Here is a 988,540-nt window from a genome sequence, read left to right as displayed (position 1 = left end):
TTTCTTTCTTCAAATTTTTTGTTTCAGAAAATTTTTGCAATCGTAAATTTCGACTGAATTCGTTATTTATTTTCATTTTCAAGCTGAATTATACTCGAAAAATTAGTTTTTAAACAATTTTAAAAATTTCTGAAAAATAAAAATTGGTCGATTTTTTCGTTTTTTTTTGTACAGAAAATTTAAAAACCTTGATTTTCGACTGAATTCATAAAATTTTCTTATTTTCCATCTAAATTATACACGAAAAAAAAGTTTTTAAAAGAATTTGAAAATTTTTCAAAATTTAAAAATTGTCGTTTTTTTCGTTTTTTTTTCTATAGGAAATTTAAAAATTTTTGTCGATTTCTTCAAATTTTTTGTTTCAGAAAATTTTTGCAATCGTAAATTTCGACTGAATTCGTTATTTATTTTCATTTTCAAGCTGAATTATACTCATAAAATCAGTTTTTAAACGATTTTAAAAATTTCTGAAAAATAAAAATTGGTCGATTTTTTCGTTTTTTTTTGTACAGAAAATTTAAAAATCTTGATTTTCGACTGAATTCATAAAATTTTTTTTTTTACATCTAAATTATACACGAAAAACAAGTTTTTAAAAGAATTTGAAAATTTTTCAAAATTTAAAAATTGTCGTTTTTCTCGTTTTTTTTTTCTATAGGAAATTTAAAAATTTTGATTTTCGTCGATTTCTTCAAATTTTTTGTTTCAGAAAATTTTTGCAATCGTAAATTTCGACTGAATTCGTTATTTATTTTCATTTTCAAGCTGAATTATACTCAAAAAATCAGTTTTTAAACAATTTTAAAAATTTCTGAAAAATAAAAATTGGTCGATTTTTTCGTTTTTTTTTTTGTACAGAAAATTTAAAAATCTTGATTTTCGACTGAATTCATAAAATTTTCTTATTTTCCATTTAAATTATGCACGAAAAACAAGTTTTTAAGAGAATTTGAAAATTTTTCAAAATTTAAAAATTGTCGTTTTTCTCGTTTTTTTTTCTATTGGAAATTTAAAAATTTTGATTTTCGTCGATTTCTTCAAATTTTTTGTTTCAGAAAATTTTTGCAATCGTAAATTTCGACTGAATTCGTTATTTATTTTCATTTTCAAGCTGAATTATACTCGAAAAATCAGTTTTTTAACGATTTTAAAAATTTCTGAAAAATAAAAATTGGTCGATTTTTTCGTTTTTTTTTGTACTGAAAATTTAAAAATCTTGATTTTCGACTGAATCCATAAAATTTTCTTATTTTTCATCTAAATTATACACGAAAAACAAGTTTTTAAAAGAATTTGAAAATATTTCAAAATTTAAAAATTGTCGTTTTTCTCGTTTTTTTTCTATAGGAAATTTAAAAATTTTGATTTTCGTCGATTTCTTCAAATTTTTTGTTTCAGAAAATTTTTGCAATCGTAAATTTCGACTGAATTCGTTATATATTTTCATTTTCAAGTTGAATTATACTCGAAAAATCAGTTTTTAAACAATTTTAAAAATTTCTGAAAAATAAAAATTGGTCGATTTTTTCGTTTTTTTTTTTGTACAGAAAATTTAAAAATCTTGATTTTCGACTGAATTCATAAAATTTTCTTTTTTTCCATCTAAATTATACACGAAAAAAAAGTTTTTTAAAGAATTTGAAAATTTATCAAAATTTAAAAATTGTCGTTTTTCTCGTTTTTTTTTCTATAGGAAATTTAAAAATTTTGATTTTCGTCGATTTCTTCAAATTTTTTGTTTCAGAAAATTTTTGCAATCGTAAATTTCGACTGAATTCGTTATTTATTTTTATTTTCAAGTTGAATTATACTCGAAAAATCAGTTTTTAAACAATTTTAAAAATTTCTGAAAAATAAAAATTAGTCGATTTTTTCGTTTTTTTTTGTTCAGAAAATTTTAAAATCTTGATTTTCGACTGAATTCATAAAATTTTCTTATTTTCCATCTAAATTATACACGAAAAACAAGTTTTTAAAAGAATTTGAAAATTTTTCAAAATTTAAAAATTGTCGTTTTTTTCGTTTTTTTTTCTATAGGAAATTTAAAAATTTTTGTCGATTTCTTCAAATTTTTTGTTTCAGAAAATTTTTGCAATCGTAAATTTCGACTGAATTCGTTATTTATTTTCATTTTCAAGCTGAATTATACTCGTGAAATCAGTTTTTAAACGATTTTAAAAATTTCTGAAAAATAAAAATTGGTCGATTTTTTCGTTTTTTTTTGTACAGAAAATTTAAAAATCTTGATTTTCGACTGAATCCATAAAATTTTTTTTTTTTTCCATCTAAATTATACACGAAAAACAAGTTTTTAAAAGAATTTGAAAATTTTTCAAAATTTAAAAATTGTCGTTTTTCTCGTTTTTTTTTCTATAGGAAATTTAAAAATTTTGATTTTCGTCGATTTCTTCAAATTTTTTGTTTCAGAAAATTTTTGCAATCGTAAATTTCGACTGAATTCGTTATATATTTTCATTTTCAAGTTGAATTATACTCGAAAAATCAGTTTTTAAACAATTTTAAAAATTTCTGAAAAATAAAAATTGGTCGATTTTTTCGTTTTTTTTTTGTACAGAAAATTTAAAAATCTTGATTTTCGACTGAATTCATAAAATTTTCTTTTTTTCCATCTAAATTATACACGAAAAAAAAGTTTTTAAAAGAATTTGAAAATTTATCAAAATTTAAAAATTGTCGTTTTTCTCGTTTTTTTTTCTATAGGAAATTTAAAAATTTTGATTTTCGTCGATTTCTTCAAATTTTTTGTTTCAGAAAATTTTTGCAATCGTAAATTTCGACTGAATTCGTTATTTATTTTTATTTTCAAGTTGAATTATACTCGAAAAATCAGTTTTTAAACAATTTTAAAAATTTCTGAAAAATAAAAATTAGTCGATTTTTTCGTTTTTTTTTGTTCAGAAAATTTTAAAATCTTGATTTTCGACTGAATTCATAAAATTTTCTTATTTTCCATCTAAATTATACACGAAAAACAAGTTTTTAAAAGAATTTGAAAATTTTTCAAAATTTAAAAATTGTCGTTTTTTTCGTTTTTTTTTCTATAGGAAATTTAAAAATTTTTGTCGATTTCTTCAAATTTTTTGTTTCAGAAAATTTTTGCAATCGTAAATTTCGACTGAATTCGTTATTTATTTTCATTTTCAAGCTGAATTATACTCGTGAAATCAGTTTTTAAACGATTTTAAAAATTTCTGAAAAATAAAAATTGGTCGATTTTTTCGTTTTTTTTGTACAGAAAATTTAAAAATCTTGATTTTCGACTGAATCCATAAAATTTTTTTTTTTTCCATCTAAATTATACACGAAAAACAAGTTTTTAAAAGAATTTGAAAATTTTTCAAAATTTAAAAATTGTCGTTTTTCTCGTTTTTTTTTCTATAGGAAATTTAAAAATTTTGATTTTCGTCGATTTCTTCAAATTTTTTGTTTCAGAAAATTTTTGCAATCGTAAATTTCGACTGAATTCGTTATTTATTTTCATTTTCAAGCTGAATTATACTCGAAAAATCAGTTTTTAAACGATTTTAAACATTTCTGAAAAATAAAAATTGGTCGATTTTTTCGTTTTTTTTTTGTACAGAAAATTTAAAAATCTTGATTTTCGACTGAATTCATAAAATTTTCTTATTTTCCATCTAAATTATGCACGAAAAACAAGTTTTTAAGAGAATTTGAAAATTTTTCAAAATTTAAAAATTGTCGTTTTTCTCGTTTTTTTTTCTATAGGAAATTTAAAAATTTTGATTTTCGTCGATTTCTTCAAATTTTTTGTTTCAGAAAATTTTTGCAATCGTAAATTTCGACTGTATTCGTTATTTATTTTCATTTTCAAGCTGAATTATACTCGAAAAATCAGTTTTTAAACGATTTTAAAAATTTCTGAAAAATAAAAATTGGTCGATTTTTTCGTTTTTTTTTGTACAGAAAATTTAAAAATCTTGATTTTTGACTGAATCCATAAAATTTTCTTATTTTCCATCTAAATTATACACGAAAAACAAGTTTTTAAAAGAATTTGAAAATTTTTCAAAATTTAAAAATTGTCGTTTTTCTCGTTTTTTTTTCTATAGGAAATTTAAAAATTTTGATTTTCGTCGATTTCTTCAAATTTTTTGTTTCAGAAAATTTTTGCAATCGTAAATTTCGACTGAATTCGTTATTTATTTTCATTTTCAAGCTGCTTTTCATACTCGAAAAATCAGTTTTTAAACAATTTTAAAAATTTCTGAAAAATAAAAATTGGTCGATTTTTTCGTTTTTTTTTGTACAGAAAATTTAAAAATCTTTATTTTCGACTGAATTCATAAAATTTGCTTATTTTCCATCTAAATTATACACGAAAAACAAGTTTTTAAAAGAATTTGAAAATATTTCAAAATTTAAAAATTGTCGTTTTTCTCGTTTTTTTTTCTATAGGAAATTTAAAAATTTTGATTTTCGTCGATTTCTTCAAATTTTTTGTTTCAGAAAATTTTTGCAATCGTAAATTTCGACTGAATTCGTTATTTATTTTCATTTTCAAGCTGAATTATACTCGAAAAATCAGTTTTTAAACGATTTTAAACATTTCTGAAAAATAAAAATTGGTCGATTTTTTCGTTTTTTTTTGTACAGAAAATTTAAAAATCTTGATTTTCGACTGAATTCATAAAATTTTCTTATTTTCCATCTAAATTATGCACGAAAAACAAGTTTTTAAGAGAATTTGAAAATTTTTCAAAATTTAAAAATTGTCGTTTTTCTCGTTTTTTTTTCTATAGGAAATTTAAAAATTTTGATTTTCGTCGATTTCTTCAAATTTTTTGTTTCAGAAAATTTTTGCAATCGTAAATTTCGACTGAATTCGTTATTTATTTTTATTTTCAAGCTGAATTATACTCGAAAAATCAGTTTTTAAACGATTTTAAAAATTTCTGAAAAATAAAAATTGGTCGATTTTTTCGTTTTTTTTTTGTACAGAAAATTTAAAAATCTTGATTTTCGACTGAATCCATAAAATTTTCTTTTTTTCCATCTAAATTATACACGAAAAACAAGTTTTTAAGAGAATTTGAAAATTTTTCAAAATTTAAAAATTGTCGTTTTTCTCGTTTTTTTTTCTATAGGAAATTTAAAAATTTTGATTTTCGTCGATTTCTTCAAATTTTTTGTTTCAGAAAATTTTTGCAATCGTAAATTTCGACTGAATTCGTTATTTATTTTCATTTTCAAGCTGCTTTTCATACTCGAAAAATCAGTTTTTAAACAATTTTAAAAATTTCTGAAAAATAAAAATTGGTCGATTTTTTCGTTTTTTTTTGTACAGAAAATTTAAAAATCTTTATTTTCGACTGAATTCATAAAATTTGCTTATTTTCCATCTAAATTATACACGAAAAACAAGTTTTTAAAAGAATTTGAAAATATTTCAAAATTTAAAAATTGTCGTTTTTCTCGTTTTTTTTCTATAGGAAATTTAAAAATTTTGATTTTCGTCGATTTCTTCAAATTTTTTGTTTCAGAAAATTTTTGCAATCGTAAATTTCGACTGAATTCGTTATATATTTTCATTTTCAAGTTGAATTATACTCGAAAAATCAGTTTTTAAACAATTTTAAAAATTTCTGAAAAATAAAAATTGGTCGATTTTTTCGTTTTTTTTTGTACAGAAAATTTAAAAATCTTGATTTTCGACTGAATTCATAAAATTTTCTTTTTTTCCATCTAAATTATACACGAAAAAAAAGTTTTTAAAAGAATTTGAAAATTTTTCAAAATTTAAAAATTGTCGTTTTTCTCGTTTTTTTTTCTATAAAAAAAAACATCATCAAAAACATCATCAAAAATATATCATCCTAAACTTGTAACAGGGGATATTATAAGTTAAGGATGACATGGATGGGCGATTATCGGGCACTGACTAGAATGCCTTCTTTTTTTTAGATATGCAAATCTAGCTGGATTTATTTAGTTCCCTATAAAATATTTAAATCAGGCCCTGAGTAGAATGCCCTTTTACTCTAAATAGGGAAATCTGTCTGGTGCTTATCCCCCTATTAGATATTTGAATTAATTTTAATTTCATTGCTAAATTCCAATTTCTAAATAATAAACTATTTAAGCAAAAATATTTGAGATTCTTAAATTTGAAAATATTGTACTTTTTTCACAACGGTAAAGAAATGTTCTGTTTAGTATATGTATAAGGACGATGAGAAAGTAGATTCATAGCGTGCGAGTTAGTGTTAAGATAGTGACAGGTTGATTGGTCGAAACAGTGTTGTTTATGTGTGTTTGTTTAGTGACTTGTTCAGTGTTACTGGCGCAACATTGCGCCGGCTGTAAATTTTTGCCTGGGTATTTAGGAAAACTAATGAGTCGCTAAAGAGGCCCTTTAGTTAAATCCCCACATTCTGATTTTATATTCAGGCAGTGACAGGTCGATCTAGTTAGAACCTCTCTATCTTTCCATATCATCACCTGATATTTCAAGCGTGACGAAATTAGACGGGCCCTGATGAGTTTTTCTTGTTTGCGCCTCACTGGACGAAAGGGCATCTATTCAGGCTCATATTAAATCCTAATTACAATTTCTACACGGGAGTTATGGAACATATTTTGGTGTTCACTAGGTAGGAAATAAAGTTAGAGATTTCTAACTTTATTTTTGTCCAAGATATCCTAATTTTAGTGAAGCTGTAATTCTTATCCACTCTGGTATATTAGACAAACAATTTCTGACAGTATTGTTATATTTGGTTGAGTAGCGGAGACCGGGGCGCTATGGCTAAGGGACGTAATGTATAATTGTAAGTTATTTAAAAATTGTTAATCGAAATAACTTCGCTGGATAAACAAGTTATTATACTTGGAAGGAAGTTTTATTAATATTCATTCACTATTGTAAGAAATATAGTAAAAAAACTATTTTTGACATACGAAAGTAACTTTTTAAAATTTTTATTTTTTCTTTTTAATTTCTTCATAAATAGCTTTAGAAAAAAACTAAAATCACGTTTTGAGCTTGAAACATTTGTTTTAAAGGCCAATTGGAGATTTTTGATTCACACTTACTGTATTGATAAAAATTACTAATTTGTCACTTAGTTTAAGTATGTTTTAGTGTTTTTGTCAACATTTTTAAGTTTTGGTTTAAAATGTACAAATAGTAGATTTTTAATGAGAAATTACAAAAAAATGGAGAGTGACAGTATCATAGATTATTTGAAAAGCGATAGAAGAAGTATTGTTAAATAAAAATAGTATTTACGGAATATCCAGAAACCTTAATTTACAATATACAATAAGATTGGAAACTGTAGATAATAATTAGCAATCATTACTCATAATGCCCCGGGAGATATCCAATACGTAAGACATATCGGGACACTTGTTATGAAGAGCTAAATGCGATACGAGTTTGGAAATATGAACATTTCCTAGTGGGATAGTATCAACACTCAGAAATGTTCACCTTTCCAAACTCGTATCGCAATGTACATAGCTAGTAGCCTTAATGTAGCTAGTAATTAAGACAGAATTACGTGTATAAATTTCAATAAATAAAACAATTAATAATATCTTAAAATATTTTTATATTGAAGATGAAGAGATGCTTCGTCATGAAGAAAACAATTTGAATTCAAGTTCAGATGATGATGATGATGATGATGATATGGAAAATGATGATAATAACATTAATAATGGCGAGAATGAAAATGATGACATTCCGCTTTATGAAGGATCACCACTAACTGTTAGAGAAAGTCTTTTATCCATTCTTGCTGTTGTCTTGCGATTTTCACTCTCAGGAGTTGTAACAGCTGCTATGTTAGAGTTACTGTCGATGCACTGCCCTAATCCAAACAATTGTAAGAAAACGTTATACCAGTTTAAAAAGTACTTTGAAAAATTACAAAGTCCCCTTACTCGACATTTTTACTGTTCATTCTGTTTACAAAATCATGAAACAGAAATGTTGCAATGTCCAAACTGTTTAAAAGAAATTAAAAGCACGTATTTCTTAACTATGTCAGTCATTGATCAACTTAAATCTCTTTACAAGCGACAAGGTTTTCGTCAGAAATTACAACATCGATTTAACAGAGTTAAATTGAACGATGAAAACATTGAAGACATATATGACGCATGTTGTCAGAACCTGGGAAATTTCTATCTAATCCAAATAATATTTCGTTTTCATGGTACACCGATGGGGTTAAAGTTTTCAAGTCTTCAAAATTTTCTTTCTGGCCATTTTATTTAGTTATAAATGAACTTCCTTATGATTTACGTTTTAAGAAAGAAAACATTATTTTGGCAGGAATGTGGTTTGGAGATTCAAAACCTTTACCTAACCAATTTTTGTTGCCTTTGCACCCCGAAATCTCTCAAATTTTGACTGGCATAGAAGTAGATACACCTGGTGATGAGAATGAAACTATTAATGTGAGGGGGATGATTATATCAGGAGTTTGCGATCTTCCTGCAAAAGCATGGTTTCTGAATATGATGCAATACAATTCAAAATATGGTTGTCAGAAATGCAAAATAAAAGCAATAAGAGAAGGGCGCACCCAGGTTTACCCATATCAACCTATTCTTCAACTAAGAACTGAATCAGAGACATTGGAGCATGCTAAAGTAGGTACCCCTAAAAAACCTGAATATGGTGTTAAGGGCCCAACTATTTTGTCATCCTTAGTTTCCCAATGGATTAGAACAACTGCAATTGATCCAATGCATTGCGTATTTATTGGTGTATTCAAAGCTCTTTTAATTCTCTGGTTTGATTCTTCTCACGCAGACAAACGTTTCTCTATTTACGAGAAAGTTGACGATACTGATAAGCTAATAAAAAAAATTAAGCTACCTCAATTTGTTCAAAGACGACTTCGTTCAATAAAAGATCATTTAAGCTACTGGAAAGCTTTGGAGTTTAAAGTATTCTTTTTTTATGTGTCGCTTATAGTTCTAGAAGGAGCTTTAAAACCCGAATATTTTGAACATTTTAAATTATTAGTTGGTGCTATTTATTACCTACGTCAACCAAGTATATCAGAGGACATGTTAAATAATGCGGATCGAATGATACATGAATTCATCTCTCGATTTGCAATTCTCTACGATGTTCGTAACATGACGAATAATTTGCATTCGTTAGTACATTTCGTTCAAGATGTTCGTGAGAATGGTCCTTTATATGTTTATTCGTGCTTTACATATGAGGATATTAATGGAAAATTGAAAAATTTAGTACACGGAAGCAAAGGGGCACAACTGCAAATATATTTTGGTGCATCTTTATATATGAGCACATTTACTTTAAATCAAGACCAACTAATTGAAGGATCTAGAGCGCATACTTTTTGCAAAAAGTATATTTGTTGCACGAAACAATTAAAACTACAACGTATAAAAGATAATTTATACGTTGTTGGCGCTTTTTCAAAAATGCCTATACCGAATGATGTGCATCAATTATTTTTGGATCATGGAGTTCAAGGTGTAAAGTACATAGTTTTCAAAAAATTAATGAAAAACGAAATAATGTATACGTCGGAAATATACACACAAGCAAAAGTTACCAATTCTAAATGTGCACAGTACACTGCAAATAATCAATGTAGATTCGGAATTATTCGACTTTTTTTAAAAGTAGTATATTGTGAATGTAGAGATAATTGTGATTGCCGAGCATCTTATTATGCAGTTATTCGAAGATATAGAAAAGAACTAGCTTTCCCTACAACAGTGCTTCCGCCAATAAAATTAAATTTCATTCATAGAGTTTATGAAATTCCGAATCAAATGGATGTTGTAAATGTAGAAAGTTTACAAAACGTCTGCTTTTTTATAGAAGTCCAAAAAGAAAACACTATATCTACGTTTGTTTCACAGCCTGTAAACGTAATTGAAAATGAATAAAAATAACTCATTTAAAAACGCATAAATGGTATAAATTGCAATTACTTTGATTGATAAAAATAAAATATCATTACTGCTGTGAATCTGCATGATAAAAATTATATATTTGCCACAATTTTGTATGACAATAAGTGGACATTCAAATTGACAGAATTTACTAGTCTGTATGATCAAAAGTATGCGCCACAATTTTTGGCTGACAATAAGTAAACTTTCAAAAGTATACGCCACAATTTTGGCTGACAATAAGTAAACTTTCAAATGTATACGACACAATTTTGGCTGTCAATAAGTTAACTTTCAAAAGTATACGCCACAATTTTGGCTGACAATAAGTAAACTCAGAAATATACGCCACAATTTTGGCTGAAAATAAAAAGACATTTAAATTTATTATTGAATTTACTTATCATTATAGTCAAACCTAATCGCCACTTTTTTGGTTGACAATAAATTGAAACTCATTCATTTTGTCTGAATTTAATGGACATAATAATTATTTAAATATGTTCATCACAACTTTAACTAAGTAAAGTAAAAAATGCTAAATCATTATCATCATCAATAAGGCTAAAATAATTTAGTAACGCTTTGTCTGAATACAAATTAATAAAATATAGATGAAATTACATTCTTCACAAATAATCACAAATTTCGACACTATTTTTATTACATAGAAATACAATGGAAAATCATAGACAGCACATAAGGTGAAGTAAGTATTTATATTATTTTTAAATCAAATAATTATTTATAAAAAGTAAGTTTCTGCAGAGTCTAAAATTTTATGATTTTCATTTATATTTTCAAACAAAGATATAAGTTTTTTTTAATCATATTATACTAACTGAATTTATTCAATTATAGTTACAAAAATGTTTCTATAATTTTAAAAATTGTTTGTGTACATTTTCATGAGAAAGGACCACTTTATTGCTATCGGACTTATCTATATTGTCAATTTCCTTGTTAAATTTGGAAAATTTTGAGGAATCTCAAGTCTATTTTGACGCAAGAAAAGCTGGACTTCAGAATTTCAAAGTTCAAAATGCCAGAAACATTATTTCGAGGAAACGAAATCAAAGACTGTAATACAAATATCTATGGTTCATTCAAGAAGTTATTCAGGTGAGACTTATTTTAAATCAAGTACACTTTCATTTACAGATAAACAAAAATAAAGATTACAAAAAACAGAATTAATATTATAACTTTTACTCTCTCCCCTTTATTTCTTATATAAGAGGGATTCGACAAAATAATTGTTTATTTGCGATTTAAAATCAATTAGAGAATTACAATTAGAGTAGACTGTAGTTAGATAACCATTTAGCTTTTATTTTCTATACTATACATTGATAATGAAAAATATCGATAGTGAAACTTTGGTAGTATAAATGCTTCGAAAACAAAAATATCGAATTTTCTGCGAGAAACTTTTAAATATACTACATAATATAATGTTTTTAAATAGTTGAATGTAACGCCGCTCAGTGGCAAAAAAATGTACTTTTTCGTTTCAAACCACTCTACAGGTCACAATTTTATACCAAAAAGATTTTCCTTTTTTTCTAAATCTTCGTAATTAAATTCTCCATCGATCTCTTGAGTCAGATTTTTGAATTTTTGCTTTCAAATATTTTTTTAATAACAATGTATACTAAAAAACATAAAAACGTAAAAAATATTTTTTATTAGCTTCATTAATTAAGAAAATTAATCAAAAAACCTATTAAAATAATATTTGAGTGTTTCTGATTTATGAAAATAAGTATAACAATTTATTAACTTTTTTAAACAATTAGTTGTTGTTATTTTTTATAAACTATACTTTGGGCTAGAAATTTCTAGTTTTTTCTCCATTTTGTAATTTGTCATGAGTAAAAATTCTACTAATGATAAAAAATAAAAATTATTTGTTTAGAAATTATTTAAACAATTATTTGTTATTGTTTTTGTTATATACTGTACATAAGGCTACAAATTGTGCATTTTCTTTTTTAACTATAACATTCAACTATCAAAGAAAAATTAAAAACTAATTATTTAAACTTTGTTGAAACCATTTATTTTGTTAATTTTCCAATTTACTGCGAACTTAAAACTTTTTTACCTTTAACAAACAAAGAAACAAAATACTTAAAGTAGCAATAAATTTAAGGAAACTGCATAATTCGATATGTGAAACCCTGTAGATAATATAAAAAATTGTTAAAATCGAGATTTTCCTCAAAATTATTAAATAGCGCTTATCTCCAAATCTATAACCGACAAAATGGCCTTTTTTTAAGCGGGACGTACACATTTATTGATTTCAAAGTTAAACTAAAAAACTTGAAAATTTTTTAAATTGTTTTTATAGTACCTAGTTGAATAATTTTGGAACCAAAAGAAGAAATTTTTATACTAAATGTACTTTAACAACTCCTAATATTCACTGCATTGAAAAATAACGTAATATTTTTTAAAAATTTAGTCTTTTTAAATTAAAAAAAATATTGGTTCAGTTCACCAGATCAATATAAATTGATCTGGTGTTTTTTCCTTCGACTTTTAACCTAAGATTGTTTGTTTTCTAATCTAATACTGAATTGTTTTTTAGTTAAAAAAATTTATTTCATATTAAAATAAAATAAATGAATAAATAAATGGTTTCTTCTTAGTAAACTGCTTTAATGAATTTTTGTGATTTAAACGATTAAATTTCAAAAAATCGAGTTGAGCCCTTTTCAAAATTCACGATTCAATTATTGTATGTAAAAAAATAACATATTACAAAACAAATGACAGTTGTTAATTAACCAATTTTAGAAACGTCAAGATGTTCAACGCGAAGCATTCAAAAATAGAAAAATTGGAGGAAACTCTCAAAAATGTTTCAAGAGAGATTGAGGAATTGAAACACTGTAAGTAGAAGTGATACTAAAAGTTTTAAATTCAAAAGTTACTCAAGTACTTTTTTTGTTAAATTAAATATGAACAACTATTTTCGCGTTTTGAAATAATTTTTTTGTAAAGTTTTTCACAATACGAATAATTACAGACATCTATAAAAATATTTTTATTAATTAATAAAAAATTAAATAGAAAAATAAAATTTTTCATTGTAGGTTAAAAATAAAAAATAAATAATATAATAAAAAATATTTCAACTCTTCAATTTAAATAAAATTATTTAGTTAACTTAAATAAATTTAATACGTAAATTAAAAGTCGATAAAAATAAACAATTCTTTAAAATTAAAATGCCTGAAAGTGAATAAAAATAAAATAAAAAATTCTTTTAATTCAAAAAATAAATAAAAATATATTAATTTATGTAAAATAAAATAGTAGAAATAAAAAAATAAAATTTTTCAGTATAGGTTAAAAGTAAAAAATAAATAATATAATAAAAAATATTTCTACTATTTAATTTAAATAAAATTATTTATTAATCTGTAGTAAATTTAATACATTTAAATTAACAGTACATAAACATAAAAAATTCTTAAAATTAAAATTTCTAAAATAAAAATAAAATAAAAAATCCTCTAAATTTACAAAAAAATAAACATATATTAATTAATGTAAAATAAAATAGTAGAAATAAAAAAATAAAATTTTTCAGTATAGGTTAAAAGTAAAAAATAAATTAAATAATAAAAAATATTTCAACTACTTAATTTAAATAAAATTATTTATTAATCTGTAGTAAATTTAATACATTTAAATTAACAGTAAATAAACATAAAAAATTATTAAAATTAAAATTTCTAAAATAAAAATAAAATAAAAAATCCTCTAAATTTACAAAAAAAATAAACATATATTAATTAATGTAAAATCAAATAATATAAATAAAAAACTTTAAATCACAAAAATAATAAATATATATTAATAAAATAATTCAATTTCCATTTTAGTGCAAAATGATACCATGCATACGGATGTTGGAAGAAGTGGAGAACGTGCTAAAGAAAGACGTGATGAAACAGATGGTAAGATTTAAAATACATCATTTCTTTATACACAAAAAAATATTATATTCAAAACATTGTGTTCTATTATGTAATACTTAAACTTAATGTTTTTAGATGGCAGTGAGAAAGCAGATAGAATGAGCCGTAGAGTTTGGAGTGGCGAATGGCGCAATTCAAACTTAAAGCCGCAGTCATCATCTGCAAATCAGATCACAGGTTAATTAAATCACTTAAAAGTTTTTTTGCAATTTTTTTTGTTTTTTTTCTTAGCCATTTATTAATTTTTGAACAGTTTTTAGTTTTTTTCACTTTATCTTTCCATACATTAATTCATAAATTTTTTTCAATTAATTTTAGTTCTCTCTTTATATTTATTCTTGTTTCTGCTTATCCTTATTCTTGTTGCCTAAAATACACATTACTCATATAATAAAATTGTATCTATACTCATTAAATACAGGAAAATTAAGAACAAGAGGAAAATCAAGCGGAAAAAGCAGACGTGAATGGTACCGGAGGAGAAACCAATACCAGTATTTGGATAAAGGAAGAAATGTTGGAAAAGGAGTAAATAAAAATTATTATTGGAACGGAGACAAATATAGAGGATCCGAAAGACAAGTAAGAGCTCCTGGAGGACCACGAGGCGGAAGAAAATGGACAAATGGAAGACAAGAATATAGAACCGGAAAAGCAGCAAGAAATATCCATTTACATTTTCAACTTTAATTGTTATTATTTTATGATTATTATCATTTATTTGATTTACTACTTAAACTTACTATTCAAACGTATGTCTCAGACGAAACAAATTAATCCTAAAGTAAAATAAAATATGTTTAAAATTTATTTACATGTTGCATTATATTAAAGCAATTAAATAATTCAATACACTAATAAATAATTATTATTATAAGTATATAAGTATATTAAATAAGAAGAAAATAGATCAAAACCATATTAGGAACAATTGTACATACCTGTATTATAAGCCATCTAATTATCACTGAAACTGAAAATAACACAGTAATAACCACTAAAAAGCGATGCACTACGTGTCAAATGTAACATCACATCCAAAAACATCCATAAGTAATTTAATATCGATAAATATTCATTCTTTCTACCTAAAAATTTAGTTGCATGAATAAAAGAAAAAATCTGGATTTCATATTCAACGTATTTTGGTAGTAGGATTTTGCTCTGGCTGAGAAATTGAAAGTCCGAAAGCCCCGGTTTCAACTGTAAAAAACCATTCTAATGCTACGCCAGGGTGGTCCCGGGGATGAAAATGCTATTTGCTCTTCTTGAAAAATTCTAAACGTTTTCAACTGTGAAAAAACGATTTTAATTTCACGTCTGGGAGGTACCGGGGTACTAACACTTATTATGATGAAATGAGACATTATATTTATGATAGTCTTAATGAAGGATGTTTAAATGAAGATCAAAGGAAATATTTAAGTAGATTATATCCTTTTAAACCTCCAGTAGTTTTCACAACTGTTGATCAACAACCAAACAATAGTCTTGCTTGTGGAATATATGCAATAGCATTCGCAACATCGATATTTTTTAATATTATGCCCCACTCTGTCAATTACTATTATTATAACATGAGAAATCATTTAATGTTAATGTTCAAAAACAATCGTTTAAGTAAATTTCCGTCAGTAAGGTCGACTAATATTAGACCTATGACTGTTGAATATAATTAGGAGTGTCATATTAGGAATCGAGCTAGAGAAAAAAGTTTCCAAAATGAAGAAAATAAAATTGTTGACAATAATTTATCATCGTTGAATTCAACCAGCAATGTTTGTAAAAAAAATGTTGTTAATAGTTGTTTAGAAAATTTGCCTTTAATTCCAGCAAATGATGTTAATAATAATTCTATTGATTCAAGCAATGGAATGAAAGATACAAGATTAATAATAACTGAGAAGCAACGAAAAAACAGAGCTATGGTTCATTTTTCTGAAGAAGAAGAAAAGTATAAAATCATAAAACGTCAAAAAAAGCTGCTTATCAAAAAAAACCTTGACAAAAAAGCGAGAAAATAATAAAATTGTTCGCTCTGGATCATTGGATTCTAATGAATTCATTAGTGCAGAGCAAACTTTAAATAAGAGGCCCCAAACCACATCCACAGCTTTATCATCAGCAGAAGAAAATATTTCTACTTCTAAAGTTAAAACGTCAATTCGTGACAGAAATGTTGCTTACAAGCGCACTTCTCGACAAAATAAACATACTTCTGTTCAAAAACAAAATCAGTCTGATATTATTTCAAAGTCACATATAGAGACAGGTTATTGTAATGAATTGAACATTACACGTGATCATTCTTATGTAAAACTTTGTGAACATAAAGTTAACAGTGAATTATTTATAAAATCAGAAACTAATAGAAATGAGGGAGAAATTATTATAAACAGAAGTTTGAAAAGTATGCCTTCAACATCAGCGCAGAATAATAATAGTACATCAGGAGAAGTAATACACAAAGGAAATTATAAAGACAAAGATAATGTAATTATTGAAAATGCAACAATTAATTCAAAAATCAACAGTTCAGAGGAAACTTTTAATAATAGACAATTACAATGCATGACTTCGAGATCATTAGATAATTGTATTGATTCAAGAAATGTTACAAAATATACTAATTTAAAAAATGAAAATCAAGTAAAAAAAAGAATAATAATACGTTCTTTAGAGGAAGAAGAACAACATCAAGTCATGAAACGTCAAAAGAAAGCTGCTTTTCAAAGAAAGTTTCGACAAAAAAAACAAGACAATAATAGAATTCTTAATCCTCAATCAATCCAAACAAAGGATAGTATTATTACAGTGGCTAAACCAAATATAAATTCAGCAAAATCCTCTACAACTGTTAATACATCTTTAGCAAAAGATAATGTAACTGTTACAGCAAATTTATCAAATACTAATATTTCTGGTCGTCAAAAAAATGCAGCTTATCAAAGAACTCATAGCCAAAAAAAAAACGGAATTCTGCACAGAATCAAAATTTCTCTGACAGTATTTCAGTCTCGCATATAGAACATTTTGCTGGTGCGATAAACATTTCATGTGAGCATTGTAATGCTAAACATTTCCAAGCAGAAAGAGTATATAATAAAAAAAATTCATTTCATGATTGTTGTAAACATGGCGAAGTCATTCTTGAAGATCTACCTGCTCCTCCACTCATATTACAAAATTTATTTGATGGCACCCAAGAATTATCTGGGCATTTTCTTCATAATATACGACCTTACAATAATTCATTTGGTTTTGCTTCTTTCAACGCTAACTTAGTTAATTTTAACAATAGACGACCAGGACCATATTGTTTCAAAATACATAGTCAGGTTTATTATCAAATAAATACATCTTTGTATGCAGAAAGAAACGAGACGCATGCTTATTCTCGAAATCTTTTTTGACCAAATAGTTATTTGATATAAAACTACTTAACTTAAAATTCACATAATATGCACATTATTTGACATAAATTTCATTGCACACAAAAACCATTTAACATAAATATCATTTGTCATAGAATTCATTAAACAGAAATATTATGTTACATAAAACTCAGATAACTTAATTCCCATTTGACATAAAATTCAGATGTCATAGATTTCATTTTACATAAAGATCATTTGACCTAGAAATATAGGCGCGAATTTCAAAATTGGCGAATCACAATGTTGTTGATAATATCTAATTGGTTACTTTTAAAATTGGCGCCGATATTTTTATGTAAAATGTAATTTGTGTGAAATGATTTTTATGTCAAATGAGAATTTTGTTAAATGACTTTTATGTCAAATGAGAATTGTGTTAAATGTCTTTTATATCAAATGAACTTTATGAAAAAATGAAAATTATGATAAATGGGATTTACACCAAATGAAATTTATGTCAAGTAAATTTTATGTTAAATGAGAATTATGTTAATTGGTATTTATGCCAAATGAAATTGATGTCAAATGAATTTCATAACAAATAAAATTTACGTTAAATGAGTTTTATGTTAAAAGAAATTTATGTTAAATAATTTTTATGTCAATAGAAATTTATGTTACATAATTTTTATGTCAAATGGGAATTAAGTTATCTGAGTTTTATGTAACATAATATTTCTGTTTAATGAATTCTATGACAAATGATATTTATGTTAAATGGTTTTTGTGTGCAATGAAATTTATGTCAAATAATGTGCATATTATGTGAATTTTAAGTTAAGTAGTTTTATATCAAATAACTATTTGGTCAAAAAAGATTTCGAGAATAAGCATGCGTCTCGTTTCTTTCTGCATACAAAGATGTATTTATTTGATAATAAACCTGACTATGTATTTTGAAACAATATGGTCCTGGTCGTCTATTGTTAAAATTAACTAAGTTAGCGTTGAAAGAAGCAAAACCAAATGAATTATTGTAAGGTCGTATATTATGAAGAAAATGCCCAGATAATTCTTGGGTGCCATCAAATAAATTTTGTAATATGAGTGGAGGAGCAGGTAGATCTTCAAGAATGACTTCGCCATGTTTACAACAATCATGAAATGAATTTTTTTTATTATATACTCTTTCTGCTTGGAAATGTTTAGCATTACAATGCTCACATGAAATGTTTATCGCACCAGCAAAATGTTCTATATGCGAGACTGAAATACTGTCAGAGAAATTTTGATTCTGTGCAGAATTCCGTTTTTTTTTTGGCTATGAGTTCTTTGATAAGCTGCATTTTTTTGACGACCAGAAATATTAGTATTTGATAAATTTGCTGTAACAGTTACATTATCTTTTGCTAAAGATGTATTAACAGTTGTAGAGGATTTTGCTGAATTTATATTTGGTTTAGCCACTGTAATAATACTATCCTTTGTTTGGATTGATTGAGGATTAAGAATTCTATTATTGTCTTGTTTTTTTTGTCGAAACTTTCTTTGAAAAGCAGCTTTCTTTTGACGTTTCATGACTTGATGTTGTTCTTCTTCCTCTAAAGAACGTATTATTATTCTTTTTTTTACTTGATTTTCATTTTTTAAATTAGTATATTTTGTAACATTTCTTGAATCAATACAATTATCTAATGATCTCGAAGTCATGCATTGTAATTGTCTATTATTAAAAGTTTCCTCTGAACTGTTGATTTTTGAATTAATTGTTGCATTTTCAATAATTACATTATCTTTGTCTTTATAATTTCCTTTGTGTATTACTTCTCCTGATGTACTATTATTATTCTGCGCTGATGTTGAAGGCATACTTTTCAAACTTCTGTTTATAATAATTTCTCCCTCATTTCTATTAGTTTCTGATTTTATAAATAATTCACTGTTAACTTTATGTTCACAAAGTTTTACATAAGAATGATCACGTGTAATGTTCAATTCATTACAATAACCTGTCTCTATATGTGACTTTGAAATAATATCAGACTGATTTTGTTTTTGAACAGAAGTATGTTTATTTTGTCGAGAAGTGCGCTTGTAAGCAACATTTCTGTCACGAATTGACGTTTTAACTTTAGAAGTAGAAATATTTTCTTCTGCTGATGATAAAGCTGTGGATGTGGTTTGGGGCCTCTTATTTAAAGTTTGCTCTGCACTAATGAATTCATTAGAATCCAATGATCCAGAGCGAACAATTTTATTATTTTCTCGCTTTTTTGTCAAGGTTTTTTTTGATAAGCAGCTTTTTTTGACGTTTTATGATTTTATAGTTTTCTTCTTCTTCAGAAAAATGAACCATAGCTCTGTTTTTTCGTTGCTTCTCAGTTATTATTAATCTTGTATCTTTCATTCCATTGCTTGAATCAATAGAATTATTATTAACATCATTTGCTGGAATTAAAGGCAAATTTTCTAAACAACTATTAACAACATTTTTTTTACAAACATTGCTGGTTGAATTCAACGATGATAAATTATTGTCAACAATTTTATTTTCTTCATTTTGGAAACTTTTTTCTCTAGCTCGATTCCTAATATGACACTCCTAATTATATTCAACAGTCATAGGTCTAATATTAGTCGACCTTACTGACGGAAATTTACTTAAACGATTGTTTTTGAACATTAACATTAAATGATTTCTCATGTTATAATAATAGTAATTGACAGAGTGGGGCATAATATTAAAAAATATCGATGTTGCGAATGCTATTGCATATATTCCACAAGCAAGACTATTGTTTGGTTGTTGATCAACAGTTGTGAAAACTACTGGAGGTTTAAAAGGATATAATCTACTTAAATATTTCCTTTGATCTTCATTTAAACATCCTTCATTAAGACTATCATAAATATAATGTCTCATTCCATCATAATAAGTGCAAATCCAATGACCTTTCTTGATAGGTCCACTAAAAAGTATTTGAATATGCTTTTTACCTTTTTCAATCGGACTAATAAATTCAAGCGTATATAAATACAAAGTGCTTTGCATACTAAAAGCAGAATTTGATTCTCTTCTCAATAATTTTTCGAATTCATCAATATGAGTATCATTTAACGTTCCTTCTTCAGTAAGTATAATATTAAAATCTGTAACACTTAAATTAACAGTTTCTTCTTTGTTCGACATGATTTCTTTTAATTTATTGAAAATATATCGCTTCTAAAAAACAGTTTTTCATAAAATTAATTAATTCAGAACACATGTAAATAATGTTACTATTGTCACATTTAACAGTAACTGGAATTTTTATCTTTTCCTTTCTTATTGAAGATTATTAAGAATGTAAAGAATGTATCTTCATCTATTAATCTAATTTCGTCTTATCTCAAGAATATAAGGAAGGTATCTATTCATCTTTTCATCTAAATTTGTTATGTATTTATTTATACTTTCTCAACAATAAATATAAGTATATGTTTAGTAAGTTTTTCTGTTTTGTATCTGTTTATATTTTTTATTCTTTTATCTTTTCTTCTAGTATCTGTTAATCTAGTAGCTCTTAGCTAAATCTTTGTTTACCAAGTATCTGGTATCTCGTAATCACATGTTATCAATAGTACTTATCTTTAATTTTTATATATTTTATCAACAATAAATATATGCGTATTTTTTGTAAGCTTTTCTGTTTTGTATCTGGTTTGTATCTGTTTAGTATCTGTTAATCTAGTATCTGTTAATCTAGTACCCCTTGACTAAATCTCTGTTTATCAAGTATCTGGTATCTCGTAATCACATGTTACTTTTAGTACTTATCTTTAATATTTATAAAGTTTTTTCCAAATAATAATAACTAACTACCAAAATGTTGAAAAATCAATAATTAAGATTAAGAAAACAAATATAAATCAATATTAAATAACAATTATTACCACTATAATATAATTATGTAATGTACAAACATCAGAATCTAAAAAAACACAGGCACACAAAAAAATAAAAAAGTCAAAACCCAGAGGTCACACCCCCCTATCCCCATGTTTTTGGGGTCGCTGAAACCGAATAAGACCATGAAAATTTTTTTTCATCGGTCATTTTCCCGCTACCACCCCCTTACACCTGCTCCCGGAGGTTGGAATTTCAGTTTTAAAAAAAGTGGAGTAGGGTGTCTATTCCTATGTTTTTTGGGTCGCTAAAACCAAAAAAGACTACCAAAAACAAATTCTTCCCTTCCTTAATCCCCTACAACCCCCTTAACACCCGAAAGGTGGGGGGTCGAAATTCGAATCTTCACGAAAAGTCGATTACGGTGTCTAAACCTACGTTTTTGGGTCGCCGAAACCAAAAAAGACTACCAAAATCAAATCCTTTCCACCCTCAACATCCTACAACCCCCTGCAGTAATTTTTGATAATTAATATTTAATTTTCAATCTCCCAAAAATCGGTTCGTTTTATTTGAAAAAAATTATTACAGGGGGTTGTAGGGGATCGGGGTGGAAAGGATTTGATTTAGGGAATCTTTTTTGGTTTCAGCGACCTAAAAAACGTAGGTTTAGACATCGTAATCGACTTTTCGTGAAAATTCGAATTTCGACCACCCACCTTTCGGGTGTTAAGGGGGTTGTAGGGGGTTAATGGAGGGAAGAATTTGTTTTTGGTAGTCTTTTTTGGTTTTAGCGACCCAAAAAACATAGGAATAGACACCCTACTCCACTTTTTTTAAAACTGAAATTCCAACCCCCGGGAGCAGGTGTAAGGGGGTGGTAGCGGGAAAATGGCCGATGAAAAAAAATTTTCATGGTCATATTCGGTTTCAGCGACCCCAAAAACATAGGGAAAGGGGGGTGTAACCTCTGGGTTTTGACTTTTTTATTTTTTTGTGTGCCTGTGAAATCAATCAATATTCTACATTCAGAAATCAAAATAACAGGCAAATGTCCTTTATTCCTTTAAACTTTAATTAAATTAATGTCTTTAACTTTAATTAAATTAATTAAATCCTTTAAATTAATAAATCAAATAATTCACATTATATTTACAAACTCCTCCTAATTAATATACAAATAATATTAGCAAAGAATTTAATTTGTATTTACATGTATTTTAATACTTACGTACGTATCGTATGTAATGTACTTTAACTTTTTTTCAATGTACAAAAAAGAAAACCACAAAATTCACAATCAACACTTTCAGAAGAAAAATCACTCGGCAAATAACAGTCCATACTTCTTATCGAAACGATACACGTGTCACACTTTGCAAATGGCTGACAATTGCTAACACTTGTAACATTTTGTAATGTTTCGTACCAAAAACTTTGCGTTTCACACTGAGGTGAGGTTACATAGCTGTAGCGAACAAACAATTTTTGTTTGGAAAAAAGATGCGCGCGCAACAATTTTGAAGCGTCTAAAATGAATCATAAAATTAAATATATTTTAATATTAAACTTTTAATTTATTACAAACCAAACCATAAATAAAAATTATTATAATAAACTACTTTTAGTTAATTTTTAGTTAATAATTTTAATTAATTATTTTTTTAATTTTAAAAAAGAAAAACGAAAATATAAAAGTGTGAGGTCACCATCATTATAAAATTCAGCCAATGAGGAAAATGTTCTACACTTGAAGTTAGCTGCTTTGATATCAGTAAGTAATGTCACGATTATATCCAATCAAAGTAAAGGATTTTGAAAAAAAGCCAATCAAGAAAAAGTTCTACACTTGAAGTTAGTCGATCTTACGCACCTCGTTTTTACGAAAGGATAGGTGTAATATGGTACCCAAATGACTATATCATACTCTACTATTGATCTGATCAATGAAAAATACAAAGTTTTTAACGCTGATAAAATATGAAAAGCAGATGCATTTCTCATTACAAATCCCAGAGATTTTAAAGATTTAGAGATAACTTCGGAGATATTTTCATTATAATTGAGATCTTTACCAATCAAAACCCCCAAGTCTCGAACCTGAGTCACTCTATTCAATTCACTTGAACCCACAGTATAACTATATACAAATGTGATTTGATTACTACACTCTTATCTAAATTGAATGTCAAATGATTTTTCTTACACCAAACTATAAGATGTTTAAGATCTAACCTGAGCTGTTCAGAATCGAGACAAGGGTTATTTGCATTAATTGCTTTAAAAAATTTCAAGTCATCTGCGTACAACAAAAATTTAGAATATTTAAAAACTAATTTTATATCGTTAATATATCAAACAAATAATAAAGGACCGAGATGAGACCCTTGAGGAACTCCCGAGGTAGATTGAAACGCATCAGAATAGTCATGTTCAACTCTCACCATATGAGGTCTATCTGTAAGATAACTTTTAAAAAAAAAATTGATTAAATTTTCAGACATGCCCATGATTCTTAGCTTGTGTAAAAGTATGTTGTGATCCACCTTATCAAAAGCTTTAGAAAAATCCACATAAATTGCATCAACTTGTTTCCCCATTTCAAGATCTAACGCAAGTGAGTTTGTAAACAAAGCAAGATTAGTAATCGATGATCTGCCTCTAACAAAACCATGTTGTTCATCGATAATATTTTTGCTTCTACTTTTATATATCGGTACAATAATGCCTTTTTCCACTCATAAGGAAATATACAACAACGTAATGATAAATTAAATAAAATATGTAAAGGCTCGACCAAAGAATAACAAAAAGAACGAAGAAATTATGGAGGTATCTTATCAGATCCCGCCCCCTTACTGATATCAAGATTTTTTAATTTAGATAAAATTTCCTCCCTTGAAAAATACATATTATTTAAATCCATCGAACCTGTAACATTAGAATTATTATTTAAATCTTGAAATGGCGTAGTATAAACAGAGCTAAAAAATGTAACGAAAAGGTTTGCAATTTTGACAGGACTATCACCTGACTCATTACCAAGATTCATAAAATTAGGTAGACGTTGATTTTTCCTGTTACTGTTAATATATTTCCAAAATGTTTTCGGACAGTCAATTATCGAATTCTCAGTATTAGAAATATAATTATTATAGCATGTATTTGACAAAGATTTGCATCTTGATCTCAAATTAGAAAATTTTAAGTAATTATCACTTGTTTTAAATTTCATATAATGAGCATGCGCAATCTTTTTTTCGAGAACTAGTTTTTTAAGTTCAAATGTAAACCACGGTGGATAACTGGACTTATAGATAGCATTTACAGGAACAAATCTGGTAAAAGCACAATACAAAATATCATAAAAAATATCAACGGCGTCATCCACAATGTTTGTATCTAGTACTTGTTTCCAATTTATTGCATTCAAATAACCGACCATCCCTGCATGATTACAATTTTTAATATCCAATTTGAAATCAGTGTGTTCCGAACTTTGCAAGAGCACATGTTTTGTTAAAAAATTAATTAATAATGGTGGGTGATAATTGTCAATTGGCAATATAGCATCATTTGATAAATTAACGCTTACATAAAAAGGATCGCAAAAAACCAAATCAAGTAATGAATTATATATATTATAAGAATTATTTAACTGTGATAAATTAGTAAAATCTATAGTCTCGGATAACAAAGATGCTATTGAATTTTGTTGAGCTGGTAAATTTAAACTTGTTATGCAGGAGGTATTATCATTTAGGTTTAAATTCCAATTAATAAAAGGAACACTAAAATCACCCACTATACATAACTGTGATGAAGAAAAATCTACACTAACGTCCTCAAAAACTTGACATATATTCGCATAAGGATTAATTGAAGAATTTAGAGGCATATAAACACATCCAATTATATAAGAAATATTCTTGAAGATAACTTCTATAAAAATAGGTTCTATATAATCACAATTTGTAACGACTAGTGAACTCTTCAAGTTATTTCTTACTGCTATTGAAACACCACCACCTTTTTGTTTATCACTAGTTTTAACACTTCTATCAAAACGATAAACATCGTAATTAAAAAAACCTAGTTCTTCGGAATTAATATTAGGGCTTAAACAAGTTTCAGTGAAAATTATTATATCATGAGAAGAAACAAAATTATTTTGTCGGAGGTCAGTGATCTTGGTACGTACACCCCTGACGTTCTGATAATAAGCATGAATAGTTCTCTGTAGGTGAAAAGAAAGGATATGCGAGGAATGGATATGCGAAGAAGTCGAATTTATAGTTGTATATTCACTGTGTGAGGGTTCACTTGCATTGTGAGAGTGGATAGTCATGTCCGAGTTTTCATTGTCACAAGAGTGGGGTGTCCATGACGGAATACCATCATCAAGTTCTCCTCTCTTTCTCGTCGACGCACTTCCAATTCCGATTTGAGAGATGCTAATTCTGTTTGAAAATGAAAATAAATAACGAATTAAGTCGAAATTTACAATTCCGAAAATTTTCTGAAGAAGAAAATTCGAAGAAATCGACGAATTTCAAAATTTTTAAATTTCCTAAATAGATAAAAGAACGAAAAAAACGACGATTTTTAAATTTTGAGAAGTTTTCAATTACTTTTCGCATATAATTTAGAAGCAAAATAAATAAATTTAATGAATTTAGTCGAAAATCAAGTTTTTAAAAATTTTCTGTAAAAAAAAGGAAATTTTGATGAATTTTTTTTGTCAGAAATTTTTAAACTCGTACAAAAACTGAAATTTTTTTTATAACTCAGTTAAAAAATGAAAATAAAAAATGAATTTAGTCGATATTTACGATTCCGAAAATTTTCTGAAGAACAAAATAAGAAAATTCCAGGAAATCGACGAATTTCAAAATTTTCAAACTTTCTATAGAAAAAAAAGAAAAAAAAGGGACGATTTTTAAATTTTGAAAAATTTTAAATTATTTTTCGCGTATAATTTAGATGGAAAATAAATAAGTTTCATAAATTTAGTTAAAAATCAAGTTTTTAAAATTTTCTGTAGAAAAAAAACGAAAAATTGATGAATTTTTCTTTTTCAGAAATTTTTTAAATTTTTTAAACTTTTTTTTATTTTTTTTTTAATTTTTTAAATTTTTAAACTCGTACAAAAACTGAAATTTTGTTGATAATTCAGTTTGAAAATGAAAATAAATAACAAATTCAGTCGAAATTTACGATTCCGAAAATTTTCTGAAGGAGAAAATTCGAAGAAATCGACGAATTTCAAAATTTTCAAATTTCCCATAGAAAAAACAAGTTGTTCATTTCATGATCATTAAGCTTCCTCAATATATATTATTATATATAATTTTAAAAGTTAAATAATTATAATAGTTTATTAAATATAATTAATAAATCTTCTTTTTAATAAATCAAAAAAAATTAATGTTATATAGTTTATCATAAATTTTACTAATTTTCAAAATTATCTTAATATTTAAAATAACAAAATTTAAAACACAAAATTTTTAAATTCTTATATTTATTTTAATTTTAAAATCAGATACATTTTATCTATATTAAAATATATGTTATATTTGTTCTGGAAAATCACTAGGAGCTTCGTCTTTTAATATTTTCAAAAAATGTTTTCTCATCGATTTTACATTTAGCGAGTAACATATATTACATGGATTTTTATTTAAAATAATTTATGTAGCAAAAGCTGCTGCTTTATTATGTATTCTCATTTATTTTATAAAAACATTTATTAATTACAATAAATAAAAAAAAATTAAATCAAACAAGTATTAGTTACACTATATATATGTAACGAAGGATATTATAGAAACCTATAAAAACATTATTTTGAATAAATAATTATTTATAAATTAATTTCTTCTGTTCATATCTGCTAATTAATTCTTTAAAAACAAATTTTTATAGTTTTTATATTCTGAATTTTAATTGAAAAGAATTGACCACTAGAATTGGAATTGTGAGAACCAGCTGGAGTTAAAATATTTTTGAGTACACAAAAAGAGATTTTATTTTTTCACTGAAAACGCTATGAAAATTAATTCAAAAAATATTTTTCCTATAATATACATATAAATATTTTTATTTTCTATGTCTTTTTTACGAAAATCGAACAAAATTAATTTTTAATCGCATTAGCTATATTTCTCGTGTGATCTACGCGTAAAAATACACGTGTGCCAATTTTTAACTCTCTAGGTAAAAAATGTGAACGTTATGGTCATTTTCATAATAGTTTTAATAGAAAGTTTCTACCGGGTAAAGTACCCTGAAAAAAAATTAATTATTCAATTTTTTTATTATAGAATAATTATTTTAAAGTATTAAGATAAAATTTCAAAAAATACAAAATTTCAATTTTTTTATGAAAATCTAAAATATTTATTAATTCTATAAATATTGATAAAATATATACTTTATATACATGAATCGATTCATTTTTATGTCAGGAATGCAATTTTGACAAGAATTAATGAAAATTTTAATATAGAAAAAAGTTATTTTAAAAAATCCAAAAATTAATTTTTTCAAAAATTAAAAAATTGTTAAAAAAAATTTTTTTTTTAGATATTTTTGAAAATCCTTCTGTCTGATTTTTAGTATTCATGACCGTAATACACCTACAAAATTTTATCAAAATCCGTCAAGACGTGTAAGAGAAAATTTGTCCACAAGAATCGGTGACATACACACACAAACACACACATACATACACACATACATCCGGACATTTGTTCCTCTCGACGAACTATATACACTACACTTGAAAATTTGTAAAAATAATTGATTCTGAAAAATTCGGAAATCGACATCACTATAAGGCTTCCTTTATGAGGAAGCAAAACGAAAAAAACGACGATTTTTAAATTTTGAAAAATTTTCAATTATTTTTTGCGTATAATTTAGATGAAAAATGTATAAATTTAATGAATTTAGTCGAAAATCAAGTTTTTTAAATTTTCTGTACAAAAAAAATCGAAAAAATCGACCAATTTTTATTGTTCAGAAATTTTTAAAATCGTTCAAAAACTGATTTTTCGAGTAAATTTTTGTTTAAAAATGAAAATAAATAACGAATTTAGTCGAAATTTACGATTCCGAAAATTTTTTGAAGAAGAAAAAAAGAAAATTCGAAGAAATCGTCGAATTTCAAAATTTTTAAATTTCCTATAAAAAAACGAAAAAACGACGATTTTAAAATTTGCAAATTCGTTTAAAAACTTATTTTTTGCGTATGATTTAGATGGAAATTTAATAAATTTTGTGAAAAATCAAATTTTTAAAATTTTCTGTAGAAAAAAACGAAAAATTGATGAACTTTTCTTTTTTAGAAATTTTTAAACTCGTTCAGAAATTAAATTTTCGCTTATCAGTTTGAAAATGAAAATAAATAACAAATTTAGTCGAAATTTACTATTCCGAAAATTTTCTGAAAAAGAAACATTTAAGAAATCGACGATTTTCGGGATTCTTGAATAATAACAACCTAAGTAAGGGTCCACTACCTTTAAATAAATAATTTCCGAAGGGCAAATACCTTGAGATATTTTTATTTTAATTTTTGTTATTTGTCCAGCAAATGTTTAAAACTAATTTTTTGTAAAAATAAGAATTTTGAATGGTAAATTAAAATATCCAAAATTCATCTTTAACACTTTTATTTTCTGGAATTTCTAAGATTTTTAATAACAATTTTTTGCAAAAATAATTTAAACTATAACTATTGGACGCAGTTTTTTCTTACGAGTTCATTGATACCAAAAACTCATTTTTCATCAAAATGTCAGTTTACTAAGTTTTTATATCACACGGTAGCATTGCCCTCACTTCCTACTTCATGGTAAAAAATTGTGTTATTTCAAACTTTTTTTATTAAAAAGCTTGCCATTTTCTTCATTTTTGATGTTTTTGAATATTTTGAGATATTGGCTCGGAGAGGTTTTCTACAGTTTCCCTCTCCACTGGCGAGAAAACCCATTAGACGGGTGGTCCAAGCAAATGCGAGTACTCCTAATTTCAAGCCGTTCTGTAGACGCAAAAATTTAGTATATAAGTATAGTTTGTAAGAAAAATTCCACGGGGACACTTGTAACGCTAGATTAAGGCAAAAAGACGAGTGTATAAATAAATATTTTGAGGTATAGGACCTGTATTAAGTCGTCTGTTTTGAAATTATATTTGATTTTTTTATTTAAGATTTTTCTGCGGTGAACCGTAATTTAAAGTAATTTTTATTAGTGGACAAAGCGCCCTTTGTAAAAAAAAGATTCTTATATTTTTTCAAATCTGAAATTCTTTTTTTAAAACTTTTCAACATACACTATGACATGTAAAAAACTTTTGATCAATTATATTTTCAAACTTTGAGCAAGAAATTTTTTTAAAACTTCCGATTTTAGGGCCAAAAAAGTTACAAAATCCCATAAACTTATTTTCCCTCTAGTAGAAATATCTCTAATATGTGTGAATGGTGTATTTCAATATTCAGATTATTTTCCAATATTTAACTCTCAAATATAAACTCTTTATCCCTCTAAATGTTCACAAAGAACCTCCAGTTTTTTCAGTGTACATTATTAGATTTGTAATAGCATATAACAATTTGCATTTTTTATTTTAAAACATGGGAAAACCAAGTCATGCGCTACGCGGAGAATCACTCACATAAAAATTCGACCAAGGAATAATCAATCTTATGATAAATTATAATTAATTAAAATAAATTAAACTAAATTTTAATATAAAATTAAAATGATGTATTAACCAAAAAATAAAATATAATTAGTAATAGTAAAGTAAATTAAATTAATTTTCCTGTGTTTTAGAGGGAAGAAGTTAACAACAGAGTGTCTTAATAATTATCGAGTAATTAAGATAAAAGTGAAATAAGCTTACGGTGAATGCATTTCGAACAATATCAGCAGCTTCATGTGCAAACATATACGTGCGAATAAAATTAGAATTAGTTGGGAGTTTCTTGATTTACGTTGATACTCGACTGATTCAATTACTGCGATAATTGCAGTCAAAAGTTATAAAAGTATGATAGAGAGAGAAACAGCATGAATTATGGCATGGATATAACTTTTAGTTCAATGGACCTATAGAGTTACCCCTTCTTCTCCCTTACCTGTTCGATTTCCCAATATATATATATATATATATATATATATATATATATATATTCTTATTTACACACAACTTTCTTTTTATATTGTTCTTGTTTTACTTCTCATTCTATCAGGTTGAGGGGTTGTTTTTTGCGTTCGAAGCGCCACTTGGAGGTAAGACCTGAAACTTCCCTCTATATCTGAACTGGCAGTGTGCCCTGATCCGCGGCGCTGTTATAATGTCGGTACAGTGAAAATAAAAACAAAAAATGCGTGAATTATGAATACAACAGTGGTTAAACGATTATTTTTCGTGATAAGTGAGTAGGTGATTTTCTTCTAAATTTCAAAACCTGAGAAATTGTTATTATTCTTTTCAATTTACATGCTTGTTATTAAAAATCAAGATATAAAACAAATATATTTTATTTTATCAATTAAAAATTAGCATTTAATAAATTAATTTTTTCGATTTTTGGAAGACGTATATAAAAGGTAAAAGAAAAACACTCTTTTACTTTTTTATAAAATAGACGACGTTTCGGTGGTCAGGTTCGCCACCATCATCAGGTCACTTTAATAGAAAAATTTTTTTAAAAAAATTAATACAACAAAATTTTGAAAATTTAAATTTAAACAAAAAATAAAAAACAATTTTTACCTAGTTAAAGTCAATAAATAAACATCACGTCAATAAATTAAAAACATAAATAAACGCAATACAACAAAAAAATAAAATATTTAAATTTACAAATCACAAACATATTAAAACGAGTGATTAGTCAAACTGACTGAGCCGGTGACAATTTTCGCGTTATATACAGTCGATGGGGTCAATGACCCGCAATCGAAATATTATGAATTATAACCATTATTTCAATTTATTAAGCAAAGGAAAATAGGAATTACTAAGAAACTGTATATCTTCCTTCTTGTTAATAGTAAAATTATTGCATTTAATATAAATCATCTCAGAAATTAATCGTTTTTTATAAGAAGTTTCATAATCTAAAATTTCTGCATCGTCAAAATTAAAAGAATGATTATATTCAGTTTGATGTTTGTTCACAACGGATTCGAGGTTTTTGTTTTTATGCTCGCTAATTCTTTTTTTCAAAGTACGCTTTGATTCACCAATATATGTTGCAGGGCAACTATTACAATTAAATTTATAAACAATATTATTCCGATCCCACTTTTTTGTCAAGTCCTTTCCTAATTTTATTACAGAGCTTAAGCTTTTTTCCACAATAGGAATAGAAAGTAAATTATATTTTTTTAAAATATTAGATAATTGATAATAAATATCATTGAAAGGAATACAGATTTTAGGTAGTTGTTGATAAATACTAACGACATTGTTAGTTTGTTTTTTATCTATTGTTTTATGAATTAATGTATGTTTTCGTTTTTTAATATTTTTTTGTATAAATTCTAAAGGGTAATCGTTGTTTTGCAAAATTTTAAAGATTCGTTTAATGTTTTCATTATGAAAGGACTTGTGAGACAATAAAATTGCTCTATCATATAAATTGTAAACAATGTTTTTCTTTTGTTGAATTGGATGACGTGAAAAATAATTTATCAATCTATTAGAAGAAATGGATTTTTGATACCAATTAGTGATGAGTTGATTGTTATTTTTTATTAATGTCATATCTAGGAAATTAATTTTATTATCCATTTCTAGTTCATGAGTAAATTTTAAATTAATATTAAACGAATTAAAAGTGTCAATGAAAAGTTCGACTTGATCTTTATGGACGCACAAAAGTGTGTCGTCCACATATCTATAATAAAATAGAGGAACACAATTGAAATTGTTTTTAAGCAAATTCAAACAATCAGTTTCCACGTCATCCATTACAATATCCGCAAAAAATTTGCATTGCTTAAAAACAATTTCAATTGTGTTCCTCTATTTTATTATAGATATGTGGACGACACACTTTTGTGCGTCCATAAAGATCAAGTCGAACTTTTCATTGACACTTTTAATTCGTTTAATATTAATTTAAAATTTACTCATGAACTAGAAATGGATAATAAAATTAATTTCCTAGATATGACATTAATAAAAAATAACAATCAACTCATCACTAATTGGTATCAAAAATCCATTTCTTCTAATAGATTGATAAATTATTTTTCACGTCATCCAATTCAACAAAAGAAAAACATTGTTTACAATTTATATGATAGAGCAATTTTATTGTCTCACAAGTCCTTTCATAATGAAAACATTAAACGAATCTTTAAAATTTTGCAAAACAACGATTACCCTTTAGAATTTATACAAAAAAATATTAAAAAACGAAAACATACATTAATTCATAAAACAATAGATAAAAAACAAACTAACAATGTCGTTAGTATTTATCAACAACTACCTAAAATCTGTATTCCTTTCAATGATATTTATTATCAATTATCTAATATTTTAAAAAAATATAATTTACTTTCTATTCCTATTGTGGAAAAAAGCTTAAGCTCTGTAATAAAATTAGGAAAGGACTTGACAAAAAAGTGGGATCGGAATAATATTGTTTATAAATTTAATTGTAATAGTTGCCCTGCAACATATATTGGTGAATCAAAGCGTACTTTGAAAAAAAGAATTAGCGAGCATAAAAACAAAAACCTCGAATCCGTTGTGAACAAACATCAAACTGAATATAATCATTCTTTTAATTTTGACGATGCAGAAATTTTAGATTATGAAACTTCTTATAAAAAACGATTAATTTCTGAGATGATTTATATTAAATGCAATAATTTTACTATTAACAAGAAGGAAGATATACAGTTTCTTAGTAATTCCTATTTTCCTTTGCTTAATAAATTGAAATAATGGTTATAATTCATAATATTTCGATTGCGGGTCATTGACCCCATCGACTGTATATAACGCGAAAATTGTCACCGGCTCAGTCAGTTTGACTAATCACTCGTTTTAATATGTTTGTGATTTGTAAATTTAAATATTTTATTTTTTTGTTGTATTGCGTTTATTTATGTTTTTAATTTATTGACGTGATGTTTATTTATTGACTTTAACTAGGTAAAAATTGTTTTTTATTTTTTGTTTAAATTTAAATTTTCAAAATTTTGTTGTATTAATTTTTTTAAAAAAATTTTTCTATTAAAGTGACCTGATGATGGTGGCGAACCTGACCACCGAAACGTCGTCTATTTTATAAAAAAGTAAAAGAGTGTTTTTCTTTTACCTTTTATATACGTCTTCCAAAAATCGAAAAAATTAATTTATTAAATAACTGTGGAAGAATTTACTAAATATTTAAAAATTAGCATTGCTTTTTTCCGAACAGGGTACATATTTATTACTCATTATTTTAGTGACATTGTTGATTTCAAGTTGTGATTGCTTAGAAGTTTCACAAAGTCGTAGCGTCACGTGGTCTCTCAGAAATAAGTTTTATTTTAATGATAACGACGAATTAGTAATCTTCTTAAAAATATTATTAATACTGAAATAATTAAATTAATATACAAAATTGTTTATTCTCGGGTAATAATAAAACTATTCAAAATTATATTAATATATTATATTAACCAGAAAACCTTTTTTTTGTAATGCAAATTAATAAACATTTCTTTTTAATAAAACTGGAAATAATTTTCCAAATTTAATCAATTCCCATATAGGAAATTAAATTAATTTAAAACGTGCTGAAAAATCTATAAAATTCAATTATACATTGCATTGTTTAATAATAATATAAATTTAAAAAAATTGAAAGGAACCGAAATAAAGTTAACTGATTGGATTTTGCCTCCGAGAGGCTTCAACTCTTATTTAATATCATATTTTTTGTACCTCGTCCATTGTTTCATAATGGAATAAAAATAAAAATCATTCACATAAAATATAATAGGATGAAAATAAAATTGAAGATCGAAACACAATTTTTTTATTTGAAAAACGTGATAATGAAATATAAAAAACTGCCATAATACAATAAATTTTTTATGTAAACCAATCATTATAACGTAAATAAAATGTAAAATGTTGAATTTCTTTACTTTAAATATTAAATTTTTTTTATTGTATATTATTTCAAGTTTTCCAGTTAAAATTTTTAAATTCATTTATTTAATAATGTATACGGTTAACAATGTATAGGATAGATGCACCAATTACTGCTATTGCTCCAATTACTGAGATTATTTGAAAAATACTACTATTTATTATTATAAAATAATATAATATTTGAAAATGTTTCAAAAAATTATTTTCTACCTTACTCAATACCATTGTACGTAAAGAAACACATTTAAACTATTATTATTAATTTAACTATTTAAGATCCAAAATTGCTTATCGCAGTAACTGGCACATTTCCATTGAATGCATGTTACTGGGAGTAACATAACAAAAATACATTTTCATCGCAGTAACTGGTTCAATCTCGCAGTAATTTACACTTTTGATATAATTTTTTTAATGCTTTAATTTCTTTAAATAATGAATTTTTATAAAGTTTTTATTAATGTTTTATTATTTAAATAAAACGAGCTTTAAATTTAATAAGCCTTAAACTTACTTCTTTTATTATAATTGTCAAATTTTTTATTTCAAAGGCTGCTAAACCAGAATTTTGCAGTAACTGGCACATTTACCCTATGTGTTTACGAAAGAAATTGTACTCTTTTATGAAATAAAGTACTGTATAAATCAAGACACGCAATAGCGTTTTTGTATAAACAAAAATTATTTTTGCTGCAACAAAGGAAGCTTTATAGTAATTTAATTTCCGAATTTGTTAGAGTTAATTATTTTTACAAATTGACAAGTGTTTATATAATAAAAATATAATAAAAACATAATAAAAATATAATAAAATTGTAAAAAATTGAAAAAACGTGAAATTTTTCTATGACATTTTAAAATCGGTTAAACATATTTTTTTCTCGTTCTTTATAGAAAAATATTTACATATTTTTTTAATTTTTTATGATTGCCCAAATTTTTGAAATTTAGGATTTTTAAAAGTAGACTTATTTTCAGTAGCTTATAACTTTGAAAGTATTGAGTTAAGAATAAAGTTGTCAAAGAAATAAAATTTTAATTTTTCTTCAACTTTTAAATAATTAAAAAAACTTGATTTTTTTAAAATTTGGACATGATTAATTTTAATTTTTTCTTTATTTATTTATACCCAATAATATACAGAAAATTTTCCTGAAAGTCCAGAGAAGGGCCGATTGAGTTTAAGGAGTTTAAAAAATTGTTTAAAATTCGCTTGCAAGTTGCTCGTGGGCTACGCTATGCTTTACCGTATGATTTTTTTACAATTGACTATTCGATTCTGTCTACATCCTATAGTTTTTACCGATTTGAGTGTTAAAACGAAACATTGTAGAAAATAGACAGAATCGAATAGTCAATTGTAAAAAAATCACACTGTGAAGCGTAGCGTAGTCCACGAGCAACTTTCAAGCGAATGTTGAACAATTTTTTAAACTCCTTAAACTCAAATATGTTTAACCCTCTGCCTACGCAAGTGACCGTTATCGACAAAAAACGACAATTCGGTCGCCTGGTGAGAACTATGGGAATTACATTCAAAAGCGCTAGAGTGGGGATAAGTCAGCGTAGGCAGAGGGTTAACCGATTTAAAAATGTCATAGAAAAATTTTACGTAGTTGCCCATGTATTTCAAAAAGAAAAACAAGTGTTCGGATGTATTTGTGTGCCGGATTTTTTATAAATTTTGTAGGTGTATTGCGGTCTCGAATATTTAAAATCAGACACAAGGATTACCAAATCCTCACATATATGAAAAAGTGTTAACTGATTTTTTTATTTATTTACAGTTCGAACTGTCACTGAAAAACACATGTTTTTTATACTTATGACGTTATGCACACGTTATTAACACCATTTGTTCTGATGTAAATAAAAAATTTGCGCTGCGTTTACATTGAACCATCTCTACTAAATCCCAAAAACTTACTTCGAAAATAATATAGATACTTACACTGTGTAAATAAGCTTGTTTTCCAATCAATAAAACATAAAATTATTGTTAAGGGGACATTCCAGTTCAAAACAGGAAATAACAAGGCAGTTTTAGTATATATTATTAACCCATTAACGCCCAACTCGTGAAAATTCTTTGGTCATTTTCAAGCTACGTAATCCTTAATATGAGACGAGTAGATATGCAAATTAGGTAAAGAGAGACATTCTTATTTATATTGCCTTTAGAGAAAAAGAAACCAGAGCCGGCGTTACTGGTGCCGCCGTTACCAAGACGTTACCTTTTGTGTTTCAATTAAAAAAGTATATATATATATATATATACACTACCGTCGGGAATTATCGGTACGGTTGCACACGCACGACCCAAAAACATACCAATCTTTAAATCACGATTTTTTTGTAAATACAAATGTCAGAAAATTAACAAATATACAATTCGAAAGATTATTAAATTCTACGATTAATGGTACATAACTAAACATTTTAATAACACAGGCACACAAAAAAAAATGTCGTGGCCGAGACACTACAGTAGTATATTCCCATGTATTTTTGGCCGCTGAATCCGAATCTGAAGTCCGAATGCTCAAATTGGTTCTTTTTTTTGAGTTATACTCAAAAAACGACTCGAAACACGAATTTGAACCAAAAAAATTTAAAAATTTTTTTGTGACATAACAATAGCATATTTCCATGTATTCTTTCCCGCTGAATCCGGATTCGAAGTCAGAATTGACAGATATGCTCAAAATTTTGAGCTAAACTCAAAAAACGACTCAAAAAACCGAATTAAAATGACGAAAATGAAAAATTTCTTCTGTGACACTGCAAAAGTATATTCCTATGTATTTTTTCACGCTGAATCCGAATTCGAAGTCAAAATTGACAGATTTGCTCAAAATTTTGAGATAAACTCAAAAAACTAATCAAAAAACCGAATTAGGATGAAAAAAGTACAGGTAAGAATGTATTCAGTTAATCCACATCAATTGGAGTTATTTCATCTTAGATTATTGTTGCTTACAGTAAAAGGAGCAACTTCTTTTGAAATTATAAAAAAATAAACGACATTGAAGCTGAAAAAAGGGCTTGTAGAAATATTAAAACAATGTTATTTAACGAAGGATATAATTTAACTGACTTTAAGGGATTATTAGATATACAAGATGAAATTTTTACTGAACAAGTTAATGATATAAATATTGCAAAACATATTAACATAGGAGAACAGAATTATGCTAAATTAAATGTAAAACAAAAACTTGTAGTTGATTATGTACTTGATGCCCTAAAGGATACTTCTTTTGATGATTCTATGGCAATTGTTAAGAAGTAAAGTAATAAATGTTTGCAACATGCCATTTACAGGTATAGCTGCGACTCTGCTTCCTAATGGAAAAACTGTTCATAAAGTTTTAGGCTTACCCGTTCCATTATACAGTGACTCATCTTCAAACATTAAAGTTCAATCTTCATAAGGCCTCTTTTTAAAAAATATAGATGTTGTTATTTGGGATGAAGCACCAATGGCTCCAAAATATGCTTTAGAAATTATGGATTATCTATTTCAACGAACCTTTCGGTAGTAAAATTGTAATTCTAGGCGGAGATTTTCGATAAACTTTACCAATTAAAGAACGGGGTACTAAATCAGAAATAGTAAATTTATAAATAAAAAATAATAAACCATAGAAATATTTCAAAAATACACATTAACAGATAATATGAGAGCTTTACCAAAAGAAACGGAATTTATAGATTTTTTACTTAAAGTTGTCAATGATGAATTAAATGATGCAGATGATAATGTTATATTACCAGAACATATTATTCAAAAAGGGAATAGGTACACAAAATTTAAAATAAAATTTAATTCTTTAAAGATAAAATGTTTTTAATAACTATGTGCGTATCTTTAGAGTAATATTAGAAACTTTTCGGTCTTAAAACATTTCCATTTTTAATAGCAGAAAGAAAAGGGGCGTGCGTAGCGCGCAAAAATAGTGACTAGTTATAAATGAAACGGTTGACAATTTATACCAGATGTACTTACATTTTTTAAAGGTTTTGGATGTGCTTTTTCTGATTCCGGTGTCAAAAATAAATTTCGTCCAAACCAAAATTAAATATGGCGGTTTTAATGTCAAAAAACACAAAAAAAACTTCATTTTTTCAAGTTCGACATTTTTTTCACATCTAAAAAGTGTAAGAATCAAATTCTATTTTCAACCATCGGTGCATAAAAATTATACACTTTCGAGAGAAGTAAAGTAGAATTAAATATTTTAAGATGACGGACCAATATGGCGTCAAATTTAAAGTAAAATTTTAAATTTTCGGGCAATATTGCCTGAAATTTGTTACTCGGGGGTTTTTGGGATCGCTGATTACGAATATTAACTTCATTTTTAAATATTCAAAATGGCGGATACAATATGGCAGACGAGTTTTACAAAAATTCATCGAATTCGCATGAAACTTGTCACTCGGGGGTTTTTGGGGTCGCTGATTACGAATATGAAATTCATTTTCAAATATTCAAAATGTCGGATTCGATATGGCGGACTTTTTTTTAAATTGATCAAATTCACTTGAAACTTGTTTCTCGGGGGTTTGTAATCAGTGACCCCAAAAACCCCTGAGTAACAGGTTTCAAGTAAATTTGATCAAATTTAAAAAATTCGTCCGCCATATTGAATCCGCCATTTCGAATTTTTGGAAATACAGTTCATATTCGTAATCAGCGACCTCAAAAACCGCTGAGTTACAAGATTTAAGCCAATATAATGAAATTTGAAGTTTATTGTCCGCCATATTGAATTCGTCATTTTGAATTTTCTAAAATAAAGCTGATATTTGTAATCAGCGACCCCAAAAACCCCCGAGAAACAAGTTTCAAGTGAATTTGACCAATTTAAAAAATAAGTCCGCCATATTGAATCCGCCATTTTGAATTTCTGAAAATGAATTTCATATTTGAAATCAGCGACACCAAAAACCCCCGGGTAACAAATTTCAGGCGAATTCATTAAGTTTTCGGCAATATGAAGAATATTGCCCAAAATTTTAAAATTTTACTTTAGATTTGACGCCATATTTGTCCGCCATCTTGAAATTTTAAATCCTACTTTACTTTTCTTTAAAGTGTATAATTTTTATGCACCGATGGTTAAAAATAGAATTTTATTCTTACCCTTTTTAAGGTGAAAAAACTGTCAAACTTGAAAAAATGAATTTTTTTTGTGTTTTTTGACATTAAAACCGCCATATTTAATTTTGGTTTGGACGAAATTTTTTTTTGACACCGGAATCGCAAAGAGCACATTAAAAACCTTTAGAAAATGTACCTCTGGTATAAATTGTCAACCGTTTTATTTATAATTACGTAGCTTGAAAATGACCAAAGAGTTTTCACGAGTTGGGCGTTAATGAGTTAAAATAACTGACATTTATTTATAAAATTTCGTTTACATGTGACAAATAATTTATTTAAGGTACTACTATACTTTAGAAGGCTCTTAGAAGACCAAATTTAAAAAAAAATTTCTTAGGTCTTTTATTATAAATATGAAAAAAAACTTTTTTGCCTATATTAGTACATATATGGAGAATAAAAATAATGGTTTGTTTTTAATTTTTATTTAATATCATAATCTGCAGACAGCATCCAGATCAAAACTCCAAAAAGTTAATTGTCCAATTGAGGACAGTTTATCTCAAGATTGACAAATCGGAAACAAAAAATTTAAACTGCTTTTTAAAAAGGAAGGTGTCTTGCATAGAAATCCACCACCAATAATGAAAAATGGACTGAAATAAAAAAATAGCAGATGTTTCAATATTTTTTGTCAAAATACACTATGTTTTTCAGTATTTTTATAGTCTGCAAAAATGTTTTTTTTTTAATTTTTTGACCATTTTCTGGTAAATTCTCACACAGGACATGCTAACAAACAAAACGACTTCACAGAAAAAAAAGGTTTGGTTCAAACAACCGAAAATTCATTTTGGTCAACCGAACTGGTTGGTTGACTATGGACTGACCAAACTCAGCGTTTGGTAGGACCAAACTAGATTGGTTGCACGGAGTTTGGTTCATCCAACCAAACTGTTCGTTTGGAAATACCATTCGAAATTAGGTTGTGTGAAACAAATAATTTTGTTAAAGCAACCCTACTTATAAATATTTTTTGTTTGGAAAAAATAAAAAAAATTGAAAATTTAATATTTTCAGCGGAAAGTAAAAATTCTCATATTTGAATAACAAAATTTATTATTTATTTCCATTTATAAAAATATTTTTAATATACATGGACTAGAATTTAATAAATTATTTATTAAAATACATTCATAATTACTGTTATTTTAAATTTCGTTTGCCCCTAGATGATCATCGAAACCATAATTTATTAAAATTAAGGAAAACAGACACATTTTTTCTCCATTGGCCAAAAGAAAAGCAAGTTATCTTCTGTGATATATCAATCCGCTTCAAGCGATAAAGAAATTTAAAAGGTTGAGAAAAAATAAATTAATAATAAAAATAATTTTTTTTAAATCAATTCTAACTATAATAAGGCTCATTTTAATAGTATTTTTTGTAGAATTGAGATTTCTTACAAGATTTTATCTACATACATTTATTAATTAATTAATTAATTTATTTATTAATTTATTATCATTTGTCAATAACGAGAAAAAGGAAAAGGCATCATTTTTATTGCAAATAGAAAAATCTCACCTTCTAATTTATCAATATATTTTTTAAACCCCTATTTTTTTAATAGCTGTTTATAATCGATCTCACGTAGGCACTTTTGATATAATAGTTCTTTGATAATTTTTATTTATTTAACTTTAGGCTTGTTAAAATTAAATCAATTTCTACTCAATACACGAAAATACTATTTTAAAAACAATTAAACATTAATTTTAAAGAAACACTTATCACTGCACTGAGAAATTATATTTATTCCGTGACGCTTAGCTTCAGAACCAAAGACTTTAAACGTAAACGAGATACTGCGAAATAAAGGAAAATTTGAAAGATTAACACTAGTCGAGATGCCTCTTATATTTTCCGATATTTTACGAAAAGGACCGAAGTTAAAAACTATAAAAAAAAGATCCCTAAGTTGTTTGGAAATTGGTAAGGGTACTTAAACTTTTCCTTACAGAGGCACAGGTCTCCTCAGAGGTGGGCAGGTTATTCTAAAATGTAACGCTACAAACTTGGTGGGGAGTTGTTCCAAATGACTTCCAGATTTCAAATTTTCAAACCGATAAATCGTACCTGATCCTCTTTTCGAATTATCTCTTATACAGATAGTCGGAAACTTGAAAAATTTATTATCTTAATGTGGAAGCTTTGATTCAGAAGACTGCTGATTTTTCGTTACTAAAAATTTTTTAGACAAAGATTTTATAGATAATTATGGTTCCGAATTGTCTCTTCTTCAAGAAACTTTTTGATTTTTTGAATTTGGACACGTCTGTCACATGTTAAAGTGCTACATATATGAATATATATATAATTTCAGAAGCCTGCAAAAAATAAAAATTTCCGTTGTCTGAGATCGAGAAGTCATTTACCGTAGCTTTTGCTGCGCTAAATCCGAATTAACATTTAACAAAAACCTCCCATCACGTCAGGATTTTGAGAAAATTGGGGGTAAAATACCCAAAAATCATTTCTTAGTAGTTTTTGAAAATTTCTACTGGGTAAATCCGACGTGGTAGAGACTTGTCATATGAGTTAAAATAAAGCTTGAACCCTCTACTTTACGTAAATATAGCGATATTACCAACAACAAACTAAATTAACTGTCAAAATTGATTTTTCAACAGTTGTCCTGCATACAAATTGACCTAAATACAACAATTTTAAAAAATGATTGGATTCGCTAAGAATTTGTTACTTAGAGGTTTTCGGGATCGCTGATTACGAATATGACGTCAGATTTTCAAAACTCAAAATGTTGGATCCAATAAGGCAATCGACTTTTAAAAATCGATTCAATTTGCCTGAAACTTGTTACTCGAGGGGTTTCGGGGTCGCTGATTAGGAATCTGTCCACAGATTTTTTTATTTTGACATCATATTCGCAATCAGCGACCCCGAAACCCCTGAGTAACAAATTTTAAACCAATCCAATCATTTTTTAAAACCGTTGTATTTACAAAAACTAAAAAGTGATTTTTGGGAAATATAGGGGAGAGTGGGGCAAGACGGGGTACCGGCCCTATTTAACAAACGAATTAACCAATCGCGATTATATTTTACATAATACTGCACCAAGACGATAGTTTCTTGTTTACAAAACCTAATAGCCATGAGAACAAATCTTTTATCTGTTTTACTAAAAAACTGTTTTCGACGATTTTCTTGTGAATTTTTTACTTTTTTAGAAGGTGTTTATTATTTAAAAATAACAGTTAATGAACTATATAAAATTTTTTATAACTGGCAAGGGTTACAGAAGAAGGGAAGCATATGTTTTTTCTTTGTTGAATCGTAAATTGTAGTAATTAATCATTTTATTCAATTTCGTAGGTGCGGGCAAGATAAGGGTAGGGAAGAGTGGGTCAAGACGGGGTACACAAATGAAGCAAAAGAAAAGAGAAATAAGGGAAGTTAAGAAAACTACTTAAATCAAGACTGAATAAAAAAAGAGTGAGCAAAAAGAAAAAAGCTTGTCAGGTTAAACCAATAATTAGCGATGGTAAAGTGGAAAATACACCTTGTCTCTATAAATTGTAATGGTTATTATTTAGACTCAAATGAAGGCTGGGCTGCTTGTTCTGTCTGCGGCCAATAGGCTTTGTGCAGTTGTGCTGGTGTCTATGACGAAGATGAAGATGCAACCTTTACTTGAAAAATTTGTCGACAGAAATAGGTTGCTTTTTAGTACCGCGCCGGTGGGGCAAGATGGGGAGATTTGCAATTTTTTCCATATTATTAATTTTATGATTTTTTAAGGAACAGTTGGCCTTTGTACGCCTTTATTACTAAAGACTGATTCCCAAAGATGGTTATTAAATAAAATAATAAAATATATATTCGATAATTTTCGTTTTTTTGCGCTTTAAACCTTAAGTACCCCGTCTTGCCCCACTCTTCCCTACCCCCAATTTTCTCAAAATCATGAACATAATTATCTATAAAATCTATGTCTAAAAAATTTTTAATAACGAAAAATCAGCAATTCGCCTCGGGCATCATTTCGCACAGTGCCGGAATTCGAACTTTCTGCCCTTATAATGTATAATGTTATTAATGTATATGTATAATGTATATAATAATACATATATATTATATATTATATATGTATATAATAATATAATATATTATGTATAATGTTATTAATTTTTCAGAAAATTCAAGAAATGCCTAATCTAGGTTCACTAGATTGATATTTCACTATAAACTTTAATGTTCCTTCTAATTGCACAAAGTTCAAGACACAAACCCTGTAAATAAAGATTGTCTTTAAAATGTCTTCAAATTAATGTTCTTTTAATCTTTTACTGAATTACCTTTTTTTTGCTGATACTAGATTCTTTCTCTATAACATTTAATTCTTTTATTTTGCTTCCTCGTGAGGAAGCTTTGTAGTCGTTTAATTTAAAAAAATTTTAAAAATCCTTTTAACAAATTTTCTTCTATATGGGACTATGTTATATAAGACCCTGAACAATTGTCCGGATGTATGTATGGATGTGTGTGTGTGGATCCCGATTTTTGTGAACACGATAACTCGAAGTATAAGAAAATCTTACTCATTTATTTCTAAAATCTTATTCTTTGCACTACGACGGATCGATTGGTATATATAAATTATATATTGTATTTAAATTAATAGAATTAAAACCAGTTATAGGCAAAAAAATTGCACTTTTAAAAAAATTCATTTTTTAAAATCTTGTTTCTGTACAATAAAATTTTATTATTTATTGAAAAATAAATCAAAAATCTTATTCTTTGCATCAAGACAAATCGATTCATGTATATAAAGTATATATTCTATTGAAGTTTATAGAATTAATTACAATTAAAGTTGAAAAATTTACTTTTTTACTAAAATTCTTTTTGATTATTTAGATTCATATTTGTGTACCTATAAGAGATTTTTATTCTTTCTATTAAGACGAATGAACTTTATTTTATAAATGTTAAATTGTATTAAAAATGATTTAAAAATTAAATATATACTTATCGATAATGCTTCCTCCACGAAGAAGCAAATTTTTTTTGCTGATCATAAAGAGGAAGCAAAATGTTCATGTAATGAACATCTGGATTTACAACTTGTTTTATATTTCTCTCACAAAATTCTTTATATTTATTTTTACTTGTTTTATTTCAATATTCTCTTTTAATTCTTTTATTTTATATTTCTTTTACAAATTCTTTATACTTATTTTCGTTTACTTAATTTTCAATATTTTCTTTTCAATTCTTTTAATTTTCCATTTATGTCACTTTTATTATTTTTATATTCCAATATAACTTTTAAATCCAACCTTTTTTACTTTCAATCTATTTACAATTATTCTTCAAACAAAATCACTTTTTCCAAACAAACTTTTATTTAACCCTTATAACTTATGAGAAAATCCCTTGCTCAGAGATGCAAACTATATTTTGATCTTCACGATCACTACGGCCAATTGCCGGACTTGAAATTCAGGCTACAATGGCCTGGGCTAAACTCTGGACCTCAACTGCCCGGCTTAAACTGCCCAGATTTCCCAGTGTCAATCAATTTTATTGAACGACGATTTAGTGGGGAAATCGTATGTTAAGTTTATTGCACTTGACTGTTGCCAAGCCAATTCTGTAAGCTTGCAGATTTAGATAGTAGCGTGATCCGAGTTCAGTGACTTGGATGCACCACTCCTTATATTGAGCAATTTACTTTTTATATTTTCTAACTATTTCTCAAAAGGGTCAACAAACTGTTTGTCCAAGAACAGTAATTTATTAAGAAGATGCTACGCAATGCTAAGGTAAACCTCTGTAAACTATTATCAAAAAAATTAATCCGATCTGAGATTGTATTAGTTTCTCTACTAATCCTACAAATAAGTTCATTATTTCCATAATTTGTTCTATGATAGAATAAATTAGATTTAGATTAAATTAAATTATTTTTAAATTAGATTAAATTATTCAAAAAGAAGAAAATCCCTTTTGTGAGATTACAAAGGATTGTTTTTGTGTAAATGTTTTATGATGTGTTTACAAAATCTCATGTTGTGTGTTAATGATGTACACTACCGTCCACGAGTATCAGGGAGATTACACGCGACTCTATGAAAAAATATGCCATCACTTTTTTAATCATATCTCGTAAATAAAAGGAGATACAAAAAAAACTTACATGTGGTTAGAAAGCTGATTAAATTTTACGTAAAATAAGCCGTCTTTGAAGTTATTTCGTTAACTTTTTTTGAGTTGTAGAGTGAGAAAGAAATAAAAAAATTATCAAATTTTCTCATTTTTGGCTCTTGATTTCAACTTTTTCAATAATCTAGAAAAATTTAGATAAAATTTTTCTAAAAACACAGAAATCTTCGTTAGAATTTCAGCTTTAAAATAAGCCTTCGAAAAATAAAAAAGATTACTCCGTCTTCAATATATCATTAAAAATGTGAAGCCGAGTTTCGACGATTGGTGCATTGAAATTTAACTGTGACGACTCGATTCTAGCTTCGCTTCGCTGCGAATGGGAGAGAAAACAGGGAAGGATTTATGCTGGGGAATAATAAATAATGATGTTTCACGAGTAATATAAAGAAACTTGAAAGTTCATCGTTCCCCGCATAAATTCGTCCCTGTTTTCTCTCTCATTCGCTGCCGCGCGAAGCCAGAATCGATTCGTCACATTTTAATTTCAATGTAACAAACGGTCGATCCACGGCTTCACATTTTTAATGATATGTTGAAGACGGAGTAATCTTTTTTAATTTTCGAAGGCTTATTTTAAAGCTGAAATTCTAACTAAGATTTCTGTGTTTTTAGACAAATTTTATCTAAATTTTTCTAGATTGTTTAAAAAGTTGAAATCAAGAGCCAAAAATAAGAAAATTTGATAATTTTTTTATTTCTTTCTCACTCTACAACTCAAAAAAAGTTAACGAAATGACATTAAAGACGGCTTATTTTACGCAAAATTTAATCAGCTTTCTAACCGTATTTAAGTTTTTTTGTATGTCCTTTTATTTACGAGATATGATAGAAAAAGTGATGGCATGTTTTTTCATAGAGTCGCGTGTAATCGTCCTGATACTCGTGGACGGTAGTGTATGTGATTTTAGTTTTTACTATTATAAATTAATTGTTTACAATTTAAGAAAGTTACGGAGTTCGGCCGAAACAGAAACTAAAATCGAATTCGTAATCAGTGACCCCAAAAGCCTCAGAGTAAGAAAATTTAGGCAAATTTAATTACATTTTGGTATTTTGAAAAATAGTGACCAACCCTTTGAAAGTTTATTTCATATTTGACGCTGTAACGTTTGCAGTAACTTTTTCTTTTGTTTCAAATTCTAATGTAACATATTTGTCACATGCATCGTATACAAACAAGCATGCACTTGTTGACGACCGAAGTGTTAAGCATTCGACACCCTAAGCGATATGAACGTATCATAACGACAGAGAATAAGAGAAACGCGAAAGAATGCTTAATAACTCCTGTTGACCTCAAGGTATTAGTCATCTTATGTGTATATTCTATTAATTCCACTATATGAGATTTTAATATTAAATCAAATCAAAATTGAAATCGTTTAAACAATTAGATTTTCTTATGACAAGTTTTACAACCAATTATATTAATATTACTATATAATTTCATGTGTGAACATTATTATAGATAATTTCTCCTATAAAGAAAAATTATATTTTTTTATTTATTTACTCTTGCTTACAACACATGTATATGTGATTACAAGGGAGTTACGCCAATAACAATAAGATACATAGAGATACACCTAAACAGTCATCCGAGCAGATAAAACTTTAATAAATACATTGACAAACTTTTTAATTAAAATTGGTTTGGATGATGACAGAACATTTAACCATTTATCTATATCAGGCAAATTGTTAGATTCGCTATCAAGAATAGGAGCAAATAGATGCGTACAGGCAGGACATGAAATTAAAATATGGAATATAGATTCCTCCCCCAAGTAACAAGAGGTGCAAGTTGCATCCAGGTGGAAGGCAAATTTTTTACGGTCAAAAACAATTCTTGTCACATGGCGATTAAGCAGTCTCAATTGTGCATAAATTCTTTTAAAAAAAACAGGCAAACGTAACTTTAAATATTTTTGAGTACCTTCATGCAAAGAAAGAAACGGAAAGATTTCAAGGCTTTTCGATAACTTTAGACTTTCAAGGTCACGATTTTTCAAATGAACAGAAAATTCTTTAAGAACAAAATCGCAATTTACACAAGTGGAAGTAGGACCTATATTGTCCCAAAGTTCTGAAAGACCGCAGGGTTAAAAACGAAAGAGTATTTTTGAGAACTAACAAAGCAAGATGTGAAGCACCTGTCTCTATTCTCACCGCATAGTTTGGGGTACAGTTGGGGATTCAAAAGTTTCTTAAAGAAAGAGAGTTGAACACCCTCTATTAAATCCAAAAAATTCAATCCCCATATCTGACAACTATAAGCAAGAACACTAAGGGCCAGGCTCTCGAACAGTTTAGTACAAGTTTCCCAAGATTCTGTTTTGACAGAATAGATTGTTCTTAAAACTGAACCTACTGCGGTATTTGCAGCACTTATAGCCTTTCCAGCAGCCGGTTTAAATGAACAAGAATTGTGAAAAATAATTCCGAGGTAAGTATAGTCCTTGACCACCTCAATGCTACTCTCACCAAATTTAAAACGTTTAAATTTTTTTGCCTTTGAATTACCGGATTTAGAGAAAATAACTATTTTTGTTTTTTCTGTGTTAACTAACAATTCATTTATCTCGCAGTAATCATAGAGTACATCCAATTTCTTTTTAAGTTCTAAAGGAGAGTCGGCAAGTAACACATAGTCGTCGGCAAACCCACGCATAACAACTTCTGTTGATTCATCCACTGATATACCTCTGCATTCTCTATCAATAAAAAAGTTCTGCATATCAGATATGTATAGAAAAAATTCAAATGGACTAAGAATTTCGCCCTGTAAGACGCCTCTCGTGACCTTCACCATTTGAGTTGAACCTTCCTGTGTTTTAATACACGTATATGCCTTAGAATAAAAATCTTTCATTACGTTAATTAATTTGGAGCTCAATCCCAAAGAATACAATTTATTCCATAGCAGTTGGTGGTTAATAGATGGAAAGGCCCCCTTAAAATCTATAAAAGCCGCGTACACGATTGCACCTGGATTGCTCAGATGAACCTGCAAAGTAGACATAAGAACAAACAAATTATCCAGGCAACCCATACCTCTCCTAAAACCCGCCTGAGATTCTGGAATGAGATTTAAAGATTCTGTCCAAGAAACAAGACGGTCATTCATGATTTGAGTAAAAATTTTTGCTATGTTATTCTCTAAAGAAATCTCTCTAAAATTTTCTGGATTAGAAGAATCCCCCCTCTTAAGAAGCATAAAGGTAATTAAATTTCCCCAGTCATTTGGAACTTTTTCTGTAGCCAAAATTTTATTAAAAAAGTGATTCATGTATAAGATCCAGTTCTGAGGCAGGCTCTTAAAAAAGGATAGAATTTCTGAATAGAATTTTCGTATAATTTAAATAAACTAGTTAATTATTTGATGAATTTTAATTGAAAATTTTGAATATGAATGTTTTCTGTAAAATGTTAAAAATACACGGAGAGACTTTTAGTTAGAAAAATTACTTTATCGTATTTCGATATTTCTAATAAAACGTAAGAATTTAGGGATAATCGAGGTATAGTTAGAAGAATTCTAATAAAGATTATGAAAAGACATAGTCAACGTCACTTTTGGTAATAAGTCTCAAAGTTTTTTGAATCTTTTCTAAAGCTTTATACTAAAAGTGAAGATCAGGTGACGCTATATATATAGCATATATAGGGTAGGGGTATACAAAATGCGTTACTAGGCACGTGTATACGTATATAATACATATGTATATAAATATATACATGATTTATTATAATATTATTACACAATTCAATTTTTAATCACTAATAACTTTTGAAACGTTTTTAACAAAAGACTTTCAAGACGATGATGACGCTCGGTTGTTTGCTGAGTGTTTGCCTAACATTAACTGGTCTTCGGTTGTGGACGGAACTGTTTGGAAACCTTCGTGAAAATATTCTAATAAAATTTTGTAAAAATTAAAACTGCTTACCATTTCAGAGCGTGTTAGTATTGAAAATAATACAGTATCTAAAATTTGTTTACATTTAATAGTATTCAAAATAGTGGGTTTACAAATAGAAATATCAGAATGTATTATAAATAAGTTCCATATTCTCGTATTTGCAATTGTCTTAACATCAAATGATATTCTTTCTAAACTTTTATACTAACTTCTGTTCCCTAAAAATTACAATAGTAGATAAAAAAATTAACACTACTTATTATAATAAGAACTATCATCATCGTACCTCGATTATCCCTAAATTCTTACGTTTTATTAGAAATATCGAAATACAATAAAGTAATTTCTATAACTAAAAGTCTCTCCGTGTACACAAAAAAATGCCTAGGACTCGTATGCCAGAAATTGACTAGGTTTCCTAGTTACGAGAGGAACCCACTATAGAATCCTAGTCAAAGTAATAAAATTCAAGCATAGTTAAAGTGACCAGGAAAATTAGTCAAATTGACTAGGAGAATAATATTAGATTAAATTGTGTATCATAATTATTTAAAATTGCTAATCAAATTCTTATTATCAAATAAAAGAGAAAAACTAATTAAAATAAAAAAAAATTAATTACTGTATTTGAACATATTTATATTTGACTTTGTATTTATATACCTTAGAATTAATTTAAACTTATGAAATAAATATTTGACGCCGCACAGTGGTTCCAAATACACAAAAAGCTGGCCAAAAATAGAAAAAATGATTTTTTAATTTCGAATTTTTTTCTATATAATCTCGTTAAGAATACTTAAGCACGTATTGCTGCGGGAAAAAAAATACCGAATATCAATTTTATAGTCTTAAATATTAGCGGAAAGACAAGGATCACAGAACAGTTGTATATTAGAATTTTGCAAAGCAATGTTGTACCCGTTATGAAATTTATAAGAAAATTACCTAAGTAAAAATTTTTTTGTATATTAAAGAAGGGTGCTTTAGTAAGTAAATTAACGATATTTAAGAATATTTTAAAGAAAAATTTATGTTTTTTGTGAGTATAATGTAATACTGTGAACAAGAGATACACATTTGTAAATCTATAGTTCTACAAAAAAAGTTCCACTCGATACCGCTTTAGATGTCATGCAAAAATATTCCTTGTTTAGTTTTGGAATAAATTTATTAAATTTTAGCTGCCAATATCTGCCAATTTGAGTTTTTTAATTGTTTATCTATAACGTTGCACATTTTTACATCAAAATGATACAAATCGTTTTGCAATAGTGTGAAATTAGCTACATCTTTTAACATTCATTTTTATGCTTCATTTTATTCACTTCACACCAGTATATAATGGCTACTCATTGACATAACTGTCAAATTTCCCCTTGCATTATGTACAATAATAATCTTCCAAGCGAACAAAAAAATATAAGTCTAACTCGGTTAGAAATTTTTGACATCACGAAAAATGTCCGAAACGATTGTTGGAAAAATCAAATTCATGTTTTGGAGGAGACATGTTCACAAAAAATTGGAACACCCTTCCAAATTTCAGAAAGTAGACACGTGGAATTGAAAATTCTTTTTTCAAAATTAAACTCAAAGTGGCAAAAAAACGGACGAACATATAATGAATTTACTAAGAAAAACAAAGATTGGCTTGATGTTAGCATAAGTTTTCAAGTAAGTAAATAATAAATAAATAATATGAAAATAAAAAATAAATAATATTTTTGTAATTGAATATCCTTCAAATTTTTGATATTCTCACAATAATCAGTTATACTAACTGTGAAACAGTGACATAGATTAGAGTAAATTTATTACTTTCTAGAACTCAATTGAAATTCTTGAATGCGAAACAGAATCAACAAATAGAGAGTCGTTAGCAAAATCATCACAACTTCGCGGTCGGCATTCTGTCTCATTCTCTGATAGCAGTGATAGGAGTAAGCGAAGAAAAACTGAGAGTTTACGGTCATCGTATGGCACCGAAGAGTTAGTGTATGCAGCGCAAATGAGTTTACGCGCTTCTGGCGCCCCGCAAGCATCACATATTTTAAAAGATGTGACTTCTTCATCTCCATCGAAGGCTTCCAATTATAAAGTAGCTTATCATGAGTCTTTAAAAGAGCCTTTGACCGAAATTTCTGCAGCTCATGCACTAAATTTAATTCTTTCTGGTAAAATGTACAAAGAAACCTATCAAATGACTAGATCGTTGACTAATGAGAATCGTCGCACCTCTGTCTATCCTTCCTACAAAAAAATACTAGCAGCTAAAGCTCTCTGTTATCCACCTTCGTCAGCTATGATGATAACTGAGACTAGCGCTGAAGTTCAATTGCAAAATTTACTTGACCATACTGTCAGTCGATTATTAAAATCACAAGAAAAGGTAATTGAAACATTAGCGCTGCTCCCAGATCATTTGCATAAAATGAAATTGTTTTTAAAATGGGGCTGCGATGGTTCATCTGGTCAACAATATAAGCAAAAATTTAAGGACGAGAGCAGTTCAGATGCAAACGTATTTTTTACCTCTGTTGTTCCTTTGAGATTGACAACAAAAAATCATAGTAATGGGGAAATAATCGTTTGGAATAATTTAAGACCCTCGTCCCCGCGTCTTTGTAGGCCTATTAGACTTCAATTTCTAAAAAAAACCGTTGTATCTACTCTCGCAGAAAAAGAGTATATTGAAAATCAGATTAAAAATCTTGTACCATTTGATTTAACTGTATCGTCGCGCAATATTCGAGTTAATTACGAACTAGCTTTTACAATGGTAGACGGTAAAGTCAAAAACTCTGTTACTGGAACTGCGTCTGCCATGCGATGTTATATTTGCAAAGCTACATCGAAAAATTTTAATAATTTAGATTTGATGCTGCAAATGAAAATAGAAGAAAGCTATCTTCACTTTGGCATAAGCTCATTACATGCTTGGCTTAGATTTATGGAGTGGCTTTTACATCTTGCGTACAAAAATTTTCAAGAAGGAGATAATAAAAAGTGGCAGGCGCGTTCGGCAGACATGAAACAAAATTGTAGCGACCGAAAAAAAAAATCCAAGATAAATTTTGGAAAGAGCTTGGATTGCGTATTGATATTCCCAAAGCAGGAGCTGGAACCACCAACGACGGTAACACGGCTCGACGTTTTTTTCAAAATGTTTCATTGACTGCTAAAATTTTGCAAATTGATGAAGAATTAATTGTTAATAAATTAATTAATTAATTAATTAATTGTTTTAGTGCACGGCTATGCTATTATTAAAGTAGCTGCTTTACCAATTGGGCAATTATCCGAAGATGCTCAGGAATCAAGAAATAAAGATATAAAAAAGGCTCGTGAAAATTTTGCAAGAAAATCTTCACGTGTTCAAACAATGGAAGATGTTTTCAAAAGACTCCTGGCGTCTTCGGATCCACTAATATCGAGTTTGCAAAAAGTGCGACCTAAAATAAGTGAACCCTTCAGTCCGAAAGTTTTGGAATTACTAGTTTCGTCCTGTGCGTGTACGCCTAATATTAATGATGTCGCTGATGATTCAGATTGACTCTGAATTGTCTGAAAATGAAGCACACTTTGAATCAGATTGAGTTTAAAAACAGTATATTACTTTTTGTAAACTGAGTATAAGGATTAATTTATATGATAATAAACTGATTGTTATTTTTCATTTCAAGATCATTTTCTCATCCTATTATTAAAAAATTATTTAATTTTTCAACTTAAATTAAAATTTTTATAAATCTAACGTTAGATTTGTAATAATTAAGCGACCCTGAAAACCCCCGAGTAACGATTTTCAGATGAATTCGATAAATTTTATAAAAATTTTCAGCCATATTGGATCAGCTATTTTGAATTTTCATAATCTGACGTCAGATTTGTAATCAGCTATCCCGAAAACCCCCGAGTACCGATTTTCAGATAATTTCGATAAATTTTATCAAAATTTTTCGCCATATTGAATCAGCCATTTTGAATTTTAAAAAAGTGATGTCATATTCGTAATCAGCGACCCTAAAAACCCCCGAGTAACAATTTTTAAGCGGATGCTATCATTTTTTAATTTTGCCGTCCGCCATATTGGATCCGCCATTTAGAATTTTCAAAATTTGACGTCAGAATTGTAATCAGCAACCACGAAAACCTCCAAGTAAACAAATTCAACTAGATTAATTCAGAATTGGAATTTTGGCCAGCTTTTTGTCTATTTGGAACCACTGTGCGCCGGGGCCCAAGAAGAAATGAATGCCTGGATCCTTCTATGGCCCATCCCTGGAAGTCACATTCCACCCATGGGATATGCGTGGAAGCCATCCATGACCCATCTAAGTTTTGAAAACTTGCGCCGCAATTTTTCTTGACGATTACAAATTTAATAATTATTTATCCAAACATTACTCGACGTCATTATTCGCCGCCCTGGTTGTCTGGTTGTTATCCCTTAGCAGCACGGTGGTTAGTACTACTGACAACATATGTATTTTAAAATATTCCAGAATAAACGTCCAAGTTTTGTAATAAAAATGATTGTTTCTTCCTTTCTATAGTATCAAAAATATAACTAAACGAAAAAAACCTAAATTATACGAATATTGCATAAATAATGAATATAGTTATAAACAAAAGAAACTAACAAAATGTGACTATTTCAAAAATTGATTGAATTCGCTTGAATTTTGTAACTCGGGGGTTTTTGGGGTCGCTGATTTCGAATCTAAAATCGGTTTTTCAAAATTCAAAATGGCGGATCCAATATGGCGGACGACTATTTCAAAAATTGATTGAAAACGCTTGAATTTTGTAACTCGGAGGTTATTGGGGTCGCTGGTTTCGAATCTGATTTCCGTTTTTCAAAATTCAAAATGGCGGATCCAATATGGCGGACGACTATTTCAAAATTTGATTAAATTCGCTTGAATTTTGTAACTCGGGGATTATTGGGGTCACTGGTTTCGATTCTGATATCCGTTTTTTAAAATTCAAAATGGCAGAAGAGTATTTGAAAAATTGAGTGAGTCGCTTGAATATTGATACTAGTTTGTTTTTGGGTGTCTGATTGGAAATAAAAAAAAATTTTATAAAGAACAAAGGTATCTTATTCTTAGCGTTGCCCAGAATGAACTAACGGCGAGGACTTAACGTCGTTCTTATTATCTTTTCTAGCGTGCTGCAAAGTGCACAGCGTCTAAATGTGCCTAGGTGCACAGGCATGTGAGATGACTCTGACCGCCTTTTTGTGAGAGACACTTTTGGCTTGTGCTGACTTACAGCATTATTTTTCCGTTTTCGACCTCTTGGTTTTGCCAGTTTGTGATCAACTAACTCTGACACGAGATTGAAGTCACAATTTGTTCAAAGTCAGAGGTAATTGCACTCATTGCACTCTCTAGAAAGCTGAGAAAAACAGTCTTTCAAATTAAATAACAAGCTAAGTACGTGACGAGTAAAGTATAAATTTTAGTTCAGATATTGTAAATGATACATTGCACTTTCCGGCATACTCTAAAAAACACTGTTTCATATATTGCATTTTTCATTTCATTGAACAAGGTAAGTTTATAATATATGCGGTAAATATAGACATTTATATTTTGTTCTTTCTGCGAAGTTATTGTACAAGGTAGGTAAATAAATTATGGATATTGAAGTAGAATTAGTAGATATTCCCAGTGACAATGACTCGATTGATAGTTTATGCGATTCAGAAACCGAAAATGATGCGTGCCTTTTTCAAAAAAAGAAAGGTGTAACAGATTGTCCTCTGATTTCAAGTATTATCACTGAAGAAGTACTCGACGAAGAAATGGAGGAAGAAGGAGAAGATGTTGTAGAAGATGGAATTTGGACAAAACGTAGTGTACCAAGAACAGATGTTCCATTCACTAAAAGTTATGGTCCAAATATTGCGGTAAATGCAAAAACACCATCGGACATATTTAGTTGCTTATTTCCCCACAGCCTTGTTGAAAAAATAGTTAAGCAAACAAATTTATATGCTCAACAAAAGAATAGTAAATAGGAACCAGTAAATAAAAGTGAAATACTCATATTTTTGGGAATCAACATTCTGATGGGTGTCAAAAAATTACCGTCATATCGGGATTACTGGTCATCTAATCCTCAATTGCATGATGAATACATAGCTTCTTTGATGACAGTGAATCGGTTCGGTTTCCTTCTTAGTCACTTACACGTAAGTGATAACAGTAAAGAACCAAAAAAAGGAGATCCGAAGTATGATAAATTATATAAGTTGAGACCTGTAATTGAGGCACTTAGCGAGACGTTCAAAACCTGTTGGAAACCGGGAAAATATCAATCAATTGATGAGTCCATGATAAAATTCAAAGGACGAAATATTATGAAACAATACATGCCTGCCAAACCAATAAAACATGGTTATAAGTCTGGGACAAGAGCAGATGAATCTGGCTTCGTATGCGAATTCCAAATATATACTGGAAAAACAGAGTCAACAGAGAAACAATTAGGTGCTCGAGTAATAAAGGATCTAACGCGCGAACTTGTTAGTGGAAACCACCATGTCTATTTTGACAATTTTTTTACGGGGGTAGATCTTTTAGTTAGTTTAAAAAAAGATAATATTTTCGCATGTGGTACCGTTAGATCAAATCGATCAAAATTGCCGAAAAGCCAGAAGCCGGATAAAAGTTTTAAAATAGGAGATTATGAATCTAGAACATCAACCACAGGCCTGCAGTGGATCAAATGGATGGATAAAAAGCCGGTATACTTTTTATCCAATTATCATGATCCTTCTGAAACCACTGTAGTCAATCGTCGGCAAAAGAATGGATCGTTGCTACCCATCAATTGTCCAGTTGTATGTGCTGATTACAACAAGCACATGGGATATGTTGATCATGCTGACAGATTGGTAGCAACATATAAAATTGATCGAAAGTCCAAAAGATGGTGGTTGAGAATTTGAGATTATTTTGGCACTTTGTAGACCTGGCGGTAGTGAATTCTTTCGTCATATACAAAGAACAGAATATTCAACCACCTCTGACATTGAAAGAATTTCGACTTCAACTGGTATCAGAATTAGTTGATCAAAAACTGCGAAAACCAAAAGGTCGAAAACGGAAAAATAAAGCCGTAAGTCAGCACAAGCCAAAAGTGTCTCTCACAAAAAGGCGGTCAGAGTCATCTCACATGCCTGTGCACCTAGACACATTTAGACGCTGTGCACTTTGCAGCACGCGAGAAAAGGTAAAAAGAACGGCTTGGTGTTGCACACAATGCAATGTTCCTCTCTGTTTGTCTTCAGAAAAAAACTGCTTTTCAGATTATCATAAATAGTCCCACAAAAGCAGCAAACGAAAATTTAGTATAATTTAAAAAAAACCACAAAACAACAAAAAAAAACAAAATAAAAAAAACAAACAAAAAAACAACAAAAAAACAAAAAAAAACAAATAATTTAAAAATGAAAAAAAAGTGGAACTAGAAACTCGTCACGTCCTCGCCGTTAGTTCTGGGTAACGCTAAGAACGAGATATTTTTGTTCTTTATAAAAAAAATTTTGTATCCCCAATCAGACACCCAAAAATAAACAAGTATTAATATTCAAGCGACTCACGCAATTTTTCAAATACTTTTCTGCCATTTTGAATGAATTTTGAAAAACGGATATCAGATTCGAAATCAGCGACCCCAAAAACCCCCGAGTTACAAAATTAAAGCGAATTCAATCATTTTTTGAAATAGTCGTCCGCCATATTGGATCCGCCATTTTGAATTTTGAAAAACGGATATCAGATTCGACACCAGCGACACCAAAAACTCCCGTGTTACACAATTCAAGTGAATTCAATCATTTTTTGAAGTAGTCGTCCGCCATATTGGATCCGCCATTTTGAATTTCGGAAAACGGATATCAGATTCGAAATCAGCGACCCTAAAAACCCCCGAGTTACACAATTCAAGTGAATTCAATCATTTTTTGAAATAGTCGTCCGCCATATTGGATCCGCCATTTTGAATTTTAAAAAACCGATTGCATATTCGTAGTCAGCGACCCCAAAATCCCTTGAATTACATGTTTTGGTATTTTTCCCCTGCGATAAAAAATGTGTGCTTCTAAGGGTTATAGGAAACATAACCGAGAGCGTAAATAATACTATTATTAATATTTAAGAGGTAAAATAATATTATTTTTGTTAATTTAATTATTATAATGAAAAAATTTGTATAATTTCTAACCTCCGGAAAAAATATTACAGGGCATAATTCCTTCTAGACGGCGCAGGCGCTACGCGCGCGGACTGGCCGGTTGAGGAACAGGGATCCTTCGTCGGGCAAAACACAGTTGAGAAGGTTGAAAATTGAGTCGTCTATGCGACTAATTTTCTTTTTCACGAACTCGGGAATTTTGTAAAGAAGAGAGTCTTCTTTAGTTTTGTGGGACCACTGAATTGAGACGGCGCAAGTACTACACGTACGGACTGGCCGGTTAAAAAAACAAGATTTTCAAATTGTTCAATATTTAATTAACTGAAACCTCACTCAACACAGCTCGCACTGGACTCTGTTGGTTAGAAGATTCTATTTTATTTTTACGTCCGCCTTTCGTATTATACTAGTTTTTTCGCTGAGTTCTATACGGGGGTCCGACGCGCAGACGGGCTTAGTCTCGGCATTTCCTACTTTCTTGCGATCAACAGATCTGCCAGGCCGTAGCCAGGACAGGTGTTGATCGCTTGAAGAGGAAAATTGTACAGCAGCGATGGAAATTTTGCGACAAGCCTCTACTCCTTGTCTTAATGTCCAAGTGGAATAATTTTGTCGACTAAGGGTTTTTAGAATTAGAAGTAGAAAAAAACCTTCAGGCCCATTGGACGTTGCATTTTGCTGACAATTTTGATTCTCACGACAGTCTCATGAGAACGGAAATGGTCTGAAATTTGATATTTTACTGAAATAGTTTTATAACTTAAGATATAAATTATAATTATATTGTAAAAGAAAGAATTATTTATTTATAATTATAATTGATTTGTAGTTATAAGAGTCTAATATAAATCGTATAAATAACGACTATATTGGTTCTACATTAATATGTTACTGGTATATGTATTTTGTATACATAATTAAACATATACTATACACATATTACATGCAACATAATGTCCACCGGTATTTTGTTGTGAACAAAAGTTACAACAAAATGTTTAGCTATGATCAAATTCGTTTCTGTAAATTTGGAATTGTGCTTGAATCAAAATAAAAGATCATCATAAAGCGTTGAGTCAGCCTCCAAATGCATGTGCATTTGTTATGATATTCTAGTTTCTAAGTTTGTAGGCCCAAAGGGGAAAAAGGAAGGAGAGACAAGGAAAGACAATAGGAGAGACAAGGCAATGAGACTCTTTTCATTTTCAGCATGTGTAGCATGCTTGTATGTGTGCCCGTAACGCGAAGAACTCAAGGGTGTGGTCGTGTTAGATCTTGTAGCCAGCGAAGTCAGTGGATGTGCACGTATACACCTAGGTCGTCTCAATGCACATGTGTGAAATGCATTACCTTTAATTATTTTTAAATAGAGGTTTCTTTTATTATATAAAATTTTAAGTATTAATAATGTTTATAAATTCATGCATATAATTTATAAACAATATTATAAAATATATAGGAATTTATGTTTTATAAATTCTGTCCTATCTTTTGTAGCTTTATTAAGGACATGTTATTCAGTTGTCATATACTACGGGTCTGATTTTTTTTTCGAAAATGATATAAAAAATGTTTAAAAATAATAAAAAAAAAATTAATAATCTTTAAACTTATAAAAAAATGAATAAAAACAATAAAAAACAACGTTTTTTGAACAAAATCTTCTTTTTTATAAATCCACGGAGTTACCGACAGCGTGTCCATTAGTCGCTGCACTGATTCGAGCGCCGCCAATTGGGTCCGTGCGGCTGCTTCTGGAAGTTAGTTTTCAGCTGAAATTTGACCGACGCGACGGATCGTAGAAAGCCACGAAGATTTGTTGAATCTCAAAATAACTTTACAGAAAAATTTTGTAGATGATGATTTCAAGCGTTGTTTAAACAATTTATTGTTGTTATTTATCAACTTGTGACACAAGTCTCTTAGAAAATTGCAGTTTTTTTCTAATTTTGCAATTATCAAGGCAAATTAGTAAAAAATAGAGATAATTAATAAATTAAAAAAATTTGCTGTTGTTTAAACAATTTATTGTTGTTATTTATCAACTTGTGACACAAGTCTCTTAGAAAATTGCAGTTTTTTTCTAATTTTGCAATTATCAAGGCAAATTAGTAAAAAATAGAGATAATTAATAAATTAAAAAAATTTGCAGTTGTTTAAACAATTTATTGTTGTTATTTATCAACTTGTGACACAAGTCTCTTAGAAAATTGAAGTTTTTTTCTAATTTTGCAATTATCAAGGAAAATTAGTAAAAAATGGAGATAATTAATAAATTAAAAAATTTTGCAGTTGTTTAAACAATTTATTCTTGTTATTTATCAACTTGTGACACAAGTCTCTTAGAAAATTGAAGTTTTTTTCTAATTTTGCAATTATCAAGGAAAATTAGTAAAAAATGGAGATAATTAATAAATTAAAAAATTTTGCAGTTGTTTAAACAATTTATTGTTGTTATTTATCAACTTGTGACACAAGTCTCTTAGAAAATTGAAGTTTTTTTCTAATTTTGCAATTATCAAGGCAAATTAGTAAAAAATAGAGATAATTAATAAATTGAAAAAATTTGCAGTTGTTTAAACAATATATTGTTGTTATTTATCAACTTGTGACACAAGTCTCTTAGAAAATTGCAGTTTTTTTCTAATTTTGCAATTATCAAGGCAAATTAGTAAAATATAGAGATAATTAATAAATTTAAAAATTTTGCAGTTGTTTAAGGGGACTTTCTGGTTTAGAATTTCAAAAAAATCGATTTTTTTTTTTTGCTTAAAAATGTTCCTTGGTATCATAGAATTACTGTCCCAAAACGATTTTTAAAAAATATGTACAAAAACAAAAGTTATAACAATATTTATGACGGTATGTATTTCAACAACAATCTACAGTTATCTTATTTACATATTTGGCGTTCCTCTTTTATTGATATTAGCTTGAAACATGTTACTCGAGGGTTTTTGGGGTCGCTGATTACGAATTTGATGTCAGTTTTTGAAAATACAAAATGGCGGATCCAATATGGCGGACGAAAAAATAAAAATTCAACCGGATTTGCTTAAAACTTGCTACTCGGGGGTTTTTGGGGTCGCTGATTACGAATTTGATGTCAGTTTTTGAAAATACAAAATGGCGGATCTAATATGGCGGACAAAGATTAAGAAATTAATTAAATTTAGTTGAAAATGGTTACTTGTGGCCTTTTGAGATTGCTAGTTATGAATATAGGCACAAAACATTAACGTTCTAGGAACGTTTTAAATACATATACACTGAAAAAAAATGCTATAGAATCTAAAGATATGCTATTGCGGGCTGCCAAAAACAGATATTGTTGAATGAATAGCATATGTTCAAAATCTTAAAGCATTGCGTTTGAATCAAATACTTCATTATCAATTTTGAAAGTAATACTGTCGAATTGTTAATATATGCTATTAATTTAACATTATCTTCTTTTGGTAGCTCGCAATAGCATATGCTTTAGATTCAATAGCATTTTTTCAGTGTATATATCCTAAATTCTAATTGGATTTTGATTTAATCGAGTAAAAGTAAAAGAGGGCCGAATTCAGAAGAAAAAGGCATTGGCGGACCGTTTACAACTGTTGACTGAGGTTGAGGATTTACAATATTCACCGGGAATGGCCGATTAATGGTAAGAAAGAAGATATAAAAACTTTATAGATTAAAATTTTAATAAACTTAATTAACTGACAAACATATTTTTCAAAATTTAAGATTAAATTCGTAATTATCGACCACAAAAACCTCTGAGAAACAAGTTTTAAGCAAATCCGGTTAATTTTTTATTTTTTAGTCCGCCATATTGAATCCGCCATTTTGAATTTCCAAAAACTGACATCAAATTCATAATCAGCGACCCCAAAAACCCCCGAGTAGCAAGTTTTAAGCAAATCCGGTTGAATTTTTATTTTTTCGTCCGCCATATTAGATCCGCCATTTTGTATTTTCAAAAACTGACATCAAATTCGTAATCAGCGACCCCAAAAACCCCCGAGTAACAAGTTTTAAGCAAATCCGGTTGAATTTTTATTTTTTCGTCCGCCATATTGGATCCGCCATTTTGGATTTTCCAAAACGGACATCAAATTCGTAATCAGCGACCCCAAAAACAGCGGGATACGAAGTTCTGTTGTAATAAAAAGTTGTTTGATATTCATGACTCAATGAATTATGTTATGAAAACTTTAAACGCGTTTTTCTCGAAAACTCATTTTTCAAACTGGTACAGAGCTTTTCTCGAAATCTACCGAACCGATTTTGAAATCCCAAAAATTTTTCGATTCTTTATTTAAAAAACTGGTGCCTAACCCTCTAAAAACTCATATTTCTACCGCCTGTGTTTTTATATGGAGGTAAATTGACCCAAAAACACGGCGTTTTTGCGAGTTTTTGAGAAAAATGTACATATAAAATAAAAAAAACCTTTAAAAAAAATCGTTTTTGAGGTTTAGGCACAAGAATAAATCCTTATGAAGAGATTCCCGTTTGGAACTTGAATTTATGTATTACAGGTTGCCCGGAATCTAACGTACCAAAAAAAAGGTATCTTTTGGAAGACGCCACCTACAGCTATGAAATTGAACTAAATACACTCAAACATATTTTTTAAATTTTCTCTACGCAATGTGCTACAATGTCCAAAAATAGTTTTTACAATTTCTTTAATACTGTTCTTACAATAAAAGTTTTAAAACCTTCCTTTTTTGTCAATTCTAAACCAGAAAGTCCCCTTAAACAATGTATTGTTGTTATTTATCATCTTGTGACACAAGTCTCTTAAAAAATTGCAGTTTTTTCTAATTTTAAAATTATCAACAAAAATTAGTAAAAATTGAGATAATTCATAAATTTAACAATTTTACAGTTGTTTAAACAATTTTTTGTTGTTAATAATGAACTTTTATGTTGTGCAAAGAAATTTTTGTTATTTATTATCTCTTTACATAATATATTCAGAAAATTGCCGTTTTTTCTAATTTTACAGTTTTCTGATCAAATTAGATAAAAATGGAGATATTTTACAAATTTAACATTGTGGCAATTGTTTAAACAAATATTTAAATATAAAATTTCCCACGCTGCTTTTATAGATAATGATTACAACCCTTGCTGTTGTACAATGTCAGAAACCTGTTATTCATATGACATTTTACTCTGAAAATAAAATTATTAAGACTATGTATAAAATTAAGTGACAAAAAAGACCACTTTTAATAGCCTTTTTTGCTGTACTTTTTATTTAAATTCTAATTAATAATAAAGTTTCCCACGCTGCTCTTAGTTTTCATGATTTAGTATAATATTGGATCCCTCGCTGCTGTACAACGTCACATATCTGGGTTTTATATGACGTTGTACTCTGGAAATAGTTATAAACAACAAAACCACCCTCATCCTCCCACTTTGTTGTTTATTTTAAAGAAGTTTTTTCTTATAAAATATCCCTCGCTGCTGGTAAATGTAATAATTAAATCCCTCGCTGTTGTACAATGTTATAATTGTTAATTTTTTATGACGTCATACTCTGAAAATAAAATTATTAAGACTATGTATAAAATTAAGTGACAAAAAAGACCACTTTTAATAGCCTTTTTTGCTGTACTTTTTACTTAAATTCTTATTAATAATAAAGTTTCCCACGCTGCTCTTAGTTTTCATGATTTAGTATAATATTGGATCCCTCGCTGCTGTACAACGTCACATATCTGGGTTTTATATGACGTTGTACTCTGGAAATAGTTATAAATAGCAAAACCACCCTCATCCTCTCACTTTGTTGTTTATTTTTAAAAAACTTTTTTCTTATAAAATATCCCACGCTGCTGTTAAATGTAATGATTAAATCCCTCGCTGATGTACAATGTCATAATTGTTAATTTTTTATGACGTCATACTCTGAAAATAAAATTATTAAGACTATGTATAAAATTAAGTGACAAAAAAGACTACTTTTAATAGCCTTTTTTGCTGTACTTTTTACTTAAATTCTTTTTTTTTAATTAATAATAAAGTTTCCCACGCTGCTCTTAGTTTTCATGATTTAGTATAATATTGGATCCCTCGCTGTTGTACAACGTCACATATCTGGGTTTTATATGACGTTGTACTCTGGAAATAGTTATAAACAACAAAACCACCCTCATCCTCCCACTTTGTTGTTTATTTTAAAGAAGTTTTTTCTTATAAAATATCCCTCGCTGCTGGTAAATGTAATAATTAAATCCCTCGCTGTTGTACAATGTTATAATTGTTAATTTTTTATGACGTCATACTCTGAAAATAAAATTATTAAGACTATGTATAAAATTAAGTGACAAAAAAGACCACTTTTAATAGCCTTTTTTGCTGTACTTTTTACTTAAATTCTTAATAATAATAAAGTTTCCCACGCTGCTCTTAGTTTTCATGATTTAGTATAATATTGGATCCCTCGCTGCTGTACAACGTCACATATCTGGGTTTTATATGACGTTGTACTCTGGAAATAGTTATAAACAACAAAACCACCCTCATCCTCCCACTTTGTTGTTTATTTTTAAAAAACTTTTTTCTTATAAAATATCCCACGCTGCTGTTAAATGTAATGATTAAATCCCTCGCTGATGTACAATGTCATAATTGTTAATTTTTTATGACGTCATACTCTGAAAATAAAATTATTAAGACTATGTATAAAATTAAGTGACAAAAAAGACCACTTTTAATAGCCTTTTTTGCTGTACTTTTTACTTAAATTCTAATTAGTAATAAAGTTTCCCACGCTGCTCTTAGTTTTCATGATTTAGTATAATATTGGATCCCTCGCTGCTGTACAACGTCACATATCTGGGTTTTATATGACGTTGTACTCTGGAAATAGTTATAAACAACAAAACCACCCTCATCCTCCCACTTTGTTGTTTATTTTTAAAAAACTTTTTTCTTATAAAATATCCCACGCTGCTGATAAATGTAATGATTAAATCCCTCGCTGCTGTACAATGTCATAATTGTTAATTTTTTATGACGTCATACTCTGAAAATAAAATTATTAAGACTATGTATAAAATTAAGTGACAAAAAAGACCACTTTTAATAGCCTTTTTTGCTGTACTTTTTACTTAAATTCTAATTAGTAATAAAGTTTCCCACGCTGCTCTTAGTTTTCATGATTTAGTATAATATTGGATCCCTCGCTGCTGTACAACGTCACATATCTAGGTTTTATATGACGTTGTACTCTGGAAATAGTTATAAACAACAAAACCACCCTCATCCTCCCACTTTGTTGTTTATTTTAAAGAAGTTTTTTCTTATAAAATATCCCTCGCTGCTGGTAAATGTAATAATTAAATCCCTTGCTGTTGTACAATGTTATAATTGTTAATTTTTTATGACGTCATACTCTGAAAATAAAATTATTAAGACTATGTATAAAATTAAGTGACAAAAAAGACCACTTTTAATAGCCTTTTTTGCTGTACTTTTTACTTAAATTCTTATTAATAATAAAGTTTCCCACGCTGCTCTTAGTTTTCATGATTTAGTATAATATTGGTTCCGTCGCTGTTGTACAACGTCACATATCTGGGTTTTATATGACGTTGTACTCTGGAAATAGTTATAAACAACAAAACCACCCTCATCCTCCCACTTTGTTGTTTATTTTAAAGAAGTTTTTTCTTATAAAATATCCCTCGCTGCTGGTAAATGTAATAATTAAATCCCTCGCTGTTGTACAATGTTATAATTGTTAATTTTTTATGACGTCATACTCTGAAAATAAAATTATTAAGACTATGTATAAAATTAAGTGACAAAAAAGACCACTTTTAATAGCCTTTTTTGCTGTACTTTTTACTTAAATTCTTATTAATAATAAAGTTTCCCACGCTGCTCTTAGTTTTCATGATTTAGTATAATATTGGATCCCTCGCTGCTGTACAACGTCACATATCTGGGTTTCATATGACGTTGTACTCTGGAAATAGTTATAAACAACAAAACCACCCTCATCCTCCCACTTTGTTGTTTATTTTTAAAAAACTTTTTTCTTATAAAATATCCCACGCTGCTGTTAAATGTAATGATTAAATCCCTCGCTGCTGTACAATGTCATAATTGTTAATTTTTTATGACGTCATACTCTGAAAATAAAATTATTAAGACTATGTATAAAATTAAGTGACAAAAAAGACCACTTTTAATAGCCTTTTTTGCTGTACTTTTTACTTAAATTCTAATTAGTAATAAAGTTTCCCACGCTGCTCTTAGTTTTCATGATTTAGTATAATATTGGATCCCTCGCTGCTGTACAACGTCACATATCTGGGTTTTATATGACGTTGTACTCTGGAAATAGTTATAAACAACAAAACCACCCTCATCCTCCCACTTTGTTGTTTATTTTAAAGAAGTTTTTTCTTATAAAATATCCCTCGCTGCTGGTAAATGTAATAATTAAATCCCTCGCTGTTGTACAATGTTATAATTGTTAATTTTTTATGACGTCATACTCTGAAAATAAAATTATTAAGACTATGTATAAAATTAAGTGACAAAAAAGACCACTTTTAATAGCCTTTTTTGCTGTACTTTTTACTTAAATTCTTATTAATAATAAAGTTTCCCACGCTGCTCTTAGTTTTCATGATTTAGTATAATATTGGATCCCTCGCTGTTGTACAACGTCACATATCTGGGTTTTATATGACGTTGTACTCTGGAAATAGTTATAAACAACAAAACTACCCTCATCCTCCCACTTTGTTGTTTATTTTAAAGAAGTTTTTTCTTATAAAATATCCCTCGCTGCTGGTAAATGTAATAATTAAATCCCTCGCTGTTGTACAATGTTATAATTGTTAATTTTTTATGACGTCATACTCTGAAAATAAAATTATTAAGACTATGTATAAAATTAAGTGACAAAAAAGACCACTTTTAATAGCCTTTTTTGCTGTACTTTTTACTTAAATTCTTATTAATAATAAAGTTTCCCACGCTGCTCTTAGTTTTCATGATTTAGTATAATATTGGATCCCTCGCTGCTGTACAACGTCACATATCTGGGTTTTATATGACGTTGTACTCTGGAAATAGTTATAAACAACAAAACCACCCTCATCCTCCCACTTTGTTGTTTATTTTAAAGAAGTTTTTTCTTATAAAATATCCCTCGCTGCTGGTAAATGTAATAATTAAATCCCTCGCTGTTGTACAATGTTATAATTGTTAATTTTTTATGACGTCATACTCTGAAAATAAAATTATTAAGACTATGTATAAAATTAAGTGACAAAAAAGACCACTTTTAATAGCCTTTTTTGCTGTACTTTTTACTTAAATTCTTATTAATAATAAAGTTTCCCACGCTGCTCTTAGTTTTCATGATTTAGTATAATATTGGATCCCTCGCTGCTGTACAACGTCACATATCTGGGTTTTATATGACGTTGTACTCTGGAAATAGTTATAAACAACAAAACCACCCTCATCCTCCCACTTTGTTGTTTATTTTAAAGAAGTTTTTTCTTATAAAATATCCCTCGCTGCTGGTAAATGTAATAATTAAATCCCTCGCTGTTGTACAATGTTATAATTGTTAATTTTTTATGACGTCATACTCTGAAAATAAAATTATTAAGACTATGTATAAAATTAAGTGACAAAAAAGACCACTTTTAATAGCCTTTTTTGCTGTACTTTTTACTTAAATTCTTATTAATAATAAAGTTTCCCACGCTGCTCTTAGTTTTCATGATTTAGTATAATATTGGATCCCTCGCTGCTGTACAACGTCACATATCTGGGTTTTATATGACGTTGTACTCTGGAAATAGTTATAAACAACAAAACCACCCTCATCCTCCCACTTTGTTGTTTATTTTAAAGAAGTTTTTTCTTATAAAATATCCCTCGCTGCTGGTAAATGTAATAATTAAATCCCTCGCTGTTGTACAATGTTATAATTGTTAATTTTTTATGACGTCATACTCTGAAAATAAAATTATTAAAACTATGTATAAAATTAAGTGACAAAAAAGACCACTTTTAATAGCCTTTTTTGCTGTACTTTTTACTTAAATTCTTATTAATAATAAAGTTTCCCACGCTGCTCTTAGTTTTCATGATTTAGTATAATATTGGATCCCTCGCTGCTGTACAACGTCACATATCTGGGTTTTATATGACGTTGTACTCTGGAAATAGTTATAAACAACAAAACCACCCTCATCCTCCCACTTTGTTGTTTATTTTAAAGAAGTTTTTTCTTATAAAATATCCCTCGCTGCTGGTAAATGTAATAATTAAATCCCTCGCTGTTGTACAATGTTATAATTGTTAATTTTTTATGACGTCATACTCTGAAAATAAAATTATTAAGACTATGTATAAAATTAAGTGACAAAAAAGACCACTTTTAATAGCCTTTTTTGCTGTACTTTTTACTTAAATTCTTATTAATAATAAAGTTTCCCACGCTGCTCTTAGTTTTCATGATTTAGTATAATATTGGATCCCTCGCTACAACGTCACATATCTGGGTTTTATATGACGTTGTACTCTGGAAATAGTTATAAACAACAAAACCACCCTCATCCTCCCACTTTGTTGTTTATTTTAAAGAAGTTTTTTCTTATAAAATATCCCTCGCTGCTGGTAAATGTAATAATTAAATCCCTCGCTGTTGTACAATGTTATAATTGTTAATTTTTTATGACGTCATACTCTGAAAATAAAATTATTAAGACTATGTATAAAATTAAGTGACAAAAAAGACCACTTTTAATAGCCTTTTTTGCTGTACTTTTTACTTAAATTCTTATTAATAATAAAGTTTCCCACGCTGCTCTTAGTTTTCATGATTTAGTATAATATTGGATCCCTCGCTGCTGTACAACGTCACATATCTGGGTTTTATATGACGTTGTACTCTGGAAATAGTTATAAACAACAAAACCACCCTCATCCTCCCACTTTGTTGTTTATTTTTAAAAAACTTTTTTCTTATAAAATATCCCACGCTGCTGTTAAATGTAATGATTAAATCCCTCGCTGCTGTACAATGTCATAATTGTAAATTTTTTATGACGTCATACTCTGAAAATAAAATTATTAAGACTATGTATAAAATTAAGTGACAAAAAAGACCACTTTTAATAGCCTTTTTTGCTGTACTTTTTACTTAAATTCTAATTAATAATAAAGTTTCCCACGCTGCTCTTAGTTTTCATGATTTAGTATAATATTGGATCCCTCGCTGCTGTACAACGTCACATATCTGGGTTTTATATGACGTTGTACTCTGGAAATAGTTATAAACAACAAAACCACCCTCATCCTCCCACTTTGTTGTTTATTTTTAAAAAACTTTTTTCTTATAAAATATCCCACGCTGCTGTTAAATGAAATGATTAAATCCCTCGCTGCTGTACAATGTCATAATTGTTAATTTTTTATGACGTCATACTCTGAAAATAAAATTATTAAGACTATGTATAAAATTAAGTGACAAAAAAGACCACTTTTAATAGCCTTTTTTGCTGTACTTTTTACTTAAATTCTAATTAATAATAAAGTTTCCCACGCTGCTCTTAATTTTCATGATTTAGTATAATATTGGATCCCTCGCTGCTGTACAACGTCACATATCTGGGTTTTATATGACGTTGTAGGGTAACTGCACCAATTGCCGAGGGTGCTCCAATTGTCGAGGATAATAATTTTCTTTTTTAGATAAATAGTATAATATATAATATTTAAGAACAAAAAAAATTTCTAAATAATCTTTGTATTTTCAACTGTATATTTATATAAACAAATTTCGTAGCGATTCTACTAAAATAATTATTTAATTAATATTATAATTCACTGCTGTGAAATTTACACGAATCTCCATTTTCTTAATACTTCAAGTTGATTAAAACAGATTTTTAGAAATGCAAATTAAACGTATTTATAATGACTTTTTGTGTACAAAATTATTATTATAATTTTGTACACGAACTAAATTAATTTTGTATGCATGTTTTTTTGTTAAAAAAAAATATTTAATATTTTTTAAAAGCAAATCATCGGTATTTGGTTCCTTTTTTTTGACAGTTCCATTTTTCGAGGTAATGACTCGAAAATTGGTGTAGTCACTTTTTTCGCTGATGCACCATTTATCGATGGTTAAGTGTTTATTTACTAAACGTCAAACATAAATGCCAAACATTTATAGGTACAGAGAAAAAGAAAAAAAATGCTCCAAAAATTTACAACCAACAGAAAATAATCAACCAAAAAAACGAGGAAGACCGAGAAAAAATTAATAAAAAAATGCATTATTTAAAACTAAAAAATTTTGTACTATAGTTTAATTATAATTAACCATTATATTTACAGTTCGTAATAAAAGTTTATTTTATTCGTTTACAAATTTAATGTGACTTAAATTAATTTATTTTTTCAATTAATGTCTGATTAACAAAATTGATTAAATTTAATTAACTTATATTTATAAAAGTTTAAAAAACAGTTAAATAATTTTCTGTCCTGTATCATCTACTATAAAAATGTTTTATATCGATATTATAAATTATTCAATTATAGTTAAATAAATATTTTTGTTTTCTGGTAATGTTCTATAATATTTTTATCGAAAAAATAAATATCTACTCGATTTTCTAATATCTGTACAGGTTAATTGTTAGGTTATATTGGGTTATATGTTTAAAAATGTCATACCCTCGACAATTGGAACAGACCCTCGAGAAATTAGCACAAGACCATCGACAAATGGTGCTTTTGCTCGATTGACTTTTAAATATATTTTTTGCTTAACAATTTAGTTTATATTAAAAAAATAAATATGAATATTAAACATTATTAGATCCTTCGTCCAAATATACAAAAATCAAATTTTAAAGTGCATTTACTTCCGAGAAAAAAAATGTCAAAGTCACATGTTGCCTAAAACCCTCGACAATTGGTACAGTTACCCTACTCTGGAAATAGTTATAAACAACAAAACCACCCTCATCCTCCCACTTTGTTGTTTATTTTAAAGAAGTTTTTTCTTATAAAATATCCCTCGCTGCTGGTAAATGTAATAATTAAATCCCTCGCTGTTGTACAATGTTATAATTGTTAATTTTTTATGACGTCATACTCTGAAAATAAAATTATTAAGACTATGCATAAAATTAAGTGACAAAAAAGACCACTTTTAATAGCCTTTTTTGCTGTACTTTTTACTTAAATTCTTATTAATAATAAAGTTTCCCACGCTGCTCTTAGTTTTCATGATTTAGTATAATATTGGATCCCTCGCTGCTGTACAACGTCACATATCTGGGTTTTATATGACGTTGTACTCTGGAAATAGTTATAAACAACAAAACCACCCTCATCCTCCCACTTTGTTGTTTATTTTTAAAAAACTTTTTTCTTATAAAATATCCCACGCTGCTGTTAAATGTAATGATTAAATCCCTCGCTGCTGTACAATGTCATAATTGTAAATTTTTTATGACGTCATACTCTGAAAATAAAATTATTAAGACTATGTATAAAATTAAGTGACAAAAAAGACCACTTTTAATAGCCTTTTTTGCTGTACTTTTTACTTAAATTCTAATTAATAATAAAGTTTCCCACGCTGCTCTTAGTTTTCATGATTTAGTATAATATTGGATCCCTCGCTGTTGTACAACGTCACATATCTAGGTTTTATATGACGTTTTCTGAAGAAAGTCTTTCAACTTACAATATTTCCCTCGCTGCTGTACAATTAAATTCTCTCAAGATAGTATGACAGCATACATTGAAAACTAAATTTGAAAATTTTCATTAATACATTTTTGCAGTGTTACTAAATTTTCTCACGCTGCTTATGAGGTTTTCTCAGTGTTTTGTTTCAGATAATTATTTAATCATCTAGTATTTCGATTACATTTTCATTTTTTACCGGAAATGGGGTTATTTCCTTATTCTTTATCATATCAAAAAAATGCTGTCGCATTTCAAGCGAATCTATAGAGTAATCTTGAGTACATAGATCCTCTTTTAAACATAAGGACATTGCAAATGCTCCTGCATAAACTCCACAACTTGTACCATCTATTTGGTGAGTAACTTGTAGTGGTATGACTTTGTCAGGAGTTAGATTTGGGTAGCGTCGATTGATGTATACTTGTTCTTGTTTGGTGAGTTTTTCATACGTTGGCATGTATAAACTGTCGTAAATGTATAAAACTCTATCGAAGAAATAATAGCAGCGCCAATGAACGGAAGAATTTCCACCAACTATTTGCACGTCAATATTGTTTAAACATGGTTTTATGAATTTTGAATTGGTAAGATAGTGCACACTTAAAAATTCAAATTCTGGGTAGTACATTTGTAATACTCTCAGAAATGAATCAATGCAGTCATCATCCAAATATACTTCAACGGTGAGTATTATTTTCTTTAAATCTTGAAGAGAATGCTCCATATTTATTAAAAGATGAAACACATCTTCTTCTGATGGTACTAAAATGTTATTCTTTTTAATGATGGTTGGGAAGGATTTGCTGCTGGACTCGTTTTTGAAGTACTTTCGATATTTGCTTTTTCCTTTTCAGCTTCAATACATTTCTGAAGAATAGCATTAAACTTTTTCTCTTTTTTCTCCTTTTGGATAGCTATATAAGGTTCTCTTGCATCTAGAACGAACTGAGGTTCGCGAGGGTTAAATCCTCTCAGGTGTCTACTATCGATGATTTCAGGAAGAAGGCAATGTAAATAAAACTCTGTTAATTTATTTACCTTTTCATCCCAAAATTTGTCATCGCGTAAAATTACCTTCATCTCCATATCACACAATGTCCAAATGACAAAAATGCAATATTTTCGCCTTGTACAGTGCAGTTGTCCCTGAATTTGATAGTAATATTCATGTAAAGTTTTTAGAAACTTCATATCCTTACGAAACCATTTTTTGATAGTATCAATCTTTTCTTTTGCTTCTTGAATTTTCATATTCTTGGCAGAGTATGGGCATTTTATTTCGACAATACCACCTGCAACTACTTCATACGAAAATTCGTTACATTTTCTGTTCATAATTGCATTCAAAGGAATATTTATATCACATAATTCCTCTGCAATTAATCCATCTGGAGAGCATCCTAAAAATTTTATCTCTGGATCTATGAAGAATCCACTATTTTCAATTTTAATACCTAATTTCTTTGCCAACTGCTGTATGGCATCTTCTTCGTGGTATTTTCCATATTCCATTGCATCCGTTACAACTTTGTTAAACAATATTGCCTTTACTAATTTTCCAGTCAACGTAGTTTTCTGCCTACTGCAAACACGACCAAAGTTTGAAGCTGTAAGCATTTTACGACGTATTCTCTTCCACTCACTTGATTCCGACTGGTTTTTTGTTCTTTCTGCAACTGCATCTCTCTCAATTTGATATTTTTCCAATTCATTCATTAGCGCATCTTTTTCTTTTGCAAATAATTCTTCTGATATATCAGGTTGATTTGAATTTTGTCCATAATCTTTATCCTTGTTTTTCCTGAAGAACCTTTTGGTTCTTCTCTTTTCTTGAGCATACTTTTTATTGTTTTCAATCTTCAATTTTCGCCGATTTTCCATTATTTCTGCAACTTGAGGTACTTCTTTGTCAATACCTTCAAACACAGTTGTTAAAACTTGTTTTGTTGAAAACTGCATTGCAGCGGCATGACAACGTACAGTGTAGCTTTCTTTTGCAGTGTAGTTAATTCTCTTGCCAGAAACAACTTTACAAAGATTGTTATTGGCAGATTCAACAACATTTGTTGTAACTTTGTACAACAAACTTCCTGTGTGACGTCCCAACAAGCGTAATCCTGATACAATTTCTGCATAAGCATGACTTTTACTTAATACAGGAATCAAATTCTCCTCTCCTAATAAATTTCTACCCTTACAAGGCCAATTCAGTCTTGCACAGTTTGCATGTTGACCAAAGCAATGGCTTACTACATTCTGTATATCCTCATACAACAAGTCAATTTTTTGATTGAATGTTAAAGTTTCATCCTCTCTGCGTCTATCAATTGCTGAAATGATTTCAATTCGTAACTTTAATTTCTTGCTTCCTAAGAGTCTTCGGGCCACTGAATTTCCGGGATTTTTATCTTCATCTTGAGCTTTTACTGATGTAACATGTTCGATAAGGTTACAAAAATTTCTAAATTTATGATTGGTGCACTCCAATTTTTTTACCACAACATTATGTTTTTCGTAAGGATCATGATTTGCAAGTAATACATCTGTACTACTGTCTCCATCACCAATTCTATATTTATAAATTAATCCATATTTGTCTTCACTTGTCGTGAAACCTTCGACAACCATTTCAGCTTCCATACTTGAAGAACTTTTACTTTCATCGTAGTTAGAAAAGCTTTTATGTTCTTTGGGTTCTCGTTCATCCTTCATTGCTCGTTGACACGTTGCACAAGGGACATTCCTTATAATGCAATCTATTATTTTGTTTGTTTCATAACCAATTATCAAAACACATCCTCCTAAGGCATCATATGCCGATGTGCGGTAACTTCTTTTGCACCATGCACAATCGACCACAACCGTTATGTATGGTACTCCATTAATTACATGTCCTTTTGCAATTGCCATTTCTGCTTCTTTCTGAGCTGCAGCTTTCATTACATTCTTATTAATATCTATCAAATGCATTCCTATTTCAAATCGATTTTTTATATATGTTACGGTCATTGTCAATTATTGGGCATTGTCGACAATGCCCGGGCACAATCGACAATGCCCACAGTCACTGGACATTGCCCGGGTATTTTTAACAAAATTTAGTAAAATGTGACAGTGACCGGGCATAGTCAGCAATGCCCGGGCAATGTTGTCATTGCCCACTTACTTTTGGGCAATGTTATTTACGATTAAAAAAAGACGATTTAATTAGAGAAATGCTTTATTTATTTATTTATTTTTGCAGGAAAGGCTGCTGTGACATTTTGATGTGCACTTTTTTTTATTTTTAAAACATTTACACTTATTTTGTGCACATCCTGTCTTGCAGGCGCATCTTTCATACCCCTGAGCACCAAAAACACTGTTTTTGGAAGCAGCTTCTCTCAGAGATATTTCTCTTGACAAAACATCTTCAACCATAATAAGGTTTGCGTCGCATTTATAAAATTCGCTTCGCACGTATTTCTTATTTAGAGTTCCGTTCTCGTTTCCTGAAAAATAATATTTGATTAAAGAGTAATAATGATAGAGTTACAACACGAAATTTGTAAGCCACAAAAGACACCTACCCAGAGTGTAATAATCATTGTCAATGTTAATAATTGCTGCTAAAACGTTTCGTGGTGCACCCCTAGCCCTGTCCACATCAGGAATTGGTATTTTAACCGTAGACCCAATGGAAACAGTCGTTAGGTTTTGAGCAGATAACTTCAACATTTTCCTTGCTTGCCTTCCCAAGCACTCTCTTGCATTTTCCCTGTTTTCCGAAATGGTTCGAAGTCGTTTTTTTATTGGAGTCTCTGAAATTATAATTAATTTAAAGAAATATGTTATTTAATATTAAATATTAATAAATTAATTTTATTTCTGCCTCCATGTCCAATCGAAGAATGTGTGTTCCAAAGAACTTCAAATAAATCTTCATTTTTAATATAATAAATAATTTTGTCATTACCACTATTTATAGGTTTCATTAATTTCTGTTGATCATTTACAGAAATTATGTCAAAGCGTCGTAAAAACCTACATTCATTTGATGTCTTCTTTTCTTTTACTTTTAAACTTTCCACTTTTTTAACACACTCTTTATATTCAACGGAAGAAATAAATGCACTATTATCGTTGCGTTTTTTAGAAATTAATTCATTTAAAATTTCATTAAACCGTATTTGATTGGAAATATCCATGATAATCAATATTAAATTCGCGACGATAATTAACGACAGATAGTTTCAAACTAATCGAAATTATTTGTCTTTATACTACAGAGAGTAAGAAGCTGTCGAAATTTGATTGCAGTACAATAGATGTAAATTTTGTATACGTTATTGTTGTGTGATTAGCTTTGTATATATTATGACGTATGAAGCTATTATATAAAATTTTCGACATTGCCCAAGTTGGACCGGGCAATGTCGACATTGCCCGGAAAGTTAAACGATATGAATATTTTTAGACATTGACCGGGCAATGTCGACAATGCCCAGTGGCCGTGGGCATTGTCGACATTGCCCGGGCATTGTCGACAATGTCCAGTGCCTGTGGGCATTGTCGACATTGCCCGGGCATTGTCGACAATGCCCAATAATCGACAATGACCGTAACATATACATTGCAGGACTCATGTAATGCACATTTATAGCTGCGAGTGCTTCTTCTATTGTAGAATAACCAATTCCTGCTGTAATAGTGCCAAGAGCAGAACCCAAATTAATATCTAAATAATCGTCACTTTTAGGTTCTGACCAAATTGGCACAAGTGCTCCACACTCATTACACTGTAGACTGTACTTGGTTTTTAATCCTTTTCTATAACGAGATACGATTTTCCACACTTTGTTTTGACAACCTTTTTTATGGTTGTTTTCCTCTACAACTTTCTTAAGAGTCTCGTTTATAACGTAGCTCATCTTTGAAATTTCCCTTTCCTCTGTCTTGAATTCGTCTAAGATTTTGACATTTTTAAATTTATTAACTTTATTACAATTTTTAATACATTTCTGACCACTCTCCATTTTCGTAATCAAATCTTTCGTGGTATCTGTTTCCGTTTGAATATTTCTTTTATCTGCTACCACTTTTTCATTTATTTCTTCTATTATTATTTCTTCTATCTCTTCAAATTCCTCCACTTTCAATAATGTCTGTGTTTGTTCCGCTGCATGCTCTGCAAATTCACTGTTTTCTCCTTCTTTTTCCTTATCATCTTCATATTTTTCTCTTGCTTCAACTGCAAGTTCCTGTTTTTCTATTTCCTCTTCATATTCCTCTTCTTCTACTACGATCTCAATTTCTTCTAAAATATCTTCAATTTCTTCCTCGTTCTCGTTGACATAAGCGCAATATTTATCCTCCTTTTTTTCTTCTTCCCTGGACACTTCTGGCTAAAACACAATTTCATTAAAACTACCTACTTGGATGTCTTCTTTTCCATTACTGGTGCTGTCTAATGGAGAGAACGTACTTTCATTCATATCCATGTTTTCCATCTCCATGAGTTGTCCTTCAATATCTTTGTCCGCCATACTTGCAGAAATAGCCAATTTTTCCTCTTTTTGACGTTGACGCCTGCAAAAAAAGTTTCAAATTAACAAAATCTTTAAAACTCTCATTCTTTAATATTAAGAATATTTTATGAACTTACGAAATTTTGAATGTTAAAAAATAAAAACCTTTCTCCGTACCTTAGGTATAAGTTTTGAAATTAATAACATGAAACAAATTATCAAAAAATGAAAATTTTACATAATCCTCAACTATTAAATAAATGAAAAAAATTCGTCTCCTAAAGACTCTTTATCAGAAATTCAAATTTTAAGCAAAATAAAATACTTAGACTAAATTAAATTTTTCAAAATTGGAAAATTTTAGTGTTTTTCGGCACGATCTAAGTTATCGAAAATATACAGAATAATTAGTTAGTTAAATAAATTATTTGCCTTGGTATGGGCCGAAAAGACAAATTTGATTCTTAAAAACCGGAATTTTAAAATTGAAAGTAAAATTTTAACAGCAAAAAGAAGATTATTCAAATTTAGAAAATTTCAGTTTTTTCTTCGTTTTTTAAATTGCAAAAATATTAGGAATAATTTGTTGACAAAATAAATTATGTGCCCTGCTTTGGGTTGAAAAGACAAATTTGGTTCTTCTAAATTACAATTTTAAAATTAAAAGCAAAACTTTGGCAGCATGAAGTAGATTTATCAAATTTGGAAGTTTTCAGTTCTTTTTGTTTCTGTCCAAGTAGTAAAAAATATACGGAACAATTTCTAGGCGAAATAAATTATTTGCCTTGGTTTGGGTAGCAGAGATAAATCTCTTTCTAAAAAAACAAAAATTTTAAAATCGAAAGAAAAATATTGGCCGCAAAAAGTAGATTTTTCAAATTTGGATATTTTCAGTTTTTTTCGTTAGTGTCCAAATTGTAAAAAATATACGGAATAATTTCTGGGACAAATAAATTATTTGCCCTGGTTTGGGTAGCAGAAACAAATCTTTTTCTGCAATAACTAAAATTTTAAAATCGAATGAAAAATTTTGGCAGCAAAAAGTAGATTTTTCAAACTTAGAAATTTTCATATATTTTTGTTTCTGTCCAAGTAGTAAAAAACATACAGAATAATTTCTTGGCGAAACAAATTATTTGCCTTGGTTTGGGTAGCAGAGACTTATTTCTTTCTGCAAAAACTAAAATTTTAAATTTGAAAGAAAAATTTTGTCAGCAAAAAGTAGATTTTTCAAATTTAGAAATCAGTTTTTTTTGTTTCTGTCCAAGTAGTAAAGAATATACGGAATAGATTCTAGGCGAAATAAATTAGTTGGGTACCAGAAGTTGGGTACCAGAAACAACTCTCTTTGTGGAAAAACTAAAATTTTAAATTCGAAAGAAAAATTTTGGCAGCAAAAGTAGATTTTTCAAATTTGGAAATTTACAGTTTTTTTCGTTAGTGTCCAAGTTGTGAAAATATTAGGAATAATTTATTGGCGATACAATTTGTCTGCCTTGGTTTGGTTAGCAGAGACAAATCTTTTTCTAAAAAAATCAAAATTTTAAAATCGAAAGAAACATTTTGTCAGCAAAAAGTAGATTTTTCAAATTTGGAAATTTTTAGTTTCTTTTGTTTCTGTCCAAATAGTAAAAAATGTGCAGAATAATTTCTAGGCCAAACAAATTATTTGCCTTGGTTTGGGTAGCAGAGACTTATTTCTTTCTGCAAAAACTAAAATTTTAAATTTGAAAGAAAAATTTTGGCAGATAAAGTAGACATATCAAATTTGGAAATTTTCAGCTTTTTTTGTATCTGTCCAAGTAGTAAAAAATATACGGAACAATTTCTAGGCGAAATAAATTATTTCCCCTGGTTTGGGTACCCGAAACAAATCTCTTTCTGGAAAAACTAAAATTTTAAATTCGAAAGAAAAATTTTGGCAGCAAAAAGCAGATTATTCAAATTTAGAAATTTTCAGTTTTTTTTGTTAGTGTCCAAGTTTTGAAAATATTAGGAATAATTTATTGGCGAAACAAATTGTCTGCCTTGGTTTGGCTAGCAGAGACAAATCTCTTTATAAAAAAAATTAAAATTTTAAAATCGAAACAAAAATTTTTTCAGCAAAATGTAGGTTTTTCATTTTGGAAATTTTCAGTTTTTTTTGTTATTGTCCAAGTTGTAAAAAATATACGGAATAATTTCTGGGCCAAATAAATTATTTTCCCTGGTTGGGTAGCAGAAACAAATCTCTTTCTAAAAAAACAAAAATTTTAAATTAGAAAGAAAAATTTTGCAGCGAAAAGTAGATTTTTCAAATTTAAAAATTTTCAGTTTTTTTGTTTCTGGGCAAGTAGTAAAAAATATGGGATAATTTCTTGGCGAAACAAATTATTTGCCTTGGTTTGGGTAGCAGAGACAAATCTCTTTATGCAAAAATTAAAATTTAAAATTCGAAAGAAAAATTTTGTCAACGAAAAATAGAATTTTCAAATCTAGAAATTTTCAGTTTTTTTGTTTCTGTCCAAGTAGTAAAAAATATACGGAACAATTTCTAGGCGAAATAAATTATTTGCCTTGGTTTGGCTAGCAGAGATAAATCTCTTTCTAAAAAAATCAAAATTTTAAAATCAAAAGAAAAATTTTGGCAACAAAAAGTAAATTTTTCAAATTTGTGAATTTTAAGTTTTTTTCGTTAGGGTCCAAGTTGTGAAAAATATACGGAATAATTTCTTGGCGAAATAAATTATTTGCCCTGGCTTGGGTAGCAGAGACAAATTTCTTTCCACAAAAACTAAAATTATAAAATCGAAAGAAAAATTTTGGCAGCAAAAAGTATATTTTTCAAGTTTAGAAATTTTCAGTTTTTTTTTCTTTAGTATCCAAGTTGAAAAAAATATACGGAATAATTTCTGGGCCAAATAAATTATTTGCCCTGGATTTGGGTAGCAGAAACAATTCTCTTTCTAAAAAGATCAAAATTTTAAAATCGAAAGAAAAATTTTGGCAACAAAAAGTAAATTTTTCAAATTTAGAAATTTTCAGTTTTTTTTTTGTTAGTGTCCAAGTTGTGAAAATATTAGGAATAATTTCTTGGCGAAATAAATTATTTGCCCTGGTTTGGGTAGCAGAATCACATCTCTTTCTGCAGAAAATAAAATTTTAAAATCGAAAGAAAAATTTTGGCAGCAAAAAGCAGATTTTTCAAATTTGGAAATTTTCAGTTTTTTTTGTTTCTGGGCAAGTAGTAAAAAATATGGGATAATTTCTTGGCGAAACAAATTATTTGCCTTGGTTTGGGTAGTAAAGACAAATCTCTTTCTAAAAAAATCAAAATTTTAAAATCGAAAGAAAGATTTTGGCAGCAAAAAGTAGATTCTTTAAATTCAGGAATTTTCAGTTTCTTTTGTTTCTGTCCAAGTAGTAAAAAATAAACGGAATAATTTCTTGGCGAAATAAATTATTTGCCCTGGTTTGGGTAGTAAAGACAAATTTCTTTCTACAAAAACTAAAATTTTAAATTCGAAAGAAAAATTTTGGCAGCGAAAAGTAGATTTTTGAAATTTAGAAATCTTCAGTTTTTTTGTTAGTGTCTAAGTTGTGAAAATATTAGGAATAATTTCTTGGCGAAACAAATTATTTGCCTTGGTTTGGGTAGCAGAGACAAACCTCTTTCTACAAAAACAAGAATTTTAAAATAAAAAGAAAAATTTTGGCAGCAAAAAGTAGATTTTTCAAATTTAGAAATTTTCAATACTTTTAGCTAGTGTCCAAGTTGTAAAAAATATACGGAATAATTTATTGGCGAAACAAATTATTAGCCTTGGTTTGGGTCGGAAAGACAAATCTATTTCTCAAAAAAGTGGAATTTTAGAATTGAAAGCAAAATTATAACAGAAAAAAGTAGATTCTTCCAATTTGGAAATTTTCAGTTTTTTTCGTTAGTGTCCAAGTTGTAAAAAATATTAGGAATAATTTCTTGGCGAAACAAATTATTTGCTTTTGTTTGGGTAGCAAAGGCAAATCTCTTTTTACATAGACTAAAATTTTAAAATCGAAAGAATAATTTTGGCAGCAAATAGTAGGTTTCTCAAATTTGGAAATTTTCAGTTTTTTTTTGTTTCTGTCCAAGTTGTAAAAAATATACGGAATAATTTCCTGGCGATATAAATTTTTATTTGCCTTGGATTGGCTAGCAGAGACAAATCTCTTTCTAAAAAAATCAAAATTTCAAATTCGAAAGAAAAATATTGTCAACGAAAAATAGAATTTTCAAATCTAGAAATTTTCAGTTTTTTTTGTTTCTGTCCAAGTAGTAAAAAATATACGGAACAATTTCTAGGCGAAATAAATTATTGGCCTTGGTTTGGGTAGCAGAGATAAATCTCTTTCTAAAAAAACAAAAATTTGAAAATCGAAAGAAAAATATTGGCCGCAAAATGTAGATTTTTCAAATTTGGATATTTTCACTTTTTTTCGTTAGTGTCCAAATTGTAAAAAATATACGGAATAATTTCTGGGCGAAATAAATTATTTGCCCTGGTTTGGGTATCAGAAACAAATCTCTTTCTACAAAAACTAAAATTTTAAAACCGAAAGAATAATTTTGGCAGCAAAAAGTAGATTTTTCATTTTGTAAATTTTCAGTTTTTTTCGTTATTGTCCAAGTTGAAAAAAATATACGGAATAATTTCTTTGCAAAATAAATTATTTGTCCTGGTTTGGGTAGCAGAGACAAATCTCTTTCTAAAAAAAACTAAATTTTAAAATCGAAAGAAACATTTTGGCAGCAAAAAGTAGATTATTCAAATTTGGAAATGTACAGTATTTTTCGTTGGTGTCCAAGTTGTAAAAAATAAACGGAATAATTTCTGGGCCAAATGAATTATTTGCCTTGGTTTGGGTAGCAGCAACAAATTTCTTTCTACAAAAACTAAAATTTTAAAACCGAAAGAAAAATTTTGGCAGCAAAAAGTAGATTTTTCAAACTTAGAAATTTTCATTTATTTTTGTTTCTGTCCAAGTAGTAAAAAATATACGGAATAATTTCTTGGCGAAATAAATTATTTGCCCTGGTTTGGGTAGCAGAGACGAATTTCTTTCTGCAAAAATTAAAATTTTAAATTCGAAAGAAAAATTTTGGCAGCGAAAAGTAGATTTTTGAAATTTAGAAATCTTCAGTTTTTTTGTTAGTGTCTAAGTTTTGAAAATATTAGGAATAATTTCTTGGCGAAACAAATTATTTGCCTTGGTTTGGGTAGCAGAGACAAATCTCTTTCTGCAAAAACTAAAATTTTAAAATCGAAAGAAAAATTTTGGCAGCATGAAGTATTTTTTTCAAATTTGGAAATTTTCAGTTTTTTTCGTTGGTGTTCAAGTTGTAAAAGATATAAGGAATAATTTCTTGGCGAAACAAATTATTTGCCTTGGTTTGGGTAGCAGAGACAAATCTCTTTCTAAAAAACTAAAATTTTAAAATAGAAAGAAAAATTTTGACAGCATAAATTAGATTTTTAAGAAATGGCCATTTTTAGGTTATCTCGTCGGTGTCTAAGTTTTGAAATATATTCCGAATAATTGGTTGCCAATATGAATTATATTTCTCGTTTTTGCACGTTGAGACAAATCATTTTCCCGAAAATTGGAATTTTAGAATAAAATGAAGAAATTAAAAACAGAAACTAATTTGTTGCAGAAAGAACTTTTTTCTTGATTTTCCTCGCTGAGACAAAACTGAGAAAGTAGAAATTTAAATTGGAAAGAAAGAAATTGAAAAACAAAAATTAGATTTTTCAAAAATTGACAATTACTGGCTTTTTCGTCTAATTATGTAACTAAAATGTAATAAAATTCATTGCATAAATTCAATTATTTTTACAAGTAATAACATTTTTCACACGATTTCAATTATTTAAAAAAAATTGATAAAATTCGTTGTAAGAATTCCATTATTTTCATAAAAATTTTCAATTATTTATAAGATACAATTTAAAGTAAATTCCTAGAAAAATGGAATTATTCTCTTAATTTTCTTCTAAGAATTTAATTACATTTCACGAATATAATTAAATTCTTCGTTGAAATTCAAATATTTTCACAATCTACTTTTTTAATAAAAGATCTCAAAAGAATTCAATTATTGAAAAAAATGTAATAAAATTCGATGCAGGAATTCAATAATTTTCATAAACAATAAGATTCTTTAAAAAAAAATTCAAAAAAAGATTCCTTACATTATTTCAATTATTTAAAAAAAAATTTGAAAAAATTCATTGCAAGAATTCAATTTCTTTCATAAATTAATAAAATTCTTTACAGGATTTCAATTATTTTTAATACAATTTAAAGTAAATTCTTCGAAAAATGTCAGTATTTTCAAAAATTTTGCTAAAATTCTTCGAAATAATTAAATTATGTATTTTATCAATTATGTATTTTCAAAAATTCATGCAATAATGCTTTTAATATTCAATTATGATCTAAAATTTTAACTAATATTCATTTTCAAATCAATTTTTATTGGAAAATTCTACAAGAATTCAATTATTTCAATACAAAAATTAATAATTCATTGAATGAATGAATGTTTTTCGAAACTAAATTATCATAAAGAATTTTATCAATAAATTTGAATTTTATCGAGAAATTTTAATAAAATTTTCAAGAAATTAAATTTTTCGAGGAATTCAATTAAACTTGTATTAAAAAAAATTGAAATTCTATGATGAATTTTATTATTCATGAAAATAATTGAATTATTGCGAAGTTTGCTTAGAATTTTATCAAAATTTTTTTTTTAATAATTGAATTATTTTGAAAAATTTTATTAAAACTGTAGATATTGAAAATCATTGAATTGAGTATATTTTTTTGCAAATAATTGAAATTTTGGAAAAAATTTTATTAAATTTTTGGAAAATAATTGAAATTTGGAGAAGAATTTTATTATTTTTAAAGATAATTGAATTTTTATGAGAATTTTTTTTTAATTATTGAACATAATTGAATTTTTGCTAAGAATTTTTTTACTTTTGATAATAATTGAATTTCTGCAATCATTTGTAACTTCTTCAAAATTCAAAATGTTATTACTTTCTTTCGCCGAGAAAAATATTTTATTTATTAAAACGAAATTTAAAAAGTAATTAAATTTATTTACCTTGCTCTAGCTGCTTTTGTCTTTGACAATCTTATTCCACTGGTCTTGTATTTGCCACTCTTCCTTTTGTATGATGCATTCAACACTTCACTTTTTTTCTCCAGTTCTTTGATTTTTTCCGCCACTCCTTCATTTGATTTCTCCATTGTCATTCGAAGATTTTTACCTTATTAAAAACACTAAACTACTGATTGTATCTCCTGTCCTGTCGTTACTATAAAAATTTTACTATTTACGAAAATAGTAAAATAAAAACTGTTTAAAATAAATCAAACACAAGCCGACTTTAAATCGCTGAATATAAAACGGTAACACTTCCAAAAATATTAGATGCACGACCGTAAGATAAATACGTATACTATTTTTGCTGTCTGAATTCGTTTCAACGCATGAACAATCAAAACAAATCCGAGCCGTCTTTCTGTGTTTACACTTCGTGTATCGTTTCTTTTATTTCCTGTCTCACTCTCCCCCTCTCTCTCTCTTTCTTTTGACTCGTTTTAACGTGACAAGCGGCACGCGCCGCCACTAATTCTAATACACCTGTGTCACCTGTGTCTATGCGATACTTTTCGGTTAAAAACTATATTATTCAAATTTTGCACGGCGGCGCTACTGTGAAATCTACTGCCTCTAGATAGGTAAGAGATTACCATCTCTCTTGCATTGCGTGTTCTTTTGTGAATAGGAAGCGTGCCTCTTCTCATTGTCAGGGAATTCGATTCACATTCTTCAATAAACTAGGTAAGTAAATTAGCATATTTTGTTTTATTGTAATAAAAATAAAGTTAATTACATTAGATTAGATATTATATTAGATATATTATATATTTATTTTATTAGATATATATTATTAACTGATTAAATAAAGTGGCATAGGAAACCGTGGGGGGGCAAGGGGCGCAGTTTCCCTTAGTTATATACATAAACATAGTTAAATATATCTATATATTTAGCGTTGCCCTCCGGAAAAGAATTCGTTCCTACGCGGCTAATTAAATTCAGTGAAATTACACAATTATTTATCGAAATTTGTTTATTATAGAATCGTGAGTAGATAAACAAAGTGAGTACCGGGACACATGTTCGCGAGGCCGCCGCTAGAGGCGCCACTAGCGCTGCAGTCGGTAAATGGCGCGCATTTCAAATTTGTACATTATAGTTCGTGCGACAGCCACCAACGCTGTGTCGGTTACCAACCCACAGTCAGTATTGCAGATTCCATCATTAACAGTTGATTGAAATGCAGATTCCTACCCTACATTTTAATTCAACCGTCAGAGTAGGGAACTGTTTTTTCGACATGTTTCGACCCTCATCTGTGTTATATTTTATACATGTGTTAGTGCAATTTGTGATGTGTGAATCTGTATATTGGGTATATGTACACACGACAAAGAAATTTACCTGGAACAACCATAAATTTCACTATATTAACGAAAGTTTTAGTTATTTCAGTTAAGACTTTCACCTTATTGCAGTTCCAGTTAAAATTTTATTTCCGTGTACAACACCTGAAATAGATTTCAGATATTCACACCTGTCTCTTTTTAATTCATTATTAATTCATTAATGATTTGTCTTATCTATCCAAATATTTTATTTTAACGAGTCTTGAAAATTTTTTTCTTCAAGACAAGTACATATCAGGATATTTTACTTTAAGAGCTTTCTTATTATATAATCATTATAAAATATACATTACAATTAAATGTAAGTAGTTTTTTATCAGTTGATATTAATTCATTGTTGAATCATAGTTGATGCATTAATGACTCATTGTTGATTCGTTAATGATTCATCGGTGATTAATTAATGATTTATTATTGATTCATTAATGGTTTACGGTTAAATAATTCTTTAAAGATTCATTATTGATTAATTTCTTATTAATTTTTTGAATAATAATAATTTATTAGTTAATGATTTGTCTTGTCTATATAAATACACAGAGAAAAATTAATAGTCAAAATTACACTGAGAGAAGTTTAGCACAGCATCTGAACTCAGATACAGCAGCCGCGCGAAATGAGGGTTAGATATTGTTCCCTGATTTTATTCAGACGCTGAGATAAAATAGAACAGCATATGTGCTAAAACTTTCGTATATGTGTTAAAAGTTTAGTTTCTGTAATTCTGTACACCAGAACGAGAAGTCTTTAAAACCGTGGGACCAATGTTGCGCGGAAGGTTAGGTACAGAATCTGAAACATGCGCAATGCAGAATCTGAGCTAAACTTCCCTCAGATACACCAGATCATGGACGAATATACGTTGAAAGACTTTTCATTTCAAAAAGGGTAAAATGATGTTTTTATGTTACTTAATCGTATGAACGTATCCACTATTAATACAGTTCAAACTAATAAGTGGGTCTCTACTAAACGAAAAATAATATATTTTTCTCATCTAAAATTGCGCGAAATTGTAGTAGAGGTGGGGGGGGGGTGAATCTCAAAAAAACTACATGACATCATTTGGGAACGCTTCCTAACCAATTGACAAATATTTCAGTTCATTATTGGTTCATTAATGAGTCATTGTTAATTCATTGTTGATTCCTTAATGATTCATACTTGATTTATTTATGATCCATTGATGATTCATTAATGTCTCATTGTTAATAAATTAATGATTGATAGTTGATTTATTTATAATTCATTATTGATTCATTGTTAATTCATAGTTGATTCACTAATGACACATTGTTGATTCATTAATGATTCATAGCTGATTTTTTATGATTCATTAATGACTCATTGTTAATTAATTGTTGATTTATTAATGACTTATAGTTGATTTATTTATAATTAATTGTTGATTCATTAATTATTCATAGTTGATTTATTAATGGTTCATAGTTGATTTTTTATGATTCATTCTTGATTCATTAATGATTCATTGTTGATTCATTAATGACTAATTGTTGATTTATTAATGCTTTAGTGTTGATTTATTAATTATTTACTGTTTTTTCATTAATGATCTGTCTTAAATATCCAACTATTATTGAAAATGAATGATGAAATGTTAATAGTAGTGAATAAACTCCATACATTAGGTTGAAAAACTTATCGATGTCGAGTAAAAATGCTTGGTATTGTAGATTTAGTAGATTTTAGTAGATTTAGTAGAAATGATATCTTATTTTAAAATAAATAGATATTTTTTTCAAATATTTTTGGGCTGTTCCTGTAGAGAATAAAAATGGAAAAGATGTTGCTGATGCAATGTAATATTTAGTAAATAAATGTATTCCAAAATACCTGCATTCAGATAATGAAAAGAAAATAATTTTACAATTAACAATTTGAATCAGAAACGAAAATGAATAAAATTACTTTTAATCAACATGCAGGAATCTAAAAAATGTCAGTTGTTGAACGATTTAATAGAACACTTAAGAGTGAAGGTGTAAATTTAGAAGTTGTTGACACATTAAAAGTACGTTTTTTAAAATTAAAAAAAGTACCGCAGTGAATACCAAAGTTAAAAAAATCATGATAAAGTACGAGTCATCAAATAAAACATTAACTAAAACATTCACCATCGGGGTCGTCCATAAATTAATTAAAACATTTATGGGGGAGGGTCTACACGGAAAAAAAGTACGTGAATCCTTCCTTGAAAGTGCTTGACTTTTGGATAGGACACAAAATACAAGGCTGTATCATATACTTTTTATTAGAAAATATAGAAAAGTCCTAGAGTTATTCTAGTACTAGTATGGGCAACAGTGTTTTTTAAATTTTAACGAAAAGTCATTTGTTCAGTTTTATAAAGTACGTGAAAGATTAGTTGACTGCGCTTGAAAATTCTGTAGAGCATGCGCAGTGTGCGTTGCGCGTTTCTACCCAAGGTATTTACCTTGCCAGCTGATCGTCTGTTTCCATTTGTGTTAATTTCAGATGTGAATATACTATTATCTTATGAAAAACAAATAGTGTTAATATACAGTACGAAAACCTACCACGTCAGTCATATCCCATGAGTGGGAGTGAGACAGACTTATGCGATTCCCATACTTTCCTATGACTGACGGATAGCTTTTCTTACTGTATATTTGTCTTCAAGAATTGACTTTCAAAAAAATATTTTTTGTTTTGTGTTTCTCACAAAACAGAATGTTATGTAAGTCTCAGTTTTCAGTGAAATAGCATGTCTCAGAAGTCGTGAAAAATTTCACCATGTGGTTTATAAGAATACGTACTTTTAAGTGTGAAGTGTGTGTTTATATTTAAGTTATACGCGAATATATGTGTGTGTTATAGGTTAGTTCATAAGTGTTGACGAACGTCAAAAAGTGATACAATAATTGTTCTTTGTTTGTGTGATTAATTATCCAAATATGTTAATGAATGAGTGAATTTCAGAAAAACTGTGTGAACAAGTGGAAATTATTTTTTTTATTTTACAGTTTTTTTGAAAGTCAATGAAATTCTCAAGCAAGGTACTAGAAATTTTCATTGACTGCTTTTGAAACTCTCATGCAAAAGTACTAGACTGTTTTTAGTATTTTGTGTCGTATCCAAAAGTCAAGTACCGAGTCAATGAAAATTTCACGTATTTTTTTTTCCGTGTAGCTAGTTCTTACGAACAATAGAAAAAATTGAGCTGATGTATGTAAAATATCTTACTAGGAGGAGGGGGGGGAAGGTTAAATTTTCAAAAAATATTTTACGTAATTTATGGACGGCCCCATTGACAAAGTTGTATCAACTACACCTGTGACTTATAAGATCAATAATTACTATAGGACCAACCAATAAGTAAAATATCCTGGTACATATCTTGTAGAAAAAGTTGTCAAGTCTCGTGGAAATAAAATTTTGATTAAGTGGTTAGACTTATCAAATTATCAAACTGTTATAATCAAAACAGTTGGATAGATAAGACAAATTATTAATGAATCAACTAACAATTATTGTTGACTATTGAAAACTACTTAAATTGTATTATAATATATATTTTATAAGAATTTTATAGAGAGAAACTTCTTAAAGTAAAATATTCTGATACATACATACATTCTATAGCAATAGTTCTTAAGACTCGTGGTATTAAAATATTTGTCAAGTAGTTAGGCTTTGATAATTCTCATAATAGTTGAATATATAAGACAAATCAATAATGAATTAGTAATGTTTCATTATTTTATCAACAGTGAATCATTAATGAATCAACAATGAATCATAAATAAATCAAGTATGAATCAATAATGAATTAATGTTAACTACAAAAAAGACTAGTTAATTTGAATTATAGTGTATATTTTGTAAGAATGCTATAAAGAGGAACAGTTTAAAGTAATATATTCTGATGTACATATATCTTGTAGAAAAAGTTGTCAATTCTCGTGAGACTAAAATATTAATCAAGCGCTTAGGCTTTGAAAATTCTCGTATTAGTAGGATATTTGTATAAGACAAATCATTAATGAATCAATAATGAATTATTAATAAAATCATTAGTTAATCAATAACGAATCAACTATCAATCATAAATAAATCAACTTCAAAACATTAATAAATCAACAATGAATTAATGTTAAATATTAAAAAGCTACTTATAGTGAATTATAATGTATATATTTTATAAAAAATCTATAAAAAGGAACTTCTTAAAGTAAAATATCCTGATATAATTTATAATACAAATCAATAATGATCAATAATGATCATTAATGAATCAACTAACTAATTAAGCAAGCCAACGATTTGTCAAAAAAAAGGCAAAACGAGTCTTTGTCTTAGTCAAAGTGATAGTCAAAGTCTTAGTAAAGTTAACGTTCAAGTCTTATTCCAAGTCTTAATCAACGTCTTAGTCTAAGTCTCGGTCAAAGTATTGGTCACAGTCCAAGTCTTAGTCATGATCAAATTCTAAGTCAAAGTCTTAGCCATAGTGAAAGTCAAAGCCTTAGTCAAATTCTTGGTCAAAGTCTCGTCCAAAGTCCTAGTCTTAGTCCAAGTCAAAGTTTCAGTCTTTGACTTTGACCATAGTTAGTCTTAGACTTAGATTTACTTTGATTTTCTTTGATAAATCGTTGACTTGGTTTAGATTTTAAATAAAATTTCATTCGTAATTAAAAATAACAGTAAAATGAATTATTTTTAATCCATTCTGGTGTTATTTTTAATACCTCACGATTTTGCTGTGTAAGGATTCCTATTCAATTCAACATGCTCCTTTTGTCAATACCACGAATCCAATCTTGTCAAAGTATCTCCTAGTTAAGTCAACTAGTATAATTAGTCATTTTGAAAGTTTTCTTAATTGTGCATGCGCATGTTTCTGCTTTAGCGGTATTTGGCTCTGTGAATCGTGAATTTACGTGAATCGGGGAATTTTTTTAATGCATATAGAATGGGTTTTCTATGTCTTCCACGTTTAAAATGAAGCTATTACATTGTATATCACTAATATAATGTAATTATAAGTAATCAATTATTTCAGACATTTTAGATTTAGTTCCAGTCTAAAATTAATTTCATACAAGCGGTATCAACATTTTTTAGTATTCTAATTAGTTTTGTTAAAACGTACTTTACCATTGCAATATGTAATGCATGGATTTGGATGCATTTACATTAAGTTCTTGACAAGCAAGTAAAATGATGTATATTTAATTATTCATTTCTTGTTAAGTCATTAACGATTCTTTAATAATTCATTGTTGATTCCTTAATTATTCATAGTTTATTCATTAATGATTTAATTGATAATGAATTGATTTATAATGATTTATAGCTGATACATTAATGATCCATTATTTATTGATTCATAGTTGATTGGTTCGGTATAGTGGAAGATTATCCCAACCTTCCAGTTTTAGTTTGCTGCAATCTTATAAGGTGTAAGCTTACGTTGACCTTATACTATACGGTGTGATCTTGTTTTAAGATTACAGTAACCTTGCATGTAATCTTACGTTAACATTAGGTGTAAGCTTACAGTGATTTCATTATTATTATTAATTCATTGCTGATTCATTATTGATTCTTTAATGATTCATTGTTGATTTATTGTTGATTCATTGTTGCTTCATTATTGATTCATTGTTTATTCATTAATGATTCATTGTTGATTCATTAACGATTCATTATTGATTCATTGTTGATTCATTAATGATTCATTAATGATTCACTATTGACTCATTAATGATTTATTATTGATTCATTGTTGATTTATTAATGATTCATTATTTACTCATTAATGATTCATTATTGATTCATTGTTGATTCATTATTGATTCATTGTTGATTCATTAATGATTCATTATTGATTCATTGTTGATTCATTAATGATTCATTGTTGATTCATTAATGATTCATTATTGATTCATTGTTGATTCATTGTTGATTCATTAATGATTCATTATTGATTCATTGTTGATTCATTAATGATTCATTATTGATTCATTGTTGATTAATTAATGATTCATTTTTGACTCATTAATGATTCATTATTGATTCATTAAAGATTCATTATGTCATGATTCCATGATAGGAATGATAGGTCAGAGGGTAAACATAACCTCAAAATTATGTCAAAATGATAGGTCAGAAAGCAAACATTGTAGGTTAAAAAATAGGTGAAATTACACATAGATTTTGAAGTAACTAAATGCAGACTTAATGTTTAGATGAAGTTTGCCATCTGACCTAATTTTGAGGTTTTGTTTGCCTCATGCCCTAGCATTTTGACCTAAATTTGAGGCTATGTTTGCCCTGTGACCATGAAGTAGTATAAGGAGACCGAACGACCATACAAACTTTGTATTGAAAGTGGGACAAATTTCGGTACCCGAATAGTGGGTGAAAAATACCGAAAGGAACACCAGCGCTGCATGTGGTTAAATTGTTGACTATGAGAAGCACAAAACATAACCTATATTACTTGTTTATGTTTCACTAATTCATGTGTGTCATATATGTTTTCATGTGTTCCTCATACTTTTTTAATATTATCAAAGTAAAATAATTATAGTATTGTTTTCAGTGTTATAATTCTATCAATTGTGAATGAATTGTGTTTTCCATTTTTCCCATGCGCAGCGCTAGTGTGTGATCTATGCCCTAATTGTGAGGTTATGTTCGTCTCTTGACCTATGATCTTTGCCCTGATTTTGAGGTTGTGTGCACAGTGGTTCAAAATTATAATTTAGTGTTTATAATCACCTACAGCCTACAATTTTGACTTTTTTTTAATAAATGAAAAAAGAAAAACTTGCCTATTGTGGATGCAATAATTGAAATAGTAGTTTAAGTAAAAGTTAGGATAGAAAAGTAAATGTTTATAATAATTATCTCTCTTTACAATGAATCAATAATGAATCATTAATGAATCAACAATGAATCATTAGAGAATCAATAATGAATCAGCAATGAATTAATAATAATAATGAAATCACTGTAAGCTTACACCTAATGTTAACGTAAGATTACATGCAAGGTTACTGTAATCTTAAAACAAGATCACACCGTATAGTATAAGGTCAACGTAAGCTTACACCTTATAAGATTGCAGCAAACTAAAACTGGAAGGTTGGGATAATCTTCCACTATACCGAACCAATCAACTATGAATCAATAAATAATGGATCATTAATGTATCAGCTATAAATCATTATAAATCAATTCATTATCAATTAAATCATTAATGAATAAACTATGAATAATTAAGGAATCAACAATGAATTATTAAAGAATCGTTAATGACTTAACAAGAAATGAATAATTAAATATACATCATTTTACTTGCTTGTCAAGAACTTAATGTAAATGCATCCAAATCCATGCATTACATATTGCAATGGTAAAGTACGTTTTAACAAAACTAATTAGAATACTAAAAAATGTTGATACCGCTTGTATGAAATTAATTTTAGACTGGAACTAAATCTAAAATGTCTGAAATAATTGATTACTTATAATTACATTATATTAGTGATATACAATGTAATAGCTTCATTTTAAACGTGGAAGACATAGAAAACCCATTCTATATGCATTAAAAAAATTCCCCGATTCACGTAAATTCACGATTCACAGAGCCAAATACCGCTAAAGCAGAAACATGCGCATGCACAATTAAGAAAACTTTCAAAATGACTAATTATACTAGTTGACTTAACTAGGAGATACTTTGACAAGATTGGATTCGTGGTATTGACAAAAGGAGCATGTTGAATTGAATAGGAATCCTTACACAGCAAAATCGTGAGGTATTAAAAATAACACCAGAATGGATTAAAAATAATTCATTTTACTGTTATTTTTAATTACGAATGAAATTTTATTTAAAATCTAAACCAAGTCAACGATTTATCAAAGAAAATCAAAGTAAATCTAAGTCTAAGACTAACTATGGTCAAAGTCAAAGACTGAAACTTTGACTTGGACTAAGACTAGGACTTTGGACGAGACTTTGACCAAGAATTTGACTAAGGCTTTGACTTTCACTATGGCTAAGACTTTGACTTAGAATTTGATCATGACTAAGACTTGGACTGTGACCAATACTTTGACCGAGACTTAGACTAAGACGTTGATTAAGACTTGGAATAAGACTTGAACGTTAACTTTACTAAGACTTTGACTATCACTTTGACTAAGACAAAGACTCGTTTTGCCTTTTTTTTGACAAATCGTTGGCTTGCTTAATTAGTTAGTTGATTCATTAATGATCATTATTGATCATTATTGATTTGTATTATAAATTATATCAGGATATTTTACTTTAAGAAGTTCCTTTTTATAGATTTTTTATAAAATATATACATTATAATTCACTATAAGTAGCTTTTTAATATTTAACATTAATTCATTGTTGATTTATTAATGTTTTGAAGTTGATTTATTTATGATTGATAGTTGATTCGTTATTGATTAACTAATGATTTTATTAATAATTCATTATTGATTCATTAATGATTTGTCTTATACAAATATCCTACTAATACGAGAATTTTCAAAGCCTAAGCGCTTGATTAATATTTTAGTCTCACGAGAATTGACAACTTTTTCTACAAGATATATGTACATCAGAATATATTACTTTAAACTGTTCCTCTTTATAGCATTCTTACAAAATATACACTATAATTCAAATTAACTAGTCTTTTTTGTAGTTAACATTAATTCATTATTGATTCATACTTGATTTATTTATGATTCATTGTTGATTCATTAATGATTGACTGTTAATAAAATAATGAAACATTATTAATTCATTATTGATTTGTCTTATATATCCAACTATTATGAGAATTATCAAAGCCTAACCACTTGACAAATATTTTAATACCACGAGTCTTAAGAACTATTGCTATAGAATGTATGTATCAGAATATTTTACTTTAAGAAGTTCCTCTCTATAAAATCCTTATAAAATATACATTATAATACAATTTAAGTAGTTTTCAATAGTCAACAATAATAATTGTTAGTTGATTCATTAATAATTTGTCTTATCTATCCAACTGGTTTGATAATAATTAAAGTCTAACCACTTAATCAAAATTTTATTTCCACGAGACTTGACAACTTTTTCTACAAGATATGTACCAGGATATTTTACTTATTGGTTGGTCCTATAGTAATTATTGATCTTATAAGTCACAGGTGTAGTTGATACAACTTTGTCAATGGGGCCGTCCATAAATTACGTAAAATATTTTTTGAAAATTTAACCTTCCCCCCCCTCCTCCTAGTAAGATATTTTACATACATCAGCTCAATTTTTTCTATTGTTCGTAAGAACTAGCTACACGGAAAAAAAAATACGTGAAATTTTCATTGACTCGGTACTTGACTTTTGGATACGACACAAAATACTAAAAACAGTCTAGTACTTTTGCATGAGAGTTTCAAAAGCAGTCAATGAAAATTTCTAGTACCTTGCTTGAGAATTTCATTGACTTTCAAAAAAACTGTAAAATAAAAAAAATAATTTCCACTTGTTCACACAGTTTTTCTGAAATTCACTCATTCATTAACATATTTGGATAATTAATCACACAAACAAAGAACAATTATTGTATCACTTTTTGACGTTCGTCAACACTTATGAACTAACCTATAACACACACATATATTCGCGTATAACTTAAATATAAACACACACTTCACACTTAAAAGTACGTATTCTTATAAACCACATGGTGAAATTTTTCACGACTTCTGAGACATGCTATTTCACTGAAAACTGAGACTTACATAACATTCTGTTTTGTGAGAAACACAAAACAAAAAATATTTTTTTGAAAGTCAATTCTTGAAGACAAATATACAGTAAGAAAAGCTATCCGTCAGTCATAGGAAAGTATGGGAATCGCATAAGTCTGTCTCACTCCCACTCATGGGATATGACTGACGTGGTAGGTTTTCGTACTGTATATTAACACTATTTGTTTTTCATAAGATAATAGTATATTCACATCTGAAATTAACACAAATGGAAACAGACGATCAGCTGGCAAGGTAAATACCTTGGGTAGAAACGCGCAACGCACACTGCGCATGCTCTACAGAATTTTCAAGCGCAGTCAACTAATCTTTCACGTACTTTATAAAACTGAACAAATGACTTTTCGTTAAAATTTAAAAAACACTGTTGCCCATACTAGTACTAGAATAACTCTAGGACTTTTCTATATTTTCTAATAAAAAGTATATGATACAGCCTTGTATTTTGTGTCCTATCCAAAAGTCAAGCACTTTCAAGGAAGGATTCACGTACTTTTTTTCCGTGTAGACCCTCCCCCATAAATGTTTTAATTAATTTATGGACGACCCCGATGGTGAATGTTTTAGTTAATGTTTTATTTGATGACTCGTACTTTATCATGATTTTTTTAACTTTGGTATTCACTGCGGTACTTTTTTTAATTTTAAAAAACGTACTTTTAATGTGTCAACAACTTCTAAATTTACACCTTCACTCTTAAGTGTTCTATTAAATCGTTCAACAACTGACATTTTTTAGATTCCTGCATGTTGATTAAAAGTAATTTTATTCATTTTCGTTTCTGATTCAAATTGTTAATTGTAAAATTATTTTCTTTTCATTATCTGAATGCAGGTATTTTGGAATACATTTATTTACTAAATATTACATTGCATCAGCAACATCTTTTCCATTTTTATTCTCTACAGGAACAGCCCAAAAATATTTGAAAAAAATATCTATTTATTTTAAAATAAGATATCATTTCTACTAAATCTACTAAAATCTACTAAATCTACAATACCAAGCATTTTTACTCGACATCGATAAGTTTTTCAACCTAATGTATGGAGTTTATTCACTACTATTAACATTTCATCATTCATTTTCAATAATAGTTGGATATTTAAGACAGATCATTAATGAAAAAACAGTAAATAATTAATAAATCAACACTAAAGCATTAATAAATCAACAATTAGTCATTAATGAATCAACAATGAATCATTAATGAATCAAGAATGAATCATAAAAAATCAACTATGAACCATTAATAAATCAACTATGAATAATTAATGAATCAACAATTAATTATAAATAAATCAACTATAAGTCATTAATAAATCAACAATTAATTAACAATGAGTCATTAATGAATCATAAAAAATCAGCTATGAATCATTAATGAATCAACAATGTGTCATTAGTGAATCAACTATGAATTAACAATGAATCAATAATGAATTATAAATAAATCAACTATCAATCATTAATTTATTAACAATGAGACATTAATGAATCATCAATGGATCATAAATAAATCAAGTATGAATCATTAAGGAATCAACAATGAATTAACAATGACTCATTAATGAACCAATAATGAACTGAAATATTTGTCAATTGGTTAGGAAGCGTTCCCAAATGATGTCATGTAGTTTTTTTGAGATTCACCCCCCCCCCACCTCTACTACAATTTCGCGCAATTTTAGATGAGAAAAATATATTATTTTTCGTTTAGTAGAGACCCACTTATTAGTTTGAACTGTATTAATAGTGGATACGTTCATACGATTAAGTAACATAAAAACATCATTTTACCCTTTTTGAAATGAAAAGTCTTTCAACGTATATTCGTCCATGATCTGGTGTATCTGAGGGAAGTTTAGCTCAGATTCTGCATTGCGCATGTTTCAGATTCTGTACCTAACCTTCCGCGCAACATTGGTCCCACGGTTTTAAAGACTTCTCGTTCTGGTGTACAGAATTACAGAAACTAAACTTTTAACACATATACGAAAGTTTTAGCACATATGCTGTTCTATTTTATCTCAGCGTCTGAATAAAATCAGGGAACAATATCTAACCCTCATTTCGCGCGGCTGCTGTATCTGAGTTCAGATGCTGTGCTAAACTTCTCTCAGTGTAATTTTGACTATTAATTTTTCTCTGTGTATTTATATAGACAAGACAAATCATTAACTAATAAATTATTATTATTCAAAAAATTAATAAGAAATTAATCAATAATGAATCTTTAAAGAATTATTTAACCGTAAACCATTAATGAATCAATAATAAATCATTAATTAATCACCGATGAATCATTAACGAATCAACAATGAGTCATTAATGCATCAACTATGATTCAACAATGAATTAATATCAACTGATAAAAAACTACTTACATTTAATTGTAATGTATATTTTATAATGATTATATAATAAGAAAGCTCTTAAAGTAAAATATCCTGATATGTACTTGTCTTGAAGAAAAAAATTTTCAAGACTCGTTAAAATAAAATATTTGGATAGATAAGACAAATCATTAATGAATTAATAATGAATTAAAAAGAGACAGGTGTGAATATCTGAAATCTATTTCAGGTGTTGTACACGGAAATAAAATTTTAACTGGAACTGCAATAAGGTGAAAGTCTTAACTGAAATAACTAAAACTTTCGTTAATATAGTGAAATTTATGGTTGTTCCAGGTAAATTTCTTTGTCGTGTGTACATATACCCAATATACAGATTCACACATCACAAATTGCACTAACACATGTATAAAATATAACACAGATGAGGGTCGAAACATGTCGAAAAAACAGTTCCCTACTCTGACGGTTGAATTAAAATGTAGGGTAGGAATCTGCATTTCAATCAACTGTTAATGATGGAATCTGCAATACTGACTGTGGGTTGGTAACCGACACAGCGTTGGTGGCTGTCGCACGAACTATAATGTACAAATTTGAAATGCGCGCCATTTACCGACTGCAGCGCTAGTGGCGCCTCTAGCGGCGGCCTCGCGAACATGTGTCCCGGTACTCACTTTGTTTATCTACTATCGTGTAATTTAAAAATTTTAACTGTAAAATTCAATTTTTTAAAACAAAAACTTTTTTAATTTTAAAAATACATAAAATTCTTATTTAATTTCAGAATTAATTATGGGAAGAACTTCAACTGGAAGGAATTCGTTGTCCAAAGGAGTAAGTAAATGAAACTGTTTTTTTTGTAAACTTTTTCTGTTACTTATTTATATTTTTTAAACTTTTTTCGTACTTCGTAACTTTTTTAAAATTTTTAATAAATATTTTTATAACAATGCTACTTTTGTTTTAAAATTGCATGATTTTTGCTTTATACAAGGTTAATTTCAGAAAAATTGAATTTAACTTGGGACTTAGAAAAATTTCCTTCAAAAGTGGTAAAATTTAATATTATATATTGTTATTTAGAAAATAGCTTTTGCTACTTCCAAAGACAATTTTTTTATAAAAATTATGAAAAATTTCTCTAAAAATAAGAATAAATAATATGCAAAAAAATCCCTTCAAAAGTCAATTATTTTCATAAGTAATAAAATTTTTACAGGAATTCAGTTAATTTAGAATAGAATTTTAAAAAAATCAAGTATTTAACAAAATTTTTATACAATTCTAAGCAAGAATTCAATTATTTTCATAACTAACAAAATTCTTCTCAGGATTTCGATTATTTAAAAAAAATTTAATAAAATTCCCAGCAACTATTCAATTATTTTCATAAATAATAAAATTCCCAGCAACTATTCTATTATTTTCATAAATAATAAAATTTATCGCAAGATTTTAATTATTTTTAATACAATTTTACAAAAACTGCTCAAAAAATGTAGTTATATTTAAAAATTTAATTTCAATTCATCTAAAAAATTAATTATTTAAAGAAATGCTTTTTCAAAATTCTCTGAAAAAATTCAATTAATTATTTACAAAAATATTAGAATTTTTTACATGAATTCAATTATTTTCAAATATTTTAATGAAATTGTTCTAAATACATCATTTATTTTAAATACAATTTTAATTACATTTTTTTGAAATAATTCAAATATTCTTTTAGATTTTAATAAAATTCTTCCCAAGAATTGAATTATATCGATAAATAACAAAATGAGGGCTCGAACCAGTGAAAGTATTTAAAAATACGGACTTTACGGAATAAAAACGAAAAATTAATGACAAAAATATAACCACTCTGAGTCAAATAAGAAATCATTTTATTTAAAAACTATAAATTAAATTTTCTACAACTATAAAACATGAAGATATCAATAACTCTGAGTCCTCAACTCAAAGTGATTGATTTTTTCATGTTTTATAATAATTAGTGATGGCCGAGTGATAAAATCATTATTAATTCAATTACTATATACAAGATTTTTTAACTAAAATTTTTTTTCAATCGATTATCGATTATTTTTAATAGTTTTCGAAAAAAGTCTTTGACTATTTTCAAATCCATTTGTTTACAAAATTTCGATTTTAGTTAAAAATTCTTGTATATATTAGATATATTATATATTAAAATTAAATATTATAGATATTAGAAGATAAAAACTTTAAATAATATAAAAAAAGTGCAATTAAATATTTTCAAAAAAATTTATTTAAAAATTCAATTATTTCTAAAAATTTATTCTTTATTGCTTTTAATATTCAATTATTATCTACAATTCTATCCGAAATTCATTTCTAAATAAATTTTCATTTGAAAATTCTACTAGAATTCAATTATTATTTAAATAGAAAAATAAATAATTTATTAAATAACTAAATGTTTCTTAAAATTCAATTCCCATAAAGAATCGATATCAACAAATTTTTAAATAATTTTATTCTATCAACGAATTATAAAATTTTTAATAATAATTACATTTTTCGAGAAATTTCATTAAAATTGTATGAAAAATAATATTGAAATTCTACAATGAGTTTTATTATTTGTGCAAATAATTGAATTCCCTAGAAGAAATTTATTACTTTTGAATAATATTTAATTTTTGCGAAGAATAATATTACTTTTGAAAATGATTGAATTTTTGCCAGATTATAATTTGTCACTTTTACAAAACTGATTTCTTTTCGTGTTTTTAACTAAACATCTTCAAAAAAATCAATTATTTTTAATAATTTTTGAAAAAGTTAATTAAGAATTTTCAATTTCATTTGTATACAATTCAGTTTTACAAAATTTCAATTCATCGTAAATTCTTTAATGAAATATATATTTTTTTTTTTTTTTTTTTTTTTTGCTTAGGGAATTTTGGGAAATCTGTTTACAGATACCTTGGATTCCGCACTCCAAGGTTATGTGGGGTTGGTAAAATAAAAAAAAGGGAAAAAAAAAAAAGGATAAATAAATAAATGTTATAATAAATTTAATAAACTGGCGACCTACTACCAGCCCGACCCACTAAAACCCGTAACCCTTCTTTTGGAGCCCTTTACCCTCCCTCGGAACTGTCGTAAGACTTTAGCCTTCGAGGGAGGCGCTCCAACTCTATCGCTGCTGCGACTTTGTTCTGTGTCTGCGGTTCTCCTGCGTCAATAGTTAAAAAATTTAAAACTATTTCAATATAAAAGCGGAATTAGCAGCACAACAACAATAAAAAACAAAAATTTTAAGAAGTTTAAAAAGTCAAAAGATAAAATTATAAACGGATATATAAAAAAAAATAAAAATAAACGCGTATAAAATATTGAAAACATAAAATTGTACAAAGATGAATAAAAAAAAACAAAACAAATTAAAAAAAAATGTATAGGGACAAATAAATCACAAAATAAATTAATAAAAAACAAACAAACAAATTAAAAGCTGTTTAAATTACGCTTTTTGGCGGCCGTCGAGATCCTTCCTCGACATAACCGAGATTATGAAGTTCTCGACTTGCCGCCAATTCTCTTCCGACTGGGTCATCAGCGATACCATATTCTCCGGTGTAACTTGACTGTTTACACCTTCGAACATGGCCCGCCTCTCCAAGTCCCATTTTTTGCATGAGAAGAGGGTGTGCTCCGCGTTGTCCTCAGGGAACTGGCAATATGCACACACCTCGTTCTCGCGTAATTTAAAGCGACACAGGTACGAGTTAAAACACCCGTGACCTGTGAGCGCCTGAGTCAAATAATAGGAAACCTGACCGTGTTTCCTATTTATCCAGGTGGCGAGTGCCGGGATAAGGCGATAGGTCCATCGACCTTTTCCCTCACCATCCCATCTTTCCTGCCATCTTTCTATGAGCCTGTGCCTCGCTTCTTTGCGGATCAGGCCCTTGCTTGGTCTTAATTCCTCATAATAATTTTAAAAAAACTCAATTTAGGTTTCTCAAAAAAAATAATTCCACAGAATAATTAGTTAAAAATATGAAGAATTCAAACTTTTGAAGATTTTAATCTGAAACCTTTTCAAAATTCAATTGTTTCTAAAAATTTACTGCTTTTAACATTCCATTATAATCTAAATTTTTAATTAAAATCCATTTTTAAATTAACGTTTATGAAGCAATTTTACTAGAATAAAATTATTTAAATACAAAATAACAATATATTGAATAATTACATATTTCTTAAAGTTTAATTGTCATAAAGAATTTTTTCTACACATTTTTAAATAGCGGAATTCTTTTGACGATTATTAATAAAATTTTTAAGAATTTTTTTGATGAATTCGGTTCCATTTTCAGGCTACAAGTGGAGAGGATCAGCAACGACAGCAGTTACCACCGCAACAGCAGATGCAGCAACAACAGCAGTTGCCACCACAACAGCAGATGCAGCAACAACAGCAGTTGCCACCGCAACAGCAGATGCAATTACAACAGCAGTTGCCACCGCAACAGCATATGCAGCAACAACAGCAGTTGCCACCGCAACAGCAGATGCAGCAACAACAGCAGTTGCCACCGCAACAGCAGATGCAGTTACAACAGCAGTTGCCACCGCAACAGCATATGCAGTTACAACAGCAGTTGCCACCGCAACAGCCGCAGTTGTTCTTTCATCAATACCAATTCCAACAACAACAGCAACAATTACAACTGCAGCAGCAAATTAACCTGCAAATCGAGCAGCAGCAGTTGTTGCAGGATAAAATTCAGAAACAACAGCAGCAACTTCAGCAACAACAACAACTTTCCGAAACAGAGGAAAAAGTTGTTGCTCCGCTGAAGAGGCCAGCGTTGGAGTCTGCACCTGCACCATCACCGGCAGAGAATGATTTCTCCAGGCAGGAGAAACCTGCCTACAAAAAGGATAATTCTAATGTAAGTAAATTATGATTAATTGAGGGGCTAGATGCTATAAGGTGTAACGCGACATGTCAAGTAAATGGCGCGCAACACCTCATAGCATCCTGGCCCTCAATTATTAGTTAAATTTACATTTAGGTTTTACATTAACATTTAATATATAATTTATTTAATAAATTATGTAACATAATGGAATTATTAGAAGAATTTTAATTAAAAATACTTAAAAAAAGAATTTTGAAGGACTTACAAATGATTGCAATAATTCAATTATTTTCAAAAATGGCAATAAAATTATAATGACAGAATTTGAATTATTTTCAAAAATTTTTGTCAATTCAATCATTTTCAATATGTACTATTTTCATAAAGTTTTCTAAAAAGAATTTAATTCTTTTTAAAAAAATTAGATAAAATTTAATTATTTTCATAAGTAATAAAACAGCAATTCTTAAAAAGAATTCAATTTCTTTTATAACTATCAAAATTCCTCCCAGAAATTCAATTATTTTCAGAAATTTTAATATAAATTTTTGCAAAATTTGAATATTTCTATAAATATCAATATTCATAACAAGAAAAAATTTTCTACAAAATTAATAATTTTTTATAATTTTAGTCAAAATTTGAACTACAATTTGAACTACAATTTCAACTTCAAAATTTAATTACTTCAATTATTTCAATTCGTTCTTTTCCATTTTTTTACAATTTTCTCACATTTTTCAAATTCTTTAAACAATAATTTGTCAAAACTTAAAATAAAATTTTCACACATGTAAGTAATTTACAATTTCTTGAGTATTTTTTAAATTTATAATTTATGGGTATTACAATTTGTATCCTCAAAAAAGTTTTAAATTCTTCAAAAATTTAATAACCTTGTTAAATAAATATTTAAGCACTTATACTAAAATATTTTCCCAAAAGAATAAAAGAGTGTCTAATAACCGAAAAATAGGCAAGAATTTAATTTGACCAGGAATAATTTTAATTTGTTTTTAAAAAATCGCTTTTTATTTCAAGTTTTGTAGATATTTATACTGTTCTCTCAATTTGAATTAGTTAAAAATAATTGATTTGATAGTAAAAAATATAGTATGCAAATTACTTTTAAAAAAATTATCGAATTAATAGAAATTTTGTGAAATTCAACTGAAACTAATTAAATTTGTTAAAGACTTTCTTGAAAACTTTTTAACAAATCGAATTTTCAAAGTTCTAATGTATTTATGTTTCTTAATGCGAAGATTAGTAATTAAAATTTTTTATTAATTAATTTTAAAAAATATACCCACTTACAATTTTTTAATAAAATTGAATTTTCGCAATTTTTTTTCAAAATTCTAAAAAATAAGATTTTTGAAACTTTTCAATTCTATTGTTCCAAGATAATTGAATATTTATAAACAAATAATTGCAATTTTTGAAATAATTGAAATTTCTTTACATTCTATTAAAAATAATTGAATTCTTTTAAAGAATTTGAGTTTAATATTTCGAAAATAATCAAGGGAATTTTATTCAATTTTGCTTAGCTTTTACTCCAAAACGCAGAGCCTCCTCAGAGGCTTTCGATTCGCATCGAAAGTAGACAGAGTCGAGTTGTGCAATTCGCAATTTGAACCTTCGAATTTCGAATTAGCAAGTTCGAATCGAATTTTGCACACATCTAAATTTTATTTTTAAAAATTTCTTCGCAATGTATTTAATTATTTTCATAAATAATAAAACTCATTTCGTTAAAAGAATTCAATTATTTTTTGAAACTGAAAAAAAATTCTTCTCAAAAATTCAATTATTTCCATAATTATAGCAAAATTTTTCAGATTAACTAAATTTTTTCGAATATTATTTTTAAAAAAAGTTCTTTACAAGAATTTAATTATTTCCATAAATTTCAAAAAATAAAAAAAACAATTCAATTATTTTCAAAAGTAATAAAATTCTTCGCAGAAATTCAATTAAGTTAAAAAAATTTTTAAATTCTCCTGAAAATATCAATTATCTTTATAAATAATTAAATTGTTCTCCACAGTTAATCTATTTTCAAAAATTGTAATAAAATTGTACAGAAACATTTAATTATTTTCATAAATAATAACATTCTTTTGAAGGATTCAATTACTTTTATGAATAGTAAAATTCTTTGCAGAAATTCTATTAGTATCAATAAACTACCGTCGGAAGTTATCGGCACGGCTGCACGAGCACGCCCAACAAACGTAGCAATCTTTAAATCACGATTTTCATGTAAATACAAATGTTAAAAAATTAACAAATATACCATTCGAAAGATTGTTAAATTCTACGATTAATGATATATAACTAAAAATTTTAATAAATTATACCAAAATTTCAGCAATCGACAAATTTGACAAAAAATATAAAAAAATAAAATTTGTTTGGAAATTTTTTCAACCCCTGCATATTTTAACAAAATTGTTGAAAAAATTTGAAACATAGGTGTGATTATTTAAGTCTCATCTTTAATTTAAGACCCAAAAAATTTAAAAATCTTATTCGGTTCGTGAGATATCATTATAAGCGTCATGTATAAACGAGCATGTTTTTTAACAAATGCATTGAAAAAAAAATTCAACAAAAATTTTATTTAAAAAATTTTTTTTTGTCAAATTTTTCGATTGCTGCAATATACATTATTAAAATATTCAATTATGTACAGGGCTCGAAGTAGGCCCGTAAATCCTGAAAAAGTCCGTAACTTTGCTTCAAGTCCGTAAAAATCCGTTTTTTTTTAAAAAAAGTCCGTAAAGTCCATAATTTCATTCAAAAAGAATGAAAGGATCGTAAATTGTACGATATCATTTTGAGAATTTTAGACTAGTTACAAATGATTGCAGAAAGCCAATTATTTTTAAAAGTAATAAAATTCTTTGCAAAAATTCAATTCTGTTCAAATTTTTTTTAAAATTATCGTCAAAATTTCAATTATTTTTAGAAATACTAGAACCAAAAGGGCGCGCCCACTCCTGATTTTTTACCACACAAAAAAAACCTTAATATAACCTTAAATTAAATCTGAATTTAATAAAAACATATGTTTATATTTTAAAAATTATTTTTCTGTTAATAAGATTGTATAAATTTTTTTAATTGTTTTAATCTAAGATTGACGAATTGAATTTTCTATAAAAAATTACACGTTAATGCCTATAAAAAATTCTCATTCTGGAGAAAATCACCTTTAAAATAAGCCTAAAATCATTAAAAAGCATTCAGTATTTTAGAAGTCATTAAAATTTTTGTAACACATTGAAAATTATCATTTTTTAAAAATGTCTAAATAAAATATTGATCAAATGACTTGAAAAACTATGTACAGACTCCAAGGATTAATTTAAAAGAAGAAAAATCAGTAACCTTCTATATTATAGAAATTGTGTAGATTTTTCTGCCAAAATACAGGCGAAATTTTTATAAAATTTATACTTAGAGTTTTTCACATCAATACAGGGTAATTTAATTTTCCTAAAATATTGAGAACATTCTTGAATTTGCAATTGTTTTAAAGAATTGTTAATAACAATTTTAAAATTTAATTTTTAACAATAACTTTATTTTATCATTAAAGTATAGACTTGAAGCTTTAATTTAAAAAAAATTACTTAATTATTACTTCCTCATAGAGGAAGTATTGTAATACCGAAATTTTTCGATTTCGATTTTTTGATATATCTTTATGTTATTTGACCTCAGGAGTTGCGGACATAAAGTGAGAGTACTTTGTGAAAGATTAATAAAGTTTAACTAATTTTTTTTTTTTGGATTTTTAATTTTCCAGAAAAACGTTTTTTGCCCATAACTTTAAAAAACTGTTAGGACACCTATAAATTTTTTTCCATAATTTTGTAGAGTTTTTCTAAACGCATCTTTTAAGTCCTAATTGAAAATTTTTCGTCCATATTAACCGGAGATATTAAACTTTTAAGAATCATAAATTTTAGAAAAAAATATTTTTTTGAAAATTTTGTTAAAAAATGTAGAAGTAATCTTAAAATTGTCGTTACCAGTTGGTAAAGCATTATAAAACGATTCGATTGACCTATTTTTGAACCTAATTCGATAATAAATTTCGACATTATTGGTATTTTAAAAACCAAAAATTGTGGAAAATGACATTTTCTCAACTTTTTGTTTGAAAATTTTTGTTTAACTATTAAACTATTAAAACTATATTGTAGAGTATTTAAAAATACATTGACTGACCCAAGATTCAATCACTTTTACCATATTTATTAAAAGTTATTCATATATTTTCCTATTACTATTATCTCTATGAGGAAGCAAAGTATTCATGAAATGAGCGCACCAAAGTTATAAAAAAATATAAAACTTGTCAGCGGTTTCTTAATTTGTTTCAAAGTAATAATAACATGAAAATAAAATGATCTAAAACTTTAACACCAAATTACTTTAATAATAAAATTTTTTTTTAAAAAAGTTTCCCTTATTAGGAAAAATTTTTTTTTCCTTATTGGGTCAAAACCCATTATATTAAAACATCAAAGATGTTTTTGTTGGGATTAAATTATTCTCTAATTAATGATTTATTACCATTTATTAAAGCAATTTTAATTAATTGTACACTATCTGCAAAAATTATGTAAATGCTACATTTTAGTGCTATAAATATTTTTTTCATTTTGCAAAATGTATTAACCCATTAACGCCCACCAGGACGCAAAACGTACCAAGATTTCATGACTCTTATTTTGTATGAAATAATTAGTTAAAAATTTTAGGAAGTACCATTTCCGACGTAAATTTATCGCTCTTTCTGAATATGAAGCTAAAATTTGTTTATAATTATCTCAAAAAAATTTATAACAATTTTATTGCAAAAAAGCACACTTTTTTATGAAAAAAAAATTTTCAATTATTATTTTGACATGGAAAACTAAAGAATATGGTCTCCAAAGCACAAAATATCGCGTCCTTGAATTCTCAGCTATAAAAATCCATAATTACTTTTCATTAAATTCAAGATGGCGGATACGAAAACGGCCATTTTTCCAAAATGCAAAAGGCCGAAAAAAATTTTCGGATAATGTTTTTCAAAAGTTATTAGATTTGATTGAAAATGGTTACTCGGGAGTTTTTGGGGTCGCTGATTACGAATCTGATGTCACTTCTTTAAAATTCAAAATAGCAGATCCAATATGGCGGACAATTTTTTAAAAAGTAATTAGATTCGCTTGAAAATAATTACTCGGGGGTTTTTGGGGATGCCGATTACGAATCTGATGTCACTTTTTCAAAACTAAAAATAATGGATTCAATATGGCAGACAATTTTTTAAAAAGTAATTGTATTTGCTTCAACATTTTTTATTTATTTATTTTTTTTTTATTTATTTTTTTTTTATTTTATTTTTTTTATTTTTTTATTTTTTTTATTTTGACATTTTTTATACAAAGATAAAAAAGAGACTAACACAACATGTGGTTTGATTAAAAACAAGTGACGCATATATATATGCCACATTGAATACACAATTTTTGTGTCCTTTTGTTGCACTTTGCATGATAGTGGCTATATTTTTCGAGGCAAAATACAAAAAAAAAATTTGTAAATAAAATTTTAAAAAAACTGGCTTTTTTGCACTTCGACCTCCTGGTGGTAAGAGCAACGATAAACATATTATTGTTCCGATGTTAGATTCGTAATCAGCATCCTCAAAAACCCCGGAATGACCATTTTCAAGCAAATACAATCACTTTTTAAAAAATATGTCCGCCATATTTGATCCGCCATTTTGAGTTTTGAAAAAGTGATATCAGATTCGTAATCAGCGATCCCAAAAACCCTCGAGTAACTATTTTCAAGCAAATCCAATCACTTTTTAAAAAATATATCCTCCATATTGGAACCGCCATTTTGAATTTTAAAAAAGTAACATTAGATTCGTAATCAGCGACCCCAAAAACCCCCGAGAAACTATTTTCAAGCGAATCCGCCATCTTGAATTTAATAAAAAGTAATTATGGAATTTTATAGCTGAGAGTTTGAGGACGCGATATTTTGTGCTTTGGAGGCCATATTCTTTTGTTTTCCATGTCAAAATAATAATTGAAAAAAAAATTTGTCATAAAAAAGTGTGTTTTTTTGTAATAAAAATGTTATAAATTTTTTTGAGATAATTATAAACAAATTTTAGCTTCATATTCAGAAAGAGCGATAAATTTTACGTCGGAAATGGTATTTCCTAAAATTTTTAACTAAATATTTCATACAAAATAAGAGTCGTGAAATCATGGTACATTTTGTGTCCTGGTGGGCGTTAATGGGTTAATTAACATTTTTCCCGTCTAAGACACTAAAACTCAATATAAGTATTCAAAAATTAAACTTAAGGTTATGTTATTCAGTGGTCACGTGCCCCATGTACTTTACTATGGAAAAACGTCACACTGAATAACATGCCCTTAAAAGTAAAATTTAATTAACTTTCCAAAATCATTAAAAAATTTCTTGACTTTGTCTTGTTTAATAAAATTAATATAATTTTGGAAATACTTTACATGTTTTAATGTTCTTTGGATAAAGCTGAAAGAAGTATTCAGTTTATTTTAATACAATTAATGTCAATAGTATTAATTAATGCTAATAGTATTTAACATTAAAATCTACAAGTAAATATGCAAATAAAAAAGCCAAACATGACAGAATTTTATGTATTATCCTAACTTAAATGCTTGGCCATTTCTGGTTAAAAAAGTATCAAGCTAAATCAAAAATATTGTCTTTTTTATAACATTTACAATATAAATTTTTTTTAAATTTTTCATTTTTACTCATAGTAATCATAGTAATACAACACTATCCTACCTAATTTTTTTTACACAAAAAACATTTTTATAATAAAGTTTAAAAACTAAAAAATTATATTATTTATATTAATTTATTTTTAAATTTAAATTTATAAGAAAATACAAAATTCTTATAAAATAAAAAAAATTTGAATATTAGTCAGTTAAGGGGGGAAACCAAATTAGAACGCTGTTTTTTGCCGTTTTTCGCGAATTTTTTTGAATGAAATAAAACATTTCCACTATGTTGTTCATATATTTAACTGTAATTCATATTTTTTATAGGCGTTTATATAAAAAATCTTCCAAATTGGGAGCTATTGCATATAGAGCTGCTCCGCCGGAGTTCATGACTGCCATGCAGTCCTGAGCCCACAAATTTTGTCCGAAAGCAAAAAATCAAGTTTAATCATATTTTATAAATATTTTATTATTAAGTGAACTAACTTTTAAGTGAAAATATTAAAAATTGAAAAATTGACACTACTTTAAAAAAAATTTGATTTTTTGCCTACTTTTTTGCAACTTTTTTATTTTAAAAAAGGTACTCAAAATTTTTTTTTCTTTTCAAGTTTAGTTCACTTAATAATAAATTTAATAACGAACAATTTCCAATTTTTCATTTTAAAATCGGTCAATAACTTTTTGAGCTACACTGTACGGCAGTTTTAAAAATCCTGTTTTGAGAAAAACGCATTCGAAAAAGTAATATCAAAAATTCATATTTATACAAAAAAAATTTTTAAAGTGATTACACTTTAATCGGCTATTTCAACACTATATATATCCTTTCATGTGCTTCATAAGTAGCATGTAAGTCTAATAATTCCTCTTTTCGTGACTTTCTGCTCTCCTTAGTCTCAAAAGTGCTACGCTTATTCTACTAATCTACGGTAACCTGGAGCGCGCTCCGTTCATCGCTAGTACAGCAAGGACTTCGAATTTTGCTCTAAAAACTTTGTTAGCCTATTTTTGAATACCTTAACTAACAATTTATGCAAAAAAGAAAAAATCGATTTTTTCAGACGTCTAGTGTTTCCCCCCTTAAGTCATTTTTTGTTTTATTTAAGTATTTTAACATTAAATACTATTATAAAAATACTTTGAAATTAACAGTACAGTTCGACGCCTCCCGTTCATATAATGCTTATAGAAAAACAAATGCAAGATCATTCTTTTTCAATTTTTAGTGCAAAACAATTCTTATTAAAGTTTTCGTGCAATAAAATGCTGATTCAAAATTCTATGCAAAAAAGTACAATCTGAAATTAGCTTACACTATGAATTTTATGAAATTTTCATTTCAATATAAATTTTAATTACAATTGCTAAAAAAATATTTCTTAATACGTAAGAGAGAATCCATGTTTAAAGTTTCTTATAATAATAGATACGCACTGAAATTCTCAGATATTTAATTGTAATTTAATATTAAAACGAAGATTTAGGGTTACATTTATTGCTCTGTCAGTGGCAATTGTTTTGCACACAATTTTGAATAAGACCTTTTCTTGCACGGAAAATCGAATAAGAATTATGTTGCACCAAAAAGTGAATAAGAATGATCTTGCATTCGCTTTTTAATAAGCATTATATGAACGGGGGGCGTCGAGATGGTCACTCTAAGCTTTAGATTTTTACTAATTTTTAGGAATTTAAAGTTAAAAATCACTTATCAAAATTACTTTCAAAATAAGTCAAACACATGATTCTGAAAGTGGCACCTTATTATTATGGCACCTGTTTATTACCTTCAAGACTCTAATTTTGAACTGAAATAAAAAATATTCTTTTTTTGTTTAAGACAACATAAACTTTTTTATAATAAAAAACTGGGTACTTGTTTAAGATTTATTAAAAAAATATTAAACCATGTAAAGTATTACTGAAATTATATTAATTTTTTAATAAAACAAGGCAAACTCAAGGACGAGATCAAGCATTTTTAAAATGATTCTAGAAAGTTATTTAAATTACTTTACAAGTTTAATTGTTGAAAAAGTAGATAATTTTAGTGACCTGGACGGGAAAGTTGTTAATTTATTACTTGCATTTCTAAATTACAAAAAAAATCATTTTATATCATTAAAAAGTAGTATTTCACACAATTTTTAAAAACTTACCTCCTTATCCTTATTTTTAATCACAAAAATTTTTTTCGTCTTATTTTTTTAATTCTGAAAAGAGAAGAAAAGTGTTCTTCACTTTACACTTTTATTTTTCTGTATTATATACTGCAAAAATCTGTTAATAAACTGTAACTACACTGTAAAAAAAGAGAGTTAAATTTTAACTTCCCAGGGGATTCTATAAAAGTGGCACCCATTGTTGAGTTAATGCCAGGGGAGTTAAATAAAGAGAGTTAAAACTTCACACCCAAATGCTAACTCCCCAATGAAAAAATAACTCGCGCGGGTGTTGAATGAAGGGAGTTAGAAATTAACTCTCTTTTTGAGTTGATTTTCAACTCGAAAAATTTCACTCCAAACTCCCGAGTCCGTTAACTCCCTAAATTTTTTACAGTGTATATATGTATATACTCAAGTATAAAATAGACTACCAATGCAACTCTCTCTCTCTCTCTGCTCACTGGTCACTCAATAGACTGCCTACTGGTTGAAAGAAACCCTTCAGACAATAGGCCAGGTACTCGAGCAGACCTTTCGTCCCTGTTTATAACGCAGAATATCTAACGCTATTGCTTTCTTCCTCTTTTTAAATAGAAATAACATAAATCGGTCTTTGTTTATAACGCAGAAAATCTAACGCTATTGCTTTCTTCCTCTTTCCAAATAGAAATAACATAATTCGGTCTCTGTTTATAACGCAGAAAATCTAACGCTATTGCTTTCTTTCTCTTTCGAGGATAAGTAACATTAGACTGTCTCTCTTTACCTAATTTGCATATCTACTCGTTTCATATTAAGGATTAAAATTCTTCAACAAAATTCAATTATTTTCAAAAAATCTAAAAAATATGGTCAACATCTCAATTATCTTTATAAATAAATAGCAAAATTCTTCGACAAAATTCAATTATTTTCAAAAATTTTATTAAAATTCATTACAAAATTTCAATTATTTTCATAATTAACCATATTTATCACACGAATTCAATTATTTTTTAAAGTAATAAAATTCAATTATTTTCAAAAATTTTAATAAAATCCATTTAATTATTTTCAAAAGTAATAAAATTCTTTTTAGGACAATTTAATTATTTTCAATAAAATTTTAATCAAATTCCTCGCAGAAATTCTTAAAAATATTATTAAAATTGGTCCAAAGAATTTAATTATTTAAAAATTTGTTGATAAAATTTTCAATAGGAATTGAATTCCAAGAAACATTCAATTATTCAATAAATTATTTACTTTTGCATTTAAATAATTGAATTCTGGTAGAATTTTCTCATAAACATTGATTTAAAAATAGATTTCAGTTAAAATCTTAGATTATAATAATTGAATTCTTTCCAAGAATTTCATTAAAATTTTAAAAATAATTGAATTTTATTGAGACATTTTTTAAAATTGTCTTAAAAATAATTGAATTTCTACCCAAAAAAGTTTTATCAAAATTTTTTAAAATGTTTAGAATTTCTGCAAAAATTCTAATATTTTTGAAAATAATTGAATTCTTGCGAAGAATTTTTATTAAGACTTTTGAAAATAATTGAATCTCTGCAAACATTTTTATTATTTTACGAAAATATTTAAGTTCTTGAGAAAAATTTCATTAAAATTTCTGAAAGTAATTGAAGATCTGCTAAGAATTTTGTTATTTTCAATTTATGCCAAGAATTTTATTAAAATTTCTAAAAATAATTGAATTCCTGTTCATTTCTTACAAGAATTAAATTATTTTTAAAAATTTGAATAAAATTCTTCGCAAGGATTCAATTATTTGCATAAATAATAAAATTCAATGCAGAATTTAAATTATTTTTAATACAATTTTAATCGAATTTCTCGAAAAATGTAATTTATTATTCTTAAAAATTTTATTAAAATTCGTCCAAAGAATTTAATGATTTAATAAATTTGTTGATAACAATTTTTTATGTACATTAAATTTTAAGAAACGTTCAATTATTTAATAAATTATTTATTTGCTTTTTATTTGTATTTAAATAATTGAATTCTAGTAGAATTTTCAAATAAAAATTGATTGTCATTTCATAAAAATGAATTTCAGTTAAAATTTTAGATAATACAATTGAATATTAAAAGCAATACAGCGTGAATTTTAAAGAATAATTGTATTTTGTAATTAATTTTTTTTGAAAAAGTTTAATTGATAATGATTTCAATTATAATAAATTATTTTTATTAATAATTATTATTTAATTATTATAAATCATGAAGAAATCGATGACTTTGATTCGAAGACTCGGAGTTATCGATTTCTTTATGTTTTATAGTTGTGAAAAATTAAATTTCTAATTTTGAAGTAAAATATTCTCTTATTTGATTCGGATTGATTCCATTTTTGTCAGTTGGTCCGTAATTTTTAATTTTTGGTCCGTAAAGTCCGTATTTTTAAATACTTTAACTGCTTCGAGCCCTATTATATATCATTAAACGTAGAATTAAATAATCTTTCGAAAAGGTATATTTGTTAATTTTCTGACAATTGTATTTACAAGAAAATCGTGATTTAAAGATTAGTATATTTTTGTGCTTTGCGCGTGCAGCCGTCAAATTTTAAATTAAAATTAAGAAAAGACAAGATGTTTTTTAAAATTTGTAAAAAAGTCTTTGTTTAAATTAATTTTATTTACTCTTTTACAGGTGTGGAATTTAGAAAAATGAATCAACATCCTGGAGACCAGCATGAGAAAATTAAAATTAGATTTTCGTCAGTTAGAAAGAGACAGAGAAGAATACAGAGAGCGAGATAGAGCAAGGGAAAGAGCAAGAGAGCAGGAAAGAGTTGAAGAAGAAAGAGCTAGGGAAAGAGAAAGAGAAAGGGAAAAGAAAATGAGAAAATATTAAATCAAGCACCGAAAATTTCCTGAAAGTTGAAATTAACTTGACTGCAAAAATGAGTTATTTGTCCCAACGCTCATGAAACTTGAAAAAAATTCATTTAAAAATTTTAAACAAGTTAATTTCAATTTTCAGGAAATTTCTAATGCTGCCTTTATATATTAACACATTCTATAAACCTGGAAAAATTACCTTAACATCTCAGCTTTCAATTAAAAAAATACATCCTAATGTCGCTCATACTTTTTTTAAAACAATTTTTTTGGAGAAATGTAAGGTGAGCCATTACGCCCATTTTGTACCACGAAATGAAAGTTTAAGAAATATGTAATATCAACTTTCATCATAGTTTGTTTCAATTTCTGTTTAAAATTACTTTTCAGTTACAAATTCAGCGAAGAGAATAAATTATTTTTTATTTACATAAACTATTGTGTCATGCTTAATTATAGCAAAATTATAAATTAAAATTTGTTTCTTGTTCTGTTCTCAAACAATATTTTTATGTATTACTGTTTATATTTTCAAAATTTGTAATAAAATTACACGAAAAAATTCAATTATTTTCTAAAATTTTAATAAATCCTTCGAAAAAATTCAATTATTCTTAAAAATAGTAAAATTCTTTGCATAAATTCAATTAATTTTATAAATACTAAAATTCTTTGATGAATTCAATTATTTTCTAAATAATTTTAATTTGATTGCTCGAATGAATTCAAATATTTAAAAATATTTCCATAAATTTGAATTATTTCCTAAACTTTTAATAAATTCTTCGAAACAATTCAACTATTTTTATAAATACTAAAACTCTTTGTAGAAATAAAATTATTTTTAATTAAAATATAAATAAAATTAAACGAAAGTATTGAATTATTTTCAAAAATTTTCATAAAATTCAATTTCAACAAGAATTTAAAATTTTCAAAAAATAATTCAATTATTCTCAAAATATTTTAAAAACTCTATATGAAGATTAAATTACTTACAATACAATTTTAAAATATATTCGTAAAAAAATAAAATAATTCAATTATTTTGCATCTACTTAATTTTTATAAAATTCCATTATCAGGGTTGCCATGCAACCTGGTAACCTGGAAATGTCAGGGAATTTTATAAATCTTAAAAAAACCTGAAAAAGTCAGGGAATTTTGATCGAAATCCATGAAAATTGTTGTATTCTAAAGTTTTTGTGTTTATTCTTAATATTTAATTAAAGCAATTACAAATGATTGCAGAAATTCAATTGTTTTCAAAAATTATATAGAAATACTTAGAACAATTTTAATTATTTTAAAAATTTTCCTCCATTAAATGATTTTTAATATGTACTACTTTAATAAAAATTCCTAAAAGAATTCAATTAGTTAAATAAAAAATTTAATAAAATTCTACGCAAACATTTCATTATTTTCATAAATAATAAAAATTTTACATTCAATTATTTAAAAATTATTTTTATAAATAATAACCTTTTTTTGCAGGCATTCAATTATTTTCACAAATTATAAAAATCATAGATCAGACAAAGGCATATTAGACTATTCTTGAAATTATAATTTTGTTGATTAAACTGTAGCTGCCATTGAAAGCTCAAACATGGCGTTAAATGAACGTTTGCATATCAAAAATCTTTAATCTTAAACTTTATACATTTCAAAGATCAATGTGAATCATTTCAACTTTAAAAAAATTGGACAAGTGCGAGTTGTACTAGCACTGCAATGGCGGGTTCCGCACACAAATATTAAAACAATACTTGCAACATTGATCGGTAATTGGTAGAATTAAAATAAACAATTATAAAAATATATTAAAATCATTTGATAAAAAAAAAACTAAAAAAATTAAAGTATTGTATATATCTAATATTGTAATCAATAATAAGCAGAGGAACAAAATTTTCAAAATTTATTATAGTTCCTCTGCTTATTATTGTTTACAATATTAGATATACAATACTTTAATTTTTTTTAGTTATTTTTTTTTATCAAATGACTTTAATATATTTTTATAATTGTTTATTTTAATTCTACCAATTACCGATCAATGTTGCAAGTATTGTTTTAATATTTGTGTGCGGAACCCGCCATTGCAGTGCGAGTACAACTCGCACTTGTCCAATTTTATTTTATTTTTAGTTAAGAAATTAAAGTCAGAAAACATTCTCTCATTTATTCTCTTCAAATTTCACTCTCTTTCTTAAAATATTTAATGCCACGTGTTTAAACTAAAAAAAATTAAAACAAATTTTTTTTTTTGAAAAAAAAATTTAAAAAAAATTTTTTTTGATTTTTTTTCAAAAAGTTTCTTAAATAAATTTTTTGTCGTCAGACTATAATAATACACTAGGATACCAATTTTCAGCTCATTAGGTCAAATAATGTAAAAGTTAGGAAAAAAAATTTTTTTTTTTTAAATTTTTTAGTTTTTCCTTGACAACGCTATGGCCATCATTACATATCAAGTTCTCTTTATTTTTCCTGTAATATTCGAGTAAAAATACACCAGCATGCAAAATTTCAGCTCTCCATGTCGAATAGTTTAGAAGTTAAGGGGGGGGAATGGTCACTTTTTATGCATTTTTGGCCAAAAATCTTGTTATTTCCTTGACAACGCTATGCCCATCACGTCCAATCACATTCGCTATATTTTTCCTGTAATCTACGAGTGAAAATACATATCTGGACCAAATTTGAGCTCTTTAGGTCAAATAGTTTAGCCGCTAGGGGGGGGACACGATTTGGCTACGGACAACAGAGTCTCACCAATAGGGTTCCGCCGATACACCGTAGGTGTACGGAACCCTAAAAACGAATTTTTTTATAGCAAACTTCCATTTTCTTTACTTTTGAATTTTCAATATTATTTCTTTTCATACATTTGTATGATATAATGTATTGTATGTACAACCTTTAACTTTAACATTAAAATGTAGTCAATTATTAGATTTATATTTTTAATTAAAGAGATAAAAATTTAAAGTTAATGAACATAAAGTTCCTTTTATTGCTTGCTATAATAATTTTGAAAATATAATAATTAGTTATTTGAAATCTAAGTTTTTGATTTCGGAAGTAATGTTTATCTCAGCGGATCATGTTGACATGAAGATGATTCGTTATGACTTACATATTTCAATTTTTTTTTAAATTTCTAACAACTACGAATATACTAACATTTAATCAAAAGCATTTATCGTTTGTCTATTGAATTAAACGAAAAAAACAAACAATTATAGGTTCCTTACATTATTCTAGTACACTGCAAAAACTAGTGTCCTATTCGATATCTTAAAATAAGATGCTTTCGAAAGCATCTTACTGATTTTCAAGATGCTTTATACTTCTTAGATAATTTTTTCTATCTCAAAAAAGTAAGACACTTCTGTAAGTTTTTTAAAGTGTCCCAAATTAAGATGTTTTGGCGCAATAAGATGTTCAGCAATAAAGTTACTTATGTATCGTAAGATGCGAAAAATAATTTAAGTTACTAAAAACTAAGATGCATGAAATGTTTTACATATAAGCCCATAGTTAACCTCCAAAATTTGTTTCTAAAAAATATGCTAAAAATATGTACGAAGATACTTTTAACATCTTAAGTTAAGACACCTTAAGTAACTGAAAAGTGACTACCAAAACATCTTAGAAATGACTACGAAAACATCTTAAATTAAGACACTTCCTTTTGCAGTGTACCAATTCTTAATTCGCACTATTAATCAAAAGTTGTCTTGTTTTATGTTTAATTTATGTCAATATAACTTTTTTTTAATTATAAATAATGATTTGATTTAAACAAAACTTAATTTGTAATTTTAAAATGCCATACATTTTAAATAACAATAGGCTGATTTTAAAACAAAACAATTTTTGTTTAACTTAGATCGTTGTTTTTCGATGGTACAGTTGTAATTTTTTTTTAAATTGTTAAATTAAAGAGGCGAAAGAAAGATGATTCCATAAGATACTTTGAAACTTTGCCGATTGCGAAAAATTCTTCTTTTGTAGACTAGTTAAACAATAGCTGAAAACAATACTTAAAAATAGCTTTTGGTTATAATAGGGAGTTTTCATCAAAAAATTTTTTTATTTAAATCGATAGATTAGGTCTGATTTATATAACAAATTTTTTTTCTAATAATTTTTTAATGAAAAATAAGCGTATAAATAAATAAAAACAGTTTGCATAATTTAAAAATAATAACGAAAACGGTCCGGAAATAACCGAGTTCTACCGAAGGGACTGTGACGTCAGAGGTGCTTATAGTTGTCTATGTTGCCATGAATTCTTCATGTAAAACATTAATTTTTTCTCAATATTTTTATACTATGAAGAAAAACAAAAGATATAAGACGTGTTTTATGCCAGAATTTATCAGCCAACAATCAAGACACAAGAAAAATTATTTTGTTCTGTACTACAAAAAAATATCAAGAGACAAGGTGCTGTCGTTGTAAACCAAATTTTTCTGCTGTCAAGATCATTTTAATTTATATAATTACATTGCAAGAATTTTAAATTATACTAGTTATAAATTATATTTTGAGATATGCAAGAGTAAATAAAAATTTCTAATATTATTGTATATAATGTAAAATTGAGTAGTCAACATAACCTAAAAATAAAATAATAAATCGATATTTTAGGCAAATTCGATGGATCTGCTTTTTCAAATCCCGGGTCTAATGTACAAAGCATTTTTTGATAAAAAAATAAATCGATACCTCAGTGTGATACAGTCCTATCTTCTGGTAATACTTAAAACTGTCCCATCTCGAGGTAACGTTTTCTACCGTGCTATCTCGAAATTTGACAGATTGTGGTGTCAATAAAAAAAATAAATTACGGTAATAAAAATAATTATTACATTCAAAACAATTATTTTTTCATATTTTAAGAGAGACTTTTTATTATAATATATAAAAATTTAGTGTGAATTAATTAAATTTAACCACTTAAATGCATTTATAGAAAACAGCTAATACATTAAGCCTACTTTTTGACAGCACGATACAAAGCATCACCAGAAGATAGGATTGTTCCAAATATTACCAGAAGATAGAACTGTATCATACTGAAGTATCGAAATCATTTATTTTCACTTTAAATAGAATAAAATAATTTTAAAACAATCGTAAACAAAGATCATGCATGGATCATGCAGCAGAAGACGCGAGAATAAGCACCCGTGACGTCACGTTTCAGTAACCAATAAAAATTGTTTTCTTTCAGCATGGATATTTTCAAAAATTTTACAATTTCTATTAAATTTTTTAATGTGTAAACTTAAAAAAAATTAAAAACTTTTAACGGTAATATATTTTAAAATATCTATATTTACTATTTTAAAAAAAAAACTTGAAATTTTTTTGATGCAAACTCCCTATTATATGTTTATACCAAATTTTCAATTTAACGATCCAAACCACTTGTTCTGGCTTGAAGTTTGTTCTGATAAAAGTTTTTTTTTAGAAATCAACCCTTTTTGAATTACTCTTATATGATGTATTCAAATATATGTCAGTCACATTACAATTGTTCTTCATGATTATGTTTCAGGACTTTTTTTATAATATTCGAGCTATTTTATACCATATAACGAAAGAGTAATCTGGATATTATAACCTGAAAAGTGAATTTTAACGTCTAAAAGTTTAACTTAGTTATATTAGTCATAATCTTTAGAAGTGACTTAAAAAAACAAAATGATGAAATTAATGTTCTGATAATCAGCATGATTTTCTCTTTAAATTCAGGAAAATTTATGACTTGAAATTAATCAAGGACTAAAAATAAGTTTTCTTTTACTCTGATATTGTAATTTAAATAAATTAACTGAAATTACCTAAAAGACACTTTCACAGTATAGCTATTGCAATATGATATATATATATATATATATGTGTGAAGATAAATGCTTGAATTTGTTTTGTTCCTTTTAAAATTTTGAGGTTATAATAAAGCTCGAATATACAGTAATAGAATAAAATTTTTTATAGAAAAGTTATGACAGAATCATTTTGAGTAATTATCAGAGCTTTCAAAATCAGAAATATCAAAAAATTTAATAGTTTAAATAATTATTTAGTAATAATAAGTTTCTTAAGTACTAAAGAAAAACCGTAATGACACTTATTATATTCAATAATAGTATATTTGAAATTTACTAGCATAATAATAAGTCAATTTATGTGTTTATAACTATTGAAACCTAAAATTAACAAGGTTAGTTTAAAATCATTACTATATAATCATTACTATCAAAGATAATTAATTTCAGATGATTTTCAAAACATATTCTAATTTCTCATTATTGCGTTTAATAACTACGGCAAGTGTACAGTTACTGCGAGTGTATCAATTGCTAAGACTTTAAGAAAAAAAAAATTTTATTTTAATAATTAAGATATATATATATATATATATATATATATATTTCTGAATATTTGAAAATGTTTAAAAAAGTATTTATTTTTTTACTTCCTATAAGTTGACTATAAGACCCTTATAGTTGACTATAAGATGTTTATTTAAAGTACTGTAAATTTAATTATTCAAGCTTATATGATTGTTTGTCTTAATAGTTGTAATTTTGATGTGCGTCTATTACTGCACTATAAATTAATAATTTTAACTATTATTTAGCTAATACAATATCGCTGCAAAATTTTAGTTACTATTTCCATTTAGTTAGTTGCTTTAGTCATTTAGTTAGTAACGTAACTAATTAAATAGCTGCATAAAACTATAAAAAGTACAATTCATTAGTAGAATTTTAAGTTCACTAATAAGGTTATAATCCCAACCAATAAATTAGCAGCAACATATTTCACCAACTACAAATATTTTAGAAATAGTCAACTCAACTATTCTGTATCTTAATATACACACAGCATAGTCTATAATATACACTCTACACGTTGCAATAATTTACATACAGCAATTCATTCGAATGCACAGTATTAGATGCTATTGGTATTCTTTTTATATCGTTGGTTTAAAAAAATTCTCGTTTTTTTATTTAGGATTCTAATTAACGTAAATTACTAGTTTAATAAGATAGGAGTTTAATTACTTACTATTTTACTTACTATTGTATTTGTGATACTTATCGATGATAAATGAGTAATAATATCTCTTCTAATTAATTTTGTTGTCCAATCAACAGAGAACTTGCAAGAAAAATATTGCTTTAATATTTCCCTTTTTTTAATAATTTCTTTTTTTTAAAGAAGAAGTTTTCGCAACCGACATCACCTTTTGTCTAAGGTGAAACTTAGAATTACCAAACATTTCTTTATACCAGCTGTGTCCTTGAAATCAACCTTGCTAATTAAGCATGGTGGATCATATGACTATCATACAGCGCTTATCTCAATTACTGATGTATGCCAGGACAACCAGGAAAACATTTTTTTTTAATTAAGATAATTTCCTTTTTTTTAAATATAATGATAAAAGAAAGCCTAACGATAAAATTAAAACAATTTAAGTAGTTATTTAAAGAAAATATAACTTTTTTTTTCTTTAATAATGTTTTTAATAAATAGTTGTTGATTTATTATAAGGGACCATCACTAGAACGAAACAAAATTTGAATTTAATTTTCTTTTGGTTTTGTTTAATCATATGAAATCCAAATTTAAATCATTTATGAATTTTGTATTTAAGACGGTAACAAAACTATCACATTCAATTTCGTTTCTAAAATAAACTTAAAATTTAAATAAACTTTCGGTTCTAATAAATCAAAAGATAAATGACTAAACATATTACATTTACATTAAACTTACAAAACTGTTATTACTTTGAAAAAATTAAAAAACATTAAATGTCAAATGCTTAATCAATTCAATTTTTTTTAGAATAAAGTTTTCTTTAAATTAAACATGATTTGAGAGTTGGACAAACGAATTTAGTTGTTGGACAAACGACAACAATTAATAAAAAATCACATTAATCATCCTTTCTTAAAAACGATCCTTTCTTAAAAACGATCCTTTCTTAAAAACGAGGTGCGTAAGATCGACTAACTTCAAGTGTAGAACTTTTTCTTGATTGGCTATTTTTTCAAAATCCTTTATTCCTTTATTTTGATTGGATAAAATTCAAAATCCTTTATTTTGATTGGATATAATCGAGACGACATTACTTACTGATGTCAAAGCAGCTAACTTCAAGTGTAGAACTTTCTTCTCATTGGCTGATTTTTGGCTGATTTTATAATGAGTGTTCCTCATTGGCTGAATTTTATAATGATGGTGACCTCACACTTTTAAATTTTCATTTTTATCTTTTTTAAAATTAAAATTAAAATAAATTAATTAAAATTTATTTATTAACTAAAAGTTAACCAAAAGTAGTTTAAGATAAAAATAATTTTTATTTATGATTTGGTTTGTAATAAATGAAAAGTTTTTTAATAATAAAATATATTTAATTTTATGATTCATTTTAGACGCTTCAAAATTGTTGCGCGCGCATCTTTTTTTCCAAACAATTGTTTGTTTGCTACGTAACCTCACCTCAGTGTGAAACGCATAGTTTTTTTTTGGTTGGTATGAAAAATTACAAAATATTACAAGTGTCAGCAACTGTCAGCCATTTGCAAAGTGTGACAAGTGTATCGTTTCGATAAGAAGTATTGGCTGTTATTTGCTGAGTGATCTTTTTCTAAAAGTGTTGATTGTGAATTTTGTGGTTTTGTTTTTTTGTACATTTGAAAAAAGTTGCAATTTTTTTGTACATTTGAAAAAAGTTAAAGTACATTGCATACGTTACGTACGTAAGTATTAAAATTAAAATACATGTAAATACAAATTAAATTTTTTGTTAATATTATTTGTATATATATTTATTAGGAAGAGTTTGTAAATATAATGTGTGAATTATTTGATTTATTAATTTAAAGGATTTAATTAATTTTATTAATTAAAGTTAAAGGTTAAAGTTAAATACATTAATTTAATTAAAGTTAAAGTTTTAAAGTTAAAGTTTAAAGGATACATTAAATTAATTAAAGTTAAAGTTTAAAGGAATAAAGGACATTTGCCTGTTATTTTGATTTCAAAATGTAGAATATTGATTTTTTAAATTCTGATGTTTGTACATAATTATATTATAGTGGTAATAATTATTATTTAATATTGATTAATATTTGTTTTTTTAAATCTTAATTATTGATTTTTTAACATTTTGTTTTTTAACATTTTGGTAGTTAGTTATTATTTTGGAAAAAACTTTATGAATATTAAAGATGTACTAAAAATAACATGTGATTACGAGATACCAGATACTTGATAAACAGAGATTTAGTCAAGAGGTACTAGATTAACAGATACATAACAGAAAAATTTACCAAAAATATACTTATATTTAATAATATTAATAGATGAAGATACATTCTTTACATTCTTAATAATCTTTAATAAGAAAGAATAAAATAAAAATTCCAGTTACTGTTAAATGTGACAATAGTAACATTATTTACATGTGTTCTGAATTAATTAATTTTATGTAAAACTATTTTTTAGAAGCGATATCTTTTCAATAAATTGAAAGAAATCATGTCGAACAAAGAAGGAACTGTTAATTTAAGTGTTACAGATTTTAATATTATACTTACTGAAGGAGGAATGTTAAATGATACTCATATTGATGAATTCGAAAAATTATTGAGAAGGGAATCAAATTCTGCTTTTAGCATGCAAAGCACTTTGTATTTTTATATGCTTGAATTTATTAGTCCGATTGAAAAAGGTAAAAAGCATATTCAAATACTTTTTAGTGGACCTATCAAGAAAGGTCATTGGATTTGCACTTATTATGATGGAATGAGACTTTATATTTATGATAGTCTTAATGAAGGATGTTTAAATGAAGATCAAAGGAAATATTTAAGTAGATTATATCCTTTTAAACCTCCAGTAGTTTTCACAACTGTTGATCAACAACCAAACAATAATCTTGCTTGTGGAATATATGCAATAGCATTCGCAACATCGATATTTTTTAATATTATGCCCCACTCTGTCAATTACTATTATTATAACATGAGAAATCATTTAATGTTAATGTTCAAAAACAATCGTTTAAGTAAATTTCCGTCAGTAAGGTCGACTAATATTAGAACTATGACTGTTGAATGTAATTGGGAGTGTCTTCTTAGGAATCGAGCTAGAGAAAAAAGTTTCCAAAATGAAGAAAATAAAATTGTTGACAATAATTTATCATCGTTGAATTCAACCAGCAATGTTTGTAAAAAAAATTTTGTTGATAGTTGTTTAGAAGATTTGCCTTTAATTCCAGCAAATGATGTTAATAATATTTCTATTGATTCAAGCAATGGAATGAAAGATACAAGATTAATAATAACTGAGAAGCAAGGAGAAAAAAGAGCTATGGTTCATTTTCCTGAAGAAGAGGAAAAATATAAAATCATAAAACGTCAAAAAAAGCTGCTTATCAAAAAAAATATCGACAAAAAAAGCGAGAAAATAATAAAATTGTTCGCTCTGAATCATTGGATTCTAATGAATTCATTAGTGCAGAGCAAACTTTAAATACGAGGCCCCAAAGCACATCTACAGCTTTATCATCAGCAGAAGAAAATATTTCTACTTCTAAAGTTAAAACGTCAGTTCGTGACAGAAATGTTGCTTACAAGCGCACCTCTCGACAAAATAAACATACTTCTGTTCAAAAACAAAATCAGTCTGATATTATTTCAAAGTCACATATAGAGATGGGTTATTGTAATGAAATGAACATTACACGTGATCATTCTTATGTAAAACTTTGTGAACATAAAGTTAACAGTGAATTATTTATAAAATCAAAAACTAATGATAATTGTAATGATTCAAGAAATGTTACAAAATATACTAATTTAAAAAATGAAAATCAAGTAAAAAAAAGATCAATAATACGTTCTTTAGAGGAAGAAGAACAACATCAAGTCATGAAACGTCAAAAGAAAGCTGCTTATCAAAGAAAGTTTCGACAAAAAAAACAAGAGAATAATAGAATTCTTAAACCACAATCACTTCAAACAAAGGACAGTATTATTACAGTGTCAAAATCAAATATAAATTCAGAAAAATCCTCTACAACTGTTACTACATCTTTGGCAAAAGATAATGTAACTGTTACAGCAAATTTAGCAAATACTAATATTTCCGGTCGTCAAAAAAATGTAGCTTATCAAAAAACTTATAGCCAAAAAAAAACGGGATTTTGCACAGAATCAAAATTTCTCTGACAGTATTTCAGTCTCGCATATAGAAGAACATTTTGCTGGTGCGATGAACATTTCATGTGAGCATTGTAATGCTAAACATTTCCAAGCAGAAAGAGTATCTAATAAAAAAAATTCATTTCATGATTGTTGTAAACATGGCGAAGTCATTCTTGAAGATCTACCTGCTCCTCCACTCATATTACAAAATTTATTTGATGGCACCCACGAATTATCTGGGCATTTTCTTTATAATATACGACCTTACAATAATTCATTTGGTTTTGCTTCTTTCAACGCTAACTTAGTTAATTTTAACAATAGACGACCAGGACCATATTGTTTCAAAATACATGGTCAGGTTTATTATCAAATGAATACATCTTTGTATGCAGAAAGGAACGATACTTCTTCATTTGGACAGTTATTTATTGTTGATCAAAACGAAGCTTCCGAAATTTGTTGTAAAAATAATGTTCAATTAAACCGAGATATTGTTGATGGAATTGAAACAGCCCTTCGGGATTGTAACCTATTTGCACAGTCCTACCGTATGATGTATGAAAAAATTAAAAAAACAATGACTGAAAATAATGCAGAAATTTAGCCTAAGATGCAATTATTATTTTCATTAAAGCCTGGGATGGATAGTAGACGTTATAATTTACAAAGTGTCAATGAAGTTGCAGCAATTTTTACTACAACTGCTGATGGTGATATTCCAGAATCATATGTTACCGTATATAATAAGAATACAAAAAGTTTACAATATATAAGTTCTATGAATCCCAATGTTGAGCCATGGATATATCCTTTATTTTATCCACATGGAACAAGAAGTTGGGACAAAAATCTGACCTGCGCTAATACAAATAAACGTGTATCAAGAGCTGCATACATCAGGCATAGAATGGCTTCTAGGGACAACAATGTATTTTTAAAGGGTGGTAGATTATTTCAGCAATGGATTGTCGACAGTTATGTGAAAATTAAAAAGGTAGGACAAATTTCTGTCGAAATAATCAAAAGAAACTTCGTGCAGATACTTACGAAGGTCTAATTGATCATTTACAAAGAAGAGCTGATGATTCGAACAATGAAGTTGGGAAAATTGTAATACTTCCATCATCTTTCACAGGTTCTCCGAGAAATATGTTACAGCATTACCAAGATGCAATGGCTATTGTGAGAAAATTTGGTAAACCTGATCTTTTTATTACGATGACGTGTAATCCAAACTGGCGTGAAATTAAGGAAAATTTATTACCTAACCAAACTGCCTTTGACAGACCAGATATTGTATCGCGTGTTTTTACCATAAAAAAAGATAAACTTATTAATACTATTGTAAAGGAACAATTATTTGGCGAAGTGATTACTTATGTGTATGTCATTGAATATCAAAAACGTGGATTGCCGCATATGCATTTATTAGTGACTTTGAAACAAAATTATAAAATAACAATACCCGAGATTGTAGACAAATATATTTCGGCAGAAATTCCAAGTCAATCAGAAAATGTTATACTTCATGACATCGTTATGAAAAATATGATTCATGGCCCATGTGGAAATTGGTGTAAAGATAATAATAGTAAATGTTTGAAAGGTTTCCCAAAACAATTCTGTTCTGAGACAATAATGGATGAAAACGGATACCCAACGTATCGCTACCTTAATACAGGACAATACGATCGCCTAAATGAAGGAAGTACAGATAATCAATACGTTATTCCATACAATCCTACATTACTTCAGTTATTTAATTGTCATATTAATGTAGAAGTAGTTTCAAGTATTAAATCCGTAAAATATTTGTATAAATATATTTTTAAGGGACATGATGCTGCTGCTGTAGTAATTACCGATAGTAGTTCTTTAGAATATGATGAAATAAAAAACTTTATTGAAACTCGATATGTTAGTCCTGTTGAAGCATGTGATAGAATATTTGGTAGACCATTACAGAGTAAAAGTCATTCTATTCTCCGATTACCTGTTCATTTAATTAATCGGCATACTGTAACCATTAGTGAAGAAGCAAATGATGATGCTATAAATGAAGCTTTACAGAAACGGACTATGTTATTAGAATATTTCGATTTAAATAGGCGTGATCCACAAGCTAGACAATATACATATGCAGAAATTCCATGTTATTATGTTTTTAAGAAAGAACGTGGTGAAAATGCATTAAAATGGGTGAAGCGTAAAGGGTCATTTAATGTCATTGGACGGATGTATTCAATTTCGCCCAGTCAATCAGAACTGTTTCATCTTAGATTACTTTTAATAGTAGTTAAAGGCGCTACAAGTTATGATCATCTGCGAACTGTCAACAATATTGTACATGACATTTTTCGTAGTGCATGTTTAGCATTAGGCCTTATTGAAGATGATGGAGAATGGGAACGTGCTTTGACAGAAGGAGAAGTATGGATGATGCCACAACAATTATGACGTTTATTTGTGCGTATTTTAATTTATTGCCATCCAGTTCATCCAAACGAACTTTGGGAAAAGTTTAAAGAGGCTATGTCTGAAGATTATCAGAAAAATTATCCATCTAATGAAGCTCATAAAAGAGCATATAATGATATAATTAACTTTCCGTTGCATGAAGGATCAAATATTAGCAATTTTCCTGAAATGATACAGTTAAATGAAATAAGTATTGAAACAGAAAATCAAGCGAACAACGAAATGTCATTGCAATAACATAAAGAGATTGGTGAAATGCAATATGTGAAACTGAATTCCAAACAGAAGGATATTGTTGATGAAGTATTAAATGTAGTTATTCAAGATAAAAGAATACCATCTTCTTCATGTTATTACATTGATGGACCAGGTGGATCCGGAAAAACTTTTGTTTATACAACTTTATACCATTTGTTAAGAAGTAAAGGAAAATGTGTTTGTACTATGGCATTTACAGGCATTGCCGCAATATTACTTCCCCGTGGTAAAACTGTACATAAAACATTTGGGATGCCTGTTCCATTGTTCTATGATTCTACATCAAATATTAAAAGTCAATCTAAGGAAGCTACATTTTTGAAAGAGGTTGATGTCTTTATTTGGGATGAAGCTCCAATGGCGCCAAGATATGCTATGGAATTAATTGATAGAACATTACGCGATTTTATGAATGTTGATATGCCATTTAGTGGAAAAACTATGCTTTTGGGTGGTGATTTTAGACAATTATTGCCTGTTAAAGTTAATGCTACTAGAAGCAAATTAGTTCATTTATCTATTAAATCTAGCACATTATGGAGTCATTTTAAGGTGATATCATTAACAGAAAATATGAGAACTTTACCTGGTAAAAAAAAATTTTCAGAATATTTATTATCACTTGGAAATGGTACTTTAAATGATAATGATAATAATATACTAGCACCAGAGCAATGTGTAGAAAATGGTGATATCATTCATAAAATATTTGGAGAATTAATTATCAATGATAAATACGATGATTTAGCAAAAGTAGCAATATTGTCTGCTCGAAATGTTGATGTTGATGAAATTAACAACAAGGTACTCGAACTGTTTGATAATAAAAGTGAGCGAATTTATACAAGTGTTGATAGTACCGAAAATTGTGATAATGGAAGTATAAATGATGCTATTTTACCAGAGTATTTGAATACTTTAAATCCATCAAATTTCCCGCCTTATGAATTACGATTAAGAGCCAATTGTATTGACATGCTACTTCGAAATCTTAGTATTAATGAAGGTTTATGTAATGGAACGCGAATGCAGTTATTAGAACTATCAAACAATCTGCTACGTTGTCGTATTTTAACAGGTGATAAGGTTGGAGATATTGTATTTATAAATCGTATTACGCTGTATTGTGAGGATATTTATCCTTTTACTTTCAAACGACGGCAATTTCCTATAAAATTAGCATTCGCAATAACAATAAATAAAAGCCAAGGACAAACTTTTGACAAGATTGGTGTAGACCTTCGTAAAAATGTATTTAATCATGGGCAAGTATATGTTGCATTTTTACGAGTTAAATCTTGGGAATCATTAATTATATATTTAGGAAATCAAAGACCTAATTTACTAATCAAGAATTATGTTTACACTGAATTATTGAAATAAAAGTAAATATTTTTTCTATAAAAATGTCTGAGTCGTTATATATTTTTTTTCTTAAAAAAGGAGTGTGTCTCAGTATGGCTGTCTTTACGCGTAAGACTTTCTTCTACGCTTCTTATTGGTAAATTACGTCATTTTTTTGTAATAAGATTCACACGTAAGATTTCTTTACACGTTTCTTTCTTATCAATTGGTCAAAGACGTTTTAATTTCCTAATTTCAAATAATAGTTCAAACTTCAGATAATTAAGACACTTATTTGTACGTATTTTAATGTACTGCCAACCAGTTCATCCAAATGAACTTTGAAAAAAGTTTAAAGATAATATTTCTCAAGATTATTAACGAAATTTTGCATCCCATGAATCTTATAGAAAAGCATATATTGAAGTAAATTATTTTCTTTGAAATGACGGAGTACTTACATTTTTTGTATAATATTTACAGAAACCACACTTATATTTCTTTTTTATAGCAAAAGTAGGAACGATTTTAAGAAACAAAAGTAAATTTTTAATTTAATATCCTCTGTTTATGGCTTTCTTTGACAGTAGAGATGTTTTTTTGCTAGCTAAGTGAAAAATAGTTAAAAATTGTTTATTTAGTAACGTTTTTCTTTCATCACTATTTTTTAAAATATAAATTTACTATGGAAGATTTTAAATGTTACAAAATTTAATTAACAAATAGATTACTTTGATTATAAAAAGGTTTTCTATAACTTCATCGTACAAAACTTTTTATAAAATGTGCCATTCTTGAAATATACGCTTTTCTTTAAGCAAAGAAAAGTGTTGTTTTTTTTATCAAAACCATAAACTTTAGAAATGATACATTTAGAAACAGATAAAAACAGAACTAGAATTGTAAAGGTATAAAAAATTGTTTTACGCACAACATAGGCTATTATTTTATTAAATTGAATAATATTTAAAAATTCCTATTATCAGAAACTCACTCAAATTGATACCTTAACAAACAAAAGACTGTAATTTAAAGAATAAAAATGCAAGAGAAAAAACGCGCGCGCGGCAGCGCGCGATCGTTCTCGTTTATTTAAAAAAATTATGGTCTTTCTCTTACTTTACAACTTTTAAAATTTCAATCGAATTTTTCTCGTTTAAATTGGTGAACAAACTGATTTGAGGGTTGGACAAACGAATTCAGTTGTTGGACAAACGAAAACAATTAATTATCAATCAAAAGAATCATATACTTGAAAAAAAAATTATGATTTTCTCTTACTTAACAACTTTTAACATTTCAATCGAGTTTTTCTCATTTAAATTGTTGGACAAACCGATTTGAGGGTTGGACAAACGAAAAAAATTAATAAACAATCACATCAATCATTTATTTTAAAAAATTATGGTTTTTCTCTTACTTAATCTAATCTGACACCGAGATCGAGCTGGATTTTCCTCAAGAGGGGAAAGTAAGCACCTAGGTTATAGAACCCATTGTACCAGACTCCAGTTCGCTCGTTTATAGCAACTTCTTAGAGTCCTGTTCTTCTCCAGAAGTCCAGTATCTCTTCTATCGATAGGTTGCTCACCTGCTTAGGGTCAATAATTGCTTGACCCCAGCTAGATAGCCTGATCCTAGCTAACGCTGGGCATTCAGATAATATGTGAGTCGAAGTTTCGTTACTTTCCCCACACAGTCTGCACATAGGTGAAACTTGTCTGCCTATTTTATGCTGATGGTAGTTCAATAGTCCATGACCCGTAAGTAGACGAACTACGGTTCTAACTCTGATCTTATCGAGTTTTAGGAGATCGCTCGCTCGCCTCTTGTTGAGTGCTAACCCCAACAGAGTTTTCGCTTGCCTTCCCACCCCAACGTTCGCCCAATACTTCTCATGTTCCTTTTCACCCCATCTTTCTATGGCTCCCTTAACCAAGCATGGCATTATTGCCACTGCTGGTTCAGGACCTATAAATTTCGTCTCGGAACCGGTTTTCGCCAAGACGTCTACTCTTTCATTACCCTTGATTCCCGAGTGACCCGGTACCCAAATCAATGAAAGTCTATTTGCTGTACCCAACTCATCTAGTACGCTCCGGCATTCCCAGACGAGTTTTGATTCTATTGTGGGATTTTTCAGAGCCCCTAAGGCCGCTTGACTATCCACACAAATACTAATCCTCTTGCCCTTTGTTCCATTTCGAATGGATATTTGGGCGCAAGTTAAAATCGCACAGACCTCTGCCTGCCAGACCGTGGCATGTTGTCCTAATGACTCAGCCACTTTAATGCAGCCAGTTTTCCGATAAATTCCGAAGCCTGCACCGCAGTCCATCTTGGAGCCGTCTGTATACCAGACTTCGTCCCCAAGTGGAAAACCTTTCTTCCAGTCCATTCTGGAAGGTGTAATGATCTTAAAGCGGGGTTTAAATTTCACCCTCTTGATCATTCTATCTTGCACCATACTTAATTCTGGTATTGATAGAATTGAGCGTGGAAGCTTGGTGTGTATACCACCAACCTTCCACCTTCCCTGCGCAGTTAACCTGCTCATAGTGAGAGCCGCCTTTTTCACCGCGGCAATATGCAGAGATACCTCGGCAAGCATGAATCCCAACGCAGCTGTTGGCGTGGTCCTCATTGCCCCCGTAATACCCCTGAAAATCATTGCTTGCAGTTGGCCTAGTTTCTCTTTAACCGTTATCAGTTGAGTCCTAGACCACCAGACAACCACCGCGTGAAGAAACCTTGGTTTTAAGATCATCTGATAGAGCCAGTTGACCATATTAGGCCTTAGTCCCCATGATGACCCTATCGCCCTTCTACACGCCCAAAACGCGGTACAAAACCTGCTATACTGATATTCGAAATGTTCCCTCCAAACCAGCTTTTTATCCAGGATTACTCCCAGATACTTAGCCGATTCAGAAAAGGAAATCTCTTTTCCATAAAATATCGGTTTCTTCAAACTCGGTACCTTATATTTTCTTGTGAAAACTACTATATTCGTTTTCTCTGGGTTTACAGAAAGTCCAGTCAGATTGCACCAATCCTTGACAATCTTAAGCGCACGTTCCGTAAGTTCTAAGAGGGTCTCAATTGAGTGCCCTCTTATAATTATAAGGAAATCATCCGCATAACTTTGCGTATAATATCCCTGGCTATTGAGGTTTCTAATTAACTCATCTGCCACTAAGCACCACAATAAAGGAGAGAGAACTCCTCCCTGTGGGCACCCTTTTGAGACAAGGCCGGTTACCTTGGCCTCACCATACTCTGCCTCCAGGGCCCTTTCGCGAAGCATGCTGTCGATCCACTTAACTAGCGGCTCGGGCACGCCTCGCATCCTGGCTGCCCTGCAGATAGTTTTGCTAGAGGTGTTAGGGAAGGCACCTTCGATATCAAGAAAAGTACCAACCGCATAACCACCACTGCTAATTTGTCCCTCTATTCTACCTACTGCCGAATGGAGGGCTGTTTCTACTGAGAAGCCTGCTCTATATGCATGCTGTCCCTGATGTAGGGGAAAATCTCTAAGACATTCCTGTCTAATAAACTTATCCACCAGTTTCTCTAACGTCTTTAATATAAAGGAAGTTAGGCTGATTGGCCTGAAGTCCTTCGCCGCAGTATAGCCTGACCGACCGGCCTTCGGAATAAACACAACCCTCGTCTTTTTCCAAGACTCCGGTGTATAACCAAGAGCTATACATGCTCTCATAATTTTACACAGGGGTACTCTAATACAATCCAATCCCTTTTGCAAAAGAACCGGATATATACCGTCCCCCCTGAAGCCTTAAATGGTTTGAAAGTGCTTATTGCCCAATCAATCCCTTCCGGAGTTACAACCCTGGCTGCTAGTTTCCAGTGTTCCCGATATCCTCGGTTCCTACCTGGTCCTATGCCCTGGCTGTTCTCCAAAACTTCTCTAAAGTCCGGGAAGTTTACTTCCATCAGGTGCTTTAGACACTCCCTTTTATCCTGGGCATACTGCCCATTAGGCAGCTTAATAGTAGTTAATTTTGCCATTGGGTCTCGAGCTAGTACTTTATGAAGTCTTGAAGCTTCTGGTACCCTCTCGATTCCCTCGCAAAAACTTCTCCAGCTGACACCCCTTGCCCTATCTACTTCTTTCTTATAAGAATCGCGAGCGGTATGATATTCATCCCATGCTCGCTGATGCCTACGTTTCTTAGCTTTATTAAAAAGCTTTCTTACAGTTTTCCTATGTTCCTCCAAACGGGGGGTCCACCATTTACCGCCCCCATTGAAGCCCATTTTCTTAACTACACAGTTCCTTTCAAAGGAACAGATAATAGAATCTCGCAGATATTCCGCTACAAGCTCTAACTCCTCCATCGTTCCATAGGAAGTGGGGAAGCATGCCATGGAGGCCTTGAGGTCTTCACTATATGAAGCCCAGTCGGTACTCCTAGGATTACGTCCCCACTCCTGTTCCCGATCCTTCGATTCCAATCTAAACGTAATAAGCCTGTGGTCCGAGAGGGAATCTTCATCAGACACCCTCCAGTCCCCCACGCCATCACAAAAAGACTTGGAACAGATCGTAATATCCAACACCTCTTTTCTGTTAACAGTAACGAAAGTCGGCTCATTACCCTGATTTAAAATATCTAAATCTGTATCTAACAGAAAATCTAAAAGTCTTCTGCCTCTATCGTTAATGTCAGTGCTGCCCCATACGACATGGTGCGCATTGGCATCACAACCTATTATTAATGGGAGACCTTGCCGTTGACAGTAATCTACCAACTTCTCCACCTCTGCAGGTGGTGCGGGGTCATCCCCCGATCCCGGAAAATATGCGGAAGCTACTACAACCTCCCTTTTATTTCCGTTCTTTTCTAGGTACTTAGCCTTAACAACAACTAAGTCCCTGGTAGTTAATTCCAATAGAGGGAAAGCATCTAGACCTTTATAGATCAGACAAGCCCTTGGAACTGGTTCCTGTGGTGAACTAACTAGCACCCCACCGCCACTTAGACCTCTAATCTTACCCTTGTAAACCCAAGGCTCTTGAACAAAGGCTATAGCTGCCTGCATCCTTGCAAAGTTCTTGGCTAGAATCGCCGAAGCGCCCTTACAATGATGCAAGTTAATCTGCATACAGTGGATCCCGGAAGCAGCCATATTTAAGACTGACTCACGGTCCCCTCTGTCGCGTCCACACCTTGATCGCCAGCATCGTGATCCCCCAAAAGGGCTCTTCGACGCTCACGTGTGTGGTTTTATTTTTATTAATTTCTGTAGTATCCATTATGGTCCCACGAGAAAAGAGGAAAGAAAGGTCAATCCTTAAAGAGCCTCTATTTAAGGAAAAGGCTAAATTACATCTGAAAGTTCGCCTGGTATCTCAGAGTCTCGTTCAAGATACCTCCATTCGAGCCCCACCCCGGGGACGGGTCGTCCAGAAGACGGGCCCTTCCTGTAACACAACCGTTCCCGAGTTTTACGGTTAACGGTTAATTGTGCCCAGCGAAGGTCGTCCCCCGTCCAACCCCCTCCCCACGGAAGAACCTGACGTGATTTGTTAACCCTAGTATCATTCATCCATGGACACGAGTTCATCACGGATTGGGTGACAGAGACTCGCGCCTCAATCGCCATGGCACAGCCAACGTAACCATGGAAGGGTTTCTTCTTGGTCAGACTTCTACCAGTAGTAAGTCTTCGGAATGGACCCGCGGTTAAGCCTCTGTACATCCCGTCTCTCTCGATATCCCTCTAAATCCCCGTGCCCTGAGACACTGCCCAGCGAAACACAGAAGATTTGGTTTCTGTAGCGGCCGACCCATTTTGAAGGGTTCGCCCCCTCAGTCCTCACGAGAGATATCGAGAAGTAGCCTCCCACTGGGTAAAAGCCCCTCGTGCGCCTCCCACCAACGGCAAGGTCTTGAAACCCCTAGGGAGGGTTCTCTTACTTAACAACTTTTAAAATTTCAATCAAATTTTTTTCGTTTTAATTGGTGCCCTTTTAAGATCCGGAGCCTCAATTGGTGTTTTAAAAAAATTTATTTTACTTTATAATACTCCTCAAGATAGTTTAAAGCAACAACATATTTTCCTGTGTATATTTTTGTTTGCTTCTGTAAGTTGTAAGTGTAATATTACATAGTTAGGTATTTATAAAATATATATATATATATATATATATATGCGTCATGAAACACTTTTGGCCAGTTTAGTTTTGCGCATATGTGCGTCAGCGACAGTCAACGGGTTAAATCGATCGAACCTAACCTCAAAAACACATCTAAGATTCCAAACAAATTATACCATACACAGCGCAATAAAAAATATGTAAGCTCATCAAAGTTGCAACTTAGGTGTTTCTATGATTGCTGATTACAAAGCCGGTGTTAGTTTATCAAAATTCAAAATGACGGATCCAATATGGCGGACAATATAATTAAAATTTGTTTGGATTGGCTTGAAAATCGTTACTTGGGGGTTTTCGGGGTCGCTGATGACGAATCCCATGTCAGTTTCTAAAAATTCAAAATGTCGGATCCAATATAGCAGTCTTTATTATTTTAACGATTTTTTTAAATGTACTAGCGCAGTCGACGGCCGCAAGCGGCCGTCTCCTTTGCCGTTCTCTGCCATTTCTCAATTCAGTTCCCTGCCTAATTTTTAATTAATTACAATTTTTCTTTTTTCTTTGTGAATTTCATATACAATTAAACTTACACAAACATATAAGCGTAAGGCATATGAAACTGGCGAACGCTAAGCATTAAATAGGGAATTATCTTTAACTGTTCTACGCCATTTCTAAATTTAGTTTGCTGCCTAATTTGGAATTAATTCTAATAACTTTAATTTCATTACATTTAAATATAAGATTTAAACTCCTGCGCTATTATAATTATATTCTTTGTTACTATTATTAATAATTACTTATTATTTTCAATAATATTGATTTCAATTTATTTATTCTAATTTCTTCTTTAATAAACATAAATTGATAAATATATACCATTTGTCTAGTTTTAATTATCTGATGCTGAATTAGAATGTATGTTCATTGTTATTAATAATATTAAAAAAAGTTTTTTGTTTATTTAATTTTCTTAATTACTTTTAATTAAAAAATGAATAAAAATAAATATTTATTTTTTATCAATTTCAAAAAAGGCTATCAACATTTTAAAAGTTAGCGCCAACAATTGGACAACCGCAGCTCCATCTGCAACATGCACTTTGCTTATGAGTATGCCTTTCTCCAATGCTTTTTTCCTAATCGCGCTGCGAGTTCTCTTCGATATTTTCGATATCCGATCTTGCCCATGCCTTCATGCTTTTTTTTGCTTCCGTACGCTATAATATTTAGATCATTCGGTACAAAAAAAAGTTTTCTTAAAATTTTTTTTTTTAAATTAAAAAAAAATTTTAATTTGTTTTGAAAAACTTTATTAAATAAATTTTTTGCGATCAGACTGTAAAATTACACTAGTATACTAATTTTTAGCTAATTAGATCATATAATGTAGAATTTTGCCTGACCCAAAGCTGAGAGCATCAAGTTCTTTTTGTGTGCTAGTGTTATTATTTTTCCTGAGCAAATCAAATTCCCGGCTATTTCCCGGTTTTCTAGGTTGGTAGACACACTGTTAAATGCATTTTTATAAAAACTAAAACCCCTCGAAGACGGGTACGACAGCTAGTTATCGATATTTCTTTAATCCCAATAATTCTGAATATTAATAAAATCCAATTCCTTTTCGTTGTTTTTAAGGTAAGTAATAATAAAATATTATACTACAAAATTAGATTCAAATAGAAATTAGAAATATAAGGTAAGGTGGCAGGTTCCACTACCGGAACTCTCATATGTGACAGGCAAAGAAAATAGAATACCATTAGGGACCGTCCATAAATTACGTAAGGCATTTTTCTTAAATTTTGACCCATGCACCCACGTCTGTAAGGCTCCGTAAGATTTTTAACCACCCACCCCCCTATCTTACGTAAGTTTTTGCTTAGGTATTTTTTACGAAAATTTACTAGTCGCATTGCAAGAAATTGTTTAACTAATAAAATGAATTAATAAACAAATGTTTGGTGTTTAGTATATTGTTCTGTATTTCTTAGAATATACATTAGATTTAAATAGAAACTTGAACTAAAGTAAGGTGGCAGGTCCCACGACCGGAACACTCATATGTGACAGGCGAAGGAAAAAGAATAACATTATCGATATTTCTTTATTCCAAACAACTATGAACATTAATAAAATCCAATTCGTTTTCGTTGTTTTTGAGGTAAGTAATAATTAAATATTATTCACAATAAAATTATTTTGAAATAGATACTTAAACTCAAGGAAGGTGGCAGGTTCAACGACCGGAACTTTCATATGTGACCATAGAGTTATTTGAATAGAGTGCGCAAGCGACCAAAATGTTTCTTAGGCGCACAGACGGAGACAGCCATACGAAAAGTTGACCCCTTTTCTTTCTTTCTCTATCAACGCATGCGCGATAGTGAAATAGATGATGCATCGAAACAACTGTTGCTTGCTTGCTCGCAATTATATTTTTCTTTTATTTACATGACAAATAAATAATTTAAAAACATTTTTATCAGGAAAAATGGTATTGTATGTTAAGTTTACCTGCTTTCAATTTATAGTCATTGAAAAAAGCAGCTCAAAATTAAAAATTCCATTTAGTATATAATTATCAATACGTCATCCAAACTAGAAACAAAAGTTGTTTCTTAATTTCAAATAAAAGCAAAATAGGTTTTCTTCAACATGACTTTTTAATCCCACTCTATCCTATGTATTGTAAAATATTTATTTTACATTTAATTTTATAATATTTGAAACAATTTTTAAAGCGATCTTTTTAGACAAAAACCTAACCAAAAACTTTCATTCTTGCACATGCGCCATTAAACAAGGTAAGATAAGGGGTCTACTTTCATGCTTTTGTCTCTTTCTATGCACCTAAGAATGCCTCTCACGGTAAAAGGTATAACTCGCGAAATCTATTCTAATAACTCTATTATGTAAATGCAATATTATAGATATAAAACCTAACCGACCGGTTTACCCCAGAGGGTGGGGCAAACCGGACAGTTTGCAAAATTTTTTAAAGGTAACACAGCAACTAAACAATAAAAGATAAAGTATATGTGTCTCTGGGAAAAAGTTGCACAATTAAATGATCTTTCAAACAAACGAATGAAAAATGAAATCATTTCATTCATTTAGTCACAAGAGAAAAAAAACCCGTTAGTATGGCCGTTTTGCCCCAATCTCTCCTACTTTGTTTATCTATATTAAATTAAAATATTACATTTTGTTTTAATATGCAGTGTGGGGCGCTACTGGGTTCTATGCTGTTTCATTCAACTACTTGAAAACATTATATTGTGCATATTTAAAAACTTTCCGCAGAAGAATCGATATTTTTGTTTCAAGTTATTTATACTAACGATGTTTCACTATCGATATTTTTCATTATCCATGTTTTTTTGTTAAAATCTAATAAATATTACTTGTTTTTTGGTGGCAAAGTGGGGTTTTAGTACTTTCTCAAAATATTTAAGACTCCGTTGGTTTGCGATATTTGGGGTTAAGCAACATCCAGTGTGGTTAGTACTTAGATGGATGACCACGCTTCGACTCTCTCTATAGCTCGGTGTTTTCTCACTGCTTTCGTGATTTATCAAGCGGAAGGTTTAACGTTGAGGTATAACGATGTGCACTGTTGATTATTGTCCGGTACATACATATATGGACATATTCCTAACTGTATACCGTTAGTTCTGCACAAGGATTGTCGGAGCTGTGTTAAAAATAACTTTTTAAAATATTAATGAATCTTTAAAATCATTGTTTAAACGAATACTATGTATTCAAGGAACAAGCTGTTCAAATTTCAAGTTATTTCGTTAAATTGTGTCAAAATAAAACTGTAAATAATTTGAAAATATGTAGTTTCGAAAAAACGCGTTGAACGTTTGAAGGACCAAATATACAAAAATTTAACTTAAAGTTATATACACAACCTTTGTTCTGTAACAATAGATATTTCTTATATTCTAAGAACTACTCTTGCAAGCGATGCACAAAGAAAAAACAGTAAATTTAAAAATAAACAAATTACAGTTAGCTAATTAATAATAAACATGAATTTTCGAGGTGGGAGATGGATGTTTTTCCTACTCTCCTGCTCGCGAGACTACCCTGGTTAAAAAACCGGACAGATTTCGGACTAATCCGAAATTTGTCCGAAACAATGCGGTTTATGGTGAGGTTTTTGTCACCCGAAATTAATCCGGAAAAATCTGAATTCTATACGGTTTGTGAACAACTAGTGAAACCGGAATTGGTCCGATGAAGTCCGAAATTAATCAGTTAATTTTAACTAGTGAATCCGGAATTAGTCCGAAACAGTCAAAAGTTATCTTACAAATAAAAGTCAAAAGTTAGTCCGGACAATTTAGTGAATGTTAATAAAAAATAATTATACAAGTTTTACATATTAATTATTATTACTTTATGCTACATTCATCATATTTTTCGATTTACCTATCGCTATTTTATTTACATTAACTTAAAATTTTTAACGCTTGGGCATTCGAACCTATACCTATACCGAAATCGAATACACTAACCACTATACCACGCTCGCATGGAAGTTCAAATTCATAATAGAATTTATGAAGTGCTACAAAAAGAAATGACAAGAAACTATAACACATCAGTATTAATTTTAATATTGATACAAGATAACTAATAATACCTACTAGTAAATTTGTAAAAACAAACTGACTGCAGAATTAAATATTTTATTTACCGTAAGTAAATACCCTGAATAAAGAGTGGAACCGATTTCAGACTAATCCGGAATTTGTCCGCAACAATGCGGTTTATTGTGGAGTTTTTTCACCATGAATTAAGTTTGAAATCTATACCGTTTTTTATAACTATTGAATCCGTAATTAGTCCGATTTAGTCTGCAGTTAGTCAGATCATATGCAACTAGTAAACGCAAAATAATCCGGTTGGTTTAACCAGTGAATCCGCAGCTAATCAGAAACAGTCTGCTTATGGACAGGTTTTTGTTGCTCGGAATTTGTCCGGATAAATTCAAATTTAATGCGATTTGTGTGTAACCAGTGAATCCGGAATAAGTTCAATCTAGTTCAATGTTAGTCTGATAATACGCAACTTGCAAATGTGAAATTATTACGATTAAATCCGGAATTAATCTGGTTTGGTCAAGTTTTTGTCATACGAAATTATAATTATAGTTTAAATTTATCTGCATTTAATACAAATTGTTTTTAATATACCAATTCAATATTATAACAAAATCATTCGGGATTAAGTCTTTGAATTGGATTGAATATGGATTGTTTTGAACTGTCTGTGGATTGTACATATTTACAAATTCTTATAATAATAAGACTTATTTTCGGACTGGGGTGTTTTGATCGGATAGTATTCGGATTGACGCTGACTACACTGAAAAAAGTCCTGGTTAGGGTATATTTAACACGATATTCTAGTTAAAAACAACCAGAATTCTGGTTAAATTAACTAGAATTCTGGTTAACCTAACCAGAAAAAATCTAGTCAGGGCATATTTAACACGAAATTCTAGTTAAAAACAGGTTTTCTGGTAATTCCAACCAGAACTTTTTTGTCATTGTATTAACGAATTCTTTGCATACAATTCAGCTTTGTCATGAGGAAAACTGACGTCGCGAGTGAGAAAAATATTCTTCTGCCTGCTCGAAGGTAGGGGAAGCGGGCGCAAAATATTTTGCGCTCGCTTTCCCTGCCCCTGGGTGGGAATGAGATACTTTGCGCCCGCTCTAAGTCCCCGAAATGACATACTTTCCGTGCAGGTAGGACAAAAAATTTTTTGCAACAAAAAATTAATGTTTTAAATGATTAAGAACAATGAAAAACGTGTTTTAACATAAATTTTTTGACATTTACTTGTTTCCTTCCTAGCTGTGGAGTAGAGAGCGAGTTTTACTTGCCAAAACAATCTGGCCAGTCCTGAATAAGTGACTGGCCATTTTCACTGGATAAAAACAATTCCCCTTTGTGAACAGTACTTTTGTCAAGTCACTGACCAGAAAATCTGATCATAATCGTGACAAGAATTTATTTTCAGACACTGGCCAGTTCCTGTATTGAAGAATTATTTAAGATTCCACCTAGAAAAACTGGTCCACCACTGATCAGAAAAACTTGCTAAATCCAATTAAAAGAATTATTCTAGATTTTTCCAAGTCTTTAGACAGAAAATCTTGACACTATCAAAAAAGAAACAGCGGACACAGAAACTGATCAGCCCATAGAAATACACTCTTAGTCAATCATTTATTGTTAGATATTAAAAATAATTTTTAGGTTCCATACGGTCAAAAACAGAAAAGTCTAAAGTAACCCACACAGCACTTAAACATTACTAACAATTTATTAAAGATTTACTTGTAAACTTCGAAAAATTTACTTGCAAAGTTTAGTGAAAATTGTGTAAAGATTTTAATGTCCTACTTCAATAAATGTTTATCGTCAAATTTTCCTAAAAATTTAACTTAAAACTTCCCTGAACATTTAAATTAAATTTTCGACTTCTCTCTTATAGGCGAAAATGTAGAGTAAAACTTTCCTGAAAATTTAAAAAAAAATTTCTCTATAATATAGATTTAGGAGAAATTTTTTTTTTAAATTTTAGGAAAGTTTCACACTAAACATTTACTGAAGAGAAACATTTAAATCTTTAACAAATTTTCACTAATCTTTTTAAGTAAATACTTCGAAGTTTGCAAGTAAATCTTTAATAAATTTTTAGGAAAGTTTCGGCGCTGTGTGGAAACAGTCTTTTTAAAATATTGGTAATTTTTAGATAACATGCACATGCACAACTGTCAAGTCTCTGACAAGTGACTAAACAGTTTATCTGGTCATGATTTCTGATCATTACTTCTGACAAGTCGTTCTTAAACTTGTAGTTATGATCAATTATCATTTAGTCACCGCGGCTACGTGGTAACGCACATGCGTTGTGTCCAGGTCACTGGCCAGATAATCTAACCAGTGACTTCTAAAACAGCGCGTTACATTTCTGATCAATCATTTGCCAGATTTTCTTGTCAATAACTGGCCAGAATCTAGAAAAACTTCTCTGTGACTGGTCAATACCGGGTTGAAATTTCTACCTGGGAATATCACATTTGTCTTTAGTTTACTATTAAGAGGTTTAATTATGTTACAAATTAATTTATGTTAAAGGTTGAAAGAAGCCATAAACAAATTTACTTAATCTTCCAGAAATATTGCCTCAAATTTATTTATTATAATTTATTTAATTATAAATATAAATATTATGTATTTGATTTATAAATATGAGAGATGTGCAAAAAGCTCGAAAGGTCGAGCCGAGCCAAGCCCAAGCCGGCTCGATGTATCGAGTACTCGAAAAGTTCGAGTACTCGGGTAAATTCGAGTACTTGATTAAATTCGAGCACTCGAGTGAATTCAGGTACTCGAAGTCACTCGAGTGAAATCAAGTACTCAAAATATTCTAGTACGGATTCGAGCTTATAACTTACTAAAAAAACTATTAATAAGTAAAAAATTTAGAATTTATTCGAATAACTGAATCAATAAAAAAGTAAATCTTCAATTTCAAAGTGTATTTCTATTTGCTAATTATAATATATGCGAAAATTATATGAATTTTCTTTAAAACTCGAATTTACTCAAAAGCTCGAAAAAATTCGAGTACTCGAAACTATTCGAGCTTTTAACGCAGCTCGGATCGAACTGATTAGGCTTGGCTCGGCTCGAAAAATGAAAAGCTCGAAAAAGATCGATCGAGCTTCGAGCTTTATGCACACCTCTAATAAATATAAACAAAATTGAAAAAATAAGTCGTGTTCGAAGATACAAAATTTATCGTCGTCTTGTACATAAATGGAAAATTTTTATTTAAATCTCAATGTACAATTGTAAAAAAATCTAAGCTAATCGCATGGTTAGCATTTCAACAAAATGTGGATATAGATAATGGTATTCTATTTTCCTTTGCCTGTCACATATGAGAGTTCCGGTCGTGGATCTTGACACCTTCCTTAAGTTGAAGTTTCTATTTGAATCTAATTTTTTAGTGTATAATAATTAATTACACAGGTCAACAAAAAAAGACTTACTTTTTTTTTATGAGATAGCGGAATGGTTTCCTATGTATTTTTGGACGCTGAACACGATCCCGACTTCCAAAATTGCCCATCACGTCAGGATTTTGAGAAAAGTGGGGGTAAAGACCCCAAAAACGCTTTTTTGAGGAATTTCAACATTTATTTTCTCTTTAACCTGACGTGCTAGAGACTTCCACAAGGTCTTAAATTAAAGCTTGTAATGTGCACTAAAAGACCAATATCCATAAAATAAAAAAAAATTAAAATTTTTTTCAAAAAATGGGATTGAAGACACCAAAAATTTGTGTTTTTGGATTGCTTTAATAGACTTTTTGCAATTGCTTGGATTCGCATGAAAATGGTTACTTGGGGTTTTTGGGGTCGCTGATTACGAATCCGATATTAGTTTGCAAAAATTAAAAATGGCGGATTCGTAATCAGCGACCCCAAAAACCTTGAAATAACAATTTTCAAGCGAATCCAAGCAATTCTTAATTCTTACATCTGCCATCTTGGTTTCGCCGTTTTAAATTTTTGCAAACAAATATTGGATTCGTAATCAGCGACCCCAAAAACCCCAAGTACCCATTTTCAAGCGAATCCAAGCGATTGCAAGAAGTCTATTAAAGCAATCCAAAAACACAAATTTTTGGTGTCTTCAACCCCATTTTTTGAAAAAAATTTTAATTTTTTTTTATTTTATGGATATTAGTCTTGTAGTGCACATTACAAGCTTTAATTTAAGACCTTGTGGAAGTCTCTAGCACGTCAGGTTAAAGGGAAAAGAAATGTTGAAAATCCTCAAAAAAGCGTTTTTGGGGTCTTTACCCCCACTTTTCTCAAAATTCTGACGTGATGGGCAAATTTGGAAGTCGGGATCGTGTTCAGCGTCCAAAAATACATAGGAAACCATTCCGCTATCTCATAAAAAAAAAGTAAGTCTTTTTTTGTTGACCTGTGATTATTACTTAACTTAAAAACAACAATAACGAATTGGTTTTTATTTATATTCAGAATTGTAGGGAATAAAGAAATGTATATAATGATATTCTATTTTCCTTTGTATGTCACATATGACAGTTCCGGTCGTGGAACCTGCCACCTTCCTTGAGTTGAAGTTTTCATTTAAATCTAATTTTATAGTGTATAATAATGAATTATTACTTAACTTAAAAACAACGATAACGAATTGGTTTTTAGTTATATTCAGAATTGTTGGATTAATGAAATATCGATAATGGTATTCTATTTCCTTTGACTGTCACATGAGAGTTCCTGTCCTAGAACCGGCCACCTTCCTTGAGTTGAAGTTTTTATTTAAATCTAATTTTATAGTGTATAATATTTAATTATTACTTAACTTAAAAACACCGATAACGAATTGGTTTTTATTTATATTCAGAATTGTTGGGATTAAAGAAATATAGATAATGGTATTCTACTTTTTATTGTGTACCATATATGAGAGTTCCGGTCGTGGAACCTGCCACCTTGCTTGAGTTGAAGTTTTTATTTAAATTTAATTTTTTTAGTGTATAATATTTAATTATTACTTAACTTAAAAACAACGATAAAGAATTGTCTTTTTTCATAATTATAGTTATTTCTCGAACAGGGTAGAATGAAAACTATTGAGGAAGACTTGGCAAACATAAAGCTATTTATTTCAAGATTAAGACAAAGAAAATCACTCTAATAATTTTCCATATAAAAATATACAATATTTTACCTGAAACTAAGACAGGAATCTATCATTATACAAAACTTTTCAATCATATTCCAGTAGGTCGAATCTTGTATTTGAATAATAAATAATAAATAATTGGCAAATAATATTGGAGAGGAAAATCTTCTAAAGCGAAGTATATTATTTTTGATACCATATATAAGAGAAAAATATGCATTCAGTTTAGAGAAATCCGCTTTAAATCAAAATTCCTACCTGGAGCAGGTAATAACCTGTTGATGATTCCATTTAAGTAAAATTTTTTATTGTATAATATTTCATTATTACTTAACTTAAAAACAACGATAACGAATTGGTTTTTACTTATATCCAGAATTGTAGACATTAAGGAAATATCTATAATGGTATTCTACTTTTCATTGTGTACCACATATGAGAGTTCTGGTCATGAAACCTGATACCTTCCTTGAGTTGAAGTTTTCATTTAGATCTAATTTTGTAGTGTATAATAATTGAGCCGCAGCGTGCAATAATAACAGCTACGCTCGGGATATTTTTCTTAACCGCAATATATACTTCGAATGCAGTCTTCTTATTGGCCAGATCTAATCCCCACCGCGGATTTCGAAGTAGATATTCCGATTCGGAAAGACAATCCGAGTGTAGCTGTTGTTATTGCACGCTGCGGCTCAATTAATTAATAAGGTAATGTCACCTTGAGGGGACCGCCTAAGCTTTTTTTTAAATATTCTATATGAAAGCAAAAAAGATGTCTGCCGGTCGAGCAGTTTGAATTTGTCGCTCTCGAATATTTCGGTTTCTTGTTGTTATATGGAGTTCATTATAACTTAGTTTTTTCGCCTCAACATTGTGACGGTGTGCCCTCCCATATAATTTAATAAATATTGTGTAATGTAACTATTATTATCTTTAATTAACAAATAGTCTCGAGAAAGAAGTGAACACGTGGAAGTGAACAATTGATATTGTAACATTGTTCTCTGGTTTTTTTTTGTCGTTTTTATAAATTATACAAATTAGTGTCAAAATAGGATTTATTTTGGTTTCCCCTTTAAAAAGTTTATTTATGTGATCTGAGTGGGGACCTTTGTATGGACAATTTATTGTTAAACTCATGTGCTTCGATCACTCTTGAGACTGAGTGTACTCTGAACTTTTATTCTAGACTGTACTTATTACTGTACTGTATTTAGAATTTCTGATATGAGTGACACTGAGATTTGGGAACAAAACAGCTCACGGTCAGACAAACGAATGGACAAACTCTGTACTTTGTGTAAATTTCGAGTTGTTAAAAAGATTGTTACGTGTCCTGGTTGCCTGGCACCCTATCACACTGCCTGTATCCTGAAAACACCCATGATTCCAGGTGTTGGAATGAAAAAGTGTTGTGGTGTTCCTTCTTCCACTCATTTATCTCCGAGCGACTCAACATTACCCGTCATGGCTTCATTGGATCAGCTGAGGACTGTGGTGAGGGAAGAGAATGAAGGGTTGAGGGACTCAATATCGAGGGTGGAACTGTCAATTTCTACTTTATCCGAACAAATGATTAAACAAAATGATAAAATCGAAAAATGTGAGTCCTCTATTACTAGTATTTCTTCTCGTCTCGATGTCTTAGAAACTAACTCTGAAATGTCGATTCAAAATATGCATGATCAAATCTTGCCTGCATGCTTGAAGGAATTTGAAGATCGCATGCTAAGAAAAAATAATATTTTGATTTTTGGTCTAGTTGATCACACTTCTGAAAATAACTCTGATAATAAAACAAATGACTTGAATAACGTACATAAAATTTTTGAAGTTATTGCTCCCGGATTAGTCCCGCCAAGCTTATTTAAAATTTCACGAATTGGATTGTATTCACAGTCGGCCACGAAACCAAGGCCACTGAAATTGATCTTTGGCGATCATCTACTACCAATGAATATAAGAGAGTCATTTTACAAAAAGAAGAATCAACTGCCACAAGAACTAAAAAATATAACAATATCACTGGACCGTACGAAAATTCAGCAGAGCGACTACCAACGAGCAATGAGGGAGTTGAAGGAGAGATCTGCGAAAGGGGAAACAGACTTGGTCATACACTACCATCAGGCAACCCCCACCGTCGTGAAAAAGAAAGGAGAGAGAGGTCCGCGCGATTTGAACGTCAACTAAGCAATGACGACTGTTATGATTTCCCACCTAATCTTCAAACTGTGTCACCTACAGCAAAAGTGTTCGAGGTCTATTTCCAAAATGTTAGAGGCCTGCGTACCAAACTTCACGAATTACGAAGAGTATTACCTTCCAGTTCAGCCTATATGTTTGCATTTACCGAAACTTGGCTTCACGCGGGAATAAAAACGTCTGAATTAGGCTTTGATAATTTTTCAACATATAGGTGCGACAGAAGTGCTGCAACTAGTGTAAGTCAACGAGGCGGAGGAGTTTTATTATCAATTAATAATAATTTTCCAAGTACATTAATTCCAACTTCAAATAATTCTGTAGAAATGATTTTCGTTCGTGTAAATATCTTTTGTTGTTGGCATATTTTTGGAGTAGTGTATTTACCCCCAAACTCTGATATTTCTGCTTATGTAAATTTTTATCGCTCACTGGAAGAGATATCCTCAACATTTCCTGATACACCTATCCATATATTGGGTGATTTCAATATGCCATTTATTGAATGGGATATTTCTTTCCAGAGAGAACTTCTTTGTAAACCAAAACAGGGCTCTTTAACATCTCAAATAAGTATTACTGAACTAACTGTTCGTTCCTCTTATTCACCATAAAAGACAACTTATCCACCGTGGTTTAATAATGATTTGAAACAATTAGTTGTAAAAAAAATGGCACATAAAACATATAAACGAACTAGAGATTTATTATTACATTACGAACAGTTTTCGATTTTGAGAGCTCAGTATAATAAAATGTCAGTTGAGTGTTATAATCAATTCATTATCAGAACTGAAAATAATTTAATATCTAATCCAAAATTATTTTGAAATTATTTTAATTCTTCAAGCAAACGATCAGTATTGCCCATGGAAATGTCACTTGACAAAGTAACCGCTCATAATTGTGTAGATGTTGCGAATTTGTTTGCGAGGTTTTTCGATTCTGTATATGGTATCGACGATAACGATAAACACGAATTTAAATTTGATGAGAAAGTAGAATTAGAAGTGACGCATATATCTAGAAATGAAATTGAAGCTAAAATACGAAAATTAAATACAAAAAAAGGTCCAGGAATTGATGGAATTCCATCATCTTTCCTGAAGTCATGCAGTTCTTCAATTGTTGATCCACTATTTTATATTTTTAATTCCTCTCTGAAGATTGGTTATTTCCCTGAGATATGGAAAGAAGGTATTATTGCTCCAATATACAAACAAAATGATAAATCAAACATAAGAAACTACAGGCCAATAATAATTCTCAATGCAATTCCCAAACTTTTTGAGAGTATTTTTTATGATAGAATGTTCGCGGCATTTGAAAGTATCATCATTGAGGAGCAGCATGGTTTCAGGAGGGGTCATTCGACTGTAACTAATCTTTGTGTATACACACATTATTTGACTGAAGCTTTGGAGGGCGGTATGCAGGTTGATGCAGTTTATACTGACTTCTCCAAGGCTTTCGACAAAGTTAATCATTCTGTTTTGTTATCTAAACTTGAAGCGTATGGTGTATCAGGGATGACCTTGAAATGGCTTAGCTCCTATCTTTATGGTAGAATTCTTATGGTTAGAATTAGAGGACAGTTTTCTGACAAAATATTTCCAACATCAGGTGTACCACAAGGTTCACATCTTGGACCACTTTTATTTATCATATTTATAAACGACATTAAAAATTATATCAAATTTTGTAAGTTTAATTGTTATGCAGATGATTTAAAATTATATCTTAAAATCACAAGTATTGATTGCGCACTACAGCTCCAAGATGACTTAGAAAGTTTGAACAAATGGTCAATCATTAATAAACTTCCTTTAAATTTGGAAAAATGTGAAACGATTACTTTTGCAAAAAGAAAAGAAAAACTTTGCATTTTTTCTACAACATTAATGGTACAGTTCTTTTCAAAATACACGAAGTGAGTGATTTGGGTATAATACTGGATAATGCTTTAACATACATCGATTTAATTAACAATGTTGTAAATAAAGCTATTAGAGCCTTAAGCATGATAATGAGAGTGGGTTCTAAGTTTCATAATCTCCGAGTATTAAAGGTATTGTACTTCGCATTTGTTCGACCTCTCCTTGAATACGCTTCTGTCATTTGGTCACCTCAATACTATGTACACAAAATAAGAATCGAACGAGTGCAGAATGTTTTTCTAAGATTCGCTGCAAGACAGGTTGGCATTCCTTTTGATAGATATAACCATGATTATACTGAGCTTCGTCGACTTTTGGATATTCCCACAATTCAGTATAGATTTCTTATGAATGACATTGTATTTTTGTATAAAGTTCTAAATGGTAAAATTGAAAGCCCTACAATATTATCTCAAATTTCATTGTCAACGCCTATCATTTCTCTTCGATTTCCATCAAAATTTAAAGTTCAAAACCATCGAACAAATTACGGGGATAATTGTGCTTTAACACGTATATGTCAGGAGGAAAATGCTATGCGTGACATTGATTTCTTTCAACCTTACTACAATGTGTTCAAGGGTAAATTAGTAGAGTGTCTACGCAATATAAAATATTCCTTTCAAGGCTGAAAGCATCTTTTCTTTTTTCTTTTTTAGTTTAAGTATTTCTTTGATTTTGTAATAAAGGGCATTGTCCGTGTATATTTTGAAAATAAAAAATAAAATAAATGTTTATACCATAATAGCTTTGATTTTTTTTATTTGGAAAAAACAATTGACTTTTAAAAAAAGCTATTTTTCACGGAATGAGAAAACTGTAACCTTGAGTGGACCACTCCCAAAAAATTGTAAAAGTTATTCTAAATTCTTTAATGTATTTAATATTTCTGATATATTGAAATAAAATTTATGCTTATGCAGCTTCAGACCATATATGTGTCGCAATGTTTACAAGTGAAACCATTTTTAATAATTGTGGCACATATCACATCAGTATCACAAAAACATTTATAGAGAACATAAAACATAGTTTCAAACCAATTTATTGTGAATTTACACAAAAATTTTAAACTGACATTAAAAATATAAAAAACAGGCAGCCCACTCATGGTTATAAACAGTGGTCCACTCATAGTGACACGCAACTTTTTATGTCAGCCACCACAATTTTTTTTGAGTCAAAATTATCACTTAATTAAAGTAAGACAATCAACTTTAATGTCCAAAGTAGTAGGAAAAAAATAAGTTACCTTTTAAAACTTAAATTTTACATTGCTTTTACACTTCTGTATCACTTTACTCATTGTAAGAGCGACTTCTTTTTTGGTTTATGTTTTTAAAAATGCGTTACATCAAACGATAACGTATATGATTATCGCGAAACTTAATTTCTTACGGTTTCTAGGTGCAATGCTGCTATTCGCACTATTTATGTCACGTTTCCGCTGTCAGATAACTTAAAATCTCAGGCAGTCCACTCAAAGTGGCGGTCCACTCATGTTGACATTACCCTACTTAACTTAAAAACAACGATAACGAATTAGTTTTTATTAATATTCAGAATTATTGGGATTACAGAAATATCGATTATGGTATTCTAATTTCCTTCGCCTGTCACATATGAGAGTTCTGGTTGTAGAACCTGACACCTTCCTTGAGTTGAAGTTTCTATTTAAATCTAATTTTCTAGTGTATAATATTTAATTATTACTTACCTTAAAAACAACGATAAAGAATTTGTTTTTATTCATAATCAGAATTTTTGGGATTAAAGAAATATAGATAATGTTATTCAATTATTCTTTTGCCTGTCACATATGAGAGTTCTGGTCGTGGAACCTGCCACCTTTCTTGAGTTAAAATTTCTATTTAAATCTTATTTTGTAGTGTATAATATTTAATTATTACTTACCTTAAAAACAACGATAAAGTATTTGTTTTTATTCATATTCAAAATTCTTGGGATTAAAGAAATATCGATAATGGTATTCTATTATTCTTTTTTCTGGCACATGTGAGAGTTCCGGTTGTGGAACCTGCCACCTTACTGTAGTTCAAGTTTCTATTTAAATTCAATTTTATAGTGTATAATAATTAATTATTACTTACCTTAAAAACAACGATAAACAATTTGTTTTTGTTCATAATCAGAATTGTTGGGATTAAAGAAATATAGATAATGTTATTCTATTATTCTTTTGCCTGTCACATATGAGAGTTCTGGTTGTGGAACCTGCCACCTTCCTTGAGTTGAAATTTCTATTTAAATCTTATTATGTAGTGTATAATATTTCATTATTAAAGTTACCTTAATTTTTTAGTATTAATAAAGATTATATATACAGTTGTTGTTTGAAACAATGTTAGGGCTTTCTTGATTTTATACATAACGTTGAATAAGTATTTTAACCATGCAAGTTTTGTTTTTATTAAAACTTTTATTTTAATAGCAATCTTTAGTGTAGGTGTTTTATTTATGTTTTCAGTATTTGGACAAAACCATTTTCTAAAGCTTGTTAAGCGGTTGTATCTTTAATTCTCTTTTTTTAGCAAAATTTTATTTTAAATAAAAAAATTTGTTTTCATTTAAATTCTTTTTTTAGTGTATGGGTGATTAAATTAAAAATGTCATTTTCATGTCCTGCCCAAAAATCTGGAATACTAGTTCATATATAAAAGTTTTTGAAATCAATTAATTTCCTTAATCACTCCTTCTACTTAAATTAATAATTCTTAGTCGCTAGAGATTCTCTGGAAAAATTTGGCAGAAGAATTAGAAGCAAAATGTCAGTGGTGTCCCTTGTCCGCACTTAAGAAATTAGAACTTTACCTAATAATAAAAATTGTTGATTCTCACATTTTTAGTACCAGAAAAATTATTTTGTACAGCTAAGAGTCTATATTTTTATATAGTAATTATGCTAGCAGAATAATTTTGATCCACTCGTGTCACAAAAATTACCGTAAACAAATGGCTGCCTTTATACCCTTGTTGCTTAATATACTATTAAATATTATTGTATCTCATTTTCAGTTATTGCACGTACTTTAAAAACCGCAACGACTTTAACTTAAAAATAAAGTCTTTCTTTTTCGAAAATGAGAAATGAAGCAAAATGTCAGTGGTGTCCCTTGTCAGTGGTGTCCCCTCAAAATTCTGTTTCTTGCAGCTTATTATTTTATTTTTAATAAAGTGTTAAATTTACTTCTTATATGCAGTTAATGAAGATTTGATACTGGATTGTAATTTATAAGCTGATTTTATTATCACTATTCAAAAAAAATTATCAGTGAAATCTTTCAAAAATGTCAGTGGTGTCCCTCAATGTTCATATGTCTTTTTGGTCTTCAAAAGTATATTAATGTATGGCAGAACTCATTACAAATGTTTTTTAAGTCATGTTGAAACATTTATTATTGTAATTTTAAATATTTTAACTTTTTAAAGTTGTAAGAATTTATTTGAGAAAAGAATAAACGAAAACAGAAAATTTCTTATCATTTCTGCCTATCGTTTTTGACCTGGTGAAAATTAAAATTTGGTTCCACCTGCTCGACCACTATTATTTTTGTCCATCATATGTGACTGTCCACGAGAAAACAAGGCTTAGGTCCAAAAAATCAATTTTGATTTTTTATGGTAATCGACAGATTTTATGTTGCTTTTTCAAATGCAAAAGTCAAAAGTTAAAAATATCAACTACTTTCGACAATATATCGTTTTAAAGATGGGTATGTTAAGCGTAGTTAACCTCAATCGTTGACTCTCCACGATAAAACACGGCTTAGGTCGAAAAAATCAATTTGAGTTTTTTATGGTAATCGACAGATTTTATGTTGCTTTTTCAAATGCAAAAGTCAGAAGTTAAAAATATCAATTACTTTCGACAATATATCGTTTTAAAGATGGGTGTGTCAAGCGTAGTTAACTTCAATCGCTCGCCCTGTGAAATTCACGTTTGGGAGCTAAGCCTTGTTTTCTCGTGGACAGTCACATATATTCCAGTCAACCAAAATAGAGTATCGTTAAGTTCAAAATCCAACATCGAAAAATCAAAGTTAGTAGGATCAAAAATGACATTTTAAATTTAATCACTCGTATACGGTTCATTTTATAGGAAGAATTTGCTTATGATGCAAAATAAGAACTTATTTTCTGTTTTCTATGAGGAATTGTTTTGTTATAAATTTGTGTATTTAATAATGTTGTAATATGTAAACATTTTTTTTAATTAAAAATTTTAAATAGAATTTTTGAGTTTTTGAAATTCTAATTCAATTCTTGTGCTAATTTGAAATTATTTATTTGCCTCAAATTAATGTTTAAAGAAAAGTTATGTATCCTAATTTCGAAGTTTTTTATTAAAATGCTAAGATATATTTTATTGTTCTATGCGTTATAACTTTGCTTCTTAGACACTGTGTATATTTTGGTTATTGATTTCGTTAAAATATACTTTTTTAATTTGTCGCCTATAATTTTTAGAGAACAAGAATAATAAGAAATATATATTTCATTTAAATTACGTAAAAATGAATAAGAATTTAATTGTCTATGTAGGTATTTCTTTCAATGTATACTTCTTCCTGACCTAGTCACCTGAGATGTAACCTTACACAGTGTCGCGTATTCAAGTTCGTACACCTGTCTAATTTTATACATTTTTCTCCATATTTTATTTTAATTATTAATTTTTGTATTTAAAAATTATACTGTGGTATAATTACCTTAAAAAAAATTGATCAAAAAATTAATTTTAGTTTTAATTATGAATAATATTGAACAATAAAAATATTATAGCATCATATGGATCTCAAAAACATTGAAATCTTTGAAAATCTAAATTTCATTTTTTTAGTATGACAAATGACTATAAGCAAAGCTTTCAAAAATTATTTTTTGTATCAGTTGAGTCTTTGTAAAATTTAATTGAACATGATTATATTCTCTTAGTTTAATTTTTTAAAAATAATATCAAACAATATTTGAGTATATTTGTCTTTCTTTGTGATTAAGTCATTAGAAAATTTTGTTAATATTAGTAGTTTCATGTTTGTGACATATGTTTACTGTTTTTTTTAACTTTGAGGCTTATTTTTTTTAGTTCTGTGTTGTATTAAAGATTGCTCTTGAAGTATTATTTGCAGATATTTACATTTTATTAAATAGTCAGAAGCATAATTTGATTAGAGAGCAAATGTCATTTGTTTTATTAGTAATTCAGCTTTAAACTTCGATGGTTATTTAATAAAATCATAGTATTAGATATTTCCTTGTAAAAAAAGTTGTATGTAAGACTTTTAATTTTAATAGTTTTATTAAACATTTTTAGACAAGAATTTAATACAATCGGATGTAAATAAAGAAAAATTCTTAATGAATGTTACTTTAAAAGGACAAATGTTTGAGATAAGTTATAATATGAGTTTATTTGTCAATATTACTAAAAATTGTAATATTGTTTTACCCTTTCTTTTTTAACATTAATGTCTTTATGAAGTCAAGTTCATGTCTATCTATATAGAAACAAACCTAATATTTACAAGTAATTTTATTTATATTGTTAATTTTTTGATACAGAGATTTTTTCCGGACAAGAGCTATTTACTGAAATTTACCTCAATAACACTCACATGTAAAATCTATAAAAATTTTACACGAAAAATAACCTTCTACTTCTGTTATTAGTTAACATTTATAAGGTATGCATTTTTTATATTTATAACTATGTATTAATTTGCCTTTACTATGTGCGTTACTTAATAACTCTAAATGCATCCCTTGTAACATTTAGAAAAACCCATTTAAATTCTATATCCCCTGTAATGAATTTTATAAGTATAATAGGCTGTGAAATACATTTTTTGTTGTATATTTACTATTATGTTTTGTTATGTGTACTCTTTATTTTAAATTAAAAGATTATTATATAGTTCGTTTATAAGATTTAAAGCAAAATAGAAAAATTGAAGCTTTCTTATGCTTAACCGATACCCAACCTGTTGAAGCTAAGTTCTGTTTCTAGTATTTTTGGCGTTTTGCTTCGTAATATTTCACATTCTTCAAAATAATGCACATTTAACTTGTGCATTTTATGAGATTTAAAGCAAATTAAAAAATTGAATTTTTATTATGCTTAACCGATACCCAGCCTGTTTAAGCTAAGTTTTATTTCTAGTATTTTTGGTGTTTTGCTTCGTAATATTTTACATTCTTCAAAATAATGCACGTATTTAACTTGTGCATTCTACTTGGATTTATCCCTTTATCGTGGACCAGATAAATTTGTTTTTTCTTAATAATTGATTTCTCAAAAATAATCCATATTCTTCCTCTGTCATATATTTCTGAATTCAGGTTCACTAAAATTTTCTTCTGTGTGAATGGCAATAGTCTTGTTGTGCGAAAATTTTGCTGAGTAAGAGTGTTTAGTGTCATTGTCTTCTTTTTCTTCTCCATGTTTATAGTATCTGTTTTCCTTTCGAACTTGTATACTTCTTCATTTTTTATTTGGTTTTTCTCATTTGATTCGAGTAAAAATTTATTCAAAACATATTTTTGATGTTTTTCTGATAATTTACTGTTTCTTTCAATAATTTCTAAACTTTCTTGATTAACACTTTTGTGAGATGAAAAAGTCTTATCTATGGGAAATTCTTCTTCCTCAGCACATGTATCTGCTGAAATGATGACGTCTTCATTTACCATTTGACCACTAAATTCTTCTTCTTTTCTTGCTTCTGCACTTTTCACATCAAATTGTTCTTCACCTAATGATTTGATTTTACCCGGGGGTTTTCCTTTTCTTAGTTTAATAATAGGACTGTTGGAATTTACATGTTTTATTATTGGATATGAATTATTTATGACTGTGATATTCTCATGATTAGTCTCTTTATTATCTAAAAGTTCTTCCTTCTTCCTAACCCCTTCACTGTCAGTGGGCTCTATAGAGCCATAAAAATGTCGTGCCCTGTATGTCCATGGGCTCTATAGGTCCATCAAAAAAAAGACATTTAAAAATTAACGAATCTGGCTAAAAATCCTTACTCGGAGGTTTTCGGGGTCGCTGAATCCAAATCCGTTGTCAAAAGTTCAAAATTCAAAATGGCGGCTTCAAAATGGCGCCCAAAAAAATTTTTAATTTAACGAATCTGTCTGAGAATGCCTTAAAATGCCTACTAGGGGGTTTTCGAGTTCGCTGATTCCAAATCCGTGGTCAAAAATTCAAAATTTAAAATGGCAGCTTGAAAAAGGACACAAAAAAATTTTAAGTTAACGCATTCGTTAACTTTTTAATTTTTTTGGTCGATATTTTGAAGCCGCCATTCTGAATTTTGACTTTTCGACCACGGATTCAAAAATCATTGACCTCAAAAACATATAATATGACAATATCATGATTTAAAAAAAAAAATTTTTTTGAACACTTATGGCACAAAAACTTTATTTTCACTCGACTGTGAAGGGGTTAATTACTTTTTCATTTCTTTTTTTATCTGGTTTTATTTCATTTAGTCCATAGATAACTTTAGATTCCGAAATATCATTTTTTAGTAGTAGAGTTTCCTTATGAGGATAGATATAATTTTTTAATTGGTTTCTTTTCTCTAACTCTTTTGCAGGTTTGCTTCTTTTCAAATCAGTATTTTGTGAAGTCTCCACTTTATTTTTTTACTGCCTTCTAAAATTTTGTTGTCAAGGAAATAATTTTGGTTTTCCGCTTTTAACAAATCTACTTTTATGATACCATCCTACTATCTACTATATTATACTATCTACTACCATTCTATCTACTATTTTATTATCTGGAAGTTTTTCATTGATACTGATATTTTCTTCGGAAGTATCTATAATGGGACTCATATACAACTCTGTTTGTATTTTTTCTGAAGATTCCTCTGGATTATTAATTACTTTCTCGTCACTTGATCCTTCGTTTTCTGTTTAAAGATGTGGTTCTTTTACGGAATGTGATACATTGTGATCCAATTGTTTTTTGTCTTTTAAAGGATTTTGGATTCTGGGCGAATCCTTAAAAATAATTGGTAGTGTTATGATATCATAATCATATACTTTTTTACATGTAGGCCTGGTTTCTATAAAATCATTTGTTTCGAAATTGTCATTTACAAAATATGATTCCTCATAGTTCATATACGAGTCATCATAGTTAGTACATCCATAGTCTCTGTGTTCCTCTCTTCCGAAATCATCCTGTATGTTGTTGTGTCTTCTACATTCGTCTCTGAGATAAATACTTTCTTCTTCGTCGATAAATCTGTGCTGTGAATTTCTGGATTCAATGTTATATTCTTGCAAATTCTGATCCCTGTTGTAATAATTTTCTTTTCCATAACCTTCCGATGTCATGTCCATATTTTGACAATGTTCTTTAAAATTCGTGTTCCTATTTTGGTTATTAAATCCATTATGAACATGGTGCCTTCTATTAAATCGTTGCCTTTTTCGTTGGTTCTTTCTTTGCCGCTGTGGGTTACATAGTTGTCCATATTTATTCGATGCATCTAGTTCATACATGTTATGTTGAATTTTCGAATTTTGGTGCATGTACTGATTCTCATAATTTATTTGTGGTTTAATATAATTAAAATAATCAAAATCTCGATCATAATCACTTTCTTTTATCCCGTCCTCATCTTGCTTAATGTTACAGTTTTGTTGGTACACATTTTTGTACCATCGATCTCTAAAAATATTTTCATGGTCTTTTACTTCAACATTATATCCCTCCGATTTCCATTTTTCTATGTAGCCTATCCGTAACATTGCTTCATACTTCATACACTGATCCCATTTTACTTTAATATATTTAAAACATAAACAATAAATTGATTTGTTTAACTAATCTTTAAATGGAACTGTTTCATAATATTCATAACGTTAAATGTTCATAATAGATGAATAGGTAATAGATAATAGATTTTCTTGATGAAAAGAAATTTTTTGCATTTTTTTACTGTATCAATTTATGAATTGTTTTTAAAAATTTTTAAGAAACATTTAACTGAGAAAAATATTTATCAATTTTATTCAAAACTAGCTGTCGTACCCGTCTTCGACGGGTTTTAGTTTCTACCAATACATTTAAGTTTCTACCAATCTGAAAAATCAGGAAATAGCTAGGGAATTTAATTTGACCGGAAAAAAATAATAATTAGTTACCATTATAGCTATTTTAGTAGGAAAATATTACTATTTGAATCAGTGATTGACTTTTTGTTATCAAATTAGTTATTTTAACCAATTCAAATGCAGAGAACAATATTTATCAATTTGTAGTACTTTAATTAATGTATTAAAAAAATTAAATTTTCCATATAGTTTTTGGAGTTATAGTAGAGTCTAATTGGAACTAATTGTATCGCAAGTAGACCTTACGTTACGACTGCTAAAACCTAACATAAGACCTAAATTTTAGGCTGAAAGTAGGGCTTAAATTTTGACTCGGGTCTGTTTTCATAAATATTATACATCAATAAAAATTGAAGTAAAAAGCAATTTTTTAAAAGCGAATTAATATAATGAAACTTTTTCCTAATTTGATAGGAAAATTCCCGGTTCGGCATATTCCCAGCTTTTTACAGTTTTTCCCGTTTGGCAGATACCCAGTTAAATGTATTAGTATAAACAGAAAACTGTACGACAGCAAGTAATACAATCTATATTTATATGAACTTAAGAAACAGTATTTTCATAAAATAAGTAAATTTTTATAGCCATTTGTAGATTTATTTATGGATAAAATCAAGTAAATTTAAATTTGACAAAAAAGACATAAACCGTGAAAAGTTTGGACAAAGCAGGGAATTTTGTTAAACAAAAATAGACACCGTGTTAACTTTTGTCTTTACATTGCTCAAAACATCTCTTAAAGTTAAATCTAGAGTTAAAATGAAAAAAACGTTTTAACATGTAAGTTTTTGCCTAGTGGCATAATATGCTTGTATTGTATCACAGGTGACTTACAATTCTTGACATCCTGCGAAATCATTTTAATCATAAAAAATTTCCATTTTCAATATTTCTGAACTTCTTGAAAATATTAGATTGATTTGATAAATAATTTTGAATTGCACTATTTTGACATCAAAATATTAATCAGAGACTCCAAAAATACTACTGAATTATACTTCATATAGTAATTAGTATCGATTTTTTGATATATTGAAAATTTTTTTATATTTCTTGTAGGATAGTATTTTTTGCAAAATTATGATAAAATCTGACTAAATAACATATAATATTCATTTTTAGAAAGTTTAAAAGCTATCCATTAAAAATTGTGAAATTTGGAAATTTTCCATTTTTCAAGTTTTTGAAAATATTTTTATATTTACATCTTAGTTGTAGAATAGTATTTTTTGAAAAATTATGCTAAAATGTGACCAAATAACATGTAATACTCAAATATAGAAAGTTTAAAAGCAATCCATAAAAAAATGTAAAATTTTGAAATTTTCGATTTTTTGAAAACATTTTTATACTTACATATTAGTTATAGGACTTTATTTTTTGCAAAGTTATGCTATAATGTGACTAAATCCTTATTAATAAAATCAGATGTCTGTCTGTACATTGCTTAAAACTTCAAAATGTTAACATGATTAGTTATTATGGACATCAGAGATTCCAAAAATGTTCTTAAAAAATTTAATGTATGTATGTATGTATGTATGTATGTATGTATGTATGTATGTATGTATGTTTGTCTGTCACAAAAACTTTGTACCCCAATCACACAAAAACATGTGAATCGATTTAAGTCCAACTTGGTAGGTTATTAGGTATTGACCCAAGGAAGGTTTATAAATTTACAGATTTAAAAAATATTAATTAGAACGGGAGATATTCAATTTTTTCAAAAAATTCAAAAAATCGAAAATTTCAAAATTTTTTATTTTTCATGGATTGCTTTTGAAGTTTATATACTTGAGTATTATATGTTATTTAGTCACATTATAGCATAACTTTGCAAAAAATAAAGTCCTATAACTAATATGTAAGTATAAAAATGTTTTCAAAAAATCGAAAATTTCAAAATTTTACATTTTTTTATGGATTGCTTTTAAACTTTCTATATTTGAGTATTACATGTTATTTGGTCACATTTTAGCATAATTTTTCAAAAAATACTATTCTACAACTAAGATGTAAATATAAAAATATTTTCAAAAACTTGAAAAATGGAAAATTTCCAAATTTCACAATTTTTAATGGATAGCTTTTAAACTTTCTAAAAATGAATATTATATGTTATTTAGTCAGATTTTATCATAATTTTGCAAAAAATACTATCCTACAAGAAATATAAAAAAATTTTCAATATATCAAAAAATCGATACTAATTACTATATGAAGTATAATTCAGTAGTATTTTTGGAGTCTCTGATTAATATTTTGATGTCAAAATAGTGCAATTCAAAATTATTTATCAAATCAATCTAATATTTTCAAGAAGTTCAGAAATATTGAAAATGGAAATTTTTTATGATTAAAATGATTTCGCAGGATGTCAAGAATTGTAAGTCACCTGTGATACAATACAAGCATATTATGCCACTAGGCAAAAACTTACATGTTAAAACGTTTTTTCATTTTAACTCTAGATTTAACTTTAAGAGATGTTTTGAGCAATGTAAAGACAAAAGTTAACACGGTGTCTATTTTTGTTTAACAAAATTCCCTGCTTTGTCCAAACTTTTCACGGTTTATGTCTTTTTTGTCAAATTTAAATTTACTTGATTTTATCCATAAATAAATCTACAAATGGCTATAAAAATTTACTTATTTTATGAAAATACTGTTTCTTAAGTTCATATAAATATAGATTGTATTACTTGCTGTCGTACAGTTTTCTGTTTATACTAATACATTTAACTGGGTATCTGCCAAACGGGAAAAACTGTAAAAAGCTGGGAATATGCCGAACCGGGAATTTTCCTATCAAATTAAGAAAAAGTTTCATTATATTAATTCGCTTTTAAAAAATTGCTTTTTACTTCAATTTTTATTGATGTATAATATTTATGAAAACAGACCCGAGTCAAAATTTAAGCCCTACTTTCAGCCTAAAATTTAGGTCTTATGTTAGGTTTTAGCAGTCGTAACGTAAGGTCTACTTGCGATACAATTAGTTCCAATTAGACTCTACTATAACTCCAAAAACTATATGGAAAATTTAATTTTTTAATACATTAATTAAAGTACTACAAATTGATAAATATTGTTCTCTGCATTTGAATTGGTTAAAATAACTAATTTGATAACAAAAAGTCAATCACTGATTCAAATAGTAATATTTTCCTACTAAAATAGCTATAATGGTAACTAATTATTATTTTTTTCCGGTCAAATTAAATTCCCTAGCTATTTCCTGATTTTTCAGATTGGTAGAAACTTAAATGTATTGGTAGAAACTAAAACCCGTCGAAGACGGGTACGACAGCTAGTAACATATAATACTCAAGTATATAAACTTCAAAAGCAATCCATGAAAAATAAAAAATTTTGAAATTTTCGATTTTTTGAATTTTTTGAAAAAATTGAATATCTCCCGTTCTAATTAATATTTTTTAAATCTGTAAATTTATAAACCTTCCTTGGGTCAATACCTAATAACCTACCAAGTTGGACTTAAATCGATTCACATGTTTTTGTGTGATTGGGGTACAAAGTTTTTGTGACAGACAAACATACATACATACATACATACATACATACATACATTAAATTTTTTAAGAACATTTTTGGAATCTCTGATGTCCATAATAACTAATCATGTTAACATTTTGAAGTTTTAAGCAATGTACAGACAGACATCTGATTTTATTAATAAGGATTTCAAATAAATACTAATTTATTAAATTTATTTTAAAATAAAAAAAATGTCCACTATTTTGTTAGAGATAAACTTATATATATCCCGTACAGCAAATAGATATCCCTGGGATATCTCTGGGACATATCGATATCGAAATACTGATTTTATAAATCTTGTATTGAATTTTAGATTTCCTGATTATAATTAACATCTTCAACAGCTCCTAAATCAACATCATCTCCAGTAATTAAACTTTTTTCTTGATGATTAAATTGGGAACTTTGATAATCGTTTAAGTCATCATTGTCGTCGATTATTTCATTACTATCCTTTCCTTGTTGATTGAAATATGATCTTTTAGTAGCGTTTAAACTACCACTATCGTTCAGTGATTCAAAGTCCGCCTGCTTATCGTTTATTAATCTTTCAACGACCGCGATTTTTACTTGAGAATTAGCCTTTGAAGTACATCTTTGCTTAGCAAGTCTCAACCAATCTTTCACGTGTTGAATAACGTCGCTTTCTGAGGTGAATTGTCGATGTTGCTTAGCAAGGTTAGATTCATCTAACCAAAAAATTTTTTTTATAACTTTTTGAATTATATTATTGGTATCATATTCAGAATTGGAAATTGTTGTCAAAATAAATTGAATTTTATTAGACAATCTATCGTTTAACCTTGGACCCCTCTTGAAATTATTATCAAATTGTTGCAGCGTTGATTTTGCATACACATTAAATAAAATAAAATAAATCCCCAGTAAAAACAAAATAATGGCAAAAGACAGGCGATAAGTGGACAGAAGAAAACAGGACGTAGGACTCGTATACCCGGATCCCGAGGAGGAATCCTAGAAATCGATTATAGTTAAATAAAATAATTTAGATAGGCGAATTTTCCTTATCCCGTAGAGGGATCATGGAAAATCGTAAAAAAAGGAAGACTGGGAGAAATTTCTCAGATCCCAGAACAGTACCTTGAAAAAATTCCAGTTCAGAATTGACTGAGGAATCAAGGACTTTTTGATCCCGAAGTCAGAGTTAGGCTGAGGAAAAAAATAGAGAAGGAATTCCCGATCCCGAATAATGGAATCTTAGAATGAGATCAGAGCAGGTTTCAATTTCTTCCTGGTCCCATCGAGGTATCATGAAAGAAATTCAAGGAAGGTAGAAAATGAACAGAATGCTAATTTCCTTCAGATCCCTAAAAGGTATCTTAAGAGAATTCGAAAGATAAAGCTATTGGTTTTTTTGAGGGGATTTGTTCGCCTGAGAATGAATTTTTTAACAAAAATAATAATATAAAAAAGATCAGTGGGAATTTAATAATTTATCAGATCCCCGAATCGGCATCTTGATAAAATGACAAATAATTCTTATTTATTTTTAATATTGAGATAAAATGGAAAACGCGGTTGAATTTAAGGAAATAGTACAGAGGAAAAAGAATATTGTATTTGAACGCTATTAACACTTTATTTGAACGTTAGAGTAGGGTGGATACAAAACGCGTCTAAGCTACGAGTGCCCTGCTCGGTGGCTTAGGAAGAAGTGATCATGCAGCCTGCGGTCTCGAGCTCGGTCGTTCGTATGCTGGTTCCACATATACAAAACGCGCGCGTATCGCGTAGACGCGTAAGGCTTGCGTATGCGTATAGTAGTAGACTATACGCATACGCAAGCCTTACGCGTCTACGCGATACGCGCGCGTTTTGTATATGTGGAACCAGCAGTACAGTGGGAATGCCGTGAGTGGGGCGTAGCGCTGTGATTTGTCAGCGGAAGGTCGCGTGCGTTAGTACGTTCTAGCATTCCCGTATCTTTCATTAGTGAGGTCCTCGACCATTGATAGAATTTATTTTTAATTGTATTTATTAATTTATTTTTTGTTATACAACAAAATTTTGAATTCGATAAAAATTTAATGAAATTAAAATATTGCTAAATGATAATAATATAGAATACAGGTTTTATATACTAAAGAATACATTATAAAAATTCTGTTAATCACATATGAGAATGTTGTTAAATATAAATTCCTTAATAAAAAGGTCCCTGACATTGGACTCGACGCTGGGAATCAAAAAATATTTTTTCAGAAAACCGAAAAAATGACTGTGAATTTTTCCCAAGATTTAAGACTGAAATAGTACTCAAAAGTTTTTTCTTTCTTAGGTGAATGAAAAAAGTGAAATTAATGTCCGCACAAAAAGTCTTTGCCCCTCAGAATTTGTTAACTTTGCAAGCTTATAACTCTTTTAAAAAAATTTTTTTAATTTTGGAATAAACAGTTAATAAAGCGTAGTTTATCTGTGCAAATAAATATATGCTATTCCTAAATGGAAAAAATTTTGTTCCTAATTTGTAATCAAATATGTATAAAAATGTCCCTTAAAAATGATACTTTATAAAATGTATGTACTTTTACTAGTCCCTGTGATGTTATTAACAATGGAAAAAATTTACAAAACGTATAGCAGATGTGTTAATAATTAACCTTTATAAAGAAGGTTAAAAAATCCTAAAATTATATTAATTAACGTTGTAATGAGCATTTTTATGCTAATGTGCTATCTGGCTTCAGAATAAAGATACAGCTTTGCGATGAATTGTAAAATGTATATTTTAGAAAATTAAACAAAATTTGAAGACTTGTATCTGAATGCAATTTAAATTGTGCTCTTTATCCCTTTAGAAAATTTTAAGTTTTTAATGAGGTGTCGATTTCACTTTTAGTAAAAAAAACGTAGAAAAAAAGGGTCGCATAGACAAGTGCAACTTCCCGACCGGAGAGTTTCTTACGGTCAATTTCAAGACCAAACCTTTGTAGGCCTTTAAACTCAGGGATGTGTCATGGAAAATCAGAATAGTCGTAAATATTTTTATGTTAAAGGGGCTTCACCTACTGCAATATTCCATTATACATCCCTGACTCCCAAAGCCCAGGTATAGTTTACTGGTGAGCCATGTTTTCGAGCAGCAAGTGGCACTAAATTTTTTCTGACATTTTTTTTCAATTCAATATTCAATCCAAAAAATGCCGTTTTTCTTAAAAATTTAAATTATTAATTAACAACTTTTTAGCTTAAATATTTTTGAATGTTGTACTGGATATTTTACAATTTGTCGCAAAGCTGTATCTTCATTCTAAAGCCAGATAGCACATTAGCATAAAAATGCTCATTACAACGATAATTAACATAATTTTAGGATTTTTTAAACTTCTATATAAAGGTTAATTATTAACAAATCTGCTATAAGTTTTGTAAATTTTTTCCATTGTTAATAACATCACAGGGACTAGTGAAAGTACATACATTTTATAAAGTATCATTTTTAAGGGACAATTTTATACATATTTGATTACAAATTAGGAACAAAATTTTTTCCATTTAAGAATAGCATATATTTATTTGCACAGATAAACTACGCTTTATTAACTGTTTATTCCAAAATTAAAAAAATTTTTTTAAAAGAGTTATAAGCTTGCAAAGTTAACAAATTCTGAGGGGCAAAGACTTTTTGTGCGGACATTAGTTAAAATTTTATCACTGAATATAAGAAAAAATAGTTTTTGACGATAAGCGTCGACGCCTACTTCAAAAACGTTAATAAAATTTAAAGTTTACCTAATTATTTTCAGAATATTATAACAACTAAATATTTTTCATGGGATAATATTCAAAAACTCACCTAAAATTATATTGCACACTTGTAATTGTCCGAAAATAAATTTTCCTTTTTTTCCCAACCAACTAAAATTTTCTGAAACTTCATTTGAGAAGGTTTTATATAAAACTAGCTGTCGGACCCGTCTTCGACGGGTTTTAGTTTCGGCTAATACATTTGATAGGGTTTCTACCAACCGGGAAATAGCCGGGAATTAAATTTTACAGAGAAAAACTAATAATTAGTTACCATCAACTATTCCGTGAGAAAAATATTACTATTTCAATCAGTGACAGATTTTTTTCTATCAAATTTGATATTCAGGAACAGTATTTGGAAACTTGTAGTACTTTGTGCGTTTGTAGTACTGCAATTAATGTATTACAAATTAATCCTAAATTTACACCAGCTTTTGGAGTCAAAGAAGAGTCTAATTATAAATAATTGTGTCACAATTAGACAATTAGACAATAAAAATTAAAGTAAAAAGCAGTTTTTAAAATCAAATTAATATAATAAAACTTTTTTAATTTGGTAAAAAAATTCCCGGTTTTTCTTGGTCAAATTAAACTCCCGGCTATTTATCGGTTTCCCGCGCAATTGGTAGACACTCTGTCAATTCTATTATGGTAAACTAAATCCCGTCAAAGACTAGTACATAACATATTTTTTTAAAAAAGAGTATTTTCATAAAATAAGTCAATTTTTGTAGCCATTAGCAGATTTATTTATGGCTAGAACTTAAAATCAAGTAAATTTAAATTTGTTTAAAAAAATAAACCGGGTAAAATTAAACAAACATAGAGACCCTGCTTAACTTTTGTCTTTACATAATGCTCAAAACATATTTAGAAGTTTAATCTAAAAGTAATATAACGTAACTTTTTACCACCTAAGCTTTTACCCAGTAGCATAATGATAGTATCGTATTACAGGTAACTTACAATCTTGACATCCTGCGATATCATTTTTTTCATAAAATATTTATTATAAAACATCCTTATTTTTAAAGTTTTTGAACTTCTTTCAATTAAAGAATGCTGAATGAATTGGATAAATAATTATGAATTGCATTATTTTGACGTCAATATCTTATTTAGAGACCCCAAAAATACTACTGAATTAAACTTGATAGTAATTAATAACAATTATAATTTTTTCAATTTTTTGATATCGAAAATATTTTTATACTTACATCTTAGTTATATCATTTTTTGTGCAAAATTATGCGAAAATGTGTCTAAATAACAGGTAATACTCAATTATACAGTGTTTAAAAGCAATTCAATAGAAAATGTAAACTTTGTAAATTTGCGATTTTTTTAATATTTTGAAAACATTTTTATACTTAAATCTTAGTTCTAGGACACTATTTTTTGCAAAATTATGCTAAAATGTGACTAAATAACATGTAATACTTAATTATATATAGTTTAAAAGCAGTCCATTAAAAAATATAAAATTTGGAAATTTGCGATTTTTTGAATTTTTCGAAATAATTTTTATACTTACGTCTTAGTTGTAGGACAGTACTTTTTTAAAAATTATGCTAAAATTTGACTAAATAACATGTAATACTCAATTATAGAGAGTTTAAAAGCAATTTATTAAAAAATATAAAATTTGAAAAATTTCGATTTTTTGAATTTTTAAAAAAAAATTTTATACTTACATCTTAGTTATAGGACATTATTTTTGGCAAAACTATTCTAAAATGTGACTAAATAACATGTTATACTTAATTATAGAAAGTTTGAAAGCATTTTTTAAAAAAATGTAAAATTTGAAAATTTTTGATTTTTTCGAAAAAATTAAATATCTCCCGTTCTAATTAATATTTTTCAAATCTGTAAATTTATAAACCCTTCTTGGCCCAAGGTCTAACATTCTGCCAAATTTGGTTTCAAATGGTTCAGCCGTTTTCAAGTGATGCGCGAACAAAGATTCTGTGACATACCGACACACATACATACATACATACATACACGAAATTTTTTATTGGTATATTTGGAATCCTTGATGCCTACAACGAATAATTATGCGCGAAATTTAAAGTTCTGAGCAATGTACAGACAAAGTCTGATTTTATATATGGGTGATTAAATTTAAAATGTCATTTTCATGTCCTGCCCGAAAATCTGGAATACTAGTTTATATATAAAAGTTTTTGAAGTCAATTAATTTTCTTAATCACTCCTTCTACTTAAATTAATAATTCTTAGTCGCTAGAAATTCTCTGAAAAAATTTGGCAGAAGAATTAGAAGCAAAATGTCAGTGGTGTCCCCTGTCCGCACTTAAGAAATCAGAACTTTACCTAATAATAAAAATTGCTGATTCTCACATTTTTAGTACCAGAAAAATTATTTTGTACAGCTAAGAGTCTATATTTTTATATAGTAATTGTGCTAGCAGAATAATTTGGATCCAGTGCTAGAAAAAAAATCAAAATCGCCTGTCCGTAAGTTTCATATTTTTAAGTAATTATCGCAAATTTTGAATATCATGTCTGATATTTAAATAACCTAGTGCAGATAACTGCCTTATTAAGCGTTAATAGTATTGGTGATATGTATAGCTTCTTAAAGAAAAAACATTGCAACATTCTATCACATCTATAACTTGTACGGTTAGTGGCAGAAAGCAAGTATCACTTTGTCGAGCACACCATGTCAGTGGTGTCCCCATCGAAAACTTGTTCATAATATTAATATTTTTTAAATATTATTGTATCTTGTTTTCAGGTATTACACGTACTTTAAAAACCGCACCGACTTTAACTTAAAAATAAAGTCTTTCTTTTTTGAAACTGAGAAATGAAGCAAAATGTCAGTGGTGTCCCTTGTCAGTGGTGTCCCCTCAAAATTCTGTTTCTTGCAGCTTATTATTTTATTTTTAATAAATTTGTGTTAAATTTACTTCTTACATGCAGTTAATGAAGATATAATACTGGATTGTAATTTATAGGCTGATTTTATTCTCACTATTAAAAAAAATTATAAGTGAAATCTTTGAAATTACAATTATTAATTTTTTTTTTTTGCTTAGGGACTTTTGGGAAATCTGCCTACAGATACCTTAAATTCCGCACTCCAAGGTTATGTGGGGTTGGTGTGATAAAACAAAAGGAGATAAAAAAAGAAAAATAAATATATAAAATAGTAAATTTAATAAACTGGCGACCTACTGCCAGCCCGACCCACTAAAACCCGTAACCCTTCTTCTGAAGCCCTTTACCCTCCCTCGGAACTGTCGTAAGACTTTAGCCTTCGAGGGTGGCGCTCCAACTCTGTCGCTAATGCGACTTTCTGCTTTTCTCTGCGGTTAACCTGCGTCCATAGTTAAAAAAAAAATTTTAACTATTTCAAAGTATAAGCGGAATTTACAGTACAACAATAAAAAAGAAAATTCTAAAAAGTGTAAAAAGTCAAAAGATAAAATTACAAACGGATATATAAAAAAAAAGAAAAAATAAACGCGTATAAAATATTGAAAACATAAAACTGTACAAAGATGAATAAAAAACACAAACAATTAAAAAATGTATAAGGACAAATAAATCACAAAATAAATTAATAAAAAACAAACGTACAAAATTAAAAGCTGTTTAAATTACGCTTTTTGGCGGCCGTCGAGATCCTTCCTCGACATAACCGAGATTATGAAGTTCTAGACTTGCCGCCAATTCTCTTCCGACTGGGTCATCAGCGATACCATGTTCTCCGGTGTAACTTGACTATTTACACCTTCGAACATGGCCCGCCTCTCCAAGTCCCATTTTCTGCATGAGAAGAGGGTGTGCTCCGCGTTGTCCTCAGGGAACTGGCAATATGCACACACCTCGTCCTCGCGTAATTTAAAGCGACACAGGTACGAGTTAAAACACCCGTGACCTGTGAGCGCCTGTTTCAAATAATAGGAAACCTGACCGTGTTTCCTATTTATCCAGGTGGCGAGTGCCGGGATAAGGCGATAAGTCCATCGACCTTTTTCCTCACCATCCCATCTTTCTTGCCATCTTTCCATGACCCTGTGCCTCGCTTCTTTGCGGATCAGGCCCTTGCTTGGTCTTAATTCCTCATCCAAGGAACTGCTTTCTTTAGAAAAGAGAAACATTTCTTCCCTTTCCCTCGCCAAAAGATCTGCTGGCGGGACACTTGCAAGGACCTGCACAGCACTTGTAGATACCGTCTTATATGCAGAGATGATACGCGTTGTTATCGATCTCTGCGCCGACAGTACCTTTTCACAGATGGTCACGCATCTTTCACTTCTCAGGGATGGGGCCCACGCTGGTGCTGCATAGAGCATTTTAGCGTGGGCGACACTCGCCACCAGTCTTCTTTTTTGTTCACGGGGTCCGCCTACGTTTGGCATTAACCGTGAAAGATTAGCCGCACACTCGATCGCCTTATTTGACGCCGTAGCCATGTGGTGGTCGAAGTTTAACCTTCCATCCAACTCCACACCAAGATATTTAATTTGCTTACTCCACTTGACCTCGAATCCGTCTATCACGATTCTTGGGAGCTCATAACCACGTCTGTCTGTGACCAGCAGTGCCTCGGTCTTTTCCAGGGCCATTTCAAGACCTCTGGTATCCAGCCAGCTTTTTGCTAGTCGCAGACATTCGTTCACCAATGTCCCAAGAGCCTCCTCACTTTCGGCAGTGAACACGAACAACGCGTCGTCCGCAAAGCCGATGATCACCGCACCTTCGGGCAGATCCATTCGCAGAAAATCATCATAAGATACATTCCATACAAATGGACCCACCCTCGAGCCTTGAGGAGCCCCACGCTGCATTTCTTCCCTGAGAGTGCAGGTGTCTCCCTCATATATAACCCACCTGTCGCTGAGATAATTATCCATTATCCGCAACAAGTAGGGCGGCATGTTTTTCTTTTTCATCGACTCGATGAGATCTTTCCATCTTGCGGAATTAAACGCGTTGCGTATGTCAATTGCTACCAACGCGCAGAAGCTCTTCTTTTTTCCAGGTCCCAATTTGTTTTTTCCTGCTTTCTCTATGTCCACAACTGCCTGGATGGCATCAACTGTGGACTTGCCTTTACAAAAACCAAATTGGTGATCCGATAGACTATTCTCTCCGGTCAAGTGGCTTTGCATTCTCTGCAGAACCATATCCTCTAGCAGTTTGCCCATAGTATCCAACAGGCATATAGGCCTGTACGATGAAACCTTATCTAGAGGTTTTTCACCTTTCCTTAGGAGGACTAACCTCTGTCGCTTCCAGTCGCGGAAGAACTCTCCTCTCTCAAGGCAAAGATTGAAGCATCGAAGCAGAATCTGGGGTGAAGTGTCGATTACCAACTTAAGGATCTCGTTACTTATCCCATCGATTCCAGGCGCCTTGCCTGTTTTCAATCTTTTGCCTGCTTTTTGCAGTTCACTAAGTGTGAAGAGTTCTTCCTCTTCGACTTTGCAAAAACTCCAGTCCCTTCTAAGGTATGGCTCTGCAGGAGGAAACAAAGAATTTATTATCTTTCTGACCCAATCGGGATTGTCCAGGCCGGGGGTCTTTTGCCTCGTCGCTAATTTCTTAGTAACGATTTTAAAAGCCACACCCCATGGGTCCTTATCGACTTCCTCGATTAGGTCCTTCCAGCTACGGCGTCGCGACTTGCGGATCTCTTTCTTGAGGTCCTTTTTCGCCCCCTTGAAAGCCTCTTTCAGCAAGGGATCTCCCTTAGATCGGGTATATGTCCTTTTTGCTTTGAGGCATTCCTTTCTCAAGGAGGCTAACTCCTCTGACCACCAGTGCAAGGATTTTCTTACGGGAGTGGCGCCTTTGCGTGGCATTGACGCATTGCAAGCGGTGACTATCATGTTCCTCACCGCTCGCACCTCCCCATCCAGACTGCTCGGCCTCTTCACCCAGCCCAAGTCCTCAATTAAAAAGGCTTCTCTTAGGGACCGGCCAAACTTTTCCTTGTCGAGTCTCTTTATATTCCACGAGGAGGTCTTGCGACTAGGAACATCCTGTCTCTTTCCTCCTTGTGTGTCTCCCATCGAGACTGAGAACTCAATGTACTGGTGGTCACTTGCGGTATATTCCTCAGAGACCCGCCAGTCGCTTATGCGGCTAAATAGTTTAGACGATGCGATCGTTAGATCTATAATTGATCCGATCGCACCTCGTCTAAAAGTCCATGTATTGCCTCGGTTTACAGCCAATAAGTCGTTTCTGGAGATCATTTCTCCAATATGAATTCCTCTCTTGTCGAGTCTCGTCTCACCCCACTCTGGCGACTTTGCGTTAAAATCGCCAGTGATGATAACATCCAGCCTGGATTCTGTGAGGCTCGCTTCTAGGTCTTCGATATTGGCTTCGAAGTTTGTCAGTGGGTCGTTGGGTGAGAAGTAGCAGCTATACATACGTATATTAGCTACCTCTATCCACACGAACCCACTGCTCGTCTCCAGAAACTTGTCAACTCGCAATTCTGGGTTGCACAGCTTTATGGCGGTTCTCTTCGCCTTATCCTGATACCAAGGGGCGAGGTCGCTTCCTTGATACTGCTCACTGCAGAACAGGATATCGACCTCATTTTCCCTTGCTGTTTGCATTAGGAGCAACTGTGCATCCTTACTTGTATGCAGGTTGACCTGCAAAAATTTTAAGGATTTGCCCTTTTAATCTTTTGCAGTTCTTCCCTGTAAACCGGGCAGGCTCTCTTTCCGGACTCATGATCCGTTTCCGGCTTCCCCAGGTCCAAGCAAGTAAGGCACTTCGGCTTAACGTTACAGCTCTTCGCGAGGTGTCCCTCACCGCCGCATCTCCGACAGTTTTTACTTCTGTCGGGGCCTTTGCAAGAAAGGGTTCTGTGTCCGTAACCTAGGCACTTTTGGCACCTAGCTACTTCAACATGCTCGCGAATTTGAGCATTTATCGAGCCGATTTTGATTCGGCCAAGTTTAAGCAGAATGTCACTTTCTGTTTTTGCTAAGCGGATTAGAGCCACCTTAGTACTTCTAAAGCGCGTCAAAAGGTGGCACTCTATCTTCAGATCAGGTTTGCCCAGCTTATCTATCAGAACTGAAATCACCTCATCCTCCGTCATGGTTTCATCCAGCTCCTTGATCTCAAGAGACCTTTTATTTACGAGAGCAGTGACCTAATATGGCATGGCGCCATGCAGAGCCGAGGACAGTGCTTTCGCAAACTTCAAGGTATCTCCACCCTTTTTCACTATCACAAGAACCTCCTGTTTAAAGGTTCTCCTGATTTTATGAATCACGGTACCAGTGTCTTCTGGTTTAACCTTTGATTTTATCAGCGGCAAGATACCCTCATAAGATTTTGGGTCTCTTGCCGTGATCTTTACCGCTTCCGTGGTTCTAAGCTTCAAAGGGCGTTTTGAGAGCTCTGTTTTCTCGCCTGGGGGCTTCTTTCTTGTAGCCCGTTCCCTTCTTTTTCCAACAACCTTAAAGCCGTCCTTATTGTCCGCTCCTTCTTTTAAGACGGTCTTAGCATACGTCTGGCTAGGACTACTTGAGGACGCCTCTTTTTCTCCAACTAGCGACTCAGAATTAAGCGGTGGAGCATCCTTTCGCTTAATCCTCTTTTCGCTCCGAGTCACTTGTTGGGGACTCTTATCCGGGCTAATACCTTCTCTGGGGCGCTTATTTACGTTCTTTCCCTTATTAGAATCTGTAGCTGCTGCACTATCAAGAGTTGCAGCAGCACTCCTCTTTTGCCTTGGAGTTCCCACAGTTGAAGTCCATGGCTCCTGATCCCTGAACGGTTCAGGGATAAAACGCAGATTCCTACAAATTGTTAAGAACGCACTCTCCAAAACCGCCACGCCATCCTGGATGTCGCGACTGACGTTCTTTTGGCGCTTGAATGCCTGGTGCACGCTCTTAAAAATCCCGGGAATAGCCAGGAACTGATTTGCGACATTTGATTCGTAGCATGTCAGCTGGCTATCTATTTGGCTCCCTCCAAAATCCTTGGAGCCATCTGCACCGACTATCGGGGCTTGCACCCGATCAGAATCGGTGGTGGGATTACCCTCTTTCGAGGTACCCACTTGGAGTATTTCATTTAAAATTTTGTCCATTTCATTCATTTTTTTTTATTTCTTTGTCCCGTGTCGAGGGACAATCGGGCCTTAACAGGGTACTACCATCTGGCCAGGATGGGTGGGCCCTGAACCGCCTCCGTTAGTTACATAAACGTTATAGCATTGTCGGAGCATTGATGCGACGTCTGTGATATCCAAGGGCACGTGAACATGTATGTTCGGACGTGGAGGTCGATGTGTCTCTCCAAGATAGCAGGAAGTTTCCGCAAAGGGAGTGCATCCTGGTATCTCTTCACAGAGTTTACCCTCACAATTATTAATTATTAATATTATTATTATTATTATTATTATTATTATTATATAATATATATATATATATATATATATATATATATATATATTATAATATTATATATTATAATAATAATATAATATATAATATTATTATTATTAATTATTATTATTAATTACAAATATTCTTTTCAAATTACAAATATTTTTTAAGTCATGTTGAAACATTCATTATTGTAATTTGAAATATTTTAACTTTTTAAAGTTGTAAGAATTTATTTGAGAAAAGAATAAACGAAAACAGAAAATTTCTTATCATTTCTGCCTATCTTTTTTCACCTAGTGAAAATTAAAATTTGCTTCCACCTGCTCGACCACTATTATTTTTGTCCATCATATATTATAGTCAACCAAAATAGAGTATCGTTAAGTTCAAAATCCAACATCGAAAAATCAAAGTTAGTAGGATCAAAAATGACATTTTAAATTTAATCACCCATATATAGATTGTATATACATTATCTTTTAATGTTTGTCCTCCGAGCGTTACCAAAAAAGATATCTATGTTCGAAGAAAACAAATTGAAATTGAGAATTTTAGATAATATTTTTTTAATTGTACTTATTAAAACAATGTTCATTTGAAAACTAACCATGTTTTTTGAGTAAGTTGAGTCTGTTAAATTGTCTTCAATATCTTGTAATTCATCCAGAGATTTAACAGGTAAAATTTGTCCAAAGTCGATATCGTTGTGCAATGAATCGTTGTTTTTATTTTCCATTTTATTTAAAGAATCACTTAATTGCATATTAAAAGCATCTAATTTTTCAATGGTAGAACTCATTTGAAATTTCAATTCCGTTAAAGTAGACACAACATATTTTCGAAATGATTTTTCTAAAACAATGTAACAGATTAATAAATAAATTAATATTAATAAATATTTTAATATAATTCTTTTCATTTCGTTCTTCAGAGATCATACAGATTCATTTCTAAAAGTATCAATTTTTTAGGCTGGAACGACTTTATTCGAAATATAATGGTACATTTTCGTGGTTTTTGATCATACTTATTGATAATAAGAATAATTTAAACAGTATCTAAAATACATACTTCTAGAATTACTACATATGTAACAACGCTGATGCAACAAATTCCTTATTTTTCCTCGAAATGATCATATACTTTTTAATAATTTTGTTAACAGGCCAAGCTTTCATACCCAGTGGGCACACTTGTTCAAAAGACGTCCTAAGGATGTCTTTGTGCGGACGTCTTTTGGACTTGTGCAAAAAGACGTAATAGACGTTTAAATTGAAGTCGTAAGCAATGTTTGATATTAAAATAATTTCTCCAGAATCTAAGCCACAACACAAGTCGCTTAATTTTCGTATATCAAGTTTAAATTCCTTAGTTGTTATTACTGAAAATTGTGGTGAAGAATAATTATCTAGAAGCGGTCCATTATTGTGCTGGAAACTGAATGAAAATTTTGATTCTTGAATCGTTTTCGGTTCCTTTGGATATGTCTTACTTTCAGCATATCTCCTAATAGCTTGTTGTAATGGTTTTTTACTTTTGTGTACAAACTTTTTTAAGACTTGCATAAAGTTTTCAAAAAGAAACGCACTGAAATTATCAAGCTTGCCAAAAAGTGAAACATCTTCAAACAAATGGATCAATCCATGCATGTTGTGAGTGATAATGTGGGCACCATACTACAAACCAACAGTTTCAACAAAGTGCCGTAACAAGGAATCAGCATATTCGGCAAAGCGATTCATTATTAAAAATGGTGTACAACAAAAAATTCGTATGGCAACATGAAAAGTGATGAAATTATCATATAAAGTGTCAGGCAAAACATCCTTTAAAACTACAGGGCCAATGTACAAAAGAAACATTCTCAATTCCGTTGCTTCCCAATTTTTTATTTTTTTAAGTGCTCGAGGTTTTCTCGCGAATTCCTGGGGAATAAATTTTCTTAGCCATAGCAGATGTTTAGAGATTTTTAATATTTGCCAATTCCTCAACTTTTGCTTAAAACGACCTAATGTCCATAGGTACAACAATTTTCGCATGCATCCCAAACAAACTAGATGCATATAATCGAAAGGTTTTTTTTCATTAAATCAAAGTTTGGTATGCGTTTCAAACAAGAAGGTCCTGTTTGATGTTTTTTGTATTTATAATTGCGAATATTCGCATCTGTTCGGTTGTTGTGACGTCTATTCGAGTACGGAAAACAGGCTTGATGATTTCGCCATTTGCCTCTGATTACGTACTTAGGACAGCTGTTAAAACCTGGATGGTGCATAGCATTCGATATATATGCTTTCGCTGGAGTGTCGCATATAATTGTTTGAATTTTACAAACAATCTGTTTATTATGAAATTCAAAATATTCTAACATATGCTTTCTGTCTCCGATAGAAAATCGTCAAGAAAATTTTCTGCATTACTTGGCATTTCATAACCAAAATATAAACCGATTATAAAAACGTCTGAAAAGGGTAAAACTCTACCTTATACAATTTGATCTTAGAGTGCGAAGCAAAGTCCTAGGATCCTTTGGCAATCTTTCTCTAAAACAATCATGTTCTTTTAAATAATGTAGTAATTGTCTTAACGGTTCTTAATAGATTTTATTTTGAGTCGCCCAACGTCCAAGAAATGTTCGTATATCTTCCTTTACTTCGTTAATATTTAATTCGTCTTCATAATTAAAATTATTTTTACCTTCATCAATATCTATGCGTTATCAAAAGTGTTTTAAGATGAATCTGAAGTTTCGGAATCTAATTCACTTGAAAGTGTAGAATTAAAATTTTGTAAAAAGGCGTAATTTAGAGTGTATCGAGATATCCTTTTGCGCTTTTGTCTCTTACAAAGAAGATGAAATGGCTTTATTATACCGCGCAGCAGTTCTAAAAAAATAAAAGATATTAAAATTGAATAAGAATAAAAATTATATAAATATGAAATTATAAAAACCTGCTACACTGTAAATTGCAGTATCTTCTTCGTTTCTCAGATTTTTTTTCGATAATTCTGAAAATATTTATATTTGGAGGTTATATTTTATTTATATTTAGTTATTTTTATATTTCCCTGTCTTAGGATATTTGATGGAATATCCATAAGATATCTATGGATCTAACTGGGACGTTATTTAGATAACCGTAGAATATCTTGTGCTGTACGGAATTGTTCTCTTTAATTCTTGCTGGTTGTGTTTATAAACCAAAAAAAGCTTATAAATTTAAATTAATTATTATAAAAAAATAAAGATATTAACATAAATAAAATTGTTTCAGTAAAGTATCAAATTTCTTCTATAGCATGCTTACGTCGCCTTATTCTGCTTTTATTTTATTTAATTTAAATCTATTATTCGTTAAAAAGAATATGATGTAACATTTATTTAGAATTATAATTTTACAATTCTTTATTTTTCATTTGAATATCTTAATTGTTTAAATTAAACTTTTTTTCAAAACTATTCTTATTAAAAAAATCTTGAAACCTTGATCCTTTATGTATAGGTTTATAAACACATTTTTTAAATTTTTTTTCTAACTTTGAGTCATCATCCTAATTATTCGTCATCAGTTTTCGTAAATTTTTTTTAATCCTCTCACTTGTCCAAGTGTCCTACGCACTTCCGACAAGGTTGTCTTTTTATTCGAGGAAAAGAGACCGTTTTATTGAGGGAACCAGAGCTTGCCGTGTGCAAGAGCAGCTACCGTTCTCTGAAACTCGACTTTAGCGAGTATAAAAAAATTTTAAAACCCGCACTATTCAAAAATTCAGTATTTCTGAATTCGAAAACTTTATTATTTCTGAAAAAAAATTCATTAACAATAAAATCATTTACATAACATGTGGTGCATAAGCACAACATTGAATTCAATATGTATTTGCTCTTTGTGTAATTGTATAAGAGTCAAAAAAAATATTTTCTTTTAAAAATAACTATTTACAACCTTTATAAATTTTTATTCTTTCAACAAAATATAAAAGGGAAATCCTTTAGTCACTATTAACAGCTGTACATAAATATTGTTTAAAAAATATTATTTATTAATGTTATAAACAAATTAACTTAACAAATGAATTCATTTGTTTATTTGTTTATAGTCGAAATGGCATCGTTTTTCTCGGTTTTTTCTAATCGTTCTAAAATTATGTTACCAATAATATTTATGGACATTTTTCATAGTTTATTATTTGTTTATGATAGAAACAAATAAAGTTAACTTAAAATGAACTCTTCACTTCATTATAGGAAAAATGGCTATACAAAATGCCTATGAAAATATTATTGGTAACATAATTTTAAAACGTTCAGAAAAAATACCATTTCCACTATAAACAAATTAACAATTTATTTGTTAACTATATTTGTTTATATCATTAACAAATAATAAACTATAAAAAATGTCCATAAATATTATTGGTAACATAATTTTAGAACGATTTGAAGGAAACGATGCCATTTCGACTATAAACAAATGAACAATTCATATGTTAAGTTAATTTGTTTATAAAAAACTTCCTACGGCGAAGAACATTGTTTATTTTATAAATAAACAATTAAATTTGCAGTAACAATTACAAAAATGAAACAATTAAATTTTTTAATTATTTTATTTGAAACTACATCATTTTCTGAGTATACATACCAAAATTTATAACCATTCGTTTATTCTGTTCCGAGATATTAATTTTTTAATAAAACACTGCATAAAACTTCAATTGTTTATAACTAAGTGAAATTTAATTATTTTATAATTATGTTTAACTTTCATGTATTACCAAGTAAATACAGTGAATCTCAAAATTTGCTGTTACACTTCAGGAATTTTTACTCTTGTACAAAAAATCAATAAATATATTTTCAAACAATACTAACGTTAATTAAATATTATTGCAAAAGGAATAAGGAAAATTAATATAAATTAAATCATAAGAAAAGCGTATTAAATTAACGTTTTTTCAAGAACAATCGTGTCTCAACGCGTCCTAGCGTAGCGGCCGCGGCCCGGCCCGAGCGCTTGCACGCCCCTCTTTAAAATTATGTCATTTGCTCAATTATTAAAGGTACTAAGATTTTTTTTGTAAATTAAAGTGTAGAAAAAATAGATTTTAGTAGTTTTTAAATTTTTTTCGTAACTAGTCTAGAAGACACTAAAACTTTAATTGTTTAATTAATTAACAATTTATTTTGGATAAATAATTATGAATTTTTAAAATTTTGTATTGTTATTAATAAAGGCAGTATTTTTGTACATTTCTGCCAAATATTTTAAAATTTTATCAAAAAACAACGAAGAAATAGTAAATTTTCTAAAAAGGTGCTTTAAAGTTTAATTGTTTATAACTAATTGAAAAATTAAAATTTTTTAAAACTTATTTCGGGAATGTTTTTGTATCACCCGGCTGTTTAATGGTCGAGTTTTTTGCCGTTATTATAAATGTATAATGTTTCGTAAATTCGATTATTCTATTATTCAATATGAGAAAAACATTTTTTTAACATTTTTCACACCTTAAAACCACCCATAACGTATATTACTACCCAAAAAATTGATAATTAATCTAAGTGATGAATTAAATATTTTTTAGCTCCTGTCTGCTTTACAATTATTTATAAATATTCTCTGGTTGTTCAAAAATAAAAAATAATTATAATTAATTAATTAATTAATTATAATTAATTTTAATTATAATTTAAAAAAATTTCCATAGATTCTATACGTTTCGAAAATACAAAAAAATATTTTTATGATGACTACACGGAGAGAAAGAAAAGTAAGCGGCTCTACCTGTCGGTAGAGCGGTTGCGTTAAATGCGAAACAGCCGTTCAACTTGAGGTTAAGCACGCTGCTTACTCTCGAGGGGAGAACGGTTCTCCTTTTTGGGGAAAGCGGGTACACTTTTTGGAAAGTAAGCGGCTCTATTTGTGTGGAGAAGAGAACCGATACTCCTCAAAAAGTATAACCGTTCGACGTTTTCGGCGCTACTGCTGTGCTTTATAAAGGGAAAACAGCGCTCTCTTGACAAATCAAACGGCTCACTTATTTTTCTCTCCGTGTAGGTAATGATAGTAAATATAAACTACCCTCTAAAAACAACCCTATGGTCAAATAACCACCCCTTGTTGATAAAAGTTTTTGTGAATGATAAAAAAATCTATAGCTTCTAAATGATTCTAAATTATAAAAAAAATGTTTCTAAGTGACACAGATATGTATAATATTAGTAAGCACACCCCTCGCAACCACCCCTACTGCATAACAAGATTCAGGCGAATCTCATAAATTTTTTTAATTTTTTTGTCCGCCATATTGGATCCGCCATTTTGAATTTTTGAAAACTGACATCGGATTCGTAATAAGCGACCCCGAAAACCGCCAAGTAACAAATTTTATGCGAATTTGGTAGATTTTCAAGTTTATCGTCCGCCATGTTGGATCCGCCATATTGAATTTTTGAAAACTGACATCGGATTCGTATACAGAAAAAATGCGAATGGTAAAAACAACCACATTTGTGTAGTTAGAAAAAAAGTAGTTAAAACTACCATATTCAGCAGCATTTTAACTATACTTATTCAGTTAGTGGAACCAAAATGAAGTAGTTGGTTTTATGTAGTTAAAATAACTACTTTACGTAGTTGAAATAACTAACAGATGCTTGTAAATGGCTCAACTATAGTGTAGTAGTAAAAACTATTGTTAAAAATAGTTAATTTTACTATTGTGGTAGCAAAAATAACTATTTTGTATTAGTTGCAGACAAAATGAGACTTACTGTTTTTATATAGTAAATACAACCTCTGAAAGTTGTTACTTTTATGATTTATGTAGTTAAAACAACTATTTCTTACTAGTTGCAGAGAAAGAAAGAAATTTACTGTTTTCATATAGTAAAATCAATTGTTGAAAATAGTTATCTTTACTATTTATGCAGTTGAAAAGATCATTTTTTTCTACAGAGAAAAAACGTGAGTGGTAAAAACATCCACATATGTGCAGTTAAAAAAATATAGTTAAAACTACCATATTCAGCAGCATTTCAACTAAACTTCCATAGTTAGTGGAACTAAAATTGAATAGTAGGTTTTATGTAGTTAAAATTACTACTACACGTTATGATTGTGAATAACTCAACAATAGTGCAGTAGTTAAAAGTACTGTTAAAAATAGTTATTCTCGGAATTTCTGTAGTAGAAATATCCATTTCTTGCTATTTGCAAAATAAATTAAAATTTACTGTTCCAAAGAGTAAAAACAACCGCTGGAATTTGTTATTTTTGTGTTTAATGTAGTTAAAAGAACCAATTCTTACTAGCTTTTAATAATTTATCTCTATGGTGGTAAGAAACATTTATTTTTATAACTACAAAAGTCATAAAAGTAACAATTTTTATGTTATTTTTACTATATGAAAATAGTAAGTTTAATTTTTTTATAACTAGTAAAAAGTGGATAATTTTACTACAGAAATTCTGAAAATAACTATTTTCAACAGTACTTTTAACTACTGCACTATCGTTGAGTCATTTAAAATCATATGCTGGCTACATTTCAACTAAGTCCTTGAGCTTAAAAAATTAGTTACTGCAACTAAACGGAGTAGTTATTATGACTGAATCTAAGAAGAATGTCCTCAAGTACAATGCCAGTCATCGTAGCGTGCGAGCGTGGTTAGGTGGTTAGGTTATCGGTTTTCGAATGTTAGGGTCGTGCGTTCAATCCCCGGCGTTTAGGGATTTTTTTCTGTTAGGTGTATAAGAATTTAATATATAAATTATATATGAACAAAAATAGGTAAGAGAAAATATAAAAAAATGGACCTCAATAATAATAAAAAACAAATAAATAATTTCATTTTACTACATTAAATAGTTAATTTAACTATTTTTTACAGTTGTTACAACTACAATTTGTTACGGGCGCCTATAGGAACTATGAAAATTTAGTTACAGCAACTAAATGAAGCAGTTAGTATGACTAACAACAAATAGTTAAGATAACTGTTTTAGTAGTTTACTGTAAAAATGGTATTTATTACTACATTTTACAGTTAGACTAACTATTCTGTCATAGTTCATTTTACTAAATAATGTTACGGGCGCCTATAGGAACTACAGGAAATAGTAAAAAAGTAGTCAAATTTACCATATTTTTTTGTGTGTATTCAGCGACCTCGATAACCACCAAGTAACAATTTTTAGACGAATTTGATGAATTTTCAATTTATCGTCCCCCATGTTGGATCCGCCATTTTGAATTTTTAAAAACTAACATTGGATTCGTAAACAGCGACCCCAAAAACCCCCGAGTAACAAATTTTAGGCGAATTTGGCAGATTTTTTAATTGTTTCGTTTTTTTGGGGTAGTTTTTTTTACCCTGAGGTAAAATTTTGTTATTAATTTTTTTTACAAAGTTTATAATATTTGTAAACATATGTTACTTCGAAAGCCGAAAAAATTTTTTTTTTGAATTTAAACCTTTTTTAAATTTGTTGCGTTTTTTGAAGGGGTGTATTTCATAAAGGGTAGTATTTTGTAAAATGGCATTCATATGTATTTGTTACTTTCGCTCACCCCTTCAAAATGAGACCTTAGCGGAGTTGATCCGTTAAGTTTTAAGAAAGTTATGATTTACTGAAGTAGGTGGTACATATGTGTACCACTGGCCATTAAAGAGGTAAAATGATTTAAAAATTAAATATACTTGTCGTTTATGCTTCCTCCACGAGGTAGCAAATTTTTTTTTGATGATCGTAAAGAGGAAGCAAAATGTTCATGTAATGAACATCTGGATTTACTACTTGATTATTTAATAATCTATAATCAATACAAATTCCAATTGTCCCGTCTTTTTTACTAGGGAAGAGGTTCGGTTGTGGGCATAGTTTCGTTTTTGACTCATAATTTGTGTCCTTGTAGATATTAAGCAAACATATGTATATGTATTTAAAGCTAGGGACCTTAGCTAACTACTGATAAAGAAACTAAATTGATTCCATTGACTAGAAAAATTTTATTAAAAATTCAATAAAGTGGGCATTTTTCTAACAAAGAAAATTTTGGTTCGGTTGTGGGCACTCTTGAAAAATCAAATAAAAATTCAAAAAAATTAACTAAGTAACGATTCATTAACTACGTAAGGATGATTTTATCTAATTTTGACATTACTTCCTCCCCATGTAAGGACATATAAGATTTCTCACACTAAACCTCAACTGCACAGTTACTACTATTGCTATAGCTACAAGCTTATCATTACACACACGTGACATTTGTCAGATTAGAAAAATCTCATTTCTGTCAAAAGTTCTGCGGGGGTGTCCACAACCAAACCTTTTCCCTTTTATTGTAATAGGGCTTGCATAATCCGAATTTGAAACTAATAATTTTCAATCTTATCCATTCTTCAATTTGTTTTTGAACATCCGCTTTTTCTTTATACGATAACCGACATGCATTTTGATATACGGGTGTGTCGTCTTTCAAAATAATCTTTACTTTCATATCAACATCTTTTGATTTTCGTGGCTCATAATCTTTTAAAGTTGCAAAACCTCATCGCGCAAATCAAATTTTACATTAACTTTGGCAGAAATATTTAGTGTGAAAACGGAATGTTAAAAATGTTGCAATAGACATTTCTTAAAGCTCAGAAACCGCTCTTTCAAATGCTGCAATAAAAAATATTAAAAATTTATAAATAAACAAATTACATAGTTATTTAATAAAAACCGAAATTTTTTAAAGATTTTTTTTCAAAAATAAACTTTTTTTTCATATTTATGACAAAGAAATACGTCTCAAAGGTAAAAATATCGCGTCAAAAATATCTAACCTAAAATGTAGAACAATAAAAATTAAAAAAAAAACAAAATGGCGGATCAAAAATGGCGTTTAAAGTTCACTTTTTAATAAGTACCTAATATATAGCAAGAGCATATTTTTTTAATCACTTGATAGATTCACTTGAAACTTCTTACTCAAGGGTTTTTGGGGTCGCCGGTTATAAACGTGATGGTAGTTTTCAAAAATTCAAAATGGCGAATCCAATATGGCAGACACTTTTTTCAGAACATTATCGGATTCACTTGAAACTGGTTACTCGGGGGTTTTTCGGGTCTCTGATTATGAATATGATAGTAGTTTTTAAAAATTCAAAATGTCGAATCCAATATGGCGGACAGTTTTTTCAAAACTTCATCGGATTCACTTAAAACTGATTATACTCAGGGGTTTTTGGGGTCGCTGATTACAAATATGATAGTAGTTTTCAAAAATACAAAATAGCGAATCCAATATGGCGAACACTTTTTTCAAAACTTCATCGGATTCGCTTGAAATTGGTTACTTGGGGAGGCGCATGAAAACTCTCCAATTTTTATTTTCCGAATCTTTATTTTATCGAAATTCTTTTTATCTAATAAGAATTAATTATAATTTATTTAATCGAAAAAATAATTGTCAAAAACATTTTTTTTTTGAATGACTAATTAACAGAATGTTTAATACTGCAAAAGAAAATTTTTTATAATCTTCAAATAACTGAATTATCATTTGTAAAAATTATTATTTTTTATATTTCTTATTTACACTAATATTTTTATTTTCGAAATGTCAATTTTGATAAATATTATTTTATAGATTTCTTAATATAATTGTTAATAAAATTATAATAATTATATTCCTGAATTATTATTCAATATAATTTAAATATTACCGAATTACCAATTCTTAAAAAATTTATTGTTCCTAATAATATTTTTTTATAATGTGTAAATGTTCCATATATTAAAGTTTCTAAATTTTATTTTTTCGAAATATCATTTGTTATAAAACTTTTTTCTTATAAGGGGTGTTTCATATGAAAACGACATATGATGTCTCAGATTTTTCTCATATTATGAGAATTGAGAGTGATAAGGGTCCTAATGAAGTATACTAAGTAACAATAAAAAATTATTTTTATTTTTCTAGATATTTGCATTAAAAAATTTTTGTAAAATTTTTGTATTTTGAAAATAACTTTTTCTTGCTTTGAGTTACAAAAAATTGTTCTGAACATTTTTTGTGCTCAAAATAGTAAACTTTAAAAAAAAACTACTAAAAATAAAAATTATGAATTTTAGGTTAATTTGTTTAAACAATAAAATTTGTTTTTAGTATTTAAACCCTTTCTCCCTGTTTCTCAGGTCTGAAATATTGTTAAAAACAATTTTCCCAATGATATTTAGCGTAGTTAATTGTTTTAAACAATATTTGTAATAATTAATAATTTTTAAATAATAAAATAATAAACTTTTTTCAAATTTGGCGCCATATTCTTCAGAGATGGGAAACGTCGAAACCGGATATTCTGTAGGTGAAATAACTATTCGGAGCAATTCTTATTATGACATTTATAGGTTAGGAAAATAATAAATTAGATAATATAAATCTTAGAAAAAATGGATTTATGTAAAATACGAATAAGGAAATATAAAAATTATGAAAAAGAATTATTTGGAATAAAAAATATTAGGAAAAATAAAAAATCGATTAATAAAAAATTATTTAAAATATAATTTCGGTAAGAAAAAAATTATACGAAATAATTATTCGAATAAAATAAAATTATAAAAATTGGTTATTATACAATAAAGAAAATCATAAAAAAATTATTAGATATAACAAAAGTTTTGAAAAATACTATATCGATATAATAATAATTATGAGAAGTGACAATTCGGTAAAGTTATAGTTAGAAAAAATACAAGTTAGAAAATATAGTAATTATAAAGAAGAATGATTAGGAGTAAAGAAAATTATGCGTAATGTTAATTCGAAAAAGTTAAAATTATTTTGAAAAACATTTATAAGAAAAAAGTTTTATAACAAATGATATTTCGATAAAATAAAATTTAGAGACTTTAGAATTTAGAACATTTACACATTATAAAAAAATATTATTAGGAACAATAAATTTTTCAAGAATTGGTAATTCGGTAATATTAAAATTATATTGAATAATAATTTGGGAACATAATTATTATAATTATTAACAAATCTATAAAATAATATTTATCAAAATTGAAATTTCGAAAATGAAAATATTAGTGTAAATAAGAAATATAAAAAATAATAATTTTTAGAAATGATAATTCGGTTATTTGAATATTATAAAAAATTTTCTTTTGCAGTTATTATTATTTTCTAGTCGAAACTACAACTAAATCTAATTATTATTATTACTTTATTTTCAAAGAAATTTTAAAATTAAATCAAAGTGGAGAATTTTAAAATTTCAAATATCCTGCTAAATATAGTTTCTAAGAATGTTGATATTACTATTGTAATTATTATTTTATTATTATTTATAATAATAATTATTATTATTACGATACTTATAATTATTTTGAATTTATTATTATTATTTATGTGTCATTCCACGTCAAGTGAGCCACCCCTCTGCCCAAAATAGGTTTTAATTAAAAAAAATTTCAAAATGTGGAAAATTTATATTAAATAAATACCTTTAGAATGCCTTGTGCCCCAAATTGAAAAACAAAATGGCGGATTAAAAATGGCGGAAAGCTTGTAAAAAATTGATCAAATTTGCTTGAAGCATGGAACTTAGGGGTTTTCGGGGTCGCTGATTACGAATTTGAAGTCAGATTTACAAAATTCAAAATGGCGGAACAAATATGTTGGACAAACTTTAAAAAATCGATTGAATTTGATCGAATCATGTTACTCGAGGGTTTTCGGTATCGCTGATTACAAATTTGAAGTCAGAATTTCAATATTCAAAATGACGGTTTAAATATGGCGGACAAATTTTAAAAAATCGATTGGATTTGATCGAAACATGTTACTCAGAGGTTTTTAACCTCGCTAACTACGAATTTAATGTCATATTTTCATAATGTAAAATAGTGAATTCATTAAAATTATGTAGATACATTTCTAATACAATTACAGAGGATATCCGACAAAGATCGTCTGCCTTTTCTGAAAATGCTGATGTGATGGGATTCCAGTTCCATTGAGGTTGATTTTTATAGGGGTTATAGAGTGACAAACGTTCCTGCCCATTTTTCCGAATGAGAGTTCCCGAATGACGATTTTCCCGAATAACTATTTTCCCGATAACCATTTTCCCGAATCTATTTTCCCGAATTATTTTTTTCCCGAATAATTAATTTCCCGAATTATTTTTCTCCCGAATAATTTATTTCCCGAAAAATTTTTTCACGAATTATCTTTTTTGAATTATTGTATTCGTAAGAATTACAAAAATTAATTTTTTACGGTCGTTGCTATGGTAACATTAAACCTATTTATATTATTAATTACTATTGTTTTAGACGTCAATTTTTGCTTTTTTGGAAGTTATAAGAATAATATTTTAAAAATTTTAAAATATGGACGCGAAAATAGTTCAAGACACGAAATTAATTATTGGTGGATTCATATATTTACGATCGAAAAAACCCACAGTAATCAACCCCAATACTTATTGGGATTGCAAGCGTCTTTGAGTTAAAGAATGTAATGCCAGAGCCATAACAAAATGGATTAATGGAGAGTTAATTATTATCAAAGGTAAGTTTATTCGATTATTTATATTATTGCTTTCAGTGTATTCTATATTGGTCTTATTTATGGTTATGATTCTAATATTACTTTCAAAATTAACCATTTGCAAAAATTAACCTGCGTAACATGAAATACAAAAAAGATCAAATAAATATAGAATATAAAAAAATAAAAAAAAAATAAAATAAAATAAAATAAAATAAAAAAAAATAAAAAATAAAAAAAATAAATAAATAAAAAATAAATAAATAAAAAAAAATAATAATAAAAAAAAATAATAATAAAAAAAATAAAATAATAAAATAAAATAATAGGTCCCGATGTATGCGAACACGATCATGCTCCGAATCGAGAAGAGGCTGAAGCTCTCATCGTTACGACAAATCTTAAACGGCGTGCCGAAGAACATCCGGAACGACCGCCTTCTGGAATTGTGCGAACTGAACTGGAAGGCCTGTCAGCTGGAGTATTAAGCCAACTTCCAGAACGAAGCAGCATCACAAAATCACTGAGGAGAGTTCGTCGGCGGCATCTTCCAACTAACCCTAAATCTCTAGATGAGTTGGAAGAGATTCCTGACCGTTTTCAAAAAACGTTAACCGGGGATCAATTTCTTTTATATGACTCGCGGAACAGTGATGATCTCGATGAAGGCAGAGTTCTTGTTTTCGGGACTCGGCGCAATCTTGAAATGCTTGCCTCAAGCTACCTTTCGTCTTTGCCTTGATGACCTCTAAAGAAGCAAATCAATATGCTGCTGTGCTTCGTGCTGTTCTTCGTGGAGCAGAACGTTTTGGCATTGAGAATATTTCTCCAAATAGGATAATGAGCGATTTCGAAAAAGCAATAATAATTGCCTGCTCCGAAGTTTTTCCTGATGCAATTCTGGCTGGGTGTTTTTTTCATTTAGGGCAGTCGGGATATCGAAAAATACAAAGTGTTGGCTTGCAGAGTATGTACGATGCACCAGATCGGGAAATTAAGGTTTATGCACATATGCTTCTTGCTTTGGCTTTTGTCCCGGAAATCGATGTTGTCGACGCTTTTAACTTAGTAAAGGAAAGAGCACCAGAAGAACTTGACGATGTTGTCAATTACTTTGGAGAATACTACGTAATTGGTAAACCAGCACGTGGACGGGGACGAGTTAAAGCTGTCGCACCCCGGTATCCTATCACCTTTTGGAATGTTTATGACGCTACTCTACGTGGTTTGCACAGGACAAATAATGTCAGCGAAGGCTGGCACAACAGGTTTCGACGATTAATGGGAAAAGATCATCCTGATCTTTATTCCGCTCTACTGGAGATACAAAAAGAACAAGGAGACACTGAGATTTGTCTTGTAGAGTTGGCCATGGGTAGGGTTTTAAAGGTTGCGCCAAAAAGAAAATGGTACGACAACCAAAATCGACTACGGAATATAGTAGAGAACTACGGAACCACCGAAAGATTGGAGTATTTGCGTGCCATAGCCCATAATATTGTTTTATAATCGCTTTATATTTTTATAATTTTTTTATTTTATATAATATTGTTTTATAATCGCTTTATATTTTTATAATTTTTTTATTTTATATAATTTATATATATTTTTATTTTTTATCAAATAAATACATTCTAATAAATACATTTGTAAAAAATAATGCTGCAAAATATCTCATTCAGGAAATAATATATTCGAAAAAAATTATTCGGGAAAATAAACTATTCGACAAAGAAATCATTCGGGAACATAGTAATTCGGGAAAAAAATTATTCGGGAAAATAAACTATTCGACAAAAAAATCATTCGGGAACATATTAATTCGGGAAAAAAATTATTCGGGAAAAAGGTCAATCGGGAAATGCCATTCGGGAAAATGACCGGGAATCAGTGACAAATGATCACCACATCCTCCATCTTAGAAAAAGAATACAGCCAACTAGATAAAGTGGTTAGGGGCTTCCAAAAAGACTCAGGATTAGTAGTGATATGAATCTTGCAGGATTTCAAATCGTCGATGGTGGGATTAATCAAAAGCATAGGTTAACAGGCTGGTCTCTCCTTCAGTTCGTACATGGGAACCCCATTCAAACAGGCGTGGTAATGATGTTGTTGATTTGCAGGATTTCCAGTCTTGCTCCGTGAGTAGAAGATAGGTGTGCTGTTCTTCATCAATAATAAGGTAATTATGTTTAGTCTTAATATAAGCTCTTATTGTTTTATTTCACATTTCCCCCTGGACGGTTGTGAGGGGATGCATTCTCAATGCCTGATAGTTATATTTTTCCAGCAGAGGGATGTCAACAAGGATCCTTAGTTGGTGATCGACAAATAAAATGGTGACGGTGGAGATCAGTATTAATTCGTTAATGCTAACTGCAGGTCCAGGTAGCGGGAACTGTACTTCAGTGAGATGATCCTGGATGTCGCGTAGGATAGGCTCCAGTTTATATTAAATCAGCACAGGGTGCAGTTTTCCTTGCCTGGCCGTATAGACTGCTTCCAGCATGGTTTGTGTGATTTGGATGTTGTGGCCCAGTCCTGTCTTTAATGCTCTTAGTAGGTTAAATATTACATCCCTTTCTTCTAACTCGACTTTGGTCGCAGGTCGATTCTCTTGATTATCAATTATGAGGTCCAGTTTTTTATTAATGTTATTTATTAGGGCGCCGTGTTTTTTGATTTGGGCACTGAAAGAGTGATAACTCCGTTAAAAATGAAGCTAGATGCTTTTTTAAATTGCATTGGAAAGCTTATTAAATTTCCAATGAAATGCCACTATTTTAAGTTGTATTGCATAAATAGAAAGTGCAATATCATGTTTTGAAGACAAAAAAATAATTCTATTCTTTTTCGGAATTTCTTACCCTTACTTTGACTCCTGGCAAAATTTAGAAAATTTGGTGAAAAAAATTGTTACTTTCACAGACTATTCCTTGTAACCTAAGCTTTTATAGAGACCAAGTACAGCTAAAAATATTAACGAGTTCCGGAAATATTACAAAAGGAGTCGGACCGTGAGAAGCAAAATTTTCAATCATCGATTTCTCTAATTCGCCGTTGAGTCAATTGCGTGGCTGTGAAAAAAGTGTCGAAAATTAATTTTACCAAATACATTCTTACTGGGATCCATTTTTAATTTAATTTATTATATAATGATATTTAAAAAGTAGACCTCAGTAAGAATGTACTTGGTAAAATTAACTTTCGACAATTTTTTCACAGACACGCATTTTACTCAACGGCGAATTAGAGAAATCGATGATTGAAAATTTTGCTTCTCACGGTCCTACTTTTTTTGTAATATTTCGGAAACCCGTAAATATTTTTTGTTGTTCTTGGTCTCTATTTAAAGCTTAGGTTACAAGGAATAGTCTGTGAAAGTAACAATTTTTTCATCAACTTTTATAAATTTTGCCAGGAGTCAAAGTAAGGGTAAGAAATTCCGAAAAAGTATAGAATTTTTTTTTGTCTTCAAAACATCATATCGCGCTTCCTATTTATGCAATACAACTTAAAATAGTATCATTTCATTGGAAATTTAATAAGCTTTCTAATGCAATTTGAAAAAAGCATCTAGATTCATTTTTAACAGAGTTATCACTCTTTCTGTGCGGATGTGTTTTTTAATAGCTCGAGATGTTAGCGTTCGCACAATTTCCGCCGGTAGTGTATGTCCAGAAAGATGGTCACTCTCCAATTGGTCACGAATCTTTTTATGGTACCAAGATGCTCATAATATATCCCACTGCTAACAGGCAGCGGGGTAATTTGTAACTGCTGCCCATCGGAAATCCCTGAAGGTGGGTATGATCCATAGGCTGCTATTGGAACTAGGATAATGGTTAGGTTTGTCAGGAGGAAAACGGTCGATCCTTTGTGACGTTGCAAATTTTGCAAGTCTAAAAACTTCCGTTTTTTGTATTATTTACCTTTTGTTCACAAGTTACACCGATTTCTGAATTAATTAAATCCCTAGCAGCCCGATATCATTGAAACAATGAAACATTCCACGATCGATTGCGATTTTTTTATTATTATTTTGTATTGCTGTATTTTCTTTCTATTTTATGTATTTTTGAACGAGCCAAACCAAGAACCATGGAATTATTTGCTGATAAAACACTCGGAAATCATCCTTCACAGTAACTATTCAATTTTAATTTCACGAAAACCAATACGCAATATTTCCGAAAGACAAGTCCGACCTGTCAACCCAAATTATGATGTCAATCTGCCAACTTGAGGAAAATAAAGTACATAGACTGGGTATTTATACACAGATGCAGCAGCAGAAACCTCGCCCGGTAAAAATTATCTATGCGACAGAGGAGAAGGCACGAGCAGTCCATCAAATGTTTTTAGCTGCCAAAGTAAATGTGTCTCAGTCTCACTTTCTCAAAAGCATGTGGCTTACTCCAGACAAGACAAAGATGTAGCTAGAAGAGATAACGGAGAAAAGGAGCGAACTCGCTGCTGTCTTCATGGTGGGGAAGTGGATTTAAAGTTGGTGTTTATAAACGGCAATCCAGTGATTATAAAACAAAAACCTTTATTCAAAAAGTTGACAATTGCAATAGCTATAAATTAAATAATTTTGATTTTACATCTTTCGTTTCTCTACCACACTAGTTCTGTGTTATCTGACTAATCTCAGTGTGAGTGTTCGGACCAAGACAGTTATGTATCTTGTATCAACGATCTTACATGTGTTGGTGCAGGGAGTTCAGTTCCCTCTACAGCTGTTATCGATTATTCTCATTTTGACATTTCTGTTTACTACCAAAACGTCAGAGGCCTTCGAACGAAATTACATACGCTTCGCCATTCTGCTATATTGTCATCATATGACATTTTGGTCTTTACAGAATCATGGCTTAATGATAGATTTAATTCTTCTGAACTTGGTTTATACGATTATAATGTATTTCGATGCGACAGATGCAGTTTATCAAGCGATAATCTACGTGGAGGTGGAGTTCTTATTGCATCAAGCATACATTTACATGTGACACTTCTTCCTAATAAATATACTTCAATTGAACATTTATTTATCAAGTTTTCATTTAAATCTATTTTATATATATAATTGGTTCTTTTTATCTTACACCTTACTTGATGGTGGATGATTCTATTGCCATGAGCAGAGCTCTTGAAATATTCAGGATCAATTTCCTTCTGCTGTGATTTACATTCTTGGGGATTTTAATATGCCGTTTGTGAAGTGGAATACTGTACATGGCACTGGTCCATCGTGTGTGAATTGTGGTAATTTGCAGGTACATTCAATAATAATTGAAAACATTGTCTCTGATAGTATAGATTTTCTAAATTTAAGTCAAGTTAATCAATACTTCAATATGTTTGGCTCATTGCTTGATTTGGTCTTTTGTAATTCTTTTAACTTTAGCTTATGTTTAGCACAAGATACAATCCTCACAATTGATAATTATCATTCTCCATTATTATTAAAAATTCATACTAATGTTTTGTTATCATCCTTAAGAAATGAATCAACATGTCATTTCAAATATGACTTTAATAATGCAATATGCACTTACTTGGATAATATTAACTGGTATAGTGTACTTAATCAAGTTGATGTGGATGTAGCCGTGAATATTTTTTATGTCCATGTTTATACAGCATTTGACTTTTTTCTAATCGAGTTGTCAGAGTTGAATTTCAATGGACCAATCGGTCGAAACACGGATTCACATTTTTAATGATATCTCGAAGACTGATTAATTTTTTTTAATTTTCGAAGGCTTATTTCAAAGCTGAAATTCGAACGAAGATATCTATGTTTTTAAAAAACTTTTATCTAAATTTTTTTAGATTTTTAAAAAAGTTAAATTCAAGAGACAAAAATGAGAAAATTTCTTCACTTTCTCCCAAAACAATTAAAAATAACTAGAGACATAACAAATCGTGACTATTCTGACCTGAGGGAATTGTTTAATATACCAAAAATCTCATAATTTTTCTGTATTCGGGTTTAATTTTTTTGCATCGAGTACTTAACAATTATGTGGACTGTTCTGAGATTCTTGCGAACATACATTTTTCAGCACCTTCAAAATTATCTAGAAATACTAAACTTTTTAAAATCAATTTTCATAGAAAAAAATATGGTGAAAATTCAATTTACCATAGAATTTGCAGTGAAGCTAATACTTTTTGTCCTGACTTAGATTTCTTTAACTTACCATTATTTTCTTTCATTTCTGCTTTGCGTTTGTTGGTTAAAGATTTGTAAACAATTAGCTACCTAGCTCAAAACTTACACTTATTGTTATTTTTTATTATTGTCTCACTAGACATTCTCTTTTTTTATACAAGTTTATATTTAATTCTAAGTACTATTTGTACTGAAGGGCATTTTTTCTTTGTAAGCCCGTATATAGTTACTAAATAAAATAAATAAATTTTCGAAAGACGAGTCGGACCTGTCAACCCAAATTATAATGTCAATCTGTCAATCAAAAAATCTGTCAAAACAAGAGAAATCACCGTGATTAAGAACAATTCGTTACAACAACCTTAATTGTAAAATTATCATTTATTTATGCAAGACTCGAACGTGTAATAGATGAGCATGATAAAGAGATTTTGGACAATTGTTTGCTGATTTACCGAGGATGGAAGCTCAACTTTATGACTTGGGCGAAATTCGAGGTTAAGCACATGTTTTGTTATGACATTGCTCGCAACCGGAGAACGAGATTCGCACAGCTGATCGAATAAATTCTATGAACAGCAATATTTCGTTATGATTGATAACGTTGTAGTCGACGACAACGATATCACCCCGTTCTTTGATTAACTACGGTCTTTGATGGGGTTAGATCGTGAAAACTCACACCAAGTTTTAGAGGTTATGATGGAAGAAAATTCAGTTACGCCAGAAACGCTAAGTGGATTGCCTATTCGTATCCGAGGATTCAAAAACAAATATTTATTGCCGTTTAAATCCTAAAATTATTGGAAATATCTACCAAAAACATTAAATCGATTATTAGTGAAATCAAATTTGAATGAGTTCCGCGCTATTGATTTTCCACTCTTTTTCATATTCTCGGTTCTTTCTTAATTTTTTTGTATTAAGAAAACACTCTGTAAAATCGTGACGCCAGGCAGAACCCATAATTGATTTTTATTATCGAATCTTTAATTTGAGAGAGATGAATTATATAGATGCCCTCATCTCATTAATCAAAATTATTTTGGTGAGTTAGTTTTGTTATTCTGATTTCTCATTTTGTTTCGGATTCACTTTTTCAGTCATAAAATGACGAATAGAAAAATTGAATCCGACCATGTGTTGGGAAATATGTCGGCTATATGCCGGTATATTATAATCTTGTAAAATTCATAATCATAAGACCAATTATTATTGTTCTGATATTGATTTAAATTTGTAAATGACTCGCTTAATTATTTTTTTCGTTATATTTTTCCGTTGAGATGTTTAATTTTCGCGTATTTTTCTGAAACATGAATTGATTAAATTTGCTATAGTTGGGAAACTTGTGATTTGCCGGTAAAATCGGTGTAATGTTCGAATTTACCGAATAATAGAAATTTAAAGTCGTTGAGTGTTTGAAAATTACGAATATTTCAGAAAAATGTCAGATAAAATTTCGATTATTATTTAATGTGTCAAATTTCAGTGACTTTTTTTCTATGTGCTTTTCCGATATTTTGTGATTTGCATTTGTCATGATGTGAAATCATGCTTGATAATTCTAAAGAGAAAAGTTTTCTTTTAAGAGAAATTTTCTTTTGTTAATTGGACAGAAATTATGGATAATACTTAGACTTAAAACCTAATTTTTTTTTTACTTAAAAACATTATTTCGGGAACGCACATGATGAATTATTTTATCGATTTGAGTTTAACGATTGATTAATTTTTGTTAATTATCCCATTTACTTTTCTGAATTTCGGAAAATTGTCAAAATGAGTCCTTATCTATTGTTATTTAATGATAAATTGAGATACAATATTTTTATAATTTGTTTGATTTGTTTAGTTAATCTAACGATTTATGAGGATTGAATGATTAGTTTATTCGAGTCGTGGAATGTTTGAAATAATATTGCGCTCTAATTGTTATGATAATTAAGTAATATTAGTTAATCATATTTTGTTAATAATTGCGATTTTTTTGGAAACTGTTAAATTCAATGGAATATTTAAATATAATATTTTACTAGGGAAGTCTCTCATGAGCCGGCATACCGTATAGACGTGTTTTGATGTGCTGTCATATTTATAGATAAATAGTTTTGACACTATAAGTGATTTCTTAAATCAATAATAATTGAGAAGAGTATTTCAAATTTTCGGTTAATTATTATTTCCTTTTTTTTCTCAAAATTGCAAAGTATAATAAGAGAAAAGGAATGAAACTGTGATTTGCAAGTGAAGTGGTGTAGTAATTTTATTAACTTGTTAGTGAAGTATTTCCGTGTGGTTATTGTTAAAGCCTGGCAAATAAAAGTTAAACCATGGCAATTTAAAAACCAAATTTTGGTGGACTCCTTAACCAAACTAACTACAGAAATCACCAAACTCACTGAATCACATACAGTACCGTCCGAAATTGTGAGTCCACCCATTTTCAAAGGAATGACAAAAATTTTTTAACATAAAATTCATGAAAAGTAAAATTTTTTTTGGTTTATATTTTGAAAGACGATAAAATTTTGAAAAGAATAAGACCTTGCAGAAGTCATTTGGCCAAAATTTGTAGAAGATATTCTTAAAAATCGTCATTTTCAATGTTTTACAAAAATTTGAATAACTTCTAAAATAATGAACGCTTTTTAATAATCTTAGGCTTATTTTAAAGACCATTTTCTACATAATAAGAATTACTTATAGGCATTAACCTGTAATTTTTAACTTGGAATAAGCATGACGTCAAAGTTGGATTACATTATTCAAAGTTGGACAAAAAAATTCAAAAAATTTGAAATAATATTATTAAAAGAAAAATAATTTTTGAAATTCAAACATATATTTTTATTAAATTTTCTTGAAAAATCTACACCATATCATGTTTTATATATGTTCTAGAATAGTTTTTAGTACAAAAAATTGATTTTAAATTTTTCCAATTTTTTTGTCTAATTTTGACGTCATGCTTATTCCAAGTTAAAAATGACAGGTTAATGCCTATAAGTAATTCTTATTCCGTAGAAAAAGACCTTTAAAATAAGCCTAAGATTATTAAAAAGCGTTCATTATTTTAGAAGTTATTTAAATTTTTGTAAAACATTGAAAATGACGATTTTTAGGAATATCTTCTACAAATTTTGGCCAAATGACTTCTGTAAGGTCTTATTCTTTTCAAAATTTTATCGTCTTTCAAAATATAAACCAAAAAAAAATTTTAGTTTTCATGAATTTTATGTTAAAAAATTTTTGTCATTCCTTTAAAAATGGGTGGACTGACAATTGCGGACGGTACTGTAAGGAACTCCGGAATGATGTCCAAGCTATTTATGAAATAGCTAACAACACGGCTGAAAAATGCAATCAGATGGATGGAAGATTGAAAAGTTTGAAAACCGAAAATAAATTTTTCAGATCTCTACTGAGGGCAAATAATATCGTGATGTACAACTGTCCTGAAGAGGAGAAACATAATACAGATGTTTATACATTAGTTGCTGATATATTCAAGACAGTAAAAATTGCGATTCCAAATTACGCTATGAACGATGTATTTAGATTAGGTAAAATATCTGAAAGAAAAACTCGTCCAATTTTAATCAAGTTTACCGGCACAAGATGGGTGAGAACTATCTTCAGTAATATAAAGCAGTTTAAAACATCAAATATTGCTATCTCTAACGACTATACTAAAAAGGAGAGACTATTAAGAAAAAGCATGAGAGAAAAGGTTGAACTTCTTAGGGACCGAAAAATTGAAGCCGTATTGAAAAATAATAAAATTTTAATCGACGGAAAACCGACATAAATGAACGAAATTGATTACATAATAAAGCAAAACAAACCGAAATTAGCGAAAGTATCAAGAAATCAACAAACGAATGAATCAACACCTGCTACGTCGAAGTTGAAAAGAGGTAAAGGTCGTCCCTCTTTGGCTATGACAAATTCGAAAACAAATAGACAACTTTCGGAATTCTTTGAAACGCCAAAAATGAATATAGAAGCACAAAGGGAAAAGGTGAGCGAAGAAAATGATTTATAGCAAATTCCCGGACCAGCAGTGAAGTCATCGCGAAAGAGTTACAACGATATAAGTGGAAGGTGTATTTTTTGGAACTGCAGTGTTTCTCAAATTTTAAAGACATTTTTAATATTGTAAATGTTTCAGATATTGTATGTTTATACGAAACATGGTTACTAACACCAGATGTTTACATTACAGGTAACCCTCTAAATTTTAATTATATAAATGTCGAAGCAAAAAAAATGCTCACTATGATAAAGCCAGTGGTGGTATTTTAATATTATATAACAAAAAATATTTTAAAATGATGGAACTCTTAAGATCTGATACATTTATATTTTTAAAAGTTTATTGTAACAATGATATTTTTATTTTAGGAGTTTTTTATCGCTCCCCATTGGCAAATTTTCATTCTTTTATAGAAGATTTAAATAATAATTTGAAAAAATTGTCAGACGAGTATCCAAATTTTCCATTTGTATTGGGTGGAGATTTTAATTGTAGAGTAGCCTCATTAAATCAGTTCATCGAAGAAGTATTGTATGATTGCAACTTTAGGAGTGACAGGATGTCATTAGACAAAATTTGTAACAGCCACGGGAAAATTTTAGTAAACACATTAGAGTCACATGGTTTTTTGCTAATTAATGGCAGGTCTCAAAGCGATTTTCCAGGGAATTTTACTTTAATTAAATCATATGGGAAAAGTGTTATAGACCTAGTGTGGATTTCAATAAATGGTTTAAACTTTTTTAGAGATTTTAGAGTGTTATCGTTAATGACAAATTCTGATCACTTTCCGGTCACACTAGAGTTTAGGAATGTATTCTCAAATTTTGTTCGTAATAAGAAAGAAATGGAGCATGAATGTCTAGAGTTTAAATTGATTTTTAATATAGAGAAGGCAAATGATTTCTATTTTTTGATGGAGTCAATTTTTAATGCTGATTTGCTGGGATATGATTGTGATGAGCTGGAAAAAACTCTTTGTACAGCGTTATTTAGCGCAGCTTTTTCCTTGCAAATGAAAAAACCAGTTAAGCGAAATCCTTTTGTGTACGTAAACAAACCTTGGTTTGATAAAGAGTGCATCGATATGAAAATTAATGTTAAGAATTTATTGAAACAATGTAAAAAAAATCATTTGCTAAAGATTTAAAAATATTATATTTAGATGGAAAATTGCAATTTAAGAAAGTAATAAACAAGAAAAAAATAGAATATGAACAAAACAGAGTTGAAACGTTAAGCAGGGTAAAAGACTCGAAAAAATTTTAGGAAATTATCAATCAAGTAAAAGTGAGAAATAATACATCAGATGTTCTAGACTTAAAAACGTGGCATGAATATTTATTATGTAGTTTTTTTCCAAATAACGGAATCAACTGAGTTTCTCTATCAAACAAATGTAATCTTAGACTCAGAAATAACAATAAAAGAAATAATAGACAGTCTATTAAAATGTAAAGGGGAAAAAGCTCCTGGTCCAAATGGAATAAAAGGAATATTCTACAAAAATCTGCCTCCGATATGGATAGCATATCTGGGTATATTTTTTAATATAATTATGGAAGGGGAAAAAGTCCCTGAAGAATGGTGTAAATTACAAATGTCTATGCTTTATAAAAAAGGTGACCATATGGATCCCTTTAACTATAGGCCAATTACCTTGGTTAACGTTTTACCAAAAATCTTTACATATATATAATAAAATAGATTAACTTTATGGGCAATTAATAATTATTTATTACCGGAATTTCGGACTGGTTTTCGGCAGGGAAGGGGCTGTGTTGATAATTTATTTTCTTTAATGTCAATAGCTCAAATACATTTGTTAAGAGGCAACTTATCATTATACGCAATTTTTGTTGATTTTAGGAATGCGTTTTCCTCTATCGACCTCCAAAATTCGGTGCATTAGGTGGAATAAAGTTCCACTGTATTCGACTTTGACTATCAAAGGTAGTTACATTATTTTTTAAATCCTCCGATTTAGGTAAATTATACAGATCATTCAATTCGTTATGCGCGCCTCGAAAATTTTAATTATTATATCAGAATGTATGGTTTGTGGGATGACACGGCGCGATATAAATCGTCTCAATGCACCTATAAATGCATCGGTTAAAAGATCTTCCACTACTTCTATGTGAACTGCCTTGATAACCATACATATAAAAATCGCTACACAGGATTTTATTAGATTTGATTTCGATATTTTTTTTCTTTTATCATAAAGGGTCCACAAAAATCGATCCCTACATTATTAAAGGGTCGGGACTGTTGTATTCGAAAACTAGGAAGATTACCTATTTTGTATTCCAATAAAGGCGGTTTGGCGCGAAAACATGCAATGCATTTAAGGATAACCCTTTTGATTTGATTTTGTCCCCCGATTGTCTAAAATTGTTCTCGAATTGCATGTAATGTATTTTGTACTCCCGTGTGTAAATTGGTGTCATGAAAATGACTGATTATTAAATCAGAAACATTATCGTTTTTGGGTAAAATGATAGGATGACGAATTGCAAATGGAATGATGGCCTTTCGAATTCTACCACCAACTCTTAAAATTCCATCATTATTTTATCAATAAAGAATTTATTAAATTTTAAAGCTACGATTTCCTTACTAAAATTTGATTTTTGTATTAGTTTAATAATCAATTTTTCTGCTCCATCTAATTCATGTATATCTAAAGCTCCGAATTTTCGATAACATTTTTTCAAACGTAAACAAATTGCAATATTACGTGTTAATTTTTTAAATGATGAGGACCTTTTTAATATGGTGAAAATGTATTCTGACTCAGGATTAACGACAAGACAAAATGCTTTACGTCTTTTGGGTAAATTATCAATACCTGGGATCGAGTTCTTAGGCCAACAACTAATATCCTCCTTCAACCACGAAGGTTCTTGATACCAAGTGGAATTTTCTATAAATTCGTGAGGTAATTGACCTCTAGAAAGAGTGTTCGCGGGATTGTCTCGAGATCGAATGTGATACCAATTTTTCACATCAGATTTATTTTGAATATCTGCAACACGATTTGCGACAAAGGTTTTGAATAAACTTGATTATGAATTTATCCAATTTAATCCTATACTTGAGTCAGTCCATAAATACGTATCATCAAATGTAATATTGATCGCATTACTAACTTGTTGAAGTAAATTAACTAAAAGTTGCATGCCACATAGTTCTAATTGTGGTATAATTTTTGTTTTCAAGGGTGCTACTCGCGATTTTGAGGTCAACAAAACGACATGATACATATTGTCTAAACCCTTGCTTCTTAAATACAAACATGCGCCACAACCTGTTTGACTTGCGTCACTAAACCCATGAATTGATATCTTCTAACGAATTCAATTGAGTACAGAACTTATTCCAGGAATTAAATATGTTACTTGGAACGGATTCGTCTTAGTCTATTTTTGATAACCAAATGTCCTGCATAATCTGTTTCGTAAATAAAATAATTGGTCCAAGTAAACCGAGAGAATCAAAGATCTTTGCTATCAAAGAAAGAATTTGGCCCGTAGCAACAGTTTAAAGACCTAGTTTGGTCTTTTGTAAAATTAAATCATCGCATTGAGATAAATTTATTTGACCTATACTGAATAAAGACAATGTTGGGCCAGATCCAATTAAAATATCAATATTTGATGGTATCAAGTAATGCTAGACACTTGATATACTTTCCATGGTTATTAGAGACTAATACTACTGCATTTGTCATTAAATCGAATGGCGTTAAAGAATCTACGTTAAGTAGGCATTTGGAAGTTGTCGGTTTGTCTAGTCATGTGATTGGTTCGTTATCGTTATTGTCCTTTCTGATAAATTTGTCATTATTAGTTACTTTATAAATGTGTAGCAAAGTATTATGCTTTTTGTTGCACGTTTTGCAATTTCCAAACGTGCATTCTTTGTCTTCATAAAGTCTTAAGCAATTTTTGCAAAGTCCTTCTTCACTAACTGAAGCTATTCTCTGTGAAACAGTTAATTCGAGAAATTTATTGCATTTAAATAACGGATAAAAACTTTCAGAACAAGCTGGACATTTCTTTTTTGAAGTAACGAATGCTTTAACTGTTTCCTTTTTTATTAATTTCGAGGGAGGTCCACTATCATTATGTGTATTTTGTTTAAATTTAAACGCTGCTGTTATATAAAGAAATTCGAATAGTTTTTCGAGAGTGGGGAACTCGTCACGAACTAAGGTTTCTTTCCATTTCATACGCGTATATCTATTTAATCTTTCTTTGATGATTTGAACAACTATTTCTGGTGATAAATGTTCACCTAAACGAGAAAGTGATTGCATATGCTGTTGGGATTCGTCAGCTAAAGTTTCTAAAACTTTAGAATAGTTTTTTTCTTGATGAGGAAGATTTAATAATAATGATAAATGTCGTGAAATAAGAACACGTTTATTTTCATATGCTCTTTGTAAAATATTCCAGGCATTTGAATAATTTGCTTCGTTAATACTTAAAACCTGTATTTTTTTAATGCATCACCTTTTAAGGCTGATCGTAAATAATGTAATTTTTCGACGTCAGATAAATCACTACAATCATGAATTCAGAAATTAAACGAATTTTTAAATGACAACCAATTTTCAACTTTACCGTCAAAAGTTGGAATAGATGTTTGAGGAAGCTTAATTTTTCTTTTTAAATTATTAAATGAAGAATTCCCTTTACCATCTAATGAATGAAGTCGTATTAAAGAATGTGATTGTTGGTTTAAGTTTTTATTTGATTGGATTTGGGATTCAGGTGAGTGTTCATGTGCTGTGCTAATATACTTGTAATAATCTTCCCAAATGAAAAATCTTTTACTTAAGCTAATTTCCGAATTGTCTAACATGTCTAATTCATCATACATTGAGTCAAATTTTTCAAAGATCGATTTTATTCTTTGCAATCGAATTTGCAATTGAATAAAATCGGTTGGAGGATTGTAATTCTTTAAAAATAATTGAAACATATTTAATTGACCTTTAATGGAATTACGTTGTGATTGCAACGCTTTAAGTCGAAGGTTGTCCTCCATATTGAAGTCGAAGCAATTCAAATAAATGTTTGAACTTAAATAACGAGTTCGAATAAATAGTTTTGTAAATTAGAACGTACTCACTTTAGATTTTTTTTAATTGAAGAACGTACTTCAGTGTTTCAGCATCCATGTGGAGGAATGTCATGTGGAAAATCGAACTTCACTTTCCTTTCTTTCGAATTTTCAAGAATGTACTTCATCGCTTTTGCATCCATGTGGAGGAACGCTGTGTGGAAAATCGAACTTCACTTTACGTTTTTTTTTAATTTTGAAGAATGTACTTCATCATTTTTGCATCCATGTGGAGGAACGCCATGTGGAAAATCGAACTTCACTCCTTTACTAGACTGTCGAATTATCGTTTGCCTGTTTCATATCAGGCTTGAAGGACCATTTTTATGTTGAATTTATCTTATAAAAAATTAATTTCACAAGAAATATTTCGATTATAAACTAATTTTATTTTGTGTTAACATACCGACGGCTATACAACGACTGACTTTGAACTTACAAAAATTTCATAGTTTCAAAGGACAATAAAAACCCCAAAGACTTCGCAGGTATACAAGGGCGTTATTACAATAGATGTATTTATAATCATTTAACAATTCAAATATTAAACAAAGGCAAAGGCGTCGAAAGAATTACAGCGTAGTAGTTCGTACAATATTCGTATTTACAAAGATAAACTTTAAACATTTAACAAAGAGAAACCTCAGCAAAGAAAAGTGAACCACCCCTTCTCCACTTATGTTAGCCGGACACTGAGTGAATCTTGACTTGAGACGATACATTGAATGTTAGTTACTTTGGTAGTTACGACTGGTTCCTTTTGAACCTGGCGCCCAACATTATTTGGTTTTGTTAAGTAAATTTCGAATTCAGCTATTAAGTTATTTGATCAGAATTATTATTACTATTATTATTAATCAAGAAACATTTTGTATTCGTCGAAACTCAAGATTCGAGTTAATAGTGTAGAATTTTGGGTGAAATTATCCTGGTGTACTATAGTATTTAAAACTAAAAATTTTATCACATCTCACCTTGTATCTTAATTTTCTTTTCCTAAAATGAAATAAATGTTAATATTGGTATTAAAGAAGATATTGGTTATAAATGGGTAACCAATACCTTATCTTTATGTTTGGCGAACCTATCGCCATTTTAGTTCTCTAGAATGAATTGTTCTGCGTATATAATAATATTATTATATTGTATTATTATATTGTTCTGCGTAATGTCTACAACAGTATACAGACCGCTTGCTCTGTTGTCAAACTTGTTTGTTCTTACTTCCTTATTGCTGTTCACTTGGTCTCCAACCTTAACATTCGATGGTCGAGCCTTGCGATCATAGAATTCTTTAGAACGACATTTTGCCTTTCTCAGACTTCCAGCCGCCAGATTTTGAGGCTCGGCCATTCGAGTGACAAGATCTCTCGAGTACGAACCATAGGTTTCAAGTTCTGGTCCTTGTGGAAAAGAACCTGGGATTCTTGCCATATGACCAAAAACCAATTCGTACGGGTGAAATCGGTCGCCTCATGAATTGACGTGTTATAACACGTAAAAAAAATGGCGGAACTTGTAGCAAGAAAATTCCATGTTTAATTATAATTAAACATGGAATTTTCTTGCTACAAGTTCCGCCATTTTGTTTTGTAAGAGGGAACCTAAAAGGCCGCCAGAATTTGCTATACGGCAGTGATTTTTATTGTATAGCGTGAGGGCGTATTTCAAGTTTTGTAACGTTGCAATTTTGCTCTTTTAATTTTGTCCTCGACCATGGTGAAAAAATGTGAAGCTCTCCTTTATATTCTATATTTTGTAACTTAGATAAGGAGAAAATTATAATAAACTGTAAAAATAATTAAAGCAATAATCAAATTAAAGCAATCCATAAATAGATACATCTCATGGATCCAAGAGCAATCCAAAATTAAATTTTACTTGTCACTGCCTTTCAATCATGTTTTCAGCCTATCAAACGCAGCTAATTTTGCGCGGAGGTACTATTTGCAATTGACTCTCAGTTGGAGCGAGTAGAGTTAGGAGTAACAGTTTGAGGATGAAGCAGACCGGGGCCACCAATAATAATTGTTATAATTATTATTTTGTTACTTTCACTGCTCCATTTGGTCCGAGTTGCACACATATCCAAGATTAACTGTTCTTCATTAACTTGTACAACGCGCCTGCGAGGCTGCAACCTGTTAACCCTATAAGTACAAAAAAGGTAATTTTTATACTTATCGGCAGGGTCGCCACCGCATATGGGTTTTGAATAGGCGAATTAGGCGAAAAAAATTTTAGCACGGTCTAAATGTATATGTTTTGACTGCCATGGCAGACGCTCTATTATAGCGACAGTAAAGTCTATTCTCTGTATTAAAGTTTTGCTAAAGTTAGCGTTATTAAAGTCGGATCAATAAGTTTGAATAAAAGAAAACACTCGCCGGATAATAATTGAAATGGCGGTAAGTCAAAGTGTCAATAAAGATTTTCGTTAAAGTTAACTTAAAATAACAAAGAATCTTGGTTTTCACTATCGTGAGTTTTTGATTGTATTCGGCTTGGCACGATGTTTCCTTTTCTTTCCTTGGTTAATTTTACCAAAACAGGGGTGCCTCGTTCTTGAAAAGGTGTAAACGGAGTTGATTGCGCCCTATTTGAATCATTTTAATTAATTCACTTCGATTTGTTGACCATTTAACAATGTTTAAAAATACATTTTTGTTATATTCAACGTGTCGAAAAATTAATTTATATATATTAAAAAGTACAGGTGTCCTATTGGACACAAAAAACTAAAAAAAAACACACGTGATATTTATCAGATTTGCCAAAACTCATTTCCGTCAAAAGTTCTGCGAGGGTGTCCACAAACGAACCATGCCTACAACCGAACCTTTTCACCTAGCAATAATGATAATAGTAATAAAACCGCTGCTAAGTGGTACATTTTTATAATTTTAATGTTCATGTCATGAACACTTTGCTTCCTCATAGAAATAATAATAATTGAAATATAAGGATTAATTTTTATAAAAGAGTTAAAAATCATTAAATCTAGGTCCAAAAAATATATTTTTATATATTCTATAAGATGATTATAATAGTTTAATAATTACACATAAACCGAATCAGGTTCAAAAATAGGTCAATCGAAGCCTTTTTTAATGCTCTACAAGTTGGTAATGAAACTCTTAAAGTTTCTTTTATATTTTTCAACAAAATTTTCAAAAAGTGTTATTTTCGAAAAATTTAGATTTTTAAAACTTTAATATCTCTGTCTAATATAAACGAAAAATGTTCAATGAAGGCTCAAAAGATTCGTCTTGGAAAACTCTACGAAACTAAAGAAAAACATTTATAGGTGCCCTAACATTTTTTTAAGTTATGGCCAAAAAACGTTTTTTTACAAAATGAAAAATGCAAAAAAATATAGTTAAACTTTATGAATCGGGATGAAAATACTCTCATTTTATGTCCCCTGGGAGACTTACAATTTAAAAAAAATTGAGGCCTTTAGCTCTTTCTCGTTCTGAGATATTGAGGCAAATGTAATGTTAGTACACACACACACAAACACACATCGGGACAAATTTTTAAAATCCGTTTTTTGGACTTCGGAGGTCAAAATATGTCAAAATTTTTTTTTATTTATTTAGAACATTTATACGGGCAGTGCCCATTCGTACATAAAGTACTAAAAGATTAGGTATAACGAAAAATGTGGAATGGGAATGTTAAAAGTGGAATCTGAATGTGGAATCGGAAAGTTGAAAGTGGAATCGTAATGTGAAATCTGAATATTGAATGTGGAATCGGAATGTTAAAAGTGGAATCTGAATGTTTAAAGTGGAATTTTAATGTGGAATCTGAATGTTGAAAGTGTAATCGAAATGTGGAATCTGAATGTTGAAAGTGGAATCGGAATGCGAAATCGAAATGTTGAAAGTGGAATTGGAATGTGGAATCGGAATCTGAATGTGGAATCGGAATGTTGGAAGTAAAATCTGAATGTTGAAAGTGGAATCGGAATATTAAAAGTGGAATCGGAATGTTGAAAGTGGAATCTGAATTTGGAATATGAATGTGGAATCGGAATATTGAAAGTGTATTCGGAATGTGGAATTGGAATGTTAAAAGTGGAATTTGAATGTGGAATCGGAATGTGGAAAGTGAAATGTGGATTTTGAAAGTGGAATCTAAATGTGGAATCGGAATGTGGAATCGGAAAAAGTTACGTAATCGACCCCTTATTTATCGAGTGGAGATAAATCCTGGGGTATATAATATTGAATCTTCTGGGGAATGTCCATATTCCCTAGAGTCTTCCAGGACCTCAGGAATTTCTTTGAAACGCACGACGCTTCTTCTGGAAGGTGGCCTAGTTGGACTAGAAGAGAATGTTTCTGTAGTTGCTTTGGCATGAGGGAGTGATTCATTGGCTTTAATGATAGATTGTTCCTTTCTTCCTCTTTGTTCTTCTGCCTACTTTGGTTGTAACTCTTTTCAGAAAATCACTAATTGTCCTTCCAAAAGCATTGTCGTTGTTGTTTTAGCTTTGGCAAGGATCCAGATTCTTCAGGAGCTACAAATATTCTTCATCGCTCTCACCTTCCGAGACATGTGGTTTCCGATGTGTCGTATCCATTCCTTCATGGTCCCAGGCCAAGGTTCGATTGGTGAGGTCCGATCGATTAATACCTTTCTTATCCAAAGGTTGCTTAAATTTTCGGACTGATTTATCGTGGTCGATGCCGGAGTGACTCTGATTCTATTGCTCTTAATCACTGATGGAGTTCGAACTTTCCTTGTTGCTGATAGGGCGTGGCATGCCGCTAATTACTATATTTTCTGGAGCTTGTTCTTCTTCCAGTTCTTCTGCAGACGAATCCGAAGAAAATCTCGATTCTGATGGCGGCTCGAAGAGTGCACCTTCTTTGGCGAGACGATCTGCATTTTCATTGCCTTCGATACCATCATGCCCTTGCACATGCTCCCAGATGACATCAGCATGCTTAAGGGTCTTTATTAATCGTTCACAAGCCCTTTGATTTTTAACGGGCTTGTTGTCATTTGTTTTTAGTCATTATTTTGCCATTTTGGAACTTATTCCTTGATGGCCTGGAGAAGAACCTTGGAATCAGTTTTGATTATAAGTTTGCTGATTCCAGCTTTTCTTGCTTGATAGATCGCCACTCTAGCCACTTCGATTTCCGAGGCGCTGTTGGTTTGTCGCCCTACGTATCTTCGCGACACGTTAAGGGGATTGTCCGGTCCAAACTATACTCCTATACCCGCTCTTGGCCTCGTACCACCATTACATCCACACGCGCCATCTACGTAAACGTCTGTGTAGGGTTCATTCGACGAAGAAAATAAGAGGGTTAAAGTTTCGTGAACATTGGAATCACTTTCGGTAGCACGAGGTTGTTTGGGGGTTGGGCATATCGGAACACTGGGGAAAGCACTATGTTCTTTTCAAACCACTGGGGGCCCGAATCTTCTTCACTTTCATTACACTGGGTATTTGTTCATCCTAACAAGAGCTAAAAGCTTCTTGTGGGAAGTCTCGATTGTTACCCACCGTTAGTTTTTCCGTTTTCGCTGTAAAACCTTTAGGTGGGGCTACAGGCAACTTAAAGGTTGGGTTTGCCTTAAGAATAGTCTTTTTCTCGGATTGTGTTGTCGACCTGGTGTGGAGTCTTGAGGAGGAAGAGCGGTTAGAGAAGGGTCCACATTTTTAGGGTTTTTTGCGCACTGTCGTTTTTAACAAAAGCTGTGCCACGAGTGTCGTTCGCTGTAGTACCGGTAAATGTAGGAGGACAACCTCACGGAAATTAATATCGGTTATGGCCTGGTGATACCAGGGCGAGTGAAGTACCGTCCAATACAATGATCATCGAAGAAAGTTGCGCGCGGCTAGACGGGTTCAAACCAAACAGGGAGAGCGACCACCGTTTCGTAAGAATATAGGAAATGATTGCTGAGGTGGAACATTGTGTAAATTCGCGTCCACTTACACACGTATCATTGGATCCGATGGATGGAGAGGCTTTAACGCCTAATCATTTTTTAATCGGTGCATCGTCTGGAAGTAGATTATGTGAAAGATTTCAAGGAATCACGGAGTGCAACCGCTCACAATGGAAAATGGCCCAAAATCTCGCTGATTCTTTTTGGAAACGGTGGCTTCGTGAATATATACCAACGTTAATACCTAGAACGAAATGGACAAAAGAAAGTGCACCAATGCAAGTAGGTGATGTCGTACTAATTGAAAATCGATTAGAAGCCAGAAATTCCTGGCCAAAGGGGAATAATTGAAAAGGTACATCCAGGACCTGATGGACGCATTCGAGTGGTATCACTCAGAACAAAAAAGGGAATAATAATACGACCTGTAAGTAAATTAATTCCACTCATTAAAGAACAGGAGGTACAAGAATCTTAATTCTTGTACGGGGGGAGGATTGTTAAAAACAAAATTAAAATTAAGTTCAATTAATTAAATTAAATAAAAAAAAATTGAGAAATAATTGTAAATAAAAGTTTAAATTTGTATGGTTTAATTGTTACAATACTGTTAAATAAAAAAATAAAAAATATATGTATATGTTACGGTTAATGTGCGAAGTTGGTGAATGTGCACATTGACCGGTGAATGTGCACATTACCCGAATTGGGTGTTCGTTGGATGGTGAATGTGAAAATAGCATACGAATTTTGTGTTTCTACGCACTTTAACCGGTGAATGTACACATTCACCAAAAGGTTTTGGCCAAAGTGAAAAATTAGTATACCCCGAACAAATGGCAGGGTAGTGAAGGTATAGTTGGACAGTACCGGTGGTCGGACACTTTCATGTTTTTTGTCAAATAAATAATAATGCATTGCAATAATTACTTTAACAGCATGTGATTTCTTTTTTAAAATTTATATTATTTAATTACTTATATTAAGAATTAATTTATTTATAATAATTCCTTACATTATCATATTTTATAATAATTATAATTACTGAACAAATTACTTGCTATCAATTTTTGCATTTACCAACTAACGTTGGTCAATGTGTACAATCACCAATTTACTTGGGAAATGTACATAATTTCTTCTGAGATTGATAGATTATTCACATTTACCAAAAAACCCGGTAAATGTGCACATTCGCCGGTTAATGTGCACATTCACCGGACTTCGCACTTTAACCGTAACATATACATACATAAGTATATGTCTTTCTAAATGTAAATTGTACGAATATATTTTCGAAATATAAAATGTTAAAAATTAATAAAGAAAATTGTCGGAGGACATTTTCGGAAAACAGTCGTCATTTTAAATTTGACGAAAAAAGGAATAACCTTTAAAGAAAAACAAAGAGAGACAATACTCTCAGGTAGCATGGGACGGAGGTCCCACGGAAAGGCAATAGCCTACAACAAAAGAAAATTATCTCAAATAATAAAAGGGCAGCGAGTCAAAACTTTGACCTGTAAAGGTTCGAGACTTTTATTTCAGGAAATACAGACACGAGCAGTGGGGGAAAGGAAGACTGGAGACAAATTGAAGAAAAGCGGCAGTATTAATCGTGATTCGGTCAAAGAATGATATATGTAAGATCAATTGAAAAATATAATAAAGTATGAAATAAACTAAAAATAATAAACGTGTTTAATTTTAAATAATCTCCCTACTGTTTAAAACAAAACATAAACTAATAGAGAATTTGAATACAATTATACTACACGATGGTTACGCTTTTCGTGCGTTGTTCGCAACAATTTTTCTTCGTAGCTCGCGACAATCTGGCGGGCGTCGCTTTTTCGCTTAGCACGCGGTTTTGTCGTCTGCTCTCTCAGCTGTCTGAAGTATCGCATCAATTCATACGTCGCGAGATCGATAATTGATTTTTGATAATCGACCATCGAGAATCGGCATTTGAATTATTAATAGCAATGTAACTCCGAATAAATAATTAATTAGGTTCGTTACATTCCCCCTTACTTGGTCGGAGTTACTACGGTATTCGATACTTAGCTGGAAGAATATGATTAATAGAACATAAAAAATTGTTTTCGCAATATCAGTCCATTTTAATTGACCATTGCGAATAAGAAAAATTGGAATTGAAAAATTAGAATTTTACTTAAAGAAAAATAAAAATTATAGAATTTGAATTGAGTAAATCAGCAATAATTTGCTTCTGAAAATAAAATAAGAATTAGTACTTGCTAACGTTTGTTCTCTCTTGAAACAATTGGTCGCGAAATGATATTTTGTTTTTATGAATATGTGTAGTTATGACGTAATATAAAAATAATGTCAATTTAGGAATTCTTATTCCATGTAATGCAAAAATATCTTACAAACTAATATGCCACATAAGTAATAACAAAAATAAAGTTCCTCTTTTTTGGCATGTTAAACTTGAATTTTTATTTAGTCACAGCACTTAATAATACGAAAAATGTCTTTGAGCACTGCTATAGTTTCTTTTGCAAATTTTGCGCGAATCACTCTTCTTCTTTTTCTTCGTTAATGCCTAACTCATAGGCTTGAGATAGAGTTTTCCACAACTCAGCGTTATTGACGTCGGAGTCGAGCGGTGAAAGAACTTTGTTGGGGTCTCGAGTTTCTTTCATGGCTGCAATCTCTGTAGGTGGGAGCGTAGCAGAGAGTTTTCGCGTTGAGGGAGGTTTCGGCTTGAGAATATCGCTGTTAATTTCGATGGTCGGTTTGCGTAATGGTCTCTCGGCTTGCATTGCTGCTTGTAAAACAAGATCCGTGCGAGGCGACAACTTGGTTGGAATTTCCATCGATTTTGTCGAAGAAATCAACTTCGCGATTGTGTTGGTAGTTCTTGCAGATGACGGTTTGAAGGTCACTTGCATGTTGCTCGCTTGGTTGGTGGCTTCGAGCATCTCTAGGTCTCTCTTCGCAGTCCTGCGCTCTACTTCTCTTCTCCGGCATTCAACGCAACAGACGTCAGGCAAGTTTTTGGGGCGTTTACATCCTTTACAGCTCTGGTGCTCTGGAACATCAAATTTCTCGTCTGCTACATGCGGCCAGGGACATTCTTCGGTGCAGAAATCTGGGCTGTGGCAGATTTGTCAAAAACGTTCGCTGTACAGTTTTCGGCATACATTGAAGCTATGGCCTTGTTCGTCGCAATTAAGGCATCCTTTTGGTGCTCTTGGTCGGATTCTTATTTCGCGTAACTCCGACTGCATTTTAAAGACTGCGGTGATCTTATGCTTGAAGAGATCGCGAGTTCGATAATATAATTTCTCCATGTAATTATAGTCGTCCAGTAGCGAGTAATAGTCGGCTGCGTGAGAATCGACTTTCTTCTTCAGTTTTGCGACTTCGGATTTGGAATCGTCGGCTTCCTCTTTACATTTCGCCAGTTGTTCCGCGAGATTTTGCTTTTCTTGGAGTAGTTGTGACAGCATCTTGTAATGTGCTGCCATATCTGCGATGCCGCTAATGGGAGGTGTTGCTTCAGTTGCATCGAGTCTTTCGCGAAGTATTTTGATTGTTTGATTTGCTTCAATCAACTGGTTGAGAAACTCTTGGCGCGAGTTCACAATATAATCGAAGTTTGCCTTATTTATCGCGATTAGATCAGAAGATTGCTGGTCAAACTCTAGCTGGCCTCCACCTTCAGAGATCGCAGAAATCTGGGTTACTGGAATCTCGGACAGGCTGGTTGAGCTGTTGGCGTTGTTGTTGGGTGAATCCATGACGAATCTTAAAAGAAGATTTACAAGTTGTTTGGCGATCGAAGACCCTTTTTTGAGAGTTTTAAATCGCTCACATGATATTTACCAATTTTCTTGCCATGTGTGTCGCTGATAATTACCACCACGGGGAATAATCTTTCCGTTATAATGGCTGGGCCTTTGTATCGAGGCGCTAATTTTGAACTATATCCTTCGATTGCTTTGGATAATTTATTATTTGGATAGAACAACAAATTGCCAAGTTCGAATTCTATATCATTTTTGCGATTATTATTATAATTTTTACTTTGTTTTTCACAAGCTTTAGTCATTAACTTTTGAACTTTTGCACAAAGGTCATCTCTGCGTTTTATCCGTTCTAACCAGTCATTGGTTGTATCGTCAGTGGTCAAGTTGACATTGTTTTCGCAATTTGATTCACCAGTACGCCTTGGTTCACGAGCGAAGTTCAAGAATGCGGGTGTTACACCTCAGGATGAATGAACAGTGGTATTATATGCAAACTGTATTTCTTCCAAAAAGGTGTCCCATTCGCGCTGATTATCGCTGAGAAGACTCGCGATCATGGTTTTCAAATTGCGGTTAACGCGTTCAACAGGGTTTGACTGTGGGTGGTAAACCGGAGTTGTGCGTTGATCAGAACCGATTTCGCGTAGGAATTTTGTAATGTTTTTGTTGACGAATTCTGTTCCGTTGTCTGTGATAAATGTTATTGGTGTTCCCCATTTATTAATTAAAGTGTGTAATGATTTGACAATTTTTGGACTGTCGGCTTTTGTTAGGGCGAAACATTCGATATATCGCGTATAAATGTCTTCGCAAACTAAAATGAAGGATTTTCCTGATTTGGATCGCGAAAGTGGTCCTACAATATCTAATGAAACAGTGTCCCATGGTTATCTGAATTTGCGTGGATACATAAGTCCTTGAGGGGGTTTGTTTTTAGGTTTGCATTTTGAACAAATTTCGCATTCGTCGATATATCTTTTAATATCTTCGCGCATGCCGGGCCAATAATGGTGATTAATAATTGACAAGTAAGTCTTATTAATTCCATGATGTGCGGATTGTGGAGTGTCATGATATTTGGAAATAATCGAGAGTATTTCATTTTCTTTTAACACTTTCTTCCATGCGTTGTTATCGCCTATGGTTTCTTTGAGTTGGTTTGGTTTGTAGTAGTACAGTTCACTGTTCGCGTCGAGTCTGTATCGTTCGTAGCGCGTGGGGGTATTACGTACACGTTCAACCATCTCGTCGTACCAAGATTTGCTATGGGTGTGACTAAGCTGTGGGAGGGGCGTGTCTTCCGAGACATTTTCGTAAAGGCGCGATAGAGTGTCAGCTGCTTCGTTGGTAGTACCTTTTCGGTGCTCAATTTTCGCATTATTTGCCGATAATTCTAATGCCCATCTCGCAAGTCTACCTCGCGAATCTTTTAAGTTTTGCAACCAAACTAAACTTGAATGATCGGTAATTACCGTAAATTCTGTGGCTTCGAGATAACATCGCAATTTCTTAATCGCAAAGATCACAGCTAAGCATTCTTTCTCGGTGGTAGTATAATTTAACTCTGCACCTCTCAAAGGTCTGCTTAGACAAGTGATGAGATATTCAATATCTCCATCTTTTTGAGTGAGAATAGCACCTATGCCGGTGTCGCTTGCGTCTGTGTATAACAGAAATGGTATATTTGGTCGCGGCGGATTTAACGTTAAGGCATGTTTTAATAAATTTTTTACTTTTTGATAAGATTTTTCGTGTTCTTCCGTCCATTTCCACGGTACTTTGGGACTTGCTAATTTATTTAACGGTCCTTGAACTCGCGCGATATTACGTAAATGACGGTGATACCAATTTACGGAGCCGTTAAATTGACGTAATTCTTTGTGGTTACGGGGAGTAGGACGTTCGAGAATTGGATCTACGCGTTTCGGATTGGGTTTAAGACCTTCTTTGTCGAGAACAAAGCCGAGATATTCGACAGAAGATTTTGCGAAAAATGATTTTTCTCGGTTTATTGTTAAACCTGCTTTGTGAAGAATATCAAAGATAATATTTAACAATAAAAGATGTTCATCGAACATTTTAGAAATAATAATCCAGTCATCGAGATACGCGTACTTGATCGATATATTGTTCAGGTAAATTGTTCGTGCGAATGTGTTCGACAAATTTTTCTTTCAACCTATCAGTTAATTCTTGAAAAGTGGCTGGTGAATTAGTGAGGCCAAAGAGCATTCTAACCCATTCAAATTGTCTACGTCCGGGTACTACAAAACCGGTATATTCGCGTGAATCTGGGTGGATTGGAATATGATGAAATGCATCAGTAAGATCTATTGTACTGATTATATTTGCTTCGAATAACGCGTCGAGGATAGTATCTATGCGCGGTAAAGGATATGCAGATTTTTTAGTATTTTTATTTAATTTTCGGAAATCCATGCAAACTCTTGGTCTGCCATCTTTACGATAAGTTAAAACAATAGGACTCGCGAATCGACCGAAGCTTCGAATTATAAATCTTTTTCGATATATTTATCAATTTGATCATTTATTATTTTATTAGCTTCTAAACTGTAACGGTGAGGTTTGAGTTTGAACGGGGTTTGATCTGTCAATTCAATTACGTGAGTTGCTAAGTTCGTGATGCCGGTGTATTCTGCGAAACTTGATAATTTTTTATCTACAAATTCATCTAAAATTTTTTTTTGTTCGGGTGTTAATTCTAATAATTGCACCGAATTTAGAAAATGACGTGTATTATTTGCTGGGATAAAAGGATTCTGTGTTTTTGAATCTTCGATGGACCAATAACCTTTACTGGCGCCTATGACGACTTGCCATGCGGTTATGAAGTCCATGCCTAATATTATGGGTGTGGTTAGTCCATCGAGGACTGCGAACCATAATTCGCCGGTACAATCGTTAATTGTAACGTCAAATTTTGCGGAATAACGGGGCGCGGCTACGTGGTCGCGTTGAGCTAATTGTACGCCTGCACGAGTTATTGCATCTTGAATTGGGTCACCGTTCGCGAATTCTTTAACTGAATTGTATAATTCTCCGGACATAAAGGTACGATCGCTACCTGTGTCGAGAAGACCGATAATTTGTTTATCGCCGATATTTATTGTTGTGGTTATCGTGTTCCGTTTTTGTGGCGGTAAGGGCAATGCAGGCCCTTTGTGTACTAAGCGCTTGAATTTATTGGCTGCTGCTAGTAAGCCAACAGCTGGTTTTGACAAGGGCTTCGACGTAAGTGAGTGTATGCTCGTATCTACTGTGTCAGTGTGTACGGTAGTGGGGATGAGCTTATCGCTTGAGTCTGAGTACTCCGTCTCGGATTCCGAGTAGCAATTGTCATCGTATACGCTTTCGGAGTCACTAGTGAAATTCCTACTGGCATGCGCTTGATTAAGCGCTGATGCATTTTGAGGAATACACGTTGAGTCCTTTGCGGTGTGACAACATGGTTGTCAATAATATCGCGGTTATTTATTTTTACAATTTTATCGTTAGGATTTTCCGAATTTTTATTTGAGTTAATTATTTGTTCGCCAGGGAGATTTAATCTCCCCTGGCATCTATCTCGTTTTATGGCGAAAAAGGGTTGGGTGCATTGGAACCGTGGGTGTTTGGAAAATCGCGATTGCCGAACCAAGGTGGTTCTTGTGGTGGCAAGGGCATTTGCGGGGGTGTGTTTGTTTGTTGCGCGTTGCCGGGTTGGCAGAATTGCGAAAGGTATTGGTAATAATCATAATTATTATTACCACGACCACGACCATTCCATCCGTTTTTATTTCCGCGTCCGCGATGGTTGCGATTTTCGTGTCTGCGTCCGTCACTGCGGTCTTTGTCTCGTTTCGAGTCTCTGCTGTGGTCACGAGTTTTACGCGCTGGCGATCTACGTTTTCCCCCCTCTGGTCGCGATGAAACGGAACGTGAGGAGCGAGAAGACCTAGAAGTGGATCGGCGGCGTGATTTACGGGCCGGTGGTGGGGAGGCAGGTGGCTTCTTACCGCTCTGATTATTTTCAGATTTTTGTTTTTCGCTTGTTGGTAATTTTGCTTCTAATCTTTTAATTTGTTGTTTGTAAATTTCTACTTTATTTAAAATCACTTCTGGTTCGCTTTTATTTGGTTTTTTGTTATTTTTGGGTTTCTTTGAAACGTTTTCTGCTTTAGTTTCTATTTCTGATTTACTTTGTTGAATGGAATCAGATGTGGGCGGGGGAGTTTCAATTGCGTTTAATTGGTTTTTACCGCGTGAGTTACGAGTTTTTTTCGAGTCTTGTTCGCGAATTTTTGAAGTAAATTGCATTGTTGCTATTTTTTCTTCGTATTTGCGAATTTTGCGAATTAAACCGTCGTAATTTGTGAAACTGTCGCGATCAAATTGCAAAATTAAGTCAGAATGGAGGGCTGAGTAAATTTTGTCGAGTTGATTCTCTTCCGCAACTTTTTGTTGTAATTTATTATATAGTGAACCTATTCCTATAACGAATTCGATTCCTGACTCGTCTTCGAGTAGGACGGCGCGTTGAATTTTATTCATGATACGTTGATCATCATTTGACTCAACAAATATCGATCGGAATTTAGTTGAAAACTCATTCCACGTGTTCCAAGAATTGCAAAATGTGGCGAACCAAGTGTACGCGGATTCGGCAAGTACTTGGGACATCGTCGCGAGCGCGTCATCGGGATTGATATTTGAAACTTGTAGTTTGCGTTCAAATTCGTCGATGAATTCGTTTGCGTCGAGCGGTCCTGGGAATTTTAGATCCCAAGATTTTATAGTTTTATGCAAATTGTGATTTTGCCTATAAAAAATTGGTGGAGGTCTCGAGATAGGTTCCTGTGTGTTAATGTGAGATGTTTCGTAAGGATCGCTGTCAGAAGGTGGGGGGAGATGAGAATTTCTGGCGGTTTCGGTGAATTGCAGTGTACGGTTGCGAAGAGTAGCGCGCACGGAAGGTGTTGTAGACAATGGTGGGGGGAGAGCTGTTGCTATACCCGTACTAAATGTCGCATGTGTCCCTGTATTCGTAGTTTTCACTGTAGTAGTGGTACTCGTAGATGGTAGGGATGTAGGTTGTGATACCTGCTGTGTGCTAGCGTGATAACCGTTGTCAATTGATTCCCATTAAGAATCATGCCAAGGGGATGGTGTTTGTTTAACTTGCAATTCCGAAATTTTTTGCGAGAGAGATTCTATCATTTTATTTACTTCTTTTCTATTTTCTTTAATTAAATTGTTTATTTCTAAATGATTTGATTGGATTAATTGAAATGTTTCATTTTTAAGGGTTGTTATTTCTTTTCTATTGTGTTTTAGGTCTTCCAACCGAGCTTCTTGAATTACGCGGCGGGTTTCATTGTAAAAATGATTTAATTGTTCACGAGATTTGTCCAAATTTCTGTCGAGCATATGTTGCATGTGATGTTTAAATTCATTGTTTTGTGTTACTTGAGTCGCGTGAATGTTATCAAAACGTGTGAGAATTTGTTTGATTGCTGAGTTAGAGGTGGGCGTTTTATGTTTCGGTTTCCGACTACGGCGGTTTGGAATTGAAATTTTTTTGGGTGGTTCCCGTACCAGGTGCTGCAGAGGGTGATTTATCCAGATCGTTAGTGCGATTTTCTGGATGATTTTGCGTTTCGTTCCTAGCATTTTCCGTTACTGCGGGGTTTGTGTGTGGAGCGGGTGAAACGTTGTTTGTCGCTATCTCTAATGACGCGGTATCATTTTCTACTGTGAGCACGTTTTGTTCACTTTGCGTTAAAGGATTTGGGTGGGGAGAATTCGTTTCTGAATTCTTGCTTTGATTAGACAGGGGGAAGAAGAGAAGAGAAGAGAACAAAAAATTTTGTTAAAAAAAAGAATTTTACTTATTATTTTCCTTTTTAACTTTTTTATTTAAAAGAGAATAATAATTTGTTCCACTATTTAAACAAAACAAAAAAATTTTTTTTGTGAAAGGTAGAAATATGAATTATTATTTTCGTATTTCCAATATTTTAATTTGGAGAAATTTTAATTTTGTAGGGAATGATCAAACATGTGAGGAACGATGGCAAGCTGTGGATGTAAACACAGCTGTGTTTTGATCGCGTTATTAAGAAACGAATCGAGTGTTCACTGAAAATAATTTTGTTAAGAGATTTTCAATTGTTAAGAGAGAAGAAAATTATTCTTTGTTTTAACAACAAAAGATTTATTAATACGTCACAAAAAATTATTTTTGTTTCAATTTTCAATTAGTTGCGTGATTTTATTTTCATGATTTTAAATTTCTTATTTCAGAATAATTTTTCTTTATAAGGGAATGACTAAGCCTGTGGAAAGCAATTGAGCTGTAGTAGTAAACACAGCTGTGTTTTGATCGCGCTATCGAACTTTGAATCAAGTGTTCTATAGAAGCGATTTTTGGGCGAAAATTATTTTATTCTGAGTGAAATAAGATTTCCATGGTAATATTATCATAGGCAATGAACAAAATTTTAATTTTGTTTGTGGCAATTAATTGTAAAATTTCATGTGAGCAAGAGTAATTTTACACACAAAAAAAATACCTGGAAAGCGGAGTTGTATAAAAGACAAATAATTAGCGAATTTTTACAAGAAATAAAAGCGTAATTGTAAAAGAAAATTAAGCTGGAAAAATTTTGTGTACATAAAAAAAATAAGCGAAGTTGTACAAGCAAAAGAAATATATTAAAGTAGATGCGTTTTATTACAAGCTTAATTAAGCGCAATTTATTTTAGTAAATTAAAGCAACATGATGTTTAGAAGCGATATTTAATTTTTAAAATTTGAGATTGTGCGAGCTATAAGCAAATTTTGAGAATTTTCGTCCAACATGTGCCTGTGCTGTTAGCGACGCGATTTCGAAAATGTAAGTTTCTTTAACAGTTCTCGAAGTACGCGAAGTAAGCAAAAGAAAATTTAATTTTACTTGTAATTTAATTGAGAATTTAATTTTCAAGTAAAAGCACGTTGGGCGCCATTTGTGGCATCCCTATTCACGAGATTTAAGTTAGACTTATAAATTATTTTATTATTAAACGGGTTCGACTCGCGAATGAGAGCACGATTTACACTGGCACAAGTTTTGTTGAAAATCCTCTGGGTGGAGTTACAACGGCAGAGAGCAGAGAAAGAACGTTCGCAAGTACTGCAAGACAATGGCCATGTGAGAAAGATGGACTGTTACGCTGGCTCTCTGCGATGGCTCGAAAATATCCCGTAGTGGAAGGCAAAGGGCACTTAGTAAACAAAACACTAATTGCGATTATTATTTAACAAATAAGTTGACTATTTATTGAACATAAACTAATAGAGAATTTGAATACAATCATACTACACGATGGTTATGCTTTTCGTGCGTTGTTCGCAACAATCTTTCGTCGTAGCTCGCGACAATCTGGCGGGCGTCGCTTTTTCGCTTAGCACGCGGTTTTGTCGTCTGCTCTCTCAGCTGTCTGAAGTATCGCATCAATTCATACGTCGCGAGATCGATTTTTGATAATCGACCATCGAGAATCGGCATTTGAATTATTAATAGCAATGTAACTCCGAATAAATAATTAATTAGGTTCGTTACAATGTGCGATAACGAAAAATTATATTTCATGACTTGTTTTGTTTATTTTTGTTATTACAGAATCTAGGTTGTGGAATTTGGTGAAAGAGAGTCGATTGATACCAAATCATCGCCCCCGATCACCGACTGAGAGAGAGAGGAAGCTGCGATTAAGAGTGTCGTGATTAAGAAGTCGTTGGTATCGAAAATGAGGCGATCCGGTGCAGGTAGGTGGCGAGAAGCAAACTCACACTCACGCTACCAGGGCTTAATTTTGGATCTTCCGGAACAGGCTGATCCCCCAGGAGAGATCATTTAGATGCCATAGTGGAGAGAGTGAAGGCTCAATAGGAGGCAAGCTTTCATCAAAAAGCTCAGGCGCAGACACCGTTGGTGCAACGAGAAGAAGTGCAAGCCAGTACTTCGGGTGAGCAATCGTAGACACCACAGCAAAGATCTACCGGAGCAATCCCCAAAGTGCCAAAGGTAGATCCACGGCAAGAGCGGAAAAAGGAGAGAGAACGAGAGAGGAAAGAGTCTGGCGAAGAAGCCATGAGCCTGGAGGAGAGTGAAAGTCGGCAGGCGGAGAGGGAATTGGAAGCCGTGCTACAGGAGAGGAGCGCGAGCGGTAACTTGGAGGAGCGGAAACGGTGATATAAGAAGGAAGTGGGAAGATGAAACCAGAGTCCCCTCTACGAGTGGGACTATGTCTCGACTACCAGTGCTTCAGTGCCGGCTCAAAGATGAAAAAATTTGATTTTTATTTTTAATTTTTAAAAAATTTTGTCAAAATTAAAAATTTTTTTAAAATGGACTGCGGCAATCGAAATCTGATGAAAAAATCTAAAGAAACCATTTTCAAAAACTATTTTTCATTGTTTCATTAATAAATGAAGTAGTGCGTGTCGCATCAAAACTTTTACCCCCTCTCTTTCTGATAATTTTTGATAAAATTCAAAAATATTTGGCAAATAAATTACTAACGTATAGGACAACTCATAAAAAATTGGGGATTAATTAAGCAACATTTTTATTTCGGTTAGACATTTGACGTGAAATCCGCCATATGTGTACGAATTTAAAGCTAGATGTCTTAGGAGACTCTCAGTGAAGGAATTAAATTGATTCTTTCAAATAAGAAATTGTTTTATTAGAAATTTAGCGAAATAGAAATTTTTGTAACCGGTTGTGGGCACCCTTGAAAAAATCGCTACAAATGAAAAAATATTAAAGAAAACCAACACAAATAAAGAAGAAATGAATGTTTCTTTAATTTAAGAGACTTCGCCGACATAAAGAATAAAAATGATGACAGGTTTTCACACTACACTCATCGCTAACAGAAGCATAATGCTTGCATGTGAAGTAGCTCTCACGCATCGTTCCCGGTCAATTACCCGAATGCGAATTTCCCGAATACTTTTTCCCGAATGACTATGTTCCCGAAAATAGGAATCCAATTTTTTATTAAATGCAAAATATAAGAAAATATAAATGTTACATATAAAAGTTAGTAAAAAATATAAAAATTGAATAAAAAAATTATAAAATGACGTTGTGCGATAAATTGCGTAAATATTCAACAACTCTGTGCTCTGCTTTATATTCAGGATAATTTGAGCAGATTCCCTGGATTCGTCTTTGCACCAGTAACCATTTTTTTTAGGGGCAGCTTTTACTGTTCTTCCAAGACTTAGCTCGGCAATAGCCACTTCCGTGTCGGCTTGTTCCTTTTGTATTTCAGTTAAAAGCGAATATAAATCAGGATGATGCTTAGCAACAACGACAGCGAAACGATTGTGTCAGCCTTCGCTGACATTATTTGTTTTGCTGGTTCCTTGTATGACTGCTTCGTACTGATTCCAAATACGAATGGCATATCGAGGTAACACGGCTCTTCTTCGTCCTCGAGCTGGCCATCCGGAGATGTAATTTTCGGAAAAATAGTTCAATATCGGAAGAAGTTCGTTTGGTGATTGATTTAGGAGTAATTGAAATGCATCCCTTACGTCATCCTGAGGGACAAATGCCAGGGACAGCATCATGTGCGTATAAATGTTTATGTCTCGATTTTGTGGATTGTTATACGATTCTTGTAAGCCTTCGGCTTGTACACGACGATATATAGATTGTCCTAAGTGAAAAAAACAACACGAGATTTCGGCTTCAGGGTAAATTTCAGTACAAGAAATGTGTATGGCTTTTTCAAAATCTGTTACAAATTTTTGGGGATGACAATTTTCTATGCGATAATGCTCAGCCATAGATTGAACAGCATTAAGTACGGCGGTATATTGATGTGATTCCTTTGATGACAGTAGGGCGTAAACTAAAGGTAACGCAACTTGGTTCAATCGGACATCTTCGTCCGCATTAATAACATTTTGTTTGATTAATCCAAGAATCGTGAAAATTTGGGTGAAAATATTCGGTGCGACTTTAAATGTACCATCCAAATACCAAATCGAACTTCTTGATAAAAGCTCTAAATTTCTCCTAGTGCTAAAGACCAGAATTCTTGATTCGTTGTTTTCATCAAATTCAAGCGAGTCGTAAATGAGGAATGTTTCACCAACCAATGTATTTTTATACCGTTCAGGAATATCGTGCAAATCAGGTAATGATCTAGGATTTGGTGGAAGATTTCTTTGCCGCTGTCGCCTCATGGCTTTTTTCAAATTTTCCCGTTCTGGAAGGTGACTAAGAACTCCTGCTGGCAATTTTGGTAATTCTACTCGCAATATTTGTGCCGGCGGTTGCTCCGGATTTTCTTCCGCTTTTCTCTTCAATCTGAAGTACAAATAAATAAAAATAAATAAATAAAAATAAATAAATATTTGAATATAAAAGTAATTAATAAATAAAATAAATACTAATAAATAAAACAAATAAATAAAAATAAATAAATATTTGAATATAAAAGTAATTAAACATAACAAATATTAATAAAAATAAATAAATTTATTAACCTCATTTTTGCAAATTCTGCTTCACATAACTCTCTGTCTGGCACATGTAATGAATGCGCTGAAACCTTCAGAATAACGACATTTTCCCCTGGTAGACAATCTACAGTTATTGCACGAGATTTGCACTCTCCTTTGCGAAGTCGAATACAATCCCAGTACGCTTTACCTTTGGCAACTCTTGAGCGTTGATATAAGTAACCATTATTTATTAATTTAGTTCCTAAATTTATTAGAGCTTCTTCCATATTTAGGTATAGAAGGAATTTAATGTCAAAATAAACACAACGTCAAAATACAAGGAATTTAAAATCAAAATAATAATAATAATAATAATAATAAAATGATTTACAAGTTAAAGGCAAGATTTTGTTTGTTTGTTAGTTGGTTGTTTTAGCTTATCGGTTAGAGTCTTTGTTAGCGTCCGTCGAACTCGGGTTTAATTCCCAGCACCTTCGAATATATTTCCAAAAATTTCTTATCAATGTTAAGTGAACGTCAGAAAGAAAATTAAAAAAATAGAAACATTTTTTTTATTAATTTGAAACTCATTTTTAAAAAAATTATTCAAGCTTCTAACAACCTTGCAACACACTTGCAGCAACATTTATTATAAGCATGTAGAAATGTTTCATGGCAAGCTTGCACAAACCTTGCGTAGTAAGCTTGGAGCAATCTTTTCTTACAATCTAGTAGCAATATTTCATGGCAAGATTGCAGGAACCTATCACAGAAAGATTACAACAATCTTTCATGGAAAGCTTGCAATACAGTAAACATTTTGCTATCTCACACAAGCTTGCGGAAATCTTGCGCTGTAAGCTTGACAACATTGCAAGGAAAGCTTGCCTCAAGCTTACGTGTTATCTGGGTTAATGGGTTTAATTTTAGTTTTCTTACTTAATGTTTCTTAAGGGACGCATGATTATTCCCCAAATGTCATTTTTACGAAATGTCATTTTACCAAACTGCATTTTTGCGAATAGTCATTTTTGCGAAAATCCATTTTTACGAATAGTCATTTTTGCGTAAAGCCATTTTTGCGAATAGTAATTTTTGCGAAAAATCATTTTTACGAATTTTCATTTTTGCGAATTGTCATTTTTGCGAATCGACATTTTTACGAATTGTCACTTTTGCGAATTGACATTTTTACGAATCGCCATTTTTACGAATTGTCACTTTTGCGAATCGACATTTTTACGAAATGGCATTTTTGCGAAAAGCCATTTTTACGAATAGTCATTTTTGCGAATCGACATTTTTACGAATTGTCACTTTTGCGAATTGACATTTTTACGAATCGCCATTTTTACGAATTGTCACTTTTGCGAATCGCCATTTTTACGAATTGTCACTTTTCCGAAAAGTCTTTTTTGCAAATTGTCATTTTTGCGAAAAATACAATAGTGAATCTATATATACCTACAAGTTTACTATTGTATTTTTCGCAAAAATAACAATTCGCAAAAAAGACTTTTCGGAAAAGTGACAATTCGTAAAAATGGCGATTCGCAAAAGTGACAATTCGCATAAATGACATTTCTCAAAAATGAAATTTCGCAAAAATGACAATTCGCAAAAATAGCTTTTCGCAAAAATGACAATTAGCAAAAACGACAATTCGTAAAAATTACTTTTCGCAAAAATGACATTTCGTAAAAATGTCGATTCGCAAAAGTGACAATTCGTAAAAATGTCAATTCGCAAAAGTGACAATTCGTAAAATGTCGATTCGCAAAAATGACAATTCGCAAAAATGAAAATTCGTAAAAATGATTTTTCGCAAAAATTACTTTTCGCAAAAATAGCTTTTCGCAAAAATGACTATTCGTAAAAATGACATTTCGCAAAAAAGGCTTTTCGCAAAAATGACTATTCGCAAAAGTGCAGTTCGGTAAAATGACATTTCGGAAAAATGACATTTGGGGAATAATCATGCGTCCCGTTTCTTAAGTAATGTTGATAAAGTGAAGTCAGAATTTCGAATAGATAAATAAAATCAAACTATAATTTCAAAATTTATTTTTAATTCTGCTTAAAAAAATAATTTAGCTAATAAAATCTGAAGTATAACATTTTTAAGAAACCTATTTTCTTATTTGTTCTAGAACACGGATTATGGAACATTTAATAAGACCTTTTCATTAATTGCACTTTCTTTCAAAGTGGTCAAGAGAAAATTTTATTATCACAATGTCACGATTAAAAATAGTCAAATTTCGGAAGGAGAAAATCCAAATTTTTTATCTGGTTCACAAATAGTTATTCGATTGATTATGAAAAGAAAGTCGACGACAGGCAAATTAAAAGATTTTAATGACATGATTACAAAAAGCTCACAACTTCCAAAAAATCCTGGATAAAATCGGAAAATGTTGAATGTCATGGCAGTGGTGACAACGACTTTACCGATTCGATTAGACTCTCTACCAACGCCAGGAAATGAAAATACATCTGGTGCACCGAATAACGTAACATCAGTGCCACCTGAAAATCCAACGGTCGACAACCTACCCGAGAATGTGAATTTATTCGTTATTGTTGTGAAGGGTATTATAATGGGAAGCATTATAACGGCAGCAATACTGGGTAATGCGCTAGTTATTGCAAGTGTGCAACGTCATCGACGGCTAAAAGTTTTGACAAATTGTTATGTGGTGAGTCTTGCGGCTGCTGATCTTTTGGTGGCTGTTTGCGCAATGACCTTCAATGCTTCAGTTGAGCTCTCGGGTGGTAGATGGCTATTTGGAAGATTTATGTGCGATATCTGGTGTTCTTTGGATGTCTATTTTTCAACAGCATCAATTCTTCATCTCTGCTGCATCAGTGTCGATCGTTATATTGCAATTGTCAGTCCACTGGAATACGGTGTCATAATGACGCATAGAACAGCTGTTTTCATGCTTGGAATGACATGGCTATTGCCAGCACTTATCAGTTTCATTCCTATTTTCATGGGCTGGTATTCCACCGACGATCATCTCGAGCAAATGGCCAAAAATCCAGAGGTAAGTTTTATTTTTATACTTCCAATTTTATCCATCTTTTTTTCAAAAGCATTTAAAAATATATAGATGGCATACCGTAGGGAAAAAGTTTATACTAATTTGTCTACGATGATTTTTGTGACACTCGTTTCGGTCTCGGGGATCTCTCGAACTCCACTCGTGTCACAAAAATCACCGTAAACAAATAGCTGCCTTGTCCCCTTGTTGCTTAATAAACTATTTTTTCCCTAATGCAAAAAATAAACCTTTTAGATAGCTAACTATAGAGGGTAAATTTATTTATTGAAAATGATTTCTGACGACTTTTTAATGTCGTAAAGTGTCCTAAACGGACAATCATCTCATAGTAGTTTTTTGCTGAATATATTAATTTTGGTAAAATTCTGTCTGGAACATTTTTGTTTGCAGCATTTAAATTTAGTCCTTAATAAGAAATGAGTAGTTATGCAAATTAGGTAAAGTAATACATTCTTATGCATTTTGTTTTGGAAAGAGAAATAAATTCATGGTTAACCCTTTAACGACCAAATGTGCTGATATTTAGCTTCTATTTCAAGCTCTTAATATTAGAAGAAAACAAGTTGTTCATTTTATGACCATTTAGTTTCCTCAATATATAAATAGAAATTCGTGAATTATAATATTAATATTAAATAAATTATAAAAAAAATACAAAAATTGAATTTTTAGTGAAAAAGAAAAATATTTATTAATTTTATAAATTTTGATAAAATATATACTTTGTATACATCAATCGATTCATTTCCTTGTCAAGAATGTAATTTTGAGAATAATTAATGAAAATATTAACAAATAAAAAAATTATTTCAAAAAATGCAAAAAAAAAATTTTCTGAATTTTAAAAAAGTTGTATAAAATTTTTTTTTTAGATATTTTCGAAAATCCTTGTGTAAGATTTAAGGTATTAATGACTGCAATAAACCTGCAAAATTTCAGGACAATCCATCAAAATTTGTCTGAGATAATTTGTACCCAATTTTTTGTGACATACACACACAAATACATCCGGACATTTGCTCAGAATTGAATATACATATATGTTCTAGATGAAAATAAATCCATGTAACCTTCTTTTGAAAAATTAAAAATCGTCACGAATGCAAAGATTCCTCATGAGGAAGCAAAAATTATTAAAAATTCTGCATTCACATATCCATATGTTTCTGGGGTCGATCTTTCAAATAGCATTGTCAAAATTTCTAAAAAGTGACATTTTTCTATTATTTCTTTCAAAAATACTTAATAAATACAAAATTTTGGAAAGTCATTTTTTTCGAATGTAATTATAGTTGTAATATTGATTTTTACAGGTCACCTAAGGTATTCAAAACGTGTTTCCGATAATTCTTGTTTGAAAACATGCTTCGCGTTTTAAGATTTTTTGTTTTTTTTTAATTCAAAATGGCGCCTGAAAATAAATTTTTTTTCAAAATTTAACATAGGATGAATAAAATTTTCAAAAAGTGTTGAATTCGATTAAAACTTGTTACTCGGGGGTTTTTAGGGTCGCTGATTACGAACCTGAAATCAGTTTTTAAAAATTCAAAATAGTGAATCCATAAATCCATATGGCGGACATAAAAAGTTACGAATTTGGGAACACCCTCCTCTTTTTTAATACGGGCTTAAAAAGGCAATAGCAGAGTTTCATCTCTTTTTTAATTTTTTTTTGTTTTTTAGTGTTTTAAATGTTTTTTTAAAATTTTTTAATACTTTTATTAATTTTGTTTTGTCTTTCTATATCTCTCGTTGCACGATTCTCAATTTTCAGTTCGCGGCTCGACGCCTCGAGGAGCACTTCGGGCAAGGAGCTTCGAACTCACTCCTCCTAATACATCGATACCTTCACTCAAGGGGCTCTTGGTGAAGCTATCGATGAGAAAGGTTAAGTACACCTGGTTATGGGAGCACCCATGCTAAGGTGAACACCTTCATTCTCTCGACCTGGTCTCTGCGACTTCCCTGCGGGAGCTCTCACGAGAAGATGCGGAGACCAATGCACTCTACTACTTGGACCTCCCTGCGGGAGCTCTCACGAGAGGACCTCGTGGTAGAGGGTGACACCTGCAACCTGAAACTCTGACCCCCAGGTGTATATAGGAGCTCATATTACACCTGAGGCTAAGCGACGGAGACGATTTCTTCCCTCAGGGAGCACCCTGGATAAGAGGTCGTCCGTTGAGTTTCCTTTCGCAACCCCTGCGCGTCAAGCAAGAATGTCGGCAGTGTACCGACATTGGAGTTGGTCACTCGGTTACCAGTCAGGCCACTCCCTCAGAGTGCACGTACTAGTCGCGTTTGTCACGTTGGGCAATGGGGCGAATTCTAGATTAGTTCCGCGTAGGGAAATTCAATATCTTGAGCTTAGCTAAGCAATGGTTTCTTTTATTTTATTTTCAGGCGAGAGAACTTGGGTGTAAAACCTGCAAGTCAGGGGGAAGTCACTTCGGGGTAAAGCGACACGAGGCGAGACATTTGTTATTATTATTTTCTTATTATTGTTATTCTTTTACAACGATTATTATTTTATATTTTAGTTCTTTTGTTTTATATTCTTTATATTAGGCTACGTTACTATTTTGTTATTTTTCATTTATTTTATTCTTATTTCATTTTACTTTGTTAATTTTGTTTTAAACCTTTTATTCTTTATTTTGTTACAATATATTTATCTTACGAAGGTTTAATTAATTGTCTCATTATTGACTACACCTCTCCTCGAAATTACAGCAAATCAATTCTTAGATGGCGCTTCACGCCATTAACTATGGTTAATTATTTATTTAATTAATATTTAAGGGAACCCGGACTCCATCCGGCGAGCGAATTCCCAGCAAATAAAAACCCAATCATTACATGGCGCCCGAACAGGGACTAGTTTCAAAAAGGAAAAAAAAAATTATGAAAGAAAAAAGAATTGAAAGAAAGTATAATTTTTATTATTATTGCTAGTTTAACAAATTTTGCTGTGGTTTGGTGGAGAACTCGTGTCGCTGCCATCGGAAATGGTGGGAGAAGAAATAAAAAGGGAAGGGGTAAAGAGTAGGGGTAAAGCGGTTTATTATATAAGACCGCGTCCCAATAAATTTCTTTCTAATCGATCAGTACCACTCATCGAATAAATCACCTGTGAATCAAGAAAGAAGATTTCATCATGCCCTTCTCAAACAACCGAGTTTTTTGGATTTTTGAGAAAATTGGATATTCTTTTCCATCTGTGAGTTTGTGGGAACTCATGCAGAGAGTTATGATAGCGAAAAGGGAGAGAAATATTTCGGATCGGCAATTTTTGGAGGTTTTTCCGGAAATGATTTTGGAGAATAAACTGCGTGAGGAAAAAGTAGCGTTTTTGAAATTAGACGATGAGACTCAGTGGCGCTATAAAGAACACCTTTTCTGGAGTAGATACCCGTTATTAAGAAGCGAAGAATCTCGTCGCGTAGTAATGAATTCAGGAAGGCCGTATGATTCAAAGCAAGATTGTTGGCGCTGCGGTCGCTCAGGGCATCGTCGTCAGTCCTGTAAAAACAATGCTATTAAATTTTGCTCAAGATGTGGAGAACGCGGCATACTTACCAGAGATTGCTGTGTGAAAATATAAAGTTTTCTAAACTCATTTTCTTATTAACCTATAAGAAAAATTTTTTTTTTTTTGAGATTCCGATCTCAGATTAAGACCTTAAATTTTCTCGTGAATTACCACCACTCCTAGTTTTTCAACTAATCAAGTCAAAGCTTTTAATACCCCCACCTGGCTTTGGGTGATGTGGAGGGGAGACACTAGTATATATTAACGGAAGTCAACCCTTCAGCATCATAAGCATTCATACCAGCTTACGAGTAAGACCTATTAACAGTTATTATCAGGCATCATGGGAGTTAAATGGATCTACGACTTACCAAAGGTTCAGTTAGTTGAAGAACTGAAGAAGTATCATATCGATCATATTGGTACAGTAGCTCAGCTTCGTCAACGTTTAGTATCTTACATAAAATCCCAACCTGAGTTGTTGAATCTTACTGAGGATCCTGAGGATTATAAGGAGGAATTAGATAAATCAAGAGACCTGTTAGCACTTGAAGAGGAGGTTCAAGAGGATAATTTCCAACCAGCACTAGGACCAGGAGTACCTTCAGGTAGTGCCTCAGCTGGACTTACCCAACAAATCAACCAGACTACACATGCTCCTATTACTGCTCCAAGGGCAAATTCTACGCTTTTGCCTATTGTCAGTGACACCTACGTATTAGAGAGCATGAGAAAATGGAATTGTTGCTTTGATGGAAAGGATCCTTATGCATTCTTGGAACGTGTGGAGGAACTTCAGGCGGCATATGGTTTCACCGATCTTCAATTACTGCGAGGATTCCCTGAATTATTAAGAGGGGATGCCCTCTTGTGGTACCGTAACGAAATCAGGTCAATTACTTCTCTTGAACAATTGACTCTGTCTCTAAGGCGGTATTATTTATCACCGGGGGAATTAAGGAACTTGGAGTTGCAGATAGCCAACAAACATCAAGCTAAGGGTGAAAATATCAGGAGTTTTGTAAATTGCATTAGGACTTTAATGAGGAGACATGGAGCCTACAATTTGTTTAGAGAACTCGACATGATTTATTGGAATATGCAACCGGTGTTCCGTCTGCACATTAGGAGAGAAGAGATTGATAGTGTAAGCACGTTGATTCAACGAGCTGAGGAAATCTCGGAAACTCTTAATGCAATCAACAAGGAAGAGCAGGGAGCGAAGAAGTCAGCTGTAGAGGTTGCTGAGGTTCAGGAACCTTATAACCCCAAGACTCATTGCTGGAGATGTGGGGTGAAAGGTCATCGTCGTCCATTTTGCAGAAACAGACCTAAGAAGTTCTGTTCATATTGTGGAGAAGAGGGAATTTTAACTAAGGATTGCCCTTGCCATCCTCCGGGAAACGGACAGAAGGTCGAACAAAAGGAGTAAGTTCGACCTCATCTCTTCCGGACTCCAGAATTTTCATAAATTGTAGCTGCGAGAATGTAACTTTTCTCTCACGAGAAGATGCGGAGACCAATGCACTCTACTACTTGGACCTCCCTGCGGGAGCTCTCACGAGAGGACCTCGTGGTAGAGGGTGACACCTGCAACCTGAAACTCTGCCCCCCAGGTGTATATAGGAGCTCATATTACACCTGAGGCTAAGCGACGGAGACGATTTCTTCCCTCAGGGAGCACCCTGGATAAGAGGTCGTCCGTTGAGTTTCCTTTCGCAACCCCTGCGCGTCAAGCAAGAATGTCGGCAGCGTACCGACATTGGAGTTGGTCACTCGGTTACCAGTCAGGCCACTCCCTCAGAGTGCACGTACTAGTCGCGTTTGTCACGTTGGGCAATAAGGCGAATTCTAGATTAGTTCCGCGTAGGGAAATTCAATATCTTGAGCTTAGCTAAGCAATGGTTTCTTTTATTTTATTTTATTTTCAGGCGAGAGAACTTGGGTGTAATTTTTTTCAAAAGAATTTTTTTCTGTGTCATAACGCTTTTCAAATAGAACAAAAAGTATCAAAAACGTGTTCCCGATAGTTGTACTTGAAAAATATTCATTTCTAAATTTTATTTTTTTCGATTTTGAATTTAAAATGGCGCTTGAAGGACAAAAATTTTTTCTTATTTTACGTAAGATGACAAACTTTTTCAAAATTGCTCAAATCTGATTGAAATTTGTTACTCAGGGGTTTTCGTGGTCGCTGATTACGAATTTGAAGTCTGATTTCAAAAATTCAAAATGGCGGATCCAATATGGCGGATGACTTTTTAAAAAATTGATCGGATTCGCTTGAAACTCGTTACTCGGGGGTTATCGGGGTCGCTGATTACGAATCTGATGTCAGTTTTTCAAAATTCAAAATGGCGGATCTAATATGGCGGACGAAATACAAAAATTTTTCAGATTTGCTTGAATCTTGTTACTCGGGGGTTTTTGGGGTAGCTGATTACGAATTTGATATCAGATTTTCAAAATTCAAAATGGCGGATCCAATACGACAGATGACTTTTTTAAAAATTGATTGGATTCGCTTGAAATTTGTTACTCTGCGGTTTTTCGCGTCACTTATGACGAATCTGACGTTAGATTCAACAAATTCAAAGTGGCCAAAGTATAATGAAAGACTAATTTTTTTAATTTACTCAGGTTTGCTTGAAATTTGTTAGTGTGGTATTTTTAGGGTGGCTGATTACGAATATGAAGTCACATTCCAAAAATTCAAAATGGCGGAATTATTATACTCTTTTTGCTCTGACTCTACCAGTATCAACTTATCTATATTTCACAATATGTGACAGGAAAATTTAAAAGTGATCTATGGTACGAGAAAATCGATGTTAGTTTTTCAAAATTCAAAATGGCGGAACGAATATGGCAGACGAAATTAAAAAATTAGTCGGATTCACTTGAATTTTGTTACTCTAGGGTTTTCGGGTCCACTGATTGCGAATCCGATGTTCGTTTTTAAAAATTCAAAATGCTTGGTATAAAATAGCTATAAGAATTGGTAAGGATATTTTTTACACCTCGTCTGCCTTATCGATTCCACCATTTTGAATTTTGAAAAACTAACATCGGATTCGCAACCAGCAACTCCAAAAACCCACGAGTAACGTGTTTCAATCAGGTTTGAGATATTTTGAAAAATTCGTCCGCCATTCTGGATCCGGCATATTGAATTTTTTTAATCTAACGTCAGATTCGTCATTATCGAACCCAAAAACCGCAGAGTAACAAATTTCAAGCGAATCCGATTAAGTCTTAAAAAAGTCATCTGTCATATTGGATCCGCCATTTTGAATTTTGAAAATCTGATATCAAATTCGTAATCAGCTACCCCAAAAACCCCCGAGTAACAAGATTCAAGCAAATCTGAACAATTTTTGTATTTCGTCCGCCATATTAGATCCGCCATTTTGAATTTTGAAAAACTGACATCAGATTCGTAACCAGCGACCCCGATAACCCCCGAGTAACGAGTTTCAAGCGAATCCGATCAATTTTTTAAAAAGTCATCCGCCATATTGGATCCGCCATTTTGAATTTTTGAAATCAGACTTCAAATTCGTAATCAGCGACCACGAAAACCCCTGAGTAACAAATTTCAATCAGATTTGAGCAATTTTGAAAAAGTTTGTCATCTTACGTAAAATAAGAAAAAATTTTTGTCCTTCAAGCGCCATTTTAAATTCAAAATCGAAAAAAATAAAATTAAGAAATAAATATTTTTCAAGTACAACTATCGGGAACACGTTTTTGATACTTTTTGTTCTATTTGAAAAGCGTTAAGACACAGAAAAAAATTCTTTTGAAAAAAATTACATTAAAAAAACTTGACTTTTTTTAGTATTTTTGAAAAAAGAAGGGTAAAATATCATTTTTTGAAAATTTTGACCACACCATTCGAAAGAGCGACCCCAAAAATAGTAGGGTATGGACTTTTAAAAACTTTTATGGCTTTTTTCTACTAATTGTAAGAGATTGAATTTCATGTTGAAAAGTAGCACATCTCGTCGTTAAAGGGTTAATATTTAAGGGAACCCGGACTCCATCCGGCGAGCGAATTCCCAGCAAATAAAAACCCAATCATTACAATAGGACTATGTTATATAAGACCCTGAACAATTGTCCCGATGTATGTGTGTGTGTGTGTCTGGATCCCGATTTTTGTGAACACGATAACTCGAAGAGATTTTAACGAATTTGGCTAAAATTTACCAGGTATATTTATCATAAAAATATCTCGAAATGGATTGATAGACTTTAAAAAATTCTTGAAGTTAATATATAATATATAATAAATATAATAAATATAATATATAATAAAATCTTATTCTTTGCATCAAGACGAATCGATTAGTATATACAAAGTATAAATTGTATGAGAATTTATAGAGTTAATCACAATTAATGCTGAAAAATTCGCATTTTTATCAAAAAATGAGTTCTTTCCGCAAAATTATGTTGCTGTATAAGAAAATCTTACTCATTTATTTCTAAAATCTTATTATTTGCACCAAGACGGATCGATTGATGTATATAAAGTATATCTTCTATTGAAAATTATAGAATTAATTACAATTAAAGTTGAAAAAGTCACTTTTTCACTAAAAATTTTTTTGTTTATTTAGATTTATATTACTGTATATGAAAATTTTTTTCTTTCTATTAAGACGAATGAACTTTATTTTATAAATGTTTAATTGTATTAAAAATGATTTAAAAATTTATTTTATTTATTTGTTTATACACCTGTCTTCAGCCTACATATCTTGGCTATACAAGTGTCCCTTTACAAATTTCTTACAATCATTTCCTATACATTACACTTAATACTAAATTTTTGCGCTTACAGAGCGACTTGAAAATTAGGAGTACTCGCATTTGCCTGGACCACCCGTCTAATGGGTTTTCTCGCCAGTGGAGAGGGAAACTATAGGAAACCTCTCCTGAGTACAACCGGTTTATCGACAGTCGAATGGTGTGTACCGGACAATAATCGACGGTGCACATCATTATTTCTCGACGTCAAACCTCCCGCTCAGATTGTCTCACGTGCCGGAAAAATACCAAGTCAAATGGGCGCGAACCAAGGGTACTTACCCTTGGTCCTTTAACGACCGCCAAGCGAGGCATCTATCCGACTGAGCTAATCTGTCGGTTTATTTAAAAGTAAAATATATTTATCGTTAATGCTTCCTCCACGAGGAAGCAAATTTTTTTTGCTGATCGTAAAGAGGAAGCAAAATGTTCATGTAATGAAAATCTGGATTTACAACTTGTTTTAATCTATCGTCCGCCATATTGGATCCGCCATTTTGATTTTTGAAAAACTGACTTCAGATTCGTAATCAGCGACCCCAAAACCCCCAAGAGACAATTTTCAAGCAAATTTGTTGAATTTTTAAATTTTGTTTGCCATATTGGATCCGCCATTTTGAATTTTGAAAAACTGACTCCAGACCCCAAAAACCCCCGAGTGACAACTTTCAAGTAAATTTGATTAATTTTTACTTTATCGTCCGCCATATTGACTCCGCCATTTTAATTTAAAAAAAGTTGAAAATCTGATTCCAGATTCGTAATCAGCGACCCAAAAAACCATAGGTACTATACCTATTGTAGATATTTTTTAATTGCCCTAATTATGGGACTGAAAGGGTTATGCATAATAACCTCCTAAATCTCAATTTTCTATTTAAATTAAATTATTAGAAAAATATATTTTTTTATTATCAGAAAGTTCAGAAATTGAACTTTCGAAATCACTTATATAAATAAGTTGTAAATCCAGATGTTCATTACATGATCATTTTGCTTCCTCTTTACGATCAGCATTAACGATAAATATATTTAATTTTTAAATCATTTTTAATACAATTTAACATTTATAAAATAAACTTCATTCGTCTTAATAGAAAGAATTTTTTGTCTATAATTCGTCGCTTGGGTGATAAACCATACTATTTCAGCTTTGCCATTCTGTTTCAAATACGCACTGAAAAACATACTATTTCGCGAGTGTGCTACAAAACATTCATTTTCAAAAGACAGTTGAAAAACATACGATTTCAACAGAGTTTTGAAGATAATTCCATTTCGAGAACATACAATTTTTTTCAGGTTGACAACTTTAACCCCTTCACAGTCAAGTGAAAATAAAGTTTTTGTGCCATAAGTGTTCGAATTTTTTTTTTAAATCATGATATTGTCATATTTTATGTTTTTGAGGTCACTGATTGAAAATTCGTGGTCGAAAAGTCAAAATTCAAAATGGCGGCTTCAAAATATCGATCAAAAAAATTAAAAAGTTAACAAATTCGTTAACTTAAAAATTTTTTTTGTCGCTTTTTTAAAGCTGCCATTTTAAATTTTTCATTTTTGACTACGGATTTAGAATCAGCGACCTCGAAAACCCCCGAGTAGGCATTTTAAGGCATTTTCAGACAGATTCGTTAACTTAAAAAATTTTTTGGGCGCCATTTTGAAGCCGCCATTTTGAATTTTGAATTTTGAATTTTGAATTTCTGAAAAATCGATTATAATTTTGCAATTATTAAATTTTATAAATTTTTTTATGCTCTATTATAAACGTAATTATTAGCAAAAAATATTTTATCAGCAAATTCTATTAAGATTTTATGTTCTGGATTAAAGTAAAAGCAACAATTTTGAGATAATTTGATTCTACAAAATAATCAATTATATTTTAATTTTGGATTATACATGTTAGGCTCAAAAGCCGAAAACGGTCAATGGCCGGGAAAAACAACCAAACCTGGTTTTGGCAAGTGCAGTTTTGCCAAAACTAGGTTTGGACGTTTCACTTCGGCCATTGGCCGTTTTAAATTGAAAAAACTAGTTTTGTCAATTTGTCATTTTCCAAAACTGGTTTTGTCAATTTGACATTTGGCAAAACTAGGTGAGGCATTTCAAATTGTGAGAAATTGACAGAAAGAAAGAATAGAAAAAGAAAGACCGCCGTATTAATAGGAAATTTGTTTAGAATTATCATGTAGTCTCTCACTCTTTTCTGTCTATACATTGATTTTGTCAAATTTCCAAAACTAGTTTTGGCAATAGGAAACGTCCAATGGCCAAATTTAAATTGCCAAAACTAGTTTTGGCAATTCAAAATGGCCAATGGCCGAAGTGAAACGTCCAAACCTAGTTTTGGCAAAACTGCACTTGCCAAAACTAGGTTTGGTTGTTTTTTCCGGCCATTGTCCGTTTTCGGCTTTTGAGTCTAACATACACTGAGAAAACTGGAGTATTTGACTAAACATCTAGAGGGACAAATGGTTCATATTTGAGAGTTAGCTATTGGATAACAATCTAAATGTTCAAATACACCATTGACAGATATTCATGTCATTTCTCTTGGAGGGGAAATGAGTTTATAACAGAGGGACAAATTAACCATCTTGAGAAATCCCTTCCTTATCTGGCGCGAAATGAATAAATATGGCAACCTAACCCCTAAATTAAATACATAAAATGTCAGAAAAATAATTTCGCGCGCATCAGATCGTACACATTTTCTGCGCAACTTTTAACCCTCAGATATAATGGGAGAGAATATACAAGTAGATTTCCATTATCAATTCAAAATTTATTTTAGAAGGACTATTTAACTCTCTTCATAAGCAAAGGAAACATACACTTTTTGAACCTCTGAATTTGACTCTCCAGTTTTCTCAGTGTACATATTTAGAATTCAAACAATAGTTTTATTTTTAGAAATGTATTTTCTTTTAATGAATTAAAAAAAATATTGTAGGTTACATATAAAATGATAAAAATTGTGATAAATTATATACATTTCAAGTGATTTCCAAGTTTCTTTAAGATCTCTTAATATAATATAAACTTTATATATACCAATCGATCCGTCTTGGTGCAAAGAATAAGATTTTAGAAATAAATGAGTAAGATTTTCTTATATACGGCAACATAATTTTGCGGAAAGAACTCATTTTTTGATAAAAATGCGAATTTTTCAGCTTTAATTCATGGTGGTCTTCAAGCACTTTTAGGTTTACCTAAAATGAGTCAAAATTGTGCTAACGCAGGTGTATCTGCAATCGTCCTAAGATTCCAAATTTTTATTTCCGAAAATAAAAAAATTTTTTGAAAAAAACATAGATATGGGCAATTCTACGTGAGAATTTAGTCGACCTCTAAAAATCGGTCAAAAATATTTTTTTTCTATTCTGTATAAAAAAAACAGATATAAGTATTTTTTTTTGTTTCAATTGTCCAAATTTTCGAGTTATGAATTTTCGAAATTTTGGACTTGTAATTGTAGACCTATTATATTCAGTAGCTTATAAATCCGAAAATATTGAGTTTAGGAAAAAGTTGTCAAACAAGGAAAGTTTTAGTTTTCTTTCGACTTTTAAGAAATGTAAACAAAAAATTTTTTTTTAATTTAAAAAAAAAATTTTTTTTTTTAACTTTCGGCCAGATTTTTTATATTTTTTTAAAATTTATTTATACCTTATAATCAGACCCGTCTGTCTTCTATGAAACTCGTGGACCTATAAATATTCTACAATGGTAGAGGCGCCACTGTTTTGGGGGGCCCAAAAATGCATTGAAATATAACAGTTTACACAAAAGAAAATAATTAAATATTAAAAAAATAATATTACATTTAAATAATTAATTTTTAATAATAAATATCATTATTTATATTATTAAATAAAAAATATTTGCAGAGAATTATGTATGAAATAAATAATTTACAAGTAATAAAAACAAATTTTATTTAAGCAGCAATACTTAATTCAGTTAATAAAATAAAGTTTTTTAAAAGTATACAGGGTATATAGTAACAATAATTTTAAAACACTTTAAAAAAAATATTGAATCATATTTATAATGTTAAATAATAATTAGAATAGATGAAAATTAAGCTGGTGGGTCAAAATAAGTGAAGCCGGCCACTTGAAAAATTTTTATCTCCAATTTTCAAGTTATCTATGATTTTTAGTAGATATATGAGTACACTTTTTCCCCCTAAAATATTTTTCAAAAAAAAAATTTATTTTTGAAGTAATCAGGTATTGAAGTTTTAGGTCATTTTATTTTCATTTTATTATTACTTTGAAACAAATAAAGTGACGTGAGGGATTTTTCCTCACTTTTAATTTTTTGATCGATCCGGAAAAATGAGCGACCTTACGGTATTTTTACCGTAGGTGGAGCCTGTTCTCGGCCACTTACCGGTAAAGCTACGCAATTTTCCATATTAATTACATGAAGTGCTGTGTGGTGCGCATACGCGATTCGTGCGAATATGACTTCGCTCAGTGCGTAGATATAAGCGGATCACCGAGAAATGTACTTCGACAACCGTACCCGACCTCTCATTGCCTGGAGGGGGAGGTACCGGTTCGAGCCAAGAATTAATAAAAGCTAACTTGAATTTCACGCAAGTCTGCTCAATTTTTCTCCTTACACCCATTTTCCTACCTTTTCCATGCTACGAGCCTCGACGAGCAGCCAGAAGGAGAAGGAAGGAAGGAGAGAAGGAAGGAAGCTATTCTCCAGCCGCCTTGGGTCCCCCACCGCCTGCCTGCCAATTCTCTACTAACCACGATGTCAGCTCAAAGGCCCACATCGTCCGCCTCACTGCCACGTACCCTTCCCCCCGCTCAACGACGATACCAAAATTTAACCTACATCGCAGCACTGAGGGTTGCATTGGTTCCCCATGTAGTTCCCCATAAGGGTTAATTTTCATTTCCCCTAAATTCTCGCGGGTCAACCGGCCACCCTTAAAATACTAAAAAATTCAATCTGCCCCTTTAATAGTTTCACAGCACTCTTCTGTGAACAAAATTTGACGAGAATTTCCCTACCCGTAAAAAAGGGAAATTCGCCTATGTCAAATTGGCGCCCAACGTGGGGCCCGAGTTAAAAAAGTTACTTTTACCCACCCTGCTTGTCTCAAATGCTCTTCTCGAAAGAAATTAAATTTTCTTTTTTCAAAACCGCCCCCTGTGGCTTCCAATTATTTCTTAAAAAATTTTTCTTCCCCCTTGTGGTAAAAAATTCTAAGTCACCCTCTCCTGTGGGACTTACCTTAAAATTAAATGCCAACTACCCCCTGTGGTAGAAAATTCTAAGTCACCCTCTCCTGTGGGACTTAGCTCAAAATAAAATTCCAATCACCCCCTGTGGTGCACATTGCAAGAAAATTTTTTTTTCTTTTTCTCTCCACCCTGTAGAGTTTTTCTTCTTTTAAACCTCCAATGGTCCAGACCAATCAAGTCTGGTGGCGCCCTCCTTCACTAATTTTTCTTTTTTTTCGTTTGAAAGGTGAAAAATAATGCCTGTTGAACGAACTCCTCCAAATAATACCTCAAATTCAAATTCTCTTTTTGATCAATCCGATTTTTCGGGATTTGCAAATACCCCCCCTCTCCATTCCATGATGTCTCGGCGAACGGAAGAACCGACACCAGGCCCGTCCGGAACTCAGCCTCCTGGATACCGTCCACCTGCAGCTGAGAGAACTTCACCGCCAGCATACAAGGATGTCATCCCTGGATTCTCAAGGCGTACATCAGGCAGCCTTCGAAATCAACTTCCCTTGGGTGGGACTTCACATTCGGTAAACCCGTGATTGACCTAAACGTGTTTCCCCTGAACAGCAGACTTCGTCCGACCAACAGGGAAACTGGCAAAAAAGGTCAACTCAAGGCTCTGATAACCACCCATTAGTTTATCTCCGAGTATACAGTGCCGCTCAATAACTTTTGCCCACCCTACAGCGATTGAGAGCTGTACAAAAAGTTTTGTATTTTGTTTATTATTAAAGATAAAAAGTTCAAAAAGGTCTCTTTTTAAAGCTCTTTTCCTGAGCTTTAACACTGTATAAAATAAAAATTAAAAAAATTAATTTGTTAATGTTTAAAAAATGTTATTGCAACATAAAATTTTTCGTTTTTTTTTGTTTTTTTTAAAGTGATACAGTTTGTTAGGAAATGGTCGCATTTTAATCCCACATATATTTTCTGAAAGCTAGTTTTATCACCTTTAAAATGCATTTTTTAAAAATTTTATACGATAATTTTTAAGAAAAATATGATTTTTTGTTTAAAAAAATAGCCATTTTTTTCAATTGCTGATAACTCAAAAACGGTTACTTTAGGGAAAAAAATTTTTAAGAACATAAATTGTTTCTTTTTATGTGCAGAATTAAAAAAAAATATGAAAAATTTTTTTTTCAAAAAAATTTTTTTGACTTTTTTCAACAAAAAATTTTTTTTTTCATTTTTTATATTTTTTAGTTTTAATTGTAGAAACTCGCTTTTTACACTCATTACAACAAGCAAGAAAATTTTTCATCGTATTTAATTAATTTTTCTCAATAATTTTAACTCACCAATCATTTAAATAACTTTTGATATAATACTTATTTATTATATTGTTTGTAAACGGATTAAAGGTTCTTAATTACTTCGACGATTGTCATCATAATGTCAGTCTTGTGACAATTGTCATAAATATCGGAAGTCTTTCTCTATATATTTGAAAATACGCGAAATTTATTATTTAAATTTATTAACATTATATGTTCTGATTAATCAGCAAAATGAAATCTCGAAATTTAACTACTGATGAGCGCATAGCAATAATAACGCATCACAAAGATGGAAAAAGTAATCGACAGATTTCAAAATTAATTAACATCTCGAGACGTACTGTCGATTACAATGTTAATAAATTTTTAAAATATAATAATATAATAAATAAGTATTATAACAAAAGTTATTTAAATGATTGGTGAGTTAAAATTATTGAAAAGAATTAAATAAATACGATGAAAAATTTTCTTGCTTGTTGTAATGAGTGTAAAAAGCGAGTTTCTACAATTAAAACTAAAAAATATAAAAAATTAAAAAAAAATTTTTTTTCAAAAAAGTCAAAAAAATTTTTTTGAAAAAAAAATTTTTAATATTTTTTTTCTAATTCTGCACATAAAAAGGAATAATTTATGTTCTTAAAAATTTTTTCCTAAAGTAACCGTTTTTGAGTTATCAACAATTAAAAAAAATGGCTATTTTTTTAAACAAAAAATCATATTTTTCTTAAAAATTATCGTATAAAATTTTTCAAAAATGCATTTTAAAGGTGATAAAACTAGCTTTCAGAAAATATATGTGGGATTAAAATGCGACCATTTCCTAACAAACTGTATCACTTTAAAAAAAACAAAAAAAAACGAAAAATTTTATGTTGCAATAACATTTTTTAAACACTAACAAATTAATTTTTTTAATTTTTATTTTATACACTGTTAAAGCTCAGGAAAAGAGCTTTAAAAAGAGACCTTTTTGAGCTTTTTATATTTAATAATAAATAAAATACAAAACTTTTTGTACAGCTCTCAATCGCTGTAGGGTGGGCAAAAGTTATTGAGCGGTACTGTATCTACTTTACAAACATCCGTTCCAATTTTTTTTTACGTTCGAATTTAACAACTAAATAAGTTAAGTTCTTTTTGATTCGGTCTCTACCGACTTACCTCTCTCCCCTATAGTTAAATAATTAACCAGTTACCGTGAGAGTAGAAGTATTAAAAAAGGAATTACCCTAAATATTCTCGGGTAATTTAGAATAAAATTTCTAATCAACAACCGATTTAGAAAGAGATGTTTCTAATCTCGGAATAAATTTCCAATCCCATGGATAGAAGAGCACCAAGTAGTCTACGAACTATCCCGCCGATGTATCCATATTGGAAAACAAAACCGAGGTACCAGTTATTTCGGAAATCACACTCCCTCCTTTTCGGTAGAGAATCTTGATCCTAGTTTATTAAGACGGTATCTGACATTCCGACAGATTACCGAACATTAATTTTAAATGTTTCGTTCCGATTTCGGGAAAACGTTAACCCTGTGGGTCCCCTGACTCAATCCAATTGTATGGTCCACGAAATCAAATTATTAGTCCATAAGCCGTTTAACATTCGTCCTTACTACTGCTGTAAAGAAAATAAATCCAGCTACCGGTCTCATACCCAGTGAGATTCTTTAGGGACACAATTTAAATAGACCTGGTGATTGAACACTCCCCCTCTCAACTTATCAACATCCAAAGGACAGAGTTGTTCAAGCCAGATAAAATCACGGTAAAATATCTAAGTGCCGCCACGACTCCGACGGATAATTCTCCCTACAAACCGGGCGATCTCGTTTATTTAAGAAACTACCAATTGTCAGACGCTTCAAAGCAGTTCAACACCTCATTAGCTCCATTAAGAAGAGGACCTTACCCTATTATACGTCATCTACAAGGGCAAGTGTATGAACTAAACCTGATCAGCCGAACAACAAAAGCTCACAAGTCACAATTATGGCCAGCGAGACCCCGGACAGTCACTCTTACCGATCAGAGATCAGCAACAATTGACCCCACTCTCCAACAATTACAAGTTGTCGAGAACGGCCTAAGAGTAGGCCTCCTTCAAATCCCATAGTGAGACACATCTATCCTGCAGCGCCTCTGATTCGCCGACGAGGATGACTAAGGAAAAAGATAGTGACCACTCCAGAGGATCCAGTTCGTGTCCCTCCGATTTCGCCGACGAGGTCGACCACGAAGAACCCTAGTTGAACCAGATGGTCAACACTACAATTGTTCGCATTTCTCTGATTCTCCAAAGAGGTAGACCACAAAAAACCCGTTGAACCAGACGGTCAACATTGCAACAGCACCGCTCCATCCAAACCTTAGCGTCAATCAAGCGGTCGGTTTATTTCACCCCCGATCCGCCGAAGAGAATGCCCAAGGAAACAGCGGTAATTGGTCCAGTGAATCAATCTAGTAATCCTCCGATTCGCCGACGAGGAAGACCTAGAGAATGTTCTACTGTAACGACATCGAGGGAAGACCTCCTCACCACTCCTGGTTGAGTAGAGGCGACCGAAGTGAATGGTCCCAGTCCGTTGAGGGAAGTCCTCCTCACCGTTCCAGGTTGAGTAGAGGCGACCGAGGTGAATGGTCCCAGCTCATCGACGTGTCATACATTGTAAATAACATTAGTGTTAAACCTTCGGTTGTACCGCTTCATCTTTCTGAATCGATCAACCCTGTGGTTTGACGTGAGGGATTTTTCCTCACTTTTAATTTTTTGATCGATCCGGAAAAATGAGCGACCTTACGGTATTTTTACCGTAGGTGGAGCCTGTTCTCGGCCACTTACCGGTAAAGCTACGCAATTTTCCATATTAATTACATGAAGTGCTGTGTGGTGCGCATACGCGATTCGTGCGAATATGACTTCGCTCAATGCGTAGATATAAGCGGATCACCGAGAAATGTACTTCGACAACCGTAACCGACCTCTCATTGCCTGGAGGGGGAGGTACCGGTTCGAGCCAAGAATTAATAAAAGCTAACTTGAATTTCACGCAAGTCTGCTCAATTTTTCTCCTTACACCCATTTTCCTACCTTTTCCATGCTACGAGCCTCGACCAGCAGCCAGAAGGAGAAGGAAGGAAGGAGAGAAGGAAGGAAGCTATTCTCCAGCCGCCTTGGGTCCCCCACCGCCTGCCTGCCAATTCTCTCCTAACCACGATGTCAGCTCAAAGGCCCACATCGTCCGCCTCACTGCAACGTACCCTTCCCCCCGCTCAACGACGATACCAAAATTTAACCTACATCGCAGCACTGAGGGTTGCATTGGTTTCCCATGTAGTTCCCCATAAGGGTTAATTTTCATTTCCCCTAAATTCTCGCGGGTCAACCGGCCACCCTTAAAATACTAAAAAATTCAATCTGCCCCTTTAATAGTTTCACAGCACTCTTCTGTGAACAAAATTTGACGAGAATTTCCCTACCCGTAAAAAAGGGAAATTCGCCTATGTCAAAAGATAATTAAGTAATTTTTTTTTTAAATTAAAGCTTAAAGTCTATACTTTAAAGATGAAATAAAGCGATTGCTAAAAAATGAAAATTTATAATTGTTATTAACAATTCTTTTAAACAATTGCAAATTTAAGAATGTTCTCAATGTTTTTGAAAGATTAAATTACGATATATTGATGCGCAAAACTATAAGGATTCATTTAAAAAAAAGAAAAATGAGTAACCTCCAAAATTATAGAAATTGTGTAGATTTTTCTGCCAAAATGCAGGCCAAAATCGATTTTTAATCTTAAAAATCCGCTTGAAAGCGTGAAGTTTCTAACAAAACAAAAGAAGATCTTATTTATTCGTTTGTAATTTTATCTTTTTCCAGGAACTTGAGTCAATTTTTGCTTGCATTTTGTCAGCAAAATTTACATAATTTCTATAATATTGGAAGTTACTCATTTTTCTTTTTTTTAAATGAATCCTTATAGTTTTGCGCATCAATATATCGTAATTTAATCTTTCAAAAACATTGAGAACATTCTTCAATTTGCAATTGTTTAAAAGAATTGTTAATAACAATTATAAATTTTCATTTTTTAGCAATCGCTTTATTTCATCTTTAAAGTATAGACTTTAAGCTTTAATTTAAAAAAAAAATTACTTAATTATCTTTATTTGTTTCAAAGTAATAATAAAATGAAAATAAAATGACCTAAAACTTTAATACCTAATTACTTCAAAAATAAAATTTTTTTTTGAAAAATATTTTAGGGGGAAAAAGTGTACTCATATATCTACTAAAAATCATAGATAACTTGAAAATTGGAGATAAAAATTTTTCAAGTAGCCGGTTTCACTTATTTTGACCCTGGTACAATTTTTATTTATTCTATATTTTAGGGTATTATTTTCTAGTTGCTATTTATTCAAATGATGAATTCTTCAAAATGTAAGTTAATAAAATATTTATCTTAAATAAAAACTTTATTTTCTTGAACATTTAAAATTTAATACTTTTGAATTGGATAAAATTAGATTAGAATTTTTTAAATTACGGAGATGTACAGACGTCTAGATCTTTCTAACATTTCTGCCCATTAAAAAAAAACACTTATTATGTTAGGAATGATTCTTTAATTTTATTACGTTTATAAATATTTATAAATAAGCAACAGAATACCCACTGCAGCATGCATTTATATACATAATAACGATAATAACAGACAAATCTAGGCCTTTTACGAAAGAGGCGCCTCTATTGGCGTGGAATAATTAAAGGTCCACGAGAATACGTACAAAACCAGAAGAGACAGACGGGCGCCACAGTGGGGCAAAATAAAAAAACGGGGTTCAAAATAGTCCACAGCCTACAAATCTTAATGGATTTTAGAAATATTTTTTTTAAACACTCAGCACTAAATTTCAAAGAGATCTCTCGAGGCGGATTTTAAAATTTTTGGAAATTATTTAAACAATCTTGTTTTAAATAATAAAAAGACACATTTTCTTTTAGTCTTTTCAGACTAAAGTTTCATAAATAATCCATAATAGTATTTAGTCGCCCAAAACTCATCACTCGGGGATTCTCCCGGTCGCTTATTACGCATTCAATGTTAAATATAAAAAATTCAAAATGGCGGATACAAAATGGCGGACAACTTATTTAAAAATCGAATTAATTTGATCAAAATTCTCCACCCGTGGGTTTTCGGGGTCGCACAGTGGGAACAAATGCTTTTTTTTGGGACAAAATCGTAGAACTTCCGTTAGGATCAAGATTTTTAAAAAATTCAAATTGGAGGTGACAGCTGGATTCTTCTAGAATAGAGGAAAAATACTGAGAATTTTGAAAAAAAATGTTTAACCTATAGAAAATGATTATAACTGCAACGGTTTTGGATAAAATTCACATTTTTACGTTCCCAGAAAGAGGATAATGCTTCTTTTTTGTTCATTCTGAGATATTTTATAATTTTTGATGTGCTTTTAACAAATTTGAGGTTACAATTCCAAATTTCAAAATGGCGGATTCAAAATGGCTTACTAATATGAAATATCTATAAATTGAGTGAGAATCTATAATTTAAAGGTTTCTTGGCTTACTGTAAATGAATTGGATTGTTTATTTACACATTTTAAAATGGACGATCCAATATGGCCGACTGCAGAAACAAATGGATTTTATTTTTAGATGAAATCATAGAAATTCTGACAGGATAAAGATTTTCATATAATTCAAATTGAGGGTAAAATATTATTTCTTGGAAAACAGAAGAAAAATATAGAGAGTGGTGATAAAATATATTTAACCTATAAAAATTGTCCACAAAAATGACAGTTTCCAATTAAACATAATTTTTTCCTTCCCAGAACCAGAAAAATGCATGTTTTTTATTAGTTCTAAGATATTTTATAAATTTTGATGCGTTCTTAACAAAGATAAAGTTCCAATTCCAAAAATCAAAATGTCGGAATCAAAATGGTTGAGTAAAATGTAAAATATCTATACATTAACTTCGAATCCATAATCTAATGGTTTGTTTGCTTACTTCCAATGATTTTGATTTTTCAATTGTATATTTCAAAATGGCGGATTCAATATGTCTAAGCCAAGTAGGCCAAATCAATCTAATTATAATGAAAACATTTACTGAACAGCTTAATAAATTTTAAAAAAAGATGTTAAAGTACAAATTGCAAATTTAGAAGTGAATAATTTAAGTGGACAAAAAGCACTCTTTACATCCAGTCGAAATTGATGTTCTGAATGTTTTTAGCTTACTTATAATGAAAGAAAAAATAGAAAAACTTGAAATGTGAAATAGTGGATTTAATCTGACTGTTTCGAATTGTCAAATTTGAAAGAATGATATATTGGAAATTGCGATTAGACTATTTTCAATCATATATAAAGAATCTAAAGTCGGAATTCTACTTTCCAAATAATGAACTAAATGTTAAAGGGGAGTTATTTAAAATACACTTTGTATCTTAATGGTTATTATGGCACTTATAAATTTTATAAGTAAATTTTGCAATACTATAACTAAATAACTATAACACTAAATAACGAAATTAAGGTGTTCTTTTTTTAATTAAAATTTCAACTTGCTTCGTAATAACAAAATTTTTTTCGTAACTTAAAAATATTGTAACGTACATTTGTTATAAACCCATGATGTTTTAAACATTATCATAATGCGGTCGAAGTGATGTTTTTAAACAGTTAAAAGCAAAATTAAAGTTTAGTTTAAAGAATTCAAATAGTGAATTAAAAATGGTGGGTGAAAATTTTAATAATTATTGTAATAATAATATGAACTTATAAGGTTGGTAAAATTAACAAATAAAAATAAGAATTGCTATTCTATTCTTTTTGATGCGTAGATGACAAAAACGAATTTTCATACTTTGTTCTCTATACAGACAGACTTTATTCCAGATCACTTTCATCACTGCTTGAAAAAGTTTTATTTTCAGAGATTTGCCTACAATGTTTTTTATTAGAATTATTATTATTATTATTATTATTATTATTATTATTATTATTGTTGTTGTTGTTGTTAATGTTATTATTATTATTATTATTATTATTATTATTTTTTTTTTTTTTTTTTTTTTGCTTAGGGACTTTTGGGAAATCTGCCTACAGATACCTTGGATTCCGCACTCCAAGGTTATGTGGGGTTGGTATGATAAAACAAAAGGAAATATAAAAAAAAGAAAAATAAATCTATAAAAAATTAAATTTAATACACTGGCGACCTACTACCAGCCCGACCCACTAAAACCCGTAACCCTTCTTCTGGAGCCCTTTACCCTCCCTCGGAACTGTCGTAAGACTTTAGCCTTCGAGGGTGGCGCTCCAACTCTGTCGCTAATGCGACTTTCCGCTTTTCTCTGCGGTTATCCTGCGTTAATAGTTAAAAATTTAAAACTATTTCACTATAAAGCGGAATTAACAGCACAACAATAATTAAAAATAACAAATGTGTAATTAAGTGTAAAAAGTCAGAAGATAAAATTATAAACGGATATATAAAAAAAGAAAAAATAAACGCGTATAAAAAATTCAAAAAACATAAAACTGTACAAAGATGAATAAAAAACACAAACAATTAAAAAATGTATAAGGACAAATAAATCACAAAATAAATTAATAAAAAACAAACGAACAAAATTAAAAGCTGTTTAAATTACGCTTTTTGGCGGCCGTCGAGATCCTTCCTCGACATAACCGAGATTATGAAGTTCTCGACTTGCCGCCAATTCTCTTCCGACTGGGTCATCAGCGATACCATGTTCTCCGGTGTAACTTGACTGTTTACACCTTCGAACATGGCCCGCCTCTCCAAGTCCCAATTCTTGCATGAGAAGAGGGTGTGCTCCGCGTTGTCCTCAGGGAACTGGCAATATGCACACACCTCGTTCTCGCGTAATTTAAAGCGACACAGGTACGAGTTAAAACACCCGTGACCTGTGAACGCCTGAGTCAAGTAATAGGAAACCTGACCGTGTTTCCTATTCATCCAGGTGGCGAGTGCCGGGATAAGGCGATAAGTCCATCGACCTTTTTCCTCACCATCCCATCTTTCCTGCCATCTTTCTATGAGCCTGTGCCTCGCTTCTTTGCGAATCAGGCCCTTGCTTGGTCTTAACTCCTCATCCAAGGAACTTCTTTCTTTAGAAAAGAGAAACATTTCTTCCCTTTCCCTCGCCAAAAGATCTGCTGGCGGGACACTTGCAAGGACCTGCACAGCACTCGTAGATACCGTCTTATATGCAGAGATGATACGCGTTGTTATCGATCTCTGCGCCGACAGTATCTTTTCACAGATGGTAACACATCTTTTGCTCCTCAGGGATGGGGCCCATGCTGGTGCTGCGTAGAGCATTTTAGCATGGGCGACACTCGCCACCAGTCTTCTTTTTTGTTCACGGGGTCCGCCAACATTTGGCATTAACCGTGAAAGATTAGCCGCACACTCGATCGCCTTATTTGACGCCGTAGCCATGTGGTGGTGGAAGTTTAACCTTCCATCCAACTCCACACCAAGGTATTTAATTTGTTTACTCCACTTGACCTCGAATCCGTCTATCACGATTCGTGGGAGCTCATAACCACGTCTGTCTGTGACCAGCAGTGCCTCGGTCTTTTCCAGGGCCATTTCAAGACCTCTGGTATCCAGCCAGCTTTTTGCTAGTCGCAGACATTCGTTCACCAATGTCCCAAGAGCCTCCTCACTCTCGGCAGTGCACACGAACAACGCGTCGTCCGCAAAGCCGATGATCACCGCACCTTCGGGCAGATCCATTCGCAGAAAATCATCGTAAGATACATTCCATACAAATGGACCCACCCTCGAGCCTTGAGGAGCCCCACGCTGCATCTCTTCCTTGAGAGTGCAGGTGTCTCCCTCATATATAACCCACCTGTCGCTAAGATAATTATCCATTATCCGCAACAAGTAGGGCGGCATGTTTTTCTTTTCCATCGACTCGATGAGATCTTTCCATCTTGCGGAATTAAACGCGTTGCGTATGTCAATTGCTACCAACGCGCAGAAGCTCTTCTTTTTCCCAGGTCCCAATTTGTTTTTTCCTGCTTTGGCTATGTCCACAACTGCCTGGATGGCATCAACCGTGGACTTGCCTTTACGGAAACCAAATTGGTGATCGGATAGACGATTCTCTTCGGTCAAGTGGCTTTGCATTCTCTGCAGAACCATATCCTCTAGAAGTTTACCCATCGTATCTAGCAGGCATATAGGCCTGTACGATGAAACCTTATCTAGAGGTTTTTCACCTTTCCTTAGGAGGACTAACCTCTGTCGCTTCCAGTCGCGGAAGAACTCTCCTCTCTCAAGGCAAAGATTGAAGCATCGAAGCAGAATCTGGGGTGAAGTGTCGATTACCAACTTTAGGATCTCGTTACTTATCCCATCGATTCCAGGCGCCTTGCCTGTTTTCAATCTTTTGCCTGCTTTTTGCAGTTCACTAAGTGTGAAGAGTTCTTCCTCTTCGACTTTGCAAAAACTCCAGTCCCTTCTAAGGTATGGCTCCGCAGGAGGAAACAAAGAACTTATTATCTTTCTGACCCAATCGGGATTGTCCAGGCCGGGGGTCTTTTGCCTCGTCACTAATTTCTTAGTCACGATTTTAAAAGCCAGACCCCATGGGTCCTTGTCGACTTCCTCGATTAGGTCCTTCCAGCTACGGCGTCGCGACTTACGGATCTCTTTCTTGAGGTTCTTTTTCGCCTCCTTGAAAGCCTCTTTCAGCAAGGGATCTCCCTTAGATCGGGTGTATGTCCTTTTTGCTTTGAGGCATTCCTTTCTCAAGGAGGCCAGCTTTTCTGACCACCAGTGCAAGGATTTTTTCCTTGGAAAGGCTCCTTTGCGACGTGGCATCGACGCATTGCAAGCGGTGAAGATTATATTTCGCACCGCTCGCACCTCTCCATTTAGACTTTTCGGCCTCTTCACCCAGCCCAAGTCCTCAATTAAAAGGGCTTCTCTTAGGGACCGGCCGAACTTTTCCTTGTCGAGTCTCTTCATATTCCACGAGGAGGTTTTGCGACTAGGAGCATCCTGTCTTTTTCCTCCTCGTGTGTCTCCCATCGAGACTGAGAACTCAATATACTGGTGGTCACTTGCGGTATATTCCTCAGAGACCCGCCATTCGGTTATGCGGCTAAAAAGTTTAGACGATGCGATTGTTAGATCTATAATTGATCCGATCGCACCTCGTCTAAAAGTCCATGTATTGCCTCGGTTTACTGCCAATAAGTCGTTTCTGGAGATCATTTCTCCAATACGAATTCCTCTCTTGTCGAGTCTCGTCTCACCCCACTCTGGCGACTTTGCGTTAAAATCACCAGTGATGATGACATCCAGCCTGGATTCTGTGAGGCTCGCTTCTAGGTCTTCGATATTGGCTTCGAAGTTTGTCAGTGGGTCGTTGGGTGATAAGTAGCAGCTATACATACGTATATTAGCCACCTCTATCCACACGAACCCACTGCTCGTCTCCAGAAACTTGTCAACCCGCAATTCTGGGTTGCACAGCTTTATGGCGGCTCTCTTTGCCTTATCCTGATACCAAGGGGCGAGGTCGCTTCCTTGATACTGCTCACTGCAGAACAGGATATCGACCTCATTTTCCCTTGCTGTTTGCATTAGGAGCAACTGTGCATCCTTACTTGTATGCAGGTTGACCTGCAAAAATTTCAAGGATTTGCCCTTTTAATCTTTTGCAGTTCTTCTCTGTAAACCGGGCAGGCTCTCTTTCCGGAATCGTGATCCGTCTCTGGCTTCCCCAGGTCCAAGCACGTAAGGCACTTCGGCTTCACTTTACAGCTCTTCGCGAGGTGTCCCTCTCCGCCGCATCTCCGACAGTTTTTACTTCTGTCGGGGCCTTTGCAGGTTCGGGTAGAGTGTCCATAGGCTAAGCACTTTTGGCACCTAGCTACTTCAACATGCTCGCGAATTTGAGCATTTATCCAGCCGATTTTGATTTGGCCAAGTTTAAGCAGAATGTCACTTTCTGCTTCTGCCAAGCGGATTAGAGCAACCTTAGTTCCTTTGTAGCGCGGCAGTAATTTGCACTCTATAGGCAGGTCGGACTTGCCCAGCTTTTCTTCCAATGCTGAAGTCACCTCACTCTCTGTAGTGGCTTCATCCAGGTCTCTGATTTCTAGAGACCTCTTATTTACAAGAGGTATGACCTCGGCCTTGCCATGCAGGGCCAAGGACAGACTTTTCGCAAATTTTAAGGTCTCTCCACCCTTTTTCACTATCAGGAGAACTTCCTGTTTAAAAGTTCTCCTGATTTTCTGTACCACGGTGCCTGTATCTTCAGGTTTAACCTTTTCTTTTATCAGCGGCAAGATACCCTCGTAAAACTTTGGGTCTCTTGCCGTGATCTTTACAGCTTCCGTGGACCTGAGTTTCGAAGGGGGCTTCGTGAGCTCTTTTTTCTCGCCTTTGGTCTTTCTTCCTGGAGCCCGTTTCTTTCTTTCTCCAACAACCTTAAAGTCATCCTCAATGTCCGCTCCGTCTTTCAAGACGGTATCGGCATACGTCTTACTAGGACTACTTGAGGACGCCCCTTTTGCTTCAACTAGCGACTCAGGATTAAGCTGTGGAGCATCCTTTCGCTTAATCCTCTTTTCACTTTAAGTCGCTCGTTGTGGACTCACATCCGGGCTTACTCCTTCCCTAGGGCGCTTATTAACCTTTTTCGTCTTAGTTGCGCCTGCAGCCGCGCTATCCCGGGTTGCAATAACACTCTTCGTCTGCCGTGGAGTTTCCACAGTTGGAAATTGCGGCTCTTGGTCTTTGAAAGGCTCGGGGATAAAACGTAAATTCTTACAGATTATATCGAACGCATTTTCCAAAACCGTCACGCCATCCTGGATGTCACGACCGACGTTTTTTTGTCGCTTGAATCCTTGGCGCAAGCTTTTAAAAATTCCCGGAATAGCCAGGAACTGATTTGCGACATTTGATTCGTAGCATGTCACCTGGCTATCTATTTGGCTCCCTCCAAAATCCCTGGAGCCATCTGCACCGACTATCGAGGCTTGCACCCGATCAGAATCGGTGGTGGGATTACCCTCTTTCGAGGTACCCACTTGGAGTAATTTATGTGATTCTTTATCCATTTCATTCATTTCTTTTGGTTTTAAAATCAGGGAACCACCCTGTTGGTTGTCCTTTAGTGAAAAGCCCCGCCACCACGGCAAGGTCTACCGAACATATGCAAGATGCCAGTCGTGTCTGGCAGCGAACCCACTTCTCCCAACTCATCAAAGAAATCAATCATGTCTGGCAGCGGACCCACTTCTCCCAGCCCATCAAAGAAATCAATGATGTTTGGCAGTGGATTATTATTATTATTATTATTATTATTATTATTATTATTATTATTATTATTATTATTATTATTATTATTATTATTATTATTATTATTATTATTATTATTATTATTATTATTATTATTATTATTATTATTATTATTATTATTATTATTATTATTATTATTATTATTATTATTATTATTATTATTATTATTATTATTATTATTGATCTTAATTAAAACTTTGTAAATTTTATTTATAGGTATTTTATAAATATTTTTACCTTTCTTCAAGAAAAACATTTAAAGAAGTCGGAACTTCAGTTTCCTTTTGTTTTTGCCGATTGTGAATAAGAATCATTGAGATTTTTGGATCACTAAAATAGATCGCTCGATTAAAAACATCCAAGATCCTGCATGTTCTGTTATGCTGGCGTGAATTTGTCCTCATATTTTCTCTATAGTATTTATGCCAGGATTCTAACGCGTCTTCGCTAAAATAAATCATGGGTAAAGGAAATTGTTCCGCAATATCGCATCCATGTTGAAGGAGTTTAAGGACACTTGGACTCATTCTGGACCATGGATAGAGAGCGTAATTCATTTTGTAAGATTCCTTAGAAAATTTTCGGAGTTCTTGCAAATTTAAATGCTTTTTGCTTTTAAATAGTAGCAAAATGGAAGCTATATTAGTAACAAACTGAGGATCTAGACCTAAAGCATCAGCAAATCCTTTAGGGTTATTAAAGCATCTGCGAGCCACGTTTCCCGTATTTGTTGTTCCATGGCCTTGCAAAAATTTGGTCAACTCTTACACCAATTTCTTCATAAACCCTCTTCTGTACTTCACGTTTTCTTTCGTCATGTTGATCTGAATTTAAAATTACACTTAAAAATTGTTTTTTCTTATGTATGCAATTCTTTTCAATTACTTGTTTAATATCACACCAAACCTGAGGTGGTCATACGTTACAAACAAAACAGTTTTGTGGATAATACCGTTTCTATAATTTTAAGAATTTCTTAAAATTAATCCAGGAAACGCTATTATTCTACAAATATGAAATATTCTAGAAATCATGATCCCCTTCGGAATTGTATGGTGTGAATCAGGAAAAACATTTTATAACAAAAGTGAAATTTCTTCGATTTTATACACTGTTAAAAGAAGGGAGTAAAAAATGAAACTCCCAACCGAGTTCTATAAAATTTGCATCCTTTAAGGAGTTAAAGCTTAATTCTTCAGTCCCCACTCTTCTGCAACATAGCGAGTATGAGACTTACTCTCCTGTGAGAGTTGATTTTTAAGTCCCAAATTTTAACTCCCAATTCCAACAACCGTTAACTCCCAAATTTTTTACAGTGTAGTTAAAAATTTTATCACACAAAATGTTTTATTTAGAAGATAATTACTTTTTCATACTTTGCTGTAAGTTCTCTGACAAACTTTCAACTCTTTTAATCATACCTTTTAATTCTTTTCGAATATCCCAAACTTTTAGTTCTGAGCGATAGGATAGATGCAATAAGTATTCCATTGACTTGATTTCACAATGCAACAAACCCAGTCCATGTCTTAGAGACGAAACGTTTGCAGTAAAATCACAATTTTTTCCAAATTCGTGTGTAGTTTTCAGACACATAGGACAACGACTGGAAGCTTTATTTTTTACTATTGTGTTAAGGCATTTGCATTCAAACAAGGATTGGAATACGATGAATTTTACTTTTACTCTACTACCATTATGAATTTTAAAGCAATGTGGCGAAAGTCCTTCAATTTCTTTACTGAGACGATGAAACTCGTTCTGTGTTGTTTCATTATCCTCTTTCTCAATAGCTATCCTTAAAGGTCTGCAAAATCTAACACTCTGGGGAGTAGGATTAATCCAAATATTCGTACTTGTTACTACGTCTTTTAATTGTACTATAATCAAGTGACTAATGAAAAGAGATTGATGAGGATTCACATTTTTACACTCCATTTCTTGATATTTCTGTTGAGGGTTTGTATGCCCACTTGAACTATCCATGCCCAGTGTAACCATTAGCTCTAAATTTATCACAGAACTTTTAGAATCTTGAACCACAGCTTCACATAATCGCTCTGCACTTTTATTTAACAGATTCTGCATTGGGACAAAACATTCGAATTCGGAAGACTGGTAATTTTGTGGCTGACACTCAACCATTTCTTCAAATACTTTTCTATACGAAGGATATACTCTACTGCCTTTCTGTCTAGAATCTTTCACTAAAGAGGAGTAAGTGCTCTTGCTGTAATTGTTTTCTAAATAAAATGCTAATGCGGAATCATTTGAATGACGTAATTGAGTATCATTTATTTTAAGATTTTCCTTTTCAGTATTTGAACTTGAACATTCCGAATTTGAAGAAACTTTACTTTTACCTATTTTTAATGCCATTTCCAAAACAGTAACATTGTTGTCAACTGAAGCTGCTAGCTCCTGAGCTCGTCTGTATTTTGTTTTCTTGCAAGAACTATTTATACTAATTTTCTTTCTCCCTGTATTTATGCTAATTTTTGATTTCTTTGGTGGGCGACCTCTTTTTCCAGATGCCTTCTTAATATTTATCTTATCCATCTTAAGAAAGAAAGAATTTCAGTTATAGGCTTAATGTGACATTCCTCTAAACAAGAAAAAAATTGAAAGATCTTACCTCTAATCTTACCTGGCATTGTTAAAGACTCACAAGTAAACAAATATTTAAAATCATAAAAGCTATAATAAGATGATACTAAAACTATTTCTATCTGTGTTTAAAATTAATCAAATTTTTAACCACAAAATCTAACTTCTAATGTCAATTAAAGAGAAACAAAAAATAGTAATATGTCTGATATCAGTCACAGAAGTATAGGAAATTCTATCACAGCTTCAGATTCGTTGCCGTAAATAGAAATTGGACAATACATTCTTTATCTACGAGTGAAAATGGTGTAAGTAGCAATTTTCATTACGATCATTTCGAGTTGGCCAATTTAGCTTACCCATATTAAATCTGCCATTTTGAATTCTATTGGGAATCGACATAAACCAGACGTTATCTGGTGGTGAAAAAACAAACTATTGTTATACCCCATTTCACTAGCAAAACGCAGTGAATTGTCAAAATTTAATTAGTCAACCAATAATGGAAAGTGAATTATATTTCTGTTAGAAGTGATCTTGTTGATCCAAGTGCAAATATTTTGTAATTCCAGTAACATATTCACGTTTTTTTTTAATTCACCTGCTTTTCGCGGTATTTTGGGGTCTCTTCGTCGCCATTTTGGATAGACCACGCCCCCATGTCGATTCCCAATAACTGAATAATCAAAATCATTGGAAGTAAGCAAACAAACCTTTAGATTATGGATTCGAAGTTAATGTATAGATATTTTACATTTTACTCAACCATTTTGATTCCGACATTTTGATTTTTGGAATTGGAACTTTATCTTTGTTAAGAACGCATCAAAATTTATAAAATATCTTAGAACTAATAAAAAACATGCATTTTTCTGGTTCTGGGAAGGAAAAAATTATGTTTAATTGGAAACTGTCATTTTTGTGGACAATTTTTATAGGTTAAATATATTTTATCACCACTCTCTATATTTTTCTTCTGTTTTCCAAGAAATAATATTTTACCCTCAATTTGAATTATATGAAAATCTTTATCCTGTCAGAATTTCTATGATTTCATCTAAAAATAAAATCCATTTGTTTCTGCAGTCGGCTATATTGGATCGTCCATTTTAAAATGTGTAAATAAACAATCCAATTCATTTACAGTAAGCCAAGAAACCTTTAAATTATAGATTCTCACTCAATTTATAGATATTTCATATTAGTAAGCCATTTTGAATCCGCCATTTTGAAATTTGGAATTGTAACCTCAAATTTGTTAAAAGCACATCAAAAATTATAAAATATCTCAGAATGAACAAAAAAGAAGCATTATCCTCTTTCTGGGAACGTAAAAATGTGAATTTTATCCAAAACCGTTGCAGTTATAATCATTTTTTATAGGTTAAACATTTTTTTTTCGAAATTCTCAGTATTTTTCCTCTATTCTAGAAGAATCCAGCTGTCACCTCCAATTTGAATTTTTTAAAAATCTTGATCCTAACGGAAGTTCTACGATTTTGTCCAAAAAAAAGCATTTGTTCCCACTGTGGCATGGCGGACGACAATATTAAAACTTCATGTATTGGCTTCAAATTTGTTACTCGGAGGTAAAATATGTAAATAGCCAATAGGATAAAGTTTTAATTTTATCATCCAGCTATATTGAATCCGTCATTTTGAATGTTTAAAATCTGATTTCAGATTCGTAATCAGCGACCCCGAAAACCCCCAAGTAACAAATTTGAAGCGAATACTATGCATTTTTAATTTTATTGTCCGCCATATTGTATCCACCATTTTGAATTTTTTAAATCTGACTTCAGATTCGTAATCAGTAACTTTTTTTTACCATGCCATTCGAAAAAGCGACCCTAAAAACGTAGGGATATGTCCTTGTAGAATTTTAAATAATTTTGTTCTTTTAATATTATGAGCTTGAAACTGAAGTTAAAAATCAGCACATTTGGGCGTTAAAGGGTTAATACAAATTGAGATTTATTTGAATCTAACACTGCTTTGCGAAAAATGATTTGTACGCAATACAATGCAATGAAAACAGAAAATATTAAAAGATATTTGAAAACACTTAACAAAGCAACAATAAGCACATTCTTATATATAAAATAAATTAAAACCCTTCAAGAAACGACTAGAAATGTAAAGCGCGAGTAATATTTCCTTCCCGAAAAATTTAAGTCAACTTACGTACAGCAAACCTAACTGCGATCTGTCTCGTGAGTTTTATATCAAAAACAAGCTACTGAGGATACAAACAAATGGCAATACTTGGCTCTGTTCAATATCGAACTATAGATCAGAAATCGGCGGTGTTGCACATCCCCCCATGTTTCACATCACCCCGCATCACCCTAGTTTTTCATTTTTAAATTTTCTTGTGTTTTTGACTGTTTTTATATTTTATTTAAAATTTTTTTGTAACATTAAAATTAGTCGACCTTCACGTGGTGAGAGTAATCATCGAACCCGAAAACCCCTGAGTAAGTAATTCCATGCAATTTTATCTATTTAAAAAAAATTTTATATGCCATATTGGATCCGTCATTTTGAATTTTTAAAATTGAACTTCATATTCGTAATCAGCGACCCCAAAAACCCCCGAGTGAGTAATTTCATGCAATTTTATCAATTTTCAAAAATTTTTATCCGCCATATTAGAACCGCCATTTGGGATTTTTAAAATTAAACTTCATATTTGTAATCAGCGACCCCTAAAACCCCCGAGTAAGTAATTTCATGCAATTTTATCGATTTTAAAAAAATTTTATCTGCTATATTGGATCCGCCATTTTGAATTTTAAAAACTGAACTTCATATTTGTAATCAGCGACCCCAAAAACCTCCGAGTGAGTAATTTCATGCAATTTTATCGATTTTCAAAAATTTTTATCCGCCATATTGGATCCGCCTTTTTGAATTTTTAAAATTAAACTTCATATTCGTAATCAGCGATCCCGAAAACCCCTGAAAAGTAATTTTCAGATGATTTAAATCAAGTTTTAAATATTGATGATGCAATTGCTATTTATCAAGTATTTTGCTCTGATTTTTCTGCTATTTTGGATCCGCCATCTTGAATTTTTAAGTTGTCAAGTACACAGTTCGAAAGTACAATTATTTTATCTACCTATAGCATACATGAGACCCGCCCAAAAAATCTTATTGATGTGAAAAGCGTGTTTCAAAAAAAAACCTTAATATTTTTTCAGTATTTTCTCCATTTTTGGGTGCCATATTGGTTTCCCTGATGGTCGAAATGCTTTTTTGACCCCGAATTCTGAAAGAGCGGACCTCAATACCCCTTAGTACTGAAGGGTTTTTAAAAGTCTAATCATTTAGGATAAAAATTCTTACCTTGAACTTCAGTCAAAAATTTTGGACATTTGGGCGTTAATGGGTTAAACAAAAATTTATTCTCAAAATGAGCCTATGGGGCAAACCGGACATAGGATATTTTCATTGTATCAGAGTTTCATAAAAATTATTATTAATTAGAATGTTTTTTTCATTAAAATATTTAATTTCAATGAAAAATAATTGTCTTTCAATGGAAGCGTTCATAAATGATGTTACGCAATTTTTCGGGATTTTAGACCACCTCTCCCCCTGTCACGCAATTTTACATGTAAAAATACATTGTGTCACGTTTAGTAGAAACCCCCCCCAGTCCCAAAAACGTGACATAATTTGTGAACGCTACCAATGATAATTAGACCCTTTAATATTGTTTCCCTGATAATTTCAAACATTTTTGTTTGTTATTAAAAAAATTATTTATTTAATTAAAATCCAATCCTGTATTATTATTAACATTATTACAACCATTGTTCACATGATTCTTTATGTTTGTTGTTATATTAGATTATACAAATGCAATATTATAGATAAAAAACCTAACTGGTCGGTTTACCCCAGGAGCAGGGTCAAACCGATCAATTGGAAAAAATTTTCAAAGTAAACGCAGCAATTAAACAATAAAAGATAAAGTATAGGTGTCTCTGGGAAAAAGTTGCACAATTAAATGATCTTTCAAACAACACATCGAAAAATAAAATCGGTTAATTCATTTAGTCACAAGAGTAAAAAACCGTTATTATGGCTTTTTTGCCCCACTGTATATTAACACCATTAAATTTTTGAAATATATGTATAATAAAAATCTTTTTGAATACTTGAAATTTTGTAAAATTTAATTAAAAAATAAATAATTTCTTTTAAGTATTTTGTTATAATTTTTGAAAATTAATTTTTAAAGAATAAAAAGTCTTTAAAGGCCAATTTAAAAATGAAAATTATTGAAAATTAGCTTCTAATTTTTTGAAATTCAATATTTGAGCCGTTCGCTCGAAAAACGGCTTAAGTCGATTTAAGCCGTTTTTCAAAAGATGCTTACCATCGTATTAATCAACATCTAAATTATAATATTTGATTGAAATGGTTTAAACCAAAACCTATTTAAGTTAAATAATAATGTTTTAAATGACTCATACCATTTATAAACGAATATTAATTTTAAGATTTTCCAAAATCCCTCAAAAACACTTAAGCCGTTTTTCGAGCGAACGGCTCATTTTCAGTATTTTCAATTTATATTTATAAAAATCTAAATACATACAAAAATAATATTTTAGAATTATTTTTAACATTTCGGAAAAAAAACTCTTTTAAAGAAAACAATTAAAATTTGGTAAAATCTTTTAAAAATAATAGAATTTTTCCTAAAAAATATTAATAAAAATGATAAAATTTTTGGAGAATTTTAATTATAAACAGGACCATAATTTCTCAAATAATTCAATAAGTATAAAAAGTAAATATTCATAAATTTTTATTTACATTGTTCGAAGATAATTGAATCTAAAATAATTATACGAATTGATGAAAAATTGTCCATTTGGTTTATGGAACAACGATAAAATTTATACCTCTCCTCATACCTCGTTCTCGATCTCCCTCTCTTTCACTCCTTAATCTATCTGTGAGATAGATTTTCCTTCCCCTATCAAATTCTGTTCCTCACTTTCTACCTGACACGGAAAATGGAGAAAACAAGATACCCCCTTCTAAACCCAAAAAGTAGGCATTACTTTCTTAACTATTCTCACTGTGAACAGAATATATATGTATGAATAAGGATAGACTAACTTAATATATATAGGTGATTAAATTTAAAATGTCATTTTTGATCCTACTAACTTTGATTTTTCGATGTTGGATTTTGAACTTAACGATACTCTATTTTGGTTGACTAGAATATATGATGGACAAAAATAATAGTGGTCGAGCAGGTGGAAGCAAATTTTAATTTTCACGAGGTGAAAAACGATAGGCAGAAATGATAAGAAATTTTCTGTTTTCGTTTATTCTTTTCTCAAATAAATTCTTACAACTTTAAAAAGTTAAAATATTTCAAATTACAATAATGAATGTTTCAACATGACTTAAAAAATATTTGTAATGAGTTCTGCCATAAATTAATATACTTTTGAAGACCAAAAAAACATATGAACATTGAGGGAAACCACTGACATTTTTGAAAGATTTCACTTATAATTTTTTTTAATAGTGAGAATAAAATCAGCCTATAAATTACAATCCAGTATCATATCTTCATTAATTGCATATAAGGAGTAAATTTAACACAAATTTATTAAAAATAAAATAATAAGCTGCAAGAAACAGAATTTTGAGGGGACACCACTGACAAGGGACACCACTGACATTTTGCTTCATTTCTCAATTTCGAAAAAGAAAGACTTTATTTTTAAGTTAAAGTCGGTGCGGTTTTTAAAGTACGTGTAATACCTGAAAACGAGATACAATAATATTTAAAAAATATTAATATTATGAACAAGTTTTCGATGGGGACACCACTGACATGGTGTGCTCGACAGTGATACTTGCTTTCTGCCACTAACCGTACAAGTTATAGATGTGATAGAATGTTGTAATGTTTTTTCTTTAAGAAGCTATACATATCACCAATACTATTAACGCTTAATAAGGCAATTATCTGCACTAGGTTATTTAAATATCAGACATGATATTCAAAATTTGCGATAATTACTTAAAAATATGAAACTTACTCTCTAAATCTGAATAAGTGAAATTTTCACTTTTTTTATGTGTGAACCTTTTTCTCACTTATTAATAAGTAGAATCTACTTATACATAAGTGAAATATTCACTTTTTTACGTGTGAACTTGTTTTTACTTATCAATAAGTGAAATCCGCACTTATGTATAAGTGAAATATTTAGTTAAAAAGAAATTCATCTGCGCATTATATTACAATTTATTATTTATACCTACTTTTAAATGTTTGAAACAATGTTTTTATCATTTCAGTTAGAAATTTTTTATTTTATTTAATTATAAAAATTGTCATTTAAAATTTAATAAATTTTTTAAAAATATTCAGTTAAATATTATATTAACAGTAATCTAATAACTAACTTTTTATTTACTAAGTATTTATATACACATATAATAAGAGAAATCTTAAACAAAACGTTAAAGTAGAACACAATAAACTAACTCTTTATAAGTATCACCCTCGGTATCACCCAATAATTTTCTATGAGTATAAGGCAACTTATTAAGTGGCATTGTAGTATTTCTCGTTGATCATCAAAGTTAAGCGACATTGCTTGCGGTTATAATATTAAGATGGGTGACCGTTTGGGAATTTAGCTTACAAAGTTGAAAAATTGATATGTTTATAAGTTTCAGACTGATAATGAGAAGAGAAGAGAGTGTTAAATAGTTGATAGTAAATAAATATTTTTTTTATATAATATTGATCCTGATTATTTATTTACATTCACTTCTTAATGTCTGAGTATTCACTTATCTCATAATTGAATATTCACTTATTCATAAGTAAATGTAATTCACTTATTCATAAGTGAATATAATTCACTTATTAATAAGTGAATATAATTCACTTATTAATAAGTGAATATAATTCACTTACTCTACATGGAAGAGTTTTGAAACATGGAATAAGTGAATATTCACTTATTCCGATTTAGAGAGTATAGGGACAGGCGATTTTGATTTTTTTTCTAGCACTGGATCAAAATTATTCTGCTAGCACAATTACTATATAAAACTATAGACTCTTAGCTGTACAAAATAATTTTTCTGGTACTAAAAATGTGAGAATCAACAATTTTTATTATTACGTAAAGTTCTGATTTCTTAAGTGCGGAGAGGGGACACCACTGACATTTTGCTTCTAATTCTTCTGCCAAATTTTTTCAGAAAATTTCTAGCGACTAAGAATTATTAATTTAAGTAGAAGGAGTGATTAAGAAAATTAATTGACTTCAAAAACTTTTATATATGAAATAGTATTCCAGATTTTCGGGCAGGACATGAAAATGACATTTTAAATTTAATCACCCATATGTAGATATAATAATAATATTCGCCTCTCTTTCGCTCCTACTCTAAACTAAAAGGACAGGTGATACTTCCCTCTCTTTCTCTCTATCAATCTTTCTCTTTCACTGCGGACGGAATGTACACGCTGTGGACAGACTGAATGAAAGAAAGAATTCGATGATTATTATAGTTAATTAGTTATTTTTAACCAATTCAAATGCAGAGAACAATATTTGTCAATTTTTGGTACTTTAATTAATGTATTAAAAATTAATTCAAAATTTCCACCAGTTTTTGGAGTTATAGTAGAGTTTAGTTTGAACTAATTGTATCGCCAGTAGACCCAACGTTACGACTGCTAATATATAAAATAAGACCTGTATTGTAGGCTAATTGCTTAAATTTTAATTTCGATCTGTTTTCATAATTATTACATCAATAAATATTAGAGTTAAAAGCGAATTAATAAAATAAAACTTTTTTTTAATTTGATAAAACATATTCCCGGTTTGTCATATTTTCGGCTTATTTCCAGTTTTTTCAGGTCAAATTTATTTCCCTTTTTCAGGGTTGGTATACTGCCGTCCTGATTTAAAAACACCATATCTACATTTTGGGTTGTTTCGAGACATTTGACAAAATACGTTTATATTTATAATTTCTTTAACATAATGTTTTTTCAAAAGGTAATGATGTTTCTTGAGTAATTCGGGTACGCTGAATTTTATTATGCAAAAAAAATTTCAATTTTTCATTGCAAATATGCAAAACTGTAGATGTGCTAATTAATTAAGTGAAAAATCGCGACGAATCCTTACTAAAAAGCATATCTACGCAGATATGCTTTTTAACATGAAGAAACAGCTCAAGTCTATCAGGAAAGTAGCCTCTACAAAGCTCGAGTTCCGGATCTAAAAAAACCATAACTACGTAGATAGGCCTTGTTCATTAGGAAATCACTGGTCAAACGACGTGAAATCCTCATAAACTGTAGTTATGCCTGTAGTTATGCCACTCATCATCAGGATTCGTCGGAAATCGATGTAGATAGTGCTTTTTAGTAATATTAACTCCTAATTAACTCCAAAATTAATTAAGATTAATAATTCTAATTAGCATAGAAAAATTCGTCTTTTTTTTACGAATCCAACGGTATTAAAGAACTCATTTTTGATAAAAAGTGTAGATATGGTGTTTTTAAATCAGGACGGCAGTAAAGACACCCTGTTAAAAATAAAAACCCGCACGCCGTACGCCATTTGTAGATTTATTTATGGTTATATCAAATAAATTTAAATTTGATGAGAATAGATACACCTAGAAAAATTTTGTCACAGCTAGGAATCATCGTAAATTTTGTTAAACAAAAATAATAGACAACCTGCTTAACTTTTGTCTTTATATTGCTGAAAACATCTCTAAAAGTTAAATATTCAATATTTCTGAAGTTCTTGCAATTAAAGAATATTGAATTAATTGGATAAACAAATAAATCTGAATTACATTATTTTGACGTTAAAGTCAGAGACCCTAAAAATACTTCTGAATTAAGGTTGATAGTAATTGGTATCAATTATAATTTTTTCGATTTTTTGATATTGAAAACATTTTTATACTTACATCATCGTTATAAGATAGTATTTTTTGCAAAATTATGCTAGAATGTCACATTCTAGCATAATTTTGCAAAAAATACTATTCTAGAACTAAGATGTAAATATAAGAATATTTTCAAAAAATCGAAAATTTTTAAAGTTCGCATTTTTGAATAGATAGCTTTTAAACTTTCTATAATTGAATATTACATGTCGCTCCGCACCTTGCTTTAAGAGGGGATTCTGGTCAAATCGAGGGTTTTTTCTATAGATATAATATATTTTTATTAACTAAAATTTTTTTACATATAAGGGAACATATTCAGAAGAAAATGTAAACAAAAAAAATTAATTTAAATTTAAATACATATGGGTGATTCTCCTGAAAGGGACCACTTCACGTGTCTCCACATGAGGTTCATTATTTAAATTAATTTTTCATTAATATTTTATCAAGTTTAAATTTTTTGAAAAATTTATTTATAATCTACGAAGATTTATCTATCTTTATATAATCTTCTATTGCTTATATTTAAAGTTTTTCCTATTTAAAAAACATATTTAATTTTGTCATCGAATTTTGGTTAAACAGAATGTATCTATAAGAAACTTCCTGCGTTATCTTTAAATAGCGCAGGAAGCATAGTATATTTTCAGGGAGCTCAGTGAATCTCGGGGTGCATGTAGCTTAGTGTTTAGAGCAGTCTACCGGCAATAGAAAGGTCGTGGGCTCGTATCCCACCATGCTACCGTTTTTTTCTGAGTTTCTTGATAATTTTGAAATTGTTAATTGGCTTCGAAAAATGTTTTTCAGAAAAAGCAGGTCTCTGTATTCAGGCAGCAGTGCTGTCGATACTTTAACTTATAAAGCTTAGAAAAATTGATTAGTGGTGATTATTAACTTCTTTCATCCTTTAATATAAAAAATTCTTTAAAATTAAGACCAGTGAAAACAAAAACACTATTATAACATTTTTCAATAACAATTTATTATTAAAAAAAATATTCCTAGGGTAGTGGCACCAGTGAAAGAACATTTATGGAGGTTCTATAGATAATTGATTTAATGAACAGATTTTGATATAACTTGATGTGCAGCTAGATAAAGTTAATATAAAGGCGTAGTTTAATTTTTGAGACCTCTAGGTACCTATAAAAAAAGTTATAAACATTTTTGATTTTCAACATTTAACATTGAATCTAATAGGAATTGAAAAGTTTTTCATATATATTTACATACAGCAAAGTATCAAATGAACAGATATTGATCTAAATTTTTTAAATACTAAACCGATATGCAATAATTACATATCTGTTAAAACAATTGTCAATAGGTTCCTGTGAGATTTACAATCAATCAATTTGTAAACAAAATTTACGTTTCATCTGATAATATAAACAACACTTATAACGTTTGGCAAAGTTGCATGCACCATACACATTAAATTTGAGCGCGAAATTTAAATGATAATTTTCATCACAGGTTAGAAAAAATTCGGCGTTGCCAAACGTTTTACGTTACCAAGTGAGTCAAATCATTAAATAGTTCTCACTGTTTTGACTAGTTGTGTCAAGCGATAGAACTTCCTTAAGGAAATGTATAGAGGTAATATTAAAAATATCGCAATTTCATTAACACCATCGTCTTCAGCACTAAATTCTGCATTAAAAATCACTTTACAAGAATTTTATTCGTGTAACTCTATTAACTAAAATCACCAAAATAACTATTAGAAAAGTTACATCCAAAAAGTCTGTTTTCATAAATGATACTGTCATTGCTAAACTGCTGCAGCAATAATGACCATCTGTTAACAACTAAAGTAAACTACCATAAGCAGTATAAATTATCAATACCGCACGATTTGAAAAAATTATGCAGAAATAAGAAGGAATTGGCTGCCTCACCCCGTTGGCTGCCTCGCCCCGTTCTCCTCTACTTTCGATATTTTTTATTTTTAATTAACATTCTTGAATTTCCTTTTAAACATATGCAATGAATAGCAAAATTTCTAAAGAATTTGAAGCCTATGATACAAATTTTATAAATATAACATAAAATATCAAATTTTAATAAAATATTGAAAAATGTCCATTTTACCAGTGAAAGAATGTTGACCAGTAAAAGAACAGTTTTATTTTCCAGTGAAGGAACAAATCAAATTTATAATAATACAGTGCCTAAAAATAACAAAAATTATATGAAAAACGCTACAAATATTCTGAAACAATTTTACAACTTACTATTATTAATATTTTCCTAATTACGCAAGCAGAAATATTATTTAATTGCACCTGAAACTTGTAACCTTTTTTCTGTGTACTAGTCACTATTTTTGCGCGCTACGCACGCCCCTTTTCTTTCTGCTATTAAAAATGGAAATGTTTTTACACCGAAAAGTTTCTAATATTACTCTAAAGATACACACATAGTTATTAAAAACATTTTATCTTTAAAGGATTAAATTTTATTTTAAATTTTGTGTACCTATTCCCTTTTTAAATAATATGTTGTAGTAATATAACATTATCATCTGCATAATTTAATTCACCATTGACAACTTTAAGTAAAAAATCTACAAATTCCGTTTTTTGTGGTAAAGCTCTCATATTATCTGTTAATGTGTATTTTTGAAATATTTCTATAGTTTAGGGGAGAGTCTCCAGTTGTGAGACAGTCAATTTTTTTTAACATGCAATATTAAAAAGCCGATTGGTTTATATAAAAACATTTCTTTTTATATGAGCTAACTTTTTCGTGTACGCTGAAGCGGATATATAAACTGTTTTTGATAAATACCAACACTGTGTGTGATAATCGACTAAAAAGCGTTTTTTCAATAAATGCAAAGTAATTTTTTTCCAAGTTAATTAATTGGAAAAGGTAAATGTAATGCATTTTCTTTTAGTGTTTTCCTTATATTTTGTGATGCAATATTGCATTGTTCCAATCTACGGTTGAAAATAATTTAATTTTCCTTTTTCAAAATAGCGCCAATTTCTGGGTGTGAGACACAGCATATCACCAGTTGTGAGACGGTGTCAACACCCATCTGGGCAGCATAAAAAATACGACTTTGCAGACATACTATTTAAATGTTGTTTTGATTTCTTTTTCTAGTATTTTTGGGCATGTCAAGTGGAAAAAAGTCAATTGATTCAGAAGAAATCAATTTTAATACTCTTGTTGAAGCTATTAAATTGTGTTTATTTGGTAGTCATATTTTGGCGAATAAATATTATTATTCAGTATATAATAATATATATTATTAATATATTTAATTATTTCTACTAAACATAACGTTTTATGTCAAACTTATTAAATTTTAGCAATTTTTAATGAGTGTCTCACAACTGGAGACATTTTTTTTTTTGAAAAAAGCGATGTGCTCGGAAAATGTATCGTAAAATTTTTTGAGTTCATCGAAACACTATACTTTCTTTTAATAAAAGTTGCGTATTTCTGTTACCTTTCGAACGGTGTATTTTATTTACAATTTCGTTTACCCGTTTACAATTTACGGGTCAAAAATAAAACCCGTCTCACAACTGGAGACTCTCCCCTACTATTTTTCATTGATAAATTTACTATTTCTGATTTAGTACCCCGTTCTTTAATTGGTAAAGTTTGTCGAAAATCTCCGCCTAGAATTTCAATTTTACCACCGAAAGGTTCGTTGGAATAGATAATCCATAATTTCTAAAGCATATTTTCAAGCCATTGGTGCTTCATCCTAAATAAAAACATCTATATTTTTTAAAAAGAGGCCTTCTAAAGATTGAACTTTAATGTTTAAAGATGAATCACTGTATAATGGAACGGGTAAGCCTAAAACTTTATGAACAGTTTTTCCATTAGGAAGCAGAGTCGCATCTATACCTGTAAATGCCATGTTGCAAACATTTATTCCTTTCACGGAGTAATAATAAGGAGACGCAGTTTGCAACTATCTTCGTCACTCTTGAAAGAACGATGAGAGAGATCATTATTTTGACGTGCGAGTTAGAAATTGTGGTTATGTTTTATTGTTGACAACAGCAACTATACGGGAAAATCAACATTTAAATAAGAAAAAATATTAATTAACAAACTGCAAAGAGAAGAGTAAGTACAATATATTATAATATTAATAAATTGTAATATAGGTGTGAGTAGATATTAATAAACTCGCACGTCAAAATAATGATCTCTCTCATCGTTCTTTCAAGAGTGACGAAGATAGTTGCAAACTGCACATGCGCGTTATTTTTTAAAAGTCATTACTACTCAGTGAACCAAGGCAGAAATCTGGCACCAGTTTGACTAGGGGATACGCTGGAGAGCAGTCTCCTTATTATTACTCCGTGATTCCTTTACTTCTTAACAATTGCCATAGAACAATCAAAAGAAAAATCGTTTAGGGCATCAAGTACATAATTCTGTTTATTTGGCAAATGTATGGGTAAGCGATTAACGCTATGACTCTTTTTCTCTAAAAGTTTACTTAGAATTCTCCAAACTGCGTCAACTGGACCAACATATCTATTTTCTTCATAATGATGTATTTCATTATGATTAACAGTTACCTCACCGATCGAATTTGTAATAACAATAGATGCATCATCATGCCCTTTGAGAATATATTTATATAAATATTTAACAGACTTGATACTCGAAACTATTTCTACATTAATATGGCAATTAAATATTTCTGAAAGTCTAGAGCAATACGGAACAACATTAGCATTATCAACAATAAATCCATTTGGTCGTTCATACACGGAGAGAAATCTGTTGCTATTATTGCTTGCAGAATCTTTACAAATTTTATTAGTCACTGCTGAATAGAATTTTAGCTTGAGGTTATAATAATTTATATACGAAATCATCTATTTAATGTAATGGAGAGTTCGAAGCAATAAACACAAAAAGCAGCTGCTAATTTTGCACGAAATCTTTATTATAAATATAAAGAGAACGTGCTATAAAAGTATTAGATTCTTCTTATAAGAATCGCTCGAACTCCGACTGATTTTCAGGCGGACTTTATACAACACAATCTTACTTGCGTGTACGCACATATAACTCACACACACATATATTTCTCTGGATGATTTCAAAGAACGGAACGCGTACAAAGCGGTGACGTTTGCAATAACATAACCTAACAATTTTCACATGTTGCTTATATATTCAAACACGAATAAAAATGCAATAATTTTTAAATAATATACTTACTATTAAATAAATATTATCTTTTTATAACAGCAACAAGTATTAAATACTACATATAATATATAATGTTTTACCAGACGACAAAACTGTCCAGAGAAATATATATGTGTGTGAGTTATATGTGCGTATACACAGGTAAGATTGTGTTGTATAAAGTCCGCCTGAAAATCAGTCGGAGTTCGAGCGATTCTTATAAGAAGAATCTAATACTTTTACAGCACGTTCTCTTTGTAGTTATAATAAAGATTTCGTGCAAAATTAGCTACTGTCTCTTATGCTTATTGCATTGAAAGTACTTTTACAATAAGTATATGAATCCATGCTAAAAATATAAGAGAAACGTTAAGCAATTTAAGTAATGTGCTCTTTCGAGTAATATTAGCAGCAGATTTCTCTCCGTGTACGCTTTATTATTATTTCTTCGACCACAATGAACATAGCAATTTTCTGCAATTGTAGTTTCTTCTTGGTAACATAAACATAAGATTTGACTTCTCCAAATAATTTATTATCAACAATAGGTTTAAGTAGATGTTTAACTTTTAATGCGAAAACCCTAGTTACTATATCAGGTCTATCAGCAGCAGTTTGATAGGGGAATAAATTTTCCTGTATCTCTTTCCAATTTGGATTACACGTCATTGTGATAAATAAATCCGGTCTACCTTGACGAGCAACAATAGCCATCGAATCCTGATATTGTTGCATCATATTGCGAGGTGATCCTATAAAAGTAGAAGGCAATATAAGCGTTTTTCACACATGTACATCATTTTCCAACACATGATTGTGTAAATAATCCATCAGTCCTTTATATCTTTCACTTCTCACTTGAGCTTGATTATTTGCACAAAATATTAATCTATCTTTTTCTATTTTTACAACATTTTCAACCACTCATTGTTGAAACAATCTACCTCCATATAAAAATTGATTAAATTCTTTATCTCTTACAGCAATTTTGTATTTAATGTAGGCAGACCTAAAAATAGTATGATTTCTAATTCTGTAATCACTATCACTACAAATCATATTAATATTATAACCCTTATTTCCAAGTGGATAAAATATGGGATAAATCCAATGTTCAACATTCGGATCTAAATTACTAACCAATTTTAATTCCTTTGTAGATTTATTATAAACCGTTTCATAAGATTCTGGTATTTCTCTTTCAGAGTTTGTATTAATAATTGCAGCAACTTCATAAAAACTTTAAGAATTGTATCTATTTTATCAAAGCTTTTTTCAACGTGAACAATAATTGTAACTCAGGAATTTCTTCATTATTTGTCTTGCTAATTCAGCTTCTACTTGAATTACCTCTGACATCATCATGTGAGATTTGTGTATGCATTAGAATTTCTCATAATATTTTCTATAGATTTTAAACCGTCTTTATCCAAATTTTCGTTACTTTTAAATCTGTATCTGATTGATTCCTCAGGGTCATAAATGTGTGCAGTAATTATTTATCGGACCTAGATAATTTTCAACATTCAACTCATTTTGAATTTGATGCTTTAATACTCCTTCACAATAATTTCTTTGACATCGAGTATTCTTTGTTTTTGACAAAGAACTTGTATCACTATTTTTATTTTTTAATTTAAGGTTTTAGCATATTCTATTTTGGATTCGACTTGAAGTTTTTTCTTAGTTGAAGTGTGTTTTTCACTTAATAATTTAAGTTATCAATTGTACGTTTTAATTTTTGCCTCTCACGATAATTTTTTTGAATTTCAGCCCTACTTTCTTTAAGTGTTTCTTGGGAAAGAAATGGATGTGTATGCTTCCTCTGAATAATTTTCATTATCAATTTTACGTTTTAATTTTTGCCTCTCACGATAACTTGTTTGAATATCAGCCTTACTTTGTTTAAGTGTTGTTGATGCAATATTTTCTTCATTTATTTCATTTATTATTCTCGAGAAAGAAATTTCTTTCTTAATAGAGTTTTTAGAAAAGTTTGATTCTCCATACTGAAGTTGAATATCTTTTTCATTTAAAAGGCAATTTCAGTCATACACAACTATGCAAGATCTACTATTAGAAAGTTGTACAGAGGGAAATTTACATAAACTATTGTTTTCGAACATTAACATTAAATGATTTCTAATACTACAATAATAGTAATTGACAGAGTGGGGCAGAATATTAAAAAACAACGATGTTGCAAATGCTATTGCATATACTCCATAAGAAAGACTGTATTCTGGTTGTTGATCAACAGTTGTGAAAACTACTGGTGGTTCAAAAGGATATAATCTAATTAAATAATCTCTTTGATCATGATTTAAACATTTTTTATTAAGACTATCAAAAATTTAAAGGCTTATTCCATCATAATAAGTACAAATCTAATGACCAGATTTATAAGATCCACTAAAAAGTATTTGAATGTGCTGCTTACTTTTATCGATTGGAACTATCAAATCAATTGTTTGTAAACACAAAGAATTTTTCATATTATAAAAAAATTTGATTGTATTCCCAATAGCTTTTGAAATCCATACATATGATCATTATTTAGCGTTGCTCCTTCAGTGACAACAGTACTTAAATCATGAATAGTCGAATTAACAGTTTCTCCTTTGTTAGACATTGTTCTTTTATTTTATAAAATTTACTTATATCAAGGAATTATAATTTTAAAAATAGTAATATTACATTAGAATTTTAATATCAAGTTTTATACATTTAATTATAAATTTTGTAATTTCCTTTTATCCAATGTTACCAAATTTTGCCTCTTATAAAAAATAACAACAAATTTACAATTCTCTCCTTATTCAAAACTTTCAAATTTTTCCTTCTATCAAATATAATCAATGTCCAATTTTGTCTTTTATCCAATTTAACTAATTTCCAACTTTGTCTCTTATCCAATATTTAACCAATTTACAATTTTTCCTTTTCTCCAATTTAACCAACTTCAGCTTTGTTTTTATCCAATATAAATAATTTACAATTTTTCCTTTTATCCAATTTAACCAATTTCCAGCTTTGTTTATATTTAATATAACCAATTTTAAATTTTGCCTTTTATCCAATTTAACCGATTTCCAGCCGATTTCCTTTTATAGTAGATAAAAATCTACTATAACCAATTACCAATTTTTCCTTTTATCCAATTTAACCAATTTCCAGCTTTGTTTTTATTCAATAGAACCAATTTCCAATTTTGCCTTTTATTCAATATAACCAATTTCCAGCTTTGTTTTTATACAATAGAACCAATTTCAAATTTTGCCTTTTATCCAATATAACCAATTTCCAGCTTTGTTTTTATCCAATAGAACCAATTTCCAATTTTGCCTTTTATATAATATAACCAATTTCTAATTTTGCCTTTAATCCAATTACAGACGATTTCCAAATTATAACAAAATTTTAAATTTATTAATAAACATAAAAAAATTATAACAAATTTTTTAACTTTATTAATAATTAACATCAAAAACAAAACACAACTCAATTTATTATTTAATGATTGAAAAAATTCAGAAAACAGTATCTTAATGTAATTCTATTATTATTTACTATTTACTTATTATCACTAATTATATTCACTAATACTTACTATTCACTAAATCACTATTTACTAATTTACAAAGTATTCACTAATAATTCACTTATTTCACTTTATATTCACTCACTTATAGGAAGTGAATTTACCAGTGAATTATAAAGATTTTTTAATTTAATTTTCGTTGAAGACACGTAGAACGTGTCCCAAGGAAAATAATCTACGATACGATTTTTAAATTAAAAAAAAATATTCGTTTTTATACTTAGGTGGTAGGCCCTAAGCGTGAGTGTCCTTTTCGCACTAGTAGATTGATTCTGAGGCCAATATATATTATATATATATTAGACCTGTATTAGACCCTACGAAGGATTACCACAAACAATACGAACCCTTGAACAATAGCCTTTGTAAATGAGGGACCCAGGTAATAATATTTTGTTTCTTCCTTCATAGCAAGGAAAACTATAGATAAAAGTCAATATATATATATATATATATATATATATATATATATATATACTTTTATAATTGAAACACAAAAGGTAACGTCTGGGTAACGGCGCCAGTATCACCGGCTCTGGTTTCTCTCTTTCTCTAAAGGCAATATAAATAAGAATGTCTCTCTTTACCTAATTTGCATATCTACTCGTTTCATATTAAGGATTATATTCACTAATACTTACTATTCACAAAATCACTATTTACTAATTCACGAAATATTGAAAAATTTTTAAAAAAATTAATTGTGTATATGTGTATTGTGTAATTAATTGTATATATTTTTTGCTGGTTATTTGTTGCAGCATGTCGAACTACTGTGACACTTCGAATTACAAAGTAGCCCTTTTTTTCTGCATAAGCATCTTTTTGTTTTGCAGGATGTCTGACAGTGGCAATTTAGTGGTAGAAAGTCCTACTTTAGGATCAAAGCCAAACATAGCCTTGTAAGGTGATTGTTTAATACCAGAATTCAAAGACCTGTTCTTCATAAATTGAATAAATTTTAAACCTGCGGACCATTTAGTGGTTATATTTTCTCTTATCCAAACAGCGAGCATATTTTCTATATCCTGGTTTGCTCTTTCCACAGACCCTTGACTCTGGCTACGTCTAGGTTTTCCATGAACTATTTTTAGTTCTGGCCACATTGATGCCAATTCAGTTATAATACGGTTAACAAACTCTCGACCATTGTCGGATTGAAGAATAACAGGAGCGCCGAATGTCAGGAAAATGTCCAAAAGTTGATAAGCAATCTGTTGCTTCATTCATTTGTCAGGTTCATAACCCACCAAAACATTAAAAAATTATTTTCAGAAATAACTTGCATATTGAATCTATTTTTTTTATTATAAACTATATTCCGAAGAAATAAGGAACGAAAAAATATTTTTTTATAGTGCTAAAAGTTATAATTTGTGAAATATCGTAATAAATAATTAATTTGTTCTTTTACTGGTGTCAATTCTTCCTCTGGTGCAACTACCCTACCGAGTTTTTTTACAAAATAATTAATTTAAAAGTTATAATTAATTATTCTTAACCTCTAGAACACATGATAATAAAATGTTCCTGGAGGTCTTATTTCTGAAAATTAATTTTGAGCAACTTATATTTTTATCCTTAAACATTTTCTAAACATATTTATGAAATAAAAGTAACAAAAAAAGAATAATTTGATTTTTTGGAAATTCAACCAAAAAAGGGTAGGGGAGAGTGGGGCAAAGGCGCTAGGTTTACATTTATTGATGTATATTTTTTAAATTAAGCAATTAATTTATGCGGTCTTTGTTTTTCATTATTCTAAAACTAATCAACAAGAAATTTTAATAGTTGTTATTTAGTATATTATAATTATAAATACATTATTTAATGAAATTTAAAAACAATGCAAGAAATGCCTTCGCCCCACACGCTGGGGCAGCGACGTTTTCGACTATATTTATAAAAGAAAGCATTTATAAGCCTTAAAAAAATTAACAAGTGATATTTATTAGTATAATATTTACGAAACATAAGGTTAACAACATATTATTAAAAGAATTAAACTATTTAAATCAAAAATAAAAACTTTTAGTGATTTTAACTTGATATTGTGAATTAATACATAGAAAATGCGCATATTCAATTGTTTTTAACCAAATTTAACCAAATTTTTAATACCAATTGGAATAGACAGAAAATAAAGGAGATATTTTAAAAAACGTCTTTGCCCCGCATAGCGCCTTTGCCCCACTCTCACCTACCTTTCAGAAGAATCACCCATATATATATATATATATATATATATATATATATGTTACGGTTAATGTGCGAAGTTGGTGAATGTGCACATTGACCGGTGAATGTGTACATTACCCGAATTGGGCGTTAGTTGGATGGTGAATGTGAGAATAACATACGAATTTTGTGTTTCTACGCCCTTTAACCGGTGAATGTACAAATTTACCAAATCGTTTTGGTCAAAGTGAAAAAATAGTATACCCCGAACAAATGGTAGGGTAGTGCAGGTATAATCGGACAGTACCAGTGGTTGGACACTTTCATGTTTTTTGTCAAATAATTGATAATTACTTTAAAGTAATATACTGGACGAATGTATGAAGTATGTATTTGATGAAAATAGTGTTATTTTACAAAATAAATAAACAAGAAATATTTTATTCATTATTTTAAAAATTATCTTGTGTAGAAATTTAACCATGGCCCTAATCGGGGCCAGATCTTTTGATCATTCTGTAGGCCATAACATGGTAATTTCTACACGGGATGCTGTCCGAATGTAGATGCAACCATTTTCGAGTAGCGCAATGAGTAGGAAAAATTTTGTTGATAATTAATCGTAAGTATTAAAAATTACAATTACAAAATTATCTTTTTTTACTGTATAAATCCAAAATATCTGACAGATGTCACTGCAGAAAGCAAACTAGAATAATAACTGACGTTGAAAATATAAACATTCAACAGTTACAAATAATAATTCCTTACATTATCATATTTTAGAATAATTATAATTACTGAACAAATTACTTGCTTTCAATTTCTACATTAACCAACTAACGTTGGTTAATGTGTACAATTACCAATTTACTTGGGAAATGTACATAATTTCTTCTGTGAATGATAGATTATTCACATTTACCAAAAAGCCCGGTAAATGTGCACATTCGCCGGTTAATGTGCACATTCACCAGACTTCGCACTTTAACCGTAACATATCGACCACGAAAGGGTTATGTATTAAATTATATTATTAAAAACAGACTTTTCAAGTATTAAATCATTCGTAAAAATGGTCAGTGTCAACGTGAGTGTTAAGTTTTTGTCAATAGATCATTAATATGGGGGTTATTTATTAGTTCTAAATTCTATAATTTATTAAAAAAAATTAGAATGTAAGCGTTTACAAATAGGCACTTTAACATTTTTTCATAAAAACACAATATTTTACTATATTTTGACAATAGAACTTCATTTAAAGTTATATTTGCTTTGAAAATTAATAAAGATAATGGTTTCTCTGGCAACGTTGCAGTATATTTTTTTACATTCGTCATACATTTAGATACTCGATTGTAAATAAATAGAAACTATACTTTCTATTTATATTATTATTCGTGAGAGCAATTATTACAAAATGCAAGACTCAATTTACTGTAAACAAAATAATATTACAATTTACGAGACATTTTATTAATAACTAGTCGGTACATTTCGATTAAAAAGAATTTAAATTAAATAATAAAATTAATTATCAACACTGTCCAAAATGGACCGGGCATTGTCGACATTTCCCGAAAAAACTGCATAATAATATAAATTACTAGCTGTCGTACCCGTCTTCGACGGGTTTTAGTTTCTACCAATACATTTAACAGTGTGTCTACCAATTTGGAAAATAAGGAAATAGCTCAGGAATTTAATTTGACCGGAAAAAAATAATAATTAGTTAGGTACCATTATAGCTATTTCAGTAGGAAAATATTACTATTTGAATCAGTGATTGACTTTTTATTATCAAATTAGTTATTTTAACCAATTCAAATGCAGAGAACAATATTTGTCAATTTGTAGTACTTTAATTAATGCATTAAAAATTTATCAAATTTCCCACCCAGTTTTTGGAGTTATAGTAGAGTCTAATTGGAACTAATTGTATCGCAAAGGTTACGACTGCTAAAACCTAACATAAGACCTATATTTTAGACTGAAAGTAGGGCTTAAATTTTGACCCGGGTCTGTTTTCATAAATATTATACATCAATAAAAATTAAAGTAAAAAGCAATTTTTTAAAAGCGAATTAATATAATGAAACTTTTTCTTAATTTGATTGGAAAATTCCCAGCTTTTTCCAGTTTTCCCCGTTTGGTAGTTACCCTGTTAAATGTATTAGTAGAAACAAAAAACTGTCGTAGACGGGTACGACAGCTAGTAATATAATCTATATTTTATATGAACTTAAGAAAGAGTATTTTCATAAAAATAAGTAAATTTTTATAGCCATTTGTAGATTTATTTATGGATAAAATCAAGTAAATTTAAATTTAACAAAAAAAAGATAAACCGTGAAAAAGGACAAAGCAGGAAATTTTGTTAAATAAAATAGACACCGTGTTAACTTTTGTCTTTACATTGCTCAAAACATCTCTAAAAGTTAAATCTAGAGTTAAAATAAAAAAAACGTTTTAACATATAAGTTTTTGCCTAGTGGCATATAATATGCTTGTATTGTATCAGAGGTGACTTACAATTTCTTGACATCCTGCAATATCATTTTAATCATAAAAAATTTGCATTTTCAATATTTCTGAAATTCTTGAAAATATTAGATTAATTTGATAAATAATTCTCAATTACACTATTTTTACGTCAAAATAATAATCAGAGACTCCAAAAATACTACTGAATTAAACTTCATAGTAATTAGTATCGATTTTTTGATATTGAAAATATTTTTATATTTACTTATAGGATAGTATTTTTTGCAAAATTATGCTAAAATCTGACTAAATAACATATAATATTGAATTTTAGAAAGTTTAAAAGCTATCCATTAAAAATGTGAAATTTGGAAATTTTCCATTTTTTGAAGTTTTTGAAAATATTTTTATATTTACATCTTAGTTATAGGACAGTATTTTTTGCAAAATTATTCTAAAATGTGACTGAATAACATGTAATACTCAAATATAGAAAGATTAAAAGCAATCCATGAAAAATGTAAAATTTTGAAATTTTTGATTTTTTGAAAACATTTGTATACTTACATATTAGTTATAGGACTTTATTTTTTGCAAAATTATGCTAAAATGTGACTAAATAACATGTGATACTCAAGTATAGAAACTTTAAAAGCAATCCATGAAAAAATTAAAAATTTTGAAATTTTCGATTTTTTGAATTTTTTGAAGAAATTGAATATCTTCCGTTCTAATTAATATTTTTTAAATCTGTAAATTTATAAACCTTCCTTGGGTCAATACCTAATAACCTACCAAGTTGGACTTAAATCGATTTACATGTTTTTGTGTGATTGGGGTACAAAGTTTTTGTGACAGACATACGTACATACATACATACGTACATACATTAAATTTTTTAAGAATATTTTTGGAATCCCTGATGTCCATAATAACTAATCATGTTAACATTTTGAAGTTTTAAGCAATGTACAGACAGACATCTGATTTTATTAATAAGGATTTCGGACATTGATCGACATTGACGGTCATTGTCGACAATGCAATGCCCGGGCATTGTCGCAGACATTGCCCGAATTTAATTTAAGAATGTAAATATGAAATAGTATATTTAGCAACAAGGTACGTAAAGGCAGCCATTAAGTCCCGTGTTACTTACGATATTTTTTATTCCAAAGGCACAAAAGTGTCGATTTCAGATAGCAGACGACAGAGAGTAAAAGTCATTCACTTGTTCAACTTCAAGAAGACTAGAGACAGGAGGGCTAACTGCAGTAGTGGAGGTAGGACAAAAATAGGAAGGTAACCTAGGTATAGGTATAGGTATAACCTTCCTACCTCCACTACTGCAGTTAGCCCTCCTGTCACTAGTCTTCTTGAAGTCGAACAAGTGAATGACTTTTACTCTCTGTCGTCTGCTATCTGAAATCGACACTTTTGTGCCTTTAGAATAAAAAATATCGTAAGTAACACGGGTTACTTACGATAGGCGTGGTTAAATTGCGCCAAATATCGTGTTTTGATTCTGCACTTTCACGCACACACGCGTTTCACGTATTTAAATATATAACGTAAGCGTGTCCGAATGTGCAGAATCACAAAAGTATATTTGGCGCAATCGAGTTCCGCCTTTACAACCACACTAATACTGACTCACTGTATTTCGTGAGAAAACAGCCGAGTTAGCCCTCCTGTCTCTAGTCTTCTTGTTCGACTTTTATGAAAATGGCGGCCTTTTTTTCCCATAGGCAAAAATAACAAATGCACAGTGGGCCAGGATCGTCGAATTTTGGCCAAAAATACAATTTTTCAACTTTCAAATATGCACAAAAGAATTTATCCACAGTATTTAATAGTAAATGAGGAATTTATTGCATAAAGGATTTGTTAAATAATAAAAAATTGAGTCTTCTAGAACTATTTAAAGTTTAACATTTAAGATAAAATAATAAAATGTTTTTGATTGAAATACTTAGGGGAGAGTGGTCCTAAGTTGGCCGTGGGCCTAAGTTGGCCACCCTGCATTTCTCAGAGATGGTATACTGGACGAATCTATAATTTTGTGGTATGATATATTGATAAACCATGATATAATTTATGGACCTAATTATAATCTAAGATTCTTCTACGCATTGTGAGGACAATAATATTGTTTTTGACCAAAAAAATTTGATTTTTCTTGTTTTTTCGAGAGCAGCTACAAGAGATAAATAATTAAAAATTTCTAAATAAGTGTGTGCGCTAGTTCCTTTATTTAATGTTGTAATAAGAGGTTCTGTTGATTTTTTAAATAAATTTTTTTTATTAGCGTAATAATTTGAAACTTGTAAAAATCTACAGTGGTCCTAAGTTGGCCACCTATTGTTTTTGTTTGTTTTTATTTATGTTTTATTTCTTTTTTGTGTTTTTTATCACGAGAAAGACCGTAAAAGTGTAACGTAGGAATTAAACAAAGACAAAAAACAAAAAAAAATGGTTTAAAAAACATTAGAAAAAATGAAGTACAAAAACGACTGTCTCTACAGCCATCCACCACTGTAAATAAATGAAATAAAATATTGCTTCATTTTCTAAACAAAAATAGTTAAATAATGCGTTTTTATTCTCCTAAATGTATCAAATTTGTAAAATTTCTGCGTAATTGAAAAGAATATGCATTTCTTCCTTATACTCAAGCGAAAAAAAGTGGTGGCCAACTTAGGACCAGGGGGTGGCCAACTTAGGACCGCTATTTCTGAAATGTCCAAAATGCAGCTTTTCACGATTTATTGTATTAAGACTGCAAAAGTCATTCTATAACGTTCTAAATACCACAAAATTATAGCAAAACGATCTCTGAACACTAATACATACTTGCCGAAGTGATTAAATTTCATTTTGTTACTATTTTCGACCAATTTGCTTAGGCGGCCAACTTAGGACCACTCTCCCCTAATATATTTAGAAATAAATTAATTATTTTTGTATAAGTACTTATTTTTTCTCATCAACAGATATATTAAAGTAAAAAAACCAATAGTTACTTAAAAAAATAAAATTTATTAAAATGTAGCTCCATTGAAGTTAACAAATAATAGTGGATTTTTCAATAGAGTGCCGACTTTCAGTTAGTCGAGCTCCTCCGAGCCGCATAATATTTGGAAAAACAAGTTATAGAACGATTACTTAGCATGTCTACTTTGACGCCAATATGTACCATTTTGCGCCTTTTCATATTTTTTTAACATAACAAGAATATTGCAATAAATATATGCAATAAATATATAAAGACAATTTTCAAAATTAATCAATTATAATGAACAGTGGTATTTAACGGTTTTTTGTGTCGCTCATTACAAATCTGATGTTAGATTTCAAAAATTCAAAATGGCGGATCGAATATGGCGGACATAAAAATTTTAAAATCAATCAATTTGTATTAAACATAGGTATCTATGGGTTTTTTTGGGTCGCTGATTACAAATCTGATGTCAGATTTCAAAAAATCAAAATGGCGGTCATAAAAAATTTTAAATTAATCAATTTTAATGAGACATAGATATGTAGAGGTTTTTCGGGTTGCTGATTACGAATCTGTTGTCAGATTTTGAAAATGTAAAAATGAGCACTGTGTTTCTGAAATCACATTTAGATATGAAATGGAGTGTTTACCTGATCCATTGAAATAAAAGCAGATTCTCCAATAGAACTACATGCGCACCTGACATACCCACGCGAGAAACTATATACCTACAGTGCCGCTCAATAACTTTTGCCCACCCTACAGCGATTGAGAGCTGTACAAAAAGTTTTGTATTTTGTTTATTATTAAAGATAAAAAGTTCAAAAAGGTCTCTTTTTAAAGCTCTTTTCCTGAGCTTTAACACTGTATAAAATAAAAATTAAAAAAATTAATTTGTTAATGTTTAAAAAATGTTATTGCAACATAAAATTTTTCGTTTTTTTTTGTTTTTTTTAAAGTGATACAGTTTGTTAGGAAATGGTCGCATTTTAATCCCACATATATTTTCTGAAAGCTAGTTTTATCACCTTTAAAATGCATTTTTTAAAAATTTTATACGATAATTTTTAAGAAAAATATGATTTTTTGTTTAAAAAAATAGCCATTTTTTTCAATTGCTGATAACTCAAAAACGGTTACTTTAGGGAAAAAAATTTTTAAGAACATAAATTGTTTCTTTTTATGTGCAGAATTAAAAAAAAAATATGAAAAATTTTTTTTTCAAAAAAATTTTTTTGACTTTTTTCAAAAAAAAATTTTTTTTTTCATTTTTTATATTTTTTAGTTTTAATTGTAGAAACTCGCTTTTTACACTCATTACAACAAGCAAGAAAATTTTTCATCGTATTTAATTAATTTTTCTCAATAATTTTAACTCACCAATCATTTAAATAACTTTTGATATAATACTTATTTATTATATTGTTTGTAAACGGATTAAAGGTTCTTAATTACTTCGACGATTGTCATCATAATGTCAGTCTTGTGACAATTGTCATAAATATCGGAAGTCTTTCTCTATATATTTGAAAATACGCGAAATTTATTATTTAAATTTATTAACATTATATGTTCTGATTAATCAGCAAAATGAAATCTCGAAATTTAACTACTGATGAGCGCATAGCAATAATAACGCATCACAAAGATGGAAAAAGTAATCGACAGATTTCAAAATTAATTAACATCTCGAGACGTACTGTCGATTACAATGTTAATAAATTTTTAAAATATAATAATATAATAAATAAGTATTATAACAAAAGTTATTTAAATGATTGGTGAGTTAAAATTATTGAAAAAAATTAAATAAATACGATGAAAAATTTTCTTGCTTGTTGTAATGAGTGTAAAAAGCGAGTTTCTACAATTAAAACTAAAAAATATAAAAAATGAAAAAAAAAATTTTTTTTCAAAAAAATTCAAAAAAATTTTTTTGAAAAAAAAATTTTTAATATTTTTTTTCTAATTCTGCACATAAAAAGGAATAATTTATGTTCTTAAAAATTTTTTCCTAAAGTAACCGTTTTTGAGTTATCAACAATTGAAAAAAATGGCTATTTTTTTAAACAAAAAATCATATTTTTCTTAAAAATTATCGTATAAAATTTTTAAAAAATGCATTTTAAAGGTGATAAAACTAGCTTTCAGAAAATATATGTGGGATTAAAATGCGACCATTTCCTAACAAACTGTATCACTTTAAAAAAAACAAAAAAAAACGAAAAATTTTATGTTGCAATAACATTTTTTAAACACTAACAAATTAATTTTTTTAATTTTTATTTTATACACTGTTAAAGCTCAGGAAAAGAGCTTTAAAAATAGACCTTTTTAAGCTTTTTATCTTTAATAATAAATAAAATACAAAACTTTTTGTACAGCTCTCAATCGCTGTAGGGTGGGCAAAAGTTATTGAGCGGTACTGTATAAGTAAACATCAGGTGTCAAAAAAAACAAAAAAACTAAAAAAATTTTAAAATCTAAAAAAATACATAATGGGATTTTTACCTGTAACCTCCTCGTTTTAGATCCTGGAAACTACAGTACGTTTTATTTTTGTAGGCTAATAACAAGAAAATTTTTTTTATTTTCTGAATTTTATAGACACTAGTTTTGTAATCACCAAACTTAAAAACTCCCAAGCAACAAATTGTAGGCGAATCTTATCCAATCTAAAATCCACTTGAATTCTTACATCAGATTCGTAATCAGCGACCTAAAAAAACCCTAGATACAAAGTTTCATAAGAATCGATTAATTTTAAAAATTGTATGTCCGCCATTTTGGATCCGCTATTTTTAATTTTTGAAATCTGACATCAGATTCGTAATCAGCGACCCAGAAAACCCATAGATACCTATGTTTAATTCAAATTTATTCCCTCACAGCACGGGATATCCCGCGATTATCCCATTTCCATCCCGTGATATCCCTAGGATATCTCAGGGAGATCCCATGAGATATCTCACGGGACGGAAATTTGGATATCTCAAAGACATATGCTGGATATCCCTGGGAGGTTCCTGGGATATCCACGGGATATGCAAAGTTTTCTTTCGTGGGTCATCCCGTGTGGGATATCCCGCGTGGGATAACCCGCGTGGGATATGTCAGTGCATGCGCAGGAAACGAAATGCAATCGTTCCAAGTGTCAAAGAGTGTGTGTCAAAGAGCTGTGAAATTATATTTAACGCATTTAAATTAGAAAAAGTTTGTTTAAATATTTGTTGCATTAAATTAACGAAAGTGGAAAATAAATATATTTATAAACTCAGTTTAAAGTGTACGATTTTTTAGTTACTTTTTTTGGCAGATAATATATTAAATTAATCAAATATTTATTCTAACTACATTCTAAACAAATAATGCATGAGTTACTAGATTAATTACTAAAAATCCAGTATATTTTTCCCTTTAAACAAGAAGAAATAAAATTTTATATGTATGTACTCATATAATCTTACACGCGCATGCGTCAACCTTTCCAGCTGTTGAGTGTCATGGCGACCATGGCGTCGCGTCATTAGATCAGAAGCGTGTGTTTTGCAGTGTGTGATTATAAGTGTTGCTGTTTAATATGTTTAACTTTCACATTTTTTTAGTTTCTTGTAAATATCTTTAACCAATAAATATTTATCAGTAATAGTTAAAATGAATTGACCAAAATTAGTTTAAACCCACACACAATAAATGTTCAGCGTTAAAAAGATATTTTATTAAATTCAACTAATGTTTATTAAATCACAAAAAAATAACTTTGATATTAGTCAAATAATCTTTTATTTTTAAAATAATTTTTTTATCATTCTGGTTATAATTTAATAATGGTTTTTAACTCTTTAAAGCTCTAATTATTTTTCAACATATTACTATTTCTCACGTGGCATATCCCGTGTGGAAAATATTTGGATATCCCGCGCGAGTATCCCATGGGATGGAAATTTGGATATCCCAGGGATATCTCTGAGATGTCACAAATATCCCAGGGATCTCCCTGGGATATCTCAATATCCCGCGGGATATCTCTAGGATATCCTTTTGCTCAGAGGGCACGGTGCTTTTTAAACCGATTTAACTGAAAGGTTCTGGCACCTGAAATTTTCTTCTTGATTTCGATTCTAGATCACAAGTACATCATTTTCCAACAAAAACGAAAATCTTCTGTGGAGCCGTTTTTAAGAAAAGTTGATTTAAAAATTCAAAATAACGAAAATTCAGATACACATTTAAGAAAGAATATCATCAGAAAAAACTTGTATATATTAAAAAGCAATTTTTATATGATTACCAATGTCCTATACCTATAAAATTATAATAGTTTACGTCAGAGACGAAGAAAACTAACCTTTTGCTTTCAGTTTTTCTTTATTAAAAACTAGTTAAAATGAAACAACTTGCTTTAAGAATTTTATTTTCGCACAGTTTTTAATAATAATGAAATATAACATTTTATAATCTAGGAAAATGTTACAATACAGTTATATATTATGTAACATATTATGTAATTTATAATTATGTAAACATTTATAAATATAACATAATATAAAATATAACACAACCCCAAAAAAAGTATCCTGCGCAAAAGATCATAGTACGATAACCCCATGTATTTTGGTAGGCTGAACACGAATCCGAAGTCTGATTTGCTCCTTCATGTCAAGATTTTTTTCTAACACCAAAAAACATGTCAGATTTTATGTAATAATTTTGGTAACATACAAATTTTTTAAAATTGATTAGATTCGTTTCAAACTTGTTTGTCGGCGTTTTTTAAGGTCGCTGATTACGCATCTGGTGTCAGATTTTAAAAATGCAAAATGTCAGATCCAATATGGCAGACAAATTTTTTAATTTTTTTGGATTATCACTTTACTTGGAATCTAGGGGTTTTCGGGGTCGCTGATTTCAAATTTGTAGTCAGAATTTCAAAATCTAATATGGCGGTCATTTTTTCGAAAATTGTTTTATTATGATTTAAAATGGGTAAAATGTACAGTTTTTATCTACAGTAGTTACGGTACATCCGAAAAAACTCAAAAAATGTTGCTCAGGAGTTTTTTAAGTCCCTGATTACGAATCAGAATTTTAGAATTCAAAATGCAGGATCCAATATGACAAGCAAGTTCTTAAAAAATCTATCGAATTTACACGAAACCTGTTACTCAGGGGTTTTAGTGATTTCATATAATGATTCTGAAGTCAGGATTTCAGAATTCCAAATTGCAAATCCAATATTGCAAACAAGTTTTTAAAAAATCTTTCGAATTCACACGAAGCCTGTTACTGTGTGTTTTTTTGGGGTTCTTAATGACTTGTTTGCAATATTGGTCCCTAATATCCGCAATTTGAAACCCCCAATTATCACGTTTCGTGTGAATTCGGGAAATTTTTCAAGAACTTGTTCGTCATATTGAATTTACCATTTTGAATTCTTAAATGCTGATTTCTGATTTGTAATCAGCGTCTCCGAAAACCCCTAGATACCAAGAAAAGTAAAAATCCAAAAAATTTTAAAAACTTGTCAGCCATATTGGATCCAGCATTTTTCATTTTTAAAATCTGAATTAGTAACCATAAAAAATTACTTTTTTTAATATCTACAAGTTTTTTCTGATGATATTCTTTCTCAAATATATATTTCTTGAAGAAAAGCTGACTTTTCGTTGTTTTGAATGTTTAAATCAACTTTTCTTAAAAACGGCTCCACAGAAGATTTTCGTTTTTGTTGGAAAATGATGTACTTGTGATCTAGAATCGAAATCAGGAAGAAAATTCCAGGTGCCAGAACCTTTCAGTTAAATCGGTTTAAAAAGCACCGTGAGGGTTCATTTTAAAATTTTGTGTCCGCCATATTGGATCCGCTATTTTGAATTTTTGAAATCTGACTTCAGATTCGTAATCAGCGACCCAAGAAACCTTTAGATATTTATGCTTTATTAAAATTGATTCATATAAAAAAATTATGTCCGCCATATTGGATCCGCCTTTTTGAATTTTTGAAATCTAACTTCAGATTCGTAATCAGCGACCCCAAAAACTGTAGGTAGCATACTTGTCATTCGTAAATATCTTGTTTTTTTTAATAATGATTTTTGGACAAAAATCGACGATCCTGGCCCACTGTGACATAGGACCAGCTGTTTTTTGCCCATGGGAAAAAAGGTCGCCATTTTAATTCAAGTGAACAAATGAATGGCTTTTAGTTCCTGTCGCCTGCTATCTTAAAGCAGGCGCTCGTTGTAATGAAATCCCTAATAAACAGGGAATAATGGCCAACAACATTTTTCTTTTCCAGAAGTGTGATTTCGTTGTCAATCGTCCCTATGCTGTGATAAGTTCGTGCGTGTCGTTTTGGATACCGGGACTAGTGATGATTGTGATGTATTGTAAAATCTATAAAGAAGCAGTGCGCCAAAGAAAAGCTTTGAGTCGAACATCGAGTAATATCGTTTTGAATAGTGTCCATCATCACAGATCGTCAACCAGGCATCATCATCATCATCAACAATTATTACTTCAAGCAGCTGCCGAGACTGGAGAATTAGCACTTCATACTGTGCACTTCAAAACATCAACAGAGCTTCACCTTATTAACGGTAAGTAAAATTCTCAAACTCACGGCTTCACTTCTTTAGACAAACATTTACCTTTAAGGAAACAATGTTGAGATCCTCGTTAAAAAAATTACACAATTTGTTAAATTACATAAACTTCATTTGTGTATCTGCCTTTTTGTTTTATAACTTAAAATTTTGTTCAACGTTGTTAAACAGACAAGACGGAAGTGAGTTTGGGTTCGAAGACTACAAAGGTCGGTCCAGTATTGTCTAACATAGTCAGCGCTAGTTTTTGTCCGTTTCACTCATAGTAAGCAATAGAAATGAATAATTTTCAAACTAAAACCTGAAAATTTCTTGCTACAGAAAATAAAGATTTTAGAGTTGTTAAGTATAGAAAAAAATGTTGCACGAAAACTTGAAGGCGCAATTCAGAAAAAAATACATATAAACATGAAGTGAGAAGATCATTTTTCTATCTGAAAAAAATTTAACTTAAAATAGATTCAATTTACAGTTTATTGATTTATTAATAAAACTTTGTATTAAACTAAAAAATTAGTTAGTTAGCTGCCGTACCATCTCACGCATTAATCTATACTTTGAGCATTTCAAGCACCTACTTTAAAATTGCCGAGGGAGCAAAGGCAAACCTCCACCACCTCGTAAATTTAATGCGCTGTAACTAAAGTATCTTCACAAATATCGATAAAACATTTTTCAAATTAATTATGTACTTTAAATAACAGTTTATCATAAACTGTCTCTTAACATTTTATAGACAGATAGAAGAATTAGTAGATTTTGACATGAAATTGATGGTTAAAAAATTATGTAAAATTTTTTAAAACAAATGATAAATTAAAAAAATGCATATGCTTAAGTTGTCTAACAAGTTACTATATTGTATATCAGGTAGAGGAAGATAGAGAAATTACTAATTACGGTTGGCTGTATATTACAAATATAGTATGATCAATTTACAAATAAATATAGGTGTTTCAACTATACTTTTCTACCCGTGTACAAACAATTTTTCTTAAATTAAATAAAATCCACCCTTCCAGAAATCATGGCTTGACGCATGTTCACGTTTGGAATGAAAAACGCCTTAACTGATCTGTAAGATACAAGAAGAACCATTTTTCAGACAGAGTTTAATTTAGTTTCGATTAAGGAGATAAAGATGTTTAAGCAAACTTAAGAATATTAAAGAACAGCTTAAGCGTCCTCAAATATAAAAATGCCGATTGTGGCATTTAGGAAATATAAAATTCTGTTAAAATTTAAAAAAAGATTACTATAATTATATAGTTGTATTATCTTATAGAAACGAGTAGACATGTAAATTAGACAAAGGAAGACATTCTTATGTTATTATTATTATTATTATTATTATTATTATTATTATTATTATTATTATTATTATTATTATTATTATTATTATTATTATTATTATTATTATTATTATTATTATTATTATTATTATTATTATTATTATTATTATTATGTTATTATTTCTTATGTCAGTTTTATGGAAAGACAAAGTAAAGAATAGTAAGATTTTCGGGCGAAGATATTCTTATGTCACTTGTAATGACATAGAAAATGATAAACAATGTTGAACGAAGAAGTTCTTATATTATATTTTCTTGGATAGAGGGAGAAAGATAAGCTTTAAATTGCATGTTATATTCCAAAATCGTTAGATTTTTTTGACAAAGACAGTCTAATATAACTTTCTTCGCAGGGTAGAGAAAGATTTAACCCTTTCACCCTATTGTTTAAAAAATACATAAATTTTTGTTAAAAATCACGAATTTTTAAAACATTTAAAAATCGCTGACAACTAATGTAACAAGTTGTAAATCCAGATGTTCATTACATGAACATTTTGCTTCCTCTTTACGATCAGGAAAAAAAATTTGCTTCCTTGTGGAGGAAGCATTAACATTAAGTTTATTTAATTTTTAAATCATTTTTAGTACAATTTAACATTTAGTAAATAAAGTTCATTCGTCTTAATGGAAAGAATAAAATTCTCTTATACAGTAATATGAATCTAAATAAACAAAAAAATTTTTAGTAAAAAAGTGAATTTTTCAACTTTAATTGTAATTAATTCTATAATTTTCAATAGAATATATACTTTATTTACATCAATCGATTTGCCTTGATGCAAAGAATAAGATTTTTGATTTATTTTTTAATAAATAATAACATTTTATTCTACAGCAACATGATTTAAAAAAAAAGAACTTTTTAAAAGTGCAAATTTTTTGTCTATAATTGGTTTTAATTCTATAAATTTAAATACAATATATACTTTATATATACCAATCGATCCGTCTTTGTGCAAAGAATAAGATTTTATAAATAAATGAGTAAGATTTTCTTATACAGCAACATAATTTTGCGAAAAGAACTCATTTTTTGGTAAAAATACGAAATTTTCAGCTTTAATTGTGATTAACTCTATATAAATTCTCATAAAATTTATACTTTGTATATATCAATCGATTCGTCTTGATGCAAAAAATAAAATTTTATTATATATTAACTTTAATAAGCAACTTAAAAAAAATTTTTTTTTTTAAATTTTTTTTAGAAAAAAGTCAAAAAAAAAATTTTTTCTGAGAATTTTTTTAAGTCTATCAATCCATTTCGAGATATTTTTATGATAAATATACCTGGTAAATTTTAGCCAAATTCGTTAAAACCTCTTCAAGTTATCGTGTTCACAAAAATCGGGATCTACACACACACACACATACATACATCCGGACAATTGTTCAGGGTCTTATATAACATAGTCCCATAAAGAAGAAAATTTGTTAAAAGGATTTTTAAAAATTTTGTAAATTAAACGACTACAAAGCTTCCTCACGAGGAAGCAAAAAATTAATCGGATTGGCATGAATCTTGTTACTCGGAGGTTTCTAGAGTCACTGATTAGGGAGCGTTCATAAATGATGTCACGCAATTTTTCGGGATTTTAGACCCCCTCCTGTCACGCAATTTCACATGTAAAAATACATTGTGTCACGTTTAGTAGAGACCACTCTACCCTCATAAACGTGACATAATTTGTGAACGCTCCCTTACGAATATGATATCAATTTTAAAAAATTTAAAATGGCGGATCCAATATAGCGGACAATTTTTTTTACAGATAGATCGGATTGGAATGAAACTTGTTACTCAGAGGTTCTTGGAGTTGCTGATTACGAATCTGTAGTCTATTCTTAAATTTAGATTGTAGATTTATTATTAGCGGAGAAATTTTTAAAATTAATAAACTTGAATATGTTTAATTAATAGGATTTAATGATGTTGGTAAATTATAATTTTTGAACTTACATAATATCAAGCAAATCTGAAAAAATTTTGAAAAATCGATCAGCCATATTGCAAACGACACTTTGAATTTTGAAAATCTGACACCGGATTCGTAATCAGCGACCCCAAAACTCCCGAGTAACAAGTTTTAAGTAAAATAAAATAAAAAGCCCTTTACAAATAATGCTAAATATTGCAGACTAAAATTTTGTCTACAATTAAATACAAAAATTAATATATTAACATTTAACATTCATGAACTTAAAAAATACTTGTGCGCAATCTGCGAGTAAATTGTGCCAAACTAACTCCAAAAAAGTATAAACTGCCACAGTAGAAGTTCGATTCGCGACATAATCTATTAATAATAGAATTTCTACCGTAATTTGTTCTATGATACTGTACATAAAATAAAGAAAAATTTCGCAATCGTCGAGCAGGAAAGCAAAATTTAATCATACATAGCAGCTGAGGACAATTTATGACATCGCTGATAACTTTAAACAAAAAAAGAAAATCATTATAGCAAAATCTTGTTTGTATTTTGGAAATACCAAATATAGATCGCAATTCATCATAATTGTGAGAGAAAAAATCATAACTAACACCAAGTTGTCTGGCGACAAATCGCAAAACACGATTCTGAACCTTCTCTAATCTAATGATATGAATAATGTAGTATGGTGACCATATAATCGATGCAAACTCGAGAATAGATAAAACATAAGGGGCATTCTCAGTGTAATTTTCACTCAACATTTTTTTTTTGATTGAAACAATTTTTTTCGAATTCTATATGAAAAATAAGTAAATACGTGTTTTTTTATTTTTTATTTGATCAAAATTAAAAAATTTATGGTTTTTTTAGATTTTACGTTTTCAGATGTAGAGGACTTTTGAAACACTTTTTTCTCTGTTAAACCAACAGATAAAAAATTATATAATATATGGAAATTATTTATTTTTTCATGAATATTTCAAATATGTAATAAAAAATAACATTAATAAAGCGAAAACATTAAATAAATTGAAATATCGTCTAAAATATGACTTTTCTCAAAAGCGAAGTAATTGATTTTCGATTTTTTTCTTTCATTACAACCACTAAAAAATAAATAAATTTTTCCCACTTATGCCAAAGTGGCGTTCTTTAGGGTTCAAATTATATTTAAAATTATGTCAGTCGTTGCACAGAGTTTTATTCGACTTTTACACTTTTTAAAAAATTAACCTTCAAAAACAAAAGAAAACGAATGTTTTGTGGTTAATTTTTCATTTTCCTTCTCTAAAATCTGTGCAACGAGTGACATAATTTTAAATATAATTTGAACCCTAAAGAACACCACTTTAGCATAAGTGGGAAAAATTTCTTTATTTTTCAGTGTTTGTAATGAAAAAAAATGAAAATCAATTACTTCGCTTTTCAGAAAAGTCACATTTTAGACGATATTTCAATTTATTTAATGTTTTCGCATTATTATTGTTATTTTTTATTACATATTTGAAATGTTCATGAAAAAATAAATAATTTCCATATATTATATAATTTTTTATCTTTTGGTTTAACAGAGAAAAAAGTGTTTCAAAAGTCCTCTGCATCTGAAAACGTTAAATCTAAAAAAACAATAACTTTTATAATTTTGATCAAATAAAAAATAAAAAAACACGTATTTACTTATTTTTCATATAGAATTCGAAAAAAATTGTTTCAATCAAAAAAAATTTTGAGTGAAAATTACACTGAGAATGCCTCATAAGAAAAATAGTTATTTTAAATAAATCAGACTTGTAAAGTCTAATGCACTCCGTATAATAAAACCCAAGGATTTAAGTGCTTTACTTACTGTAAAAGAAACATGTTCTGAAAATGATAGATTATTACTAAAGATGACCCCAACATCCCGCACCCAGGTCACTCTACTTAAAGGAGAATTGTCTAATTTATAAGTATGATTTAGAATAATCTTTTTTCTAGAAAAGGAAGTTGTTAAACATTTTTTAATATTCAAATAAAATTTATTGCGAAGGCACCATTGTTGCAGACGATCTAAATCAGATTGAAAATTTAAATAATCAGAGTACTATGTCTTAGTACTCATATAAAGTTTCAGATCATCTGCAAACAGTAAAAATAAACAAAATTTAAAAGCAGAATTAATATCATTAATAAATAATAAAAATAAAAGTGGACCCAAATTCGAATTTGGGTTCACAGCTACTTCAGGTGTCCCCCAGGACTCAAGTCCTGGGGGACACCTGAAGTAGCTGTGAACACATGCGAGTAAACTCCATCCACACGGACACTTTGGCCTCTGTTAAATAAGTAACTTTTTATCCATTTTAAAGCACCAGTTCCAAAACCCATCAATTTTAATTTTAAAGTCAAAGGCTTTTGAAAAATCCGTGTAAACGGCATCAACCTGGAAACCACCCTCAACATATGAAACCAAATTTTCCAAAAATATACCAAGATTTGTAGAAACAGATCTAGCCTTAACAAAGCCGTGCTGCTCATCAATTATTATTTTTGAAACTGCGCCATACATTTGATCAAAGACCAAATTTTCAAAAAATTTCGAGATACAACTGAGAAGAGTAATAGGTCTATAATTTCTAATGTCATTAATCAAATTATCCTTGAAAATAGGAACAATAATTCCCAACTTCCACTGGCTGGGAAAACTACCCTCTGCTAATGACCTATTAAATAAAATGTATAGAGGTTCAATTAAAGCAGAGCAACACGACCCTATCAAGGCCGGCGGAATACCATCAGGTCCCACACTACCATTCACATCACATTCACAACAGGATTTATCAATTTTAAAATAATTTAGTTCAACTGTGTCACAAATGTCATAAAAATTAAAATAAACATCATCATCAATCGGCTCGTATACCGAATTAAAATAAGTAGCAAAAAGTTTAGTTATCTGTTCGCGATTACATCCAGTACAATCATCCAATGACATACAATTTGGAATACGTTGATTACTTCGATTAGATTTTACATACTTTCAAAAATTTTTAGGATCATTTATAATTGATTGCTCAGCATGACGGATATAATCATTGTAACATGTTCTAGCTAACGATTTACACCGGGATCGCAGCAAAGAAAACAATTGTTTTCGTTGCTGCGATAATTGGTAATTAATAAAACTATTTGATTTTTTATAATTTAAATGTGCAATTTTTTTAGCTTGTGTTAGTTTTTTAAGCTCACTAGTAAACCAATGTTAAAAGGTAGAAGAGTAAATAGATTTAACCGAAATAAAACATTCAATTGCCGAATAAACGTAATCATAAAAAATATTCACTGCAATCTCAATGTCAACGTCAGAGAGCAAATGAGTCCAATTAACATTACCAAGAAGTACATTAATCATATCAAAGTTAGGATTTTTTAAAGTAATACTTCAAACTACAGTCACAAGAGTCACAAGAATTAAAATCATCAATATCAAAAACAATCATTAAAGGGGGATGATAATCATCCACTGGAAGCAGTTCGTCAGTCGCCAAATTTACACAAAAGTTGCAAGAAAAATCGAAATTTGTAAAAATAAGATCCAATAAGGATCCATAATCATTAAAAAAAACTGTTAAGTTGAGAAAGTTTAAGAAAATCTATTGTGTCATTAATAACATTAACAATTTCAGAATGTAATCCAAAGGATCCAGGTTTAGGAACACAACAAGGATTGTCATCACAAGAACCATTCCAAAGAGCATACGGGATATTAAAATCACCTAAAATTATAATTTTAGCAAAAGGATATAAAAGAGCTACATCTTCAAGTATTTGACACGCATCCAAATACTGCGACAAAACAGCATATGGAGGAAAATAAAAATTTCCAATAATAACCGTTTTAGAGTGATAATTGAATTTAATACATACGTGTTCAATGGAAGAAATTTTAGTATCAATACGAGAACAACATAAGTTTCGTTTAGTCGCTAGTAATACTCTCCCACCACGCAAATAAGAACTGGAGAACTCACTTCTGTCACAACGAAAAACGTCATAATTTGTAAAACCAAGTTTAGACGTGAGAACGCCAGGAAGCAGCCACGTTTCCGTTAAAGCAAAAACCATATAAAAAATAATGAAATAGAAACTCGCAGTGCTGTAATTTTTTAACAAATTCCTCGCACATTTTAAAAATAAATAGAGAATTTAAAGATACAATTATTACATAACATTTTAAAATATTAAAAACGATTTTTGCACCTTAACCCTTTCGTGCCCCCGGGATATCCAGCGGTTGAATTTGCTTCAAAATTGTTACTCGGGGGTTTTCGGGGTCACTGATTATGAATCCGATGTCAGTTTTTCAAAATTAAAATGGCGGATCCAATATGGCGGACAAGATTTTTAAAAATTGCTTGAATTTGCTTCAATATTGCTACTCGGGGGTTTTTGGGGTCGCTGATTACGAATCCGATGTCAGTTTTTCAAAATTCAAAATGGCGGATCCAATATGACGGACAAGATTTTTAAAAATTGCTGGGATTTGCGTCAATATTGCTACTTAGGGGTTTTCTGGGGTCGCTGATTGCGAATCAGAAGTCAGATTTAAAAAATTTTCAAAATTCAAAATGTCGGATCCAATAAGGCGGTCAAGATTTCAAAAAATTGCTTGAATATTGTTACTCGGTGGTTTTCGGGGTCGCTGATTACAAATCCGATGTCAGTTCTTAAAAAATCAAAATGGCGAATCCAATATGGCGGACGAGATTTTCAAAAATTTGTTTGAATTTGCTTCAAAAATGTTACTTGTGGGTTTTCGGGGTAGCTGATTACGAATCCGATTTCAGTTTTTAAAGTTTTTCAAAATTGATTTGAATTGAATCTGATTTCAAAATCTGAATTTTGTAGAAAAAATATGTTTTTGAATCCACAAAAAATTGTTAAATGAAAAAATTAATTTTCATAATTTTTAAAGCATTTTTAAGAAAAATCTTTGTTTGTACCATTGTTATTCTATTTTGGTGTATCGAAATTTATTTGTATAATTGAGGCCTTGGATCGAATAACTCGCCCGACGCTCGGACCTGACGCGCAAATGCCAGTCAGTGAGCGACTTTGGGTCACTCACTGCTACCCAACTGGTATTAGCACGTTCGGTCCGAGCGTCGGACGAGTTATTTGATTCAAGGCCTCAATTTTGTAACTAATTTCAGATCATAATTTTATCCTAATTTTTTTGTATATTTTATTTTTTATATAAAAATTAGGATCTGAAATTAATAATAAAATAAAAAGTTTATTTTTACACGGAGAGAAATGTGTTACGAATAATGCTAGAGACATGTTGTTTCGCTTTTCGCATAGACGTCTGTACCTAATTTTTCAAAAGCCGGTGCTAACTTTGTACAGCTTGTGCTCACTTGTGCAACAGTTGCTCAAATCGATGAAAGATCAGCATGTATTTCTTGCAACTTACGCATGGTGGTGTGTATGCATTTTTAGTACGGCCTGCTCATGCGCTAAGAGCAGCAGGTTTCTTTCTGTGTAGTAATAAAAATTAACAAATGAATTTTCATATAAAAAATTGAATAATAGTGGTATTTTTTAGTATTTTCCGCCTACAAACAAAGATTTTTATTGGAAAAAATATACTTCAAACATTAGGAAAATGAATTTTTTCATTTGGAAATTTTTTTGCGGTTTGAAAAACATTGTGACGTTGTATTTTACAACGCCACAAAATGGGTCGTTCTTCGCGAATTAAATTTAAATTTACAAAAAAAACTTCTGGTTTCGATGCAGCTCCATGGCGTGAATTCTTGTGTTAATTTTGCATTCTGTTTCCCGTTTCTAATTATTGTCGGGTATTAATTTCATGTATTACTCATCACCTGAACATCATCTATAACTTTTAGCTGAGGTCCTCAAGCGATTAAAAGATGCAGGCTCGAAACTCAGCACCGATAAATGTGAGTTTTACTGTTCTGAGGTGCACTATTTGGGATTCGTTGTTAACGAAAAAGGATTACCGGTCGACCCCGACAAGATCGCCCCCATTTTAGAATATCCACCTCCGCGCAATGTTAAGCAGTTGAGAAGATTTCTGGGAATGTAGTCTTGGTATCGACGATTTATACAAAACTTCGCATCCATAGCACTACCTTTGACGTCCTTACTGAAGAAAAACAACCCTTGGATTTGGGAAACGAAACAGAAAATTGCTTTTGAGGACGTTCTTCGCAGACTTACAGAGACACCGATTTTGAGATGTCCAGATTTTTCTATCCCCTTCGTAGTACAAACCGATGCGAGCAATTCGGGAGTTGGTGCTGTACTTATGCAGATTGAAGAGGGAATCGAATATGTCATCTCTTACGCTAGCAGAGTCTGAACAAAAATTTTTTGTTACAGAAAAGGAATGTTTGGCAGTAGTCTGGGCACTCCAGAAATTTAACGCGTATTTAGAAGGTTATCCACTCACAATCGTCACCGTAACTGACTTTCCGAATAAATATTCTTGCTGGAGTATCCCAGACGATAAGTTATATAGTTATCGACCTAATCCAACGCTACCGCCTTCAACGAGATATTTGGATGCTTGGAAACTTGTTCGAACCGGTAAACAAAGAATGGAGATATTAACTGAGTGTCACGATAACCCGCAAGCAGGACACTTAGTAGTTGAGAAAACTCATTGTAGAATATCCAAAAATTACTATTGGCCTGGTTGTTTTAAGAACGTAACCAAGTACATTCAGAATTGTGTTGTGTGTCAGATGTGTAAGGTCGAACAAGTAAAGCCCGCCGGTCTAATGGGAGACCGTGTAGTCGAAGAACCCTGGACTGTCGTCGCTGCCGACATCATTGAACCTCTTCCGCGTAGTCGAGCTCAATTCCAATACATTTTGGTACTTCAGGATCTATTTACAAAATGGATGGAAAGTGTTCCACTTCGATCGGCCAACGGAAAGAAAATCTCTTAAGCTTTTCGTGAATTGATACTTAACCGATGAAAATGTCCGCAAGTGCTGCTCACGGATAATGGTATGGAGTTTGTGAACAACGTGATCAAGTCGTTAGCTACCGAGTTTAACATACACCACTCCACTACTCCACCGTATCACCCGCAAGAAAATCCCGTCGAGAGAGTTAACCGAGTGTTAAAAACGATGATCACGTCATACCTCAAAAGAGATCATAAAGATTGGGACAAATTCTTAACTGAGTTCCGGTTCGCGTTTAATACGGCTTATCATACGAGTATTAAAACTACACCTGCCTTTCTTAATTTCGGTCGCGAACCAAAATCCGTGAATTCTGTTCGTAAACGCGAAGATAATAAACAGGAAGTTGAATCACAACATCCTGGAACTTGGTGCGAGTGAATGCAAAACATAGAAGCAATTATAGGGAATGGGTAACCGAGAATCTTGACGATGCGTTTAGAAAACAAGCCGGTCATTACAACCTTCGTCGTAGGCCTTTAAAATTTAAAGTAAGAGATGTAGTTTTATCGCGTTGTAGAACACTCTCAGATAAAGTAAAGGGCATAGCCGCAGGATTGTGCCCAAAATATGAAGGTCCATTTAGAGTCACGAAAATAAAATCACCATTGGTTTACCAAGTCGTTGACGAGAAAAACAACAAAACTTTCAAAGTGCACATACAATACTTAAAACCCTTTCGACACACTTAAATGCACACTTTCTCTAATTTTCTACTCCCTCTCTTTATTTTCAGATTGTGAATCAATAAAGAAGAATATTAAGGACTATTAGCGAATTATTTCAAGACATAACCGAGCAAGATGTCGAGTAACGGAGATGATGACACTAATGCAGCACCCGATTTCAGTAACGATGTTTTAACTGAGTCACAACGACTTGACAGAGCCGAGAAGTCGTCCTTATTTTATCAAGCCATGTTGATCCAGTGCAGAGAACAACTTTAATCATCGACGAACACTAGTGCCTCACTAGCGAAGATCATCGAATTGCAAAAGGAGATCCAACTTTTGAATGAGAAAAGTAATAGAGACCAGAAAAAAATAGAAGATCTAGAGACAAAGGTGAGAATGCTCGAAGGAGGCGATTCACCTGATGAAGAATGGACACTGCGAGACCAAGAGATTCAAAAATCTTCCCCTGGGTGGCAATATTACAAACCTTATCAAGATATCATCCAAAAAATCAACAGGCGTTACCCTGGATTAAAGTCTGCTCTACAAGCAGCCGATCAAGCAGAGCGAGGAGCTGTCATGTACGGAATTAAAACTGTAACGATCCACGACGAAAAGGAACAAGTCGATTATCTGCTTGAAAAATATCAACTTCGTCGTCCTGAGTAACTAAAAACATTTAAGCAGAAACAAACCCAAACAACTCCTACCAATGTTCTGGACACGGAAGTCCAGACTGATTTATCTCGAGCTGGATTATATAAAAAGGCCACCATCTGTCATGAAATCTCAACCCAGACTGAGGCATCAGGATATAGATGTGGATCTAACGAGTCAACGTTACACAAAAACAAAAATGTTCCTTCAACCTCAAAGAATATTTCGCGTGAACAAAATTCATCGCCCATCCACTCTAGAACCCCACAAAAAAGAGACCCGCCTACGACCTCAAAGACTCATCGGAGACAAGATGCTTCTCCCACTCCGCCGAGAACATCCCGAAGACGAGATGCTTCATTATCACCTTAGAGAAACTCACGGAGACGAGATCTCTCTCCACCTTCTCCAAGATCCTCACGGAGACGATATCGTTCTTCTTCTTCTCCAAGGGCCTCACGAAGACGAGACGCATCTCCACCCCTTTCGAGATACTCGCAAAAAAGGGAAATTTCGCCATCATCCTCAAGATCTTCACGCCGGCGTAAATTTTCACTAATCCCGCCAAGATACTCTCATAGGAGGGATCGATCATATTCGCCACAGGGAGCTTCCGTTTTGTCAAGAAATGCTACAAAAGGGGATACCAGAAAAAGGAGACCTGGATGCTGGAACTGTGATGATCTAAATCACTACTACCCTGCCTGTGACAAAACCATTCACTAGAATCTTCTGTTTCCACTGCGGCGAAATAGGATTTCGCGTCCAAAATTGTCCCTCTCCGTCTTGCGTAGGCAAGTATTTAATCGACGGCTATCATTTCACGCGCCCGGAACAATTGTACCTCCCGAATCGCAACGACCATCAATAAGAAGTTACTTTTTTACCATTATGATTTCGTTTTTATTATTTTCTATTCATTATTTTTTTGTGTAACTGAGATAATCTTTATCGACGCTATTTCCGATATAATATATAATTTATATTATGTATCTCAGCGGCCTAAGAAGTTTTGCGTATGACGCGCTATAGTTATTTAACTTTCTCCTTTCTTTAACAGAGTATCGCCGAGTATATTATATTGTTTGCGCCAATGATACAATAAGTTTTTTTTGTTTCGAAAGGGATGGGAGAAGGAATAGAAATAGGAATTGTTATAGAGATCACTGATTGAAGACTCGTAACCAAAAGAAAGAATTTCGTGTAAAAATTGAAATTTAAAAATATAGAATTAAGTCATTTACATAAAACTTTAAGCTTTATTAAAACCCTTGCCGTATTGTAGATATAATTTGAAACTTATAGACGATTTTGCCTAAGAGTAATAATCAGAATTGCTGCTCCAGTTATTTCTAATCACATTTTGCGGAGCTGCGAGGGACACCGAGTGGCTTAGAGAGATAATCTGGACTTCTTGGTTAATCTACACAATCTGAGTTGCGTGGTGGATTCTCAATTTCAAATCTGGTGCGAGACCTACAGTGTGGCCAACCTATCTATCAGCGGAGGTGTCGCAATGGAGTTTTCGAAATTTCTTTCCGTTTGTTGGCTTTTTGCCGATTTTGTGTGACCGAGACAACATTTTGGAGTTCGGTCAATTATAATATTCCTACAAGGAAAAGATTCTAAATTTTAGTGATGAGTCTGAGTTTGGATTTCTTTTCGGATTGTCGCGAGACCCTCGTATTGCCAGGTGAGCCTCGATGCCGAATTTTTATTGGTGGAGTAAAAAAACGACACCGGAAACAAACCAGCGGAGCTGACGCCAGGTTGCCGCAAATTTCTTCACAACTTTAAAAGTTGATCAAACAAGCTAATTCTCTCATTCTGAAATATTTGGGAAATTGATTTAACTAAACTTATAGTTTTTAAATACGTTAAGAGATTTTCTGCCTTTTAATATTTCAAGAAGAATATAATGCCAAAGTTTGGATTTTGCGCAACAAGGCCTCTAACTACCAACCGAGTCTACGTCACGTCACGTGAGAATCACCCAATTATGGTGGGGATTTCGACCACCCGAAGCATATAAAACCATGAGGATCCAGAGAATTGACCTCTTTTTCGCCTCGTCTTCCGACCCATCGCTATGGACAATCTTCGTTGGACCTTTGTGAAGCCGTCTTCGATAACCAAAAGTTTTGTTTAATTATTTAGTGTTTTGTCGTTTAATTAAAATTAAATCTAAATTTATTGTATCGTAACTGAGAGCCTTTTGATTTTAACTGAGCCATCTTCTAGTTAAATTCACATATCTGATTTGCTCTTGGTAAAATTTAGTCTATTCGTCTAATTTTAAGATTATTGTGTAATTGTGTAAGAATTGCGGAAGACGTTGGCGAGAAATTGCGCTAGGGATTAAAATTTGTTAATTGTTGCGTTATTTGTTGTAAATTATTTGAGTAGAGTTGTGAAATTTGTCACATTTTGAATTTGTATTAAATCTACAAGAAAATTTTGTGAAGGATTTTATTTTGGATTACAATAAATCTTAATTTTCTTTATGTTAAATTTAAAGTTTTTCTTTAAGAGAATAGTTTTCTAAGAAGACCACACCTCTCCGACATTTTGAGTAGCCGTGTATAATTTGGTGTTGGTTTCTGGTACACGATTTTCCAAATATTATTGATTTGATTGATTTTGAGATGTTGTCGTTTTGTTAATTTCGCGTAGGTCTATGTGTAGACCTGGCGCCCCGGATTTTATTGCATTTTTATCGCGAGAAGTATCAAATAATATTATACAGAAAATCGTGCAGAAGGTGCTTGTCAAATATATGCTTAATTTTGGCTGAGGATAGACAAGGAGAAATCACTTCTCATCTCACAACATGTATATACTATAAAATTATACATGGGTTTCAAATTCTACCAATTTTTAATTAAAATAAAAATTCAAAAAGGCTCAAAATATTTTCTAAATAATATTTTATGACAATTGAATTCCTTACAAAAAATTACCTTAAAAATAATTTTGTGGAATATTTCAAAACTGAATTTAGATTCGTAATCAGCGACCATTAAAACTCCCAAGTAACATTTTTTAAGCAAATTCAATCAATTTTTGACAATCTCGTCCGCCATATTAAATTCGCCATTTTGAATTTTTAAGAACTTCTAATCTAATCTAATCTGACAACCGAGATCGAGCTGGATTTTCCTCAAGAGGGGAAAGTAAGCACCTAGGTTATAAAACCCATTGTACCAGACTCCAGCTCGCTCGTTTATAGCAACCCCTTAGAGTCCTGTTCTTCTCCAGAAGTCCAGTATCTCTTCTATCGATATGTTGCTCACCTGCTTAGGGTCAATAATTGCTTGACTCCAGCTAGATAGCCTGATCCTAGCTAACGCTGGGCATTCTGATAATATGTAAGTCGAAGTATCGTTACTCTCCCCACACAGTCTGCACATAGGTGAAACTTGTCTGCCTATTTTATGCTGATGGTAATTTAATAGTCTATGACCCGTAAGTAGACGAACTACGGTTCTAACTCTGATCTTATCGACTTTTAGGAGATCGCTCGCTCGCCTCTTGTTGAGTGCTAGCCCCAACAGATTTCGCTTGCCTTCCCACCCCAACGTGCGCCCAATACATCTCATATTCCTTTTAACCCCATCTTTCTATGGCTCCCTTAACCAAGTACGGCATTATTGCCACTGCTGGTTCAGGACCTATCTTCTGCCTCTGTCGTTAATGTCAGTGCTGCCCCATACGACATGGTGCGCATTGGCATCACAACCTATTATCAAAGGGAGACCTTGCCCTTGACAGTAATCTACCAACTTCTCCACCTCTGTAGGTTGTGCTAGGTCATCCCCCGATCCCGGAAAATATGCGGAAGCTACTACAACCTCCCTTTTATTTCCGTTCTTTTCTAAGTACTTAGCCTTAACAACAACTAAGTCCCTGGTAGTTAATTCCAATAGAGGGAAAGCATCTAGACCTTTATAGATCAGGCAAGCCCTTGGAACTGGTTCCTGTGGTGAACTAACTAGCACTCCACAGCCACTTAGACCTCTAATCTTACCCTTGTAAACCCAAGGTTCTTAAACAAAGGCTATAGCTGCCTGCATCCTTGCAAAGTTCCTGGCTAGAATCACCAAAGCGCCTTTACAATGATGCAAGTTAATCTGCATACAGTGGATCCCGGAAGCAGACATATTTAAGACTGACTCACGGCCCCCTCTGTCGCGTCCACACCTTGATCGCCAGCATCGTGATCCCCCAAAAAGGGCTCTTCGACGCTCACGTGTGTGGTTTTATTTTTATTAATTTCTGTAGTATCAATTATGGTCCTACGAGAAAAGAAGAAAGAAAGGTCAATCCTTAAAGAGCCTCTATTTAAGGAAAAGGCTAAATTACATCTGAAAGTTCGCCTGGTATCTCAGAGTCTCGTTCAAGATACCTCCATTCGAGCCCCACCCCGGGGACGGGTCGTCCAGAAGACGGGCCCTTCCTGTAACACAACCGTTCCCGAGCTTTACGGTTTACGGTTAATTGTGCCCAGCGATGGTCGTCCCCGTCCAACCCCCTCCACACGGAAGAACCCGACGGATTTGTTAACCTTAGTATCATTCATCCATGGACACGAGTTCATCACGGATTAGATGGCAGAGACTCGCGCCTCAATCGCCATGGCACAGCCAACGTAACCATGGAAGGGTTTCTTCTTGGTCAGACTTCCACCAGTAGGAAGTCTTTGGAATGGACCCGCGGTTAAGCCTCTGTCCATCCCGTCTCTCTCGATATCCCTTTAAATCCCCGTGCCCTGAGACAGTGCCCAGCGAAACACAGAAGTGACTGACTTTTATTCCCTGTCGTCTGCTATCTGAAATCGCCACTTTTGTGCATTAGGAATAAAAAATATCGTAAGTAACATGGAAATAAAAGCATTCCAATTTGTTTACGATGATTTTTATGACACGAGTGGAGGTCGAGGGACGCTCTCGACCTCCACTCGTGTCACAAAAATCACCGTAAACAAATGGCTGCCTTTTTACCCTTGTTGCTTAATATACTATTATTTTTTAACTGTTATTTACGATTAGTAGAGGGCGTTAAAGTATATTTGTAAGAGTTTGCAGTGCCCCTGAGATATACATTACTTATTTCTATACATTTTTTTACATCAAACAATACAATATTTTTGCATTATATTAATTGGGAAGAATTATTATACAACCCTTCGAACAATAAATTTTATTTTTTAAATTTCTAGCGTTCTATGAATAGTTAACGCATTTTTTTATTTACAATTTTTTTTAATGGCATAATAAGGCACTTTTTTTATTCACATATAAGATGAAAGTTTGTTAATCAATAATTGCAGCTTCCTTATTAATTTGAAATTAAGTTACACCTCATTGAATAAATATTTATATATAAAATTTCGTACATGACTAGATTAAAATACATGTTTCCCTCGATTTCCACCACCAAATTAAATGAGAAATATAACAAATTACTCCTTAGATAGTATACTTTAACTCACATATGCTCCTTTTTGCCCATTTTAATTTTAACAAAATTTTTTTTTTTAAATTTGTCGTAAATATTTTGTATGACTATACAATTTTAATTTTTTGAAAGACATAATCTTAAACATAAATGCAATTCTTCAACATTGATTTTTGTTTAAAATAGCTTAGATTAAGCATGTTGACTGTGTGTTTTTTTATTTTATTAAATATAATTGAGACGTTTTAAAGAGGTTGATTTAGAGGGCATGAAAGTTTTACCTGCAACGCGTTAAACTCGTTTTACGCTTTTTGTTAGTTGTGAAAACTATATTTATTTATTTATTGAAAAATTGCACAAGCTATTAACGCCCTTTCGTACTAGGTACTATTAAAATTTAACGATAATGTCTATATGGCTGCACTGCTATTATTGTTTTCATGAGAAATTACACATAACTCAGTATACAAAGTTATAGTTTCAGTTTGAAAGACAATTTTATATTTACTAGAACCAAAAGGGCGCGCGTTGCGCGCCCACTCCTGGTCCTTTGACACACAAAATAAAACCTTAATGTAACCTTACATTAAATCTTAATTTAATAAAAACATATATGTTTATATTTTAATAATTATTTTTCTGTTAATAAGATTGTTTAAAAAATTTTTAATTTTTTTAATCTAAGTTTGACGAATTGAATTTTCTATAAAAAATTACACGTTAATGCCTATAAAAAATTCTCATTCTGGAGAAAATCACCTTTAAAATAAGCCTAAAATCATTAAAAATCATTCAGTATTTTAGAAGTCATTAAAATTTTTGTAAAACATTGAAAATTATCATTTTTTAAAAATGTCTAAATAAAATATTGATTAAATGACTTGAAAAATTATGTACAAACTCCAAGGATTAATTTAAAAAGAGAAAAATCAGTAACCTTCTATATTACAGAAATTGTGTAGATTTTTCTGCCGAAATACAGGCGAAATTTTTTTTAAATTAATACTTGGAGTTTTGCACATCAATACAGGGTAATTTAATTTTCCCAAAATATTCAGAACATTCTTGAATTTGCAATTGTTTTAAAGAATTGTTAATAACAATTTTAAAATTTCATTATTTAACAATCCCTTTATTTTATCATTAAAGTATAGTTTAATTAATTTTTTTTAAATTAATACTTGGAGTTTTGCACATCAATACAGGGTAATTTAATTTTCCCAAAATATTCAGAACATTCTTGAATTTGCAATTGTTTTAAAGAATTGTTAATAACAATTTTAAAATTTCATTATTTAACAATCCCTTTATTTTATCATTAAAGTATAGACTTTAAGCTTTAATTAAAAAAATTACTTAATTATTACTTCCTCATAGAGGAAGTATTGTAATACCAAAATTTTTCGAGTTCGATTTTTTGATATATCTTTATGCTATTTGACCTCAGGAGTTGCGGATATAAAGTGAGCGTACTTTGTGATAGATTAATAAAGTTTAACTAAATTTTTTTTGGATTTTTAATTTTCCAAAAACACGTTTTTTGCCCATAACTTTAAAAAAATGTTACGACACCTATAAATGTTTTTCCATAATTTTGTAGAGTTTTTTTAAACGCATCTATTGAGTTCTAATTGAACATTTTTCGTCCATATTACCGGAGATATTAAACTTTTAAAAATCATAAATTTTGGAAAAAAATATTTTTTTGAAAATTTTGTTAAAAAATGTAGAAGTAATCTTAAAATTATCGTTACCAACTTGTAGAGCATTATAAAACGATTTGATTGACTTATTTTTGAACCTAATTCGATAATAAATTTCGAAATTATTGGTATTTTAAAAACCAAAAATTGTGGAAAATGACATTTTCTCAACTTTTTTGTTTGAAAATTTTTGTTTAACTATTAAACTATTATAACTATATTGTAGAGTATTTAAAAATACATTGATTGACCTAAGATTCAATCACTTTTACCATATTTATAAAAAGTTATTCATATATTTTCCTATTATTATTATTATCTCTATGAGGAAGCAAAGTGTTCATGAAATGAGCGCACCAAAATTATAAAAAATATACAACTTGGCAGCGGTTTCTTTATTTGTTTCAAAGTAATAATAGCATGAAAATAAAATGATCTAAAACTTTAACACCAAATTACTTTAACAATGCAATTTTTTTTGAAAAAGTTTCCCTTATTGGGAAAAATTTTTTTTTCCTTATTGGGTCAAAACCCATTATATTAAAACATCAAAGATGTTTTGTTGGGATTAAATTATTCTCTAATTAATGATTTATTACCATTTATTAAATCAATTTTAATTAATTGTACACTATCTGCAAAAATTATGTAAATGCTACATTTTAGTGCTATAAATAATTTTTTCATTTTGTAAAATGTATTAATTAACATTTTTCCCGTCTAAGACACTAAAACTCAATATAAGTATTCAAAAATTAAACTTAAAAGTAAAATTTAATTAACTTTCCAAAATCATTAAAAAATTTCTTGACTTTGTCTTGTTTAATAAAATTAATATAATTTTGGAAATACTTTACATGTTTTAATGTTCTTTAGATAAAGCTGAAATAAGCATTCAGTTTATTTTAATACAATTAATGTTAATAGTATTAATTTATGCTAATAGTATTTAACATTAAAATCTACAAGTAAATATGTAAATAAAAAAAGCCAAACATGACAGAATTTTATGTATTATCCTAACTTCAATGCTTGGCCATTTCTAGTTAAAAAAAGTATCAAGCTAAAACAAAAATTGTCTGTTTCAAAACATTTACAATATAAAATGTTTTTTGCCGTTTTTCGCGAATTTTTTTTTAAAGTAAGAATTTTTTTGAATTAAATAAAACATTTCTACTATGTTGTTCATATATTTAACTGTAACTCATATTTTTTATAAGCGTTTATATCAAAAATCTTCCAAATTAGGAGCTATTGCATATAGAGCTGCTCCGCCGGAGTTCATGACTGCCGGGCAGTCCTGAGCCCACAAATTTTGTCCGAAAGCAAAAAATCAAGTTTATTCATATTTTATAAATATTTTATTATTAAGTGAACTAACTTTTAAGTGAAAATATTAAAAATTGACACTACTTTAAAAAAAAATTCGATTTTTTGCCTACTTTTTTGCAACTTTCTTATTTTAAAAAAGGTACTAAAAATTTTTTTTCTTTTCAAGTTTAGTTCACTTAATAATAAATTTAATAACGAACAATTTCCAATTTTTCATTTTAAAATCGTTCAATAACTTTTTGAGCTACACTGCACGGCAATTTTAAAAATCCTGTTTTGAGAAAAACGCATTTAAAAAAATAGTATCAAAAATTGATATTTAGGGGAGAGTCTCCAGTTGTGAGACACCTCCAGTTGTGAGACAGTCAATTTTTTTAACATGCAATATTAAAAAGCCGATTGGTTTATATAAAAACATTTCTTTTTATATGACCCAACTTTTTCGTGTACGCCGAAGCGGATATATAAACTGTTTTTGTTAAATACCAACACTGTGTGTGATAATCGACTAAAAAGCGTTTTTTCAATAAATGCAAAGTACTTTTTTTCCAAGTTAATTAATTGGAAAAGGTAAATGTAATGCATTTTCTTTTAGTGTTTTCCTTATATTTCGTGATGCAATATTGCATTGTTCCAATCTACGGTTGAAAATTATTTAATTTTCCTTTTTCAAAATAGCGCCAATTTCTGGGTGTGAGACACAGCATATCACCAGTTGTGAGACGGTATCAACACCCATCTGGGCAGCATAAAAAATACGACTTTGCAGGCATACTATTTAAATGTTGTTTTTATTTTTTTTTCTAGTATTTTTGGGCATGTCAAGTCGAAAAAAGTCAATTGATTCAGAAGAAATCAATTTTAATGCTCTTGTTGAAGCTATTAAATTGTGTTTATACCGACAGATTGGCTCAGTCGGATAGGTGCCTGGCGTTGGTGGTCGTTTAAGGACCAAGGGTATAAGTACCCTTGGTTCGCGCCCATTGACGGGTGGTCCAGGCGTAATGCGAGTACTCCTAATAAAGTCGGCTGTAGACGCAAAATTAGGTTAATATATACTATAGAAAATTTCTAAAGTAGAATGGTTATGCTTAATCCAAAAAAGTATTTCTCGGGGACTCTTGTCGAAGTGCGTAAGGCCAATAGGGCAGGAGTATAAACAATAAAAAAAAAAAAATTGTGTTTATTTGATAGTCATATTTTGGCGAATAAATATTATTATTATAATGATTCTAGAACTGGCACCTTATTATTATGGCACCTGTTTATTACCTTCAAGACTCTAATTTTGAACTGAAATAAAAAATATTCTTTTTTTGTTTAAGACAACATAAACTTTTTTATAATAAAAAACTGGGTACTGGTTTAAGATTTATTAAAAAAATATTAAACCATGTAAAGTATTTCTGAAATTATATTAATTTTTTAATAAAACAAGGCAAACTCAAGGACGAGATTAAGCATTTTTAAAATGATTCTAGAAAGTTATTTAAATTTCTTTACAAGTTTAATTGTTGAAAAAGTAGATAATTTTAGTGACTTAGACGGGAAAGTTGTTAATTTATTACTTGCATTTCTTAATTACAAAAAAGAAAAATCATTTTATATCACTAAAAATTAGTATTTTACACAATTTTTAAAAACTTACCTCCTTATCCTTATTTTTAATCACAAAAATTTTTTTCGTCTTTTAATTTTGAAAAGAGAAAAAAAGTGTTCTTCACATTGCACTTTTATTTTTCTGTATTATATAATGCGAAAATCTGTTAATAAACTATAACTACACTGTAAAAAAAGAGAGTTAAATTTTAACTCCCCAGGGGATTCTATAAAAGTCGCACCCATTGGGGAGTTAATGCCAGGGGAGTTAAATAAAGAGAGTTAAAACTTCACACCCAAATGCTAACTCCCCAATGAAAAAATAACTCGCGCGGGTGTTGAATGAAGGGAGTTAGAAATTAACTCTCTTTTGGAGTTGATTTTTAACTCGAAAAATTTCACTCCAAACTCCCGAGTCCGTTAACTCCCTAAATTTTTTACAGTGTATATATGTATACTCAAGTATAAAATAGACTACCAACTCTCTCTCCTCTCTCTCTCTCTCTCTCTCTCTGGTCACTCAATAGACTGCCTACTGGTTGAAAGAAACCCTTCAAATAATAGGCCAGGTACTCGAGCAGGCCTTACGTTTCTCTTTAAATTTTATATATATATATATGTATATATATCTTTCAAATATCTTTCTGTCTTCTTCTTTCTAAATAAATAACATGAATCGGTCCCTGTTTATAACGCAGAAAATCTAACGCTATTGCTTTCTTCCTCTTTCCAAATAGAAATAACATAAATCGGTCTCTGTTTATAACGCAGAAAATCTAACGCTAATGCTTTCTTTCTCTTTCGAGGATAAGCAACATTAGACTGTCTCTCTTTACCTAATTTGCATATCTACTCGTTTCATATTAAGGAATAGTTGATAATGATTGTTGTTAAGAAAACAGTACGTTCAGCAAACCACACATGTTTTGGTAGTGTATAGATACATCACAGCACGTGGGATGAAAAGAGGGAGTAGATAAGTCTCTCTATGAAACAGATAGGGAGGGTAAAGAGGAAGCAACAGCAACATTGCTTACACTCGCAAATTCAAAAGAGTTTGCGCGCAACGTTTCTACTGTTGTCGCAGAGCAGTCGACACTAGACAGGGCACCCCGTTTCGATAAGCAATCCGAATGTTTGTTTCTCCAGCCTTTTACCAAGACTCCATCTCTCTTTTTAACAATGACAGTTCCTCCTGCTGTGATTTTGTCATATCCCAGGCAAGTCTCATTCCTTGTAATATAGGTTTAAATTCCTCTTTCTTTTTCGCATTTATGAATGATTGATGCAGAGTCTTCGCACTTTCCACGGAATTGCATATTATTTTTACTGGACGGGGCCACGTCTGAGTCTGTACGAACAAACCAACTCTAAATGATCTGGAGTTTTTAAGGAGATCGGGTGGCGAAAATTTGCAGAAAAGTTGACATATATTATTTGATATGGATGTTTGGGAATCACTATGAGAGGTAGTTTGTGTATTAGTATTTGACATTGTAGAGTCGTCTTCTTTAAAACCGAACAGAATTAAATTATTGGATCGGGAGAGTCGGTTTTGTATCTCATTTACACATTTACCAGATAAATTGTTAAGGTCTAGATTGCTCAGAGTACCTTTGATTGTAGCAATTCTGTTCGAGTGTTCATTAATAGTAGCAACTGCTTCATCCATTTTGGAGAATGCTGTATCGACCTTTAGTGATAACTCGTCCATGGAAGTAGATAAAGATGAGAAATGTTTATTGAACCCTTTTTGGAGTCCATCAATGGCTTTCTGAACTATTAACTCGACACTGTTATTTGTCATAGCAGACATGCTCGGATCTGACTGGGTCACTGACAAGGGAGAACGCGGTTTGCAACATTTTGTGTATGCACCATTGTCCAACTTTGCAACACGATCAGCGCAGCTAGGGTGATAAGAGAAATTGCAAGCTATGCAATTAACAACATCGTTAACAGAAATCTTTTTGTAAACATGACACTTTATCGAAACAGTTAAAGTGTCTTTAGACATCTTAGCACATGTGTGAAAAACATGTTAGGTAGCACGTGGTGTACTTGAAAACCAGTAATAATACACAGAAGAGAGGATAAAATACAAAAGTTATGATTAATGGATTCGATCCAAGAGTGATAATCACCTTCAAGCCGAAAAAAAATACTATTCAAACATAAACAACCACCCGAAAACACGTTTTTTCACGAGATAAACTGAGAAGACGTTTGTTAAGCAGGCAGCAGGGCCGTATATTAATCGAATTTAAGTATAAAAATTCCTTTTTAGACGCGAACCAATCAGAGAACTTTACTACTAAAAGTGGCCAAGAGTTTGAAAATCCAAATCATTTGAGTAAACTCAAATGATTTTTTTTCTTATTTTAAACATATGCAAGTATGTAAGGAATAATTTTCAGAAACATTTAAAGAGAAGTTTTAGGCGTTGGATCCCTAAATGTATAAAATAGCTTAAAGTAAGATGTTTACAGATAAAAAAGTTTGTTAAATATTTTAAAATAATTATATAATCCAATATGGCAGTAGACATCAAATTAAAAACAAGTTGTAAATCCAGATGTTCATTACATGAACATTTTGCTTTCTCTTTACGATCAGCAGAAAAAATTTGCTTCCTCGTGGAGGAAGCATTAACGACAAATATATTTAATTTTTAAATCATTTTTTATACAATTCAACATTTATAAAATAAAGTTCATTTGTCTTAATAGAAAGAATATAATTTGCTTATACAGTAATATGAATCTAAATAAACAAAAAAATTTTTTGTAAAAATGTGAATTTTTAAACTTTAATTGTAATTAATTCTATAATTTTCAATATAATATATACTTTATATACATCAATCGATTCGTCTTGATGCAAAGAATAAGATTTTTAATTTATTTATTAATAAATAATAACATTTTATTGTACAGCAACATGATTTTTAAGAAAAATGAATTTTTATTAAAAATGCGAATTTTTTATATTTAATTGTGATTAACTCTATAAATTCTCATAGAATTTATACTTTTTATATACCAATCGATTCGTCTTGATGCAAATAACAAGATTTTATTATATATTAACTTTAATAACCAACTTAAAAAAAAATTTTTTTTTTAATTTTTTTTAGAAAAAAGTCAAAAAAAAATTTTTCTGAGAATTTTTTAAGTCTATCAATCCATTTCGAGATATTTTTATGATAAATATACCTGGTAAATTTTAGCCAAATTCGTTAAAACCTCTTCGAGTTATCGTGCTCACAAAAATCGGGATCCACACACACACACACACACATGCATACATCCGGACAATTGTTCAGGGTCTTATATAACATAGTCCTATATAGAAGAAAATTTGTTGAAAGGATTTTTAAAAATTTTGTAAATTAAACGACTACAAAGCTTCCTCACGAGGAAGCAAAATTATTTAAATTTTATTAAACTTAATATCAGGGAGTTTTCAGAGTCGCTGATTACGAATATGAAGTAAGATTTAAAAAATTAAAAATGGCAGATTTATTTACGTTAATGTTCACGGTGAGTCTTGATAAAGTTTTCGCCTAAAATGAAAATCATCTGTCGAGGGTTTATGAAATGAACTCGATTTTTTTCGTTTTTTTGTAGGTTAATTGCTGTTATTTCATTAAAAATTGAAATATTAAATTTATTTTTTGCTTCCTCGTGAGGAAGCTTTGTAGTCGTTTAATTTACAAAATTTTAAAAATCCTTTTAACAAATTTTCTTCTATATGGGACCATGTTATATAAGACCCTGAACAATTGTCCGGATGTATGTGTGTGTGTGGATCCCGATTTTTGTAAACACGATAACTCGAAGAGGTTTTAACGAATTTGGCTAAAATTTACCGGGTATATTTATCATAAATATATCTCGAAATGGATTAATAGACTTAAAAAAATTCTCAGAAAATTTTTTTTTTTGACTTTTTCCTAAAAAAAAATTTTTAAGTTGGTTATTTATTTAGATATATATACGGGCTGTGCCCATTCGTACAGTGTACTAAGTATAATAAAAAAGTATGACAGAATTAATTACAAAAATTAGTTGGCCGCATTTACATCATTGTTATTATTATCATAAATAATCGCTCGCAAATTTTTTTAAAAGGTCTAAAGATTCAGATATTCGATTGGCAATTTTATTATATGATTCGGAAGTACGTAATTTTGAAAAGCAAGAGGGTCCGCTATCAGAATGCGAACGCCACGAAACGAAAGGCATGTTGAAATCTCCAATAATAATTAAAATTGCTGACGGGAAAGAATTGTATACTTTTTCAATTATATTGCAAACAGTTAAGTAAGTATGAAAGGTAGAATTAGGGGGTATATAAAATGTGGCCAAAATATACAATGTTTTGTTAGATAAAAACTTTACGAAAATATGTTCAACTGAATAGTCATTAGTGACTATAAGTGAAGCATTTAATGTTGAACAACATGCCACAAGAACACCACCACCACGAGAACACAGACTGGTATTTGCATTTCTGTCAGAGCGAAAAATATTGTAATTTGAAAATCCAAGTTCCGAAGAGTGAAAAGATGAATTCAACCAAGTTTCGGAAAAAATAATTACATCATAAGTCACTGTTAACAAAGCTTGGCGAAGATCAACTAGTTTACCCCTCAGTCCCCTCACATTCTGATAGTAAACAGAGAACGACTGGAGAACAGCTGAAAATGTATTACACGAGGCAGCACGGGAAGCATTGGATGGGTCAACAGAATTACACAATTCATTGACACCAATATCATGAAACGTACAGGCATCATGACACACACACTGGTTCACTGCTTCAATCGTCGAGAAGTGGACACCAGTGATGGAGCTCCATGACGATAAGCTATGCGAACATTCGTCTCCCCTTCTTCGCGTCGTTCTTCTAACTCCCTCCTTAGCAATTTCATCTCCTCCAGTTGAATTTTTGTCATATCTCGCGACAGGCGCACATTCAAAATAAGAGGTTGAAATGAAAAAGTTGAAAATAAAAAGAGGTTATTGAAGTTAATATATAATAAAATCTTATTCTTTGCATCAAGTCGAATCGATTGGTATATACAAAGTATAAATTGTAATATGTTCCAAATTAAGCTTTATTACTTTTTGAAATGCAGGTGTAACATAAAAGGAAATACTTAGGGTAATGTCACCTTGAGTGGACCGCCTAAGCTTTTAAGTTATCTGACAGCGGAAACGTGAAATAAATAGTGTGAATAGCAGCACCGCACCTAGAAACCGTAAGAAATTAAGTTCCGCGATAATAATATACGTTATCGCTTGATGTAACGAATTTTTAAGAACACAAACCAAAAAAGAAGTCGCTCTTACAATGAGTGAAGTGATTCGGAAGTGTAAAAGTAGTGTAAAATTTAGGTTTTAAAAGGTGACTTATTTTTTTTCTACTACTTTGAACATTGAAATTGATTGTCTTAGTTTAATTAATTGATTATTTTGACTCAAAAAAAAATTTTGGTGGCTGCCATAAAAAGTTGCATGTCACCATGAGTGGACTACTGTTTATAACCAAGAGTGGACTGCCTGTTTTTTATATTTTTATTGTCAGTTTACCATTTTATTGGAAATAAATTGACAATAAATTGTTTTGAAACTATGTTTTATGTTCTTTATTAACTTTTTTGTGATATTGATATGATACGTTCCAAAATTATTAAAAATGGTTTCACTTGCAAACATTGCGACACACACATGGTCTTAAGCTGCATAAGCATAAATTTTGTATTAATATTTCAGAAATGTTAAATACAGTAAAGAATTTAGAATAACTTTTACTATTTTTTAAGAGTGGTCTACTCAAGGTTACACTTTTTTATTCCTAAAAAATGAGCTATTTTTTTTAAAGTCAATTGTTTTTCCCAAATAAAAAAAAATCAAAGCTATTATGGTATATAAACACTTATCTAGGGATCTAAACTAAAGCTTGGAATAGAAACCTCCGATTAATTTGCTGTCATAAAGAATTTTTTAGAAAAAAAGCTTAGGCGGTCCAGTCAAGGTGACATTACCTTATATTTCCACGTCAACCAGATCAGTAGGATTTCCAATATTCTATGGGACCGATCTCAAAAGTTAAGGTTTTAAAATAATCGTGTAAATGTCCTCTATCAGAAGCAATCTGGTCTTTTGAATTAAACAATATGTCGGAACAAATATGGCGCCTAAAGTGATTAAAAATAAAATTCTTCTTTGAAAATCTTCTGATTTCAAAAAACAAAACATTGAAAAAAGTAAGTAATACTGTTTGCCTATGTCTTTAGGTCGCTGATTATGAATCTGAAGTCAGATTTAAAAAATTTAAAATGTCGGATCCAATATGGCGGTCGAATTTAAAAAAATTCATTCGATTTACTTGACAATTGTTGCTGGGGTTTTTTCAGGGTCGCTAATTAAGAATCTGAAGTCAGATTTTAAAAATTCAAAATGGCGGATTTAATATCGCAGTCGAATTTAAAAATATTCCTTCTTGTTTACATTTGTTTGCTGTAATAAAGAATTTTTATGTTAACAAATTTATTTTGTGCCCATTTGTATAAATCTTGCGAATTTAAAATTGCTTTTGATGGTTCAACTTGTAGGCTAGCACGTGTAGCTTCTCTTTTCAAAATAGAACCAACGCCATCACAAGCACCTTTGCCATGGGCAGTTGCATGACAAAACCATTCTGCTTCAAGGCTAAAGTCCTGTGCATGATGCATTAAATTCATCATTTGAAATTTATTTTTATAATGTTGCTTAGCACCATCAGTAGCATAAGTAATTTTTTGTACTTTTGGGCATAATTTCTTTATCTCAGGCACTACAATTTCCTGCATGATGTACACAGCACTTGTATCGTGGGTTGGAGAGTCAGATAAAAGTACAAAACTAGAGTGCTTAATTTCATTCTCATATCTATAGTAGACTACTACAGGATGTACTGTGCATTGGTCATTATTGTAGTGGAATGCTTGAGCAGCATTTTGTACAATATATGCATAATTTTCAGAAAAATCACACTGTACTAAAACCTCATCATCACTTAGATTCTTCTTTCGCTGGAATAAAAATTCTGATTGGTTCTTAGCAATAAAATGATGGGTTAATAATTTTTCCAACTGATCAGATAATTCATTAACAAAATCTTCAGCAGAAAGAAATTCTTTATTAAGCGTACACCTGTCAGTAGACTGCCATTTGCTGTAAATGATTTGAGATATTTGGTTTTCTTTTAAAACTTACTTTATGTAATCAGAAAAAATTTCAATTTTTGGACAGTTCTCGCATTTATTTAAGTAACAAAGTGGTGACGCGTTCTAACAAGTAATAAAGTTCGAGCAATCAGTATAATCTAGTAGGGGGCTCTCTAAATTGTTTGTTAAACTTTTGAAATCAAGAGCGTCAAACATTAATTTAAAATTCTCGTGAATAACACATACACATACGCTATGTGTTCACTTGCACCAGCAAGTACACACCATTTTGGTCTCAAATATGCTTCGGCGTCCCCGTCGGCCATTTAATTCATTCTCATTTTGGCGTCTTATTGTGACAGGTCGCAGTAGACCGTTTTCATATTAAATTAAATTAAAAATAAGTTGTGCCTACTTCCCAAGGATGAGCCGAGGAACAATGCGGGGGCGTCGGCGCATCTCCGGTGAGTCTCGAAAGAATTAATGTGTTGTCTCCTGACGGATAATCGATCTAAAATAACATCTGTCAATTTTCTTTGTTTCACGACATTTCTGTAATTATGAACAGGTCCCGTTTGGACCTGTAATTTCTTATTATTAAATCAAATTAAAAATTAACTGGTGATTTCTCTTACCCCGCGATCTCCTTGAAAAGATTAAGCTAGCGTAAAATTAATTAAATTATAGGTTTGAATATTTTTCCACAAAATATCTCTGGCGTTCGGGCATAAATTCAAACAACAAAGTAACGTGTGTTTTTATTTAGTTGGTTGATTCGGAAGTAAATAAAAATAAATTCTTGAAATAAAATAACCTCATTTAGAGAAATAAAGTTAACAATAATTTCTCAAATATTAACAACAATAGTAAGACACCCGTTATAAATGGCGACCAACGTAGCGCGCGCGAGGAAATCACCATGATATTCGTGAAACAAAGTATAATTTCGAATCGTGAAAAATAATTTCAAATGTTAAAGCTAAGAATTGATATTTTGGAATTAAACAAAATAAATCTAAAAAAAATAATAATTGTGAAAAATATTTCTTTGTCAAATTCGAAAATTAAAAATTGTCTCTCAAGGACAAATCGAGTAAACAAAAATTAGTGCGTCACTAGGCCAACAACATGGCCCCGTGTATAATATCAATTCTTGGTAAATTCACTGAATAATTACAAAATTAAGAATCACAGTTGAAAGAAAATTTATTCTTTTAATAAATAAAATTTCTGAAATAAATAAATTGATAATTGAATTAAAAATTGAACTTGAATAAGGATAAATAAATAAAAATAAAATTTATTTTTTTTATATAATATTATTGGTGACAATTTGATAAAATGACATTTATTTGTTTATTATGTTTTCTATTATGATGAAATATTTGTTCGTCTGATTATTTTCTTGTGCAATTAAAAATTCCTTGAAACTTTTCCTTGATTGGTCCGACTGCTCTGCATTTTTTGTAACGAGTTTAGCATCAATTAAAAATTTTATTTTTGTAATTTTCCTTGAACTCAAAATGATAAAAATAATTTTTTTATTATTTTGTTTATCGTAAATTAATATCACTGTGATAAACTAAAAAAAAATTTTGTGACATCACATCAGTGAAGTAATTGAAACTGAAAATTTCTTAAAATTGACTTGAAATAAAATTGGTCTAAGCTCTTTGGCAGAACGTCGCAAACCATTTCCTATCCATAAATTCCAATAAAAAGAAAAATTTTATTAATTTCGCGAGTTAACTAAGAAGTAAATTTAAAAATGAATGTCCCAAATAATATCGGGTCAAATTTATTTGACAATTGGTCAGTTGACTAAATAAAAATTATTTGGAGTCGTTTAAGGTTAATTCACACGGAACCCTTCAAACGCTGAGAGATCGTGCTTCGCGGTTTTTGCGTTTTTCCTCCGGCGATAGATCGGTGGAGTGGCTTCCCTCAGATGAAATTCAATTTGAATTAGGCCCTGTAAACACTGGTTCTGATTCATCAGAACAAGTACACGAAATAATTAAAATTCCTCTTTCTGAAGGAAATGCAATAGGTTTTTCAACTACGGTTTTGAATACCCAGAATTCGCTTTTTCCCACAATAACCACGACTAGTTCGATTCATTCTTTTGTGACAGTAGGGTCAACCGTAGCAAATTCGGTTTCTTATTCACGAGTCTCTGAAACTCCAGGCCCATTAGGATTAACCACTCAAGTGGCTCCACCTTTAGAATTACTTCATTTTTATAAACCGGGAGTAATGACATTGACTATTGAAAAACCAAAATTTGATTTTTCGTTGCTAAAATTTTATGAAAATTTGACCGCGAAAATAGATGGCGCTACTAGCGACGTCTCCGTAACACAATTGGGTTTAGAGTTTTTGACACCTTTACACACTGACGTAATTAGACAACCGATTAACAACTTTTCACATGACAAGTCAGCCTTTCGAACCCCATTGACTACAAATCGATCGGTTGGGACTATTCCTAAAGTCTCGACTGTTAATTGGTCCAATCCTGGCGAAACTTTTTGTCAGTATCCAGTCAATTCAAAGCCTGGCCCAAATATGGCGCTAGATAGCCCCAGGCAAGGGCCCGGTTTTAGCCAGCTTGTGGAGCGGGCCCAATCTAGTTCAATTCTAATTGAACTAGAATCGAAATTTCCACATAATCCAAAGCCCAGCGACATCTCAACTACCGTTGATGTTGACTCGCCTGTAGACAATCGTGAAATAAAAGTAAATGACCAAGGTAATTCTCACCTTTTAAGACCAATCAGCAGCCAGCGCGTAAATAACGCGACATTAAATTTTAATCATGCGCAGTCGAATGAAAATCTCACCTGCATGCAAGGATTGTATTGTAAATTTGACCGTGCCGTTACGAGTTCAGAAATGTTAGATAGAGTTTACATGAACATGTTGCGAATTTAAAGCAATGTATTAAATGTCGCGAATTTAATAATTTAGAAGAGTTGTCTCCCATTGCGTCTGACGTCGAACGTATGTACAACTCACTCGCGGTTGAGAGAAAACCCCAAAAACCGGAAGATTCATTCTTTCCAGAATTTGCCTTTCCGGGTAATAGTAAAAAGACATTAGCTTCGAATAATATTAAAGAAAACCCAGATTCGTCAATCGATAAATTGGTGAACATGTTCAGCGCAATGTCAAAACAATTTGATAAAATCACGAAAGGAAACATAAATTTCCCTTCAAATAGTAGTTCCAAGAGACAAAATAACTCGGGTAAACAGAATCAACCCAATCAAAATTCTAAGTCAAAACAAGCAACGAACAATAAAGGTAAAAATAAGCGTACAGAATTTCGGGAAGCGGTTCAACAACCGCCGTGTTTTAATTGTCAAGCAGATGACCATTCTTGGAAAGAATGTAAATTAGCTTGGAAGAAATTCTGCCATATTTGCGGTAAACCGGAATTCACCAAATATGACTGCAATTCAGATTACTGTCAGGCAAACTAGTTGAGGAGAGCAGCGCTAGGGTCGATGCTTCTCCTTGTTCGTTACCTAGGACCCTGACTAACAATAAATCGGACATGAATTTAACTCTTAACGTAGAATCAGCATTACCATCGCCCCATTCAAGTAATTTAGTAATTGAGAATAAAGTAAACTCTTTAATAAATAAAACTGAAATTAAAATAAGTGATAGGAATAGTAATTTTGGTAAGCCTCCGGTTGAGACACCAGTAAATCAATCTGAATCAAGTTTAACCGATTCAGAAGTAACTTGTAAAATTTCAACTGACACAGTAAGTGTTCAGGAGAAAAATAAAAATAACTTAACTCTAGATTCGGACCCTATATTGAGCCTCGAATCTTATATTAACCTTGATAAACTGTGTGGAATCGGTTCTGAAGCGAGACCATACATTAAACTGTTGATTGGTGGTACTAAAGTACAGGCACTGGTTGACACTGGCTCGACTAGGTCTTTCTTGAATTCTATTGGTAGATCAATTGTTGAATCTAAAGGTAATAAAATTAATGAACTTGAATCGGGTCACGTAATGTTGGCCAATGGTGCGATTGAGACAATCATTGGTGAGGCAATATTGCCTGTCACTATCGCGGGAGTGACTCGCGATTTAACAATTAAAGTTATCCCAGAATTAACTGATCAATGCGTATTAGGGATAGATTTATTAACCAAATTTGGCGTAGTAATTGACACAAGTGTTCAACGGCTTTGGTTAGCGGAAGAACCGATTATCAGAATCGCGTTTTGTAAATCTAGCAAATCAATTAACCTTGAAGAATGTTCAGGCCTTATGACACTTTCTCTTAGTGAACAAGAGGAATTAGACTCGTTAATTAAAAGATTAGTACATCCTCTGCCAGATAAACTACCAGCCGTTAAATTGGTTGAACACGTCATTAACACTGAGGATCATTTGCCGATCCGTCATAAAAACCATCGAATGTCACCCAAAGTTTGCGAATTCTTAATCAAGAACTCCGGAAATCTTGAACGTCAGGGATTAATTGAACCCTCTCATGGGGACTGGTGTAATCCTGTCTGCATGGTAAAACAGCCGGACGGCACTTATCGGCAGTGTCTGGATGTTCGTAAATTGAATGACGTCACAGTAAAAGACTCGTATCCCATACCGTTCATGGCCGAAATTCTTGATAAGTTAAATTTTGCCTATTATATCTCGACTATAGATCTCAAACTAGCTTATCACCAGATCCCCCTTAGTGCGGAAAGTAAAGCAAAAACTGCCTTTGTTGTACCGGGGAAGGGGCTGATGCAATACACTAGAATGCCATTCGGGCTTTGTGGAGCACCAGCCACCTTCCAACGGTTAATGGATAAGGTGATAACTGACGATTTGAAGCCCAATGTATTCGCATACTTGGATGACATAATAATAGTCAATACAAATTTTAAAGAACATTTAAAGTGGCTTGAACTCGTAATCGATAAACTTTTAAAGGCCGGTTTCACAATCAGCCCCGAGAAAAGCAAATTTTGTGTTCCCGAAGTCAGATATCTTGGCTTCAAAGTAAATAAAAATGGGTTATCCATTGATGATGACAAACTGCGTCCAGTTTTAGAATATCCTCAACCTAAGAATGTTCGACAATTGCGTTGTTTCATAGGCGCAACTTCGTGGTACCGTCGTTTCATCCACGATTTCGCGAAAATCTGCGAACCCTTAACTCGTCTTTTAAAGAAAGACCAGCCATTTAGTTAGACTAACGAGCAAGAAAATGCGATTTCTATTCTAAAGAAAGCCTTAACTTCTGCGCCGGTTTTAAGTTATCCCGATTTTAACCTTACATTTAACGTTTAAACTGACGCGAGTAATTGCGGGTTAGATGTTGTATTAACTCAAATTCAAGACGATAAAGAACGAGTAATCGCTTATGCCAGTCGAGTACTCTCAAATGCTGAACGGAATTATTCCGTGACGGAAAGAGAGTGTTTGGCTGTCATATGGGCAATAAGAAAGTTTCGATGCTACTTGGAAGGTTATCACTTTAAAGTGATAACTGACCACAGCTGCCTTAAATGGTTAAACAACCTTCGCAACCCAACTGGTCGCTTGGCCCGTTGGTCTCTTGAATTATTAGAATACGACTATGAAATTTTACATAGAAAAGGGTCAATGCACCTTGTCCCTGATGCATTGTCCCGCATGTTCGAAGATGAGACTGAGGACAAAATCGCATTACTTCAATTAACCACCGATGACTGGTACGATAGACGTAAACAAGACGTAATTGACAATCCGCGTAAGTACCACAATTGGAAAGTGACTGACGACCGACTTTATTACTATCGTAGTAACCCTCTTTTAGAAGATCTCGTAGAAGATATTTCAGCCTGGAAATTAGTAGACCCCGAAGGAGACCACTTAACCATCATGCGAGAAGCCCATGAGAATACTCAGGCTGGTCACTTAGGTGGCCAAAAGACCTTCGATCGCGCATCAATCCGTTACTATTGGCCTGGCATGCTAAAAGATATAGAAAACTTTGTACGTAAATGCATTGTCTGCCAATTAAATAAAACCGAACAAGCTAAACCGCGTGGCTTAATGACACAACGAGTTGTTCACGAACCATGGAGTGTGGTGGCCACTGATGTCATAGGTCCTTTCCCCAGGAGTGCAAGAGGCTTCGAATACCTAAATGGGTTGAGGTAGCCCCATTGAGAACAGCCAACGCCAATACAGTAATTAACACATTCCGTAAACTCGTGATAAACCGTTGGGGCACTCCTCAAGTGCTTCATAGTGACAGTGGTACGGAATATAACAATAACGCGATAAAAGAATTAACAAAGACGTATCACATTTACCACTCTTTTAACCCTTTATACCATCCACAAGCGAACCCCGTCGAGAGGACCAATAGGGTCCTCAAGACTATGATTCGATCGTTCATTAACGATAACCATCGAAACTGGGACAGTAGCGTAACAAGAAAGGCCGGGGCCCTGGGGCGAGCAAAGCCTTGGGGCCCACTAGTAGAAATGAAATTTGATTAACAGTGAGAAATACCAAATACCTTACAGCAATAATAAAATTACTTCTGATTACACAGCCACACAAAAAAAATAAAGTGTCTTGATCTGGGGTCGAGACATATGTATTCCGATGTATTTCGATGCGCTGAATCCGAATCCGCAATCAGAATTTGGCCAATGGGTCCTGGTTTCGTCCTAACCTCAAAAAATACCCTAAAATCGTTAAAATGGTCACTTTTAATTTATCAAAATTAAATCTAACCGCATATTGTTAATTTTCTAAGATCCCTTAATTTAAATAAACTATTCTATAAGCTTTTTAATTCAAAATTCATATAAAACATTAAATCTATCGAACCTAACCTCAAAAACACATCTAAGATTCCAAACAAACAAATTATACCATACACAGCGCAATAAAAATTATGTAAACTCATGAAAGTTACAACTTAGGTATTTTTATGATTGCTGATTACGAATCCGGTGTTAGTTTATCAAAATTCAAAATGGCGGATCCAATATGGCGAACAATATAATTAAAATTTGTTTGGATTGGCTTGAAAATCGTTACTCGGGGGTTTTTGAGGTCGCTGATGACAAATCCCATGTCGGTTTCTAAAAATTCAAAATGGCGGATTCAATATGGCGGTCTTTATTATTTTAACGATTTTTTTAAATTTATTACTCGCGGTTTTTCGGCACCTTTGATAATGAATCGTATATCAATTTTTATAATCTTAAAGTCTTACGAATTGTTAGAAAAAATTGTTAGAAAACAATTCGTAAGACTTTAAGGTAATAAAAATTGATAAAGGAATCGTTATCAAAGGTCCCAAAAATCCGCGAGTAATAAATTTAAAAAAATCGTTTAAATAATAAAGATCGCCATATTGGATCCGCCATTTTGAATTTTTAGAAACCGACATGGGATTCGTCATCAGCGACCCCGAAAACCACCGAGTAACGATTTTCAAGCCAATCCAAACAATTTTTTAATTATATTGTCCGCCATATTGGATCCGCCATTTTGAATTTTGATTAACTAACACCGGCTTTGTAATCAGCAGTCATAATAACACCTAAGTTGTAACTTTCATGACCTTACCTATTTTTTATTGCGCTGTGTATGGTATAATTTGTTTGTTTGGAATCTTAGATGTGTTTTTGAGGTTAGGTTCGATAGATTTAATGTTTTATATGAATTTTCAAATAAAAAGCTTATAGAATAGTTTATTTAAATCAAGGGATCTTAAAAAATTAACAATATGCGGTTAGATTTAATTTTGATAAATTAAAAGTGACCATTTTAACGATTTTAGGGTATTTTTTGAGGTTAGGACGAAACCAGGACCCATTGGCCAAATTCTGATGGCGGATTCGGATTCAGCGCATCGAAATACATCGGAATACATATGTCTCGACCCCAGATCAAGACACTTTATTTTTTTTGTGTGGCTGTGTTATCTTTCAAAACATTTATTAAGTTTTACTAGTCGTAAGAAATATTTATGGAAGAATGTTGAGACTAGATAACAAGCTTAAAGTATATTTACTCAAAGTCATAAATAAAAATTTTAGTATAATTTATTATAACAATTTGACAATAGAATGATTACAATATTTATTAAAGTAAAAATTTTATCTTTAGAATTTATTTAAGGCGGCAGTCTGGGTCTTTTGCACGTATTCTAAAGAATTTTTTTTTCATAGTGAAATTTATTTAAACATTTTAAAATTTTTACATATTATTACACATATATTAAACTAAATAAAAAAATTTTTTTTTCTATTTTTTTTGTTCTTAATAGCGAAGAAATGGCGACTTGAAAAAAAAATCTCGAAAATCTGGTTGACATGATATCTTCAGTCAGAACAGACGGAATCGAAAAATTCAAACGGATTTATTAAAATATAGGTAAGTGGTTACAGCCGGAACTAAAATCATAATTTTTAAATAATTTTTAACCTGTTTTTAAACAATTTTAGTTGCAAAAGAAGGTTTAAAAAAGTAAAAAGCCCACCATTTTGTTATTTTTCAATGAAAATTTTTTATTTTAGTTTCGGCTGTAACCACTTACCTATATTTTACTAATCCGTTTGAATTTTTTGATTCCGTCTGTTAAAGATATCATGTTAACCAGATTTTCGAGATTTTTTTCAAGTCGACATTTCTTCGCTATTAAGAACAAAAAAAATAGAAATTTTTTTTTTATTTAGTTTAATATATGTGTAATAATATGTAAAAATTTTAAAATGTTTTTAAATAAATTTTACTATGAAAAAAAAAATTCTTCAAAATACGTGCAAAAGACCCAGACTGCCCCATTAAACAAGATTTTTAGTTTCAAATATGTTCATATTAAATATCAATAATAATTTATTAATTTAATAAAATGAAAAATAATAATAAATATAATAACCCTTTAACACCCGAGAAAAACATAGAAAAGATATAAACTAATGAGATGCCATTCCTAAGGTTTTCGGGGGCGCTGATTACGAATTTGATGGGAAACTGACAATTTTACAGTTGACAGCTGTCAAACAAACTGTCAACATTTGCATTACTGATTTATTTTTTATAAAAAAGACTTTAAAAAGGGTTTTAGGTGTCGCTGATTACGAATTTGATGGGAAACTGACAATTTTACAGTTGACAGCTGTCAAACAAACTGTCAACTTTTGCATTACTGATTTATTTTTTATAAAAAAGACTCCGTAAAGGGTTTTCGGGGTCGCTGATTACGAATTTGATGTCAAATTGACATTTTGACAGTTGACAACTGTCATAAAAACTGTCAACTTATACATTACTGATTTAATTTTTATAAAAAAGACTTCAAAAGAGTTTTCAGGGTCGCTGATTACGAATTTGATGTCAGATTGACATTTTGACAGTTGACAGCTGTCAAAACAACTGTCAACTTTTGTAAAACTGATTTATTCAGTATAAAAAAGGTTCAAAAGAGTTTTCGGGGTCGCTGATTACGAATTTGATGTGAAATTGACAGTAGACAGCTGTCAAACCAACTGTCAACTTTTGTAAAACTGGTTTACTTTTTATAATAAAGACTCCAAAATAGTTTTCGAGGTCGCTGATTACGAATTTGACGTCCAATTAACAATTTGACAGTTGGAAGCTGTCAAACCAACTGTCAATTTTTAAAAGAAGTAATTTTGTTTATGCAAAAGTGTCTATAAAATGAGAAAAATTGTACGAGTTATAATTATTACAAGAGTTGTGTTAAAATAGGGCTACAGGCAAAGATTCACCAAAAAAATCTATCGCATCTTTATCGGAACCTCGAAGGTGATGTGGATTACTGTTCACAAACGAAATTATTATTTTTTTCTTTGTTATTATGCCAGTATTGTCTGCGTATTGTCAATTGGATATCAAACTCGTAATCAGCAATGTAAAAACCCTTTTACGATCATTTTTAAATAAACCAAATTACTTTTTATAAAATTGACAATTATATCAAATGCCAACTGTTAAATCATTAATTTGAGTTCAAATTCGAAATCTGAGACCCTAAAAACCTTTTTCCCTCACTTTTATTAAAGAGAAATCAGTCTTATAAAAGCTGACAGTTGGGTTAACAGCTGTCAAATTGTCAATCTAAAATGAAATTCGTTATCAACGACCCCGAAAACTCTTTTGGAATCTTTTTTATACAAAATAAATCTGTTTTACAAAAGTTGACAGTTATTTTGACAGCTGTCAACTGTCAAAATATCAATCTGACATGAAATTCGTAATTAGCGACCGCGAAAACTCTTTTAAAGTCTTTTTTATAAAAATTAAAACAGTAATGTAAAAGTTGACAGTTTTTCTGACAGCTGTCGACTGTCAAAATGTCAATTTGACATCAAATTCGTAATCAGCGACCCCGAAAACCTTAAGGAACTTTTTCTTTCTTTTTATTAATTTTTTAATGTTCGTATAATGTAAGACAATTTTGCTTCGAAGTGTGCGCCATCTAGAATGCGCCATTTTTAAATTTTTGCGAATTTTTAAAAATGGCGACGATATTTGTATTCAGTGGTTCAAAACACTTAACATAGTGAGCTTTACAAAATTCTTTTGACTTCAGCGTCTGTACATGAGCTAACTAACTTTTTTAAACAATTTTTCCGATTTGCATAAACATTTTATTATTTTTTTATATTAAAAAATTTTTTTTATTGTTTACTTTAATTTTTTTTGGATACCTGGACCGATTCTGAGGAAATCAAGTCCAACCCGGTTAAAAAATATTAATATTTAAAGAAGTTACAGTGGTTTTTGTAAGTGGGGCATATATGTCCCGCAGGCATTAAAGGGATAAATAAATAAAATAATTTAAAAAATTAATAATAATCTAAGTTTCATATTTAAATCGTCTTAATCGCGGGGCCCCCAAAGTCGCGGGGCCCCGGGATTTCGCCCGGTTTGCCCTATGGTAGTTCCGCCACTGTTGAAATCCTGTTGCTCTGCTTCTGTGGAACCGCTCAACATTCTTTTTAATTGATCTCTGTCTATTGGTACTTTTCTGATAGATTGGAAAAGTGGTATTATTGTGCCTATCTATAGAGAGGGAATTAAGAATGATAAATTATCGCCCAATAACTATTCTTAGTGCAATACCAAAAAATTTTGAAAGTGTTGTTTTTGACACATTGTTTAATCAACTTGAGAGCCTAATTATTGACGAGCAGCATGGTTTCATGCGACGTAGATCAGTACTAACAAATTTAACTATTTTCACAAACTTCATAAACAACACCATTGTAGAGGGATAGCAGATAGACACTATCTATACTGATTTCTCTAAGGCTTTTGGCAAGGTCGACCATAATATTTTGATCGCTAAGCTGGAGGCTCTAGGTTTTGCGCAGGGTATGCTCGGCTCGATCTAAAGTTATCTATCTGATATGTACTTGTCTGTGAGAATTGAGTGTGATTATTCCGAGATGTTTTTGGCAACTTCTGGTGTCCCCCAGTGTTGCTGCTTAATGTGAAAAAGTGTAGCGTCATTACATTTTCTAGACGGAGAGTTAACTTCATTTTTAATTATAAAATTGATGATTCACAATTAGGTAGAGTGCCCTGGTGCGTGATCTTGGGGTTCAGTTGGACCAATCGCTTACTTTTATTGATCACATTCATCTTACCATAAGTAAGGCAACTAGAGTTTTGGGTTTTGTTTTGAGAAATGTTTCACGTTTTAAAAATATAAACGCCATAAAATTATTATTTTTTTCTTTGGCAAGGCCTATTATTTAGTTTGCTTCAATTATTTGGTCGCCTTGTCAGGACTACCTTATTTTGGAAATAGAGCGTGTCCAAAACATATTTCTACGTTTTTTAGCACGGCGACAAAACATCAAGTTTCATTTCTTTGGTCACGATTACACGCAACTGCGTGATATTTTAAAAATTCCGGAATTAGCAAGGCGATTTTTGTACGCCGATCTCCTCTTTATTTTTAAAATTATTAATGGAATTATTAATTGTTCACAACTGCTCTCATTATTAAACTTTTTTGTAGCAGTTAAATCACCACGAAATTCCACTTTGTTTAGATTACCGTACATGAGAACCAACTACTTATCAAATTCAGTCATAACCAGAGTATGTAGTGAGGCAAACAATTTTCATGAAAGTGTGGATTTTATGGGTGTTTCTCTGAACGAATTTGCAATTAAATTACGCTGTTTGATTTTTGATAATAATAACAATTTAATTCAATAACCTATCATTCTTCGCAGTATGGATGGTTGTAAACTAGATTTTGTAATACTTAATACTATAGTACTTATGTACGAATGGGCACTGCCCGTAAAAATATTATAAATAAATAAATATAAATATTTATATTTTTGTGGAAACTAGTACCTACCACTTTATATACAAACATGTAAAATCATTTTGTAAATTTACGATACATATTCGAGTACATATTTTTAACTAAATTATTCTCTTTAGCTTCAAAACATTTTTTCATCACAATTAAAATATTTGAAAATTTAAATGGCTGAATTTATATGACGTATTGATATTTTTATTCATAGTTATCAATAAAACGCTAGTAACTGTTTTAGTTGGTTTTAATGTTATCTTGTCTTTTTGGTTAGGGGAATTATTTTCATTTCTTGAACAAATTCTTTTCAATACAAGATTTGTTTGAAAAGTTCTGGAAGGCAAAAATATGTTTTCCATAAAAGAATTCGAAGACGGTGTTGTGTTAGTGCCAACAAAGTGGATTGTAAACAATAATGGGGAAAAAATGTTACTATCCTCCTGCGAAATCCTTAAAATTAAATAATATGATTTCAAAATTAGTGGACGGGGGCAGGGAGTCAATTCAACCTTTTCCAGTCCTACAAATACATGATTCTACTAGGCCAACTGTACAAAATAATACTCTACATGCTGATTAATTCTTTATTAACCAATTCTACAGAACCCAACTGTACAAAGCATAAGGAATAACAAACAGTAAAATCAATGATAGACTGTTCAATGCCCGACTCTACAAATTCCGATATCCATTAATATTATAATTAAAAATCCCGACTCTTCAATGACCGACTCTACAAATTATAATTTGGATTAATATGACAATTAAAAATCCCGATTTTTCAATGACCGACTCTACAAATTATAATTTAGATTAATATGACAATTAGAAAACCCGACTCTTCAATGACCGACTCTACAAAATATAATTTTAATTAATAAGACAATTAGAAACCCGACTCTTAAATGACCGACTCTACAAATTATAATTTGGATTAATATGACAATTAGAAACATGAATTTTCAATGACCGACTCTACAAAAAATTATAATTTGGTTTAATATGACAATTAGAAAACCTGACTCTTTAATGACCGACTCTACAAATTATAATTATAATTAATATGAGAATAAGAAATCCCGACTCTTCAATGACCGACTCTACAAATTATAATTTAGATTAATATGACAATTAGAAAACCGGACTCTTCAATGACCGACTCTACAAATTATAATTTAGATTACTATCACAATTAGAAAACCCGACTCTTCAATGGGTAACTCTACAAATTAAAATTTTAATTAATATGACAATTAGAAATCCCGACTCTTCAATGACCGACTCTACAAATTATAATTTAGATTACTATGACAATTAGAAAACCCGACTTTTTAATGACTGACTCTACAAATTATAATTTGGATTAATATTAATATTAGGGGCGGTAGCGATACTACACATTTGAACTCTACATTGATGAACTGTATACGTTCGATTGTATACAGTTGAATTGTATACAAATATGTATTATAAAAATTTATTATTAAACTGCATACATTTCAACTCTACACAAATAATTTTTAATAATTTTATTTTTTTAATATGTTTGTTTGCATACAGTTAGATTCTACACTCTTTAATTTGATAAAATAATAACAAAAAATTCTACACAGTTAGATTCTATACAGTACAATTTATAGAATCTAAATGTAGAATTTTTTGTTATTATTTTATCAAATTAAAGAGTATAGAATCTAACTGTATGCAAACAAACATATTAAAAAAATAAAATTATTAAAAATTATTTGTGTAGAGTTGAAATTTATACAGTTCAATAATAATAGTATGCAAAAACTTTATGTGTACACTACAACTGTATACAATTAATCGTATTTACTCTTGTATACAATTTACCTGTATGCAGTTCAACAAATAAAATAATATTTTGCGGTATATAATTCTACTGTATAGAATCAAACTGTGTACACTTTTTTGTTACTATTTTACCAAATTTAATAGTGTAGAATCTAACTGTATTCAACCAAACATATTAAGAAAATAACATTATGAAAAATCATTTGTGTAGAGTTGAAATGTATACAGTTTAATGATAAATTTTTATAATACATATCCCGTGTGGAAATTGAATCTGGGCGCTAGGCATGCTATGTCCGGGGAGCCCCACTACAAGCTAGCCCCTGACCAGAAACCTAACTTTGTCATGGCTAACTCGGGCTATTTCCACACGGGATTTGTAAACAATTCAACTGTATATAATCGGACGTATACAGTTCATCAATGTAGAGTTCAAATGTATAGTATCGATACCGCCCCAAATTTTACGATCACGTACCAAAGACACTCTTGACATTATATCATTAGCAAAAGTATATTTATTAGAAATATAGAAATTAGAAGAAGACGAAAATGAGATTGTTTTACACTTTTTATATTTAAGAATAGTTTATTTTTTTCTGTCCATAACTGTAATTGATTAAGATCATATTGCAATTGCATATAATCACTTTCATTGTAATGGATAAAAACAATTTCAAGTAATCAGCAAATAATAAAAATTTACAAAATCTGAAAATATTTAAGTCATTAATAAAAAGTAAAAATAATAGTGGTCCAAGATTTGATCCTTGAGGAACTCCAGACGTAGAGAAAAAGACATAAGAATACTCATACTCAACACGTACTGAAAGTGTTCTTTCTTTAAGATAGCTTGCCAGCCAGGTTAACAAAGATATAGAAAAACCCAGAGCCTCGAGCTTTGCCAGAAGAATGCCATGATCCACTTTGCCAAAAGCCTTAACAAAATCCGTATAAATTGCATCAACTTGTATACCATTGGCTAAATTATTAAGAACAAAATTTGAAAAAATACTCAAATTAGTTAAAGCAGATCCCTTCATGAAACCATGCTGCTCCTCAATAATCGATGACTCAATTTGACGGTAAATATCATCATGAATAATACTTTAAAAAATTTTCGAAATAGTACTGTATATAATTATTGGACGATAATTAGTTACATCTCCCTTACTTCCATCCTTGTACACTGGGACAACAATTCCACGTTTCCATACAAGAGGGAACACATCACAAGAGAGAGACCAATTAAACAATATATAAAGCGGTTCAACTAGAGAGGAACAGCACAATTTCAAAAGTGAAGGTGGAATTTCGTCAGGACCAGCTCCTTTATTTACATCTAAAGCTTTAAGCCTTAACAAAATTGTTTCTCGTGAAATATGGCTTAGTGAGACAAAGTTATTGATATTTCCGTAAAAGTCAATGGCTGAGACGCTTTTAGAAGGCTGAGTGTAAACAGACGGAAAATAAGACTTGAAACAATTTGCACTATCCATTTTGGTATTGACAGTATTTTTATCATATGTTACCTCATTAGGAATTCTAGTATTCCCACGTAATTTGTTAACAAATTTTCAAAAACCTTTAGGGTCTGAAATAAATATGTTCTCAACACAGGCTATATAATTATTATAACATTATTTTGATTTGCGTTTACACTCTGCTCGAAGTTGAGAAAAAATTAAATAATCATGAATACTATTAGTAAACTTATAATTTTGATGAGCAATTTTTTTAGATAATATTAAGTGTTTAAGTTCTGAAGTAAACCAAGATGGATAGTTAGATGATGAAAATGTTCTAATTGGTACAAATAAGTTAAAGGCATTATAAAGATAATCATAAAAAATCAAAATTGCATAATTCCATAAAAAAAAAAAATAAAATAAATAAAAAATAAATAATATTTTTATTTTATCATCAATATTAGATGTGTTAAACACAGTATTCCAATTAGTATTCATTAAGTAAGTATTCAAACTAGCCATATCAGCCTTCTTAAAATCATATCCACCACGAGTAATCGAAGTCTCAGAATTATTAATTCTGTTAGATCCATCCTGTATATCAGTTGTTAAAATTAATAGTGGGTGATACTTGTCAATAGGGAATTAACGGTAACAATATTTATTATCATTCTGCGTGATTTTTTTTTAATTTTCTGAATTATATATATTGTATAAAAAAATATTTAAAATATCAAAAATAGGTATGCAAAAATTAAAACATAACAAAAATTATTAACATTTGTTTTTGTATGTCGCTAAACGTAACACTTAATTCTTTTTAATCTATGGCATTTCATATTATAACCGTAATATTTTATTATTAAAGTAACCTTCAGAAGAATCCAAAATTGTTGGGCGTCAGTCCGATCGCTGGACAATAATAAAAAAATAAGCAAAGACAAAATTTAATTTAAATCTTCTTCTGGAATAAATATTTAGCTAACTTAGTCCCTTTGCTGGATAACAACAGAGGAGGAGGTTCGTTTATAATATTTGAAAAATTACGAATGCATTTTTATAAATATAAAATATCCAACATTTATTAAATTTCAATTTAAGAATTTTAACAATATTTGAGATTAATAATAAAAAATTCTTCATCAATTTGAGACTAGGACCACTGAATCAATTTAATATCTGAATCATATTCAAGAATAAAAAAAAATTTAACAAAATCTCATTAAAAGTTGAAAGTCAATGACAGATTCAGCAAATCTGCAGGAAATCAATAATTAAATCCCAAAATCCGCAATTATGGCTCCAATTCACAAATTCACAAAAGTAATAATCAATTATTAATAGTAAATATTTAAATTAAATTAAATTTAATCAAAATTAAATCAAAATTGACTTTGCAAATTAAATTTACGTCCATCTCATATGATTTCACAAAAAGAATTGAAGTTAATCGAATGTTTATTATTCTCCCTCGAGATCTGTTGCTAACAAAGAATTAAAAATCGAATTATTTAAAAATTATAACAATGAATCGTAAACATTTGATAAATTAATTTTGAAGACATTAATGAAATTCAAATTAAAAGTTGAGAAAATCTTCTGAATTAGCAATTGATTTGGTGCAAAATGTTGAATCATTACAATACTCCTCCAATATAATTGTTTGACAGAACCAAGTATTAAAATTGAAATTTCATAGAAAATATCCAAAAATCCAAAATAAAATTCGTAATATTCTTAAACTCCAAATTGACATAAGATTGGTTGGCAAATTAAATATATGGGCTTTATATTCATTCAGCAATTAAGAGATTTGAGCAACTGCTCAAATGTGTAACGAAGCCTTCCAAGAATTGGATGAATCTTCAATTTTTCTTATAAAACCAAATAGTGTTATCAAATTGTTGTGAAATCATAATGAATAATTAATTTATTCCAAATTTATAATAAAAAAATTGAAGGTTAATTAATTAAATTAAAATGGAGAATATTTGTAAATTGTAAATTTTTACAATATTACAACTCTTCCCTCCTTAGATAGACCAAGAGGTCTAAAAAAAATAAAATGATTTATTATTAGTAAGCCACAACAATGAAAATTTTGATAAGTAATTATTGACCAAAATAAATATCTAATAGTAAAGAAAAAATTATTTAATAATAGTAGTAAGATTTCGTCAAACACAAAATCTAAAGAAATCAATATTTCCAAATTTGAAGTCAAACTCAAACATCAAACATTTAATTCGGCATTGTCCATAATTTTTTTTTTAAATGAGGCAAAATAAAATATTTTAATATTGATTTTAATTTAATTAATAATTAGAAAATATATGATTTCAGGTCTTGTACATGTGCTTTGAATATTTTGGAGTTATCAAAATTGGCAACCTTATAAACAGTGGGAGAAAGAATTTTATAAATTCTATATGGGCCTATATATTTCGTGTTTAATTTAGCAGATATTTGCTTTTCTTTTGATGATAATTCTCTATTTCTAGTCAAGACTAAATCTAAATTAAATTGTAATTGTCGACGCTTAGCATTGTAATATTTCGATTGTGTTTGAAATGCTTTGTCCAAATTGTTAATAATTAAATCTTTCATCGTTTGTATTTTTCGCATTCGTTCGTTCCATGATTCAACAGATTTGTCGTTCATATTTAAATCTATGTCAGTTTTAGTTTTACGTAGCATATTAGTCGGTTTCAGATGTCGGCCTAAATTAATAAAAGCTGGTGTAGTTTTAATAGACGAATGGTGTGCCGTGTTATAAGCGAATCTAAAATCAGATAAGTGTTCTTCCCAAGCCTATGGCCGTTGTTAATGAAGGAAACTATCATGGTTTTTAAAACCCTATTAACCCGTTCTACAGGGTTTGCCTGCGGATAATATGGGGGAGAAGTTGTGTGAACTATTTTAAATTCTGTTGTCAATGATCTAAGTATGCCGTTTATAAATTCAGTTCCATTGTCTGTGTACAAGACTTGAGGGGTGCCCCACCTATTAATTATTAATTCCTGAAATGATTCTTTGATTTTTTTACCTGTTGCAGTACGCAATGGGACACAATCCATCCATTTGGTAAAGAGATCTTACATAACAAGAACGTATAAAAATCCTGCTTTGCTTCGAGGGAAAGGACCAATAATGTCAGCAGCGACTACTGACCAAGGTTCTTCAACTATACGATTTCCCATTAAGCCTGGTGGAGCTTTTTGTTCCACTTTGCACAAATGACAAATTTCGCACTTTCTCACATAATTTTGCACGTCTTCAAAACATCCAGGCCAATAATAATTGAGCGCAATTCGTTTGAACGTTTTCTCGGTACCTAAATGACCTGATTGTGGTGTATCGTGAGCTTCCAAAAGCACTGAATTTTGTTGATCGTCACTAGGGACCAATTTCCACGCATCTAAATCTTCTACTAAATTTAAAATTAAAATATCTGGTTTGTAATAATATAATTTATCTAATTACGAAGTTTTTCAGGAAAATTTTTAACAGCGATAAAACGACGGACATACCAAGAGGATTTTTTATTTTGAATTAAATTAATTTTTTCATTTTCAGATTCGAACATTCGTGACAGAACATCCGGTACACAATTCAAAAAACCTTTTCTATAGACAACATCAAAATTGAATTCTGTGAGAGATAATGCCCATCGAGCTAATCTACCTTTGGGATTTTTCAAATTTTTGAGCCATTTTAAACTGGCGTGATCAGTGACCACAGTGAAATGATATAATCTGACATAATCATCGAATTTTTCAATTGCCCAAACTATGACCAAACATTCCAACTCAGTGGTTGTATAGTTTTTCTCAGCACTTGTCAACAAAAAGAATTGAAGTTAATCGAATGTTTATTATTCTCTCTGGAGATCTGTTGATAACAAAGAATTGAAAATCGAATTATTTAAAAATTATAACAATGAATCGTAAACAATTGATAAATTAATTTTGAAGACATTAATGAAATTCAAATTAAAAGTTGAGAAAATCTTCTGAATCAGCAATTGTTTTGATGCAAGATGTTGGATCATTACAATACTCCTCCAATATAATTGTTTTACAGAACCAAGTATTAAAATTGAAATTTTCAAGACAATATCCAAAAATCCAAAATAAAATTCGTAATATTCAAATACTCCAAATTGACATAATATTGGTTAGCAAATTAAATATATGGGCTTTATCTTCATTCAGCAATTGAGAGATTTGAGCAACTGCTCAAATGTGTAACGAAGCCTTCCAAGAATTGGATGAATCTTTAATTTTTCTTATAAAAGCAAATAGTGTTATATCGGAAAATAATTGATGTTGATTTTGTCCATAATTTCTCAGGTACAATCAAAAAAGAATAATCCAATAATTAATTGAATCTTCAAATTTTCATTAACTCTTTAAATTTTCTTTTATTGTTGACTCGAACGTAAATTATAATTAATCGAAGAATTTACATGAATTGTTCTTTAAAAAAAAATAATTTCCTTGTCTGTAATTGTTGTGAAATCATAATGAATAATTAATTTATTCCAAATTTATAATAAAAAATTGAAGGTTAATTAATTAAATTAAAATGGAGTATATTTGTAAATTGTAAATTTTTACAATATTACAATATTTTATTCTACAGTTAAAGGAATCGCGAAATTTTTAAAACTATTTGTACAATAAAAGAGAAAGCTTTAATGTATGTTCATAATATATCAAATTATGAATTGCTTGATTTCGAAATTTTTGAAAATTTTGAAAACTGAAATTTAAATATTGTGAAATTATGTCAATCGTGTACGATTGTATTTTTTATAATTTAGGACATTACATTAATGATGATTGGATTCTGCATTAAACTACATTGGATTTTATTCCACCTAAAGGACCTTAAGCGAGAAGTTCAGGGGATAACTCTAGACAATGCTTCCAACAATACGACTTTTATTGCAGAACTTGCTGTATTAATGGATGAAGACGATATCGATTTTGACAAAGAGAATCAACATTTCCGTTGTCTAGCGCATGTACTAAATTTGGCTGTGCAAGATTTCTTAAAAAAATTAAATTTAATATCCGATAACGATGTAATTGAAAATATCAATGAAACCGAAATGATCGAAGATAAAGAAGACAGTGAGGAATGGCAAGAAATAGAAATTGATTTACAGAAAATGAGTAATGAATCTCCAGTTCGAAAACTGAAAACATTATTTTTAAAAATAAAATATAGTGAGCAGCTAAGAAACAAATTAGACTGTTTCTGCGTTTCTTTGAACGTAAAGAAGATGACACCAACTATAGATGTAAAGACAAGGTGAAATTCAACCGAAATGATGATAGCCACTAAAAAAGAAATGGAAGGATTTTCATTAACGGAGTCAGATTGGAAACTTCTCAAATATGCTCAAAAATACCTCAAAAATTTTAAAGCTTTGTCTGATCTATTTTGCGGGGAAAGGTATGCAACATTGCCTTTGGTAGTCGTTGGCTTTAATTTATTGTGCGATGAAATATAGAAAGGAATTCAAAAAATTGACGAAATAGCTGAGAAAAATTATTATGATGAAAATAAAAATTACGCAGTGCACTTTTTTATGCTCTTGAGAAAAATTGATGAAGCATTATAAAAAGTGCAATTGGAACTATTGTACAGCACTTATATTGGATCCTCGATTTAAAATTGAAAGCTTTTACAGAACAGAATGGGGTAAGGAAATGTAAATACATCACTTTCACAATTTGAAAGAATTTACAAACAAGAGTATTTCACTCCAGTTTTAAAAAATGATTATGACAAAGGCCAGAAAATCGTTAAAGATAAATATTTGACGAAGAAATATATATATATTCATTTTTTTAAAAAACAAAACGTTTAAAGAAACAACAGGCGTCAAGAAAAAAACAAAAAGAAGACTGGAGACAAGAAATAGACGACTATTGTAGTGAAGAGACAGTTGATGGCAATGTAGATATAATTATGTGGTGGAAGCAAAACGCATCCCGGTTTCGAAATCTATAAAAAATGGCCAGGGAATTCCTTTCATTTTAAACAACTTCTGTTTCGGCAGAACGACTCTTTTCCCGCTCTTCTTTAACCGTTAGAAAACGTAGAAATAGACTTGGAGATGAATGTATTAGGGAATTAATGTGAATAAATAATTGGACTGGAAATAAGAAATTTTAAACATTTCAATGCTCACGGAAATAATTTTTTAGCGTTTTTAAGTCTATAATTATTCTATTTATAGAATTTAATTGGACAATAAAAAAGTTTAGTCGTCGTTAATTCATATTTCGACAGTTTTTATTGTATATCTTGTTACACTTATTTTGTATTTTAAACAATATTTATGATAACTTATTACTCTCTTAATGAAACTTAAAGGATTAAATTCAATAGATATTTTGTATAAATGCTTTTAGACCAAATTTCGCATGAAGTAAAAGTTTGGTTTCGCTGTGTATATAATTTTATCTTTATTTATTTTATTTAAGTCTATATTATATAGTTAAAATCAATTTAAAAAAATTTATTAAATGCATTAAATAGATTACTTTGATAAGAAAATAGTTTAATTTTTTAGGTTAAAGTAAAGACATTTTTTGTGCACATGCAAATGTTCAAAATTGAGAAAAAATGTTAATAAAGAATACCTCTAAAAAAATATAACCTTGTTTGAATCTGTAAAAAAATCATTTCGTAAAATAATTTCACAACTTAAAGATAATATAATTTAAAGAATAAGTCAAATTGTTTTATTTAATTATGAATCTTTTCATTAAAAGTTGCACTAATTATAGTATGTTTGTTTTTGAATTACTTCTCTTGACAAAACCAAGAATCTCGACTTTGTTTAACAAGTTTCCTCGTATGACGAGAAGATAGTTCACACATTATAAAAATAGAAAACTTCTCGATGGTCAAAACAAGAACAAATGAGATATTTATCTTATTTTATCGTATTGTATCGCTTGAATGCATCTCTAGCCATGTCCCTATATTTCTTATGTCCATGTTTAGACCCCTAAGAAGGTGGGATGAATTATCAAAAAACGGCGTTTTCTGCATTTTTTAAGTCCTGTTAAAAGTGTAAAAGGCATAAAAAGCTCTAATATGCTTTGAAAGAAAGCTTTAACCTTTATCTTTTATAACTAAAACTGAAAAGTAATTGCGGGGAACTTGCACTTACCGAATACTTCCTAATGTTTATTTGGCATCACGTTTAAAATAACTGGGAATCTAAGCATTATTGCAAATCAATTTTTTATAATCAGATTGACTTGAAATTTGTAACTCGGAGGTTTTTAGGGTCACTGATTACGAATTGCATTTGTCGTTTTGAAAACTGACTTCGGATTCGTCATCAGCGACCCCAAAAACCCCCGACCCACATAACACTACATTTCGCAGGGAGTTTGCAATGCGAAGTTTGAGAGTTCGAATTGCGAACTCCCTGCGAACTTCAGGCGAAAACTAAATGTCCGCCCTTTTGCGAGTTCACAGAGCGAACTCGATGGGAAGATAAAATGCTAATTCGCTGCGAAATTGAAAAGCGAATTAGCTGAAAACTTAAAATGCGAAGTCGCTGAAAAGTTGAAATGTTAATTTGCAGCGAATTATCTGGTAGTTATCCGTGATAAGTTCGGAAATTATCACTGATAATTTTAGATAGGTTATGGATGTAAATTTGCTCAAAAAAATAAGACAAATATTTCTTAAATATTAAAAATAATATTATAACAAAAGAAAAAAATTATTTTGCTTATTTTATTATTTCATTATTATTCTAATTAATTTTGGGAAGTTATGAATTGTGGAGAAAGATTTTTTTATTGTGAAAAACAATTTGGAGGGACTGGGGATTGAAAGCGGATTTGATGGACGGAAACGAAAACAAAACAACCAACCTAACCAACTGAGCTAAACGACCAACTACTACTGAAACAAAAAAAATCTTTCTCATAAGTTACATGTGATTTTATTGGTTGACAGAAGAAAGGCAGGTTAATTTAAAAATTTTAAGTATTTAGTATTCAAATAAGACTGATAAAATAAACATGTTAACTAATTAAATTAAATAAATCAATTTTTTACAGTTTATTGCAATGCTTTGATTTTCAATTAAATTTGTCTTCAATTTATAATTATGTTACTCAATAATTAAATGTATTATATATTTTTTCTAAGAATAAATTTTTAATTTCATGAAATAAATTAATCAATTAATTTAATAAATTTAAAAAATCGTTTATCGGATGAATATTGTAAAAAAACTTTTAATATAAATAAAAAATAAATAATTAAATTGTTTAAAACGTTTTTAATTAAGTTTAATTAAACTACGATAAAATTAAAAATTTTGTACATTTTTTTGAAAAAAAATGTAATAACCTTACTGTTTTCAGACTTATCTGTTTATAGCAACTCGCTTGCGAATTCGAGTTTTAAAATAAATTCTTTATTTATTTATTTATAAAGTGGTTCTATGCAAAGAATATAATATAAAATAGTTAATTAATATAAATTAAATTAAAGAATTCAAAGATTTGGTTGTTTTTTATCACGATGTCCGATTTAGCCCCACATTGTCATCTAATAATTAACCTGCAATATATTTTTTATCCCACATGCACAAAAATGGCGCTTTTAGATAGCTGACGTCAGGGAGTAAAGTCACTCATTTGTTTGACCATATGAAAATGGCGTCCATTTTCTCCCATGTGCAAACATAACAAAACGTTATTTTTGCCCAAGAGAGAAAACGGCCGCCATTTACATATAAGTCGAACAAGTGACTTGTTCTGGTCTCGGTAGAACCCGGTTAATACGATTCTGTAGGGACCGCGCTAAGAATGCGTCTTATGCGGGAAAACGTATTAGGCGGAAAATAAAATGTATGTCTTTAATTGCAGGGACCACCATAAATGAGCGTTTTAAGCGGGAAATCGTATTAAACGGGATCGTATTAACCGGGTTCTACTGTAGTTAGAGTATTGCAATTTTAATTATAGAAGGGAATAAATGTCCGGAGTTCTGTGTCATTCTGCTAATTTTTGTGGTGTCCATATTAAAAATTTTTTTACCCTACTTTTGAAATTTTTTTCGTAAAAATAAATATCAACTTTTAAGTATATTTCTTGCATTTATTCTCACCGCGATTTTTTTACTTTATTATTTGGGTCCCCTGAAGAGATACCTAAACGTATTTGCTAAATATCTGTAGTCAGATTTTTTATATTTGTTGTTAAAGCCAACAACGCACCCTGGGGCGAACAGTTAAATGTATTTTTACATGTTGTTAAATTTTTTTTTATTTTTTGTTTTTTGGGTTTATTTGTACAGTTTTAGAAGGGTAAAAATAGAATTTAACATTTTGAGCCAGTCATTTCACTTTTCGCCCCAGCATGGGGCGAAAAGTTAAAAAAAAAATTTCAATAAAGAACAAAACATGTATTTTATGCGAAAATATCAGAAACTTTTTTATTGGAAGTTATAGGGGACAAGTTGCTCTACAATATTGATATATAAATAAATATTTATATATATTTATTTTAATTATATAATTTAATTATTATTATTTAATTTAATTTATATAATTAGGTAAAGATTTTGTATTGAAGTAAAAATTTAAAATTTGTAAAAATTTGTAAAAATTTGAAGCATTTTTTTGAAAAATGCTAATTTTTATATGTAAAGGAAATGGGAAATAAATATCTATTAATAGGGAGGGGTAACTTTAATCATATTTATAAGGAATAGATTAAATAAGTTCAATAATTTCTAATTAAGTGAACTATTTTTATCGATTGACTTTTTTCAGGAATGGAAAACTGGTTTTCCTCATAGGATTTGGAAGAAATTTAAGAAAAAGAGGCAAAAGAAAGATCTTAAAATTTTTAATTTAGTATAAAATTTAGACCTGATAAAATATTAAATTTTTAATATATTAATGTAAAGGGAAAAATTTAATATTTTATCCGCATCTAAGCGGATTATATTGTCTAAAAAAAGTCATTTATGCAAAATTTAAATTTTCCACTCAGTCTCCCCAACTTTATATTTTTCCCTGATTTTTCCATGGCTTTTTCAGGTTTCCAGAAAGTGTAGCAACACTGTTATATCGTTTTAATACAATTCTCTATATTATTTTAAAAATTCAAAATAATTTTCGCGGTTTCTGTTTCTAAATAAAAAATTGTAATTGGTAAATCAAAGCAATTAAATTTTTTCCTTTTTTTAGAAAAATGTAAAATAATTGATTATTTTAATAACATTGATAAAAATTGTCTTTAGCAAATCAAGCGTTATTACATTTTTTTCAAAAAAATGTGAAAATTTTTTTTATTTTCATTGTAGTTTAATTAAACTTAATTAAAAACGTTTTAAACAATTTAATTATTATTTAATTTAATTATTTATTTTTTATTTAGGGGAGAGTGGGGCGAAAAGTTAAATGGCTGGGGCAAAATGTTAAATTTATTTTTAGCCTACTAAAACTATTTTCTGATAGGTGATAAGCAGAAGATAAGTTAAAGTATACATAAACAAGTAATTTATATAATTTAATTAGTTAACTTGTTTATTTTATCAGTCTTATTTGAATACTAAATACTTAAAAATTTTATTTGAAAATATCATTCGCAATAATAATGAAAATATTTCAATTATACGAGACATGCAAAAAAAAGATTTTTAAATTAACCTGCCTTTTTTCTGTCAACCAATAAAATCACATGTAACTTAACCCTTTAACGCCCAAATGGACAAAATTTTGGCATGAAGTTTGAGGACTTATTTCGGTACTTAAAAATCAATTGAAAAATTCACGAATCATCATTTCTTATGTTTTCATATGCACTCTATCAAATGGCGTTAAAAAGTCAAAAATTTATAAACAAAAAAGTTATTAATATTTTTTATAAAAAAGTCCGATTTTTTTCAATTTTTGTTTAATTTTCAATTTTTTCTACTATGAAATAGCGGAAAAATAATTCCAAATGTTACAAATAACGTGACATAGATATATTACCTAGAAGATAGGACTATAGCGAAAATTAAAAATTAAAATGGCGGTTCAAAAATGGAGTTTGAAGTTCAAATTTTTTTTCAAAATTTAATTCGAAAGTACGAAATTGTTAAAAGTGTTTAGATAAGCTTGAAATTTGTTACTCGGGGGTTTTAGGGGTCGCTGATCACGAATCTGAAGTCCAATTTTAAAAATTCAAAATAGCAGATCCAATATGGCAGACAATTTTTTTAAAAACTCATTAAATTTGCTTAAAACTTGTTACAAGGAGATTTTTGGGGTCGCTGATCATGAATCTGAAGTCCAATTTTTAAAATTTAAAATGGCGGATCCAATATGGCGGACAATTTTTCTAAAAAATCATTAGTTTCGCTTGAAACTTGTTACTCCATTTTTTACTCCATTTTACTTCATTTTTGAGCCGCCATTTTAATTTTTAATTTTCTCTATAGTCCTATCTTCTAGGTTATATATCTATGTCGCGATATTTGTAACATTTGGAATTATTTTTCTGCTACTTCATTGTAGAAAAAATTTTTAAAAAATCTGATTTTTTTATAAAAACATTAATAACTTTTTTGTTTATGAATTTTTGACTTTTTTTTAACGCCATTCGATAGAGCGCATATGAAAACATTAGAAATTATGATTCGTGAATTTTTCTATTGATTTTTAAGTACCGAAGTAAGTCCTCAAACTTCATGCCAAAATTTTGTCCATTTGGGCGTTAAAGGGTTAAGAGAAAGATTTTTTTTGTTTTAGTATTTGGTCGTTTAGCTCAGTTGGTTAAGTTGGTTGTTTTCTTTTCGTTTCCGTCCGTCAAACCCGCGTTCAATCCTAAGTCCATCAAAATTGTTTTTTACAATAAAAAAAACTTTCTCCAAAATTCATAACTGCCCAAAATTAATTAGAATAATAATGAAATAATAAAATAAGCAAAATAAATTTTTTTCTTTTATTATAATATTATTTTTAATATTTAACAAATATTTGTCTTATTTTTTAAGCAAATTTACATCCATAACCTATCTAAAATTATCAGTGACTAGTCACTATTTTTGCGCGCTACGTACGCCCCTTTTCTTTCTGCTATTAAAAATGGAAATGTTTTTACACCGAAAAGTTTCTAATATTACTCTAAAGATACACACATAGTTATTAAAAACATTTTATCTGTAAAGGATTAAATTTTATTTTAAATTTTGTGTACCTATTCCCTTTTTGAATAATATGTTCTGGTAATATAACATTATCATCTGCATCATTTAATTCACCATTGACAACTTTAAGGGGCACACCTAGTGTGAGTGACTGAAAAAAACGTCGATTTTTAGTAATTTTTTTCAGGGAAATTATTGCATCTAATTTTTTTTAAGTTTTGTAAAGGAATATATTTGAATAAATAGTGAACATTTTGTAATTTTTTCAAAGAAAAATATCTTTTTTTTAAGAGTTATTCGCTATATAAAAAAACCAGTTTTTTCACTGCTGCAGTGATTGCGGCCTTCTGAGTGACTGAAATAAAAAAAACCAAAAAGATTATTAAACTAGAAGATATTTGCCGTACAATAAGGCTCCAGTTTTTTTATTGGATGAAAAATAAAATTTTGGGATGCCAAGAATCATCGAATTTTTTGGCGAAATTGAAAAGCTTTTTTCAAAACTCCGCCATTTTGTTGCAATTCAATATTTTTTAACATCCGAAGGTCATTGTACGGCAAATATCTTCTAGTTTAATAATCTTTTTGGTATTTTTGATTTAGGTCACTGAGAAGGCCGCAATCACTGCATCAGTGGGAGAATTTTTTTTTGATACTCAGGAGATAGCGAATAACTTTTTAAAAAAAGATAATTTTCTTTGAAAAAATTACAAAATGTTTACTACTATTTATACAAATATACATGTACAAAACTTTAAAAAAAATTAGATGCAATAATTTCCCTAAAAAAATTCCTAAAAATCACCATTTTCTCAGTCACTCACACTAGGTGTGCCCCTTAAGTAAAAAATCTACAAATTCCGTTTCTTGTGGTAAAGCTCTCATATTATCTGTTACTGTGTATTTTTTGAAATATTTCTATAGTTTACTATTTTTTATTGATAAATTTACTATTTCTGATTTAGTACCCCGTTCTTTAATTGGTAAAGTTTGTCGAAAATCTCCGCCTACAATTACAATTTTACCACCAAAAGGTTCGTTGGAATAGATAATCCATAATTTCTAAAGGATATTTTGGAGCCATTGGTGCTTCATCCCAAATAGAAACATCTTTTTTTTAAAAAATAAGAGGCCTTCTAAAGATTGAACTTTAATTTTTGAAGATGAATCACTGTATAATGGAACGGGTAAGCCTAAAACTTTATGAACAGTTTTTCCATTAGAAAGCAGAGTCGCAGCTATACCTGTAAATGCCATGTTGCAAACATTTATTTCTTTACTTCTTAACAATTGCCATAGAACCATCAAAAGAAGAATCCTTTAGAGCATCAAGTACATAGTCAACTACAAGTTTTTGTTTTACTTTTAATTTAACATAATTCTGTTCTCCTATGTTAATATGTTCTGTTAATATGTTTTTACAAGCCCTTTGTTAAGCTTCAATGTCGTTTATTTTTTAATAATCTTCTGACATTTGACCCTTATTTGACCCTTAAGTTGTTCCCATATAAAGTTTATCCGGATGTACAGGATGACATTGAATTAAAATTCTTGTGAATAATTGGCGAAGTGAATGAGGCATCATCCATAATGCAGCTTCTTCGTTTGTCCTAATTCATTCACTATCATCTTCTACAAGTCCTAATGTCAAACAAGCAGTTGTAAAAGATTCATGAACAACTCCATTAACTGTTACTAGAACCAAAAGGGCGCGCGTTGCGCGCCCACTCCTGGTCTTTTACCACACAAAATAAAACCCTAATGTAACCTTAAATTAAATCTTAATTTAATAAAAACATATGTTTATATTTTAAAAATTATTTTTCTGTTAATAAGATTGTTTTAAAATTTTTTTAATCTATGTTTGACGAATTGAATTTTTTATAAAAAATTACACGTTAATGCCTATAAAAAATTCTCATTCTGGAGAAAATCACCTTTAAAATAAGCCTAAAATCATTAAAAAGCATTCAGTATTTTAGAAGTCATTACAATTTTTGTAAAACATTAAAAATTATCATTTTTTAAAAATATCTAAATAAAATATTGATCAAATGACTTGAAAAATTATGAACAAACTCCAAGGATTAATTTAAAAAAAGAAAAATCAGTAACCTTCTATATTATAGAAATTGTGTATATTTTTCTGTTAAAATACAGGCGAAATTTTTATAATATTAATACTTGGAGTTTTGCACATCAATACAGGGTAATTTAATTTTCCCAAAATATTGAGAACATTCTTGAATTTGCAATTGTTTTAAAGAATTGTTAATAACAATTTTAAAATTTCAATTTTTAACAATCCCTTTATTTTATAATTAAAGTATAGACTTGAAGCTTTAATTAAAAAAAATTACTTAATTATCACTTCTTCATAGAGGAAGTATTGTAATACCAAAATTTTTCGAATTCGATTTTTTGATATATCTTTATGTTCTTTGATTTCAGGAGTTGCGGACATAAAGTGAGAGTACTTTGTAAAAGATTAATAAAGTTTAACTAAATTTTTTTTGGATTTTTAATTTTCCAAAAAAAGTTTTTTGACCATAACTTTAAAAAAATGTTAGGACACCTATAAATGTTTTTCAATAATTTTGTAGAGTTTTTTTGAACGCATCTTTTAAGTCCTAATTGAACATTTTTCGTCCATATTAACCGGAGATATTAAACTTTTAAAAATCATAAATTTTAGAAAAAAATATTTTTTTGAAAATTTTGTTAAAAAATGTAGAAGAAATCTTAAAATTGTCGTTACCAACTTGTAGAGCATTATAAAACGATTAGATTGACCTATTTTTGAACCTAATTCGATAATAAATTTCAAAATTATTGGTATTTTGAAAACCAAAAATTGTGGAAAATGACATTTTCTCAACTTTTTTGTTTGAAAATTTTTGTTTAACTATTAAACTATTATAACTATATTGTAGAGTATTTAAAAATATATTGATTGACCCAAGATTCAATCACTTTTACCATCTTTATAAAAAGTGATTCATATATTTTCCTATTACTATTGTCTCTATGAGGAAGCAAAATGTTCATGAAATGAGCGCACCAAAATTATAAAAAATATACAACTTGGCAGCGGTTTCTTTATTTGTTTCAAAGTAATAATAACATGAAAATAAAATGATCTAAAACTTTAACACCAAATTACTTTAATAATAAAATTTTTTTTTGAAAAAGTTTCCCTTATTGGGTCGAAACCCATTATATTAAAACATCAAAGATGTTTTTGTTGGGATTAAATTATTCTCTAATAAATGATTTATTACCATTTATTAAATCAATTTTAATTAATTGTACACTATCTGCAAAAATTATGTAAATGCTACATTTTAGTGCTATAAATAATATTTTAGTCCTACCTGTACGAAAAGTATGTTATTTCGGGCACTTAAGGCAGGCGCAAAGTAACACATTACGCCCGGAAGTGGGGGAAGCGGGCGGAAAAGTATTTTGCGCCCGTTTGTTAATTATTCGATTTTCTTTATTAAAATGCGACATTTTCGACTTTCTTTCTATGTTAACTATAGAACTGCAAACATTTTCAACTTGTTTTATTTTGTCTATAAAAATTTGCAATATTTTTTATTTTCTCTAAAAAAATAATGAGACATTTGGTTTTATTCCCATTTCGTTTATCAAAATTGTCAATTTTAAAAGTACTTGTTTCAGTTTTGTTCAATTATTAATTACTACATTCTAAATAAATAGTATGTTTCATTCCATATAATGTTTATATAGAGCTTAATTTTTAACTAATATGAGCGTTTAATCGTGCGTGCCTCAATGCCATACTTTCAATGCAGTTAGGACAAAAAATTATGTTCGCATCATGGGCGCAAAGGTGATTACGACTTTGGCGAAATCACCTATTTTGCGCCCTTGTTACAAAAATAACTATTTCATTTTGCAAAATGTATTAACCCATTAACGCCCACCGGGACGCAAAATGTACCAAGATTTCACGACTCTTATTTAGTATGAAATAATTAGTTAAAAATTTTAAGAAGTACCATTTCCGACGTAATATTTATCGCTCTTTCTGAATATGAAGCTAAAATTTGTTTATAATTATCTCAAAAAAATGTATAACATTTTTATTGCAAAAAAACACTTTTTTATGAAAAAAAAATTTTCAATTATTATTTTGACATGGAAAACTAAAGAATATGGTCTCCAAAGCACAAAATATCGCGTCCTTGAACTCTCAGCTATAAAAATCCATAATTACTTTTTATTAATTTCAAGATGGCGGATATGAAAATGGCCATTTTTTCAAAATGCAAAAGGCCGAAAAAAATTTTCAGGTAATGTTTTTCAAAAGTTATTAGATTTGATTGAAAATGGTTACTCGGTAGTTTTTGGGGTCGCTGATTACGAATCTGATGTTACTTTTTCAAAATTCAAAATGGCGGATCCAATATGGCGGAAAAATTATTAAAAAGTGATTAAATTTGCTTGAAAATGGTTACTCGGAAGTTTCTGGGTTCGCTGATTACGTATCTGATATAACTTTTTTAAAATTCAAAATGGCGGATCCAATATGCCGGTAATTTTTTAAAAAACTGATTGGATTTTGGCTTTAAATTGACCATTCGGGGGTTGTTGGGGATGATGATTACAAATCTGTTGTCACTTCTTTAAAATTCAAAATAGCGGATCCAATATGGCGGACAGATTTTTAAAAAGTAATTAGATTTGCTTGAAAATAGTTACTCGGAGGTTTTTGGGGATGCTGATTACGAATCTGATGTCACTTTTTCAAAACTAAAAATAGTGAATCTAATATGGCAGACAATTTTTTAAAAAAAAATTGTATTTGCTACAAAATGGTCATTCGGCGGTTTTTGAGTATGGATTAATAGTGGATCTAATATGTCAGACAATTTTTTAAAAAGTAATTGTATTTGCTACAAAATGGTCATTCGGCGGTTTTTGAGTATGTTAATTACGAATCTGACTTTAGAACAATATTATGTTTATCCTCCACGTCCGTTAGCCGTCAACAAAATTTCAATGACGTTGCCCAGCTCTTATCACAAGGAGGTCGACGTGCAAAAAAGCTACTTTTATTTTATTTAAAAAATTTTTTTTGTTTTTTTTATTTAAAAATTTTTTTCTGGATATTTTAATATTTTTTAAATTAAATAATATAAAATTTTAATTCTGCTTTCTAAATCTGAATCAACGATAATTATGACACTTATATAATTATGACATTTCTTATACAATGATAAAAAAGAGACTAACACAACATGTGGTTTGATTGAAAACAAGTGACGCACATATATATGCCACATTGAATGCACAATTTTTGTGTCCTTTTGTTGCACTTTTCATGATAGTGGCTATATTTTTCAAGGCAAAATAAAAAAAAATTATAAATAAAATTTTTAAAAAACTGGCTTTTTTGCACTTCGACCTTCTGGTGGTAAGAGCAACGATAAACATATTATTGTTCTGATGTTAGATTCGTAATCAGCATCCTCAAAAACCCCGGAATGACCATTTTCAAGCAAATACAATCACTTTTTTAAAAAATATGTACGCCATATTTGATTCGCCATTTTGAATTTTGAAAAAGTGACATCAGATTCGTAATCAGCGATCCCAAAAACCTCCGAGTAACTATTTTCAAGCAAATCCAATCACTTTTTAAAAAATATATCCGCCATATTGGATCCGACATTTTGAATTTTGAAAAAGTAACATCAGATTCGTAATCAGCGACCCGAAAAACCGAGGACGCGATATTTTGTGCTTTGGAGGCCATATTCTTTAGTTTTTCATGTCAAAATAATAATTGAAAAAAATTTTTTTCATAAAAAAGTTTGTTTTTTTGCAATAAAAATATTATAAATTTTTTGTAAGATAATTATAAACAAATTTTAGCTTCATATTCAGAAAGAGCGATAAATTTTACGTCGGAAATGGTATTTCCTAAAATTTTTAACTAATTATTTCATACAAAATAAGAGTCGTGAAATCATGGTACTTTTTGTGTCCTGGTGGGCGTTAATGGGTTAATTAACATTTTTCCCGTCTAAGACACTAAAACTCAATATAAGTATTCAAAAATTAAACTTAAAAGTAAAATTTTATTAACTTTCCAAAATCATTAAAAAATTTCTTGACTTTGTCTTGTTTAATAAAATTAATATAATTTTGGAAATACTTCACATGTTTTAATGTTCTTTGGATAAAGCTGAAATAAGCATTCAGTTTATTTTAATACAATTAATGTTAATAGTATTAATTAATGCTAATAGTATTTTACATTAAAATCTACAAGTTAATATGTAAATAAAAAAGCCAAACATGACAGAATTTTATGTATTATCCTAACTTAAATGCTTGGCCATTTCTGGATAAAAAAGTATCAAGCTAAAACGAAAATTGTCTTTTTCAAAACATTTACAATATAAATTTTTTTTAAATTTTTCATTTTTACTCCTGGTAATCATAGTAATACAACACTATTCTACCTAATTTTTTTACACAAAAAACATTTTTATAATGAAGTTTAAAAATTAAAAAATTATATTATTTATATTAATTTATTTTTAAATTTAAATTTATAAGAAAATTTAAAATTTTTATAAATTAAAAAAAATTTGAATATTATTCAGTTAAAAAAAAACCATGGAAAGTATTTCTGAAATTATATTAATTTTTTAATAAAAAAAGGCAAACTCAAGTACGAGATCAAGAATTTTTAAAATGATTCTAGAAAGTTATTTAAATTTCTTTACAAGTTTAATTGTTGAAAAAGTAGATAATTTTATTGACTTAGACGCTGATTACTAATCTAAGGTCAAATTTAAAACATTCAAAATGGCGGATTCAATATGGCGGATGGATTTTAAAAAAGTTGTTTGATTTTAATGAAACTTGGTATCTAGAGGTTTTCGTGGTCGCTGATTACAAATCTGAGATCAGATTTTCAAAACTCAAAATGGCGGATCCAAAATAAGGGACGAATTTTGAAAAAATTGTTCGATTTTAATTAGAAATATAACGTCTAGGAACATGCATTTTTTTGTAATTTTGCAATTAATTTATCTGAGCAATATAAGGATATTTTATAAATTTAACAATTCTTTAATTGTTTAAACAAATAATTGTTGTTATGTACAAACTTTTCACAAAAAATATCTAGAAACATGCAGCTTTTTTTAATTTTACAATTAACTAAGCTGAGTAATATTACATGAAGATTCTTCATAAATTGAATGATTCTTTAATTGTTTAAACAAATAATGTTGTTATTTACTAACTTTTTACAAAAAACATCTAGAAGCATGCAATTTTTTCTAATTTTGCAATTAACTAAGCTGAATTATACCTTTTTAAAAAAAAACCCCTAGATACCAAGTTTCATTAAAATCAAACAATTTTTTTAAAATTCATCCGCCATATTGAATAATATATTGAATTATACTGAATATACTTCGAATTTTGCAATTAACAAACATGAATCTTACAATAATACTGATCTTGTTAAAATTTAAAATTTGGAAAAAGCATGTTTTTAATAAGTCTTTTGTGCAAGGAGTTCATCAACATTTATAATTATTTGTTTAAATATAAGAGAAGGACTCGTAAAATACCAATATATGTATAAAAAATCTAAAAAATTTCTGAATATGGCGGCCATATTGACTCTGATCTTCTGTATTTTTAAAATCTGATCTCAGCTTCGTAATTAGTGACCTCAAAAAACCCTAGTCACCAAGTTTCATTGAAATTTTTTAATCAAATCAAACAATTTTTTAAAAATTCGTCCGCCATATTGGATCCCCCATTTTGAATTTTTCAAATTTGACCTTAGTTTCGTAATAAGCGACCTCAAAAACCCCCGATTATAAATTTTCAAAAAATTTGGATGAATTTTTGAAAAACTCATTCGTCATATTGGATCCGCCATTTTGAATTTTTTAAATTTGACCTCAGATTCGTAATCAGCTACCTCAAAAACCTCTAGATACCAAGTGCTACGCTCATTTTTAATTAATAATTAATTTAATTAAATATATTTTTTTTTATCATTAAAAAAGAGAATTACGAAAATTGAACAATGAAGTAAAGTGTGAATATTGAATAAATAAAAAAAATCGCGTTGCCTTGGGGCGAGTAAATTGTTTCGGTGTCAACGAAAGAAAGAAAAACGCACTCACTTCTCTCTGACCCGCGATCTGAACAACACGTTCACATTGTATTCTTTCTATTCGACAAACATACATAAAGAATTGTATTAAACTAAAAAATAATTATTTCCTGTTATAAATAAAAGAAAAAAAATAAATTATTAAACAAACTTAATTTATTTCTTCTACAAGACAAGAAATATTTCAGCACTTCTTCAAAAGAAAACTTTTCTCTGAAGATTCTCCACCCAAAGGAAACTCCAGGTTCTTTCTCTTCTTTCTTTTTCCTAATCTTTTCTTTCTCCTATTTTTACGATCCTCTCCGTAGGATCGAAAAATAATCTTTTTTTTATTTTATTTCTTTTCTTTTTTCTTTTTTTTCACGATCCTCTCGCAGGATCGGAAATTAACCTTACCTTTTATCTTTCCTTCTTCTTTCTCGATCCTCTCCGCAGGATCGGAAATTCTCTAATCTTTTTTCAAAACTCATTCTTTTTCTCTATTTCACGATCCTCTCGCAGGATCGGAAATTAACCTTTCTTTCTTTTCTCTTTTTCTATTATTTCTCGATCCTCTATGTAGGATCGGATATTAAATTATTCAAAGACAACAAGAAGAAAATTCTGGATAACAATTTTGGCGCCCAACGTGGGGCCTTAGGTCATTTGAAAATAACCCGAACCCTGAAGTCTAAAACTTTTTCAACCTCACTTCCGGGAGTGGGATACAGAAAATAAACACCCGGTGGCGCCTGACGTAAATTTTTTTTTATTCTACATACAAGAAGTTTTTGAAATGTTTTTCAATACTTCAATCGAAGTAAACAAATTGCCTTACTCCGTTCCTGTCACTATCATCAGAAAAGAGTCAAATCAACGTTTTTACATAAAATTTAGTCAATTAAATTCCGAAAAGAAATTTTCCAAATCAACTCCGAATCTGAAAAAATAAATCATCGATTAAATCTCAACGACATTTTTACCTGTTTATGGATCAACAAAATTATATCTTACCAAAGGACAACACTGGCTTTGTGAACGTTTATACCGACGGTGCATGTTCAGGCAACGGAACGACATCTCCAAAAGGTGGTATCGGTGTTTTTTTTAAGACAATCATCCTTTAAACATATCTGCTCCTCTCATTGGTAAACAAACAAACAATCTTGCCAAAATACAAGCTGCCACTCAAGCCGTGATCCAAGCAAAGAAAGCTGGTATATCGAAACTTAGAATAAATACAGATTCTAAGTATCTAATAAATAGTTGTACGGAGTAGATTCCTCGTTGGAAAGAAAACGGCTGGATTTCATCATATGGAAGACCTGTAAAAAACAGAAAGGAACTTGAAATTTTAGAAAATGCAACAAAGAATTTAGAAATCAATTGGACACACGTACCTGGACATCAAGGTCATCCTGGAAATTCTAAAGCTGATGAACTAGCTAGAAAAGGAATTGAAAAAACCTATTTCTGATGACTACTAGAACACCATTACCAGAAAAAAGAATTCTTCGCAACCGAATTATCGAAATTAATCCTCCTGTATCACATGCAAACATGGAAGGATCGAATAATCAAGACAATCTCAGAAATATCTTTGAAAATCAAAATGGTTCCGAAAATGGCTCAGAAACCAATTTCTCCGGCGAACTTATAACTACATCCACAGAAATACCGATCACTAGCACTGCTACAATTACCACATCAGCAAATGGTCCTCACAATAATGAAAGACGACCACCCACATTTTTCTCCGATAATCAAAATAATTCGAATCAAGTTTTTAATGCGGCACCTCGTACAACAACCCCCATTAATGAACCTCGTATTTCAACGAGTATTTCCGGCAACATATTAATACAACCACATAATGATCGGTCATCGTATCAACCGCCTTCAACTGCTGATCCTCCAAGAACATCATCATCTTACTATCCAGTAGCTGCTCCTTGGTATCCTCCTGTTGATCCCAATTGGTATGCTTGGAGAAACTCTTTGGAAGCACAAAGAAACTCACTTCCCGTTCCAGAATTTTATGGAAAAGATCACGAGAATCCTTCAAATTTTTTGAATGAAATGCAGGAATATTTCCATTTGCTCGGAACTCCTGAATCAAATAAAACCAGATTGGCCTGTCAAGCTCTGCACGGTGAAGCAGAAAAATGGTGGGAAATTTATAAAGGTATTCCTTTTGAATGGAACCAATTCCAGGATTTACTTCTTCGCCAATATGATTCACCTTCAGTACTTGGAAGATTACAAGCACAACTGTATTCACAACGTCAACACGATAAAGACCCCGTGGGTGTATTCCTGCAAAAGAAGTTTTTATTATTTCGAAGATTAAGACCATTAGAAACCGAAATCATTATGGTACATACCTTAATAGAATTATTAAAACCAAGCATACGTCATGCAATTCGTGCTTCTAGTCCACAGGATTGTCATACTCTTCTCACACGAGCTGTCGAAGCTGAAAGGGATGAATTCGACATGCTACGAACGCAACCACGAAGAGAGGAAAAGAAACCTTCGGAAAAGGAATCCAATACAAAAAAGACCCCCCCTGATTGCTGGTATTGTCCTAAAAAGCATTTTCATCGTGATTGTCCTGTTTTTCGGAGACAAATAGATGATCGCAAAAAACAAAATCAGGAAAACTGGCGAAGGGCGGTGGAACCATCTACCACCGCCAACCAGAAAAACAACCATTAATTTCTCTATATCTTACCCCTCAAGATTGTCGTAGACTGCCACGTATATTAACGTTTCTAAATGATCAAGAGATTCCAGCAATTATAGACACTGCAGCTACAGAAAATTTTATACATTCTTCCAATTTAACTTCCAAGCAATTACAAGACCTCGATCCGTGCATCGATAGCGTAGATTTAGCTGCACCTGGAACAACAATGAGAGTATTAGGAAAATTAGCCCTGAAAATCAAAATTAGTAGTCATACTGTCAATATAGAGTTTCTAGTATGTAATGAACTTAGGGAACAAATGATATTAGGCATACCTTGGATGACGGAACAACAAGCGATTATCGATATTCCAAGTGAACGTATCTATGTTGGGAAAGACACAAGATTCACTATTTTCTTTCTTCAGAAATCTGGTTTATTAACAACGACTTCACCAGAAAAAGAAGAAAAAATTAAGAATCTTGACCACGGATTTCCAGCAGAATCTACAGATGAATTCCTTAATGTTCTGCGTCGTTTCTCGAAAACTCTTATTCCTGATCCTCACTTAACACAAACTCGTTCTATTCAACACGTAATTGAATTAACTGACTCAAGACCAGTTCGACAAAAACCTTATCCTGCATCTCTAGAAAAGCGTCGAGAAATGTTAAAACAAGTACAAGAGATGCTGTCCAACGACGTGATAGAGCCAAGTACGTCACCATATTGCTCCCCCGTGGTTCTAACTGTGAAAAAAGACGGAAAGAAAAGGTTCTGTATTGATTACAGAAAACTAAATGCTATTACCCAAGATGTAAACCATACATTACCTAGGATTCAGGATTCCCTTAAAGAATTAGGAAAATCCAAAATCTTTTCAACGTTGGATTTACGTTGGGGTTATTGGCAAATACCACTGGAGGAGAACAGCAAAAAATATACTGCCTTTTCCATCCCAAATGGTGGTACGTACCAATTTAAAGTTATGCCGTTTGGATTAAAATGTGCTCCAAATACCTTCCAAACACTCATGATGAGTCAAATAGTCTTACGTGATTACATCAACAAATTTTGTATATCATACCTAGATGATATTATTATTTATTCAAATAGTTGGATAGAACATATTCAACACGTCAATTTGGTCCTCAAAAGATTAGAAATACATGGATTAACATGTTCCTTCGATAAGTGTTTCTTTGGACAAACAGATCTTAAATATCTTGGTCATAATGTTCGCTCGGAATATAACGAACCTCAAGAACAGCATATTCAAGCTATCCTACAGGCTGCTCCACCTGCAAATAAAAAGGAATTACAGAAATTCTTAGGAAACTGTGGATGGATTAGAGAATATGTTCCTGATTTTTCTATGCTATCTAGACCACTTACCAACTTGCTGGGTAAAAAGTCAGGTAAATGGACATGGACCACGGAAACCGACGAAGCTTTCCAAAAAATAAAAGAAGCATTTAAAAATGATTTGCGTTTGAGTCGACCCAATCCGAATTTTCCACTAAATTTACAAACAGATGTCAGTCCAAATGGTATGGGAGCGGTCCTTTATCAAATCGTTGATGGTTTACGTAATGTCATCAGTTATGCAAGCGCTAAATTTAGTCCAGTGGAAACTCGTTATTCTCGATTCGAACAGGAATGTCACGCAGTAGAATGGGCCATCAAACGTTATCGTCCTCAACTCGAAGCTGCACAATTTCATCTATATACCAGCCCCAAAGCCTTAAAATGGTTGCAAGTTTCTAAGGAAACAAAACCAAAATTAAGTCGCTGGGCTCGATTCCTGGATGATTGTGATTACATCATTCACACACGAACGAACGCCGATTCTGAGTTGGTTTCTGCTTTGGCTCAAATACCAACTGAAGAAAATATTAAAGTTGAAGACACAAATCTACTTCTTCCACCCGAAATTCGACCTCAAATAGAAACACCTTTTCTGGCACAAATCATTTCATCAAATTTCTTCGAAGAAATCATTTTGTTACAGCAAGACGACGAAGACATCACTGAACAGGCTCGAAAATGGATGACTCTGAAAAATAAAGTAAATTTAAATAAAACTGAGAATAAATTTCTCGAACAGCATCAATTAACCAAAGAAGGATTTTTTCAGAAAAAAAATTCTCAAGGTTCTTGGGTGATAGTAGTACCAAAAGTTTCTGACCAGCGATTGTTGTATGAATATCATGATTCTGGTCTTGCAGGACATTCTGGAAAGAGGAAACTTTACGTGCAATCCAAGAACATTTCTTTTGGCCAAAAATGACCAAACAAATTCTTGAGTATGTAAAAAGTTGTAAACTTTGTTCCTGTTGTAAATCCTTTCGATCACAGGGTACCAACGAAGTCCGTCCACGTCAACCAAAGACTCCATGGGAAACAATTGCTGTGGATCTTATGGGACCTTATCCTCGCTTACCTCGAGGAAAACGGTTTCTGCTCGTGACAACGGACCTTTACTCCCGATGGGTTGAAGCCTTCCCCTTAGCTTCCTCCAAAACTCATCAAATTACTGCTCTACTGGAAAGAGAAGTATTCAGTCGTTTTGGTTACCCTAAATCTATCATCTCAGATAACGGATCTCAATTCACCAGTGATAACTGGAAAAAATCGTGCGAAAAGTGGAGTTGCATTGCGTGGTATACACCTATATACCACCCGCAGGCAAATCCAACCGAACGAAGAAACCAGGAGCTGAAGAAAGGAATGAGATTCCGCTTGATCAATTGTGAGCACAAACATTGGGACTCTGGACTCGCCGAAATTTTATTCAATATAAGAAATCTCAATATATCAAAAGATATGCCAAACCTGATCAATCTAAGAAAAGATTACAGGTTGGTGACTTTGTCTATGTACGAACTCATCCGTTATCCGACAAAGAAAAGGGATTTAATGCAGGTTTAGCTCCCCGTGGAGATGGACCCTACGAAATAAAAAGACATTGCGGTGGCGAAATTTATGAAATCGAACTAAAAAATCGAATTGCAAAAATCCATAGTAATGATCTTCGTTACGCTTATCCTCGTAAAAAAACATTCCTTGAAACACCTCGTCAGTTGAACACCACACAAGAAATCGACAATCAGGAAAATGAAATGCTCGACAAAATTGATCAACAATCAATTCCCGAGACAATTTTGATTTCAACGCGAAGAAATCCTGGTCGACCTCGAAAGAAAAAAGTACTCAAACCACCTGAAAAAATAAACAAAATTAGTACAGAAATTTCAAATTTTACACCCTATAACTTACGTTCAAAAAAAAAAAAGAAATAAATAATTAAAAAAAAAAAGGAATTAAATTTAAATTAAATTAAATTTAAATTCATTTAAATTCAATAATAAAAAAAAAGAAATAAAAAATTAGAAAGCCCTACAACTTCATGTTATTTGAGACATATTTGTTTAATTTGACAACGAAAAAGGTTACGAATAACAGTTTTCATTAATCATGGACGCAAGCAAAGAAGCTTCTACTATTCAGAAAGTGAAAAAACCCAGTCAGAATAAAAGAAGGACTGAACGTAGAAGGAAAGCGTTTGAAGAACAATTAAAGAATCCTGACAAATACGTACCTCTGCCTGTTGCACGACGTAAAAAGACGAAAAGGAATTCTAACCCTTCTACGCAAAAAATGCAATTTTCTTTCAAATCCGAAATTTCTAAAACAATTACCTCGCCAAAAATATCACTTGTTCCTTCCGCATCAACTGACGATCCAGATATTTTGGAATTAAGAGCGTCTCCAATAAATTTTTCACCCGTCCGTCCAAACTCTCCACTTACACTAAATAAAGGCGACAAAATTGATAATAAATTGCCTTCCACGCCAAGAAAAAATATAATTTTTCCTCCTGTTAGAGAGAGACAAACTACCGGAAACAACACGGAATCACGAAATCAAAAACGGGTACAATCCTCATTAAAAAATTCACCTGCAAAAAAATCGAAATCTACACAGAGGGTAAAAAGAACACCGACCAAACGTTCACCACGTTCAAGCCAAACCGAACATCATCCGAAGAAGAAGGAAGTTTCGAGGCGATTGAAGTCCGTAAAATGTGAACCAACGGTCCGTAGACAACTTTTTTAATTCATTTATTTTCTTGAGTTAATTTTTCTTTTTATTTTATTATTATGAATACGATTTTTTCAGGTTAATTAAAAAAAATTTTTTTTTCTCAAATTACGTTAATTATTTAAATTATTAAATTGTTCAATTTTCTTCGATGCGCATTTATATTTCAACGTTAATATTCTTTTTTTATGACAAACCCCGTGGAATTGCTACGCTCATTTTTAATTAATAATTAATTTAATTAAATATATTTTTTTTTATCATTAAAAAAGAGAATTACGAAAATTGAACAATGAAGTAAAGTGTGAATATTGAATAAATAAAAAAACATCGCGTTACCATGGGGCGAGTAAATTGTTTCGGTGTCAACGAAAGAAAGAAAAACGCACTCACTTCTCTCTGACCCGCGATCTGAACAACACGTTCACATTGTATTCTTTCTATTCGACAAACATACATAAAGAATTGTATTAAACTAAAAAATAATTATTTCCTGTTATAAATAAAAGAAAAAAAATAAATTATTAAACAAACTTAATTTATTTCTTCTACAAGACAAGAAATATTTCAGCACTTCTTCAAAAGAAAACTTTTCTCTGAAGATTCTCCACCCAAAGGAAACTCCAGGTCCTTTCTCTTCTTTCTTTTTCCTAATCTTTTCTTTCTCCTATTTTTACGATCCTCTCCGTAGGATCGAAAAATAATCTTTTTCTTATTTTATTTATTTTTTTCTTTTTTTTCACGATCCTCTCGCAGGATCGGAAATTAACCTTACCTTTTATCTTTCCTTCTTCTTTCTCGATCCTTTCCGCAGGATCGGAAATTCTCTAATCTTTTTTCAAAACTCATTCTTTTTCTCTATTTCACGATCCTCTCGCAGGATCGGAAATTAACCTTTCTTTCTTTTCTCTTTTTCTATTATTTCTCGATCCTCTATGTAGGATCGGATATTAAATTATTCAAAGACAACAAGAAGAAAATTCTGGATAACACAAGTTTCAGTACAATCAAACAATTGTTTAAAAATTCATTCGCCATATTGGATCCGCCATTTTGAATTTTGTAACTCTGACCTCATATTCGTAATCAGCGACCCTAAAAACCCCTAGGTACCAAATTGTAGAAAAATCCAACAGTGTAAAAAATTTGTGCATTTGGAAACAATTTTATGGGTGAAAATAGGTACGCAGGAGGGTTAAGTGTTGTTGATGCAATATTTTCTTCATTTATTTAATTTATTATTCTCGAGAAAGAAATTTTTTTCTTAATAAAGTTTTTAGAAAAGTTTGATTCTCCATACTGAAGTTGAGTATCTATTTCATTTAAAAGGCAATTTCAGTCATACACAACTATGCAAGATCTACTATTAGAAAGTTGTGCAGAGGGAAATTTACATAAACTTTTGTTTTCGAACATTAGCATAAAATGATCTCTAATATTACAATAATAGGGTAGAGTGGGGTAAAAAAGCCACATTTTAGGGTTCCGTACCCAGGTAGGAACCCTATTGGAACGGTTACAAAAATGACCATGTACCCCCCCTCTAGCACTCACAGTTTTACACCTAGAGAGCTAAAATTTCGTACACGTATGTATTTTCACGCGTAGATTACAGGAAAAATATAGCGAACGTGATTGGGATTGATCTTCATAGAGTTTTCGACGAAAAACATTAAATTTTGGCCATTTTTTGCAAAAAAAGGCATGTACCCCCCCACTAGCGCTCACAGTTTTTAATCTAGAAAGTTGAAAATTGGTATGCATATGTATTTTCAAAAATGGATTAAAGGAAAAATATAGCGAACACATTTGGTATTGATCTTCATTCTGTTTTTATCAAAAAAGTCAAAAATTTTGAAAATTTCGAAAAAAATCCATGTACCCCCCCTGGCGCCTACATTTTTTTACCTGGAGAGCTGAAAATTGGCATACTTATTCGTTTTTACGCATAGATTACAGGAAAAATATAGCGGAAGTGATTAGAATTGATCTTCATGGTGTTTTCATCGAAAAACTAAAATCTCTTTTTGCAAGCTCGAAAATACTTTAACCCTTGCTGGTTCTCTCAATTCTTAATCTAGTGGACTGGCGTTATACATTTTTATTTGTTTTTTCGTGCAGATTTCAACAAACATACAGAAAAAATTGGAATTCATCTTCATATTTTTTTTTGCGAAAAACTAAAAAAATTTTTCGTTTTTTAAAAAAAAGTGTGTACCCCCCCCTTGGTTTTTACAATTCTTGGCCTATTGGACTGCAGTTTTGCTTATTTTATGTATTTTCGTGTGTAGATTTCAGGAAAAATATAGCGAACATGATTGGATTTGATCTTCATATTTTTTTCATCGAAAAACTCAAAGTTTTTAAAAATTTCGTCAAAAAAGCGTTTATTTCACCCTAGCACTCACAGTTTTTTACCTAAAGAGCTGAAAATTGGTACACTTTTGTATTTTCACGTGTAGATTACAGGTAAAATATAGTGGAAATGATTAGAATTGATCTTCATTGCGTTTTGAGCGAAAACCTAAATTTTGTTTTTCAATTTTTGATAATAATTATACCTGCACGGAGAAAATTTGTTCCTTACATTTTACCGAATTTTTCAATAAACTTGGGACATAGTAGCATAATCGTAATTTTTAATAATTTTTATATTATTTTTTCGATAACAATATTTAAAATCTAATGTGATATCTTTATTCCTTAAGAACCAGTACTGTAAAAGTTGAAAAAAAATTGAAACTGAACGTTTAATGTAAATTAAATAAATACCTCCTTGATGGGCACTAACGTTTCAGGAATAGTTCGGTAAAACTTTCTTGACTTGGTTAAAGTGTTAGTTTTCAGGAATAGTTCGGTAAAACTTCCTTGACTTGCCTAAAGTTTTAGTTTTCTGGATTGAAATACTTTATTTCAAGTGTCCCGCAGCCAAATGAAAGACTTTCACACTAATAGTTAATTTTTCCAACTTATTTAGACTTAATTAATAATCATTTTATTATTATTTAAATTAAAATTCAATTAATTAATTATTTTAAACACTTATTAATTGCCAAATATGTAATAAATGCTTTCAAATCATATAAAAAGAAAATATGAAATGGTAATAACATACTTATTTTTTTAACATATAATTTATTCATTTTAATTAAATATGAATAATAGTAAGTAACTAAGCAAGCAATCAAGAAAGCAAGTAAGTAAGCAAGTAAACATAAGTAAGTAAGCAAAGAGGAAATAAATAAGTAAGCAATTAAACATATAAGTAAGTATGTAAGTAAGTAACTAAGTAGGTAAGCAAGTAAGCAAACAGGAAATAACTTGCTTGCTTACTATCTTACTTTCTTATTTGCATACTTACTTGCTTATTTCTTTCTTGCTTACTTTGCTTACTTGCTTACCTACTTATTTGCTTACTTCCTAATTTCCTTCTTGCTTACTTGCTTGTTTCCTTTCTGCTTACTTACTTCCTTATATGCTTACTTGCTTACTTTCTTATTTCCTTATTGCTTACTTTGCTTATTTCCTTCTTGCTTACTTTGCTTACTTGCTTATTTCCTTCTTGATTACTTACTTTCTTATTTGCTTACTTTCTTACTTGCTTTATTTCCTTCTTGCTTACTTAATGCCTTATTTGGTTACTTGCTTATTTCCTTTTCGCTTTTTAATTCCTCACAATTATTATTTAATATTTCAGAAAGATTAATTTTCTATTAATTAATTTAATAATTTCCAACTTGCACTTTTAATATGTATATTTTTAATTTTAAACACAAAAATTTGAGAATAATAAGGATTTTCATAAATTATTGTTTTATTCCATTAAATACAAATTTAAACATTTTTCTTTATAGTAATAAAAACATAATTTAAAAATATTTCATAAATTGACCTTGAATATAGTTAGAAATGATTCATTAATATAAATAATTTTTAATTTTGTACAACGATAGTTTATTAATTTGAATCTTTCTCACAAGCGGTGAAATAAAATTGAGATTAATATATAAGGACAGTTGAAACTTTCTGAAGCACTAATGTAAAGCGTGCGATGTGTGTATTAGTGTATGCGTTTAGAATGTACTGTAGGCAGGTGTATCAATTAGTATTTGTTCGTAAACAATTGTAGGGGGTTTAGGTAGTGATTAAAGTAGGTAAATTGAGAGTTACGGCAGTATTAATATAGATCTACTGAAGTAACATTATTTTTTATTTTTGTTCTTCAAGTTTTACCGAACTTTCAGTAAATTGCAACTCGTCAGTTTTACTGAAGACTTTATCTTACGTTTTACCGAACTATTCAATAAATTGCAACTCGTCAGTTTTACCGAAGACTTTATCTTACGTTTTACCGAATAAATATGAATGTAGCGAGCACTTGGCTTACGTTTTACCGAACTGTAACTGAAGCGCTAATACATGTATCGTGAGCTTTATGATTTTTACATTATTTTTCAATGCAATTTCTTTTACAGTCTAGTTCTTGAAAAATTACTGTTTTGACACTTCATCCCAGTTTTACCGAACTAAATTCAGTAAAATTTCAGGAATAAATTTTCTCCGTGTATGCTAGTTCTCTCAATTCTTAGTCTAGTGGACTGGCGTTATACATTTTTATTTATTTTTTCATGTAGATTTCAACAAATATACAGAAAAAATTATTGGAGTTCATCTTCATATTTTTTTGCGAAAAACTAAAAAAAATTTTCGTTTTAGAAAAAAAGTGTGTACCCCCCTCCCTTGGTTTTCACAATTCTTGGCCTATTGGACTACAGTTTTGCTTATTTGATGTATTTTCAAGTGTAGATTTCAGGAAAAATACACCGAACATAATTGGATTTTATCTTCATATTTTTTTTAGCGAAAAACTCAAAATTTTTTTAAATTTCGTCAAAAAAACGTGTTTTTTACCCTAGCGCCCACAGTTTTTTATGTGAAGAGATGAAAATTAGTTATTTATTTATTTTCACCTGTAGATTACAGAAAAAATACAGCGAAAAATATTGGAGTTGATCTTTATATTTTTTCCAGCAAAAAAGTAGAAGTTTTAAAAGAGGGTACGGAACCCTCGGTTTTAGTACGAGTTCTACTCGCACTTGTCCGGTTTTTTACTTTTGATGATGTAAAATCTGTATTTAAAATTTTTTTCGCAAATTTCCAATTGTTATTGAAAGTTTAGTTACTAAGCTTGATAATTCTTGACGAAAATATTTTTTATCTCATGAAAGGACTAAGTTATAAGAGTTTTACGAAAGCACTGTAAGTGGCTTTTTTGCACCACCTAGTGGGGTGAAAAAGCCACCCTACGATTTTAGCAAAACATGTTATCAATTTAGGTATTTTTATAGTTTTCCTTTATTTATATGACAAATAGTCTTATTTGAAAAATATTTTAATAATTATGAAAGAGTTTTTAGCAAGCAAAATTGAAAATTATATTAAGTTTACCTGTTTTCGATTTGCACTGCCAATTTTTCGTACCTTTTTTAGAAGTTCTCTTTAAGTTTCACCACAGATAACATATTTCGTTGCAACCGTTTATTCATTGTTTATTTTTTAAATGCACTTTGAACTACTTTTTCGTCGTGTTTAATTTATTTTATTAAATAAACACGAGAAATTTTGTAAAATAAGAAGGTTAGTTTAAATAGAAAACAAGTGAATTTCACAAAATATTCAATGGATTTTTTGCCCTGGCTTTTTTACACCTAAGACCAGTTATTAAAAAAAGCAAAAATAAATTGTTAATTCAGTTCAATTTCCAAAAATTAACATTGTATACGTTTTCAGTATACTTTTCTCCTTATGTACAAACATTTACTTTTATTATTCGTTCACTTAATCAGATTGTAATATGTTTAAAAAGTTCACCAAAATGTTTTCAAAAAAGCAACAAAAAATTAAAATTACAATAAAAACAATATTAATCTAGGTACAACATTCAAATTAGATTCAAAAGTTGCGTATTACCTAATAGTAATTATATTCTAAACAGCTGATAAATCGGCTTAATAGTTTTTAAATAAAACTCAAATGGCTTTTTTACCCCACTCTACCCTAGTAATTGACAGAGTGGGGCAAAATATTAAAAAACAACGATGTTGCAAATGCTATTGCATATACTCCATAAGAAAGACTGTATTCTGGTTGTTGATCAACAGTTGTGAAAACTACTGGTGGTTCAAAAGGATATAATCTAATTAAATAATCTCTTTGATCATGATTTAAACATTTTTTATTAGGACTGTCAAAAATGTAAAGGCTTATTCTATCATAATAAGTACAAATCCAATGACCAGATTTATAAGATCCACTAAGAAGTATTTGAATGTGCTGCTTACTTTTCTCGATTGGAACTATCAAATCAATTGTTTGTAAACACCAAGTATTTTGCATATTATGAAAAAAATTTGATTGTATTCCCAATAGCTTTTGAAATTCATACATATGATCATTATTTAGCATTGCTCCTTCAGTGACAACAATACTTAAATTATGAGTAGTCGAATTAACAGTTTCTTCTTTGTTAGACATTGTTCATTTATTTTATAAAATTTACTTATATCAAGGAATTATAATTTTAAAAATAGTAATATTACATTAGAATTTTAACATCAAGTTTTATACATTTAATTATAAATTTTATAATTTCCTTTTATCACATGTTACCAAATTTTGCCTCTTATAGAAAAAAACAACAAATTTACCTATAACTCACCGAGATAAATGATTCCTGAATCACCCAGTTTCCTCTTGGATTTTTCTATAGGGGCATAGTAGGGTTACATCAAATATAATATAATGACAATATATAAGAAATGTAATTACAAGAAAAGATTTTATTTACTTTAATATAACTTCTTTATATCATGACCGAGTCATAAGCCTTTTTCCCTGCGACCAAGTCGCTCGCCTCCTCGTGACCAAGTCACGCCCTAACTTCAATCAATTCCACAACCCCTTTGTGACCGAGTCACAGTCTACTCCATTTCTAATCAAATACATAACTCCCACCTTCAATCCGCAATCGGTCTCGACTCCTCCGCGAACTCCCTCCGTCATCATCCACCTCGACTCACCCCTATTTATCCCAATAAAGAATTAAACAAAATACATTTACTCCAATCAATTATTTATTTAAACATTAAACTTTGAACGCAAATTAACAACTCCAAATGAACAATATTCAATCAATATTAAATTCATTCAACCATTTAATTAACCATTCTCAAACAAACATCAGTTCTTTCTCCACGCTTATGGCTGACTCCCAGCCCCACCATTCCCTCTCGAGGACCTCGATCCCTTCTTCCGACCTTCCGAGCTAGCCCGAATCAAATATTTTCGGATTCCGTCGCCAACAGTTCCTCCACCCCGGTATAAGAATGTGGCATTTCCGTACCTAATGTTGCAGGAACAAGAACGACGATTTTATTTGCCGCTCTTTTGAAGTTCTTCCCTCGTGATTGAACATTGACGACCCGTATTCGACCATCTATTCCAGGATGAACGGATGTTATTATTCCTTTTGGCCTGTAACGTGGCGTTACAAATTCTCCCACGTCTGCTGCGAATCGGGCGATTGAACCCGGAAACGGCCGAAGGGCCTCGAGGGTGTCAATCGCCAGATTCGCGGACAGACGCGACACTTGTTGCGAATACTCGTTAGTTGAAACATCGTTTCTAGTGTAACTGTGTAATCCATATTTCTCGCCGAACGCCAACTTCTTTGCCGACGACTGTTTGATTTCGGGTGGTGATTCTACATCACGAGTAAGTTTACAGAATAAATTCTCACCTTACATTAATTGTTTGTTTATTCTTTCTCTCCCTTTTCACTCCTAATAATTGGAAACCCGGGCAACCGATTATAAATTGGCGCCCAACGAAAAAACCCATCTTTCCATTCCTTTTTCTGTAAAGAACATTTCTAGAAATACTTTTTTTCAACATCTTTGTTTGTTGAAAATTCCCAAAGTAACTTTTCTTCATCTTTGTTTTGTTGAAAATCCCAAAAAAATTCATTTTTTTTTCATCATTTTTTAATTGTTGAAAATCCCACCTGTCACCTCATGGTCGCCTAACCTCGAAATCAAATCTTTTCTTTTCCTGTTTCCCATATTTATTTGAACATATTTGTGTTTTGTGCATGAACATTATTGAATTTTATTGACATTTTATATTATTATATTGTATTTCTTTGACAATTGTGACAAATTTTCTTTGCGACGGACGCAGACAAGACAAAATTTCTGTGAAAAAGTGCGTGTATAAACCGGTAAAAATTATTCGTGAAAAATTCTTTAAAAATCGTGACTAAATTCGTGAAAATTAGCGGAAATTAGTGAAAATTAATGAAAATAACGGAAAATAAAATCGAGAATTAAAAAGAAAAAGTGAATTTATCGATTATTTTTGAGAGAAAATTTTGTCGTTGTAAGACGCCGGTTTGTTTTGTTTTCGTGATCAAGGTCGTGTGTAACTTAGGAAAAAATAGTAAACACGAAAAATTTCGCGATGAATTCGAAAATAATTTTGTCAAGTGAGAAATAAAAATTAATATACCGGGTGACAAATAAAATTGAGTAAAATAAGTCGAGAAAATAAAAATTCAAAAACCAAGACTTATACCGGGTGTCTCTAAAATTTAAACTTAGAATAAAAACTTAGGAAATTTTGACACGGTAACCGACTTATACCGGGTGTTACTTTTGATACGATAGTGCGATAAAGTATAGATTCAATTGTAAAATATCGTTAAAAGTTGATAACAATTAAATAACAAATTAAAATTAATTGTTGATAAAAAGTAAAAATTCTTTTTTTGTTTTTCGATATTAAACAGTTAGGAAGAAAATAAAACTTTTTGCAACGTATACCGGGTGTGTCAAAAGTATCGATTTAAACTTTTTAGTATTTTTCGAAAAAAGAACGTGTAATTAATTTTTTTTTAAGCACAAAATAAACAAATACGGCAAATTCCGAGAAAACTAACAAAAATTAGTTCGAACATTTGTGATTTAGCAATAGAAACCTTTTTTTCACATATAGTTCATGACGTTGAACAATAATTAGCGGAAAATTTTTTCTTTTTGTGTAAGTTGAAATTTGTAGAATAGATTAAATAACGATTTAAACTTATTTCTAATTTTTCAAAATTGAATCACAAATGCATCCGAGACGTGTTTTACGATCGGATACAAGAAGAATTAGGGAAAATAAGGAAACAGAAAAAATGTCAGGAAGCGAAACGGAAACGGCGAGCGAAACAGATTTTGAGGAAACAAACGCAGCGAGCGGAACTGCCCCTCCCACACACAAACAAAATTCCCCCCCACAAGACAATGCGAAATCAAATGATTTAGAAGCCACGATAGAGAGACACGAGACAATGATTCGTGCTCTCGTTGAACTCGTGTCCCCCGAAAAATTGAAATTTTTTAATTTCAACCAATCTATGCCCCTCCCAAGCGGAACAAGTAAACGAGCAGCAACAAGGAACGTATCCTTGCCAGAATTAAGGGCAAGAGATACGAAGAACGCGAGTGTGCAGTTGATGCATTCGGAGAACAGTAACCAAGGGTTACCAGATGCAGGCCCAACAACTGTACCAATAAACCGCAGTATATTACAACAGTACTTTGCCGGAATAAAGAAAACTGTTGGAAATATAGGAAAAGTACCGGAAAATGTCACAGAAAATTTTGTAGGAAAATTATCGGAAAATGTGACGGAAAATTTTCCAGAAAAATCAAAAGACGGAACTTTTGATATTAATTCGTTTTTAGGGACAAATAATCAAATGATTAAAAGTAGGAACGAATTAACAGCATACGATGAAATGCTGAGAAACGAAAGGGAAAAATTGCGCGAAAGAGAAAAACAATTAGAACGCGAACATAGGAAAATTGTGCAAGAAAAATACAAACCCTCGGCACATAGTTCGGTAAATAAAAATAATCAAATAACAGCGATTCGGAAGATAGTTTTCGAGCGAAAGTAGATAATTATTTCGACTCAGAAAGACGCGAAATCAGGGAAAAAAGACAAAATGTCCAATTTAAAAATAAGAGTAAAAATCAAGAATTTAACTATGAATGGCCGAACGATAGTGAAATAGAAATCGAGTACGAACCCAAAAAGTTAGGAACTATTCCGAAAGGAAAAAATATTGATTTTCATCGGGAATTAAAAGAAAAATCAACCGAGTTAGATCAATTTAAAAATGAAATATCGATACGCGATAAGGAATTAGATCAACTTAGATTAGAATTAGACCGAATGAATATTGCGATGGAAAATTTAGCAAAAAATAAAAATCCAAATTTCGAAGAAAATTCCACGGAAAGTACGGAAATTGAAAATCCAAATGCCCAAGTCGACAACAATCGACATTTTGGAAATTTCAATAATCATTTTCCTTTTGGCATGTTACAAACACCTTTTCAAATCATGTCAAATTGGCCAGTTAAATTTCATAATAACAAAACGGACAACCCAGTGCAATTTTTAGAAGAATTGTATAGATTCATGCGAGGTTATGAAATCCCGGAAAGTCGTGTGTTAGAAAACATAGACGCAGTATTAGCAGACGAAGCCCTTGAATGGTGTAGAACGGTTAGAAACAATTGGTTTTCTTTACAAGATTTTCGTGAAGAATTCGAAAGAACATTTTTAGACGAAAAGTTCTACGAGGAAATTAACACGAAAATCAAATATTGCAATCAGAAAGAGGGCGAAGAAATTCAAACCTTTTTGATTGGAATAAGAAAACTTCGGAAAATTAAACCCGCGAAAAGGTTTACACTGGGAATTACGTCGCGCATATGAAAATTTGCGTCTAGAGTACAAGATGTACATTCAAAGAAACGATTTTAAAACGTTTGAAGAACTAGAAAGCTTAGGTAAAGAATTCGAAATTGAAAGAAATAAGTCGAAAATTCGCGGACAATATTTGAAAATAACAACGAATAAAAACTTTTCTAATGATAAATCGAAACAAAATACGAATCAGGGAAATAACGGAAATTCTAGAAAGTTTGGTGGAAACTCGAGATTCCAATCAAATTCTTCTGGAAATTATCCCCAAAGAAATCAGCCGAAAATTACTTTTCCACCTGACGCAACTACAAACGGTAGTAATGGTCAGAAAATGTTAGAAGGTCCTTCAGGTGACAATAATAATTCGAAAAATAGTCTTCAAGTGGCAGTACCAAACCGTTCTTCTGCAGGGAATGGTAATACTTCCAAGACGAACCAAAACGAGAAAAGTCATCCGAAAAAATGCTACGGTTGCGGAAAAGTAGGGCACATTCGTAGAGATTGTAGGTCGGAAAATCAGGGAAACGAGTAGAGGGGGTACTGAAAAATTCAGTATCCCCAAAAAATATTGAATTACCTGAAAGTTGCGAAACATTGGTGAAAGATTTACGATTTTTCACTAACATTAAATACCAAGATACAATTTTCGAAACGTTAATCGACACAGGTGCTACGAGTTCATTTTTTGGTCACAAAAATTGGGTATATTTACAATTATACGGTGTAAAATTAGAACCAGTAAAAAATAAACTCGTGACAGCAACCAACGGTGAAAGTTTACAAATTATAGGAAAAGTTACGATTCCGGTAGAAATCGGTAATAAAACAAAAAATTTGACTTTCAGAATTGTACCAGGTTTAAGACAATATGCAATTTTAGGAATAGATATGATGCGCGAATTAGGAATGAAATTAGATTTCGAATCAGACACGTGGTCAATAAAAGACTTGCCTAACGTACGTTACAAAATCGGAGATAGGGAAAATAAAATAGTCGAAAAAATGGTCGAAACTGTTTTGACAAAACAAGAAGTGGGATCACAAACAGGTTGGTCCAGTTCACAAAGAGAAAATAGGAAAAATTTCGCGCAAAAATCCCAAGAAAATAGGTCAAAATCAAAAAAAAATTTTGAACCAAATCTCGAAAATAAAAAAGAGAATGTAGGAAAATTCGAGAAAAAATTCGAATTAGGAAAATTAAAAAGTATCGATACAGAAAATAGTAGGAAAATTACGAAAAATTTTCCAAGGGTCGACCCGAGTAATGAAAGAAAAATTCCAAAAGTTATACCAAGACAATCCTTACAACAGTCGAAAACACCTACCCAAATTCCAATTCCAAAACCCCGAAAAATTCCTCCAAAATTAATGGATATCCCATTATCAAACAGATTTGATAATTTAGATATGGACTCAGGTCTTGACGAGACTGACGAACCATTTTTGTTCCCAATCGACAATCCCCGTAAGAAAAATTGGTATAAAAAAGCGGAATTGAATAAGAAAATTAGAGAACGCGAAATAAGTTCGAAAATTTGGCGAAAACGAGAAAATTCGCAAAAAACAGAAAATGAAAAATCGGAAAAATTAAAATCGAAAAATCATATGGCAATTAAATCGGAAAAATTAGAATCAAAAAATTCTATGGCGATTGGAAATAAATTTCGTATACCGTTAAATACGAAATGGATTAATTTCAAAAACAACGCGATAATGAACAACAATATTCAGGAAAAAATATTGCGAGAATCGAGTTGTTTAGATGAAACCGAATTTTGTTCAGGACTAGTCGAATTGTCCGAGGAAGAACAAGAATTTTTAAATAAATTTTTAAAAATTAGATTACCACCCCCCGAGGAAATTTTGAAAGCTACTCATTTGACTGAACACGTAATTGACACGCAGGGTACAGCTCCGATAAAACAGAGATATTATTATGTATCGCCGAAAATTAAGGAGGAAATAATTAAGGAAATTAAGAGAATGTTACGCGAGGGTATTATCGAGCCAAGTAATAGCAATTGGTCGAATCCAATTGTTATGATAAAAAAAGCGAACGGTACGTATAGGTTATGTCTGGACTTCAGAAAAGTAAACGCAGTAACGAAAAAAGACCTATATCCGGTTCCGTTAATGGCCGAAATTTTAGATATGCTCAGAGCCGCGAAATATATCTCTAAGGTCGATTTGAAATGGGCATATAATCAAATTCCGTTAAGTAAGGAGTCTAAAGAGAAGACGGCCTTCGTTGTCCCTGGGTTTGGAATGTTCCAGTGGAAACGTATGCCGTTTGGCCTCTGCAATGCTCCTGCAACATTCCAACGCTTAATGGATAAAATTATTACGCCCGATCTCAAACCTAAAGTTTTCTGTTATCTAGACGACATAATTATAGTTTCTCAAACGTTTGACGAACACATAAAATATCTGGAAATAGTATTAGGAAAATTAAAAGAAGCAGGGTTGACGGTTAATTTCGAAAAAAGCGAATTCGGTTGTGCGGAGGTAAAATACCTAGGTTTCGTAGTTAACGAAAGAGGACTACAAATCGATGACGACAAAGTCAAACCCATTCGAGAATTTCCGACTCCTAAAACTATTAAACAGTTACAACGTTTTATAGGAATGGTTAGCTGGTACCGACGATTTATCCCACATTTCGCTGAAATAATTGAACCTTTACAAAAATTACTACGGAAAAATGTAAAATGGACTTGGAACGAAAGTCAGGAAAAAGCAAAATTAAAACTGATCGAGTTGTTGACGACAGCTCCGATCTTAAACCCCCCTGATTTTCAACACACTTTCATACTAGAAACTGACGCAAGTGACACGGGTCTAGGCGCAGTTTTGACACAAGACATTGACGGTAAAAACGTAGTAGTTGCATACGGAAGTAAAAATTTAAGCGAAACGGAGAGGAAATATTCGACAACAGAAAAGGAGTGTCTCGCGGTGAAAACGTTTATAGGAAAATTTCGACAATATTTAGAAGGTAGTCATTTTAAAGTAATAACTGATCACATTGCTTTAAAATGGCTACACAACTTGAAAAATCCTACAGGACGCTTGGCGAGATGGGCGTTGGAACTATCGGAACATGATTTCGAAATAATATATCGAAAAGGTTCAGCGAACGTAGTTCCAGATGCGTTGTCGAGAGTTTTCGAGGAAAAACAAGAAATTTCCGAGGAAATAAAAATCGAAAGTAGCGAAAATCAAACAGAAAATAATTGGTACGAAACGAAAATGAGATTAGTAAAATCAAAACCTCACAAACATGAAAATTGGCGAATTCGAGATAATCAATTATATTTTTATAGACCCGATCCGTTAAAATCACCCCTCCTTAAAGACGAAAATCCGTGGAAATTAGTCATTCCGGAAAATTTGAGAAAACAGGTATTAGTCCAATGGGTAAACGAATCGTGGAGGAACCATGGACGATGGTTGCTTCCGATATAATAGGCCCATTACCCTTATCGAAAAATCGAAATAAATATATTTTAGTATTTCTGGACATTTTCACAAAATGGGTGGAAATAATTCCAATTAAGAAGGCAGACGGAAAAACTATCGAAGCAGAGTTTCATAAAAGAGTAATTTCCAGATGGGGAACGCCCAGAATTTTAGTCTCCGACAATGGCACAGAATATGCCAATAAAGTGATACGAGAAATGTCGGAAAAATTCGGAATAAGACACTCTTTTACGCCAAAATACTACCCGCAAGCAAACCCGACCGAAAGGTCTAATAGATCGATTAAAACGGCAATTAAAGCTTATTTAGATAAGGAACAGAATCTTTGGGATAAAGACATCGACGATCTACAATTTGCTTTAAATACCTCGAAACATTCCTCGACAAAATTTTCACCAGCTTTCCTCAATTTAGGTCGTGAACTTCAACCTTTTCAAACACTGAAAAAAGATTTCGAAAATCCGGACGAAATTGAATTTCAGGAAGTTGATAAGTGGACAGAAAGACTGAGACGCTTACAAATTATTAAGGACGAAGTTCAGCGAAATTTAGACAAAGCGAACGAAAATCAAGCGAAATATTACAATTTGCGTAGACAAAAATTAGAATTCGAAGTAGGAGATCTAGTCTGGAAAAAAGACAAATCCCTTTCCAGCAAAGATTTAGGAATTGCGCGAAAATTGAAAAAAGATTTCGAAGGCCCATATAAAATCATTCGAAAAATTTCCCCCACAATGTACGAATTAGGGAAAATTCGAGGAAAATCGATAGGATCATGGAATATAAATGATTTGCGAAAATTCGTGGAAAACGAAAATTAGAGAAAATTTTCAGGAAAATGTAAGAAATTCCTAGAAAATCAGGGAAAAATTTAAAGAAAATCATAGGAAAATTTTATAAATTTTTATGAAAAGTAACGTAAAAATAAACAAAAACTAATTATCATTTAGTTAAAATTAATATTAAAGGAAATTTTTAAGAAACATACAAGAAACAATTTTTTCTCTCTTCTTTTTTTTCACATTGACGAATGTAAAATAAAAAGGAAAATGTTATTTTGTTTTTTAGAAAATGGCAGCTTACGTTCAACCATGGAAAAATTATGCTAAAGAACAAATACGAATTGCAAGAGAGTCAAGGAAAGACAATATCGAGAAAAGCATCGAAATAATGACAAAGGAAATCGCCACAGAAGAAAGGTTGCTACAAATGAAAAAACAAAGGGTACAATCGTTAAAACTCTCTCTAACGGAAATATTAAGGGAGATCGAGATGGGTTCATGGGAAGACAACACTGACAGCGACGACTCGAGCGAAGAGGAATACTCAAATTCAGATCCAGAAACAGTAATCGAAAAATCGCGATTATATATATATAATTGAAACACAAAAGGTAACGTCTGGGTAACGGCGCCAGTAACGCCGGCTCTGGTTTCTCTCTTTTTCTAAAGGCAATATAAATAAGAATGTCTCTCTTTACCTAATTTGCATATCTACTCGTTTCATATTAAGTATAATATATATAATTTCCGAACTTATCACGGATAGCTACCAGATAATTCGCTGCAAATTAACATTTTAACTTTTCAGCGACTTCGCATTTTAAGTTTTCAGCTAATTCGCTTTTTAATTTCGCAGCGAATCGCATTGCGATCTCCCTGCGACATGTAGTGTTATGTGAGGAGTAACAAATTTCAAGCTAATTCGATTATGGGTATTTTATTTGCACCAATGCTTAGATTCTTAGATATTTTGACTAGGTTGTCTAAGATTATATTATAATCTTAGACATCCCGGTCAAAATAACTGGGGAATGTTGCGGGGAACTTCTTGTACTTACCGAGTACCACCTAAAGTATACCTTAGCTGGTACTCGATAAAGTACAAGAAGTTCCCCGCAACTGCTTTTCAGTTCTGGTTCTAAAAGATAAAGATTAATGCTTTCTTTCAAGCCATATTAAAGCTTTTTATGCCTAAAAATTTTCTTTTTACAATTCTTCAAAAAGTGCACAAAACGCTGTTTTTTGATCATTCAACTCCCCTTTTAAGGGGTCTAAATAATTTGATTTTTTTGCTATTTTGTTGTTCATTGACACCCAAACATTCAATAAACACAAGAGTTTTGAAATAAATATATAATTCTTTTCTTGTACCCAGTGTAATCGGTTTGTCTACGCAGACTTATTACACGATAACAGAAAGCCGCTTAAAATGTGAAGTTTTAATAAATATACTTAGAAAGTAATCTTCTCTTGATGTTTTGATTGGATTTAATGGCCTCTTTTTGGGATAAGAAGAAGGAGCAGAGAGGGAGGAAAATTTGATCGATTAACGAGAACTGGGTCGCAGAATTGTTATATGATCAGTGAAATACATGGCAAATAAAGAGAAGATGAGGAGAATTTTTTCATTTTTTATTAGTTTGAGATTTACCACACATATACAAAACAAGACGAGGTAAAATTCTAAAGTGGTTGGCAGCCTTTTATCGTTGAATTTAGCGGAACCTCTCGCACTGCGGTTGACCGTAACCACTCGTTAGTAGCACATGCTGCTATTAAAATGCGGTTAAATGTGGCTTCCTGAAACACACATCGTTGCTTATCGTCGTCAACTTGTGAGTAATTACATTTACGACATGCATGACTGCAAAATTTACTTCACCCTACGGGGTAACGCATCACAATCAAATGAACAAGTTATAATTGATGCACGCATGGACCAATACAGGTTTTTAATTGACTGCCTTTTTAAAATTTTCATTCTTCCATTCAATTACTACAATGCATTTTTTAATTATTAATTCTTCAACGTAAAATTTCTCCATTTAAATTTTTTGGGATTCAGTTTTTTAAATTAAAAAGCAAAATTTAAACTAAGGCTGTAATAATAATATAATGTAGAGTTTTTAGAAAAAACATTTGTTTTCCACTTTCAATAGTGTTTCTTTTTTAAATCTCTTCTTCGATAAAAGAAAAAAAACAGAACTTAAGTATTCATTTGTTTTCCATGAATTTTTCACGTAACACTAATTTTGCGAGTTGCGAGTGAAGCTCTTAATTCCTTGAGGAAAGTGTTCAGAAACGTTTTCGTAACCAGTAGCAATAATTCTTGACAAACTTTTCTTATACACTACCGTCCACGAGTATCAGGACGATTACAAGCGACTCTATGAAAAAACATGCCATCACTTTTTCAATCATATCTCGTAAATAAAAGGAGATACAAAAAAAACTTAAATACGGTTAGAAAGCTGATTAAATTTTGCGTAAACTAAGCTGCCTTTGAAGTCATATCGTTAACTATTTTTTGAGTTGTAAAGTGAAAAAGAAATAAAAAAAATTATATCAAATTTTTTCTTTTTTGTCTCTTGATTTCAACTTTTTCAAAAATCTAAAAAAATTTAGATAAAAGTTTTTTAAAAACACTGAAATCTTTGTTAGAATTTCAGCTTTAAAATAAGCCTTCGAAAATTAAAAAAGATTAATCTGTCTTCGGTATATCATTAAAAATGTGAAGCCGAGTTTCGACGATTGGTGCATTGGAATTTAACTGTGACGACTCGATTCTAGCTTCGCTTGGCTGCGAATGAGAGAGAAAACAGGGAAGGATTTATGCTGGGGAATAATAAATAATGATGTTTCACGAGTAATATAAAGAAACTCGAAAGTTTATCGTTCCCCGCATGAATTCTTTCTCTCTCATTCGCAGCCGCGCGAAGCCTGAATCGAGTTGTCAGAGTTGAATTTCAATGCACCAATCGGTCGAAACATGGTTTCACATTTTTAATGATATATCGAAGATGGATTAATCTTTTTTAATTTTCGAAGCCTTATTTTACAGCTGAAATTCTAACGAAGATTTCTGTGTTTTTAAAAAACGTTTATCTACATTTTTTAGATTTTTAAAAAAGTTGAAGTTAAGAGACAAAAATGAGAAAATTTGGTAATTTTCTAACCGTATTTAAGTTTTTTTGTATCTTCTTTTATTTACGAGATATGATTAAAAAAGTGATGGCATGTTTTTTTATAGAGTCGCGTGTAATCGTCCTGATACTCGTGGACGGTATTGTATGGGATAGGTAAAAGTTACTAGATTATTATGCGATTCCAAGGGAGATTTTAGTTTTTTCGGAGTAAGTAAACCAATTCCAATGAAACTTAGGAATTTTAATCTACACATAAAAAGAATTTTTATTCTTTTTTTTTTGGAAAAATTTTGAAATCGTTATAAAGCATGGTGGGATACGAGCCCACGACCTAGAAAGGTATAATAAATAATGATTATAGGTTGGGGGATAGAAAAGTCGAGGGCTCGTATCCCACCATGCTAGGGGAATAGGTTCGGTTGTGGGCATAGTTATAGACTTATAACTTGTGTCCAAGTAGATATAAACAAACATATGCATATGTATTTAAAGCTAGGGACCTTAGCTAACTACTGGTAAAGAATCTGAACGGATTTTGTCTAGTAGAAAAATTTTATTAAATATCCAATAAAGTAGTCATTTTTATAACGAAAAAAATTTTGGTTCGGTTGTGAGCACTCTTGAAAAATCTACTAAAAATGCAAAAAAAATTAACTAAGTAACCATTCATTAACTACGTAAGAATGATTTTTTAAAATTTTGACCTCCCCTCCTCCCCATGTATTTACATAAGATAAAAATAATAATATAATATAATATATATATAATATATTTATCATATATAAGATTTCTAACACTGAACCTCAGCAGCACAGTTACTAGTTACGAACGACGCATAAAAATCAAAGTCTTGTTATATGTATAAATTTTCGTGCTGGACCACGAAACTCTTAAAATTTTGAAATTATTAATTAATTTCGAAAATATTTTTCAGATTAAGCAGGTTTCTGTATTAGGGCACCTGTGAAAAATTGATTCGGATAATTAATAGCTTCTTTCACCTTTAATATTTAACTACCAAATGATTACATCACTTCCTTTAATTAATAATATAACCTTTACATGTAAGCTTACCATCAAGGCGGAACTTTTAAATTCACCTTATATCTACCACAAGTATACCGCGTAAGCTTACAAACCATACGTTATTTAATCCTACGTTATTTAATCCACACCACAAACTTTTAGCAAGATGTTGTGCAATGTGGGACTGAAGAATATCTATATTGATTAAAAAACCCGTTTTTGTCATAAATTAATTTTGTTGCTAATAATGTCAATAAAAAAATATTTTTCAAATGCTGACCTCATCTCAATTGCAATTCTTTCTTTTTGAAAATTATTAAAAAAATAATAATAGAATATTTCATACACTAAATAAATATAAAACAATGTCCATATATTAGTTTACAAAAGAAAAATCCAGTTTTTTTACTTGATACGCAAATAAAAGAGAAATATTTGGCGAAATTGGGAAAGTTAAAAAATACAAAAAACCTTGCTGTTTATTTAGTTGGAAACGATGTCATTTTTGAAGTATTGTCAAAATTATTGTTTTTAAACGGCGAAACATCGGTTGTAAACCGAAAACGATTTTTCTTAAAATATAACTGAAATCTTGTGCCAAGCGACAAAAATGGTTTAATATTCAAATAAAATCCAATTTTTGCTTAAATATTCATTTAGATGCGAGGGAAATAAAAAGTACTTCCAACTGTTCTGTAAAACGTATTGTTATATTTAAGTCTATCTGAATAAAGAGATTTTGAGCGACAATGAAAAAAGGGAGAATTTGATTATATTGTTTATTGATGAGTAAATATGAAATAGCCTAGATTCGACGAATGTGACCTCTTATACATATGATATATGTATGTACATTGATACATATACATATAGGCAAATTGTTGAGCGTGCGCCTTTAAGTCCGCTTAACCCTTCCTTTGAAGCCGCTTTAGAGGAATCGATAGAGGTATAACAAAGTGTTTTGCTCTAAATTGAGGAGATCCAACAGAAAGTGAGAATAAAAGCTAGCTACGCCTGATATGATAAGAGTGACAGTAGCTTTAATATCCGCTTTCACAAAGCCAAACAACATGAATATATATGCTCCTAAAATCTAAAAGTTACATATGTAACATATATTTATTTATTTGGTTTATACACCCGCGTCTTAAAATTAGGAGTACTCGCATTTGCCTGGACCTCCTGTCTAATGGGTTTTCTCGCCAGTGGAGAGGGAAACTGTAGAAAACCTCTCCTGAGTACAACCGGTTTATCGACAGTCGAGTTCTAATGGTGTGTACCGGACAATAATCGACGGTGCACATCATTATACCTCGACGTCAAACCTCCCGCTCAGATTGTCTCACGTGCCGGAAAAATACCAAGCCAAATGGGCGCGAACCAAGGGTACTATACCCTTGGTCCTTAAACGACCGCCAAGCGAGGCATCTATCCGACTGAGCTAATCTGTCGATTGATATGTAACATATAAAAAAGATACAATATTAAGGTTGGCGCCTTAAAAGATAAAGTTCGGTATTAGTTCTAAACAATATTATAATGTTTATTGATAAAAAATTAATTAATACTTTGTTACATGTTAGCAATAAAATAAGCTTGCCATGTAAGCTTACTGTAAAGGCCGTAGCAGTATAAGCATGTAAAAAGTGCCCCCTCTTGGATTAGGTCCATATTTAGGGAATAACTTTGACCTATTATGAGACTTATTTCCACCAAGTTTCAACTCGAAAAAAAATTTTGTTTTTAAGTTATACAATTTTTTTGAAAAATTCAAAAAAATTCAAAAAATTTTTTTCCCTCCAAAATGGCTGAACCGATTTTTATGAAACAATTTTTTTTGTACAATACAATATAAACAGTTGATAAAAAAAATTGTCGACCAAATTCAAAGAAAAAAAGTAAGTACAAAGTCAGTAAAAGAAAAAATTTTTATAATTTTTTTAAAAAAACCCCTCGTTTATATGTACTATTTAGGGGCCAAAAATTGGTTTTTTATTTTTTAAAGTATGGAGTACCCTTTCAATCATCTTGCAAAAATTATATGTTACTTCTGAAATGACTATTATCTTATGTAAAAAAATGGCGGTGGTGCAAAAAAAGTTTCAATAAAAAAATGTTTTTTTAAAAAAATTTAAAAAAAAATTTTTTTTTTACTGACTTTATACTGACTTTTTTTGTTTGAATTTGGTCGACAATTTTTTTTTATCAACTGTTTATATTGTATTGTACAAAAAAAATTGTTTCATGAAAATCGGTTCAGCCATTTTGGAGGGAAAAAAATTTTTTGAATTTTTTTGAATTTTTCAAAAAAATTGTATAACTCAAAAGCAAAATTTTTTGTCGAGTTGAAACTTGGTGAAAATAAGTCTCATAATAGGTCAAAATTATTCTCTAAAATATTATAGATCTGTTTTATATAACTTTATTGTAACAGAGTACTAGAACATAGTTACTTGTTAGTTACAGAATAGTTCTGTATTACGCTTATGTCACAGATCTTTCACTATGTTATGTAAGAGTTATATAACTCTAATGTTACAAATGATCTGTAACTGTTGTTCCAATCTTGTTCCAGAACTGTGTATGAACATTGTTATGTAACTGTTCTAAACTTCTGTTGCAGTTCAGTTCTGGAAGATTTCTGTAACAATGTTACGTAACATTTTTATAATACCAAAGTCTTTCGTAGCGCTTTTCCCTCGGTTAATCATGGATTGTTATCGGAAAAACTTAACAAACTGGGAGTAGGGAGTAAAATAATTAATTTGCTGCAAAATTTATATGAGAAGGCCAATGTTGCAGTCAGAAGCTCTGCTGGCATATCCGGACAAGCTTTGGTTACTAAGGGGGTGCTATAGGGAGAGGTAATGAGCCCTTTATTATTTGCTATTTTTATAGCTGACTTGGAAAACTTTTTGAAGGCAGAAGGAATTAGGGGCGTTGCGTACTAAGAACGCAATAGGTAGTTCAAGTTGGATGGGGAAATTGCAATATGGCTGATATCAGCTGATTTACCGGAGAACAAACAATGCATTGAAGTCAAAGGGACGAATCAGTTTTATTAACCATAACTTTTTAAAAATTCATTTTTGAACCATAGTGTAATGGAAAATTATTCTTTATTTATCGAAAGCTATTTTTTAAAACAATAAAACCGAATAATTAAAGTGTATTGTTTTAAAAAATAACTTTCTATAAATAAAGAATAATTTTCCATTACACTATGGTTCAAAAATGAATTTTTAAAAAGTTATGGTTAAAAAACTGATTCGTCCCATTGACTTCAATGCACTGTTCGTGTCTTTTTAACCCATGGTCTGGTCCCAGAGCATGTTCTTTATACTAAGCGATTAATATACCTAAACAAATAAAAGTAATTATTAATTTAAGTAATTTTTAGGCCAATTTTTTTACCACAATTATTTGTTTATTGGTTCTTGTCGTTAAACAACGATTCGGTAGTAGCCACTATCCTTATCAAGTTTACATTAAAAGCATTTTTCCAGATTTTAATGTTTGACACTACTTGTTTATTATATGTTTGTGATAATTTATAATAAAATCCTTTGAAAGTTGATGAAGTTTGTTGAAAATCATCTTTTGTAAAAATTGAAGTTGTTGATAGGTTATGTTGATCTCTGCCACGTGTGGAAGAAGTATCCATATTTTAAGGCCAACCCAGTGGGCACACAAGTTTTAAAGTCATTGTAAGAACGTACTTTTAGAAACGTTTTTAGAACATTATCAAGTAACGTCTAAAAAACTTGTATTGAACGTTATGATGTTCCCTGAATGTTCGATGGAAGTTCTAAAAATGGTTATTTTTTCGTCTATAAGTCATCAGAAAAACGTATTAATAATGTTTACAACACGTTTCATGTCTGGTTCATTTATGTTTCTTAAACGTTTTTTCAAAAACGTAAAAATACTATGCAAAATGTATGTTTTTTATTGCTTTAAAACGTTTATACAAAATTGCTTTAAAAATATGATTATTAACTGAAAATTAAATTCTTTAGCTTCTATAAAAATTTTCATTACAAACTATTTCTATTTATCGAAGATAAATACTTTATATTCTATTAGATAAAATTACAGAATTTACATAAAACATAAATATATAGATGTATATTTTACTAAAGTTTAAAAAAATTTAATTTCAGTTCCTCTTGTCTTTTTATAGCGTAAAGATTCTAACATTTAAAATCTTTTTATAATACATGCAGGTAAATAGTATGTGGGTGATTCTTCGCGTAGCGCACGATTTGGTTTATGAAATTAAAAAAAAATTTTTATCGTTATGGTTATTAACAATATATTTTTTTGAAGATAAAGGCTTTAAAAAGAAAAATCCACAGCGGGCCGGAAAAATTATTTATAATTTTTGTTGTAAACAAGTGTAGTAATTAACTAATTCACTGTTTGGACACATTCTGTCAAAAAAAATTTTGCGGTAATTTAAACAATATTATAGCGTAAATCTCATTTAAAAATTATTATTTTGGTAATTTATGGAAATTTATAGAAATTTATGGAAATTTATGGAAATTTTCGCGATAATTCATAAAAATATGTAAAATTTCAATTATTATTAAAAATTTGGATTTTGGTAATTTATGGAAATTTTCGCGGTAATTTATGGCAATTTGTAAGGTAATTTAAAGAAATTTTGTCGGTAATTTTTAAAAATATGCAAAGTAGAAATAACAATTGAAAATTTTTATTTAGGTAACTTATGGAAATTTTTGCAGTAATTTATAAAAATTTTCGTGGTAATTTATGGAAATTTATTTAAGTAATTTATGGTAAACTTTCCTGAGCTATAGGTTTTTTTTATTCCTTATATATGTGGCACCATAACACTACCTTTGCACTAGGTTCTTCGTAATACGAAGGTCGGTGGAAATTCTGAGGTCGGTGGAAACTCAGGCTGATGGGAACTTTTTCAACCGACTTTGGATATTTTATTTTTTTGAAAAAAGTATCATTAATTTTCAATCGGTTTAAAGTGGATCTCATTCGCATTTACCAAAAAAATATAACTACGCTTTATTTAACCTTTTTTATAAATAATTGTTTAATTTGTGGTAAAATATTTAAGGGTCGGTGGAGGTCGGTGGAGATTATTTTGTGATTCCCTTATCAAATTTCCAACTTAAAATGAGTGAAAAATGAATAAATCAATTAGAACATTGATTCTTTTTCCTGAATTAACTTAAGGAAGTTATTTTTTGTGTTTACAAAAGTAATTTTAAGTTAACATTTGATTTTCATTTAAATAATTTACTGTTTGTTAATAAAATAATGAATAGCATCCAAATTTGCTATCAAGCATAAACTGAAAAAAAACATATATGAAATGAATTTTTTTAAAGATTTTTTTTATTCAACTGTACTAAAGTAGACGATACTAAAATGTCAATAATAATTGTATTTATTATTGCATATTACTAAAATTATTAACTTTTTTTTCTAAACTTCCTGTGGGGACAGGTAAAATTTTGACGTTTTTAGCCTTAAAACCGCTTATTTATAAAAAATTATAATATTAGATACAAAAGTAATTATTGGTTTTTATTTCTAAACATATAGATAATCTTTTCACGTTAGAATTGTAAAAATATATGAAAATTATTTATTATTTTTCTATTACAACATGAAAAAAACCAAGTTCTGCGCTACGCGGAGAACCACCTATGTATTCAGAACATAGTTATGTTATATGGACAGAATTTTTATTATGTAAACTTAAATTTTATTTTAATATTATGGTTGTCATAAATTAAAAGCTTTTTTAATGTCTTAGACTATAGTGATCTGCACGAATACCTTTAACCTGTTAAAATAATCTTTATAGTTTTAGAGCATTATAGTTGTCTTTAAGACGTTTTTGAAACGTTCCTTTTGTGTTTTAATAACGTAAACATACATAACCTAATATTATGACAACCTTAGAGTGCGTTTCCATGGTGCATGGGATTACACTTGATTACACTCTTAAGGCCTTTCTCTACGGAAGCTTCTACGCGCCACCCTGCGGCACTCACTCGCTTTACGAGGCACAAGGCAAATGTCGTTTGAAGCACCCTGCTAGTGAATGCCTTGTACGATGCCTCGGTGTGTGCCTCGTAGGGTGCCTCGATGCGTGCTTTGTGCGACCAGTAGTAGACCAGTGTTTTGAAATTTTAAACGGCTTTAAATGTAAATCAGAATTCTCAAAAAAAAAATTTGACTAGTTCAGGTTAAATTAATAGCTAATTGCTGTTAATATTTTTAAATTAAAAAGTGTAAATTTTAGAATAATTGAAGGGTGGCATGACAAAAGGGAGTCAGCAACAATTTTTCGAAATTGAGATATTTTTAGAAAAAAATCAGGTAAATTCTTTTACACAGTTCTGTAAAAGGATTTTCTTGTAAATTGTTTTTTAAACTCGTTTTTAATAAAAATAAGAATAAGACAATAGCCTACATATTTTTACTTACAATGCAATTCAGTTAAAAAACAAAAGAAATGAATATTATTATGAATAGATTAATATCGTTAAAAATATTTATTTCTTTTTATATCATTAAATATATATTAAATTTCTCTGAAAAACTGTATGTCTATTTAGAAATAATTTTTATTCTTTATCTAATTTTCAATAATTTAAATATTATTCTTCTGTTAATTTTTAAATATTCCTGTTTGTAGTTTACATTTGATAATTTCTATACTTTTTACTTTCAAAAGTTAACATTAAATTAACAATTTTCTTGAAAACAAACAACTTTTTCAAAGCAAACTTTTTTGCATTCAATTCGTCATTTCAATATTAAAAAACTAATTTTTCAGTTTTTCTTTAAACTGTATATTTTTTAACAATTATAATTTTATAACAAAATATGCGCATTTGACGTAACCACAAAATAGTACACTTTTACTTATTTTTCTCACTAATATGTAGGTTGTAGGTTTATCTTCATAAATTTTATTTCTACTGATTGAGCGAAATAGTATTTCCAAACGGTTTTTTTTAGATTTTTCTTTAATGATCAGAAAAAATTTTTAATGTGTTATTTTCGTTTCCTGTAAAATCGTTAAATTGTTGCTTGACCATTTTTGTCATGCCACCCTTCAATTACAAATTTTGTTGAATCTTGTTTTAGATTGTAGTGAGGGTGTTGAAATGTTTCTTTTACTTGAGTATAAAATGTCAAGGTTATGTTTTCACCATTTTCACCTACCAAAAAAGTTATTTATGACAAGCTGCAAGTACGATTCAATATATTTTTATATATGAGGATTGAATTCAATAATTATTCAAGATGTACATATTTGCTTAAAATTTTTAAGACAACTAGAGGTTATATAACCTATCTCTCAAGTAAAAATACATTTCAACACCCTCACTACAATCCAAAAAAAGATTCAACAAAATTTGTAATTATTCTAAAATTTACACTTTTTAATTTAAAAATATTAACAGCAATTAGTTATTAATTTAACCTGAACTAGTCAAATTTTTTTTTTGAGAATTCTGATTTACATTTAAAGCCGTTTAAAATTTCAAAACACTGGTCTACTACTGGTCGCACAAAGCACGCATCGAGGCACCCTACGAGGCACACACCGAGGCATCGTACAAGGCATTCACTAGCAGGGTGCTTCAAACGACATTTGCCTTGTGCCTCGTAAAGCGAGTGAGTGCCGCAGGGTGGCGCGTAGAAGCTTCCGTATTTCTCCAATAGGTTCCTAAAGGTACGGTCTCACCTCGGCTGCCTGCCTGCAGATTATCATGGTTACACATTAGAGTAAGAGAGTCAGACAATTCAAATAATGTTTTTCTCTCCCTTACTCTAGTTGCGGTTGCATATTTCTTTATTTTTGTCGACTCGAACAAAACGCACTGACGAAATTATTCGCGCACAAGAATTTTCAGCAGATGTATATTTTAATTTTATTAATTAAATAAAGAAGTAATTAATTAAATCTGATAAATATCTAAATAATTATTTAAAAATTAATTTACTGACAGAGAAAAAATTGACGTGTTTAATACATAAAAATTCAATTTTTATTTTAACCTGATTTTAACCCATAAAGTCCCATGAAGAAACCAGCCATTGCGTATTAAAAAACTAACAATTAGGCTTTTTCAGTTGTGACGTCAGAGTCGATTTCAGGTGTGACGTCAGATAGCTGGAGGGAAAACAAACAGACGACGCAATGCAATTTTTATGTGAGAAAAAAATTTTGCATTTTCTTTGGAATGTTTTGCAAATTTAATGGATTTGAAACACTTTCTATCTACATATATGTAATTGAAACGCATTCTGTAAAATAATTGTAGTGAAATTAACACTTTACACTTCACAGAAACTTAAAAATATGCTAAAATATATATTTTTTAGGTTAGGAACGTCTGTTTACCACTATTAGGTATGTTTTCGTTGCCTGCACTAAGTGTAACTTTTACACCACCTCAAGAGTAGGTGCAGAAAGTGTAGCGAAATTAAAGCGTAATTAACTCGGGGAAAAAAAATGGCGTTCTATTGGTCGCAGAAACTAGCTCCAACTTTACATGGCATACGCCATCCAGTTAGTATATAGATCAGTGAGGTACACTCTCACCTCTACTGCCTGCCTGCCTGCGCAGGCAGGCGCCTTAAGAGTGAGAGAGAAAAAACATTTAATTTGAATTTTCTGACTCTCTTACTCTTATGTGTTACTATGCCAACCTGCAGGCAGGCAGTAGGAGCTGTGCTAGCACCTTTAGACATTTCCCGGGTTGCTGCGCAGGCAGCTGAAATACAATGAGAGTGAGGGAGAAAATGAATGAATTTGAATTTTTCTTTCTCCCTTACTCTCCTGGTATCTCAGCTGCCTGCGCAGCAGGGTTAAGAACGTAAACTACCTAAGATTATCTACGTAGTTGTTTACATGTAGATTACTTGGTAATTTACGTCAAGAGTTTTCTACGTAATTTACATTAATGTATTTTGTCACGTGATATAACCTGAAAAGCAAACTTTCAATTATCAGTCATTCGTGTCAGATGTGTAATTGAAGAATATAAATAAGATGCATTTTTTTAATTCAACTTATGTAAAATACATTTGTGATAAATTGTTGTAATAAAAAAGTGAAAATGTTATGAGAAATATGTTAACATAAAATTACAGTTGTGATTAAGCCGATGTTTGCAAAAAAGGTAATACTTAGAATAAATTTTTTTTAGAGTTTTCCATTCTTTATTTAAAATATATTTATAAATATCTAAAACCAACGATTTAATACCTATTTTTTATAAAAAAAATTTTGGACTTCTGTTTAAAACAACACTGATAACTGAAATACATAGACATAGACTATATCACCTTTTCTACAAACGTCGACTTAATTACAATTGTAATTTTATTTTAACATGTTTCTCATAACATTTTCACTTTTTCATTACAATAATTTATGACAAGTTATTTCACATAGATCCTTTAGAAAAAAAGACATAAGTGAGAAATCTCTAATTTAAATCGAAAATAATCGAATGTACTCTCGCAGTTATAGCAATGAAAATGAAACATAGGGCACACTCACATTTCCAAATCTAAAGAAATATAGTACCTTAAAAACTCATACATAGTTAGAAGATAGAGCTGCAGTCGCTCTTTTCAATATCATTATGAAGTGGCAATTTTTATTTTAATTAACTTGACTTTAGACCGATCTCTCCCTCCATTTTGTTTTTTCTACTCTTTCCAACCTGTTAATTAAAGAGAGATAAAGAAAGAAAATGGAGGGAGAGATCGGTCTCTCACCAGATGGCATATTGCAATTTAGCCGTTCCCAATATCTTTCACAAATTACTGATAATTACTTATATTTTTAAATTATCCCGCCTGTATGTATTTTACCTAAAGTGACGCACAGTGGGATAGAAAGCAAATCTAGGTGGACAAAATTAATTATTCAGTGGTTTATGAATAGATTTTCATAAAACTTCATAACTAAGAATTTTCGAGGTCGCTTATTACTAATCTGATGTTAGTTTTTCAAAATTCAAAATGGCGAATCCAATATGGCGGATAAATTTTTTAAAAAGATAATGGATTTTATTGAAACTGGGCACTTATGGGTTTTTGAGGTCGCCGATTACAAATGTGAAGTTAGTTCTTCAAAATTCAAAATGGCGGATGAACTTTGAAAAATATGATAGATTTTCTTCAAATTTGGTATCTACAGGCTTCGGATGTAGCAGATAACGAATTTGAAGTTAGTTTTTACATTTTAAAATGACGAATCAAATATGAGAAATAATTCTGTTTGTGCTTTAACCTTACATATTTAGTTCTCAGAAAATGTGAAAATAACATTAATAAAGTTTGATAATTTTTATTTCCTTACTTTATTTAATCGATGTATAATTTCATTTTGTACGTACTTACCACAATTAATGGTTTTAACTATATATTATAAACTATAAAACAGAAAATTAACAAAACAATATAGTTAAGTTATACAATGAACTATAACATCAAAAAATCTCTAATTTTTCAAAGCATTGAATGTTAAACACGTCTCAATCGAAAACTACGAATCAAAGAAAAATTATATACTCGCAAAAACACATTTATTAAACATAAATATAGCTACATAAAATAATCTTTTGGGTTCCTAGACTGCAGGACCCTTCTAAAAGATTACTTAAGATTATGTTCCTTATGCATTAACATTAATTTATTGATTTTCATTTTTTGTATTTTGTCCACCTAAATTTGGAATCTATCCCACTGTGTGACGCGAAAAAACCCATCCCTGCTCATTTAAAATATATGTACCAAACTTGTCCAGTTTGCACGCATTGGAGCCGTGAACCTGCCTTTAGTGCATCATTTGTTTGTGAATGTGTCGTAAAGGGAAACGAAAAAACCGGAAATAGGAATAATATTCCTTCCTCCGATCGCCGTCTACACAGCCTGCTCGCATCAAGAGGTAAACAAAATTTATAATTTTTTAATTTAATGCTGTTAATTGCTAATTAATTTTGGTATTCTCATTTTGTTAACAGAAATATCTATCAATATTCTTCACTAGGAACGAGGACGAGCACACCATATAAACTCCACATTTTCATCACAATGGTTTGTAACATATTATACAATATTTCGTTTATAACTTATATTATATAAAAACAATTCTTAAAGCTTTTTCAAAATACCACTTTGCAATTAAGTTTTATTAAGAAATTTTTTGTGGTAACTTTTATAAAAATGATTTTTATTAGCTGACTTTTTTTATAATTGAATAATTTCAGACGTTTTTTTAGAGGTTAAATATTATTTTAAAGTATAACGTTCCAGAAAAGTTCCAAAAACGTTTTACATTTTTGTGCATCAATTTTTTCAATTGGTTTTTTATACTAAATTTTGCATTGTAATTTTTCCAATTTGATTTAAATTTTCTAATCTTTTCACAAAAATTGTATAATTGTAGTGGTTTTTTAAGGTTTAGAATTATTTTATAGTATTACGTTCTAGGAACGTTCCGAAAACGTTTTAAAACGTTTTTCAAATAATTGTACAGAGCAAATTGTTAAAAAAAACCAATTATTTCCTTAGACTACACTAAGAGAACTTTGGGTCAGCAGCAGACTTTCGATAGGCTGCTACTGACCATTTTAGTGGAACGCTACAGGACTATACTTTTGGGTTGCTGCGGTACAATTTTGGGCGCGTGAGAGTCCAAAAGTTGTTTAGCTGCAAACCAAAGGCGGCATTCCCACTACTTCGGTGAGCTGATCACCAACATTTTGGACTGTCACGTGCCCAAAATTGTACCGCAGCGCACCAAAACTATAGTGGAGCTGCTGTCACATACGTTGTTCCGCTACAGTCCCAAAGGTCTCTCAGTGTATTTAAATTTAAACTAATAATAAATACATTTTGTATATATTTATTTTGATTTTAGTATTATTATTGACATAGTTGGAAAATATAAATTTGACTTTTTGTATCAGACCGGGCAAACGTCAAATTCTTTACATTTCTGCAAATCAATTTTTTGAATTGTGATTTATACTTAATTTTGCTTAGTAATTTTTGAAAATTGATTTCAATTTTCTAATCTTTTTACAAAATTTGTATAATTGTAGTCGTTTTTTAGGGTTTAAGAATTAGTTTGTAGTATTACGTTCTAGGAACGCACAGTGGTCCAGAAATCCAAAAAGTTAACCAAAATTCAAAATTTAATTTTATAATTTTTACTGCTTAAATAGTCGTAGTAGGACCCCCAGAGTTGTTTAAGGTTATTAGTTGGGTTTAAGTTTCCTTTTTATAGTCAGATTAGCCTTCCTGATTCATTCTTTCAGATCGCGCACAATAATTGCACGTTTTACGTTTTGCGAAAAAAGCAGTTTTTTTTGTTAGTGCACAGTAATCAAATGGATTAACTAATTTTAAAACCGTAAAATGGATTCAACTTAGAAAAGTAAGTATTTTCAGAGAAGTATTTGTTTATAATTAATGATAAAACGTTTCGGACAACTGAAAGCATCATAATTACATAAAATAATTTATTGAGATACGCAAAGTTTTTCAATAAAGATTTATAAGTTTAAAGTTTTGCGGAGTACTGCCATGTCTGAAATGTAAAAATGTTCGTAATACGCACATTTAAAGTACATGTGAAGTTTAGTTGCCAAGAGCTGCCAAGATAAGATAGACACACAATTGAATGTGAACAAACACGAATTACGAAAAATTAAGAAAATTGCCTAAAAGTGAAAATTTCGTTACATTTCTTTTATGATCAGTTTTGCCTGTCTGATTCGTTCCGTATCAGAAAAATATTACGTTTCGCGAAAAAAGTTATTATTTGTTAGTGCATAGTGTCGTTATGGATTAACTACATTGAAATCCCAAAAATGGATTCAACTAAAAAAAGTAAGTATTTTCAGAGAAGTGTAAAAAATAATTAATGTAAATAAATTTAAAAAACAATAACAAAACTAATAAAATATAACAAAAATAAACGAATTTAAAACAAATAAATACATAAATATTTACAAAATTAAAATATTATATTTTTTTGTTTTATTTTTCCAGATTCTGAAGAAACATCAATTTTTTTAAGTAAAAAAGAAATCTTCCTAGCCACTAAAGAAAATTTTTCCGATGATTTTCTAAGTCAGTGTGCGCTTATTAAAAAACAACTAACAGAGAAATGTGGAATTCCTTTTACATTATCAAAGAGAGATAAAGCTTGCATTAAAGCATTATTTGCATCGTTAAAAAGAAAGTGGAAAAACGCAAACAGGACTCTTGATGTGTTCATCAGAAGACATGATCAATGGCTGGACACTTTATTCTTCTTTACCGAAGATGACGACTGTGATACTAATGACTATGCAGAATGGATAGAAGAGTCTACATCTTCAGAAAATAAAATGGGCCGTCCGTTGTCATCTTTTTCAAAGTGCAGTGATCGCACTAAGCGAAGAAGAACAGAAGAAATTCGGGCAAAATTCAACGGCGAGGAATTAGGTTTTGCAGCGCAAATAAGTCTCCGAGCTAAAGGAAAATCAACCGAAGCCAAAGACGTAAAATACATTACTTTGGGGAGTCCATCAAAAGCGACCAGGTATCGAAAATCGTTTGAAAAACCGCCGGAAAAAGTGTTTTCTAATGTTGAAGCTCTCTCCCTTTTAATTGAAAATAATTTAACTAAAAGCCAGTATTGTGGAATACGATCCGCAAATCGAGACAAAAATCCCAGACGTTATCCGACTTATAATGAAATAGTAGTTGCTAAAAAACAATGTTATCCGAATGACTCTGATATCTGTATTACCGAAATGAAAGCCGAAGTAAATCTGCAAGCTCTTTTAAATAAAACGATTGAACGGATACTTTTATCACAACCAGACGTTTTGCTAAAATTTTCGTCAAATGAAGTAAGTAATTTACCGTTAAATTGCGAAGTGGGGTTGCGATGGAACTTCAGGTCAAAGTAAGTACAAACAAACATTTTTTGAAGACTATGACGGACAAAAAACGGATGAAAATATTTTTTTTACGTCTCTAGTTCCATTGCGACTTACATTTCTTGGTTCGACCAGCACTGAAAATGTCCTAGTTTGGGAAAATCTAGTACCCTCTTTACCTAGATATTGTAGACCCATATGTGGGGCAAAATTCCTCAACTGTCCAGGTCAAAAATGAATTTTCTCTAAACTTTGCTAAAATGTTACTATTATTAGTAGAAGTGTAAATATAATTTTTTTTTAATTTGATAAAATATTTTTTGAGTTATGAAGTTTCAAAATTTTGATTTTTTTTTAAATATCTTTTTTCAATTTAATATAATGATAAGTAAAATTAATCAAATTTAAAGTATGAATAGTGATTTTTAAAGAGGTTTTCACGGGCTTTAAGCTGGTGATGAAAAAAAGTTGTTTTCTTTCAATTTGACCTTGAAATTCAAGGTTAAATTCTTAATTTCAATATATGTCAAAATCGATGTTTTTTATTTTTTCTAACCTATCCGAATCGAAAGCTTACCTTTTTTCCTATGAGCCATGTAAAAATCAGAGTGGGACCATAACAATTTTTTAGAAAAATAATAATTCATCATTATTTTACATAGAAAATGATGATTTATAATTAATTTCTTCAAAAATTTCCATGGTCCCACTCTGATTTTTACATGGCTCATAGGAAAAAAGGTAAGCTTTCGATTGGGATATGTTAGAAAAAAATAAAAAACATCGTTTTTGAGATATATTGAAATTAAGAACTTGACCTTGAATTTCAAGGTCAAATTGAAAGAAAACAACTTTTTTTCATCACCAGCTTATAGCCCGTGAAAACCCCTTTACAAATCACTATTCATACTTTAATTTTGATTAATTTTACTTATCAATATATTAAATTGAAAAAAAGATATTTTAAAAAAAATCAAAATTTTGAAACTTTATATCTCAAAAAATATTTTATCAAATTCAAAAAAAATTTATATTTACACTTCTAATAATAATAGTAACATTTTAGCAAAGTTTAGAGAAAATTCATTTTTTGACCTGGACAGCTGAGGAATTTTGCCCCATGTATTGAATTTGTGCGTGAGAGCGTAGAAACTACAAAGAATGTTGTAAATAATAGAGCAGGGAAAAAATCTTTAACCGTACGAAAAAACATTAGAAGGGAAAATAATTAATGCTACTTTTACCATAGCCTTAACTATGATTGACGGAAAGGTTTGTAACTCTATTACTGATACTTCATCTGCTCAAAGGTGTTATCTGTGTGGATGTACTTCCAAACAATTTAATGATATCGATAATCTTTTGTCAAAAAAAATCGAAGAGAATTATTTAGTTTGGCATTTCTAGTTTGCATGCTTGGATACGATCGCTTGAATGTTTCTTACACCTCTCATACAAATTGACTGTGAAAAAATGGCAAGCTCGCGAAAATATTAAAGAAATCGTCGAAATTAGGAAAAAAGAAATTCAAAAAGAGTTCCGCATCAAGTTAGGGCTTTTGGTAGATCAGCCGAAACCAGGATATGGTAGTACAAATGACGGAAACACAGCTCGACGTTTCTTTCAAAATGATTCAGTTTCGGCCCAAATTACAGACATTGACTTAAATTTGATTCAACGGTTCCATGTCATTTTGCAAACAATTTCATGCGGCATCAATGTTAACGTTACAAAATTTGAAGAATACGCTTTAACGACAGCCCGTCAATTTGTACTGTTATATCCTTGGTATTACATGCCAACTTCGATTCATAAAATTTTAATCCATGGCCATAACATAATAAAACATTCTTTGCTGCCTATAGGACAAATGTCTGAAGAGGCACAAGAATCTTGCAATAAGATTATAAAGAAAACCCGTAGAGACTTTGCGCGTAAATGTAGTCAAAAAAAACTATGGAAGATATTTTTTACGTCTCTTTGTTAAGTCCGATCCCCTCATTTCTGCTGTCAGCAATGTCAACGCAAAAAGGAAGAGCAAACAATTGTCAACAAAAGCACTTTCTTTATTAAATATGTCAATTGATGCCGAAAAAGACCAATGTAGTGATTTTTTGAGTGATGATGATGAAAACAATGAGTCGACCGACAGCGAATAGTTGTGTTTCTCATTTTTATATTGGTACGAAATAAGTAGATAAATGTTAATCGATATTGTGCTTACCTGTGACTAAATAAATAAATAAATAATATATATTAAACATCATGTTTTTGACACATTTTATCCGCCATTTTTTTTAAATAATATGAAATTCAAAATCAGAGACCTCAAAAACCCCCTGGCACCAATTTTTATAAAAATTAAATTATTTTTTGTACTTAAAGTCCGCCATATTGGATCCGCCATTTTTTTTTTTGAAAAATAATATGAAATTCGAAATCAGAGACCTCAAAAACCCCCTAGCACCAATTTATATAAAAATTGAATTATTTTTTGTACTTTAAGTCCGCCATATTGGATCCGCCATTTTGTTTTTTTTGAAAATAATATCAAATTCGAAATCAGAGACCTCAAAAACCCCCGAGTAACGAATTTTAGAAAGATTTATTCATTTCTTTGACTTTTGGCCAGGTTTTTGGCGATCTGGACCACTGTGGAACGTTCCGAAAACGTTTTAAAACGTTCTTTAAATAATTTTACAGCGGAAATTGTATAAAAAAACAAATTATTTCCTTCAAATATTTAAATTTATACCAATATATACATTTTGTATATGGGCAATTCCACGCAAGATTTACCTATGACCTTGAAAATTCGGTTAAACATATTTTTTTCTCATTCTATATGGAAAAAAAAGAAATACGTGTTTTTTTATTTTTGTTTAATCGCCCAAATTTTCGAGTTATGAATTTTCGAAATTTTGGATTTGTAACTGTAGACATATTTTCAGTAGCTTATAAGTCTGAAAATATTGAGTTTAGCAAAAACTTTTCAGGGAATGAAAGTTTTAGTTTTCTTTCAACTTTTAAGAAATGTAAAAAAAAATTTTTTTTTCAATTTTTTATTAAAAAAAATTTTTTTTTATAAACAAATTAATTTTTTTTAACTTTGGACCCTTTTCTTTTTTATTTTTTTAAAATTTATTTATACCTTATAATATACAGAAGATTCTCCAAAAAGTTTTGGAGTGGGGCGACGTGTTTAATGAGTTGTACAAAATTTTCAAAAATCACGTGCAAGGTGCTCGTGTTCTACGAAACGCCTCACAATGGAATTTTTTTACAATTTACTTTTAAAAAAATGTCTACAGACTAAAATTTTTAATCGATTCGAATGTTTTTTGTTTTAAATAAAAGGAGAACAATTTCTGAACATATCCCTCCATGCAAACCTAAGAATCTTCAATTGTTTATAATTTTTTTTTAAATACAAAAAGTTAACAAATTAGTTGTGTAGTTTCCTTTAAAAATGAATAATTATTTTCTTATTTTGCTACTACACATGTCTTAAATCAGATTTAATTAATATAATATATGACCACTAGATAAATAGTAAAACATAAAATAATTTATCTAAACACTTATAAACAATATTAGTTTACAAATAGTTAACTTTGGTTCCTCTCCATAAAAAACTTTGTTCTTTCATATTCATATTATACTTTAGATTCATTTAATAAATACATCTCCCTTTCGTTAAAAAACTATTTTTAATTGTTATAAACAATAATAGTTAACAAATAATGAACTTTGGTTCCTCTGCACCAAAAAGAATTTTTTCCATAGTTTTCGTTGAAGTTTATTACAAAGAATATATGTTAAAAAATAGTAAACGTATGAAATAGTTTGTTCAATAACTAGAAACAATTTAATATATATATATATAAATTTGTATTAAATGTTTTTTTCTTTCCTTGTGTTTTTTAAAATTAAAAAAAAAAATTAATTAAAATAAAATAAATGCAATTAATATATATTCTACATTAAAATGTTTATTGCTTTATTTTGAGACAAACATTCTTTGCAATAAACTTCAATGAAAACTATAAAAAAATTCTTTTTGGTGCAGAGGAACCGAAGTTCATTATTTGTTAACTATTATTGTTTATAACAATTAAAAATAGTTTTTTAACGAAAGGGAGATGTATTCATTAAATGAACCTAAAGTACAATATGAATATGAAAGAACAAAGTTTTTTTATGCAGAGGAACCAAAGTTAACTATTTGTTAACTAATATTGTTTATAAGTGTTTAGATAAATTATTTTATGTTTTACTATTTATCTGGTGGTCATATATTATATTAATTGAATCTGATTTAGGACATGTGTAGTAGCAAAATAAGAAAATAATCATTCATTTTTAAAGGAAACTACACAACTAATTTGTTAACTTTTTGTATTTAAAAAAAAATTATAAACAATTGAAGATTCTTAGGTTTGCATGAAGGGATATGTTCAGAAATTGTTCTCCTTTTATTTAAAACAAAAAATACTCGAATCGATTAAAAATTTTAGTCTGTAGACATTTTTTGAGAAGTAAATTGTAAAAAAATTCCATTGTGAGGAGTTTCGTAGAACACGAGCACCTTGCACGTGATTTTGGAAAATTTTGTACAACTCAATAAACGCGTCGGCCCACTCCAAAACTTTTTGGAAAATCTTCTGTATATTATAAGGTATAAATAAATTTTAAAAAAATAGAAAAGAAAAGGGTCCAAAGTTAAAAAAAATTAATTAGTTTATAAAAAAAAACTTTTTTTAATTAAAAATTAAAAAAAAATTTTTTTTTACATTTCTTAAAAGTTGAAAGAAAACTAAAACTTTCATTCCTTGACAAGTTTTTTCTATACTCAATATTTTCAGACTTATAAGCTACTGAAAATATGTCTACAGTTACAAATCCAAAATTTCGAAAATTCATGACTCGAAAATTTGGGCGATTAAACAAAAATAAAAAAACACGTATTTCTTTTTTTCTATACAGATTGAGAAAAAAATATGTTTAACCGAATTTTCAAGGTCATAGGTAAATCTTGCGTGGAATTGCCCATATATTCATTTTGATTTTAGAATTATTATTGACATAGTTGGAAAATATAAATTTGACATTTTATATCAGACCGGGAAAATGTCAAATTCTTTACATTTCGGCAAATCAATTTTTTCAATTGTGATTTATACTAAATTTTGCTTAGTAATTTGTGAAAATTGATTTCAATTTTCTAATCTTTTTACAAAATTTGTATAATTGTAGTCATTTTTAGGGTTTAAGAATTAGTTTGTAGTATTACGTTCTAGGAACGTTCCGAAAACGTTTTAAAACGTTCTTTAAATAATTTTACAGCGGAAATTGTTTAAAAAGAACAAATTATTAACTTCAAATATTTAAATTTATACTAATATATACATTTTGTATATATATTCATTTTCATTTTAGAATTATTATTGACACAGTTGGAAAATATAAATTTGACATTTTATATGAGACCGGGCAAATGTCAAATTCTTTACATTTCTGCGAATCAATTTTTTCAATTGTGATTTATACTAAATTTTGCTTAGTAATTTTTGAAAATTGATTTCAATTTTCTAATCTTTTCACAAAATTTGTATAATTGTAGTCGTTTTTTAGGGTTTAAGAATTAGTTTATAGTATTACGTTCTAGGAACGTTCCGAAAACGTTTTAAAACGTTCTTTAAATAATTTTACAGCGGAAATTGTAAAAAACCAAATTCTTTGTTTCAAATACTTAGATTAATACTAATACACATATTATGTATATATTCATTTTGATTTGTAAAATCAAAAGTTGATTAATTTGTCTGAAAATATTAGAAAAATTCTACATCATGCAAAAAATTTGGTCTTTAACAATTTCCGCTGTAAAATTATTTCAAGAACGTTTTAAAACGTTTTCGGAACGTTCCTAAAACGTAATACTATAAACTTATTCTTAAACCCTAAAAAACAACTACAAATATACAATTTTTGTAAAAAGATTGGAATAAAACACAATTCAAATAATTAATTAACAGAAAAGTAAAGAATTTGACATTTATCCTATCAAATATAAAATGTCAAATGTATTATTTCCAACAATGTCAATAACATTTCGAAAATCAAAATAAATATATACAAAATGTATATATTAGTATAAATTTAAATATTTGAAGGAAATAATTTGTTTTTTTTAACAATTTCCGCTGTAAAATTATTTGAAGAACGTTTTAAAACATTTTCGGAACGTTCCTAGAACGCCCCGTGCAGAAAATGCCCCACTTTGCCCTATTTAAAACAGGGTTCTGGTCGGGGCCTCGACAGTTTTCTCTATTAAAATTTTTTTTTAATGAAGTTTTTAGAATTTCTTTTTGTTGTAGAAGCTATTAACAATGAAAGGCAATCATTATTTTAGTTATTTAAAAATTTTTTTATTTTCGGGGTATGACTAGAATTCCTAGACAGAACCCCAGGTAGCGTGTTTATTAGATTTAAGATAGGGTACTAATCAGGGCCTCGACAGTTTTCCTAGTTTTAAAAGCATGTAAATAAATTTAATTTTTTAAAATTAACTTTTTTAAAACAGTTATTTAAGTTAAAAAAGCGTGTTCTTTTAAAACACTTTATAAAATAATTATAGTAATATATTTAAAAAACGAAAATACATATAATATTTTTTTCTTTAAGTACAATATTATAATAAAATTTATTTATTAATAATAACAACTAAATTAAAAATAACAAATAATAATAGTTATTAAATAATTAATTATTATACATTTATTTAAAAATAAAAATTATGAATTTAAAAAATAATAATTAATAAACAATTATTATTAATAAATTATACTTAATAAATTTTAACAATTATTAATTTATAGGATAAATTTATCATTTGGTTTGTATATATATTATATTATTTTAATAATAATAATAATTATTTTATGATATATTAGCTTAAAGTGGGAAAATGATTCGGAGAGATTGTTAAATTTAACACCTTCAATATTTAATAAATATTTTTATAATTAATAAATTTGAATAAAATATTTATTAAATAAATATTAATTATTACTTATACATTTGAAAACAAAAATTATAACCTTTATTAATATTATAAAATTAAGGAGGCAGAAAGGAGCGACAACCTCTAAAAGAAAAATGAATTAATCATAAAACCAAAAATTATATTTTTCAAAATTTTTTAAGTTTTTCTATTCTTGAAATTATATTATTTTTATCATTTTCACTTTTAAATTAGTCAAAATGACTATAATACCTCATTATGTTATGTATAAATATGTTGTTTATATAATGAATATGTTCATTATGTTTCTAATATAATAATATTTTTAATTACAGTAATTTTATTGTAATTTCTTCTGAATAAAATTAACCTCACAAAATAGGGCAATTTTAGGAAAAACTGATGAGGCCCTGACCAGTTTTTTCCTAAGTAGGGCATTGTTTGGGAACAGCGTCACACACTAGTCGGGCACTGGTCAGTTTCTCTACCCAGAGCCACACCAGAGATCGGGAAAACTGTCCAGTGCCCTATCAGGCCCACATTTTAATTTCTGGAATGGGGCGTAATACTATAAATTAATTCTTAAACCCTCAAAAACAACTACAAATATACAATTTTTGTAAAAAGATTAAAAAATTAAAATTTAAAATAGGTCGCCATATTGGATACTCAATCTGATATTATATTCGAAAGTAGCGAACCCGAAAACCCCCTAAATGGCAAATTTTATGGAAATCCGATGGATTTTTAGTTTTTTCGTCCGATATGTTCCCAGTAATAAGGAGTGAATTAAAGTGGATTGGTTCTTTTATGCCCTTAAATTCCAAACCAATTCCGTTTTTGTCCGCAATCTTCATGAATTTCTTTTCTATTGTTAAGTTGATAATTTCTATCCAATGACAATTCTATCCAATGGCCACGTGACCAGAGTCTGAATTCACTTTAATGCCGTTTAAGGGAATCATTTGTTGTGGAGTTAATGCCTTTTAATTATCATTGAATTATTTAAAGGGCATTAAAGGGGTTTCAAATTCTGGTCACGTTGTTACAGAGAATTGAATTGGATCGAAATTATCAATTTAACAATAGAAAAGGAATTCATTAAGATTACGGACAAAAACGGAATTGGTTTGGAATTTAAGAGAATAAAAGTGCCAATCCACTTTAATTCACCCCTTATTACTGGGTTCGATCCGACATTTTAAATTTTGAAAAACTGACCTCAAATTCGAAATTAGCGACACCAAAAACCTTATGTATGATGAAAGCATATTTTTTGTAAACTTTTTTTCGAACCATTTTTGGACCACAAGCGATTTTTAACTAGACTGCGAAGCGGTTAATATGGAATATTGATAATTCCATAGATTGGGAATTCATTTTGACATTAAGACCTTCATTCATCCTCAATTAAATTAAATAATAATATTATATTTTTCTAAATGTCAAAAATTTGAATAATTTATTACAAGAATCTAGAGGTGAGCAAAAAGCTCAAATAGCCGATCCGAACTCGAGTGAATTCAGGTACTCGAAATTTTCAAGTACTTGATTTAATTCGAGCATTTAAAATTAAAAAAAAAATTTAATTAAAAATTAATGTAGAAAATTTTGGATTTTCTCAAGGGCTCGAATCAAATCAAGTACTCGAAAGTTTCGAGTACCCGAAATATTCGAGTACTCGAGTGAATTCGGGTACCCGAATGTTTTAGGTACTCGAAAATTTCGAGTACCCGATACATCGAAGCTTGGCTCGGGGTCGGCTCGAAAAATGAAAAGCAAAAAAATACCCGATCAAGCTTCAAGCTTTTTGCACACCTCTACAAGAATCCCACTTTAAAGGGATTTTTTTTAACTTTTTATTTTTTCAAATCAAAAAGTGACCTTATTAATTTTCAGTAAATTATTGATTTTATCAATTTTGTATAACAAACAAATATTGTTTAAAACGGCATTTAACATGCATACAAATTTACTCCTAAGTGATAAAACAATTGTTGAATTAGTATATAAGAACACTGACTTATTTTCTCGATATGAATTGTATATGCGTTCCGTGGATTAAAGTGTAACTTTTTCTGTATTTTAGGCGATTAGATTAGGTTGCATTAAAGTTAAATTATCAATCGACATATGTAAAATGGATTTCTACCTAACTCAGTATAAGTGGCGACATTCTGTATACATATACCTTTTTTAGTGAAATTATGAATAAAAAATGTTGATCAAGTGACTACTAAGTTTTCAAACTCTCTTTCGGTTTTTTAATAGTCAGACTGCAAGCTCTGAACTGTGTTCGCGCCTTCATACGGCTACCCGTGTGGCCCTTTATAGGTTCTACCTAGATTTCCCCTTTATTAACTTGGTCCTAGCTTGTTTATCCTTATTGGCCCTAGGTTGAAACGCACGCTCTTCTAGCCTTGTTTTACCTAGAGAATCTAGTTAGGCTCAATAAAAGAAACAGTTTAATTAACTATTTAAAAAAAATTATTTATTCTTATTTATTATTATTAATATTCATTATTTCATCTTTTTTACCTACTTTTGTTATCATGTAATTTATAATTTTACTTAATTCCTATATACTAACAGAAAAAAAATCCCTTCACGTTGGGAGTTGAACGCACGACCCTAATATTCGTAAACCGATAACCTAACCACTTAACCACTCTCGCTCGGTGCGATGCGTTGCATGATACTACAGGTTATTCTTGTCATCATAAGTCATATTAACTATTTCATTAAAAAATTCCTCAAAATAATAAAACTGAAGTCAGTAACATTTTTGTTGACGCAAAATGAGAAAAGAATTTTTTTAAAGATCAATATGCAAATAATTTCTGATAAAAAGAACTTAATTGTTCTTTTTATTACATCCTACATAGATTTTTAATCCAATCGGGGAGGGAAAGTCAATTGTTATTTAAAAATTAAAGTTTTTATCTTATTTCGTTGACGTAAACGTTGGAAATTTCAATTTTAATCAACAAAATATGATTTTAACAGAAGTTAACAAATCCGTGAACGGTCTTAAAAATTTAACTTGAAAAATATATTGTAACGAAAATTTTAATTGAGTTAATTATCTAAAGCTTAAATCTCAAAGCTTATAAAATTTTAAATAAATCTTTAATGTCAGCAGTTTTACAATGTTATGCGCAAAAGTTAACTGAACATTGCATGAAGTAAAATTTTTTTTAATTTAAATGAATTTTTTCTCTAAAGAAGGAAGTTTAAAGAAATTTTTAAAAAGTTTTGAAAAACTTAAAAAATTAAATAAAATCGTAAACATTCATGCAATGTTTAGTCAACTTATGCGCCCAACATTGAACAACTGCAAACATTTAAAAATTTATTTGAACTTTCATCAGCTTCGAAATAAAGGATATGCTGTAAATAGGCTGATAGCCAAGGAAAATCCAACATAACCTTTAAATGCAACTGGTAAATTAGTAAATTTGACTATGTCATTTTTTATGCAACAGATGGAATCAGTAACTTATATTTTACTAATCAAATCAGTAACTTTCTACTAATTATCAGTAACTAAATTTTGATAATAGCAATTGCTGTGAGATGTTTAAATATTACTTCAAATTACATATAAACAATTACTGATACATATTTTTAAATATATTTATAACTTATAATCTAACAAGAAGTTCTAGCTATTACCAAGCTAGGGCCAGGTTAAGGTACATTCCAAGCTAGGACTATTATATACCCAATAATCAATATTGACAAACCTTGGCAATTTCCACACGGGTATGTAAGTATACTAGTGAATTTTTTTGTTCAACTGACGCGCACAATTTTAAATAGTGGGGATGCGTAATTGGGGACTTTTCTCGACACTTAACAGAGAGTAAAATTAGAATTAGCTTGATTCTTCACGTACTGGCTATTTGTTAAAACAAGAGGCCATTTAAACAAAACAAACGAACAAGCCTGATTTTTCAAAGAGACAACACACCTACAATTTATTTTATGTCCTAACTACACGAAAAATATGCAATTTCCGACACTCAGACGCAAAGTAACACATTTCCGTCCGGAAATAGGGTAAGGAGACGCAAAAATGTATAAACTCATCTTGATTACATAAATATTAGGGTTTACTTAATTAAAGAACAATTTTTGGAGAATAAGAATTTTTTGGCAGTTAGCCTTTATAAAAAAAATCCTGATGTGTATTTTAAAAATAGTAGACCAAAATTGGTTAACATATGAGAAGTTGGCAGAATTTTGTCCAAATAAGTTCCTTTGGTCACATTGTGCAACGTCTGCATTGAATGCCTCTCAATTATAACCGGTTGTTATAAAGTATATGCAAAGTGGTTGAAACAATAGTTGAAGACTTGAACTACATTATCAAAGCCTAATCGACCACACATTTTTGAGGGTTAAATAATATTACGAGGCTACACATTTTTGACTACTATTATAGGGAATGTGATATCTTATTATAACAAATAAATTGTCTGAAAAAGGAATTTTCTTCAAAGAAGCTTCTTTTGCGTTTTGTAGACATCTTTCTACTTTATAATATTTTGTTTCAAATTTCGATTTCTATATCTGCGAAAAGGAATTATATAGTAATAATTTATACAATATAATAATAATAAACGTAATGCACTTAACACTTATTTTTAACCAACGTTTTACAATGTTTTATTAGAACTTTTTTAGTTCATCTTTTTCGAAGGAATATTTTATGTTTTGATCATTATTTAAAAAATTAAATAAATAAATAGGGGAGAGTGGGACCAACCGGCCAAGTGTCAATATCTCCGAAATGGCGAAATTGTCAAAAGTGTTGTTTAGAAATTTAAAACAACCATGTGTAGTATATCTTATTTTTATAATTTGATATTTTTACTTTTGTTTGTGCAACGCTGGAAGCAAAATTTTTTTTGTTAGTTCCGTTGTACTTACACTTTTACGAACTTGTTCTTAAGGAAATTATGAGTAAATCGTTGTAATATTTCCAAATATTACATAGGTCTTAGGTTTTGAAGGTATACACCTCAGGAATATTTATCACCGAAAACTTTGATGAATTTGTGAAGCGTTTTTTAAAACAAATAATTAATTAGCTTTTATTAAAAAGAAACTACAATAATAAGACTACAATGTTTAAATGTAACGAATATTTGTCAAAGGTTTCGACTTTTTCAATTTCGTTAACGCCTGTCGCTCTCATTTTGTTCCCCTACCTCATCGCGACCGAAGTTTTACTCTCTATAGTCACTCTCTATGAAGTCTCCAGTGTACATATATAGAAACCTAACCGGTCGGTTTGACCCATGGAGGTAGCCAGTTTACTCCAGGGTGTGGGGCAAACCGGCCAGTTTGCAAAATTTTTTAAAGTTAACATAGCAACTAAACAATAAAAGATAAAGTATATGTGCCTCTGGGAAAAAGTTCTGCAATTAAATGAGCTTTTAAACAAGCCATCGAAAAATGAAATCGGTTGATTCATTTAGTCACAAGAGTAAAAAAAACGTTAATATGGCTGGTTTTCCCCATTCTCCCCCTTTTTTTACGCTTTTTTACTTTCTTCAAAGAAAGTAACATGAAATTGTTACTTAACCTCTTTCCTGATTTTACCCTTTATTTAATATTAAAATTCTTAAGTTCATACCTTTAACTTAATAATATAAATTCTCTAACTAAAATATAGTTCAGAATATAGTTCATTTAAGACCGTTTCTGTTAAATTTTAGTCTTCTTCTTTTGGCAAGAAAGATTGTTTTGATAGAAGGATCAAACCATACAATCTTCTATCACGGCGGCAACAGCTTCGGCGTCTGGAAGAACAACGTAGACAAGATTTGGAGCCATTTTACTCTTCTTCAGAAACAGAGGATATACCTGAAAGAAAAACACACGACCCGACTGATCTTAAAAATTCTACAGCTTCTTATGAAAATGATAATATTGACGACATTGCTGCTGTGGATGTTAAAAATTCTACAAGAGATCAAATGTCTGCAGAAAACATTGACTAGATTTCTTTAGAAGCAGATGAGATTGAGTTTTGGGAGAAACTATATTTGTATTCCGATGAGGAAGATGATGTAGAGAATTCACTAGAATGTACGTTTTCGGAACAAATTGCTTCCTGGGCTTTAAGAAATCATAATACTCGATCTTCTATCAATGAATTGCTTTCGATACTTCGAGAGAATGGGCACCCGGAATTACTGAAAGACGCAAGAACGTTATTAGGAACACCACGTAAAGTATCCTGCATAAGTCCTTGTGGAACGGGAACTTACTTACATTACGGTCTAGAAAGATCACTTACAGATTTGTTGAAGAAGTCTCCACAAAACACAATACCTCATCATATTCTTTTGGATTTAAATTTTGATGGTTTGCCTCTTGCAAAGAGTTCAAGAAGTCAATTATGGCCTATTTTAGGAAAAATTGCAGGTGAGTCGTATCCTGAAGTTTTTCTCATTGGTGCTTACCATGGATACGAAAAACCTCAATCTGTTGACGAATATGTAAATCCTTTTATTAAAGAATATGAAATAATAAAAAAAACTGGATTCAGTTATGACCAAAAAAATACACAGTTGAAATAAATAATCATTTGTGACTCTCCAGCAAGATCAATGATAAGGGGCCATCCATAAACCACGTAGCCTCTTGAGGGGCAGGTGGGGTCAAGCAATTGACTACGACAAGAGGAAAAAATGGCGCTAATACATGTAATAGCGTACTGCATGGGGGGAGGGGGGAGTCAAAATTCTCCAAAAATGGGGCTACGTGGTTTATGGACGGCCCCTAACGTTGACAAAATCGCACAATTCACACTTCGGCTGTCCACGGTGTCTTGATGAAGGTGACTATATAAATCATCGGATGTGCTTCCTTAGCACTAGTAGTCCATTGAGAAGTGATGAGTCATTTTTATCCAAAACGAATATTGAACATCGCAAAGGAGTTTCTCCGTTTGAAAAAATTGATCTTAAAATGATCACTCAATTCCTATTTGATCCTATGCATCTTCGCGATTTAGGCCTGATGAAGAAAATGTTGAAATTAATACTAAACAATCCAAAAAAAGAGGGGAAGCTAAGAGCAGAAGAAATCAACAACTTGTCAAAAATTCTGTTTTCTCTTAAAACGTCAATTCCATGTGAATTTGATCGAAAACCGAGAAGTCTTCAAGAAGTCGATCGTTTCAAAGCAGCTGAATTTCGTTTAATTTTTTATTATATTGCTCCTCTCGCTTTTAATCAAGTTTTGTCTCCGGAATACACGATGCATTTTAATGCCCTACATTCAGCACTCACTGTTTTGAATCATCCTAGAGAACATAAACGAAATAACGACTTTGCCAAAGAACAATTGAAGTGGTTTTTGGAAAATTTTAAGAATTTGTACGGAGAAGGGCAATTAGTTTACACCTTTCACTGCTCACAACATTTAGCCGATGAAGTTCTTCTGCACGGAATTCTTGACCAAAATACTGCTTACCCTTTTGAAAACTATATGCAGACAATCAAAAAATACATCCGCAGGCCATCACATGTTTTGGCTTAACTTTTTTGCAGACTAATGAAAAATGGAAGTAGTAGGAACATATCTGTTGCAAAGTAAAAAGTGAAAAATAGTTTACACTTTTTAAATCCTTTAAAGATAAATGTACCTTTTGGTTGCAATAAACCATATTCAAAATTGTTCTTTTCGAATTTTAAATTGTCAATCAAAGAGCCTGACAATTGCTGCTATTTAAAGAATGGAAAAGTGATTTTTATTCAACACATAGCACACAAGGGAAAAAAGCCAGTCATTATAGAAAAAGAATTTCGCAATTTATCCAGTTTTCCAAATTACCCTGGAAATTCTCAAGATTTGGAACTTTATGTGGCTCAAGATTTCTCAGACATTGATGCGTATCCAGTCAGTCAAATTGAAAAAAAGGCAGTTGTACTTCCATTAAATAATCAATTCTACATTCTTCCTCTTATGCACACAGCATAAATTTCATTTACAAGTAAGAATAATATCTGTTAACAACTTTAAACGCAATGTTTATCAGCTTCTACCATAGTACTAAAAATTATTTCAAAAAGATCAACCTAACTTTTATAAATTTTTGCACATTTCTGTTATATATTTACATAAATTGAATTAAATTAAAAACAATTTTACATAAAAATTTAACAAAGTACCCAATTGAAAAAACACTTGTATATTTATTGTTTGTAATTATTTATTATTTGATATTTATTGTTATTAATTTATTTATATTAATGTTATAATACATACGAATTTAAATAAAGATTTAGATGTGTATTTATACGTGCATATAATTTTTAATACAGAAATTTGTATTATATTTTTGCTTATTTTGATAATATAATTAAGCGTGTTTTTACACGTATAATCACATGTAAGCCTTCTGCACGCTTCGTCCACCAAACTTCTTAGTTCTTAGTAGTCTCGTACTACTACTATTTAACGCACTATACTTTTACCCTCAAGTTCTTATACTTTCAGCTCAACCTGTACCTACTATATTACAAATAGTACATGTAATTTCCCGTGAAATCTAAATCTGTAGGATTTCTGTGAACACATGATCTGTAGGTCAACATTACCCTTAAACTCGACCTAAGTTTTGAAGGCAGTGATGGTGTGACATCAATACCTGTAGGTCAAAACTGACCTTAAAATTTTCCTAAAACTTGAGTGCAGAGAAAGTGAGAAGTAAGTCTCTGAGGGAGCGTTCAGACCTTCTCATGCAAAACTTATGCATGCAGGTTGACACAGTAGCGTTCAAGAGTGAGAGAGATAGAATAATTTCCTATCTCTCTCACTCTTGAACGCTACCATGGCAACCTGCATGCATAAGTTTTGCATGAGATCGTGTGACTGTACCCTGACCTTTAGGTCAAAACTGCCTTTAAAATTGTCCTAAATTTTTAGGGTAGAGTAGGCCAGAGGAAGATTTCTCATCAAGTCTTTACCTGTAGGTCAAAATTGTTCCTTAAAATGTAGGACAATTTTGTGGTCAGAAAAGGTCATAGGCAGATTTCTCTTCATGTCAAAATTGATCTTCAGATCAAAATTGCCCTAAATTTTGAGGACAGGGAAGGTCAGAGAGTGATTAACTTCAAAAAGTATGAGGATATTTAAGACCAACTTCAGAGCACTGAATCCGGCGGCGAAACCTTTTCATTATAATAGAAATATTGTCAGATTATATACACATGTAATTACACATCCAAATCTTTTCTCATATTCGTATCCTTTCTTAAAAAAGACATGGAGTGGAAAGGTCGAATGTATCGAAAAGTATCGAAGTAAAGAATGGGCAATGAGAATGTAAAATCTTAATAGAAGAGTGTTTTTAAAATTGTTTGTACATGTGAAGGTGGCGCTGCAGTCGTATGTTATTTAAAAAGAGCGCGAATATATAAATCTTATTTTTGTTAAGAGAAAGTACTCATAATAAATCTTATTTTGCATTGTCAAAAAAACGTCAACATTTCAAATATAAATAAGCAAATTATTAACTGAAAAAATTTGAATATTATTATTAATGAAATAATGGACTTGGACAATGGACATATAAAAACTAGAACCGTAGATGCGGCCGTCGGAGGAGCTAGTGTATTATAACACGTATATAAGACCGATAATTTCACTTTATTGAATATTTTGTAGTACGAATGTTTTTATATCAAAACTAATATTTCATGATTTCACTTTATCTTACACTAATAATTATGTTAAAAATGTTTCCTTTTTAAATTTTCTAGAGTTCTAATTCTTGGTTCGTAGCAGTTTGCGAAGATTGGTGTTCCGCAGTGCCCAAATCTTGGTTGAATCGAGATTTTTCGTATGTTTATTGGCCTCCAGCAAAAGTAAATATTAAACAATATTTAGAAAAAGAGAAGATATTGGATTCAAAATGGAGCAAACACAAAATTCGAAAACTTAATGGACCTTACGGTAATTAACAATAAATTTTTAGTAATTAATAGTAATGATAACATACATATTATTAATCGATTTTTGAAGTAAATTTTAAATAAATAATTAATGAAAATATGTGCAAATTTAAATAAATGAACATTTACATTCCGTTGCAGCTCACTTAAAATTGTCCAAAGACGCTGAGCGACAAATTGTTAACATGTTAAGTGGAGGTGAAATAATTCATAATATTATTAAAACTGAACTTCCTGACAAACGTAAACCACACCCGAAATCTTTCAGTTCATCAAATGATAATGAACCGAGTAAGTATATTACGATAGATCTCGATCGCAATAGTAATAGTATGTTGAAAAAAATCTTAATCAGAGTCCCACGTAAATTCCAAGCTCTTTCTATTGTTTATATTTAAAACAATTTAGCCCTTAAAAATTCGAATTTTTTTTATTAGCGTGAAATTCTTAATTTCATAACATTATTTTTATTATGTATAAAAAACTTTAACTAATATTTATTCTTTGACTCTCAAATTATTTTCATATTTCCCTACATTAAGTTTTTATTAATAAAATATTACATGCTTGTTTTGTATAAATAGATTTATATAAGGTTTATTTAATTATTTTATATTAAACACTGTCTTTATCCTTCTTCTACTACTATGGATATTTTAGATTTGATTAACATATTGATTTCAGGTAGATCAATGACTTCAAAATTAATAATCAAACCTCCAGTTGGAATTATCAAAAGTTTAAGACACAAGAAGTTAACGATATTGAAAGCACAAAAAAACCTTTCGAGCAAAGTGTTGGTATGTAATATTTAAAATCTTATATTGACGGTAAAGAAATTATTTAATCTTTGATTTTTCTCAATTTATTTAATAAATAATATAGGGGAGACTGGGGCTACACCAGACACGGGGCTAAACGGGACAAGTCAAATATTTCCGAAACCATGAAGAATTTAAAATAATGTTAGTAACCTATGAACGCGCTTGTTACGTTTGCAGTAACTTTTTCTTTTCTTGTTTCAAATTCTAATGTAACATATTTGTCACATGCATCGTATACAAACAAGCATGCACTTGTTGACGACAGAAGTGTTAAGCATTCGACACCCTAAGCGATATGAACGTATCATAACGACAAAGAATAAGAGAAACGCGAAAGAATGCTTAATAACTCCTGTTGACCTCAAGGTATTAGTCATCTTATGTGTATATTCCATTAATTCCACTATATAAGATTTTAATATTAAACCAAATCAAAATTGAAATCGTTTAAACAATTAGATATTCTTATGACAAGTTTTTCAACCAATTATATTAATATTACTATATAATTTCATGTGCGAACATTATTATAGATAAATTCTCCTATAAAGAAAAATTATATTTAACAACATTATGGTGATGTTTATGCATGAATCAATTGTTATAATCATACATAAGTAAACGTACGAATTGTTAATAACAAAATTCAACTTATGTAATATCCTCATAATTCTTCGAATTCGTATTATATAAGAACGACTCTAAAGAGGGTTATCCAACGCATAGTGACCCTACTCGAGGCAAAGTTCAATAACCTAGGGCCTGCTCGGTTAAATTTGATTGGTTAACTAAAATAGCTCGGCTCCAGATTGGTCTAGAAGACGACCTACATTTTTCTAAACATCCGTATTGGCTACTCACTGCTTTGCGCCCTTTTTCCGCGAGTGGGAACTATTGCATAAAAGCTGGAAAGCTCTCTTCCGAATCGTCATTTTCTTCCGTTCTCTTACCGAAGTAACCAAAGATCTTGTCCCATTAGGCAGATGCCCTTTTTATATTTTTGTAATCGTACCAAAGACATACTCTGTTAAATTATTCGTGCCGTCGAATTCTGTATTTAACAGAAGTTCTTACAAGTCGAGATACTAAAAATAATTAGGGGCTTGATGTAAAGCTTTTGAGTACGAATACGGTTTTCGACTGTTATGGGTCGTTCTAATCCCGTTTAAACTCATTCTAAAGTTCTTTTAAATAAAACATTTAAAAGTAGTATTAAGTATTTGTGTAATATCAAACCGATACAACAACTGTAAGTATTTGGTAAGATTTAATATTGTATACCTATCTATCTTTATAATTTGAGTTTCTTTGTAATAAAAGATTTCTTAAATTCTAAATCTATATTTCCTTCTACCATTAAATTGAGAATAACGTCATAACAGCTCCCGTAGAGCTGAAGCAATAACAAACTCACAATCAAATAATTTTCGCAAGAATTACCATCTGGCGAGAAAATTGCTAGCGACTTCCGAAAAGTACATCGCTCGTTCAAACCACGGTTGTTTTTACTATTAATTTTAGTATAAACGTAACAGTTAGCAATTTTCTGGTGGCAGCGGTGGGATTTTGCCAAAATTTGACATTATTCACAATTAAATTACTTTCAGGCTTTTCTTCTCTAACAAGACTAATCATTTCTAAATCATTCCTTGAATAGTTTCTACATCTAAATTCGATTGAAACACATGTAATTGTTAGAGAATCACAAATCTTGAGTGCCTGTTCAAAATTTTATTTTATTTATCATAATCCATTTTAATCCCATTCACAAATAAAAGGGGAATATCATCAACTACGAATATCATTTTATCACATACCACTGAATTCATTAAAGGTTTTAAATAAGTATTTTGATTTTTCATAATTACTTAAAATTATTTATTGCAATACTGCATATGAAAATTTATTTAACACCCTTGTTTTTCTACTGCTTGGTTATTATAATATAATTTTAATTTAAGGCTTGATTTATTTTTAAGTTAATTTGTAAGTTTAATTTTAAGTAGTTTCTTAGTCTTTGAGTTTTGACACTCGAATAAAGAAACTAATTATATTATTAATCGTAAATTAAATTTAAGTTAGTTTAAGTTGTTCTTTAATGCTTGCAGTTTCAATACTCGCAGGAAAGAACTAATTTCTGAACTAATTCAGCTTCTTTAATGTTTGCAGTTTCAATACTCACAGGAAAGAACTGAATTATACTTAGTATCATAAGTTAATATTTTTATGCTAAAATTAAGTTCCAATATTGATGCATGATATTAGTATTAAGCTAAATTTAAGTTAGTTTAAGTTGTTCTTTAATGCTTGCAGTTTCAATACTCGCAGGAAAGAACTAATTTCTGAACTAATTCAGCTTCTTTAATGTTTGCAGTTTCAATACTCACAGGAAAGAACTGAATTATACTTAGTATCATAAGTTAATAATTTACACTTACCTTTAAGTTCCGATATTATTGCATAATATTAATTTTAAGCTAGGTTTAAGTTGTTCTTTGACGCTCGAGTTTCAATACTCGCAAAAAGAACTAAAATAAGCTTAGTATAATAAGTTGATATTTTTTTACCAATAATATTTAAGTTACTTTTAAGAAGATAACCAAGTATTAAACAAACGAGTTCGATATTTTTGCACACATGAATCAAGACCCAAGAAAAATCAGGATACGTAAAAAACTTAGAGAAATAATTATTGAACACAAGTGGGAAGAGATACAAAGAGAATTATTCCCTAATCTTCCCCAGTTGGAATCCTCAAAACTCGAATGTAAGGAAAAGATAAAATCATTAATAGTCGAATTGGAGAAGGTACTTGCGAGTTTATTGTAACATCTTTTTATGTTTTTAAATAAAACCCACATTAACACAACATTTCCAAAATTAGAAATTGTTACACATTTGACTTTTCCTAAAGGAGAAGTGAATTCTTTAAAATATCCAAAATCAATCCTTGAAGAGTTAACAACAGAATACGATCTATCAAAACCCATTTACTCTCTTCATCATAAAACAGAACCTTCTCATAACAGAATTTTCTTTATAAAATGTATTGTTGAAGATTATTATCAAAATAATTATTTTTGTGAAGTAGGAAACGGTGAAAAAAGAATTAGAAACGCTGAACACTCTGCTGCAAAGAAAATTTTAGAAGCCCTGAATAAAGTATATTATTTTAGTGAACAAAAATCAGAAAATCCAAGTGAAACTTTTGTTGTAACTACTCCTATAGAAAATTCTATTTTTCCAAAATTAAAATTATATAAGTAGTCTAATAGTTGTGAATTTTGTTACCAACGAGGACACATTATCTCGTATTGTTATAAATATCGATCTAATAAACGCTAAACCAATAAAAAGGTGTTTTAAACAATCTTTACTGAAAACAAATTCAATTTAACGAATTGGAATCAATTCAAAATTTTACCTTTTAAAAATCTTACTGAACTAGATCTTTCAATATAATAGTTAATTTATGACACCACCCCATAGAAAAAACATAAATATTTTCAAAGACATCCGGAAATTCCAACACAACATCTTTTAATAAATCGATTACTAAACAATCGGTTTTCCATCATGTCCGACCACGAAAATAATGGTGGCGGTGGCCAGAATGGTGGTGGTCAAAATGGTGCCATTGTCCACCAAAATGGTGACAAAATGGTCACGAATGTAGCTGAATGTATTGCATTACAACAAGGCATATTAAACATTCAACACTATGACGGAAAAAACATACGCGGACATGATTTTATCCAAGATATACAAAATGGTTCAGCTTACATTCCCCCATCGTGTCATAGGAAATATATTAAGGCCATATTAAGTCGTTTAAAGGGAGCAGCTAGAGACAGCGTTCGCGAAAAACAATTTAATACTTTAAGAGAATTAACTCAACATTTAAAGAAAAGATTTGGCGCAGCAAAATCGTACCCTTGGTATTTACAAGAAATAGCTTCGGTTCGTATGAGAAGAGGTGAAGGAGTCAATGAATTTTATGATAGAATCTCTCTCCTCCGGTCGGGAGCTGAGGCTACTTTAGAAGAAAAATACGGGGCTGAGGCCAAAAATATGACCTCTCCTCTTAAAGATTGTGCTTTGGAAGCCTTTATTCGCAGTTTACCTGACGACATGTCAACCAACGTAGACATGCGTAATCCACAAGATTTAGAAGAAGCCTTAACAGCGGCTCTTCACGTTGAAGCAAAACAAAAAGAAACAAATTCTATACCAAGAACTAACTATATTTTTCTATAACTATTATTTTTATTTTGTTTAAGATTAATTTAAAGTATTAGTTTTGTTACATGATTTATAAATTGTACGTTTCCTTTTACTGCATTTTTAATGCTTGTCCTCGTGAATTTCCTAAGACAAAATAAAATAAATTCTAATTTTAATTCTAATAACATTAATATAAGAAACCCTAAATTCTTCATAAAAATAAAAAAAAATAAAATAAAATATTTAAATTTTTACAAATTTTAAACATTTAATGTTCAAAGAAAGGGGGTAGTGTACTCCTTCTTCTTCCGAACAATACTACTTTTGCGACCATTAATCCATTCGCCTGGAGTCCACATTGCTACACAATCAATTCGAGACCGCTAGAATAAAAAAAAAAGAAAACGTGTATATATGTCCTGATATATATTGTATATATGTATATTAATAGAAATAAAACCAAAACCTACTAATATCAAAAGGGAATCTATTTTTCTTCCCTTTGAAGTATAAGTCTCCACCTTTATTAGAACCAGAGATTTAATAACTGGTTCCCAGTCTAAACTGTGCATATTGATAGGGATTTCCTCAATATCCAATAAGGAAGACTCATCGCCCGGCTTACCAACATTTTGTGCTCCTTTCTCACAATGAGTCTAAAAGGATGAGCACAATTTACCTAAAACAAAATTTAAAATTATAAACATATGTATATAAATAGGTACTAAACACGAGTAATAGTAAAAAAAGTAAATTTATTTCTGTCTCCCTCTTTCTAGTAACTAAACATAAATCGCTCTGTTTATAACGCAGAAAAGTTAACGCATACGTATCTCTCTTTCATTCATTGAAAACATTATAAAACTATCTCTCTTCAGGTAACGGTATTGGTTTCTTCCTCTTTTGAAGGAAAATAACATCAGAATGTCTCTCTTTACCTTATTTGCATATCTACTGATTTCATATAAGGAATTAAGAGCTTGAAATAGAAGTTAAAAATCAGCACATTTGGTCGTTAAAGGGTTAATTTTTTACGTGTAGGTCAGAACTGACCTTAAAATTGATCTAAAATTTGAGGGCAGAAAAGATACAGGTCAAGCCTTGATGTGTAGGTCAAAAAATTTTGAAACAGCGGCGTTGGCGGCGGCGATATCTCTTTGTAATATAGGTAGATATTTATATTCCTTTTCTGGCTTTGATGTCAAAAATTCAATAAGAGAGAAAAAAAATAAAATCTGCTAGAAAAAAACAGTCCTTGGATAGAATTTAGATATGTGGATCGCTTAGTATTCCAATATTAATCGCCTCGAAGTCTCCAATTATCTGGCTGAAAATCCCTGTCGTTCCGGAAGTGGAAATTCATCCGTGAAATTAAAGTGAAAGAGAGCTCTAGATGACTATGACTGTATAGGGGGAGAAGGAGTTTGAAAATTAGGCCACCTATATCGGGAAGTTTCAAACTGCAAACTATCTTGATAAAGAGGGAATAGTCAGAAATATAACGGACTTCTCCAAGGAAATCAAACAACTAATCTAAAGGACGTTTCAGGACCTTTATGTTATTTTAACACAGCGCTAACTTGAACGAAAATGTTATCAAGTTCTACAATAATATAAAATAAGACTTTCAGTTGTGAGACAATTTTTTAAAACAATCTGATGATCCTGTAGGATAGCCTTTTACATCGAAAATATTTTACTCACATTAGAAAATTGTAAAAATAATCCTAAATAATTTAATAATTAATAATAATTAATAATAATTAATATTAATAATAATTACTAATTAATATTAATAATATTAATTTATTAATATTATTACCACAATATTAATTTATTAATATTATTACCACAATATTAATTTATTAATATTATTACTATAATATCAAAAAAAATTTAATTACACGGAAAAAAAAGTTCACGAATCTCTCGTGAACTAGTATATCACTTTTGGATGGGACACAAAATTTCAAAATTTTCATTCACTTTTGATTAGAAATGGCGAACGTCAACGAAAAACTGAAACAAAGTTAATGAATTTTTGATGAACTGTTAATGAAGAGTAGTTCGTCAAAAGTAGAGGTACAAGTTCACGAAAAAATCGTGAACTCGCGAATGTCAGTAGTATGCGCAGTTCGTAATGCGCATAAAATATGGCTGATCAAGCATTCATCATTCAGTCGGTGTCATCGGTGTTTACATTCGGGAAAATTCTTTGATGAAAGTTATTATTTAGAATCAGTGTTTTTTATTACTTAGTGAATATTTTTGTTTGCTAATTTCCTTTGTGAAACAAATAATTTATAAAATGAATTAAAAGTTACGATAAGGGACTTTTTCTACTTTGCACGGTCCTGAGTTTTACAGCAGACAAAGCTAATCGTTTCGTTTGTCGAAGGACGGTGTATCTCGATTTAGCCGTGGCGGTTAGTTGTTAGAAATATTATGTTATAGGGTATAGGTAACTAGGTTCGAATCCCGTGAAGCGAATTACGAATTTTAATGGCGATAAAATTGTGTATTCTGTGTAGTTGGATGCGTAATATGTCAAGTTATCAAATAAAGTGAAATACTATAAAAAAGTAGTGTCTGGAAATTATTTTTTCTTGTTTTTAGCATTTTTTAAAAGTTCACGAATTTTTCGTTAACTTTGACGAAAAGTTCGGAAACCGTACTATGTTTCTAGTGAAGGAGTTGATGAAATTTTGACGAACTGTGTTTGTTGATTTTCAAGAATTTTGTGTCCCATCCAAAAGTGATATACTAGTTCACGAGAGATTCGTGAACTTTTTTTTCCGTGTATTTAATACTACAGTAGACTCTTTCAATAGTGCAGTTCTGAACAGTGCAGTCATAAGTGATTTGAGTAGACGAAGGGTTTCGGGAGGCAAAGAGAAAGGAAATCAGTGACGTCAAATACAGTGTGTCGGTCATTTAATTGTTTAGTGTCATTTAGTGGTGCCCAGTATTTAGTAGTGGGGGGACTCTTTATTTTCTTGACACGGACCTGAATTATAACGTTTATGCACTCTTCGAACAGTCCACAATATTCCCGACGACTGCACTATTGAAAGAGTCTACTGTATAGCTTTCGGGCCCGCCTTCGGTGGGCACCGCAATCTCCAGGTGTGTGATCTACATTAGTTTTGTGAAAAAATCATTCTCTACATTCTTCTACACATCTTTAAAAATTTAACCCGTTGACTGTCGCTGAAGCATATATGCGCAAAACTAAACTGGCCAAAAGTGGTTCATCACGCATATATGCGCAACTTAAAAAAGGTGATTAAAAACTTCTTAAATGTTCCTGAAACCGGTTACTCAGGGGTTTTCGAGGTCGCTGATTACGAATATGACATTCATTTTCCAAAATTCAAAATGGCGGATCCAAGATGGCGGGATTTTTTTAAAAATTTGTCGAATTTGCTTGAAACTTGTTATTCGGAGGTTTTAAGGGTCGCTGATTACGAATCTAACATTAGTTTTTTAAAATTCAATATGGCGGATTCAATATGGCGGACGACAAAATAAAAAATTAATTATAATGGCTTGAAACTGAATACTCAGCGGTTTTTAGGGTCGCTGATTACAAATCTGTCATTATTTTTTCAGGGTATTTATCGAAATTTGATTTCACCAAATATTATCATACTGATGTCAGATTAACCAGTTTTTTTCTTTTTTTTTTTAACCGTTAGATGACACTTGATTACCATCTTACAAGAAATATTTAACCAGTTTTAAACAAATTCAATAAATTTAAAAAAAAATTTCGCCATATTGAACCAGATATTTTGAATTTTGAAAAACTGATTTCAGATTCGTAATTAGCGACCCTGAAAATCCCCAAGTACTCAGTTTCAAGCCAATCTGATTAATTTTTTATTTCGTTTTCCGCCATATTGGATCTGCCATTTTGAATTTTGGAAAACTAATGTTAGATTCGTAATCAGCGACCCTTTATTAGCATATGTAGGTACAAATAGCATGTTGGAGAACATTTTCGAAGTATGAGATTTTTTTATAATATAATTGCTTAAAAAAAATTTTTCATTAAAAATTAAAAAATGTTTTCATACTTCGTAAATGTTCTCCAACATGCTGTTTGTATATGACGGGTTCCACGTTAAGTGACCCAGGTCAAAAATTTACATGGAATATTTGAAAAATTTGTAGTTTCTTTAAAACAAAACGAAAATACGTTTTCTATTTTGGGTTTTGCTGCTGTTTTTCAACACTTTCTAATAGTGTGAACAAATGTAGAGAAAAAAAATTTTTTGACCTTGAAAAATTAAATTAAAAAATAAAATTTCATTTTTTTATCAAATGGGCAGTTTGTATTTTTTTAAAAAAAATTTTATCATAAAGGTGAGGTTTTTTCCTAAAAAAAATGTATAGGTCAAAACGTGGGACAAGAACTTTTAACTAGTCAAATTAAGCATTTACTTCTGCCGTGCACCGTCCCACAGTAAAATTTTTTTTACAATTTACTATTAAAAAATGTCTATAGCTTACAATTTTTAACCGATTTGAGTGTTCTTTGTCTTAAGTTAAAGGGGAATAAATTCTTAAGACATCCTTCGAGGCAGATTTTGGAGATTTTAATTATTTATAATTTTTTTTAAATCAAAGTTAACAAATTAATACACTTTTTTAAAAAAAGGAGGTTTATTTTCTTATTTCGTTGATGCACATGATCTAAATCAATTTAAATTCATCCAATATGACCACCAGATAATTAATAAAGCATAAAATAATTTATTTCAATTGTTATAAACAATATATAGCCCAACAACGAGCAGGGGCGGTGGATTGCAGAAGTAAATGTTTATTTTGACCAGTTAAAAGTTCTTGTCCCACGTTTTGACCTATACATTTTTTTTTAGGAAAAAACCTCACCTTTATGATAAAATTTTTTTTTTAAAAATAAAAACTGTCCATTTGATGAAAAAATGAAATTTTATTTTTTAATTTAATTTTTCAAGGGCAAACATTTTTTTTCTCTACATTTGTTTACACCATTAGAGAGTGTTGAAAAACAGCAGAAAAACCCAAAATAGAAAACGTATTTTCGTTTTGTTTTAAAGAAACTACAAATTTTTCAAATATTCCATGTTAGACCAAAAATTTAAACTTTGACCCCCTCCAGTTTTAATATTTTTTTAAATAAATTAATAATATTTAGTATTTTTAATTGTATCTAATAGGACTACTGTTTCTGCAAAATTTTAACCCGATCCCAAACATTTAAAATTTTGACCTGGGTCACTTAACGTGGAACCCGTCATATATGTTATATTGTAGTAAATTATCTTTGTAAATTACGCGTGTAGAAAAATTTCGGGGCAGTCTGGAGTCCAGTGATTGCCCTAACTAGACGCATCTGGACGGTCTAACTGTATTCTATATGGGATTTATCTGGATGGTCTAATTTAGACTGTCTAACTGTATGCTATATGGGACTTCATTGGCATCACTAGAATTCAAAATTTTTTAAGTACAATCAAGACTTTAGTGCCCGATTTGTCGGTCTTCTTTGAATTTATACATGTGCAATGGGTTGTCACTTCAAAATTGAATGGAATAATTTAGTAAATCTAAAGAATCGTTCGAAAATAAATATTGTAGGTTAATATGAATTATTATAAATAAAAAAAAATTTAAATCTATACATTATAAATTATTTAATGAACAATTTTACTTAGAAATTTTTAAATTAAATTTTATAAGAGTTACGTTCACAATTTTCATAAATAACTTCAAAAGGTTTCGATTTAAAATTTTATAAAGTTTGAATTTTCAATGAATTTAATTAAAAATTTTATAGAACTTAGATTTTTGAAAAATGTCTAATAATTCAAATTCTCCTGAAATTAGATAAATTTTTTAACATATTGTATTTGATTAATTATTAAAAATAATTTATCTGTAGAAGATTGAGTGTTGGTGAAGTTACAGATTATTGTAGAAATTTAATTATTTTAAAAGTAACAAAATTCTACACAGAAATTCAATTATGTTCAAAAATTTTTTTAATTCTTATCAAAATTTTAATTATTTTTATAAATAATAAAATCATTCTCTGAAATTCAATTATTTTCCAAATTTTTAACAAGATTCTTGACAAAATAAAATGTAAGCAAAAATTTAATTAATTTCATAAATAAAAAACCTTTCACAAAAATACAATAAGTATTTACAAATTTTGTAAGTTTCTTCTCAATAATTCAATTATTTTTATAAATAATAAAATTCTCAGAATTTTTTTATTATTAAAAATTTCTAAGTTAATCTCAGAATTTCTTAATTATTTTTAATACAATTTTAATCCAATTCTTCGAAAAGTGTATAATTATACTTAAAAATTTTATTAAAATTCGTCAAAAGAATTCAATTATTTAAAAAATTTTTGATAAAACTGAAAGTAATACTTTAAAAAATTGTTTAATGATTATAATTGTAGTAAGAATTATTTATTTAAATATTCATTTCTAATAATTAAAATAATTCAGGATTATTATTTGTAATAATTTTAGTCATAGTTTTCACTTCGTCCTTATAGGCAACAGAATATATGACACTGGCATTGATATAGTAAATTAGAAGAGTTCTCACCCAGACTTTAGTGGCCGTGCGGTTTAAATGCGTCGGGTCGGGTCGTCAGGGGTGGGGGGACGTGAATTCGATCCCACATGCGAGCGGATATTTTTCATTGTAAGTGTTATATAAAATAATAAAATTACTATATTTAATTTGTATAAGTGTTATAAATTAAAATTGTAAACATGTTTGTAAATAATGTTAAAGGTCTGTTAAAGAATGAATTTAAAAAATGTATGTACCAATTAACGCAAATTGTTTTTTTACTAAAATTTTTTTTCAATATTACTATTTTAAATGATATTTATTGCTAGTGTAGTATATTATTTATTTGAAAATAATATAATTATTATAATAATAAGTTATTGTCATTAAATATATATACACACTTATATATAAATAAGAATAATATTTATTATTATTATTAATAATTCATATATTCACATTACATTGAATAAACGTGAGAAACGAGTAAATTTGGGTAGGGGAGCGTGGGGTAATGGGAGCTTTTAAATTTCACGTACTTAAAAGCCTTCAAATTCGCTGTAATGTCTAGAAAATCTTCTACAACCTTTGTTTATATAATTCCAAAACAAACGATCACATTCTTGACAAATTTTTAGTAAAGACAAGGGAAAATGTATTTTTTGAGTTTTCGTTGTAAAATGCAAAATATTTCTAAACATCACCATAAGTAGTGAAAATCGTATTATTTAGTTCAGTTTTTTCATTATATTATAGGTAAATATGTGTAGATATGTATACTTGTATAAAAATCGAAATAATAATAAAATTTGTTTATGTTTTTACTTTTTTATTCAAATTTTGGCCTGTAAGAATTCTGTGGGGTAATGGGAGAATTAGTGTCAGACCAAAGAATTTTCGTTACTATGTTGCGTCTTTCGTTATTTCTTTCAAAATTGTAAAAGATATCACCTTATGAAAAAACTTTTAATTAAAAAACAATTTTTGGTGGAAAAAATGAAAAATTTAATTTTTTTTCTCAAAAATTTTTTATTCAATTATAATTTAGAAAAAAATTTATTCTAAGTCTAAAGTTTTGGCTTCATTGTAAGTATTAACACTTTTTTCTATTAGAAAACAAAAAATATTCCATAAATATAGAAATTTTTTTAATTACAAGTGAAAGCTCCCATTACCCCACAAATTGGGTGATCGCAAAAAATGTATTTTTTTTTAAATTTTTTTTTTCCAATTTATTTTCTCTTTTTAAGTTTCTAATTAAACATAATTAAAGATAAATAACGAAATGAGTAGGAAATGATGAAAACAATGTATTCCCCCACGCTCCCCTAAATTATTTAAAATTAAAAAACTGAAATATTGAAATCGAAACTAAAATTTTAAATATTAGCACTGCTCATTAGACATGATTAGCTCGTCCAGTCTGGACCAACGCGTTGTTCGATCGTCACTTTTCTGATTAGCTCATGATCAGACAGTCTTTTCAGCGCCCAGTTAGAGAATAGACTGTCTTTCTGGCACCACACTAGAACCCAACAATTTTTCTACACGGGTGTCTTTGTAGATCTGATGAGGATGTGGTATTCCATATCGAAACGCGTTATCTTATTGTAAATATAAATATATACTGAAGCCATTAGGCCAAACAGAAGAATGAAAACATCTTTTATTTATATAATTTTATGGATTCTAAAAATATTGAAATAATTGTAAATTGTAAAAAAAACTATAGCCCTCGACTTTCCCTGACAAAAATATAAACCTTAAAATGAGATTTTTCATATGGGTTATATTCATACTTCAGAAAAAAACTTTTTTTGTTACTGTCACACACACTAGACAAATTTTATATTCGTATATTAACTAATACTATGTTATAACTGTCATGTTAGAATCTGACAACTTCGCAACCGTCAATAGCACGAATGTGCTAATTTTATGATTAGTTGATTAGAATTAGAATATTCTTTGTAATGCAGAAAATTATCAGTGCATGTAGTTTATCGGTGGGAAGGAAATTTTTTAAAAAGACCTTTTTCAATTTTTTTTTAATTTCATTACATTTATAACCATAAAATAATAAAAATATCAGTTTCTTTGTTTACCAGTTTAATATCGCAAGTAAAAGTGACTTTGCCGCTCTTCTTCCTTTGTTATTTTAAAAAGGTAACAAATAATCATATATTTTTTTACTTTTTTTTAAAATTTGTTAATATATTTTCGGTAACATTATATAATTTTTATTTGAAACGATTTGTGATATCCCCATGCACTTATTTTTTAAAACACATGAATTTATTTGGATTTCTTTCAACATTTTTTTTCAATTAAAAGGATAAATTTCGCATATCTCCATAAAAATCAATGTTAAAAGTTTATATTTTAAAATTCGTATTATTCAAAAAATCAGTTAGTAAACAGACTCATAACTTTGCAAGAAATTTTTTTTTACTTAAAACTTTTGATATATATGTAAAAAAAGTGTGTTTTCTAATTTCCAAAAAACGTGCACGAACATCCTTAATAATAATTATAATAAATATAAAATTATAATAAAATATAACTTAGTTATTAAAAAAATAGATACATACAGTGAAGTATAAATCTATCAATGAGTTAAATTCAAAATTTTTTTAATATATAACATTTTTCGAAATAGTTATAAATTTTCTTCTTATAAAAATCAAACTTTTTCGAAAACTAGGATAAAAAAAATTACCTGTGTCTGGCCGTTTTGATACATCAAGTCGTTTGTGGCTTCTAGGGGTGAAAACAACCCTTAAATGGAAAGTGACAAAATATCTTTTCAAAAATATTAATTTCTTATGAATCTTGATATGTAGGGATTTTTGGGGTCGCTGATTACAAATCCGATGTTAGTTTTTAAAAATTCAAAATGGCGGATCCAATATGTCGGCCAACTTTTTTAAAAATAGATTCAATTTGCCTGAAACTCATTACTCGGGGGGTTTTTGGGGTCGATGATTACGAATCCGATATTATTTTTTTAAAATTCAAAATGGCGGATTTAAGATGACGGAAAACTTTTTTAAAAATATATTCAATTAAGAAACAGGCAGATTTGGCGATTTTTTAAAAAATGTGTCCGCTATTTTAGATCCGCCATTTTGAATTTTAATATCTTAACATCAGATTCGTAAGCAGCGACCCCAAAAACCCCTGAGTAACGAGTTTCAGCCAAAGTGAATCTATTTTTAAAAAAGTTGTCCTCCATTTTGAATGTTGAATTATGACATCGGATTCGTAATCAGCGACTCCGAAAACCCCTAGATATCATGTTTCATGAAAAATTAATATTTTTCAAAAGGTGCCTACCCAGTGAGAAATTGCCAATAGACTATAATCGGCCGAATATCGGACCAATATTGGTTGCCGTGCTGGGCGCCGATTGACTCCCAATATTGGACCAATATGGGCTGATGCTTGGGATGTAACGGGTTCGCCAAACATCGGTTGTTAATATTGGTCCAATATTGGCCAAATTTGTCAACCAAGAGAAAAAAATTTGTTTTAAATAAATTTTTTTAATTAAATAATAATAATAATAAATTAATGTTTATAATTATTGCTTAATATATTTATTTAATTACTTATTTTTAATACACGCAGAAAAATCCGATTGAAAATTGTGGGGTTCAGCGCTAGTAACTTAGATTTCATTCCCAAACTTGTCTACCTTTACGGCTCCAGGATATAAAACAGGGAAATGAATCATAAAAGGTTTAAAGCACATCAGTAGGCTTAACGTGTTTTCGTTCACACGACCACTTATAGGCGGAGCAAGACAGACTGAACATATCGATAGGCGCTCCTGGGCAGAGTCCAAGGCAAGTCTAGTGTCGATTCCCATACTGACTACAATGAGAGCAGGGCGCCGTGGATCGTTTCAATAAAAACTTAACGGAATAAGTAAAATCTTTTAGTAACCTATATTAGTATTTCTATTAGTCAAAACATTTAGATTTCTTATACTTATTCATAAATTAACAATTTATTATTACCATTAATTTATGACTGTACAAAATATATTTATTTTTAATGGAATATTCAATTTGAAACTAAATGTAAAATTTAAAAATGAAATAATTAAAAATATTACAATTCTTTGAATTTTAGAAACTTTTCTTGGGGAATTTTATTTTATTCTTTAATAAATATTTAAATATCGAATCTCTTTGAAAATTAAATTCAAGACCTATGTAATTTTCACCATAGGTTTTGCTTTTAAATTTTCAAAGAAAGATTTCATATTTAAATATCTTTAAATAATATAATAAAAATCCTCAAGAGAAGTGTCTAATATTGAAAGAATTCTAATATTTTTAATTATTTCATTTTTAGATTTTACATATTTAGTTTCAAATTGAATATTCTAATAAAATAAGGTAATAATTGATAAATTTGTAATATTTTATTGTCTAATTTTATATCTATTTAATTGTTTAAAAGAAGAACATTATTTTAAGTTTAAATTATTTATTTATTTAATTTGTACTGTACAATATTATGCAAATGGAAAAGAGGAACCAAACAAAATAATTTATAATAAGGAAAAAAAAACTTAAATTTAAATCCATTTTTTAAAAACGTATTCTTGTCCATCATTAAGTCTAGTTTTATGAAAAACAATACTATTTAATATTTCTTGCCGAGTCAGAACACTCCAAGTTAAATTGCTGTAACTTTTTATTTCAAATGCTTGAAATTTTCGAGAATAGTAACAATGATTTAAAATTTTTGTAACTGCTAATACTTCATAAGTATTTTCTAATAAAATACAATGAATCAAATGAAATTTTGGACCATTTTCATGTGGAATAATGAGAATATAATCTGATTTAATATACTGACCAGAAAACTGAAGCCACTTTGTAAGAGATACGTTGGAATTTACGTCTATAGGTAGCGTTGATGCAAAAGATTCAAATTCAGGGATTTTTTGTATGTTAATCAGTTTAGAAGGGCCGAACTTGTACGGTGGTTCAGTAGTTGATCGTAAAAATCGATAGTTTAATGACAATTGATGTTTCAGTGCTATCGTTTTACAAATATTGACTCTACTGGCCGATGATTTAGCAGCTATTTTACCCTCCCTATTTTTTCTTTCAAAAGGTAGACAAGAAATTTTTGAAAGTGGTCTAAATTGTTTCATTTTTCTAGGATGATGTATCAAGTAATGATGTTTAGGAACCATTGAGTTTGGGTACAATTCGCTGTGTAACGTAAGATATTCTGTTATTAGAGTTTCGAACAAATCACAGATTTCAGGCTGGTGTGCTTTTGCCGATGCTATTTGTATTATATCAACCAACAAAAGAAGAAGCTTCCAGTGAGTATTAGTTTCTGGTACTCGATCTCCGATAATCATTGGAAGATTTCTTATGAGGCATAACATCTCAGCGGAACTCATTCTTAAACGTTTATTTTTCAAGTCTTTTTATGTAATTTCGGGGGGTTTATTACGTTTATCATGTCTACTAAAATGAAATCCCTGTATTCTATCATTTATTACAGTTAGAGTGAAACATTTTTTTTCTATAAAAGTACAAAATATTTTTGCCACATCAAGAGGACAAACGCCTTCATGAAAATCGTGTTGAATATCAACTGCAACGTTTACAGTACAATGGAAATTTAATTCGTGAAAAACGCACTCGTCCTTAATACCAGTAAGACTTGGATTATTTTTCGCTACGTCGGCATCATAGTTATTTCGGTCGCGTAGTTCACACTGCCTTTCGTGAAACACTTTATTGATGTCTTCCTTTTGGATACGACATATAACGCAAGGATAATTAGACCTGAAAGACTCATTATAGCCAAATATTGTGTGTATACCAAGATTGTCAGCTACGAAAAGAACTACATCAAAGAAAATTTTCTTAACTCCAGTATTATGATTAATTTGTATTCCTATTTCGCTTAAATATTTTAACTCTTTTAACAATTTTTCAAAAACAACTTTATTTGTATAAACTTTCCTATCAAGAGAATTAAATAAACCAAAAAGGAAGATGTTTCTCAACTCTGATTGACAGTCAATAGGAAGACAAGGGGAATATACGTAAACAGCACCGCATTTTCCACCTACACCAGAATGACTCCCAATGACATTATTGGTCTCATAGTCGTCGAAATAAACTATTAGGGGTATTCTAGTTTCATTTTCAAACAAACTACATTTTTCCTTCCAATAATCTGCTTGAATTAAATTTGATATAATCTCTGAATTCGTCTTTAAATCCCTAATGTATTTTATAACGTCATTGTACATGCCCGGCAATTCAAAGAATTTTTGAAAAATTTCACGAAGAGAAATGTACTGAGCGAATACAGGAACCATAACACTAATCTGCTTTCCATTCTCTTCGCGAAATTCTTCTCTTTCTCCAATTTTATATTGTATTGGTTGAATTAAATTTCCACTTGAGCTAAAATGTTTCATACGAAGATATTCTGAGTCTAATTTTAAAAATGGCGTTTTCAAACTATTAAACATAGCTTGAATTTCAGTACCTATGGATTCTTCGGATTTTAAATTATTTAAAACTGTTTCGCGTAGAATGTTTATAGCTTTGCCGTTGATAAATTAAGTCACATCTTCTACAAGATTTTGGACTCTTTTTCGGGGCATTTCTGGGTAAGTATACCACTTACTAGCAAGTAAAGCTGCTTGTTCTGATAAGCTATCTGAAAATTGTTGCGGTAACGAAATACTTTCTTTAGAAATATTAATGTTTTCTGGGTCATCTAAAATTTCGTCTAACATTTTGTCAACAACAAGTTCGGATTCAGAATCTGATTCTGAGGAAGGAATCTCATCATGATAACATTCATTACAAAATGCGTGTGCATCGCTAATTTCGGGTTCTAAGTGTGAATAGTTATAGTTTTGCAATGAATCTTGTGTTTGTTCTGACTTGCTTTGATTTTCTTTATGATCTCGATATCTATGTCGTCTAAAACTACTTAAAAGAGAAAAACTTCTTTGGCAGGTACTTTCACAGCATTTGTAAGTATTTATAAAAGCATGAAATAACGCATAGTGTTCTAATAACTCCTTATTACCTAATAATACAACGTTGCACGCTGAACACACAGCCATAATTTTGTATTTTGTTTAGATAAAATTAAAATGCTTAAATTTCGATAATCTTACAAGTTAAAAAAGGGTATTTTCGGTTCCTACTGCTGTCGGTTGCTGTTAGTTTTAGTCGTCGTGAAAACACTTTCTATTTCACCTTTTAAAGTATTCATAGAAATACTGAGTTTGTCTGAAGGATCAACGATACAAAATGCAACTTGCTGAAGAAATAACCATACATGAGCAGCGTCTGATGGGTAATTACAGTCTAAAGCATAAAAAAGTTTAAACGCTAAATCAACAGCAAGCATGGGACTTGTAACACGATACTTGATATTTGTGTCAATATACACATAGCAGCAATCAATTTTTTCAAAAGTTCCCACGAAGACAGGTAAAATTTGAATTGATAAGTTTCGTTTCTGCAATTCCTTCCTTTTTTCGTTTACACTCTCCTCAATACTGGATACAGTCTACAATTAAAATTCAAGTTTAAATTATTTTTGTATAAAGATAACATTAGAAAAAAATAAAAGTTTCAACTAATAGTAAAAAATGATGGCATATTAAAAAAATATTTTAAAATCATCAAAATTATTTATGTATTAATTAATGTAAAAACTATTTAACATACTGGAACGACGATGAAAAAAGCCTCTTGAGATTCGACTTCTGATGCCTTGCTTTCAACTTTTTGAGATGCTTTACCCGTCAATTTAATTCTTTTCTGGGGTGGTTCACTTTCTCCGACTGGTTTCTTTCCTTTTCGACCCGGATTTTTTGGCTTGATTAATGTAGGTAGAAGATAAAGAATAATGGCATCCTGTTGATCTGTAAAATAATTAAAACTTTGAAATTTTAATTTTATTTAAATTTTAAATAAAAAATTTTTAAAAATTATATTTAATAATAATTTTATTCGCATATCTGTAAACATTTGCGTACCCGGTTGTAAATGCTTAAGCTCCTGAACAAGTGCACAGTTAGGTCCTTTTTTTGGCATTCGGGGCCCTTGTAGTAACTCGAAAAGCCTAGACCTAATAAAAGGCCACCGCGTCAAAAATGTTTGCGATTTGTCTGGGTGCAAAAGATCAAAATCTTTCTGTAACTGAAATATAGAAAGTTTCCTATTATGAACAAGAACTTCTAAAAACAAGAATTGAAGCATGAAATTATTATAAATTAAATTACCAAATCATGACCAAAATTCATTTGGAGACATTTATATTTTTTAAAATATAAATCAATCGGCAAACTATTTTCAACCAATTCATATCTACGAGCCGGGAACGTATCTGTCCAAAATTCAAGTAGTTGTGGAGTAGGCTCGATTGTTCTTACTATATAATCGAATTTGAATTCTTCACTTGCTAAAAGTAATAAAAAAAACATTAATTATAAATGTATGACTTGTGTAAAATATAATCAATTTATATCACTCACCAGTAGCTTTTCTCACAGTTGCAGATGTATGATTTAAAATAACTTTCGCTTCTCTCTATGGGGAGATTACTCCGCTTTTTAACAATACTGTCTTTCTATATACATAATGCTCATACAATTTACCTGAAGCATTGACTCTAGTAGAAAATCCATCAGTTTTTACTGTTCTGAACGGAGTATAATAAGTTCCAACTGTTTCAACCGGAAAGACAGACACTATCTCTGCAGCTAATTCTTTCAATCTTTCTGGACTTATACTGTTTAAATGAAAAAAGTTATACAATAAAGTTACATTACAAAAAACATTAACATATAAAAATTGTTAAGAGAAGTCTACATTTTATTCTAAAATATAAGTGTTAATGAGATAGCTTACTGGTAGACAAACTTTTCGCCTGTTTTTCGATCGTTAAAAAGTTTTTCTTCTTCCCGCTTGTTGACTTTGTGAACAAGACTTTCTCTAACGCGAGGAATTAGTATTCCAGCATCTTTATAAGAGTTTAATATCAATACACCGTCCAAATCATGTGAAAGAAAATCTCTTAAACCCTGTGAACAATATATTTTGTTTTTAATTTTGATATAGGAAGCAAATAATAATATAATAAACTATACAAGTTTGGTATCAAACTTACATCACTTTCTGCAGCTTTATTTGATGTGGATTCTGGTTCTTCTGTATTAAAAGAGTCAGATTCTAGTCCATTTTTGTTTGATGTTTCAGTACGAGAAGTCAACTCAGCACCTTGGTTGGTTAAATTAGGTGGAAAACTGGAAGAATTTAATTGGGTATCCAATTCTAGTAAATTTCTGGTAAATGTAATTCCATTATTATTACCAGGATTTTGTAAAGCATTATAACCTGCAAGATAGATTATTTTTTTACTATGAAACAATTAATTATAAATTAAAAAAAAATTTCATTTAAAAAACAAACATCTAAAATCAGAGTCTACAATTTGAATATATACTACCTTGGTTAGTTAAAACATGCAGGGTCCCATCACGATCTGGTTGGGTACGTGAATCCGTCAAAATATTTGTACTATTTATAGTTTCAAAAGAACTGCTCCCTGTAAGATCATGTATTTTAATTAAAGACAGTTCTAAATAAAAAAGTTTAATAATTAAAAAACAGTAAATCTGAAACATACCAGCAGTAGGATCTAAGGATCCATAAGCAATTATCTGAAACACACAAAGAAAAATTGCTATTTAAAAAGTTCTCTAATTTGAAATTAGCAACAGGCTGTGAAATAAGACAACAATATAAAATATAGAAAATATAAACTGTTTATTGTAAAAATTTCAAGTCATTTTAATTTAAGTAATTTTTAAAGAAAAATGCTTATTGTGACACATAACTAAAAAAGTAATTAGAATTTTTTCAAATTATATTATATTCTTAAACTTTAACAAATTTTAATACTAATTTCAAATTTGACATCCGATTTTCAAAATTAAAAAGTAATTAAACTTTCTTGTACGAGGAAAATTGAATTTCGCAAAAATTGTTATTTGACACCTAAATTAAAAATAATCTTCATAAATAAAAATAATACTTTTTTTAGAGAATTTCCACAACTTTTAATTAGCTAATTTTAAAAAAAATTTTCGAAAAATAAATTATTTAAAACAATGTTTATAAAATTCTTATGAAGAATTCAATTACTTTTAAAATTAATAAAATTTTTTACAGAAATTCAATTCTTTTTAAACAGTTTAATAAATTTTTCCGCAATAATTCAATTATATCGTTCGAAAGAATTCAATTATTTTCAAAAAAATTTAATAAAATTTCCCACAGACATTCAATTATTGACAAATTTTTCAATAGAATTCTTTGTAAAATTTGATTATCTTTAAAAACTTTTCGCCATTCAATGATTTTCAATATCTACTATTTTCATAAAATTTCCAATTCCAATACTTTTCATGAATAATAAAAATTTTCATCAATTGAATTATTTAAATTAGAATTTGCATTAAATTATTCAAAAGAAATTAATTATGTAAAATTTTTTATAACATTCTTGTCAAGAATTATATTATTTTTATAAATATTTTAATCCTTTTATTAATAATAAAATTCGTTGCAGGAATTCAATTTATTATCAGGATAAAAGAGAAATAAACTATTTTGATGAAAATTAGTAAAAAAATCAGGAAAATGAAAAATATTGAATGGATTTTTTGTCAATTTTGTTAAATTAATAAAACAAGATTTTTTGGTTTTTTTTGACATTAAAAAAATGACATTAACCCACAGAAATTAATTTCCAAAACAAACAAATGAAAACAGAGAATTTGCTTACGGAAAGGGAAACTTACGATTATTATAATGTATATTTTAATTAAATTTTGACATTTTTTGGTACCTTTTCATGGTCAAAATTGACGAGTCTGAACGGTGTTGACTGATAAGAGCCTAAAATAGCCTGAGGTAAAATATCCGTATTATTCTGTAAGAACGTTGATAACGTAGCTTTAATGAAAAAAAACAAGTTTAAAAATATATGTTTCGAATGAATATCCATTCTCAATTGAAATTTTATCGACAACAAAAAAGTAGACAATCTGTAATTCATTGAAAATAAAATAACCGGAGACGAATAAAAAACATTTTTTGACGTAAATATTTTGCAATCATGCTTTTTTTCTCTTATTATTAATTTTTAACAAATATCAAATATAAAAATGAATTACCCCATCATCTAAATGTTATATTTAGCATTGTATAAATAATTATTAAACTTTTTGTAAATGAACACTCAATATAAGAACGATAGCACATTTTAGTAAATAATTTTCAGAAAAATAATGATTTATGAATTATATTTACAATTTATACATTAATTTCCAAATAACTGAGACTGTGAAACGATTTTATTGTACTGTTTAAATACTTATTTATTTTAAGAAAAGATATACTTTAAAGAATTGAAAATTTGAATTAAGTATTATTTGAAAGGTTAAACGGCTAACACGTCCACGTGCACACCTAACCTCAAAACGTCTTAAAACCTTTCACGTAGATTTTCGAATTAATTCGTTAGTAACAATGTAAATACAATCTATTACCTTTACCTAATCTTAAAAATATCTCATTTATGACTGAAACTAAGAAATAACTATAGTAGTAAAATTATTAAACGAATGAAACTTACTTGAAAGTCCTGCTTCCAAACTCGTATTGTTGTTGTTGTCGCCGCTGTTCACTTCTGCTTTATATTTATTCCTTTCAAATTCGTCCATATCATAGAATAATAAACTTTTACAACAATTAAAGTCACGTAAAATATTCACATCAAATAACGGCCGAAACTGAATCAAGGAAACTGTACTGCTATACACTAACGATGGCGCAGGCGCGCCCCAAAGTTTCGAATGTCCCTAAACTGTTTGGGAATGGATCTCAGTACTCTTGCACTAAACGGTACATTTCAAGTGACAGTTTATACACAGATTGTAATTATTGAATAGCTGAGTTAAAATCAATGTAAAACTAATAATTATACTTAATTCTTTGCACATTTGAATTTATTGCTTTTTTGATGTTATTGAAATGTACACAATTAAAGCATCTGTCAATACGAAATTTAGTTAAAATCACATTGAACAATAGAACACCATCATAAAATGTTATTTAATAATAATTCCTTTACAAATTAAAATAAATCAAGGAATCTAAAAGTACTCACACAAAAAAGAATATTAGCGTTTGCTAAAATATCTAGAACTGATTTTAATTGAAAATCATTCCTAAACATTTTGGGATTGAAATCTAAAATTTAATATTCCTCCCTACGATAATAGAAATTACTCAAATGATTTTATATTCAGTCCGAAATCTGAATTTTCATTTTTCTCCGTGTAGTTTATATAAATAATACATTTTTTATAAATTATAATTATTTTAAAATGCAGCAGCTATTAGGAAATAGCATTCTGAAAAAATACTATCATTAAAAAATTAATAATAGGCGAAGGATATCCGCGTCATTAAATAGATTCACAGATATACTCTGGTCTCGCGACGAATCTCTCGATACTTATACACTGGAGTCGGCGTGCCAGTTGCGAGAACGGTTACAGCGTCCCTCTTGCGGCAGAGATTAGAATTATCATGTAAACTGCCGCAAGAGGGACGCTCTAACTTTTCTCGCAACTAACACGGTGACTCAAGTGTATAAGTATCGAGAGATTTGTCGCGAGAGCAGAGTATATCTGTGAATCTATTTAATGACGCGGATATCTCTTGCTTATCATTGATTTTTCAATGATAGAATTTTTTGCAGAATGCTATTTCCTAATAGCTGCTGCATTTTAAAAGCAATTATAATTTATAAATAATACCAACAGATTAGCTCAGTCGGATAGATGCCTCGCTTGGCGGTCGTTTAAGGACCAAGGGTACGTACCCTTGGTTCGCGCCCATTTGGCTTGGTATTTTTCCGGCACGAGAGGCAATCTGAGCGGGAGGTTTGACGTCGAGGTATAATGATGTGCACCGTCGATTATTGTCCGGTACACACCATTAGAACTCGACTGTCGATAAACCGGTTGTACTCAGGAGAGGTTTTCTACAGTTTCTCTCTCCACTGACGAGAAAACCTATTAGACGGGTGGTCCAGGCAAATGCGAGTACTCCTAATTTTCAAGTCGCTCTGTAGGCGCAAAATTTAGTATTTAAGTTTGTCAGGGAAAATTTGTAAGATAAATTTACGAAAACGTAAAAACACTTGTTTAGCCAAGTATGTAAGGCTGAAGACAGGTGTTGGGGAGAGTGGGGCAAGACGGGGTACTTAAGGTTTAAAGCGCAAAAAAACGAAAATTATCGAATACCTATATACTTTATAATTATTTTTAAATATCATCTTTGGGAATCAGTTTTTCGTAAAGAAGGCGTACAAAGGCCATCTGTTTCTTAAAAAAGCTTATAATTAATAATATTGAAAAAATTGCAAATCTCCCCAACTTGCCCCACCGGCGGGTAAGATGGGGTACTCGTAGGGGTAAGATGGGGTACTCAAGAAAGCAACCTATTTCTGTCGACAAATTTCACAAGTAAAGGTTGCATCTTCATGCATAACTGCAGTGAGCCCATTGGCCGCAGACAAAAAAAGCAGCCCAGCCTTCATTTGAGTCTAAATAATAACCATTACAATAGAGACAAGGTGTATTTTCCACTTTACCATCAGCATTGATGATTTAACCTGACAAGCTTTTTTCTTTTTAGTAAAACAGATAAAAGATTTGTTCTCATGACTTTTAGGTTTTGTAAACAAGAAACTATCGTCTCGGTGCAGTATTATGTAAAATATAATCGCGATTGGTTAATTCGTTTGTTAAATAAGGCCGGTACCCCGTCTTACCCGCTACCCCGCCTTGCCCCACTCTCCACTATAAACCAATAACTAAATAAAAAATTTATAAATAATAAGGGCATATTTCTAGAACTTTTAAACTTTATTTTTCCGTTTATTATTATATTTTAAAAATTATAAAAATAATTTTGCAGTAACATAATCTGATAAATTATTGTGCTTTTTAAATATACCTTGTGTATAATAATCATTTTAATTAGGTAGGGAACGACAAAAGTAAGTAAAAGTGACGAAATCGCCAGTTTCTCGTGTGTGACATTGACTGTATTTTTCAGTTTATATGGTATAACTTTTTTAACGAGTCATTATATATTTTGTGACTTATAGTAGATGTAGTGGGGACTATAAGGAACCAAAAAATCATTGAGACAATGAAGTGCCTCAATTAAGATAAAAATGGTGTACCTTCAAACTTGCGAGACAACTTTTCTTAAATTTTGACAATTTAGCAATTAACTTGATATAACTTTTTTAACGAAGATTTTTAAGTAACCATAAAACGGGGTTACATTGTCTACATAATAAGAAGTAATTTGAACCCTTACAGGAATATGTGCCACTTATACATTAGGAATGCAGTGACTTCAAAAGTTAAATTTAAAAACGAAACTCATAATAAAAACTCACATTTTTGAAGGGCACATGTTGAATTTGACTTCTAATCACTTTTAACTCATTGTAATCTCTTCTCGTACGTCATAAAAGTATACAGAAAAATCGTTAACCTCTACACTATTCCTAAAAAGAATTTATCTAAGAAAGAATATGAGCTTCTACTGTCATAATCTTTGCTTCATGGAAAAAGAAAGCATTAAACTCGCAAGTTTGCCTAAAATTTATTATTTATAGGTTTCTGGGGTCCTCTGATTACAAATCTAAAGTTATGTAGTTAAAAAAAATTTTAAATGGCAAATCCAAAATGGCGGACGAAATTTTAGAAAAATTATCAGATTTTAATATCGTTTGACATTTAAGAGTTTCCTGTTTTTCTGATTACGAATTTGAAATAATTTTTAAAAAATTTTAAATAGAAAATCCAATATGGTGGATACATTTCTGAAAAATCAAATCTTTTTGCATGATTTTTTTTAACTTCTCGTTGTTATATAATGATTTGAATGTAATTCAAGAATTGTTAAAAAAATTTTACTAGACTTTTATAGATAATAGGACTTAAAATTTTGGAAATTTTAACAGTATTAAAGAATTTTAAAGATAACAAGAATTAATCAATTTTACATTTCATTTTATTTTTACAAGCTTAATTTAATTCTAAATTATTCATTTAATTTATTTTTTAAATGTTATTCTGTTTTTAGAATTGTAAACTTCTTTTTTTTAAGTTTCCATGGTAATATTATTTTTAATGTGTCAAAATGTTTTGATTGCCGAATGTAGATATTGTGTATTTTATTTAAATAATATTAATTATGGATAAAGAAAGGGAAGTAAAACTTTCAATTAAACGTTATTCATTTTTTCTTCATACTGTTTGTACTTTTAATATAAAATAAAACTAGAAAATTTTTTAGAATATTAAAAAGTAGTAGAGCTATGGGGTTCCTGGACCACTTACCGACGGTCAGTAAGGTAGATTTCTTGGCTTAGAAGGGATGTTCTACTTTACCGGCCGAGTTTTTAGTACCGGCTGTCACCGCTAGATGGCGCCATTTTATTTTTTGTTCAATTTAAACCCCCTTAGTGGGGTATTTAAATTTTTATTTTTGAATTTTCAAGTGGGTTAGAAGGGGTGTTCTGTTTTACCTACATCTGGCTGCCACCGAGAGATGACGCCACCGGCAAATTTAAACCCCTTGGCGGGATATTTAAATTTTTATTTTGAAATTTCAAGTCGCTTGGTGGTGTATTTTGAATTTCCCACTTAATTTACCGACATTTTTATTTTTGGCTGCCACCGCTAGATGGCGCCACCGTTAAATTCTAAATCCTCTTGGTGGGAAATTTAAATATTATTATTTTTAAACTTTTAAGTGGGTTAAAGGGGTGTTCTGTTTTGCCAGCATCTGAATTCTGGCTGCCACCGAGAGATGTTGCCATTTTTTAATGTTAATATAATTATTGGAAAATTTTATTATTTACTAATTGATTAAGTGTTATTATTTGCAACGTTTTTTAGTATTTTATATTTTCCCGCCCAATTTACCAACCTTTTTTATTAGTTTTGTCTGCCTCTGCAAGATGGCATAACTAAATTCATCACTAATAAAATATAAATCAATTTATTTTTATATAATTAAATATATATATAAATTATTCATTCAATAAATTGTCAACATCTTGTATACAATTTTGACGTTATTTTATTGGCTTAGGGTTTTATTACCAACGGGGTGTGCCAATCAAAATTGTGCTGCCTTATAAGCTACTACAAATAGCAATGTTGGTAGAATAGAATGATACTAGGTTATGAAGTTGTAAAGTTGGTAGTAGTGATCTAGTGGCTTTGAATCTTGAGAGTCTTTGAAACGCAGACCTGTTAAAACGTGCTCGTGCAGGATTAATATTCAGGAAATATTAAGGAAAAGAGAAACATAAAATGGTAAGTTTATTTTGCAATTTCGTTAATAAAGAGTCAAGAAATGCACAAATTATAATGGTATAATATAAAAGTATCAATCTTAAGACTTTAACGATTTCTTTTGTGTTTCAGAATTTTTGTCCAAATCAACGAGATGGGAGATGTTGCTTTTGCAACTTTCTAAATTGCATTCGTCCTTTTGTAAGTAAAAAATATAATATATAATTTATAGATAACATAAAAATTACTGCAAGTATACATGCAAGTTTACATTGGAAGGAAACATAACCTAACCTAGCTTTTCAAATCATTTTTAATTCTTACAAGTTCTTGTAATTTTTTAGAACTTACTTACTTACTTTACTTACTTTACTTTCAATTTTTATTATTTTTACTATTTTACAACTAAGTGATAAAATCATTAATTACTTACACTGGTTTACAGTGAAATTGTCAATCGAACAAAACAATTTTTTTTCGAATAGTAAGTATTTTTTTAGTAAGAAAATCATAGTTTTAATTTTTTCCCCTTGTGCAGTTTTTCTGTAGCTTCAAATTTTGCATTTTCGAGGTGCAACGCCACTTAAACTTACCTGTAGAAAAATTAGCTTGTCAAAACATAATAAATGAGGTATCATTGGAAAGGTTATTAAATTACCTTTCGATCCACAGGTCACAGAATGAAATTCAACAAAAATTGAGAGAGTTACAGTCGATTAAAGATGAAATTTCATGACAATTTTGATGATCTTTAGACATTTGAGTACCTTCTACTATTTTTTTCTACATCAAACAGGAAAGAATGTTTAGGTTTTAATTTTTTTATTGATAGACTATATCATTACAAAAATTTTGAGCCCTTGTGGACCTCGATTGGATTAAAAATGACAATTCTACACTAAATTTAGTGAACAAAACTACATTCTTCATTTTTAGTATCCCTTAAACATTTGCAGCAAAAATTGAAGTAATAAAATTTAGTTAAGCTCTAAAGTTACTAAAATCACTAATAAAGGATTTCTGAAATCGTAGATTTCGAATCCAATGTTAGTTTTCTAAATTTCAAAATGGCGGATCCAATATGGCGGACAAGTTTTTAAAAATCGATTACATTCGTCTTAAATTCGTTACTCGGGGGTTTTCGGGGTCGCTGATTACGAATCTGATGTCAGATTTCAAAAATTAAAAATGGCGGATCCAATAGGTGCGAATTTGATGGATTTTAAAAAACTCGTTCACCATTATGAATCCATCCTTTTCAATTTTCGAAATCTGACATCAGATTCGTAATCAGCGACCCCGAAAACCCCCGAGTAACGAATTTAAGACGAATGTAATCGATTTTTAAAAACTTGTCCGCCATATTGGATCCGCCATTTTGAAATTTAGAAAACTAACATTGGATTCGAAATCTACGATTTCAGAAATCCTTTATTAGTGATTTTAGTAACTTTAGAGCTTAACTAAATTTTATTACTTGAATTTTTGCTGCAAATGTTTAAGGGATACTAAAAATGAAGAATGTAGTTTCGTTCAGTAAATTTAGTGTAGAATTGTCATTTTTTATCCAATCGAGGTCCACAAGGGCTCAAAATTTTTGTAATGATATAGTCTATCAATAAAAAAATTAAAACCTAAACATTCTTTCCTGTTTGATGTAGAAAAAAATAGTAGAAGTTACTCAAATGTCTAAAAATCATCAAAATTGTCATGAAATTTCATCTTTAATCGACTGTAACTCTCTCAATTTTTGTTGAATTTTATTCTGTGACCTATGGATCGAAAGGTAATTAAATAACCTTTCCAATGATACCTCATTTATTATATTTTGACAAGCTAATTTTCCTACAGGTAAGTTTAAGTGGCTTCGCACCTCGAAAATGGAAAATTTGAAGCTACAGAAAAACTGCACGAGGGAAAAAAATTAAAACTATGATTTTCTTACTCAAAAAACACCTACTATTCGAAAAAAATTGTTTTGTTCGATTGGCAAAAAAAAGTTTTTAATTTGTAAACCTGTGTTATATATATTTTATACTTTACAGTTTAACAATATTTTAACAATATTGCATACTGTACAAAATATATACATTTTTTTGTTTATTAATTATAGAATTTAGAAAACCATAAATGTTTTAATGAAATAAAGGATCTTAATTTTGTTTGATCTAATGGATTTGTTTTTTTTTGTTTTTTTTAGCTACACCCAGGATTTAATTATTGGCCTGGAATGCAATTCAATTATCCCAATCCCCAACAACCGAATCAAATGCCAATTATTAATCATGGTTATAATCAACCACGTCCTGACACTGGAAATTACCAGAGAAATGCACGACCTGATAATAATAGTTTTGGAAACTACCAGAGGAATTCACGACCTAATATTAATTCCGGAAATCACCATCCGAATACTCAACCTGAAATTAATTCTGGACATCACCAAGTAAATGCAAGACCTATTATTAATTCCGGAATTCACCAGTTGAATCCACGACTTGTTATTAATTCTACAAACCACCAGCTGAATGAAAGACCAGTTATTAATACCGCAACCACCATCCAAGTACACAACAATTGAATACACAACCTGTTATGAATCCTGAAAATCATCTACCAAATGCACAGCCAGTTGTAAATGTAAGAAAACAGCAAGATGTGACTATTTAAACTGATTGAAGAATTAATGACAGCTTTTTAATTTGAATTATGATTTAAATAATATTCATTGAGAATTTAAAATATAACAATTGTTTACATTATAATTTAATTTGTTTTTTAAAATTTATTGTGAATTTGAAATATAACAACTTTTACATTATAATTTAATTTGATTTTTTTAAATGTGTTTCAACTAAAATAATTTTTTATTAATACAATTTTGAGTAAAAAATTAATTTGAAATCTATTTTTATAGAGAAAAAGGTAATTTCCATTTATTGTAAATTTAAAATATAGCAATTTTTACATTATAATTTAATTTGATTTTTTTAAATGTGTTTCAACTAAAATAATTTTTTATTAATACAATTTTAAGTAAAAAATTAATTTGAAATCAATTTTTATAGAGACAAAAGGCAACGAGGTGGGAATCAATTCCAGTTGAGACATACTCTCCAATGGTTAACAATTCTGTAAAAGGAAACCAGCAGTCGAATGCTTAACCAGTTATTAATTCTGGAAACCAGCAGCTGAATTCTAAACCAGTTATTAATTCTGGAAACCACCAGTCGAATGCTCAACCAGTTCTTAATTCTGGAAACCATCATCCCAGTACACGTCCAGTTATTAATTCCGGAATTCAGCCGCCGAGTACACGTCCAGTTATTAATTCCGGAATTCAGCCGCCGAATGCTGGATCTGTAATTAATTCAGGAAATCAGTCACCAAATGCTCAATCTGTTACTAATTCTGGAAATCAGCCACCAAGTATATTAAATACGCTACCTGTTATTTATTCCGGAAACCACCAGCTGAATGAAGGACTTTGTTATTAATTCTGAAAATCACCTACTGAATGCACAGTTAGTTAAGAATGCAGAAATACAGGAAGAAGTAAGTATTTTAACTTAAAGGTGGAAAAAAATTAACACAATTTTTCCAAATCAATTGTTAACTTCTTTCTACATTTAATATCAATTACCGAATGATAAATTCACTTCCTTTAATTATTTAAACTTAACTTTCTATTGCTGATTGAAGAATTTGTGACAGCTTTTTAATTTTTTTTCAATTAATTAAACTTTAATCTTATCTTTCCATTTGTTGTGAATGTAAAATAACAAATGTTTACATTAGAATTTAATTTATCTTTAAAAAGAAATGTGTTTTAACAAAGTTTTTTTTTATAAATTTGAAGCAAAAATTAACTTGAAATCAATTTTTATAGGTAAAAAGGAAAAGTGGATCTTCTCATCAAAAGATAATTAGTCGTGAACCAATTCCATATGAGCCATCCTCTCTAAAGATGATTTGCAAGAAACAGACTATATTCCAACACTTATTGACAAAAAGCGCGGAGCAGCAAGAAAAATTGGTGAAAAATTACTTTTACCACCTTCATCTGACGAATCAACTTCTTCTAGCTCATCATCTTCTTCTAGTCCATCATCTTCTTCGAGCTCCTCAGTAAACTCAACCGCAAAGCCATCATTGAAATTAGATGATTTAACTCCACTTAATTTGTCTACTTCAGACTGTAATAATCACTGAAATCACCGTCATCAAATGAGCTTGCTTTAGCAATAGCTTCAATTTCAAAGCCAAAACCAAAATCCAAGACGATAATAGTTAATGATGAAGATTGCTGTTTTGCAAAAAAAAAATTACTCAGGGCATGAAAGTTCAAACAGGAACCAAAAGAAAAAGGTCTACGGATGACAAAACAAACCCTAAAAGAAATAAAAAATAAGTTGTAGTTTGGACATTTCGAAATTTGCGTTAATTGTTGTTTAAACGTAAACATTTTTATGCAAGTGCAATTTTTCTTTTATTTTAATATTCAGAATTTCTTTTTGTTTTATTTGAAAATTCTGAATTTCGTATTGTGCACATTATTCACATTGAAAGTTTTGAAAGTGTAGCGTTTCCTTTCAGTTAAGAGTTTTTTTTCATCGATTATTTTTGTTTTATTTTAATATTCAGAATTTCTTTTTGTTTTATTTGAAAATTCTGAATTTCGTATTGTGTACATTATTCACATTGAAGGTTTTGAAAGTGTAGCGTTTCCTTTCAGTTAAGAGCTTTTTTTATATTAAGAATTTTGTTTTGAATAATTTTTTCATTTAAGTCTTATTTTCATACTATAAAAAAACCTTTGTAAAATTTAATTGTATAGGAGAAATGTTTTTGTAATGTGAAACGAATGTATTTTTTACCTTTATAGATATAAATAGTTTTATAATTAAAATAATTTATTAGAACCACCATTTTTTCTAATAAATTGTGTTCATTAATTATAAAAATAAAAGAAAAAAGATAAATAAAAAAATTATTTTTATGTACATTGTGACTTTAAAAATTCGCGCGCTTATAAACTTGTGTAAACTACCGTAAGGAGAGTTGCTGTTCAGTGAAGTGGTGGAGGGGATAAGAGCTATAGAAGGTAATTCCTCCGCTAAGGAGATCATTTCTCTTTTAGCACTAGTAGTAGTAAGATGTACGAAACTTCTTTTACTCTTTCAGCTATCTTCTTAGGTCATTTCTTTGCATGTTTTCTCTTTGCTTTACCTAGGATCTTTAGAAAAGTTTTTTTTCTTATTATTGATTTTATTTTTAGAGTAAAATGGAAAACAAAGATTCTACATTACTTAACAGTAAACCAGACAGCGTGACTGATGGGTTTATAGAATTAAATGTAGACAGTGATGACAGTACAGTTGTTTTTGAAGGTTATGAAAATCTTAATGATCATGGTGATGACGATGATGAAGATGATGTTCTCATCATCAACATTGGTGAAAATGAAATGAATTTTTATTTGAGGAAATTAAATTTAAAAAATTAAAATATTTTTATTATGAAAATAATCCTTTTTTTAGGTTATAGAGTTAATAAATTGCGTCCCTGATATTAACTTCATGCTGGATGCGCGAGAGGCTTTCTTTTGTTAGGCTTTGTTAGGCTTTCAAATGTTAACACCACCACCCGAAACTGAGGAAATTTACAATTATGACGACTCTCCTGAACGTCCAGAGACACCACCTGCGCAACTAACACCTGAATCATCACCGGAATCACGTCGCGCGATACGTGAAAATCGAGAAAGATCCCGATCTCCTATTCGACGAATTAACGATGTGATTTTCAAAAAATATTAGCTTTTGTTATTAATGAAGCTCAGTTTTTATAGTATTTTATGTAATAAAATGTAATAAATTAAAAAATAGGATGTAATAAAAGAATACTTTTTTAAATATGTACAATTTGCATTTTTAATATTAGTTTTTGAGGTGTGCGTCTATCATAATTAAGTAAGGTTGAAAGAGTGAGATTGCGTGCACATGTCGAGGGTGTATCTACAACTGCGTGCGCATTATACTGTGTGGTGGGGTTGGAGAAAAAGTGGGGATACTAGTGATATAAGGCAACTCCTTAGCCACTAGAGTCATTCTTTCTTTAGGTTTCCAGGTCACAGTAGGTACAGACTTCTCTTTCTTTACAGCTATTTTTTATATTATAGTTTATTTTTTAGCATTACTTATAATAAATTTTGCATAAAATGTTTCGCGCGCATGTCGAGGGTGGGTCAATAAGTGCGTGCGCATTATACTGTGTGGTGAGGTTGGAGAAAAAGTGGGGATACTAGAGATATAAGGCAACTCCTTAGCCACTAGAGTCATTCTTTCTTTAGGTTTCCAGGTCACAGTAGGTACATACTTCTCTTTCTTTACAACTATTTTTTATATTATAGTTTATTTTTCAGCATTACTTATAATAAATTTTGCATAAAATGTTTTGTGCGCATGTCGAGGGTGGGTCAATAAGTGCGTGCGCATTATACTGTGTGGTGAGGTTGGAGAAAAAGTGGGGATACTAGAGATATAAGGCAACTCCTTAGCCACTAGAGTCATTCTTTCTTTAGGTTTCCAGGTCACAGTAGGTACAGACTTCTCTTTCTTTACAGATATTTTTTATATTATAGTTTATTTTTCAGCATTACTTATTTTGCATAAAATGTTTCGTGCGCATGTCGAGGGTGGGTCAATAAATGCGTGCACATTATACTGTGTGTGGTTGTGGTGGAGAAAAAGTGGGGATACTAGAGATATAAGTCAACTCCTTAGCCACTAGAGTCATTCTTTCTTTAGGTTTCCAGGTCACAGTAGGTACAGACTTCTCTTTCTTTACAGCTATTTTTTATATTATAGTTTATTTTTCAGCATCTGTTACATCCCAGATACATTTTTCTTTTAATTATAAAGGAATATCTGTAATGTAACTTCACTATCTTATTTTCAAAACATAATACCCTTGTTAAAAAGCGTAAAAATACAATAAATGAGATAGAAGTTATAATTGAAATTCTATACTTCGTCCTACATATTAGAATAATGATTAAAAAAACAAAACCAGAGATAGAAATTGACAAAAATAGGAAACAATGCGTTGAGTCAAAGAGTAACTCACGTAAGCTCGAGCGCGCTTGCTATGACCTACTTTTGTAACCCGAGCTGCGTGAATCACTGCTTGTAACTCTAGCTTCACTTTTTCCACAATTGAAGTAAGAATTCAGGTCAATTTTCGAAGAACTGCACTTTTAATAAATCATTAGTATATAAGCCAAAGCTCTTTTAATAAAAATTGTCAAAAGTTCCGGTGCGGTTTTATAGACCAGTAGTCATTGTAGAGCGACCCTTCAGTTTTTCATTATTTATTGTATTCTTTCTTTAATCGGCAACTGCAGTTCGAGTTGTACTCGGTTATTCTGCAAGTCAATTTTGTTATTCACTTAGAAACAAGTTTCTTTCCGTAAAAGGTGCAAAAAAAGCAATTTGGCACTTAGAATCAATAATTTGAATGTATTAACTGTCGTATTTTGCGTGTCAAGTTTCATTAATTGTAGTTTTTCACCAATTCTTTCTTTAATTGGCAATTGCAGACCGAATTGTACTCAATTATTGTGCAAGTTGCTTTTCTCACACTTAGAAACAAGTTTCTTTCCATAAATAGGTGCTAGTGACGATAAGTAACACTTAGAAACGGTACTAACTTTTGAAACGAACGCAAAAACCCTAAAGTTGTGAAAGTTACATAAGTGTAACATAACAAACTTTCTCAGTTTCATTCAATTGAAACAACGTTCTGAAAACCAAACTTATTCGACCAGCGCTATTGCCTAGTTCTGCGACTGTTCTGTAAATAAAAAGTAAGTAACATTTGTGTAATTATTGTAACTGTACATTTAAATAACTAATAAATTGTTAAAAGGGAATATTTATTGTTGTTGTAACTCAAAACCCGTAGTTTTGACAAGTACAAACGATCCTACTTAAAAATAAAGGTCAAGCTTTACCAACTTGACCATAATCAGCCTACTATTCCTCCAAAATTCTATAATATTTCCTATTATAAAGTATTAAATTCAAAATTTCAAAATTTTAGGAGTGTTAATTAATAATTCAAATTATTCTTTCTTTAACCGGCAATTGCAGTTCGAGTTGTACTCGGTAATTGTGCAAGTTGTTAAGTTTTAACACTTAGGATTGTTGATTCCTGCTCGCGGCTCGGAGTTATACGAAACACTATTCTTTCCTTCTACAAGGTGCAAGTTAAACACTCACAACACTTATTATAGAAAAATTAAACTGACACTCTAACAACAATTTTTGTTTATAATTTAAAAACCAATTATTAAAATCTTACAAAATCCTATAATTTAAGCTGTTTTTGCGCCGTCCGGCGAATTTCAGCTTGAATTAAGAATAGTTCGCGCCGTCCGGCGGAACCGTTCTAGCAAAGATTTCATTTTACTAATTAAGATAAACTGTGATATTATTGCGCCGTCCGGCGAACCTGTCATTTTATCATATTCCTTCATAATTCATAAATATTCCTCAATAATTAAAAGTTGTTTTTGAATATTTAAAATCTTAATAGATAAATTTTATCAAAATTTTAAAATCACAAAATGCCTTTTTGCAGTTAAAAAATTATGTGTGATAAAATTCTGACATCAAAGAAAATTAAAAATCGAGGAGAAATAAAAGCTCAAAGAAGATTTAATATCGAAACTTCTTTAGAATCTAAAAAATTTGTAGACAACTTTCATTTGAAAAATATAATTAAAGAAATTAAAACTCAAGAAGAATTTTCCAACTTCTTCGAAAACTTGTTAAATAAAACTGAGCAGATTATTATTAAATAATTTTAATAAAACATTTAATGAGTAATTATTTTGCAAATCTTGACTATAATCAACACAATTATCCCTACGTCGAATTAATATCGGGTCATTTTAATTCACATAGAGGTAACTTTTTAATAGATCATACATTATCAGTAAATTCGATTCAACAATCTGCATTAGTATCATTCATTTTGATTGAACGCATTAATTCAATTATATCTCGACAAGGTGCTATTCGTACTATTGGGAGTGCAACAAAAAAATTTAGCGATTTTTCTTTAAGATTTGAAGTTGACGCTTCTCATTGTGAATCAGAAATTATCGGTATATTAAGAGCACCATTTCTGGATCAAATTTTTGAAACTAGATATTTTGAAAGAATTGCAATCATTTACGAAAGAGAAATCTGGAGACGTGAATTATCAATTCAGAGACGAATAAGGGGTCGTGTAGCTAATTTCTTAAGACATAATTTGCTCAGAGGATCTTCTATTTTTCATAGAATTTCCTCATGAGTGAACATATTAACAACATTTCATTCAATTTAGAGATTTATCCGAAAATCCACATATCTTCCAAAAATTTAATGGAAAATAGAGGACTCATTTTAATCAATCCTGCCTTGGATATTAATTTAATAAACGAAAACTAACTCACTCAAGATACTAAAATCAAAAGAATTGAAAAATACACAATAAATTTCGGGTCATTCGTTACATCCGGAACAACAAAAATAGTAATTGCTAATAAAGCAATAAAATTTAAAACTTTTATTAATCCAAATCAACCTGAGCTAACAGGTATATTAGGATCTCCCTTCCTTAATACAGATCCTAGTGAATTTACATTCTAATCAACTACATATTACATGTATTGTATGATATTATTCACAACACTTTTTATTGTAACATTTTCAATAATTTGGTGGCTAAAAATTTGGTATATAACCCAAAATTTTGAAATCAATAATTCATCAAATATTTTGATTTAAACAAATCTCAAGAATATCAAAAAAATAAAGCAAATTTCTCACCTATACGAGAGTAATACTCCCAGTAAAGGACTATATAATTTAATTTATGAACTCATATTTTCAGTTTTCAATAAAGTATAGCGAATTATATCCACCATTATCATTAAATTCTTCATTCTTTACAAATAACGAAGGCCTATTTATATTAAATCCCTGGTTACCTATCAATATCATTAAAGAAGACAGACTTAATCCATTTTTAGGAGTAAACCGTATAATAAAATACTTTTTGAGAGACGGTACTTTACGAACGCACGGAGAAACAAAAGTTTGTATTAATTATACAGTAGTAGAATTTCAAACGATAATTTGTGACGACAATTCGGATATTATTGGAGTTCTAGGGCTTCCTTTTTCATTTGATATTATTTTTGAACTAATTTAAAATAACATCAAAATGCCTCGTAGAATACACCAAAAAGACTATACAGACGATAATGATGAAACCACAGGACCGAGTGGCACAACCTTCAGAACTTCCATGAATAGAACCCTTCATGATACTATGGTAAATTCTATGGCTAAATGTTTGCGTTACAACAGGGTATAATGAATATTCCTTTTTATGACGGCCATAATATGCCAGTCAAAGATTTTATTGAAGATATTATAAATGCTGAATCTACTATTCCAAGACACTGTGAAGATCAGTATTTAAAATCTGTTCTTGCTAAATTAAAGGGTGCTGCTAGAAGTAGTACTCATGGTAAGTTTTTTGGAACCATTCAACAATTAATAGATCATTTAAAACAAAGATTTTCTACTCATAAATCATACGCATGGTATTTACAAAAAATATCCACAATTCGTATGAACCGAAGCGAAAATGTTAGTGAATTTTATGATAGGTTATCTCAGTTACTATCAGGAGCAAACGCAACACTTGCTAATTTATATGGAGCAGTTAATGCTTTAACCCAAATGAAACCCCTAAATCATTGTGCTCTAGAAGCCTTTATAAAAGGACTCCTAGATACTATGGCAACTATAATAGAAGCGCGAAATCCTAAAACACTTGATGATGCGTTTGATATTGCTATAGATTTCGAACAACGTCATGGTTATCACAAACATGATTACAATGCTTATCATTATTCCCGACATAAACCACAAGATTCTAGATATCGAGAAAGAAGTCCCAGTAATAGAGTGCAATTTTCATATCCTCATGAACAAACGAGATATCAATCTCAATCATCTGTTCCTACTGGAATATTAAGAAATCCATATTCACCTTATATGCCAAATAATAATTTTCCTCAACAATACTCTAATTACCCTAACCTCAATTTTCCTAATGCTTATATGCCATATAATTCTTATCCTTTTTATCCTTATCCTCCTCCACAAGAACCATATTTTAATAAACCTCAAGATGGAAATAGAACACCACCTCGTTCTCAATCTCCACACTCTTTTGAAAAGAGTAATTTAAACTTAAACACGACTCGACGGACAGACGCGACGACGAGAAAAATTTCAAAGAGCGTCCAGCCAACGCGAGAATTCTGTCGTTACAAAACACATCTTCCATGCAAGAAACTCCAGAGAATCTCCATTAATAATTATCAAATCCTCAAGCTTTCAAAATTTATCAGCGACCTTATTGCTAGATACAGGTGCTGATATAAACATTATAAAGGAAAACGTAATATTACCAGAATTATCAATCAACCAAGACGAAGCTATACATATAGCCGGAATTGTTCCTATTAAAATTCTAACATTAGAAACAGTTCAATTAGACATCAATTCGAAACTAATAACTTTTCAAGTAGTATTTACAAGTTTCCCTATAGAATCGGATGGTATACTAGGTCGTGAATATCTACGTGAAGAAAAAGTTGAAATTTTATTTTGGCATAATACTATAGTCACACAATCAGATCCTGTAAAACCTATATTTTTCGCGGATAAAGAATCAACAAAAGCTAGAGATGCATTAACTGAAAACAAAGCTAATAAAAGAAAAAATGTAACTATCAAAGCCAGAACAAGACAAGTAATACCCATTGACATTTTAAATACAGAATTAAAGGAAGGATATCTACCATTAATAAAAACAGTCGAAGGATTACTAGTAGGTGAAGAAGTAGTAACAAACGACAACGGTGTTTGTCATATCTATGCCATAAATATGACATCTGAAGATGCAGAAATTGAAATACCACCTCAAAAATTAATTCCTTTTGAATTTTATAAATTACCAGGTGAAGATTTAGATAACTATTCAACAGAAAAAGAATACATACCACCAACAGATAGAGTTTCAGCCATATTAGAATGTTTACGACTTGATCATTTAAATGAAGACGAAAAAGAACATGTAAAGCAATTTAGTAAGAGAATTTCCAGACAGTTTTCATCTGGCAGGAGAACAATTAACACCAACACATATGGTACAACATAAAATTCTTACAAATGACGAAATACCAATTCATACTAAGCAATACAGATTTTCACCAACCCAAAAAGAAGAAATTGATAAAGTTATTGATAGAATTAAGTCAGAAGGAGCTATAGGTCCTTCTTGTTCACCATACAGTTGTATGGTGAACAAGAAGAATTATGAGAAGAATTATGACAACAAGAATTATGAGTAGTGGTGAGTTTACCACTACTCATAATTCCAAAGAAAATCGATGGAACCGGTAAGAAAAAGTGGCGAATAGTAATCGACTTCAGGGCACTAAACGAGAAGATAATTGGTGATTGCTATCCATTACCAAATATAATTAGTATACTTGACACCCTCGGAGGAGCTCAATATTTTTCTGTATTCGAATTAGCAAGTGGATTTTATCAAATTGAATTAGATCCCCTTGATGGAGCAAAAACAGCATTTTCTACTATACATGGACATTACGAATACATAAGAATGCCCATGGGATTGAAAAATTCACCATCAACATTTCAAAGATTAATGGACCAAGTTTCAACAGGACTTCAAGGAGTTGAACTATTCGTATACTTAGATGACATCGTAGTTTATGCTAACGATTTAGAAGAACACGGTAAAAAGGTAAGACGATTGTTACGAAGACTAAAAAGTGCAAATCTTTCATTACAACCAGAAAAATGTGAATTTCTTTTTAAAGAAGTAGCTTATTTAGGACACATAATAAGCAGTGAAGGTGTAAAACCCAATCCAAAAACCGTAGAAGCAGTAAAAAATTTTCCTACACCTAAAACACCCAGAAATATAAAACAATTTCTAGGATTAGGAGGATATTATCGAAGATTCATAAAAGATTTTTCAGCAAAAGCTAAACCATTATCTAATTTGTTAAAAAAGGAAGCTAAATTCGAATGGAAACAAGATCAAGAAGAAAGTTTCAAAGAGCTAAGAGAAGCTTTGTGTACTAGTCCCATTTTACAATATCCAGATTACGAAAAACAATTTACTTTAACAACAGACGCATCAGACTTCGCTATAGGCGCAGTATTAAGTCAAGAAAAGGATGGATTCGATCTTCCCATTGCATATCTTTCTAGAGTATTAAAAGCACCAGAATTAAATTATTCAACAACTGAAAAAGAATGTCTAGCTGTCTTATATGCTGTACATAATTTTAGACCATATATTTATGGGAAGAAATTTACTTTAGTAAGTGATCATGAACCATTAAGATGGATTGACACCATAAAGGATCCAGGACAGCGATTAATACGTTGGAGACTAACATTAAGAGACTATGAGTATGAGTTTCAACATAAATAAGGAAAACTAAACACAAATGCCGACGCTCTTTCTAGAAATGTTAATGAAGAAATTAACAAAAATTCTCAAACTGAGATCGAACAACAAAAGCAAGTTAGAATCCTAATTAATAAAAAACTTGATAATGACCCAAAGAAACCAAAGAAACCACCGACAAAAGTCTATGTAAATCCTCAAAAATAAAAATTACAGCCTCAAAAATCAATACTAAAACTATCAATATCAAAAGGTAACTTAAATCAAAGTACAATAGGATCAAGAGTATCACAAAGAAGAGCAACACAACCTAGAGTAATAACAATAGATAAAGATTCAGACGAAGATATTACTGAAGAAGATATAGAGATACCAAATCCTCCTATTCAAAAACCCAGTAGAAGTTTGCTTCCTAGTTTGAAACTTCCACCAGCAGCTATAAAAAACATGCCTGGACCTAAAAGTACACCTCCACAATTGCTACCCAAAAATGTAAATTTTCCAAGCTCAGAAAAAACAGTAGTAACGGTAGAACCACCAGTTAGTGGAAGCGAAGAAAGTTCCGACGAAGAAGAAAACAATGCGATGAGCTTAAGCAGAAAAGAAATAACTCAAAATTTAGGAAATTCCATATCGCGTTTTAATCAATCCCTAAAACAACATGAAGATTGGCTAATACCCAGATAGCAAAGTGCGCGCACTGTGCCAGACACAGTGCTAGCATGCGTGCGAAATAATTCGCACCTCGTGCTATCACTGGACCACACAGATGCGTCGCATATGAATCGCACGTCATGATGGTCGCATATGACTCGCATGTCGAGAGAGTACATCGAGTAGCTAATCTATAATGACAATTAAAATACATTTACAATAATAATGATTATAATAAGCCTAATGCAGGACTAAACAAGACTGCTTTCACTGTTCCCAAATTTACGCGTGTCTCTCGCGTTCATTCAATATAATATAAATATATGAATTATTAATAATTATAATAATAAATATTATTGATATTATTCAAGTTTGAATTAAGAAAATCTATTTTTGATTGATAACAAAAGATTAATGAAATTTTCTTGAAACTAATTTTAAAAGATTAGGTAAATTAATAGGGTCAAAATTCGTGAAATTTTGACTTAAAATAAAAAGAATTTTTTTAATCGAAATGTTGAAAAAACATTTCTACTTGTCCTGAAATATTTTTAGTATTTATTGTAAAATAAGCATCTAAGGTATATATTATAGGTCGTAAAAACTGTCACTTTTTCGTTTATTAAAAAATATTAAAGAAAACTCATTTACTATGCAAATGTAAAAAAAATTATTGGAATCTATTAAGAATGACTTAGTTTATTATTATAAATTGATAGAAACAATTAATAATAAGAAATATTAAATAAAAAATGATTTTAAAGTTCAATTGACAAATAACTTAATTTTGCAAATTTTTATTTACTAAATGCAAGAAAGAGAAATTATTAAGTTGAATAAAACTTTATCAAGTATAAACTACCTGCGATTAACTGTTAGTTCTTCTTATCACTTTCTTCCTTTTTTAAGTGTGAAAGAATAAGCAATTAAAATTGGCACTTTGCTTATTTTCACGATTTTGAAATGTAAATAACTTTCTTCCAAAAAATTAAAAATTACGAAAAATATAATAATATTTAATATTTTGTAATAAACGAAAAAGTGACAGTTTTTACGACCTCATATACTTTATATGCTTATTTTACAATAAATACTAAAAATATTTTAAAAATTATTTTTGTTTAGTGATCCTAATTCCTTTACAATCATTCTTGCAAAATATTATTTTTTTTAAATTAGTCGGCAACGACTTTAGTTGAACTATAATATATATAAAACTATATATAATTATTAAACTATAATTCCAAAATTTTTAAAGTCTGAAAAATGTCAATTTTAATTTTTATACACGGACTTTAAGATCAACATTTTAACTAATAATATAAAAAACTCATAGCGATTTTTTAAATAAGATTTAAAAATATTTTGTCATAATTCTCATATATACTACTCATATGACTCGCACTTATGTACCCATCACTGATGACTCTCATGTGAGAACGCATCGTGCGACAAGCCTACGGTGATGCTTGGGTGCAACTCATATTACTCTCACCAGTGACTGCATCACAGGTGACTGCTAAATTGCACGCAAAATACCATCACTAGTGCGAGTCGCATGTGGTGCGAGAATCTATGTGGCAGAAAAATCAAACAGATAATTTCGATATTGAAAATTCAATTAAAGAAACAATAGAACCAGAAAAACCAATACATCAAACACCACAGAAAAACAAAATGGACAAAAACAAACTCAAAAATATCACTTTCAGACCCTCAACATCAGAACCTAACACACCTGTATTTTTCAAAACTCCAAAGGCTATGTCAACACCTTATCACACTTCATTGCACGAAACAGATATCGATACAGATGATGAAGATGAAGAAGAGGAAAATGAAGAAAAGGAAAGCGAAGATGAAGAAGATAAAGAAGACAATACAGATGACTAAGAAGAGGAAAATGAAGAAGAATCCACGGACAACGAAACACACGAAAATAAGTTTAATGCTATAAACAGCATTCCTCCAAATTTGCCTCTGAATTATTCAAAAATATCAGAAAAATCTTCAAACATCACAAGTGACAGAGAAAATCTTACTTATCATCGAAATAACTATGTTCATTTTCTATCTGCCAATTGCGAGTTCACAACTCCAATAAGCAGATTACTTATTGACATTGCAGTAATAGATCCTGAAGAAATAAAAAATAAAAAACCTATAAAAGGACAAATTCTTGTAACCCCAAGAGGACGATATAACATATATTCTATAATAGCAAAAGATAATTACTATGATCCATTATCAAAAAAAGACATTATTTTAGGAATGCAGAATTTGAAAATACTTCTTTCTAAAGAAAAGGCAAAAGAAATAAGAATTTCTCGACATGGAGACTTTACAGACGAATTGTTAAAAGGAGAACTAAGACAAATTCTTGAATCAGTTTTCTACAATAGCAATATTAATATAACTATGTGTTATGGACAAGTATCTGTTCCTAAAGAAGAAAATAGAGAAGATATCATAAGTGAATTCCATAAAAGTAAAATAGCAGGACACAAAGGAATAGTGAAAACATATAGAAGAATTCGCGAAAAGTTTTATTGGCCACGATTAAAGGAACAAGTGACAGAATTTGTAAGAAAATGTCCCACATGTCAAACACAAAAATCGGTTAGAGCAAAAACTAGAGAACCTATGATTATAACAGACACACCCCTAGATGTTTTTGACAAAATTTCACTAGACACAGTAGGAAAACTTCCTACAACCCCAGACGGAAATTGTCACATTCTCACGATGCAAGACCATTTATCCAAATACTGTATAGCAGTTGCAATTCCAGATATTTCAGCAACTACAATTGCTCATGCTGTTGCAAAAGAATTATTTTCAATGTATGGAGCCACAAAAGTAATTTTAACAGACAAAGGTACTTCTTTCATTGGCAAATTAATGTCAAAATTATCCAAAATTTTCAAAGTGCAACAAGTTACAACCTCTGGTTATAGGCCCCAAACAAACGGTGCTTTAGAACGTAGTCATGCCGTTTTAGCAGACTATATAAAACAATACACTAAAGACTATGACGATTGGGACAAACTACTGCCCTTTGCAATGTTTGCCTACAATACATCCGTGCATGAAGCCACTATCAAACCTTTTTAAGGAAAAGTAGGTGATAAAGCTTATGTCATGAAAGAAGGTCTAAAAAGAAAATTCGATCCTCATTATCATGGTCCATATAGAATTGTGGATATTCTAAATAAAAATAATGCTATTTTATTAAATGATGAAGGACACAGGTTCCAAAAACATGTTGATAAATTAAAAATTGCTTACGAATAACAATAATAACATAATTTTAATTTTTAGATGTCAGAATCTATCATTTTCTTCCCACCACTACAAGGAGAATTAGTACCAGCTTTCAAATTCCCAGAAGGAAACATTGACAACATATCATATCCTAAAAGAATACTCGAGGAACTATCAGCAGAATACAACCTAGATAAACCCATTTATTTAATTGACAAAACCTCTGGTCCTGATTTAAATAGGTTGTGGCAAGTGAAGTGTACAGTAACAGACAACAAAAACAATAATGTGTTCATCGCAACTGGAAATGGTTGCAGAACAATCAGAGAATCAGAACATTCAGCAGCTAAAATAATTCTAAAAGAATTAAATGACACTTATTTCTTTAGCGAAGAAGAAAGACCCAAAAATCTACAACGAAAAATTTATATAATGTCCCACGACGAACCATCAGTATTGAAATTAAAACTTTTTAAATGGGAAAATTGCTGCGAATATTGTTATAAAAGGGGACATACTAAAAGAACATTGTTTTAGTGTTATTAGAAACAAGAAAATCTTAAAAGAAGAAAATTGCGCCTCTAATAAATCCGACGATTCTGACGAATTTTGGAATTTACTAGCACCCAAAATACCACGGGACTAAATTTTAAATGATTCCAATTAACAGTAAAAATATATATATATATATATATGGGACATTCCACGTCAACACGGACAGAGCTCTAAACAAAAATTGCTTTGATGGATTTAAACATTCTAGGGCTTAAAAGATTTCTACGTTCATGTACTTTAAGATGGGCGTTTTTTGCAAAATTCCATTTCCGATGCCAATAGAACTGTAAAAAGTCAAAAGGTCCAAAAATCTCAAAATACTTTTATGAATTAAAAGCAAAAAACGAGGTAAATTATTCTGTAACTCATTCTTTATCAGTTTTTAGGGTTCCCGAATGTCAATCTAAAGTTTTTTTTAAAAAATCCAAAATGGCGAATTCAATATGGCGGACAAAATTCAAATTTGATCAGATTCGATTAAAACTTGTTACTCGGGGGTTTTTAGGGTCGCTGATTACGAATCTGAAGTCACTTTTTAAAAATTCAAAATGGCGGATCCACTATGGCGGAAAAAATTATCAAATTTGATCCGATTCCCTTAAAACGTGTTACTCGGGGGCTTTTGGGGTCGCAGATTATGAATATGAAGTTACTTTGTAGAAATTCAAAATGGCGGATCAAATTTTTTAATTTGATCAGATTTAATTAAAAAGTGTTACTCGGTGGTTTTTAGCGTATCTGATTATGAATTTGAAGTCTCAAACACAAAGTAACTTCATATTCATAATCTGCGACCCCAAAAGCCCCCGAGTAACACGTTTTAAGGGAATCGGATCAAATTTGAAAATTTTTTCCGCCATATTGGATCCGCCATTTTGAATTTTTAAAAAGTGACATCAGATTCGTAATCAGCGACCTTAAAAACCCCCGAGTAATAAGTTTTCATCGAATCTGATCAAATTTGAATTTTGTCCGCCATATTGAATTCGCCATTTTGGATTTTTTAAAAAAAACTTTAGATTGATATTCGGGAACCCTAAAAACTGATAAAGAATGAGTTACAGAATAATTTACCTCGTTTTTTGCTTTTAATTCATAAAAGTATTTTGAGATTTTTGGACCTTTTGACTTTTGACAGTTCTATTGGCATCGGAAATAGAATTTTGTAAAAAACGCCCATCGGCATCTTAAAGTACATGAACGTAGAAATCTTTTAAGCCCTAGAACGTTTAAATCCATCAAAGCAATTTTTGTTTAGAGCTCTGTCCGTGTTGACGTGGAATATCCCATATATAATAATTTTAAACAAAATATGTATCAATTATAAACAAAAACACTGTTAATAAGGAATCATTCTATATTAATCAACTAATTTATTAACCATATTACATAAATTATATAATAAAACACTACTACATTAATAAACATATGTAAATAATTTATACAAAAATATAATAAACAAACCAAATAAAACAAAAAAAAATCCTTTAAAAAAAAGACGAAAGAAAACGAAGGAAGAGGAATGGTGATGCCTTCTTCTTTCCTCCTTATTTTAACAAAAAAAATTATATATACATATAATATTAAATGTAAATAAATAAAATGAATATAAAAGACGAAAGAAAACGAAGGAAGAGGAATGGTGGTTGCCTTCTTCTTTCCTCTTTTATTTAATAAAATCTAAAAACAAATTAATAATAAAAACTACTAAATATACTATAATAAAATTCAAAAATATTTTAATACAATTAAATAACCAGAAAAACAAATATATATCTAAATAAAAACGATAAAAATAAAATAAAAACTAACAACAACAAATTTTTAAGAAAATAAATAAAATAAACATTATATGCATAATATGCAAATGAAAGTAAGATATAAATCTGTTTACAGATGGAAATTCCTATTTTGAGTTGGATTTTAAAAGCCAAATACTACATAAAAACAATTAAAGACGGTTTTGTACTTTTCTTCCAATTACTATTACTAATTATTTATTATTACTAATTATTTACTATTACTAATACTATTACTAATTATTACCGGACAAAATTCCGGTAGGTGGCGGCTTTTGAGCACATGTTTGTGCGTGTCTCGGCTTTTTTATATAGTTTAACCGGTTTATTAGTTCGGTTTAATTTTTTGGTGGAGTGTCTTCGTATTGTGGTGCTCCCCTGATTTTGTATTTTGTGACTTCTTCACTTAAATTCTGCATTGTTTACTGTAAACTTGGGTTTACATATCCTAACCTCATTTTGGACATTGGTTCATTAACAAGGTTTTCTTTAATTGAAGTGAGTTTGCAATTTGCAATTCTTTTTTGTGAACTTCTCATTTTTACATATTGGTTCTTTCTAGTAAATTAATAATGGCATCTGCAGTAAATATTGAGAAGTGTACAAAGTGTGGTAAAGATATTGCACGTGCCATACCTACGTTTTGTTCTAAATGTAAACTTCCTTACCATCGGAGCTGTGCAATACAGACCTCTACTTTGTCTGATGGATCGTTTGCTATTTGCTGTAAGCCCAGGTCACTGTCCCCGTCAGCTGATTCACAATTCTCAAACTCTGCTGTCAATTTGGATACTATTGTGGACGCCTTAAATCAGCTGACGTTAACATTATCTTGTAATGTCTCTACAATGAATGAGAATTTTAAGGAAGTAAATGTTAAATTGGATGAGACACTTTCCAGAGTAATAAATATGGAGGGTAGAGTTGTTGATTTGACGAATCGTCTTGCTTTGGTTGAGGAAAGAATTGACAAGATTGAGGCGGGATGTTTACAGTTGGACAATCCAACAGTCGAGATTAATGCCTGTATTAATGAAATAGTGGATCGGTCAGAAAGAAAGTGTAACTTAGTTTTATTTAATCTTCCTGAAGATAAAACACCTAACACAAACTCTAACACCTTGAAAGTAGTTGTCAGCAACAAATTTAAAAAGTTTACTAAATCAACTGATCTTGATGGAATTCGAACATTCAGAATTGGTGCTCGTGCGCAGGTCTCTCAAAAGCCACGCCCCGTGAAAATCGTATGTGCGACGGAGGAGAGGGCACAAGCGATTTTGCGATCGTTCGTGGCTGCTAAAAGAGACTTTGCAAATTCATCGGACTTGGAGAATTTATGGTTATCGAATGACGAAACGAAGATGCAGAGGGACGCGATTATAAGAGTGAAGGAGCAGTTAGCCGTGCGTCGACGAGAGGGAGAAGCAAACATTTCTTTGGTTTTTCGTCGTGGAGTCCCCACAATTATTAAAATCCCTCCCCGCAAACGTACTTCTACTCTCACACTTCAGATAGGCGGGTAAACAGTTGGCCAATCCAACTGCAGTACCTGGTTTTGGTTTAATTCTTCTGTCATCATTCTCTTTAGTGTTTAAATGTATTCAGCAAACTTTTTGTGTGTGTAATTTTTGAGTTAAACTCCTTCAGAGTATTGTGATTTATTTCTCAAAATGACATTTTGTTAAGCAAAAATGTGTATAATACCCTCCTCATTTTTTATGTTCCTATTAAATTTTTAAATATTCTTAGTTTCTAAAATGTTTCTAGAATAATTGTTTAAAATTAATTCGGATAGAGATACACATTTATCATTTATTAATATTATTTAATATTAATAGTAATATTATTAGTAATTTTTACTAATTGTTTAAGATTAATTCGGATAGAGATACAAATTTATCATTTATTAATATTATTTTTATATTCTTCTATTAAAGTGTAAAATTCACTAAAATAACTAATTTTCTAATGGACTCAGTGGAGAAACAAAAATATCTAATTATATTATCTAATTATATTACTTTATTTTCATTATTATACTACAACGGTATTTACATCTATACCGAACTTAAACTTTTGAAGCGCCAACCTTCATAATGTATCTGTTTTTATGTTACAAATGTAACTCTTAGAATTAGGAAGTACGTAATGTACGAAAGGGCGTGTCCCGTTATGTTATTAAATAAATAAATAAATAATAATCATTATTATAGCAAGAAAATTATACTTGTGCTACTCACTAATAATCACAAGATGGAGAAGAAGAAAAAACCAAATGCAAAGAAGCCAAAATAAACAAAAAAGACAAGAAATTAACAAACCCGGCAATTCTATTACATTGGGGACAATGTAAAATCTAAGGAGGGAGGAAAGGCTTCAAAAATTTGCAAAATTTCGACAATTTTTAGCCTGAAACAACAGCAAGAAATGAATAGAGCATAAGGCAGCATCATTCCAAATGAGCGCGCCAGCACGCATCGATTGTACATCGACCGTGCCCGCACCTCTTTTACTATGCGTAGCACACCGCGATGGACGTATAGTGGTTTCACTCAACCACGTGACCAATGCATGCAAGTGCCTCCAGTTTATAAGTAAGACGCACATGTTTTTGACTTCCATCATGAAAGAGCGGCAAATAATTCAAATTCAAATTTGAATATAGTTCTTAAATGATGAAATTCAAGCACAAAGCTATACAATATTAACCATATTAACAATAGATAACTAATAAACGCATTAACAATTAATACTAATCAATTAATTACATTACAATTTGATAAACAAATTAAAAATTCATACTAAAAACCCACTAACAATATTTATAATAAAAATATACTCATTATATTGTTTATATTTAATAAATAATATTGCAAAATAACAATTTATACATTAATGAATAAATAATATGTTTCGATTTATGACTAAAAAATTAAATTATTTAAAACTGCTTAATAAAAAAATAATAAATAAATAAATTGCTAAAAATTATATAATTTTTAACACATAATATGCAAAAAAAAATGTATATATATATATATATATATATTGCTTCCTTAATAAAAATAAATAGCAACTAATTATACTATTTAAGCAATAACAATATTTTAATTAACAATTAAAACAAAAAGAAAAGAAAACCTTATAAGTTGCACAAACCGCACATGCATAATTCAATTCTGCTTGGGACCAATTTTGGCAAAGGATTTTCCTCCAAGACTATTTCTACATCTTTAGGCTCCCTATAACAGGAAGGCCCTGCTTGTGGTTGGAAGAAAGGCTCTGTTTTTGGTTGAAAAGAAGGCCCCGTCTGCGGTTGAAGAGCAGCATTAAGTACAGGATCCAGCCACAAAGGATCATCCATAAGTGTTTTTATATCTTTTACAAATATTTTCGGCTGAAAAATTTTATTCAAGATAAAAGTTTTCATTGAAAGATCCAGAGGCTTGTCCTCAATTTCGGTGGAAGATATAAACTGTGAAGCATCGTTAATCCATACCATGGTATTCACAAAAATTTTTGGCTCGGATCGTTCTACACAAACAAAATAAACAACAAAATTATTATAACTAGAAAAGAAAAACAAAATTCCGTATAAAATTATTAAAAAAATATATAACAAGGGAAAAATTAATATAATAGAAAAATTACATTAGATGCATAACAAAATAATCACCTGTCAATTCCAATGCATTATTGGGTAAGGTTGAACATCCTCCACAATAGCAGTAATCCGGACGATCTGGCCGACTATATAAAACAGAAAGAAAACGAAAATGTAAGAAAAAAAGAGATAAAATACACAAAGAACTTACAGAACAAGATTCAACATCGATGTCATTTGCGCCGAATCTTCTTGAGCCTCCTTCTTTAAACGGCGCAGCTCCGCATTACGTGCTTTAATGTCCACTTTTTCCCGATATCCTCCTCGCTTTGGGCGACCTGGACACCCCATGGCCTCAAGGCAATCCACCTCCAACATAGAACAATGGATTGAAGTCGCCAAAACTTGCAAAGACCGCAAGAACGACTCCAATTTTGTAGTACAACTTTCTTCAGACACTAAAATAAAAAAATAATATATATATATATATATATATATATATATATACATAAATATATATGTATAATTTCGTAAAAACAAAAAGGAACACTAATAAAAACACTTATAAGAATCGTAATACTAAAAAAGCAAAAAGAGGGTTACACTTCTTACTTTCACAACACGTTTGTACTTCAAGAAGTCAAACAATTACTGAAGATGCTCCATATCCCACCATCATTTATAGGGATGCAAAATGCTGAAGTTGACAATTTGAAATCACCATCCTGAGAAACAAAGAGTCAACGACCGTCCTGAGAAAGAAGAAATCCATACCTACCTTAAGAAGATGATTAAGAAAACACAAACAACACATATCATAACACAACAAACACTCTATGTAGTAACTTCACCATTCTTATCTAAGCGCCGCCGAATGTAAGAAGAGCGCAAGGATATTAATATCACTATAGACACTGTATGTAGTTCACGATTAGGACATTCTCAATTTCAAAATTCTCAAGTCTAGACTTTGTATCTCAATAATGGGACTTAAATTTCACCGAGACGTTAAAAAATGTAAGGAGGGAGGACTGTTACATCCCAGATACATTTTTATTTTGATTATAAAGGAATATCTGTAATGTAACTTCACTATCTTATTTTCAACACATAATACCCGTGTTAAAAAGCGTAAAAATACAATAAATGAGATAGAAGTTATAATTGAAATTCTATACTTCGTCCTACATATTAGAATAATGAATAAAAAACAAAACCAGAGATAGAAATTGACAAAAATAGGAAACAATGCGTTGAGTCAAAGAGTGACTCACGTAAGCTCGAGCGCGCTTGCTATAACCTACTTTTGTAACCCGAGCTGCGTGAATCACTGCTTGTAACTCTAGCTTCACTTTTTCCACAATTGAAGTAAGAATTCAGGTCAATTTTCGAAGAACTGCATTCATCTCAAAATCAAACTATAAATAGATCTAAAACAAGCAAATGTAAATTCCAAAAAGGTAACACACTTTATCCCCATAATTGTCTATAAACTCTCCCACTTTTAATAAATCATTAGTATATAAGCCAAAGCTCTTTCAATAAAAATTGTCAAAAGTTCCGGTGCGGTTTTATAGACCAGTAGTCATTGTAGAGCGACCCTTCAGTTTTTCATTATTTATTGTATTCTTTCTTTAATCGGCAACTGCAGTTCGAGTTGTACTCGGTTATTGTGCAAGTCAATTTTGTTATTCACTTAGAAACAAGTTTCTTTCCGTAAAAGGTACAAGAAAAGCAATTTGGCACTCAGAATCAATAATTTGAATGTATTAACTGTCGTATTTTGCGTGTCAAATTTCATTAATTGTAGTTTTTCACCAATTCTTTCTTTAATTGGCAATTGCAGACCGAATTGTACTCAATTATTGTGCAAATTGCTTTTCTCACACTTAGAAACAAGTTTCTTTCCATAAATAGGTGCAAGTGACGATAAGTAACATTTAGAAACGGAACTAACTCTTGAAACAAACGCAAAAACCCTAAAGTTGTGAAAGTTACATAAGTGTAACATAACAAACTTTCTCAGTTTCATTCAATTGAAACAACGTTCTGAAAACCAAACTTATTCGACTAGCGCTATTGTCCAGTTCTGCGACTGTTCTGTAATTAAAAAGTAAGTAACATTTGTGTAATTATTGTAACTATACATTTAAATAACTAATAAATTGTTAAAAGGGAATATTTATTGTTGTTGTAAGTCAAAACCCGTAGTTTTGGCAAGTACAAACGATCCTACTTAAAAATAAAGGTCAAGCTTTACCAACTTGACCATAATCAGCCTACCATTCCTCCACCCCTTTGACACGGTAATGTAATTCCAATACAAAAAGTGTGGTGAGAGGTGACTGGGACCACTAGGGGCGCTAGTAGAAAATGAGTCTAGATACATGAATGTGATTGGTTTTTTAGGTTGTCCATAATCATAGAAATTTTAAACAACCAATCACATTCATGTACCTAGGACTCACTTTCTACTAGCGCCCCTAGTGGTCGTCAGTCACGTTTAGCTTACTTTTCAACTGCTCGTGTCAGTGGGGTGCATTCCAAAAATTCTATAACCTAACCTAATAACCTCGTCTTCTGCTCAGGATGGAACAGCATCTACTTATAGTTTTTGTTTCTTTTTTCAGTACTTCCTTTAAGTTTTTCAACAACTTTTTTTTTCCTATTTCAGAATTGTTTTAGTTGCAGTGATTTAATATTTTGCTCTTTTCTTATCTGTTTAAGGTATTTTATAATAATAAAAAAAATTGATCTTGAGAAAGTCAACGCCGTTGGACGTTTCAAAGGTTTCCTACCGACAAAGTGTCTATCAGAAATGACTAAAAATGGCCTGTACTTTATCACAAGAATGAAGAAAGTCCAGACCAAATATGGACCGAGAATTATTGTAGAAGTAAATGCGGATTTTGTCACATACTTACCTTCTAGGTTTGACAAACATTTTGAAGATAAACCAAATTCGTTGGAAATGATGCAGGAAGCTGCAGTCGCAAAGCAGCTTCAAATGAAATATCTTGGAGGAACTTACAATATGGTTGAATTTCAATTTGTAAAATAAGATATTGTTAAAAAGATTGTATATATTTTAAATTAATTGGTTATAAAATAAACACATAAAGTTTTACCTATAAATTGGTTTTAATTTTATTTTCCTTCTCTTCATATAAGTTATTTTTCAGAATTAGAATAAGTTTTATTTTCAGGAATTATATAAAATATATAATATTTGAATGAAACTTTAAAGGATAGGTTTTTGAAATTACAAAACATTTTTTAAATTCAAAGTTAACAAGATTTATTTTTTGAATTTATGAAAATATTTACAAAAAAGGTTCATAATTTTCATAAAAAGATTTTAAAGTAGTAGTAAAAGTAGAATCAACTTCATCAATTTCTTTAACAGCGGCACTGATATATTGGTTTGAAGGTTCTAAAAACCATTCTTGGAGAAGTTTAACATTTTTTGCAGCACAATTTTCACTATAAAAAGTATGATGTTTACAAGTAGTTAACAATTTGTTCTCAAGTTTTTTCAACGATGGACAATTATAATCTTTTAAATTATATACATTTAGTATGTATGTCTCTAGCCATGTCATCTTTTCGAATCCTTTAACATAGATGGCACTAGCACCTCGCAGGATTCCTTGTAGAATAAGTCGAACTTCATCGTAAGGGACATCTCCAGCAGCCCAATCAATTCCATGGTAATTATGAGTTAGCCATAGATTTTCACTTTTGTAGCGTCCTGGCAGTGAATTCCAAGGACCAGGAGGTTTAATCAGTAAAACAAGTGATAGAGCATCCGATTGCAGTGGAAGTATTGCCAATTCTTTAAAGACAAACTTGTTATTGGCTCTTTTAAAACCTTGAACGTCTACGATAAACTCTATGTTGAAGCAGGAATAAATTTCTGTCCGAGAGGAGCTACTTTTATAGTAATCATCCCCACCACTACTACATTATCCCCACTCCTTTACAATAATTTATTTACAACACCGCTGATTGGTTTATATTGTATGACGCGGTCATGGATAATTAGGCAATAGGCAGTGGTCTCGGCTAGCATGTTGATTCCTGCTTCAAATTCTAACCTCACATCAACTGATGCTTGTTTTAAAAACTCGTTTTGCTTAGAACAATCAATAACAATTAGAAGAAATAGACTTTTAAAAATATCCTTGTTAAAATAGGTTTTGAATCTTTACTATAATAGGATGATTGAAAATTAGCGTACATTTCATGAAGTAGAGAGTACTGATTTTGATCAAAGTTTAGATTTAAATTTTCATATGGATAATATTGTGAATTTAAAAAGAGTTTAACATTTGTAATATTGCAATGGTCAAAATGACAGGCATATTTTTTTCGTTTATCTTTCCTCGCTGTTTGAAATCCAACAATAACATAACGAGGTTTCTCTAATTGCGTTGATGTTTTAATTTGCCACAAAACTTTTGAACTTGTAGGAATTAAAGGATACTCATACATTTCCCACGACCTAAAACTTATTGAAATTAATGGATCCTTTTCAATAAATTTTAACAATTTAACTTTGTTATTGTCAGAAGGCAAAACGTATGGAACCATCCATTCAAGTTTATTAATGAAAATTTTGAATTCCTCATCCCCTCCTTGTCCTGTTTGAATTACGGCATTTACGTCAGAACGTGCTCTTGTTAAAATAAGTTCATGTTTAGCGTTCATAATGATTTTTTTATAATCTTCGGCAAATCCAAAAATCATGCTGAGTGGTATTGTGACGTTAAAATATCCATTTTCCAATGTAAGTCTTGCATCATCTGCAATTTTGGAATATCCAGCATTTTCAATAAAATTTGGCTGATTTGATGTTTGCGAGGTGTAATTTTTCATGATTGTAGTATGTCCAACGTATTTGCAGCGATCAATTTCAATACCATTTAGTTCATAGCGAATTTCACCAAACAAAAAACATACAGTATTATTACTTAAATGCACGTTTTGTGTAAGAGTAATTCCATCATTTTTAGTTAATCTGCCAAAAATGTGTATGAACTTTTTCTAGGTAAAATGCACAAGTCTTGATGTTGTACTGCGATTCGAATTTCATCGCTAATGTTAAACGATGATGATGCGTATGGTTGATAAGCATGAATTTCATAATGAGCTATGGACTCATCAAAATTCACTGCTGCTGGAATATTGAGAAGTTCGTCTATTTTTATTGCAACAGCAACCAAAAAATATGTAGATTAATTGTCTTGTCGTCTTATTTTCTTTCCTTGAACTTTTAGACCTTGAAGGGATAAGGACTATATTGTAAGGTTTGAAATCCAGCGGGAAAGTATCGGTTGAATTTTAAACTTTTACTCTACCGATAAATTGTGTAATCTTGGGAGTTGGGTGCCAAAAGGGATTTCGAGGCGTGGGGAGGATCGCCGGGTGGGGTTTTCTGCCGCGCGGAAACTAATAAAATCTTTTCCCATACGCGAATTTTCCTCACTTATCAAAATTCGGCAGAGTGTTTGTTTTGTCTCGCCACATCTTTGCGTGTCGCCGACAGCCCAAAGGTAAAAGTGCGATTTTAGCTATTTCATGTAATTCAATTCTTTTTTAATTTAACGGTTATAAAAAGTATACTTTTATTATTTTAAATGAAATTTTAGAGTGGCGATTTTCTTTTATTAATGAATAAAATTCGTGGCTGGCAATAAGTGAGGAATAGCGTGTGGGAGCTGGGAGTTCAATTTTGACCGTTGAAATTGCACCAAATTTGTCTCCTGATTTTGAGGCCATTGACGAAGGAGGTCGGTGATAATTTCTTGGACATCTCTTTTATTAATTCAAATTAATATCAACCTCTGGAGGTAATACGAACATCCTGAGAGGGCGGTTTAAAGGGAGTCCAGATTCCGCAATATCCCAGGCTTTTCAACCGACGCTTTCCTGCTTTCGTTCATGCAACATCACGCCGAATGATAAGTTTTATTTTTATTTCTGTTTTCCTTTTTTTTGTTTACATTTCCTCACCTTGTTCTTATTTTAATCAACGATATCCCGATATTTTACCCTAGTGATTTTTGTTATCCTTATCGCTACCTATCTTAATAATTCATTCCCATCCATATCACATATCTTTATACATAGAATCCTGCTCCAATTGAATTCATTCTCCTGATTATTATTTATAACATTATAATTATATTTATATTGTCGATTGTATTTTATGATTTGTGTATGTGTGAGTGTGAATAAGAGTTTCGGGACACGCGATTTATTTTGTAGCCAAATAATTGCTGAGTTATTATTAAAACGTTTGATCTTGTATTTAATTTTGTGTTCTAATTTCGTCTATTTTGAAATGTCATTTTGAATTTATTATTATAATTGTTTTAATATTTTTTGTTCGTTTGATTTCGTTAAAATTTCTGTATTATCATATTTTATTTTGTTACTTATATTTCAAGTCAAATCAATTCGTTACGTAAATTGGCGCCCGAACAGGGACACGTGTTTGTCCTTCTGACAAATAAAACGTAGAGAACCTTTGTTTTGTTTGTTGTTGTTTATGAATTTTGTTTACTGCGTTAACTATTTATATATTTCCATGACCGATCGAACACCTTTAAAGAATTTAATTAATTTGCATAGTACTGCGGAAGAATTTGTCGTAGAAAAAACGGTGTTGAAATCGACGGAGAAAAATACGAATAATAATAACATGAGTGTAGACAGTGAAAAGGAGATTTTAGAGAAAGATGCGGTGATCGATGAATTGAAATTGGAGGTTTTGCGTGTACGTGAACTTAATGACGTACTAAACGAACAATTATCTCGAGCGCGTCGTTTGAATCAAAAGGAATCGGAAGGGGGGAGTCAAAACTTGTTCAAACGCTAATTGATGGTTTGCGATCAATGAGCGTGGAAGTTAAACCGCCGAAATTTGACGGATCTGTAAACCCAAATGTGTTCATTGAAGAGTTGGAAAAGTTTTATAAATTAAAAAATATTTCATTTCAAAATCGCGTGGATGTTTTGGATGGATTGTTTGATGGTCGTTATCGAACGTGGTTCGAGACGCAATCATTTCGTGATTATACAGAGTTTAAAAACAGGTTTCTCGAGGAATATTATTCTATACCAGTAAGGGTCAAAATAAAGTCAATGTGGCTTGCTAAACGTTTTCAACCAGCGCATGATAAATTGAGTGACTATTTTCTGAGTCAGGTTAGAGAGGCTCAATACTTTATCCCGGAAATGGAGGAGTATGAACTTCATTACACTGTGATTCAGCAAATGCCGCTGCGCGTCCGCGAAATGTTGATTACGGTTGATTTTTCAAAAAGTGATGTTATTTTACAAGCGTTGTCGCAAGCGGATTTAATGTTTGGCGAAAAAGTAAATAGGGGAAAAACGGGAGAGGGGGGTCGCGCTGACAATCCCCACAATTCTGAGTCCGAACAGGGGGGTTATAAACCGCGAATCAGAGAAATAGAAGTTGTCCAGAGATCTCTCCCATCCTGTTGCTCGTGTGATAGGGGGGTAAATCAAGGTACATTGTCGAAGACGGAGGAGGGGAATTTCTTTCGCCACAAGACTGGTACCTCACATAATCAGCGACAAGTTAGATCGCCGGGAAGTTTAATATCCCTTCCAGATATAACTATTCCCCCACCATCGTTAGCCCTACGCTCGTGTCATGTAGCTGGACAACAGTTTCTTAAATCAGTGAATCTTGAAAATAATTTGAAACATATTAAGAAAACGTCGCGTCTTTGTGATTTTTCAGATCTGGAAAGTTTAGGAAATGATTTAAATATTTCTGCTCGCGATGAATCTGATAATACAATAAAACAAAAATTTTCAGTGTGCCCTCGAATTATTATTTCCTTTTTATCAGTCCCTATACCGGCATTAATTGACACCGACAGCCAGATCACAGCGGTGTCTGAATCATTTTATCGTTATTTATTATTACACGGGAAGGTCGAAGAATTACCTGTTACTAATATCCTACTATATACGGCTATTGGAAAAAAGGCGACGATAGTAAAGAAGCAAATAAGATGCGATATATCAATTGGAGAGCAGATTATTTCCGCGAGTTTTCTGGTCATTCCATTTTTATCGAATTCGGTTATAATTGGGAATGATTGGATGTTAAAAAATAATGTTATTATTAATTATGCGACAGGTAGTATTATGATTCTTGGACATGATGTGTCACGGTCTCTGGTGATGTTTAATAATGAGTCGATTGTTAATGAAGCCTCACAGCAAGTTGAAAAAGAGATGTATATTCAAGGAATAGAGTGTGAACGAATGTGGTCTAATTTGAGTGATTTTAATTTGTCGGAATTTTTTGATGAGAACAGTGGGAATAATTGGGAGGTGACAAGAAATTTCGAAGATGTTATTTATTCTAATATTTATTCTGAGGGATTATTAGATGCAAGTTGTTTTGAATGTCATAATAATGAAAAAATAGTCGGTAATGTCATTCATGAGAATGATTTGGAGCGTGAAATTCCCGATCAAGTGTGTTTTTTAAATCAAATTAAATCAGATGATCCGGTGAGTAATAGAATACAAGAAGGTGAAGCGTTTAGAAATGACCTTCGTGATATTGCGAACGTGATGACAGATCAAACGGAGGACGAAAGAAATTTATTTTTCGAAATTCTTAGCAAATACGAAGCGCTTTTTACATCTAAAACAACAAGTGCCAATATCGAACCCATTCATTTAAATATAAAACCTCATGATGTAATAATTCGTAAAACACATCCGATTCCATTTAAGTATAGACCAAAAGTTGACCCAACTATAGTGAGTTTATGTGCGGCTGGTATTATTGAACTATCAGATAGCAAGTATTGCAATCCTTTGAGGATCGTAATAAAAAATGATGGATCCGTGCGTGTGTGTTTGGATGCTCGATATATAAATTCAATTATAGAATCTGACCATGAGTGTCCCCCATTGATCAGTGAGTTAATCCAAAAATTCTACGGTATTAATTTTATGACTATTACTGACTTTGCGGCAGGATATTGGCAGGTTCCCCTCCACCCGGAAAGTTGAAAGTATACCGCCTTTCTCTATAATTCTCGTGTTTATCAATTTTCTAGACTTCCGTTCGGCTTGAAAACGGCGGGTTCAATTTTTATGCGTGCATAGTAATGTTATGGGTAACCGGTTCAAGGATATTCTTACTGTGTATGTCAATGACTTCCTTGTAGCAACAAAGGGGACTTTTCAGGATCATATGCATGCTATCGATCGGGTCTTTTCGGTGTTGCAAGATAAAAATTTTACTTTAAAGTTAAATAAATCAAGTTTTTTAAAAAAGAAAATTAAATTTTTAGGATACGAATTATCGATTGATGGGGTTAAACCACTCCAAAATAAATTGGACATCATACAAAATTTCTCCCACCCTAAAAATCGTCGTGAATTGCAGCGTTTCATAGGCGTGTGCACATATTATAGGCAATTCACGGTCCGACATGCCGAATTATTAGAACCGTTTCGAGATGTTCTAAAGGAAAAAAATATGTGGGTTTGGGAAGATCGTCATAAGAAGGGTTTTGAGGCTATGAAAAGGGCGTTTATACAGTGTGTCCAATTAAAGCATTTTAGGGGCGATCGAAAATATTATTTGCAGACCGACGCGTCTGATTTTGGGGTCAGTGGGGTATTGTATCAAATTGACGAGAACACGGATTTGCGAATTATCTCTTTAGTTAGTCGTTGTTCAATTGGGGCAGAAATTAATTACTCAACGACCGAAAAGGAACTCCTTGCAATTGTTTATTCGGTGGAAAAGTTGCGAGTATATATTCGAGGTGTACATTTTTTTATTATCACTGACCATAAGGGGCTAGTGTTTTTAAATTCGATGCAATATATGAACGCACGATTAATACGGTGGAGCATAGTGCTTCAGCAATATGACTTTGATGTTGAGTATTGTGCCGGCAGGGATAATGTTATTGCTGATTTTTTTAGCCGTAACCCGCGGGGTTATTTTGAAACAAATCATCCCACTAAATTGTCCATTGATGTTCTCGAGGTGGATAACGCGATTGATATTTTCGAGGTAAATGTATTGAGCGAGGGGTCCGATGATTTGCGTAGTTCTATAAAGAATTTGTCGTGTCTACAAAGGAAGGATCCGGTCTTTAATATAATTATCAAGGAAATCGAAGATGGTGTGGCGCGAAGTTGTTATGTGTTGAATGAGAACATTTTGTTTCGATATGATGAACCCCTGAAAGCATGGCAGGTTGCTATCCCTGAAAGGTTGACTGATCAGTTGATGGATTGCGTCCATTCAAAATTGGGTCACCCTGGTATTTATAAGAGGATAAGTTATTTGCGAAGATATTATTTTTGGCCATGTATGAATCAGGAAGTAAAAAAATTCGTGATTAATTGTGATTTATGTCAGAGGGTTAAATGTCCCAACATAAAAATGGCGGGAGCATTTGGAAGGGTTGAATCGGATGGCCCAGGAGATTTAATAAGTTTTGACTTTTATGGACCATTACCTCGGTCAGTGGGTGGTGTTGAGTATCTTTTTGTAATACTTGACGTATTTTCAAAATATGTCAAGTTATATCCCATAAAAAAAGAACGGACAGACACTATTCTTCATAAACTTTTTGGATCTTATATACCTGAAATGGGTAAGTCCAAGCGAATTATTTCCGATCATGGTACCCAATTCACATCAGATAGATGGGGAGATCGTTTAAGGAAAGAGGGAATTGGTGTTGTCTATTCTTCTATTCGTCACCCTCAAAGTAACCCTGTTGAGAGGGTTATGCGAGAGTTGGGCAGATTCTTCAGAACCTTTTCTGCAGATAAGCATACTCGATGGGCAAAATGCGTCGGAGATGTAGAGTTTTTTCTCAATCTCACTACCCACATGACCACAGGTTTTTCTCCATTTAAACTCCATTTTGGAAAGAATCTAAAGGATGATATTTTGAAACTTTTAACGTTCCCTGAGTCCCCGGGATTATCAAAAGACGCAATGATTCTATTGGCAAAAGATCGAATGAAAAAATGTTTTGAATTGAGGTCAAAAAATCAGAAAAATCCATGTTGCTGTCAGATTTTATACTGAAAGATTACAGGTGTTACATAGTCTTATAAAGATTAAAACAACTCTTAATATTTAGTTGATTACACAAAAATTTAAGACACAATTGTCCACATACAAATGTATCATAATTTTGATATCTTTTATGATTATATTTTATTAAGCTACCATCACCCAAGTAAATGACAAGATCTGTTGGTGGAGCAAGGTTGCCAAAACTATCAAAATACATTGTTTCGATTTTGAATTTTTTATAAGCTAACCAATGTGTTCCAGCACCTTCTTTATTATCAAGGTTAATTATTCCTGATTCACACTGGTGAGAACCACTAACAGGTAGGTCATTTTGCATAAAAATACCACGAAAATGAGGTATTTTGACAGCTTTGGCATATTTTAACAAATCAAAGTCAGTGAGTGGACGTTGAGGTAGCTTTAAAACAAGTTTTTTTTTCCTTCTTGTTGCTCTCTTTTTTCTTGATGCTCGTTTCTTAATTCCTTTTCCTTGAATGTAGGGTTTCAAGTGGAGACCAAGTCGTAGTCGATAAGGTTTAAGGTGTAATCCCTTTCCAAGCCATATGGCTACCATGGATCTATTGTGACGTTGAGCTTATGCAAGCTGTTCACTAGCTGTTTTAGACTTATTAACAGCCCTTGCTATTCCTGAAGCTCCTCCAGCAAGAGCTTCTAAAGCACTAAGTCCAGCAAAAATTGGAACTAGAGGTAAAATTCCACCTACTTTAGTAGGTACAGGAAGAATTCTAGGTGACAAAATTTTAGATTTTCCGCCAACATTTTTTATTGATTTTCGTGCACCAACTATAGCTGCTCGAATTGATTCTTCAGCATTATTACCAGGAGCCATACTTTTTCTTGCAGCATCAACAATTTTTCTTAGCGCTACTCGTTTATTTTTACACATTTTTTTACTCTTCTTCTTTATAGATGATTTTCTTCTTCTTCTTCTTCTCATTCCCATGCCTAACTTTGATTTAGTTTTGATGGTTCCAGATATAGCTAAAGCAGCTGCTCTTTCACTCACACTAGAATCTTGAGCTGTAACACGTTCCCAAGCTCTCTTAGCTAATACTTTATCTGCTTCGTTTCTAGCTTGAATATTTTCACGATTTTGCGAATAAGCAATGTCGTGTTGTTTACATGCAGCGTCCAGTGGATTAATTCCTTGGTCACCTCGAGACAAACGCTTTGCCAACTTTGTACCAGGACCACAGAATTGGTATCCTGGTAAATGTAACTCAAACGGTAAACTATTGATGATACGATTGATTAAACCTTTTCCTTGATAGCAACCTTTTTCACCTCCTGATGCAGAACCATACTTCACTCTACAATGGTTGTCGTGAAACTGACAAAATTGACTATAAAAGCAAGGTATTTATAGATTTTCAAGCAGTTACTGTCAAGATGCAGTTCACTAAACAACCTGTCGCACTGACAATCTCTAGTATAGATGTTGAAAATAATGAAAAAAGATTAAACGTCACGGTAGTCTGTTTTCAGACAGCATTCGAGCAGTTTTCTGTAGCCCCTCAAATTGTGGTAAAACTTCTTCTTTGCTCTTTTTTCCCTCATAATACATCCAAATGGTCTAAGTTTTGAAAATATTTACCTTTACTCTAAATCTCTACAGCAGCCGAAATATAAATTTTAAAAAATGTAATCAGTCAGGTAGATGGTGTTGAGTATTTTCCATTTAGTGAACATGAAGATGTAGTATCTCCAAAAGATGCTAAAGCAAATTTAATATTCGTTTTTGATGACATTGTTTGTGAAAAGCAAGATAATGTTAGAGCTTTCTTTTGTATGGGCAGACATGTAAATGTTGACAGTTTCTATTTATGTCAAACGTATGCTTGTATTCCTAAACATCTAGTTCGAGATAATGTTAATTTATTGGTTCTATTTAGACAAGATGAAAAAAATTTGAAATGAAACATGAAACATGAAGATCATGTTAATACAGATATGAGTTATACTCAATTTCGTGATTTATGTTCAGAATGTTGGAAATCGGACAAATATGGATTTGTTGTTATTGATAAGGACTGTAATTTTAATGAGGGAAGATATAGAAAAGGATTTGATTGCTTCATTTCACTATAAATACAAAAACTTTATTGAATTTTTCATTAGTATAGTTTATCTTGTCTCAAAGAAAACATGTATCGAAAAGAGCAAGAAACGCTTCGTCAAATAGCAAAGGCAAGTGATGCTATTAGGCGGAAACATCGTTTACTCAAAATGGGTAAAGAGGCTGCAGAAACAGTATTGAAAGAAACTTTTCAACCAATAGTAACACCTCTGGAAAAATTGGTTAAAGTAACTGACATACCTTTCAAAAATATTAAAAAAGAAAAAGTTAAAAAGGAGAAAAATGATTTTTCTTTCTCTACTGCTGTTGATGAGGAAGAGGAATTTGATAAAACACTACTCAATGACACTCTACTTGATAAGAGCAATAAGTTTGAAAAAGAAGAACCTAATTATGCAAATTTGACAAATAAATTTATTCAATTATTGAATAAAAACAGGAAATGTTTTTTAGACATGGTTTATGGAGTACGTAAGCTTCCTAATGGTTCTTTTATAATTGGTGATACACCAGTTGATTTAGAAGGTTCACATATTCAACTTGCTGGAAAGAAAAAATATTTAAAAACTGCTGGGTTGCTTGAACTTTTAATTAGACAAGAACCTAATCATGCATTAATAAGTTCAGATGATTTGGAAAATTATAAAGAAATTCTTGTAGCTACAAATGCACACCGAAAAAATTATAGTTCCAGTGGACTTGTCAACGTAACCAGGAATTCTAAATACACTGATGTCATTGCAAAACTTTTTAAGGGTACACCAAAAAAGGGTAGTGGTGTTCTGAAAAAGAAGAAGAAGCTTGGAAAGAAATTACCTCAATTTATGATTTCAAAGAAACAATTTGAACCAGACTACATCTATTGGGATGATCCAAATGAACTAGTTGACCGATTACGCCTGCTAGTAGCATCACAGCAAGCTGATAATCCAAGCCATAATAATGAAATTATGTCAATCATCGAAGAACTACGTGAGGCTCGCATTATATATTAGGAGAGTACAAGCAAATGAAGCTCAGTATTAAAATGAGCATTGACGTGTTTGGACATTCTTTGTCACGGCCTCTTGCAAGTCGTGGACTTCCCGGATCTTCTGGAATTGGTTTTAAAATTACTCCAAGTGAACAATACGACATTGATAACAAAAGACTTTGCAACGTTCAAGACGCTGAATAGCAACAAGACGCTGTAAATTTAAAACAAGTAACAAAAATTGTTAAAAACGAAATAAAAACCGTCTTTGCAGTTACAACATCTTCAAGATCAGCTATTGATGACTTGACTATTCTTATTCAATCTATTGAAGAAAGAATTAACGAAAAACTTAAGCAGATTGAAACTGAGTTACAACTTGAACTACCTCTTCAAAACCATAAATATATCGCTAAGTTGGATTCACGTTTAACCAATCTTGGAAATGGACGGTGAAAAGTTAACTGTTGTTAAAGAATTGCATAGACAAGCTAGAAAAAATTATCCTCGTCGAAAAGTTCAAATGCGTGGTATTGATGAAACCTGGCAAGCAGATTTAGTTGAAATGGTACCTTATTCTTATTCTAATAAAGGTTTCAAGTACATGCTCACAGTAGGCTGTAGCTGTAAAGAGTAAAAATGGAAAAGATATTTCTTTGGCCATGAAAACTATTCTCAAACAAGGCCGAATTCCAAAATATTTGCATACTGATAGAGGCAAAGAATTTTACAATTCAGAATATAAGAGTTTATTGCAAGAATTTAAGATTAATCTCTATTCGACCTATAGTAATTTGAAAGCCTCAATTGTTGAAAGATTTAACCGCACTCTAAAAAATATGATGTGGCCTGAATTCAGCTTACAAGGCAATTATAAATGGATTAATCTTTTACCAACTCTCATTTCAAAGTACAATAATAAAAAGCATCGTACTATCGGTATGAAACCCAAAGATGTCACCGTAGAAGATACAAGAGAACTGCTGCGACGTATCCGTAAACAACGTAGAATTCCGCTGAAAAAATCAAAATTCAAAGTTGGAGATAGAGTTCGAGTTAGCAAATACAAAAATATCTTTGAAAAAGGATATACTCCCAACTGGACAACAGAAATATTCACCGTGGATAAAGTTAAATCAACAAAACCAGTTACATACAAGCTGAAAGATTACCAAAATTAACCCATCGAAGGTGGTTTCTACGAAGAAGAATTGATGAAAGTCCAATATCCAGATGTTCACCTTGTAGAGAAAGTTATCAAGACTCGTGGTAATGATGTCTATGTAAAATGGCTTGGATTCGACAGCTCACACAATAGTTGGATAAAAAAATCTGATATGTAATATAGTTAAAGTAACGTTAAAGTAAAGTTAAAATAAGTTAAGATAAAGTTAAAAAAAAAGTTAAAGTAAAGTTAAAATAAGTTAAAGTAAAGTTAAAAAAAGTTAAAGTAAAGTTAAAATAAGTTAAAGTTAAGTTAAAATAAGTTGAAATATAGTTAAAATATAGTTAAAGAAAGTTAAAATAAGTTAAAATATAGTTAAAATGTATTAAAGAAAGTTAAAATAAGTTAATGTAACTAGATTTAAGGTTTCTTTAAATAAAGTATACATAAAATAAAATTGAACATCTTGTTTATTAAATCTATTTCCTCATACTCCTCCTTCTTCTTTTTATAACAAATAATTTTTCTATTTACATTGGTTCAATATCATCGTCGATTTCTAGAATTTTATAGTGTCCCCATGCAAGGGTGTCGGTGCTGTTTTCTAAAAGATACCTCTTATCGTCATAAGGACTGAGAGCAATCTTCGTTTGCTTTAATGTCTGTACATTATGCAGTTTTGACTGAATACAATATTGCGTCCTGGATAGAATTTTAACATTTCGCAGACAATAAACATAATCATCAAAATCGATATTTTTCTTAACAACTCCTGCTTTTACACCTTTAGCTTTTTTATGATATCTTTCTCTTTAACTCGCACACTTTACATTTTGCTCCGCAAGCCAACAAATTCAGTCACAATTCTTCCACAGCATTCATCCTTCATTAGACCTAATATTTTTTTGTTGGCTTGTGGAATACCGTAAACATTATTTGCTGCGTAATCAGAAGTGTCGAATTTATGAATATCTTGTTTCATATCGGCGTAAATGTCAGAGCACTTTATTTCATAAATGAGGCTATCGGTGTCGGTGTACAATAATTTTAATTTTTTTTCATCATACTTTTGCAACATATAATCATAGTCGAAGTGGTAAATTAATGTTTTTGACAATTAGGTTTGGAAATTAAGGCTTCAGCTCCATATCTACCCTCCCACTTTACCAGGAGTTTAACATCTACATGTTCTCGCACGTTCTCCATTGTTTTTCCAAATACCGCGTTCTTCATTAGTTTGAATAAGTTTTTCTCGAATTCGCTACCGGCATTTGTTCTCCGCAAGGTATTAAAGTCAATGTAACTCTTTAGCCAAGTAGATTGCTTGAATTTTAAGACTCGATGGATTTTAACTAAAACTAAACCGTTGTCAATAGCTTGTTTTAAAGCGCGATAATGGAGAACGTGCTTTCGTATCGGTAAGAGGGTAGTTAGGAGCTTCTGCTCTTTGGACCCTGGTGGCTTCGAGTGTTCAGGGCAAAACGGAAAGTCGCTATGTTTATCATGAAGATGATCTGGATAGTCCAGGTCAACTTCAAAGATGTACCCAATTGGTCCATCATCTGAAATATTAAAATCAAAATCATTGTCAATATTTTCTACCCACCCGAAGCCACCATACGGAAGTGATTGAATCATTGCCCAACCGTACAAATTGTTTGCGTCAAAGTATACGATATAAGATTTTTCCTCATTCTCATCATATTTTTCCATGTAGTGATTATTTGCTTTAGCGTAACGATTAGTGCACTGACTCACCCCACCTCTTATTCCGCGTTCAATAAACATTATCATGTCGATGTCTGTGAGGAGTTCCAATCTTATATTCGTATACTTCAGCATTGCATCCCAAGTCAAACCTGGCGTTGTATAATAGTGTGCTGCATCTAGACCGTATGCTAATAAACACTGATCCCTGAAATTTTCAAAAATGTCCGCAAGTAACAAAATATCCGTTTTCATGTACAAGAACACATAATCACATAGATTCTGACAATTAAACTCACTCCACACTTTCTGCGCATGCGCATATTCTTCATCTGAAACATTCGAATCGTTCAACGTGCTGTAAAATTTTTCTTTAGGTGGTAATTCTGTTTCGTCAAGCTTTTCCCTAGAGTCAATGTATTCATAAGGAAAAACTCCTTTTCTCGTTGACAATTGAATTTTGTCGTCGCTGTAATTTGAAAATACGAAATTTACAATTTTGTATTCATCGAGATAGAAAGCTAACTTGTCCAATGATGATGCCATAAACTTAAAAGAGTCGATAAAACGAAATTTGATTGAACTACCTTTTATATTCTTTGTAAAACTGATATACTTTTCTTTATTAATGGGAAGAAGATCAACTTTACCGTTAAACTCGGTAGCAATAGCTTTGATGATAAAATGAGCATCGTAACGACTAAGGTTATGAAATACAACAGGTATGGTCGGCGATTCATGATAATTAATATTATAATCTTGATGTGCAGGGCCCCGATACTTCCCTGTTAGATGACAATGGTCTCGTACTTTTATATCACTATGAGCAAATTTCTTTTTACAAATATGACATGTACTTGCATATCTAAAATCAGTCAGCTGTTGTAAACTTAATATTTCCATAGGTACAGGATTCTGAAATCTAATGTCTAAATTGTCAGCCAAGTCTTTAAGCTCTTTTGAAAACCATTTAGCAGGATCTTCCTCATCTCGAGGAGATGCTTTGTATATAGACACAGAGTCATCAAAGCCGCATTTTACATAAAATCCAATACTGAGTGTTTTATGATTTTGAATCACGACAGTATTGGATTCTTCTTGAGGTTTATCTGCAGGAATTAAAAGACTCTCACAATCCGCGTAAATGATAAAAGGTACGCGCTCCTTGTTATCAAATTTTGTAAACTCGACAAAATTTTTCCCAGGATTCGGCAGCCTAATTCTGGTATCGTTCATCTTCCTACAATTTTCTTCGTGTTCGGTAAGCATCAAATCACTTCCAAAATAATGGAGGCAACGATCGCAAATGTATTTTTTAGACCTATGCTTTGACAATTGGGATCCAACGAGCTTGGATAAGTCTTTGATCCAAACATAGTGGTAGTTAAAAGAAAGGATTGTTAGATCGTCTTCTTCTTCTTCACTTAGGCTTTCATCAATGTAATGATCTTCAACACGTAAGAGATTAATATGTTGCTGTTTTTTCTGTGATGTCAGATGTAATGGGTAAACATTGAATTTTTTATCATTTTTTGAGAGTCCGTATACGTTTACTGAAATATTTTGATTTAGAGATTCAAATTTTGGAACATCTTTAAGTGAAACAGGGAAATTAATTCCTGTAAAATTAAGTTCATCTTCATACATCTCATACTTAGAAACTCGATGTGCATTGTTTTCAATTGGATGAAGAGCAGACAAAACTGACCATTTAAAACATTGTTGATCAGCATTTTGTACATTCACGCATGCATGTTTTAAATTAATGACAGCTGGTAAATTAATATAAGAACTTGCACTCATAGGGTTGTAACTGTTAATGTTAACTGTTAACCTTTCAATAGAATGAAGTTTCCAATTAGAATCTTTTTCTTGGAATTCTTCAATTCTTTTCAAAGTTATTTGTTTAACATTAATATTGTACCAGTCGTCTCACGGGGTTGTTAAAAAAATTTCAGCCGTTTTCGCGATAAATGTCTTAAGATCAGACATTTCTTGTTTACCATCAATCGAATCTTTTACAAATTTTCCCCCCAAAACGGTATACACTTTCAACGGGCCATAACGGTTTAAAGCTTTTTGAATATTAATATTAAACAAAGCAAAGGCATCATCAAGGAACTTATTAATGTCCTTGTAATCTAAATTTATAATAGCACTAGTTTGCAACCGTTCATCAAATGCTGCTTCAATATCAACCCATTTCATTCTATCATTCGATACTTGCACACCCGCACCGTGTTTCATTGACAAATCAAAATGGCAACGCAAGCATTCTAATTTTTGACTTAAATTTAGGCACCTAGATCTTTGGGATGAAGAGAAATCAGAATTATGCAAAAATTTCCTGAAAATGTTGATAAATCTTTGACATTTGTTTTGCCATTCACAGACAGCAATCAATTTTTCATCACCAGTCATTGACATTACATTGATAAGTTTACATTCCGCGCATTTAATAAAATTGTCAGACTCCTGACAAACTTCGTTCAACTCATCGATGATGATTCGTTGTTGAGACTTTTTTGGTGGTCTGCACTTTGGCATCTTAAATGCTAAATTTAAAAAAAAACCTGAAAATAAACTGATAAAAGAACACTTAAGACTAAGAAAAAAAACCTAAAAATAAGAAAACCCTGAAATAAAAAAATCCACCACCAATACTAAAAAAAACCTTAAACCTAATGTAAACAAATAAAATCTGAAATGAAAAAGAAATTTCACTACTAAATCTAGAAAAAACACCTTAAACCTAATAAAAAAATTGAACAAACACATTCTTAGTTAAAAGCTCTGAAAATCCTGAAAATCGCGAAAATCCTGAAAGTTCTAATGCTACTACGCTGCTGCACCTAACAAGATGCAACTGATGTTAGCGGCTTGCGCTCCGCAACTTATACCCCAGTCCCCACCAATACGCCGCGCCCCAATACTCGAGCGTCGCGCGCATCACCCCACTGCCGTGCGCCCACTACTCCAGAGTCGCGCGCAACTCCGCACTCCCGCCTCTTCTCGCTCTATTACGAGAGGCTAGGGAGTCACATTCGACTACCATATCCATCCAGTTGCGTGAAGAGCGTAGCCGGGGATTCACACAACTCAGCATGATCAGCATGCAAATACATTGCCCGCGAGATTCAAAATACACCATCTTTGAATAATTAGTATTAAATGAACATGGTGCCATCTATTAGTGGCATACAATACTAAAAAAACGTCGGAAAATAATAAAACTAATCATTTAGAAAATAACATTTAAATTTCCCACTAAGAGGATTTATAATTTAACGGTGGCGCCATCTAGCGGTGGCAGCCAAAAATAAAAATGTCGGTAAATTAAGTGGGAAATTCAAAATACCCCACCAAGCGACTTGAAATTTCAAAATAAAAATTTAAATATCCCGCTAAGGGGTTTAAATTCACCGGTGGCGCCATCTCTCGGTGGCAGCCAGATGTAGGTAAAACAGAACACCCCTTCTAACCCACTTTAAAATTCAAAAATAAAAATTTAAATACCCCACTAAGGGGGGTTAAATTGAACAAAAAATAAAATGGCGCCATCTAGCGGTGGAAGTCGGTACTAAAAACTCGGCCAGTAAAGTAGAACACCCCTTCTAAGCCACTTGAAAGTGAGCTATTAAGAAATCTACCTTAATGACCGTCGAGAAGTGGTCCAGGATCCCCATAGCTCTACTACTTTAAAATAATTATATCTAGTGGTTATTTATTTACTTCTATTGCTTTTTAATTATAATTGATTCCAAAATATTTTTAAAACAGTATTTAAAATATCAATAATTTTTATGACATTTTGACACCACTTTTAAAATTTTTTAAAAACTAAATTCAGATACATAATAATTAGTGACCCCAAAAACCCCATTATACCCACTTCTGTGTAAATTGAATTATTTTTTAAATTTTCATCCGCCATATTGAATCCGCCATTTGGAGTTTTCGAAATCCGACTACAGAATCATAATCAGCGACCCCAAAAACCCATGAATATTCAATGCTGTGGAAATGCATTAATTTTTTAAAAATTTTGTCCGCCATATTGGATCCGCCATTTTGAATTTTTAAAAATTAACATCATTTTCGTAATCAGCTACCCTAGAAACCACAATATACCGATTGATGTGAAAATCCAACTTTATGAAAAATCTATGCATTTAGAAACATTTTCTTGGGGTTAAACTCATACACAGAGGGGTTAACAATATGTAGAAATGAGTATCGCAAGGTTTTTTCTACTATTTGATCAATGCACAAAACAATAAAATTAATTCCAAGAATGTGCCTTAAAAAGAAAAATTAAGTTTTCCAATACCTAAAAGTTTAAAAGTTCTAGAAATATGCCCATAAATAATTTATTATTTACATAAATTATTAAAAATAAATAATAAGACAAATAAATATATTAAACAAAAATTATAAACATTAATTTATTATTATTATTATTTAATTAAAAAAATTTATTTAAAAAATAAAAAATTTTTCTCTTGGTTGCCAATATTGGACTAATATTACCAACCGATGCTTGGCGAACCCGTTACATCTCAAGCACCAGCCCATATTGGTCCAATATTGGGAGCCTTTATTGGACCGTTAAACGGTCTCTTGGCTCCCAATATTGGACCGATATTGGACCGGTGAGAAATTTCTCACAGGTAGTCTCTTTTCATTTAAGGGTTGTTTTCGCCCCTAGAAGTCACAAACGACTTAATCTATAAAAACGGACAGACACGGGTATTTTTTTTGGTCCTAGTTTCCGAAAATGTTTGATTTTTTTGTGTGAAAAAAAGTTGAATTTTGTCGGACGGTGTTTTCTAACGAAGTATGATTTTAACAAAAAATCTTTATTGTAGACATAATAAATTCACCCAAATCAAAGTTAAATGCAAAAAAGATACAACTTTTGACTTTTTAACCGTTAAATATTTAAATCTGACATTTTTAATTCATTTAAGTCAGACTTATGCCTAAACGACTGCCAAGTTTTACTTCAATCGGTCAAACCGTTTTTCCGTGATGCCCTGTCAAAATTTTGGAGACATACATACATATTTTTATTGTTGTCATTTTTGGATTTCTTAGTGTATAAGAAGAAAAAATAAGTTAAAAATTTTGAATTCTGTGCAATGTACAGGCAAAAGTCTGATTTTACATATCTAACCTGGTCTACGAAAAGGGGCCACACCTTACGTGCGAAAACAAGTTTTCGAGAAAACAGCACCCATATAGCACAACATTGCATTTCGCAGGAAGTTGCAGGGAGTTCGCAATGCGAACTTCAGGCGAAAACCAAATGTCCGCCTTTTGCGAGTTCGCATAGCCAACTCGCTGGGAAGTTAAAATGCTAATTCGCTGCGAAATTGAAAAGCGAATTAGCTGAAAACTTAAAATGCGAAGTCGCTGAAAAGTTGAAATGTTAATTCGCAGTGAATTATCTAGTAGTTATCCGTGATAAGTTCAAAAATTATCACTGATAATTTTAGATAGGTTATGGATGTAAATAACAAACATTTGTTAAATATTAAAAATAATATTATAATAAAAGAAAAAAATTATCATTTATGTAGAAATATTTGTTTTTGAGACACTTCAATAAAACAATAGGGAAGAACAAAAATTAAACAAATGTTTTTTTAGTAAAAATTAAAAATCCCTTATTAAGTATACAAATTGTGAATATTTTTCGATGTTGGATTTTGAACTTAACGATACTCTATTTTGGTTGACTAGAATATATGATGGACAAAAATAATAGTGGTCGAGCAGGTGAAAGCAAATTTTAATTTTCACCAGGTGAAAAACAATAGGCAGAAATGATAAGAAATTTTCTGTTTTCGTTTATTCTTTTCTCAAATAAATTCTTACAACTTTAAAAAGTTAAAAACAGCTGAATGACCATTTTGAAGCAAAAACAATTACTTTTTAAAAAATTGTCTGCCATATTGGATCCATCATTTTTAGTTTTGCAAAAGTGACATCAGATTCGTAATCAGCATCCCCAAAAACCCCCGAATTGTCAATTTAAAGCCAATCCAATCAGTTGTTAAAAAATTAACGGCATATTGGATCCGCCATTTTGAATTTTGAAAAAGTAACATCAGATTCGTAATCAGCGACCCCAAAAACCCCGGAGTAACTATTTTTAAGCAAATCCAATCACTTTTTAAAAAATATGTCCGCCATATTGGATCCGCCATTTTGAATTTTGAAAAAGTAACATCAGATTCGTAATCACCGTCCCCAAAAACCCCCGCGTAACTATATTCAAGCAAATCCAATCACTTTTTAAAAAATATGTCCGCCATATTGGATCCGCCATTTTGAATTTTAAAAAAGTAACATCAGTTTCGTAATCACCGTCCCCAAAAACTTCCGAGTAATCATTTTCAAGCAAATTTAATCACTTTTAAAAAATATATCCGCCATATTGTATCCGCCATTTTGAATTTCAAAAAAGTAACATCGGATTCGTAATCAGCGACCCCAAAAACCCCCGAGTAACAATTTTCAAGCAAATTTAATTACTTTTTAAAAAATTGTCCACCATATTGGATCCGCCATTTTAAATGTTGAAAAAGTGATATCAGATTCGTAATCAGCGACCCCAAAAACCTCCGAGTAACCATTTTCAAGCAAATTAAATCACTTTTTAAAAAATTGTCCACCATATTGGATCCGCCATTTTAAATGTTGAAAAAGTGATATCAGATTCGTAATCAGCGACCCCAAAAACCTCCGAGTAACCATTTTCAAGCAAATTTAATCACTTTTTAAAAAATTGTCCACCATATTGGATCCGCCATTTTAAATGTTGAAAAAGTGATATCAGATTCGTAATCAGCGACCCCAAAAACCTCCGAGTAACCATTTTCAAGCAAATTTAATCACTTTTTAAAAAATTGTCCACCATATTGGATCCGCCATTTTAAATGTTGAAAAAGTGATATCAGATTCGTAATCAGCGATCCCAAAAACCCCTGAGTAACTATTTTCAAGCAAATCCAATCACTTTTTAAAAAATATATCCGCTATATTGTATCCGACATTTTGAATTTCAAAAAAGTAACATCGGATTCGTAATCAGCGACCCCTAAAACCCCCAAGTAACAATTTTCAATCAAGTCTAATAAATTTTGAAAAACATTACCCGAAAATTTTTTTCAGCCTTTTGCATTTTGGAAAAATGGTCATTTTCATATCCGCCATCTTGAATTTAATAAAAAGTAATTATAGATTCTTATAGCTGAGAGTTCGAGGACGCGATATTTTGTGCTTTGGAGACTATATTCTTTAGTTTTCCATGTCAAAATAATAATTGAAAATTTTTTTTTTCGTAAAAAAGTGTGTTTTTTTGCAATAAAATTGTTATAAATTTTTTTGAGATAATTATAAACAAATTTTAGCTTCATATTCAGAAAGAGCGATAAATTTTACGTCGGAAATGGTATTTCCTAAAATTTTTAACTAATTATTTCATACAAAATAAGAGTCGTGAAATCATGGTACATTTTGCGTCCTGGTGGGCGTTAATGGGTTAACACACTCGATTTCACAATATAGGAGTATAATGTTTGAAAAAATAAGAGTCTTTTTAGTTACTTTAATTGATTGTGTGTGACTTTGAATGAACAATGGTTGTTGTTTGGTTGTTGATAGCAAAAATAATATTTTTTAACCCATACGAATTCTCTGTCTAGGCATAAAAGTGTTTTAAGAAAATAAGAAAGACTTTTAATGTAATAAAAATGATTGTGCATGACTTTGAATTAACAATGGTTGTTGTATGTTTGTTAGTAGCAAAAATAATATTTTTTAACCCATACGAATTCTCTGTCTAGGCTTAAAAGTGTTTAAAAAATAAGAAAGACTTTTAATGTAATAAAAATGATTGTGCATGACTTTGATTTAACAATGGTTGTTGTATGGCTGTTAGTAGCAAAAATAATATTTTTTAACCCATACAAATTCTCTGTCTAGGCTTAAAAGTGTTTAAAAAAAAGAAAGACTTTTAATGTAATAAAAATGATTGTGCATGACTTTGAATTAACAATGGTTGTTGGTATAGCAAAAATAATATTTTTTAACCTATACGAATTCTCTGTCTAGGCTTAAAAGTGTTTAAAAAAATAAGAAAGACTTTTAATGTACCAATAAAAATGATTTTGCATGACTTTGAATTAACAATGGTTGTTGTATGGTTGTTGGTTGCATCTATAATATCTTTTTAACACATACGAATATACAATCTGGGCGAGTAAGTGTTTAAAAATAAGAGAGTTTTTTTATATATTTTAATCGATTAAAATGATTGTGTGTGACTTTAAATTAACAATGGTTGTTGTATGGTTGTTGGTAGCTACTATAATATTTTTTTAACCATTTCGACTACACAATATAGGCGTATAATTGCTGTAGGAATATCAGAGAATCTTTCTACTCTTCTAAAATAAAACCGTGTGACTTTTTATCAACAATGGTTGTTTTATGGTTGTTGGTTGCAGTAATATTTACCATACATGTACTCTATACGTTTTTAAATAAATGTACTTTGTTTTTGAGAGCTGTCGAATATTTATTTTATTCTGTTTATCATTTTATATGTTGCGATTTACCCTTTTTAAGCTGTAGTTTGTACGGTATCTTTTATGTCTTTAATGTTATATAACAAAAAAACTGTCCATTATTTTGAGTTTTGGCATTTACGTTTTTTCATCAGGAGGTCATAAACTACAAAATTGCAAAGTATAAAAAAATTTCACTGGGAAATTTTTCCATGTATTTGGTGCGGGGTCCTTTGAGCTCTTTAGGTCAAATAGTTTAGCCGCTAGGGGGCGGGACACGATTTGGCAACGGACATAAGAGTCTCACCAATAGGGTTCCGTCAGTACACCGTAGGTTTACGGAACCCTAAAAATTAGCAAATTCTCTAATTTTTGTCTCTTGACTTTAACTTTTTCAAAAATTTAGATAAAATTTTTCTAAAAACACATAAATCTTCGTAAGAATTTTAGCTTTAAAATAAGCCTTCGAAAATTAAAAAAGATTCATGCTGGAAACGAAGAACTTTCGTTTTTCTTTATAATACTCGTGAAACAACATTATTTATTATTCTTTAGCATAAATCCGTCCCTGTTTTCTCTCCAATTCGCAGCCACGCGAAGCTAGAATCGAGTCGTCACAGTTAAATTCCAATGCACTAATCGTCGAAATACGACTTCACATTTTGAATGATATTTCAAAGACGGATTAACCTTTTTTAATTTTTGAATGCTTATTTTAAAGCTGAAATTCTAACGAAGATTTATGTGTTTTTAGAAAAATTTTATCTAAATTTTTCTAGATTTTTGGAAAAGTTGAAGTCAAGAGACAAAAATGAGAAAATTTAATAATTTTTTTTATTTCTTTCTGACTTTACAACTCAAAAAATAGTTAACGAAATGACTTCAAAGGCAGCTTATTTTACGCAAAATTTAGAAAAATCTAGATATGATGGTAAATCTAAAATCATTTTAGAACTAAATTCAGTTAACTTTCATCAACTCTAAACTGTTTTTGACTACCAAAGCTCAATTTTTGGTTACAATTTTTTTGTTTTAGTTTATCCATTGATTTTCCGACTTTCCCGTCAGTAAAAAAACCAACAACAGTTATTTCTAGTCCAAGAAATAATTTAGAAAAAAATTTGAAGAAAAAACTGAAAGAAGAAAACTTTATTCAACTCTTAGTTGATTCTGACTGCCAAAGCTTCCATAGATTTTCCGACTTTCCCGTTAGTAAAAAAACCAACAACAGTTATTTCTAGTCCAAGAAATAATTTAGAAAAAAATTTGAAGAAAAAACTGAAAGATAAAAACTTTATTCAACTCTAAATTGATTATGACTACCAAAGCTCAATTTGTTACAATTTTTATAATTTTTCCGTATATTTTTCGAGTTTTTCGTCAATATTAAAACTCACAACAGTTATTCCTAGTCCAAAAAATAATTTAGAAATGAATTTGAATTACTTCTGTCAGTTCTGAAACAACGTAAATAGATTACACAGCCACACAAAAAAAAAGTTCTGATCTGGGGGTCTCACTATGTAGACTTTATGGTTTTTGGGTCGCTGAATCCGAATCCGAGGTCCATTTAACCCCATCAGATCAGGATTATATTCGTAATCAGCGACCCCAAAAACCCCAGAGTAACGAATGTCAAGCGAATCCGATGAATTTTTCAAAAACGGGTCCGCCATAGTGGATCCGCCATTTTGAATTTTTAAAATCAGACTTCAAATTCGTAATCAGCGACCCCAAAAACCCTCGAGTAACGAATTTCAAGCGAATCCAATGAACTTTTCAAAAATGTGTCCCCCATATTGGTTTTTTGAGGTTATGTCAAAATCCTGATCTGATGAGGTTAAATGGACCTCGGATTCGGATTCAGCGACCCAAAAAACATAAAGTCTACATAGTGGGACCCCCAGATCAGAACTTTTTTTTTTGTGTGGCTGTGTTATTTTTATTATATTGAATTTTCCTGAGTTTTCCAAAATTTCCACACATTCTTCAGACACCAGGGAAAAGTCTAGATATCATTGTAGATATAATATTGTTTTAAAATCAATCTAAATTAACTTTACTCTACTCTAAACCGATTCTGACAACTTAAAAAGAATTTCTTACATTTTTCAAGGGATTTTCATAAATTTTCCGACTTTTCCGACAGTAACCAAGCATGTGGTAGTTATTTGTAGACCAGAAAATATTTTAAAATATTTTATTATATGTTTTTATTCCTTTTGCTCTTATTACAACTTAATTCTTATTTTTTGGACTTTTCATGGTTTTTCCTCATTTTCACCACTTTCCCGAGGGTATGGGGGGAAATGAAGATTACTACTCGATTCCTGGGCTTAAAATATATTAGGATTCACTTGAAATTTACTTCTCGGTTCGGGGCAAAAATCGACCCTCTTTTAACATCCCCCTTTGAAAAACTAACACTGTATTCCTAATCAGCGACCCCAAAAACCCCCGAGTAACAAGTTTTACGCAAATCCGATAAAATTTATAAAAAAGTCCGCCATATTGAGTCCGCTATTTTAAATTTTGGAAAACTAACATTAAATTCGTAATCAGCGACCCCAAAAATCCCCGAGTAGCCTGTTTTGAGAGAATTTATTAAATTTTTAAAATCTTAAAGTTTACTGACATACGTGGTCAATTTCTTGTATTTTGACATGACACTTAAGAGGTTAAACATTTTAAAAAAATAATTAATTTTTAACTTTTCTTTGTTTCAGGTGAGTGACTTTTAATGGAATAATTTTGTTAAATAAGAAAGGTAAGAAAAATAATAAAACAATATATATAAACTAATAATATTTTTTGTAAATACCTTTATAAAATAACGGTTACTTTTTTACTAAGTCAGATTGGCACGAGAAAATCGCAAAAACCTTTCTACTGTGAAACACAAATCTAAAGCTACTTTTTTAGGAAAAAAACAAATTTTAAAAACAAATTTATCTTTTTTTAAATTTTCCATTGAAGTTTCCCTTTGTAAAAGAATTTTCATAAAAAAATTCTCTTAAATAATTTCTCTTTATTCATTTAATTATTATTTTTTAAATTAAAAAAATTAGTAATAATATTAAAAATTCTATAAGAATGTAAAACATTTTACTGATGAGAGTGTATAAGCCTCGAGAGTGTAACTGAAAAAATCTGCAATCTACTATAAAGAGTACCATTTTTAAAGATCTGAATCAATCAAGATAAAAATCAGCCCTGGATAAATATAAATTCACAGCGAGGAGTATCCAATTATAAAAATGCAAAGAAAGTGGAATTTCAAGTGAAAATATTTCACAATAAGAGAAATTTAATCCGCTCCAATAAAAACTATTGTTTCTCTACCCAGAAAAACATTTACTTTTTTAATAACAATTAATAAAAAAATAAAATAAGTAATCAACATTCACGGTGAGCTTGGATAGACTTTAACCCAAAAGTCCTACCACCTCACCGTTTTCTTTTGGAATGACTTTGGTAATGTCTTCTGATTATTTTAAGACCAAAATGAAAATAATCGGTGAAGGGAAACTAAAATTATATTGATTTTTTCCCCTTTTTTATTGGTTATTTTGTGTCATTTGTTTTAAAAAAATGTTAATCTAAATTTTTTATGCAAGAGATATAGTTTGGCGTCAATAAAGAATCTCTACAATAAATAATCTATATAAATATTTTTAATTTTATAATATTGGCATGAAAGTCACAGAGTTTTGATTATTTAAATCTTTGTTTCCATGATTACCTATAATTGTTTATTTTCGATTTTTTTTAACATGCCAGTGATTTATTGTTCTCGAGATAAGTTTTTGTATTAATTAAAATGCAAAAGGCAGGAACACATATTGAAAATCGTTCAAAAGTTTGTTTATTGTGTTTTGGAAGGTCAAAAATTATTATTCGAGTGCCAGAAAAGTTAAATAATTACGTTGAGGAGATGTACACTGAGAAAATATTTTGTATAAAGTTTAGTTAAAAGTTGGTTAAAATGGCTACACATAGTCATTTTAATAATGTATAAAATTCTCTTGTATGGTTATTAAAATGCATTTTCCAAAGAATGGAAAAGATTAAAACATACATTAGATTAAACTTTGGTATGCATTTGATCATAAACTGATTTACTATTTGTGATACTTTATGCTGTACTTTGGTAGATATTTACCTGCGTGTGTCACATTTTGTCCAAAAGTTGGGTAAAATAAAAGCCCCACCACGCAACTATACTGTCAGGACTGAATGTAAAACTCTAAGAAAAAAAAATCTATTTTTAAATCTATTTTTCTCAAATTTGGCCCATATATTACTATTCATATGACTATAACTTTATGCAATTTTGAACTCAAAATTCGCTTTTTTGGGGGAGTTATGGAGGGGAAAAAAATCAAAAAACTTATTTTTCTCGAAAACTACTGAACCGATTTTAGTAAAATTTTAAGAAGTTGTAAATATAGATAAGACGATTTTATAAAAAAAAATCAAAATTTTTTTTTTGAAATTTTTGAAATTTTCAAAAAATCAGTGATACTGATAGAACACTACTGCGCATGCCTGACATTCACAGAACACTACTGCGCATGCGTACCATTAATAGAATACTACTGCGCATGCGTACCATTGATAGAATACTACTGCACATGCGTATATGTATGTACAATGAGTATGTATATATATAGAAATTCAAACTTATGACAATAGTTGTTCATAATTTTCATAAAATTATTTCAAATTAGTATTCACATCATCAACTTTATCGACACTATTTGAGAAGTTTCTCAGTTCACTCGTTACATTTAAAAACCAATTTCGAAACTTAAATATATTATTTACTGCACAATTTTCAGTTTGTGTAATATGATGTATACATGTAGGTGGTAAAAATTCAGTTTTAATATTCTTAAACGCTGGACAGTCAATTTCTTCCAAATTGTATACAATCATTAAATACTTTTCTAACCACTGTTTTTTTCACAACCTTTAACATAGAAAGTTTTTGCTCCTCGTAATGCATCTCGTAAAATGGTTCGCACTTCATCATAACACACATCTCCAACCATCCAAGGGATTGAATGATAGTTGTCTGTTAACCACACGTTTTCACTTTTATAACGTCCAGGTAGAGAATTCCAAGCACAAGGTGGTTCAAAGAGGTAAACTCTTGGTTGAGCATCTGCCTCCAGAGGAACTATAGCCAACTCTTTGAAAATAAACTCATTGCAGGGTTTTTTAAAACCTTGAACATCTACTATGAACTCCATTTTAGAATAGAAATGAGTATCTTCTTCAGAAATATGTCTTATATACCTTTCCACTTCACCCCCACCACTTGTTTCCCTCTCCACTCCTTATAACTTTTTAATAATTCCACTGATTGGTTTATACTGTACTTCACGATCATGTATGACGAGACAATAATTGTGACTGTCCACGAGAAAACAAGGCTTAGCTCCCAAACGTGAATTTCACAGGGCGAGCGATTGAAGTACTACGATTGAAGTTAACTACGCTTGACATACCCATCTTTAAAACGATATATTGTCGAAAGTAATTGATATTTTTAACTTCTGACTTTTGCATTTGAAAAAGCAACATAAAATCTGTCGATTACCATAAAAAACTCAAATTGATTTTTTCGACCTAAGCCGTGTTTTATCGTGGAGAGTCAACGATTGAGGTTAACTACGCTTAACATACCCATCTTTAAAACGATATATTGTCGAAAGTAATTGATATTTTTAACTTTTGACTTTTGCATTTGAAAAAGCAACATAAAATCTGTCGATTACCATAAAAAAATCAAAATTGATTTTTTGGACCTAAGCCTTGTTTTCTCGTGGACAGTCACATATGCAGTTGTATCATTGGGTATATTTTCTCTTGCTTCAAATTCTAAACGTACATCGACTGAAGACTGCTTTAAAAACTTATTTTGTTTCGAACAATCAATAACAATTAAATGTGCATTTGATTTAAAAGTATTAATCGATAAAGTAGGTTCTGAATCTTTACCATAATAAGAAGATTGAAAGTTAGCATAGGGGAGGTGGGGGCGAAGCGACGCATGGGGCGAAGCGACGCAGTCAACATTTCTCGAATACAATAACGTTTAATTTTTTAAAAAATATATTATTAATTGCACCTTTTTAACCTTCATAATTGGTGGCAAAACAAATTTTATTTTATTAACTTATAAGCGTTTGACAATAAATAATGTGTTTTTAACCTCTGGGCATTTAGTTTTTCGAGATAACAGATATCAAATTTTTTGCCACTTATTCTTGCTACTTGGAATTAAAAGTATGTGCTTTGGAAAGTTTAATACCAGTATTTTTAAGAACTATAAACAATTTTTGGACTTTACGTTTAGAAATGAAGATATAATATTTTGAAATAAAAAATGTACCTTGGGGCGAAGCGACGCATTCTTGAGGGGGCTAAGTGACAGCGGTACCAAGACGCATCAAGAGCCGACGAATGGCGGTTTTTTAAAAAAGTTATGAAGAATTAACGACAGACTCTGAATAAAGCTAAAAAACATTTTTCTCATGTTTAAAAAATATTTTATATTTTTATTATTTAATTTGATTTGAAAATTATAATTTAAAAATTATTAAACTTTCATTTAATTAACAAATATTTAAATAAACAATAAATTTACAATAATCTTCTTTGTTTATTTACTTTTAGATAAGATAATTCGTTTAAAATGCAGGTAATTTTGAGTGCGTCGCTTCGCCCCGCTATCGTCGCTTCGCCCCACTATTTTCGTGGTTAGAAAATTGTCTATAACTTTCTTCAGGTTTAGCCTATCAACAAACTATACATTAACAAAAGTTGCGTTATGTCTTGACACATCGTATGGTACAACGCACAATTCGATATTTAATCGGAATTAGAAAATATTTTAAAATGAAGAAAAGTGCGTCGCTTCGCCCCCACCTCCCCTACATATCATATAATATAGAATACTGATTTTGATTAAAAATTAGATTTAAATTTCCATAAGGGTAAGATTGTGAGTTCAAAAAGAGTTTTACATTTTTAATATTACAATGATCAAAGTAACAAGATGTCTTCTTAAGTTGATTCTTTCTTCCAGTTTGAAATCCAACAATTACATATCGTGGTTTTTCTAATTGAGATGATGATTTAAGTTGCCACATAACTCTTTTACTAGCTGGAAGTAAAGGATACTCATACATTTCTCACGATCGGAAACTCATAGAAATTAATGAATCCTTCTCAATAAATTTTAATAATTTAATTTTATTACCGTCAGATGGTAAAATATATGGTACTAACCATTCAATTTTATTAATTGTAATTTTAAATTCTTCATTATTGTCAAGATTTCCTGTTTGAATAAGAGCATTTAAATCACTTCTTGATCTTATCAAAATGAGTTTATGTTTAGCATTTACAACAATTTTCTTATAATCTTCTGCAAAACCGAAAATCATATTGAGTGGAATTGTTACATTAAAATAATCATTTTCTAGTCATTTTTAAATCCAAAGCAGAATATTCAAAGACACCTGCATTTCCAACACGCATAAGTTGAGAAGGAGTTAGAGAAACCAAGTTTTTTATTGTTGAAGTATGACCGACATATTTGCATCGATCAATCTCGATACCATTTAATTCATAACGAATTTCATCAAATAAGTAAGCTATAGCATTATTAATAAGAGCAACATTTTCTGTTAAGGTCTCTCCATCATTCTGCGTCATGCGTCCAAATATATGTGCTGCTGCTCGGTAAAGTAGATAAATCTTGATTTTGAATTATAATCCGAATTTCATCACTATTGTTAAAAGATGATGATGCATATGGTTGATGACTATGAATTTCATAATTAGCTATAGATTCATCAAAGTTCACTGGAGCTGGAATTCTGAGAATTTTGTCCATTTTTCTTATAACAACAACACAAAATGAATATAAAGAATTTATCACCTCTCTTTTTCTTTATTTTTGATGTCTGATTCGTAGACCAATTTTCTTTAGAAATATTTGATTCTGAGGTGTTAACACCTTGCGAGTTATATTCACACTGTTCTTCTTCACACATGTTGCTTGACTTTTATAACTACCCCCAATTTTTTTTTATTGTAAATAATTCCCATTACACTAATTTTATATGTAAACGTATTGTTATTGTCTCTCCTCTAAAATTAACTAATTTACCATAATGATCAATTAAACGCAGCTGAAGATTATGTATTGTCTTTACGGTGACTGGAAGGTAAATGACATTATTTAGAACTTCTATAATCTTATATCCTGTAGGAACAGAATGAAAAAATTGATGTATAGTATGTACTTTCTCTCCATTAATATATGATCCTGTGGTAATATTACACTCAACACGTATAGCATTCACTCTTATTATAGATAAAAGTGAATCAGACTCATGAATTGCAGGTCTGTCAAGAATTGTATTTCCATCAAGAATTCGGGCAGAAAATCCAAATATATCTTCTATAGTACCATATTTTGTAAAGTCAATAGATCTATTAATGTAAAACTTACAACGTAATGTATTTTTATCAACAATCACTTTTAAGAAAATTTCTTTACCTACTCTAGAATTAATATAATTTACAATATCTTCAATTTCATAAGAACCTGTAGGTATTTTCATAACGTAATCACCTATATAAAACATATTACAACCTTCATCAACATTGGGTATTGAGTTATATGTAAGAAGTTCAACAAGACCAAGTACATAATTTTTGTTAGGTGATAGTTCAATTGGTGGAAAGTATGAAGCCTCAAGGGTTGAAGTATTCCCCGATAATGTGAGAGTAATAGAATCATTCATGTTGAACGTCTAGTTGTATACTGAAGCTTGAAATTTTTTATACATTCTTATATAGCATAAAGTTATTCTTCACTATAAGTTGATCACACAGAAATTTAAGACATAAATGCCGACATATAAATGTATCAAAATCTTGATATCTTTTATGATTATATTTTATACAGCTACCAACACCTAGGTAAACAATGAGATCCAATGGCGGTGAAAGATTACCAAAGCTGTCAAAGTATTCAGTTTCATTGTTCACCTTTTTATATGCAACCCAATGAGTTCCAGGACCTTCTTTATTATCAAGATTTATTATTGCTGATTCATATTGAAATGGTCCTCCTATGGGTAATTCATTTCTCATAAAGACTTCTCTAAAATATGGTATTTTTAAACTTTTAGAATATTTTAGAAGATCATAATCACTTAGTGCACGGTGAGGTAGCTTCAATATTAGTTTTTTGATATTTTTTTCTTATTATATAATCCTTTGCCTTTGTAAGGTTGCATATAAAGGCCAAGTCCTCGTTGATATGGTTTCATGTATAAACCTTTTCCTAAAGCAATGGATTCCATAGTATGATTATGTCGCTGAGCTTCTGAAAGTTCCTTTTTAGCAACATTAGCTTCATTTACAGCTTTCACTATACCACTAATTCCACCACTAAGTGCCCCTAAAGCACTCAGTCCAGCAAAAATTGGTACAAGAGGTAAAATACCCCCAACATTTGAAGGTATAGGAAGAATTCGAGGTGATATAATCTTAGATTTACCGCCATACTGTTTTATAGCCTTTCTTGCACCAATCATAGCAGTTCTAATTGTATCTAAAGAGTTATTATTAGATTTCATAGACTTTTTAGCAGCATTAACAATTTTCTTTAAAGTAACATGTTTTTTAGAAACAACCTTATTTCTCTTCTTGTTTGATTTCTTTGTCTTAATCTTTTTATATTTCTTATTAAGTTTTACCCCAATCCCAAATTTAGACTTGGCTTTCATTATATTAGTTACAGCTAATGCAACTGCTTTTTCACTTAATTTAGCGTCTTTAGAAACAACCCGTTCCCACGCCTTCTCAGCAAGTATTTTATCTGCAGAATTTCTTATAGCCACGTCTTTATCTTTTGAATAAGCTATATCATGATCTTTACAAGCTGCATCTAAAGGGTTTATACCAGAATCACCACGTTCAAGACGTTTTGCTAACTTCGTACTAGGTCCACAATATTGATAACCAGGGAAATGAAACTCGAATGGTAATTTATTGATTATAGTATTGAGAAATCCTTGACCACGACAAGAAATTTTTTTATTACTATTTTTAACTTTATCATGAGTAATCATTCCTCACTCGACTGTGGTTCACAACCGACTGATTGAAGACAGCTATATAAACGCTATATTTATACCTATACCTTCAGTCGATTTCAAGATGCGTTTTAATGTACAAGATGTTCAGCTCCCAATAGTGAATGTTGATAACCTTCTTCCAAACAAGGATGATGGTGTAAAACGTCATGGATGTCTATTTTCAAACAGCATTCGTGCAGCTTTTTGTGGACCATCAAATTGTGGAAAGACAAATCACCTAAAGACGCTAAACCAAATTCAGTATTTATTTTTGATGATATTGCTTGTGAGAAGCAAGACAATGTAAGAGCTTTTTTTTGCATGGGTAGGCATGTTAACGTTGACAGTTTCTATCTATGTCAGACATATGCCCACATTCCCAAACATCTTGTTAGAGATAATATTAACTTACTAGTACTTTTCAAACAAGATGAGAGAAACCTTAAGCATGTTTATAATGATCATGTAAATACAGATATGACTTGTAATCAATTTCGTGATTTATGCTCAACATGTTGGAATTCTGATAGATATGGGTTCGTTGTTATAGACAAAGATCGAAATTTAAATGAAGGTAGATATAGAAAAGGTTTCGATTGCTTTATTCAGTTATAAGTATCTATTGGTTTACAACTTTCATTAGTATAATTTTAGACATCAATATATAAACATGTTTCGGAAAGAACGAGAAACGCTTCATGAAATATCAAAAGCAAGTGATGCTATACGCAAGAAACATCGCATACTTAAAAGTGGTAGAGAGACTGCAGAAAATATATTGAAAGAAACTTTTTAACCATTAGTTACTCCATTGGAGAAATTGGTGAATAGAAATTATAAACCAACCAAGAGTGAAAATGTATCAAAAATAAAAAAGGAAGAAGAAGAAGAAGACTTTGAAACAACATTTAAGACTGCTGTTAATGATGATGAACCATTTGATATACCTGCATATAATAACTATACATTTGATGATCCTATATCTAAAGTAGAAGATTTACAAAATATAAAAAGTAGAAATATAATTGATGACTTATCAAATCAAGAGTATCAAGATGTTATACATGAGCAAAACGATATGTTAAATGATAATAATTTAACAGTTCAAGAGTCTTATGAGCAGAATAATATACAACAACAAGAAGATTCCGACAAATTAACAAAAAAATTCATAACATTATTGAATAAAAATAGAAAACAATATTTGGATATGGTTTACGGAGTGCGGAAAGTTAAAGATAGAGGTATCATGATAGGTAATACAGAAATTAATTTTGATGGTCCTCTCATAGACTTAGGTGGAAAGAAAAAATATACTAAAACAGATGGATTACTAGAACTTTTATTTAGAGAAAAACCTCATGAAGATTCTATAAGTTCAGATGATTTAGCCAAATATAAAGAAATATTACAAGCTACTAATGCACATAGAAGGAATTATAGTCCAAATAAACCTATTCGTGTAAACAACAGTTTTAAATATACAAATGTTATTGCAAAGCTTTATCACAAAACTGGAGAATCTTTACAGAAAAAGAATTTATTACCACAATCTATGTTAGTGTAAAAAGAATCATATTCAGACTACATCTACTGGGATGATCCAAATGAACTTGTTGATCGTCTATGATTACTTATAGCATCACGGGAAGCTGGAAATCCAAGTCATAACAATGAAATTATGAGTATTATTGAAGAATTACGTGAAAGTAAAATTATATATTAAGTGTGTGTATATAAACTTTGAATCAGTATTGTGTTGAGTATTGATGTATTCATATATACCTTAAAATGGATGACAAAAAGTTAACAGTTGTCACAGAATTACATAGACAAGCTAGAAGAAATTATCCACGTCATAAAGTACAAATGCGTGGTGTGGATGAAACATGGCAAGCAGATTTGGTTGAAATGATAGCATATTCGAAAGTTAACAAAGGGTTCAAATATATGCTTACTGTTATAGATATATTTTCCAAGTATGCATGGGCAGTATCTGTAAAAAGTAAATCTGGGAAAGATGTTTCTACTGCTATGAAATCTATACTCAAAGATGGACGTGTACCTAAAAATTTACATACTGATAGAGGCAAAGAATTTTATAATTTAATATTCGAGAATTTAATGAAATCATATAAAATTAAATTGTATTCAACATATAGTAATTTAAAGGCTTCAATAATTGAAAGATTTAACCGAACACTTAAAAATATGATATGGCCGCAGTTCAATTTAAGAGGAAATTATAAATGGGAAGATATATTACCATCTCTAATTTCAAAGTATAACAACCAGAAACATCGAACTATTGGCATGAAACCCAAGGATGTCAGGAAACAAGATGAAAAAAAATTATTGAAACGCATCTCAAAACAGAGGAAATTTTTAAATAAAACAGCAAAATTCAAAGTTGGCGATAGAGTTCGAATAAGGAAGAATAAACATACTTTTAAAAAAGGATATACACCAAACTGGACAACTGAAATATTTACCATCTCTCAAGTTAAATCAACAAAACCAACATATAAGTTAAAAGATTATCAGGATCAATCCATCGAAGGTGGTTTCTATGAAGAAGAAATTTCTAAAGTGAAATATCCAGATATATATCTCATAGAAAAAGTTCTCAAGAATCGTCGTGATGAAGTCTTTGTAAAATGGTTAGGTTTTGATAATTCACATAATAGTTGGATAAAAAAATCAGACATGTAATAGTTTATTAACTTTTAGAAAAGTTAAAGTTAATTTGACTGGTATCATAGTGTTCTTTTAATACAAAAATTATACTTTTTACTACAATCTTTATATTAAGAACACTATGATACCAGTCAAAGTGAAGTTAACTTTTGAAAAATTGAAATTAAACAGTGAAGACTCGATTCTGGCTTTGCGCGGCAGCGAATGAGAGAAAACAGGGACGAATTTTTGCTGGAGAATAATAAATAATGATGTTTCACGGGTAAACTAAAGAAACTCAAAAGTTAATCGTTTCCGCGCATGACTTCGTTCATGTTTTCTCTCTCATTCGCTGCCGCGCGAAGCCACAATCGAGTCGTCACAGTTCAATTTCAATGCACCAATCGGTCGAAACACGGCTTCACATTTTTAATGATATATCAAAGACGGATTAACCTTTTTTAATTTTCGAAGGCTTATTTTAAAGCTGAAATTCTAAGGAAGATTTCTGTGTTTTTAGAAAAATTTTATCTAAATTTTTCTAGATTTTTGAAAAAGTTGAAGTCAAGAGACAAAAATTAGAAAATTTGATAATTTTTTTTATTTCTTTCTCACTCTACAACTTAAAAAATAATTAACGAAATGACTTTAAGAATGGCTTATTTTACGCAGAATTTAATCAGCTTTCTAACCGTATTTAAGTTTTTTTGTACCTCCTTTTATTTCCGAGATATGATTGAAAAAGTGATGGCATGTTTTTTCAGAGTCGAATGTAATCGTCCTGATACTTTTGGACGGTAGTGTATATTAAAAACGCTAAGTCCAATATAGATTGGTTTATTCATAAGCACTTCAGTTTTGTTCAGCTCCACAGCAACCAAGTTTTCATTGAAAATAGCTCGTGTGTGGAAGTTTGGTTTTGAAATAAGAGCCTCTGCTCCATACCTACCCTCACATTTTGTTACAAGTTTTACATCAATACGTTTTCGTACATTCTCCATTGTCTTGCCATAAACTGCATTGTTCATAAGTTTGAAAAGATTATTTTCAAACTCATTTTTTGCATCTGTTCGCATCTTGGTATTAAAATCGATATACTTCTTCAACCATGGAGATTGTTTAAATTTTAAAACTCGATGAATTTGAGTAAGTTTAAGACCAGTCTCTATTGCTTGTTGAAGTGCACGATAATGGAGAATATACTTTTGTTTTGGTAGGAGGGTAGTGAGCAATTTCTCTTGTTTTGATCCAGGTGGCTTTGAGTGTTCTGGACAAAATGGTAAGTCACTATGACTTTCATGCAAATCATGCGGATATTCTAAATCAACTTCTAATATATAACCAAAATCTGAATCATTACCGATATTAAAGTTAAAAGACTTATCTACATCTTTTACCCACTCAAAATCACCATAGGGAAGTGCTTGAATCATAGCCTAACTATAAAGGTTATTAGCATCCAAATATACGATGTAAGATGAATCTTCATTTTCATTATAATTTTTCATATAATGATTATTGGCATGAGCATATCTGTTTGAACATTGGCTAACACCTCCTCTAATACCACTTTCAACAAACATAACCATATCAATATGCGTAAGAAGTTCCAACTCTACATCTGTATATTTTAACATGGCATCCCAATTAAGTCCAGGTGTTGTGTAATAATAAGCTGGATCTAAATCATATGCTTTAAAACATTGATCTCTGAAATTCTCAAAAACATCTGCAAGTAGTAAAATATCAGTTTTCATATACAAATATACATACTCATAGAGATATTGACAATTAAAAGTAGACCAAACCCTTTGTGCATGATGATAATCTTCATCGCTTATATGAGAATCATTTAGGGTCCTGTAAAATTTCTCTTTTGGCGGTAGTTGTGTATCATTTAATTTCAATCTACTGTCTAAATACTCATATGGAAAAATTCCTTTGCGTGTTAAGGGGTTACACCACCCTGAACGCCTGAAAATTGGAAGGTATTTCAAAAATAAATTTTGAGAAAACTATTAAAAATACAATTTTTTACTAATTATAGTATAAAAATACATATATTTAACTGTAAAAAAAATTTTGAAAAATGAAAAAATATTCAAAAATGGCGAAGATATGGCGTTTTTTCGAAACTACATTTTTCGGAACGGTGCACATGATTTCTCAAAAACTACTCAACCGATTCTCTTTAAATTTTGTACACAACTTCTGAATAACATTCTCTATGACATGACGTAGCCGTTTTTAAAGAAAAAATTTTTTGAGCAAATGGGAGCACTTAAAAAAAAAGTCTAAAATTTTTGGTACAAAAAATTTTCTTTAAAAATGTATAACTTTTTTTAAAAAAATCATATCAAAAAAATCCTACGTCATGTCATAGAGAATGTTATTGAGCAGTTGTGTACAAAATTTAAAGACAATCGGTTGAGTAGTTTTTGAGAAATCATGTACACCGTTCCGAAAAATGTAGTTTCGAAAAAACGCCATATCTTCGCCATTTTTGAATATTTTTTCATTTTTCAAAATTTTTTTTACAGGTTAATATGATATGTATTTTTATACTATAATAAGTAAAAAATTGTATTTTTAATAGTTTTGTCAAAATTTATTTTTGAAATACCTTCCAATTTTCAGGCGTTCAGGGTGGTGTAACCCCTTAATAACTGGATCTTATTAACATCATAAGACTCAAATTCTGAATGTACTATTATATATTCTGACAGATATGAAGCCAATTTATCCAAAGATGATGCCATGAAACGAAATGAGTCAATGAATTTAAATTTTATACTATTTTCTGGGAGGTGTTTTGTGAAGCTAATATATTTTTCTTTAGTAATAGGAAGGAGATCAATTTTACCTTCAAACTCATTCGCAATAGCTTCTATAATGAAGTGAGCATCATAACCACTCAAATTATGGAAAACAACAGGAATAGTATGTAATTCCTCATAATTTAGGTTACAATATTGATGAGCTACACCTCTGTATTTACCAGTTAGGTGACAATGATCCCTAACCTTAATCTCACCCTGATTAATCACCTTCTTACAAATGTGGCACTTATTAATTTTTTGAAAAAGATTCTCTTGCTTAGCACTTAAAACTTCCATCGGAATGATAGTTTTAAATACAGGTTCAAGTGTCTCAGCAACTTGCATCAATTCATAAGCAAACCATTTCGCTGCATTTTCTTCATCAATGGGAAATGCTTTGTATATAGATTTTGTATTATTACATCTTTGTTCATTACATTTGAGATAATATCCAATGCTTAAAAGTTTATGATTTTGAATAATTTCTGTATTACCTCCCATAGATGAAGAATCTGTTTTAGGAAGTAATAAGCTTTCGCAGTCTGCATATATGATAAATGGAGCACGCTCCTTATTTGAAAAGTTTTTAAATTTAAGTTTATTTGCTTCTGGATTTGGTAAAATAATTTTCGTTTTATTTAAAAGGGAACAAGTTAATGTATGTGTAGAAAGTTTATCTTGACTATGAAAATAATGCAAGCAGCGATCGCAAATATACTTCTTATGTCCCTTTTGAGATAACTGAGAGCTTACAAGTCGTGATAAATTTTTAATCCAAACATAATGATATTTAGTTTTTGCTTTGTCCACCTCATGATTATTGTAATTGTCTTGAATTAATAAAAGATTAACATGCTTTTCTTTTTTGATTAAAGTTATATGTAGTGGAACTACGTTAAATTCATTATCATTCTTTGAACGTTTGTTTCCTTTAGGAATTTCAAGACCATATACATTAATAGAAATAGGGTTTTGTTTTTCAAACTTTGGGATTTCGGAAACGTGAACGGGGAATTGAATTCCTTTAAATTTTAAATCATTTTTATGTTTTATATAATGTTTAATATAAATAGGGTTACTATGAGGTGGATAGAGCGCTGAAAGTATCGACCACTTGAAGCATTCATTATCATTATTCCGAACATTAATGCAAGCATTTTCTCGTTTAATAAACTCAGGTAAATCTATAAAAGAACCAGCCTTCATGGGATTGTATCTACTGAAATTTACATTTAATCTCTGAATTGAATCAAGTCGCCAATTTGAATCTTTTTCTTCAAAATCTTCACAGAGGCGTAGCGTTATTTGTTTAATATTTTCATTATAGAAGTTATCTAAATTAGTTGTAGGAAAAACTTCTTTTGTACTCGCGGTAAAACTTTGTATATCAAAAACTATCGTATTGTCAGGTAGAACTTGTTTATACTTTGCTTGAAAAACTGTGTAAACTTTTAGTGGTCCATCCCTTAAAACTCGTTCTACCTGATCTTTGAAAACTGAGTAAGCATCATCTAAGAATTTATTAGTGTCTAAATGTGATATATTTATAATACTTCCGTTTTGAAGTTTATTGTTAAAGGCCCTGTCAGTAACCACCCATTTAATTTTATCATGTGAGTTATCTAGTCCAGCTTCGTGTTTCATAAGTGTATTTAGTTGGTATTCATAATATTTTAGTTGTAATAGCAAATGTTCAATCCTTCTTTTATGATAACCCTCAATTATTCTACGTCGCGAGAACTTTGCTAAAATAGCAATAAGATTTTTACACTTACTATAATATTGTTTAAAAAAAACCTACAGAATCGAAATAAATAGAATCGAACGTCTGCGTTAACTTCTGCAATGCTCATACAAGACAGGCTGAAGACAGGCTACTGCTAATACAACGACCGCGAGCCGGTTGACTGATACTGCTGCAACTGTAATGGTAAGCAGAAAGGCGGCAAGCAGGCGGCAGGCACCAGGCAGGCAGCAAGAAGGCACGAAGGCAGGCGCCAGGCAGCAAGCAGGCAGGAAGGCAGGCTCCAGGCAGCAAGCAGGCGGGAAGGCAGGCGCCAGGCAGGTAACAGACAGGCAGCAAGCAGGCAGGAAGGCAGGCTGGAGATGTTGCTGAAGGTGACTTCTAAAACAGAATGACGGTCCCTGGCTCGGGGACTGCCTGAGGTAACCTTTCTCCCTACCATGGGTCTTACTCCCACTCCTGTAACTTCCCCCACTAACACTTCACCCACTATTGCACTACCGCCGTAGACGGAGAGTATTGAAAACATGATGAACTACTTAGAAGGTAAAGAAGAAATCTATGGGTAACATCCGTAGTTGTATCAATGAAAGATAAATTTATCTACTGTTAAAGTCGACTTATTTATTTAAATTTATTTTAAAATTTTTTAAATATTTTTAAATTATTTTATTTATTTTTTTCATTTATTTATTTACTTCAAAACATAAAAATTAATTTAAATTGGAGGAAAAGAATGTAACACATTTTTTTCATTTACAGACACTCATACTTTATTCATAATAGTTTAAATATATTTTATTTACAAAATATACAAAACAAAATAATTAACATATGTATAAAAATTAAAAAAAAAAATATATATATATATGGGTAAGACTCCGTCAGAAAAAAAGCGATTTGCAAGTGGTCTTCCAATTTCTTTGAAAGCTTGGGAAATAGAAGTCTTATATGAGTTAAATTAAACCCTAAAAGGATTTTGAAAAATTTTCAAAATGGCGGCTGCTACGCCATATTGAAAATGAGTGTTGCGTTTTTTTCAAAAATTAATAACTCTGAAACTTTTTGATCGATTTTAATAAAATTTACAGGCGGTATAGTTAAAAATACGTAGTTTAATTTTACATTATGACCAAAAAAAAATTTCCAAAATTTGTCAAAAAAAAAGTCAAAAAAATTTTTTGAATTAGTTTTTAGTTCAGTTGGCCTAATTTTTGAATTTTCTAATAAGTAGATATCGATTCCTTGTAATTTCACCTTTCATTTCATAAAAAAAAATTTATGGAGACTCTAATAGTTCTCGAGATATTGCGACTTTAGTGGGAGCGCGTACCGCGGAATTAAACTACGTAGCGAGGCGGAATATGAAGCGAGCGTACAAACGTGCACAATAGGGTATCCGTAACAATGCGACTTTCGAATTTTGTTTACGCCACCCCCCAGTTTCGTTCCAATAAAATAAAAAAAAATTTCCTAAAATTTGAAGCCGATTGATTAATATTAACACGTGCCAGTGATCGATCGAAATTTTCAATTAAAAATACACAGGAAAACTGCACTTTTTAAAAAAAATTCATAAGTTTTTTAATTCTCATGCAAAAAATTCTCCAGGTCACATTTGCCTTCATTTTTAGCTGCACTATAAGATAGCACTTTGCCAAAAATTCAATTTTCAAAAAAATTTTAAATGGCGGATGTTTAAAGTGGGTCATAAAAATGCACCACAATATATCCAAGGTTTTAACACATAAGTGTTGTCAAAAATTCAAAAAAATTTCTTACTCGGGGCTATTTTCGATCGTTTATCATGAATCTGATATCAGAAATTAATTTTTCAAAATTTTCGATCCAATATGGCGGGTTTAAAATTTTGATTTTCTACATTTTTGAAGTAAATATTCTACAACAACGTCAAGGGCGATTTTTGGATGTGCTATCTACGAATCTAATGTTAAAATTTTATTTTTTAAATTATCCGATCCAATATGTCGGATTCAAAATTATGATTTTCTACATTTTTGAAGTAAATAGTCTAAATATTAATTTATAGATTAATAGTTACAAAAAATAATTATTGGGATGTTTTAGAAACTCTTTTTTAGAAATTTAACTTTTTATACCTCTGCTCTTAAAATCGATTATTAAAGGAATATTTTAAAAAAAATTTGAATCCACCTTGCCATATTAGATCGGGTAATTTAGAAAATAAAATTTTAACATTAGATTCGTAGATAGCGCTTCCAAAAATCGCCCTTGACGTTGTTTTAGAATATTTACTTCAAAAATGTAGAAAATAAAAATTTTAAACCCGCCATATTGGATCGAAAATTTTCAAGAATTAATTTCTGATATCAGATTCATGATAAACGATCGTAAATAGCTCCGAGTGAGAAATTTTTTGAATTTTTGACAACAATTATGTGTTAAAACCTTGGATATATTGTGGTGCATTTTTATGACCCACTTTAAACATCCGCCATTTAAAAATTTTTTGAAAATTGAATTTTTGGCAAAGTGCTATCTTATAGTGCAGCTAAAAATGAAGGCAAATGTGACCTGGAGAATTTTTTGCATGAGAATTAAAAAACTTATGAATTTTTTTTTAAAAAGTGCAGTTTTCCTGTGTATTTTTAATTGAAAATTTCGATCGATCACTGGCACGTGTTAATATTAATCAATCGACTTCAAATTTTGGGAAACTTTTTTTTATTTTATTGGAACGAAACTGGGGGGTGGCGTAAACAAAATTCGAAAGTCGCATTGTTACGGACACCCTATTGTGCACGTTTGTACGCTCGCTTCATATTCTGCCTCGCTACGGAGTTTAATTCCGCGGTACGCGCTCCCACTAAAATCGCAATATCTCGAGAACTATTAGAGTCTCCATAAATTTTTTTTTATGAAATGAAAGGTGAAATTACAAGGAATCGATATCTACTTATTAAAAAATTCAAAAATTAGGCCAACTGAACTAAAAACTAATTCAAAAAATTTTTTTGACTTTTTTTTTGACAAATTTTGGAAATTTTTTTTTGGTCATAATATAAAATTAAACTACGTATTTTTAACTATATCGCCTGTAAATTTTATTAAAATCGATCAAAAAGTTTCAGAGTTATTAATTTTTGAAAAAAGCGCAACACTCATTTTCAATATGGCGTAGCGGCCGCCATTTTAAAAATTTTTCAAAATCCTTTTAGGGTTAAATTTAACTTATATAAGACTTCTATTTCCCAAGCTTTCAAAGAAATCGGAAGACCACTTGCAAATCGCTTTTTTTCTGACGGAGTCTTACCCATATATATTTAATTTAATTATTCCAACGTAAGGGACGGGTTTGCTTTCTGAGTGGAGGAAAATAGGGTGAATACTTTGGGGAGCGAATGGGGGACAATAATTTCCTAGGTCTTAAATGAGGTGAAGGTTCACTGTAACATATTAAATCAACTGTTGATGTAGATGCTGTTGATGTTGACGATGGTGGTGGTGGTGGTAGTAGTAGTAGTAGTAGTAGTGGTATTGGTAGTAGTAATAGTGTTAGTGGTGATGGTGGTTGTGATGGTGGTAGTGGTGGTGGTGGTACATCCCACCTATTCCAGACAAGTTTTGGAATATTTTTATCTCTTTTCGGTATGTTCCTCTTGCCTAAAAATTTCCATGGACGCTTATTCCCTATTACTCCCTCCAGGATATTTACGAGGGCGAATTTATGCTGGAAAAGATATACATTTTTTATTAATTGAAAAAGTACTTATTTCTTTAAATTATTGGCTTATGCGGAAAATTGGTAAAAATTTTCTCCCACTACATGTTGAAAGATTGTAAAAAATTAGAAAGTTTGAAGTATTTTTATGATAGGGTCACAGGTAGCTGAATAGTTACTTTTGTACATAGCATGAAGGGAAAAGAGAATTTTAATTTTCAACAAATATTTAGTTTCAAACAAAAATTTGAAACCTGATAACTTTGTTTATAAACAAATTGGGATTTTTGAAATTTCTGGTTTATACTAAGTGGGTGGTGGTGGGTGGTAGTATTAGAAATATACATATAAAGGAAAAAAGTGAGTGGGTGGGAGGGGGTGGTTAACTAATAGCAATGTATTTAACATAGGTGAGTGGGGGAGGGAGGGGGTGGTATCTGCATATTCTACATCCAAAAGGGTGGATAGTGGGTGGAATTTGCATAAACTAAAATGGTTAACAATGAAAGTTAAATAATAAACAATAGAAAGCATATGCAAATTAAAAGGGTTAACTAATTTAAACATATGCAAATCAGGTACCTTACCAATTCTCAGTAACTTTGCCACATATTTAAATATATGCAAATCAGGTACCCCACCAACGCTTGGTAATGGAGACACATATTTAAATATATGCAAATTAAAAGGGTTAACTAATTTAAATATATAAATATATGCAAATTAGACCCCTCTAAGCAACTCCATCTAACGACAGAAACTTATACCCCACCAACGGTCGGTAACTTACCCTATCGGTTGGTAAGTAGGAATCTACATTACCGATTCGATTTGGAACCGGCCTAGCTATACTACTAAGGACAGTTCAAATCATTCATTTGTTGTATATATGTGTATTATGTATTATAAGGTGTATGAGTGAAATAGTGGTAATGTTAATGTAAAATGTGTAGGTATTGCAGAAATTCGTGCTATAAATGAAAATCAACCATCGATAATAATTAATTTTTTTTCATTTATAAAATGTAGATAATACAGGAATTAATCCTAGAATTAACCGTCAGTCGATAAGTAAAAATGATAATTTTTCCAGTCCCTCCCATCATTTTCTTCCCCCATATTTTACCAATAGCTCGTTCACATTTTACTTAACTCTTGACTGAACTTTAAGCTTTGCTTATTGAAATTCTATAAAGTTTATTTTAAAAACTGACCAATTTTATTTTCACCTACTAAAAATTTAATTTGAACTGCAGTTGGTTAAACTTTATTCAAAAGTAGCCATTTTACTTAACTTTTGACTAAAGTTTATACAAAACAATATACTTCAGCAAAAATCCAAATAGTCTCTATTCAGTCAAGCACAAATTTGCATAAACCTAGGTGAGTTGAAACATCCTTTTTCAACTCGCCTATTACAACTAGGATATCCAACAGTTATTAAGGTAAATATGAGAATAACAAAAATATAATATGTGTCGAATAATAAAGTATCAAAATTTCGGCCGAAAATTTACTTTAAGCAATTTTTTTGTATACATATTAAATGCATCTCAAAAACTTTTCTCAAATGATTAATTTATTTATCATAAAATGATTAATTATTTACCCATTTGCAATAAAACATATATTTAGTCGTATATAAAGATACATTTTATCTTTACATTGTTATTAAAATATAGTTACATGTGATTTTGGATGACAGGGAGGTAATGTACATTTCTCTCCCTGCTTTGACGTCATGGGGAGGTAAAGTATACTTTTCTCTCCCCGTTATGACGTCACAGGGAGGTAAAGTAACATTCCCTCCCTCTCGTCGGAAAAGACATACTTTGCACCCTCTACACAGGTAAGAAATGATGTACTTTCCGTGCGTGTGTTAGAAAAAATATTTTATATTATGGCTTTAAAAGTATTTAAAGTTTCACAAATTTTCGTGTAAATCACTTTCATATTTTCGAAAGTAAAAAAAATATTAGGTAATAAAAATAATTTTTCGAGTTGCTCTTTCATATATATATGTTACGGTTAAAGTGCGAAGTCCGGTGAATGTGCACATTAACCGGCGAATGTGCACATTTACCGGGCTTTTTGGTAAATTTCCGTGCGTGTGTTAGAAAAAATATTTTATATTATGGCTTTAAAAGTATTTAAAGTTTCACAAATTTTCGTGTAAATCACTTTCATATTTTCGAAAGTAAAAAAAATATTAGGTAATAAAAATAATTTTTCGAGTTGCTCTTTCATATATATATGTTACGGTTAAAGTGCGAAGTCCGGTGAATGTGCACATTAACCGGCGAATGTGCACATTTACCGGGCTTTTTGGTAAATGTGAATAATCTATCATTCTCAGAAGAAATTATGTACATTTCCTAAGTAAACTGGTGATTGTACACATTGACCAACGTTAGTTAGTAAATGTAGAAATTGAAAGCAAGTAATTTGTTCAGTAATTATAATTATTATAAAATATGATAATGTAAGGAATTATTATAAATAAATTAATTCTTAATATAAGTAATTAAATAATATAAATTTTAAAAAAGAAATAAAGATATAAATGGAACGAATAATATATAGAAATACAAATGGAAATTGAAATGTCAATTGTTTAAGAATAAAACTTTTACAAATACAATAAATTTGTAACAGTTGAATGTTTATTTTCTAAACGTCAGTTATTATTCTAGTTTTCATTCTGCAGTGACATCTGTCAGATATTTTGGATTTATACAGTAAAAAAATAATTTTGTAATTGCTTCCTACTGGAAAATTGAATTAGAGCTTATTAGAAGTTAATAATATAATATTTGAATCCTATAATTTTTAATATTTACGATTAATTATCAACAAAACTTTGTGCTACTCATTGCGCTACTCGAAAATGGTTGCAGCTACATTCGGACAGCATGATTTTAAAAATAATGAATACAATATTTCTTGTTTAATTATTTTGTAAAATAACACTATTTTCATAAAATACATACATCATATATTCGTCTAGTATATTACTTTAAAGTAATTATTGGAATGCATTATTATTTTATTTGACAAAAAACATGAAAGTGTCCGACCACCGGTACTGTCCGACTATACCTGCACTACCCTGACATTTGTTCGGGGTATACTAATTTTTCACTTTGGCCAAAACGATTTGGTGAATGTGTACATTCACCGGTTAAAGTGCGTAGAAACACAAAATTCGTATGCTATTCTCACATTCACCATCCAACTAACACCCAATTCGGGTAATGTGCACATTCACCAACTTCGCACATTAACCGTAACATATACAAAAGTCAAAAATAATTTCTACTTATAGGTTTTTTGGTATTATTGAGCTTGTTGCTCATTTTTAATTTAGTTTTCGGTTTAATTTGATTTATATTGAACTTATAAATTTTCTTACTCTTATTACTCCTTAATTATTTAAAAATTCGCAGACAAAATTTTATTATTCTTAAATTTCTATAAAATATATTATATAATATTATTTTTAGCTATTATAAAGCTCAAATTGTTATTACAGATCGTATTTAAATACCAAAGATTGATTTAAAATATCTAATTAGTGTTAAAGAAAACGAAATATGTGATAACCTAATTCTGATTTTGCAATTTTTTCGTAAACCCTTACAACTAGTGTTGCATTCGAGCAAGAATTAATAAGAAAACATCGAGATCGAAAATTATGATCGCAATTCAAGAGTAACTTCTCATCTTGTTTACCAATTTCAACCAAGAGTCTTGAAATGTCAGGCGAGAACAAAACACGAACTTGATAATTAAATGCAATTTTAAAAAGGTTAATAACAATAATAAAAATAATTTTGAAAGAATCTTAAGTATGTAAATTCAGAATTTTGTAAATTAAATTAAATTAAATATTAATTGAAAATTAAAATCTTTGATTAAAGGAACATAAAAATTGTAAATCTTATAACTTAAAATTTGTTAATATTTGTTAACAAAATAAATAATGAAAATTTTTAAAAGTTTCTTTACAAATGATGAAGGTAATTAATTAATGAATATGAAATTTCGCATTTATAAAGTGAATGATGAACGAGAAGAATTTGAATATTATTTATTAAAACAGAACAGATCATTTAATATTAACAATCTTTCAATCAACGTAAAATGAAATTAATATAAACTTTTAATTCTGGGATTCATTTTCAAATTATTTTGATTTCAGTTGAGTTTATATCACAGATGTCAAGCTACAATTAACCCAGGAATTAAGGCATAAGCATGTTCTCGCTGACTCGTTGTTCAGTCGATTTCTGTGCTTCCGAATTGTTAAACCGGATTTTGAAAACAAACGTTCGGAAGGAACGGAAGTAGCTTGAATGCACAAAAAATCCCTAGCCATTCTAATCATGGTAGGGTAAATTTCTTGGTTTGATCTCCACCATGTTGCTAAATTAGTTTCACTATCTGCGCATGGTGTTTCTAAATATCTATCAAGTTCCTCTCTCCAAGAAAGTTTCGAAGGTTTTTTTGTGGTACTGTAGAAGGAATTCAGATCAATAATGTCAGTATCTTCCAAATTAAAATCATCAAATTCATGTTCTTTATTGTCAGTATTATTCTCGGTTTCATCTAACGTTGCATAATTTTCTCGATATAGCTCTTTGAATTTTTGTGCGGACTGTGCCTTCATTTCTTTACCCCATTTTGTTTTTTGAAAAAATTTTATTTTATGACGTAGATCAAGAATGAGGACAATACAATAAATCCAATTTGTCTTTTGATAATGTTTTAATAGTTTCGACCAAGCTGAAGAAAGTGCATTGCGAAGTTTCAAATCAACACTAGATTTATTTTTCATTTTGTCCATTTTTTTTATTGTTAATTTTACTTTATCTAGTAGCATATTGAATCCTACTACTACTGATGGTAAGGTTATATATGAATCGCCAGAGAGGGTTTTGGAAAGTATTTTGAAGTTTCGCAAATGTACGATCGTTGCATTTAAAAGTTCCCACTCTGGTTCGGTGAGCAGCAGATGCTTTAATTTAGAATTATAAATGCATAATAAGTTAAGAGGTCTTTTCATTTTAATTGCTAAAGTTATTAGGTCATGCGTAAAATGCCAATGTGTCGCAACATCAAGTCTTGGAGTATTTGCTCCAACATTATCGAGAGTAATACCCTGAAATTTTTCGATTAAATGACTGCTCTCCAAAACTTTAAAAAACATTTCAGCAATTGCTCTTTCAATGTGTTCTCCTCTGGATGGAACGAAATCAATCACCAAGGAATGTAGTTTCCAATCTTCACTTAGAAAATGACCCGTAATTCCAAAATATGATTTTCCATTAATTGAACTCCATCCATCGAGAGTAAATGATAATTTTGATTTATTATCATTCAGGATTTGCAATACTGCAATTTGAGTTTCTTCAAAACGGTTAATAATTAAACTTTTCATTTGCATTCGCTTTAGTATTACAGCGTGCTGACATAAATAATGAAAAACATTCTGTGTTTCTTCGTCTTAAAAAAAACTAAATGGCAAATACTTCCTTACAATCCAGTCTGCTATCATCGAGTTAAATTCTTTTTGATCAAATACAGCCTATAAAAATTAAAAAAGAAATATGTATTTCAAGATAAATAACAGACAAGTCTAATATATGTAGAATTAGAAGAATTTTCCAAAATTTGAATGAAAATAGAAAGAATTAATAACATTGACAACTTTAGTTAAGTATAAAACAAATGTTCTTATTTCCATTAGCAATAATTAAGAAATATAGTATAATAATATATAAAGTAAATATATAAAATAAATAAAAATAATATAATAAAGTAAAACAAATAGAACAAATAAATAAATAGAACAAAATAATAAATAATAAATAGTAAATAGTAAATAGTAAATAGTAAATAGTAAATGGTAAATAGTAAATAATAAATAATAAATAATAAATAATAAATAATAAATAATAAATAATAAATAATAAATAATAAATAATAAATAATAAATAATAAATAATAAATAATAAATAATAAATAATAAATAATAAATAATAAATAATAAATAATAAATAATAAATAATAAATAATAAATAATAAATAATAAATAATAAATAATAAATAATAAATAATAAATAATAAATAATAAATAATAAATAATAAATAATAAAATAATAAATAATAAATAATAAATAATAAATAATAAATAATAAATAATAAATAGGTAGAACGGGGTGAAATAGCCAGGGTGCAAAAAAGCCATTTGACTTTTATTTGAAAACTGTTAAACCGATTTATCAGCTATTTAGAATATAAATACTATTAGTTAATACGCAACTTTTGATACTAGTTTGGATGTTGTACCTATAGTAATATAGTTTTTATTGTAATTTTAATTTCTGAGTCGCTCTGCGTATAATATTTCGATGAACTTTTCGAACATATTACAACCTGTTTAAGTGAACGGGTAATAAAAGTAAATGTTTGTACATAAGGAGAAAACTATACTCAAAACGTATACAATGTTAATTTTTGGAAATTGAACTGAATTTAAAATTTATTTTAGCTTTTAGAAAAACTGGTCTTGGAGGTGAAAAAGCCAGGGACAAAAATCCATTGAATATTATGTGAAATTCATTTGTTTTCTACTTAAACTAACCTTCTAATTTTACAAAATTTTCGCGTGTTTACTTAATAAAATTAATTAAACACTATCGAAAAAATAGTATAAAGTGCGTTAAAAATAAACATCGAAAAAACGGTTGCAACAAAATATGGCATCTGTGGTGAAATTTAAGGAAGACTTTGAAAAAAGGTACAAAAACTTGTCAATGTAAATCGAAAACAGGTAAACTTAACATAATATTTAATTTTTCTTGATAAAAGCTCTTTAAAATTTATTAAATTATTTTAAAAATAAGATTATTTGTCATGTAAATAAAGGAAATCTATAAAAATATCAAAATTAATAACATATATTGCTAAAATCGCGAGGTGGCTTTCTCCCCCCACCAAGTGGTACAAAAAAGCCATTTGCAGAGCTTTCCTAAAACTCTTATAACTTAGTCCTTTCATGGGATAAAAAATATTTCCGTCAAGAATATTCAAGCTTAATAACTAAACTTTTAACGCCAATTGGAAATTTGAGAAAAAAGTTTTAAATTCAGATTTTATAAATTAAAATGTAAAAATGTGGCTATTTCACCCCGTTCTACCTAATAAATATTAAATATTAAATATTAAGTATTAAATAATAAATAAAAATATAAATAATCAGTAAATTATATATTTTTTAACAAAAGTAGTGAAACCTTTGGGGTTTTAATGTACTGTCTACTCCGTAAATTTCTTTGTGCAATTCACCATGGCAATTCTGCACATGTCTTTTAATACCGAAAGTATTAGAGTTTTTCATTTTTATAACTCTGTCTGTTCCTTTTGCTTCGCAACATAATTTATACACTTTGCAAATTTTTGTCCATCGTTGTCGATTCCAAATTCGAAAATTTTATTTAATTCGTCACGTTTAGTTCTCGATTTTTTAGAAAAATTTGTGTCATCGCTAAATTATTATTGTCAAAGAATTAGTTTTTGACCAATACATTATAAAAATTGTACACTTCCCGTGAAGAAATTAAAATGTGGGCCTGATAGGGTACTAGACAGTTTTCCTGATCTCTGGTGTGGCTCTGGGTAGAGAAACTGACCAGTACCCGACTAGTGTGTGACGCTGTTCCCGACCAATGCCCTACTTAGGGAAAAACTGGTCAGGGCCTCGTCAGTTTTTCTTAAAATTGCCCTATTTTGTGAGGTTAATTTTATTCAAAAGAAATTACAATAAAATTACTGTAATTAAAAATATTATTATATTAGAAACATAATGAACATATTCATTATATATACAACATATTTATACATAACATAATGAGGTATTATAGTCATTTTGACTAATTTAAAAGTGAAAATGATAAAAATAATATAATTTCAAGAAAAGAAAAACTTAAAAATTTTTGAAAAATATAATTTTTTGTTTTATGATTAATTCATTTTTCTTTTGGAGGTTGTCGCTCCTTTCTGCCTCCTTAATTTTATAATAATAATAAATATTATAATTTTTGTTTTCAAATGTATAAGTAATAATTAATATTTATTTAATAAATATTTTATTCAAATTTAGTAATTATGTTTAAAAAATAGTTATTAAATATTGAAGGTGTTAAATTTAACAATCTCTCCGAATCATTTTCTCACTTTAAGCTAATATAATATAATATAATTATTATTATTAAAATAATATAATATATATATACAAACCAAATGATAAATTCATCCTATAAATTAATAAGTAATTATTAAAATTTATTAAGTATAATTTATTGATAATTGTTTATTAATTATTATTTTTAAATTCATAATTTTTATTTTTAATTAAATGTATAATAATTAATATATATATATATATATATTATAGGAAAAAAAATTATGATAAACTCTATAACATTTATTTTTTTTTTGATTTATTAAAAAGAAGATTTATTAATTATATTTAATAAACTATTATAATTATTTAACTTTTAAAATTATATATAATAATATATATTGAGGAAGCTTAATGGTCATGAAATGAACAACTTGTTTTAATTAAATCGTGACCAAAAAAAAAAAAAATCTGACGCACGCGGAAATTGAGCCTACGACCTACTAACTACCAGACAACACTCTTACCACTATGCTACGGGACCTACTTGAAAATTATTGCTTTATTGTAGGTGACTTGCTGACTTGCTTTTGATGATTCAATAAATTATTTATTAACACTAATACACCATGACAAATAATTAAATAGTTTAATAATAATAATAACAATATTAATAATATAATAATAGACCATAAATATTCATAAATTAATATTTTTATCATTTCAAAAAAAAAAAAAAATGTCAAAACATTTGTGTTAAAAACGCGTTTTTGATAGTTTAAAATCATTATAAACATTAATTTTTTTATGTAAAATTTTTTTTTTTTGGACTTAGAAATTTTTTCTAGTTAATGATGTGGGCAATCCATGAGGGCCCCACGCGTGGGCCCTCAAGGATTTGCCCTTATGTGAGTTTTATATTTTTTATAAAGTAACATTAAATATTTGTTAAAAACGTGTTTTTCATAGTTTAAAATCATTATAAACATTAATTTTTGTCATGTAAAAAAATATTTTTTTGTTTGGACTTAGAAATTTTTGCTGGTAAATGATGTGGGCGATCCATGAGGGCCCCTCGCGTGGGCCCTCAAGGATTTGCCCTTAGGTAAGTTCAATATTTTCAAAAAAAGTAACATTAAATATTTGTGAAAAACGTGTTTTTCATTGTTTAAAATGATTGTAAACAATAATTTTTTGTTGTAAAAAAAATTTTTTGTTTGGACTTAGAAAAATTCTTGAGCAGGACATTCATAATGGCTAAGAGCAGGTGCCCTGCTGGTGCCCTCGTAAATTTCCATAACTTTGTGATAGGATTTCTGGAAAAATGTCACTTAATGTATATTTCAGGTGCTTTGAAATGTAATTTAATGCAATCTGAACTAAATTTTTTTAATAAACATTTTTTTTTAAACTTAGATAAATTTTTGAGCAGGGCAACCGTAAGGGCAAAGAACGGGGCCCCTGCTGGTACCCTCGAATATTTTCATAACTTCGTGACAGGATTTTTGGAAAAATGTCACTTAATGTTTATTTAAAATGCTTTGAAATGTTATTTAAAGAAATCTAAACTAAACTCTATTGAACAAAAAAAATTTGTTCTTTTGGACTTAGAAAGATTTTTGAGCAGGGCGACCGTAATGGCAAACAGCGGGGCCACTGCTGGTGCCCTCGTGGATTCCTCCTCATGGATTTTCCACGTGGGCCCCCGCCGGGGGGCGTGGCTCGAACGTGGCTTTTTCTACACGGGTACTTGTATGTTTTTTATTTTGATACTGTAATCCACGGTGAAGAAAATAAGCCTAACTTGATTGAGAAATATTAATATTTTAAAAAGTTACAAGGGTGTTTCATAGTTAAACTTTAAATTATGTTTTCTCGAAAACTTGTTTTCGCACGTAAGGTCCCTTTTCATAGACCAGGTCACATATTATTTTTATGCATTATTATTGTTTCAACTATAAAAACAAAAGTAATAATATTTCTAAGTAATAATATTGCAAGTGTAATTTCTCAAGGGACATTAATAATGACAAGAATTGTTATTATTGTTGTTGTGGATGTTGTAAAGAATGTCGCTTCAAATTCTTATCGTAATCTGAGAACACGAACTTTAATAATCGCACCTTCGAGGACAAATTTGACAAATAGACTTTTGAAGCACATCGTTTGAATGTGGTTGTGTGTGTCCGTGTGTGACCTTGGTGCTTTCAAGTCCAAGTGAATTCGCCGCTTGCCGCGCTCTGATAGAGATAGTTACACAATCGAGAGGCTATTATCAACCACTGAAGCGATGGTTCCAGTTTCTCTTACCACGAACCTCTATCGATCGCAACTTCTCGTTTCAACTCTCACACTTTTGTTTTTGTTGATTTCTTGTCGTTTGCTGGTTTCTTATTATCTTCTGAGGAAATATTTATATTACGTAGCATACAATCTTCCAAAGGAAGAGTAATTAGTAAAAAATACGACATATTTTTAAGATTTAATAACTGATGCTATTTTAAAAAAATTATTTTTTAACATATAGGGAATTATTAATTAATTCTTCTTAAAAGTTATTTAAAACAAATTAACAATCTATACCAATAATTTGTTTAATCACTTATTTTTAAATATTTTTATTTACTTATTTTTATTTGTCTTACTTATGCATAATAAAAACGATAATTTATTTCGTACAAAAGTATTATTCTCAAACAATTTATTTTATTGCATTTTGTTATTTAGTTATAAATTATAAATCACTGTCACTGTTTATTTAAATTTTAAGACGTTTTATATGCACAATAAATTAAAAAATTTAATGTCGGATAGGAGTTTGCATGTATTACGTGAAAATAACGTTTCATGAAACTGTATAATAAAAATAAAAGGATTTTTTAAATTCAAAGCAACTTTATCTCAGCCCTGGTCAACAATGATAATCTTTTTTTTCTATTAAAAAGCAAGTTTCTAAGGTCATCTTTGTGTAAGCTATCAAAAGCACCGCTTCAAAGGGTTTTAATTAATTGCGGCTTAGTTAAGCGTCAGTTTAGCAACGACGCTTTTGCCAACGTCGAGAATCGGTTGTCAACACAAGAACAGGTGCTGTACACGCATATATGTGATATATGTTTAGTTTAAGCACATACTTTATATGAGAAAATGTCATCCCTTCTTTTTTATGCATATATATAAAGAAAAGAGGAATTTAAAAAGGTAAAATCTTTCCGTTACATGTAAAATTAATTATGATTTTTGACACGTACACGGTAATTACTATAATTAAACGCATGCTTAGAAAATCGAGCTTTTAACGCTGTTTCAGGTATCACTAAACACGCAATCCCTTTTCACTGCACTGAAGAAAAATAATTAGCGAACTTTGTAGCAAAAGTATATTTTATGCTATGTTGAAAATTTCCTGTAAAATGAAATTTTTTGTGTAAAGAATGTTTACTTTTTATGTCCTGCAGTCCTTTTTGCTTCCTCATGGAAAAAGCTTTATAGACGTTTAATTTATAAAATTTTTTTAAATCCTTTAAACAAATTTTCTTTTATATAGGACTATGATATATAAGACCCTGAACAATTATCCGGATGTATATATTAGGGTGTCCGTTATTTACCAAGTTGTTTATAATTCTTGCGACGCCCCCTAAATTATTAGTTTACTATCTAAAAAAAATGTCAGATCAAAATAAACCCTTAATATTCATAATAAACCTTGCCCCAAAGACGATACATTTTCCAATTAAAATACATGGGATTTTGCTACTTTTTACAAATTAATTTTTTTGTTGTTAAATATTTCATTATATACATTAATGACAAATATATAGTCTTACTAGCAGAGCTACGCGCGCTAAAGCGCTCGCGATATTTCTGTTTCTGTCTTTTGATACTCAAGACCTTATTTTATTGTGTGTATATAAAAATGTAAGACCTTATGATTCGTTTTTTTCTTTTTCTAAAATTAAGAAATTAATAAAACATTTTTTAATACGAGACAGATATATAATGGTTAAATATCTGTTTAAAAAGTGTCATTAGGTACCTGTGAGAGTTGCAATAAATTAATTTGTAAAAAAATTTCATGTTTTATACAGTATATTGGACAGCTGTTTGAACATCTGGAAACATTGCACACAATTTTCTACTCAGAACTAAATGTAAACAAGTCATACCAAGCATTTGCAACACGACTAAAGAAATGCTGTGTTGCCAGACGTTTCAAAGTACCAAGCAAGTCAAATTACAAAATAATGGTTTTTGTTTTGATTAGTTCAGTCAAGCGATAGAAAAACTTTATATATATTAATTATACATCAGAAGAATTATTTTATTGAAGTATTCTTCCTTCTTTGTCAAAACATTGACACCGAGATTTATTAATAGTCATGATATAAGTCGAGGTATAAGCCGTCCATAAACCACGAGGACAATTTTTTATTAATTTTTGACCCTCCCCCCATCCAATATGCAACACAAATTTTTACTTTATGCAATGGACCTTAATTTTGTTACTCGGTGGTTTTTAGGGACGCTGATTACGAATTTGATGTAAGTTTTCATAAATTTAAAATGGTGTATTCAATATGGCAGAATTTTCTTTTAGATTTATGCAATTGACCTTAATTTTGTTACTCGAGAGTTCTAATACCAGTCAGTTAGCTGTAAATGTCATAGGAGCGCTCACTGACAATTATTTTAGCACTTGCGTCGATTCACGACCAGCGAGCGTGTATAGAAAATTTTTTTTAATTTCTCTTTCCCATATTATATTAGTCATTTGAAATTTTGAAAACAAACATCGCATTCGTAATCAGTGACCCTAAAAACCACCGAGTGACAAAATTAAGATTAATTGCATAAAGTAAACATTCTGTTCCATATTAGATCCGCCATTTTTATTTATGGGAAACTAAAATTGAATTCTAATTAAGGAAGATTTCGACTATATCAGCAATTAGTGACATCTATTAGACGTCAATTGAACTCTTTGGTTTAGAGTTAGGTGTTATTCTTAAGATAATTACTCCGATATGGTTGTCGGTAAATAATTATATTTTTGAATTTAATTTTTGATCTGAAAAAATAAGCTGCGTGAACGACTGCACTGTGCATCTGTGAGGACTCGAACCCCAGTTAATAGCTGCCTTTCGCGGGACTAACGCCTACTAATGCACCATGCCAACACAGCCTGGACGTTCACGTTTCTTATAATCTCAGATCAAGCCCATACACTAGTCGAAGAGCTGTATAGTTAATGTAGGAAATTATTTGCTGATTGAGAATTTTAATTAAGGAAGATTTCGACTATATCAGCAATTAGTGACATCTATTAGACGTCAATTGAACTCTTTGGTTTAGAGTTAGGTGTTATTCTTAAGATAATTACTCCGATATGGTTGTCGGTAAATAATTATATTTTTGAATTTAATTTTTGATCTGAAAAAATAAGCTGCGTGAACGACTGCACTGTGCATCTGTGAGGACTCGAACCCCAGTTAATAGCTGCCTTTCGCGGGATCAAAAATTAAATTCAAAAATATAATTATTTACCGACAACCATATCGGAGTAATTATCTTAAGAATAACACCTAACTCTAAACCAAAGAGTTCAATTGACGTCTAATAGATGTCACTAATTGCTGATATAGTCGAAATCTTCCTTAATTAAAATTCTCAATCAGCAAATAATTTCCTACATTAACTATACAGCTCTTCGACTAGTGTATGGGCTTGATCTGAGATTATAAGAAACGTGAACGTCCAGGCTGTGTTGGCATGGTGCATTAGTAGGCGTTAGTCCCGCGAAAGGCAGCTATTAACTGGGGTTCGAGTCCTCACAGATGCACAGTGCAGTCGTTCACGCAGCTTATTTTTTCAGATCAAAAATTAAATTCAAAAATATAATTATTTACCGACAACCATATCGGAGTAATTATCTTAAGAATAACACCTAACTCTAAACCAAAGAGTTCAATTGACGTCTAATAGATGTCACTAATTGCTGATATAGTCGAAATCTTCCTTAATTAAAATTCTCAATCAGCAAATAATTTCCTACATTAAAATTGAATTCGTAATCAGCAACCACAAAAATTCCCGAGTGACAAAATTAAGGTTTATTGCATAAATTTTAAAAAATTTTGTTCTATATATTAAATCCGCTATCTTGAATTTCTTAAAAATAACATTAAATTAGTAATCAGCGACCCCAAAAGCATTCGAGTAGGAAAACTTAGGCGAATTTAATTACATTTTAGTATTTTGAAAAATAGTCACCACCCCTTTCAAATTTCCCTTCATATTTTAGGCCATATTTGGTCCGCCATCTTTAAATTTTACATTCTAATTTACTTTTTTTAAAAGTATACAATTTTTGTGCCTCTATGGATGAGAATTGAATATTATTCACGCACGTTTAACTCCTTAGCAGAGTAGTCAAAATAAAGTTTTCGTGTCACAACTTTGCTAAATTTTTTTATTTCTTTTAATGCCAGATATCATTATATTTTATGTTTTTGAGGTTACTGAATCCAAATATTTGGATGGGTAAATGGGTAAAAAAAATAACCAAACTTGAAAAAATGAAATTTCTTTTCTGTTTTTAAAGATAAAACCGCTATATTTAATTTTTGTTTTAAACGAAATTCTTTTTTTCACCCCGGAATCGAAAAGAGCACACTCAATACCTATAAGAAACATACTTGCGGTATAAAATATAATCTGTTTTATTCATAAAAGTATAGGTTGAATTTGCGCAAAGAATTTTCTTATTTTAGGCGTTAATGGGTTAATCATTAAAATAATGTTATAATATTTGGGGAGAGTGGGACAAACCGTCCAGATGTCAATATCTCCGAAATGGCGAGATTGTCAAAACTGTTGTTTAGAATTTCAAAACAACCATGTGTAGTATACCTTATTTTTAAACTAAAATTTATACTCAAAATGAGCGTATGGGGCAAACAGTAATAATTTCAATAAGTTAAAATTTGACTGGTTCCCTTCTTTAATTATTCTCTTCATGTAAATAGTAATTTTTTCTATAATTATTGAAATACCAGATTTTCTGTCTTGGTAGTTAAGACTTGCAATGCAGATATCAAGTTTTCTTGCACTTTCTTTCTTCTTTTCTGGACGTTTCGAGGAACCATGGCTACTTTTTTCGTAATTCGATGACGTTGTCGCAAAAGGTTCTATTGGTGCACTAGTATCTTTATATAAAAAAAAAGTATGCAATCTTATAATCGAGTCAGTCAAAATATAAAATAAATGAACTAAAAAGAGTTGTAAAAATGAAAAGGTTTTTTTATTTTAAGTAAATTAAAATTTTTTTCACTTATATTAAATTCTTATTTCCCTAAAAATTCATGTCGGGAAACATGTTTTTCATAATTTTCTCATTACCAGGAATTTGCGGTTTTCATTAATTTATCGATAATTAAACTGATAGATTTCATTGGTTCTTTAAAAAAATGAAAAGGGCCCATTTTGTCGGTCATTTGCAAAAAAAATCCTTATTTTAAAAATGGAGGTGTAATTGTGTAATTGTCGAAATGAAAATTTGGATATTGCATCAATTTTTTCACAATAAAGAATGTCAAAAAATTTTAAATAAGATTAATATCTATTCTTTTTCATCAAATGACACAATAAAATTGTACCTAATCATTAATCTTGTAAAAATATTATATTAAGCAACAAGGGTATAAAGGCAGCCATTTGTTTACGGTGATTTTTGTGACACGAGTCGAGGTCGAGGGCGCCCCGAGACCTCCACTCGTGTCACAAAAATCATCGTGAACAAATTGGCTGCCTTTATTCCCGTATTACATACGATATTTTTTATTTCTAATGCACAAAAGTGTCGATTTTAGATAGCAGACGACAGGGAGTAAAAGTCATTCACTTATTCAACTTGTATGAAAATGGCGGCCTTTTTTACCTTTGGCAAAAAAAGCATGGGACCAACTGTTTTTTTGCCCTTGGAAAAAAATCGCTATTTTCATACGGTCGAACAAATAAATGACTGTTCAAAACAGGAAAAAAGAAGGCTTATTAGTATATATTATTAAAATAACTATGACATTTATTTAAAATAACTTTTCGAGAAATCAACGAAAAAGTCTATGGCGCCTCGTTGAGACTGACGCGCTCACGAACGTATGTCCAAGAAGTTGGCGACGCCATTTCATTTTTTCTCAACAAAATTTTGATTATACTAAAAACCAAAATTTGTGCTACACCTAGCAAACGATAACAAATATTGTGCTGGAAAAAAATTTAAATATTTTTCAAAAATTAAAAAAATAGTATATTAAGCAACAAGGGTATAAAGGCAGCCATTTGTTTACGGTGATTTTTGTGACACGAGTGGAGGTCGAGGGTGCCTACGGCACCCTCGACCTCCACTCGTGTCACAAAAATCATCGTAAACAAATTGGCTGCCTTTATTCCCGTGTTACTTACGATATTTTTTATTCCTAATGCACAAAAGTGGCGATTTCAGATAGCAGACGACAGGGAGTAAAAGTCATTCACTTGTTCGACTTATATGAAAATGGCGGCCGTTTTCTCCCATGGGCAAAAATAACGCATGGGATCAGCTGTTATGTTTGCCTCTTGCGAGAAAATGGACGCCATTTTCATATGGTCGAACAAATGAGTGACTTTACTCCCTGTCGTCAGCTATCTAAAAGCGCCATTTTTGTGCATGTGGGATAAAAAATTTCTTTTATACTTCAACTTTTTTTAACATTTTTCAAAAATCAAAGTTTTTACCTATAAGTCGTAAACAACAACCAACTGAAAATTGCATTCAAATATTTTTGGTCGTTCATGTTTTTATTGTTTTTACAAGGATTTCTAAGAATTGCCTAGTTATAAAAAAAATTTTTAATATATTTTTTCTTTTTTTTAACTTCGATTCCAAAAACAAAATTTTGCATGAAATTTAATAAGAGGAATAGTCTACAATTAAAATTATTTTTTTTCGGTATAAAAAATTCTACTTTTGAGAGTAAAATTGAGTCGATCTTTGACTTTGGGCAAAAATGAGTTAGAGAAATAACCCGTTTTTGCTCTTAACTACAAATAATCCTTTTTTCTTCACAACATTCATTTATTCCGTTTTTACACATATAAGAAAACATAACCCACTCTTGCTCCAATTGTTTTTTTAAACCACTTTTCCTATCAGCCCATCATATAAGCTAGTTTTACCGAAACAGAGTATGTTTAAAAATTTCTGGCACGTAGATTTATCATTTATAAAAAAACTAAACAAACTGTTTTTCACGTACAAAACAAAAAATTTTGTGGAAGTATAATCAAGTTTTTCTTTAAATAGGAAGTTTTAAAAAGTATAGTAAACTTGTGATTTATTTCGCTTAGAGTGTCAACTTCAATATTCCGATGTAATAAAGAATTTTAAATCTTATATAAATTTATTATAAACAATTTTTTTGTAAATGTTATGTGTATACAGTGAGTGCGGCAACATTGAACTACCCAAATTTATATTACTACATCGAAATATATTAATCTCCTATATTAACAAATAATAACTATTTAACAACAATTTTTAATTTTTTTGAGTAGAAAATAAGATTTTTTACAATGTGTAAGTGGAAATATTATTTTCGAAGTAAACTGTAGTGTTTTATTAGAGGTGGTTCAATGTAGATACACATCCTTCTAAATAAGAATAGTGTAACTGGTTAGATAAAAATTTAATTTAATTATTTAATCATAATAATTTGTGTTTGTAACGTGTGTATTAACTAAAGGAGTACTTCAGTTTTATTTTGATACAAAAACCTGATCAAAATTTGTAAAATTTAATTAGTTCTTGGACTTTATAAAAAACCCGGTTCAATGTAGCCTACCCTCTCCGTTTCAAGTAAAATTGGCCCATTATGAATAAATATCGAACAAAAAATGTATATTATCTAAATTATTTTCTTCATTTTTTAAAAACATTTACAGCTATCAAACTAACCTTTTAATCCTACAAATCAAATTAGAAATTAAAACTCCAATTCAAATTCAAAGAATTCTTGTAAACAATTATATCAAAAATGAATTAGACTGTTTTTATAAGGTTTTCTCTGAAAATAGTCTTCAACTATACTTTAGGTGCGAAATATAATGGAAACTCAAGACAAATTTTGTAAATTTCTTTAAGTGGCATTTAATGTAAAATCAAAAATTATAGGTATCCAATGTGTAAGAAATAATTATGACGTGTGCCTACGGGTGTGAAGAGTGGGGAATAAGGTGAGGAATAAGTGGGAGAGATTAGAGATAAGGAACCGAGCGAGTTCAGTACATAAATGGAAAAGGTGATGAAAACAGAATTAAAGTTGTGTCCTTTCTTTTACTTTGATTTTGTTAATAAAGTATAAATTAATCGAATATAAATAAAAGTGTTCTTAAATAACCTTACAGAAAATCAGAAGTGGGATTGAAGCCTAATTATGTACAAAAAAAAACAATAAAGTAGAAGCTTGTAATTCTCTGTGTTCGCGCGGTTATTTTTCGGCTTTGGCGTCTGTTTGAAAAAGTGCGGGAAATGCTTAAATATTGTTGAAGGAATATCTGGTGAATATTTGTTCTCGTGGTTAATGGTGTTTGGTGCCGGGTATCAGGTGTAATCTTCTTGGTTCTGGTGAAGTGATTAAAGTGTGACTTTGGAGATAAAGTCGCCGAAATATCCGTGAATTGAAAGAAGCGTCTAACAAGATGGCAGCCGACAGTGAAGGACACGAGACACAACCAGATTTACAATCTCAAACAGTTGCAGATTTGAAAGAATTGTTGAGAACTCATGGACTCAACACAACTGGAAATAAAGCCGAATTAATATCCCGTATTTTGGAGGCAGATCCTCTTGGACAATGGGTGATACGAAGAGGAGCTGGAATTTTTGAGAAAGGTTCTACTTTGCCGCAAGAGTCAGACGAATTGCAAAAAGCAAAAGAGGAAAATGATGCATTACTCGTAGAATTAGCAGAAGCAAGACGTCTCATTGGGGAACTGCAAGATTCTATGCGAAGGAAAAATCAAGAAGACGAGAGAAGAAATTGATGGAAGCACATGCTCAACGCGAAGCTATAAATCGCGAAATAATTGAGGCTAGAAAGCAAATAGCAGCCATGATGGAGACAAGTGTACCTGATCGTGAGACGCATATTAGAGGAGCTACCCAAAACGGAGAAGAAATGATTCAATTGGACGATGGATCACGTGATGAGACGACATCGGGAGGTGGTCATCATCACAATCAAGGAAACTATAGGTTGTCGTTGGGAGAAGACGAAGAGTTTGCGCAAAACAGACTGTTAAGTCAGAGGGGACTTGGTGGGGTTCATAAAGTATACTATAACGGGTGTCTTACTATTTTTATAATTATTTGAGAAATTACTATTAATTTTATTACTCTAAATGAGGTTATTTTATTTCAAGAATTTATTTTTGTTTACTTCAGGATCAACTAATTAAATAAAACACACGTTACTTTGTTGTTTGAATTAATGCCCGAACGCCAGAGATATTTTATGGAAAAATATTCAAACCTATTATTTTAATTAATTTTATGCTAGCTCAATCTTTTCAAGGAGAGCGCGGGGTAAGAGAAATCACCAGTTAATGTTTAAATTTTGATTTAATAATAATGAATTACAGGTCCAGACGGGACCTGTTCAAATTACAGAAATGTCGTGAAACAAAGAAAATTGACACGTTTATTTTTGATCGATTGTTCGTCAGGAGACAACACATTATTACTTTTAAGACTCACCGGAGATGCGCCGACGCCCCCGCATTGTTCCTCGGCTCATCCTTGGCAATTAGGCACTGAATTTTATTTTTAATTAATATAAAAATGGTCTACTGCGACCTGTCACTATAAGACGCCAAATTCAGAATGAATTAAATGGCCGACGGGGACGCCGAAGCAGACGCGCATCTCTGCTTCGTGGTGAGTCTCACGCGCACTTGATACAAAGATTTTCGGTAGGTAATCGATGCGCGACAGTAAGTAATTCAGGTCATTTATCGACTGTCAAAAAAAAGAGTTCATGAAAGTTCGTTTAGTCTCCGCGAGGGGCACTGCGCGACGACGTCCGGTTCGCAAGATGGCTGCAGCCAGTGTTTTGACAGCTGATGTCCTCGTCGATGGACTTTCGCCTTTTTGTCACTTCGTGTGATCCGTAATGATTACAAGTAAAAACATTACTTGTTGGAATACGAAGCAATCTCTCGGCAGTGATCCCGAAGATTGAAAATCCGGATCTCGCGATGACAGTGGACATGAAATGATAAATCGAGTATCACCCTCTTATGTTTACAGAAATTGTGTTGACCAGCGATCTGACGGTTCGCTAAATTACAGTTTTAAATAACAATATTTTAAGAGAAACTAAATTTTACAATGGTGGAAAAATTTAAAGTAAGTTTTCTCAGAAGGAGAAAATGATTGTTGATTCTCAGTTTGACGTCAATTAATAAAATTTAAAGTCTATTATTTAAGGAATATTAATTTGTACGCGGCAAATAAAATGCCGCGTTACAATACATATCAGCGGTAGGGGAACTTCTCTGTACATTCGATGGAACAACTGGCGATATCGAGAGCTGAGAAAAGCAAGTTCAACTACTTAAAAAAGCTTATCAACTGGAAGATAAGATGGTGAAGGTTCTGATGGGTTCCAAAATGAAGGGACGTGCGCTCTCCTGGTTTCATTCCAAACCGGAGCATAAAAACATGTCATCGGATAAATTACTGGCTGAATTAAAAAAAATGTTCAATCAGCGTCCCAGTAGAGTTAACCTAAGGAAGCAGTTCGAAGATAGACTCTGGAAAAAAGGAGAATCCTTTTGTGATTACATCCACGATAAAACCATTCTAGCAAATAAAGTGCCGATCGACGAACGTGAAAGAATAGAGTATTTCGTTGAAGGGATTCCAGACGTAATGCTGAGAGATCAAGCTAGAATAAATCGGTTTGATTCAGTGGAAAAGTTGTTGATGGCATTCGAAAAAGTTTCGCTTGCTGGACGACCTGGCAGTTCTGCCCCCACCCAATCCATTAATAAGTCAACCAAGGCCGCTGGAAGGAAGGATGAATTCGTTAAGAAGGAGAGAAATGATTCTAGTACGCAGCAATCTCCCCGATGCTACAATTGTGGAAAGAGGGGACATATTTCCCCTGACTGTGAGCGAGAGACGATACCGAAGGGTGCCTGCTATGGGTGTGGATCAACGTCACATCAGGTGGGGAAATGTCCGAAAAAGAAGGGAGAGGAGAAGGAAATTGCCAACTTAGACGAAATATGAATAGATGACAACTTCTATCCATCGGTGGACCTTCTGATTGACTTCGAAGGTGAGGAATTCAACATCAACTCACGAGCATTATTGGATAGCGGTAGCCCTGTAAGTTTAATAAAAGAAGGTTTAATAAATAATAAAATGATAAAAGATGTTAATTTGGGTAGTACTAAATATAGCGGGATCAATGGTTCTTTATTGAATATTAAAGGAAAAATAAATGTAATGGTACGAATGAGAGGCATGACTCGAAATGTTGATTTCTTAGTAGTAGATAATAATACGACGAAAGCTCCAATTCTCTTGGGGCGGGATGCTTTAAAAAATTTTAAACTTAAATTTACCGAAGGTGAGGAGGAGTATAATGAAGCAGTTAATAATGAAATTATTAATATAGACGTGGTGAAAGATGATGACGAAAAGGAGGTGGATATTAATATTGACAAAAGCGTAGATGCAATCACGCGGAATAAATTAGAAGAATTGTTTAAAAAATACTATTTGGAACCAGAAAGGCCAGGCGTTCCAAAAACGGAGATTGAGTTAAAAATTATATTATCGGAACATAAAGTATTTTAATTTTCCCCTCGTCGTCTATCTTTCACTGAAAAAATTGAATTGAAAAAGATTTTAGAAAAATTGTTAAAACAAAAGCGGATTAGACCAAGTAGTGCAGAATACTCCTCTCCAATTGTATTAGTCAAAAAAAGAACGGGGAATGGCGAATGTGTGTAGACTATCGAGTTTTAAATAAATTAATTTTGAAGGATAGTTATCCTTTGCCACTAATTGAAGATCAAATTGATATTTTAGAAGGGAAGAAAATCTTTAGTTTGTTGGTTTTAAGGGATGGGTTTTTTCATATTAAAGTGGCGGAAGATTCTGTAAAATACACAACATTCGTCACACCCCTTGGATTGTATGAATTTCAATGTATGCCATTTGGCTTAAAAATAGCACCAAGTGTATTCCAGCGATTTATAAACATGGCTTTAAAAGATTTGATGGATACTGGAGAAATTGTGGTTTATATGGACGACATACTAGTCGCTACTACAACATTAGATCATCATTTGTCTGTTCTTAAAAAATTGTTCAAATTATTAGTTGATAATAAATTAGAGTTGCGAATGGAAAAATGTGTGTTCCTTTGTGAAAAAATTGAATTCTTGGGATATGAAATCAGTGGGGAGGGGATAGCGCCGACGAAATCTGGTCTCAGGGCTGTGACTGACTTTCCGGTTCCAGTAAGTACTCGCGGAGTTCAGAGTTTCTTGGGGTTAACATCATTTTTCAGGAAATATGTGGAGAAATTTGCGATCGTGGCAAAACCTCTCTATGATTTGATGCGTAAAGATGTCAAGTTCAAATTTGGAGTAGCGGAGTTGCAGGCTTTTAATACCTTGAAGGGAAAACTCGTATCTGCTCCAATCTTGTCTATTTACAATCCAAATCATGAGACGGAATTGCACTGCGATGCCAGTTCAATGGGTTTCGGTGCAATATTAATGCAAAAAAAACTGGCTTTGAAAAAACGAGATATTAACCCGCGAATAGAGCGTTGGGTTATGGAATTGCAGGTTTATGATTATACAACAGAACATAGACCAGCTGGACGAATGACTCATGTCGATGGTTTGAGTAGAATCGAATTTGTAGGAGCGATAGAGGATAATTCATTCGAACGAAATTTGGCGTTAGCTCAGCGAAAAGATCCCAAAATTGTAGAGCTTTGCAAAAATTTAGAATCGCGAGAAGATAAATACTTTGAATTGCGGAACGGAATTGTTTATAAAATAAAAGACAATCTTTTGTTGTTTTATGTATATGGAGAAAAGTGTGCTTTTTAGATATCACGATAGTATGGGTCATATTGGGACGGGAAAAATTCTTGATACAATCGCAAAAAAATTATTGGTTTCCCGAAATGAAAAAGAAAATTAATGAACACATTCATACATGCTGTAAGTGTATCGCCTATGCCTCACCTTAAGGAAAGGTCGAAGGTTATGTTAAATTGATTCCAAAAGGAAATGAGCCATTCAAAACAGTGCATGTTGATCATCTCGATATTTTTGACTCTCGAGTTCGCGATAAAAAACACATATTAGTAGTAACGGATGCTTTCACTAAATTTGTTAAATTATATCCGACCAAAACCACAAAGCCGGCAGAGGCGATAACACATTTGAGAAATTATTTTGACAATTACAGTAAACCGTATACAATCGTTTCAGATCGCGGTACATGCTTCACGTCAGTCGAATTTATAGAATTTTTATCAGAATGTGACGTGAATCATGTAAAAGTAGCCACTGCATCACCGCAAGCCAATAGGCAAGTTGAACGAGTCAATCGCACCATTGTGCCAATGTTAGGAAAACTCACTAGTCAGGAATGTGCAAATGGATGGCCTAAAATTGTAAAAGAAATAGAGTATGCGGTCAATAATTCTGTTCAAAAATCGACGGGAGAAATCCCAAGTAAATTGTTATTTGGTGTAGAACAAAGGGGCAATAATTCTGTTCAAAAATCGACGGGAGAAATCCCAAGTAAATTGTTATTTGGTGTAGAACAAAGGGGCAATGTCGACGATAATGTGAAAATGTTTTTAGAACAAGAAATAAATGTGAGCGAAAAAGGGTTGGAAGAAATGCGAATGAAAGCGTCTGAGAACATCGAACGAAGTCAAGTGTATAATGAGAATTATGTAAATAAACGACGAAAGGAAGCATATTCCTATAAAATTGGCGACTACGTAATGTTAAGAAATTTTGACTCAACTCCGGGAATATCCCCCAAAATTCGACCAAAGTTTAAAGGCCCATATGAAACAACTAAAGTTCTCAGGAATAGTCGGTATTTGATCTCTGATATTGATGGATTCCAACTAACGCAAAAACGATATGTAGGAGTGTGGGAACCGCGAAATATGCGTTTGTGGAAAATTAAATAGAATGAGTGCTCTGATTTGTAAAGACAATTTGAGTGATTGTGTCCGAGGACGGATTATGTATCAGGAAAGGCCGAAACTGTAAGAAATAATTATGACGTGTGCCTACGGGTGTGAAGAGTGGGGAATAAGGTGAGGAATGAGTGGGAGAGATTAGAGATAAGGAACCGAGCGAGTTCAGTACATAAATGGAAAAGGTGATGAAAACAGAATTAAAGTTGTGTCCTTTCTTTTACTTTGATTTTGTTAATAAAGTATAAATTAATCGAATATAAATAAAAGTGTTCTTAAATAACCTTACAATGCTATATTTTCGTAATTTATTTTTCTTCGTTTAAACTGAAGTCAATGCTATATAATAAAATTTATTTAGTGTATCATACTTTTTTTATCTGCATATGTATTCTTTCTCCTAATAAAACAAATTTTGTGAAATTCAAGGTTTTTTGCGACTTTTGTTTATATTAAATCTCTTATACATTCTTACCAACAAAGTTGGTAAAGAATTATCAAGAATTGTCAATATATAAACAATTGAATGTTCAAGAATCTTGGGTATACAAGATTCTTGTTACATCAAGCAATATGAAGCAAGTACAAGATAATATTGTCTTGCCGTGCACAATTCTTAGGGTGATGCGTATAGTGTATAGAGGGCCTTAGTTCTAAGTTTCACTTTAAAGAGCCTTGCAAAACAGCTACACTTCCTAATGAAGTATACTAAGTAACAATAAATAATTATTTTTATTTTCCTAGATTAAAAAATTTTCGTAAAATTTTTTTATTTTAAAAATAATTTTTTCTTGCTTTGAGATACACTTCCGTCCGTGAGTATCAGGACGACCCTTTTTTCATGAGTGGAAAAATGCTTAAAACGTAGAAAATAAGAATGACAAAAATTTTTTGTATTTTTTTCCTGAAAGCTAATGAAATTTGAAAAGACTGACACCTGATCGAAGAACTTTCGTTGACTATTCTGTCAGATACAGAAAAAATACTGGATTTTGCATCCTTTTCGTAATTATTTAATTTCTCGAAAACTAATTAACTTTTATTAATGCTCTTGGTCTTGTTTTAATCTCTATTAAATGTAGAATCTAAATTATTAACTGGTATTGTAAAATAAATTTTTTTAAAAAAATTTGAAACAGTAAAAGTAGGATTAAAAAAATTCAAAAAATTATCATTAATATTAAAGTGTCAAAAAGGTCAATGTAAAATATGTTTATTTAATAGATAAACTAAAATTTAAAAAAAGCTTTTTAATTACTTAATTATTTAATTAAAAAAAATTTTTTGTTGTTGAAAAAGTGACAATCTGTTTTTCAAAATTTTTTTATCCGACTTTCACAGTTTCACATTTTTTTGAAAAAATTTATATCACAATACCATTAATTAATTTAGATTTTACATTAAATAGAGATTGAAACAAGACCAAGAACGCTAAAAAAAGTTAATTAGTTTTCAAGAAATTAAAAAATTACGAAAATCATGCAAAATCCAGTATTTTTTCTGTATCTGACAGAATAGTCAAAGAAAATTCTTCGATCAGGTGTCAGTCTTTTCATAATTTCATTAGCTTTCAGGAAAAAAATACAAAAAATTTTTGTCATTCTTATTTTCTACGTTTTAAGCATTTTTCCACTCATGAAAAAAGGGGCGTCCTGATACTCACGGACGGTAGTGTACAAAAAATTGCTCTGAACATTTTTTGTGCTCAAAATACTAAACTTTCAGAAAAAAATTACTAAAAATAAAAATTATTAATTTTAGGTTAATTTTTTTAAACAATAAAATTTGTTTTTAATATTTAAACCCTTTCTTCCTGTTTCTCAGGTCTGAAAAAAATCATGAATAATTTTAATAATATAATAAAACGTTCCTAAAATTTTTAGCTTGGCGTTATTTTTGGTTTTTGAGAAAAAAATTCCTAAAGATTACAATGCAAGCGCTCTGCCCAGCGGGGAGCTGTCCGCCAGGTGTAAAGAGGCGCTAATATTAGAGTTATTATTGAATAAGGGATGAAATGTTAATTTGTACATTTAATATATTTTAAATATTTACTAACTTAACAAAAAATGTATTTAAATGTTCTAAAAAAGAAGACCCCTGCCTTTCCCTCCCCTTTGAGGTACAACCATCTCATTACCTTTAAAAACGTGAAATAATTTCATGTAATTTTTAACTGTAATTTATTTACATTCCTAAATATTAAAGGAATAAAAAAGGACAGGAAACGAAAGGATGCTTCGAACTGATTTTATTTAATAGTATAACTGGTATCAATATAATTGGTATTCTTTAGGTTATTTTAAAAAAATTCAATTGTTACAAATCAGTACTAACCCAATAATGTAAAGAATTATTATTCTTATTCGACACAAAATTAATATTTTACAAAGAATAAAAACACTTTTAAAAAAGGTTAAAATGATAATCTCTGTAATAATTAAAATAAAACAATTTTTAATTAGGAAAGAAAAAATGGTTACAATTAACAATTGCAAACATTGAAAGGTTGATAATAGATTATAATGAGTATTAATTAGATAATATTCAGTATGATCTTCTTTTTTTATAATCCTAATTGTATAATTCATGTTTCTGTACCCTTTCCATGCTTTTTTACTAAATTTTCATAGCTGTCAAACTAACCATTTCTCTGCCCTAACAGCATCTGGAGGATCCAAATTTTCGTATGTGACTAGGACGTCTGTAGGATATTCTTGAATATCCGTTTCTGTTATGTAAGTGTGTGCAATTCAACTTAAAAATTAAAATTATAAGTTAAATTCAAAAATTTTTTGAAAAGATTTGTCAAAACTGAATTTTACAAAAGGAAAGAAAGGATTTTAATTTTAATTAGTGTTATTATCCCTGAGTATTGAATAGAGCTGAAAATTTTTGGTCTAGCTTAACTGGTACTGTAAATTAATAACAAATATTGTTAATATTAGAGACTAAAGCAGCTATTTTACGTAAACCTTTGGGACAGTAGTTTACTACAAATTGAATTGCCCAACGCTTGTGGGATCAGTTTAATTTCAAGTGGTTTCAAGCGTTTATTGGCATTTCCCACCTGAATACAAAAAGCGTGAAAAATGTATTGCTTCAGGGTGCGTTTGATCCGAGGCCGGTTTGTACTTTTAAACAGAATTCAGAAACAGAATAGAATAATACTGCATGAACTTTTGGAGTTAAAGAAACATTTAGTTTTAACGCTATCAGTAATATTATCTAAACGAGTAGTTAGGCTACATTTGTGAGAAAGTAAGTCCTTTGCTAATTGATGAAAAACAGTAATTTCAACGTTTTTCTGAAAAAGTATTGATTTTTCCTAAAAATTCTATTTTTAAGAAAATTTTAATGAGTTTCAGAAGTCAGGTGTACAGATATAGAAAGTAATAAATTTACACAAAAGTTATAAAATATCATACCTGAAATTGCTTTATTTGTAATATCTGTAAGAAATCCCTTGGAAGTTTGAGCTTTTTGAGCTCGAAGGACGAATATTTATGGGTACAGAATTCCTTACATGTTGGCAAACATAACAGAGACTCAAAGCTTTGCTGTTTAAACGAGGATTAACTTTTTTGAGTAGTTCAAGAGAAAAAAATGATAATTTGAGATTGATTTCTGTACCACTTTTGACTTTATATAATTTTATTTGACAATTCGTGCACAAAGCATTAGGTAACCTTTCATCACAAGGGTCGTAGGGGAGACCGAAGTGAGTTGTTCATTTCATGACCATTTAGCTTCCTCAATATATATATATATATATATATATATATATATATATATATTTATTTTCTATATGTCTTTTTTACGAAAATCGAACAAAATTAATTTTTAATCGTATTAGCTATATTTCTCGTGTGATCTACGCGTAAAAATACACGTGTGCCAATTTTTAACTCTCAAGGTAAAAAAATGTGAACGTTATGGTCATTTTCATAATAGTTTTAATAGAAAGTTTCTACCGGGTAAAGTACCCTGAAAAAAAATTAATTATTCAATTTTTTTATTATAGAATAATTATTTTAAAGTATTTAGATAAAATTTAAAAAAATACAAAATTTCAATTTTTTTATGAAAATCTAAAATATTTATTAATTCTATAAATATTGATAAAATATATACTTTATATACATGAACCGATTCGTTTTTATGTCAGGAATGCAATTTTGACAAGAATTAATGAAAATTTTAATATAGAAAAAAGTTATTTTAAATAATCCAAAAATTAATTTTTTCCAAAATTAAAAAATTGTTGAAAAAAAATTTTTTTTTAGATATTTTTGAAAATCCTTCTGTCTGATTTTTAGTATTCATGACCGTAATACACCTACAAAATTTTATCAAAATCCGTCAAGACGTGTAAGAGAAAATTTGTCCACAAGAATCGGTGACATACACACACACATACATACATCCAGACATTTGTTCCTCTCGACGAATTATATATACTACACTTGAAAATTTGTAAAAATAATTGATTCTAAAAAATTCGGAAATCGACATCACTATAAGGCCTTCTTTATCAGGAAGCAAAAAGTAAAAATTGTTAAATAAGAATGTTATTTATCAATAATTTGACTGATTTGTTATTAATAAATTATTAATTTATTAATTTAATTGAAAATAAAGTTGAGGGCATTTTATGAAATCCACGAGGGCACCGCGTGGAAAATCCATATGGATTCCATGAGGATTTTCCTCGAGGGCACCCATGAGGAAAAGCATGTCACGTCTTCGAGGGTTCCGCGTGGATTGCCATTACGGATTCCACATGGCAAGAGGGCAATCCACGAGGGCCCTCACCATTTTTCTGCACGGGTAATGAAATTTTTTTTTAAATAATTGTTTAAATAAATTAATAACAAACTCCCCAAACACAGAAAAAATAATCTAATTAATAAGTTTTCTAAATAGCAACAATCCTTTCTTAAAAAATACACCGCATGAAAAGAATTGAAATATCTCGAATGGCTCGCGAAAAAAAGTCGAAACCTTAAAAAGTTTTTTAGCTTTAAAAGCATATAAAATTATATGTAAAAGTGTTCATTACAACGCATTTATTTTTTCTTTCTTAAAAAGTATAATTTTGTACAATCTTTGTTGTTAAAATTGCACTTAATAATTGAATTTAAAAAGGATTATTATGTCATGTGGTATATATAACCTCTTATTTCTGTTAAATCAATTACATGATTGGCCTTCAGTTAAACAGATCACCTGATTGGCCCTGGCAAAAATAGCGCGCGCTTTTTTGAAACTAATGTATTTTGTTATAAGAGAAAATGTATTTTTTTTGTTAAAATTATTAAAATGTTAAATTGGAATAAACGAATATTTAAAAAACAACATGAACAATATTTAAATATAATTATATATATAAAATTATATATATATATATATATATATATATATATATATATATATATATATATCTGTGTATGCGTGCGTGTTAGTTTTAAGTTAGATAGGTAGGTAGGTAGAGTAGGGTAGGGAATATAAACGTGAGCGTGATTACAATATATGTATTCGAAGGTATGATTAAGTATGTGTGAATGTGAAGAAACATCATTGGAGGAATTAAGAATAAATATTTTCCTTTTTTTTCATTGGTCGGTCGAATTATTCATTTTCCGCGTGTAGCTAAGAAGTTAGAACACATAGAGCAGACTAAGGGTTTGAAATTTTCTTCGACTGTCGCTGAAGATGTATAACGCTGGCATTGTAGGTCGACGGGCGAATATTTTGTTTTATGCGACTGTCGCTTAAAATTTAGAACGATTGTTCTAATTTATATTTAAGTGTAGACTATTTTTTGAGACACCTAATGTATTTGAAAAGTATAACACTGTCTCCTGTAACCGAGAGTATTCTACAAAGTCGAAGAACTTTTAAGCGACTTATTTTTTCCGTGTATTCTATATATTTTTTCTGTTAATGCATAGACCTAATTTTCGTACACGAGGCGGAGCTTAACGTCGAACTTTTGCTGATAAAAGCTTTTTTCTTAATTTTAATTCGCGACTTATAACTCGGGGTAACATTGAAGATTTGCAAAGAGGCGGTTCTTTTTCTTTAAATATATTCTACACGTCTGATACTTTATATACTCCTTTTCTTCCTTTCAAAAAAACATTTATTCGTATTCTACTATACATAGAGCGTTGGAAATTATCTTTTCTCTGTTGTAAAGAAGAAGAACATGAATAAGGAAAATTATTTAAATCTATTTTGATCCATTGTTTTTTGATAGACGTTTTTACGCATGTTTTATCACCACGTTGTAAACAAAATTTCTCAACATAACTAAGATTAAAATTCTCTATAATATAATTTATTTTTATATAATAAACTAATTGTTCATAGTTTTTTTTCTCTTTAAATAATTTCTATATGATTTTATAAACACTTTGTTTTACTATTTTTATTTAGATTATTTACTATAAACAATTATATTTTTTAATATATTGATTGGTGCATTAGAGTTTTTCTTAACTTATATAAAAACATGACCTGAGACTATTAAAGACTAGAAATATAACAGCCTATATTTTTTTGTGGACATTAAATGAAGATTAAGGTTTATTAGCAACGAGTTAGATAATTTCTTAACACTCTATTATATTTTTCTTTTATACAGCGATTAACTCTGTTGGTTAAATTGACTCTTTTATCTTTTCCTTTTTTTAAACACGTTTTTAAGACTTTATACAAGAATTCGACTTTGAATTCTAAACGATTCTTTTCCCTACTTCATACGTTTGTTTTTTAATTGATAAATAACACGCCATTAGATATAAGATTTCAAATATTACCTTCTTTTCATTTATTTCTTTCTTAATAAATATTATTAATTCGAATTGCATCAATAATAATTTCTAACTCAAGGGCTTTCAGAATTGGACGAAGAACTGAGAGACTCTTTGAAATATTTACAAAAGATCAAGTAACTCGGATATTCTTCTTTTCCAAGTCTTTTTTCAATTTCTTTTTTACTCTTATAATTGTTTCAATATTATTAATTTAATTCTTATCAATTAATTTTTCTATTAGATTTTTTCAATTAATATTAATATTTAATTTCGTAGAATATCAAGTAATATTAATTAAGTAATTGTTTTGAAATCATAATTTCTTTGATTTCAAAATTTCAAAAATTGTTGTTTTAATTTTGTTCGTAATATTTTTTTAAATTTATTTTATATATATTATTCCAATTTTTTTATGATTTCTTTTTTAATGATTACACGTCAATTTTATAATCTTAAATTTTAGATTTTGAATTGATTTTTAAATTTCAAATACTATTAGAACTTATTTCTATATTTTAATATTATATTAAAAATAAATAATTTTTTTAATTTACATTATCTTAGATTTATGTATTTTTAATTTAAAATTTAGAATAAAATTCTTTCACTTACAGTTTTAATTTAACTTTCATAAATTAGTGAAATTATTTATTTATTAAAATTTTTTTTTTTAAAGTAAAAACTACAATAGATAAAAATTATTTAATATTCAAATAAATGAATTGTAATAACTAAAGGTTATTTGATATTTAAATTAATGAAGAGTAATAGCTAGGAGTAATTTGACATTCAAATACAAAATATTTTGAGATCTAATTTATAATTGAAAAGAAGAAATTATCCGAGTTGATAGTGACGCGAGATGCGTACAAATGGTTATTATTGTTATCATAAAAACGATTTAGCACCTTAGCCCGACTGCTTTTTTATCTATTTTTCTTCTCTCGTTGCGTCTCTTCGTCCATTGACAATTTTTTCCTCACTCTCATTTATTTTTTTTTCTTACAACCCCTTTTCTATAACTCCCTAACTTCTTTCCCACACCATATTTTACAAATTGTATTGCTTACGTTAGATTATCTCTTCAATATCTTTAACTGTAGTACTAAATCGTACGCTATACAATGACGACCTTTGGACCCGTGACGAGAAATAAAAAAAAGCAAAAAAAAGAAGTGAAATACTTTAAACGATTTTTTTTACATTTGTTGTTGATGTTAAACTATAAAATTGCTTTCTTTCTGTTTGCTCCTGAGAAAGTCCCTCAAGACAATGAAAAATATAAAAAAAATCGATTTTGCGATTTGTATCATGCTGATTGCAGGTGATTCTCAATGTTTTAATAGGTATTCTTTTAACGTCTCAGATTTTCATCAGATTTTCTTTTTCCCTTTTTTTGGAAAATAATTTCTGCTTGAAAATACTTTCACGGTGAATATTAAATTGCCTTTGTGGAAAATTTTAAAAAACTAATGGAAAGATCATTATGTTCCTCCTCATTTTATAGAGCTAAATATTCTAATCAAATCTACGTCTAATATAATCATCGAAGGTCAGAATAATACTCTCGCGTATTTTTTTTGGCCCAGTGTCAGGTGTTTTCAGAAATATAGGCAGAATATATTAGGAGTAAATTGAATAATCAGTTTTTAGGCTACAATCTGTATATCGTAAAGTGTTTATCCCTGCTTTTCTTTCTTTGAAAATATTTTTTCTAATGATCAATATTGAACACGATTAAGAAATTTTTTTTCCGATTTAATTTAACTAATGAGAAGAAGGAAAAAACAATTCCCGTAAGAAATTGGACTCTCTGCACTCTTCGCGATATGAGATTTTTGTCACTGTATCTATAATGTTTTTAAAAAAGACTTTCACGCTCTCAATGAGCTAAAATTCAGCGAACACTGGAAGAATAAGCACTCGACTTGAAAAAAATTAAGACTTATTGAATTTGGTCTCGAGAAATAATAATTAGAAGACCATATTATTATGGAATTCTAAGATTTCATTTTTGTCAATATTTCTCAGGCTGAATTAGTCTTTGGTTTTTCTTCAAGAGGTCTAATCGGTTAACGCCTTGGAATTTAACTTCTTTTCGGCTTCAGGAAGTCAAATTCGTGATGAAATGGCGATTTCATGGTGAAGATGATAATAATGCTGATGACGGTATTGATGATATTGATCATGTGTTAATAATGATGATAATGTTAAAAAAGATGATCAAGAATAAGGCGTGAAAAGAATGAATGTGCTGTCTCTTTATAATAGAGACACCATTAACAAAATTTAACGAGCTTCTAGATTCTAGAAATGAACTAGATTTTTCTAAAATTGCGAATGCACACATGACAATATCAAAGGAACCAACTCTTAAGGGGTAACACTACCCTAGAGTCAGAAAAAGAGACCTATATCTTTGATGATTTGTTTTGAGAAAATGGAAACTAGAATAGGATTTCTTTTTGGAGGGTTTATTAAATACATATTGAAGAGTAGAATAAAAATTTTTATTAAAAATTTTATAACAAAATGGCGGCGGTAAATTTCATAGTAAAAAACGACTATTTTTTTTACGGCCGGAAAGGTTTCTTGAACAGTTTACGTCCTGAAACACAAAACAAAGAAATTTTATAATCTATATAATATAAACTTGAAAAGTACATAGAATTTTTTTAATTGGATGTAAACTTTAATTTTTATAAACAATTTACTTTTTATTTTTTGTCGAAAAATTGATAATTTTACTAAAAAAGAGCACCATTTCTACAAAAATTGATATAAAAAAACTCCTATGTACTTTTCAAGTTTATATTATGTAAATTATAAAATTTCTTTGTTTTCTGTTCCAGGACTTAAACTTTTCAAGAAACCTTTCCGGCCGTTTTGGTAAAGAAAAAAATAGTCGATTTTTCCTATGCAATTTACCGCCGCCATTTTGTTATAAAATTTTTAATAAAAATTTTTTTTCTATTCTTCAATATGTATTTAATAAACCCTCCAAAAAAAATCCTATTCTAGTTTCCATTTTCTCAAAACAAATCATCAAAGATATAGGTCTCTTTTTCTGACTCTAGGGTAGTGTTACCCCTTAATGTCGTCTACTTATCTGCCTTCCTTTGCCCTCTCCGAATACGTGGTTGTCGTTTTTTGAACTGCTTTTTTCATTAATTTCAATCTACAAAAGAAAAGCGGACAACAGTTTTATTTTGTCGTACTTCCTAAATAGTTAAATTAGAAATTTCGTCTATAACTGTATTGAAAATCCCCACATGGAAATCTACATAGAAATGAAGAGTAAACAAATTTTTAGGTGAATAATATAATCATACCCAATTTTCCCTTTTGTCAGGAACTGTTCTTTGTTAAGAAGAACATTTCTTCACTTTCGGAACGATGTCTGTTGTCAAGATCATGGTTGTTGATAGGCTCATTTTTTGCTTCAGTTGTTGAACTACTCGATTCTGCTGTTAACTCGATACTTCTCTCGTCCTATAAAAGTAAATAAGAATTAAATTTTTTGTAATTTTTTTAATAAAAATTATCTTGCTACCGATTTCAATAAGGTTTACCTCTTCTTTTAACTTCTCCAGTAACATTTTTCGCTCTGCCTTAAGATTCTCCGCTTGTTCAATCTGAATTGTTGTTTTTAAACCCGAAAGTTCCAACAGAGCCAGATGTGCATCTTTCTCTGAAACTGCTGCTTTTAACGCCTCACGTCTAAAAGTGAACACGGAAAAACAAAAAAATGTTTTCAAAAATTATGTTGTAATTTTAGGTCAGTGAAGATGAATAAACGTTAGAAATTAGAGCTCGTGTTCTTCTAGGATCGGACTTCTCAACTAGTATCGAAACTTAACATGATAAAAAAAAGAATATCAGAAATTGTAATTACTTCATTTGATGTAAATCTTCCATCTTAGTTGTTCTTTCTTCAGTAAGACGCTTTAGTTTTTTTTCCGATTTCTAAAGTTTATTCAACAATAGTCTGCAGGTAGGACACTTTAGGGCAGAAAATGTTTGAATCAAAGCAAACTTCTGCTCCAATTTCCCAATCTGAAAATTAAACAAAGTAATTATGAAAATATTGATCTACCCAAGTACCTACACATCACCAATAGTTTCCTAAAAATTGAAATTAACTTTTTATTAATAAAATAAATTCAAGAAATTTTAAACTTTTATTCAATGTTTAGTCAACTTTTACTTACATTAAAAAACAGTGGCCATTTAAAGAATTACTTCAAGTTTCATTAGATTTACAAATAAAGTTTCCGATGTTTTCGATCAAGTTAATTTCAACTTTTAAGTGACTTTCGGTCCTGTGTGGGTAAGAAAAGCGGCCTTCAACAATTATTTCTTTCTATTTTCTCTTTACTTAATACAATCTTTACTAACTAAAAAGACACGTACTCACTAACTCGTACGAGGCACATTAATAATCTTCAAATCTCATTTCGTCAAACTGTTATTTAACCGATTTCTCATTTGACTGAAATTTCACTTGACAAAACTGTAATTTGTCCAAACTGTCATATATGCGAACTTGCAATTGCCCAAACTGTTTTTCAACCAAACTCTCATTTTACCAAACAACAATTGTTATTTAATTGACAATTCGGTTAATTGATATTTTCGACAGGTGTAAGTTGGACAAAGGACAGTTTAGTTAAGTGACAATTCAGTAACCCATTAAGGACCAGACGGACGAAAAATTTCAATTGACTTTGACGATTTTGTTTTTTATTAAAATGCATATAAAAGAATTGGCACATACCATTTTTAATGTAAAATTTACTCCTCTTTCAGATTCTGCTGTTAAAATTTCTTTATAGAGCAATTCCATGTCAAATGATCGACGATTTTTCTACATTGTTAGCAATTTTCTTGAAACTTTTATTCCTTGTATTTATAAGGATAAGATATGATAAAGTGTAGACAATTTTGAAAATTTCGAAAAAAATTTGAAAATAGGGGAGAGTGGGGCAAGACGGGGTACTTAAGGTTTAAAGCGCAAAAAAAAACGAAAATTATCGAATATATACTTTATTATTTTTTTTAATTATCATCTTTGGGAATCAGTCTTTCGTAAAAAAGGCGTACAAAGGCCATCTGTTTCTTAAAAAAGCTTATAATTAATAATATTGAAAAAATTGCAAATCTCCCCATCTTACCCCACCGGCGGGTAAGATAAGGTACCCGTAGGGGTAAGATGGGGTACTAAAAAAACAACCTATTTCTGTCGACAAATTTTACAAGTAAAGGTTGCATTTTTATCTTTGACATCGATACCAGCAAAACTGCTCAAAGCCCATTGGCCGCAGACAGAACAAGCAGCCCAGTCTTCATTTGAGTCTAAATAACAACCATTGCAATAGAGACAAGGTGTATTTTCCACTTTACCATGGCTAATTGATGATTTAACCTGACAAACTTTTTTCTTTTTGGCCACTTTTATTTTATTCAGTTTTGATTTAAGTAGTTTTCTTAACTTCTCTTATTTCTCTTTTCTTTTGCTTAATTTGTGTACCCCGTCTTGCCCCACTCTCTCCTACCCCATCTTGCCCCCACCTACGAAATTGAAGAAAAATGTTAATTACTACAATTTACGATTCAATAAAAAAAACATATGCTTCCCTTCTTCTGTAACCCTTGCCAGTTAGAAAAAAATTTAAACAGTTCATTAACTGTTATTATTAACCCCTTCACTGTCAGTGGGCTCTATAGAGCCATAAAAATGTCGTGCCCTGTATGTCCATGGGCTCTATAGGGCCATCGAAAAAAAGACATTTAAAAGTTAACGAATCTGGCAAAAAATCCTTACTAGGGGGTTTTCGGGGTCGCTGAATCCAAATCCGTTGTCGAAAATTCAAAATAGCGGCTTCAAAATGGCGCCCAAAAAAATTTTTAAGTTAACGAATCTGTCTGAAAATGCCTACTCGGGGGTTTTCGAGGTCGCTGATTCCAAATCCGTGGTCAAAAAATCAAAATTTAAAATGGCAGCTTTAAAAAAGCGTCAAAAAAAATTTTTAAGTTAACGAATTCGTTAACTTTTTAATTTTTTTGGTCGATATTTTGAATTTTGACTTTTCGACTACGGATTTTGAATCAGTGACCTCAAAAACATATAATATGACAATATTATATGTTTTAAAATGATTTAAAATATGATATGATTTAAAAAGAAAATTTTTTTTGAACACTTATGGCACAAAAACTTTATTTTCACTCGACTGTGAAGGGGTTAAATAATAAACGCCTCCTAAAAAAAGTGAAAAAATCACAAGAAAATCGTCGAAAACAGTTTTTTTAGTAAAACAGATAAAAGATTTGTTCTCATGGCTTTTAGGTTTTATAAACAAGAATCTATTGTCTCGGTGCAGTATTATGTAAAATATAATCGCGATTGGTTAATTCGTTTGTTAAATAGGGCCGGTACCCCGTCTTGCCCCACTCACCCCTATTCAAATTTGAAAATGTATGTACTATTTTTTTTAAATTAAGATAACTCCGGTTGTTTTCAAAATTTTTTTCTAATTTCTCAGTATAGCTAGTACTTTTTAACCCTTTGAAGGGCGGTGGGACGTATACGTCCCACCTTTAAAAACCTCAATATCTTTGACGAAAATTAATATTCTTGAGTCAAATTTAGTGCGTTTTCTTCAGGAAGAATAGGGCTTTAAAAATATGTAACCTAGATCATGTTAAAAAAATTCCTATAGTTTAAAAAAATTCATAAATTATTGTTAAAAATCACGAATTTTTTAAACATTTTAAAATCGACTAAAAATTGTTACTCGGGGGTTTTTGGGGTCGCTGATTACGAATATGACATCAGTTTTTAAAAATTCAAAATGGCGGATCCAATATTATATGTCAGATGACAAATGTAAAAATTTATTAGATTGTCACGAAACTTGTTATTCGAAGGTTGTTGTAGTCCCTGTTTACCAATGTTTAGTTTATTTTTAAATTTAGATTGTGGGTTAATAATTAGCGGAGAAATTTTTAAGTCAGTGACTTCGAAAATTCCCAAATAACAATTTTTAAGTAAATCCAATTAATTTAAAACAAAATTGACCGCTATGTTAGATTCGCTATTTTGAATTTTTAAAAAATAACATCAGATTCGTAATCAGCGACCCCAAAAACCCCCGAGTAAACATTTTCTAATGAATCCGATTAATTAAAAAAAATTGTCCGCCATATTGGATCTGCCATTTTGAATTTTTAAAAACTAACATCAGATTTGTAATCATCGACCCCAAAAACCCCCGAGTAAACATTTTCAAGCGAATACGATTAATTAAAAAAAATGTTCGCCATATTGGATCCGCCATTTTGAATTTTTAAAAACTAACATCAGATTTGTAATCATCGACCCCAAAAACCCCCGAGTAAACATTTTCAAGCGAATACGATTAATTAAAAAAAATGTTCGCCATATTGGATCCGCCATTTTTAATTTTTAAAAACTAACTTCAAATTCGTAATCAGCGACCCCAAAAATATTAAGACATGAGTTGTAAAGAAAATCCGTCTATATGAATAATGTGCCCCTCAAAGGGTTAAATAAATTTTTTAGAAAAAAAAATTTTCAATAATTATTAAAAAATTAAAAAAAAATTTTTTTTTATTTTTTGAAAAACACCTTCTTACCGATTTTTTTATCATGATAGCCAAAAGTAATAAGAAATTTTTCGTAAAAGTTTCATAGTGAGATCGTGATAACTTTTCGAGAAATCAACGAAAAAGTCTATGGCGCCTCGTTGAGACTGACGCGCTCACGAACGTATGTCCAAGAAGTTGGCGACGCCATTTCATTTTTTCTCAACAAAATTTTGATTATACTAAAAACCAAAATTTGTGCTACACCTAGCAAACGATAACAAATATTGTGCTGGAAAAAAATTTAAATATTTTTCAAAAATTAAAAAAATAGTATATTAAGCAACAAGGGTATAAAGGCAGCCATTTGTTTACGGTGATTTTTGTGACACGAGTGGAGGTCGAGGGTGCCTACGGCACCCTCGACCTCCACTCGTGTCACAAAAATCATCGTAAAAAAATTGGCTGCCTTTATTCCCGTGTTACTTACGATATTTTTTATTCCTAATGCACAAAAGTGGCGATTTCAGATAGCAGACGACAGGGAGTAAAAGTCATTCACTTGTTCGACTTATATGAAAATGGCAGCCGTTTTCTCCCATGGGCAAAAATAACGCATGGGATCAGCTGTTATGTTTGCCTCTTGGGAGAAAATGGACGCCATTTTCATATGGTCGAACAAATGAGTGACTTTACTCCCTGTCGTCAGCTATCTAAAAGCGCCATTTTTGTGCATGTGGGATAAAAAATTTCTTTTATACTTCAACTTTTTTTAACATTTTTCAAAAATCAAAGTTTTTACCTATAAGTTGTAAACAACAACCAACTGAAAATTGCATTCAAATATTTTTGGTCGTTCATGTTTTTATTGTTTTTACAAGGATTTTTAAGAATTGCCTAGTTATAAAAAAAATTTTTAATATATTTTTTCTTTTTTTTAACTTCGATTCCAAAAACAAAATTTTGCATGAAATTTAATATCACTATAAAAAAATCGGAGGGAGGGGGGTGTTTAAAAAAAAAAATTTTAATACACTGGAACTCCCAAGAGAGTCCATCGCAGAGTCTTATGTGACTCTCTTGGAGAGTGACCTTGACCTTTTGAAAATGTAAACATTAAGGGCCGTAGAGTCTATGAAAACAATATTTGTACGTCCATATGAAAAGGGCCCATTTATTCACTGATTTTAAATAGTAATATTTATCTAATGAAATAGTTAATGGTAGCTAATTATTATTTTTTCCGGTCAAATTAAATTCTCCGCTATTTCCCATTTTTCGAGACTGGTAGACACACTATTTAATGTATTTGAAGAAACTAAAACCCGTCGAAGACGGGTACGACAGCTAGTATATATATATATATATATATATATATATATATATATATATATATAAAACATACATTTTAAATAATTTTTCTTTAAATAAATATGATACAGTAAATTTATTATGATAGCACTATATATAACGGTCCCATGATTCAGTAGGAAGTTTAAGCGAGATCGCTTCCAAGCTTACGTGGCTATGCGGTATGTGTATTCGACTTGCGTCCTCGAGGTCTAGGGTTCGATCCCCCGTGCGTGCGATATTTTTCCGTCTTAGTTTTAAGTGTTTTGTGTATAATTCTTAATAATGTTACATAAAGTATAGGTTTAAATAATTATTAACAATAATAATAATAAATTAGGCATTAATTTAAATAAGATAGTCTGTCTCAATTAATGAAAGAAAATAAAAAAAATATTTTTTTAAAAACTTAGTTCAATAAAAGCAATTGTAATAATTATTTACATTTTTAATGACACTCATAAAATTTTATTTACTACAAAAATATTAATAATAATTATTAATATTGAAGTAAATACTCCCCATGCTTTAATAATCAAATAACGAGCTTTAATATAATAAAATGCAGTCAGTATTAGATTTCTACCTAGGTAGCGAAAAGATCGGGGGAAATCCCATGGCTCCGACCGGGTCCAGACAGGGCAGCCAGATCGGGCAAAGTGCCATGGCCCCGGTCGGTTTTAGTGTTTCAACCAGGCCGGGGCCAGGTCGGGTTGCCAGATCGGGGTTGGTTTGTCCCGACCTGGCCCCGGTCAAAATTTCTGCACGGGTTGTCTAATTTACCTTTTTCTACCCTTCACAACCTATAGATAAATGAAAAAAAATCCCAAACATAAAAAAAATTGCACAAAAAGTTATCGCTTAATGCAAATTCGATTTTATGCTAGTTACGTCAAGAATATTTCTATTTCTACAATTTTAATGAATAAATCAGGTGCATACTTCTTTAATTTTTACTAACAAGAATTTTTTTTATATCTCATAGTCGCTATATAGTATTAGCAAATGTATAAAAATGTGGGTTAGCAATATGGAAGCTTTTTGTGGCACATATATCTCAGAACCCAATTTGTCCCTATTTTGAGAGATTTCCCCATATAAGACTCAGAAAATTTTTTTTTTGACTTTTTTCTAAAAAATTTTTTTTCTTTTTAAAAATTTTTAAGTTGGTTATTAAAGTTAATATATAATAAAAGCTTATTCTTTTTTTTTACTGTATAAGAAAATTTTATTCTTTCTAATAGACGAATAAAGACGAATAAATAAAAAATAAATTTTTTCGGAAATCTGACAACTTTATTAAAACAGCGGAATGTCAGCTCATTACTACAATATCATTGACTGGTGATGAAAAATGTATTATAGCATTTGAATGTCAGAACAAGTGTGAACGGTATAAGAATATTATAAGGAAATTTTTTCATAAGTCCAATTTTTCTTCATCACAAAGATCTAGGTGCTTAAATTTAATTGAAAAAATGGAATACTTGCGCTGCCATTTTGATAATGTAATGAAACGCGGTGCAGGTGTGCAAGTGTCGAATGATAGAATGAAATAGGTAAATTTTGATGAAGCATTTGAGGGTAGGTTACAAAATAGTGCTGTAATGAATTTAGATTACAAGGACATCAATGAATTCCTTGATGATGCCTTTAGTTTACTTAAGGTTAACATTGAAAAACCGTTAAACCTGTTTGGTCATTTGAAAGTGTATACAGTATTGTACGCGAAATTTGTTAAAGATTCAATCGATAGAAAAACGGAAGAAATATCTGATTTAAAGACATTTATCGCAAAAACTGGTGATATTTTAGTTACAACATTATTATTTTGACTGGTACAATGTAAATGTTAAACAAGTAACCTTAAAAAGAATGGAAGAATTCCAAGAGAAAGATTCTAATTGGAGACTTCATTCTATTGAAAGGTTGGAGGTTAACATTAACAAATACAATCCTATGCGCGCAAGATCTTATTGGTGATTAGTTACACCAACAGAATGTTTTTGATGATTGGATAATAGTTAACTCGGGGTTAACCCTGGGTGAGTGCTAAAAACAGCCTGAAAAAGCACTTTAAATGCCTGTTTAGAGGACGAGTACACTGAGAAAAGTGGATATTAAAAATCTTAATATACTAAATATTAAGAAAAGATGCTAATGCATATCATCTAAATATTAAAAAGTATAATCTGTAAATGTAAGGTTATGTTTGAACAAGTCTTCTTCAAATATCTGAGATATTAAATTAAAACATCTAAGATGTTTACTGTCACAGATATTGACCATTAATATCTAGATAATAAAGCTTAATATCTATTTTTCTCAGTGTACTAATACAAAAGTTAGATTTTAATAAAAAAACTAAGTTAACAATAGTTGAAACCTATTACATTACTTTGACGTTACTTTTAAATAAGACTAACTTTAGTTTAACATAAGTTTAACGTTAGTTAACTATACTACATATTAGATTTTTTTTCCTCTAACTGTTTTGTGAGTTATTGAATCTAATCCATTTTCATTTTTACTTTACCTTAACGTAATTTTATCTCATTCTACTTATTCTTCAACTTTATTTTAACTGTACTTTAACGTTCATTTAACTTATTTTAACGTTTGTTAAACTTATTTTAACTATATCTTACCTTTATTTTAACGTTACTTTAACTTATTTTAACGTTACTTTAACTTATTTTAACAATACTTTAACTTTACTTTAACGTTAGTTCAACCATACTTTAACTTTACTTTAACGTTACTTTAACGTTAGTTCAACCTTACTTTAACGTTACTTTAACTTTACTTTAACGTTACTTTAACTTTACTTAAACGTTAGTTCAACGTTACTTTAACTCTACTTTAACGTTAGTTCAACGTTACTTTAACTTTACTTTAACGTTACTTTAACGTTACTTTAACTTATTTTAACTATATTTTAACATTAGGGGAGATTGGGGAATTTTGGGCCACCTCTATTATTTAATAATATTTACAAGTTTGATCATACACTTTTTTTTATTTTCTTCTGTTCGTCCAAAGTAGTAGATTCAAGGGATAGAGCTGTTTACTTAAAATGTGTAATTAATTGAGTCTATTTTACTTGTCTAAATTGTGATTCCCATTAATTTCATTTTCTTACTTTTTGTTTTCTAATTTTAAACTAATAATTAAACATTTATAACATTTTTAATATTTCTAACCATTTAATAAATATATTATTCATCGTTATTTTTTATTTTGAACTCAATTTAGACAGTGGCCCACAATTCCCCAACATTTTTAAAAATCATAAAAGTGCACTCTTTGGTAAAACTGAAATTTCTTTTAGATAAGTGATAGTTTTGGTAAACTATGATCTCCTCTACTTTAACTTATTTTAACGTTACTTTAACGTTAGTTCAATGTTACTTTAACTTATTTTAAATTTTTTAACATTATTTCAACTTAATTTAACTTATTTTAACTATGTTTTAACATATTTTAACGTTATTTTTATATTATTATTATTATTCGAAGTTTAGAAATATTGTCAAGTTTTTCTGTAATGAATTTCAGATAGAATTGCTTAGAAAATATTTTTATTTAAATCTATGAAACTTAAGGTTAGCTATACATAACATTTAAACTTGTTAAAATAATTGAAGCTTTTCTAGGTCTTGAAGAGATTCTAATTTCTATTTTACAGCGATTACAGATGTAAATATCATGAATTTTTATATAAAGAAAATTCTGAAACAAAAGGAAATAAGTTTTCTTTTTTTTCTTAAATTAATCGGTACCGCTGAAATGCTTCAATCATTTAATAAGTTTAAAGGTTTTTTAGATAATCTTAAGTTTTTGTAGATTTAAATAAAAATATTTTCTAATTTAAAATTTAAAATTTTTAAGTTAAAATAAAGTTAAAAAAGTTAAAACATAGTTAAAATAAGTCAAAGTAAGTTTAAATCAGTTAAAGTATCGTTGAAATAAGTTAAAGCAACGTTAAACTAATTTTAAAATAAAGTTAAAATGAGTTAAATTAACGTTAAAATAAGTTAAAATAAGTTAAAGTAACGTTAAAGTAATGTTAAACTAATGTTAAAGTAACGTTAAGATTAGTTAGAATAAGACAAGCTAAGTTAAAATAACATTAAGGTAAAATTAAAAGGTGAAATTGCTTTGATAAATCACACAATAAATGCATAAAAAACTGTAAGAAGAAAAATGAATAGTCAAATGTAATATTTAGATAATCATTTTGACAAGTTTAAAGGTTATGTAGCTAATCTTAAGTTTTATTGATTTGAAAGAATATATATATATTTTCTAAGAAAATTCTATCTGAAATGCAATATGTAAAACCTTGACAATGTTTATAAACTTTGAATAATAATAATATAAATCAACTACTTAACAAAAAAATAATAATACACAAGTAGAAAAAATTGTTTTAGCCCACATAGCACAACTTCTCACTGTAAGGTTACCTGAGACGACATCTGTATGGCTTGTAAGGTTATCAAGTAAGATAGTGGTAAACACGATGAAATCTAAAAACTTCCGCCTTACTGTAGCCTTACACATTAAAGTCACTGTAAGCTTACACAGTAAAGTCACTGTAAGCTTACACGGTAAGGTCACTGTAAGCATGAAACAGAAAATTTTAGAAACAAATTTGGGGGCACTAGGACTCGAACCCGGGATCGACGCGCATAAACCTAACACTCTAACTAACTGAGATGAGCTAAGCGGGGAACTGAGGAAGAGAAAATCAATTTTGCTTTTAAGGTGCACTAAGAAGAGAGCTAACTCCTTAAAAGCAAAATTGATTTTCTCTTCCTCAGTTCCCCACTTAGCTCAGTTAGTTAGAGTGTTAGGTTTATGCGCGTCGGTCCCGGGTTCGAGTCCTAGTGCCACCAAATTTGTTTCCAAAATTTTCTGTTTCATGTTAGGTTTCCAAAATTTAGAAGAGCAACAAACTTAATTTTTTTTAATATTTATTTTTTAATTAGAGTATTAATTATTTTGTTAATATTTTCAATAATTTGTAAACTTACCACAACCTTACCTCAACCTTACAACTTAATAATAACCTTACCACAACCTTACAGTATAACCTTACCATAACCTTACGTGTAAGCTTGCAGTGGCCTTACCGTGTAACCTTACAGTGACTTTACTGTGGAAGCTTACAGTAACCTTACCGTGTAAGCTTACAGTGACTTTACTGTGTAAGCTTACAGTGACTTTAATGTGTAAGGCTACAGTAAGGCGGCAGTTTTTAGATTTCATCGTGTTTACCACACTCTTACTTGATAACCTTACAAGCCCTACAGATGTCGTCTCAGGTAACCTTACAGTGAGAAGTTGTGCTATGTGGGAGAGTTTGTAGAAATGCCAAAAATCTTTTTTTTTCAAATAATAATAATAATAAAGTAATAACTTTGATATTCATCATAAGAACAATTTTCAATAATGCGTCGATTTAAAAAATATAAAATATTGTTATTTTGAAAATACGTGTTTCACTTAATTTTAAAGTTAGTCTACTACAAGGAGTTGCAGTCGGGTGTGATGGGTAATCAAACTTCTGCGCAAGGTCTTGTCAAGTTCTTTATTCTGTATAATAAATTTGATTGTCTAGATATACTAATCGAAAGTATATATAATATTTTAGGAAGATAATGCCGGTAGGTGGCGGCTTTTGAGCACATGTTTGTGCGTGTCTCGGCTTTTTTATATAGTTTAACCGGTTTATAAGTTCGGTTTAATTTTTTGGTGGAGTGTCTTCATATTGTGGTGCTCCCCTGATTTTATATTTTGTGACTTTTTCACTTAAATCCTGCATTATTTATTGTAAACTTGGGTCTACATATCCTAACCTCATTTGGGACATTCGTTCATTGACAAGGTTTTCTTTCATTAAAGTGAGTTTGCAATTTGCAATTCTTTTTTGTGAACTTCTCATTTTTACTAATTAGTACTTTCTAGTAAATTAATAATGGCATCTGCAGTAAATATTCAGAAGTGTACAAAGTGTGGTAAAGATATTGCACGTGCTATTCCTACTTTTTGTTCTAAATGTAAACTTCCTTACCATCAAAGCTGTGCAATACAGACCTCTACTTTGCCTGACGGATCGTTTGTTGATTGCTGTAAGCCGAGGTCATTGTCCCCGTCAGCTGACTCACAATTCTCAAACTCTGCTGTCAAGTTGGATACTATTGTGGACGCCTTAAATCAGCTGACGTTAACAATATCTCGTAATGTCTCTACAATGAATGAGAATTTTAAGGAAGTAAATGTCAAATTGGATGAGACACTTTCCAGAGTAATAAATATGGAGGGTAGAGTGGTTGATTTGACGAATCGTCTTGCTTTGGTTAAGGAAAGAATTGACAAGATTGAGGCGGGATGTTCAATGTTGGACAATCCAACAGTCGAGATTAATGCCTGTATTAATGAAATAGTGGATCGGTCAGAAAGAAAGTGTAACTTAGTTCTATTTAATCTTCCTGAAGATAAAACACCTAACACAGACTCTAACACCTTGAAAGCAGTTGTCAGCAACAAATTTAAAAAGTTTACTAAATCAGCTGATCTTCATGGAATTCGAACATTCAGAATTGGTGCTAGTGCGCAGGTCTCTCAAAAGCCACGCCCGGTGAAAATCGTATGTGCGACGGAGGAGAGGGCACAGGCGATTTTGCGATCGTTTGTGGCTGCTAAAAGAGACTCTAAATTCATCGGACTTGGAAAATCTATGGTTGTCGAATGACAAAACGAAGATGCAGAGGGACGAGATTAGGAGAGTGAAGGAGCAGTTAGCCGTGCGTCGACGAGAGGGAGAAGCAAACATTTCTTTGGTTTTTCGTCGTGGAGTCCCCACAATTATTAAAATCCCTCCCCGTAAACGTACTTCTACGCAAAAAAGTTTTTTTAGACCGTTTTAAACATCTTATTTCATTCAGAATTTTTAATGTTATTTTTCATAAAATTTTTATTAATTGTTTAAAATTAATTCCGATAGAGATACAAATTTGTCATTTATTAATATTATTTTGATATTCTTCTATTAAACTGTAAGATTCACTACAATAACTAACTTTCTAATGGACTCAGTGAAAAACCAAAAATGTCTAATTATATTACTTTATTTTCATTATTACACTACAACGGTGTTTACATCTATACCGAACTTAAACTTTTGAAGCGCCAACCTTCATATTGTATCTGTTTTTATATGTTACAAATGTAACTCTTAGAATTAGGGAGTACGTAATGTACGAAAGGGCATGTCCCGTTATGTTATTAAATAAATAAATAATAAATAATATTTCTGACTATACAGATTGTATATTTGATTATATATTTTGTAACTATCTAGTTTTGACTATACATTTTTCTTTGTGTGATATGTAGTATAGTTAAAGTAACATTAAAATAAAGTTAGAATTAGACAAAATAAGATAAAATAACATTAAAGTAAAGTTAAAATGTGAAATGGCTTGAATTCCATAATTCACACAATAGTTGGATAAAACATTCGACAATTGATGTTTAGTATATGTAATGTTGAACCAATGTTATTTTTCTTCTTACAGTTTTTTATGCATTTATTGTGTGATTTATCAATGCAAATTCACCTTTTAATTTTACCTTAATGTTATTTTAACTTAGCTTGTCTTATTCTAACTAATCTTAACGTTACTTTAACATTAGTTTAACATTACTTCAACGTTACTTTAACTTATTTTAACTTTATTTTAACTTATTTTAACGTTAATTTAACTCATTTTAACTTTATTTTAACATTAGTTTAACGTTACTTTAACTTATTTCAACGATACTTTAACTGATTTAAACTTACTTTGACTTATTTTAACTATGTTTTAACTTTTTTAACTTTATTTTAAATTAAAAATTTTAAATTTTAAATTAGAAAATATTTTTATTTAAATCTATAAAAACTTAAGATTAGATAATCTTAAGTTTTTAAGTTTTTAAAGTTTTTTTTTAAGTTTTTTTTTTCTAAAAAACCTTTAATCTTATTAAATGATTGAAACATTTCAGCGGTACCGATTAATTTAAGAAAAAAAAGAAAACTTATTTCCTTTTGTTTCAGAATTTTCTTTATATAAAAATTCATGATATTTACATCTGTAATCGCTGTAAAATAGAAATTAGAATCTCTTCAAGACCTAAAAAAGCTTCAATTATTTTAACAAGTTTAAATGTTATGTATAGCTAACCTTAAGTTTTATAGATTTAAATAAAAATATTTTCTAAGCAATTCTATCTGAAATTCATTACAGAAAAACTTGACAATATTTCTAAACTTCGAATAATAATAATAATATAAAAATAACGTTAAAATATGTTAAAACATAGTTAAAATAAGTTAAATTAAGTTGAAATAATGTTAAAAAAATTTAAAATAAGTTTAAGTAACGTTGAACTAACGTTAAAGTAACGTTAAAGTAAGGTTGAACTAACGTTAAAGTAAAGTTAAAGTATTGTTAAAATAAGTTAAAGTAACGTTAAAATAAAGGTAAGATATAGTTAAAATAAGTTTAACAAACGTTAAAATAAGTTAAATTAACGTTAAAGTACAGTTAAAATAAAGTTGAAGAATAAGTAGAATGAGATAAAATTACGTTAAGGTAAAGTAAAAATGAAAATGGATTAGATTCAATAACTCACAAAACAGTTAGAGAAAAAAAATATAATATGTAGTATAGTTAACTAACGTTAAACTAATGTTAAACTAAAGTTAATCTTATTTAAAAGTAACAATTTAAAGTAAAAATGAAAATTCAAATATCCCTCCAAGGGGGTTTAAATTCACATGTGGCGCCATCTAACAGTGGCAGCCGGTACTAAAACTCGGTCGGTAAGGTAGAACACTCCTTCTAACCCACTTGAAAGTTTAAAAATATAAAATAAAATACCCCACCAAGGGGGTTTAACCCTTTGAGGGGCACATTATTCATATAGACGGATTTTCTTTACAACTCATGTCTTAATATTTTTGGGGTCGCTGATTACGAATTTGAAGTTAGTTTTTAAAAATTAAAAATGGCGGATCCAATATGGCAAACATTTTTTTTAATTAATCGTATTCGCTTGAAAATGTTTACTCGGGGGTTTTTGGGGTCGATGATTACAAATCTGATGTTAGTTTTTAAAAATTCAAAATGGCGGATCCAATATGGCGAACATTTTTTTTAATTAATCGTATTCGCTTGAAAATGTTTACTCGGGGGTTTTTGGGGTCGATGATTACAAATCTGATGTTAGTTTTTAAAAATTCAAAATGGCAGATCCAATATGGCGGACAATTTTTTTTAATTAATCGGATTCATTAGAAAATGTTTACTCGGGGGTTTTTGGGGTCGCTGATTACGAATCTGATGTTATTTTTTAAAAATTCAAAATAGCGAATCTAACATAGCGGTCAATTTTGTTTTAAATTAATTGGATTTACTTAAAAATTGTTATTTGGGAATTTTCGAAGTCACTGACTTAAAAATTTCTCCGCTAATTATTAACCCACAATCGAAATTTAAAAATAAACTAAACATTGGTAAACAGGGACTACAACAACCTTCGAATAACAAGTTTCGTGACAATCTAATAAATTTTTACATTTGTCATCTGACATATAATATTGGATCCGCCATTTTGAATTTTTAAAAACTGATGTCATATTCGTAATCAGCGACCCCAAAAACCCCCGAGTAACAATTTTTAGTCGATTTTAAAATGTTTAAAAAATTTGTGATTTTTAACAATAATTTATGAATTTTTTTAAACTATAGGAATTTTTTTAACATGATCTAGGTTACATATTTTTAAAGCCCTATTCTTCCTGAAGAAAACGCACTAAATTTGACTCAAAAATATTAATTTATGTCAAAGATATTGAGGTTTTTAAAGGTGGGACGTATACGTCCCACCGCCCTTCAAAGGGTTAAAGTGAGAAAAAAAATAAAATGGCGCCATCTAGCGGTGGCAGCCGGTACTAAAACTTGGTTGGTAAGGTAGAACACCCCCTCTAGCTCACCTAAAACTTTAAAAATAAAAATTCAAATATCCCTCCAAGGGGGTTTAAAGTAAGGAAAAAATAAAATGGCGCCATCTAACGGTGTCAGCCGGTACTAAAACTCGGTCGGTAAGGTAGAACACCCCCTCTAACCCACTTGAATTACCGACATCGGTCGGTAACTGGGCCAGAACCCGACTAGCTATACTGCTAAACACAATAGAAAACGGCATTTTTTCCTAATCGGGTATTGAAAGTACACATATTGAGCTTTATTTTAAAGCAAAAAAGAAGAAGAAAATGTACTTTTTGTCCTACCTGCACGGAAAGTATGTCATTTCGGGCACTTAGAGCGGGCAAAAAGTAACTCATTCCCACCCTGGGGTAGGGGAAGCGGGCGCAAAATATTTTGCGCCCGCTTCCTCTACCTCCGAGCTGGCGGAATAGTATATTGTGTCGCAAGGGCGGAAAGTTGTCAATTCCTGACCGAGTTCGAAAATTGCCGCACGAGCGAAGCGAGGGCGGCAATCGTACGAGGTCAGAATTGACATTTCCGCCCGAGTTGCACAGGATATTTTTTGTCTAATTGCGCGATAAACAAGACGCATCCATAAATTCAAAAATGAATATGAACTAATTATTAAATTTGTATGAATTATTTTTATTAAGCCTAAGGCGAATCCGAATATTTTTGACAAATTTAACAATAAAATTTTACTTAAAAACTTGACATCTTCTGAAATACAGATAAAATTAATTTTTAATGTTACAATTAATATAAATATTGCAATTATTTAAATTTGAAAATTGAACTGCTGAATCTTTTTGTAAAGAATTAGAATTAATTGAAATTGATCCTTCTTGATTTGAAACTACTTTCGAAGTATTTCCATTTTTTGCAATTGATTCAGCAATTTGATTAACTTCGTCAATTTTTTGTCGCTTTGAAGGTAGGATTTCTAATGACGCCTTTGAAGTCGATTGTTGCAAATTAATTGAAGAAGTTATCATTTTTGCAATTTTTTGCTTATTAGTAGTAGAATCTTCCACGTATCCTTCTGCTGTTGCATTTGACGTCCAACCGCCGTGTCTCTTTAAAGTCAACAAATCTGCTCCTCCGTCAGCGAGTAACGTTGCCGATGTACGGCGAAAAGAATGCCCAGTATATAAATTAGAATCAGGAAGTTGCAAAAATCCCGCGATTTGTTTTGGCATATTTCCAAATTTATTTTTACCAATCACTTGATTGGTACATTTGCCACTTTGATAATTTAAGAAGAAACGATCAGAATTCACATTTGGCGGTCTTAAACTTTCATTTTTCGCCACAATTTGTAGAAATTCACCGTCAATTACAAATTTACGGGTAATCTTTGTTTTTGTGTTTGGTATTGTTACCAACATTTCTCCTTGAGCCTGAATATTATTTACAGTTATGTTAGAAAGTTCCTCCCGCCTGCAAGCTCCCGTAATGCCAAAAATCAGTGCTACCTGTAAAATAACACACTATAAGAATAATAATTATTTTTTTTATTTATATGCAGCTCTTACCTTTGTCGCTAAATAAGTTACATCTGGTGCTTCTTTCAGAAAAGAGTCTATGTTTTCCGCTGACAAAACCTTTGATTTTTTTTATTTAAATCCATCTGATTGACGTTTTATAAACGCAGTTAATTTTTTATAAGTGCCGATATCGATGTTACAGTTTATATTTATTGTACTTTTGAGCATCGAGTATTTGGACCAAATCGTTGATGGCATTAGTTTTTCGCTTAACTCGTTGAAATAGGCCAACATTACGTTTTCTGATATTTTATCCGCTTTATTTGCCTCCCGCCATTTATTAAAGTTTTCAAACGTCAAATTGTGCCTTTTATCAGAAGTTTTCGGCAACAAGTTTTGTGCTGCATTTAAAGCTTTGTCACGGAGATGAGGAGGAGTATCTTCGTCACTTGACGACGAATTATTTTCAAATTCCATTTTCTATTATATATTTAACAGACAAATAAGACAATCGACACGAATCGGATCAGAAACAACTTTTGACAAGTAAACTGTGAAGTTAGCTGCAAGTAAAATGGAAAATGTTTATTGCAGTTGATACTAAAGATGTAAGATGGCGCTAGTGTAGAGTTCTACACTCACCGACTAATTTGAATTTAAAATACAAAATTTATTAAATGTAAATTTTTTCTTTGTTTTTTTTCTAAATTTACAAAAAATACTAATTTTGTAATAAGTTAAATAATATATCGTATTATTGAACATTTTAATTACAAATAATAATAATCTTAATAATAACACATTAAATAGTGACGTGGTAAAATAACAACAGAATAACAATAATAAGTTAGTAAGTTCGTTAGTAACTAAATTAGTTATTTAGTTAGTAATCGTTGACTCCGTTTTAATTTGGAGTAATAGAAAGTGATAATATAATAATTAGTAGTATTTATTTAGTACTTTTAAAGCAGCGGGCGGAAAAGTGATTTTTCCGCCCGCTGTTGGTAGTCGGGCGGGAAAAGCTTACTTTCCGCCCGCTATACATGCACGGAAAGTCGAGTTTATCGCGCATGTAGGACAAAAAAGTATTTTGCGCCCGCTTTTCCTACCTCCGAGCTGGCGGAAAAGTATTTTGCGCCCGCTTGTTAATTTTTCGATTTTCTTCATTAAAATGCGATATTTTCGACTTTCTCTTTATGTTAACTATAAAAATGCAAACATTTTTAACTTGTTTTATTTTGTCTATAAAAATGTGCAATTTTTTTCGATTTTCTCTAAAAAAAGATTATGACAAATTTGGTTTTGTTCCCATTTTGGTGGTAAAAAATGTCAATTTTAAATACATTGTTTTCTTATTTCTATATTAAAACTTCTATCATTATAGACGTCAAAGAGTTAACATTTATATAAAGTTTAATTTTTAACTTATATGAGCGTTTAATCGTTCGTGCCCTCAATGACATACTTTCCATGCAGTTAGGACAAAAAATTATGTTAAATTATGTTAAACTAGCTGTCGTACCCGTCTTCGACGGGTTTTAGTTTCTACCAATACATTTAACAGTGTGTCTACCAATTTGGAAAATAAGGAAATAGCTCAGGAATTTAATTTGACCGGAAAAAAATAATAATTAGTTAGGTACCATTATAGCTATTTCAGTAGGAAAATATTACTATTTGAATCAGTGATTGACTTTTTATTATCAAATTAGTTATTTTAACCAATTCAAATGCAGAGAACAATATTTGTCAATTTGTAGTACTTTAATTAATGCATTAAAAATTTATCACATTTCCCACCCAGTTTTTGGAGTTATAGTAGAGTCTAATTGGAACTAATTGTATCGCAAAGGTTACGACTGCTAAAACCTAACATAAGACCTATATTTTAGACTGAAAGTAGGGCTTAAATTTTGACCCGGGTCTGTTTTCATAAATATTATACATCAATAAAAATTAAAGTAAAAAGCAATTTTTTAAAAGCGAATTAATATAATGAAACTTTTTCTTAATTTGATTGGAAAATTCCCAGCTTTTTCCAGTTTTCCCCGTTTGGTAGTTACCCTGTTAAATGTATTAGTAGAAACAAAAAACTGTCGTAGACGGGTACGACAGCTAGTAATATAATCTATATTTTATATGAACTTAAGAAAGAGTATTTTCATAAAAATAAGTAAATTTTTATAGCCATTTGTAGATTTATTTATGGATAAAATCAAGTAAATTTAAATTTAACAAAAAAAAGATAAACCGTGAAAAAGGACAAAGCAGGAAATTTTGTTAAATAAAATAGACACCGTGTTAACTTTTGTCTTTACATTGCTCAAAACATCTCTAAAAGTTAAATCTAGAGTTAAAATAAAAAAAACGTTTTAACATATAAGTTTTTGCCTAGTGGCATATAATATGCTTGTATTGTATCAGAGGTGACTTACAATTTCTTGACATCCTGCAATATCATTTTAATCATAAAAAATTTGCATTTTCAATATTTCTGAAATTCTTGAAAATATTAGATTAATTTGATAAATAATTCTCAATTACACTATTTTTACGTCAAAATAATAATCAGAGACTCCAAAAATACTACTGAATTAAACTTCATAGTAATTAGTATCGATTTTTTGATATTGAAAATATTTTTATATTTACTTATAGGATAGTATTTTTTGCAAAATTATGCTAAAATCTGACTAAATAACATATAATATTGAATTTTAGAAAGTTTAAAAGCTATCCATTAAAAATGTGAAATTTGGAAATTTTCCATTTTTTGAAGTTTTTGAAAATATTTTTATATTTACATCTTAGTTATAGGATAGTATTTTTTGCAAAATTATTCTAAAATGTGACTGAATAACATGTAATACTCAAATATAGAAAGATTAAAAGCAATCCATGAAAAATGTAAAATTTTGAAATTTTTGATTTTTTGAAAACATTTGTATACTTACATATTAGTTATAGGACTTTATTTTTTGCAAAATTATGCTAAAATGTGACTAAATAACATGTGATACTCAAGTATAGAAACTTTAAAAGCAATCCATTAAAAAATTAAAAATTTTGAAATTTTCGATTTTTTGAATTTTTTGAAGAAATTGAATATCTCCCGTTCTAATTAATATTTTTTAAATCTGTAAATTTATAAACCTTCCTTGGGTCAATACCTAATAACCTACCAAGTTGGACTTAAATCGATTTACATGTTTTTGTGTGATTATGTTATTATCACCTATTTTGCGCCCTTGATACGAAAATAACTATTTTTCAAAAAATCCTTATTAATAAAATCAGATGTCTGTCTGTACATTGCTTAAAACTTCAAAATGTTAACATGATTAGTTATTATGGACATCAGAGATTCCAAAAATGTTCTTAAAAAATTTAATGTATGTATGTATGTATGTATGTATGTATGTATGTATGTATGTATGTTTGTCTGTCACAAAAACTTTGTACCCCAATCACACAAAAACATGTGAATCGATTTAAGTCCAACTTGGTAGGTTATTAGGTATTGACCCAAGGAAGGTTTATAAATTTACAGATTTAAAAAATATTAATTAGAACGGGAGATATTCAATTTTTTCAAAAAATTCAAAAAATCGAAAATTTCAAAATTTTTTATTTTTCATGGATTGCTTTTGAAGTTTATATACTTGAGTATTATATGTTATTTAGTCACATTATAGCATAACTTTGCAAAAAATAAAGTCCTATAACTAATATGTAAGTATAAAAATGTTTTCAAAAAATCGAAAATTTCAAAATTTTACATTTTTTTATGGATTGCTATTAAACTTTCTATATTTGAGTATTACATGTTATTTGGTCACATTTTAGCATAATTTTTCAAAAAATACTATTCTACAACTAAGATGTAAATATAAAAATATTTTCAAAAACTTGAAAAATGGAAAATTTCCAAATTTCACAATTTTTAATGGATAGCTTTTAAACTTTCTAAAAATGAATATTATATGTTATTTAGTCAGATTTTATCATAATTTTGCAAAAAATACTATCCTACAAGAAATATAAAAAAATTTTCAATATATCAAAAAATCGATACTAATTACTATATGAAGTATAATTCAGTAGTATTTTTGGAGTCTCTGATTAATATTTTGATGTCAAAATAGTGCAATTCAAAATTATTTATCAAATCAATCTAATATTTTCAAGAAGTTCAGAAATATTGAAAATGGAAATTTTTTATGATTAAAATGATTTCGCAGGATGTCAAGAATTGTAAGTCACCTGTGATACAATACAAGCATATTATGCCACTAGGCAAAAACTTACATGTTAAAACGTTTTTTCATTTTAACTCTAGATTTAACTTTAAGAGATGTTTTGAGCAATGTAAAGACAAAAGTTAACACGGTGTCTATTTTTGTTTAACAAAATTCCCTGCTTTGTCCAAACTTTTCACGGTTTATCTCTTTTTTGTCAAATTTAAATTTACTTGATTTTATCCATAAATAAATCTACAAATGGCTATAAAAATTTACTTATTTTATGAAAATACTGTTTCTTAAGTTCATATAAATATAGATTGTATTACTTGCTGTCGTACAGTTTTCTGTTTATACTAATACATTTAACTGGGTATCTACCAAACGGGAAAAACTGTAAAAAGCTGGGAATATGCCGAACCGGGAATTTTCCTATCAAATTAAGAAAAAGTTTCATTATATTAATTCGCTTTTAAAAAATTGCTTTTTACTTCAATTTTTATTGATGTATAATATTTATGAAAACAGACCCGAGTCAAAATTTAAGCCCTACTTTCAGCCTAAAATTTAGGTCTTATGTTAGGTTTTAGCAGTCGTAACGTAGGGTCTACTTGCGATACAATTAGTTCCAATTAGACTCTACTATAACTCCAAAAACTGTATGGAAAATTTAATTTTTTTAATACATTAATTAAAGTACTACAAATTGATAAATATTGTTCTCTGCATTTGAATTGGTTAAAATAACTAATTTGATAACAAAAAGTCAATCACTGATTCAAATAGTAATATTTTCCTACTAAAATATCTATAATGGTAACTAATTATTATTTTTTTCCGGTCAAATTAAATTCCCTAGCTATTTCCTGATTTTCCAGATTGGTAGAAACTTAAATGTATTGGTAGAAACTATAACCCGTCGAAGACGGGTACGACAGCTAGTTAATAAATAAATTTTTAATCCTTATTAATAAAATCAGATGTCTGTCTGTACATTGCTTAAAACTTCAAAATGTTAACATGATTAGTTATTATGGACATCAGAGATTCCAAAAATATTCTTAAAAAATTTAATGTATGTACGTATGTATGTATGTCTGTCACAAAAACTTTGTACCCCAATCACACAAAAACATGTAAATCGATTTTAGTCAAACTTTGTTGGTTATTAGGTATTGACCCAAGGAAGGTTTATAAATTTACAGATTTAAAAAATATTAATTAGAACGGAAGATATTCAATTTTTTCAAAAAATTAAAAAAATTGAAAATTTCAAAATTTTTTATTTTTTTATGGATTGCTTTTAAAGTTTCTATACTTGGGTATTACATGTTAAATAGTTACATTTTAGCATAATTTTGCAAAAAATAAAGTCCTATAACTAATATGTAAGTATAAAAATGTTTTCAAAGAATCGAAAATTTCAAAATTTTACATTTTTTCATAGATTGCTTTTAAACTTTCTATATTTAAGTATTACATGTTATTTGGTCACATTTTAGCATAATTTTACAAAAAATACTATCCTACAACTAAGATGTAAATATAAAAATATTTTCAAAAACTTCAAAAAATGAAAAATTTTCAAATTAAACATTTTTTAATGGATAGCTTTTAAACTTTCTAAAATTGAATATTATATGTTATTTAGTAATATGTTAGCATAATTTTGCAAAAAATACTATCCTATAAGTAAATATAAAAATATTTTCAATATCAAAAAATCGATACTAATTACTATGAAGTTTAATTCAGTGGTGATTTTTGGAGTCTCTGATTAATATTTTGACGTGAAAATAGTGTAATTCAGAATTATTTATCAAATTATTCTAATATTTTCAAGTACTTCAGAAATATTGAAAATGGAAATTTTTTATGATTAAAATGATATTGCAGGATGTCAAGAATTGTAAGTCACCTGTGATACAATACAAGCATATTATGCCACTAGGCAAAAACTCACAGTAAAAAGTAAATCTTAATTTAAGAGCTGCCTTAAATTCAACACTGTCTGCTATAATGTTAAAGGATACGAAAAACGTGCGTAAATTCAACATTGACTGTCTTAAAAATGTTGCATCTTAATTTAAGGCAGCTTTCGTGCCTTAAAATAAGATTTTCTTTTTACTGTGCTTATATGTTAAAACGTTTTTTTATTTTAACTCTAGATTTAACTTTTAGAGATGTCTTGAGCAATGTAATTGCGACTTTCAATACATTTTTCTAATTGCCTGAAAAGTCTTTTAAACTGCCTAGGCAATTTGCATATTGCCTGTTTTCATACATTCATATTTAGGTATTTTACTAACTGCCCGCGGTTTACAAACTGCCTAGGTAGTTTGTAATGAAGGATTCTGCCTATGCCTTCGACATATATATCTTTACTTTCTTTTGTTTCTGTTCTTTTTACATCGGTTTACAATTTAATTATTTGACTTTTTACACTTTTTTAACATTTGTTTCTTCATTGTTGTGCTATAAATTTTGCTTTGACATTGAAATAGTTTTACATTTTAACTATTGACGCAGAAGAACAGCAGAAAAAGAAAAAAGTCGCAATAGCGACAGAGTTGGAGCGCCGCCCTTGAAGGCTAAGTCTTATGACAGTTCTAAGGGTGGGTAAAAGGCTTCAAAAGAAAGGTTACGGGTTTTAGTGGGTCGGGGCTGGCAGTAGGTCGCCAGCTTATTAAACAATTTTCATTTTATTTATTTTGTTTTATTTATTTTTTATACCAACCCGACATAACCTTGGAGTGCGGAATCCGAGGTATCTGTAGGCAGATTTCCCAAAATTCCCTAAGCAAACAAAAACAGAAAACAATTAATTTTAAACAGCGATGATTTAGTATCTATAAGGCCGTGTCCACAACAGAAGTTTTAGTGAACAACATCGCGCAGGTTGCATGCAACTGTGCGCGCAATTGCCAACCACTGAAAGTAAAATACTTGTTGGTTTGTTCCGCCTGCTTTGAATTTGTTTACTTTTGCATAACCTCCAATTTTTGACAATTTTGCAGGCTTCGCACTCAACTACTAATACGTCGTATATTTACTACTTTTCCTACGTTATGCTACTATTTGGGTATTTTTTTAGATTTTAGCCACTAAAAGCAACTATTTCAGGGTTGCCACAGGTCAGGGAATTCAGGGAATTCAGGGAAAAGTCAGGTAAATTAAAATTGCTCAGAGAAATCGGGGAGAAGTGAGGGATTTTTATTTAAGTAACTGGAACAAATTGAATTTTAGAGAAGTTACAAATAATTGCAAAAATTCAATTATTTTCAAAAGAAATAAACTTCTTCGCAGAAATTCAATTACTTTCAAAAATTTAAAACAATTCTCATACAAATTCAATTATCTTTAAAAATAATAAAATTCTTCTCCAAATTTCAATTATTTTCAAAAATTTTAAAAAAATCTTTGCAAATTTCCAACTATTTTTAAATAATTTTTCTCAACTCAATGATTTTCAATATCTTAATAAAATTTTTCAAAAGAATTCAATTATTAAAAAAAAAAAATTTGACAAAATTCTAAGCAAACTTTGCAATAATTCAATTATTTTAATAAATAATAACATTTTTTTTACAAAAATTCAATTATTTTCATGAATAATTAAATTCATCATTGTATTTCAATTATTTTTAATATAATTTTAATTGAATTCCTCGAGAAATTTAATTATTCTTAAAAATTTTATTAAAATTTCTCGAAAAAATTTAAATTTGTTGATAAAATTCTTTATGATAATTTACTTTCGAAAAACATTCATTAATTCAGTAAATTATATATTTTTGTATCTAAATAATTGAATTCTTGTAGAATTTTTCAATAAAAATTTATTTGAAAATGAATATTAGTTAAAATTTAAGATAATAATTGAATATTAAAAGCATTATAGCATGAATTTTTAAAAATACATAATTGATAAAATACATAATTGAATTCTTTTGAAGAATTTTAACAAAATTTTTGAAAATATTTACATTTTTTGAAGAATTTACTTAAAATTGTATTAAAAATAATTGAAATTCTGTGAAGAATTTTATTAATTTATGAAAGTAATTGAATTCTTACAATGAATTTTTTCAAATTTTTTTTTAAAGAATCGAAATAATGTAAAGAATCTTATTATGTAATAATAATTTTATTGTAAAAATAACACAGCCACACAAAAAAAAATTCTGATCTGGGGGTCTCACTATGTAGACTTTATGTTTTTTGGGTCGCTGAATCCGAATCCGAGGTCCATTTAACCCCATCAGATCAGGATTTTGACATAACCTCAAAAAACCAATATGGCGGACACATTTTTGAAAAGTTCATCGGATTCGCTTGAAATTTGTTACTCGGGGGTTTTTGGGGTCGCTGATTACGAATTTGAAGTCTGATTTCAAAAATTCAAAATGGCGGATCCAATATGGCGGACACGTTTTTGAAAAATTCATCGGATTCGCTTGAAATTCGTTACTCTGGGGTTTTTGGGGTCGCTGATTACGAAGTTGAAGTCAGATTTCAAAAATTCAAAATGGCGGATCCAATATGTCTGTGTCAGCCATATTGGATCCGCCATTTTGAATTTTGAAAAACCGACATCAGATTCGTAATCAGCGACCCCAAAAACCCCAGAGTAACGAATTTCAAGCGAATCCGATGAATTTTTCAACAACGTGTCCGCCATATTGGATCCGCCATTTTGAATTTTTGAAATCAGACTTCAAATTCGTAATCAGCGACCCCAAAAACCCCCGAGTAACGAATTTCAAGCGAATCCGATGAACTTTTCAAAAATGTGTCCGTAATATTGGTTTTTGAGGTTATGTCAAAATCCTGATCTGATGGGGTTAAATGGACCTCGGATTCGGATTCAGCGACCCAAAAAACATAAAGTCTACAAAGTGAGACCCCCAGATCAGAACTTTTTTTTTGTGTGTGGCTGTGTAATTAAATTCCTGCAACGATTTTTATTTTACATTTTATTTCAATAATTAAATTCTTTTGAGAACTTTTATTAAAATAGTAAATTTTGAAAATTTTTGAATTTCAGCGAAGAATTTAATTATTTGTGAAATGTACTTAATTTTTGCAAACAAATTTTGAAGATAATTTCATTTTTTGAGAAATTTATTTAAATTTGTCTTAAAAATAATTGAAACCCTGTGAAGAATTTTATTATTTATGAAAATAATTGAATTTTATTATAATTTTTGTAAATAATTTAATTTTTTTTTTGGAAAAATTTTATGGAAATTAAAATTTTTATTAAACATGAAGATATCAATCACTCCAAGTGGAAGACTCGAAGTAATTAATATTTTCATGTTTTATAATAATATTCTTATAAGTTGTTTAATTTAAAAAAATTTTGAATTTGAATGTTTTGAAGAATTTTAATTCCTATGGAAAAATAATAATTTAATACTTATTTTAAAATTTAGTTATTTATGTTTGCGAATAATTTTACGATTTAAGAAATTCGTAAGTAAATGTAGTAGAATGTTTTTTTTTGAGTATCTAATAATTTTAGAGTGAATCAGAATATTCTTTATGGTCAGGGAAAAAGTTAAAACTTTGTCTGGAAATCAGGGAAAAGTCAGGGAAAAACAAAATTAATTTTTTGTGGCAACCCTGTATTATTTCTATATTTTTAGAATTAATAATACTTTAAATTCGCTAACACTAGAAATCAAAAAACTATACTAAAAAAAAATTAATTAATTATTGAAATATTTAAAACACTGTTTATAAAATTCTTATAAAGAATTCAATTATTTTTAAAAATAAAACATTTTTCTCAGGAATTCAATTTTACAGGAATTGATAAGAAAAATGTAATTATTTATAAAAATTTAATTTCAATTCCTCGAAAAATCAATTATTTAAAAAAATATTTTTTTTAAATTCTTTGGAAGAATTGAATTATTTACAAAAGTATTAGAATTTTTTACAGGAATTCCATTATTTTAAAATATTTTAATAAAATTGTTCGAAAGAAATCTATGATTTTAAATTCAATTCTCAGTAAATTGCTCTGAAATAATTCAATTATTCTTTTAGATTGTAATAAAATTCTTTTCAAGAATTCAATTATTTATGTAAACAATTTTTCTAAAGAATTCAATTATGTCGATAACTAAAAAAATTATTCCCGAAAATTCAAATATTTTGAGACATTTCAATAAAATTCTTTGTAAAATTCAATTTTGTTCATAAATCATAAAATTCATCGTAAGAATTCAATTAGTTTTAAAAGTAATAAATTTCTTCTTGGAGGTTCAATAATTTAAAAAAATTTCAATAAAATCGTTTGCAAGAATTTAATTATTGTCAAAAATTTTAATTGAATTCTTTGTAAAATTTAATTATTTTTGAAAACTTTTTGCAATTCAATGATTTTCAATATCTACTATTTTCATAAAATTTTAAAACTGAATTTAATTATTTAAACATTTTTTTGTCAAAATCGTTGTAAAAATTAAATTATTTTAATGAATAATAAAAATTTCTCATGAATGTGTAATTCATGAAATTCTCATGAATTTAATTATTTAAATTTACATTTGCATAAAATTAGTCGAAAAAATCAGTTATTAAAAATTTTTTATAAAATTCTTCGCAAAGTTTAAATTATTTTTATAAATATAAAATTAGTTGCAGGAGTTCAATTTATAAGCAGGATAAGAAAACAGTAAATATTTTTGATGAAAATTAGGAAAAAGTCAGGAAAATAAAATATAGAGTGGAATTTTTGTCAGTTTTCTGAATTTATATTATATTAAAATAAAAAAAAGAATATTGTTTTAGATAAATCATGAGAAAAAAATTTTAAAATTGACTTTTTTTCTTTATCGCCTCCGACATTGCAAAAAAACAATCTTTTTTTTATTGTCAGGAATACTTCGCCAATATCCCATGAAAACTGAAAAGTAATCATTGATCATCTCCGATCTTCTGATGTTGAGTTCCTCATCATCGGATTGCTTTTCTTTTTCAGGATCGACAGCTTCATCATCAGAAACCGTAATTATTTCGCAATCAGCATTACAGTCTTCTCCGTCATTGCTGATTCCTCTCGGCAAGGAATACGTGGATAAAGATCTAATTAAAAAAGAAATAAATTTTTAAGGTACTTTTCCTATGTGACGGTTTGAAAAAATCGATTTTTTTGCATGTTTTGAAAGTACAATATCGTAGAAATATCGTGTAAAAGTTTTAGACAGATATTTGAAAAACTAACAAAGTTACAACGCGTAGAATTAAACAGTGCACGGAAGCGAGCTACAGCTACCAAAACTTTAAACGCGTTTTTCTCAAAACCACTTTTTTCTAACTGGTGACAAGGATTACTCAAAATCTATTTAACCCATCGGTCTGCAATTTGGAGGCATTATTCTATACAAGAGTGGCTATCGTGTGAACCTCGATCATGATTTTACATAAACATTTTTCTATTTTTTTAAAACAATTACTTACGAAAAAACAAGCGATTTTAGAAATTATTTTTTTAACAGTCCGCCATTTTTGTTATTTATGAAGATAAATTGTTTATTGAGGTTCACACGATAACAGTAAGTAATGAAGTGTTTTTATCATGTATGAAAATTTTATTTATATGTTCATAAATAAATAATTAAAAAATTATAGTTTATAGTATAAAAAAGTGTGTACATACTTAGGAAAAAATTAATTTTTTTCAGAAATTATTTTTATACAGTTCTAATAATTTTAATTATATATGTTAGAAAAAATACTTACTCATCGTTGTGTAATTGTACATCCTTTAAGAATACATGCATCATATCAAAATAAGCGAAATTGGTTTCGTGTTCATAGAAGGTATGTTTAGCTTAAAAAGTTTTAATTTTTCTATGTGCGATGTTTGTATTTTATGTCTTATTTTATTATTATAATTGTTACATGTATTTATAATCTCTATATAGTAATGTGGTATCATTAGCGCTCAAATTTTGTATTTCAATTAAAGTTCATCGCGTGCGTACAGAACCCCAATTTACAGTAAGACCATGTAAGACTATAAATCGCATGTGCTTGATTTTCATTTTTTCAGTTTAACAGTGTCTCAAAGTGGAAACAATTATTCACCTGGAACCAGTAGTAGGCATTATTATTCTTATGCCGCTGAAGGTATGAGGATGGTAATATGTGACGCGCTCCCAAGAAAGGTACCTAAGAAGCAAACGAATTATAGGTTATGTTCTTGTTTGATTTTTCTTGATTAAAAGTTTATTTTTAATTATTTGAATTAGAAACAAATTTTATTTGAATTTTTTGTATATAAAGAACACTTAAAGTTCAATAATTTTAAATTAATAATTGATTCTCTTTCCGTATTTTTAATCAAAAAATTAAAAACATAACCTCAAAATTTTTTGCTTGGAAGGTACCTTTCTACGGAGCGTGACATATATTTATTATAATAAAAGTAAACATGAGAATTATCTAAAAGAAAAAGGAATGATGAGTCTTAATCGTTTTTTTTAACTAAAGAAAATATGTACACTCAAAAGAATCTTTAAAGTTCCTAAAACAACAAGTTAACATAGGTCTTCATTCTCCTAAATAATTTTTTATTTAACAACATATGTTATCAAAAAGATATAGATTAAAATAATTTAAATCTGGAGTAACAAGAAATTGTCCGCGGCTATTAAGTATTTGCCCGCTGATCAAAATAATCAAAATTTTATATTAAAAATATTATTTTTATTAAAGGTGGTTAGTAAAAAAGACTCATTTTATATATTGGAAAACCTTGAACTTTTCTCAAAATTTTTCTAAAAACTATTAAGAAATTAATATTTTTACACTACTTTTTCTTTACAGATTCAATGATCGTTCAAACATATCCTCCTTCCTTCTTTCAAAGTGGACAATTACAGTTACAACTCGACAACCGCAGCCAAGTTCAAGTATGCATTTTTGGTACCTTTCATGAGTATTTGGCTTATTGCTATCCTTGATTAATTTATTTCCAGGGTTGCTACAGTCAGGGAAAACCTTGAAAACCTGGAATTGTCAGGGATTTTTTTCTCGGCCAGGGAAAACCTGGAAATGTCAGGGAATTGTATAAAATATTTTTTTCAAAAATTAATTTGACGTATTTCCCTTCTAATTTTAAAAAACTTCATTTACTAATTTTTCAAGTTAGATTTAAATCTGTTGAAAAATTCAATTATTTTCAATACATTTGTAATAAAATTTCACGAAAGAATTAATTGTTTTTAATTTCTAAGAATATTTTTCGAAAAAATTCAATTTTTTTCTGAAATTTCAATAAATCCTTGTATACAACACAATTTTTTTCTTAATTAGTTCTAAAATTTTTTTAAAAAATGGGTAAGACTCCGTCAGAAAAAAAGCGATTTGCAAGTGGTCTTCCAATTTCTTTGAAAGCTTGGGAAATAGAAGTCTTATATGAGTTAAATTAAACCCTAAAAGGATTTTGAAAAATTTTCAAAATGGCGGCTGCTACGCCATATTGAAAATGAGTGTTGCGTTTTTTTCAAAAATTAATAACTCTGAAACTTTTTGATCGATTTTAATAAAATTTACAGGCGGTATAGTTAAAAATACGTAGTTTAATTTTACATTATGACCAAAAAAAAATTTCCAAAATTTGTCAAAAAAAAAGTCAAAAAAATTTTTTGAATTAGTTTTTAGTTCAGTTGGCCTAATTTTTGAATTTTCTAATAAGTAGATATCGATTCCTTGTAATTTCACCTTTCATTTCATAAAAAAAAATTTATGGAGACTCTAATAGTTCTCGAGATATTGCGACTTTAGTGGGAGCGCGTACCGCGGAATTAAACTACGTAGCGAGGCGGAATATGAAGCGAGCGTACAAACGTGCACAATAGGGTATCCGTAACAATGCGACTTTCGAATTTTGTTTACGCCACCCCCCAGTTTCGTTCCAATAAAATAAAAAAAAATTTCCTAAAATTTGAAGCCGATTGATTAATATTAACACGTGCCAGTGATCGATCGAAATTTTCAATTAAAAATACACAGGAAAACTGCACTTTTTAAAAAAAATTCATAAGTTTTTTAATTCTCATGCAAAAAATTCTCCAGGTCACATTTGCCTTCATTTTTAGCTGCACTATAAGATAGCACTTTGCCAAAAATTCAATTTTCAAAAAAATTTTAAATGGCGGATGTTTAAAGTGGGTCATAAAAATGCACCACAATATATCCAAGGTTTTAACACATAAGTGTTGTCAAAAATTCAAAAAAATTTCTTACTCGGGGCTATTTTCGATCGTTTATCATGAATCTGATATCAGAAATTAATTTTTCAAAATTTTCGATCCAATATGGCGGGTTTAAAATTTTGATTTTCTACATTTTTGAAGTAAATATTCTACAACAACGTCAAGGGCGATTTTTGGATGTGCTATCTACGAATCTAATGTTAAAATTTTATTTTTTAAATTATCCGATCCAATATGTCGGATTCAAAATTATGATTTTCTACATTTTTGAAGTAAATAGTCTAAATATTAATTTATAGATTAATAGTTACAAAAAATAATTATTGGGATGTTTTAGAAACTCTTTTTTAGAAATTTAACTTTTTATACCTCTGCTCTTAAAATCGATTATTAAAGGAATATTTTAAAAAAAATTTGAATCCACCTTGCCATATTAGATCGGGTAATTTAGAAAATAAAATTTTAACATTAGATTCGTAGATAGCGCTTCCAAAAATCGCCCTTGACGTTGTTTTAGAATATTTACTTCAAAAATGTAGAAAATAAAAATTTTAAACCCGCCATATTGGATCGAAAATTTTCAAGAATTAATTTCTGATATCAGATTCATGATAAACGATCGTAAATAGCTCCGAGTGAGAAATTTTTTGAATTTTTGACAACAATTATGTGTTAAAACCTTGGATATATTGTGGTGCATTTTTATGACCCACTTTAAACATCCGCCATTTAAAAATTTTTTGAAAATTGAATTTTTGGCAAAGTGCTATCTTATAGTGCAGCTAAAAATGAAGGCAAATGTGACCTGGAGAATTTTTTGCATGAGAATTAAAAAACTTATGAATTTTTTTTAAAAAGTGCAGTTTTCCTGTGTATTTTTAATTGAAAATTTCGATCGATCACTGGCACGTGTTAATATTAATCAATCGACTTCAAATTTTGGGAAACTTTTTTTTATTTTATTGGAACGAAACTGGGGGGTGGCGTAAACAAAATTCGAAAGTCGCATTGTTACGGACACCCTATTGTGCACGTTTGTACGCTCGCTTCATATTCTGCCTCGCTACGGAGTTTAATTCCGCGGTACGCGCTCCCACTAAAATCGCAATATCTCGAGAACTATTAGAGTCTCCATAAATTTTTTTTTATGAAATGAAAGGTGAAATTACAAGGAATCGATATCTACTTATTAAAAAATTCAAAAATTAGGCCAACTGAACTAAAAACTAATTCAAAAAATTTTTTTGACTTTTTTTTTGACAAATTTTGGAAATTTTTTTTTGGTCATAATATAAAATTAAACTACGTATTTTTAACTATATCGCCTGTAAATTTTATTAAAATCGATCAAAAAGTTTCAGAGTTATTAATTTTTGAAAAAAGCGCAACACTCATTTTCAATATGGCGTAGCGGCCGCCATTTTAAAAATTTTTCAAAATCCTTTTAGGGTTAAATTTAACTTATATAAGACTTCTATTTCCCAAGCTTTCAAAGAAATCGGAAGACCACTTGCAAATCGCTTTTTTTCTGACGGAGTCTTACCCAAATGCAATTATTTTCTAATATTTTAATAAATTTTTTGAAACATTTTAATTATTTCTATAAGTATATAGTAAAATTCTTCGCAAGAATTAAATTATTTTTATAAATAATAAAATTTTTCGAAGGAATTGAATTATTCTCAAATTTTTTGATAAAATTCTTTGTAAGAATTCAATGATGTTAAATACATTAATTTTAAAATTGAAAATATTTTTTGAAAAAATATTTAAAATGTTAGAAAACAAAAAAGCTAACAACAACTAACTAATTTGGTCAGGGAAATTAAAAAAAATGGTCTGGAAAATCTGAGAAAGTCAGGGAATTTTGAAATGCTGAATACGTAGCAACCCTGTTTACAGATTTATAAACATTTTTATAGTTTATATTATATAATTAATCAAATTTATCTAAACTTATTTTTATAATGATGTTTATAGTAAAAGAATTAATTACCTCTTAATATAATATATTATATAGTTTAAATAGAAATTAAAACATAACGCTTTTATTATATGTTTTTTTAAAATTAAATTTAAAAATAGCAAATAATTCTCAGTTTCAGTCGCAGTTAGTGGAAAATGTTGAGTATGTCAATTATGTGGAAGGAAATGCTTCTCAACCCGAGTCTCAGTTACAATCAAAGGAAAATGTTAATTTCATATTTTACGTGGAACCTGAAGATTTCGAACATCAACCTCAGTCAGTAGATAATGTGGATAAACAAAATTTTGAACATCAGCCTCAGTCAGAAAATAATGTGAATAATGGCCCGAACACAGAAGGAGAAGACGTTGAACGTCAAACCCTCTCAGAAAATAATGCGGATAATTATCTGCATATACAGGAAGAAGATGTTGAACTCCAAGCACAGACAGAAGATAATTTTAATAATGTTTCGAACACAGAAGAAGAAGACGTTCAGCGTGAGACGCAATTAGAAAATATTGAGGATAATCGACTGTATACACAGGAAGAGAGTGTTGAACACCAGGCACAGTCAGCTGAAAATAAGGATAATGGTCCGAACCCACAAGAAGATATGGAACGTCAAACACTAATCTCCTCTAATCCTTTCGTAAAAACGAGGTGCGTAAGATGGACTAACTTCAAGTGTAGAACTTTTTCTTGATTGGCTCTTTTTCAAAATCCTTTACTTTGATTGGATATAATCGTGACATTACTTACTGATGTCAAAGCAGCTAACTTCAAGTGTAGAACTTTTTCCTCATTGGCTGAATTTTATAATGATAGTGACCTCACACTTTTATATTTTCGTTTTTCTTTTTTAAAATTAAAAAAATAATTAATTAAAATTATTAACTAAAAATTAACTAAAAGTAGTTTATTATAATAATTTTTATTTATGGTTTGGTTTGTAATAAATTAAAAGTTTAATATTAAAATATATTTAATTTTATGATTCATTTTAGACGCTTCAAAATTGTTGCGCGCGCATCTTTTTTCCAAACAAAAATAGTTTGTTCGCTACAGCTATGTATCCTCACCTCAGTGTGAAACGCAAAGTTTTTGGTACGAAACATTACAAAATGTTACAAGTGTTAGCAATTGTCAGCCATTTGCAAAGTGTGACACGTGTATCGTTTCGATAAGAAGTATGGACTGTTATTTGCCGAGTGATTTTTCTTCTGAAAGTGTTGATTGTGAATTTTGTGGTTTTGTTTTTTGTACATTGAAAAAAAGTTAAAGTACATTACATACGATACGTACGTAAGTATTAAAATACATGTAAATACAAATTAAATTCTTTGCTAATATTATTTGTATATTAATTAGGAGGAGTTTGTAAATATAATGTGAATTATTTGATTTATTAATTTTAAGGATTTAATTAATTTAATTAAAGTTAAAGACATTAATTTAATTAAAGTTTAAAGGAATAAAGGACATTTGCCTGTTACTTTGATTTCTGAATGTAGAATATTGATTGCTTTTTTTTGATTCTGATGTTTGTACATTACATAATTATATTATAGTGGTAATAATTGTGATTTAATATTGATTTATATTTGTTTTCTTAATCTTAATTATTGATTTTTCAACATTTTGGTAGTTAGTTATTATTATTTGGAAAAAACTTTATAAATATTAAAGATAAGTACTAAAAATAACATGTGATTACGAGATACCAGATACTTGATAAACAGAGATTTAGTCAAGAGGTACTAGATTAACAGATACTAAACAGATACAAACCAGATACAAAACAGAAAAGCTTACAAAAAATACGCATATGTGACTGTCCACGAGAAAACAAGGCTTAGGTCCAAAAAATCAATTTTGATTTTTTTATGGTAATCGACAGATTTTATGTTGCTTTTTCAAATGCAAAAGTCAAAAGTTAAAAATATCAATTACTTTCGACAATATATCGTTTTAAAGATGGGTATGTTAAGCGTAGTTAACCTCAATCGTTGACTCTCCACGATAAAACACGGCTTAGGTCGAAAAAATCAATTTGAGTTTTTATGGTAATCGACAGATTTTATGTTGCTTTTTCAAATGCAAAAGTCAGAAGTTAAAAATATCAATTACTTTCGACAATATATCGTTTTAAAGATGGGTATGTCAAGCGTAGTTAACTTCAATCGTAGTACTTCAATCGCTCGCCCTGTGAAATTCACGTTTTGGAGCTAAGCCTTGTTTTCTCGTGGACAGTCAAATATATTTATTGTTGATAAAATATATAAAAATTAAAGATAAGTACTATTGATAACATGTGAATACGAGATACCAGATACTTGGTAAACAAAGATTTAGCCAAGAGCTACTAGATTAACAGATACTAGAATAAAAGATAAAAGAATAAAAAATATAAACAGATACAAAACAGAAAAACTTACCAAATATATACTTATATTTATTGTTGAGAAAGTATAAATAAATACATAACAAATTTAGATGAAAAGATGAATAGATACCTTCCTTACATTCTTGAGATAAGACGAAATTAGATTAATAGATGAAGATACATTCTTTACATTCTTAATAATCTTCAATAAGAAAGGAAAAGATAAAAATTCCAGTTACTGTTAAATGTGACAATAGTAACATTATTTACATGTGTTCTGAAGTAATTAATTTTATGAAAAACTATTTTTTAGAAGCGATATCTTTTCAATAAATTAAAAGAAATCATGTCGAACAAATAAGAAACTGTTAATTTAAGTGTTACAGATTTTAATATTATACTTACTGAAGAAGGAACGTTAAATGATACTCATATTGATGAATTCGAAAAATTATTGAGAAGAGAATCAAATTCTGCTTTTAGCATGCAAAACACAATTGTATTTATATACGTTTGAATTTATTAGTCTGATTGAAAAAGGTAAAAAGCATATTCAAATACTTTTTAGTGGACCTATCAAGAAAGGTCATTCGATTTGCACTTATTATGATGGAATGAGACATTATATTTATGATAGTCTTAATGAAGGATGTTTAAATGAAGATCAAAGGAAATATTTAAGTAGATTATATCCTTTTAAACCTCCAGTAGTTTTCACAACTGTTGATCAACAACCAAACAATAGTCTTGCTTGTGGAATATATGCAATAGCATTCGCAACATCGATATTTTTTAATATTATGCCCCACTCTGTCAATTACTATTATTATAACATGAGAAATTATTTAATGTTAATGTTCAAAAACAATCGTTTAAGTAAATTTCCATCAGTAAGGTCGACTAATATTAGAACTATGACTGTTGAATATAATTGGGAGTGTCTTCTTAGGAATCGAGCTAGAGAAAAAAGTTTCCAAAATGAAGAAAATAAAATTGTTGACAATAATTTATCATCGCTGAATTCAACCAGCAATGTTTGTAAAAAAAATTTTGTTGATAGTTTAGAAAATTTGCCTTTAATTCCAGCAAATGATGTTAATAATATTTCTATTGATTCAAGCAATGGAATATAAGATACAAGATTAATAATAACTGAGAAGCATGAAGAAAAAAGAGCTATGGTTCATTTTCCTGAAGAAGAAGAAAAATATAAAATCATAAAACGTCAAAAAAAGCTGCTTATCAAAAAAAATATCGACAAAAAAAGCGAGAAAATAATAAAATTGTTCGCTCTGAATCATTGGATTCTAATGAATTCATTAGTGCAGCGCAAACTTTAAATACGAGGCCCCAAAGCACATCTACAGCTTTATCATCAGCAGAAGAAAATATTTCTACTTCTAAAGTTAAAATGTCAATTCGTGACAGAAATGTTGCTTACAAGCGCACCTCTCGACAAAATTAACATACTTCTGTTCAAAAACAAAATCAGTCTGATATTATTTCTAAGTCACATATAGAGATAGGTTATTGTAATGAAATGAACATTACACGTGATCATTCTTATGTAAAACTTTGTGAACATAAAGTTAACAGTGAATTATTTATAAAATCAAAAACTAATGATGATTGTAATGATTCAAGAAATGTTACAAAATATACTAATTTAAAAAATGAAAATCAAGTAAAAAAAAGATCAATAATACGTTCTTTAGAGGAAGAAGAACAACATCAAGTCATGAAACATCAAAAGAAAGCTGCTTATCAAAGAAAGTTTCGACAAAAAAAACAAGAGAATAATAGAATTCTCAACCCTCAATCACTTTAAACAAAGGACAGTATTATTACGGTGTCAAAATCAAATATAAATTTAGAAAAATCCTCTACATCTGTTACTACATCTTTGGCAAAAGATAATGTAACTGTTACAGCAAATTTATCAAATACTAATATTTCCGGTCGTCAAAAAAATGTAGCTTATCGAAAAACTCATTGCCAAAAAAACGGGCTTCTGCACAGAATCAAAATTTTTCTGACAGTATTTTAGTCTCGCATATAGAAGAACATTTTGCTGGTGCGATGAACATTTCATGTGAGCATTGTAATGCTAAACATTTCCAAGCAGAAAGAGTATCTTATAAAAAAAACTCATTTCATGATTGTTGTAAACATGGCGAAGTCATTCTTGAAGATCTACCTGCTCATATTATCACTCATATTACAAAATTTATTTGATGGCACCCACGAATTATCTGGGAATCTTCTTTATAATATACGACCTTACAATAATTCATTTGGTTTTGCTTCTTTCAACGCTAACTTAGTTAATTTTAACAATAGACGACCAGGACCATATTGTTTCAAAATACATGGTCAGGTTTATTATCAAATGAATACATCTTTGTATGCAGAAAGAAACGATACTCCTTCATTTGGACAGTTATTTATTGTTGATCAAAACGAAGCTTCCGAAATTCGTTGTAAGAATAATGTTCAATTAAACCGAGATATTGTTGATGGAATTGATACAGCCCTTCGGGATTGTAACCTATTTGCACAGTCCTACCGTATGATGCATGAAGAAATTAAAAAAACAATGACTGAAAATAATGCAGAAATTGAGCCTGAGATGCAATTATTATTTTCATTAAAGCCTGGGATGGATAGTAGACGTTATAATTTACAAAGTGTCAATGAAGTTGCAGCAATTTTTACTACAACTGGGGTGCTATTCTGTAACTTCACTTCACATTCACTTCACATTCACATTGAAAGTGAAAAGTGAAGTTAATGGGGAGTGAATGTGAAGTGAATGTGAAGTGAAAGTGAAGTGAAAGTGAAGTGAATGTGAAGTGAAAGTGAAGTGAAAGTGAAGTGAATGTGAAGTGAAAGTGAAGTGAAGTGAAAGTGAAGTGAAAGTGAAGTGAAAGTGAAGTGAAAGTGAAGTGAAAGTGAAGTGAAGTGAAGTGAAAGTGAAGTGAAACTGAAGTGAAAGTGAAGTGGAAGTGAAAGTGAAGTGAAAGTGAAGTGAAAGTGAAGTGAAGTTACAGAATAGCACCCCTGCTGATGGTGATATTCCAGAATCATATGTTACCATATATAATAAGAATACAAAAAGTTTACAATATATAAGTTCTATGAATCCCAATGTTGAGCCATGGATATATCCTACCAAACTGCCTCTGACAGACCAGATATTGTATCGCGTGTTTTTACCATAAAAAAGATAAACTTATTAATACTATTGTAAAGGAACAATTATTTGGCGAAGTGATTGCTTATGTGTATGTCATTGAATATCAAAAACGTGGATTGCCGCATATGCATTTATTAGTGACTTTGAAACAAAATTATAAAATAACAACACCCGAGATTGTAGACAAATATATTTCGGCAGAAATTCCAAGTCAATCAGAAAATGTTATACTTCATGACATCGTTATGAAAAATATGATTCATGGCCCATGTGGAAATTGGTGTAAAGATAATAATAGTAAATGTTTGAAAGGTTTCCCAAAGCAATTCTGTTCTGAGACAATAATGGATGAAAACGGATACGCAACGTATCGCCGCCTTAATACAGGACAATACGATCGCCTAAATGGAGGAACTACAGATAATCAATACGTTGTTCCATACAATCCTAAATTACTTCAGTTATTTAATTGTCATATTAATGTAGAAGTAGTTTCAAGTATTAAATCCGTAAAATATTTGTATAAATATATCTTTAAGGGACTTGATGCTGCTGCTGTAGTAATTACCGATAGTAGTAATAATACAAGTTCTTTAGAATACGATGAAATAAAAAAGTTTATTGAAACTCGATATGTTAGTCCTGTTGAAGCATGTGATAGAATATTTGGTAGACCATTACAGAGTAAAAGTCATTCTATTCTCCGATTACCTGTTCATTTAATTAATCGGCATACTGTAACCATTAGTGAAGAAGCAAATGATGATGCTATAAATGAAGCTTTACAGAAACGGACTATGTTATTAGAATACTTCGATTTAAATAGGCGTGATCCACAAGCTAGACAATATACACACATACATACACACATACATCCGGACATTTGTTCCTCTCGACGAATTATATATACTACACTTGAAAATTTGTAAAAATAATTGATTCTAAAAAATTCGGAAATAGACATCTCTATAAGGCTTCCTTTAAGAGGAAGCAAAAAAAAGTAAAGAACTGAGAAAAAAGATGACTTTAAAAAAATAAAGATATATCTCTTGAGTAACAGTCTCGGACAAAAATTTATAGCAAAAGTAGGAACGATTTTAATAAACAAAAGTAAATTTTTAATTTAATATCCTCTGTTTATGGCTTTCTTTGACAGTAGAGATGTTTTTTTGCTAGCTAAGTGAAAAATAGTTAAAAATTGTTTATTTAGTAACGTTTTTCTTTCATCACTATTTTTTAAAATATAAATTGACTATGGAAGATTTTAAATGTTACAAAATTTAATTAACATATAGATTATTTTGATTATAAAAAGGTTTTCTATAACTTTTATAAGTACTTTTGTTAAAAAAAATTAAAAAATTAAAAAAAGGATTGCGCAAGAGAAAAAACGCGCGCGCGGCAGCGCGCGATCGTTCTCGTAAAAATAAATACGGCTTTACATCTTGAAGCTTATATCACCCCCAACAAGTTCTAAGTATTTTCCCATTTTCCGTTTGTCAATTAGCAGCAGTATATAAAAAAATATTTCCTATTGCATAAAAAATTGAAAGTCAAAGAAGACACCATTTCACTTTTTTGACTCGCATTTAGAAAAAAATAAACTAAAAATTCATACTAAAATTTACAATTATCTCTTATTAATACTACAACAAAAATGAACTTTGATTTTTTCATTTTGCAAACTTTAATAAAAAGTAGGAGACTGTTTCTATTTACCCCTAAAAACTGGAAATTCGAGGTAAATAGAAACAGCAGAAATTTCAATAATATTTCTTAAAATATAAATGAGAAAGTTATTTCTATCAAATACAACACTATAATAAGAGAGAATAAGAGATAACGGGAGAGAATGAGAGAGAATAGGAGAGAACAAACCTTTATTTGGGTAATGTGTTTCAACTTTTGGCATGATTTATTTTTAAGCTTATGTAATGCATTATTATTTATTAGTTTTAATTATTATATAAATAACACAATTTTTTATGTAATTCTTTGTATCTTTTAACATTTCCATACTTGAAATTAATTTTGTCTTAAATTTTGTAAGAAATAATCAACTGTTTCTATTTACCCCTAAATTTTTGCAAAGTTGAAAAATTTAGAGGTAAATAGAAACAGTTGATTATTGCGATTTAATGATACCCATATTTTTTTCTTCGCCATAAAATTGTTCCACGGAAGTGAAATAATAACTCAATACACAAGAAAACCGAAAGTATTCCAATTTAAAAGAAAAAACTTATGTTATTGGTGACACTTAACAAATCTGTTTCTATTTACCCCAACTGACCCTATTAAAATTTGTTTACCTTTTTCTGAATAATATTTAACATTCCGTTAAATAATTTTTGAAATTCTTTCAGAAATAAATGAAAAAAATTTATAATGTTGATTAATTGTTAAACAAAATTTGGTTAAAAACTTTAATTTTTTTGTATTAAAATTGGAAAAAAGTTGCGTGATCTTGATTTGTCAATTATTATTATTACAAGATTATATTATTATATATTATTTTTTTTAAAAGAAAAGAAAATTGTTTAATTTCTCTTTCTCAATAACAATTTTTTAAAAATATTCAAATTTTTCTTTAAAAATAGAGAAAAAAAGTTTGCTGATTTTCTATTTTATTCTATTTTCTATTTTTAAAGTAATAAACATTTTTTAGAATGATTAGAAAATAAAAACTAATATAATACAATGGGAGATATGCATTAAATTTTAAAAAGAAATTACAGAAAAATTAGTTAATTGAGAAAAAACATTTATTATCATAGAGTCAAAAAAACGCGTCAACCGTGAATTGAATTTCTTTAGATTTTTGGAACCGTCAAAACATTTATAAAAATCTGTAGTTTACAACGAACCAAAAACACTTTTATACTTTTTATACATTTTTTATAATAACAAATTTATGCATCATTTAAGAAAAAATTATTAACTCAAAAAAAAGGTTTGCTAAAAATTAATGGGGATGTTTTTAGTAGTCAGGGAACCTAAATTATAAAGAATTTAATTATATGCTTTTTGTTTAAAAAATAACTTTTTTGAATTTTTGTCAAATATTAAAAAATTTCACAGCCTATTTAAGGAAAGTAATTATATTTTTTATAATTCTTATATTCTTTGAATAAACATAAATTTAGAAGTAAACATAAAAAAAAATTTTGTGAAGAGGAAGCAAAATTCACTATTTGATATTAATTAATATTGTTTATAACAATTTAAATAAAATATTTTTTAAACAAAAAGGACAAATATATTCTTCAAATAAATTTAAATTAAAAAGAAAATGTGAAAAAAATTCTTTAGGGTTGAGGAATCAAAGCTAACTATTTGTTAATTAATATTGTTTATAACAATTAAAAGTGTAGTTTTTGTTAGGGGCGTTGTAAAAAATTCTTGGTCATTTTATAGAAATTATGATAATTTTTTTCATCTATTTCTAAAAACATCAAAATTTTATTAAAAATTATGTTTAAAAAATTAAGAAATTACTCAAATTTAAAAATTTTTTTTTAATAACCTTTAAAATTTTGTTAAATTATTTTCGACTTTTTTTAGAAATAAATAAAAGAAAATATAAAAATTCGTTTTGTCAGACAGAATTTTTTAACAACACTTATTTTTTAAAATAGAAAAGAATGAAAAAATTTGCTTTGTAAAAAAATAATATTTTGATTTTGTTAAAAAAATTGCGATAAATACATAGAAATTATGCAAAAAAATACTATACAAATTTTGTAAAAACAATATGATTGGCAAAATTAATTACAAAATAGAAGTTTTTAAAAAAAAAGTTGATGTTGATATATAAATACATAAAAAAATAAAAATTGTAATTATGAAATTCACAAATTCTACCTACAAATTTTTTTCATTAATTAAAAAAAGAATAAAAATTGTGATTAAAGAACATAAATTACACAAATTTTTTTCCAAAAGAAACTAAAAATTTTAAAAAATAAACAAAAATATTATTGATAAATGAACATTACGAAAATTTCTTACCTTATTTTATAAAATAACTATCTTTTGACCTTTTTTCATCGTAAACAATAAAAATTGAGATTGACAAATCGAAAAACTGTATAATTTCGATCTGTCAGGCAAAGTGTTTTTAAAAAGAAAAAACAAAAGCATACTCAAAAACTAACTTCAAACTGCGGACAGAATGAATGAATGAATGAATGAAAATACGAAGATTATTATAATATATGTAATGTTCTTTCATTCTTTCACTTTTTCTGTCCCTCACACTCTGAAGTCAGTGTTTTGTGTATTATTACTATATTTGATTCGATTTTTTTCGTAGTTTATTTTGACAATTAATTTTGACAACATTTTGACAACAAAATTTGCAAAATAAATTTTGTTATTAATTACGGTTTAATTAATTCTGTTAATAATAATTACGGTTTAATTAATTTTGTTAATTTGTTAATTACGGATTAATTAGTTATAAATAGTTGGTTCGAGGATTACGGATTTTGTGAGCAGTGGGCTGCCAATTTGAATTTTAAAATACAGAATTCGAAAATTACGGATATTGTGAGCAGTGGGCTGCCAATTTGAATTTTAAAAGACAGAATTCGAAAACTGGTAAGTTTAATTTAAATCTTTTTATTTATTATTATGAAATTCAAATCTGTTTATTTATTTATTATTATTATTCTCTCTAATTTCAAAATGTGTGTTTACCAAAAAATATAAAGAATAAATGAATAAAAATTATTAACTATATTAATTTGTAATTCAAAATTTACTCTAACAATTATTAGATAATGAGAGAATGTTCTAATTTATTTATTTATCAATTTCTTTAATTCTAAAATTATTCGACAACAACAATAACATCTTTTTTACATAAATAATTAGCAATTATTATTTTTCCATAGAAATTAAGATTTACTTTAATTTCTTCGAAATTTCATCATTTGTATTCAATTATTTCTAAAAATTCAAGCAATAATAATAATAATGCTTTTAATATTAAATAATAAAATAATTATTAATATTGAAAATTCAAAATTTTCACTGACATTGATTTTCAATTCAATTTTTATTAAAAAATTTTACGAGAATTTTATTAACAACTTTCGAAAATATAATTAATTTCTTTTAAGGAATTTAATTAAAATTTTACTAAAATATTATTTTAAAGAATTTTATAACAATTTTTGAAAATAATAATTGAAGTTTTGCCAAGAATTTTGTTAAAATTATTATTAAAAATAATTGAATTTATATGCGAACAATTTTATTAACTTTTGTTCAACTAACTGTGTCAAGAATGTAATTAAAAGACAATATTTTAATTCTTGAGAAGAATTTTTATATCTATTTATGAAAATAATTTAATTCTTGAGGGCATTTGAACCATTATGACGTCACGGCTTTAGAACAAATGCTTTGCACAAACTATGACGTTATAATGGTTCAAAATTAATATAGTTAATTAATTAATAAAATAATATAAATAAATTACAGGGTTGACACAAATATTTAATTTTATTTTTCCCTGACTTTTCCCTGATTTACAGACAAAATTTTCACTTTTTCCCTGACCATAAATACCCAGTAAAAAAAATTCGATACACGGGCCCCGGAGTTCGTATACGAGCTCGGTAGCTCGTATCTATGAGAAAACTCTCATACGAGGCTTTTCCGTAATGAGAAGTGTATAGATGCTTGTATACGAGGTGACTTTTAAAGCATTTTTCTTAATATAACACTATTTTAAAGTAAATGTAGATAATAGAAAAGAATTTTCAAAGTAAAACAAAGCTAAATTTATAAAGGAAATGAAGTTTTAAGAAAAAAAGGATAATTTTTTTCAAAAAATTTATTCACACTGAAAACAGGTTAGAATTTGATAATTCCTTGTTACTCTAACTAACCGACATTAGATATTTCTCGTATACGGTAAGCAGATTTTGTATTAAATTTAATTATTTTATATAAGAACATTTATATAATAAATAAATAATAATATATTATTAATTAGTAATGAAAAAAACTTATTTATTCTACCGCAAATACAAAATCGTGCTTACCGCATCCGAGAAATATCTAATGTCGGTAAGTTAGAGTAACAAGGAATTATCAAATTCTAACCTTTTTTCAGTGTGAATAAATTTTTTGAACAAAATTATTCTTTTTTTCTTAAAACTTCATTTCCTTTATAAATTTAGCTTTGTTTTACTTTGAAAATTCATTTCTATTATCTACATTTACTTTAAAATAGTGTTATATTAAGAAAAATGCTTTAAAAGTCACCTCGTATACAAGCATCTATAGATGCTCGTATGAGAGTTTTCTCATATTTCTCATACGAGCTACCGAGCTCGTATACGAACTCCGCGGTCCGTGTATCCAATTTTGTTTACTGGGTAAATGATATCATTCTGATTCACTCTAAAAATTATTAGATACTCAAAAAAACATTCTATTGCATTTCCTTACGCATTTCTTAAATTGTAAAATTATTCGCAAACAGCAATAACTAAATTTTTAAATAAGTATTAATATTTTAATAAAATGTAATAAAATTCGTTGCATAAATTCAATTACTTTCACTGCTATTAACATTTTTCATGGAAATCCAATTATTTAAAAAAATTGATAAAATTCGTTGTAAAAATTCCATTATTTTCATAAATTATAAAATTTTTCTGAGGATTTCAATTATTTATAATACAATTTAAAGTAAATTCCTAGAAAAATGGAATTATTCTCTTAATTTTTTTGTGAGAATTTAATTACATTTCACGAATATAATGAAATTCTTCGTTGAAATTCAAATAATTTTTACAATCTACTTTTTTAATAAAAGTTCTCAAAAGAATTCAATTATTTAAAAAAATATAATGAAATTCGATGCAGAAATTCACTTATTTTCATAAATAATAAAATTCTTTATATTATTTCAATTATTTAAAAAACATTTTAAAAAATTCATTTCAAGAATTCAATTACTTTCATAAATTAATAAAATTCTTCACAGGATTTCAATTATTTTTAATACAATTTTAAGTAAATTCTGCGAACTAATATTTATTTTCAAATCAATTTTTATTGGAAAATTCTACATGAATTCAATTATTTAAATACAAAAATAAATAATTTATTGAAAAAATGAATGTTTTTCGAAACTAAATTATCATAAAGAATTTTATCAACAAATTTGAATTTCTTCGAGCAATTTTAATAAAATTTTCAAGAATAATTAAATTTTTCAAGGAATTCAATTAAAATTGTATTAAAAATAATTGAAATTCTATGATGAATTTTATTATTCATGAAAATAATTAAATTATTGCGAAGTTTGCTTAGAACTTTATCAAAATTTTTTTTTGAAAATAATTGATTTCTTTTGAAAAATTTTATTAAAACTAGATTTTGAAAACGATTGAATTGAGAAAAATTTTTTGAAAATAATTGAAATTTGGAGAAGAATTTAATTATTTTTAAAGATAATTGAATTTTATCGAGAATTTTTTTTAATTTTTGAACATAATTGAATTTTTTCGAAGAATTTTATTACTTTTGAAAATAATTGAATTTCTGCAATTATTTTAGTGTTGCCGCGATACGAGACGAGGCGATAATTTTAACTGTCTCGTCTTGTCTCGTTATTATAGGGCAATTTATCGTCTCGTCTCGTCTCGAGTGTCGAGAATGCTACACATTATCGTCTCGTCTCGTCTCGAGCGTCGAGAATGCTACACATTCTAGTTTTCTCTCGTCTTTTTCAGCTTTCTTTATAGAAGTATAGTATTGTAAAAAATTTGACGTGTTAATTTTTTTTAATGTTAATATTTATCTTAGATATACATATATGTCTGTAAAATTTTGTTCGCACATTACGAAAAAATGACTTGACGATTAAGGTGAGACTTGGTAGTCTCTCAGGTATTAGTCTGGTTTAAAATTTTAGCTATATTGGAATAAAAAATGTTAAGCTGAATAATAGTTACAATTTATTTTCAAATAATCAAAAATGCAAATTTTTTTATTTTTTGCATTAAAAAAATGTTTTTGTCTCCAATAACTGATTACTTGTTTTGTTTATTATCAAATAAATTTTATTTGCTTCAAATTCTGAATTCATTGGTTCAAAAATAATTTATTTCAGTAAAATAAAAATTATTTCATTCAAGTTCAAGTGAATACTTTCTTATTTGATTCAAATCAAATAATTTTTAAAAAGATAAATATAAAAGTTGCTAACTTTTTTAGCTAAATATAGAACCCATTTTCACAATAATATTTAAAAATAAGCAAAGAAACTGAATTTATGATCCAAACCCAAATTTTTTTTCACAATTTTTTTAAATTTATTTTTCCGTTAAATATTGCTCATTAAAAAAAACACTAAAAAATGAATTAAATTTCAACTTTTAGTTAAGAAAGAATTTATTTACTAAATATTATGTATAAAAAAAATATAATTTATATAAAATATTTATAATTTCTTATATTTTGTTTAAAAAGACTATTAAATGCAACGTAAACAATAAAAGATTTTAGTATACATATATCTATCATATTTTATATATATATGTTAACCGTAACTATATATTTTCAGAATAAAACTTTGCAATTTAAAAAAAATTCTCATCGAGAATTCTCGTAATTTTCGTCGAGAATTCTCGTCTCTCGTGACACCTCTCTCGTCTTGTATCGTTTTAGCGATAATTAAAAAAATACTGTCTCGTCTCGTCTCGAGTCAAAGTTCTCTCGTCTCGTCTCGCCTCTCGCCATTATCGCGGCAACACTAAATTATTTGTAACTTCTCCAAAATTCAATTTTTTCCAGTTACTTAAATAAAAATCCCTGACTTTTCCCTGACCAATTTTACTTTCCCTGACTTTTCCCTGAATTCCCTGATTTTCCTAAACTGTGGCAACCCTGAATTATAATATATATATTGGTAAGTTTATAGAAGTCACATATAAAACATTTTTTTAGATAGGAAGAGTATAGAACCTGTCAAGTTGACGAATAATGGTATGGCAAGCAGAGAAAGGTATGTTAGTAATTTAACTAATAATGATTATAAATCGATTGACAACCCTGATGAAATGTTAAATGATAACCATATGCTTCAATTTCTAAAATTATTGAGTAAAGATTCTAATTATTTGTTTAATATGCGCGATACTCTGTTTATACAAATGCCTCATCTCATTCAGCCGATAAATAAGGGTGAAAAACATATTCAAATACTATTTAGCGGTAATGCTAAAAGAGGTCATTGGATTTGTAGTTATTACGATGGTGTAAGAATTTATATTTATGATAGCATTAATGCAGGATGTTTAAATGTTCAGCAAAGAGACTTCTTAAAAAAATTATATCCTTTTGAACCACCAGTAGTTTTTGTAGGTGTTGATCAACAATCTGTTGATAGTGTTGATTGTGGCGTGTATACAATTACATTTGAAACATCCTTGTTATTTGATAAAATGCCAAATACTCTTAATTATGATAATGAAAAGAACGAAATGAGAACGCATTTAAAATCAATGTTTAAAAATAATCGTTTAAGTTCCTTTCGAGCAGTAAGAGCGACGAATAATAGAATATCTGTTGTGGAGTGTGATTGGAAGTGTCTTTTTCAGGATAGATTTAAGGAATTTCGATGTCAGGAACAAAACCTTTCAAATTTCTTTGAGACTCCCTCTAAAAATCATGTAAATAGCATTTTATCCATTAAAGATTATGAAATCAAATGTCTTCAGAATAAAGAAATTGAAAAAAAGAAAATTCGTGCAATGAAAGATAAAGAAAGGAGAATGAAAGCAAAACTTGAAGAAACGTATGACCAGAAAATAATTAGATTAGAAAATGATAGATTAAGAAAACGTAATAATCGATAAAATGAAACAGAACTTCAAAAGAAAAACCGTCAACAAAAAGACTTAACAAGTAGAAAAATTAAATTATCCTTAGAAACGGAAGATGTGAAAAGAGAGCGCCAATAAAAAAGTTTAAATAATTGCAACAAAAAATTATTCTCAGAAACAGAAGATGAAAAAAAAATGCGTCAAAAAAGAAATTTGACAAGTAAAAAACAAAAATTAGAAATACAAACGGAAAACGAAAAGAAAAATCGACAACAAAAAGATTTAACAGCGAAAAAAAGAAAACTATCATTAGAAACAGAAGCTGAAACGATAGAACGACAACATTAAAATTTAGCATGTAAAAATAAAAAAATGTCATTAGAAAGTGAAATAGAAAAAAAAGAGCGCCAAGAAAAGGATTTAAAAAGTAAATTAAACAAAAAAATAACAAAATATTAAAGACAGTAGGAGTTGCAATTGTGCCACTTGAACGTTTTGATGAAAGTAAAATTTCAGAAAATTATTTAGGTTTAATGAATGTAGAATGTAAATTTTGTAATGCATTACATTTTTTGTGTGAAAGATCGCCAGATAAAGCATTTACTCACTGTTGTCATAAGGGGTTAATAAAGTTAGCTGATTTAAAGCCTTACCCGATTTACTTAAAAGATTTAATATTTGATTCTAGCTCCAAAGGTAAGAATTTTAGAGAACAGATTTGTTCTTACAACAGTTCATCTGCTTTTGCTAGCATGGGTGCTAAATTAGAAATTCCTAAAAGACATGGACCTTATGTTTTTCGTATTCATAGACAAATATATCATAAGAAGTAGAATTAGAAGAAGAAAAACGAGCAAAATTGAAAAATGAACCTCTAAGAGATATTCATATATGGATTAAACGTGATAGACAATTAAATCAAAAGAAATTTAATGCTCCATCTTGCAATGAAGTAGCGGTTGTATTCGTCAGTGAAGATGGTGAACCTCCTATAGAACGTGATATATGTATATATCCAAAAATGCCAAAAAATCAAAATGATAGTGAAAACAAAATTAAAAGTATTCCAATTAATTTTCTTAGTCAAAATGTTGATCCCATGATATATCCTTTAATGTTTTCTTCTGGTGATCCTGGATGGACTGTAAACATGAAGCAAACTAGGGGAAAACATAATGTTACTCTTTTACAATTTTATAATTATCGTATGTCATATAGAGGAACATTTAATCCATGTTTACATATGGGGACTCAACAATTTGATGTTGACGCTTATTCAAAAGTTATAGCTTCACGCATAGGCTTTGTTTATAAAAATCAAAAACAACTTCGAGTAGAAATGTACTGTGGGTTAATGGATTATCTACACAATAAAGCAAAAGAGGAAAATGTTAAACCAGCAAAAATAACTATTTTACCTTTAACATTTACTGGAGGACCACGTTCGTATCAACAATCATTTATGGATGCCATGCGATTAGTTCAAGAATTTGGGAAACCAGATTTGTTTATTACAATGACATGTAATCCAAAATGGCGTGAAATTACAGAAAATTTATTAGATAATGAAATTACGTCTGATCGACCAGATATTGTGGCTCGAGTTTTTCAACAAAAAGTGAAAGAGCTAATAAATGAATTAAAAGATAAAAGAATTTTTGGACCACTGCTTGCTTATGTGTACGTAATAGAATTCCAAAAGCGTGGATTGCCACATGTACATTTAATAATCTTTTTAGATAAATCATTTGCAATTCGTGATGCAGAATCTGTTGATAAAATAATATGTGCAGAAATTCCTGACGAAGAAAAATACCCAGAACTTTATAAGATTGTAAAACAATTTCAAGTTCATGGACCTTGTGGAAAGCAAAATATGAATTCACCTTGTATGGATCCTAAAAGAAAAATTTGCATGAAACAATATCCAAAACCATTTACTTCAGAAACAAATTATCATTCAAAACATTATCCAGAATATAAGCGAAGGAATGACGGTAAAAAAATAATTTTTTATAACAAAGATGGTTCAATTAAGAGTACTGCAGACAATTCTATGATTGTACCCTACAATCCTTATTTAAGTAAAAAGTTTGCATGTCATATCAATGTTGTAGCATGTGGTAGTATAGGTGGTGTTAAATATTTATTTAAATATTGTTATAAGGGTCATGATTGTGCAATAGTAGGTATTAAAGATAACAGTACTCAGGTATTACATTATTATGATGAACCGCAACATTATTTAAATACCTGCTATGTATGTCCACCAGAAGCAATTGAGAAATTAAAAAATACGACATTGACAGCGTGGTTCGAGTTGAATTCTAAAGATCCTGAAGCACACAAGTATTTATATTCAGAAATACCACATCATTATGTATTTGTTGAGCAATCAAAAACTTGGAAAAAAAGAGAACGAATTACTAAACCTGTAATTTCACGAATGTACTTTGTAAGTCCCAAAGATATTGAACAGTATTTTTTGAGAATTTTGTTATTGTGTGTACGTGGTGCAAAATCGTTTGAAGACGTAAAGACATATAAAGGTATTATTACGTATAAAACTTTTGTAGAAAAAGCTCGCGCACGAAATTTAATGATAGATGATAATGAATGGGATAATTGTTTGAGTGAAGCAGTAGGTATAAAATTTCCTAAAGAACTTTGTCGATTATTTGCATACATATGTGTATTTGGATTGCATGTGAATGCCGTAGATTTATGGAATAAATATAAAGAGTATATGATTCTTGATAATAATTTACCTATGGATGTTTCGGTTCAAAAGTCGTTAGTTTTAATTAATGAAGTACTCACTTTTCATGGATTTACATTACATCAATTTGGCTTGCCACATATAGATAAGAAACTTCTTGAAAAATATAATTCTATAGATATGGAAAACAATGTGTTATCATTACAATTGTTAAAAGAAGAAGCTACTGCTCTTATTCAAAGTTTAAATATTGAACAGCGTCAAGTTTTCGAGGATGTTATGAAGGCAATTCATAATGATAATTGTATTAATAGATATATTTTTCTTGATGGACCAGGAGGTAGTGGTAAAAGTTATTTACATAATACAATTATTACAAATGTTGAAAGTAAAGGAATGATAGTACTATCAGTTGCATGGACTGGTATAGCTGCTAATCTCCTAAAAGGTGGTCGAACATCACATAATATGTTCAAATTTCCTATACCAATTAACGAAAATTCAACCTGTAACATAAGTGGATTATCAAAACACGCAGAACTTTTAAGAAAAGCTAAAATAATTATTTAGGATGAAATAACAATGGCACCTAAATATGCCTTGCAAGCAATGGAATCTATGTGGAGAGATATTACAAAATGTAACAATTCTTTTGGAGGTAAAGTTATTTTGCTTTCAGGAGATTTTCGACAAACTTTACCAATTGTTCCACATGGTAATCGTACTCATATTGTTGAAATATGTGTAAAAAATAGTATATTGTGGCATCATTTTGAAACTAGGTCTTTACATGCGAATGTTAGATTAGATAAGAATCAGACCGAGTTTTCAAATTGGTTATTAAGCATCGGTGATGGAAATCCTGAGAGTACATTTGAGAAAGAAAATAATGTTTTAGAAATTCCATCAGATTTAATTTCAAATGGAAATTTAATTGAAGAAATATATGGATCATCAATAAATCCAAATGATTCATCTGTTTATTCTTATTGCATACTTTATTTTATCAAAAGTAGAAGGAGAAGAAGTAGTTTATTATAGTAATGACTCACATGTTGATGATGAGAATCTCCAAGACATTAACAATTGTATTCCAGTAGAATTTTTAAATAATCTAACACCAGATGGATTACCTCCTCATAAATTATCGTTGAAAAAAGGAAGTATAATCATGTTATTAAGAAATATGAATTTAGTTCAAGGGTTGTGCAATGGAACTAGATTAGTTGTTAAATCTATATTAAAAAAAAATTGGACAAGTGCGAGTTGTACTCGCACTGCAATGGCCGGTTCCGCACACAAATATTAAAACAATACTTGTAACATTGATCGGTAATTGGTAGAATTAAAATAAACAATTAAAAAAATATATTAAAATCATTTGATAAAAAAAAATAACTAAAAAAAGTTAAAGTATTGTATATCTAATATTGTAAACAATAATAAGCAGAGGAACTATAATAAATTTTGAAAATTTTGTTCCTCTGCTTATTATTGTTTACAATATTAGATATATACAATACTTTAATTTTTTTAGTTATTTTTTTTTATCAAATGATTTTAATATATTTTTATAATTGTTTATTTTAATTCTACCAATTACCGATCAATGTTACAAGTATTGTTTTAATATTTGTGTGCGGAACCCGCCATTGCAGTGCGAGTACAACTCGCACTTGTCCAATTTTTTTTTATTTTTAGTTAAGAAATTAAAGTCAGAAAACAACCTCTCATTTATTCTCTTAAAATTTCACTCTCTTCCTTAAAATATTTAATGCCACGTGTTTAAACTAAAAAAAATTAAAAAAAATTTTTTTTTAATTTTTTTTCAAAAAGTTTCTTAAATAAATTTTTTGTCGTCAGACTGTAATAATACACTAGGATACCAATTTTCAGCTCATTAGGTCAAATAATGTAAAAGTTAGGGAAAAAAAATTTTTTTTTTTAAATTTTTTAGTTTTTCCTTGACAACGCTATGGCCATCATTACATATCAAGTTCTCTATATTTTTCCTGTAATATTCGAGTAAAAATACACCAGCATGCAAAATTTCAGCTCTCCATGTCGAATAGTTTAGAAGTTAAGGGGGGGGGGGGAATGGTCACTTTTTATGCATTTTTGGCCAAAAATCTTGTTATTTCCTTGACAACGCTATGACCATCATCTCCAAACACATTCTCTATATTTTTCCTGTAATCTACGTGTGAAAATACATATCTGTACCAAATTTGAGCTCTTTAGGTCAAATAGTTTAGCCGCTAGGGGGGGGGGACACGATTTGGCTATGGACAACAGAGTCTCACTAATAGGGTTCCGCCGATACACCGTAGGTGTACGGAACCCTAAAAACGTCATTTCTGCAGAAATAATTAGTGGAAAATCTAAAGGTGAAATAGTATTTATTCCTCGTATTGATTTGTCTCCATCACAGGATGCATTTCCTTTCAAAATGATAAGAAGACAATTTCCAATTAGACTTGCCTATGCAATGACTATCAATAAATCCCAGGGTCAATTTTTCGATAAAGTAGGAATATATTTGCCAATTTCAGCATTTGGCCATGGTCAAGTTTATGTTGGTGGTTCTCGAGTAAAATCGAAGAAAAATCTAAAAATTCATGCTATTGATTCTGCAGTATATAAGAATTTAGAATATCCAAATAAATTATATGGATAATATGGATAATAATATTTTTTGATGATAATTCCGATGGTATTATAATGATTATCTTTAAATTCTTATATATGATGATATTATGATGAAAACTATGATAGAAATTATGATGAAAATTATGATGGTATTATGATGAAAATTATGATGATATTATGATGAAAATTATGATGGTACTAGCAAATGTAACGCGCGGAATGCGGTATTTCGTTTATTATTATTATTCACATTACAAAACTTTTTATTTAAAAATATCAATTTTTATATAATTTCAGATTTAAATTTTCAAAATATGTAATTATTAACTAATTTACTAATTAATTAGTCTTGTTTATTCATTTCAAAATTTTTAATAAAATTATTTACGCAAGAATTCAATTAATTTCATGAATAATAACATTCTGCGAAAGAATTGGAACTTTTTTAAAATTTACTTCAGATTCAGAAAAAACTTGTTTCTTCAAAAAAGGAGATGGCCTTGTAAATTTATTTTATCAATCTTTGGAGTCGAATATCTAATTTGGATTTTTCTTTATGAAATTGGAACTTTCTTTATTAAAGAAGAACTATTTTAAAATTTATTTCTTTGATTTAGAAAAAATTTATTTCTTTAAAAACGATGTTTGTCTTGTAATTTTATTTTCAGAATTTTTGGATTCAAATATCAAATTTGTTTTTTTTTATGAAATTAAACTTTTTAATTTAAAAAAAGCTTTTTTCTAAACATGAGGTACTCGAAACTTTTTTAAAATTTACTTCAGATTCAGAAAAATTTGTTTCTTCAAAAAAGGAGATGGTCTTGTAAATTTATTTTCTCAATCTTTGTAGTCGAATATTTATTTTGGGCTTTTCTTTATGAAATTGGATGTTTTTATTAGAGAAGAACTTTTTCCGAAACACGGAGGTACTAAGAACTTTCTTAAAATTTATTTTCGATTCAGAAAAAATTTGTTTCTTCAAAAACGACGCTGATCTTAACAATTTTTGGAGGCGATTATCAAATTTGGGGTTTTTTCAGGAAAATGGATCTTTTTTATGAAAAAAAAAACTTTCCGAAACACGAAGGTTTTAAAATTTTTTTTAGAAAAAATGATATCACATTCAGAAAAAATCTATTTCTACACTGAGAAAAAAGAGGGCGCGTTACAGCACATTTTCGATTCATGTTGTGCGACTCAACCCTGAATTCTTCTACACACTTTCTGGGGCGTGCAGCACGCCCCAAAGAGCGTGTAATACGTTTCAAATACAGCTCGCCTCGACTCAGGGGTCCGCTGCACGCCCCAGAAAAGTGTCTAGCAGAACACAGGGTTGAGTCGCGCAACATGAATCGAAAATGTGCTGCAACGCGCCCTCTTTTTTCTCAGTGTAGAAAATCAATGGTTAAATAAATAAATTAAATTTAAATAAAAATGAAAATATTGAATATTCATTTCACGAAAAACTACTTAACCTATAAGAGTACGTTCACACGACTTAAAAAAAGTAAGAAAATGTAGAGTGAGACAAACTTATGCCTCTGTCATAGGAGAGAGAAAGAAAAGAACGGTTTTTCCAAAAGTCGTGTGACCATACCCTAAAGCGCTCCTATAATACGAATGAGACAGTAAAAACAACGTAACTGCTGACCAATTAATCATGCGACTGAACCCTGAAAAAAGTTCCTAAAAATATATATAATATATTACGTTCCCATCCCTGGTTGGAAATTCCCTGAATATAAACAATATATGTATAACCTTTAATTAAAACAAAACAATCCTTACAAGAAAAAAATTGAATCTCTAACAAATTTTCCTGTTATTTCAGAAGGAAAAGTTTAAGAAATTGTTTTTTCTAATTCTATCCTGGCAACAGTTTGGTATGTTTTTTGTAATAATTAAATTTTTGAATTATTTACAATTTACATTTTTAATAACATTAATTAACTATATGCTTTTTAAATATTCTAATGTAATTGAACTTTCTTGTTGAGAGGTGTCACGAGAGACGAGAATTCTCGACGAGAATTACGAGAATTCTCGATGAGAATTTTTTTTAAATTGCAAAGTTTTATTCTGAAAATATATAGTTACGGTTAACATATATATATATAAAATATGATAGATATATGTATACTAAAATCTTTTATTGTTTACGTTGCATTTAATAGTCTTTTTAAACAAAATATAAGAAATTATAAATATTTTATATAAATTATATTTTTTTTATACATAATATTTAGTAAATAAATTCTTTCTTAACTAAAAGTTGAAATTTAATTCATTTTTCAGTGTTTTTTTTAATGAGCAATATTTAACGGAAAAATAAATTTAAAAAAATTGTGAAAAAAAAATTTGGGTTTGGATCATAAATTCAGTTTCTTTGCTTATTTTTAAATATTATTGTGAAAATGGGTTCTATATTTAGCTAAAAAAGTTAGCAACTTTTATATTTATCTTTTTAAAAATTATTTGATTTGAATCAAATAAGAAAGTATTCACTTGAACTTGAATGAAATAATTTTTATTTTACTGAAATAAATTATTTTTGAACCAATGAATTCAGAATTTGAAGCAAATAAAATTTATTTGATAATAAACAAAACAAGTAATCAGTTATTGGAGACAAAAACATTTTTTTAATGCAAAAAATAAAAAAATTTGCATTTTTGATTATTTGAAAATAAATTGTAACTATTATTCAGCTTAACATTTTTTATTCCAATATAGCTAAAATTTTAAACCAGACTAATACCTGAGAGACTACCAAGTCTCACCTTAATCGTCAAGTCATTTTTTCGTAATGTGCGAACAAAATTTTACAGACATATATGTATATCTAAGATAAATATTAACATTAAAAAAAATTAACACGTCAAATTTTTTACAATACTATACTTCTATAAAGAAAGCTGAAAAAGACGAGAGAAAACTAGAATGTGTAGCATTCTCGACGCTCGAGACGAGACGAGACGATAATGTGTAGCATTCTCGACACTCGAGACGAGACGATAATATGTAATATTTTCGAAACACGAGACGAGACGATAAATTGCCCTATAATAACGAGACAAGACGAGACAGTTAAAATTATCGCCTCGTCTCGTATCGCGGCAACACTAGCGCGAACACACGGCAAATAATTTGGCCCCTGGAGATAAAATTTTGAAGTTGTTCAAAATGAATTTTAAATTATTGTTTCTTATACAGAATTTCAAGGCGAAACTTTTATTTTAATAAAAATTTTTTATATACCTAATTTCTCGTTTTCACGTAAATTGAAAAAAACGTGATTTTTTAAGTTAAGAAATTTTAATGAATTTTTGACTTCAACTCGTGACTACTTCGTTAAATATTAATATTTTTCCACGAAATTTACACACAATATTCTTCAAACTATTCCAAGAGTGAAAAAATATTTGGAAATTTAAAAAAAAATTGTATGTCAAAGTAAATAATTATTTAAATAATTTTGTCGGAAAAATGATTCTCCTATTTTCAATTGCAAAAGTTGAGTGACGAATTTTCGTTTCCGGAAAACTTTCAGCGACAAAAATGTTCATTAATATGTTAGGAAGTTTTTTGGAAAATATCTCGCCATTTGATAATAAATTAAAGATAATAGAGCAATTTTAACATCGTCGCGCTCTGCTGTAAAATTGCGGCGTGGCGGCACACGTGTAGCATGGCCGCCATTACAAGACCAATGTATCATTGTTTACGTTTACAGCAGAGCGCGACGATGTTAAAATTGCTCTATTGTCTTTAATTTATTATCAAATAGCGAGATATTTTCCAAAAAACTTCCTAACATATTAATGAACATTTTTGTCGCTGAAAGTTTTCCGAAAACAAAAATTCGTCACTCAACTATTTCAATTGAAAATAGGAGAATCATTTTTCCGACAAAATTATTTAAATAATTATTTACCTTGACATACAATTCTTTTTTAAATTTCCAAATATTGTTTCACTCTTGGAATAGTTTGAAGAATATTGTGTGTAAATTTCGTGGAAAAATATTAATATTTAACGAAGTAGTCACGAGTTGAAGTCAAAAATTCATTAAAATTTCTTAACTCAAAAAATCACGCTTCTTTCAATTTACGTGAAAACGAGAAATTATATAAAAAAATTTTATTAGAAAAAAAGTTTCGCCTTGAAATTCTGTACAAGAAACAATAATTTAAAATTCATTTTGAACAACTTTAAAATTTTATCTCCAGGGGCCAACTTATTTGCCGTGTGCTTGCGCGTGTGCCCTTTTAAGATCCGGAGCCTCAATTGGAAAAAATGTAGTTATTAGCAAATTTTTTAAAAGTAATAATAATAATAATTTAATAAAATAAAATTATTATTTTGATTTATAACAAATATTAATTTTTATTTTTATTACATTAATGTTTATCATATTTTACATTTCAGAAAATATACCATTTTTATTAGTGGACGAAATTACGTATGTGCAAAAACTTGTTGCAGAGCGGAAAAGTTTTGAAGATGTATTAAAAGTTTATAAAATTCCGAACGTTAAAAACTGCTAATACGAATTTGTTGAAAGTTCTATTCTCGTTAAATGTTTATTTAACAAATAGAAAATTGGTTTTCTTAATATTTCTTTTTTAATTTTTTCTATGTTAACATAATCCCAGTGTGCACGTACTGGAACAATTCTGGAACCGTTCTAGAACTGTTCTTTATTTCTATTAATTGTTCTAGAACAGTTCTAGAACGTGCACACTGGGATGTAACAAAAAATTTCACTTTCATTAAATTTAAAAACGTTAATAAGTAAAATGCTTAAAACATTATTAGTGGAGACTGGGGTAAACCCGCTCACTTTTTTTCAGATCGGCTAAAATCTAGGAAATTATTCTCTAAATCTAAGTTAATTTATATCATTTGAAAGCTTATGATTTCTACTAAAAAAATAAAAAAGAGTTTTTGATTTATCTTTTTTAGTTTTACTTAGAGAAACTTTTTAATAAACATATACCAAATTTCGAAATCACAATTTTCCAGGGTAAACCCGCTCAGTTTATCTTTTCAAGACGGAACAGTTTTATTTTTTAAATGTTAAAGTTCTTCTTATTCCCGTCTTATGTATGATTTATTATTGATAATTTATGAGTTATATAAACAATTCTATAAACAACAAATTGGTTTAATAAATAATGAACATAGATTTCATGAATTACAACTATGGATTTAAATAGTGTTATATTTTATTAAGAGAAAGTGAAATGTAGTTACAATTTTGGTTTTAATAAGTCATAAATTGTGTTATTGTTGAAATATAATACGTGAAATTATTTTATTCTAAATTTTAAATTTAAAACTAAGTGTGCGGATTTACCCCGACTTTACGTGAGCGACTTTACCCCGAGTGTATTCCTCACATTTCAGAAAAAATTTAATTAAATCTTTTTAAAATAAGACAAAACTATATATGTACTTCGAAGAAGGACATCCAATGGCAACAAAAAAAATTTGCCAGATAAATTAATACTCAAAAATAATGATCGAAAAACTTAAAAATCCAAAATACGTTCTTTTTCTGACACCTCTAAAAACATTTGATCGTCTCTGATTCTATGTTGAATTCATGAAACTAAACGAAAGTTCGTTAATATAAGTTGAATGTTAAGTACTATTCACAGTACCAATATTTCCATCTTAAGTTGAGTTCATAGCGTCATATCGCTAGTGAGCGGGTTTACCCTGTGCGCGGGTTTACCCCAGTCTCCCCTACTTATTAACAAAAAAATAAAAAAAGATAGATAAAAAATTTATTTAAAAAATTTTTTAGCACAGAAATTATATTTTTAAATTAAAATTACCTTAAATTATAACTTCCAAAAAAGTTGTTAAATTATAATCAAATTAAAATATATTCTAAAAATAATATATAAAAAATTATTATTTTATTATCTTTTTAAAAAAATCTAATAGAAAATTTTTAAAAAGAAATAAAACGTAAAAACATTTTTGAGCTAAATTAATCAATTATTTTTTATAAAAAAATTAAATGCATATATCACAAATTTTGTAAAAGAAAAAAAATTACATTAGATTATAACGGTCAAAAAAGTTTATTTATTTATTTTCAATATACACGGACAATGCTCTTTATTACAATGTTGAAAAAAAATTAAACTACAAACAGAGAAAAAAAATATGCTTTCGATTGTAATTAAATTAAAATATTATAAATACCCGTGTGGAAAAAGCCCCCATGAAGTCCACACGACGTGAGGGCCCCCGGCGGGGGCCGACGAGGGCTGATCCATGTGGGCAATTCCATGAGGGCCACACAGAGGGCCCGCATGGATTGCCCACATCATTGACTTGCAAAAATTGCTAAGTCCAAGCTTCAAATAATTTTTCATTACTTTAAAATTAATGTTTAGAATGATTATAAACAATGAAAAACACATATTTCACATAAAATTATTTACATTTTTTTGAAAACATTGAACTCACATGGATGGGGGCAAATCCTTGAGGGCCCACGCGAGGGGCCCTCATGGATCGCCCACATCATTCACTAGTAAAAATTTCTAAGTCCAAACAAAAAATATTTTTTTACAACAAAAAATTAATGTTTACAATCATTTTAAACAATGAAAAACTCATTTTTAACAAAAAATTATTTACACTTTTTTGAAAATATCGAACTCACATGAGGGCAAATCCTTGAGGGTCCACGCGAGGGGCCCGCATGGATCACCCACATCATTGACTAGCAAACATTTCTAAGTCCAAACAAAAAATATTTTTTTACATAACAAAAATTAATGTTTATAATGATTATAAACAATAAAAAACACGTTTTTAACAGAAATGTTTTGACATTTTTTTGAAAATATTGAACTTACATAAGGGCAAATCCTTGAGGGCCCACACGAGGGGCCCGCATGGATCGCCCACATCATTTACCAGCAAAAATTTCTAAGTCCAAACAAAAAATATTTTTTTACATAACAAAAATTAATGATTATAATGATTTTAAACAATGAAAAACACCTTTCTTGTTATGGTGTATTAGTGTCAACAATGTTTTATTGAATCATCAAAAGCAAGTCAGCTAGTCACCTACAATAAATAAATAATTTTCAAGTAGGTCCGTAGCACAGTGGTAAAGCGTTTGTCTGATAGTCCGTAGGTCGTAGGTTCTATACCCGCGTGCGTCAGATTTTTTTTTTTTGGTCACGATTTAATTACAAAAAGTAAAAATCGTTAAATAACGGTGTTATTTATTAATAGTTGAACTTGTTTATTATTAATAAATAATTAATTTATTAACTTAATTTTGAAAAATAAAGTCGAGGGTAAGTCGAGGGCAAAGATGAGGGCAAACGCGAGGGCCACGCCGGGGGCCGACGAGGGCGCCCGCGTGGATCGCCCATGCGGGCGCCCTCATCGATTAGCATGTCGTTTCCATGAGGTGCCTCGCCTGGATCACCCACGTGGGCCCCTCATGAATGTGGGCGATCCATGCGGGCCCCCGGCGTGGGCCAACACCACTTTTCCACACGGGTATGCAAAAAATTATTTGCTTTTTAGAAACAAATCTATTGGAAAATTAATTATCTAAAAATACATAAAACGTAAAAAAAGTTTTGTGTTAAATTAAATAATTATTTTTTATAAAAAAGAGCTGCCTTTTCTACACAGAGGTAAATATATATTTTCTTTAATTATTAAGTTAATAAATTATTAAAATTTAAATTAAATGTTTTGTATAAAAATATTAAATTTTTTTCAAATTTAAAATTATTAATTAACTTCTTTTTTATATATATTCAAAATAATATTCTTAAGTTGTTTCTGTTTTTGTTGTTTTTTGTTTCTATTTTCTGTTTTTTCTTCAATTGTTTTCTACGTTCTTTTTTTATATCCTTAGAAACAGGTTAGTTTTGCAAACGTTCTTCAAGCAATTTCTTCAGTGTAAAGAACACTTCTTTTCTTTGCTTAAAACTGTAAGAAAGACCAATGATGGATCCATATTTTAAAAACGCAGTAGTGACTTATTCCAGCAATGAAATGATCAAAGAGATTGAAGAATTTAATAACGTTATGTAAGTTGAAGTTAATAGAATATTTTAATGAAAATATATTTTTGTGTCAACGTTCGTAATTTAAAATTGCATTTGCCTTGTTAAAAAATTGATACAGACACAATCTGGATTAAAATACAAATTTTATAAATAATTTTTAATAAAAATTGAGTTACAACCTCTGTAGTCCATTAATGAAAACAATATTAACACTGTAAATTGATTTTTTTTTATTTTTGACTCTTCAATTGTAATGGGGAAAATTCGTTTAAATTATTTAATGCTTCTAATAAAGTAAATTGCACCGTTTTCCCAAAACTAAACTCAAACCTCTCCTTTCCATACAAAACCAAACTCTCTGGGGGAAATTCCGTTGAGATAAAATCGCGGTGCTGCAATTCTCAATTTCCAATCTTTTCTTTTAATTATTGACACTTACTACTTGATGCAGCAAAATTGCCTCCGACGATGGTTCAACAGAAGATAACAGTCGGAATGGAATAAAGTCAATAAATCTCGTATCGTATTAACACTAATTATTTATTTAACAAGGAACAATAATAAAATAAAGTAAATAACTAAACTAATTGTACTAAAATTAACTATCAAAACTTAATTGCTAAAATAAATTACAAAACTACTTTAATTCTCAAAACTCGTACTGATCACACGACCAATTTACGAAACTTAAACGCGTCCGATTCTCCAGACCGCTGGGGACTCTCTCGCTGACCACGCTGCAACCGCTTCCTTGAAACGCCGGTAAAATTTCGAGAAAACTCTTCCTCTCCGTCAAATCTCCTAAACACCCATCACACCCTCTCACTCGTCCCCCTCTATGCGACACCTGTTAACGCGTCGAAAAGAGGGACCGCTGACCATGTGATAAAATTGCCTAGTGCTCATGCGTCAAATCATTCTAGAAACGACTTGACGGACTACACACGACGGTGATCAAAAGAATTTGAATTTAACGGCTTGGACAGAGAAACGACAATACGAGATAAGACAGCTATATAACCAAAATATACTGTCTCGCAAAGGTCAAGTCAACTGAAAATTAAGTAACGATTTACTTCGTTACAAACTCCCCCCTAGGCCGATATTACCCTGGTAATATTGCCGATAACATAACTCCAATAAAACAAATAAAAAGTAAAATATGAACTTCATTTTAAACAAAACGTATTTATTTGACGAAGTCTCCAAACATACTCAAAGAACATTTTAAGAAAAGGCAGTGGTCCCACAACTAAAATAAAAGAAAAGAAAAACAAAATAAAGAATTCTCATGTTCTCGGCTAATCTGCCTTCAAAGAAAAATAAAGAACAAAAAAAAAAAAAACTATGTGTGGGGACACTACAGCCAACAAAATTACTCAATTAGTTCTTTTTCTCCTGGAACTCCTTCCAAAAACGAATCTTCATCTCCCGAGCTATCTCGGGGGGTAGATCGGCAATCACTCTCTCCAACCGTTCTAATTCCTCCAACAGACTCCTTTCTCTCTCTCGCTCCGGTTTCTTCTCCTTTCCCTCTACTTTCTCCGGTCTCTCCTCCTTCTCCTCGACTTCCTCCGGTTTCTCCTCCTTCTCCTTAACTTCCTCAGACGCTGATCGTGGGGGAGATGCATTACTACCCCTTGCCACCGGCGACGAAGCTCGGCTAAATAACTCCGGCCGAGTTGTCTCTCGAGGAATCGCTCGATGCAGAAGCTTATAATACTTCTCCCTCTGTTGACAAAACTCCTCATAAGCCTGCTTACCGAAACGTTCCTCCATAATTTGTCGATTCCTACGCGCACAGCGAGGACATTCAGTGAGGATGACATTACGCCGTCCACAATTTCGACAAAATTTGCCTAATTTCCTAGTACATTTACGCACCTCATGTCCCCTCTGCCAGCAATTAAAACACGCCCCTGGAGGCGGGTCAAGGCACGGAACGGTGGGAATTGGGTCAAGACCCGAAAACATCCTACCCTCTAAAATAATAGGTAATGGGGGTCTAGAATGCAGGCGCGGTGCATTTTGCCGCGACGTTGATTCTGGTCTCTCGTCATAGATCCCTTCCAGAGGGGACACATAAGAGGGAGGAGGGGGATTACGAGGCAGTTCCCCAGCTCTCTTAGAAGGGGGCGACTTAGTTGGAAACGACTCACTGGTGGCTAAAACGTAATCCCACTCATAGAGGGGACTCTGGTTTCTTACTCCTACTACTTTCTTTTACCATATTTTCTTCTCTTCCAACTCTCCGCCCGCACCCTTCTCCTGCAGTACTGCCACCAGTTCCCTCTCCGCCTGTCGACTTTCTTTCTCCTCACGACTCATCCCTTCCTCATTAGGCTCTCTCCCCTGCCGTTCTCCCTCACGGCTTTCTCTCTCTCTACTTCCTCGCTCTCGACGGTGATCATGGGCCTTCAACTCGCAGCTCTTACGCTCTTTCTCCTCTCTCTTCTTCTGCCGCTGACTAACCTGTGGTACCTTTCTAATTGCCCCACCAGAACTGGGAAGAGGTACTACAGCTCGTTGGCTCGACGTACTCGCTGCTGCTTCTTGCTGAGCTCGCGGGTCTAATCTCGGAATCTCGCGCTGCGTCATTGCCTCTCGTTCAGCAACCACCTTCTCCACCAGTACCTCCAACAAATCTCTTTTTGCGGGATCAGCCTGCTCCGGAAAATCCGAAATCAAACCCCGGTAGTGTGAGTGTGGACTCCCTCCTCGCCTCCTACCAATACCCGATCGCCTCATCTTTGCAGCTGAAGACCTTTTAATCACAACGCTGCGAATTCTCGGCTTTCCCTTGATCTCAGACGGTGATCGTGAACGATGACTCGGCATCAATCGACGTTCTCTCCCACGTGAAACTCGATTTAAAATGCTAAAAGAAAATAAACAATCATGAAATATATTTTCCTCTTTGCCATCAAACACGAAGACAGACAAGAAAAACATTTACGAACGAGGAGGAATATATCGCTTCAAATTAGACACATGCGCTTTTGGAACCCTACGATTATTATCCGATTCTAATTCGTACACCGTATCAGATAATTTTTTAATAATTTTGTAAGGCCCGTCATATTTTGGAGCCAATTTCGCTAAAAATTTGTGCAATGCATTTGACAATTTATTAACTCTCCAAAGTACCAAATCGCCTACATTAAACATAGCCACTCGCTTGTTTCGATTATATTGCACACTCTGTTTCTCTCTCTCCTTATCTATAAATCTCGCTACCAAATCACGCAACGCGTCTAATCTCTTTAATCGATCCATCCACACTTCCGGTTCAATTCTCTCAACTACTACTCTTTTCTCTATTTCACGTCTCAAACTCTTGACCAACTGCGGTTGACGGTCAAAATTTAAGAACGCTGGCGAAACTTTAGTAGTTGCTTGAACCGCCGTGTTCACTGCATGCCTAAACTCGTGGACATGTTTGTCCCAGTCACGGTGATCGTTACCCACAAAGGTTGCTATCATTGTTTTCAAGACTCTATTACTTCTCTCAACCGGATTCGCTTGTGGGTGATAAGGTGGCGTTGTCAAATGCCTTACCCCGTATTCTTCCAACGTTGACTTAAGGAATTTATTATCGAATTCCTTACCATTGTCTGTTAATAAGAAACGCGGAGTTTCCCACCTAAACAAAACCAACTCCTCAAACGCTCGAGCAATTGACTTGCCGTCCGCTGATCGCAATGGTTTTAATTCAATCCAACGAGAGAAAAGGTCCTGAAACACAACCAAGTGTTTACATTGACTCTTACTAGGCGGAAATTCCATGCAGTCAGCCGCTACGACCACCCACGGACTCTCCACGATCCGCTGGCCCATCATACCGCACGGCCCACTCTGTGACACTTTAAATCGCTGGCACTCTGGGCACGCCTTCATTTACGACTGTACATCATGCCACACCCCTTGCCAGTAATACTCACTCGCCACACGCTTATACGTCTTTTCTACTCCTAAATGGCCTGCTGAAAGCTCCGCATGAGCAATTTTAATAATTCGCTCGCGATATTCTTCCGGCACAACCAACTTCCAACACTCACTCTGGTCGGTGATCGGATCTAACAAGGGATCTTCCCTTCGTCTATACAATCGCCCTTCCTCAACTTTCCACCCTACAAATCGCTCAGGGAATTTTTCAACTAATTCCTTCCTCTTTAAATACCACGCGTCACTAATCTCATCAAATGCAGCACACTCTTCACTATCCTCATACATTCTTGAAAGAGCTTCTGGCACGTGGTGGTGGATACCGCGGCGGTGAACTATATCAAAGTCCCACTGCTGTAGTTCCAACGCCCACCTTGCCAAACGTCCAGACGGCTCTTTCAAGTTTCGCAACCACTTTAACGCACTATGATCAGTAATGACGGTGAACTTGTAACCTTCCACGTAAGGCCGAAATTTTTTAATCGACCACAACAAAGCCAAACACTCTTTCTCCGTAACACTATAATTTCTCTCCGCCGGTGATAAGACTTTACTAATATATACGATCGGATGCTCACCGTCCTCTGACTCTTGCGTAAGTACTGCACCCAGTGCGTAATCACTCGCGTCACATTGTATTGTAAACGGTTTCAAAAAATCAGGTCGTGCGAGAACAGGCGCTGAACTTAAACTCTTTTTCAACGCTTGAAACGCTTCTTCCTGTTCGTCCGTTCACAACCAACTTCGCCCTTTCTGCAAAAGACGCAACAATGGTATTTTTAATTCACTCTCATTCTCTAAAAATCTCGAGTACCACCCCACCATACCAATAAACCTTCTCAGCTGTTTAATGTTTTTCGGTGCAGGATACTCGATAATCGGGGCTATTTTCTCCTCACTCGTACGCAAACCCTGGCTGTCCAAGACGTACCCAAGATACGTTACTTGTGAACACCCAAACTCACACTTCTCTGGGTTCACCACTAACCCCGCTGATGCTAACTTGCCCAAAACGACGCTGATCCATTTTAAATGCTCCTCAAAATTATCGTTGACTATAATGATATCGTCCAGATATCCAAACACAACCGGCTCACAGTCAGGACCAAATAATGAATCAATTAAACATTGAAAAGTCCTGGGTGCATTGGTTAATCCAAAAGGCATTCGTTTGAACTGAAACTGGCCCAGTCCTGGCACAGAAAAGGCCGTATACTTCTTACTTGACTCTTCCATCGGCACTTGATGGTACGCCATCTTCAGGTCAATTTTTGAAATAAACCTGGCTCTGCGGAGCTAATCCAAAATTGAGTCAATGCTTGGTATCGGGTAAGCTTCTTTAATTATGACTTTATTAACGTCTCGATAATCAAAGCATAATCGCCAAGTTCCATCTGCTTTCCTTACTATTACAGGCGCAGTATTCCACTCACAAGTCGTTTTCTCTATTATTCCCTGCTCTAACAACTTTTTAACCTCTCGAATTAACCACTCTAGCATCATCGGTGACATTCTCCTCGGCAAATGTTTGACTGGCTTCTCATCTCTGACTACTATAGTATGCTGAATAAGATTCGTCATACCATGCTCTTTTCCTTGTGGCAGAACTAACTCATTCACAACCTTTTGAACTTCTTTACGCTGGCTCTGAGACAACTCACAGATGCCCGCGCAATCGCCAATCAAACAACTCTCTTGACGCTGATCGGTACGCTTTGCGAATTCATGCCACTCTTGGCCGTTTATCCGCCACAGTCCTTTTCCGAGCTGAACATCCATGTTCATTTCTCGGCAAAAGTCCATCCCCAATATCAAGTCCTGGGTAAGAGAACGAATCGCTTTTAATTCGAACGACTGCGCGAAACCGTCCACCGTAATCCACAATCTCAATTTTCCTAATGTTCTCGTAGAGCCTCCGATCGCACTAGAAATCTCTGAGTCCATTGACTCAATTTTACTCTTAAATTTCTCAGCCAGCACTGGCCCAACCGCTGATATAGTCGCCCCAGGATCGAATAATGCAAAATAGGGCTTATCTGCAATAAAATTTTTTAAGAAATATCTATTCTCTTCATTGGATGCATCCACCTCTTCCACTTCTAACTCGGGCAATGCATTAATTGCATTTTCCCCCCCACTTAAAATTGCATTCTCCCCCCTATTTAAAACTGCATCTTCTCCCCTCTCGGGCTCTAAATTTTGAGTCTCATGCGGAAGTGCATTCACCAGTTCAGCGCTCGGCAATGCAATCTGCCGCGCTACACTGTTCTCCAATGCACAGTCACCGGCGCACGCATCGCCGCTCTCCTCATTCTCACTCGTTACGCACACATTCACGACAGGCTGGCTACCCCTCACACGGCTCGTATCTCTCTCCCCACTCGATTCTCTCTCCAGGCGGTGATCGTGACACGAGCCCTCGGCTCTCTCCTCTCTATACACCATGTCTCGTAGGCATAAGAAAATTTTCTCGCTTTCCGCCTCATTGCTTATACACTCATCTATTTCTTGGCCTGGGGGGGAAGACTCGACGGTTCCCCCCCATCACGTTTCCCAACATTTCTCGGATAGGTAAGCACCTTACGCATTGAGCAAAAACCGTTCCTCGCTCCCCGCAAACCTGGCAAACACACTCTTTTTGGGCACTGAAACGCTTTGTGCCCAGCTACACCACACGTATTGCACATACCCTCAAATGGCCGCTGCTCACTTGGTGGTGATTTCTGCTGCGTGTTATTTCCCTTCGGTGGTCCCCTACTCTGTGCTTGCGACAAATTCGTATCCGCTTGAGCTGCGGGCATATTTCTCATCAAGGCTTGCGAGAAAGCTATCGCCGGTGCACTGGTTATTGGTCGTTTAACCGGCTCCACTTGCTCTCTCGCTGCACTAAGGTTCTGACTCCCACTAAGCAACGCTGCCAATTCCTCGATTGAAAATTTCCTCTCCACTTCAATCTTAATTTTTTTTGCTTTTCCGCCTTTCAGTTTTCTACTTTGGTTCGCACTCGGTTCGGGACTGGACTCTGACGTAGAACTTTCCAATAACGCATCAATTTTGGACCCTCGTGTCGCCTGTTTCGGTGCTGCCATTGGAAACTTCATTTTGTCCTTCGATGGTGGGGGCAAATACCGTTTATCAATTTCCTTGATTTTTTCGTAACGCCTAAGACTCTTTTCTAACTCTTTAAGACTATTAATATCAAAATTAGATAAATAACGTCTATAATCCGGCGTTAATCCACGGTACACTATACGAAAGAGTTCGTCGTGTTTCAAGGGTTTCTTCAAATGTTGCGCAATAGTTCTAATGTTCAATAAATATTCCTATATTTTCTCCCCTTTCGCCTGTGTACGAGCCTTAATTTCCTCGTACACATCTTCGTCTTCCATGCTCTGCAGAAATTCGCGAGAGAAATATTTCACAAAATTTCTCCACGACCGAATTTCGCCCCGCACCACTCGAAACCACCGGCTTGCTGCCTGGCGTAACACACTCGGCACGGCTCTTAGCATTTCCGCATCGCTGATAGCGTAACTACTCTTGCACTCCGAAATTCTCTCCAAGAATTCCTCTGCATCCTCCTTGTCACTGGCGGCAAATTTAATATCCCAGTCTTTTAACAATTTAATTGCCCGTGAACTCTGTTGATGGTGCATGTCGCCATGCCTGGGCCGCGTCGGCACCCAGTCACTCTCGTCTTCACTCTCCGACTCTGTCTCACTTGATAACAAGACCAACGGTGATCGCCTATCCTTCTCTCGTTTCTCTCGGAAAAGCGGCCGCTCTCCTTGTTTCGTTTGTACCCCCACTACTATGTTTTTCGCATAATTGCTCTTAAACTGTTTAGTCGGGGGTGTATTGTACCCTTGACTCCTCAACTCCCACTCATCCTTCTCGGGTGGTTGGACACACACTCTCTCGTCCGTCTGCTTCGACGGCTTCTTTCTCTGACGCTGATCGGGCAAACTATTCTCCCCAAAAACACCATACACTTGTTCTCCATAACTCTTTGGAATTGTGCCGAGTTGTGCGCGACTCTCCTCAACACTCATGGTATAGACGGGTCTTTGGTGGGCCTCCTTAGCGCCAGGCCACCATGGATACAAATCGGCGTGAGGCGGTGCTACTGGGTATACCGATCCTGAAGCAAACGACACCCGCGGCCCCCCTTGTGTCAATCCCCACGTACTCGGAACACACACTGGTGCTATTATGCCCCTCACTGGCAAGGCCCAGGTTACCGCAGTTCCGGTCGAAGTTGTTCCTCTACTGGCAGTGTCAGTTCCCGACACCACATACGATGTTACATTCGTCGTGGCCGTATTGTTAGCACACCAACCCACATTACTTGTCGCCCCGACACCGCCACTATTCACCCCTGACGCCTCGTCTAGTAACTCCGCACTCTCATTACTCTCTTCCTCGATGATTTCGAGACGCTCTTGACCGCGACTTGTTTCGGTACCCGTTAGCGGCAGATTTAACGCTTCTATGTCGAAAACGTGCTTTGCCTCCGCTGCATCATACTTATCCAGCCACGGTACACGCATTTCCTTCCCGAATAACATTCGTACTCTCGAACGAAACAATCTCTCCTTCAACACCTGCAAGGTTCCCCTGTCACTTGCACATTGCCCTCGCAGTTCGTCCACAATTGCTTCTTCCGACATTTCACAGATATTTAGCCAAATCCCTCGAATCTCTCCCCTTTCGAGTAAAGCCAACAGTCGCTGCCGGTAGCACTCCATCGCCTCTCGTGTTAAAGACCGAACACTTTCCGACATTAATTTAATTTCCTCAAGCATAAACGATTCTCCCACTGTTTATCGGCTATTTCACACCCACTCTCCGGTTCTCTTTTCTCAAAAACAATAAAATAAATCAATCAAATCAATCCCAGAATAAATCGATTCATTAAATCGTTCCAGAAATCAATTACTCTGATTTAAGAGAACCGCGCTGATCGTAAACAAACACAAGGAAAAAAAACGCTCACTACTATGACTAGTGACGCTTCCTTCCCGCCAACGGCTCGCAACACGCTTGGCTTCTCTTCTCGCGTGACGCGGTTGATCTAGGCGCGAAACGCCAACTCTCACGAACCCTCAAGTAAGAAAAATAAAAGAAATAATAACTAAATAACCCCCAAAAAAAAATTATTTTATTACTTAAAAGCCTCAATTATTATGACTCTTCTTTCCCTTTTATAATTCAAACCCTTCACCCCACTTCGCGCCAACTGTAATCGCGTTCCTCTTGAGTCGCGACTTGCGTTTTCCCGCCTACTCGCAGTTCGCGGCGTCCCTCTAATTTGAATGTTAACCGTTGACTCATTCAACAATGAGAAATTCGCACTTCTCTCAATTTTACTTTTATGTCATTCAATTATCACGGTGATCGCATCTGATAATTTTGATGACACAAAGAGAAATAATTCACAATAAAACCGAAAAAGGGTAACACCAAAACAACACAACAAAAAAAAACTTCAATACTCCTCACTCTCTCTACGAAGAACATAAACGCAACGGCCGTTTTTTGCACGGCCTTCGTTTGTCCTTCGTTAGACGCTGATCAACAAAATCAACCGCCAAACTCTCTCTACTCGCTGAACGACACAAAATAATGGATTGGAAACTGAAAATCTCAACATGGGCCCCACGTTGGGCGCCAATTTGTAATGGGGAAAATTCGTTTAAATTATTTAATGCTTCTAATAAAGTAAATTGCACCGTTTTCCCAAAACTAAACTCAAACCTCTCCTTTCCATACAAAACCAAACTCTCTGGGGAAATTCCGTTGAGATAAAATCGCGGTGCTGCGATTCTCAATTTCCAATCTTTTCTTTTAATTATTGACACTTACTACTTGATGCAGCAAAATTGCCTCCGACGATGGTTCAACAGAAGATAAGAGTCGGAATGGAATAAAGTCAATAAATCTCGTATCGTATTAACACTAATTATTTATTTAACAAGGAACGATAATAAAATAAAGTAAATAACTAAACTAATTGTACTAAAATTAACTATTAAAACTTAATTGCTAAAATAAATTACAAAACTACTTTAATTCTCAAAACTCGTACTGATCACACGACCAATTTACGAAACTCAAACGCGTCCGATTCTCCAGACCGCTGGGGACTCTCTCGCTGACCACGCTGCAACCGCTTCCTTGAAACGCCGGTAAAATTTCGAGAAAACTCTTCCTCTCCGTCAAATCTCCTAAACACCCATCACACCCTCTCACTCGTCCCCCTCTATGCGACACCTGTTAACGCGTCGAAAAGAGGGACCGCTGACCATGTGATAAAATTGCCTGGTGCTCATGCGTCAAATCATTCTAGAAACGACTTGACGGACTACACACGACGGTGATCAAAAGAATTTGAATTTAACGGCTTGGACAGAGAAACGACAATACGAGATGAGACAGCTATATAACCAAAATATACTGTCTCGCAAAGGTCAAGTCAACTGAAAATTAAGTAACGATTTACTTCGTTACACAATCTAATATGCTAATTTTGTTGATCTAAAATTAGTTTTGAAAATAAAAAGATTTTGTATTACATAATTTTGGTTTGTTTTTAAATTTTGTAAAACTTAGTTATATTTTTTTTTAAATTAATATAATTTGTTTAAAAGTTAATAAAACTTCACACTTTGAAAAAATTAATTAAGTATTAAATTATTATAAAAATTATAGTGAAGTATTAAAAATAATTATATTTAAAAAATATTTTGCAGTGAATTAGTTGGTTATATTGACGAAATTGGGGACATTATGATTGTTGGTGAAGATCATAAAAAAGTTTTTAAATTCTTTTTGAATAATGGTAATGGCAACAGACTCCAATTTAAGGTTTGGGATTCAGAAATCGAAAGAGTTCTACCGCTTATAAAATGTAATAAGGTAAATTTAATAAAATATACGTATACATATAAAATTATAAATTAAATAATATGAAATATAATAAATTAAATAATAGTTAATTATTAATTTTATTATCTTTAAACAGATAACTCATCTAGATGGAGTAGGTGCAAGAACTTGTGTTAGTGCTTTCAATAAGGGTACAACACCATTCGAATTTCTGGTCCAATCTAATACACAAATCAATTTGTTCGGAGAAGTCAAATCAGATGCTGGGTCAAACAACTCATCAACACCAGTACCTTTATTTATTACTTTCGAACATCTCAACAAGGCAACTGATAACTTTAGTAAGTTAAATAACTTAAATAAAAATCTAGGGTGATTACAAATATAAGTTTATCAATTTCCTTGACAATTTACTGACATTGAAATTATTTTCCCTGACAAAATTCTTTTTACAGAAAAATATGAGAGTTTACGGAAAATTAGTAAAATTTATGAATTTTAATAATTTCTAAATTCTAAAATTAACAATAATTATAACCCTTCCTGAATTCAATTATTATTCACTTTAATTTTCAACTAAACTTGATCTCTAAAACAATTACACAGCCACACAAAAAAAAGTTCTGATCTGAGGGTCTCACTATGTAGACTTTATGGTTTTTGGTCGCTGAATCCGAATCCGAGGTCCACTTAACCCCATCAGATCAGGATTTTGACATAACCTCAAAAAACCAATATGGCGGACACATTTTTGAAAAGTTTATCGGATTCGCTTGAAATTCGTTACTCGGGGGTTTTTGGGGTCGCTTCTTACGAATTTAAAGTCTGATTTCAAAAATTTAAAATGGCGGATCCACTATGGCGGACACGTTTTTGAAAAATTCATCGGATTCGCTTGAAATTCGTTACTCTGGGGTTTTTGGGGTCGCTGATTACGAATCTGATGTCGGTTTTTCAAAATTCAAAATGGCGGATCCAATATGGCTGACACAGACATATTGGATCCGCCATTTTGAATTTTTGAAATCTGACTTCAAATTCGTAATCAGCGACCCCAAAAACCCCCGAGTAACGAATTTCAAGCGAATCCAATGAACTTTTCAAAAATGTGTACGCCATATTGGTTTTTTGAGGTTATGTCAAAATCCTGATCTGATGAGGTTAAATGGACCTCGGATTCGGATTCAGCGACCCAAAAAACATAAAGTCTACATAGTGAGACCCCCAGATCAGAACTTTTTTTTTGTGTGGCTGTGTTATTATTATTTTAAATAATTTTTCTAAAGTTCTTTTAGGTTCCAATTATTTAAACAAAAACTCCATTTTTTTATAATAAATTGTAAATGTCTATGTTCTTTTCTTAAGTTTTTACAGCATAATATTTTCAAAAAATTATAAAAAAGAAATTATTGCAAATAATTTTTTAACCCTAGAAGGAGTAACTGGGGTGTCTGACACCCCAAGCAAAATTCAAAGTATTCCCATGGCTTAACCAATAATTTTTTTGCGCTAAAAACCCGTTGATAATTTAGTTTGAACCTCTATCTTTTGACACCTGTATGTGCCGCCAAAAGTTTTGCTCTAGGAAGAGCTCTATCTCCTTTTAAAATACGTCTGGGGTGTCTGGACACCCCAGTTACTCCCTAACGTTAGTAAAATTGTCAAGATAAGTAAATTCAAATTTTTTTAAAAAATCGTTTTTAATCAGTTAAAATCATCTGATAAAGTGTAAATTGATAGGTTATGCATAAAAAAGTTGTATTTTATAAAAAAGAAACATTTTTATACAAAAATTATATTTTTATGAAAAATAGACATTCCGTATTTGTAACAACTTATGAAATTTGAGTTAAGATTTATTAAAAATTTATGTGCTCTCTCTACAGTCAGAAATTAAATTCTAATACAGAAAAATGTAGTATATGACAGTCAAATTTAAATTATAAATTCTATATTGTCAATAATATTTTAACATATATTAGTGGTATTAAGAATTGTTAATTAAAACTTTGATTAAATATTAATTTACAGAATCATTTCATAAGTTATTAATTTTAATGTTAATGTATTCAGATATATTAAGTTTGTAAAATTTTAAATTTATAACACCATTTTAGTAAATATTAATTGCTTAAGTCTATTTTATAGTTTATTTTTATGATTTTCACTATTCGTGAATTGTCTTTAATTTCTTTCCCTTCAGATGTTCAAATAATTATGTTTTTTGGAAGTAAAACAAAAACTAATTTTTTCCCCTAAAAGTGTATCTATTTAACTTTCAAAACCTAAAATAGTTTTTAAATTAGTCAAATTTTTAAGAAACTACAACGTTTTTTGTGAAAAAAGTCAATTTTGCAATTTTTTCGTGTTTTTTTTGGGTTTTTATGGTTTTTTTCAAATTTTTTTTAATTTATCAAAATATGAATAATATTATTGTATTCCTTACTAAAAAAACCAATCAATTCATTACAAAAATTTTTTTTACGTCAAATATAAACCTTATAAAACAAGTTTAAAGCGTGGGGTGTCGGGACACCCCAGTTACTCCTTAGAGGGTGAGTAAATTAACATACTCCTTCTAGGGTTAATAATATATTTTTAAATAATTTTTGAAAGATAATATTTTTAATTAGATACAATTGAAAAATTTCCAAACAATTTAAATTGAGTAAAATCTTTTAAAAATAATTGAATTTTTGAAAAATGTTTTAAATAAAAATAATCAAATTTTTGAAGAATTTTAATTACAAATAGGATTTTCTGAAAATAATTGAGTTTTTTAAAAGAATTTTTGTATATTTTAAAAATACTATTATTAATTTTTTAATAAATTTTAATTAAAGATTTTGAACACAATTTTTTTCCGAATTATTAAAAATAATTACAAAATGTTATTATTTTTTGTACGTATACGAATTTTCGAAAATATGTAATTAAATTAAAAATACTAAAAATATTGAATTTTTAAAAATTAAAAGCTAATTTTCATTAATTTATATTTTTAAATTTACATTCAAAGATTTTTCATTGAAATTTTTGATAATTCAATTATTTTCCAAATGTGCAATTAAAATCCTTCAAAACTTGATTTTTAAAAATTATAACAAAATACTTAAAAAATTAAATATTTTTAATTCAATTTTAAAAAATTTCAATTATTAAAAAAAAATGTATTATAGATATAGTTGAAAAATTTTATTATCTTATAAAATAATTTTTGAAAGATTAAATTGCATTTTATATTAAAAATGTTGTATTTTGTTGCAATATTAGAAAAAAATTGAAAAATTCGAATTTTTTAAAAATAAATTGGAAAAAGTCTCAATGCTCTTAATTACTTTAAAAAAAAATTTTTTTCCTGTCATTTCCCTGACTTTACTGACAAAAATTTTCTCTTACTAACATTTCCCCGACTTTGCTGATAAGAAATTTGTTTTACTAACATTTCCCTGACATATGGCATATGGCCATCCTGAAAAAATTTTATTCTGTTTTTCTAAACTTCAATTTATTACTTTTACGTACAGAAATTCATGGATTTGTAAAAACATTGTTTTTGAAACGATTCAACGATCGTATCAAAAACTTTCTGTACATCAGTGGATCAATTACTGACGGCCGCTATAAGTTGAAAGTCCGTATCGAAAAAGATGATGGGGACACCTCTTCCTTCAGCAAAGGAGAAAAAATTGAATTGGTGGGACGCATGAATTTTGTTGGTAAATAATAAATTTTAAAGAAAAAATTTATTTAAAAAAGGTGTTGTTTAAGATTGCCGTATAGGTCAGAGAATTCAGGAGAAAATTTGGGATTTTTATTAAAATTAATAGAAAAAATGAAAACTATGAATTTTAGTATCTTTTTTGTTTGCCTCATAAACTGAAATTTCCACGAATTTCTAATACAAAACTTTCAATTTTTTGTTAAGAAGAATGTTAGTTAAAACACTAAAAAAATTGAATTTTAGAGAAGTTATAAATAATTACAGATTAAATTATTTTCAAAATTCTTCTGACTATTCAATTTTGTTCAAAAATTAAAAAATCAAAATTTAAATTATCTTTATAAATAATTAATTTTTTTCCGAAATTAAAATTTTACTCAACTGTTTAATTATTTTCATAAATAATAAAACTCTGCGCAGAATTTAATTTTTTTTAAATACAATTATAAGCAAATTCCTCGAAAAATGTAATTATTCTTAAATATTTTATTAAAATTCGTTGGAAGAATTCAATTATTATTTCAAAATTTGTTGATAAAATTTTTTATGAAACATTCTATTATTCAATAAATTATTTGTTTTTTTATTTAAATAACTGAATTTCCATAGAATTGTCTAATAAAAATTTAATCAAAAATATATTTCACGAAACATTTGTTTAGATAATAATGGAATATTAAAAACATTAGAGCATTAATTGTTTGAAATAATTCAATTTTGACAATAAATTTGATTTTTTCATACTTTCAACTAACAATTCTGTAGAATTCATTTTTTTGAAAAAGTTTAATTGAATATTTTTAAAATTATTTAAAGTTTTTATTTTTGAACATACATACATTTAATTGAAAAATTTCGGAATAATTGAAATTTTATAAAGTAGAATTGTAAATAAATAGATTTTAAAATTCTAAAAAACTTTTTAAAAATTATTAAAAATATTAATTAATTTAAAGAAAAATTTTAGTCACAAATTCTAGAAAATAACAATTGAACTGAAATAATAAAATTATTTTTGAATTTGAATTTCTTATAAAACTTAATTCTAATGGAAAAATAAGGATTAAATATTTATATAAAAATAAGTTATTGATGTTTTCAAATAATAATTGTAATAAAACATTTTTTTAATGTCTAATCATTTTTAGAGTGAATCAGAATATTCTTTTAGGTCAGAAAAAAATCAAGATTTTGTCAAAAAATCAGGGAAAAACAATATTAAATTTTTGTAGCAACTCTGTTGTTGACGCTAATACTATTTTACATTATTTCATACTTTAAATTAAATCAGTTCACATTTTTTAAATAATCTTATTCTTACAGGTAACATTTATATGAACGTGGAGTCAACAAAAGACATTAAAAAAATATCGTCTAAGAACATTTTGAAGGGTTGTGAAACAATCAAAAGAACGGCTGACGATGAGAGTTCACAGTCAAATAAGAAAAATAAATTAAATTAAAAAGTTTATGTTCATTTTTTTAAAAAATAAAATAAAAATGTTTGCCTTTTTCTGTTAATGAAAAAATAAAAAATGTTTAATTTAATATTAATTATATTAATTATTTATTATCAATTATTTTTAATTTTTAATAATAATTATTATTCCTTCTATTTACAGCTTTTTGGATTGAATCTCACTTCTTTTACTCTATTTTTTTCTTAAATTTTTGACAGTTTTTATTTTTTAGTAGTACGGAGTTTTTCTAACGTTTACATTAAGGAGGTTCTATCGCTTGACGCAGCTAGTCAAAACAGTGACAAATATTTAATGATTTGACTCACTTGGTAACGTAAAACATTTGGCAACGCCGAATTATTTCTAACCTGTGATGAAAATTATCATTTAAATTTCGCGCTCAAATTTAATGTGTATAGTGCATGCAACGTTGCTAAACGTTATAAGTGTTGTTTATATTATCAGATGAAACGTAAATTTTGTTTACAAATTGATTTATTGTAAATCTCACAGGTACCTATTGACAATTGTTTTTACAGATATATAATTATTGCATATCGGTTTAGTATTTCAAAAATTTAGAACAATATCTGTTCATTTAATACTTTGCAGTATGTAAATATATATGACAAATTACTCAATTTCCATAAGACTCAATGTTAAATGTTGAAAACCAAAAATGTTTATAATTTTTTCCATAGGTACCTAGAGGTCACAAAAATTTAACTACGCCTTTATATTAACTTTATCTAGCTCGATACTTCAGTGTAATACAGTCCTATCTTCTGGTAATATTTTCACACTAAAAAAAAAGTTTTACTTTCAGCCTCTTTTTGAGGCTGAATTTATGATGTAAACGGAGTCAGCCCCGTTAAACAAGGACAGACTTATGTGAAATACATGGGCTGAATTTAAGGTGTAAACGGAGTCAGACTTTTTTTTTCCTGTGTTGTACAGTCCTATCTTCAGGTGATACTTTGTATCGTGCTGTCAAAAAGTAGGGTTAATGTATTAGCTGTTTTCTAAATGCATTTAAGTGGTTAAATTTTATTAATTTACACTAAATTTTTATATATTATGATAAAAAGTATCTCTTAAAATATAAAAAAATTATTGTTTTGAATGTAATTAATATTTTAAGTACCGTAATTTATTTTTTTTATTCACACCACAATCTGTCAAATTAGAGATAGCACGATACAAAACATCACCTGGAGATGGGACAGTTTAAAGTATTACCAGAAGATAGGATTGTATCACACTGAGGTATCGAGCTGCTCATCAAGTTTTATCAAAATCTGTTCATTAAATCAATTATCGATAGAACCTCCTTAAATTGCGCGCTTTTTAAACATTTCACAAAAATAAAATAAGGTTGTCCAGTAAAAATCGAGAAAAAATTTCCCTGACTTTTTACTTACCTTATTAATTTCTGCTTTTTTGAAACAAAAATATTTAACGATAGAATAAATTAATATTAAATGAGAGTAACAAATAATAATACAGACCATTTTAAACCAGTCAGATTACAAAATCTTTAATTCACAAAAAATTTTAATTATTTTAATAAAGTATATAAAATTTTCCTGATTTTCCTGAGAGCTGCGGACACTATGTAAAATCTTTTCAACAAAATTAAATCTTAATTTTTACTTTTCAATAAAAAATTTACTGAAAAAAAGGAATAGGGGAGAAAATATTTGAATTTAGAGACTTTTTTAATTAAGGGGGAACCAGAACGGGACATTCGACACATGTTTCGAAAAAGCCAAACGTTTACACTTAATACATGTCGAATCTATTTAAATCTTTTGAGTTAATAAAAAATTTAAAAAAAATTTCAATTCTCACAGAAAAAAAATAAATTTAGCAAATTTTACGAAACTATTACGGAATAGCGGATACAGCTTTTTACGAAACTGAGTTTTGTAAAATGTAAGGAATCTTTCCGGATAAACTTCAAAAATATTCAGTATAAGCTACGAAAGTTCTGTACTTTATCCTGAAATATTCCTTACATTTAATAAAGCACAGTTTCGTGAAAAAGCTTTATCCACTACTCCGTAACAGTTTTGTAAAATCTGCTAAATTTCCGTACATACATACAAAATAAAATTTTACATTATTGATATACATTATTGATATATTTTTTCAAATTACTTTAAACATAGAATTAAAAATAACCCGCGCGCGCAAGCGAGCGATTTATTGCTAGTTACACATATTTTCAAAACAGATTTTTCAATTCTTAATTTTAAAGTTTATCTAAATAAAAATTGCATTAAAAGATTAAAGTTTAATAAATAAATAAAAAATGAATTTTTGAAATTGTAATTTCAAATTTTTTAAAGTTCTAATGCGGAATGTAAAACTTTTTGAATTTAAATTCAGCACACAAAATACTACCAGGAATGAATACATAATCGTAGAAATAAATTAAAATATATGCATTCTGATAAATTCTTTTCAAAATAATAAATTAAATTACTTATTTATAAATTAAAAAAGAAATTTCTTAAAAAGAAAACAAATTTCCTTTAAAAGCTTAAAAAAATATGAATATTTGTAAACAGGAAGCTCAATAAATAAGTTAACTCGAGAATAAATATTTCACCTTCGTGAATACAGTTTTATTACTCTAGCACTAACACGGTGGTCTTCAAGCACTTTTAGGTTTACCTAAAATGAGTCAAAATTGTGCTAACGCAGTTTTATCTGGAATCGTCCCAAGATTCCAAATTTTCATTTCCAAAAATCGTAGCTGATTCTTTTTTCGAAAAAAAAGAGTAATGTCACCTTGAGCGGACCGCCTACGCTTTTTTTCTAAAAAATTCTTTATGAAAGCAAATTAATCAGAGGTTTCTATTACAAGCTTTAGTTTAAATCCCTAGATAAGTGTTTATACCATAATAGCTTTGATTTTTTTATTGGAAAAAACAATTGACTTTTAAAAAAAGCTAATTTTTAAGGAATGAAAAAAGTTTCACCTTAAGTGGACCACTCCTAAAAAATTGTAAAAGTTATTCTAAATTCTTTGATGTATTTAATATTTCTGATATATTGAAACAAAATTTATGCTTATGCAGCTTCAGACCATGTATGTGTCGCAATGTTTACAAGTGAAACCATTTTTAATAATTTTGTCACATATCACATCAATATCACAAAAAAATTAATAAAGAACATAAATCATAGTTTTAAACTAATTTATTGTCAATTTATATCTAAAAAATTTTAAACTGACATTAAAAATGGAAAAAAACAGGCAGTCCACTCATGGTTATAAACAGTGGTCCACTCATGGTGACAAACAACTTTTTATGGCAGCCATCACAATTTTTTTTAGTCAAAATTATCACTAAATTAAACTAAGACAATCAATTTCAATGTCCAAAGTAGTAGGAAAAAAATAAGTTACCTTTTAAAACTTAAATTTTACACTACTTTTACACTTCCAAATCACTTTACTCATTGAAAGAGCGACTTCTTTTTTGGTTTGTGTTCTCAAAAATGCGTTACATCAAACGGTAACGTATATGATTATCGCAGAACTTAATTTCTTACGGTTTCTAGGTGCGGTGCTGCTATTCGCACTATTTATTTCACGTTTCCGCTGTCAGATAACTTAAAAGCTCAGGCGGTCCACTCAAGGTGACATTACCCTATGGGAAATTCCACGTGAGATTTTAGTCGACAGTGGGATTTTTTTACAATTAACTTTTTAAAACTATCTACAGCGTAGACCCTTTAATTTAAAACAAAGAACACAAATAGATTAAAATTTATACGCTGCAGACAGTTCTAAAAAGTTAATTGTAAAAATATCCCATGTGATGCTTGCAAGTAATTTTTGAAAATGTTTGAAAACTCATTTAACACATCAGGCCCATTTCGAAACTTTTTGGAAACTCTCCTCTATATTATAAGGTATAAATAAATTTAAAAAAATTTTTTTAAAATCCGGCCCAAAATTAAAAACAATTAATTTGTTTATAAAAAAAAATTTTTGTTTACATTTCTTAAAACTCGAAAGAAAACTAAAACTTTCATTTTCTGACAACTTTTTCCTAAACTCAATATTTTCGGAATTATAAGCTACTGAATATAAGTCTACAATTACAAGTCAAAAATTTCGAAAATTCATAACTCGAAAATTTGTACAATTAAACAAAAATAAAAAAATACGAATCTAATTTGTTTCGATACAGAATAGAAAAAAAATATTTTTTGGCTGATTTTAAGAGATGGACTTAAATCTCACGTGGAATTGCCCATATATATGTTTTTTTCGAAAAAAGAATCAGCTACGATTTTCGGAAATGAAAATTTGGAATCTTGGGACGATTCCAGATAAAACTGCGTTAGCACAATTTTGACTCATTTTAGGTAAACCTAAAACTGCTTGAAGACCACCGTGATAGATCACAAATTTATTCCACTTTAAGTGATTAAAAAGTATTCATTCTAATATTGTAAACTTTGGGCATTGAAAAGGATTCATTTTATAGTAGAATTTGACTTAATAGAAGTATTAAATTTAGCGGACAAAAAAGGAATTCAGAAGTACTTAAAATTTTCGTCTTTTTATTGATGATGAAATAATTTTTAATACCTTTTTATTCAAGCCTTAAAGTAAAGAAAAATAGAAATAAATAACAAATATTTGTTTTGATTTTTGAACAACCTAGTGCGGAATTTTCTGGATTTTCAGAATTCGTTTACACTTTTTGCTTTTCAATAAAAATTTTATTTTTTTCAGCGAGGCGATGCAGAAAATATATTAAAATGTACACATCTGAAAATATTTACTTATGTGATGTCAAAACACCAAGGTACTAAAAGCTGTTTTATTTCACTTAGTAGACAAAATGCAAATGACTGACAATCGTGATCAAATGTCAAATAATGTTTTTCTCGCTTGAGTTTTTTAAAAATCTATTTTTGTTTGCAAGATATACATATCGGCATGACCTACCTCCGGTATTTACAATCCTGCTTTTCTCTACATTTTCAATTTCTGAAGTAATATAACGTAATCTTACCTTTTAAATGAAACCCTGATTCTAACATTTTGTTGCTTATTTGAGCCCACAAATTTTCTTTAGTTTTTTTATCGAAGGAATACCTTTTTCCTGGATTATAAATCCAATCGTTATATTTTACAATACTTATTAGAAATTTGGTTTCAAGAATCTTATCATGATTAGTCGCAGACATGTTGTTAGTTTATTTAAATTCGTTTAAAATATTATAACTTACAAAGTTACAAACACGAAAAATCTTTTTTCCGTCAAATTCTGTAAGATGATCTTCTTTTGTTTAAAAATGCCTTCTAAAGCTTTAGGACTTTTCAAAGCAAAATAATTTTTAACAATTAAAAAAGTTGAATGATAAGATATATTATTTTGCGTATCCATTAAGTATAACACATTCGATAAAATATATTTTATTTATTTTCTGCATAAAAAATGTTTCTCGATTAATAATCTTTATAAATTATGTTTATTTTTAACAAATTGTTAAAAAACACTTTTCTATAGATTATGTATTAAAAACACGCTTCAAACATACACTGTAAAAAAAATTTCTGTAATTTTACTGACTACGTATGTGAGGAAAAAGCCTAAGCTGAGTGTGTCATTTTTACATGTTACAGTAACTTAACATTGAGGTTATGTGAATTTACAAGCGAATTGTAAAATTACAAAGAGAAAGAAATTTACAGAAGAATGTAAAAACACAGAAAATGTGTAAATTTACAAAAAAATAAGTGAATTCACATAAAAATATAATTATAACTTATGATAAATAAAAAATTTGACGTTGGGGGGACGCGAAACCTAACACCTAAAGCATATGAATTCTAAATCTAGAACACTGACCACTACACTATTCACGAACTTAGAATTTTTTATTTTTTAACACATACTAGAATGTCCTGTCAAAATGTTGGTGGAAATATCACAAATTCACAATGCCATAAATTCAACTAATCGGGTCACTTTGTTAACAAGACGACATAGGAAACGAATTAATATATATTCATATAAATTATAGTACAGTAGAACCCCGGTTATCCGAGCTCGCTTTATCCGAGGTCTCGATTATCCGAGGTGGCCTCAGAAGAGGATATACCGCTTTATCCGAGTATTGCGGCTGGCCTAGTCCGAGTTATCCGAGTTGCGACATTAAAAAAAGTTCAATAATATTTCAAAATTTTTTATTATTTTAATAAGTTACATAAGTTATTATGAAATATGAATATAAAAATCCCTTTCTCGTTTATATTAGAGACTTTTTTATAAATAAAATGTTAAATTACGTATGTATTATAATAAAAGTCCGTTTTATCCGAGTTTTCGTTTTATCCGAGGTAGGTCCAGTCCACATTAGCTCGGATAATCGGGGTTCTACTGTATTTAAATAAGTGTAAAACGAAATCAGTCAAGAAAAAATTCCAGAATTACAATATTAAAGTTCAGCTATTTTTTTACTTCAGTATGTGATTTTACACTACTAAAAAATAGCTTTTTTATGTTTTATTTAGTAAATTCACAAAATTCATGATATTTACATTTTCAAAATGTAAATTAAACCAGAAATGTAATTTTACACACGTCCATAAAATAGCATACCCTGTATGCGAGGAAAAAAACCAACACTCAGTAGAGTGAATTCACATTCGAATTGTAATTTTTCAGCGCCACTTAAAATCTCTCTTCACAAAACTGTAAATTTACAGAATCTTGTATTTCTAACCTCAAAATCATTAATATTGTCGTACTGAGTGCAGTAAAATCACATAATCTTTGTAAAATAATTGTTACAGAATCGTGTAATTATACTGTTCGAATGGTAACATTCAGACCTTTTTTTTACAGTGTATCCTCCTTTAGAAAAAAAGGATTTGTAAGAAATCTCGAATTTAAATCGAAATAATCGAATGTACTCTCGCAGTTATAGCAATGAAAATGAAACATAGAAGGGCACACTCACATTTCCAAATCTAAAGAAATATAGTACCTTAAAAACTCACACATAGTTAGAAGATGGAGCTGCAGTCGCTCTTTTCAATATCATTATGAAGTATCAATTTTTAGTTTAGTCACAATAAACAATTTAAAATTAAATAAAATTCGAACTCTGCGTTTTGCGTTGAATAATGAGACAGAGAAAATATACTTCTATCCTTCTTACATTCACTGCTCAACGCAAAACACACCGTTTGGACGCAAGCATGTAAACACAGCCTTAGGGTGCATTTATACTTCTTGTCAGTAAAAAAATTACAGAAAAATGTCGAAAATCTGACGTCATACTCGAACTCGAAATATCTCGATGTAGTGAAACAGCCGCCTAATAAGACCTTCTTTTGGTATTCCCAACCCTTTAATTTGACATTGTATTAAAACTTTAAACCAGGTAAGTGTCATATCAACAATAAATTTCATTTTTATTCATTTTATTATTATATTAGAATATTTATTTGTATTTACATTTCCACTTAAGTATTTTAAGAAATTCATTTTTTCCAGTGTCAAGAATTACAGTCAAGATCGTAATATGGAGAGACTACTAATAGAATTAGTTAAGGATAAGAAGCTACTTTATGCCAAAAAATGTTCCAAACATAAAAATAATTTAGAAAGAAAAGCAGCTTGGTTAGAAATCAGTGAGCGCCTATCACATTATACAAATTGTACCTATAATGGTATGTTATCTTGACAAAAATTCGACACTAATTTAGAGAAAAAACAGGGTTGGCAAAGGTCAGGGAAGTCGGGAAAAGTTGAATTAGTAAGGAAAGAAAAATCAGTGAATTTTAATAAAAGTATTGGAAAAAATTAAATTTTTAGAATTCATAAGAAAATTTTTGTATTTAAGTGCCTTTTTTGTTTACCTCATAAACTATAAAACTAACACGAATTCTAATATAAAACCGTCAATTTTTTCTATTTCTGACAATAATTTCTTTTTCAATAACTTAATTCTGAAAGAACAATAACAAAATTATTACTTTTAAATTATTTAATGAATAAAAAATATTTCAAAAATTATATATATATATATATATATATGGGTGATTCTCCAAAAACCGGTCACTTTTAAGTTGATAAAATTATTTTTTTAATGTTTAAAAATTGAACTTTCTTTTATTAATTACTGTTCATTGGTATTTAAATAAACTATATTTGAAGTAGGTACGCTACAAAACTATTTAAAGTTTAAAAATAATATTAAAATTATTTAAATTTCACCAGGATCATTTTGAATTTTTTCACGTCGCTCTTTTTCGACATTTGCTTTTTTCTGTTTGTTTAATTATTCTTTTATGTTAGACAATCCATATCAACTATATTTATTTTAAATTACATTTATTAATAAACATTAGTTTTCGTGTAATTAGCACTTTTCGCGTAATTGAAATGAGATGTGAAAAGTAAACAAGAAAACTAACCTCATCAGAGGCGTATCATCGAGGGGCACTGAAATTCATATTTCTTCTATATAGGTATTATTAATTGAATTAAATGATTTATTTTTATCATTTTTAGGGTTCCGTACCCGGTAGGAACCCTATTGGAACGGTTACAAAAATGACCATGTACCCCCCCCCCCCTAGAACTCACAGTTTTACACCTAGAGAGCTAAAAATTAGTACACGTATGTATTTTCACGCGTAGATTACAGGAAAAATATAGCGAACGTGATTGGGATTGACCTTCATAGAGTTTTCGTCGAAAAACATCAAATTTTGGCCATTTTTCGCAAAAAAAGGCATGTACCCCCCCTAGCGCTCATAGTTTCCGGAAAACTTCCGGAAACTTTCCGGAAATTTATTTTTTTTGTACGGAAATCTTCCGGAAAATTTCCGGAAATTTATTTTTTTTGTACGGAAATCTTCCGGAAATCTTCCGGAAAATTTCCGGAAATTTATTTTTTTTTACGGAAATCATCCGGAAATCTTCCGGAAAATTTCCGGAAATTTGTTTTTTTTTACGGAAATCTTCCGGAAAATTTCCGGAAATTTTTTTTTTACGGAAATCTTCCGGAAAATTTCCGGAAATTTATTTTTTTTGTACGGAAATCTTCCGGAAATCTTCCGGAAATCTTCCGGAAAATTTCCGGAAATTTATTTTTTTTTACGGAAATCATCCGGAAATCTTCCGGAAAATTTCCGGAAATTTGTTTTTTTTTACGGAAATCTTCCGGAAAATTTCCGGAAATTTTTTTTTTACGGAAATCTTCCGGAAAATTTCCGGAAATTTTTTTTTTACGGAAATCATCCGGAAATTTTTTTTTATTGTACGGAATCTTCCGGAAATCTTCCGGAAAATTTCCGGAAATTTATTTTTTTTGTACGGAAATCTTCCGGAAAATTTCCGGAAATTTATTTTTTTTGTACGGAAATCTTCCGGAAATTTATTTTTTTTGTACAGAAATCTTCCATAAATTTATTTTTATTTTACGGAAATCATCCGGAAATTTTTTTTTTTACGGAAATCTTCCGGAAATTTATATTTTTTTTGTACGGAAATCTTCCGGAAAATTTCCGGAAATTTATTTTTTTTTACAGAAATCATTCGGAAATCTTCCGGAAAATTTCCGGAAATTTATTTTTTTACTGTAATCATCCAGAATCTTTTTGGAAATTAATTTTATTTTACGGAAAACATCGGGAATTTTTCCGGAAATCTATTTTTTAAGGAAATCAGTCGGATTTCAGTCACACTTGTAGTTAATATTATTTGATATTTATGAATTTTATTATATTGCGAAAAATGAAACTCAAGTGTTAAAGTTTTGTAAAGTAATTAAACTCATTGTGGAAATTGATTCTTATAGGCAGCTATTAAGTTATAAATCATCTTTTCTAAAGGTAAGTAAAACTTTTACTATTGATACCCATTACAAAAAATTCATATAAATATTTCACCGATTTTAAAAATAATTTTTAAATATTCTGGAATATGACCCAATTTTTAAAAATTTGATTTTTTCCGAGCATGGTAAAAATATGACGAACTACGGAAATATTTATTTTTTATTTTTAAGTAATTATTTCAAGATAATTTAACCTCGAAAATTAATTTTTTTTAAATATGGATAATTTAACCTTTAAATGTTACTATTGTAAAGTATCAACAAAGTTTTAAAGATTGTTTTTCTTAACTCTTACTTAGAAACAAATAAATAATTTAAAGTGATTGGGAATGCGTACGCAATATTTCAGGATTTGTAGTTTGAGGACTTGTATTGGAAATTCCTAATTTTAATTCTGAGCCTTTTTTCCACTGGCAGACATGAGAAAATGTTAAGTTCTATATATTTCAGTTTATTCTTAAAAATAAACGGAATTGAAAGGAATTGAACATTCAAAAATTATGAAGGAAACAAAAGTATTTTTTAAACGTTTTTGAGGAATTATTTTTTGTTCATTTACACGGAGAGAAAAATCAAACGTTTAAACAGCAGTTGTTTAAACAGCGTATAAACAGCACGGTGCTGTTTATACTCGATTTGTCGAAATCTATGCTAAAAAAGTATAGATTTCTACTCTTTCAACATATATTTTTACAAATCTAGATAAACAGCGCCGTGCTTTTGAAGTATGAACCATATCCATACTGCAAACGCTTGATTTTTTTCTCCGTGTATGAATGTTAAAAATAAACTAATGATTTTGGATTAGGAATAGATAAAACAAAAAAGGTATAAAGAAAACAATTGCAGAAATTTCCTTTTATTGATTTCTCGAAATTAAATTATCTTAAGAACATTTTTTGAAACAATTTTGTAGTATATAAATCAACATACAAAAGCATTTTTTTAAGTGTACATTCAGAAAACAAATTATATTTTACAGAGAAAACAACATAATTAGGTAACAACATTACCATGTAATGTTACTGTAACATTACATTACATGTCCTTGGGGCGGACATTTTAATATTATTGCAATGTTAGACTGTAATGTTACTAACATTACAAGTTACATTGCTGCAATATTCCAGTAATGTTACGTGCTATTTGGGCACACGCTGTTTAATCAAACGGCGCGACGCCATGACACATAACAGCAGCTGAGTGGATCGCCGCATGTGTATATAAGATTTATGAACAAATCTACACTTTGAAAAAAACTGTTGGCCCAATAGCACCAAAGCTATTGAATTTAATTTTGTTGAGAGAATAACTTGTGTATTGAATTAAGAAAATATATGTTAAAATATATTAATTTATCATTTAGAACTAGAAGCATAATGTTGTCTAATAAAACATGTAAACTGATTGAGATGTAAGGTTGATACAATTTTATTAATAAAATATTATTATTCGCGAGAAAATGATAGGCCCCTGAAAAATGTTTGAGTTTGACTTGAAATATCTCTGTTAAAAAAATATTTGAAAAAAATGAGAAATATTTTTGAAAAGCGTGGAATCTCATATGTTTGTATACGAAAATCCAATACTAAAAAAATTTTTTGCACCGTACAGGTGCAAAATTACATCACAGTGTACCCCATTTTTCGACATTTTCAAAAATGGTCGACTTTGGTACAAGATTTTACATGGAAGCGATTATTCAAAAACTTCGAAAAAATAACTATTTATTAACTGAATCTGTCCAAACGAATTTGCTTTATAATTATTCAAAAATCTTAATTATTATTGTATTTATTAACAATAATAGGATACAATGTTATCTCTGGTTCTAACAGTCTAATTGAAATAAATCAAATTGGAAGTTGTAATTAATTAATCTTTTTATTATCTTAGCTCATTATAGGGGCCGTACACATAATACGTCACGCGGCTAGGGGGAGGGAGGGGGTCTGAGAATTGTGACTAAGTGTGACATGGGGGAGGGGGGGGGTGAACTCATGTGTTACGTCACGATCTTTTAAATTCAAAGATAATAAGAAATTATATGTGACAATGTCACTTTTTCTAAATAAAACAAGTTAAAAATGGTTTGAACTATTTAATATCTATTATGTATCTGTTTAAGGGGTAACATCACCCAGAGCCTATACAAAATATGGTCTATTTCAATTAATTATTTTAAGAAAACGGTCAAGTACAATGTTGCTGGGTTTTCTCCAACGTTAAACACATGGGTTAAACTTAATTTAAAAATAAAACAAAAAAAAAAATTTTTCAAAATGGCGCCTTTACACATCCAACAGTGAAAAAATTGTAAAAAAAACTGGCCGGAAGGATTTCTCCAACATTTTTTGACGCATTCAATTAAAATTTAGACTGTAGCTTTAAAACAACATTCTTTATCGAAGTACATAGGATTTTTTAGATCGGTTAATGCGTTTCCGTTTTATAACCATTTTTACCTTGATTTTTTAACAAAAAATAACATTTTTGTCATCGAAGTCATACCATTTTGCGAAAAATTGATATTTTTAAAATATCCTATGTACTTTTCTAGTAAATGTCATCCTCTTTCATAATTCGTTTGAATTTTTTGCCTAGGTGCTTATGGAACGTAGAAAAGCTTCCGGCTGCAGAGGTTGTTTTAAGAAACGTGATCTACGTTGAACTGTTGTGAAGGCGCCATTTTGAAAACAAAATTTTTTTTTTTATTTTTAAATTAAGTTTAATTCATGTGTTTAACGTTGCAGAAAACCTAGCAACATTGTACTGAACCGTTTTCTTAAAATAATTAATTGAAATAGACCGTATTTTGTATAGGCTCTGGGTGATGTTACCCCTTAACATCTATTGGCATATTATTTTTAATATGATAAATAATATCCCGTGTAGAAATATCCCTATTATGGCCATATTAGGGAATGAAACACACGGCCCGACCTGGGCCAGATCGGAGCGACGATCAAATGTGGATTTCCTGATCAGGGCCATATCAGGCCGTGTGTTTCATTCCCTAATATGGAAGGCCCGATGAGTCCCTGATCCGGACCATAGCGAAATTTCTACACGGGATATTCTCTTAATTTGAATCAGTTAAAAATCATGGTTTTAACTGTCAATCAGCAGTGACTGACTTTTTGCTTCTGAATCAGTTAAAAATAACTGAAAAATTATCCACAAAACACCGAAATTTTTCTAAATATTGTATATTAAAGATTTGCTTGCATAAGTTAAAAAATTTACTTGCAAAGTTTATTTTAAAATTGTGTAAAGATTTAAATTTCTCACTCCAATAAATGTCTATCGTCAAATTTTCTTAAAAATATAGCTTGAAACTTTCCTGAACATTTGAATTGCATTTTCGACTATACTTTCGTGAAAATCTTCCTGAAAATATAACTTAAATTTTCGGAAAAGTTTCCCGCTAAACATTTATTGAAGTGGGATATTTAAATCTTTACACAATTTTAACTAAACTTTGCATTTAAATATGCTATGTAGGTAGTTAAACGTGACTAATTGAATCAATCAAAAACAATTGTATTGAAACATCAGTTATTTTCAACTAATTGTCAGAAAAAAATATTACTATTTGAATTAGTGACTGATTTTTTGCTTCTAAATCCGATATTCTTAACTGATTCAATAATTTAGAGTGTAAGATATAATATACATATATATTGTCCAATGTATAAAATTTACAGTGAAATTTACGTGTGTGACGTGACGTAGGGGGAGGGGGGGTTCAAGATTTGTGACGAAGTGTGACATAGGGGGAGGGAGGGGTTAAAAGTGGTCAAAAATCGCGTGACGTATTATGTGTACGGCCCCTTAAAGAAAACGAAATTCTTCTATTAATTACATTTTTCAACATTTATTTGGACAGTTTTCTTTCCTTCAGAACAAGTGTAAAACGGTTGCAAAAACCCAATTTTTTTCGACAAAATCTTAACCCTGTCATTAATAAAAATCTGGCATGCACTGTAGAGCCTATGTGAAAAAATTCTAAGCTTTATTCTGAGCCCACATTTTGGAGAAGTACGTAGTATTATTTATGACAGGGTAAGGATTTTGTCGAAAAAAAATTTGGTTTTTGCAACTGTTTTATACTTGTTCTGAAAAAAATGTCCAAATAAATGTTGAAAAATGTAATTAATAGAAGAATTTTGTTTTCTTTAATTAATGAGCTAAGATAATAAAAAGATTAATTAATTACAACTTCCAATTTGATTTATTTCAACTAGACTATTAGAACCAGAGATAACATTGTATCCTATTATTGTTAATAAATGCAATAATAATTAAGATTTTCGAATAATTATAAAGCAAATTCGTTTGGACAGCTTCAGTTAATAAATAGTTATTTTTTCGAAGTTTTTGAATAATCGCTTCCATGTAAAATCTTGTACCAAAGTCGACCATTTTTGAAAATGTCGAAAAATGGGGTACACTGTGATGTAATTTTGCACCTGTACGGTGCAAAAAATTTTTTTAGTATTGGATTTTCGTATACAAACATATGAGATTCCACGCTTTTCAAAAATATTTCTCATTTTTTTCAAATAATTTTTTTAACAGAGATATTTCAAGTCAAACTCAAACATTTTTCAGGGGCCTATCATTTTCTCACGGATAGTAGTTAGTTTGAAATAATTTTTACAATTATTTTAAATACAATATTGTTAAATTATTAAATAGTAGAGGTGTGCAAAAAGTGTGAAGCTCGAGGCTCGATCGAGCTATTTCGAGCTTTTCATTTTTCGAGCCGAGCCAAGCCTAATCAGTTCGAGCTCGAGCCGAACTGTGTAAAGAGCTCGAAAAATTCGAGTACTCGAATTTTTTTGAGTACTCGAGTGAATTTGAGTACTCGAATTTAATCAAGTAATCGAATTTACCTGAGTACTCGAAGTCACTCGAGTACTCGAAAATTTCGAGTACTCGATACATCGAGTCGACTTGGGCTTGGCTCGGTTCGAAAACATTTCGGCTTGGCTCGGCTCGACATTTCGAGCTTTTTTGCACATCTCTATTAAACAGTATTTACAGTTTATATAGATGTATATTTTAGACGATGAAATATGCTTTTGAATCAATAGCATGTGCTTTTGTTATTACAAAATATGTATTCAAATACGTTCAAAAACAGATGGTATAGAATTGACAGTGTCATGCTATAGAATTTACAGTGCCATGCTACAAAATTGACAGTACCGTGCAGTAAAATTGTAGTCATACACGGAGAGAAAAATCAAGCGTTTGTAGTATGGAGACTTCCTATGGTAATTTTGTATGAACGTCCTGCTAAAGAGGCGTGTCCTTATATCTCAGTTGTATGAAACATATACTAAAAAAGCATGGTTCTCTTGCAATTGTAGTATACTGACGTCCCATGCGTTAAAGGTAGAACTTTTATGCTGATAACGTAGAAATTGATACAAATACAGCACACATTTTACGCCTATTGCGCATGTGCATTCTTTTACGAAATAAGGTTAACTGTCCATACTACAAACGTTTGATTTTTCTCTCCGTGTAAATGAACAAAAAATAATTCCTCAAAAACGTTTAAAAAATACTTTTTTTTCCTTCATAATTCCCAATCACAATCTTTAAAACTTTGTTGATACTTTACAATAGTAACATTTAAAGGTTAAATTATCCATATTTAAAAAAAAATTAATTTTCGAGGTTAAATTATCTTGAAATAATTACTTAAAAATAAAAAATAAATATTTCCGTAGTTCGTCATATTTTTACCATGCTCGGAAAAAATCAAATTTTTAAAAATTGGGTCATATTCCAGAATATTTAAAAATTATTTTTAAAATCGCTGAAATATTTATATGAATTTTTTGTAATGGGTATCAATAGTAAAAGTTTTACTTACCTTTACAAAAGATGATTTATATCTTAATACCTGCCTATAAGAATCAATTTCCACAATGAGTTTAATTACTTTACAAAATTTTATCACTTGAGTTTGATTTTTCGCAATATAATAAAATTCATGAATATCAAATAATATTAACTACAAGTGTGACTGAAATCCGACTGATTTCCTTAAAAAATAGATTTCAGGAAAAATTCCCGATGTTTTCCGTAAAATAAAAATAATTTCCAGAAAGATTCTGGACGATTTCCGTAAAAAAATAAATTTCCGGAAGATTTCCGTACAAAAAAAAATAAATTTCCGACGATTTCCGTAGGGGAGAGTCTCCAGTTGTGAGACACCTCCAGTTGTGAGACAGTCAATTTTTTTTAATATGCAATATTAAAAAGCCGATTGGTTTATATAAAAACATTTCTTTTTATATAAGCCAACTTTTTCGTGTACGCCGAAGCGGATATATAAACCGTTTTTGTTAAATACCAACACTGTGTGTGATAATCGACTAAAAAGCGTTTTTTCAATAAATGCAAAGTACTCTTTTTCCAGGTTAATTAATTGGAAAAGGTAAATGTAATGCATTTTCTTTTAGTGTTTTCCTTATATTTTGTGATGCAATATTGCATTGTTCCAATCTACGGTTAAAAATAATTTAATTTTCCTTTTTCAAAATAGCGCCAATTTCTGGGTGTGAGACACAGCATATCACCAGTTGTGAGACGGTGTCAACACCCATCTGGGCAGCATAAAAAATACGACTTTGCAGGCATACTATTTAAATGTTGTTTTGATTTTTTTCTAGTATTTTTGGGCATGTCAAGTGGAAAAAAGTCAATTGATTCAGAAGAAATCAATTTTAATGCTCTTGTTGAAGCTATTAAATTGTGTTTATTTGATAGTCATATTTTGGCGAATAAATATTATTATTTAGTATATAATAATATATATTATTAATATATTTAACTATTTCTACTAAACATAACGTTTTATGTCAAACTTATTAAATTTTAGCAATTTTTAATGAGTGTCTCACAACTGGAGACATTTTTTCTTTTTGAAAAAAGCGATGTGCTCGGAAAATGTATCGTAAAATTTTTTGAGTTCATCAAAACACTATAATTTCTTTTAATAAAAGTTGAGTCTTTCTGTTACCTTTCGAACGGTGTATTTTATTTACAATTTCGTTTACCTGTTTACAATTTACGGGTCAAAAATAAAACCCGTCTCACAACTGGAGACTCTCCCCTACAAAAAAAATAAATTTCCGGAAATTTTCCGAAAGAATTGCGTAAAAAAAAATTTCCGGAAAAATTCCGTTAAAAAAAATAAATTTCCGGAAGATTCCAGTACAAAGAAAATAAATTTCCGGAAGATTTACGGAAGATTTCCGTAAAAATAAATAAATTTCCGGAAGATTTCCGTAAAAAAAAAACAAATTTCCGGAAATTTTCCGGAAGATTTCCGGATGATTTCCGTAAAAAAAAATAAATTTCCGGAAATTTTCCGGAAGATTTCCGTACAAAAAAAATAAATTTCCGGATGATTTCCGTAAAAAAAAAATTTCCGGAAATTTTCCGGAAGATTTCCGTAAAAAAAAATAAATTTCCGGAAGATTTCCGTAAAAAAAAACAAATTTCCGGAAGATTTCCGGATGATTTCCGTAAAAAAAAAATAAATTTCCGGAAATTTTCCGGAAGATTTCCGTACAAAAAAAATAAATTTCCGGAAATTTTCCGGAAGATTTCCGTACAAAAAAAATAAATTTCCGGAAGATTTCCGAATAATTTCTGAACAAAAAAAAATTTCCGGAAATTAACCGGAAAACTTCCGGAAGCCGCTTCCGGAAAGTTTCCGGAAGTTTTCCGGAAACCCTTCCAGCTGGGATAGAAAGTTGAAAATTGGTATGCATATGTATTTTCAAAAATGGATTAAAGGAAAAATATAGCGAACACATTTAGTATTGATCTTCATTCTGTTTTAATCGAAAAAGTCAAAAATTTTGAAAATTTCGAAAAAAATGCATGTACCCCCCCCCCCCCTGACGCCCACAGTTTTTTATCTGAAGAGCTGAAAATTGGCATACTTATTCGTTTTTACGCATAGATTACAGGAAAAATATAGCGGAAGTGATTAGAATTGATCTTCATGATGTTTTCATCGAAAAACTAAAATCTCTTTTTGAAAGCTCGAAAATTATTTAACCGTTGCTGGTTCTCTCAATTCTTAATCTAGTGGACTGTCGCTATACATTTTTATTTATTTTTTCGTGTAGATTTCAAAAAACATACAGAAAAAATTATTGGAATTCATCTTCATATTTTTTTTTTGCGAAAAACTAAAAAAAATTTTCGTTTTAAAAAAAAAGTGTGTACCCCCCCCCTTGGTTTTCACAATTCTTGGCCTATTGGACTGCAGTTTTGCTTATTTTATGTATTTTCGTCAGTAGATTTCAGGAAAAATATAGCGAACCTGATTGGATTTGATCTTCATATTTTTTTCATCGAAAAACTTAAAGTTTTTAAAAATTTCGTCAAAAAAGCGTTTATTTCACCCTAGCACTCACAGTTTTTTACCTAAAGAGCTGAAAATTGGTACACTTTTGTATTTTCACGTGTAGATTACAGGTAAAATATAGTGGAAATGATTAGAATTGATCTTCATTGCGTTTTGAGCGAAAACCTAAATTTTTTTTTTCATTTTTTGATAATAATTATACCTATGCTAGTTTTCTCAATTCTTAGTCTAGTGGACTGGCGTTATACATTTTTATTTATTTTTTCGTGTAGATTTCAACAAACATACAGAGAACATTATTGGAGTTCATCTTCATATTTTTTTTTCGAAAAACTAAAATTTTTTTTCGTTTTAGAAAAAAAAGTGTGTACTCCCCCTTTGGTTTTCACAATTCTTGGCCTATTGGACTATATTTTTGCTTATTTTATGAATTTTCATATGTAGATTTCAGGAAAAATACACCGAACATGATTGAATTTTATCTTCATATTTTTTTCAGTGAAAAAGTCAAAGTTTTTAAAAATTTCGTCAAAAATGCGTGTTATTTACTATAGCGCCCACAGTTTTTTACCTGAAGAGATGAAAATTGGTATACTTATGTATTTTTACGCGTAGATTACAGGAAAAATATAGCGGAAGTGTTTAGAATTGATATTCATGGTGTTTTCATCGAAAAACTGAAATCTCTTTTTGCAAGCTCGAAAATACTTTAACCCTTGCTGGTTCTCGCAATTTTATGGAGGGTACGGAACCCTAGGTTTTAGTACGAGTTCTACTCGCACTTGTCCGGTTTTTTAAAATTATATTTAAAAATATATGAAAAGATTAGATAAATTTCAACTTTATTACCTATTTTAAAAAAAGTTTTAGGCACGGGCACACTTTTTACTTGTTTCGCACCTACCACGTGCAAATGTTTTGACACGACAAAGGACTCCACGACAATGGAAATTTGTACGAAATCCATTAATACATATTTTAAACAAAAGTAAATAAAAAAATGGCTAGGTATACACTTTTGTCCTACCAAACTGTAAGTTTTCATCCGTTTTTTATTGATATTTATATTGAAATATTAAAGTTATGACAGCGCACGACAAAGGAATGAATAAAAATACGCAGTCTTTTTCTAGTGTTTTTTTCTTAAAAATATGAAAAATATAATTTATTTTCCAATTTCTCTTGGAGATTTGAAAAGTGACATGTTTTTTCTTTAATTTCCAATTGATTTTTATATAAAAAGTGCACGTCTTATAGTTTATTTATACACGTTTATCCTTTGTCGTGCCAGCATGGAGATTTTTAAAGACACTTATATTTTAATAATTATCAATAACTATATTGATGTATTAAAAAATTTTATCGATAAAAATTGAAGCTTTTGAGTTAATCTTTCATAATATTTATTGAATAAAATTAAAGATAGTTCTTCTTTTATAAGTAATAGTACTTTAAAGTTTGGTACTCAGAGGTAAAGACTTATTGAATTGCTGTTTTCCAGCTGTTAAATGTTGTTTTCCACTAAATTTGTGTTAAAAAATTATCGTTTTTTATAAAGGGTATAGGGTCAAAATTCGTGAAGTGGGCAACTAATTTTCAGTTGGTCAATATTTTTCATGAAATTTATGTTTTTCTGTTTGAAATAATAAATAAAAAATACAAGTTAAACAGTTTTGCAAAATTCGTTTTTTTGTTGTACATATTGTTAAACAAACTTTTTTGCATGAATTTAGAAATTTTTTTTTTTAATAAAGTAATAGGTAAAATTTAATGATTTTTGGTATGATTATATATAAAAATAACACGATTTTTGATTAACATTTTTAATTTTAAAATTTAACGTAATTTGATAAAATTATAAAGAATTTATTTAAACAAATGAAAATAAATGCATTTTCTCGATTTGTTATTTTATTTTTCAAAATTGAATATTGTTCCTTATTTAATGCCCAAGTATTACAAAAAAGAAAAAATTGGTATTTTACATTTGTTCAAAAGACATAAATAATTATGTTAATAACAATAAGCATTAAAAAATCATAAAATCTTAAAAATATTTTTTTAGCTTCATTAATTAACAAAATTAATTAAAAAACCTATTAAAATAATGTTTTAGTGTTTCTGATGTATGAAAAAAGGTATAACAATTTATTAAATTGTTTAAACAATTAATTGTTGTTATTTTTTTAAATCTGCACTTAGGGCTAGAAATTTCTAGTTTTTTCACAATAGGTAATTGTGCAATTTGTCATGAGTAAAACATCTGCTAATGATAAAAAAAATAATTAATTAAACATTATTTAAACAATTAATTGTTGTTACATTTTTCATAAATTGTACTTGGGGTTAGAAATTTCTAGTTTTTTCTGTATTGTGCATTTTCTTGTAACTACCACATTTAAGTATCAAAGAAAAACAAAAAATTAAATATTTAAACATTGTTTAAACAATTTATTCTTTTAATTTTTCAATTTACTGTACTTAAAACTATAAATTCCTAGTTTTCTCTTAATTGTGACATTTTTTATATAACTTAAACACTTAAGTATAATAGAAAAACTAAAAATTTATTATTTAACCATTGTTTAAACAGTTTATTAACATTTATTTTATTATTTTTTTTATTTAATTTTCCAGTTGATTGAATTTAGAAAAAACTAGATATTTTTAGCCCTAAGTACACTTTATGAGAAAAATAACAATTAATTGTTTAAATAATGTTTAATTAATTTATTTTTTATCATTACCAGATGTTTTACTCTTGACAAATTGCACAATTATTGAGAAAAAACTAGAAATTTCTAGCCTTAAGTTATCTTATGTACCCGTTTCTCAACATTCTTTTCAATTAAATAAGTTTTTCAGTGTCAACGCCATTTTATGATTTTGTTATGAAAAGTATCGTGGGCAACACGTGTAGCGGCATTTTGGAACTCGCGCTACTTTCGCGTAACAAGTCATGTACTTCGACGTATTAATGAAAATAATATCATTAATGTATAAAAACGGAACTTTCACACGAGCGATCACGAAAAGAAGGTTAAAAACTCTTAGTATTTGTATTTATTTATTAATTATTATTAATAATAATAATAAAACTCGTTACAAAAACTTAGCGTTCGTTCCAAAAAAGCCGCTAGTTCACACTTGTTACGCAATGTACTAACTCGGGGGTTTTGGACACCTGAAATAACAATTTTTAAATGAATTGCATATGATTTTCAAAAAGCCGTCTGCCATAATAAGACCTCAATTTAAAATTTTAAAAATTTGACAAAATATTCGTATTCAACAACACCGAAAACCCATAAGAAATTTTTTTTATGAAAATTCATCAATCTTTTAAAAAAATTTTTCCGAGGGGCTGATCACTCAGAATCCAATTCAACAATAATTTGAAAATTTATTATTATTTGCATGGATTCATATGGAATCGACTGGAATCGTAGGTGACAAATTCTCTGAATCTTGGATTCACATGAAATCGCTTGGATTCGTAAAAGGCGAATCCTTCTGATTTCTTAAAATTCGGGCGGATTCTCCACGGATTTCTTTGTATTCGTAAATAATCGTTCCCTTACGAATCTTGGATTCGATAGTGAACAGCCCCTCGATTTTTTCAAAAATAACGAATTTTCACAACATTCGTTCGCCAAATTGAATCCGACATTTTTAATTTTGCAAATTGGACTTCAGATGCGTAATCAACGACCCCGAAAACCTCCGAGTAAAAAGTTTCAAGCAAATTCAATAAATTTTTTAAAATTCGTCCGCCATATTGAATCCGACATTTTTAGTTTTGCAAATTGGACTTCAGATTCGTAATCAGCGACCCCGAAAACCCCCGAATAAAAAGTTTCAAGCAAATTCAATAAATTTTTTAAAATTCGTCCGCCATATTGAATCCGACATTTTTAATTTTGCAAATTGGACTTCAGATTCGTAATCAGCGACCCCGAAAACCCCCGAGTAAAAAGTTTTAAGCAAATTCAATAAATTTTTTAAAATTCGTCCGCCATATTGGATCCACCATATTTAATTTTGAAAATCTGACTTCAGATTCGTAATCAGCGACCCCGAAAACCCCCAAATAAAAAGTTTTAAGCAAATTCAATAAATTTTTTAAAATTTTCCGCCATATTGGATCCGCCATTTTGAATTCTTAAAATCTGACTTCAGATTCGTAATCAGCGACCTCGAAAACCCCCAAGTAAAAAGTTTCAAGCGAAGTCAAGAAATCTTTTTAAATTTGTCCGCCATATTGGATCCGCCATTTTGAATTTTTAAAATCTGACTTCAGATTCGTAATCAGCGACCCCAAAAACATTAAAATATATTTTGACCCAATATTTATGCATCGTTTTTTAAAAGTAATGAATAAATATATTTACTTATTTTCGAGTTTAGCCTCTTCTAATTGACGTAGCAAGGACGCCATTTTGAATTTTCAATTATGCCACTTTGCAATTGAAAGGGGATGTCATGACGAGTATTTTCATGTGCATAACTTGTATTTTCATTGCATACAATTTTGGGCACAGCTTTGGGCCGTTTGACGTGAAACGTCCTATATATATTACAGCTACAGTACGGTCGCGCTAATCCGACACCTGGTTAATCCGACACTCCTTGTAATCCGACAACAATAAAGATGACCGTTTTCCCCCACCTAAGATAAGTGGGGGGCGCGACGGAAAACCTCAATATGTTAAAATAATTACACTTGCTAGTATTTATCATTTTATATATTAATATTTTATTATATAAAACAATTCAATTGCTATTTACTCATTTTATATAAATATGTAGTGCTCAAATAAACAAATTAAAAAAATAAAGAATGATTATATAAAGATTATAACTATGGATATACAAGTCTAAATGTCGGATTATAGAGTATATGTTGAAAAATTTGTCCGAACTACAGAGGTTTGTTTAAGTACTCGGTAATCCGGACAAATCGCTAATTCGACATTTTCGTGCAAAGCAAATGTCGGATTAACGCGACCGTACTGTATTTTCAATTCAATTTTTAATTTAATATTACTTATTTTTTATTAATTATTTTAAATATTACAAATTTATTTTCAATTAGCGACAGAAGTAAGGAACAAATGGGTTTCATTAAAAAGAAAATATATGGAAGAACGAAGAAATTTAATAAGATACATTCCTTCTGGGTCAGCTGCTATTGATACCACATCAAATTGGGAGTTCTACAAAGAGTTAACTTTTTCACAACCATATGTGAAAAATCGAAGGTAATTATGTAATTTCTTTGTTTAAATAGGGAAAAAAGCACTAAAATTTAATGAAAAGTTTGGATCACTTTGCTTAAAGAATAATTAACCGTTTTAATAAGTGAAACAGTTCAATTATTTTTTCGATTTTTCATTGCATTTTTTTGTTGTAAAACTTTTAAAGTATTTTTTTAGTTTTTTAGTGAAACAGTCTCATTAATTAAAAAAAATTTCCCAAATTTTCACAACAAAGAAAACAACAAAAAGTCGAAAACATAATTAAGTTCTTCGTTTATTAAATTTGAAAGCTATTGTCATAAATTAGCAAATTAATATTTATTGTATTTAATTTACTATTTAAAATTAAATTTAAAAAATTTAAACTATATAAGATATTCAATTAATTATTTTAATTGATAATAATAACTGTTACATATAAAACATACAAATTTCTAAAATTTAAAGGTTACATGAGACCTTCGATTATCGCCCAACAGAATAAGGCACAGAATGGCTTGAATGACGTGAAATAGATAAAAAGTCTTTTTCCAACGTTTAATATAGGTAATCATCTTCTAAATTACAATAGTTGAGAAGATTCTTTAAATCCATGCAGAAACGCGGTTGTAAAATGAAAAATTGGTGCTTCTGCCCTCTACTGGACACTTATTGTAAACCTCTTCTTGCTGTATTCTGTTACCGTATATACCGTATTCTGTTGGGCGATAATCCGAGGTCTTACATAACCTACAAATTTCAGGTTATTTTTAAATTATTAAATTTTATAAAAACAACTAATTTTAAATGTATAATTTGTAATTTACATTATTAATTTACAGGACCGTAAGTTGCTTCAAGCTGCTTGACAGAGAGAAAAGTGACAGTGAAGAGATCGACATTGAAGAGAGTGTCAGTGATAATAGCGACACAGAAATCATGTCAGATGACGAAGTTTACATCAATGAGGAAGGTACTATAATAAGTTTTTTTTATTTCCTGGTTTCCTAATAAGAAATCAATTTGGCTAAATGTAATTACAAACTTAAAGGACAAACAAAATTTAAAAAAAAAATGTGCGGCAAACGTCAAAATTGTTGCTGATTAGTTTTTTAAGCTGATTATGAATTCGTCATTAAAAATTTTTCATAAACTTTAATTTTTAAAAAACGGTCAATCAAATGTTAAGAAATCACATTTTTCAGATTTGAACGATACCAACTAAAAAATGGAAGGTTTTAGGAGCTTCTACTAGGGTTCCAATTAAAGTTAAATATCTTAACTATAATCTCTAAAATTTCCAGTTTGTAAGAAATAAATTTAATAGCTTAATTTATTTGTAAAATAATAACCATTTACTTAATAGGTACAGTAATTTTATAAATTATAATTAATCCATGGTTGCCACAGAGCCTGGAAATCCCTAAAAACCTCGAAAAGGTATGGAATTTAGAAAATGATATGAAAAACCTGTAAATAGAATGGAATTTTAAAAAATTTCTGGAATTTCGCCTGTTTTTTAAGATTTTTAACAAAATTTTAATTTAAAATTATTATTAAATGATTTTTATAAATAGTAGGGGAGACTGGGGTAAACCCGCTCACTTTTTTCAGATCGGCTAAAATCTAGGAAATTATTCTTTAAATCCAAGTTAATTTATATCATTTGAAAGCTTATGATTTCTACTAAAAAAATAAAAAAGAGTTTTTGATTTATCTTTTTCAGTTTTACTTAGAGAAACTTTTTAATAAACATATACCAAATTTCAAAATCACAATTTTCCAGGGTAAACCCGCTCACTTTATCTTTTCAAGACGGAACAGTTTTATTTTTTAAATATTAAAGTTCGTCTTATTCCCGTCTTGAGTATGATTTATTATTAATAATTTATGAGTTATATAAACAATTCTATAAACAACAAAGTGGTTTAATAAATAATGAACATAGATTTCATGAATTACAACTATGGATTTAAATAGTGTTATATTTTATTAAGAGAAAGTGAAATGTAGTTACAATTTTGGTTGTAATAAGTCATCAATTGTGTTATTGTTTAAATATAATACGTGAAATTATTTTATTCTAAATTTTAAATTTAAAACTAAGTGAGCGGCTTTACCCCGACTTCACGTGAGCGACTTTACCCCGAGTGTATTCCTCACAATTCAGAATAAATTTAATTAAATCTTTTTAAAATAAGACAAAACTATATATGTACTTCGAAGAAGGACATCCAATGGCAACAAAAAAAATTTGCCAGATAAATTAATACTCAAAAATAATGATCGAAAAACTTAAAAATCCAAAATACGTTTTTTTTCTGACACCTCTAAAAACATTTGATCGTCTCTGATTCTATGTTGAATTCATGAAACTAAACGAAAGTTTGTTAATATAAGTTGAATGTTAAGTACTATTCACAGTACCAATATTTCCATCTTAAGTTGAGTTCATAGCGTCAAATCGCTAGTGAGCGGGTTTACCCTGTGCGCGGGTTTACCCCAGTCTCCCCTAAAATTTTTACAGGGATTCAATTATTTTCATAAATTCATAATAAAACTCATCGCAGACTTTCAATTTTTAAAATTTTTAATACAATTTTAATGGAATTCCTCAAAATGAATAAAATTCTTTGTAACAATAACATTTTTTTCAAAAAATTGAATTATTTTCATAAATAATGAAATTCTTTGAAACAATAACATTTTTTTCAAAAAATTGAATTATTTTTATAAATAATGAAATTCTTTGTCACAATAACATTTTTTTCAAAATAATTTTTAAAAAATTCTACGTATAAATTTAATGAATTTCAAAAATTTGTCAAAATTCAATTATTTTCAAAGTCTACTATTTCAATAAAATTTAACAAAGAATTCAATTATTGAAAAATATATTTTAATAAAATTCGTCTCAGGAATTCAATTATTTTATAAAGTAATAAGTCTAATTCTTCTCAGAAATCCAATTATGTTCAAAAATTTACAAAAATTCTTGTCAAAATTTCAATTATGTATATAAAAAATAAAATTCCTCTCCTAAGTTCAATTATGTTCAAACATTATAATAAAATTCTTGTCAGAATTTTAATTATTTTTAATACAATTTTCATCAAATTTCTCAACAAATAAAATTATTCTTAAAAATTTTATTGAAATTGAAAAAAAATATTTGAAAATTCTCAAAGAACTTTTGTAAAAGCTCCTAGGATCTTCCGCTTTTTAGCTAGAGGACTAAAATCTCGATTTTTTACTCTAATTTTCTTTAAAATAAATGGAAAAACTTTAATAATGAATTAGTAATCAGCACGAGAAGACTTATTAGCCACAGCATTGCACTAAAATGAGAGTTGGCCTGCCTAAAATATGTGAAATTAAATTTTGCTTGTTTTGTAATATTCGTAGCTAAGTTTAGAAAAGTGTATATCTTTTAAAATGTGGAATACAAAAATTTCGTTTTATAAGTTTCAGAGGTCATTGACGGCAATGCAGATAAAGAAACTCATATTGCAATATTGGAAAGGCAATGGAAAAAGGTTCCTGAACTGAAAAAAGGCAGTGCTTTTTAAAAATAATGACCCTCATGGAGGAGGATGCAAATTAAAAATAATATTTTTTTTATATATTTTCTGCAAATTTCTGCCAGTTTGAAATATACATAACATGTTTATTTAATAAAATTATTTATATTAATAAACGAAATTTACTTACCTTGGTACTTATTTTGATATAATTTCATAAAAAATCCTTGTTCTTATATAATAATTATTTATTTAGCAATATGAGTGACGTGGTGATATGAGGGCACACGTCACATTTTTTTCACATTCAAGAATACACACTGATTGCACTTTTGCACTATTCTGCTATCTAGAATCGTTTAGAATTTGTTATTTTATTGCATCGAGACAATAATTTAATAAACAATCGTAACATAGTCAAACCAAGCACTCTTTGCCTTTAAAAGAATTGTATTAGTTAGTGCTTCCCATAATGACAATTAAGAAATTTTAAACTTTTTGTAGCTAACAGTGATTCAGACATCATTCATTATTTTCTAAGGTAGTAGGGGAAAGGTTGGCAGGTTGTCTCACTTGCATTATTTTTTATTCTAGAAGTGCCATAATTAAAAACGCGTTTAAAATTTTTGTTAAATGATTAGTTATAACTTTTTATGATCTCTTGGAGCAAAAATAAGCAATAAAAATGTTCTTTTTAAACAAATTCTGAAATTGACTAGTCAAAAAATTAAAAATGTGACTTTTTCATGTGCTAACATATGAAATATTTTTATGTATAATTTAAGTTACAATTTTTTGAGTTGCTTTTTCAATTAATCTTAATAATCCAAAAGGAATTTTAAAAATATCATAAATTAATATTTTTTCTCATCGATTTAAAAATAGAGTTCAAAATTGCAGGTTGACCAACTTTAAAGTTTACTGGTCCAAAATGCGAATCCGCAATGATAATTTGAAGAAAATTTACACGATTTCCGAAATTTCATTTTCTTTTCATATATCTTGCTTTTCGTTTGATTTTCAATTGAAAAAGAAATTTTTATGCTTCAAAAATATTTTTTATTTAAAAAGATTTTATTCATTAATAAATTGTTTAAAAATTAAAATTATTATGTTCAGAAACATTAAATGTAAGTGAAATTTAATTAATAAATTTATTGGAGTTGTTCCATATTATTATCGATTATTCAAGGTGGGTCAACCTGCAAGTCTAAATTTCGAAAAGTCGATTTTACATGATTTTTAAAATTTAATGTAATTTTATTTTCCTTATTTCTTATTTTTAAATATACCCGCCGTGGAATGCTGAAAGAGCAAACGTACGATTCCCGTACAATCTGTGAACTTGATACGTCAACAAATGTAAACGAACAATTGCCTATCGGGCATTAGTGCCCACTTGTGCCCATATGTGCTCATAAATCTTCGTTTTTCCTACTGTAGATGCTCCTTCACATGCTACAAAACATAAACATAATTTTAATTTCTCTAAGGTTTCTATTTTGGAAACAGAGACAATTGATTTCAAAAGAAAATATTTGGAAATGATTCATATACAAAAAAATATAAATTCTTCAGTTAATTTTAATACTGACACTGCAAATTTAAGTCAATTATATTCATTTTTAATTTCGAAGTTTTAAAAATATTCCAAATATTTATAATCAATTATTATTTTTTCGATTTTTCTTTCGATTCTTTTTCTTTCATATATACATAACCTCACTATTTTGTGACATGTGCACATTACTTTTTTTTGAAAATTGAATTAAATTATTTAAAATGTAACTTTTAAATAAATAATATAAACCCTCTTTAAGAGGTAAGTTTCTTTTCTTTTGTTTTTTGTTTCATTATTTCGTGAATTCTGATTTTCGTGAATTCTAATTTTTGTAATTAACCTTTGCAGGTGTTTATATTGTAAGATGATTTCATTCATTCTTTCTATCTATGTTTATATAAAAGACCTGATGAGGATGCTAAAAGCATTGAAACGTTGTCAATTAAATAAATAAACAACATAATACCGTATGAAAGCCTTGTAAAATACTCAATCAAAATGTTACTTTTCCATTATATATTACTTTTTTATTTTTCTATTTATCTGATTTCTTTTAACTACTTTTTGATGATTAATACAAGTTTTTTAATTTAGTGTAGGACTTGCTATTGTTTTTTAATTTACATTAATTTGTTTATTTTATTGTACGCAGACAAATTATTTGTTTATTTATTAATAACTTATTATTTATTTATTCATAAAATATTACTAATTGATTTAAAAAAAAGAATTCAATTCGATTGAAATTTACAAGTTTTGTTTTTTATTTATTTATTACTTATTTATTATTTATTTATTAAGGGGTTACGCCACCCTGAACGTGTTGCACATTAGATATTGATCTGGCAACGTCGCATAATGTTTGTCAAAATTCTTTAGCTTCAAGACTTGCTACCAAGCTGCGAGCCTTGAAGTTGGACATACGACACCCTGATAAGCCGAGCCTTGTCAGCATTGAATGTCCACGTTCGTAACTTCAACCAGCACTAAATGAAATTATAAAACGAAAATAATATTCCCGACTTGCCCCTAAAATTATGTTAATTTCAGTATGAAATATTTAAACTATGGAACGTTGCAGCAATGTTGCGAAGCCAAATGGCGATAAACAACATTGTAGCAACATAAAAGAAAAATAATATTATTACGGAATGTTGCAGCAATGTTGCGAAGCCAAATGGCGATAAACAACATTGTAGCAACATAAAAGAAAAATACACGGAGAGACCCACATTCGTAAAAATTACTAAAAACGGTTGCAATGACCGGAAATAAGGGGACTTTTAGCATAATGTACTACAGAATTAGATAAATTTACAAAAGAAATAGATAAATTTGCTACATTGAAATAGCAAGTTTTAATATTTTGTGTAAGAGTTGTAAATGTAGCGAAAATTGATTATAGTTTTCTCTAATTTCGTTACACAAAATCTGACAAATGAAAACATTTTCCACTAAAACCTACGATCCACTGTAGTAATTTTTGGTGAGCAAGTGTGGCTAGCGAGTGCAGTCATATGGCGCCTGCATTTCTATTGGTTACTAACCTCGTCAATCTCCGTAAATGAGCCGATGCCATCCGATCATTGACAGTGACTATGTTTCGCGTACGTAAAATAAATTTGGATATTATCTACAATAATTAAATATAAAGTGAAACGTAGGTCGTTCGTTATCTCAGAAACTGACCATTGAAAATTAATAAATTTTGCATTTATTCCTGTCCCAAGAACTATGTCTTATAATAAGTTGTTAAAAGTGAACTGCTTTCTCGTAAGTGCTGTAAATTTTCATCATTCAATATATAAGGAAACAAAGATGTATGCTTTCAGTGAAATTCGTTGTCGTGCGTGCAGTTGTGTATTAGTGTATTAGTTAACCGCGTCTATACATATAAGTGAAATAAACATGTGTGTGTCTTCAAATATTTATCCAACAAATATATAAGTGTGTGTGTGTCTGTGTATGTAAAAATCCTTCCAGTTTGTCTCCATTAGTCAAGAATTGACGGGGAAACCGGCGACAAAAATCCGTATTTTTTCTTTTCACTCTTTCTTTCTGCATTTACAACGACTATAGTAATTTTACGTACACAATACTTCTGAGTTTACTACAGTTGTTTGGAACTATTGGACGAAATAGTAAGAAACATTGCTAATTTGGTGAACATTTGTCGGGATTAGTGACTTAGTGTAGAAAATAGTAAAAAATACAAAAAGTCCCCTTATTTCCGGTGGTTGCAATGTGAAAATAGTAAATTCTAGTGTGATTTTATACAAAAATTAGTAATCTCGGTCTCTCCGTGTAGTATTATTACGGAATGTTGCAGCAATGTTGCAAAGCCAATGGTGATAACCAACATTGTAGCAACATCAATTAAATAAGATAATATAAGGAACGATATTCTTGATTTTGTTCGATATCTCGGTATCGAATCAATGACCGGCATATTAATTTTACAAAGCATTGTAGCAATGTTGCGAAGCGAAAGGGGCGAAACGGTGTTCATCATCGATATACATGTGTTAAAGCGGCTACTATGACGCATACACGCATGGCCTGCCGGCACATCATATACACCAACACTCCCGTGGACTCCACTCGCTATTGTAACTCACACCGACATGCAAGCTCTCAGCCACAGGCACCAACACATCTTCCATATACTTGCCTCTGCTCGCTGTTCTCCTCCTATGAAACCTTCCCTTTTCCCTCGGGCCCACAAGCTACGTTGCAAGCATAACAACAAACGCACGTGCGTTTGACAACCTGACTCTACGTCAGGGTTGCTCAACCACTACAATTGGTTGATTTTATGCATCAATAATCGATCAACTTGTGATCGGAAATTACATATAACTGAACGACTCCACCAATTTAATTGGCAATTCACACAATTGTATAGTTGTTAATTAATTTAAACAACCATCATAATTGGGAAATTGCTGTATTTAATAAAATAATGAAATTATTCTTCATTAATTATAAGGAGGTATTTTCAGAAAAATATCAAATGACGGTCGTTTCCGTTCACACGAAACTGTCTATCAGCGAAAAATTGCAACGTCCAATGGGCCGCGAATTCCTTCCTACTCCCGAAAGTTAAAATTTCCTCGTTTGCAAAATTGTCCCACTCTGGAGGTAAAACAAGGACTAGAGGCTAGGCAAAATCTTTTAATTAATGCAGTACTACTTCTTGCTTCTCTCGAGCAATACCTCTCCTGGCCTTAGCTTGGCAAGTGTTGCGAGAAACAAGAACGCCGCGACTTAGCCCGTCTGCGAGTCGGACCCCCGTGTAAAACTTTTTAAGTATAACGCGAAAGGCGGACGAAAAATCAAATTAAATCCTTCTAACCGACGGAGTCCTTCGAGAATTGTGTCGGAAGAAAATCGGCTGTAATTAATTAATTAATTACAGCAGATTTTTGTTTGTGTGAAACCGGCCAGCCCGTGCGTGTAGCGCCTGCGCCGTTTTGATGCAACGGCCTCGACAAAAGAATTTATTTTAAATAAATAAATTTTTATTTTTGGAATTTTCTTAAATATAAAGAAAAGCATAAAAGTTCAAAGGGGCCGTACACATAATACGTCACGCGGCTAGGGGGAGGGAGGGGGTCTGAGAATTGTGACTAAGTGTGACATGGGGGAGGGGGGGGGTGAACTCATGTGTTACGTCACGATCTTTTAAATTCAAAGATAATAAGAAATTATATGTGACAATGTCACTTTTTCTAAATAAAACAAGTTAAAAATGGTTTGAACTATTTAATATCTATTATGTATCTGTTTAAGGGGTAACATCACCCAGAGCCTATACAAAATATGGTCTATTTCAATTAATTATTTTAAGAAAACGGTCAAGTACAATGTTGCTGGGTTTTCTCTAACGTTAAACACATGGGTTAAACTTAATTTAAAAATAAAACAAAAAAAAAATTTTTCAAAATGGCGCCTTTACACATCCAACAGTGAAAAAATTGTAAAAAAAACTGGCCGGAAGGATTTCTCCAACATTTTTTGACGCATTCAATTAAAATTTAGACTGTAGCTTTAAAACAACATTCTTTATCGAAGTACATAGGATTTTTTAGATCGGTTAATGCGTTTCCGTTTTATAACCATTTTTACCTTGATTTTTTAACAAAAAATAACATTTTTGTCATCGAAGTCATACCATTTTGCGAAAAATTGATATTTTTAAAATATCCTATGTACTTTTCTAGTAAATGTCATCCTCTTTCATAATTCGTTTGAATTTTTTGCCTAGGTGCTTATGGAACGTAGAAAAGCTTCCGGCTGCAGAGGTTGTTTTAAGAAACGTGATCTACGTTGAACTGTTGTGAAGGCGCCATTTTGAAAACAAAATTTTTTTTTTTATTTTTAAATTAAGTTTAATTCATGTGTTTAACGTTGCAGAAAACCTAGCAACATTGTACTGAACCGTTTTCTTAAAATAATTAATTGAAATAGACCGTATTTTGTATAGGCTCTGGGTGATGTTACCCCTTAACATCTATTGGCATATTATTTTTAATATGATAAATAATATCCCGTGTAGAAATATCCCTATTATGGCCATATTAGGGAATGAAACACACGGCCCGACCTGGGCCAGATCGGGGCGACGATCAAATGTGGATTTCCTGATCAGGGCCATATCAGGCCGTGTGTTTCATTCCCTAATATGGAAGGCCCGATGAGTCCCTGATCCGGACCATAGCGAAATTTCTACACGGGATATTCTCTTAATTTGAATCAGTTAAAAATCATGGTTTTAACTGTCAATCAGCAGTGACTGACTTTTTGCTTCTGAATCAGTTAAAAATAACTGAAAAATTATCCACAAAACACCGAAATTTTTCTAAATATTGTATATTAAAGATTTGCTTGCATAAGTTAAAAAATTTACTTGCAAAGTTTATTTTAAAATTGTGTAAAGATTTAAATTTCTCACTCCAATAAATGTCTATCGTCAAATTTTCTTAAAAATATAGCTTGAAACTTTCCTGAACATTTGAATTGCATTTTCGACTATACTTTCGTGAAAATCTTCCTGAAAATATAACTTAAATTTTCGGAAAAGTTTTCCGCTAAACATTTATTGAAGTGGGATATTTAAATCTTTACACAATTTTAACTAAACTTTGCATTTAAATATTTCGAAGCTTGCGAGTAAATCTTTAGTAAATTTTTAGGAAAGTTTCGGTGCTATGTAGGTAGTTAAACGTGACTAATTGAATCAATCAAAAACAATTGTATTGAAACATCAGTTATTTTCAACTAATTGTCAGAAAAAAATATTACTATTTGAATTAGTGACTGATTTTTTGCTTCTAAATCCGATATTCTTAACTGATTCAATAATTTAGAGTGTAAGATATAATATACATATATATTGTCCAATGTATAAAATTTACAGTGAAATTTACGTGTGTGACGTGACGTAGGGGGGAGGGGGGGTTCAAGATTTGTGACGAAGTGTGACATAGGGGGAGGGAGGGGTTAAAAGTGGTCAAAAATCGCGTGACGTATTATGTGTACGGCCCCTAACTTTTAAAAGTGGAAAACGGATCCACAATTCAAACGATTTCCCCAAGGAATTCGGCAGCTTGGTGCCTCCCCAAAGCAGAATTTTAGAGCTTTCTCAAAAGCTCGATATTAAATTAAATAAATTTATTCTGGTTTGTAACAAGCTGATGGTGGCAGCGGTGGGATCTATCCACGCGTTACCGCCCTGCTTCGTTACCTGGTAACCTTGTTACCAGTGGCACCAATTTATTTTATTATCACAAAACTTTTGCGAGCACTGGTCGCTGGTGTTCCTACCCCTCACGGGTAACTATAGTTTAATTTTTCCATGATGATTTTTGACTATTTCTTTTCTGTTCTACTGTTTTCGATTCTAATAGCCAAATTTTCGGGTGTTCTGGTTTTTGAGGTTCTGTCTGCCCTTTCTACTTTGGTCGCTGTTGTTGGTTGCCTCTTTTAATAAATACAAAAAATTTGCTATTAGAGGAATAGTAAAAAAAAAGAATTACGATGATTAATTTACGTTTTATTGGTTTTGAATAGTCCGTGATGACAAGTCTCCGTGATTCGCTCACTGGATGACATGTCTCCGAAACTTCACTACTAATGATTAGTACTAATTCCGACTAATAGCATATAAACCTTGAACGTGGCGTGAACTCCCGTCAGTTAACAAAACTGTGCAGAATATTCTATTAATATAATTAATTGAATTTAATTTTCTGTGATTAGTCCGTGAAGACAAGTCTCCGTGATTCGCTCACTGGATGACATGGCTCCGAAATTTCACAGTTAATTCTTTTGCATAGCCTTGTTTAAAGGACGGAAATTCTAATTGTTACTTCAGGGAAATTGCCTTAAGTTAATTTCAACAATGAACGACAATGCCTGGTAATTTCCGACAAAGAGGAAAAAGAAATCAAAGAAAGGACAGACCCAAAAGAGTTCGAATTCCAGAACGGGAAGAGAAAATTAAGGCGGAGATTAGTACTCCACAGGAAATTTTTAAGAAGCCTTCTGCACCCATTAAAAAGGAGCAAAAGGAACCCTTAAATGATTGGAAAGAATTTTCCAATTTTTTTGAACACCTTTTAAATAAAGCTGAGGCCGAAATTAATAAAAACAATAAACGTCGTGAAATCGAAAGGCGTGTAAGGGTGGCTTTGGAAGAACGGGAATTAAAAGATTGATTAGTTTTTTCTCAATGACTATTCCCGAGAATTCCTATCGCTTTGGTAGTACCTTTGCTACTTCGGAAATTCTACAAGGCGAAATAGTTACCGTCTCTATAGATTTTTGTTATAAACATAACTACGTTTGTGAAAGTGCTCTAAAATTACACTCCCCTATCCTAGGTCATCCAAGTGCAGATTATATCAATAACACCTATGTGGATATTCTTGGATTCGTATATCTCCAAGTCGCAAACCAAACGGTGTGTTTCCAGGTCGTAGATTCTTTCTATTCCCACACCTGGCCAGTGGCCCCCGCAATACTTGGGCGAGTGAGTTGCATCGATTTGGCTATCCTCTAATTGACTCGTATAAAATCCTGACGTTTAATATTTCAAAAGGAAAAGAAAATATATGATAGTGTTTAAATGCGTATTTGTTGGGATTAGTAGAAATTAGTCCCAACGACTAGCAAAACAGAATCGCTGGTTGTGGGTACAAGGCCGCATGATTGGAGAACTTCTGGTCGAATCCTAGAGAATTCTACAGGAATTTGGAAGGAAGGAAATTTATTTTCTTCTTTCCCTTATACTAGGAAGCGCCGTTGTGATAACTGATCGTCCCGCCTAGGAGATCTTCCGTGCTGAATCTGTAATTTGACACTGTCAGGATTTCTTTTGTTTTGGGGTTAAAATGTCACTTTAAAGTATCACTTAAAATGTCACTTTGAAATGTCCTCTAACCCAGGAAAATCAAAAAGGGGAAAACGCGCCGGAAAACGACATATCTTGACCGAACAAAGAACAAATAGGGCACCAGAGTCAGAAATTTATTACCGTCTCACCAAGCCCGTGATAAAATTAAGACCTACTTGTAAGGTTGCCCCCACTGTCAGACAATTAGAACCCGTCCAACCATTTCTAGTACAACCACGAATCCCCATTATTGAAATCGATTTGGACGTCGAAGTGGCACTAACACAACGACAAATAGCATACGCCCAAGAAAATCATAATAGAGTAGTCCCCGCACCGCGACAAAATACAACGCAACCTGACGACGACTCAGACACCACTTTAGAATATGATAGTGATGTAATGATTATTAATTAACCCTATCGAATGTGTTATCAAAAGCAAATACCGGACATTGTTCCCCCCCCCGATTTATCTACTCCCAAGGCAACCAGAATTTATTCCCCCAACAGAATTTATTCCCCCACCTCCCGGAGTGATTCCCATTACTGATGAAATGAGGGAAAACATTCGAAACAGAATCCGGGAACGAAGACGAAATCACCCCTATGCAAACCAACGTTTGGACTAAGCCGCGTAAATGTCTGATTTTTATTACCTTGTAGAATATAGTCCCAAATTTCCCATATCTGATCCCGAATTATTAAGTCAGTCGGAATTAAAATCTATCCCTCTCGCATTCATAACATCCGCTCACATTGTTTCTATAATCCCAAGAAATAAGCTTAAAATCCAAAGAATAGAAACTGTCAAGGTCAACCTACCTCCAAGATAATTCATGTTCCCTCGCAGAAGCACCATAGTTACTGGGTTTTCCCAGGACCAGTGGTCGGAATTAGCAGAAGGAATAGATTTAATTGGGGAAAGATACGAAAGTCTTGTGAAACAGAATTCAGAGCTGGTAAAACGATCAGCTGATCTGGAAAAACAAGCATATTTTCTGAACACCTCCCTGGCCACTCTTTCACAAGCTACTTTCGCACAATCCCTGTTAGTTTCAAGTGTCGAAAAACGGGCACGTCAGCTAAAATATGCTATGGATTTTTTGACCAAAAAATTAGACAAATTAAAAATCGAGTAAGAAAGGGGTAATGACACCCGAGTGGAAAAATATCCTTTTTAACAATTCCGAAGAGAATATTCAGAAGATTAGGACCCTATTAATATTCTACTCCCGAGAAAGCGCGAATTTAGCGAGAACCAATCTCCACCTCCAATTGGAAATAGAATGTCTGGAAGAAAAAATTAACCTTATACACGTCTTAATTACACAAGAGCAAGACAAATCTATTTCGCTTACCGAATCATTGAGCAAAGTGGAAAAGTTATTAACGGACCTAAAACTATAATGTTCTTAAAAAAAAAGAAATTATGCCCCTGTCTCAATCGAATTCATCCCCATACTCAGCACCTATCGAAAGAATAACTAAAGGTGAAAATTGTAGGTTATGCATAAAGTTCCGAGCTCTTAATGACAAACACCCAGAAGTTCAAAGGGAACTCGAAGCAAAAATCACAGCTTTAATCATGAAAAGGGTTATGCGGGATCGAGAACAGAATTAGAAAAGGTGGAACAAGTATATAAACTTGAACACAGCCAACCTTGCGCCAAGCTGCAGGAATTTTCCGCGGTGGCGACGCCCACAGTCTCAAGAAACAATTTCCTCCCCTAGAACTGATTTTATTTCTAATTCTATACATTTCTCTCTGTCTATCTCTTTACTCAACATTTACAGCACACATCATGTCTGATCACGGTGACTCTGATCCGGGCGATATACAGGAAAGGAACAACGAACGACGTCCGGGTGGAGGTCCACCCGGAAATGCCGTCCTAAACGGAACTATGAACCCCGCGGGTGCGGACGCAAGTTCGGCCATTGACCGGCTCACGTTACGCACAAGCGCATGTGATATACCGGTTTTTGATGGAAAAACCCCTCCTTTACGAGATTTCGTACAAGCCGTAAAACGAGCGGGAATTTTTATCACCGACGTAGCAGAACCTGAATATATCCGGGCAGTCTTAGTAGGTTAGATGGCCCGGCTTATTCTAGCTGTGAGCATAGGGAATTAACTCACTAACTGAGTTGTTAGAGCATTTGAAAAGGAGATTTGCACAGACTAAGAAATATCAGTGGTATTTCGAACACATAGTGACGATTAAACAAAAACAAACTGAAACTGCACATGACTACCATGACAGACTCCAAGATTTGATTAATGGGGCTAGACATGCCCTAGAACCAAAATATAATAAATTGTTCCAGGAAGTAACAAACGATAATAGGGAAGTTAGGCGGAGAGAATGTGATATCATCCTCCAACCGATTAGCGACTGCGCGCTCGACGCTTTTGTCAAGGGATTACCCCAGTCCATACTCTAAACAATTGGAACAACATAACTCAGGGGGAAAAAGAAGACCTGATCCAGGACGGGAACCTGCGTCCCATGCCTCCTCCTCTTCACACCACGGATCCTCAGACGTACTCCATCTCACTCCTGAGCAATTGGGTCAGTTCTACAGGTCAATGATGCCTCCATACCCACCCCCATTTCCGTACCCTTCCCCACTCCCGATGAATATTCCATCTCATAACTCCTCATACTACCCTAATCCAACATTCCAACAGCCAATACCACAGCCAATCCCACAACCAAATCAACAATCAGTCCGAACACCTGGACAATATTCCAGACAAAATCAAGGGTATCACTCTGGTGCGACATCGCCAAGGGCTACTTCTCCGGCACCCCAAGGGAATTTAAACTATCAATCGGCTCGTCGTCAAGACGCGACAGCGAGCCCGACCCCCCAGCGTCCGAGGAATGTACAGTTCGCCGAGAACACTGTCGGTTCTCTACAACAGGAGCAGCGGCCCAGGACTCCCCAGTAGTTCTACTACAGGCCCCAGAATTCAAGCATGACAAGGTTCAATTCCTTGTAGACCCAGGGTCAGATTCGAATCTGGTTAAACTATGTGTTTTGAATCCTGAACTCACACTTGTCAAAGACAAGTGCATTGAGATTTCCGGGATAACAAATCACGTGGTAACAACACTGGGAACGGTAAGCTTAACTATTTCCAGCAACCCTGTGGAATTCCATGTGGTTCGAGATAGCTTTCCTATTTCCACACATGGAATACTCGGAAGACCATACTTACGGAAAGAACAGGCGCAAATTTCCTTTAGGCACAATACCTTGGTAACAGTGTCTAACCCAGTGACCCCTATCCCCTTTGTTGATAAGGAATCACTGGAAGCCAGGAAAGCCCTGAGGTCTGAAATTAAACCTTTCACGCGAATTCTGCGTATCCAATCCCGAACACGAACTCCTGTGGCCATCGATGTCATAACCTCTGACCTTAAGCAGGGATATCTTCCTCGAATAGAGACTCCCACTGGACTCTACCTAGGTGAAGCCATCGTCACAAATAACAATGGAATCTGTCACGCAATGGCAATTAATACCACCGAGGAAGATATTGATGTACGCATCCCTCCCCAAGAACTAATTCCTTTCGATTTTTGTAAATTCCCGGGGGAAGAACCAACGGATTCAGAGAATGACACTCCTGACCCCGGACAGTGCCCGACTTATGCAGATAGAGTTATAAAGGTGAAAAATGCACTGTTTTTGAACCACCTAGCTCCTGACGAGCGTAAAATCGTTTCTAAGTGGGCAGAGGACTACGCAGATATATTTCACCTAAACGGGGAAATGTTAACCTGCACTAACCTTATACAACATAGAATCCCAACTATAGACAATAAAGTTATACACAAAAAACAGTATAGGTCCCCGTTCGAAGCATTAGATCAAATTGACATTCAGTTAAAGAAACAATTCGATAGCGGTATTATCGGGCATTCTAACTCTCCTTATAATGCACCCCTTTTAATAGTACCGAAAAAACTCGACGCATCGGACGAAAAGAAATGGCGAGTCGTAGTAGACTATAGGGCTCTAAACGACAGTATTATAGGTGACGCGTTTCCGCTTCCGAGTATAAATTACGTATTTGACCGACTCGGAAGTGCACGGTACTTTACCGTGTTCGATTTAGCGAGTGGTTTCCACCAGGTGGAAACTCACCCCGAGGACAGACACAAAACTGCCTTCTCCTCGCGAAACGGACATTTTGAATATAAGCGAATGCCCATGGGAATAAAAAACGCACCCCCTACTTTTCAAAGGTTGCTCAATAGTGTCCTAAACACGATGCAAGATTCTGAAAACTTGAAACCAAGACGAATTCAGGGAATAACCGATAAGGAGCAATCGAATAATATACTATCGGGCAACTCACTTTTAGACATTAAAGAACCCTATATTGAACCTCCCTTTTCCCAATCAGGAAGTGATGATGATAGTGAAATCAAAAGTGAAGGTGATAGTAATTGGATGTCCCAAAATTCCCCATCAAATGTCAAGAAACCTGTTGAGTGCATCCGAAATCAGTGGACTGAACCCTTGACTTACAGACGTGACAATTACGCACATTTTATTTCTGAAGACTGCGAACCTACGACCCCAATTTCTAAACTATTAATTGCTACCGAAAATATTGACCTCCGAGATATTAGAGACAGTAATCCCGTGAAAGGACAAATTTATGTTACCCGTAGCGGAAAATACCGAGTGTACTCTATTATCGTAAAAAGGTATAATTTTGATGATATTTGTTGGGACGATGTGGTCAAGGGACTAAAAAATTTAAGAAAGGCCCTAGAATCGAATCTTCAAACATCATGTAGAATAGCAAGTGCCGGAGATTTGTTAGGTGCAGTACCCCAAGGAAAAATGGCCGAACTTGTTAAAGGAATTTTCCGCGGTGGCGATATCACCATTACCCTTTGCCACGGAAAAATAGAAGTACCTCCTGTAAACACGCATAACCAAATCATTGCCGAATTTCATTCCAGTCTAATTGGCGGACATAAAGGAATATCGAAAACATATCGTAGAATTCGGGAACGATATTATTGGCCACGAATGCGAGACGATGTAACACAATTCATTCGTGGGTGCAAAAGATGTTTCGAGAACAAGCTAGTTAGGGCGCGAACTAGGGAACCTATGCTAATCACTGACACTCCGGCAATGCCTTTTGACAAGGTTTCATTGGACACTGTTGGAAAGTTGCAGACAACCCCGAACGGGAATCGGCATATCCTAACAATGCAGGATAATTTTTCCAAGTATTGCATTGCGGTTCCAATTCCAAACATCGAGACCAAAACTATAGCCCATGCAGTGGCATGGTTGCCCACATATGATTTCAATCGCTAATCTTAATATTGTTTTAGGGATGCATAGAGCCCACGGACCCACTATGATGAGAATCGCTGTTATAATCCTACTATGTCTCCTTCCGATCATATCTACAGGAAATGGACGGGATGTTCTAAGTCGACCGGATATACCTACAGGAAGTGACCAGTACCAGATCACCCCTTTCCAATCCAGCAGCGGGATGTACTTCGAGTACATCGGGGAAGTCAGGAGATCGGTTAGCAATTGGAGAATTGCTGTCTTCCTGGATGTTGGAAAGCAGTGCCGATTTTTCGACGACCTGAAGCAGCGCCTGAGGAAGTTGGGAGCACAATGCGAACCTGAAGAAGAATGGTGCCTAGATTTAATGGAATCATACCAATGGGAAGATAGATGGGAAATGGCCTCTGAACTTCAGGAACAGTTCCGAGTCCAAATCGAGGAACTAGAAAACACTAAAACAACCTCACCTAGAAAGACGACCTCTCAGTTGCGAACAAGGCGAGCGGTTTCTTTACTCGGATTCCTCGGGAAAATCGCAGGACCAATCATTGGCGTGATGACGTATGATGATGGAAAAAAATATAATACAGCTATTCAAAACCTGAACGAAGCCCAGGCCAATCTATCGCACCTGGTTGGAAAACAGACCCATGTTGTCAGATCACAACTTGACTCGATACATAGCCAAGTACAGCGACACGGTTCCCTGCTGCAACATCTACAGGAACAACTCCAGATGCTGCTCGACAAAGGCCTCACCAAGTCAAGAGCTGAGATGGAAAGAAGAAACCTGACCTATGCAATAGCAAGAGCCCTGAGACTGGGACTCGATCACAGCATCCAGGCTACATCCACCATGCTAGATGCAGTTCATGAGGCCAGAAAGGGAAACCTGCACCCAGGCCTCATCACCTCCGCGCAGCTGGAACCAATTCTTCGTGAAGTCCAGGACAATCCCAAGGATGTCAAATTCCCATTAACAGGACCCAGGATCAGCATCGACGAGCTAATGCGCATCTCTACGGTTACGATTCTCTGTGAGAATCACCAACTTAAGGTGCTCATTGACATTCCCCTACTGGAAAAATATAATTATCAGGCTTTTAAGCTACATTCGCTCCCCACCATCCAAGAAAAATTTGAGAATGGCACAGGAAGAGCATATATAAGTTCAAAATACGATTATCTAATCATAGATGAGGATCAAAGGACATACCTTTTGCTAAAGGAACAAGAATGGAACCGTTGCAAAATGACGACGTCATTCCACGCATGCTTACAAGGTGCTCCTATTTTTGATTTCCAACAACGAATGTCCTGCGAAGCTTCACTCTTAATTAAGCCAACCTTGGAAGCATTAAGGTCCTGCGAAGTAAGGATCACTAGTAACCAAGATTCTTATTGGAGGCCGCTAACTACCATTGGAGGATGGATGTTCTCTTTTGCCACCCCAGAAACCGCTACGGTCGTATGCCATTCTTTTAGCCCACTTAAGATAGGACTAAATAATACCGGCATTATAAAATTAGGCCCTGGTTGCTCTTTAAAAACCAAGGACACCATCATACCAGCCACTACCTCTCAAACCGGAAAATCTGAATACATCTTTGAATCAGATTTGCATCTAAATCTAACTAAACTGTCACCATTACTTGCAGAATACCACCATTTACTAAAAGGATCAGAACCCCAATTGGAATCCGGCCCTCGAATTGAGCCCAAATTTTCCATCTTCGAGGCAAATTCCAAGACATTAGATGATCTAGAGCAGCAACTACAGGAACTGTCCCTTCAACGCCACCTAAAAGGAGAACATCGGATTTTGACGTATGGATCATATGGAGGATTGATCCTACTGTGTGCCGCCTTTTTATTGTATGCATGTCGCACCCCATTTAAAACTGGAGTCAACAACCTAATTCAAAGACTTCGCTTCAAGGCAAAGGGTGAAAGTTTCGAATTACCAACATCAACGCAAAGGAAAACTAACCCCACAGTCTGCCAACAGGAAAATATGGATTCATTATATGCAGAGATTGCTTCATCTTCAAAAGGACCAGCCTCTGCTCAAAAGGAAACAACAGTAGCTACAGAGACATCAACTTCTGCCCTCTCGATCGTTGGTCACAGCGTTAAAAGTTTGCAACAATTGAAGAGCCCCAGCAACGGAAGATCAGATGACTGATTGAAGGACCAGAATTCTGGACCTGCCACACCCTCACTGAAGACAGCACCAAGAAGAAAGGAAAGTTTTCCGCAACTACCAGATGCCCCACCATTAAAGGACCATCATCCCAAGGACAAACTCGAAGATCGTCAAAGGAAGGTTAGTTTCAACGCGAGGCGCGGTTGGCGTTAAGTTGAATTAGATTTTAACTTAAATTAAAGTCAGATTAAACCAATAAAATCAGCATTCGAAGCAAATACACGAATTAAGTAAAAGAAAAATAATATTTTTGGTTATTTCAATTAAGATTTTCTCTCTCTTAAAGAAGACGATAGCTATGCTAGATATAATTTTACTATAAAAAAAATATATATATATATCTTTTATTTTAATAAGGAATAATATTTATAATATAATAATAACCTTCAGTTCATAATAATACTATAATAATAATGGTAACGAATAATTATAATGGCACCGCTTGTAAAAATTCTATATTATAGTGAGAAGTGTCGATGACGTCAGCGCCGTTGGAACGGGTTCCGGCTTAATCCCTCTTTCGTAAGAAAAAGAGAAGAATTTTCGTGAGGGAAGCTTACGTTGTCTTACCGACTATGCAGCCACTTGGGCTGCCCTCAAAATCGCTAAAACTTCCTTTCTACCGTTTAGTCAACGTGGTGAATGTTCATGTGCCTACAGCACATGAATATTTACCCATGAGCTACGGGAGTTTTGGGTCAGCGCCTGTTCACCGACAGTTCTTGCTATACTAACAATTGTTTACAATATTAAGCCTAAAAGAGTTGAATGCAGTGTAGTGAGAGGCGTCGATGACGTCAGCACCGTTGGGACGGGTTCCGGCTTAATCCCTCTTTCGTAAGAAAAAGAGAAGAATTTTCGTGAGGGAAGCTTACGTGGTCTTACCGACTATGCAGCCATTGGTTGTTTTAAAGTACAATTAATGAAATAAATAAATAAAGACCTTATACACGCCCACTGTGCACCAACATTTCAATCAAGGTACAAGTCAAACTAGTATTGATTCCGACATGATGGATAATGTTATGCTTACGTGATTGCTACACGGCGCCGAAAAAGTGACGACCTAGACTGATTATTTAAAAAAAAAAGAATATTTTTTTTACTACTATTTTTGTGTTACTAATGTAGCATGAAAGGGAAAGGACAACTTCAATACGATTATAAACTGACTAATTTTATTGCATCAAAAAAGGGAAGTAACAAATTTTATTGAAAAAGAAAAAGGAAAAGTAAAAAGAAAAATGGGCAATCGGAACCCAATCACCCCGACAGATTTGGAAGGATGTTACTCCGTCAATTTACTCGCTCCCTAAGTAGGCCTTCTGGGCCGACTTCCTGCCACTGTTCCTCTGGTTCGACATTAAACGACTAAAAAAAAGAGAGAAAAACTAAAAGTATACTCAATTCCAAATTACAATCAAGACAACTCCCCTAAGGGAGAATTAATTAATTAAATATTACTTCGGATAAATTTAAAGATATTACAGTTATTTCAAACATAGATTGAGACTGAACTTAAATTGTTTTTGGCGAATTTCGGATTTAAAGAAAGTTTCTTTTTACATAATAAAACTAATTCTAAACTCAAGTATTGGTAACTTACCAACACCCATCTACAACACCCTTTTGGCTCTTTCTTGTAATTCCAGAAAAATGCCTACTGATAGGTCAACCTCATCATTTTGTCCTCGGGTTGATATCCCACATAAGGAGGAACAGTCGGTAGAGCGTGTTTGGAACTAAATATATATATATATATATATATATTTTATTTTTATTTTCCACAACCTCCCTCGTAACTGTCCTTTTTCAATTCAAACTAAACCTTACTATATTCTTACCAAATGAGGTTGCGACCATCGTCTCGCCACTTGCCTTGCAGCATTCTGGCACTTCCCTGACCTTCGACGATTTCCGTCAGTCCAACGAAGTTCCGCTAACGGATGAGAGAAGCCATTAAGTAAATTATATAATAATCCAGAATTAATTTCGATTAGAGTATAACTACTTATATTTACCGTCGCCCAGAATCCGCGACACATGTATCGCTGGTGATCCTCGTCCCAGCAATACTCTTGATACCACCGGGAACGAGAGTAAAGTTTTGGGTAACTTTCCTTCACAAGCTGGGGATCGTGGTACCAGTTCTCAGACTCCTCCTTCCTATAAGGAGCCACTTTCCACGGCCCAAACATAACTAAAAATCTAAAAAAAAATTATACTATAGAAACTGATTAAGATATGTTTTGCACTTATATATTTTCAAGCTATTTGCTATATAAAATATGTTTGTATTAATCAAGTTAAACCAAATACATTCAAAGAAAAAATTTTCAAATATTGATTTACTTGTAAAGCGCAGACAAGTTTCAAAGTAACAAATGCAAAGTATCACAGGAAATTGCAAGTAGAATTTTGTGACCTAGAAGTACTTGCAAAGAATTAAGACGAAACCACGGATTCCTTAAGAATTTTATTAAAATCCCTAGAAATGCTAAATTTGCTCTCTACAAATAATACTAATTCATACTTTATTTAATCTAGTAGATACGTCCACTAAATTTCCACTATTATGGTTCTAATAAACAAACAGAAACTGCAATTGACTGAAGGAATAAAATTAAAAACGATTTAATTATATAAATTTATTCAGTTTTAGTTTAATCTACATTCCTAACAATCTTAGCTACAAATTAAATTAATAACTATTCTATCCAATTTATTTATAAATTATCATATATATATATATATATATTTCTATGTAAAAATGGTTAATAGATTAAATAATTAATTTTATTGTTTGTAAAATTATTATACTTTAATTAGATTTTAATTACCTAAAGAAAAATATATAATTCTAATTCTTTGACAGTCAACAATCCTGGATAAAATTAGAATGGAATAATTTTGTTTTAATTTATTCATATTTTACTAGCTCATAATTAAAGGCTCTAGTGTAGATTTTTTTTTATATTTAACAATTAAAAGCTTACACAGAAAATCTAATTCAAAATTACCTCAATCAGGGTTGCCCCAAATAATCAATCTTATTTTCCCTGACTTTTCCCCGATCTCCAGGTAAATTCTCACTTTTCCCTGACAATTTTTATTTTTAATTCACTCAGAAAAAGGGGTATACACTATTGCGTTTTGGCTATCTTACCAATAATTTTACTCATTAATAAATTTACTAATCTTACTAATAATTAAGTTACTTGATATAAATAATAAATTTGAAATTGATAAAGTTAATCACAGTTTTCTTGAAAGTGTCAAATCAACACTAGAGTGGGTCGAATTGATGCCAAAAAAAAGAAAATTCTATAAACTCTGATGGTTATTTTCTGAAGTTTGTAAATTCCATAATTTTGATAAAAGTTAAAATTGTTAAAGAATTGGGAAATAGAGACTATTTTGTATATTTTGCTTCTCAATCACAATTCTGTTTACAAAATTCTATCAATTCTATAAATTCTATTATTCTAATTATAAAAACCTTTTATTAAAAAAAACAACAACAAAAAAAGAAAAAATATAAACATCCTAAAAAAAAAAGAGAAATTCCTAGAAATACATTTTGGTATCAATTCGTTACAATTTGATATTTTTGTGCTATCAATGATGGATTTGATTGAATTTCATTTTCATTGATATAAAATTAATGTTTGAATTATTGTTTAATATTGATAATGTAATTTGATACGAATCATTATTTATATCAATAGTATAAAATCAAAGTATTTCAGATTATATTCTTCCCAAATAAATTCATCTAACCGTTTAAAATAAGTCAAGGTTAGTGAAACACTATTTGCGCATTCACTGGTGCAGTGACCCTAATTTTCTTCTCGAAAAAATTAATTGACTAATATATTTATATACAATCGAATTGTTTCTCTTTTATTGAGCTTTCATCAGTTTTATAGTTTCTCCGCAAAATGGTTTTACTATTTCTCCTTAAAAAAAAAATTTTTTATTAACTATACTAAAACCATTTAAAATTTACTATATACAAATAAAACCTATCCATGCGTCATCGCACAATTTTAAAATAATATTTAGATTCTTCATTGCATAATTTTAAAATTTCCATTGACCCAAAATCGTGTCTCTAATAACTTTTGTCTTTTCTACACTGAAAGGGGAGTAGTATTGAACCAGGAAAATTTCTCTTGGTTGAAGCAAATCGTGGGATTGAATACGGCCAGGACTATTAAAGTATTGATTCAGGAAAACGATTTTCTTGACATAGGATATTTGGGAGAAGAACATATATTCTTGATCCAAGAAAATATGGAATTCGACCAAGAAGTTAATCTTCTTATACGAAATATGAAATGAATTGAATGAATAAAATATTTCGTTCCAGAAAATATAACATTCTCGCAAGAAATTAATGCTTTTGAAACATGAGAATATAAATTACTTGACGTGAGAACATGATATTCTTGATTCGATGCTTTTTCGAGACTTGGCGTATGTAAAACAGTTCGTTTGAAACAGTAAGATATTTCGACGCCTCCCGTTCATATAATGCTTATTGAGAAACAAATGCAAGATCATTCTTATTCAGTTTTTAGTGCAAGACAATTCTTATTCGATTTTCCGTGCAATAAAATGCTTATTCAAAATTGTGTTCAAAACAATTGCCACTGACAGAAGAATAAATGTAACCCTAAATCATCTTGTTAATATTAAATTGCAATTAAATATCTGAAAATTTCAGTGCGTATCTATTGTTATTAGAAAATTTAATACTTGATTATCTCTTACGTATTAAGAAATATTGTTTAAGCAATTGTAATTAAAAATTATATTCAATTAAAAATTTTATAAAACTCATAGTGTAAGCTAATTTCAGATTGTACTTTTTAGCATAGAATTTTGAATAAGCATTTTATTGCACGGAAAATCGAATAAGAATTGTCTTGCACTAAAAACTGAATAAGAATGATCTTGCATTTGTTTTTCAATAAGCATTATATGAACGGGAGGCGTCGATTTACTCATGTCAAGCCCATATTTTCTTATTTCAATAACTTTGATCAATGCTCAAGATTACTTGACACAAGAAAATAAATTTCTTCCAATAGGAAAATATGGGTTTGTTTCAAATAAATCAGGTCAAGAAAATGCATTGCTTGATTCAATGAATTTTTTTTTCTCAGTGTATATAAAAGAAAAATTTCCTTTCTGTGTATAAAATTTGGAGCTAAAATATTCAATGTATTTGGGAATCTTTAATATTTATAATGAAATGAGTCACCGAAGAACATTTTGCTACTCACAAAACCGTACAGATAACTTTCATATCATTTCCATTAAATTTGACCTATTCACAAAATTATGATTTACAATTCTGTCAAACGTCTTCGCACTCACTTCATTCTTTCATATAAAGAACGCAATTTGTTTCCTATCGTCTGTTCACAACCAGACACAAAAAGAGACTTTTATTACAATTTAAGTTTTATTTCTTTCTAGTAATTTTCAATCATCAAAATGCAATTTTTCTTTAGAATAAATTTCTTTCTCTACTGTAAATGATCGTAAATAAAAAGCAAAGAAACAAAGAAAATGGACGTATTAAAAATAAAATTAAACTGTTTAATAATAAAAAAAAAATTAGAAAATTATTAATAATAGAAAACTTACACGTAAACTGTAAATTTTCTATGAAATTATTTCTCATGCAGTTTCTAATTGATTGGTTAATTTTTAAGAGGATTTTTGCATTTGGATGATTTTGACGATAGGAATATTTACCAAATTAAGTTCCTATCTAAATTATAAGATTATTCGAAACATCAATGATTTCTTTCAAGTAAATATTTAATCATTAGTATTTCTGTAGGAGCTAAAATTCTTCATGTTTTGTTATAATTTAAATTACCATAAATTTGTTCAAAGAAAATTTTATTTTTTCTTTACTAACGGCGGTTTTCGCAGGAATTCAATTGTTTGAAGAAACGAATAAGTCAATTATTCGGTAATTCATTATAATCAAATTTATTAGAAAACATTCAAGAAGAGTTCAATCATTTAATTACAAAAAATATAAATATTGAACAATTAAATGTTCGTTAAAATTGAATTCTCATAAAGAATTTACTGAACATAGTTTCAAATAACTCGATTATTTTAACGAATTTTAATAAAAATTTTAAGAATAACTACGTTTATCGAGGAACTTCATCGAAATATTGTGCAAAGAACGTTTATTTAAAATCTGGCAATGAATTTTATTATCTATAAAAATAATTTTAAAAAAAAGGAATTTTATTTTGTACATTTTTCCATTTCTGTTAGATTTATAAGCTACTCGAGTAATTCAATAACTGAATAGTAAATTACTTCTAAAAGAAACTTTTCTGAATAAAATCTCAGTCCCCTATACTTTAAGAATATAACAGGGTGTCTAGCGACTCTTTGAAAAGAAATTTCAAGGTTTTTCAAGGTTTTTCAAGATTTTCAAGGTGCCAAATAATTTTTTTTTAGGTCCATTTTTAGAGTACTAATCCTCAAAATATTTGTTATTTATAGTCCAGTTTAATAGAGTAAGTCTCTGTATAAGTTTTCCTCAATAACTTTATTTCAAGTAATATTTTCACTTACTCTCTAACGTTAAATACTAATTTGATTTAGTGGATGACCTTTGCTTTTGAATGGGTAATTTTTACTAATAAATAATCATTTCTGCTAATTTTAGTGAAATTTGCTAAGTTAGAAAGCAGGAAGTCGGTGACTGATTCAAATTGGTAAATATTCTCACTAACTGAAATTTAAAGAATACTAATCAATTTATTAATTTCTACATACATACAATAGTTATTCATAAACAACTTTAAATAAAATTTATTGATAAAATATTAGAATTATAAATAATATAGATTTAAGAAACATCAATTAAAATTGTTTTAAAATGATTGAATTCTTTTGGAGATTTCGATTAAAAATAACTGATACACAAATCATCATATTAAGAAAATTTCGGTACTAATTGAAATTTTGCAATGAGGTTTATTTAATCGATTTGAAATAGTTGAGTTCTCGTGATGAATATTGTTATTCATAAAGATAACTGGAATATTGACGAGCATCGAGAAAATAAATCTCACTTTTATGAATATAAAATTTTCAGGGTATTGTCATAAAGAAAAAATTTTCCAGTACTTTTCAAGGTAGCTGGACACCATGTATAATCTTGTAATTTCATGGGTCACCTTTTTATGTTCTACTAAAATAAGAAATCAAAAAAAAATATGCACAAGGTTGACAGTAAAAGACAAAGAACAAAATTTACTTACCCTCGGGTCGAATTCAGCTCTGATAAGATCCGAAGGGATTTTACGGCATCATTGTACTTAAGCAGCCCAATTACTGCTTCCACTGAAGGGCCTCGCTGGGCATACTCCCTTTTTCGCCTTTCTCTCTCCAACAGCATAGGGGTAGCAGTGGAGCTAGCACCACCGCAAGCCTCGTCAACAACACCTTGTTCGTTATCCAGGACAGAGTTCTCAGTAAGGAGTATCTTCAACAATTTGCCCCTTCTGGCAATATGCCTCTTTTCCGGATAAATCTGGAAGATTACTCCAGCCCTCCAAAGAGTATCCTGAAAATCCTCCGCGTCAAGGGGAACGGGCTCAGAATCGGAAAGGGCCTTAGAGCAATCTAATTCTTCCACACCACACACACTTAAATCAGGAAGGGACATAATAAAAACAATAAAATTATATACTATACTTTGTAGTAATAATAAAAAGAAAGGGAATCCGAATTTACACTTTATCCACTTTTCAGACACTACACCACTCACGATAACCAAGCGCGCCCGCGTAAAACAAGGAACACTCAATCACCAGCTTGAGTTAAGAGCATCGACGATAAGACTGACTGGACCACGATACCTTGCGACGCCGTGAACTAATCGCGTGACGGACTAGGCATTATGCATGGTTGCCACATTGTGAAGGATCAAACTCAATATGCTATCAAATATAGTCAAATTGAGTGGTCCACAATGATAACCTGCATACCTCATTCCCGCAATAAGTAGTAACAATACTAGTATTTTATTTTACCAAATTATTGGTATTTGCTTATCGCTACTAATTGATTACCAATTATCAATATGCACAGTGGAAGGAAAGTTTTATTTTAAGGCACGAAAGGTGCCTTAAATTAAGATGCAACATTTTAAGACAGCCTTCGCTTAATTTCAAAACATATTTTTTTTGCTGTATTTAAGGACCTGAGCAGGCTGATTTTTAGCACTGAATGTGCTGAATTTAATGCAGTCATATTAACATGTCAGATGGTGCACACTTTTACATCCAAATAAAAAAAATGTCTATTACGTATATATTGTTATTTTTTTTTCTTTCCAAAATTTATTTACACTCTTTGCATTAAACATATTATCCATAAAAATATCTAAATATTTGTTATCACATGTAACAAAATTTGACATTTTGAGGCTATGTATTTTGTTTTTGTTTATTGGTAGCGCTCGGACTATAGTATGGTCAGTTTCGAAATAACTTTTTTTTTCATTATTATTCGTATTTTAGTTGATTCATAATAATAACAACAACTAATTTATCGATAGCTTTCGATTATCGGTAAGGAAAATTCAATATTTAGACTTTCTGAAAAATGACCATATGAGTTGTAAACAAAATTAGTATATTTAGGTATTTATCAACAATGTAAAAAAAAAAGAAGAAGACTAACCTGAACCTGTCAATTGCTTGAGGATTAAAAATAATATGTGAATAAAATGTGAGAAATGTAAAGAATATTAAATTCAGTGAATAATTTAGAAATTCACTACAGTAATGAAATCGGTCAATTCAGATTGCTTATCCTTATTTTCACACAAGCTGTGCTTAAATTAAGACTGGTCTTAGTTTCAAGACTAGTTTAATTTCGGCTTGTTCTTGAGATGGGATTTACTTTTACTATGTATTATTATTCTTGTTGTTAAAATTGTAATGTTCAAATGTTCAACTATTAAACTTAATTTGACAACAAATAAAACAAAACAAAATTTTCTTTTATGTTATATAAGACAATAAATTGCCTGATAGAATATTCAAGAGTCTAAAAAGAACAAAAGGAAAAGAACATTGTGCAATAAGAGCCTCCATATTGTTTTTTGAAAAAAAAAAGTTCTCTTCCCTTTACTTAAAGGAGGTATTAAAATAAATGAAATAAATACAAGAACATTAGTAAAAAAAAATTTTTTATTGAATGCAACGAATCTTTCAAAAGAGTTTTAAGTCTCACTCAAAGTAAGATAGTTAATTGCTAATCCTTATGCTAACAATACGCGACATATAGTTCCTTTAACGTAAGTAATGTCTGTATTCATTACTAATAGTAAGTGGCCGTTTTAACAGTAAAATAAATAATAATTGTCTCAATAATTTTGTCATTTCACATAATATATATATATGTTGTTAAAATAATTCAATGGATAAGTAAAATTTGCAGCTATTGTTAGAAAACAAAATTTCTTTAGAAAATTATTTGTTATTAAAAAAAAATAATATTATTTTTGGCGACATATTACTATTATTATTACTAAAGTTATTAACACTATTTGAAATAGTATTATTCTTACTATCCATTTTATTATTTCTTATTAATTGGACAAGCCGTTAGGCACATTTGAGAAGAATCGAATTAATTCAGGAGGTTGCTTTTGGGGACAAAAGCGGGAATTTTCGCGGTGGATTGTTGCACATTAGATATTGATCTGGCAACGTCGCATAATGTTTGTCAAAATTCTTTAGCTTCAAGACTTGCTACCAAGCTGCGAGCCTTGAAGTTGGACATACGACACCCTGATAAGCCGAGCCTTGTCAGCATTGAATGTCCACGTTCGTAACTTCAACCAGCACTAAATGAAATTATAAAACGAAAATAATATTCCCGACTTGCCCCCTAAAATTATGTTAATTTCAGTATGAAATATTTAAACTATAGAACGTTGCAGCAATGTTGCGAAGCCAAATGGCGATAAACAACATTGTAGCAACATAAAAGAAAAATAATATTATTACGGAATGTTGCAGCAATGTTGCGAAGCCAAATGGCGATAAACAACATTGTAGCAACATAAAAGAAAAATAGTATTATTACGGAATGTTGCAGCAATGTTGCAAAGCCAATGGTGATAACCAACATTGTAGCAACATCAATTAAATAAGATAATATAAGGAACGATATTCTTGATTTTGTTCGATATCTCGGTATCGAATCAATGACCGGCATATTAATTTTACAAAGCATTGTAGCAATGTTGCGAAGCGAAAGGGGCGAAACGGTGTTCATCATCGATATACATGTGTTAAAGCGGCTACTATGACGCATACACGCATGGCCTGCCGGCACATCATATACACCAACACTCCCGTGGACTCCACTCGCTATTGTAACTCACACCGACATGCAAGCTCTCAGCCACAGGCACCAACACATCTTCCATATACTTGCCTCTGCTCGCTGTTCTCCTCCTATGAAACCTTCCCTTTTCCCTCGGGCCCACAAGCTACGTTGCAAGCATAACAACAAACGCACGTGCGTTTGACAACCTGACTCTACGTCAGGGTTGCTCAACCACTACAATTGGTTGATTTTATGCATCAATAATCGATCAACTTGTGATCGGAAATTACATATAACTGAACGACTCCACCAATTTAATTGGCAATTCACACAATTGTATAGTTGTTAATTAATTTAAACAACCATCATAATTGGGAAATTGCTGTATTTAATAAAATAATGAAATTATTCTTCATTAATTATAAGGAGGTATTTTCAGAAAAATATCAAATGACGGTCGTTTCCGTTCACACGAAACTGTCTATCAGCGAAAAATTGCAACGTCCAATGGGCCGCGAATTCCTTCCTACTCCCGAAAGTTAAAATTTCCTCGTTTGCAAAATTGTCCCACTCTGGAGGTAAAACAAGGACTAGAGGCTAGGCAAAATCTTTTAATTAATGCAGTACTACTTCTTGCTTCTCTCGAGCAATACCTCTCCTGGCCTTAGCTTGGCAAGTGTTGCGAGAAACAAGAACGCCGCGACTTAGCCCGTCTGCGAGTCGGACCCCCGTGTAAAACTTTTTAAGTATAACGCGAAAGGCGGACGAAAAATCAAATTAAATCCTTCTAACCGACGGAGTCCTTCGAGAATTGTGTCGGAAGAAAATCGGCTGTAATTAATTAATTAATTACAGCAGATTTTTGTTTGTGTGAAACCGGCCAGCCCGTGCGTGTAGCGCCTGCGCCGTTTCGATGCAACGGCCTCGACAAAAAAATTTATTTTAAATAAATAAATTTTTATTTTTGGAATTTTCTTAAATATAAAGAAAAGCATAAAAGTTCAAATTAGTTTTATTTGAACTAAAAGACTAAAACCACGTTGTGTGCCAACAACAACAGAAGTTTGTTTTGCCCGACGGCAGCTGATTGTGACACCACTGTCGCCGGTAGAGTAAGTAAATGTATCGTTTCTAATTTCAGCACCAATAAATAAACCTCTTTGTTTTCTCAAGCTAACTTCTCATCTTTTACTTATACTAAATTCCTCACATAAACATTTCTTAGAAGCAGTGCGTAACTTTTAAAAGTGGAAAACGGATCCACAATTCAAACGATTTCCCCAAGGAATTCGGCAGCTTGGTGCCTCCCCAAAGCAGAATTTTAGAGCCATCTCAAAAGCTCGATATTAAATTAAATAAATTAATTCTGGTTTGTAACAGAACGCATGAAAATCGGATGGTTTTTTAGGAACTTTTTTGATAAAACTGTTTCAGGTAGGACTTCTTTACAATTATTGATGCTTTAGTACATATATTGAGCTTTATAAATATTAAAAAAAAATTGTTTTTAATTAAAAATGGCGGAGATATAACTATTGGCGTGGATCAATTTTTCCGGAGCACTCCTTGATGGTGTACATTATTGGCAGTTAAATTTTTGTCAGAAACAAGTAAAACAATATTTTTCTTAAAAAGTGATAAATTTTGAACAGAGTGACGAAGCCATTTAAAAAAAAAATTTTTTTTACGCAAATGGAAGCACTTCAAAAATTGACATTTTTTTTTGGCTAAAATTACCGTATAAAAAATTGGATAAAAAATTTTCAAATTATTCAATCAAAAAAATCCCACGTCACTCTGTGGAAAATCTATTTAGGAAGATGTATATTAATTTTCAAGTCAATCGATTGAATAGTTTTTGAGTTATCGTGTACACCGTCTCGAAAATTGTGGTTTCGAGAAAAACGCAAAAGAAGAAAAAAATGAACTTTAGTGTATTATAACTTGAAAATTTTTCAATGTACTATTTAATCAGCAATTCCAGGGGCATAATTTTTTTTATTTAAAATGGAAGGGATACAATGAAAAGGACCCTTCCTAAATCATGAAAGGGCCCCCTAGACCATTCGAAAATAGAAAGTCGCTGCTTCCAGCAGCTCTCGGCGCGTCCCCACCGCGCTGACTTCTAATGACCATAACTTTTGTAATTAGTGAGACATTGTCTTCGGCGACATCTCAAAATATTCGTTAGAATATAAACTTTGAAATTAAGCAAAAAAAAAAAAAAATTTTTTTGAAAATTTCAGGGTGGCGTAACCCCTTAATAAAAAGTTACTAATTAATTAAAAAAAAGAATTCAATTCGATTGAAATTTACGCGAGTATTAGGTAATTTTGACCGTTACCTTGCACAAAGAGCCTTTTCTTCAGTGTGCTTTTAGGCCCTGCGCGCAAAGACAAAAAATCAAGATTCGCGGTAGAGAATCGCCGCCAAGTAAAAAGCAAATACCGCGAATGTATATTCTCGAAATATCGGCTGTTTTTCGATAAAATTGAATAACTCGAGTAAATCTTGACCGATTTGGCTCATTCTTTTTTCGTTGGATAAAGAATCAAAAAAGAAAGAATTCTGTTAAGTTTTATAGAATTTAGGCTAGGAAAACCGAAAAAATAGCGATTTTTTGAGATTTAGACAAACGTGAAGCGTAAAATCCTAAATAGATTTCTGAAATATTTTAAAATATTATTTATTAGGTTAAAATCTCGATATAAATTTCAGGAAATTTTATTATACTTGGAACTTTTTGAAAAATTTTGATTTTTCTCAAAAAAATTGAATTTTTGGACATTTAGACAAACGCAGAGAGGAAATTTCTAAACGGATATGTAAAATATTCTATAATGTTATTGATTAGGTTGAAATCTCGATATATATTCCAGGATATTTTAATACACTCGTTATTTTTTGAAAAATTTTGATTTTTCTCAAAAAAATTGAATTTTTTGACATTTAGACGAACGCATAGATTTAAATTCTAAATGGATACGTAAAATATTCTAGAATATATGTGACTGTCCACGAGAAAACAGGGCTTAGGTCCAAAAAATAAATATTGAGTTTTTTATGGTAATCGACAGATTTTATGTTGCTTTTTCAAATGCAAAAGTCAAAAATATCAATTATTTTCGACAATATATCGTTTTAAAGCTGGGTATGTCAAGCGTAGTTAACTTCAATCGTCGACTGTCCACGACAAAACACGGCTTAGGTCCAAAAAATCAATTTGAGTTTTTTATGGTAATTGACAGATTTTATGTTGCTTTTTCAGATGCAAAAGTCAAAAGTTAAAAATATCAACTACTTTTGACAATATATCGTTTTAAAGATGGGTATGTCAAGCGTAGTTAACTTCAATCGTAGTACTTCAATCGCTCGCCCTGTGAAATTCACGTTTAGGAGCTAAGCCCTGTTTTCTCGTGGACAGTCACATATATATATATAGTAATGATGCTATCACTCAGTCGATAAAATATTAAGATGATGAAAAAAATCGATCACTCCGAGTCAGGATTCAAAAAACAAAAAAGAAGTAATTTCTTTTAACGTTTCAACAGCACGGCTGTCCTCTTCAGAAACGTATGAAAAAATTATATATCATGTAAGTCACACATTGCTTATACAAGACGAACGTCTTCGTCGAAGCAAGAACGATTAGACACTCAATCTAATCGTTCTTGCTTCGACGAAGACTTTCGTCTTGTATAAGCAATGTGTGACTTAAATGATCGATTTTTTTCATCATCTTAATATTCTAGCCCCTTAACTGTTTGAGGAAAATACAACATGATTGTCCCAAACTGCCCAGCGGAATCTGATACTTTTTCAAATAGTATAATATATTTAAATTATAATTAATTATTCAATTATTTTCTAAAATATCATTAATGACCCTTATAATTTCTTATAATATTGATATAAAGAAAAATGTCTATCAATTTATATACAAATTATATTTATTTTAGTGATAGTGAACACGACCCACGGGTGGGTCGGAAACAGTTATGGCCATACTTTTTCACGACCCACCCGTGGGTCGGAAACAGGCAACGGGCTAGAATATATTATTGATTGGGTTAAAATCTCTATGCATATTGCATGAAATTTCAATACATTAAGTATTTTTTGAAAGATTTTAGTTTTTCTTAAAAAAATTTGATTTTTTGACATTTATACAAACGTAGAGACTAAACTACTTAACAGATTTGTAAAATATTTTGAAATATTATTATGGATTGAAAGCTTGAAATTTATTTTAAAAACTTTAATACATTATTTTTTAATTTTTAATTTATGTTAAAAAAAATTTTTTTAGTTTAATCAAAACATCAATTTTCTCCTCTATTCTTTTTTCATTTTTTTATTGTGTCAAAATTTCTGTAAAGAATCATACCTTAAATAAATTATTATTTAAAACTTAATTGTATTTTATTTTAAATTATTAGATCAAAGACCACAATATTTTTACAATTAATTATTTCATTTATTAAAAAGTTGAGATGACGCAAAAAGTTTTAAAATCATAACAAAAACATCTTTAATGAAAAAAGTTCCGCCAACTAAAAGATTTTGTGACTGTCCAAACAATTAGTAAAATAAAAGTTTACCAAGTAAAATTTATAATTAAAATTTTAATAATGATTGATTTAAAATATTTTCTCTCCTACACAACTCGAAGTACATATTGCAGTTGAAAAAACAACCCGGGCTTAGCTGTTGTTATTGTACATTTTGGCTTAATTACATTTCCGAATTAAGTCAATGTTCTTCATTGCATTTTGAATTGTAACAAATAAAATTTAACTTCATAATTAACATTCACAAAAAACGAAATCTAATTACTCGTCATAATAAAAAATTTCTATTTCAGCAATTTAAAAATCTTGGCGTCAATACTTTCATTAATTACAAGTTAGAAGCATTATTGACGCCTAGATTTTTAAATTGCTGAAGTAGAAATTTTTTATTATGACGAGTGATTAGATTTTGTTTTTTGTGAATGTTAATTATAAAGTTAAATTTTATTTGTTACAATTCAAAATGCAATGAAGAACATTGACTTAATTCGGAAATGTAATTAAGCCGCAATGTACAATAACAACAGCTAAGCCCGGGTTGTTTTTTTCAACTGCAATATGTACTTCGAGTTGTGTAGGAGAAAAAATATTTAAAATCAATCATTATTAAAATTTTAATTATAAATTTTACTTGGCAAACTTTTATTTTACTAATATTGTTTGGTCAGTCACAAAATCTTTTACTTTGTGGAACTTTTTGCATCAAAGATGATTTTGTTGGGATATAATATCTCCGAAAGTTTAAGAGTCTCCATCGATTGCTTTATGTCAAAATACTCGTGAAATCCTAAGGAATAAAAGTATCGCTAGTAGAAAAAAATTAAAGATACGCTTATAAACAAAAAATTTGTTTAAACAATATTTTTTAAATTTAAAAAAAAATTTTTTTGCAAATTTTTTCATTTTAATTGTTTGTAAATAATAATTTATCCCTGAAAAAATCATTAAAATCCATCCATATGTCTGTAAGATATTGCGTTTTTAAAATTTTGAAAAAAAATTTTGAAAACCCTGTACGTAAATTTTCAAAATTTTCGAAAATCTCTTTTGGAATTTTTATTCGCATGTATTTCCCTACAATTTTTTAAAGTTTCACCAAAATCGGAGAACTGAGGGACAACTTTGATTTGTTAGGTGTGATTTGACCCTGATGTTAAATCGATATCTTGAAACACACCATCACAACAAAAGAATATCCTTAGCATGCCCTGAATAAATGTAGGATATCCCAAAAAATCCACTGGATATCTTGGGATATACAAAGGTTATTACCATGATATCCTTGTATATTTGCCACTTGTAATAGTAGGGCCGACGGAGGTATAGTTATTATCAGGACTATATACATCTAAGGTCAATATACCTATTTAGTTCAAAATTTGACTATTCTGACCTACAAGAAGGTATTTTTTTTAGAAAAACCTCTCCAATTTATTGTATTAAAAAAATGTACTATAATGAAGATTTAAATTAAAATTTTATTTGATAAACATTTTGTGAAACTGACATTGTATCGTAAAATTCTTAAAATTAATTCTCAGTACGAAAATAAATATTTTTAATCTTTTAAATGAATAACGTATCTACATAAAAAATTCTTCAAAATTAAGAAAATAGAAAATAATTTTCAAATTGGAATTAAAAGTAATTCACATTGTTTAAATTGAAGTTTATATTAGAATATAATTAGTGATATATTTTCATTTGAAATTAAGGAAATAGTAAGAAGAAATAAGATAGAAAACTGAACTTCTCTCGGGAAGTCAAGACTTGTGGAGTGTAGTAGTGGGCTAGGTCAATGCTCTAAACGAGAAAGTATACCCGGTATACTCTCTCTCTACTTCTATTCCTCGCTCAATATCTGGAAACGAAAAAGCAGCCAGGAACATGGGAAATGGAACGAAAGGGGAAGAAAATTATATTCGAGTGGTAGTTTTGCCTCTGTGTTCTTGGTGAAGCTTACCTATATTTTCATTACAGCAGCTTTTACTTGAATCTTTCAGAAAACTTGTCGTTTATTATGATATCTTAACACTTTACTCGCAACCACTGCGTTCACTATTTAAGCACCTGTCTCTCAAAGTTACATTTCCTTTCGCTACATTGAATTAAATTGAATACATGCATATTCTAAAGCTAGAAAAATGGGAAAGAAAATTATTAGAATAAATTTCAACGTCTAAACTTAATGTATAAAAATAAGCGAAATATTGTTAAATTAAAAAAGAATGTCAAAATTATTCGAACATGGGTACAATAATATTTAATATATATTATTTCAAAAATTGTACAACATCAGTTACTTTTTACTTAAATTATACAAATCGACAAAATTAAAAAAATCGCCCAAGTAAAAAAAAGTATTAAGAAGAGAAAAAAAGTATTGCTGGTAACTTAAGGGGGAGTCTGGCCAAAACGAGGGTTTTTTATAAAGTCCCAAGCAAAAATTGACAGCTGGCGCGAAACTGCGACAGTACTGGCATTTTACCGAAATGATAACGCTTTTCAGTACTGGTTTGATGATACTGACCTCAGAATCGTAAACAGCACCCTAAAAACTTTAAGATATTTATTATATACGCAAATTGAACAAAGAATTGCAAAGAATACAATTATTACGAAAAAATATTTCGCAAGCTTTAAACGCGTTTTTCTCGAAACAAGATTTTTCAAACTGGTGGGCATCGTAGCGTCTAAACTATTTAATCAATCAACTTCGGGTTTGCGACTAATTAAAGGTAACTAAATTCTACTGAGGTTATACCTATAATATAATACAATTGTTAACAATATAGATTTTTTACAAGGGGTCAAACATTAAAAAATTTTGAGTTTTTGTTTTAAACTCAAAATTGCGCAGTGTAGAATGCCCACCGTTATCCCTATTTAAAAAAATATTGTATTTTAGATGCACCATATTAGCCGCCATTTTGCATTTTTTTGAAAATTAAATATATTTTAAAAGTTCAAGGATGTATCTTTATTTAGAAAAAACTACATTGCAAAGTCATATCCGTTCCCCGCAAAAAATTGGCAAAGTTTGTGTTGATTTTGGCCTCCGTAATGAGAACCTCCCTTTAATCAAAATTATTAAAAATTTAAACCAATTTTAATTAGAAGCTCATCTTTTGCTGCAAATAAGTGAAATTTTGCTAAATAATTAATAAAATGATTTGTTTTATCAATTGATATGTAGAATTTAACTCATCTACAGTAAAAAGTTGTGCTTTTTAGTCAAAATTTTTGGTGTAATTCCGAAAAGCACATATCTCCTAGGGTGGTTCATATTTGGGCGATGTTTCCAAATCTTCGGTCTCACCCCAAAAAATTAATCAAGGTATAAAAAAAAATTTTCCTGAAAGTTTAAATCAAATCGAACAATATTAACACGTGCCTCTAGTCGACTGAAATTTTAAATGGAAAATACATGTAATTTTTCCTAGAAATCACAAAAAGTTTTTTCTAGCTTATAAAAATGTATTTAAAATTCTCTAACTTTGGGTTCTTTTAGTACATGATAAGAGGTAAAAGTTTCAATTTTTCCAAATTTTTTTAAAAGTATTTGCTCCATTTACAAGCTTGATAAATATGCCGCCATCACAGTAAACAGGACTATATATTAACCCTTAGATGCATACATTTATTATTTATTTAAATTTGACGAAACTTGGTACTCGGGAGGTTCTTTGGGTCGCTGATTACGAATCTGAGGTCATTTTGAAAAATTTCAAAATGGCGGATCCAATATGACGGACATAAAGATAAAAAATCGTTCAATTGGGCTGAAACTCGGTACTCGGGGGTTTTTGGGGTGCTGATTACGAATCTAAAGTCAGTTGTTAAAAATTCAAAATGGCGGATCCAATATGGCGAACAAAAATTAAATAAATGTGCTTTAAAATTGTCTCTCGGGGGTTTTTGGGGTCGCTGATTACAAATCTAAAATCAGTTTTTAAAAATTCAAAATAGTGAATCCATAAATCCATATGGCGGACATAAAAAGTTACGAATTTTGAAACATGATTCTCTTTTTTAATACGGGATTGGGATGAAAATGGCAGAGTTTTATCTCTTTTTTATAATTTTTTTTGTTTTTTAAAGTGTTTTAAATGTTTTTTTTTAATTTTTAATACTTTTATTAATTTTGTTTTTTTTTGAATATTTTTATATTTGTCGTAACAAACGACAAAAGACAAGTGACGAAACATATAAGACGAACAACAAAAAAAACAAAAGAAAATCAAGAGAAAAAAAAGGGAAAATGGCAGACGACAAAACAACAGTACTTTTCTCCTATTTTTAATATTATTGTTGTAATAGTCGTAACATTAGATTCGCCATTTAAAAATTTTGTAACAATGATTTCAGATTTGTATTTACACACTCCGCAAACTTCCAAGGAGCAGCATTTAGTCCTATATTGTCAATTTTTAATTTTTGACTATCATATTGTATCCATTATTTTAAAGTTAGAAAAACTGACATCAGATTTGTAATAAGTGACCTAGAAAAAACCTAGACGGTAATTTTCAAATAAATTTAATAGATTTTTTATTTCTTTGTCCAACATATTGAATCCTCCATTTTTAATTTTAATAAACAGACTTCAGACTCAGAATCAGCGACTTCAAAAACCTTTTTGAAAAAAAGGTTTTTCTTTTTTTTCTTTTAAACAAAGAACCATGCTAAAAAATGGTCAAAATTTGCCCCCGAAGGGGATTGTAAAAGAAGTATATGTTTTTATAGATTTTGACCTGCTGAATCCGAAAATCACCCTTAGAAAGTTCTAAACCTTGGGGAAAGGGTTGAAAAACCACCCTTAACTCAGAGACACAGTTTTCAATAAACAACAGTAAAATATGATAAAATTATGTAAATAAGAAATGTTTACACTATAATTCAATAAATTAAGGTAACAGAAATAACCGCATAATTTAAATGACGATTACGACCCTTGCAGTTTAAAAAACTACCCCCTCATACATCAACACTTATGCCAAAACCCCAAAAAGTTATAAAACGTCAATAAATTGATACATAACAAAGCAATAATTAATCCTTTAAAAATAAACAACGTTTACCACTACTGTGAAAATATCGGCCACCCTTAAATATGTTAAAAAACCACCCCTAAACAACCAAAAACGAAAAAAAACTTAAAATGTCATGGACTAAGATTATAATGTTTTTGTTAAAGAGTTATTCCTATTAATAACAAATAAGCAACTATTGTTATATCTACCATTAACTCAACAACCCTTAATCATGATCAGAAACTACCCCTATATCATCCCTAAAAAATTACCTCCGAAGTTACAAATTAAAAACCAAATTATTTTACTATTTATGACTCTTTAAATACATGTTTGATATGGTGATAATCAATTTATTGCAATCAATAAATAAAACACATAAAATATTCAAACCTTGAAGGTATTCTTGGGTGGTCCAATCAATAAAGATCAGGGCTATTAGATCCAACCACTGAAGGTAAGATATATTGTAGTCTAATCAATAAAGATCAGGGTTATCAGATCAAACCACTGAAGGTAAGAAACATTGTAGTCCAATCAATTATTATAAGGGTTATCAGGTCCAACCACTGATTGATTGGACAACAATGTTTCTTACCTTCAGTGGTTGGACCTGATAACACTGATCTTCATTGAGTGGTCAACAATGTTCCTTACCTATAGTGGTTTGATCTGATAACCCTGATCTCCATTGATTGGACAACACTGTGTATCACCTCCAGCGGTTGGACCTGATAACACTGATCTTCATTGAGTGGTCCACAATGTTTCTTACCGTCACACGGTGGTCTTCAAGCACTTTTAGGTTTACCTAACATGAGTCAAAATTGTGCTAACGCAGTTTTATCTGGAATCGTCCCAAGATTCCAAATTTTCATTTCCAAAAATCGTAGCTGATTCTTTTTTCGAAAAAAGAGTAATGTCACCTTGAGCGGACCGCCTACGCTTTTTTTCTAAAAAATTCTTTATGAAAGCAAATTAATCAGAGGTTTCTATTACAAGCTTTAGTTTAAATCCCTAGATAAGTGTTTATACCATAATAGCTTTGATTTTTTTATTGGAAAAAACAATTGACTTTTAAAAAAAGCTAATTTTTAAGGAATGAAAAAAGTTTCACCTTAAGTGGACCACTCCTAAAAAATTGTAAAAGTTATTCTAAATTCTTTGATGTATTTAATATTTCTGATATATTGAAACAAAATTTATGCTTATGCAGCTTCAGACCATGTATGTGTCGCAATGTTTACAAGTGAAACCATTTTTAATAATTTTGTCACATATCACATCAATATCACAAAAAAATTAATAAAGAACATAAATCATAGTTTTAAACTAATTTATTGTCAATTTATATCTAAAAAATTTTAAACTGACATTAAAAATGGAAAAAACAGGCAGTCCACTCATGGTTATAAAGAGTGGTCCACTCATGGTGACAAACAACTTTTTATGGCAGCCATCACAATTTTTTTTAGTCAAAATTATCACTAAATTAAACTAAGACAATCAATTTCAATGTCCAAAGTAGTAGGAAAAAAATAAGTTACCTTTTAAAACATAAATTTTACACTACTTTTACACTTCCAAATCACTTTACTCATTGAAAGAGCGACTTCTTTTTTGGTTTGTGTTCTCAAAAATGCGTTACATCAAACGGTAACGTATATGATTATCGCAGAACTTAATTTCTTACGGTTTCTAGGTGCGGTGCTGCTATTCGCACTATTTATTTCACGTTTCCGCTGTCAGATAACTTAAAAGCTCAGGCGGTCCACTCAAGGTGACATTACCCTATGGGAAATTCCACGTGAGATTTTAGTCGACAGTGGGATTTTTTTACAATTAACTTTTTAAAACTATCTACAGCGTAGACCTTTTAATTTAAAACAAAGAACACAAATAGATTAAAATTTATACGCTGCAGACAGTTCTAAAAAGTTAATTGTAAAAATATCCCATGTGATGCTTGCAAGTGATTTTTGAAAATGTTTGAAAACTCATTTAACACATCAGGCCCATTTCGAAACTTTTTGGAAACTCTCCTCTATATTATAAGGTATAAATAAATTTAAAAAAATTTTTTTAAAATCCGGCCCAAAATTAAAAACAATTAATTTGTTTATAAAAAAAAATTTTTGTTTACATTTCTTAAAACTCGAAAGAAAACTAAAACTTTCATTTTCTGACAACTTTTTCCTAAACTCAATATTTTCGGAATTATAAGCTACTGAATATAAGTCTACAATATTACAAGTCAAAAATTTCGAAAATTCATAACTCGAAAATTTGTACAATTAAACAAAAATAAAAAAATACGAATCTAATTTGTTTCGATACAGAATAGAAAAAAAATATTTTTTGGCCGATTTTAAGAGATGGACTTAAATCTCACGTGGAATTGCCCATATATATGTTTTTTTCGAAAAAAGAATCAGCTACGATTTTCGGAAATGAAAATTTGGAATCTTGGGACGATTCCAGATAAAACTGCGTTAGCACAATTTTGACTCATTTTAGGTAAACCTAAAAGTGCTTGAAGACCACCGTGGTCAGTGGTTGGTCCTGATAACACTGATCTTCATTGAGTGGTCAACAGTGTTCCTTTCCTTCAGTGGTTTGATCTGATAACCCTGATCTTTATTGATTGGACAACAATGTTTCTCACCTCTAGTGGTTGGACCTAATAACACTAATCTTCATTGAGTGGTCCACAATGTTTCTTACCTTCAGAGGTTGGACCTGATAACACTGATCTTCATTGAGTGGTCAACAATGTTTCTTACCTTCAGTGGTTGGACCTGATAACTCTGATCTTCATTGATTGGACAACAATGTATCTTACCTTCAGTGGTTGGACCAGAAAACCCTTATAATAATTGATTGGACTACAATGTTTCTTACCTTCAGTGGTTTGATTTGATAACCCTGATCTTTATTAATTTGACTACAATATATCTAACCTTCAGCGGTTGGATCTAATAGCCCTGATCTTTATTGATTGGACCACCAAAGAGTGTACCTTATTTATTATTTATTTATTTATTTATTTACCTTATTTTATGTGTTTTCTTTATTAATTGCAATAAATTGATTATCACCATATCAAATATTTATTTAAAGTGTCATAAATAGCAAAATAATTTGGTTTTTAATTTGTAACTTCGGAGGTAATTTTTTAGGGATGATATAGGGGTAGTTTCTGATCATGATTAAGGGTTGTTGAGTTAATGGTAAATGTAACAATAGTTGCTTATTTGTTATTGGTAGGTATAACTCTTTAACAAAAACATTAGAATCTTAGTCCATGACATTTTAAGTTTTTTTTCGTTTTTGATTGTTTAGGGGTGGTTTTTTAACATATTTAGGGGTGACCGATATTTCTACAGTAGTGGTAAACGTTGATTATTTTTAAAGGATTAATTATTGCGATCCCAAAAACCCCCGAGTGACAACTTTCAAGTAAATTTTTTTAATTTTTGTCCGCCATATTAGATCCGCCATTTTGAATTTTGAAAAACTGACTCCAGATTCGTAATTAGCGACCCCAAAAACCCCCGAGTGACAACTTTCAAGTAAATTTGATTAATTTTTACTTTATCGTCCGCCATATTGATTCCGCCATTTTGAATTTGAAAAATTTTAAAAATCTGATTCCTGATTCGTAATCAGCGACCCCAAAAACCATAGGTACTATACCTATTGTAGATTTTTTTTAATTGCCCTAATTATGGGACTGAAAGGGTTAAATAAATTTACTTATATTTGTACTACTCATATAACTGAGGTGTCTCATTACTGTCTACAACTAAATACAACCTTTTCCTTTTTATGTCTTTTCAATATAAAATACCATCTAATCGGAGGTAGTGGATTAATAGTACACTTAAAAAGGGGATCCTCCACTTTTTTAAAAATAATAATTATTTTTTGAAGAATTTAAAGTTTATCTTGGGGTGAATAAATATTAAGTCTTTTAGTTTAACTTATCAAAAATTACTTTCGATACAGTTAAGCCTGAATTTGGTTAATATATAGATTTCCTTTAAGGGGTTCACCCAATGTGATAGGTTAAAAAATCAAAAAAAAATTTTTTCATAAATCACATCTACAATATGTGTAGAATATGTGGGTAAACAGAATTTTTTATTTTTTACATCCTAAGAAAGTTACAGTACTGAGAAGACAAGGAATTGCCAAGCGAATAATGTATTACTTAAACTTTGACAGGCATTTTTCTCAAAACTGTTTTTCAAACTGGCGTCCATGATATCTCGAAAACGGCTTGATCAATATCGCACAAATTTATAGGGCGTGTTCAGCACATATGTGGCTATCGCCCGAACTAGGATAATTAAAAAATGTCAACTTCTTTCTTTTTTATAAAACAAAAAAGACCAAAAAAATCACGTTTTTTTAAAAAAAAAATTTCAAAGCCGCGTAAAAAATTCAATTTTTAATATTTTCAAATAATCCTAGTTCCGGTGATAGCCACATCCTTACAGATTAAGATGCCTTTTGATTTTTCGATTTTCGTTTAGTCAATTAGTCAGTATCGTGGACGCCGATAGACGGCGTTTTTATGATCATCATCACTTTCCAGATTTATAATTCGGAATCAGTAAAATATTTTTACTTGCAAAAATTTTAATTTGTTGTTAAAATGGAACTAAATATATGGTAAAAATTTTGAAGTCCTAAGTTTTCATGGTTCTTAAAAAGAAAATCTCAAAAAAACTCAAAAAACGTCTCCCACACGGGGTGACCCCCTTAATAATATTAATCAGAATAATCGAATTCATACTTAACAAATGTCATAGTTATTGTAATAATAAATTTATTTATTTTGAATCTTGAGATGACGCTTTAAAAGATTGTACAAACGATTTTTTTGGCGACGTAGAAAAACTTTATTTTAATTCAAGACCACCGTGTTTTATTCATTTTGCTTTACCGCATCTGGCTTTTTTGGAAATTTAAAAATTCCAGATTTCGAAAACATGATCGATGACTTGTTTACAAAGCATAGGTGCTTGAATCTTTATATAACGAGAAGTGAGGGATTAGAAAATCTCGATATTAGACTGTGAGAGGGGGCCCCACTCAGAAACAATTTATTTGTGTGAAGGTAAGTAACTGTAATTGAGGCTCCGGATCTTAAAAGGGCACACGCGCGAGCACACGGCAAATAAGTTGGCCCCTGGAGATAAAATTTTAAAGTTGTTCAAAATGAATTTTAAATTATTGTTTCTTGTACAGCATTTCAAGGCGAAACTTTTTTTCTGATAAAAATTTTTTATATAATTTCTCGTTTTCACGTAAATTGAAAGAAGCGTGATTTTTTGAGTTAAGAAATTTTAATGAATTTTTGACTTCAACTCGTGACTACTTCGTTAAATATTAATATTTTTCCACGAAATTTACACACAATATTCTTCAAACTATTCCAAGAGTGAAACAATATTTGGAAATTTAAAAAAGAATTGTATGTCAAGGTAAATAATTATTTAAATAATTTTGTCGGAAAAATGATTCTCCTATTTTCAATTGAAATAGTTGAGTGACGAATTTTTGTTTTCGGAAAACTTTCAGCGACAAAAATGTTCATTAATATGTTAGGAAGTTTTTTGGAAAATATCTCGCTATTTGATAATAAATTAAAGACAATAGAGCAATTTTAACATCGTCGCGCTCTGCTGTAAACGTAAACAATGATACATTGGTCTTGTAATGGCGGCCATGCTACACGTGTGCCGCCACGCCGCAATTTTACAGCAGAGCGCGACGATGTTAAAATTGCTCTATTATCTTTAATTTATTATCAAATGGCGAGATATTTTCCAAAAAACTTCCTAACATATTAAAGAACATTTTTGTCGCTGAAAGTTTTCCGGAAACGAAAATTCGTCACTCAACTTTTGCAATTGAAAATAGGAGAATCATTTTTCCGACAAAATTATTTAAATAATTATTTACTTTGACATACAATTTTTTTTTAAATTTCCAAATATTTTTTCACTCTTGGAATAGTTTGAAGAATATTGTGTGTAAATTTCGTGGAAAAATATTAATATTTAACGAAGTAGTCACGAGTTGAAGTCAAAAATTCATTAAAATTTCTTAACTCAAAAAATCACGCTTCTTTCAATTTACGTGAAAACGAGAAATTATATAAAAAATTTTTATTAGAAAAAAAGTTTCGCCTTGAAATTCTGTACAAGAAACAATAATTTAAAATTCATTTTGAACAACTTTAAAATTTTATCTCCAGGGGCCAACTTATTTGCCGTGTGTTCGCGCGTGTGCCCTTTTAAGATCCGGAGCCTCAATTAATGTCATGTGCAAAACGATGCTCAAATGTTTGTGTTCAAATGTTTTCAAATAGTGGGGATAAAATAGGAGAAATATTTCTCGTTTTAACGAGAGCTGACAGTTCGTTATATCAAGCACTCGTTATATCAAGATTCAAGTGTAAAAGAAAATCGATATAATTTACTAATATTTTTTAAAGATGTCTGTGTGTGTATTTTTTTATTCGAAAAAGTCGAGCAAATACACCGGAACTCCCAAGAGAGTCCGACCCAAGAGAGTCACCAGTTGTGGTCGCGGCGTTTAGAGACGTCAGAGGGGTACAGATGGACGGGGTCAAAATCAACTAACGAAAAGCAGGAGTGTAAATTTTAAGTGTTCCTTCAAGGCCCTGGTTCCCTCCCTAGGGGTTTCAAGACCTTGCCGTTGGTGGGAGGTGCACGAGGGGCTTTTACCCAGTGGGAGGCTACTTCTCGATATCTCTCGTGGGGACTGAGGGGGCGAACCCTTCAAAATGGGTCGGCCGCTACAGAAACCGAATCTTCTGTGTTTCGCTGGGCAGTGTCTCAGGGCACGGGGATTTAGAGGGATATCGAGAGAGACGGGATGGACAGAGGCTTAACCGCGGGTCCATTCCGAAGACTTCCTACTGGTGGAAGTCTGACCAAGAAGAAACCCTTCCATGGTTACGTTGGCTGTGCCATGGTGATTGAGGCGCGAGTCTCTGCCACCCAATCCGTGATGAACTCGTGTCCATGGATGAATGATACTAGGGTTAACAAATCCGTCGGGTTCTTCCGTGGGGAGGGGGTTGGACGGGGGACGACCTTCGCTGGGCACAATTAACCGTAAACCGTAAAGCTCGGGAACGGTTGTGTTACAGGAAGGGCCCGTCTTCTGGACGACCCGTCCCCGGGGTGGGGCTTGAATGGAGGTATCTTGAACGAGACTCTGAGATACCAGGCGAACTTTCAGATGTAATTTAGCCTTTTCCTTAAATAGAGGCTCTTTAAGGAATGACCTTTCTTTCCTCTTTTCTCGTGGGACCATAATGGACACTACAGAAACTAATAAAAATAAAACCACACACGTGAGCGTCGAAGAGCCCTTTTGGGGGATCACGATGCTGGCGATCAAGGTGTGGACGCGACAGAGGGGACCGTGAGTCAGTCTTAAATATGGCTGCTTCCGGGATCCACTGTATGCAGATTAACTTGCATCATTGTAAGGGCGCTTCGGCGATTTTAGCCAAGAACTTTGCAAGGATGCAGGCAGCTATAGCCTTTGTTCAAGAACCTTGGGTTTACAAGGGTAAGATCAGAGGTCTAAGTGGCGGTGGGGTGCTAGTCAGTTCACCACAGGAACCAGTTCCAAGGGCTTGTCTGATCTATAAAGGTCTAGATGCTTTCCCTCTATTGGAATTAACTACCAGGGACTTAGTTGTTGTTAAGGCTAAGTACCTAGAAAAGAACGGAAATAAAAGGGAGGTTGTAGTAGCTTCCGCATATTTTCCGGGATCGGGGGATGACCCCGCACCACCTGCAGAGGTGGAGAAGTTGGTAGATTACTGTCAACGGCAAGGTCTCCCATTAATAATAGGTTGTGATGCCAATGCGCACCATGTCGTATGGGGCAGCACTGACATTAACGATAGAGGCAGAAGACTTTTAGATTTTCTGTTAGATACAGATTTAGATATTTTAAATCAGGGTAATGAGCCGACTTTCGTTACTATTAACAGAAAAGAGGTGTTGGATATTACGATCTGTTCCAAGTCTTTTTGTGATGGCGTGAGGGACTGGAGGGTGTCTGATGAAGATTCCCTCTCGGACCACAGGCTTATTACGTTTAGATTGGAATCGAAGGATCGGGAACAGGAGTGGGGACGTAATCCTAGGAGTACCGACTGGGCTTCATATAGTGAAGACCTCAAGGCCTCCATGGCATGCTTCCCCACTTCCTATGGAACGATGGAGGAGTTAGAGCTTGCAGCGGAATATCTGCGAGATTCTATTATCTGTTCCTTTGAAAGGAACTGTGTAGTTAAGAAAATGGGCTTCAATGGGGGCGGAAAATGGTGGACCCCCCGTTTGGAGGAACATAGGAAAACTGTAAGAAAGCTTTTTAATAAAGCCAAGAAACGTAGGCATCAGCGAGCATGGGATGAATATCATACCGCTCGCGATTCTTATAAGAAAGAAGTAGATAGGGCAAGGGGTGTCAGCTGGAGAAGTTTTTGCGAGGGAATCGAGAGGGTACCAGAAGCTTCAAGACTTCATAAAGTACTAGCTCGAGACCCAATGGCAAAATTAACTACTATTAAGCTGCCTAATGGGCAGTATGCCCAGGATAAAAGGGAGTGTCTAAAGCACCTGATGGAAGTAAACTTCCCGGACTTTAGAGAAGGTTTGGAGAACAGCCAGGGCATAGGACCAGGTAGGAACCGAGGATATCGGAAACACTGGAAACTAGCAGCCAGGGTTGTAACTCCGGAAGGGATTGATTGGGCAATAAGCACTTTCAAACCATTTAAGGCTTCAGGGGGGGACGGTATATATCCGGTTCTTTTGCAAAAGGGATTGGATTGTATTAGAGTACCCCTGTGTAAAATTATGAGAGCATGTATAGCTCTTGGTTATACACCGGAGTCTTGGAAAAAGACGAGGGTTGTGTTTATTCCGAAGGCCGGTCGGTCAGGCTATACTGCGGCGAAGGACTTCAGGCCAATCAGCCTAACTTCCTTTATATTAAAGACGTTAGAGAAACTGGTGGATAAGTTTATTAGACAGGAATGTCTTAGAGATTTTCCCCTACATCAGGGACAGCATGCATATAGAGCAGGCTTCTCAGTAGAAACAGCCCTCCATTCGGCAGTAGGTAGAATAGAGGGACAAATTAGCAGTGGTGGTTATGCGGTTGGTACCTTTCTTGATATCGAAGGTGCCTTCCCTAACACCTCTAGCAAAACTATCTGCAGGGCAGCCAGAATGCGAGGTGTGCCCGAGCCGCTAGTTAAGTGGATCGACAGAATGCTTCGCGAAAGGGCCCTGGAGGCAGAGTATGGTGAGGCCAAGGTAACCGGCCTTGTCTCAAAAGGGTGCCCACAGGGAGGAGTTCTCTCTCCTTTATTGTGGTGCTTAGTGGCAGATGAGTTAATTAGAAACCTCAATAGCCAAGGATATTATACGCAAAGTTATGCGGATGATTTCCTTATAATTATAAGAGGGCACTCAATTGAGACCCTCTTAGAACTTACGGAACGTGCGCTTAAGATTGTCAAGGATTGGTGCAATCTGACTGGACTTTCTGTAAACCCAGAGAAAACGAATATAGTAGTTTTCACAAGAAAATATAAGGTACCGAGTTTGAAGAAACCGATATTTTATGGAAAAGAGATTTCCTTTTCTGAATCGGCTAAGTATCTGGGAGTAATCCTGGATAAAAAGCTGGTTTGGAGGGAACATTTCGAATATCAGTATAGCAGGTTTTGTACCGCGTTTTGGGCGTGTAGAAGGGCGATAGGGTCATCATGGGGACTAAGGCCTAATATGGTCAACTGGCTCTATCAGATGATCTTAAAACCAAGGTTTCTTCACGCGGTGGTTGTCTGGTGGTCCAGGACTCAACTGATAACGGTTAAAGAGAAACTGGGCCAACTGCAAGCAATGATTTTCAGGGGTATTACGGGGGCAATGAGGACCACGCCAACAGCTGCGTTGGGATTCATGCTTGCCGAGGCACCTCTGCATATTGCCGCGGTGAAAAAGGCGGCTCTTACTATGAGCAGGTTAACTGCGCAGGGAAGGTGGAAGGTTGGTGGTATACACACCAAGCTTCCACGCTCAATTCTATCAATACCAGAATTAAGTATGGTGCAAGATAGAATGATCAAGAGGGTGAAATTTGAACCCCGCTTTAAGATCATTACACCTTCCAGAATGGACTGTAAGAAAGGTTTTCCACTTGGGGACGAAGTCTGGTATACAGACGGCTCCAAGATGGACTGCGGTGCAGGCTTCGGAATTTATCGGAAAACTGGCTGCATTAAAGTGGCTGAGTCATTAGGACAACATGCCACGGTCTGGCAGGCAGAGGTCTGTGCGATTTTAACTTGCGCCCAAATATCCATTCGAAATGGAACAAAGGGCAAGAGGATTAGTATTTGTGTGGACAGTCAAGCGGCCTTAGGGGCTCTGAAAAATCCCACAATAGAATCAAAACTCGTCTGGGAATGCCGCAGCGTACTAGATGAGTTGGGTTCAACAAATAAACTTTCATTGATTTGGGTACCGGGTCACTCGGGAATCAAGGGTAATGAAAGAGTAGACGTCTTGGCGAAAACCGGTTCCGAGACGAAATTTATAGGTCCTGAACCAGCAGTGACAATAATGCCATGCTTGGTTAAGGGAGCCATAGAAAGATGGGGTGAAAAGGAACATGAGAAGTATTGGGCGAACGTTGGGGTGGGAAGGCAAGCGAAAACTCTGTTGGGGTTAGCACTTAACAAGAGGCGAGCGAGCGATCTCCTAAAACTCGATAAGATCAGAGTTAGAACCGTAGTTCGTCTACTTACGGGTCATGGACTATTGAACTACCATCAGCATAAAATAGGCAGACAAGTTTCACCTATGTGCAGACTGTGTGGGGAAAGTAACGAAACTTCAACTCACATATTATCTGAATGCCCAGCGTTAGCTAGGATCAGGCTATCTAGCTGGGGTCAAGCAATTATTGACCCTAAGCAGGTGAGCAACCTATCGATAGAAGAGATACTGGACTTCTGGAGAAGAACAGGACTCTAAGGGGTTGCTATAAACGAGCGAGCTGGAGTCTGGTACAATGGGTTCTATAACCTAGGTGCTTACTTTCCCCTCTTGAGGAAAATCCAGCTCGATCTCGGTATTAGATTAGATTAGATTAGAAGGCCCTGGTTATTTACATATTTAAATCCTATTTTTTAAAGATTTTTTTGTTTCAAACTTTTTTTCACTGTTAAATAAAATTGATCAAATTTTGCAATGAATTGATACCAAACATTTTTTTTATAATTTAATCCAAATTTTTAGTAATAGTTTGATCAAATTTTGTATTTATTTAATATTTTTGAGAAAACGGTTTATTTAATTAATGCAAATAATATACTTTATTTGAACATAAAATTTGTTTCTAAATTAAATATTAGCTAATAGTATCATAGAATTAAACTAAATATCTGAAACATAATTTTTGTTTAACTGAAATAAAATTTAATTTTGAACTATCAATTTTTTTTATCTAAAAATGAATAATTTTTGTAATCAAACGATTAAAAAGTTATTTTTATAAACATTATACATTTCTGTTCATATTGATAAAATTTATTTAATTTATAATATAAAATTGTAAAAAATATAAAAATTTATATTCATTTATATAAATAGAATAAATGGGCCCTTTTCATATGGACGTACAAATATTGTTTTCATAGACTCTACGGCCCTTAATGTTTACATTTTCAAAAGGTCAAGGTCACTCTCCAAGAGAGTCACATAAGACTCTGCGATGGACTCTCTTGGGAGTTCCAGTGTACATCCTTAACTTTGTAACTTAATTTATATTAATTCTTTTTATTAGAATATGTGTAAAAACGTCTTTGAAAACACATTTCTTTCTGTTCAATCTGGATTTCTTCACAAAAAATTTATGTGACGAAAGTGATGAACATGGTAAACGTTTTCACCAGCAAATAAAGAACATGGAACTACGCTACCACGGATTTTGGGACGTGGCAATGGGGGTGATTTTTGTTGCTTTTTGATTCGAGAAATAGATAATATCCATTAAAAAACAGTGCAAATCGAATTTAAGACACTTCTAATGTTTAAAAATTTTTAAAACCTTAAACCATACGATATTTTTTTAATAAATAGTACCTAAAATTATGTAAAAGCTAATTTTCTGTATTTTTACATAAGTGCTTATATCTTCTACAATTTCAGTTTAATTTTGATCGGCAATGGCTTATTTTCTTTCCAAGAAATTGTACTTTAACGTTTAAAAAAGAAAACTCGAAGTAATCACGTTTTTTATGACGTAATTTACCGAAAACGTCGATTATTTTCTAAAATTTTGTTAAAAATAATGAGAAATTCCAAACAAATTCATAAAGAGCTCCTAAACTGTCAATCCAATTAAAAAATGTTGTAAATACTTTTTTATGGGAAATTTAATAGCGTTTAATTTGCTTCAAAGAAAATTGAACATACGGAAATAATGTTAAATTAGTGTATCCACTTTTTGTCCTAACTGAAAAAATTGAAATTTAGAGAGCTATATCTCGAAATTGTTTTACTTTCTTAATATCTGACTTTATATTCGGATTCCGGAGCAAATTTGACATAAGAAATGACAGCGAAATGCCGCAGAAAATTCAGAAAATTCTTTTAATTTTGTAAACGAGTGTAATGATTAATTAAAAAACTTTTTGAAACTTTTGTGCTGTCTGGGCAGTATACTTTTGTCTCTATTTAATTCAGTTTGAAAATGAAAACCACTGGTGCATTATTGCTCAAAACTGGCACTAAACTTGATGTGAGTTTAGGATAATTTTGCCAATATTAGTTGATGAAGGTGGTTCAGTACTAATTTTTCGTTTTTAATAATTTTATAAGTTTTCATTTACTTTATATGGGTTAAAATAAAAAAATTGGACAAGTGCGAGTTGTACTCGCACTGCAATGGCGGGTTCCGTACACAAATATTAAAACAATACTTGCAACATTTATCGGTAATTTGTAAAATTAAAATAAACCATTAAAAAAATATATTAAAATCATTTAATAAAAAAGAATAACTAAAAAAAATTAAAGTATTGTATATATCTAATATTGTAAACAATAATAAGCAGAGGAACAAAATTTTCAAAATTATAGTTCCTCTGCTTATTATTGTTTATAATATTAGATATACAATACTTTAATTTCTTTTAGTTATTCTTTTTTATTAAATGACTTTAATATATTTTTTTAATGGTTTATTTTAATTCTACAAATTACCGATAAATGTTGCACTTGTCCAATTTTTTTTTATTTTTAGTTAAGAAATTAAAGTCAGAAAACAATCTCTTATTTATTCTCTTAAAATTTCACTCTTCCTTAAAATATTTAATGCCACGTGTTTAAACTAAAAAAAATTTAAAAATTTTTAATTAAAAATTTTTTTTTAAAAAGTTTCTTAAATAAATTTTTTGTCGTCAGACTGTAATAATACACCAGGATACCAATTTCCAGCTCATTAGGTCAAATAATGTAAAAGTTAGGGAAAACAAATTTTTTTTTTTAATTTTTTAGTTTTTCCTTGACAACGCTATGGCCATCATTACATATCAAGTTCTCTATATTTTTCCTGTAATATTTGAGTGAAAATACACCAGCATGCAAAATTTCAGCCCTCCATGTCGAATAGTTTAGAAGTTAAGGGGGGGGAATGGTCACTTTTTATGCATTTTTGGCCAAAAATCTTGTTATTTCCTTGACAACGCTATGCCCATCACGTCCAATCACATTCGCTATATTTTTCCTGTAATCTACGAGTGAAAATACATATCTGGACCAAATTTGAGCTCTTTAGGTCAAATAGTTTAGCCGCTAGGGGGGGGGACACGATTTGGCTACGGACAACAGAGTCTCACCAATATAGGGTTCCGCCGATACACCGTAGGTGTACGGAACCCTAAAAATCGTTGAAATCTTGTCCTGGATAAATAATAATTTGGTTGTTAAAAATTCATGATTTTAAATACAAACATCTTGCAGAGTATAATTTTATCTACTATACCTGGTTATTTAATTTAATTTTTTATTGATACAACAGGTACAAAATAGTAAAAATATGTCCAAAATGTCATCGTGTCCCGTGTCCCTATATACATTTTACGATATAAAAAAATTTTTAATTTAATTTTTTATTATATAAAATAAAATTTCTCTTTGTGTACGTGTTCTCCAATGTATAAAGTGTAATGTAGAAAAGTGGTGAGAATTTTAATAACACTAAATGAGAAATTTAAAGAATTTTTAACGTGTCCCCAGATTTGAAATTTTGTAATGTCATCGTGTCCTCACACACATATTTACCGGTTTTCAAATTGGTATCGCAATTAAAAGTTAAAAAACTATGAAATAAATCAACCACGATATTATTTAACAGGTAAATTCAGTAATTAAATAATTAAATTAACTAAAAATTAATTATTACTATCAACTTTTTTTTGTAATTTCATCATATTGAAATAGGTTAAATATGTGATTACTAAAAAAATATTATTAAGCTAATAAGTATTCCTTGATCTTGCATTTTATGATTTTTGACATATTTTAGAACATAACTAACAAAACAGACAATTTTTTCAACATTTCAAAGATTTTATTATCTTTTAAAGAGTTAGGCACATATTGTCGATTTTTTTATTTTTACCCATATATTATTTTTTTATTATTAATATCATTTATAGGTACAGTACCGTCCGCAATTGTCAGTCCACCCATTTTTAAAGGAATGACAAAAATTTTTTAACATAAAATTCATGAAAACTAAAATTTTTTTTTGGTTTATATTTTGAAAGACGATAAAATTTTGAAAAGAATAAGACCTTACAGAAGTCATTTGGCCAAAATTTGTAGAAGATATTCCTAAAAATCGTCATTTTCAATGTTTTACAAAAATTTAAATAACTTCTAAAATAATGAACGCTTTTTAATAATCTTAGGCTTATTTTAAAGGTCTTTTTCTACGGAATAAGAATTACTTATAGGCATTAACCTGTCATTTTTAACTTGGAATAAGCATGACGTCAAAATTAGACAAAAAAATTGGAAAAATTTAAAATCAATTTTTTGTACTAAAAACTATTCTAGAACATATATAAAACATGATATGGTGTAGATTTTTCAAGAAAATTTAATAAAAATATATGTTTGAATTTCAAAAATTATTTTTCTTTTAATAATATTATTTCAAATTTTTTGAATTTTTTTGTCCAACTTTGACGTCATGCTTATTCCAAGTTAAAAATTACAGGTTAATGCCTATAAGTAATTCTTATTATGTAGAAAATGGTCTTTAAAATAAGCCTAAGATTATTAAAAAGCGTTCATTATTTTAGAAGTTATTCAAATTTTTGTAAAACATTGAAAATGACGATTTTTAAGAATATCTTCTACAAATTTTGGCCAAATGACTTCTGCAAGGTCTTATTCTTTTCAAAATTTTATCGTCTTTCAAAATATAAACCAAAAAAAATTTTACTTTTCATGAATTTTATGTTAAAAAATTTTTGTCATTCCTTTGAAAATGGGTGGACTCACAATTTCGGACGGTACTGTAGGGGAGACTGGGATTAAATGTTAAACTTTGCATAAATGATTTTATTATACAATAAATCCGCTTAGATGCAAATATGTATAGATCAAAATTGGAGGGGAACTTGTTCTCAAAAATTTTCAATAAAAAAGTTTTTGATATTTTCGCATAAAATACATGCTTTATCCTTTTTGAAAATTTTGTTTTTTTAACATTTAGCCTCATGCTAAGGATAAATGTTAAATTCTATTTCTAGCTTACTAAAACTACTTTCTGATAGGGCTTCGTCAATAAATTACGTCACACTTTTTACACAGTTCTGTAAAAGGATTTTCTTGTAAATTATGTTTTTAAACTCGTTTTTAATAAAAATAAGAATAAAAAATAGCATAAATTTCTACTTACAATGCAATTCAGTTAAAAAACAAAAGAAATGAATATTATTATGATTAGGTTAATATGGTTAAAAATATTCCTTATTTTTGATATTTTATTAAACCTATATGTTAAATTTTTCTAGAAAATTTTATGTCTATTTAGAAATAGTTTTATCCTTTATTTAATTTTCAACAATTTAAATATTATTCTTTAGTTAATTTTTAAATATTCCTTATTGTAGTTTGCATTTGAAAATTTCGTTACTGTTTACTTTTAGAAATAAGTATTTAATTTACATTTTTCTTGAAATCAAACAATTTTTTTTAAGCAAACTTTTTTGCATTTAATTCATCAATTCAATATTAACAAACTAATTTTTCAGTTCTTCTTTAAACTGAATATTTTTTTAACAATTAATTTTAAAAGAAAATATGGGCATTTGACGTAACCCCAAAATGGGTCACTTTTACTTATTTTTCTCACTAATCTGTGGGTTTATCTTCATAAATTGTATTTCCACTGGTAAAGCAAAATAATATCTCGAAACGGTTTTTTTTAGATTTTTTTTAAATGAACAGGAAAATTTTTAAATGTTTTATTTTTGTTTCCTGTAAATTCATGAAATTGTGGCTTGGCCCTTTTTGTCATGCCACTCTTCAAATATCAAATATATTTCTTGTTTTTAAAATATTAAAAAATGTACTAATTATATAAGTAACTTTATTTATGAGGCATTTTACGTGAAATGTCCTAAGTTGAAATTTCAACTTCTTGAAAAAAATTGAAACTCAGGGAATTTGTTGTTCTATCAAGTAGAAATGTGCCCAAAAAATTGTTTTGGATTTTTTCGAAAATTTGGAGGGGGTAGAGGAGGGTCAATTTGACCAATTTTGTTAACATCGGCTACTTTGTGAATTTTTTCTGAACATACTTGTAATGGGAAAAATTTTTTTAGAATATGTTTCTGAAAGGTTTTTTCGTTCTCTTTCCAATGGTGTATTTTATTTTTTTAATATTTTAAAAATTTACTCTAATTTTTTATAATTAATATTTAATTTTCAATTTCCCAAAAATCGGTCCGTTTTATTTGAAAATAAATTATTGCAAACGAAAGCTGAGTTTTTTTCCTATCGGCATGTAAATTTTCAGAATGTCCTTTTTTTGTTTTTGAGTTATTAAATTGCAAAAAAAAAATTGCGGCGCGCAGCGTCGCGGTTGCACTGAGCCGCGTGGCAACCGGCGTGAGGCGAGGCGCCCGCGACGCAATTTATTCTTAATAATGAATTTTAACTCTTTTGACAGTTTAACATTTAGCCCCATTCTCCCCTAATATATAATATATATTTTCTAAATATTTATTTATTTATACACTCGTCTTTTGCCTTAATTCTAGCGTTACAAGTGTCCCCGTGGAATTTTTCTTACATACTATACTTATACACGGAAAAAAATTTCTTATAGAAATCACAAACTTTTTCGTAAAATATACAAATAGGTTAAGTTGTGCTTTATGCAGGCGAGTTTTGTGTTTCCAACAAGCTGGTTTGTGTGTACCACAAACCAAACTGTTATAACACCAAGAAATCCACGCATGCGCAAGAAAATTCAAGTGAACGTCTGCTTGTCGTCTGCTGCGTGACTGTTTAAGCTGTTGAATCATAAACTGAAGTTTGTGACAAGACTCATTCTGGTTTGTGTATTTCCCAAACTCAGCCGTTTGTGGATACTACAACCGCCGTTCATAGATGGCACAGGAAATCTTGTAATTTTCACAGGAAATTTTTTTCCGTGTACTAAATTTTATGCGTCTACAGAACGTCTTGAAATTAGGAGTACTCGCATTTGCCTAGACCACCCGTCTAATGGGTTTTCACGCCAGTGGAGAGGGAAACTGTAGAAAACCTCTCCGAGTACAACCGGTTTATCGACAGTCGAATTCTAATGGTGTGTACCGGGCAATAATCGACGGTGCACACACTGAAAAAAATACATGAGACATTTTCAACTACATCCCCTTAGTAGAGTAAAAAGTAATAAAACGAACTACTTTTTTAGTTAGTCTGGCTACTTTTGATACTTATTTTAACTGTTTTATGTAGTTAAAAATTATTAATTAAATTAATGTAATTTTACAGTTAACTTTGTAACTGCAGGTATGTTATAGAAATGACTACAGAAAGTAGTAGATTCTACTACTTAAAGTAGTTTGATATACTAATTTTGTAGTAGTTTTTACTTCTTCTAGGAGTTGAATTATTTTCCATGTAATTTATGTTATAGATTTTTATAGAAGATTATCAACTGTGAAAAGTTGTAAATGCAACTACTTTAAGTAGTAAAATTAACTACAGTTATCAGTTGAACTGTGTCTGGAATGCCTTTAAGTATTAAGCAACTCATCGTAGCGGGCGAGCGTGGTTAGGTGGTTAGGATATCGGTTTACGAATGTTAGGGTCGAGCGTTCAACTCCCGACGTTTAGAGATTTTATATATATATAGTATATAGACATTAAATAAATAAGGTATAGGTAAACAAAAGTGGGTAAGGGGAAATATAAAAAAATACAACTCGATAATATTTATAATAAATTATAAATAATTTTATTTTACCATTTTCAGTAGTTATTTTTTTACTGAGTTATCTTAGTAACTTTAACTACATATCAGCAGTTAATTCTACTGCAAAACTGTCATTGGTTCCTATTTAACTAAGAAAAGTAGTTAATGCAACTGTATTATCACTTCATTCAACTACATATCTGATAATTAATGTAAGTTCAAAATTATCTTTGGGGACTTATTGAACTAAGGAAAGTAGTTAAAAAGTAGTCAAATCTACTAAGAATTTTTTTCAGTGCATCATTATACTTCGACGTCAAACCTCCCGCTCAGATTATCTCACTTGCCGGAAAAATCCTAGGCTAATGGGCGCGAACCAAGTACCCTTGGTCCTAAGCGTCCGCCGAGCCAGGTATTTATCCGACCGAGCTAATCTGTCGGTATAATATATAATATAATAATATAAATTAATATACATACATGGTCTTGCATAAAAGGTATTGTTATAAAAAAAATTCACATATTTCTATTGAAAAACTTTCATAGAATAGTTTTACTAATTAAGGGAAATCTTAAGAACTTTGGAAAAAAACTTGAGATCATAAATCTCTAAAGTAAGAGATGTTCTTTTATTTAAAGGAGACTTTCGTCTTCTTCTCGTTTCCCTTTCTATTAACATGCAAAGTCAGTAGTACGGGGATTACACTCGTCTCACTTGAACAGACAAATGATGCATTCGAGCAAAGTGAATCTACTTGGTATTTCTGACAAGTTTCTCATTATGTTCGCAACTAACGAAGTTGTACTAAAATAATCAAATGACAAACTTGCAAATTTTACTTCAAATGATGATTTCTTCACGATTATTATTTTGATTGAAAGTATGTAATTTCTATTTCATAAATTATTTTTTTCGATTTCTGGAAGACGTGTAAAAGGTAAAAGAAATAACACTATCTTTCACTTTTTTATATAATATACGACAAATTAACGTCTTTATTTTTTTTGTAATAAACAAACAATTTTCCTCATTTTGTTAATAAGAATTAAAAGTTTTGTAATTAATAAGTAAACAAAATTTTTTGTTACAGGCACAACAATACGACAACAATCGAAAAGTTGGAGAGCGGAACACAAGGCTGCCAGAACATTAGGGATAATAATGGGTACATTTCTTCTATGCTGGCTGCCCTTTTTTACATGGTAAGTTAAAAACATTGCATTCATAAAAAAAATAATTATTACCAGAATAATTATTCTCTTTGTTTAATGCTACATAAATACTAAATATTATTTATCTGGATTTAAACTTCTTAGAAAAAAATCTGCGTGCGAGAAGTGGTCGTCGTGCTTCGCGCTCCAAAGATTATTGCGCGCAAATAACTCGCGGTAAGGCGCCTAACATGGAGCGTTGCTTTCTCCCTTATCGCGTTTTGTAAAAATAGTACATTGTGCAACGAGGACGCAAAGCGCAAGTTTCTCGTCCGAGCTTGATTTTACAGAACGAGGCGAAGCCGAGTACTGTAAACAAGCGAGGACGAGAAATGCGTGCGTCCGAGGTACACTGAAAAAAATTCTTAGTAGATTTGACTACTTTTTAACTACTTTCCTTAGTTCAATAAGTCCCCAAAGATAATTTTGAACTTACATTAATTATCAGATATGTAGTTGAATGAAGTGATAATACAGTTGCATTAACTACTTTTCTTAGTTAAATAGGAACCAATGACAGTTTTGCAGTAGAATTAACTGCTGATATGTAGTTAAAGTTACTAAGATAACTCAGTAAAAAAATAACTACTGAAAATGGTAAAATAAAATTATTTATAATTTATTATAAATATTATCGAGTTGTATATTTTTATATTTCCCCCTACCCACTTTTGTTTACCTATACCTTATTTATTTAATGTCTATATACCTAACGGAGAAAAATCTCTAAACGTCGGGAGTTGAACGCTCGACCCTAACATTCGTAAACCGATAACCCAACCACCTAACCACGCTCGCTCGCTTCGATGAGTTGCTTAATACTTAAAGGCATTCCAGACACAGTTCAACTGATAACTGTAGTTAATTTTACTACTTAAAGTAGTTGCATTTACAACTTTTCACAGTTGATAATCTTCTATAAAAATCTATAACATAAATTACATGGAAAATAATTCAACTCCTAGAAGAAGTAAAAACTACTACAAAATTAGTCTATCGAACTACTTTAAGTAGTAGAATCTACTACTTTCTGTAGTAATTTCTATAACATACCTGCAGTTACAAAGTTAACTGTAAAATTACATTAATTTAATTAATAATTTTTAACTACATAAAACAGTTAAAATAAGTATCAAAAGTAGCCAGACTAACTAAAAAAGTAGTTCGTTTTATTACTTTTTACTCTACTAAGGGGATGTAGTTGAAAATGTCTCATGTATTTTTTTCAGTGTACACACGACATTTTATACAAAACGAGAATGTAATCCGCGGTTACTCGGTGCTTTTTGAGAGGGAAAGCATGGCTTTGCGTCTCAAAAACGCGCCGAGAAAGCGGGGATTACATACTTGTTTTGAATAATAGTATATTAAGCAACAAGGGTATAAAGGCAGCCATTTGTTTACGGTGATTTTTGTAACACGAGTGTGGAGGTCGAGGGCGCCGCGAGACCGGAACGAGTGTCACAAAAATCATCGTAAACAAATTGGCTGCCTTTATTCCCGTGTTAATTACGATATTTTTTATTCCTAATGCACAAAAGTGGCGATTTCAGATAGCAGACGACAGGGAGTAAAAGTCATTCACTTGTTCGACTTATATGAAAATGGCGGCCGTTTTCTCCCATGGGCAAAAATAACGCATGGGATCAGCTGTTATGTTTGCCTCTTGGGAGAAAATGGACGCCATTTTCATATGGTCGAACAAATGAGTGACTTTACTCCCTGTCGTCAGCTATCTAAAAGCGCCATTTTTGTGCATGTGGGATAAAAAATTTGTTCTTCATTACGCTACTTCACTACGGACAAGTATTCTTTCGAAAGTTCGGAAACATCTGGACACTTTAAGCGTTTATATAAATGACAATTTACATTTCCTGTTTTACATGTAATTTGTCGCAAACAATATGTATAATCTACTATTGGATTTTCCGTGTTTTGAGTCAGTTCTTTTATATTAATGACGTCTAGCATAAGCTTACAATTTTGATGCGTCGTATATTCATAAACGCAATGTGTCCTAACTCTTAAAAAGATCAAAACTAATAAGTGTAAATTGAAGCCGCGCATCGAAAAGGTATCTCATATATCTCACTCATTTTTTATTAAATTTTAACTGTTTAGAAAAATAGACTCTATTGCATATTCTTTTTCAAATTTCGCCATAAAAATTGTATAATTATAATACCCAACATTATAATTAAAATTTTTCTATCGTGGAAGAAGAATCTATCTCACTTCGACTTTCAAATTTTTAACATAGGTTAGAGGAGAACGGGGCGAGGTTTCTTATTTCTGCATAATTTTATCAAATAGTGCGCTATTGATAATGTAGACTGCTTATGGTAGTTTACTTTAGTTGCTAACAAATGGGCATTATTGCTGCACCAGTTTAGCAATGACAGTATCATTTATGAAAACAGACTTTTTGGATGTAACTTTTCTAAGAGTTATTTTGGTGATTTTAGTTAATAGAGTTACACGAATAAAATTCTTGTAAAGTGATTTTTAATGCAGAATTTAGTGCCGAAGACGATGGTGTTAATGGAATTGCGATATTTTTAATACTACGGGTTTTGTGGATATTTTCTTAAAAAAGTACTCGTGGGGTTAGGCAGCCAACACTAAATTTTTCGTCTTTTTGTGTTGATTTTATTGGTTCTTCTAAATGTTTTCTCTTTTTTTCCTACTCCAATACATTTTAAACTTAACATTGAATTTTATAAACCATTTTTTAAGAATAACAAATTTATACTTCCTTAAAATGTTAAATTGAATTTAATAAATGTTATTATTATAATATTATTCAAATGTAAATTTTTTAAGTTTACTAACAAAATAAAAGTAATTAAATTTGAAAGAAGTTAACAACTTTCCCGAATCAATCTACACAAATAAATTAAATATCTTAAATAAATCTCGATAAGCTCATGGGCTTCAATGTATCGACAGCACAGCTGCCCTAATACAGAAACCTGCTTAATTTGAAAAATATTTTTTAAATTATCAAAGAACTCAGAAAAAACGGTAGCATGGTGGGATACGAGCCCACGACCTTTTTATTGCCGGTAGGCTGCTCTGACCACTGAGCTATATGCACCCCGAGACTCTCCAAATTCCCTGAAATATACTATCCCTTCCTACATTATTTTAATGATAACGTAGGTAGGTTCTTATTTAAGATATTTAATTTATTTGTGTAGATTGATTCGGGAAAATTGTTAACTTCTTCAAATTTAAAATTTAATCACCCAATGATAAATTCACTTCCTTCAATTATAATTGCCTATAAATTGTAAAATTAGGCTTACCATCTTTAAGAACCTTCCTACGTTATCATTAAATAATGTAGGAAGGGATAGTATATTTCAGGGAACTCGGAGAGTCTCGGGGTGCATGTAGCTCAGTGGTCAGAGCAGTCTACCGGCAATGGAAAGGTCGTGGGCTCGTATCCCACCATCGTTTTTTCTGAGTTCTTTGATAATTTTGAAATTATTAATTAATTTCGAAAATATTTTTAAAATTAAGCAGGTTTCTGTATTAGAGCAGATGTGCTGTCGATACATTGAAGCCCATGAGCTAAATTGCTTTCTATTCCGAATGGATGTGGCTACAATTAAAAAAATAGTAAATTACAAAAAGTTGTAATATTTATTTTAAACAATAGAATAAACATTGACTGTTTAAAAAAACAGTTAAGTTACAAACTATACATTTCATTAACATTTAGTGAATAATTTTTAACAAACACATCGTTTTTTATGTTTTTGGGGTCGTTGATTACGAATCTTAAGTCAGATTTAAAAAATTCAAAAAGGTGGATCTAATATGGCCGACAAATTTTTAAACAAACAACATTTTTTTAAATTTTATCAAAATTGCATCCAAATTGTTACTCGGGGATTTTCGGGGTCACTGATTACGAATCTGATGTCAGTTTTTCAAAATTCAAAATGGCGGATCCAATATGGAGGACAAGATTTTAAAAAATTACTTGAATTTTCGTCAATATTGTTACTTGGGGGTTTTCGGGGTCGCTGATTGCGAATCAGAAGTCAGATTTAAAAAATTTTCAAAATTCAAAATGGCAGATCCAATATGGCGGACAAGATTTGTAAAAATTGCTTGAATTTGCTTCAATATTGTAAATTGGGGGTTTTTGGGGTCGCTGATTACGAATCCCATGTCAGTTTTTCAAAATTCAAAATGGCGGATCCAATATGGCGGACGAGATTTTAAAAAATTTGTTTGAATTTGCTTTAAAAACGTTACTTAGGGGTTTTAAGGGTCGCTAATTACGAATCAGACGTCAGATCAAAAAAAGAATTTTGAAATTGAAAATGGCGGAACCAATATGTCGGACAAGATTTCAAAAATTGCTTCTATTTGTTTCAATATCAGTAGATTTTCGTTCTCTTAATTCTATTCGATTTAGACTATTCAATATTGATATCTGAAGTATTAACAATATGTTTTGAACATTTTCTGAATTTTAATTCTTGCATTAAAATTCGTCTGAACTTGAATCTCAGTTTTAACCAATTTTCTTCAGACAACTACCAATTTCTTGGTCTATTGACCGTATATAATTACGCACTATTCTGTATATCAGAATAAAGAATAAAGAATATGAAAAACAATATGATATGATATTCATATCAATATGATATGAAAACAATATGATAAAACATGACAAAGATTCCGGTAACATTTTTGAAAAACAGGTGTTTTTTTAAAATAAACTCCTAACTTCGCAAATGGTGGCAGATTGATTTCCAATTTTTACTATCATCTTTCGGTGTTAAGACGCGAAAATATCATGAATGACGCGCTAATTTGAACAAGCCGTTTAATCAATTCAGCCACTAAGTATCCTTGCCCCATCCTCCCCTATATGTTTTTCAAAACGCAAAAAAATTGCCAATTGAAAAAATTCATTTTCCTAATGTTTCAAGCATATTTTTTCCAATAAAAATCTTTGTTTGTGGGCGAAAAATACTAAAAAATACCATTATTATTCAATTTTTTATATTAAAATTCATTCGTTTATTTTTATTACTATTTTATTATTATTATTATTATTATTATTATTATTAGTATGATTTCATTGTATGCCCTTTCGGGTCTTTACAATCTCCTCAACATCACTACTAAACTCTTTCTAACTCACAAACTCTTATGGGGTCCCTACTTTTGCGGCTGCAGCCGACTTAGGTAAGGAGTACTCGCATTCGCCTGGACATTTGGCCAGGGGGGAGGAAAACTGCAGAAAACCCACTTCCCGAGTACAACCGGTTTATTGACGTCGAGTCATGAATGTACATTTGGATAGCCATCACAAATGCACAAACATAGCCTCGGGCGTCAAACCTCCCGTTTGATATATCTCGATCAGCCAAAAAACCGAGACTGTAGCGATATTCACAGAGGGTCACCCATCCAAGCACTAACCGCGCTCAAATGGTGCTTAACCTCTGTGATCGCAAGCCACGAGTTCCGCCAACCGAGCTATACCATCGGTTTTTATTTTTATTACAAAAAATAAACTTATTATTTTATTATTAATTTCAGATCCTAATTTTTATATAAAAAATAAAATATAAAAAAAATTTAGAATAAAAATATGATCTGAAATTAGTTACAAAATTATACAAATGAATTTCGATACACCAGAATAGAATAACAATAGTACAAATAAAGAGGTTTATTAAAAATGCTTCAAAAATTATGTAAATTAATTTTTTCATTTGGCAATTTTTTGTGGATCCAAAAACATATTTTCTACAAAATTGAGCATGGATGATTTTTTTCTACTATTTTATCAATAAAACTTAAACTGACATCAGATTCGTAATCAGCGTCTCCAAAAACCCCTGAGTAGCAGTTTTGAAGCAAATAGAAGTAATTTTTGAAATCTCGTCCGCCGTATTGGATCCGCCATTTTCAATTTTGAAAAACTGACATGGGATTCGTAGTCAGCGACCCCGAAACCCCCCGAGTAACAATATTGAAACAAATTTAAACAATTTTTTGAAATCTTGTCCGCCATATTAGATCCGCCATTTTGAATTTTGAAAATTTTTTAAATCTGACTTCTGATTCGCAATCAGCGACCCCGAAAACCCCCAAGTAACAATATTGACGCAAATTCAAGCAATTTTTTAAAATCTTCTCCGCCATATTGGATCCGCCATTTTGAATTTTTTAAAACTGACATCGGATTCGTAATCAGCGACCCCAAAACCCCCGAGTAGCAATATTGAAGCAAAGTCAAGCATTTTTTAAAAATCTTGTCCGCCATATTGGATCCGCCATTTTGAATTTTTTAAAACTGACATCGGATTCGTAATCAGCGACCCCGAAAACCCCCGAGTACCAATTTGAAAGCAAATCCAACCGCCGGGTTCCCCGGGGGCACGATATGGTTAAATAACTGCCTCGCAAACCAAAATGTGCAATCTTGGCTGCCTCGCCTCGTTCTCCTCTATAAATAATCGATTTAGTGAAATTACATAAAATGTCTTGAAAAAGGAAGAGAAAACCTTTTTAGTGGATAAATAATACAAGGAAAAAATTTAAAAATTCAATAATATCATAAGATTCTTTAAGCGAAGAGTAAAAATAGTGAAAATGATTTTTAACTCCATAGTGACAACATTGTGGAAAATGGATCTATCTAAAAAATAGTGTTTTTTTACTTTATTGTAAACATTAAAAAATGTAGAGTAGAGTGGGGCGAAACCACCAATTTTGCACTATAAGGACTGTAACTTGAAAACTAAAGCCAATAAGGAGCCAGTTCAGAAAGGGTTTGAAAGATTGATTCATTGGCTACATTTTACTCCCTATACTCAACTCTTTATCTCTTTTAGTTTTCGAGATACGGCCGTTTTACGCGACCTCTGCAATTGGTGGTTTCGCCCCACCAGGTGGGGCGAAACCACCAATTGCACTTTTTCCAATGAAAAACTTAAAAATTAATTAATAACGATCGAAATACATCAAAAAACCACACATAAATAAATTTTTTGCTAAATTAAATTTATTTTAATTAAATATTTATAAAATATGGATTATACCGTAGTCATTTATTTTTATAAGGCGGTAATAAAATAATAGTTAAATTTTTTTTTATTTTTTAATCTTGACCGATTTCATCAGAAGATTCATCGGAATTGTATCTGTATGTGGGATTCCTAGCCACAATACGCGCAGGTCTAACCCCACTTGGACCAGGTTGGGGCTCAAAATCTTTTGTCACAACAGCTGTTTTGCGCGGATGACCACGACCACGAGGATGAGCTTGTTTTTCTTTATTTTTCGCTTCTCATTTCTTCTTTCTATCTTCTTGCTCCTTCTTCTTTCTGTCTTTTTCGGCTTTCTTTTCTTCACATCGTCTTTTTGCCATTTCTTTTCTAATTTTTTCACTTTCTCGTTCAAAATGTTCTTTCCGTAAAGCGTTAGTCTCACTATTGTCCGTCACAATAGCAGTTTTACGACGTTTGCGACCTTGACCAGAGTTCTTGCGAGGAGGGGCCTTTGGATAAGGTTGAATTTCCTCCAATGTGCGGTCGTAATCAACTGAATTTGAATTCATATTATAACGGTTAATATCAATTGGCTGCATCTCGGTGTCATTCTCAATTTCTGGTAAGGCAGGACGACTCTCTGGTAGACGATCAGTCACTTCAGCGCCAATAAAATCTTGCTCTGTGAAAAAATTCTCATTAAGAGGGAAAATTCCAGTGATTGGTGCGTAACTAAGAGCTGAAATATTATGAATGGTTATTGTTTTGCCAATGTTTGTACGCATCCAATTGTTACAGGCGACGTTGAACAAACGTTTCATAGGCCCGAAAACTGCTCTGTCCAAAGGCTGTAATTTGTGGGTGGTATGTGGTGGCAGCGTTAGAATTACGATGCCGTTTTCGGGACTGAAATCTAATGCATTTATGGACAAATGTGATTCATGGTTGTCCAGAATAAGAAGTGACGGACTGTCTTTAGTGCAGCTGGCATATCTCTTGAAGTGGTTTAAAAACTTGAGGAAATGATCACCCTTCATCCAGCCAGAAGGATTCACTGAACCATCCGAACCTGTGGGAGCAGCTGCCAGAAAGTGCTTATAGAATTTCACACGTGAGAAGACATAAAATAGTGATATGCGATTTCCAAGCGCTGATACACACAAGACCAAGGTCACCAAAACGCCACGCTCGGCAGATATATGGGTCAAAATTTCTCAAGTGTACCAATGTCAAAATTGCAAGTTGTTGGATCGGGCTAATATTTTCACAGTATTTAGTACTATGTATGAGTACTTCAACCACCAAGTATTATGAAATTTTATAACAAATTGTAGAGGGGGGAGGGGGTTGAAGATTTTGGATAAGTATGAACAGTGAGTTTTCTAAAAAATCGTATCTTCTATATAATAAAGCAACAAAAATTTTGACCTTTATGTTTTTGGTAGGTTTTTTCACGCTCTTTCAAATGGTAAAAATTTTTTTTAAAAAAATTCAAAATTTAACCCTTTTTTTAAATTAAAAATTTTATTGATTTTTTTCAAGAAGGACCCTTTTTTTCACTTTTTTTTGTACGAAAAGAAAGCTTAAGATGTGTACTTTCAATAACTAAAACGAAAAAAATGACGTTTTTTTTGTTTTCGAATTATTAATTAATTAATTAATGAAAATTAATAAAAGTTGAAATATTTTACAACAATATAAAGTTAACGCAATTCTGAAGTTACTACTGTAAAGCACTACAAAATCCGCATCCAACGAGTCCAAGATGAAATATTTTGGATAAATTGACGTTTTATAAATAAATATTTATAAAAATTAATTAACAAATGAATATCATTTATAAAAATAAAGATAAAGTGTTAGTTTTTTTTACACAAATCTCTATACAATTTTACTTTTAAAACAATATATTCCAGTTATTTGCAACAATTGTTTAAATAAAATATTCAACACCTTATGCGTGTGTTCCGTTATATAACTATCTACCCGGCTTAATATTATTTGACATTTTCTAAAGAATATTTTTTTATTTTTCACATTTTTTATGTAAGAAAAGATGGTTTCTTTTTTACATTAATAATTTTTTATTATTTAATTATCAACAAGAAATTTTTACGTAATTCCTAATAAATTAATTACAAAATAATTTATTAATAATAAATAATATTAAAATAATAAAAAATTATTAATGTATAAAAGAAACCATCCTTTCTTACATAAAAAATGTAAAAAATAAAAAAATATTCTTTAGAAAATGTCAAATAATATTAAGCCGGGTAGATAGTTATATAACGGAACACACGCATAAGGTGTTGAATATTTTATTTAAACAATTGTTGCAAATAACTGGAATATATTGTTTTAAAAGTAAAATTGTATAGACATTTGTGTAAAAAAAACTAACACTTTATGTTTATTTTTATAAATGATATTCATTTGTTAATGTCAATTTATCCAAAATATTTCATCTTGTACTCGTTGGATGCGGATTTTGTAGTGCTTTACAGTAGTAACTTCAGAATTGCGTTAACTTTATATTGTTGTAAAATATTTCAACTTTTATTAATTTTTATTAATTAATTAATTAATAATTCGAAAACAAAAAAAACGTCATTTTTTTCGTTTTAGTTATTGAAAGTACACATCTTAAGCTTTCTTTTCGTACAAAAAAAAGAGAAAGAAAAAGGGTCCTTCTTGAAAAAAATCAATAAAATTTTTAATTTAAAAAAAGGGTTAAATTTTGAATTTTTTAAAAAAAAAATTTTACCATTTGAAAGAGCGTGAAAAAACCTACCAAAAACATATAGGTCAAAATTTTTGTTGCTTTATTATATAGAAGATACGATTTTTTAGAAAACTCACTGTTCATACTTATCCAAAATCTTCAACCCCCTCCCCCCTCTACAATTTGTTATAAAATTTCATAATACTTGGTGGTTAAAGTACTCATACATAGTACTAAATACTGTGAAAATATTAGCCTGATCCAACAACTTGCAATTTTGACATTGGTACACTTGAGAAATTTTGTCCCTTATATATATATATATATATATATATATATATATATATATATATATATATATATTATATATATATATATATATATATATATATATATATATATATATATATATATATACATAATTTGACATAATTTTTACTATCAATTATTCCTCCACTGGCGCCTAGTGAACAATGATTCGATTTCCCCGAAGGCGTTGGACAAAATAATTTTTAAAGTGCGATAAGTCATTGGTGGTTTCGCCCTACCAACACTTTTTTCGAAAAAAAATAACAACTTCCAAAACACTTAAACAAATTTTAAAAAAACTACACTACTGCGTTCAGAACACTCAAATGAATAAAGAAATTCTATTCTTCTATTAATTTTTACGTTACATTAACAATAATTCAATAATCAAGTAAACATTTTTTTTTGAAAATTGTTAACATTTTACATACGTCACTGTCATTCGGCAGATATTTTGGTAAACGGTTTAAAACTTCAGACACCAGCGGAGAATGTCAGAACTGTTAATCACATCGAACGATAAGTCGATAAGACGTAAAACACGAAAATAAAAGCGAATTGGTGGTTTCACCCCACTCTACTCTAGTTTTTATTGCTTTTTCTTATAATTATTAATTTCATAATGTTCTTAAAATGTATTGGTTAATTTGTTTCTTATAAATAAATAAATTGTAATTCAAATAATTTATTATTTTTATATTATTTTTCATAATTTTGATTGTTGTTTTCATAATTAATTTCAAAACATGCATAAAATATTTTTAAATAAATGTATTTATTGTAAATAAATTGAAATTCAAATAAGTTAAAATTTTTATATTATTATTCTTTTTGTTGTTTTTTAATAATGAAAAAATGAATAACCATAAATTTAAATAATTTTCTGTTTTCAAATTATTCTTCATAGTTTTTATGAATTGCTTAGTAATTAATTTCAAAGCTTTCACCGAAGATAAAAAAATTAAAGCAATAAATATTGTTTTCTTCCATCATTGTTACTTTTTTAAAATACTATAACACTGTGACATTTACACTTGTCACCTTCATCTGGAGTACCTTAGGGTTCAAATTTCGGACCACTACTATTTTCCATCTATATGAATGACGTCTTTCTTTCTTTAATTTGTCATCATCATCTTTATGCTGATGATGTCAAGCTATATCTTCCAATATCTAATTTAGATTCATGTGAAGTTTTGCAGGAGAATTTAAAAATATTTAATAACTGGTGTAAATATAATAAATTTTTATTGAATATTGGAAAATGTAATATAATGACATTTGTTAGGGGTACGTCTTTTATTAACTATGAGTACTCCGTTGATGGTGTTAAACTTGAGAGAGTATATAAAATTAAAGATCTTGGTTTCACTTTTTTGCCTAACTTGTCATTCAAGGATCATATTTCGGATGTCGTTAACAGTGACGGGAATTTACCAACAGGTCAACCCTGAATGTTTTATTTCAATCATATATCGTCTCTAAATTGATGTATGCGTCTGTGGTTTGGTCTCCGCATTTCCAAAAATATATTGATTTAATTGAGGATTGTAATAAACAGTTTTAAAAATTTTTAGCGTATAAAGAAGATTCAACTTATCCTCCAAGAGAAACAGAATTCAATGTACTTTAAGCAAGATTTGGAATGTGGACACTAGAAAACAGACGTGAATTTGTACAAATAATATTTACATATAAATTAATTAAAGGTCTAATCGATTGTTCTTCTGTACTGGAATTATTATCTTTTCGGGTACCTCAATATACATCGCGTAATAAGCCACCTTTTTACATTCCATCAGTTTTCAATAGATACTCCCTCTATTTCGTATGTGTACTTACACAAATGATATGTGTGTTGGAAATGTTCAAAGAAGTATTGACTTGTTTTCTATGTCGCTATCGGAATTTATTTCTGCTACTCACAAATACTGTATGCAAGTTCTGAAATGATTTCACTGTCTGCGCTTAATTCTGACTTCTCTACTAATTATTTTGTAGCCCTATTATTGGTTTTACTGTTGAGCTTTCGTTCTTAATAAATAAATAAATAAATATGATTGGATTTAATCTTCATTTTTTTTGCAAAAAACTAAAAAAAATTTCGTTTTAGAAAAAAAAGTATGTACTCCCCCTTGGTTTTCACTATTTTTGGCCTAGTGGACTCCAGTTTTGCTTATTTTATGTATTTTTATGTGTAGATTTCAGGAAAAATATAGCGAACATGACTGGATTTGATCTTTATATTTTTTTCATCGAAAAACACGAAGTTTTTAAAAATTTCATCAAAACAGCGTATATTTGAATCTAGCACTCATAGTTTTTTACCTAGAGAGATGAAAAATGGTACATTTATGTATTTGCACGTGTAGATTACATGAAAAATATAGCGGAAATAATTAGAATGGATCTTCATTGTGTTTTTAGTGAAAAACTAAAATATTTTTTCAATTTTTTGATAATAATTATACCTAAGCAAGTTCTCACAATTCTTAGTCTAATGGACTGGCGTTGAGCATTTTTATTCATTTTTACGTGTAGATTGCAGAAAAAATACAGAGAAAAGGATTGGTGTTGATCTTTAATTTTTTTTAGAGAAAAACTAGAAATTTTTTACGATTTAGTAAAAAAAAAGATTTTACCCTCCTGGCTTTAATAATTCTTGACCTAGTGAACTGCAGATTTATATTCGTATATATTTTTATATTTAGACGTAAAGAAAAATTGAGTACGGGTACGGAACCCTCGGTTTTAGTACAAGTTCAACTCGCACTTGTACGGTTTTAACCCTCCTGCGTACCGTGACGAGTATACTCGTCCAAACTAAGTTGTTACCAAATGCGCGAGGACGAATATACTCGTCCAAATATTTTTTCTCGTAACTTTTAAACAAATTAACTTTAACACACGAGACAAAGTGCAACTTACAGTGCTAGGTTCATAGTTAATGATACATACATAATGATACATACATAATAAAATCTCTAATTAAAGTATTTGTTAATAAACAAAGTATTAAATATTTGTTATAAACAGTAGAGGATAGGTCACAAAATAAAAGTTGCAAATACATACTTCTCTTTAAAAAATTGTTTGATTTTAATGAAACTTGGTATCTAGGGGTTTTTGGGGTCGCTGATTACGAATCTGAGGTCAGATTTAAAAAAGTCAAAATGGCGGATCCAATATGGAGGATGAGTTTTTAAAAAATTCATCCAAATTTCTTTAAAATCTATAATCGGGGGTTTTTGAGGTCGCTTATTGCGAATCTAAGGTCAGATTAAAAAAATCCAAAATGGCGGATCCAATATGGCGGATGAGTCTTTCAAAAATTTATCCAAATTTCTTAAAAATTTATAATCAGGGGTTTTTGAGGTCGCTGATTACGAATCTATGGTCATATTTAAAAAATCCAAAATGGCGGATCCAATATGGCGGATGAGTTTTTCAAAAATTTATCTAAATTTCTTGAAAATTTATTATCAGGGGTTTCTAAGGTCGCTGATTGCGAATCTAAGGTCAGATTTAAAAAATTAAAAATGGCGGATCCAATATGGCGGATGAATTTTAAAAAAATTGTTTGATTTTAATATAATGTTGTTGTTTACTAACTTATTACAAAAACCATCTAGAAGCATGCAATTTTTTTAAATTTTGCAATTAACTAAGCTGAATAATATACCTCCAATTTTGCAATTAACAAACATGAATCTTACAATAATACTGATCTTGTTAACTTTTAAAATTTGGAAAAAGCATGTTTCTAAGTCTTTTGTGCAAGAAGTTAATCAACATCTATAATTATTTGTTTAAATATGTGTTAAATTGTTATATTCATAAAACATCATTATGTAGTACTACTCAACTTAGGAAGTCTAAAAAATGCACATTGTTTCATATAACAGAGACGTAGTTTATGAAGGACTCGTAAAATACCAATATATCTATAACAAATCTAAAAAATTTCTAAAACTGGCGGCCATATTGGCTCTGATCTTCTGTATTTTTAAATTCTGATCTTAGCTTCGTAATTAGTGACCTCAAAAAACCCTAGACACCAAATTTCATTAAATTTTTTAAATAAAATCAAACATTTTTTTAAAAATTCGTCCGCCATATTGGATCCGCCATTTTGAATTTTTCTTATTTGATCTTAGATTCGTAATCAGCGACCTCAAAAACCCCCAATTATAAATTTTCAAGAAATTTGGATGAATTTTTTAAAAACTCATCCGCCATATTGGATCCGCCATTTTGAATTTTTTAAATGTGACCTCAGATTTGTAATCAGCGTTCCCAAAAACCCCTAGATACCAAGTTTCATTACAATCAAACAATTTTTAAAAATTCATCCGCCATTGTGGATCCATTTTGAATTTTTTAAATCTGACCTTAGATTCGTAATCGGCGACCACAAAAACCCCTAGGTACCAAATTGTAGAAAAATCCAACAATGTGAAAAATTTGTGCATTTGGAAATAATTTTATGGGTGAAAATAGGTACGCAGGAGGGTTAATATTTATTGTGAAATAAGCACCGAAAGTATATATGAGGTCTGAAAAATTGTCACTTTTTTATGGATTAGAAAATATTTAAGAAGACTCGTAATTTACATATGAAAATGTAAAAAAAGTATTGCAATTTATTAAGATTGATTTAATTTAATTGTTAGATACAATTAATGATAAGATATATTAAACGAAACGAAAAAAGGTTAAATTTAATAAAATTATCTCTAAAAGTAGATTCGGGTTCAAAGCGAATTTTTTTCCAGTGTATCTATTTAGTGATCAATTAGATACTGTCCAAGAATTGTTAATCACAGGTAGCTCGCGTGTAAGATCCTTCACTACTCGTGCACCTAACTGCTTTTCCGTTGTTTCTACTGTCCCTGTGTATACATAGAATTCACACACGAATCTAGATTCGTGTGCTCTTATCCAGGATTTATAGCCTCGTTTTATCAGTTTAGCAGTGCAATACTCCTTCATGCTATTCGTCCCTTTAAATTTGATCATCTATGCATCAATAGCTTGATACTTTCCTGGTTTCCAACATTCTTTGAACGTTGGTCCAAGTAATTAAGAACAGGCCTTAATTTATACAATTTGTCGTAACCCTGGTCACCATTTTTAGGTTCTTCAGCATTATCATTTCTATGCAAGTGACTCAGAAGAAAACCAAATCGATTAACAGTCATGAGAGGTGAAATATATGCATCATGTAATTGAGGATTTGTTGACAATAATCCCAATATGATGGAAACTTCTTTACAATCATGAGAATATTTATTCCAAAAAATATAAGAATTTAAACTTTCGTGAAAGGAACATCTCACCCTGGCAAACCAAAATGACCTGAGAATAGTAATCTGCGAAACAAAAAACCTCCGAGTACCGAGTTTCAATGCAATTCAACGACTTTCCTTTCCTTATATCCGCCATTTTCAATTGTTTCAAAATAATGTCTAATTCGTATTCAGCGACGCCAAAAAACCCTTAGTACCGAGTTTCAATCCAACTGAACGACTTTTTATTTCTTATGTCCGCCATATTGGATCCGCCATTTTGAATTTCTTTAAAATGACCCCAAATTCGCAATCAGCTACCACAAAAACCTCCGAGTACCGAGTTTCAGTACACCTGAACGCTTTTTATTTTTTATATCCGCCATATTGGATCCGCCATTTTGAATTTGTACAAAATGACCTCAGATTCGTAATCAGCGTCCCCAAAAACCCCTGAGTACCGAATTTCAGTCCAATTGGAAGCCTTTTTTTATGACCCCCATATTGGATCCGCCATTTTTAATTTGTACAAAATGACCTCTGATTCGTAATCAGCGACCCCAATGATCTACGAGTACCGAGTTTCAGTCCAATTGGACGACTTTTTATTTTTTATTTCCGCCATATTGGATCCGCCATTTTGAATTTGTAGATTAAAAATAAGCATTTTGAAAAAAAAAATTTTTTGACCTAAAAAACCAAAATTAAAAATAAATTTTGATTTTTAGGAAGGAAGAATACCTACGATTTTTTTTTAAACGAAAGCTGAGGTTTTTTACTAAAAGGACATATATTTGCAAAAGTGGGACTAGAATGTTTAAACATTGAAAAAAAGAGATTTCTACTGACCGGAGTGCTCAAAACCCTGTTTTTGGCTCCGTTTGGTAGAAATTTCATTTTTTCAGTGTTTAACCCTTTCAGTCCCATAATTAGGACAATTGAATCTAAAATAAGATTTTCAAAATTTTGAAAATTCAAAATGGCGGAGTCAATATGGCGGACTATAAAATTAAAAAATTATTTAATTTTACTTAAAAGTTGTCACTCAGGGGTTTTATGGGGTCGCTGAATACAAATCTGGAGTCAGTTTTTCAAAAATCAAAATGGCAGATCCAATATAATTTAAAGTTTTCCATTAAGTTATGTTAAAAAAATCGGTGGCTTAAAAGGTGGTTGATATATCGACTACTGGGACTGAAAGGGTTAAACATTCTAGTCAAACTTTTGCATATATATGTCCTTTTAGTAAAAAACCTTAGCTTTCGTTAAAAAAAATCGTATCCTTCCCCCCCAAAAATTAAAATTTATTTTTAATTTTGATTTTTTTAAGTCAAAATTTTTTTTCCAAAATGCTTATTTCCAATCGAAAGAGCATGAAGAAACCTTTCGAAACTGTACTCGGCCAAATGTTTATGTTTAATTGGTTAAGAGTAAAAAATTATGAAAATAAGCATTGTACCGAAAAACCCAAAACTTTCACCCTCTCCCCCTCGAAAAATATTTGACTAGGTAAAAAAATATTTTCACCAAAAATCACTATCCACTAGTACTACAAAAGCCCTAAGTTTAGGCACGATTGGAGAAAAAAAATTTTCCACCTTGATCACTTGACATGGAATCGCTCTTTTATGAAATAATAAAATAAATCAATATACTTTTTTACCAGACTTCTCCTGAGTGAACTTATTTAGTGCCCTCCCTTCTTTTTTATATGTGCGTTCTCAATATTTTCTAAACATTGGTCCTTCGAGCCGGATAGTGAAGTGAGTTAAAGTGTCGACAAATTATTGTGCAGTATAACTCAGTTTTCCCATTAAGTTGAGTCTCCAATAAGACAAGGTGCGCATCGATGTTCATAGCTATAGGTATACTAAAGTATGATGTGGTATATCTATAGCTATGAACATCGATGCGCACCTTCTCTCACATTGGAGACTCAACTTTAGTGCGTCGCCATAGTGAAATTAGGCGTCGTCACGTACACCAGTGTTTATCTTTCTCTCTCAGACCCAAAGACTGAGATCCTCCCCTTTCTTTTCGCTACAGTGCTTCTCCTGACCTGCTCAACTACCTTGTATCTCTCTCTTACTCGTGTACAATTTACTGCTCAGTGACTCTCCGTCTGCCTAACGATGTCGGAAATGAAAATAGAACTTAAACGTAACCGTATTAGTTACATTACTAACTTAGCAGAGGAATTAAAGTCAGGAATAAAAAATCCAAGAATTCAAGATCTTATAACGAGACTTGATCTTCTGCAATCCAACTGAAGTAAATTTAAGACTACTTATAAACGTCATGCAGAAGCAAAGACGGATACACTACTCTCGAACGAATATTATACGGCAAATATGTATAACACCTGTCTCTCTGCCTACTCTTATTATCTCTCTGAATTACGCACGCTCAAGGACGATCTCGAGAAGACTCAAAATTCTACCGGACCCACTTTTGCTGATACCTCTCTTACTGCTTCTGCTCATTTATCTCGTTCTTTCTTACCCAAAATTACCTTAAAGAACTTCTCAGGGGAATACACTGAGTGGCAAGCATTTTCTGATCTCTTTACTACCTTAGTGGGATCCAACACGGAATTGTCGAATGTTGAAAAAATGAATTATTTGCGCTCTACTCTCACAAGTGATGCATCTCAACTGATTGACTCTCTTCCTAACTCTGGAACATCATTCGCTACAGCATGGAGAATGCTCGTAGAACGTTTTGAGAACAAACGGATCCTTGTCACAGCTCAACTCAACCGACTTCTCTCGCCCTTATCGACCGACTCAAAATCTGCAAAGAGTCTCCAGGCTCTACTCAACTCATCAGCTGATGCTGTCAATTCATTGAGGATCCTTTGGTTAAATAGGCAACAACAAATCTCCACCTTCTTAGCAGGTCACGTCATGAATCAACTTGTACAATATGAAGGACATCGCTTCCTCTTAGCAATTGAACCCATGATAAAAGGACGTTATGTAGACGATATATGTGGAGGAGCCGATAATCTTAAACAACTCAACTGTGTGGCTCTTCAATTAATCCAATTATGCAAAGCTGGTGGATTTCCATTAGCTAGGTGGAAATCTAATCATCCTCAATTATTGTCTTCTATTGTTTCCAGTTCCGAGTCCAATGTTGAACACTTCTTCGACTCTTCTGATAGTAAGATTCTTGGGCTTCTTTGGATCAGTCACTCCGACGTTTTCGACCCACTCGGACTTATCTCACCCATCGCCATTCAAGCTAAAGTAATTTTACAGTCTCAATGGCTCGAAAATCTCAATTGGGATGAACCCCTCTCTCCTCGCTTATCAGTAGTCTATCTCAGATCAATTCATCAGGACAACGTTAGTATACGACTCATTTGTGCCAAGACAAAAGTCGCCCCACTCAAACCATGCACCATTCCACGACTTTAACTGGATTCCTGTGCTCTACTAGTGAAACTAGCTTGTCAAGTCTGTGCAACCCTCCCATTCCTAATCAGGAAATCTTTCTTTGGACTGACTCAAGTGTGGCACTCGCTTGGATAAAGGATCATCCATCAAGATGGAAGGACTTTGTGAGAAATAGAGTACATCTCATTCAGGAAACTCTCCCCAAGGCCAAGTGGTGTCTGACTCCAGGAACGCAGAATCCAGCAGACTGTGCTTCCCGTGGCATGTCTTCCACTCAACTATCTCGTCACGATCTTTAGTGGAATGGCCCCTCTTGGCTGTCTCTAGCTAATTCACAATGACCATCTCTCACTCCTAAAATCACAAACCCTATACTAAAGGAGGAAAGACCAGGATTATCATTGTTAACCAGGCCTCGTGATCATCAACAATGGGACTTGTTAAACCGTTACTCGTCCTTAAAACACCTTTTGACTATCACTTCGCTCTGTCAGACAGCAGCGGACAAGTTCAAACGTCAACCTCCATACTCAAAATCAACATTAGATCACGAAGATTATGAACGTGCTCTACTCTTCTGGATTAACTCAACTCAACATGTCTGCTTTGCTGATACCATTTATGACCTCTCCAATAGCCTCTCCTTGTCCAACTCCAACCCAATACTTCGCTGCACTCCTTTGCTTGATCATAAAGGTACCCTACGTTTGGGAGGCCGACTCAAACACTGCTACCTTGACTCCAATGCAAAACACCCAATTATTTTACCTAGACATTGCCCTCTATCTGACCTTCTCATTGCAGATGCACATGACCGGACGCTATATGGAGGCACTCAAATAACTATGGCAACCCTGAGACAACGCTTTTGGATTCTTGGTGGTCGCGCTTCAGTTCGCTCTTATATCCTAAAGTGCATCACTTGTGCCAGATATCGAAGTATTAGAGCTCAACAACTCATGGGTCAGCTACCGGCTGTTTGAGTCACGCCTTCTCGACCTTTTCTACACACCAGAGTGGACTACGCCGGACCTGTCGTTCTCAAAACTCGCTCAGGTCGTGGCGCTAAAACGTATAAAGGCTAGCTTGCCATATTCACGTGCTTCTCAACATCTGCTGTCCATTTAGAAGTCGTCTCGAACTATTTAGCCAATGCATTCTTAGCTGCTTATCGACGAATAGTTGGTAGACGTAGAATTTGTCAAGTTCTATACAGTGACTGTGGCACTACTTTTTAAGGAGCAAACTCTACATTAAGAGAATTATTCGCTGACGCTTCTCTAGATTATGACCATCTCAAGCAACTTCTCTTGAACGACGGCACCTCGTGGAAACTTAACCTTCCGGCAGCCCCTCATTTTGGAGGTAAATGGGAGGCCGCCGTTAAATCGGTTAGGTTTCACCTCAATCGCACCATTGGAGACACGCCAATGACGTTTGAGGAACTGACCACTCTACTGATACAGATCGAATCTGTATTAAATTCGCTGCCATTATCTGCCCTATCTGAGGACCCAGACGATCTCAACGCACTCACACCTGGGCACTTTCTCATTGGACAAGCTCTCAACACGGTCCCGGAACCTTTCCAACTCGACACTCGTTGGTCATCGGAATGCCTTCAACGTCATCTCTTAAGATCAAAATGGTTCCATCAACGCAACGAAATAAAAGTTGGCTCGTTAGTGTTAATAACATACGCCACCTTCAAAATGGCCCTTAGCACGGGTGATCACGTTACACCCTGGTAGTGATAGGTTAACGAGGGTCGTGACTATTCGAACTGCATCTATTACTCTAAAGCGACAAATTGCCAAGCTCGCCATACTACCGCTAACACCACAAGACGACATCACTGATTCAACGCAGACCACTCCAAATTCTGACAACACAGTTGCCATCGCGGGGGAGAAATGTTACACGGTGGTCTTCAAGCACTTTTAGGTTTACCTAAAATGAGTCAAAATTGTGCTAACGCAGTTTTATCTGGAATCGTCCCAAGATTTCAAATTTTCATTTCCAAAAATCGTAGCTGATTCTTTTTTCGAAAAAAAAGAGTAATGTCACCTTGAGCGGACCGCCTACGCTTTTTTTCTAAAAAATTCTTTATGAAAGCAAATTAATCAGAGGTTTCTATTAAAAGCTTTAGTTTAAATCCCTAGATAAGTGTTTATACCATAATAGCTTTGATTTTTTTATTGGAAAAAACAATTGACTTTTAAAAAAAGCTAATTTTTAAGGAATGAAAAAAGTTTCACCTTAAGTGGACCACTCCTAAAAAATTGTAAAAGTTATTCTAAATTCTTTGATGTATTTAATATTTCTGATATATTGAAACAAAATTTATGCTTATGCAGCTTCAGACCATGTATGTGTCGCAATGTTTTCAAGTGAAACCATTTTTAATAATTTTGTCACATATCACATCAATATCACAAAAAAATTAATAAAGAACATAAATCATAGTTTTAAACTAATTTATTGTCAATTTATATCTAAAAAATTTTAAACTGACATTAAAAATGGAAAAAACAGGCAGTCCACTCATGGTTATAAACAGTGGTCCACTCATGGTGACAAACAACTTTTTATGGCAGCCATCACAATTTTTTTTAGTCAAAATTATCACTAAATTAAACTAAGACAATCAATTTCAATGTCCAAAGTAGTAGGAAAAAAATAAGTTACCTTTTAAAACTTAAATTTTACACTACTTTTACACTTCCAAATCACTTTACTCATTGAAAGAGCGACTTCTTTTTTGGTTTGTGTTCTCAAAAATGCGTTACATCAAACGGTAACGTATATGATTATCGCAGAACTTAATTTCTTACGGTTTCTAGGTGCGGTGCTGCTATTCGCACTATTTATTTCACGTTTCCGCTGTCAGATAACTTAAAAGCTCAGGCGGTCCACTCAAGGTGACATTACCCTATGGGAAATTCCACGTGAGATTTTAGTCGACAGTGGGATTTTTTTACAATTAACTTTTTAAAACTATCTACAGCGTAGACCCTTTAATTTAAAACAAAGAACACAAATAGATTAAAATTTATACGCTGCAGACAGTTCTAAAAAGTTAATTGTAAAAATATCCCATGTGATGCTTGCAAGTGATTTTTGAAAATGTTTGAAAACTCATTTAACACATCAGGCCCATTTCGAAACTTTTTGGAAACTCTCCTCTATATTATAAGGTATAAATAAATTTAAAAAAATTTTTTTAAAATCCGGCCCAAAATTAAAAACAATTAATTTGTTTATAAAAAAAAATTTTTGTTTACATTTCTTAAAACTCGAAAGAAGACTAAAACTTTCATTTTCTGACAACTTTTTCCTAAACTCAATATTTTCGGAATTATAAGCTACTGAATATAAGTCTACAATTACAGTAGAACCTCGGTTATCCGAGCCTCGATTATCCGAGATTCCGGATTATCCGAGGCACCCAGTAAACGAAAACTAATTGAAATGAATTAAAAAGAATTCACAAAGAGCTTTCGTGAATCCCGCTTTGTGACAAATACGAATTGGAGCCATGATGCAATTTTCCTGAATTCGTGAAACTGTATTGAACTTCCGAACCTTCTATCCGTACCAATTCACTGGACAAGTTTTGAGCCTTTAATTTTTTTCAATTCGTTAGCACGAATTCAATGCATTCCTTGGCCATTTCTTTCGAATGCGAATTCGTTTGGACAAATTGGTACATATTGAATTAAATTCAATTGAATATACAAAGAGCTTGAGTGAATCCCGCTTTGTGACAAATACGAATTGGAGCCTACCAAAAATGTTAATTCGTTTCAATTCATTTGAATTAGTTTTTTTTACTGGGCACTAAACATGATCGGATAATGCGGAATAACTCGGATAAAACGAATCGAGCGACTAAATTTGGAAAAAAAATTTTACAAAACCACTATTTGTGATCATTGCATTTAAAATTTCGTCCATTTTTGTCGTTTAATATTATTCTAACACTTTAAACACATGAAAAATAATTTAAAATTATGAAATTTTCATTTGTTCCGTGTTATCCGAGTTTTCGATTATCCGAGGCACCTCTTCCCCACATTACCTCGGATAATCGAGGTTCTACTGTACAAGTCAAAAATTTCGAAAATTCATAACTCGAAAATTTGTACAATTAAACAAAAATAAAAAAATACGAATCTAATTTGTTTTGATACAGAATAGAAAAAAAATATTTTTTGGCCGATTTTAAGAGATGGACTTAAATCTCACGTGGAATTGCCCATATATATGTTTTTTTCGAAAAAAGAATCAGCTACGATTTTCGGAAATGAAAATTTGGAATCTTGGGACGATTCCAGATAAAACTGCGTTAGCACAATTTTGACTCATTTTAGGTAAACCTAAAAGTGCTTGAAGACCACCGTGGTTAGGAAAACTCCCCAGTTAAAATTTCGCCTTTTAATATTTCGCGTCAATGCTCTCTCACCCCAGTCCGACTCCTATGTATTTTGAAGGAAAAATATGTCAGCTTAGTGGTTTGTGTTTTCATGTGCCAAAAAGTGACACGTGATGGCGCTGTTCTCAACACTCGCTCAAAATTCACTAAAGCAATAGAAAAATATCATAGAAACGAATAAATTATTTGTTTTTATAATGAAATCTTGTTGTTAGTGATGTTAAAAATACACGATAAGAAATAATATTGTATTTTTAACTCATAAAAGATGATAGAACAATTGAATAATTAGTATGAAAATACATAAATGTGTTGTACAATAAACTGATGACTTTCGTTTAAATCGTTTAAATTATCAGATAAACTGATTTATAATAAAAGTTAAAGGAAAGTCATAGATAAATAGTATATTTAAAATAAAGAAAACAAATTTAGATAATATAAATAGCATTAACCCTCCGTCACACACATGAGAAAATATTCCGACCTTACACACGTTCAGAGGGAATCGCTCACCACATTGTAAAATAAGCAACATTACAACATAAACAAAGGAATCAACAAAAATTTAGTTTTAACACAAACTTACAAATATGTAGTAAATTATTCTAAATTATAAAATTAATCAAATTAATTTTCGGTCTCAAAAATAAAAATTAATTACACGAATGCACATCTTCAAAGAAATTCTACTCGACATGTAAAAATAATGTAACATTAACAAATAAGCAAAAAAATCATTAAACAATTTATTTTAATTATATTTATAATATAATTTTGTCATCAACCAACAGTGGAACAAAAAATGTTTTTAAAACTTGATTTTTTTATTTAACATAACCTCACTTTTTCGAGTTTCTTCTGACTTTGAAGCTTCATAATTAAATATTAATTATGTTTAAACTAAATGTTTTTTAGAAATGTGTTGAGGAGTAAATTGTCGAAAGGTATAGAAACTGATTTTATTTTGCAATGAGGAAAACAAAAGTTATTTAAAAAATACTGAAACCGTAGAGGGAATCCCTCCCTAGGTGTGTGACGGAGGGTTAACTTTAATCCATTTTTTTTATTTATTATTTGAGATGAAATTTTACTCAAGACAAAAACAAACATGAACGTATACAATGAATAAAAAATATAATATTAAATAAAAATTTAAAAGTTTTAAACTTTTTTTAAAATTTTTAAACTAAGGCAAGCTTTGCCGGCTACTTATTAAAAACATTTTCACTTTTTAAACAATATGCTCTTTTTACAACATTAAAATAGTTTTTAATGTTAATACTTTTTTTACTTTCACATTTTTTTTATAAAATTTAGTTGAGATTTCTAACCGATTTCAACACAACAAATACAATAATGAATAATCAACCTAATGTAACTCGAAATCGCCTTTGCCGATTAAAATCACAATTAATGATTTTTTATTGGTTTATACACCTGTCTTCAGCCTTACATACTTGGCTATACAAGTGTTTTTACATTTTCGTAAATTTCTCTTACAAATTTTCCCTGACAAACTTAAATACTAAATTTTGCGCCTACAGAGTGACTTGAAAATTAGGAGTACTCGCAATTGCCTGGACCACCCGTCTAATGGGTTTTCTCGCCAGTGGAAAGGGAAACTGTAGAAAACCTCTCCTGAGTACAACCGGTTTATCGACAGTCGAGTTCTAATGGTGTGTACCAGAAAATAATCGACGGTGCACATCATTATACCTCGACGTCAAACCTCCCGCTCAGATTATCTCACGTGCCGGAAAAATACCAAGCCAAATGAGCGCGAACCAAGGGTACTTACCCTTGGTCCTTAAACGACCGCCAAGCGAGGCCACTATCCGAGTGAGCTAATCTGTCGGTATTTAAAATCACAATTATAAGAAATAATAAAATAAATCAATATACTTTTTTACCAGACTTCTCCTGAGTGAACTTATTTAGTGTCCTCCCCTCTTTTTCTATATGTGCGTTCTCAATATTTTCTAAACATATACTAATATTGTTTTTTGACAAGTTTTTGAGAAAATTAAAAAGAATTTTTTATTTTTAAAAACAATTTATTATTTTTATTTACTAAACTTCTCATAAGTACTGATTCATATTAAAAATAAAATCATTGTTAAATCAATTTTAAATAATTTTTAAACGCATTATTATTCACTCCTTCTTAATAAAATGTACCTTTAGGGAAATACATTTTTTCTCAATTTTGCAATTTACCAAAATTTTATAGAGAAACCGATTTAGATTGAAAATATAATTATTATTTAACTAATTCTGTAAAAAAATAATTTCTTTAATGTTTCTTTAAATAATAATTTTATTTTTATTTTAATCTATAAATCAGTATTTAAAATAACTTTAGTAAGTTGCAAAATTAGAATACTGCAAAAATTACCAGTACTAGTATCATTTTCAACTTTCTAATTAGTCTCATCATCATCTTTACTTTCGACATCCACTTTTGTTGGTTGATATTCCAAACTCTGATCTTCTTCATTTTCATTCCTGTCTTCCATACTATTAGAAATAGAATCAAGAGGCTCCAGCATATACTCGACCTCAACGTTAGCCGCATTTAAGTTGTCTTCACCTATGTCAAATAATAAAATTTCTTAAGAAATGAAGAAAGACAATGTGAAAAGCAAGAAATTCCAAAGAAAAAATTATTGAAACGAATTAAAATGAATTAACATTTTCGTAATTATTCACCTTAAGTTATATTCATTAATATAACGGCGATAATTATTATAAATAATTATTATTAAAATAATAATAATAATAATTATTATTATTATTATTATTATTATTATTATTATTATTATTATTATTATTATTATTTATTTTATTATTATTTAAGAAACATAACGGGACATGCCCTTTCGTACAAAAGTACTGCTAAATCTAATATAACAATGACTTTTTAACTTAAATCTAGGTTGAAACTTTATTATGTGTAAATTAATTCTAAGGAATCTATTTTCAACACGTTCAATTCTGATTATGTGGAATACATAAAAAGGAGACCAGATTATACATGCGTATTCAATTATTGATCTGACAAGCGTCAAGTATAATATTCTAATTGTTGCAAGACCACGAAATACCGAAGCACATCTCATTATAAACCCTAAGGATTTTGAGGTCCTTGAAACAATTTCAGTAACGTGATCATTGAAACTAAGATTACTAGTGAATAATACACCCAAATCATGCATCCTAGTTACTCTCTCCAAGTTCTGACTATCAATAGTATAGTTATGTGAACTAACTTTGCCTTTAGAAAATGAAACAACATAACTTTTTTTAATATTAATACTTAAATGATTTTTACCACACCATTTTTGTAACCTCTTCAGATCCTTTTGCAGATCTGAAGTGTCTTTTTGTGCTGAAAGTGAATTAATTGTTTTGTAACATTTAAGGTCATCTGCATAGAGCACTACCGTTCAAACTTGACTAATTCAATGCATTTGTCAAAAAACATGCTTGGACGTTTACAATGATATCTTACGAACCGAATAAGATTTTTAAAAACTCTTTTGATCTTAAATTAAAAATTAGACTTTAATGATCACACTTATGTAAGTTCCAAATTTTTTCTACAATTTTTAAAAAATGTGCAAGGGTTGAAAAAATTTCCCAAAAAAATTTTATTTTTTAAATTTTTTTGGCAAATTTATCGATTGCTGCAAAATTTGTATAAAGTATTAAAATTTTCAGTTATGTGTCATTAATCGTAGAATTTAATAATCTTTCGAATTGTATATTTGTTCATTTTCTGACATTTGTATTTATAAAAAAATCGTATTTTAAAGATAGTATGTTTTTGGACCGTGCGCGTGCAGCCGTACCGATAATTATCGACGGTAGTGTAGGAATGTCTGAAAATAGGTTTTACATCATTCATATATAAAATTAACATTAAAGGACCAAGACGCGATCCCTGAGATGCCCCAGAGGTCGCTAAAAAAGGTTCACTATATTCGCCATCAACTTTTACAACTTGATACCTGTCAGACAGATAACTTTTAAAAAATGAAACCATGTTGCCAGAAATGCCTAGTGAATTTAATTTGCTTAATAGTTTATTATGATCTACCTTATCAAATGCCTTCGACACATCAGCATAACTAGTGTCTATTTGAAGACCCTTTTCAATATTATCAGTTAAAAAAGTAGTAAAAATACCAAGCTTAGTTAATGTGGATCTTCCCCTTACAAATCCATGCTGTTCATTAATTATAATTCCTGAGACCGCTGCATAAAAGTTATCAAATACAATACTTTCAAAGACTTTAGCAAATGAACTTAAAATTGTTATAGGTCTATAATTTTGAGTATTTTTATCGTCAGACTTATAAACAGGAACTATCACACCCTTTCTCCACTCAAAAGGAAAAATGCATGATTTTAATGATTTATTAAAAATAATAATAAATAATGGTTCAATAAATGAGTAACCACATAACTTTATAATAGAGGGAGGTACTGTATCCGCCCCTGAACCCTTATTTATATTTAAATTCTTTATTTTTCCAAAGATATCGTTCCTAGTAACTGTTATAAAATGTAGGCTCACATCTGCATTGCGATTAAAGGACAAATCATCCTTATAAAACATATGCGTTGGAATATTGTGTTCACGACGAGTAGAATTTACATAATTCCAGAAATGCTTCGGATAAGTCATTATTGACTTTTCAGTATTAGAAATGTAATTATTATAACAAACTTTTGAGAGTTTTTTACACTCACTTCTTAATTTAGAAAATTGTGTATAATTAAATTCAGTTTTATTTTTAATATAATTCACGTGAGCGGTTTCTTTAGAATAAACAAGAAGTTTTAATTCATTAGTGAACCAGGGTGGGAATTTCGATGAATTGACATATTTCAATGGCACGCATTTTTCAAAAATATTATACAAAAGATCATAAAAAACAGTAACATTATTATTAACATTCTCATTAGATAACAATAAATTCCAATCAGTAGAATTCAATAGGGTAACAATACCAGCAATATTAGCATTTTTAAAATCATATACCATATTAAAATTCTGCAACTAATCAGAATTAGAAATATTTCGATTATTAGAAAGAAAATTAATGAGTAATGAAGGATGATAATTATTCAATGGCAATATACTATCATTTAACAATTCAGATGAGAAATAATCACTATTACAAAAAACTAAGTCCAAGATAGAGCCATGTGTATTTATATTTTTATTTATATGCGATAAACCGACGAAGTCTATTGTATCAAGCAATAAGGAAGCAATTTGTATCTGGTTATTTGTTAAACATTTATTTAAATCAATTTGTGAAACTAAGTTACTAAAGAATTGTGTTAAGAATAGTAAATTTAAATCCCCAAGGATTAAAAAAAGCATTAATATAATTATCATGGACTTCTTCAATAATGTTTCAAACATCAGAAAAAACTTTAAAAGACGAATTAGGAGGAATATAAAAACATCCAATAATATAAAGATTGTTATTAACACTAAATTTAACAAAAACATGCTCAACTGTATTTAATAAAGTTTCAATTTGAGAGCTTCGTAAATTTCTACATACAGATATCATAACACCCCCCCCCCCTCTCAGTTTATCACTAGTAACACTATTTCTATCAAACCGAAAAATATCATAATTAATAAAGCCTAATTCCTGAGAACGTATACTATCATTTAGCCAAGTCTCAGTTAAAATTTATATATTATATTTAAAAATTGAAACACATTGGCGGAGCTCGTGAGTTTTTGTGCGTAAACCTCTAACATTCTGATAGTACACTTGAATGAAAGAAAACGATTCAGAGGAAGGGATATCACTCAACACATAATGGGGAGGAGTCACTTCTTAATCACAGACGGCCCAGCCCCCACCTGCAAAGTTAAGGTGGCTGTGCGTTTTCCGGGGGGAATTTCGATGCTGGTGGAAACTCCACAACAATATACCATCGTTATGTTTGTTTCTCCCTCCTGTCGTCGGACTGCCAGCTGCTCCTGTATGTCCCGAATTTCCTCTCTCTGTCTGACTGTCATGTCTCGCGTCATAGACAAGTTTTTCAACTTCAAGGAGAAGAGTTGGGTCTCGTTTTGCTGTTACAAAGGCCCTTAGTATCTCCTGCGCTCTCTCCTCCGTCACACAGACTATCTTCACAGGTCGAGGCTTGTGAGAGACCTGCGCATTTGTACCAAGTCTAAATACTCCACAACTGTCCATATTCGAGATTTTAGTGCATTCTTTTAGTTTGTTAGCTACTAATATTTTTAAATTGTCAGAGGATGTATTGTTAGTGTTGTCAGTGTTGTTAGTGATATTTTCTGGAAAACCAAACAGAACGAGATTCTTCTTCCTTTAAAATCTATCACTAATTTCCTTACAAACATCAGTATCAAGTTTGCGACCAATGTTTTCAGTAAGATTAGTCTCACACCTGTCAAGTCTCCCTTCCACAACCCCTAAACGATTCGACAAACTAGTCACCCTACCTTCGATATTTCCAAGCCTTCCTAGAGCACCATCCAATTTGTTGTTTACATCAAAAAAATTCTCCTCCATGCCGACTCTCATAGCATTCATGCTATCTCTCATAGCATTTAAGGCAGTCATAACAACATCTAAGTCGGACGTAGATTGAGAGATCAATGAGCTCGTAGATGGAGATGTTGATCTGGGCTTACAGCATCTCGCAAAAGAACCATCAGCTAAAGTAGGAAACTGTACTGTACAGCTGGGGTGGTAAGGCAGGTTGCATTTAACACAATGAGTTGGAACAACACGTATAATATCCTTGCTGCACTTTGCACATTTCACAGGATCCATTTTAACCAAGATTGCACAAATAACACCAAATGTTAATAAAATATAAGATTTTCTCGGAAAAAAACCTCACTAGAGATAATAAATGCTCTTAAATTTCAGCAAACAAATTGAGGTTAGAATGACGCCGCGGCTAAAAACCGACAGTCTATGTGCAAAAAACAGCAAAAAAGTCCAAAACACAAACCGAAAACCAAAAAGGCACTTCGATTATGTACAATCCTCGTTTTTTTATCAAAAAGAATAACTTAATACATTAAAAATACTGAATAATAGAGACAAGTAAACGTATAAACGTATGCACAAAGTAGCCACCTAGTGGCGAAATTCTTACACACTGAAAGAACTGACAAACATAATATATGGTTGGGGGTCTTGGTTTGAACTAGCAATAAAGTGAGGTTATGTTACACATCGGTGTATTGCCATAAACGATCTGACAGATTAAAAATAAAACCATACTTATCTTTTGAAAATTGTTAAACAAATCCAGAACCAAACCAATTTTTCACTAAAGTTGTTACTCAATCTGATATGTTTGGCAGGAGTGTGGCCACAATATGCACAATCATAGTCGACTGTCGAAGAAGCTTTCAAGAATCCATCCCAGTCCTAACAGGAACATCTCCCACGTTTTCTATTTCTGCAGTCAATGTTTGACATTGTCCTAAGCGATTTTAAAAACAATATCAATATAATGCAGCTTTAATATTGCCCTGGGAGAAATCTTTTACAAGAAAAAGTTTCTTTATTGTTAGTATGCTCATAACAAAACGAAATAATATTATAATTTTTTAATTATGCATATTGACTAAAATTTTTATAAATTTTTTGATGTAATGTAATACTTGAAAGTACACAATGAAATACTTCAGCTCCACTTTTTTTCCTGGTGTTTTCCTCGTCTTATCGTTTGTAAACAAGTTCGACCTTGAGAAACTGCAAAAGCGCAACTGTCAAAAGGTTTTCTTTTGTTATTCGAAGCACAATAAAAATTAGATAAAAATAGTAATTGTAAATTCGAATAATGTTTTAAATGTAAATTATTCAGTGGATGGAAGTCAATAGTGATTATTTAATTTAATTGTTAATATAATAAATAATATAATATTAAATAATAATAAAAATTAATATAATAATTATTAAATAAAATAATCACTATTCACTTCCATCCACTGTACAATTTTAAAGTTAAAGAAAAAAATATTGATTTGTATACGGTGAGAGTAAGAAGCATGTAACTCAACTCAAGCGCGAAACGTACGTACTACGCCAGGATGCATAACAACATTAGACATTAATAACTTTTAAAGCATGTATCCAATGTTAATGCACCTTTACCGAAAACTTCTTTATATATTAATAAACAACTTTCTCACTAAAAGTTTGTCAGGGCTTAACATTTCTTAGATAAACGAAGCGCTTAACCCCTTTACAGTTGAGTGAAAATTAAGTTTTTGTGTTATAAGTGTTCTACATTTTTTTTTAAATCATGATATTGTCATATTTTATGTTTTTGAGCCAGATTCGTTAACTTAAAAATTTTTTTGGCGCCATTTTGAAGCCGCCATTTTGAATTTTGAATTTTCGACAACGGATTTGGATTAGGCGACCCCGAAAACCCCCGAGTAAGGATTTTTAGCAAGATTCGTTAACATTTAAATGTCTTTTTTTTCGATGGCCCTATAAAGCCCATGGACATACAGGGCACGACATTTTTATGGCTTTATAGAGCCCACTGACAGTGAAGGGGTTAAAGATTTAAAAACACATTTTCTGCATTGCATTACAAAAAAATTCGTAGTTTTTTTAATTTTTAAAATATTTTCTTTTCCATGATCAATTTGTTTTCAGCATATTCCAAGCTTTAATTTCCTTTTTCTTTCATTAAAAAATATTTAAAATTAACCAAATTATCACGAGTTGAAGTGGTAAAACATTGAAATTATTTTTCTCTGGAAAATGAGGTTTTTTCAATTTATTTCGAAAAGAAAAACAATTAGATAAAAAATTTATAAGGGAAAAAAGATGCAGAATTTCATTCTCTGTAAGAAACAATTGTTAAATTTGCAATTTGAACAACTTTAAAAATTGATCTCTTGGACAAAACTTATTCGCCAAAACTAACGCGTAACACATATAACATATATATATATATATATATATATATATATATATATATATATATATATATATATATATATATATATATATGTATATATATATTAGGGTGGTTCTTATTTTAGAAAAGTTGGAATTTCTTAGGTCGCCGGCCGGAATTTGAATTAAAATGTAAAGAAAATGAGCTACCCACAAGAACAGCCCATTTGATAAATATTAACCCGTGCCGCCGAAGGGTTAAGTTTAAGGGGACCCGCACCCGAAATTTCAACTATAACAGAATATAATTGAAAAAATTTGTTATATTTTTTTTCTGACACTATTTTGATTCAGAAATAAGGTAAACAAAAAAAAATTTCATGATTTTTTCGAAAACTAAAAATTTTTTTTTTGATTTTTTTTGTAACTTTTGACAAAATTAAAATTTTACAAAATCCATGCCCTTAATTGTACAGGCGGTTGTAAGGAACTCATTAAAACAAAAACCATTAAAAAATAATAAAATTTGTGAAAGAAGAAGCATTTTTTGTAAATTTATGGTTTATAATGTTATACCATAAACTTATAAAAAATGCTTCTTCTTTCACAAATTTTATTATTTTTTAATGGTTTTTGTTTTAATGAGTTCCTTACAACCCCCTGTACAATTAAGGGCATGGATTTTGTAAAATTTTAATTTTGTCAAAAGTTACCAAAAAATTTTTTTTTTAATTTTCGAAAAAATCATGAAATTTTTTTTTGTTCACCTTATTTCTGAATCAAAATAGTGTCAGAAAAAAAATATACCAAATATTTTTAATTTTATTCTGTTATTGTTGAAATTTCGGGTGCGGGTCCCCTTAAATGGGGTTTAACATGGGTTTGGTGCAATTCTGCAAACATTGTATTATAACTTTTCCATTTCTCGCTAATTTCACTTAGGTCTAATGTATTTCTGTAGTCTTTTGTACGCTGAACACGAATATGATGTCAAAAATAACTTTTGACAGCTACTGGTTGTCAAAAAAGCTGTCACAATTCTGTCAAATTTTAAAAAATGAGAATTTTCACGACTTTTACATTAACTTCCACGAATAAAAAGGTTTCTTGTGAAAATTTCAGTTTATATTTAGAAATTTAATACACTTTGACAGCTGTCAAATGAGTTGTCAAACTTTTATAAAAACCAGTTTTCAAAGAGTTTTAAATGAATTATAACAAAAAACGGTTCTGTGGGTAAATTTAGTTTATATAAGGTATGTCATATATTTTGGCAGATGACAGCTGTTAATTTAGTTGTCAACTTCTATATAATTAGACTTTTTAAAAAGTTTATAATTATTTTGTATAAATGATTTTTCAAGAACATTTAGTTTATATCTAGAAGTTTTATATATTTTAGCAGTTGACAACTATCAAAACAGATGTCAACTTTTTATACAACAGAATTTTTTATAAACGTTTTTATTTAATATACATTTTACAATGCGATGTTAAAATGTTTAATGTCTTGTGGGTGCTTACTAAATGGGGACTCGTAGACGTTGTCAAAGGTATCTGCTGTGATACAACTGCTTTCAACCTAGGCCGAAAAGAAGGTGCAGCAATACACCTTGAAAACCTACTTGACAGAGATCTTCTTCATCTTCCTTGCAGGCATCATGTTTTTGAATTCGTGTTAGGCGGAGCTTTCGATACACTTATGCCAGCTTCAACTGTCCCTAAAATTCTTCTTTTCGATAGATTTAAAAGCTCATGGGGAAGTTTAAATCAAAAAAATTACATAGCTGGGATTAACGAACACAGAGTTTCATCAGTATTAAAAGATGACATTGAAAATATCTCTGACTTTGTAAATAGAACATTGAATACGGAAGTTCAACATCAAGACGACTATAGGAAACTGCTTTTATTGTGCCTTATTTTTATTGACAAAATTCCACACGAACAAGTTAAATCTTACAAGCCTGGAGCTGTATCTCGAGCACGATGGATGTAAAAAGCCATTTACTGTTTAGAAATTTACTTATTTCGCGAGGAATTTAAGTGAACAACTCTCAAAAAGAAATTATTGACTAAAATTTGCATTTTTATTGTTAAAATTTATGTAAAAGTTTGGTTTACAGCTCCGTTAGCAATTATGGCACCAAACCATGACTTGAACTTCATTAAATTATTAGATGACTATAAGTCAATAAACAGTCAAATTTCAAAAGTTGCGATAAAGAAAATGTCTAATCATTTATATTACTTAAGTACTAAAGTTATTTCAATGGCGTTCTTCGACGATTCTGTGTCAGACGAAACGAAGCGAAGAATGGTTACCAGAATTAAAGACAAGAAGTCTACAGACGAAGATTTTGAAGTGATAAAACGATATTATTTATCTGAAAATGATTTAACTTCGCTCCTCAACAAAGATATTGACAGTTTTGTGCATTCCAAGTCAATTAATTTTTCAAAAGATTTCAAATTGATACTTCTTTTATTGATGTAGACGTAAAGGAGTGGAAATCAAACGAAAGTTATCAGTGCGGCTTAAATTTAGTGCGAAAACTTAAAGTCGTTAATCATGTCGCGGAGAGAGGAATCAAGTTGATTACGAGATATAACAACAGTTTGAGTTATGATAAAGATCAAAAACAATTTATTACACAAATTGTCGAAAAATACAATAAAACTTACTCCGATATAAATAAGAAAACGCTCCTAAAACCAATTTTGTAAGCTTTTGTAGATTGTCCTTTCTTAAAAACGAGGTGCGTAAGATCGACTAACTTCAAGTGTAGAACTTTTTCTTGATTGGCTATTTTTTCAAAATCCTTTATTCCTTTATTTTGATTAGATAAAATTCAAAATCCTTTATTTTGATTGGATATAATCGAGACGACATTACTTACTGATGTCAAAGCAGCTAACTTTAAGTGTAGAACTTTCTTCTCATTGGCTGATTTTTGGCTGATTTTATAATGAGTGTTCCTCATTGGCTGAATTTTATAATGATGGTGACCTCACACTTTTAAATTTTCATTTTTATCTTTTTTAAAATTAAAATTAAAATAAATTAATTAAAATTTATTTATTAACTAAAAGTTAACCAAAAGTAGTTTAAGATAAAAATAATTTTTATTTATGATTTGGTTTGTAATAAATGAAAAGTTTTTTAATAATAAAATATATTTAATTTTATGATTCATTTTAGACGCTTCAAAATTGTTGCGCGCGCATCTTTTTTTCTAAACAATTGTTTGTTCGCTATGTAACCTCACCTCAGTGTGAAACGCATAGTTTCTTTTGGTTGGTATGAAAAATTACAAAATATTACAAGTGTCAGCAACTGTCAGCCATTTGCAAAGTGTGACAAGTGTATCGTTTCGATAAGAAGTATTGGCTGTTATTTGCTGAGTGATTTTTTTCTGAAAGTGTTGATTGTGAATTTTGTGGTTTTGTTTTTTTGTACATTTGAAAAAAGTTGCAATTTTTTTTGTACATTTGAAAAAAGTTAAAGTACATTGCATACGTTACGTACGTAAGTATTAAAATTAAAATACATGTAAATACAAATTAAATTTTTTGTTAATATTATTTGTATATATATTTATTAGGAAGAGTTTGTAAATATAATGTGTGAATTATTTGATTTATTAATTTAAAGGATTTAATTAATTTTATTAATTAAAGTTAAAGGTTAAAGTTAAATACATTAATTTAATTAAAGTTAAAGTTTTAAAGTTAAAGTTTAAAGGATACATTAAATTAATTAAAGTTAAAGTTTAAAGGAATAAAGGACATTTGCCTGTTATTTTGATTTCTAAATGTAGAATATTGATTTTTTAAATTCTGATGTTTGTACATAATTATATTATAGTGGTAATAATTATTATTTAATATTGATTAATATTTGTTTTTTTAAATCTTAATTATTGATTTTTTAACATTTTGTTTTTTAACATTTTGGTAGTTAGTTATTATTTTGGAAAAAACTTTATGAATATTAAAGATGTACTAAAAATAACATGTGATTACGAGATACCAGATACTTGATAAACAGAGATTTAGCCAAGAGGTACTAGATTAACAGATACAAAACAGAAAAATTTACCAAAAATATACTTATATTTAATAATATTAATAATATTAATAGATGAAGATACATTCTTTACATTCTTAATAATCTTTAATAAGAAAGGATAAAATAAAAATTCCAGTTACTGTTAAATGTGACAATAGTAACATTATTTACATGTGTTCTGAATTAATTAATTATATGAAAAACTATTTTTTAGAAGCGATATCTTTTCAATAAATTGAAAGAAATCATGTCGAACAAAGAAGGAACTGTTAATTTAAGTGTTACAGATTTTAATATTATACTTACTGAAGGAGGAATGTTAAATGATACTCATATTGATGAATTCGAAAAATTATTGAGAAGGGAATCAAATTCTGCTTTTAGCATGCAAAGCACTTTGTATTTTTATACGCTTGAATTTATTAGTCCGATTGAAAAAGGTAAAAAGCATATTCAAATACTTTTTAGTAGACCTATCAAGAAAGGTCATTGGATTTGCACTTATTATGATGGAATGAGACTTTATATTTATGATAGTCTTAATGAAGGATGTTTAAATGAAGATCAAAGGAAATATTTAAGTAGATTATATCCTTTTAAACCTCCAGTAGTTTTCACAACTGTTGATCAACAACCAAACAATAATCTTGCTTGTGGAATATATGCAATAGCATTCGCAACATCGATATTTTTAATATTATGCCCCACTCTGTCAATTACTATTATTATAACATGAGAAATCATTTAATGTTAATGTTCAAAAACAATCGTTTAAGTAAATTTCCGTCAGTAAGGTCGACTAATATTAGAACTATGACTGTTGAATGTAATTGGGAGTGTCTTCTTAGGAATCGAGCTAGAGAAAAAAGTTTCCAAAATGAAGAAAATAAAATTGTTGACAATAATTTATCATCGTTAAATTCAACCAGCAATGTTTGTAAAAAAAATTTTGTTGATAGTTGTTTAGAAGATTTGCCTTTAATTCCAGCAAATGATGTTAATAATATTTCTATTGATTCAAGCAATGGAATGAAAGATACAAGATTAATAATAACTGAGAAGCAAGGAGAAAAAAGAGCTATGGTTCATTTTCCTGAAGAAAAGGAAAAATATAAAATCATAAAACGTCAAAAAAAAGCTGCTTATCAAAAAAAATATCGACAAAAAAAGCGAGAAAATAATAAAATTGTTCGCTCTGAATTATTGGATTCTAATGAATTCATTAGTGCAGAGCAGACTTTAAATACGAGGCCCCAAAGCACATCTACAGCTTTATCATCAGCAGAAGAAAATATTTCTACTTCTGAAGTTAAAACGTCAATTCGTGACAGAAATGTTGCTTACAAGCGCACCTCTCGACAAAATAAACATACTTCTGTTCAAAAACAAAATCAGTCTGATATTATTTCAAAGTCACATATAGAGATGGGTTATTGTAATGAAATGAACATTACACGTGATCATTCTTATGTAAAACTTTGTGAACATAAAGTTAACAGTGAATTATTTATAAAATCAAAAACTAATGATGATTGTAATGATTCAAGAAATGTTACAAAATATACTAATTTAAAAAATGAAAATCAAGTAAAAAAAGATCAATAATACGTTCTTTAGAGGAAGAAGAACAACATCAAGTCATGAAACGTCAAAAGAAAGCTGCTTATCAAAGAAAGTTTCGACAAAAAAAACAAGAGAATAATAGAATTCTTAACCCTCAATCACTTCAAACAAAGGACAGTATTATTACAGTGTCCAAATCAAATATAAATTCAGAAAAATCCTCTACAACTGTTACTACATCTTTGGCAAAAGATAATGTAACTGTAACAGCAAATTTAGCAAATACTTATATTTCCGGTCGTCAAAAAAATGTAGCTTATCAAAAAACTCATAGCCAAAAAAAACGGGATTTTGCACAGAATCAAAATTTCTCTGACAGTATTTCAGTCTCGCATATAGAAGAACATTTTGCTGGTGCGATGAACATTTCATGTGAGCATTGTAATGCTAAACATTTCCAAGCAGAAAGAGTATCTAATAAAAAAAATTCATTTCATGATTGTTGTAAACATGGCGAAGTCATTCTTGAAGATCTACCTGCTCCTCCACTCATATTACAAAATTTATTTGATGGCACCCACGAATTATCTGGGCATTTTCTTTATAATATACGACCTTACAATAATTCATTTGGTTTTGCTTCTTTCAACGCTAACTAAGTTAATTTTAACAATAGACGACCAGGACCATATTGTTTCAAAATACATGGTCAGCTTTATTATCAAATGAATACATCTTTGTATGCAGAAAGGAACGATACTTCTTCATTTGGACAGTTATTTATTGTTGATCAAAACGAAGCTTCCGAAATTTGTTGTAAGAATAATGTTCAATTAAACCGAGATATTGTTGATGGAATTGAAACAGCCCTTCGGGATTGTAACCTATTTGCACAGTCCTACCGTATGATGTATGAAAAAATTTAAAAAACAATGACTGAAAATAATGCAGAAATTTAGCCTAAGATGCAATTATTATTTTCATTAAAGCCTGAGATGGATAGTAGACGTTATAATTTACAAAGTGTCAATGAAGTTGCAGCAATTTTTACTACAACTGCTGATGGTGATATTCCAGAATCATATGTTACCGTATATAATAAGAATACAAAAAGTTTACAATATATAAGTTCTATGAATCCCAATGTTGAGCCATGGATATATCCTTTATTTTATCCACATGGAACAAGAAGTTGGGACAAAAATCTGACCTGCTCTAATACAAATAAACGTGTATCAAGAGCTGCATACATCAGGCATAGAATGGCTTCTAGGGACAACAATGTATTTTTAAAGGGTGGTAGATTATTTCAGCAATGGATTGTCGACAGTTATGTGAAAATTAAAAAGGTAGGACAAATTTCTGTCGAAATAATCAAAAGAAACTTCGTGCAGATACTTACGAAGGTCTAATTGATCATTTACAAAGAAGAGCTGATGATTCGAACAATGAAGTTGGGAAAATTGTAATACTTCCATCATCTTTCACAGGTTCTCCGAGAAATATGTTACAGCATTACCAAGATGCAATGGCTATTGTGAGAAAATTTGGTAAACCTGATCTTTTTATTACGATGACGTGTAATCCAAACTGGCGTGAAATTAAGGAAAATTTATTACCTAACCAAACTGCCTTTGACAGACCAGATATTGTATCGCGTGTTTTTACCATAAAAAAAGATAAACTTATTAATACTATTGTAAAGGAACAATTATTTGGCGAAGTGATTACTTATGTGTATGTCATTGAATATCAAAAACGTGGATTGCCGCATATGCATTTATTAGTGACTTTGAAACAAAATTATAAATTAACAATACCCGAGATTGTAGACAAATATATTTCGGCAGAAATTCCAAGTCAATCAGAAAATGTTATACTTCATGACATCGTTATGAAAAATATGATTCATGGCCCATGTGGAAATTGGTGTTAAGATAATAATAGTAAATGTTTGAAAGGTTTCCCAAAACAATTCTGTTCTGAGACAATAATGGATGAAAACGGATACCCAACGTATCGCTGCCTTAATACAGGACAATACGATCGCCTAAATGAAGGAACTACAGATAATCAATACGTTATTCCATACAATCCTACATTACTTCAGTTATTTAATTGTCTTATTAATGTAGAAGTAGTTTCAAGTATTAAATCCGTAAAATATTTGTATAAATATATTTTTAAGGGACATGATGCTGCTGCTGTAGTAATTACCGATAGTAGTTCTTTAGAATATGTTGAAATAAAAAACTTTATTAAAACTCGATATGTTAGTCCTGTTGAAGCATGTGATAGAATATTTGGTAGACCATTACAGAGTAAAAGTCATTCTATTCTCCGATTACCTGTTTATTTAATTAATCGGCATACTGTAACCATTAGTGAAGAAGCAAATGATGATGCTATAAATGAAGCTTTACAGAAACGGACTATGTTATTAGAATATTTCGATTTAAGTAGGCGTGATCCACAAGCTAGACAATATACATATGCAGAAATTCCATGTTATTATGTTTTTAAGAAAGAACGTGGTGAAAATGCATTAAAATGGGTGAAGCGTAAAGGGTCATTTAATGTCATTGGACGGATGTATTCAATTTCGCCCAGTCAATCAGAACTGTTTCATCTTAGATTACTTTTAATAGTAGTTAAAGGCGCTACAAGTTATGATCATCTGCGAACTGTCAACAATATTGTACATGACATTTTTCGTAGTGCATGTTTAGCATTAGGCCTTATTGAAGATGATGGAGAATGGGAACGTGCTTTGACAGAAGGAGAAGTATGAATGATGCCACAACAATTAAGACGTTTATTTGTGCGTATTTTAATTTATTGCCATCCAGTTCATCCAAACGAACTTTGGGAAAAGTTTAAAGAGGCTATGTCTGAAGATTATCAGAAAAATTATCCATCTAATGAAGATCATAAAAGAGCATATAATGATATAATTAACTTTCTGTTGCATGAAGGATCAAATATTAGCAATTTTCCTGAAATGATACAGATAAATGAAATAAGTATTGAAACAGAAAATCAAGCGAACAACGAAATGTCATTGCAATAACATAAAGAGATTGGTGAAATGCAATATGTGAAACTGAATTCCAAACAGAAGGATATTGTTGATGAAGTATTAAATGTAGTTATTCAAGATAAAAGAATACCATCTTCTTCATGTTATTACATTGATGGACCAGGTGGATCCGGAAAAACTTTTGTTTATACAACTTTATACCATTTGTTAAGAAGTAAATGAAAATGTGTTTGTACTATGGCATTTACAGGCATTGCCGCAATATTACTTCCCCGTGGTAAAACTGTACATAAAACATTTGGGATGCACGGTGGTCTTCAAGCACTTTTAGGTTTACCTAAAATGAGTCAAAATTGTGCTAACGCAGATTTATCTGGAATCGTCCCAAGATTCCAAATTTTCATTTCCGAAAATCGTAGCTGATTCTTTTTTCGAAAAAAACATATATATATGGGCAATTCCACGTGAGATTTAAGTCCATCTCTTAAAATCGGCCAAAAAATATTTTTTTCTATTCTGTATCAAAACAAATTAGATTCGTATTTTTTTATTTTTGTTTAATTGTACAAATTTTCGAGTTATGAATTTTCGAAATTTTTGACTTGTAATTGTAGACTTATATTCAGTAGCTTATAATTCCGAAAATATTGAGTTTAGGAAAAAGTTGTCAGAAAATGAAAGTTTTAGTTTTCTTTCGAGTTTTAAGAAATGTAAACAAAAATTTTTTTTTATAAACAAATTAATTGTTTTTAATTTTGGGCCGGATTTTAAAAAAAATTTTTTAAATTTATTTATACCTTATAATATAGAGGAGAGTTTCCAAAAAGTTTCGAAATGGGCCTGATGTGTTAAATGAGTTTTCAAACATTTTCAAAAATCACTTGCAAGCATCACATGGGATATTTTTACAATTAACTTTTTAGAACTGTCTGCAGCGTATAAATTTTAATCTATTTGTGTTCTTTGTTTTAAATTAAAGGGTCTACGCTGTAGATAGTTTTAAAAAGTTAATTGTAAAAAAATCCCACTGTCGACTAAAATCTCACGTGGAATTTCCCATAGGGTAATGTCACCTTGAGTGGACCGCCTGAGCTTTTAAGTTATCTGACAGCGGAAACGTGAAATAAATAGTGCGAATAGCAGCACCGCACCTAGAAACCGTAAGAAATTAAGTTCTGCGATAATCATATACGTTACCGTTTGATGTAACGCATTTTTGAGAACACAAACCAAAAAAGAAGTCGCTCTTTCAATGAGTAAAGTGATTTGGAAGTGTAAAAGTAGTGTAAAATTTAAGTTTTAAAAGGTAACTTATTTTTTTCCTACTACTTTGGACATTGAAATTGATTGTCTTAGTTTAATTTAGTGATAATTTTGACTAAAAAAATTGTGATGGCTGCCATAAAAAGTTGTTTGTCACCATGAGTGGACCACTGTTTATAACCATGAGTGGACTGCCTGTTTTTTCCATTTTTAATGTCAGTTTAAAATTTTTTAGATATAAATTGACAATAAATTAGTTTAAAACTATGATTTATGTTCTTTATTAATTTTTTTGTGATATTGATGTGATATGTGACAAAATTATTAAAAATGGTTTCACTTGAAAACATTGCGACACATACATGGTCTGAAGCTGCATAAGCATAAATTTTGTTTCAATATATCAGAAATATTAAATACATCAAAGAATTTAGAATAACTTTTACAATTTTTTAGGAGTGGTCCACTTAAGGTGAAACTTTTTTCATTCCTTAAAAATTAGCTTTTTTTAAAAGTCAATTGTTTTTTCCAATAAAAAAATCAAAGCTATTATGGTATAAACACTTATCTAGGGATTTAAACTAAAGCTTGTAATAGAAACCTCTGATTAATTTGCTTTCATAAAGAATTTTTTAGAAAAAAAGCGTAGGCGGTCCGCTCAAGGTGACATTACTCTTTTTTTTCGAAAAAAGAATCAGCTACGATTTTTGGAAATGAAAATTTGAAATCTTGGGACGATTCCAGATAAAACTGCGTTAGCACAATTTTGACTCATTTTAGGTAAACCTAAAAGTGCTTGAAGACCACCGTGGATGCCTGTTCCATTGTTCTATGATTCTACATCAAATATTAAAAGTCAATCTAAGGAAGCTACATTTTTGAAAGAGGTTGATGTCTTTATTTGGGATGAAGCTCCAATGGCGCCAAGATATGCTATGGAATTAATTGATAGAACATTACGCGATTTTATGAATGTTGATATGCCATTTAGTGGAAAAACTATGCTTTTGGGTGGTGATTTTAGACAATTATTGCCTGTTAAAGTTAATGCTACTAGAAGCAAATTAGTTAATTTATCTATTAAATCTAGCACATTATGGAGTCATTTTAAGGTGATATCATTAACATAAAATATGAGAACTTTACCTGGTAAAAAAGAATTTTCAGAATATTTATTATCAGTTGGAAATGGTACTTTAAATGATAATGATAATAATATACTAGCACCAGAGCAATGTGTAGAAAATGGTGATATCATTCATAAAATATTTGGAGAATTAATTAACAATATTAAAGTCCGTATTCCGTTTGCATATATATATTTTGTCTGTTCGCTTTTAGTATGTCTGTTCGCCGTTAGAGGGAGCAAAACGCCCCCCGCTGCGAGGGCTACTTGGAATTGAGTCCCGAGCAACCTTCACAGCGGGGGTCGCTTGGACCCTCAAACCCTCATTAGGAAAAACTGCCAATGACTTTTCCTATAAAATATAAATTTTTTAAATTGTAACATTTTTTATTTTTTATTAACATATTTAAATTCCTTACTTTCTCACGATTTTATACATATGTTGTTTACCAAAAAAATGTTAAAATTTAAAGATTAAGTTAAATATTTATTTAATAATAGGTATGGTTTTTGGTAGAGTTAACTTCATTCTATGTATCTGGAAAAATAATAAATTTTTTTAATTTTAACATTTTCTGGTAAACAACATATGTATAGAATCGTAAAAAAGTAAGGAATTTAAATATGTTAATGAAAAATAAAAAATGTTACTTTTTAAAAAATTTGTATTTTTATAGAAAAAGTCATTAACAGTTTTCCTTAATGAGGGTTTAAGGGTCCGAGCGATCCCCGCTGTGAGGGTTGCTCAGGACTCAGTTTTGACTTGGTGTGCCGTATGGTGGGGGAAGGCTTCTTTCCCTCACGGGACTAACTTGGACATCACTTCTTGTATGTAGTGTAGAGAGTTAACAATCGTGCTTCGTGAGTGGTATATTCATTTTTTGAATATATCACATTACTATTTGATATACTTTTTTTTATTTTGGATAACATTAGATATTTTCTTTTCTTTTTTTTGTATAATTTCTCTACAATTGAGGAGCTGTATCGAAGAACTCGCTCGACGCTCGAACAAAAGAGATAATACCAGTCAGGTAGCAGTGAACGACCCAGAGGCCCTCACTGCTACCTGACTGGTATTATCCCCTTTTTTCGAGCGTCGAGCGAGTTCTTCGATACAGCTCCTCAATTTGTAGAGAGTTAATTAAAGTGTTTCGTGAGAGGTATAGTTATATTTTTTTAAATATTATATTATCATTTGATATAGTTTTTTTAATTTTGAATTTAAAGGATAAAGAAATTGACATTTTTTTCTGTTTTGAATAAAATTTGATATTTTTTCTGTTTTAAATAACATTTGATTTTTCTTATTTAAAAGATAAGAAAAGAAATATTGGATAAAATTGAAATTTGGATATTGGATGAAATAAAAGATAAAAAAATAAATATTGGATAAAATTGAAATTTGGATATTGGATGAAATAAAAGATAAGAAAAGAAATATTGGATAAAATTGAAATTTGGATATTGGATGAAATAAAAGATAAGAAAAGAAATATTGGATAAAATTGAAATTTGGATATTGAATGAAATAAAAGATAAGAAAAGAAATATTGGATAAAATTGAAATTTGGATATTAAATGAAATAAAAGATAAGAAAAGAAATATTGGATAAAATTGAAATTTGGATATTGGATGAAATAAAAGATAAGAAAAGAAATATTGGATAAAATTGAAATTTGAATATTGGATGAAATTGGAATTTAAAGTATTTAAAATTTAAAATGGATTAAAGAGAAATATATATATATATATTGGATGAAATTGGAATTTGATGCATTTAAAATGGATTAAAGAGAAATATATTGCATGAAATTGGAATTTGACGTATTTAAAATAGAATAAAGAGTGTATAGAACATTTTTAGGTGAAAGGATAGAAATTTTGTTTAGGCATTAAAACATTGTTATAAATAAGTCTTCAGAGTCACTAAATAAGTTTACAAATATAACGCGTTTATTAACTTGAAATTTCTCAGAATAAATATATATATAAGAAAAATAATGATTAAAAATTAGATAACATACAATATAAAATACACACACGAGACATATAACGACTATCGCCTGTCTCGACACATTTCGACACTGAATTTCCAGTCCCCCCCTAAGCTACTCAGTCCACTTAAAAGAGAAAAGGAAGACAGTATCGAAGACAGAGATAGCGTTCACGGCTACTCATACATGCATACAGAGCGACACACAAGAGAAAATCAATTCAAACTTAAACATTCCACCCGCCTTCGTGTATAACACGAATGATCGAAGAATAATTCGAAGATTTACAAATTATCACAAATCGGTAAAATACATAATTTGACGACGGGTCGGGTCAACATTCCTGACGCGGTTTTCAACGTAGCGGTTCGAACAAGACCATCCCTACCGGCGTGTACTTTTGTAACCCTACCTAAAGCCCACTTAGAAGGGGGAAGATTCTCGTTTTTAATCACCACCAAATCATTAATTTTAACAGGGGACCGAACAAATTGCCATTTCGGACGAGTTTGAAGAGCGTGAAGATACTCGGAAGACCATCTCGACCAGAAATCGGACTTCATTTTCGAAAGCAACCTCCAACGATTCAGAGAGTTTAGTTTGTGTTCAAAATATGAGGGTTCAGGAATGGTATAAATCGTAGAACCAATCAAAAAATGACTTGGGGTAAGAGGAGTCAGATCATTAGGTTCGTCAGATAAGGCTTGAAGCGGACGGGAGTTGAGACAGGCCTCAACCTCGCAGAGAAAAGTAGACAATTCCTCGAAAGTAAGAGTCATTTCTCCTATAACACGTCGAAGATGGTGTTTTACCGAGCGAACTGCAGCCTCCCACAATCCTCCAAAGTGAGGTGCAGCTGGGGGGTTAAATCGCCATGTAGTTCCATTGCTTGCCAAGTATCGAGATATTTCGAAAGACACAGAAGAAGATTCCCTAAATAGCTCACGAAGCTCTCGATCAGCCCCAACGAAATTCGTACCGCAATCACTATGAAGCAAATTACAAACACCTCTTCTGGATGAGAATCTCTTATAAGCAGCGATGGAACCTTCTGAAGTGTAATCAGAACAGACTTCCAAATGTACGGACTTTGTGGCAAAGCAAACGAAAATTACAAGGTATCCTTTAGAGGCCCTAATGCCACGACCTTTAGAAGTTCGAATCCACACAGGACCAGCATAATCCACACCAGATACTGCGAAAGGGCGAGAAGGTTGAGTGACACGTTGAGCAGGCAGGGGACTCATCAATTGAGAACAGGTCTTTGCACGAAAACGAGCGCAAATGACACAACGACTAAGGACCTTTTTTACCGCCATTCGTCCCTTAAGGATCCAATATGTCCTTCGCAAATAAGAGAGAGTTTTTCCGTGCAGCATAAAATGATGTCCGTTTAAGACTATAAGAGAAGTCAAAGGTGAATCAAATGGCATAATAATAGGACACCTTTCATTAAAATCCAGATCAGCATGCTTCAATCTACCTCCCAGTCTTAACAATCCGTTGTTATCTAAGAAAGGAGACAAAGACACGAGGCAACTCGATGACGATACCCTATTCCGCCTATGCAAATCGGCAATTTCCTGAGAAAAATGATGCGATTGTACATTCGCGATTAAACGTTCACGAGCTTCTTGAAGTGCTGATGCAGAAGAGAAAGGATATAGATCCTTTGAAACTCCTTTCACTCGTTTGATGAAGAAAAGAAGAATCGCGGTAACTCGAATCAACATAGTCAGAGAGGAATACCGACTCAAAAATTCCCAAGGTAAGTTTTCCGTTGCGGCATTGATCGTTTTAACAAATTTTTCTTCCAGATGAGGATCATCTACAGTAAGGTCATCTGAAATAGACCACGAAGAACAAGGCTGGGCCAACCAAGCTGGACCACTCCACCAAAGCGAATGATCTTTCAAGGACGACGTAGTTATTCCTCGAGAAGCGCAATCTGCCGGATTATCGATTCCTGATACATGATGCCAATAACCAGTTGGAAAAGAGGTTTGATTTTCAGTAACTCGGTTAGAAATGAAGGTATTCCACCTGCTTGGATGACTTTGGATCCAAAAAAGAGTATTTTTGGAATCCGTCCAAAAGTGATGTATCACTTTGGAAAAAGAATCAAAGGTTGAAGTCACATGCAACATTAGCCGAACAAGTAATACGGCAGCACAAAGTTCCAGCCTAGGAATGGAAACTTCTTTTAATTTAGCGACCTTAGTTTTTGCAGTGAGCAAAGAAACAGAAATAGAATCATCCCGAAATAATAAGCGTAAATAGATTACCGCTCCTATAGCCTTTTCCGAAGCGTCTCCAAACCCATGTAGTTCACAGGCGATTACGTCTTTGGAATATTTCAAATATCGCGGGATTCTAATATCATATAGAGTAGAAAGCTCTGCTCTATGTAGAGACCATAACTTTAACAAACTATCAGTCAACTCGTCATCCCATTCGAGTTTGAGTTTCCACAACTCTTGTAGAAAAATCTTTGATTTTATGGTTACTAGTGATAACCAACCGAGAGGATCGAAAATTCAAGCCACATCTGAAAGTACAGATCGTTTGGTAGGAAGTTTCGAATCGTGCGGAAATTGCACTCGAATCTGAAAACAGTCCGTCATCGGGGACCACATTATACCAAGAGGTCTATAGCAAATTTCGGATTCAGGCTCCCAAACTGAGGTGGTAGCTTTACAATCTTCTGGAATGTATTTTAAAATCTCTGGATTATTTGAGATCCATTTTTTAAGAACAAAGCCACCCGCCCTGAAGAGTGAATCCACTTCATGAACCTTATCGATGGCTGTCTCAACCTCAAATTCACCCGAAAGCACATCGTCGACATAAGTTTCCTCCTCAATCACATCCTCTGTGAGGGGGAATCGATCACCCTCATCAATTTTCAATTGAAGAAGCGTTCGAAGAGCAAGATACGGGGAAGAAGCGAAACCAAAAGTGACTGTGTTGAGAGAATAAGTTTTTAATTCGTCTTCTGGACTTTTTCTCCATAAGATTTTTTGGTAAGTTCGATCTTCTGGATGAATCCACACGCGACGAAACATTTTTTCAATATCGGCAATAAACACTAACGGATACATCCTCCACCGAAGAAGAATCTTGCTAATATCGTTTTGAAGTTTAGGACCCAAGCAAAGAAGACCATTTAAAGAAACGCCTAGATTAGTTATCTGAGAAGCGTTAAAAACAACCCGAAATTTCGTGCTAGTACTTATTTCCCTGGTAATACCGTGATGTGGCAGAAAATAACCTTTTTCTGACTTTAATTCATTCAAATCCGTAATTTCGCTCATTTCGCCCAAGCTGATATATTCTTCGATACATTTAACATAACTCTCTTTAAAAGACAAATTTTTCTCGAAACGTTTTTCAAGAATCATAAACAATTTATACGCGATAGTGCGAGAATCTCCCAAATCAGGATTGGGTTCTTTAAAAGGAAGACGAACCATGTAACGACCTTCCGACTCTCGTTGATACGTTCGACAAAAGAAATCATCGCATTTATCGTCCTCTAAAGTAAATTTACATATTTTAGGAGGTATATCCTCAATCAGTACATAGCGGCGCCAAAGTTCATACAAATCTTCGTCAAATTTGCATTGTAAGCCTATTAACGAAACACTGTTCGTAGATAATTCTTTCAAAATAGTTCCCGTAAGAATCCAACCCAATGATGTTTTTTGCGCGATAGGAGCACCAAAAGGACCCTTAATTAATCCCGATTCAATTATCTGAGAATAGATTTCTGCTCCCAAAATAATATCGAGCGATAATCGCTTGTGTACCATCGGATCGGCTAAATTTAAACCTTTTATGTGAGAACATTTTGTTATCGATGAATCTGTAACAGGTACATATGTAGTAAGCTTATTTAATACAACCGCGTGAACATTAAAACTGATATAAGGATTGTGATATGAGAAAATCTTAAATGTTACCAATCCTTTGACCATGAGAGACTTTGAGCTTCCTATACCGGTAACCTGTAGGTTAATTTGGCTTCTTTTGAAATGTAGTTGGCGAGACAAGGCTTCCGATATGAATGACATTTGTGCTTCTTGATCAAGTAAGGCTCTAGCGAGATGTTTGGATCCATCAGTTGATTCCACATAAACCATAGCTGTTGCTAGAAGCACCTGTTCATTTAGTCATCTATTTTCTGAAAATTCACCCGCCATATTAGCGCTACAATGAGTAGAAGTGGAAGAAGGTGGAAAATCAGATGCGGAAGGATTTAAATTAGAGCCACTTGGATAAGATGAAGTGGAAGACAAATTATTTTCATCCGGTTTTTGTGAAGAAGGATTGGAAAAGAAATGCAACATCGTATGATGCGGACGATTACATTTTTGACATCGTTTGGACGAATTACAAATCTTTATATGATGCTTACCCAAACAGTTAAAACACAAACCAAATTGTTTTACAATATCCTTACGTTCCTCAGGTACTTTGGCACGGAAAATGGGACAGAACAGAATAGGGTGTTTCTCTTCACAGAGAACGCAGAGATTATCCTTAGTGGAAGCATTGTGAACTTTTACGAAGGAAGTTCGTTTCTGAGCCTTGGAATCTCCATACTGCGTTTTAAAGGAATTTGATTTTGACATCGAAACGTCCGTAACCTGCAAAGTCTCCAGAGTAATCACCTTAGCAGTAAGGAATTTTTCCAACTGTTTAAAGGTAGGATAAGTCAGCGAAGCACCTAGATGATCTTCCCATGATTTTCTCGTCGTAGGATCCAAGCGTTGAACGGTCATAAAAACCAATAAATCGTCCCAATATGTTATTTGTCTTTTTAAAACTTTTAACGCACCAATAATTTCAACAGTGTCATTTAATAAAATTCTCAGACTCACCGCACTTTCTTGGGAAACCGATTTTACGTTAAACAATCTATTCAAATAATAATTATTAACTAAAAGTCTTTCGTTGTCGTATCGATCAACTAAAAGTTGCCACGCGCGATCAAAATTCTCATCCGTAATTGAAATATTTGCGAGTAATTGTGCCGGCTCTCCCGACAAACTAACCTTTAAATAATGAAGTTTTTGAACAGGCGGATATTTATTACTCGAATGCACAACGGATTTAAACATATCACGATAACTCGGCCATTCACTTAAGACACCCGAAAATTTCGGAACTTCTAATGGAGCCAAAGTCCTGGCCAATATAGTTTCCTCAACTCTCGACTCTTCCGCAATGTTACTTTTCTCCATATTTAATTTAACAAAATAGTCCAAGTAATCTAGAAGATAAGCTTTGGTTTCAATATACTTATCCTCCACGGATTCATAAACATTATCCTTAAAATATGGTTGGTTTTGTTGTTCCTTCTTTACTGTTATTAATTGGTCATGATTCGCACAAAACTTAGACCAATAAGTTTCTAAATTTACTAATCGCGCTTTTACCACATTAGAAGTAATTTTATCTTTACCTAATTTTTTTAAATTCGTAGTGAAATTAAAAATGAGTCTGAAAAGTTCAGTCTGAGAATTGAAAATATCCGTTGGATCCATAATTTCTTAAATTTATTAAAATAAGTATAAAATTTATTAAAATCAATGATAAATAGTATTAAAATTGAAAGAATGTCTTAGCAGAAATAAATAGATTCTCAGTGCTTGAAATTATAGTGTCGAAATGTGTGTAAACAAGTCTCATATGCTGAGCGATCAGGTGTTATACTTGCTGTCGTGGTTATCAAAGTGTGTGTGTCTTGAGAACGAAGAACGGACATTACTTTGAGTGAATTGAAATACTTCACCACTGTACACTCACACGTCTTTACATATAGTCATGACATAAAAGGACGATTTATGATAACTGAAATTGTTTAAATGTTCATCGGAAGTTACCGTATAAAATCTTGAAAAAGGGATGCATCACTGCACTTTATAGATGCACCAGAACAGTGTCCACTATTTATAAAAGTTTATAATAACCGGTATCCGGCTCGAAGGACCATTAATGTATAGAACATTTTTAGGTTAAAGGATAGAAATTTTGTTTAGGCATTAAAACATTGTTATAAATAAGTCTTCAGAGTCACTAAATAAGTTTACAAATATAACGCGTTTATTAACTTGAAATTTCTCAGAATAAATATATATATAAGAAAAATAATGATTAAAAATTAGATAACATACAATATAAAATACACACACGAGACATATAACGACTATCGCCTGTCTCGACACATTTCGACACTGAATTTCCAGTCCCCCCCTAAGCTACTCAGTCCACTTAAAAGAGAAAAGGAAGACAGTATCGAAGACAGAGATAGCGTTCACGGCTACTCATACATGCATACAGAGCGACACACAAGAGAAAATCAATTCAAACTTAAACAAAGAGAATATATTGGATAAAATTGGAATTTGACGAATTTGAAATAAATTAAATAGAATATATCGGATAATATTGAATTTAGGCTTATTGGATATGTAAATTGGATGAATTTGGAATTTGACGAATTTGAAATATATTAAACAGAATATATATGGGATAAAATTGAATTTAGGGCTTATTGGATATGTATATTGAATAAAATTGGAATTTGACATATTGAAAATGAATTAAATAGAATATTGGTTGTTGAATTCAAAAGCATTGTTTTATGGGTTAAATATGATTTGATTGGTTAAATATTGATATGTTGGTTAAATAATTAAATATTGGATAAAATTGGAATGTGGCTTATTTGAAATGGAGTTAAATACACTTTATTAGTTGAAATCTTGAATATTGTTTTATGAGTTAAATATTGGTTGGTTTGTATTATTGATATAGGAGACAATGATTTTGTAAGAATTGATGAAATTGTGATGTAGAAAATATAAATTGGGAAAACGTAATTATTATTATCAAACCCCACAAATTGGAATTAAAATTAGATTAAGAAGAAAATATTGATTATAAAATGTCGAGAATAGAAGGCCATGTTAATTTAAGTGCTAGAGAATATAGAAAAATACTTAATAATAAAAAAATTTATGAATTTGGAAAAATTTTGGAAAGAGAATCAAAAAGAGGGGTCATTGGATTTGTACGTATTATGATGGAGTAAGAATTTATATTCCTTGATAAATTTTACATCCGTTTTCATTTATTTTGTTGTAATAAATTTTACGAGGCCTTATGCGGTTTAAACAATTTTATTTATTTTGACGACGTTTCGATACATTGAGTATCCTCTTCAGGTCAAATAATTGAAAATAAAAAACAAACAGTCGTTCCGTCATTTCATCGAAAAAACAAAAGAAAACAGAAACACCTCATAAAGAGGCTTTCCATTAATTTATTATTATTATTATTTAATTTTTTTTTTCGATGAAATGACTGAACGACTGTTTGTTTTTTATTTTTAATTATTTGACCTGAAGAGGATACTCAATGTATCGAAACGTCGTCAAAATGAATAAAATTGTTTACACCGTATAAGGCCTCGTAAAATTTATTACAACAAGAATTTATATTTTTGATAGTCTTAATGAAAAATGTCTGAATGGAGATTAGTTGAATTATTTAAGTAGATTATATCCTTTTAAGCCACCAGTAGTTTTTGTTACTGTTGATCAACAACCAATGGGTAGTGTTGAATGCGGAGTATATGCAATAGCATTTGCAACATCATTATTTTATAATGTTATGCCAAACACTGTTAATTACGAAAGCATAAATAACAAAATGAGGTAGCATTTAAAAAATGTTTTAAAATAATCGTCTATGTCAGTTTTCAGAGATGAGAAGATCGAATATGAGACATTCGATTGTAGAGTGTGATTAGAAGCGTCTTTTGAAATATGAAAAAACAAATTCTTATAATTTTTTGAAGACACACCTTTGGAATAATGTAAATAATAATAAAATTGTAACAATAGAGCAGTCAAAGAATAAGTGTTCTTTGAATAAAAAAAATTATAATAATTTTAATTCAATTAGTAATAATGCATGATAATAGAGGCTGTATAATTGAGTACTCTAGAAGTAAATTAACAATATTAAAGTCCGTATTCCGTTTGCATATATATATATATATATATATATATATATATATGGGACGTTCCACGTCAACAGAAACAGAGCTGTGGCCAAAAATTGGCGCAATGAAAAAAAAACGTTTAAGGGCTTAAAAAATTCTTACACTCGTGTACTTTCAATAACAGGTGGGCGTTTTTGAAAATCCAAAATGGCGGCCTAATTACAAGCGAAGAAGGTCAACAAAATCACAAACCGACAAATAATATCGTTAATAGAAATTGCAAAATTCAAGAAAAAAAATTGAACGAAACTTTTTTAAACGTTTTTGGGGTCGCTTAATACAATTCTTAACTCAGATTTTGATTAGAGTCTGAAAATTCAAAATGGCGGAACCAAAATGGTGGACAATTTTTAAAACTCTTTAAAATCGCTCAAAACTTGTTACTCGGGGGTTTTCGGGGTCGCTGATTACGAATATGACATCGGATTTCGAAAATTCAAAATGGCGTATCCAACATGGCCGACATTTTTCTTTAAATTCATCGTATTCGCTCAAAACTTGTTACTCGGGGGTTTTCGGGGTCGCTGATTACGAATATGCCATCAGAGTTAAAAAATTCAAAATGGCGGATCCAACATGGCCGACATTTTGTTAAAAAATTCATCTATTTCGCTTGAAACTTGTTACTCAGGGATTTTCGGAGTCGCTGATAACGAATATGACCTTAGTTCTTAAAAATTCAAAATGACAGATCCAACATGGCCGACATTCGAATTTAATATTTTTTTAGAAGCAATAAAAAGCTGTTTGTAGAGAGTTAAAGTTTTGTTCTTTCTAGTAGCTGAAGCAAATTCTAGTAGCGTTTAAGTATCGTAATATTTTAACCGTTTTATTTGGTTCAATTATAAATACGTGCTAAAGGCAATCAAAAAAAAATATCATATCTAACAAACAAAAATATTTGACAGAACCATAGCAAAAACACTGTCGCATGTTACAATTGGTTGTACATTGATGTAACGAAGCCTGATAAAAAATCAGTGAGAGAAGCAGGCGCATTGCGCCTACCTCTTCGGGGTTTCGTGGTCTAAAAGACAAAGAAAAAATCATAAAATCAATCAGGAGCTCCACATAATGATTTCAATAACAAGCGTTGCTATGACAATCATTGCCATAGCAACTGTAAACAAAGCAACCATTACCATAGCAACCATTACCATAACAACCAGTACCATAGTAACGGTTTCCATTGCAACGGTTGTTAGGGAAAACTGCGGACGGACACCAGAGTTTCGCTATAAGGGATTCAGTCCTTGCCCGTGTAGAAATTTAACCATGACCCAAATCGGGGCCAGATCTTTTGATCATTGTGTAGGCCATAACATGGCAATTTCTACACGGGTGGCCACGAAACCCTAAAAACACAATAGTCAAGAACGAACACAATTCTTTGACAGAACCAGAACAAAAAAACTACTCCATATCACAATTGGTTTTTATCTCTGATCCTGTCACGGATTTATAATTGAACCAAATAAAACGGTTAAAATATTACGATACTCAAACGCTACTAGAATTTGCTTCAGCTACTAGAAAGGCCAAAGTACAAACAGCTTTTTATTTCTTATAAAAAATATTAAATTGGAATACCGATTAAATTGGATCTGACATTTTGAATTTTTTAAAACTAAGGTCATTTTTGTATTCAGCGACCCCGAAAACCCCAGAGTAACAAGTTTCAAACGAATTCGATGAATTTTTCAACAAAATGTCGGCCATGTTGGATCCGACATTTTGAATTTTAAAAACTAAGGTCATATTTATAATCAGCGACCTTGAAAACCCCCGAGTAACACGTTTTGAGCGAATACGATGAAGTTAAGAAAAGAATGTCGACCATGTTGGATCCGCCATTTTTAATTTTTTAAATCTGATGGCATATTTGTAATCAGCGACCCCGAAAACCCCAGAGTAACAAGTTTTGAGCGAATACAATGAATTTGAAGAAAAATGTCGGCCATGTTGGATCCGCTATTTTGAATTTTTGAAATCGGATGTCATATTCGTAATCAGCGACCCCGAAAACCCCCGAGTAACAAATTTTGAGCGATTTTAAGGAGTTTTAAAATTTGTCCACCATTTTGCTTCCGCCATTTTTAATCTTTTAACTCTAATCAAAATCTGAGTTAAGATTTGTATTAAGCCACCCCAAAAACGTTAAAAAAAATTTCGTTCAATTTTTTTCCATGGATTTTGTCATTTTTATTTATGATATTATTTGTGGGTTCATGATTTTGTTGACTTTGTTCGCTTATAATTAAGCCGCCATTTTGGATTTTCAAAAACGCCCACCTGTTATTGAAAGTACACGAGTGTAAGAATTTTTTAAGCTCTTTAACGTTTTTTTTTCATTGCGCCAATTTTTGGCCACAGCTCTGTTTCTGTTGACGTGGAACGTCCCATATATATATATATATATATTTTGTCTGTTCGCATTTAGTTTGTCTGTTCGCCGTTAGAAGGGACATAGAGCCCCCCGCTGCGAGGGCTACTTGGAATTGAGTCCCGAGCAACCTTCATAGCGGGGGTCGCTCGGACCCTTAAACCCTCATTAAGGAAAACTGCTAATGACTTTTTTATTAATAATGAAAAATATAAATTTTTAAATAGTAACATTTTTAACTTTTAAATTAACATATTTAAATTCCTTAATTTTTCACGATTTTATACATATGTTGTTTACCAAAAAAATGTTAAAATTATATTTTATAGAAAAAGTCATTAACAGTTTTACTTAATGAGGGTTTAAGGGTCCGAGCGATCTCCGCTGTGAGGGTTGCTCGGAACTCAGTTTCAACTTGGTGTGCCGTATGGTGGGGGAAGGCTACTTCCCCTCACGGGACTAACTGGGACATCTCTCCTTGTATGTACACTGAAAGAATTTTTGGGGAGGCTGCTGACTTTTAATGTCCGAAATTAGTGCCCCTTGCTCAGGGCTCGCAGCTCACCTCAAAAAAGCGAGCATCTACTCCCGAAAGGTGAGCTGCTGCCCCTGAGGAGTTTCTGCTTACCTTTCGGGAGTAGATTCTCGCCTTTTTGAGGTTAACTGCGAGCTTGAGGCAGCGAGCTCTAGCGGCACTAATGTAAAGCCTGCAGCCTCCCAAAAATTCTTTCAATGTAGTGTAGAAAGATAACGATAGTGCTTCGTGAGTGGTATATTTATTTTTTGAATATATCACATTACTATTTGATATAGTTTTTTTTATTTTGGATAACATTAGATATTTTCTGTTTTTTATATAATTTCTCTACAATTTGTAGAGAGTTAATCAAAGTGTTTCTTGAGTGGTATAGTTATATTTTTCTAAATATTATATTACCATTTGATATAGTTTTATTCATTTTGAATTTAAAGGATAGAGAAATTGACATTTACTTTTTTCCTGTTTTGAATAACATTTGATTTTTTTATTTAAAAGATAAGAAAAGAAATATTGGATAGAATTGAAATTTCGATTGATTGGATGTTGGATGGAATTTGAAGTATTTAAAATGGATTAAGGAGAAATATATTGGATGAAATTGGAATTTGACTATTTAACCCCTTGAAAAAAATTTTAATGCATTTTTATGAAACTTGGTACCCTAAGGTTTCTGGGATCACTAATTACTAATCTGACATCAGTTTTTCGAAATTCAAAATGGCGGATCCAAGATGGCGTAAATTTTTTCAAAATTCGTTGAATTTGCTTGAAACTTGTTACTCAGGGGTTTTAAGGGTCGCTGATTACGAATCTAACATTAGTTTTCCAAAATTCAAAATAGCGGATCCAATATGGCGGACAACGAAATAAAAAATTGATCAGATTGGCTTGAAACTGAATACTTGAGGATTTTCAGGGTCGCTGATTACGAATCTGAAATCAGGTTGAGTCGCGCAACATGAATCGAAAATGTGCTGCAACGCGCCCTCTTTTTTCTCAGTGCACTTACGAAAAAATCCTTAAATCGCACACTGGGTGTGCGACACCCGGGGACTTTTAAGTGTGTTCTTTAAGCTGGAATAGGATATTATCTTTTTGAAAAATTATCTTATATTGCTCAGTACATCTATTTTGAAGGAAAATAGGTTTCATAATGATTTATTTAATATTAATAATTAAAAAAGGGTTTTTTTAAACTACTGAAATCACCTTAAACCAAAAACTGGGTGTCAGACAAGCAGAAATTTTTCGCCGTCTACTTCATAAAGTTATCAAATACACAAAGACACTTGACAGACTAATATCAATCACGATACATGAAGTTAAGTACAAAATGTACTGTCCAATATCAACACATGTTCAATTTTTACGAATTTAAATGAGATATTAGAGTAAAAAGCTAGAATATGGGTGTCGCACACCCAGGGTGCGGTTTAAGGGTTAATGTTAATATTTCTAAGCATGTGAGTCTTTAGAAGCATTTGGGATAAATAATAATTAATTATTTTACCCAATTAATGGTATATTAGTCTCAAATAAAATAATGATTTATTATGAATATTTGATACAAACAAATCTGTAGTTCTTTGGAAAAATTATTTTTTTGATTCAAATAAATATTTGAATTAAAAGAACATGAATTACTGAATCAAGCAATTTTCATAATAATTGATTTGAAGCAATATTTATTAATTTGAATTATTCTATTTATTTGACCTAAGTAATGCAAATTTGGTAAAAATATCTAAGTAATAGATAATAAACAAATAAAATATTTAATTGAATCAAACAATGTTTTCCATTTTTATTATTAATATTGATAATAATATTTTAATATACCGACAGATTAGCTCAGTCGGATAGATGCCTCGCTTGGCGGTCGTTTTAAGGACCAAGGGTAAGTACCCTTGGTTCGCGCCCTTTTGGCTTAGTATTTTTCCGGCACGTGAGACAATCTGAGCGGAAGGTTTGACGTCGAGGTGTAATGATGTGCACCGTCGATTGTTGTCCGGTACACACCATTAGAACTCGACTGTTGATAAACCGGTTGTACTCAGGAGAGGTTTTCTACAGTTTCCCTCTCCATTGGCGAGAAAACCCATTAGACGGGTGATCAAGGCGATTTGGGTACAAAAGATCCAAACCAAAAGATCCAAGACAAAAGGTCCAAACTGAAAAATCCAATATTTGTAAGATCCAATAGACAGAAAATCCAATAGACAGAAGGTCCAAGTTACTAAAAGTTCCAAACGTACAAAAGATCCAAAAAAAATAAATTCAAAAGAAGGATAAATTTATTGAATTGTTAAATATATAAAAATGTAAATGTATAACCTAAAAATGTAAGTGGTAACCCAATGTATTTAAATATTTAATTTCTTCATTTTGTTGCACGTATTGATCGTACTGTGATACGATATTAAAAATCCGGTTTTCTATTGTTGAAAAATAATTTGTCGGCAAAGCCCTTATTTTTTGACCCAACTGAAGTTGCCTTTGCATGCATTCTGTTTCGCCTTGTTCCTGTTGCAATTCGTTTAAAAAAGCGTATAGGCTCGGATGATATCGTCCAAGAAGAACTTGGAATCTATTATGCCATCCCTCAGACGCGTTATTTGTTCTCGCGATTCCTTGAAGAACGGCATCATATTGGTTCCACAGTTTTGGCTCGTATCTTACAGGCACAGCTTTTCTTCTACCTCTAGCAGTCTTGCCACGAATATAAGTAACCTAAGAAGAAACAATTTATAATTATAATACATGATTAAATACATTGTAATATATTAAAATAATTATTGAAATTGTAACCTTGAAGTATTCTGCAACAGGGACAAATTCCTCTGGTACTTGGTCGAAAAATATATCAAAAACCTTAGGCACATCCGTGGCAGGTACAAACGCAAGAGCGCACATTGTTCAGGAAGTTTTGCTACACTGAAAAACTGTTAGGAGAGCTGTTCGCCCAATGCGGTGAACTGCTGCGTTAAAAAGAAACGCACAGCTCACTTTATTTTTGGGTGAGTTACTCTCCTTTTTGGGCGAGCAACTCTCCTTTTTGATAGAGCTGCTGACCTTTTTGTCAAGCAGCCGCTCGCCAACGCCATTAGTAGTCAAGTTTAGGAGAGCAACTCGCCTAATTTTGATAGAGCTGTGAGTTTAAAGTTAAGTAGCGCTGCACAACAGTCAATAGTGGAACTGCTCTACCAACAGTTTTTCAGTGTAATACAGCATCAGGTATGTTCTGCAGTTTTCTGGCAATTCTCGAGGGTGGACATTCTGGATGTTCGACGGCAAGTCTTTTTAAATCAATTTTCTCTTTGAGAGCTTCTACTTCTTCAGGATCTGGTGCATGACCGTGAGAGTCGGCATCTCCTCCAGAAAGAATTTCAACATTATCTCCTATACTAATTGTAGTTGCCCTAGCGCCGCATTGCTTTTTTTCTTTGCATCTCCAATATATTTTTGTCCCAACTCCAGAACTGTGCTTTGTGTATAAATATCCACTTACATGTAAATATCTCGTTTTGCCTTTTGTTAAAATTTCAATTTCCATTTTAAATATAATTACTCAATAATTTTGAAACACAACAAATTTTGAACTACGTTGACAAACCTAAACTGACGGAAACTGTTATGAAAAGACGGTTATTCGAACAACTTAACAACTTCAAGTGTAAATAAAAAAAATGAAGGTCTGAATTGAAAAATTGTTTCCTTTAGTATTTAAATTTAAATTTTTATTTTTGGATATTTAATTCCTTGGACTTTTTGTGTTTTGGATCTTCAAAGTCTTGGACTTTTCGGTTTGGACCTTTTGTTTTGGATCTTTTGTCCCTATACCATCCAGGCAAATGCGAGTACTCCTAATTTTTAAGTCGCTCTGTAGGCGCAAAAATTTAGTATTAAGTAAAATTTAAGAAATGTTTGTAACAAATGTTCTACGGTTGTAAAAACACTTGTATAGCCAAGATTGTAGGCTTAAGACGGGTGTATAAACCCCACGATGGTCAGGGTTTTAATTTAATTTTCTACAATTTGAACTGTATAAAATATTTTTTGAATTGTATGTTGAATAAAAGTAGGGGTGGATGGGGCAAGAATAGTTAGGTAAGACCTTTTCGGATCATGTTATAAAAAATCAGTAAATTTTCGTTTTCTCTATTTTATTGGATTTAGACTATTTAATATTGATATCTGAAAGTAATAACAATATGTTCTGAACATTTTCTAAATTTTAATATTGAATAAAAATTCGTCTGAACTAGAACCTGAAAGTTAACCAATTTTCTTCAGACGACCACCAATTTATTGGTCAATAAGCTTCATTTTTCCGTATATGTGACCTGGTCTATGAAAAGGGACCTTACGTGTCAAAAAATCATTTTTTACTTTTTTGTTGATTTGGATAGGGTTTGAAATGCTCTTTAAGATGGTGAAAACCAAAAAATCATAAGTTGATTAGAAGTTTTTAAAAAAATTTTAAAGTTAAAAAAAACAAGAGTAAAAATACGAAAAAACTGATTTTTTTTATTATACAAATTAAAATAACGAAGACGATAATCTTTTTATTATTTAGAAAAGTTGACAGTCTCTTTGACAACTGTCCACAGTTAAAATTCAAATTTGTTATCATATTCGTAATCAGCGAAAAAAACCCTTACAAACATGTGTCACTTATTTATACTTATTGTTGCAAGTTAGAAAACTTAGATTATTTTTTCTATGTTTAGGGAGTTTGTTATTAATTTATATAAACAATTAGTAAAAAAAAATTTCATTACTTGTATGTTATTTATTTAGATACTGTGATTCACTGTGAAGAAAATAAGCCTAAATTGATTAAAAAATATTAATATTTAAAAAAGTTACAAGGGTTTTTCTAAGTTAAACTTTAACTGCTGTTTTCTCGAAAACTTGTTTTCGCACGTAAGGTCCCTTTTCACTGTCCAGGTCACATATAATTACGCACCATTGTGTATATCAACCTAAAAAGAACAATTAAACATTTTTTTATAATTTCCAGTCGCATTAGCAGGATTTTTCCGAGCCAAACTAGCTCTAACTATTCTTGACCCATGGGGGAGTACGGAACCCATATTTCAATTTTTCTTAAATTTTGTGAAACAACGTGAATTTAATTGAAAATAAATACGATATTCGTGTTCAGCAAGAATATATTAAAGCGTGATTAAGATTACGTTGACATTTTAGAAAAATAGGTGTTTTATAAAAATAAACTCCTAACTTCGCAAATGGTGGCAGATTGACTTCTAATTTTTACTATCATCTGTTAGGGGTCGTCCATAAGCCACGTAGCCCCATTTTTTGGGAATGATGACCCTCCCCCCGTAGTACGCTATTACATGTAGGGGAGAGTGGGGCAAGACGAGATACTTAAGGTTTAAAGCGCAAAAAAACGAAAATTATCGAATATATACTTTATTATTATTTTTAATTATCATTTTTGGAAATCAGTCTTTCGTAAAAAAGGCGTACAAAGGCTATCTGTTTCTTAAAAAAGCTTATAATTAATAATATTGAAAAAATTGCAAATCTCCCCATCTTGCCCCACCGGCGGGTAAGATGGGGTACTAACAAAAAACAACCTATTTCTGTCGACAAATTTTACAAGTAAAAGTTGCATCTTCATCTTCATGCATAACTGCAGTGAGCCCATTGGCCGCAGACAAAAAAAGCAGGCCAGCCTTCATTTGAGTCTAAATAATAACCATTACAATAGAGACAAAGTGTATTTTCTACTTTACCATCGCTAATTGATGATTTAACCTGACAAGCTTTTTTCTTTTTGGTCACTTTTATTTTATTCAGTCTTGATTTTAGTAGTTTTCTTAACTTCTCTTATTTTTTTTTTGCTTTATTTGTGAACCCCGTCTTGCCCCACTCTCCCCTACCCCATCTTGCCCGCACCTACGAAATTTAATAAAACGATTAATTACTGCAATTTACGATTCAACAAAGAAAAAAAACATATGCTTCTCTTCTTCTGTAACCCTTGACAGTTAGAAAAAAATTTATACAGTTCATTAACTGTTATTATTAAATAATAAACGTCTCCTAAAAAAGTGAAAAAATGACAAGAAAATCGTCGAAAACAGTTTTTTTAGTAAAACAGATAAAAGATTTGTTCTCATGGCTTTTAGGTTTTATAAACAAGAAACTATCGTCTCGGTGCAGTATTGTGTAAAATATAATCGCGATTAGTTAAAAAAACGTTTGTTAAATAGGGCCGGTACCCCGTCTTACCCGCTACCCCGTCTTGCCCCACTCTCCCCTATTAGCGCCATTTTTTCCCTTTGTCGTAGTCAATTGCTTGACCCCCCTCCCCTTCAAGAGGTTACATGGTTTATGAATGGCCCCTTAGTGTTAAGACACGAAAATATCATGAATGTTTCAACGTTTAACATATTTCTTAGAATTGTTAAAATTTCGACATCCATTCTTACATTTGTGGAACGCTATCAGATTTAATTTTCTAAATATTATTAAAAAAAAGAATGAAATTAGTGTGAAAAATACTTAATTGAAGTATTATTGTTTCTGTTTGACGATAACTGTTACTATTTAGAAATATGATACAAACCTTTTTAAAAAAACGGTTTATGAGAAATAGTATTCAATATTATGATTTGTTTATTTTATGAAGTAGACAGAAAATTTTTCAATAATTGTTAAGTAATTACTATATAAGACTATGTAAAAATTATGCATAATTTGTTAATTTTTTTTTAAATGATATTGAATGCATTGGGTACTATTAATTAAAATTATTGCAAAATTTATTTATTTTCTTACATTATTTTTAAGATAATCAGGGTTCTTATGTTATGGCAGTTGCGCCCAGCAAGTATTCACGCGCGTTTACGCGCGTTTGTTTTAGCTAGTTATCAATAATAAATACGATGATTTAGCAAAAGTAGCAATATTGTCTGCTCGAAATGTTGATGTTGATGAAATTAACAACAAGGTACTCGAACTGTTTGATAATAAAAGTGAGCGAATTTATACAAGTGTTGATAGTACCGAAAATTGTGATAATGGAAGTATAAATGATGCTATTTTACCAGAGTATTTGAATACTTTAAATCCATCAAATTTCCCGCCTTATGAATTACGATTAAGAGCCAATTGTATTCACATGCTACTTCGAAATCTTAGTATTAATGAAGGTTTATGTAATGGAACGCGAATGCAGTTATTAGAACTATCAAACAATCTGCTACGTTGTCGTATTTTAACAGGTGATAAGGTTGGAGATATTGTATTTATTAATCGTATTACGCTGTATTGTGAGGATATTTATCCTTTTACTTTCAAACGACGGCAATTTCCTATAAAATTAGCATTCGCAATAACAATAAATAAAAGCCAAGGACAAACTTTTGACAAGATTGGTGTAGACCTTCGTAAAAATGTATTTAATCATGGGCAAGTATATGTTGCATTTTTACGAGTTAAATCTTGGGAATCATTAATTATATATTTAGGAAATCAAAGACCTAATTTACTAATCAAGAATTATGTTTACACTGAATTATTGAAATAAAAGTAAATATTTTTTCTATAAAAATGTCTGAGTCGTTATATATTTTTTTTCTTAAAAAAGGAGTGTGTCTCAGTATGGCTGTCTTTACGCGTAAGACTTTCTTCGACGCTTCTTATTTGTAAATTACGTCATTTTTTTGTAATAAGATTCACACGTAAGATTTCTTTACACGTTTCTTTCTTATCAATTGGTCAAAGACGTTTTAATATCCTAATTTCAAATAATAGTTCAAACTTCAGATAATTAAGACACTTATTTGTACGTATTTTAATGTACTGCCAACCAGTTCATCCAAATGAACTTTGAAAAAAGTTTAAAGATAATATTTCTCAAGATTATTAACGAAATTTTGCATCCCATGAATCTTATAGAAAAGCATATATTGAAATAAATTATTTTCTTCGAAATGACGGAGTACTTACATTTTTTGTATAATATTTACAGAAACCACACTTATATTTCTTTTTTATAGCAAAAGTAGGAACGATTTTAAGAAACAAAAGTAAATTTTTAATTTAATATCCCCTGTTTATGGCTTTCTTTGACAGTAGAGATGTTTTTTTGCTAGCTAAGTGAAAAATAGTTAAAAATTGTTTATTTAGTAACGTTTTTCTTTCATCACTATTTTTTAAAATATAAATTTACTATGGAAGATTTTAAATGTTACAAAATTTAATTAACAAATAGATTACTTTGATTATAAAAAGGTTTTCTATAACTTCATCGTACAAAACTTTTTATAAAATGTGCTATTCTTAAAATATACGCTTTTCTTTAAGCAAAGAAAAGTGTTGTTTTTTTATCAAAACCATAAACTTTAGAAATGATACATTTAAAAACAGATAAAAACAGAACTAGAATTGTAAAGGTATAAAAAATTGTTTTACGCACAACATAGGCTATTATTTTATTAAATTGAATAATATTTAAAAATTCCTATTATCAGAAACTGTCACTCAAATTGATACCTTAACAAACAAAAGACTGTAATTTAAAGAATAAAAATGCAAGAGAAAAAACGCGCGCGCGGCAGCGCGCGATCGTTCTCGTGTAATAAATACATGAAAATAAACCAATCTAATTTTCTGTGAAACTGATGTGATGTGATAAATTTAATTTGGGAAAATACTATAGTCCACCAGGATAATTTCGCCCGATAATTTTATGCACTATCAACTCCAATCTTAAATTTCGACGAATAAAAAAAAATATTCCTCTTCTTAACAATAATAATAATAATTCTAACTCATTTACTGAATAACCGAATCCGAAACAAACCAAATAATGTTGGGCGCCAGGTTCAAAAGGAACCAGTCGTAACAACCAACATAACCAAAATTAAATATTTATATCGTCTCAATTTAAGATTTACTTAATGTCCGGCTAACATAAGTGGAGAAGGGGAGGATTCATCTCTCTATGCTGAGGTTTCTCTTGCAAATTAAACAACTAAATTTGTAATAAAATTCTATATTTGAAATTTCCATTAAATTCAATAATTCTCAAAATTTACCGTTATTAACAAAATTTGGTTCAGAAATCGAAGGTATTTATAATAACAAACTAAGCGCAATATAATCTTGAAACATTCCACGACTTGAATAATTAATCATTCAATCTTCATAATTCATAAAGTTTGACTCAATAAATCGAACAAAATTACGAAATAAAACATCTAAATTTATCCGAAATTCAAGTAAATAAACAACATTATAAATAGAATTAATCAGTAATCAAACTCAAATAGACAAAATCAGTTTACTGTGTAAGTTTCCGAGATTTTGTTTTAATAAGAGAAAAGTTGAATTTGTAAGCCTAAATAATGATCATTATTATCACTTAATTAACGAAAGAAAATCTCCCTTTAAATTTGTACTACATGATTTTATATCATGGCTAACGAAAATCACAAAATGTCGGAAAATCACATAAAAGAAATTAAATTATCGAAATTTGACATACTAAATAAATAATAATCAAAATTTATCCGAATTCTTGCGGAACACTCTCAATTTTCAGACACTCAAAATTCTTAAATCTCATAATCTAACCGATTTAAATGTTAAGTTGAGTTTTGTCGGTAAATCGCACATTTTCAATTTACTAATACACATAAATTAATTGAATCTTGTAAAGAATTACGCGGAAACAAGAAAAAAAAGGCATATTTTCGGAAAATAACAAATAAAATAATTAATCGAATGAATCGCGAGAATTAAATCAGTAACAAAACAATAATTGGTCTCATTACATGTTCAAATTCAATTTTTGCATTCGTCATTTTATGACTGAAAAAATGAATTAAAAACGAAAGAGAAACTAAATTTAGCAAAACTAACTCACCAATTAAATTTTTGTCACGAGAAGAGGGCATCTATTTAATTCTCCTCTCTCGGAAAATGAAATTATGTGAAATTATAAAATAATTGGCTTCTGCCTGGCGTCACGGTTTTTACAGTGTATCTCTATATAAAAAAAATCAAAGAAGACCCGAGAAATGACAAAGAGTGGAAACTGGATAACGACGACGTATATGAAACCTCAGGTGTTGACGATGATCGCTGATTGGCTGATTGTTTTTCGGAAATTTTCTGCTACTGGAAGTGGCGCGTAACTTATTCAAATTTGATTTCACTATAAACCAAATTAATGTTTTTGGTAGATATTTTCAGTAATTCCAATGACTATCCGGCAATAAATGTCCATTCTTGAGTCCTCAAGTACGAATAATTAATCCACTTAGCGTTTCTGACTTAATTGAACGTTCTTCAATATAACCTCAAAATTAGGATTTTCGTCCTCATCCATCGGGAATCGTGGTTAACTAAGGAAATAGATAACATTGTCGCTGTCGACTGCGACGCTGTCAATCGTAATAAAATGATGCTGTCCGTAGAATTCATTCGATTAGCTGTACGAATCTCGTTCTCCGGGTGGCAGCAGTGTCATAACAAAAACATGTGCTTAACCTCAAATTTCGCCCAAGTCATAGTGTTGAGCCTCAATCTTCTGTGAATCAGCAACAAATATCCAAAATCTCTTTATCTTGCTCATCTATTACATGTTTGAGTCTTGCATAGATAAATGGTAAATACAACTATGGTTGTCGTAACGAATTTTCCTCGATAACAGTGATTTCCTTCATTTTTGCAGATTAGTGGACTGGCTTCATAATTCGAATTGACAAGTTGGACTTATTCTCCGAAAATATTGCGTGTTGGCTTTTGTGAAATTTAAATTGAACAGTTACTATAGAGAGTGATTTCCGAATGTCTCATCAGCAAATAATCCTTGGTCCTTGGCTTGACTCGTACAAAATTTACATGAAATAAAGAGAAAAGACGGCAGTACAAAAATAATAATTATAATCTAAAATCGCAATCGGTCGTGGAATGTTTCGTTCTTTCGCAGGTACCGTGTTGCCAGGGATTTTAATTACTTAATTAATTAACTATTGTGTGTAACTTGTAAACAAAAGATACATAATACAAAAAAAGGCAAGTTTTGTGAGTTGCAAAAATTGCAACGTCACACTGAATTTAATTCTGAATTATTTCCTTTTTAATTTTATATAAGTTGACATCTGTTTTGACACTTGTCAACTACTAAAATGTATAAAATTTCTAGATATAAACTAAAATTTTCTTGAAAAATCATTTATACAAAATAATTATAAACTTTTTAAAAAATCCAATTTTATAGAAGTTGACAACTAAATTAACAGCTGTCAGCTGCCAAAATATATTACATGCCTTATATAAACTAAATTTACCCACAGAACCGTTTTTTGTGATAATTTATTTAAAACTCTTTGAAAACTGGTTTTTATAAAAGTTGACAACTCATTTGACAGCTGTCAAAGTGTATTAACGCTTTAAAGCCCGAATTATTTCCACCGATTCGATTTCAACCACATTTGGTATACAAGGGTTTTTGGGGTCGCTGATGACAAATCTAAAGTCAAAATTCAAAATGGCGGATCCAATATGGCGGACGAAAAAATAAAAAATTAATAAGATTTATATGAAACTTGTCACTCGGGGGTTTTTGGGGTCGTTGATTACGAATATAAAGTCAAAATAGCAAAATTCAAAATTCTTAGTCCAAAAAATATGTTTTTATATATTCCATAAGATGGTTATAATAGTTCAATAATTACACATAGGTTAATAAACAAGATTGTTGAAAAAATGATATTTTCCACATTTTTTGATTTTTCAAATACCAATAATTTGATAATTTCTGACCGAGTCAGGTTAAAAAATATGTCAATCGAAGCGTTTTTTAATGCTCTACAAGTTGATACTTTTAAAATTACTTTTATATTTTTTAACAAAATGTTCAAAAAAGTGTTATTTTCGAAAAATTTAGATTTTTAAAACTTTAATATCTCTAGCTAATATAGACGAAAAATGTTCAATGAAGGCTCAAAAGATACGTCTGAAATACTCTACAAAACTAAAGAAAAATATTTATAGGTGTCCTAACATTTTTTTTAAGTTATGGCCAAAAAACTTTTTTTTACAAAATGAAAAATGCAAAAAAATATAGTTAAACTTTATGAATCGGGTTGAAAAGTACTAAAAGATTAGGTATAGTGAAAAAAAGTTTGTAAATATGTCAAAAAATCACAATCAAAAATTTTGCTAATACAATCCTTCCTCTATGAGGAAGCAATTAATAAGATTTATATGAAACTTGTCACTCAGGGGTTTTTGGGGTCGCTGATTACGGATATGAAGTCAAGATAGCAAAACTCAAAATGGCAGATCCAATATGAAAGACAAAAAAATAAAGAAATTAATAGGATTGACTTTAAATTTGATACTTCGGGTTTTTGGGATTGCCGAGGTTGAAATGTTAATAATCATAATAGTGGATCCAATAAGGCGAATTACATTTAAAATTAAACCTGAATAGTAAAGATAAGGTCAACCTTACGCTCAATAAAAGTAAGAAATTTAATCCATTTGTTAAAGGAAAGGGTAGGAAAATGACACAGCCAGCAAAGACGAGGTCAATCTTCCGCCCAACAGTAGTAAAATAATTACCCCGGCCGTCGAAGGCAAGTGTAGAAAGTGGTCCAGCCGGTAAAGACAAGACCAGTGACCCGGTCAATCTGCCGCTGAGTAAAATTGAGAAAATCTATCTGTCAAAGTAATAGGTAGGACCGACTAGATCACTTTCTACACTTGCCTTCGACGGCCGGGGTAATTTTCTTACTACTGTTGGGCGGAAGATTGACCTCGTACTTGCTGGCTGAGTCATTTTCTACCCTTTCTTTTGACAGGTAGATTTTCTCACTTTTACTTAGCGTCAGATTGACCTTACCTTTACTTTTGAGGTTTAATTATAAACATAATTCGCCTTATTGAATCAATCACTGAAAAACCGGAAAAGTGCGAAACTCCAGCAGATTTTTGTTTAAGAAATTGTGCAAGTAATTGTCAGAGCTACAATGATATATGATTAGTTAGATGTGGATGGTGTACTGCAACAATGTGCATGCAACACTTCTTGGCAATTACAAATGCAAACTCTCCACATTATTGTCAAAATTTTATAGAGAATTGAATGGCAGTCTGATACGTGAGAGGCAAGGGGACTCACTTTTAATCAAGCACCCCGATACGTGAGAGGCAAGGGGACTCACTTTTAATCAAGCATCCCGATACGTAAGAGGCAAGGGGACTCACTTTTTCAAGCACCCCGATATGTGAGAGGCGACCTCGAAAACTCCTAGATACCCAATTTTGCAATAAATGTTTAAATTTAAAAGAAAATAATTTAACCAACCCTTAAAAATGTATAAGGGTGATTTCTACCCCTAATACTGTTTTTGGGGAAAAACAAAAATATACGTGTTTAATATTTACCAAAGAACGTCTCATATTTCTTACAGAAACGCCAATATATCTTGTGTAACAAAATCTGATAAAAATCAGGTATTTTTTATAATATTTTCCCGCCATTTTGAATTTCTAAAATCTGATTTCAGATTCGTAATCAGCGACCCTGAAAACCCCTAGATACCCAATTTTCCAATAAATGTTCAAATTTAAAGAAAATAATTTAATCAACCCTTAAAAATGTATAAGGTTGATTTCTACCCCTAAAACTGTTTAAAATCTGAATAAATTTTGAAAAATCTTATCAACCATATTGCAAGCGCTGAGCTATTTTGAATTTTAAAAAGCTACTACCGTATTTATAATCAGTGACCGAGATTCACCCGAGAACCAACTTTTAGGCTAATCGGATCAATTTTGTAAAATGTCATCCGCCATATTAGATCCGCTATTTTTAATTTTTAAAAACTTATATCAGATTCATCATCAGCGATCCCTAAAACTCCCGAGTGACAAGTTTCAGGAAAACTAAACAATTTTTAAAACATCGTCCGTCATATTGGATCCGCCATTTTGAATTTTTAAAAACTAACATCAGATTCGTATTCAGCGACCCCAAAAACCCCCAAATAAACATTTTCAAGCGAATACAATTAATTAAAAAAAATGTCCGCCATATTGGATCCGCCATTTTGGATTTTTAAAAACTAACATCAGATTCGTAATGAGCGACCCCGAAAACCCCCAAGCACACTGTGCCTGAACCAAAAAAAAAGTTTGACAAAAATGGATCCAAAATCTGGTTGTTGGGAATGTTTCTGCATCATATCAAAAGTAAAAATCCGTTGAGATCAAAATCCTAGCTGATCCTTTTTTCAAGATATCAATATATTTACATGCAAATTTTTGAAAAACATTCAAATTAAAACTTTGTAACTACATGTAGGCAAACTAATCACGCAAAAAGTATCTTAAATATTTTTGTATGTAAATATATGTAATTACATTTAAAATAAGACCTCAATGAAGAAAAATGATTAATATTTATCAAAATTTTAAGGTTTTTCAATATAAAGTTTAGTTAAAATTTGGGTTTGAACTTTTAATAATATTTGCACAAAATTTTATTAAAATTTTATTAAAAAAATACAAACAATAAGACATATATGTAGACATACGAAAAAAATTTTATTACGTTAAGGTCCCCACTTTGCTTCACATTCCTCTAGTTGGACACTTAAGGATACGTTCTTATATTATGCATTTTTTTGAAATAACAAATATTTACTGATTGTTTAAGCACATTATCAATTATAGGAGTTTTTCAAGATTAAAAATCATACAAATTTGTTACAAATACTTGAGTATTTAATAAAATATAAGCATTTTAATGAAAAATCATGAAAGCTTCAGTAGTCGGACACTTTTTTCAATAGTCGGACATCAGTCAGATATTTTAGATTTATAAAGTAAAAAAATAATTTTTTAATTGCTTCCTGCTGGAAAATTGAATTGAAGTTTATTAGAGGTTAATAATATAATGCTTAAATCTTATAAATTTTAATATTTATGATTAATTATCAACAGAACTTTGTGCTACTCATTGCGCTACTCGATAATGGTTGTATCTAAAGTCGGACACTATGATTTTTAAAATAAAAGATAAAAATTTTTTGTTTAAATATAATGTACAATAACACTACCTATTTTCATAAAATATAAACTTGACACATTCGTCCAGTATATTCTTTAAAGTAATTATCACAATGCATTATAATTTACTTGATAAAAAACACGAAAGTGTCCGACTACCGATACTATAAAGCCATAGTAATTCTTATGTAAGATCCTACAAATAATAAAGCAGCAACACACTTTTTATATAACAAATCAAGTTCAAATAATATGAAATTGTATTAATGTAAAACAACAGAAGGTAATTTTTATCAAATACAGTAAATTGCTGTGAGCATGGTATACAAAGATCACCATATCTTTAACAAATATTAATCAATTTTTTTCATTGAGGTCTTATTTTAAATGTAATTACATATATTTACATACAAAAATATTTAAGATACTTTTTGCGTGATTATTTTGCCTACATGTAGTTACAAAGTTTTAATTTGAATGTTTTGTAAAAATTTGCATGTAAATATATTGATATCTCAAAAAAAGGATCAGCTAGGATGTTACATCCCGAGCAGAAGGCGAGGTTTTAAGGTTAGGTTATAGAATTTTGGAGGAATGGTAGGCTGATTATGGTCAAGTTGGTAAAGCTTGACCTTTATTTTTAAGTAGGATCGTTTGTACTTGTCAAAACTACGGGTTTTGAGTTACAACAACAATAAATATTCCCTTTTAACAATTTATTTAAATATTCAAAAGTATGATTACAATAATTATACAAATGTTACTTACTTTTAATTATAGGTTTATTCGTAGATTTCAATAATAGCGCAGGTCGTTATAAGTTTGGTTTTCAACAGTTGTTTCAATTGAATGAAACTTAGAAAGTTTGTTATGTTACACTTATGTAACTTTCACAACTTATTAATGTTTTTGCGTTTGTTTCAAGAGTTAAATACCGTTTCTAAGTGTTACTTATCGTCACTTGCACCTATTTAAGGAAAGAAACTTGTTTCTAAGTGTGAGAAAAGCAACTTGCACAATAATTGAGTACAATTCGGTCTGCAATTGCCAATTAAAGAAAGAATTGGTGAAAAACTACAATTAATGAAACTTGACACGCAAAATACGACAGTTAATACATTGAAATTATTGATTCTAAGTGTCAAGTTGCTTTTCTTGCACCTTTTACGGAAAGAAACTTGTTTCTAAGTGAAAAGCAAGATGGACTTGCACAAAAATCGAGTACAACTCGAACTGCAGTTGCCGATTAGAGAAAGAGTACAAAAATTAATGAAAAACTGAAGGGTCGCTCTACAATGACTATTGGTCTGATAAACCGCACTGGAACTTTTGACAGATTTTGATAAAAAGCTTTGCCTTATATACTATAAAATTATTAAAAGTGGGAGAGTTTGTAGACAATTATGGGGGTAAAAGGTGCCAATTCTTTAGAATAATACTTACTCATTATAGTTCTATTTATAATTAAGATTCGAAGAAAGAATGCGTCTCATCGGCAACTAGCCAACATTTTACCACATATATGGAAAATATGATGCTCGAGTTACAAGCGATGATTCCTAGAACTCGGGTTGCGGGAAAGAGGTCATAGCCGGCGCGCTCGAGCTTACGTGAGTCACTCTTTGATTCAACGCATTGTTCTTTATTTTTGTCAATTTCTATCTCTGGTTTTGTTTTTTAATCATTATTCTAATATGTAGGACGAAGTATAAAATTTCAGTTATAACTTCTATCTCATTTATTGTATTTTTACGTTTTTTACTTGAGTATTATGTGTTGAAATTAAGATAGTGAAGTTACATTACAGATATGCCTTTATAATCAAAAATAAAAATGTATCTGGGATGTAACATAGGATTTTGATCTCAACGGATTTTTACTTTTGATATGATGCAGAAACATTCCCAACAACCAGATTTTGGATCCATTTTTGTCAAACTTTTTTTTGGTTCAGGCACAGTGTGCAAGTAAATATTTTTAAGCGAATACGATTAATTAAAAAAAAATGTCCGCTATATTGAATCCGCCATTTTGAATTTTTTAAAACTAACTTCAAATTCGCAATCAGCGACCCCAAAAATATTAAGACATGAGATGTAAAGAAAATTCTTCCCTATGAATAATGTGCCCCTCAAAGGGTTAAAAGAAAATTTGTTTGATTGAAAATAAAAAAATTTTAAAAAAGTCCGCCATATTGGATCCGCTATTTTGAATTTTTTAAAATGGAATTTTAAAAACAAGTTGTAAATCCAGATGTTCATTACATAAACATTTTACTTCCTCTTTACGATCAGCAAAAAAAATTTGCTTCCTCGTGGAGGAAGCATTAACGATAAATATATTTCATTTTTAAATCATTTTTAATACAATTTAACATTTATAAAATAAAGTGCATTCGTCTTAATACAAAAAAAAATTTTCTTCTACAGTAATATGAATCTAAATAAGCAAAAAAATTTTAAGTAAAAAAGTGAATTTTTCAAATTTGATTGTAATTAATTCTATAATTTTCAATAGAATATATACTTTATATACATCAATCGATTCGTCTTGATGCAAAGAATAAGATTTTTGATTTATTTTCCAATAAATAATAACATTTTATTGTACAGCAACATGATTTTTATAAGAAAAAATGAATTTTTATTAAAAGTGCACATTTTTTGTCTATAATTGGTTTTAATTCTATAAATTTAAATACAATATATACTTTATATATACCAATCGATTCGTCTTGGTGCAAAGAATAAGATTTTAGAAATAAATGAGTAAGATTTTCTTATACGGCAACATAATTTTGCGGAAAGAACTCATTTTTTGATAAAAATGCGAATTTTTCAGCTTTAATTGTGATTAACTCTGTAAATTCTCATACAATTTATACTTTTTATATACTAATCGATTCGTCTTGATGCAAAGAATAAGATTTTATTATATATTAAGTTCAATAACCAACTTAAAAAAATTTTTTTGAAAAAAAATTTTTTTTAGAAAAAAGTCAAAAAAAATTTTTTTCTGAGAATTTTTTAAAGTCTATCAAACTATTTCGAGATATTTTTATGATAAATATAATTATCTGGTAAATTTTAGCCAAATTCGTTAAAACCTCTTCAAGCTATCGTATTCACAAAAATCGGGATCCACACACACACACACACACATACACACATCCATACATACATCCGGACAATTGTTCAGGGTCTTAAATAACATAATCCTATATAGAAGAAAATTTGTTAAAAGGATTTTTTAAAATTTTGTAAATTAAACGACTACTACAAAGCTTCCTCACGAGGAAGCAAAATGAGTAAATGGCGACGGTTTGAATTTTTTTACCCCTTTTTCACCACTAAGACGGAAAAAAATGGCGTTAAAAATGGATGTAGAATGTTGGTTGTGGTTCATGGATTTTTTGATTCCGACATTTTGAAGCCCAATGTTGTACATGTACTATCAATGCGATGCACTATTTCCATTCCTGGTCACAATTGTCTACATTGTTCACTGCAAATTCACTGGTAACTGTAAGAAATCCGTTTTCTTCGACAACTGATGCTTTATTTGTTTTGTTTTAACAGCTGAAAGCCTTGTGCCCGTGTCGCCACATCGATGACATCTATATTAAAATTTTTTAAATATTCGGATAATTTGTTTACTGAATCGAAAAAGGAATCGATGTGTTTCTGAACGTCGCCATTAATTCGATGCGTTGTCAGCTATCACCAAAGGAACACCTTTCTGGCTGGTTAGATCCGCAAACATATCCTCACGTTATGTTTTTTGTCATGACTGCTTGAATTCTCAAATTCCATGTGTCGTAATTATTTCGAATCAAAAGGGGATAACGAACAATAGTTCCTATCAGTGATTCTATAATTTTACTTTCTTTTCAAGAGTTGTATTTCCACTTAAAATTTCACTACTCACGCGATTTCTCTGGGCCCATAACCGTATAGAATTAATAACACATCGAAGGCAGGTAGAGAAATAAGACCAGTTCCATAGATTCTGAACATAAAATAATATATTCAAAGAATTAGAAAAGGTGACAATACAGTCAATATTGATCGGTGAAGAGACGGCATAATACTAAGATGTTTTGAATGATTCGTTTTAATTATAGGTGTCGCACAGTGTGCCTTTTTCTAAAAATCTGTTCAAAACCTAGTATCTCTTGAAGGAATTAACGAAATTTCATGGTTCTGGGACGAAAATAAAGCTTAATAAATGCAGAATACAGGAAAATTATACAAAAACAATGTTAACAAATTTTAAGGTTAAGAAGCAGCGTCAAAAGCCAAAAATTCCGTCAAAAAAATCACAAATCTTAATCTGTAAGCCATCAAAATGACTCAAATTAAGTAATAGTACATATTTTGAAGGTTTTTGGGTCGCTAATTACGAATCTGAAGTCCGATTTTAATAATTCAAAATGGCGGATCCTGTATAACAGCTAAATAAAGCAAAATTTTTTGAATAATTTCATTTGAATGACACTGGGTACATAGGGGTTTTTGGGGTCGCTGATGACGAATCTGATGTCAGATTTTCATAATTCAAAATGTCCGACCCAATATGGCCGACTAAAAATGCAAAAAGTTAATGAATTTACATGAAACTCGGTATCCAGGGGTTTTTGGGGTCGCTAATGACGAATCTGATGTCAGATTTTCAAAATTCAAAATGGCCGACCCAATATGGCCATTTTGAATTCATTAACTTTCTGCATTTTTGGTCGGCCATATTGGGTCGGCCATTTTAAATTTTGAAAATCTGACATCAAATTCGTCATCAGCGACCCCAAAAACCCCTGGATACCGAGTTTCATGTAAATTCATTAACTTTTTGCATTTTTGGTCGGCCATATTAGGTCGGACATTTTGAATTTTTAAAATCTGACATCAGATTCGTCATCAGCGACCCCAAAAACCCCTATGTACCCAGTGTCATTCAAATGAAATTATTTAAAAATTTTTGCTTTATTTAGCTGTCATACAGGATGCGCCATTTTGAATTGTTAAAATCGGACTTCTGATTCGTAATTAGCGACCCAAAAACCTTTAAAATATGTAATATTACCTAATTTGAGTTATTTTTATGGCTTACAGACTAAGATTTGTGATTTTTTTGACGGAATTTCTGACTTTTGACGCTGCTTCTTAACCTTAAAATTTGTTAACATTGTTTTTGTATAATTTTCCTGTATTCTGCATTTATTAAGCTTTATTTTCGTCCCAGAACCATGAAATTTCGTTAATTCCTTCAAGAGATACTAGGTTTTGAACAGATTTTCAGAAAAAGGCACACTGTGTGTCGTTAACCCATTAAGGATCAGACGGACGAAAAATTTCAATTGACTTTGAGGACCTCGGTTTTTAATAAAATGCATATTTCAAAATTGGTACATACCATTTTTAATGTAAAATTTACTCCTCTTTCAGATTCTGCTGTTAAAATTTGTTTATACCAAATTGTTAAAAAATTATAAACAATTTTTTCTAAAAAACACGATTTTAAGAGCAAAAAAATTCCATTTCAGACTTTTTTTTACCGGAAAAAGCCGGTAGATACTCTCAAAAGCTCAAAATATCGGGTCCATGGACACTCAGCTACAAAACCCTGAAGCGTCCAATTTTTTTTAAAATGGCGGACGTTAATATGGCGGTTAAAACTAAAAAAATGGCTCACATATGAAACATAATGCTCCAAATTCGCTGTTTACAAATATGATTCTAGTTTTCTAAAATTTTAAATGGCAGATCCAATATGGCGAACGAATTTTGTAAAAATTAATTGGATTCACCTAAAACTCTCTACTCGGGGGTTCTTGGGGTCGCTGATTACGAATATGATGTCAGTTTAAAAAAATTTAAAGTGGAGGATCCAATATGGCGGGCGCAAATTTAAAAACTCTTCGAATTTGCTCAAAACTCGTTACTCGCGGGTTTTCGGTGATTTAATTAACCTAAAATTTTTTTCTTGGAGGTTTTCAAGGTCGCTGATTACGAATCGTAGGTCAGTGTTTTAAACTTTAAGATGGCGGATCCAATATGACGATTAATTTTTAAAAACTTATCTAATTACTCTGAAACTTCTAACTTCGGAGTTTTCGGGGTCGCTAATAATAAATCTGGCGTCATTTTAAAGAAATTCGAAATGGCTGATCCAATATGGCGGACGAAAAATTTTAATGTCGTCTATTTCACGTTAAACTCGTCACTTCGGGGTTTTCGGCGTCGCTGATTTCAAATATAATGTCAGTTTCCAAATCAGCCATCCCGAAAACCTCCAAGTAAGAAGTTTCAGGGTAATAAGATTATTTTTAAAAGTCATCCGCGATACTGGATCTGCTATCTTGAATTTTAAAAAACTGACATAAGATTTGTAATCAGTGATCTTGAAAACCCAGAAGTAAACAGTTTTAGGTCAATCGGGATAATTTTTAAAAAATTCTGCCATATTGAAACTGTAATTTTAAATTTTGAAGAACTGACACCGAATTTGTAATCAGTGACCCCAAAAACCCTCGAGTGACGAGTTTTGATCAAATTTGACATTTTAACCATTAAAGCGCACACTTTACGAATCCGTCCTTAAACCGCACACTGGGTGTGCAACACCCGGGGACTTTACAGTGTGTTCTCCAAGCTGGAATAGGATATTATCTTTTATCAAAATTATCTTATGTAGCTCAGTACATCTATTTAAAAAAAAATAGGTTTCATAATAATTTATTTAATCTTAATATCTACAAAAAAATTTTTGAACTACTGAAATTACCTTAAACCGATAACTGGGCGTCACCCTACTGAAAAAAGACTGTAAATACGAGCGTAAATATGACTGTGAATACGACCCTAAATACGGGCCTCTGTAGGGTAGTGTAATTGAAACAGTAAATATATCCGTATTTATGCCCGTATTTAGGGTCGTATTTACGGTCATATATGAATGCCATTTTTCAAAAAAAAATATATATACCCGCACAGCACCGAAACTTTCCTAAAAATTTATTAAATATTTACTTGCAATATTCGGCATGTTTAACTGAAAAGTTTAGTGAAAATTGTTCTTTACACAACTTTCAATAAACATTGCAATTACATATTCCGAACATTGCAAGTAAATATTTAATAAATTTTTAAGAAAGTTTCAGTGCTGAGGGGATATATATATATATATATATATGGGCAATTCCACGTGAGATTTCAGTCGACCTCTTAAAATCGGCCGAAAATATTTTTTTTCTATTCTGTATTGAAAAAAAACAGATACGTATTTTTTTATTATTTTTTTGGAGGCCAAATTTTTGAGTTATGAATTTTCAAAATTTTCGCTTTTTAAATGTAGGTATATTTTTAATGTCAGATAACTCAAAAAATATTGCTTCTTTTTATTTTTTGACAAGAGAAAAAAAGTTTTGTTTTTCTCTCTACTTTTGAATAATCATAACAACAAATTTTTTTTTTTCATTTTTTATTAAAAAAATAAAAAAATTTTATAAACAAATTAATTTTTTTTAACTTTGGGTATGATAAATTTTTAATTTTCTTTTTTTAAAACATACCTGGAAATGATAAGAAGGTTTTGCAAAAAGTTTCAGAGTGGGCCTGACAAGTTTGATGGGTCCAAAAAAATAATTAAGCTGTCCATGCAGGTCGCACGCACGTGGCACAATGGGATTTTTTTACAATTTATTATTAAAAATTGTCTAGAGCCTACAAATTTTGTCGGATTTTGATTATTATTGAATTTTTAGGCTCTAAACAATTTTTAATAATAAATTGTAAAAAAATCAAATTGTGCCACGTGCGTGCGACCTGCACGGAGAGCTTAATTATTTTTTTGGACCCATCAAACTTGTCAGGCCCACTCTGAAACTTTTTGCAAAACCTTCTTATCATTTCCAGGTATGTTTTAAAAAAAGAAAATTAAAAATTTATCATACCCAAAGTTAAAAAAAATTAATTTGTTTATAAAATTTTTTTATTTTTTTAATAAAAAATGAAAAAAAAATTTGTTGTTATGATTATTCAAAAATAGAGAGAAAAACAAAACTTTTTTTCTCTTGTCAAAAAATGAAAAGAAGCAATATTTTTTGAGTTATCTGACATTAAAAATATGCCTACATTTAAAAAGCGAAAATTTTGAAAATTCATAACTCAAAAATTTGGCCTCCAAAAAAATAATAAAAAAATACGTATCTGTTTTTTTTCAATACAGAATAGAAAAAAAATATTTTTGGCCGATTTTAAGAGGTCGACTGAAATCTCACGTGGAATTGCCCATATATATATACGACGACGATACGACGATACGACGACTATATATATATATATATATATTAATAATAATTATAATAATTAATGATGTTTCATTATATATATATATACCCCCACAGCATCGAAACTTTCCTAAAAATTTATTAAATATTTACTTGCAATGTTCGGAATATGGAATTGCAATGTTTATTGAAAGTTGTGTAAAGAACAATTTTCACTAAACTTTTCAGTTAAATATGCCGAATATTGCAAGTAAATATTTAATAAATTTTTAGAAAAGTTTCGGTGCTGTGGGGGTATATATATATTTTTTATTGAAAAATGGCATTCATATATGACCATAAATACGACCCTAAATACGGGCATAAATACGGCTGTATTTACTGTTTCAATTACACTACCCTACAGAGGCCCGTATTTAGGGTCGTATTCAGTCATATTTACGCTCGTATTTACAGTCGTTCTTTTTCAGTAGGGCAGCCACATAGAAATTTTTTGACGTCAACTTCATAAAGTTATTAAATACAGAAAGACACTTGGGTGAATAATGTCACTCACGGAACCTAAAGTTAAGTACAAAATGTACCGTCCAACAACAATTTTTTACATGGTACAAAATGTACTATGTATCATGTAGCGATACATGTTCAATTTTTACTAATATAAACGAGATATTAGAGTAAAAAGCTAGAATATGGGTGTCGCACACCCAGGGTGCGCTTTAAGGGTTACATTTATAAAAACTGACATCATATTCGTAATCAGCGCCTTCAAGAAACACCCGAGTAGAGAGTTTCAGCTGAATCCAAATTTGTTTTTACAAAACTGATCCGACATATTGGATCCGCCATTTTAATTTTTTTTTAAACTGACATCATATTTGTAATCAGCGACCCCAAGAACCCCCGAGTAACGAGTTTCAGGCGATTTCAGTGACTTTAAAAAGTTTGAGCACTATGTTTCATATGTGAGCCATTTTTTTAGTTTTAGCCGCCATATTAGCGTCCGACATTTTAAAAAAAATTGGTCGTCTTAGGGCTTTGTAGCTGAGGGTCCATGGACGCAATATTTCGAGCTTTTAAGAGTATCTACTGGCTTTTTTCCGGTGAAAATATGTCAAAAATGAAATTTTTTTCTTGAAAAATCGTGTTTTTTAGGAAAAAATTGTTTATAACTTTTTAAAAATTTAGTATAAGCAAATCTTAACAGCAGAATCTGAAAGAGGAGTAAATTTGACATTAAAAATGGTATGTGCCAATTTTTTTATAAGCGTTTTAATAAAAAACGAGGTCCTCCAAGTCAACTGAAGTTTTTCGTCCGTATGATCCTTAATGGGTTAAAGTAAGAAGGAGCGAATACCTATCTGAATATTATAACAGAATCGCTTTATTCAGAATAATTTATCGCAATTTGACAATTACGATTTTTTACATAAAATAGAGTGTCTCCGACGCCTGTGCGATACTCAAACTTCAAAATTCAGAAATCTAAATCAAGCAAATATGTTGGACACCAGGTTCACCGATGAACCAACGTCAAAAACAAATTTACCACAAAATATATTAATCTTTAATAAAATACAAATTCTTTGAAACTTACATTATCAAAATTTAGAGAAGTTGAGCGATTTTACAATATTAATATTCTGGGGTGTCATTATCTAATTGATTGGTAACTCTAATGTCTGTTACTAATTTCTATCGATGCTTTCGATATTTGATTCCTTTGACTTGGTCACGTCAAAGAATAGTTAAAACTTTCAACCAAAAAATTGGCAGCAACAGCCAAAAAGGTGTCATCCTTTGACCAAGTGAATTTGTTTGTCTTGTGTGTCATCAAAAAAACCTACAATTGGTAACTAAAACCAATTAAGATGGTGGCGGCAACGAATAGCCCAAAACAGAATAGTGGCATCAAACAGCTAAAAGCTCGGAGTCGAACGTCCAACCACAGCATCTTACAGCCAATAATCATTCCATCAACACCATCGGTATTTTACATAGTAATCCATGAATCGCTCATAAAAAAATAACAAAAAATTTAGTAGGGGAGTGTAGGCTACATTGAACCAGCGTCAACAGTGAACCACTTCAATTTTCTGAGAAATGACTGAGTGAAATTTTTTCTTATTCAATATATAAGTTAGTATTAGGGTCAAATTTTCTCAAAAAAATCAAAGTTGGTCATGGGTCTTTCAATTTTTGTGTACCTTGGTATAAAGGTAGTGTTTTATGACAGAAGATTTTAGATAAAAAAGATTTTTAAAAATTTTCAAAATTGTGGATTTTACCGGGCATTAAACATTAAAGCACATTTTTTTTAAAAAACGAATAACTTTTATCCATTTAGTTAGATTTTGTTTATATTTTAGGTAATACTAGTTGATTATCTAACAATTTAAAGTGCAATATTAAAGAAAAAAAAATCCAAAATTTGCCCGGAAAAAAGTCAAAAAAAATTTGACTAATTTTTTCGAGCATAAGCACCCCTTCGATTTTTTTGTAACTATAATATATGGATTCGTTATCTTCTCCAGAATTTTTTGCAAAAAAAATCACTGGAGACTTTAAAACTAACCGAAATATCGAATTTTTTGTCTCGAGGTGCACAGATATCGATCTCGCGTAAACACGCCTGAGATGTGCACCAAACGTTCTTAAGCGTGAATTTTCGCATTCTAATATTTTTTTGTTAATTTTTAGTAAAAAAGGGAGGTTTGAAAATCAAGTTTTGCAATTATAAGTTTGTTTTTAAACAATTTTAAATCTCAAAATGTGTATGTAATATATAAGGGTCAAATTTTCTCAAATGTACCAATGTCAAAATTGCAAGTTGTTAGATCGGGCTAATATTTTCACAGTATTTAGAACTATGAATGAGTACTTAAAACCACCAAGTAATTATAAAATGTTTTAAAAAATTGTAGGGGGAGGGGGTTGAAGATTTTGGATAAGTATAAACAGTGAGTTTTTTAAAAAATCGTAGCTTTTATATAATAAAGAAAAATAATTGTGACCTATATGTTTTTGGTAGGTTTTGTTTCTGCTCTTTCAAATGGTGAGAAATTTTTTTCAAAAAATTTAAAATTTAACCCTTTTTGAAAAATTAAAAAAAAATTTTTTTTAAACTAAACTTCCCGGCTTAAGGGGACATTCCAGTTCAAAATGTGAAAAAAATCGATTTTTTTTGTTTTTATTTTCGGATTTCTTATAGTGTCAAGAATACTCTCCTAAAATATTATTGCAAAATTCGAAGTAAAACAAAAGTTATACATCCTTATTCCTCGCCATGTCAAAGATGTTTTTGTATGCGGATAAGCAATCGAATGATTTAAATGTTTTCTCATTTTCATTTTTTAAAAAAGACAAACAAAAATGTATTTGGTGTTGCCGATCACAAATTAGATATCAAATTTTTAAAATTTAATATGGCGGATCCAATATGGCGGAAAAGAAAATTTTTGTATTTTAATTTTTTTTGTCCACCATATTGCATCCGCCATTTTTAATTTTAAAAAAATGATGTTATATTCGTAATCAGCGACCCCAAAAACACCCCCGTAACGATTTTCAAGCAAATCCGATGATTTTTTTAAAAAAATTCGAAACTTATCACCAAAAACTTTAAATGCGTTTTTCTCAAAATGTCTTTTTTTGATCTGGTAAGAGTGATACCTCAAGTTCTTCTGAAGCGATTTTAAAAAATCAAACGGCTTTTGATTCAGCGTTATCATACCTATAAGTGGAACCTTAAAAACTGGAAAATTTCCAACTCCCCTTTTATTTATAAGAGAAATTCTGAATAAAAACACCTTTTTTCATATTTTGGGGAAAAAGTACTCTAAGAAAAAGGGGGAAGAAAATTCCACTTTTTTGAGGTTCCACACCTAAAGAAATATCTAACGAAGAGAATTTCACTTCGTTTTTGGTTTTATCTGTTTTAGAAAGTTTGGAATCGATCTTACCACCGAAAATGGGCATTTTCGAAAATGGCGTATATCGCCGCCATTTTGAAATAAAAATGAAAATTTTTTTTTTTATAAATTCCTAAATAAATTATTTATTACATGTAAAAGAAATTTTTTAAATAAATGTCATAGTTATTTTAATAATATATACTAAAAAAGCCTTTTTTTTGCCTGTTTTGAACTGGAATGTCCCCTTAATATTTTTTGACATTTCCTAAAGTACATTTTTTAAATTTTTACATTTTTGATGTAAGAAGAGATGATTTTTTTTTATCTAAATAGTTTTTTATTATTTTAATATCAATATCAAGCGTGATACACGCATAAGGTGTTGAATATTTTATTTCAACAATCGTTGCAAATAACTGGAGTATATTTTTTTAAAGTAGAATTATATAAACATTTGATTTAAAAAAACTAACACTTTATCTTTATTTTTATAAATATTTATTTGCAAAACGTCAATTTAATCAAAATACTTCATATTGTAAAATATTCAATTTTAATTAATTAATTAATTAATTAATTAATGATTCCAAAACAAAAAAAACGTCATTTTTCTCGTTTCACATATTTAAATTTACACATATTTCGTTTATAGATCATAAGTTTTCTTTTGGTACAAAAAAGGGGGCTTTTTTTGAAAAAAAATCAAAAAAATGTTTAATTTTCAAAAAAGGGTTAAATTTTGAATTTTTTGAAAAAAAATTCTCTCCATTTGAAAGAGCAGACACAAAACCTACCAAAAACATATAGGTCACAATTTTTTTTCTTTATTATATAAAAGCTACGATTTTTTATAAAACTCACTGTTTATACTTATCCAAAATCTTCAACCCCCTTTTCCTACAATTTTTTATAAAATTTTATAATTACTTGGTGGTTCTAAGTACTCATTCATAGTTCTAAAGACTGTGAAAATATTGCAATTTTGACATTGGTACACTTGAGAAAATTTGACCCTTATATATTACATACACATTTTGAGATTCAAAATTGTTTAAAAACAAATTTATAATTGCAAAACTTGATTTTTAAACCTTCCTTTTTTACTAAAAATTAACAGAAAAATATTAGAATGCGAAAATTCGCATCGATCGATATCTGTGCACCTCGAGACAAAAAATTCGATATTTCGGTTAGTTTTAAAGTCTCCAGGAATTTTTTTTTGCAAAAAATTCTGGAGAAGATAACGAATACAAATATTATAGTTACAAAAAAATCGAAGGGGTGCTTATGCCCGAAAAAATGAAATCAACATTTTTTTTGACTTTTTTTCCGGGCAAATTTTGAATTTTTTTTTCTTTAATATTGCACTTTAAATTGTTAGATAATCATCTATTATTACCTAAAATATAAACAAAATCTAACTAAATGGATAAAAGTTAGGTATTCGTTTTTTAAAAAAAATGTGCTTTAATGTTTAATGCTTGGTAAAATCGACAATTTTGAAAATTTTTAAAAATCTTTTTTTCCTAAAATCTTCTGTCATAAAACACTACCTTTATACCAAGTTACACAAAAATTGAAAGACCCATGACCAACTTTGATTTTTTTGAGAAAATTTGACCCATTACCGAAACAGACTATGTCCAAAAATTTCCGGCACGTAGGTTTATTATTTACAAAGAAAAACTAAAAAAACTGTTTTTCACGTACAAACCAAAAAATTTCGTGGAATTATAATGAGGTTTTTTATTGAAATAGGAAGTTTTAAAAATTACTAAACTTGTGATTTATTTCGCTTAGGGTGTCAACTTCAATATTCCGATGTCATAAAGAATTTTAAATCTTACATAAATTTAATTTAACTATTTTTTTTGTGAGTGTCATGTGTATATAGTGAGTGCGGCATCATTGAACCACCCGAAAAAGCAAAGAGTTTTTAATTTTAAGAGTGGTAAAGTTGTCTGCTCTACTAACTAGTAAAAAAAATACTGGAAGACATGCTTTCATCACAATTGTCAACGTGATAAACTTAAATTGTCACTTTTGCTACCTAACCTGACATCGAAATATATTAATCTCCTATATTAACAAATAATAACTATTTAACAACAATTTTCTATTTTTTTAGTGGAAAATAAGATTTTTTACAATGTGTAAGTGAAAATGTTATTTTCGAAGTAAATTGTAGTGTTTTATTAGAGGTGGTTTATTGTAAACACATCCTTCGAAATAAGAAAAGTGTAACTGGTTAGAAACAAATTAAATTTCAATCATAATAATTTGTGTTTGTAACGAGGTAGGTAAACCTACAAGTACCACTTTCACAAAAAAATTTTTCCTCTATACCAAAATTAAGAACTAATTTAGTGCTAATTTAGTACCATATTTAAAAATTTAGAGCTGCTAAACTTTTTAAAAAAACATATGGTACTGCCAGCTTGACGTATAGCTACAAGTACCATACCCTAAAAAATAACAATTTTTAAAAAACTCTATCACAGGAATTTAGAACTAATTTAGTGCTCAAACATAGCATTAAAAAGAATTTTTCAAAAACTACCCTTAGCCTCAAAAATTACCAAACGAAAAAAAAATATTTTTTATTTAATTTTAATTTAGTGCTAATTTAGTACCATATTTAAAAATTTAGAGCTGCTAAACTTTTTAAAAAAACATATGGTACTGCCAGCTTGACGTATAGCTACAAGTACCATACCCTAAAAAATAACAATTTTTAAAAAACTCTATCACAGGAATTTAGAACTAATTTAGTGCTCAAACATAGCATTAAAAAGAATTTTTCAAAAACTACCCTTAGCCTCAAAAATTACCAAACGAAAAAAAAATATTTTTTCAAAACTTTTTTCATAGAAATTTAGAACTAATTTAGTGCTCATAACATAGCATTAAAAGGAGTATTTTACAAAAACTACCCTTAACCTCAAAAACTACCTAGAAAACATAAAAATGTATATTTTTTCAAAACTTTTTTCAAAGGAATTTAGAGCTAATTTAGTGCTCTAACAGAGCATTAAAAAGAATTTTCTGAAAAATACCCCTAACCTAAAAAACTAGACAAAGGAAATAAAATGGCATTTTTTAAAAATCTTTTTTCACAACAATTTAGAACTAATTAAGTGCTAATTTAGTACCATATATAAAAATTTAGAGCTGTTAAACTTCTTAAGGAAACGTATGGTACTACTTCTGCTTGACGTATAGCTATACAAGTAGCATACCCTAAAAAATATGAATTTTTAAAAAACTCTTTCACAGGAATTTAGAACTAATTTAGTGCTAATTTAGTACCATATATAAAAATTTAAAGCAGTTAAACTATTTAAGAAAACGCATGGTACTACAGGCTTGACGACACACTAAAAAAAAAGTTTTACTTTCAGCCTCTTTTTGAGGCTGAATTTAAGATGTAAACGGAGTCAGCCCCGTTAAACAAGGACAGACTTATGTGAAATACATGGGCTGAATTTAAGGTGTAAACGGAGTCAGACTTTTCTTTCCTCTGGAATAGCTACAAGTACCATACCCTAAAAAAAGAATTTTAAAAAACGCTTTCACAGGAATTTAGAACTAATTTAGTGCTTATCTAGAACCATATATAAAAAATTAGAGCTGTTAAAAATTTTGAAACAGAATCTTTTGTTATCAAAAATCAAATTTATTAAAATGTTCAAATAAGATTCTTCACCTCACGCAGCCGGGTTCAATTGCCGTGAGGGTTCAAAATAAAATTTATAATTAACAAAATATATAAAACCGCAGGCGCCAGTCGACAGAAGGTCGACAGTAAATAAAATAGACAATTAAATTTACTTTAAATAATGAGAATCTCAAGGGGGGTAAAATGGGTGAACCCAATAAAATCAAGCGTTTGTCAACTATGGAGATTTAATAATTGGACAGACTTACAATACTGACGATTATTCAGTCGACGTCTATTAAACTCTCCTTCGCTGAGGTACCTCCACACACACTTTACACTATGATAAGACGACAATATAATTTGACAAATCAATGTGATAAAGACGACGATCGATCCAGGAATATTGTCAATCGTTATCGCGAGCATGGTATTCCTTTAACGCACGCGCCAAATCCCATGACAATACTCAGGACATTATCGATACAAAATTCACCCCGATCTTCTAATTAATAGACGACAAGGATAAATTTTGTAACATTCAGACCAAAATAATCTCCTGTCACACTCTTCCCCTTTGAACTGAACGTTAAAACAAAATTTATAATACGTTATGTTTGTTGATTGAGGGGAATACAACAATTATGTACCTGAAACAACTAATAACACAGGTCCACAAAAAAAATTCGTTGAAAGGTTCCTTCCACCAAACCTGGTGTAATATATGTTTTTGGGGTCGCTGAAAATGAATCTGAAGTCCGTTTTGCTCCATCACGTCAGGATTTTTCCTAACCTCAAAATACATATTAGATTTTACGTGATAAATAAAATTCTATAAATATTGACGGATTTACCTCAATCTTGGAATTAAGGCTTTATTGGGATTGCTGATTACGAACTTAGAGGCAGATTTTCAAAATACAAAATGGCGGATCGAATATGGCGGACGGTTTTTTAAAAAATTCTTGAATTTATACAAAACTTGGTATCAAGGAGTTTTAGGGGTCGCTGATTACGAATTTAAAGTCAGATTTTCGAAATAAAATTGAAGGATTTAATATTGCGGTCGGATTTATAAAAATTTCTTGAATTTTTACAAAACTTAGTATCTGTGAGTTTTTGGACTCTGACAGATCACGGAACAACTCCGTTGCCTGCCGTCACAACGTTGAGTTGCCGTGGATACAGGCCCACAAAAGATTTCATGGTCAGTGACCTTAAAAACACCTATATACCAAGTTCTGTAAAGATTCAAGAAATATTTTTGTAAATCCAACCGCCATATTAGATCCTTTATTTTTATTTCAAAAATCTGACTTTAAATTCGTAATTAGCGACCCCAAAAACCCCTCGATACCAAGTTTCGTAAAAATTCAAGAATTTTTTTAAAATCCGATCGCCATATTGGATCCGCCATTCTGTATTTTAAAAGTCTGCCTTGTAATTTGTATTCAGTAACTTCAATAAACCCTCGATATAAAGATTCAGGTAAGTCCGTCAATATTTATAGAATTTTATCTGTCACGTAAAATTTGATATATATTTTGAGGTTAGGAAAAATCCTGACGTGATGGAGCAAAACGGACTTCAGATTCGTTGTTAGCGACCCCAAAAACATATAATACACCAGGTTTGGTCGAAGGAACCTTTCAACGATTTTTTTTGGTGGACCTGTGTAATAGGGTGTCCCAAAAAAATAAAAAGTTTTTTTTTATTGGGTCTCATCCCCTAAAATTCTTTCAAATTGTGTAAAAATAAGAACACAATATTTGGAAATAAAAAATTTTAATATTAACCCGTGGTTCAGAGCCTTTGAACCATAAAAACGCTAAAAATGTAGTGTTTTTTCATTTTTAACATAAATATAAATGTCAAAATATAATGAATAGGGTTTCATTGTAAAGATAATTAAATTACCTTTTGATCCATATGTCATAGTATAAGATTCAATGAAAATTAAGAGTGTTACAGTCGATTAAAGATTTAATTTCATGAAAATTTTGATGATTTTTATTTTTTAGACACTCAAGCAACTTGTACTTTTTTTACATTAAACAGTAAAAAATAATCAGGTTTTAATTTTTTTATTGAGAGTCTGTAACATTACGAAAATTTTTAGCCCTTGTGGACCTCGATTTGATTGAAAATGACAATTATACACTAGATTTAGTGAACGAAACTATTTTTTTTATTCTTATCATTCCTTCAACATTTGGAGCAAAAATTGAAACAATAAATTTAGATATAACCACTAAACTTACTAAAATCAGTGATAAAAAAATACTGAAGTCGCTGATTTAGAGTCCAATGTCAGTTTTTCAAATTTCAAAATGGCGGAGAACTTCATAAAAGTCGATCGAATTCGTCTCAAAATCGGGTAACGGATTTTGAGACGAATTTAATCGACGATTAAATTACGGATTTTTGTAATGTTACAGACTTTCAATAAAAAAATTAAAATCTAAATATTTTTTTCTTTATACCTCGGTCGAAAGTACGTATTTCCCGCTGCGATTTCGCAGCAGAAAGTCAAACATTTGTGCTTTGGTTGATTTTCATACCCAACCTCTATTACAGCGGGAGTAAAAGAATTCTCAGTCGGTAAAAACACCACTGTCGGTAAATAAGAAAATTTCGAGTTCAATGACAATTTAACGAGTAAATGTTATCGCAATATAAAATGAGAAAAAAAATTATCAAGAAAACTTTTTATACTTTATACATTTATTACACAGCCACACAAAAAAAAAAGTTCTGATCTGGGGGTCTCACTATGTAGACTTTATGTTTTTTGGGTCGCTGAATCCGAATCCGAGGTCCATTTAACCCCATCAGATCAGGATTTTGACATAACCTCAAAAAACCCCAAAAACCCCAGAGTAACGAATTTCAAGCGAATCCGATGAATTTCACAAAAACGTGTCCGCCATATTGGATCCGCCATTTTGAATTTTTGAAATCAGACTTCAAATTCGTAATCAGCGACCCCAAAAACCCCCGAGTAACGAATTTCAAGCGAATCCAATGAACTTTTCAAAAATGTGTCCGCCATATTGGTTTTTTGAGGTTATGTCAAAATCCTGATCTGATGAGGTTAAATGGACCTCGGATTCGGATTCAGCGACCCAAAAAACATAAAGTCTACATAGTGAGACCCCCAGATCAGAACTTTTTTTTGTGTGGCTGTGTTATCTACAAGCTCTGAATATTGAAATGAACGAAATCTTTTGCTGATATAATTATTTTCAAAAATTATTTTAATAAACATTAAAAACAAAAATAAAATAATTAATAATTTTGTAATTTCTTTTTTAATACGTGCCAAAATGTTATTATAAAATTGTAAAAATTTGAAGAAATAATGAAAGTGTTTTCATTAGAATGTTTAGAATTTTAGAAACATAGAATTAATTTTGTAACACCAGAAAAATTCTTTTAAAAATATAATATTAATTTATCTTTCACATTTTTTTTCGTGCCTCCCCCCGACCAGAAGCACTCGCTTTGCTCGTGCATCAAATTTCGGGGCAGGCGAATATTGTTTGCAAGAGAGAGACAAAGAAAAAACCAGAGCTTTACGAGTGTCCGCTAGAGGCGTTGAAGCGAGGAGCAAAAGTAAATAAAGATGGCCGGCTGTCAAATGAAACTCGATTGCAATTTTCTTAAAAAATAAATTACCCAGCGTACTTTCGACCGTATATAAAGAAAAATAGTATACATTACACGGGCAGAAATTCGAAAGCCCTAAACTACACGATAATGCCCTCGGCTTCGCCTCGGGCATCATTTCGCGCAGTGCAGGAATTTCGAACTTTCTGCCCTTATAATGTAATATACTATTACTGTTTAATGTAAAGGAAGTACTAGTTACTTAAGTGTCTAAAAATCATCAAAATTTTCATGAAATTTAATCTTTAATCGACCCAATAAAAAAAAAACTTTTTATTTTTTTGGGACACCCTACTGTGTAATCGATAAACAAAATAACAGTTAATTATATCCATAAAATAAATTGCAAAGTCCGACCACATCACTACTCTCAACCATCGGAAACGCTCAATTTAATTTTATCAATAGAAAATTTCATTATGAAATTACCAACATTTTTAAACAGTATTATATTCTAGAAGGATAATTCGGAACAAGTCGAAGTGACAAATCAAATAATAATTTACAAAGAACACTTTTTTTCGTCGACTCTTTGTACTCAACAGATCCAACGATGTCATCCGATTCATAGTCTTCACCGAAGTCAAAAGAGTTTTTACTGCTGTTTGTTGATCTTCTTTGGATAATTTACGAGCTGTCTTTAATTCGGAATTAGAAAGTCCTTTTTTTCTAACGAACACTTCCACGAATCAGGAAGCAAGGAATTTTTGTAGACAATTTTTTTAAGACCGTTGTATTTGATCTTGATCCTCTCCTTCAAGACGGCTTCAGTCTCTTCGACAAGAAATTTCTGTTCATCTGGTATCAACCACGTTGATAAATGTTGATAGATGGTGAATTCGCAACCAGTCTGCGAAATCCTTAAATCTGCTATCACAATCTGAATCATTCAGGGGAGATCAAAGTGTATCTTTGCTACATCCTTAATGACGACCAAGAACTCGCTCATGTTGCGTTCCATGACGATAGGCATAATCCGTTTGTCAAATCGACTTGTCCCACAAGTTCAGCAAAACCAAGGTCGATATAGTCCATGGCAACTTCCGAAGCAGAACAGTTGTAACGTAGATCTGGTTAGTTTGACGACCATCACTGTCTCCCTATGTAACAACAAAGCTTCTGCCCTATCGGTGATAAGATCCCTTAGAAGCTGAACAATAAGGACTCTGTAGTTCACCATATGCATAGGCTTCGTGTCACCAGTCGATTTGAAAAGTTCCGGAACTCCCGTCACATTAGAATATCTCGAAGATTTAGAATCTCCGCCATGGTAGAAGATCCACGATAGTTATACTTTTTTCAAACGAAGGTTAGGAAGTGATCATAGTTTTCAGAATATTGTTTTAGAAAATCTACAAGAACTATGTGGCTTCTTTCTAAGCTGCCGTTTGTTTGAGGTCTGTATCCCGAAGTTGTAACTTGTTGAACTCCAAAGATTTTAGATAGTTTTCTCATGAGTTTACTTATAAATGCTCCTCCTTTATCAGTTAGAATTGTTTTAGGGGCTCCATATTTGGAATATAATTCTGTAGCTACAGCATGTGCTATTGTTGTAGTTGAAATATCGGGGATTGCTACTGCAATACAATATTTTGATAAATGGTCTTGCATGGTAAGTATGCGGCAATTACCATCAGGAGTCGTAGGAAGTTTTCCTACTGTGTCCAAGGATACTTTATCAAAGGCGTCTAGTCGAGTGTCCGTAATTAGCATTGGTTCTCTTGTTTTTACTCGAACAAATTTTTGTTCTTGACAAGTTGGACATTTTCTTATGAATTCAGTTACTTGGTTTTTGAGACCAGTCCAGAAGAACTTTTCACGTATTCTTCGATAGGTTTTTGTGACTCCTTTGTGTCCTCCTATTTTGCTGTTATGGTATTCTTTGATTATTTCCTCTCGAATTTCTTCCTTTGGAATTGTAACTTGCCCACAACATATAGTGACTTTTATGGCGCTATTTTGGAAAATTGTATCTATTATTTGTAAAAATTCTCCTTTTATTAATTCGTCAGTTAGATCATTTCTTCTGGAAATTCTAATTTCCTTTAAATTTTCGTTTTGAAGAATGATTTTTAGTTTTTGTAATACATCAAGGACATCCTTTTTTATTATATGACGTAGTAACTCCGTCAAAGATATTATTGTAACGAGGTGGATTCGTCACAGTATTATCAATTATTATTTTTCTTGACTTTTATTATTAATTACTATATTTTGTTTTCATTACCTTTTCTTATTATTTAATTTGAATTTACGCGCGCGCTATTTTGGACTGCGTGTGAAAATGAGATAAAAAGTCCCTTTTTGTGACTAGGGAATATTATATAGTGTAATAAGAGCAGACGAAAAAGAGAGATGTATGTTTGATTTTGAAATGAGTTGTTGAGACATGAAAGGAGAGTTATGTAAATATAAATTGAGTTAAGTGATTTTTAGTTGACAATATTTGGACAATAAAGGAATTGTAAGAACGACTTATTGGAGAATTATTTGGAATTTACCTCCTAATAACTAAAAAGGGAAAAATACAAAATATTGAAGTGAATCAAGTGAGTAAAATGTTTGATATTAAAGTCGTGTCTCGAAAAGATTAAATTCCCCTTTTTTAATTTTCTCAGCAGAATCTCCTTTCAGATTAAATTTGGCTAAGGGAAGCGTTGATGTACTTTTATTTATTATTATTGAAATAATTGTTTTTGTTAATTTTTCAATTAAATAAAATTAACTGGCGTCTGACGACCATGTTTGGTGCAATTAAAAATTTTTGACGAGTAAGGGAATTGATATTAATCTGAATCTTATATGTTTTTCTGATTTATTATTAAAAGAACCGTCATAAAATTTGGCGCCCAACGTGGGGCACTGTGTTGGGAAACTTTTGAGACACGACAAGAAATTATTCTATGAATTTTGACTTGTGAAATTTTGACTTGAAATTATTTTTGTGACATGTATTTTTGACTTGACTCGGGAGAGGAGAAGAATTTATATGTATTTCTGTATTTGACTTGGGAGAGGAGAAGATTTACATGTAAATTGTTTTCTTTATTGTATTTGACTTGAGAGAGAAGGAGATAATTGTGTAAAATGAAACATTTTTACACTTGAGAATTTTTGTTGACGGCATGGCGAGAGACGCCATAACCTCATGTTAGACATTTTTTTGAAGTTAAATATTTCGTGTAATTCTTGGACGATTTCAGCAATTTTAATTTTAATAAATTCAGTGGATTTTTCTTGATTTTTCGTGAGTTATAAATAATTTTTGTCATTATTATTTAAATAATTAGCCAACACGTGCTTGGTGTTGAATAAAATTATAGTAGTCACGTGACATATAGCGCATGCGCATATTGATAATTTTTCGCATCCTCTGTTAAATTCATTTTCGTTCATAGAAATTGGCGGTCAATGGAAAATTTCGACTAGGGAAATTATTGCGCATGACAAAGATTAATCACGTAGGCTCAAAAATATTACTCATGCAGGAATTGACAAGAGAAATTTGACTTGGGAAAGGAGATGAAAATTTCTGCTGCGAGACAGTGAAAATTTTAAAAGGACCAGGGCCGTATTAAATGGGAGACGTGCCCCCTTTTTGTTAGTAATTGACAAATTTTCAAAATTTTTATCCTTTTTGAATTTGATAAAGAATAAAATTAATTAATTAAATTATTGAATAGTACCAGGACCGTATATAGTGTGTGTTGGGCCCTAAAGATTAATTTTTATTTTTAATGATGGAAATTTTTCAAAATTTTTCAGAATTAAATTGAAATTGATTTATTCTGACTTGTGATAAAGCGTGAAAATTCAAAATTACCCTAAGTTAATACTAACTAGTGTAATAAAAATTTTTTTTTGACATTTGAATTTATTTAAAATTTTTTTTTACAATTGAAATGGCTCACGCAATAGAGAAAATGATAGATTATAAAGAAAGAATGGCAATACTTTTAGATAGTCCCGAGATCAGAGATATCTGAACATCTATTATTGCTATGCCAGTAGGACAAATAGTGACAATGTTACTTGCAAAACAATTATCAATTGCAGGAACATTAGAAGTTCTCAGAGAAAGATTGTTCCGAATTGAATTAAGAACAATTTTTACAGATGAATTAGATATTCCTTTTTGTCAAGAATATGACTGTGGGAATTCAAGTAAAATTTTTCTTCTTGAAGCATATACACCTCCCAAAAAGAAAGAAATTCCCAATGTTTGCCAGACAAGGGGTACAGGAGTGACAAGTGATAGTGGTGAGGAAATTGACAGTCCTAAAATAAGGGACTTAGGTAATTTGGGGGAAATTAACAAAAATCAAGAAATGTTAGCAGGGAGGGGGGAAAATAGTTTAATGTACAATAGACAAAGTCCCTCAAGCATGAGTCATACACGAGTGATGACTACAGCTAGTATCCCTACTACCTCGATTTTGACAACGACTTCCCATACACTCCCTTTACCCATTACTACAACGGTCATGACTACACCTCAGCCAATTATTTTGGCTACAATGGCACCAAGTGTTATTAGTTTACAACAATCGGTTTCTAGACTCAGTATTAGTCCCGAAATTAGACAGTTTATTAAATTAAATAAACAAATGACTAATACCCTTCTCCCTGTCGATGAAAATAATGACTACATTGGGTTAGAAAATAATTTTGGATGGCCACCAAATGACATGAACCCTCATTTAAAAAGAGAAAAAGTCCAACATTATTATCAAAATCAGAATTTTGAACAACATGACAAGATAGATGTTTCTCAACCCATTCAAAATAAAACAAGAGAAAGCAAATGCGACAGAAATATTCCCCAACCAGTACAGACAAATAAAAAAATTCTGCCCAAGGGGGGAATATCAAATGACGATAGTGATAGTGAAAATGACTGACAAATCCGACAAATTTTCGACTAGGGAGAAAAAGATTTCTCAAACAAGGACAAGTACAAACGACGAACTAATAAAAAATACAAAGAAAAGAATGTACGAAGGACATTATTTACTGATTCATCAAGTGACTCTGACTCAGACATTTCTAGTAAATCGTCATTAAAATCAGACAAAACTATAGCAATTAATAGGTCAAAAACAATTAAAACGTTGATTAATTGGGATGTTAAATTTTCGGGAGATGACAATGCTGACCCTGAAGATTTCCTTGACAGATTAGAAGATTGCAAAACTTGTATGGTAATTGACGTCAATGACTTAGTACATTCAATTCCCAGTATTTTAAAAGGTCAAGCAAGTCGTTGGTATAGAACTATCAGACGAGAAATTGACACATGGAAGATGTTCAAGAGAGCTTTTCGACGTGAATTTTTAACAACAGTTGACGATGACGAGGTAATTGACGAACTTAGGGCTAGAACACAAGCAAAAGGAGAAAAGATTTCTTCATATTTGACAAGTTTAAGACTAATAATGGGACATTTAAAGAGACCATTACCTGTCAAGCAACAGGTTAAAATTGCTTATAAAGGCCTTACACCCACATACCGCAGACAAGTTGACTCATCGAGTTTAGAATCACTGACTAAACTAGAAAAAAATTTACGACAATATGAAAAAGTTAAAGACTTGGACGACAGATATGTTTCCCCACCATCGAAAGGCAAAATGCGTATTCCATCCGCTGCATTCCATGGTACCAAGAAGTACGATAAGACGCATGGGACCAACAAAAATGAAAAGAAAGTAGCAGCTATAGAAGACGAGGGAGTTGTCGAGACTAGTGAGGGTGAGAAGAAGAATAAGAAGAAGGGTGAAAAGAAGAAGAAGGACAAAAAGACAAAAGGGGAGAAAAAAGTTGAGAAAACTGACAAAAAAGTTGACGCTCTCAACCAGACGACCCTCACCAACAATGTGACACCAACACCAACTCCAAATCCAGCCATGTTGTACGCGGCTATGATGGCAGGGAAATGGAAGAAGAAGCAGCAAAATAACAACCCCGTTAATCCTGTTGCAGGTCAAGCTGGTGCGGCAAATAACACAAATGCATCAACCCCTTTTTATGGTGCATGTTTCTCTTGCCAATCAGTGGGACATAGGGTGTCAGAATGTCCTTTAAAAATATGTTATGTGTGCCAACAGCCAGGGCATATTGCAACACATTGCCCTAACAGAGTAAAGCAGACAGAAATTTGTCTAGTTTGCAAAACTCCTGGGGTAAATTTCTTGACTTGCCCAAATTGTGTAAATGTTAGAAACGCTTTGGGAAACGGCCCATGGGGGGCGCAGTCACTGCCTGAACCCCCCACCAACCCCCCTTAGACCCAATAATTACTGCTTCTTTTGACAAAGAGAAAGTTACAGTAATTGGGAAAAATAGGGATAAATTAGACAAAATTAAAGGTTTAAATTCATTCCCTATTAATGAAGGTGCAACATGCAGTTGGGACATGGTTGACGAGATATTAGACGACAAGAGTGAGGAAGTACCACTCATTTGGAAAGAGGATAGAATAGGAACTGAAGAATTAAATGAGAAAAACTCATTCAAACTATTGACATGGGATGAAGGAGAGAGTAAGAATGAGAAAGACTCATTTAATTTTTCATTTAGGAATGTTGAGGCCAAGAGTGGGGATAATGATCCACTCTATAAGCGGAGTTTAATTGAGGGGATGAATGATACTGATAAAGGATCAGTATCAATTATCCAAGGGAGGGGAGATGTTGTGATGGGCACAACTGCCCCGACCTTAATATTAAAAAGGATGTAGACAGAAGCCGCCTGGAAAATCGATATTTCTTTCGAATGCACATCGGCAACAATTCTTATGAGGCACTATTTGACCCTGGAGCGATGATATCTGTGATCAGCGACAGAGTAGCAGAACCATATAGGAACCGACTACAGCCATGCAATACCTCAATAAGGAGTGCGATTGGTGGCAAGACAGAGACAGCAGGGTTGTTAAAACTGAATATAACAGTTGACGGACATTCAAAACAGTTTGACGTTAAAGTTCTCAGTTCAGTTACACAAGACATTATTCTGAATATCGACTTTTGTAAAGCTTGGAATATGGAAGTTCAACGCGGACCTGGTCTCTGGAGAGTATTTGATGATGATTGGCATATATTCTGTGTCAAAGATGTTATAGAGGGTGAGGAAGAAATTTATGCTGAATGTGCTGGTATCTCTGCGTTGACGGACCAACAAAAGGATATTATTCAAGACCTGGTGAGAAAATTGGTACTACCACCATCGGAAGAATTACCAATGACCAATTTGACTGAACATCACATCAGGGTAACTGACGAAACCCCTGTCCAACACAGACAAAGATGTATGTCGCCAATAATGATTACTTGGTCACAGAAAAATACAGCAGAACTGTATAAGAAAAAAGTAATCGAGCCATCATGCAGCAATTGGAGGACAGCTCCAGTTTTGACGCCTAGAGGGAATGGTGTCTTTCGACAATGCTTGGACTTCAGAGACGTTAATAAGGTCACAATAAAGTACATGTGCCCATTACCGACCATTGACTCTATTTTGTACAAATTGAGAAAAGCAAGATACATCTCAAAAATTGACTTAACACTAGCCTATCACCAAATTCCATTATCCCAAGAAAGCAAAAAAAATACAGCTTTTGCTATCCCCGGATCAGGACTTTGGCAATACTGCCGAATGCCCTTTGGACTTGTGAATGCTTCGAGTACTTTTCAGAGACTAATTTACTCTCTTTTTGGACCAGAAGTTGAACCTTATGTGTTCGGATATCTTGACGATATCATCATCGTGACGGACAACTTTGACGAACATATAAAAAGACTGGAATTTGTATTAGAGGAACTTAGGAAGGCAAATCTGGCTGTGAATCCTGACAAGTGTGAATTTGGATGTTCACAAGTCCGATATTTGGGATATTTATTAGACGAGGAAGGATAACGACCAGATCCAGAGAAGACAGAAGCATTACGAAGCTATCCACTACCTACAAATGTCAAACAATTAGGGAGATTCCTAGGAATGGTTGGATGGTATTCAAGATTCATCAAAAATGACAGTGAGATCAGACTGCCACTTTTAAGATGCTGCATAAAGGACGACCATGGGAATGGGGAGACAAACAACAGGAAGCCTTCGACACTTTGAAAGTAAAATTGACGACAGCACCAGTACTCGCTCGCCCCGACTTCAATTTGCCATTCACAATCCAGTGCGATGCAAGTAGTTATGCCCTTGGCGCCGTTCTGACTCAAGAATTTGATGATGGAGAACATCCAGTAATATATATCAGCCGTGTATTGACCGTGGCTGAAAGGAACTATTCTGTGACTGAAAAGGAGTGCCTAGTACTACTTTGGCCTATAAAAAAGTTTAGACCTTACATTGAAGGATATAAATTCAAGGCCATTACTGACCATTCAGCTTTAAAGTGGCTGAAGAATTTAAAGGATCCAACTGGAAGACTCGCAAGGTGGGCTTTGGAGATGCAGAACTGGGACTTTGAAATTATTCACAGAAAGGGTGCATTAAACCAAGTCCCAGACGCATTATCAAGAATGACCGAAGACAACGAATTGATTGATGCCTTTGAAACAATTGAGGATCAATGGTACATCAGACGACAGGAAATGATTAGAAAATTTCCAAGCAGATTTCCTGGTTGGAGAATTGAATATGACCTTTTATATCGTCATGGTAGTGACCCTTTGCTCCTCCCTATTATTGGTGATGAAGATGGACGGAAGTTGGTTGTGCCAGATGAACATAGACTAAGGGTGTTAGACGATGCTCATTCTATTCCATCTTTGGGTCATTTAGGAGTGGAGAAGACTTATGACAGGGTCGCGAGAGAATACTATTGGCCAGGAATCTGGAATGACGTACACAAATTTGTGACTCATTGTGTAAAATGTCAATTACACAAAGTATCTCAAGCCGGACCTGTAGGAATGATGGGACAGAGAATAGTAGAGAGACCATGGGCAGTAGTTGCAGCTGATACGATGGATTTCCCACCAAGCAAAAGTAAATGTAAATATCTTGTTGTTTCTCAAGACCTGTTTTCGAGATGGATCGAATTGAAGCCATTAAGATCTGCAGATGGAAAATCTGTGACTAAGGCATTCGAAGAATTGATCTTGTTCAGATGGGAGACTCCAGACTTCCTTTTGACTGACAATGGGAAAGAATATGACAACAAAACTCTTAAAGAAACACTTGACGAGTATGGGGTGAAGCATATCACTACACCACCCTACCACCCTCAAGCTAATCCGGTAGAGAGAAGCAATCGGATTTTGAAGACCATGATACCTACATTTATTGGAAATGATCATCGAGACTGGGACCTGCATATTCATGAATTGCGACACGCTGTCAACACCGCCACTCAAGCGACGACAAAGACATCCCTAGCATTCTTAAATTTTGGTCGACATCCTAGACCAGTAAAAAGTTTAAAACGAGAAGTTGAGAGTAGAGACAAAATACGAAGAATTTCACCTGAAGTATGGATCGACAGGGTTACGTGACTTAGTAACAAAATTTATTGACAAGGAGAAAAATAGATAGATTGAGTATTATAATAAAAATCGACATGAAGGTAACTTTAAAGTCGGTGATATGACTTAGAAAATCTCATAAATTATCAAGTGGGGCACAAAAATTTGCAACAAAACTAGCTCTGAAATTTGAAGGCCCATTTAAAATTATCAAGCAATTATCTCCTTCAGTTTTTGTATTACGCACCCAAGACAGTCGTAGAAATCCAAAGATCCATGTTACAGACCTAAAGAAGTACTTACTTAATTAAATTAAATGCAATTTTTATTAATTATTTATTTGTTTTTAGGTTTTGACAAATTTTGACTTGGGTGGAGTTTGACGTAATCCTGGCAGAAAAGTATAATTATTTTAACAAGGGAAAGAGGAGGAGAGAGGGAAATATACGATTTAAACCATATCTTAATCTAGAAAAGATGTAGCGACGAGGTCTAGTACGAGGAAGATCATCATCCAGACATCGCCCGACTGAAGAATTCAAATTGCCGGAGGATTACTCATCACCGCCATCTCTACTAGACTTTCCAATACATGACTTGGGAAGTGGAAGATCATCAGGTGCTATACCTCGCCGGTCTCATCATGACTCGGGAAAAATGGACAAGGTAGAAATAAGTGGATTGGAAATTATTGATCCAACGTTATTGCCGAAAGTAATAACTGAGAACAAAATATTAAGACGACAAACAGGTGAAAGTTGGCAAGAATTTGGGAGTCGACTTGCAGTCGATGAACTGGACAGATTTTTGAAATCTCAAGAACCTAAATCTTCAATATTAGTTGAAAAACTAAAGGAGAAACAATCAGAGGAGATTAAGCGTCGGAAGCCAGTACTCAAGAAAGAAGACATAGTACATCCATATGACGAAGACGAAATCGAGTATCCTAGACCGATTACACCACCTAATCCTCCAAATAAACCTGAGATGTGTATGGCAATGACACAAGGGAAAGGAGCTGTAGAAAAGATTTCTTCTCAAGAATTATATGAAGTTCTACCTAGAAAGACGACGGGAACTTTATTCAATGACATGGAATCAATACCTACGGATCCAACTATTGACCCACCTCCACGAGTATGCAACAATTGTTGGAGAAAAGGACACAATCGTTCTATGTGTCCAAAACCGATCACGGTATCACACTGTGGGAACTGTGGAAGGAAATTCGAAACGGTAGCTACTTGTCCTCGTTGCGCTAAGGGATGCCGTAAATTCTTGCTAAAACAAGCCAAAGGTAATTCGTATGAAGAAAAATTCTTACAGAAAAGAGACGAGAAAGAAGAAGAAGTAGAAAGACGTCCAACAAGACTCCAACGACAAGGGAACCCTCTATTACCTGCGATGTGGAAAGCGGAAGTAGAATTTGGTACTAATAAGATTGTTCACGATTCCAGCGGAAAGGCGTGGAACATTCCCAAGACACCTTCGCCACCAACGACTAGACGTCCAATTTTATTTAAATCTGGAAATAAGTCTAAGGAGGAGGAAGCTGCTGAGGATCTAGAAAGATCAGGTGATCTTGAATCGACTCGGGAGGATGACGAAATTTCTGAATTACCTTGTAACGAAAATGATGAACTACCACCTCCATACGAATCGACCAGGGAGCAGTTTACGGCATTAGTAAAAGCAATCCAAGAATTGACTATGGCAATGAGAGGTTTGCCCAACGTGACGATTAATTTAGCAATTCAGCAATTTATCAAGGAGCGACAAATGGATCTTGAAGGGAAATTATACAAGAAATAGGTGAAGTGTTGTGTTCAAGACAATAATTCTAATCAAGACTATAATTTTTTTGAGTTAATTACAACTAAATGTTTCTTTGAGAATTATTATGATATTATTTTATTTTGTTATATTTACGTCAGGTAAATGACAAGTAAATTGTATTTTTTTTGTTTTGTAAGACTAAAACCAAAAAGTTAGTTCAAGTCTTAGTGGGGAGTTTTATGACGTAGTAACTCCGTCAAAGATATTATTGTAACGAGGTGGATTCGTCACAGTATTATCAATTTTTATTTTTCTTGACTTTTATTATTAATTACTATATTTTGTTTTCATTACCTTTTCTTATTATTTAATTTGAATTTACGCGCGCGCTATTTTGGACTGCATGTGAAAATAAGATAAAAAATCCCTTTTTGTGACTAGGGAATATTATATAGTGTAATAAGAGCAGACGAAAAAGAGAGATGTATGTTTGATTTTGAAAAGAGTTGTTGAGACATGAAAGGAGAGTTATGTGAATATAAATTGAGTTAAGTGATTTTTAGTTGACAATATTTGGACAATAAAGGTAGAAATAAAATTTAAAAATAAAATTTAAATAAAAATACTTACCTTTTAAATATAAAGGTAAGAACGACTTATTGGAGAATTATTTAGAATTTACCTCCTAATAACTAAGAAGGGAAAAATACAAAATATTGAAGTAAATCAAGTAAGTAAAATGTTTGATTAAAGTCGTGTCTCGAAAAGATTAAATTCCCCTTTTTTAATTTTCTCAGCAGAATCTTCTTTGAGATTAAATTTGGCTAAGGGAAGTGTTGATGTACTTTTATTTATTATTATTGAAATAATTGTTTTTGTTAATTTTTCAATTAAATAAAATTAACTGGCGTCTAACGACCATGTTTGGTGCAATTAAAAATTTTTGACGAGTAAGGGAATTGATATTAATCTGAATCTTATATGTTTTTCTGATTTATTATTAAAAGAACCGTCATAATTAATGGATCAAAATGATTGTGTTTTACTATTAAGGTGTAAATATTATACTGTCCTCGAGGAGTAATTAGTATTTGTCCCTTTTGAGGGTTTTTTAATTTTATTTCTTCAGGATCAATTGCTCCGATGTCAATGAGTAATCTTCCTACAGGAGTTATAAATTCGCAATCGGCAGACAGAAAATGAGCGTAATTATTTCGATAGTAGGTTAGATTTTCTCTACAATTGTGTACGTTCAATGTTAAAGATTCTTTTATTTTGTCTTTTATTTGTGGAATTTCTAGTGGAATGCTATTAATAGATGTTTTTAATTTTGACCTAATTGTTGTTTGGTCTTTTAGTGGTTTATTATTTGATGATTGATTTTCTTCATCTGCTTCTTCAGATTCAGATGTTTCTTCTTGCATTATGGGATGTTCAAAAGGTGTCGATATTGCAAGAGGTTGATTAAAGCTTAAGGGTGTTATTGATCTTCTAGTTTGATCTGCAAAAGTTACATTTTTTCCTTTATTAACATCCTCCGTGATTTGTTTCTTTTTACTTATATTATCATTTTCAATAATTTGAATCATATCGGTTAATTCCTGTATGTCTTTATAAGCACCTTTTAGAATTTCGTTTAACTTTTCTGCAAAATCTGAATGACTTCCAGGTATGCATTCATTTGCTGCTTCATGAATTTCAGGGTCATCATTTCCAACAGAGGCATTAAGCCAATCTCTAGGTGTTACTTCTTTTTCCGTTAACTAATCTTCGTGTTGAGCCATCGATTCATCAAATTGGGCTATTGATTTTTCTAATTCTTTTGCTATTTCTTTCCTTGTTTTTGGAATTTGTCGTTCTTCTTCTTCTGAACTATCTTCGCTTCCACTTAAAGGTGGGCTTACTATTTTCACTACTTCTTCACTTGTTGTTGGTTCTGTAATACATTCATATTGTTCGAAAGGTGCAGTGGGGGGTGCGCTTTTTGGTGCATATGGATCATAAAGAGGTGTAGGTATGACCAAAGTAGGTAGAACACTTGTGCTCTTTTTACGTATAGGTGGTTGTTCTCTTTCATTAGAATCAGAGCTTGAGGATGCATCTTTCGTGAATTTTGTTTTTAAAGGACGGGGTTGTTGTTTATTTCGTTGAGCGACGCGTTGTCCAATTGTGCTTTTCTCTAATAATTTTGTATTTGTTGCTATTTTCCTCGTAGGTTTCATAATGCTTTTAATTTTTGTTGGTGCTTTGAGAGTTCTTTCTTTTTGTGTTGAAGTACTAGCAATTCCAGAACTTGTGGATGGAGCTGCAGGTTTAGGATTTGTAGATTGTCTTGTTTGTACAAGGATTCGTGCCTGTTTTCTTGTATTCGATTCTTCTATTATAGTTTCAATGGGATTTCTTGATAGGGCGCACAGTAGGGCAATGAAAATGAATGCACTTTGGTGGCATGAAACTTCAAGTATCACAGAATTTGAAACCCTTGCCGCATTTCCAAAATTCAAAAAGGCGTCTGCGCTATAAGTGCCTAAATTTGTTTATTTTCGTATTTTTTAAAAGTTATGAACATTGAAACTGAAACAACTTGCACAAATAAATTCTAGAAATGTTGCTAAAGGTATATTTTGAGACTGAGGCCTATACTCGTTAAGAATCTGCATTGCAACTTTTAAAATTCAAAATGGCCGATCCAATATGGACGATCAAACGACAAAAATCCTTATAAATGCATATTAAAAGGAATTATTTTCATGAAAGTCTATACTCCAAGGTTATTTTCGCCACTGATTACAAATCTGAGGTCAGATTTTCAAAATTCAAAATGGCCGATCCAATATGGCGGTCGAAATTATGGAAAATTAGTCAAATCATACTGATACTTAGTATTCCAACAGTTTGCGAGTCGCTGATTACGAATCTGAGGTCAGATTTTCAAAATTCAAAATGGCCGACCCAATATGTCTCGAAATTATGAAAAATTAGGCAAATGATTCTGATACTCAATATTCCAACAGTTTTTGAGTCGCTGATCACGAATCTAAGGTCGGATTTTCAAAATCATGGCTTCACCATGGTAACAAAAAAGTGAAAAAAAGAATGTCTAGATAGCTATTTCTTATTTGTATAAAACTTCATGTATTGTTTGTATTTTGATTTTTAAATTAAAAACAAAAAATATCGGAAGATATTCTGATAAAAAAATTAGAATATAAATTCTTCTGTATAAAACTCTAAGAATTTTGAATCTATAATTTTTGTTATTCATGCATCAAATGAAAATGATGTACTCAAACAACGTACCAAAGATCGGCTCGACAACCTCCATTAGTGCAGAAACTGATTCTTAGAAAAAAATATCAATACTCAACAAATCCCTTCTTCATGTTCCATCAGACATTTTGAATTTTGAAAATCTGACCTCAGATTCGTAATCAGTGACTCGAAAACTGTTGGAATACTGAGTATCAGTATGATTTGACTAATTTTCCATAATTTCGACCGCCATATTAGATTGGCCATTTTGAATTTTGAAAATCTGACCTCAGATTCGTAATCAGCGGCGAAAATAACCTTGGAGTATAGACTTTTATGAAAATAATTCCTTTTAATATGCATTTATAAGGATTTTTGTCGTTTGATCGTCCATATTGGATCGGCCATTTTGAATTTTGAAAGTTGCAATGCAGATTCTTAACGAGTATAGGCCTTAGTCCCAAAATATACCTTTAGCAACATTTCTAGAATTTATTTGTGCAAGTTGTTTCAGTTCCAATGTTCATAACTTTTAAAAAATACGAAAATAACCAAATTTAGGCACTTACAGCACAGACGCCATTTTGAATTTTGGAAATGCGGCAAGGGTTTCAAATTCTGTGATACTTGAAGTTTCATGCCACAAAAGTGCATTCATTTTCATTAAAAATTGACGTGGTTACAGAATTTCGACGCCTCTTACTACATTTTGCCCCACTGTGGGGCGTCTGCATTATGATTTAATTTTCCTGGTTTGTACCTAAATTCGTACTCGTAATCTTGTAGTTTTAATCTCCATCGAACTAATCGTTGTCCAGGATCTTTAATAGAATTAATCCATTTTAATGGTTCATGATCACTTACCAATGTAAACTTTTTGCCGTAAATATATGGTCTTAAGTGATTAACTGCATAAAGAACAGCTAAACATTCTTTTTCGGTGGTAGAATAATTTTGTTCAGGTGCATTTAATACTCGTGAAAGGTATGCTATAGGTAGATCAATTCCATCCTTATCTTGACTAAGAACAGCGCCTATTGCGAAATCTGATGCGTCTGTTGTTATTGTGAACATTTTGTTGTAATCAGGATATTGAAGTATAGGGATCTTACATAGCATTTATCTAAGTTTCTTAAAACTTTTATCTTCTTCTGGTCCTCATTCAAATTTTACGTTCTTTTTCAATAGATTTGAAAGTGGTTTTGCTTTTGCAAAGAAGTCTTTTATGAATCTTTGATAATAACCCGCAAGACCTAGAAATTGTTTTACATTTCTGGGTGTCTTTGGTGTCGGAAATTGTTCTACTGCTTCTATCTTTTTAGGATTGGGTTTTACACCATCGCTACTAATTCGTACGTATTTGTAATGTCCATGTACTGTTGAAAATGCTATTTTCTCTCTATCTTCAGGATCTAGTTCTATTTGATGAAATCCACTTGCTAAATCAAAAACTGAGAAATACTGAGCTTGGCCCAAGGAATCGATTACACTTGTAATATAAGGCAGGGGGTAAAAGTCACCTACTGTTTTGTCATTATGGGCTCTGAAATCTATGACTATTCTCCATTTTTTCTTTCCCGTAGCATCAATTTTCTTAGGTATGATAAGTAATGGTGAATTGTAATGTGAAGCAGACGGTTTTATTGCTCCTTCTAATTTCATTCGATCAATGACCTGGTCTATTTCTTCTTTTTGGGCAGGAGAGAATCTATAAGGTCTAGTATGAATTGGAATTTCGTCTACAGTTATAATTTTTTGTTGTACCTTATTGGTTGGGTTTAAAGGTTCTCCTGTTAAATGAAAACTTTCAGGAAATTCTCTTACTATGTCTTTGACATGTTCTTGTTCTTCAGCGTTTAAATGATCTAATCTTAGATTATCAATAATAGCCGCAATGCGATCTATTGGTTCTTCATATTCTTCATCTGATGAGTCTTCATCTATTTCTTCGCCTGGTAATGGATAATATTCGAAAGGTATGAGTTCTTGGGGTGGAACATCTATTTCCACGTCCTCTACTGTGGTATTTATTGCAAAAATGTGGCACAATCCGTTATTGTTGCTTACTATGCCTTCTCCTATTATTAGACCTTCTTCTGTTTTTATTAATGGTAAATAACCTTCATTTACCTCTTTATTTGATACTTCTATTAGTATAACTTGTTGGCCTCTGGCTTTGATGGTTAGTCCTCTTCTTTTGTTTTCTTTATTTTCTACTAAATTTTCTCTGCACATGTTTGATTCAGCGTCTTGAAAAAATATGGGGATTACCGGATTTGTGTGTGTAACAATAGAATTATGCCAAAAGGAAATTTCGGCTTTTTCTTGCCTAAGATATTCCCGTCCTAATATACCGTCAGAATGTAAGGGAAAATCGGAAGACACTACTTGAAAGGTAATAGGTTTTTTATTTACATTAACTTGGACTGTTCCAAGTGTGGATATTTTTGTAGGGGCTATTCCTTTAAGTTGGATGGCTTCGTTTATTGTTACGTTCAATTCTGGTTGTAAAATATCCAACTTTATTAAATTTACGTCGGCACCAGTGTCTACTAATAGTAATGCCTTTGAATTTAAGAAATCTGGGGATTTTTAAATTATTACTGGGGATTCTTTGCTGTGTTGTGCTTGCAGGATTGTTCTTGTTTTTGTAGTATCCTCACAGTTGCTTGACTCTCTTGTTTTTCCTGACTCGTCGTCGCGTCTGTCCGTCGAGCTGGATAGGAGATTAAATGTTTTTTATTAGATAGGGCTGGTGATTGAGCGCGTGGGGGCGTTTTAGAGCCTCCATACGAGTTATTGCTATGTCCATCCAATCTTTGTGGTTGTTGAAAAAAATGATAAGGACTGTAAGGCATGAAAGGTGGTTGATTAATTTAAGTAGGATAATAAGGATAGGGTGGGTAAAATCCAGCAATTGGTTGTTGAGGTTGAGGCAAAACAGGTTGTTTTAAAATACCTATAGGAGTAGGAGAATGAGAACGTGGTTTCATAGGTTTATCTTCAGAGTTGAAACGTACTCTAGGGCTGGGACTCCTATTTCTTACCTCAAAATTAGTGTTATAATTTTTATTTTCGCTCGGCTGTTGATACCTTGAGACATGATAAGTATGATTGTAGTTATCTGTTTGATGTTGATGTCTAATTTCGTATTGTAATGCGATGTCTACCGCATCACTGAATTTGTCGCTTTTACGAGCTTCTATTAAGCTAGAAATTGCATCAGGAACACCGTTAATGAAGGCTTCTAAAGCACAATCGTCTAAAGGTTCTAGCATGTTCTTCATTTTCGTTTCTCCGTATAAACTAAATAATGCAGCCTTTGCTCCGGCTACTAGAAGTATTAATCTATCGTAAAATTCGCTTATACTCTCACCTCGGGTCATACGAAGCGTGGATATCTCATGAAGGTACCATACATAAGATTGTTTAGAGGCATATCTTTGTTTCAAATGTTTAACAAGGTCTTCAAGGGTTTCAAAAGTTTTACCATAACTGCTATCACGTGCAGCACCTATTAATTTAGATAATACCAAATTAACATATTGTTTATCGCAATTAACAGGAATAGAAGATTCTCCATTCTTTACATCTTCGAGAAAATCTCTTAAGGGCATGTTTTTACCATCATAAAGAGGAATATGCATAGTTCCTTGTTGTAGTGCAAAGCATTCCGCCATGGTTGTAACCATGAGGTCATTATTAACAGATTCGTCATCGTCAGGCATTTTGCTTATTTGATTACCAATTTTCATAAACGATTATTGAATTTATTTTAATAAAATTCGTTAATAATGTTAATAATAAAAGGTATTCCCAAAATACCGGTTATATCTGTGAACCCTGTATAATTAATAGAATGAAATTCTAGAACTGTATGATTAACGCAAACCTTAGTTTTCCCTAAGGTTTTTATTGTACCTTCCCTTAGTGAAAGAGTTTTAATATAATCAATACCAAAGTAAGAATTTAATTCCTTGTTTTTAATCAAATTTATTGGTAATGATGAGTCAATAATGAATTTCGCTTCGAATTCCTTAAAGAATCTTGATTTTAATAAAATAAGTGGGTATAACTTATTGTATCTTTCTATAAAGTAGAAATATGAACTCATGAGGGGTTAGATGTGGATGGCGCTTAAAGGATTAAGCCTAATAAGTGTAGTTGTTTCCGCGGTATGGGCGTCTGACTTGACGCGGCTCGAACTGCTGCGAGTACACCGCGCGCGAAGTCAATGAGTAGTTAAAGTCAATGATATATGTTTTCGCGCTATAATTGAATTTGAATACTACTTATTGTTTTGCCTTTTATTAATTTTTAAAGCTTTGATTAATATTATTTACAATGATAGTTAATAAAAACGGGTTTTTATTATGATTTTAAAATTGTAGTTAGTTTTAATTAGTAGGATTCACGTGTCCTATTTTTAATTTTCTTTAATTAAAGTTAATGCTGATGGACTTTCAGCTATTACCTTAAGGCTTTTTAGGATTATATTTATTTTTGTGTCTTTAGTCCAGCTCTCGTCTTGATACAATAATTCGTCTTGAAAGTAATTAAATTGACAAAATTGATCAAGACTGGGAGCTCTTAAAACTGCAATAATGTTAGAATCACTCTGATAATTCACCACTTCGAATTTAATTGGGACTTCGCCAATTATTTCATTTTCATTAGTATATAAGTTTATTATTTTTATGGGTAAATTTACTTCACCAATAGTTTGAATTTCGTTATTAAAAAGTGAATAAGTTAAATTTTTATTAATATTAACGAAATTCTCTAATTCTGACTGCTTGATTAAATTTTTAGGTATTGTAGGATCAAGAATATAATTTTTATTTTGAGAAATAATATGATTAGAATTAAATTCACCAATTGGATAATTACAAGGTTTTTCAGTGTACCTATGCATGTATTTGCTTGAATTTATTTTTCTAATGATTTTATTATTTGACGTATTAAACTTTTCTATTAAATATACCTAATGCTGTTTGATTTTAAGTTTTTGCTTCAAGACCACTTTTAAATCTATCTATTATTATATCTTTGTTCCAAATTCCGTCTTGAGCAACTGTTTTTTCAACAAAATAATTAAATTGACAAAATTGATCAAGAGAAGCAGCTCCTAAAATTGCAATTATATTAGAATTGGTTTGATAATTAACTACACCAAATTTTAACGATACTTTTTCGCTTGATTCACCTTTCGTGTAATATTCGTTTGTTATGTGAACCGGTAAAATTACTTGGCCAATAGTTTAAATTTCTCTCTTAAAAAGTGAGTGAGTTTTATTTTTGTTAATATTAACAAAAGGTTCTAATGCGGAGTGTTTTATTAAGTGAATAGATATAGTAGGATCAATGAGAAATTTTTTATTTTGCGATATGCAATGGTAAGATATAAAGTTTCCACTAGGATAATTAAAAGAGGAATTAATGTAATTATCCATGAATTTATCCTGATTATTATAATTATTAAGCCTCTCTAGTTATTATTTGCGCGTGTTATCCACCAAATAAAAACAAAGAAGGCAATGTACATTAAGATAAAACTAGAATAAACGAAACACATTTAAATTAGTGATTTGAACTATTTAGTCCAAATTATTTTTCAATTTTTAGTATAATTTTGATGTCTGTATAAGATTCTGAATTAATGTTGTTAGAATAAAAGTTTTTAGGTATTTCTTTTTTTTTTATTGTTTATACTCCTGCCCTATTGGCCTTACGCACTTCGACAAGAGTCCCCGAGAAATACTTTTTTGGATTAAGCATAACCATTCTACATATGAAAATTCTATATATTAACCTAATTTTGCGTCTACAGCCGACTTTATTAGGAGTACTCGCATTACGCCTGGACCACCCGTCAATGGGTTTTCTCGCCAGAGAAGAGGGAAACTGTAGAAAACCTCTCTGAGTACAACCGGTTTATCGACAGTCGAGTTCTAATGGTGTGTACCGGACAATAATCGACGGTGCACATCATTATACCTCGACGTCAAACCTCCCGCTCAGATTGTCTCACGTGCCGGAAAAATACCAAGCCAAGTGGGCGCGAACCAAGGATACTTATACCCTTGGTCCTTAAACGACCACCAACGCCAGGCACTTATCCGACTGAGCCAATCTGTCGGTAGGTATTTCTATATCTATATATTTGTATTAACCACGGACAAACAGTCCAACTTTAATTAGTTTGTACTACAGTGAGACCGTTGCCTAAAGGCGAGATACAGTAGTTTAACACGGTGAGCTTGGATTGACTTCAACCCAAAAGTCCGACCACCTAACCGTTTTCTTTTGGAATGACTTTGGCAATGTCTTCTGATTATTTTAAGACCAAAATGAAAATAATTGGTGGAGGGAAACTAAAATTTTATTGATTTTTTTCTTTTTTTATTGGTTATTTTGTGTTATTTTTTTAAAAAAAAAATTAAACTAAATTTTTTATGCAGAAGATATAGTTTAGCATCAATAAAGAATCTCTACAATAAATAATATAATCAAACATTATTAATTTTATAATATTGGAATGAAAGTTACAGAATTTTGATAATTTGAATCTTTGTTTCCATGATTACTTATAATTGTTTATTTTCGTCTTTGTTTTTTAACATGCCAGTGATCCATAGTTTCTGAGATAAGTTTTTGTATTAATTAAAATGCGAAAGGCAGGAAGACATAATAAAAATCGTTCAAAAGTTTGTTTATTGTGTTTTGGAAGGTCAAAAATTATGATTCGAGTGCAAGGAAAGTTAAATAATTACTTTGAGGAGATGTATGAGTACGACCCTTGTGATAAAAGGTTACCTAATGCTTTGTGCAAGAATTGTCAAATAAAACTATATAAAGTCAAAAGTGGTACAGAAATCAATCTCAAATTATAATCTTCTTCTTCTCTTAAACCACTCAACAAAATTAATACTCGTTTGAACAGCAAAGCTTTGAGCCTCTGTTATGTTTGCCAACATGTAAAGAATTCTGTACGCATAAATTTCTTACAGATATAACAAAAAAATCAATTTCAGGTATGATATTTTATAACTTTTGTGTAAATTTATTACTATTTCTATATCTGTACACCTGACTTCCGAAACTCATTAAAATTTTCATTAAAATCTAATTTTTAGGAAAAATCAATACTTTTTTAGAAAAACGTTGCAATTACTGTTTTCATCAATTGGCAAAGGATACTGATAGCATTATTAGGGTAATGTCACCTTGAGTGGACCGCCTAAGCATTTTTTTTAATAAATTCTTTATAAAAGCAAATTAATCGGAGGTTTCTATTCCAAGCTTTAGTTTAGATCCCTAGATAAGTGTTTATACCATAATAGCTTTGATTTTTTTTATTTGGAAAAAACAATTGACTTTAAAAAAATAGCTAATTTTTAAGGAATGAAAAAAGTGTAACCTTGAGTGGACTACTCCTAAAAAATTGTAAAAGTTATTCTAAATTCTTTAATGTATTTAATACTTCTGATATATTGAAACAAAATTTTGCTTATGCAGCTTCAGACCATGTATGTGTCGCAATCTTTACAAGTGAAACCGCTTTTAATAATTTTGGCACATATATCACATCAATATCACAAAAAAATTAATAAAGAACATAAAACATAGTTTCAAACCAACTTATTGTCAATTAATTTCCATAAAAATTGTAAACTGACATTAACTTACTTATAGTAAGTGTCCAAAGTAGTTGGAAAAAAATAAGTTACCTTTTAAAACTTAAATTTTACACTACTTTTACACTTCCGAATCACTTTACTCATTGTAAGAGGGACTTCTTTTTTGGTTTGTGTTCTTAAAAATGCGTTACATCAAACGATAACGTATATAATTATCGCGGAACTTAATTTCTTACGATTTCTAGGTGCGGTGCTGCTATTCGTTTTATTTATTTTACGTTTGCGATGTCAGATAACTTAAAAACTCAGGTGGTCCACTCAAAGTGGCGGTCCACTCAATGTAACATTCCCTACTAAATGTTTCTTTAACTCCAAAAAATCATGCAGTATTATTCTATTATGTACTTGAATTCTGTTCAAAAGTACAAACCGGCCTCGGATTTTACAGTGAGCATTTGAGTCTGTTTATTCTGGCTTTAGAACCATTTGGAAAAAGTATAAAATTTCCAAAGATCTTTCGGATTATCCAAACTGACTGTTAAGAGCTGTATGTGAATACAATAATTTACATATCCTATGATACAGGATATAGGAATTTGAAAAAAATAATTTTACAAATAATATGCTCAAAAGTCAAAAGTTCGATTTCGTCATTAAATATAAACTTCAACGAGTTGTAGTAAAACGTTTAACAGTCTTCCTTTTCAGTTTTACATAAAATTGAATGTACTCTAATTCATATGTGGGTAATTTTATTGTTAAAAGGAATAACAGACAAGTTAATTTAAGAAATCTGAGTAAAATCCGTATTTCCCCCTCAATTTTCAACAAATTTAATAATTTTAAATATTTAAATGTATTATATATTGTAGAGTTTTTATTGATGCCAAAATATATATTCTGCATAAAAACAATTTACATTAACCTTTTTAAAAAAGAAATAACACAAAATAACCAACAAAAAGGAAAAAATCAATATAATTTTAGTTTCCCTCCACCAATTATTTTCATTTTGGTCTTAAAATAATCAGAAGACATTACCAAAGTCATTCCAAAAGAAAACGGTGAGGTGGTCGGACTTTTGGGTTGAAGTCAATCCAAGCTCACCGTGGCAATTCTTGTCCAAGAGAGACACGCGGGAAAGTTGAAATGAAGCTAATGCAATTTCTTTAATTAAAAGCCTTTCAATTCATTGATATGATAAGATACAGATTCTATGTCAATATCTGCTACATAGAATTCCACCTTTTTTACGAAATTATTTCCTACAATTCCTGAGATTGGTGAATTTAACCCAGTATTCACAATATTAAATTTTAATTCTTCACAGAGAATTGGAATTATAATGTTATTGTAATTATAATTTTTTGATCGAATAAAAGGAATTAATACAGTATTTTCTATTAAATTATAATCTATAGTGTGATCTAAAATAAAATCTGCAGATCTGTTTTGCAAATAGTCTGAACAAATTGTCACTATGTTATTATTTTTATTAAAAGATATCATGGATAATTAAATTTTCTGACAGGGAAAATTATTAATAATTTAGTTTATTTCTATATTTGAATGCAATTTATAATTATTATTTCGTCTAATTTAATTTTTGTTATTAATCAATGTTTCGGTATTTTGTAATAATTTTTCGAAGAAGTCGGAGAATTCTTGTTGGGTTTGTAAAGTTTTAACCTCTAATAATTTTTCAACTGTTTCTAAAGATTTTTCTTGGTATCTCTTCTGTACTTTCCTTCCTCCTCTATTTCTAGGCTTTTTGAAAACCTGGTCGTCGTTTTGCATGATAGATTAAATTAAAAAGGACATTTTGTCTTTAATTTCGTTCAATCTTATTGTTTTTATGGACAATTAAAAAGGAGAAAATGGATTATTAAAGTAAAACAAAAGAGATTCCCGCCGGACGGCGTAGAATTTCAGCGTATTAAGGTCGAGATTCGCCGATAGGCGTAAAATAACCTCAATTATGTTTTGACTTAATTAATTTTAAATTGTTATCTTTGAATTAACAAATTCGCCGAAAAAGGCGTAACATATTATTTTCAAAGATTGACTGTTAATTGTGTAAGAATTTGTTTTAATGACAATTTTACAAAAACAAAACTGTCAAGATCAAAATTCGCCGAAAAGGCGTAAAATCGACCTTTTAAAACAATTAATGAGTAATGATTAATGAATGTAAAGTAAATGAATAATTGTATGAATTTGAATGTAAAGACATGAAATCTAAACCTTTATTCTAAGTGTTAAAAAATTTTAACTTGCACCAATAATTTGGAAACAAAAGTGTTTCGTATAACTCCTAACCGCGAGCAGAAACTATCGATTCTAAGTGTTAAAAATTGACAACTTTCACAATAACCGAGTACAATTCGATCTGCAATTGCCGATTAAAGAAAGAATAAACTTTTATAAGATTAAATGTCAATAATTTAAAATTAAATGGTAATTTAATGAATTACTTTATTTTTAAGGAATAGTTAATAATGTTATTAACTAAAGTAACAAATCCCACCGCTGCCACCAAATCAGCTGTTGCGACCCTAGCTAAGGTTTAGGTTAGTTTACTAAATGATTAGTAAAATGAAGACTAGTTGCTGATTAGTCAAGTTGGTAAGACTTGACATTTATTTTTAGTATGGATTCGTTTTGACTTTAAAAGAACTACGGGTTCTCGTAAATAAACATATGCATATTCCTTTTTACGTGGATATTTATTAATAACAATTTAGTTTAAACAATTACAATTACTTACAATTTTGAAATTGTTGTCGCAGAAATTTACAGTAATGAAATGGCACCCAGTTAGTTTTGTTGTGTTACAGGTTACTAGAATTTAGAAGCTTTTCAGTTCGTTTCTCTTGACACTTTTTAAGCACAAAAGAGCAACTATTTTTAACAGTTATTTAACCACTCTAAGTGTTCTTTCTGACACTGTACCTTAATACAAAAGAAAACTTGTTTTCTTAGTATCCGGAAAGAACTTGCACTAATTTAAAAAAAAAACTAGAAAGAGAATATTAAATTGAACTGTTATACGACGAAAGTGTTATCAAAATTATTTTTATTTAGTGCAATTTGTTTCCTTACTAAAAGAACAAGTCTTTTGACACTGAATTTAATAACTCAATTTCACGATCGAAGGGCCGACTCACGACACTATTCGGGCAGAAACTCACCGGAGTATTTGACATTCGGCTGTAGAAGGTTTATATAGTAGTTAAAAGGCTACCTGATTGGGGATGATGTGATTGAAAGGCACGTAGTCGAGCTAATATCTAGAAAGCACGTATTCTCGCCGATTTCTAGAAAGCACGTACGAATTTGATCATATTTTATATATTACAATCATTTGGTCTTAGACAGTAATATGACACTCGCTTTTGCTATTAATTTGTTATAATTTTATATGCTCATTTGCCTATACATTTACATGTATACGTGCTTTTAATTTAAATCTTAAGTCTGGTGTTTGAATTCATTATCTCTAGCGCTTGTATCATTTGTCGCGGTTCATGATAAGCGAGCGACGAATGATTAATTATCATGCGCATAGGTAATGAACCGACCGTTGCTCACTTATCGTATAGTTCTAGATCACGGTTGATTTTAATTTTCAATAGTCTTAGATGGTAACTCATTATTACAAAACTTACTAATTTATCATGCAAGGTTTCTATACTCTTACTAAACATGTATATATATATATATATATATATATATATATATATATATCTCCCTATATTACAAAAATATATCGCTGTCGCCGCTGTTTCAAGATTCCATCCCCCCTCCTCAAAGGTCAAAGGTCAAAGGGCAAACATAACCTCAAAAACCCCTTCCCACTCAAGGTCAAAGGGCAAACATAACCTCAAAACCCCGTTCCCACTCATAGGTCAAATGGCAAACATAACCTCAAAACCCCCTTCCCACTCAAGGTCAAAGGGCAAACATAACCTCAAAACCCCCTTCCCACTCAAGGTCAAAGGGAAAACATAACTTCAAAACCCCCTTCCCACTCACAGGTCAAACATAACCTCAAAACTCCCTCCCTACTCATAGGTCACATGGCAAATATGACCACAAACCCCCCTCCCCACTCATAGGTAACATGACAAATGTAACCTCGAAACCCCCTCAAAACATTACCTTAAACCCTCATTTATATTATTACATTACACCCCTTCTTCCCACTCACAGGTCACAGGACAATCATAACCTCAAAATCTCTCCTCTCCTCTATTCTCACTCACATGTCACACGTCAAATATAACCTCAAAATTGCCCCTCCCTCTTTATCCCCAAGGACAGGTCACAGGGCAAGTATAACCTCAAAGGCCTCTTGCAAGTGAAAGCTATAGTATATTCAAAACAACCTTTTTTTACTTTTATATTAATTATTAATAAATTATAATTATTATAATTAACAATAATAATAAAATTCATAATTTCAACATAGAATTTTATGTTATTTATGTTATTTATTTATGAATTTTATGTTTTTATTTTTTTTTTAACCAATAATTATAATTTTTAAATATTATAAAATACTATTGACGTAAATTATTAAAGAAAGAAGAAGAAAAAACAAGGGGGTTGGCGCGCGAAGCGCGCAGGGGGGCGGAGCCCCCCTAGTATATATATATATATATATATATGTGTGTGTGTGTGTATACATACATATGTATATATATATATATATATATATATATGTGTGTGTGTATACATACATATATGTACAGTATTAACATGATTTATTTTATTGAATATTATTAATTATTTACTGTATAGTATATACATACACATACATATACGTATATATCTTATCTCTAATTAAATCGAGTTTTATTATAATTTGTTGATTAATAGAAAAAGTCATATCTCGGGATCAAGTGTGCATTTTTTATAAGTAAATCCTCTACTGCTGATAAAAAATTAATTAATTAAATATTGTTCAAACAATTAATTGTTGTTATTTTGTTCATAAACTGTATTTAGGGCTAGATATTCCTAATTTTTTCACAATTGTGCCATTTTTCATAAGCAAAACATCTACTAATGATAAAAAATAAATTAATTAAATATTATTTAAACAATTAATTGTTGTTATTTTTTTCATTAAGTGAACTTAGGGCTACAAAATTAGGGCTAGAAACTCTCATTTAAAATTTGTTTAAACAAATATTAAAATAATTACCATTTAATTTTTTGTTTATACTTTAATGTTTCTGTTACAAAAAAATGCACAATTCTGAAAAAACTAGAAATTTCTAGCCCTAAACACAGTTTATGAACAAAATAACAACAATTAATTGTTTAAACAATGTTTAATTAATTAATTTTTTATTCTTTATAATTAGTAGATGTTTTACTTTTGAAAAATTGCATAATTGTAAAGAAACTAGAAATTTCTAGCCCTAAATACAGTTAATGAAAAAACTAACAACAATTAATTGTTTAAACAATATTTAATTAATTGTTATCCTTTTTTTCACTTCAGAAACATTCAAACTATATTTTAATAGGTTTTTTAGTAAATTTTTTTAATAAATTAGGCTAAAAAAGATATTTTATAAAACTTCATGATTTTTTTAATTCTTATTGTTATTAAAAAATTGTTTAAAAACAAAAATTCAAAAATCGGGATCGTGAGATTGATAGAGAATTTATCAACGAAGATCATTTTTGATCATTTTTGAATTGTACTAAGACTTTTTTGTTTAAATTAAAGAAGAGAAAATGTAGTTTCTTGTCGTTTTTGAAATTTTATCCTAAAAATATGAGAAATAGTTTAAATTTTCACTTGTTTATTAAATAAACAATTTATTTTGCATAAACAATAAAGTTTAATAAAAATTTTTATTGTAATTCAAAAAGATATCATTTTTCTATATACTCAATAAATTTTATTAAATTTCATTAACAAGCAACAGAGTAATTGCAACTTTAGTGAAAAGGCAAGAAATTTTTCAATTGTTAATAAATAATTAAAAAATTAATTTTTTTAAAAACGCATTTTTGGAATGTTTTAGTTAGGCTTACTACAAAAGATTATAAAAAAAATTTGAAATTTGAATAGTCCGTTTTAGGTGGCCCAGTTGAGAAACTTTCACCCAGTTACAAAAATTTTGGAAAAGTGAAAGAGATTTAAAACAAAACAAATTAATTCGTGTCGATTTCCTGATTTAACGTATATAGGTATGATTGTTATTATGTAATTTTCTTTGTTAAAGTTGTCGAGTTTAGTTTATTCATTTGCTTTGCTTCAAATCTCTTTAACTTTTCAAAAAATTTTGTAACTAAAAATATTATATTTTCTAAAGTGATAGAGAATCCCACTTTTTTATTGTTCAAATAGAATCTTAGCAGTAATCTCTATTTGATTATTTAAAAAAATAAAAAAAATATGTAGAACAATTTTTTTAACTGCAAAAATTAACAAAGTTAATTTATTTAAACAAATTATATTTTTTTAATTAAAATTTTGATTATTTATCTAAAGTACAATTCTTCAGGTAATCTCTCCTCTAATTTTAATTAAAATCGGTTCATCCGATCGCGAGTAATTTTTTAGCTATTTACTAAAACGCTAAAAATAACTTTGACCTTTAATAACTTTGGCAAATATTCGAATTTCGGTAAAATATTTACAGGTTTTTATTATACCATCATAGGCTATCGAAACATATAAGAATAAAAAAATTCACAGACCCAATAAAAAAAAGCCCACTTCAGAAATTCTTACCCTAATAAAATAATGTGCAAATTTTTTTGCAAATAATGTAGATAAAAACGTCCTGATTATTATCTTTTCTGGTTAAAATTATAATGACTGGAATTAAATAGCAGTCTGAACAATTTTTCTAGTCAAAACTATCTACATAACTAGAATTTGATAAATGTCAGATCAGATTTCTAGAATATATATTCTAGTCGAAATTTCAGGAAGATATACTTCAAGAAATTGGTTCCAGTGTACCGTGCTTTTAAAATTGGTCCCCAACTTTCATTAGGGGAATAATAATGAACTGACCCTGATATGAAATTTTTTACTAAATTAAAAAATAATTATTGTTATTTCTACATTGCAGGTACTTGACAGCTTCACTATGTGCCGAAGCTTGCTACTTTCCGGATGCGGTGGTTTCGGTCCTATTTTGGATAGGGTATTTCAATAGCGCCTTGAATCCGTTGATTTACGCTTACTTCAATCGTGACTTCCGCGAAGCCTTCAAGGATACAATAAAAAGTGCTTTACCATGCTGTGAGACTTGCTGGAAAACACCATCACAATTTGTCTAGCGAGAAAATAATTCCGGTGATTCAAAATCATCCGGACAGTGTTGGCATCAAATGGTACACATGCAACCAAAATGGATTCGACGTCGAAATTCACATCGTAATAATGATTCGATTCCAAACAGTTGTTCCTAATTCTCATCTTACTTTCCATCCTTCCTAAATTAAAGGACATCAAACTTTGAAAATAATATCAAATCAAAACTGTACTTGATCACTTGTTGCATAACGAGTATCAACACGACAGATAATAATGATGTACATAGGGAAAATTAAATATAAAACAAAAAAATAATCTCTGCCCTTTGGTCAAATGACGCAATACAAGCGCCCAAATCTCAACGTGGCATCGTTTAAATGCGCTTTTAGAAGATTAGCGTCTTGTGTAAATACGAGAGATGTAGAATTATGAAGAATTTGACTGATGTAAGTCGTGTTAAGTTTAAAAGGCTTAGTCTTGAAATTATAGTGTTCGCTACCTGTTTAAAAAAATTTAAAAACATTGAAATATTCTAACTTTATTTATTACTAATAAAAATATTTTTAATTTTTTAAAAAACATTTTATAATTTTTTTTATTGACTATATAAACTTGAAAATTAACATTTAGTTTACTTTTTCTTAATAGAAAATAAAAAAAAACATTTTTCACTTTTATGCTACATTGAAATGTGATTTCACATTTGAACAAAATTTTTTTATTTTAATATTTCAATTAACAGAAAACTAATTATATAAAAGAAATGTCTAAGTCAAAAAATGTATTGTCCTTTTTTACACTTGTGGCTTAGAAGCGCTATCTAAAAGAATGTGGTTTCTAGATCACTGCTGTCGTAAGTTCGAAATTCACTTAGACTATAAACGAATCACGACCTTAAGGAAAATTGCGATTTATTAATTTAATTTAAAAATACATAGCCCCGTGTGGAAATAGCCCGAGTTAGCCATGACAAAGTTAGGTTTCTGGTCAGGGGCTAGCTTGTAGTTGGGCTCCCCGGACATAGCATGGCTAGCGCCCAGATTGAATTTCCACACGGGGCGCAATATAGTATTTTCAAAAGTTAAGTAAAATTAAAACTAAGTAAGAAAACTTCTTTAGATAAAATCTTTGTGCAAAAAAAATATTAGCGACTAATAGATATAGTTTTCAAGTTTTTACAAAATAGTAAATTAAAAATATCTATTTTCGATCATCAAATCTATAATTGAATTAAGAAAAATTAAATTTTCTGTTTGTTATACTATAAAAAGTTTAGTCTCAATGTTTTTTTTTCAAAGTAGTTGAAAATGACAATTTATTTTTGTTAAACAAAAAGAAGAAAAATATGTAAAACTTGTGAACCTACGACTTACTATATATATATTGTGACAAAGTAATTCGTCACTAACACTAAAAATTTAATTAACACCTCAGTGCCCGTCACAGTTCCGCCCCTGCACAACAAAATGGACATTTCCGTCTGATTTGAAAGAATCAAAAATGTAGTTTGAAATTTTAATTATTATTATTAACAGTTTTCGTTTAATTTAGAATTATAGGTTATAAAAATTGAGTATTTTTAAGGTAACTAAAATTGAGTTTGAAGTTTATATATATATTTTTTTGTCGACAATCGTTATTTTTATTTCGAATTTTAGTTTTTGTTTTGACTTGGTTTCCGTTTTAAAGCACATGTGTGTAATCGTACGGAGAAGACGATTGTGAGAACGCCGTGAGTCGAGAACATTGTCGAGTGAGAAAACGACGCAAAGAAATGTAAAGAGTGTTTAATTTTGAGTAGTTTTTGAGTAGTGTTTGAGTTTAATTTGAGTTGATTGAGAAATTGGATGTTGCGGGAGTTCTTACTGAAACTGTATTGTGGCGAGTGACCAATAATTTTGTTTATTTTCGACGAGACACTTTGAGTGGACGAATATTATAGAGTGGCAGAATTCCGAAATTTGTGGGATTTATCTGAAATTCAACGAGTGGAATCTGTAAATAAATTACGTTCTTGGAAATTGCCAGCGTTCCTTTTTTTTGGTTCACCTTGTTTTCCAACGAGTGGTGAGTTAATAAGTAATCTAAATTTCTTGTATTTTTAAATTTGTGTTTCACGCCATGTGCTTTCAATGGCGGTCTTAATAGAATCTCACCCTAATTAATAGAGTCTCATTATTTTGTTTTTGGTTGTCGATTTAGTAATTGAGTAATAAATTATTTTATTAATTTCATAATTTGATAAATAAGAAAATTAACTAGCGCTCAACTGAGCTTTTTTTTAGTAAATTATATTTGTGAGAGACATGAGAAATTTAATTGTTGACTTGACTGAAAGCGTATTTGACTAATTAAAAATTAAAATAGCAAATAGAGTATAAGGAAATTATCTTTGATTTATTTAAAGTAAAATTCTAATTTTATTAAATTAAATTTAATTGTTGATTTCCCTCGGTCACAATTTTTGGCGCCCAACGTGGGGCAACGTTGAGACTTGAAGCACATTTTTATTCTAGTGTCTATTTTTCTTTGTTGTATTTTGTGTATGTCCAGCGAAAATTTTTTGTGTGTAATAATTATTATTTCCAGCGAATATTTTGTGTGTAAAATTTATTTTTCCAGTGCATTTCATTTTTTTGTGATAATTATTAAACGAATAATTGTCACATAACCTGAAATTTTGAAATTTGGTTTTGAGTCGTGTACGTGGTGAGAAATAATTCGGAAGTCGGACATTTTGTCCCTTGAAAATTGCTTTAGGTAGCCATTTTTATTTTTAAGGAAGAAGAAGCCCATTGCGCAGGTCAGCCGACGATATCACCAGTTTGAATTCCTGCGCGCGAAATTTTCTAGAATTTAAAATTTTTAAAGTGTTTATTGGAGACTATTCAATTTTTCGTAAGTGTAAAATTTTTTTTTGTTAACTCGTTTAAAATTCTTTCAAAATTTTTGGAGTTTACGAATTAATATTTTAATAAAAAAAATTTTTTTTTTAAATTTAATTTTTCTTTTATTATTGATTAAATTTTTTTTTGAAAATGGATAATTACACACAACGTGTTCTCGAGTTATTCAGTTTCGACCAAGCTGAAGCAGCTTGGACGGCAATTCGGTCATTGTCACCAGGACAAGTTATTCGTGGTCTTGATAGACATATGGCGAGTATTGAAGGTACTATTCAAGTACTACGCGAGCGTTTGTTTCGTGCGGAAATGCGGATAGAATTAGCAGACGACATTGACGTGCCGTGGGACGAAAATTTTGACGGTGGAAACTCGCAATTAATTTTTGATTGCGAAGCATTGCCAGAGATAACATCGTCATAACATCGGTCGTTTCTACTTCTCCGTGCACCTACAGCAACGTAATGGTCCACACGACGTCATCTTCGAATGTTCCGAGAATTTCGTCAGAACTTGCCCCTAATATGGCTAAATTACAACAATTTAGCCTATTATTAAATGACCCTGAATACCAAATGTTTTTAGAGTGGAAAGAAATCCAGCGTAAATTAGTAGAACAGGAATATTTAAATATGAGTTCCCCAATTAGGCCTTTTGAAAATTCCTAACCCGAACCGGTAGTAAAAAGTATTCCAAAAAGGGAAGAAATTTCTAAAGAAATTATGTCGAAAAATCAAATTGTCGAGCGTGAGTCCAAGCAAAGAGTAGGAAAAGAAAGAAAGCGTGCCCATACTAGCAAGAGAGGTTCACAAGGTCTAAAGGTGGGGGAAAATTCCCCTTACGCTTTCACGTCATACGATGAGAAGGAAGTACCAGCGTCCAGCCGTACCTCAAAACGCCGCAGGACCACGACAACAGAGAGACGACACAAAGTAATTAAAATCCTGAGAGATAGGGAAATCAAATTTTCTGGAAATGGCAAACAAGATCCAGAAGAGTTCCTAAATCGAGTAGAGGACTGTCAGCTGTTCACGGCAATAACAGACGAAGAGTTGTTGCATGCAATACCCAGCGTTTTGAGAAGTAATGCGAGTAGTTGGTATCGCACCATTCGCGACGATGTTTTGACGTAGGAAGAATTTCGAGAGGCGTTCCAGCATAAATTTTCCAGCGAGAGTGATGACTTGGAAATTATAGAGGAATTAAAAAGTCGCACTCAGGCAAAAGGAGAAAAGATCACAGCATATTTGACTAACCTCAAAATTATTATGGGTCATCTCCAGAAGCCACTTGCTCGTGATCTTCAGTATCGGATCGCATACAATGGTCTTACTCCAGAGTATCGTCACATGTTGGTGAATTCAAAAACAAATTCACTTTTTCAAATGGAACGAGTCTTGAGAGAATTCGAGAAAGCGAAAGCGGCAGATCTACGATACACACCACCACTGTCCAAGGAGAAAATGAAATTTCCCTCAGCAGCGGCAGTTGTTCCTGGAAAAAGCGCAAAGGTGGAAGCGCTAAAAGAAGAACAATTGGGGAGTGAGTCTTCGTCCAGCGTCAAATCAACGAAAAGTGTAAAAAAGAGAGAAAAGAAGAAAAAGAAGAGTAAAGAAAAAAGTGAAAAAGTGGATGCGATTAAAACACAAGCACCAACGACGCAAAGTGTTTCGAATCCACCACAGCCTTCAGCACCAGCGTTCGCTCCTGTTATGATGGGAACGAATCAGACTTTACCTCAACAACAGCAAAATCAGCCAGCGTTGAGAAATGGTCCGATCAATGAAGCGAATCTAAAGGGTTTTGTGGGAGCTTGTTTCCATTGTCAAGGTGTTGGACACAAGGCATCTGAGTGTCAATATCGTGTGTGTCATTTTTGCAAAGGACAAGGACACTATGCAAATCAGTGTCCTTTGAAGCAAAAATGTCAAGTTTGTGGTACAACGGGAGTCGTGTTCGCGAATTGTCCTAATTGTATTCAATTAGGACAATATCAGATTCCTTTGGGAAACTAGCGTGCGGGGGGACAGAACTGTCCTGCTCCCCCCACCACTACACCAGGGCAACCAGCATGGACACCACGCCCAATGTAAAGTTGAAGAAATTTGTGAGTGCGGATGTACCAGCGTGTAGAAGTCAGAGTGAAGGGGATTCACTCTCAGTGCAAGTAGGAGAGAAAGGTGTCATGACAACCAGCGTACAGAGTGGAGGGGATCCACTCTCAGTTTCGAGCGATGGTGTTTCGAAGCGAGAAACATGTATGAGTAAGGCGAGCTTACTCCCAGAGAAAGAGAAAGGAGTAGTGGAGAGGGAGAAATTGAGTGAGACGGGACTTACTCACACCCAGGAGTAGAAGAGGAGAAGTGTTATCCAGCGTACTGAATGGAGGGGATCCATTCAACCAATTTATGTCAAGTGAAAGTAAAGGAGCAATTCGGAAAATAATATTTAATGACATTTTTTCCGATTGTTATAATAAGAGTGTTAAAATTTTTGAGAATAATTTAAGTTTAGAGAGAAAAGCGGATTGTGTCGAGAGTCGTTGGGGACAAAAATGTCTCTTACCTGATTTTGTGGTGAATGATTTACCGAATTCTGATCAATCGACAAATAATAGTCAAATTGCCAACGATCAGACCGGTAATTCAATCCAAGGGGGGGAAGCTGTTGTGAAAACAGCTGAGCCCACCGTGGATGACGAAGCTGTTGACGGAGCGAGGACTGAAAATATATATTTCTTGAAATTAGTCATCGCTGATCAACCCTATCTAGCGTTATTTGATCCTGGGGCAATGATCTCGGTGGTAGGCCCTAAACTAGCGAAGAAATTTAAATCGAAGCTTCAATCAACTGACACCATGATACAGAGTGCTATCGGTGGTTCCACAAATACTCTTGGAAAATTAAAATTGTAGTTAACCGTCGATGGTGTCTCTCAGCCATTCGAGTTAAGGGCGATCGATTCTTTGACTCAAGAAGTAATTTTGGGAGTTGATTTCTGTCGAGCGTTCGACATGGACGTGCAACTTGGAAAGGGCCTATGGAGAGTGAATAGTAAAGAGTGGCATGAGTTTGCCAAAAATATTAACCAGCGTAGTGACAGTGACATTTTTGCAGAGTGTGCAGGAATTTCTGAAATTACAAGTGATCAGCGTGAACAAATTCAAGAGTTAGTCAAGAATTTGATAATACCACCGTCGAAAGAGCATGGTATGACAACGCTCACAGAACATCACATTGTTGTTTCTAATTCATCACCAGTCAAACAACGACCGAGAAGAATGTCTCCTGCAATTTTGGATTGCATAAAGGAAATTAGAAGACTGTTGGACATGGGAATAATCAAGCGTTCAGCCAGCGAGTGGAGTAGTGCTCCAGTTGTTGCTCTGAAAAGTGATGGGTCTTATAGGTTGTGCTTCGATTATAGGGATTTGAATAAAGTAACGATTCATGATGCTTATCCAATTCCCAGCATCGATTCCATACTTGATAAGCTTCGAAAGGCGCGTTTTATTTCGAAAATCGACCTTAAACTAGCGTATCACCAAGTTCCTTTGTCCCCAGAAAGTAAAAAGTTCACGGCATTTTTAATTCCTGGATTTGGACTTTTTCATTTCAAGCGTTTACCTTTCGGTTTAACCAACGGTCCGAGTACTTTCCAGCATATGATTGACTCGCTCTTTGGTCCAGAATTCGATCCTCACGTATTCGGATATTTAGACGACATTATCATCATCAGCGAAACCTTCGAAGATCACCTACATTGGTTAGAAGTAGTACTAAAAAATTGTCAGATGCAAAATTAGAGATCAATCCCGATAAATGTGAATTCGGTTGTTCTCGAGTTGCATATTTAGGTTACGTTCTTGACAACGAAGGACTAAGAACTGACCCTGACAAGATTTTACCAGTGTTAAATTATCCAGCGCCAAGAAATGTTAAAGAAGTGAGAAGATTTCTTGGGATGGTAGGGTGGTATTTGAGGTTCATTGAGAAAGATAGTGAAATGAAGTTACCACTTTTGAAACTTCTTAAAAAGAGCCAGCGTTGGGAGTGGGGTGAGGAACAAAAAAATGCGTTTAATCTCCTGAAATCAAAATTGACGTCAGCACCAGTGTTAGCCCGCCCTGATTTCAGTAAACCATTTACTGTTCAGTGCGATGCAAGCAATTCAGCGTTAGGCGCAGTGCTCACACAAGAGACCGAGGATGGAGAGCATCCTATCGCTTATGTTAGCCGAGTACTCACATCGCACGAGAAAAATTATAGCGTCACTGAGAGGAGAGTGTCTAGCGTTATTGTGGTCAGTGAAGAAGAAATTTTGTTCTTATTTGGAGGGTTCCAAATTTTTTGTAATTACGGACCACAGTGCTTTGAAATGGTTGCGTAATTTGAAGGAGCCCACTGGTCGTCTTGCGCGTTGGTCATTGGAACTCCAACAGTGGAATTTTGACATGATTAATCGAAAGGGCACGCTGCATCAAGTTCCAGATGCTCTTTCGCGAATAGTCGAGCAAGACGAAGAGGAAGAAATTGCAGCGTTCGAGACAATAAATGATCCGTGGTATTTGAAGCGTCGTGAGATGGTCAGGAGTCACCCCCAGCGTTTTCCGGGTTGGAAAATAGAGAACGAGATGTTATACCGATCAAGAATCGATCCGCTCTTGACACCAGTCACCGGAAATGAGGAAATTTGGAAATTGGTTGTATCTTTAGAGCATCGTGAGGAAATACTTACCGTTGCGCATGCTGAATTTTCAGCTGGTCACCTCGGAGTGGATAAATTCTACGATAGAGTGGCGAGGGAATATTACTGGCAGGGTATTTGGCATGACGTTCACAATTTCGTCACGCAGTGCCCTGACTGCCAGTTTCATAAAGTCTCTCAGCTGGGACCACAAGGATTGATGGGAGAAAGAATCGTCGAACGACCTTGGTCTGTAGTGGCTGCCGACACCATGGAGTTTCCAGCGAGCAAAAGCCAGTACAAACATCTCGTGGTCTTTCAAGATTTTTTCTCTCGTTGGGTGGAGTTAAAGCCAATACGTTCAGCGAACGGCAAGACAATTGCCAAAGCGTTTGAGGAACTCATTCTTTTTCGGTGGGAAACTCCAGAGTTCCTTCTCACCGACAATGGAAAAGAGTTCGACAACCGTCACTTGAGGGAGGTGCTGAAGGAGTGCGGAGTAAAGCACATAACCACACCACCGTACCACCCTCAAGCGAACCCGGTTGAACGGTCAAACCGAACGCTGAAAACAATGATCTCAACTTTCATCGACTCTGATCATCGGAATTGGGATTTACACCTGCATGAATTGAGACACGCTATGCATACCGCCACACAAGCGTCAACAAAGCTATCACCAGCGTTTCTCAATTATGGTCGCCATCCGAAACCTGTCAAGAGTCTTCGGCGAGCTGTAGAAAATCCAACTTCAGTCGTAAAAATTGATCCAGCGTTGTGGACTGATCGTATGAAACGATTAGATAGACTTCGAGATATGGTTGCAAGAGTTGTCAATCAAGAGAGGACCAAGCAAGCAGCGCATTACAATCGAGGAAGGAAAAATGTTACATTTAATGTTGGAGACTTGGTGCTTTGGATGACTCACAAATTGTCCAGCGGTATTCGTAAATTTGCAACGAAACTGGCTCCAAAATCCGAAAGTCCTTTCGAAATTGTTTAAATATTATCTCCTACCGTCTATGTGTTAGGCACGAATGATAATAAATATGAATATGATAATAGGCGAATTCCCAAGGTGCACGTCTCAGAACTAAAACGCTACATTCCACCTCGAAATGTAAACAAGGATTGAATTCTACATTGATCGAGTATTTTATTTAATTTTTTTATAATTGATTTTTTTTTGTTTGGTGACAATAATTTATTTTTCTTTTTCCAGCGTTACTAGCGTTAAATTGAATAATAAATTTGTGAAATTTGATTTTTATTTTTTTTTGTTTTTTTTTTTTTATTTTGTTTTTTTTGTTTTTTGTTTATTTTTGGGTTTGTTTTAGTGTGTGAAATGTCTGGATCTGGTAAAGGAGTTCCGTCGAAATCCCGAGGGCGAGGTTTCTCCCGATTGAGAGAGGACCCACAGGAGCGTCGTCCTGGAGATATTGAGCAGTTGAATGCGGAAGAGGTCATCCCCGAACCAATCGTTCAAGCCAGCGACGATTTAATCCAGTGGGAAAATGCTTTGACGCCACCAGCTGTTGTGCCATTCCGTCACCATCATAGTATGGCGGCAGTTGCAGGTCGAGGTCGCAGTCGCCGTCCACCATCACCTGTCAGAGTATTAGGAACCAGCGAGCAAGAATGGGAGAGTCATTTAGCTGTCGAAGAACTGATGAGATATGTTCGTGGGGAAGAAGCCAATACGTCACGAGAGAAGCAACGGCTTCTGGATGAACCGGCTAGGGCTATTAGGGAGATTCGTACCAATATATTATTTCCAGAGAACTATGTGAGTAGAAACAGGACGCCTTTGCCCGAACGACCCATCACACCACCGGGACCCCCAAATCGAGATCCTACAGCAAAATTAGAATTGGCGAGTCTGGAGTTGAAAGCGGGAAAGTCGTCAGAAAAAGCCAGCGTTCAACTACCGATAATAACTAGGGGAGTGACGTTCGGGGGATTGAAACCAATCCCAACCGACCCGAAGATTGATCCTCCACCAAATTCTTGCATAAGCTGCTAGAAAAAGGAGCATCAGCGGAATCGTTGCCCGAATCCTTTCTTTGGATATTACTGCAATTGTGGAAGACGGAAAGTAACGTTGACTAATTGTCCTCGTTGTGCGGAGAGACACCGTGAGGATATGGCCAATCAATTCGGAATGCACAGCTATGAATCATTCAGGTCTGAAAGGATCAATAGTGTTTAAGAAAGATTGGCAACCGCAAATTCAACAAAGGTCATAAAAGCGACAGCTGTTAGTCAGCGTTTCACAGGAAGCCCAAGAAGGACGAAAACGGTCATCAACTTTAGGGCACCAACCAGATTTGGAGGAGGATAATTCGCCGGAGAGATTCGGAAGATCGAGAGATAAATGTAGAAAGGCAGAGAACCTCAAGGTTGTCTCCGTTGAAGTGACTCAACAACAAGAAGAACCGGAGGAGGATTTACTAGAAGAGGATAAAGTTGAAGTGATTGAGTCGCATCAACCATTACCCGATGAAATTTGGGACCAGCTCCAGCGTTTGCCCTCAGCAACGCTACCAAATTTAACTTTTCCTTTGAATGATCCACCAGCTTCATTCTTCACCACAGCCTTGATGCCTTTTAATTTTTCGGTACCACCGCCAGCGTTATCAGTTCCATTCAATTATGACTCGTTGAGGAATATCAATGACCCGAGACCATCAACCAGCGTTGACGATTCTGATCGTTTTGTAGAGCAGACTCGGGAGTTGGCCCAAGCTCTTCGCGGACTACCAGAGGATGCAATCAACTTAGCGATGCGAGAGTTCTTCGAACAACGACGTCGTACACACCAGGGATGATTTTTTTTGTGCTGGTAATGATTTTGAGTGAAGTTTAAGTTCTTTTTTTTTGTTTTTGTTCTTTTTTTATTATTATTTTGGGCGGTAATACGGGGTAATACCGGCCAAGGGGGGGGGGAATTGTAACAAAGTGATTCGTCACTGGCACTAAAAATTTAATTAACACCTCAGTGCCCGTCACAGTTCCGCCCCTGCACAAGAAAATGGACATTTCCGTCTGATTTGAAGGAATCAAAAATGAAGTTCGAAATTTTAATTATTATTATTAACAGTTTTCGTTTAATTTAGAATAATAGGTTATAAAAATTGAGTATTTTTAAGGTAACTAAAATTGAGTTTAAAGTTTATAAATTTTTTTTTTGTCGACAATCGTTATTTTTATTTCGAATTTTAGTTTTTGTTTTAACTTGGTTTCCGTTTTGAAGCACATGTGTGTAATCGTACGGAGAAGACGATTGTGAGAACGCCGTGAGTCGAGAACAATGTCGAGTGAGAAAACGACGCAAAGAAATGTAAAGAGTGTTTAATTTTGAGTAGTTTTTGAGTAGTGTTTGAGTTTAATTTGAGTTGATTGAGAAATTGGATGTTGCGGGAGTTCTTACTGAAACTGTATTGTGACGAGTGACCAATAATTTTGTTTATTTTCGACGATACACTTTGAGTGGACGAATATTAGAGAGTGGCAGAATTCCGAAATTTGTGGGATGTATCTGAAATTCAACGAGTGGAATCTGTAAATAAATTACGTTCTTGGAAATTGCCAGCGTTCCTTTTTTTTGGTTCACCTTGTTTTCCAACGAATGGTGAGTTAATAAGTAATCTAAATTTCTTGTATTTTTAAATTTGTGTTTCACGCCATGTGCTTTTAATAGCGGTCTTAATAGAATCTCACCCTAATTAATAGAGTCTCATTATTTTGTTTTTGGTTGTCGATTTAGTAATTGAGTAATAAATTATTTTATTAATTTCATAATTTGATAAATAAGAAAATTAACTAGCGCTCAACTGAGCTTTTTTTTAGTAAATTATATTTGTGAGAGACATGAGAAATTTAATTGTTGACTTGACTGAAAGCGTATTTGACTAATTAAAATAGCAAATAGAGTCTAAGGAAATTATCTTTGATTTATTTAAAGTAAAATTCTAGTTTTATTAAATTAAATTTAATTGTTGATTTCCCTTTGTCACAATATATATAGAAACATAAAGGTATAAAAAATAATCAGTAAAATCTATAAATTTAAATATTGTATATATGACATAATAATTATGACACGTTGTTCAATCACATATTTTCTGTGATAAATCCATGTAGATATTAAAACTTTTTTACGGTCTTGATTGTTTTTCCGTATTACACCTGTTTGTTGTGTGATAGTATTTGTGACAAAAAAGTAATGTGACTGGTTACATTTTTAGATGATGAATTAATTTTTTCTCTTAGAAAAAAAAACGATTTTACGAATAGAAAATCGAACTCGCGACGTGCGTCATAATCAAGTTTTTTTGATCATATACTCGAAACCACAACGAAACATCGCACATGTTGTAGAAATAATGAAAACTTATAGCAATGCGAAAAATTTGTTCAATCACCAAACAGATTAGAGTATGAATGCTTTGTAAATATACTGCAAATAATGACTATTAAAAATTGTATGAATTAATTAAATGAAGCAAAATAACAAAAACATAAAAAAATATATATTATCGACAAAATTGTAAAGCTTATTAGTATTCATTACTCAATTGTTATATTTATTCCTATAGTACAACACTGTTTCTACAACAGTATTTGAGTAATCATTCCTGTAAAGTAACATCCAATCTAAAATAGTACAGTAGTCAGTCTCAAACAACAGGTATCAATCTAAATATTTAGTAGTTAGTATTTATAATTTAATTACTTTAATTTTATTTAAGGAAACTCGTAAACAAAAAAATCATAAATATCCAATTTTTCTGTTATTATTAAATCATAATGTCCGAAATATGTGCCTTAGGATCCAAAAAAATAATCACAAGAATGAACATAATTTTTTTCAAATTTCGACTTGGAAATTGCCCTTCAAATTCTTGATTGCTCTTCTCAAATTCATTAAATTTATTGTGAGTTAAAAGAACTTCTAGTGCAGAATATTGTGGGAAAAATTGTTCTTTACTTTCTTGAAAAAAATAACAAATTTTTCTTTCAACATTTGTCAAAATGCTTTTTCATTATTTAAACAGTATCAAAACGTTCAGTAAAGAAAAGGTATTTTTTACAAAATTATCAGGTAAGTTGTACAATTAGATGTTCCACTATTCTTTTTAGATTAAAACCACTTATCGAGTTATATTTCCAATTTCTTTATATGGTTCAAACATTTTACTTCTCTTCATTGAAAGATAGTTATATTTTTTGCTCTACTACTTTTTGGCATCAGTTTAACTCATTTATCGATGTTAATGTTATGAATTCATTTTAAAATTCATTTAATTATCGTTACAGTAAATTCATACTGTCATTAAGGGATGAAATACTATTAAGTATATTTGATGAATGTCCTGAGTGAATATTGTTAAAGAACTTGCAGCTGCTGCGAACGTTCTGGAGATTATGTAAGTGAATTAAAAGGTGTGTAACTTGATCGTGTCAATGATTTTAAAGATGATTTATTTTTATAAACAGGGATTTTTTTTACTTTATCCACAATTCATACAGTCGTAGTTTGCTTATATAAATATACTGTACATTGGTCATTAAAGTGTCATGATTTATCAGTATTCTTCTTGACAGGATGGAAAACAATTTTCTGTAAGATAAAATGTCACTTCTACTTTGCTTAGCAAGAATTAGAAAAACTATACATGGGTGATCCGGATAATCAGACGGGTTTTAGAAAAGGCATGGGGACTTTAGATAATATTTATGTTTTAAATTATTTAGTGAGTAGGAATTTTGGAAGAAAGAAAGGGAAATTAATGGCAACCTTTGTGAATATAAAGGCAGCGTTTCCATCGGTGAACAGGGGTCTTTTATGGAAAGTGTTGAAGGAAAGAGGGGTAGAACAAGGATTAGTGGAAAGGATAAAAGAATTTTATGAAGATACGAGAGAAAGGGTAAAAATTAGGAAAAAACTGGGGAAAGTATTTTGGCATGAAGTTTGAGGACTTATTTGGGTACTTAAAAATCAATGGAAAAATTCACGAATGGCGGATCCAATATGGCGGACAATTTGTCTAAAAAATCATTAGATTCGCTTGAAACTTGTTACTCGAGGGTTTTTGGTGTCGCTGATTACGAATGTAATGTCCAATTTTTAAAATTGAACATGGTCGCTCCAATATGACAGACGAATTTTCAGTTGAAATTCGATAATCACGTTCTTTAGCCATTAAAATACTTAAAATATTTTCAATGTTTTCCAACTTTCACCACGTGGAGGTAAACGTGAACTGGAAAGTCTTTTTTTTATTTTTAAATTTTATATTTTTTTCACTTTTTTATTTTTTTTTCTTTTTTCATTTTTTATGTATTTTTCTTCTTTTTATTTGTTATTATAATTTTTGAATTTAAAGGTCAAAAAATGGAAATGTATAGGGGAGAGTGGGTCAAACCGGCCATACCCACGGTTTTTTTACTCTTGTGACTAAACAAATCAACCGATTTCATTTTTCGATGGCTTGTTTGAAAGATCATTTAATTGCGCAACTTTTTCCTAGAGGCACCTATACTTTATCTTTTATTGTTTAGTGGCTGTGTTAACTTTAAAAATATTTGCAAGCGGGCTGGTTTGCCCCACCCCCTGGGGTAAACCGGTCAGTTGGGTTTTTTATCTACAATATTACATTTGTATAATCTACAATAACAATAAACATAAAAAATCATGTGAACAATGGTTCATCAAAGTTTTTGGTGGTAAATATTCGTGAGGTGTGTACCTTCAAAACCCAAGACCTAATATTTGGAAATATTACACGATTTCCTCAGAATTTCCTTAAGAAAAAATTCGTAAAAGTGTAGGAAAAAACTAAAACAAAAAACTTTTGCTCCCAGCATTGCACAAACAAATGTAAAAATTGTCAAATTTGAAAAAATAAGGTATACTACATATGGTTGTTTCAAATTTCTAAATGGCAATTTTGCTAATTTCGCCATTTCGGAGATATTGACACCTGGCCGGTTTACCGACCGGGCCGGTTTGCCCCACATATTCTAAAAAAATTTTCCCATTATAAGTATGTTCAGAAAAAATTCACAAAGTTGCCGGTGTTAGCAAAATTGGTCAAATTGACCCCTCTCTACCCCTCCAAATTTTCGAAAAAATCAAAAATATTTTTTGGGGCACATTTCTACTTAATAGAACCACAAATTCCATAAGTTTCAATTTTTTTCAAGAAGTTGAAATTTCAGCTTAGGACATTTCACATAAAATGCCTTATATATAACTATAATTTACTTATTTATATAAGTGCCAACGAACTTACAAAAATATAATTATATACAGGCAAACTTCGCTACAGCGGACTTCTATACGGCGAAAACTCGCCAGGTAGAAGTAGAAGGGATTATATCAGTGAGAGTTGTGACTGTGTAAGTGCCATGAAATTCAGGGCCGAAAAGTTTCGAATTGTAATTTTTATATGGATGTTTTTTATTTAAATTATTGAATTGATATTTGATTTATAATTATTTTTATTTTGTGATATATTCTGTATATATTATAAAAAATAAATATGAAAAATATCAAAATAAATAGAATAACAAATTAAAGTTTTTAATTATTTTTTTATAAGGTTATTAATAAATTATCATAACTTCTATTTCATATTTAAAGATCATATGATTTAAAATCGTTGATACATCCCTGAACGTTCACTCACTAATAGCATTTTAACGAACCTCTCTACGGCGAAATCGTCTAATTGCTTTCGGCCGTAGCGAGATTTGCCTGTATATATAATTATTATAATATAATTATATAATATTAATTAAGTTAATTCAATTAATTTTAAATTATTGTTATTATTATGAAATTTTTTTTTTTAAGTATTATTATTAGGTATTATTATTATTGCTTAGGGAATTTTGGGAAATCCGCCTACAGATACCTTGGATTCCGCACTCCAAGGTTATGTGGGGTTGGTATGATAAAACAAAAGGAAATACAAAAAAGAAAAATAAATATATAAAATAGTAAATTTAATAAACTGGCGACCTACTGCCAGCCCGACCCACTAAAACCCGTAACCCTTCTTTTGGAGCCCTTTACCCTCTCTCGGAACTGTCGTAAGACGTTAGAATAGCCCACACATTTACCATCAGAACATGACTATAAATTAAAAAATCAGAAATTAAACATTGCAATATATATTTATAACCTCTGTTAACAGTTATTTAACTTTTTGAAAGAAAAATTAATTAGCCTTCGAGGGTGGCGCTCCAACTCTGTCGCTAATGCGACCTTCTTCTTCTCTCTGCGGTTTTCCTACGTCCGTAGTTAAAAAAAATTATTAAAACTATTTCATAGTCTAAGCGGAATTTACAGCACAACAATAATTTTAAAAAAAACAAAAATTTTTTAAGAAGTTTAAAAAGTCAAAACATAAAATCGCAAACGGATATAAAAAAGAAAAGAAAAAAAAGTAAACACGTATATAATGTTGAAAAGACAAAACTGTACAAAGATGAATAAAAAACACAAAACAATTAAAAAATGTATAGGGACAAATAAATCACAAAATAAATTAATAAAAAACAAACAAAACAAATTAAAAGCTGTTTAAATTACGCTTTTTGGCGACCGTCGATATCCTTCCTCGACATAACCGAGATTATAAAGTTCTCGACATGCCGCCAATTTTCTTCTGACTGGGTCATCAGCGATACCATGTTCTCCGGTGTAACTTGTCTGTTTACACTTTCGAACATGGCCCGCCTCTCCAAGTCCCATTTCTTGCATGAAAAGAGGGTGTGCTCCGCGTTGTCCTCAGGGAACTGGCAATATGCACACACCTCGTCCTAGCGTAATTTAAAGCGACACAGGTACGAGTTAAAACACCCGTGACCTGTGAGCGCCTGAGTCAGATAATAGGAAACCTGACCATGTTTCCTATTTATCCAGGTGGCGAGTGCCGGGATAAGGCGATAAGTCCATCGACCTTTTTCCTCACCATCCCATCTTTCTTGCCATCTTTCTATGAGCCTGTGCCTCGCTTCTTTGCGAATCAGGCCCTTGCTTGGTCTTATTTCCTCATCTAAGGAACTGCTTTCTTTAGAAAAGAGAAACATTTCTTCCCTTTCCCTCGCCAAAAGATCTGCTGGCGGGACACTTGCAAGGACCTGCACAGCACTCGTAGATACCGTCTTATATGCAGAGATGATACGCGTTGTTATCGATCTCTGCGCTGACAGTATCTTTTCACAGATGGTCACACATCTTTTACTCCTCAGGGATGGGGCCCACGCTGGTGCTGCATAGAGCATTTTAGCGTGGGCGACACTCGCCACCAGTCTTCTTTTTTGTTCACGGGGTCCGCCTACATTTGGCATTAACCGTGAAAGATTAGCCGCACATTCGATCGCCTTATTTGACGCCGTAGCCATGTGGTGGTGGAAGTTTAACCTTCCACCTAACTCCACACCATGATATTTAACTTGCTTACCCAAGAGCCTCCTCACTTTCGGCAGTGCACACGAACAACGCGTCGTCCGCAAAGCCGACGATCACCGAACCTTCGAGCAGATCCATTCACCTTTCCTTAGGAGGACTCTCTGTCGCTTCCAGTCGCGAAAGAACTCTCCTCTCTCAAGGCAAAGATTGAAGCATCGAAGCAGAATCTGGGGTGAAGTGTCGATTACCAACTTTAGGATCTCGTTACTTATCCCATCGATTCCAGGCGCCTTGCCTGTTTTCAATCTTTTGCCTGCTTTTTGTAGTTCACTAAGTGTGAAGAGTTCTTCCTCTTCGACTTTGCAAAAACTCCAGTCCCTTTTAAGGTATGGCTCTGCAGGAGGAAACAAATAATTTATTATCTTTCTGACCCAATCGGGATTGTCCAAGCCGGGGGTCTTTTGCCTCGTCGCTAATTTCTTAGTAACGATTTTAAAAGCCAGACCTCATGGGTCCTTATCGACTTCCTCGATTAGGTCCTTCCATCTACGGCGTTGCGACTTGCGGATCTCTTTCTTGAGGTTCTTTTTCGCCACCTTGAAAGCCATTTTTAGCAAGGGATCTCCCTTAGATCGGGTATATGTCCTTCTTGCTATGAGTCATTCCTTCCTCAAGGAGGCTAGCTCCTCTGACCACCAGTGCAAGGATTTTCTTACGGGAATGGCGCCTTTGCGTGGCATTGACGCATTGCAAGCGGTGACTATCATGTTCCTCACCGCTCGCACCTCCCTATCCAGACTGCTCGGCCTCTTCACCCAGCCCAAGTCCTCAATTAAAAGGGCTTCTCTTAGGGACCGGCCGAACATTTCCTTGTCGAGTCTCTTCATATTCCACGAGGAGGTTTTGCGACTAGGAGCATCCTGTCTTTTTCCTCCTCGTATGTCTCCCATCGAGACTGAGAATTCAATGTACTGGTGGTCACTTTCGGTATATTCCTCAGAGACCCGCCAGTCGGTTATGCGGCTAAATAGTTTAGACGATGCAATTGTTAGATCTATAATTGATCCTATCGCACCTCGTCTAAAAGTCCATGTATTACCTCGGTTTACAGCTAATAAGTCGTTTCTGGAGATCATTTCTCCAATACGAATTCCTCTCTTGTCGAGTCTCGTCTCACCCCACTGTGGCGACTTTGCGTTAAAATCGCCAGTGATGATGACATCCAGCCTGGATTCTGTGAGGCTCGCTTCTACGTCTTCGATATTGGCTTCGAAGTTTGTCAGTTTGTCAGCAAAAAAGTATATGTTTTGTTTAACTTTCATAAAAGCTAATCTAATATTATTAAATATTATTATCGTTTTGCCTTCGAAATTCTTGCTTCTCATATTCTTTGAATATTTCAAATTTCGCACGAAATCATTGGAAACGGCGTTCGTCGGTCAACCTGCAAGCAGAGTTCCGAGTTCCGAGATTTGGAAGCAGAAAGCTGTTCTTAAAGTGGAAATAGGCCTTGCCATTTTTCCAGCAATTGCGCTCCTTGTCCTGGCGTAACAATACAAGATTCGTAAGGGCTACCAGTGGGGAGAAACGAAGAAGGACCAGCAGGGTACGAGCCGGCAATCATCGTTATCATCGCTCTCTTTTAATCCTGCCTTCATTAAAGACAGACGCGTTTTCTTTCTTTTTTCGAAGTCGTGATAGAATTTCCTTTTTGATTATTAAGTTAAATTTCGATTTATTTCTACTTGTCAGTGAAAATTGGATATAGCTGTGTGTCTTCTTGTTTGCTGTAAAACATTGTAAGTTTCTAAATATTAATTGAAAATGTTATATAAAAATGTGAACTATTCAACTTTAGTTCAGCCGGCCTCATGGCTGAACAAGAGACCTTTCTTTTTGTTTGTGGTTTAAATTTATTAGTTTCAAATTTATTAAAATAAATTTATTGGAAAATTGAATAGTATTAATTAATTATTTAATTTTTATTAAATAACAAATTTTACATTATGTCTCTTGTTCAGCCACGTGTTTCCTTTTTGCCACCCTTTCTCCCCTTTATTTTCTAAATTTTTACAATAAATTCTTCCCCGTTACCAAAGTTACCAACCCAACAATAATTTATTTTTATTAAATTATTGAAAATGACCCTTCTAGCTTTCCCTCGTTACCATATTCGTTACCCTTTTAGGTGCCCCCTTCTTTTTTTGGCTTAACATTTCGTTTGATTTATAATTTTGTGAATATTTATACGTAATTTTTGTATTTATTTGTTTGTATTTAATGTTTGTAAAATTGGAATTTTAGTGTAAAATTGTGATTTGTGTTATATCGTATTAAATCAATTTGCTACCCTTATATGTATGATTTGAATATTTATTTAAAATATATTTTATAATTTATTGCTAATTTGTGAGTATGACTTCTTCGAACCACGACGCTTCCTTTGACCTTTTTGGTCCTAGCTAACCGTCAAAATTCTTTATATTTTATCCGTTTCTCAATCTAAATCCCTTTTTCTCTTGTTTCGAAATTTTGTGAATTCAATTTTGTATTTAAATTTGGATTTTAGTCAATTTTAAGGTTGTTTTAATTAAAATTTGGTTTTCTTTAGAAGTGACGATTATCAGAGAATTAATGGTCTTATTTTTCTGTAATCTAGGTACTTAATTTAGTTTATAATTTGACTAAAATTCTTTTAAAATTTGTTTGTTTTAAGTGACGATTGTTTGAGAATCAATGGTCTTGTTTCTCGGGAATCTAGGTACTTGTTTTCGCTATTAATTTTTGAATTCTAAATTTTGGGGAATCAATGGTCTTGTTTCCTTAAAATTATACTTGATTTTGTTAATTCTCTAATTTTCTTTTTATAAGAAAATGTCCCTAAAAAGGGCTGGCGCTCAACAAATTATTTGGGTTAAGAAATGTTTAAAGTATTCCTCTCTCCTTCCTTCCAATTGTATTGGGTACAAAGACTTTGGCTTAAAATTTAATACTTTCTTTTGTTGTTAATATTTTTCTTTTGTGTAATATTTATGAAATTGGATTTACTTTATTTGTTTGTTTATTAAAAATGGTAATTCTCTTTGTTATTATTATTATGGTTAATAATGATTTACTGATTTGACTGTTTGTTTTTACAAAATTTATAAACATGATTGGATTGTTTGTTTTAAAAATCTTATAAACATTATCGCTTTGTGAAAAACCCATTACAAATTATGGCGCCCAACGAGGGGCAGCTAAAGCAAGAAATTATACTCGTAAAATTTTTTTTTGTTTTTTATTAATAAAATTGTTTTATTAAATAAATTATATTATTTGCCCATATAATATTTGAATTTTATTTCAGATTGATATTTGATTCTATTTTGTATATTGTCGTTTTCGATAAAATCGAAAAAGTCACAAGTCACTAATTACTTTTGTGTTTATATTTTGTGTCTATTGTATCACCCTGTATGAGTCACCAACTATTTAACTATCTCTGTCCCTCAAAAATTTCGATCATACGAATTACCTTGAAGATAATAAGTACGAAATAAAAAATAAAATTATTACAATTTTTCGAAGTTGTTTAAAAGTTATTTACTAATCTAAAATATTTTTTTTTTGAAACATTTTATTGTTACAATTTTTCTTTGTTTAAAATTAATTTTTTTTTTTTAAATTTATTACTTGCAATTAATTTTTTTTTTACAATTTTCTAATTTGTTAAAAATTTTCTAATTTGCTAAAATTTTTTTTTGTTAAAATTTTTCTAATTTGTTTAAAATTTTTTTTTGAAATTTATAATTTTCCTTATTTGTTTAATGTTGTTTAAGGAAAAATTTATTAATGAATTTTTCTTGAAAATTAATAGTTTTAACAATTTTTTTTTGTTTAAAGACTAATTTTGAAAAATATTTTATTTGAAATTTATTTTGAAAAAGATTGTATGGTTGAAAACTAAGTTTTTGTAATTTGTTAGTAGTGATATTGAGATAATTCTAATTTAAAAATTTTGTTGTGAATTGTTTCATTTGTGTAAATTTTAATAAAATATTTTAGGTAATCATTAATAATATTGTTTTATGTAATAAGTTAGAATATTCATTCATACCGTATTTGAATTTTAATTCTGATTATTTGATCATGTATTTTATTTTGCTGTTTTTGATAAAATCGAAAAATTCGCTAATTAAATTTAGTGTTTATATTTTCTACCTATGTGTCACCCCATTATGAGTCATCAACTATATTTTAATTATCTCCGTCTTTCAAAATTTCGTTCTTAACAGTTACCTTGAAGTTCAGAACGAAAGAAAATTAATATTTCCCTTTAAACTAAAAACCTCAATATAATTTTTTTTATAAAGAGAAATTAATTATTCAAAATTTATTAATTTTGAAAGTTTTAATTTGTTAAAAATTAAAAACTTTCTCTATTATCGATAAAAAATTTTTTTTGGTAAAAACTAATTTTGTTAAAATTAAAAAATTTTTTTTTTTGTGTAAAGGGAAATGGTTTATTGAAAATTGATTAAAAGTTTTTTTGTTTGTTAACAAAAGAATTTTTTTTTGTGGAATTATTTTGTTAACAATTTCTATTTTTTTACTATTTTTTTTTGGTTAACAAATTTTTTTAAGGTTGATTTTTTATTATATACTTTTTTTTGTTTTGTAAAAAAAAAATTATTTTCTATTGAATGACTAATTAACAATTTTTTTTATCTGTGAAAATTTTTTTTTATTATAATTATTTTTTTTTTGAATCATTGTAACTAATTAATCGATTTATGCTTTTATTTTTTTGTTTTTTTGGTATATTGAAGGTTGCAGTGAAAATTATATGGACGTTGTCCCTTTTGCAATTCAATAATAAGTATTTATTGTTGAATATTTGTTATTATAATATTTTTTTATCACGTTTATAACGGTAAAATTTTTGATCGCAACATTTCAAGACCTTAAAAGGTGATTATTACTTAATACACCCTCTACAAATTTTTTTTGTGCTCCTCTTCCTTAACAGGTTTTAACAAACAACTGTCTTCGTAGTGTATTTTTTTATTATAATACTTTGGGTTTCTAAACATCACGACCCAAAAGGATATTAATAATCCTGAAATGCCCATTTAAAAATTTTTTTTATTCATTAAATTTTTTTGTGGCTTCCCTTTCTTCATAAGCAACTATAACTATAGCCCCCTAATTCCTTTGTTACCCTTCGGTATTAAAATAAGATATCAAATCCAGCAACCAATGCTCGTTGGCCAGTGAACCTTTAGGGTGAAATCGAGTAATATAACCATGTTACCCCGTTACTCCTCATTCACCCCGTTACCTTTTCATAAACTACGTGTAATAGGTCGGATTGATTGGTACCTAGTTACCCCTATTTTACCCAATTAACTTTAATACTACATAATGTTGTTATAATAGTCGCTAAGGTTAGTAACCTACAACCCCATCACAAACTCACTACTTCCTTACAGGAAAGACAGTAATTCTCCAAACTTTTCAGACGGTGTCTGATGGATAAATTGACTTGATAATCATTTACCTCCAAGTAACAATGTTACCCTGTTACCCCATTAATTTTTCATTGACCTTCCTATATATAATTTTCTTTTAATATAGGTCCCCCATCAGTTTAATCCCTCTCTTTATGATTTTTTTTTTATTTTTTTTTAGAAATATCAGACGTTATGTCGCGTCACGAGAGATCTTGGATAGACAATTTGAATCCGAGAGATCTAGAAATCGAATTAGCGAATAGAGGTTTGCCAGTCCAAGGAACGGTTGACGAAAGGCGTAGGCGTCTCCCCCATTTCGAACGAACGAACCGCCATCTGGAAGAGAACACCGGAATAACACCTCCTACTAAAGTAACCCAGTTACCTCAAAACCCTTTAGGACCCAACGAAATTAGTACAGTGACTAATTTAAACATGTCACACGACCCAAACACTAGTGCATCCACAGTGTCAGCCTTTAGTCCTCCGACTCAAGAAAACCCTCATCCTCGTAACCACCAAGCCGATGGTGCAGCCGCCGTGATTACCACTGAACCCATAACCTCCATAGAAAACATCAACAATGCTAATGATGTCACACGAGCCCCAAACACCGGAACGGTATCTCGAGTGTCTCAAAATAATGTGGTCCATAGCACCCAACAAGAGACACGGGCCCCCACTAACCATGCTACAAGAGTTCGCGCGGAAACAACAACCCAAAATGCAACAGCATTTACAAACCGTTCGTATCAAGATGAATGGGAGTTACCACGACACCTTAAAAACGTCACCTGCTTTCCTAAATTTTGGTAGATTCCCAAAACCGACGAATGAATTGAGAAGTAAATCAGAAAATCCTCCAACAATCGATCCACAAGATCCTTCTTCCTGGCGAGAAAGAATGCAAAAACTACAGATTATGAATGATTAGATAATCGAAAACCCAATACAATCCCAATACTACAACAAACGTCACCGTCCTGTAAATTATGTTTTAGGAGACTTAGTCCTTACTCGCTGTCGTATTTTATCTTTCAAGTTTAAAAATGTCTCGTCTAAACTAAACCCTAAAAGTTCGTTGGACCTTACAAAGTTACCAAAGTTTTGTCACCCAGCGTTGTGGAGTTGTGTGACTTATCTCTCGTCAAACTAGAAAAATTTCATGTACAAGATATAAAACCCTACCTAAGTGTCGAATGAGCCTGCCTATTCGATAATCCTTTACGTTGCCTGAAAATAAAGGATAGTTACCTGAAAATTAATTACTTACCTAAGGTCTCAGTTATCTGAAAGTTCTGTCTATTTCATTTTGAAGTTTGTCAAGTCCTCCTACTGCTGTTGTGAAGTTACGTCATCTGTCTTGTGTAATGTCCAAGTCCAAAATCGGACAAGTAAAACTCCTTTATTATAAAAATTTTTTTACCTACAGTTTTACCTACAATATAGCCATGGAAGGATCCTCCGAAATTCACCCTGGCAACTGGGAGTTCCTGGACGTCGAGGACACCCAAGGAGATGTCGGCAACCTGGAGTACCTGCAACCAGAGGAGGAAGCGAAGCTTTTACGAAGTCCTAATTCTCCTTTCGATTCCCACGTGGAAAGTCACCCCGAGCCCTCCAACGATAACCCTATCGTCTCGGAAGCCTCCACATTGTCTCCCAGAGAACTGTCCCTAATAGAGGAGGTGTCGAGGTTAAACGACGTTGTGGAAACCCAACAGCAGTACATCCTCCAATACCACAACGAGGTAACTAGAGTAACCCAAATAGCCCTCCAACAGCAAGAAAAAATCCAAAAATTGAAAAACACCATCACGCTTAATGGAATCGAAGCGGCGATGAGGACTTAATTAAAGGGATATAAGGAGCCCCAACCGATCGAAGCGGATTGGACAATGGAGGACGAACTCCGAAACATCGACCAACCCAGCTGGCGCTTCTTAACCCTTTAAGGACCAAATGTACAAAAATTGTATCCGAACTTTGGGAGCAATTTTTGGTATGAAAACGGATTGCTAAAAATTTTGCAATGGACATTTCTTAAAGCTCAGGAACCGCTCTTTCGAATGCTGCAATAACAAATATTAAAAATTTATAAATAAACAAATTACATACAGTTATTTAAAAAAAACCCAATTTTTTAAAGATTTTTTTTTTAAATCAAATTTTTTTTTATTATTTATGGCGAAGGAATACGTCTCAAAGGTAAAAATATCGCGTCAAAAATGTCTAACCAAAAATGTTGTAAAATAAAAATTTGAAAAAAACAAAATGGCGGATCAAAAATGGCGTTCAAAGTCGGCTTTTTAATAAATAATATACAGCAAGTGCACATTTTTTTAAAAACCTCACAGATTCGCTTGAAACTGGTTACTCGGAGGTTTTTAGGGTCATTGATTACAAATATGATAATAGTTTTTCAAAATTCAAAATGGCGAATCCAATATGGCGGATACTTTTTTCAAAATTTCATCGGATTCGCTTGAAACTAATTACTCGGGGGTTTTTGGGGTCGCTAATTACGAATATGATAATAGATTTTAAAAATTCAAAATGGCGAATCCAATATGGCGGACACTTTTCAAAACTTCACCGGATTCGCTTAAAACTGGTTACTCGGGGGTTTTTGGGGTCGCTGATTACGAATATGATAATAGTTTTTTAAAATTCAAAATGGCGAATCCAAAATGGCGGACACTTTTTTCAAAATTTCATCGGATTCGCTTGAAACTGATTACTCGGGGGTTTTTGGGGTCGCTGATTACGAATATGATAATAGTTTTTAAAAATTCAAAATGGCGAATCCAATATGGCGGACATTTTTTTTCAAAATTTCATCGGATTCGCTTGAAACTGGTTACTCGGAGGTTCTTGGGGTCTCTAATTACGAATATGATAGTAATTTTCAAAAATTTTAAATAGCGATTCAATATGGTGGATACTTTTTCTAAAACTTCATCGGATTCACTTGAAAATAATTACTCGGGGGTTCTTGGGATCTCTAATTACGAATATGATAGTTGTTTTCCAAAAATAAAAATTTCGGAGCATATACATTAATTTTTGTAATATTTTACAGTTGTAACTTCAGAATTGCGTTAACTTTATTTTGTTGTAAAATATTTCAATTTTTATTAATTAATTAATTAATAATTCTAAAAAAAGAGATTTTTTTCGTTTTAGATATTGATAGTACACATCTTAAGCTTTCTTTTGGTACAAGAAAAAGAAAAAAAGGATCCTTCTTGAAAGAAAAATCAAAAAAAATATTATACCAAAAAAATATAGGTGTATATTACGTGGTAGTTAATTAGTCATACATATTACTAAATACTGTGAAAATATTAGCCCGATCCAACAACTTGCAATTTTGACTTTGGTACACTCGAGAAAATTTGCCCCTTAAACATAATTAATCTTTATTTATGAGGCTTCAAAGACAGACAAAACTCGATAATAACAAAGAACAGTTCCTATTAGTATTATTATTATAACAAAGAAATAGTTATGATTAGTATTATTATTATTAAGTTTAATATTACTATTATATTTTACACAAATTCTTTGAAAGCAAAAACGGTTTAAATTTTAATATTTTCTAACCTGAATAATGTACATGCTCCGAAATTTTTATTTTTTAAAAACTACTATCATATTCATAATCAGAGACCCCAAAAACCCATCCTAATCAGTTTCAAGTGAATCCGATGAACTTTTAGAAAAAGTATCCGCCATATTGAATTAGCTATTTTAAATTTTTTAAAACTACTATCATATTCGTAATTAGAGACCCCAAGAACCCCCGAGTAATCAGTTTCAAGCGAATCCGATGAAATTTTGAAAAAAGTGTCCGCCATGTTGGATTCGCCATTTTGAATTTTAAAAAACTATTATCATATTCGTAATCAGCGACCCCAAAAACCCCCGAGTAACCAGTTTCAAGCGAATCTGTGAGGTTTTTAAAAAAATGTGCACTTGCTGTATATTATTTATTAAAAAGCCAACTTTGAACGCCATTTTTGATCCGCCATTTTGTTTTTTTCAAATTTTTATTTTACAACTTTTTAGGTTAGACATTTTTGACGCGATATTTTTACCTTTGAGACGTATTCCTTCGCCATAAATAATAAAAAAATTTGATTTTCAAAAAAAAATCTTTAAAAAATTGTTTTTTTTTTAAATAACTGTATGTAATTTGTTTATTTATAAATTTTCAATATTTGTTATTGCAGCATTCGAAAGAGCGGTTCCTGAGCTTTATGAAATGTCTATTGCAAAATTTTTAGCAATCCGTTTTCATACTAAAAATTGCTCCTAAATTTCGGATAACATTTTTGTACATTTGGTCCTTAAAGGGTTAAAACCCTTCACCTACATGTTCGCAAATCTGGACCGCCTATACCCAACCCTGCATGAAGCCCTTAATCAGGCTTTTCTGGCAGAGCGCCGGAATTACTTACTCTCTCGACGAATAGAGGTAAACATGTTGCTGACAACGGATGAACAAGTAGAAGTCCAGACTTCCCCAGAAGCCAACACATCACACAACGACGACACTGATACCAACACACGTACCACTTCCCCGATGCTTCACCTAGACATCTCAGACGACGAACGCGACGAAATCTTATCATTCTCAGATGCCCCGGAAACCACAAACACCAACACATCCACCGTCACCCACGCCGTCACTGAACAAACACACGAAAAGGACTCCAACCCAATCCTCAAACGAAACTTTTATGGTTCCAACCGCACCCGACAGACGATTAAGCGACAAAACAAACCTCGAATGTCACCCTACCGACCTCGCACACCCTCGTACCACGTGCCTAGATCGAAAAGCCCTTCACCCCTGAGAACCAAACGGAATTGTACTCGTCCGCGATCTCCCCAGTGCCGAACACCCAACTGCCCCATCGACCACGACAATCCCCAAAAATACACAATCAAACCCAACCCACAATCCGTTACCCTGACTGAATATTATAACATACCTGTTATCACCAACCCTCTATCGAACCCTTCAGACCCACCACCTAAGCGCATACCATCCCTCCTGGACCTCGTGGTGAAACCACCAAAGGAGATCTCACCAGATTTAATAAAATGGCTCCGTCGCAGAAGCAAGAAAGGATGTTGGACGTGTGGTGAACAGGGTCACTTATGTGAAAACTGCCCCAACCCCACGATCGACATCAAAGACGTATGCCGAACATGCGGAGACATTCTAATCGACAACAAATGCCCAAATTGCGCACTAACCTCCCGTTGTAAATAGTAAATAAAAGTTTTTTTTATGAATTACGTTTTCCTTTAATTTTTATTTTGTTACCCAACTTGCCTTCCCTGAACTAATTTCCTTTTTCTTACCTAGTCTCACAGCGCCCTTTTGGCTTCATCTTAGGATGGGGGTGTTGTGACGTTGCACAATTTTATGAAAATAATAATTGAATTTTAATAATAAATATTCAAAAATTTGAATTAAAAAAAATAATAACAAATATTACTTAATAAATAATAACAATAACAAAGCTAAATTTAAATATATGTTTTGTTTAAATTTCATAAAAGCTAAGATAAAACTGTACAAAATAGAATAAAAAGCACAAAACAAATCAAAAAATGTATAAGGACAAACAAATCACAAAATAAATTAATAAAAAACAAACAAAACAAATTAAAAGCTGTTTAAATTACGCTTTTTGGCGACCGTCGAGATCCTTCCTCGACATAACCGAGATTATAAAGTTCTCGACATGCCGCTAATTTTCTTCTGACTGGGTCATCAGCGATACCATGTTCTCCGGTGTAACTTATCTGTTTACACCTTCAAACATGGCCCGCCTCTCCAAGTCCCATTTCTTGCATGAGAAGAGGGTGTGCTCCGCGTTGTCCTCAGGGAACTGGCAATATGCACACACCTCGTCCTCGCGTAATTTAACCCTTTAAGGCCCAGCGGTTTCGATGGGGCGCATGATTATTCCCCAAATGTCATTTTTCCGAAATGTCATTTTACCGAACTGCACTTTTGCGAATACTCATTTTTGCGAAAAGCCAATTTTGCGAAATGCCACTTTTGCGAATTGTCATTTTTTCGAAAAGCTATTTTTGCGAATTGTCATTTTTGCGAATCGACATTTTTACGAATTGTCAATTTTCCGAAAAGTTATTTTTGCGAATCGCCATTTTTACGAATTGTATTTTTTTCAAAAAGTCATTTTTGCGAATTGACATTTTTGCGAATTGTCATTTTTGAGAAATGTCATTTTTGCGAATTGTCACTTTTGCGAATCGCCATTTTTACGAATTGCCATTTTTACGAATTGTCATTTTTGCGAATAGTCATTTTTGACAATTCGTAAAAATGGCCATTCGCAAAAATGACAATTCGCAAAAATAGCTTTTCGCAAAAATAACAATTCACAAAAGTGACATTTCGCAAAATTGGCTTCTCGCAAAAATGACTATTCGCAAAAGTGCAGTTCGGTAAAATGACATTTCGGAAAAATGACATTTAGGGAATAATCATGCGTCCGGGTTTCGATTGAAACCACTTTTGTGTTCGAACATTCATAACTTTGTCAAAAATTAATCAATTTTTCAGTTCTAAACGCCAAAGATCCACAAATTTATATTACTTTTTAAAAAAAATTATAGTGCAATAAATTTACAACAATCTTATAATTATAACTATATTGAAAAAAAATGTTTTTGCTAAGGATTGTTAAAAAAATTAAAAACTGTTAAATTACTTCAAGTAAAGCTCATAAAAATGACTACTCGGGGGTTTATGAAGTCGCTTATTACGAATCTGATGTTATTTTTTCAAAATTCAAAATGGCGGATCCAATATGGCGAACGAAAAAATTCGAAACTTGAACGAGGCTCATAAAAATGATTACTCGGGGGTTTTCGGGGTCGCTGATTACGAATCTGATGTTATTTTTTCAAAACTCAAAATGGCGGATCCAATATGGCGGACGAAAATATTTAAAAATTGAGCTAGACTCATGAAAATTACCATTGGGGGTTTTTTGGGTCGCTGATTACGAATCTGATATTCGTTTTTCAAAATTCAAAATGGCGGACGGAAAAATTTAAAAATTAAGCTTGTCTCTTGGATACCATCACTTGGTGTTCTTGAGGTCACTGACTACAAATTTAATGTTAGTTTTTTGAAATTCAAAATGGCGGATTTAATATGGCGGCCTATTAAAAAAAGATGTTAGATGTTTATGAAACATGGTGTTCGCACTGTTTTTTGCTTACTACTCGGAAAGTTTTGTGTCTTTTCTTTCAGTTTTTAAATGTCAATATTAGCTTGTCACTTGTTTCTGAACAAGATTTCGCACAAAGTATTTTTTCCCTCACAATCACTTTTTCGTTTCTGACGATATTTTAGCGTTAGCAATTAGTTTCTTTCTGTAGTCGCCAATAGCGTCACTCGTTCGTTTCTAATTATATTTTACCGTTAGGCTTTTGTTTCTTGTTTGATTGTCAATGATAGCTTGTCACTTATTTTTGAATTGGTCAAAAATAGGGGTAAAAAATTTTTAATCATGAATTAATTGGTTTGAAACATGTTACTTATGGGTTTTTGGGGTGGCAGATTACAAATCTGATGTTAGTTTTTCAAACTTCAAAATGGCAGATTCAAAATGGCGAACGACTTTTTTAAAAAATTAATTAATTAGCTTAAAAATCGTTACTCAGGAGTTTGTAGGGTCGCTGATTACGAATCCGATATTAGTTTTTTAAAATTCGATTTTCAATCCAATTAATTATTTTTTTCTTAAATTCGGCTGCCATTTTGAATTTTGAAAAACTAACATCAGATTCGTAATCAGCGACCCCAAAAACCTGCAAGTGGTAATTTTTATGAGCCTAACTCAATTTTCAAATATTTTTATCCGCCATATTGGATCTGCCATTTTGAATTTTGAAAAACTAACATTAAATTCGTAATCAGCGACCTCACAAACCCCTGAGTAACGAATTTCAAGTGAATCTAAAGAAATTTTAAAAAAGTAGTCTGCCATATTGGATCTGCCATTTTTAATTTTAAAAAACTAACATCAGATTCGTAATCAGCGACCACATAAACCCCCGAGTAACGAATTTCAAGTGAATCCGATGAAATTTTAAAAAAGTCGTCCGCCATATAAGATCTGCCATTTTGTATTTTGAAAAACTAACATCAGATTCGTAATCAGCGACCACATAAACCCCCGAGTAACGAATTTTAAGTGAATCCGGTGAAATTTTAAAAAAGTTGTCCGCCATATTGGATCCGCCATTTTGAATTTTAAAAAAGTAACATCAGATTCGTAATCAGCGACCTCAAAAACCCTTAAGTATAAAGTATGACGAAAATCGCATCACTTAAAAAAAGTCGGGCCTTAAAGGGTTAAAGCGACACAGGTACGAGTTAAAACACCCGTGACCTGTGAGCGCCTGACTCAGATAATAGGAAACCTGACCATGTTTCCTATTTATCCAGGTGGCGAGTGCCGGGATAAGTCCATCGATCTTTTTCCTCACCATCCCATCTTTCTTGCCATCTTTCTATGAGCCTGTGCCTCGCTTCTTTGCGGATCAGGCCCTTGCTTGGTCTTAATTCCTCATCCAAGGAACTGCTTTCTTTAGAAAAGAAAAACATTTCTTCCCTTTCCCACGCCAAAAGATCTGCTGGCGGGACACTTGCAAGGACCTGCACAGTACTCGTAGATACCGTCTTATATGCAGAGATAATACGCGTTGTTATCGATCTCTGCGCCGACAGTACCTTTTCACAGATGGTCTCACATTTTTTACTTCTCAGGGATGGGGCCCACGCTGGTGCTGCATAGAGCATTTTAGCGTGGGCGACACTCGCCACCAGTCTCCGTTTTTGTTCACGGGGTCCGCCTACGTTCGGCATTAACCGTGAAAGATTAGCCGCACACTCGATCGCCTTATTTGACGCCGTAGCCATGTGGTGGTGGAAGTTTAACCTTCCATCCAACTCCACACCAAGATATTTAATTTGCTTACTCCACTTGACCTCGAATCCGTCTATCACGATTCGTGGGAGCTCATAACCACGTCTGTCTGTGACCAGCAGTGCCTCGGTCTTTTCCAGGGCCATTTCAAGACCTCTGGTATCCAGCCAGCTTTTTGCTAGTCGCAGACATTCGTTCACCAATGTCCCAAGAGCCTCCTCACTTTCGGCAGTGCACACGAACAACGCGTCGTCCGCAAAACCGATAATCACCGCACCTTCGGGCAGATCCATTCGCAGAAAATCATCATAAGATACATTCCATACAAATGGACTCACCCTCGAGCCTTGAGGAGCCCCACGCTACATCTCTTCCCTGAGAGTGCAGGTGTCTCCCTCATATATAATCCACCTGTCGCTAAGATAATTATCCATTATCCGCAACAAGTAGGGCAGCATGTTTTTCTTCTTCATCGACTCGATGAGGTCTTTCCATCTTGCGGAATTAAACGCGTTGCGTATGTCAATTGCTACCAACGCGCAGAACCTCTTCTTTTTTCCAGGTCCCAATTTGTTTTTTCCTGCTTTGGCTATGTCCACAACTGCCTGGATGGCATTAACTGTGGACTTGCCTTTACGGAAACCAAATTGGTGATCGGATAGACGATTCTCTTCGGTCAAGTGGCTTTGCATTCTCTGCAGAACCATATCCTCTAGAAGTTTACCCATCGAATCTAGCAGGCGTATAGGCCTGTACGATGAAACCTTATTTAGAGGTTTTTCACCTTTCCTTATAATTATAAGGAGGTGGCTAGGTGGCTACTTGGTAACACTTCCTTGTGTGTAATCTCTATTATTTGTTAATTAATCCTTGATCTCAATTGATTTATTAATTGCCGAATTTAATAAGTTTGTACTGTTTTTTAACTTGCTTCTTTGACTATTTTTTTATTGTCATTTTTATTGAATGTAGTGACTGTAAAACTGTTTCGGAGTTTTTCTAACCTCAATTTCGGTGTGCTACATTTTGTTCTTATTTCTCCTGAGACTTGGATAATAAAATCGTTACGATTTGTTTTTTTGTGAGTGACTTTGTTGTTTTTTATCCATTTTTACGATCATGGCTGAAAAAGTAGATAAGTGCGCTAAATGTGCTAAAGATATGACACGTGCTATTCCGGTATTGTGTAAAGGATGTAATCTGCCATATCATCGAAGCTGTGCGGTGCAACTTGCTACCTTACCTAATGGATCGTTTGCTAAGTGCTGTAGGCCAATGTCATCGTCCCCAACTGTGGATTCTCAGTTGTCACAAACAGCTGATAGATTCGATAGTATTATGAATGCCATGGATAAGTTGACAATGCTTACATCTGACAATTTTGCGGATGTCAACAACAAATTAGATGATACCTTATTAAAGCTAGCAAATTTGGAAGGTAGGATTGTTTGTTTGTCAGATCGCCTTACTGTTGTGGAGGGGAGATTGGATAAGTGTGAGGCAAGTAATTCGAATTCGAATAGTGTTGACTTTAAGTTAACAACGGGTCATTGTATTGAAGAATTGTATGATAGAAATAAAAGAAAGAAGAATCTTGTTTTGTTTAATTTTCCTGAAACAATTTCCTCTACAACTAATTCTGGTACTACTTATACTAATGGTGATAAGGAAAGCATCATTGATATATTTAGTAAGTTTACTCCGCCAATTGCTTTTGAGAATTTGCAAGTATTCAGATTGGGTTCTAATGCGCAGGTTCTACAGAAGCCTCGTCTAGTGAAATTAATTTGTGCGACGGAGGAGAAGGCACAAGTGATTATGCGAACATTTGCTGCTGCCAAAAAAGATCCAATATACTCAAATGTTCTAAGAAATATGTGGTTGACAGGCGACAAGACTGCTATGCAGAGGGAGGAGATACGGTCTATGAAGGCGGAGTTAGTCGCTCGACGATCGGAAGGAGAGAAGGATATAATGATGGTGTTTCGTCGTGGAGCTCCCACGATTATAAAAATCCCTACTCGGAAGCGTACTTCCACATTGACTGTCCAAATAGATGCACATGCTGTGAAGAAGTAATTTCCCCTACTCGTGCTTAGCGTGATTTCCCCTTTCATCGCCCTTCTTCAATCTGTCATCTTTACTACTAAAATGTTAGAGGTGTTAATTAAAAGTACTTCAATTGTTGAACTTATAGTAATTAAACTGAAACTTAATAACACTCTTCTAATAATTGGTTGCTTTTATATTCCCCATAATTCGTCCTCTGCTCTTTATTTTGAAATGTGTAGTGTTATTGAAAGTGTTTATGAGCAAAATCTTTGCTCTTTCTTGTGTTTAGTTGGAGATTTTAATTTACCTTTTGTAACCTGGAATAGTAGTAGTGATATTGATTTGTATGATTTGAATTTTGATTTGTCTTATCAACAAAATATAATTACAACATATTTATCTATTATCTTCATATAATTTCCAAACAGAATTCAATTATTTAAAAAATTTTGTAAAATCTTCGTAAGAATTCAATTTTTTTTTCATGAATAATACTACGGATATCACTCTTTTATAACAAGATTAAGTAGAGAGGCTAATTCGATGTCAAATATTGTTGACTTTTTTTATAGTAACTTCTTAAGATTCATTTCTTTATTGCGTAGGTTTATTCTAGACTCTTGAGTTAAAACTACCTAGCGTTGATTACATAGTTAATATTGTATAATATAAGTTGCGGTTGCAACTTTTAGATTGTAAGAGTACTATGTACGAAAGGGCTTGTTTCGTATACTTGCTAAATAAATAAATAAATAATTTTATAATTTTATAATTATAATTATAATTTTTATAATTCTTAAATTTAAAAATTTTTATTAGTTCCAATACTTAAATGTTTTTTGTTGCGCATTTGAAAAAATCTTTTTTATCAAAAAAAAGTATTAAAATACATTTTCTTTGTTTACAGACAAGTGAAATATTTTGATTTTCTTAAAATAAAAATAAATTTTTGTATGGGAGAAATATAACTAAATTTTCTATTTTTTAAATAATGTTAATTTTTTATAGCAAAATTAAACATTTTTAAATAATTATTTTTTATAAACCCTCGTTCGGTTGTATTTCAACTTATTTGTTTTTATTTATTTGATTTAAGTAAATATTCACTTGAGGGCAGTTCCATACGAGAAGCAAATGGTGGATCACCGATTTTTCTTAAACTTGGAAATATTGTAGTACTTGGGATACAAAATAATTGTGCCAAACAGTTTTTCAAAAAAAAGTTTTTTGCAAGATATTTAGATTTGAAAAATTGGAAACTGAAAAAATGACTTTTTACATTCTCATCACATGAGAAAGTATTAGTTTTGGTCGAAAATTGACTTTTGCTAATTTCATGAAATCTTGACGTTTTGGGGTCCCCTGAGTCCGAAAAACATGCTCTAGAAAACTTTTTCTGTCTGTCCGTATGTCTGTCTTCGTGTCTGTCTTTCTCTATAACATTTTTTCATGAAAACTCAATTTTCAAAGTTATAGTCTCTTAAATGGTAAAAAAAACTAAAAAATCACAAAATAACACTGAAAATAAAATTTTTGAATGGAATAAAAGTCAGTTAATTGATTTTGACATATTCTCACTCTAAAATACTCGAAAAACATACTTATACACAAAAAGTCATAATTTCCAGAAAAATCTCTCTATATATTTTTTGTGCGATTTTTTGAAAAAAAATCAATATTCCGACTCCATTATCTCCGACATTGTTTCATATGCGATTTTGCTTCTAGAGACTTTTTTCTTGCCTTTGCATCAGCTACAACTTTGCTGTTGTAGCTGGTCAAAACATGGTCCGACGAGTACGTCTTTCTGTGTGTCTGTCTGTATGTATGTATGTCCGTCTGTAGCCCAAATTTTGTTCCCACGATAACTTTTGAAAATCTTATCTGATCGTTTTTAAAACTAAAACACCCTAAGTTGATGTAAAAGTGAAGGTTAAGTTCGTTAACCAGTCATTTTCGTTATAAACTACAGAAACTACAGTAGTTTCAAAATTTTGAAAACTCAATTTTTTCAAATTTAGAAGCTTTTAACTATATATTCTTTTAGACTAGAAAAATACAAACAACTTTTTTCTATAACATTTTTTCATAAAAACTCAATTTTCAAAGTTATAGTCTCTTAAATGATAAAAAAAGTAAAAAATCACAAAATAACACTGAAAATCAAATTTTTGAATGGAATAAAAGTCAGTTAATTGATTTTGACATATTCTCACTCTAAAATACTCGAAAAACATACTTATACACAAAAAGTCATAATTTCCAGAAAAATCTCTCTATATATTTTTTGTGCGATTTTTTGAAAAAAAAATCAATATTCCGACTCCATTATCTCCGACATTTTTTCATATGCGATTTTGCTACTAGAGACTTTTTTCTCGCCTTTGCATTAGCTACAACTTTGCTGTTGTAGCTGGTCAAAACATGGTCCGACGAGTACGTCTTTCTGTGTGTCTGTCTGTATGTATGTATGTCCGTCTGTAGACCAAAATATTGTTCCCACGATAACTTTTGAAAATCTTATCTGATCGTTTTTAAATCTAAAACACCCTAAGTTGATGTAAAAGTGAAGGTTAAGTTCGTTAACCAGTCATTTTCGTTATAAACTACAGAAACTACAGTAGTTTCAAAATTTTGAAAACTCAATTTTTTCAAATTCAGAAGCTTTTAACTATATATTCTTTTAGACTAGAAAAATACAAACAACTTTTTTCTATAACATTTTTTCATAAAAACTCAATTTTCAAAGTTATAGTCTCTTAAATGATAAAAAAAGTAAAAAATCACAAAATAACACTGAAAATCAAATTTTTGAATGGAATAAAAGTCAGTTAATTGATTTTGACATATTCTCACTCTAAAATACTCGAAAAACATACTTATACACAAAAAGTCATAATTTCCAGAAAAATCTCTCTATATATTTTTTGTGCGATTTTTTGAAAAAAAATCAATATTCCGACTCCATTATCTCCGACATTTTTTCATATGCGATTTTGCTACTAGAGACTTTTTTCTCGCCTTTGCATTAGCTACAACTTTGCTGTTGTAGCTGGTCAAAACATGGTCCGACGAGTACGTCTTTCTGTGTGTCTGTCTGTATGTATGTATGTCCGTCTGTAGACCAAAATATTGTTCCCACGATAACTTTTGAAAATCTTATCTGATCGTTTTTAAATCTGAAACACCCTAAGTTGATGTAAAAGTGAAGGTTAAGTTCGTTAACCAGTCATTTTCGTTATAAACTACAGAAACTACAGTAGTTTCAAAATTTTGAAAACTCAATTTTTTCAAATTTCAAAGCTTTTAACTTTATATTCTTTTAGACTAGGAAAATACAAAGAACTTTTTTCTGTAACATTTTTTCATAAAAACTCAATTTTCAAAGTTATAGTCTCTTGAATGGTAAAAAAAACTAAAAAAAAATCACAAAATAACACTGAAAAACAAATTTTTGAATGGAATAAAAGTCAGTTAATTGATTTTGACATATTCTCACTCTAAAATACTCGAAAAACATACTTATACACAAAAAGTCATAATTTGCAGAATAATCTCTCTCTATATATATTTTTGTGCGATTTTGTGAGAAAAAATCAATATTCTGACTCCATTATCTCCGACATTTTTGCATTTGCGATTTTGCTCCAAGAGACGCATTTTTGGCATTTTTTTAATGGATGTAAAACTATATACCGAAACAGTAAATTTTTCCGCATAGGACCAAATTAAAGCTTAAATACTGCTCTTTAATATACAAAAACAAAAAATTTAATTTATATACAATTTAACCTTTCATGTCCAATGGGACATACGCTGTTTTATAAACGGATATAATTACACACCATTGTGTGTATCAACCTAAAAAGAACAATTAAACATTTTTTAAAATTTGCAGTCGCATTAGCAGGATTGTTCCGTGCCAAACTAGCTCTAACTATTCTTGACCCATGGGGGAGTAAGGAACCCATATTTTAATTATTCCTAAATTTTGTGGAACAACGTGAATTTAATTGAAAATAAATACGATATTCGTGTTCAGCAAGAATATAATAAAGCGTGATTAGGATTACGTTGACATTTTAGAAAAACAAGTGTTTTATAAAAATAAACTCCTAACTTCGCAAATGGTGGCAGATTGACTTCCAATTTTTACTATCATCTGTTTGGTCGTCCATAAACCACGTAGCCCCATTTTTTGGGAATTTTGACCTCCCCTCTCCCATGTAGTACGCTATTACATATATTAGCCCCATTTTTTTCTCTTGTCGCAGTCAATTACTTGAAACCCCTCCCCCTCAAGAGGCTACATGGTTTATGGATAGCCCCTTAGTGTTAAGACACGAAAATATCATGAATGATGCGCTTTTTGAATAAGCCATTTAAGCATTACAACCACTAACTAGCCTTGCCCCATCCTCCCCTACTGTATCCTTTGGACGTTTATAAGAAAATGTTTAATTTTAACACAGCAATTCTTGTGACGTTTAACATGTTTCTTAGAATTGTTAAAATTTCGACATCCATTCTTACATTTGTAGAACGCTATCAGATTAAATTTTCTAAATATTATAAAAAAATAATGAAATTAGTGTGAAAAATACTTAATTGAAGTATTATTGTTTCTGTTTGACGATAACTGTTACTATTTAGAAATATGATACAAACCTATTTAAAAAAAAGTTTTATGAGAAATAGTATTCAATATTATGATTTGTTTAATTTACGAAGTAGACAGAAAATTTTCCAATAATTGTTAAGTAATTATTATAGAAGACTATGTTAAAATTATGCATAATTTGTTAATCTTTTTTTAAATGATATTGAATACATTGGGCACAACTAATTAAAATTATTGCAACATTTATTTATTTTCTTACATTATTTTTAAGGTAATCAGCGTTCTTATGTTATGGCAGTTGCGCCCAGCAAGTATTCACGCGCGTTTGTTTTAGCTAGTTTAAAATAAACATAATTGCACTGGTTTGACACAACCTGTACGTGTAACTATAAATTCAAATTGACTTTTCTTTTTGTTTAACAGCGAGGTGACCGGCACAATGAATTAATGTCTCATTCAAGCTCTACATACGCAACACCAAAACGACCATATAAGCAGAGTTGTTTACACCTGCCAAGATTGGATGTTCCACGTTTAGTCCCAAGAAATGTCCCATTAACAGTGAACAGTTGGACAGCACCAACCACAAGTCGGAAAACATCAAGGGTAACAACAACTTTAATATCAGGAAATGGTAGTGGTTTGTTTAATTCATTACCGCAAATATCTGATAATATTTTGATTAAAATGTTTCATCAAGGAACTGACATTAAAGAAAAAAATTCACAAGAGATTGAAGATCAATGTTGCACCACTGATCTTCCTATTCTTTGTGATAATACTTTGAATGAAATTAGGAGTGAAAGTATAGATATGTACATAACAAAGATATTCACAAGAAATTGAAGATCAGCGTTGCAACTTTGATCTTCCTAATCCTTGTGAATTAAATTTACCGTTACAAGCATCAATATCTTTTGAAAATATTTATAACAAACTTTTAGAAAAAGAAGCAAATTTTAGAAAAAAAGAAAGCTAGAAGAGAGTTAAATTCAAAACTCTACCCATGAATCTTCTAGTCCTAATTTGCTGAACTGGATTTCACAATATTCATTATCATCGTTAGATTTTACGAATTTTGTGAATTTAATTCCAGAAGCATCTCCAAATGTTTTAAATATAGTGTTCAAATACAGCGTTAACAAGCTGAAAAATAGAATTGAAAGTCGAGAGAAGGAAGTTTTAAAGGAGACAAATTGGGGGCCTGCATACAATAACAACCGCTGCGCTTGGTTGTAGGGGATAGTACCAGTCAGATAGCAGTGAACGGCCCAGAGGCTCTCACTGCTGTCTGGCTGGTATTATCCCCTAAAACCAAGAGCAGCGGTTGTTATCGTATGCAGGCCCTCAATTTGAATATTTTTGAAAATGAAAAAGAAAAACTAACAGAAAAAGAAGATAAGAATAATCTGAATGATAATGATGATGATCGTGATGACTATTGTGAAAATGTAAAGTTCTACAATTTACAATAAAAAATCTATGAATTCGGTAAAAAGAAAAAAAAATGTAAAAGCAAAATACTTGTGCTTTGTACCGATTTTAAGTTTATTTTTGTTTAATTTATATTTAGGAAACCTAAAAAGTTTTAAAATACTTGTGCTTTGTACCGATTTTGCTTCCTCATAGAGGAAGTATTGTAATACCAAAATTTTTCGAGTTTGATTTCTTGACATATCTTTATGTTATTTGATCCCAGGAGTTCAAAAATGACATTTTTAAAAAAATGTCATTCCGTATGTGTGTGTGTGTGTGTAAACATCACATTTTTATAAACATCTCGAAATCATGAATAGCTTTTGGGTTAAATTTTTTTTTAAATTGTAGATTTCACCTGCAGACATGTAATGAGAGTACTTTTAGACATATTAATAAAGTTTAACTAAATTTTTTTTGAATTTTTAAATTTCCAAAAAAACGTTTTTTTGCTTATAACTCTAAAAAATGTTAGGACACCTATAGATGTTTTTTTTATAATTTTGTAGAGTTTTTTAGACGCATCTTTTGAGACCTAATTGAACATTTTTCGTCTATATTAACCGGAGATATTAAACTTTTAAAAATCTAAAATTTTGGCAAATATTACTTTTTTGAAAATTTTGTTAAAAAATGTATAAGTAACTTTAAAAATATCGTTACCAACTTGTAGAGCAATGAAAAACGCTTTGATTGACCTATTTTTGAACCTAATTTGATCATAAATTTCGAAATTATTGGTTTTTTAAAAACCAAAAATTGTGGAGAACAACGTTTTCTCAACTTTTTTGTTTGAAAATGTTTGTTTAACTATTAAACTATTATAACTATCTTGTAGGGTATTTAAAAATACATTGATTTTCCATAATTTAATTACTTTTACCATATTTATAAAAAGTTAGTCATATATTTCTATTATTATCTTCATTATGAAGCAAAGTGTTCATGAAATGAGCACCAAAATTATAACAAAAATGTACAACTTGGCAGCGGTTTTAAGTTTATGTTTGTTTAATTTATATTTAGGAAACCTCAAAAGTTTTTAAATACTTGTGCTTTGTACCGACCATCACCATCGTTCATGTCAGAAACATCAGAATCATCATCATCATTACAATCATCTTCTGATTCGGATTCAGATTTTTATCCGATTATCTCGTTCAGCCGAAATAGACTTGATGAATGTAAAAAAATGGAAAGAAAAAACATGAAATCATAGTATTTTCTAGCAAAAGAATTCATCACAAAAAAAATATATAAATTTAACTTCATAAAATATGCTCTATTTATTGACATATGTATATATTTACTTAATTCTATTATTTTCAGGATTCAAATTTTTCCAGTATTTTTTTAACTTTCTGGATTTCTTTATTTTCAGGATTAAAATATTTTTTACTTTTTTTCTTATTCTTTTTAGACATTTTATTTTTTACGTTCTCTTTTTCAGGTAATTCCATATTGTTTTTAGAATTATTCTTTTCGTATTTTTTTCAATTATTTTCAGGATTTCAGATTGTAGGTTTTTTTTTCTTCAAAATTTCCGTTTTTCTTTCTTATTTTTTTCTAATTATTTTCATGATTTCAATATTTCCGTTTTTCATTTCTTATTTTCTCCAATTGTTTTCAGGACTTCAGTTTGTAGTTTTTTTCAAAATTTCCGTTTTTCTTTTCATATTTTTTCCAATTATTTTCAGGATTTCAGATTGTAGGTTTTTTTTCAAAATTTCCGTTTTTCTATCTTATTTTTTTCCAAATACTTTACATGTTATGGATTCTTTTCTCTGATAAAATTCGTTTTATTTAAACCTTCTTCCAGGTGATGCCTGTACATTTTTTTCTGCTTTTTTCTATTTTTAATATTTATTTTATTATTATTTATTTAGGTACCTATTATTATCGACTTCATTTTAGAAAAATTTAATCTTCAAGTCATGTTTCATTTTTTTAAATAAAAATGGAAAAATCTTATTTATATTCCTCTTATGATGATGACGATGATAATAATGATGGGGCAGAACGACTATTTTTTTTAAATTTCGAAAGCGAAGACGAATTTGATGATGATGATAGTAAAGGCTCTACTGTATATGAGGACTCTGATTACAAAGAAGAAGACGAAGACGACGACGATGATGAATATTATCTATACAGATATTATTTTAGAATTAAAGTATATTATTTATAATCTTTTTTAATCTATATTTTCTCTGTCCTTTCTGTTTTAGATTTGTCTACGTAAACCACAAGAAAAAAAATGGATTTAAAAAAAGTAAATGCTGTTGGACGCATGGAAGCTACGCTTCCAACAAAGCCTCATTCCGAATTGGCTCCAAAGGGTAGCCAATTGATCAACAAACTAACGGATGTCCAAACACGTTTCAGATCAAGGATTATGACAGAAGTGGATAACGAATTTATCACTTTTTTACCTGCAAGATTTGTAAAATTGTTTGTATTTTACATAACATCCATTTTTTCAAGCATTTAAATTCTCTAATTTATTCTTTTCCTAACCTATAAATGTCATAATAAGAATTGCACAGAATAGTTATTTCACATACAAAATATACGGTTTCGACGTTTCCCATCTCTGAAGAATATGGCGCCAAATTTGAAAAAAGTGCATTATTTTATTATTTAAAAATTATTAATTATTATAAATATTGTTTAAAACAATTTTCCTAATGATATTTAATTGTTTTAAACAATATTTGTAATAATTAATAATTTTTAAATAATAAAATAATACACTTTTTTCAAATTTGGCGCCATATTCTTCAGAGATGGGAAGCGTCGAAACCGTATATTTTGTATGTGAAATAACTATTCTGTGCAATTCTTATTATGACATTTATAGGTTAGGAAAAGAATAAATTAGAGAATTTAAATGCTAGAAAAAATGGATGTTATGTAAAATACGAATTAGGGAATATAAAAATTATGAAAAAGAATTATTTGGAAAAATGAATATTAGGAAAAATAAAAAATTGATTAATAAAAAATTATTTAAAATATAATTTCGGTAAGAAAGAAATTATACGAAATAATTATTCGAATAAAATAAAATTATAAAAACTGGTTATTATAAAATAAAAAAATTTGTATAAAAAATTATTAGATATTACAAAAATTTTGAAAAATACTATTTCGATATAATAATAATTATGAGAAGTGACAATTCGGTAAAGTTATAGTTAGAAGAAATACATGTTAGAAAATATAGTAATTATAAAGAAGAATGATTAGGAGTAAAGAAAATTATGAGTAATGTTAATTCGTAAAAATTAAAATTATTTTCAAAAACATTTATAAGAAAAAAGTTTTATAACAAAAGATATTTCGATAAAACAAAATTTAGAGACTTTAGAATTTAGAACATTTACACATTTTAAAAAAATATTATTAGGAACAATAAATTTTTTAAGAATTGGTAATTCGGTAATATTTGAATTATATTGAATAATAATTGGGGAATATAATTATTATAGTTATTAACAAATTTAAAAAATAATATTTATCAAAATTGACACTTCGAAAATAAAAATATTAGTGTAAATAAGAAATATAAAAAATAATAATTTTTAGAAATGATAATTCAGTTATTTGAAGATTATAAAAAATTTTCTTTCGCAGTATTAAACATTCTGTTAATTAGTCATTCAAAAAGATAATGTTTTTGATAATTATTCTTTCGATTAAAAGAAATTATAATTAATTCTTATTAGATAAAAAGAATTTCGATAAAATAAAGATTCGGAAAATAAAAATTGGAGACTTTTCATGCGCCTCAAACATATATATATTTATCTATAAATTGGTTTTAATATTATTTTCTTCCCTATTCATATAAATTTTCAGGAATTAGTTTTAAGTTTTATTTTCAGAAATATTAAAAATTAAAAAAAACTCAAGGAAAAGGTTTTTAAAATAATGAAAGAGACAGTTGTATTATTATTTTAAATTGTTCATGTTTATTTTTAACCCTTTAACGCCTAGTGGTAAATACGCTGTACCACAAATGCATTAAAGTCATCATAACTTTGAAACAAATACATATTACTAAAAATTTCAAATTCTTAGCTCTAGTAAAACTCTTCCAGCAGATAATAAAAAAAACAACAGTAAAAAAACAATAATAAATAATTAAAATAATAATAAATAAAAAAAGTGTCAAGATACATTTTCTCCTATGACGGACGAAATAATTAAAAAAAATTAATCAGATTCGTTTAAAACTTGTTACTCGGGGGTTTTTGGGGTCGCTGATTATGAATATGAAGTCAAAATTGCAAAATTCAAAATGGCGGATCCAATATGGCGGACGAAAAAATGAAAAATTAATAAGATTAATATGAAACTCGTCACTCGGGGCACGGTGCGTCGACTGCCATGTATTTCTATGTTCATGAAAGCACTAGCGCATCTAGTGGCAGGGTTAAGAACAAACGTCCCCCTCCACACCGAAATTTCTCGAATTAAACGCGGGAAGCTTTAGATCATTAAAAATAAAGAAGCTGGTAGATTATGTCGTAGAAATATGCAAAGTTTTATATTTTTATTTTAATTTGACATATTGTCGTATTCAAGAAGAACAAATTATGATAAAAAATTAAAAAGTATAATTTGTGAAGTTTAAGTAAAAAAGCCACCGCTTGCTGGGTGTAAAATCATGATACCTCGGATTAGCGTTGAAAAACATGATACCACGGATTTGATTTGAAAAACATGACATATCGTCGTTTGGTTTGAAGAACATGACACGTCGAAACAAAAATTTTTTATTGAAATTTTGTTTGGTACCACTGACCGCGAAATTTAAAATGATTTGTAATGTAATAACATTTTTAAAAAATATATGATAAGAGATTAAAATCAAAGTAAAATCTTGCACTTTACTCATACACGGAAAAAAAAGTTCACGAATCTCTCGTGAACTAGTATATCACTTTTGGATGGGACACAAAATTTCAAAATTTTTATTCACTTTTGATTAGAAATGGCGAACGTCAACGAAAAACTGAAACAAAGTTAATGAATTTTTGATGAACTGTTAATGAAGAGTAGTTCGTCAAAAGTAGAGGTACAAGTTGACGAAAAAATCGTGAACTCGCGAGTTTCAGTAGTATGCGCAGTTCGTAATGCGCATCAAATATGGCTGATCAAGCATTCATCATTCAGTCGGTGTCATCGGTGTTTACATTCGGGCAAATTCTTTGATGAAAGTTATTATTTAGAATCAGTGTTTTTTATTACTTAGTGAATATTTTTGTTTGCTAATTTCCTTTGTGAAACAAATAATTCATAAAATGAATTAAAAGTTAAGATAAGGGCCTTTTTCTACTTTGCACGGTCCTGAGTTTTACAGCAGACAAAGCTAATCGTTTCGTTTGTCGAAGGACAGTGTATCTAGATTTAGCCGTGGCGGTTAGTTGTTAGAAATATTATGTTATAGGGTATAGGTACTAGGTTCGAATCCCATGAAGCGAATTACGAATTTTAATGGCGATAAAATTGTGTATTCTGTGTAGTTGGGTGCGTAATAGGCGTCAAGTTATCAAATTAAGGGGCCATCCATAAACCACGTAGCCTCTTGAGGGGGAGGGGGGGTCAATCAATTGACTACGACAAGAGGAAAAAATGGCGCTAATACATGTAATAGCGTACTACATGGGGGAGGGGGGGCTTCAAAATTCCCAAAAAATGGGGCTACGTGGTTTATGGACGGCCCTAAGTGAAATACTATAAAAAAGTAGTGTCTAAAAATTATTTTTTCTTGTTTTTAGCATTTTTTAAAAGTTCACGAATTTTTCGTTAACTTTGACGAAAAGTTCGGAAACCGTACTATGTTTCTAGTGAAGGAGTTGATGAAATTTTGACGAACTGTGTTTGTTGATTTTCAAGAATTTTGTGTCCCATCCAAAAGTGATATACTAGTTCACGAGAGATTCGTGAACTTTTTTTTTCCGTGTATAATTTTAAATATTTCACGACATGAAATTTATTTTAATTCCCTATATTAAAGAACCAGTTGAGACTAGTAGAAATTGAACATGGATCTACTGGTGTCTACTGGTTTTAACTTCGAAATCCGATTTATGTAACTGAAATGAATATCCAATATAAAATTGAAATGGATTTATTCTGGATTGTCCTCTTCAATTTTTGTTTCGACTTGTTTTAACATGGATTTCTAATCTTATAATTTCTACTTGCATTTCCAAGTTCGCACATACTAAAAGTATCAGCTTGCAATTCCAAATACAAAAATTAAGTTTAAGTATCTACTTGGTTCAATTTGGATTCTCGAATACTACATTCTACTTGACATGTCAAATTAAAAATCATCAAGCTAAGTTTAATTTGAATCGGGGATACATTCAGTTCTATGTGTAATTTTAAGTCTAAATTTAAAGAGTTTGATTTATAGCGAATTGGAAGTCACAGAATTGTTATTTTCGCCAATTGTTATTTTGTAAATTGTCATTTTTGCAAATTTCCATTCTTACAAAATATTAATTTTTTCACTGTTATTTTTGCAAACTTGCTTTCTTCGCATTAACAGTCTAAAGAATTGATAGATGCTTCTGCTAATTGTTAATTTTTGCGAAATTGTTTTGTTATGAGTTGTTATTTTTGGTAATTGTTGTTTCGCTAACTTGCATTTCTCGAATTGATATTTTTATGAATTGTAACTGTTGTTATAAAAAATTATTTTACCTTATTCTCCTTCGACCTGACATATTATGAAGCGAAATTATTTATTTCATATAAGTTTCAAATATTTGACACATTTTAAATTTCGCGGTCAGTGGTACCAACCAAAATTTGAATAAAAATTTTTTGTTTTCGACGTGTCATGTTCTTCAAACCAAACGACGATATGTCATGTTTTTCAAATCAAAACCGAGGTATCATGTTTTTCAACGCTAATCCGAGGTATCATGATTTTACACCCAGCAAGCGACTTTTAAATTAGGTAATAATTTTTTTGAACTATCACATTAAAATATTAATTAGTTTAAAAGGGTCACTTTTACAAAAGATTTAAAAGTTCTGCTTTTAATGTGTTAAAATAACCTTATTAAATGTGCCAATAATAAAAATTTTGATACAAACAATAAATTTTTATTTATTTTTACAAAGACATTAGAATGTACTTTTACAATTATATTTAGTTCATATTTAGTACCAACTATTGATTAATTTTTACATTTGGCTTATAGTAATTTCAAAATTTTATAATTTTATTAAATGTATAAGTTTTCGTGGAAGGTGAAAATTAAAAATTTTGTATTTTTGTAATTTTTGTTAATAGTTTTATTTTTTTAATAATTTTTATTTATCACTTCTTTTAAAACCTAAAGTTAATAATTTATACATTGCATTTAATAATTATATGTAGCAGAATCAGAAGTATTTTATTTCTTTAGATTGAAAAAAATTAGTATTTTGTAATATAAAGTGAAATAAATTTTCAATTTTACAGAATGACAGAAACGCAAAAGACAAAATAGAAATTTGAATTTTGCATGTTATGTTAAATTAAAATTCTAATAATCATAAAATATAAAAAATGGCAATTACTAAAATGAAATGTAAAATTTAAAAATTCCAAATTTCTGTAAAATAGTTTAAGCATTCAATTACAGAGAAAACTATAATTTATAGAAACATTCTTAAATATTTACGATTAATTCAAAAGATATATACAATTATAACTCAAATATTCACAGAATATATTACAGCTTATAAAAATGCAATTAACTGAGAATAGGCGCAGTGAATTTAATTATTCATTTCTAAAATTTTAACTTTTTCGTATTCAAATTTTCAAAAATTTAATATGATTTTTTGTATTGTAAAAGTTAAAAAAATATATAAAAAACATGTGTTTACAACACAAGTGTATGTACCTTCGTAGATAATTTAAATTTCTTCTCATACTTCAGTTCGAGCATTATTTTTCATATCCAAAAGCAGTATTCTGTGGATTTTTCCTGAAAAAATATAAAATTAAAGATTAAAGTATATCTTTTTTTACGCCAGAAAAAAATTTCTTAATAACAGCTTTAATTTCATATTTTACTTTTTGCAGAATATATTCCTTTGCATGAAAAGAACCAATTTTTTTAATTCTAAAGAAAGTAAAAGTCGTCTATTTTATTCAAAATTGTCACAAAAATGTTTTAACTTTTCCTTAATTCCCATTTTAGAAAGTACAATTATATTGTAAAACGTTTAAGTAAAATTTTTCAATAACTTTAATTAACTTCAATTCAAAACTTTTGAAATTTAGATATTTCTAAATTACAATTGTAATTCTTAAAAAATAAAATTATTTTTTATTTTTTACATTTTCATCAAAAAGGAAAGTCTTGTTTTAAATAGAATTCATTTAAAAATTCAATTATTACATATAATTAATAAGAATTAAAGTTTTTTCAAAACAAAATTTGTTAAAAATGTTTAATTAAAATAATTCATATTTTCAAAAATTCCATTTGTAAAACTTAAAAAATTAATTATTTCTTTATATTGGTTGGTTTATTTGGTATTTGGTTATTCAGTTTTTTGATTATTTATTTAGTTGGTATTTGGTTATTTAATTCTTCTAATATGGAGATTTTTCTACAATTTTTAAATAAAATTCTTCTCTAAAATTTTAAATGTATAATTCGAAAAAAGTCGCTTTTTTCAAAAACTGTCTAAGAAATAATCTTATTCGAGGTCTGAATAGTGTTAAAGTTAGTTGTTTTCTTGCAGACTAGACATATCTCAAACATAAATGTCATGTTCAAATTTAAAACTGTTATTTGGAAATATTTCTTTTCGTGCATTTTTTAGATGAAATTATGAAAAGTTTTTATTTTGTTAGTGCTACTTACTGTTTATCAATTGCAAATTTTTTTCTTCTAGTCGTGATGTAATGTTGACGAGCCTGTTTTTCGACCATGTTTCCATTTTTAACATCTTTATCGCCTGATAAAATTTGATTTATGTGGACACACCATTTTGTTAAGCAGTGTAGAACAATACATTCAATACAATTTTTTGCAATTATATTGCAATTACATTGCACCCACTTGAAATCAATCTTAGCTTTTAACATGTCAATAAGATATATATAAAACAATAAGATATATATAATATGTATAAAACTATACCACGATGTGCTTTCCAAGCACATCGTGGTATAGTTTTGTATAGAAAATTTATAGCCTTAGTGAAACCTCTCTCAAAATAATTTTCACCTGCCACTTTCTTGCAAACGAGGCTAGTGCTGTTAACGATTTTAACATTTTCACAAGATTTCTGATTTGAGAAGAAGGCGTCATTACAACTTTTGCAACGATTTAATCCTTTTATTTTTGAAAACATCATTTTGGCAAACTTACTGGCGAATTTAATTCTCGTTGCTATTCTTAACGATGACCACTTTTCCCATGTATTGTGCAATGGATGACAAGGCTCATCAAATTCGAAATCTCTATCACTACCTTCGCCATTACCATCATTCACTCGTGTAAATTTCTGAAATGTTGTTAGTGCTTCACCTTCATCATCCAGGCAATTCGCACCAATTAAGTGTTTCGATGATAAACTAGTTATCATTAGGGCTTTATATAATCCCTCTGTTTGAGTGCATGTTTTTCGCTGTTTTTGTAAATCTCTACCGGGTAAATCCAACGTGCTAGAGACTTGTCATAGGAGTCAAATTAAAGCCTGAACCCTGTACTTTAATAAAAAATAGCGATATTGCTAACAACAAACTAAATTAGCCGTCAAAAATGATTTTTTTAACAGTTGTCAAGTATAAAAATTGACTGACACTGTCCGTAAATAAAACTATTTTTTTGAATTCGCTTAAAATTTGTTACTCTGGGGTTTTTGGGGTCGCTGATTACGAATATGTTGTCAGATTATTGAAATTCAAAATGTCGGATCCAATGTAGCGAACTTATTTTTCAAAATTGATCAAATTCACTTGAAACTTGTTACTCGGGGAAATGACTTCTCGATCTCAGACAACGAAAATTTTTATTTTTTTGCAGGCTTGTGTTATTGATTGTTTATAATCATATAACATAATCAGGGTTTCCAGCAGGTATTAAGAAAAAAATTCCCTGACATGCCTTCTCCCTTTATAACAAATCTTTCATAAAAAAATATATGTGTGTTGGTAAATTTTAAAGTAATTTTATTATGGTGAACTTAAACACTTTATTTATCATCATTATAGAAAAAGAGAACTAGGTAATGACCGAAAGTTATTTACTCATTCAAGTATGTGGTCGGTTGCAAATTTAAAAAATTAAAAAATTTAATTTTTGTTCAATTTAAAAAAAATCGGGCAAGTGCGAGTTGCACTCGCATTAAGATCGAGGGTTCCGTACACCAAAATAAAACTCATTTTTTATAAAAAAAAATATATATAAGAAATATAATTGATTAATATTAACATATATAAACCTATTGAGCTGAAATTCGGTACACATACACTCCCGCTCAATAACTTTTGCCCACCCTACAGCGATTGAAGGTTTTACAAAAAGTTTTGTATTTTTCTTATTATTAAAGATAAAAAGCTCAAAAAGGTCTCTTTTTAAAGCTCTTTTCCTGAGTTTTAACACTGTATAAAACAAAAATTAAAAAAATTAATTTGTTTATGTTTAAAAAATGTTATTGCAACATAAAATTTTTCGTTTTTTTTCGCTTTTTTTAAAGTGATACAGTTTCATAGGAAATGGTCGCACATTAATCAAACACATATTTTCTGAAAGCTAGTTTTATCACCTTTAAAATGCATTTTTTAAAATTTTTATACGATAATTTTTAAGAAAAATATAATTTTTTGTTTAAAAAATTAGCCATTTTTTTCAATTGTTGATAATTCAAAAACTGTTAATTTAGGAAAAAATTTTTAAGAACATAAATTGGTCCTTTTTGTGTGCAGAATTAGAAAAAAAATATTAAAAATTTTTTTTTGAAAAACATTTTTTTGAATTTCTTTGAAAAAAATTTTTTTTTCATTTTTTATATTTTTATGTTTTAATTGTAGAAACTCGCTTTTTACACTCACTTGTGACAATTGTTACAAGACTGAGATTATGATGACAATCGTCAAAGTAATTAAGAACCTTTAATCCGTTTACAAACAATATAATAAATAAGTATTATATCAAAAGTTATTTAAATGATTGGTGAGTTAAAATTATTGAAAAAAATTAAATAAATACGGTGAAAAATTTTCTTGCTTGTTGTAGTGAGTATAAAAAGCGAGTTTCTACAATTAAAACATAAAAATATAAAAAATGAAAAAAAAAATTTTTTTCAAAAAAATTCAAAAAAATTTTTTTCAAAAAAAAATTTTTAATATTTTTTTTCTAATTCTGCACACAAAAAGGAACAATTTATGTTCCTAAAAATTTTTTCCTAAAGTAACCGTTTTTGAATTATCAACAATTGAAAAAAATGGCTAATTTTTTAAAAAAAAAATTATATTTTTCTTAAAAATTATCGTATAAAAATTTTAAAAAATGAATTTTAAAGGTGATAAAACTAGCTTTCAGAAAATATGTGTTTGATTAAAGTGCGACCATTTCCTATGAAACTGTATCACTTTAAAAAAAACGAAAAAAAACGAAAAATTTTATGTTGCAATAACATTTTTTAAACATTAACAAATTAATTTTTTAAATTTTTGTTTTATACAGTGTTAAAACTCAGGAAAAGAGCTTTAAAAAGAGACCTTTTTGAGCTTTTTATCTTTAATAATAAGAAAAATACAAAACTTTTTGTAAAACCTTCAATCGCTGTAGGGTGGGCAAAAGTTATTGAGCGGGAGTGTATGTATTTTTATTACATATAGATTAAGATTCCTAAAAGTTCAAAAGGGGGAGAGAAAAGTGTCATTTTTTGCAATTTTTTCGTAAAAATTAAATTTCTTTCCCTCCTAGTTCGCAAATATGTCCGTCAATCGAGTTCGCTATATTTTTCCTGTAATCTGCATTTGAAACTGAAGATCTCTACCGAATTTCAGCTCACTAGGTTGAGATTTGTAAAAGTTTACCGCAGGAACAGGGTCATTTTTTGTAATTTTTTCAAAAAAATTGAATTTCTTTCCCTCCTAGTTCGCAAATATGTCCGTCAATCGAGTTCGCTATATTTTTCCTGTAATCTACACTTAAAACTGAAGATCCCTACCGAATTTCAACTCATAAGGTTAAGATTTGTAAAAGTTAAGGGGGGGGGGACAGGGTCATTTTTTGCAATTTTTTCAAAAAAATTCAATTTCTTTCCCTTCTAGTTCCCAAATATCTCCACCAATCAGGTTCGCTATATTTTTCCTGTAATCTACACTTGAAACTTAATATTCCTACTGAATTTTAGCTCATAATGTTGAGATTTGTAGAAGTTAAGGGGGGGGGACAGGGTCATTTTTTGCAATTTTTTTGAAAAAATTGAAATTCTTTCCCTCCTAGTTCCCAAATATCTCCACCAATCAGGTTCGCTATATTTTTCCTGTAATCTACACTTGAAACTTAATATCCCTACCGAATTTCAGCTCACTAGGTTGAGATTTGTAAAAGTTAAGGGGGGGACAGTGTCATTTTTTGCAATTTTTTCGAAAAAATTCAATTTCTTTCCCTTCTAGTTTCCAAATATCTCCACTAATCAGGTTCGCTATATTTTTCCTGTAATCTACACTTGAAACTTAATATTCCTACTGAATTTTAGCTCATAATGTTGAGATTTGTAGAAGTTAAGGGGGGGGGACAGGGTCATTTTTTGCAATTTTTTTGAAAAAATTGAATTTCTTTCCCTCCTAGTTCCCAAATATCTCCACCAATCAGGTTCGCTATATTTTTCCTGTAATCTACACTTGAAACTTAATATCCCTACCGAATTTCAGCTCACTAGGTTGAGATTTGTAAAAGTTAAGGGGGGGACAGTGTCATTTTTTGCAATTTTTTCGAAAAAATTCAATTTCTTTCCCTTCTAGTTCCCAAATATCTCCACTAATCAGGTTCGCTATATTTTTCCTGTAATCTACACTTGAAACTTAATATCCCTACTGAATTTTAGCTCATAATGTTGAGATTTGTAGAAGTTAAGGGGGGGACAGTGTCATTTTTTGCAATTTTTTTGAAAAAATTGAATTTCTTTCCCTCCTAGTTCCCAAATATCTCCACCAATCAGGTTCGCTATATTTTTCCTGTAATCTACACTTAAAACTGAAGATCCCTACCGAATTTCAACTCATAAGGTTAAGATTTGTAAAAGTTAAGGGGGGGGACAGGGTCATTTTTTGCAATTTTTTCAAAAAAATTCAATTTCTTTCCCTTCTAGTTCCCAAATATCTCCACCAATCAGGTTCGCTATATTTTTCCTGTAATCTACACTTGAAACTTAATATTCCTACTGAATTTTAGCTCATAATGTTGAGATTTGTAGAAGTTAAGGGGGGGGACAGGGTCATTTTTTGCAATTTTTTTGAAAAAATTGAATTTCTTTCCCTTCTGGTTCCCAAATATCTCCACCAATCAGGTTCGCTATATTTTTCCTGTAATCTGCACTTAAAACTGATGATCCCTACCGAATTTTAGCTCATAAGGTTGAGATTTGTAAAAGTTAAGGGGGGGGACAGGGTCATTTTTTGCAATTTTTTCAAAAAAATTCAATTTCTTTCCCTTCTAGTTCCCAAATATCTCCACCAATCAGGTTCGCTATATTTTTCCTGTAATCTACACTTAAAACTGAAGATCCCTACCGAATTTCAGCTTACTAGGTTGAGATTTGTAAAAGTTAAAGAGGGGGACAGGGTCATTTTTTGCAATTTTTTCGAAAAAATTCAATTTCTTTCCCTTCTAGTTCCCAAATATCTCCACTAATCAGGTTCGCTATATTTTTCCTGTAATCTACACTTGAAACTTAATATCCCTACTGAATTTTAGCTCATAATGTTGAGATTTGTAGAAGTTAAGGGGGGGACAGGGTCATTTTTTGCAATTTTTTTGAAAAAATTGAATTTCTTTCCCTCCTAGTTCCCAAATATCTCCACCAATCAGGTTCGCTATATTTTTCCTGTAATCTACACTTAAAACTGAAGATCCCTACCGAATTTCAACTCATAAGGTTAAGATTTGTAAAAGTTAAGGGGGGGGACAGGGTCATTTTTTGCAATTTTTTCAAAAAAATTCAATTTCTTTCCCTTCTTGTTCCCAAATATCTCCACCAATCAGGTTTGCTATATTTTTCCTGTAATCTACACTTGAAACTTAATATTCCTACTGAATTTTAGCTCATAATGTTGAGATTTGTAGAAGTTAAGGGGGGGCGGACAGGGTCATTTTTTGCAATTTTTTCAAAAAAATTTAATTTCTTTCCCTTCTAGTTCCCAAATATCTCCACCAATCAGGTTCGCTATATTTTTCCTGTAATCTACACTTAAAACTGAAGATCCCTACCGAATTTCAGCTCACTAGGTTGAGATTTGTAAAAGTTAAGGGGGGGGGACAGGGTCATTTTTTGCAATTTTTTCGAAAAAATTCAATTTCTTTCCCTTCTAGTTCCCAAATATCTCCACTAATCAGGTTCGCTATATTTTTCCTGTAATCTACACTTGAAACTTAATATCCCTACTGAATTTTAGCTCATAATGTTGAGATTTGTAGAAGTTAAGGGGGGGACAGGGTCATTTTTTGCAATTTTTTCAAAAAAATTCAATTTCTTTCCCTTCTAGTTCCCAAATATCTCCACCAATCAGGTTCGCTATATTTTTCCTGTAATCTGCACTTAAAACTGATGATCCCTACCGAATTTAAGCTCATCAAGTTAAGATTTGTAAAAGTTAAGGGGGGGGGACAGGGTCATTTTTTGCAATTTTTTCGAAAAAATTCAATTTCTTTCCCTTCTAGTTCCCAAATATCTCCACCAATCAGGTTCGCTATATTTTTCCTGTAATCTGCACTTAAAACTGATGATCCCTACCGAATTTAAGCTCATCAAGTTAAGATTTGTAAAAGTTAAAGGGGTTGGACAGGGTAATTTTTTCAATTTTTTCGAAAAAATTGAATTTCTTTCCCTCCTAGTTCGCAAATATGTCCTTCAATTGGGTTCGCTATATTTTTCCTGTAATCTGCACTTAAAACTGATGATCCCTACCGAATTTAAGCTCATCAAGTTGAGATTTGTAAAAATTAAGGAGGGGGGACAGGGTCATTTTTTGTAATTTTTTCTGAAAAATTCAATTTCTTTCCCTCCTAGTTCGCAAATATGTCCGCCAATTGGGTTCGCTATATTTTTCCTGTAATCTGCATTTAAAACTGAAGATCCCTACCGAATTTTAGCTCATAAGGTTGAGATTTGTAAAAGTTAAGGGGGGGGACAGGGTCATTTTTTGCAATTTTTTTGAAAAAATTCAATTTCTTTCCCTTCTAGTTCCCAAATATTTCCACCAATCAGGTTCGCTATATTTTTCCTGTAATCTACACTTAAAACTGAAGATCCCTACCGAATTTCAACTCATAAGGTTAAGATTTGTAAAAGTTAAGGGGGGGGGACAGGGTCATTTTTTGCAATTTTTTCAAAAAAATTCAATTTCTTTCCCTTCTAGTTCCCAAATATCTCCACCAATCAGGTTCGCTATATTTTTCCTGTAATCTACACTTGAAACTTAATATTCCTACTGAATTTTAGCTCATAATGTTGAGATTTGTAGAAGTTAAGGGGGGGGGACAGGGTCATTTTTTGCAATTTTTTTGAAAAAATTGAATTTCTTTCCCTCCTAGTTCCCAAATATCTCCACCAATCAGGTTCGCTATATTTTTCCTGTAATCTACACTTGAAACTTAATATCCCTACCGAATTTCAGCTCACTAGGTTGAGATTTGTAAAAGTTAAGGGGGGGGGACAGGGTCATTTTTTGCAATTTTTTCGAAAAAATTCAATTTCTTTCCCTTCTAGTTCCCAAATATCTCCACCAATCAGGTTCGCTATATTTTTCCTGTAATCTGCACTTAAAACTGATGATCCCTACCGAATTTTAGCTCATAAGGTTGAGATTTGTAAAAGTTAAGGGGGGGGACAGGGTCATTTTTTGCAATTTTTTCAAAAAAATTCAATTTCTTTCCCTTCTAGTTCCCAAATATCTCCACCAATCAGGTTCGCTATATTTTTCCTGTAATCTACACTTAAAACTGAAGATCCCTACCGAATTTCAGCTCACTAGGTTGAGATTTGTAAAAGTTAAGGGGGGGGGACAGGGTCATTTTTTGCAATTTTTTCGAAAAAATTCAATTTCTTTCCCTTCTAGTTCCCAAATATCTCCACTAATCAGGTTCGCTGTATTTTTCCTGTAATCTACACTTGAAACTTAATATCCCTACTGAATTTTAGCTCATAATGTTGAGATTTGTAGAAGTTAAGGGGGGGACAGGGTCATTTTTTGCAATTTTTTCAAAAAAATTCAATTTCTTTCCCTTCTAGTTCCCAAATATCTCCACCAATCAGGTTCGCTATATTTTTCCTGTAATCTGCACTTAAAACTGATGATCCCTACCGAATTTAAGCTCATCAAGTTAAGATTTGTAAAAGTTAAAGGGGTTGGACAGGGTAATTTTTTCAATTTTTTCGAAAAAATTGAATTTCTTTCCCTCCTAGTTCGCAAATATGTCCTTCAATTGGGTTCGCTATATTTTTCCTGTAATCTGCACTTAAAACTGATGATCCCTACCGAATTTAAGCTCATCAAGTTAAGATTTGTAAAAGTTAAAGGGGTTGGACAGGGTAATTTTTTCAATTTTTTCGAAAAAATTGAATTTTTTTCCCTCCTAGTTCGCAAATATGTCCTTAAATTGGGTTCGCTATATTTTTCCTGTAATCTGCACTTAAAACTGAAAATCCTTACCGAATTTCAGATCACCAGGTTGAGATTTGTAAAAATTAAGGAGGGGGGACAGGGTCATTTTTTGTAATTTTTTATGAAAAATTCAATTTCTTTCCCTCCTAGTTCGCAAATATGTCCGCCAATTGGGTTCGCTATATTTTTCCTGTAATCTGCATTTAAAACTGAAGATCCCTACCGAATTTCAGCTCACTAGGTTGAGATTTGTAAAAGTTAAGGGGGGGACAGCCCATTTTGCGTAGCTGGGACGGACACACGAGTGATTTCATAAGGGTTCCGTCAGTACACCTATGGTGTACGGAACCCTAAAAATTGCTTGACTTTGAATAAAATTCCCTGACCGCTGGACACCCTGATAAGGGTCATTTCGCAGGAGAGTTAAGGTTCATGTCTCAGATTTTTTTTATATTTTGCTTATTAATAGTATTTTGGGTCCTAAACAACTATACCAAATTTTAATTAAATATTTTTATTATTTTTCAAGATATTTGCATTGCAAATTTCTTGACATGTTTTTTTCATTTTATTATAACTCACTTATTTTTAAAAATTTATTAAATTTGTTAAGAACCTTTTTTACGTGAAAACCATTGAAGTTTAGTAAAAAAAATTGAAAATTAAAAAATATCAATTTTTTTAATTATTTATTTATAAAATTATATTTATTTTTAATGTTTAAGCATGAGCCCTATCAGATTTTGTTTAAAAAAAAATCTTATTTCAAAGTTTAAGATCTCATTAAAAAACCGTGAAATTTTTAGAATGGCATCTGTCTTTGTTTTTTACTAATAAATTTTTAAAGTTTTAATTGCACTATCGCGCGCCGGCTCACAGTTGGATTTTTTTACAATTTACTGTTCAAAAATGACTACAGCCTACAATTTTTAACCGATTTGAGTGTTTTTTGTTTTAAATTTAAGGGGACATCCTGGGAGGCCGATTTTTTAAATATTAATTGTTTATAATTTTTTATTTTAAAAAAATTAATACAATTTTTTTAAAAAGGACGTTTATTTTCTTATTCCGTTACTGCACATGATTTAAATAAGTTCAAAATAATCCAATATATCCACCAGACAATTAATAAAACAAAATAATTTATTTAAATTGTTATGAACAATATTAATTAACAAATAGTTAACTTTGATTCCTCTTCAATAAAAAATGTTTTTTTTCACATTTACTTTTATATTTAGGTTCATTTAAAGAATATATGTCCTCTCCTTGTTTAAATAAGTTATTTTTTAAACAAGTAGGACATGTATTCTTGAAATAAAATTAAATCGAAAAGAAAATGTGGAAAAAAACCTTTTTTAGTGAAGAGGAATCAAAGTTATCTATTTGTTTAATTATATTGTTTATAACAATTTAAATAAGTTATGTTTTGAACGAGAAGGACATATATTCATTAAATGATCCTAAATATAAAAGTAAATGTTAAAAAAAACATTTTTTAGTGAACAGGAATCAAAGTTAACTTTTTGTTAATTAATATTGTTCATAACAATTTAAATAAATTATTTTGTTTTATTAATTGTCTGGTGGATATATTGGATTATTTTGAACTTATTTAAATCATGTGCGTAACGGAATAAGAAAATAAACGTCCTTTTTAAAAAAATTGTATTAATTTTTTTAAAATAAAAAATTATAAACAATTAATATTTAAAAAATCGGCCTCCCAGGATGTCCCCTTAAATTTAAAACAAAAAACACTCAAATCGGTTAAAAATTGTAGGCTGTAGTCATTTTTGAACAGTAAATTGTAAAAAAATCCAACTGTGAGCCGGCGCGCGATAGTGCAATTAAAACTTTGACAATTTATTACTAAAAAACAAAGACAGATGCCATTCTAAAAATTTCACGGTTTTTTAATGAGATCTTAAACTTTGAAATAAGATTTTTTTTTAAACAAAATTTGATAGGGCTCATGTTTAAACATTAAAAATAAATATAATTTTATAAATAAATAATTAAAAAAATTGATACATATAATCGCAATATAAGTCCATTTCAAAAGCTTTTTCATAAAAGCGCCATTCGACAAACTGCCGGGTTACTGATTTGCTTCTATCTGTTTCCACGTAGTTTACTTCTAAATTTTTATTCAATAGATTATTCCTATCTCCCTTATCTAAATGGCAAGTATCATAAAAATGAACTAGGTATGTCCGATTCTCCTATTTTCAGTATGCCTTTATTTGGATCTGTAACAGTTAAATTATATTATATTGCTACAAAAATTTCATAACATTTTTACCAGATTACATTATTCTGATTCACTCTAAGAATAATTACATACACCAAACAATGTATTTAATACATTGTTGAAAGATTTGTTTATAGTTATTTTTCGCATTATAAAAATCCAAATAAGTTGCACTTTTTTCATAAAAATTGTGGTATTTTGTTGCAATGTTTGGAAGAAAAGTCGCAATTTTTTAAAGTAAGTCGAAGAAAGTCTCAATTTTCTTAATTTCCCTGACAAATAATTTATTTCCTGACATTTCCTTGACTTTGCTGACAAAAATTTTGTGTCCCTGACATTTCTATGATTCATCAAACTCATACACAAATTAAATTTTTTTTAAGTTTAAGTAAAATACTGGTTGAATAATTTATAAGGAATAATTTTGTAATAGATCTTAAAAAATTAAATTTCTTAAAATAAGTTCTTGGCAGAAATAGTAAAAATTAAAAGTTATGTATTAAAATTCGTCATAATTACAGAGTTTAAAATAACAGGGTGGCTGCTGGAACGGGATCGTCTATAAAATTGTTTTATTTTGTCAGGGAATGTTATCAAAAGTATTATAAAAATATTCAATTTCTGGAATTTATAAGAAAATTATAAATTTTTTTGAAATAATTTGAAAAAGAAAAAATTTTATAACCAATAAAATAGTGAAAAATAAATCAATTTAAAAATTTTTTTAATAAAGATAGAATTTTAAAAACTTTTAAATTTGAGTTTTAGAAAAGGTGAATTGTAAAAGATTGTAAAAAAAAATTCTTAATAATTTAGTTTTTTGAAATATTTTTATTCGCATTTTTTCAAATTAGTTATATTTTTAAATGTATAAAATTTAATTGAAAAACTTTCAAATTATTCAAAATTTTATGAAATTTTCTTGTAAACAAGTTGATTTTAGTAATAGTTTAGTTAAAATTTCTAGAAAATAATTGAATTGAAATTTTGAAAATAATTTTTAATAAGTTTCAGTAACAATTCTTGAAAATTATTCTATTTAAAACGATTTGAAATTTGAATTTTTTAAAATCTTAATACTTATGGAAAAATAATAGATAATAAATTTTTATTTAAAAAAATTTATTTAAATTAAAAAAACTTTAAGATATTCAAAAAAATGTATTATAAACATATTTTGGAGTTTCAATTATTTTTAGAATAAACTAAAATATTTTTAGGGTTTCAGAAGATGTCAAAGTTTCGTCTAAAAATCAGGAAATTCTTTCAATCTTTCATGGAATAATTTATTTTCAGAGTTACTTTTTATGAACGGGAAATGACCGAGAACTTTTTGTGTGAAAAAAATGGCCACCCTGAATAATAACAAATTTTAGGTAAATTTAATATTTTTATAAATATTTAACTTTTTTAAAAATATTTTCAAAGATTGCTGGAAACTAAAATCCAAATTTTTTTTATGAAATTTAAAAATTTTTCTAGTAGTTTTTATGAAATTTTCAGACTTTTCCCTGATCAATTTTACTGTCCTTGACTTTTCCGTACCCTTTGGTGACACTGCTTATGAAAATTGAAAAAAAAAATTACATAAATTTAAAAAAAATTTAAATTCTTTTCTTTTTTAAATTTTACTACAATTTATATGAGTATCAGAAAAACTTCATTTAAGTATGAGGTTTTCTATTTATTTATTTATTTATTTATTTAAGAAAATTACTTTTTTGTTATATTTTTAAAAATTGTCAGTGAATATTAAAAATAAAAAATATTTAAATTTGTTTTAATCAAAACAATTAATCTATTTTTATATAAAATATAAAAAAAATTTCTTTAGAAGTTATCAATATTGATTAAAACTTTAGAATTTCTTTATAAGTTGAAAACATAATGATTGTATTCTTACGTGATTCTTCTCCTTCCTTTATACAGTTTTTGATGTGCTCCTCTCGCAGTATTTAAATGGCTTTTACATTCGATGAACCTTGATCGCATACAGTAGCCATAACATGAAAGCCGGCATTTTTCATCATGATCACATTTTTCTTAATGCTGTAACGCTGTACATTTTACATCGCAAATTCCTCGACCGTGACGTGGGCGTGAAGCCCCTTTTATATTATTAATAAAATTGTTAAGTTGAGAAAAGGGTTATTACTATATATGTAAATACAGAAAATGCACATAATGTAAAATTAATTAATTTTGACCTGTCAAAGAGTTCGAGAGCACATCCGAGAAATAATATTAATTAAGAATAATTTCTGCCGCATTGTTTTATTTTTGTTTAAGCCTATTAGATGCGACCGAAATAGCGCAACGAAACTAAAGAGGACTCTCAGAAGGAGCGAGCAGAGTTCAGGGAGCAGTGTTGAGGACGAATATCAATTAATGCAGCCAAAAGTTCTTTTATAAGAACTATTACCATTAAACAGAATTTTGTTTAATTATTTATGTTATAAAATTATTTTAATATGTTATTGCACTGCTCCAGGCTCATTATGTGATAATTAATGTCACTAATCCAAGATTAGCTGTTTTCCTTAAATTAATATTAAGATTAATATTAAGTCGCGCCTACAAGGCTGCAACCCACTAGTTGCTACTTGTGGATGTATAATCTACACTTATCGACAGGGTGGCTGTTGAGTATGAGCCACGTCTAATGGGCGAAAAGACGAGCAGCCGAGTGGCGCTCGTCCTTCACGTTTTGAACGTCATGGTTGGTGGACATTACGATTAATAATTAAGGAAAATTTTGAATATTATAATTATTTGTCAAAATTATAAAACTCGATTGCCAATAGTTATAAATTGAGACAGAAGACTATCGGAAATAAGCCAATTGTGGAATAATGGTGAGTTAGACTATTAATTCGCCATAATAATAAATTTGCTTTGTTTTTTTGTCGAAATTTGCTCGCTCTCCGACTCTTAGCAAGTCTGTTTCTTTTAAATAATAAATGTTTCTTTAAAGTTTTAAATATTTAGAATAAATGTGAGTTATGTGTGTAAACAAGTGTTTATTTATTTAACAAAAGTCACTACTCGTTCCTACACCTAGTCGGCAAAATTATCTATTATAAACATTCCAATCTAAATTCTAAATTCGGCTTGTATTTTCTTATTATATTAGAGGAGCAGCCAGGCGCTCAAAATTAAAATAAATAATAAAGATCGCCTTTATAATTTCTCGCCACCAGAGTTGTTTTCCCCAATTCTAAGTCTCTAATTTTCAATAAATGAACCGGCGTGGCGACAGGTTATAATGCATAAGCTTAATTGCTAGCCTTTTGTTTGCGCATTACAAAAATAATATGACAAAGGAAGCTTATTATTTTTTATCCCACATGCACAAAAATGGCGCTTTTAGATAGCTGACGACAGGGAGTAAAGTCACTCATTTGTTCGACCATATGAAAATGGCGTCCATTTTCTCCCAAGAGGCAAACATAACAGCTGATCCCATGCGTTATTTTTGCCCATGGAAGAAAACAGCCGCCATTTTCATATAAGTCGAACAAGTGAATGACTTTTACTCCCTGTCGTCTGCTATCTGAAATCGCCACTTTTGTGCATTAGGAATAAAAAATATCGTAAGTAACACGGGAATAAAGGCAGCCACTTGTTTACGGTGATTTTTGTAACACGAGTGGTGGTCGAGGGCTATATATTATATATATATATATATATATATATATATATATATATATATATATATATATATATATATATATATATATATATATATATATACAAGGGGGGCTTCGCCCCCTGCGCGCTTCGCGCGCCAACCCCCGTAACTATTTTTAATATTTATTTTTATTTTTAAAATCATGTTCTCTTAATATAATGGCATAGTAATAACTTAGAGTAAATTATAACAGGAGATATTAAAAAAGAGAACTAATAGAGAATTCTACTTTACTACTTTACTCATTTTTACCCGTAAGTCAAAACTGACCTTAGAATTTACCTAAATTTTGAGGAAATAGTAGGTTAGAGGGAATTTTCTTGTCAATTTTTGACGTGTAGGTCAAAACTGTCCTTCAGATTGAACTAAATTTTGAGGGCAGAGGGAATTGTTTGTCAATTTTTGACCTGTAGATTAAAACTGCCCTTAAAATTGACCTACATTTGGAGGTCAGAGGGAATCATTTGTGAATTTTTGACGTTTAGGTCAAAACTGCCCTTCAAATTGACTTAAATTTTAAGGGCAGAGGGATTAGTTTGTCAATTTTTGACCTGTAGGTAAAATCTGCCCTTAAAATTCACATAAATTTTACGGACAGAGGGAATTGTTCGTCAATTTTTAAAGCTTAGGTCAAAACTGACCTGAAATTGAACTAAATTTTGAAGGCAGAGCGATAAGTTTGTCAATTTTTGACTTTAGGTCATAACTACTCTTAAAATTGACTTAAATTTTGAGGGCAGAGGGGTTAGTTTGTCAATTTTTTACCTGTAGGTTGAATCTGCCCTTAAAATTGACCTAAATTTTGACCTGAAGGTTAAAACTGCCCTTAAAATTGACCTGAATTTAGGTCAAATGTAACTTATTTCTGACGATAGACCTACCTTAAGAGTGGGCCAATCTTGACTATGTTCCCTCTACTATAAGGGTCCCTTAAAACTTTCTGAAACAGCGGCGGCGGCGATATGATTTTATATTAATAGGGATAGATATATATATGGGCAATTCCACGTGAGATTTAAGTCGACCTCTTAAAATCGGTCAAAAATATTTTTTTTCTATTCTGTATCAAGAAAAAACAGATACGTATTTTTTTATTTATGTTTAATTGTCCAAATTTTCGAGTTATGAATTTTCGAAAATTTGGACTTTTAATTGTAGACCTATATTAAGTAGCTTATAAGTCCGAAAATATTGAGTTTAGGAAAAAGTTGTCAAAAAATGATAGTTTTAGTTTTCTTTCAACTTTTAAGAAATGTAAACAAAAAATTTGTTTAAAAAATTTTTTATTAAAAAAAATTTTTTTTTATAAACAAATTAATTTTTTTTAACTTTGGGTCGGATTTTTTTTATTTTTTTGTACCCTATAATATAGAAAAGATTCTCCAAAAAGTCCCGAAATGGGCCTGATGTGTTAAATGAGTTTTAAAATATTTTCAAAAATCACTTGCAAACATGACAGTGGAATTTTTTTTACATTTCACTTCTTAAAACTGTTTACAGCGTAGACCCTTTCATTTAAAACAAAGAACACTCAAATAAAAAAATTAATTTGTTTATAAAAAAATTTTTTTTTATTAAAAAATTTAAAAAAAAAATTTTTGTTCACATTTCTTAAAAGTCGAAAGAAAACTAAAACTTTCATTCTTTGACAACTTTTTCCTAAACTCAATATTTTCGGACTTATAAGCTACTGAATATAGGTCTACAATTAAAAGTCCAAATTTTCGAAAATTCATAACTCGAAAATTTGGACAATTAAACATAAATAAAAAATACGTATCTGTTTTTTTCGATACAGAATAGAAAAAAAATATTTTTTTTAAAGGAAACTACACAACTAATTTGTTAACTTTTTGTATTTAAAAAAAAATTATAAACAATTGAAGATTCTTAGGTTTGCATGGAGGGATATGTTCAGAAATTGTTCTCCTTTTATTTAAAACAAAAAATACTCGAATCGATTAAAAATTTTAGTCTGTAGACATTTTTTGAGAAGTAAATTGTAAAAAAATTCCATTGTGAGGCGTTTCGTAGAACACGAGCACCTTGCACGTGATTTTTGAAAATTTTGTACAACTTATTAAACGCGTCGGCCCACTCCAAAACTTTTTGGAAAATCTTCTGTATATTATAAGGTATAAATAAATTTTAAAAAAATAAAAAAGAAAAGGGTCCAAAGTTAAAAAAAAATTAATTTGTTTATAAAAAAAAAATTTTTTTAAATAAAAAATTGAAAAAAAAATTTTTTTTTTACATTTCTTAAAAGTTGAAAGAAAACTAAAACTTTCATTCCTTGACAAGTTTTTTCTATACTCAATATTTTCAGACTTATAAGCTACTGAAAATATGTCTACAGGTACAAATCCAAAATTTCGAAAATTCATAATTCGAAAATTTGGGCGATTAAACAAAAATAAAAAAACACGTATTTCTTTTTTTTCCATATAGATTGAGAAAAAAATATGTTTAACCGAATTTTCAAGGTCATAGGTAAATCTTGCGTGGAATTGCCCATATATAAGTTTTAGTTTTCTTTCGACTTTTGAGAAATGTGAACAAAAATTTTTTTTTTAATTTTTTAATAAAAAAAAAATTTTTTTATAAACAAATTAATTTTTTTATTTGAGTGTTCTTTGTTTTAAATGAAAGGGTCTACGCTGTAAACAGTTTTAAGAAGTGAAATGTAAAAAAAATCCCACTATCATGTTTGCAAGTGATTTTTGAAAATATTTTAAAACTCATTTAACACATCAGGCCCATTTCGGGACTTTTTGGAAAATCTTTTCTATATTATAGGGTACAAAAAAATAAAAAAAATCCGGCCCAAAGTTAAAAAAAATTAATTTGTTTATAAAAAAAATTTTTTTTTAATAAAAATTTTTTAAAAAAATTTTTTGTTTACATTTCTTAAAAGTTGAAAGAAAACTAAAAAACTATAATTTTTGACAACTTTTTCCTAAACTCAATATTTTCGGACTAATAAGCTACTTAATATAGGTCTACAATTAAAAGTCCAAATTTTCGAAAATTCATAACTCGAAAATTTGGACAATTAAACATAAATAAAAAAATACGTATCTGTTTTTTCTCGATACAGAATAGAAAAAAATATTTTTGACCGATTTTAAGAGGTCGACTTAAATCTCACGTGGAATTGCCCATATATATATATATATATATATATATATATATATATATATATATATATATATATATATATATATATATATATATATATATATATATATAAATATATAGCCCTCGACCTCCACTCGTGTCACAAAAATCACCGTAAAGAAATGGCTGCCTTTATACTCTTGTTGCTTAATATACTATTTATGCAATCCTCTAGTCAAAAAGACTAGGATGTGATACACAAGTTTGCTTGTCCTCCGATTTCCAAAGTCTTCGAAGCCAATTATTTTATCTTTTTTCAAATCATACCATAAATGACTACGAAGAAATGTTTCGTCCCACATTATCAATTGCACTTTTTCTTTATTATCTATCATACTGCTAGAGCAATCTGTTAATAATTTAATAACACTCGAATTTATGCCAGTATCCAACTTTATTTTTGATAAATGCCGTTTAACTTTCACTGATGAAAGCGTGAGGATTTGTCTCATATATTTATAAGTGGAAGGTGATTGCTTATATAAAGCCAATCCAATGGTCTTCTCCTCTTCTGAAAATCTATGCCCATGCAAGTGCTTGAAGGCATTTTGTAGTTGCATTTGCACAACAGTTTTCTGTGTAACAGATAATGCCTCAAATCTGTTTGAAAAGATAAGCCATTGCTTTTCGGAATATGAGACAAGTCACACCCAGAAAGTCTCCCCCGGACAAGTCCTCCCAGGACAAGTCTCCACAGAGACATAACTCCCCATGGGACAAGTCTTCCCATGGACAGCTCCTCCCAGAGGACAAGTCTTCCCAGGGACATCTCTCCCCAAATGTAAATATTAAAAGTAAATAATGTCATGTGTGAACAAGACTCCCCGGGACATCTCTCCCCAGTGGAAAATTGTTTATTAAAACAGTGACAAATTCAGGACAAGTCTCCCCGGGACATCTCTCCCCAGTAAAAATTATTTATTTAAACGGTGGCAAATTCAGGACAAGTCACCCCAGGACATCTTTCCCCAGTAAAAATTATTTATTTAAACGGTGGCAAATTCAGGACAAGTCTCCCGGGACATCACTCCCTAGTTAAAATTATTTATTTAAACGGTGGCAAATTCAGGACACGTCTCCCCAGGACAAGTCTCCCCGGGACATCTCTCCCCAGTAAAAATTATTTATTTAAACGGTGACAAATTCAGGACAAGTCTCCCCAGGACATCTCTCCCCAGTGAAAAATTGTTTATTAAAACAGTGACAAATTCAGGACAAGTCTCCCCGGGACATCTCCGCCCAGTTAAAAAATGTTTATTAAAACAGTGGCAAATTCAGGACAAGTCTCCCCAGGACATGTCTCCCCGGGACATTACTCCCCAGTTAAAAAATGTTTTTTAAAAGCAGTGGCAAATTCAGGACAAGTCTCCATTTTTGTGCAGGTGGGATAAAAAGATTTTTAAGTCTAAATATTCAAAATTGCCGTGATGACACTCCTTCAAGCGCAATATTGTCCTTTTTTAGGTGCACAAACGGTGTACATGAAATCTCACGTCTGGGTGATCTAAACCAAAAAAACAAAATATGGTTGTCATCTACATAGTATTGACTCTGGTCTGACAAAGGATTTTGTCGATATCTTTTTTATTTAACCCATTAACCCCTGAAACCTCTGAAAATTTGTTTTAATTAAAGATTTAATTTTATATACTGAAAATACTCCCTACAAGTAACTGAAGTGTTTCTTTATGTTGTCAGGGTCGCTATACAAGATTCCGTGCTCAGATTTTAAATTTATTTCAAAGAAAATTAAATATAGTGAATTGTGTGCATCAAATTGCAAAAAAAAAATAAAAATTTTTTTTTAAAATAATTATTTCTTACTGAAACTATTTGTTTCACACGAATACAAGTGTCACATTTTGGCACAAACTTATTGAACTTTAAAAATATGCAAAAGCGTAAATTAAAAAACAAAATGGCGCTAATTTGAGGAAAAAATTATTCAATTCTTTTTATGGTGCACCGATATTTACCATGGCTATGAAATCTATAACAGAACTTAGTGTTTAGATGTTTTTGAGGTCGCTCATGACAAATATCATCTACATAGTATTGACTCTGGTCTGACGAAGGATTTTGTCGATATCTTTTTTATTTAACCCATTAACCCCTGAAACCTCTGAAAATTTGTTTTAATTAAAGATTTAATTTTATATACTGAAAATACTCCCTGCAAGTAACTAAAGTGTTTCTTTATGTTTTCAGGGTCGCTATACAAGATTCCGTGCTCAGATTTTAAATTTATCGCAAAGAAAATTAAATATAGTGAATTGTGTGCATCAAATTGCAAAAAAAAAATAAAAATTTTTTTTTAAATAATTATTTCTTACTGAAACTATTTGTTTCACACGAATACAAGTGTCACATTTTGGCACAAACTTATTGAACTTTAAAAATATGCAAAAGCGTAAATTAAAAAACAAAATGGCGCTAATTTGAGGAAAAAATTATTCAATTCTTTTTATGGTGCACCGATATTTACCATGGCTATGAAATCTATAACAGAACTTAGTGTTTAGATGTTTTTGAGGTCGCTCATGACAAATATATAATTGGATTTTCAAAATTCAAAATGGCGAATCCAATATGTCCGACAAATTTTTCTAAAATTTACTCGATTCAATTAATTTTTGTTACTCAGGGGTTTTTGGGGTCGCAAATAATAAATCTGCGATCGGATTTACAAAATTTAAAATGGCGGATACAATATGGCCGACAAATTTTTTTTAAATTTACTCGATTCGCTTGAATTTTGTTACTCCAAGGGTTTTTGGGGTCGCAAATTATGAATTTGCAATTGGATTTTCTAAACACAAAATGGCGGATCCAATTTAGCGGACAAAAAATATTTAATCAATTCTAGTCGCCTGAAATTTGAAAATGATGACCATCTATTAGGCAGAATAGTCAGAATAAGGCAGAATAAGGCAAAATACAAAGAAAATCCATCAGAAGTACACAATCAAGAAATTGCAATTCGGTTTTATTATAGAAACAGAAGTCGATTTGAATTCTACTTCAGATTTCGTATGTAAAAACGATATTATCTTTTGATATATTTGACATTTGCAACAAAATTTAGGTTTAATGAGACTTATACATGCGCAGTAGTATTTGATCAAAATTAAAACTAAAAAGAATTTTGATATTGGAATCAAAACTAAATAGAATGGAATTTTGATTTTGATATTGGAACCAAAACGAAATAGAGTGAAATTTTAATTTTGATATTGGAACTAAAACGAAATAGAGTGGAATTTTGATTCTGATACCCATATCCAAATCAAAACAAAAGTATTTTTTAATTTTGTTTTGATTCCGTGACGGTCCCTGCCCCTAAATAACAAAATTCAAACGAATCAAGTAAATAAAAAAAAATTTGTTTGCTATATTGTATCCGCCATTTTGAATTTTGAAAATCCGGTAGCAGATTCATAATGTGCAAACTCAAAAACCCCTGAGTAACAAAATTTAAGCCAATTAAATAAATTTAAAAAAATTTTGTCAACCATACTTGATCCGACATTTTGAATTTTGATAATACGATTATATATTCGTCATGAGCGACCTTAAAAACATATAAGCACTGAGTTCTGTTAGATTTCATAGCCATGGTAAATATCAGTGCACCATAAAAAGAATTAAATGATTTTATTCTCAAATTAGCGCCATTTTGAAGCCGCCATTTGTTTTTTTATTTCGGTTTCATATATTTTGAAAGTTCAAAAAGTTTGTGCCAAATTGCAACCCCTTAATAAAAAATGTTTACTGGAGAGAGATGTCCCGGGAGACATGTCCTGAATTTGTAACTGTTTTAGTAAACAATTTTTCACTGGGGAGAGATGTCCCGGGGAGACATGTCCTGAATTTGTCACTGTTCTAATAAACAATTTTTCACTGGGGAGAGATGTCCCGGGAAGACTTGTCCTGAATTTGCCACTGTTATAATAAACATTTTTTAACTGTGGAGTGATGTCCCGGGGAGACTTGTCCTGAATTTGCCACCGTTTAAATAAATAATCTTTACTGGGGAGATATGTCCCGGGGAGACTTGTCCTGAATTTGCCACCGTTTAAATAAATAATTTTTACTGGGGAGACTTGTCTTGGGGAGACTTGTCCTGAATTTGCCACCGTTTAAATAAATAATTTTTACTGGGGATAGATGCCCCGGGGAGACTTGTCCTGGTTAGACTTGTCCTGAATTTGCCACCGTTTAAATAAATAATTTTTACTGGGGAGAGATGTCCCGGGGAAACTTGTCCTGAATTTGCCACCGTTTAAATAAATAATTTTAACTGGGGAGTGATGTTCCGGGAGACTTGTCCTGAATTTGCCACCGTTTAAATAAATAATTTTTACTGGGGAGATATGTCCCGGGGAGACTTGTCCTGGGAAGACTTGTCCTGAATTTGCCACCGTTTAAATAAATAATTTTTACTGGGGAGAGATGTCCCGGGGAGACTTGTCCTGAATTTGCCACCGTTTAAATAAATAATTTTTACTGGGGAGAGGTCCCGGGAAGACTTGTCCTGGGGAGACGTGTCCTGAATTTGCCACCGTTAAAATAAATAATTTTTACTGGGAAGAGATGTCCCGGGGAGACTTGTCCTGGGAAGACTTGTCCTGAATTTGCCACCGTTTAAATAAATAATTTTTACTGGGGAGAGATGTCCTGGGGAGACTTGTCCTGAATTTGCCACTGCTTTAATAAACATTTTTTAACTGGGGAGTGATGTCTCGGAGAGACTTGTCCTGGGGAGACTTGTCCTGAATTTGCCACCGTTTAAATAAATAATTCTTACTGGGGATAGATGTCCCGGGGAGACTTGTCCTGGGGAGACTTGTCCTGAATTTGCCACTGCTTTAATAAACATTTTTTAACTGGGGAGTGATGTCTCGGAGAGACTTGTCCTGGGAAGACTTGTCCTGAATTTGCTACCGTTTAAATTAATAATTTTTACTAGGGAGAGATGTCCCGGGGAGACTTGTCCTGAATGTGCCACCATTTAAATAAATAATTTTTAATGGGGAGAGATGTCCTGGGGAGACTTGTCCTCAATTTGCCACCGTTTAAATAAATAATTTTTACTGGGGAGACTTGTCTTGGGGAGACTTGTCCTGAATTTGCCACCGTTTAAATAAATAATTTTTACTGGGGATAGATGTCCCGGGGAGACTTGTCCTGGGAAGACTTGTCCTGAATTTGCCACCGTTTAAATAAATAATTTTTACTGGGGAGAGGTCCTGGGAAGACTTGTCCTGGGGAGACGTGTCCTGAATTTGCCACCGTTAAAATAAATAATTTTTACTGGGGAGAGATGTCCCGGGGAGACTTGTCCTGGGAAGACTTGTCCTGAATTTGCCACCGTTTAAATAAATAATTTTTACTGGGGAGAGATGTCCTGGGGAGACTTGTCCTGAATTTGCCACTGCTTTAATAAACATTTTTTAACTGGGGAGTGATGTCTCGGAGAGACTTGTCCCGGGGAGACTTGTCCTGAATTTGCCACCGTTTAAATGAATAATTTTTACTGGGGAGAGATGTCCCGGGGAGACTTGTCCTGAGTTTGCCACCGTTTAAATAAATAATTTTTACTGGGGAGAGATGTCCCGGGGAAACTTGTCCTGGGGAGACGTGTCCTGAATTTGCCACCGTTTAAATAAATAATTTTTACTGGGGAGTGATGTCGCGGGATACTTGTCCTGAATTTGCCACCGTTAAATAAATAATTTTTACTGGGGAGAGATGTCCCGGGGAGACTTGTCCTGGGAATACTTGTCCTGAATTTGCCACCGTTTAAATAAATAATTTCTACTGGGGAGAGATGTCCTGGGGAGACTTGTCCTGAATTTGCCACCGTTTAAATAAATAATTTTTACTGGGGAGAGATGTCCTGGGGAGACTTGTCCTGAATTTGCCACTGCTTTAATAAACATTTTTTAACTGGGGAGTGATGTCTCGGAGAGACTTGTCCTGGGGAGACTTGTCCTGAATTTGCCACCGTTTAAATAAATAATTCTTACTGGGGATAGATGTCCCGGGGAGACTTGTCCTGGGGAGACTTGTCCTGAATTTGCCACTGCTTTAATAAACATTTTTTAACTGGGGAGTGATGTCTCGGAGAGACTTGTCCTGGGGAGACTTGTCCTGAATTTGCTACCGTTTAAATTAATAATTTTTACTAGGGAGAGATGTCCCGGGGAGACTTGTCCTGAATGTGCCACCATTTAAATAAATAATTTTTAATGGGGAGAGATGTCCTGGGGAGACTTGTCCTGAATTTGCCACCGTTTAAATAAATAATTTTTACTGGGGAGACTTGTCTTGGGGAGACTTGTCCTGAATTTGCCACCGTTTAAATAAATAATTTTTACTGGGGATAGATGTCCCGGGGAGACTTGTCCTGGGAAGACTTGTCCTGAATTTGCCACCGTTTAAATAAATAATTTTTACTGGGGAGAGGTCCCGGGAAGACTTGTCCTGGGGAGACGTGTCCTGAATTTGCCACCGTTTAAATAAATAATTTTTACTGGGGAGTGATGTCGCGGGATACTTGTCCTGAATTTGCCACCGTTAAATAAATAATTTTTACTGGGGAGAGATGTCCCGGGGAGACTTGTCCTGGGAATACTTGTCCTGAATTTGCCACCGTTTAAATAAATAATTTCTACTGGGGAGAGATGTCCTGGGGAGACTTGTCCTGAATTTGCCACCGTTTAAATAAATAATTTTTACTGGGGAGAGATGTCCTGGGGAGACTTGTCCTGAATTTGCCACTGCTTTAATAAACATTTTTTAACTGGGGAGTGATGTCTCGGAGAGACTTGTCCTGGGGAGACTTGTCCTGAATTTGCCACCGTTTAAATAAATAATTCTTACTGGGGATAGATGTCCCGGGGAGACTTGTCCTGGGGAGACTTGTCCTGAATTTGCCACTGCTTTAATAAACATTTTTTAACTGGGGAGTGATGTCTCGGAGAGACTTGTCCTGGGAAGACTTGTCCTGAATTTGCCACCGTTTAAATAAATAATTTTTACTGGGGAGAGATGTCCTGGGGAGACTTGTCCTGAATTTGCCACTGCTTTAATAAACATTTTTTAACTGGGGAGTGATGTCTCGGAGAGACTTGTCCTGAATTTGCCACCGTTTAAATGAATAATTTTTACTGGGGAGAGATGTCCCGGGGAGACTTGTCCTGAGTTTGCCACCGTTTAAATAAATAATTTTTACTGGGGAGAGATGTCCCGGGGAGACTTGTCCTGGGGAGACGTGTCCTGAATTTGCCACCGTTTAAATAAATAATTTTTACTGGGGAGTGATGTCGCGGGAGACTTGTCCTGAATTTGCCACCGTTAAATAAATAATTTTTACTGGGGAGAGATGTCCCGGGGAGACTTGTCCTGGGAATACTTGTCCTGAATTTGCCACCGTTTAAATAAATAATTTCTACTGGGGAGAGATGTCCTGGGGAGACTTGTCCTGAATTTGCCACCGTTTAAATAAATAATTTTTACTGGGGAGAGATGTCCTGGGGAGACTTGTCCTGAATTTGCCACTGCTTTAATAAACATTTTTTAACCGGGGAGTGATGTCTCGGAGAGACTTGTCCTGGGGAGACTTGTCCTGAATTTGCCACCGTTTAAATAAATAATTTTTACTGGGGATAGATGTCCCGGGGAGACTTGTCCTGAATTTGCCACCGTTTAAATAAATAATTTTTACTGGGGAGAGATGTCCCGGGGAGACTTGTCCTGAATTTGCCACCGTTTAAATAAATAATTTTTACTGGGGAGAGATGTCCCGGGGAGACTTGTCCTGCGGAGACGTGTCCTGAATTTGCCACCGTTTAAATAAATAATTTTTACTGGGGAGAGATGTCCCGGGGAGACTTGTCCTGGGAAGACTTGTCCTGAATTTGCCACCGTTTAAATAAATAATTTTTACTGGGGAGACTTGTCCTGGGAAGACTTGTCCTGAATTTGTCACCGTTTAAATAAATAATTTTTACTGGAGAGAGATGTCCCGGGGAAACTTGTCCTGAATTTGCCACCGTTTAAATAAATAATTTTTACTGGGGAGAGATGTCCCGGGGAGACTTGTCCTGAATTTGCCACCGTTTAAATAAATAATTTTTACTGGGGAGAGATGTCCCAGGGAGACTTGTCCTGGGGAGACGTGTCCTGAATTTGCCACCGTTTAAATAAATAATTTTAACTAGGGAGTGATGTCCCGGGAGACTTGTCCTGAATTTGCCACCGTTTAAATAAATAATTTTTACTGGGGAGACTTGTCCTGGGAAGACTTGTCCTGAATTTGCCACCGTTTAAATAAATAATTTTCACTGGGGAGAGATGTCCCGGGGAGACTTGTCCTGAATTTGTCACTGTTTTCATAAACAATTTTCCACTGGGGAGAGATGTCCCGGGGAGTCTTGTTCACACATGACATTATTTACTTTTAATATTTACATTTGGGGAGAGATGTCCCTGGGAAGACTTGTCCTCTGGGAGGAGCTGTCCATGGGAAGACTTGTCCCATGGGGAGTTATGTCTCTGTGGAGACTTGTCCTGGGAGGACTTGTCCGGGGGAGACTTTCTGGGTGTGACTTGTCCCAACCCCGCTTTTCGAAAAAATTTTTCTTATTTTTCATACTAGAAAGAAATAATTTGTAAACATTTATTTTCCTGATGACTCATAGCAAAAAAAAAATTTCTTACAGCAAATCAAATGTTTCTATAATTCTTAACACTGATAAGTATAGAGGAGAACGGGGCGAGGCAGCCAAGACGGCACATTTTAGTTTGCGAGGCAGTTATTTAAATAGGTTTTTTCAATTTTAATATCGCGTTAGAAAGCTTGTCTTATTGGCTAAAAAATCGCCATAGAATATTTTGAAGCAGGTTGCACTTAAAAATTTCTACAACCCTTTCCCAAAGGATCACATTTTGGCATTTTTTAAAAAACGTGGGGTGAGGCGGCCAACTATTTTAATAGTTAAAAAAACATAACTTAAAGTTAAAAATTAGTGAAACATAACAAAGTAGTTGTCCTTAACTTACTTTTATTTTGTTAGTAAACTTTAAAAATTTACATTTGAATAATATTATAATAATAACATTAATTAAATTCAATTTAACATTTTAAGGAAATATAAATTTGTTATTCTTAAAAACTGTTTTATAAAATTCAATGTTAAGTTTAAAATGTATTAGAGTAGGAAAAAAGAGAAAACATTTAGAAGAACCAATAAAATAAACACAAAAAGACGAAAAATTTAGTGTAACGCCCTGTAACGATGACGTCATATTCAAAATATTTCGAATTTCTATGGGTCAAAATAAGTGAAACCGGCCACTTGAAAAATTTTTATCTCCAATTTTCAAGTTATCTATGATTTTTAGTAGATATATGAGTACACTTTTTTCCCCTAAAATATTTTTCAAAAAAAAATTTTATTTTTGAAGTAATCAGGTATTGAAGTTTTAGGTCATTTTATTTTCATTTTATTATTACTTTGAAACAAATAAAGATAATTAAGTAATTTTTTTTTTAAATTAAAGCTTAAAGTCTATACTTTAAAGATGAAATAAAGCGATTGCTAAAAAATGAAAATTTATAATTGTTATTAACAATTCTTTTAAACAATTGCAAATTGAAGAATGTTCTCAATGTTTTTGAAAGATTAAATTACGATATATTGATGCGCAAAACTATAAGGATTCATTTAAAAAAAAGAAAAATGAGTAACCTCCAATATTATAGAAATTGTGTAGATTTTTCTGCCAAAATGCAGGCCAAAATCGATTTTTAATCTTATAAATCCGCTTGAAAGCGTGAAGTTTCTAACAAAACAAAAGAAGATCTTATTTATTCGTTTGCAATTTTATCTTTTTCCAGGAACTTGAGTCAATTTTTGCTTGCATTTTGTCAGCAAAATTTACATAATTTCTATAATATTGGAAGTTACTCATTTTTCTTTTTTTTAAATGAATCCTTATAGTTTTTTTTTTTTTTTTTTTTTTATTGTTTATACTCCTGCCCTATTGGCCTTACGCACTTCGACAAGAGTCCCCAAGAAATACTTTTTTTGGATTAAGCATAACCATTCTACTTTAGAAATTTTTCTATATATATTAACCTAATTTTGCGTCTACAGCCGACTTTATTAGGAGTACTCGCATTACGCCTGGACCACCCGTCAATGGGTTTTCTCGCCAGAGAAGAGGGAAACTGTAGAAAACCTCTCTGAGTACAACCGGTTTATCGACAGTCGAGTTCTAATGGTGTGTACCGGACAATAATCGACGGTGCACATCATTATACCTCGACGTCAAACCTCCCGCTCAGATTGTCTCACGTGCCGGAAAAATACCAAGCCAAGTGGGCGCGAACCAAGGGTACTTATACCCTTGGTCCTTAAACGACCACCAACGCCAGGCATCTATCCGACTGAGCCAATCTGTCGGTCATCCTTATAGTTTTGCGCATCAATATATCGTAATTTAATCTTTCAAAAACATTGAGAACATTCTTCAATTTGCAATTGTTTAAAAGAATTGTTAATAACAATTATAAATTTTCATTTTTTAGCAATCGCTTTATTTCATCTTTAAAGTATAGACTTTAAGCTTTAATTTAAAAAAAAAATTACTTAATTATCTTTATTTGTTTCAAAGTAATAATAAAATGAAAATAAAATGACCTAAAACTTCAATACCTAATTACTTCAAAAATAAAATTTTTTTTTGAAAAATATTTTAGGGGGAAAAAGTGTACTCATATATCTACTAAAAATCATAGATAACTTGAAAATTGGAGATAAAAATTTTTCAAGTGGCCGGTTTCACTTATTTTGACCCCTATATTTTATACAAAAACATATTTTCAGGAAAATATCTAAACTAAGAGAAGATAGTTGTAAGCCTAAAAATCAATACTCTAAAATTTTGAGTTTTAATCTTAGAGTATACTATCTTCGTCTCCACACACAAATAGAGATTTCTTGAAACTATGTTATTTTAGTCTATACCGCTAAAAGGAAGATAAAATTCCTTTAAGATGAACCTTATTATTTACAACAGTCCCTTTTCTTTTTACACAACTTCATCAAAATATGTTTTCATGAAAATAATATTAAATTCTTTTAAAAATATTCTGTTTAAATTTAAATAATGTTAATAAATAATGTTTATAATATTTATAATGTTTAAATAATGTTATTAAAAATGTCAAATTAATTAATTAATATTAATTAACAATAAAAATTATTAACAAAATAATTGTTTTTAAACAAATTAAAAATATTTCTAACTATATAAAATTGAAATAAATTAATTGATTAATTTTGATGTTCTGAATATTATAAACAAATAATTAATAATAAACAATTAACAACAATTAGGGTTAATTGTTAAACAGTTTAAATATTTAAAACCAAAATTATTAAATAACAATTTTGATTATTTGTTTTATTAATTAATAGAATGTTTAAACAAATTATTCATAGTTTATTGTTAAATAAAATATTAATTAACAAATTATTATTATAACTATTAAGTAATAGAATAATAATCAGAATGTCATCGAATTAGCTATAATAAACAAATAATTATTGAAATCATTGATTTTATTGTTGTTAACTTTAATAATTATGAATATTTAAACATTGTATTAATTAACAAATTGATTTGATAATTATTTAATAACGTAAATTTCATCAAATTGTTTGTATTAACTAAATAATTAATAATTTCATAATTGTTAATAATAATAATTGCAATGGTTTAAATTAATTATTATAAACAACCGTATATTATTATGTTGAATATTTAAAATTTAGAAATATGTTAAAATTAAGGAAAAATGCTATTTCTGTAAATTCTAGAAATTGGAGTTGGAAGGGAGATGAAGTTGAGGAACGATAAGACTCAGCCCCTTTTCAAAGATCCTCCTACGTTTAAAACTGATAAAAATGGGACGGACCGAAAATTCGCCTATCAGGCCCATTTCTTAATGTATTTTCTCTCCATTTTCTTTTTCTTAAACCAATTCTAAAAATACTCAACCTCTTTTTCCCTTTCTATAACTTTTCCTCCCTAAATTTTCCTCCCCTAAGAAAATCAGTATTGGGAACAGTTGCATAAATATCCGTGTTCCTTAAGGAAAGTGCAGAGCTCGAAAAGCTATCAACTCAAATAAGAGTTCTCGAACAATTATCAAATCAACCTAGAGTTCTCTCTAAGTTTTCAAAATTATCAAGTTTCGAATTTTCAAGTTCCATTTATAAATATTTACAAGTTTAAATTCTATTCTCAAAGTTTTATTGTTTTAAATTGAAATTCTTAAAATTTATATAATTTATATTCGACACATCTCAACTTCGACTTCCAGTTCCAGTTCCAGTTTCGATTGTCTTTTAATTTTAATTATATTAAAAAGTGAGTACAAAAATTAATTTGCTGTTATTATTTCTTTTCTCTAAATTCTTTTATAAACTCCAGTTCTAAGAAAATTGTACTATATCTGTACAAATCCCCAATACAATTTGATTGATTCCAAAAAGTGATACCTATGAATCTGAGATCAAGCATTGAACTAATATTAGTTCGACAAGAATCTCAATTCTTTTAAATTCAAGTTATCCTTATTTTTCTTAATTGATTAAAAAGGGAAGCTATTGGATGTAAAAATCCAGGCTAAAAATAGATCAAATTAATTAAATTTAATATTTAATTAATTTAAAACAAGTATTATTACGAACCATAATTTTTGGGACTAACATTAGTGTTGGCTGCCTAACCCCACGAGTACTTTTTTAAGAAAACATCCACAAAACCCGTAATATTAAAAATATCGCAATTTCATTAATACCATCGTCTTCAGCACTAAATTCTGCATTAAAAATCACTTTACAAGAATTTTATTCATGTAACTCTATTAACTAAAATCACTAAAATAACTCTTAGAAAAGTTACATCCAAAAGTCTGTTTTCATAAATGATACTGTCACTACTAAACTGCTGCAGCAATAATGCCCATCTGTTAGCAACTAAAGTAAACTACCATAAGCAGTCTACATTATCAATAGCGGACGATTTGAAAAAATTATGCAGAAATAAGAAGCAATTAGCTGCCTCACCCCGTTGGCTGCCTCGCCCCGTTCTCCTCTACTCTTATTTTTCCATTTTACATACTTCTTAAGAATATTTTTTTAAAAGAAAGTATTGTCGTTTAAAAACTAATAAATACATTACTTGATACATCTTAATATTTTTTAATTTAAATGTAGAAATGAATATTTATGCTATTGAAAGTTTAAAGGTGAATTTAAAATCTATTGTTTTTTCACTAAACGAATTAATCTACAATTTACATTGATTAAAAATCTTTTTCACTAATGATTTAAAAAGTAAAATTTTTTGCCTTCTTGTTATTAAATGAGGGTTGCCACAAAAAATTTGTTTTTGTTTTTCACAAATTTTCATTTATTATTTTGAAAGTTTATTTTTGATTTGTAAAATTATTTCAAATATCAATAACTATTCATCATATATTTTAAAGTATTATAAGTTTATAAAGTTTATTGTATGCCAGCCAAATTATCCCCGCGCGGGAAAAAATTTTAATAAAATCCTTTCCAAGAATTCAATTATTTTTATAAGTAATACAATTTTTCACATAAATTTAAATATTGAGAAAAATGTAACAAAATTCCTTGTAAAAATTCAATTTCTTTTAATAAATAATAAAATTCTTTGCAAAATTCAATTATTTTCATAAATTACAATATTTATCACAATAATTCAATTATTTTTAAAAGTAATAAATTTCTTTTTGGAAATTCCATTATTTAAAAAAATTCTAATAAACGGTTCGCGAGAATTCAATTATTTTCATATATAATAAAATGTTTTTTAGGAATTCAATTATTTTCAAAAAAATTTTATAAAATTTCCCACAGACATTCAATTATTGATAAATTTTTAATATAATTATTTGTAAAATTTAATTATTTTCAAAAACTTTTCGCAATTCAATGATTTTCAATACCTTCTATTTTTATAAAATTTCTGAACAGAATTCAATTATTTAAAAAATGGTTTGTAGAAATTTTCGTAAGAATTAAATTCTTTTCATAAATAATAAAAATTTCTCTAGAATTGAATTATTTAAATTAGAATTTGCATAAAATTATTCAAATGAAATGAATCATTTAATAATTTTTATAAAATTCTTCGCAAGAATTACATTTTTTTTTAAATATTTAAAACTCTTTTATGAATAATAAAATTCGTTGCAGGAATTGAATTTATCAGCAGGATAAGAAAAAAGTAAATATTTTGGATGAAAATTAGGAAAAATTCATTAAAATAAAAAATATAGAATGGAATTTTTGTCAATTTTTTGAAGTGAATAAAACTAGTTTTTTTTGTTTTTTTGACATTAAAAAAATGACAATAACCCACAAAAATTCATTTTCAAAACAAACAAATCAATGCAGATAATTTGCTAACGGAAAGGGAAACTTACGATTATTACGATTTATTCACTATTTTTTTATAAATATATATATATATTATTATTATTATTTTACCATAAGAAATAGGACTTAAAAAAATTTCAGATTCCAAACCTTTTGAAACTTATTTAGAATATTTAATTAAAATTTTTTTTAAATTAATTTATAAATAATATTTTTGTGATAGTTTTTTAACAATTAAATTATTTCAAATTTTATATCAGCAATAGTTCAAAATGAAAGGTTTGGTATAAAAATTTGTGATAATCTTCTCCAATTCGATTTTAAATAATTTTAATTTTATTTTTAGACTTTTTAACTAAAATTATTTTCTGAAAGAAATTGAGAAGAATGAAAAATTTGCTGGACACTGAAATCCAGAATTTTTTTTATGATTTTTAAAAATTAAATATTTTTCAGTATTTTTCTTAAAATTTCCCGACTTTTACCGACCAATTTTACTTTCCCTCGATTTCCCTTTATTTTCGATTTGTGACAACCCTACACATGTAATGTAAAATTCATTAAAAATGTTGAGCAACATAAAAGTTGAAGAAAAATAAGAGCTATAAGAGATTGTCAATGTCGTAATCATTGTGAAATGAAATGCATTTAGTCATAACTAAATGAATTTTTTTTCAATGATATTATTTCATTTTTAAGTAAAGAATTTTCTTCAGAATACCTTTTCAATTGCTTATTTTTTTTCACAATTCTTTTCTTAAAAGAACAGCTTCTTTGTATACTTCTTCGGCTTTTGGAGACAAATTCAATTTACTTATTTTAGTATGCAATTCCCGCTTTCTTTCATGTTTTCTCTCAATTAGATTTATCCTTTTTTTAGTAGCATAAACATTTAAAGTGGAAGGATCATTTGAAGTATAAAGAGTTTGTGACGTTGTAGGAGCATTTGAGGTACAAAGAGTTTGTGACGTTGAAGGACCCAGTGGGCACACTTATTCAAAAGACGTCCTAAGGATGTCTTTTTGCGGACGTCTTTTGGACTTGTACAAAAAGACGTCTTTAAGACGTCCTATTCATGTTCTATGTCTTGGCCATTAGATGTCTTTAAGGTGTCTAAAAGACGTCTTTTTCATTCAACATTTGAAAATAGAAAAATTTTCATAAATAGAAAATATTATTTTCTAAGTTCAACTTGGACTTAGAAATTTTTGAATGTGAAATTCATTGGAATTTTTCTAAGTTAAATTCATTTCATTGACAAGTGAGATCGTTAAGTTTGTAGAGGTTCATATCTGTCTTGAACGGCTGAGGTGCTTAAAGCGCAGTGTTTCAAGCCCAAGGTATCCGAGTTCGATCCCAGCATCGTAGGAATTTTTTCATTATTTCTCCACATTTTAGAAAAAATAAAATTAAACTTAAAATAAATTTAATACAATATTACTGAATTTCAACTTAGAAAATGTTATAAAAGAAATGTTTATTTAAGATCTGAAGGAATGTAAAAAGGACGTCCAGAAGACGTCTTTTAGACGTCCAAAAGACGTCTTTTAGACGTCCTTTCTTATGTCTTTTAGACGTCTTTTGGACGTCTTTTGGACCAGACATAGAACGTCTTTTAGACGTCTTTTAGTTGTCTTTTTGATGACTCAGAGACATTGCCATCATTGTCCCCGAATCGTCCGCGGACAAAAAGGGACGTCTTTAAGACGTCTTTTAGACGTCCCTGTGCCCACTGGGGAGCATTTGAAGTACAGAGAGTTTGTGACTTTGAAGGAGCATTTAATGTTGAAGAAGCGTTATCGATTAAATTAAAATTTGAAGAATTTGAAGTAACAGTTGTAGGAATAATTTCAACTTGAGGTATCACATCTTCCATTAAATGTGGCTCTTTCTCAATTACCGAATAGATGGAATGTGATTTTTTTAACGAGCTTTTCCTTATTTCATTGAGACCAGGTGAACGAAAATATTTAAAGCCAGGAGAAATTTCATTTGGCAAAATATGTTTAAAAACAATTTCATCCGAATCTATGAGTTCTGATTCAAAATTTTCCCTCTCAGTTTCTACTAAAGTACATTCGGGCATCATTAATGTTGGAACAACATAATCCTTTAATCTAGGTTTCGATGCAGATCCAAACCAAGAATTTTTAGAAAAATGTTTAAAACAAACTCTGTACTCCTTCTTATAAATTTCCTCGTAACTTAATGCATTTAAAATAGGATTTCTTACTGCTTCTACCCAAAGTTGCCCTAATGTACTATTTTTTGGAAACTTATGGCTCGAAGTCCCTTTCCTTGAGTCACATGTAGGCACGATGCAAGACATTTCTATATCTATAAAAAAATAGTTGTTAACACTACAGTTCATAATCAACAATTTTTTAATTAAATTTATTGTGGTTAGCACTACTGGAAGTTTTGAAAAAGAGAAAGTGTCATAAATATTTTTATTTCGTAACAAATAAGATGATATTTCAAATGTAATGAGACATTATCATACGTAATTATACAATAGAATTATTTCATTTTTTTGAAACGTGAAATTCTAGTACATTAAGAAAAATAAAATAAATTCTTAAAAAAGTAAATTTGACAAAAGACAAAATTAATGAACAGTGTAGCAACAGTGAAAATTAAATTGTTTCCGAAAAATTTTAAATGTTAAACTTGAATTTATTAATTTATTTGCAAAGAAAAATATTTAATACTCCTATTTCTCTCAATTCATTAATTGTCAACAAAATTAGCTTCACTTTATAAATGTACGCTACGTACATCCTTTTAGTTTTCTTATTTTTTTATTATGTATTTGAATAATAACTTGAATTCTATAGAAAAGCTACCATTTTATGTTTTTCTTCAATGGTACTTGTTTTAAATTTGCTATTAACTAATTAATATAACATTATATTTACAAATAAAAAATACTTAAAGTGTATTAAATTTATTTTACTTAACAATTTTCGAAATTTAAAAAATTTTATTGTTTGAAAACCTTAATTCCACGTACTTAAAATACGAGAGAAAGAGAATGGAGATTTAAATATCAATTTATATTTATCTTTGAAAATTTCACGTATTAATATTATTATTTTTGCAATCCAACGGCTAAAAGTAAAAAAAATTACAATAATTAATTAATAAATATAAATTTAAATCTAATCAAGTAGAAAATCATTATAAAAGATAAAGTTTTAGATTTAGGTTATAGACATTCAACAGGTTTTAATGAAGTAATATATATAAATAATTTCGTAATATAATATAATATAAATAATTTCGTAATTATCTAAGAAATAGACGACAATTTTTATGACATCGGAAACAACTTGTTTTTACGACACAATATGTTATTTTAGTTTTTACATTTACACTATAAACATGTTTAGTAAATAAAAGTATTCATTACAGAAAAATATTTTTGATGCTACAAATCTTTTAATAATATAGTTTTTACATACCTCGCAATATAATTAACTATCCAATATTTGTAAGGTTAATTAAACACAATACATAAATTATTTTAACGAAATATTTAAACTCAACACATGTGCGAATCATAAAAACAACCGGTAGAACATCAGATGTCAATGTTTAGCAGCCATTGTCAATTTCTCTGAACTAACCGAGGGCGCCATCTAGTGACAGGAAAAAGTATTAGAATTACGTCGTCTATTCTATCTATGGCAGTGGATTCACCGTGCTCGGGGGTTTTTGGGGTCGCTGATTACGAATATGAAGTCAAAATTGCAAAATTCAAAATGGCGGATCCAATATGGAGGAGAAAAAAATAAAAAATAATGGGAATGACTTGAAACTTATTACTCGAGGGTTTTTAGGGTCGCTGATTACGATTATGAAGTAAAAATTGTAAAATTGAAAATGTCGGATCAAATACGTCGGACAAAAAAAAATTAATGGGTTTGACTTGAAACTTGTTACTCGGGAGTTTTTGGGGTTGCCGATTACGAATGTAAAGTGAAAATTGCAAAATTCAAAATGGCGGATCTAATGGTTGACCTTACCTTTACTATTCAGTAGCCTGGCCGCGATTTGTTAAGATATTTTTTAATCTGGTGATATCATTGAGCGCCGGGCAGAAAAAGTTTCCTTTTTCCCCAAAGAAACAAATACGAAAATACTTAAGTTGATCTATAAATAATTAATGGACCCGAAAACTCAATAATATTATAGAAAAAGAGATTTTATTGACATTTTGAATTTTAATATTAATTTCATAAAGTTTTGAATATCTTATACTATTGTTTATGGATTTTTATGAAGTTTACACATATTTTAGGTAAAAATGTGTACATTGAAATAAAAATAATGTTAATAAAAAAATTAAAAAAAATTTTTTTTTTAAATTTTTTGATTATTTACTCTTCTCTGAGAAAAATGTTAATAACATATTTAAAATCTTTATGAATTTACCTCTAATTTAATAAAACAAAATTGATAAAGACTCATCTGGTTCCAGGGATATTAAAGTTTTTGTAAAAAAAGATTAGCTGCAGCAACAAGGTGAGCTTCGAATAAAAACCTGAAAGTTCATGCCCATCCAATTATTTTTGGTATCGTTTCAGTAAAGCCATACAACAATTTTAAGACAAAAAAAATCGGGATATGAAATTTTTAATAAACCCAGTTCTCGATTTTTTCATTTCGGATATTTAAAAAATCTTCATTTGTTAGTGAGTTGGGCAAATTCTAAAAAAATTGAGTAGAAATAAACAAAACTTCGATAATATATAAGAATTTAACTAAAAACATCTAAATTTGAAATGGTTCTGCAGTTTTTCTGAATAACAGGATACGAATTCTATGTCCGATTTCCAAAACTCAAAATAGCGGATTGTATATGGCACACGCTGTGCTTGAACCAAGTTTAAATCAAAGGTCAAGCGAAATGGGATTTTCCTCTTGATTTCAATATTGGGGACCTCTTCGAGTATTTTTCAAGAAAAATTAAAATAATCGCCGGAGCCGTTTTTGAAAAAAATCAGTTTTTGTTTTAAAATTAATAAAATTAAGAAAATGACTAAGTGTAATTAAGTTATATATAAATAATTTAAAGTACCTAATTCAAATTTGATTTTAAAATATTTTGTGAGATATTTTATATAAAAAACAAAACTTTTGTTTAATAATAATTAGAATTTATTCACATTTTACAATATCTTTTAGAATTTATGAAATAAAAATGATCAAACATGCAGTCCATTAAACTCACACACTGCAGATAACAAATGTTTAGCGTACTTTAAATGTGTTGTGTGAATCTTGTGCTTAATCCAAATAGTTTTAAATTCAAAATGGACTGATTCAAATGCTTGTTCGCTAAATATACCAAGTCCTACTTTACGTCCTTCACAAAATTCTTTGATATGTACAAAAATACAGTGCACTTTTGGTGTAACTGAAACTCCCAAATTCAAGTAACTATTTTTGAAATTATTTATGTACTTAGTATATTCAGGATCTAAATCTTTACTGAAACAAGCTTTCACAACTTGTCGGAAATCACTAAAAACATGCAAGAATTTTAAGCATTCTAAGGGACAGATGCTACGCAAATTATCAAATTTGTCTAATAACTTTTTACAAGAATTCCCATTAAAGCTTGCTCCACCATAAGTAACTTCACGTTCAACATTACACATTTTGGCCCAGGATAAAGCTGTTTGCTCGGATTCTTTTGACAAATGATTAAATAAACCATTTACAACTCCTAATAATAAATGAAGTTCAGGTGGTGGAATTATATCAAGAATAGTTTTGTCGGGATCATTAACAAATATTGGTGGTGAAATACAGCACATATAATTTTTTGCTAACTCTTTTTTCTTTCCAGCATTGTTCCATTTTAAGTAATTTTCTTCTATATTTCGAATTGTTCTTAATGAAGAATTATGACCAAGTTTTCCCTTTGAAATGTTACACCAGGTGCAGGGATAAGAACTGATAGAAGACATAATACCAGTCATTATATTAGCTAGTTTGATATCAGCTGCAATAGTCCCATTCATGCTGTTAATTCCTATATCAGACCACAATTTCTTGACGTTTTCGTAATTCTCCTGAACTTTCTCAGCTAAACCAAGTATGAATAATTTCTTTACACCGGAATCTTGATATGATTTAGAAGCAACTCCTCCATTATATTTTAGTCGACCTTCGTTGTGAGCTTCTGATTCGCTTTCAATGGATTGAATAGACAAGCAGATTTTTAAAGAACCTCCTCCGCTGTCAATGCCAAATTTTAAATGCACATTTGATGTATCACGCTCTTCTTTGACATATTCAATCAAACCTTTTAAATTTTTGCAATATACTGTCACGTTTTGAGAAAGACTAAATTTTGATTGAATTTTTTTCATATCACTCGTTTTAATAGCTGTTGTGTTCAAGTTTCCTTTATTCGAAGGTTTTAAGACAATGTTTAAAGGCTTGCCATGAAGTTGCTTAAGCGATAGTGAAGAATCGGAGGCATTCGTTGCCTGATTAGCATCTCCCAATGTTTCTTTTAATGTGGATGCAACAACGTGGTCTTGAACTTGTGGAGTGGATTCTGATATGAATGTTTTTAAATTATTAAGCAAGTCAGACTATTGCATTTATGGGATTTACCTTTACTGATTAATGAAAAACAATCATCACAGCGTTTATTTGCTGTTAATTTCCCATAGGATCCTTCGGCAGCACATTTACCTACATAAAGCAATATATTTATAAAATTAAAATTTTATGAAATATATTTATCTCCCTAAAAAAAGAGTAGTAGCCAATTAATATACCTTTAGAATTATTTTGAACCATTGTAGAGGCAATACCCTTAAGTGTTGAAGTTTTTCTGATTGAAAGATTGTCAGGAGTTTTCCGTGCCAATTGGCAAATTGAACATTCGCATAATAATTGATTCGATGACCTTGTGTTAATATTTTTATATTGAAAAAACGATAGATTTGGTGGTTCTAATAATTTTTGTTGAGTTTCCTTTGATTTATACAATTTATTTAGGCACGTACTACAAATTCCGTTTGGTAACCATTGGTCATCAGCTTTATAGACAAAAATAACGTTAACCAAAGATTCAAGTTTTCCACCATTAATTATCTTTGTAATTTTGTTACTGCCACTGCAACCTTTCTTTTTGCAACAAAATATACATATTTTGCTACGATTTTCGTCGTGTGTACAAGCATGATGTTTTGGCATCGCGAGACTTATTGACAAAATGTCAATGTAAAAAAGTAAACACTTATTTGAAAAAATTGAAAATCGCGAGGTGAACATATTGATAAATTCTGCATTATCGACTGTCAAACAAAAATAAAATAAAAAGGATATTTTAGTACTCTTTTTTAAAATGAATTTAAAAAATATATTTTTTTCATTGAAATTCAGAAAAATTTCATTGTTAACTTTCTTAACATACGAAAAACAGATTATATTTTAAGAATTAACTATAATAATCTTCGTATTCTATCATTCAGTCTGTCCAGAGCGTGTACATTCTGTCCGCAGTGAGAGAGAAAGGTTGATAGAGAGAAAGAGAGGTAAGTATCGCCTGTCCTTTTAGTTTAGAGTAGGAGCGAAAGAGAGGCGAATATTATTATTATATCTATATATATTAAGTTAGTCTTTCCTTATATACTCTGTTCACAGTGAGAGAGAAAGAGAGGGAGGGAGGTATTGTCTCTCCTTTTAGTTTAGAGTAGGAGAGAAAAAGAGACGAATAGTTAAGAAAGTAATTCCCACTTTTTGGGTTTAGAAGGGGGTACCATGTTTTCTCCATTTTCCGTGTCAGGTAGAAAGAGAGGAACAGAATTTGATAGGGGAAGGAAAAGTGGGGAATTTTACTTTCAAGCCAAAATACGAAATGGGCGTCTTATTTCCTTATTGGCTAATTATTTTTCTTTTTTCACTCACAGATAGATTAAGGAGTAAAAGAAAGGAAGATCGAGAACAAGGTATGAGTGAGAGGTATAAGGGTCATTTCGCAGGAGAGTTAAGGTTCATGTCTCAGATTTTTTTATATTTTGCTTATTAATAGTATTTTGGGTCCTAAACAACTATACCAAATTTTAATTAAATATTTTTATTATTTTTCAAGATATTTGCATTGCAAATTTCTTGACATGTTTTTTTCATTTTATTATAACTCACTTATTTTTAAAAATTTATTAAATTTGTTAAGAACCTTTTTTACGTGAAAACCATTGAAGTTTAGTAAAAAAAATTGAAAATTAAAAAATATCAATTTTTTTAATTATTTATTTATAAAATTATATTTATTTTTAATGTTTAAGCATGAGCCCTATCAGATTTTGTTTAAAAAAAATCTTATTTCAAAGTTTAAGATCTCATTAAAAAACCGTAAAATTTTTAGAATGGCATCTGTCTTTGTTTTTTAGTAATAAATTGTCAAAGTTTTAATTGCACTATCGCGCGCCGGCTCACAGTTGGATTTTTTTACAATTTACTGTTCAAAAATGACTACAGCCTACAATTTTTAACCGATTTGAGTGTTTTTTGTTTTAAATTTAAGGGGACATCCTGGGAGGCCGATTTTTTAAATATTAATTGTTTATAATTTTTTATTTTAAAAAAATTAATACAATTTTTTTAAAAAGGACGTTTATTTTCTTATTCCGTTACTGCACATGATTTAGATAAGTTCAAAATAATCCAATATATCCACCAGACAATTAATAAAACAAAATAATTTATTTAAATTGTTATGAACAATATTAATTAACAAATAGTTAACTTTGATTCCTCTTCAATAAAAAATGTTTTTTTTCACATTTACTTTTATATTTAGGTTCATTTAAAGAATATATGTCCTCTCCTTGTTTAAATAAGTTATTTTTTAAACAAGTAGGACATGTATTCTTGAAATAAAATTAAATCGAAAAGAAAATGTGGAAAAAAACCTTTTTTAGTGAAGAGGAATCAAAGTTATCTATTTGTTTAATTATATTGTTTATAACAATTTAAATAAGTTATGTTTTAAACGAGAAGGACATATATTCATTAAATGATCCTAAATATAAAAGTAAATGTTAAAAAAAACATTTTTTAGTGAACAGGAATCAAAGTTAACTTTTTGTTAATTAATATTGTTCATAACAATTTAAATAAATTATTTTGTTTTATTAATTGTCTGGTGGATATATTGGATTATTTTGAACTTATTTAAATCATGTGCAGTAACGGAATAAGAAAATAAACGTCCTTTTTAAAAAAATTGTATTAATTTTTTTAAAATAAAAAATTATAAACAATTAATATTTAAAAAATCGGCCTCCCAGGATGTCCCCTTAAATTTAAAACAAAAAACACTCAAATCGGTTAAAAATTGTAGGCTGTAGTCATTTTTGAACAGTAAATTGTAAAAAAATCCAACTGTGAGCCGGCGCGCGATAGTGCAATTAAAACTTTGACAATTTATTACTAAAAAACAAAGACAGATGCCATTCTAAAAATTTCACGGTTTTTTAATGAGATCTTAAACTTTGAAATAAGATTTTTTTTTAAACAAAATTTGATAGGGCTCATGTTTAAACATTAAAAATAAATATAATTTTATAAATAAATAATTAAAAAAATTGATATTTTTTAATTTTCAATTTTTTTTACTAAACTTCAATGGTTTTTACGTAAAAAAGGTTCTTAACAAATTTAATAAATTTTTAAAAATAAGTGAGTTATAATAAAATGAAAAAAACATGTCAAGAAATTTGCAATGCAAATATCTTGAAAAATAATAAAAATATTTAATTAAAATTTGGTATAGTTGTTTAGGACCCAAAATACTATTAATAAGCAAAATATAAAAAAAATCTGAGACATGAACCTTAACTCTTCTGCGAAATGACCCATAAATTTTATCTTTGTTCCATAAACCAAATGGACAATTTTTCATCAATTTTTGACTCCCACCCCGCTTCCAGTTGTGAACAATCGCAAATATTTTAAAAAAACTAATTCGTATAATTATTTAAGATTCAATGATCTTCGAACAATGGGTAAGGCTTTCTGAAGTGTACCGATGGTTTTTTAAGCCTGTTACGCGCTGTAAAAAAGACATGGAGCGTGCAGTTTCACGGGCGGTTGCACTGCCGCGTTACATGCGTTGAATTGGTTTCAATTTGTTAGTTAATGCTTTATTTATTAAGCATTTGACACATAATTTCGAAAATTTTAATTGAAATTAAATTCAAAATGGCGGATCTAATATGGCGAATAATATGGCGCTTAACAAAAATATAGCTTTATTTTGTAAATAAAATGCGGGCCCAGAAATTTTTTTTTGTTTTTATTTTCGGATTTTTTATAGTGTCAAGAATACTCTCCTAAAATAATATTGCAAAATTCGAAGTAAAACAAAAATTATACATCCTTATTCTTCGCCATGTCAAAGATGTTTTTGTATGCGGATAAGCAATCGTATGATTTAAATGTTTTCTCATTTGCATTTTTTAAAAAAGACAAACAAAAATGTATTTGGTGTTGCTGACCAAAAATTAGATATCAAATTTTCAAAATTGAAAATGGGGGATCCAACATGGCGGAAAAGAAAATTTTTTAATTTTAATTTTTTTTTTCGTTTAATTTTTTTTTCGTCCACCATATTGTATCCACCATTTTTAATTTTTAAAAAATTATGTCATATTCGTAATCAGCGACCCCAGAACCCCCCGTAACGATTTTCAAGCAAATCCAATGATTCTAAAAAAAGAATGTCCGCCATATTTGATTCGCCATTTTGAATTTTAAAAATCTGATTCAATATTCGTAATAAGCGACCTCGAAAACCCCCGAGTAACGATTTTCAAGCAAATCCGATGATTTTTTTAAAAAAATTTCAAAACTTATGAGCAAAGACTTAAAATGCGTTTTTCTCAAAATGCCTTTTTTGAACTGGAAAGAGTGATATCTCGAGTTCTTCTAAAGCGATTTTAAAAAATCAAACGGCTTTTGATTCAGCGTCATCATGCCTATAAGTGGAACCTCAAAAACTGGAAAATTTCCAACTCTCTTTATTTTATAAGGGAAATTCTGAATGAAAACACCTTTTTTTGCATATTTTAGAGAAAAAGTACTCTAAAAAAAGGGGGGGAAGAAAATTCCACTTTTTTAAGGTTCCACACCTAAAGAAATATCTAACGAAGAGAATGCCACTTCGTTTTTGGTTTTATCTGTTATAGAAAGTTTGGAATCGATCTTACCACTGAGAATGGGCATATTCGAAAATGGCGTATATCGCCGCCATTTTGAAATAAAAATGAAAAAAAATTTTTTTACAAATTCTTAAATAAATTATTTTTTACATGTAAAAGAAACTTTTCAAATAAATGTCATAGTTATTTTAATAATATATACTAAAAAAGCCTTCTTTTTGCCTGTTTTGAACAGTCATTTATCAATATTTTTAAAAAAATGTCAAAACATTTCTGTTAAAAATGTGTTTTTTATTGTTTATATTCATTATAAACATTAATTTTTGTTATGTAAAAAAATATTTTTTGTTTGGAATTAAAAAATTTTTGATGGTAAATGATGTGGGTGATCAATGCAAGATCACGTGTGGGCCCCCAAGTATTTGCTTTTATGTAAGTTCAATATTTTCATAAAAATGTCAAAACATTTCTGTTAAAAATGTTTTTTTTATTGTTTATAATCATTATAAACATTAATTTTTGTTATGTAAAAAACTATTTTTTGTTTGCAACTATAAATTTTTGCTGGTAAGAGATGTGGGTGATCCATGCGGGCCCCTCGCGTGGGCCCCTTAAGGATTTGCCCCCATGTAAGTTCAATGATTTCAAAAGAATGTCAAAACATTTTTATTAAAAATGTGTTTTTTATTGTTTATATTCATTATAAACATTAATTTTTGTTATGTTACAAACTATTTTTTGTTTGCACTTATAAATTTTTGCTGGTAAATGATGTGGGTGATCCATGCGGGCCCTCGTGTCGGCCATCAAGGATTTGCCCTTATGTAAGTTCAATAATTTCAAAAAAATGTCAAAACATTTTTGTTAAAAATGTGTTTTTTATTGTTTATATTCAATATAAGCATTAATTATTTGTTATGTTAATAACTAATTTTTCTTTGGAGTTATAAATTTTTGCTGGTAAATGATGTAGGTGACCCATGCAGGCCCCTCGCGTGGGCCCCTTAAGGATTTGCCCTCATGTAAGTTCAATAATTTCAAAAAAATGTCAAAACATTTTTGTTAAAAATGTGTTTTTTATTGTTTATATTCAATATAAGCATTAATTATTTGTTATGTTAATAACTAATTTTTGTTTGGACTTATACATTTTTGCTGGTAAATGATGTAGGTGATCCATGCGGGCCCCTCGCGTGGGCCCCTTAAGGATTTGCCCCCATGTAAGTTTAATAATTTCAAAAAAATGTCAAAACATTTTTGTTAAAAATGTGTTTTTTATTGTTTATATTCAATATAAGCATTAATTATTTGTTATGTTAATAACTAATTTTTGTTTGGACTTATAAATTTTTGCTGGTAAATGATGTTGGTGATCCATGCGGGCCCCTCGTGTGGGCCCTCAAGGATTTGCCCCCATGTAAGTTCAATAATTTCAAAAAAATGTCAAAACAATTCTGTTAAAAATGTGTTTCTTATTGTTTATATTCAATATAAACATAAATTTTAGTTATGTAAAAAACTATTTTTTGTTTGGACTTATAAATTTTTGCTGGTTAATGATGTCGGTGATCCATGCGGGCCATCGTGTGGGCCTTCAAGGATTTGCCCTTATGTAAGTTCAATATTTTCAAAAAAATGTCAAAACATTTCTGTTAAAAATGTTTTTTTTATTGTTTATAATCATTATAAACATTAATTTTTGTTATGTAAAAAACTATTTTTTGTTTGCACTTATGAATTTTTGATGGTAAATGATGTGGGTGATCCATGCGGGCCCTCGTGTGGGCCCTCAAGGATTTGCCCTTATAAAAGTTCGATATTTTCAAAAAAATGTCAAAACATTTCTGTTAAAAATGTGTTTTTTATTGTTTATATTCATTATAAACATTAATTTTTGTTGTGTAAAAAAATATTTTTTGTTTGGAATTAAAAAATTTTTGATGGTAAATGATGTGGGTGATCCATGCAAGCCCTCGTGTGGGCCCTCAAGGATTTGCTTTTATGTAAGTTCAATATTTTCATAAAAATGTCAAAACATTTCTGTTAAAAATGTTTTTTTTATTGTTTATAATCATTATAAACATTAATTTTTGTTATGTAAAAAACTATTTTTTGTTTGCAACTATAAATTTTTGCTGGTAAGAGATGTGGGTGATCCATGAGGGCCCCTTGCGTGGGCCCCTTAAGGATTTGCCCCCATGTAAGTTCAATGATTTCAAAAGAATGTCAAAACATTTTTATTAAAAATGTGTTTTTTATTGTTTATATTCATTATAAACATTAATTTTTGTTATGACAAAAACTAATTTTTGTTTTAACTTATAAATATTTGCTGGTTAATGATGTGGGTGATCCATGCGGGCCGCTCGTGTGGGCCCTCAAGGATTTGCCCTCATGTAAGTTCAATAATTTCAAAAAAATGTCAAAACATTTTTGTTAAAAATGTGTTTTTTATTGTTTATATTCAATATAAGCATTAATTTTTGTTATGTTAATAACTAATTTTTGTTTGGAGTTATAAATTTTTGCTGGTAAATGATGTGGTTGATCCATGCGGGCCCCTCGCGTGGGCCCCTTAAGGATTTCCCCCATGTAAGTTCAATGATTTCAAAAAAATGTCAAAACATTTCTGTTAAAAATGTGTTTTTTATTGTTTATATTCATTATAAACCATACTTTTTGTTATGTTAAAAACTAATTTTTGTTTGGACTTATAAATTTTTGCTGGTAAATGATGTGGGTGATCGAAGCGGGCCCCTCGCGTGGGCCCCTTAAGGATTTGCCCTCATGTGACTTCGATATTTTCAAAAAAAATTGTTAAAACACTTCTGTTAAAAATGTGTTTTTTATTGCTTATAATCATTATAAACATAAATTTTTGTTATGTAAAAAACTATTTTTTGTTTGGACTTATAAATTTTTGCTGGTTAATGATGTCGGTGATCCATGCGGGCCATCGTGTGTGCCTTCAAGGTTTTGCCCTCATGTGTGTTCGATATTTTCAAAAAAATTGTCAAAACACTTCTGTTAAAACTGTGTTTTTTATTGTTTATAATCATTATAAACATTAATTTTTTATTATGTACAAAAATATTTGTTAATTATACTTATAAATTTTTGCTGGTAAATGATGTTGTTGATCCATGCGGTCCCCTCGTGTGGGCCCATTAAGGATTTGCCCCATGTAAGTTCAATGATTTCAAAAAAATGTCAAAACATTTCTGTTAAAAATGTGTTTTTTATTGTTTATATTCAATATAAGCATTAATTATTTGTTATGTTAATAACTAATTTTTGTTTGGAGTTATAAATTTTTGCTGGTAAATGATGTAGGTGATCCATGCGGGCCCCTCGCGTGGGCCCCTTTAAGGATTTGCCCCCATGTAAGTTCAATAATTTCAAAAAAATGTCAAAACATTTTTGTTAAAAATGTGTTTTTTATTGTTTATATTTAATATAAGCATTAATTTTTGTTATGTTAATAACTAATTTTTGTTTGGAGTTATAAATTTTTGCTGGTAAATGATGTGGTTGATCCATGCGGGCCCCTCGCGTGGGCCCCTTAAGGATTTCCCCCATGTAAGTTCAATGATTTCAAAAAAATGTCAAAACATTTCTGTTAAAAATGTGTTTTTTATTGTTTATATTCATTATAAACCATACTTTTTGTTATGTTAAAAACTAATTTTTGTTTGCACTTATAAATTTTTGCTGGTAAATGATGTGGGTGATCGAAGCGGGCCCCTCGCGTGGGCCCCTTAAGGATTTGCCCTCATGTGACTTCGATATTTTCAAAAAAAATTGTTAAAACACTTCTGTTAAAAATGTGTTTTTTATTGCTTATAATCATTATAAACATAAATTTTTGTTATGTAAAAAACTATTTTTTGTTTGGACTTATAAATTTTTGCTGGTTAATGATGTCGGTGATCCATGCGGGCCATCGTGTGTGCCTTCAAGGTTTTGCCCTCATGTGTGTTCGATATTTTCAAAAAAATTGTCAAAACACTTCTGTTAAAACTGTGTTTTTTATTGTTTATAATCATTATAAACATTAATTTTTTATTATGTACAAAAATATTTGTTAATTATACTTATAAATTTTTGCTGGTAAATGATGTGGGTGATCCATGCGGTCCCCTCGTGTGAGCCCATTAAGGATTTGCCCCCATGTATGTTTAATTATTTCAAAAAAATGTCAAAACATTTCTGTTAAAAATGTGTTTTTTATTGTTTATATTCAATATAAGCATTAATTATTTGTTATGTTAATAACTAATTTTTGTTTGGAGTTATAAATTTTTGCTGGTTAATGATGTCGGTGATCCATGCGGGCCATCGTGTGTGCCTTCAAGGTTTTGCCCTCATGTGTGTTCGATATTTTCAAAAAAATTGTCAAAACACTTCTGTTAAAACTGTGTTTTTTATTGTTTATAATCATTATAAACATTAATTTTTGTTATATTAATAACTAATTTTTGTTTGGAGTTATAAATTTTTGCTGGTAAATGATGTTGTTGATCCATGCGGTCCCCTCGTGTGGGCCCATTAAGGATTTGCCCCATGTAAGTTCAATGATTTCAAAAAAATGTCAAAACATTTCTGTTAAAAATGTGTTTTTTATTGTTTATATTCAATATAAGCATTAATTATTTGTTATGTTAATAACTAATTTTTGTTTGGAGTTATAAATTTTTGCTGGTAAATGATGTAGGTGATCCATGCGGGCCCCTCGCGTGGGCCCCTTTAAGGATTTGCCCCCATGTAAGTTCAATAATTTCAAAAAAATGTCAAAACATTTTTGTTAAAAATGTGTTTTTTATTGTTTATATTTAATATAAGCATTAATTTTTGTTATGTTAATAACTAATTTTTGTTTGGAGTTATAAATTTTTGCTGGTAAATGATGTGGTTGATCCATGCGGGCCCCTCGCGTGGGCCCCTTAAGGATTTCCCCCATGTAAGTTCAATGATTTCAAAAAAATGTCAAAACATTTCTGTTAAAAATGTGTTTTTTATTGTTTATATTCAATATAAGCATTAATTGTTTGTTATGTTAATAACTAATTTTTGTTTGGACTTATAAATTTTTGCTGGTAAATGATGTTGGTGATCCATGCGGGCCCCTCGTGTGGGCCCTCAAGGATTTGCCCTTATGTAAGTTCAATATTTTCAAAAAAATGTCAAAACATTTCTGTTAAAAATGTTTTTTTTATTGTTTATAATCATTATAAACATTAATTTTTGTTATGTAAAAAACTATTTTTTGTTTACACTTATGAATTTTTGATGGTAAATGATGTGGGTGATCCATGCGGGCCCTCGTGTCGTTCCTCAAGGATTTGCCCTTATGTAAGTTCGATATTTTCAAAAAAATGTCAAAACATTTCTGTTAAAAATGTGTTTTTTATTGTTTATATTCATTATAAACATTAATTTTTGTTATGTAAAAAAATATTTTTTTTTGGAATTAAAAAATTTTTGATGGTAAATGATGTGGGTGATCCATGCAAGATCACGTGTGGGCCCCCAAGTATTTGCTTTTATGTAAGTTCAATATTTTCATAAAAATGTCAAAACATTTCTGTTAAAAATGTTTTTTTTATTGTTTATAATCATTATAAACATTAATTTTTGTTATGTAAAAAACTATTTTTTGTTTGCAACTATAAATTTTTGCTGGTAAGAGATGTGGGTGATCCATGAGGGCCCCTTGCGTGGGCCCCTTAAGGATTTGCCCCCATGTAAGTTCAATGATTTCAAAAGAATGTCAAAACATTTTTATTAAAAATGTGTTTTTTATTGTTTATATTCATTATAAACATTAATTTTTGTTATGACAAAAACTAATTTTTGTTTTAACTTATAAATATTTGCTGGTTAATGATGTGGGTGATCCATGCGGGCCGCTCGTGTGGGCCCTCAAGGATTTGCCCTCATGTAAGTTCAATAATTTCAAAAAAATGTCAAAACATTTTTGTTAAAAATGTGTTTTTTATTGTTTATATTCAATATAAGCATTAATTTTTGTTATGTTAATAACTAATTTTTGTTTGGAGTTATAAATTTTTGCTGGTAAATGATGTGGTTGATCCATGCGGGCCCCTCGCGTGGGCCCCTTAAGGATTTCCCCCATGTAAGTTCAATGATTTCAAAAAAATGTCAAAACATTTCTGTTAAAAATGTGTTTTTTATTGTTTATATTCATTATAAACCATACTTTTTGTTATGTTAAAAACTAATTTTTGTTTGGACTTATAAATTTTTGCTGGTAAATGATGTGGGTGATCGAAGCGGGCCCCTCGCGTGGGCCCCTTAAGGATTTGCCCTCATGTGACTTCGATATTTTCAAAAAAAATTGTTAAAACACTTCTGTTAAAAATGTGTTTTTTATTGCTTATAATCATTATAAACATAAATTTTTGTTATGTAAAAAACTATTTTTTGTTTGGACTTATAAATTTTTGCTGGTTAATGATGTCGGTGATCCATGCGGGCCATCGTGTGTGCCTTCAAGGTTTTGCCCTCATGTGTGTTCGATATTTTCAAAAAAATTGTCAAAACACTTCTGTTAAAACTGTGTTTTTTATTGTTTATAATCATTATAAACATTAATTTTTTATTATGTACAAAAATATTTGTTAATTATACTTATAAATTTTTGCTGGTAAATGATGTTGTTGATCCATGCGGTCCCCTCGTGTGGGCCCATTAAGGATTTGCCCCATGTAAGTTCAATGATTTCAAAAAAATGTCAAAACATTTCTGTTAAAAATGTGTTTTTTATTGTTTATATTCAATATAAGCATTAATTATTTGTTATGTTAATAACTAATTTTTGTTTGGAGTTATAAATTTTTGCTGGTAAATGATGTAGGTGATCCATGCGGGCCCCTCGCGTGGGCCCCTTTAAGGATTTGCCCCCATGTAAGTTCAATAATTTCAAAAAAATGTCAAAACATTTTTGTTAAAAATGTGTTTTTTATTGTTTATATTTAATATAAGCATTAATTTTTGTTATGTTAATAACTAATTTTTGTTTGGAGTTATAAATTTTTGCTGGTAAATGATGTGGTTGATCCATGCGGGCCCCTCGCGTGGGCCCCTTAAGGATTTCCCCCATGTAAGTTCAATGATTTCAAAAAAATGTCAAAACATTTCTGTTAAAAATGTGTTTTTTATTGTTTATATTCATTATAAACCATACTTTTTGTTATGTTAAAAACTAATTTTTGTTTGCACTTATAAATTTTTGCTGGTAAATGATGTGGGTGATCGAAGCGGGCCCCTCGCGTGGGCCCCTTAAGGATTTGCCCTCATGTGACTTCGATATTTTCAAAAAAAATTGTTAAAACACTTCTGTTAAAAATGTGTTTTTTATTGCTTATAATCATTATAAACATAAATTTTTGTTATGTAAAAAACTATTTTTTGTTTGGACTTATAAATTTTTGCTGGTTAATGATGTCGGTGATCCATGCGGGCCATCGTGTGTGCCTTCAAGGTTTTGCCCTCATGTGTGTTCGATATTTTCAAAAAAATTGTCAAAACACTTCTGTTAAAACTGTGTTTTTTATTGTTTATAATCATTATAAACATTAATTTTTTATTATGTACAAAAATATTTGTTAATTATACTTATAAATTTTTGCTGGTAAATGATGTGGGTGATCCATGCGGTCCCCTCGTGTGAGCCCATTAAGGATTTGCCCCCATGTATGTTTAATTATTTCAAAAAAATGTCAAAACATTTCTGTTAAAAATGTGTTTTTTATTGTTTATATTCAATATAAGCATTAATTATTTGTTATGTTAATAACTAATTTTTGTTTGGAGTTATAAATTTTTGCTGGTTAATGATGTCGGTGATCCATGCGGGCCATCGTGTGTGCCTTCAAGGTTTTGCCCTCATGTGTGTTCGATATTTTCAAAAAAATTGTCAAAACACTTCTGTTAAAACTGTGTTTTTTATTGTTTATAATCATTATAAACATTAATTTTTGTTATATTAATAACTAATTTTTGTTTGGAGTTATAAATTTTTGCTGGTAAATGATGTTGTTGATCCATGCGGTCCCCTCGTGTGGGCCCATTAAGGATTTGCCCCATGTAAGTTCAATGATTTCAAAAAAATGTCAAAACATTTCTGTTAAAAATGTGTTTTTTATTGTTTATATTCAATATAAGCATTAATTATTTGTTATGTTAATAACTAATTTTTGTTTGGAGTTATAAATTTTTGCTGGTAAATGATGTAGGTGATCCATGCGGGCCCCTCGCGTGGGCCCCTTTAAGGATTTGCCCCCATGTAAGTTCAATAATTTCAAAAAAATGTCAAAACATTTTTGTTAAAAATGTGTTTTTTATTGTTTATATTTAATATAAGCATTAATTTTTGTTATGTTAATAACTAATTTTTGTTTGGAGTTATAAATTTTTGCTGGTAAATGATGTGGTTGATCCATGCGGGCCCCTCGCGTGGGCCCCTTAAGGATTTCCCCCATGTAAGTTCAATGATTTCAAAAAAATGTCAAAACATTTCTGTTAAAAATGTGTTTTTTATTGTTTATATTCAATATAAGCATTAATTGTTTGTTATGTTAATAACTAATTTTTGTTTGGACTTATAAATTTTTGCTGGTAAATGATGTTGGTGATCCATGCGGGCCCCTCGTGTGGGCCCTCAAGGATTTGCCCTTATGTAAGTTCAATATTTTCAAAAAAATGTCAAAACATTTCTGTTAAAAATGTTTTTTTTATTGTTTATAATCATTATAAACATTAATTTTTGTTATGTTACAAACTATTTTTTGTTTGCACTTATAAATTTTTGCTGGTAAATGATGTGGGTGATCCATGCGGGCCCTCGTGTCGGCCATCAAGGATTTGCCCTTATGTAAGTTCAATAATTTCAAAAAAATGTCAAAACATTTTTGTTAAAAATGTGTTTTTTATTGTTTATATTCAATATAAGCATTAATTATTTGTTATGTTAATAACTAATTTTTCTTTGGAGTTATAAATTTTTGCTGGTAAATGATGTAGGTGATCCATGCGGGCCCCTCGCGTGGGCCCCTTAAGGATTTGCCCTCATGTAAGTTCAATAATTTCAAAAAAATGTCAAAACATTTTTGTTAAAAATGTGTTTTTTATTGTTTATATTCAATATAAGCATTAATTATTTGTTATGTTAATAACTAATTTTTGTTTGGACTTATACATTTTTGCTGGTAAATGATGTAGGTGATCCATGCGGGCCCCTCGCGTGGGCCCCTTAAGGATTTGCCCCCATGTAAGTTTAATAATTTCAAAAAAATGTAAAAACATTTTTGTTAAAAATGTGTTTTTTATTGTTTATATTCAATATAAGCATTAATTATTTGTTATGTTAATAACTAATTTTTGTTTGGACTTATAAATTTTTGCTGGTAAATGATGCTGGTGATCCATGCGGGCCCCTCGTGTGGGCCCTCAAGGATTTGCCCCCATGTAAGTTCAATAATTTCAAAAAAATGTCAAAACAATTCTGTTAAAAATGTGTTTCTTATTGTTTATATTCAATATAAACATAAATTTTAGTTATGTAAAAAACTATTTTTTGTTTGGACTTATAACTTTTTGCTGGTTAATGATGTCGGTGATCCATGCGGGCCATCGTGTGGGCCTTCAAGGATTTGCCCTTATGTAAGTTCAATATTTTCAAAAAAATGTCAAAACATTTCTGTTAAAAATGTTTTTTTTATTGTTTATAATCATTATAAACATTAATTTTTGTTATGTAAAAAACTATTTTTTGTTTGCACTTATGAATTTTTGATGGTAAATGATGTGGGTGATCCATGCGGGCCCTCGTGTGGGCCCTCAAGGATTTGCCCTTATAAAAGTTCGATATTTTCAAAAAAATGTCAAAACATTTCTGTTAAAAATGTGTTTTTTATTGTTTATATTCATTATAAACATTAATTTTTGTTGTGTAAAAAAATATTTTTTGTTTGGAATTAAAAAATTTTTGATGGTAAATGATGTGGGTGATCCATGCAAGCCCTCGTGTGGGCCCTCAAGGATTTGCTTTTATGTAAGTTCAATATTTTCATAAAAATGTCAAAACATTTCTGTTAAAAATGTTTTTTTTATTGTTTATAATCATTATAAACATTAATTTTTGTTATGTAAAAAACTAATTTTTGTTTTGACTTATAAATATTTGCTGGTTAATGATGTGGGTGATCCATGCGGGCCGCTCGTGTGGGCCCTCAAGGATTTGCCCTCATGTAAGTTCAATAATTTCAAAAAAATGTCAAAACATTTTTGTTAAAAATGTGTTTTTTATTGTTTATATTCAATATAAGCATTAATTTTTGTTATGTTAATAACTAATTTTTGTTTGGAGTTATAAATTTTTGCTGGTAAATGATGTGGTTGATCCATGCGGGCCCCTCGCGTGGGCCCCTTAAGGATTTCCCCCATGTAAGTTCAATGATTTCAAAAAAATGTCAAAACATTTCTGTTAAAAATGTGTTTTTTATTGTTTATATTCATTATAAACCATACTTTTTGTTATGTTAAAAACTAATTTTTGTTTGGACTTATAAATTTTTGCTGGTAAATGATGTGGGTGATCGAAGCGGGCCCCTCGCGTGGGCCCCTTAAGGATTTGCCCTCATGTGACTTCGATATTTTCAAAAAAAATTGTTAAAACACTTCTGTTAAAAATGTGTTTTTTATTGCTTATAATCATTATAAACATAAATTTTTGTTATGTAAAAAACTATTTTTTGTTTGGACTTATAAATTTTTGCTGGTGAATGATGTCGGTGATCCATGCGGGCCATCGTGTGTGCCTTCAAGGTTTTGCCCTCATGTGTGTTCGATATTTTCAAAAAAATTGTCAAAACACTTCTGTTAAAACTGTGTTTTTTATTGTTTATAATCATTATAAACATTAATTTTTTATTATGTACAAAAATATTTGTTAATTATACTTATAAATTTTTGCTGGTAAATGATGTTGTTGATCCATGCGGTCCCCTCGTGTGGGCCCATTAAGGATTTGCCCCATGTAAGTTCAATGATTTCAAAAAAATGTCAAAACATTTCTGTTAAAAATGTGTTTTTTATTGTTTATATTCAATATAAGCATTAATTATTTGTTATGTTAATAACTAATTTTTGTTTGGAGTTATAAATTTTTGCTGGTAAATGATGTAGGTGATCCATGCGGGCCCCTCGCGTGGGCCCCTTAAGGATTTGCCCCCATGTAAGTTCAATAATTTCAAAAAAATGTCAAAACATTTTTGTTAAAAATGAGTTTTTTATTGTTTATATTCAATATAAGCATTAATTTTTGTTATATTAATAACTAATTTTTGTTTGGAGTTATAAATTTTTGCTGGTAAATGATGTTGTTGATCCATGCGGTCCCCTCGTGTGGGCCCATTAAGGATTTGCCCCATGTAAGTTCAATGATTTCAAAAAAATGTCAAAACATTTCTGTTAAAAATGTGTTTTTTATTGTTTATATTCAATATAAGCATTAATTATTTGTTATGTTAATAACTAATTTTTGTTTGGAGTTATAAATTTTTGCTGGTAAATGATGTAGGTGATCCATGCGGGCCCCTCGCGTGGGCCCCTTTAAGGATTTGCCCCTATGTAAGTTCAATAATTTCAAAAAAATGTCAAAACATTTTTGTTAAAAATGTGTTTTTTATTGTTTATATTTAATATAAGCATTAATTTTTGTTATGTTAATAACTAATTTTTGTTTGGAGTTATAAATTTTTGCTGGTAAATGATGTGGTTGATCCATGCGGGCCCCTCGCGTGGGCCCCTTAAGGATTTCCCCCATGTAAGTTCAATGATTTCAAAAAAATGTCAAAACATTTCTGTTAAAAATGTGTTTTTTATTGTTTATATTCATTATAAACCATACTTTTTGTTATGTTAAAAACTAATTTTTGTTTGGACTTATAAATTTTTGCTGGTAAATGATGTGGGTGATCGAAGCGGGCCCTTCGCGTGGGCCCCTTAAGGATTTGCCCTCATGTGACTTCGATATTTTCAAAAAAAATTGTTAAAACACTTCTGTTAAAAATGTGTTTTTTATTGCTTATAATCATTATAAACATAAATTTTTGTTATGTAAAAAACTATTTTTTGTTTGGACTTATAAATTTTTGCTGGTTAATGATGTCGGTGATCCATGCGGGCCATCGTGTGTGCCTTCAAGGTTTTGCCCTCATGTGTGTTCGATATTTTCAAAAAAATTGTCAAAACACTTCTGTTAAAACTGTGTTTTTTATTGTTTATAATCATTATAAACATTAATTTTTTATTATGTACAAAAATATTTGTTAATTATACTTATAAATTTTTGCTGGTAAATGATGTGGGTGATCCATGCGGTCCCCTTGTGTGAGCCCATTAAGGATTTGCCCCTATGTATGTTTAATTATTTCAAAAAAATGTCAAAACATTTCTGTTAAAAATGTGTTTTTTATTGTTTATATTCATTATAAACATTAATTTTTGTTATGTTAAAAACTAATTTTTGTTTGGACTTATAAATTTTTGCTGGTAAATGATGTGGGTGATCCATGCGGGCCCCTCGCGTGGGCCCCTTAAGGATTTGCCCCCATGTAAGTTAAATGATTTCAAAAAAATGTCAAAACATTTCTGTTAAAAATGTGTTTTTTATTGTTTATATTCATTATAAACATTAATTTTTGTTATGTTAAAAACTAATTTTTGTTTGGACTTATAAATTTTTGCTGGTAAATGATGTGGGTGATCCATGCGGGCCCCTTGCGTGGGCCCCTTAAGGATTTACCCCCATATAAATTCAATAATTTCAAAAAAATGTCAAAACTTTTCTGTTAAAAATGTGTTTTTTATTGTTTATATTCATTATAAACATTAATTTTTGTTATGTTAATAACTAATTTTTGTTTGGAGTTATAAATTTTTGCTGGTAAATGATGTGTGTGATCCAAGCGGGCCCCTCGCGTGGGCCCCTTAAGGATTTGCCCCTATGTAAGTTCAATAATTTCAAAAAAATGTCAAAACATTTCTGTTAAAAATGTGTTTTTTATTGTTTATATTCAATATAAACATTAATTTTTGTTATGTTAATAACTAATTTTTGTTTGGACTTATAAATTTTTGCTGGTAAATGATGTTTTTTGATCCATGCGGGCCCCTCGCGTGGGCCCCTTAAGGATTTGCCCCCATGTAAGTTCAATGATTTCAAAAAAATGTCAAAACATTTCTGTTAAAAATGTGTTTTTTATTGTTTATATTCATTATAAACATTAATTTTTGTTATAATCATTTTTATTTTTAATCAGTCTTTCGTAAAAAAGGCGTACAAAGGCCATCTGTTTCTTAAAAAAGCATAAAATTAAAAATATGGAGAAAAATTGCAAATCTCCCTATCTTGCTCCACCGGCGGGTAAGATGGGATACTCAAGAAAGCAACCTATTTCTGTCGACAAATTTTACAAGTAAAGGTTGCATCTTCGTCATCGACACCAACATATCTGCAGTGAGCCTATTAGCCGCAGACAGAACAAGCAGCCCAGCCTGCATTTGAGTCTAAATAATAAACATTACAATAGAGACAAGGTGTATTTTCCACTTTACCATCGCTAATTGATGATTCAACCTGACAAGCTTTTTTCTCTTTGGTCACTCTTATTTTATTCAGTCTTGATTTAAGTAGTTTCTTAACTTCTCTTATTTCGCTTTTCTTTTGCTCAATTTGTGTACCCCGTCTTGCCCCACTCTCCCCTACCCAATCTTGCCCGCACCTACGAAATTGAATAAAGCGATTAATTACTACAAATTACGATTCAACAAAGAAAAAAACATATGCTTCCTTTCTCCTGTAACCCTTGCCAGTTGTAAAAAATTTTATATAGTTCATAAATAATAAACACCTCCTAAAAAAGTGAAAAAATCACAAGAAAATTGTCGAAAACAGTTTTTTTAATAAAACAGAAAAAAGATTTCGACGCCCCCCGTCAATATAGTGTTTATTCGAACGCCAGTGCAATAAAGCGTTAATTCAAAAATTGTGCTACAGTAGGATCTTTCAATAGTGCAGTCGTCGGAAATATTGTGCACTGTTTAAAGCAAGCAGAAACTAAAACATTTAGGTCCGTGTCAAGAAAATTAAGGGTCCCCCACTACTAAATAAAGGGCACCACCAAATTATACTAAATAATAAAATGATCGGCAGCACTGTATTTGACGTCACAGATTCCCTTTCCCTTTGTCTCCCGAAACCCTTTGTCTACTCAACTCACTAATGACTGCACTATTGAAAGATCCTACTGTTTATGGTGTCTATTCAATTGTTTGCCCAACATAGTCTTAATTCACATTGATTTAAAAAAAGGTTAATTTAATTTTTAAAAGTCCATATGATGCTTAATATTCAAACAATTTTGCAATATAATTTTATCAATTCATTGTAATTTTTTTTACAAAATATTATCGAAAAATGAAAAATATTAAAGATCTGTCGTTTAGAATTAAAAATTAAATTTACCCTTTAATGAACTCAACGTGAATTGAGATTATATTACACAAACAAATGAATAGACACCATATAGCACAATTTTCTGAATTAACGCTTTATTGCACTGGCGTTCGAATAAATACTATATTGACGGGGGGCGTCGATTTGTTCTCATGGCTTTTAGGTTTTGTAAACAAGAAACTATCGTCTCGGTGCAGTATTATGTAAAATATAATCGCGATTGGTTAATTCGTTTGTTAAATAAGGCCGGTACCCCGCCTTGCCCTACTCTCCCCTACATCCAAAAAAACTCAAAAATGTTGCTCAGGAGTTTTTAGGTCCCTGATTACAAATCAGAAACCAGAATTTCTGATTTCGAAATGCAGGATCCAGTATGACAAGCAAGTTCTTGAAAAATCTCTCGAATTAACACGAAACATGTTACTCAGGGGTTTTATAGTGATCCCTTATAATGATTCTGAAGTCAGGATTTGTAATCAGCGACTCCGAAAGCCCTTAGATACCAAGTAAAGTAAAAATCTAAAAAATTTTAAAAACCTGTCTGCCATACTGGATCCGGCATTTTGCATTATGAAATCACTCGTGTGTCCGTCCCAGCTACGCAAAATGGGCTGTCCCCCCCCCCTTAACTTTTACAAATCTCAACCTAGTGAGTTGAAATTCGGTAGGGATCTTCAGTTTTAAGTGCAGATTACAGGAAAAATATAGCAAACCCAATTGACGGACATATTTGCGAACTAGGAGGGAAAGAAATTAAATTTTTTCGAAAAAATTGAAAAAAATGACCCTGTCCCCCCCCTTAACTTTTACAAATCTCAACCTAGTGAGCTGAAATTCAGGAGGGATCTTCAGTTTTAAGTGTAGATTACAGGAAAAATATAGCGAACCCAATAGACGGACATATTTGCGAACTAGGAGGGAAAGAAATTCAATTTTTTCGAAAAAATTGAAAAAATTACCCTGTCCCCCCTTTAACTTTTACAAATCTTAACTTGATGAGCTGAAATTCGGTAGGGATCATCACTTTTAAGTGCAGATTACAGGAAAAATATAGCGAACCTGATTGGTGGAGATATTTGGGAACTAGAAGGGAAAGAAATTGAATTTTTTTGAAAAAATTGCAAAAAATGACCATGTCCCCCCCCCCTTAACTTTTACAAATCTCAACCTTATGAGCTAAAATTCGGTAGGGATCTTCAGTTTTAAGTGTAGATTACAGGAAAAATATAGCGAACCTGATTAGTGGAGATATTTGGGAACTAGAAGGGAAAGAAATTGAATTTTTTTGAAAAAATTGCAAAAAATGACCCTGTCCCCCCCCTTAACTTTTACAAATCTCAACCTTATGAGCTAAAATTCGGTAAGGATCTTCAGTTTTAAGTGTAGATTACAGGAAAAATATAGCGAACGTGATTGGTGGAGATATTTGGGAACTAGAAGGGAAAGAATTTGAATTTTTTTGAAAAAATTGCAAAAAATGACCCTGTCCCCCCCTTAACTTTTACAAATCTCAACCTTATGAGCTAAAATTCGGTAGGGATCTTCAGTTTTAAGGGTAGATTACAGGAAAAATATAGCGAACCTGATTGGTGGAGATATTTGGGAACTAGAAGGGAAAGAAATTGAATTTTTTTGAAAAAATTGCAAAAAATGACCCTGTCCCCCCCCCTTAACTTTTACAAATCTCAACCTTATGAGCTAAAATTCGGTAGGGATCTTCAGTTTTAAGTGTAGATTACAGGAAAAATATAGCGAACCTGATTGGTGGAGATATTTGGGAACTAGAAGGGAAAGAAATTGAATTTTTACAAAAAATTGCAAAAAATGACCCTGTCCCCCCCCTTAACTTTTACAAATCTCAACCTTATGAGCTAAAATTCGGTAGGGATCTTCAGTTTTAAGTGTAGATTACAGGAAAAATATAGCAAACCTGATTGGTGGAGATATTTGGGAACTAGAAGGGAAAGAAATTGAATTTTTTTGAAAAAATTGCAAAAAATGACCCTGTCCCCCCCCTTAACTTTTACAAATCTCAACCTTATGAGCTAAAATGCGGTAGGGATCTTCAGTTTTAAGTGTAGATTACAGGAAAAATATAGCGAACTCGATTGACGGACATATTTGCGAACTAGGAGGGAAAGAAATTTAATTTGTTCGAAAAAATTGCAAAAAATGACCCTGTCCCCTCCCTTAACTTTTTCAAATCTCAACATTATGAGCTAAAATTCGGTAGGGATCTTAAATTTCAAGTGTAGATTACAGGAAAAATATAGCTAACCCGATTGACGGACATATTTGCGAACTAGAAGGGAAAGAAATTTAATTTGTTCGAAAAAATTGCAAAAAATGACCCTGTCCCCCCCTTAACATTTACAAATCTCATCATTATGAGCTAAAATTCGGTAGGGATCTTAAGTTTTAAGTGTAGATTCCCAATAAGAAATGCCAGTGTAGTGCCGATGTTCACCACTGGCTTAGTACTCAGACGATTGTTCGGCGTAGTCTAGCCGAGCCTCGACAATTAGTGCTGGCGCAGTACAGAATTTTTGTTTCGCCATAGCTTGGACAAGCCACGGCGGCAAGTACTGGCTGAGTATAGAAAAATTGTTCACAACGCTCTTTGCCAACATTGCTTTTTTGACATAAACTTGAACAAAATTATAAAAAAAGTTTATGAATGTTTATAAATATAAATTTATTCAAAAAATTAATATTTTACTTTTTGGTTGTTCATTTTTTATTTTTATTAAATTTAATAATAACAATTTAACACAATTGTCTAATTTTGTAAATAATAAATTATTTAAACAAATTAAAATTATAAACAAAATTTAAACTTTAATCTCAATAATAATTTGGTTCCTATTAAAATACTATTATACTTCTTACTATGAATAAAAAATTATTAAAAAATTACCACGTAATTTAAGAATTACGTAAAATGTTAAATGCAATAAGTAAAGTAATTTAATTTAATTATTAAAAATTTAGTTTAATTTATTTTATTTCAATTTATTATTTCTAACGTATCCCTATTTTTTTCTCATCTTTGACTCAATAATTGTATGTCTGAATGATACTGAGATGTTAATACTTTACTGTACACATGTGTCGTTAGCATAGTGGTTAGAGCGTTAGTCTGTTAGTCCGTAGGTCGTAGGTTCGATTCCCCTCGTCAGCAATTTTGTTTATTTTCATAGGTTTGCGATATTTCTAGATTCCAATCGTTAGGTACTAAAATATGAAAATCTAATGCACACTTACTGTAATTGTTTATTATTTAATTTTTAAATGTTATAAACAATTTTTTTCTACTTCATTTACTATATCCATTGTTAGTCTCCATCTTTAATACAATTTCTTTAAGAAGAGATATATTTTATGAATAATAACTATTTATTAATATTATTTACCATTTTGTTGTTAAATTATTTATAATTATTAATTTACTACTAATTAATAACAATACGGCATTTATTGCGGCAATATTCTCAGCCAGCACTGGTCCAGTGCTGCGCCAGCGCTGTCTGGCAGCACTGACAGACAGTACTTCGGCAGCGCCAGACGGCGTTATCATCCCAGTGCCATGCCAGTGCTGGCTCTCAGCCTTGCCGCCAGTGCTGCCAGTGCTGGCGCAGTACTACGCCAGTTGTAAATTTCCCATTGGGTTACAGGAAAAATATAGCTAACCCGATTGACGGACATATTTGCGAACTAGGAGGGAAAGAAATTCAATTTTTTTGAAAAAATTACAAAAAATGACCCTGTTCCTGCGGTTAACTTTTACAAATCTCAACCTAGTGAGCTGAAATTCGGTAGAGATCTTCAGTTTCAAATGCAGATTACATGAAGAATATAGCGAACCCGAAAAAATGAGTTTTATTTTGGTGTACGGAACCCTCGATTTTAATGCGAGTGCAACTCGCTCTTGCCCGATTTTTAATATCTACAAGTTTTTCTGATGATATTCTTTCTCAAATGTATATTTCTCGAAGAAAAGTTGAATTTTCGTTATTTTGAATTTTCAAATCAACTTTTCTTAAAAACAGCTCCACAGAAGATTTTCGTTTTTGTTGGAAAATGACGTACTTATGATCTAGGATCGAAATCGAGAAGAAAATTCCAGGTGCCAGAACCTTTCAGTTAAATCGGTTTAAAAGCACCGTGTTAGATGTTTTTGTAATATAGCGTGCGAAAAGCGATATTCCATTTCTTATTACTTTGTAAATTCAAAAATTTTCTATTTTCAAGAAGAAACATCAATTTTTAAATTATTTATTTAAATTTAAGGAATTCACTTATTAAGTACATATTGTTAAATATTCTTGTTTACTATTATTTAAAAATTTTAATTAATAGAGTTTTAAGCAAGAATTTCTTTATTCTCTTAAATAATAAAATTTTCTAGAGTAATTCAATTATTTTCAATACAATTTTAATCAAATTTCTGGAAAGAACACAATTATTTTTTTAAATATTATAATTAAATTCGATTATTTTCAAAAATGTTAACATAAATTCAATTAATTTTAACATTTTTAATTACATTTTTTAATGAAATTTCTTAAAAAAACTAAATTTTTTTCAAAAATTCAAATAAAATTCTTGAAAACAATTCAATTATATTTTTGAATTATTGTAAAATCCTCCAAAAGCATTTAATTATTTTTATAAAAAAGAAAATTCTTCGTAAGAATTTAAATATTTTTATAAATAATAAAATGTTTCGAAGAATTAAATTATTTTTATTACAATTTTAATAAAATTTTTCGAAAGAATACAATTATCTCAAAAAATATTATTTAAATTCAATTATTTTCAACAAATTCTGATATAAAATTCTTCGAAACAATTCAATTATTTCTATAAGTTGTAATGTTCTTGGCAAGAATGCAATTACTCTTGTGTTATAACCTGACCGGAAACTGGTTAAATAAATTGACCACAGCAAATAGAAATAATAATATAAACTCTTTATTAACTTAAAGATATATTACGAAGTGCAATTATTAATTAAGTCTCTGTCTCAATCACTAGTTAGTGATTGATCGCGTCGACTATTCGACAAGAATACGTTTACCCTTTTTATATACTCGTCCATTGGACATTACGTCTCACGTTCAGCTCTCACGCTCGACCAGACAATACTGAACTCTCACACGCACACATGCACCTCGTCTTCGACTCTAAAGCCCCGTTCACAATACTCATGCTGACCAACCATTTGTAGTCTTCTACAGTGACTTAATAATATCTATTACACTCGGTCATCCTGATAATAATAATGCTTGGTCTCCAAGCTTCGAAGTTACAAACTTATTTTTTTTTTAAATTACAAAAGAATTCGTTTCTCGTTTCATAAAACATTTACATTTCATAGTCTTCATATCGTTGCGGCAGTTTAGCCTTACGTCGAGGTCGATTTAACACTACTTTTGATTTTTCGTCGATTACATTTACTGTTTCGCTATTTCGAATTTCTCGTTCTTCGCTTTCATAATCTCTCTCATTTTTACATCGTTAATCGTTTGACTATTAGAATTCTCGGTATCGCTATATTCTTCGGCAGATTCATCATTGTTCAACTGTCTGCGCCAAATTTTTAGCTGGCTTACATGTGCGGAAGTTTTTGTTCTACCTGTTCCTTGATCATTCAAATTTTGAATCCTATAAGTATCCTTTGGGAGGACTTCCGTTATCACCATGGGACCTTTATACCTAGATTCCCAGATAGCACGCAAGCTTGCTGCAAACTTGCAGCAAACTTGCACTGCAAGTTTTGCAAGATTTCAGTGCAAGCTTTCTGCAAGTTTGCAGCAAGCTTGAAATGTCTGGACTGCTGCAAACTTGCACTGCAAGCTTGCAGCAAGTTTGCACAGCAAGTTTGTGGAAAGTTTGCACAGCAAGCTTGCTGCAATCTTGCTGCAAAGTTGCAAATTTTTTATATATTCATAAAAAATTCTGCTTTTTGTACCTTTTTAAAATTCAATAAAATTAAAATTATTTGCAAAAAAAGGTAAAAAAAACATAATTTTTTATGCATACAAAAAAATTTTGCAACTTTGCAGCAAGGTTGCAGCAAGTTTGCTGAAAGCGTTCTACAAACTTGCTGTGCAAACTTTCTGCAAGCTTGCAGTGCAAGTTTGCAGCAGTCCAGACATTTCAAGCTTGCTGCAAACTTGCAGAAAGCTTGCCCTGCAATCTTGCAAAATTTGCAGTGCAAGTTTGCAGCAAGCTTGCGTGCTATCTGGGTTGTAATTTTCTTGAATCTCCCGTCGCGATTTTGTCGGCTTTAACGAATACTATATTTCCAACTTCGTACTTAAGGTAGTACGCTCGTGATCGCACTTTTCTATAGAATTTCATGAAATTTGAAATCAGAATAGTTAATAACAAGATCTATGTATTTGCAAAATATTAAAAAAATTGACCGTTTCTAAAACAAGATATTTAAGTTCAAAGTTTGTTATTTAACATGGTTAACCTATGAAAAGTACATGTAAACGGCACATTTCTTCTAATAACTTCTAAAATTTTCTATAGATTGTTTTAAAAAACTAATATATTATAAATGAATGTTTGAGAAATTTATAACAAAAAGATTTAACAATATTAACCGTTTCAGTTAAAAGATATAATGTAATATAATATTCTAACCTGACTAGTATACTTGTGTGTGTGTGTGTCTGTACATAGGGCTGACTATGTATTCAGTACAGTCCAAGCAAAAATATGCTACAGTAACTGCACCATACTATAGCATTTTATTAAAATTTACTTTTGAGAGTGACTGTCGCGAGCGTACTACCTTAACGTTTTTCAATCTCGATTTGTCATAGCGTATTTTAGCTTTTCGTTGTTCGACTTCTATCTTTTCGCGTATTTCCCGCCTTAAATCTTCTGGAATTCTATAAGTTTCCGTGCGTGTCGTCAATAATCTAGTGTGACCGTCTTCGAATCGAGGAATATATCCATAGAGCAATTCAAACGGAGTCTTGCCCGTAGTTTTACTAATTGATGAGTTTAAATCTCGCTCGAGCTTTTTAATAGATAAATCTCAATCAATTCCCTTGATCTGATTCGCGTTAGACTGCATTGCCGGAATGATAGTTTGATTTAATCGTTTCACTTGGCCGTTAGCCTGTGGGTGACGACTAGAAATTAACACATGTTTAATTCCATGTTTTTGGCATAGATCCTTAAACCGATTTCCCGTATAAGACGTTCCCCTGTCCGTTATAATCCGTAACGGAGCTCCGAATTGCTCAATGAACACCTCAATTCGCTTTACAGTAGTCGCTGATTTTTCATCTTTCACCGCATATAATTGAACAAATTTCGTTAAATTACAGATTGCTGCTAATACATACTTGTTACCCTTGCGTGTCGAAATGAAAGGACCCACATGATCTAAATGTACTGTCTCAAACGGTCTTTTTCCTGCCGGTATTGGATTCAATTGACCCGCCTGTCGCCCTACAACGTTTTTTGCTAGAATACATTCTATACATGACTGAATGTGTCGCTTTACGTATTGTTTCATCCCCGAAAAATAATAGTGTTGTTTTATTCGAGCGACTGTGCGATCGATCCCAAAATGACTGGTCAAATCGTGAAATTTTATGACAAGGGCCTTTCTCATCGCTTGTGGTACAACATAAAGCTCCCTATTATCAATTTCTTTAAACAACAATCCATTGTATAAAGCATAACCTTCTGTCTCCCCTTTCTCACGTCGGGAACGCTCGCAATAGTCCTTTTCTAATATTTGAATTTTTCGTTTCAAATTTTCGTCGGAGCGCTGATACATTAATATTTCGTCTTCGCGCAAATTTACATTGTATATCGAAGCCTGTTTTAATTCGATTTCTGCTTCTTCTGATGGGGCTCTGGACAAGGCATCTACATGCTGCATTCTTTCGCCTTTGCGGTGATAAATATCAAAATTAAATTCCGCTATCGAATACAGCCAACGTACAACTTGTGGATTTTTAGTTTTTATCGAGTTTAAATAAAGCAAGGATTGACAATCTGTATACACTGAGAAATGTAAACTAATTAGCATTGTGCGAAATCGCTCTAAAGCCCAAATTACAGCTAACATTTCTAACTTACTAGAATGATAGTTACGCTCTACATCAGATGTTTTCCTACTTATAGCATACACTAAGTGAAGTTTGCCATCTTCTCCTTCTTGGAAAAGCATCGCACCTAACCCGTCTGCGGATGCGTCTGTATGCAGTTCAGTTCTGTTTGCCTTAGGGTTATACAATGCTAAAATCGGTTTCGAATACATTTTACACTTAACAATCTCGAATGCCTCCTTTTGTTTTTCACCCCATACGAAGGATTGATTCGATTTCAATAGATCAGAAATAGGACTCACGATTCGCGCAAAATCACAAATGAAACGTCTAAAGTAGCTGGCGAGACCTAAGAATCTCCTAATTTCATGCGCATTTCTCGGAACAGGAAAATTTATAATCGCATTTAATTTGGTATCTCCTAGTTCTATCCCATCGCCACTAATAAAAAATCCCAAATAGCTAATTTTTTTAAATCCGAATTCGCATTTTTTAAATTTAAGGTTAAACCAGCTTTTTTCAATAGTTCCAAAACTTGCTCTAGTTTCTCGAGTAATTCTGACCAGGAGTTACCAAAAAGAAGTATATCATCAAAGTAAGATACTGCAAGTTTCCTTGTGCTTTGATTAAACAACTTTTTCTTTAGTCTATTGAAATAGAATGGCGCGTTCATGAGGCCGAACATGGCCCTTTCGAATTGACCTGTTTCGTCCGGCGTTATATATGCGGTCAGCTCTTTAGCTCTTTCGGCCAATGGTATCTGTAAGTACCCGTTATACATATCTAATATTATAAACAAGGTTGCACCCTGCAGATCTTCTAATCCCTCATCTATTGTCGGCAATGGAAAACAAATTCGCACAGTATTTACATTCACCCGTCTATAATCTACTACCGGACGAGTAGTACCATCTTTTTTTTTAATTAGAATAACCGGGCTTGCGGTAAGCGCTTCGGTGTCTTTTACTATCTCGGCTTTTCTGTATTGGGAGAAAAGATCACCCATAACCTTGCGCTCTTCAATACTAGCACGATATGGTTTCATGAGTGTAAGTACGGCTCCCTCCTTAAGCACAAATTCAATTTTTACTAAATTGGTACACCCTAACTCATCAAGATTTCTAGCCGTGCAATCGTTTATTAACGTTTCTTTGTATTCTTCCGACGAATTAACTATTGGTAATATAACTTTAAAGTCATTTACCAAAGTTTGAATAAAATTTACAGTTCCAGGTGCGAGACTACACGTTTCTTGTGCTATTACTCCTGAACTAGATTCGATTTCGGGTAAATTTGGTAATATCTGAGATAAAAAATTTTCTTTCGTTACAAATTCTAACGTATCGTCAAGTCGATAGTAAACCCATTGCGGCAATTCTGTGAAACTACGTCCAATAATTATATCGAATTTTTGTACATCGTGTGGGACTATTCGAAAAATAATTTGCTTTGACGAACATTTACCGATAGTTAAATCCTCCTTAATAATACCTGGTGAAATTGTTTCATTTTCCGGTTTCCCAAATCCTATCAAAATATTTGGCGATCTGATTATTTTATAAACGTATTCAATAACTACTGAAGATTTTATAGTACAGTCGGAGCTACCAGGGTCTATCAAGGCATTCCTAATATCTTTCCCGACCATAACCTGTTTCAAATATTTAGCAATACTTATTTCATTCTCATACTGCATAATATTTACTTCAGCGTTGGCTAATTTTTTTGGTCGTGTACAGTTTTTAGCAATATGCCCTATTTCGGAACAATTAAAACATTTAATTTCTTGAGGTTTTGGACACTTACGCGCTAAATGATCTCTCGAACCACATCTATAACACTTACGCTCTGTATTTTCGGTTGAAGCCTTCGCTGAGGTCATCTCGTTGTCCTTGTCCTCTGCTGAACGATGTTGAACTGGAAACTCTCTGCGATGTTTTCTGTCATCGTTTCCCTGAAATCCTGTTTTGTAGAATTGTGACCTTGACGCATTATTTCCTCGTTGTTCTCTCCTTGCTGACTCCAAATTCTCAAATTGTTGCATATGATCCAACATGTCGTCGAAGTCAATATATTCTCGAGCCATAATTGCATTACTTAAATCCTTCGACTTCAATCCAATAGCGATTTGAGTTTTCTTTTTTAATTCTGTCAAACCTTATGCATTGCACAATCTCAATTTATCGAAATAGTACCCTCGAGTGTCTTCGCCATCCTTCTGAAATCGAGCCTGCATCTCTTTCCATTTTTCTGTCATAGTTTTCTCTCCTGTAAAAGTCGATTTAAAAGCTTTAGCGAATGTATCCCAATCTTTTTTATCGTCAATTTTCCCAAGATACCAGTTTTTCGCAGCTTTGGTTAATCGTGATCTGGCTGTTTCGAAAGCTATCTCCTTGGTCCACCGATGTAGTAAGGCCATGGATTCTAATTGTTTTAACCAAACTTTGGCCGTAGTTGGCCCTTCCAAACCACTAAATTCCATAACATTTTTCGACAAATCAGGTAACACATATAATGCACAGTTCCCGGTGAATTTGCACTTTCTAACCTTTGCATCATTGTCGCATTTTGTTGGAGGAGCTGTGTCACTACATTTAACATTTGCGTCATTCCTATAGAATCATTGTTTACAGTCTGAGATGGATTGTTGACATATTGAGGTTTACTCCAGCTCCAATTGCATTGACCTGCCATCTGTGGCTGACTCGATGCATTCTCTGACTCCATTTACAGTGTTGAATAGGGTGGTCCAAAAATACATTAAGAAAAAAAAAGTCGGAATTTTTTTGCTCTCACCCCCCGGAATTGAAGTTTGTAGGAAAAAAAATACCCCTGTTTTTTTTCTTCACAATAAAATAATATTAACCCATGCCTCAAAGCCCCTCAAATTTCTTATGTATTTTAAATGAGAAAAAAACCATTTTTCGTAAATTTAATATAAAATCTAGAGAAAAATTTTTTTTTCACTCGGTTAAGGATGTTTTTCTTCTGGAGTGTTTAATGGATAAAATCCTTTTACATATTTAACAAATTTTTTATTTTTTTAGCTTTGAAAATTCTCCAAAAACAAAAAAACGGTAATATATTATTTTTTATTACTTATTATTATTTTTTCTCATCTATTGTAATTCAATTAGCTTTTATGAATCGATCAAATATTAAATTCATAAAACCAATTATATTACAATCAATGAGAAAAAATTATAATAACGAATAAAAAATAATAAATTATCGTTTTTTGCTTTTTTGAGAATTTTTCAAAAATAAAAAAAATATAGAAAATAAAAAATTTGTTAAATATGTAAAAGGATTTTATTCCTTAAACACTCTAGAAAAAAAACATCCTGAACCGAGTGAAAAAAAAATTTTCTTTAGATTTTATATTAAATTTACGAAAAATGGTTTTTTTCTCATTTAAAATGCATAAGAAATTTGAGGCACGGGTTAATATTATTTTATTGTGAAGTAAAAAAACAGGGGTATTTTTTTATCCTACAAACTTCAATCCTGGGGGTGAGAGCAAAAAAATTCTGACTTTTTGTTTTTTGGACCACCCTAGTGTTGAATTATGCAATCCTTGGTAAAATGGCTTTCTCCTATTTTCTCGAGTCTGCGAAATTCGTTTTTCAGCCATTCTTTTGACAGTTTTTAAGAAGTCTATTTACTCCAACATATTTCACTGTACATGGATTTTTCCATCTTACTAAATTTCGACGAATGTTTGCGAATTCTCACTATCACATTTTCGCTACAGTAAAAGCTTGACGTGCATTTATTCAGTGGCGTCCATGTCGCGTCACTTTTTCTTTTCAAAACCACATCGAATTTTCGAGGTTAACTTAACGAGATTACTGTTCTTTCACGAATTTCACTTTTCACTAAAACTCTTAAACAAAAGGGAAAAGGCACTTATCCCACTTCTGAAATGTTATAACCTGACCGGAAACTGGTTAAATAAATTGACCACAGCAAATAGAAATAATAATATAAACTCTTTATTAACTTAAAGATATATTACGAAGTGCAATTATTAATTAAGTCTCTGTCTCAATCACTAGTTAGTGATTGATCGCGTCGAATATTCGACAAGAATACGTTTACCCTTTTTATATACTCGTCCCTTGGACATTACGTCTCACGTTCAGCTCTCACGCTCGACCAGACAATACTGAACTCTCACACGCACACATGCACCTCGTCTTCGACTCGAAAGCCCCGTTCACAATACTCATGCTGACCAACCATTTGTAGTCTTCTACAGTGACTTAATAATATCTATTACACTTGTAAATAATAAAATTCTTCGGCGAAATTCACTTATTTTCAATACAATTTTAATAAAATTTCTAGGGAAAAATTCAATTTTAATAAAATTTCTCCAACAGGTTCAATTACTTTTAAAAATTGTAGTAAAAATTTGTAAACAAAATTAAGTTGTTCTTAAAATTTTTTGTAAAGTTAAATTATTTTCAAAATTTGCAAATAAAATTATTTTAAAGAATTACATTATTTTTAAGAAATTTAATAAAATTTTTAAAAATAAATATAATTATCTGCAAAAACTCTAATAAAATTTATTAAAAGAATTTAATTTTCTATAAATAATTTTAATATAATTTAATAGGAGAATCGTTCATTACAATTAATAATAAAATAAAAAAAAATTCTTTCTTAAAATTAAATTCAAGTTATTTTAATTTAAGTAATTTTTAAAGAAATATTTATTATGACACATTTAACTAAAAAACTAATTAAAATTAAATTTTCAAATTATATTATATTTTTAAACTTTAAAGTATAAAAAAACTTTAACAAATTTTGGTACTAATTTAAAATTTGATATCTTCATTACGAAAATTTTAATTATTCTGAAAAATAGAAAAGGTAAAAAAATTATTACATATTTAACTTTCTTAACAAAAAATATAAATAATATTTTTTTAGAAAATTTCCACTATTTGTGGCTATTTTTTAAAAAAATTTTGAAAAAATCAAATATTCAACAAAAATTTATGCAATTTATTTTTCACAATAACTTAATTATTTTCACTAATTGAGGCTCCGTATCTTAAAAGGGCACTTTTAACATTGATTTTGAATGGTAAAAGTGCCCTTTTAAGATCCGGAGCCCCAATTATAAAATTTTTCATGAAAATGAAATTTAAAAAAAAAAAATTTTTGATTACATTCTAAGCATGAATTTAATTATTTTCATAAATAATAAAACTAATTGAAGAATTTCAATTATATGTATTACTATTTTAAGATAATAATCGAAAAATTCAGTTAGTTTCACAAATAATTTCTATTTAATGACATGATCTTTTTATACAAAATTTTAAATGGTAAAATTGATTGCAGATTATTATTGTCGTTGATTAAATTGTCCGTTCCTATTCGAGGAACCAGAAATTTTACGTTATTTTTTAAATCTTTTCACAGAACTAATTACGGATATCATTAAATATTTAATAGACTTAGTAGAGAGGCTAATGAGCTTCCTAATTGCATAGACTTTTTTATAACAATTTTACTAGATTCACCACACACGGTGTGCTTGAACCAAGTTTAAATCAAAGGTTAAGCGAAATGGGATTTTCCTCTTGATTTCAATACTAGGGACCTCTCCGAGTATTTTTCAAGAAAAATTAAAATAATCGCCGGAGCCGTTTTTGAAAAAAGTAAATTTATGTATGTAGATTTAAGTAATGGAATAAGTCACTATTAACTACTGTATAAAATAGATAAATAAATATCTCCTTCACTTAAATAGCTATTTATTATACTGTATTCTTAAAATATAATCTGTTTTTCGTATGTTAAGAAAGTTAACAATGAAATTTTTCTGAATTTCAATGAAAAAAATATATTTTTTAAATTCACTTTAAAAAAGAGTACTAAAATATCCTTTTTATTTTTGTTTAACAGTCGATAATGTAGAATTTATCAATATGTTTACCTCGCGATTGTCAATTTTTTCAAATCAGTGTTTACTTTTTTTCATTGACATTTTGTCAATAAGTCTCGCGATGCCAAAAGATAGCTATTTATTATACTGTATTCTTAAAATATAATCTGTTTTTCGTATGTTAAGAAAGTTAACAATGAAATTTTTCTGAATTTCAATGAAAAAAATATATTTTTTAAATTCACTTTAAAAAAGATATAACACGACGAAAATCGTAGCAAAATATGTATATTTTGTTGCAAAAAGAAAGGTTGCAGTGGCAGTAACAAAATTACAAAGATAATTAATGGTGGAAAACTTGAATCTTTGGTTAACGTTATTTTTGTCTATAAAGCTGATGACCAATGGTTACCAAACGGAATTTGTAGTACGTGCCTAAATAAATTGTATAAATCAAAGGAAACTCAACAAAAATTATTAGAACCACCAAATCTCTCGTTTTTTCAATATAAAAATATTAACACAAGGTCATCGAATCAATTATTATGTGAATGTTCAATTTGCCAATTAGCACGGAAAACTCCTGACAATCTTTCAATCAGAAAAACTTCAACACTTAAGGGTATTGCCTCTACAATGGTTCAAAATAATTCTAAAGGTATATTAATTGGCTACTACTCTTTTTTTAGGGAGATAAATATATTTCATATAATTTTAATTTTATAAATATATTGCTTTATGTAGGTAAATGTGCTGCCGAAGGATCCTATGGGAATTTAACAGCAAATAAACGCTGTGATGATTGTTTTTCATTAATCAGTAAAGGTAAATCCCATAAATGCAATAGTCTGACTTGCTTAATAATTTAAAAACATTCATATCAGAATCCACTCCACAAGTTCAAGACCACGTTGTTGCATCCACATTAAAAGAAACATTGGGAGATGCTAATCAGGCAACGAATGCCTCCGATTCTTCACTATCGCTTAAGCAACTTCATGGCAAGCCTTTAAACATTGTCTTAAAACCTTCGAATAAAGGAAACTTGAACACAACAGCTATTAAAACGAGTGATATGAAAAAAATTCAATCAAAATTTAGTCTTTCTGAAAACGTGACAGTTGGAATTACTTCAATAATTCGCGTTGCCACTCAAAATAGGCATATTATTGAACCCAATTTGAGAGAGAATCTTTCTGCTAATATTCACTATTTAGATGAATTTTTTGATACAAAGCAGTATACATTTAAAATTAAAAAAGGTGATAAAGTTTCAGATTTTGAACAAACAGCTGTATATTGCAAAAATTTAAAAGGTTTGATTGAATATGTCAAAGAAGAGCGTGATACATCAAATGTGCATTTAAAATTTGGCATTGACAGCGGAGGAGGTTCTTTAAGAATCGGCTTGTCTATTCAATCCATTGAAAGTGAATCAAAAGCTCACAACGAAGGTCGACTAAAATATAATGGAGGAGTTGCTTCTAAATCATTTCAAGATTCCAGTGTTAAGAAATTATTCATACTTGGTTTAGCTGAGAAAGTTCAGGAGAATTACGAAAACGTCAAGAAATTGTGGTCTGATATAGGAATTAACAGCATGAATGGGACTATTGCAGCTGATATCAAACTAGCTAATATAATGACTGGTATTATGTCTTCTAGCAGTTCTTATCCCTGCACCTGGTGTAACATTTCAAAGGGGAAACTTGGTCAAAATTCTTAATTAAGAACAATTCGGAATATAGAAGAAAATTACTTAAAATGGAACAATGCTGGAAAGAAAAAAGAGTTAGCAAAAAATTATATGTGCTGTATTTCACCACCAATATTTGTTAATGATCCCGACAAAACTATTCTTGATATAATTCCACCACCTGAACTTCATTTATTATTAGGAGTTGTAAATGGTTTATTTAATCATTTGTCAAAAGAATCCGAGCAAACAGCTTTATCCTGGGCCAAAATGTGTAATGTTGAACGTGAAGTTACTTATGGTGGAGCAAGCTTTAATGGGAATTCTTGTAAAAAGTTATTAGACAAATTAGATAATTTGCGTAGCATCTGTCCCTTAGAATGCTTAAAATTCTTGCATGTTTTTAGTGATTTCCGACAAGTTGTGGAAGCTTGTTTCAGTAAAGATTTAGATCCTGAATATACTAAGTACATAAATAATTTCAAAAATAGTTACTTGAATTTGGGAGTTTCAGTTACACCAAAAGTGCACTGTATTTTTGTACATATCAAAGAATTTTGTGAAGGACGTAAAGTAGGACTTGGTATATTTAGCGAGCAAGCATTTGAATCAGTCCATTTTGAATTTAAAACTATTTGGATTAAGCACAAGATTCATACAACACATTTAAAGTACGCTAAACATTTGTTATCTGCAGTGTGTGAGTTTAATGGACTGCATGTTTGATCATTTTTATTTCATAAATTCTAAAAGATATTGTAAAATGTGAATAAATTCTAATTATTATTAAACAAAAGTTTTGTTTTTTATATAAAATATCTCACAAAATATTTTAAAATCAAATTTGAATTAGGTACTTTAAATTATTTATATATAACTTAATTACACTTAGTCATTTTCTTAATTTTATTAATTTTAAAACAAAAACTGATTTTTTTCAAAAACGGCTCCGGCGATTATTTTAATTTTTCTTGAAAAATACTCGAAGAGGTCCCCAATATTGAAATCAAGAGGAAAATCCCATTTCGCTTGACCTTTGATTTAAACTTGGTTCAAGCACACCGTGGTACATTATTACGTAAAAATATACTAAAACCATTGTAGTAGAGTCGGCTTAGTTAGTATAAATTAGATAAGTTACTTGTATGTTACAAGATTATGTAACTTTTAGTTTTATGAATACTTATGTATGAAAGGGCAAGACCCGTTTATAATAAATAAATAAATAAAGTTTTCTACAAGAATTCAATTATTTAAAGTAATAAAATTTTCATAATATTTACTATATTTCGAAAAAATTTTAATTATTTAAAACAACGTTCATAAAATTTCTATGAAGAATTCAATTACTTTTAGAAATAATAAAATTTTTCACAGAAATTTAATTACTTTTAAACATTTTTATAAACTTTTCTGCAATAATTTAATTATTTTCAAAAATAATAAAATTCTTTTCTGTAATTCAATTATTTTTGAGAATTATAATAAAATTCCTAGCAACTATTCAATTATTTTCATAAAAAATAAAACTCATTGCAGGATTTGAATTACTTTTAATATAATTTTACAGAACTTGCTCAAAAAATGTAATTTCAATTCCTTGAAAAAATCAATTACACAACCCTACAAAAAAAGTTTAGTACCCTGCGCGAAAGTCCACAGTACCATACCCTTATGTATTTTGATGCGCTGAACACGAATCCGAAGTCAGATTTGCTCCATCACGTCAGGATTTTTTTCTAACCTCAAAAAACATGTCAGATTTTATGTAATTTATGTAAAATACAAAATTTTTTTTATAATTGATTAGATTTTTCTCAAACTTGTTTCTCGGGGGTTTTTAAGATCGCTGATTACGAATCTGCAGTCTGATTACAATCTGCATATTGGCGGATCCAATATGGCGGACAAATTAAACAATTTTGTTGGATTTTCACTTTACTTGGTATATAGGGGTTTCCGGGGTCGCTGATTACAGATTTGCAGTCAGATTTTAAAAATTCAATATGGCGGATCCAATATGGTGGTCATTTTTTCGAGAATTGATTTATCTTGCTTTAAAATGGGTACTCAGTGGTTTTTCGGATCGCTGATCACAAATTTCAAATCAGACTTTAAAAATTTCTAACAACTGGTCCAATATGACTTGATATGCAAGCATTTTGGAATTCGGTGAATTTAAAAGTTTCAAAAAGTTTGTTGGTAAACATTTATGCAGCAGGAAATGCAGATTTTTGGTAAGCTGAATGCCTAAATTAAAATGTATTTATCGAGACGACATCTAGGAACATTTATAGAGAATTAGGCATAATTTCTGGATGAAGTTCAATTCAACAATTGCAGAATACTTTTCTCTTGGACGCAGGCCTGCTAGGACATAATACAGTATTGTATTTCCGTTGTGCTTTGGCACATTATTAATCCTGCTGCTTCGATAGATGTAGTAGGCGATGACAACTGCCCCGAAAGAGGATGTGTAGAATGATTTCCTTCCTGTCTATCGAAGTAACGAAGCCAGCGAAGGCGTGCTGACTTGCAGGGGGACGTTAGGGTGTAAAAAGTCAAAGTCAAAGTCGGAAAGCTCTCATACTTAGGCCTAGGGAGGTATGAGAGTTATCACCCCTAGGACGGTGGACTCGCCTGCGATCGGACCAGGATCCCTAGCATGCGGGAATTTTCTTAAATATCATGGCATTCAAAAATCAAAACAATAAAAAAACTTCAAACGCTTCAAAAGTTCTTTTTGGAGTGTTAACCTCACAAAATACATGTGACAGCAATGCAGATGTATTTTGTTACGTATGCGGACAATTTGATATCCCGAAAAATCGCAAATTAATTAATGAAAACATTAAACAAATTTACAAAGATTGTTTTGATTTTGAGATAGTCAATCAGAATGAAAAATGGGTTCCACATACAATCTGCAGTTTCTGCTACACAATGTTAACTCGTTGGAATGATACGAAACAGGATAAACACCTGAAGTTTAAAAAACCAACATTGTGGAAAAAACAATTGAATCGAGAAGATTGATACTTCTGCATGACCAATGTAAAGGGCTATAATAAAAATAATAAAAAGAATATAATTTACGCATGTGTAGTACCTGTCACAAAACCCGAAATTTTAAGTCATTTAACTCTTTCTTCTGTAAATATGGAAATCGACAGTTCACTATTAGAGTATGTTCTTTCCGATATAAGTGATGAGATTAGTAATATTGTAGAAGACAATGATGATATTTATATTCTAGATGGTTATCAGGAAGAAAAGGTTGAAGAAGGCTTTACGCAAGAAGAGCTTAGCAACCTCATCAGAGATTTGAAATTACCCAAAGATGGAGCAGAATATCTAGCTTCAGTTTTAAAATAGAAAAATTTGTTATCTAAAGGCACCACAGCTTACTTTTATCGTGACAGAGAAAAGGAATTTCGGAAATATTTTACAAAAGACTATGAGCTTTTATTAGTATAATGTTCTGACATTGAAGGATTAATAAATGAATTGAAACCAAACGTATATGAAGATCAACATTGGAGGTTATTCATTGACTCTTCTAAAAGAAGTCTAAAGGCAGTGTTAATTCATAACACAAATGTTTTTGCTTCAATTCCCGTAGCCCATTCCACTGAACTTAAAGAAGATTATGAAACTGTCAAATTAGTTTTGGAGAAAATTAAATATAAAGAACACAATTGGCAAATTTGTGGAGATTTTAAAATTATAAGTATCATGTTGGGCCAACAAGCAGGTTTTACGAAAACACCTTGCTTTTTATGTTTGTGGGACAGTAGAGATCGAAAAAAACATTACGTACAAAAAGAATGGCCCAAAAGAACATCCTTTACACCAGGTTCCAAAAATATTATAAAAAAACCTCTAGTTAAACCTACAAAGGTAATTCCACCACCTTTACATATTAAACTAGGGGTAATGAAACAGTTTGTAAAGTCTTTACACGGAGAGAAAAAAAAGAGAGCCGTTTGATTTGGCAAGAGAGCGCTGTTTTCCCTTTATAAAGCGCAGCAGTAGCGCCGCAATCGTCGAACGGTTATACTTTTTAAGGAGTATCGGTTCTCTTCTTCACACAAATAGAGCCGCTTACATTCCAAAAAGTGTACCCGCTTTCCCCAAAAAGGAGAACCGTTCTCCCCTCGAGAGTAAGCAGCGTGCTTAACCTCAAGTTGAACGGCTGTTTCGCATTTAACGCAACCGCTCTACCGACAGGTAGAGCCGCTTACTTTTTTTTCTCTCCGTGTAGATAAAGAAAGGAAATGTTTCAAGTACCTGGAACAAAAATTTTCAGAGATATCTGATGCTAAATTAAAGGAAGGAATTTTTGTTGGGCCTCAAATTCGCAAACTAGTAAAAGATGAAAAATTTATCACAGTAATGAGTAAAAAGGAGAAAGCTGCACAGTGTTGCCAGACAGCTAAAATGCTTTCTCCCCAAATGATATCTAATTTTCCCCTAAAATAAAAAATTTTCCCCTAAAGTTAAAAAAGAATAATATTGTAATAATAAAAGTTGAAAATATTAGAATACTTAATTAACTTAAAAATAACTATGAATCATCTGGTAACTGGTAATATAAAAAATTAGAATAATAATTAATTTTAAAATAACTAGGAACTATCTAGTAATATATAACACTGGACAGCTCAATTGACAGAAATGCAAAAGCGCGAAATTTTAAAAGTAGATAAATATGAATATGCTCTTTAATAATTTATAATAGTATATATTTATAAAACAATTGATAACGATGCATACATGAATTTTAATATTTTTTTTTCCTAAAAACGCATACAAATATTTTTTTTGCTATTAAAAATGAAAAATGTTTAACTAGTAACCTAAAGTCTTTTTGATTTGTTCTTTTTAGACATTTTTTTATACATTCAAGTATTTATAATCAATTTATAAATAAATTTTAAAAATAATATACCACAAATTGTGATAACTTTAACAACAACTTGCTTTTCTACTAACTAGTAGAATAAGGTATTATTCTGTCATTTCAATAATATCCAAAACCTCATCTACAAATTCAGATGCATAAATTTGTTCGCTGTTAAATAAATTTAACATTTTCAAAGTAGGTTGGAATTGTGTACATGAAGTGGCTAGTAAAGAGTATCTCACACGTAGAATTGCGTCAGCAGTTACTATTGACATCCTATTCCTCAATTTATCTTTAATAATATTCACTAGGGAAAAAGCTCTTTCTACAGACGCATTTGAAAAAGGTAAACTTAAAATGGAAAGAGCTAGTTTTGAAATATGATAAAACTTTGGTATGCCTCCAGCATCTAAAAATACATTGACTTTCGCCCAATATTCATCGTAACTACACTTTTCAATTTCCAAACGGTGAAGAAAATTCCATTCTGTGATTGTAGCATCAATATCAATACAAATTTTTTTGAAAAAAGCAGCAATATCAATAATGTCTTCTTTGTGAGCGCTGGATGCGACATCAGGAGTGAAAATGGAAACTTTTCCAAGAATTTCCATATTATCTGGTACACGTTTCTGCAGTTCTTCAACCAGCTTAACTAGAAAATCTCGACATCTCTGTTTAATTACAACTAAATTCTCCCGATTGCATTTACTGCTCAGTTCATTAAAATAGTAACCGAAATTAATGCAGTCGACATGCATCAAATGATCTTTAAAATTAAAAGAACACAAATTTTGCATTGATATTCTCTCTAAACGTTGAGGAACTCTAATTCTTTGCAGATTTGTGAATAAGAGATCATTAAAATCACGAAGAAGTTTTAGTGGCTCCACTGAATCTGATTGGAACAGCTTATTCACTGCAATAATTTTCTTTAATGAATCGCGCAGAAACAGCATATACAATTTATTCTCTACTGAAGAGAACATCTGATGTAACATTTCGGCCTTAAAACCAGAATCAGCAAGTTCAGATAATCTATACGTGTTAAAATGCAATTCTAGCGAATCCCACTGATCCAAAATTGTTTCTACCGCACTCAATCGAGCTAACCATCTAGTACCTGATAATTTGGCAATTTTTTTTTGGAGATGAATCTGCAATAATCTTATGTAACTGAGAGTAATTGACGTTTCTATTAGTACTTTTAGAAAACCATGCATGGCTCTCTTTTACCATAAAATCTAGATGTTTTGGTAGTACGTCACATGCTTTTTCCGCTGATGGGTGTAAAGAATGCGACAGACATTTGACTGTCACAAGGTGAGGGATAATATCTTTTAATCTCGATGAGACTGAATTATGTTTCCCAGTCATAGTATTAGCCCCATCAACTCCTATACCAAGAATGTTTTCTAATTTAAGACCATCAGTTTTATGTTGTTTTACAATAGAATTTGTCATGTACTCTGCAGTTCCAGATTCCAATTCAATGAGTCGATAAAACGTCGTGTGTATTTTCCTACGACTCATACTGAAGTACCGAATAATAATACACATAGTTTTTTACATTCTCATCACATGAGAAAGTATTAGTTTTGGTCGAAAATTGACTTTCGCTAATTTTATGAAATCTCGACGTTTTGGGGTCCCCTGAGTCCGAAAAACATGGTCTAGAAAAAGTGTCTGTCCGTATGTCTGTCTTCGTGTCTGTCTGTAGACACAATGGTGTCCCTACGATAACTCTTGAAAAACTTATTGCATCAACTTGCAACTTTGCATGCACAAAGTTAGTGTTAAAATACAGATCGAGTTCGTTAGCCAGCCATTTTCGTCGAAGACTACGCAAACTACAGTAGTTTCAAAATTTTGAAAATTTAATTTTTTCAAGTTTTATTATTTTTAACTTTATATTACTTCAGATTAGAAAAATACAAACAACTTTTCTCTTCAACATTTTTTCATAGAAAGTCAAATTTTGAAGTTATAGGCTCTTAAATAGTAAAAAAATACTCAAAAATCCTAAAATAACGCTAAAAATAAAAATTTCTTAAAGAGAAAAAAATTATTACATTAATTACCACATATTCTCACCCCATTGTACTCAAAAAATGCTCACATTAACCAAAAACTAGTAATTTCCGGAAAAACCACCGTATATATATATTTTTTATCATTTTTTTAACAAAAAATCCATATTCCGACTCAATTATCTCCAAAACTATTGCCTATGGGAGCTTGCTACCAGAGACTTTTTTTCTCGTCTTACCATCAGCTACAACTTTGCTGTTGACAACTTTTCACTAAACTTAAAATTTTTCGACTTATTTGCAAAAAACTAATTACATTCTCATCAAAAATGAGAAAGTCTTGGATTTGTGTGATTTTGAGCATTGTCTAATTTTGGTAAATCTTCACGTTTCATGACCCTCTGATTCCAAAAAAATGGTTTTTAGATAAGTGTTTGTCCGTCTGTCTGTAGTCTGTCTGTGGAAAAATTTGTCTCCACGATAACTCGAATAAATTTTTATGAATCGATTTGCAATTTGGGGAACTTTTTTAGTCCATAAAAATGAAGCCTGAGTTTGTTGGACAGCTCATTTCGTCAAAAAATAACAAAAATACAAAATTTTGAAATTTTCAAAATTTTGTATTTTTGACAATTTTCAAAAAAATATTTTTTTTAAATTTTTTTCCTTAAATTTTCAACAAAATCAAGCAATTTTTTCTTGAGATACTTTTTCGTACAACAAAAATCAAAATAGTTATGAATTTTTTTTTTTTTTTTAAGTGTTTGGGCCAGGTTTATTTTTTACGTTTTTGGCCAGGTTTAGACAAACGGTTTATCTAGAACTAAAAAATTTTTTTTTGAATTAAAAATATTTTTGCATTCTTATCATATGAGAAAGTATTAGTTTTGGTCGAAAATTGACTTTCGCTAATTTCATGAAATCTCGACGTTTTAGGGTACCCGGAGTCTGAAAAACATGGTCTAGAAAAATTGTCTGTCTGTAGACACAATACTGGTGTCTTAAAAGTTATAACTAAAATATATTCATAAAAGTTTTAACATTTTAGAAAGTCAATGAAATTTTTTTAATACAGTTGGGCTGGTGTGACCCCTTTTTACATTTCAATTTTTGGTCCTATTTTGTTGGAAATGGTTTTTTACATTCTCATCACATGAGAAGGTATTAGATTTGGTGGAAAATTGACTTTTGCTAATTTTATGAAATCTTTTCGTTTTGAGGTGCCCTGAATCCAAAAAACATGGTCCGGCGATTACGTCTGTCTGTAGGTCTGTCTGTCTGTCTGTCCGTCTGTCGTTAGACAAAAACTTTGTTCCGACCATAACTTTTGAAAAACTTAATTTTTTTTAAAGTTTTTTAAATTTTTGACTTTTTGTCTCATTTCATTGGAGGTGATTTATTTTTGCTTGTTGAAATGACGGGTAAATTTTGGAGGATTGTTTTTGTTTTCTTAGTTCAAAATTTTTTTTGAAATGCTGTGCTAATTATTATTATTTTGTTCTAATTTGGGTATCCTACCTTTGCTTTGCTTACAATTTCTAAGCAAAGAATACACGTGAATACCTGAAGAAATTTTCATACTGTTGAAAATGACCTTTAGAATAAGAAGAGAAGCATTAAAAAACGTTTATTATTTTATAAGTTATTCAAATATTTGTATAGCATGAAAAATAACGATTTTTTCAAAATCTCTAAGTGAATTTCTTGTTTAAGCTCAAAATAACATATAATAACAATATTAAACAATATTTTTTATATATTTAATAAATTATGTATAAAATAATATATTATAATATTCTATAAAATTTAAATATTTCTTTACAAAAATAAATTTCGTCCTTTCTGAAGCACGGTTTCCGTACTGCCGACAAGACGCCGTAATGTGCAGAGGCGCGTCCTGCCGAAGGCCCTTCCGAAAGTTTAGGTACTTGGACGTTTTTTTAAAAAAATCATGCAGGAAATTTATCTAATTGTTCATTTTTAAATCTTCAGTAAATTTAAAGTTTTTCTTATAAAAATTAAACTATCACATTCACTGTATCCGGATTTACATGTTTTTAATTATACATTTGATATTACATTTACAAATCACGTATATAGGAGGAATGGGGCATAATGGCTAAGGGGCGTAATAAATAATTGTAATTTATTTAAAAATCGTAAATCGAAATGATTTCGCTGAAACCTGAAATTCGTCAAACTGTATTGAAATCCAAAATCTTCTATTCTTACTAATTCAATGGACAAAATTTTGGGCCTTTAATTTTTTTTAATTCGCCAGCACGAATTCAATGCATGCCTTGGTCATTTCTTTCGAATGCGAATTCGTTTGCATAAATTCAGGCAAATTGATTCGAATTCAGTCGAATATACAAAGAGCTTGAATGAATCCCGCTTTCTCCCAAAAATCTTAATCCATTTCAATCCGTTTGAAGTAGTTTTATTTACTGGAGAGTAATATAGGGACGTTCGTTTTTTAAAAGAAAGCTGAGATACCAGAGTAACTTTTTTAGGAGATAAACACTTAATTAAAACAAAAATGTCCGAGTAAATCAACAAAGAGTGAAAATTTAGCCATTACGCTCCGGTCTACACTACACAAAAAACTTGATAGTAATACTTTAAGAATATTTTAGCTGCTTCTGCATATCATGTTTCTGCTAAGAGAGTTAGTATAATTAAAAATTACTTCACAATTTTCATCATCAAGACCAAAAATATACATTTAAATCCACTTAATCTCGTAATCATCAGCAAACAAAAACATGTGATGAGAATGTAATCCTTAAAGTCGTAGTAACTTTAAGAAAAAAAAATGTTTTATGAAACATATAATAGGAAACAAGAACACAAATAATGCACAATAATTGCAGACCACCGCGAGCGAAGCGAGCCATTTGCGCGCGAAGCGCGCAACAACACACGGAGCGCGAAGCGCGACGATTAATATTCGCGCGCCCCGAGGCGCGCTGAAACTTGCGAGCGAAGGGAGCCCCCGCGCGAAGCACAGATGAGAATGTGTCCGCGCTTGCGCGGACAGATTTTTTTGTATCTAGTGTTGTACTTTTGTCTATTATTAAAGAGTAATGAGAATTTCCTACATCAGTTATTAAATCTTCCAAAAAACAAGGTGATAATACGTTTAGAATTAAACCAGTGCATTTCGTGCGGTGCAATTTAATATTTGACATTATTTCCGATTTTGGATCTAATTGAGACAACATTTCACGAAAGTGATCGACTGTTCTGACACTGCAATGATCAGAAATAAAAGCCGCGATTTTAAGCTTTATTTATTTATTATTTATTATTATTTATTTATTATTTATTTTTTTTATTTTACGTTTTTCAGTAATAGTTTTGTTCACAAAATTAGTTATTTTTGGAACATTATTTATTGCTTTTTCGTGACCCATATTTCGTGTGTGCGGCATCTCAACTTAAAATTAATGACGTCGAATTCGAAGACTTTTTCCAATTTACTGCACTTATTTAATATTTAAATAATATATTATTTAAAGTAAAACGCTCTACATAGACACAATCGAAAACATTAAACATTCATTAAGAAAGACAGGGTATGTAAACCTAACACTAAATATGTACCCTAAGGGTACGTTTACATCTCTGTAAATGACGGCTAGAAAGAAAACTAGATCAGGATGTTTAAGGCTATGTTCACATGACTGCGTAGTAACGCTACGTTTTGCTTTGAATAATGAGAGAGATAGAAAGATAGACTCTTATTTCTATCCTTGTTTATAGTCACTGCTCAACGCAAAAAGCAGCATTCGAAAGCAAGCATGTAAACACTGCCTAACAGCGCTAAATTGTACATTCTACCTCAAACAAAAACTTCTCTATGGTAATTATAAAACATCCCTGAAAAATCCCCTAAAAGAAGAAACCCCTACTAGGTTTTCCCCCTAAAGAATTTATCCCACTAAAATTCCCACTAAACGGTTAAAAAACCTCTAAATTTAGGGGAAAAACCTCCAACCTGGCAACACTGAAGCTGCATGGCTTAGTTTTAAGGGAATTATTGAAAAAAAGAACGGTTTCATCAAGATATTAATGAAATGGAGAGCAGATATCAAGGCAGATGGGACGTAAATATGATGGCTGACTATTGTTGGATGCTAAAAAGGGATATTGTTCCAGGAAAAGTAAACTTAAAAATAAAACCACTTCACAGGTCTTTCGAAGACAAACGAGTCCGTTACCATAAACAGACATAAATAAAAATTACATTATTTTCAAACGGACATATTGATTTTTCAAAATCTAATTGAAGATTTGTTATCAGTGATCCGAAAAACCACTGAGTACCCATTTTAAAGCAAAATAAATCAATTTTCAAAAAAATGACCGCCATATTGGATCCGCTATATTGAATTTTTAAAATCTGACTGCAAATCTGTAATCAGCGACCCCGAAACCCCCTATATACCAAGTAAAGTCAAAATCCAGCAAATTTTTAAAATTTGGCCGCCATATTGGATCCGCCATTTTGAATTTTTAAAAACTGACTGCAGATTCTTAATCAGCGATCTTAAAAACCCCTGAGAAACAAGTTTGAGACAAATATAATCAATTTTTAAAAAATTTTGTACTTTACATAAATTACATAAAATCTGACATGTTTTTTGAGGATAGAAAAAAATCCTGACGGGATGGAGCAAGTCTGACTTCGGATTCGTGTTCAGCGTATCAAAATACATAGGGGTATGGTATTGTGGACTTTTGCGCAGGGTACTTTTCTTTTTTTGTGGGGCTGTGCAATTAAACCATTTAATTGAGTCAATTAATTTTTACTTGATTCAATTAAATTTTTTTTTCAGTGCAGTAAGCCTCCGATGGAACTAGGTTACAGTAATCTTACCTGAACCTTACCGTGTAATCTTACTATGGGGCGGACATATGACGGTTGCTCTAGTTCTATTACAAACTAACCTTGATGCAATCGAGATAGTGCCAGCCCTTGTTAAAAAACCGGACAGATTTATTAATTTATGGTACATTGAACATATTTTCGCTTTACCTATCGCAATTTTATTTACATTACCTTAAAATTTCTAACGCTTGGGGATTCGAACCTACACCTACCTAAAATTATAACGCACCGAAATCGAATACACTAACCACTATACCACGCTCGCATGGGAGTTCAAATTCATAGTAGAATTTATGAAGTGCTAATTATAATATTGAAACAAGATAACTAATAATACTAGTGGGGCATTCTTTCTCAACTTTACCACCAAGCTGCCCATCTTCAGTTTGAACGAAGATCATTGAAATACCACTTAAAATTTTCAGAAAAATGTCAACTTTTGAATGGTGAGTGGCAAAATTGTCCATTTTAAACGGTTCACTCTGAATCTGTCAATAAACGGAAAAAAGTCAAGAAAATAATTTGTTATTTAACTATAATGTTTGTTTAATTGGCCATAATATTTTTTTATAATCACTATAGAGTCCCCTCTTCATGTCTACATTGTCATATGAGGCTAAATTAAATTTGAGGTTATAATATGGCCGTCAAAAGTGACTTAGATTAACTAATTGCGATGTTTTTTCTGTGCAACATTATTTCCAATAGCAAATAAACTTTCAAGGGTTTCTGGTCTTACCCATTACGTATATAACGCTATATGCTCAAAATTCAAAATGGCGGATGCAATATGGCCGACATGGATTTTGAAAAATAATTGTATTTGGTTGAAATTTATTAATCGGGGGTTTTCGAGATCGCTGATTACGATCCTGAAGTTTGTTTTCATAAATTCAAAATGGCGGATCCAATATGGCGGACGATAAATTGAAAATTCATTAGATTCGTCTAAAAATTGTTACTCGAGGGTTTTTGGGGTCGCTTATTACGAATCCGATGTCAGTTTTCAAAAATTCAAAATGGCGGATCCAATATGGAGGACATGAATTGAAAAAAATAATTGTATTTGCTTGGATTTTGTTACTTGGGGGTTTTTGAGGTCGCTGATTAGGATCCTGGAGTTTGTTTTCAAAAATTCAAAATGGTGGATCTAATACGGCGGACATAAATTTTTAAAAACGGTTTGAATTGCTTGGAATTTAATTTACGGGGATTTTTCAAGTGGCTGATTACGAATATAGTGCTAGTTTTTTAAAATTCGAAACAACAGATACAATACGACTGATATTTTTTATTATTTAGCTTTTATTATTCACTGCTTCATACCAGTCAACAAAAAACTGGTTATTAAAAGATTTTCGAAAGCCAGTACTTCTTCAGTTCTTTCATATAAAGATTTGAAAAAGTAGTTGGTAAAATCCCAGTTTAAATTAAAATCCAAGCACAAAGTTAGAAAAAAAATTTCATTAGCTTGTCAAAATCAAAATTTTAAGTTAAATCTGCTGAATAATAAAAAATATCAGTCGTATTGGATCCGCCATTTTGAATTTTTGAAAACTGACATCGGATTCGTAATAAGCGACCCCAAAAACCCTCGAGTAACAATTTTTAGACGAATCTAATGAATTTTCAATTTATCGTCCGCCATATTGGATCCGCCATTTTGAATTTTTGAAAACAAACTTCAGGATCGTAATCAGCGATCTCGAAAACCCCCGATTAATAAATTTCAACCAAATACAATTATTTTTCAAAATCCATGTCCGCCATATTGCATCCGCCATTTTGAATTTTGAACATATAGCGTTATATACGTAATGGGTAAGACCAGAAACCCTTGAAAGTTTATTTGCTATTGGAAATAATGTTCCACAGAAAAAACATCGCAATTAGTTAATTTAAGTCACTTTTGACGGCCATATTATAACCTCAAATTTAATTTAGCCTCATATGACAATGTAGACATGAAGAGGGGACTCTAAAGTGATTATAAAAAAATATTATGGCCAATTGAACAAACATTATAGTTAAATAACAAATTATTTTTTTGACTTTTTTCCGTTTATTGACAGATTCAGAGTGAACCGTTTAAAATGGACAATTTTGCCACTCACCATTCAAAAGTTGACATTCTTCTGAAAATTTTAAGTGGTATTTCAATGATTTTCGTTTAAACTGAAGATGGGCAGCATGGTGGTAAAGTTGAGAAAGAATGCCCCTAGTAAATTTGTAAAAAGAAATTGACTCCAGAATTAAATATTTTATTTACCATAAGTAAATACCCTGAATAAAAAGTGGGACCAATTTCGGACTAAACCAGAATTTGTCCGCAACAGTACGGTGGACAAATTAAATTAAATTATTGTGGAGTTTTTTTACCATGAATTAAGTTTGAAATCAATACCCTTTTTTATAACTATTGAATCCGTAATTAGTCCGGTTTAATCTGCAGTTAGTCAGATCATATGCAACTAGTAAATGCAGAAGTAATCTGGTTGGTTTAACCAGTGAATCCGCAGCAAACCCGAAACAGTCTGCTTATGGACAGGTTTTTATCGCTCGGAATTTGTCCGGATAAATTCAAACTCAATGCGGTTTGTGTATAACCAGTGAATCCGGAATTAGTCCGAAGTTAGTCTGATAATACGCAACTTGCAAATGTGAAATTATTAAATCCGGAATTAATCTGGTTTTGATCAGGTTTTTGTCATACGAAATTATAATTATAGTTTGAATTTATCTGCATTTAATACAAATTGTGTTTAATATACAAATTCAATGTTATACCAAAATCATTCCGGATTAAGTCTTTGAATTAAATTGAATATGGATTGTTTTGAACTGTCTGTGGATTTTATATATTTACAAATTCTTATAATAATAAGACTTATTTTCGGACAGGGGTGTTTTGATCGGATATTATTCGGATTTACGCTGACTATTACCGGATTCTTTGTATACAGACTTCGGATTATTTCGTACTTGTTTCGGATTATACCCTTTAGTTGTTGCGGACTAATACCGGATTTCTTGCTTACAGAGTTCGGATTGCTCCGGATTAAGTTTTGCGGATTAAGTTTTTTTAACTATATTAAACTCGGATTGTTGCGGACTGATTCCGTATTCTTTACATATTGATCCGTACTTATTTTAGAAGAATTCTTCAACGGTCATAAATTTGGATTGTTGTGGACTAATAACGGACTAAATTCGTAGACATTCAGGATTACTCCGGAGTGTTTTCGGATTTAGGCTTTCGTTCGGATTTATATCAGACTAGCGCGGATCATTTTCGGACCTTTTTCGTACAATTTTCAGACTAATACATACTAATCTGTCCGTATTTAATCCAAAATTTTTACTAGGGAGGTTATTTCATAACGATTGGTCCAGTAGATTTCGAGTTATGACGTTCACGGACTTCAAAAACAAGTTTCGGAAAAACGCTACAACCTTTAAGGATCATATGCACAATGCTTGAAGTTCGGCATTATTTTTACACGTTAAAACGCAATTTAAAAAATTTGGCAATGGCCATTTCTTATTGCTCAGTGTTAGAGATTTGAAATATCTCATTAAAATAAAACTTCACATTAAGAGAAATATAATATAGTATTTATATTGTGTTTAGAAATATAGCGTAGGTTACACATATTTTGGAGTAAAGCAGTTGCTTACGAACGCTCGTAGAGTAAACACGATTTTGTCTCAGTTTGCCAATAAAGTCTTACTTTATAATATACTATTCGAACTTTTTTTATTTACAACCTCAACAGGTTATGGGCCCAGTTCCCAAATAAAGTTGTGCGATAGTTTTTTTTTACTTTCATTTTTAAGTGATTTTTATTCAGTGAGTAGAGGAGACCGAGGTGAGTTGAAACGATTTTTACATTATCCAGTATAATTCAGCCAACAATTGTCCTATTTTTATGAGTTTTGTATTTTTGGATAGGTAATTTTGTGTAGTATGTGAATCAAAAAAAAAAATTTAAAAAGTTGTAAGGGTTTACTAAAAGATTGCAAAATCTAAAACTGTTCCCGGTGTTACAACTCACCTAGTACCAAGGTGAGTTGTAACACATGTCGACATTAGTTGTAACAGTTGCAAATTTTGAGATTTCAATGAAAAAAATTCATTTTTAATGCTTAGTTTAGTTAGTAAAGTAAAAATTAGTTAGTAAAGAAATCTTATTAGTAGAAACGAATAAAACACTCGTTTTAATACCCCAGGTAGAAATTTCAACTCTATAATGATTAGTCACTGGGAAGTTTTTATAGATTCTGGGCAGTAATTGACCAGAAAATCTGGCAAGTGATTGATTGGAAATGTAACGCGCTACTTGAGCAGTTACTGGTTAGATTATCTGGCCAGTGACTGGCAAGTAACTGTCCAGTAACTGGACAGTTTTCTGCTAAAAATTTAGAAAAAAATATAATTTTTCCCGGCTCTTTTTATTTTGTTTATAATTAGGGGAGACTGGGGTAAACCCGCGCACAGGGTAAACCCGCTCACTAGCGATTTGACGCTATGAACTCAACTTAAGATGGAAATATTGGTACTGTGAATAGTACTTAACATTCAACTTATATTAACGAACTTTCGTTTAGTTTCATGAATTCAACATAGAATCAGAGACGATCAAATGTTTTTAGAGGTGTCAGAAAAAAAACGTATTTTGGATTTTTAAGTTTTTCGATCATTATTTTTGAGTATTAATTTATCTGGCAAATTTTTGTTGTTGCCATTGGATGTCCTTCTTCGAAGTACATATATAGTTTTGTCTTATTTTAAAAAGATTTAATTAAATTTATTCTGAAATGTGAGGAATACACTCGGGGTAAAGTCGCTCACGTGAAGTCGGGGTAAAGCCGCTCACTTAGTTTTAAATTTAAAATTTAGAATAAAATAATTTCACGTATTATATTTCAACAATAACACAATTTATGACTTATTAAAACCAAAATTGTAACTACATTTCACTTTCTCTTAATAAAATATAACACTATATTTAAATCCATAGTTGTAATTCATGAAATCTATGCTCATTATTTATTAAACCAATTTGTTGTTTATAGAAGTGTTTATATAACTCATAAATTATCAATAATAAATCATACTTAAGACGGGAATAAGACGAACTTTAATATTTAAAAAAAAATCTGTCCGCGCAAGCGCGGACACATTCTCATCCGCGCTTCGCGCGGAGGCTCGCTTCGCTCGCAAGTTTCAGCGCGCCTCGGGGCGCGCGAATATTGATCGTCGCGCTTCGCGCTCCGGCGATTATTTCGCACGTCGCGCTTCGCGCTCCGTGTGATGTTGCGCGCTTCGCGCGCAAATGGCTCGCTTCGCTCGCGATGGTCTGCAACTGTTGTGCATTATTTGTGTTCTTGTTATTATTTCCTGTTATATGTTTAATAAAACATTTTTTTCTTAAAGTTACTACGACTTTAAGGATTACATTCTCATCACATGTTCTTCTTTGCTGATGATTGCGAGATTAAGTGGATTAAAATGTATATTTTTGGTAGAGATGTGCAAAAAGCTCGAAATGTCGATCCGAGTCAAGCCGAAATTTTCTCGAGCCGAGCCAAGCCGGCTCGATGTATCAAGTACTCGACATTTTCGAGTACTTGAGGGACTTCAAGTACTCGAACAATTCGAGTACTCATGTAAATTCGAGGACTTGATTAAATTTGAGCACTAGAGTGAATTCAAGTACTCGAAACTATTCGAGCTTTTTACACAGCTCGGCTCAGCTCGAACTGATTAGGCCCGGCTCGGCTCAAAAAATGAAATTCTCGATCAAGCTTCGAGCTTCAAGCTTTTTGCACAACTCTAATTTTTGGTCTCGATGATTAAAATTGTGAAGTTATTTTTAATTATACTAACTCTCTTAGCAGAAACATGATTTGCAGAAGCAGCTAAAATATTTTTAAACTATTATTATCAAGTTGTTGATAACAACGGATTTTTATAAAAGTTATAACATTTCACAAAATCAATAACAAATTTTTAAACACAGTTAAGGGAGCGTTCACAAATGAAGTCACGCAATTTTTCGGGATTTTAGACCCCTCCTTCCCTGTCACGCAATTTCATGCAATTTCACATGCAAAAATACAGTAGAGTATATAGTAAAGACCCCCATGCCCCCAAAAACGTAACATCATTTGTGAACGCTCCCTAAGCTGACTGACCCAAAAACTTAAAAAAAAAAAAAAAAAAAAATTGTTTCGTGGGAACAACATATTACCGTCTACAGACGGACAGACAGACAAACAGACAGACACCATCGCCGGACCACGTTTTTTGGGTTCAGGGGACCCCAAAACGTCGAGATTTCATGAAATTAGCGAAAGTCAATTTTCGACCAAAACTAATACCTTCTCATGTGATGAGAATGTAAAAAAATTTTGAGTGAAAATTTCACGGAGAATGCCCCATACATATCCATTAGTCATAAAAGCAATTATTATTTTCGTATGAAATAAAGTTTAAAATTAACACTTTTTAAGCAGATATATTTGTGTCCTATTGTGCATTGGACTTTATTGACATTTTTAAGTGTATAACTAAGAATATTTACACTTCCTACAGCTTTTCCCTGACTTCTCCAGATTTTTCAAATTCCCTGTCTATTCCCGGTTTTCCAGGTCGCTCGCCACCCTGATTTTTTTATCAATTAAAACGTTTTTTGCGTTGAAAAGTTTTTATTTTTTTAATTTTTCGTTTTTTTAAACGTTGCGGACTTCAGCCTCATCATTTTCAGTCAAAAACCGTACAAAATTAACTATTTCAACGCATTTATCCAAAACCATGCTCTGACATTTATGATGTCTTAAATTAAAGTTGAAACTTGAGGGATGACATCTATATAAGTTTTAAATTTTGCCTAAAAATTTTAAAAAATATAATGGGGTTTAAAAAATTGCAAAAATTATTTTAATTAAGGGGACATTCCAGTTCAAAATGTCAAAAAAATCGATTTTTTTTATTTTCGGATTTCTTATAGTGTCAAGAATATACATACTCTCCTAAAATTTTATTGCACAATTCGAAGTAAAACCAAAATTATACATAATTATTCTTCGCCACGCACGTCAAAGATGTTTTTATACACGGATAAGCAGAACCCAATCGAATGATTTAAATGTTTTCTTATTTGGTGTATTCCACGTCAGTTCAACACAAAAAATTTTATTAGGTTTTGGGACTCGGTTGAAATTGGGTAGATTATATCCTCTGGTGGTAATAAATAAAATCCCCAAGCGATTTTAAAAAATTTCAAAAATTGGCGGACATATTGGATTTTTAATTTTTTTGTACTTTTTTTTGAAAAATATATATCTCTGCTTGTTCTTAACGGATTTTAGTTTATGACCTCTTAAATTGTTCGTATTGAAATATACTTTTATTTAAAAAATTAAAATTAAGAAAATTATTTAAATTTTTTGTTTAAAAAATTAATTTCATTTTTTGAAAAGCCATAGAAAAAATATGCTACCTTCAATTTTGATCATTTTTTTACCATTTGTAGCCATAAATGTGTTGAACTTGTCCTAAAATTTTCATCGTGGGACAGCCAGTAGTTTTTGAGAAAAAAAATAAAACGTAAATCCTCGCATAGCGCTGTAGCGCTCAGTTTTAATGCCGCACGATTGTAAATGGAATTTTAATGAAAGTACGAGTTTTTATTAAACCTAGAACTAAAATATGATTTGTTTATAGACTAACGAAAAACTGGGGTGGTTTGGTACCCCAGATTTGAAACAATTGTAAAAGGTTACCTTTTTTGTAATTTTTTTAATTTGTCAACAATGTGGCTAATTTAAAAAAATTAAACGGATTTTAAAAGGTAATAGAGACAATTTTATTTTGATTAAGGCAACTTGAAAATTTAAATATTATTTACAATATATACAAATGTTAAATGATTTTAAAATAGAATCAAAATCATTTATTACAAAGGAGGTTTCTATTTTTTACGGGGGAGTTTCCGAGGTCTTACAGTTTTTCTTTATTTACCTTTTAAAATCCGTTTAATTTTTTCAAATTAGCCACATTGTTGACAAATTAAAAAAATTACAAAAAAGGAAAACTTTTACAATTTTTTCAAATCTGGGGTACCAAACCACCCCAGTTTTTCGTTAGTCTATAAAAAAATCATATTTTAGTTCTAGGGTTAATAAAAACTCGTACTTTCATTAAAATTCCATTTACAATCGTGCGGCATTAAAACTGAGCGCTACAGCGCTATGCGAGGATTTACGTTTTATTTTTTTTCTCAAAAACTACTGGCTGTCCCACGATGAAAATTTCAGGACAAGTTCAACACATTTATGGCTACAAATGGTAAAAAAATGATCAAAATTGAAGGTAGCATATTTTTTCTATGGCTTTTCAAAAAATGAAATTAATTTTTTAAACAAAAAATTTAAATAATTTTTTTAATTTTAATTTTTTAAATAAAAGTATATTTCAATACGAACAATTTAAGAGGTCATAAACTAAAATCCGTTAAGAACAAGCAGAGATATATATTTTTAAAAAAAAGTACAAAAAAATTATAAATCCAATATGTCCGCCAATTTTTGAAATTTTTTAAAATCGCTTAAGGATTTTATTTATTACCACCAGAGGATATAATCTACCCAATTTCAACCGAATCCCAAAACCTAATAAAATTTTTTGTGTTGAACTGACGTGGAATACACCATTTGCATTATGTAAAAAAGACAAACAAAAATGTATTTAGTCAAGTGGATTTGATTCAAAATCGTTATTTGAGAGTTTTCAGGGTAGCTGATTACGAGTTTGATATTAGATTTTCGAAATTCAAAATGGCGGATCCAATATGTCGGACAATTTAAAAAAAACAGTTAAAACTGTTCTTTTTAGGGTTCCGTACACCTACGGTGTATCGGCGGAACCCTATTGGTGAGACCCTGTTGTCCGTAGCCAAATCGTGCCCCCCCCCCCTAGCGGCTAAACTATTTGACCTAAAGAGCTCAAATTTGGTACAGATATGTATTTTCACACGTAGATTACAGGAAAAATATAGCGAATGTAATTGGACGTGATGGGCATAGCGTTGTCAAGGAAATAACAAGATTTTTGGCCAAAAATGCATAAAAAATGACCATTCCCCCCCCCCTTAACTTCTAAACTATTCGACATGGAGAGCTGAAATTTTGCATGCTGGTGTATTTTTACTCGAATATTACAGGCAAAATATAGAGAACTTGATATGTAATGATGGCCATAGCGTTGTCAAGGAAAAACTAAAAAATTTTTAAAAAAAATTTTTTTCCTAACTTTTACATTATTTGACCTAATGAGCTGAAAATTGGTATCCTAGTGTATTATTACAGTCTGACGACAAAAAATTTATTTAAGAAACTTTTTGAAAAAAAATTTTAAAAAAATTGTTTTTTAATTTTTTTTTCAAAAAAAAAAATTTTTTTTAAATTTTTTTTAGTTTAAACACGTGGCATTAAATATTTTAAGGAAGAGAGTAAAATTTTAAGAGAATAAATGAGAGATTGTTTTCTGACTTTAATTTCTTAACTAAAAATAAAAAAAATTGGACAAGTGCGAGTTGTACTCGCACTGCAATGGCGGGTTCCGCACACAAATATTAAAACAATACTTGCAACATTGATCGGTAATTGGTAGAATTAAAATAAACAATTATAAAAATATATTAAAATCATTTGATAAAAAAAATAACTAAAAAAAATTAAAGTATTGTATATCTAATATTGTAAACAATAATAAGCAGAGGAACTATAATAAATTTTGAAAATTTTGTTCCTCTGCTTATTATTGTTTACAATATTAGATATATATAATACTTTAATTTTTTTTAGTTATTTTTTTTATTAAATGATTTTAATATATTTTTATAATTGTTTATTTTAATTCTACCAATTACCGATCAATGTTGCAAGTATTGTTTTAATATTTGTGTGCGGAACCCGCCATTGCAGTGCGAGTACAACTCGCACTTGTCCAATTTTTTTTCTACTGTAAACTACAGATTTTTATAAAAGTTTTAAGAAATTAGAAAATCAATGAAATTTTTTTAACACAGTAAAGCTAGACGGGCACAAAAACTTAAAAAAAAAAAAAAAAAAAAAGTAGTTTTTGAAGAAATAAGCTGGTTAACGAACTTAGCCTTCATTTTTACAACAACTTTAAGTGTGTTAAATTTAAAAACAATTCGATAAGTTTTTCAAAAGTTATCATAGGAACAACATTTTGTGTCTACAGACAGACGGACAGACAGACAGACGAACAGACAGACACCATCGCCGGACCATGTTTTTCGGGTTCAGGGGACCCCAAAACGTAAAGATTTCATAAAATTAGCAAAAGTCAATTTTCGACCAAAACTAATACTTTCTCATGTGATGAGAATGTAATAAAAATTACTTCTTTTCAAAATAACTCGAAAAGTATAGGGTTTGGCGAAATGGTGTCTACAGCAAAGTTGTAGCTGAGGATGAGACGAGAAAAAAAGTCTCTAGTAGCAAGGTTCCATATGGAATAGATTCGGAGATAATTGAGTCGGAATATCGATTTTTTGCCAAAAAAATAATAAAATATATATATATACAGTGGTTTTTCGAGAAATTGAGAGTTTTATGTCTGTAAATATGATTTTTGGGTGTATTTGGGTGTGATTATGTGAAAATCATTAAACTTACTTTTAATTTTTTGAAAAAATGTTGTTTTTTTTGCGTTATTTTGGGATTTTTGAGTTTTTTTGACCATTTAAAAGCTTATAACTCTGAAATTTGACTTTTTGACAAAAAAAGTTGTAGAGAAAAGTTGTTTGTATTTTCCTAAGCTGTAGTAATATGTAAATAAAAATTTAAAAATTTGAAAAAATTGAATTTTCCAAATTTTGAAAGTACAGCAGTTTTTGTATTTTTTAACAAAAATGGCTGGTTAACGAACTTAGCCTTCATTTTTACAACAACTTTAAGTGTGTTAAATTTAAAAACAATTCGATAAGTTTTCAAAAGTTATCATGGGAACAACATTTTGTGTCTACAGACAGACGGACAGACAGACAGACGAACAGACAGACACCATCGCCGGACCATGTTTTTCGGGTTCAGGGGACCCCAAAACGTAAAGATTTCATAAAATTAGCAAAAGTCAATTTTCGACCAAAACTAATACTTTCTCATGTGATGAGAATGTAATAAAAATTACTTCTTTTCAAAATAACTCGAAAAGTATAGGGTTTGCCAAAATGGTGTCTACAGCAAAGTTGTAGCTGAGAATGAGACGAGAAAAAAAGTCTCTAGTAGCAAGGTTCCATATGGAATAGATTCGGAGATAATTGAGTCGGAATATCGATTTTTTGCCAAAAAAATAATAAAATATATATATATACAGTGGTTTTTCGAGAAATTGAGAGTTTTATGTCTGTAAATATGATTTTTGGGTGTATTTGGGTGTGATTATGTAAAAATCATTAAACTTACTTTTAATTTTTTGAAAAAATGTTGTTTTTTTGCGTTATTTTGGGATTTTTGAGTTTTTTTGACCATTTAAAAGCTTATAACTCTGAAATTTGACTTTTTGACAAAAAAAGTTGTAGAGAAAAGTTGTTTGTATTTTCCTAAGCTGTAGTAATATGCAAATAAAAATTTGAAAATTTGAAAAAATTGAATTTTCCAAATTTTGAAAGTACAGCAGTTTTTGTATTTTTTAACAAAAATTGCTGGTTAACGAACTTAGCCTTCATTTTTACAACAACTTTAAGTGTGTTAAATTTAAAAACAATTCGATAAGTTTTTCAAAAGTTATCATGGGAACAACATTTTGTGTCTACAGACAGACGGACAGACAGACAGACGAACAGACAGACACCATCGCCGGACCATGTTTTTCGGGTTCAGGGGACCCCAAAACGTAAAGATTTCATAAAATTAGCAAAAGTCAATTTTCGACCAAAACTAATACTTTCTCATGTGATGAGAATGTAATAAAAATTACTTCTTTTCAAAATAACTCGAAAAGTATAGGGTTTGGCGAAATGGTGTCTACAGCAAAGTTGTAGCTGAGGATGAGACGAGAAAAAAAGTCTCTAGTAGCAAGGTTCCATATGGAATAGATTCGGAGATAATTGAGTCGGAATATCGATTTTTTGCCAAAAAAATAATAAAATATATATATATACAGTGGTTTTTCGAGAAATTAGGAGTTTTATGTCTGTAAATATGATTTTTGGGTGTATTTGGGTGTGATTATGTGAAAATCATTAAACTTACTTTTAATTTTTTGAAAAAATGTTGTTTTTTTGCGTTATTTTGGGATTTTTGAGTTTTTTTGACCATTTAAAAGCTTATAACTCTGAAATTTGACTTTTTGACAAAAAAAGTTGTAGAGAAAAGTTGTTTGTATTTTCCTAAGCTGTAGTAATATGTAAATAAAAATTTAAAAATTTGAAAAAATTGAATTTTCCAAATTTTGAAAGTACAGCAGTTTTTGTATTTTTTAACAAAAATGGCTGGTTAACGAACTTAGCCTTCATTTTTACAACAACTTTAAGTGTGTTAAATTTAAAAACAATTCGATAAGTTTTCAAAAGTTATCATGGGAACAACATTTTGTGTCTACAGACAGACGGACAGACAGACAGACGAACAGACAGACACCATCGCCGGACCATGTTTTTCGGGTTCAGGGGACCCCAAAACGTAAAGATTTCATAAAATTAGCAAAAGTCAATTTTCGACCAAAACTAATACTTTCTCATGTGATGAGAATGTAATAAAAATTACTTCTTTTCAAAATAACTCGAAAAGTATAGGGTTTGGCGAAATGGTGTCTACAGCAAAGTTGTAGCTGAGGATGAGACGAGAAAAAAAGTCTCTAGTAGCAAGGTTCCATATGGAATAGATTCGGAGATAATTGAGGCGGAATATCGATTTTTTGCCAAAAAAATAATAAAATATATATATATATACAGTGGTTTTTCGAGAAATTGAGAGTTTTATGTCTGTAAATATGATTTTTGGGTGTATTTGGGTGTGATTATGTAAAAATCATAAAACTTACTTTTAATTTTTTGAAAAAATGTTGTTTTTTTGCGTTATTTTGGGATTTTTGAGTTTTTTTGACTATTTAAAAGCTTATAACTCTGAAATTTGACTTTTTGACAAAAAAAGTTGTAGAGAAAAGTTGTTTGTATTTTCCTAAGCTGTAGTAATATGTAAATAAAAATTTGAAAATTTGAAAAAATTGAATTTTCCAAATTTTGAAAGTACAGCAGTTTTTGTATTTTTTAACAAAAATGGCTGGTTAACGAACTTAGCCTTCATTTTTACAACAACTTTAAGTGTGTTAAATTTAAAAACAATTCGATAAGTTTTTCAAAAGTTATCATGGGAACAACATTTTGTGTCTACAGACAAACGGACAGACAGACAGACGAACAGACAGACACCATCGCCGGACCATGTTTTTCGGGTTCAGGGGACCCCAAAACGTAAAGATTTCATAAAATTAGCAAAAGTCAATTTTCGACCAAAACTAATACTTTCTCATGTGATGAGAATGTAATAAAAATTACTTCTTTTCAAAATAACTCGAAAAGTATAGGGTTTGGCGAAATTGTGTCTACAGCAAAGTTGTAGCTCAGGATGAGACGAGAAAAAAAGTCTTTAGTAGCAAGGTTCCATATGGAATAGATTCGGAGATAATTGAGTCGGAATATCGATTTTTTGCCAAAAAAATAATAAAATATATATATATACAGTGGTTTTTCGAGAAATTGAGAGTTTTATGTCTGTAAATATGATTTTTGGGTGTTTTTGGGTGTGATTATGTGAAAATCATTAAACTTACTTTTAATTTTTTGAAAAAATGTTGTTTTTTTGTGTTATTTTGGGATTTTTGAGTTTTTTTGACCATTTAAAAGCTTATAACTCTGAAATTTGACTTTTTGACAAAAAAAGTTGTAGAGAAAAGTTGTTTGTATTTTCCTAAGCTGTAGTAATATGTAAATAAAAATTTGAAAATTTGAAAAAATTGAATTTTCCAAATTTTGAAAGTACAGCAGTTTTTGTATTTTTTAACAAAAATGGCTGGTTAACGAACTTAGCCTTCATTTTTACAACAACTTTAAGTGTGTTAAATTTAAAAACAATTCGATAAGTTTTTCAAAAGTTATCATGGGAACAACATTTTGTGTCTACAGACAGACGGACAGACAGACAGACGAACAGACAGACACCATCGCCGGACCATGTTTTTCGGGTTCAGGGGACCCCAAAACGTAAAGATTTCATAAAATTAGCAAAAGTCAATTTTCGACCAAAACTAATACTTTCTCATGTGATGAGAATGTAATAAAAATTACTTCTTTTCAAAATAACTCGAAAAGTATAGGGTTTGGCGAAATTGTGTCTACAGCAAAGTTGTAGCTGAGGATGAGACGAGAAAAAAAGTCTCTAGTAGCAAGGTTCCATATGGAATAGATTCGGAGATAATTGAGTCGGAATATCGATTTTTTGCCAAAAAAATAATAAAATATATATATATACAGTGGTTTTTCGAGAAATTGAGAGTTTTATGTCTGTAAATATGATTTTTGGGTGTATTTGGGTGTGATTATGTGAAAATCATTGTAGGGGTATTCTTTAATAACACGACATAATTAATATTAGACAGTAATTTATTGTAATCAAAAGTAAAGGTTAAACATTTTACACAGAAGCAGCTCGTGACGCTTGCTAACCAAGAACTCAAAACTCATTCATACAACAGCGCTCTCAATCGCTATAATAATTAACTATTATTTAAGAACCGCTATATTCAAATTCCTACAATCGGCCCTCCTTTATATTCATTCGTCTCGAATGAATCTATTTAGTTTTATAGTCCAAGGTTTTACATATTCGGCGCAAGTGCTTGTTTTTAAAGGGCCTTCGCCGTCGCCGATTCGCGTTACATCATATGTATCATTCAATTTAATTTTTGTGATTTCGTACGGACCTAAAAATTTACAACGAAGTTTTCTGCCGGGAGTCATCTGAGTTCGTTTAATCGCTACTAATTGTCCAAGGGAATATTTTTTCGGTTCACGACGTCGTAGATTATAATTTCGACGATTTTCTTCTTGAACGTGAAGAATCTGCTCTTTTGCTTTCGATCTAATTAATTCGCGATCCTCTTCGAACACTGATGCGATTTCCGAGTCTATAATTTCTTGAAGAAGAATATCTTCCTTACAACGCATCTTAACTCCTATAAGCAGCTCAAACGGCGTTCTTCCTTTGCTTCGATGATAGGTAGAATTAAGAACTGCTTGGACTCTTTTGACATGTTGATACCACTTCGTAGGGTTGTCCATCGATAGTTTGGTAAGAATAGGGATTATGGTTCGATTGAGCCTTTCTACCTGGCCGTTAGCTCTCGGCACTCCAGTGGTAATCATTATTCTTGCGATTCCTTCTTTCTCACAATAATCGAGAAACTCATTTGACGAAAAGGCTGTGCCTCGATCGGTAATAACTTGCACAGGGTTTCCGAAAATCTCTTTTTGTTTTTCTAATTTGTCGATGACTTCACGAGACGTCGTGGATTTAGTCGGATAAAGCCATATAAATTTCGAAAAACTGTCTATTACGGCTAGAATGTGGTTGTAGTTTTTACTCGTAGAATCCAATGGACCTAGATGATCCAAATGATAGGTGAAAAGAGGAACATCGGCTTTTGGAAGAGGATGGAGATAACCCTCTTTCTTCTCCTCTTTTTTATTACCCAAGATGCATCGTACACAATTGGAGATAACTTTCTCGATTTTAGTCCTTAAATTTGGAATAAAATATTCACCGTCGATTGCTGCTTTAGTTCTCTCCACTGCAAAGTGTCCTTTCTCGTGTGCAGTTCGGATAATTTCATCTTGCATACTTGTAGGTACAACCAATAAATCGATTCCATTATTGAATTTATAAAGTATCTCTGCTCGTAAGAGATAATCTTTCCACGGTTTGTCTCTGCAATTCTCGATCAAAGTTGTTAATTCGGGGTCTTCACTTTGAGCTTTCTTTAATCGTAAAAGAATATTATCGGCTGTGATCATCATAACAGGATGGCGACTGATAGCATCGACATGCCGCATACGATCTCCTGACCTATGCTGAATAACGTAATTGAATTCTTCCAATTTCTGTACCCAGCGCCATATTTTCGTTGACACGTCTCTTCTTTGCACAGTTTGTTTAAACGCTGAACAATCTGTAACAATAGTAAATTTTATACCAATTAAATATACACGAAATTTATCAAGTGCTTCGACAATAGCTAATCCTTCCAAAGTGTAGCTAGTGTAATTCTGTTCGTGCTGATTCGTTTTTCGACTCATAAAATGCGTAGGGTGAAGCTTCCCATCAATCGGACAACGTTGCAATAAAATTGCTCCAATTCCAAATTTTGAGGCGTCGGTATGTAATTCCGTCTCGTTCTTAGGGTTAAAAATGTGCAATACCGGTTCATTTACAAGTGCACATTTCAAAGCATTAAAAGCATTTCGTTCGTTCGTATTAAAAGAAAACTCTTTATCTTTACGCAAAAGATCACTCAATGGCCTAGCAATAATACTGTAATTTTCGATAAACTTCCGGAAATAACCGGTTAACCCGAGAAAACTTTGAATATCTTTAAGCGACTTTGGTTCCGGATAATTTACAACAGCTTTAACTTTATTTGGAGAAGGGTAAACTTTCCCATCTTCAACTATCTGGCCTAAATATTCGACACGCTTCTTTAAAAATTGACATTTCTTAAAATTGATTTCAAGACCGTACTCGCTAGCATGTTGCATTACCGTTTCTAGTCTTTCAACAGCTTCATCTTCTGTACTAGCAAGAATAATTATATCGTCAAAATAAATCTGCAATATTTCCTCTTTTACTAATGGTCGAAAAATCTCGTTTACAAATCTTTGGAAAACGGCAGGGGAGTTGCACAACCCAAAAGGAACTTTACGAAATCTGAATTGACCTTCGGCAGTAATAAAGGCTGTGTAATCTCGACTACTCTCTTCCACGTCAACATGAAGAAAACCATTTTTTAAATCTAAAATACTGAAAATCTTCGCGTTAAGTAACTTATCTATTAATTCCTCAATGAATGGTATTGGGTATCGATCTTTTTCTATTATCGCATTTATTAACCTGTAATCAACGCACACGCGATACGTTCCATCTTTTTTGCGAACTAAGACAATAGGACTCGCGAACTCTGCTGAACACGGCTCTATTATTCCTAATTTAATCCATTCAAGAATCTGATCTCTAACAACTTCCTGCTCGGACAAAGGTAATCGTCGTGCTCTCTGAAAAATAGTCTTAATTTCTTTTAAAATAATTTTCATTTTAATATTTGTCGACTTACTCTTATTTGGTTTATAATTAGAAATTAAAGATTCTACCTTCTTAAGATTAATCTTATCGGAAACAGGTCCAATATTATTTTGCGTCGTCTCGTTTACAGTTATGTCGGCTAAAAAAGCAGTTGGTGATTTTTTAGTAATATTAACGCTGCTTCCATCAAATTTAAGTTCCGCTAGTTGAAAGATATCTCGTCCTATAACTACTTTCATTTCCATGGCGTCGGATGGAACAATGTACAATGTCATCGGAAAATCTGAATCGTCGATATATACAACAGTCTGAACATAACCCATAGCGGTAGTTTCTCCTTTCCCAAATCCAGTCACAGTATGTTTCAATTTATGAATATCTCGAATTGGGATCGAATTGACAACATCTTCACGAATCATACTTATGTTACTACCTGTATCGAAGAAAGCGCTTACTGTAACATTTTCAATTAAAACATCTTTAAATACGTCATTCGTCGAGCAATTAATAATATTTACATTTGAATTGGACGACCTTACCTGAGAACACTGCGATGCGACATGACCAAACTGATTACATTTAAAACATTTTCTCCCTAAAGATTTGTTACCACAGTCCTTTGATCGATGACCCACAACGCCGCAGTTGTAACATCGAACTTCTCCTGAGGCAGGCTTCGTCTTCTGCGATGAAGCTGCTCCAGATGGATACTTCTTAAAATCTGACGTCTTCTTCTTCGACTCGAACTTTTCCTTCTCAGCGACATTCACATTTCGCTCATTATCAGTCCGTATTGTTTCATAAATTTTCAGCTTTTCTTTAAAATCACGAATCGTTTTTGCTCCACGAAGAATAATCGTCTTATTGGAATCGTCACATAGTCCGGATATAACATACTCGAATAAAGCTTCGAGTTCAATACTTCCCCTTGAAGCAAGTTCCTTCATAACTAAGAAATATTCCTGCACTGATTCACTTTTACGTATTTTTCGTTGTTCTAACATCTTATGTAGTTGAATACTGGTAATTTTCACTGAAAATTCTTCTAAGAGTGCGTCTTTTAATTTTTTCCAGGACTTCAAACCACTTTCACCTTGAACAAAAAGTTTCGCTAGACCTTCCAACGATTTTTTTTGCGAAAACAACCTTCTGCAAATCAGTCCACTTGAACATTCCCGCTGCGTCCTCAAAATCCAAAATCCAGCGCTCGATGGAGTAACTGTCACTGCCGTTAAATGGTCGAATAGATTCCTCTACGTCTTTGAAACTCATAGTAAATTTAACATTTGAGTCGTCTTCGTTTCGTCTTCGATTTTGCATCCTTCGATTAACCTCATCGACCTCATTTTCGTCATTGTCGACGACTTCACCATTTCTACCACCATTGTTTCCGTCATCATTATTTCCGTCATTGTTGTTTTCGTCATCATTATTTTCCTCATCATTGTCTCCGTCATCATTACTACTTTCGTCTTCTTCTGCATCGTCATTACGAACAAGGGAATTTAAATCCGTAAGACTATTTATTATGCGAACTCGCAATGCTTCCTTATCTCCTGTATAGTCCAGTCCAAGAATGTTACAAATTGACGTTAACTCAGCTATAGAAAGCCTTGCTGCAAACACTAACTTGTCATTAAATTCGTCGGAATCTGGACCAAACTCAAATCCTCTAAAATCGCGCAATCTTTTTCGATTATTTCTATCGCCGTCTTGTTCAAACACTAGCTTATGTAAAGCCATTATTGTTTGTCGCGAACTCAACTTAAGTTTTGTATTCACCTTTGGTATTTGAGATAAATTCTCCATTGTCAATAAAAATGCTTGTTATAAACTTATGAGTTAAACTTATTCCTCCCGTTTACTTTGTTGTTTTCATACACATAACCTCGATATGTCAACACACTTCGTCACTTTTCGGCATTCGTCGTAATACATCGGCTTTCTTCGTCTTTCGTCTTCCGTCGTTATAATTCGGCTTATTTCGTCTTTCGTCGTTACTCGTCGACTTCCTTGAAGGGCGTCTATTCCATTTCAATAAAAATGGCCGTCTTCTCAACTTTTAAAAGTAAACTTTTTAATGAGGAACACGCACACAATTTTAATTCCACATTATATTTCAACGTTAACTCATAAATAAATAATTTAGCACTAGCTCTTTTTTTTATCGTCTCTCTTGGTTAGCCAATTTTCTTTTCGTAAAAAACGCCACGCATTTTCACTGCAACTTTTTTCGTCACTTTCGTTCGATATTTTATTATTCGACACTTAAACTTCACAAAAGGAATAGTTCCATTTTGGACGAGCTCCCAAAATTGTAGGGGTATTCTTTAATAACACGACATAATTAATATTAGACAGTAATTTATTGTAATCAAAAGTAAAGGTTAAACATTTTACACAGAAGCAGCTCGTGACGCTTGCTAACCAAGAACTCAAAACTCATTCATACAACAGCGCTCTCAATCGCTATAATAATTAACTATTATTTAAGAACCGCTATATTCAAATTCCTACATCATTAAACTTACTTTTAATTTTTTGAAAAAATGTTGTTTTTTTGCGTTATTTTGGGATTTTTGAGTTTTTTTGACCATTTAAAAGCTTATAACTCTGAAATTTGACTTTTTGACAAAAAAAGTTGTAGAGAAAAGTTGTTTGTATTTTCCTAAGCTGTAGTAATATGTAAATAAAAATTTGAAAATTTGAAAAAATTGAATTTTCCAAATTTTGAAAGTACAGCAGTTTTTGTATTTTTTAACAAAAATGGCTGGTTAACGAACTTAGCCTTCATTTTTACAACAACTTTAAGTGTGTTAAATTTAAAAACAATTCGATAAGTTTTTCAAAAGTTATCATGGGAACAACATTTTGTGTCTACAGACAGACGGACAGACAGACAGACGAACAGACAGACACCATCGCCGGACCATGTTTTTCGGGTTCAGGGGACCCCAAAACGTAAAGATTTCATAAAATTAGCAAAAGTCAATTTTCGACCAAAACTAATACTTTCTCATGTGATGAGAATGTAATAAAAATTACTTCTTTTCAAAATAACTCGAAAAGTATAGGGTTTGGCGAAATTGTGTCTACAGCAAAGTTGTAGCTGAGGATGAGACGAGAAAAAAAGTCTTTAGTAGCAAGGTTTCATATGGAATAGATTCGGAGATAATTGAGTCGGAATATCGATTTTTTGCCAAAAAAATAATAAAATATATATATATACAGTGGTTTTTCGAGGAATTGAGAGTTTTATGTCTGTAAATATGATTTTTGGGTGTATTTGGGTGTGATTATGTGAAAATCATTAAACTTACTTTTAATTTTTTGAAAAAAATGTTGTTTTTTTTGCGTTATTTTGGGATTTTTGAGTTTTTTTGACCATTTAAAAGCTTATAACTCTGAAATTTGACTTTTTGACAAAAAAAGTTGTAGAGAAAAGTTGTTTGTATTTTCCTAAGCTGTAGTAATATGTAAATAAAAATTTGAAAATTTGAAAAAATTGAATTTTCCAAATTTTGAAAGTACAGCAGTTTTTGTATTTTTTAACAAAAATGGCTGGTTAACGAACTTAGCCTTCATTTTTACAACAACTTTAAGTGTGTTAAATTTAAAAACAATTCGATAAGTTTTTCAAAAGTTATCATGGGAACAACATTTTGTGTCTACAGACAGACGGACAGACAGACAGACGAACAGACAGACACCATCGCCGGACCATGTTTTTCGGGTTCAGGGGACCCCAAAACGTAAAGATTTCATAAAATTAGCAAAAGTCAATTTTCGACCAAAACTAATACTTTCTCATGTGATGAGAATGTAATAAAAATTACTTCTTTTCAAAATAACTCGAAAAGTATAGGGTTTGGCGAAATGGTGTCTACAGCAAAGTTGTAGCTGAGGATGAGACGAGAAAAAAAGTCTCTAGTAGCAAGGTTCCATATGGAATAGATTCGGAGATAATTGAGTCGGAATATCGATTTTTTGCCAAAAAAATAATAAAATATATATATATACAGTGGTTTTTCGAGAAATTGAGAGTTTTATGTCTGTAAATATGATTTTTGGGTGTATTTGGGTGTGATTATGTAAAAATCATTAAACTTACTTTTAATTTTTTGAAAAAATGTTGTTTTTTTGCGTTATTTTGGGATTTTTGAGTTTTTTTGACCATTTAAAAGCTTATAACTCTGAAATTTGACTTTTTGACAAAAAAAGTTGTAGAGAAAAGTTGTTTGTATTTTCCTAAGCTGTAGTAACATGTAAATAAAAATTTGAAAATTTGAAAAAATTGAATTTTCCAAATTTTGAAAGTACAGCAGTTTTTGTATTTTTTAACAAAAATGGCTGGTTAACGAACTTAGCCTTCATTTTTACAACAACTTTAAGTGTGTTAAATTTAAAAACAATTCGATAAGTTTTTCAAAAGTTATCATGGGAACAACATTTTGTGTCTACAGACAGACGGACAGACAGACAGACACCATCGCCGGACCATGTTTTTCGGGTTCAGGGGACCCCAAAACGTAAAGATTTCATAAAATTAGCAAAAGTCAATTTTCGACCAAAACTAATACTTTCTCATGTGATGAGAATGTAATAAAAATTACTTCTTTTCAAAATAACTCGAAAAGTATAGGGTTTGGCGAAATGGTGTCTACAGCAAAGTTGTAGCTGAGGATGAGACGAGAAAAAAAGTCGCTAGTAGCAAGGTTCCATATGGAATAGATTCGGAGATAATTGAGGCGGAAGATCGATTTTTTGCCAAAAAAATAATAAAATATATATATATACAGTGGTTTTTCGAGAAATTGAGAGTTTTATGTCTGTAAATATGATTTTTGGGTGTATTTGGGTGTGATTATGTGAAAATCATTAAACTTACTTTTAATTTTTTGAAAAAATGTTGTTTTTTTGCGTTATTTTGGGATTTTTGAGTTTTTTTGACCATTTAAAAGCTTATAACTCTGAAATTTGACTTTTTGACAAAAAAAGTTGTAGAGAAAAGTTGTTTGTATTTTCCTAAGCTGTAGTAATATGCAAATAAAAATTTAAAAATTTGAAAAAATTGAATTTTCCAAATTTTGAAAGTACAGCAGTTTTTGTATTTTTTAACAAAAATGGCTGGTTAACGAACTTAGCCTTCATTTTTATAACAACTTTAAGTGTGTTGAATTTAAAAACAATTCGATAAGTTTTTCAAAAGTTATCATGGGAACAACATTTTGTGTCTACAGACAGACGGACAGACAGACACCATCGCCGGACCATGTTTTTCGGGTTCGGGGGACCCCAAAACGTAAAGATTTCATAAAATTAGCAAAAGTCAATTTTCGACCAAAACTAATACTTTCTCATGTGATGAGAATGTAATAAAAATTACTTCTTTTCAAAATAACTCGAAAAGTATAGGGTTTAGCGAAATGGTGTCTACAGCAAAGTTGTAGCTGAGGATGAGACGAGAAAAAAAGTCTCTAGTAGCAAGGTTCCATATGGAATAGATTCGGAGATAATTGAGTCGGAATATCGATTTTTTGCCAAAAAAATAATAAAATATATATATATATATACAGTGGTTTTTCGAGAAATTGTGAGTTTTATATCTGTAAATATGATTTTTGGGTGCATTTGGGTGTGATTATGTGAAAATCATTAAACTTACTTTTAATTTTTTGAAAAAATGTTGTTTTTTTGCGTTATTTTGGGATTTTTGAGTTTTTTTGACCATTTAAAAGCTTATAACTCTGAAATTTGACTTTTTGACAAAAAAAGTTGTAGAGAAAAGTTGTTTGTATTTTCCTAAGCTGTAGTAATATGCAAATAAAAATTTGAAAATTTGAAAAAATTGAATTTTCCAAATTTTGAAAGTACAGCAGTTTTTGTATTTTTTAACAAAAATAGCTGGTTAACAAACTTAGCCTTCATTTTTACAACAACTTTAAGTGTGTTAAATTTAAAAACAATTCGATAAGTTTTTCAAAAGTTATCATGGGAACAACATTTTGTGTCTACAGACAGACGGACAGACAGACGAACAGACAGACACCATCGCCGGACCATGTTTTTCGGGTTCAGGGGACCCCAAAACGTAAAGATTTCATAAAATTAGCAAAAGTCAATTTTCGACCAAAACTAATACTTTCTCATGTGATGAGAATGTAATAAAAATTACTTCTTTTCAAAATAACTCGAAAAGTATAGGGTTTGGCGAAATGGTGTCTACAGCAAAGTTGTAGCTGAGGATGAGACGAGAAAAAAAGTCTCTAGAAGCAAGGTTCCATATGGAATAGATTCGAAGATAATTGAGTCGGAATATCGATTTTTTGCCAAAAAAATAATAAAATATATATATATGCAGTGGTTTTTCGAGAAATTGAGAGTTTTATGTCTGTAAATATGAGTTTTGGGTGTATTTGGGTGTGATTATGTGAAAATCATTAAACTTACTTTTAATTTTTTGAAAAAATGTTGTTTTTTTGCGTTATTTTGGGATTTTTGAGTTTTTTTGACCATTTAAAAGCTTATAACTCTGAAATTTGACTTTTTGACAAAAAAAGTTGTAGAGAAAAGTTGTTTGTATTTTCCTAAGCTGTAGTAATATGTAAATAAAAATTTGAAAATTTGAAAAAATTAAATTTTCCAAATTTTGAAAGTACAGCAGTTTTTGTATTTTTTAACAAAAATGGCTGGTTAACGAACTTAGCCTTCATTTTTACAACAACTTTAAGTGTGTTAAATTTAAAAACAATTCGATAAGTTTTTCAAAAGTTACCATGGGAACAACATTTTGTGTCTACAGACAGACGGACAGACAGGCAGACGAACAGACAGACACCATCGCCGGACCATGTTTTTCGGGTTCAGGGGACCCCAAAACGTAAAGATTTCATAAAATTAGCAAAAGTCAATTTTCGACCAAAACTAATACTTTCTCATGTGATGAGAATGTAATAAAAATTACTTCTTTTCAAAATAACTCGAAAAGTATAGGGTTTGGCGAAATGGTGTCTACAGCAAAGTTGTAGCTGAGGATGAGACAAGAAAAAAAGTCTCTAGTAGCAAGGTTCCATATGGAATAGATTCGGAGATAATTGAGTCGGAATATCGATTTTTTGCCAAAAAAATAATAAAATATATATATATACAGTGGTTTTTCGAGAAATTGAGAGTTTTATGTCTGTAAATATGATTTTTGGGTGTATTTGGGTGTGATTATGTGAAAATCATTAAACTTACTTTTAATTTTTGAAAAAATGTTGTTTTTTTTGCGTTATTTTGGGATTTTTGAGTTTTTTTGACCATTTAAAAGCTTATAACTCTGAAATTTGACTTTTTGACAAAAAAAGTTGTAGAGAAAAGTTGTTTGTATTTTCCTAAGCTGTAGTAATATGTAAATAAAAATTTGAAAATTTAAAAAAATTGAATTTTCCAAATTTTGAAAGTACAGCAGTTTTTGTATTTTTTAACAAAAATGGCTGGTTAACGAACTTAGCCTTCATTTTTACAACAACTTTAAGTGTGTTAAATTTAAAAACAATTCGATAAGTTTTTCAAAAGTTATCATGGGAACAACATTTTGTGTCTACAGACAGACGGACAGACAGACAGACGAACAGACAGACACCATCGCCGGACCATGTTTTTCGGGTTCAGGGGACCCCAAAACGTAAAGATTTCATAAAATTAGCAAAAGTCAATTTTCGACCAAAACTAATACTTTCTCATGTGATGAGAATGTAATAAAAATTACTTCTTTTCAAAATAACTCGAAAAGTATAGGGTTTGGCGAAATGGTGTCTACAGCAAAGTTGTAGCTGAGGATGAGACAAGAAAAAAAGTCTCTAGTAGCAAGGTTCCATATGGAATAGATTCGGAGATAATTGAGTCGGAATATCGATTTTTTGCCAAAAAAATAATAAAATATATATATATACAGTGGTTTTTCGAGAAATTGAGAGTTTTATGTCTGTAAATATGATTTTTGGGTGTATTTGGGTGTGATTATGTGAAAATCATTAAACTTACTTTTAATTTTTTGAAAAAATGTTGTTTTTTTGCGTTATTTTGGGATTTTTGAGTTTTTTTGACCATTTAAAAGCTTATAACTCTGAAATTTGACTTTTTGACAAAAAAAGTTGTAGAGAAAAGTTGTTTGTATTTTCCTAAGCTGTAGTAATATGTAAATAAAAATTTGAAAATTTAAAAAAATTGAATTTTCCAAATTTTGAAAGTACAGCAGTTTTTGTATTTTTTAACAAAAATGGCTGGTTAACGAACTTAGCCTTCATTTTTACAACAACTTTAAGTGTGTTAAATTTAAAAACAATTCGATAAGTTTTTCAAAAGTTATCATGGGAACAACATTTTGTGTCTACAGACAGACTGACAGACAGACAGACGAACAGACAGACACCATCGCCGGACCATGTTTTTCGGGTTCAGGGGACCCCAAAACGTAAAGATTTCATAAAATTAGCAAAAGTCAATTTTCGACCAAAACTAATACTTTCTCATGTGATGAGAATGTAATAAAAATTACTTCTTTTCAAAATAATTTGAAAAGTATAGGGTTTGGCGAAATGGTGTCTACAGCAAAGTTGTAGCTGAGGATGAGACGAGAAAAAAAGTCTCTAGTAGCAAGGTTCCATATGGAATAGATTCGGAGATAATTGAGGCGGAATATCGATTTTTTGCCAAAAAAATAATAAAATATATATATATACAGTGGTTTTTCGAGAAATTGAGAGTTTTATGTCTGTAAATATGATTTTTGGGTGTATTTGGGTGTGATTATGTGAAAATCATTAAACTTACTTTTAATTTTTTGAAAAAATGTTGTTTTTTTTGCGTTATTTTGGGATTTTTGAGTTTTTTTGACCATTTAAAAGCTTATAACTCTGAAATTTGACTTTTTGACAAAAAAAGTTGTAGAGAAAAGTTGTTTGTATTTTCCTAAGCTGTAGTAATATGTAAATAAAAATTTGAAAATTTGAAAAAATTGAATTTTCCAAATTTTGAAAGTACAGCAGTTTTTGTATTTTTTAACAAAAATGGCTGGTTAACGAACTTAGCCTTCATTTTTACAACAACTTTAAGTGTGTTAAATTTAAAAACAATTCGATAAGTTTTTCAAAAGTTATCATGGGAACAACATTTTGTGTCTACAGACAGACGGACAGACAGACAGACGAACAGACAGACACCATCGCCGGACCATGTTTTTCGAGTTCAGGGGACCCCAAAACGTAAAGATTTCATAAAATTAGCAAAAGTCAATTTTCGACCAAAACTAATACTTTCTCATGTGATGAGAATGTAATAAAAATTACTTCTTTTCAAAATAACTCGAAAAGTATAGGGTTTGGCGAAATGGTGTCTACAACAAAGTTGTAGCTGAGGATGAGACGAGAAAAAAAATCTCTAGTAGCAAGGTTCCATATGGAATAGATTCGGAGATAATTGAGTCGGAATATCGATTTTTTGCCAAAAAAATAATAAAATATATATATATATACAGTGGTTTTTCGAGAAATTGAGAGTTTTATGTCTGTAAATATGATTTTTGGGTGTATTTGGGTGTGATTATGTGAAAATCATTAAACTTACTTTAATTTTTGAAAAAAATGTTGTTTTTTTTGCGTATTTTGGGATTTTTGAGTTTTTTTTAACCATTTAAAAGCTTATAACTCTGAAATTTGACTTTTTGACAAAAAAAGTTGTAGAGAAAAGTTGTTTGTATTTTCCTAAGCTGTAGTAATATATAAATAAAAATTTGAAAATTTGAAAAAATTGAATTTTCCAAATTTTGAAAGTACAGCAGTTTTTGTATTTTTTAACAAAAATGGCTGGTTAACGAACTTAGCCTTCATTTTTACAACAACTTTAAGTGTGTTGAATTTAAAAACAATTCGATAAGTTTTTTAAAAGTTATCATGGGAACAAAATTTGGTGTCTACAGACAGACGGACAGACAGACAGACAGACGAACAGACAGACACCATCGCCGGACCATGTTTTTCGGGTTCAGGGGGACCCCAAAAACGTAAAGATTTCATAAAATTAGCAAAAGTCAATTTTCGACCAAAACTATACTTTCTCATGTGATAAGAATGTAATAAAATTACTTCTTTTCAAATAACTCGAAAAGTATAGGGTTTGGCGAAATGGTGTCTACAGCAAAGTTGTAGCTGAGGATGAGACGAGAAAAAAAGTCTGTAGTAGCAAGGTTCCATATGGAATAGAGTTCGGAGATAATTGAGTCGGAATATCGATTTTTTTGCCAAAAAAATAATAAAATATATATATATATACAGTGGTGTTTTCGCAGAAATTGAGAGTTTTTTATGTCTGTAACATATGATTTTTGGGTTGTATTTGGGTGTGTGATTATGTGGAGAAAAACAATTAAACTTAATTATAATTTTTGAGAAGAAAAAAATGCTTGTTTTTTTGCGTTAATTTTGGGCATTTTTGAGTTTTGGGTGTTATTGAGCTATCCATTAAAAGCTGATCATCTCTGTGCAATTTGAATCCCCCCTCCCTTCGTGGACAAAAAAAAGGGACGCGGAAGATCTGTAGAGTAAAAGTTGTTTGCTATTTTTCCTAAGCTGTATGTAATATATATAATAAAGTTTGAATTTGAAAAAAATTGAATTTTCCAATTTTGGAAAGTACAGCAGTTTTTGTATTTTTTAACAAAAAATGGCTTTGGTTAACGAACTTAGCCTCCATTTTACAACAACTTTACGTGAGGTGGTGAACTTTAAAAAACAATTCGAAAGGTTTTGTAAGTGATCTGGGAAGACAAACTTTGGTGTATACAGACGACGGAAAGACAACAGACAGAAAGAACGAGAAACAGAGACAGGGAAACATCGCCGGGACCAGGGTGTTTGGGTTCAGGGGGCGACCCCAACAATAAAAGTAGGGACACACAAAGTCAATTTTAGTACCAAAACTAATACTTTCTCATGTGATGAGAATGTAAAAAATTACTTCTTTCAAAATAACTCGAAAAGTATAGGGTTGGCGAAATGGTGTCTACAGCAAAGTTGTAGCTGGGAGGATGAGACGAGAAAAAAAGTCCTCTAGTAGCAAGGTTCCATATGGATAGATTCGGAGATATTGATCGGATATATCGATTTTTTGCCAAAAAAATAATAAAATATATATATAATACAGTGGTTTTTTCGAGAACTGAGATTTTATGTCTGTAAATGAGTTTTGGTGTGTATTTGGGTGTGATTTATGTGAAAATCATTAAACTTACTTTTAATTTTTTGAAAAAATGTTGTGTTTTTTTTTTTTGGCGTTATTTTGGAGTTTGCGTTTTTTTGACCATTTAAAATCTTATAACTCTGAACATTTTGACTTTTTGACAAAAAAGTTGTAGAGAAAAGTTGTTTGTATTTTCCTAAGCTGTATGAATGTGTCAATAAAAACTTGAAATTTGAAAAAATTGAATTTTTCCAAATTTTGAAAGACAGCAGTTTTTTGTATTTGGTTTAACAAAATGGCTGGTTAACGAACTTAGCCTTTAATTTTACAACAACTTTAAGTGTGTTTAAATTTAAAAACAATTCGAAATTTTAAAGGTTGTTTTTTTCAAAAGTTATCATGGAATACATTTTGTGTCTACAGACAACGGACAGACAGGACAGAAACCACGAACAGACAGCAACACCATCGCCGGACCATGTTTTGTGTGGTTCAGGGGACTTCAAAACGTAAAGATTCATAAAATTAGCAAAGTCAATTTTCGACCAAAACCTAATACTTTCTCATGTGATGAGAATGTAATAAAATTACTTCCTTTTCAAAATAACTCGAAAAGTTCTAGGGTTTGTCGAAATTGTGGTCTACAGCAAAGTTGTAGCTGAG

General features: G+C 30.7%; 6 protein-coding genes across 9 annotated transcripts; 5 read left to right on the top strand and 1 right to left on the bottom strand.

The window, feature by feature from the left end:
- The first annotated feature begins 13,846 nt into the window (after nucleotides 1-13,846).
- Nucleotides 13,847-14,618, top strand: LOC122505842. Its single transcript, XM_043617693.1, has 3 exons — nucleotides 13,847-13,907; nucleotides 14,004-14,105; nucleotides 14,350-14,618. Exons 1-3 carry the CDS (start codon nucleotides 13,847-13,849, stop codon nucleotides 14,616-14,618), a joined length of 432 nt encoding a protein of 143 aa, XP_043473628.1.
- Nucleotides 14,619-30,483: 15,865 nt separating this feature from the next.
- Nucleotides 30,484-868,067, top strand: LOC122505843 (5-hydroxytryptamine receptor 2A-like). 4 transcript variants are annotated; one of them, XM_043617694.1, is made up of 8 exons: nucleotides 30,484-30,642; nucleotides 226,164-227,063; nucleotides 288,730-289,030; nucleotides 574,104-574,189; nucleotides 577,594-578,123; nucleotides 705,569-705,680; nucleotides 864,490-864,700; nucleotides 867,771-868,067. In XM_043617694.1, the coding sequence occupies exons 2-8, from the start codon at nucleotides 226,428-226,430 to the stop codon at nucleotides 867,782-867,784; spliced, it is 1,890 nt and encodes a 629-aa protein (XP_043473629.1). In that variant the 5' UTR covers nucleotides 30,484-30,642; nucleotides 226,164-226,427; the 3' UTR covers nucleotides 867,785-868,067. The 4 variants fall into 4 exon arrangements, with proteins under 4 accessions (XP_043473629.1, XP_043473630.1, XP_043473632.1 ...); XM_043617695.1 differs by having other exon boundaries at nucleotides 30,484-30,646; XM_043617696.1 differs by lacking the exon at nucleotides 30,484-30,642 and adding an exon at nucleotides 188,225-188,473.
- LOC122505841 (piggyBac transposable element-derived protein 4-like) lies at nucleotides 55,747-56,628 on the top strand. Its single transcript, XM_043617692.1, has one exon. It carries the CDS (start codon nucleotides 55,747-55,749, stop codon nucleotides 56,626-56,628), a length of 882 nt encoding a protein of 293 aa, XP_043473627.1.
- LOC122505845 lies at nucleotides 76,798-84,476 on the bottom strand. The gene is made up of 2 exons (XM_043617700.1): nucleotides 84,282-84,476; nucleotides 76,798-77,204 (listed from the first exon to the last, which is right to left on the bottom strand). The coding sequence occupies exons 1-2, from the start codon at nucleotides 84,431-84,433 to the stop codon at nucleotides 77,021-77,023; spliced, it is 336 nt and encodes a 111-aa protein (XP_043473635.1). The 5' UTR covers nucleotides 84,434-84,476; the 3' UTR covers nucleotides 76,798-77,020.
- On the top strand, nucleotides 84,590-115,125 carry LOC122505844 (antigen LPMC-61-like). The gene is made up of 4 exons (XM_043617698.1): nucleotides 84,590-85,025; nucleotides 98,673-98,722; nucleotides 102,244-102,822; nucleotides 114,434-115,125. The coding sequence occupies exons 2-4, from the start codon at nucleotides 98,681-98,683 to the stop codon at nucleotides 114,452-114,454; spliced, it is 642 nt and encodes a 213-aa protein (XP_043473633.1). The 5' UTR covers nucleotides 84,590-85,025; nucleotides 98,673-98,680; the 3' UTR covers nucleotides 114,455-115,125.
- LOC122505846 lies at nucleotides 438,963-443,431 on the top strand. The gene is made up of 4 exons (XM_043617701.1): nucleotides 438,963-439,248; nucleotides 441,248-441,687; nucleotides 442,116-442,602; nucleotides 442,937-443,431. The coding sequence occupies exons 3-4, from the start codon at nucleotides 442,525-442,527 to the stop codon at nucleotides 443,177-443,179; spliced, it is 321 nt and encodes a 106-aa protein (XP_043473636.1). The 5' UTR covers nucleotides 438,963-439,248; nucleotides 441,248-441,687; nucleotides 442,116-442,524; the 3' UTR covers nucleotides 443,180-443,431.
- Nucleotides 868,068-988,540: the final 120,473 nt, after the last annotated feature.

This window comes from Leptopilina heterotoma, unplaced genomic scaffold, assembly GCF_015476425.1.
Source record: "Leptopilina heterotoma isolate Lh14 unplaced genomic scaffold, ASM1547642v1 Lhet_377, whole genome shotgun sequence".
Lineage (NCBI taxonomy): Eukaryota > Metazoa > Arthropoda > Insecta > Hymenoptera > Figitidae > Leptopilina > Leptopilina heterotoma.
Note: the sequence above shows the minus strand (reverse complement) of the source record. Positions and strands in the feature narration are given on the sequence as shown.

Excerpts from the sequence above, each read along its gene's own strand:
- LOC122505842 (XM_043617693.1), top strand. The coding sequence starts at position 13,847 with ATGCATACGGATGTTGGAAGAAGTGGAGAACGTGCTAAAGAAAGACGT. Across the intron at positions 13,908-14,003 it reads AAGACGTGATGAAACAGATG|ATGGCAGTGAGAAAGCAGAT; the intron begins GTAAGATTTAAA and ends TAATGTTTTTAG. Across the intron at positions 14,106-14,349 it reads ATCTGCAAATCAGATCACAG|GAAAATTAAGAACAAGAGGA; the intron begins GTTAATTAAATC and ends CATTAAATACAG.
- LOC122505841 (XM_043617692.1), top strand. The coding sequence starts at position 55,747 with ATGGGTGTCAAAAAATTACCGTCATATCGGGATTACTGGTCATCTAAT.
- LOC122505845 (XM_043617700.1), bottom strand. The coding sequence starts at position 84,433 with ATGACAATGGAGAAATCAAATGAAGGAGTGGCGGAAAAAATCAAAGAA. Across the intron at positions 77,205-84,281 it reads ACAAAAGCAGCTAGAGCAAG|GCGTCAACGTCAAAAAGAGG; the intron begins GTAAATAAATTT and ends CTTTTTTTGCAG.
- LOC122505844 (XM_043617698.1), top strand. The coding sequence starts at position 98,681 with ATGGGAAGAACTTCAACTGGAAGGAATTCGTTGTCCAAAGGA. Across the intron at positions 98,723-102,243 it reads GGAATTCGTTGTCCAAAGGA|GCTACAAGTGGAGAGGATCA; the intron begins GTAAGTAAATGA and ends TTCCATTTTCAG. Across the intron at positions 102,823-114,433 it reads ACAAAAAGGATAATTCTAAT|GTGTGGAATTTAGAAAAATG; the intron begins GTAAGTAAATTA and ends ACTCTTTTACAG.
- LOC122505843 (XM_043617694.1), top strand. The coding sequence starts at position 226,428 with ATGTTGAATGTCATGGCAGTGGTGACAACGACTTTACCGATTCGATTA. Across the intron at positions 227,064-288,729 it reads AAATGGCCAAAAATCCAGAG|AAGTGTGATTTCGTTGTCAA; the intron begins GTAAGTTTTATT and ends TTTCTTTTCCAG. Across the intron at positions 289,031-574,103 it reads AGAGCTTCACCTTATTAACG|ATTCAATGATCGTTCAAACA; the intron begins GTAAGTAAAATT and ends TTTTCTTTACAG.
- LOC122505846 (XM_043617701.1), top strand. The coding sequence starts at position 442,525 with ATGAAGGACTTTGTTATTAATTCTGAAAATCACCTACTGAATGCACAG. Across the intron at positions 442,603-442,936 it reads ATGCAGAAATACAGGAAGAA|GTAAAAAGGAAAAGTGGATC; the intron begins GTAAGTATTTTA and ends CAATTTTTATAG.